General features: G+C 37.0%; 9 protein-coding genes, 3 long non-coding RNA genes, 1 other non-coding gene and 12 pseudogenes across 38 annotated transcripts; 15 read left to right on the top strand and 10 right to left on the bottom strand.

Moving 5' to 3' along the window:
* Positions 1-57,997: 57,997 nt before the first annotated feature.
* Positions 57,998-62,238, top strand: LOC143653151 (lys-63-specific deubiquitinase BRCC36 pseudogene; annotated as a pseudogene).
* LOC143653402 (serine/threonine/tyrosine-interacting protein pseudogene) lies at positions 62,028-63,855 on the bottom strand (annotated as a pseudogene).
* Positions 63,856-76,211: 12,356 nt separating this feature from the next.
* On the top strand, positions 76,212-148,556 carry TNKS2 (tankyrase 2). 2 transcript variants are annotated; one of them, XM_077125452.1, is made up of 28 exons: positions 76,212-76,425; positions 88,473-88,697; positions 92,300-92,395; positions 100,357-100,393; positions 100,556-100,631; positions 101,117-101,211; positions 104,195-104,261; positions 111,667-111,853; positions 112,562-112,683; positions 115,486-115,577; positions 115,659-115,737; positions 119,502-119,673; positions 120,056-120,091; positions 122,356-122,435; positions 124,875-125,020; positions 125,608-125,773; positions 126,992-127,211; positions 132,200-132,309; positions 132,990-133,178; positions 135,065-135,317; positions 136,286-136,368; positions 137,542-137,662; positions 140,395-140,492; positions 141,239-141,313; positions 143,168-143,273; positions 144,653-144,839; positions 147,497-147,653; positions 148,433-148,556. In XM_077125452.1, the coding sequence occupies exons 1-28, from the start codon at positions 76,227-76,229 to the stop codon at positions 148,493-148,495; spliced, it is 3,537 nt and encodes a 1,178-aa protein (XP_076981567.1). In that variant the 5' UTR covers positions 76,212-76,226; the 3' UTR covers positions 148,496-148,556. The 2 variants fall into 2 exon arrangements, with proteins under 2 accessions (XP_076981567.1, XP_076981568.1); XM_077125453.1 differs by lacking the exon at positions 132,990-133,178.
* On the top strand, positions 144,846-147,490 carry LOC143654007 (mitochondrial pyruvate carrier 1 pseudogene; annotated as a pseudogene).
* A 74,982-nt stretch (positions 148,557-223,538) lies between the features above and the next one.
* LOC143653150 (uncharacterized) lies at positions 223,539-229,182 on the top strand. Of its 3 annotated transcripts, XR_013161121.1 has the most exons (4): positions 223,539-223,625; positions 225,630-225,712; positions 228,017-228,132; positions 228,814-229,182. It is a non-coding gene; the product is annotated as an uncharacterized LOC143653150 (long non-coding RNA). The 3 variants fall into 3 exon arrangements; XR_013161120.1 differs by lacking the exon at positions 228,017-228,132; XR_013161122.1 differs by lacking the exon at positions 228,017-228,132 and having other exon boundaries at positions 223,556-223,643.
* An 11,261-nt stretch (positions 229,183-240,443) lies between these two features.
* On the bottom strand, positions 240,444-241,272 carry FGFBP3 (fibroblast growth factor binding protein 3). The gene has a single exon (XM_077124394.1). It carries the CDS (start codon positions 241,184-241,186, stop codon positions 240,461-240,463), a length of 726 nt encoding a protein of 241 aa, XP_076980509.1. The 5' UTR covers positions 241,187-241,272; the 3' UTR covers positions 240,444-240,460.
* Positions 241,273-250,134: 8,862 nt separating this feature from the next.
* Positions 250,135-250,241, bottom strand: LOC143654626 (U6 spliceosomal RNA). The gene has a single exon (XR_013161832.1). It is a non-coding gene; the product is annotated as a U6 spliceosomal RNA (small nuclear RNA).
* A 3,680-nt stretch (positions 250,242-253,921) lies between these two features.
* BTAF1 (B-TFIID TATA-box binding protein associated factor 1) lies at positions 253,922-399,648 on the top strand. Of its 2 annotated transcripts, XM_077125429.1 has the most exons (38): positions 253,922-254,272; positions 273,291-273,414; positions 277,879-277,993; positions 280,023-280,169; positions 305,997-306,160; positions 308,260-308,396; positions 310,401-310,530; positions 310,803-310,871; positions 312,098-312,187; positions 312,865-312,960; positions 313,059-313,235; positions 315,351-315,491; positions 316,269-316,393; positions 319,012-319,132; positions 326,799-326,903; positions 327,948-328,097; positions 328,394-328,536; positions 328,920-329,094; positions 330,553-330,756; positions 337,854-338,280; positions 339,331-339,521; positions 341,758-341,911; positions 342,286-342,395; positions 343,759-343,960; positions 345,077-345,225; positions 365,488-365,640; positions 365,875-365,996; positions 366,086-366,253; positions 367,837-367,914; positions 368,034-368,163; positions 369,885-370,026; positions 371,054-371,184; positions 372,868-372,993; positions 374,806-374,958; positions 383,483-383,694; positions 385,952-386,111; positions 386,490-386,660; positions 388,744-399,648. In XM_077125429.1, the coding sequence occupies exons 1-38, from the start codon at positions 254,259-254,261 to the stop codon at positions 388,885-388,887; spliced, it is 5,550 nt and encodes a 1,849-aa protein (XP_076981544.1). In that variant the 5' UTR covers positions 253,922-254,258; the 3' UTR covers positions 388,888-399,648. The 2 variants fall into 2 exon arrangements, with proteins under 2 accessions (XP_076981544.1, XP_076981545.1); XM_077125430.1 differs by lacking the exons at positions 253,922-254,272; positions 273,291-273,414; positions 277,879-277,993; positions 280,023-280,169 and adding an exon at positions 280,342-280,779.
* LOC143654548 (sorting nexin-4 pseudogene) lies at positions 260,849-262,779 on the bottom strand (annotated as a pseudogene).
* On the bottom strand, positions 264,447-264,895 carry LOC143654002 (mitochondrial import inner membrane translocase subunit TIM14 pseudogene; annotated as a pseudogene).
* On the bottom strand, positions 385,889-690,272 carry CPEB3 (cytoplasmic polyadenylation element binding protein 3). Of its 15 annotated transcripts, none has more exons than XM_077125434.1 (14): positions 690,089-690,268; positions 634,984-635,097; positions 633,751-634,766; positions 584,726-584,885; positions 572,399-572,455; positions 528,187-528,210; positions 513,144-513,311; positions 512,053-512,142; positions 487,314-487,432; positions 476,179-476,293; positions 460,028-460,209; positions 439,051-439,182; positions 437,834-437,940; positions 433,441-433,629 (listed from the first exon to the last, which is right to left on the bottom strand). In XM_077125434.1, exons 3-14 carry the CDS (start codon positions 634,753-634,755, stop codon positions 433,470-433,472), a joined length of 2,319 nt encoding a protein of 772 aa, XP_076981549.1. In that variant the 5' UTR covers positions 634,756-634,766; positions 634,984-635,097; positions 690,089-690,268; the 3' UTR covers positions 433,441-433,469. The 15 variants fall into 15 exon arrangements, with proteins under 15 accessions (XP_076981562.1, XP_076981549.1, XP_076981554.1 ...); XM_077125439.1 differs by having other exon boundaries at positions 584,795-584,885; XM_077125436.1 differs by lacking the exon at positions 634,984-635,097 and having other exon boundaries at positions 690,027-690,268.
* On the top strand, positions 539,570-541,387 carry LOC143654547 (chondroitin sulfate synthase 1 pseudogene; annotated as a pseudogene).
* LOC143654546 (sorting nexin-2 pseudogene) lies at positions 572,488-584,484 on the bottom strand (annotated as a pseudogene).
* Positions 588,389-589,808, top strand: LOC143653999 (protein sprouty homolog 2-like). Its single transcript, XM_077125450.1, has one exon. The coding sequence runs from the start codon at positions 588,812-588,814 to the stop codon at positions 589,754-589,756; it is 945 nt and encodes a 314-aa protein (XP_076981565.1). The 5' UTR covers positions 588,389-588,811; the 3' UTR covers positions 589,757-589,808.
* Positions 633,596-638,082, top strand: LOC143654005 (uncharacterized). Its single transcript, XR_013161628.1, has 3 exons — positions 633,596-633,817; positions 635,320-635,461; positions 637,597-638,082. It is a non-coding gene; the product is annotated as an uncharacterized LOC143654005 (long non-coding RNA).
* Positions 690,273-690,318: 46 nt separating the features above from the next.
* On the top strand, positions 690,319-794,259 carry MARCHF5 (membrane associated ring-CH-type finger 5). 4 transcript variants are annotated; one of them, XR_013161623.1, is made up of 9 exons: positions 690,319-690,693; positions 703,338-703,540; positions 747,571-747,701; positions 765,163-765,346; positions 765,492-765,658; positions 766,468-767,599; positions 767,940-767,978; positions 793,258-793,360; positions 794,073-794,259. XR_013161623.1 is itself a non-coding variant. In XM_077125451.1 (6 exons), exons 1-6 carry the CDS (start codon positions 690,659-690,661, stop codon positions 766,582-766,584), a joined length of 837 nt encoding a protein of 278 aa, XP_076981566.1. In that variant the 5' UTR covers positions 690,319-690,658; the 3' UTR covers positions 766,585-769,277. The 4 variants fall into 4 exon arrangements, 1 of the variants encoding a protein (XP_076981566.1); XR_013161624.1 differs by lacking the exon at positions 767,940-767,978; XR_013161622.1 differs by having other exon boundaries at positions 766,468-767,978.
* On the top strand, positions 747,708-765,156 carry LOC143654001 (cofilin-1 pseudogene; annotated as a pseudogene).
* On the bottom strand, positions 792,534-792,656 carry LOC143654678 (U6 spliceosomal RNA; annotated as a pseudogene).
* On the bottom strand, positions 793,920-918,127 carry IDE (insulin degrading enzyme). Of its 3 annotated transcripts, none has more exons than XM_077125432.1 (25): positions 917,953-918,127; positions 866,302-866,486; positions 864,805-865,012; positions 862,298-862,467; positions 855,070-855,192; positions 849,973-850,085; positions 849,262-849,424; positions 848,479-848,571; positions 847,936-848,027; positions 846,822-846,902; positions 845,183-845,286; positions 834,704-834,806; positions 831,378-831,500; positions 829,008-829,090; positions 825,053-825,197; positions 823,108-823,218; positions 822,188-822,308; positions 819,241-819,332; positions 817,947-818,058; positions 815,268-815,435; positions 813,648-813,920; positions 804,008-804,069; positions 797,657-797,729; positions 796,909-796,976; positions 793,920-796,196 (listed from the first exon to the last, which is right to left on the bottom strand). In XM_077125432.1, the coding sequence occupies exons 1-25, from the start codon at positions 918,048-918,050 to the stop codon at positions 796,101-796,103; spliced, it is 3,060 nt and encodes a 1,019-aa protein (XP_076981547.1). In that variant the 5' UTR covers positions 918,051-918,127; the 3' UTR covers positions 793,920-796,100. The 3 variants fall into 3 exon arrangements, with proteins under 3 accessions (XP_076981547.1, XP_076981546.1, XP_076981548.1); XM_077125431.1 differs by lacking the exon at positions 825,053-825,197 and adding an exon at positions 825,699-825,843 and having other exon boundaries at positions 917,953-918,126; XM_077125433.1 differs by lacking the exons at positions 825,053-825,197; positions 917,953-918,127 and adding exons at positions 825,699-825,843; positions 870,912-870,989.
* Positions 918,128-918,156: 29 nt separating this feature from the next.
* Positions 918,157-930,682, top strand: LOC143654004 (uncharacterized). 3 transcript variants are annotated; one of them, XR_013161627.1, is made up of 3 exons: positions 918,157-918,328; positions 919,131-919,393; positions 924,842-930,682. It is a non-coding gene; the product is annotated as an uncharacterized LOC143654004 (long non-coding RNA). The 3 variants fall into 3 exon arrangements; XR_013161625.1 differs by having other exon boundaries at positions 919,131-919,412; positions 924,842-930,681; XR_013161626.1 differs by having other exon boundaries at positions 918,160-918,328; positions 919,131-919,339.
* Positions 930,683-974,305: 43,623 nt separating this feature from the next.
* KIF11 (kinesin family member 11) lies at positions 974,306-1,053,633 on the top strand. Its single transcript, XM_077125428.1, has 22 exons — positions 974,306-974,671; positions 978,299-978,431; positions 978,688-978,785; positions 982,014-982,092; positions 983,145-983,330; positions 983,449-983,573; positions 991,762-991,852; positions 992,092-992,334; positions 994,580-994,675; positions 1,014,600-1,014,688; positions 1,019,694-1,019,781; positions 1,020,443-1,020,631; positions 1,021,268-1,021,475; positions 1,022,431-1,022,603; positions 1,024,278-1,024,403; positions 1,024,486-1,024,644; positions 1,031,853-1,031,959; positions 1,046,056-1,046,335; positions 1,048,502-1,048,724; positions 1,049,947-1,050,098; positions 1,050,611-1,050,730; positions 1,052,657-1,053,633. Exons 1-22 carry the CDS (start codon positions 974,595-974,597, stop codon positions 1,052,786-1,052,788), a joined length of 3,174 nt encoding a protein of 1,057 aa, XP_076981543.1. The 5' UTR covers positions 974,306-974,594; the 3' UTR covers positions 1,052,789-1,053,633.
* Positions 1,053,634-1,054,919: 1,286 nt separating this feature from the next.
* Positions 1,054,920-1,059,034, top strand: LOC143653992 (DNA-directed RNA polymerase II subunit GRINL1A pseudogene; annotated as a pseudogene).
* A 12,237-nt stretch (positions 1,059,035-1,071,271) lies between these two features.
* Positions 1,071,272-1,071,978, top strand: LOC143653147 (integrin beta-1-binding protein 1-like; annotated as a pseudogene).
* Positions 1,071,979-1,111,853: 39,875 nt separating this feature from the next.
* Positions 1,111,854-1,129,654, top strand: HHEX (hematopoietically expressed homeobox). Its single transcript, XM_077125427.1, has 5 exons — positions 1,111,854-1,112,220; positions 1,114,418-1,114,596; positions 1,114,835-1,114,885; positions 1,116,657-1,118,072; positions 1,129,500-1,129,654. Exons 1-4 carry the CDS (start codon positions 1,111,854-1,111,856, stop codon positions 1,116,873-1,116,875), a joined length of 816 nt encoding a protein of 271 aa, XP_076981542.1. The 3' UTR covers positions 1,116,876-1,118,072; positions 1,129,500-1,129,654.
* Positions 1,129,655-1,146,327: 16,673 nt separating this feature from the next.
* Positions 1,146,328-1,147,004, bottom strand: LOC143653146 (ferritin heavy chain pseudogene; annotated as a pseudogene).
* Between the last annotated feature and the right edge of the window lie 276 nt (positions 1,147,005-1,147,280).

The following is a 1,147,280-nucleotide window of genomic DNA, read 5'->3' as shown; positions in this document are numbered from 1 at the left end:
CCCAGGAGTTGACTATATTCATCCTTCCATCTGCCTTTTGCTCCTCAGCAGGTGGCAGCGACACTCATCGCCAGCTCCAGGCAAAGCACCTTGGAAACGTAAGGCTCTCAAACATGCTCCTGACGTCAGTAATTATTTCCTGCAGGAAGATAAACCAGAAAAATAATTGTCCTAGAAATAACTCAGCCAGTGGGCATCCTACACCCAAACCCCACCAGGTGCCCACGCCTCCCAGGTGGAGGAAATGGCATGCTTGCTAGGGTAGCTAATGATGCACACCAGGAGCCAAGAAGGCTTTGATAAAAAAGTCTCCTCATGGCTATCGTAGTGATTTGGAATGTTTAGCTGAAAACATACTCCTTCCTCTCGTTTGCACTTCGTGCCTTTAAGCTCCCAAGGTGCCACTTCCCTTACTACTGGTGGAAAGTGCAGGGATTTTGCAGCAATGCTGTTCAGCAGCACAGCCCAGAAGCACAGAGCAGCCACCCACACACCTCTGCGTGGTGGCTGCCACCTCACTGCTGTTAGGCAAGAGATAATTGATGGTGCTGGAACATGGCTAAGATTTTGCAGGGTGCAACAAGTGTCTAAAAACAGGACGTTGGCGCCCACCACCCAGAGCTCTGACTATGGCTTGGGGCTCAGGGTCACCATGCAACTGAGTGTGACCTAAGAGATCAGGATACCCTTGTCTGTACCCTAGCTCCCAACTCACTTAACTTCCATACCACTTTTATGCCATTCTTCCTACACATCAGGGTAGGTGCAGGGTGGGGCAGCAGTGGGAAAGTGTTAGGTGACACCCCAAATCCTGTGAGGTATGCAGGTGGTGATGCACACCACCCACAAGTTGGATGGTGACAGCCACACTATATTTAGGGAAGGGGATTAGCACAGGCCTCTGTGGGTACTGCAAGTACTAGTACATGGGTTCTTTGCATTGTGCCAATGAGTCTATTAGCAATGTAGAACTAGTTCCACACCGACTGGAAACACAATCACTTTCAACTCTAGCCAAAGAGAAAACAGAATATTTAAAGGGAAAGGAAGATCCACACCTTGGTGGTCATCCAAGTAATTGGTTGATTGCATCCAACAACCAGTGCGTCTGCTTCTTTTTAGGAGACCGCTCCTACCACCCCAACCCTCAGTCAGTGAGCTGCCATCATGGAAGCCCAACCACAGCCCTGATCTTGAGGCTGATTGTGTACAACTGGGGATAGATAAGAGGCTCTGAGTGGAGCACCTACCACTCTCAGTAACAGGGGTGGGATAGGCACCCCATTTCACAAGGGGTACCAAGAGATTATCTGACCCAAGCCTCAGTTCACAAATGGCCTCAAATTTAGTATTTTTAAATTACATACAAAAGAAATTTATATATACAGTCACTGAGACATCTTGACAAGAGTGAAAGAAAATGATGTTCAAGATAAAACTTTAAATTAGCCTCCTGTTGCCAGATGACAGACACTGCTTGGAGTGCATTAAAATAATGACAACAGTAATAATAACTAGCACTCACATGGTGTGAACTGTGTAGCAGTTACACTTCTAAGATTTAACATGTCATAGCTAATTTAATCCTCACTAAAAAACAACAATGAGGAGGTATCACTATGTCTATTTTATAGATTAGAATAGAAACTGAAGTACAGAAAGATCAAATAATGTGCCCGAGGTCACACATCAGCTAATAAGATGGCATAGCTAATAAGTGGTGGGGTCAGGAATTGAACTCAGGTAGTCTGAATATATGATGAATAAGTAAAGTCTAGACTGCAGTTGTACCAGATGATACTTATAGAATGTTCCACAAATGTTTACTGTATTAACAGCAACAACATCAAAAACCAAAACACAAAAGCCTCAATGGCTTCCAACAGCAAACTTTTATTTTTCTCACTCAGCTAGGGTAGCTCTGCTTCAGGCAGTAATTTGGTGGGTCTTGGCTCCAGTCAGGTTCAGGTGTCTTCCATGCATTTTCTCATTTTGGGAGCAGAAGCTACGCTGGACATGTTCTACTCATGGTAGACCACAAGAGCATCAACGATCAAGACAAAACATGCAAGAACATTTTAAAGCCTCTGATCACATCACATCTGCTAACGTTCCACTGACCCAAGCAAGTCACATGGTCAAGACTGTCACTGGAGTGGGGGAAGATACTCTGTCTTCCACAGATTCACAGGGCAAGGGTTATGGGTGCATAATTCCATAACAAGAAGGCAATGAAGAGTTGGGAATAATAAACCAATCTACCAATGTATTCTTGGGGCTCTCAATCATCTTTCTTTATATGGTTCAGATAAATCATAAAATCTGAAATGAGTCTCTGTTGATAACCCTGGACATTGTGTAGGTCTCCACTTCTGGCCTACTTCTGCATCGTGAAATGGATAGAGCCAAGCAAGACCCAGAAAACCAGTGGTGTTTTACCTTTTGATCATAAAAGTTGTATACTAGATATTTCCATTACCTTTCTTAAGAAAGTGATTACTACTTATTGTACTGAAATATTTTGTTAATTTTATTTGTGTTGATAATGCACCATGTTTAAGATGTAGCTAATGACTGAAATCTCACTTGAACTTCAGCCATGCTTGCAGTTAGTTGTTCGTCATCTGAAGTGATAGATCATCCAAAATAATGTACTGTGTTGTGGTTTAAGGGTGATTCTAGGTGGTCTGGTAGTGTATAGACTGTTGTATAATCAGACCTAGCTGGAAGTATCCATTAGGGTGGCAGAGAGAACTGAGAAATCAAAGACTTCAAACAGACCTATGCCGTTGTCCCCAGAGCTAGCAGGGGTAAATTCTCCTTTTATGGGAATATTTAGTGCTTGTGTCCTCTAAAAATAAGAATATGTGTTTCACAGGGTGCTGGTGATTTCATCTGGCCCAGTGGGCACTGTGTCCCACTCTCTGACTGGTATGTCCAGCACAGATCTACCAACTCCCCAGTGTGGGAACTGAGAGTCAGTGAAGTTGTTCTTGCCTTATCGTGTAGATCTTGAACCTTCGTGGATTATAGGCCTGAGACAGGAAACTACAGCAGGGCTGGATTTAGCCTTTGCTTTTTTTAAATGATCATTTGCAAAGTCATTACATTCATTAGAGAAAATCACAACTGGTTGAGAAATACCATCCCAGCCTGCTGTGTTGAAGACATAATTTCCTTTCTACTTTCAGAAAATGTCCAAAGCCAGGCAATTTCTCTTTATCACCCCAATTCTTCTATTCATACTGGTACTTTCTAGGTCTTATTTGTTATGATTTTACCTAACGCCAAAGGCTGACAAATAAGTCTGCCTAAACCAGCAGGAAAGAGGACCGGGGAAGGGAGCTCTCAGACAGTTCCCATGGGGTGAGAGGAAAAGCAGCAACTACCCATCCCCCTACTCTGCCCGCCATCTCCACCCACATGTGCTCATGTTCTGTCGATGCTATGAATTACATCACACTGTAGATCTTCTCCAGGACAGGGCAATGGCCTCTCAAAGTTTGTTATGTCTCTTCTCTGTGAGTTTTACAGACATAGCAGCACGTAGCACACCTCAACTGAGTGAACCTCTCCCTGTGACCTCTCTTCCCTACCAACTCAGTTTCCCATATGCTTTTGGAAACATGCTAAGAAATCATCCAGCATACATATAGATTGCCAAGGAACAGAAGGCAGATTCTATGTCCAAAGCAGACAAAACATGACAGTCAAAAGATGCCACGAGTTAGGAGACGGAAGTTTGGGTTTTACCACTAATGGTGTGGTGAACATGGGCAGGTCCCTTCACCTGGCTCTACCTTCATTCCCTTTCACATCTCCTTATCCAAGTAAATTTCCCCCATTGTTCTCTATTCAGCCCAATTGCTTCACTCCTTTACAACCAAACACAATTTGTAATTATTTTATATATAGATTTATCTTTTTTTATCAAAGAAGTACATTTACAGAAAAATCATGCAGAAATCACAGAGTTCCCATAAACTCCCCTCACAAACACAGGTTTCCCACTTATTAACACTTTGCATTAATGTGATACCTTTGTAACAACTGAGGAAAGAATATTGTGATCATTGTACTATTAACAGTAGTCCATAGTTTACATTAGGGTTTTACTGTTTGGGTAGTACTGTTATATGTGTTTTTTTTAATTATTTTTATTCTAGTAACACATATACCACATAAAATTTCCTCTTTTAACCACACTCAACTACATCATTCAGCAGTGTTAATTACATTCACAACATTGTTCTACTGTCACCACCATCCATGACCAAAACTTTTCTATTATCACAAACAGAAATTCTACACCAATTAAGCATTGACTTCCATTCCCTAGTTCCACCCCGGCTCCTGGTAGCCTGTATTCTAGTGTCTGAGTCTATGAATTGCTTATTCTAATTATTTCATATCAGTGAAATCAAATACTATTTATCCTTTTGTGTCTGGTTTATTTCACTCAACATGATGACTTCAGGGTTCATCATGTTGTCACATGTGTGAGAACTTCATTCCTTTTTACAGCTGAAAAACATTCCATCATTTGTATATACCACATTTTGTTTATCCATTCCTCAGTTGATGGACACTTGGGTTATGTCCATCTTTTGACAATTGTGAATAAGACTCTTATGAACATTGGTGTGCAACTATCCATTCCAGTCTCTGCTCTTAATTCTTTTGGGTATATACTGAAGAGTGGGAATGCTGGGTCATATGGTAATTCTATATTTACCCTTCTGAGGAATCACTAAACTGTTTTCTGTACCCAGCTGCAGCACTTTAAATTCCCTCCCACAATGAACAAGTGTTCCTGTTTCTCCACATCCTCTCCAACACTTGTTATTTTCTATTTTGTTTTGTTTTGTTTTTAGATAGTAACCATTCTACTAGGTATAAAATGATAACTCATTGTTTTACTGTTTTGCATATCCCTAAAAGCTAATGATATTGAGCATCTCTTCAAGCACTTTTTGACCATTTGTATATCTTCTTTGGAGAAATGTCTATCATGTCTTTTGCCTATTTTCTACTTGGGTTATATGTCCTTTTGTTCTTGAGTTGTTGGATTTCTTTATATATTCTGTATATTAAACCCTGACCAGATATGTGGTTTCCAAACATTTCCTCACAATGTATAGGTTGTCTTTTTACTTTATTAATGAAGTCCTTTGATACACAAACATTTTTAATTTTGAAGAGGTCCCATGTATCTATTTTTTTCTTTTGTTGCTCATGTTTTTGGTATAAAGTCTAAGAAATCATTGTATGACACAGTCATGAAGATGATTCCCTTTGTTTTATTCTAAGACTTTTAGACTTTTCTTTTGAGTATTTAGGTCTTTGATCCATTTTGAGTTGATTTTTGTAAAGGTGTGAGGTAGGAGTCCACTATATTCTTTAGCCTATGGAAATACAGTTTTTGTAGTGCCATGTGTTGAAAAGACTATTCTTTTCCAAATGAGCAGACATGGAACCCTTGTGGAAGATCAGTTGGCCATAGATGTCAAGGTTTATTTCTGAACTCTTGCTTTGATTCCATCGGTCTATATATCTGTCCTTGTACCATGATGTTTTGATTACTGTACCATGGTAATAAGTTTTAAAATCAAGAAGTGTGAGTCCTCTAACTTCATTCTTCCTTTCAAGATGGCTTTGGCTATTGAGGGCCCTTACACTTCCATATAAATATGATGATTGTCTTTTCCATTTCTGCAAAGAAGACTGTTGAGATTTTGATTGGGATTGCCTTGAATCTGTGAATCACTTTGGGTAGAACTGACATCTTAACAGTATTTGGTCTTCCTATCTATGAACAGAGAATGTCCCTCCCTTTATTTCAGTATTCTTTGATTTCTTTTAGCAATGTTTCATAGATTTCTGTGAATAGGTTCCTCACATCATTTGTTAAATGTATTCTTAGATATTTCATTCTTTTAGTTACTATTGTAAATGGAATTTTTTTTCTTGATTTCTTCTTCACATTGTTCAAAACTACTGTATACAAATGCTATGAATTTTTGCATGTACCTTGTACCCGACCACTTTGCTAAAAGCTTTGTTGTGGAATTTTCAGTATTTCCTACATATAGGAGCATATCATCCATAAATAAGAAAGTTTTACTTCTTTCTTTCCAATCTAGTTGCTTTTTATTTCTTTTTCTTGCCTAACTGCACTAACATGATCATCTAACACAATATTGAATAACAGTAATGATAATGGGCATTCTTGTCATTTTCCTGATTCTAGAGGGAAAACTTTCAGTATTTCACCACTGAGATTTGATGTTAGCTGTGAGTTTTTCACATGTGCCATTTATCACATCAAGGAAGTTTCCTACTGTCCTCAGCTTTCTGAGTGTTGCTACCAAGAAGGGTTGCAGGCCTAATCCAACAATGCACATAATTCAATTGAGAGAACAACAATGAAACTAGTCATGCCCAAGTTCATGTGCATATGTACGCAATGACATCTACATCAGAACTGCAATCACATCAACAGTGATTGTGAAATGCCATTGATTATAAGAGATCTCAAAATGGGGGGAAATGTTCATCTAATAATTTTAAAAATGTTAATTTTTTGAAGTGCAATGCTTAATATATCTGGTGTGAGAAAGACTGTCAACTCCTTACTGTTTCAAATATTCCCACAGGGCCTGTCCCTGTCCCCCGCATCTACTGTGCATTTGATGCATATCGATCAGGTAAAAATATTAAATTGGTCAAAAGTGCCAAAACAGAAAAAACAAAAAAGAAGGAGTGCTGGCTCTCTGGAGGGCAGTGTGGTAGTTCATCAAGAAGCTATGTATAGCATTGCCATATAATCTAGCAATTCCCTTACAAGGTATATATTTGGAAGAAATGAAAGGAGGGACATGAATAGACATTTACACACCTATGTATATGGCAGCATTATTCACAATTGACAATGCATGGAAGAGGCACAAATGTTCAGGAACTGATAAGCAGAAGGGTGAACTGTGGCGTATATATACAATGGAATATTGTGTGGCTGCAGAAAAGAATGAAGCTGTGAGGAATGAAACGATGTGATGAACCCTGAAGACATTATGCTGAGCAAAATAAGCCAGGAATGAAAGGACAGGTATTTTATGGTCTCACTAATATGAACTAACTATAATGAGCAAACTCTGAGAGTTAAAGTGGAAAGCATAGGTTATCAGGAGATAGAAAGAGGGCAGAGATTGGGCATTTGATGTTTAAGGATTACAGAATGTTCAATTAAATTGACTGTAAAGGTTTGGAAATGAATAGCACAATTCTGAGGGTAGTGCAGGAGTGTACATATTATTAACAAAGCTGAGTATTAGTATGGTTGAAAGAAGAAGGCTAGAGTAGTGTATTTCATGACAGAGAAAGCCAGAGGGTTAAAACCGGGACTGTATAACTTAGTGAAATCTAGAATGGGCAAGGATGGTGGTTTATATTAATTGTATAAATAAAAGAAGGTTCTTGTATGAACTAGAAGAAAATGTATGTCACTATTACAAGGTGTTAATAATAAGGTGGAATGTGGGGAAAAATACAATTAATATAAACTAATATCTATAGTTAAGACTGACATTGTAATATTCTTGCATTAATTATAACAAAGGAGTCTGGCAGAAACGATTTAAAAACAGGACCTATCTATATGCTGTCTATAAGAGACTCACTTTAAACCTAAGGACAAAGCAGATTGAAAGTGAAAGATTGGAAAAAGATATTTCATACAAACAACAACCAAAAAAAGTGTGGTGGTAGCTATACTAATATCCAACAAATTAGACTTCAAATGTAAAACAATTAAAAGAGACAAAGAAGGACACTATATATTAATAAAAGAAACAATTCACCGAGAAAACAAAACAGTCATAAATATTTATGCACTGAGCCAGAAAGTACCAAAATACAAGATGCAAACACTGATAACACTGAAGGCAGAAGTAGACAGACACCTACCACTACAATAATAGTAGGAGATGTCAATGCACCACTCTCATCAATGGATAGAGCATCTAGCATCAATGATAGAGTATCTAGACAGAGAATCAATACGGAAACAAAGATTTTGAATAATACAATAAATGAACTAGACTTAACAGTCATTTCCAGAGCATTACATTCCACAACAGCATGATACACATTTTTCTCAAGTGCTCATGGACCATTCTCCAGGATAGTCCACATGTTGGGTCACAAAACAAGTCTCAATAAATTTTAAAAGATTGAAATTATAGAAAACAATTTCTAGGATCATAATGGAATGAAGTTGAAAGTCAACAACAGGCAGAAGGCTGGAAAACTCACAAATTCATGGAGGTTCAACCACACACTCTTAAACAACCAGTGGGTCAAGGAAGAAATTACAAGAGAAATCAGTAAATATCTTGAGGTAAATGAAAATGAAAACACAATATATCAAAATTTATGGAATGCAGCAAAGGTGATGCTGAGAGGGAAATTTATTGCCCTGAATGCCTACATTTTAAAAGAAGAAAGAGCAAAAATCAAGGAATTAACTGTACACCTGGAAGAACTAGAGGAAAGACAGCAAACTAATCCCAAAGCAAACAGAAGGAAAGAAACAATGAAGATTAGAGCAGAAATAAATGAAATTGAGAACATGAAAACAATAAGGAGAATCAACAAAACCAGAAGTTGTTTCTTTGAGAAAATCATTAAAATTGATGGCCCCTTAGCTAGGCTGACCAAGAAAAAAAAAAGAGAGAAAGAGAGAAAATGCAAACAAATAAAATCAGAAATGGGAGAGAGGCACACAACTACTGACCCCACAGGAATAAAGGAGATAATAAGAGGATACTATGAGCAACTATATGCTAATAAACTAGACAATGTAGATACAATGGATAACTTACTAGAAAAGCTTGAATAATGAACATGGATTCAAGAAGAAATAGAAGACCTCAACTTACCAACCACAAGTAAAGTGATTGAATCAGTCATCAAGAAGCTTCCAAATGGCTTCAGTTTTGAATTCTACCAAGCATTCAAGAAAGAATTAGTACCAATCTTGCTCAAATTCTTCAAAAAAACTTGAAGAGGAGGGAAAGCTAACTCATTTTTTGAAGCTAGCATCACCCTAATACAAAAGCCAGACAAAGATATTATAAGAAAAGAAAATTAAAGACCAATCTCTTTAATGAATATAGATGGAAAAATCCTCAACAAAATACTCACAAATTAAATCCAGCAGGATATTAAAAGAATGATATGCCAAGACCAAGTGGGATTTATTCCAGGTATGCAAGGTTGGTTTAACACAAGGAAATCAGTTGATACACCATATCAATAAAACAAAGAAGAAAAACTACATGATCATCTCGATTGATGCAGAAAAGGCATTTGACAAACTGGATGAAAACACTTCAAAGGATAGGAATAGAACGGAACTTCCTTAACATGATAAAGGGAATATATGAAAAACCTACAGCTAACATCACACTCAAGGGGGAAAGACTGAAAGATTTCCCTCTAAGATCAGGAACAAGACAAGGATGCCCACTGTCACCAGTTCTCACTAGAGTAACTATACAAGAAAAATAAATAAAATACATCCAAATTGGGAAGGAAGGCATAAATTGTTCACTCTTTGCAGATGACATAGTCAAAAATCACAAAAAATCTACAGCAAAACTACTAGAGCTAATAAATGAGTACAGCAAAGTGGCAGGGTACAAGATCAACACCCCAAAATCAACAGTGCTTCTATATACTAATAATGAGCATTCTGAGCAGGAAATCAAGAAAAGAATTCCATTTACAATAGCAACCAAAAGGATCAAATATTAAGGAATAAATTTAACCAAGGCCACAAAAGACACATACACAGAAAACTATAATAAATTGCTAAAAGAAATAAAAGACCTAAATAAATAAAGGACATACTGTGTTCATGGATTGGAAGACTAAACATAATTAAGATGTAAATTCTATCCAAATTGATTTATAGATTCAATGAAATATCAATTAAAACTCAACAACTTAATTTGCAGGAATAGAAAAAGAAATAGTCAAATATATTTGGAAGGTCAAGGTGCCCCAAATAATCAAAAATATCTTGAGAAAAAAAAATGAAGTGGGAGATCTCACACTACCTGACTTTAAAGCATACTACAAAGCCACAGTGGTCAAAATAGCATGGTACTAGCATAAAGATAGATCTACTAACCAACATAATCGAATTGAGTGTCCAAAAATAGACCTTCTCAGCTATGGACAGTTGATCTATGATAAGGTGGTCAAGCCAACTCAACTTGGGCAGAGCAGCCTCTTCAATAAATTGTGTTTGGAGAACTGGATATCCATAACCAAAAGAATGAAAGAGGACACATATCTCACACTTATACAAAAAATGATTCAAAATGTATCAAAGACTTAAACATTAGAGCTAAGACCATAAAACTTTTAGAAGGAAATATCTTACAGATCTTGTGATGAGAGGTGATTTCTTAGACCTTATACCCAAAGAATGAGCAATGAAAAAGAAACAGATAAATGGGATACCCTCAAAATTAAACACTTTTTGCATCAAAGAACTTTGTCAGGAAAGTAAAAAGGCAGTCTATGCAATGGGAAACAATATTTGGAAACCATCTATCAGATAAGGATTTAATATCCAAAATATATAAAGAGATTCTACAACTCAACAGCAAAAAGACAAACAACCTAATTCAAAGATGGGCAAAAGATAGGGACAGACACTTCAAAAGAGAAAATACAAATGGCTCAAAGACATATGAAAAGATGCTTAATCTTACTGACTATTAGGGAAATATATGAAAAGATGCTCCATCTCACTGGCTATTAGGGAAATTCAGATCAAAACCACAATGAGATATCATCTCACACCTACCAGAATGGCCATTAGCAAAAACAAAAACAATAAAAACAGAAAACTACAAGTGCTGCAGAGGATATGGAGAAATAGTTACACTTACTCATTGTTGGTGGGAACGTAGAATGGTGCAACTGCTTTGGAAGGCAGTTTGGCAGTTCCTTAGGCTTTTAAGTACAGAATTGCCATATGAATCAGCAATCCTATTACTAGGTATATATTCAAAGGAACTGAAGGCAAGGACACTGTATTAGCTAGGGTTCTCTAGAGAAACAGAATCAGCAGGAGTTATCCATGAATATAAAATTTATAAAAGTGTTTTGCGTAACCATGGAAATGTAGAGTCCAAGGTCTGTAGAGCAGGCTGCAAACTGGCAGCTCTGATAAAGGTCCTCGATGAACTCTCAGGAGAGGCTGGCTGGCTGAAGCAGTAAGAGTAACTGTCTCTTCTGAATCCTCCTTAAAAGCCTTCCAGGGTGGGCCACAGTGGCTCAGCAGGCAGAGTTCTTGCCTCCCATGCCAGAGACCCGGGTTCCATTCCTGGTGCCTGCCCATGCCAAAAAAAAAAAAAGCCTTCCAGTGATTAGATTAAGCATCATTCATTGTAGAATGCAATCGGCTGTGAAGACAACCAATGTGATCATGATTTAAGTCCATGAAATGTCCTCAGCAACAGACAAGCCAGCGCTTGCCTGACCAGACAACCAGGCACCACCACTTGGCCAACTTGACACATGAACCTGACCATGACACACATAAATGGATTTGCATGTCGATTTTTATAGCAGCATTGTTCATGATTGCCAAGAGATGTAAACAGCCCAAATGTCCATCAACGGAGGAGCAGATAAACAAACTATGGTGTATATATATATGATGGAATATTATGCAGTTGTAAGATTGAATAAAGTCATGAATTATGTAACAACATGGATGAAGCTTGAGGACCTTATGCTGAGTGGAATTCACCAGAAACAAAAGGACAAATACTGTATGGTCTCACTAACATGAACTAGCATTAATGAGTGAACTTTGAGAGTTTAAGTTAAGAGCACAGGTTATCAGGAGATTAAAAAAAAGGGGAGAGCTTGGGCATTTGAAGCTGAAGAATACAGAATGTGCAACAGGACTGATTGCAAAGATCCAGAAATGGATAGCACAATACTATCTGATAGTAGCACAATATTGTAAGTACACTGAATGAAGCTGAATGTGAGTATGGTAGAGGGAGAAGGGCTGGGGCATGTATGACACCAAAAGGAAAGACAGAGGATAAAGACTGGGATGGTATAATGTAGCAATGCCTTGAGGTGACGGTGATGGTGATTAAATGTACAAATGTAAGAATATTTTTGCGTGAAGGAGAACAAGTGAATGTCAACATTGCAAGGTGTTGAAAAAGGAATAGTACACAGGCAAAAAATACAATCAATGCAAACTAGGGTCTATAGTTAACAGTAACACTGTAAATATGCTTCCATTGAATGTAACAAACACAATAGGCTAAAACTAAATGTCAGTAAGCAGGGGATCTGGGGGAAGGGTATGGGTTTCTTTGCAGAAGAAATAGAAATGTCCTTATATAGCCTTCATATAGATAGCGGCGGTAGCAATGATGAAAGCTCAGCTATGTGCTTATGCCAGGAATCACTGATATTTTTATAACTTGGATTGTATGGTGTGAGAATAAAACTTTAAAAATAAAAGAGACATACAAGTGCTGGAAAAAAAAAAGATGGAGCGAGAGATGGACCTAGTCACTGTTGTTGGGGAAGTAAGGTGATGCAGCCTCTCTGGAGGGCAGTGTGTTGGCTCCATATGAGGCTAGGAGTGGGGTTACTGTATGATCCTGCAACACCATAGCAAGGTGTATATTTGGAGGAACTGAGTGGGGACAGGAATGGACATTTGCACACTGGTGTTTATGATGGCAGCATTCAGGATTTGCAATGGATGGCGGTGGCATAAAGATACATTGACTAAGGAATGGAAGAGAGAACTGTGGTGTATACATACAATGAAATGTTGAGTGGCTCTAAGAAGAAATGAAGTTGTGACTCATGCAGCATAATGGATGAACCTTGAGGACAGTATGTTGGGTGATGTAAGCCAAAAGTGAAAAGACAAATATTATAAAGCCTCACTAATATGGACTAACTATAATGCGCAAACTCTGAGAATTGAATGTGATAGCCTATATGGGCTATTGTAAAGGTTCCTGGATTGTAACCTCTTACAGAAATTACATCTATTCCAGAGTTGTAATGATTATTTCTAAATTCTGAGATGCTGAACTCTTTGTGTATAACCTGGTCATCCCCTGGAATTTCAGGTACTCTGTGTGACACCTGAGACTCAGAGCTAGAGTTCCGCAGCTATGAAAGTCAGCATTACCCCTCTTCTAGTTTGCTAGCTGCCAGAATGTAATATACCAGAAAAAAATGGCTTTTAAAAAGGGGATTTAATAAGTTGCTACTTTACAGTTCTAAGGCCAAGAAAATGTCCCAATTAAAACAAGTCTTTAGAAATGTCCTGTCTAAGGCATCCAGGGAAAGATACCTTGGTTCAAGAAGGCCGATGAAGTTCAGGGTTTCTCTCTCAAGTGGAAGGGCACATGGTGAACATGGTCAGGGTTCCTCTCTCATCTGGAAGGGCACATGGCCAACATGGCTTCATCTCTTCTCCTGGCTTCCTGTTTCATGAAGCTCCCCAGGAGGCATTTTCCTTCTTCATCTCCAAAGGTCGCTGGCAGGTGGCTTCTCATGGCTATGTCGTTCTGCTTTGCTCTCTCTGAATCTCTCTCTCTCCAAATGTTTCCTCTTTTGTAGGACTTCAGAAACTAATCAAGACCCACCTAAATGGGTGGAGACATATCGTCACCTGATGCAGTTTAACAACCGCTCTTGATTTGGTTACATCTCCAGGGAGATGATCTAATTACATACAGTATTGAATAGGTATTATTCTGCCTTTACAAAATGGGATTTAGATTAAAATATGGCTTTTCTAGGGACATACAACCTTTCAAATCAGCACCCCCACCCCCACCCCCATATAGCAGCTATTAAAAACACTGAAAAAGTGATCAGACTTCAATTAGAGATATGAATGAAGCTGATATGAGTAGGACTAAGGTAAATCAGACTAAAGGGTAAAGGATGATATTGGCTGTATTTTAAAATACCAACTGTGAGAAACCAAAGGAAGAGATGTTTACCTGGTGGAAAATTTATATTTTCTGTTGCACACTATCTAATTTAACTTGTATGATCAGTTTATTCAAACAATATAATTACATGGAAACTTGAGGAGGGAGTGAGATTTTATTGGTTTGTACAGGGTGTTGTGATGCCCGATATATCCCACAGGAATCAGGGCAGAAGATTAAAAATATTTGCAAAGGCCCCTGGAGTGTCTGGGGGAAAAGGTGGGAATATTAAACTTCCCCACCTGGCGAATTCCTGATATTCTCAGAAGCACTGGAGACTGCCAATTTGACAGGCTAGGCCCTTGATCTTGGGGCTTGCCCTTATGAAAAGTATTCCTGCACGGGAGAAGGCTACATATGATTATGCTTTAGAGTCATCCACAGAGAACCATTTTTCTTGTCATATGTGGCCTCTCTCTCAAAGCCAAACCTGCAAGTGAACTCACTGGCCTCCCCGTCCCCCAACCCCTACGTGGGACATGACTCCCACGGTTTAAATTTCCCTGATAATGTGGGACATAACTGCATGGGATGAGCCTGGCCCTGGCAATGTGGAAGTGATAAAGCCTTCTTGACCAAAAGGGGGAAGAAAAATGAAACAAAATAAAGTCTCAGTGGTTGAGAGATTTCAGATAGAGCTGAAAGATCATTCCGGTGATTATTCTTAGGCATTATGTAGATATCCCTTTTCAGTTTTTGGTGTGTTAGAGTAACTAGAGGATAAATACCTGAAACTGTTGAACTGTAATCCAATAGCCTTGATTCTTGAAGATGATTGAATAACTATAGAGTTTTTTAAGGTATACCCATGTCATTGTGAAAACCTTGCGGCTGACACCCCCTTTAATCAGTATATGAATAGATGAGTAAGAAAAAGACAAAAAATAAAATAAACAACATGAGGTATGGGGTTATGGAATGTTTTGGGTGTTTTGTTTTACTTTTATTTTTGTTCAGTTTTTTTTTGGTGTAATGAAAATGTTCAAAAATCAGCTGTGATGATGAATGCACAGCTATATGATGATATGGTGAGCCACTGATTGTACCCTTGGGATGATTATATGGCATGTGAGTATATTATACATATTAATAAAAAACAGAACAATTGTAACACAGGCACTATACCAAAGCTAAATGTCAATAATAGGGGGATATAAGGGATATAATATTTTTTTCCTTTGGAATAAATATGTTCTCATACTTACTGTAGTGGTGAATGCATATTTATGGATTATACCAAAAGCCATTGATTATTCACTTAGGATGGATTGTGTGGCGTGTAAATATATTAATAATATGGAGGAACGGGGTATGGGATGTTTTGGGTTTTCTTTTTTCATTTTGTTTTTTCGGAGTAATGAAAACGTTCTAAAATTGATTGTAGTGATGAATGCACAACTATATGATGATACTGTGAGCCACTGATTATATACTTTGGATGGATTATATGGTGTGTGAATATATCTCAATAAAATTGCATTTACAGGGCGGGCCAAGGTGGCTCAGCAAGCAGAGTTCTCACCTGCCATGCTGGAGACCCAGTTTCGATTCCTGGTGCCTGCCCATGCGAAAAAAAAAAGAAGAGGTGCTGGATTTTGTTCATTTCTTTTCTATAGCAATTGAAATTACTGTGTTTTACCTTCCTTCTGTTAATGTGTTGAATTATATAAACTGATTTTATGTTGAATCACCTTTGCATAACCTGGGATTAAATCCCACTTGAACATGGTGTATGATGCTTTTAATGTGCTATTGAATTCGGTTTGCTACTATTTTGCTGAGGATTTTCATGAGGGCTATTGATCTGTAATTTTCTTTTCTTATGTTATTTTTATCTGGCTTTTGTATTAGGGTGATTCTGGCCACATAAAATTACTTAAGGAGTGTTCCCTAGTCTTCAATTATTTTTGCAAGATTTTGAGCAGGTTTGGTGTTAATACTTCTTGGACTGTTTGGCAAAATTCACCTGTGAAGCCCTCTGGTAATGGGCTTTCCTTTTTTGCGAGGTTTTTGATTACTGATTCGATCTTTGTATCTGTCATTGGTCTGCTGAGGTCTTCTATTTCTTCTCAAGTCTATGTAATCAGTTTGTGGGTCTCTAAGAATTTGTCCATGTCATCTAAGTTATATAACTTGTTGACATACAGTGCTTCATAGTATCCACTTATACTCTTTTTTTTTTTTTTGTAAGAGTGGTAGTAATGTTCCCCCTTTAAATTCCAATTTTTGTTATTTGCACCTTCTGTCTTTTTTCTTTGACAGTCTACTAAAGATTTGTTGATTTTATTGATACTTTCAGAGAACCAACTTTTTTTGTTGATTCTCTCTATCGTTTTTTATTTATCTCTGTTTCATTTATCTTCACTCATCTTTATTTCCTTCCTTCTGCTCACTTCAGATTTAGTTTATCTTTTTCTATATCCTCCAGTTGGGATGTTAAGTCTCTGAGTTGAGATCTTTCTTCTTTTTAATATAAGCATTTAGAGCTATAAATATTCTCCCTCAGCACTGCCTTTGCTGTATCCTGTAAGTTTTGATATGTCATACTATTTTTTTCATTTGCCTCAGTATGGTTGCTAATTTCCCTTGTGATTTCTTCTTTGACCTATTAATCATTAAATTATGCAGTTTCGTTTTCACATATCTGTGAGTTTTCTAATTCCCCCTCTATTACTGATTTCCAACTTCATTCCATTACAGTTGTAGAAGATACATTTCATGATCTCAGTATTTTTTAATTTACTGTTTTTGTAAATTAAAAAAATTAATTTACTGTATTTCAATTTGACTTGTTTCGTAAGCTAATTTATTATCTGCCCTAGAGTATGATCCACAGGCACTAGAGAAGCGTATCTATTCTGTGTTGTTGGGTGCAGTGTTCTATGCAGGTCTGTTTGGTCTAGTTGGCTTCTAGTGTCATTCAAATCTGTATTTCCTTACTGATCTGTGCTGAAATGTTCTCTCCATTATTGAAAGTGTTGCGCTGAAGCCTCTGACTATTAAAGAAGTTATCTATTTTTCCTTTCAAACCTGTCAATATTTTCTTTATATATTTGGGGGGCTCTACCATTAGGTACATATATATTATAACTGTTATATCTTCTTGCTGAATCGATCCCTTTATCTGTATAAGATGATCATTTTGTCCCTCATTACAGTTTTTTACTTGGAAGTCTATTTCATCTGGTATTAGTATAGCTACCCCAGCTCTATTTTAGTTACTATTTACATGGTATATTTTTTCCATCCTTTCACTTTCAACCTACTTCTGTCCTTGAATTTAAGGTGAGTCTCTTGTTAACACGTATATTTGTGTCAAGCTTTTTTATCTGTTCTGCCAATTTCTGCCTTTTAGCTGGAAAGTTTAATCTATTTACTTTTTTTTTTCATGCTATATGATGGGGTCGCATTTCATTCTTTTTTCCTGTGACTATCCCATTATTGCAGCACCATTTGTTGAAAAAAATTGCGGGGAGGGAATGTGTTAATGCATGGGCCTGGAATCAAACCTGGGTCTCCCACATGGAAGGTAAGAATTCTACCACTGAACTACCCTTGCACCTCCTTCCGTTTACTTTTTTTTTTTTTTAACTTTTTTTATTGTATAATATAACATTTGTATAATATAACATATGTACAAAGCAAAGAAAAAAAAGCAATCATTTTCAAAGCACTCTTCAACAAGTATTACAGGACAGATCTCAGAGTTTGCCATGAGCTACCATACCATTCTCTGATTTTTCCTTCTAGTTGCTTCAGAACAGGAGGCTAGAAGGAATAAATATTTTTTTTATCATCACAATCAACTCAGAAAAGCAATAAATTTCAAAGCACAGTACAACAATTAGTTGTAGAACAGATTTCAGAGTTTGGTATGGGTTACAATTCCATAATTTTGGGTTTTTACTTCTAGCTGCTCTAAGATACTGGAAACTAAAAGACATCAATTTAATGATTCAGCAGTCATATTTGTTTGTTAAACCCTACCTTCTCTGTATAACTCCACCATCACCTTTGATCTTTCTATCCCATTCCTTAGGAGTATTTTTGGCTATGCCCATTCTAATTTTTTCATGTTGAAAAGGCTGTCAGTAATAAGGGGTAGGGAGATGATACTAGTTGATGTTCTGGAAAGGCTGGCCCCTCTAGGTTTCAGGACTTATCTGGTCCAAGGACCCATTTGGAGGTTGTAGATTTATGGAAAGTTACCCTAGTGCATAGGACATTTGTAGAACATTATATATTGCCCTAGATATTCTTTAGGATTGATTGGAATGGTTTTGATTGGGGTTTGGCAAGTTATGATAGGTAACAATGTCTAACTGAAGTTTGCAAAGAGCAACCTCCAGAGTAGCTGCTCAACTTTATTTGAACACTCTCAGCCACTGATACCTTATTTGTTCTACTTCTTTTGCCCCCTTTGACCAGGATGGCATTATTGATCCCATGGTGCCATGGCCAGATTCATCCCTGGGAGTCATTGTCCATGCCACCAGAGAGACTTTCACCCCTGGATGTCATGTCCCATATGGGGGAAGGGCAATGATTTTACTTGCAGCATTGTGCTTAGAGAAGGTTAGGCTACATCTTAACAACAAAAGAGGTCCTCCAGAGGTGACTCTTAGGCACACTTATAGGTAGGCTAAAGTTTTCTGCTACATACATAAGCTTTACAAGAGCAAGCCTCAAGATCAAGGGCTTGTCCTATTGATTTGAGTGTCCCTAATGTTTGACATAGTATCAGGGGTTTCCCCAGTGTTAAAGTTTAATAGTTCCATATTTTTTCTCCCATACTTCAAGAAACTTTGCCAATACTTTTTGATTATCTACTTAATATATTCTGGGATGTATCCAGGCATTACATTAAGCTACACAGGATTAAAGGCCCTCATTCTTATTCTGGGCTCCCTGTGTTTCTATTGCTTAAATGATCTATCCAGACAGTTAGATTATGTGCTACAGAAAATTTAGGTTCTGGATAAAATAAACCTTTCTTCCTTTGTTCTCAAAGAGTAGATGAGGGTCTAAAATATACACAATGTCTTTCTTACCCCTGTGTTTGGGATTATCTTAATCCTGGCCTGATCGCCTTCATTTGTATCTCTGAATACCAGGTTATACATGTATAAACAGCCTCTCAAAATCCAGAAATTATAATTACCAGTCCAGACTAGATGTGTCTGCTATAAGAGCTTACAATCTAGGTTCCTCTTACATGCATTTTCTAAATGAGACCATACAGTACTTGCTTTTTTGTTGCTGGCTTATTTTGCCTCATCAAATGTTCCACAGGTTCATTCATAGTGTTGCATGCCTCACAACTTTGTTCCTTTCTGTAGCCGACTTTGTTCCTTTTTGTAGCCAAACAATATTCTATCATATTTATACATCATCATTAGCTAACCTACTTCTCAGTCAGTGCATCCTTCAGCCACTGCATTCATCAGGCATCATGTATAATGCCCAACGTCCACAGTCCATCAACCCTGTCAATTTTAGGTAATTTCATTGTTCCTAAGAGAAAAATAAACAATAAATACACCCTCACCAAGTAGGAAACTTAAACCTCCCCTTAATTCTTGTCCCTTACACCATTATTCACCCCTGGTGTTGCTGCAGTACTACTGATGTTTTCCTGTTAAACATATCACATAGCATGTAATAGCAATTCCCCCCCATACCCCGAACTTAAACACTTTTTGTACAAGAATCATACCTTGGAAGTAGTTCATGCAAGAACTTATTTATGTTTGTAACCATTGACTTTTTTTTTTTTTTTTTTTGTATGCTGTATGGTGGGGTCACATTTCATTATTTTTCCATGTGAGTATCTTGATATTGCAACACCATTTTGTTTAATTTCTTTGTTTTGTTTTTAGGGCAGTACATGAACCAGAAATCAAACCCGGGTCTCCCACATGGCAAGCAAGAATTCTACCACTGAACTACCCTTACACCTTCTGTAGCCGTTTATTTTTACTGTAACTACTGATAATGCAGCACTTTCTTCTGCCATTTTTCTATTTGGTCTTTATAAGTCATATATTTTTTGAATCCTCGATTCTTCCATTAATGCCTATTCGTATTTATTTTTTGGGTTTTTTATTTTGGTATTGCATCATTTTGAATTCTTTCTGTATTTATTTTTCACAAATTTTCTTTTTGGTCACTTTGGGGGCTTAAATTTAACATTCTAAATCTATAACAATCCTGTTTGATTTGATACCCACTTATCTTCAATAGTGTACACATGCATTGAATCTACTCCCTTCCATCCCTTCTACTTTTTGTTGAACATGCTGCAAATCATATCTTTTTACATTATATGTCCATTATTTTTATACCATTGCATTTTAGAACCTGTAAGAAATAAAAGGTGGAATTATATACCAAAAATTTCAATAGAATATACTAGCATTTATAATTACCCATTGTGCTATTTTGAGACTGTTATGTAACGGGAAAAGAAGCCATGTTCTCTTAATCCTGTCTTGTGGGGGCAGACCTAATGTTGGTTGGGATCTTTTGATTAGGTTGTTTGCATGGAGATATGATCCCCCCATTCAGTGTGGGTCTTAATACTTTCCTGGAGCCATTTATGAGAGATGAAACCAAGACACAGATGTTTAGCAGATGCTAAGTGAGGAGATGTTTGGAGAGGCGACATAGATAGCCACTGGGATGAGAAGCTGTAAGCAATGCAACCCAGGAGCAAAGGACCAAGAGATTCCAGCCACATGCCCTCCCAGCTGACAGAGCAACTCCAGACATGATCAGACTTTTTTGAGTGAAGGTAGCCTCTTGATGCCTTAATTTGGATCTTTTTATGGCCATAGAACTGTAAAATTGTAACCTAATAAATTCCTTTTGTAAAAACCAGTCCATTTCTGGTATATTGCATTCTGGCAGCAGTAGCAAACCAAAACCCCTACATAGGTATTTTTACCAGAGTCTGAATTTCTTTTTATGTTGCTTTGATCCAATGTCCTTTCTTTCCAGTTTGAAGAACTCCCTTTAGCATTGCTTCTAGGGCAATTATAATGGTGACAAAATTCCTTCAGATTTTCTTTATCTGGGAGTGTCTTAATCTCTTTCTTGTTTTTGAAAGATACTCACCAGATATAAAATTTTGGTCAGCAATTGTTTTCTTTCAGCATGCTAAATATTTTGTCCTTCTGCCTTCTTGTGTCTATAGTTTCTGATAAAAAATTGACACTTAATCTTATCAGGGCTCTCTTGTAACAAGCTGCTTTTCTCTTTTAGCTTTCAGAACACTCTCCTTGTCTTTGGCACGCATATAGTTTGACTGCTATATGTCTGGGTGTGGTTCTCTTTGAGTTTACATTGTTAAGGGTTCATTGGGCTCCTTGAATGTGCGTATTTATGTCTTTCATTAAATTTGGGAAGTTTTCTGCCATTATTTCTTTGAATATTCCTTCTGCAGCTTTCTCTCTTTATTCTCCTTCTAGGGTTCTCATAATACATCTGTTAGTATGATTGTGTCCCACAGGTCTCTTAGGCTCTGTGTACTTTTTAAAATTCATTTTCTTTCTGCTTCTCAGCCAAATCATTTCACTTGTCTTCTCCTCTTGTTCACTGATTCTTTCATCTCTCAGCTCCAATATGCTGTATAAACCCTCTAGGGAATTTTTCATTTCATTACAATGCTTTTCAACTCCAGCATTTCTATATGGTACCTTTTTAAAATTTCAATCTCTTTAAGGAGATTCTTGTGTTATTTATTAATTGTTTTCCTGATATCCTTTAGTTCTTTCTTTGTGTCTTCCTTTATCTCCTTGAGTGTATTGAGGAACATTTTTTAAAACAACCTTTGTCTGGTATGTCCAAAGTCTGGTCTTTATTGATCATTTCTGGACTTTTATCTTGTTCTTTTGGATGAGCCATTATTTTGTACTTCTTTGTTTGTCTTATAATCATTTATTGCACACTGCACTTTTTAATATTTTAATGTGTTAACTCTGGAATTTGCTCCCTAACCTGACAGTTTCTTAAGTTTGCATCCAACTAGTGATGTGACAGGGATTTCCTTGAGGAAAAGCAGCTAAGAAAAACTAACAAATCAATGCAGGAAGCACTTTCACAATCTTTGCAAACTGTCTGCACTGTCTGGTGCTCTCCTTCAAAGTGTAGACCTTATATGAAGATCGGCCTGAGGCAAGTGTGAAGTGCTGGGCTCTCTCCATCTTTTCTGAGCTTGCCTCTTTTCCTGGGCTTGTGCTTGCTCTGGTCCTTAGGCACTTCTCTGTTTGCAGAAATGTGAATGCCCCCTCTACTCTCTATGAAATAGCCTGTATCCTCCTCCCAGTTGCTTTATTGTATGAATTAAAGTGGGAGATCTTTTGCCCCAGGCCACTTTGAATTAATTGTTTCTTACACTGCATTAACTTTCCGCAAGCTGCTTCTGCTTGCAGGGCAAGTTCTAGGAAGGTAAGCCACAGATGAGTTTCCTGGTTCAGTCTTTGAGGCTGCCGCTAACATACAGGCACTCCAGTATTGGCATAGGGGGTACTATGCTTCCTCTGGAGCAGGGTCGGGGATCCCCCTGGGAAATCTTCTCCCTTCTGCAGCAGGAATAGTTTGGGGAGGGGCCAGCTAGAGCATACGAACTTCTCCTACCATTTTTAAACTGTGGGGGTTTTTTTTGCTAGTTGTTCAAATATTCTGTGGGGGAACAGCATCTAGGAGCATCTTACACCACCATCTTGGTCGAACAGAAGCTGATTTATTTTTATTTGCTTTTAATCTATGTTCTTCACTACAACATAAGCTCCCTTTGACCATCTGAACCCCTACTGTATACCAAGTACCTCGCACAGAGTCAGCACTCGATAAATATACATTTAATCAATGAATGAGCAAATGATATCATATGATTTAGGTTTAATGATATGTCTTTCCACTATCAAAGCAATTATAAAAAATGAAAAAAGTGACATTGTATGAAAGAAAGATGTATTTTCTTCTGTAGCTTCCAGGGAAGAAGTGGGGAGATGAGTGATAAAGTGAAAATCTCCTGATCATCAGCCACTGGTTTTGTAACATTTTTTTAGCATCGTTGAGGTAAATTATTATTTTAAAATACCCTGGGTGGGCGGGCCACAGTGTTTCAGCAAACAGAGTTCTCACCTGCCATGCTCGAGGCCCAGGTTCGATTTCCAGTGCCTCCCCAGGCAAAAAAGAAAAAAAAAAGATACCCTGGATAATTGTTGTGAACAGAAATTTTGCAATTAATATCAAGCCTTAAAAATGTTCACATACTTTGATTCAATAATTCAACTTACTAGAACCAACCCTAAAGAAATAATCAGAGATACAAGTATTATAAGCAAAAATGTTCAGTATTATATATTATAGCAAAACACTGGAAAGTTAAACAAAAAAACTTTTAACATATCAATGCTTTGAGTATTTTCAGCATTTGAAAATATACTTTTGAAATTTTTTAATGAAATAGGGAAATATTCATGATACAGTGTTAACAGGAGGAAAGACAATAAACTACTTGGTGTATTGTATATACAAAACTGTACATACAGTATGGTCCCAACTATGGAACGCATATATAAATAACTCATTAGAAGATTAGCAATCACCTCAATCCAATTATCTCTAAGGCACTGTAAAAGTTTGTCAAGTTGCTGGACTGCAATATACTAGAAATGGAACAGCTTTTAAAAATGTAATTTAATAAGTTGCAAATTTACAGTTCTAAGACCTTGAGGATGTCCAAATTAAGGCACCAACAGGAGAAAGGCTGATGCTGTCTGGAACGCCTCAGCTGGGAAGGCATGTGGCTAGCATTTGCTGGGGTCTTTGGCTTCTGGACACCTTGGTCAGCTGGGAAGACATATGGCAACGTCTGTTAGCTTTCTCTCTCAGCTTCTCATTTCATAAGACTTCCCCAAGGGTGTTTTCCTTCTGCATCTCCAAAAGTCTCTGACTGTGTGGGCTCAGTCAACTCTGAAGCAACTGCTGGGGCTGCTGACAACCTTAATTGTCAGGTAGTCTCTTTCTCTCTGGGCTCTTGAAGTCCAGGGCCATGAAGTTTCCCTGATCCTTTAGGAATCCAGGGAGAAGTGGGTCTGAGGCCTTGGACAAAGAGCAACCTTGTTTATGAGAACTGATGAGTAAATACAGACAGTAGTCAACCTACTTTTCCACCAGAAGCCCAGGGATCCACTGCACCTCATCTCAGAGAGGCTCTTCCAGGCCATAATGGATCTGACCAGGGGGTGGCCTTACTCCAGGCTGGGCCTAGCCACCTTGAGATAGGTGGATCACAGAAAAGTTCTACTTAAGCCCCTTGCACTCTTTGTCTGAGACAGGCCTTTGCTGGGACAAATTGGCCAGAAGCTCATCATAGTTTTCACATGTGAAACTCCCTGTAATTATGGAACAATTACCAGTGTCTTGGCTCTGTTCTCAGCCTTCCAATGACAATGGTGGCCCTTTGATTTCCAGCTCTAAGAAAGAACCTGACAAATCAGTCTGGTGGCTCTCTGGGAGGGGAACACTGGGCTCTTGGATGCAGTTATGCTGCTGGAAAGGAAGGATTTGACCCAGGACAGGGGTAAGTTCACCTAAACATGCCCCTGCCCACCCAGTAAACATTCTATTTCCTCAGGGTAGCTCCTTCTTCAGGCAAAGAGGAGGGACTGACCTGGGTTCTGCTCACTCTTCTCTCCTAACTATCCCGGTGCCCCTGGGACCATGGATCCTCAGGATAAGTCTATCCCCAACCTTCTGCTCCCTAAAGCCAAGAAGAAGGCAGCAACCCAAAACCCAGCATGGAACTGGATCCACTAGGGCTGCCCAAGACAGAAATTCGCAAATGCTAGGCCTGATAAATCAGATGACTAAGAAAAGAATCCAAGCAGCAAGGCCATCAATTTAGAGATTTATCTGTGGTCATGAGCAGAAAAGCACAAACAGGACAGAAGAGAACAGAAACATCTTGGTCAATGAAGGTCCATTATGGAGCAGACAGGCAGACTGGCTGAAATGAGCAGTGTGGATAGTTTGAGGCAAACCTTACAGAATCCAGATTCCAGCCCTGATATCTGTGTGTGACACTCTAGACATTTCCATTGGCCCAGGCACAGGTCCTAAAGGGGCAGCTCCTCTGGACAAGACGGACCTTATCAGCCACTCCTGAGAAAACAACAATCAATTTACAATACTGATTAAGTACCAGTGTATGCCAGGACCTGTGCTAGGCTCGGGGGTACAATAAGACTAATGTAGTCCCTGCCCTCACGGAATTTACTGCATACTAAATTATAGACATTGCACCAGTAATTACAGGTGTATTTTGCATTGCAAAGAAGTTTCATTGGCAAGAGAAACCTTTTCATTCAGTTCTCCAATGAAAAGAATTTGAAAATGGGTGTCAGGCTTAGGAGCTATCCGGCCCTGGTCTTGCCTCATGAGAGTGGAAACGAGATTATTTCGTGAGTGCACAGGTAGTTCAGCGGTAGAATTCTCACATTCCATGTGGGAGACCCTGGTTCGCTTCCCAGACCATGCACCCCTCCCACCCCCAAACAAAAGATTATTTTGGAAAATTTTTCCTTCATTCCTAAAAGCTGCTGAATGGTCCATTTTGTTTTATCACCCATGAATATCTAAATCCATCCTGAACTTTACCTATTTACCACCTGATTCTATTATACAGTTAAATAATACTTCTTATTCATTCTTTCAGAGCCTCCCAATCTTTATCTTTTCACAGGAGAGAATGCTTATTTTTCTGGAGGTATCCTCTCACAGAAGTTGCTCCTTTCCCTTCACCTCTTAGTTCTCTTCCCCTGGATTCTTTCCAGTCCTCTTAGCTCATTTTTGAGAGGAATGGTCAGAAATGGAAGAAAACCCAGCCTTGTTGCCAGTGCCTTTGCCAGGATCTGCCCACGTACTCCCTCTGGCCAAGAGCATCCCCGCCCCTTCTTGCCTCTACAGGCCCAGGAAGGGCTGGCCCAGGCACCTGCCCCTACGGGATAGAAACCCTCACTAATAATGCCCTTATTGTGCTTAGGTTTCATAGTTGGCCAAGTTCTTTCACAGACATTTTCTCATTTGATATAACAATTTTGAGGCATGGAGGTTAGTAGTATCCCTATTTTGTAGGAAAGAAAGCTGAGAGACTTGAAAAGCTTAACTGCCCAACATCATAAAACTATTAGTGACAGATGCAGGAATTGAACTTAGGTCTCCTGAGTTGTACCAGCCCTGTCTGTCCTACTCTTTAACTCCAAGGTTTAATGTTTCTGCACCTAATATCAGCCTCATGTCTCTTCTTCGATTAGGTGCAAGCTTTGGATTCTATCAGGTAAGAACCACTCCCTCCAGCAGCCTCAGACCCTTGTGCTTTGTACCTTGAGGACCAGCCCTCCAACTCCTCTTTTCTCCCTGGTCTCCAGCCTTCCAAGGAAGGGAGAGGGTCAGACTGTTTCTAACCTGCTATTGCCTCTCTAATAGTGGTGTCCGAATGCAGGGCCCAATTTCTGCCTAGCACTAAACCTTGTACACAATAAAAGCTCAATAAATGTTTGATAAATGGATAAGAATTCCGTTTGCCACTTTTCTAACTCACTGCCTCACTGTGCCTTCTGACTCAAATTTTCTTTAAGACTTGATTTTAGATTTAGATTCAAATATTAGGCTTCTGATAAATAATCTCACCTTTTCCAGTTTAAAGACCCTGATATGACCTATTTCTTACAGCTATCAGCTCTGTTTCTAAAGAGAACTATAAAGACTATGATAGAGCTAAGAGGAACCCAAGGTGCCTAACTGAAAAAAGGGTGGGAGGTGAAGAGGAGAAATGGGTCAGATAAGGCTTCCAAGAGGAAATGGCGACTGAGCTGATCTTAAAAATGAGTAGGCATCGTCCATGTAACAAGGAAGAAAGGAGAGAGCCCTCTCTTCGCATGTGCAAAGACAGAATGTGAGAGATTAAGGCACTTTGCAGGAAATATACCAAAAATTGAGCATGTCCAGAGAGCAGGTTTGGGGTGGACTGTGCTAGGAGATGAGTCTGGGGAGGGCATGGACCGGGGGAGAAGGGTCCTTCTATGTCATGCTTAAGTGGTCAGACTTAACTACTGAAGGAAATGGGCAGCCATCGAAGAGTATTAATGTAAAATCAGATTTGTGAAAACTCTCTGGTTGCCTAAGGAAAATGGAACTTTGGGGAGCTAAATCTATTGAGACGCTGCTGCTTTAAGTTGGATGAGAAATAACTAACCAAACTATAAAATGACAGGCAGATCCTAAGATATCAGTGAAGAAAGGGATCTCTGAGATGGATTCTGTTGTCCAAATGCTTTATTTCAGAGATGAAGTAACAGGGAGAAGAGAGGGTGGGGGAAGCAGACACCACTCTGCTGCCACCAACACTTCTACCTGAGCCAGTAGGCCCTCTCTTCTATGAATAACATGGCACAGGGTGAGGGAACGTCATGAAAAGCATCCAAAGGTTAACAATTAATTCAGTGAGTAGAAATAGGGATAAAGGACGATCCGGGGAGTGGGTATACCTGAGCAGATCCCATCAGAAATGTCAATAACGTGACAAGATGCCCCTCTTACGTCACAGAACCCACTTCATGAATAGGTTCTCATGTCCATGCTGTTGCTCAGGTACTGAGCTCTGGTCCAGTTATACAAGACACGATTTTGGGAGATACCTGATCGATAGCCTATTATCCATGCATCGCCACCCAGAGTGAGTGGAAACTTGAATCAAGGGCCTCTTCCAGAGCACTGATATGTAAGGAATCCCACTAGTGAATTAGTATTTTACAACTGGCCCCATGGTGGAATACTATGCAATCTTAATGTTGTGATAATCCCAATGACCATGGGAAAATGCTTACTATAGAGTAAGTGAATAAATAGAGAGTATGTAAAGTTGAATTTTAACTCCATGCTGTTAAAAAAAAAAAAAAAGACTGGTAGGAATTTCAAGAAGATATCAATGCAGTGATTGATGAGAGTAATGGGACTAAAATCTATTTTCCAAAATTTCTACAATATGATGTGAAAATATGTACTTAAAGTTTGAAACCTCTATCCAACAGCAGACTTGGTTTTTGCCTACCCTTTGTTTCCAAGAACACTATAATAGAGTCCTTGGGTCCTTAAAATCTCTAATGAAGTTCATTACCAAAACAAAACATGACCTCTATTCCATAATTATCAGTTCTGCAAAAAATACATGCTGATTTTTTAAAAGTAGAATTTAGGGCAATTTTGTGATATTACCTATTTACAATAAACTCATTCTAGAAAATTTGGAAAATAGAGACAATTCATAGGGAAAGAAAAAAATCACCTAATCTCACTCTATTAACATTTTTTGTGACTTACATATAGGTATTTAATGGGATCAAACTATTTTGTAACTTGCTTTCTTAAAATTTATCTATATATCAAATATCCTTCCCCGTATCTTTATTATTTCTACACATCATTTCATGACTGCCTAGTATGCCATTGTATAGATATGTCTTAATTACTTAAACAAGCTCCTTTTGATGGAGATGTAGGTGGTTTCCTTTTTTTTTAGTCATAAATTAGACTATAATGAACTGTAATGATAAATCAAAGCATACATCCATCGATTTTTCTATAGGATAAATTCCTCGAAGTAAAAGTGCTAAGCCAAACACACATTCAAGATTTAGGATGTGCATTGCCTAATTATCTTCCAGAAATGTTGTACTAATTTATCCTCTAAGTTACCTATTTTTCTCTACAGTATTGAATTCCATAATGTTTTAAAATCTTTGCCAAATTGAATAAGGGGAAAATGGCATCTCATTACTTTATGTCAAAGAGTTTTTCAATGTCTAAATAAATTTTATCCTCTGCTTTGCATGTGCTCATTCACATATGTACTCAAAAAGCACATTTCCCCAACATTCCATATTTGTTTGTTTAAGGTCTATTAAACACAAAACTCTGTATTAAGTAATGGATTATGCTTATTTTATGCTTATTGACCCTATACTTTATCTTTGAATTCTAACATCTTATCATGAATAATTTATCAGCTTATAATTCCCATAGTCTCCTCTGGAACTTTCTAATAGATATGAGTTATGTTGCTAATTTTCCAGTTATCTGGTAACTTTTTATAATTATAGGGTTCGTATTTTACTCAATAGTTTCACTTACAGAAACAACTAGGTAGATGCCATATATTCAAATGATTTATTTATAGCTAAATTGTCATCTTCTTCTAGAACATTCTGTGCACATATCATTTGACATATTCCATCTGCCTTGGCAGCTACCGAAGGCAATTTAAGTGTCCAGCATCCTGTCTGTGGCACCATTGCTGGAATGTGTCAGAGGCATTAGATGATTATCATGTCTGAAAAATAAAATATGACTAAAAAGGAGAAAAATCAAATTTAAGAGGAAAAATAGTAACATAATATGCTATCCACTGAAAATCCTGTTCTATCTCTATCCTATACTAGTTAGAAATAGATGGGTTTTTATTCTGTAATAGGAAAGTATCTTCTGTGTTTAGTGCATATATTGGTCCACTCAGAGTCAATGCCAGGAGGCTCAGTGGAAAGAAGTTAACACAGAGAATCAGTTATAAAAGTGTTGAAGAAGTTGAGAGGTCCAACAAGGGACAATGAGATAACCCAGAGACTAACAACAGCAGAAAGTTGCCATGGCCATATTATGAAAATCCAGAAGCCAGGGCAACAGGGAAACTCAAGATACTCCTTGAAAAAAGAAATGAGGGGTTGAGTGCCTTGGCATCTTCCTTTCTTTTTCCCTCCAGTTTCCCTCCTCTCCTGGGCTTCTCACTGGTAAAACAGACAGAAACCAGCTGACAAGGAAACTTGGGAAATGCAGTCTATAGAGGTGGCCCTCGTGAGATTCAGAATAGAGCAGAGGAAGTAAGTAAGTGATTACCAATCAAACAAGCTAATGAGTGGTACAGTGTACCGCCAGCCAAGAGCAAGAATTTTGCCACAAGGAAGGCACTTCTCTGCTCATGGAATAAGGACCAGTGCTTCAGTCTCTCCAGATGATCAGATTTCTTGCCCTTAAATTGCAAATTCCTCATGAGTAGGTCCCCCACACCAGTCTCCAGGCTCACTTGTGCTTAACTTAATCTCTGCACCTTGACCAATAGCCCTCATATTTCATCATCTTTGTCCACAGAAACTAATGTAGACTCTGACCAACTTTGACCTCTATGTATCTCTTCAGGGGCTTTGGACTTCATACCCCTATTCAAATCTGACCTTTGCACAACCTCATGGATCTGTCTGCACTTCCCAATCCCAGCTATTTTTTCCTCACAAAATCAGTGGAACTGAGGAACAGAAGTTTAAGTACACTGCGTTATAATGGTGCCTAGTATAGCAACTAAAAGTCATGTATATCTATCAAAAGTTGGGAGGGACAGGAAGTGGAACGTAGGATGGTGTGAGTTAAATCCTCATCTGATGTAGGATGTGAATAGATAACATGAAAAGTTGATAAATCAAAGCAAGGCTGTAGGAACATATTAATTAAAGATCTGGAAGTAACCAAGAGAATTAAAATCAGAAACAATTAAAAAGAAATAAAATGGTTTCCTTTGGGCAGTGGAGTGGCAATAAGAAACAGGGGTTCTTTGCTTTTCAATATATAATCCTATGTGTTGTTGAATTAAGAAAACCAATTATAGAGTCTGTATTCAGATATTACACTTGCCTTCCTCTCTACCAGGAATATTCTTTTCTCAGATTTACATGGTTTATGCCCATATTACCTTCAGCTCCTGACCCAAACAGCACCTTCTCAGTGGGGCCTTCCCTGATCACCCTGTTTAAAAGAGCAACCTCTCCCCCTCCCATGTTTTATTTGTCTCCATGCTGTTATCACCTTCTAATAGTCTATATCATTTTCTTATTCATTTTACTTTATTCTCTCTGTCTTGGTTACAATGTAATCTCCTTGAGAGTAGAGGCTTTGTCTGTTTCGTTCACTGTATGTTCCCTATTTGTGCTTGCCACAATGGTTGCCCAATAATTTGTTGACCAACTATAGGTATATTGCCAGGAGAAAAAAATTGTAATATCCATAAAATATTTTAGAAAAACTCTTAATTTTTTTTTGCTTGTTGTCCTTGTTTTGTTTCATATTGAGATAGTTCTTGCTAGAAAACTATGCCTGAAGTTTTCTAGAAGGTTACTTTTTTGTTACCTTGTCCTTGAAGGATTTCTTTGAATTCAGGCTGGTCCAAGTGCAGGGAACTAATATCATTGGGCAAAAGAAAAAAAGGCTCCCTGGAAGAGCACTTCCTTATCCTTAAGACTATAAGTTTCCCACGGTGCCGCCCAAGAAAACATCTTTAAAATGAGTTCAAACTCCTTTTGGAAATGACATAACCAAAAAGACTCAATGTCTTAACTAATGGTGGTCTTTGCTTGTTTCTTGAAACAATTTTTTCAATTATTTAAGCCTTAAAAAACTAAGTAATTAAAGGTTAAACATCCTTGTCAACTTATGTGTCTTTTAAATAGCAGAGTCCAAAACTACACCTTTCAAAGTCCTTAAATTCATTATAGTCAAGGTGTTCTTATCCAATGTCTTTTGAAAATACAAGTAATTCCTCGCAAAGGAAACCACAGGTATGAAAAACATCCCCAAACACCCACTCTCTCCAGTCCCTTCAGAGGGTTTCATTTTTGACATTGCTGGTGATTTCTCCCACTAATTGCACTGAACTGCAGGCACAAGTCAAGTAGATCAGACCCAGAAATCAGAGTAATACATGCCACGCTTTGTTCAAGACTTAGTCCCACTATTTACTGTGATGTAACCTTGGAAAGATCTCCCTAATGGGAGGATTTGCCCCTTCAAGCATCAATTTCATCTTCTCTATAGCAGAAATAAGGAAACTTACTCCACTAGGTTATAAGAACTAGATGGACTAACCACATAAAGCATTTGGCACAGTGCCTACAGCACAGAAAGTATTCAGTAAGAAATGGCTATATGTATGTTTATCTTTATTGAGTAGCTATGCTATGTTATGAAGTTGAGTGAGGAAAGGTCTCTGAAAAACTAGTACATATTGGATTCTTAATTTTGATGCTGTATCCATCACCTCACCAATATTTTTCTAGCAAATCCTTAGAGCACTTTGAGTAAATGTGTTTAAACTTTAATTGCATGTTTCTTCCAGGACAGAAGACAGTAGCTTTGACTTATATCATTCAATTTTTGCTTAGTGTTGGTAGATTTATGCTCTGTTGGAAAAGCCAGTGTTACAGTGCCATATGTTCCACTGCTAGTTTTCATGCCGTGTCCTTAGGAGGATTAAGAAATCTCCATCTGTTGAATATCCTTTTCTGGGTAATAGTTAAGTTTCAAGATGACCAATATCAAGGTTTGGATTCCATTAAGAAAGCCAGATATTCATTACTCAGAAGCTTGACTTGCCCAGAAATTTCTAAGAGGAAAAGGCTATTATTTCTTCATGTTTCTTTCTGGAAGGACATGTGAACAATTCAGATTACCAGCCAAGTCACTAACTAGATAGAGACCCAGGAGCCCAGAGATTAGTATCATCCAAGAAGATACAGATCCCCAGTTAAATTTGAATTTTCAGGGAAACAACAAATAATTGTTTAGTATATGTCCCAAATAGTGAATCATCTGAAATCCAAATAAAACAGGCATCCTGGATCTTTATTGGCTAACTATGGCAACTCTTCCCAGAATATAGATAACCACTAGCCTCGCCACTCTCCGTCCCCCGTGGTGCTATCTTCCCTACCGAACTTTGAGTTTCTTGACGTGTTTCTCTCATCTTTTGGTCCCCAGTGCCTGGCACATCATGGCTGCTCAATGAATGAATGAATGAATGAATGATATCTTTAAACCCTCAGTGAGGGTCAGACAGTCAGATTGCAGGACCAGTGCTGTTGCCTGGGGCCCAACAATTTAACCCCAGCTTCTAATCATATGATTTGTCCTAACTCCTAGCTTGTCTGTGGACAGGACACAGACAGGCAGATGCTCTGCATGGTACAGCCCTTAATTCTCAAGGGTGATGATAAACAGCACTTATTCTGTTCCCCAGTGTTGTAGACCCAGTGTAGAATGGAAGGGTCTGTGTAGAACTAGAGGAGGGGATAAGACTCCTTCATTCCAATTCATTGTTGCCAACCAGAAGTCCTCATTGTCAGGGTAATTTAAGAGAAACCAGAATTCTTTGTATTTATGTGAAATCCCCCATTTTTTAATCATAAGTAACTAATTCAAAAAATTTTTTTTAAAATATTCTCTGGTCAAATTAAACACATCCACAGGCTACATTTAGCTCCCAACCCCCACCCAGTTCACATGTCTGGACCTTGCCACTCAAATTGTCTGTCTCTGCAGGATTGCCAGTCAGTTTCATATGCTGTGTTTTGACTGAAGTCGCCGCTGTACAAATAAGCAACTTGAAGGTATCACACCCCTTTCTGTCTATTTATTTCAGCTGGTTTTAAAATAGTGCCAAAGGAATCAAGGACGTAGAAACCATCTCCCTAATTGTATAACAGCACATTTCACTTTCAATCTTAATTAGTCCTCCCACTTACTCATATCATTGGTTACAGAGACAAGAGAAAGAATATGTATGATACAACATAAATCCATCCCAAATTCTGGAAAGCCAACCAATTCAGAGTATCATCCTAGATATCATGAATTCAGAAAATTTTTTACCTTAAAGATCATGAAGTTTTTAAAGTTTTAAACTGTTTCACTGAGACATTTTCAAATCCAAAAGCTCAGGGTTTCATAATATCTTATTCTTTCATTATAGTTTTTATTCTCCTTTCATCCTACTTAATAATTTTCAGTATGTTTTGTTAAAATTTCTTTCAGCTTATTATATTATCTCAAATATGTGGGTTGCTAATACTCCTATGTGTTTGGTCCGTTGACTCTATCTCAGGGAGGGTATTTTCTTACTGTGAACACATTTTCAGCAGATATTTCTAACACATTTTGTCCTATGAGAATCCCATGTGTCTATCCTGTTTCACAAAAGTGTTGCTACAGAAGTTTAGTTTTGTTACCTATTTGTATGTTATCTCTCAGCTTGAGGATTCATAAAAAAAAAAAAAACAGTTCTAGGACTTGCATATTATTTTACTGCCATATTGTAATTTATCTAACAATGCCTTTTTATTAAACATGAACATTTTCCCCAATGTTCTATTTAAATAATCCTATGATAATCATCATTAAATATTTGTCCATACTTTTGATTATTTTTTTTTAATTTATTCATAGAAATGTCTTTTACTGAGGAATTGCATCAACTCATTTAAGCCATTGAATGTACTCCATGGGAAATGGCTGTTCAAATTGTATCACTGCCAAGAACCCAACTAGCTGATATACTGGCAAAAAGAGAATGATTAGCAACTACCCTCCAGTAAACCACAATTTCATAAGACTATTGTTTGTTTTACTAAAAGTCATCCCTTGATTGCAGGTCATTAGGCACCAATGATAATGAAAACCTGATACAGGTTTCATAAGTGTGCTTAAATTTCACAAGCTTTGCATATCCTTCCAGAAAGCCAGATTCAGCAGTGCTTTCATATGGTCTCCCAATATTGCTTTTCAAAGACTTCCCTTTATTTCCTTCTCCACATTTGCAGATGTTATCAGACCTTAAAGACCCAAATGAAATGCATTTCCTTTAGGAGCCCACCATACCAGGAGGAAAAATGCCAATCTCACCCTCCTCTGTTCTCCCAAAACACTTCATTGTGCTCTTACATTGACACTTTCCACTCTGTCATGGGACATTTGTGCCCATATTAGTTCTCCCGTACTCAGCTATGCGCTTCTTGAGAACAGAATCTTTGATTCAATTTCATGTCCCTCAAAGCGCTTAGGACTCTAACTCTGTCATAGTCATAGAAAGAACTCGATAAATAGTTACTGTAGACTTCAGTGCACAAATGGCAGCAAACCTGACTGCACATAATTAATTTCGTTAACAACTAACCAGTAATATATTTCTTTTATTAAAGGGTGAAAATTTAGTTTTTATTGAGTTATACTGAAGAAGTTTATCTCTCGGAATATAGAAACTGCCTTGATAAAAGTCACCAAGTAGTAGATTTGGCAACATTAAAACCTCACATGAATCAGTATGAATTCAAGTGGAAATAAAGTAAAATTCAGATTACCAGTTAATATGATTTTTGAATCTAACATTGTAATTAATTTCATCTACATGAGCTTGGTACTACATCAGGTTGGGAATAAACCAAATTTATTCCAAATAATGAAATTGGGCGGGCTACGGTGGCTCAGCAGGCAAGAATGCTTGTCTGCCATGCCAGAGGACCCGGGTTTGATTCCCGGTGCCTGCCCATACAAAAAAATAAAAAATAAAAAAAATAATGAAATTGAGTGATTTTACCCTTTTTGAATTTGCTTTTTTCTTCTGAAATGTTCAGTCATAGTAATAATCCTTTAACTCTTTAAGAAATGAATCTGACCACCATATGACTATTTTGTGGTTATTTTTTCCTATTAACAATATGTCTATAGTGGATAAATAGATGAATAAAAATGTGGTATACAAAATACACTAACTCTATCATCTAAATCGGGTTGGCAAACTTTTTCTATAAAGGGTCAAACAGTAAGTACGGGTTTTTGCAGGCTCCACTGCTCAGCTCTGCTGTTGTAGCATGACAGCAGCCATAGACAATACATAAATTAATGAGCATAGCTATTTTCCAATGAAACTTTATTTAGAAAAAGAGGCAGCAGGCTGGATTTGGCCCACAGGCTGGGACATAGTTTGCCAATTCCTGATCTGAATTGTGGGTATATGGATATTCACTCTATAATTCTTTCAACATTTCTGTATGATTGGAAAAAATAAATCTATGACTTATGCAGAGTTTAACCATTATGCAAAGGTTTAACATTAAAAGCTTGTGAATTATGTTTTTATATGTGCTTTTTGATATAGCCTTCATATAGTAAAAGTTAAATATCAAATTTCTGAAGCATTTTTAGTTTTGGGCATTAAAGTCATCTTGAATGTATATGATTGATCCAAACTGATAAGTCTCTGGCATTTCTACCCATGCTTTTCTCCACTAGTGCTATATGGTGACTTTCCACTTAATTGCGACATTTCCATTCCTGTCAGGGAAGGGGAGATGGATGTTTCTGTGGTGCTGTTATTTTATATCCAGTGTATGTGCCTTTTTCCAGGCTTTTTAAAACTTTCCATTATTTAAAGCTGACATTATGTAAAGTTGACAGCAGTGACTTTTCAAATTATGTTATTTCCCTTTTGAACATTTCTGTCTAACATGATGCTTAATATAATCTGACATATTTTCATTTTCTTCATAATGTAGATTTTTTACAATTACTTTTTCTGGTGGTTGTGACATTTTTAAAAATCTAAATTTGATTGTGTTAATAATATCAGTGTGGCTGGACAGAGCAGAATGACAGTCAGACCATAGTCAAGTTCTGTGTAGCTTTCTTGAATCAAAGCAGATAAAAATAAACTGTCTCATAGTCATGGGCTTAATTTATAATCCAAACCAAATATTAGGAGATAATGAAAGTGTCTATATCCCTGGAAGAATTTTTCTTCAGGCCTGGGAAATCCTTCTAGCTATAGGGACAACCATTCACCATGAAAAATATTTCACTAAATAAGATATATGGATGGTAGATAAGCACATAACAAGATGCTCAATATCACTGGTCAAAAGGGAAATGCAAATTAATACCACGAGATAACACTACCCACCTATCTGAAGAGCTCAGATTAAAAAGACCGGCCCCACCAACTGATGTATGTGAAGGAATTGAAACTTTCAAACAATGCTGGTGGGGGGACTATTAAGTGGTAATAGTTTGGCAAATAGTTTGGCTGTTTATTAACCAATTTAACACTCTCCTCAGTTTCTACCATACTTTTTTTTTTTGCATAAGCAAAATAATAATCTAGCATTTTGTCCAAAAGGAATTTTATAAGTCTGTATTGTTTCGTGTAATGTTTTTTTTCACTCAGTAGAATGTGTTTGAAATTCTTCCATGCTGTTGCATGTACCAGTAGTTCTTTCCTTTCTATTGCTGAGCAGTATTCACTTGTATGAATAAACCACAGTATGTGTATTCATTCTCCTATGGATGAACATCTGAGTTGTTTGCAGTTTGGGACGATTATAAATAAAGGTGCTATAAATGTTATTGTACACTTTTTTTCTATGATCCACGTTTTTATTTTTATTAGTAAAAGCCTACAAATTAATTTTCTGAACATAGGGTAGGTTTACGGTTGCTTTCAAAAGGTATTGGAGAATTTTTCCTATAATGGATGTCGACCATTTTACATTCTCACCAACAACATATGAAAGTTTCAGTTTTGGGTGAAGCAAGAGTGGGGATTGACTAAAGAAAATCAGGAACAACCTTTGGAGATGTTGGAAATGTTTTATTTTGATATCGGGTTGGATTGTATACATGCATGTCAAGACTCAGCAAATGTACATTAAAGATTTATATGTTTCATTGTATGTAAATTGTATAACATGTATTTGTAAACAAATGTTGAACACAAGCTAATGACACGCTTGCTGAAATATTCAGAGTGAATTGTAGAGCTGTCTGAAACTAACTTTCTATTGCATCTAAAAATTAAGATGTATTGATGGGGAGACAGAGGAACGGGTGGATTGATAGGCGTCTGATAAAACGAGTACAGTAAAACTTTAATGATATCATTTTTATTGGCTATGCAGATGGTCACCATAAAAATATTCCCAACTTTGCCTTATGTTTAAATTTTTTTTTAAATGCTGAAAAAAAAGTTAAACTTATAATAGATTTTATATTTTTCCCAAATCACAGCAATAAAAAGCAAAGAACTCCTTTAAGGAATCAAGCCAAAAAAAGAAATAGAATGGAACAAGAAATAGAATGAGATATGTTACTCAATATTCCTTGTATAAATTTAAATTGCATGCATACAAAACAATATATTGTGTGAGAATGCCTATAAACAAAAGATACCCATGGGTGCACGGGTGGTTCAGTGGCAGAATGCTCAGCTTTCATATGGGAAACCTGGGTTTGATTCCTGGACGATGGACAAAAAAAAAAAAAAGATACTCATTCAGCTCATCAGTATGGAGGAATGAAGGGGATACTCACATATATCCCTATTGGCTCATGACAGTAAGAGAGGAAGTTTAGGAACCGGGAGTATGGGAAAGGGATTGGAAGGAAATTTGCTATATATTGAAAGAAAATTTGCTATATTCCAAGCACTGCAGTAGATATTTAATACATATTCTTTCATTTAATCCTCACAAGAACCCTGTGAGATGGGTTATTATCTCTATTTTACAAACAAGAAAACTGAAACCTTGAAAAGCTAATCACAATACATAGCTCTTGAGATATAAATTTGGACACAAATCTTGATTAATTCTTAAGAGAAAGGTTTAAAAAATCTTAGTTATGCTTGAATCTGTTGCCTAGTCCTTGAATCTACACCCAGAGTTTGATACAAATTCTATGCTTGAATCTACACCCAGGGTTTGATGATATAGATGGTGGTGGAAGATACATTTATTGTTTATATAGTTCAATGCATCATATTGTATCTTCCTGACACCCTAAGGAAAAATCAAGCCCAGAATATGAGCATAGCTTAACCTGTAATTAGAGGCATTTATTTTTTCAATTCTCTCAGCAATGTGGTACTTTTCCGTGGCCTTAAAACATATTCGTTACTCTTTAACTATGTTAAAAATAGAAAAACCAGAGGTCTGGTTCGTACATATGCTGCAATCAAATTGGCATCTTATTCTCCAAGTAGTTACTCATTAAGTGGGATATACAATAATAGAGATTTGACATTGGAAATGATTAAAGTTGAAGCTGGAGCTCTGGATTGCCTTTTAAAGTCAAGCCATTGATTCTAGTAGAAAAGAGTTTGTGAAAGTTCACTTTTATTATCTTAACATAATGTGATGTTGGCATGATGTGAGCATGCACTATTCCAAAATAAAAGTCTTCCAGAGCCCAAATTTTACATTTCTCCTTAAAAAGCACTTTATAATGAACACTAAACGTAACTGTATTCAGATTTATAAAGAAATAAATGATTGATTGGGTGAAGTTCTATTAATAGTCAGTGTTTATATACTGAAATTAAAATTTCAATTATAGATTACCCATAATTCACTTTATTTTATTTTACTTCATAGTTCACGTGGAAGGCAGGAAAAGTGAGGCCAGCATACAGAGAAAGAAAAACAGAAAATGCAATAGCTACTGGTGACAAAAGCTTCTTCTTTTCATTGAGAAGGGAAAGAAGATAGACAAAAAAGCGAAGAAAAGTAAATACCTGAATGACTTGCCATTAGGTAGAGGGCAGAAGGGAGTATGAATTTGGTTCTTGTTTTATCAATTTTTTTTAAAATCTGATATCTTGTTCAATGTGTGGGTACAAACTAAGAAACAATCAGAAGTTTGGCTTTTTGTTTTGGATGATGTATTTCCAAGCCTACAAGCCTACCCTGGAAAAATTTACTCTACACATTCACTGCCAAAGATATCAGCTAATGACTGCAATAAAGAAAATAGGCAGGGTCCATTTTGGAGATGAATATAGTTTTCCTTTTACATAATAGACTGGCATCCTTTTAAAATTAGGATGCCAAAGTTCCTACTCCCTTCCCTTTGGCATGTTGAAGGCGGCTCACTGAGAACCAAGCCAGTCTTCAGCCACAATTTACAAACAGGAAAGGAGTATAAGAGCCCACTAATAGTAAAGTGGGGGAAGGAGCATGCCAGCTACAAATTTTTGTCATTTAGGCAGATAATAGAGTGTCACAGGCAGGAGGGAGGTGGGTATGTATTGTTAATCAGTTTTGTTTTTTGTTTTTTTCATGCGTAGTCCTGGAATCAAATCCGAGTCTCCTACATGGAAAACGAACATTCTACTACTGAACCACCATGCACTTTATGGCAATCAGTTTTGATATAGCATAAATGCTGTTTGTTGCCAATCTATATTCTGATTTAAAACACATATTTTTTATTTGGTGTTGAAAGTGGTAGTAGTGGTGCTGGTGGGAGGCGATGGGGAGGAATAGGTTCAGATAGAAATGGTTGATGTCTGACCAAATGAATTCTTGTGTGGCTCTTCCCTTGCCTATCAGGAAAGACTTTGCAAGGAGCAATCAGTCAAAATTGGCGGATTTCTGCAGAGCTTCCTGAAGAAGGATTTGGTTCTTCATTTACTGAAGCTGATTATAGCATACTACTTTACAACTTAAGCCAGGATTTATCTTTTTGCAGATTGCTGATAACTTTTGAAATACAAAGCATTTGCATTCAGATATCACCTGCATGTTGGTCACATAAATTGGTAGGTCATGGGTTCTGTACTCCTTCCATTTAACAAGTATCCATTGCATTCTTACTGTGCTAGTTGTGTGGGGGAGATTTAATAATGGTATAATTTATCCTGGTGGACTTACTTGGGAGTATGAAACATGTTTTTGTATATATGTATATATTGACTAAAAACAGTGAAAATTCCATCTGAAAAAGACCCTACTGAGTCCAGAAAAGTTTCTTGAAGAAGATTGGACTTGACTTGGGCTCAAGGGATGGAGCAAGGTTTGGAAAGAAAAAACATGTATTCCAAATGGTTGTGACCCAGTGAAATCTTCAGAAGTAAAGTTATGCCATACATATACTATATATCATTCACAATTAAAGTAATTCTAAAACACAAAACATGCAGGTATGATCAATTTAAAGCAATTTATTCTATACATGTTGATTTTTTAAATTCTACATCAGCCCGTCATAGTTGAATCTCTCTCTTCCCCTCCTCTTCCTTCCTCTCTTTATTCTTTTTTTTTTTAATATTTTCATTGAGAAATCTTCACACACAGTCCATTCGTGGTGTACAATCAGTGACTCACAATATCAACACACAGTTGTGTTTCATCACCATGAACATTTGCATCACTCTAGAAAAAGAAATGAAAAATAAAAAACTCATACATCCCATACCACTTACCCCTTCCTCTCATTGTATTTCAGACTACCCAATATTTTTACCCTTTATTCCCCACTATTATTTATTTTTTTACCCTTTATTCCCCACTATTATTTATTTTTTATCCTTATTTTTTTACTTAACTGTCCACACCCTGGATTAAAGGAGCATCAGACACAAGATTTTCACAATCACACAGTCATGCTATAAAAGCTAAATCGTTATAAATTGTGTTCAAGAATCAAAGCTACAGTTTTAGGTATCTCCATCCAGCGCCTCCAATACACCATACACTGAAAAGGGAGATCTACATAATGCACAAGAATAACCTCTAGGATAACCTGTCAACTCTGTTTGAAATTTCTCAGCCACTGAAAATGTATTTGTCCCATTTCTCTCTTCTCCCTTTTGATCAAGAAGTCTTTCTCAATCCCATGATGCCAGGTCCCAGCTTATCCTGGGAATTCTATCCCACATTGCCAGGAAGATTTACACCCCTGGGAGTCATGTCCCACGTAGGGGAAGGTAGTAAGTTCACCTACCGTGTTGGCTTAGAGAGAAAGACAACAAAAGAGGTTATCTGGGGGTGACTCCAAGGCATAATTATAAGTAGGCTTAGCTTCTCCTTCGCAGCAGTAAGTTTCATAGAGGCGAACCCCAAGATCAAGGGCTCAGCCTTTTGATTTGGTTGTCCCCATTGCTTGCAAGAATATCAGAAATTCTCCAAATGGGGACATTGAATATTTCCTCCTTTCTCCCTAGCCCTGCAAGAGGACTTTGCAAATACTTTTTTATTCACTGCCCAGATTTCTCTAGGATATATCAAGGCATCAAACAAACCTGTACAAACCAAAAAGATCGCATGCTCTGTTCAAGATTTCCTGTACTTATGGTATTCAACTAAACTAACCATACAAGTTAAATTAGGAAATGCACTACCCAAAATATAAATTTTGCAACAAATAAACATCTCACCCTTTGGTCTCACACAGAAATTGAAGTTTTAAAATATGGACCATATCATCCTTTACCCTGTATTCTGATATACCTTAGTCCTATCCAGATCAGTTTCATTCATATCTCTAGTCAAAGGCTGATCACTTTTTCAATTTTTTAGACAGTTCTGGTATGGGATAATGCTGACTTTCATAGCTTCAGAGCTCTAACTCTGAATCTCAGGTGTCATATAAATACCTGAAGTTTCTGGAAAAAGCCAGGTTATATACAAACAGCTCAGTGTCTCAGAATTTAGAAATAACAGTTACAACTCCTATCTCTCTATTCTGTTTTACTAGTATCTTAATCACCTACTTTGTCTACTGTGTTATCAGCACTAGGAATGAAGGGATCGATAACTTAGAGGTGATAAGAAATAAAGAAGCAATGAGGAGAGTTTTCCTGTTTGTTTTTATTTGAGTTGGTGGGCTTAGATTACAAAATAGTGTATGTAAGTTCAATGGTTTGGTGTGAATGGATTTTATAATCTTTAAATGTTAACTAGATGCACATTCTTTGATAGGTAGACGCTATTAAAGGTTTTACAGTGTGGTACTAGACTTATGAAAGCTGTGGTATAGTTTCTGATCTTTCTGTATTAATGGAAGGGTCAGATAAAGACAGATTAGAGAAAGTTGAGACCAGATATGAAAAAATAAGTGAGGAAGATATTGAATAATCTTTTAGTTTGGTGGGGGGGGGGGGGCAGTGAAATTTACTCTACTTCCAGTATTACTTCCTCCACAGTTAGTTGGATTTTTCTCCCATCCTCGATCCCTTCCTCTCATCCCCTTTCACTTCTTTATTTTCTTATCCAGAATGTTCTACCTAAAGGAAAAACATATTCATAAAATAGTTGAATCAGGATTGCCTTTGGCTGCAAATAAAGGAAAACCTGACTAATGATAGTTTAAACTATAAGAACATCTATTATTTATTTTATAGGAGCCCTGGAAAAGGATATTCCAGATTTATTCAATATTTCAATGTCATCAAGTACCTAGGCTCTTCCTATATTTCCATTCATTTTTAGTCCCTGTTCTAGTTTGCTAGCTGCTGGAATGCAACACACCAGAGACGGACTGGCTTTTAATAAAAGGGGATTTATTTTGTTAGTTCTTCAGAGGAAAGGCGGCTAACTTTCCACTGAGGCTCTTTTCTTACATGGAAGGCACAGGATGGTCTCTGCTGGTCTTCTCTCCAGGCCCCTGGGTTCCGACAACTTTCCCCGGGGTGATTTCTTTCTCCATCTCCAAAGGCCTGGGCTGAGCTGCGAGTGCTGAGATGAGGAATGCCGAGCTGCTTAGCAGTGCTACGTTGCAATCTCTCATTTAAGCACCAGCCAGTTAAGTCAAACACCACTCATTGCAGCAGACATGCCTCCTAGCTGACTGCAGATGTAATTGGCAACAGATGAGGTTCACCTATCGCTGGCTTATGTCCGCAGCAACAAGACTAAGTATGCTCACCTGGCCAAGTTGACAACTGAATCTAACTAACACAGTCCCCATGCCTGTCACCTCATGTTTTCAAGATAGCTGCCACAGCTCTGTACATTATATCTTCACACCCATATCCTATAAAGAAGAAAGAGACAGAATGAAAGATTAGCTACTTCAAAGTTTCCATCTTTCTATTTAAGAAGGGCAACCTTCCAGTAAACTCCCCTTACATCTCATTGGATGAAATTGTCACATTTCACAATTTATAGCAAAGTAGAATGGTATTAATGTGACTGAGATTCATCCCTTGGGGCTGGGATAGATCCAGCCTTCTTTTTGCTTACTTGAACAAATCAGGATTTTATTGTCATGGAAGTGGGGTAGGAGGCAGAAGTGTTAGGTAAGTGATGAACAATCTTTATCTGAAGAGATTAGCTAAAGCAAATACATGATGAAGGGGTACAGGAGTTTTTTTTGTTTTTTAATCTTAGGTCTTTTGTGGGGGGCAGAGAGGGGGAGAAGAAGTAGATTCTTCAGGAACATAGGGTTGAGGTCATCATATTCATCACTTCACAACCCATTATCACCATTGGTCTGTACAAGACCTTACCCTTATTTTAGTTATTTTTTCTTTAGTCCCCATTTCCCACTCCATTTTCCTTCATCCCCCACCCCCATGAGTTTTTTCCTTATGCCAATGAGTTGAATGGGTACTTCTTTGTCTATAAGTATTCTTGCAAAATATATTGTTTTATGTGAAGGTAATTTAATTTACATAAATAATACCTTATTATATATCGTCCAGGGTTTTTTTTTTTTTTTCACTCTGCAGTATGCTTTTAAATTCGCTTAGGTTGTCAATGTGTAAATCCACTTAGCTGCTTCTAATTCCTGCCTTGTTCCCATGGTGTGCAACCACTGCGTTTTACGTAGCCACTCTCCCAGAAATGGACTGTTAAAAGAGCATCTAGCCAGCAGAGTGGACATTTTGGTCTTTGTCTGCTGGTGCATCCTTGCCTTGGGTCCAAGTGGTGCAAAAGTAGGAGGAGTATCTCTAAAGTAGATTCTTACAAGTGAATTTGTCCAATGGCAGGTTATAAAGTTTCCAAACTCTCTGTGATCTTCCATTGAAGCAGGAAGACAAGCCTGGATGGTGGAGAAAGAATTGGAAAGAAAGTCTGTCCAGAAGATGGAGAGGCAACAAGACTTAGGAAGCAAGTTGCATCCATCTGCAGTAAAGAACAGACTGAGGGAAAAGGCAATGAACATAAGAAAATTGGAAAAATACTCCCGTGGTATTGATGCAGCAGAAATGAGCTCAGAAACAGACTCACACACTTATTAGAATTTGGAATATGATAGAAATGATGAAGTAATGGGACTATTTAAAAAATAGTTTAGAGGCAATTTGTTGTCCAAGGAGGGAATTGAACCATATACAAAAATAAAATGCAAAGGGTTAAGAACAAGAATATGAAAAAGCTATATTCGTAAATCATCTTGAGAATAGGAAAGCATTCCTTTAAACAAATTTTAAAAAATACCTAGTAGTTCTTCTCTGAGTATGGAAGATACTTAACTCTGGCATGATTTGTCATAGCCAAAAGTTTAAGACAACTTAAATGCCCATCAGGAGCAAAATGGAAAAGTTTTATGGCAGAATACTATACCTGTAAAATGCAACATAGGAGACACGCATTAACAGAGATCTCAAAAATCATGTTGAGAGGGAAGAATCAAGTTGCACAATGATGCATATAATACAATGAAATTATTGTAAATTTGAATAAAGACTTCCCTCGTAAAATTCAGTAGTATATGTTGGCAATGAAGGCATATTGGTTGTAAATATTTATGTAAATATTTCTGAAATGGGTTAGAAGGATACAGACCAAACTCTTGATAGTGATTACCTGTGAAGAGTAGAGAAGACAAAAGAATGAATGTGGGGGTGCAGTGGGGATTGGTAAAAAGAGATTGTAGTTTTATATTTAAATAACCATTTCTCTTTAAAAAGACTGCAAGTAAATATAACAAGGTATGGTCAATTCTAGATTGTGGTATATGGAAATCTTGTCTTATTTTTTGTACTTTTCTTTATGTTTTAAATTTCTCAATAATAGGGATAGGGATGAGAAAGCTGTACCTTTAGAAACAGTATCATAATGGATTCATTCCAGTCAAATACTAAACTTTTTATAGAAAATATTTCTAACATTGTATCAATGGTGAGTGGATGGATTTTTTTCTCTGTGTAATATGAAATTATCTCTTTTATTAAAATTAAAATAACAGCATTAAAAAAAGAGCATCTGACCACCTACTACCATAAATAACGCAGAAATGAATATTCATATATGAGTTCCCACATGGGCCTTTGCAAAATTTTCCTTGATATATATATCCCGTGAGCAGAATTGCTATATACTAAAGTACATAAACCTTTAATTTTACCAAAGTACTAACAAATTACAACTGTTTACCCTTCCACTAGAGTGGAACCTGAGAGTTTCTATAACTTCACACTTGACATGATCCAAGTTTCTGATAAATGGCCTGATATCTCATTGTCTTAATTTGCATTTCTCTGCTTACTGATATGTTTGAGCATCTCCTCATTTGCTTGTTAGCCTTTGGAATTTCCTTTACTGTAGATTAAGCAATTCATGTACATGTCCTTTGCATGCTTTCCCATGAGTTATCTTTTTCTTCTTGATTTGTAGGACTTCCTTGGATGTACTAGATATTAATTCCTTGTCAGTTTTAAACATTAAAAAATATCTTCTCCATTATTATTAACTTTGCCTCATAATATCCTTTTCAGATATTCTTAATTTTGATATAATCACATTGCCTTGTGCTTTTGGAGTTTTGTTAAATCTTTCCTTGCTATTCAGTAAAAAATACATTCTTCCATTAGCTTTGTAGTTTACCTTCCTTATTTAAGTTCCTCAGTCATCTGAAGTCCAACTTTGCATGTGAGGTTAGATAAGGATCCAGTTTTTATTTTTCTCCATATGCTAAGCCAATTTTCCCAACACCACTACTAATAAAACCCATCCTTTCTTCATTGATTTATGGCATTACTTTCATTGCGTATTAAATTCTAGCATACATTGGTCTGCCTCTGGGCTCTCAATTACTTATTTTTGGTTCGATTTATTTTTATGCCAATACTACACAGCACTGTTTTTATTATTGTTGTTTGTAATCAATCTTAATATCTCAAATGCTCTCCATTTTTTATTTGTTTTTAGCTACTTACGGACATTTATGCTACCATATAAAATTTAGAGATTTATCAAATTCCTCAAAAATTCCAACCGAAATTTTATTGGGATTGCAATTCAATGTACATAAAAATTTTGGATTACTGACAATATTAGAATACTAAATCATCCAATCTATTAGACATGCTCAGAGCAACTTTACTGGAAAAGGAGTAGATGTTCATGAAGAGCAAATAGACCAAAAAAGAAAGCAGAAGTAAAGTTTTTATCCTGGATTTCTTTAAAGACTGAAGACAACATTTCCTGATTTGGGGAGGAAAAAAAAAACTGTAGAAATGTTTTATGGGACTATAAAGCTCTTTTTTTTTTCAGTTTCTGCTCACAGAAGAAAGTCAAAACAGCTGTCTAAGAGTGAGACCGATGTGTAGGAACTGAAGGCAGGTCTTTCTTTCTCTACAAAATCCTTTAGTAATTGCCAAGAAGAGTTACGATGCATATCACAGCCAAAACTATGAGTAAAGGTACATATATACACAGGGCCTTACGAAACTACTGCCTGAGCCGTGAACAAAGCTGGAGGTTCTAGATACAGAATCAAACCAGTTTAAAAAAAAAAAAATACTGCTTAGAGAGCACAATCTTTTTTCTTAAGAACAGAAATATAAAGATTTTAGATGTTACTTTTTAAACAATTTTGGCTGCATTGTTGTAAAATGTTTGAAAGAGTTACAACTGTCTTAATAAAACTATGTGTTCTAGCTTGCTAGCTGCCGGAATGCAACACACCAGAGACGGATTGGCTTTTAATAAAAGGGGATTTATTTGTTAGTTCTTCAGAGGAAAGGCAGTTAACTTTCCACTGAGGTTCTTTCTTACGTGGGAAGGCACAGGATGGTCTCTGCTAGCCTTCCCTCCAGGCCTCTGGGTTCCAACAACTTTCCCCGGGATGATTTCTTTCTGCATCTCCAAAGGCCTGGGCTGAGCTGCAAGTGCCGAGATGAGGTATGCTGAGCTGCTTGGGCTGTGCTACATTGTGCTCTCTCATTTAAGCAGCAGACATTTAAGTCAAACGTCATTCATTGCAGCAGGCTTGCCTCCTAGCCGACTGCAGATGTAATTAGCAACAGGTGAGGTTCACGTTTTTACTCTCAAGTGGAAAGGCACATGGCAAACATGGTCAGGGTTTTTCTCTCATCTGGAAAGGCACATGGCTAGTTTCCTCTCCAGCTCCCCGGGAGGTGTTTTCCTTCTTCATCTCCAAAAGTCTCTGGCTGGTGGCACTTTGCTTCATGGTTCTGCGGCCTTCTCTGCTCTCTCCGAATCTTGTGGCTCTCTCTTGTAGTTCTCTAGCTTTTCCCAAAGTGCTTCTTTTAAAGGATTCCAGTAAAGCCAATCAAGACCCACCTGTACCCAAAAAAAGTCATGTTTTAATCCTAATCAATCTTGTAGGAGCAACCATTTCTCTTGAACCCTATTCATCACTGTATACTGGGAACTTGATTATCTCCAAAGAGATGTGACTTCCCCAGTTGTGGCTATTAACTTTTTTTTTGTATGCTGTATAGCGTTACATTTCATTTCATTCTTTTTCCAGGTGAGTAGCCCCTTACTGCAGCACCATTTGCTGAATTTTTGGTTGGTTGGTTTTTCATTTGTTTGTTTACTTGCTTGTTTGCTTTTTGGGAAGTGTACAGGCCGGGAATCAAACCCAGGTCTCCTGCACGGCAGGTGAGAATTCTACCATTTAACTACTCTTGCACCTCCTCTGGCTATTAACTTTTGATGAGACGGAGATGTGACTCCAGCCATTCCAAGTGGTCTTGATTAGTTTACCGGAATCCTTCAAAAAAGGAAGTATTTTGGAGAAAGCTTCAGAACAATGAACTAGCCATGAGAAACACAGAGCCTGCGCAGCTCAAGTCCAAGACCTCTGGAGAGGAAGAAGGAAAACACCCCCCCCCCCCCCCCGGGGAGGCTTCTTGTTTCAAGAAGCCAGAAGAGAAAACTAGCAAATGCCACCATGTTTGCCCTGTGCCTTTCCAGTTGAGAGAGAAACCTTGAACATCATTGGCCTTCTCGAACCAAGGTATCTTTCCCTGTGTGCCTTAGATTGGACATTTCTATAGCCTTACTTTAATTTGGACATTTTTCATAGTCTTAGCACTGTGGACTTGCAACTTAATAAATTCCCCCTTTTAAAAGCTGTTCTGTTCCTGGTATATTGCATTCCAGCAGCTAGCAAACGAAAACAGAAAGTTTCTGATAAGTGACCCAGAAATTCTAATTCTAGGCATCTAGCCAAGAGAAAATGAAAGTGCAGGACCACACAAAGACCTGTACACAAATGTTCTTAGTAGCTGTGTTCATAAAAGCAAAAACTTAGAAAAACCCAAATGTTCATCAACAGTAGGCTGGATAAGTGATCCATGGACGTCGAAAGTTAGAGAAACATTGCTGGATGGTAAGCTACAACGAAAGAGTTTTACTTTTTCCTCTGTGTACCACGATTCACAACGAGCATCCAAGGCATCGGGTAGGAACCAAAATGACAGTCATTCTCCACCCAGGTGTAAGCCAAGGAGTGAATGTTATTACTATACTATGTTTATAAACAAGATGAGCAAAATCGGGAAGATTATATACACCAGAAGCAAATGTAACCTAGGTCTTCTGACTGCTAATTCAGACTCTTTGTTTTAAATTATTTCTTCTCAGAAGCAGCCTCTTTGATGTTTTTGGTGTATCACAATGCTTTGGTTATTTAAATAACCAACATAAAGAATGCTTACCCTAAAACTCGTACATCGGGCTGATTGCCATCAAGTAAATGAACTTCTTACACCACAACTTGGTGCTGGTTCTTCAGTTTACATCACAAAACTTCCTGCCATCCTATAAAATCATCTTTTGCCTTGAGGAAGTGTTCCACACAGCCCAAACCAATGCATATTTGAGTCCAGTGCTCTCTGTATACATTCTAATGGACTGTGTACAAAGCACCAATATTCCCTACCCCCCACCCCATTCCCACTTCCTGTCCTGGACAAAAAATGAGTTTCTGAATATGGGATACTTTTTAAATCCTTTTGTTTGTTTGTTTGTTTGTTTTTACTTATTTTGAAATACTTTCAAAGTTATGAGACAGTTACAAAAATAATATAAATCTATACAGAGCCTTCCAACAATTTCCTACCCCCTCCCTCAAATTAACAGATCCACCAATTTTAATGTTTTACCACATTTTTCATATCATTATATCTATCTATCTATATGTCTGTCTCTGTATTTTTCAATCCTTTTTCTGAACACTTGAGTATAGGTTGTAAATATCATGCTCCTTGAACACAATACAGCTATGTACATTTCCTAAGACCAAGGATGTTCATTTATGTGACCACCATAAGTGTAGTTATCAAATTCAAGCAATTTAATGTTGATAGAACACTTACAGTCCATATCTCAATTTTTTCATATGTCTCAACAATGTCCCTTTGAGCCTTTTCTCCTCCCTTGCTAGAGCCCTCAGGCCACCAGATGGAATGAGCCACGCATACATGCTCCCAATACGTTCACGAGGATTGCTCTGCTCCCTCTGGAACTGGGACCAGGTATCCATGCTGGGAGCAAGGGCCATCTCTGCACCAAGCCCACCACCTAGGAAAGGGACAAGCCAGGCCACGAACAGATATTACTGCTTTTGAGTAGCCTTTTTTTGAATGGCACTCAGCCTTTCTCTTCAGTCCTTAAACTGTTTTCTGGAGCTTTGAGAAAAATGTTTCTTCTGGCACTTGCTGGTTGTTCAAAGTTTCTGTGGTGGGGACAGAGCCCTAAGGCATCTTATCCTGCCATCTTCATCTGGGCAGGCCTTTCTGTATACTTATTTTTTTTTTTTTTTTTTTTTTTTTTTAAAGGAAAGACAGAGAGAAGGAAGGAAGGAAGGAAGAAAGGGAAACATCTTTAAACATTTTCTTGTTTTATTGTATTCTGTTTCTCCGTATTTGTTACATGGGCTGGGGCCGGGAATCGAACCGAGGTCCTCCGGCATAGCAGGCAAGCACTTTGCCCGCTGAGCCACCGCGGCCCGCCCTGTATACTTATTTTTAAGCCTTAAACCAGCATTGTAGCTTATAGCTGGGCTGAGGGTTTAAACGTTCGTATGCGTTCTATCTGCCAGGCTTTAAAAATCTGAAGGTCTGTTTCCACTAGAGGGCTGTCTTTACCAAGAACTGTGAGAGCAATGCCAGCTTGTGACAATTTGCAAGAGATTAAAAGCTTCTCTTTTACAGAGATAAACATGTGTAGCTATTTAGTACGCTTACTCATGCAAAATTGATATCTATGAGTCCATTTTTTGTAATTTTATGATTCAATGTTTTTAGCCACAAATTGAAAAAGTCAACGAATGTTAAAAATATAATGTACTTAAAAAATAGAAGTGAAAATGTTGGAGGGGGTGTTTGTTTCAGGTTGAAAATTTTCATAAAGAAATAAGGGACTCCCCCCCCCCAAAAAAAGACTGAAAGCCATACATGAAAATTATCTCTCTGTAAATGAGTTTTATAGTGTCAGAGCAAAAAGCACTTACTGATTATGAAGATGAAGTGTTCCTTAGTATTTGGGAGAATAACTATTGCTATTAATACTTGGCATCTATTTTCTATCTTTTCTACAGGAGATCAAGATATTTGTAAGTAAAAATGCAATCTATTGGGTGTATGGGTGGTTCGGTGGTAGAATGCTCACCTTTCATGCAGGAGACCCAGGTTCAATTCCCGGATCATGCACCCCCACCACCACCAAAATTTTTTAAAAAGTAATCTATTGAGTAAACTTTATCATCTGCTGCAACTTCTACTCTGATAGTGAAGGAGATCAATTCTTCCTTTCATTTGCCTGGTTTTGAACACTTTTCATTTGATTAGCAGAAAAAATGAACACAGTGTTTAGGGGGGATTGTTTCATTGGTTGGTTGGTTGGTTTTCAGTCAAATTTTTATTAGCAATAACAAAACTAAATGCAGATCACAGGCGTACACCTCTTTTCTCAAGTGAACACCAGCAAGTAACTAGCACCTAAATCAAGAACTAAAACACAATTTAATATATTTTTACCTACTGCAAATTCATGAATATATTCTCATACTTCCTTCTTGGTTTTCTTATTTAACCCTTTATATTTAGATCTTCATCTGCAGCCATCAGAGAAGCCCATTCTTATTCCCTCCCAGTCACCTCCCAACATTGGTGACCATTGTCCTGACTTCTACTACTGTAGATTGGTTTTCCCTGTTTTTAAACTCTGTGTAAATCTTCATTCTTCTTTTGATCAATATCATTTTTAAAATAATCATCCATTTTGTTTTCACTGGTCTCATTATTTATTTATTCACTCTTCTATGGATGGATGGACTTCTTTGTGGTTTCCCATTTGGGGCTATAATGAACAGTGTGTCTATGAATATTCATACATAATCTTGAATAAATATATTGTCTTAATTTGCCAGAGTTGACATAACAAGTACCACACATTGGTTGGCTTAAACAATGGGAATTTATTGTCTCAGAGTTTTGGAAGCTTAAAGTCCAAAATCAAGGTGTCGAGAAGCCATGCTTTCTCCAAAGTCTGTAGCATTTTGGTGGTAGCTTGCTGGCAATCAATCGCTTTATCTGTCACATGACCTGTACTCCCATGAGCAAATTTCCTTTACTTAAAAGGACTCCAGTCTTATCAGATTAAGGCCCACCCTGATTCAATTTGCCCTCATCTAAATAGCATCTCCAGAGGTGCCATTTACAAATGAGTTCACACCCACAGTGCCAGGGTTTAGGACTTAACATGTCTTTGTGTGAGACACAATTCAATCTACCATGGTTTGCCCTTTGGACCCCCAAAAAAGGCACGTTCTTCCCACATGCAAAATACATTCACCCCATTGTTTATTTGGAAGTGTATTGCTTACCTTCCTAAACCTGAGGATTTTCTAATTAACTTTTATTTATATCTAACTTGATTCCACTTTAGCCAGAGCACATGTCTATATGAGTTCAAACCTCTAAAATGTGCCAAAGCGTGCTTTGTGGGCTGAATTTTGTCCCCTAAAAAAGATATACTCAATTCCTAACTCCTAGTAACTATGAATATGACCTTATTTGAAAATAGAGCCTTTGCAGGTATAATCAAGTTAAGATGAGGTCATCCTGGATTAGAGTGGACCCGGATATAATGTCCTTCTAAGAAGGGGGAAGTTTAGGTACAGACATAAAGGGGAATACCATTTGACAATGCAGGCAGAGTTTGAAATTGTGCTGCCACAAAACAAGAAACACCAAGCAATACACCAAGCAATACCAAGGATTGCCAGCAACCACCAAAAGCTAAAAAAGGCAAGCTTTCTTCCTTAGAAATTTTGGAAGGAGAATGGCCCTTCCAACACCTTTTTTTCAGGTCTCTAGCCTCCAGGACTGTAAGCCAATAAATTTCTGGGTTTTTAAGCCTCCTATTTTGTGGTATTTTGCTACTGCAGTCCTAGGAAAATAATACAAATGTTTTCTGACCTAGCATATGATCAATTTTGGCAAATATTCCGTGTGCACTTGAAATAAATGTGTGCTCTGTCATTGCTGTGTGTAATGTTCTGTATATAACGGTAGGTCAAGTTTTATTAATCATGTTCTGCAGACCGTCTATATATTTACCGATATTTTGTCTGCTTGTTCAACTAAGGCGTTTCTCCCACAGCAAGATATTCCAATCAGTTGAAGGCTTTTAAAGGAGACGAGTGATCTTTTTCACTGTTGCTTCAGCCAGAGCCTCTCCCGCGGAGTTGATCCAAACCCTCCATCACAGCCACCAGCTGCCCTATGGAGTTGGCAGCAGCCGCCAGCCTGCCCTATGGAGTTGGGACTCTTGCATTCCCACAGTTGCATGAGACAACTTTATAAATCGCATATTTACAGATCTCTCCTGTTGGTTCTGCTTCTCTAGAGAACCCTGGCTAACACAGTCCTATTTTTTGCTTCTTATACTCTAAGGCTGTCTTCTTGGGCATATTTACATTAGAATTGATATATCTTCCTGAAGGATTCACTCTTTTATAATTATTGACTTTCTCTTTATTTCTAGTAATTTTTCCTGCCTTAAACAATTCTTATGTGATATTAGTATAGCTATTCCACCTCTTTTTCATTAGTGTTTGCATGGTATTCTTTTTCAATGCTTTTATTTTCAGTCTTTCTGTGTTCTTATATCAATGTCTGTCTCTTGTAAGCAGCATACAGTAGGGTTTTGTTTTCCAACCAATCTTAACAACAATATTAAAATTAACATTATTTATTTGGATTATTTGGTCTATTTATATTTAATGTAACTACTTATATACACTCTGATGATTGATTTGTTTTCTGTCTCACCAGATGTTTTATTTTATTTCACTTTTCTTTCATTTCTTTCTTTTGGATTAATTAGCTTTTTATTTTCTTATTGTTTCCATCTAGTAGATCTTCCATGCATTTTTTTTTCACAAAATAATTTTTATACTTTATGCCTGGGCTAGCAGCATCTTGCACTTTGATATTTCTATACACACATAAGCATTCTATTCAAGTATAAATGTTTTTCAAAAGAGTATTTAAGCAATTGACTGTACAAAGATAAATAGATACTGTAGGTTATTTTTCTTCTTGAATCATTTTTGCTGCATAGTAAATTGCAATTACATGTCAGTATAATGTTACTGATCTATAGAAAACATTTTGAACTGTGAGATATGATAACTCCCTTTGAGAGGAAGCTAATATGCAAACCTGAATATTTTGAGTGATTTTTCTTTTTTTTTTTTTTTTTTTTGTTTAGCTGCCATGGATGGGTAAGACAAAAAAAATCCAGCAGTAGAGACCCTAGAAATTTATTTTATCTAATAACTAAAAAAAAAAAAAAATAGTAACTATCAGATATTTCCTAATCAGAGCACTGTTGAATGCACAAATATAAAATAAATACTGAAGTGAGGCTAAATTTGTTATGGATTAAATCAGTTATTAAAGAAAAAAATCTTCCAGGTTTTACTTTACATCAAGTTTACTTTACATCAAGTTGAGACCCTGATATATACATCCCAACTTAATGATTCAAGACTGCAGTTAAATACTTCTAATTCACTTGAATTACCATGGTAATAAGAAAATTAGAAACCTTATATTTTCTTAAAAAGGACATGCTATGGAACCTTGGATAGGACATGAGATTTTGTTGGTTTGTCCACCATGATGCCCTGATGAATCCCAGAGTGATTTGATCAGTGAATGGAAAAGTATTTGCAAAGTCCCCTTCGGGGAATGGTGAGAACAGGGGAAAATTCAACCTCCCCAAGCTGAATTCTTGATATTCTCACAAGCAGTGTGGACAACCAAAGCTATAGGCTGAGCCCCCAGTCTTGGTGTTTGTTCATATGAAACTTAACCCCACAAAGGATAGGTCAGGCCTACTTAAAATCAGTCCAAAGAGTCACCCCCAAGAGAGCCTCTTTTGTTGCTCAGATGTGGCCTCTCTCTCCAGCCAATACTTCGAGCAGTCTCACCACCCTCCCCCTCTCTACGTGGGACATGACTCCCAGGGGTGTGGACCTTCCTGGCAACGTGGGACAGAGATCCTGGAATGAGCTGAGACTCAGCATCAAGGGATTGAGAAAAACCCTAGAATGAGCTGAGACTTAGCATCAAGGGATTGAGAAAACATTCTTGATCAAAAGGGGCAAGAGTGAAATGAGACAAAGTGTCAATGGCTGAGAGATTCCAAACAGAGTCAAGAGATTATCCTGGAGGTCATTCTTACGCATTAAGTAGCTATCACCTTGTTAGTCAAGATGTAACCGAGAGGCTGGAGGGAAGTGCCTGAAAATGTAGAGCTGTGTTCCAGTAGCCATGTTTCTTGAGGATGATTGAATAATGATATAGCTGTCACAATGTGACTGTGTGATTGTGAAAACCTTGTGTCTGATGCTCCTTTTATCTACCTTGTCTACGGACGAGTAGAACATATGGAATAAAAATAAATAATAGGGGGAACAAATGTTAAAATAAATTTAGTTTGAAATGCTAGTGATCAATGAAAGGGAGGGGTAAGGGGTATGGTATGTATATATATATATTTTTTTTTCTGTTTTCATTTTATCTCTTTTTCTGTTGTCTTTTTATTTCTTTTTCTGAATTGATGCAAATGTTCTAAGAAATGATCATGATAAATATGCAACTATGTGATGATATGGTGAATTACTGATTATATATGTAGAGCAGAATGATCAAAATAGGAATGTTTGCATTTAATTGGTGTTTTTTTATTTACAAAAAATATATATATAAAAGACATGCTAAACATATTTTTACATTATTTCTAAAGTGAGATGAAGCACAAACATTCCCCCCCAACTAATATTCAACTCAAAAAGTTAAGTGGTTGAGAGTTGGTATAGCAAAAGCTATCACTGTTTTAAGATTTCCATCAGAGTAGATAACAATAAACAAAGGTAACTGCTGTTTAAACATCTAATAGATAAGACATTAACATGAACCAATTGACTGAAATTAAAAAGTATATATACTCCAGTTCCAATTTGAATATTTTCAACAAATTATTTCCTACTTTCAAAAATAGACATTAATGCAGTTTTCCTGTGTCTTGACACAATTTCACTGTAAGTTCTGTGCCCATATTACATATTTAATACTAATATTGGGTACTGTCACACATATGCTGGGAAATAACTCATGATTGGTTAAATTTATCTTAATTATCATAAAACATCAGTGGAAGTAAAGGAATCATAGAAATGGAACCAAAGAGAAGCAAAAATAGGATGAGCTACCAGAAGAATTAGTTTAATATTAGGTGAAAGTAGATCCAAGAAAAAACAAACTTACAATGTTGCTATGAAAGAATAAACTCCATGTTTTGTCTGCATTAATATCGTACTCACAATGATGGCTTTCCTTTTATTAGTGTTTGTGAGAGACTGTCTCTAACATACAGTGCTGGGCAGGCGCTTTAGTAACAACATAAAATGTACAGTGGTTAGAAAAAGTGGAAAATTACCAGTTTAATATCAATAACCAAACCTGTATTTTGGGGCAGATCACTAGAAAGGATATGTGAATTTCTTTCTTTTTTTTTTTTTCGCCTGGGCAGGCACTGGGAATAAACCCAGGTCTCTGGCATAGCAGGCAAGAGCTCTGCCACTGAGCCACTGTTGCACCGCCCACATATGTGAGTTTAAGAAGCTAATTTAAAAAATCTTACTTCTTCATTTTTAAAACCTGAATTTAAAATTATGAAGATTCTTTGCAGAATGAAGCATCCGAGATTATTAAATTGCAAAACAGATCTTTGTTGATGTGTCCAATAAGTCATCTATATACAGAAAAGAGTGTTATCTGGCACTTTGCTAACTGGAATTTCTAAATACCTAATGCAAATCTGGACTGCACTAGACCTCCACACCAAATGACCTCATCATATAACAGAATACTCAACCATAATGGCATTAATGCTATACTGTTTTCAGGTTGGTAAAATGGAAGGGAAAGGGAATCGGAAGAAGAATATCACCTGGGCCGACAGGAATTGGCTCTTAATTAACAAAGCATTTTAATCCATTCCCACTCTCCCACTAGGCTGGATAAAATCGTTTTTACTGTATTATTACATCATAGGAAAGCAAGTAACTCGGTGTAATAGGTAAATTGCATAGTACCTCCTGGTACAAAGGGAATGTATAGATATCATTCCTATCAATAAAGCACCTCCTGAGAGGACTGAGAAAAGTGAAATAGGAAGGAGTTTTGTTTGTGCTACCCTGAAGTCATTAACTATGAAGAGTTAAAAACACTCCTCCCTCCCATCACGAACTTCAGATAGCAAATGTTTTTCTTAGAACAATTTTTATACATATAAATAAATACACAAGGAACCAAGGATTCATAAAGTGACTTTGCTAATGCAAATTTGGGGGAAAATTTGGACTAGTTCAATTAAAAGAACAGGTTGAAAAGCTCATTTAAAGCCAGCGGTCCGCAGCCCCGCCCCTCAGGAAGCTGCATCCGGGCCCAGGTCTGGGTGGAGCGCAGAGCGCAGGCGCAGCTGGTAGGCCCGGCAGGACTGGGCCCAAGGCGGATGTGCACGGGATCGGACCAAGATGGCGGTGCGGGCGGTTTATCTCGAGTCTGACGCTTTCCTGGTTTGTCTTGACCATGCCCTGAGCACAGAAAAGGAGGAGGTGATGGGGCTGTGCATAGGGGAGTTGAATGACGACCCAGGGAGTGACTCAAAATTTGCATATACTGGAACAGAAACGCGCACAGCGGCTGAAAATGGTGACACTGTGAAAACTGTTCATATTCATTCTGTCATCATCTTGCGACGTTCTGATAAGAGGAAGGACCGAGTCGAAATTTCTCCAGAGCAGCTGTTTGCAGCTTCAACAGAGGCGGAGAGATTGGCTGAACTAACAGGTCGCCCCATGAGAGTTGTGGGCTGGTATCATTCCCATCCTCATATAACTGTTTGGCCTTCACACGTCGATGTTCGCACGCAAGCCATGTACCAGATGATGGATCAAGGCTTTGTAGGACTTATTTTTTCCTGTTTCATAGAAGATAAAAACACAAAGACTGGCCAGGTACTCTACACTTGTTTCCAGTCCATACAAGCCCCAAAAAGCTCAGAGTCCCTTCAGGGTCCACAAGACTTCTGGAGTTCCAGCCAGCACATTCCCATTGAGGGCCAGAAGGAAGAGGAAAGATATGAAAGAATCGAAATCCCAATCCATATTGTACCTCATGTCACCATTGGGAAAGTGTGCCTTGAATCAGCAGTAGAGCTGCCCAAGATCCTGTACCAGGAGGAACAGGATGCATATAGGAGGATCCACAGCCTTACACATCTGGACTCAGTAACCAAAATCCATAATGGCTCAGTGTTTATCAAAAATCTGTGCAGTCAGATGTCAGCAGTCAGTGGGCCTCTCTTCCAGTGGTTGGAGGATAGACTGGAGCAAAATGAACAACGTTTGCAAGCATTGCAACAAGAAAAGGAAGAACTTATGCGAGAAATTTCTTCCCTAGAATAAGGCAGGAGACAAAATGGAAAAGATGAAGATATCAAGATGTAAGATGAATTAACCTAAATCAATTCTGAAGATGAATGAAGTTGGAGGACTCACATTACCCAATTTTAAGATTTACTGGAAAGCTACAGTAATCAAGATTGTGTGGTGTTGGCAGAGGGATAGAAACAGAGATCAACTGCACAGACTGAAGAAGCTGAAATGGCCCCGAACAAATACATCCATCTGATTTTGACAGAGATGCAAAAGCAATTCAATGGAGTAAAGAAAACTTTTTCAACAAATGTGAAACTTTTCAACTTTTTTGTGCTGGAGCAATTGGACATCCTTAGGCAAAAAAAAAAAAACACCTCACACCTTATACATGAACTAACCCAATGTGGATCATGGACTTAAATGTAAGGCATAAAACCACAAAAATTTTAGAAAAAAATCATGAAAGAAAATCTTGGGTATATATAGCTAGGTAGTGAGTTCTTGAACTTTACCCCTAAAGAACAATCCATAAAAGAAAAAAAGTTGATATATTGGACCATCAAAATTTTAAAATTTGGGCACTGCAAGGATTGCTCAGTGGTAAAATTCTCATCTGACATTCAGGAGCCCTGGGTTTGATTCCCAGAGCCAACACGTGACAAAAAAAAAAAGGTAAAACTTTGACTCTGAAAAAATTTAAGAAGAGTAAAAGACAAGTTACAGATTGAGAGAAATCATTTACAAATCAAATGACTCACTGATCTAGAATATATAAAGAATGCTCGAAACTCAATGATAAAAAAGTCCAATTAGAGAAAGGGCAAAAGACATGAAAAGAAATTTCACTGAAGAGGACATATGGATGGCAAGCAAGCACTTAAAAGGATGTTGAAGGTAAGCAGTCATCAGGAATATGCAAATTAAAGGCACAATGAGATATCACTATACACCTATCAGAATGGCTGAATTAAAAATACTGATAATACCAAATGCTATTGTTATATGGACAGATTGCATCTTTCATACATCATTGATGAGACTGTAAAATGATAAAGCCACTCAGGAAAATAGTTGGGAAATTTCTTATAACGTTAAACATACACTTAACATACAACTTAGCAGTTGCACTCCTGGACATTTGTCCCAGAAAAATGAAAACCTATGTCAGTACAAAATCCTGTACATGAATGTTCATGGGAGCTTTATTGGTAGTAGCTAAAAACTGAAAACCCAAGTGTCCTTCTACGGGTGAATGGTTAAACAAACAGTGTTACATCCATAACAGAGAATAAATAATACTCTGCAATGAAAAAAAACTGGCTATTAACACATGCACCGACTTGGGTGGACCTGTAGGGCTTTATGCTGAGTGAAAAATGACGATCCCTTAAAAGGTTGCATACTTATGATTGTATTTATGTTACATTCTTGAAATGACAAAGTTTCAGAGATGGAGAACAGATTAGCAGTTGCCAGAAACAGAGATGGGAAGAGGGATATGTGCAGCTGTGAAGGGATAACACCGAGTGTTCCTTTGTGCTGATGGAACAGTTCTGAATCTTGACTGGGGTGGTGATTACATGAATCTATGCCTGTATAAAAATTACATAGAACTACATACACATATAGATGAATGCATGTAAGTCTAGTTAACAGTATTGTACCATTGCCAATTTGTTGATTTTTAAATTGTAATTTTGTTATATAAGACCTTACCATTGGGGAAAACTGGATGAAGGGTGCATGGGATTCTGTACTATTTTTGCAACTTCTTGTAAGTCTATAATTATTTCAAAATAAAAAGTTCTAAGTATTAATTAAGGGAAAAAAGCTAATTCAAAACATAAAGGGATCTCACAAATCACTTTACTCAATAAGTGCATTTTCAGAGAAAAGCTTCTGTCAGGGCTGAAATCTCACAGAATCATTAAAACAACATAAAATGGACTTGTTCCAAATAATTTACTGAGGTCTCTTCAAACCTTAATGTTTTTATTTAAACTAATTTATGGTTTAAAAAACAAGGAAATTACAGAAAAACAATCTTACTTTTCAATTTGGATTTATTTTTTTATTTTTTAGATGATACAAGGCATTTTCCATTTTGGGGCTTCTTTTAGGGAAAGAAAGCCAATAGTCCTAAACTGGTATATTATATTCTATTTGGAACTTTTTCAGACAAAAATTAAAACAACAACAACAACAAAAAAAAACAGATTCTCAAAAGAACAGATTGAAGTAATGCAAAGGGAAGTCACTTGAAATTTCTAATTAACCTTTTTGGGGGGAGAATCTAATACTATAAAACATCTTCCTTTATTAAACTTGTTTTAATGGGACAAACAAATTAGGAAGGTAACAGGAAAGGAAGCAATAACTGAATCACATTAAAGTAAGGAAAATTGGCTAATGACATGATTTAAAGACTATTATGAAGGATCAAGAAGAGCTTAGAAAATTAAAAAGAAATTAACATATTGAGTTATACTAAAAAAGAGAAATGTGGCAAATTCCTGCATTTTGTAATATTTCTGTAAGAGGCGCTATCATAAAACTGAACCATAAAATTATTTTTTAGATGTAATATATATAAAACACAAAATGAATTTTTTAGCAACTTTAGTAAATTTTTTTTGTTATGTTACCCAAATTTTATAAACAAATCCCCCTAACTTGCATTTTGTTTAAAGTAATAACTTTATATCACACAAATAGATTTCAAGTATGAAAAGTGCATATTGCAATAATACCTCTTTGCAAGTCCAAATTTCTTGGTTTATAATAAAACTGTAAAGTTAAAAGTAAAAATTAAAAAAAAAGGAGTAAAACATTAGTGCCATCTATTGCGGAATTTCAACATTTTAAAATGTTGCTCAACAAGTGCAGAGAAACATGTCTGGAAGCAACATGTAATTGAAAAGAAATGACTTGGGGTTTTTGTTTATTTGTCGCCACTTTATATTATTATTGTCTCTAGTATTTTCTCCTCCCCAAATAAAAATTCACATCTTCTATACTGTTGCTCCTGAGTCAGCCATTCTGTGCATTCTGTGTAGTTGCCACTTGCATGTTTTCATGAAGTTCTCTTCAAACTTCCTGAAGTTGATGTACGAATCCAGCATTAGGATTAATACAAAATCTTCTTTCTTGAACATAAGCCAATGCATCTCTGAACTTCATTCCAAAGGTTTCCATAATGTATGCAATAACAAAGGCAGCACTCCGGGAGCTCCCTGCATTTCCCTAGACAAGAACTTTTCCTCCAGTTTGTAAGCTCCCATCAATAAATTCTTCAGTCATGGGGAAAAAACATATTGTATTTTCAACTGGATGATCTGCAACATCCAAGACTAAATATCTAAATAATTACTGAAAGTTTGGTTTAATAAAGTTTGCTTCAATATTTTGTCTTAGGCATATTGTATGGGTTATTCTGCCTTTCTATAGTATAGGTAGCTTGCTTTTCGTAGCAGAAGAATATAGTCCTAAAAATAATCCCGGTAAAATCTCTCCTCCCATAGGATAGGTCCATTCCTAGGCATCTTCTCTGCACTGTGGGAGGGTGCATGCACTCTGGCTTCATGTCCTCCGTGGTCCCGGCTGGAGGCCAGTGGGTGGGTTAGGAAGGCGAAGTCACCGGGCTGGGAGATCTCAGAGCTGGCAGTCGCGGTGCAAGGGAGAACTGGTGGGCCAGAGTACTGGCGGGCTGACAACAAACATGCAATCTGAAGGATCCAGGTGGCAGCAACAGCGAGTAACAGGAGGCTTGGATGGCTCGGACTCAGCCCCCATGCTGCCGCTACCTCCCACTCCCGGTACTCCACACCCTCCTTCCATGCATTTTTAATTATGCTTTTCATGGTAAACCTGCATATTGAAACCTATTATTTAGTTATTACAATTATCAATTCTCTGACAATGCTAGAACCTTAGAACACTTTAATCACATTTACCCTTTTCTGACTTTTGTCTTATGATGATGCATTTAATTCTATATAGTTTAAATTCATAGAACATTACTGTTATAATTTTATACTGTGAAAATCTATTCATATTTACCCATATAAGTATCTTTACCATGCTTTTCATTGTTTTCTAGATTTCCTTTTCCCATAATGGAGCATTTCATTCCCCTTCTCTTCTATTTTTTTGAGACTCCATTTAAATGTGTATTAGACCAACTTACTGTGTCCCAATTATTTCTTATGATCTTTTCTGCATTTTCTCTATGTGATTCAATATGAATATCTTCTGTTGATCTGTTTTGGGGCTCACTAATCCTCAATTTTGTTGGGTCTAATCTGCTGATAAACTCATCTATTGATTATTAATTTGGATTCTAGAATTTCCATTTGATTCCTTTTTATAGCATCTAATTTTCTGGTGAAATTCTACATATTTTCCCCATCTTTTCCTCTGTTTTCTTGAACATTTTCATTGCAGTTATTTTAAAGCTCTTGTCTGATAACTGTCATTCTGGATCACCTGTCTTATCTTTCTCTTACTTTTGGCCATTTTTTCCTGTTTGGCATGCCTGACACTTTTGGGGTAAGAGTCAGTTATTGGCTTGAAAATATTTGGGACCTGTGGATGGTGAAGGAATCTCCAGGGAGGGTTCACCCTTTCCTCTGTTGGGCAGATAGTGTTAGAACTGGTCAGCTTAATCCAGTCGGAGGTTGAGCTGACCCAAGTTTGGGTGATGTTGTTTGGGAAGTCCATTCCCACCCAAAGCTTACAAATATGTTCCTTTACATTTTCTTATATGTAAATTTTCTTCTAACAATTTTACAATTTTATCTTTCATATTACTGTCATAGTTAATCGCAATAGATTGTGAGGCTGGATGAAAGGGGTTCAAGTTATTAGCTGTATGACATTGGGAGAGTAACTCTAACTCCACTTCAAAATCCTGCATCCTGCTTGATCAAACACTTAGAAAAACAGGTATAGATGGAAACTTCCTCAAGAAGATAAAAAGGCGTATAAGAAAAACCCACAACTAACATTGTATTCAATGGTGAGAGGCTGAACCCTTTCCCTCTAAGATAGGGAGCGAGACAAGAATGCCCACTGTCACCAATGTTATTCAACATTGTGCTAGAAGTTCTAGCTAGGAAAATTAGTCTAGACAGCCCCTTACAACATGAAAAAGTTAAAATGACCATAGTCCAAATATCCCTAAAGAGTGGGAGAAAGATCAAAGGTGATGGTGGAGTTATACAGAGAAGGTAGGGCTTAACAAATGAGTATGATTTCTGAATCATTATACTGATATTTCTTTTAGTCTCCAGTGTCTCAGAGCAGATAGAAGTAAAAACCTAAAATGGTGAAATTGTAACCCATACCAAATTCCAATATCTATTATACAACTAATTGTTGTGATGTGCTTTGAAATTTATTGCTTTTTTGTATATATGTTGTTTTCCACAAAAAAGAAAAAAATTGATTGTGATAAATGCACAGCTATATGATGATGTAAACCATTGATTGTACAGTTTGGATGACTACATGGTATGTGAATATATAATATATACCAATAAAAAATAAATTAATAAAAGAAAAATTAATCTAGAAAAAGAAATAAAAAGCATCCAAATCAGAAGGAAGAAAATAAGACTTTCACTATTTGCAGAACATGATCCTTTATTTATTTATTTATTATTTATTTATTTTTGCATGGGCAGCCACCAGGAATTGAGCCCAGGTCTCCAGCATGACAGGCGAGAATTCTGCCACTGAGCCACTGTTGCCTACCCTTGATCCTTTATTTAGAAAGTCCCGAAGGTTTCTGTCTCTCTCAAGAGAAAATAATGTGGCACTAGCCACAACAGAATGATATCTGTGTGGAAGGCGTCTCTCTTCCTCCATTTTGCATTTGTCAAGGCCAGATTCTAACTTGCTTCCCCGACTTCACACCCCTGACAGTGCTGCTTACTCCCCTCACTGAAAACCCTTTTGTGCTGCCTACATTTTAGGCCTGGGCAAGCAGTCTGGACCTAAGGGAGGCTGAGTTTGGCTGTTCTTGATACCCTAGGACATTTGCTGGACTGGATGCTTTGCTTTCCTCTCCACACCTATGGCTTTCTCCCTAAGAGCTTCATTCATTTCCTAAGCAGTCAAGAGGTGGAGTTTTGGACACCTGGTTCAAACTGACCCAATCTCGGTTTACTGAAGTACCTTCCTGACTCTACTATTTAAAAAAAAAAAAAAAAAGTCACTGACTTAAAAGCAGAGTGAGAGTTTTAACATTTTTTATTTTGTTCCAACCCGTATTACAGTGAAGAGGCTGAAGTAGTTAATAGTCTATTCCAGTTAGCTTCTTGATTAATTTAGTATTCTTTTAGGTTTTTTCCAACTAACACTAGTGCATGCTACATTATTCTGAAGAGGCTGGATGCGTGTTGGAAGGGGATCTCTTATAGGAGATATTGAAAAATGTTTTGTATGTTTCAGATAGTTTCAAACCCAGGTGCCTGCAAGTCCAAATAAGAGATATAAATGAATGACGGGGCTATGAGAAATATATCACCTTTTGTGGTAGGTTAGAGCTGTTATGTACCCCAGAAAAAGCCATGTGCTTTTAATCTGTTCTTGTGGGTACAGATCTGTTGTGGGTGGGACCTCTTGGTTTAGGTTTTTTCAATTGAGAGTTGACCACCCATTCAAGGTGAGTCTTAATACTTTACTGGAGTCCTTTGTGAGAGGATAAAAGAGAGGAAAGCCACCAGAAGAGCAGAGAGAAAGCCACTGAAACCAGAACCCAGGAGAGAAGGACCAGCAGATGTTGCCATGGGTCTTCTCATGTGACAGAGGAATCCTGGATGACAGCAGCCTTTCTTCAGAGAAGGTATCTTCCTCTTGATGCCTTAATCTGGACATTTTCATGGCCTGAGAAATGTGAATTTGTAAACTAATAATCCCCATTGAAAAAGCCAACCCATTTCTGATATATTGCATTCTGCCAGCTTTAGTAAACTGAAACATCTTCCATATGTGTCTTCCATTTTCTCTTTTTTTTGATAGAGACATAGCTATTTCTTATACTATATATATATAAAATAATAGCTGAGGAAAATGTAGGGAGATATCTTATGAAACTTACAATTGAAGGCAGTTTTATGGACCTTAAACCTAAAGCAAGAGCACTGAAGAAGGAAATAAATAAATGGGAGCTCCTCAAAATTAAACACTTTTGTGCATCGAAGAACTTCATCAAGAAAGTAGAAAGACAGCCTACACAATGGGAGATAATATTTGGAAATGATATATCAGATAAAGGTCTAGTATCCAGAATTTATAAAGAGATTGTTCAACTCAACAACAAAAAGACAGCCATCCCAATTACAAAATGGGAAAAAGACTTGAACAGACACCTACCAGAAGAGGAAATACAAATGGCCAAAAGGCACATGAAGAGATGCTCAATGTCCCTGGCCATTAGAGAAATGCATATCAAAACCACAATGAGATATCATCTCACACCCACCAGAATGGCCATTATCAACAAAACAGAAAATGACAAGTGCTGGAGAGGATGCAGAGAAAGAGGCACACTTATCCACTGTTGGTGGGAATGTCAAATGGTGCAACCACTGTGGAAGGCAGTTTGGCGGTTCCTCAAAAAGCTGAATATAGAATTGCCATACGACCCAGCAATACCATTGCTGGGTATCTACTCAAAGGACTTAAGGGCAAAGACACAAACGGACATTTGCACACCAATGTTTATAGCAGCGTTATTTACAATTGCAAAGAGATGGAAACAGCCAAAATGTCCATCAACAGAAGAATGGCTAAACAAACTGTGGTATATACATACGATGGAATATTATGCAGCTTTAAGACAGGATAAACTTATGAAGCATGTAATAACATGGATGGACCTAGAGAACATTATGCTGAGTGAGTCCAGCCAAAAACTAAAGGACAAATACTGTATGGTCCCACTGATGTGAACGGACATTCGAGAATAAACTTGGAATATGTCATTGGTAACAGAGTCCAGCAGGAGTTAGAAACAGGGTAAGATAATGGGTAATTGGAGCTGAAGGGATACAGACTGTGCAACAGGACTAGATACAAAAACTCAAAAATGGACAGCACAATAATACCTAATTGTAAAGTAATCATGTTAAAACACTGAATGAAGCTGCATCTGAGCTATAGGTTTTTTTGTTTGTTTGTTTGTTTGTTTTACTATTAGTATTACTTTTATTTCTTTTCTCTATATTAACATTCAATATCTTTTTCTGTTGTGTTGCTAGTTCTTCTAAACCGATGCAAATGTACTAAGAAACGATGATCATGCATCTATGTGATGACGTTCAGAATTGCTGATTGCATGTGTAGAGTGGTGTGATTTCTAAATGTTGGGTTAATTTCTTTTTTTCTGTTAATTAATAAAAAAATAAAAATAAAAATAATAGCACATATGCACTGATACAAGACAACCAATGCCCAGTCTTGAGTTAGGGATATAATCCAAGATTGTGAGAGAACTATAAAATTGTAAAGTAATAAATCCCTAGTGTAAAAGCAAAAATAATGATAATAATAATTAGTTGCTGATGTTTAAAAATTGTCAGATGTGCTGTATAAGTCTGGATTTCTGGCTTCTCTAGGGGGGAAAATTGAAAAAAATTTTTCAATTGCACACATCCAAAGTATGCAATCAATGGTTCATCACATCATCGTATAGTTGTGCATTTATCATCACAATCGATTTATTTTCTTCTTTGTGAAAAACAACATATATATAAAAAAGTAATAAATTTCAAGGACTGGGGTAGGTTGGAAAGGCCATATCCTGCTTGTAGGGGCAGCTCCTCTGTAGCTATAGTCAATTAATGCCACATGTGAATGTGGGTCCAGTAATGCCAATTTTTTTTTCAATTTCCCCCCTGGAAAAGCCAGAAATCCAGACTTCTGCAGCACAGCTGACAATTTTTAAACATCAGCAACTAATTATTATTTTTTACTTTTACAATAGGGATTTACTACTTTACAATTTTATAGTTCTCAGGCCATGAAAATGTCCAAATTAAGGCATCAAGAGGAAGATACCTTCTCTAAAGAAAGGCTGCTAGCATCCAGGGTTCCTCTGTTACATGGGAAGGCACATGGCTGGCATCTGCTGGTTCCACACTCCCAGGTTCTGTCGCTTTCAGCTCCTGGTTCTGGAGGCTTCTCTCTATGCATCTATGGGTCCTTTCTTAGCATCACCAGGGCGTTTCTCTCTTAGCTTTCCCTCTCTTGGTGTTTCCTCCTTCTATCCTCTCATAAAAGGCTTTAGTGAAGGACTAAGACCTACCTTGAATTGGGTGGGTCACATCCCAATTGAAACAACCTAACCAAAAGATCCCACCCACAATAGTTTGCACCCACAAGAAGGGATTAAAAGAATATACCATTTTCGGGGGTACCCAAGTACTTGGAGAGGGTGAGTTTGCCCTAAAAGCAGAGGATGGATCTTCCACCTCATTATTTGGGAAGAGTTGTGTCCCAGGCTCTGAAGAGGGTGGAGCACATTCCTTGGAGATTGGGGAGAGCCTGGCTGCCACCACATTATTTTGGAGGGTTGAGTGTGTGCCCCAGAGATGGCAGAGAACCTGGCTGTGGCCCCACTGCTTGGAGACGGTGGAGCTGAGAAAAAGGTGGTCTCCCAATTGTCCCCCAAGGTTGCATTCAGAAAGAGGCAGGCCACTGTATAGGCCCTTAGAAAGGGTGAGACTGCTGCTATCTAAAACCCTAAAGATAAATGGCTCTCAGACTATGAAATCTAATGGAGTTTGTCCTGCACGTTTTCAAAACTGCTTGGGTCCAGGAACAACCCCTGTGTTCCCTTCAGTTCCTTCCTGTGGAAATGGAAACATGTATCCTATGGCTGTTCCTCCTTTGTACATTGGCAGCAGATAACTTGTTACGAGTTTTTTTACAGGTCGAGAGCTAGGGGAGAATTTTGCCTTAGGACCCACCATGCCTTTAGCTGACTTTGATGAGATTTTTGTACTGTTTCTGACTTTGTATTGTTACTGAACAGGTTTAAGCTTTCTGATATTGTTATGGAATGACTGTATTTTGCATTTGGAAAGAACCAAAGGGTGAAATGTGCCAATTTGAAGCTATTATGTACCCCAGAAAAGCCATGTCCTTTAATCCTCATTCAATATTGCTGGGTGGAAACTTTTTTATTGTTTCCATGGAGATAGGACCTACTCAATTTTAATTAGATGGTTTCCATGAAAATGTGTCTCCACCCATTTAAGGTGGGGTTGCTTACTGGAGCCCTTTAAGAGGGAACCATTTTGGAAAAAGCTTTAGAGTCATTAGAATGAAAAGAAGCCACAAGAACCAACAGAATAGACAGAGCCAGGGAAGCTGTTGAAGAAGCCTAATGAAATGAAGAGAGTAAGCTAGCAGATGAGAGAGAAACCCTGAAGGCCATTGGCCTTGTTGAACCAAGGTATCTTTCCCTGGTGCCAATGAAAATTTGGACATTCTCATTGCCTTGCTTTAATTTGGACATTTTTCATAGTCTTAGAACTTTGAATTTACAACTTAATAAATTCCTCTTTTTAAAGGTTGTTCCGTTTCTGGTATGTTGCATTCCGGCAGCTTGCAAACTAGAACAGGATCCAAGGCATCTGTGGAAGTGGGTTGGGGTGGGAGGCTGGGAGGCCTGGCTGTGTCCTTGGGAGTCAGGAAGCTGTCCTAGACATGCCAAGAGGGCTCTGAGCAATGGCATGCCTGAAGTCCAAGTCTGGTCATGCTGCACCAGACTATCCTGCTGGATTTGGAGGCCCCTCAGGAGGGTCCTTCCTGCTGGTGACCCACACTGGGTTATTTGGACAAGCACAATCACCGTTTTTTTTTCATGCTTGCTGACAGGTCACCTCAAGATTAGGGGTTGACTCCTGGTGGTCCTTGGACAATTAATTTGACCAAGCTTCAACTTGCCTGGGATGGGATTTCCCTTGAACCTGGACCCTGAGGGCAGTCAGGCACTCCCAGGCCAGCTCCTGGACCCAAAGGCATTGTGGTGGCTCCTTCCCTTGCTTCCCTGAAGAGGGCAGAGAGGGGCAAGCAGACATATGGGTATCACCTCTTGTGGGAAGAGAGGATGTATGGGGCCCTGGCCTTGCTGCACATTTCATGAGAGCAGAGTTCCAGGGAGAAGTAGGCAACACACAGTCTGTTCCAGGATTTACCATGGAGACCATCCTTGAAGAGGGCAAGCTATCCACCTGGTCTGCTCTGGAATGCAGGGTGGAGGGATAGTTCCCAAGAGTCCACAGAGCCTGCCAGTCTCCCTGCCAGAGATGCTTGGTCACCACGTGTGATGGTTAATTTGTGTCCTCTTGGCTGGACAGTAGAGCCAAGTTATTTAATCAAACACCGATGTTAGTGTTGCTGGGGTGGTATTTTGTAAATGTGGTTAATACCTACAACCAGCTGACCTTAAGGAAAACATCCTTGGTAATGTGGGTGGGCCTCATCCAGTCAATTGAAGACAAAATGGGCCTTCAGGAGAAGAAATTCTGCCTCAAGACTGCAGCAGCATCTCCCGCTGAGTTTCCAGACTGCCGGCAGCCTGCCCTATATATTTAGGACTTGCTAACATGAGCCAATTTCTTAAAATAAATCCCTTGAGATTTATAAAACAAACACATAGAAAACATGTAATGTCATCCTGATCAAAAAGGGGGAAAGAAGTATAACAAATAAGGTATCAGTAGCTGAGCGAGTTCAAATAGGGTCTAGAGGCTAATCTGGAGGTCACTCTTACGCAAGCTTCAGTTAGACATTGCTACCTATCATAGCTTGCCAAATCCCAACCAAAACCATTCCTGCCAATCCTAAAGAACATCTAGGGCATTCTGTAAGATTCTACAAAGGTTCCATGCACTAGGGTAACTTTCCAGAAACCTACAACCTCCAGATGGGTCCCTGGACCAGATAAGTCCTGAAATGCAGAGAGGCCAGCCTCTCCAAAACATCAACTAGTTCTATCTCCCTATCCTTTATTATCAACAGCCCCTTCCAACAAGAAAAATTAGAATGGAAACCATAGCCCAAATACCCCTAAAGAGTGGGAGAAAAATCAAAGATGATGGTGGATTTATACAGAGAAGGCAGAGTTTAACAAATGTATATGATTGCTAAATCATTATATTGACATTTTTTTTAGTCTCCAATATCTTAGAGCAGCTAGAAGTAAAAACCTAAAATTGCGTAATTGTAACCCACACCAAACTCTGAAATCTGTTCTACAACCAATTGTTACGCTGTGCTTTGAAATGTATTGTTTTGTATATATGTTATTTTTCACAAAAAAGAAAAAAGTCGATCATGATGATAGTTACTTTATTTTATAAAAAAGTTAAATATAATTTTTTTAAATGTTACTTCATCAATAAATATTTTAGCATGAATTTCTAATAAAGTCCTTTTTTTTCTACCACAATGAACACCATTTAACCACGGTGATCTAATTAAATTAACATTAATATCCTAACATCATTTAATATCCAGTCCATAGTAAAGTATCTCCAAGTACTTCAAAAATGACTTTTTATAGTAGTTTCATAAACCATATTTTTAAAAAAATATCGTTTACAATAGCAACAAAACTAGAATGTGCAAGACCTTTACAAAGGAAATTGTAAAAATTTATTGAGATTCATTAAGGAAGGGCTAAATAAATGAAGAGATGTATCATGTTCAAGTACAGGGAGGATTTCAATATCCCTAAGAAAGCAATTGTCCCCAGATTGTTCCATAAATTGAATGCAAATCTATAAAAATCCCAAAGGGGTTTTCAAGGAACTTGAAACTCTGATTCTAAAATTTATATGGAAGAGCAAAATCTCAAAAAAAGCAAAGAAGAAGAAAGTGAGGGATTTGCACTACCAGGTATCAAAATTTATTAAAGTTATATTAACTAAGATCGTATGATATTGGATATATAAATCAATCATTGGACAGAAGTAGAGTCCAGAAACAGACTCATGAATGTATGGCAGCTTAATGTGACACTGCAGCTCTCTTCTAAAAGGAAGGAGTATTTCATAAATGGTGCTAGGGCAATTTGTTATCCATATGGAGAAAAAAGACTGGAAATTGAATACCCCAAAATCAAGTTCAGAAGGATAAAAGACTTAAATGTGAAAGGCAAAACTTTAAACTTTTAGAATAAAATAAAGACTCTCTTTATGATTTGGGGGCAAGGGAGAATTTCTTAAACACACACACACAAACTCGAAACAAAAAGATTTATAAATTCAACTATATTAAAATTGAGACATCTTTTCACTGAGAAAATTAAAAAAACAAACTAGAAACACAAACAAGATGTTTTTAACACATGTAACTGACATAGGATTAGTGTACAGAATATAAAGAACTCCTACCAATCAATAGAAAAAAGCAAATAAGCCAATAGAAAAATTGGCAAATGACCTGAATAGGCATTTTACCATAAAAGAAATACAAATAGTCATTAAACGTATGAAAAGATATTCAACTTAATTTGCTATTTTAAAAACTACAGACTAAGGCCTCTTTGAGATATCATTTTACTGATAGATTATTGGAAAAATTAAGATCACATTGCCCTGGGCTAATGAGAGCAGATCAACAAAAACTCCTACGGGCTGCTGAGCTGCATGTACAATACAACCATCTCTTTGAAAAGCAATTTGGTATTACTTTGTAAAATGAACATTCACATTCCCTATGACTCAGCAATTACACTCCTAGGTAGTTCTATTCTAGTGTTTGTTAAGTTGTAGGAATGCAATATACCAGAAATAGAAAAGCTTTTAAAAGGGAATTTAATAAGTTATAAGTTTACAGTTCTAAGGCCATAAATATGTCCAAAGGCATTCAGAGAAAGATAGCTGAAGGAAGGCTGATCTGGGAAACCATGTGGCTGGCATCTGTCAATTCTTGTTCTAGATTTGTTGCTTCCAGCTTCTGACACCAGTGGTTTCCTCTCTAAATGTCTGTGGTCCTTCACTTAGTTCCTATGGGACACAAATCTGGGTTCTGGCTTACTTAGCATTTCACGGGAAGGTACATGGTGAAGTAAGCTGGGATCTGCCCATGTCTAGGAATCTGCTCTCTCTGTCAGCACTCCAAGCATCTCCAAACATTCATGTTTCTGTCAGCTATGAAGCAACTATACTTCAAGCATCTTAATGTGAGGTTTCTTCAGAATGTTTCCCCTTTTAAAGGATTCGAGTGAACTAATCAAGACCCATCCTGAATGGGTGGAGTCACCTCCATCTAAACAAAAGGCCACACACAATGGGCACGACACATCTCCATGGAGATAATCTAATAAAAAATCCCCACCCTACAGTGTTGTGTCAGTTCGAAAATATTATGTACTCCAGAAAAGCCATGTTTTAATCCTGAGCCAATTTTGTGGAACAGCAGTTTCTTTTAATCCACATTCAGCACCGTAAATTGGGACTTGATTAGATTATCTTCGTGGCGTTGTGGCACGCCCAATTGTGGGTATTAACTTTTGATTAAGATGGAGATGTGACTCCACCCATTGCAGGTGGGTCTTGATTAGTTTAATGGAATCCTTTAAAAGAGGAAACATTTTGGAGAGAGTCAGAAACAACAAAGCTGACAGGAAGGACAGAGAGAACCAACAGAGACTTTGGAGCAGAGCCTAGAGAAATAACAGAAGCCTCAGAGCTGACAGAAACTTCACAGCAGAGCTAACACAGATGCGGACACATGGAGAACAGAGACATGGATGTTTGGAGATGCTTCAAGCCCAGTAGATGTTGATATTAAGCAAGCCAGAGATATTATGAGATATTAAGCAAGCCAGAACCTGGGGAGAGCCAAGGGAAGCCAAGAGATGAAAGCCAGCCCTGGAGAAGTAAAGTGAGGAACCCCCACAGGAACAGAGGCTGAAAGCAACAGAGCCCAAAGCAAGGGACCAGTTGTGCTTTCCCAACTGACAGAGGTGTTGCAGATGCATCAGTCTTTCATGAATTAAGGCATCTTTCCCTGGATGCCTTAATCTGGACATTTCCACAGGCTTAGAACTGTGAACTTGTAATTTACTAAATCCCCCTTTATAAAAGCCATTCCAGATCTCGTAAAATGCATTCTGGCAGCTTGCAAACCAACACAAGTATTGAATCAGGATTAAAAGAAACAGCTGGGGCAGGCTGAGTGGCTCAGCAGGCAGAGCTCTCGTCTGCCATTCCGGAGACTGGGTTCGATTCCCCGTACCTGCCCCCCAGCCACACTAAGATTGGATCAGGAAATAAGACATGGCTTTTTTCTGGGATACATAGGTGGATCTTGATTAGTTTAATGGAATCCTTTAAATAGTTTCAAACCAGCGCACAATAGTATTTTTTCCAACATTTGAGAGGTGAATATTGTTTGTTTTATGAATCTTTTGTTTCACATATGTGTGTTCAATGGTAGAAGACATTAACTGTATTTCCTGTATCACAAGTAGTGGTCAAAATGTTTCAAAACCACTCACTAAATTCTTGCACGAGTGTACCAGGAGAATGTGTAAGAATGTTCATAACATCACTTTTCATAATAACAAAAAAACTGGGAACAGCCCAAATATCCAATAGGATTGTAAATTTTTTGTATATTCACAGAATGCAACACTACAAAATAATGAAAATGCCTAAATGAGTCATGAACATTTCCTTAAGCAAAAAAAGACCACAAAGACCTACATTTTATAAAGCACGAAAAGCAAAATTGAACAATATTTCTTTAGGTATAGAAACATGACAAGGGAATGATAAACACAAATTAATAAATGATAAAAATTGGGAATATATTTGGCAAGGAAAGGAAACGGGGAAATGTAATGATAGACACAGATATTGACAGTGTTCTAATAGTAGGTGGATTCATGGGTATTCATTTTATTAATAGGCAACATAAATTTATGCTATATATAGTGTTTTGTTCATGTATAAGTCACGTATTTATTTAAATGCTTAAAAATAAAATGCAGTTCTCCTCTCTCACGGCACAGTAGTGACTCACACTCCCATACAAAAACTGGATTTCCTGAGACGCAGGTTAAGAAGCACAAGGGGAAATGTCAACCTGCCAAAGGTCAACACGTATCATTTCGTGTAAGCATACCTCTTTCAAAATCTCAGCTTCTTGAGGCAAAATACATGATCACGTAACACTACCTTACGCGTCTAAATTAAACTACTTTTCTTGGGCTTGTCAGTAACAGAAAAAAAAATTACACTCAAGAAAAGCCTTTTTGCCAGTGCTTTTACACCAGGTACATCCGAATCTCAGTCATGTCAACCACAATACTGATCTAGGAACGGGCTGTTTAGTCCGTCCTGAGCTAATAACTGTGGGAAGAGTAATTAATCAGAGCCATCCCTCCCAAGTATTAATTCAGAACTGGAATAAACTTTCATTGTTATCCTAGTTTCCTTTAAATTATCTTGGGGCAGCTCATCCAAACTTCTCATTGAGTGAACAACTGCTTTCTGAGAAATGGCTTACAAGAAAAAACTGTTTTTTTTTGTAAAAAGCAGTTGCGCGGATGGAAAGAGACGCAGAAAAGAAAACGGAAAACAAACCTTCCAGAAGAAAGGGGTTGTAGAAACTCAAAAAAGGGGGGGGGGGGGGGCAAATTTTCCATACTAAAATTTCCAAAAGAATATACAAGATTCCTGGGTCGCGACAAAACTTTCAAGGGCTCTTTTTCACTGTAATCACAGTAAGGAAAATCAACTCAGAAAGTTCACGTATTTAAAAAAGACAATAAATCGGGCCATTCCTCTTCAGCGAAAATCTACCGCAAAGATGGCGGTAGGACGAAGACCCTCTTGCCCCCGCAGCCGCGGCTCGCCTTACATTTCCCACAATCCCCTCCGCGAAGCCCTGGTCCCTGAAACCTTCCTGGCCAATCTGCGGCCACTGCGCACGCTCGGGAGCGACGTCAACGTGCGCTCCCGGAGCCCAGCGGAGCTGGCTGGAGAGGCCCTGCCAGCTTCCGCCGCCGCGTCGCTTCGGGGCTCGGGCGGCGGGTTCGCGCTGCCTCGGCCACCGTGGGGTAGCCCGGGATCGCGGGGCCTGGCAGGCGGCGCGCGGCGGCGCGGCCATGGGACTGCGGCGGGGTCGGTGACAGCAGGGAACCGAGAGGCCCGGGCCCTGAGCGCGTCTCCTCCCGGGGGCCTCGCCCTCCTGCTCGCGGGGCCGGGGCTCCTGCTGCCGTTGCTGGCGCTGCTGCTGGTGGCGGCGGCGGCCAGGATCATGTCGGGCCGCCGCTGTGCCGGTGGGGGCGCGGCCTGCTCGGGCGTGGCGGCTGAGGCCGTAGAGCCGGCTGCTCGCGAGTTGTTCGAGGCGTGCCGCAACGGGGACGTGGAACGAGTCAAGAGGTTGGTGACGCCCGAAAAGGTGAACAGCCGTGACACGGCGGGCAGGAAGTCCACCCCGCTCCACTTCGCCGCAGGTAACCGAGGCCAGCGTTCTCTCACTTCGCTCGGGACCCCACCTGCGCTTCCGCCCGTGGCTCGGGGCTCTCAGGCCATTAAACCGGACAACCAGTGCTCTTCTGCTCCCAGTCTTTTCTCCTAAAGACATCTGTCCTGGAGCTCTCGCTCTCGTCGAGTGGGAATTAAGGAAATTGAGGGTAGAAGACGAGCGTGTCGCACTCACTGGAAGTTCTTTTGTTTTGTTTTGCTTTGTTTGGTTTTACAGTATCAACAATACCTGTTCCAACTTCCGGTCTTGTTGCCCTAAAAGGCCCTACACACAAAAAAGAGTAAGAGTAGTATATCTTGTGATTTGAAAGGCAAGTTATCTCCAAAAGCTGTCGTTTTTTTCTGATAAGTTCCAGTATAATTTATCAATCCTCTGGGTTAAACTCCTAAGGACGTTGTAAAATCAAGGATATAATTTAGGGCGTAATATCTTTATTGGCCATTGACACATTGGTATTATTGGTTTATCAGAATAGCCAATCATTAGCAAGGTTCTGGAGAGACTAGAACTGAGAACAGGCAAGTTTTGGGGAACTGAGATTTAATTTAGGCTGGGAGGAAAGTAGAATGAGAGGAAAGATGGTGCAGGTACTTTAGCTTGGGTCTGGAATTTAGGTTGGAACTAACCTTACTCCATTCTCAGATTTGGGTCGTTTGCATTACTTTCTTGTAGTATTTTTTATTAGGTTCACTTTACATCTAAGCATATTAAATTTAATTGAAGAATTTGAAAGAACCAGTGTGAGGACACTCAGATTATTTCCGAATAGCATTTATACTTTTCGCTTTGAAGAAAGATTGTGCCTATATCTAAACCTCAAGTGAGCCAAGTGTGAGTGAAAGTGGGAGTAGGTTCTCATACCTCTGATAATCCTAATTTTTTTTTTATTTCTTGTATTACATGATTGATTAAGATGATATTTTTAAAAAGCAGAAGGATACGTTTTTGAGCAGTCCCATTTTGGGTTACAGGCGTTGCTTTTACACTTTGTACCACTTAAAAATTTGTTTACTTTAACCTGGTCTCATTTTAAAATGTGAATAATATCAGGAGGTATGTGCTTTCTTGATCAGTTGCACTTTTGTTGGCTTCCCTTTGTAAAGTCTCTTTGAGAGGGAAGGTTTGATGGACTGTTCTGTTGGCGCTATACCAGCAATAACTGATGGGCAATGGACAGGAAAAGGAGAAAAGTACTAAAATCAAATCTCACTTCTTTAGTCATTTTTCCTGAAATTTTGGTGGTCACCACTGCCTTAACTCAGCTAATTTAACTGTCCTGTTTGACCGTGTAATCAACATTTAAATGACTGATTTGGCAAACTGTCAGGACCAGCTGGTACATAATCCAAAGAATAATGTTACCTAGATTGTGTACACTTGATCTGTTGGATAAAAATAACCAAGGAAGATCTTGGTTGCTTCCTTTCAAGAATTTGGTGCATTAATGAGTTCATATCTGAAAATAGTAATATTTAGAGGTTAAAGGTTATGGGATTAGCATCTTATTGACTTTGCTCCCCACCCACCCCCAGCTCTGTCCCAGTATTTCAAGGCACCTTTTCCATATATTTCATGTTGCTCAGATTGAAATGGAAAACATAATATTTAAGAACCTTTAGAACCAACCCACCCCTACAGTTTATGCAAATTATCAAGCACAGGTTATAAGGTTGATAAATTAAAAATTATTAAGGGGTCTACACATTCAACCAGAAGCATTAAAAGTCCTGCTTTTAAGCCCATGTGTATGAGACTTTTTTTAAGAACAGTTTTGTAAATTCATTCTAAATTAATTGGATTAATGAGAGAGAACCTGTTTTCCTAATTTTTAAGTAAGTGCATCCAGCTGCATTTTTCTCTTACTGTACCAAAAATACATTTTATAATCTCATTTGTAATTATCAGTCATGTCAGTGTGTAAGCAATTTATTGTGTTTGTATGTATAAAATATGTTTTGAAAAAGATTATGCTTTTTTAATTTTTTAGCCATTCAAAGTTTGGAGGTTTTATTGGTGGGGGGGCATGCTTTTGGTTGTTTTGTTTTGATTCCCAGGAAACATTAGGAGTGTGAGATTTTTGCAGACCACAGAAGATGAGTCATGATAAAAAAACAGTTTAGAAAAAATTTGACCTGTTTCATCTAAAATATTTAGTTCGATTAAAAGAATAATCAGTTCTATTATTAATAGGATTAAGTTCTAGTAATGAAAAAGGTCATCAACATAAAAATTAATAGGGATTTTTCTTCCATTGGTTGTTTTTTGTAATTGAACCAGATTATACACTTTTCTTCTAGATAAGTATGATTTGAGAAATCATTTGTTATGAGAAAAATTAATCTGAAAATTGTTTCTTCTTCAGTCCACCCCCACCCCATCCTTACTTACAGGCTAAGAACAATTTTTTTTATAGATCACAAAACTTGTAGAGGCAAATTGATGGTAGGGAGGCTGCAGTTCTAATGTTGCTAAAAGCAGAAGCATCTTATGTTCTTTACGTCGTAATCCCCAAGAAAACAGCAGATTTCAGTGAAGGAAACTGCTTCTCTGAATCTATTTCTGAAAAATAAAGAAGAGATGACAGAAACTTTGAAAGAAAGTCATCTTGATGTCCGTTAGCAAATAAACACATAGCATTCCCTAAAATTTAAGAACTCGGAAGGGGTTGGTGGTAGTAAGCATTCCATGGCTTGAGAATTTTAAATATTCTTCAGGGGGTGGAGAAATATTATTCAGTAGAAAAAAATGTAAAATCTTGTATTAGGTTCAAGAAATTCAGGGATGTTGATGGTAGAAAAAGGTGGTATTTTTGATATGTTGTGGAGAATGACAAGTTGAAAAAGAACTTGTGGCATTCTAGCTAAATAAGGTAAATAAGGTAAAACTTTAGGGCTGTATTTGTAGTATGCCACTCAGGCCGTGGGAGGTAGCTCCATGTACATTGGCCCTGTCAGGCTAAACTTAGATTATTATTGTATTGTATGAATTGGATATAAGAGGAATTTTGTTGAGAGGAGGGAAGAAAAAATAGAACATCTGGAATTTATGCAAGCAACAGATAAGAAAATTAGAGTTGCTTGTTCTGGAGATACAAGAAGACTAAGATTAAACCATATTACTGTTCTCACTTATATGGAAGACTGTAGAAAAGCAAGTGGATATGATTTGTGTGGCTTCTGCACAAACTAGGACCAGTAAAAGGTAGAAGGTTACAAGAGATCAGACTGCCTTTAAATCTATTCAGCCAAGGAACTGGCTGTAAATATCCAAGGTGTGGTTGGTTTGGCATCTTTCAGAGATGTTATAGAATGGATTTCTGCATAGGATGGGATATACTGACCAACAAGTCAGAATCTAAGTGGTACAAGAAAGTGAAATGATTCCCCCAATGATATAATTGAAGGTTTTTGACCACTTAGCTAGCCAAAGATATAATAGCTTTTGTGATTGCCATTCGTATTCTTTCCCAAAATTGTGGTATTGAAAACCTCCAGTAATCTTTCAGTTTATTTCATTCCATCATAAATAAGAAAGATGCACAAAATGTATCCATACTCCCTACCCAGGACTACAAATATAGATTATTATGTCCAGAATTGGTTTTTGCTATAGGATGTAGTTAAATCTTTCATCAGCATAAAACCCAATATTAAACAAAGACCTGTGTATTCAAGGCCACCTAAAAGAATTTTGGAACATCACATCACCCGGTATATTATTAAGCCTTGAGCTATATCTTTTTTTCTCAAGGTATATAAGATACACATATAGAGGTAGGCAGTTGACTTCAGAACTAACTAGTTTTACTTACTCATTTCAGTACTTCTCCATGCAGATTGTCAGCATTATATCACCCCAAAAGTCACGGTGTTTTCCTTTGCAAGTTTCTCCTAGTCAGGCCAGACAGTGTTTCTTTCCGAAGTTTTGAGGTTTAGTTGTGAGGGTCAAAGATTTATCCCCTGGATTCCTCATTCTCAAGAAGTATGTGTGGAAAACACCTTTTCTGGAATTTAGTAAACTAAAGTTAGTAAATGAAAAGTTTAAAACAACATCTCTCAGAAAAATCTGTCAACAAGAATCCTGGCTAGAAAGTTGAAGATTACTTTCTTATACATTCCCATCTCCCAGACCACAGGAGATTTCTGTTTCATGGCATTGGTTGACACTTTCTGATTCTGAACTTTTCCTTTGGATACATCCCTATGTAACACCAGCCTATACTTAGATTGTGTCATCAATGGTCCATTTCACCTTTGGGCCCTAAAAGAGAGGAGGAAATAGCATTCAGTGAAACTTCTTGAGTCTAAGTTGATTTCTCTGTAGGATTTCTACCTCCTTGCAGCTTCTTGGAAGCCATTCAGAGATGAAAGCATGTTTCCAGTATAGCAGCAAAATGTGAAACTGTTAACAATAGTCATGATTGGCAAGACAGTTCCTGGGAGTGCTGAAGTTGAATGCATCTAGAGCTTAATGAAACTTGGCGAGAAGGAAATCGAATAGACCGCTTTTCTGTGGTTATGAATTGGCAACTCCATGTTCTCTGAGGGTCCTTTGCTTAGTGACCTGTTCCAACAAAACATTAGGCATTCATTAAACAATATTTTATCACTCCCTACTATATGCCAGACACTGGTCTTGGCCTTAAATAAACAGAAGTGAAAAAGACACAATATCTGCCATTAAGTGACATATGGTTTATTCGTCAGCAAATCTACCTTCCTAAAAGGCCTTCTGTCCTTCACTATCAGTGCTTTATAGTAAGTTCAAATTTAGTGTATGAGTTCATCAAGATTTTCACATGCAGAACAATTTTGAAGATGGGTGCTCTTCCATAATTATAAAATAAAATAACGTGTGTCTTGCGTGTCCATGATAACAATTTCAGACTACTGATTCTTTTGTAAAGAGATCCTTAGGCTTTTGAGATTGGCATTGAATATAAGAATATGCTTATTCTGTCGAGAACATGATCGGAATACACTCAGCAAAGCTACTTTTTTTTTTTGAAGAAATGGGTACTTAACGAAAGAGCTTTGAACTATTCTTGAGATCATAAGAATGGGGATTTCATCGGGTATTAGCCCTCAGTTTGGGAATCATCTTAATTTTAAAAGTTTTGCCAAACTCTCAACAGTGAGATACTTTAAATTTTAAATAGCTGCCCACTGGCCCCCTTTATATAATTTCCTTTAGTGACAAGAAGTGGCATTTAAAATCTCAGACTCTTTCTTCATCAACTGTCTCAGAATAACAATATGACATCCATCCACATATGGTAATCTTTACAATATGACTTTGAAAACATGCTGATCTCTGCTGTGAGAGTCTCCAGAGCAGTCTCAGACATTTTATTGGCTAGGGGAACCATGTTGATACAAACTCACTAAAGTAAAAATCATTTGTGTTTTGGAGTGTGGGTAAGTTTATAGATATAATAACTTGACCTATTCTATCCATATCTCTTTCTCAGCTAAATCCTCAATTTCACTATTTAATCATAAAAGTCAATGTTGAATCTCTCTCTACAATTAAGCAACTGTCTTCTTTTCCCAGTGATATTTTGACAAAAGGATACACTTGATCTTTCTTCAGCTAATCACTAACCCTGTAGAACAACCATCTTTGTAGTTGACACTCTGTTGTGACAAATAGATGTTCAATTTCTGGGCTGTTTCTGTTTCCACCTAATTCTCTTTTTTTGGTAGAGTTAGCTTGTGAGTCACCATTTTGATTACCTCAACTAGGCTAATTACACTGATTGTGATGCTTCTTCTAAAAGTGCTTGGTACATCAAATAACTTTGGAAGGAGACAAGTACTTTTACTCAGTTTTCTTTATTCTGATTCCTTTTCTCTTACTCTCCTATTTAAGAAGTCCTGAAAGCATTTCCTCATGGGGGCTTCTTGCATCCTCTGGGCAGTGATAAGGAAGACTTGAGTCCTGGTGTAGTTATAATAGGTTTGACTTTTCCCTCTTTAAAATTTTCCTACTTGGCTTCTGCAGTGCCATTCTTCGTTAGTTTTAATTCTGTCTCCTTTTCTCATACCATGATGTGTTAATTCAGCAAATGTTTATCAACATATTGCTATGTGAAGGATACTGGGGAAGTAAAACTAAGATAGGCATGGCTACTGCCCTTTATGGAACATAACAGTCCCAGAGATAAGTAAGCATTAATTACAAATTTTGATAAGTGCCAGGGGATACTGCTGTGAACAGCAGAGACAAAAATCTCTGCTTTTATAAAAGCAAGTTTGTTTTCTACTGGGATATGGGGAAAGAGACTAAAGAAATAGCTAGTGTTAAGATAGAAAATAATGTGGGTGGGCTCAATGGGCTGTTTTAGATAGAGCGATCAGGGATGACCTCCTTAAGCTTGTAACATTTAAACAGATTTAACAGTGAGTAAAGGCATGGGATAAAAAGAGCAAGAGAAAAACATTCTAAGCAGAAAGGCAGCATGAACCAAGTCCCTGAAGCATTTTTTTACATACTTAATGAATTGAAGGAAAGCTAGATCATAGTTGGGAAAGGAAAGATTGGTATGAAATGAGTCCTAGAGAAGTAGGTGAGGGCAAGCTCATGCAAGGAACTTTGTAGGTCACAAGCAGAGTGAATTTTATTCTGAGAGCATCAGTAGGAAACCAATAAATTACTTTAAACAGAGGTATACTGTTTTTAAAAGGTCATTGGGGACAAAAGTGGACTTGAGAGCCTGCCTGCATAGGAGACTGTTGCAGTAGTCCAAGCTGGAGGTACTGGTGGTTGGATTAGGAGTTTGAAATGCCTTTCAAATATCCAGGGGAAGATCTGTCCAGTAAGAGTCTGAAATTCAACCTGGGAGAAGTCTAGCCTAGAGATTTAAATTTGGGGATTGTATGTCTCAGGTAGCATCTAAAGCCATAGATATAGATAAGATCACTTGAGAAGGGAAAAGAGGGTGGAGAACTGAGTCTTGAGGAATCCCAGCATTTTAGAAATTTGGTAGAGGAAGCAAAAAGCCCCCAGTGAGGTATGACATGTCCAAAACTTAAACTCATCTTCTCCCACAAGTCTGTTTAATCTGTAGCCTTCCCCATGTCAGTTGATGGCACTTCCACTCCTCCATTACTCAGTCAAAAAACCTTGGGGTCATCTGTAACTTCTTTCTCTCTATCTCCCTTTTTCCCCTCCTCCCTCTTCTCCCTCTCTGTTTTCTTCCACCCCACCTTTCTGTTGGATCTACCTTCAAAGTATCCAGTCTACCACTTACCATTACTCCAACCAGTACCACCTGACCCAAACTATCATATAATTTCTCACGTACTCCTACCCATAACCCCCTACTGTCTAGTCTCAACACAGCAGACAGGCTGCTTTTGAAATCTGCACTCATCAGTGCAAAATCCTTCAGTGACTCTCCATTTTCCTTAGAGGAAAAAAAGCCAATATTTTTACAGTGGCTCCCAAGACTTTCTACCTGGTCCTTGATATTTCTAACTTCATCTCCTACTTTTAACTATTTCTCACTTTGTTCCTGCTACTCTGGTCTCCTTACTGTTGGCCAGTGAGGCTGACTTCCTCATTTTCTTCAAATCTTTGATCAAATGTCATCGTCTCAGTGGGGTGACTGCCCTATTTAACATAGCTACCCACCCCCTCCCCACACATGCACATGCTGATCACTCCTTATTCTGCTCTTCTTTTTCTAATAACATTCTAACATTCTTATTTTTTATATTTGTTGGCCATCTCTCCCGTTTCCAAGGGATTTGCTCTTTTTTTTCCCAATAGTGTATCAGTTACCGAGAAGAGCATCTAGCACATAATAAATGATCATTTGTTAAATGAATGAATGAAACAGGAGGAAAACCAGGAAAGTGATATGTCCTGGTATTTGGGAGAGAATGTTTCAGGAAGGAGGGAGTAAACCAGGAGAGTGAGATGTCACAGAAGCTTGGGAAGAGTGTTTTCAGGAAGGGAGGAGTGGTCAGTTATCGAATATTACTGAGAGTTTTTATCAAATGTCAGAAATATGCACTTTGGATTTGGCAGTATGTAGATTGTAGGTAACCTTTGAGAAAGAAGTCAGATTGGATTTGGGAGAAGAGTGAATAAGATAGAAAAGAATTGGGGACAACTTTTAGAGATTTGGTTATGCAGGAGAGCAGAAACATAAAAATGTTCTGGGAGAATATTTTTTATAAAATGGGATTAGGACATGTTTACTGTTAGTAATGATGTGGTAGAGAGGGAGAGATTAATGGTAGGAGTGTGGTGGCAAGAGGATCAGGGACCTTCAGAAAAGGTACTAAAGTGTGCAAGGTAAGAAGAGATTGCTCCTTGATAAAAAGTACACTTCTTTCAACAAAGCGGGTAGAAAATTAATAGTCTCTGGTCAACTTCGTTCATCTTCATACACAGCTTCAAATACCATCTTTACGGTAATGACTTCAAAATGTATGTTTCCAAGAGGGTGTAAGGATAGTTCAGTGATAGAATTCTCACCTGCTGTGCAGGAGACCCGGGTTCGATTTCCGACCTATGCACTTCCACCGCCAAAAAAAGAAATTCAACAAATGTTGCTACAATAATGGGATAGTTACATGAAAAAAAGAATGAAATGTGACCCCCTACCATACAGCATACCAAAAAAAAGTGTGTGTTTCCAGTCTAGACTGGTTTCCTGAGCTGCAGTGACCACAAAACCCTCTACTTAATGGACATTTGTCCCACAGACATCTCAAACAAAGTTATAAAAACAACTTTTCTTATTCCATAAAAACTCCTGTTTTTTTCTGTATCTCAGAAATCTGACTGTCATCCTCATCCCTTCTCTCTTTTCTCCAAATTAAGAAAGTCATCTAATTCCTGTTAATTTTTCTCTTCTAATTCTCTCATTAGTTCCTCCTGGCAGCATTGTGTTCAGTATCAAAAGATTGGAAACAGCAGTCTGTTTGTGAGAAAGGAACTGTTTAGACTGTGGGACTTCCAACCAATAAAATACTGTGCAGCCACAAGCAGGATTGAGGAGCTTCTTTATGTACTAGAAATGATATCTAGGAAATTTTTAGAATTTAAAAAGAAAAATGCTGAATAGTTTTTTTAAAATAAATATTAATAGGTATTTGCATGTATATTCATAAAATAATTTTGGAAATATATGCAAAGAAACTAATCAGAAGGAAGGGAACTGGGAGACTGGGCATAGAGATGGAAGGAAGACTAGACAGTACCCCCTTTTTACTAACCATGTGAATATTACTTATCTTATTCACATGAACTATGTGATTGTAAGCTATCCTAACTACCAAATTCACTTTCATTTTGGTTGTCATCATTTCTCATATGAACTCTTGCATTAGCTATCTAAATTCTTAAGTATATATCTAGCTCCCATCTCTCTCTAGTCAATTCATTTATCCACACTATTTCCAAGGTGATCTCTCTAAAAAAGCAAAATAATGGACTCATGGCTACTGATGTGTTGTAATGGTATTTTTCAAACTTTTTCTAAGAGGTATATCAGGGATAGAGAAATATCTACTTTTGGTTCTTTGTGAAGGAGAGGAAGATTCAACCAGAATAGTTATTTGAATTAATTCAGTTCAGTGAATTTGCAACTCTGTGAATACCAACTATGTGTGATGCATTTGGGTATTTAGCAGTTTTGAACATGGTATAAATTGAAATCCTATGTACAATTTCATATCTGCTGCTTGAAAACAGTGAAAAACACCAGTTTAAGGGAAAAGGCCCATCAGCTTTAGCATGATATACAAGGTTCTTCCTGATCTGACATTAGCCTATGTTCTAGTTTGCTAGTTGCTGGAATGCAGTATACAAGAAGCAGAACAGCTTTTAAAAGGGGGAATTTATTAAGTTGCAAGCTCACAGTTCTAGGCCATGAAATTGTCCCAATTAAAGCAGTCTACAAAAATGTCCAAATTAAGTTACCAACAAGAGGTTACCTTCACTCAAGAAAGGCTGATGAAGTTCAGGATTTCTCTCTCAACTGGAAAGGCACATGGCGATGTCTGCTAGCTTTCTCTCCAAGCTTCTTGTTTCATGAAGCTCTCCCGGGGCATTTGCCGCCTTTGTCTCCAAAGGTCTCTGACTGTGTGGGCTCTCATGGCTCTCGTGGCTCTCTTTTGGCTCTCTTTTGGCTCTCCTGTGGCTCTCAAGCTTTTTCCAAAATGCTTCCTCTTTTAAAGGCTTCCAGTCAACTAATCAAGACCCACCTGGAATGGGTGGAGTCACATCTCCCTTTAAACAAGTTAATTCCCCAGGTGGGCAATGGGTGGCTCATTGGCAGAGTTCTCGCCTGCCATGCCGGAGACCTGGGTTCAATTCCCGGTACTGCCCCTGCAAAAAAAAAAAGAAAGAAAGAAAGAAAGAAAGTTAATACCCACAATTGGGTGAGTCACATCTCTGTGGAATTAACTAATCAAGTTACAGTCTACAGTAAAGAATAAGGATTAAACAAAACGGCTGCTTCCACAAGATGGATCAGGATTAAAACAGCTTTTCTAGGGTACGTTATCTTTTCAAACCAGTACATCCTACCTTGGCGTTCTGCTTCCTATTATAAATTATTTGTGCTTTCATTCCCCTTTGCCTATGTGTGTTTTATTTCCTCTACTTGGACTTGAATGCCCTTCCCTTGCTTGGTACCCCCCCCCCAACTTTCTCATTATTCGTGTAATAATCCCTTCTAATTTACCTATTTCCTCCTTCACTTAATAATCCTTCACTTAATTGTTCTGTAAATTTAGCTCAGGTGTCACCTCTGGACTCTCTTCTTCAATAGTCCTCATTCTCTGCTTTCCCCCAATTCAGTATTCCCTTCTTTGAGTTATACTAGTACTTTATATATATCTCTATTGTAGCAGTTATATTGTATTGCAATTACTGGCTCTTACCTGTTTATCCACATCTTAGATTGTGAGCTCTTTGTGTGTAGGGAGATGAATATCTTTGTATCTTTGTATCCGCAGAGTCCAAAGCACTATTAAAACTAAAAACAAAAAAAAAAAACCCAACAATCTCTTCAAAGGTCTTTAACTCCTCCTGTAACTGCAACCCCAGGTATCAAGCTTGAAAGACTATACCTTTGCTCTCTCTCTCCACTCCTACTCTAGTCTTCTTAAAAGGACTATATCAAGGCTTGGTGATTTTAAGAATATCCTTGTGAAATTTTGGATGAGTAAGAAGGTCCTTTTCTCCTTCCCCAAAACACATATTCCTCCTCATCTGCTTTAACATGCTGAAATCCTTTTCATTTCACAATTAGCTATAAAAAAGATTTTAAGTGCTAATAACTGGGATTGGTAAAAGATTGAAACTTACTGGTACTAAAGTTTAATTTGTAAGCCAGTATAGATGATTTATCAGAACTTTTTTGTTTAGTTTGATGTGGGGGGAGAGGGCATTTGCAGCAGAGCTGTGGGATGTATCCTCCTACCTGGAAAGAAGTTGCTCCTGTCATGCAAGTGGCAGAATACAGGCTCCTTTGAAGAATTCTCACTTTGGTCTAGGTCACCTCTTTGTATATTCACATAGACAAATATAAGATGTAAGCAAATCTGTTTTTATTGCTATTTCACCATTTCCTTAGTTTAGTAGAAACATATTATGTGATAAATATGAGAAAGGGGCTCAGGCAAAAGTTAGTTTTGTCATTTTAGTTACATATTTTGAACATCTGAAAATGTATACACATTAGGTACGTAAAACTCTGTATTTGCAATTAGAAATGGTATGTAGAGTGGGAAACATTCAAACTCTGGGCTTTCAGGCACTTATTTCAAAGTCTTTCTGTGAAGTTAGTAGTTCACCTAAGCAATTAGAGACACTCTTTGGCTTTCTTATTAAGATTAGTCAGTGAAACATTTTAGATCACTTTTTCATCAGTGAATTTTAATTGTTGAACCTGTTGTTTTTCATCTCAAAACATTTTAATATGGCTTTTACTTAATGATTCTGATTTGCTATATTGTGTTTGGAGAACTTAAATGTGGATAATTTTTCTTCTAGGTTTTGGGAGGAAAGATGTAGTTGAATATTTGCTACAGAATGGTGCTAATGTCCAGGCACGTGATGATGGGGGACTTATTCCTCTTCATAATGCATGCTCCTTCGGTCATGCTGAAGTAGTCAATCTCCTTTTGCGACATGGTGCAGACCCAAATGCTCGTGATAATTGGAATTATACACCCCTCCATGAGGCTGCAATTAAAGGAAAGATTGATGTTTGCATCGGTAAGACTGTTTACTTTTCAGTATTTTCCTGAAGTAGTTTGTAACTAATCTGAATCTGAATTCATTTGTTAATGAGCTAAAATTCTGCCAGGTTGAATTTAAACATTTAAGGACCCTTCATGATTTATTTAATCTAACCATTACTTATTGATTTCCCTTTGGTGTATGGCTCTGAGCTCACTTTTTTTGGAGAACAAGTACAAAGTTCCTAATCTCTAGAAACTTCTAGGACACATAGAGAACCAGGTCATAGTCATGGAAATGAGCAGAGTATTATGAGGATTAAGTGCAGTGACTTATGTGAAACCAAGTCCAGACAAGTATCAGGAAAATATTTCCTGAATCTTTCCAGGGAGTAGTGAAGGAAGGATGAAAAAATAGGTAGGGATTACTTTAAAAAGGGCTTTGAATTCTAAGTCAAGGAGCTTGATTTTTATTAGGTAGAAAAAATTTAAAATAAAAATAAAATAATTTTTAAAAAAAACTATAGGACTGTACAACAAAACAGTGAACCCTAATATAAAACATGGACTATCATTAATAGTACAATTATAATAACACTTATATTTGTAACAATGTTAGCACACTAGTTCAAGATGTTAATGATAGGAGGGAGCATGTGGGAACTATTTTCTGCATAATTTTTCTGTAAACCTACAATTTTTTTTTTGTTTGTTTTGTTTTGTTTTTTGCATAGGCAGACACCAGGAATTGAACCTGGGTCTCCGGCATGGCGGGCAAAGACTCTGCCTGCAAACCTCCAACTTTCAATAAGAAAATTATATTATTATATAGGCATTGTGGAGGCATTTTTGAGTAGGCAAACAGAATTATGAGAGTATATATTTTAGATAGAATAATCTGGTAAAGGGCTGTGTAGGATAGATGGCATCAGGAACACTAATTAGGGAACTGTGGAATAGTCCGGGTGAGAAATGATGAGGTCACAAACTAGGGTGGTTGTACAGGAATAGAACTAGAAGGATTTGAAGGAAAAACTACAAGTCATTTAGAATACTGGAACTAGCAGAAGAGATAGGATTTGCCTGACAGGTCGATCACTATGCCAGAAAATTATCTTTGAGAATTTCCATTAACAAACAAATTACTTAACTTTTCTAGACCTAACAGAGTAAGGGATTTTGAATTCATGCTACCCTAACTCTCTTATTCCCTAGTGCCAAAGCAGCTGAAATCTTTGAGACAACTAGAAAGCTAGCATCTGTGTAACGGGAAAAGTCCAAGGCTCAAAGCCATTCTTACATTGCCTCCTCCCCCCAGAATCCCAAATTGCTGTTCAAATCAGCTTAAAGTAGATATTTATAAAGATTTAGAGCATATTACCTAGTTAATGTAATTACCTCTCTGCCCAGTTCTCTTTTCCTTTGTATCTTATATTGCTGTTACCCTCTGCACAAATCTCTTGGGTCACTTAACTCTTTCCTGGTACCTCAGAATCCTAGACATACAAATGCCTGGTTTAATCATGTAAGGTTTTCTAAATATAGTTCTAGGTTGTACTGTCCAATACAATAGCTCCTAGTCACATATGGCTGTTGAGTATTTATAATGTGGCTAGTCCTAATTGAGATGTGCCATAAGGATAAAATACATATCAGATTTCTAAGACTTAGTATGAAAAAAGATGTAAACTATCATATTAATAATTTTATATTGATTAAGATATAAAAGTTAAAATGACAATTTTGTTATTATTGGATTAAATTATGCTAAATTAATTTCACCTGTTTTTATTTTTTTTTAATGAAGCTACTAGGAAATTAAAAATGACATATGTGGCTCACATTTGTGGCTCAAATATTAATTCTGTTAGCAAAGGTATAGATAGAAGTAGAGTGGAATTGACCTTAACCGTTTTAAGAAATAGGAGCTGAGCTTCCCTTTCAGTGTATATTTGTCTGTCTTCCTTTAGCACCTTTTTTATAGAGTGTTATAGAACATCTTTATATAACAAATAACAGTAGCCCAAGATTTTTCTTTTCATGTGCTATTCTAGTTTGCTAACTGCCAGAATGCAATATACCAGAAATGGAATGGCTTTTAAAAAGGGAAATTTAGTAAGTTGCTAGTTTACATTTCTAAGGCCAAGAAAATGTCCCAATTAAAACAAGTCTATAGAAATGTCCAAACTAAGGTATCCAGGGACAGATTACTTGATTCAATAAGGCTGTTGAAGTTCAGGGTTTCTCTCAAGTGGAAGGGCACATGGCAAACGCAGTCAGCGTTTCTCTCTCATTTGGAAAGGCACATGGCAAACACGTCATCTGCTAGCTTCCTCTCCAGCTTCGCAGGAGGCATTTTCCTTCTTCATTTCCAAAAGTCACTGGGATGGCAAAGTCTCTGCTTCATGGTTCTACAGCGTTCTCTGCTCTCTCAGAATCTTGTGGCTCTCTCTCATGTTGTTCTATAGCTTTTTCCAAAGTGCTTCTTCTTTTAAAGGATTCTAGTAAAACAATCAAGGCCCACATAGACTGGGTGGAGACATGTCTCTATCTAATCAAGTTTAATATCCACACTGATTGAGTCACGTCTCCATAGAGATAAGCTAATTAAAGTTTCCAACATACAGTACTGAATAGGGATTAAAAGAAATTAAAATAAGGCTGCCTTTATATAATGGGATTAGGATCAAAACATGGCTTTTCTAGGGTACATGCATCCTTTCAAACCAGTACATGTGCTTTGGGTTATAATATAATAATTTTGATTTGGGATTTATTAGCTTTATAGAGAAAATTTGTTTTTACCTCAAAATTCAATGTAATTAACCTTAAAAAAAAAACAACCAGTACTCAGCTGGTAACCCTTATTCATGTATCTCTATGTTAAGATTTTTCTGAAGAAAAGTTGTTCTAGTAAGGAGTTATTCACACCTTGGTTTTAAATGTACCAGTCTGCTTCTCAGACTAGTTTACTTTGCTGTTAAAGTGCAGTGTGTGCTATATGGTTTCATTAATGGGCAAATCTGAGCAGTCTCCTCCTTTTGATTAATTTATTCCACATTCTTGAATTATGGGGAGATGATGACTGATGGGCTTACAATAGTTATTGAAAGTCTAAGGAAACTACCAAGTTTTATTGTTGTTGTTGTTGTTTTTCTTCTTTAAGAAAGACCAGTGGGTTTTTTTTAGGTTGTTCTTGTTGTTTTTAATTCCACAGTTCCCTATTTGTGGGCTCTCCATAGCTTTAGAAATCTCATTTCAATCATGATGGAACAGTCTTTCTAACATAGACAGTATTGTTTTGGAGTGTGATAGAATAAGAAAACAAGCTTTCAACTTGCCTTTTCTTTCCTTATATACTTATCTGTCCTTAGTCACTTATCACCAACTGTATAAAATAGCAAAGGAAAAACTGGCATTGAATGTAGAAGAAAGTTATTAATGTCTCAATTTCATGCATTAAATAATAGAATATTTGAAATATTCTTATCTTTAAAATATAGCAACCATATCATTGGGCTATGAAGAGTCTTTAAACAACTGTGAGACTCTTTGTGGACCAGAATTTTTGAGAAAATGATTTGCTAAAATCACATTGCCAAGGTTACCATTTTGAAAGATGATATTGCTATTTTTCAGTGCTCTTACAGCATGGAGCAGAGCCAACCATCAGAAATACAGATGGAAGGACAGCATTAGATTTAGCAGACCCATCTGCCAAAACAGTGCTGACTGGTAAGTCTATGTACCCTCTTTGCTTATTCTAGGAAGACTATAAAGAACAAGGTCCAGGGTAAACAATCCTCCTTCCTGTAGTTAATAACCTCAGCTAGATTTTTAAAATAGTATCAGTTCAGTTGCTGTTCTTTTCTACATCTGACATCTGAACAGTTGACATTTGATTCTTATCTTAAAAAGGTAAAGCTTTATTTTTCTTTTAAAATTGTTTTTTAAATTAGTTGTTGCTGCCCTGTTGGGAGGAGAGGCAGATTAGTAATTGTGTCTCACAGTCGTATACTCAGCATATTTTTTAAATATCCCTGAATTTTTAAATATTTAAATATTCCCTTTATATACAATTTCTTTAATGTATTTTAATCATTTTTGATGGAATTTTTTTAAAAGCTCTAACCATTCCCTTGCTTTTTTTCTTAACATTTGTTATTGTGAAATATATATACAAAAAAACACAATAAATTTACAGTACATTTTAAAAGGTAGTTATAGAACAAATTTTGAAGTGTGGTATAGGTTATGGCTCCACAATTTCAGGTTTTTCCTTCTAGCTACTCTAAGGCACTGGAAACTAAAAACAAATATCTATATAATATAGTCATGCTCATTTGTTAAATCCTATCTTCTCTATTACAACTCCTCCTTCTCCTTTGATCCTTCTCCCAATCTTTAATGATATTTGAACAATGACCATTCTAACATCTTCATGTTGAAAAAGGGCATTGACGTTATGGGGTGCATTTTGTTCCTCCAGCCCTTCTAACACTTTTGTATCCAGTCACTTAAAAGCCTTTAAGAAGCATATCATCCTCTCTTTCTGTTTTCCTTGGTTAAAGACCCTAGAACCACAAGGCAAGGAGCTTAGATGCCCAAACCCCCACATCCACCAATTTGACACTGACCCTAGACTATTATATGAATAAGAAATAAACTTCTGTTGCATTTTGTCGGGGAAGAAAAAGTGGTAGTATCTTGTGGTGCCCTGCCTGGCCTTCCCCCCCACCCCCACCCCCAGTAGCTCAGCATAGAGCCAGCCTGCCCTCCCAGTGCAGATTCCTGTTCCTGGTTCTGGAGGAAGCAGAGTACCCATAGAGCTTATATTGGGAGCCTGTATGTTTGGTCCAGTATGTCTGGTGGTAGCCTAAGGGACTTGCTGTCCCAGAACTTGCCCTGAAGCTACCCTGCAGAGAACACTATGGGAGAGCAGTCATATACTGCTTGCCTGGGACAAGGGATTGCTGGATGTAGGACATGTGTGCAGTGCAGTGTCCACGACCATGAGGAAACTATTTCCTGGGGAAGAGAGAACATTGCTAACTATGTAACTGGGAGAGTTCCTTGGCCCACAGATGCAAGCCCAAGATAAGATAACACATGTGCAGAAAGGACCAGAGAGACTCTTACACTTTGGCCTAAAGCTATTCTCTAAGCTATTTTCATGGATAAGTATTCTAGTTTGCTAGCTGCCAGAATGCAATATACCAGAAATGGAATGGCTTTTAAAAAGGGGAGTTTAATAAGTTGCTAGTTTACAGTTCTAAGGCTAAGAAAATGTCCCAGTTAAAACAAGTCTATATAAATGTCCAATTTAAGGCATCCAGGGAAAGATACCTTGGTTCAAGAAGGCTGATGGAGTTCAGGGTTTCTCTCTCATGTGAAAGGGCACATGGTGAACACAGTCAGTTTCTCTCTCATCTGGAAAGGCACATGGTGAACACAGTCAGGGTTCCTCTCTCATCTGGAAGGGCACATGGCAAACACAGCTTCATCTGCTAGCTTCTTCTCCTGGCTTCCTGTTTCATGAAGCCCCCCAGGAGGCATTTTCCGTCTTTATCTCCAAAGGTTGCTTACTGGTAGGCTCTGCTTCTCGTGACTATGTCATTCTGCTCTGCTGTCTCTGACTCTCTCTCTGAATCTCTCTCATTCTCCAAAATGTTTCCTTTTTTATAGGACTCCAGAAACTAATCAAGACCCACCCAAGTGGGTGGAGACACATCTCCTCTAATCCAGTTTAACAACCACTCTTGATTGGGTTACATCTCCGGGGAGATGATCTGATTACAGATTCAAACATACAGTATTGAATAAGGATTATTCTGCCTTTACAAAATGGGATTTTGATGAAAACATGGCTTTTCTAGGGTCCATACATCCTTTTAAACCAGCACAATACGCTCTGAAAGAGTACTTGCACAGGTCAGTCTGAAAAGACTGGGAAAAATGTTTGCATTTTCATCCTTTTTCTGTTGTTGTTAGCTCCTGTCATTTAAGAAAAGCTCTGTCATACTAGCTGAATACAGTATTAAAGAACAGATGCCTCAGTGTCTAAATTCTAATACCTGACTAGGTTTAAGCAAAAGATTACATAACATACAAAGAAACAGGAAGCAATGGCCCAGGCAGTGGAGATAGTTAAAGCATTAGAAACCACCAGTGAAGAGGCCCAGATCTTGGACATCCAAAGACTGTTAAAAAATCATCCTAAATAAGCTTAAAGAGCTAAAGGGAAACCTGGACAAAGAACTAATGGGAATCCAGAAACGACAGATGAACAAAAAAAGAGAATATCAGGAGAGAGATGGGAATTATGGAAAGGAAATCAGAGTGAAGACCACAGTAACAAAAATTAAAAATTTCCTGGAGGAGGTCACCTACAAATGGGAGCTGGCAGAAGAAAGAATTAGTGAACTTGAAAATAAGACTATTGAAATCATTCTGTATGAGGAGGAAAAAGAAGAATAACAAAATTGAACAGAGCCTTGAGGTGCCTGTTCGCCCGGTCAGGTGTACCAGTATACACATTATGGAAATCCCAGAAGAAGGAAGTAAAGAACAGAGAACATACTCAATAAAATAATGTCTGAAAACTTCCAAAATCTAACAAAAGACATGAATATACATATCCAAGATGCTCAGTGAATTCTGGAGAGAATAAACCCAAATAGGCCCGCATTACACCATGTTATAGTCAACTATTGAATCCCAAAGATAAAGAATTCTGAAAGCCTCAAGAGAGGCAACATGTCACATATACAAGGGGGCTTCAATAAAATTATGTGCCAGTTTCTCATTAGAAACCATGGAGGCAAGAAGGCAATAGAAAGATATATTTAAAGTGCCGAAAGCAAAATTTGCCAACCAGTAATTCTATATGCATCAAAACTCTTTCAGAAATGAGGGTGGCAGTGCACTTCCCAGAACAAACAAACAAAAACCAAACAACAACAAAAAATTCAACAAATGGTGCTTTAATAACGGATACTCACATGGAAAAAGAATGAAATGTGACCCCTGCCATATAGCATACCAAAAAAAAAAAGATGAGGGTGACAAATAATACAAGGATCTTGAGACATTAATTTAAATCCATCTCTTTGACTTACATCTTTTTTTACTAAAGTTGATTTTTTTTTCTATCCCTGATGTTTTATATAGTTAATGTTTGTTTAGGTTTTTAAGTTTATCATTTTTCTTTATCATTCTTCTTTGGATGGTTTTTCTTCTTTTAAAAATACATGGAAGTTTTTCTTTAAAGTTTTACTAGATAGTAAATGCTTTTTTTTTTGTCTGGAGAAGAAAATAATTAAAATGAGGGTCAGATTAAGACATTCCCAGATAAACAAAAGCTGAGAGACTTTGTCACCACAAGGTCCACCATATAAGAAATGATTAAAACCACACAAAGCCATAAAAGTCTCCAGAAAAATATAATGACATAGGTAAATACCAATGCTATTTTATTTCTGGTTTCTAACTCTACTTTTTATTTCCTATAGGATCTAAAAGGCAAAAGCACAAAATGTAAGGGATAAATTAGGCATATAAGACTCAATGTATAAACATGTAATTTGTGACAAGAACTACATAAAATAGAGGGGCAAAGGGTTATAGGAACATAGTCTGTATGTACTACTGAAGTTAGATGGTATCAAAGCAAATGAGATTGTTATAGATTTAAGGTGTTAAATTTAAGCCCCGTAATAACCACAAGAAAATATCAGAACATATGCAAACTTGTAGAGACAGAAAGTTGAATGTAGGCTACCAGGAGTAGGGGACAGGGTTAGAGGGGAGTTAATGCAAAATGAGTGTAGAGTTTCTGTTTGGAATGAGAGGAAAGTTCCACTAATGCATAGTGGTGGAGGTACTGCAACATTGTGAATGTAATACTGAATGGTATGCTTGGGCGGGTTAGGATAGGAAGATTTATGTTACATTTAAGTTTCCATGATTTAAAAAAAAAGAGAGAAACTAAAGAGATCATTACAATTAAATGCAATACCTGATCCTGGATAGGATCTAAGAAGAGAGGAGAAAAGTCTCAAAAGGACATTATTGGGCATAGAAAAACTTGGAAAATAGAATGTAAGATTTAGATCAATGCTAGCATTCTTGAACATAATTACCACTCTTAAGGTTTAGTATAAAATGTACATAGAAATATTATGTGTTCAAGGAGGAGTATGATGTATACAACTTGCTCTCAACTATTGAGAAGATAAATATGGAAGAGAGAGAAGGAGGGAGGGACATATTTGGCAAAGGTAGCAAAATGTTAAACTTGTGTAACTGGGAGGGGGTGGCGTGTTCGAGTTCTCTGTATAGGGTTTGCATATTTTTGCAACTGTCCTGTGAGTTTGAAATTATTTCAATATGAGGCTTCTGGGTTCATAAAAATGTTAATTGTATTTGGTGATGCTATCAATTTTCTTTTGTTATTTCTGTAATATTGTCATATTAAGTTCATTTTATTTTGCTTTTGAATGAAGTTGATACATTTTGCTAGTCTGTTAGAAAAATTATATACTTATTTTAGGAGATTTGAGGGGGGACAAAAGAGAAGGAAGAGCTTGCCTGTAATCCACCATCAAGTCATCCTTTTGTTAATATTTTGGTATTGAAGGGGGGAGCTTTCTTTTTCTACGCATATTATGTTTTTGAAGCTTTTTATTTTGAAATACTTTTGAACTTGTAAGACAGTTATTACGAAAATAATGCAAACTCCATACAGAGAACTCAAGCAAACCCTTCCTAACCTCCCAGATACCTATATCCACCAATTTTAATATTTTGCCACATTTGTCATACCAGTCCATATCTATTCATCTGTCTATATATTCGTCTGCCTGTATCCATCTTTCTGTTTATTAATCCATTTTCTGAACACTTGAGTGTAGGTTGTTGACATGCTCGTTGAACACTTAATACTGTCATATACATTTCCTGAGAACAAAGATATTTACTATGTGCAGTTATCAAGTTAAAGAACTTTAACATTGAAAAGCTTATGGTCTATATTTCAATTTTTTCATAAATCCCAGTAACGCCCTTTCAACCTTTTATCCTCCCTTGTCAGGTCCCTACTAGGGTCACATGCTATTTTCTTTAATTACTCTTTCCTTTTTTAAAGAGCATGTATGCAACATAAACATACCCATCTCAGCCATTCGCATGCAAGTTCAGTGGGATTCATCATGTTCACAGTGTTGCAGTAGTCATCTCTTTCCATTAACAAAACTTACATATCTCCTCAAACAGACACCCTACACCCATAATTTTAATTTCCCCATTCCCCCTGCTCACCCACTTCCCCTCCCCTGCATTGGCCACCTGTACTCTTTATTTTTCTTTTGGCATGGGCAGCCTCCAGGTATCGAACCTGGCATGGCAGGTGAGAATTCTGCCACTGAGCCACGGTTGTACCACCCCCACCTGCACTCTAATCTTTGTCTCTATGAACCTGCATAGTCTCAGATATTTTTTTTTTCTTTTTGCGTGGGCAGACTCCAGGAAACAAATCAGGTGTTTTCTTTTTAGTTACCGTGGGGCTGAAATTTAACATCCTAAATCTATAACAAGCTCGTTTGCATCAAACCGCTGATTTTTCATTACATTTTAAGCATTTTTCTTATATATCTCTTAGAAAGTAAAAAGTGGTTACAAACCAAAAATACAATAGTACTAGGCATTTACCCATTGCATTATCTTTACTAGAGGTCTTTATTACTTCTCATGGCTTCAGTCAGTTGTCTAGTGTATTAGTCAGGGTTCTCTAGAGAAACAGAATCAACAGGAGATATCTGTAAGTATGGTATTTATAAAGGTATCTCACACAAACGTGGGAATGAAAGAGTCCAAAATCCATAAGGCAGGCTGTGAAGTTGGCAGCTCCGGTGAAGAGTCTGGACAAACTCCACAGGAGAGGCTCACTGGCTGAAGAGGCAGTGAAAAAATCTCTCTTCCTTGAAAATCTGCTAATGATTGGATTGTGTCATTGGTGGGAAGACAAGCTTTACTTGATTGCAGATACAATTAGCCACGGTACAATCAACTGACTGATGACTTAATACACCAGCCTTCCCATTTATCAACCAGCCACAAAATATCCTTGCAGCAGTGGTCAGGCCAGTGCTTGCCTGACTAGACAATAGGGCATCATCACTTGGCCAAGTTGACACCAGAACCTTTCTTTTTAACCTACAGAACTCTCTTTAGCATCTCCTGTAGGTCTAGTCTAGTAGTGATGAACTCTCTGACCTTTTGTTTATCTGGGAATGTCTTAATTTTACCCTCATTTTTGAAAGACAGTTTTGTTGTATATAGAATTCTTGATTGGCAATCACTTTAAATATGTCTTCCTACTGCCTTCTTGACTCCATGGTTTCTGATGAGAAGTCGGCACTTAATCTTGAGGCTCCTTTGTATTTGACACATTGCTTCTCTCGAAGCTTTCATTATTCTCGTACTTTTTGAGCAGCACTTAATCACATCTTTTTTAATTAGAGAATGCAGGGTTATAGAAAATTCATGCATAAAATACAGAGTTGCCATATACCACCCCATTATTAACACCTCTCATTAGTGTGATGCATTTGTTAAAACTGGCGAAAGAGCATTTTAATAATTCTATTAACTAGTCCATGGTTTACATTAGGGTTCCCTGTTTGTTTTGTGCAGTCCTGTAGTTTTTTGTTTTGATTTTTCTAGTACCATTTATAACAACCTAAAATTTCTACTTTTAACCGCATTCAGATACTTAATTCATTGTTGTTAATTGCATTCACAGTGTTTTGCTGTCATCACCGCCATCCATTCCCAATGCTTTTCTATCACTCCAAATAGAAACTCTGTAATTTAAGCATTAATTCCCCATTCCCTATCTCCACCTTGGCCCCTGGTAACTTATGTTTACTTTCTGACTCAATTAATTTGCTTATTCTATAGAATTCTCTATTTTGGCATAATACAGTTTGATTATAATATGGTGTGGAGTGAGTCTATTTAAGTTTATTCTGTTTTTTGTTTCTGTTTTTGTTTAGTTCTTTGAATGGCTTGGATATGTATATTTATTACTTTTGCTAAACTTGGGATGTTTTCAGCCATTATTTATAGTCTCTCAGCTCCTTTCTTTCTCCTTCTTCTGGGACTCCCACAATGCATATGTTGGCATGTTTGATGGTATCCCACCATTTTCTCCGGCTCTGTTCACTTTTATTTATTCTTTCTCCTTTCTTCTTTCTACTTCTCAACCAGCTCTGATTTGCTGTTGAACCCCTAATAGAGAATTGTAGATTTCTCTTACTGTGGTCTGCAGCTGGGTTTTGGTTCCTTTCATAATTTCCATCCCTCAGTATTCCCTTTGTTTTCACCTATCATTAGTCTAGAAGCTTCTCACTTCACCATCCTGCATATTGTTTTTACATTGTTGCAGTCACACTTTGTTATTAACATTGATTTACTCATTAAATATAGTAACAAGGGTATTCCATATTCGTCATATAAATATTTTAAATCTTCATGATATTCTATTGAGTGACCATTTTCTGATTATTAGAAATATTAATTTATTTCCACATCTATCTTCTTTTTGTATTCCAATGAATATCTCTGCATAAAACAATCATTACTTTTGTAATTAAAGTAGCTTTAAATTTCTACCAACTTCTTTTCTTAATTCACAGGTGAATATAAGAAAGATGAACTCTTGGAAAGTGCCAGGTACGTAATAATGTTATAAATATGGATCATTTATACTTCTCCATATAAAATTTTCTTTACATTAAGCATATTTTAAGAAGAATTTTTTTTAAACAGGCATATATATGTCTCTATATAGAATCTGACAGAATTGCTAATACATTTTTTTTTTACATGTTCTAGGAGTGGCAATGAGGAAAAAATGATGGCTCTACTTACACCATTAAATGTCAACTGCCATGCAAGTGATGGCAGAAAGGTACTTCCTTTTACATTTAGCTGCACTTGTGCTCATGAAGATGTTTCATCTTGCTGTAAATTCAGTCGTGTATTTGCAGAGAATGCTGATTTTTTCTTTTAAGCAGTAATTCAGAATTCTTAAATGCCAGTAAAACTTAATTGATAATAAACATTTACTTATTTGCTTCCTATGTGCAATCATAAATTTATAAACTGTAATGCTATGCCTTCATTATATATGCTGGGTTTTTTGGGGGGGGAGGTGAGGTGGGGCATGGTTGAGGTGTAAAACCTGTGTCTCTCACATGGAAGACGAGCATTGTACCACTAAATCACCTGTGTACCCCTATGTTGGATTTTGTAAACAAAATTAATAACTATTTATTAAGGCAATGAAGTTGTAAGTTTTTTCCTTCATGTCTCATTTGGGTGTTTATATTTTCACACATTTGTTTCAGCCAGTATTGTTTGCATTTCATTAATTTATTTGATCTAATTTTTTAGTCAACTCCATTGCATTTGGCAGCAGGATACAACAGAGTAAAGATTGTACAGCTGTTATTGCAACATGGAGCCGATGTCCATGCTAAAGATAAAGGGTAAGCATTTGAATAAAATTAGGACTTCTTATTTTTTACTAGGCAGTTGATTATTGAGCTTTTACAGTGTGTAGTTCTTAGGGCAGAGGAAATTATAAAATCCCAAGCCGCCCCTTGTAGGACTTGCATTATAGTTTAGGGGACATGAAAAGATGCCTGCTGATACAAGGAAGTCTCTACTCAGTGCCAGGTGATAAACAGAGAGAGAGATAGTACTGTAGAAATTCTCGGGAGGGGTTTACCAGTGATGAACTGGAGTGGTTGAGAAAGCCTTGAGGATGTGGTACCTGACCTAGACTTTAAAGGCAGGCCCCAATTCAAGTAAGCAAGAATTTTGAGAACATCACTGTATGTAAGTGGGTTGGTATGAATGAAGTTACTAAAGCAGATATTACAGTATGATGATTAATACTCATTGACTGGACCAGCTTGGCTGAAAACAGACAATTCACATGGGGGAAGTGTGGGTTAGGGTTGGCAAGTTAAGTAGGGAACAGATTTTATAGGGCTTGGTATTCCAGCTTAAGAAATCCCACCTTCAATCTGTGAGCCACAAAAGGCACTGAAGAATCTTAAGCAAGGGAGATTATATATCCTAAAAGAAGAGATTTAGGAGGAGCGTTCTGACAACAGTGTGTTGAATAGATTGGAGAGGGAAGAGGCAAGAAGCAAAGAGTAGCTAGTAAAGCAAGCATTGTAAGGGTTCAAGCATAATGAGGGTCTATGCTAGTGGTGGCAGAGGTAATGGAAATAAAGGAATAGGTGTAAGAGGTTGTTGCTTCCTGTTGAAACGGAGCTCGAAGGATATTAAGGAATGATGAGAAAGGAAGAAAGGAAGAAAAAGAGAAAGAAAGACACAGACGGGCTCAGGGGGTCTGAAGCTTGAGTTTACTTCAGACAGACTTCAGACAATTTTATTCTTAACCAGATCCTGGTTATATACCACAAGATGTCAATAGGCATGCATGCATTTCCTGAGGGAGCAAAGTTCTTATCTTTCAGTGTTCTTCATACTTAACATAACCGTTTGGGGTAAACATTCTCTTCCTCCCAGACTGCTCTACATAACAATCTCCACAGTTTACTGCCACCATCCTGAGGCCAGCTGCTTGCAACAAATTCTGTAGGTCTTACTTTAAACCTTTGGCTCCTACAAGAGGTATTACAAAGAAAGAATGGGTAAATTTTGTCATTGCACGATGTAATGAGAGAGAACGGAATAAAAAGATTACTATTATAGTTCAAACTCAAGCCGAAAGAATAAGACCCAGTGTTCTGGTTTGCTAGCTGCCAGAATGCAATATACCAGAAACAGAATGGCTTTTAAAAAGGGGAATTTAATGAGTTGCTAGTTTATAGTTCTAAGGCTGAGAAAATGTCCCAATTAAAACAAAGTCTATAGATATGCCCAATCAAAGGCATCCAGGGAAAGATACCTTGGTTCAAGAAGGCCGATGAAGTTCAGGGTTTCTCTCTCAAGTGAGAAGGCACACGGCGAACACAGTCAGGGCTTCTCTCTCAGGTGGAAGGGCACATGGCAAACACGGCGTCATCTGCTAGCTTTCTCTCCTGGCTTCCTATTTCATGAAGCTCCCTGGGAGGCGTCTTCCTTCTTCATCTCCAAAAGTCGCTGACTGGTGGACTCTCTGCTTTGTAGTGTTGCTCTCTCTGAATCTCTCCGAATCTCTCATTCTCCAAAATGTTTCCTCTTTTATAGGACTTCAGAAACTAATCAAGACCCACTCAAATGGGTGGAGACATGTCATCCCCTAATCCAGTTTAACAACCATTTTAACTAAATCACATCAATCAGGGAGATGATCTCATTACAGTCAAACATACAGTATTGAATAGGGATTATTCTACCTTTAAGAAATGAGATTTATATTAAAACATGGCTTTTCTTAGGGGGCATACTTCCTTTCAAACCAGCACACCCAGTAATACACTTGCTGAAATCCAGAAGAGAAAATTGTTTGGAGGGAGAACATGTTAAGTTCACTTTTACAGTTCTTGGTTTTACGGGATGATTTTATGAGAACTTAGATGGAGGTATCTAGTAAATAGTTGAGAATAAAATTGATGATCAGGAGAAAGTAAGGAATCATATGGGCAAAAATAGAAAATCCAGGAGGAGCCTGTAAAGAAAGAAGATATAAAACTAAAGACTAAGCCTTGGGATGGTCATCACTTGCCAGAGGACATCCTAGTGATAACTGTTAATTGGTGAGAGATTCCCAAGGGGAAGGAGAAGATTAAAATGGAAGTTAAGATTTTAAGATCCCAGTGTATCTTCCAATATCGGAAGTTCTTCCTCCATTGGCATCATAAAGGAGCTGGGTTTCAGTTTATTAAGGAATATAATAATTTACCCTACAGAATCTCAAAAAAAAAGTTTAAAGAAGAACCAGTGTTTGAACTCTGAGTCTGGAAAGGAAGTGTAGAAGTGAGCCAAGCCAACTAGAAGGGGCGGGGGGAATCTGTCCAGAGTCGTATGTGCAGAGGTATACAGGGAACTGCAAGTAGTTTCATCATACTATTATTGAAGGATGAAGTTAGGGAGGGTCACATCATTGTGTGCTATGCTAAGAAGGTGGAACTGTTTTGAAAGCAGGGAAGAGCCAATGAAGGATTTTAAATAAGAAATAACCACATCAGATTTACCTTTTAGAAAAATTTAGCTATTGCTTGGAGAATAAATTGAAGTGGAGACTATTTCATTAGTATAGGGGAAAATATATAGATACAAACAAAGGCAGTGGCGGTAGGCAGTGGAAAAAGGAAGATGGATTTGAGGGAGATTCGGGAGTCAGAATTGTTAGAACTTCCAGTTCAAATGGATGTTACTAAATTTTGACATTTTCTTACAAGGTCACATAAGCTATATGCTCATTAAGCTTGTGTAAATTAAGATTATACTAATAAAATAAGCCTAATGAATATATAATAACGGTTTTATTCCCTGTGATTTTATTTACTTTAGTGATCTGGTGCCATTACACAATGCCTGTTCTTACGGTCATTATGAAGTAACTGAACTTCTGGTCAAGGTTAGTTTCCTTGTACCTTTCTAATGATTATTTTCTATAGTTATATCAAGTAACAGGAAATGCATAATATCTATTCTGTGTTTTAGAGTTTGGTGAGTAGGAAAGGAATATTTACAATCTTTATAAAATTATGTGATTGATAGGATAATCTTAAGAATGAAAGTGAAATTTCAGACATATTACGCTGGGGCTTACAGACAATTTAATGGTGTTTTTCTAAGACCTATTATTTTACTGAATAAGAATGGGAACCACACTAGGGTCATATTTAGTGTGGGGATTAGCTGAAGTGGGAGCATGGTCAGTTAACCAAAGTAGTCAAGTTCAGGGAAGTAGGAGAAAGCAAGTAGATAGAGATTGGAAATACAGGCAGAAATCTGGGCACCACTGAGTCATTTGACAGCCCTTGCAAAGGAGTCTGGCTACCAGAAACTAGCATTTAACAGCAAACATTCAGTGACTCCTATTTATGACCAGGGCACTGTACTGTGTGTGGAAGGCACTAATACATGGTTCCTGAGCAAGGTGTTCAAATAGTGAAGGTGTGGTACTAGCAGGCACAAGAATAACAAAATCTTTTAACTTTCTTCTTTGTCATAGTTTCTGAGTATAGGGAAACAAGTACACTGACCTGACTAGAATAAGGGAATAAATTCTGTCAGGTTGATTCATAACTACTTAACAACTGTACGTAAAGTGTTGACTGGTGTTGAAAGAGAATGTTGAAACCTGATAGACTCCCACAGAGTTCTGTCCTTGCCTTTATCATGGTCACATAATTGTTATTGACTTGGTAAAGAATTAGAAGGAATTCTTCTAAATGTGCAGATTGTTGTGAAGCTGGAGAGGATAACTAGTATTTTCATAGGCTGTAAGCTTGGGTTGAAACCTATAAAATAACATTTAATAGGGATCAATAAGGAGATTTAACTTTAGAAAATATATTGCACAGGAACAGTATCAGAGGAGAACATAAATTTGTTGTTTAGTTCATGTTAAAAAAATTTAGGGCTTTTAAAATATCTGCTAATTAAGTATAAGTACAAATTGTGATGTGAGTGCTTTAAAAACTAAAGTATTTTCATGCCAATAAAAGTATAGTGTCAAATATAATAATAGATGTACCATACTCTGCACAGTCAAGTCATTCAGGAATCTGATGTTTTTCTAGGCTCTCAGTTTTTTAAAAAAACATATTTTATTGTAAAATACATCATATATACAGAAAAGTGATACATCATATATACAGACAAAGGATACATATGATCAGTCTTCAGGGATATTTGGGCAGTGACCATTCTGACTTGTTCATGTTGAAAAGGGGTGTTGACATTAGGGAGTAGGAGAATGCAACTGGTTGATGTTCTGAGATCTCAAGACTGATACCTGTAAGTTTCAGGGCTTATCTGGCATAGGAACAATCTGGAAGTTTTAAATTTCTGAAAAATAAACTTGATAAATAGAACTTGCATAGAGTCTTAGTTAGAACCCTGGTTTTTCTTTGGAGTTTTCAGGAATACTGTTGGTTGGGGCTTGGCATACCATGACAAGTTGTAATGTCTAGCTGAAGCTTGCATATGAGTAACCTCCAGAATGACCTCTTGACTCTGTTTGAAATCTTTTAGCCTCTGGAACCTTATTTTGTTACATTTCTTTTCCCCGTTTTGGTCAAGCACGTGTTCTCAGTCCCACAATACCAAGGTCAGGCTCATTCCTAGGAGTCATGTGCCAAGTTGCCAGCGAGACTTGTATCCCTGAAAGTCATATCCTCTCATTTTTTATTTAAATGTTAATTTACTGAAGTGTATTTAGTTGAGGGACACTGGGGTGATAGGGGTCTAGAAACCATCGGATATGAAGATGAATGAAGGAAATGAGGGTGTTATTTCAAAGAAGAACGTTGATTTCTTTTGCTTCAAAGAAGATCTATAGATCAATGTTAAAAGTATATATTTAGCTGAATGTAAGGAGAGAACTTTTTTTATTTTTTATTAATTAAAAAAATTACAAGAAACACAAACGTTCCCGACACATACACTCAGCAATTCACAATATCATCACATAGTTGCATATTCATCATCGTGATCATTTCCCAGAACATTAGCATCAATTCAGAAAAAGAAATAAAAAGACAACAGAAAAAAAAATTTAGAGGCCATACCCCTTATTGATCGCTTTCATTGATCACTAATGATCAATGAAATTTAGCATTTCAAACTAAATCTATTTTAATATTTGCTCCCCCTATTATTTATTTTTATTCCATGTGTCCCTCTCATCTGTTGACAAGGTAAATAAAAGGAGCAGCAGACACAAGGTTTTCACAATCACACAGTCACATTGTGAACGCTATATCATTATACAATCATCATCAAGAAGCATGGCTACTGGAACACAGCTCTATATTTTCAGGCACTTCCCTCCAGCCTCTCCATTACATCTTGGATAACAAGGTGATATCTACTTAATGCATAAGAATAATCTCCAAGATAACCTCTCGACTCTGTTTGGAATCTCTCAGCCATTGACACTTTGTCTCATTTCCCTCTTCCCCCTTTTGGTTGAGAAGGTTTTCTTAATCCATTGATGCTGGGTCTCAGCTCATTCTAGAGTTTTTCTCAGTCCCTTGATGCTGAATCTCAGCTCATTCTGGGATTTCTGTCCCACACTGCCAGGAAGATCCACACCCCTGGTAGTCATGTCCCACATCGACAGGGGGAGGGTGGTAAGTCTGCTTGCTGTGTTGGCTGGAGAGAGAGGCCATCTGAGCAACAAAAGAGGTTCTCTTGGGGGTGACTCTTAGGCTTAATTTTAAGTAGGCTTGACCTATTCCCTGTGGGGTTAAGTTTCATATGAACAAACCCCAAGACTGGGGGCTCAGCCTACAGCTTTGGTTGTCCACACTGCTTGTGAAAATATCAAGAATTCAACTTGGGAAAGTTGAGTTTTCCCCTGTTCTCACCATTCCCCAAAGGGAACTTTGCAAATACTTTTCCACTTACTGATCAAATCACTCTGGGATTCATCAGGGCATCACCTGGACAAACCAACAAAATCTCATGTCCTATACAAAGTTCCATGTACTTAAGGTGTTCAATCAACTATCTTCATAAGTTATATTAGGAGATGCACTAGTCAAAGTATAGATTTGTACCAAATAAACATTTTTTGCTTTAGTCTCACACATTAGTTGAAATTGTAAAATATTAATTACAATCTATTTTCAGCACACTGTAGTAATGACATTCTTTTGTTCTTCCTCATGCAAAAACATTTTTTAACTTTGTACATTTAGTCACTATCATTATATACTCTAGGCATTCCTAGATTATATGACCTCAGTCTTTATCATCTATCTTTCTTTGTGATTTCATTTATGCCCCAGCCCTCCTCCCTCTATCATTCTCATATGCAGCTTCATTCAGTGTTTTTACATAATTGTATTACAGTTAGGTAATATTGTGCTGCCCATTTCTGAGTTTTTATTTTCAGTCCTGTTGCACAATCTGTATCCCTTCAGCTCCAATTATCCAATATCTTACCCTATTTCTATCTCCTGATGGTCTCTGTTACCAACGAAATATTCCAAGTTTATTCACTAATGTCAGTTCATATCAGTGAGACCATACAGTATTTGTCCTTTTGTTTCTGGCTACTCTCACTCAGCATAATATCCTTAAGGTCCATCCATGTTGTTACATACTTCATAACTTTATTCTGTCTTACAGCTAGTATAATATTCCATCTTATGTATATACCACAGTTTATTTAGCTAACCGTCTGTTGATGGACATTTTGGCTGTTTCCATCTCTTGGTAATTGTAAATAATGCTGCTATAAACATTGGTGTGTAAATGTCCATTTGTGTCCTTGCCCTCATGTCCTTTTGAGTAGAGACAGCATATAGGTGGGTCCTGTTTTTTAATCCATTCTGCCAGACTCTGTCTTTTGATTGGAGAGTTTAATCCATTAACATTCAGTGTTATTACTGCATGGGTAGTACTTTCTTCTACTATTTTGCCTTCTGGATTTTATATGTCATATCTAATTTTCCTTCTTTTTACCTTTACTCATAGTATTCCTTTCTACACTCTTCTCCACACCTCTCTCTTCTGTCTTTTCGTATCTGACTCTAGTGCTCCCTTTAGTATTTCTTGCAGAGCTGGTCTCTTGGTCACAAAGTCTCTCAGTGATTTTTTGTCTGAAAATGTTTTAATTTCTCCCTCATTTTTGAAGGACAATTTTGCTGGATATAGAATTCTTGGTTGGCAGTTTTTCTCTTTTAATAATTTAAATGTATTATCCCACTGTCTTCTCGCCTCCGTGGTTTCTGCTGAGAGATCTGCACATAGTCTTATTGGGCTGCCTTTGTATGTGATGGATTGCTTTTCTCTTGCTGCTTTCAAGATCCTCTATTTCTCTTTGACCTCTGACATTCTGATTATTAAATGTCTTGGAGTATGTCTATGTGGATCTATTCTCTTTGGGGTACGCTGCACTTCTTGGATCTGTAATTTTAAGTCTTTCATAAGAGTTAGGAAATTTTCAGTGATAATTTCCTCCATTAGTTTTTCTCCTCCTTTTCCCTTCTCTTCTCCTTCTGGGACACCCACAACATGTATATTCGTGCGCTTCATATTGTCTTTCAGTTCCCTGAGTCCCTGCTCATATTTTTCCATTTTTTTCCCTATAGTTTCTGTTTCTTGTCGGATTTCAGATGTTCCATCCTCTGGTTTAGAAATCCTATGTTCTGTCTCTTGAAATCTACCACTGTAGGTTTCCATTGTTTTTCTCATCTCTTCTACTGTGTCTTTCATTCCCATAAGTTCTGTGATTTGTTTTTTCAGACTTTCAGTTTCTTCTTTTTGTTCTTTCCTTCCCTTCTTTTTATCCTCCCTCAATTCATTGATTTGGTTTTTGATGAGGTTTTCCATGTCTGATCGTACATTCTGAATTAATTGTTTCAGCTTCCTGTATGTCATTTGAATTGTTGGTTTGTTCCTTTGACTGGGCCATATCTTCAATTTTCCTAGTGTGATTTTTATTTTTTTGCTGGCGACTAGGCGTTTAATTACCTTAATTAGTTTGTTTTGGAGATTGCTTTCACTTCTTTTACCTAGGGTTTTCTTTCTGGATGAATTTGTTGTCTATCTGTTCTTTGACGTTCAGTACAGCTTTTTCTGGACCTCTAGCTTAGGTTTTGTTTAACAGAGGAGAATTTTACAGTTCTTGTTTTCTTGTTTCTTGCCCTGCTTTTGTGGTGCCTTTCCCACACACACACACACACTTAGGAGGGTCTACTTAGATTTTGTAGACCCCAGCCAGCTTTTCCCAGACCAAACTGGCCTCCTATCAGGAGGAAAGAGTTACCTGCGTCAGTTTTCCCTGAGGGTGAGACCCAGCAGGTTGAAAGACTTTCTTGCGAAGTCCCTGGACTCTGTTTTTCTTATCCTGCCCTGTGTGTGGCGCTTGTCTGACTGCAGTTCCCACCAGCATAAGATGATGCGGTACCTTTAACTTTGGCGGACTCTCCCTGCTGGGGGTGTGGTGGAGACAGAGGAGAGATTGTAGGCTGGTTTTAATGGCTTCAAATTACCAAGCGCTGGTGTCTGAATTCCTTGAGGGAGGGATTCCACCTGAGTTGGGCTTCACCCCTCCCCTGGGGAAGGCACAGGCTCCAGACATGCCCCCAAAAGAGCTCACATCTGCCTATGCCTGGGGCAGTTGCAGCCTGAAAAGTCCTGCCACTATCCAGAGGCAGTCAAGCCTCTGTAGATACACAGCCACAAAAACCTCTGTTTCCTTCTTTTTTTCCCCCCTTTTTCTGTCAGTCCTGCCCTGGGGCAAAAATGAGCAACCTCTGCTTTGATCAGGTTCACCTAAGCTGGGGGCCTGTTTTTAGCAGTCAGAAATTGTTAATTAGTTCCACAATTGGCGTTTGATTGTGCCCAGTCCCTGCTGCTGGTAAAGTCCTTTCCTTTCCCTCTGGGAAGCAGCCTGTGGGGGAGGGGCGCTGGCCGCCGGCTGCCGCAGCTTTGGAAACTCACGGTTCTGGGGAGTGCTCGCAGCTGGTCCAGCTGGTCCAGACGGGTACGCTGTGTGTCTGGTCACTGACGTGGCCCCAGGAGCTGTTCTGTACTGTTTCTGGTTATTTAGTAGTTGTTCTGGAGGACGAACTAAAACGCGCACGTTGTTAAGCCGCCATCTTAGGAGAGAACTTCTTGACAACAGGTTACCTAATTAAAAAAAAAAAAATCCATCTCAGCTGAGAAGTGGCTGTCCATCATTAGGGGAGTATTAAAAGAATAGGTAGAGGGTGGGCCACGGTGGCTCAGCAGGCAAAGTTCTTGCCTGCCATGCCAGAGACCCGGGTTTGATTTCCGGTACCTGCCCGTGCAAAAAAATAAATAAAATAAAAAAATAGGTAGAATGTTGTGGAAGGGAATTTTCTCTTTAATGGAAAGTTAAACTATAATACCTCTGTGGTCCTTCAAACTCCAAGAATTGGAAATGGCTTAAATAGAAAGGACTGACAATACCAAGTATTAACAAGAATATGGGACATCTGAAACTGGAACTTAAAGCATTGCTAGTGGAAATGCAAAATGATAGAGCTGCTTTAGGAAACTATTTGGTTGTTTCTAATAAAGTTAAACATATATCTACCAATAGAACAGCAGTTCCACTCCTAAGGATATATCCAAGAGAAACAACATGTATACCTAGAGAGTCTTGTATATGAATGTTTATAACGGTTTATTCATAATTGTACAAAAACTGCACACATCCCTAAAGTCCATCAACAGGAATGCTATTCAGCAATAAAAAAAACAAACTACTGATATATACAGTAACATGAATGACTCTCAGAAACATTGAGTGCAAAAGAAGCTAGACATGAAGTACATAGTATAATACATATTTATGAAATTCAAGAACAGCATAATCTAAAAAGTGGTGCTAAAAATAAGAATGGGGGCAGAAATTGTCATTAAGGGGCATGAGGGAATTTTCTAAGGTAATGAAAATGTTCTATATATTGATTTGGGTGGTGATATCCCAGATATATACATTTATCAAAACTCATCTGACTTTATATGCTTAAGAACTGCATTTACCATATGTAAGTTATAACTCAGAAAAATTAGTTTTTGGAAAAGATGAAAGTTAAATCTAAAGCTTCATTCCTGTTTTAACAATACAAGAGTTTTAAATAGGTCCTTGTTGGCAGGCCTTGCTACTGAGCTACCATTTTTCCATGGGTGAAAAATATATTCACTTTCTGAAATAATTGATTTAAAAAGTGAATTTTGGAACCATAACCTATTTTAGCTTTCATGATGTTAAATCATACAGTACAAATAATTTCAAAAATTGAATGCTAAACATATGCTTTTCCCCACAGCATGGTGCCTGTGTAAATGCAATGGACTTGTGGCAATTCACTCCTCTTCATGAGGCAGCTTCTAAGAACAGGGTTGAAGTGTGTTCTCTTCTCTTAAGTTATGGTGCCGATCCAACATTGCTGAATTGTCACAATAAAAGTGCTATAGATTTGGCCCCTACGCCACAGTTAAAAGAAAGATTAGCATGTGAGTATAAAATATATAAACAGAGTTTCCAGATCTTAATGTCTTATGTCCTTTGTTCCCTGGGCAAAGTTTATGGTTTTCTGTCTATAATCAAAGTAGTATAGTGAGAAATAGCCACCTAATTTGCATACATTATTATTAGTCATAAATAGGAAATATTGTGTTAATCTTGTATTATAGAAAAATAAAGGATAATGGGTGATTTCACAAGCCTATTGAAGAAAAGAGAGGAATTTTGAAAGCCTATCCTCTTCCATTTACTTATCAGTGGGTGACTCTTGTTGGTACTACCCAGTTTTTCTATTGCGCACTTCCCTGCTAGATGTGAGCAAAACCATTTGCTACTCCCGTAGTGTTATGGTAATCACCCTTTGTTTCTTTCTTTTTTTTAACTGAGAAAGTCCTATGCTTTGGAAAGTTCTGACACTCCTCTGAACGGGGAGTATATTGCTGAACTACAGATATCTCTAAACCACTTAGAACAGACCCTGAGTCTGCCATGACTCAGCCTTGTATGCACTTGAGAATGAGTCGGAACATAACTGAGGGGAACTGAAATACATTGTCCTCAATTTTCAGGAGTTATGTATCTTGTATATTTATCTTGAGAGCATCAGTCTGACATTTTAGTTAGATTATTTCAGTATGAGATAAGCACCATCAGTTTGATAATTCTCATGCAGATTTAAATGCTTTTCCTTCATCTAGATGAATTTAAAGGCCACTCATTACTGCAAGCTGCACGAGAAGCCGATGTTACACGAATTAAAAAACACCTCTCTCTGGAAATGGTGAATTTCAAGCATCCTCAAACTCATGAAACTGCATTGGTAATGTTTCAGATTTAAAATTTTTAAATATGATAACCTAAAACGGGCCAAACTAATGTAGCTTAGTAGTAGGCTACCTCTTTTGATGATACAATATTAATTATCATAATGTCCAGTTGTAGTCAAAGCATTATTTTTAAAATCTGCTTTTTAAAATTACTGCCTATACATAAAGAAAGAAAAATTTTAAACTACAGAAAAGTATGCATCCTCCCCCTCCCCCTCCAAAGGGTAATACTATTACTAGTTGAGCATCCTTCCAGAAAAAATGTTATTCGTGTATTGGTATATATTATATGTAACTTCTATTATCACAGATGGTCTATATCATTTGCTTTTTTTTTGGATTATAAAAGTTGTAAAGGCTTATATTAGAAAATTTGGAACCTACTGAAAATAATGGAAAAGAAGATAATCCAGATAAAAAACACTTGATATATTTCCTTCCAGTATTGCCATTTTTTTTTCAAAATTAGATCTGAAGTCTGTGTGTATCCTCTCAAGACTGAGAATAAAGTATCTGTGAGTAGAGGCTACTTCCCTGACTGAGGTAATAAACTCTGTGGCACTATAACAAAGTAAATGAGAGTGGGGGAGTCTGAGGAAAAGTAGTCAGAAAGGAATGGGAGCTAATAGGGATAATTGATGGAGGATAGAGAGAGAATGGTGTAATCAGAGACTACATTAAAAGACATTTAAAAAGAAAACGGTAAGTTTTGTATGAGCTGCAAAATATGCTTTAGGTGAGAGAAGACCCCAAGTCAATATGTTTAGGAGCAGATTGTGGTAGCCATAATTATCCAATTTTTTGTGGCAATATTTTTCCCTTATGCCATAATATAAACTTATGTGAGGTTTATGTAGGTAACTATACAACATTTTGGACCTTTTCACTACTTAACTTGTAGAAATATCCAAGTTAAAAAATAGCAGAGCCACATACTAATGAGAAATGCTAATGCAAGATAAGAAAGTCATAATAGCATCAGACTAGGTATCAAGACAGTACAGAGAAACTTGGAAAGGCACTGACATCATGGAAAATTTTCAGATCTGATAACTTAATACAATATAATATTTTCCCCTGAATACCCTGGAACTACATACTTCATCCTTGTTATTATCCTTAAAATAAGAGTTAGATATCAGTTGGGTGGTAGTGGAGCAGAGGTTTAATGTAGGTTTCTGTGATTTATGGGCCGTGTCCCAGGATAGTGCCGAGGAGCAGGTGCAGTTTGAAATGGAGGTGAACTAGAATTCTTGGACATTAATTATTTCTATTCTCGTTGATAGACATCCTGGGATGATTACCACTAACAGACTGGAGGAGCTTAGTTCAACAATTGTAAATAGTTTTATTGAGGGAAAAGAATGATTTTGGTGACAGCATCATCATCACAGAATGACTCTCAAGCAAAGTCATGAGAATCAAGTAAACTTTATGATTAATAGCAGGTTAAAATCTCATAGAGACAGAATCTAGAATATAGATTACCAAGGGATGTGGTGAATTAACAGCACTGAATACATATTTGATTGTGGTTAAAGGAGGAAATGTTAGGTGGGTATGTGTTATTAGAATAAAAATAAAAATAAATCCGAGAAACTGTATAACACAATGAACCCTAAGTTAAACCATGGAATGTAATTATAATACAATTATAAAAATGTGCTTTCATCAGATTAATAAAAGTTCAATACCGGCTGGGTCACAGTGGCTTAGCAGGCAGAATTCTTGCCTGCCATGCCAGAGACCCAGGTTTGATTCCCGATGCCTGCCTATGCCAAAAAAAAAAAAAGGTACAACACCAATGCAAAGTATTAATAATAGGTGGTATATGGGAACTTTGTATTTTATGCATGATTTTTCTGTAAACCCATAACTTCTCTTAAAAAAAAAATCAGAACGAATTTCAAATGTACCATATATTTAGGTATATGAAACAACTTAGCTTAAAAATTTATTCCATAGATTCTCCGATTTCAATTTCAACTTAACGTATGTCCATTGATTTAGTCACTCACTTGTTCAGACATTCATTGAATGCCTATTGTGTATGAGTATTAACCTGGATGTTGAGGATGCAAAGATATGGACCATGACTATACAATATTTATTACATTTATAGCTGACATCCTTTCATCCCGCTGTCTTTCCTCCTTGATACATCACAGACATAGATGCTACAGCTTCCAACTCAAGAGAGTTATCGTTTTATACTACTGATTTTGCCAGACAGGTAATCCAAGGTTCTTACTCTGCTGGAGCATCTAGTTGAAGGAAGAACATTACTCCGCTATTAGCTATTCCTTCATTGCTATTATAAAGCACAATACAGGGCTTTTTATAACAGAAATAACAGTGCTCTTGTTATTTCTTTATGTAAATAAAGTGCAGTCTTTAGGGTGTTTCTTTAATCCTTCAGGAAAAACATAAGCTGTATGTAAAACATTTTGAAAGTGGTGTTGGTCACAGATATTTAAGCTTTCATCACATCAGTAATGGCTTTTTGAAAGTTGTAGAACAAATATGAAGCTTGATCAAAATAACATATATTATCTGGTAGCTGAGAGCTTGATCAAAATAATAACATATATTATCTGGTAGCTGAGATTTTCAGACTCAGTCAGAATTTGATAATACACATTTTTTCCATTGGAAAGTCTTTGAAGAGCAAAGTTAGGTCAAAAATAAACAAAAAGTTAAATAACTTAAGTGTTCTTGATAGGCAACACGGTTGTTCTTAAATTAAAAATAGTTATTTATGATCCTTGATTAATGCTATAATTTAAATTATTTAGCATTGCGCTGCTGCATCTCCATATCCCAAAAGAAAACAAATATGTGAACTGTTGCTAAGAAAAGGAGCAAACATCAATGAAAAAACTAAAGAGTAAGTATGCTTTAATAATGAAATATTATTGATATTTTTTGGAAAAGATAATCATTGTCTGGCTGACTTTTTCTCTTTAAGATTCTTGACTCCTCTACACGTGGCATCTGAGAAAGCTCATAATGATGTTGTCGAAGTAGTGGTGAAACATGAAGCAAAGGTATACTTCCTTTTGGATAATCTTTGAGTAAATCCAATGAGTTATTATCTTTTTAGAGGATGAAATGTCTTATGTTCTGTACTGTTAACTCTCTCAAAAGTATTTTTTTTACCTCTTAATCTGTACTTAACAGTAGTCTTGCAGATACATTTTCTGTATCTCTAGAAAAATATCACTTACTTTAAAAATATATCGTTCCAAATGTTAAAATAAGTTTAGTTTGAAATGCTAGTGATCAGTGAAAGGGAGGGGTAAGGGGTATGGTATGTATAAAGGAAGGGGTAAGGGGTATGGTATGTATAATTTTTTTTTTCTGTTTTCGTTTTGTTTCTTTTTCTGAATAGATGCAAATATTCCAAGAAATGATCATGATGATGAATAGGCAACTATATGATGATATTGTGAATTACTGATTATATATGTGGACAGAATGATCAAAATAGGAATGTTTTCGTTTATTTGGTGTTTTTTTTGGTATTTAAAAAAACAGAAATAAAAAAAAGAACGCCTAAAAAATATATATATATATCGTTCCTATATGTCCTTACTTCTCTCGTTCTTTTTAATTTTTAATTTTTTACATGGGCAGGCAGCAGGAATCGAACCTGGGTCCTCTGGCATGGCAGGCAAGCATTCTTGCCTGCTGAGCCACCGTGGCCCGCCCTCTTTTTAATTTTATATCCCACTTTATACCCTCAAGTTATCCTTAAGGTTATTATCTTTCCTAGTCTTTGTAAACTAGTATTTAATCTATATCCCTTTCTACTCCTTGATTGCCATGATAACTCCTGTTAGTTACCTTAGTCACAGCCTTACTTAACATCTTTTATTTCAGTGGCGTAAGCCAAGAACTTGGAACAGAAAGAAATAAGTTATTTAAATAATTTGAGTAAAAATTACATAGTTCCCCATGTTGGGACCTTACTATTCTTTAGTTGACATTTATGCACAAAACATTTCATTTGTAGAATAGTTATGCTTTGGTTAAGGCTAGAAATCATCATTACCTATCTAGGACTTGTAAGAAATACTGCTTGGTAAAAGATATACATAGCATCTTCAAGTTGAAAAGTATGACTATCACCTATTTCAGTAGTTCTCACATGTTTTAGCCACAGATCCTTGCCTTCTTCAGACAAATTCTTTAGTAGAAATTCGGTGTGTAACAGAAAGAATGGAGCTGCTCTGGGTGAAAGGAGAAGAAAGAAATAGAGAGTGGCCTCTGAGGCCCTGCCCTAAATGGTCTTTGCAGAATAGTTTTCTGATTTGTCCTTCCTCCCAAAGAATCAATTAGAATACTACTATTTCTTTTGGCATTGCCTTTCAGTATCCTAATTTCTCTTCAATTTGGAGGAATTTTTCATAATATGTAATCATAATCTCTTCTAAGTTTTTGAATAAAATAAAGTTTATTTCCACTGGACTGCTTGGCATATCTCATTTGTCTGTCTTTTCTGTAGCTTTCATTGATTTTTTTTTTCAATAAATGTGGTTTATTACCTGAATGGCTGGATTCATATCAGACTTGAGTTGTGAAATTCTTTGAAACTCTCTTAACTGGGTTGACCAACCATCCAGGTTTGTCCAGGACTGAGGGATTTCCAGGAATGCGGGCCTTTCAGTGCTAAACCCAGGAACATCCTGGGTGAACCAGTACAAAATGCTCACCCTAATCATGATGTAGAATGGTACCCAAATAAAGTTTTCAAGTGGATGTATTTCATATTCAGTGAGTTTTGGTGTATGAATAAATAAAAAGAGTATTTCCCCTGAGCATTTTAAATCATTTTCTTAGGTTCTGTAAACTTAGTTTTTATCTGTTGGTAGTCTAATTTTAGGTTCACTTAGAAGTCTTTGCTGTTTTCTTGTTCAGATACACTCTGATCTGTGACTATGAATTGACCATTGTCTCAAGACAATCAGTGAGCACAGGGTTAATTATTGAGAAATTTAATTTCCCAGTTAAATTATGAAAAGTTACTTCCCTGAGTAGGAATGAGGTGAGGACAGTCTTCCAGGTGCTTTTATTTTATTAAGAAAAATTTCAAGTATACAGCATACTTGAGAAGACTTTTACAGAAAACAAGTGTATACCCACACCTAGATTCTACTACTAACATTTTAATCTATTTTATCTATCAATTATCCCTCTATCAGTATATCATTTTTTACTGATTTCAAAGTAGTTTCCAGATATGTATACACTTCCCCCTAGGTATTTCCACATGCACATCAGCAACTAGAGTTCAACATTTGTTTACAGTTTTTCTTCAGATGTAAAGCTTATAGATAGTGAAATGTACAAATCTCTTGTTTAAATATTTTTATTGTAAACAACAAACATACAATCATTCTTGACATACAAACATTCTATATATAGTATACAATTAGCGGCTGACAGTATCATCCATCACATAGTTGTGTATTTGCCAGAATCATTTTTTTGAACATTTTCATCTCCAGCAAAAGAAATATAAAAGAAATGAAAACTCGTACATATCATACCCATACCCCTTACCCTCTCATTGACCACTAGTATTTCAATCTGCTCATTTTATTTTAACCTTTGTTCCCCCTATTATTTTTTTAATCCATTTTTTTTTTACTTGTCTGTCTATACTGTAGATAAAAGGAGCATCAGACACTAGGTTTTCACAATCACACAGTCACATTGTGAAAGCTGTATCATTAAACAGTCATCATGAAACATGGCTACTGGAACACAGCTGTAGTTTCAGAAATGTACAAATTTTAAGTGTGCATTTGCTGAGTTTTGATTAGTGCATATACCTGTGTAACCAAAATCCCTATCAAAATATAGAACATTGCCTCATGGCAGAAAATTTCTCTCATGCCCCATTCTAGGCAACAACTGTTCTTTTTTTTTCAAGTAGATTTGCCTGTTTACACCTTCATATACATGGATTCATACAGTGTGGGTTTTTTTCACTCAGCACACTGATATGGAGACACTTATAAATCTGTAGTTTGTTCCTTTTCATTGTGATTTAATATTACATACATGAATCTACCGTAGTATGTTTATTCCTTCAGATTATGTTTTAAATGAGATAGAGGGCTAATCCAGTAGGAGTGTTTGAATGCTAATTTAGTTTCTAGCTTTGGTACTGGTTATGTAGGGATTAGTGTTCATAACTTTGGACTTCAGAAATCCGTAAAAATAACATGGATTAGATTTGTCTAGGTAATTCTAGCTCTAAATGCAGTGAACCTGAATGCTTTAATGCTAAACACAGCTGTTATTCAATATCTCACACTTCTGACCCCAAAATGGGTCTTCTTTTTGATACAGCTTTCAGGAATTGGTGAATTTATGCTCTAGATTTGAGCAAAAATACTGTGATTTGGCACCGATTAATAGGCTTATAAGCTTCATAAAGGAATAATTGAGATTTTACTTTAATAGCAAATATAAAATACATGCTTGGGTGGTTTTTTTTTTCTTTTTTTATTAATTAAAAAAAATTAACAAACAAAAATATTAACATATTCCATTCTACATATACAATCAGCAATTTTCAATATTATCACATAGTTGCATATTCATCATTTCTTAGAACATTTGCATCGATTTAGAAAAAGAAAGACAACAGAAAAAAAAAAGATTACACATACCATACCCCTTACCCCTCACTTTCATTTATCACTAGCATTTCAAAATAAATTTATTTTAACATTTGTTCTGCTTGGGTGGTTTTAAACTCTGTATGCATGCTAATTTTTTTTTTCCCTGCACTGTTAAGGTTAATGCTCTGGATAATCTTGGTCAGACTTCTCTGCACAGAGCTGCACATTGTGGTCATCTACAGACCTGCCGCCTACTTCTGAGCTATGGATGTGATCCTTCCATTATATCCCTTCAGGGTTTTACTGCCTTACAGATGGGAAATGAAAACGTGCAGCAACTTCTTCAAGGTATTAATTCCTTTCATAAAATATTAATTCCTTTCATAAATTGATTTTTGAAAACTAATCTTTTACATTTCTCACAAATTATTGTTAACTGAAGAAGTTGGTAGTAAAAAGAACATTTTTGAGAATTTTTGGTTAACTCATACTCAGTGCCCAAATGTGTTAGTTATAATTTTGTTCCATTAACATTTTCTACCCAATTTCTGTGAGTAAATAGCTGCCTCTTAAGTTTTATCAAGGAAATTTTAAGAATAAGATAAAACAGTTAATATATCTTTCTAAAGAAAGGAAACTTAAAAGGCAGTAAGGGCCTTTTAGTAGAGCAACCCTCATGATAAGTAATACTCTAAATACTGTCCCTACTTTATTCCTTTTTTTTTTTTAGATCCTTCATATATAAGGCATGTAGAGCTTGTACAAGGTAAGCACCTATTTGAATTATTAAAACATATTTAGTGAATGTACACATAATTCATTACATTTAAAAATGTTTCGTTTAAACTATAGTACACTTGGCATAGGTTAAACATTTCAGCCTAGAAATCTGGTCCTATAAATCTTAAGCTGCCTTTGACTACATTTCTAGCATTTATTAGTATTTAATGGAATAGCTCTGACATCTCAAAATTCAGATGGGAAGATATATAACAGGTCAAGCCTTTTGTATCTTTCATAGTCACCCTTGATGATTCTTATTTATGGCTATAATGTTCTGAAAACCATGTTTTGAGAAACACTGCTTAAAAGAGGAAGACATATTGATGCAGTCTCCTGGGATCTGCCAAAACTGTGAACTATACAGCTGGCTTTCAAGATTCCCGTTACTAGGGTGCACAGTGGTAGAATGCTCACCTTCCATGCGGGAGACCCAGGTTCAATTCCTGGACCATGTACACACGCACACACACAAAGAAAAAAAAAAGATTCCCTTTACTTCTCCATAAAACACACATTTGTTTCAGTGTCAATTTGGGGGGTGATATCCAGATGACAGTATAGCTTATAATTGTCATATTGTCTTCACAGAAGCTTTTAAGTACAATTTTACCCTCCCACAAACAGTGTATGTTAGGACCTGTTTGTCTATCAATACTAGGTATTAGATTCTTAATATTTTCTTTGGGTGAATGTGTGTATGTTAAATTACAGAAGTAAAAGGTGCTTTTGAGAATGCAAACTATAGAAATATTGTTAGTATACAACCCATTTCCTCTTTGACTGCTAATGGATGAAAAAGATTGTATCTCAATTTGCTTTTCTGATTGTAAGCTTGAGCATATTTTAATGTTTATTGGTAATTTCTTTCTTATTTTGGGGGGGGTGAAATTGCTTATTCATATCCTCAGCCCATTTGTCTGTTGAGGTTTTCTGTGGTATTTATTCCCATAAGAGATGTGTATATATTAAATATATTTTTTTATTATATGTAACAATGTGACTTTTTTCTTCATTTTGTTGCTTGCTTCGTAACTTTATTTAATGCTGTGTTATTTACCTGGCGTTTTCCCAAATTGATTTTCTTTTCTGCTTTTGCTTTTGATTGTACTGCTGTAAGAAGCTTTTTAAAATTGTGGTAAATCTATATAACTCACATAAAATTTGCCATTTTAACCATTTTTAAGTGTACAATTCAGTAGCGTTAATTGCATTTACAATCCTGTACTACCATCACCAATATCCATTACCAAAACTTCTTCATCTACCCAAAGAAAACTCCTGTGCCCATTAAGCAGTAACTCCTTATTTTCCCTTACCTCCAGTATCTGGTAACCTCTAATCTTTTCTGTCTCTATGAATTTGCTTATTCCAGATATTTCATTTAAGTGAAATCATACAGTATTTGTCCTTTTCTGTCTGGCTTATTTCACTTAGCATAATGTTTTCAAGGTTCATCCATGTTGTGGTATAGATCAGAACATTCCTTTTTTATAGCTGAATAATATTTCATTGTGTGTGTGTGTGTGTGTGTGTGTGTGTGTGTATGCCATGTTTTGTGTATCCAGTCATCTTTTTCTCCATTGTGAATAAAGCTGCTTTGAACATTGTCATATGCATATCTGTGTCCCTGCTTTCAATCTTTGGAAATATCTGGTTCATGTAGAAATTCTTTGAACTTTTTGAGGAACAGTTTAACTTTTTTTCTAGTACTTTTAAGGTTTACTTTTTTATACATTTACAATGTATAAATCCGTCTGGAATTCTGTAATAAGATACAAGTTAGATTTTTTTTTTCCTTTCCTATGAAAGTTTTAATGAGCTATAAAATATAGAATTTCAGAACAGGAAATGACTTTAGATATCTTCTAATCTAGCTTTTTTAAAATTGAAAAATCTGAGACCCAGATAGTTAAAATGACTTGCCCCAGATCAGATAGTGGCAGAACCTCAGGTCTCTTACCATTCTCTCCTAATTTAATACTTTGCCAGTTTTGCACATGACTTGGTTATAGAGCAGTCCACCTTTCATCATCTATTTTATGTTCCTTTATATTGGTTTAGATCACATTTTATAATGATTGTAGATATTTACATACATTTTAAGAGAATCTTGCTGTTTTCCTCACAAATGTGGAGATTTCCTTCCAAACAGTAAAACAACTTCACTTCTTGATAAGATGCCTGCAATAGTTTCTGGACCCACCCCCTAAGATGAGTTAATCACTCTCTTCCTCTCTCTCTTTTTAGAGGGTATCCCATTAGGTAATTCAGAGGCAGATAGACAATTGCTGGAAGCTGCAAAGGCTGGAGATGTAGAAACTGTAAAAGTAAGATATGATTTTATGTTTTTGTTTTGTTTGGATTTTTATTTTGGCATTGTTTACTGAATGTGTACTGTCAATAATAAAGAGCCTTGTTATTTATATGTTCCTTTCTTTAACAAAAGAGGCCAGTAAAACTAATCTAATTCTGTGCAAGTAAGGAGCATTGGGTAGTAAAAGAAAAAGAAATTAGTTTTACATACGTCTCATTAAATAAGTCACATTCACAAATTGAAATAAACTGCATATAATACCAAATCATTTTGCTTAAAGAACCTATTCATTTGTCCTTTTAAAAGAATATGGTATATCAAATTGTCCATTACTGTTTACAGCTGACACATAAAACAGAAGAGCAAAAAATCCTAAAGAGTGTGTCACTTTTGTCTGCAGATTTCTTCTGAGGTTTTCATTTCTTTGCCCTTTTCTACCCTACTGATGGGAACCCAGTGTTGAGCACAGTAGTAAACATTGCCATTTTCCAAGCCACTATCTCATAATAATCTTCGATTCACCTAGTCTGGAATATTTTTCTTTCTAAGAACAGCCAACTTTGGCTCTCATCTTCCCCCATCTCCCACAACAGTCTTCCCTTCCTTAGATTCTGTTTTTTCTTTTATTATAGAAGCATATGTAATGTTTTAATGACTATACCAGATATGCCTATTACATACAGAAACTATACACCAAGGTCAATAACTCAAAAGCCTGACTTCTTGAGATTCTGTTAATATAATTCATTGAAATTCATTGGGGTGCAAGGGTAGTTCCATTGGGGTGGTAGAATTCTCGCCTGCTATACAGGAGATCCAGGCTCAATTCCCAGCCCATGCACTTCCCAAAACAAGTAAAGAATAAACAAAAACAAAACAAAACATTCAACAAATGGTGCTGCAAAAACAGGATACTCATGTGGAAAAAGAATGAATTGTGACCCCCGGCTTACAGCATACAAAAAAAAAATTCATTTAGCATGTTTCATAAATTAAACAATTCTTCATTAATTCACTATTATTTTAATTTCCAAAGCCTAATAGGGAACAAAAAGCCTTTTTTTCCCTCTCTTTTAGACAGTGCTGATCCTTTTTGAGGAGGCACTGACAGGTAATAAGAAATTTTATAAAAACCCAAATCTGTTGATTTAGTTAATGGCAGAAGTAATTGTGTGAAACAGTTTCACTATATTTCTCTGTCATGTTCTCAATCCTGAATAGATTCACCCCACAAGTTAATAATTTCAGGTTTTCTGATAAATAACTGTGCAGGTCTCATCTCAACTTGAGCTCTAAGAGAATCCATTAACTGCCCTTTAAATGAAGAAATTTCTGGAAATCAATTTAAAATTCCTTGAGATCCCTTGTAGCACTTTATCTTTGTAGGCAGGATAATCATCTCCATATAACATCAGTATTTCTTTTAATTCATTTTTCAAAGGAAAAAATGCTGTTATAATGCTATTTTATTATATGTTCATCTTATTTTAGAGAACATAAAAGTATATTTGATAAACATGTCTTAATAACTAGACTTTAAATTAAAACAAGCAATCTAGAGAAAGATACATGAAGAGATGAAGCTAGGGGCAGAAACTAAAGAACAAAAGAATACCTTTGAGTTGAGAAAGACCTCCCTCTCTCCCTTGTTCTCTTCTTGTGATAAACATCAAACTATCTTCCTCTCTGCTTTTAAATTCATTTGAAATTCGTCTCCATCAGTTTTTCTGTTCCTTACCTATTCTAGTCAAGTGACTTGGTATGAATCACTAGACAAGAACATATACATATTAATTGTTCAAAGAACACTTTGATCCATTAGACTAGATATCTTATTGGATTCCTAATATTAGAAAACCTGTCTCAGAATAAACAAAATTAAACTGAGAGGTAAGAAATAGAATGGTTAATCATAATATCAAGCTTAGCAACACCTGACACGCATTAAAAATACAAATTCCTGAGGCCCTACTTCAGATGCACTGAAACATGTTCCCTTGAATGAAATCTAAATCTATATATCTAACAATCTATATGTATATCAGAAACTCTGAACTGATTTACCTGTTCTGTGATTAACTTGAGATAAGTCCACTGATAGCTGCTCCCTTGCTGTACTTCTATACATATATTTTCCCCAAAGTAAAGGTTTATAATTGCTGATATTTGATAGTTAGTATACCTTTATGTGAATACTAATAATGATAATGATAAAAATTTACCTACTAGCTTTAGAAAATGCTGAAGAAACAGGCATAGATAAAAAAAAAGTTATTCCCATTCATAACTAGATGAAATAATAAATAGCAAATAGTTTGAGAATAACAATTTGATATGAGAAAATCGGTCAAACATTTGAAATTTCTACTAAAATGAGTTGAAACAAGGAAAGAAATTGTTATACCCATTTATCAGAATATGTAATGTATGTTCAATATGTTTCATTCTATAGAAATTGTGTACTGTTCAGAGTGTCAACTGCAGAGACATTGAAGGGCGTCAGTCTACACCACTCCATTTTGCAGCTGGCTATAATAGAGTGTCTGTGGTGGAATATCTGCTGCAACACGGAGCTGATGTGCATGCTAAAGATAAAGGGTAAGTACCAATTGCCATGACCTCTCTTTTCCTTATCTTTAGCTGATCTTCTTAGGAGAATCTGAAAATATTTTTATGACAGCTGGTAGCTCTTTTAGTTTACAGTGAACTCTTGTTTCCTAGCATTGCCTTAAATAAAGCTTCTTAATTTCAGTTAAGATTTTATGATAAATTTTATGATCTATATAAAAGCTTATTTGAATAATGCCTCATAATAATTTTATAATGGCCAAAGGGATTACATTAGTGTGGGATTGATTTTTAATGTAGTAAATTTTTCAGTTTTCATTGAGAATATTTTAATTCTTCCAATTGATCTTGAAATTATTTTCTATTAGAAACAATATAATTCTTAATTCTAGATAGTAAGTACACAGATGTTCATTGTGTTCTTTGTTTTTTAAAATATTTAAAATTTTTTTCCTCCCTCCCCCAAAATTCCATTTCTGGAATATAATAGACTTAGATTCTATAAAAATAACAATCAGTATAATCCCATAAGTGATTCAAGAAATATCTTTTATCAGTTACATATAATTATTTACATTAAAGCATATCCTTCTGTTGCATTGCTCTTTTCATTTCAGGGGCCTTGTTCCTTTGCATAATGCATGTTCTTATGGACATTATGAAGTTGCAGAACTTCTTGTTAAGCATGGAGCAGTAGTTAATGTAGCTGATTTATGGAAATTTACACCTTTACATGAAGCTGCAGCAAAAGGAAAATATGAAATTTGCAAACTTCTTCTTCAGGTACATTTAAGTACTTAGTGTGGATACAAATAGATATGTTTATGATACTTCTAATAAAGTATATAAACTTTAAACTAGTAAGAGGATGAGAAGCAAATTTATGTAATCTCTAGATTTCAGAATAAATGTCTGAATAAAATAAAGTACTTTTACTGTAATATATAAATAAGAATGTTTACACACGTCAGTTTATTATTGTTTAAAGTCACCTATCGTCTTATGAAAGTTCTCTGATTATCTTAGTTTTCCCTATTTAAATCTTTGACCTGATACCATTTGATGTATTATGTAATTTTTAAGGCAGGTTTATTTAGAACTGATGAAATTGATGGTGCTGTTTGAATACAGGTACCAGTATAGATATTTTATAGTAAAATTAGAAGGATAGTTTGATTTTTACTTAATTTTAAGGTTTATGAAACAAAAAAAATGTAATATATGAAAGGTAATTTTTTTTTTAATTTTTAGAAGACTTTAGTTTGAGGTAATCTACGATTTCATGCAGTTGTATGAAATAATATAAAGAAATCCAAATACCCTTCACCCGGTTTTTCCCAGTGGTAACATCTTTGCTTTTTTAAATTTTTGTGGTGGTAACATATATGCAACACAAAAATTCCCATTTTAACTACTTTTATATGTACAATTCAGTGATATTAATCCACTTACAGTGTTGTGCTACCATCACCAGTGTTGATTACCAAAACTATTTCATCACCCCAAACAGAAATTCTGTATCCATTAAGCAATAACTCCCCATCTCCCACCTCTGACATCCAGTCCAGTAGCCTGTAATCTACTTTCTGTCCCTATGAATTTGCTTATTTTAGGTATTTCATGTAATTGAAATCATCAATATTTGTCCTTTTGTGTCTGTATTGCTTCACTCAAATGATATTTTCAAGGTTCATCTGTGTATCAAAACTTCATTCTTTATACAAACTCTTTTCCTGAAAGTTAATTCTTAATAAGACATTTCATTTTGAACATACTTAAAGATTTTTACTTTATTATTGCATTATTAAAAAAAACATTTACCTGTCTCTATATTTTTACTATAAGTATTTATAAATTGAACATTAGTAACAACCACATTAATTTTTAAGATAGTCTCAGAGTATAAAATGGTTTTCTTTGGTATAATCATATTGACTATTTTCTCATTGACCAAGGGCACACTTTAGTGAGATCCTCCGTTTCTGTTTTTCATATGCCTAGCATGGTGCAGACCCTACAAAGAAAAACAGGGATGGAAATACTCCTTTAGATCTTGTTAAAGATGGAGATACTGATATCCAAGACCTACTTAGGGGTGATGCAGCTTTGCTTGATGCTGCCAAGAAGGGTTGTTTAGCTAGAGTAAAGAAGTTGTCTTCACCTGATAATGTAAATTGCCGTGATACCCAAGGCCGACATTCAACACCATTACATCTAGCAGGTAAGTAAATGAAGTTTCATAGATTTAGGTTGGTAACATCTAAGGATAATTTTACTTGCCACTTTTATGAGTGAAATATTGAGTAAAATATTTTCTGTAAGTAAATCTGGAAGATTCAAATTCACTGTATTCTAATGCCACCATTATACTCTTCAGTTTAATTGTACAGGTCAGTCATACCTCAAGTATGTTTAACTAGTATTTTACATTTACTAAGAACAATTGAAACAAGCTCCACCAGTCACCATGTGGCTGGAACCCTTTATTCTAAGTCATCTTATTGTTTGAATTATCTTTGATAAGTGAGTTTGGCTGCAGAAACTTGAAAAAAAGGAATGCCTGCTTGAGTCTCCTTTCCTAGTAGAAAGCTAAAGCTTTCCATTCTTCTGATGATAGTTGTTAAGCACAAGCAAGGAAAAAAATCTTAAAGACTTCCAGAAGTTACATAAACCTCTTGCCAATGTTACTTGTTCTATGTTTTCACTCATAAAAGTGGCATAGTGCACCTTTGCCTTCAGTGTTTATTTACAACATGGTATTTTTAGTACAGCTTTTTTCAGCTGCCTTAAAATTTCTTGGATGTCCTGGAGCAGCTAGAAGGAAAAATCTGAGATGATGGTATGGTAGCCCATGACAAACTGTGGAATCTGTCCTGTAACTGCTTGTTGAAGAGTGCTTTGAAAACTACTTTGCTTTGTATGTATGTTATATTATACAATAAAAAAAATTTTTTTTAAGAAATGCTTAGAAATCCAAATACCCCTGAAGAGTGGGAGAAAGATCAAAGGTAATAGTGGAGTTACACAGAGAATATTGGGTTTAACAAATGAGTATGAATGCTGAATCATTATATTGATATTTTTTTAGTGTCCAGTACTTTAGAGCAGCTAGAAATAAAAACCTAAAATTATGGAATTGGAACCCATACCAAACTCTGAAATCTGTTCTATAACTAATTGTTGCGATGTACTTTGAAATTTATTGCTTTTTTTGTATATATTATTTTTCATAAAAAAAGAGAAGATAGGAGTTAACAAAGGAGTATGACTGCTGAATCATTATATTGATATTTCTTTTGGTCTCCAATTTCTTGGAGCAGCTAGAAGAAAAAACAAAAAAAATCATGGAGCTGTAATCTTTATCAAACTTTAAAATCTGTTCTATAACTAACTTGTTCAAATGTACTTGGAAAATTACTGCTTCTTTGTATATATGTTACATTTCACAATAAAAAAAAAGTTTTAAAAAAAGTGCTTAGAAACAAGCCATAAAAAATACTTGATCAATAGCTAATATCTTAGTAGCATTGCATCATTAAGTTCATTTGACTCATGTAAATGAATACATTTAGATAAAAGGAACCATGTTTATCTAAATACACGTGGTGAAAAAAGAGAAAAAATTAGTAATGCAGGTGTTTCTACTACTTTGTATAGTGGAGTTGGAAGTCTACTATTCTCTCATTTGGTTTCAGTCTCTTAATGTATATATCTGAATGTCTTGCTAATGTTTAAAAAGTAGTTTTGGTTTTATGTGGTTTTTACCTTTAGAATCTTACCCCATGCAAGTTGAGACAGTAGTATCTGAAGAAAAGAATTACTCCGTCTTGTATCTTTTTAGAGCATTTTGGAGATGATAAACCACAGATATTAACATGGTGGAAAAAAAGCTTTTCTCCCTTCCATAAGTAGTCAGGAGTACTAGTCCATGCAAAACAAGATGTGACCTGACCTCTGGCTTAAAATTGTGCTATGCATACTTATATTACCTTTTTGTATTGTTATGGTAGCTTATCTAGAACAATTAACATTACTATTTAAGTCAATGTTAGTGGCAAACTATATACATAATATATTTCTGCCCACTTATACAGAATTGCACCTTGAGGCCTGGAAGGACTTTTAAATTCAGTGTAGTATTTAATTATGGTAGTTTTGTTTTTCTTAATCTTTTTAAGTTCTTTTGCTTTAGATGGTTCAGCAAAAGGATAAAACTACAATAAAAATAATGTGAATAAAACAGTTTTGAACAATTTTAAAATTTTCAAGTGATAGCTGATTTATGTTGACACGCTTAGTTCCAATTTTTATTTTAGTCTGTTAGTGTCAAATAAATTGTACATTATATCATAAGAGTATTTACTAAGATAGTTAAAAATTCCCAAGATAGTTGAAGCTAGGAGGTTGTGGCACATTTATAAAATACTAATATTACTTCATGGCTTAATAACACAGGTTCCGCTCCCATACTTGTACATACTTAGTGTACCACTAAGTCCTCTAGCAAAGCTGATGTCCTTGTGGCCACCTGGGGAAAGTGGGCCCTGGCTTTATATGATTGGATACCTTTTACTTGCAGCCCTTTGGACCATATACCTGATTTCAGGAAGTTGTATATAACAACAATGGAGGCAGGGAATTTTTTAGGAAGATTTTAAATGGAAAAATATAAGCAAATCAACCATTATAACTTTAAGTTTCCAAAATCAGTAGATATCTTCATTGAAAGTTTCCTACTTGAGACCAGTGGTAAATTTTTCTATAAGATAAATTTTTAATAGAATCCAGTGGGGAGAGGATCAATTAAGAAAGAGAGAAATTGAATAATACAATAAATGAGCTAGACTTGACAGACATGGATCATTCTCAGGGATAGACCATATGCTGGGTCACAAAAGCAAGTCTCAATAAATTTAAAAAGTTTGAAATCATAGAAAACACTTTCTCAGATCATAAAGGAATGAAGTTGGAAATCAATAATAAGCAGAGTGCCAGAAAATTCACAAATATATGGAGGCTCAACAACTCACTCTTAAACAACCAGTGGGCCAAGGAAGAAATTACAAGAGAAATCAGTAAATATCTCGAGGCAAAAGAAAATGAAAATACAACTTATCAAATTATTGGGATGCAGCAAAGGCAGTGCTAAGAGGGAAATTTATTGCCCTAAATGCCTGTATCAAAAAAGAAAGAGCAAAAATCAAGGAATTAATTGTCCACTTAGAAGAACTAGAGAAAAAACAGCAAACTAACCCCAAAGCAAGCAAGAGGAAAGAAATAATGAAGATTAGAGCAGAAATAAATGAAACTGAGAACATGAAAACAATTGAGAAAATCAATAAAACTAGAAGTTGGTTCTATGAGAAAATTAATAAGATTGATAGACCCTTAGGTTGACAAAAGGAAGAAGAGAGAGGATGCAAATAAATGAAACCAGAAATGGAAGAGGAGATATAACCACTAACCCTGCAGGAAAAAAGGAGGTAATGAGAGGATACTATGAACAACTTTATGCTAATAAACTCGACAATGTAGACAAAATAGACAACTTCCTAGAAAGGCATGAACAACCAACATTGACTTGAGAAGAAATAGACGACCTCAACAAACAAATCACAAGTAAAGAAATTGAATCAATCATTAGAAAGCTCCCCCAAAAAGAAAAGTTCAGGACCAGATGGCTTCACATGTGAATTCTACCAAACATTCAAGAAATAATTAATACCAATCTTGCTCTAACTCTTTGAAGAGGAGGAAAGCCTACCTAACTCATTCTATGAAGGCAACATCACCCTCATACCAAAGCCAGACAAGGATATTAGAAGAAAAGTAAATTACAGACCAATCTCTCTAATGAATATAGATGCAAAAAATCCTCAGTAAAATTCTTGCAAATCAAATCCAGCACCACATTAAAAGAATTATACACCATGACCAAGTAGGATTCATCCCAGGTATGCAAAGATGGTTCAACATAAAAAAATTAATTAATGTAATATACATATCAACAAATCAAAGTAGAAAAACCACATGATCATCTCGATTGATGCAGAAAAAGCACTTGACAAAATTCAACATCCTTTCTTGTTGAAAACACTTCAAAGGATAGAAATAGAAGGGAACTTCCTCAACATGATAAAGGGAAGATAAGAAAAACCCACAGCTGACATCATCCTCAATGGGGAAAAACTGAAAACTTTCCCCCTAAGGGAACAAAACAAGGATGTCCACTATCACCACTGTTATTCAACACTGTGTTGGATGTTCTAGCCAGAGCAGTTAGACAAGAAAAGAAATACAAGGCATCCAAATTGGAAAGGAAGAAGTTAAACTCTGTTTGCAGATGATATGATACTATATGTCGAAAACCCAAAAAAATCCACAGCAAAACTACTAGAGCTAATAAGTGAGTACAGCAAAGTGGCAGGTTTGAAGATCAGCACTCAAAAATCTGTAGTGTTTTTATACACTAGTAATGAACAATCTGAGAGGGAAATCAAGAAAAAAATTCCACTTACATTTGCAACCAAAATAATAAAATATTTAGGAATTAAAAAGAATCCAGTGGGGAATTTGAGGTTTATATAAAATCTCGTAGATATACTTTTTATATTAAGAACTGAAAGAAAAAATTTACTATAGTAACATAACACAAAACTTGTCATCTTAACCATTTTCTTAAGTGTACATTTCAGTGGCATTAAATATTCACACTGTTATGCAACCATCACCACTATTATTTACCAAACTTTTTATCATCCCCCCTACCCCCAGCCCATGGTAAAGTCTACTTTTCTTTCTCTCTGAATTTGCCTATTCTAGATATTGCATATAAGTGAAATCATACATTTCATACAATAAAATATAAGCCTTTTGTGTCTGACTTATTTCACATAGCATAATGTTTTCAAGGTTCATGCCGTTTGTAGCATGGGTCAGAACTTCATTTTCTTTTTATATGTGAATAATATTCTATTGTATACAAATGCCACATTTTGTTTATTCACCTGTTGATGAACACCTGGGTTGTTACCATTTTGGGGCTGTTGTGAATAATGCTGCTGTAACATTGTCATCCAAGTATCTGAGACTCTGCTTTCAATTATTTTGAGTATATACCTAGGAGCTGAATTCCCAGCTCAAATGGTAATTCAATGTTTAACTTTTTGAAAAACCTAGTAAAAATATTTTACTTCTTTTCTAAATTAGCTGGTTACAATAATTTAGAAGTTGCAGAGTATTTGTTACAACATGGAGCTGACGTGAATGCCCAAGACAAAGGAGGACTAATTCCTTTACATAATGCAGCATCTTATGGGGTAAGCTCTTCTATGTTATCTTCAAAAGTCCATGAAATTCTCAAAGTGAAAGTCAGTGTTGCAGTTCACAGGAAATTTAGTTTCACTTTCTTATTTTACAGAGAAGTAAATATGAGGGCCAATGAGTTTAAATAACTTCCAAGTTCTAATTTTGACACAACTCTAAGTTTGTTGTATGGCATGCGGCATAGTGTTGCTATTTGTCTTCTTACCTTCTTTATATTGATGATTGCTTTTGTTTATTGGTGCCCAGAAAACCCATAAAGATTCGCAGAAATCTTTAGAGGTTTAGATGCCTTGTCCTGACTTACAATAGCCCTGAATGTACATGCAGTCAGTATTGACCTTCAGTGCTATAGTTTGAATACTTGAGGAGGGCTTCTAGTTTATAATTTGATGTTAGCAGTTATAATACTTGAATAAATTGGAAATGGTTAAAGTCATATTATTTTAGTTCCCTGCTGTGTCAAATTAGGTATTTTCTAGTTTCCTCAAATTATTGAAATGTCTACTGTAGTTTTTAATAAACTGTCCATTAATTACAATGTTGGAGAAAACAGTTCTTATTTTTTTCCAGAGTAAGTTTGAAAATGTGGAAGTAGATATGGAGCTAGTTTCCTCTTAAAAACTAAAGTGTGATAAAATAATATTTCGGACTGTAACAGTATTTTCTTTTACAGCATGTAGATGTAGCAGCTTTACTAATAAAGTATAATGCATGTGTCAATGCCACGGACAAATGGGCTTTCACACCTTTGCATGAAGCAGCCCAAAAGGGACGAACACAGCTTTGTGCTTTATTGTTGGCCCATGGAGCTGATCCTACTCTTAAAAATCAGGAAGGACAAACACCTTTAGATTTAGTTTCAGTAAGTGATGGGCTTTTTGAAAAATCTCAATGCTTTCCTGATTTTTTAAAATTCATTTGGTATATATAAAATGTCTTCATGATGAATGTGATTGTATCAGATTTTTAGCCCAATTTTAAATTTGGAACTTTCTTGATATTAAAAGATAATAAGTAATACAATTATCAATTAGCTTTTGTATACTGAGTATTTTTGGAAATAGGAAAAAGAAGTACAAAGTTAACTGCTCACATTACTTGAGAAATAAAATAAGTACTGGCCCTCAATAAATGCTGCTATTTTATAGTGCATTCAGTACAAGACAGTGCAAGCAACGGATCTTTCTTTATAAACGTCTCCAACTAAGAACATTGCCCTCAGGGTGAAGCCTTAAAGCCTGCTACAAGTAGAGAGTCCCTTCCCTCCCACATTGCCTTATCCCAAAGTTTTCCTAACGTACTCCATCAGAACTGTTTGTAAAACAAACCTGCAACTTCATGTTTTTTTGCAGGCCCTTTTTTTTCCTTTCCCTCCCTCAGGAACGTGTGTAGGAGTCTCCAGTATAGTTTCCATCACTGCTTTGTCCATTGTCCTTTCTTCTACTGCTGAGGACACTAACCCATACAGTGGAGGGAAGGAAAGAAGAAATTCTTTCCAAGGTGGGAAGGAAGGGGAGTCTTTTCTACACTGCTTGCTATTGAGAGAGATTTCATTGTTCCCAGTTACAGTAAGGAAATAATCTAGTTCAGCTGCATTGGATATTAAATAGATTTTTCTCCGCAAATTGTCAACTTAACCATATTTTCAGTATTATTTATTCAGGGAAATGTCTTTCCAATGCCAAACAACTCACTTAAAAGTGAACTTTTGCCATTCAAACTATGCATGTGTCAGTCCACCAGATACAACTGACAGTGAAACAAAGTGCTCTAGAGAACAGGTATAGGCTTAGAATTCTAGCTCTGCCACTTACAGTTGTATAGTTTTGTAAGCTGCCTAACTTCTAAGCCTCAGTTATATCATCTAAATGGAAATAAAATAATATATCTGGTTAATATGAGAATGAAATGAAGTAATATAATTAGCCCTTGGCTTGCTACCAGGTATATAATAAGCACCCCCCCCAAGAAAAAAGGCATTATTATTATAAATAAATGTTATATGTAAATTGTGAGTGCTATGGAAGTCTTCAGACAAGGGAAAAGAAGGTGGTGAGGACTGGAATAGGCAATGTAAGTTACAGTGAAAACAAGTACTGATTTACTTCTTACTGAATGTTGTTGGAATCTTAATTGAGCACTAAAAAAATAATGTGTCAATAATTAAAATAGTTAATGTACCAGTAAATTTGGTATTTTTTTGTATTCTGGCAGACTTAATTAAAATGTTTATCTTTACTTCCAAAAAAAAATTAAAAATACCAAAAATAAAACCTTTCAATTTTGAGGAACAAATATATCTTTGAATATTTTCTAAGAAATTCCAACATGATTTTGTTTGCTGAAGTTTCATGTAAGTTGAATTACTTCTTCCAGAGTAATAGCAACAGAGTTAAAAGCTCTTACCTTTTTAAAGTGGTATTTCTATAGTTCCATTTCAGTGCTTTACAGTCATGGTATGAAGGCTGGAATTTTGTTCGTGCTTTGCCACATTTAACTGTTTTATTTTAATTCTGTGTGTTGGAGGAGATGTGCTGGATTATGTTTATATTTAGTAACAGCTTTACTGAGTATCATGAATCTTGTGTCACTTTTTAAAATAATTAGAATAATCTTTTTATATTATACTCATAAGTGAAAATCTCCCAGGTTTTGTCATTTTTAAATAGTCTGTTGGGTATGAAACTTGCTTATGGCAGATTTCTTCTCTTTCTCTTTCTCTCTCTTTCTCTTTGACTTTTACCCTAGGCAGATGATGTTAGTGCTCTCCTGATAGCAGCCATGCCCCCTTCTGCCCTGCCTTCATGTTATAAACCTCAAGTGCTCACTGGTGTGAGAAGCCCAGGAGCTACTACAGATTCTCTGTCTTCAGGTCCATCCAGCCCATCAAGCCTTTCTGCAGCCAGCAGTCTTGACAATTTATCTGGGAGTTTTACTGAACTGTCTACAGTAGTTAGTTCAGGTGGAACAGAGGGTGCTTCCAGTTTGGAGAAAAAAGAAGGTGAGATCCTCTGCAAAAGTAACTTTTTAACTGGTATCATAGCACCATGTTTGTCATTTGGAGTGCCAGAAAGTCGTTTCTTAAACCTTAAATTCAACTATTAATATCAAATTAGCATAGCCTATTCTTACACATTATATAGATATCCTCTTTTAGTTTATGGTGTACTAGAATGGCTAGAGGGAAGTACCTGAAACTGTAGAGCTGTATTTGAGTGGCCTTGTTTCTTGAAGATGATCGTATAAATAATGATACAGCTTTTACAATGTGAATGTGTGATTGTGAAAACCTGTGCCTGTTCCTTTTATCTAGGGTATGGACAGATGAGTAAAAAATATGGATAAAAAATAAGCAAATAATGGGGGGAAAAGGTTAAAATAAATTGGGTGGATGTAAATACTAGAAGTCAATGAGGGACGGGTAAGGGGTATGGTATATATGAGTTTTTTCTATTTTTTATTTCTTTTTTTCTGGAGTGATGCAGATGTTCAAAAAAAATGATTATAGTGATGAATACACAGCTATGTGATGATATTGTGAGCCACTGACTATACACCATGTATGAAATGCTTGTATGTTAAGAATGTTTGTATTTTTTTATCAATAAAAATGTATATATTTTTAATTAGCATAGCCTAAGAGTTGTAGCTTTTTACTGTTTTCTTTACATTATTAATAAAGTTCTTAAGGAAACTATTGCTTTCTAAGTTGAAGTTTAAATATTTAAAAATGAAATTTTTTTTTAAACTGAGAATGTTCCATTGGTTAAATGTTTCTTCTAATGAATTTTGTAGTTTTATAGATTTCTCTTTGTAATCTTTGTTGTTATATTCAGTATTATATCCCAAATAGTTCTAAATATTTTGCTTCATTTTTATGGTCTTAATATATATAGTAGTATAAAACTTTTGTTACAGTGATAACGTACATTATTCTTATTTTTTATTCTGGATTTTTTCATTTCCCAGTTTTAGGAGTAGATTTTAGCATAACTCAATTTGTAAGAAATCTTGGACTTGAGCACCTAATGGATATATTTGAGAGAGAACAGGTGAGTAGATGAGTTGTGTTACTTGGTTTGGTGTTTTCTTGGAACCTCAACTCAGGGAAAAATTGGGACATACTTGAAATGCTCTGAACCATTTAAGCTATTGTGGAGAGTGGTTTTTAAGATACTGGAAAAAGTCACTCTTCTAATTTGGCTTGATCTTGTAATTTCCACTCAGTTTATCAGCAGATAAAAATTAACTCAGGTTACACAGGTGGTTCAGTGGTAGAATGCTCACCTTCCATGCAGGAGACCCAGGTTTGATTCCCGGACCTTGCACCTAAATAAATAAATAAATAAAAATAACTCTTATGTAGTAGTAATAAAATAGATCTTTAGAATGGAAAATTTCATTTATTCAGTCCTTGAAGTTATCCTTGAGCTCTTTTGTTCAGTTCTCTTGTGTCAGTCAATATTCTTTCTAACCTGACACTTTGCTAGCCACTTGGGGGAGATATGGATATGCTATACCATATATCCAGTCTTTTCTAGGACAGTCCCAATTTTAAGTTCTCTGTCAGAATACATTTGATTTTTTTTTTTTTTGGCTCAGAAAATACAGTCGCTGTAAACTTATACCCCTGAGCAACTCGTTATTTTGAGAGTACAATAAGAAAATATAAAGAGCTAAAATTTGGGCCTAGATTTTAGAAAATTCAGAGAAGGAACATGCTGTAAGCTTATACTATTCAAGGAAAGCTTCATGGAAGATGTGTAAAATGAGCAAGATTATAAAGAATGGCTTCAATTGGAAAAATGTATTTGAGACGAAAGAGTTAGTTTAAACAGTAATGCAGAAGTACCAGTAGTATAGTCCAGACTACAGGAACCATAAAAGGCATTGTGTAATAGGTTGGATGTAAAGTGTCATGGAAAAGAATCTGCTTTTCCAAGATAAAATAGTATACTTGGATGCAGTTAAATTGAAAGAACATTTTTGTTTTTCAGTTTAATTCTGTTCACGTTCTGAGGCTAAATGAAAATAATGATAGTTTTCGTGTTTCATGACTCAATTTTCTGTCTGGCTTCACCTTTTCATTTTCAGTTAAATTCCGTTTTTAAACTGCTCAAAATAATTTGAAGTAAATGTATGAATCCAGTACATTTTGGGAACACCAGTACAAGAATGTCTACCAAATAGTAAGCATTCTCAACTGTTTTATTCTCTTTTATAAGATCACCTTGGATGTATTAGTTGAAATGGGGCACAAGGAGCTGAAGGAGATTGGAATCAATGCTTATGGACATAGACATAAACTAATTAAAGGAGTTGAGAGACTTATCTCTGGACAACAAGGTATTTCATTTTAAATAGTTGTTTTATTAGTTTAATACTTTGCATGAAGACAGCCCTCAACTTACTAAATGTCATTCAAAAATGTGAAGAGTCAGTACAATAGGAAGAGCATGAATTAGAATTCGAGAACCAAGTCTTAGTTCTGCTATTAACTGTTAAGATTCAATTATAATTGTTAACTATGTGAACATAAGTAAAATTTCCGGGTCATTGGTGCATTAGCTCTCAAAAATTAGGAAGTTAGATGAGATGATTTTTTTAAGTAATTTTATGATCTAAATCTAAACTTGAATATCTTATTTATTATGGTATTTGACTAGGTTTGTTGGTAGCCCATAAAATAACGTAGTAGGTCTCTTAAATGGCTGAAATTCGAAATGATTCCAAAGAAAATACTGGAAAACAATAATATTGCAAATGAAAGATTAAACAAAACAAAATTGAATATCATGTTTTTATTTCTCCTGAACGTTGGTGCTTAGCAAAATGCAATTACATTAGTTCAACATATGTTAACACTTTCTAAGTACCAGGTCCTAGGTATAAAAAGGTGAATTGTTTTAAGTGCCAAAATCACATTTTAACTTCAGTGTTAAACTGAAAGAGTGGTTTACCTTGAGATCAGAAGCACCCTGTAGTTGAAGGCCTAGCTGTATACCTGGGGTTAAGAGAAACCTCCATTAGCAAAAATGAAGGGATTTTTAGGGATGAATGTATACTACCCTAGGATGGGTCCACCTCTTAAGAAATAAGAGCAGCTCTTCTAAAAATGATATATTCTGGAGTAGGATCAATTAAAGAAAGATGTCTGCTACTGGCCTAGTAGGGACTAGAACAGAATAGTTAAATGTGAGATAATTTTAGATATTTCTAATATAGATGACACAATTTTATAAGAGAAAGAGGAGAGAAAAGCCATGGTTCCCTGGAGTGTTACTATGCAATATAAATATATAAAAATCAAGAGGAAAGAGAACCAATAATTCTGGACTGCTGTAGGACTCTACTGGAATAAGATCTGGTAGGATAACAATTATGATGGAGTACTGGGATAACCGGTCACTTAGGAAAGAAACAGGGCAAAAAGGAAAGCAGGCAGTGTTTGTCCATCACACGCTTAGTGTCTGGTATATAGTTATGAAGACTGTGTAGAAAGGCTCAGGAAACAATGATGCAAACAAATAGATTGCCTCCAGGTGACAGAGATACCTCCATGTCACCTCTGGCCCTGTAGTCACTCTGATACATCCAGCAACAATTGGGTAGGAGCATTCATTCCTAATAGGAAGAGAAACGAAACATGGTCATGAGACAGAATGCCTATTTCTGACCCAGTACATCAGACTCACTTTTCCTACTTCTCTCATTTTTATTTGCAATGAGGATTCTATACCTATATTACACCTAATTTGCAATGTGGCTCTAGTAACTGCCTGTGATGATCTTCCGACAGTCTCTTATCTTGCTGACTTAACTGCCTTAGCTATCATTAATTACATCAAGTCAGTATGTTACTTGTACTGATCTTTCAGCACTGATAAATCTCTTCTAATAGAAGTCCACAGATGTACCTTATCATACTCTTTTTTTTTTTTTTTTTTCTTTTGCATGGGCAGGCACCGGGAACTGAACCCGGGTCCTCTGGCATGGCAGGCGAGCATTCTTGCCTGCTGCGCCACCATGGCCCGTCCCCTTGTCATACTCTTTATCCTGTAAAATATTCTTCTCTATATGGACTTCTCTATATGCAGACCTTGTAATTCAACCGTTCCCGTAATTCTTTATCAGAGTCTGGCATATCAATGATAGTTCTGTTTTTCAAATCACAGCTCAGAAACAGAATAATGTTCTAAATCCCCAAAGGCAAACCTCTGTGCCTGTTGACTCAATAGTGAAGGATTTAGCCCTCTACCTGGAAAAACAATATAGCTTTGGAGATCTTAAAGAACATCTTTTGGAGAGGTTAAAGAGAGCTATATTACAGATACCAAACAAATTAGGAAATTCCTTTTAAAAGCTTTTGTGAGAGTAAAGACAAAAATATATATGGTTATCTTGACCATGTGGCGACACCTTGTCATCTTTACATGACAGAATCATTGCTGAATTAAAGAATTTATTATATTAAAGATCAGAGTAGGCATTGAGTAGTTAGGCAGTAAGCTTTATGGACTTCTCATTCTAGAATGATTTAAAATCAACTTGAAGCCATGCAAGTTTCTATCATAATTCTTCCTTAAATAAAGAATAAAGGAATTAAATGTGAAAGGGCTGAATAGTTAATAAAGGAATTAATTTGAAGAAGGAAAATGTGTGATAAACTCAAACTCATTAAGAATTGGAGAAAAAAATAGATTTTCTACAGTATTCCAACAAAACCCCATGACCTAGGTCAAAAATTAGTACTCTTAAGTGCAATATGGTGTTCTGATTGGAACAGAAGCAGGACGTTAGTGGGGAAAACTGATGAAATCCAAATAAAGTATGTCATTTAGTTAATAAGTTTTGGCAAATGTGCTATTATTATATAAAATGGTAACGTTAGGAGAAGTTTGGTGAAGAGTACATAGAAACTCTGTACTATCTTTCACCCTTGCTATAAATTTATTTTATTCCAAAATTAAGTTTTTTTTAATTAAAAGTAATCCTCAGATCATTCATCTGGTTATTTTTGATTGATGTTAATTGTTTTATTGGCAATTTTTTTTTCCCTTCAAATTTTATTTTCACAGGTCTTAACCCTTACTTGACTCTGAATACCTCTGGTAGTGGAACAATTCTGATAGATCTATCTCCTGATGATAAAGAATTTCAGTCTGTGGAAGAAGAGGTATGTTCATATACCTTAAATAGTTGGAAAAAAATAGATCAGCAATATTAGATTTAGGTTTCTAGATCTAATTATGAATGTATAGCATGTTTTTTTAATTATCCCTAACACCTTACCTCCTGGAAAACTTTCACAGTCAGTCTTCATAGGTTCATAGGTCTCTGTATGAACCTTAATTCCAGTCATTTTATTTAGCACTGCAATGAATAAACAGTGTGTTCCGTTTGCTGTCATTTGAAAGAATATGTTAATATTTCCTCCTTTCATGAAGGCAATTGCAAAACCTAGTATCTTAGACAAGACCCACAGACTTATGTAGGAAATTTTAAGAAAGTTTTCTTAACACAAAACTCTTGGATCCACTGAAATCTTTAAATAGTGCCCATTTTACTCTTTGAAGACCACATTCCTTATGTGTGTGATTTGAGCATGGAGATATAAAGTTGAGTGAGACTTGGCTCTCAAAATCAAGAAACTCCAACTCTCAATAAAATAAAAATTTTGCTTTACTAGGGCAAAACAAGTGGAAACTAATCATTCATCTATAAATGTTTTTAGTTTATTGTACTTTCTAACATCTATCTCTAGAAAATAGTACTCAAGAACTTAACAGAACTCATATTCCTTAAAAAATGCCAAAACTTGTATATTCTCAAAAATAGGATTAGATGGATCAAGAACCATGTTCCTCAGATCAGAAAAGACATGAAAGTTAATTCACATGTTTGAAATTATTTTTCCATCAGATGCAAAGTACAGTCCGAGAGCATAGAGATGGAGGCCATGCAGGTGGAATCTTCAACAGATATAATATTCTCAAGGTAAAAAGTTAGTGAAAGTAAAGTTTGCTGAGATCATAGTTTTCAAGGCCTGAAGCCATAAACAGCTTTCATAAGAACACAGTGATCTATTTAGCCTAATAGATCTTTAATATGAGATCAAGGAATATTTCAGAAAAGAACATGTCCTTGGAAGGTTAAGAGTCTAAGAATCCCTCTCCTGTTTTTAATAACCAATAGTAATTCAGCCTTTGCTGAACATATTCAAGCTTTGGGGCTATACTTTATTTTGGAGTAATGATAGATCCTGTAGGTGTAGGACTTTAAAAATATACAAGTATTCTATGGTAACAAAGCTAAGTCCTCACTCTTGAGTGATTTCTCAGGACCTTTTCTAACTTTGCTATTTTTCTTGAGCTGTAGCAGTCAGAACTGCACAACATACTTGAGATGCATAATGATTTTGTAGTAACTGCACTGATATATCCTTAATAATTAGACATAAGACATAAGGTTAGAATTAAAATGTGGCAAATGTCTTTTTGATATCTAGGTTTTAAACTCGAAAGAACGGTGTCACATCCTTCAGCTGTGTTTTATTACTGTTTCCTAATAATATACTATTATAATTGTATTATTAGGTGTCATTTTAGAGTTGGTGAATACTGAAGCTATTCAGAGTTTGCTGTTTCCATACTGTCGGGAATTGGACAAATCTAAACAAATATACATTATTCAGATAAAAAAGATTATACCTCTGAAGTCCCTTTCTTTTAGCTATGTCATAATATAACTGTAAGAATGACATCTTGAGCGTTCCATTCATGAACATATGATAATAAGTCAAATAACTGTTTATTATAGGCAAATTTCAGTCAAGTTCACTTTGTCTGCAAGCAGTAACAAAGTGTGTGGAGGTTAGCAGTGAGGCAGGGGAAAATTTGTGATTTCTGAAGCCAGTGGATTTAAGAAAGATATGCTGTATTTTCTTCTATAAAGGTATTTTAATGTAGTGTTTGATGAAATGTTTTACAGTGATAAAAATTCTATTCTTATTCCTTTTTTATACATAAATGGGATCTTTGATTATGTCTGACAGGTTTTCAGTTATTTTGAGCCAAGACTAAAATCACCAGCTCCCAGATGTTATAAGTTTAGGGACCAGCAGGGGGCTGCGGCACCGTCAGCTGAGAAACAACATAGCTGAGAAACAACACCAAGATCCTGAGTTTTGACCCTAGAAATACTCCTAATGAGACCAATTTCCATCTTTAAATCTTCTCCAGACAACAATTTTAGGAATTGAAGGGATAGAGAAGGGTAGAGAGAATAGTTTGGGGTTATGTGTGTTTTAGAATATTTTTTATGTGTTTCTATTTCAAATTTTTTTTTTATTGAAACAGGTTAAGATGGTACTTGGAGCCAGATGAAAGCAGGGAAAAAAAAATACAGTTCATTTTCTAATATCTTCAGAATTCAGCATATCTGACTTGAAGATATTTTAGTAATAATTTTAAGTTAGTGAGAATGAAAATAATTTTTTTTTTTTTTTTGCATGAGCAGGCACCAGGAAGCAAACCCGGGTCTCCAGCATGGCAGGCAAAAACTCTGCCTGCTGAGCCACTGTGACCCGCCCAGAAGTAATTTTAATCAACTGATGGGTTTTCTTGTACTTCACATATGTTTATATGTAGCTTTTTTTCCCTTTGAAGTTTTTTATTCCTTCCAACTTCATGATTAGGGTGGAATATTTTTAGTTTACTAAGAGAGCACATTTTATATCCCAGAGAAAATTTTTACATTCTTTCCAGCTAAGTTTCTTTTGGTTAAGATGAAACAAGTATGTCAGTAATTATTAAACCTAAAGATTTTATTTTTATGGCTTATTTTTTAAAGATTCAAAAAGTTTGTAACAAGAAACTATGGGAAAGATACACTCACAGAAGAAAAGAAGTGTCTGAAGAAAACCACAACCATGCAAATGAAAGAATGCTGTTTCATGGTGAGATCCCTAATCCCTCCCTTCACACTTTTCCACATTAAAATAGCCTTTTGTCAGTTATGAAATAACAATGACTCTATCTATTCCTGATGTCATTTTAAAAAATAAACCTAACATTTATAAATTTTACATTTATATTCATACTTTCAACTTCTTTTGAATTTGAATATTTTATAATGGATATTCTATATAGGGTTCTGATATGGAGAAAATTATAGAACTGGGAATGTTGACTTCATTATAATCACTGACAAATGATGCGTTTTACTTTTAACTGGTTGATTGAATTAAGATGTGAAAGTAATACATCCTGTTCTGATTTTAATGCCACTGTCAAAATCACATTTAACTTCAAACATGTGGAAGTTTCTGATAACTTTTGTTGATTTGAGGGCACTACTCATAATTCTTGAAATTTCCTGGGTTTTTATGTCGCAAGCTGACAGATGTTGATTGAGATGAATTTAGATATTAATGTAGTGTTTATCAAGTCTTCAAGTATATAGCCCATAGTAGCTCCAGTCTGTTCCTTCATTTGGTCTTGAATGCAGAAAAATTTTATATGCCTGGAAAGTTCTATAAATATAGTATTTAAATTTCACAACCCTCTGAATAAATAATTTTAGCAGACTGAATTCATGAAGTGGAATTTAATATATTTTCCTGTCCCTTTCCAAATCAGGAACACTGATCTTGATGAATCTGTTAGCTGTGTTATGTTGGCCTTTTCCAGCCCCCCCCACCCCCACCCCGGCCTGGTTCCCAAGGCTCAGCACCTCTTCTTTGGCTAAACTCCCTTTCTTAGCATACGTGCAAGGAAGGAAGAAAAAGATGTCAGTATTCAGGGAATGGTTGGAAGCTGGTACAGCAGGTGAAGAAAGGCAGAGAAGAGAGGGATAAAAGGAGAATAAGAACAGAAGAAGGCCACTTTTTTTTTTTTTTTTTTTTTTTTTAATTTAGGAGAAGGCCACTTTTGATACCTATAAAAAGTATGTACACATGGACATCATTCTCAGACCTAATTGCTTGTAGGCTTATATGAGGTGAATTTTATGAGCCTCTTGGTTCTGGATTGTGTAAATTTATGATCTGAAATTTTTAACCCTAATATTGATGTTCATGTTCTAAAGGATCTTTTTTTTTTTCTAGTTGATTCGATGTGTCATGTTGGCATCTGATCCTCACCCTAGTAGAAACACTAGTTGAATTAGGAGTGTTCTTTACTCTAAAATAGTAAACTGCCCTACAGTTAACTTGTTACTTTTGTTTTTTTGTTTTCTTGTGGTGGCGGTGGTGTATACGTTTAAGAATTTAACTTCTAAGAGGCTTGTTCTTGCTCTTTTTCTCCTAAAATAAATTTTAATCTGGATGTATTTTAGGGTCTCCCTTTGTGAATGCAATTATTCATAAAGGCTTTGATGAAAGGCATGCCTACATAGGTGGAATGTTTGGAGCTGGGATTTATTTTGCTGAAAACTCTTCCAAAAGCAATCAGTATGTCTATGGAATTGGAGGAGGTACTGGATGTCCAGTTCACAAGGACAGATCTTGTTATATTTGCCACAGGTAAGAGAACATTTGTTTTCATTTATTTGGGTAAGAATCAGTTAAGAACTGGTTCCATTTCTTTTTTGAGAAAATTTTTGAGAAATTTTCTGGGCAAGGCATTATCTTAGACAACTTTAGGAATCCAAGCTAGGTGTGTTTTAGGTTGCTTTTGGCCTTCTAACCAATTGTAGTAATAGTCAATATTTATAAAGTGATCTTTAAGGGCCAAGCACAGTTCTAAGCTGTTTAGCTCATTTCATTACAACACCTGGTATTTTAAAAAATACTGAGTAGTAAATAGCAGTGAGCATGAAAAAGATTTTTTTGTAGCCCTCCAATATTATAGGATTATGGACTCTTAAGAATCTAATAATCGGGGTTCACGGGGTGGCAGCGGCTGCATGGTACAGAAAGTAGTGGACTATATGCAGAGGAAGGAGTTCTGCAACTACCTCATGAGAACGCACTTTTGGGAACCAGTAACCAACTGGGGTCTTCCCATTGCTGCCATCAGTGACATGAAGAATTCTCCCAAGATTATCAATGGTTGGATGACATTTGCCCTCTGTTGTTATTCTTTGACATTGATGAGATTTGCCTACAAGGTACAGCCTTAAAACTGACTTCAATTTGCATGCTGTGCAACAAATGAAGTATCCTAGCTCATTCAGGGCTGACAGCCTATCAAATATAAGATGTCTAAAAATGCGTCTGTATAACAATGATATGAAGACAATGCTTTTTGAAGGGACATCATTATTACCTACTGCTGCTGAGTCACAGATTCCATCATCACAAATAGCCTTGCTAAGGAAAAATAAGCTGTAATGCAATTTTTACTAACCAAACTATTTTTATAAAAATAACTGAGAATTATCTAAACCAACCCTCTACTACCTTACAGATACTGGATATTTTCTCCCATAAAGAGTAGCTTAAAATATGCAATTAGTTTAATAATTTCCAGTGATGATTTTACCTGCAGTAATGTGTATATTATCTATTAGAATTTGCTTGATGAAAATATGAAGAGAACAAAATTTACAACTACTTAGCATGTAAGAACTCAGAATTTTTGATATTTTCTTTCATGAGCACAAGACAACCAGCAACTGTCCTCAGGTATAAAATCTGTCTGTTCATACAATGTGTATGTTGAAATATTATAACTTAAAGGTAATAAATGATTGAAATATTTGCTAAACAGGAAAGAAAAAAATCAATAAATGCTAAAATAACATTACTTACTCATCCCCTGCAGATCCATATTGATAAGTCTAATGATAGCAACTTTGTACTTTTTTTTTTTTCCTCTCCCCACTTTCAGTTACCCTGATCTAACTCGCTTGTTAGGTCATTCAGATGAATTGGCCATAATAAAATCTTCATAAGCAAATAAGTTATAACTTGTGCGATTTAAAAAATCAAGATTAGTAAAACTTCTTCCACTGTTAGGGCACTATTTATAAAGATCTAGAACAGTAATTATCAGACATTAACATATCAGAATCACCTAGCAGGCTTGTTAAAATGCAAATTCCTAGGCCATATCTCCTGAATTTCTGATTGTTGAGTCTGGGTTAGAGCCCTGGAATTTTAATTTCTATCAGGTTCCCAGGTGAGGGATGCTGCCGGGTCACTAATCTAGAAAATCCGTTAGATCAGTTTTCAGCCTTGGGGTGGAATGCTTGGTTTCCCTAAGACCGGTCTGTAAAAGTAGTGTATACTCTCTCTCATTTGAAGAACAGAACTATCAGTTGGCCCACCTAAAATCTCCTGTACCCGCCCCCCCCGTTTTTTTTTTTAAGAGAAAGAAAATGAAATGGTCATAAAAGGTCCATTGGCACTAAGGAAGGTCAGTCATATGCCAAAAAGAAATAAGGGAATAGTGTACTTAAACCATAGTAAGGAGGACTTTATTGAGGAAGTAGGATCTCAGCTGAAACCTGAAAAATGAGTATAAATACCATTCCAAATGGTAGAGGAAACAGTGTATATGACATCATGAGGAAAGTAAGTTTGGCCTGCATAAAGAAAGAAAATTAATATGCCTAGGGCATAACGAAAACAAAATGAGACTAGAGACTCTATTGAGGTCATTGTAAGGAGTTTGGATTTGACTATAAGTACAATGAGCATCCTCTACAAAGATTTTAAGCAGAAAAGTGATATGATCTGACTTATGATTAAAAAAACATCACTTTCTGCTTGGATGGGAATTAGAGTAGAAACAAGACTAATTAGGAAGCCATTATTACAGTCTAGCTGAAAATATTTGTGGTTTGGCAGTAGAAATTAAATGAATGAACTTGAAATATATCAAGAAAGTAGAATTAACAGGACTTAATTGGATAGATGTCCAATTCTGAAATCCTTAAACCTCCTCCCGGTATCTCTTGGCCTGCGATTTGTATTTTTGCTGTGATACATAAAAATTGGCAGAGTCTGCATCCTTAAAGGTTACTACATTTTTCAGGTTATATAGTTAAAGATTAAATTGACAGGTTTTAATAAGAGTAGAAGAAATTATTAAAGAATTCTTTTGAAGATTAAATGGTAAAAGATATATATATAGTGTGTATAAATGCATTTAAAAGCTTGTGCAGAGTATACAAATAGAAAGTGTTATACACAATCTTGTCTTCAGGGTGATATTTTTCCTTTTCATATTATAGGCAACTGCTCTTTTGCCGAGTAACCCTGGGGAAGTCTTTCCTCCAGTTCAGTGCAATGAAAATGGCACATTCTCCTCCAGGTCACCACTCGGTCACTGGTCGGCCCAGTGTAAATGGCCTAGCATTAGCTGAATATGTTATTTACAGAGGAGAACAGGTAATTCCATTTTATTTGTTCAAATTCAAAAATGCTTTAGAGACATAGTTTAACACTTCTTACCCGTCTCTTAAATTGGCAAGGCATATTGAGAACTGGATTTTTAAAGTGTTACTGGGAAAAATTGCAAAACTAGTAAAGAAAATTCCCTTACACTTGACATCCAGATTTCCCAAATGTTAACATTTTATCCTCTCCATTTTTTCTTTATCATTCTGTTTCCCTCCCTCCTAGTGTATGTGAATGTATATATATTTTTCTGAACTATTTGAGAGTTAAATTACAGATATGCAATGTCTGTATTTCATAAAATCAAGGGCAGTCTCTTAAAATTAACAAAATCAGAAAAATACCATTGATACAATACCTAATCTGTAGACCTTATTCAAATGTTGCCAATTGAAACTATCTTTTTTAAACTTTTTGAAAATATAGAGTTCTATATTTAAATTAACCTTCATATAGCAAAGAAACATAATTCTCTCCAGCTCTAAGTGACACAGATCCAGTGAAAAGCATTCCTAGAGCAGTGTTCTGAACGAGGGAGGTGTATCAGAATTACCTCAGTTATAAAACAGACATATACTGAGTACTCATCCTTTACTTGGAGATTCCAGATCTAAAGGATTAGAGTTAAAGTAAAGCTGTTTTGAGAAAATGCTGCTAGATGATTCTGTCTACAAGGGTGGTTTAAAAACCTCCTCTAAAGATTGGGAATCCTTATATAAAATCATCTTTCAAAAAAATCTGTTACTGATATTTGATTTAATCTCTTTTAGGCTTACCCTGAATATTTAATTACTTACCAGATTGTGAGGCCTGAAGGTATGGTCGATGGATAAAGAGTTAGGAATCTAAATCCACTGAACCTAAAATCATCTAAGCAGCTGGTGGCCTCTAAGCTTTGCTGGAAAAAAAAATCATCTTATCCATAGGCCTGTGACAAAGGGATAAAAAATGTGAAAGAAGATTTAACATTTTGACTTGGTAAAGCTTTAATAATGTACAGTGTTTTCTAAATATTTCCTGTTTTTCAGCACTTTAACAGATGCCATTCCAGGTTAAACTGGTTTTGTCTGTACTAAATTATAAACAGCGTTAACTTGAACCTTTTATATGTTATACATTGATTCTAACAAACTCATAATGCCCTCAACAGAACTCATTTTACTAATACAGTACTGTGTTCTTTAAAACACAGCATTTACACTGAATACAATTTCATTTGTAAAACTGTAAATAAGAGCTTTTGTACTAGCCCAATATTTATTTACATTGCTTTGTAATTTAAATCTACTGTTTTAGAACTGCAGCCGTTTACAAAGTTGTTCATATGTATTGTTCTATCTGTACTTCATATTACATCATGACTGAGTGATATTTACATTTGATTCCAGAGGCTGTGTTGAGTTCTTAACAGAAACCTAGTTAGGTAGGCGAGATTATCAGGTTTATTTTGCTAACGGAAGCATTTCTCTCTTTCCCAGTTAAGAACTTGTTTCATGAATACTCTAGGGTTTTAATTTATGATACCTTTGTATGTATAAGACACACATTCCAAAGAGTTCTATGATAGGGCCTGGTTGCTAAAGAAGCCTCTTAACTGGTCTCATACTCTGGTTTTCACCTTGGGAAGTTTTCTAGTATCATTCTATAAAAATTAGAGCAAGTACTTCATATGTTAAAGAGGCTAAATCCTGCATTGTTTAATTATGTATCCTTTTGATGGAATTTGTAAATAGGAAATTAAATTTCAAAGGTGGGAAAGTAATCCTAGATGGTTTCCCAATCTGTATTTGAGTCTAAAGAGAAAAAAAACGAACAAATTGGAATGAGTAGTTTTTTTTCCTTGTTCTTTTTTCTTTCACCTTATTATTAAATTTGTAGCCATAGTAAGTTTACTCTGGGTAAATTTAACCTAGAACTATAAAAAGTAGGTGTCTCACTTTGCTTCTGGCCTCCTGAATGAACAAGTGCATTGAGAATGGTGCTTCCTGTTGTGTTGCCACCCATGATATCATACCCAATTGTAACTACACTCAGTTTGTGCACCATATGGTGACCAGGTTTGTGTTCAGTTTCACAGCTATGGAGGGGAGTGCTATTCCATAAAATGCCGTTCCTATTTTCTAAAGTCAAATGATCTCTTCCACAAACCATGCTAGACCATCTTGGTAAAGAAACATTACGGTTCGGCAATTTTATTTGTTGACTAGTCCTTCAAAAGTAGTGTGAACTCTTCACAAGATTTGCTTGTTTGTTTTTACATTGTATTCTAAATGTCCCTTTGCAGTAACTTGTACATAAAATGCTAGAAAATCATGTTTCTCATCCTAAGTAAGAATTAATCATAGTAAGTGTGTATCTGGAGTTGTTGCTATGATAAAAATTGTGATTGTTATTTAGCAGGTCAAATTCTGACCTTGAAGTGCTTTTATACTTCTAATTGCTAATATAATCCTAAAGTCATTTCATGAAACACAAATGGAATATGCCAAACTTTATAATTTTTCAAATTCTGTAAGCTTCCAGCTTTTTATAACTAGAAGATAATGAGATAACAGGGTTTGGGGTTTATATTTACATATATCTTTCTCTCAAATTTAGCCCATATTTCCCATCCTATGACTGGTTCTGGAATTGCTTGTCATGTAAAATCATCATGGTCTATGAGTTTACAACATTGTCATCTTTGCAATATTTCATCTAACCCATTGTTTAATTAGTGTGTTGTTTTCCTATAATGGTTATATTGTGGGTAGTGTATTATAGCATGGCAATATTTTCAGATAGCTTTCTGTTTGGGGATTATTGGGTGTTTTGTTTGGATGTTTTTTTGTTTTTTTTTTGATACTTTGCATGGACTATCTTACTTTTATCATGATGTAATTGCTTTTTCGGGTCTCGTGATTTTTTTTAATGAAATTTAGCTTTTGTATGATTATACTATTATACCGGTGTTGAGTTTCTTACTTGTACTGTATCACATTCCATACTCATTTAATTCTTAATAAACTGTTCACTTGTTTTTTCTGGGTAGCTTGGTATTACTGGACTAATATAAATGTGTTGAATGGTCTTTGAGAAAAAACACTTGCAAGAAAACAGTTTGCTTCTGAGTCACACAAAGATAAAGAGTAAGTGTAAAGATTGAAATTTTGCAACCATGCCAGCTCAGATGCTTTTAGACATTCAGTCCATCCAACACAACTTTTGGTAAATCTTTAAGTTCACTTCTGGTAAATCAATCTTAACTTCTAAAGATAAGTATATTTCTGTTTTCTATGTCATATAAAAAGTTCAAGCCTCAAAGTTAGAGGTAGTTATTACTCTTAAGAAGACCTATAGTAATGTATGCATTTTAGATTTTAGTATGCTAAGTGTTCTTGTATGTGCTCAATTCTATGCTTTCCATAATAAGAGAATAATAGTGTAAATAACCTGTGTCATTGGGCTTCGAAATATATTTTGTCAGCTTTATCTTACTGCTTCAATTAGGATATTAAAATAGTTCCTCTTTCCTAAAGCATTCATGCCAGTGTATGATATGATCCAGTTTCTTGCGGGATGATGAGGAAAAAAACATACAAATAAATTTCCCTAAATTTTTATGGCTAGTATCCCTGACTGTGCCTTTACCTACTGTTCTTTCCTAAGAGAGTACTATAGTGACAGAGGAAGGAAATATGGTACCCTTTATTCACCCTTTCTTTCAAATTTCCATCAAGTAAGACTGTGATGGGGCCCTTTAACTATCCTAAATGTTTTCCTCCTCCTTTTAAGCTTTTTAACTTAGGCTGACTGTGACCTAAAATTCTTAATTACTTAACTCCTCCTCCCACCCGTTCATTAAAGTCTTGCTCTTTAAATCAAGCCACGGTTGTCAGAAGTGGTGTCTTCTCTGGTCACCTACCCACTGTTATCTCCTTCACACAAATAACCCATATACTGTAGAGCAGTGTTACTCAAAAATGTGATCTGCAGATGGTGTTGGTCTGCAGTCTGTTTGTTCCTAGCACAAAGAGAGATGAATACAAAAAGCAAAAATAAACTTTTAGGAACTTTTATATCAAGTCAGTGAATAAACTGAGAACAAGTGATTGGCCTTGAGGGTCAGATGGATCTGGATTTATATTTTTGCCTTACCCCGCATCAACTGTGTGAGCTTTTAGCAAATTATAGAAACTGTATACCTTATAATACTTAGAGTTACTAGAGAGAAGTGTGATTTTCTGTATGTGCCATTAAATGCTGTGCTTGGCAATAAGTGAGTTATCAATACTCTTATTTCCCTGAGTACCCCAGGATTGGTGGCTTCCATGACAATCTTCCCACTTGTCATAGAAATAGAGAACATAAAATTTAGAGTTGCATGATTAGTCACTGTGATCCCTTTGTTCAGATGAAATCTTAAGTTCATAATGTAAAGTGAAAGTGAACAAATTCCTAGGTGCCTGAGGATCTCAGTTTAAAAAATTTCTGATATAAGCACACATTCAGACATTATGGCAGTCGGGTTAGTGAAGAAGACCCCGAGCTATATCATATTACTAGGGGGTGATGGAGCACTGTTTAAATGCACTCATGACCAAAAATCTAAGCTAACAGTCCCCCGTAAGCACATGTCAGAATACACATCTTGGAGGATTAGCATCCCCACAAACTCAAAGAATAAATATGCTTAAAATCATTGGGGGGTGGGGTGTAAAAGCATAAAAACCCTTTAAAAAGATGACACTATGAAATAAGGCAAAGTAGATTTGAACAGCTAAGTCTTTTGAAACAAAAAAACAAATGTATAGTTGCATTGTACTTTCTGTAAGCCTAAAACTGTTCTAAAAATAAAAATTATATATATAGACAATGTAATTTAAAATGCAAATTAAAACACATATTGGGCATATCTAAAAAGAGAAGTGGTGAGCTGGAAGATAAATCAGGAAGATACCTAAATTGTAACAGAGAAGAAAAGATGGGAAATATAAAAAGATTATGAGACATGGAGAATAGAATAAGAAAATCTAGCATAAAGAATAGGGGGAAGATGAGATTTAAAGTGTATTCCAGAATTTATAAAGAATAAGCATAGCAAATACTTAGGAGATTGAATAAAACAAGTCTACTTCTAGTGTAGTGGAACTGCAGAATCTCAAGACCAGAAAAGTCAAAGTAATCAGAGAGAAGAAACAGATTACCTAACAAAAGAATAATAAACTGACAACAGGCTTTTTCAATGGTAGCAATAGAGGTGGGAAGACAATGAAATGGCTTCCAAGTGCAGAAAAAAAAATCGCTCTTATCCTAACAGTGTTACATAGATAAATTAGTATTCGAAAGGAGGTAAAAGCACATTTTCATATTTAGCTGCCAGAACTCATATAGGATTGTTCTTCAGGAAAGAAGGCAATTGAATCCAGAAAGGAGTAAGATGCTAGAACTATGTTAAAGAAATTGGTAACATGTTGGTAAATAAACTGAAATAGCCAACTATAAAAAGAAAATACCAAGTGCTTTAACTGATAATGTCTTCAAGACATAAAAAAAAATGGAGAACAGGAAACTGAGCCGTGTGTATAATATACTGTAATTTGTATAAAATAGAGCAAAAATACAATATGCATTTGCTTGTTTATGCAAAAAATACCTCCAGGATAGACAAACTGATGACATCAACTATTGAGAAGAAACCTGGATGACATGGGGACAGAGGTGTGAAAGAGACTTTTCACTGTATACCCTTTTATTCCTTTTGAATTTTGTAACGGGACTATTTTATCTATTCAAATAAAACTATTAAAAATAAGCATTGTGTGTAAATACTACAAAAGTAAATACAATGAAAGTTTTAAAACAAGGTAGAAATAAAACATGACTTGATAAAATGAAAGAAGATTTAAGATATTGATGGACATTAGACTGTCAGGTATGCTTATTAAATGTTTAAGAAAGTAATCACTAAAAGAGCAGAAATAGAACTGAAAAGGTGAAAAAAGATGATAAAACTCTACACTCCAATAAAAAATGTAAATAGATGACTCATCATGTACCTTCCCCACCCCCTCTCCCCCAAATGTATAAAAGAATCTAGAGTGAGAAGGAAATATCCCTGAAGAGCCGAGAACAGCCAAGATATTCCTGAACTCCTGAAGAAGGAAAATAAGGTGGGGAGGACCAGCAATCAAGAATAACATTAGTGCTCTAATAATTAAGACAGGGGTTGGTACAGGAATAGATGCATTTGACCAACTGAACAGAGTGTTATTTATACTGGAGATAATACAGATCAGTGGGGAAAAGACAATAAATTGTCATGAGACAACTGGTTGTCCATCTAGATAAAAGGCATATATATATATGTACATATATGAAAATAAATTCCAAATATTTTAGGGACTTTAAACGTTTTAAGTATTTTACTTTTCGTACTTAAAAGAAACTAAAGACTGTTCCGATTTTGGGACAAGGAAGAACTTTTTAATTGAGATAAGAATGGTAACTCTAAAAGATTGATGACTTTGACTATATTAAAATTAAGAACTTAGATTCCAAATTCCACCAAAAAGAAACTGAAGAAGTAAGTCACAAAGTTGAAGAAAATATTTGGCAACACATGCAAAAATTCATACCCAAGCAATAGTATAACTAACTACAAAAGAAACGAAGGGTAAGTGATGAGCAGACATTTCTGAAACTAAGAAACACCAGTGACCAATAAGCATTTGAAGAAAATATTCACCATCAATAATCACAGAAACACAGAGTAGATACCCATAAAATACCATTTTACACCTACCAGAGTGACAAAAAAGAAAACTGACAAAACGTTGAGAGGATGAGGACACAATAAAAATGGTCCAAACGTTTTGGAAAACATTTTGGCATTAGCTTGTAAAGTTAAAAAACTGTCCTAGTGGGATTTGCGGGAAAATGACCGCGTGGGGTGGGCTGATTTCACCCTGTTCCTGGGACAAAATAGGGGACAAGAAGAGAATGACCAGGACTGGGTGGGAATGGGAGGGGTGAGTGGTCTAAGGGTTTCCAGGGTTTCTTGGAGAGGAAAGGGAGCAGGGGGAGGAGAGAAATGGGGTAGGGCGAGGGTCAGAGACGGGGTGGGGGACCAGGACAAAGGGGGGGCCAGGGTCGGAGGGGGTCTGGGGCACGAGGGTTACCGGGGGCAGCGTCGGAGAGGGGTCGGAAACCCCGGGAGGCCAGGGATACCGGCGGCGGGGCTGATCAGTCGTGATCCTCACCAGGGGCAGGCTACTTCGGTGGGAAGGGCAGATCCAAGGGAGCTGAACGTCCCTCTGCTCCAGCCTGCCCAGCTGCTGGCTGGGGGACCCTCCCTTACGAATCCGTAGCCCACAAGACCGGCAGGGAGCCGGAAAGCGAGCCTGGCCATCCGTCACAAAAAGCCATTCCCCAGGCATTTCAAAGAGCCTTCCGCTGGTGAGCCCCGGACCCACCAGGCGCAGGCTGCGGTTCAGATCTTCCCCAGGGCGCTGATGTCAGCTTCCCCATTTCCACCACTGCGAGCAGGGAGCAGCTTCCTGCCACCACACATACCATCTCCCACAGCCTGCCGCTGCACTTGAGAAGCGGTGGGCCTGAGGGGAAGAGGTGCCGCAGGAGTGCTACTTGTTGGAAAGAAACAGCAAGTAAGGTCTGGCAAACTTCTGATCAACCTAGGTTTTTTTTGTTTTTTTTTTTTAATATTTTTTTCTGTATGTTTTTATTGGTATTTTTTATTTATATATTTTATTTTTATTGATTTTTATTTCTTATCCTTTTTATTTTTTTACTTTTTTTTCTCTCCTTTCTAAGTTCATTCTTAGGATATCTCTTTCTGACTTTGTGGCTTATTACTACTGAGGTATGTTTATTTTTCTCATATTTTTTGGAGGGGGCGCATGGGCCAAGAATCAAGCCTGGGTCTCCCCACATGGCAGCAGGCATACTGCCATTGAGCTCCCCAAACACCCCTGTCTAGTTTTAATAGAAACTCAAGTAGAATTGTTCCCCCTTCATGAGATCCAGGCCTTGGTATGGCAGGGAATCACTGACAGACCAAGTGCAAAAAGGAAACCTTCAATGCAAAACCAAGTAAACACAAAACTTTAGATGAGTGAAGGAAACCAACTTGCAAAATAACTAAGATAATCAAATGCCCCAAACACAACAGAAAAAAATCACAAAGCATGTAAAATCCAAGCAGAAATGGCTTGGATGACCAAATGACCAAATCGAAACACCAGAGGCAACACAATACAAAACTACTTAAGGACAGTTATAAGAAATAAAGGATATTAGGAAGACACTAGAAGAGCACAAAGAATTAGAAAAATTAAATAGAAAAATGGCAGATCTCACAGAAACAAAAGATATAATAGACCAAATTAGAAATTCAGAAATATACTAGAGACACATGAGAGTAGATTCAAAGAAGCAGAAGGAAGAATAAGGAAGGTAGAAGACAGAACAATTGAACTAGAGCACACACTAGAACAAATGGCGAGAAAGATGAGGGAAAAAATGGATCTGGATCTTAGAAAAATGGTGGATAAGAGGTACAGAAAAAAAAGATCATTGGTATCTCAGAAGGAGAAGAGTCAAGGGCTGGGAAGATTAGGTGAAGATATAATGGGGGAAATTTTCAAACCCTTATGAAAGACAAATACGCCAATCAAAGTGGCCATGAACCCCAAACAGAATAAGTCCAATTAGGCCTACTCCAATGCACATACTAATCAAGCTGTCAAATGAAGAGAAGCAGAAATTCCCGAAAGGAGCACAAGAAATTGATCTACTACATACAGGGGAAAACACGTAAGACTGAGTTCAGACTACTCAACAAGGACAATGGAGGCAAGATGGCAGTGGCCTGGTATAATTAAGATCCTGAATAAAGAATTCTTTATCAAGCCAAGCTGTCCTTCAAAACTGAGGGGGAGATTAAAATCTCCAAAGACAAAGACTGAGCAAACTAGTCCAGAAGAGAAAAATATTAAAGGGAGTCCTGTCAGATGGAATAAAAAAATAGGAAAGGGAAGCCTGGAGGGGGGCACAGATTTGAAGAGTACTAGTAAGGGTAATTAAAAGGCTAAAAAGAGAAAGAGGGAAAAGAATATATAGATCTGACAAAAACTAAAGGATAACATGGTAGATTCAAGAACTGCTTTTACAGTAATAACTCTGAACATTAATGGACTCCATTCACCAAATAAAAGATACAGACTGGCAGAATGGATTAAAATTCATAGTCCATCTATATGCTGTTTGCAAGACCCAAGGATGCAAATAGATTGAAAGTGAAAGGATGAAAAAAGATGTACCATGCAATCTGTAACCAAAAGAAAGGAGTAGCTATACTAATATCAGATAAAATAGAAGGACACTACATATTAATAAAAGGGACTATTTGCCAATATGAAATGAAGTCCCCCTGTGTTATTATTCAAACATCTATAGCTCCCTTCAGTTTTGCCAATGTTTGCCTCATGTATTTTGGAGCTTCTTGATTGGGGACATAAACATTTTATTGTTGTTTCTTCTTATATGCTGGGATACAAAATAAGTCTTTATAAATTTAATAAGATTGAAATTATCCAAAGCATTTTCTCCGACCACAACAGAATGAAGCTAGATTTTAATAATCACCAAAAAAAAACAAAGCTTTCACAAATATATGGAGATTAAACATATTCTTAAATAAAGAAGAAATTGCTAGAGAAAAGAGCAAATATCTGGAGACAAATAATAAGGAGAATACCACATATCAGAACTTATGGGATGTGGCAAAGGCAGTGCTGAAAGGGAAATTTATCACCCTAAATGCCTATATTAAAAAACAAGAACTAGCACAAAAAAGAAGACTTAACTGTTCACCTGGAAAAATTAGAAAATGAACAGCAAACTAATCCCAAACTAAGCAAATAAAAGATAAGACATAACGAAGATTAAAGCAGAAATAAATGAATTGGAGAACAACAATAGAATCAACAAAACTGAAAGTTGGTTCTTTGAGAAAAATCAGTAAAATTGATGGACACTTAGCTAGACTGGCAAAGAAATAAAAGAGAGGAAGGGTGCAAATAAACAAAATCAGAAATGAGAGGTGGTAATTACCATAGATCCTGAAGGAATTTTTTAAATTATAAGAATACAATGAACAATACAACAAACGAGACAACTAGATGAAGTTGACAAATTCCTAGAAACACACAAACTACCTATACTGTCTTGAAAAGAAATCGATCTCAACAAACCAATTACAAATATAGAGATTCAATCAGTCATGAAAAAATCATCCCACAAAGAAAAGCCCAGAACCAGATGGCTTCACAGGAGAATTTTTTCAAACATTCCAAAAGAGTACCAATCCTGCTCAAAATCTTCCAAAAAACTGAGGGAAAAAAAGGAACCGAACCTAACTCATTTTATGAGACTAACATCACTCTAAACCCAAAAACGGATACAGATGCTATGAGAAAGGAAAACTACAAACCAATCTCCCTAATGAACATAGATGCAAAAATTCTCAACAAAATACTCACAAATTGAATCCAGTGACATTAAAAGAATTAAACATCATGATCAAGTGGGGTTTATACCAGAAATATAAGGTCATTCAACATTCTCTTGTGTTAAATCACAGGAAAATTACAGTCAATGTAATATAGCACATTAACAAATCAAAAGGGGAAAAAATCACATAATCATATCAACTGATGCTGAAAAGGCATTCAACAAAATTCAGCATCCTTTCCTGATAAATACACTTCAGAAGGTAAAAATCAAAGGAGACATCCTCAATATCATAAAGGGCAAATATGAAAAACCCATAGCCAGCATCATACTTAATGGTGACAGATTGAAATCATTTCCCCTAAGATCGGGAATGAGACAAGGATGCCCACCGCTACCACTATTATTCAATATTTTACTAGAAATCCTAGCTGGAGGATTAGACAGAAGAAATAAATAAAAGGCATCTGAATAAGAGAAGTAGTAAAACTTTCATTATTTGCAGATGATATGATCCCTGAGAAATCTATGACAAAGTGACTTGGACTAATAAACAAATTCAGCAGAGTGGCAGGATATAAGATTACTGTACAAGAAACAGTAATGTTTCTATACACAAGTAGTGACATAACTGAGGAGACAATTAAGGAAAAAAATCCATTCAAACAGTGAACAATAGAATCAGATATCTAGGAATAAGTCTAACTAGGGATGTCAAGGACTTGTACATAGAAAACTACAAAACATTGTTGAAAGAAATTTAAAAATCACCTAAATACATAGAAAGACACCCCATGCTCATGGATAGGAAGGTTGAATGTCATTAAGATGACAATATTGTCCCAATTGATCTACAGATTCAATGCAATACCAATCAAAATCCCTAACAACGTACTCTGAAGACTTAGAAAAGCTAATTATCAAATTTATTTGAAAGCGAAAAAGCCCCCAAATAGCTGAAGATATCCTAAAAAAGAAGAGTGAAGTGGAAGACTAATATGTCCTGACTTTAAAGCTTATTATATAGCCACAGTGGTCAAAACAGCATAGTACTGGCACAAAGATAGGACTGACCAGTCAAACTGAATACAGAGGGTAGAGATACACCACCAATTCTATGGACAACTGATCTCTAATAAGGCCCCCAAATCCACTGAACTGGGACAGAACAGTCTTTAATAAATAGCCATGGGAGAATTCGATATCAATAGCCACAAGAATGAAAGAGGACCCCTATCTTACACCCTATTCAAAAATTAAAAAAGAATTAAAACTCCCCTGCCCCAAGGAACAGCTAGAAAAGGGATGGAAGGGCAACTGAAATGGCGATTCCAAGGTATAAGGGGAGGGTATTCTACACTACATAGGGAGACCCTGTTTTCTAAAGCTGAGGATCAGAAAAGCAGATAATCAGAGATGGTCCAGCTGGTACAAACAACCTAAGATAGAAACCCAGAGCCCTCAGGAGTACGAATGGGGTAGATGGGGAGAGGAGGAGATAGAGAGACCGGGGAGATGGAAGTAAGCCAAGCCACATTCCTTGAACACACTACCCTCACTGGCACAACCCCGTGACCCACAACTCACCCCATACCCCACGGACCTGAACCATGTCACCCATCTCCCCTCCCCATGCTCTAAGCACCCCAGCACCGCCACCCCACCCCATGCGTACCAGCCCCACACCCCACCCCAAGAACGTGCATGTCTGCCCCATTCCAACCCACTTCTTCTGCAAAAGTGCAGTCTCCTTCCAACCCCTCCTGAACCCTACCTCCCCCTCCCTGCCCCCTGCAGGTGGTTCCCAGCAGATGAAGGCTGCAGCTTACTTGGAAGCTACACCTACCCCCAACCCATACAGTCACGCAGCCCCAGTCTGCTCCTGCGCACGTGTACACTGGTTCACAGCACTCCCAGTTCTGTGCATGCGCACACACACAGCCCACAGTCCCACACCCCAGACCTGGGCAGGCATTGATATGCACAGCCAGGCCACATCCGCCCCCAACCCACAGAAGCGCAATGCTAACCTGTTGCCCTGAGTGCTGCACATGCGCACAAAGGGCCCTGTGCCCTGGACCTGCTCACACCAGGGCCCCGCCCCACCAGCCCGGCGCACCCTCTCAGCCACATCCTCCCCACAGCTGGGTGCCTATGCTCACAAGCACCAGCCTAACATCCCCAGACTACACTTAAAACCTGCGATGCAACACACCACTGCATTGTTGTGTCCCACCCGTGACCCACATCCTGCTCCAAATCCATCCTGCAAATGCAGACCTTTAACTACTGTAAGAAATCAACTTCTAGAGTAAACCAATCAAGACACATGTGGTGAAGACAACAGAAGGTCACTAAGCATATCATGATACAGACAGCTATAGTCCAGCCTAACAACCAAATTAAAACACTGGAGGAGGACAACTTCCAGGCCAAGATGGCGGCTTAACAATGTGCGCATTTTAGTTTGTCCTCCAGAACAACTACTAAATAACCAGAAACAATACAGAACAGCTCCTGGGGCCACATCAGTGACCAAACACACACTGTAACCCAGTCTGGACCAGCTGGACCAGCTGTGAGCCCCCCCCCAGAACCGTGAGTTCCCCAAGCTGTGGCGGCCGGTGTCCCTCCCCCACAGGCTGCTTCCCAGAGGGGAAAGGAAAGAGACTTTACCAGCAGCAGGGGCAGAACTCAACCAAACACCAATTGTGGAATTAATTAACAAATTCTGACTACTAAAAGTAGGCCCCCAGCTCAGGTGAACCTGGTCAAAGGGGAGGTCACTCATTTTTGCCCTGGTGCCAAGGGGGACAGGGCTGATGGAAAAAGAAAAAAAAAAAAAAAGGAAACAGGTATGTAACAACATAGATGGACCTTGAGGACATTATGCTGAGTGAGATTAGCCAAAATAAAAGGACAAATACTGTATGGTCTCACTGATATGAACTGACATTAGTGAATAAACTTGGAATATTTCGTTGGTAACCGAGACCACCAGAAGATAGAAATAGGGTAAGACACTGGGTAATTGGAGCTGAAGAGATACAGATTGTGCAACAGGACTGAATATGAAAACTCAGAAATGGACAGCACAATACTACCTAACTGTAATACAATTATGTTAAAATACTGAATGAAGCTGAATGTGGGAATGACAGAGAGAGAAGGGCTAGGGGCATAAATGAAATCACAATGAAAGATAGATGATAAAGACTGAGGTCATATAATCTAGGAATGCCTAGAGTATATAATGATAGTGACTAAACGTACAAATTTAAAAAATGTTTTTGCATGAGGAAGAACAAAGGAATGTCATTACTGCACGGTGCTAAAATAGATGGTAATTAATATTCTAAAATTTCAACTTATGTGTGAGACTAAAGCAAAAAAATATTTATTTGGCACAAAATTTCTATTTTCACTAGTGCATCTCCTAATATAACTTATGTAGATAGTTGGTTGAACAACATAAGTACATGGAACCTTGGGTAGGACATAAGATTTTGTTGGTTTATCCACAGTGATGCCCCAATGAATCCCAGAGTGATTTGATCAGTGAGTGGAAAAGTATTTGCAAAGTCCCCTTTGGGGAACAGTGAGAACAGGGGAAAATTCAACCTCCCCAAGTTGAATTCTTGATATTCTCACAAGCAGTGTGGACAACCAAAGCTGTAGGCTGAGCCCCCAGTCTTGGGGTTTGTTCATATGAAACTTAACCCCACAAAGGATAAGTCAAGCCTACTTAAAATTAGGCCTAAGAGTCACCCCCAAGAGAACCTCTTTTGTTGCTCAGATGTGGCCTCTCTCTCCAGCCAACACAGCAAGCAGACTCACCACCCTCCCCCTGTCTACGTGGGATATGACTCCCAGGGGTGTAAACCTTCCTGGCAATGTGGGGCAGACATCCTAAAATGAGCTGAGACTCAGCATCAAGGGATTGAGAAAAACTCTAGAATGAGCTGAGATCCAGCATCAAGGGATTGAGAAAACCTTCTCGACCAAAAGGGGTATTGTGAAATGAGACAAAATAAAGTGTCAATGGCCGAGAGATTCCAGAGTAGAGAGGTTATCCTGGAGGTTATTCTTACACATTAAATAGATATCACCTTGTTAGTCAAGATGTAATGGAAAGGGGGGGCCACGTGGCTCAGCAGGCAAGAATGCTTGCCTGCCATGCCAGAGGACCCGGGTTCGATTCCTGGTGCCTGCCCATGTTAAAAAAAAAAGAAAAGAAAAATAAAAAATAAATAAATAAAAAAAGATGTATTGGAGAGGCTAGAGGGAACTGTCTGAAAATGTAGAGCTGTGTTCCAGTAGCCATGTTTCTTGATGATGATTGTATAATGATATAGCTTTCACAATGTGACTGTGTGATTGTGAAAACCTTGTGTCTGATGCTCCTTTTATCTACCTTGTCAACAGATGAGTAGAACATATGGAATAAAAATAAATAATAGGGGGAACAAATGTTAAAATAAATTTAGTTTGAAATGCTAGTGATCAGTGAAATCGAGGGGTAAGGGGTATGGTATGTATAATCTTTTTTTTTCTGTTTTCATTTTATTTTTCTGTTGTCTTTTTATTTATTTTCTGAATTGATGCAAATGTTCTAAGAAATGCTGAATATGCAACTAAGTGATGATATTGTGAATCACTGCTTATATATGTAGAACAGAATGAGCAAATGTTAAGAATGTTTGTTTCTTTCTTGTAATTTTTTTAATAAAAAATTTTAAAAAACAAAAAAGAATGAAAAAATTAATTAATTAATTATTTTTAAAAAAACCACCAGAGTAGAAACAGACATTGAAACTACTAATCAAAGATGCTCATATAACTCTACTAAATTAAAAAAATGGGATCCTAATGATATAAAGAAGATCAAGAAGACAGTAAAAGAGCATAAAGAGGAATTTGAAAGAATAAATAGAAAAATAGCAGACATCACAGAGATTAAAGATGCTGTAGAACAAATAAAAAACATACTAGAGACAAACAACAGCAGATTTGAAGAGGCAGAAGAAAGAATAAGTGAGCTAGAGGGCAAGACAACTGATTATGAACATTTAAAACAGCAAATGGCAAAAAAAAGATGGAAAAACTTGAATTGGACCTGAGGGAAATGATGGACAAAACAAAGCCCACAAATATAAGAATCATCTATGTCCCAGAAGGAGAAGAGAAAAGGGCTAAGAAGATTAGTTGAGAATATAATGGGGGAAAATGTCCCAACCTTTATAAAGGACATAAATATGCATGTCAAAGAAGTTCAACGAACTCTAAATAGAACGATCCAAATAGGCCTTCCCCAAGACACTTACTAATCAGTCTGTCAAATGTTGAAGAGAAGCAGAAAATCCTGAAAGCAGCAAGAGGAAAAAAAAACAATCCACTACATTCAAGGGTAACCATATAAGACTGAGTTCAGACTACTCAACTGGCACCATGGAGATGAGAAGGCAGTGGTATGATATATTTAAGATCCTGAAAGAGAAAGACTTCCAGCCAAGAATTTTGTATCCAACAAAATTGTTCTTCAAAACTGAGGATGAGATTAAAATTTTAAGACAAACAAATACTGAAAGAATTTGTCAACAACAGACTGGCCCTACAAGAAACATTAAAGGGAGTTCTGCCAGCTGAAAAAAAAGACAAGAGAGGGAGGTCTGGAGGAGGTCCCAGAATTGAAGACCACCAGTAAGCATAACTTAAAAGATAAAAAGAGAAAGAAGGAAAAGAATATATTGATCTGACAAATAAAATCCAAAAGATAAGATGGTGGATTCAAGAAACGTCTTTTCAGTAATAACTTTGAATGTTAAGGGACTAAATTTACCAATTAAAAGGTTGGCAGAATGGATTAAGAAATATAATCCAGCTATATGCTATTTACAAAAGACTCATCTTAGACACAAGGATACAAATAGATTGAAAGTGAGAGGATGGTGTGCTGGTTTGAAATGATGTATGTACCCTAGAAGAGCCATATTTTAATCCTAATCCCATTTTGTAAAGGCAGCCGCTCCTTCTAATCCCTATTTAGCACTGTATGTTTGAAACTGTAATTAGATCATCCCCCTGGAGATGAGATTTAATCAAGTGTAGTTGTTAAACTGGATTAGCTAGAGGCATGTCTCCATCCATTTCGGTATGTCTTGATTAGTTTCTGAAGTCCTATAGAAGAGGAAACATTTTGGAGAATGAGAGATTCAGAGAGAGCAGAGAATGCTGCAGCACCACGAAGCAGAGAGTCTATGAGCCAGTGACCTTTGGAGATGAAGAAGGAAAATGCCTCCCAGGGAACTTCATGAAACTGGAAGCCAGGAGAGAAAGCTAGCAGATAACACAGTGTTCGCCATGTGCCCTTCCCGCCGAGAGAGAAGCCCTGTGTTCGCCATGTGCCTTCTCACTTGAGAGAGAAACCCTGAACTTCATCAGCCTTCTTGAACCAAGGGATCTTTTCCTGGATGGATGCCTTTGACTGGACATTTCTATAGACTTGTTTTAATTGGGACGTTTTCTCGGCCTTAGAACTGTGAACTAGCAACTTATTAAATTCCCCTTTTTAAAAGCCATTCTGTTTCTGGTATATTGCATTCCAGCAGCTAGCAAACTAAAGCAGATGGAAAAAGATGTCCCATGCAAGTTGTAAGCAAAAGAAAGCAGGAGTAGCTAAACTAATATCAGACAAAATAGACTTTAAATATAAGGACATCATAAGAGACAAAGACAAAGTGTCAATCCACCAGAAGAAATAACTATCATGATGTTTGTGCTCCCAGTCAAGGAGCTCCAAAGTACAAAAGACAGACATTGGCAAAACTGAAAGGAGCGGGCAGGCTATGGTGGCTCAGTGGCAAAGTTCTCTCCTGCCATGCCACAGACCTGGGTTCACTTCCCAGTGCCTGCCCATGAAAAATAGATGTTTCAACAATAATAGTAAGAGACTTCAATACACCACTCTCCTCTATACATACAGCAACCAGATAGAAGCTCAACAGGGAAATAGAGAAATTAAACAACTTGCTAAATGAACTAGATCTAACATATATAGGTCATTGCACCCCCAAACACTAGGATATACATTCTTCTCTAGTGCTCATGGAACATTCTCCAGGGTAGTTCATATGTTGGGGCACAAAATAGGTCTTTATAAATTTAAAAGCTTTGAAATTCTTTCTTTGATCACTTTCTCTGATCACAATGGAATGAAGCTGGATATCAATAACCACCAAAGAACAAGAACATTCACAAATATATGGAGATTAAATAACACCCTTAAACAACCAGTTGGTCAAAGAAAAACTTGCTAGAGAAATCAGTAGCTGTCTGGAGATGAATGAAAATAAGAATACAACATACCAGAATTTATGGGATGCGGCAAAGGCTGTGCTGAGAGGGAAATTTTATTGCCCTAAATGCCTATATTAAAAAACAAGAAAGAGAAGAAATTGAGGACTTAATTGCTCAGCTGGAGGAACTTGAGAAAGAATAGCAAACTAACCCCAAAGCAAATAGAAGAAGAAAAATAACAAAGATTAAAGCAGAGTTAAATGACTGGGAGAACAAAAGAACAATAGAAAGAATCAATAAAACCAAAAGTTGATTCTTTGAGAAAATCAATAAAATTTACGGGCCACTAGCAAAACTGACAAAGAAAAAAAAAAGAGGATTCAAATAAACAAAATCAGAAATGAGAAGGGGTGTGTTACCACAGACCCTGAAGAAATAAAAGATACATAAGATGATTTTATGAACAACTATCTCCCAAAAACTAAACAACTTACATGAAATGGACAAATTCCTGGAAACACACAAACAAGGCACACTGACTCAGAAAGAAAAAGAAGATTTCAAAAAAACATTCACAAGTAAAGAAATTCAATCAGTCATCAAAAATCTTCCTACAAAGAAAAGCCCAGTGACAGATGCCTTCACAGGGGAATTTCATCAAGCATTCCAAAAGAATTAACACCATTCCTGCTCAAACTTTTCCAAAAATTGAAGAAAAAGGAACACTACCTAACTCATTTTATGAGGCTAATATCATTCTAATATTAAAACCATGTAAAGTAGCTATAAGAAAAGAAAACTACAGGCCAATCTCCTTTATGAACATAGGTGCAAAAAAATATCAGCAAAATACTAGCAAATTGAATCCAACCATGACCAAGTGGGGTTTATACCAGGAATGCAAGGAGGTTCAACACAAAAAATTAACTAATATAATACAGCACATTAATAAATTGAAAGGGGGAAAAATCACATGATCATCTCGATTGATGCTGAAAAAGCATTTGATAAAATTCAACATCTTTTTCTGGTAAAAACACTTCAAAAGATAGGAATCAAAGGTAACTTCATCAATATGGTAAAGGGCAAATATGTAAAATCCATAGCCAGCTTTGTACTCAATGGGGAGACACTGAAAGCTTTCTCCTTAAGATTGGGAATGAGACAGGGATGCCTTCTGTCACCACTATTATTTAACATTGTACTAGAAGTTTCATCTAGAGCAATCAGGCAGGAAAAAGAAATAAAAGGCATTTAAACTGGAAAGGAAGAAGTAAAACATTCATATTTGGAAAATCCTGAGAAATATACAACAAACTTACTTGAGCTAAAAAACAAATTCGGCAAGGTGGCAGGATATAAAATTAATGTGCAAAAATCAGTAACGTTTCTATACACAAACAATGACCTAACTGAGGAGTCAGTTAAGGAAAAAAACTCCATTCAAAAATAGCAACTAAAAGAATCAAGTACCTAGCAATGAATGTAACAAGGATGTAAAGGATTTGTACACAGAAAACTATATAACATTGCTAAAAGAAATCAAAGAAGATCTAAGTAGGTGAAAAGATATTCCTGGATAGGAAGGTTAAATACAGTTAAGATATCAATTGTACCCAAACTGATCAACAGATTCAATGCAATACCAGTCAAAATTCCAACAACGTACTTTGAAGACTTGGAAAATCCAGTCAGCAAATTCATCTGGAAGGGAAAGAGACCCTGAATAGCTAAAAGCATCCTAAAAAAGAACAAAGTGGGAGGATTAACACTTCATGACTGTAGAACTTATTATAAAGCCACAGTGGCAAAAACAGCATGATACTGGCACAAAGATAGAAGTATTGACCAATGGAATTGAATCGAGAATGCAGAAATAGAACACCAAATCTATGAGAGTTCAGAAACAGACCACCAAAGCTACAGTAAACTGATTTTTAACAAGGCCACCAAATCCACTGAACTGGGACAAAACAGTCTTTTCAATAAATTGGCATGTGAGAACTGGCTATCAATAGCCAAAAGAATGAAAAAGGACCCTTACCTAATACCCTATACAAAAATTAACTCAAAGTGGATCAAATACCTAAATATAAGAACTAGTACCGTAAAGCTTCTAGAAGAAAATGTAGGGAAACATTTTCAAGACCTAGTAATAGGAGATAGCTTCCTAAACCTTACACTCAAAGCACAAGCAATAACAACAACAACAAAAAAAATAGATAAATAGGAACTCCTCAAAATCAAATGCTCCAGGCGGGCCACAGTGGCTCAGCAGGTAAGAGTGCTTGCCTGCCATGCCCAAGGGCCTGGGTTCGATTCCCGGTGCCTGCCCATGTAAAAAAAAAAAAAAAAAATCAAATGCTCCTGTACCTCAAAAGATTTTGTAAAAAAGGTGAAGAGGCAGCCAACTCAATGGGAGAAAATATTTGGAAATCACATATCAGACAAAAGTTTGATTTCCTGTATATACAAAGAAATCATACAACTCAACAACAAAAGAACAAACAATCCAATTATAAAATGGGCTAAAGATATGAATAGGCATTTTTCTGAAGAGCAAATACAGATGACTCAAAAGCACATGAAGAGATGCTCATTTTCATTGACTATAAGGGAAATGCAGATCAAGACTACAATGAGATACCACCTCACACCTATAAGAATGGCTGCTATTAAACAAACAGGAAACCATAAATGTTGGAGAGGATGTGGAGAAATTGGGACACTTATGCATTGCTGGTGGGAATGTATAATGGTACAGCTGCTATGGAAGACAGTTTGGCAATTCCTTAGAAAACGAAATATCATGTTGCCCTATGGCCCAGCAATAGCACTGCTTGGTATATACCCAGAAGAGCTGAAAGCAGTGACACAAACAGATATTTGCACATCAATATTCATAGCAGCCTTATTCACAATGGTCAAAAGATGGAAACAATCCAAATGTCCATCAACAAATGAGTGGCTTAACAAAATGTGGTATATACATATAATGGAATATTATGCAGCAGTAAGACAAAATGACATCCCAAAGCACATGACAAGATGAATGAGACTTGAGGACACAATGCTGAGTGAAATAAGCCAGACACAAAAGGATACTGTATGACTCCACTTTTATGACCACGGTAAAGGTAAAATTCTAGGCTTATAATACAGAATATAGGGGATATAGAAGCTAGAGATGGATGAATGGTTAGCTAATGAGGTTGAGCTCAAATGTGAGGGAATAGATAGAAGTGAAGGCATAAGTAATGAGTGAGTCAATAAGTAATATTAGCATACTGAAGGTGTATGTGATTGAAAGGGGTTATATAGACCTATGTGTCTCACTGATAAACACTAGAAATATAAATAAGTTCTTGCAAGATCTACTTCAAAGGTATGATTCGTATACAAAGATTAAGTCCATGGTACAGGGGAAAACTGCTATTGCATGCTATGGGTTATGTTTAACAGGAAAACATTAGCAATACCACAGCAACAACAGGGATAAAAAATGGGGGGAGGGACAAGAGTTAAGGGGAGGTTTAGATTTCCTATTTGATGAGGGTGTGTTCACTGATTTTCTTTCTTTTGGGAACAATGAAATTATCTAAAATTGAGTGTTAAGACTTTGAGCATTATACATGATGCCTAATGAATGCAGGTGGCTGAAGGATGCACCAACTGAGAAGTAGGTTGGCGAACAATAGTGTACACATATGATTGCATATTGTGCGGCTACAATAAGGAATGAAGTCGTGAGGCATGCGATGATGTGACTGAACCTGTGGGACATTTGGTGAGGCAAAATAAGCTGGAAATGAAAAACAATTATTGTATGGTCTCGTTTAGAAAATGTTTATAAGAAAACAGGGGCCTAGATTGTAAGTTCTTTTAGCAGACGCATTTAGTATACTGTGGTAATTATTAGTTCTGGATTTTGAGAGGCTGTTTTATGTATGTAAAACCGGGTATTTAGTGATAAGAACGAAGCTGATCAGGTTGGGATTAAGGTAATTCAGAACACAGGGGTAAGGAAGACATTGTGTATATTTTAGAATCTCACTTATTCTTTGAGACCAAAGGAAGAGAGGTTTATTTTGTCCAGAACCTAAATTTTCTATAGCACATAATCTAACTCAACCTGTCTGGATAGCTCATTCAAACAATCAAAATACAGGGAGCCCAGAATAAGAATGAGGGCCTTTAATCCTGTGCAGCTTAATGTAAATGCCTGGATAGATCCTAGAATATATTAAGCAAATTATCAAAAAGTATTGTCAAAATCCATAGAGGGATGGGAGAAAAAATATGGAACTATTAAACTTTACCACCATGGAAATTCTTAACACTGTATCAAACATAGGGACCCCCAAATCAATAGGCCAAGCCCTTGATCTTCAGGCTTACTCTTGTGAAGCTTATGTAAGTAGCAGAAAAGCTTAGCCTACCTATAGGTGTGTGTGCTGGTTTGAAAGAACGTACGTACCCTAGAAAAGCCATGTTTTAATCAAAATCCCATTTCATAAAGGTAGCATAATCCCTATTCAATACTGTATGTTTGAAACTGTAATCAGATCATCTCCCTGGAGATGTGATTTAATCAATTGTGATTGTTAAACTGGATTAGCTAGAGGCATGTCTCCACCCATTTGGATGGGACTTGATAAGTTTCTGGAGTCCTATAAAAGAGGAAATATTTTGGAGAATGAAGAGATTCGGAGAGAGCAGAGAATGCTGCAGGACCACGAAGCAGAGAGTCCATGAGCCAGTGACCTTTGGAGATGAAGAAGGAAAATGCCTCCCGGGGAGCTTCATAAAACCGGAAGCCAGGAGAGAAAGCTAGCCGATGACGCCGTATTCACCACGTGCCTTCTCACTTGAGAGAGAAGCCCTGAACTTCATCAGCCTTCTTGACCCAAGGTATCTTTCCCTGGATGGATGCCTTTGATTGGACATTTCTCAGCCTTAGAACTATAAACTAGCAACTTATTAAATTCCCCTTTTTAAAAGCCATTCTGTTTCTGGTATATGGCATTCAGGCAGCTAGCAAACTAGAACAGTGCGCCTGAGAGTTACTTCTGGAGGACCTCTTCTGTTGCTCATATGTGGCCTCACTCTCTCTTAAGCCCATCTCTGCAAGTGAAATCATTGCCCTCCCTCCTACGTGGGACATGACATCCAGAGGTGAAAGTCTCCCTGGTGGTGTAGGAGATGACTCCCAGGGATGAGCCTGGCCCTGGCACCATGAGACCAACAATTCTATCCTAACCTAAAGGGAGAAAAGAAGTGTAACTGATGAAGTATCAGGGCCTGAGAGAGTTCAAAAAGAGTTGAGAGGCTACTCTGGTGGTCATTCTTATGTAAGCTTTAGTTAGACATTGCTACCTATCATAACTTGCCAAATCCCAACCAAACCCCAATCAAAACCATCTTAAACATCTAGAGCAATATATAAGATTCTACAAAGGTTCCATGCATTAGGGTAACTTTCCAGAAACCTACAACCTCCAGATGGGTTCCTGGACCAGATAAATCCTGAAATCTAAAGAGACCAGCCTCTCTATAATATCAGCTAGTTCTATCTCCCTACCCCATATTATTGACAGCCCCTTCCAACATGGAAACGTTAGAATGGCCATAGCCCAAAAACCCCTTGATGATCAAAGTTGATGGTGGAGTTATACAGAGAAGGTAGAGTTTATCAAGTAAATATGATTGCTGAATCATTAAATTGATATTTCTTTTAGTCTCCAGTATCTTAGAGCAGCTGGAAGTAAAAACCTAAAATTGTGGAATTGTAACCCATACCAAACCCTGAAATCTGTTCTACAACTAATTGTTGTGCTGTGTTTTGAAACTTATTGCTTTTCTGTATAAATGTTATTTTTCACAAAAAAAGAAATAAAAAAGGTCAATTGCGATGATAAAAAAAATATTTATTCCTCTAGCCCCCTATGTTCTGGAGCAACTAGAAGGAAAAATCTGAGATGATGGTACGGTAGCCCATGACAAATTCTAGAATCTGTCCTATAACTATTTGTTAAGAGTGCTTTGAAAACTATTGCTTTTTTCTTTCTTTGCTTTGTATACATAGCATACAATTTTAAAAAATTTAATGGATTAAATCTCAAATGTAATAGCCAGTATCATAAAACTTCTAGAAGAAAATGCAGGGAAACATCTTCAAGATCCAGTGATAGGAGGTTGTTTCTTAAACTTCACTTCTAAAGCACAAGCAGGAAAAGAAAAAAATACATAAATGGGAACTCCTTAATTTCAAGAGCTTCTATGCCTCAAAGGACTTTGTCAAAAAGGTGGAAAGGCAGCCAACTCATTGGAGAAAATATATGGAAACCAGATGTCAGAAAGTTTAATATCCTGTGCACACAAAGTTCAACAAAAGAACAAACAACCCAATTATAAAATGGGCTGAAGATATAAAGACACTTTCCCAAAGACCAAATACAAATGGCTAAAAAGCACTTGAAGAGCTGCTCATCTTCGTTAACTAAAAGGGAAATGCGATCAAGATGACAATGCAATATCACCTCACACCTATAAAAGAGGCTCCTATTAAACAGAAAACAACAAATTTTGGAGAGGTTGTGGAGAAATTGGAACACTTATTCACTGTTGGTGGGAATATATAATGGTATATAGCCACTGTGGAAAACAATTTGGCGATTCTTTAGAAAACTAAATATTGAGTTGCTTTATGACCTGGCAATATAAATATTCAGCATATACCCAGAAGAGCTGAAAGCAATGACACAAACAGACATTTGCACACCAATATTCGTAACAGCACTATTCACAATTGCCAAAAGATGGAAAAAGCCAAGTGCCCATCAACAGACAAGTGGATAAACAAAATGTGGCATATACATACAATGGAATATTATACAGCAGTATGATGAAATGAGGTCCCAAAGCATATGACTAAGTGGAAGAATCTTGAGAACATAATGCTGAGTGAAATAAGTCAGACAAAAGGACAGATACTGTATGATTTCACTATTATGACTCTGGTAAAGGTAATCTCAGAGGTTACACTGTAGAATATCCAAGGTACACAGAAGCTAGAGATGGGGGAAAGGTTACCTAATGAGATTGAACTTAAATGCAAGGACCAGATAAAAGTTATGGTAACTAATCAGTGGGTTTATAAGTAACATTCCCATATTGAAGTAAATATGATTGAAAGGGGATGTATAGTGCCATGTATCCCACTGATTAAATCTACAATTATAAATAAGTTCTTGCACAAACTATCTCAAAGTTTTGATTTTGGACAAAGGGTCAACAGTAGAGGGTTATTGGGGAAAACTGAAAATTCACACTATGACCAATAGTTAACAGGAAGACATCAATAGTACCACAGCACTACCAGGGGCAACTAAACGGGGGGAAGGGACCAGTGATGGGGGTAGTTTTGATTTGACATTTGATAACTCTGTGTTTGTTGTTTCTTTGTCACTATGAACCAAGGAAAACTGTCTAAAATTGAGAGTGCTGCTGACTGTACAACCAAGTGAGGATACTGTAAGATATGGTTTATTTTAGGTATTATCCATGATGTCCAGTAGGTGAAGGGAGCTGAAGAACACAGTGACTAAGAAGCAGAATGGCACACTGTAATACATTTATATGATGGAATGTGGTGTGGCTACAGAAAGGAAGGATACTGAGATGCACACAACAGACCCTGGGGACAACGTATTGTGCAAAATAAGCCAGAAGCAAAGAACAAATATGCTAAGGTTTCTTTCAGAAAATACTTATAAGAAAATGGGAGCTCAGATCGTAAGCCCTTGTAGTAGCCACACTTAGTCTGAAGTTGGAAGTGTGTTTCTAGATTCTGAGACACTGAACTATACCTTCTTGGTATTCCCAGGACCTAGAAATGGAGTGCTGCAGCCATGAAAGATATCATGGCTATATAGAATAATAAGGTATCTGAGAAAGAGATCAGGCTTCAATTAGAGACAAAATGAAGCCAATCTAGCTTGGACTAAGGTAAATCAGAATACAGGGTAAAAGATGATAGTATATGTACTCTAGACTCTCACCTACTATATGAGACTAAGGGCAGAGAGGTTTATTATGTCTAGAACCTAAATTTTCTGTAGCATACAATCTAAATCAACCTGTCTGGATAACTCATTTAAACAACCCAAACTCCTAGAGTCCAGAATGGGAATGGGGCCTTGTAATTCTGTATAGCTTAATGTAATACCAGGATACATCTCAGACTATGGTAGGCTGATAATTAAAAGTATCAGTAGTCCCTCGAGGATCCAAAGGAAAAAAAAAATGGAACCATTAAACTTTCCCATCTGAGAAATCCTCACAAGAAAAATCCTATCTGCTTGTGAGTTCCCAATGACTGGATCCCAATCCAATCATTGGGAACTCACAAGAAAATAGGCCAAGCCCTTGATTTTGAGTCTTGCCCTTATGAAACTTATTTCTGTACTGGAGAAGCTAAGACCACCTATAAGGATACCTAAAAGTAGCTTCCAAGAAACCAGTTTTGTTGCTGAAATGTGGCCTCTCCCTAAGCCCAACTCTGCAAGGAAAATCATTACCCTCCCCCCCAAACTGGGAGTGACATGGGTGAAAAATCTCCCTGACAATATAGATCCTTGTTCCTGGGCCTTGCCCTGGCACTGTGGGATCAACAACACCTTCCTGACCAAAAGGGGGAAAAGAAGTGTAATAAAAAAGGCATCAGTGGCTAGAAGAGATCAAATAGAGTTAAGAGGCTATTCCGGAGGCTACTCTCATGCAAGCTTCAGTTAGAGAGCGCTAATTGCCACATTTGCTCAACACCAACCAAGTTCACTCCTGTTAACTCTTAACAACACCTAGGGCTTGAACTGAGATTCTGTAAAAGTTTCATGCGCTAATTTTGCTTTCCTGGAACTCATAATTTCCGGAGGGTTCCTAGGCCAGATAAATCCTGAAACCCAGAGGGATCAGCCTCTCCAAGATTATCAACTAATTACATCCCCCTCTCCTTTAGTGTCCACACCCTTTCTCTACCAAAAAATCAGAATGAACATTGCCTAAAGATTCCTATAGATTGGGATAAGGATCAAGGGAGAAGGAGGATGTTGAAGTGTACCTTGAAAATTATTGCTTTTTCTTTCTTTTCTTTGTATATATGTTATATTTTACAATAAAAAAGAAGTTTTAAAAAATCTGCATTAGTAAAGTGAGAAGTCCCACTTAGGTATAAAGAAATTTTTGCTTAGGTACACAAAGAGGCATATAAAAGAGTACATAGCATTGATAGCAATGTCTATATAATGAGTATCTTCTCTTTGCCCAGTAATCCATTCTTCTCCATTCTCTGTTCTCCACTCTCCTTTCTGCATTGTATGACATTGAACAACATCTCTGGCCTCTATCCATCATATGCCAGTAGCACACATCCCCGTCTCCAGTAGTGAGAACCAAAAATGTTCCTGGATATTGCCACATGTTTCTTTGGGGTCATAATTGCCCTGCATAAGAACCACTAGGTTTGTCTCCTCAACTAAAACGTCACTGCTTTTCCATAGTGGCCTTCCCTCTTACACAACTCTCTTCTAGGTTTTGAAAAACATTTCCTTCTGTTATTCCTTTGGTCCTAAGAGTACTAACAGCTTCACTACGCTGCACTATCCCTTGTGACTTCCCTATACCCTGTACCTTTGTAACTTGTTTCTTAGTTAAGTCTTCCCTGTATCATCCCAGTCTGTTTTCTGCTGGAACAATAATAGAGGGTCATTATTAGAGAGGCCACTCCATAACCACTTTGTGATCATTGCTGGTCTTCCAGGCACAATGTTAGGTACTAGAGAGTAGGCCAAGGAAGAATGTGGCAAGCATGGACATGATGGAAATGTGTGGGGGTGGGAGACAGAAATAAGCATGCCTCCTAGTCAGCTGATAAAAGAAGCTGTAGACTGAAAAGATTCATAAACCAGCCTCTAAACTTTGGTTCATTGGAAATTTGTAGACTGCATGATAAAATGAATTTAGTAGTATCATCTATTAAAGGGTTTAAGTTTATTTTTGAAGATTGCAGAAGCTGGTCCAAAGCCCTATTGAGGGTGGCATTGGAAAGCCCCTAGCATAGTACCTGGCACATGGTAAGCTGCATAAATGGCTAATGAATCAAAGGAGAGCTAGGACTTACATCAGTTATTTTGTTTCCAACACTTAAAGATGAAAGGATTTGTGGAATAGCTCAGGGAGAAAAAAATAGTAAAGGTATAAAAGGCCTAAATAACGATAACGCAAGTCTAATTGCTATATATACAACTTTATTTCCTAGAAGTCTATACCTTTTACGCCCCACAAAGTGCTCATGGAATAGTCCCAAAATCTGTCCATGCTTGAGGCCATAAACAAAACCTTAATCAATTTCAAAAACTAGAAATGATATGGACAACATCCTCGGATCACGATGCAACAAGACTAAAAATTAGTAGCAAAACTAAAATCCTTAATACCGGGATACTTAAGATGTTTTATTGGTTTCAAACAGGAAATTAAAGCTGAAATTGTAGAAGAGCTAGCCAATTAAAGAGAACACTGCTAAAATTTGTGACACATCCACAGCAGTACCCAAAATATTAGACCTTAAGTACTTATAAATACTTTCACTTATCCTACAATTTGGTAAAAGCAGCAAATACAAAGATTGCTTTTTTAAGTTAATGAAATACATAAACCGTTAAGGTAATCAAGAAAAAAATCAACTTTATAATATAAAAAGAAAAAATGGGGAAATAATCACAAAAACCGAACTCTTCTTTCAAAGACCACTTAGCTCAACTCCATCCAAATCAACTTGAAAATCTAGATGAGATGGATGATAGTCTAGTAAAACATAAATTACCAAAGTAACCCAGAAAAGAGGGCAAATCTAAACTAAACACCAATAAAGAAATAGTGTTATCAAAGAGCTATCAAAACAAACAAAAAACCCAGACCCAGTGAATTTCATAGGTAAAACCTGACAAACCATAAGGAACAGGTAACTCCAATGGACGTTGAACTGTTCTAGAGCATAGAACTACAATGCAGCATAGAATTAATAAACTTCAGTAAGATAACACAAAAAAATGAATATTAATTTACAAATCTTTAAAACAAATACAAACACCTATAGGAACAAGGATTGACTGCAAATGGGCATGAGGGAAACTTCTGGGATGATGGAAATGTTCTAAAATTGAATTTAGGACATATATTGGATAAAAATTTAGTAAAATCATTTAATTGTATACTTTAAATAGATGATTTGATGGTGTATAAATCATACCTCAAAATCTGTTTGTATTGTAATAATGCGTAATGACCAATTGGAGTTTATATTAAAAAACCAGAAATGACTCACCTTTAGAAAATAACACTGAATAGAAAAAATATTCAATGTGTCAATAACTCAAAGGGCCAAGATTAGATAATCCCTTTGTAGGCCAGAAAGTCATTTGAAATACATACACGCACATGCACAATATAATAAAAAGTTATATATAAAGCAAAAGCCAGTCTCCTTCTTAACAGTAAAATACCAAAAGCATTTCTGTAAGTCAAGAACCAGATAACTGTCCATTACCACTATTATTTAACATTGTTCTGGAGCTACTAGTTGATGATAGTCAAGAGAAAAAAATGTTAAACATTTTTAAAGTGGAAATAAAATTATTTTTACTTACAATTGGTATTACTTTATATTATCTGAGAAATCCAAGAAAATCAACTTAAAAAGTATTTCAAATACAAAAATTAATCAGAAATTAATGGCCTTCTTACATATAAAAAGCAGTTGTGAGATAGAGTGGAAGACCCCATTTGCAATAGCAACAGATGATACATAATATCTAGGAATAAACTGAACAAGAAGAAAACAATGTTACTAAGATAAGACACAAAAGACTGGAACAACCAGAATATTATATACTATTCCTGAACATAAAGATTAAATAATATAATGATTCCAGTTACTCCTAAATCAATATATAGATTTACCATGACCCATTTGACCCATTTAAAGAGAGGAGTAGGAACTATACAAAGCAAATTCTAAAGTTAATATGTAAAATCAGGTGTACAATGATTCTTATAAAAATATCTGGAAGAGTACTGAGGAGATACTAGGTAAAAAACCTTGAAAATATATTAAAACTACAATTTTTTAAACAGTAATAATGGACCCAGGTTCAATTCCTGGTGCATGCCCATGCAAAAACAAACAAACAAATAAACAAAACAGTAATAATGCACATAAACTGGCTTCAAGGAAATAGAAAAGAATCCAGAAATGGTCTCAAATTCACATTATATGATTAAAAACGGTATATTCTGTAAGTGTAGGAACAGTGCTCTTGCAAATCAGGGAAGCATCTGATAAAAATAAAGTTGGATCTAAACCATATCCCTTCCATCAAAATTCATTTCCAATTAATCAAATACCTAAAAATAGAAAATGAAACTACAAGACAAGAAAATTTTTTATAATCTTGGTATAGAAAAGACCTAAGTATAACACAAAACCCAGAAGCCATGAAACTAAAGAGTGATAAATTCATGTTCATAAAAATGTCTGCAAACAAAATAAAAATAAATGGCAAACTGACAGATATTTATGACACAGATAAGGAATTGATATTTTGTAACCTTAAGCTCCTCAAATCAAGAAGCAAAACATCAACCCGATAAAAAAATTAATATACAGAAAAGAAAATAGAAATGGCATTTAAACAGAAAAACTAACTCTACTGTGATACTATTTTTCACTTTTCATATTAATAAAGATCCAAGGAGTGATAATCAAAATATTTAACACCCAGTCAGAACACATCAAGTCTCCCTCTTCTGCCTAGCGTTAATCCTTTAGTTGCTGGGTTATGAGAGTACTAGAGCCTCTGAGACATCGGAGTGGAACACTCAAGGGGCTTGAGCAGCAGCTATTTACCAACAGATAAAGAAGTATGCCAATGTTTTAACAACCGGTACAGTCCCACTGTGCAAAATAGCTACCTGTCAGCCCTGGTTGGGAGGAATACCTCCATGCATCACTGGGAAAACTCTAAAAGGAAAACTGGGCTATACCCGTCCAATTTTAAATGCATATACCCTCTGAATAAAAGGACCCAGGGTAAAGGAAATACATCATCACATTGTTTATAAAGCCAAGATATAAATAGCACAATTGTCCATCAGTTGGGGACTGTTAAAATAAATTCTAGTATATCAATATACTAGAAAACTCCACAATCATGAGAAGAATGAGCCAACCCTTGGTGTAATCCTTTCAAGGTGCTTCAAGTTAGATAATTAAGTGAAGGGGAAAAAGCAAGGTTCAGAACAGTGTGTGAAGCAGGCTACTACTGTAGAAAACACAGAGAAGGGAAATATCAATATAGAGACTTGTACATGCATAGGCTATCTCTGGAAGAGATTTTAAAAATTAAAAAAACAGGGGGGGCCAAGATGGCGGCTTAATAAGGTGCACGCATCTTAGTTCCTCCTCCAGAACAACTACTAAATAACCAGAAACAGTGCAGAACAGCTCCCGGGGCCATGGCAGGGATCGGACACACAGTGTACCCCAGTCTGGATTGGCTGGTCTGGCTGCGAGAATCCACTGCAGTGAGCTCCCCGAGCGGCGCGCGCTTCCCCGGACCGTGGTGGCTGGCGGCCGGCGCCCCTCCCTCCCTCCTTCCCGGACAGGCTGGGAGTCTCGAAGAGGCGAGTTTCCCAAGCCACGGCAGCCAACACCCCTCCCTTGCGGGTGGCTTCCCTGACTGGCTACGAGTCTCGGATCCACGAGTTTCCCACACCGCGGCGGCCGGCGACCGGTGCCCCTTCCCCACAGGTGGCTTCTCGGTCCAGCAGCGGGTCTCAGATCACAAGTTTCCCAAGCCACGGCCGGCAACCGGTGCCTCTCCCCCACAGGTGGCTACCCGGAGGGAAAGGAAAGTGTCTCCAAACAGTAGCAGGGACTGAACCCAACCAAACACCAATAGTGGCATTAATGGAAAAGTTCTGACTACTAGAAGTAGGCCCCCAGCTCAGGCGAAACTGATTAAGGTGGAAGTCGCCTATTGGGCTAACTGAAAAAGAGGAAAGGTGGTGAAACAGAGCCTTCTGCAGCTGTTTCTACAGAGGCTCGGTTGCCTCTGGGCTCGGCGCCGGGATTACACAAGGTGCAACTGCCCCAAACACAGAAACAGGCTGCTTTCAGGGCTCTCTACCACATGAACCTTCCCCACGGGAGGGGTGAAACGCAACTCAGGTGGAGTCCCTCTCTCAGGGAATTCAGATCCCAGGACTTTGCAATTTGAAGCCATTAAAACCAGCCTACAACCTTTCCTCTGTCTCCACCATGCACACAGCAGGGAGAGCCTTCCAAAGTAAAAGGAGCCACAACATCTTTTGCTGGTGGGACCCGCAGACAGACAAGCACCACATACTGGGCAGGATAAGAGAAACAGAGCCCAGAGACTTCACGGGAAAGTCTTTCAACCTGCTGGGTTCTCACACTCAGGGAAATCTGATTAAATGTCCAGATGCCACCAAAAAATAACAAATCACACCAGGAAAATTGAAGATATGGCCCAGTCAAAGGAACAAACCAATAGTTCAAATGAGATACAGGAGCTGAGACAACTAATTCTGAATATATGAACAGAAATGGAAAACCTCTTCAAGAACCAAATCAATAAATTGAGGGAGGACATGAAGAAGGCATGAGATGAACAAAAAGAAGAAATAGAAAGTCTGAAAAAACAAATCACAGAACTTATGGGAATGAAAGATACAGTAGAAGAGATGAAAAAACAATGGAAACCTACAATGGTAGGTTTCAAGAGACAGAAGCTAGAATTAGTGAACTGGAAGATGGAACATCTGAAATCCAAAAAGAAACAGAAACTATAGGGAAAAGAATGGAAAAATGTGAGCAGGGACTCAGGGAATTGAATGATAATATGAAGCGCACAAATATATGTGTTGTGGCTGTCCCAGAAGGAGAAGAGAAGGGAAAAGGAGGAGAAAAACTAATGGAGGAAATTATCACTGAAAATTTCCCAACTCTTATGAAAGACCTAAAATTACAGATCCAAGAAGTGCAGCGCACCCCAAAGAGAATAGATCCAAACAGATGTTCTCCAAGACACTTACTAGTTAGAATGTCAGAGGTCAAAGGGAAAGAGAGGATCTTGAAAGCAGCAAGAGAAAAACAATCCATCACATACAAGGGAAACCCAATAAGACTATGTGTAGATTTCTCAGCAGAAACCATGGAAACTAGAAGACAGTGGGATGATATATTTAAATTACTAAAAGAGAAAAACTGCCAACCAAGACTTCTATATCTAGCAAAATTGTCCTTCAAAAATGAGGGAGAAATTAAAACATTTTCAGACAAAAAGTCACTGAGAGAATTTGTGACCAAGAGACCAGCTCTGCAAGAAATTCTAAAGGAAGCACTAGAGTCAGATAGAAAAGACAGAAGAAAGAGGTATGGAGAAGAGTGTAGAAAGAAGGAAAATCAGATATGATAGATATAATACAAAAGGCAAAATGGTAGAGGAAAGTATTACCCAAACAGTAATAACACTAAATGTTAATGGACTGAATTCCCCAATCAAAAGACATAGACTGGCAGAATGGATTAAAAAACAGGATCCTTCTATATGCTGTCTACAGGAAACACATCTTAGATCCAAAGATAAACATAGGTTGAAAGTGAAAGGTTGGGAAAAGATATTTCATGCAAATAACAACCAGAAAAGAGCAAGAGTAGCTATACTAATGTCCAACAAATTAGACTTCAAATGTAAAACAGTTAAAAGAGACAAAGAAGGAATAATTAGTATTATCTACTTAAAAAAGGAACAATTAAACAAGAAGACATAACAATCATAAATATTTATGCACCGAACCAGAATGCCCCAAAATACGTGAGGAATACACTGCAAACACTGAAAAGGGAAATAGACACATATACCATAATAGTTGGAGACTTCAATTCCCCACTCTCATCAATGGACAGAACATCTAGACAGAGGATCAATAAAGAAACAGAATTTGAATATTACAATAAATGAGCTAGACTTAACAGACATTTATAGGACATTACACCCCACAACAGCAGGATACACCTTTTTCTCGAGTGCTCATGGATCATTCTCAAAGATAGACCATATGCTGGGTCACAAAGCAAGTCTCAACAAATTTAAAAAGACTGAAATCATACACAACACTTTCTCAGGTCATAAAGGAATGAAGTTGGAAATCAATAATAGGCAGAGTGCCAGAAAATTCACAAATACGTGGAGGCTCAACAACACACTCTTAAACAACCAGTGGGTCAAGGAAGAAATTACAAGAGAAATTAGTAAATATCTCGAGGCGAATGAAAATGAAAACACAACATATCAAAACCTATGGGACGCAGCAAAGGCAGTGCTAAGAGGGAAAGTTATTGCCCTAAATGCCTATATCAGAAAAGAAGAAAGGGCAAAAATTCGGGAATTAACTGTCCACTTGGAAGAACTGGAGAAAGAACAGCAAACTAATCCCAAAGCAAGCAAAAGGAAAGAAATAACAACGATTAGAGCAGAAATAAATGAAATTGAGAACATGAAAACAATAGAGAAAATCAATAAGACCAGAAGTTGGTTCTACGAGAAAATCAACAAGATTGACAAAAAGAAGAAGAGAGAGGATGCAAATAAACAATATCAGAAATGGAAGAGGAGATATAACCACTGACCTTACAGAAATAAAGGAGGTAATAACAGGATACTATGAACAACTTTACGCTAATAAATACAACAATGTAGATGAAATGGTCAAGTTCCTAGAAAGGCATGAACAACCAACTTTGACTCAAGAAGAAATAGATGACCTCAACAAACCAATCACAAGTAAAGAAATTGAAGCAGTCATTCAAAACTTCCCAAAAAGAAAAGTCCAGGACCAGACGGCTTCACATGTGAATTCTACCAAACATTCCAGAAGGAATTAGTACCAACTCTGCTCAAACTCTTCAAAAAAATTGAAGTGGAGGGAAAGCTACCTAATTCATTCTATGAAGCCAACATCACCCTCATACCAAAATCATGCAAAGATATTACAAAAAAAGAAAACTACAGACCAATCTCTCTAATGAATATAGATGCAAAAATCCTCAACAAAATTCTAGCAAATCGAATCCAGCAACACATTAAAAGAATTATACATCATGACCAAGTAGGATTCATTCCAGGTATGCAAGGATGGTTCAACATAAGAAAATCAATTAATGTAATACACCATATCAACAAATCAAAGCAGAAAAATCACATGATCATCTCAATTGATGCAGAGAAGGCATTTGACAAGACTCAACATCCTTTCCTGTTGAAAACACTTCAAAGGATAGGAATACAAGGGAACTTCCTTAAAATGATAGAGGGAATATATGAAAAACCCACAGCTAATATCATCCTCAATGGGGAAAAATTGAAAACTTTCCCCCTAAGATCAGGAACAAGACAAGGATGTCCATTATCACCACTATTATTCAACATTGTGTTGGAGGTTCTAGCCAGAGCAATTAGACAAGAAAAAGAAATACAAGGCATCAAAATTGGAAAGGAAGAAGTAAAACTATCACTGTTTGTAGGCGATATGATACTATACGTCAAAAACCCGGAAAAATCCACAACAACAAAACTACTAGAGCTAATAAATGAGTACAGCAAAGTAGCAGGTTACAAGATCAACATTCAAAAATCTGTAGCGTTTCTAAACACTAGCAATGAACAAGCTGAGGGGGAAATCAAGAAATGAATTCCATTTACAATTGCAACTAAAAGAATAGAATACTTAGGAATAAATTTAACTAAAGAGACAAAAGACCTATACAAAGAAAACTACAAAAAACTGTTAAAAGAAATCACAGAAGACCTAAATAGATGGAAGGGCATACTGTGTTCATGGATTGGAAGACTAAATATAGTTGATGTCAATTCTACCTAAATTGATTTACAGATTGAACGCAATACCAATCAAAATCCCAACAACTTATTTTTCAGAAATAGAAAAACCAATAAGCAAATTTATCTGGAAGGGCAGGGTGCCCCAAATTGCTAAAAGTATCTTGAGGGAAAAAAACAAAGCTGGAGGTCTCACGCTGCCAGTCTTTAAGGCATATTATGAAGCCACAGTGGTCAAAACAGCATGGTACTGGCATAAAGATAGATATATCAACCAATGGAATAGAATAGAGTGCTCAGATATAGACCCTCTCATCTATGGACATTTGATCTTTGATAAGGCAGTCAAGCCAACTCACCTGGGACAGAACAGTCTCTTCAATAAATGGTGCCTAGAGAACTGGATATCCATATGCAAAAGAATGAAAGAAGACCCGTATCTCACACCCTATACAAAAGTTAACTCAAAATGGATCAAAGATCTAAACATTAGGTCTAAGACCATAAAACAGTTAGAGGAAAATGTAGGGAGATATCTTATGAAACTTACAATTGGAGGTGGTTTTATGGACCTTCAACCTAAAGCAAGAGCACTGAAGAAAGAAATAAATAAATGGGAGTTCCTCAAAATTAAACACTTTTGTGCATCAAAGAACTTCATCAAGAAAGTAGAAAGACAGCCTACACAATGGGAGACAATATTTGGAAATGACATATCAGATAAAGGTCTAGTATTCAGAATTTATAAAGAGATTGTTCAACTCAACAACAAAAAGACAGCCAACCCAATTACAAAATGGGAAAAAGACTTGAACAGACGCCTCTCAGAAGAGGAAATACAAATGGCCAAAAGGCACATGAAGAGATGCTCAATGTACCTGGCCATTAGAGAAATGCAAATCAAAACCACAATGAGATATCATCTCACACCCAACAGAATGGCCATTATCAATAGAACAAAAAATGACACGTGCTGGAGAGGATGCGGAGAAAGAGGCACACTTATCCACTGTTGGTGGGAATGTCAAATGGTGCAACCACTGTGGAAGGCAGTTTGGCGGTTCCTCAAAAAACTGAATATAGAATTGCCATATGACTCAGCAATACCATTGCTAGGTATCTACTCAAAGGACTTAAGGGCAAAGACACAAACGGACATTTGCACACCAATGTTTATAGCAGCATTATTTACAATTGCAAAGAGATGGAAACAGCCAAAATGTCCATCAACAGACGAGTGGCTAAACAAACTGTGGTATATACATACGATGGAATATTATGCAGCTTTAAGACAGAATAAACTTATGAAGCATGTAATAACATGGATGGACCTAGAGAACATTATGCTGAGTGAGTCTAGCCAAAAACTAAAGGACAAATACTGTATGGTCCCACTGATGTGAACCGACATTCGAGAATAAACTTGGAATATGTCATTGGTAACAGAGACCATCAGGAGTTAGAAACAGGGTAAGATAATGGGTAATTGGAGCTGAAGGGATACAGACTGTGCAACAGGACTAGATACAAAAACTCAAAAATGGACAGCACAATAATACCTAATTGTAATTATGTTAAAACACTGAATGAAGCTGCATCTGAGCTATAGTGGGGGTTTTTTGTATTTTTTATTTTTATTTTTTCTCTATATTATCATTTATTTCTTTTTCTGTTGTCTTGCTATTTCTTTTTCTAAATCGATACAAATGTACTAAGAAATGATGATCATACATCTATGTGATGATATTAAGAATTACTGATTGCATATGTAGATGGAATGATTTCTAAATGTTGTGTTAGTTAATTTTTTTTTAATTAGTAAAAAAAAAAAAGTAATTGCAAAGTCCCCCTTGAACGACTGGGGAAAAAGTTGGAAATATTAAACTTCCCCACTTGAGGAAGATCTAATATTCTCACAAGCATTGGGTATTGCCAATTTAATGGACCAGTCTTTCAATTTGGGGGTTTGCCCTTATGAAACTTATTCCTGCAGAGGAGAAGCTAAGCCTACATACGATTACACCTAAGAGTCACCCCTAGAAAACCTCTTCTGTTGCTCAGATATGGCCTCTTTCTCTAGGCCAACTCCACAAATGAACTCTCTGCCCTCCCCGCTATGTGGGACATGGCTCTCACAGTTTTAATTCTCCCTGGTATGTGGGACATGACTGCAGGGGATGAGCCTGGCCTTGGCATCATGGGATTGAGAAAACCTTCTTGACCAAAAGGAGGAGGAGAAATGAAACAAAATGAAGTTTCAGTGGTTGAGAGATTTCAAATAGAGTTAAGCACTCATTCCAGAATGAGTGCTTATGCAGTATATAGCTATTCCTTTTCAGTTTTTGGTGTATTGGAACAACTAGAGGGAAATATCTGAAACTATTGAATTGTATGTAATCCAGTAGCCTTGATTCTTGAAGATGACTGAATAACTGTAGAGCCTTTAACATGTGTTCATGTGAAAACCTTGTAACTAACATTCCTTTATCTCGTATATGGGATGAGTAAGAAAAATAAAGACAAAAAAATAAATAAATAGGGGGGTTAGGGGGTATGAGATATTTTGGGTCTTTTTTACTTTTTTTAAAAAATTTTTTTGAATAAAATGTTCAAAAATAAATTATGATGACACTGTGAACCACTGATTACACTTTAGATTATTACATGGTATGTGAATATATATTCAATTAAAAAAACAAACTGAACTCCTGATCTTCCCCTGAAACCTGTTCTACCTGCAATCTTCCCTGTTTTAGTTAATACCCCTTCAATACTTCCAATTATTCAATTATGCAAGATGAAAATCTTGAGTCATCATCCTCTTTTGAAGAGCCCACATCCAATCTGCTGGTCTTTTCTGCTTTTGCCCTTGTCTACACCCCAACCCTGTTACCCCGACTCCCATAAGCTATTTTCAACTCAGGAACCAGAGTGATCCTGCTAAAGCTCGTCAAACCATTGCCACTTGTTTTGCTCATAAGCCCGTTGTTCTAGTTTGCTAGCTGCCTGAATGCAATATACCAGAAACAGAACCGCTTTTAAAAGGGGGAATTTATTACATTGCAAGCCCACAGTGCTAAGGCTGTGCAAATGTCCCAACCAAAGCAAGGCTAAACATGTATTCAACCTAAGGCATCCAGGGAAAAATGCCTTGGTTCAAGAAGGCCAATGAAGTTTAGGGTTTCTCCCTCAACTACAAAGTCACATGGTAGACATAGCAATGTCTGCTAGTTTTCTCTCCTAGTTTCTCGCGTCCTCAAGCATCCCCAGGGGTGCTTTCTTTCTTTCTTCCTCTCCAAAGGTCTCAAGCTGTGTGGGCTCTGTGATTCTTTCCAAAATGGTTCCCTCTTAAGGGCTTCAGTAAGCAACACCACCTTGAATGGGTGGAGACACACCTCCATGGAAATTATCTAATCAAAAGTTACCACCCACAATTGGGTGGGTCACATCTCCATAGATAAAAAAAAAAATACCTTCCACCTAGCAATATTGAATGATGATTAAAGGACATGGCTTTTCTGGGGTCCACAAATTCAAACCAGCACACCTGTAGTGCTCTTTTCCTCTCTGGCTGCCAACACGAATGACACAATAACTATCTGGGGCAGAAAATTCACAATCAACTGACTACTTCAGTGGAAACAAATGGTCATCCATGTCCTTCATCATGGAAAGGCAATAGTACCTAAGACAAAAATTCAGGAAAAACTAGCCAAAGTATATAAAACTGTACCAGTGTCATCCTTGTATTTGGATTTAGAACCCATTTTGGTGATGGCCAGCAACTGGCTTTGGCATAATTTATGATTCCTTGATTATGCAAAGAAAAAAGCCCAAACAGACTTGCAAGACATGACCTATAAGAGAAGAAGACCTCAAGAAAACAGTGAAAGGAACACAGCCACAGAATGAAGAAAGTCGGGGGACTGCAAGACCAGTGTTGGTGCTGAGGTCCTTGAAGTCCCCCGACCCTGTGAGGCTGCACCCCCCCCCCACACACACACACCTTCTGACACATTTCCCCTTTACCCCTGGCTCATTCTGCTTGGCTGCTCCAACATTCCTGTTTTTCTCCCCCACTTCCCACTAGGATTGTTCAAATGCCACCTTTTTGAGGAGGCTTCCCAAACCAGGTGTTAAATATCTCCTTTTCAGTTTAAGGTGTATTAGAGAGGCTAGAGGAAAGTGCCTGAAACTGTAGAGCTGTGTACCAGTAGCCATGTTTCTTGAAGATGATTGTACAGTGATATAACTTTGCAGTGGGACTGGGTGATTGTGAAAACCTTGTTCTGATGCTCCTGATGAGTAAAAAATATGGATAAGAATAAATAGGGGAACAAATGTTAAAATAAATTGAATAGATTGAAATATTAGTGATCAATGAAAGGGAGTAATAAGGGGTATAGAAAAAAATAAGGGGAACAAATGTTGAACTATATTGGGTAGATGGAATTCTAGCGGTCAGTGAGAGGGAGGGATAAGGGGTATGATATGTATGAGTTTTCTCTTTTTTATTTCTTTTTCTGGAGTGATGCAAATGTTCTAAAAAAAACGACCATGGTGATGAATATACAACTATGTGATGATATTGTGAGTCATTGATTATATACCAAGAATGGAATGTTCATGTGTTAGGAATGTTTGTGTTTGTATGTTGTTATGTTTGGTTAATAAAAATATATAAAAAAGAAAGAAAGAAAGAAAAAGCAGTGGCAGGGTTTGACTCCAATTTTGAAAGAAGTTCTTCACTGGGTAAAATACTATCAAACAGCATCACATGCTATAGAGAAATCTTTGGTGAAAGGAAGAGTCATTCAATGTGGCAGACTTCACTGTTCTCTTATTTTAAGAAATCGCCACAGCTACCCCAAGCTTCAGCAACCACCCCCCTGATCAGCCAGCAGCCATCCACATGGAGGCAAGACTCTACACAAGCAGGACTACAACTTGCTAAAGGCTCTAGCAATAAAGCATTTTTAAATAAAGGTGTGTACATTGACTTTTAGACATCAAGTTCTTACGCACTTAATGACTACAGTATAATGCAAACTTAACTTCTATATACACTGGGAAACAAAAACATTCATGTGATTTGCTTTATTGTGATATTTACTTTATTGTGGAAGTCTAGAACCAAATTCACAATATCTCTGAGATGCGCCGGTACCTCCTTCTATTGACAGTTTCAACCCCACATATTTTCAAGAATGGCCAGTGGGAACTCTTCCAGGGCAGTGTTTTGTCCCACAAAGAGAAATGTTTCTGTTCTGACCACTAAATAACAGGAGAATGAATCTGGGCAGAAACAACCTGGTTTAAGTTTAATCAATGTTCATATAAAAAGGCTAGCAAATTCCAACGGATGTGAATATAGTCATTCTGCATTTATAGACCGGGATTAAATACACTAATCTGATAGGAGTCTGTGCCGGCAGTTGTTTGAGAGCAAGATAGGTCCATCTGCGTGCCAAGAATGGGGAATGAATAAGGGTCCATGGCTCAGTGCACACATCACACACAGGGGAGACCACCAACCCAGATAATCAGACATTCCCGTTTCCCACTGTTTTGTTCTATTGTATCCAAACGTGAGAAGCTGTTTTCCAACCTCCCACATACAAAGCTCTTTAGTGGACTTTGAGGCTTGATTCAGGCCATTTTACTCCAACTGCCAGCATCATAAGGAGTTTTGCTTGATGGCATCTGGCAGCTGGGCTTTGCCCCAACTAGATTTTATGAGCTGTGAAAAATGGTCAAATTAACACCCTAAGCATTCCTGATAGGATTAGAGGGGGACATGCTGGCATTTGCATACTGCCCTGACTTACCATCCAGCCTTGTGTCTTCCCCAGCCCTTCTGGGCAAGATTTGGAAAGGCGGACTAGGAGGTGACACCACACACCCCTCCCCAGCTGTCAACACAAAGCAGTCACCACGTGATTCCAGATCATGTTACTTGGCATTTGATGTCCTCTAAGCAGAATCTCCCAATCAAAAGGGCTGAACCCTTTTCAGGGATGGAGGCCTGTTCATAACAGCCACAGGGAGCAAGAGCAGTCCTCTGGAGTTGACTCCACTCATCACCTTGATGAGCCCTGGATGTGGGCCTTAAAACATCCATTTAAGTAATACTTATTATAGTTGTCATGATTGTAACAGTGAAGAATATTAATTGTATTTTTTCAACATTTTCCAAATTTTCTACAAAGAAAAAAAATTACCCATTAACCCATTACCTAGAAATAATTTACTGTTAACATTTTGGTGTACTTACAATCTGTTTTCTGTGCCTATATACAGGTAATTTTCTGTTTTTGTTTAAACAAAACCATGTATAATTTATCCTGAGTCTTTTGTTATATCCAAAGCATTATCCCATGTGACTAAATATCTTTTTTGAAAAGTTATCTTTAAAGACTGCATACTGTTCTGTCTCTCCTCTTGAATTTACACTGCCTAATACTTAGAACCTAGTATAAAGTTAGAATAATCAAAGTGTGTGCAAATATAAGGCATTAAAAAAAATCACTGAAATAGAAAATCATAATTCCAAATCAATAGGGAAAGGATGAAATATATAATTAATAGTCCTAAAACAACTAATTAACTATTTGGGGAGAAATAAAGCATTAAATCCTTATTTCTCACCATATTCTAAAATAAATTGCAAATGAGTTGAAGAGTCAAGTATTTTAAAAATATAAATAGAAAATGATAAAGGTGTTTATATCTCAAGAGGAAGCAAAGGAAGCTGTAAACTAGAAGACTAAAAGATGTTGTAAATTGGAGATTAATAGATATGATGACATGTAAACAAAACCCACCACAAAAAAAATTCACAACATGCAAAATTGGTCAAACCTATGGGAAACTTTTGAAACTATTATGGTGAAGTTTAACTAATGTCTAATGAGAACTTCTAAGAAGATAATACTCAATAGAAAAAAAGCAGTGAACATGTTTAGCCAATTCATGCACACACAAAAAAACACCAATAGTCCAAATATGTCAAGAAAAAACAGTTCAACTTAGAATTAAATGAATGAAAGTTAAAACAATTTAACAGCAATTTTATCTTATCAAATTGGCAAAGTTTTTAGCTATTGTTTGTTTTAAGACTAATACTGTGGTGGTGGAGCTGACAATGTGTACTCTCATGTACTGCTGCTGTGAGTATAAAGTGGTGTAATTTGTAAATTCCAAAAGACTTTAACCAAATAATTCCACTTCCAGGAACTTATTTTAAAAAACCAAGTTTACTATGAAACACAGATGATGACATTCTATGCAGTTATTGGCAAAATTCCCTATGAAAAATTTTAAGTAAGTGCATATGCTAATTTGAGTAAGAAAACAAACTTATATCCAAAATTCCAGATGTTTGACATGATCTAAATATTGTAAAACTGTATGTACATATGTGTACAGAAACATTAGCAGGGGAACATCATATAATGTTAACATCAGCTCTATGAATGGTGAGATTGTGGTTTTAAAATATTTTCCTTTGCACTTTTCTATATTTTTAACATTTTCTACAATGTACTTTCATAGTCAGGGAATCCTCCAAAAAATTCTACACAGGAAATTCGCGAGGAGGCACAAAGTTGCCTTTTGAATAAATGGAGCAGCAAAACAGCAAGAGGAGTCCCAGAGGCCAGGTCTCAGTGTCCGTCTACCCCAATGCAAATGAAGCTGTCTCCCAAGGCTCATAATCAGGGATTATTTGACTTCTAATTTGTATTTCAAACCCCTGTGTTTATAAAGTTTTGCCAGAGAGAATCACCAGCCTTGGTTTTGTGTATTAAAAATCAGCAAATAGACATCAGGTTACTTTCTTCCTCCTAAAACAGCATTTCCAAGCCCTCCTTTTCGGATACCAAAAGAATTAATAACAAATATCATCTACTGCAGGGTATTTTAACCAGACACATAATCTAAATGATCTTCATTGATCTTTATAGCAAACCTAAGTTATTATCCGTAATGATGTCCATTTTACAAATGAATAAACTGGAGTAAAATATTTGAAAGCAGTATTCCTTCATTGTTCTGACACCATCTCCCATATGTTGTTTCCTGCCACACCTTGCACCGTACCTCCTCCCTCCCCCCAAACTCTAATTTGGTCTGATTAGGCCCTAAGGGAAATGATAAAGTAAAAAGCATTAACCCCACCCCATCCCCCACATAAAACTTAGAGAAAAACCTCATTCACAATTCTTAACTGACCTTCTCAAATCTCCAGAAACAACATTCCAGAAAGAGTGTGGGAAAAGGAGGTACCGTGGAGCCCACAGACCAAAGAGTAACATCTCCCGCATATGTGGACTACAGTCTTAGTTTGCCTGAGCGGCTATCACAAATATCGCCAACTGGCTTTTACTTTAAAACAGGAATGTGTTGTCTCACAGTTTTGGAGTCTGGAAGGCTTTCTTCTCCCAGAGTCGGTTCCAGTGCTGACTTGTCACACGTCCTCAGAGTTCTTAGCCTATAATTCTTCCTTCTCACCTCTGTGATTTCCTGGTTCTCTTTATAAGGCCTTCAATAATCCCAAGTAGAGACCACCCTTATTCAGTTGGGCCATACCTTAACTAAAAATACCAAGAAGTCCCATTAGCAATGAGTTTACACCCACATGGGCATGATTAAGATTAAGAACATGTGTTTGTTGAGGTTCATAAGTCAACCAACCAGAGACCAGATGAAATTAATAAGACTTCATTATTGAGGCAGGAGATAACTCAGGTGGTAGAAGGTTCTTTATGTAGTTGAAATCTCATGGAACCCTCTAAATAATAGGGTGAAACAAAGAAACTCAAATGTGTTTAAAAGGTTGGAAAACGCCTTCCTCATTCTCCAGGACTCTCACCATCAAAAGTGGTCCATCCCATCAAGTAGATAAGCCTGGTGTTCTAGTTTGCTAGCTGCCGGAATGCAGCACACCAGAGACGGATTGGCTTTTAATAAAAGGGGATTTATTTCATTAGTTCTTCAGAGGAAAGGCAGCTAACTTTCAACTGAGGTTCTTTCTTATGTGGGAAGGCACAGGGTGGTCTCTGCTGGCCTTCTCTCCAGGCCTCTGGTTCCAACAACTTCCCCCAGGTTGATTTCTTTCTGCACCTCCAAAGGCCTGGGCTGAGCTGCAAGTGCTGAGATGAGGTATGCTGAGCTGCTTTTGTTGTGCTTTGTTGTGCTCTCTCATTTAAGCAGCAGCCAATTAAGTCAAACGTCATTCATTGCAGAGGCATGCCTCCTAGCCGACTGCAGATGTAATCAGCAACAGATGAGGTTCATGTACCATTGGCTCATGTCCACAGCAACAGAACTAGGTGCCTTGACCTGGCCAAGTTGACAACTGAATCTAACTACCACACCTGGCTTACTCTATCGTATGTTATAATATTGCAATTCTATCATTATTATCATTATTATTTTTTTGCATGGGCAGACACTGGTAATTGAACCCAAGTCTCGGGCATGGCAGGTGAGAATTTTGCCACTGAGCCACTGTTACACCGTCCGTCATTATTTTTTTAAAACTGTTTTTATTGTATAATATAGCATATATACAAAGTAAAGAAATCAAAAAGCAATAGTTTTTAAAGCACTCTTCAAAAAGTAGTTATAGATCCCAGAGTTTGTCATGGGCTACTATACGATCCTCTCATATTTTTCCTTCTAGCTGCTCCAAATATAGGAGGCTTGTGCGGGTTTCAAAGGATGCATGTCCCCTAGAAAAGCCATGTTTTAATCAAAATCCCATTTCATAAAGGCAGAATAATCCCTATTCAATACTGTATGTTTGAATCTGTAATTAGATCATCTCCCTGGAGATGTGATTTAATCAAGAGTGGTTGTTAAACTGGATTAGGTGACGACATGTCTCCACAAATTTGGGTGGGTCTTGATTAGTTTCTGAAGTCCCATAAAAGAGGACACATTTTGGAGAATGAGAGATTTCTGAGAGAGCAGAGAATGACATAGCCACGAGAAGGAGAGTCCACCAACCAGCAACCTTTGGAGATGAAGAAGGAACATGCCTCCTGGGGAGCTTCATGAAACAGGAAGCCAGGAGAAGAAGCTAGCAGATGACTCCATACTCGCCAAATGCCCTTCCAGATGATAGAGGAACCCTAACCATGTTCAACATGTGCCTTTCCAAATGAGAGAGAAACTCTGACTGTGTTCACCAAGGGCTCTTCCACTTGAGAGAGATCCCTGAACTTCATTGGCCTTCTTGAATCAAGGTTTCTTTCCCTGGATGCCTTAGATTGGACATTTCTATAGACTTGCTTTAACTGGGACATTTTCTCAGCCTTAGAACTGTAAAGTAGCAACTTATTAAATTTCCTGTTTTAAAAGCCATTCTGTTTCTGGTATATTGCATTCCAGCAGCTGGCAAACTAGAACAAGGCTAGAGGGCTTAAATACTTTTTTTATCATCACAATCGAGTTTTTCTCCCTTTTTTTTGTGAACAATAATATATATATTTCCAAACACAGCACCACAATTAGTTGTAGAATGTATTTCAGACCTTGACATGGGTTACAATTTCACAATTTTAGGTTTTTACTTCTAGCCGCTCTAAAATACTGGAGACTAAAAAAGACTTCAATTTAATGATTCAGCATTCATATTTATTTGTCAAGTCCTATCTTCTATGTATAATTCCACCATCACCTTTGATATTTCAGTACCTCTCACTGGGGTTGTTTGGCCTATGGCAATTCTAAATTTTTGATATTGGAAGGGTCTGTCACTAATATGGGGTAGGGAGATGGAATTAACTGATGTTCTAGTGGCTGGGATAGGTGTCAGGACTTACTTGGACCAGGGACCCATCTGGAGGTTGTAGGTTTCTGGCATATCACAATGCAGACAGATATAGCCTTGCCTAAGGACCAAATTAAAATACCTGAGTAGACACAGATGTTGGAACAAAGAATCAAAGATGTTCATACAACTCTACTTAATAAAATAAGCGGGATAGCAATGACATAAAGGAGATCAAGAAAACAGTAGAAGACTTCCGGAGAAGATGGCAGCTTAGTAAGACGTGCGGATCTTAGTTCCTCCTCCAGAACAGCTACTAGGGGAGTAGAAACGATACAGAACAGCTCCCGGAGCCACGACAGAGATCAAAAAGACAGCGTACCCCATCCTGGAACAGCTGACTGGCTGAGAGAACCCGCTCCGGTGAGATCACCGAGGGGCGCGGGCTTCCCCGGGCCGGGGCGGCAAGCAGCCGGAGTCCCTCCCTCCCTCCTTCCCGGGCCAGCTGGGACAATTGGACAGGCAGTCCCCTCAAGCCGCAGCGGCTGGTGCACCCCCCCACGGGTGGCCCCCCAGACCAACTGGGAGAATTGGATCGGAGAACAGTGACCAGGGTCCCTTCCAAACACATGACTTCCTGGTCTGGCTGGGAACGGTGCACTCTCCCGGGCCGCGGCAGCTGGCGCCCTCCTGCCACGCTTGGCGTCCCGGGCCGACTAGGAGATTCAGACGGGCGTTCTCCTGGGCCGCGGCGGCTGGCGACCCTCCCCGCGTTCGGATTCCCGGGCCAGCTGGCACTCTTACAAGCCGCTGCAGCTGGCAAACCTCCCCCAGGGTGAGAGTTTTCCAAAGTTAAAGACCCACAGCACCTTTTACTGGTGGGACCCGCAGACAAACGTGTGCCACGAGCGCCACCTACTGGGCAGGATAAAAAAAGCAGAACCCAGAGATTTCACAGAAAAATCTTTCAACCTGTTGGGTCCAAAACCCAGGGAAATCTGACTAAATGCCCAGACGCCAGCAGAAGATAACGGATCATGCTCAGAAAATTGAAAATATGGCCCAGTCAAAAGAACAAACCAATAGTTCAAATGAGATACTTGAGCTGAGACAACTAATGCTGAATATACGAACAGAAATGGAAAACCTCTTCAAAAAACAAATCGATAAATTGAGGGAGGACATGAAGAAGACATGGGCTGAACAAAAAGAAGAAATAGAAAAACTGAAAAAACAAATCACAGAACTTATGGAAGTGAAGGATAAAGTAGAAAAGATGGAAAAAAACAATGGATACATACAATGATAGATTTAAAGAGACAGAAGATAGAATTAGTGATTTGGAGGATGGAACATCTGAATTCCAAAAAGAAACAGAAACTATCGGGAAAAGAATGGAAAAATTTGAACAGGGGATCAGGGAACTGAAGGACAATTTGAACTGTACAAATATACATTTTGTGGGTGTCCCAGAAGGAGAAGAGAAGGGAAAAGGAGGAGAAAAACTAATGGAAGAAATTGTCACTGGAAATTTCCCAACTCTTATGAAAGACCTAAAATTACAGATCCAAGAAGTGCAGCGCACACCAAAGAGAATAGACCCAAATAGGCGTTCTCCAAGACACTTACTAGTTAGAATGTCAGAGGTCAAAGAGAAAGAGAGGATCCTGAAAGCAGCAAGAGAAAAACAATCCATCACATACAAGGGAAACCCAATAAGACTATGTGTAGATTTCTCAGCAGAAACCATGGAAGCAAGAAGACAGTGGGATGATATATTTAAATTACTAAAAGAGAAAAACTGCCAACCAAGACTCCTATATCCAGCAAAATTGTCCTTCAAAAATGAGGGAGAAATTAAAACATTCTCAGACAAAAAGTCACTGAGAGAATTTGTGACCAAGAGACCAGCTCTGCAAGAAATACTAAAGGGAGCAATAGAGTCAGATACGAAAAGACAGAAGAGAGAGGTATGGAGAAGAGTGTAGAAAGAAGGAAAATCAGATATGATATATATAATACAAAAGGCAAAATAGTAGAGGAAAATATTATCCAAACAGTAATAACTCTAAATGTTGATGGACTGCATTCCCCAATCAAAAGACATAGACTGGCAGAATGGATTAAAAAACAGGATCCTTCAATATGCTGTCTACAGGAAACACATCTTAGATCCAAAGATAAACATAGGTTGAAAGTGAAAGGTTGGGAAAAGATATTTCATGCAAATAACAACCAGAAAAGAGCAGGAGTAGCTATACTAATATCCAACAAATTAGACTTCAAATGTAAAACAGTTAAAAGAGACAAAGAAGGACATTATCTACTAATAAAAGGAACAATTAAACAAGAAGACATAACAATCATAAATATTTATGCACCGAACCAGAATGCCCCAAAATACGTGAGGAATACACTGCAAACACTGAAAAGGGAAATAGACACACATACCATAATAGTTGGAGACTTCAATTCACCACTCTCATCAATGGACAGAACATCTAGACAGAGGATCAATAAAGAAATAGAGAATCTGAATATTACTATAAAGGAGCTAGACTTAACAGACATTTATAGGACATTACATCCCACAAAAGCAGGATACACCTTTTTCTCAAGTGCTCATGGATCATTCTCAAAGATAGACCATATGCTGGGTCACAAAGCAAGTCTCAACAAATTTAAAAAGATTGAAATCATACACAACACTTTCTCGGATCATAAAGGAATGAAGTTGGAAATCAATAATAGGCGGAGTGCCAGAAAATTCACAAATATGTGGAGGCTCAACAACACACTCTTAAACAACGAGTGGGTCAAAGAAGAAATTGAAAGAGAAATTAGTAAATGCCTCGAGGTGAATGAAAACGAAAACACAACATATCAAAACTTATGGGACGCAGCAAAGGCAGTGCTAAGAGGGAAATTTATTGCCCTAAATGCCTATATCAGAAAAGAAGAAAAGGCAAAAATTCAGGAATTAACTGTCCACTTGGAAGAACTGGAGAAAGAACAGCAAACGAATCCCAAAGCAAGCAAAAGGAAAGAAATAACAAAGATTAGAGCAGAAATAAATGAAATTGAAAACAATAGAGAAAATCAATAAGACCAGAAGTTGGTTCTCTGAGAAAATCAATAAGATTGATTATTCAATCAATCTTCCAGAAATGGAAGAGGAGACATAACTACTGACCTCACAGAAATAAAGGAGGTAATAACAGGATACTATGAACAACTTTACGTTAATAAATACAACAATTTAGAGGAAATGGACGGGTTCCTGGAAAGACATGAACAACCAACTTTGACTCAAGAAGAAATAGATGACCTCAACAAACCAATCACAAGTAAAGAAATTGAATCAGTCATTCAAAAGCTTCCTAAAAAGAAAAGTCCAGGACCAGACGGCTTCACATGTGAATTCTATCAAACATTCCAGAAAAAATTAGTACCAACTCTCCTCAAACTCTTCAAAAAATCGAAGTGGAGGGAAAGCCACCTAATTCATTCTATGAAGCCAACATCACCCTCATACCAAAATCAGGCAAAGATATTACAAAAAAAGAAAACTACAGACCAATCTCTCCAATGAACATAGATGCAAAAATCCTCAATAAACTTCTAGCAAATCGTATCCAACAACACATTAAAAGAATTATACATCATGACCAAGTAGGATTCATCCCAGGTATGCAAGGATGGTTCAACATAAGAAAATCAATTAATGTAATACACCATATCAACAAATCAAAGCAGAAAAATCACATGATCATCTCAATGGATGCAGAGAAGGCATTTGACAAGACTCAACATCCTTTCCTGTTGAAAACACTTCAAAGGATAGGAATACAAGGGAACTTCCTTAAAATGATAGAGGGAATATATGAAAAACCCACAGCTAATATCATCCTCAATGGGGAAAAATTGAAAACTTTCCCCCTAAGATCAGGAACAAGACAAGGATGTCCATTATCACCACTATTATTCAACATTGTGTTGGAGGTTCTAGCCAGAGCAATTAGACAAGAAAAAGAAATACAAGGCATCAAAATTGGAAAGGAAGAAGTAAAACTATCACTGTTTGCAGGCGATATGATACTATACGTCGAAAACCCGGAAAAATCCACAACAAAACTACTAGAGCTAATAAATGAGTACAGCAAAGTAGCAGGTTACAAGATCAACATTCAAAAATCTGTATCATTTCTATACACTAGTAACGAACAAGCTGAGGGGGAAATCAAGAAACGAACCCCATTTACAATTGCAACTAAAAGAATAAAATACCTAGGAATAAATTTAACTAAAGAGAAAAAACCTATATACAGAAAACTACAAAAAACTGCTAAAAGAAATCACAGAAGACCTAAATAGATGGAAGGGCATACCGTGTTCATGGATTGGAAGACTAAATATAGTTAAGATGTCAATCCTACCTAAATTGATTGACAGATTCAACGCAATACCAATCAAAATCCCAACAACTTATTTTTCAGAAATAGAAAAACCAATAAGCAAATTTATCTGGAAGGGCAGGGTGCCCCGAATTGCTAAAAACTTCTTGAGGAAAAACAACGAAGCTGGAGGTCTCGTGCTGCCTGACTTTAAGGCATATTATGAAGCCATAGTGGTCAAAACAGCACGGTATTGGCATAAAGATAGATATATCGACCAATGGAATTGAATAGAGTGCTCAGATATAGACCCTCTCATCTATGGACATTTGATCTTTGATAAGGCAGTCAAACCAACTCACCTGGGACAGAACAGTCTCTTCAATAAATGGTGCCTAGAGAACTGGATATCCATATGCAAAAGAATGAAAGAAGACCCGTATCTCACACCCTATACAAAAGTTAACTCAAAATGGATCAAAGATCTAAACATTAGGTCTAAGACCATAAAACAGTTAGAGGAAAATGTAGGGAGATATCTTATGAAACTTACAATTGGAGGCGGTTTTATGGACCTTCAACCTAAAGCAAGAGCACTGAAGAAGGAAATAAATAAATGGGAGCTCCTCAAAATTAAACACTTTTGTGCATCAAAGAACTTCATCAAGAAAGTAGAAAGACAGCCTACACAATGGGAGACAATATTTGGAAATGACATATCAGATAAAGGTCTAGTATCCAGAATTTATAAAGAGATTGTCCAACTCAACAACAAAAAGACAACCAACCTAATTACAAAATGGGAAAAAGACTTGAACAGACACCTCTCAGAAGAGGAAATACAAATGGCCAAAAGGCACATGAAGAGCTGCTCAATGTCCCTGGCCATTAGAGAAATGCAAATCAAAACCACAATGAGATATCACCTCACACCCACCAGAATGGCCATTATCAACAAAACAAAAAATGACACGTGCTGGAGAGGATGCGGAGAAAGAGGCACACTTATCCACTGTTGGTGGGAATGTCAAATGGTGCAACCACTGTGGAAGGCAGTTTGGCAGTTTCTCAAGAAGCTGAATATAGAATTGCCATACGACCCAGCAATACCATTGCTGGGTATCTACTCAAAGGACTTAAGGGCAAAGACACAAACGGACATTTGCACACCAATGTTTATAGCAGCATTATTTACAATTGCAAAGAGATGGAAACAGCCAAAATGTCCATCAACAGACGAGTGGCTGAACAAACTGTGGTGTATACATACGATCGAATATTATGCAGCTTTAAGACAGAATAAACTTATGAAGCATGTAATAACATGGATGGACCTAGAGAACATTATGCTGAGTGAGTCTAGCCAAAAACTAAAGGACAAATACTGTATGGTCCCACTGATGTGAACCGACATTAGAGAATAAACTTGGAATATGTCATTGGTAACAGAGACCAGCAGGAGTTAGAAACAGGGTAAGATAATGGGTGATTGGAGCTGAAGGGATACAGACTGTGCAACAGGACTAGATACAAAAACTCAAAAATGGACAGCACAATAATACCTAATTGTAAAGTAATCATGTTAAAACACTGAATGAAGCTGCATCTGAGGTATAGGTTTTTTTTTTGTCTGTCTGTTTGTTTGTTTGTCTTTTTTTTGTACTATTATTATTATTTTTATTTTTTTCTCTATATTAACATTCTATATCTTTTTCTGTTGTTTTGCTACTTCTTCTAAATCAATGCAAATGTACTAAGAAATGATGATCATGCATCTATGTGATGATATTAAGAATTACTGATTGCGTATGTAGAATGGAATGATTTCTAAATGTTGGGTTAATTTCTTTTTTTTCTTTAATTAATAAAAAAAAAAGAAAACAGTAGAAGAGCACAAAGAGGAACTTGAAAGAATAAATAGAAAAACAGCAGAAATTACAGAGATTAAAGACTCTGCTGACCAAATAAAAAATATACTAGAAGCGCATAACACCAGATTTGAAGAGAGAAGAAAGAATAAGTGATATAGAGGACAAGATAATTGACTTCAAAGACTCAAAACAGCAAATGGCAAAGAAGATGGAAAAAACTGAATGGAAACTCAGAGAAATGATAGACAAAACAAAGCACACAAACATAAGAATCATTGGTGTCCCAGAAGGAGAAAAGAGGAGTCAAGGGCTAGGAAGAGTACTTGAGGATATAATGGGGAAAACTTCCCAACCCTCATAAAGGACATAAATTATACAAGTCAAAGAAACTCAAAGAACTCCAAACAGAATAAATCTAAATAGGCCTTCCCCAAGGCACATGCTAATCAGTCTGTCAAATGTTGAAGAGAAGCAGAAAATCCTGAAGAGAAAAACAATACACTACATACAAGGGAAATCAAATAAGACTGAGTTCAGACTACTCAATTAGCACCCTGGAGGCGAGAAGGCAGTGGTATGATGTATTCAAGATCCTGAAAGAGAAAGACTTCCAGCCAAGAATTCTGTACCCAGCCAAAGTGTCCTTCAAAACTGAGGGAGAGATTAAAGTTTTCACAGACAAAGAAGTCCTGAAAGAATTTGTCAAGAAGAGCCTGGCCCTACAAGAAATACCAAAGGGAGTTCTGCCGGCTGAAAGAAAAAAAAGACAAGAGAGGGAGGTCTGGACAAGGGCACAGAATTGAGGAGTACCAACTAAGGGTAATTAAAAGAATACAAAGAGAAAGAGGGAAAAGAATATATAGATCTGACAAATAAAATAAAAAAGATAAGATCGTGGAATCAAGAAACGCCTTTTCAGTAATAACTTTGAAAGTTAATGGACCAAATTTACCAATTAAAAGATACAGCTTGGCAGAATGGATTAACAAACATAATCTAGCTATATGCTGCTTATAAGAGACTCATCTTAGACACAAGGATACAAATAGATTGAAAGTAAAAGGATGGAAAAAGATCTTCCATGCAAGATATAACCAAAAGAAAGCAGGAGTAGCTATACTAGTATCAGACAAAATAGACTTTAAATGTAAAGACATCATAAAAGACAAAGAAGGACACTATATACTAATTAAAGAGTCAATTCACCAAGAAGATATAACAATCATAAATGTTTATGCTCCCAGTCAAGGAGCTCCAAAGTACATGAAACAGACATTGGCAAAACTGAAGGGAGCATTAGATGTTTCAACAATAATAGTAGGAGACTTAACAGAGAATTGAGGATTTCACAAAAGTTTATGACTACTGAATCATTATATAGATATTTCTTTTTAGTTTCTAGTGTATTAGAACAGCCAGAAGAAAATACCAAAAATTGCGGAGCTGTAACTTTTACTATACTTTGAAATTTACTCTATAACTATTGGTTAAACCATATTTTGAAATTTATCACTTTTTGGTATATATGTTACATTTCACAATAAAAATATGTTTTTAAAAAGTCTAAAAAAAAAAATTTGTCTTCCCAATCATGTCAGTCCTGCTCACAATCATGCTTCAGTACAAAGCAGGGCACATTTATATGAAATGAATGCAATAGTACCCTTGGAACTCATTTGATTCAAGGCCTGAGTGGCAGGCTCATTAGACCGGTACCTGGCTATTTGGGGGCTGGAAGCCCTGACAGCTGGTTTGTGTCAAATTTTGGGCTAACTGCAGAAGGCAGGTAAGGATAAGTACATGATGGGCAATCAGGGTACGTGAGAATTTTAGCAAGGGCTGGGGCAGGCACAGCTGGCCCTTGAGTGTGGGAAGACTTTTCTTGTTTTAATTTTTTTGAACCATGCAAATGTTTATGGCATTTCTTTATTTTTTGAAGTATCCTGGAATGTCAATCATCTGAGGAAAGTGAGATGTGGGCCTGGGTAAGAGCTTGCAATAGAACAGGAGTTGACCAAGCCCGGAGAGCTGTTGAGATACTCATGTTCAGAGCTGTACTTTTTGCTTTCTTACAGTTCCAAGCACGAGGTTGTGCTCTGGTGGTACAGCAGTGTTCAGAGGGAAGGCCCAGGGAGGACTGAGAAGAATTAAGTGTGGACAAGGACCAGGCTGGAAGGTGTGGGGGATGGGGTGGGGGGATGGGGCAGGGGGAGGGGAGGTAGGGGGAGGAGAGATAAAAAGCTGGCATGGAGCAGTTGTGAAGACTAGGAAGCCAGAAGGAAGAGATGCTTGCTGAATTGAATTTTCTGCAAGTCACTGTTTGAGGATAGAGTTGTTGTTTGAGTTGTTTGTGGTATGAAATGGACTAGCTTCTTTAAAAGAGTTCTTTTCCTTTTTCTTTTTTTTTCCTTTTGGCCCTGAAGCAAAATCATAATGGCAGTGCTTGGAGAAAAGGATAGGGAAGCTGACGTATAATCTTTATTTGTTTGTTTTTAAGTTTTTATTAATTAATTTGAGTAGGTATTACATTTGCATGGTTCAAAAACATTAAAATACAAAAAGCATTCAATAAAAAGTCTTTCTCCTATCCCTGTTCAGTCAATTCCTCCACGTTAGAAAAATATGATTATTTTCTAACGTACCCTACCAAGGATTTTAATGCATATACAAGAAAATGTGAGTATTTATTTTAACACTTTTAAAATTCGTATTATATACACTATTTTCACTTAACTCTCTTGTGGATTTTTCCGTCTGAGTTACATAGAAAGCTTACTCAGCAGTACTTCACAGCTGCCTAGTATTCCACTTGGTGGATGCGTGTCACAATCTGCTTAACCAGTACCCTTTTGATGGACAATGTTTCAAATATTTGCCATTAAAAAGAAAAAGTTTCAGTGAACAACGCTGTGGTCTTGTCATGTTTTGTAAATGTTATCGACTCCCAGAAGTGGAATTGCTTGTCAAAGGGAAGTAAAGGGGGAAGGCAAAAGTGCGATTTAAAAAGTAAAATGCACGTAGTATAAAATTCAAAAAATATAGAGTAAACAGCTCTCTCTGTCACCCCATCCTCTCCCACTCAGTTCCCTTCATAAAAGCAACCAGCATTATCAGTTTCCTGGGTATCTTTTCAGAGATCTAACATATTATCAGATATATGTGGGCTTCTTCTCCTTCCTTCATCTTCCCTCCTCTCCCCTCCTCCCCCCTCCTTTCCCCTCCTCCTCCTTCCTTTCCCCTCCTCCTCCCTCATTCCTCCGTCCTCTCCCCCTCCTCCCGCCCCCCCACCCCCTGTCCTCCGCCCCTCCTCCGCCCCTCCCTCCTCTTCTCTTTGGTGTTTATTAAGCACAAGGAAGGGATTCGGTCCTTCTTGGCAGCAGCTTTCCTATGGAGGCCAGGACATCGCTCAGCTAATCTCTCTTCCTCTTGGCACGGAGGTGTGTCGCTCCTTTTCTTGATGACAAGGGCCGGCTTGTCCTTGGAGACCTTGAGCAGCTCCAAGGGGGCGCCTCTCCTACCGGGCCAGTTCGCACACCTCTCGAATCACGTCCCGCACCAAAGCGGTGCGCTTCGCGAGGCGCCCGCGGCGGCGTCCGTGCCCGGGTTAGCTCACGGTCGTGGTCACCATACATCCAGGGGCCACCCAGTAGGGCAGAGCACGGGCTGCCGCTGCGGAAAAGCCGGCGCCGCTGCAACCTCTTCCTCTGCTCTTAGCACCAAGAGTGGTTTATAAGAGACCTTGCTTTTTCCCCCTTCAATAAAACTCTGAGCTCCTTCCATATCAGTATAGTGTTGCCTCAATCTAAAAGGGGGATTTTCTAATCATCCTCCAGTGAGATGCAGTTGTAATTATTCGTTTCCATTTCTTTTCTCATCCAACTAAGACACTCATAAATTCAGGCTGAGTTGGAAGAATTCTTAGCCGCACACGTTTCCAAGCTGTGTGTGAGTTGGGGGAATTTGTGCTTATTTTCATTTCCTTCTCTGTGAACCATGATTCACAGAAAGATGATTCAAGAAGGTAAAAAGTAAAATGAAGGCGCACATGTCCTCTGCACTCTCTGACTTGCTATGTCTTGGTGGACTACTGAAATCTGTCATCTCTGGCCCCTGCAGGTCTCTTCCCCATTCAGCCTTTTTCTGCTTTACATAGTGATATTCAGCATAAGATTTTGTTAGAAACAGGGAATTGGGTCTTGGATTTCAGAAGAGGGGGGTGAGGTGTCAGAGAGGTTGAACAACTTGTTCAAGGCCACCCAGCTGGTAGAAGCAGGATCAGAACCTGAGTCTCCTAATCAATGCCCACACCCTCTTCCTCTCCTCATAACGGGATCCTCCTCCATGGAAACGGATCCAACTGCAGTTGCACCTTCTCAGGACAGCTTGTGTCCTAAATAAACAGTTTTCAAGGATTTTAACCATTTGACATCTGTGTATGTTATTGTCACCCAAACCCAAAGAAATGCTTTAAGAGGGGCCATTCTAGTCTGTGCTGGTTTGAAAGTATGGATGTCCCCTAGAAAAGCCATGTTTTAATCAAAATCCCATTTCATAAAGGTAGAATAATCCCTAGTCAATACTGTATGTTTGAAACTGTAATCAGATCATCTCCCTAGAGATGATCAAGAGTGGTTGTTAAACTGGATTAGGTGATGACATGTCTCCACCCATATGGGTGGGTCTTGAGAAGTTTCTGGAGTCCTATAAAAGAGGAAACATTTTGGAGAATGAAGAGATTCAGAGAGAGCCAGAGAAGAACGACATAGCCACGAGAAGTAGAGAGCCCACTAGCCAGCAACCTTTGGAGATGAAGAAGGAAAATGTCTCCCAGGGAGCTTCATGAAATAGGAAGCCAGGAGAGAAAGCTAGCAGGTGATGCCGTGATCACCATGTGCCCTTCCAGCCAAGAGAGAAACTGTGACTGTGTTCACCATGTGCCTTCTCACTTGAGATCGAAACCCTGAACTTCATCGGCTTTCTTGAACCAAGGTATCTTTACCTGGATGCCTTAGATTGGACATTTCTATAGACTTGTTTTAATTGGGACATTTTCTCGGCCTTTGAACTGTAAACTAGCAACTTATTAAATTCCCCTTTCAAAGGCCATTCCGTTTCTGGTATATTGCATTCCGGCAGCTAGAAAACTAGAACATAATCATTCTTGCAGCACCATTGGAAGAGCATTAAGGAAAGCAAGCAGCTGGTAGATATCCCTCTACTCCAGCCGTGCACAGGTCTGACTGCAACAAGACTAAGGAAACCCTACATCCAAGGGCTCACAAAAAGTACCTGTGAGGGCCGTGCTATGGTGGCTCAGTGGCAGAATTCTTCCCTGCCAAGCCAGAGACCCGGGTTCAATTCCTGGTGCCTGCCCATGAGAAAAATCAGAAAATTAAAAAAAAAAAGAATCCATGATTCAAAATGAAACACACCTAGGTCTTGGTTGCATGGCAGTTTCCAAAGGTGATTCTTATCAGAATCATCTAGAGAATACAGGCTTCTGAAACTCTATATATGGTGTTCTATAGGGAAAGATCTTTAAGATTTATTTTCAAGGAAAAAAAAATCAAGGTGCAGTATGTAAAGTATGCTACTCATTTATGCATCAGGAAACAGAAAATACATAAATTTATGTTTGCAGTTTTACAGGAGAAATGTTAGCAAAGGATGCCTCCAAGAATGGCTAAGGAAAGAAGAGACAGAAGAAGACAAACTTCATTGAACACTCTTTTATTCCTTTTGAAGTTTGTACAATGAACATATGTACCCATTCAAAATAATATTTTAAAAAGAAAAAATGTATATAGCTCGTGAGCTTTACCCCAAAGGGTCAGATTCAGGAGGTCATTAGGGCCTGGAAATCTGTAATTTTTATCATCTCCCTTGGTGGTTCAGATATAGCTAATGCTAGGCCCAGATTTGAAGAAACATCAGTGAGTGGAAAGAGTGCTTCAGAGACAGATCTGGATTTGATTCCTGGACTCTAAATGATAGAAAAGGTCATATAGGCCCCGGCAGCCTCACAGGGTAGCTATGAGCTCAGATGAGGCAATGTCTGCAGAAAACACTTGGCAAATTATAGGCTACATATAAATGTGAGGAGGCCTACCGTGCTCAAGAGGAATGACATTTGGAACGGCCGGGTTTATTTTCAGGGCTCAGCAACAGCTCCCAGCTGCCCTCGGTGGAGTCTGCTTCAAAATCCACCTTCTTTTCCTATTCAACACACTCTTGTTCCTTGTCAGTAGTGTATGCCTGAAGTCCGCTTCATTTTAGGTCAGCTTCTACTTTTCTGGGGTTTTGTGCTGACCACATTGGTTGGTTTCAGCAGCTCAGATTCCCTTTTGCAGTCAAAATGGGTCTAATGAAGACTGCTCTCCTCTCCCTCCAGACTCATTCCCAGCCCTGTTCCCTCAGAGTCCCCGGAATCTAGGAAAGCCTTCATGAATCTAAGCTACAAGAGTGCCTGTTTTAATCCCATGGGGTCACATTTGGTTTTAATGCTTCAGGGGAGGGCCAATGAAGTAGAATAAATACCTTATATTTCACTCCCTGCTTTCCTACAGAGAAATTTAAAGGTTCTTAGAGCCTACGTAGGAATTTCCCTTCCTGGGGCTCTGCATGGGTGCTGTGACATCATGTTCTTTTAATCAGAACTTCAGGGTAGGTCTCTTAGAAAGCCAGGGGATAGCACACGGCCTTTCCCCGCCCTCCTCCCCCCTGTAATCTCTGACCTAATGAAAATGCAGGCTACTTCAACCTGTGTTAAAAGTTTGTATTCTGGGTGGGCAATGGTGGCGCAGTGGCAGAGTTCTCGCCCGCCATGCCAGGGACCCGGGTTTTAATTCCCAGTGCCTGCCCATGCAAAAAAAAAAAAGGTTTATTTCCTCCCCTCTCCCTTTTAAAGTGCCAGCAGGCTTTTTTAAATTGTTTAAAATCCACTTAAAACAACATAAATTGTAGGAGACCATTTCATGCCAAGTACATTATGAAGCAGAATCTCTGAGTGCTTACTTAGAGAATAGTTGAGAGTAATAAGCAAATTTTCCTCTCCCTGAGAGCCACGTGCATAGGAAGTGGCCCTGGGGTGAAGAGAGCCTTCGCTTCCAGCCCCACATCTTGCTTGGCTAACATGAAGAAATATTTTTCAGTGTGCCCTCCTCCTTAGGCTGTTCTTGATCTTTCATGACTATAAAGTACTCATAATTTTGGCCTTTTTATTCAAGAGGGGAAGCCATTTGAAACTGGAAACAATGCCTTTGATACTGCATTTTTCAGTTATCTCTGTAGGTGAGGACCTGCCATTGTAAATTTCAACCTAATTAGTCAACAAGAAGCCTGGGTCCCTTTGGCTCCAACTTCAGTGATCATTTCCTGAGCGCGTACCAGAGGCAAAGCAGTGCAAAGGAGGAGGAGCAAAGTACAAGTATTAGGACCCACAAATGTGCCAGGTGCCCTGCCAGGCAAACATTTGCCGTCAAAAAACAAAAACACCAGTTCCTCCCCTTTGCCTAGTTTCCAAACTTTGCTGCATATTAGAATCACCTGGGGATCTTTAAAAACTACTGATGCCTGCCAGCTTCCCACCCCAAGACATTCTGGTTTAATTGGAGTGAGACCTGGGCATAGGGATTTTTTAAATGCTCCCCAGGTGATCCTAATGTGCAACAAAATTGGGAAAGTTCTGTTCTTCATTTCAACCCAGTGCTTCTTCCATCGGGAAACCTTCCGAGATTGCCTTTTCTCCAGCATCTCCTATACACGCCATGACCCTGCCCAGTGAGGTGTCCCTCCATCCGCTGAGGGCAGAAATGCGTCCTAAGCGTCCTCAAATCCCAGAGGCTAGCACATCCTGGGTTCTCAATAAGTATTAGTTGAATGAGTGAATCAGTTTTCTATTTGGACATTTCATTTTCTGCATTCTGTACATGTTTAAATAAACTTTCCCCGGTGATAATAAATTCTATTTTGTATTGCCCACTTGATCACCCTTTCTCTAATGTTCATGCTCATTGGCTCATATAATAAGAATGAAGCATTTACACTATTTTACGTTTTATATATCTTCTAAAACATTTTAGGAAATATTGCTAGCAGACGCTATCAAATAAAAGACCCAACAATGTGGTTCCTCCCGAGAGAAGATTAAATGATTAGACTCAGTTCAGGAGTGTTCTTTGGGAAAACGTGTATTTTCATTTAGGCGTCACTTGCCTTAAAATCTGATTTTTCTCCCATAATTACAAAAAAAAAAAGCCCACTACCCTTCCTTTTTATAAAGTATGCTTTACAAAATTAGACAAAGGCTTACCACTTAAAGCGGTTCATATGGATTCATATGGCATATGCGCCCCCCCCCCCACGCATTTCTTAAGTTCTATCACGCTCTATTTCCAAAATTCAGGCAGAGAAACCGATCCCCAAACACAGGCCCCTCTGTCACGGAAGGGGTCAGATTACAAGGCTGGGCAACCGGGTTCCTCAGAGACGCGGTAATTGTCCCCACGTTCCTGGCACCTCATTTCCCGCGTCTGCGACGGCTGCAGACTTCTCAATGTCCGGCTTTGTAACCCCGCCGGGCGGCGTGAATGGCGGAGAAGTAACACGACAGTCGAGCGGGAGGGGCGCGGGCCTGGCCAGTGGGAAGGCCGGACTCCGAGCGGCGGAATCACCCCACAGGCATCAGGCCACCGGCTCCTTTCAGCGGCGGCAGGTGGGCGGGTTGAAGCGGCGCGGCACCTCCCCCCACCCCCACCGCCCCGGCGCCCGCGGTTAACCCTTTGCGCGCCCGCAGCGCTGGGCAAATCTCGGCGGGCCCAGCCGCCGGCAGGTCTTCTACATTCTTCTACACTTCTGCGTAGCTTTTTTGGTGTCGTCTTTTTTTTTTTATCCTGCCATTTAATCACCATCATAACATTCTCCAGAACCCCATACTCTCGCCATAACTCAAATAATTGAGCAAACGTTTCGGGTGAAAGCCGAAGAAGCCGATATGACGCGATACCTTGGCACACAGCGCGGGGGAGCCAGCGAGCGCCCAGGCAAAACTGCGTTTTCCTTCACACTTTGCACTTGGGAACTGTAGGACTGTCTTCCCTGTCTTTGACTTTTATCCCCCTTTCCTTTCTTTCTCTGAGTTTATCATATTCGGAAAGTAAAGGCCTGATCAGTATCCAGTTGGTTTTTTCCTCAAACTTTTTATTAAGAAAATGAATGTTCAGAGCTACAGAAAAGTTGAATGTATAGTTAAATACTACACTGCATATCCGTATACCCTTCACCTAGATTCACCACTTAAGATTTTGCCACGTTTGCTTTATTATCTATATAGAGAGATTTCTTTCTCCTGAATTATTTAAAAGTAACTCGTAGATCTCATGACATTTTCCCTGGAAATAATTCACCTGCCACATCTAGGAATAAGGACTATGCCTACATAACCACAATACTGTTATTGCACGGAAGAAAATTAACACTAATTCAATAATATCACCTAAAATATAGGTCACATTTAATTTTTCTCAGTTCCAAAAATTCCTTTAATTAAAAAAAAATCTGGAATCCAATAAAGGTTCATGTGCTACATTTAGTTATGCTATTTACTTTTTAGGGGGTGCATGGTCCACAGGAATCGACCCCCAGTCTCCCTCATGCAAGGCGAGCATTCTACCTCTGAAACACTGTTGTTTATTTTTTAATGGTAATTTTCTTTTGCAATGATTGTTATTATTTTAGCTCTCCATAGTACATTCCTGAAGTTTAAATTTTGGATTCCAAGTTATTCAGTTCTGTCTTCCCAAGGCTAATTAGCACATTGTTAAGCCAGGATTTTGAAAGAAACCCTTTGTTGCAGAGCTTCTGGTACAAATCCTGTGTATCATATGCAGTCCAAGGTGCTTCCCTGCCCTGGATCTGACCCAACCCTGATACAGCAAAGCTCCCTTTCCCAGGCCCTTTCTTCCAGAGCAAAGTGTCCCAAAGAGAAAGTCTTTCTGATTCCTCTTTGGATCCCAGTGACTTCCTTGCTGCTTTATGAAAATGCTAACCAAACCTAACCAGATCATTCTCCCTTCTCTTCCTTAAATGGACATTTAATAGCATTTTAAAATCTCCCCAAGTCCTGTCTTTCCTCTTTTCCTATATGAAATCTCAAAATTCTTTTCCTTTAGTCCTATTGCCTTTCTTTCTCTCCATTTTATTATCTAAAATAAATGTTATATTACATGCTTTCCATGGGCCAAACAATATATTAAGTGCTTAATACATATCTCATTTAACCCTCGGATCAATCTTATAGAACTGGCACCGTTAACATTACCTCCATATTAAGGATGAGGAAATTGAGACTTGGGATAAATAAATAATTTGTGTAGTAGATGTGTTGTGGTGAGAACTAGAGCTGGTACGTGAAACCTGGATATCTGACTCCAGTCCAAGTTCTTAACAATGTATACTATCTTTGAATGTCACCATGTCCACAATCCATCTTTTGTCAACATGTAAAAAGTATGCTTAGGGGGTGAAGGGTAGTTTCAGCGGTAGATTCTCACCTGCCATGCAGGAGACCCGGGTTCGATTCCCAGACCACACACTTACCAAGCAAACAACAAAGGGAAAACCAAACAAAAATTCAACAAATGGTGCTGCAGTAAGGGGATACTCACATGGAAAAAGAATGAAATGCAACCCCTGCCATACAGCATACCAAAAAAAAAAAAAAAAAAAAAAAAAAAAGCCGTGCTTAGCTTTGTATAATAGGGAGGTTTTTCATCTATCAGGTTACTCTGCCATGTCACTCATTTCCTTAAGTCATTTGGCAGAAATTGGTGTCGCTCACGTGCCAGAGCTGTATGTTGAGCACAGGGCTAACATTTTAACCAATTGACATTTGGGGAGCCCACATCAGCTGTTGGCTCACTGAGACCATAGAACACCACTGATGATAACTGTGGGAGTCACAGAATGTTAGATCATCTCCTAAACCAGTAGTTCCAAGATTAGTCTGAAATTCCAAGACCAGTAAGACCTCTTAACACATATTGGGGAAAGATATAAGGTTGCTACTCTATTACTTTGCCAAATGAAGATATTAATTTTTTTTAATTACCATCTATAATCTAAGAGCATTTTATAAAAGAAAGGATATGTTAAGCCCACAGCCCTATACCCCCATAAAAAAATAGGACAGAATTTCAGAATAAAGAACAGTCTTTAAGTTCTGGTCTATTGAAATTCACTGTAATGTCCTCGTTTTTCTTGTTTTGCTGTAGGAGACCTTTTCATGTACTGATTTTGGATCTGTCCGTATGTGCTCAGCATAACATTTTACCCCTAAGGAAACTGAGGTCCAGAAGAAGTGGGTGATTCATCAGGCAGATCTTTATATTACCCAGGCAATTTAGATTTATGGACTCTAACCATTTAGATTTATGGAATCTACACGTCAAAATGGAAGGGATTAGGCCCATCCTTCTAACAAAACTACTGAGAGTGGTTTCTTCCTAGTTAAGGGGAAAGGTCTGATGCATCTGTAAGCCTGTGGATATGGAAATGGCAGAAGGTCACTCTGAGCAGAAACAAATGATTTATAGAGGATCGAGGACAAATTCTGTGACCTGATGATAGGACAGCTGTGTAGGAATGGAAAGACCTTGGTTCATGTTCCAGCTCTGTGTCCTTTGAGAAGTCACTGGATATCTCTGACCCTATTTCCTCATCCATAAAATGCCATATCACAGGATAGATGCAAGGCTGCGATGAGAGGACGTATATAAAAATGCTTCGTAAGTTAAAAAAACAAATACAAGTGATAGGATTTTATTATTATCACAGATGAGTTTTTACTGTTAAAGGGGTTAGAACAAATATGTGTGATAATTCTGCAGGAGCAGGGATTTCATTTTGGAGCATTATTTAAACTTCATACAAGTTGGAGAACAGAGCAGTGGTCCTTGGAGATCTCATTCTTAGGAATGTGTAGAATACAGCATTGCATTCTGGTTGTAAGTCAGTTCAGCCTGGACCTGTCAGTCCTATACAGGGGGCTGGTGCCTGGGGGCAGAGAGAGGCTCTGCAGTCCCAGGCAGAGGTCATCTTGCACCAGGATGAAGAGGCTCCCTAAAGCTCAGGGGAGCAGCATAAGCTCCTAAAATGAGTAGCCCCACCCTTAGGCCCAGATGAGAAGAACCTCTGTCTGGGCCTCAATCTTGAGAGGGCCCAGCACCTCATAAACACATTTCCAAAAAAGCTTTTATTTGACAATTAAAATAAATAAAACACTGGTGCTTACTTCTGTCATTTGGGAGGGTGCAGTGCTGGCACAGCACCACCTGTGGCCCCCAACATCCACTTTTCTGACAATACTGTTTAGGCCCCGAGAAATGCTTCTCCATATTTCTTGCCCTATGTTGTTAAATTAAAGGTGACTGCACTTCAGTGCTCCTGATGTTAGTGGGAAATTGAATTACTTCACAGTATGAGGAAGACATTGTAAGCAGAAATCCTTAGGTATAAGAAGATAAAAATTAACTTGTCAAGTCCTACCTCTAAGATAACAGGAGTGCTATAGATTTTTGCATTATGGTGAATTATTTCCCAGTGGTGTAGACAGACAATTTTCTTTCTAGATTCCAATTTGTGCTTCCAGAAGCACTCAAAATGAATTTGGTATTCACAATATATATGTTAGCTAAAAACATTTTTCCAATTGTAAATAGTTCATGTTACTCTTGAATTTGTATATATGTGAGTCTAGACAAACATGCATGAAGCTTGATAACAGTGCTTTATATTGGCAACTAAAACTCGGCATTGGATATCAGAATTGGAATTAATCTTCTTTTTACACAAATATTTAATAATATTTAATAAAATCCCAAACAAATAAGTTTTTTCTTTGTTTAAATAATTTTGATTTACATTTTTGAAATTCATTAGTTGTAGTTTGTATTTTTTTAACATACTTGATACATAGATAATTCACATTTTAGGAGGAAAATAACCTTTTTGAAAATGTATATAAAATAGCTGAAATGATTGGGCTTTAAAGTACCTTTTAAAATTTACATGTTTTAAATAAAATTCTTTCAAATTTTGTGCCTGTTGAATATTATTGCATTTTATTATTTTTTTTAATTTTTTTTTTATTAATTAAAAAAAGAATTAACAAAACAAATTAGAAATCATTCCAATCTACATGTACAATCAGTAATTCTTAATAATATCACATAGTTGCATATTCATCATTTCTTAGTACATTTGCATCGATTTAGAAAAAGAAATAAAAAGACAACAGAATAAGAATTAAAACAATAATAGAAAGAAAAAAAAAAACAACAAAAACAAAAAACCTATACCTCACATGCAGCTTCATTCAGTGTTTTAACATAATTGCATTACAATTGGGTAGTATTGTGCTGTCCATTTCTGAGTTTTTGTATCCAGTCCCGTTGTACAGTCTGTATCCCTTCAGCTCCAATTATCCCTTCTCTTTTTTTTTTTTAATTAACGGAAAAAAAGAAATTAACCCAACATTTAGAGATCATACCATTCTACATATGCAATCATTAATTCTTAACATCATCACATAGATGCATGATCATCATTTCTTAGTACATATGCATTGGTTTAGAAGAACTAGCAACATAACCGAAAAAGATATAGAATGTTAATATAGAGAAAAAAATAAAAGTAATAATAGTAAAATCAAAACAAAACAAAACAAAACAAAACAAAAACCTATAGCTCAGATGCAGCTTCATTCAGTGTTTTAACATGATTACTTTACAATTAGGTATTATTGTGCTGTCCATTTTTGAGTTTTTGTATCTAGTCCTGTTACACCGTCTGTATCCCTTCAACTCCAATTGGCCATTATCTTACCCTGTTTCTACCTCCTGCTGGACTCTGTTATCAAGGACATATTCCAAATTTATTCTCGAATGTCTGTTCACATCAGTGGGACCATACAGTATTTGTTCTTGAGTTTTTGGCTAGACTCACTCAGCATAATGTTCTCTAGGTCCATCCATGTTATTACATGCTTCATAAGTTTATCCTGTCTTAAAGCTGCATAGTATTCCATCGTATGTATATACCACAGTTTGTTTAGCCACTCTTCTGTTGATGGAGATTTCGGCTGTTTCCATCTCTTTGCAATTGTAAATAATGCTGCTATAAACATTGGTGTGCAAATGTCCGTTTGTGTCTTTGCCCTTAAGTCCTTTGAGTATATTCCCAGCAATGGTATGGCTGGGTCGTATGGCAATTCTATATTCAGCTTTTTGAGGAACCGCCAAACTGCCTTCCACAGTGGTTGCACCATTTGACATTCCCACCAACAGTGGATAAGTGTGCCTCTTTCTCCGCATCCTCTCCAGCACTTGTCATTTTCTGTTTTGTTGATAATGGCCATTCTGGTGGGTGTGAGATGATATCTCATTGTGGTTTTGATTTGCATTTCTCTAATAGCCAGGGACATTGAGCATCTCTTCATGTGCCTTTTGGCCATTTGTATTTCCTCTTCTGATAGGTGTCTGTTCAAGTCTTTTTCCCATTTTGTAATTGGGTTGGCTGTCTTTTTGTTGTTGAGATGAACAATCTCTTTATAAATTCTGGATACTAGACCTTTATCTGATATATCATTTCCAAATATTGTCTCCCATTGTGAAGGCTGTCTTTCTACTTTCTTGATGAAGTTCTTTGATGCACAAAAGTGTTTAATTTTGAGGAGTTCCCATTTATTTATTTCCTTCTTCAGTGCTCTTGCTTTAGGTTTAAGGTCCATAAAACCGCCTCCAGTTGTAAGATCCATAAGATATCTCCCAACATTTTCCTCTATCTGTTTTATGGTCTTAGACCTAATGTTTAGATCTTTGATCCATTTTGAGTTAACTTTTGTATAGGGTGTGAGAGATGGGTCTTCTTTCCTTCTTTTGCATATGGATATCCAGTTCTCTAGGCACCATTTATTGAAGAGACTGTTCTGTCCCAGGTGAGTTGGCTTGACTGCCTTATCAAAGATCAAATGTCCATAGATGAGAGGGTCTATATCTGAGCACTCTATTCGATTCCATTGGTCGATATATCTATCTTTATGCCAGTACCATGCTGTTTTGACCACTGCGGCTTCATAATATGCCTTAAAGTCAGGCAGCGTGAGACCTCCAGCTTCGTTTTTTTTCCTCAAGATGTTTTTAGCAATTCGGGGCACCCTGCCCTTCCAGATAAATTTTCTTATTGGTTTTTCTATTTCTGAAAAATAAGTTGTTGGGATTTTGATTGGTATTGCATTGAATCTGTAAATCAATTTAGGTAGGATTGACATCTTAACTATATTTAGTCTTCCAATCCATGAACACGGTATGCCCTTCCATCTATTTAGGTCTTCTGTGATTTCTTTTAGCAGTTTTTTGTAGTTTTCTTTATATAGGTTTTTTGTCTCTTTAGTTAAATTTATTCCTAGGTATTTTATTCTTTTAGTTGCAATTGTAAATGGGATTCGTTTCTTGATTTCCCCCTCAGCTTGTTCATTACTAGTGTATAGAAATGCTACAGATTTTTGAATGTTGATCTTGTAACCTGCTACTTTGCTGTACTCATTTATTAGCTCTAGTAGTTTTGTTGTGGATTTTTCTGGGTTTTCGACGTATAGTATCATATCGTCTGCAAACAGTGATAGTTTTACTTCTTCCTTTCCAATTTTGATGCCTTGTATTTCTTTTTCTTGTCTAATTGCTCTGGCTAGAACCTCCAACACAATGTTGAATAATAGTGGTGATAATGGACATCCTTGTCTTGTTCCTGATCTTAGGGGGAAAGTTTTCAATTTTTCCCCATTGAGGATGATATTAGCTGTGGGTTTTTCATATATTCCCTCTATCATTTTAAGGAAGTTCCCTTGTATTCCTATCTTTTGAAGTGTTTTCAACAGGAAAGGATGTTGAATCCTGTCGAATGCCTTCTCTGCATCAATTGAGATGATCATGTGATTTTTCTGCTTTGATTTGTTGATGTGGTGTATTACATTAATTGATTTTCTTATGTTGAACCATCCTTGCATACCTGGGATGAATCCTACTTGGTCATGATGTATAATTCTTTTAATGTGTTGTTGGATACGATTTGCTAGAATTTTATTGAGGATTTTTGCATCTGTATTCATTAGAGAGATTGGTCTGTAGTTTTCTTTTTTTGTAATATCTTTGCCTGGTTTTGGTATGAGGGTGATGTTGGCTTCATAGAATGAATTAGGTAGTTTTCCCTCCACTTCGATTTTTTTGAAGAGTTTGAGGAGAATTGGTACTAATTCTTTCTGGAACGTTTGGTAGAATTCACATGTGAAGCCATCTGGTCCTGGACTTTTCTATTTAGGAAGCTTTTGAATGACTGATTCAATGTCTTTACTTGTGATTGGTTTGTTGAGGTCATCTATGTCTTCTTGAGTCAAAGTTGGTTGTTCATGTCTTTCCAGGAACCCGTCCATTTCCTCTAAATTGTTGTATTTATTAGCGTAAAGTTGTTCATAGTATCCTGTTATTACCTCCTTTATTTCTGTGAGGTCAGTAGTTATGTCTCCTCTTCCATTTCTGATCTTATTTATTTGCATCCTCTCTCTTCTTCTTTTTGTCAATCTTGATAGGGGCCCATCAATCTTATTGATTTTCTCATAGAACCAACTTCTGGTCTTATTGATTTTCTCTACTGTTTTCATATTTTCAATTTCATTTATTTCTGCTCTGATCTTTGTTATTTCTTTCCTTTTGCTTGCTTTGGGATTAGTTTGCTGTTCTTTCTCCAGTTCTTCCAATTGAACAGTTAATTCCTGCATTTTTGCCTTTTCTTCTTTTCTGATATAGGCATGTAGGGCAATAAATTTCCCTCTTAGCACTGCCTTTGCTGCATCCCATAAGTTTTGATATGTTGTGTTTTCATTTTCATTTGCCTCGAGGTATTTACTAATTTCTCTTGCAATTTCTTCTTTGACCCACTCGTTGTTTAAGAGTGTGTTGTTGAGCCTCCAGGTATTTGTGAATTTTCTGGCATTCCGCCTATTATTGATTTCCAACTTCATTCCTTTATGATCCGAGAAAGTGTTGTGTATGATTTCAATCTTTTTAAATTTGTTAAGACTTGCTTTGTGACCCAGCATATGGTCTATCTTTGAGAATGATCCATGAGCACTTGAGAAAAAGGTGTATCCTGCTGTTGTGGGATGTAATGTCCTATAAATGTCTGTTAAGTCTAGCTCCTTTATAGTAATATTCAGATTCTCTATTTCTTTATTGATCCTCTGTCTAGATGTTCTGTCCATTGATGAGAGTGGGGAATTGAAGTCTCCAACTATTATGGTATTTGTGTCTATTTCCTTTTTCAGTGTTTGCAGTGTATTCCTCACGTATTTTGGGGCATTCTGGTTCGGTGCGTAAATATTTATGATTGTTATGTCTTCTTGTTTAATTGTTCCTTTTATTAGTATATAGTGTCCTTCTTTGTCTCTTTTAACTGTTTTACATTTGAAGTCTAACTTGTTGGATATTAGTATAGCCACTCCTGCTATTTTCTGGTTGTTATTTGCATGAAATATCTTTTCCCAACCTTTCACTTTCAACCTATGTTTATCTTTGGGTCTAAGATGTGTTTCCTGTAGACAGCATATAGAAGGATCCTGTTTTTTAATCCATTCTGCCATTCTATGTCTTTTGATTGGGGAATTCAGTCCATTAACATTTAATGTTATTATTGTTTGGATAATATTTTCCTCTACCATTTTGCCTTTTGTATTATATATATCATATCTGACTTTCCTTCTTTCTACACTCTTCTCCATATCTCTCTCTTCTGTTTTTTTGGTTCTGACTCTAGTGCTCCCTTTAGTATTTCTTGCAGAGCTGGTCTCTTGGTCACAAATTCTCTCAGTGACATTTTGTCTGAGAATGTTTTAATTTCTCCCTCATTTTTGAAGGACAATTTTGCTGGATATAGGAGTCTTGGTTGACAGTTTTTCTCTTTTAGTAATTTAAATATATCATCCCACTGTCTTCTAGCCTCCATGGTTTCTGCTGAGAAATCTACACATAGTCTTATTGGGTTTCCCTTGTATGTGATGGATTGTTTTTCTCTTGCTGCTTTCAAGATCCTCTCTTTCTCTTTGACTTCTGACATTCTAACTAGTAAGTGTCTTGGAGAATGCCTATTTGGGTCTAATCTCTTTGGGGTGCGCTGCACTTCTTGGATCTGTAATTTTAGGTCTTTCATAAGAGTTGGGAAATTTTCAGTGAAAATTTCTTCCATTGGTTTTTCTCCTCCTTTTCCCTTCTCTTCTCCTTCTGGGACACCCACAACACGTATATTTGTGCGCTTCATATTGTCCTTGAGTTCCCTGATACCCTGTTCAAATTTTTCCATTCTTTTCCCGATAGTTTCTGTTTGTTTTTGGAATTCAGATGTTCCATCCTCCAAATCACTAATTCTATCTTCTGTCTCTTTGAATCTATCATTGTAGGTATCCATTGTTTTTTCTATCTTTTCTACTTTGTCCTTCACTTCCATAAGTTCTGTGATTTGTTTTTTCAGTTTTTCTATTTCTTCTTTATGTTCAGCCCATGTCTTCTTCATGTCCTCCCTCAATTTATCGATTTCGTTTTTGAAGAGGTTTTCCATTTCTGTTCGTATATTTAGCATTAGTTGTCTCAGCTCCCATATCTCATTTGAACTATTGGTTTGTTCCTTTGACTGGGCCATATTTTCAATTATTTGAGCGTGATCCGTTATCTTCTGTTGGCGTCTGCGCATTTAGACAGATTTACCTGGGTATTGGATCCAAAAGTTTGGAAGATTTTTCTGTGAAATCTCTGGGTTCTGTTTTTCTTATCCTGCCCAGTAGGTGGCGCTCGTGGCACACGTTTGTCTGCGGGTCCCACCAGTAAAAGGTGCTGTGGGACCTTAAACTTTGGAAAACTCTCGCCGTCCGGGGGGGTTCGCTAGCCCAAGCGGCTTGAGCCGGCCCGGGGTCCGAACGCAGGGAGGGTTGCTGTTCGCCGCAGCCCGGGAAAGAGCCCGTCCGAATTTCCTAGTCGGCCCTGGGCGACAAGCGTGGCGGGAGGGCGCCAGCGGCAGCGGCCCGCCCGAGAGAGTGCACGTTCCCCGGGAGTCACGGGTTTGGAAGGGGCCTCCCCCACCCGTCACCGTTCTCCGTGGCCTGGGGGTTTCCGATCCAATTCTCTCAGTTGGTCCGGGGGCTGTGCGTGGTGTGGGCGCCAGCCGCCTTGGTTTCAGGGGACCGCCTCTCCAATTCTCCCAGCTGGCCCGGGAAGGGGGAAGGGAGTAACTCCGGCCGCTTCCCGCCCCGCCCGGTGAGGCCCGCGCGCCTCGGCGACCTCACCCGAGCTGCTTCTCTCAGCCAGCCAGCCGTTCCAGGATGGGGTACGCTGTCTTTTTTTATCTCTGTTGTGGCTTTGGGCGCTTTCTGTATCGTTTCTACTCCCCTAGTAGCTGTCCTGGAGAAGAAACTAAGATCCGCGCGTCTTACTAAGCCGCCATCTTCCAGGAAGTCCCGCATTTTATTTTTTGATAAAATGTATCACAATAGTCAATATTGTGATACAAATTATCGAAGTAGAACTCAAAACTAAAAAAAAGCTGAAAAGAAAAAGGAATTAGAAAATCTTCAAAGAGGTGATTTATTTAAATTTTTAAAAACTCTCAACCTTAGGACATGATCATATAAAATGTGCAAACAGGAGATTAAAAATTCCTTCTTTAATGAAGATTTAATTATTTATCAAAACAATACAATTTAACAAGAATATTATTCTCATCAAATCTACAGTTTGAACAAGTAGATGAAAATCTCTGCAACTCCAAATTCTTTAATAAGTGGAGATGTAATGACTAATCAAAGCAACGAGAATAAAAAAGATAATAATTCCTACTAAGTCACAACTTAGAAATCTCAAATCCTACTCTGGTCTGCCAGTTAGGAGATGAAGAAAATTATATCCATGAAATAGGCAAGCTGGACAAGAAAGAGGAGACCTCTGGAATTTTACTGTATTTATTGGGTAAACACTTTGGGAAATGGCCCCTATATCCTCCTAACAGCCTGAAAATATTTCTAGAAAAAAATAATTTGATTCAAATGATTATCCAATTTTCCATTGTACAAACTTGGCAGAAATTTTAATATTTAATTTTGTACCAAAATTCCTTCAAATTGCAAACTGTAGAAACCAGCTTTTATATTCTAATAAAAACTCAGAGTGTTCTGAAACTACTCTCACATGTTTCAGAACAATCTTCATGATAAGTTTTGGCCAGTGAGGGGACTTGTGAAAGGACATATTTAGATTCTTAATTAAAAGAATATAACTGTCACTTACTCATTAAAAAAAAATGCAACTTTGAAAACTACTGCTTTTTCACTTCTTTGCCTTGTATATATACGTTATATCATACAATAAAAAAAGTTAAAAAAAAAAAGCACATGCAATTACTGGAACTCAAAGAAAAAATTTGAGTAAACAGTAGACAATTGATAGCACTCCACAATGAAAGGGAAATACCAATATAAAACATTGATGTGATATCCCTAAAACAATAATATGTGTCCACTATTTAGCCAGGCATACTGATGCATTTCATAGGATTTATTGCTGAAATATTGACAGAAAATAAAGGAGAATTTCTAGGTTTAGTAAAAATGATTTCAAAATTAAAGCTAGAAGAGCCAAATGTGTAAGATAGCTAAAAAATAATAAAGCAAATTATCACCATGTAGGATAAAGAATTCAAAATGGAAGCATGGATTTAATGGTTTATAATTAAAAGGAGAATTTTGAAGAGTAAATAATAATAAGTTCCACTAGTTTGTACCCAGAACAAAAGGCATTTGAACTAACATTTATTATTGTCAAATTGACAGAAGAAGAAAATAAGAAAATCAAAGTCACGGAAGAACAGGAAAATTGTAACTAACATTTCATTAGTTTTACCCCAGTTATGAAAAGTAAAGGTTTTGACTCAAGTAAAGAATTAAACAAGCAAACAAGCCAAAAACCCTTTCAATTACATGGGTCTTGATCTAAAAGATTGCTGAGGCCAAGCAAATAATAGCAATGCTAACATCCTTTGGTAAAGGAAAAAATGTACAAACAAGAACTGTGGCCAAAATTCCAGAAGCCTTCTTTGTGCTCTACAGCAAGCCACATATATATCTCTAAGATTTTAAATATTTACATTGCAACCATAAAAAGAAAGAAGTGAAATTAATTTATTCTTCCTAATATATCTAAAATATCATTTCAACATGCAATCAATATTAAAAATTATTAGTGAGGTATTTTACATTCTTTGTTTTTTCTTTTACTAAGCTTTTAGAATCCTGTATATATTTTATACTTGTAGTAATCTCAATTTGGACTAGCCACATTTTAAATGCTCAATAGCCACATGTGTCTAGTGGCTGCCATTTTGGGCAATGCAGTATATAATTTAAATTTGTTTCAGGAGACACATTATCAGCTGTGCTTTCAAAAGTTTGCAAAAGCTGTCAGAATGCAATATACCAGAAATGGAGCAGCTTTTAATAGGGAATTTATTAAGTTACAAGTTTATAGTTCTAAGACCAGGAAATGTTCAAACTAAGGCATTCAGGGAAAGATACCTTGATTCGAGAAAGACCAACGGGTCCAGAATACATGTCAGTTGGAAAGGCACATGGGAACATCGGCTAGATTTCTCTCCCGGCTTCTCATTTCATAAGGAGTCCCCATGGTGTTCTCCTCCTGCATCTCCAAAGATCTCTGGCTCTAAAACTCTCTCAGCTCTGCTGGCTCTGTAGCTTTTTTCCAAAATGGTTCCCTCTAAAAGGGCTCCAGTAAGCAACCCCACCTTGAATGGGTGGAGACTCACTTCCATGGAAACCATCTAATCAAAAGCTACCACCCACAATTGGGTGGGTCACATCTCCATGGAAACAATGAAAAAGATCCCACCCAGTAATGTTGAATGAGAATTAAAGGACATGGCTTTTCTGGGGTACACAATAGTTTCAAACTGGCACAAATAGCATTGTCATTCTTCACATCATTTCGAAGATTATGGGCACTGTTTCCTGGTTCTGACCAAAGATGTCATGTCTTGATGAAACACATATCAGAACTGACCATTGAAGTGCTTTCAGGCATACAATGTGAATGTCTATTAAATGCTGCTATAGCAATTAGACTTCATTTAGGCTAGATGGAAGATGTATGAGATGAGTTGACTGAAACAATAGAAGATCCTCAAATCAAGAATGAATCATACTTCATGGGGGAAAATTAGAATTAATTTAAATTCACGCTATCAGCACTTATTTGGTATATGTATTGCTTTCTATTACTAATGTTATCAGAAGCTTATAGAAACAAATAAGTTAATATTGTCTGTTTCACTTATATAAGGGTAAAAACATTTTAATGATAAAGAAAATTGTTTATTTAAATTGAATGAAACTGCGTGTGACATATGAATAAAAGTGACATTCCAATAAAACATAAGGAAATCAAAATGAGAAAAAGAAAATGTTTGCATGACTTTAAAGGAGAAGGGTCATGCACAAATAATCCTGAAACTAATTTTAAGTAGATCCATTTTCTTTTTTTTTTGCTTTTTTATTAATTAAAAAAAATTAACAACAAAAAACAAAAACATTAACATATCATTCTATTCTACATATACACTCAGCAATTTTCAATATCATCGCATAGTTGCATATTCATCATTTCTTACAACATTTGCATCGATTTAGAAAAAGGAATAAAAAGACAACAGAAAAAGAAATAAAAAGATAACAGAAAAAAAAGATTATACATACCATACCCCTTACCCCTCGCTTTCATTTATCATTAGAATTTCAAACTAAATTTATTTTAACATTTGCTCCCCCTGTTATTTATTTTTATTCCATATGTTCTACTCATCTGTTGATATGGTAGATAAAAGGAGCATCACACACAGGGTTTTCACAATCACACAGTCACATTGTGACAGCTATATCATTGTTCAGTCATCATCAAGAAACATGGCTACTGGAACACAGCTCTACATTTTCAGGCAGTTCCCTCCAGCCTCTCCACTACATCTTGAACAACAAGGTGATATCTACTTAATGCGTAAGAATAACCTCCAGGATAACCTCTCAACTCTGCTTGGAATCTCTCTGCCATTGACACTTTGTCTCATTTCACTCTTCCCCCTTTTGGTCAAGAAGGTTCTCTCAATCCCTTGATGTTAATTCTCAGCTCATTCTAGGGTTTTTCTCAATCCCTTGATGCTGAGTCTCCGCTCATTCCAAGATCTCTGTCCCACGTTGCCAGGAAGGTCCACACCCCTGGGAGTCATGTCCCACATAGAGAGGGGTAGGGTGGTGAGACTGCTCATTGTGTTGGCTGGAGAGAGGGGCCACATCTGAGCAACAGAAGAGGCTCTCTTGGGGGGGACTCTTAGGCTTAAATTTTAAGTAGACTTGACCTATCCTTTGTGGGGTTAAGTTTCATATGAACAAACCCCAAGACTGGGGACTCTGCCTATAGCTTTGTTTGCCCACACTGTTTGTAAGAATATCAAGAATTCAACTTGGGGAAGTTGAATTTCTCCCCATTCTCACCACTCCCGAAGGGGGCTTTGCAGATACTTTTCCACTCACTGATCGAATCAATCTGGGATTCATCGGTGCATCACTCTGAACAAACCAACAAAATCTCATATCCTACCTGAGATTCCAAGTACTTATGGCGTTCAATCAAACTATCTACATAAGTTGTGTTAGGAAATGCTCTAGTCAAAATATTAATTTTGTAACAGATAAACATTTTTTACTTTAGTCTCACATAGAAGGTGACATTTTAAATTCCAATAAGTACTTGGAATCTTATTTCTATCTCCTGATGGTCTCTGTTACGAACAAAATATTCCAAGTTTATTCACTAATGTCAGTTCATATCAATGAGACCATACAGTATTTGTCCTTCAGTTTTTGGCTAGTCTCACTCAGCATAATGTTCTCAAGGTCCATCCATGTTGTTACATACTTCATAAGTTTATTCTGTCTTAAAGCTGCTTAATATTCCATCGTATGTATATACCACAGTTTGTTTAGCCACCCGTCTGTTGATGGACATTTTGGCTGTTTCCATCTCCTTGCAATTGTAAATAATGCTGCTATATTGTTGAGTTTATTCTTAGGTATGTTACCTTTGTGTTGTTATTAATGGCATCTTCCATCATATTTTCTTACTGCTTGTTGTCTTATATGATGACCACTAAATAATTTTAATATAGTAAAAACAGCCTTCTTGCTTTAAAAAGAGGAGGTTTGATCTGCTTTTGTGGCTTTTTTTTTTACATTTTTATTGTGAAATATAACATATTTCAAAGTACATTGTAATAAGTAGTTATAGAACAGATTTCCAAGTTTGCAATGGGTTATAGTTCCACAATTTCAGGTTTTTCCTTCCAACAGCTCCAAGATACTGGTGACTAAAGGAAGTATCAATATAAGGATTCAGCAGTCATACTCATTTGTTAAATCCTATCTTCTCTATTATAACACCTCCTTCTCTTCTGATCCTTCTCCCAACCCTTTTTTTTATTTTAACACAATTTTATTGATGCATATTATGTATCATATACCATGTGTGCTGGTTTGACGCTATTTTGTACCTCAGAAAAGTTGTGTCCTTTAATCCTCATCCAGTATTGCTGGATGGGATCTTTTCTATTGTTTCCATAGAGATGTGACTCACCAAATTGTGGGCTGTAACTTTTGATTAGATGGTTTCCATGGAGATGTGTCTCCACCCATTCAAGGTGGGGTTGCTTACTGGAGCCCTTTAAAAGGGAACCATTTCGGAAAAAGCTACAGAGCCAGAGATCTTTGGAGATGCAGAAGGAAAATATCCCTGCGAAATCCTTAAAAATGCTAAGCCAAGAGAGTAAGCTAGCAGATGTTGCCATGTGCCTTTCCAGCCGACAGAGGTGTTCTGGACACATTGGCCTTTCTTTCTTTCTTTTTTTTTTTTAACATAACAACAAACAAACATGAACATTCTTACCATATGATCATTCAACTCTTTTTTTTTTTTTTTCTGCATTGGCAGGCACCAGGAATCAAACCCAGGTCTTCGGCATGGCAGGCGAAAACTCTGCTTGCTGAGCCACCGTGGCCTGCCCTCCATTCTTGGTAAATAATCAATAGCTCACAATATCATCACATAGTTGAATATTCATCACCATGATCATTTCTTAGAACATTTGCTTCAATTCAGAAAAAGAAATAAAAAGAAAAAAGAAAAAGGCTCATACATATACCACATACTCCTCCCTCTCATTGACTGCTCGTAATTCTATCTACCCAGTATGTTTTAGCTTTTGTTTCTCCTATTTTTTTCTATACTCCTTACCACTCCCTTTCATTGATCACTAGCATTTCAATCTACTAAATTTATTTTAACATTTGTTCCCCCATTATTTATTTATTTTCAATCCGTATGTTTTACTCATCTGTCCACACCATGGATAAAAGGAACATCGGACACAAGGTTTTCACAATCACACAATCACATTTTGAAAGCTATATCATTATACAATCATCTTCAAGAAACATGGCTACTGGAACACAACTTTACAGTTTCAGGCACTTCCCTCCAATCTCTCCAATATACTTTAACTAAAAAGGTGATATTTATATAATGTGTAAGAATAGCCTCCAGGATAACCTCTCGACTGTTTGAAATCTCTCAGCCATTGACACTTTATTTTGTCTCATTTCTCTCTTCCCCCTTTTGGTCAAGAAGTTTTTCTCAATCCCTTTATGCTGAGTCCCAGCTTATTCTAGGATTTCTGTCCCACGTTGCCAGGAAGGTCCACACTCTTGGAAGTTATGTCCCGCGTAGACAGGGGAGGGCAGTGAGTTTGCTTGTCATGTTGACTGAGAGAGAGAGGCCACATCTGAGCAACAAAAGAGGTTCTCTGGGGGTGACTCTTAGGCCTAATTTTAAGTAGGCTTAGCCTATCCTTTGCGGAGATAAGTTTCACATGAACAAACCCCAAGATTGAGGGCTCAGCCTATTGCTTTGGCTGTCCCCACTGCTTGTGAGAATATCAGGAATTCTCTACATGGGGAAGTTGAATTTTTCCCCTTTCTTGCCATTACCCCAAGGGGACTTTGCAAATACTTTTTAATTCATGTTCAAATCACTCTGGGATTTATCGGACCATTGGCCTTTCTTGAATCAAAGTATCTTACCCTGAATGCCTAAGTTTGACATTTTCAAGGCCTTAGAACTGTAAACCTGCCTTAATAAATTCCCACTTTTAAAAGTCATTCTGTTTCTGCCATATTGCATTCTGGCAGCTTTAGCAAACTGAAACACCATGTAATCATCCAAAGTGTATGTATTAGTTAGGGTTCTCTAGAGAAACAGAATCAACAGGGAACACTTGCAAATATAAAATTTATAGAAGTGTCTCACGTGACTGCAGGAACACAGAGTCCAAAATCCACAGGGCAGGCTGTGAAGCCGACGACTCCGATGGAGGGTCTGGATGAACTCCACAGGAGAGGCTCACCAGCCGAAGCAGGAATGGAATCTGTCTCCTCTGAATCCTCCTTAAAAGGCTTCCCGTGATTAGATTAAGCATCACTCATTGTAGAAGACACTCCCCTTTGGCTGATTACAAATGGAATCAGCTGTGGATGCAGCTGACGTGATCATGATCTAATTCTATGAAATGTCCTCATTGCAACAGACAGGCCAGCACTTGCCTGATCAGATAAACAGGTACCACAACTTGGTCAAGTTGACACATGTCCCTAACCATGACAGTGTATATTCAGTGGTTCACAGTATCATCATATAGCTGTGCATTCATCATCACAATTGACTTTTTTTTTTGTGAAAAATAACATATGTACGAAAAAGCAATAAATTTCAAAGTATACTATAACAATTAGTTGTAGAATTTCAGAGTTTGACATGTGTTACAATTCCAAAATTCTAGGTTTTTATTACTAGCTGCTCCAAAGACACTGGAAACTAAAAGAAATATCAATATAATGATTCAGCAATCATACTTCTCTGTATAACTCCAATATCTCCTTTGAGCTTTCTCCCTATCTTAAGGAATATTTGGGCTATGCCCATTCTAACTTTTTCATGTTGGAAGGAGTTGTCGATAATATGGGATAGGGGGATGGAACTAGTTGATCCCCCTCTGAGTTTCAGGACTTATCTGGCCTAGGAATCCATCTGGAGGTTGTATGTTTCTGGGAAGTAATCCTAGTGCATGGAAGCTTTGTAGAATCTCATATAAAGCCCTGAGCATTCTTTAGGGTTGACAGGAATGGTTTTGGTTGGGGGTTGGCAAGCATGATAGATAGCAATGTCTAACTGAAGCTTGCCTAAGAGTCACCTCTTGACTCGATTTGAACTCTCTCAGCCACTGGTACCTTATTTATTACACTTCTTTCCCCCCTTTTGGTTAGGATGGCATTGTCGATCCCATGATGCCAGGGCCAGGTTTGTGGCTGTTTTTTAAAACTGAAATGGGGAAAAGTTTGAATGCAGTGATCTAGAGGTCACAAGAGGGACAAAACCTGGGGTAAGTTCATCAAAACTCTGCAGTTGTAATCACTGGTTTAGAACTAAGGAAAGTTGTTCTTTGAAGTTGTAAGAAGGCCTTAGAGTTGGAAGGTCAGCTTCCAAGAACACATATATACTTTCCTGAAGATTCTCATCTCCTTTCAAGACCTCCACATTGAAGGAGATCTTACAACCCTCCTGTCTTTCACATTAAGCATACAATTACTGTATATGGTGCTCAGTATCAGATAATTCTTTTTTCTAAAACTACACATTTCCTGTTATGCTCTTCCCAGCTGAGAAGGAGAGATGCTGATCACTAATTTGTGTAAGTGCCCTTTAAGACTAGAAGTCCTTTATAGATGTCTGCATTTGTATGCTAAAGGAAATGCAACCACTGTTGATTTACTACATGTCTGCAATGTTCCAGGCACTCTGCTTTATATGAGTATCTCATTTAATCCCCAAAACCCCTATAGGGAAAGTACTATTATTAGTCTCTCTCTTATACAGATGAAAAAACTGAGGCTCAGAGAAATGAAACAAATGGTCTGAGGTCATACAACTGGTTGTTGGTTTCTATCATCTACACTTTTAGTAGCTTTAGCCACAATAAAGGTTTGTGGTGGTGGGCTAAAAAGGACCCAAATCATGCCTTAGCCAAATGGAAATGTAATCTTTTATTAAACTTTTTCGACAGCCATGGGAGAGCACTGCTCAGATCTCCCTGTGAGAGTCTGCTGTGAAGAGTGTCGCTAGCTGACAGCGTGCAGCTGCTGCACACTCAGAATCCACCGCCAAGTGTCTGCTGTCACTGAGCCACTCCCCGTCAGTGACTGAGCCTGCAGGAGACCGAGCCTGTGCAATGTGGGACTCCCCCAGGACACAATCCCCAGAGGCTTGGCTGAGACTCTCACAGTCTGCACTGCAGTTGGAGGCTCTTTCAACCCATTCCTCCTGCTTCTCACTCTTCCTGCACAGGACTTAGAGGTCCGCCCCTCCTATTCCTGTTCCTGCCCCTTACCCCCTACAGGCGTTTCCCTCAATAAACCTTGTCTTCCGCTTCTCAGAGGACCACACTGATGTACCTTTCCTCATAGTTATTATCATCTTGGTGGCCCTCTTATAGCTACTCTTCAAAGTTTCTATATTCCTCTTTGCCTTCGAATGGACGTAAGGATATAGTCTGACCAGAACTGAGCATCCAACTGGTTACAGATGCCAACTCATGTTGCCTTTGTGCCATGAGCAGCATGAACCTCTGGTCCAGTCCTCAAAGGACAGTCACTCCTGAGCACGTACCTACTCAGTTTAACAATTCGTTTGTGCCCATGAATTCTCCCAGCAGCCGCTGTTCTCCTTCTTCCCGTAAGCTGCCCAACGGGATCTCTGAAAATGGTTCGCTATTCACTTGACCTAGAAAACTCTGCAAAACCATGGAAACCAAGAGGTTCAAATCTTCGTGTTCACTTTAAGAACACCAGAGAAATTGTTCAGGCCACTAAAGGGATGCATATTTGAAAAGCCACCAAGTATCTGAAAGGTGTCACTTTCCAGAAGCGACGTGTGCTGTTCCGTCGTTACGAGGGTGGTGATGGTGGGTGTGCCAGGCCACACAGCGGGGCTGAACACACAGTTAGTGGCCCAGAAAGAGTGCTAAATTTTTGTTGCACATGCTTAAAAATGCAGAGAGTAACGCTGAACTTCAGGGTGTAGCTGTAGATTCCCTGGGTATTAAGCACATCCTGGTGAACAAAGTCTCTAAGATGCACTGCAGGATTTACAGCACGCATCGTTGGATTAACCCACACATGAGCTCCCCTTTCCACACTGAGATAGATGATCCCTACTGGAAAAGAACAAATTGTCCCTAAACCAGAAGAGGAGGTTCCACTGAAGAAACAGAAGCTTATGGCTGGGAATAAATTCATCTTAAAATAGATGCAAATTCAAGTTAAAACATGATTTGTTAATTGAACTATGCTATTAATATATTCTATTTTTTATCAGAGTAGTTTTAAGTATACAGAAAAATCATGCAGAAAGTAAAGAGTTCCCATATGCCCTCCCTCACACACACAGTTTTTCCTATCATCAACATTGTGCATTACTATGGTATCTTTGTTAGAACGGATGAAACATTATTATTATAATTACATTTTTAACTATACTCATAGTCTGCATTAGGATTCACTCTTTGTGTTGCATTGTTCTATGTTTTATTTTCCTGATAACTTATATGAGGCCTGAAATGTCTCATTTTATCCGCTCTCAAATACACAACTGAATGGTGTTGATTACATTTCCAAGGTTGGGCGTCCATCACCACCATCCATTGCAAACACCTTCCATGACCGAAGACAGAAACTCTATACCAATTAGACATTAACTCTCCATTTCCCACCCCACCCTGCCCCTGGAAACCTGTATTCTAGTTTCTGACTTTATAAATTTGTACTTTCTGTTTATTTAATATAAATGAGATCATACAATATTTGTCTCTTAGTGTCTGGTTTATTTCACGCAATATGATGTCTTCAAGGTTTACCGATATTGCAGCATTCATCAGAACTTTTTATTAGCACACCACAGGGGGAAGGGCCCTTCCAAATCCTTATAATGCAAGGATTCTGGCCTCAGTGGGCTTCTCCTCTTTCTTTGAGCTGTACACACTGGTTAGTCTTTGGATTCTTTGGCTGTACACACCGATTAGTCCTCGAGTTCTTTCCTTCATCTGAGTTTCCTGCAACTGAGTCAAGAAACTTTACTTCATCAGTCCCTGGTCGGGGTCTAGACTTCTCCAAGAATTCCTGTGGCTCTCAGGCTTCCAGCAGAGAATTCCTGGAGCTCTCTGGCACCCAGTCAAGAACTCCTGGGGTTCTCCAACATCAAGTTTATTAAACTATCTGGCTGTTTAATTCAAGGACTGACTAGCCCTTGAATTCTTTTCTGAAACTGAGTCATGGATCCTTATGGTGCCAACCCTTGGTTGAGATCTCGATTTTGCTGAGAGCTCCTGGGGCTATCCAGCTTCAATATGAGGTAGTGGACCTCCTTCATTTTTTGCATATGGCCATTCAGTTTTCCAGCACCATTTGCTGCAGAGACTATTCTTTCTCCAATGAGTAGAATTGGCACATTTGTCAAAAATCAGTTGGCCAGAAAAAATACTAGCTGGATACAAGCTTAAGGAACAGATACCTCAGCATTTATTTTCCAATGATAATACATTCAAATATCAAAATGTCCAGATTTTAACAAAAGATTACAAAACTTAGAAAGAAACAGGAAGTGATGGCCTTGGCAAAGGAGAAAACATTAGAAATCATTAGTGAGAGGGACCAGATCTGGGACATAATGGGCAAAAACTTTTTAAAAAATGACCCAAAATATGCTCAAAATGCAAAAGAAGAACATAGACAAAGAACTAAAGGAAATCAGAACAACGACAGATGAACATAAAGAGAACACTGATAGAGAGATAGAAATTCTAAAAAGGAATCAGACAGAGCTGAAGACCACAGTAAGAGAAATTAAAAATTCCTTAGAGAGGGGTTCAACACAGACTGGAGCTGGCAGAAAAAAAATCAGTGACCTTGAAGACAAGATAATTGAAATCATCCAGTCCGAGATGAAGAGGGAAGAAAGAATGAAGAAAAGTGAACAAACCTGAAGAACCTACGGGACACCATTAAGTGCACCAGTATATGCACTGTACAAGTCCAGAAAGGAGAAGAGTGAAAGAAAAGGGAATAGAGAATATTCAAAGAAATAATGGCTGAAAATATGCCAATTTATTGAAAGACATGAATTTACACATCCAAGATGCTCAATAAAGTCCAAACAGGATAATCCATGCTACAGCATATTATAATCAAACTGTTTAATGCCAAAGATAAAGAGAGAATTCTGAAAGCCACAAGAGAACAGTAACCTGTCCCATATAAGGAAGCTTCAATACAATTGTGATAATTTCTCATCGGAAACTATGCAGGCAAGGAGGCAGTGGGATGATACAGTTAAAGTACTCGAAGCAAAACAAAACAAAATAAAACAAAACAAAAAACTGCAGACCAAGAGTCTTGTCTATCAAAAATGAGGAAGAAAAATAAATATAAGAGGGAGATATGGTGGAATTCCAGTTGACCAACATGGTGGTCATCCCCCACGGAATCTATGAACAACTCGCAAAAGATAGCAAAGCCATCTTCCTCAAAACTCCTGAAAATAGTTAAAGGGTTGCAGTAATTGGAAAAGTGCCAAAAGAAAAAATAAAAGCCTGAAAATGGTAGGTGAAGTTTGTAACATCCTTGCTGGCCCCTTCTCCACCCCATCCTTGGCATGGCCTGGAGCCAGCCTGTGCTCCCATGTTTGACCCTGGCCCTGTTCCAGAGGGAGCAGAGCATCCTTTATGTGTACACAGGGGTGCCTTTATGTCAGTGCAAATCTATCCGGTGGAAGCCCAAAGACTACCAGAAAACTTGTCTTGAACTCATCCTCCCGGAATTTGTCCTGAAGGCAGAGAAGCAGCTTGCAGACAGCTAAAGCAGTGCAAGAAATAATATATACAATATGGAAATCCCCATAGGAGAAGAAAGGGAGAAAGGGGCAGAAGGAAAATCAAAGAAAGAATGGCAGGGAACTTCCCAATGTGCATGTACACATTCAAGAACCCAAAGAACCCCAAACACAAAAAACTCAAAGAGAATCACGCTCAGACACAGTAACCAAACTGCCTGATGCCAAGACCAAGGAGAGAGTTCTGAAAGCTGCAAGAGGAAAGCAAACGTTACATACAAAGGAATCCCAATAAGATTGAATGCCAATTTCTCAACCGAAACCATGGAGGCAAGAAAAAAGTGGGATGAAATCGTTAAAGTGATGAAAAAAAAAATTACCAAATCAAGATTTTTTTTTTTTGAGGGGTCAAGATTTTTATATCCAGTGAGACTTTCTTTCAAAAATGTGGGAGAGATTAAGACGTTCTCAGATAAACAAAAGCTGAGGAAGTTCATCGCAACTGGACCAGCCCTATAAGAGATGCTAAAGAGAGTTCTGCAGGTTGAAAGGAAAGGATAACAGATGGAAGCTGTAGGAAGAAATAAAGATCTCCGGTATCCTTCAATCTCTGACTTAAGTACTGTAGTGACTAGCAGGTATCAGAGGCATCTACCTAGGCAATTTGGAAGTGATTCAAGAAACAGAAAGCTTGTTCTTTTCCATCTTATTCTAGATCCCTTTTAAATTTTCTATAAGACGGGGTTTATTCTTGTGGTCTCAAGAAGATCAATAAATAGAGAGGCAGATTCATCTTAGTAGAAAGAACTAACTGAGACAACTGCACAACAGAATGGTGCTGTCATCCAGGGCAGGAGACCCCAGGTCCAGAAACTGGAAGCTCACTCATCAGGAGATTCCACCTGGGATGAAGCCTATCCTTTCTTGTTCTGTGATGCTCTTGTAATAAGACTACTTACATGAATTAAAAATGAAATGAGTAAAGTGGGGAAGGAAATTGGTTGGCCATAGGTATAAGGGTTTATTTCTGAACTCAATTCAGATCCATCTGTCTATATGCCTGTCCTTGTGCCAGTACCACAATGTTTTGGCTACTGTAGCTTTGCAATAAGTTTTAAAGTAAGGTAGTAAAAGTCTTTCAACTTTATTCTTTTTCAAAATAGTTTTGGCTATTTGAGGCTACTTACCCTTCCATATAAATCTGATGATTGGCTTTTCCATTTCTGCAAAAAACGTTGATGGAGTTTTGATTGATCGCATTGGATTATAAATTGCTTTGGGGAGAACTGACATCTTAGCAATATTTAGTCTTTCAGTCCATGAACACAGAATGTCCTTCTATTTATTTAGGTCTTCTGTGATTTCTTTTAGCAATATTTTGTAGTTTTACATGTATAAGTCCTTTACAACCTTGATTAAATTTATTTCCTGATATCTGATTCTTTTAGTTGCTACTATACATGGAATTTTTTTCTTGATTTCTTCTTTGGATTGTTCATTGCTGGTGTATAGGAGCACTACTCAATTCTCTGTGTTGATCTTGTACCCTGCTATTTTGCTGAATTTGTTTATTAGCTCTAGTAATTTTGTTATGGATGTTAATGTATTCTTCACTGACTATACCTGTTTCCTCACCTGGATAGGAGACATAGAATAATATTTAATATGTGTATATTTCTCTCATTCCTAAGTACCTAGCTTTTAATATGCATTTCATTAAGTGTAAGGTGCTATCAACTATAATACATGCCAGTATTTTGTGTAAAAAACAAAAAGAGATACTGCAAGTTAAACCACATTATTCCATTGATTATAAACTGAATTCTGATTTCAGATGTTAAATGTATGTGTAAGGATGTGTTCTGGGTAGTCTTTGTTTGCTTCCCTCCCTCAGGTCCACTCTCAACCCTTCTCCATCCATCCTCTCTGGGCTCAGAAGGCTTGTCACTAAAGCAGTGCATCAACTAGACTCCCATAACTGTGGCTTCTGATTGGGTCTAGACAGCAGGCTGAAGGATAATGGGAGAGAGACTGAGGTATTTATTCTCTTGAGACCCTCCTGTAGGTCATGTTTTGACAATAGCTATGTTTATTTACCCAAGACTATAGTTCCTATTGGGTAGCCCTTTTCCTACAGCTTCAGGTTTCTCTCTGGGTTCTGGAAACCACTCTCTCCCTTTATCCCTAGGGCTGATAATGGCTTCCCCTACTGCTAGACTCAAGTTGTGCCACCATTTCTTCTTCTTCTTCTTCTTTTTTAACTTTAATTGTATAATGTAGCATATATACAAAGCAAGAAATAAAAAAGCAATAATTTTCAAAGCACTCTTCAGCAAGTAGTTACAGAACAGATCCCAGAGATTGTCATGAACTACCATTCCATCATCCCAGATTTTTCGTTCTCGCTGCTCCAGAACACTGGAGGCTAGGAGGAATCTCTCTATATTTTTTATCATCACTAACTACTTTTTCCCCTCTTTTTTGAAAAATAACATATACAAAAAAGCAAAAAATTTCAAAGCACATTGCAACAGTTAGTTATAGAATGTGCCACCATTTCTATTAGTCCATTTATCCTATGCTTTTGTAATATATTTAGCAGCAAAAAAGGATGAAGTATATTTATATCTACATGGGTTAATTTAGAGCTATCTCCAAGATAAATTATGTGAAAAGCAAATTGTATGGCAATATGTATACCATAATTTCATTTAAGTAAGGAGAAAAAAATCAATATAATTGTAAATGCAAATGTGTATATGCAATTGCATAGAACAAGGTCTGAACCTTTACATACCCCCTAGGATAAGAACCTCAACTGTAGACCATTGAAAAGTAGTCTGAATATATCTCACATTCAGAGGTAAAAAATTGATGGTCTACATCAAATTGTAGCAGTCAGTGGTTATTACTAGGGATAGGAGAGAGAGAGGGAGAGTAAAGGGGAACATTTCACTCTCTACACATCTATATATTCTTAACATTTTAAATTAAAATGTCTATATGTGAGTTTTAATTGGTAAAATGTCATGGAGGGCAATTTAGCAACATCTTTCAAAATCCTAAGGGCATATACCCATTAAGTCACAAATTCCATTTATAAGAATTGATTTTGCAGATATGCATGCATACATGCACAATAAAATAAATTCAAAGTTATTTATATGTGTGTATCTGTTAGTTATCTATTGCTCCGTAACAAATTACCATAACTTAGTGGCTTTTAATATCTCACAGTCTGTGGGTCAAGGACGACTTAGCTGGGTCCCCTCTTTTGGATCTCTCACAAGGCTATAGTCAGGGTATCTGCCAGGGCTAGGGACTCAACTGAAGCTCAACTGGGGCAGGATCATACAGTTGTTGGCAGAATTCAGTTCCTGGCAGGCTGTCAGATTGAGGGTTACATCTCCTTGTTGGCTTTTGGCCAGAATCTACCCTCAATTCCTTGCTGTGTGGGCCTCTCCATATGGTGGTTTACTTTATCAAAGCCAGGAAGAGAGAGAGTTATAAAGCCTGATAGCAAATAAAAGTTACAATGTTATTTAATGTAATTGTGGAAGTGATGTCTCATCCCCTTTATCATATTCTGCTTAAGTTATAGGTCCTGTACACACTCAAGATGAGGGGATTACACAGAGGTGTGAATTTTAGAGATGGGGATAATTGGGGGCCCTCTTATAAATACAATATGTATGTAGTAAGTATGTAGATGTATAGGTAAGTATACATCTTAATATAAATATGACGTATACTTACCTATATATAAGTATATATGTAGATGTAGTGTCTGCCTCAATATTTAACTTGTAGAGTTAAGAAAATAATACATTAGACTAATCTAAAATAGAATAAATGATTACTCTTATTTGATTCTGTTTTATTGTTTGAGATCATAGGTGTTTAGGTTGCAAGGTCAGTAACTCACCTTGTTAAGAAGGGAATGACTGTAAAACTCAACTTCAAGCTTGGGAGTAAGTAGTCACCACATGAGATGCTTGCATTTCTCCAAAACGTTTCTACTAACAATTATTAGGTGACTCTGACTCTTTCTCTCTGTCTCTGCCTCTTTCTCTTTCTATATAAAGTACTATATAGATATACATTATCTAAATATATTTGTAGAAGGGAGAGAGTCCAATAAATATACGGATATAGATATATCTCCTTTTACAAACTGTTTGGCACTTTTCTTGTTTTATTTCATTATATATCTTTGATAGTGTTGCATAACAATGTGTGTGCAAATGTTTCATTTTTAAAATGATTACACAGCATTTCATTGTATGGTATTATATTGAACCATATAAAATTCCCATATTTTGTAGGTTAAAAAATGGTCAAATTTCAGCAGTTTCATGTGGTTCAATCTAAAAAAAAAATGACCTGTAATTTATTTAGCCAGTGTCCCATTGATTGAAGTTATTTCTAACTTCTGCTACTACACACAATGTTGCAAGTAATAACTTTGTATGTTTTTATGTACACTTGACCTAATATATCTTTAGAATCAATTACTTAGAATGGGAACAATGAGATCAAAGAGTAAATGTACTTTAAATTTTGATCAAATGAATTGCCAATTTATCCTCCTTTGAGATGATATCAATTTACATCCTCACCAATGACATCTGAGGGTACATTTCCTGGAGCCCACAGTAGTATATTATATAATTTTTCTACATGCTGAAAACACAGAAATTTTTGTGATTTGCCCAGTTTTAGAGTTAGTGGATGAGCCCAGGCTTGGCCCAGCACTTTTGGTTTACTTCATTTCTTTTCTCCCTACCTCTGTTTCTTGAGTTACATTAAAGTTTATCTCAAGCCCACTTCCTTGAGATGTAGGTCTGGTTATCTGAGAAGACCTACATCTCAGATAACCTGACCTACATCATCTTTCATCTTAGTATCTTACATGTAGAAATCTATTTTCTAGTTGTTTTCCAATGGCTTCATGGTGTAATCCTAAATTGAAAGCTTGTTGAAAGTTGACACTATGACAAAGTATATCTGTGCCCCCCTTCCTCCCCCACCCAGCACCTGAGTCCAGGGCATTTTAGCACAATGTCAGAAAGTACTTGTTTACTGTTTAATTAAATTGATTTTTAAATTTACCACTCTTTAAGGGAAGAAGAGGTATTATTTATTGGGAATCACGTGTCAAGCATTTTCTGGTGTTGGGCAATATTCAACATTGTCACATAATTTATTCTTCTAGATGTTACTACAAATTGGCTATCATACTTATATAACACAAGAGAAAGAGAAACAGAAAGATTAAGCACCTTCCTCAAGGTAATCCAGAGTAATTGGCAGGCAGAACCAATATTCAAAACAGCTCTGTCTAATTCCAATACCAGTGCCTGCCCACATTCTCAGAGCTGTTTCCTAGAGATGGGACTAGGATAAACCAAGTGAGGCGAGTGAGGCTCCTGCCTGAGGTGCAAAATACAAGGAGTGCCAACAAACTCAGTCAAAACAAATATTTTAATGCAATAGTTAAAAAAATCAAAATTAATAAAAAAATTTGTGGTGAACAAAATATTGAAATTTTAAATTAAAGCATGATACTTGTCCCTAATTTTCCTTTTACCTCAGGCTCCAATATGGCTTCCAAACGTATAACAATATGATACTATTACTGATCCTGTCTTTATTTAAAATCGTAAGCTGATTTTTAGGAAGATAGATGTTTTTGGTACATAGGTAGACCAAAAAAGAGAGAGATTAGAGGCCTTTGAAGTTTGAAAAGATTTTGCCTAACCAAGGTGAGGACAGGAAGGAAAACTGGGTCTATAGTGTATGGAGATCATTCCTAACTAATTTGAGAAGCAGAATAGAACAAGATAGTCCAATTTTAAAAATAAATTCTCTGCCTCCCATGGGCAGAAGTACCTGCAGACACTGCTACTTCTGATGCCCAACTGATTCCAGACCTGTCAGTAAACCCAGATGTGCCCCGGCAACTTTACCCTTACTCAGATGCTACCTGCAGGGAAAAATACCCATGCTCCCCATGCCAGTCCTCCTTTGTTATTTTACAGATTTTATTCCTGTCCTCTTTCACTGCAGATGTATCCTTCTAGCCTATAATACTCCAGATACAGAAGACTATTCTATTTCCTTAGCCATTTCAGTGGCTAGGGAAATGAACTTCATGATCTGTGGGGGGTTATAGCATGCAGTACACTCCACATAGCACTTGTTGATTTCTACTTATCCCCTCTACACAAAACTATGTATAGGATTCTAGAACATCTGGCCGTGTGCCTCAGGGACCTCAGATTTAACCCAAATCAACTCCCCTTGACGTATAGACTCAGAGATACTGGGACTTAGCCAAGGACACTCGGGAAGGCTAGTGATGCCTAGGATCTCTCTATTTCCATCCCTCTGTAGGCAGCTGGTCCCCGTCCATCCCTATTCTGTCCCTGAAGCAGAGACCTGGTACAACTCTTCTTAAAGAGTAAAGAGACAGAGGCAGCAGCAACCTACATATGTACTTGTGCCTACAGTAAGGTAAGGTCATCAGACTGCCAAAGGGTACAGAGGAATTGACAGCAGTCTTGTATGAACCAGGCAGTGCTATTTCATTTCCAATCGGTTTCTGCATGCTGTTCACATTTTGTCAGCCTTTCTGGAGAAAGTGAACATTGACTAATATCATGTGGCCGGATCTCCTACTTTTTCAAGAGAACACAGAAATCTGGATTTTTATATGAAAATTATCTAAATTTTAAATACTGGCAAGTAATTCATTACTTGGGAAGGGAAGGAGGGAGTTTGTGACTGTTGCCTTATGCAAAATTCTTCATCCATGTTTTCACAAATAATTTGAGATTTATTTAGGAAATTAGTTCAAAATGTACTCATGCTCCCCATGCTCCCCATGAACTAAATTAAATGTAGGCAGAATTTCCTTTGTCTTGCCACTTCTTTAAATCTTTCTACACTGTTTTTACTGAACACCTAACATGTGCAAAGTCTATCCTTACATCATATTAAAAATGAAGTATCTTAACAATTAGTTACATGAAACAAAGAGATAGATAAATTCCCATAATGTTCCAAATGACTATGAGACACATACTTAAAAATCTTAGCTGGTTTTAAAAAATATAAAGAAACGTCTTTGTTAAAAAAAAAAAAATCTGCCGGAGCTCTCAACTTCTACAGTTCACATCTGAATTTAGAAAGTTAATGGGAAAGTTGCAGAACATTAGGCATTACTCTGCTAAAAAGTAGCATTTCTGAAATAATGAAATTGGAAAGCAGCCATCCTGAAAATCTCTGTGGAGTCAGTTTTGACCATGATTTCTATCCCCATAGAAGTCATCTATAACACAAAGAGGCATCCAAGTACATACCCAATTCATAAAGGGAAAAACAAAAGTCACTAATCTTGTCATCTGAGGATTAAATGCTAAGACACTGAATAATTCAACCTGGATTAGGTTATCAATTTCTTGTGATGTGATCACATTTTAGTAGAAAGTGATGTGACTCTTTCCACCCAAGATTCACATCACTTTTTTTCCTCCTTCTTCTCAGCCTCTCTGTACCCATCTCTTTCCACCGGCTACTGTTTTTCACACTTAAGGTATGCCTACTTCTGTTTCTCTCTTTCTTACTCGTCAAAATTTGTAACTTCTCTGCCTTCCACGAGATTCTCCATACTCCTTACACTCTCATCCCACCCCAACTCTAGAACCTGTACTCCTTCCCACTCTGCATCCCCTCATCCCTTGGTCTAAAAACGCCCTTAGCTTCCCCTCCCCCGCTGCGCAGGCTCCCACCCCCAAAACACCACTCCCCTCCCCAGACAGGCCGCCTCAGCCGTTCCAGAAATTGACAAAGAAGTTGCAGAGGGAGTGCCACTTCTCAGCGCAGTAGGTCTCCGTGAGTTCCGCGTTCTCTTCCAGGCCGTCAGGGTCGGGCCTTGTTCCCAAGGGTCGCTCTTTCCTCTTGCTCCCTTTGGTATTCTCAGAGGGCTTCACCACCGAGCGTGCGCTCGGGGGTGGCGGCGCCCCTGCGGCGGGGCCGGAAGCGTGCTCCCGGGACCATCCCCGACTGCGGGTCAGGGGCTTGGGCTTCGCGTGGAAGCCCGCGCCGGTGGGTCCCGCGGGCGGGGACGAGCCGGGCACTAGGCGCAGCTCGGCGCTGTGGCCCTTCTTGCCAGCGCACAGGCGGACCTTGAGTGGCGCGGGGTCGTGGCAGGGTCGCCGCTTCTTGCGCAGTCGGCCCAGCACCTGCTTCCAGTAGCGCGAGCCCCGGGCAGTGTAGGCGGCGCAGCGCTGCGGCTCCCCGCGGTAGGCGCACTGGTACTGCCCCCCGTCCGGGTCTTGGCAGCTGAGCGCCAGCCCCGTGGCCCTCAGCAGGAGCTGCCAGCTGCACGCGTGCTTCTCCCGGCTGACAAAGCGGCCCGAGTTGCCGCTCGCGGGGCCGGGGGCCGGTTCCGCCTCGCTGCTGGCTGTCTCCTGGTCCCCGCGGGCGGCCGCGAGGAGGAAGCAGCCCAGCAGCAGCGGTGAGAGCGACGCTCGCAGCCTGGGAGGACTCATGGCCCGCGGTGTCCGCCTCCACCCGCTCAGCTCTTCTGAGAACGCAGGAGCTTCAGCCGACACCGGGCCAGGTGAGGAGCATCCCCCGGACCTGCGGACAGAGGCAGAGACAGAGGCGCAGCCTTTGCTCAGACACGGATATCCCCTCCCTAGGTATTCTGGGCGCTGGTTTCCAGTGGGCAGCAGCGGTAGCATGTGAGCGAGCCCTCTGACCTTGCCTGGGTTGAACGGCTTACTATATAATCTTTTGAAACCACTTGTGCATTGAGGCTTTCTTCTCCATGCAAATACGACAGCAAAGTGTTGCCTGGTAATTAATTACAACTTCCATCCCCTTCCCTCTCTCCACCCTCCAATAAACTACAAAACCATATTCTTCGGAAACATGCACTTTTACTGCGCTTGGAACTTACCGAGTTCGGGGAGAGGTGGGGAGCCTTTTTGGGGTAGAGGAAATGACTGCTTGAGGGTTTAGTCTGTTTTAGCTGGCTCCCTATGAATGAACGTATTATCAGTGTGACAGAGGGGCCTCCCCCACTGTTCCCCTCCCACTTCTCTCACGTAGAGATTTCTCACCACCACGACACACACACACACACCAGATGTATATTAGAGTGGTACTGTAAAATGAAATAGAAATCATTTACTTTGTTTCCAGTATTAGAAATAATCACACGAATTTTAGCAAACTATTATTTTCTTAAATAGAAAGATATAAATTTTGAGTTAAAAAACAAAATGTTAAACATTCCAAACCAGGCACTATTTGCGCAAGTGCACTATTTACCTTCTCTCTAGTTTACATATCACTTTGAATCCTATATTTTCACCCATCATTTCCAATACTCTTATTCTAATAATACGATTGTAATCCTAATAACTTACTACTAATAGAAATATATCCTATTTCATTAACATACGGTAGTGTCCAGCAGTTCACCGGGGCGAGAGAGGAGGGCACTTGGACTTTTGCATATTTTGGACGTTATAAACACCTTACAAAAATGAGAAGTTTAAAAAAATTATTTGGATTATAGTTGAAAGGCAATATTACCAACTCAAATGGTATATACAACCCCTAATAACCGATTATTCTTGAAACTTGAAAATTTGAAAAAGTTTGTTTAAACAAATCTATTTTTTGAACTTCAGGATATTCTATTATTTTAAAAAAAGGTTCTCTGTAATAAATGTGTTTTTTTACTTCAAGAGTTTATACTTCTGACTGTAATTGTTTTATCCAAAGTAAATATTTTCCTAAAATACTTCCCCAAGTTGTTGAGAAGTCTCATTATATTTATAAGTGTCTTCTTGGGCATAATATTTTCTATTACCATACCCCTAGTGGTATTGTACTTGAATAGTTGTATTTTGATTGCTTCTATAAAAATCAAAATGCTTTAGAATTAGAAGTCTGTATTTAAATATGTAGTAGGATATATCAAATATATACAGCTGTATGTTAACCTAAGAAAGGAAGTTTTTACCACTCTGGTGAAATCAGGAAAATAAATTGATTTGCTGCAGGTCACATTTAGTGATAAAGCCATAAGCTACTTGACTTTCAGTGATTAATGAACTTTACATTTCAGCTTTGTATTTCACTATTATTACTTAACAAAGTTAGATGTATCTTAATACAATTTATAATGAAAACCAATTGTTACTTATTAAGTTAAGAAATATTAATATATGTTTCATAAATAAGAGCAGTTCATTTATAGATTTCATAGATGGAAACCCTCTCTTCCCTGGAAAACTATTTGTATGGATAAAGCGCTGATAAGTAGTCACAAGCTTTTGTCTGTTTGGTCTGGTATTGGGTATTGCTAACAGCTCCTAAATTGAATTGAAATAGTTTTTCAGCTCAAGAGTGACATCTTGTGGCATTCTGCACTATTACAGAGAAAAACATTTGTTACCTGAACACTCATAATTATTACTGAGATAATTCAGACAATGCTTTCTGTTAGAGACATTGCTGCCAAAGGAAAAGAAAAGACCACACAGATGTACTGTGACATGTCAGAAAGAGGTTACTTTTAAAAATATCATGATGCGAGATGTGTAAGAAAACATTAAATGTGTATTTTAATATTGATTTAAAAAAAAAATCATGGTTGCATCACTGATCCAGTGGGTCTTTTTGGATTCTTATTATATACTACCTAATAGTTCAGAATGGGATTAAATTTATTGATAATTTCAGTGATTTCTTGGTCCTGCCCTTAAATCCTGTAAAGGGGAAATCTTCCCGTAACGTACAGAATCCATGTTGTACCTCCTTCCCTTCTTACCCTCAGATGAAATGAGCTGGAGCACCTGATCCGATGAACTTCGGTGTGTATGTGGTAGTGGGGAGTGGTAGAGGAGGAGGCAAGAGGGGAGCACTTCTGCCTCTTGACTTCTTGGGACTATGCAGTTATTCCTGCATGTAAAATCAGCTTTGCACAGCTTAGTGTTCAATTTTCTTCATTTCATGTGTGTTAACCACATTTCCCAAGTTATAAGTTTTTTAGACAAGGATGATTTGTTAGACCTCTATTGTTATCTACTACAGTGTTCCAGTTAAAATGTGGACTGGTTGGACTCTCATACATTATTGGTGGGTGTCTAAAATGAAAAATGATACAATAACTTTGGAAAACTGTTTTACATTTTCTCACAAAGTTAAATACATGCCTATGTCACAACCATTTCACTCCTAGGTATTTATCAAAGGTAAATGAAAACATACTACTGCAAAAAGACATGTACAAGAATGTTCATAGCACTTTGTTCATAATAGCCTCAAAGTGGAAACCACCCAAATACCCATAAATAATTGAATGGATAAACAAATTGCAATACAATCTGTTTTCTACTCAGCAATAAAAAGGAATGAACTACTGCAACATGCAACCATATGGATGAATCTCATAACCATAATGTTGAGCAAATGAAGTCAGACACAAAATAGCCCACATTGTAGGACTGCATCTAAATGAAGTTATAGAAAAATCAAAACTAATTGATGGTGGAAAAAAATCAAAACAAGGCTGTCTCTCGGTATGGGTGTGGGCTTGCCAGGAGAGGGGCCAAGATGGCAGCTTAGCAATGTGCGCATTTTAGTTCGTCCTCCAGAACAACTACTAAATAACCAGAAACAGTACAGAACAGCTCCCGGAGCCACGTCAGTGACCAGACACACACCGTACCCCAGTCTGGACCAGCTGGACCAGCTGCAAGCCTCCCCAAAACCGTGAGTTCCCCAAGCTGGGGTGGCCAGCACCCAGTGCCCCTCCCCCACAGGCGGCTTCCCAGAGGGAAAGGAAAGAGACTCTAAACCTGGTCAAGGCGGAGTTCGCTCATTGGGCTCATGGAAAAAGAGGAAAGGGAAGGAAACAGAAGTTTTAGTGGCTGTGTTTCTACGGAGACTTGGCAACCTCTGGATTCAGTGGTGGGACTACTCGGGCTGCAACTACCCTAGGCATAGGCAGAAACGGGCTGCTTTCAGGGCTGTCTCCCACCTGTGCCTTCCCCAGGGGAGGGGTGAAGCCCAACTCAGGTGGAATCCCTCTCTCAAGGAATTCAGACCCCAGGGCCTGGCAATTTGAAGCCATTAAAACCAGCCTACAACCTCTCCTCCATCTCCACCACGCCCCAGCAGGGAGAGTCTTCCACAGTTAAAAGTGCTGCATCATCTTATGCTGGTGGGACCTGCAGTCAGACAAGCGCCACATACTGGGCAGGATAAGAAAAACAGAACCCAGAGACCTCACAGGAAAGTCTTTTAACCTGCTGGGTCTCACCCTCAGGGAAAACTGACGCAGGTGACTCCTTCCCCCTGATAGGAGGCCAATTTAGTCTGGGAAAAACTGGCTGGAGTCTATAATACCTACGTAGACCCTCCTAAGGGTGGGGAGGGAAAAGGCACCGTACAAGCAGGGCAAGAAACAAGAAAACAAGAACTGAAAAATTATCCTCTGTTAAACAAAACCTAAGCTAGAGGTCCGGAAAAAGGTGATCTGAAGGTCAAAGAACAGATAGACAGCAAATTCATCTAGCAAGAAAACCCTAGGTAAGAGAAGTGAAAGCAATCTCCAGAATAAACTAATTAAGGTAATTAAATGTCTAGACACCAGCAAAAAATAACAAATCATACCAGGAAAATTGAAGATATGGCCCAGTCAAAGGAACAAACCAGTAGTTCAAATGAGATACAAGAGCTGAAACAACTAATTCAGAATGTACGAACAGACATGGAAAACCTCATCAAAAACCAAATCAATGAATTGAGGGAGGATATGAAGAAGGCAAGGAATGAACAAAGAGAAGAAATGGAAATTCTGAAAAAACAAATCACAGAACTTATGGGGATGAAAGGTACAGTAGAAGAGATGAAAAAAACAACGGAAACCTACAATGGTAGATTTCAAGAGACAGAGGTTAGGATTAGTGAACTGGAGGACGGAACCTCTGAAATCTGACAAGATACAAAAACTATAGGGAAAAAAATGGAAAAATATGAGCAGGGACTCAGGGAACTGAATGATAATATGAAGAGCACAAATATACATGTTGTGGGTATCCGGGAAGGAGAAGAGAAGGGAAAAGGAGGAGAAAAACTAATGGAAGAAGTTATCACTGAAAATTTCCCAACTCTTATGAAAGACCTAAAATTACAGATCCAAGAAGTGCAGTGTACCCCAAAGAGAATAGATCCAAACAGATGTTCTCCAAGACACTTACTAGTCAGAATGTCAGAGGTCAAAGAGAAAGTGAAGATCTTGAAAGCAGCAAGAGAAAAGCAATCCATCACATACAAGGGAAACCCAATAAGACTATGTGTAGATTTCTCAGCAGAAACCATGGAGGCGAGAAGACAGTGGGATGATATATTTAAATTACTAAAACAGAAAAACTGCCAACCAAGAATTCTATACCCAGCAAAATTGTCCTTCAAAAATGAGGGAGAAATTAAAACATTTTCAGACAAAAAATCACTGAGAGAATTTGTGACCAAGAGACCAGCTCTGCAAGAAATACTAAAGGGAGCACTAGAGACAGATACGAAAAGACAGAAGAGAGAGGTGTGGAGAAGAGTGTAGAAAGAAGGAAAATTAGATATGACATATGGGTGTGGGCTTGTATTGGCCAGGAAGGGATATAATAGAACTTTCTAGAGGTTATGGTAGTATTCTATTCTTGGTAGGGGTTTGCATTACAGTTAAGATTTGTGCATTCAATATATTATATTTTACCTAAAAAAATCCAAAACTCTTAAAAGAATTATTGAACCCAAGTTTATGATATCCATATTAAAATGTTTAGGGGATGAGATGTACTGACTGATGTTTACAACTTATGCTGAAATGCATAAAAAATAAGATGGATGGATATGAATAGAAAGAAGTAAATGAGTAATAATTATGTAATAAAGCAAACATAGTAAATATTTGTAGTTGTGTAATCATACAGTTTAGATGGTAGGTATATGAGTGTTCCCTGCATAGTTCTTTCAAATTTTCTGTATTTTAGAAAAATTTTCATAATAAATATGGAAAAATAGAAAATAAAAATGAACATAATATGCCTGTGTGACACCTAAGACTCAGAGTAGGAGTTCTGCAGTCTGAAAGTCATTATTGCCACATACGACTGTTAAAGATACTGGAAAAGAGATCAGGCTTTAATTAAAGATAAGAATGAAGCTGATAGCACTGGGACTAAGGTGAATCTGAACACAGGGGTAAGGAAGACATTGTCTGTATTTTAGAACTTCACTTAACCAATGAGACCAAAGGAAGAGAGATTTATTTTGCCCCAAATCTAAATTTTCTGCAGCATATAATCTAACTTAACTTGTCTGGATAGATCATTTAAACAACCCAAACACATGGAGCCCAGAATGGGAATGAAGGCTTGTTAATGTAATGCTCAGCTACATTCCAGATTATGTTGAGCAGATAATTAAAGAGTACTGGCAGAGTCCCTTGAGGGATAGGAGAAAAAAATATGAACTATTAAGATTTACCAACTGAGAACCCCCAGTACTGTTTCAAACATTAGGGACTCTCAAGTCAATAGGCCAAGCCCTTGATCTTAAGCCTTGCTCTTGTGAAGCTTATTTATGCAGCGGAAAAGCTAAGCCTACTTATAGTTATGCCTAAGAGTGACTTCCAGAGGACCTCTTTTGTTGTTCAGATATGTATTATCTTTTGTTGTTCAAATATATATAATTGTATTATAATATAATCCAATTATAACAATGTTCATCAGCTGTAAGAAATGTACCACTCTAATGAAAGTTGTTAATAATGGGTAATAGTGGGGGTGGGGTTATATGTGAACGCTGTATTTTCTGCATGATTTTTCTGTAAACCTACAACTTCTCTAATAAAGAGAAAGCAAAAGAGGCATGATAAGCCAGTTTTCCTCCCCCTTCTCCTGGATGTTTTCTTTTTGCAATAGAGAAGTTTTACAGTTTCATGGGTTCAAATTTATTTTTTTTTTTGTTAATGATAAATATTTTTGTGCATTAAGAAATCCTTTGCTACTCTGAAGTCTAAATATTCTTCAATATAGTCTCCCTAGTGGTTTCACTGTCTTCTTTTTAATTTTTAGGTCTTTAACCCATCTTAGCATGTGATATGAAGTAGGAATATGATTTTTCCTTCCATATGGAGAGTCAGTTTTCTAAGGTTTTTTGTTCAATAGTTCTTCCTCCTGGCATTGATTTTTTCTTTTTGAATAAGATTAAATTTATTCAATACCTAGTAAAAGTTTTGACTAACAGAATAAAAGTACAAAACAGATTTGTAGATTTCTATATATTAATACAGAACATCCTACAGGCAAAGAAAGGTGTATAGAAAAGACTAAAACTACAAATGGTTTATCATGCAGCAAATTCCATCTCTGTCCCCTGAAATTATGCTAATTTCATTCATGAGAAGGGAATTTAAAAGAAGACTTAAAGAGCACTTTACAGTAGCATTCAAGTTTCCTATGAAATGCTCAGCATCTTAAATATTATATGCACTTCTCTTTTTCTTTTAAGCTAGACATTGGCTTCAGAGTTTATGGAACTGGGGGGAGGGGCATGGATAACCCATTCAAAACCTTTGTAGAAATTGTCTTTTAGCAGAATAGCAAGTAACCAAGCTCAAAATAAAGGGTCAATTTGTTGCTTTGTTGTCTTTCCAAAAAAAAAAAAAATTTTTTTTTTTGTTCCACTTCTACATTAACCTCAGTCACCACACCTGAGTGGAGATGAGTAGTGGCTCTGGCCCCTGCTCCTCCAGCTTCTCAGCAGTTGTTTACTCATTGCTGCAGCAGGGCTTGAATAAGTGTGTGTCAATGAGGACTTCCCCCAAATGGCCTTTATATATCATCCCACAGCATATTGTCTGTCTTTTCCAGTATGTGAGCTCTAAAAAGGAGAAGACTGGTATTCTTTTAGAGTGAGGAGCCATCTCAGTGTCTGAGCCATCACCTGACTGGTTTCTGTAATAAGGAGATTGGGTTAGGAGGCACCTGAAGTGATACTGTAAGCATCAGAATTGTGACGTTAAATTCTTTCTGCAGTTTACTAATCTGGTTGCTTTTTATTCTGTTTCCAGAGAGAGTTTTCACTTTCTTTGGTTTCTCCTGCCCTTGCGTCTACCACAATTCCAATTTTCTTTTTGTTCCTGCTGGCAGCTACTTCAGTTTTTTCACAAGCAAAACACAGGCATTGCAAATATCTCCTGAATGTGTGTCATGCAATCCAAAGCAGCTCTGGAAGTCCTTTTCTTGCGTTTACTGTCAGTGAATTGAGAGAACTGGAGGATTTAGCCCTGCAAATACAACAGCCCACTATACTTCAGTACATCTTTGGCTTGTGAAAACCAAACATCTTTTCTTCTGCAATAGTCTTCCAAAAGCAGCTGTTCTGCTCGCAATAATAACATTCTTGTGGTGTGGAGTGCACACCAGGCCAGCCCCACTCCAGTTGTTCCCTCTTCCTCAAGTGCCTTGTCTAGCTGCCACTGAATTTTTTGGGGGGGTGGAGGGGCAGGTGCATAGTTCGGGAATTGAACCCAGGTCTCCTGCATGGAAGGCGAGCATTTTACCAGTGAACCACTGGTGCCATTGATCTTTTAACACAGTTTTATGGAGTTATATTCACATACTATACAATCCATCAAAATGTTCAATCAATGGCTTTTAATATAATGAGAGTTGTGCATTCATCACCACAATCAATTTTACAACATTTTCATTACTCCGAAAAGAAAAACTTCAAACCGTTTAGCAGCCACCTCTCAATCCTTTTATCCTTCCCCAGCTCTTCATAACCATTAATCTAATTATCTCTATAGATTTATTTATATTTACATTGATATAAATGGAAACATGCAATGCGTAGTACTTTGTTTCCGATTTTTTTCACGTAGCATAATATTTTTAAAAATTATTATTTTTAATTAGAGAAGTTGTAGGTTTACAGGAAAGTCATGTAAAAAATACAACATACCCATATACACCCCCCCCCGCTGACACTTTACATTACTATGGTAACTTTTGTTACAATTGATGAAAGAATATTAAAATATTACTAACTATAATCCATAGTTTACATTAGGTGTATTTTGCCCTAGATACCACCTTATTATTCACACCTTGTAATGGTGTCAGTCGTTTGTTATAATTCATGAAAGAATATTCTTATACTTGTACCATTAACCACAGTTCATTGCCCACAACAGGGTTCATTGTGCTATACAGCCCCATGTTTTAACTTCTGACTTTCATTCTAGTGACATACATGATTTAAATTCCCCATCAACCACATTCACAAACATAATTCAGTGCTGTTATTATACTGGCAAAAATGTATTACCATCATCATTATTCATTTCCAGACATTTACAATTAACTTAAATAGAATCCTGCCCAAATTAAGCATCTGCTCCCCATTCTCTAAAAATATGGAATGCTTCACAAGTTTTCATGTCATCCTTGCACAGGGACCATGCCAATCTTCACTGTATGGTTCCAATTTTAGTATATGTGCTGCTAAGGCAAACACTCTGTAATTGATTTTAAAAAATTTTTTATTGAGAAATATCTACACACATACAGTCCAACCATATTATACAATCAGTGGCTCACAATATCATCACATAGTTTTGTATTCTTTACCATGATCATTTTTAGAACATTTGCAACTTCAAAAAAAGAAATATAAAGAAGAAAACAGAACTCATACATCCCCTACCACTTACCCCTTCCTCTCATTGACCTACACTATTTCAATCTACACAATTTTTACCCATTATTTCCCCCTATTATTTATTTATTTATTATTCTTAATTTTCACACATCTGTCCATGTCCTGGATAAAAGGAGCCTCAGACACAAGGTTTTTGCAGTCACACAGTCACATTGTAAACGCTATATAGCCATACAGTCTTCTTCAAGAATCAAGGCTATTGGAACACAGCACATTTTTGGATACTTCCATCTACTCACTCTGACACACCATAAACTAAAAAGGGATATCTATATAATGCATAAAAATAACCTCCAGGATAACCTCTCGACTGTTTGAAATCTCTCAGCCACTGAGACTTTATTTTGTCTCATTTCTTTCTTTCTCCTTCCCATGATGCTGGGTCCCAGCTCATCACTGGGAGTCAGGTCTTATATTGCCAGGGAGATTTACACCCCTCTGAGTCATGTCCCACTTAGCAGGGGACAGGAGTGAGTTCACCTGCCAAGTTGAGAGACAGGCTACATCTGAGCAATAGAAGAGGTCTCTGGGGGTGACAGGCATAATTATCAGTAGGCTTAGCTTTTCCTTTGCAGGAATAAACTTCACAGGGGTGAGCTCCAAGATTGAGGGCTCAGCCTATTGATCTGGTTGTCCCCACTGCTTGCAAGAGTGTCAGGAATTCCCCAGATGGGGAAGATGAATATTTCCTCCTCTCTCTCAAGTCTCCCAAGGGAAAGTAGCAAATATTTCTTTATTTTCTGCCCAGTTACTCTGGGATATACTGGGGCATCACACTAATCTGTACAAACCAACAAGACCTCATGCCCTATTCAAGATTTCATGTAATTATGGTGTTCAAGTAAACTGACCATACAAGTCAAATTAGATAATGTGCTACCCAAAATACAAATTTTGCACCAAATAAACTTCTCTTCCTTTGGTCTCACACAGAGGTTGAAGTTGGAAAATATGGGCCATTTTTCCTTTACCCAGTATTCTAATTTACCTTGGTCCTATCCAGGTCAGCTTCATTCATACTGCAATTGATTTTTTTTTTTTTTGCATGGGTAGGCACCAGGAATCAAAACCAGGTCTCTGGCATGGCAGGTAAGAATTCTGCCAGCTGAGCCATCGTGGTCCACCCACAATTGATTTTTGAAGCCATTTTTCTGATGGCAAAAATAATAGCTAATATTTATTTAACAGTTACTTTTTTCTAAGTATGTTCTATGTTTCAACTCATTTAATCCTACAACAACCCCATACATACAGGTCCATGATCCATTACTTATATTTCTGAAATTGAAAAAGGTCTGAAACCATATACATATATTTTTTACTCATTTGACAATAAAACCTCTTGGTATGACTTTGCATATAATTTACTGCAAAACTACAAATGCTGTTTATTACAGGGTGCTGTCCCAGAAACTGTACATACTTTGGATTACTTTTCAAAATTGAAAAATTACATTTTCAGAAACACCTCTGGCAGGGGTTTTAGGAAAGGATTGTGAATTAAAACTATTATTATCCTCATTTCACAGCTGAGGAAATTGAGACCTATATGTTTAGTCACTTGCTCGAAGTCACATAGTTAACAAAAGAGAATCAATGCAGCTGAGGGCTTTTTGTGCCACACATATGGTTAAATAGTTTATATTCATTATCTTCTTTAATTCTCACTATAACACTATGTAGTATTTTTCCCAGATGAAGGAACTGAAGTTTAGAGATGTTATGCAACTTCTCTGGATATACAACTGTTAAGTGTGTTGACAAATGATTTTATTATTACAGCATCTCTTCCAAATCTACACCAGTCTTTTCCTCTCTTCTAAATGCCATTTAGAGCTGTATATCTAATTACCTTTTAGATACTAAAGAGTAACATTTTAAAAATGTAAATCAGATAATTTCACACCAGTGCTTGAAGCCCTATGACTTTCTACTGCACTCATAAATAAAATTCAAATTCCGTACAATGATCCCTTTCTGCATCTGTCTCATTTCACAATACAGCTGCCTTCTTTTAGGCCTTTGCACTAGCTGTATCCCCCACTTGAAGACGCCCTAGACCTTCACATAGCTGGCTCCCTCTTGTCCATCATTCAGGCCTCAGCTTAATCTCTTCAGTCCCTGTCCTCCCACTTCCCATAACCTAATCCAGAGTAGGTCCCTAATCATCGTCTCTATCTCATCATTCTGTTTTACCAGCACTTACCTGAAATTTTCTTGTTCACCTGTTACTTTGTTTTTACTTCCATTAAAATGTAAGCTCAGCCAGAAAGGGTACCTTTTTCTGTTTTGGACATTGCTGAACGTGAACATGTGCTTTATCAGATTTGCCTAATAGTCTAAACAGTGCCTAGCAAAGTGTCTGACCCAGAGGAGGTTCCAAATAAATATTTGTTGAACAAATGAATAAATATTACTAGCTTGGACTGTGGACAAATTACTTAACCTTTCTAAATTTAGTTTCCTCACCTATACTGTAAAGATTAAAACTTACTTACAGGGTGGGACTATGAACTATATGAGATAATCCATGTCAAATGCCTAGCACATACCAGGTACTTAAGTTAGTTTCTTTCTCCTATTTATTTACTTATTTATGGTTTGCAAACCTCTTTTAAACTCTTCCAGATCAAAGATCTCATTTTACTTCTACAACAACCTTTTATTGTACTTCTCACTAACCCTCATTTATAGATAAGAAAGCAAACTCAGGGGTTGAAACATAACCTCTTCAGGTAATGAGAAACTAAAGGATTTGTTTTATAAGCAACATGACATAACAGAGGTGGGATTTTCTTTTTAAGATTAATACGTTGGTGGCCTATATGAATGGGCTGGATTGATATTACTTTAGACTACTATCCTAAAAAGAAAATTTGAGATGATAGGCAACAGTATTTAAAAGGTCAATGAATTTTAACGAATGAATACACAGATAAGCCACGCCTCCCCTAAAAAAGACTCGAGTTTTCAAATCTGGTTGACTGAGAAAAAGATGGTACCAATATCGTAAACTTTGATAACTTGGCAAAATCTTTGGCTGAAGACCTTCCCTCCAAAAGCTAGGCCCGAGGTCCCATTTGTTGAAATTCTGGTAAATACAGCAAACAATTAAGCCGTTTAAATGCCACTGCAGAGCTTTCTTGATTTCACCGCTCCCACTGGGATCAGCACCTGGATGAGAGCATGTTTGAGTTCTTCTGATCCTGTTTCCTTGGTAGGTAGCATGGGTTGATGAGGCTCAAGGCGTTATTGGGTTACAAACAAAGATGTGAGCTTCCAGATTCTTGGCTGAATAGCTTTTTTCCTTTTCTGGAAAATAATGGGATCTTTATTTCTTCTTCCCGTCTTGATTCAAGACTAGAGAAACTCTCCAGATCAGCACAACTAGCTTTCTGTTTTTTAGGAGAACGCCGGCAGTACACGACTACGTTCCTTCCGCACACCAGCGGAACTGAGCCTCGCGCGGCACTCTGACGTCACTTCCGGCGCGTTGACGGTCTGGCCGGCGTGCCGACGCCTGCGTCAGCAAAGAGCGGGGCTGGGGGCACCCGGTTTGAAGTCGTGCTGGTCGGAGTACTGCTGCTTCCGTTGCGGCTTTGGTCCCCTGGTCCTTGGCCCCTGCGGGGACGAGCTCGGGTAGGCGACCGGGCAGATGCCTGAAGGCCCGCGCCGGCCGCTCCGCGCCGCGTCGGCCGCTCCCTTGTGCTCGGTGGCTTGGGCCTGCGCTGCTCTGCTCTCTGGAAAGTAGCACCTCCGCGGCGCGGTGCGGCGCGGAGCTCGCGGGGATCCCCGAACCGCCAGCGCCTGGCCATGGCGGTCTCCAGGTGGGTCTTGCTTCTGACGAACAAACGGGAAAGCGGCCCAGGCGAGGCACGGTCTCCTCGGTGCCCCTGCCCCTAGAAGGGAGCGGTTCCCATTGTCACTGGGCTCGGGCGCCTCTTAGACTTCTGAGTTCGCGTCTCGGTCTGCCGGGCTTTCGACTCGGGTTACTACTCATAAATCGGTTCAAGATTGTCTTTTTCTTTTTGAATAGATCCTTGGCATGTTGGAGCTAGTTTTTCTCTTTCTTCACCATGTTTTTTTTCTTCTCTGGTTTCTCTTCCCTCTTTCAGTTCTAGGAGAGTAAGTTTCTTATCTTTCTCGGAATACTAGCCTCCATTTCACAGAAAAACTTTGATTCTAACTGTCGAAGTAGGGGAGACTTGGATTACTATTATCTAAGTTGCCTTCTAATAAAAACTTTTTTATTTACAGCTTTAGAGCTATGTTCTTTCTTGAGATTTTTCTTACATTGCAATATAATTCCTCCTTTTATTTAGCAGTAAGCATTTAGTCGTCAGCATTGTAATCTTAAGCAAATTCTTGTATTCGCACCATCTTCCTTTGCTGAGGCGTCAAAGAAGTTTCACAAACCTTAAAGTATTTTAAGATAGTGTCTGTCAAGAGAAAAGTCTAAGAAAGCCATAGAAAAACTAAAAAGACATTTATAACTGTAACATTGAAGTAATCCTTTCCTCTAAGATAATAGAATGGCTGAAAAATTTTGTCAGAGGTTTGATTTTGGTGTCCATATGAATATGTAAGTAGGGAATAGTTCCTCTGTGATAGTGATCAGAATTCGCCAAGTTCTTTAGAGTTGTTGAAGTAAACTTTGAGGAGAATGTGGTCCCTCTACCAATTGGCTGAAAGGAAAAATGATGATAGTTTAGTAAACAAATACTTTTCATTCATTTTTCATAATTCAGCACATTCCTTGAACACATTATGTACTCAAGCTTTATCTGTTTTGCAAGGGAAAGGATAACTCATCCCTCACAGAATCCCTAAGTAACTGATGAAATAGTGTGTGGGAGAATCCCATGGGGGTTGGGTGAAGGGGTTGCTAGGTACCTGTAGAATAGGGCTTCCAATTTTTATTTTATAGGTTTATTGAATCCATTCAATGCAAGGAAATTCTTGTTTTGTGACATATAGAACTATCATGAGAGAATACAAGTGATACTTTCAGTTTCTACAAATGCAGAAAGATGTATCTAATTTGATACTTCCCATATAAATACATACTGTTATAAATACATTGATTTATAAACTTAAAATGAGATTTGTTTATTGGATGAAAGTTTAAGGGGATGAGTAGCTTTTAATATTCTGTTCTTAGAGCAGGCTGTGCATATTTTTAGTATCTGATGTCATCTTATAGAGACAAAATGAAATAATTTTAAAAGAGCCTAATCTGCCTTTTTTTTAGTTTTCAAAGCACACTTATTTATTTTATTTATTGTATAATATAATATTGAAAGAAAAAAACAATGGTTTTCAGAGCCCTCTTCAACAAGTAATTACAGTACAAATCCCGGAGTTGTCATGGGCTACCATACCATCATCTCAGAGTTTTCCTTCTAGCTGCTCCAGAATATAGGAGGCTAGAAGGAATAAATATTTTTTATCATCACAATTGACTTTTTTCTTTTTTGTGAAAAATTATATGTACAAAAAACCAATACATTTCACAGCACAACACAACAATTAGTTATAGAACAGATTTCAGAGTTTGGTATGGGTTACAATTCCACAATTTTAGGTTTCTACTTCTAGCTGCTGTAAGATACAGGAGACTGAAAGAAATATCAATTTAATTATTCAGCAATCATATTCAATTATTAAACCCTACCTTCTCTGTATAACTCCACCATCACCTTTGATCTTTCTAACCCACTCTTTTTTTTTTTTTAACTTTTTTTATTATATAGTATAACACATACAAAGCAAAGGAATAAAAAAGCAAGTTTTCAAAGCACTGTTCAACAGGTGGTTACAGGACAGATCTCAGAGTTTGTCATGGGCTACCATACGATCCTCTCAGATTTTTCCTTCTAGCTGCTCCAGAATATAGGAGGCTAGAGGGCTTAAATATTTTTTATCATTGCAATCAACTTTTCTTCCTTCTTTTTTTGTGAAAAATAACACATATACAAAAAGCTATAAATTTAAAAGCACAGCACCACAATTAGTTATAGAGCATATTACAGACTTTGACATGGGTATGATTTCACAATTTTAGGTTTTTACTTCTAGCTGCTCTAGAATACTAGAGACTAAAAGATATCAATTTAATGATTCAGCACTCATATTCATTTGTTAAATCCTAATCTTCTATGTATAACTCCACCATCACCTTTGATCTTTCCATACCTCTCTTTAGGGTTGTTTGAGCTATGGCAATTCTAAATTTTTGATAGTGGAAGGGTCTGTCACTAATATAGGGTAGGGAGATGGAACTATCTGATGTTCTGGAGAGACCCAGACCCATCTGGGACCCATCTGGAGGTTGTAGGTTTCTGGAAAGTTACTGTAGTGCATGGAACCCTTGTGGAATCTTATGTATTGCCCTAGGTGTTCTTTAGGATTGGCTGGAATGGTTCTGGTTAGGGTTTGGCAAGTTATGATAGGTAGCAAGGTCTACCTGAGGCTTGCGTAAGAACAACCTCCAGAGAAGCCTCTCAATTCTATTTAAATGCTCTCTGCCACTGATACTTTATTAATTACGCTTCTTTCCCCCCTTTTGGTCAGGATGTAATTGTTGATCCCACAGTTCCAGGTCTGAATTCATCCCTGGGAGTCCTCTCCCACGTTGCCAGGGAGACTTTCGCCCCTGGATGTCTTGTCCCACGTAGGGAGTGGGCAGTGATTTCCCTTGCAGAGTTGGGCTTAGAGAGACTAAGGCCACATCTGAGCGACAACAGTGGTCCTCTAGACTACTTAGGTAGTCTAAGCTTCTCTGCTACCTACATAAGCTTCATAAGAGTAAGCCCTATGATCGAGGGCATGGCCTATTGATTTGGGTGTCCCTAAAGTTTGACACAGTATCAGAGGATTCCCTGATGGTAAGGTTTAATAGTTCCATATTCTTTTTCCCCTCTAATCTGCTTTTTAATGCTAATCTATTTGCAGAAGTTTAGGACATCTTATATTTCTGAATGAATGATTAGGTTTTTGTTTTTTTTTTAATATTTTTATTGATAAAGCAACATACTAACACAAACGTTCTTAACATAAAAGCATTCCGTACATGGTGTACAATCAGTGGCTCGCGGTATCATTACATAGTTGTGTATTCATCACCATGATCATTTTTTAGAACATTTGCATCATTCCAAAAAAAAGAAAGACTTTTTTCTTGACGTCAAGTATGAAAAGGTAGTGCTTTTCTTCTGTAGATTCTTTTTTATTCATGTTGCCAAAATTCTGTTAAGTTCTACATTAAACAAAAAACCTGACATGTTTTTATGAATATTCCTGGGCTTAGTTTGGCAATAGAATAGGTTCAAAGAAAATGCTTTTGAGACACTGTGTTTTTGAGGTACCGTCAGTTGTTGACGTTTTCATCTCTGGTTCACTTTGAATGGTAAGCTTTCATTTCATGCTGGCCTTTTCCATCTACTAAGCTTGTTTCTTCCTCCCTCTCCTGTTGATGTGTGCTTGTGGAATACAGGCTCATTTAAATATAGTTATATGCAAAATAGGTGGAGGATAGTACAAGAGTTAAAAATCATTTATCAGAATCAAGTCTAGAATATTTTTTGCACTGTTTATATCAATATGCATAACTGAAAAGAAACTACAATATTTTTAGGACCTAATAAACATTTCCAATAGAAAGAAAATAATATTCCCTCAATTGCCCAGGTCCAGAAACCTGGAAATAATCTTTGACTTCCCCCTCTATCTCCATCCAGTCAGTTCCTGCATCCAATCCTGTCAGTTCTACCTTTTAAATCTTTCTGAAGTCCATCTGTTTTCTTTCCATACCAGTTACCACAGTCCTCTTTCATGTCACCATCATCTCTAGTCCAGCTACCTGCAACAGCAGTCTTCTCTTCCTGCCTCCCATGGTACCTCATTCCAATTTATTCTTCATTTCAGCCAGAATGAGCTTTCTGATATGCAGATATTAACGTGTTCACTTTCCTTCTTAAAATCCTTTGATTGTTCGCTGTTGCCTTAGGGTAAAGTCCAAATTCCTTAACTTGTTTTACCAGACACTTTCTAATCTGGTTCCTGCCTCATTTCATGTCATGTTCTCTGCAACACACGCACTGAACCTGTGTTCTCAGCTCCCAACCTTTATACGTGGAACACTTCTTTCATCCACCTCAAGTCTGGCTAATTCCAACCTTAGTTTTTGCCTCTAAGCCTGTATATCACTTTGCTCAGGAAACCTTTTCTGGTTTTACTTCTGAGTTATTTGTACCAAAGCATACTGCCAGTCATAGTAATTATCATAATTTGTAGCTGTAAGAGAAGAGAATGTGTCTATTTTTCAATTTTCAGCAGAGTGCCTGGCATCTACTAGAAGCTCAGCACATTAAAAAAAAAATGGATTAAACAACTTTGCATCTTGCTTTAACCATCTGTCATGATTTAGCATACTTTATGCATAGTAGAATATTTCCAGTATTTTTTTGGTGAGTGCTTTTCAGTTTAGCTACAGTTTTTCCTCAGAGACTTTCGCTATCGCTTTGAATATTGGCCAGGGTTATAATTTTTTTTTAAAAAGTAAATATCATCAGAACCATTTTTAAAACTTAAAAATTCTGTGATACCAATTTTAAACGGCAGTCAAAAAATAGTAAATGTTGCCAGAACCATTTTTTTTAAAGTTTAAAGTTCTGTAATAAAAGTGCAATTCTGTGATAACAGGGTCTTTTGTAATTCAAATTGGTTGTAATATAACCCTGCACTTAGTATGACCAAATTTTTTAAACCACGCTAATGGCTTTATATAGGCTGAGTTTTATCGTACTTTAAGAATGTGGCAAATTACAAAATACAGTAAACTTTTGATCCATGGTGAGTTAAATCTTCCAAATAATTTTGTGATGCTATAAAATTGCAAGTACAATCATAGCATTTAAAGTTCTCCGTAAAATGCAATGAGATATTGCTGAAAAATATTTTACATCTTCAGATCCATAATAAAAGAGACCCCATACACATGTAGGAATGGAGAGCAATGCTGCTCTTAAGTTGTGGATGCTGAGAAGTCAACTAAGCTCACTCACTAGCTATTTGCTCCCACAAAAACAACCTCAGCAAAAAGACAAATTTATATGTTACAGGCTTTCAGTATTGCTTGCAAATAATTGAAATCGTAATTGTTAAATCTTTGACTACCTCTGCTTACTTTGTAAGCCTTTCTCCAAGTATCATCTGTCATCTAGCTGGGGTTGGGCCACCAGCAGTAAAGGCATCCTTAGAGGGATTGTTAGGATTTATGCACATTACAGAAAATGTTGAATCTGTGACTGACTGTATAGGGTTGCATTACCTAACATAGATAGGTTTTTAAATATATATATATTTAAATCAGCACACTACTTCATTTATTTATTGTATAAGTTTAGCAAACAGCGCAAAAATCCAGCAACATTTAAAACGTAAAAAATTCAAATGCTAGACAGTTATTGTTTTTTTTTTTTTTTACATAGAACAATGAGTACACATTTAAGATTTCTGCAAAGCTAGCAAAATAAGGGTGCTTGGCTTCTGAACATATACCATGAAAACGCACACAAGAAACAATATGATTTATCTTTACAAAAATTATGTCCAAGCAATAGAAAAGGAGGTTAATAATGAATATACTAATACATACTGTTTGCTGCATATATTTTATACATAGAAATGCTACATCTTATACCCTGAAATGCCATGGGTAAAGAGCCAAGCAGAGTAAATTTAGGCTCATCACTGAGGTTAAGAATTATTTTGGAGGAATTTGATTCTTATATGTAACATACTCAAAATTTTCTATATAGCAATTCCTAAATTATAACAATGTATTTCACTACATAACTGAGAAGTTGAGTTTTTATTGGCAGTATAAAATTTTTGACCAGTATAAAAATTCTGGCAAAACACAAATTGAAGGCATTTTCTATTGTATGCAAATGTTACAGAGGGCATCAATGAATGTGGGAGAAAATCTTAGATTTCACATTAAGTTTATGCTGAGCTTTGTCAAACCAAACGGCTCAACTATAAAGCAAGAAAAAATACCCCTGTATAACAGATTAATGGGTCTTACCAGGAAAGACAGGAATTAAATCTTAGGAAAAAACTCTTTGTATTATTGATCTGAAACAAATGGTGTTGAAACGAGCATCTAGAAATTACCTAGCAACTTGACTTTTAGTCATTGGTTCAGAAGCCTGACAATCTGTTGGTAAATATTATCAAATTAACTTTTTAAAATCAGCACCAGTCCTCAAAACCTCAGTTATAGTATTTAATCTTCATTAAAATATATCCTTTTTGTTCTGTATTAACACAACTGCAATCAAGTTTAAAGAAAGTTGAATTTACTCAGCTTAATATATTTTTATGTATACTGCGTAGCAACTTAAATTTCTTTTATTTACTTGTGCTTCTGTTTTGGGTTATTTTGATTGAAGAGAAATTCATTTCACAGGATTACATCTTGCTAAAACATTCCTTAGCATTGGTCCAAACTTGAATACCCTTTTTGCACATACTGATCTGCATGACTGCATAACTTATGAGGGCCTCTTTTAAATCATGGTTCTTTTGTTCTCCCAAGCACTCAATATCAGCCCAAATGTTTTTCACAAATTCTCTGCCTTCCAAATTTTTAGACTTTAGTTGTCATTCTCCTTCATTTATTTGTTCTTCTAGCACCTTTATTCTGGCTTCTCTCTGCTCTGGAGTTTCTTGACCAAAGAGTTTGGTTGTCATTCCTTTTAAAGAGAATGTTCTCACAGTCCCAGTTGCCAGTTCCTCACACTGTTGGTTCTTGGATGCTAAGTCCTGAGCAGCCATCTCCAGATCATACTGAATAAGTTCATGTTTCCTGCACACAGCCTGTAGTGCTTCTGCTTAAAAAAGATATTCTTTTAACTGGTCTGTGTGATGTTCCTCATCTTCCAAAGTATCATCAACAGAAGATGCATATACATCAATATGATGTCCAGCCCTCTGCAGCCCATCACCCATTTCTTTTTCTGTGGTACTCCATTCACTGAAAACTCGCCCATAATTACCATGTACTTTATATACAGCATCGAGTCGATCTGCTACTGTAGCTCTGACTCGAAGAAGATGTGAGATGACAGATTGTAGTTCATCACTGTAGTGCTTTTAGTTCAGTAAATCTCTTGTCTGGGTTTTTCACTCTGAATGTTGCATTAAGCGCTTTTAACCTGGTGTCTGCCTTTAGTTGATACCCAATTTCATTCACAGTCTCCTTCCAGTTACCTTCCTGAGTTAAAAACATATAGAAGATTTTATCTCTACAAATAATTGGATGTGAAGCAACTCTCAGGAGAAAGTTTTCTAAACCAGTCCGTAGTCTTTTCACAAAATCTGGATCCATGTTGTCAGCAGAGAGTTTATGCCAAACAAATTCTGCCCTTTTTTCTGGTAGAGGTGGCACAACAATATGTGGATAGTAAACTAAAAGATAATTTCTCAACAACTCAAATTCACTATACCGCCTCGATAATGAGTCTGTTAGGACACTCTGACCATCAGTATGTTCAACTGACCTTGTTTCAGTGAGGTAAGCAGTGTATGTTTCTTGCATGTTCATGGTATTTCTTCAGTTCGCTTTTCTGCTTCTGAAACACTAATTTCTATCTTCACCCAAAATTGTTTTCTGCCATTGTGCCATCCCAGGTGCGTTCTTCTTGGGCCTCCTTCGCTTGCTCATTGACCGCAGCCTCCAGCCCAGCATCGGAGGAGCCCAGAGGCTCCAGGAGTGCGGCTGCAGCTGTCGCTAGGGATGGGAAGGTGCCTGCTCCGTGGCTGCACTACACGCCTTAATATTGTTTTTATTATCTGTACCTCTTTATGCCACGGTTGATTGAATTGACTTTAGTTCATCTGCTAGCTAATATGAAAATCGTTTTTTCCTGACCATACATTATAGGGAGAATTTCAAAAATATAATTTAGAGAATTGTTCCTCATTGATCTATGCTAGAAAGGTCATATCTAAAATTTATAAACAGTACCTACGATTTCTGTTTTAAAAGCCATATGTTAGGCCAATGGCATTTATCTTTGCATTTAAAATGATACATTTGTTTAGACAGGATGCAGAAAAAAACTGAACACACCCTCTTAAGGAAGAAACAAATTGTTACATATGAACAGAACCCTACTCAATTTTGTTATTCTTTCTGCACTGCTGATACTTAAGAGAAACATTGTTTTAACATGTCTTCTGCTAAATAAAGAGAAGTTTCTTGATGTAGGGGAAGTACCAGAGATCCTCTACTAACAGGAAAAATGCTAATGTAGAAAAAGCTCATCTTAACCTTTAGGGCTACACCGATTTCTTGTGTTTGCTGTACCTATTCCTCCCTTACTGCTAGTTCAATGCATTTTAAGATTGATAGGAGGGATCATTATAAATTCACTATATTGAATATTTCAAATATAAAAGATTTAGGGCTTTTTTAAAAAGCCCGGAAAGGTAGAGGAGGCATTATAGAAGTTTTCCCATTTCAACCCTTAGGGTAAATTTCTCCCTGTCTCTTTGGTTTTTATTCCTCAAAATGTACTCATAGTAAGTTTTTTTTTCTTTCTTCTTTTTCTGGTTGTGATAAAATTCACCATTTAACCATTTTTAGAATGTACGATTTCATATGAAATTTTAAAACCATAGGTATTTCTGCTAAAGAACCTAGACGAGTATGTTTTATCTTTAAGAAAAAGTGATGCAAGAGACTTAAGAGGTTGTTGTATCAAAGACGGAGGGTAAGAAAAAATGTACTGAAGCAAATAACACAGCTTGGTTGTATTTTTTCACCATTTAGCATTCATTAATAAATATGTACTGAATGCCTTCTATGTTCTAGGTACGATAAGTACAATAGTGAAAAAAAGTAGAGCCCTCGTTCTCCTGGAGTTTATGTCCTAGTGGGAGAAATGTACTTGTCTGATACGTGCTAGGCCTTGCCCCTTGCATTGGTGGCATTTCACATCATCATCATAATTCTTAGTATCCTAAATTGCATCTTAAATTGATTTACTTTTTGTTTAAAGGAATATAATCATTACGTAGTTTCATATTACTCAAAATATGAACTAGAATGTATACATATTAAAACACTGAGTCTAGAGAATTTCTTAGAATTTGTTTCATTTGACCATAATTTTCTTCCCTAGTGATAATACGTAAAATTTAGTGCAGTGTTTATATCAAATATCCATTCACTTTCCTTATTCCCTAAGTAACACAGAAAAGTAAAAAATTAAGTAGCGGTCTCTATTTTAAATTTTAATGTGCTTTCGCCAAATGTTAAAAATGAATAACAAGTTGGACAAACTTGATTGATGATTTTCCTAGTTAAAGTTGCGAAGCTATGTTTATGAGATATTCTATCAGTTGACTTTCCACTGTTTTTCAGAGATAACATTTATTCTGAGAACATCATTGAAGTTGGAAGTCCACTGAAGAAGTTGGGCCACATACCTTTTTTTTCCCCCCTATCTCGCAAGGCCTACAAGTGGAAAACAGTATCTACTTGTTAATGAACTGTGAAGTAATAATCTAGGATAGGTTTCATAGTTCAAAATGTGTATTATTCCTTTCAGTTTCTTTCTATACCTTTATTATTATGAATTATCATAATGTAAATAGTTAGAGAGAATGATCGTTAGATTGCAGCTGCCAGCATAGCCTCTGTAAACTTCCATTTGTTCTTTCAGTTTTGGGGCAGTTTTTAGAACAATTGTATGAAATCACAGGTTGGCAAAATAAATATGAATTCTTGTGTAGTTATCTGTCTGAATAGAAATCCAGATTGAAAATGGACCAGATTTCTTATCATTAATAGATTAGTAACCAGTGGATAATATCAACATATAATTGCCATATGTTTTTTTTTTCTTAAAAACAGCTTTGAGACATTTTATTATAAAAAGTTGGTAATCATATACATAAACTAACAACTTAAAATTTTCATCATTTACTTTATTTTTTAGCTTGACCTTCTAATAAATCCTTAGCTTCATTGATTTTGGCTGCTAAATAAGGAGATCTCCCTTGTCCGGGTGATTTAAGAGCATAATTCGTCGATGAGCAGCTCTTATTTTTCCTTTATTGGCAGTCGGGCTTACACCTAGTATTAATACTGCTTCCCGTTTTGTCATTTTGGGTTCAAACCCACCTCTGTAACAGCTGCCACTGAAGGCAGATTTTGGAAGACTTTGAAAAACTTGTTTTACTTGAGGCTCCATATGCTTCATGGCTTGCAAAACATAATGGCCTGCAAATCCTGCAGCTGCAATGGTCAGTCCAACTGCTACTACTGTACTTGCCATGGCTCCGGCCCCGGCTCCCCTACCTCCGGCGGGAGCTTACTCATCACAGCCGGTGGCGGTGGCCACAAACTCGCGCCTTGTCCAGAGGACCGCGAAATCCTCGGCCGCCGCCATATGTTTTATTTAAATTATTCTTCTGCCGTCTTTGGTACTTAATTAAAGCTTCCATTTAGCTTGACATCTGTTACCCTGTATTCATCCTTCAGTAAATGAAAAATCGCACTTTTTTTTGTCTGTAAGAGAAGGTTTAGCTCAAAGAAGTGTTGTGATAATACTGTGTTCTCTTAGCCCTTCTTTTTTCATTTTAAATTAAATTAAAAAAAATTTTTGAACTGTAACAACTCAAACATTCTTAACATATGATCATTCCATTCTACATATATAATCAGTAATTCAAAATATCATCACATATTGCATATTCATCATCATGATCATTTCTTGGAACTTTTGCATCTATTCAGACAAAGAAATAAAATGAAAACAGAAAAAAATTCATACATATCATACCCCTTATCCCTCCGTTTCGTTGATCACTAGCATTTCAAATTTAATTTATTTTAACATTTGTTCCCCCTATTATGTATTTTTATTCCATATATTTTACTTGTCTGTTGATAAGGTAAGAGGAGCATCAGACACAAGGTTTTCACAATCACACAGTCACATTGTGAAAGCTATATCATTATACAATCATCTTCAAGAAACATTGCTACTGGAACACAGCTCTACATTTTCAGGCAGTTCCCTCCAGCCTCTCCATTACATCTTTCTTTCTTTTTTTTTTTTTGCATGGGCAGGTGCTGGGAATAGAACCCAGGTCTCTGGCATGGCAGGCGAGAACTCTGCCCCTGAGCCACCATGGCCCACCCTCTCCATTACATCTTGACTAACAAGGTTATATCTATTTAATGTGTAAGAATAACCTCCAGGATATCCTCTTGACTCTGTTTGGAATCTCTCAGCCATTGACGCTTTATTTTGTCTTATTTCATTCTTTCCCCTTTTGGTTGAGAAGGTTTTCTCAATCCCTTGATGCTGAGTCCCAGCTCATTCTAGGATTTCTGTCCCGCATTGCCAGGAAGGTCCACACCCCTGGGAGTCATGCCCCATGTAGAGAGGGGGAGGGCAGTGAGTTTGCTTGTTGTGTCGGCTGGAGGGAGAGGCCACATCTGAGCAACAAAAGAGGTTATCTTGGAGGTGACTCTTAGGCCCAATTTTAAGTAGGCGTTACCTATCCTTTGTGGAGTTAAGTTTCATACGAACAGATCCCAGGATTGGGGGCTCAGCCTATTGCTTTGGTTGTCCCCACTGCTTGTGAAAATATCTAGAATCCTCCACTTGGGGAAGTTGTATTTTCCCCCTTTCTCACCATTCCCCCAAGGGGACTTTGCAAATGCTTTTTTACTCACTGTTCACATCACTCTGGGATTTATTGGAGCATCACTCTGGACAAACCTACAAAATCTTATGCCCTACTCAAGGTTCCATGTACTTAAGGTGTTCAGTTAAGCTGTCCACATAAGTTATATTAGGAACTGCACTAGTCAAATTATAAATTTTGTACCAAATAAACATTTTTTGCTTTAGTTCAGACATAAGTTAAAATTTTAAAATATTAATTACCATCTATTTTCAGCATCCTGCAGTATTGACATTCCTTTGTTCTTCCTCATGCAAAGACATTTTTAAAATTTGTACATTTAGTCTTTATTGTCTATTTTTCTTTCTGATTTCATTTGTGCCCCCAGCCCTCCTCCCTCTATCATTCTCACATTCAGTTTCATTCAGTATTCTAACATAGTTGTATTACAGTTAGGCAGTATTCTGTTATCCATTTCTGAATTTTCACAATCAGTCCTGTTGCACAATCTGTATCCCTTCAGCTCCATTTACCCAATATCTTACCCTATTTCTATCTCCTGATGGTCTCTGTTATCAACTGAAATTCTCCAAGTTTATTCAGTAATGTCAGTCCGTATCAGTGAGACCATACAGTATTTGTTCTTTTGTTTCTGGCTAATCTCACTCAGCATAATGTCCTTATGGTCCATCCATGTTGTTACATACTTCATAACTTTATTCTGTCTTACTGCTGCATAGTATTCCATCATATGTATATACCACAGCTTTCTTAGCCACTTGTCTGTTGCTGGACATTTAAGCTATTTCCATCTCTTTGCAACTGTAAATAATGCTGCTATAAACATTAGTGTGCAGATGTCCGTTTGTATGTCCTACCCTCATATCCTCTGAGTAGATACCTAGCAATGGTATTGCCGGGTCATATGGCAATTCTATACTTAACTTCCTGAGGACCTGCCAAACTGCTTTCCAGAGTGGTTGTACTGTTCGACATTCCCACCAACAGTGGATAAGTGTGCCTCTTTCTACACATCATCTCCAGCACTTGTTGTTTTCTGTTTTATTGATAATGGCCATTCTGGTGGGTATGAGATGATATCTCATTGTAGTTTTGATTTGCATTTCCCTAATAGCCAGGGAAGTTGAGCATCTTTTCATGTGCCTTTTGGCCATTTGTATTTCCTCTTCTGAGAAGTGTCTGTTCATGTCTTTTGCCTATTTTGTAATTGGATTATCTGTCTTTTCGTTGTTGTGTTGAACGGTCTTTTTATATGTTCTGGACACTAGACCTTTATCTGATATATCATTTCCAAATATTGTCTCCCATTGTGTAGGCTGTCTTTTTCCCTTTTGATGAAGTTATTTGATGCACAAAAATGTTTAATTTTGAGGCATTCCCATTTCTTTCTTCTTTCTTTCATTGCTCGTGCTTTGGATGTAAGGTCTAGGAAACTGCCTCCTATTATAAGATAAGATATTTCCCTACATTTTCTTCTAACAGTTTTATGATCTTAGATCTATTGTTTAGGTCTTTGATCCATTTTGAGTTAATTTTTGTACAGGGTGTGAGATGTGGATCCTCTTTCATTCTTTTGCATATGGAAATCCAGTTCTCTAGGCACCATTTATTGAAGAGACTGTTCTGTCCTAGGTGAGTTGGTTTGACTGCCTTATCAAAAATCAATTGTCCATCTTAGCCCTTCTTTTAACTTCCATTCTCTGACCACCTAGCTTTCTTCAGACCTCTCCGTCACCAAGTATCTGCCCTCTAACATAATATTGACCCTGTATCATTCCTTTTCCCCTTCTCCACCAGTTCACTTTTAACAGCCTTTTCCATTGTAACCTGGCCCAGGTGCTTACCCTGCTTGCCTTATAGCTGACTGCACTGGGCTAACAGTTCATTCTGTCCTCTTGTCATATTCTGGTCTGCTCATTCCTTCTTCCTTTTTTTGTGGTGTCTAATCTGTTGTCCTGGTGAGAGGAGTGGAGAGCTTCAGAGGGGCTTTGAGTCCAGAGGGCCAGAGTAGGTAGCAGAGTGAAAGGAAGGTGTAGGGGAAAGTGGACATTTTGAAGGAATTCATTGCTTACTGCATGGTCTTTTTCAGCTTGCTATTTGGTGTAGGCAGAGCTGACTTTGTGTTCAGAATACTGAAGTTCTGCTGTGCTGATCTTTTCATTTGCTAAAGCATTAATTTAGCATCAGTTCTGTTATTTTTTTCAACTTAAAAAAATCTAGTATAGATGTTGCAGTTTAAGGATGTTTCTCAAAGTAAGCAAAAAAAAAAGTTTTTAAAAAAAATATTCCACGGCACTTTATTTCTTTGCTTTAAGTTAGTTCTTAAACTTGCCCTCATATTTGAACTAGGGGGAAGGGCAATGATTTCACTTGCAGAGTTGGGCGTAGAGAGAGTGAGGCCACATCGGAACAAGAAAAAAGGTCCTCCAGAAGTAACTCTTCAGTGTACCTATAGGTAGTCTAAGCTTCTCCGCCTCCTACATGAGCTTCACGAGAGCAAGCCTCATGATCTAGGGCATGGCCTATTGATTTGGGTGTCCCTAAAGTTTGACACAGTATCAGGGAATTCCCTGATGGTAAAGTTTAATAGTTCCATATCTTTCTCCTATCACTCAAGGGACTTTGCCACTACTTTTTGATTATCTGCTTAATATACTCTAGGATGTATCCAGGCATTACATTAATCTATACAGGATTAAAGAACCTCTTTCTTATTCTGGGCACCCTGTGTTTCAGTTGTTCAAATGAGCTATACAGGTAGGTTGAATTAGATTATGCACTACAGAAAATTTCAGTTCCAGACCAAATAAACCTTTCTTCCTTTGGTCTCAATAGAACAGTGATTTAAGATACTGGAGAAAGTATAATTGAAAGATGATAGAAGGGGGTGGTATCAGGAAAACAGTGGGATAATATCTAAATCTTGAAAATACTGAGGACTGTATTTTCTTCTGAAATAGCAAGAGTGGATAAATATAAATACTAACCTTTAGAGAGGTATTGAGAGAAGGTGAAATAAGTTGCATTCCATAGCATGGGAATCTACTCAGTGAAGTAGCTCATTCCTTTTTTAAAAAACTTTTGTTATTGTATACTGTAACATATATACAAAGCAAAGGAAAAAGGCAATAATTTTCAAAGCACTCTTTAACAAGTAGTTACAGAACAGATCCCAGAGTTTGTCATGGGCTACCATTCCATCAGCTCAAATTTTTCCTTCTAGCTGCTCCAGAACACTGGAGGCTAGAAGGAATACATATATATGTATATATTAATCATCACAATCAGCTTTTTCCCTCTTTTTTTATGAAAAATAACATTTACAAAAAAATAATAAATTTCAAAGCACATCACAACAATTAGTTGTAGAAAAGATTTCAGAATTTGGTCTGGGTTACAATTCCACAATTTACTTTTAGCTGCTCTAAGATACTCGAAACTAAAATATCAATATAATGATTCAGGAGTCATACTCATTTGTTAAACCCTACCTTCTCTATATAACTCCACCATCACCTTTGATCTTTCTCTCCCTCTTTAGGAGTGTTTTGGCTATGCCTGTCGAACTTTTTCATGTTGGAAGAGGCTTTGATAATATGGGATAAGGAGATGGAACTAGCTGATGTTCTGGAGAGGCTGGCCCCTCTGTATTTCAGGACTTATCTAGTCCAGGGACCTATCTGGAGGTTGTAGTTTTCTGGAAAGTTACCCTAATGCATGGACACCTTGTAGAATCTTATATGTTGCCCTAGGTATTCTTTAGGCTGGAATCGTTTTGGTTGGGATTTGGGAAGTTATGGTAGGTAGCAAGGTCTAATTACTAAAGCTTGCCTAAGCATGCCCTCCAGAATAGCCTTTCAACTCTATCTAAACTCTCTGAGCCACTGATACCTTATTTGTTACACTTCTTTTCCCCCTTTTGGTCAAATGGCATTGTTGATCCCACAGTTCCAGGGCCAGATTCATCCCTGGGAGTCACCTCCCATGCCGTCAGGGAGACTTTCATCCCTGGTTGTCATGTCCCATGTAGAGGGCAGGACAATGATTTCACTTGCAGAGTTGTAGCCCATTCCTTTCTAAGGAATAGGGAATTGTAATTGGGGCTTGAGGCAGGTGGAAATGATTTGAAACATCCTGTGGAAACTGATTTTCTTCTAGCTTGTTTACATATGGATTTACAAACAGGTTAGTATTGTCACTTCCTTAGATTGTTCATTTTGCAATGAACCTTGCTTTTTGGTCACGGGAAGTAGAAAGTCCATCATGGAAAAGGAATTACGAAGTACTTAAAATCTTCTCAGAAATACAGTCTAAGGAACCTGGCATCAAACAAGTCAGCAGATATAACAAACATTATTAAATAAGAAGAAAAAATCACGTAATGATGTAAAGCTATAAAATGTAGCTAGATTATCTAGTTTTCCTTCCTAAGAGGTTAAGGGAAGTGAATGTGCCCAAGTCCTCTGAGTGACAAAAGTAGGAATTTTAAGGGTCTCTTAACTTTCAGTCTAGTTCTTTTTCCATTTTGCTACTGTTTCCTTTAGGAAAGCCATGGCTCTAAGTGAACTGTATACGTTTTACAAGAGATCTCAGTATTTTTACAAAGAGTATATAGAGCATTTACAATTATAAAACTTCTGTAGCATAAGTTCGACCTAAGGCTTATATTTTCTGAAGATAAAACTTAATTTTTGATAATTTTGCCTGCCATTGGCTGTAGATGATTTAAAATGAAAATTTGTCTTTTGATACTTACAGAAAGTTATTCATAGATGTTTAAAATGATCCCTTTTCTCTTTGCAAATTTTTTTGTCATTGAACAGAGGCATTTAAAATCATGGCAGTATACAAATATTTGTTGGCATTCCTAAAATAAAGATTTTTGTTCTCATGAACCTTAACATCAGACCCGTCTAAAAACAAAATAAGTCAGAGGGCATCCTGAGGGTTATATCTGGGATGAATGAGGAAGTCTTCTTTTAGGGAGGGGCATTTGGGAGGTTGACTGAGTCTTAGAATTTTTTAGAAATACCAGCTGTCAGAAAATAATTTTTTTCTCCTTTTCCTTCATCTTCTCATCGCTCAGTCACTGTTCACAGGAGTTCTGTAGTGAAAACTGAAGACAAGTGTTTTAGATAGCCTTGATTGAGTAAGGAGAGATATGTCAAAAGATGGGATATATCTGTGTACAGTGTGAATATAAAGCAAATTTCTTTGTAATCACTCTGTGTGCCTTTGGAAGGAAAAACTGTTGCATTATTCTTTTTTTTCTTTTTGACACTAGCCTTAGTAGACTAAAATATTTAGAATTATTTTGTATATGCTGTTAGTTATTAACTTTGAATCTTGCCTCTTGGTATCTTGTTGTGAAGCAGTTGAAAAGTTTTTATAGCAGTTTGATTGAAAAGCGACCTTTTTCATTGCTTTGTCCCCCGTTATGCTTATTTTTATTTTTAAAACGCTTTCCAATTTGCTTGGTAACTTTTTAACTCTGTATGAAAGAAAAGAAACCCAGAAGTAAAATATGAGCCTCTTTGTGGTTTACTGATGCGTCATGCTCATGCTTAGCCCTAGGACCTTGCATTTTTTCTCTTCTTCATGAGATAAAATTTAAAGGCCTATTCACTTGAATCTTCCTTCATGTAGGATTGGGCAGAGTCAATATAACCTTGTCTCTTGTCACCTTCAATTTTGTTCAAAGCAACTGGTTATTTCAGGTTTAAAGCCTCCATCCTTAACTGTGGCGTTCTCTGTCTCATTGAACCTGATTAGTAGTGTGGTGGGCGAGTTTGTGGTAGTATTTTCTTGTGACTTTGCCTCTCTGAGATCTTAGAATTTTCCTGTATTCCAGAAAAAAGTGACAGTTTTCCATTTCCCCCCACTTATTCTAGATATAAGGCACTGCAGTTTTATCCCAAACTTTGTTCATGGATCAGTGGCAGGATTGGGATTTGAACCTAAGTACTGTGGCTCTGGAATTTGTGCCATAAATCTTTGCTCAGGGATTTTATTTATTCCCACATCTATCATCTCTTTACAAATGACTCATATTCCTATACACCTTTAGTCCCAACTTTATCTTGAACTTTAGATCTCTGTTCCAGCTATCCTTTTTGGTGCCATCTACCTGTCCTGCCCTGCCACTAGTGAACTTATCATCTTTTCCCATAACATTTTCTCCAGTAGTTTTTCCCAGTAAAAAAAAAAAAAAAATGATGTCTTTAAAACCTTAGGATGCTCTCAGTACTCTTAACATTTCATTCGATTACCACACCATGCATTTGACATTTCATTAAATTATTATACCGTGTGTGTTTGCTTTATCATTCCTTCCAACTTCTGCTAATCTTTTTTTAATTTAATTTTTGTTTTTTAATTGTTATTTTTATTTTCCTTCCCAGGATTTTAGGTCAAGCCTGTACTTCTAGCTTAAAATTTTCTGTTAGTTTCCTGCTATTTTAGTTCATGCTTTCATTCTATCCTCAGATTAATCTTTGTTAAGTGTAGCTCCGTGCCCATTACTTTCTTGACCCAAGTGTTACCTTCATAGTCACACTGTACATTTGAAGGTCTCCACTGTAGGGCTCCAGCTTATCCTTCTCTAGCTGTATCTTTCACTATTCCCTTAAATGTGCTCTGAATTCCAACCAAGCTATGTTATTCATTCTTCTCTAGATATACTCTCCCTTTTCTTATTGCTTATCTTGTTAGTCCCTCTTCCAGATGTTTCACTCTCTTTCCCTTTCACCACCTTATCTCCACCAGTATTGAAATCGTGTTCTACCATTAAGGTCCATCTCATAACACATTTTTTTCATGAATCCTTTTCGGTAATGCACAGATAGAGATATAGTATTTGCTCCCTTCTTTGACAGCTCCTCAAAGCATTTTGTACTTTTTTATGATGTGTATTTTATTGTACACCATATTATAATTATTTGTATACTTGCCCTATTCTCCCCCACCCCCATAGCAAATTCCTTGAAGGGTGGCGATTAGGTATCTTCTCCAGCTCTAGCATAGGTCTTTGCTGATAGACTTTCAGTACATTTATTGACTGAAATGTTACATATCAGAAAACTAAGAATAACTATTTTATTTTTGTTGTTTTAGGCTTGATCGTCTTTTCATCTTACTAGATACTGGCACAACTCCAGTTACAAGAAAAGCTGCTGCACAGCAACTTGGAGAAGTGGTGAAGCTTCATCCCCATGAACTAAATAATCTCTTATCTAAAGTAAGAACTCTTTTTGAAAATATAATATAATAATAGAGATTTGGTCATGAATAGGAGCATAGAAATAAAGGTAGAAATTGTCTTTTTTTGTTCTAGTGACAATTTGTAATTTCCATATTACATTAAATATCTTAATATTAATAAACATTTTATTTTGAAATAATTTCAAACTTATAGGAGAGTTGCAAAAATAAAACAAAACCCATAAAGAGAATACAAACGTTTCTCCTACCCTAGATACTCAGATCCACCAACTTTTAATATTTTGCCACATTTGCCATATCATTCTCTCTGTCCATCTATTCACCCATCCATCCGTCCTTCTATTTGTTTATTTTCTAAACATTGAGAGTAGGTTTTATACATCATAATACTTTGATGTGTTGTTTTGTTTTGTTTTTGTTTTTGTTTTTTCTGCATGGGCAGGCATCGGGAATCAAACCCGGGTCTCCGGCACAGCAAGTGAGAACTCTGCCTGCTGAACCTCTGTGGCTCGCTCTTTCATATGCATTTTGAAGACCAGGGATATTCCCTTATGTAACCACTTTAAGTATGGTTATTAAATTCAAGAAATTTAACATTTGCTATAAAGCTTGCACTCTGTATTCCAGTTTTTTTATATGTCCCAATAATATGCTTTTTGGGCCTCCATTATTAGATCCAGTCCAGGATCATGCATTGCATTTAGTTGTTATTGTCTCTTTAGTCACTTAAAAAAAAAATTGTGGAAACGTGACAAAAATTTTCCTATCTCAACTACTCCCAACCATATCGTTCAGTGAAATTAATCCCATTCACAACGCTGTGCTAGTCTCACCACCATCCATTACCAAAATTTTTCTGTCACCCCAAAGACTACACCCATTAGGCATTAATTCCTCATTCTCCCTGCTGCAATCCCGTACTATACTTTCTGTTTCTATGAATTTGCATATTCTAGCTATTTCATGTACGTGGAATCATACAATATCTGTCCCTTTGTGTCTTGATTTATTTCACTCAATATGTCTTCAAAGTTTCATCCATGTATAGCATGTCAAAAAGATATATATTTAAAATTTTGTAATTTTTACTTTTTTGTCACAAGGTTTAAAATATTTTTTGCAGGGAGGCTCAAATTTAATTGTTTAAAGGATCCAACAATGTAGAATCTTTTGTCTAGGGCATAAATTTGAATCTGACCCAATCTGATAATGATCTGAGTTATTACTCTGGTTTGTTAGTGGTCAAACTTGTTCTTAACTAATAGTTATATCATAGTCCATGGTCTTCAATGGATGGTATTCATGGGCAATGATCAAAATATATGAGAAGCTAGTTGCCATATTACATTCTTAACTTATGAGCTGTGTGAAAGTGAATGCTCTCTGCTTCAGTGGATTAGTGTCCTCATAATCTTTGCCCATGTTCTTTACCTAAGCAATGGCTGTATTTTTACTGAATTTATTGGGCCCATGGAATTGTATCTATATGATAGTAAACAGCAAGCCATGTGTTTAATTCCCTGGTATGCCAAGTAAAACAGGAGTGCTTTGTGTACGTGTGTGTGTGTGTGTGTGTATGCATTTTGGAGGGGGGTGGATAGAGAATAATTGTGGGGGAGCAATATGATTCCCCGATATTAAAAGCCCCAAGATATCCCTTCCCTGCCCACCCCATCTGATTCCCTCTTTTCCTTCTCTTTGCCCCTGACTGCGAGGAGTGGAAAGGTAGATGTTCTGAGCCCTTTCTTGACATACACAAACCTGTACTTTTGCTGTCATAAGGGCTAAGAATGACTTTTTTTCTGACATACTTTCCACTTAGATGTTGTCATCAGAACTTTCTAACCAAGATTGGATGGAGAGGCAGTGATATGGTACTACAAGCTCCACATTCTCAGAATGGAGAAGGGCACTTATTAGGCAATATTATACTCATATGTAATTGGGGGAATAGAGATGAAACTGGAAACAATGACTAGGACTACCTGTGCTGAATTGGGAAAAGGTTTCCAGCCCTACAAGTGAATTCTGATTGTCTTAATTTAGATCCCAGCAAACGGCTGACATCAAAGAATTATAAGAGGCAGAGTTTGTCTTTAACACCCTCTCACCTTCTACTCTCTTTTCTTTGGCCTCAGTGTTTTCATACTGTCTTATGATTTTGTTTATTGAACAACTTTTTTGAGATATAATTTTCATTCCATACAATTTACCCATTTAAAGTATACAGTTTAGTGTATACACATCAACGTTGATGGAGTTGTTCAATTATTATCACTGCACAAATTTAGAACATTTCTATTATTCCAAAAAGCACCTTTTACTCATTAGCTGTCACTCATTACTCCTCTTCATCCTCTACTCCTAGACATCCACTAATCTACTTTCTCTATCTATTTGCCTATATCGAGCATTTCATTTAAATGGAATCATTATATGTGATCTGTTGTGAGCAGCTTCTTTCACTTTGAATTATAATTTCAAGGTTCTTCCATTCTACTCAGCATTAGCTCTTCAAGGTTCATCCAGGTTGTATCATACCAACACTTTTTTGATTATAGCCATCCTGGTGATGTGAATGATACCTCACTGTGTTCTTGATTTTCATTCCCCTAATGGCTAATGATGTTGAACATCTTTTTTTTATTAGTTAAAAAAAAATTAACAACAAACAAAACATTAAGATATCATTCCATTCTACATATACAATCAGTAATTCTTAATATCATCACATAGTTGCATATTCATCATTTCTTAGAACATTTGCATCGATTTAGAAAAAGAAATAAAAAGACAACAGGAAAAGAAATAAAACGATAACAGAGAAAAAAAAAGACTATACATACCATACCCCTTACCCCTCGCTTTCATTTACCACTAGCATTTCAAACTAAATTTATTTTGACTTTTGTTCCCCCTATTATTTATTTTTATTCCATATGTTCTACTCTTCTGTTGATATAGTAGATAAAAGGAGCATCAGACACAAGGTTTTCACATTCACAGAGTCTCATTGTGAAAGCTATATCATTGTTCAATCATCATCAAGAAACATGGCTACTGGAACACAGCTCTACATTTTCAGGCAGGATGTTGAACATCTTTTGAAATGCTATTGCAATTTGTATATCTTCTTTGGATAAATATCTGTTCAAGCCCTTTGCCCTCTGCCTATTTTTAAATTGGTTTATCTTTCCTTTTAACAGGGTTGTAAGAGTTCTTTATATATTCTGGGTACAAATCCCTTATCAGATATACAATATACAAATACTTTCTTCATCTGTAGTTTGTCTTTTCACTTTCTTGATGATACTGTTTGCAGCACAAAAGTTTTTTTTACCTTTAATGAGTCCAGTCTGTTTCTCTTATGTCACTTGTGCTTTTGGGGTAGTATTTAAAAATCTGTTCTCTGACCCAAAACCACAAAGATTTATGCCCGTATTTCTTCTAAGAGTTTCATAGTTTTAGTACTACATTTAGGCCTATGATTCAGTTTGAGTTAATTTTTGCATATGGTGTGAGGTATGGGTCCAATTTCATTCATTTATATATAAATATGTACAGTTGTTCCAGCACCGTGTGTTGAAAATACTATTCTTCTTTGAATTTGTCTTCGATCAAAATTCAATTGGCTGTTGATATGTGTGTTTATTTCTGGGTCCTCACTTATTTGCCATTGATCTATGTGTATTTCCTTTTGCAAACACCTTATGTCTTGATTATAGCTTTAGGTAGGTTTTGAAATCAAGAAAGGTGCCCACTAACTTTACTCTTCTTTTTCAAGATTGTTGTGGGCATTTCTCCATCCCTTGCATTTCTGTGTTGCATTTTAGGATCAGCTTGTCAAGTTTTGCAAAATCTTTGCTTAGATCTTTAATGTCTTTCAACAATAGTTTGAATACTTTGTGGTTTTCAGTGTACAAATCTTACACTTTTTTTGTTGAACTTATTCCTACATATTTCATTCTTTTTGATATTATAAATGGAATTATTTTCTTAATTTCAGTTTTCTGATCAGTTATTGATAGTATAGTAATACCATTAACTTCTCTATATTGATCTGTATCCTGCAACCTTACTAAACTCTTGTGAGTTCTAGTAGTTTATTTTTTATTTTTATTTTTTAATTTTTCTGTTCTCTTAATAAATGTTATGTAAATTTTAACCCTGCATTAAGTAATGGGACTTAATGAATGATATATACTTTGCTTTTTATTATGTTAAGTAGCTATATTATTTTTAATTAAATTAAGCATTCTTTCGTTTCCTGTTTCCCTTTTGGAAGATGATAGTGATATTGTCTATGAATGACAGAATCATATAAATGATTTTAATAATTCCAAGGTGGGTTTATATATATTTGGGTGCCTGCTAAATTATAAATATAAAGTAATAACAAGAGAAGTTTTATTTCTCTGTTCAGCTGCATTAAACAAACATTTTTTGGTATATAACTATTTTATTTTTATAAATTTTTAAGGTGTTGATTTATTTGAGGAGTGCAAATTGGGATACCCGAATTGCAGCAGGACAAGCTGTTGAAGCTATAGTGAAAAATGTACCTGAGTGGAATCCTGTGCCAAGAACCAAACAAGGTGCTTTTAATTGGCAAAAGTAATAGTTTGCAGTAAAAACCTAATTGTGGAATTAACTATAATATACATCTTGCATTTCCATAGCTTTGACTTTAACTTATAGGCTTACTTTTCATATTTTTAGGTGACACCTTGCTGAATAAATGAGTGCTATCATTTATGTATCATGTACATATATATTTTTAATTATTCTACAGTATGCTTGATTGATAGAAATTATTTCTTCCCTCAAGGAATTTACATCCTAAAAAGGAAAAATTGAATTCATATAGGTTAAATATTTGAAGTGGTCTTATTTTTTTCTTGTTGTTTATTGCTGGGACAGTAGGATTGTGTAATTGTTTTCTAATTTAAGCACAATTAGGTATGGTTATTGGAGAGGTAAGTATGTAGGTTTTTATGTACCCTTTAGATGTCTGGTTGCATGTAATGATATTTGAAAAATAATCATGCTTTTTGAAAGTTGTAAAGGTGTATATTTAAGTGAAAGTTTAGTATGGTGCACTTGAATTTCATTTCTAATTTACTTTGATAACATTGCATCTATCATAAGTCTTACCTTGCCTGAAACTTTTGTTTTAATTTGCTGACACCTATTATTTTGAATGATTGTGTTTGTCTTCTCTCATCAAATGAATTATATAAGCAGAAATTATAATTTGTTTTGGTAGAATCTTCCTCTTTTTCAGCTCATTATCCCTGCTTATTTTGGTATATAGAGACATTAGAACTCAAATTCTTTTTTTAATTGTTTAATTAGTTATATTAACATTAAAATTTATGGTAAGTGAGGTTGCTTATCATCACTATTAAGCTTATAATATCTATAACAGTTCCCTTTAATCTAAGTTGAACAAAAATACTTTAGTGTACAGATGAGTTAGATGCAAATGCTAGATAAGGAAATTATTGAATCATTGAACAATTACAATATATTTTAAAATTTATAATGTGTAATCTTGTAGGGAATGTAGAACATTTTGTAGATATCTTTACACCTCAGATGGATATATAGTTCTAGCAATTTGCCAGGGAGTTTTAATTTGTTCACATTATGAGAGGAAAGTCCTGTCAAATGAGTAGTGGCTTTGTGTCTTAGATAATCATCAGGTATAGGGATAAATGATGCTTGTTAGACTTATTTATGAATATATTCAGCAAATATTGTTGTCTTCCACTTTAGCACTGTAATAAACTCACGTTATTACTTTGGTGTTTTTAAGCTATGTAAGAGTAAGAGGAGACAGCATGGTATTTAACATAAATATTTCAATGGGGGAATGCATTTTTCATATAATATTGTGCTTTCATAGTGGAAACACAGCTATACACTATAGTAGAATCAAATTATGACCGTGGAGTGGGGATTATGTGAAGCAGTTATGAGGGCCAGTTGTACCTCTGTAGATTGAGAAGGGGAGGTAAGATGAGAGAAGGGAAAGATTCATGGAACAGCGTTTCGGGTCCCAGAAAGTTGTTTCTTCCAAAGCTCCCTCATTTGTATGCTTTGTGGCCTCATCAACTTATTCACCCCTTCCATTCCAGTTTAATACGAATTGGCATTCCTTTTTGCTAGTGGACAACCAAAGTGGGTAGGTTAGTGATTCACACGGTCAGTTTCAAACACTTTCCACTCCTGCTGACACACACTTTTAGTATTTGTGTTTTTGAATGATCAGAATGGTATATCCACTCTATTCTCTGCCCTGGTAGGAGCCTTTGGCATCAAAGAAATAGCCCTAAGTGTTTAGACCAAAGAATAAATAAGAGCATAAACAAAACAAACAAAAAACCAGCTACACATATACCCGAAAATATTTTGATGGTTTGTAGAAGGGGAGTTGCTAAGTAAATAATTCATTCACAGGTAACTAAAAGTTGATCATAAATAAATCAATACTATCTTTTCTACTTCTCTTTTACTTTTCTTAAAATATTACTCACCTACCCTTCATAACAATGTGCTATTTTCTTTCATTGTACACTTTTGCTGTATGCTCAAATTAAATATTTTAAAATCTCATCTTAGAACCTACTTCAGAAAGTTCTATGGAAGATTCATCTACCACAGATCGATTGAATTTTGACAGATTTGATATATGTAGATTGTTGCAACATGGGGCATCACTTTTGGGGTCTGCTGGTGCAGAATTTGAAGTCCAAGATGAAAAATCAGGTATGTAGTAGTTCTGTAGAATAAAGTCTGAAATATGTGTGTATTTTACAAACTAATTTGTCACTTGTGCTGTGTATCATTTATGCATGAACTAATAAATTTCATCAAGTATAAATTGACCAAAGTTTACAGGTGGGTGGGCTTTGGGTGGGTGGGGGGGGTGACTAGAAATACTTGGCATAAAACTATCATGTGAATATTTTTCTTCCCCTACATTACTATGTACTGTACATAGGCACCATTAATAGAAAAATAGTGTATTTCAGCAATAATTTTATTATGTGATTTAGAAATGATAAAGAATGCTACCTGAGAGCTTCAGTTAATACATTTTTAAAAGAGAGGATTAGTATAGGACATGGTGATGTTTTCACAATTTTGTAAGTTTGAGAGACTGTATGATAGTTTTATTTTTATCATATGTATTTTAAATATTGTTGTATCTCATGATGGTGACCAAAGGAAAAACTAAAATAAAAAAATAAAACCTGGATAGGTAATTCTATTATCTTTAAACTTACAGAATCCATCTGGATATAAAACAAATGTTTTGGCCATTCAAGATTGATGCCTTGAGTGGAAAAAACCTTGATGTTTTTAATGGATTTCTGTAAGTAAATAAATTGCCCTTTTGACTGAAAACCAAAACAGAACAGTGTTTTGTTTGGTTGCTAAATAATCATTATTCAAAGCATATCTTGCTAAGTTAGGTATTTCAATTTGTTCATTTAAAAAAAATTTCAAATACCCATTCTGTTGAAAGATCTACTTTAATTATTTTTGAAGAGATTTAAAAGGAAGAATTTGTTTAAGTTCCAGAAAAGCATAGTTTTTCTAATAAGGGTGGTAGAACTTTTTTTAAAAGCTGTCCAACTGAAAAAAGTTCTCTGAATTGTAAATTTACTAGGCTTAGCTATGTTACTGATACTCCTGTGGATGCTATCAAAGATCTTCGGTCTACATCCAGGAATAAAAGTCAGCATCACCTGTGTCACTTAAAAAATATATATATTTAGGTTTTAGTCTAGACATTCTAATTTAGTAGAGCCTAGGAAATTATATATTTAAAGAAAAAATTCCATACGTGACTGTGTTTTGTAACCAGGCTTGGAAGCCTCCAATTTCTTGGGAACTTAGTTTTTTAGTTCTGAAAAATCACAGAGTGCAGAATAGTGCTCATTTGGAACCCTGTATTAGGTTTTCCTTAAATGTCTGCCAATTTGTGTTTGTCTTTACTTATGAATGACACCTATATGATTAGTATAGATGCTGGTTTGAGTTCCTTTGTATTGTATCCTTAAGCTTTTTCTGGAATAGCACAACCAGTTTGGGGCTCTGTATAAGAGTATTGGGACTGTGAAACATCAGGCTTCACTTTTGTGTCTGGTGCTTTTCCCTCCTAGGTAGAGCACTCTTTGCTTTTTTGTCTTCTGTGTTTGTTGTGAAGGTTCAGATTACTTTCAGCTATGTATTGCTTGTCTCTTGGCCTCTATATCTATTCTAAGAGCTTTCTATAGACAGTTACCTTGTTTTCCTTAGAGCATAGCTTTGATATTTTGCCTTAAGAGCAAATACTGTTGCTTCTCAAAGCTCAGCATAAACAGAAGTGGAAAGTGGGTTCGTTCCAACTAGTTTCCTATTAGATGTTTAAAACTTTACATTGATGACTGTGGTCCAGCACCCTTTCTCTATTCACTTTTACTTTACAGTATTTTTAATCTCTGCTCTTCTATATGTGTTTGGGTTTTGGTTTGCTATGTTCATGTCAGTCTCATGCCATTTGTTTTGTCTTCTAGGAATTCTTTATACTTTGAAGACTTTTGATTACATCCCTTTCTTTTTTTAAATAATTTTATTTTTTGGAGCAGTTATAGATTTACAGAAAAATTGAAGGTAGTTCAGAGTTCCCATATACTCTGCACCCAATTTCCTCTATTATTAACGTCTTACATTAATATAGTACTTTATTACAATAAATGAACCAGTATTGATACATTGTCATTAAAGTCCATACTTTATTCAGGTGCCTTGTTTTCTTATGTAATGACCTTTTTATTTTCTAGGATACCATATTACATGTAATCACCATGTTTCTTTAGGTTCCTCTTGGCTGTGAAAGTCCCTCAGGCTTTCCTTGTTTGTGATGACTTGATAGTTTTGAGAAATGCTGTTTAGGTGTTTTGTAGAATGTTGCTCTGTTGTAATTTTCCTAGTGTTTTGCTCATGATTAGATTAGAGTTATGAGTTTTGGGGAGGACACAGAGATAAAATACCACTGACATCACATCATATCGGGGGTACATATTATTGATGTGATTTACTGCTGTTGATGTTGACCTTGATTACTTGACTGAGGTAGTCTGTCAAGTTTCTTCACTGCAAAGTTACTCTTTTTCCATCTTTCCATACAGTACTGCTCATATCTGTATTTCCTTTTAAACATTAAAATGGGTTCATTGTTTCTTCTTTTTCTTCTTTTTTTAATACAGTTTTATTGAGATAGATGCACACACCATACAAACCATCTGAAATATACAATCACTGGCTCACAGTATCATCATGTAGTTGTGCATACATCCCCATGATCAATTTTGGAACATTTTCTTTACTCCAGAAATTTCTTCTTCTTTTTAAACGCATATGTATTTTTTGCCATTTTAAGGGATCTGGGCTGAGAGAGAAGAGCGAATATGCTTAGTTTGCCATCTTGATCAAGATTCATTTTAAGAAAGAATTTAAGAAATAATAAAATGGCTTAAGAAGTGTTTTCTTAGGGCTCTAAAAGCAAAATCACTCACTTCAAAAATGACATTTGAAATAATGCTACTTAATTTTTTTTTGTTTTTTTGTTTTAATTCCTAGACACGTATGGGAATTAAAAGCCATACGAAGGAAATAGTTGCTTCAGAAAAGTACCCTGGGTTGTCAGTGGATAATGATGTACACCAAACACAAGCCCCCTCTACCCAAATATACCATTATTACGCACAGAAAACTTCCTGAATAACTGAATTGGGCATCAAAGAATATTAATTAAAATAATTTCAAGGGTGGACCACAGTGGTTCAGCAGGCCTGCCCATACTAAAAAAAAAGATAATAATTTCAAGATATTCTTGTTCAGTCAGCTTACAGGTGACCCTCTCACAGTACAGGACTACAGCTATTCATATTGTAAGTTATAACAGCTCCCTAGGGTAGCACCCGCTGCAGTTGGTATCAGATTTGAAAATAGATGAGAATATATAGAGCTATCCATTTTCTTTTTTATACTCTTACCCTGTGCCTTTTGAATTCCGTATTCTTTCTTATTTGACTAAATTCCTATTTCTTTATTTTTAATGCTTTATACAGCATTGTGCTGGAGTAGGCCTGTATTAACTTAGTGGTAAAAATGAGTCATGTCTCATTGTTTTCATTAGAGGTAAAATCCATTCATGTTCTTTGAAACCAAACATTCCTTTTTTTTTCCTTGACCTTTTTCCATGTTAAGTTAGGCTTATAAGTCTTCTGTCTAGTTACTGTCTTTTAGGGAAGCTAATTAGTAAGCATCCATGTTAATTAAGAGAGAGGACTTTCTACTGCTGTGAGGTTGAGAGCCCTTCAGAACTGTGTTCTTCCTTTTTGACTCTTGTCTAGGTGTGATTGCTATCCCTGGTTATTGCTCTAACTTCCTGAAGGAAGACTTCTAGTTACTTGATAAAATCATAATTTGTAACAATCACTTAACTTTGTTTCTGTTGATACTGCCAATTATCTCTGTTCTAGATAATTCCTCCATTTGCTGGAAAGAAATAAGGAAATAAGTTATAAACGTCAATACAGGATCAGATGAATAGCTATTTTGTTCTTCTGACTTCCATTGTTTCAAAAGTTAGCAGTTATTCAAATCATTGTATATAATGAGCTGTTCTTTAGCTGTTTTTTTGAGTTTTTCCTCTTTATCTTTAGTTTTCAGCAGTTGACTATAATGTCCCAAAGTAAGGATTTCTTTGTATTTATTTTGATGGGGGTTGGCTGAGCATCTTGAATCTGTCATTATTTCTTCAACAACATTTTCTGTCCCATTCTCTCTGCCCTCCTTTTAGGACCCAGTTATATGTATGCTAGACCCTTGGATATTCCTACAGGTCCTGAGGCTCTCTGTCTCTGTCTCTCTCTCTCTCTCTTTTTTAGGGACACTTTATTTTTTTCTTAGGAAGAGATTCCAATGAGTGAGACCCCTGGGTTGAAGAGAGTGTGTATCCTTAATGTTAAAAGAGTCACAGTGTTTTCCCAGGAGTCTCACAATTTACATTTCCAAGAACAGTGTATGAAATTAACATTTACCCATGCTTCCCTGATGTTAGTAAGGAAGATGATAACTGAGTCTGTCTCTTTTTTTTTTAATAACTCTATTGAGATATACTTCAGATACAAAACAGTTCACCCATTTAAAGTGTATAATTTGATGGTTTTATTGTATTCACAAATATGTGTAACTATCACTATAGTATACTTTAGAACACATTTATCACCTTAAAAGGAAAGCCTGTACCTTTTAGCAGGTATACCCCAACCCTACGCAACCACTTTTGTCTATAAATTTGCGATCATGTAGTATGTGGTTTTTATGACTAGCTTCCTTCACTTAGCATGTTTTCAAGGTTTATCAATGGTATAGCATCTGTCAGTACTCCGTTACTTTTTATGGCCAAAGAATATTACATTGTATGTAGTACATTTTGCTTATCCATTCATTGGTTAATACACATTTGGGTTGTTTTTACTTTTTGGCTTTTAAGAATAGTGCTGCTATAAACATTCATGTTTCTGGGTAGACAAATATTTTCATTTCTCTTGAGTTGATACCTAGGAGTGGAATTGCTGGGACACGTGGTAACTCTTTGAAGAACTGTGACTGCACCATTTTACAATCCTACTATCAGTGTATGAGAGTACTGATTTCTTTGCATCCTCACCAAGATTTGTTATTGACTTTGATTTCTCTACACCCTCATCAAGATTTGTTATTATCTGACTTTGATTATAGCCATCATACTGGGTGTGTATCCCATTATGGTTTTGCATTACATCTCTCTGATGATTAATGATGTTGAGCATATTTTTATCTGTTTCTTGAAAGAGTGTCTATTCAGATCCTTTCCCTTTTTAAAAAAAAATTGGTATATTTCTCTTTTTATTATGGAACTTAAAGAGTTCTTTATATATTCTAGAGACAAGTCTAGAATATATCTAGAGATGATGATTTGCAGTTATTTTCTCCAGTTTTGTGGGTTGTCTTTTCATTTAATTGGCAGTATCTTTTTAAGCACAGAAGTTTTTAATTTTGACTATGTCCGATTTATCTATTTTTTTCTTTTGTTTATACTTTTTGTGCCCTATCTGAGAATTCATTGCCAAATTTAAGCTTGTAAAGATTTGGTCCTATGTTTTCCTCTAAGAATTTTATGGTTTTAGCTCTTAACATTTAAGTCTTTGGTCCATTTTGAATTCATTTTTGTTTGTGGTGTAAGATAAGGGTCAGTTTCATTCTTTTACATGTGTATATTCAGTGGTCCCAGCATCAATTGTTGAAATGTCTATTCTTTCCCTATTTAATGACTGGGGAGCTCTTTTCAAAAATCACTTGACCACAAGCATATGCTTAATTTTGTATTTTTAATTCTTTCTCCTTTGTCTATAAGTCTGTCGTTATTTGAATACTGCACAGTCTCAGTTACTATTGCTTGGTAGTAAGTTTGACATTGGTAAGTGCTAGTCCACCTATAAGCTATATACACTGACTCCAGAAGAAATAGATGATCTTAACAGACCAATAACAGAGACTGAATCAGTAATCAAAAACCTCCCCACAAAGAAAAGCCCAAGATACAATGACCTCACTGGTGAATTTTACCAAACATTCCAAGAAGAATTAACACCAATCCTGTTCAAACTCTTTCCAAAAAAATTGAGGAGGAGGAAACACTCACTAACTCATTCTGTGAGGCCAATATCACCCTAATATCAAACCAGATAAAGATACTACCAGAAAAGAAATTATAGACCAGTATCCCTTCTGAGTACTGATGCAAAAATCCTCAACAGAATACTAGCAAACCATATCCAACAGCACATTAAAAGAATTATATACCACAGTTAAGTGGGCCTTATCCCAGGTATTCAAGGATGGTGCAACGTAAGAAATTCAATTACTGTAACTATACCACATTGACAGAGTGAAGGAGGGATAAACATAATCCTGTCAATTAATGCAGAAAGGCAGTTGACAAAATCTAGTACTCAGTTTTTATAAAAACATGTCAGAACCTAGAAATAGAAGGAAACTTCTTCAACATGATAAATGACATATATGAAACATTCACAGCTAATAATACTTAGTGGTGAAATACTGAAACTTTCCCCCTAAGATCAGGAGCAAGACAAGGATGCCCAATGTTACCACTGGTATTCAACATTACACAAGAAATTCTAGCCAAAGCAATTAGGTAAGACAAATAAATAAAAGGCACCTATATTGGTAGGAAAGAAAGAAAACTTTCCCTATTTGTAGATGAAATGATCCTATGTATAGGAAATCCTAAAAATCCATAATAAAGCTACTAGAGCTGAGAAATGAATTTAGCAAAGTGTCTGGGTACAGGATCAACATGCAAAAATTAGTAGCAAAAGCTAGGGCATTGTACCGGTTTGAAAGGATTATGTACCATAGAAAAGCTATGTTTTAATCCTGCTCTATCACATGGAATCAGCCATTTCTTTTAATCCCTGCTCACCACTATAGCCTGGAAACTTGCTTGGATTATCTCTGCAGAGATTTGACTTGCCCAATTGTGGGTATTGACTTTTCATTAGAGGAAGATAAGACCCCACCCATTCCAGGTGGGTCTTGCTTAGTTTACTGGAATCCTTTCAAAGAGGAAGTGATTTGGTAAAAGCTTGAGAGCCATGACAAAGCTACAGGAACCACAAGAGCACACACAGCCAGAAACCTTTAGAGATGAAGCAGGAAAATGCCTCTGGGGGAGCTTCATGAAACATGAAGCCTGGAGAGAAAGCTAGCAGACGTCACCATGTTCACCATGTTCACCGTGCCTTTCCAGTTGAGAGAGAAACCCTGAATTTCATCGGCCTTTCTTGAGTGAAGGTAACCTCTTGTTGGTGCCTTAATTTGGATATTTTTATTGACTTGCTTTAACTGGGACTTTTTTTGTGGCCTTTGAACTGTAAACTTGCAACTTAGTAAATTCCCCTTTTAAAAAGCCGTTCCATTCCATTTCTGGTGCATTGCATTTCAGCAGCTTGCAAACTAGGACAGGTATTATATAAGATTCTACAAAAGTTCCATGCAGTAGGGTAACTTTCCAGAAACCTACAACCTCCAGATGTATCCCTGGACCAGATAAGTCCTGAAATGCAGAGGGTCCAGCCTCTCCAGAACATCTACTAGTGCTATCCCCCATCCCCTATTATCTACAGCCCCTTCCAACATGGAAAGTTAGAATGGGCGCAGCCTAAATACCCGTAAAGAGTGGAGAAACATCAAAGGTGATGTGAAGTTATACAGAGAAGGTAGGGTTTAACGAACTAATATGATTGCTGAATCATTAAACTGCTATTTCTTTCAGTCTCCAGTATCTTAGAGCAGCTAATGGTAAAAACCTAAAATGATGGGATTGTAACCCATATCAAACTCTGAAATCTGTTCTACAGCTAATTGTTGCAATGTACTTTGAAATTTATTTCTTTTTTGTATGTCATTTCTTGCAAAAAGGAAAAAAAAATTCTTCTAACTTCCAGTGGTTTGGAGCAGCTAGAAGGAAAAATCTGAAATAGTGGAATGGAACCCATAACAGACTCTGAAATCTGTTCTGTAACTACTTGTTGAAATATACTTTGAAAATCATTGTTTTTTTTTTTCTGTTTGTATATGTTATATTTAATAATAAAAATGTTTAAAAATCAGTACTATATCAATACACTAATAGTGAATAAGCTAAAGAAGAAATCAAGAAAAATATTTACAATATTAACTAAGCTAATCGAATATCTAGGAATATTTTTAATCAAGGATATCTGCTGAAAATCAGAAGACATTACCAAAATAAGTTTTTAAAAACTTTACCTTTTTTTTTATTAATTAAAAAAAGAATTAACAAAACAATTAGAAATCATTCCATTCTACATGTACAATCAGTAATTCTTAATAACATCACATAGTTGCATATTCATCATTTCTTAGTACATTTGCATCGATTTAGAAAAAGAAATAAAAAGACAACAGAATAAGAATTAAAACATTAATAGAAAGAAAAAAAAAAACAAAAAACCTATACCTCACATGCAGCTTCATTCAGTGTTTTAACATAATTGCATTACAATTGGGTAGTATTGTGCTGTCCATTTCTGAGTTTTTATATCCAGTCACGTTGTACAGTCTGTATCCCTTCAGCTCCAATTACCCCTTCTCTTTTTTTTTTTTTAATTAACGGAAAAAAAGAATTAACCCAACATTTAGAAATCATACCATTCTACATATGCAATCAGTAATTCTTAACATCATCACATAGATGCATGATCATCGTTTCTTAGTACATTTGCATCGGTTTAGAAAAACTAGCAACATAACCGAAAAAGATATAGAATGTTAATATAGAGACAAAAATAAAAGTAATAATAGTAAAGTCAAAACAAAACAAAACAAAACAAAAACCTATAGCTCAGATGCAGCTTCATTCAGTGTTTTAACAAGATTACTTTACAATTAGGTATTATTGTGTTGTCCATTTTTGAGTTTTTGTATCTAGTCCTGTTGCACAGTCTGTATCCCTTCAACTCCAATTGCCCATTATCTTACCCTGTTTCTAACTCCTGCTGGACTCTGTTACCAATGACATATTCCAAATTTATTCTCGAATGTCTGTTCACATCAGTGGGACCATACAGTATTTGTCCTTTAGTTTTTGGCTAGACGCACTCAGCATAATGTTCTCTAGGCCCATCCATGTTATTACATGCTTCATAAGTTTATCCTGTCTTAAACTGCATAGTATTCCATCGTATGTATATACCACAGTTTGTTTAGCCACTCTTCTGTTGATGGAGATTTCGGCTGTTTCCATCTCTTTGCAATTGTAAATAACGCTGCTATAAACATTGGTGTGCAAATGTCCGTTTGTGTCTTTGCCCTTAAGTCCTTTGAGTATATTCCCAGCAATGGTATTGCTGGGTCGTATGGCAATTCTATATTCAGCTTTTTGAGGAACCGCCAAACTGCCTTCCACAGTGGTTGCACCATTTGACATTCCCACCAACTGTGGATAAGTGTGCCTCTTTCTCCGCATCCTCTCCAGCACTTGTCATTTTCTGTTTTGTTGATAATGGCCATTCTGTTGGGTGTGAGATGATATCTCATTGTGGTTTTGATTTGCATTTCTCTAATGGCCAGGGACATTGAGCATCTCTTCATGTGCCTTTTGGCCATTTGTATTTCCTCTTCTGATAGGTGTCTGTTCAAGTCTTTTTCCCATTTTGTAATTGGGTTGGCTGTCTTTTTGTTGTTGAGATGAACAATCTCTTTATAAATTCTGGATACTAGGCCTTTATCTGATATATCATTTCCAAATATTGTCTCCCATTGTGTAGGCTGTCTTTCTACTTTCTTGATGAAGTTCTTTGATGCACAAAAGTGTTTAATTTTGAGGAGCTCCCATTTATTTATTTCCTTCTTCAGTGTTCTTGCTTTAGGTTTAAGGTCCATAAAACCGCCTCCAGTTGTAAGATCCATAAGATATCTCCCAACATTTTCCTCTAACTGTTTTATGGTCTTAGACCTAATGTTTAGATCTTTGATCCATTTTGAGTTAACTTTTGTATAGGGTGTGAGATACGGGTCTTCTTTCATTCTTTTGCATATGGATATCCAGTTCTCTAGGCACCATTTATTGAAGAGACTGTTCTGTCCCAGGTGAGTTGGCTTGACTGCCTTATCAAAGATCAAATGTCCATAGATGAGAGGGTCTATATCTGAGCACTCTATTCGATTCCATTGGTCGATATATCTATCTTTATGCCAATACCATGCTGTTTTGACCACTGTGGCTTCATAATATGCCTTAAAGTCTGGCATCGCTAGACCTCCAGCTTCGTTGTTTTTCCTCAAGATGTTTTTAGCAATTCGGGGCACCCTGCCCTTCCAGATAAATTTGCTTATTGGTTTTTCTATTTCTGAAAAATAAGTTGTTGGGATTTTGATTGGTATTGCATTGAATCTGTAAATCAATTTAGGTAGGATTGACATCTTAACTATATTTAGTCTTCCAATCCATGAACACGGTATGCCCTTCCATCTATTTAGGTCTTTTGTGATTTCTTTTAACAGTTTTTTTTAGTTTTCTTTATATAGGTTTTTTTGTCTCTTTAGTTAAATTTATTCCTAGGTATTTTATTCTTTTAGTTGCAATTGTAAATGGGATTCGTTTCTTGATTTCCTCCTCAGCTTGTTCATTACTAGTGTATAGAAATGCTACAGATTTTTGAATGTTGATCTTGTAACCTGCTACTTTGCTGTACTCATTTATTAGCTCTAGTAGTTTTGTTGTGGATTTTTCTGGGTTTTCGACGTATAGTATCATATCGTCTGCAAACAGTGATAGTTTTACTTCTTCCTTTCCAATTTTGATGCCTTGTATTTCTTTTTCTTGTCTAATTGCTCTGGCTAGAACCTCCAACACGGTGTTGAATAATAGTGGTGATAGTGGACATCCTTGTCTTGTTCCTGATCTTAGGGGGAAAGTTTTCAATTTTTCCCCATTGAGGATATTAGCTGTGGGTTTTTCATATATTCCCTCTATCATTTTAAGGAAGTTCCCTTGTATTCCTATCTTTTGGAGTGTTTTCAACAGGAAAGGATGTTGAATCTTGTCAAATGCCTTCTCTGCATCAATTGAGATGATCATGTGATTTTTCTGCTTTGATTTGTTGACATGGTGTATTACATTAATTGAGTTTCTTATGTTGAACCATCCTTGCATACCTGGGATGAATCCTACTTGGTCATGATGTATAATTCTTTTAATGTGTTGTTGGATATGATTTGTTAGAATTTTATTGAGGATTTTGCATCTATATTCATTAGAGAGATTGGTCTGTAGTTTTCTTTTTTTGTAATATCTTTGCCTGGTTTTGGTATGAGGGTGATGTTAGCTTCATAGAATGAATTTGGTAGTTTTCCCCCCACTTCGATTTTTTTGAAGAGTTTGAGGAGAATTGGTACTAATTCTTTCTGGAATGTTTGGTAGAATTCACATGTGAAGCCATCTGGTCCTGGACTTTTCTTTTTAGGAAGCTTTTGAATGACTAATTCAATTTCTTTACTTGTGATTGGTTTGTTGAGGTCATCTATGTCTTCTTGAGTCAAAGTTGGTTGTTCATGTCTTTCCAGGAACCCATCCATTTTATGTAAATTGTTGTATTTATTAGCGTAAAGTTGTTCATAGTATCCTGTTATTACCTCCTTTATTTCTGTGAGGTCAGTAGTTATGTCTCCTCTTCCATTTCTGATCTTATTTATTTGCATCCTCTCTTCTTCTTTTTGTCAATCTTGATAAGGGCCCATCAATCTTATTGATTTTTTCATAGAACCAACTTCTGGTCTTATTGATTTTCTGTATTGTTTTCATGTTTTCAATTTCATTTATTTCTGCTCTAATCTTTGTTATTTCTTTCCTTTTGCTTGCTTTGGGATTAGTTTGCTGTTCTTTCTCCAGTTCTTCCAAGTGAGCAGTTAATTCCTGCATTTTTGCCTTTTCTTCTTTTCTGATATAGGCATTTAGGGCAATAAATTTCCCTCTTAGCACTGCCTTTGCTGCATCCCATAAGTTTTGATATGTTGTCTTTTCATTTTCATTTGCCTCGAGGCATTTACTAATTTCTCTTGCAATTTCTTCTTTTACCCACTCGTTGTTTAAGAGTGTGTTGTTGAGCCTCCATGTATTTATGAATTTTCTGGCATTCCGCCTATTATTGATTTCCAACTTCATTCCTTTATGATCCGAGAAAGTGTTGTGTATGATTTCAATCTTTTTAAATTTGTTGATACTTGCTTTGTGACCCAGCATATGGTCTATCTTTGAGAATGATCCATGAGCACTTGAGAAAAAGGTGTATCCTGCTGTTGTGGGGTGTAATGTCCTATAAATGTCTGTTAAATCTAGCTCCTTTATAGTAATATTCAGATTCTCTATTTCTTTATTGATTCTCTGTCTAGATGTTCTGTCCATTGATGAGAGTGGGGAATTGAAGTCTCCAACTATTATGGTATTTGTGTCTATTTCCTTTTTCAGTGTTTGCAGTGTATTCCTCACGTATTTTGGGGCATTCTGGTTTGGTGCGTAAATATTTATGATTGTTATGTCTTCTTGTTTAATTGTTCCTTTTATTAGTATATAGTGTCCTTCTTTGTCTCTTTTAACTGTTTTACATTTGAAGTCTAACTTGTTGGATATTAGTATAGCCACTCCTGCTATTTTCTGGTTGTTATTTGCATGAAATATCTTTTCCCAACCTTTCACTTTCAACCTATGTTTATCTTTGGGTCTAAGATGTGCTTCCTGTAGACAGCATATAGAAGGATCCTGTTTTTTAATCCATTCTGCCATTCTATGTCTTTTGATTGGGAAATTCAGTCCGTTAACATTTAGTGTTATTATTGTTTGGATAATATTTTCCTCTACCATTTTGCCTTTTGTATTATATATATCATAGCTGACTTTCCTTCTTTCTACACTCTTCTCCATATCTCTCTCTTCTGTCTTTTCGGTTCTGACTCTAGTGCTCCCTTTAGTATTTCTTGCAGAGCTGGTCTCTTGGTCACAAATTCTCTCAGTGACTTTTTGTCTGAGAATGTTTTAATTTCTCCCTCATTTTTGAAGGACAATTTTGCTGGATATAGGAGTCTTGGTTGACAGTTTTTCTCTTTTAGTAATTTAAATATATCATCCCACTGTCTTCTAGCCTCCATGGTTTCTGCTGAGAAATCTACACATAGTCTTATTGGGTTTCCCTTGTATGTGATGGATTGTTTTTCTCTTGCTGCTTGCTTTCAAGATCCTCTCTTTCTCTTTGACCTCTGACATTCTAACTAGTAAGTGTCTTGGAGAATGCCTATTTGGGTCTAATCTCTTTGGGGTGCGCTGCACTTCTTGGATCTGTAATTTTAGGTCTTTCATAAGAGTTGGGAAATTTTCAGTGAAAATTTCTTCCATTAGTTTTTCTCCTCCTTTTCCCTTCTCTTCTCCTTCTGGGACACCCACAACACGTATATTTGTGCGGTTCATATTGTCCTTGAGTTCCCTGATACCCTGTTCAAATTTTTCCATTCTTTTCCCGATAGTTTCTGTTTGTTTTTGGAATTCAGATGTTCCATCCCCCAAATCACTAATTCTATCTTCTGTCTCTTTGAATCTATCATTGTAGGTATCCATTGTTTTTTCTATCTTTTCTACTTTGTCCTTCACTTCCATAAGTTCTGTGATTTGTTTTTTCAGTTTTTCTATTTCTTCTTTATGTTCAGCCCATGTCTTCTTCATGTCCTCCCTCAATTTATCGATTTCGTTTTTGAAGAGGTTTTCCATTTCTGTTCGTATATTCAGCATTAGTTATCTCAGCTCCTGTATCTCATTTGAACTATTGGTTTGTTCCTTTGACTGGGCCATATTTTCAATTATTTGAGCGTGATCCGTTATCTTCTGTTGGCGTCTGCGCATTTAGACAGATTTCCCTGGGTTTGGATCCAAATGTTTGGAAGATTTTTCTGTGAAATCTCTGGGTTCTGTTTTTCTTATCCTGCCCAGTAGGTGGCGCTCGTGGCACACGTTTGTCTGAGGGTCCCACCAGTAAAAGGTGCTGTGGGACCTTTAACTTTGGAAAACTCTCGCCGTCCGGGAGGTTTGCTAGCCGAAGCGGCTTGGAAGGGTTCGAGCCGGTCCGGGGTCCGAATGCGGGGAGGGTTGCTGGCCGCCGCAGCCCGGGAAAGCGCCCGTCTGAATTTCCTAGGCGCCCGGGCCACAAGCGTGGCGGGAGGGCGCCAGCGGCAGCGGCCCGCCCGGGAGAGTGCACGTTCCCGGGGGGTCACGGGTTTGGAAGGGGCCTCCCCCACCCGTCACCGTTCTCCGCGGCCTGAGGATTTCCGATCCAATTCTCTCAGTTGGTCCGGGGCCCGCGCGTGGTGTGGGCGCCAGCCGCCGCGGTTTCAGGGGACCGCCTCTCCAATTCTCCCAGCAGGCCCGGGAAGGGGGAAGGGAGTGACTCCGGCCGCTTGCCGCCCCGCCTGGTGAAGCCCGCGCGCCTTGGCGATCTCACCCGAGTGGCTTCTCTCAGCCAGCCAGCCGTTTCAGGATGGGGTACACTGTCTTTTTTATCTCTGTTGTGGCTTTGGGCGCTGTTCTGTATCGTTTCTACTCCCCTAGTAGCTGTCCTGGAGAAGAAACTAAGATCCGCGCGTCTTACTAAGCCGCCATCTTCTCCGGAAGTCAGTTTTTAAAAACTTTAAATAAATGGAAAGACCATTCTGTGCTCATGGATTGGAAGACTAAATCTGTTAAGATGACAGTTTTACCTAGTGATTTGCTGATTTAATGGAATCCCAATAAAAGTTTCAACAGCCTTCTTTGTAGAAATGGAAAAGCCAGTCATCAGATTTGTATGGAAAAGTAAGTGGGCTGAAATAGCACAAAACATTTTGGGAAAGAAGAATGAATTGAAGGGCTCACATTTCTTGAATTAAAACTTATTATAAAACTAATAATGATATTCAGAACAGCAGTAAGTGGCACAAGGACAGGCATATGGATGAATGGAATTGAATTCAGAGTTTGGAAATAGACCATCACATCAATGGCCAGTGGATTTTTGACAAGGTTGCCAGATCCTCTCAATTGGGTAAGAATAGTCTTCAAAACATGGTACAGAGCGAACCCTAATTAAACCATGGAGTATAGTTGACAGTATAATTATAAAAATATTCTTTCATCAGTTGTAACAAATATACCACATCAATGCAAGGTATTAATAATAGGGTGGTAGATGGGAATCCTGCATTTTATACATGATTGTTCTTTAAACCTACAACTTCTCTAATAAAAACAATAATAATGAAAACAAAACAAAAAATAAAACCATGGTACTAGGAAGACTGGGTATCCATACACAAAAGAATGAAGGAGAACATCTTACCTCACACCGTATAGAAAAATTAACTCAAAATCATTCGAAAAACCTAAATTATCAGCACCAAACTATAAAACTCTAGAAGAAAATATAGGGAAGCATCTTTAGGATCTAATGTTAAGCAGTGGTTTCTTAGACTTCACACCAAAATCATAACCTACATAGGAAAAATGGATAAATGGGACTTCATCAAAATTAAAAACTTTTGTACCTCAAACGACTTCATCATGAGAGTAAAACAACATCCTATGAAATGGGAGAAAATATTTGGAAGCCACATATCTAATAAGGGTTTTCTAGCCAGAATATATAAAGATATCCTACAACTCAACAACAACCACAAAAAAAACAACTGATTTTAAAAATGAACTAATGACTTGAATGGACATTCCTCCAATGAAGATATACAAATGGCAAAAAAGCACATGAAAAGATGCTCATCATCATTAGCCATTAGGGAAATGCTGTCTGAATCCACAGTGAGATACCATTTCACATCCCTGCAGTGGCTACAATAAAAAAAGAGAAAGTATGGAAAATAAGTGTTGGAAAGGATGTGGAAAAATAGGAGCACTTGTTCATTGGTGGTGGGAATGTAAAATGGTGCAACTCCTGTGGAAAACGTTTGGCAGTTCTTCAGAGAGTTATGTAGAATGACCCAGCAATCCCACTTCTAGGTATATACCCAGAAGAATTGAAAGCAGGACTTGAACAGATATTTGCACATCAGTGTTCCTAGTGGCATTGTTCACAATAGCCAAGATGGAAGCAACCCAAGTGTTGATCAATGGATAAACAAAGTATGGTATACATACAGTGGAATATTATTTAAGCATAAAAAGGAATGAATTTCTGATACATATAACAATATGGATGAATCTTGAAGACATCATATTGAATGACATAAGCCAGACAATAAAGGGCAAATACTATATAATCTTACTGATATGAAATAGTTAGAATAAACAAATTGATAGAGACTAGAATACAAGTTACTGGAAGCCATGGTGTGGTAGGGAATGGGGTTAATGCTTAATTTGTGCAGAATTTCTAATTGGGCTGATGCAGAGTTTTGGTAATGGAAGGTGTTGATGGTAGCACAACATTGTGAAGATACCTAACAGCACTGGATTTTATATTTGAATGTGGTTAAAAGGATAAATTTTAGGTTGGATATATGTTTTGGGTTGTACAGAATAAAAAAAATTAAAAATAAACCCGTGTAAAGTAAACAGAACCATAATATCAACCATGGGCTATAATTAATAGTAAAATTATAATAACATTTTTCTTTACTTGTAACAAAGTTATCACACAAATATCAGTTTGGATATTTTGTATCCCCCTGTTAAATTCACTTACCCTTTGACATGGTTTCTCCCTTATAGTGTTAATTCCATTCAGTGAATTTTTTTATCTGGAGAGTGAAATATGTGAGACATATGAGTGAGATTTATATTTTCTCTATGATTTTTCTGTAAACCTACAGAAAAAAGAAAATGTATTAAAGAGGGAGTTGCTGGTCTCCACTTTTGTTCTTTTTAAAGAGGGTTTTGGGTGGTGTACTTTCCTTGCATTTCCATATGAGTTTTAGGATTGACTAGTCAAATTACTACAAAAAAATCAGCTGGGATTTTAATAGGAAGTGCATTAAATCTGTAGATTAACTTGGAAATTTTTACCATTTTAACATGTCTCCTGATACTTTTCTATTTATTTAGATTATTTAAAGTTATTTCAACAATACTGTAATTTTCAGAATATATTTTGTTAAATATATTACTAAATATTTTTATACTATTGCAAATGTACTTTTTTTCTTAATTTCATTTTTTGAATTTTTAAAGTCTTTTTTCTCTGTGTTTTTCAGATTGGATATTTTGTATTCTCTTAGTGTCTAGTTTACTTACCCTTTGTCATGGTATCTCCCTTATGCCGTTAATCCCATTCAGTGAAATTTTTTTGTCTGACATCTTGTGTTTTTCAATGGTAGCATTTCTGTTCTTCTAAATAATTTTATTGCCATATTTTGCATATTATATAATTCACCTTTTTCAAGTATAAAATTCAATTTGCTTCATTTCTTTAATGTTTAATTTTAATAATTTCAAACTTACTGGACAGTTGCAAAACTAAATACAAACTCCATACAGAGCACGCCACTCTAGCCCAATACCCAAATCCACCAGTTTTAACATTTTACTACCCTACCTTTAATGTATCATTCTGTAATTGTTCTATCTATCTACCTTCTGGACATTTGAGAATAGATTGCACCCTTTGCATCCTTGAATTCAATACCCTCATGTACATTTCTTACAAAGGCTATATACTTATGTAATCACCTTAAGTGCAGTTAAGTTCAGGAAGTTGAACATTGATATATTTTTTATTTTATATTCCAATTTTTTCTTATGCCCCAGTTATGTTCTTTTTAGCCTTTCTCCTCTAGGTAGATCCCATCCAGTATAATTTGTTGTATTTATTTGTCATTATCTCTTTCGTTTATCTTTCTTTTTTTTTTCAATTGTGGAAACATATATACAGCATCAATTTTACTATTTCAACCCCTCCCAAGCATATTGTTAAGTGAGAATAATCATATTTACAATGTTACACCACCATCTATTATTAAAATTTTCCCTTCTTCCAGACAAATTCTACACTAATTTTGCATTAACTCCCCCAGTGCACCACCTCCTGCCGTAACCTGTACTCTACTTTCTGTTTGTATGAGTTTGTATGTTCTGTAATTTTTTTCTTTCTGGTTACCGTGAGGCCTAAATTATTATTATTTTTTAATTTATAAGAGAATTTCATTAATGTATTTTATTTTTTAGTTTAATAAAATAGATATTCAATGTCTCGTTTCAGTTATATAACCTTTTTTGAGTATCTCTAACTGTTGGGTTCCAGTTGAAGTGGACCGTATAGGATATATGGGTATCTCTGAAGCACCTTATGCAACTTTTAAAAATTTTGTAAAGGGCAGGCCACAGTGGCTCAGCAGGCAAGAACGCTTGCCTGGAATGCCAGAGGACCCAGGTTCGATTCCCAGTGCCTGCCCATGTATTAAAAAAAAAAAAAAAAAAAAATTTGTAAATTAATACTTTTTATTTCTTTTCCAGAATTTTCTTAGAGATATTGTGGGCATATAAAACAATCATGCATAAAATACAATTCCCATAAACCACCTATTATTAACAACTTGCATGTTGTGGTACATTTGTTAACAATTGATGGAGGCATGTTTTTATAATTCTATAAACTATAGTACATGGTTTAATTTAGGGCACACTGTGTTGTTCAGGTCCGTGGATTTTTTTCTTTTAACTTTTTTCTAGTAACATATATATAACCTAAAATTTCTCCTTTTAAAGCCACATTCAAATATATAATTCAGTGCTGTTATTTGCATTCACAACGTTGTGCTGCCATCACCACCATTCATTACCAAAGCTTTTCCATCATCCCAAATAGAGATTTTGGCTTAAAATATTCAGGGCTTAAATTTAATATCCTAAATCTATAACAACCTCATTTGCTTTGATAACAACTTAATTTTAGTAGCATATATAAACTATGTTCTTATCCCTTCTTTTCCCCCACCTTTTTCACAAATTACATATTTAGTCCAAAACCACTAGTTTATCATTACATTTTATGCGTTTGCTTTTTTAGATCCTGTAGGAAGTAAAAAGTGGAGTTACAGATCAAAAATATAATAGTACTGGTATTTATATTGACTCATGTTATTATCTTTACCAGAGATCTTTATTTCTTTGCATGATTCCAGTCTGTTGTTCTTTCTTTTCAACCTTCACTCTTTTTATCATTTCTTTTATGGCCAGTCTTGTAGGCTGGTAACCCAGCCCCTCAGCTTTTAAATGTCTTAATCTCTTCCTCATTTTTTTCTCTCCTCTATTTTTTTTCCATCTACCCAATTTATTTTACCCTTTCTTTCCCCTATTATTTATTTAGTTTTTTATCCATGTTTTTTAAAATTCATCTGTCCGTACCCTGAATAAAGGAGCAGCAGACACAAGGTTTTCACAATTATACAATCACATTGTAAATGTTATACCCATATACATTCATCTTCAAGAATCAAGGCTACTGGAACACAGCTATACAGTTTCAGGTACTTTCCTACAGCCACTCCAATACACCATAAACTAAAAAGGGATATCTATATAGTACATAAGAATAACCTCCAGGATAACCTCTCGACTCTGAAATCTCTCAGCCACTGAAATTTTATGTTGTCTAATTTCTCTTTTCCCTTTTTTGGTTAAGAAGGCTTTCTCAGTTGCTTGATGATGGGTCCTAGCTCATCCTGGGATTTCTGTCCTATGTCGCCAGGGAGACCCCTAGGAGGGAGGGTAGTGAGTTCACTTGCCGAGTTGGCTTAGATTTTCTCCTCTATTTTTTTTAACCTTTTTATTATATAATATAACATATATACAAAGCAAAGAAAGAAGAAAGCAAGAGTTTTTAAAGCTCTCTTTAACAAGTGGTTATATGACAGATTCCAGAGTTTGTCATAGGCTACCATACTATCCTCAGATTTTTTCCTTCTTGCTGCTCCAGAATATAGTGTCCTTTATTTTTGAGAGACAATTTGCCATATACAGAATTCTTGGTTAGCAGTTTTTTTTTACTTTCAGCACTTCAAATATATCTTCCTGTTGCTTTCTTCCCTTTGTGGTTTCTAATGAGAAAGAAATCAGCACATATCCTTATCGAGGCTCTCTTCTATGTGACATGTTTTTCTCTTGTGGCTTTCAGAATTCTGCGTCTTTGGCACAACACGGTGTGATATGGATCTATTTAGGTTTATCCTGTTTGGAATTCATTGAGCACCTTGGTTGTGATATTCACGTCTTTTAGTAAATTTTGGAAGTTTTCAGCCATTATTTCTTTGAATATTCTTTCTGCTCCTTTCTCTGTTTCTTCTAGAACTCTGACAATGCATATATTGGTATGCTTTATGGTGTCCCCTAGATTCTTCAGGCTCTGTTCACTTTTCTTCATTTTTTTTTGATTCTTGGACTGAATGATTTCAATTTTCTTGTCTTCAGGTTGTCTGATTCTTTTTTCTACCGGCCCCAAACTGCTGTTGAAACCCTCTAGGAAGTTTTCAGTTTCTGTTACTATAGTCTTCAGCTGTGGTTCCTTCTCCTAATTTTTGTCTCTCTACTGATATTCTCTGTTTTCATGATTTCTTTTACTTTTTTCTCCGTATTTTTATTATCTCTTTGATCATATTTAGGTCCACTTTTTAAAAAAAAAATCTGGGATATCCCAGGTCCAATCCTCCTTATTGCTGGTTTCCAATTTTTTTCCCCATAATCAATATTTATTGAGCATTTATAGTGTACAATAGAACATACAGAAAACATTGTCCCTGCTCTTGAAGAGCTTACATTCTAAAAGAAAAAAAAATACACTCTTAAAATGGTATGTCTGTTTGGTGTTTTCTGAAAGGTACTCAGGAAATAGTCTGAAGGGTGAACTTTGGATATAACTTAACCCCATCGTTATTTAGAGAATAGAGGAAGAGGAAGGAGTTAAAGGCAGACAATGATAGATCATTCAAGATAGGTAGGACTTAGAGGAGATAAACGCAATCTTATCAACTAAGGAGAGATTTGCTGCAGTATATAAGATGAGGAAAATTCCATTCTACTTCCTTTGCTTGTGGGATACAAGCAAAGGAAGTAAGGTAGTATCTTAGACATTGAGTGGAGCCTGAAAGATTATGCAGCCTTTTTCTAAGTGCACAGCCACCAAGTAGGTGATGAGACAGAAAGAGGCTAAAAGAGGAAGATAATCCTGTGCTAATGACAAATAGAAGGAATAAAGGATCAAAATTGAAGGCAGACTACAAGAGTATCAAGAAATTCTTAAAAATCAAAAGTGGAAGCACAAAACTTACGGTTGATGCTACCCAACATCACGATGGGCCAAGAACATTGTGGCATGTGGCTTCCTAATTTAGAAAATGCCATCTACCAAAAATTTAAATGAAACACATTACTTTTATCCAATTGACAGCCGTCCTCCCTTCCACGAGAGAAACTGATTTGGTATGGGGAGGGAAAGGAGAATGGAACATAGCTGGGAACAGTAGTTTCATGAGTAGTAGTTTTGTCATTATGAAAACTTCCTATTTAAACTTGGTCAAAGCCCATTAGCTGCCAAAAGGTAATAGGGAATAAATTTCTAAAAATGTGGTTTCTTTTACAGAAGTTTCAGAATCATAAGACTAATTTACATGAAAAGCTGTAGAGAAAATAGTTGAAAAGTTCATTCATAAAACTTTTATTCCACTTACACCAACTTAATACACATGTTCTTAATAATTATGCTTGGATTGTTCATGAAAATTTCATAAAACAGTAAACAAAACTAGCCAGCATCAAATTATTTCCCTGTTAAGTATTTTTATAGAACATATATGTAGGCAAGTATAAAAAAAAAAACCACAAAAGCAAAAGCCAAAAAAAAAAAGTTAAGTGCACGATCTTGTTTTACTGCTGTATTTGATAAACGTGAAGTAATGAATATTAATGAACATCAAGCAATAATTTTTACCGCATTCTACTTATACATTTGTTCTTAGGTTACCTAAAGCATTTAAATACAAATAAAATGAGCGTAGCAAAAATAATGAAAGCAAACAGCAGGTAACTTTACAAATAATGCAGTGTGAACCATTTCTGCCCTTCTCCAGAGTAAATTGGGTCACAATTTAGTCTAAAGGAACACTTTTGCAACTGTAGTCAAAGGTGTGCAGGTTGAGATTGTGTATTCCACAGAGACACATAGTGCAGCATGTAATAGCCATGGGATATCTATTTCTACCACAGCCTTGAAAGTGTTCCAACCTTAAAGTACCCACAATAACTATACTTCTGACTGGAACCAGTTATCCCTTTTTATCCCTCACCAGGACAAATCAATATGTAGTAGACAGTTTTATTTGCTTAGACATAGAAGCAGTTTTAACACTGGCCCTTGTGAAACTACAATGTACCAAAAGTACTATGCCAAAATTTATAACTTGTATAAAAATTCCCCATCCCCAGATTGGCCACCCCAAGATGAAAACAGATACTCTCTAAATGTTAACAGGCTCTACTTCCCTAGTAATAAATGTAAAGACCACATGGGAAATACAGAAATTCAAATAGATGTAACATAAACCTGTCATAAATCATAAACAAAATTTTGGGACAGTATGGATGACAAATGGTCTAAAATTTTTTTATTTTATTTTTTTTAAATACCAAAAAACACCAAACACGAGCATTCCTATTTTGATAATTCCGTTCTACATATATAATCAGTAATTCACAATATCATCACATAGTTGCATATTCATCATCATGATCATTTCTTGGAACTTTTGCATCTATTCAGACAAAGAAAATGATAACAGAAAAAAATTTATACATACCTTGCCCCTTACCCTTCCTTTCATTAAGCACTAGCATTTCAAACTAAATTTATTTTAATATTTGTTCCCCCATTATTTATTTTTATTCCATATGTTCTACTCATCTGTTGACAAGGTAGGTAAAAGGAGCATCAGACACAAGGTTTTCACAATCACACAGTCACATTGTGAAAGCTATAGCATTATATAGTCATCTTCAACAAACGTGGCTACTGGAACACAGCTCTACATTTTCATGCAATTCCCTCCAGCCTCTTGGATAACAAGGTGATATCTACTTAATGCGTAAGAATAACCTCCAGGATAACCTCTCGACTCTGTTTGGAATCTCTTAGCCATTGACACTTTATTTTGTCTCATTTCACTCTTCCCCCTTTTGGTCAAGAAGGTTTTCTCAATTCCTTGATGCTGAGTCTCAACTCATTCTAGGGTTTTTCTCAATCCCTTGATGCTGAGTCTCAGCTCATTCTAAGATTTCTGTCCCACGTTGCCAGGAAGGTCCACACCCCTGGGAGTCATGTCCCACGTAGACAGGGGGAGGGTGGTGAGTTTGCTTGTGTTGACTGGAGAGAGAGGCCATATCTGAGCAGCAAAAGAGGTGCTCTTGGGGATGACTCTTAGGCGTAATTTTAAGTAGGCTTGACCTATCCTTTGTGGGGTTAAGTTTCATGTGAACAAACCCTAAGACTGGGGGCTCAGCCTATAGCTTTGGTTGTCCACACTGCTTGTGAGAATATCAAGAATTCAACTTGGGGAAGTTGAATTTTCCCCCTTTCTCACCATTCCCCGAGGGGGACTTGGCAAATACTTTTTTATTCAGTTCAAATCACTCTGGGGTTCATCGGGGCATCACTCTGGACAAACCAACAAAATCTCATGTCCTACTCAAGGTTCCACGTACTTAAGCTGTCTACATAAGTTATATTGGGAAATGCACTAGTCAGAATATAAATTTTGTACCAAATAAACATTTTTTGCTTTAGTCTCACACATAGGTTGAAAATTTAAAATATTAATTACCATCTGTTTTCAGCACCCTGCAGTAATCACATTCCTTTGTTCTTCCTCATGCAAAAACGTTTTTAAAATTTGTGCATTTAGTCACTATTATTATTATACACTCTAGGCATTCCTAGATTATACCATCTCAATCTTTATTGTTTATCTTTCTTTCTGATTTCATTTGTGCCCCCAGCCCTCCTCCCTCTATCATTCTCAACATGCAGCTTCGTCAGTGTTTTAATGTAATTGTATTACAGTTAGGTAGTATTGTGGTGTCCATTTCTGAGTTTTTATATTCAGTTCTGTTGTACAATCTGTATCCCTTCAGCTCCAATTACCCAATATCTTACCCTATTTCTATATCCTGATGGTCTCTATTACCAACGAAATATTCCAAGTTTATTCACTAATGTCAGTTCATATCAGTGAGACCATACAGTATTTGTCCTTTTGTTTTTGGCTAATCTCACCCAGCATAATTTCCTCAAGGTCCCTCCATGTTGTTACATACTTCATAGCTTTATTCTATCTTACAGCTGCATAATATTCCATCGCATATATATACCACAGTTTGTTTAACAAGTCGTCTGTTGATGGACATTTTGGCTGTTTCTGTCTCTTTGCAATTGTAAATAACGCTGCTATAAACATTGGTGTGCAAATGTCTGTTTGAGTTTTTGCCCTTAATTCCTTTGAGTAGATTCCCAGCAATGGTATTGCTGGGTCGTATGGCAATTCTATATTCAGCTTTTTGAGGAACCGCCAAACTGCCTTCCACAGTGGTTGCACCATTTGACATTCCCACCAACAGTGGATAAGTGTGCCTCTTTCTCTGCATCCTCTCCAGCACTTGTCATTTTCTGTTTTGTTGATAATGGCCATTCTGGTGGGTGTGTGGATTGGCTTTTAATAAGGGGATTTATTTAGTTACAAATTTATAGTTCTTCAGAGGACTATAGCTGGCTTTTATCTAAGTGTCTCTGTCAATGGGAAGTTACATGGCGATATCTGCTGACCTTCTCTCCTGGCTTCTGGGTTCCAATGGCTTTCCCCAGGAAGATTTCCTTTCTCCATCTCCAAATGGGCTCAGCTGCAAGTGCTGAGATAAGGTATGCTGAGCTCCCTTCTGACCTCTCTCTTTTAAGCCTGCAGCTAATTAAACGTCACTCATTGCAGAAGGCACTCCCCTTCGTCAGCCATAGATGAATTTCACAGGCTGATTACTTAAGTCCTCAGCAACAGAACAATGGGCATCAGCACCTTGCCAAGTGGACAACTGAACCTTTCACACCTATTCTCAGTCTTAAAAGCTGGAATAACATGAAACTCACCTTCTTCCAAGTATTGACGCCACCTCCTATTTAAGTATATGGCTTATTTTTGTTCACTTTCTAGTGTCTTCAGGTAGTTGGTTTTTATATTTTGCCTATAAGATGTCCATTGGAGGGTTAATCCAATAGGAATTTACTCAGCCATTATTAGAAATAAATCATTATTGCTTCTTAAGTGCGAAGTATGTTTTTCAACAGCATAGCGTTCTTTTTTGCAGCTTAACTGCAAATTCTGTGTGTGTGTTCTGTTTTCTGCCAAAATAATGAGATTTTATTTGAGCCATTAAAAATCTATATACTTTTATTCTTTATTTTTATTACTTGGGTTGTTAAGAGTTTGTCATCTCAGAATACTTCAAGGCAGCACTTGGAATAAGCATTTATTTGTTGAGACCTTTTTGTCATTCAAAATACAGATTTTGGTTTTTATTTTTTTTACCCTAGTTAGATCTTTTTACAGAAAGTACAAGGTGTAGCCGTGAAATATGATTGATTTATTGGCATGGAAATTGACCTCATTACTTGATAGATTCTTTAATAGTGCGGCAATGGGGGAATCTCAGTGATTGGTCTCTTAGAATGTTTTGTTAGGTAGGATACCGTTTTCCAATCATGATTAGGTAATTAGCAGAGTTTTTGGTATATTCAGAGGTTGTGAGTGTGGTTTGGTTTCTTGGCAGGCAGAGTCTTTTATTAGTTGTGTGTGTGTGTATTTTTGTTTTTTAAGTGGAATCTGAATTACACGTTTTAGAAAACTCCTTTACTGATTTGGAGTGGGGGATGTATTTCTATCTGTTTCAAGGTGAAGTGGATCCTAAAGAGAGGATAGCACGCCAGCGAAAACTATTACAGAAGAAACTTGGCCTTAATATGGGAGAAGCCATTGGTATGAGTACTGAAGAACTCTTCAATGATGAAGATTTGGATTATACCCCAACTTCAGCAGCTCTTGTAAATAAACAACCTGTAGGTAAAAGCTTTGGTTGTTTGATTATAAAATAATAATGCAAAGAGTTTGCTTCCTCTGCTTATGCAATTGCAATTTTTAAAAAAATGCTGTGCTTAATTCTCATTGTTTCTTAGTCCACCATAATTTAGTTCTTCATAAACTGGGTTTCTGTTAGATTTTACAGAGACAGAAGTTTAGCCTACCTCCTGGACATCAAACTATTAGGTAAAAGCTGTGGTGGACCCTTTAGGAGTCACTAGCGTTGAGATACTAATTGCTCTTTCCTTTGTTCTTTGGTGAAGGGAAAATAAGTGCTTATGAAAGTGGGATATAGTAAGGGCTAATATAACTTATAGTACGTAAGTTAGATAGGATGATGATATTAGCAGTTTTTAGAGTTATGATTCATCTATTTTCTTTTAATAGAGAAGGTTATAAATATGGCAAAAAAATTACTTTCAAACAATAGCAAAGGGCATACAATATGAAGTAATAAGAAATCTCTTTCCAATAATCAATGGGCACACAATCCCCCTCCTCCCTAGAGGCAACCATTTATAAGTTACTTGTGCATCCTTCCTGAAATTTTCTGTGTGCACATGTTCACTTCATCCCACACATACAGCTTAATATAGCAGTCCATACAGCTTAATATAGCTGTACATACAGAGTGATCACATTCTTGTTTCCTTTTTTAAAAACAGCTTTATTGCAGTATAATTTACATGCCAAATAAATCATTCACTTTAATTATACAATTCAGTGGTTGTTAGTATATTTACAGAGTTTTGCAGTTATCACCACAATCCAATTTTAGAACATTTCTATCACCCCAGAAAGATGCCTTGCAGCCATTTGCAGTCATTCACCAATGAGCTTTAATCATAACCTTTTTTGGCAGCTTCGTGCTATTTTGTTGTATGACTATGCAATGATTTTACTCTTTGTTCCTCCTTCTTCCCTAATGTTCCAGTCCCACAAATGTTCATTTGTCCCTTAACTTTTTTTTTGTGGCACAGATTCTTTTGAAGTTCCAGTTAAAAGCTGCTGATCTCTCCTCATAAAAAGACAAACAGTAAAATAATTATATTTGATGGAGTTTACTTTCTTCTGTTTTGCCCTCAATCCTGTTAGGGGCCCATAGACCCCACTAAGAATTCCTGCTTTTCACTCCTAAATCTTTTATCTTCTTGTTTCCTTTCTTTAAGTGAAGAAGGATTTTAATTTCCTTTATACTAGTTTTCCTCTAACCCAGTGGAATTTGTAAAGGATATTTTTTAGCATTAGGAATGTGTGTAGTGATGTGATGAATAACTTTCTTAGACAGGAAAACATTGGTAGGTACAGGAGGGAAAAAAAAGAGGAAATATGAAGAGGCCAAAAATATAATGGCAACCAGAAAGGGATGGTTGGGGTTCACAGGAAGGAAGCATAACATGTAAGCATGGGTAAAGAAAAGAAGGGAGACCTGAAAATGCAGTTGAGCGAGGTATAAGAGAATGAATGGGATATAGACATCAGAATAATTGGATATAGGTTGAAGACAGTCAGTTTGACTTTGTAAGAGCCAGGTCAGATTGGCCTTACATGTCATGGATTTGTGGGGAGTTGTTTAAGGTTAGTTGTTGCAATCAGCTCATCTTCTGCATTTCCAGTGGTTCCTGGACCAAAACTGCTGCAGGGCATCCATACCAGTTGACATTGAATTAAGAATTGTAAAATTCAGGTGAAGTTAGTTACAGATTTTTAGGCTTGTGCTCAAAGCATTATCACACGTTTATAGTGCATCTCAGGAAGGGAAAAGAAGTCTAAAAAAGTAGGTAGTAAGTAGTTGAGAGGAACAGAGCATGGTTAAACAACTGTGGAAAGCTGGGCCAAACACTTATGGTTATAATTATTATTTGTTTATTTCAACAGATGATAATAACCAGCTTCTTTTACTGGCATTATTATTATAACTTTTGTATGACATTATGTTTATTTTGAAGTCTCACTTCTTCAGATCCCTTTCTGTGGGTTAGGACATTGAAATTTATAGACTTAATCCTCTTCTGAGGCTGAGAGTGATTATTTTTAACGTTCAAAGTTCAAACTCAGCATTCTTTTATTTTTCTAGACTCTCCAGGCAGCTGAATTGATTGATTCAGAGTTTCGAGCAGGAATGAGCAATAGACAAAAGAATAAAGCTAAAAGAATGGCCAAGTTATTTGCAAAACAGAGATCCAGGGATGCAGTGGAATCTAATGAGAAGAGGTAGTAGTCTTTTTCTGCTTATTCATTTAAAATAGTAATGCTCTGTAGCTTTATCTTTGTCAGCTTGATTTTGAAAACATTTTGCTCACATTGTCTTTAACTGTGGAATACCGTTTAGTTTGTCTTACTCAATTGTCAGGGAGACTTATTACTAGTGACTAGGACAGCTTTCCCAGAAAAATCCACATACATGTTTGTTGTTTGTTTACTAATTATCAGCTCTGAATGAGGGCTGAAGATCTTCAAAGGTAGAGGAAAACTATAAATGTCTTAATCATGGAATATTTAAGAAACAGAAAGTAGGTTCATTATGGCTACAATGCATTGGCAGAAGGAAGGGTCATAGAGAATGAAGTCAGAGAGGTGGTCTAGGGCCATAAGTTAAAAATAATTTATTAGTGTAATGAAAACTGTTGTCACAATGTAATGCCACCTATTGCCTTGGCTGAATGCCATACCAAATACTAGGTAATAATGTAGGCTAGTTTATCTCCTGTTGTAGGAATGAGTTATGTGGGTAAAATTACTGTCCTCAGTTTCTTAATTGGTCTATGAGAGTGGTATCTGTGCATGGCTTGTAGCAGTGTTTCTCAAAGGGTGGTTCAAAACAACTTGTTTTAATGGGTTTTGAAGGGCTTGTTAAAATGCAGGTTCTTGGGCCCTGTTAAGAGCACTTGAATCAGAATCTCTAATAAGGTCAAGAAATGTTTGAGTGAATGATCAATTAATGAACACTTAAAAACTGAAAATATAGTTTTGCCATCATTCTTGTCCTTTCCATTCAGAAAAAGCTGATACAGGGTTTATTTAAAAGCAAGGCACAAAGAGGGAGGATAAATAAAAATATGTATTTACTTGATAGAAATTTTTACTGGGCATTAAGATTTTCCTTTTCAAAATACAAACTCTTTATTGAGCTTATTAACTACTAGATTAACAGCACATTAGAATCATATAGTACCCTGATAAATGTTTCTACTGGCCTTTATTCATAGAAGCACTTTTATTCAAAGGTGTGAATTATTAGAAATAGTGAACCTTATTTTTCGGAGTTCATAATTTATTCATTCCACAAATATTTATTGAAATACCGTCTGTGTGCCAAGTACTGTTCCACACCTTCAAGATAGAATAGCAAATAAAATAGATAAAATTTCTGCCTTCATGGAGCTTACATTCTAAGGGGAAAGATAGACCATAAACAAAATAAAGAAGTAAAGTATAAAGTATGTTAATGATTATGGCTGAGGAGAAAAGAATGTAAAGAAAGGAAAGAACATAAAATGTTTTGTAGGGAGAGGGTTGAAATTTTAGATGGATTATTAGAGGGATTTCACAGAGGTGACTTTTGAGTAAAGAACTGAAAGAGATAAGGACATTAGCCATGTGAATATCTGGGAAAAGAGCCTTCCAAATAGAGGGAAAAGGCAAATGCCTAGAGGTGGAGACATGCCTAACAAGTTTAAAGACAATAACATAACTTCCCAGTCTGACCAGATTAGAGAGAATTAGGGAAATAGTAATAGGAACAAGTAAGATTGTTGTATTATATTACTCAGTATATCAATTTTCTCCCAAGTTCAAAAGCCTAAAATTAGTACTGGGCCAGATTTAGGTTGTTGTGATAAAAAGGAGGAGGACAGGTTGTAGGGAGGGAAAAAAAAGAGAGACTTGTTAAATTTGAGATCCAATTTGAAACCAAGAATTTACTAACCTATTTTGCATTCAACAATAACTGAAATAGGCTATTTTTTGCTGAAAAAAATTTAAACAACTGATCTTAGATATCTGACCTGAATTTTTTGTTTTAGAGAAATTGTAGCTTTACAGAAAATTCATGTAAAAAGTACGGAGTTCCCATGTACCTCTTGTAACATGAAATTTTAAAAAACCCTCTAAGTAGAATATGGTTAAACATTGGCTTATATGATGAATTCTTTTACAGTCATTGTGATTCATGTTATCCTTTATTCAGTTTTTAAAATAGTGATTTTTATTTTTTAGCAATGATAGCACTGATGGGGAGCCAGAAGAAAAGAGACGGAAAATAACAAATGTTGTTATTAATCAGTCTGCAACTGATTCCAAAGTCTTGATTGATAATATTCCAGACAGTTCTTCCTTAATTGAAGAGGTACTATTAAAATGCCCTAAAATGTCCATTTAAATTGTTTGTAATTTTTTGAAGCTAGTGTTTCAGTACAATATTTACTAATCTGTCAGTTGAAAGAAATGTTATTAGTAAAAATCTTATAAGTATATTTACTTATTATATTAGTAAAAATCTTATTTGAAATTTTTAAGCCTCACTATTACTAGATTTATAAATGTATTTTACTAAATAATTTATATTATAGCATAAAATAGGCCTCTTGAACTAGTAATAAATTCTGTTTTCTTATACAGACGAATGAATGGCCTTTGGAAAGCTTTTGTGAAGAACTCTGTAATGACCTTTTTAATCCATCCTGGGAGGTAAGATTTCTTCATTACAATTTTTATCAGCTCTATTTTCTATAGAAAATAGACAGCCATGTGGACTTATATCTCAGAATGATTTTAGAATAGCTGTTTTCTTAACATGATTTAAAAATAAATTTGAAACTTGCGAAATTAATATATGTAGTTCTCCTTACATAGAAGAAAACAGTGTCCAGAATAATCTAGTTTGGCAGTCTCTGTTCTTGTGTCCCTTTCAGGTCACTTCATATCATTGGCCTTTTTAATAAAAAACTTTAGACTGACTTTGACCTTTTTAAAAAATCCTTTTTGTAATATTTTTAAGTGAATTGATCATTTCTTTTCGTTCTTTTCAGTATAATTTAAAGCCTCTTGGTTTGCATATCTTTCCCATATAATAAAAATTGCTTTCCTTTCCTTTGGAAGTAGCCGTTTTGATTACTCAAGAGCAGTAATTTCCAAACTAGCATTTTAGCCTTAGAAATATATCTGCAAAGAAAATCTTGAGCACATCTCAGTATGTAAAGGAGATGAAAGCAAAGCGCCTCTGGTCAGAGTTGGGGATTGGTGTCTAAAGCTATTCTATCTCTCTTTTGTTGGCCCTTGGTTAAGTGAAAAAAAAAAAGGATTTAGAATACCTTTTAGCACCCTTTCTGCTACTTGATATACTTCTATTTAAAGTTATTCAAGTTTTAACTCATATGAGGTCTTGAATAAGTGGGTATAGTGTCAGTGGCTTGTTTTCATCCCTTCCAGATGACACTGCAATAATATCTTCACCTTGTCTAAGGAACACAATTTATCCTAGGGCTGGGATGCATAAGTCATAAGACATATTGTTAGAATTGCCTTCTTTTACTACTTACAACTGAGAGCTTTGGAGCTTAACTCTGATGCATATATTTAAAAAATAATTGGGTCATTATTAACAATATATGATATTTGCTTCTGCACCCTTACTGTAGATAATGCTGATGTAAGTTGAGAGTATAGGAGTGATAGCCATGTGGACTTATATCTCAGAAGGATTTTAGAAGAGCTGTTTTCGTAGCATGATTTAAAAATAAATTTAAAACTTACAAAATTAATATACATAGTTCTCCTTGGATAGAAAAAAAATACTGTAAAGGACCACTTTGTTTATTCTAATCTATTTTCTTCAGCATGAAAAAATATTGAAGAGCAGTTCGACTCAGTTTCTTAGGCATTTAGCCTCTGACATTAAGTTTTTGTACTTATAGGTTCGACATGGTGCAGGCACTGGACTTAGAGAAATCCTTAAAGCTCATGGGAAAAGTGGTGGTAAAATGGGAGACAGCACTTTAGAAGAGGTAAGCATATTAAAGCAATAGTAGTTGGCCTCTTTTTCTAAGATAAGGAAGTAAAGGAAGTATGTGCTATAAAGTAGAAATGAGAGGCACATGAATAGGAAGAGAGAGGGAAAGGTGAAATGAGGGGAAAAAATAAGGATAAGAAATCTTTTTATAGACAGAGGAAGAATGTGATTAATGGAAAAGAAATGTTCAGAAACATTGAGTGGGAATAGATGTAGAAGGAAGAGTGTTTGAGCAGGATATAATGGACTGATAGAGTGAAATGAATAAGAAGATAATTGAGAGGTCAGTTAAGAGTATGACTGGTGTGGTATAAGAAGTCACTAGTGACTAGAGCAGAAGGTAGATAAGCAATAGACATAGTTGATATTACAGCAGCTTTAAGTAGTTTCTTAATTTCACTTTATGTACAAGAAACATAACAGAATCCATGAATTTTAAGAATTTTGATACAGTTTATCTGAATCAAATTAATCATTAAAGAGGCTGTGGCTAATATTAAAGATATTAATTGGGACTATTCTATTTTTTTATTTTGATTCCTAATAGCTAAAATAATCTGTCCCTAATACTTTATTTCTTATTTTGAACCTAAGGTTCCCTCCCCCCATTCTCCATCCCCTAGTACAAAGCATGATTTATGTCTATTATTAAAAATGATTATATTTCAATAGATGATTCAGCAGCATCAGGAGTGGTTGGAAGACTTGGTTATTAGACTCCTTTGTGTTTTTGCATTAGATAGATTTGGAGACTTTGTTTCTGATGAAGTAAGTATCACCTGAGGGAGGCTTTGCCCATTCGAATTTCAAATTCTGCAAAATAAATTTGTTTGCAAATGTGAGTTTTCTTTCCTTCTCATCTGTAGGTTGTGGCGCCAGTTCGTGAAACTTGTGCTCAAACATTAGGTGTGGTGTTAAAACACATGAATGAAACAGGAGTTCATAAGACTGTGGATGTGCTACTTAAATTACTCACCCAAGAACAATGGGAAGTTAGACATGGTGGTCTGCTGGGAATAAAATATGCTTTGGCAGTTCGTCAGGTAAATCTTTCAGTTTTTGATGCATGTGTTGAAAGGGTTTCCTCCCCTCTTAGTTTATTTTCATTAATTTCATCTATATAAAATGGCCCTAGATTCTTAGTGAAACAGAGAGCCAATCTTTCAAGATTTGGCTTCTTAAGGTATTATCACAGAGATAGGTGGTGCTAGTAAGTACAAATCAAAAGATGATTAGTTACCTCACTAGCTCTTTAAGGTCAAGGATTATTTTCCCCCTTTAATTCATTGCTACAATTAGTCCAGTGCTTCTCATGACTTGGCTTAACTTTTAATTCTTTTAATATTGAATATTCTGAGGGCTCTAAGGCGCTGTACTGAGTGATGCAGATGTATATATACACAACTAAAATAGACATAAAACCTACTTCAGGAAACTTTTTAGAGTAAGTGTAAGAGCAAGCAGCTGATATGGCCATGTACTTTTCACATAACTGTCAACGTTTTCTTAATTGATGCTTTATAGTAAGTCTTCTATGAAAAAAATTACAGGTAGTTTTAACATTTTCTTATAAGGAAACAGGTTCTGAAAAGTTAGATGCCTTGTTCAAGGTCACAAAATTTGATAGTGGTAGCACCAGAACTTGTAAACTGGATGGCATGTCTTTCTAGTTCAGTGTCTTTTGTATTGTTATATTTCATCTAGGATGCAAATACAACATAGTTACATAGTCTCCTACTTAGCATTTATGCTCTTGTAGTAGGTTATTGAAAACTCTGATATGCTGTTTCTCATGTTATGGCTAAGAGTTAGGTTCTTAGATTGGTCCATAAAAGTATTTCATTTATAACGTATCTGAAGTGTTATTAAACTCATGGTGTAGCTACATGTTTAACATGGGTTTTGTGGGGAAATTGGTTCAGAATTCCAATGTGAGATGCCAGTAGAACTTCTCTTTTGTCTCTATTTACCCACCTTGGATCTAGGTTCAGAATTAGGGGCTTTCGGTGTCCTAAGTAGTTGCCTTAAGCTGGAGATAATGGTGCCAGTAGTGTGTTTGCCTGTGTGTGTGTGTTGTGTGTGTCTGTGTCGAGGAGAAAGGAGAGGTATGGAAGTAGAGGGGAGGTTATGATTGAAGAGCTAGGGAGAGACTAGGACCTTTTACCGGTTAACTCCCCTAAATACTTCGCAGATTTGGCCAGCACTCTGTCAGGGCCACAGAGATAAGCTTACCCATTTTGCTTTCCATTATGATTACTTAATGCTTTGAAGCAGATTTTCTTCTCTTCCTATGACAGAATGTCTTCTGTCTTCTCTATGATAGAATGAAATCTCCCATTCTGTTCCTAAAGATATGCTCACAGGCCTTTTGAAAATTTTTAAGGTTTTCTTTTCTTTTTTAACTGTAGCAGTAAAATGTTCCCTTCTGATTCTACTCCTAGGTCCAAGCTTTCTCTCTACCTCTTTCCATCCCTGCTTCCTTCCGTGATTCTCCTGACCCTTTTAGTCCCTTCACCTCTTGGCTAAACCTCTTCCCACATAAATACAGCCACCTTTTCTCTGTCTCCTACTCTGTAGCTTCTGTAGAAAATAACAGAAATACCTGCAAGTGGAAAATAACTTACGGTTTTTGAAAAGCTGTATCTATTTCATAGCAAGACCAGCTCTCGGCAAGGTTCCTAGTATATGATCACAGGAGTAGCCTTTGTTGCCTGGCTCTATTGGAGTGAATGCAGAAAAAGTAGATTGGAATAATAAGAAGTAGGGAGGGATGGCTTTTCCTTCTTTCTTTTATCCCTTTTCGTTTTCTGTGGTGTTGAATAAGAATGAAAAATCGAAGCTAAGGTTCTAGCACAGGGTTATGTATATGTGTGTGTTCACACGAACACTTCTAGTTGCTTTTCATAGGCTTAGAAAACATGTTTTAATGTTTTAAGTAACATTCAGTAATAAAGTACATGATGCTACCGTGGTCTTTTTCAAATAAGGTTAGTTATGTAGGCTTCTATTGATGTTATTTTTCTTTTTCTGTTTATGTGATCCAATTTTAATAAATAAAAATATTGGAATTTGTTTTGATATGGCATTTTTAATAAGAATGTTTGAGCACAGAAATTGTACTCTGCGAAAGTAATCAATTTTGATGCACTGTTTTACAGGATGTAATTAATACTTTATTGCCTAAAGTTTTAACTAGAATAATTGAAGGACTCCAAGACCTTGATGATGATGTCAGAGCTGTTGCTGCAGCATCATTAGTACCTGTGGTAGAAAGCCTTGTTTGTCTTCAAACACAAAAGGTAAACTAAGTATTTTTGCATTTTCTTCTTATAAAGCTTGTTTACATTTGGGGTGTAGAGTATTAGGAAAAACATCAAGTTCTTTTTTTCTCTTTGATTTTCAGTTTTCTTATTGCAGACATTATAGATATATTATTCTTGGGGAAGAGTGAATCATGTCTGAACTAATGTATTTCCCCTTCAATACATAAGGAACTTCCTTGAGAAGAAAGTAGTTATTTTTTTTTATTTTACTCTTGGTTTTTAGACACGGGTTTTTGTTTGATTTTGTGTTTTGATTTTTGGTTTTTTAATTTCAAGTGCCTCTTTTAAGGTCTAGCTGACTTTCCTTTATATTATCAAAAACAAAATACATATATTTGGAAATGCAGCAAGCCATATTTTAAAAGCTCAAAAACTAAATTTGCCTCTTCATAATTTTTAGTACAATTTTAAATGCATTAAAATTGCTTTACATAGAAGGGAATAAAAAAAGCCAAGTTTTTACATAAAAAGAGTATTGTTTATTTTGTTTTTTAATTCTCCTGCCCACTATGAGCCTGGTTAGGAAAGGAAGGGTCAAAATAGAGTTGAATGGCCCTAAAAAGAAGGATAGAGAATTGTTAAAGGCAAATGCTATCTCTTTCTTAACTTTATGCGAAACAGGCACTGTCCAAGGTCATACGGATTGTACATTTTGTTGAACCAGTAGGGACTCTTAAGATATAATTTGGAAGGGTTGTGAATATTTTGAATTTGTAAAATTGATAACTGTTTTCTTAATAACTGATCTTATAGGTACCCTTCATTATAAATACATTATGGGATGCTCTTCTGGAACTCGATGATTTGACAGCTTCAACAAATAGTATTATGACTCTTCTTTCCTCCTTGTTAACTTATCCTCAGGTCCAACAATGCAGGTAGTTATTTCTAATTAGTGGAATAAAGAAAAATGTCTTCACATACGTTTCCAGATAATTAAGCCTAAAAACATAATATACTACCATCTTTAAGAACAAGACTGTAAAATACTGTACTGACAAATGCTACTGTTTTCAGCAGGCCTCTTTTTTTCTGTAATCTAGCCACCAGCACATTTGGGGCAGGAGTTTGAAAAGATTGTGTTCTTTACCATTAGGCTGCTTTACCATTTCAAAGTTCCTATGAAAGTCTTCATCTTCTTCATCTTATAATAGTTTACTTTAGAAGCATTATCATATATTATTTCCAGTTCTAGCCCCAGAATATAGAATTTTAGCATATTTAATAACATTTTGTTAATAGCATATCTTATAATTGTCCATAAGGTTTAGATTTTCTAAACCTTGCCCCTCTGGGAGCATTTTCTATGTAATGTTTATTTCTCAATTCTTACTCTTGATTTCAATAATTATTCATTAGAAAGGGAATACATAACGATGTGTTATATGTCTAAAGGCAGAGTTCTGAAGAAGCTAAAATCATACCAAAAATTTAAAGTGCAACTTATTTTCCTATCTGAATATTTGACATGAAACTTAGGAAATTCATACATTCCCTACCTTTTAGAGTGGCTTCTGAATATTGTTGTTTCTGTTAATAGTATCCTTGGAGATATGGAAGAAAAATTCTTTCTTAAATGCTACTTTTAAAAATTTCAAAAAAAGAGCGGTGTGACAGTGGCTCCGTGGCAGAATTCTCGCCTGCCTTGCTGGAGACCTGGGTTCGATTCTTGGTGCCTGCCCATGCGAACAAAAAAAAATTTCCAGATGAGAAAATTAATTATTATTCTTATCCTGGGGGGGGAGGGAATGTTAAAGGAATGCTCATATGATTATAAATATAAATGATTTCTGGTTCTGTGAATGAGTATTTTCAATTAAAATTATAAATGTATGAAAAACATGTAGAGAGTAGTTCGAATAATATTGACCAATAGTACTTTAACACTAAATTTAGGCTAGAAAGAGGTGGTCCACAAATTGGTTCATAAAATTCAATGTCTGAAATGTAGAAGAGAAAATTGAAATAGTGGTGCATGTATAGGTTTTTCTAATTTCAGATATGTCTGTTAGTAATGAAAGCTGCAGGGATTAAATGAGTTAATGAATGAGAAAGCTGCTCTCAAACTGCAAAATGTAGGACATTTAAATTGTCTTAAATCAGAGGTTGGCAAACTCTTTCTGTAAAAGTCCAGGTAACAAATATTTTTGGCTTTGTGTGCATATGATCTCTGTCAGAACTACTCAGCTAGCTCTGTTGTTGGAGCACAAAGTCAGCCATGGTCAATATATAGAGAAATGAACATGACTTGTGTCCTAGTAAAACTTGACAAAAGCAGGGGTGGTCTGGGTTTTGCCTGTGGGCCATAGCTTACCCTAAATAAAGGACATAACCTTATTTTTTAAAATCTTCAAGTAGATGGTGTCAGGAAAACTAGATGATAAAGAAAAAAGAAAGAATGTAGCGAAAATTTTAATTCAATGTGGAATAACATAACTTTGACCAATTTTTGCCCAAAATTGCCTTGTTAGAAAATTTGCTTCTTACACTGTGTTATGTGGCAAACCCTTTCCAGCTTATGTAAGAAGAGATATAGCATGCCATTTAGAGCATGAACATTTACATTATTAACAAAAATTTGTTATAATACTTTTATGTATTTTGAGTCTGCGTTATGTCTGTGTGTGCATGTGTCTAAATTAGAATTTTGTAAGTGAATTTACTAAATGTGTAAATAAGTGATAAGAAATAGTGTTCATGTAAACCTGAAGTAATGAAAAGAATGTTAAAAGATAGGCCTCCCTAAGAGGAATCACCAAAGAAGAATAGAGAGTTATACTGTCATATTCTTTTTTGCCCATGCTGTTTTCTTCAGAGGTGTATACTTCAAATACTAGTTAGGAATCATTTTCTAATTTCAGGTAACTTTTGTACATGACTCATGGATGTGATAAGAATCCTATGATCCAAGTTAGCCTAAACTTGGGTTTGCTTGCATCCCCATTTATAATCTGATCTGAGAAAAGGAATAAATTTGAGTTTCCTAACTTGATAATGCTAAATCAGGGATAACAAGTTTGAGAACTACCACTGTACCTACCACCTCTTGCAAATTTGATTGATATGTGGTAGATATGGCCCCAAAGGGAATGGAAATTATGTGCATCTAGTGATTATCCATTGGGGATTAGCAGTCCTGATTGTGTAGGCTATTGATTAACTAGGATCTATATCCCGTTTTTCCTGCATAAGAACAGGTTGGGAATAAAGGCAGTTATTTTAGAAAGTTCTAACTTGAAAATAATTCATGGCTTTCATGCCACAGGTGAGCCTAATGTTGATATTTCTACCCTTTTTTATAGCCGTGTTTGCTCTGGCTATTGATGCTAGTTTTGAATGAATGTTCATATGAAAATTTATTATCTTTTTTACTTTATTTGTCAAAAATATACTTGATGTTAACATCACTAGGTCCACATGGAAATTATGTTTACTTAATGTATCAACAGAGTTTCGACTGAGAATGAGTAAGATTAATTTATATCTTCTTTATTAGCATTCAGCAATCACTCACAGTTTTAGTTCCACGTGTCTGGCCTTTTTTGCATCACACTATATCATCAGTTCGAAGAGCAGCACTGGAAACTCTGTTTACGTTATTATCAACACAGGACCAGGTAAGAATTAACAACTATATATACCAGCCTTGAAAATTTTATAAAATAAAACAACCACTGGCTTACCCTTACTACATATCCGTAAATCAGGAGAGTGTTGGTCCTAATAGAAATTACCATGTAGATGCATACAAAGATAATCATCATGATGGCAGAAGTATTTTAATGTTTTGTTTTGGGTTACATTTCTAGCACTTAGAATTGTGGTTAATACATAGGAGATCCTCAGCAAATATTTGTTGAATGAATGATTGATTAAATACATCCTTACTTTGGGGACATTAGTCTTTACCTCCTCTATTGTAGTTCTCAGGCACTTACCTCATTTAAAGGGTTACCAAACTTGAAAGCATGTATTTTCAAGAATCATAAGGGGGTCCCAGTGAGCTGCTTACTGAAATCATTCAGGTAATATCAGTGTGTGAATGGAGTTAAACAAATTTCTTAGTATTGGAGAAGTATCAGTAAGGGATCCATTCTTCTAGAACGTTGTTAATATACAAGTACTACATTTTGGGCCAATCATCTTTATTTAAAAAGTGGTTAATTTTATTTTCTTAGAGAATAGATTATAGCATGTATAAATGTCTCTGTTGTGTTCACTAACCATGCTTTTCAGTGTGAATTAGGAATATTCTGTGTAGACTTGCTTTAATCTACAGCATGATACTGCATTGAACTGTGAATCAATGTCTGTAAGTTTTGTTTTGAATCATCCCTTTGATTTTGTCTAATCAGAATCTTCCCTGAGGAAAAACCATCAGGTCTGTTTTGTAATTCTCAGTTGATCAGGCATGGGCTAAGTTGACAAAATTTGCATGGGTGATTCTGAGTTTTCATTCTATTTTCCCTTTAGTTTTGTGATCTTGCCTAAATGTGTTTTTGATGTATTTTTAAGTTTGCTTCAAGAGAACATCATGAAGTTATCAAATTTCTTCTGTTCTTTTAAGCCTTCTTTTCCTTTTAAGATAGTTGAATCCCTTGCAAGCCCTTTTAATTTTACTTTGGTGGCCTTTTATTATTTATATATAATATCAACTTTATTTGACATTTTTAGGAAATAAGATATACTATATAAATAAATTTTTCAAGTAATTGAAACATGCTTTGCTCGTAGCACAGCAGTTACCTATTAAAATGATTGGTATATCAGATTATCATTTTAAATTACATTGAGCCTAAATTAACATTTTTTGGTGAATCAGTCATCAGTGTTATTTGTGGTCACTTGTTTTTATATTGTGATTTTATAATGATTTATAATTATGAATTAATTATAAATCATACTAATTTATAATCAGTTTTGGACCGATTGTATAATGGTATACTGTGGGAATGTTGATTGATGAGAGTTGCTATTCTCAGTGGCTTCACTGTTCTTTTTCTATTGCTTTTTCCTAGTTTTTTCTTCCCTCAACTGTGAATTGTGATTCTTCACCTTTGGTAGTCTTAGCTTAGCATTTGGTACCCCCTCCTCTTGTGTTAAACTTTTATACAGTTTCAATAAGATTGCAAGATGGTTCCAAATCTCTATGATTAATATTTTTTTATTCAAGTTACATAGTTGTGAAGACATCTTTTTCTGTTTTCTGGAATTCATGTCCAGGAATTCTTTGACTTTTGAATTTGCCTTTGCTGACTTGTTAATGAAAGCCTTGGCCAAGTATATATAAATAATTGATGATGGTTACCCATTATCATTTCTTGTACTAGAACTCTATTCACTTTGTGTATAATTTCTGGTGTATCAGCCACTACTTACTCACAGGCCCTCAGTATTTTGCTAAATAAATTCATGTAACGTTCTGTGCTGGGTGTTCAGGGAAATGTAAAAAAGACTGCATGGTTCTTAACTTGGTAAAGTTTATAATGTGCATATGATAAACCATTTACCTGATAAGATTGATAAATACAGTTAAATAGTGTAACACCAGAATATGAGATATGTCAGGAAGCAGAATTGAAGGGTAGACTGAGTGCTGAAAGATTGGGAGGATTAGGATCGTAAGGTTAAAAGAAAACTAATCTTTCCTAATCTCTCTCTATTTAATATCTAGTATCTTCTGTGTTTCTACTCAATTTTTTAGTAATATGTCAGTTCAGATTAAGAAAGTGTACAGAATATGTTTGGGGACAAAAGAGCTTTTCCAGTGGTACTCCTTTTAGACTTCTTAAATTTGTTTTCCTTCTAGTTATTCTGGTATATTCATGATCCTTTGATTTTTGGATCTTATTTCTTATTTTATCTCCTATAGTCTACTCTTTTTGTTGATTACCTAAGCCTCTAATTTCCTTCTCTCTTCCCTTTTAACTTTTTTAGTAGCATCATTAATGAAATGTCCCATGGTTTCTAGCTACTCTTTGTCTTCAGGGTGTCTCTTTACTGAAAGTAACACTGTCAGTGTAACTACCCACCTTCAAAACAGATTATGCTTTTGGGCCTCACATGTAACCTTTCTTAGTTTTGTTTGTTTTCTCATTGTATTTTTTTTCAAATAGTAATACAAAGTCCAATTTTTTGGAAAGCTTTTCTTTACACCTCCACCTATATCCTTTTTTGTAGAAAAAATAATTTGGGGAAAAATTTTTAACGGGAGAAAAGAACAAGGAATTATAAAACGACATTTATGTTTCCACCATCCTTAATTGGCATTTGTAATTTCGTCCTAATTGCCTTGTGTTTTTATAATAGATTTGTTTTAAACTTGTAATCCTCTTAGAATATCATTTGTTTTCTAATCCACTCACTCTTCCTTCTATATATTTATCTTTTTTAAAGTTTGGAATAAGGTTTAATATCTTAAATTTCTACACAGTCATAATATTTCTGAAAGGGCAGAATCTGAGTTAAGTCTCAGGACAATTTTGGGAACCCTAGCCTCAGTTACTCTCAAAATGATAAAATTTGATTGTTGCCTCTTACATTTAAATTAAATTCCTGTCTTTCTTGGTCTTTTTATTATCTGGCCTTGTCAACCTTTTCCTCCACCATTTAAAGTTATTATTACGCAGGAAAAACTTGTTTATTTAATGTTCATTATTAATCTTGTGATCTCAGCAACATTATTAGCTCTCTGAGGAGTAATCAGAATAAACAGTATCTGATGCTTTTATCTTTTATACTCCTTTCCACCACAGTTCTTGATGGTTACTTATTGATTGATTCATAGCTGTGTACAAACCCTCTCTTGTATCCGTGTCCACAATTTTGAAATCCAAAGCTTTTCTGTAAATTGTGTCAACTTATAAAACTAATTATTTGGTGGCAAAACCTGACCAGTCTAAAAAGAAGCTGTTTGTATTCTCTACCCTACATAACTTACCTGTTACATACATTTTGATGCAGTAATATTAATATATTTTGTTCAGGTGCTTCTTCAGAACCTGCTGGGTATATTATATAACATTTTTCTAAAATTTGAAAAATCCTGAATTCTGGGACATATCTGGCCCCAGAGAATTTGGATGAGAGATGATTGGCCTGTGGTGATAATAAAATCTACCCTCATTTTAACTTGCTTTCCTGTCCCTCTGCCCTACGTCCTTGTTTTTTTATCCCTCCCTAGCATTGCTAACTAGTCAGCGTTCTCTTATGGAAACAATCTTAATGTAAAGAGCAGTCTGCTAGAGCTCTTATCACTATTGTTACCTCTTCAATGATGTAATGAAAAGCTCCCTTTACTAAACAGTGGATCTGGATTTTAACTTTTGCTCTACTATTTATTAACTATGACCTTTGTCAAGTTTACTTAATACCCAGCTGGCCTTTCTCAGAGTTATGTGGTTCAAATAAGATAATATATGTGAAAGTGCTTCAAAAATGTTAATGCTACACAAGTATAATTAACAATATAGGTAGTAAGAACAATAATTAGCACTTTCATTTTGAGAATTCTTTCCTAACAGTTTGAACATCTTATTCATATTTTGGGTTTTAGGAATGATATTTAATTGTAATAATAATAATCTGAGCTGTTATTGAGAGCTTACTTTATGCTTGCGACTCTGCCATATACTTTTTGTGAGATGGCTACAGTCATTCCTATTTTGCAGATGAGAGAATTAATGCTCAAATATTAAGAAACCTTCCCAAGTTTACATAACTATATAACTCAGTCACAGTAAATGGCTCAGCTCAGATTCAGATCTAATTCTGGCTTTCAGCTTTTAACTAAATTTATACCTGGAGACAAAATGTATTAAATATCTGCTGAATTGCTTTCCCACATCTGAATATAAAACCAGCTTAGGAACAAAGTGAAAAAATGAACTTCAACTCTGAAATATTATTAGTGTTCTGACTTTAGTTTCTAACTTTCCAATTCAGTAATTCCAGTGAGAAATTACTGGGGAGGCTAGACTTGCCTGTAGCTTAATGCCTCAATGTCTTATAATGAATAATGCTTCTGCTCCCCTGAAAATATCCTTTTGATTATCGTAAGTAATTTTTGTTTTGTTTTGTCTTGCTTTATAAAATCAGGAGACTTAAGGATGTTGAACTTATGCATAAAATGTATCCTGTTGTAAGGATGCAAGTGCAGGCAGGCATACCTCTAAATATCCTTAAATGGAGAGTTAATACAGTTATTTGTGAAATGTTGTTTCCATTATACTTGACTGCAGCATACTATGGTATCTGAGAAAATAAGTTGTTTAATTGCTTTGCCTTTTTTTAATGATAACGTGAACATGTGAAAGTATGACTAGTTTGACTTCCTGGATGGCATGAAATAGTAACTCTTAAGAAAACCAAACTAGTTTCATTTGGTATTGACTTATAATCAAGGTGTAACCTTTTTGCTAAACAAGTAGCTTGGCAATCAAAGTGAGGGAATTTACCACTTGTTTTCCTTTCTGTACTGTCTGTTTAGCCTATAACTGTGTTTATATGCTATGAATGTCTGTATCAGTGACTACTGAAATAACCAGTCTTGATAACCACAAACTATTGTAGCCAGAACTGAACACCAGGATCTAGAAAAATATATTCCTAGACATTGATATTCTATTTTGCCATGTTCTGACTGGGTCAACTTTACCATTCTGTGCTAATGGTATCTAAAGTCGAAGTTTTAGTCAAATCAATTCTTTTGCTCTGTATACCCTTCTCTACATATGTATAGATTAAATTTTCTTACATCCTAGATTAAGTATGCTTCAGATTCCTACTCAGCCTCATGTATATCTTTTATGCTAATGACTAAGCTTGCCCTTCAGATAAAAGTCAATGCCAAATGCATTGGTACCTGAAATTTTGGAATGACTCATAAGTGAATTGAGTGACTTATCTAAATATGGAGGGGTATTTTGTTGGTAGTGGGACAAGATAAGGTTTTGGAGCAAATTAGTGAAAAGACTCAATGTGATACATCAGTGAGTCCTAGCTTCTGTCTCATTTTCCTTCCCTGTCACCCAAGAACATTTGAAATGCTACTAGAAATTATAATGAAATAGCTGCAGGAAGGAATCAGGTATTTGTAATAATGATTATATCATATCATTGCTCTTTTCCACATGTACCTGTTTTATGAGAATGCTTGTGGGAAGATAAAAAAGGGGCATTAGCAAAAGGATACACACAAGAACTTAGTCTACCTAAGGTGCCAATTAGTATTTTCTAAATACTGCATCCCTGACCTTCTGTAGAGCTTAAAGCTGGAAACTGAAGAAACAGGAAACTAAAAAAGACAAGAAAAATAGAAGGTGCTGTTGGATCCTTGCTAGGTGGTGGGTGATGGTCAGTGGTAGGCATCCTGTTAGAAATGAAGTTTAAGCTGAAGGCTGAAGGATGAGTAGGATTTAAAAATCCCAGTTCAGAGGAAAGAACAGTGCATGTCTGGATGTAGGAGAGAGCATGGCAAGACTTCAGAGGAAGTGCAAGGAAACTGGTCTGGCTGAAGGGCAGAGTATGAAGAAGCATATATAGCTGGAAGTTTTAGATGATACTCTTGTGTCCGCTCATCATTAGCTATCCTCAGTCTGAGTTTCAGTAAGGCAGAGCATAGGAAGTCACAACAATCTGAATAAAGCAGTTAGGAGGAGACTATCCCATCCCTGACACACACTAACTGTCACTGATTTCCCTGAATAACTCCCAACCTAACCCCCACTTCTGAGCCTCATTATGAAAAGTTAGGGACTGTAAAATATATTTTAACATTAGCATAAAGGTGCTAATAGAATGTAAATGATTTAGCGCAAACAAAAATAATTTTTAAAAAATGCTTAAAATATGAATTGGCTATAGAGTTGTAGAGGTTGAGGTTATAGTTATTGTAGACTTAGTGAAGTAAACCATCTGGAGTGGAAATTTTTCTGTATTTGATTTACACTGTTAGACGAATAATAAACAGACATTAAAGCTTTCTAGACTTTGCCTATTTTGTTGCTTGATTTAGGTGGGCCATTAAATTATTGAGAAATCCCTTAGAATGGGGTTCTCAACCTGGGGTTTAATGAGATCCCTGAGCAACCTGGAACTGGAAGTAAAATATTATACCTAAGTATGTATACATGTGCATTTTTCTAAGAAAAAGTGTGTTTATAGCTTTCATAAGATTTTCAAAGAATTCCTGACCCAAAATAGATTAAGAACATTTACCTTTATTTATTTATTTATTTTTTACAATTCCACAACTTTAGTTTTTTATTTCTATCTGCTCTAAGGTACTGGAGGCTAAAAGAAATACCAGTATAATGATTCAGCACTCAAACTCATTTGTTAAACCTGATCTTCTCTGTATAACTCCACCATTACCTTTGATGTTTCTCCTACTCTTTAGGAATATTTGGACTATGTCCAGTCTGGCTTTTTCATGTTTGAAAGGGGTGTCAATAATATGAGATAGGGAGATAGAACTAGTTGATGTTCTGGAAGGGTTGGCCCCTCTGCATTTCAGGGCTTATCTGGATCAGGGACCCATCTGGAGGTTTTAGGTTTTGAAGAGTTACCCTAGTGCATAGAACCTTTGTAGAATCTTATATAATGTCCTAGGTATTCTTTAGGATTGGCAGGAATGTTTTTGGTTGGGGTTTGGCAAATTATGATAGGTAGCAATGTCTAAATGAAACACGTCTAATAGTGACCTCCATTGTAGTCCAAAAACTCTATTTGAACTTTCTCAGCCACTGACACCTTACCTACACCTCTTTCCCCACTTTTGGTCAGGATTTGCCTTAATTTTGTAGTGAGCGCAAAATAGAATTTTCTAGGTTGGATGTCATTTTATAATTCATAACGTATGTTACTGGTGAGCACATAGGGCCTAACTCTGATTACTCAGTACAGCAGTGACAATCTGATTCTTTTCCAGATTTTACTAGCAAGATAATAATTATAACATAACCAAGGAGATAGTGCTTTTTAGATCTTGGTTCCCTATGGAAGATGGAACTTAGTTGAGGCAAAATTCAATGATGTTAGTCATAATCAGATTTCTTCAACTCCACTGTCATTATATGCTGTTTAATTTCTCCAAACCATTGGAATAATAAGTATGGTACTTATTACTATAAATTGTTGTAAAAATTTATCACTAGTTGAACCTTTTTGATAAAGCCATGAAATTTTTTCATGGTTATATTTCTATTATTTTGCTTATAATATGTTGGGTTAAGCTGACATCCAAGAAATTTGTTATAGCTTTGATTCTGTTTTTGTTTTCAGAATTCTTCATCTTGGCTCATACCTATCCTACCTGATATGCTGCGACACATTTTTCAGTTTTGCGTTTTAGAAAGCAGCCAGGACATTCTGGACCTCATTCATAAGGTACATACCAAAACGGTAGCTTTGCAGATTTTTAAAAGACAGTTTTCATAATTGCTGTCCTGCTGGTCATGGGTTTTAGGAAATGATTAATCACCTAAGAGATTTGGAAAATGTGGGCTATCTATAAGAACGAGATGAGAGAATAGGCTTTTATAGAATATAATATTTAAGTCCTGATTGGTCATGCTTTTCCTACCCTATGACCTATCACACAAGTGTTATAAGTACTTTCTGATACTTTCAGTACAAAAAATAAAATGAAGGAAAGACTGCTTTTTCTCTGTTCATTTTGCTATCTATCTAGTATGCTTATTGATCCTTTGGGGTCTGTCAGTGGTATATAGAGTATGATTTTCATATTTTGATGCCTACCTTTTTAGGCAAGATGGACCATAATGTCTTGGAATCTTTTAAGAGCTATTTGCTATTGAGTAGCATTTATAGAGGAAATGTCACTGTTGTGCTTTTTAGAATCTGTTAGTTTTGAATTGTTGACCTGTGAGGTGGCTCATCAACAAACTTGCATTAACACTGGTTTTATTTCTGTGTTTTGGTCCTAGCCCATTTAATGTTTGGCAACAAGAAAAGAACTTTATTGAGTAAGATTATGAATCAAGACTTATCTGCTCTTAGTTTATATAGGATATTACCATCTCTAAATTTAGTAGAGGACATATTTATCAGGAGCTATTATATGTTGACATGTGTGTTGAATATCAGACTGCTTTGCTATTCAGTCTTATATGTAAGGATTTCAGTGGTTATTGATATTTAACAATTCAAAATTATTTTTATGGGCATTTTTCATCTTAAATGGTTTTCATGAAATATTGAGGAAGATTCTTTGTATTCCTAGTTCACTTTTTAAAGTGATAAACCCATTAAAAATTACAGATTTAAAAATAAGCCTACCTCAATATTGAAATTTAAAATTGTCAATGCTATTTCCCTCTTATTATTTTTTTAATCTCTAAAAATAAGTGTTAGGTTTTATTAGGATTTATTAGAAAAATTCCATTTTCATGTTTCCCTTTTCCTGTGTAGGTGTGGATGGAACTATTGAGCAAGGCTTCGGTACAATATGTGGTAGCAGCTGCTTGCCCGTGGATGGGTGCTTGGCTCTGCTTGATGATGCAGCCATCTCATTTACCTATTGATTTAAATATGTTGCTGGAAGTAAAAGCTAGAGCCAAGGTAAATGTAGAGTATTATAGTGTATTTGTATGTTTCGGCTTGTAATTGTCAGTATGGTAACTCTATAAGAACAGTGTATTTATTTATAAATGATTTCATTATTTTAACATAATTAAGGGAAGTTACTATTTTGTTAGGTACTTGACAAAATGCATAGTAATTTTTATCATTGAAATTTTGTGAAAAGACTGTATTTTACTGGAATTATAACAATTTATAGTATTTTTAGTCATCTATTAAATTTGAATGATTAATATTTGATAATTGGGATTTTATTTTTCCCTCTTTCCACCTAGGAAAAAACAGGTGGCAAGGTACGCCAAGGCCAAAGTCAAAGTAAAGAAGTACTTCAAGAGTATATTGCAGGTGCAGACACCATCATGGAAGACCCAGCCACCAGAGATTTTGTGGTTATGCGGGCCAGAATGATGGCAGCCAAGTAAATATACACCATGTGTTGGGTATCATAAATTCACATATTTAGCCTTCAAAGGCCATATTATCATATGATTCCTCTAATATGTGTATCAGTCCTTTCTCCATCATACTAGTTACAGAGTAAGAAAGAATTTAAAGAACAAGAAGTTAAGAACACTTTTTTGAGGTTTTATATGTTTTTATGAAGGTAGGAGTTATATGTTTCTTTGAAAAGTTAAGACTTTAGTAGGGGTAATTTTACTTCAATTAATTTTTTAGTGCAGTTTTATTGAGCTATATTCCAACATCATAAAACCATTGGAAGTATACCATCATGTAGTTTGATTATTGAAATTAATACTGCCAATTAATTCTTATAGTAACTCTCTTTTTTCTCCCTCTTAGGCTGTTAGGAGCACTTTGTTGCTGTATTTGTGATCCAGGTGTAAACATAGTAACCCAAGAAATAAAACCAGCTGAATCCCTTGGCCAGTTACTACTCTTCCATTTGAACTCCAAATCTGCCTTACAGAGGATTAGTGTTGCTTTGGTAATCTGTGAATGGGCTGCTTTACAAAAGGTAGGATTTTGCTCAAAAAGTAATGAAGATAAATTTAGTAAACCAGTTTCTATTAGCAGTTAGAATTATTTGCATTGTATTTTACAACAGAAAGGTGAAATTTTTCTCTCTAAATTTCAACGATTATAGAAAAAATATTTCAAATTATATTGAAACATTGTCTCTCTCCTATTTACCTTTAACCCTAGACCTTTTTTTTCATAGAACCCTCATTTGCAAACCTGAGACTAGTTATGCCCATACTTAATAATTGGCCTAATCCTGTGGTCTGTTAAAAAATGTCACTATTAAAAACATGTATAAATGGTGATAGTCCAGAAACTATTGTTCATTCATTCCTGTGTATCTCTCACATGCCACTAAAAACTACAAAAGAGGCTTTGAATATCAGGGGCCCATTTGTGTCAGTAGTAGCAAGGATAGAAGTTTTGGTCACAGGAAGAATAAAATGTCCACATTTAATTCAAAATCTTCATGTTTCCAAATAAGCCATTCCCTTGTAGCCCACTAACTTCTAAAATAAGATGTATAGTTTTGTATAAGACTTGCTTCTGTAAATCAAAGAAACTTCCTGCAGGCTTTGTTTATTCCATTGGCTGGAATTCTGGAAATTTAACTGTCTGCACTTGCTGTGTGCTGTGAGAGTTGCCTATTACTGCCTCTTAGCAGTATGTCAAAACTGTGTCTAAAAATAATTGAGCCATGCTCTGTTGTAACTGAGACCCCAGTTTTGCCTCTGGAAAGAAGCAAGGCTCATCTATCTGATTTTAGGCAGGACTCGGTGTGCTGGAGAGGCAGTGATGCTGTGTTTTTGTGCCTCTCAGACTCAGCAGCAAGTGTTGACAGTTCGGTTTCTGGACCCTCACAGAGCTTCTCTGGACTTACTCTGTGAAGCCCAGGCTGATCACCCAGATCTCACAGAACCCCTCATGGCTCACCACTGAGGCCATTCCCCCTCTGGTTGGGGCAGGCAGCAACCAGAGAGAGGGAGAAGGGTTAGTTAAATTTGGGGGCAGGTGAGTAGCTTTTAAATTATATATCCATTTCTGCAGTATGGCATGTGAAGCTATGGACTCAACTGTTAAATAATGAGTTTTGTTAAATAACATTTTTAGTGCATGCTAAGAGTTCTTTTCTGACTGATGTTTTTACAGTTTCGTACTTTAAAATCTGTGCTATAAATTATTTCAGAGTAAAGTGAGAATAATTGGGTAGAAAATTTAATGGACTTGTAATAGTTCCATGTGCATGTTCTATAGTCATCCATATTAAAGTTTTAGAGTAGTTTGGTGTAATACCATTTTTCTTTTTGTAACTGTTTTGTTCTGGGAGAGTACAGAAGACAGATTCAAGTTTAATGGGAATTTAGAAGTTGACAGTCTGCAACTGAAGATTTTTGCATCAATAAAATTATATTTATATGTTTTTCCTGAATATTTGTTGTCTGTTATATTTTAGGAGTGTAAAGCTGTTACCCTAGCTGTGCAGCCACGTTTACTTGATATCCTTTCAGAACATTTATATTATGATGAAATTGCCGTTCCATTCACACGAATGCAGAATGAATGTAAACAGCTTATTTCATCATTAGCTGATGCACATGTTGAAGTTGGTAGTAGAGTAAACCACAGTGTTTTCACAATAGATCAAGCTAATGACCTGGTGAGTAAAGAAGTGACTTTGCTAATTTTAGATAAATTATAAAATAAAATTAGAGATTTGTCCTGTCATCTTTACCAGAAAATCATACTAATTTGTTGAGTCTGTTTGTGGCTTGGTAGCCTTTCATTCTTATCCGTTAGAAAGGTTATTTCATTGTATTGATTCCTGAAATAAAAGAATAGCGGAGGAATATTTTTTTCCCCTCAAATTCTGACAAACTAATATACCTTAATTAGGAAAAGTTATTACATTTTTTTTTCATCATTTCTTAGTCTTAAGAGTGGCAGAGTATAGAAAACATTGCTTCAGTAATTCTTGAGTATTTCTTTCTTCTCTTCCCTATCCACAACATTTTTTTTTAAGAAGCTTGCAAATATATTGATGGGCCAAGAAATACCAAGAAAATGCAACTACAAAAAAGTCAAATGGCAGTAATATCAGACATGATACAATTAGTGGTTAAAGTCACTAAAAGCGATGAAGAATGACATGATGTGTGATAAAGAACATAATCTGTGGTAAAAAATTTGACAGTCATAAAAGTGTATGTACCAGAATCATAGTTGCTAAATATATGTTTAAAAATTTTAGAAATATAAAAAGAATTTGATAGAAATGTAGTTATGGTAAGCAACTTTCATAAAACTCTTTTAGAATTTTATGAATTATACATATTTAATAAATAAAAAGTAAGAAATTGAACCAAACAATTAATCTACTTAAGGTATAAAGTATTTATAGACTCTTACTCTCCTTAAACAACCCCCAACATTTTATAATGGAAATATACCAGACAGAAGTGGTGAAACAATTACACTAATGAATATATATATACACACACACATATAATGAATATATATCCACCAAATCAATTCTACAGGTAACATTTTACTAAATTTACTTTATGTGTATATTCATCTTTACCCCTCTATCCACCATCAATTCACCTTACTTTTTTGATACATTTCTAAGTTGCAGACATCAGTGCACTTCACTCTTGAGCAGTGCAATATGTATATTATTAACTAGAGTTCAGTATTTGTTTTTTGTTCTTTTTTGAGGTAAAATTTATATACCATGAAGTGTCCAAGTCTTCAGTGGAGCATTTGATGAGTTTTGACAGATGAATATACTCATGAAACCCATACCCTTATCAAAATATAGGACATTACCATCACCTCTTCCCAATCAATGTCTCCCTCTCCCTACCTCAGAGTAACCATTTTTTATTTTACCTCAACCATAGATTAGTTTTGCCTGTTTTAGAATTTCATATAAATGGACTCATATACTATGTGCTTTTTAGTGGAAGGATTTTTCCCAGCATATTTTTGAGATTCATCCATGTCTTTGGATTTATCAGTAATTCATACTTTTATATTGCTGAGTTTTATTCCATTGTATGAATATACCACAATTAGTTTAAGCCATTCTTCTATTAGTGGATGCTTGGATTGTTCCAAATTTGGGGCTATTATGAATAAAACTGCTATAAAGATTCTTGTTCTAATCTTTTTGTAGACATATATTTTCATTTCTCTTGAGTAAATCTTAGACTGAGGTTGCCAAGTCATAAGAAAGGTGTGTGTGTAGTATTTTTAAAGAACTGCAGACCTTTTCCCAAATTGTTTTATAATTTTGCCCTCCAACTAGCATTATAAGAGAGTTCTGGTTGTTCCACTTTATTACCAAATTTGATGTTCTCAGTCTTCTTCATTTTAGCCATTCTGGTGGTGTGTAATAGTGTCACTGTGGGTTTTTTGTTTGTTTGTTTTTTCATATGCTATATGGTGGGAGTCACATTTCAGTCGTTTTCCATGTGAGTATCCTATTATTGTAGCATCATTTTTTGTTTAATTTTTGTTTGTTTGTTTTTGGTAAGTGCATGGGCTGGGAATTGAACCCTGGTCTCCTGCATGGCAGACAAGAATTCTACCACTGAATTACCCTCTCACTCCCTGTCACTGTGGTTTTGGTTTGCATTTCTCTCATGACTCAAGATGTTGAACACGTTTATTTATGTCTTATTGGCCGTTTGTACATCTTGTTTTCTGAATTGGCTATTCAAATTCTGATTAAGGAACCTTTGCCAACCACTAAGTGGTTCAGGTTATTCGCATATGTTTTCTTGTAAAGTTTTTTAGTTTTAGTTTTTATGTTTAGGTCTTTCATCCATCTTAAATTAACTTAAAATTTTTTTTGTTGTTAAATATAACATATATACAGAGAAAAAGCAGTAATTTTGAAAGTACACTTCATCAAGTAGCTACAGAACAGATTTCAGAGTTTGCTATGAATTACCATTCCATTATTTCAGATTTTTCCTTCTAGCTGCTCCAAGGCACTGGAGGCTAGAAGAAATATTTTTTTTCTTTTTGTGAAAAATAGCATAAATACAAAAAAGCAGTAAATTTCAAAGCACAGCACAATTAGTTGTAAAACAGATTTTAGAATTTGGTATGGGTTACAATTCCACCATATTAGGTTTTTACTTCTAGCTACTCTAAGATACTGGAGATTAAAAGAAATATGAATATAATGATTCAGCATTCATATTAATTTGTTAAACCCTATCTTCTCTGTATAACTCCACCATCACCTTTGATCTTTCTCCACTCTTTAGAGGTATTTGGGCTATACCCATTCTAACTTTTTCATGTTGGAAGGGGCTGTCGATAATATGGGATAGGGGGATGGAACTATTTGATGTTCTGAAAAGGCTGGCCCCTCTGCATTTCAGGACTTATCTGGTCCAGGGACCCATCTGGAGGTTGTAGTTTTCTGGAAAGTTGCTCTAGTGCATGGAACCTTTGTAGAATCTTATATAATGCTCTAGGTGTTTTTTATGATTGGCTGGAATGATTTTGATGGGGTTTGACAAGTTATGGTAGGTAGCAATATCTAACTGAAGCTTGTGTTAAGAGTGACCTCCAGAGTAGCCTCTCAATTCTGTTTAAACAAACTCTCTCAGCCACTGAAACCATATTTGTTATACTTCTCATCTTAAATTAACTTTTGTGTACAGTGTCCAGTAAAGGTTAAATTATGTTTGTTTTCATATAGATACAAGATTTCTAGCATCACTTTTTGAAAGACTTTGCTTTATCCATTGGATTGCTTTAGCACCTTTGTCAAAACTCAGTTGACAGTGTAAGTGTGGATCTATATTTAGTCACTCTATTAAGTTCAATCTCTTTGTCTCTCCTTGTGCCAGTAACAGTGTCTTCATTACTGTAGCATTGTAAGCTTCTGAGGTCATGTAATGTTAGACAGTTCTTCCTTTTTTTGAGTTATAAGATTAGAAACTGAATGACTTGCGTTAGTCCCTGTGAAATAGCAATCTTCATTTCTTATTCCCCTTTCTAAGTGAAAAATAATATACTTGAAATTTTTTGTTTTTCTTACCTGTGATTGTTGTTATTCTTTATTTTTTCCTTCTCATTGCCCCCCTTTTTTCCTACCTGTAATTAAATCTCTCAATTTTTCTTTATGATCTGAGTTCCCTTTTTACTATTTCTGGGAACTTTTCTTTTGAAATATTTTTTTATTAGAGAAATTGTAGGTTTACAGAAAAATCATGCAGAAAATAATAATTCCCATACACACCCCCTATTATTAACACTTTGCATTTGTGTAGTACCTTTGTGTTAAAATTGATGAAAGAATATTATTATAATTGTTAATTGCAGTCTGTGGTTTACATTAGGGTTAACTGTATCTATTGTACATTCCTATGGTTTTTTTCCCATTGTTTTCGTAGTAATATATATACAACCTAAAATTTCCCCTTTTAACTATGTACAAATAATATAATTCAGCAGTATTAATTACATTCACAGTGTTATGCTACCATCACTACCATCGATTGCGAAAACTTTCCATCACCCCAAACAGAAAGTCTGTATCAATTAATCATTAGTTCTCCATTCTTTACCCTCACCCTGGCCACTAGTAACTGAATTCTACTTTTTGGCTTATTTCACTCAACGTAATGTCTTCAAGGTTCGTCCTTAATTGATACATATATCAGAGCTTCATTACTTCCTATGGCTGAATAATATTCCATTGTATATATATACCACATTTTGTTTATCCATTCATCTGCTGATAGATGCTTTGGTTGTTTACATCTTTTGGCAGTTGTGAATATTGTCACTGTGAGCATTGGTGTGCAAATATCTGAGTCCCTGCTTTCAGTTCTTTGGGGTATACACCTGGAAGTGGTATTGCCAGATCATATGGTGGTTCTGTACTTAACCTTCTGAGGAACAGGTAAACTGTTTTTCATAGTGGCTGTATCATTTTACCTTACCACTGAGATGAATAAGTGTTCCTATTTCGCCACATTCTTTACAAACATTGTTTTTTTCTATTTTTTAAATTGTAGCCATTATAGTGGGTGTTAAATGGTATCTTGTTATGATTTCAATTTGCATTTCCCTAATGGCTAATGATGTTGAACATCTTTTCATGTTCTTTTTGGCTATTTGTATATCTTCTTTTGAAGAAATGGCTATTCAAGTCGATCTTTTTTTAAATTAAGTTGTCTATTAGCTTTTCAGTTGGAGGAGTTCTTTTTGTTTTCTGGATTAAACCCTTATTGGATATGTAGTTTCCAAGTATTTCCTTCTCCAGGAACTCCCTACCCCCAACTGTCTATCCCCATCCCCAGTTTCTTAACCTTCTTCCATTTGAACCCTATAATAGGGCCGTGACAAACTGCTTTCTGTTTCTTGAACAACACCTTGCTTTCTACTCCCTAACTCACTTTGTCTACTTGCTAAGGTGTCCCTGTAATCTTTGACTTACCCATTCTTAAAAACCCAATACAAGTTTAACATTCTCTGGCAAGCCTCCGCTGTTCCCCTAAGGTTAAGCAACCTTTCCATTCTCTGTGCTCTCACTGCACCTTATACTTTTGTTATTTATAGGTTACATCATCTTAATTGTTTGCTTATATATATCTCCCACATTAGTTTCTGCATTTTTTGAGTATGTTAAGACATTTAGTCTTATTTATCTTTTAGTAAGTGCTCGATAAATATTGGTTGAATGAGCTAATTAATTAATATGGGGGTAATTGGAAAGCTTTTCCTCATTGCCTAGAATGACTGAAAATTGACAGAAGTATGGTATATTAAGTATGATTTCAAAATTTTAGTGAAACCCTGTTTCAATAAATTTTATGCAGAGCTCAAATATGTAAAAGACAAAAACACAATAAATCACACAAGGTAGAAGTGGTGTCTGGTCCTCTTCTTTTGTGATGAGAGATCAAAAAGGTACCTGCCCATGTAGAAAAAAAGGGGTGAGCCCTGGTGGCTCAGCAGGCAGAGTTCTCACCTGTTATGCAGGAGATCCGGGATTGATTCCCAGTGCCTGTCCATGTAAAAAAAAAAAAAAAAAAAGGTCAAACAGGTACAGTTCAATTTAAAGTCTTTGGTATTTTATAGTGATGAAAGAATACTTAATATGCCTGTCGTGTTTTTTATAATAAAAGGCCAGAATTATCAGTGTTGTCCATAATGGAATTGTTAGTTTGTAAATCTTAAAAATTAGATTCTCCATTATTACAAGCTTTCTGACCCACTTTGATCAGTCTGGATCTGTTTTTGTTTATGTTTTTAATTGTAAACAACAAATATATTCTTTACATACAAACAGTCTGTACATAGTGTACAATCAGTGGCTCACAGTATCATCACTTAGTTGTGTATTCATCACCATGATCATTTTTTGAACATTTGCCTCTCTCTAGCAAAAGAAATAAAAAAGAAAAATCTAATACATGCCATATTCTTTACCCCTCTCTCTAGTTGACCACTAGTATTTCAGTCTACTCGATTTATTTTAACCTTTGTGCCCCCTATTATTTGTTGTTTTTTATCATATTTTTTACTCATCTGTCCATACCATAGATAAAAGAGACTAGATCTGTTTAAGAAGACTCTTGATGATTACCTGTCAAACAAGATTAGTCTTGTTATGTAGGCCATTACAGAATCTTTAAATGGTGATTTAACAATGAATTGTAAAATGTACACCCCACAAAACTTGTACATAAATGTTCAAAACAACCTTATTTATAATAGCCAAAAATAGAAACAACCCAAGAATTTGTCAGCTGATACATAGAATGTGGCATGTCCATCTATGTAATGATATTCATCAAAAAGGAATGAAATACTGATAACATGCTATAACATCAGAAAAGAGGACATAGTGTATGTTTTTATTCATATGAAAGTCCACAATAAGCAAATATATAAAGGCAATGTAGATAGGTTGCACAGTGCTGGGAGTGGGGTGTGAATGAGGAATGACTGCTAATGAGTATGGGTTCATTTTTAGCATGATGAAAATGCTCTAGAGTTGTGATAGTTGCACAATTCTATAAATATATTAAAAACCACTGAATGATATACTTTAAATGGATGAATTGTATGTGAAGTGAATTATATCTCAATAAAGCTGTTTTAAAAGATGAGTTGAGCTGTCTTTTACAGGGCTTATAAAGTATAGCCGTGTAATCTAGACAGCTCTTGGAAATTAAAGAGTTAATGACTTTCACATCTTTTCTCCCCCTTCCCTCTGATTACCTGGCATTTCCACCATGAGGGAGGTCAAAAAAGGAATCAGAATAATCTAATAGCAGCACCTAGCCACTTAGCAACAGCTACCCTAAAAGTTTTTGAATTGGAAATACTCTTTCTGTTCCCTAAAAGGAAGTTTGTGAATTTTGGTCTTCTTAATTAATAACTCCTGTATGTGCTCATATTTTTCTCATTTCACCAAAGTCCTATGTGGATATTGAGTATGATTTTCCCTCAAACTGATTAGATATATTTAAAGGATAGGTAATTTTGTTATTTTCAAGAAAATACATCTTTCTTGAAGAATATAATGCTAATGTTAAGTAAGATTAAAATAAAGTTTAGTTGAGAAGTTTTAGATATTTGTTTAGTGAGTACTAAAATAATACTAAATATTATGGAACTTCCGTCAAAACAGAAAGCTTGCTATCTGTCCTTTAAGAATTTACAGTCTTTTTTAAGGTGATATAACATTAATGATTTTTAATTTATTTTTTTTAATAGGTTACTACCGTTTTTAATGAAGTCACATCATCTTTCGATTTAAATCCTCAAGTGTTACAGCAGTTAGATGGTAAACGACAGCAGGTCCAAATGACAGTTACAGAGACCAACCAGGAGTGGCAAGTGTTGCAGTTGAGAGTGCATACTTTTGCAGCATGTGCAGTTGTGAGTTTGCAGCAGCTTCCAGAGAAATTAAATCCTATCATAAAACCATTAATGGAGACGATTAAAAAGGAAGAGAATACACTAGTGCAAAACTATGCAGCTCAGTGCATAGCTAAACTACTCCAGCAGTGCACAACAAGGACACCCTGTCCCAATTCAAAGATTATTAAAAACCTCTGTAGCTCACTTTGTGTGGACCCGTATCTTACTCCTTGTGTCACTTGTCCAGTACCAACACAAAGTGGCCAGGAAACTTCTAAAGGTATATATCTAAACCTTCATTTGGGATAGAGAAAGAATTAACCATTTAAATTTGTTTTCAACTATTGTAGGCATAATTTAAGCATTTATTTCCCATTTATATTACAGTGTTTTCCCATTCGGAGAAGAAAAATTTGGTTATAACAAAGCTCCTTGTTAAATAAATATGTTTATGCTGCTAATCAAATCCCAGCCTCCTAAAGTCAAATAAGCCAGTCATAAGAGAACTGATATCTGATATGACTGAAATCTGTTAGATGTTCACCTTCATCTTTTTCAAAACCATCATTATACGCTTTACTATAACTGAGGCTAGAAAACGTAATAAAACTTTTCCTATACAATCTTTGGTTTCCTGGATAAGTGAGCTCTGTTACCTTCAACTAGTAATAGTTTTCCTTTTCATCTGGAAAATTTATATGGAGAATGAGAATCTGTAGCCTCGTCTCGAGAACTAGTGTTTCTCCATGTGCTATATGACTATGTCCTATATAGTTTATTTTTATAAGATTTTAGAGAAGCAAATTGTAAATGTCATAGTTTTACAACTTAGGTACAATATAGATTATGAGAAAAATGTAACAAATTGGAAGAAGAAAATAGACATTTTGAGTATTTTCCCTCTAATGCTGTGTGAGGCAGCAATATTTTGCAGTGTGTGGTGTTTTTCTGAGTTCATGGTGACTGGGGAATTATTTTAGAAAGAACTTGGCTTAAAATATTTTTTTGTTTCTTGTTTTGTCTAGGTAGAATCATTTTATTTTTAATTTATACACTTTGAAGTTTGACACAATTTTTGCATGTGATGTTCCTCGTTAATTCTGTAACCTTGGTTATATTAGGTATAAGTCTTTGCAAAGATAAAATATTTAACTTAAGTATTATAGATTATTTTGGTACTGTTTCATTGTCTAAAGAAAATATTACTGACCTATAAAAATTGAGACTTAAAAGACATAGTTTTAAATATGTTACAACTCTTTTGGAGGAGGAAACGTTGGTCACTTACATTATGATTAAAAGAAAGTTCTTTAATTTTTTTCCTTATTAGGATCCAATTTAGAAAAAGATGGAATGCACCATACTGTCACCAAGAACAGAGGTATAATTACACTCTATAGGCATCAGAAAGCTGCTTTTGCTATCACAAGCAGGCGGGGTCCTACCCCCAAAGCAGTAAAAGCTCAAATAGCTGACCTTCCTGCAGGAAGTGGTGGAAATATCCTTGTTGAACTTGATGAGGTAAATAGTTTTTTCGTTTAAATGCTGTGATTTTAAAATGAATATCTGGCTCCAAGATTGAGAGCAGAAGTCTTTATGTCGGTTTCCACAAATGTATTTTTAAGTAAAAGGACTGGGGTTTAATTTGCTTTTGGAGTACTCAAACAACATGATCCAGAAAAACTGTAAACTTCTTCAAAATTTTCATGCTTCTTATAAATTTTTCCAGCTGAACATTATCTTCTTAGGCACATTTTTCATAAATATAAAATAATTCACTATTAGAACAATGACTGCAGAGAGGATGTTAAATAACAGTGAAGGCCAACTTTTTCCCAGTCTTGTCAGTGTCAGGAATTCCTCTTGATAACTCAGTGGATAAGTTTATAAATGTCAAATAATTGTCACCCATTTGACTTTTAATCAACCTGGAATTTATTGATTTATTAATTGCATGGTGTTAGGTCAGGATCTAAACATAAACTGAACAGCCAGTTATTCCATTCCCACTTATTAAATTTTTTCTCCCTGCTATATCATGACAACTTAATTAAAACATGCTTCATATATGTGAGACTCTTTTTGGACTTTCTATTATGTTCCAGTTGGTGTATTTGGTCTGTAGTAAAGTGTTCTTTAAAGACTGCTAATATGCACTGATCAAAAAAGTGTTTGGCTTTATAAATCATTAAGCACATTTTAGAGAATGAAATGAATGCTCTAGCTAGAGCATTTTGACTACAAGGCATAAAAAATTACCTGGGTTCATCAGTAAGCTGTAGTGCTAAAAGACATGTTCAGTACATTTCTGTAAAATATAGGTCTATTTTAAGCTTCTTTTAAAAATTAAAATCTTAGTTTATGATCTATATTTCTGTTAAACATTCTATGAAGAAGGCTTTCTTTTATTTGCATGGGCAGGCACCGAAAATTGAACCTGGATCTCTGGCATGGCAGGCGAGAATTCTGCCATTAAGCCTGTTCTAGTTTGTTAGCTGCCAGAATGCAATATACCAGAAACAGAATGGCTTTTAACAAGGGGAATTTAATGAGTTGCTAGTTTGCAGTTCTAAGGCTGAGAAAATGTCCCAATTAAAACAAGTCTAAAGAAATGTCCAATCAAAGGCATCTAGGGAAAGATACCTTGGTTCAAGAAAGCCAATGAAGTTCAGGGTTTCTCTCTCAAGTGAGAAGGCACATGGCGAACACAGTCAGGGCTTCTCTCTCAGCTGGAAGGGCACATGGCGAACACGGTGTCATCTGCTAGCTTTCTCTCCTGGCTTCCTATTTCATGAAGCTCCCCGGGAGGTGTCTTCCTTCTTCATCTCCAAAGGTCGCTGGCTGGTGGACTCTCTGCTTTGTAGTGTTGCTCTCTCTGAATATCTCTGAATCTCCAAAATGTTTCCTCTTTTATAGGACTTCAGAAACTAATCAAGACACACTCAAATGGGTGGAGACATGTCATCCCCTAATCCAGTTTAACAACCATTCTTAACTAAATCACATCAACCAGGGAGATGATCTCATCACAGTTTCAAATATACAGTATTGAATAGAGATTATTCTACCTTTAAGAAATGGGATTTATATTAAAACATGGCTTTTCTTAGGGGGCATACTTCCTTTCAAACCAGCACAAGCCACCATCGCACCACCCTATGAAGAAGGCTTTTTTGACTGACCATTTCTCCCCTTAATAATTTCAATCAAATTTTTACTATGGTTTTTATATTTTTAACTCTATGGCTTACATACTCCACTTAAGAATAATTTGAAAAATAATGTGTATCTTTTTCTTTTGAAACAATTTTATGGACTGTAATTGCTGAATAAAAAATTGTTAATCTTGGGGTTAACTTAAACTGATACCCTTACTCTATTTCTTGAGTGAATATAAATAGAGAAAGATAGTTTATGTACTATCTTTCCTCTAACTGGTAAGTTCCTTTGGGTAGGTAGAAGAAAATAAGTCATGTCACTTAGGTCTGTCTCTATCAACAGCTCATATTCTTCTATTCCTCACTCCCAACCGAAAAAGAACATATTTTATTTTGGACATAAAAATTTAGTTAGAATTGCCCATGTAAATTTGATTATTGAAAAATGATTACAGTTATGATAAATATGTCTAATAATTACTGAATTGGATAATATTATTACTTTGAATTCTTAAATACTGAGTTTTAAATTTTCCTGATAACTTCAAATGCATTATTTTTTTTCTGAAATTCTGTTTTCACCTAACATTGAATTTTAGGCCCAGAAGCCTTACCTGGTACAACGGAGAGGAGCTGAATTTGCCTTGACAACAATAGTGAAGCATTTTGGTAGTGAAATGGCAGTGAAGTTGCCACACCTGTGGGATGCTATGGTTGGCCCATTGAGGAATACAATTGACATAAGTAATTTTGGTATGTACATAGTTGTTGTTTTTAAAATTTCAATGGTTGGCAATTAAAAATCCAATAAAATGAAAATGTCTATACCTGTTTACCCCCAACCAGCCTGGTAAGTTAAAAAACATTAATTTTGCTTTTTTTCATATCCTTCTGTATATTTTACTTTTTATTTTTTCTGTTGCATGTTAAAAAAAAAACAGACTATTATGTTAAACTTCTTGGGTTGTGCAGTACCCTAGTACTTAAATTAAGGCCATGGCACTTTTTACGTTAAAAAGCAAAATAGACTCTCCCATGCTAGATGGAGAATTGATGAAAATATCTTTTTCTATATTTTGAAAAATTATTGCAAGGTGTTATGAACTTAAAACAATGTATTTTAATAGATGGAAAGACCCTCCTGGAAAAGGGAGATGGCCCTGCCCAAGAATTGGTGAATTCTCTGCAAGTGTTTGAAACAGCAGCCGCTTCAATGGATTCAGAACTTCATCCCTTGGTAACTAACTAAAGCAAGTGTAGTATTTCTTCTAATATAATAGGTGGCCTAATTAGAAAGTCTTAAGTTGTAAAATGCACCTCCTATGTCATCTCTGGTAATTGTATTTTCTTTTATATGGCATAACTTGATCCCCCCTCCCCTTTTAATGACATCACAACTCTTTTGTGGGCTTTGAGGTAGATGACAGAAAATCCACAGAAAATCCACTGTGGAAACTGAGAATGTAGGGCAAAGGGGACAGGGCTTCGATAACACAGGAGTCAGGGGTGATTAGGGAATAATGCTGCTGGCTCTGTTTTTATTCAGCCTTACATTCTTAATAATAAAGCTCCAAGAACGGGAGAACATAGGTAATAAAGCCTTTTTCCAAAATTAGTATAAATTTAGAAGGAAATCATCCAAGATGACTAAATGACAATGAGAAAACACTGGTTTGTAAATTTTATCTCTAAGAATATTTCTTAGAAAAAGAATTGGGACAGAGGGTATGGAGAAAATTAACTAAAGAATTAATTCTCTCTTTTTTCCCGGAGATCAGAGTATTACTGTTGCCATACATCTGATAAAGGAAGCTCTGCCATTTATAATTGCCATTTATCTGCAAATTCTCTATTTGTGTCTAACATAAAAAGAAAAATCTAGGAGAATATAGGGAAGAACAACTTTTTTTTTCTGTTTAATAAAGCATATCCTTTTGCTTATTAAAATTTTACTGATTTATTATGAATAAAGAAGACATAGAATCCATCTGTATGCTTTTATCTTCTATGATTAGCAGCATGCATTCAGTTGAGTTATACGGCTAGTCTTGATTGTTGAGCAGGTATCTGGCTCTCACCAACATTAATCCTGGTGTTCCAAGCAACAAACATTTAAAATGGAATATGTCATGGGACAATCACTACTATGGTAAGCCAGTAAGTTAAAAAGGAAAATATCTACTTAAGTATGGTGCCTAGAACAAAATCAGAAACACTCAACTCAATGAATAAAAAGTATGTACCCTAAACCCAACCCAGTATTATCAGATTTGGAGGGGACTGGTAATGTGGTGCCATTTACCAGATTCAGTAGGAGACTTGTTGCAAGTGCCTTTTGATGTGTTCCCTATTAATTTTGGAAAGAGTAAGTGTTCCTGGATGCTAAAGAGAGGAGAGGACAGAAATTTTGTACTTTTCTTTTTAAAAGAGTTCTACCTTAGTCTCAATTTAGATTTTCTGTTGAAACTATTTTGAAAGTTACTTAGATTCAGAGTTACTTAGAATATTGAGAACCTCTTTTGAATATGGACTATTATAATTACATTTTAAACAGGAGATTGCCTATTGAGTATCCTGATTGCTTTAAACTTTGTTTTTAGTTGGTACAGCATTTGCCTCATCTTTATATGTGCCTTCAGTACCCCAGCACTGCAGTGAGGCACATGGCTGCTCGTTGTGTAGGTGTTATGAGCAAAATAGCTACTATGGAAACAATGAATATTTTTTTGGAGAAGGTTCTTCCTTGGCTGGGAGCAATTGATGACAATATCAAACAAGAGGGTGCAATTGAAGCACTTGCCTGTATCCTTTTTGTTCTGACAAACTATTCAGAAATTATACTATATTTCAGGGTAACTAAAATAGAATTGATTTAATTATACAAATATGCACATAAATAACCTACTTTATTCCAAAGAGAAAAACATTTTTAATTTTTTATAACATTTTATTATGAAATTTTCCCATGGAAAGTTTGAAGAATTAATATAACCTTAAGAGATCTTTTTAAACAGCATTGATTTTTTTTTTTTTGCATGGTCAACTGGGAATTGTACCCAGGTCTCCAACGTGGCAGGCGAGAACTGTGCCTGCTGAGCCACCATCACACTGCCCAAGAGATCTTTTTAATAGGCAAAAATAATTTTATATACTTTATGAACTGCGTATTTACTTGACAGCTTCTCTATTTCATTTATAATCAATGCTAATTAATAATTATTAATGCTGTTAATAGTAATCAGGGACTATATAGGTAGTAGTCCCCATATTATAAACATTATGTTTCCATTATGTCTGGGAGGAAGAACACAGTATACTAAACAGTAGAAATAGGCAAGCCCTTTGCCAAGGGTTTAACAGCCACTGACATTCTTTAACTCAAAATATCTACAAGATCCTTCTAAGAACAAGAAAGTTATTAAAAAATGTATTAGTAGAAACTCTGGCTCAAATATGGTGTCAATTAGAGGAGAATTGAGATTACTGGGCTCACCATGTCAGGTTTATGATTGTCCGAATCCAAGATTCTGATGGGAAATTTAGAATAAATCTTTGAGTAACGCTGAGTTGTGCTCCTTTCCTTGGCAATACAACTCATTTTATTTTGGCATTTAAATTCTAAAAGCTCACAGAAATATCCTTATGAAAAAAATTTTATTTTTAAGATTTATTAATAAATCTTCCTCTAATCTTTCCAAAAAATTTTATCCTTAATCATAAGTTATTAATAATGTTTATAAGGGAGCAGCAGTGTGCAAATACTGTTATAAAGCAAACAGTGACCTTAAAAGATAGTCAGTTTCTTCCCTTGAAATATAGATGAAAACCAGTTTTGAAATTTAAAATCTTGAATATCATTATGTTTGAGAAAATATCTATCTCAGAACCATTTGGAAATTTCCTTAATCACTTATTCAGGTGTAATGGAACAACTGGATGTTGGCATTGTTCCATATATTGTCCTTTTAGTTGTGCCTGTGTTGGGAAGAATGAGTGATCAGACAGACAGTGTAAGATTCATGGCTACGCAATGCTTTGCAACACTGATTAGACTCATGCCACTTGAGGTAAGTTGAAGACACTTTGGTATATGGATTTAATGTTTTCTATAACTTTATCCAAATAAATATAATCTTTTTCAAAGAACATATCAGATTGGGAAAAAAGGCATTGTTTGGAAAGTTTACATTATAAGCATGAAGATTCTTATACTTTGTTGGGGATATTTTTTCTTTCTTTTTTAAACATGCAAGGGTTTTACTATAATAACCCTTTGTGAATTTTTTTTAAATAGGCTTTGTTTTTTAGAATTACAGAAAAATTGATCAGAAATTAAAGAGTTCCCACGTGAACTCTTCCCCCACATCATTTCCCCTGCTGTTAACATCTTGCATTAGCATGTAACATTTGTTACAATTGATGAACCAATATTCAAACGTTAGTTAAATTAGGATTCACTCTGTGTTTTACATTCTATGAATTTTGATAAATGTATAATATCATGCATTCACTATTATAGTATTATACTGAACCAGTTACACAGCCCTAAAAATTCACCTTTTCATCCTTCCAAATCTCTAAACTCCTTGGCAACTACTGATCTTTTTTTAGTTTTTATTTTAGTAACATATATGCAACCTAAATTATCCCCCCTTTAATCACATTCAGATATATAATTCATTGGTGTTACATTCATAATATTGTATAGCTCTCACCCTTATTCATTACCACTACTCTTCCATCACCCACATCAGAAATTTGGTACTAATTAATCTTTAACTTGTCCTCTTCTAGTTCTCCCTAACCTCTGGTAAACTGAGTTATAACTTCTGCCTCTTTGGATTTGTTTATTATTACTATTTCATATCAGTGATATCATTCGATATTTGTCCTTTAGTTTCTGTCTTGTTTCACTCAATGTGAGGTTTTTAGGATTCATTCATGTTGTCACATGCATCAGAATCCTGTTCATTTCCATTGCCACATAATATTCCTTGATGTCTATACCACATTTTGCTTATCCATCCATCAGTTGATGGACAACAGGGCTGCTTCAATCTTTTGACAATTGTGGATAATGACACTATGAACATTGGTATACAAGTACCTGTTTGAGGTCCTGCTCAGTTCTTCTGAGTATACCCAGAAGTTGAATTGCCAGGTCATATAGTCGATCTAAATTTTCTGAGGAACTGGCAAACTGTTTTCCTCAGTGGCTGTGCCATTGTACTTTCCTATTTTGTGACCATTTTTGATTTATGTAAAATTCAGACTTTATTATTCCTAAAAGAATAATAATTCATTGATGTTCTAAAGTGGAAAAACATGATGTTCCTAAGTTTCCCTGGTAATATCTAGGTAAAGAATCTGAGTTGAAAATTTTATGCTTTATATATGTTACCATAACTAAAAAGAAAAAACAAAACAAAAATCAGAGGTAGCACCAAAGATTTAGGTTTAATGAAAAATATTCATTCTGTATTATTTATAATACTGAAAAACTGGAAGCCGCTTAATATATTGAAAAACAGGTGATTACTTATGTAAGTATGGAGTCCATAGAGTAGAATATACTATGCAGCCATTAAATGTGAGGTTTCAGAAAAACATTTGATGCAGGAGAAAATATCTAGAATTTATAGAGTGAAAAAAGTGGGTTACAAAAACAAAATATTTGGAAAGAGAAGGATATCTAACAAATTAGTATTTGTCTAAGGGAAAAAATATTCTGGGCTGAAGTTTAGATGAAATATAAATTTTAGAGTAGAGATGATAATTGAAACCTGAAAAGCAAATGAAGTCTCAGTGGGTGTGTGGAGCAAGAAGACTAGAACTAGGCTGAAGGTGGACAATTTTAGAGTAGATTCATGGGGCAAAAATAATATCTGGGGCTAATATAGTAAATAAAAGTGGCTTGAAGCAAGGGAAGAGCCAGGACCCTGCCACCAAGCTACTTAATATTTTGATGGAATTAATGTAATTCAGGAAATAAGTGGACATGCAGCTCATCCTATTGTAACATATATCAGTACTTCCTCTTTATGGCTGAATAATATTCTATTGTATGGACATATCTTATGGTTTATCCATTTACCAATTGATGTCCATTTGGATTAACAGCTTTTGGCTACTAGAATAATGCCATTGTGAACATTCAGTAAATGTGTCTTTGTGTGGATGTATGTATGTATGCTTTTATTTCTTTTGGGTAGATCCCTAGAAATGGAATTGCTGGGTCCTATGGTGAATTTATGTTTGACATTTTAAGAAATTTCCCAACTGTTTTCCAAAAGAGCAGTACCATTTTACTTTCCTACCAAAAAAAATATAAGTATAAATTGGATGGCATCTTTAAAAGTAAGTTTGAGCATGTCTGGTAAACTTGAAGGTATCCGTCCCTTGCCCCAGCAAATTCTACTCTTAAGTCTGTACCCTAGAGAAATTTGAACACATGTATCAGCATGCATATTAAAGAATATTTACTGAAGCATTATAATAGTCTAAAACTGGAAAATGCTCAAATGTTCATCAACAGTAAATACATATACTATGGATTATTATACTGCATCAAAAGCTAATAAACTACAGACATGTAAATATCAGTGAATCTTTAACATAGTGTAACAGAGAAATCAGGATTTAAGGGATAATTTTGATTGGTGAGTCTTTATATGGATATTCCTTTTTGCTTTCTGATCTATTGGAGTAGACAGAGGGAATACCCAAAATCTCTCAGTTGTAATCCAGCTTCCTTGATTTCTGACAATGAGTGTGTGTGTAACCCTTATCCTCTGCCTCTGTGATTGTAAAAACCTTGTGACTAACCTTCATTTGTACCCAGTTATCCAGTGTTTCCACTTCAGAGTCTTGTAATCATTAAAGACAGCCCCTAGTGTTTATTAATGAGGGGTCTTGGATCAGCCCAGAATTAAGCCAACCCCAAGTCAGAATAATCTTGATAACCAAGACTGCATTGAACCAAAATGAGCCTACTGACATGCCCAGTAGATTAAACTTTAACTTACAAGTCACCTATACTTCATTCCACCATTTTCCTACATTCCATGACTAAGCATGTAATCAATGTGCACATGCTCAATAATTAGATCTCCTCTTAATTACATCATCTGGAGCCACTGTGCTCATTATACTAAACCCTGACCATCTTTTCTCTAAAAGATGATTCTCTCAAAATTCTGCAGTTTGAGGAGATAGATTTTGGACCAGTAGGCCATCTGCTTTCCTACTAGTAATAAACTCTTTCTCTCATTGAAACCCCAGTATCTCAGGAATTGGTTATTGAGCACCTTGAGCAAAAGAATCCATGGCTTTTGTCCGATAACAATAGCATTCTTTAATTGGGATGTATATTTAGATGGTAAAGCTATAAAGAAAAGAAAGAAATTATAATGAAAGTCAGTAAGGTGATTACTACTTGGGAGAAGAAAGTGAGTTGTAATTAAGAAGCCTGTTGGATCTTCTAGGGTGATGGCATGGCTTTCTTTCTTGGTTTGGTATTACACAAGTGCTAGTTTTATAGTTGATTAAACTGTATATTTGTTTTACATTTTTTTGTATGTATGCTATATTTCACAATAAAAAATGTTAAAATAATGAGTGTGACAAAGAAGTACTAAACTAGTGTATCAAAAGACCTACATATCAGCTCCAGAACTGATTCCATCCTCTTTCCTAGGTTTTATGTAAATCTTTTAACTCCTGGGCCTTTTATCCTCTTATCTGTAAAATGTATAAGTTGTACTTAGTTCTATTGGGTCATTTTAGTTTTGGCGTCAGTGCATAATGGGTAGCCATCAGGTATTCTTGAGCCAAGGTGTGGGCGATGAAAGCAGTGTTTTGGGGTAATTAGTCTAATAGCTGTTTTTGGAACAGAATGGAAAGTGTCCCAAAACAGAGCCCAAATCCACTGTGAGGTGGTGATAAAGGGTGTAGACAGCAGTGGCAACAATAGGTATTCAAATAGATTGCTTGTTTCTTAAGGGAGAATGACAGTATGATTGGCAAAATAAAAAGATTTTGAACTTTAGAGGTTGAGTAAAGGTTGGTAAAGTTGTCTTTGATAGATTTGAAACTTGAAAGAATATGATGCAAAGTTTGCTTCTGGCTAAGATAGAATAAAGAAGACCTGGTTTATCCCTCAATTTTAACTAGAAAACCAGACCAAATGTCAAACAGCAGTTTTTCAGACATTGGAAAATAGGCAGCACAGAATAGTGATCCATGAGAGAACAGAAACCAATGAAGTGCCTTAGCTTACTATCTGGAATAAGTTTCCAGGCCATAGCATAAGGAGGAGAACCGAAATCAAGCCCAGTGATTTTGCTGAATTGAAGAGTCAGAGTTTGGAGTTTCAGGAGCACAAGATGGCTACAGTTTGCAAGGCAGAGTGTCAAACAGGAGGTAGCTATACAGAGAGAATCCTTCAGAAGTCTGTCCAGGTGTCCTCTCACGTTTTTGGTGGAGTATTCATTTATGCATGTTAATGAGAAGATTTGAGAGACCAAGGAAAGAATCACTAGAAAGGAGTATGTGAGTAATTCCCAGAGCTCATATAAGGCCATGGAATAGTTGTGTTCCTACCAAGCAGAGTAGAAAGACGTTCTACCACACACAGGGCAGTTGAGAAGAGTTCTCGGAAGTATATTTAGCCTTAGTAGTGGGACCAAATTAGCCCTTGACTAAAGACTGAAATGATCCCGACTTAAAAAGGTTAGAAACAAGTCTTGAAAGAATCAAATTCATTTCAGGTAACTTAACCTAAGTTCCAGGAAAATAGCCTCCAGATATTTAAAGGAATAAAAATAATCCAAATATAAAATGTATGTTGTAAAATCAGACATAAAATTTACTATGTTTAGCATCCAACTAAAAAATTATCAGGCATAAAAATATGTTCAGTAACCAGGAGAAAAATTAGTCAATAGATAGAGACCCTGAAATGACCTACATGATAGATTAGTATACAAGAATTTTTTTTTTTTTTGGCTTGTGCAGGCTCCGGGAATCGAACCCGGGTCTCCTGCATTGCGGGCGAGAATTCTACCACTGAGCAACCTCTGCACTGCCGTATACAAGAATTTTAAAATACATTCCATAGGGCCCACCTGATCAAGATGGCGGAGTGAGACACTTCAGGGCTTTGGCCCCTCACAGAAGCTTTGAACAACCAGCAAGAACTGGCAGAAATGTCTTTCTCAAAGCTCCAAGAAAAAGAATAAGGACTACAGTAACAGGGCAAGTACTAAATCAAGAAAAAGACCACTTAAAAGTAGTAGGATTTCCTGGGGCCATGGATGGCTCCTCTGCCCCAACACTCATGGGCTTGGGGAGCCAGCTTGTGCTCCCAATGTACATATCCCTGGCCCAGGTTCCAGAGGGAGCAGCAGAGTATCCCTTTTGTACATACTGGGAGCATGTATGTCTGGTCCATTTTGCGTGGTGGTCCGAGGGTCTTGCTGTCCCAGAACTTGCCCTGTGTGGAAGGTGGCTTACGAAAGTCTCCTACAGATTGCTGTGGGAGAGCAGTCAAGTTGTGCTGCCTCAAGAAAGGAATTGCTGGATATAGGACATACAGTGCAATCCCTGGGACCAAGAAGAAATTTTCCTAGGGAAGAAGGGGCATTTGTATTTGTGTAGATGAGGGAATTCCTAGAGCCCACACATGCATGCCCAAGACAAGATGCACTTGTAGAAAGGATCAGGGAGGCTGCTATGCTTTGTTCTAGACATGTTTTCTAAACTCTTTGTATGAATAAGCCCTGAAGGAGAGCATTAGCACAAGTCAATCTAGAAAGACATTTTCTTTTCCCCATTGGTTGACTCATGTCATTCAAGGAAAGCTATGTTATGACACTAGCTGGATAAAGCTTAAGGAAGAGATGCCTCATAGCCTAAATTCCAGAGATAAAACATTAAAATATCAAAATGTCCAAGTTTCAATAAAAGATTACAAAGCATACAAAAAAAACAGAAAGTTATTTCCCAGGCTAAAGAAAAGGTTGTAGAAACCATCAATGAGGAGAACCAGACCTGGGACATACCAAAGACTTTTAAAAAGTGGTCCTAAAAATGCTCAAAGAACTAATAGAAAATGTACACAAAGAACTAAAGGGAATCAGGAAAATAAAAGATGAACATAAAGAGGATCTCAAAAGACAGATGGAAATTATGAAAAGGAACCAAACAGAGGTGAAGAGCACAGTAACAGAAATTTAAAAATTCCCTAGAAGGAATTCAACAACAGATTGGAGCTGGCAGAAGAATAAGTAAACTTGAAGACAAAACAATTGATATAAAATTTGAGGAACAGAAAGGAAAAAGAATGAACAAAAGTAAACAGAACCTTGTGGTACTGTGTGGAACACTATCGAGTATACCAATATATGCATTGTAGGAATCCTAAAAGAAGAAAGAATATTCAAAGAAATAATAGCTGACAACATCTGAAATTTAACAACAGACATGAAAATATACATCCAAGATGTTCCATAAATTCCAAAAAGAATAAACCTAAATATGCAGTATTTTATAATCACTCTAATGCCATTCTGAAAGCTGCAAGAGAGAAGCAATATATCAAGTACAAAGGAGTCTCAATAAGATTTAAGTGCTGATTTTTCATCAGAAACCATAGAGGCAGGATGGTGGTGAGATTCCATATTTAGAGTGCTGAAAGCAAAAAAAAAAACCTGCCAACCAAGAATTCTATATCCAGCAAAAACTGTCTTTCAAAAATGAGGGAGAGATTAAGATGTTCCCAGATAGACAAAACTTGGGTGAGTTCATCAACACTAGATAAGCCTTACAAGAGATGCTAAAGAGAGCCTTACAGGTTGACTGGAAAGAATGATATATCGAAGCATTTGAAGAAATAAATATCTCTGGTAAGGGTAACAAGTGAGGTAAATATAAATGCCATTTTTTTGTATGTAACTCCACTTTTTACTTCTTACTTTGGATTTAAAGAGCAAAAACATTAGATATAATGATAAATCTGTGGTCTTGGTATCATAATGTATAAACATGTAATTTGTGATCATAACTACATACAGGTGGGGAGGTGAGGGTAAAGGAAAATAGTTTGTATACACTATTAAAGTTAAGTTGGTATCAAAGCAAACAAGATTGGTACAGATTTAGGATGTTAAAATGTAAGCCCCTTGGTAAAAAGAGATAAAATACTGGAGAGACTAGAATTCATATTGTGGGAGTGGGGGGGGGGGGTGCGGGGGGATGGGCAGAGGGAATGGAAAGTTAAGGCAAAATTAGTGTAGGTTTTCTGTTTGGGAACATGAAAAAGTTTTAGTAATAGGTGGTGAGGTACCACAACATAGTCGAATGTGATTAAGTCACTGAATGGTATGCTTGGGAGTGGTTAAGATGGGGAAAGTTTTCAGATATATATATATGTTCCCACAATAAAAAGGAAGAAAAAAAAAGCAATTTAAAGGCATTTAGTTGACAGTGACAGTTAAAGGCAAAACATGGTCTTAGACAGGATCTAACACGGGAGGAGAGACGACTCAAAAGGACATTATTGGGACATATGAAAAAATATATAATGTGGGCTGTAAGCTGTATATCAATGTTAACTTTCTTGAACTTGTTAACTACAATTAAGGTGAATACAGAAGTGAATATCCTTGTTTTTATGAAATGTACATGGCAGTATTAATGGTTCAAGGAATGTGATATATAACCCCAGCTCAAATGTACAAAAAATGGATTGATAAATAGAAAAATTGATAGATTGATAGAATAACTGACTGATAGCTAGAATGATAAGGCAAATGTGACAAAATGTTAAAAGTTAGTGGATCTAGGTATCTGAAGGAATAAGGAGTTCTCTTATTGGAGTTTGTATTATTTTTAAACTGTCCTGTAAGTTTGAAAGTATTTCAGAGTCTGAAGTCTTTTTAAGAAATACATCCCATTTATTGAAGACTATAGAGAATATGAGTGTGATTTAAAAAACTGAAGACACAAAAAAGACCCCAATTTAACTTCTAGAGATGAAAAATAAAGTAACAAATTAAGAAACAATGGATGGTATTGATAGCAGATTAATCTTTTCTGCCAAAGAAAATTATTTCATGATTTTGAAAACAGCAATAAAAACAAGAATGTCATGCAGATTCTTTCCTGATTACATTATCTTGAATACTTCTGTTCACTATAGGAAGAATCATATAATTTTCTGGAATACATACTATCAAGGAAACTGGGATTGACAACTGGTTGTTTTGACAGAGCTCTGTTTACCTCAACTGTTACTAATTCTTGCTGATTATATAGGATTGCTGATCATATAGGAATTCAAGTGTAGAAGACACTGAGCAGATTTATGACTCTTAAATTTAGGGTTTCATTTTTAGGAAATAGACATATATGTATTTATGTCTGGTTGTCATTTATTAAAAATTCCATGAGGATATGTTTGAAGATTTTGTCATTTCTTTGTAAAGCATTGTGCATAAAGACTTCGTTTTGATGATTATCATCATTATAGTATTAGTGTGCCAAAATCATAGTTTTGATCTTATTAGATAAAGCTATTAAATCTAAAATAATTTAAAATATACTCTCCACTCATTTTGAAGACTCAGTGTACCTAATTACCTCCTCATTACTATTTCTTGTATTATATAGAATATATATTTTAATTACAGTTAATCAAAGTTCTCTTTTCAGAATTTTACATTTCTAACTTTAGAGACACCCTAGAGCAGTGATCTCAAACTTTTTGTTCTCAGTACCCCTTTAACTCTATTAAAAATTGGGACCCAAATAGCTTCTGCTTATTATACTTTCTATAAGAGAAATGAAAATTGAGAAATTTAAAGACATTTAATTCATGTAAATAATAATAAACCGATTACTTGTTACCATAAGTAATACTTTTTATGAAAAAACAACTGTTTTCCAAAACAAAAATAAATTAGTGCAACGAATGGCATTGCTTTACATTTTTGCAAATCTCCTTTTTGTCTGGCTTAATAGTAGATAGCTGGATCCTCATATTAACTTGGATATTCAGTCTGTTGCAATATGTTATTTTGGTTTAGATGTATGAAGAAAATCCAGCCTTAAGAGACATGTAGTTGGAAAATGGAGCAGTATTTTCATAGCTTTTTCAAATAATTATGAATATTCTTCCAGCTAATAGCACACCAAAACTTGAAAAGAGGAAGCTTGTTAAATGTTATTTGCATTGTAGAATCTAAAATCCTATCAGTGAACTTTTTTTTATTATATAATTCAACATATATACAAGAAAAGAAAGAAAAAAGCAATGATTTTCAAACCACTCTTTAACAAGTAGTTACAGGACAGATCCCAGAGTTTGTCATGGGCTACCATACCACCTTCTTAGATTTTTCCTTCTAGCTGCTCCAGAATTTAGGAGGCTAAAAGGAATAAATATTTTTTTATCATCACAATTGACTTTTTTTCTTTTTTGTGCAAATAACATAAATACAAAACAATGAATTTCAAAGCACAGCACAACAATTAATTGTAGAACAGATTTCAGAGTTTGGTATGGGTTACAAGTCCACAATTTTAGGTTTCTACTTCTAGCTGTTCTAAGACACTGGAGACTAAAAGAACTATCAATTTAATGATTCAGCAATCATATTTATTTGTTAAAACCTACCTTTTCTGTATAACTACACCATCACCCTTGATCTTTCTGTCCCACTCTTTGGGAGTATTTGGGCTATGGCCATTCTAGCTTTTTCATGTTGGAAGGAGCTGTCAATAATATGGGATAGGGAGATGGAATTAGCTCATGTTCTGGAGAGGCTGTGCTCTCTAGGTTTCAGGACTTATCTGGTCCATCAGTAAACTTTTGATACTCTGTGTTAAAGTTATATTATAATACCTTGGTATATCTGATACTTTTGAATAGCTCTTTAGCCATACATTTTTCCCCCATATTTATTAACTTAAGTTACTGTATACTACATGAATATATTATTGTTCTAGTTTGCTAGCTGCTGGAATGCAATATACCAGAAACAGAATGGCTTTTAAAAGGGAGCATTTAATAAGTTGCTAGTTTATAGTTCTAAGGCTGAGAAAATATTGCAATTAAAACAAGTCTATAGAAATGTCCAATTTAAGGCATCCAGGGAAAGATACCTTGGTTCAAGAAAGCCAATGATGTTCAACATTTCTCTGTCAGCTGGAAGGGTACATGGTGAACATGGTGACGTCTGCTGGTTTTCTCATGGCTCTACAAAAAAGGGACTCTCTCCAAAATGTTTCCTCTTTTAAAGGATTCAGTAAACAACTCCACCTTCAATGGGTAGAGACACATCTCCATGGAAATCATCCAATCAAAATGATCCCACCCAGCAATATTGAATGAGGATTAAAGGACATGGTTTTTCTGGGTTCCACCCCAGATTCAAACCAGCACAATTATGCACTCAGTAGAAATAAATAAATAAAGGCATTTTAAACTGAGTTGACTATAAATATAAGTTTAGCATTTCCTAAAAACACCATAGATTTTTTTATGCTCTTCTAGGCTGCCTGCACCCAACTTTAAGAATCGGTGACTTGGAGAACTTATAAATGACTTATTTCATTAAAATTTCCTTTAAATCACAAAACATTGCTGCCAATCATGGCTAATCCTAAAATAAGTTTGAATTATTTTGCTGGCTCTTCTGAGTGCCCTCAGCAGGTTCCTTCTGACCTAACCCTCAACCTATCCTTACACAGGTTTCTATAGTTGCTTCTTCAGTTCATCAGTATATGATTAAGTCTTGACCTCCACAGTGACTGTAATTTTTGAAGAGCTTCATCAGCCCATGTATAAATCACTGGATATAAATAGATACCAAGAATGTGAGAGAGTGTTGTTTAATTCCATAAGATGGACACATTTGAATCTCGACTCCTATTCAGCAGGAACTTTTTTTTTTTAATACTATTATCTATTATGATAATGATAATTTAATTTTAGATTTTTGATTTGATTATTTAGATTTCAGTTCTTTGAAAAGTTCATGAAATCTCCATTTAAAAACTCTGATTCCCCTGTCCTTTTCTCTATTTTTAACACATTGATCAAAGTTATTTTAACCTGTGGATCTATTGTTCATGTTTTTTCTCGTCTTTGTCATATGATGCTTTATCTTGACCTGCTTAATAATTTTAAATAAATGATGGACATTATATATAAAAAGAACTGTAGAAAATGCTCCAGATTATATTATTTTCTACTAACAGTGATTCACCTTTTCCTTTGCTACACAGAGTGGGGGTGTTAGAAATGAGCTTTCATTTATAAAATTAGTGGCATGTGATATGAGATTGACTAAAATATTTTAAAGACACCCTCCCAGGGTACCAAAAGATAGAAAAAGGGGGCCGTGGAGGGTGCAGAAAACATGATTTCTAAACACTTGTGGGACCCATTGATAATTGGAAGGTTTCTGGCTACCTCATGCTAATGATATGGTTAACTGAATCCTGTTTCTTTCATGTAATATTTTTCATGCAAGCAATGGCAGAATACCTAAATTTCAAAAAGTGGTAACTTCAGCTTACAGTACAGGCTGTATAAACTCTTAGCATCTGTTTCTAACAAATGCTTACAGACACGTTCAGAATTTGGTCTGAGGCTTGCTTTCATTTTGTTTTAAAGATTTTTTTATTGTGAAATATAACATATATACAAAAAATCAATAAATTTCAAAGTACATTTAACGATTAGCTATCGAACATATTTCAAGGTTTGGTATGGGTTACAGTTCTACAATTTCAGGTTTTCCCTTCTACGTGCTCCAAGATACTGGAGGCTAATATACATTTGATGGGATATTATTCTGCCTAATATTCCATCGTCCATATTTGTATACCACATTTTATTTATCCATTCTTCTGTTGATAGGCACTTGGATTGTTTCCATCTTTTGGCATAATATTGTGAATAATGCTGCTATGAAAATCGGTATAAAACTGGCTGTTCGTGTCACTGCTTTCAGCTATTCTGGCTATATACCGAGTAGTGGTATTGCCAGATTATAGGGCAACATGATATTTAGTTTTCTGAGGAACTGCTGAACTGCCTTCCACAGCGGCTGTACCATTATACAGTCCTACCAGCAGTGAATAAGTGCTCCAGTTTCTCCACGTCCTCTCTCCAACGGTGGTAGTTTTCTGTTTAATAACAGCCATCCTTATAGGTGTGGGATGACATCTCATTGTATTGATTTGTATTTCCTCGTGAAAATGAACATTTTTTTTATTATATAATATAACATATATACAAAGCAAAGAAAGAAAAAACAATGCTTTTTAAAGCACTCTTCAACAAGTAGTAATGGGATAGATCCCAGGGGTTGTCATGGCTACCATATTCTCAGATTCATCCTTCTAACTGCTCCAGAATATTGGAGGCTAGAACGAATAAATATTTTTTTATCACCAGAATCGACTTTTTTTCTTTCTTTTTTGTAAAAATAACATATACAAAAAAGCAATTTCAAAGCACAGCACAACAGTTAGTTATAGAACATATTTCACAGTTTGAAATGGGTTACAATTCCACAATTTTAGGTTTTCACTTCTAGTTGCTCTAAGATACTGAAGACTAAAAGAACTATCAGTTTAATGATTCAGCAGTCAGATTCGTATGTTAAACCCTACTTTCTCTGTATAACTGCACCATCACCTTTGATCTGTCTGACCCACTCTTTAGGGGTATTTGGGCTATGGCCATTCTGACTTTTTCATGTTGAACGGGGCTGTCAGTAATGGGTAGGGAGATGGAACTAGCTGATGTTCTGGAGAGGCTGGGCCCTCTAGGTTTCAGAACTTATCTGGTCCTGGGACCCATCTGGAGGTTATAGGTTTCTGGAAAGTTACCCTAGTGCACAGAACCTTTGCAGGATCTTATATATTGCCATAGGTGTTCTTTTTGGAATGTTTGGTAAATTTCCTCTATGAAGACATCTGGTCCTCGGCTTTTCTTTATAGGAAGATTTTGATGACTGATTGAATCTCTTTACTTGTGATTGATTTGTTGAAATCTATTTCAAGAGTCAGCATAGCTTGTTCGTGTACTTCTAGGAGTTTGTCCATTTCCTCTAAGTTGTCTAGTTATTGTATATTGTTCATAGCAACTTATGATTTTATTTTTTTAATTTTTTTAGGGCCCATGGTAACAACCCCCTCTCATTTCTGATTTTATTTGCATCCCCTCTCTGTTTTTCTTTGTCAGCCTTGCCTCCGTGGTGCCTTGGCTTCCCTTGTATGTGGTGAATCGTTTTTTTCTTGCTGCTTTCAAGACTGCTGCTTCTCTGCAGCATTTGAGAGTCTGATTAGTATGTGCCTTTGAGTGGGTCTATTTGCATTTATTCTGTTGGGTTCATTGGGCTTCTTTGATTTGCATATTTATGTCTTTTATAAAGGTTGGGAAGTTTTGCCCCATTATCTCCGGAACTAATCCTCCTAGCCCTTTTCTCTTCTCTTCTCCTTTTGGGACACTAATGATTCTTTTATTTTTGCACTTCATGTTGTCCATTATTTCTCTGAGAACCACTTCCAATTTTTCTGTCTTTTTTGCCATTTGTCTTTTGTGTGCTCATTCAGTTTTCCTGTTCTCTAGTTTGCTTATTGTTTCTTCTCCCTCTTCAAATCTGCTGTTGTGTGTTTAGTATATTTTTAATTTGGTCTACATTATCTTTCTTCTCTGTGACATACTCTTTTTCTATTAATACTTTCAGATTCTTCTTTATGCTCTTCTAGTGTTTTCTTGGTATTCTTATGTCATTAGCCAACTGCTGAATTTATTTGAGAGGTTTGTATGAATGTTTTTGATTAGTTCCAAATTCTGTATCTCCGATGTTTTAATTTAGTCATTTGACTGGGCCGTATCTGACTGCATCTTCATGTACTTTGTGATTTTCTGTTGGCTCAGGGCATTTGAGTATCTTGATCAGATTATTTTAAAAGTTGATTTCCCTTGCTTGTCTAAGGTCTTGTATTGCTTAAGTTTACACTGAAGGTATCCTTTTGCTCTTGGTTTGATTTTGGCAGTAATTCCCTGCCAAACCAAGGCCTGGATCTCATTCAGGAACTGTAACATTATTTGAAGAGTGAGACAGATAAGAAACTTGCCAAGCTGTTCTTTCCATATTTTCCCAGCAGATGGCACACTTGGGTCTCCTCTTTGTGTTAGGCCCGCTTCTCCCAACTGTGGCACCTAGCTGAGCAAAATGGAGACCCGTTGCAATTCCAGCCAAGGCTGCTGATCTCAGTGTGCACTGAAAGTTACCTACCCTGGGGCTGGGAGGTAGGCAGTGTGTACCTCAGTGGAGAATCTGTTTGGGGGCCCGATTGTTCTAGTGGTCACCGGGCTCCTGATTGGGATGATCTGGGGCGTGGGACTCATTGTTTCAACTGTTCCTGTTGTCAGCATATCTGGAAAAGCCTGGCAGTGCAGCATGCTTCCTAGGCTGTGCCTCTCCGCCCGTGGATGCCTGAGGGCTGTGGACCTTCGTGGGGAAAGGGAAGCAGGAGCTGGACCCAGTGAGTCTCTTTCATTGGCCTTTGTCAGACTAGCTTCACTCTGTGTCTCCCCCTCCCAAAAGGACGGTTTGTAGTCTCTGCCACAAGCCAGGCACCCAAAATGGCCTTTTTTCAGAGGTTTGGGGCAGAAACTGTGCACTGGCTAGAAGTTCTCTGTGTGCACTGAAGACCTCCCAAGCTAACTGAGGAAGCTGGCTTTACTCCTTAGAAACCCACTCCTTGCGGTGCACTGCTACTTGCCCCAGCTGGAGCCACAGCTATTCACCCATCCTCTTCATCCCAGTTTCTCCGCTTTTTCATCCAGGATCTCCCTATATATTGCAGAAGTCTCTCTCTGGTCATTTGCACCTGGAACTGCTGTCGCAGACATTTTTCTGTCACTTCTGTAATTTTTCCACGGAGCAGGGGTGAATTTACCCTATCCTATTCTGCCATCTTCCCAGAAGTCTCCACCATACATGTTTTTTGAAATTATGTACTCATCATATGGAAAATGTTGATCATTTTATTATGTAGATATTCCAAGGTTGACGCATTCTCATCACACATTATTATTTTTTCTATTAATTTTTTTGAAAAAATTACAAGAAAGAAACACAAACATTCTTAACATATGCTCATTCCATTCTGCATATATAATCAGTAATTCACAATATCATCACATAGTTGCATATTCATCATCATCATCATTTCTTAGAGCATTTGCATCAATTCAGAAAAAGAAATAAAAAGACAACAGAAAAATAAAACGAAAACAGAAAAAAAAATTATACATAGCATACCCCTTACCCCTCCCTTTCACTGATCACTAGCATTTCAAACTAAATTTATTTTAACATTTGTTCCCCCCTACTATTTATTTTTATTCCATATGTTCTACTCATCTGTTGACAAGGTAAATAAAAGGATCATCAGACACAAGCTTTTCACAATCACACAGTCACATTGTGAAAGCTATAGCATTATACAATCATCATCAAGAAACATGGCTACTGGAACACAGTTCTATATTTTTAGGCAGTTCCCTCTTCAGCCACTCCATTACATCTTGACTAACAAGGTGATATCTACTTAATGCATAAGAATAACCTCCAGGATAACTTCTTGACTCTGTTTGGAATCTCTCAGCCATTGACACTTTGTCTCTTTTCACTCTTCCCCCTTTTGGTCGAGAAGGTTTTCTCAATCCCTTGATGCTGGGTCTCAGCTCATTCCAGAGTTTTTCTCAATCCCTTGATGCTGAGTCTCAGCTCATTCTAGGATTTCTGTCCCACGTCAGGAAAGTCCACACCCCTGGGAGTCTTATCCCTTGTAGACAGGGTGAGGGTGGTGAGTTTGCTTGTTGTGTTGGCTGGAGAGAGAGGCCACATCTGAGCAACAAAAGAGGATCTCTTGGGGGTGACTCTTAGGCCTAATTTTAAGTAGGTTTTACCTATTCTTTGTGGGATTAAGTTTCATGTGAACAAACCCCAAGACTGGGGGCTCAGCCTATAGCTTTGATTGTGCACACTGCTTGTGAGAATATCAAAAATTCAACTTGGGGAGGTTGAATTTTCCCCCATTCTCACCATTCCCCGAAGGGGACTTGGCAAATACTTTTCCACTCACTGATCAAATCACTCTGGGATTCATCAGGGCATCACTCTGGACAAACCAACAAAATCTCATGTCCTATCCAAGGTTCCATATACTTCTGGTGTTCAACCAACTGTTTACATAAGTTATATTAGGAACTGCATTAGTCAAAATATAAATTTTGTACCAAATAAACATTTTTTTTTGCTTTAGTCTCACACATAAGTTGAAATTTTAAAATATTAATTGCCATCTATTTTCAGCACCCTGCAATAGTGATATTCCTTTGTTCTTCCTCATGCAAAAACATTTCTAAAATTTGTACATTTAGTCACTATCGTTGTACACTCTAGGCAGTCCTAGATTATACCATTTCAGTCTTTATCGTCTATCTTTCTTTTTGATTTCATTTATGCCCTCAGCCCTCCTCCCTCTATCATTCTCACATTCACCTTCATTCAGTGTTTTAACATAATTGTATTACAGTTACGTAGTATTGTGCTGTCCATTTCTGGGTTTTTATATTCAGTCCTGTTGCTCAATCTGTATCCCTTCAGCTCCAATTATCCAATATCTTACCCCTATTTCTATATTCTGATGGTCTCTGTTACCAACGAAATATTCCAGGTTTATTCACTAGTGTCAATTCATATCAGTGAGACCATACAGTATTCGTCCTTTTGTTTTTTTGCTAATCTCACTCAGTATAATGTCCTCAAGGTCCATCCATGTTGTTACATACTTCATAACTTTATTCTGTCTTGCGGCTGCATAATATTCCATCGTATATATATACCACAGTTTGTTTAGCCATCCGTCTGTTGATGGACATTTTGGCTGTTTCTAAATGTCCATTTGTGTCCTTGCCCGTATGTCCTTTGAGTAGAGACAGCATATAGATGGGTCCTGTTTTTTAATCCATTCTGCCAGACTATATCTTTTGATTGGAGAGTTTAATCCATTAACATTTAGTGTTATTACTGCATGGGTAGTACTTTCTTCTACCATTTTGCCTTTTGGCTTTTATATGTCCTTCTAATCCTTCTTTTTACCTTTACTCATAGTCTTCCTTTCTACACTCTTCTCCACACTTCTCTCTTCTGTCTTTTCGTATCTGTCTCTAGTGCTCCCTTTAGTATTTCTTGCAGAGCTGGTCTCTTGGTCACAAATTCCCTCAGTGATTTTTTTGTCTGTGAATGTTTTAATTTCTCCCTCATTTTTGAAGAACAATTTTGCTGGATGTAGAATTCTTGTTTGGCAGTTTGTCTCTTTTAATAATTTAAATATTTCAGCCCATTGTCTTCTTGCCTCCATGATTTCTGCTGAGTTATCTATGCATAGTCTAATTGGGTTTCCCTTGTATGTGATGGATTGCTGTTCTCTTGCTGCTTTCAAGATTCTCTCTTTCTCTTTGACCTCTGACATTCTGATTAGTAAATGTCTTGGAGTATGTTTATTTGGATCTGTTCTCTTTGGGGTATGCTGCACTCTTGGATCTGTAATTTTAAGTCTTTCATGAGAGTTGGGAAATTTTCAGTGATAATTTCCTCCATTACTTTTTCTTCTCCTTTTCCCTTCCCTTCTACTTCTGGGACACTCACAACACGTATATTCGTGCATTTCATATTGTCATTCAATACCCTGAGTCACTGCTCATATTTTTCCATTTTTTTCCCTATATTTTCTTTTTCTTGTCGGATTTCAGATGTTCTGTCCTTCCAGTTCACTAAACCTGTGTTCTGCCTCTCGAAACCTACCATTGTAGGTTTCCATTGTTTTTTTCATCTCTTCTACCGTGCCTTTCATTCCCATAAGTTCTGTGATTTGGTTTTTCAGACTTTTGATTTCTTCTTTTTGTTCATTCCTTGCCTTCTTTATATCCTCCCTCAATTCATTGATTTGGTTTTTGATGAGGTTTTCCATGTCTGTTCATATATTCTGAATTAATTGTTTCAGCTCCTGTATCTCATTTGAATTGTTGGTTTGTTCCTTTGACTGGGCCATATCTTCGCTTTTCCTAGTGTGATTTGTTATTTTTTGCTGGCCTCTAGGCATTTAATTACCTTAATTAGTTCATTCTGGAGATTGCTTTCACTTCTTTTACCTAGGGTTTTCTTGCTGGATGAATTTGTTGTCCATCTGTTCTTTGAAATTCAGTTCAGCTTTATCTGGACCTCTAGCTTAGGTTTTGTTTAACAGAGGAATTTTTCAGTTCTTGTTTTCTTAGTTCTTGCCCTTTCCTCCCACCCACCCTCCACCCTTAGGAGGATATACTTAGGTATTATAGACCCCAGCCAGATTTTCCCAGACCAAACTGGCCTCCTGTGAGGAGGAAAGAGTCACCTGCATTGGTTTTCCCTGAGGGTGAGACCCAGCAGGTTGAAAGACCTTCCTGTGAAGTCTCTGGACTCTGTTTTTCTTATATTGCCCAGTATGTGGTGCTTGTCTGCCTGCAGTCCCACCAGCATAAGATGATCCAGTACATTTAACTTTGGCAGACTCTCCCTGCTGGGGGTGTGGTGGAGACAGAGGAGAGGTTGTAGGCTGGTTTTAATGGTTTCAAATTACCAAACCCTGGTGTTTGAATTCCTTGAGGGAGGAATTCCACCTGAGTTGGGCTTCACCCCTCCCCCGGGGGAAGGCACAGTCTCCAGAGAAGCCCTCAGATGAGCTTGTTTCTGCCTATGCCTACGGTAGTTGCAGCCTGAGAAGCCCTGCTGCTGTATCCAAAGGCAGTGAATCCTTTGTAGAAACACAGCCACAAAAACCTGTTTCCTTTTTTTTCTTCTTTTTCCATCAGCCCCGCCCCCTTGGTCCTGGGGCAAAAATGAGCGACCTCTGCTTTGACCAGGTTCACCTGAGCTGGAGACCTATTTTTAGTTGTCAGAATGTGTTAATTAATTCCACAATTGGTGTTTGATTGCGCTCAGCCCCTGCAGCTGGTAAAGTCCCTTTCCTTTCCCCTCTGGGAAGCAGTTTGTGGGGGAGGGGCGCCAGCCGACACAGCTTGGGGAACTCACCGTTCTGGGGGGGGGGGGGGGGGCTCACAGCCTGTCCCGCTGGTCCAGACTGGGATATGCTGTGTGTCCAATCACTAATGTGGCCCCAGGAGCTGTCCTGTACTGTTTTTGTTATTTAGTAGTTTTTCTGGAGGATGAACTAAAACGCATACATTGCTAAGCCGCCATCTTACCCCAGCAGACCCACACATTATTTTAAAAACCACACTCATTAATATCACTCAAAGAAACTTTGTTTTAAATAATCGAAGGCTTTCAAGCTCACAGTGCTATGTTTCTCTTGAATGTTTTAAGTTTTTAATCATCGGCAACAATGTCATTTGTTTTCTTTGAAGTAATAGGGTCTCCTTTTTTCATTTGTGAGGAAAATGTTAGCCAAATAACTAAGTTTGAATAACCATAGTTATTGAAACTGAAACTAGCCTTTAAAAAGGGCTAGTTCTGACTTAATTTTGAACAGTCTCATGAGTGCTTTTCCTCAGGACATTGATATACATTAGAATTACTTTAGGTATACTTCACTATTTGATGCATGAAATTCATCACTCTACATCATCAAGGATATTCTTAAGTGAAACTGGCTTGTTTGTTTGTTTTTACCACTAGTGCATGGCTGTAAGGAATATAGCGACTTCTAGTGCATTTTGGTGCCATTGCCTTGATTCTTGCCAAACAGTAGTTTGGTCCATCATTACTTTTGCATGATCAGTGCAAATGTCAACACAGTGAAAAAGGAAAACAATGTCCTTCATTGTTTTTCATTATACAACTTTGCCTCTTTATCGATGAATGCATTGTGTGGGAAATTTATGTTGTACACATTTTCTTTAATGATTTTTTTTTTTTTTTGACATGGGCAAGCTCTGGGGATCGAACCTGGGTCTGTGGCATGACAGGTGAGAACTCTGCCACTGAGCCACCATTGCCTGCCCTGTAGCCATTTTCTTTAAAATGCCTTAAATGTGTTTATTTAGTAGTCTCATCATTATAGCACTTTGATACCTGTCAAATTCTTTAAACTCTACTTGTTTGCCTTCAAAATTGTACTATTTTGAATTACTTTTTCTACAAAGAGCTTCTTTTTTTAAGTCTTGAATTGATACTTCTCAGGATGACAATTGAACTATGAGTAAATAGTTTTAATACACAATTTAAAAATCATTTTAGGCAGGCATTCCAGATCCTCCAAAAATGTCCGAAGAATTAATCCAGTTGAAAGCCAAGGAGCGACACTTTTTGGAGCAATTGCTAGATGGGAAAAAATTAGAGAATTATAAAATTCCAGTACCAATCAACGCTGAACTCAGGAAATATCAGCAGGTAAAGTTTTATACTTATCTTGTAAATATAACTAGTGATTTTTCCTTTCAAATTTATCATGAAGCATTTTTTAATTGATTTAGTGGAATTTTGTGTTTAATGTCTTAATACCCAGTTATTTTTCCTTCGCTTATAAAAATAAAGATTTTTTTATTAGTGCAAACATGATTTTTACAACTTAAAGTTATGTTCTGTTCACATTTGTGATTTTTCTCTCACTCCCTAACTTTATAGGATGGAGTGAACTGGTTAGCATTTCTTAATAAGTATAAACTTCATGGAATTCTGTGTGATGACATGGGTTTAGGAAAAACTTTACAGTCCATCTGCATTCTAGCAGGAGATCATTGTCACAGGTAATTTTAAATGTTCTAAAATAAGGCTTCCAGATTCTTAGAAATGTAAACATGCTGGTTAATTTATTGTGTTTTCTGTTGTTGTAAAGGGCTCAGGAATATGCGAGATCAAAATTGGCAGAATGTATGCCACTTCCTTCCTTGGTGGTTTGTCCCCCAACATTAACAGGTCATTGGGTGGATGAAGTTGGTAAATTTTGTTCCAGAGAATATCTCAATCCATTGCACTATACTGGACCTCCCACTGAAAGAATAAGGTATAACCAAAAACAGGTTTAATCTTTTATTTTAAGTAAATTCAAAAGAATAAAATTTATTAAAATGAAATGAATATTCTGGAATTAGGTTTTTAGGTTATAGTACAGAAATGTCTTCAACTTATTTAAAAATGGTGACTGTACATTATAAAGATATGATCAGTGAGGCTTTGAGGACTTTAGCCTTTGCACAATCAGTTGGGCTTCCTGAGTATTGAAACAGAAACTGAGGTTGTACTGTGTTACTTTCTCGGGAACGACATGATCATCTCTGCTTCTTGGTGCTTCTGTTTTCACTCTTTTTATAATTCTATAAGAACTCCCCTTAACCTCACCTCTCCCTCCTTCCCTCTTCTTCCCTCTTCCCAAAAGTAAGTTGCTTTTGGTCTGCGGTATCTGCTCTAGCTGCTTCTGTATCATGTCAGCATTCAATGTGTTATTTTAGCTTTACCTCCTCCATATTAGCTAATATGTCTGTTACATTCCTAAATATAAATTTTGAAGAGTAGAAGCTCATTAATTTCATTTCATCTTTTTAAGTGTGGATAGTCAGTTATAGGTTGCATCCATGGATTTGCTACCCTTTTGTATTAATAAAAGCTAACATGTTTTGAGAACTTACTGGCCAGGCGCTGTTCTAAGAACTTTAACATATATGTAAAATTGTGTATTGTGTGTGCTCACAATAACCTTCGGAGGTATAAGCACTATTATTGTTCTCATTTTACAGATGAGGAGTCTAAGGCATGGCCTGGGTCCAAAGTCACTCAGCTAGTTAAGTGGGTGCAATGAGGATTTGAATGCAGGCAGCTCTACAACTTTCAGTCTTTACCAGTTTACCGTATTACCGCTTAGTTAGAATTTGTTCATTTGCACATGATGGAAAATCAGCATAAACTAGCTTAAGCAAACAGACATTTCTTAACTCATTTAATTGGGGATTGCAGGTATGAATTCTTGCTTCAGACACAGATTGCTCTCACTCACTCTTCCTCTGCATTACTTACACCATTTGTCTCTGCTGAACTTCATTATGCAGTTGGTGGGTGAGATGACCATGTCCTCCTAGCTTGGCACCTACAGTAGACAAAGATATTCCTCCCCCATCATGCATATGTCAATTCTGGAGATGAATTCCTGGCTTCTGGGGGGTCATGCTTCCAAATCAGCCATAGTGGTCAGGGAATAAAATTATTTTGAATTGCTCAACCTGGTTCAAATGTCTCTTCTCTTTGGTGATTTTTTGGGGGCATGTGATTAATAGCTCCCCAGGGCAAGGTGTTGAAGGAATAGTGCCCTCAAGGAAGAGATGTCAGTAGATAAAGTTAAGATGTCCACCACATTTGAGTTAGGAGCCTATCTCTTTTCTAATCAGACTGAACTAGAGCAACAGGTCCAAGCCATAATAAGAATGGCTTTCAGGTGGGTGTGCGGTGAGGATCATGGATATGAGAAGGATGGGCATAGAAGGCAGATTGAAAGCTTCTTATATGATGGGTAGCAATAGTTGCCCCTTTGAAACTGTCTATATTACAAACCCTGCAAATTCCTTGTTTCATTATTTTATTTATTTTTAAATAAAGGTTACAGCATCAAGTTAAAAGGCACAATCTGATAGTGGCTTCATATGATGTTGTGAGGAATGACATAGATTTCTTTAGGTAAGATTAAAAACTTTTTTAGGAAGACTATCAAGTTTGAAGATGTTTAATAATTAATATATTCATATAGTTTCAGACATACAGTTAAAAATACTACAATTTTGTCTATTCTCCCTTAGAAATATTAAATTCAACTACTGTATTCTTGATGAAGGGCATGTCATCAAAAATGGAAAAACAAAATTGTCAAAAGCGGTAAAACAGCTGACCGCTAATTATAGGATAATTCTTTCTGGAACACCAATCCAGGTAATTGTTTACTACTCTTCTTTTGTTTGTTTGTTTTCTTCATTTCCTATGTGGAGAGTGGGTTTGGCATTTGACATTGAATTACAAAAGATGATTTTTTTAGTTTCCAGCAATAGTGGTACTTTTCTATCAATTATCTTGTTCTTATAACAGTTCATTTAGTATGTAGCAGTATCTGAGCAAACCAGGTTTTAAAGTCATACTTAAAATGTAATTTTAGACTATTTAAATTAAATTGTATTGTGCTCAAAATATGTGAGAGATTCTGTACTGACCATTCCCCATCTGTAATATTACACCACAATCTGATTTAGCATTGAAAAGCTAGTGCTGACTCAGTTTAATCGTATAGTAAAGATGACTATCTGATGTCAGGGAACAATTGATGGAAAACATTGTAGAAGTTTATTTTGGGAAAAGGAGAAGAAGGAGATGGGTGGGTAAATAGATATCTTCAGATCTTTGAGAGATTTTGATGTCCTCCAGAGGAACCAGAGCTCAGTTGGAAATGTTCACACCTATCTGGAGAGCCAGCTGTGATGGGAAGATACCCTCAATCATTCTGTTATGTAGAGGGTGAACTTTAAGTGACCTCTAAGGTTCCTTTTAAATCCAAGAATCAATGACTATTTTTTTATTACTTGTCTTTTAAATTTATTTTTGGTGATGAACTGATCATTATTATAAATGTTAGGGTTTTATCTATTAAGTGATCACTGCGGGTATTAACAACCACAAGAGAGAAACTTAATTATAAGCCTTCCTAAATTTAACAGAAGGGGAAAATAGACTATTTAGACATGAATTACCAAGATTTTGTTTTGCTTTACTTTAAACTTAAATGGAAATTTTACGGTGTGCTTAGTTTTTTTTATGTTATCTATAACCAAGTTAAAGCAATACCTATTTTTAAAAAGTCCAATTTGCTTTGGTATTTTGGTTGTTTAAAGGCACTCTTTCTTTCCTACTTCTCTGGCTAAACAATTTACTTCTAAACCTGTAAAGTGGGTTTCTGCACCTCAGGGTTATGGTGGCCCAAAGCAGGTAACATTGTTTTTGTTGAATTAGAACAGTTCTTCACATAGGAGGACACTCTTGCATGATGAGGCCGGAACCAGAGCAGAGTGAAGACAACTTCAGTAGGCAGAACCTTAGGACCTAGGCCTGTTGGGAGAATCTCTAGAATGAAAAGGCCCTGATTTCTTTTGTTTCACATTGACAGTAGAATTGGAAAGGACATGTGTCTTTGCCTCATAGTCCCTAAATACTTGGTAGATATGATCTACCAAACTCTACTAGGTTTTCCTTTGTTGAAGAAATTCTGATGATGTTAGCCTAATTCCTTAAATCTAGCTCTTAATTTGAGTCTTAAAATAAGTTAAAAGAATCAGAAATTTTTATACATCTTTCCACTCTTTTACTTATTACTTGATAGATGCCAATGTGAGTATAAATACCATGGACCAAGACTTATTCTGGACACGAGGACTTGTGAATTTCCCCCAGTTAGAACAGCATAATTTTCTCCAATACCAACCTGAATTTTATACATTAACACATAGACTTACACCATATACCTAAACTGTGATGATCATCTCTCATCTATGAAATCATAATGGGCTTTTGTTAATTTTCTGGGTTTTTTGTTTGTTTGTTTATTTTTTAATATAACGAAATACTCTTTTTAGAAAAGATAACCTGTGTTCCTTTCTTATATTTAGAACAACGTTTTGGAGCTGTGGTCATTATTTGATTTCCTTATGCCAGGATTTTTGGGTACTGAACGCCAATTTGCTGCTCGATATGGTAAACCTATATTAGCAAGTAGGGATGCTCGAAGCTCCAGTCGAGAACAAGAAGCAGGTATGAAAGAGATATAATTATAAATTCTATGAAAGTAAGTCCCCTTAGGGGACTTGGGAGAAAGGAGGAAATATTCAACTTTCCTATTTGGAGAATTTCTGATTTTCTCACAAGTGGTGGGAACAACCAAATCAATAAGCTGAGCCCTTGACCTTGAGGCTCACCCCTATGAAACTTATTCCTGCAAAGGATAGGCTAAGCCTACTTATAATTAGGCCTAAGATTCACCCCCAGAGAACCTCTTTTGCTGCTCAGATGTGGCTGAACTCACTGCCCTTCCCCGCCACTGTGTGAGACGTGACTCCCAGGTGTGTAAATCTCCTTGGCAGTGTGAGACAGAACTCCCGGGATGAGCCAGGACCTGGCATCATGGGACTTAGAAAACCTTCTTGACAAAAAGGGGGAAGAGAGAAATGAGACAGTCTCAGTGGCTGAGAGATTTCAGGTAGAGTCAAGAGGTTATCCTGGAGGTTATTATTATGTATTATATAGATATCCCTTTTTAGTTTATGGTGTATTGGAGTGTCTGGACAGAAGTACCTGAAACTGTTGAGCTGTGTTCCAGTAGCCTCAATTCTTGAAGATGATTGTATAACTATATAACTTTTACAATGTGACTGTGTGCTTGTGGAAATCTTGTGTCTGATGCTTCTTTTATCCAGGGTATGGATAGATGAGTAAAAATATGTATGGATAAAAAAATTAATAAATGGGGGGATAAGGGGTAAAATAAATTGAATAGATTAAAATACTTATGGTCAGTAAACGTAAGGGGTATGGGTTGTATGAGTTTTTTCTTTTTTCTTTTTATTTCTTTTTCTGGAGTGATGCAGTTGTTCTAAAAATGATCATGGTGATGAATAGACAACTAAGTGATGATATTGTGAACCATTTATTATACACCAGGTATGGACCATATGTGTGTGAAGATTTGTCAATAAAAATATTGAAAATAAATAAAGGAATATGAAAGTGAATGTAAATTATTCCCAACTTATTAAAAAACATTTTATCTTATTTTTAACAGGCGTTCTTGCGATGGATGCACTGCATCGCCAAGTCCTTCCATTTCTTTTGAGAAGAATGAAAGAAGATGTTTTGCAGGATCTTCCACCCAAAATTATTCAAGACTATTATTGTACTCTTAGTCCTCTCCAGGTTAGGAATGTGGTAACTGTGGTTGGTGGTGGTATGTTTTTATCAGAATGTTTCATAAAGTGGTCCAGTACTGTTTGCCACAAAGGTATTGAGCAAAAAGGTTAGCCTTCAGCTTTATCGCTTTTATCTAGCTTCTACTTCCTGAGACTTTAGGAATATTATATTTCAAACAGATATAGATAAAGCCTAAATGAATCTGCTTGGATATGTGCATATAAGTAGAGGATTTAAAACAAAATCCAGTATCATAGTTGCTTTCTTATATGACTAGTTAATTGGAAAATTTGCTAAGTTGAACTGATGAGGAAATAAACCGTTGTTTATAAGGGCCAGATATTTTCCTATTAGTGTTGTCATATTGTCCTCACAATAACATGGGTAATAGTAAACCCTATTTTTGCAAGTAAAGTGAAGCTCCGAAAAGTTAAGTAACTTGTTCAAGATCCTATATCTAATATATATCAGAGCTGGCCTTCAGACGTAGTCAAGTAGGAACTCATCCCTTTTAAAGTATTATTACTTGGCCTATAAATGTGTTGGCTTATGTGTTATAAAAGTGTTGGCTTCTACACAAATCTTGTACACAGAGACTATTATCAAAGGATTCATTGTATACTTAGAAAAGTACAGCCTTTTGTTGTGTCATACTTTTCTAAGTACATAAGTAGAAGCTGTCTTTTGTCTTAGTAATACATGGTCCACCAGTAAGAATTTTCTGCTTAAGTGTTTGCCTCATGCTTTAAGTTCTATGTATCAATCTATTTCAGTATTATAAGTTGATTTAATATGGTCAAATGAATAAAAAATATACAGACATATCCAAAAACTTATCTTTTTCTTTTCTAGTGGTAGGCAGTTATCCTGTTAGCCAGGATTTATCTACTCAAATTGAGTTTAGTAGGCAGGACAGTCTAATGGTGAGAAACCTTCTATATTGTCTGCTTCATCTTTCTGGGCCTCCCTTCCTTTATTTGTAGAAAATTTGTTATTTCTTGAAAGGAGTAGTTTAGGGGTTATGAGATGAAGAGTTTTTAAGTAAGTACAATAAAGAAAAGGTGCCATCTGAAAAAAATCTGTGGTGGTACTATAATATAGACATAAAGCACATTTTATTAGACTAGAGGAAGGGAGCTGAAAGCTAAGTCAAGTTTGGGCTTACTTTAGATTTCACTAATTTCTGTTCTTTAGCTTTCTAGATTTTCTTGCCTTTTATATTATTTTAAGTTTGACCTAGGCAGGAACTTAGACTTTAAGGTAATATCTTGCTATGAGTTCCCCATTAGGCTGGCACTAACATTCTTTTAAAACTTAGCTTTATTAGAAAATAGTATGGAGTCTTGACCATATAACTTCAGTTAAGGAAGATTTTCTTTTTTATTTGTAAGGGTTCAGGTTCTGTTTTAGATAATATATTTATCTTTCTGAAAAGAGTAGAAATATTGAGTGTAAGACTATTTGACTAGTATTTTCAATATCTTAGCAGCCAAACTTAATAAATTGCTTTAAAATAGTAAAGAAACTCACCAAGTTGCAGCAGATAATCTGTAATGCTGGTAGTCATCATAGGTATCAGTTTATTTCCTTTAATGCAGGCTGAAAATTACTGAGCTTATTGGCATTTGCTAGTTATGTCATTTGAAGCTGGAAAATATACTTACTGCTTTTATGGGGGCAATTTCACAGGTTCAACTCTATGAAGATTTTGCTAAGTCTCGTGCCAAGTGTGATGTCAATGAAACAGTTTCTTCAGCTGTACTTTCTGAAGAAACTGAAAAACCAAAGCTTAAGGCTACAGGCCATGTATTCCAGGTATAGATTAAAGTCCTTTTGTTCAAATGTAGTTGAAAATGTTCTTTAATGGGGCAGTTTTTATATGGAATATTGAAATACAGATTTATTTAAAATTTTATCCACATTTTATAACTGTCCTTGAAAATAGATATATGTACAGAAAATAAATGCCTTGGCAAGTTGTTTATAATAGCTTCTAGTTTGAACTTGTATGTTAAAATTAAATGTATAGTGGCTCAGTGGCAGAGTTCTCACCTGCTGTGCTGGAGACCCAGGTTCAATTCCTGGTGCCTGCCCATACAAAAAAAAAGAAATTAAACATACAAACGCAGTATGTTTGTATGTTACATGAAAGAAGGATTTTAGAATAGAGAATCTTTGCTTTTCTTCATTCATCCATTCCAAAAATAGTGTAACACCTAACACATGGCAGTAATTTTTTAAGCTCTGGGCCTAAAGCAATGATCAAAATAGTTTCCTTCCATTGTGGAGTTTACATTCTGGAAAGAGTAGATGAAAGATAAAATACATATTATGTAATAAAATAGAGCAGAGAGAGGGTATAGAGTATAGGGGTAGATTGGGGGTTAAGTTGTGATCGAATATATGCTTCACCAAGAATGTAACATTTGAGCAAGGATCTGAAGGGGATTGAGATAGATATCCAAGAGGAAGGGATTCCAGCCAAAGTTGACAAAAAGCACAGAAGTCCTGACAAAGGAACATGCCTCATGTTCTTGAGGGAATGGCAAATGAAAAAGAGGTAGAAAATGTCAACGCACTTCTTTCCCTTTTGAAATATTCTACCACAGAAAATTTTCCAAGCATCCTTGCCACCAATAAAACTAAATACCATAGCATTTTTAAAGATAGGAAAAGGAAAAGATGTTTATGAAGCCTTATATAACACTCTTTATGAGGGCTTAATACCACTCCCAGAGTTTTTACTGTAGTCAGCAGTCTCTTTAGCCTTGTTAGCAGAGCTTAATAATTCAAAACTCTGTAGTAGGGGTGAGACCAAAATCATGAGCCAAGTAAAATGCAAAAAAGAAAGGGTGTGGCTGAATCAGAGAAAAGAAAGAAGAGACCTTATGGGATGCTTTTTCTTAATCACAACCACCTGAAATAATCACCTGTCTCCCTTCCCCAAGACCTACTAAATCAGAATATTGGACACTAGAGGGGAGATACTTGCAAATTAATAAAGTCCTCAGGGCTTTTTTCTTTTTTTGCATGCTATATGCCCGGGGTCACATTTCATTCTTTTTCCATGTGAGTATCCTGTTATTTCAGCACCATTTGTTAAATTTTTATTTGTTTTTTCTTTCTTTGTCTTGCTCATTCGTTTGTTTTGGGGAAGTGCATGGGCTGGGAATACAACCCGGGTATCCTGCATGGCAGCTGAGAATTCTACCCCTGAACTACCCTTGCACCTCTCAGGGAATTTTTGATCCACTGAAATTTGAGAAATGCTTTCTTAGGAAATGATGCTGGATTCTAGAACTATGCATAAGCATCATAAGGCACTTTGAGTGGGAGAGGGTTAGCTGTAGGAGCTGATGAATAAGATACTCTATCTGCCATGAGAAGCCTAGAGGGAGCAAGGGGAGACAGAAACAGTACAGTTTATATAAGCAAGAAGCCCAGAGGAAAGTTGATGAAGGCTCGCAGATGAGACATGAAAATTGATTTTTAAAGAGTGAGTAGTAGTTTGCCAAACAGGAGGAAGAAAGAGTTTCCAGACAGATGGAATAGCATAGGAAAAGATACAAAGTTACAAGCATTTGGTATGTGAGTGGACTTGCATATACATTTTTTTTCCTTTTAAAGGCATTACAGTACTTACGTAAACTGTGCAACCATCCAGCATTAGTCTTAACAACTCAACATCCAGAGTTCAAGAGCACTACTGAAAAACTGGCTGCTCAGAATTCTTCTCTTCATGATATTCAGCATGCTCCTAAACTCTCAGCTTTGAAACAAGTGAGTATGCCTTTTAAGTGTTCGATGTGTATCACACATTCCTGATAATATAATAGTAGGTAAATTTGCTTTTCCAAAAGATTACTGATGTGTTTCACTATTTATTCTGTTTTTTAATTTAGTTTGGCTTTTGTTTTGTAATAAGTACAGTTTTACTTTGGCTACTTTTTAAAATGGAATTAAAAAAATTCTAAGATTTCAAAAAGCTAAACTGAACTAATTTCAAACAAAAATGCTAGTGGTGACCATTTTCTTATAATTGTCTTAAAATTGGAAAATTTATTGCAAAATGTAGACTTTAGTAATTGTTTCAGCTTTCAGTAGTTAATTCTGGCCTAATAATGAGTGGAGATTTTTTATTTTATATAGGTTAGTATAGAAAATGTTTATAATGGTATATATGATATCTAGTTTTGCATTTTTAATATCGATACATGTAAAATAATAACTTTTACCTTTAGATTGGTTTAAATATTGAATTATTTTCTTGTTTGACCAAACTTTGCTACAGGTTTATATATAAAGTGGTAATGATATTTTCAATATAGCTGATTCATTAGAATCTACTTTCATTTATTTTATTCACATTTTAATTGTATGACAGGCTTTGATTTATTTTTTAGTTTATCTTTTGTAAATTATTTTTTTTTCAAGCGTTAGTACTTAACTCAGGCTTACAAATTAAAGTACTCCCTGTCATCTTGAAATGTTCTAGAATCAGGATGCTAAGGAACTCTAAAACATAAGCCCTTTTTCTGGCCACACTCACAGGAGGCTTTTCTTTTTTTCTTTCCATTTTGTAGTTCATTTTAGCCACCAGAGTAAAAGTTCTGTCTTAGCAGAAAGTTCTGTTTTTTTAAAATTTAAACATTCTGTTCTCTGAAGTAGGGGAGAAGTCTTGTTTTTAAAAAAATCTGTCACTATAAATATAGCAATAATAGTGCCAGGAGAAGCATCTAATTTTGCCAGAGACAAAATTAAAAATTTTCAGGGTCTTGGAATGATGAACTGAAACTTTTACATGAAATTTAAAGGAGATAAGCAGAGTCAATTTTAAAAGACATTTAGGTAAATATAGATTTTGTGAGACTTGGCAAACATTTTAGGTGGGGGGGCGAGTTGAGTTTTATTTTATGGCAAGTTCACTATAGGCCTGTAATATGAATTAGTTGCCAGTATATACATCTAATATGATCTTGGGTGGAATTAATAATACTGTAATGGCAAAAAATGAGGGAATCATGGTTTCACTGTTTTCTATACTAGCTGGAACAAATTTTGAATATCATTCATATCTCAGAGTACTATACTTTAAGTAGAAGATCAGAATGGTGAAAGGTCTAGAAATCAATTTATATGAGGCATAACTGAAAAGCATAGGGTAATTTAGCTTATACTGAATTTAGGTCAAGATAAAACTGAAGTGTTATATCTTAGGAGGCAGCAGCTGGCCTCTCAGACATCCATATAAGGTGATCTTGGTAAATATTTTCTAAAATCTAGTAATTTGCTAAGCAAGGCCCTATCTAGGTTTTATTAGAGTATTTGGAGCTTTTCAGTCTCTCATGGCAGATTCATAAGAGGTTATTGGGAATAAGTAATTATTGAGATAAACTGAATGTGCATGACACAAACATCCTGATAAATTCTCACTTTCTGGAACTCTTCTTTTATAGAAATCATAGAGTACAACACAGTCATACTCTCCTGAGACAGTTTAGGAAGGATTTTTTTTTTAACCTAGCTTCGATAGTAATCCAATTATAGATTTGGGGGAAAGGAATGGAGAGAAGTACATAATCAAATTTCTTTATTTATTTTAGAGGAGTGCCTAACCATACACCTACTATCTAGGAGGGAAAAGAAAACCATATGGGAATCTAGTAAAAATTCAAATTCAATGGTCTGTTAGGAAGAAGAAAAAGAAGTTGTCCTTTGTTCTTCCAGAGGAACAACAAAGTGATATGTGAGATGGTATGGAATATAAAGAAAAACCTCTACCACTATAAGGGTTCACCCAGAGGTTGAGAGGCCATCTGTAAATGATATGTATATGTCAGGGGATCACCAAGACTACCCCCAGACTTGGAGATTTGATATATATCAAAGACTCAAAATAATTGTACAAACAACCATGATTTATTACAGTGAAAGGAAACAGCACAAAATCAGCAAAGGGAAAAGGGACATGGAGTGAAGATTAAAAGAAGTCAGGCACAAGATTCTAAGAGCCTTCCTCATGTAGAATAATTCCTCCAGCATCAAATTGTGACAACACATGTGAAGTGTTGTCTACCGAGGAGACTCATTATAGACTCAGTGTCCAAGGTTTTATTGGGGACTAGATGGGTACCATCTGTTTAGCTCATACCAAAACTCCAGGCTGCCAAAGGCAATTAGGTGTTCAGCATAAATTTTACAGTTTACATAAACAGTTTAGGCGCAATAAACATCCTTTTCAGGAAGGGAATGGTGGGAACTCTCTGAAACAAAGTTCTCATTTGCCAGTGAGAAGCCAGCCTTGGAAGCTGGCCTTCTGAAGATAGCAGTCTCAGGGCTGCTATGTTAACTCTTTTCTGTAAGATTTTACATTGAATTAGGAATTTGCCTGAATGGCCTTTGCTTATCTTTCCCATCTAAGATAATGGTTTTGTAAGTAACTTCTATTAATCAGAGAAAGTATCTGCCTTAGGGTCTTAAATTTTGAGCATAATTCAATATATAAGATCATGGGGATGAAGGAGATTACTATTGCATACACTAATTTCCCTAAGTGTTATTAACATGATTCTCTTGGATTTTTAATTTTTTTATTGTGGTAACATATGCAGAACAACATTTTCAGCTATACAATTCATTGGTGTTAATCATATTCACAGGTTGTGCTACCACCGACACCATCTATTACCAAAACTTTTCCATTACCCCAAACAAAAATTGTACTTTTTAAGCATTTAACTCCTCATTCCTCATCCTCACCCTTTGTTGTTACCCTGTAATCTACTTTTTGCATATTTTAGTTATTTCATATAAATCTGATCATATAATTTCTTTCCTTTTGTGTCTTCATGGTTCATCCATGTCGTAGTGTATCTAAGAATGTTAGTCCTCCTTATGGCTGAATAATATTCCATTGTACGTATATGCCATATTTTGTTTATCCACTCTCATCTGATGGTGAACATTTGGGTTGCTTCTACCTTTTGGCTATTGTAAATAATGCTGTCATGAACATTGGTGTTCAAATACCTGTTCAAGTCCCTACTTCCTGTTCTTTTGGGTATTTACCTGGAACTCAGATTGCCAGGTCATTTGTTAATTTTTTTTTTTTGGTATGCTGTATGGTGGGGTCACATTTCATTATTTTTCCATGTGAGTGTCCTGTTACTGCAGCACCATTTGTTGAATTTTTTATTTTGTTTTTTGTTTGTTTTGCTTGTTTGTTCTTTTGGGAAGTGTATGGACTGGGAATTGAACCTGGGTTTCCCACATGTCAGGCAAGAATTCTACCACTGAACTACCCATGCACCTACTATCTAGTAATTTTACATTTAACTTTCTGAGGAACTGCCAAACTGATATCCATACTGACTGAGGCATCTTACATTCCCACTAGCAAAGAATGAGTGTTCCTATTTCTCCACATCCTCACCAACAGCTATTTTCCATTTATTTATTTATTTTACGTATGCTGATATTTTAAATAACGGCCATCCTAGAGGGTATGAATGATATCTCATTGTGGTTTGGATGTACATTTCCCTAATGCTTAATGAAGTTGAGCATCTTTTCATGTGCTTATTGGATATTTGTATATCTTCTTTGGAGAAATGTCTATTCAAGTCTTTGGCACATTTCAAAATTGGGTTGTCTTTGTTGCTGAGTTCTAGACATTCTTTATATGTTCTAGATATTAAGCCCTTATCATTTTTTCTGTATTCTGTATTCCAAATATTTTTTCCATTCTATAGAATGTCTTTTTACTTTCTTGATAATGTTACTTTAGGTGTAAAGGTTTTTAATTTTAATGGCATCCAACTTATTTTCTTTTGTTGCTCATGTTCTTTGTGTAAAGTATAAGAATGCATTGCCTAATACAAAGTCCTGAAGCTATCCTCTTGATTTCTTGTAGGAGTTTTAATAGTTTTAGTTCTTATATTTAGGTCATTGATCTACTTAAGTTCGTTTTTGTATATGGTGTTAGTTGTAGGTGTCCACCTTCATTCTTTTGTATATGGATATCCAGTCTTCAGGGCACCATTTATGGATGAGACTGTTCTTTCACCATTAAGTGGACTTGGCACCTTTATAAAAAGTCAGTTGGCCATATGTGAAAGTTTATTTCCAAACTCTCAGTTCTATTCCATTGTTCTATATGTCTCTCCTTGCGCTACTACCACACTGTTTGGATTTCTGCATCTTTCTTTGTAATAATTTTTAAAATCAAAAGTTCAAGTTTCCTAGTTTTGTTGTTCTTTTACATGATGTTTTTGACAGATTGGCACCCTCTTGCCCTTCCATATAAATCTGACGATTGGCCTTCCCATTTCTGAGGATGGCTTTTGGACTTTTGATTGGGATTACATTGAATCTGTAAAACTAAGTAAGTCTTCCAATCCATGGATGTGGAAAATCTTTCCATTTATTTAGGTCTTACTTAATTTCTTTCAATAATGATTAGTAATTTTCAGTGTACAAATCCTTTACATCCTTAAATTTATTCCTAGATATATATATGATTCTTTTAGTTGCATAAGTGGAATTTTTTTCTTGATTTCCACTTCAGATTGTTCATTGTTAGTATATAGAAGTACTTGATTTTTGCATGTTGATCTTGTACCCTGCCACTTTGCTGGAGTCATTTATTAGATCTTGTAGCTTTCTTATGGATTTTTCAGGATTTTCTATATATTGGATCATGTCATCTGCAAATAAGGAAAGTTTTACTTCTTCCTTTCCCATTTGGATGCCTTTTATTTCTATTTTTTGCTTGATTGCTCTAGCTAGCACTTCCAGTACAACATTGAATAGCAGTAGTGAAAATGGGTATCATCCTTCCTGATCTTAGGAGGAAGGCTTTCAGTCTTTCACTGTTGAGTATGATGTTAGGTGTGGATTTTTCATATGTGCCTTTATCATGCTGAGGAAGTTCCCTTCAATTTATATTCTGATGGTTTTATCGTGTAAAGGGTACTGAAGTCAGATGCCTTTTCTGCCTCAATTGAGATAATCATGTGTTTTTTATCCTTCATTCTATTGATTTCTATGTGTTGAGCCACCTTTGTATACCTGAGATAAATCCCACTTGATCATAGTGTATAATTATTTTAATGTGCTGTTCGTTTCCATTTGCTAGTTGTTGTTTTTTTCTCCATGGGCAGGCACTAGGAATTGAACCTGGGTCTATGGCATGGCAAGTGAGAATCCTGCCTGCTGAGCCACCATGGCCCACCCAGATAACTTTTTTATCCCAAGAGTCAATGCCCTCGTCTCTCTCTCTCTCTTTTTTTCCCCGCATGGGCAGGCAGCAGGAATAGAACCCAGGTCTCTGATATGGCAGGCCAGAATTCTGCCTGCTGAGCCACTGTCGCACCTCCCCATTTGCTAGTATTTTAAGGATGTTTACGTCTATATTCATAAGGAATATTAGTCTGTAGTTTTCTTTTCTTGTGATATCTTTATCTAACTTTGGTATTAGAGTGATGTTGGCCTTATAGAATGCGTTAAGGAGTGTTCCCTCCTCTTCAGCTTTTTGGAAGAGTTTGTGTAGGATTGGTGTTAATTCTTCTTTGGTAAGCTTGGTAAAATTCACCAGTGACTCCATCTGCTGCCGTGCTTTTCTTTGTTGCAAGACTACAAGTTACTGATTCTCTTGTTAATGGTCTCTTGAAAATTCTGTATCTTTTTGAGTCAGTTTGAATTGTGTTTCTTGTCATTTGTCCTTTTAGTTTATCTAATTTGTTGGCATACAGTTGTTCATGGTATTCTCAATAATCCTTTTTATTTCTATGGCATTGGTAGTTATGTCCTTTTCATTTCTGGTTTTTATTATTGCATCCTCTTTTTTAACTTTGTCTAGTTAAAGGTTTGTTAGTTTTATTGATCTTTATAAAGAACCAGCTTTTGGTTTTGTTAATTTTTGCTGCTGTTTTTTTTTTTTTAATTCTCTATTTTACCCTGCTCTAATTTTTCTTATTTCCTCCCCTCTGTTTCCTTTGGTTTAGTTCGCTGTTCTGTTTTTAGTTCCTCCTGGTGTGAGGTGAGGGTTACGATTTGAGATTTTCTTTTTTAATAAACATTTACAACTATAAATTTCCCTCTGAGACTCCTGGGACAAGCTGGAACCCAGCATCATGGGATTGAGAAAGCCTTCTTGACCAAAAGGAGGAAGAAAGAAATGAAAGTTTCAGTGGCTGAGAGAATCAAGAGGTTATCCTGGAGGTTATTCTTGTGCATTATATAGATAACCCTTTTTAGTTTATGGTGTATTGGAGTGGCTGGAGGGAAGTACCTGAAACTGATGAGCTGTGTTCCAGTAGCCTTGATTCTTGAAGACAATTGTATAACGATATATAGCTTTTATAATGGGACTGTGTGATTAAAAACCTTGTGTCGGATGCACCTTTTATCCAGGGTATGGACAGATGAGTAAAGAAATATGGATAAAAAAATAAATAAATAATAGGGGGACAAAGGGTAAAATAAATTGTGTAGATGGAAATACTAGTGGTCAGTGAGAGAGGGAATGGTAAGGGGTATGGTATGTATGGGTTTTTTCTTTTTATTTCTTTTTCTAGAGTGATGCACATGTTCTAAAAATGATCATGGTGATGAATGCACAACTATGTGATGATATTGTCAGACACTGAATGTACACCATACATGAAATGAATTATTTTTTCTTTCTGCTCCTGCTAACAGTTGATTTGAATTGTTTTATCTTCAACCCCTCTACAGTACTCTTTCATCCAGTTGTTGTGGTCTTCAGCTCCACTATTTCTCTTTAGTCCCTTTCTATCATATCTCTTTATTGGAATTCTCATTTTCATATATTGATTTCCTGATATCCTTTAGTTCTTTGTTCATTCTTTCCTTTAGATTTGTTAACATATTTAAGGCCATTTTTTAATAAAGTCTCTGCCTAGTATGTCCAAAGTCTGGTATTCTTCATTGATGGTTTCTGATGTTTCCTTTGTTTCTCTGATGGGCCATCATGTCCTGTTAATTGGTATGCCTTGAAATTTTTTTTTGCACTGTACATCTTGATATTTTAATATGTTAGTTCTAGAATAAGGCATCTGTTCCTTAAGTTTGTATCCAGGTAGTGATATGATAGAGATTTCCTTGAATGCAAAGAGCTAACAAAAAACAAACTAAAAACACTTTTCACAGTCTTTACAGATTGGCTCCATATTGTTGGTGCTTTCCATCAGAATTTAGCCTTAACAGTGGAACTGAAGAACATTCTAGGCAAAAGTGTAGGTCCACACTTTTTAGTGCAGTGTTTTTTTTCTGAGTGTGCATCTTGTACTGGGCATGGACTTGTGGCCTTAGGAATTTCCCTGTTTAGAAGTATCTGAATGTTCCCTCTTCTCTCTATGAAACACTGTTTCGTCCCAGTCATGGGCACTGTATTTATGCCTTAAAGCTGGTAATCCTTTGCCCGCGGCTGTCCATTTCATTGGCTTTTACATCGATTCAGTCTTCCACATTCTGCTTCTCCATGCAGGGTAAGTTCTGGGTTAGCAAGCCAAAGATAAGTATCCTGGTTTATTCTTTCAAGTGGCCACCAGATGGATAGGTACAAACATAAATGCACCCCTGCATGTCCATAGGGGTTCCTTTTTCCCCTAAGAGTCAGGGAGAGTACAAGTGGCTCCACACCAATCCATCCAGAGGGTGAGAGAAGGGCAAATAACAGTACCACAGTTGCCTTTTTATTGATTCAGCATTTGCTAAGTCACCACAGCTCTTTTACTGTTTTTCACACCTCTGAGGATGTTTCTGCCAGTTTTGCTGGTTTTTTAAAGATTCTGTCATGCCTTAATTCACCATCTTGGTGATATCACCTGATTTTCTTGAATTTTATGCTCTGACAATTTGTTCTTTTCTTTCCTTTTTGTAATTTTGATCTTTCCCAAATTTAGCTGCATACCATTATTTTTCTTTTTAGTCTCTGCTTTCATAATCTTTTATGAATCATTTTTCCCAGAGCATCTTCATTATCATCACTTTCCTTATTTACTGAGCACCTCTAGACTCCCTCTAACAGGAGTGAGGCCCAATAGATACCCTCCTGAGGAAGTAACCAGGAAATCCTAAGAGCTGCAAAGCCCTAAGCCCCTCAAAAATTAGTTCCAGATGCTCAAGACTGATAGACTGCAGCTCGAAATTCTCATTAGGTTTGGATATATTTAAAATCCAGGTTACAGGTAAATTGAACGTGTTATCACCACAAAGATCTCTTGTCACTACTTTCATTGAACACCCCTGTAACAACTGGTTTTGTTTTTGTTTTTTCAAGTTGTTGCTGGATTGTGGTTTGGGAAATGGCAGCACTTCAGAGAGTGGCACAGAATCTGTTGTGGCCCAGCACAGGATACTGATCTTTTGTCAGCTTAAAAGCATGCTTGATATTGTAGAGCATGATCTTCTCAAACCTCACTTGCCCTCGGTCACTTATTTGAGATTAGATGGCAGTATACCTCCTGGTCAGAGGCATTCAATTGTTTCACGGTAAGTGTCTTATAAAACTCTATTATCATAAATTAAGCTATAGTAGATGTATTATTACTTACACTGAAATATGCTTCATGAAATGTTTTCTTTCGATAAATATTTGCAAATGTGTTTTATTTTATAATTTAACCCAATCAGCCCTTTATAAAATAAATAGCTAGAGAAATATAATTGAATAGTTTGTTTAGTAAATGAAAAGGCATGACTACATCAGGAAAGTACTTTGAAGGGCATGAAAGAAATTTAAGGCATCAACAAACAATAGGGACAACTGTTTTTTACCTCATTTTTTAGGGGTGTTGGGAGTGAGGGACAGCAATGTTTGTTGGTTTTGCTAAAATCAGTCTCCTCATTCCTGTTCCTCTGCTGAAAACAAATTGGAAGATACCCCAGTTAGGAAGCAGAATGGTTTGTACATTAAGTACAGGTTATACCCTTTGCTTTAGAAATCTCAGGGGTTGTTTTCAAAAACTTGCTTCTGTCCCAGAACTGCATACTTCAGGAGTAGGCATTTTTACCAGCCATCCTTTTTGTTATGAACAATATAGTTAGAGGTCTTTAAACGGGCTTTGGAGACAGACAGACCCAGATTTGACTCCTAACATTCTATTTCAGTAGAGTTTCTCTGGGGCCTGTTTGTTTTCCATACAGCTGCAATCTATCTAAAAGAAGCATAATGATAATATTCTCATAGTTAAAACAAATAAATAAGATAATGCACTTAATGTATAAAGCCTATTATTTTCTGATAGTAAAAATGTAAAAAATGATAACTTGGTAACTGCTGTTATTGTTTGGTGATGATAATATTAGTATTTTTGCTTGGAAGTTACTAGATGTCCCTTGTCAGTGTATCTTCTAGGACTAATAAGGATAGCAGTGTCCAACTCCCTCATCTTCTACCTTCTCTGAATAATAAGATCCTGCTCCCCACCCCCCTCTTCTGTTTCCAAGCTTTAACGGTTCATAATTGAGGTTTTGGGGTTTTTTTTAATGTTTTTATTGTGAAATGTAACATATATAACAAAGAAAGAGAAAGCAGTAATTTTAAAAGTACACTTCAACAAAGTAGTTACAGAACAGATTTCAGAGTTTGTAATGGGTTACCATTCCACAATTTTAGGTTTTCCCTTATAGCTGCTCCAAAATACTGGGGGCTGGAAGAAATATCAGTAGTGCTTCAGCAATCATACTTATTTTAAATCCTGTTTTCTCTGTTATAACTCTTCTGCCTTTGATCCTTCTCCCAATCTAGAGGGATTCTTTAGTCAATAACCATTCTGACTTTTTGATATTAACAGGGGGTGTCAACACTAAAGGATAGGAGGATGTAATTATTGATAATCTTGGAGAGTCTGGTCCTTCGGGGTTTCAGGATTTATCTGGCCTAGGAACCCTCTGGGAATGTATAGGTTTCAGGAAAGCAAACTTAGTACATGAAACTTTAAATTTTAGAGTTTCAGTTTGAGCCCTAGGTGTTCTTAAGAGTTAACAGGAGTGATGTTGATTAGGGTTTAGCAAACATGGCAGTTAATACTATCTGACTGAAGCTTGCATAACAGTAGCCTCCAGAATAGCATCTTTTTAATATATATATATACTTTTATTGACAAGTCTTCACACACATATAGTCCATACATGGTACACAATCAATGGCTCACATTATCATCACATATTTGTATATTCATCACCATGATCATTTTTAGAATATTTGCATATTTTATCTTCAGACCCTCAAGGGACTCTGGTACCAGTACTTTTTAAGTATCCATCCACCATAGTCTGAGATGTATCTTGGTATTACATTAAGCTATACAGAATTAAAATGTTTGATTCCTTTTCTGGACTCTAGGAGTTTGATTTGCTTAAATGAGCTATCCTGACAGCTTAAATTATATTGTGTGTTACAGAAAATTTAGGTTCTAGACATAATAAACCTCTCCGCCCATAGTTGAGTTTTGTGTTTAGGGTTTAGTAAGAATTTTATAACTTTATCTGATATCCTAAAATAGAACCCAGTTGGCCTTAATATTTCAAAGATTTCTCACAATGGCAGAATACATTCTTTCCACTAATAAAGACATTATATATATTAAAAGAGTATATTTTCATTTCAGGTGGTCATGGAAATGTCTGTATCATGGATTTTGAAGCAGTGTTGTCATATATGCTGTTTAATTTTTATTAAACTGACAAGTTTCTATTATAGAAGGCTTAGAAAGTGTATTAATTTTATTTTTTAATATTGCCTTAGGTTTAACAATGATCCATCCATAGATGTCCTTTTACTTACAACTCACGTTGGTGGCCTGGGGCTTAACTTAACAGGCGCTGACACAGTGGTATTTGTGGAACATGACTGGAATCCCATGCGAGATCTGCAGGCCATGGACCGGGCCCATCGCATTGGGCAGGTAAAAAGTCACCTCTCACAGATGTTAACCTGCATACTGAGAAAAGTATTGCCAAGAAAAGTCAAGAAGCCTTGGTTAAAGTCCCTGCTCTGATGTTAACAAGTGCTGTGTGACCTTTTGGCAAGGCACTTAACACTTCTGGATCACTACTTCTTCATAATTTAAAAGAGGCACTTGAGCTAAGAAAATCTGCTAATGTCCTGTGATTCTCTGTAAACATTTTGAGTTCATGGGGGCTAGACAGAAATCAAGAAAGCCCAACCCTAACTATATAGTAGTATGTACATACAGCACAAGTATATGTAAGCCCTCTGACTTGCTGAACTTCAAAACTTCAGATTATTTGGGTACTATTGCTTAACTGTTTTTCTTTTTCAGAAACGTGTGGTTAACGTTTACCGACTGATAACCAGAGGAACACTGGAAGAGAAAATAATGGGTTTGCAGAAATTTAAGATGAACATAGCAAATACTGTTATTAGCCAAGAGAATTCCAGTTTGCAGAGTATGGGAACGGATCAACTTCTTGATCTGTTTACTCTTGATAAGGTACAGTACTTGTACAATCTGTTGTATCTCTTAGGGTTTGCAGGTTCCCTGGGACTGCTTAGTGAAAGTATTAAAGGGAGCAGAGAAGATATTCACTTTAGTATCTACTAGATCCCACCTTGAAACAATTTTTGGCGCTTAGGCAGCTAGTGGGTGCTAGATGTTTTGAGGTTTATTGATGTGTCCAGTGTCTTGCCCCAAGGTTTCTTTCCTTCATCTTTTCCTGCTGAAAGACAGCCTATTTCTGGACCTGGGTCAAACTCTCAGGTCCTGGTGACCTAAGGCAAATTAACTTTCCTGTGTACCTAAGCCCTCAGGAGGGTAACAATGTCTATTTTATACACAGTTGTGAGAATAAAATGAAATATATGTAAGCATTAAGAAGGGTACCTAGTATAGATTCTCAGTAAATAGTAGCCACTAATGATATTGTACATGATAATATTAGGACACAGAACTAATACATTAGATAAAAAAAATCATAATTAAAAGGATATACTAGCTGGAAATATTGGCCAATCTATTAATGTAAAACACTGTTGGATTTTAAATCTTGCATAGGTTCAGAAAAGCAATATGTACAATGTAAATTATGGTTAGAAATGACCTTATAAGAAAATCAAATTTGTTGTAATAACAGAATTTAGTGTTAAAATCTGAGAGAAACAGCATCAAGGGACTGAGAAAACCCCTAGAATGAGCTGAGAATTAACATCAAGGGATTGAGAGAACCTTCTCGACCAAAAGGGGGAAGAGTGAAATGAGACTAAGTGTCAATGGCTGAGAGATTCCAAACAAAGTCGAGAGGTTATCCTGGAGGTTATTCTTATGCATTAAGTAGATATCACCTTGTTGTTCAAGATATGGTGGAGAGGCTGGAGGGAACTGCCTGAAAATGTAGAGCTGTGTTCCAGTAGCCATGTTTCTTGATGATGATTGAACAATGATATAGCTTTCACAATGTGACTGTGTGATTGTGAAAACCTTGTGTCTGATGCTCCTTGTATCTACCATATCAACAGAAGAGTAGAACATATGGAATAAAAATGAATAATAGGGGGAACAAATGTTAAAATAAATTTAGTTTGAAATGCTAGTGGTAAATGAAAGCGAGGGGTAAGGGGTATGGTATTTATAATCTTTTTTTTTTCTGTTATCGTTTTGTTTTTATTTCTGTTGTCTTTATTTATTTTTCTAAATCGATGCAAATGTTCTAAGAAATGATGAAAATGCAACTGTGATGATATTAAGAATTACTGATTATATATGTAGAATGGAATGATAAAAAAAATCTGAGAGAAAGTAGTTCCATTGTACTCTGTATGTGTTAAAAAACAATCTGGAATACTGTATATTGGTTTGGGTGCTGAATTTTAAACTGTGACAAAATAGTGTAAGTCCCTAAAAGATGGCCAAAATGAAAGGAGGAAGGTTCTCAATCATGTCATGTAAGGAGAGGTTGAAAGAATTAGGTATGTTTAACTTCGAGAAAAGGCTCAAAGAAACCATACAGCTGTCTTCAAATACTTTTTATTCTGTTTGAGAGAATATTCTTACAGGTGACTTTCAGAGAGCAGAACTGGACTTGGGGAATGTTCCAGGGAGGCAGGAGCTATTGACATAAAGAACAGTATTGGAACAATTGGAAAAACTTGAAAAATGTGTATTAGATAATTTTAATGTATCAGAGTTAAATTCCCTTAATCACATCTCTTTGTACTATGGTTATTTATGAAAATGTCCTTTCTCTTAGGAATATATGCTGATGTCTACTACTTACTCTCAAATGACTTAGATGTTTTCTAATACATGTATATGCTAATGCAAGAGAATGACAATGCAAATGTGACTAAATTAATGAGTTCTTTGTAACATTCTTATAATTTTTCCCAAATAAAAGCTAAAAATTGTAAGTAAAGTTAATAAAGCTGTGGGAAAATAGAATGGAGATCATGAACTTCCCCATCATTTGAAGGGTTCAACTCTGAAAAAGTGCATTAGAGAAAAGTGTGATATTTTAAGGGAAAATATAATTTCTGAAGCTAATAATCTTTAATTTTTTCTTTCAATCATTTTCCTTAAGGGCGGTAAAGCAGAAAAAGCTGACACATCTACTTCTGGAAAAGCAAGTATGAAATCAATCCTTGAAAACCTGAGTGATCTTTGGGATCAAGAGCAATATGATTCAGAGTACAGCCTGGAAAATTTTATGCTTTCTCTCAAGTAACTATCAAATATTGTAGACGCAATTGCTGCTAGTTTAGTTACATTTCTGCTGATATTCAGCAAATTTCAAAGTTTATGGCAAACTTTTAGCTCAATGTGTAAATAGATCTGAAGAGAATTCAGCATAATGCTGGTACTTGTTTCACTGGAGGGAGCAAGTTATTCTCAAATATTTGCACTGTATTAAATTAAATGTTAATGTGAAATAGTTTAAATTTTACATGCTGAATAGCTGCAGAGCAGAAGAACCAAACCAGGTTTACATGTGCTACCAAGAGGTGTTCTTACTGGGAAAGAGCCTTCTGTCTTTACATAGTCACTTTGTACAGGATGATATCCATGAGTACTTTAGTGTTCGTGTACATTTTTTTCTTTCAAATGGAACTTTTTATAATTGATTAAAAATTAGGCTTTCTTTGTATAAAAGCCTTAATGAGCCATAATTTTAAGAATAATGACTGATTGGTCAGTCTTGCAACATGAAAGAATCTTAGACAATGAATTGAACCAGGCCCTTGGTGGGAACCTTTATATATTTAATGCATAGAGTTTTTCAAATCTTTAACATCATTTTGTCAACTTTTAAAATATATCACCTGTTCTAAATACAGGAAATGGTCTATTTAAGGATACCATAACATCCTTTTAGGAGGGTGTTTTTAATTTATCTAATGGCTAGAATATAGCCAAATTAAAAGAACATATGTACTCAATAGGTTTCAATCATACACACACACACACAAACACACGTATATAATATATTTTTTGTAACTATGAACATATACAGTTTTCCAGAAGTAGATTTTACACTGTTTAGAATTCTAAAACCTATGTTGAAAAACTGTTTATTGTAGTGATGCATGACTAAAGCATAAAAGGGAGAAATAATTCCTTTATATACAAAAAACATACATAAATATACATATCTATATGCAGAGACATACCTATCCTGCTTCCAAACGGTGCCTAATATTGGCACTAAAATCATGTAGTTGTATGGGCAGCAATAATAATTGGGCATGGAACCAATTAACTAGTGTTAGAGAAGTGAGCTCAATCGTGAGAGTGGGTACATGTAATTAGATATGCATGCCTGCGTGTGTGTGTGTGTATATATATATATATATATAATTCTATTAATTTCCCACTCATAAATTAATACATGCCTGTGTGTACACATCTGTATGGGATATATTTGTATATATATGTAGACATAATGAGCATCCTCAAGGTTTGTGGCTGGCCATATGCATAGGCATCAGTTTAAAAACCACCAGACCTCAGTTGTAAAATAACAGGTGTTTTGTCTAAAATCATTAAAGTTATACTGTTCTACAGCATTTAGACATGGACATTTCAGTAGCTTTGACAACCATACTGTAACATTAAACCTAGCATTCCATAAGAGAATAAAAAAATAAGATTGGAACTGTAAAATATATGCAATTGTGTGTTATTTTTAGGAAATAATCACTAGAAAAAGCAAAAGATTAAAATTATTTTTTCAGATATAAAGGTTCTAAAAAAGCATTTAATTACTAAGATAAAAAGTGTTCTCTCTTAATTGTTCAGATATATATTTAAATTTTAAAAGACCAAAAGAAAAGTCTTAACTTTATGTAAGCTATCCTTTGTACAGAGCACTGGGGAGTTAGGCCAGTGTACTTTGAGTTTAATTTTTAATTAACCATTTATATGCTATTTTCATTAAGTAGCTGACATTTTCTGATTAGTAATTAGCAATGTACTTTGTTTTCCCATGATCTTGAATACAAAGTAGACTTTAGATTGGGGAGGATTGAGGGGGGACTGCTGATTTTCAGACATGCAATTAGTAGTTTTCTAGTGACCAAAGAGACAGTAGCCCTGTCCTTTCTGGCTGCTAAATCTTTCTGTTTATTTTTTCTTTAGGAAAATTCTCTTAAATTTGGGGTGCTAGGTTGCTGATTTTCCCCACCTATTGTCATTTGTATTCCACTTATGACCAGATGGCAGGAGTTCAGTATCTATAGTAGATATATAAAATAGCTATAAGAATGTGTAGGGAGCAGAAGAAACCACACCATAAAGGGCTAAAGTACTTTCCACTTTTTAGGGTCAAACAAAGAGATGGAAGTCAGATATTAATCTGAAAGAGAGAGTGAGAGAGAGAGAGAGAGAGAGTGTGTGTGTGTTTTAGTAAAGTATTTCTAGAAGGATAGACAAGAAAATGGTAATGGTGGTTACCTATGAGAGGAAAGGGGGAATCAGGGTAAAAGGAATACTTAACGTGAGTAAACTTTTAAAAAAATACATAACTTTTTGAATTGTGAAAAATAAAATCATGTCACAGCTTTAACATAAACAGGTAAGAACTAAGTATTCTCAATTCTGGACCCATTTAGGGTCACAATTGTACAGCCTAAGAAAATGGTACATGTCCAAAATTGAACTGAGTAATGATATTAAAGATATGTTGTTAATATTATGAATGTGACCATACAGTAAAAATGATTATAGTTTAAAGATTATCAGAGCCATCAATACTGTCTACTGTAGAGAATCTTAAGTTTTTAGCACTAAAGAAATATTACATTTAGGTTTCTGGATGTAATTTTTGTTTTCTGTACATTTAAATGTACATATCCACATATACTAATCTAAAAAATATTTTAGTCTTTCTTTTTTTTTCACATGGGCAGGCACTGGGAATCGAACCCTGGTCCTCTGGCATCGCAGGCAAGCATTCCTGCCTGCTGAGCCACCATGGCCCGCTCCAATATTTTAGTCTTTCAATAAGAGTTTGTTATATTTGATGATACTGGGTGAAAATCTTTGATACTGAGACTAATAGGGACCAAATGAACTAAGCCTTTTCCTTCTGGATGCTTTACACAAGCTTATTCACAAGTAAATATTCAAGTAAAGCTGTTTGATAATGTGGCCACTTAGAAGCAAAAGTGGGGAAACTACAAGAAAGTAATGTAAATCATAGTAAGGTAATGAGAATCACACATCTGCCCCAAATATGTAATCCCCAATTGCGGTCTTTCCTAGAAATACATGCTAACATGAGTGGACGCTAGAGTTTCATCAATTGCTGGAAGGTCTGTTGGCAAGTGCAGGTATGCTCAATGTGTAGATCAATGAAACAAAAATTTCAGTTGAGCTATTCAATAGAAAATGTTTGCTATGTGCACATGGCACTGGCAGCCACCAGTCTCTGAGATAAAAATGACCTGCCACAAGAAAGGATCTATAAGAGTCTCTGACAAAATTTACTCAAACCACTTGAACAATATACAGACTGAGATCCTCATGCTCATGTAGGGACAAGAGACAGGGTTTCAGCCTATAGGAGAACATGGAGATATAATTTAACCCCTTAATAAAGCCTCAAAGAGCTTATACATTAAGAGAGGCTATAAAAACAATCTATGAGTCCAGAAACACATTTATGAAAAAATCAGAATCCCAAGCCTGCTTTACAGGTAAGTTTAAAGTCTGGGTTTATACTAAGTGTATATTATCAGAACAACAAGACAAGAAAACAAAATCAACTCTGGACCGCCAGCAGAATCTGTGAGGATATAAAACCATCCTATAGGGGCAGCTTCAGATAGGGTCCTATTGGAAGCAGAAGTGGATATTTTTTGCTATGTTTAAACTCACAAACACACTCTCACAGGTACACAATTTACAGAAAGAAATGAACCAGAGTTAAAATCCCAAATAGGAAAATTGGGCTTTTAAGAACTACAAATAGAATAATCTGAAAGAATATAAAATATGTTTAAAATATTAGATATTAAAAATAATAATAATAATTAGATATAAAGGACTTCTAGTCAACCAAGATGATGTTGTAAGATACTCCATAGATAGTATGAATGGTGCCATTCCTGTACAGATACTTTGAACAACCTGCAGAAACCAGCAGAGTGATCTTCCTCAATACACCAGATAAAAGGTTGCAGTAACTGGACGAGTTGGAAATCAAGAAAATGCGGCTTTAAAAATAGTAGGAGAAACTTACTGTGCAAGTACTGGCCCTCCCAAAACCCTACCTCCGCACAGCATGGAACCAATATGCACGCCAATTGTGGGTCCCCGGCCCTGTTCCAAGGGGAGCACAGTAACCACTATACACACACTGGAGTACTTGTATGTCAGTGCCAGTCTAGTGCATGGCAGCCTGAAAGACTAAAGCAGGAAATTCTCCTGAGGCTTACCTTCTCAGAACTTTCCTACAGGCAAAGCAGAGTTTATAGATGCTAAAGTAGAATAAGAAACAATTAAGTCAAAGGAGCCTGGGACAAAAGGTTACCTGTTTTAAGTCATGCAGTAGAGCACCTGGAAGAGAAAGTCTATTTCTTAGGGAGTAAGGGGGTTATTCAAATTCCTATAAACAGAATTCCTATGGTCTTGAGAAAGTACAAGCCCAGGACAAGACAGATCAGAAACGACTGCAAGGACCCTGACCTTCACATTTGCCTCCAGCTGATCTCAATAGGAGTGCTAAACTAAAGGAGAGTAGAGTCAATTTACAAAGATTGTGCAAGGTGTTTTTGATCCAGTTTCTTCTGGTTACCTCCTGGCACTAAAGGAAATCTCCATCATATCACTAGTTGGATACAAACTTATGGAACAGGCAGTTCAGAGACTGAATCTCAGAATTAATACTTAAAAATATTAAAATGCAGTGTGTAACAAAATGTTACAAGACAGACAAACAGGAAATGATGGCCCATCCAAGGGAACAGCATAGAAATCACAAACATCAATGAAGAAGGCAGACTTTGAACCTACTGAAGATCATCAGTATGCTCAGGAGATAAACACAGAGAGCTAAAGAATACCAGGAAAATAAGGAATTAATGATTTAAGAGCCTTGATAAAAAGCGAAATTTTAAAAAATGAACAGAAATACTGGAATTGAAGAGCACAATAGCTGAAATTTAAAATGCCGTAGGGGTTTCAACATCAGATTGGAGTTGGCAGAAGAATGAATCAGTGATCTCAAGGACAAGACAATTGAAAATATTCAGATTGAGGATAAGAAAAAAGAATTTTACAAACAGAGCCTAAGAGATCTGTGGGACACATACAGGTATGCAAATACAAGCACTATGGGAGTCCCAAAAAAGAAGGGGGCAGAGGGCCTACTCAAATAATGGTAAAAAAAAAACTTGCCAAAATTTAATGAAAGACATGAATACATACATTTGAGAAGACCAATGAATGCCAAACAATACACTCAAAGAAAATTGTGTCCAGACACATAGTAGTGAAATTGTAAAATGCCAAGGACATGGAGATAGTTCTGAAAGCTACAAAAGGACAGCAATATATATAACAGCAAGGGGGTTGCAGTGAGATCAAGTGCTAATTTCTCATTAGAGACCACTGAGGTGAGAAGACAGTGGGACTTCTAATGCTAGTACTGTTGTATCTTTTGATATGTAATTCCACTTTTTACTTCTTACCCATTCTAAAATGAAAATACATATAAAATAATGCTAAATCTATTGTTTTAAATATACAATGTATAAAAATACAATTTGTAACAAGTATCAAAAAATGGAGTGACAGATATAAGAACAGTGTATATGTATCTGTTGCAATTAACTTGGTATAAATCAAACGTAATTGTTATGTAATTAGAATAATTTAAGTCCCATGGTAACTACAAAGAATATATATGAAAAATATTTACAGAAATAAGTGAGAAGGGATTCAATATGATATAAAACAAAAAAAGTCAAATATATATGAAGAATTAAGGGGCAAACAATGTATAAGACATAGAAAGATTAAACAGCAAATGGCAGAAGAAACTCCTGCATTTTTAGTGGTTAATTTTAATGAATATATTTTAAACTCTCCAGGCAAAAGTCAGATATTGGAAAGATAAATTTATAAGTGAAAAGTTAATTAGAACAACTATATGCTGTTTACAAGATATACCCCGTAAATAGTAAGTCACAAGTAGGTTGAAATTGAAGGGATAGGGAAAAAAATGTCTCATGCAAATAGCAACCAAAAGAGAACTGAAAGCTATACTACTATTAGATAAAAAAGACTTTAAAAGGAAAATTCTTACACGGTACAAAGAACATCACTATTTATTGATAACAGAGAACTGGAAAATTCACAAGCATGGAAATAAACAGTGCACTCTTAAACAACCAGTAGGTCAAAGAAGAAATCATGAAAAAAAATCAGGAAATACCTTGAGGAAAATGAAAATATAATAGTATCACAAAACTTATGTGATACAGCAAAGGAAGAGATAAATATAGCTTTAAATGCTTATGTTTTAAATAAAACAATCTCAAATTAAAGACCTAGTTTCACAGCTGGAAGATCTAGAAAAGAAGAATAAACTAAAGCCAAAATAAGAAGAAAAGAAATAAAGATTAGAACAGAAGTAAATGAAATGGATAATTTTTTTTAATTAACAAAACCAAAAGTTGTTTCTATGAAAACATCAATAAAATCAACAAACCTTTAAGCTAGACTGACAACAACAACAAAAAAAGAGGAAACAAATAACTAAAATCAGAAATGAAAGGTGGTGGACCATGCTACTGACTGTAAAGACATAAAAAAGATAAGAGAATGCTATGAACAAAAGTACACCAACAAATTAGATTGGCTAGATGAAATTAGCAAGTTCCTAGAAGCACACAAACTGATTCATGAAGAAATCATCTCAATAGACCACTAAAAAGTAAGTTGAAACAATAATCAAAACCCATCTAACAAAGGAAAAGCCTAGGACCAAATGGCTTTATTGGTGAAGTTTACCAAATTTATCAACAAGAATTAACACCAATCCTGCTCAGAATCTTCTCAAAAATTAAGAGTAAGGAACACTCCCTAACTCATTCTATTGGTCCGACATCATCCTAATACCAAAGCCAGATAAAGATACCCCAAGAAAGGAAAATTATAGGCCAAAATCCTTTATAAATATAGATGTAAAATCCCTCAACAAAATACTAGAAACTGAATCCAATTCACATTTAAAAAATTGTAGATCATTATCAAGTGAGATTTATCCCAGGTATGCAATATAAAAAAATCAATTCATATATCACACTAACACAATGAAGAAAAACAACCACATGATCAACTCTGTTGATGAACGAAGCCCTTTGAAAACATATAAAACACTAGGAATAAAACATATAGAACACTAGGAATAAAAGGAAGTTTCCTCAATATGATACAGGGCATATCTTGTTAAAAACATATAGAACACTAGGAATAAAAGGAAATTTCCTCAATATGATACAGGGCATATATGAAAATATATGAAAATCCACAGCTATCATCATACTAAATAATGAAAGACTGAGAGACTTAGTCTTGTTTATAATCTTAGAGGAAGATGTAAGATGCCCAATGTCACCACTGTTATTCAGCATTATACTAGCCATAAAAATTAGGCAAGAAAGAGATTAAAAGGAATCCAAATTGGAAAGGAAGAAGTAAAACCTTCCTTATTTGCAGATAACATGAACTTTATATATAAAATCTTGAAAAGTCAACAACAAAGCTACTAGAACTAATATGTGAATTCAGCAAAGTGGTGACTCTAAGAGTAACATGCAAAAAATAGTACTGCTTCTATATTCTAGTGGGAACAGTTTAAAGAGGAAATCAGTGAAAAAGCTCCATTTACAATAGCTACTAGAAGAAAAAATATCTTGGAATAAATTTAACCAAGTTGTATAGGACTTATTCATGAAAAACTATAAACATTTCTAGAAGAAATGAATGAAGTCCCAAATAAATGGAAGCATGTTGTATTTATAGATTAGAAAACTAAATATTGTTAAAATGTCAGTGCTACCTAGAGCAATTTACATATTTAAGTTTAATAAAAATTATAACAGCTTTCTTTGCAGAAATGGAAAAGCCAATCATCACCTTTATATGGAAAGTTCAGGGCCCCATATAACCAAAGCCATCTTTAAAAAACAGAACAGATTTGGAAGACTCACACTTCGTGATTTTAAAGCATACCACAAATCTACAGTAGTCGAACATTGTGTGATCCTGGCACACAGCCATATAACCCAACTGTATCAAATTGAGAATTCAGTAATAAATCCTCACAACTATGGCCCATCGATTTTTGACAAGGGTGCTACATCCATTCAATGGGGGAAAGAATAATTCTTCAACAAATTGTGCTGGAAAAACTAGATACCTATATTCAAAAGAGTGAAGGCAGAAACCTACTGCAGACCACATAAAAAGTCAACTCAAGGAGGTGCAAGAGTAATTCAGTGGTAGAATTCTTGCCAACCAAGCGGGAGACCCGGGTTTAATTCCCAGTCCATGCACTTCCTAAAACAAAACAAATTTAACAAATGGTGCTGCAATAATGGGATACTCATGTGGAAAAATAACAAAATGTGACCCCACCATACAGCATACAAAAAAAACAACTCAAAATGGATCAAAAGCTAAATACATGAATCAGAATTATAAAACTCCTAGGAATAAACACAGGGAAGCATCTTAGAGAAGTTGTGTAACGCAGTAATTTCTGAGAGGAGGAAAAAAAGTCGGTAACTCAGACTTCATCAAAATGTAAAAACTTATATGTTTCAAAGGACTACCTCATGAAAGTAAAAAGATAATCTACAGGATGGGAGAAAATAAAAGTCTACTTGAGGGCAGTGCAATGGTGGCTCAGTGGCAGAATTCTCACCTGCCATGCCAGAGACCCAGGTTTGATCCCAAGAGCCTACCCATGCCAAAAAAAAACTAAAAAATATCTCCAAGAGATATTCAAATCATCAAAAAGCATGTCGTTAGTCATTATGGAAATGCCAGCTGAAGCAACAAGATGCCATTTCACACCCATTAGAATGGCTACTATCAAAAAATGTAAAATTACAAGTGTTGGAGTAGATGTGGAGAAATGGAATACTCATCCATACTTGTTGTCACATGGTTCAGCCACTTTGGAAGACATTTTGGCAGTTCCTCAGAAAGTTACATATAGAATTATCGTATGACCCAGCAATACCCCAAATAATTGAAAGCAGGGACTCAAGCATATATTTGCACATCAGTGTTCATACTGACACTATTTACAATTGCCAAAAGATGGAAGCAACCCAAGTGTACATCAAACAATGAATGGATAAGCAAAATGAGGGGCATGTTTGTGTGCACAGACACACACAATGGAATAAATTCTGCTGTAGAGAGGAATCAAGTTCTGATGTATGAAACAACATGGATGAATTTTTAAGACATGTTGAGTGAAACAAGGCAGACAAAAAGGACAAACTTTGCTTGATCTCACTGTCATGAAATAATCAGAATAAGCAAATTCAGAGTCAGGAACTAGAATACAGTTTACCAGGGATTGGGGTTTGGTAGAAAATGAATTAATGCTCAATTGTTAGAGCTTCTGTTTAGGTAGATTGAAGAGTTTTAGTAATAGATGGGGTGGCACAACATTGTGAATATACTTAACATAGTACTGAATTATATACTTGAATCCATGTGGTTAAAAGATGAAATTTTGGTGTGTGTGTGTGTGTGTGTATATATATATATGTTAATAGAAAAAAATGTTTTAATAAGCATAGGACCATACAACACAAACAGTAAACCACTAATGGAGTACAGTTAATAATATAAATATAATATTAGTATATCAATTGTAATAAACCTATCACACTAACACAAAGTGTTAACAGAGAAAACCATGTTAAGCGGATAGGATATAAATACAGGAACTCTATATTTTTTGCTGGTTTTTCTGTAACCCTATAACTTTTGTATTCAAAAAGTAGATATATAAATAAAGAAATGAAATTCTATAAAAGATTAGCCAGATTGTAAACATAGTTACTGGATGAAAATCTTAATGATTATTGATGTAGATTAGATACAATTGAAATGAGAATTTGTGAACTGGAAGATGATTGTAAAAATCTTGAAGAATAAGATAGAGAGAGACTGATAGAAAATAGGAAACAACATTCAGAAGTCATGGAAGTTAGAATGAGAGAATATAAAGTATACTTAACTGGATGTCCAGAAGGAATGGCAGATCACAGAGAAGACTAAAAAGTAACCTTGAGGTTACATACTTTTTGCACACCCCTGCATCTAATTCATCAGCACCTTATATACCATCTCACAGTCCAAAATATATTCAAATCTGGCCACCTTTCTCCATATTCACTGCTAACAGCATACTTCACACCACCATCTTAGCCCTCCAAGACTGCTGTGTTCTTTCTGGTCTCCTTGCTCACCACATCCTTCCTCTCACACTCAAACCAAATCAAAACTCCTTGCCAAGATCTAGAAGCCTTATAAGTTCTGGCCTCTGCCCCTCTCACTTTATTGTGATACCCCACCATATTTACCCAATCAAGTCAATCTACCCTCCTTTTTATACTTGAATATAAACCAAATTTGTTTCCACCTTGGTTTTTGGTTCTTGTACAGTTAGGTGAGTGCAGGGAGAGTTAGGTAAGAAAGAAAAAGCAAATTTGGGAGAATGAAGAGTAGGAAATCAAGAACTGATTTCTGGCGATGTTAAGTTTGAGATGCCTACTACATATCAAAGTAGAGGTTTTTAGCAGTCAGGTGGATATAGAAATCTTGATCTCAAGGCAAAAGTCAAGACTGGAAATAGAAATTCAGAAGATAGTATTTATTCATTGAAAAACTGATTAACTAAAAAAGATTGAGGATGTATCTCAAAACAACTGTGAGTAAAAAAAAAAAAGCCATAAAACACAGTTTGATAAAGTGTGCTGAATACATGCAATGGACTATTATTCAATCATAAAAAGTGAAAGTTTGATACGTTACATGGATGAACCTTGAAAACATAAAAAGTGAAATACGCCAGAAGCAAAAGAATAAATACTATACAATTAATTCCACTTGTATCACATATACAGAATAAGAAAACTGATGCAAAGTAGATTAGAATTTACCAAAGTCTGTGGGAAGGGAAAAGAGGGAGTTATTGCTGAACGGATTACAGAACTTCTGTTATGAGGGATGAAAAACTTTTGGTAATAGATAATATTGATGGTAGCACAACACTGTAAATGTGAGTAATGCCACTAAATTGTACATTTAAGTGGTTAAAATGACATATTTGAGATTATATATGTTACTACAATAAAATGGTATATATTTATTTTAAAAACCCATGATTACATAGTTTGAATCCATTTCGGTAAAGATCAAAATCAGGGGAAAAAAACCTTATAAGGATATAAAAATGCAATCATACATACATATGGTTTAACAATTTTTTTTCCCATCTTATCTATATGAATAAACTCCAAACATAATGGTATGAATAAAACATTTCATGAGCCTGGTTCACAAGAATCAGAGAGGACCATATGGGGTCTCAGATATTGGTAGTGTTCTATATTTAAACTGTGAGGGGTTGACACATGATTGTTATTTATTTCCTATTTATTTTTAAGATTGTTACTTTGAATGCGTGTCTTACATATTTTTATATTTTTTAAGATTGTTACTTTGAATGCGTGTCTTACATATTTTTATATTTACTTTCACATTTAAAAAATTTAAAAGTGACAGGGTGGGCCACGGTGGCTCAGCAGGCAGTGTTCTCACCTGCCATGCTGGAGACCTGAGTTCAATTCCCAGTGCCTGCCCATGCAAAAAAAAAAAAAAAGAAAGTGACAGTCATATGCACAATTAATGAGTATTTCCTACTTTGTGCAAACATAATGCTAAAAGCTCAAAACCTGTGACATAGGAGCTGTTTGCACAGCTGTGCAAACAGCTGGTGTAGTTATTTCAAGAAAAGAGAAGAGTTTCAGAGAAAAGATGGTAGAAATAAAGAGGGGTATCTCATAATGATGAGAGATTCAGGTAACCTGGAAGATAAAACAGTATTAATTTGATGAACACCTCAAAAATACATAAAGCAAAAGTGGACAAAACTACTAGAAACAGAAGCTCACAATCATAATGGGAAATTTTAACACACATCTCTCGTATGTATATGCAACAGAATAGAAAAGTTTTAATCAGATACTTAAGTATACTCTGGTTGATGGTATATACATACATACTAGAAAAATTAGAAAAAAATAGAATTAGAAAAATTAGAAGAAAAAAGCAAAAAAGCTCTGTACTTACAGACAACATATTTTCTATGTAGAATATCTTAGAATTTATTTTTTTTAGTTTTTATTTATTTATTTTGATGGGCAGGCACCAGGAACCGAACCCTGGTCTCCGGCATCACAGGCAAGAATTCTGCTACTGAGCCATGGTTGCACTGCACAGAATTTATTTTTTAAAAAGGCTACTAGAATAAATGAGTTTAGCAGGGTCAAGGATACAATATCAATATACAAACCAACTATTTCTATAAACAACTTGAAATTGAATTTTTTTAAAGTACTATATATAACAGAATTTTTAAATGCTTATGTATCAGTTTTACTAAATGCACAAAGCCTGTAAACTGTGAACTAGAAAACACTTATGAAAGAAACCAAAAAGAACTCTAAAAAACTGACATAAGCCATGTTCATAGACTGAAAAACTGGATATTAACAAGATTTCATTTGTCCGCAAACTGATCTCATTAAACATTCAAAGCAATTCTAATAAAAATCTCAGAAGAACTTTTCATAGACACTGACAAGTTGATTTAAAAACTTTTATGAAAGGCAAAGGAAGGGTAATAAGTATGAAAAGGAACAAGTTGGAGGACTTATGCTACCAGATATTAACATTTATTATAGATTCATATCTGATGCTCAAGAAGTCCTTGTGAAGTAGGACTGTGGGAAGGTAGTAGAGTAGGGAGTACCAGTATTCAGTTCTTCCACCAGAACAACTATTAAATGGGCAGGAATTGTTTCAAATAATTAATTTGACACTCCTGGGGCCAGCAGAACATTGTATGCAGCATCCAAGCTAGAGTGAGAAGAAGAGGTTGGTAAATTACGGTAAAGGCCAGTAATTTGCTCTCTCCGCATGATCTTTTGATCCCAGGGCACTTGGAACTGGTCTGCACCCCCTTCTTGGGTTCCTGGTCCTGTTCGGTTGGGAAATTCCTCTCTAGCATGCCTTCCCAGAATTTACATTCCAGGTGAAAGTAGCTTAGGACAACAAAAAGCATGGACTGTCTGGGGCAAAGGCCTTCCTTCTTTAAATACCCAGGAGGGTTAGGTCTGTTCCTTGGAAATAGAGGGTACATTAACTCCTGTAAAAACCAGGGTACTCCAAAACAACTAACAAGCACTAGACAAAACACAAATCCAGAAAAGACAGGGAAGACTGCATACTGCATGAGCCTAGGGCAGACCTTCCTGATAGAAGCACTTATAGTGAGACTCAAGAAAATCTGTCTTATCACCAGCTGCTTATAAAATCAAGAAACATTTCTCAAGGAGTAACTCCCAGAGTTAACAATTTTAAATATTAAAATGTGGAGTGTGCACCGAGAGAGTACAAGACAGGAAATGATGGCCCTATCCAAAGAAAAAGGATAAAAAGTCCAGAAAACATCAGTGAAGATCAGAATGGGGACATATTAAACAAAATATTTACATAAATGATCTTAAAAATGCTCAAGGAGATGAAAGAAAATACAGAGAACTAAAGAATATCAGGACAACAATGAATAAGTGCTATGAGAATCTTAGTAAATAGTTAGAAAATTTAAAAAGGAACCAAATAGATCTACAGGAATTGAAGACTACAATATCTGAATTGAAAAACTCCCAGGAGGGTTTCAAGAGCAGATTGGAGCTGGTAGAAGAAAGAATCAGTGAACCTGAAGACAAGAGAATTGAAATGAGTGAGGCTAAAGAACAAAAAGAAAAGAGGATTATAAAATGTGAAAAAAGTGTAAAACACCTCTCGGACCTATTAAGCATTCAAACAAATACACAGTTTATAGGAGTCCCAGAAGGAAAACAGAGAAATGGGGCAGAAGAAATATTCAAAGAAATAATGAAAGAGAACTTCCCAAACTAAATAAAAGATGTGATTATGTGCACCCAAGAAGCCCAGAGAACACCAAACAGGATAAACATGAAGTACACCTCATCATGTTTTGATCATACTATCCAAATTCAAAGGGCAAGGAGAGAGATCAGAAAGGTGTGCACAAAGGAGTCCCAATTATACTGAGTGCCAATTTCTCATCAGAAACCATGGTGGTAAGGAGGCAGTGGATTGAAGTAACTAAAGTGCTGAAAGAAAGAACTCCCAATCACAAATTTTATATCTAGTGAGCCTTACTTTAAAAAATGAGGGAAAGCAATAATTTCACTTGCAGAGCTGGGCTTAGAGAGAGTGAGGCCACATCTGAGTAACAAAAGAGGTCCTGCAGAAGTAACTCTTAGGCATACCTATAGGTAGACTAAACTCCACCACATACATAAGCTTCACAAGAGCAAGCCTCAAGAGTGAGGGCTTGGCCTAATGATTTGGATGACCCTAATGTTTGGCACAGTATCTGGGGTTTCCCTGGTGATAAAGTTTAATAGTTCCATATTTTTTCTCCCATCCCTGAAGGGACTTTGCCAATGCTTTATCATTATCTGCTTAATATACTCTGGGATGTATCCAGGCATTACATTCAGCTATACAGGATTAAAGGCTCTCATTCTTATTCTGGGCTCCCTGTGTTTAGATTGTTTAAATGATCTATCCAGACAGATTGAGTGAGATTATGTGACATCCAGGGGTGAAAGTCTGACTGGTGGCATGGGGCATGATTTTCAGGGATGAGTCTGGCTCTGGCACCATGTAATGGACAAGGCCATCCTGAACAAAAGGGTGGAAAAAAAAGTGTAACAAATGAGGTATCAGTGGCTGGGAGAGTTCAAATAGAGTCAAGAGGATGGCACACTTATGCCAGCTACAGTTAGTTTGACATTGCTACCTATCATAACTTACCAATTCTAACCAAAACCATTCCAGCGAATCCTAAAAAAGAGCTACAGCAATATATAAGATCCTACTAAGGCTCCATGCACTAGGGTAACTTTACAGAAACCTACAACCTCAAGATGAGTCCCTGGACCAGATAAGTCCAGGGCCCAGCCTCTCCAGAACATCAGCTAGTTCCATCTCACTAATCTATATTATTTTTTTAAATTTATTAAACATAACCATGTACAAACACAAACATTCTTACCATATGATCATTCCATTCAGTTGTATATTCATCATTCTGATCATTTCTTAGAAGATTTGCATCAATACAGAAAAAGAAATAAAAAGAAAACAAAAAAATTCATACATACCATACCCCTTACCCCTCCATTTCATTGATCACTAGCATTTCAAACTACATTTACTTTAACATTTGTTCCCCCATTCATTTATTTTTAATCCATATGTTTTACTCATCTGTTGATCAGATAGATAAAAGGAGCATCAGACACAAGGTTTTCACAATCACACAGTCACACTGCGAAACCTGTATCATTATACAATCATCTTCAAGAAACATGGCTCCTATAGTCTGATTGAATGCCATAAGTGCTTGGAATCTCAGGAAGGACATGAGATTTTGTTGGTTTGTCCAGAGTGATGCCCTGATGAATCCCAGAGTGATTCAATCAGTGAGTGGAAAAGTATTTGCAAAGCCCCCTTCGGGGAATGGTGAGAACAGGGAGAAATTCAACTTCCCTAAGTTGAATTCTTGATATTCTCACAAGCAGCGTGGACAACCAAAGCTATAGGCTGAGCCCCCAGTCTTGGGGTTTGTTCATATGGAACTTAACCCCACAAGGGATAGGTCAAGTCTACTTAAAATCTAGGCCTAAGAGTCACCCCCAAGAGAGCCTCTTTTGTTGCTCAGATGTGGCCTCTCTATCCAGGCAACACAACGAGCAGTCTCACCACCCATCCCCTCTCTGCGTGAGACATGACTCCCAGGGGTGTGGACCTTCCTGGCAACGTGGGACAGAGATCCTGGAATGAGCTGAGACTCAGCATCAAGGGACTGAGAAAAACCCTAGAATGAGCTGAGAATTAACATCAAGAGATTGAGAGAACCTTCTCAACCAAAAGGGGTAAGAGTGAAATGAGACTGTCAATGGCTGAGAGATTCCAAACAGAGTCGAGAGGTTGTCCTGGAGGTTATTCTTACGCATTAAGTAGATATCACCTTGTTCAAGATGTAGTGGAGAGGCTGGAGGGAACTGCCTGAAAATGTAGAGCTGTGTTCCAGTAGCCATGTTTCTTGATGGCGATTGAACAATGATATAGCTTTCACAATGTGACTGTGTGATTGTGAAAACCTTGTGTCTGATGCTCCTTTTATCTACCATATCAACAGATGAGTAGAACATATGGAATAAAAAGAAATAAAAAGGGGAACAAATGTTAAAATAAATTTAGTTTGAAATGCTAGTGATAAATAAAAGCAAGGGGTAAGAGGTATGGTATGTATAATTTTTTTTTCTATTTTCGTTTTATTTCTTTTTCTGTTGTCTTTTTCTTTCTTTTTCTAAATCGGTGCAAATGTTCTAAGAAATGATGAATATGCAACTATGTGATGATATTAAGAATTACTGATTATATATGTAAAATGGAATGATATGTTAATGTTTTTGTTTGTTGTTAATTTTTTAAATTAATAAATAAAATAAAATAAAAAGAAACATGGCTACTGGAACACAGCTCTACATTTTCAGCAGTTCCCCCCAGCCTCTCCGTTACACCTTAACTAAAAAAGGTGATATCTATTTAATGCGTAAGAATAACCACCAGGATAACCTCTTGACTCTGTTTGGAATCTCTCAGCCAATGATACTTTATTTTGTCTCATTTCATTTTCCCCACTTTTGGTTGAGAAGGTTTTCTCAATCCCTTGGTGTTGAGTCCCAGCTCATTCTAGGATTCTGTCCCATGTTGCCAGGAAGGTTCACACCCCTGGGAGTCATGTCCCACATAGCTCAGGGGAGGGCAGTGAGTTTGCTTGTCGTGTTGGCTGAGAGACAGAGGCCACATCTGAGCAACACAAGAGGTTCTCTTGGGGGTGACTCTTAGGCCTAATTTTAAGTAGGCTTAGCCTATCCTTTGCGGGGATAAATTTCATATGAACAACCCCCAAGATTGGGGGCTCAGCCTATTGCTTTTGTTGTCTGTAATGCTTGTGAGAATATCAAGAATTCTCCACTTGGGGAAGTTGAATTTACCCCTTTCTCACCATTCTCCCAAGGGGACTTTGCAAATACTTTTTTATTCACTGTTCTAATCACTCTGGGATTTATTGGGGCATTGGGCATCATTCTGGACAAACTCACAAAATCTCATGCCCTAGTCAAGTTTCCATGTACTATGGTGTTCAATTAAGCTGTCCACATAAGCTATATTAGGAAATGCACTAGTCAAAATATAAATTTTGTACCAAATAAACATTTTTTGCTTTAGTCTCACGCATAAGTTAAAGTTTTAAAATATTAATTACCATCTATTTTCAGCATCCTGCAGTATTGACATTCCTTTGTTCTTATGCAAAAACATTTTTTAATTTGTACATTTAGTCACTATCATTATACACTCTAGGCATTCCTAGATTATACCATCTCAGTCTTTATCGTCTTTCCTTCTGATTTCATTTGTGCCCCCAGGCCTCCTCTATCATTCTCACATTCAGCTTCAATCAGTGTTCTAACATTATTGTATTACAGTTAGGTAGCATTGTGCTATCCATTTCTGAATTTTTACAGTAAGTCCTGTTGCACAATCTGTGTCCCTTCAGCTCCAATTACCCATTGGATAATTGGAGATAAACCATCTGTCTCCTGATGGTTTCTGTTAACAACTGAAATTCTTCAAGTTCATTAACTAATGTCACTTCATATCAGTGAGACCATTCAATATTTGTCTTTTTGTTTCTGGCTAATCTCACTCAGCATAATGTCCTTAAGGTCCATCCATGTTGTTACAAGCTTCATAACTTTATTCTGTCTTACAGCTGCATAATATTCCATCGTATGTATATACCACAGTTTACTTAGCCACTCATTTGCTAATGGACATTTTCGCTGTTTCCATCTCTTGGCAATTGTAAATAATGCTGCTATACACATTGGTATGCAAATGTCTCTTTCTGTCTTTGCCCTCATATCCTCTGAGTAGATACCTAGCAATGGTATTGCTGGGTCATATGGCAATTCTATACTTAGCTTCCTGAGGAACCGCCAAACTGCCTTCTACAGCAGTTTTACCATTTGACATTCCCACCAACAGTGGATAAGTGTACCTCTTTCTCCACATCCTCTCCAGCACTTGTTGTTTTGTTTTATTGTTAATGGCCATTCTGGTGGGTGTGAGATGATATCTCTTTGTGGTTTTGATTTGCATTTCCCTAATAGCCAGGGAAGTTGAGCATCTTTTCATGTGCCTTTTGGCCATTTGTATTTCCTCTTCTGAGAAGTGTCTGTTCATGTCTTTTGTCCATTTTGTAATTGACTGCCCCATATTATTGCCAGCCCCTTCCAACATGAAAAGTTAGAATGGCTATAGCCCAAATACCCCTAAAAACTGGGAGAAAGATCAAAGGTGATGATGGAGTTACACAGAGAAAGTAGAGTTTAACAAATGAGTAGACTGCTGAATCATTTTATGGATATTTGCTTTAGTCTCCAGTATCTTAGAGCAGCTAGAAATAAAAACCTAAAATTGTGGAATCGTAACCCATACCAAACTCTGAAATCTGTTCTACAACTAACTGTGGTGCTATGCTTTGAAATTTATAGTTCTGTATGTATGTTATTTTTTGGGGAAAAAAAAGTCGATTGTGATGATAAAAAAATATTTATTCCTTCAAGCCTCCAATGTTTGGGAGCAGCTAGAAAGAAAAAAATCTGAAACGATGGAATGGTAGCCCATGACAACCTCTGGGATTTGTCCTATAACTACTTGTTTGAAGAATGCTTTGAAAACTATTGCTTTTTTCTCTTTGATTTATATATATGTTATATTACACAATAAAGTTTAAAAAGGTAAAAATAGATAAACGTTTTTTTTTGATGAGGGAGAGATTAATACATTCCCAGATGAACAAAAGGTGAGGGACTTATCTTACAAGCAAAGCTAAAGGGAACTCCTCAGACTGAAAGGGAAAGTACACTGAACAGTAGTTCAAGGTAGCATAAAGAAATAAGACCTGGAGTTAAGGTAACCATTTGGGTAATTATAAATCCCAATACCGTTGTATTATATTGTTTAGTATGTAACTCCATTTCTTGCTATAAGGGCTAAAATGCAAATTATAAAAAATGTTAATTCTATTGTTTTAATCAAAATATACAAAGGTATAAGTGGTAACAAGTACCAAAAAAAGGTGGAGGAATAGGAACACACAGTATATGCTAGTGAAATCAAGTTGGCATCAAACCAAATATGATTGTTACATATTTACCATGTTAAATTTTACCTCCATGAAACACAAAGAAAATACGTGGAAAAAAAATCCAGATAGAAATGAGAAGGCATTCAATGTGAAACACCTCAGGGATGCAAGTTCAGTGGTAGAATTCTCACCTGCCATGAGGGAGACCCAGGTTCAATTCCCAGCCCATGCACTTCCCAAGAAACAAACAAGCAAAACAAAGAAAGAAAAAAAACAAATGAAAAACTCAACAAATGGAGCTGCAATAACAACATACTCACATGGAAAAAGAATGAAATGTGACCCATGCCACATAGCAAATAAAAAAAAGATACACCTCAAAAAACAACAAAAAATAGAAGGTATTAACAGAAGGATTGAGGGTCAAAACAGGTATAAGACTTTAAAAGGCTTTATAGCAAAATGATAAAGAAAGTTATGCATTATCAGTAATGACTTTAAATGTAAATGCATTAAACTCTCCAGTCAAAAGGTAGAGATTTGAAAGATGGATAAAAAAAAGTATGACCCAACTATAAGCCATCAGCAGCAGATTCACCTTAAATTCAAAGATAGAAGTAGGATGAAGGTAATGGAAAAAATATATATCATGTAAGTAGAACCATAAGAGAGCTTGGATAGCCATATTAATATCAGATAAAAAAACCTTCAAGAATAAAACAGAATGGACAAAGGGTAATTATATACTGATAAAGGCGTCACTTCAATAAGAAGATGTAACAATTACATATAGAAAAATGCACAGAAACACCTAAAAGCAGAGCTCCAAAATGTGTGAAGCAGATACTAACAGATGTGAAGGAAGAAATTGGTGGTTCTATATTAAGAGGAGGAGACTTTAATGTACCATTTTCAATAATGGATAGAACATCTAGAAAGAAGATCAGGAAGTAAATACAAGACTTGAACAATACTCTAAATCAACTAGACTTAACAAACATATAGAACACTTCATCCAAGAAAAACATAATACATATTCTTGACTGCACATGGATCATTCTCCAGGATAGACCATATATTAGGTCACAAAACAAGTTTCATTAAATACAAAAAAACTGAAATCATACAATGTGTTTTCTCCAATAATAACAGCACGAAGCTAGAAATCAATATCGGGGAAATGAAAAATTCATAAATATGTGTTAAACAATGTACTCTTTTTTTTGGGTTTGCAATTTTTTTTTTATTAATTAAAGAAAAAAAAGAAATTAACACAACATTTAGAAATCATTCCATTCTACATATGCAATCAGTAATTCTTAACATCATCACATAGATGCATGATCATCATTTCTTAGTACATTTGCATCGATTTAGGAAAAGAACTAGCAAAACAACAGAAAAAGATATGGAATGTTAATATAGAGAAAAAAATAAAAATAATAATAATAGTAAAAAAAAAGAAAAAAAAGAAAAACAAAAAAACACACAGATGGAAAAAAAAAACAAAACCTATAGCTCAGATGCAGCTTCATTCAGTGTTTTTAACATGATTACTTTACAATTAGTTATTATTGTGCTGTCCATTTTTGAGTTTTTGTATCTAGTGCTGTTGCACAGTCTGTATCCCTTCAGCTCCAATTACCCATTATCTTACCCTGTTTCTAACTCCTGCTGGACTCTGTTACCAATGACATATTCCAAGTTTATTCTCGAATGTCGGTTCACATCAGTGGGACCATACAGTATTTGTCCTTAAGTTTGTGGCTAGACTCACTCAGCATAATGTTCTCTAGGTCCATCCATGTTATTACATGCTTCATAAGTTTATCCTGTCTTGAAGCTGCATAATATTCCATCGTGTGTATATACCACAGTTTGTTTAGCCACTCGTCTGCTGATGGACATTTTGGCTGTTTCCATCTCTTTGCAATTGTAAATAACGCTGCTATAAACATTGGTGTGCAAATGTCCGTTTGTGTCTTTGCCCTTAAGTCCTTTGAGTAGATACCTAGCAATGGTATTGCTGGGTCATATGGCAATTCTATATTCAGCTATTTGAGGAACGCCAAACTGCCTTCCACAGTGGTTGCACCATTTGACATTCCCACCAACAGTGGATAAGTGTGCCTCTTTCTCCGCATCCTCTCCAGGAATTAAGGTCTAGGAAAAGTAGTTGAGGATATAATGGGGGAAAACTTCCCAATGCTCGTAAAGGTCATGAATATACAACCCAAAGAAATCCAAAGAACTCCAAAGAGGATATATCCAAACAGGCCTTCCCCAAGGCACATTATAATCAGTCTGTCAAATGTTGAAGAGAAGCAAACAATCCTGAAAGCAGGAAGAGAAAAACAATCTACTACATTCAAGGAAATCAAATATGACTGAATTCTCACCTGGAGGAGTGATAGATTCAAGTGGTATGATAGATTCAAGATCCTGGAAGAAAAAGACTTCCAGCCAAGAACTCTGTACCAACCAAACTATCCTTTAAAACTGAGGAAAAGATTAAAGCTTTCACAAGCAAAGAAGTCCTGAAAGAATTTGTTTACAAGAGACCGGCCCTACAAGAAATACTAAAAGGAGTTCTGTTGATGGGGGTAAAAAAAAAAAAAAAAAAGGGAGAGGGAGGTCTGTAGGAGGGCACAGAATTGAAGAGTACCAGTAAGGGTAATTTAAAGAATACAAAGAGAAAGAGGAAAAAGAATATGTAGATCTGACAAATAAAAATGATAAATGGTAGAATCAAGAAACACCTTTTCTGTAATAACTTTGAATGTTAATGGGTTAAACTTACCAATTAAGAGATACAGATTGGCAGAATGGATTAAGAAACATAATCCAGCTATATGTTGCTTATAAGAGACTCATCTTAGACACAAGTGTACAAACAGATTGAAAGTGAAAGCATGGGAAAAGATCTTCCATGCAAGGTGTAACCAAAAGAAAGCAAGACTAGCTATACTAATATCAGACAAAATAGACTTTAAATGTAAAGACATCATATGAGACAAAGAAGGACACTATGTACTAATTAAAGGATCAATTACCAAGAAGATGTAACAATAATAAATGTTTATGCTCCCAATCAAGGAGCTTCAAAGTACATAAGACAGACATTGGCAAAACTGATGGGAGCAAGAGATGTTTCAATAATAATAGTAGGAGACATCAATATATCAATGTCCTCTATAGATAGAACAGCCAGACAGAAGATTAACAAAGAAATAGAGAAGTTAGTAGTGAAGCCAAGATGGCGGCTTAGTGAGGTATGGGATTTAGTTCGCCCTCCAGAGCAGCTACTAAATAACCAGGAACAGTACAAAGCAACTGCTGGGGCCACATCAGTGACTGGACACACAGCATACCTTATTCTGGACCAGCTGTGAGCCCCCCCCCAGAACTGTGAATTCCCCAAGCTGCAGTGACTCTTAACCTGCCACCCCCCATCCCCCTACCTCCCCCCCACACCAGGCTGCTTCCCAGAGGGGAAAGGAAAGGGACTTTACCAGCACCAGGGGCTGAGTGCAACTAAGCTTCAGGTGTGGAATTAATTCACAAATTCTGACTACTAAAAATAGGCCCCCAGCTCAGGTGAGCCTGGTCAAAGCAGAGGTTGCTGATTTTTGCCCCAGTGCCGAGGGGGTAGGGCCAACAGAAAAACAAACAAAAGAAACATGCTTTTTTGGATCTGATAGCACATAATACTTGAAAGGGTCTGGGCCCTGAAGGAAAGGAAGGGGCACATAGGATCTGAAGGTACACAAAGAAACATACCAACTTATGCTCTTGATTGGCAAACCTGAGGAATGGGGGTCCTGTTCTGAGAAGGATTTTTCTCTTTCTTTTTTTGTGGCTGTGTTTCTACGAAGGCTTAACTGCCTTTCAGTACAGCGGCAGGACTTCTCAGGCTCCAACTACCCCAGGCATAGTCAGAAACAAGCTCATTTGAGGGCTTGTCTGGAGCCTGTGCCCACCCCAGGGGAGGGGTGAGGACCAGCTCAGGTGGAATTCCTCCCTCAAGAAATTCAAACACCAGGGCTTGGTAATTTGAAGCCATTAAAACCAGCCTAAAAACTCTCATCTGTTTCCACCATGCCTCCAGCAGGGAGAGTCTGCCAAAGTTAAAGGTACTGCATCATCTTATGCTGGTGGGACCTGCAGGCAGACAAGCGCCACATACTGGGCAGGATAAGAAAACCACAGTGCTGAGAGACTTCACAGGAAAGTCTTTCAACCTGTTGGGTCTCACTCTCACGGAAAACTGACGCAGGTGAATCTTTCCTCCTGACAGGAGGCCAGTTTGGTCTGGGAAAATCTGGCTGGAGTCTATAATACCTAAGTAGACCCTCCTAATGGTGGGGGGGAAAAGGCACCATACAAGCATGGCAAGAAACAAGAAAACAAGAACTGAAAAATTCTGCTCTGTTAAACAAAACCTAAGCTACAGGTACAGATAAAGCTGAACTGAATGTCAAAGAACAGATAGATAACAAATTCATCCAGCAAGAAAATCCTAGGTAGAAGAAGTGAAAACAATCTCCAGATAAACTAATTAAGGTAATTAAATGCCTAGATGCCAGCAAAAATAACGAATCCCACTAGGAAAATTGAAGATATGGCCCAAACAAAAGAACAAATCAACAATTCAAATGAGATATAGGAGTTGAAACAATTCAGGATGAGCAATTTTTCCATGTTCAGACATGGAAAACCTCATCAAAAACCAAATCAATGAATTGAGGGAGGATATAAAGAAGGCAAGGAATGAACAAAAAGAAGAAATCTAAAGTCTGAAAAAACAAATCACAGAACTTATGGGATTGAAAGGCACAGTAGAAGAGATGAAAAAGACAATGGAAACCTACAGTGTCAGATTTCAAGAGGCAGAAGATAGGATTAGTGAACTGGAGGACAGAACATCTGAAATCCAACAAGAAAAAGAAAATATAGGGAAAAGAATGGAGAAATATGAGCAGGGACTCAGGGAATTGAATGACAATATGAAGTGCAGGAATATACGTATTTGGGTGTTCCATAAGAAGAAGAGAAGGAAAAAGGAGGAGAAAAACTAATGGAGGAAATTATCACTGAAAATTTCCCAACTCTTATGAAAGACTTGAAATTACAGATCCAAGAAGTGCAGCATACCCCAGAGAGAATAGATCCAAATAGACATACTCAAAGACACTTACTAATCAGAATGTCAGATGTCAAAGAGAGAGTAACTTGAAAGCAACAAGAGAAAAGCAACCCATCACATAAAAGGGAAACCCAATAAGACTATGCATAGATTTCTCAGCAGAAAGCATGGAGGTGAGAAGACAGTGGGATGATATATTTAAATTACTCAAAGAGAAAAACTGCCAATTAAGAATTTTATATCTGACAAAATTGTCCTTCAAAAATTAGGGAGAATTTTAAACATTTTTAGTCAAAAAATCACTGAGAGAATTTGTGACCAACAGACCAGCTCTGCAAGAAATAGTAAAGGGAGCACTAGAGGCAGAAGCAAAAAGACAGGAGAGAGGGGTGTGGAGAAGAGTGTAGAAATGAAGACTATCAGTAAAGGTAAAAAGAAGAAAAATTAGATGTGACATATAAAATTCAAAAGGCAAAACGGTAGAAGAAAGTACTACCCATACAATAATAACACTAAATGTTAATGGATTAAACTCCGCAGTCAAAAGATACAGACTGGCAGAATGGATTAAAAAAACAGGACCCATCTATATGCTGTCTATAGGAAACACATCTTATACGCAAGGATAAATATAGGTTGAAAGTAAATGGTTGGGAAAAGATATTTCATGCAAAAAACGAGCAGGAGTAGCTATACTAATATCCAACAAATTAGACTGTAAATGTAAAACAGTTACAAGAGACAAAGAAGGACATTATGTATTAGTAAAAGGAACAATTCAACAAGAAGACATAACAATCATAAATATTTATGCACCAAGCCAGAATGCGCCAAAATACATGAGGCAAACACTGAAAAGAGATACAGACACATCTACCGTAATAGTTGCAGACTTCAATTCCACACTCTCATCAATGGACAGAACATCTAGACGGAGGATCAATAAAGAAACAGAGAATTTGACTAATACAATAAATGAGCTAGACTTAACAGACATTTATAGAACATTACACCCCACAACAGCAGGATACACCTTGTTCTCAAATGCTCACAGTTCATTCTCAAGGATAGACCATATGCTGCGTTACAAAGCAAGTCTCAATAAATTTTAAAAGATTGAAATCTTAGAAAACACTTTCTCAGATCATAAAGGAATGAAGCTGGAAATTAATAATAGGCAGAGTGCCAGAAATTCACAAATATGTGTAGGCTCAACAACACACACTTAAACAACCTGTGGGTTAAGGAAGAAATTACAAGAAAAATCAGTAAATATCTTGAGGCAATACAAATGACAAGACAATGTATCAAAACTTATGGGATGCAGCAAAGGCAGTGCTAAGAGGGAAATTTATTGCCCTAAATGCTGATATCAAAAAAGAGCAAAAATCGAGGAATTAACTGTCCACTTGGAAGAACTAGAGAAAGAACAGCAAACTAACCCCAAAGGAAGCAAAAGGAAAGAAATAATGAAGATTAGTGCAGAAATAAATGAAATTGAGAACATGAAAACAATTGCGAAAATCAACAAAATCAGAAGTTGGTTCGATGGGAAAATCAATGATTGATGGAACCTTAGCAAGACTGAAGAAAAGAAGAAGAGAGAGGATGCAAATAAATAAGATCTGAAATGGAAGAGGAGAAATAACCATGGACCCCACAAAATAAAGGAAGTAATGAGAGGATACTATGAACAACTTTATGCTAATAAATACAACAATGCAGATGAAATGAACAACTTTCTAGAAAGGCCAGAACAACCAACATTGACTCAAGAAGAAATAGACGATCTCAACAAACCAATCACAAGTAAAGAAACTGAATCACTCATTAAGAAGCCCCCCCCCAAAGAAAAGTCCAGGACCACCAGATGGATTCACATGTGAATTCTATCAAACATTCAAGAAAGAATTGATACCAATCCTGCTCAAACTCTTCAAAAAAATTGAAGAGGAGGGAAAGCTACCTAATTCATTCTATAAAGCCAACATCACCCTCATTCTAAAGCCAAAGATATTACAAAAAAAGAAAACTACAGACCAATCTCTCTAATGAATATAGACGCAAAATTCCTCAACAAAATTCTAGCAAATCGAATCTAGCAACATATTAAAAGAATTATACACCATGACCAATTAGGATTCATCTCAGGTATGCACAGATGGTTTAACGTAAGAAAATCAATCAATGTAATACACCATATCAGCAAATCAAAGCTGAAAAACCACATGATCATCTCGATTGATGCAGAAAAGGCATTTGACAAAATTCAACATCCTTTCCTGTTGAAAACACTTCAAAGGATAGGAATACAAGGGAACTTCCTCAAAATGATAACGGGACTTAATGAAAAACCCACAGCTAACATCACCCTCAATGGGGAAAAACTGAAAACTTCCCCCCTAAGATCAGAAACAAGACAAGGATGTCCACTACCACCACTGTTATTGAACACTGTGTTGGAAGTTCTAGCCTGAGCAATTAGACAAGAAAAAGAAATACAAGGCATCAAAATTGGAAGAAGTAAAATTCTCTTTGCCGATGATATGATACTATATGTTGAAAACCCCAAAAAACCCACAGCAAAAACTACTAGAGCTGATAAATGAGTACAGCAAAGTGGCAAGTTACAAGATCAACACTCAAATATCTGTACTGATTCTATACACTAGTAATGAACAATCTGAGGGGGGAAATCAGGAAAAAAACTCCATTTACAATTGCAACCAAAAGAATAAAATATTTAGGAATAAATTTAACTAAAGATATAAAAGACCTATACAAAGAAAACTACTAGAAATTGTTAAAAGAAATCACACAAGACCTAAATAGATGGAAGGGCATACCATGTTCATGGACTGGAAGACTAAATACAGGTAAGATGTCAATTCTACCTAAATTGATTTACAGATTCCATGTAATACCAATTAAAGTCCACAAAACTTAATTTTCAGAAATAGAAAAACCAACAACCAAATTTATCTGGAATAAAAATAAATAATCAAATGTTAATACCTACAATTGGGCACAAATAAATAATGAGGGAACAAATGTTAAAAAAAATTTAGATTGAAATGCTAGTGATCAATGAAAAGGAGGGGTAATACGTATGGTATGTATGAATTTTTTTCTGTTGTCTTTTAGTTTCTTTTTCTGAATTGATGCAACTATTCTAAGAAATGATCATGATGATGAATATGCAACTATGTGATGATATTGTAAATTACTGACTATATATGTAGAACAGAATGATCATACGTTAAGAATGTTCGTGTTTCTTTGTCATAGTTTTAAAGAAATTTTTGTAATTAATTAAAAAAAATTTTTTTTAAAAAAAACAACAACTTAGAACTGCCATAGCCCAAACAAAAGCAATGAGAGGTATGGAAAGATCAAAGGTCATGGTGGAGTTATACAGAAAAGATAGGATTTAACAAATGAACATGAATGCTGAATCATTAAATTGATATCTCTTTTAGTCTCCAGTATTTTAGAGGCGCTAGAAGTAAAAACCTAAAATTGTATACCAATCAAAATCCCAACAACTTATTTTTCAGAAATAGGAAAACCAATAAGCAAATTTATCTGGAAGGGCAGGGTGCCCCGAACTGCTAAAAACATCTTGAGGAAAAAAAACGAAGGTGGAGGTCTCATGCTGCCTGACTTTAAGGCATATTATGAAGCCACAGTGGTCAAAACAGCATGGTACTGGCATAAAGATAGATATATCAACCAATGGAATCGAATAGAGTGCTCAGATATAGACCCTCTCATCTATGGACATTTGATCTTTGATAAGGCAGTCAAGCCAACTCACCTGGGACAGAACAGTCTCTTCAATAAATGGTGCCTAGAGAACTGGATATCCATATGCAAAAGAATGAAAGAGGACCCATATCTCACACCCTATACAAAAGTTAACTCAAAATGGATCAAAGATCTAAACATTAGGTCTAAGACCATAAAACAGTTAGAGGAAAATGTAAGGAGATATCTTATGAAACTTACAATTGGAGGCGGTTTATGGACCTTAAACCTAAAGCAAGAGCACTGAAGAAATAAATAAATAAATGGGAGCTCCTCAAAATTAAACACTTTTGTGCATCAAAGAACTTCATCAAGAAAGTAGAAAGACAGCCTACACAATGGGAGACAATATTTGGAAAGGACATATCAGATAAAGGTCTAGTATTCAGAATTTATAAAGAGATTGTTCAACTCAACAACAAAAAGACAGCCAATCCAATTACAAAATGGGAAAAAGACTTGAACAGACACCTCTCAGAAGAGGAAATACAAATGGCCAAAAGGCACATGAAGAGATGCTTAATGTCTCTGGCCATTAGAGAAATGTAAATCAAAACCACAATGAGATATCACCTCACACCCACCAGAATTGCCATTATCAACAAAACAGAAAATGAGAAGTGCTGGAGAGGATGTGGAGAAAGAGGCACACTTATCCACTGTTGGTGGGAATGTCAAATGGTGCAACCACTGTGGAAGGCAGTTTGGCGGTTCCTCAAAAAGCTGAATATAGAATTGCCATACGACCCAGCAATACCATTGCTAGGTATCTTCTCAGAGGACTTAAGGGCAAAGATACAAATGGACATTTCCACACCAATGTTTATAGCAGCATTATTTACAATTGCAAAGAGATGGAAACAGCCAAAATGTCCATCAACAGACGAGTGGCTAAACAAACTGTGGTATATACATACGATGGAATATTATGCAGCTTTAAGACAGAATAAACTTATGAAGCATGTAATAACATGGATGGACCTAGAGAACATTATGCTGAGTGAGACTAGCCTAAAACTAAAGGACAAATACTGTATGGTCCCACTGATGTGAACCGACATTAGAGAATAAACTTGGAATATGTCATTGGTAACAGAGACCATCAGGAGATAGAAATGGGGTAAGATAATGGGTAATTGGAGCTGAAGGGTACGGACTGTGCAACAGGACTGGATACATAAACTCAGAAATGGACAGCACAATACTACCTAATTGTAATGTAATTATGTTAAAACACTGAATGAAGCTGCATCTGAGGTATAGTTTTTTTTTATTTCTTTCTCTCTATTATCGTTTTATTTCTTTTTCTGGTGTCTTTATTTTTTTCTAAATCGATGCAAATGTACTAAGAAATGATGAATATGCATCTATATGATGATATTGGGAATTACTGATTGTATATGTAGAATAGAATGATTTCTAAATGTTGTGTTAGTTAATTTTTTAATTAATAAAAAAAAACCCCTAAAATTGTGAAACTGTCCCATGTCAAAGTCTGAAATATGTTCTACTAACTAAATGTGGTGGTGTGTTGGGAATTTATAGCCTTTTTGTATATATGTTATTGTTCACAAAAAAAAGAAGGAAAAAAAGTCGACTGTGATGATAAAAAAGTATTTTAAGCCCGCTAGCCTCCTATATTCTGGAGCAGGTAGAAGGAAAAATCTGAGAGGATTATATGGTAGCCTATGACACACTCTGGGATCTATCCTGTAATCACTTTTTTTTGCATGGGCAGGCACTGGGAATCGAATCTGGGTCTCTGGCATGGCACGCAAGAACTCTGACTGCTGAGCCACTGTTGCCTGTGCTGTAACCACTTTTTGAAGAGTGCTTTGAAAATTATTGCTCTTTTATTTCTTTTCCTTTTTTTATATGTTATACTACACAATAAAAAAGTTAAAAAATAATAATAATAAACAAAAAACCTCAACAAATCAATTACTAATAAAGAGACTGAATAAGAAATAAAAAGCCTCCCAACAAACAAAAGCACAGGACCAGATGTCTTCACAGGGGAATTATACTAACCAATAAAAGAAAACTTAACACCAGTTCTGCTCAAAATCTTACCAAAAAAATTGAAGAGGAAAGACTACTCTGCAATTTCATTCTATGAGCCCAAAGTCACATAAACCAATAAAGAAAGAAAAGATTTCAGACCAATATCTCTTATGAATTTAGATGCAAAAATCCTCAATAATGTATTAGTAAACTGAATCCAAAAGCACAGTAAAAGAATTATACGTCATCACTAAGTGAGCATTTTTCCTGCTATGCAAGTGATGTACAACATAAGAAAATCAACTCATACACTGCTTTAAAAGAATGAAGGAAAAAAAACTAGATGACCATCTCAGTTGATGCAGAAAAGGTACTTGACAAATCCAGCACCCATTCTTGATAACATCATATTTAATGGTAAAAGACTGAAAGCTTTCCATTTAAAGCCAGAATAAGAAAGGATCCCACTGTTGCCACTGTTATTCAGCATTGTACCAGACGTTCTTGTAGGAGCAATTATGAAAGAAAAAGCAATTGGGAACTCAGAAGTCAGCCCTGACATTTATGGATAGCCAACTGATTTTTGACAAGTCCTCTCAACCGCAAAAGAATAGCATTTCAACAACAACTGGCATGGTGATGAATACAAAACTATGTGATCATATTGTGAGCTATTGATTGTATACTGTGAAGATCTCAATAAAAATATAATTTTTAAAAGGTGCTGGGAAAACAGGAAGGAAGAGGACTTCTATCTCACACCTTACATAAACATCACCTGAAAATGGATCAAATACCTAATATAAGCCAGAACTATCAAAATCCTATAAGTAGATGTCAGGAAGCATATTCCTGTGTTATGCAATGGTTTCTTAGATTTATATCCAAAGCACAGAAAGCAAAAGAAAAATCAGATAGATGGGCCCTCATCAAAACTAAAAACTTTTTTACCTCAAAGCCTTTATCATGAAAATAAAATGAAAATCTACATAATGGGAGAAAAAAATATTTGGAAGCCACATACGTGATAAAGGTTTAATATCCAGTATATATACGGAACCCTTCAAATTAACAACAAAAAGACAAACAACCCAGTTTTTAAATGGGGAAAAGGCTTGAACAGACATCTTACAAAAAAAGCTATGCAAATGGCCAATAAGGACATGAAAGGATGCTCAGTATCACTGGCCATCAGAGAAATGCAAATCAAAACCACAATGAGAGATCTGATAGTCACTGGGATGGCTACTATAAGAAATGGACAAGTACAAGTATTGAAGATGACTCAGTGAAACAAGAATACTCATTCATTGCTGGTGACAGTGTAAAATGGTGCACTGGCAGTTCTTCAGAAAGTTAAATATAGAATTATCATAGGACTGGTGATCCTACTTGCTTTCAGTTCAAGAATTGAAAGCAGGGACTTGAACACATTCTTGCACTCCAATATTCATAGTGGCATTATTCACAATTATTCATCAATTGATGGATAATAAAATGTGGTATATACACACAATGGAATATTATTAGCTGTAAAAGGGAATGAAGTCCTGATATATGCGACAAATGAAACTTGAAGACAACATGTTGAGTGAAATAAGCCAGACACAAGATGACAAATATCATATGATCTTACTGTTATGAAATAATTAGAACAAACTCTTAAAATCAGAATCTAGAATATCAGTTATGAGGGGACTGCTTGGAGATAAGGAGTGGGAAGTTAAAGTGTAAATGTACAGGGATCCTGTCTGGAATGATGGAAATATATATCTAAACAATGATGAAAATACGCACCAAAATTTGTGTAATGCAGCTTATACTATGCTTAGAGGGAAATGCATAACCCAAAATATGCATTTTGGGTTAGAAAAGAAGAAAGGCTGAAATCAGTATTAATAAATATCCACCTGATGATATATAGAAATAGAACGGTAAGTTAAAGACTAAGAAAGTAGAAGGATGGAAATCATAAAATGACTAAATAGAATACAAAATTGAGAGGATCAACAAAGCCAAGTTTATTTTTAAAAGATTAATGGCTGTTTCTCTCTAAGCCCAACTCTGCAAGGAAAATCATTACTCTCTATGTGGAACATGACATCCAGGAGTGCAAGTTTCCCTTGCAACATGGGGTATGACTCCTACAGACAAGCCTGGCCCTGGCACTGTGGGATCAATAATGCCTTCCTGACCAAAAAGGGGAAAAGAAATGTAACAAAATAAGGTATCAGAGGCCAAGAAAGCTCAAACAGAATCAACAGGCTGTCCTGGAGGCTACTCTTAAACAAGCTTTAGCAAAATATTGCTAATAAACACAGTTTGCCAAACCCCAACCAAAACCATTCATATTAACCCTAAAGAACACCTAGGGTTCTGAGATTCTACACATGTGCCCCAGAGATGGCAGAAAGCCTGGGTGTTGTCCGATGCTTGTAGAGGGTGGAGCCAAGAAAAAGGTAGTCTCCTCCACAATGTCCCCCAAGGTTGCTGCATTTGGAGAGAGGTTGGCCACTGTATAAACCCTATGAAAGGGAGGGACTGCAGCTTTCTAAAGCCCCAAAGATAAATGACTCTCAGACTCTGAAATCTAATGGAGTTTGCCCTTCAGGTTTCCAGATGTGTTTGAGTCTGGTGACCCCTGTGTTCCTTCCACTTTCTTCCTATGGAAATGGGAATATATATCCTCTGACTGTTCCTCCTTTGTATGTCAGCCACAGATGACTTGTTCTGAGTGTTACAGGTCCAGAGCCATACGAGAATTTTGCCTTAGGACAGACCATGTCTGTAGCTGACTTGATGAGATTATGTGCTGTTTCTAGCTTTTTCTTGCATTTTTATTGTTAATGAAATGGTTCAGGGCTTTCTCATATTGTGATAAAATAAACGTATTTTGTATATGGGGAAAACATGACTTTTTTTACAGTTCAGAGGGTGGAATTTACCAGTTTGAAAGGATTATTTGCCCTAGAACAGCCATGTTTTAATCTTGATCGATCTTGTGGAGACAGCCTTTCTTTTAATCCCTATTGAGTATAAGGTTGGGAACTTGATTAGATTATCTTCACAGAGATGTGGGGAAGAGTATAGAAATGAAGACTATCATTAAAGGTAAAAAGAAGAAGAATGAGATATGACATATAAAATCCAAAAGGCAAAATGGTAGAAGAAAGTACTGCCCGTACAGTAATAACACTAAATGTTAATGGATTAAACTTCCCAATCAAAAGACATCGACTGGCAGAATGGATTAAAAAACACAACCCATCTTTATGCTGTCTATAGGAAACGCATCTTAGATGCAAGGATAAACATAGGTTGAAAGCAAAAGTTTGGTATGCAAATAACAATCAGAAAAGAGCAGGAGTAGTTAACACCCAACAAATTAGACTTCAAATGTAAAACAGTTAAAAGAGACAAAGAAGGACACTACATATTAATAAAAGGAACAATTCAACAAGAAGACACAACAATCATATTTATGCACCGAGCCAGAATGCGCCAAAATACATGAGGCAAACACTGAAAATAGAAATAGACACATCTACTATGATAGTTGAAGACTTCAATTCCCCACTTTCATCAATGGACAGAACATCTAGACAGAAGATCAATAAAGAAACAGAGATATTGAATACTACAATAAATTAGCTAGACTTAACAGACATTTATAGAACATTACACCCCACAACAGCAGGATACACCTTTTTCTCAAGTGCTCATGGATCATTCTCAAGGATAGACCCTATGCTGGGTCACAAAGCAAGTCTCAATAAATTTTAAAAGACTGAAACATATAAAACACTTTTTCAGATCATAAAGGAATGAAGTTGGAAATCAACAATAGACGGAGTGCCAGAAAATTCACAAATATATGGAGGCTCAACAACATACTCTTAAATAACCAGTGGGTCAAGGAAGAAATTACAAGAGAAATCAGTAAATATCTCAAGGCAAATGAAAATGAAAACACAACATATCAAAATTGATGGGCTGCACCAAAGGCAGTGCTAGGAGGGAAATCTATTGCCCTAAATGCCTATATCAATGAAGAAGAAAGAGCAAAAATCGAGGAATTAACTGTCCATTTGGAAGAACTAGAGAAAGACAAGCAAATTAACCCCAAAGCAAGCAAAAGGAAAGAAATAATGAAGATTAGAGCAGAAATAAATGAAACTGAGAACATAAAAACATCGAGAAAATAAAAAAACCAGAAGTTGGTTCTATGAGAAAATCAATAAGATTGATGCAAAATTGGTGAGGTTGACAATAAGAGAGAGGATGCAAATAAGTATCATCAGAAATGGAAGAGGAGACGTAACCACTGACCCCACAGAAATAAAGGAAGTAATGAGAGGATACTATGAACAACATTATGCTAATAAATTCTACAATGTAGATGAAATGGACAACATCCTAGAAAGGCATGAACAATCAACATCGACTCGAGAAGAAATAGATGACCTCAACAAACCAATCACAAGTAATGAAACTGAATCACTCATTAAGAAGCTCCCCCAAAAGAAAAGTCCAGGACCAGATGGTTTCACATGTGAATACTACCAAATATTCCAGAAAGAATTAGTACCAGTCCTGCTCAAACTCTTCAAAAAACTGAAGAGGAGGGAAATCTACCCAACTCATTCTATGAAGCCACCATCACCCTCACACCAAAGCCAGACAAAGATATTACAAGAAAAGAAAACTACAGGCCTATCTCTCTAATGAATATAGATGCAAAAATCCACAACAAAATTCTAGCAAATCAAATCCAGCAGTACATTAAAAAAATGACCATGACCAAGTAGGATTCATCCCAGGTATGCAAGGATGGTTCAACATAAGAAAATCAATTAATGTAATAGACCATTTCAACAAATGAAAGAAAAACTACATGATCATCTCAATTGATGAAGAAAAGGCATTTGACAAAATTCAACATCCTTTCTTGTTGAAAACACTTCAAAGGATAGGAATAGAAGGGAACTTTCTCAACATAATAAAGGGAATATATGAAAAACCCACAGCTAACATGATCCTCAATGGGGAAAAAACTGAAAACTTTCCCCCTAAGATCAGGAACAAGACAAGGATGTCCACTATCACCATTGTTATTGAACATTGTATTGGAAGTTCTAGTTAGAGCAATTAGACAAGAAAAAGAAATACAAACCATCAAAATTGGAAAGGAAGAAGTAAAACTCTCACTGTTCGCAGATGATATGATACTATACATCAAGAAAACCCTGAAAAATCTGCAGCAAAACTACTAGAGCTAATAAAAGAGTACAGTAAAGTGGCAGTTTACAAGATCAACACTCAAATATCTGTAGTGTTTCTATACACTACTAATGAACAATCTTACGGGGAAATCAAGAAAAAAATTCCATTTATAATTGCAACCAAAAGAATAAAATATTTAGGAATAAAGCTCACTAAAGATACAAAAGACTATTACAAAGAAAACTACAAGAAATTGTCAAAAGAAATCACAAAACACCTAAATAAATGGAAGGGCATACTGTATTCATGGATTGGAAGATAAATATAATTAAGTTTTCAATTCTACCTAAATTGATTTACAGATTCAATGCAATACCAATTAAAATCCCAAAAACTTACTTTTCAGAAATAGAAAAACCAACAACCAAATTTATCTGGAGGGGCAGCGTGCCCCTAATAGCTAAAACATCCTGAGAAAGAAAAATGAAGTTGGAAGCCTCATGCTACTTGACTTTAAGACATATTATGAAGCTACAGTGGTCAAAACAGCATGGTACTGGCTTAAAGACAGATATACTAACCAATGGAATCAAATAGAGTGTTCAAATATAGACCCTCTCACCTATGGACGATTCATCTTTGATAAGGCATCAAGCTAACTCACCTGGGACAGAGCAGTCTCTTCAATAAATGGTGCCTAGAGAACTGGATATCCATATGCAAAAGAATGAAAGAGGATCCATATCTCACATCCTATACAACAATTAACTCAAAATGGATCAAAGACCTAAACATTAGATCTAAGACCATAAAAGTGTTAGAAGAAAATGTAGGGAGATATCTTATAAATCTTATACTAGGAGGTGGTTTCCTAGACCTTACACCCAAGCACAAGCACTGAAGAAAGAACCTGATAAATGGGAATTGCTGAAAATTAAACACTTTTGTGCATCAAAGAACTTTGTCAAGAAAGTAAAAACACAGCCTACACAATGGGAGACAACATTTGGAAATGATACATCAGATAAAGGTCTAGTATCCAGAATATATAGATTGTTCAACTCAACAACAAAAAGGCAAACAATCCAATTACAAAATGGGCAAAAAATTTGAACAGACACTTCTCAGAAGAGGAAATACAAATGGCCAAAAGGCACATGAAAAGATGATCAACTTCCCTGGCTATTAGGGAAATGCAAATCAAAACCAGAATGAGATATCATCTCACACCCACCAGAATGGCCATTATCAATAAAACAGAAAACAACAAGTGCTGGGGAGGATGTGGAGAAAGAGGCACACTTATCCACTGTTGGTTGGAATGTCTAATGGAAAACAGCTGTGGAAGGCAGTTTCGCGATTCCTCAGGAAGCTAAATAGAGAATTGCCATATGACCCGGCAATACAATTGTTAGGTATTTACTCGCAGGACATGAGAGCAAGGACACAAGCAGACATTTGCACACCAATGTTTTTGCAGCATTATTTATCATTGTGAAGAGACAGAAACAGCCAAAATGTCCATCAATAGATGAGTGGCTAAACAAACTGTGGTATATACATATAAGGGAATATTATGCAGCCTCAAGACAGAATAAAGTTATGAAGTATGTAACAACATGGATGGACCTTAAGGACATTATGCTGAGTGAGATTAGCCAGAAACAAAAGGACAAATACAGTATGGTCTCACTGATATGAACTGACATTAGTGAATAAACTTGGAGAATTTCATTGGTAACAGAGACCATCAGGAGATAGAAATAGGGTAAGATATTGGGTAATTGGAGCTGAAGGGATACAGATTGTGCAACAGGACTGAATATAAAAACTCAGAAATGGACAGCACAATACTACCTAAATATAATACAATTACGTTAAAACACTGAATGAAGCTGAATGTGAGAATGATAGAGGGAGGAGGGCTGGGGGCACAAATGAAATCATAAATAAAGATAGACAATAAAGATTGAGAAGGTATAATCTAGGAATGCCTAGAGTGTATAATGATAGTGACTAAATGTATAAATTTTAAGAATGTTTTTGTATGAGGAAGAACAAAGGAATGTCATTAATTCAGGATGCTGAAAAGAGATGGTAATTAATATTTTAAAATTTCAACATATGTGTGAGACTAAAGCAAAAAATGTTTATTTGGTACAAAATTTGTATTTTGACTAGTGCATTTCCTAATATAACTTATATAGCAGCTTAATTGCACACCATAAGTACATGGAACCTTTAGTAGGACATGAGATTTTGTTGGTTTGTCCAGAGTGATGCCCCAATAAATCCCAGAGTGAGTTGAACAGTGAATAAAAATGTATTTGCAAAGTCCCCTTCAGGGAATGGTGAGAACAGGGGAAAATTCAACCTTCCCAAGTTGAATTCTTGATATTCTCACAAGCAGTGTGGACAACCAAAGCTATAGGCTTAGCCCCTAGTCTTGGGGTTTGTTCATATGAAACTTAACCCCACAAAGGATAGGTCAAGCCTATTTAAAATTAGGCCACCCCCAAGGGAACATCTTTTGTTGCTCAGATGTGGTCTCTCTCTCCAGCCAACACAGCAAGCAAACTCACCACCCTTCCCCTGTCTACGTGGGACATGACTCCCAGGGGTTGTGGACTTTCCTGGCAATGTGACACAGAAATCCTGGAATGAGCTGAGACTCAGCATCAAGGGACTGAGAAAACCTTCTTGATCAAAAGGGGGAAGAGTGAAATGAGACCAAGTGTCAATGGCTGAGAGATTCCAAACAGAGTTGAGAGGTTATCCTGGAGGTTATTCTTATGCATTAAGTAGATATTACCTTGTTAGTCAAGATGTAATGGAGAGGCTGGAGGGAACTGCCTGAAAATGTAGAGCTGTGTTCCAGTAGCCATGTTTCTTGAAGATGATTGTATAATAATATAGCTTTCACAATGTGACCGTGTGACTATGAAAACCTTGTGTCTGATGCTTCTTTTAACTATGGTTTGGACAGATAAGTAAAAAATATGAACTAAAAATAAATAAATAAGAGGGGAACAAATGTTAAAATAAATTAGTTAGAGGGAAATACTAGAGGTCAAGGAGAGGGATGGGGAGTATATGTGTGTGAAGAATTGTCAATAAAAATATATTTAAAAAAAGAACAAACGTACAAATAAAGAAGTACAAATAAAAAAAAAACCTAATCTAAAAAAGAGATAAAACAGTCTGGTTAAAAAACATGAACAGAGCTTCATGGACCCATAGAACTATAACAGAAAATCTAACATGTATGTCTATAGAGTCATGGAAGGAGAGGAGAAAGGATGGAACTGAAGAAATGATGGCTGAAACCTCCCAGATTTGATAAAAGACACAAGTCTATAGATTCAAGATGATGAGTAAACCTCAATCAGGATATTCTCTAATATATCCACATAAAGTCACAATGTAATCAAACTTTTGACATCTAAAGATAAGAAATCTTGAAAGCAACAAAAGAAGAATGACACTTCACCTCTAGAAGAAAAACAAGTTGAATGACACTGATTTCTCATCAGAATCCACAGGGGCCAGAAGGAAATGACACTACATCATTCAAAGTGCTGAAAGGAAAAAACTTTCAATGCAGAACTGTATGTCTTTAAAAAGCATAATTCAAATAAGGGGGAAATCAAGACACCTCAGATGAAGGGAAGCTGAGACAACTTACTGCCAGAAAAAAAAAATGATAGAAGGAATCTTGGAATATTGGGAAGAAAGAATACAGTAGGAAAAAATATGGCTAAACACAACAGACTACTTCTCTTGAGTCTTTTCATTTATGTTTCACAGTTAACATGAAAATAAGAACACTGCCTGGTAAGGTTCTAAATGTATGTAGAGGAAATATTTAAGACAATTACATTAGAAATGGAAGTGCATAAAATCAAGTAAAGGGGGAGTAAGAGTTCCATATTTCATTCAAATTGGTAAAATAAGGACACCAATAGACTATGATAAGTTTCATATATATATTTATATAGTACAATATTTACAGTAACCATGCAGAACCTCATTGATAAATCAAAATGTAATTCTAGAAAATGCTGAAGTAACCCACAGGAAGACAAATATAAGAAGGCAGACCTAAGCCCTAACATATCAATGATTGCATTAAATATAAATGGTCTAAGTACACCAAGTAAATGACAGAGATTGCTAGAGTGGGTTGATAAACATGAGATGATTAAATGCTATCAGAAATTCACTTCAAATATAGTGATGTAGTCCATCTGAAAGCAAATGGATGAAAAAGAAATATTATGAAATATTAATCAAAAAAAGGAGTGGCTAAATTAATATCAGATAAAAAGGACCTCAGAGCAAAGAAAACTACCAGAAGCAGAGAGGGACATGATATAATATAAAAGTGTCAATCCACTAAGAAAACATAGGAATCCTAGATTTATACAGACCAAAAAACACAGGTTCAGGTCATCCAAGATAGCAGTGTAAGATACATCAGGTGCTATCCTCCTACAGAATCTGTGAATGACTGGCAAAGTCACCTTCCTCAAAACTCCAGTAAACAGTTAAAGGGTTGCAAGCACCGAATCAAGAAAAAGCAGCCTGAGAAATAGTAAGCAAAGCTCGTGATTCCCTAGTTTTACAGTCTCTTACTGCATTCCTGGTGTGGTGTGGTGTGGTGCCAGTCTGTGCTTCGTTGTATGTTTCTGGCCTTGTTACAGAGGGAGCAGAATAAGCCTTATGTGCATACTGGAGTGCCTATATCTCACAGCCAGTCTATCCAGTGGAAGCCGTAAGACTGAACCGGTAAACTTATCTCCAGCTCACACACACATACACACACACACACACAGAACTTGTCCTGAAGACAGAGAAGCAGCTTACAGACAGCTAAAGCAAATGAATGAGGGTGGGCCTTAAGACACATTAATGAAATCTTATATAAAGAGAAGAAATTCAGACACAGAGAAAGCCATGAAAAGGAGCCAAAAGTCAGCAGGAACCCAAAAGAGAAAAGAGAGGATACTGCCATGACACAGGGAAGCCAAGGATTGCCAGCCAGCCCAGTATACCACAGTTTTCAGGGAGAAAGCATGGCTTCACTGATGACACAATGTTGGACTGCAAGCTTCTGAACCCATGAGCCAATAAATTTCAATAATGAAGTCAACCCAATGGGTGATATTTGTCATAGTCACATAACACATTAAGACAATCCAGTCCTAGAATGAGCTGGGACTCACTTCAAAGATAGTGATATAGATCATTCGAAAGCAAATGGATGAAAAATAAATATTATGAAATGTTAATTTAAAAAAAAGAGTAGCTAAATTAATATCAGATAAAATGGATCTCAGAGCAAAGAAAACTACCAGAGGCAGAGAGGGACATGATAAAATGATAAAAATGTCAATCCACTAAGAAAACATAGGAACCTTCTAGACCAAAAAGGGGAAGAGAGAAATGAGACAAAATAAAGTGTCAATGGCTGAGAGATTTCAAACAGAGTTGAGAGGTTACCCTGGAGGTTATTCTTACACATTATACAGATACCACCTTTTTAGTTAAGGTATATTGGAGAAGCTGGAGGGAAGTGCCTGAAAATGTAGAGCTGTGTTCCAGTGGCCATGTTTCTTGAAGATGATTGTATAATGATAAAGCTTTCACAATGTGACTGTGTGATTGTGAAAACCTTGTGCCTGCTGCTGCTTTTAACTATGATATGGACAGATGAGTAAAATATATGGATTAAAAATAAATAAATAATAGGGGGAACAAATGTTAAAATAAATTTAGGAGATTGAAATGCTAGTGATCAGTGAAAGGGAGTGATAAGGTGTATAGAAAAAAATAGGGGAAACAAATGCTAAAATATACTGGATGGATGGAAATACTAGCAATCAATGAGAGGTATATAGTATGTATGAGTTTTTTCTTTTTATTTCTTTTTCTGAATTCATACAAATGTTCTAAGAAATGATCATGATGATGAATATATAACTATGTAATGATACTGTGAGTTATTGATTATATACCAAAATGGAATGATCATATGGGAAGAATGTTTGTGTTTGTATGCTGTTATGTTTAAAAAAAAATTTTTAAAAACAACCAAGTTTTCCAGAATGCCTGTACCACTTTACACTTCCACCAACACTTCTCTAGATTCTCCCTAACACTTGGTATTTTTAGTCTCTCAGATTTTAGTCATTCTATGGGGGTATATTGGAATTGTATTGGTTTTTACTTCTGAGGAAATAATTGAAAATAATACCAAAAACCAGAGATTTTCTGTAGATGTACACATTTCAACCACAAACTCTGGAGAACATTTTGGTTTTATGGATGAGTAACAAAATTGATCAGAAGGGCCTGTTATTTTTCTTTTTTTAAAATACTTAATTCTTTACCATTAATTTACCTGGTTCAAGAGTAAAAAGAGTTGATGATCAGTGTTTTTTATTTCATATGAATTTAGCTGATTTGTTTTTTTCTTTTTAAACTCTATTAAAACATCATTATGAGCTTGTAGATTTTTATATCTTCTCTTTTTTTCCCATCAATTATAGTCATTATTCTACCCACCCCCACCTGGTTCTAATCTTTTAGTTATTTAAAAAATTTTAGTGTGGTAAAATATATAAAATGTCTTTTGTTATTTATAAAACATGTATATAGCACATATATGTAATAATAATATAAAATTTGCCATTTTGACCATTTTAAGTGTACAATCCAATGGCATTAATCACATCTACAATACTGTACAATCATTACTATTTCACCCCAAATAGAATCATTCTTTTTGATGCTCAAAATTTCCCATCTATAGTCAATGAGAGTTCTTTCAAACTTAATACTTTGTCCTTCTGAAATGTTCCCATCATATTTCAAACACTTATTTTCTAGCAGAAGATATCCCAGGCTCATGTTGTACATTTTCTGCCCCAGACTGAGATTTAATCATTTCTCCAAGGTAAACTGATTCCTTTTACAGAACAAAGATAATTTTCAGTTATCTGTTCCACTAAATAGCAAAACCCGATCCATTTATCCTTGAACTGCCTTAGGACCAATCTATTTGGGCTTCCATCACCCTATTACTCAATAGCCTATTCAATACAGTTATGGTTAAAATAGATGATTTTTAAATTTTCCAGTTTGGGAGTGTTAAGTGAATATTATTTCACTAGAAATACATGTGCTAAGGGCCCAGTGAAAAACCACCAAGTCTCAATTTTAAAGTTGAATGTATATCAGTGTTTGCTGGGGATGAGCTTTCCTTTCTGTAAAGCAGATACCTTCTCAATAACCCACTGTTGTGTTAAACTGTGAGGAAAAGTCTTCTCAGCAGTCAGGTTCCGTCAGGCACATCAACTACTCAATTAGCTGGTGTTCAGTATCCAACAGCCGGGTAGCTTCAGAACTGCTGGTTCAAAGCTAATGCATAGGGAGCTCCAAAATCACCCATTTTTTATCCCTAGAAATCAGTCACAAATACCTTATTCACTTACCTACTCCCCCTATTCGCCCCTGAGTTAGGGCATGGGAACCTTTTCACGAAGGGACAAATGTGGAGTCCGAGCATTCTAAAAACAACATTCCATAGTACTTTAATGTATATTCTCTTTTTAAAAATCAGAGTTAAAAAGTACCTGAAATACATTCATCTTCTTTTTTTTTAACCATAAGGGACAAAGAACTTTAAATATTAAATGATGTCCAGGATGATAGAGTGGCTTGGCTTAAACTCAGGCCTCCTGAGTTACCATCAGGACTCTCGGATAACCCTGCTCGAGGCAGGTTAAATCTTGGGCGGAATTCAGCCATGTTCTTAGCAAAAAAGAGATTCAGGACCGACTCAAACTGGTTTGGGATCCCGGGGGGAGGGGGGGGGGCACTTACCAGAATGGCTGCGGGAGGAGAAAATGGGCCCTTCAGGCATGGTGCTGGGGGGCAGACACTGGGCACCAAGGACCGCCAGAGCCACCTGGGAGGCGGCGGGGGTGGGATGGGGGATTGGGTGGCAGTACAGAAAAGGACGCAATGAGGGGTGGGAGGCATAGGTCAGTGCAGGAGCGCGAAGAGAAATTGCGCATGCACAAGGCGCGAAGGGCGGCCCCGTGTCACACGCCCCACTGAACATTCCTCTTCCACAGCTCTCAGGGAGCCGGTGGACGCCCCCATCATTGCCACTATTCTCTTCCCGCCCACTCCCCTCCCATTTCAGGGTGGTAGAGCCGGAGAGCTGGCCCCTCCTCTTGGCTGGATTTTTCTAAAGAGCCTAAGGGATTCGCGCGCTTAAGCGGGCTCAGAGAGTGCTCGCTCCTGCGAGCTCTTCGTCCTACCTTACAGCCCGCGCGCCGGCCCTACTGCCTGGCCTCAGAGGTCCGCTGGCTTTGGAAGGCCCTGCGCAGACCACGAGGGCGCACTTTTAAAGGCGTATGAGACCTGGGGTCGTTTGAAAGTACACGTGCCAACATTCCAAACCAGTTAATTTAGCAGCAGCATTTTCTACAAGCTCTCTAGGAGATTCTTTTGTGGAGCTATTTGTAACCCACTTTCAAAAAGGATTAAAGTTAGCGTCCATGAGAGAGCACGAGCATGTTTAAAATCGATACGGGATTTTAAAATGATCTTTTTTCTGAAATAGTAGGACAGAGCCTGGTGTCAAAAATAAAATGGAAGTGGTATACTTAGGTTTTCATTGACTTTTTTTGGTTGTAATTCTCAAAATTGGTTTCGTGTGGTAGAGAGACGTTGGTGTGAAACGTCAACTGTATCTCTAAAAATCTTGTGTTGGATACATATTCACATCGCGTTCACAATAAAATACTTTCATGTTTAAAAAATTCTTCTTAAAAAGTTATTTGTGCCAGAGAAAAGGTGAATTGTGGGTGATTTCTTTAGAAAAGGGTGAGAGAGAAAGAGAGATGCAGCTCATCAAGCAAACTGGATTGGAGTGTACAAATGTTCCCAGGTGCAAGCCATATACTCCAAACTCTTCCTTAGCAAATGCAAAGGATGACAAGTATCAGTACTTTGTACAACTAGATTTAATAAGTTATTACAGAAAAAAAATGAAGTCCAAACTACAAAGTTTAAGCAGTTGTAAGCAATAGCTGCATTGAGCTCCATGTTTAGTCACAGTACTGCAGTTCCATACAAGCAATATTAATCCAAGCCCCAAAGGCAGAAGCTGAGTAAGGGTTACTAGCAAAAACAATCTAAGAGAACAAGTAATAAAAGACACAATACATTTAAAATTAGTTGCTAGTTGAAAAACAAATACAGAGATCTTAGCTGTGAACACTCTAAAAGTTATGTCCATTATTTTTGACAGCAAAAATACAAATACCTAGTACTTTATACCCCAACAGAATTATATCCTGAAAAGAAAAAAATAGCAGAAGTTATCCTGTATTAGCACCCAAGTTTTCTACTTGTTGCAATTAAAATTGTCATCATACAAATTTAAACATCCTTGAATCACATATCCACTTCTTGACCCAGTTTGGGGTATAGAGTAAAGTTAACAGCATTAATTATAAAATACTCTGTGGTAAGATGGAACACTATTGCAGCTGAGATAGAGAAGTTTGATTATTATAAAAAACAAAACAAAACAGAAAGAAATATTAGCTGACATACCATACAAACTAGTGTAAAAAGCAACAATCCATATAAATAAGCCAGTTTTAAGAAAAAAGATACTTTTTTTTTCACTGATCTGTGACTAATCTTTCACTCGAATCTTGCAAGTAGAGATGTCACAATACTCAAATATTTAGTTAGGAGCTTTACCCAGTTAAATGCCATTTTGTTGCTAATAGATAAAATGAAAACTAGCAGTTATTTGCTAATTGCATAAATGCAGTACATTCTGCATTAGCCCATGCCTCACTAACAAGCTATAAAACACAAGATATAGGCAGAAATCTAAGCATAATCTTTATACCACTAAGCAAGAATTTACCAATTTCTTTTCTTCTGTTCCTAAATCACTTATAGTAGTTAATGTAAAATTCCAACCATAATACCCAATTTGAGTTAAAATTTTACATCACAACTTGATCTAATCTATATATTATTTACAAAACTGAATACATAGAGCATACCCAAGAGCCAACTCTGGACACACATTTCTCCAAGTTATTGATAACCTTGCCATGGTGGCAATGGAACTGGAAGAGGCCATCAATGACTAGTAGAAACACACTATCTATCTAGAGCACGTCATTGGATGTTCTGTTTACACAACACCAGTTTTGCAGCTGTATATATATTTTTAACTTTTAGATGCCATTACAAAGAGATGCAGCCTTAGTGTAGCTTCCAGGTGAGGTGGGAGTTGGAAAAGAAGCAGGAGGGCAGACAAAGAGCATGCATGGAGTGGGCCAGATGTGTTGCCAAAATAAGAAAAACAAGGGACACCATAAGAGGGAGCAGGCCAAGAATATGAGTGAAGCTTGAAACTGTCCATATACAGTGGTGACATCTGAGTGTGCTTCCTCCGTACTGCCAAGCTAGCCTCACTTGAAGGTAACATGGGTGAAACACTGCAAAGGAAGTCTAAACTACACAGAAGGCAGTGTCCTCTCAGCAATCTCCTTTGACTCTTAAATGTGAGCACTGTACATGCATGTAAAAGACTTGGCCTGAGGAAAGGCATCATCTTGCACATGCTCAACAGTTGTGGCAGAGTCATACACAGATATACACACTCACACAGATGCGCACACGCAAAGGAGATAATGAAGAGTTAGAGGAGAAAAAAGCAATGAAACTTTCTGTTGACCTGCCCAGGTTTTAAACCTGGTGGTGTTTCAGTAAGGTTGACTTCAATATCAGGGCCAAAGACCTGGCTACACCTGGTGCTGTATAAATCCACTGTGACATCCCTAGAGAACTGTACTGTGACATCCCTATCCATACACTGAACCACTGTAATAAAGGAAAAGGCTTGTCAAAATCTCACATGTTCTGCTTCATTCTGTCATTTTATTACCCAATTACCCATTACATTTTCCAATCACTTTACATAACCAACCATTTTCATCATTGTCACACTATTGTAAACCACATCAGCAAGTTAATACATAAAGCTTTGCATTTCAAAAAACTAGACACTTTAGTAACAATATTACAAAGGTTTTAGCTTCAAAAATAACTGAAAATGAAAAAAAATAAACTTTTAAAGAATTAGCATCATAAAATTAATTTATTCCAAGTAAAAATACAAAATAATATTATGACATTGACCAGATATGAAAGTCCCTCCCAGAAACAATTCTATTAATGATTGAGAAAGCACTCCTTAAAGAAAATACGAAATAAAATGAAAAATATGTAAATATGTTTAAATTTTTTCTTAGCAAAAAATCTTTCTAAAAATAACAATGAAAATTTGTCTCAGTACAAAGGCTACATTACTATTGAAAAAATACCAGCATGAAGAAAAGGTACATATTTGACAGTAGAAAAATGATTTCAGTGAATCACAATGTCTAAAGTTTGCAATGAAAATAAATCTGCAATAAAGATTTATGCCTTTTTTCTTTTCTTTTTTTTTCTATTTTTTATACAAACAGTACAAACAGTATTGCACATAACAACAAATAGTCGAGGTTAGGTTATAGCCTTCAAAAAATCGACTAGTTCAAGTGTCACACCAAGGAAAGGCCACAACAGGACCTGTGTTACCCAGGGGCTTCCCAGTCAAGATGCAGGTCAGAACACCTCTGTGTTTTAAAAAATAATTTTTTTGAAGGACCCTCTCTTTTAATATAACATTAACAACTTGGGGGCACATTTATTTACAAAACAAAAGGGAACATGTTATAATTTAATAAACTAAAAAAGTTCTCTTTAAAAAAATACAAACAGAAGAACTCTTTCACAATCCTGGTCAGTCGTGCACAATCAACGCTTGATTATAAATATACAAATTAAGGGAAAGTAGTTTCCACCATCTATTCACAACTTTCAGCACCAAATGGAGTTCATTTTTTGAAACCTATTTTCATAACAATGTTTTTTCATTTTCATTTTGCTTTATGTTATACAATCTTCCAGCTTTCTTTTTTTTTTTTAACCTCTCAGTGTTATTTTAGTACATGAAAGAGGGGTGCTTCTTCAAAAAGTTTTGCTTCTTTCACATAATTAGGTAGATTTCTGTAAGTTAGATATGATCTTTAATATTATAGTTATAAAGCTCTAACTTCTTCATTTTCAAAAAACACAAATAAGCATGAAAAAAATAAAGTTACCCATCTGTTAAATCATTTTTTTCTTGCAGAATTAAATTAATATATATTTTTCTGAATAAACTTACTTAGAAAATATCATTTTCTTTCCTATATTTCAAAATTGAGGTATTGCAAAAGATCATGTCAGTCAGAAAGCATGCCTTTTTCCTTAAAAACAAACAAAAAATCTCCAGCCAACTTTTGAAAACTCTAGAATACAAAAACTAGTAGTGCATAACAAAATTTCTTGTACAGATGAAAAAAACCACAAACATAGGAAAAGAAAAAAACATAAAACCATACCTGGGCTGGAAAAAAAGCAATATTTACGAAAAAAGCCCAGCGGTAACCTCAAAAGGGGAGAATTCTAAAAAGCATTTTTAATCCAGTAAAAAACTATTTTGTTTTTCCTTTTCGAAAACATACTATAGCTTGAGAGCTGGTAATTGCAACTAAACACTGGAGGAAAAAAAAAACAAAAACAAGAAAACTAAAGATAGCACAAGGACATCACAGCACATATAACACAGTGACCTAAATCTATTCTTCAGTGTCATATCCAGTCAGATTGTCCCCAGAATTCCAAAACATAGGAAGAAGATTAAAAAATTTAAATATTCTCACAATCATTGGGTGTGTTTATATATTACTATATGCAGCCCAAGAGGGAATGCTAAAAAAATGTCTGCGGGAGTATTAGCAGGTCTTAATTCTATTCAAGCTTTACAGGATAAATCCAGGGAATTAAGTAGTTAATTTCTCACCCAGACAACCAACTTTGCCCAGGCCATCTTATTTCATACAGACATTTATTTAGCATCACCATTACAAAGCTTTCTTGAGATATGCCTAGTCTGTCAATCTGACAATTTATCTCTATATATTGTATATATTCCTAGTGTTCATAAGCTAAAATGAGCTCTTTGGTTTTCTGGACAAGGTCTGAAGCTATGTAAAATGGTGCAAGCACTAGGAGATTGTAACTAAGAGCTCACGTGTTAGTTAGTATACCAGTTATGAACTGTCAAATTTATTAATGTCTGACAGAGGCTTTAAACAGTTAAGTTTGATCACAGTTAGACATAATCACTTTACTATATAAAATAAATTGCACAATATATAACAGAGCACCGCAAAGTACTTCATCTACCATCCACAAATTTGCTTTAAGAATATTCTATACCTAGGTTTTCTATTGGTTGTAATATAGGTCATTCTGTCGTGGCTCGTCCTCATCTCAGAAGCATTCCATTTACTGAGGCATGCCTTCTTCCAGTCAACTACCAATTCCTTGAATGAAAAAATATTTTTTAAAAACATGAGTATTTTATAGCTTATATAGATTCTTAATTTGTGCACTGTGGGAAGGTTTTATACTAGACATTGGATATAAAATTTATTGCATGCAGCAACCTGATTAAGTAAACATGCAGTCAGAAATATTGACCTTCCATTGAAGCGCTCTTAAGTCTATTCTGTTCTCCTTCTGGCAGCTGACTCTATCCCTAAATCACAAAAGAGTGTTGTTGGGTTTCTTTTTAAATTGATACCTTAGCCTGAATAGAGTATTATGGTATTAATAATACCATTTTAATAGCAGCAAAAGCTATTGCAGCATAAATTTACTTAACATTAAAGATCTAACCAAAATCCTCAGCAAAACAAAAATCAAACATGAGTGAAAAATAAAGATCCAGCTTATGAGGTATCCTTACAAGTCAAAATAGAAAGCAACTAAAGGCTTATTTTCATTAAGGATTATCCTTGCTCTAAATGACTCCAACTAATGATTGCTGAATTGTTGTGAAGTTTTTGCTACATCTGCCACCTACTCACGAATATTACCTTTGGTAAGTCTTCTTCTAGGGGCAACGCTCTAAGTTTCTGAAAATAAGTGCATGCTCCAGTTCAAAATCAATCAGAACAACAACAACACAACAAACAAAAATATCACAAACAACAACCTGATGGCTGCTGATGAGATGGCGTCTATATACTGTCACTAGTGACTAGTCAGGTATAAGAAATTAAAGTACCAAGCAGACAAAAGTGTGAATCAAAAGTGCAAATCAGTACCGTTATACACTGCAGTTTTGCATTATACTGGACACTGAGTTCAGTAATATGACTGTAAATAATAATAATAATAATAATAATAATAATAATAATAAAAAGACCCATTTCTTCTTTAAAAATCAAGAACGAATGCACAGATTTCCAGAACACTGTAAGCCCTGAGGCAGTGCCCTCTCTTTTCCCTCCTTGTTTTCTACTCCAGTACTTGTGGCTGGGTCTGCCCTGGGCTCAGCTCCAGCGGAACGGGACGTGGCGAGGGCGGTCACCTCCCTCCTTCACCAGTGGTTTGTGGAACTCCCGCCCGGCACGAGAATGTATGCTTGCCCAGCAGTATTCGCAGTAATACTGCAGACAGGTGACGTTGGCACAGAAGAACGGGGCAAACTTCCCACCACAGCGTGTGCCCTGGCACTCATCACACATCTGATCATCCAGCACATATGGCTTCACTTCCACCTGGACCCAAAGAGGAAAGACAGGGGAAAAAGGTTTAGCAAATCTTCTTGGTTTTTTTGTTTGTTTGTTTTGTTTTTTCCTTTTGACAGTCTACAATATAGCTTAATGACATGTCTTAATCAGATGCTTTGAACTTAGCTAACTTCTGATGGTAACTGAGAATATGGCTTTGGAATCAGCTCTTTGACTTACTAGTTGGGTATGCTTCGGCAAATTCTTGCCTTAGCACCTATCACTGTGTTTCAGTTTGCTCATCTGTAAAATGGCATAACAGAGTCTACCTCAAACAGTGTTGGGGGAGCATCAAGAGATTGAATCATGTAAAAGCACATGAACTGACTCCTGAAGGCTGGGCAGCATCTGACAACACAGGACAAGGAAGAGCATTTCAGAGAGAGGAACCAGCAAAGACAAAGGCCCATAAGTAGGAAAAGGTAGAACACTTATTTGGGGAAAGGTTTGGCTGGATCCAGGCAAGCGATACACTGAGGCTGAAAAGGTGGGGCTGAAGGGAAATACTGTGAGGCTTTGGGCTTCAATATTTTAATGTGAAGGCTTTCAAAAGACTAAAATCTCACCGCTGTATGCAAGTAGGTTGAAGAGAAAAGGGGAGATGTTAAGAAGTTACTATAATAATTGAAATAATTGAGGATTTTAAATATTTTGGTCTTTATTGCCTTAATCCCCACTCTACCCCCACCCCCTCAGACTGGAAGCTTCAACAGAAGAACCTTTTATCATAGTCCTTTAGGGAGCATATTATAAACTAAATGAAGCAAAGCTGTAGGACATGAGAATCAAAAGCAGGACAAATGATACCACAATTTTCCCCCATATCCCCTCCCTCAAACCTTAGAAACACCATTTTCATCAATATTAATTTTTTCATCTTGATTGCTACAAACTAGCACGGAAGTAAAAAGTCTATCATCAGGCCCCCTTCCACATCTACTTCCAGAGCCATTCTGGAGGAGAAGCACCCACTGTGCCCAATGTGGCCGTGGAAACAAGGACTCATGGACTTTTTGTTTTTCTTATTGTAAAAACTTAACATACATACATACATTCTTGACATAACAACATTCCATACATGTTGTTCCATACATGTCACAATATCATCACATAGCTGTATATTCATCACCATGATCATTTTTGAACATTCGTCTCACTCCAGAAAAAGAAATAAGAAAAAAACTGATACCCCCGCCCCTCCCTCTCATTGAACACCAGTGTTTCCATCTACCCAATTTATTTTACCCTTTGTCCCCCCCATTAGTTATTTATTTATTTTCATCCATATTTTTTACTTATCTGTTCATACCCTGGAATATAAGGAGCATCAGACACAAGGTTCTTACAATCACACAGTCACATTGTAAACGTTGCATCTTTATACAATTGTTTTCAAGAATCTAGGCTACTGGAACAGCGCAACAGTTTCAGGTACTTCCCTCTAGCCACTCCAATACACCATAAACTAAAAAGGGATACCTATACAATGCATAAGAATAACATCCAGGATAGCCTCCCAACTCTTTCGAAATCTCTCAGCCATTGAAACTTTATTTTATCTCATTTCTCTCTTCCCCCTTTTGGTTGAGAAGGCTTTCTCGATCTCTTGATGTCAGGTCCTGGCTTATCCCCAGGCTTTCTGTCCCACGTTGCCAGGGAGATTTACACCCTTGGGAGTCATGTCCCATGTAGGGGGTGGGGAAGGCAGTGACTTCACACGCTGACTCATGGACTTCTGAGATGAGCTAACTGCCTAGCAATGCGAGCTTCCTCTGGCTGCAGAGGGCACTGAAGGGCAGCAGTGTGGGAGGAAATGTGGGGAGATGAGAGAAAATGGAGGTAGCATAGAATAGACACTACTTCTCTGGTTCTCCTTCCCCTCTGAAAGCCTATCTGCCGGCCTCCCCTAGAGTGTTACCTTAGTCCTTAGATCCAACTACCAGCCAGACAATTCTACATGGAAGACCCACCTGACAAGCCTATACCACCTCTTGGTCACCCAGGAAAAACATCTTTACTGTACCTCTCGTTTCCCTTCCTATTTCTCCCTCTTCAGTTAGTAGGTGAGCTTAAAAAATATCTCTCACAAAAAATAAAAAACATATTAAAAAAATAATCTCTCACAATTGTCTCTGCATCATAATTTAAATTGTAGTGGCTCTGGGATCAATCTGTTTGGGTTCAGATTTGGACCATATCAGTAGCTGGGTAAGGCTTAGGCAAATTTCTCAGCCATTCTGTTTTCTCATTTATAAATGGGGAGAAAAGGAGACTTCCTATCTTATAGGTTTCAATGAGGATTTAAATGAATTGAACCAGAAAACTCCCAGACCAGTGCCTGGCATGTCATGGGTGCTCAAGTGTCAGTTTTTATTCCTACTGCTTTTTCTCTAATTCACACCATCTTAACCTTGTACCTGGATCTTTCAGTATTGATGGCCCCTGGTTCAATCCTTCTAGGTACATGTGGATATTTCAATAATTTATTTTCATAATGCTCTTCTCCCAGTCAAAGCTACTCAGGTTTTCTACCACCTTTAGCATTAAGTTAGGTGCCTTAGAACCATGAGGTACTCCCTTTCTTCTGAGATTCAAGTACAGATCACAGCCCCCATGAATTGCCTCAATCTCTCCTCCAACTACCCCCCAACTCAAATTCTTAACTGATCTCTATTTTTTTTCTTTTTTGTATTATTGTGATCTCTATTCTTACCTTAAATGCTCCCCTTACCCTTTCCTTCAGCCCACTCAAAAATGTCATGCACCTAAGGAGATACAGCCTTTCTTTTTTAAAATAAAAACTAACCATTTTAAAGTGAACAATTCAGTGACATTTTGTACTAGACAGAAACCACCACCTCTGTCCAGTTCCAAAATATTTTCCTCACCCCAAAAGGAAACCCTGTACCCACTAAACAATTGTTCCCCATTCCCATCTCCCCCAGCCACTAATCCCTGGCAACCAATAATCTTCTGTCTCTATGATTTACCAATTTTGAATATTTCATATAAATGAAATCATACAATATGTGACTTTTTATGTCTGGCTTCTTCCACACAGCATAATGTTTTTGAGGTTCATCCACACTGTAACATGTAACAGTATTTCATTCCTTTTTATGGCTAAACACTATTCTATTGCATTAATTTTCAGAGTCTGTTTTGAGCAAAATTGCATATATCATATATTCTGTATCCACTCATCAACTAACGGACATTTGGGTTGTTTCTACCTTTTGGCTACTGTAAGTAATACTGCCATGAACCTGCATGTTTTTGTTTTTGGTTTTTTTGAGTAACTGTTTCAATTCCTCATTGCTGGGTCATACGGTGGTTCTGTGTTTAAATTTTTGAGTAACCATCAAACTGTTTTCCACAGTGACTGCACCATTTTGCATTTCTACCAGCAATGTACAACAATTCCTATTTCTCTATATTCTCAACAACACTTCTTTTCCATTTAAAAAAAAAAACTATAGTCATCCAAATGAGTGTGAAGTGGTATCTATTGCACTGCAGCTTTAATTTGTATTTCCCTAATGGCTAATTATGTTGGCATTAGGGAAATACATTTTTTCATGTGTTCATTGACTATCTGTATGTCTTCTTTGGAGACATGTCTATTCAAATTTTTTGCCCTTTTTAAAAATAGGCTTGCCTTTTTATCATTAAGAACTCTTTATATATTCTTTATACATTCTTTTCTTTTATTTTTTTTGGCATGGGCAGGCTCCAGGAATTGAACCCAGGCCTCTGGCATGGCAGGTGAGAACTCTGCCACTGAGTCACCATTGCCCGTCCTCTTTATATATTCTTGATACTACACTCTTATCCAATATATGATTTGCAACTATTTTCTCCCATTCTATATATTTATTTATTTATTTTTTTTTATTTTTTTACATGGGCAGGCACAGGGAATCGAACCTGGGTCCTATGGCATAGCAGGCAAGCATTCTTGCCTGCTGAGCCACCGTGGCCCTATTTTCTCCCATTCTGCAGGTTGTCTTTACTTTCTTGATAATATCTTTGAGGCACAAAAGTTTATTCTATTTTAATGTTTTGTTGTTTATGCTTTTGGTGTCAATCTAAGACTCCACTGCAAAATTCAAAGGTTATAAAAATTTATTCCTATGTTTTCTTCTAAGAGTTTTATGGTTTTAGGTATTATATTTAGGTTGCTGGTTCATTTTGAGTTACTCTTTTGCGTACGGTATGAGGTAAAAGCCCGAATTTATTCTTTTGCATGTGAATATCCAGTTTTCCCAACACCATTTGTTGAAGAGACTATTCTTTCCCTATTGCATAGCCTTGGCACCCTAATTGAAAATCAGTTATAAAGGTTAATCTTAATGATTTCAGCCCCAGGGACCCATTCCTTCCTCCTTTGAACATAATACTCCCCATTACTCACCTGGAATTTTTAGAGAGCACTTTTTGGTTTGTGCAAAAACATCTTGAATTTTTATGGAAATCTTCCTAAAATTCAGTATTCACCCTGCCCCCTCTTAAGCACGGGATATCATGAACATCCTATATTGTAGTGCCAGCTAATACAGCACAGTGGCCAGTTTTCACTTTTCTGCCAACCTCATCAACATCTGGCTGTTAGCTACCATTCTAATCACTCCTTCAAGCCACCCTTCATAAGTCTGTCTTCCAATAACTTTCATTTGGTCTGCTAAGAGCTGCACATTAAATGCCAGCCAACAGACTCTGAGGAAAGCCAGCAAAGCAAAGAACGTGCCTTTTGGACTGTTACTTTCTTTCAGAGGCATTTCCCAAAAACTTCTATAGGGCTGCCTTCCAGTGGGTGAGGGGGACTATTACTGCAAAGCCACAAGCTGTGCCTGAATGTAAGGTATTTATCTGAACAGTAGAGGCTTGCCCAAAAGATAAGACACACATCCTAAGGCAAAATGATGCAAAAACACAGAGTGCAACTTGGCTAGTACAACCTCTCCAAAAGCAACAGTCAGGTAGGATCTCTCACAATTTAAATCAACAAAAGATAAGCAGCTGCATAATGGATATTGGTATTTAGGTGGTCACTGACTAAAGAACGGTAATTATTCTGGATTCACTCATTTACTAATATTTATGTACCACCTATTAAAAACTGAAAATATAATGAATCACAAAAAAGTTCTTCCCTCAAATAATTTTATGGTAAATGAGAGTTTCTTAAACTTCAGGTGTTCCAAAACTAGTTGTGATTTTTGCCATATCCCAATGCTACCTATACTATTGATTGATATTTCAATCAACTATCTAAATTAGTTCAATTTTTCCCATATACATTTTATTTTAAATCTTAAAATAAAATATGGTTTCTCTCTTAATCACTTAAATCACCTGAAATATCATTAAGCTACAACACTTTGGAGACATGGATCTAATGAAATCATATTACTGATCTACACTACCCTTAAAGTCCAAATACCCTTAAAGTCTGGCAGGGTTAGACACATCCCCAAACTGACCCTCTATCTTACAAGAACTTGCAAGCACAGGAGATAAAAACTACCTAGAGAGACATACCTTGAGTCAGATTGACATGCCTAATGGAGATGATCATGCTCAAAGAAGCCAAATAATACATGTAATTTACTGATAAGCTGGTAGCCATTAAGGATAAGGAAAACAAACTTGGAGCCTTAGGAAAAACAACTATAAGAAGAGGGATAAAAGGAACAATATATTTAGAATGATATAGACAAAGAACCATATTTTAACAAAGTGATCTCAGTGCTAACATTACTTTGTTTATAAAAGGTTGGAGAAATATTTGTTTACAGTCATTTTGACATCAGTCAACAAACTGAACTCCCCACTATGTAAATAAAGTAATGACTAAACAATTCTTGTTGGCAGAGAGGAGATACCAGGGAGACCATAAACTATTCATAAGTACAGAATTCCCCTTCTTCGACCTGAAAGGACATGGTAATGAGAAGGGAAGCACCGGCCAAAGTCAGAATCAATTTGAATTACATGCCAAAGGTCATACTAAGGACAGTCAAAGACTAGTCCTTGCTGCAATCTGACCTCTGGTGACAAACAATCTAATTAAGTGAGTTAGGAAGTGGGGGTGGGGGGGAAATGTAGGCATCCCAGGACAGGTAAGGCAGATTATAATTTCTAGAAGCCAAAAGTGAAGATTTCAGATAATGGAGCTAGAATGGACAAACTAGAGAAAAAGACCAAGTGAGAGATGAAGTTTAATGGAGATAAATGTCAGGGATTGCACCTGGGGGAGGGGGGATTGGCAGCAGAAATACAAGGAAGGTATGTGCCAATATGTAAGGATGATGTAGGCAAATAGTAGCACATGCAAGCAAGACATTAGTTCAAAGAATCAGGAGTATAAGGAGACTGACAAAAGGATGAATTTAAGCTAAGGATTTGTGACACGCTATAGGAAAGGAAACAGGATGAACCGGAGATAATGGGTGTGAAGGGCAGAAGGGAAAAGGTACAGAATTGCCATGTTATATTTAAGGAAAGCGACAAAAACATGAACTTTTTTTTTTTTGCTTAAGAGAAATCTAAGAAGATGTCAAACAAAAGAACACTGTCTCCATGTGGTGATGTCAGAATATTCTAAAAGAGAGGAAAGTGGGTGTGAAGGAGGATGGAGAGCTACTTGACTGAAAACACCAGCTCCAAAATTGGGTCTTTCTCCTGGCTTCAAGGGAGATACCCTCGTAGTTATACTAGGAGCTGAGTTACTAGATGCTAGCACTGAATGAGAATCCTTTGTCTCTCTGCAGGCTTCCCAGAAATCCAGACCAAATGCTGTGAGAGCAAACCTCAACTGCTGCTTTGGTCTGAGCACCACACTTTAGAAAGACATGATACTGTCAGAGAGAGACGACTCACTTGCAGATCCTCTATGATGCCGGCTGGAAGGAGGCTATAATTCTCAATAGAAACCCTTATTATATGGCTATAAAACTCCATGACATTTCCAGGACTGGAAGGAGAATATCTAACAAAAGGCTACTACTCAATAGCCACTGTTCAGTATAAGCTCCAGAAATATTTCTCTCTGAAATCTCTCAGGAATTAGTTATATTGAAGAGATATAATGGTAATGAATAATTTATTCTCTTCAAAACTGAATTATAAAAATTTCTTAATGTATTTTTATTGTAAACAACAAACAAAACATGCAAGCATTCTTGACATACAAACATTCTTGGCATTGCAATATATGGCTCACAATATTTACATCTATGTGGAAATTAACACACATATTTACAAATATGTGGAAATTAACACACTATTAAACAACTAATGGATCAAAGAAGAAACCACAAGGGAAACTTGTAAATATCTTAGGATGAATGCAAACAAACAAACAAACAAACAAAAAAGCATACCAAAACTTATGGGATGCAGTGAAGGCAGAGCTCAAAGAGAAACGTACAGCTTTAAATGAATATGTTAAAAAAAGGAAGAAACATGAACTAACTAGAATAGGTAAACTCAGTCTTAAATGTAGAATATAGGGTATGGAGAGATAGACAGAAGCTAAAAAAAAAAAGGGGGGGTGGGGGAGTGGTTACCTAATATGTACAGAACTCTTAACGAGGTTCAACTTAAATGTTTTAGAATAGATAAAGGTGATGGTAGTTCGATATTGGGATTATAAGTAATAGTATCATATTACAGGTGATTTTTGTTGTACAACACTTATACAAAGAGTTAATAATAGAGTGGTATATGGGGGGAAATTACCTATTACAAGGTACAGATTATAGTTAACAGCAATACCTTAATATTCTTTCATATACAGTAACAGGTGTACCACACCAATACTAGAGGGTCAATAATGGGGTGGGGGATAAGGGATATGGGGTGTTTTGAATTTTTGTTTTTTGTGTCTGTTATTTCTCTTATTGGATCATTGAAAATGGTCTAAAACGATGATGATTGCATAACTAAGTGATGATATTGTGAGACACTGTATACTTTTGAATATATCTCAATAAAATCTTCAGATTAAAAAAAAGACAATAGGGAGCACATGAAAAAAAAAAAGAAAAGAAAAAGAAAAAGAAGACCACACTATCAATAATCTAACTTTACACTTCAAGAAACTAGAACAAGAGCAAACTAAAACTCAAGTTAGTAGAAGGAAGGAAATAGTAGAGATAAATGAAATCAAGAATAGAAAAACAGTAGAGACAATCAACAAAACTAAAAGTAGTTTCTTTGACAAGATCTATTAATATTGACAAATCTTTAGCAAGACTGACAGGGTGAGGGGGGGCAAGGTGAGGAGAGAGGAGAAAAATAACTAAAATCAAGAATGAAAATGAGGACATTATGATTGACCTTACACCTTACAGAAATGAAAAGGATTATAAGAAGGTACCATGGACAATTTTATGCCAATAAATTAGAAAAACTGTATTTAACGGACAAATTCATTGAAATATACTAATTACCTAATCTGACACAAGAAAAAAATTTTAAAAATCTCATCAGACTACTAACAAGTAGAAATTGAGTTATGAATTAAAAACCTTCCAACAAAGTACAGGACTAGATCGTTTACTGAATTCTGCCAAACAATTAAAGAATATTTAACGCAAATCCTTCTCAAACTCTTCTAAAAATGGAAGAGGTAACATTTCCTAACTTATTCTATGAGGCCTGCATTCCCCTGAAGCCAAAGCAAGCACATACAAAAAAAGAAAATTACAGATCAATATCCCACATTAATATAGATACAAAAAATCCTCAACAATATACTGCTAAATCAAACCCAAAAATTATTAAAGGGATTATATGCCATTACCCAAGTGGGATCTGTTCCAGGATTGCAGGGATGATTCAACATAAGAAAATCAGTGTAACACACCACACTAATAAAATCAAGGAGAAAAAAACCCACACGATCATCTCAATGAAGAAAAAACATCTAACAAAATCCAACATCCTTTCATGATAAAAACACTCAGAAATTTAGAAATAGAAGGGAACATTCTCAGCACGATAAAGAGCATTTATGAAAAACCCAAAGTAATTATCATATTTAGTAGGAAAGATTGAAAGTTTTCCCTCTAAGATCAGATACAAGACACAGATGCCCGTTGTCAACTATGTTATTCAACATTATACTGAAAGTTCCAGCCAGAACAAACAGGCAAGAAAAAGAAATACAGGGCATCCGAACTGGAAAGGAAAAAGTCAAATTATCCCTATTCGCAGATGACATGATTCTATATACTGAAAGACCCAAAAGAATCCACAAGAAAATTACTAGAACTAATAAACGAATTTAGAAAATGTACAGGATAAAAGAAACACATGCAGAAGTCACAGTTGGGTTTCTATATAACAGTAATGAACAATCTGAAAAGGAAATAAAGAAAACAATTCCATTCACAATAGCATCTGAAAGAAAAGGATACCTAAGAATAAATTTAATCAAGGAGATGAAAGAGTTGTGCACTGAAAACTATAAAACATTGCTGAAAGAGATTAAAAGATGACCTAAATAAATGGAAAGACATTCTGTGTTTATGGATTGGAAGACTTAATGTTGTTAAGATGTCAATACTGCCTAAAGTGATCTATAAATTCTATGCAATTCTCATCAGAACTGCCGCATCCTTTTGGCAGAGATGGAAAAGCTGATCCTCAAATTCATATGGAATGGCAAGGGGTCCTGAATAACCAAAACAACCTTGAAAAGAAGTTAGAGGACTCACACACCCTTATTTTAAAACTTACTTCAAAGCTATAGTGATTAAAACAGTGTGGTATTGATTTATGGATAGACATATAGATCAATGGAATAGAATTGAGAGTCTGGAGATAAATCTACACATATATGGCCAGTTGACTTTCAAGAAGAATGCCAAATCCAGTGATTGGGGAAGTAAGAGTCTTCTCAAGAAATGGGGCTGGGACAACTGGAAATCTACGTGCAAAGAATGAATGTGGACACCCACCTCTCATTGTATTAAAAAATCAATTCAAAGTGTATCAAAGACCTAATATAAGAGTTAATATCACAAAATTCTTAGAAGAAAACGGAAATATCATCAGGACCTTGTAGTAAGGCAATGGATTTTTAGATTGTACACCAAAAGTATGAGCAACAAAGGAAAAAAGACAAAATGGACTTCATCAAAATTAAAAACTTTTCTGCAAGGACATTATTAAGAAAGTGAAAAGGTAGCATATAAAAATGGGAGAAAATATTTAGAAGCCATATATCTGAAAAGGGATTAATATCTAGAATATGTAAAGAACTCCTATAACTCAATAACAAAAAGACAACCCAATTTAAAAAATTTATCAAGAATTTGAATCACACACCTCTCCAGAGAAGATATTAAAATGACCAATAAGAGAGGGTCATTAGAGAGACGCAAATTAATACTACAACATAACACTTTACACCTCTAGGATGGCCATTATTAAAAAAAATGAAAATAACAAGTGTTGCCAAGGTCATAGCAAAGTAGGAACCCTTGTACATTGTGGGTGAGAATATAAAATGGTACAGCCACTGTGGAAATCAGTTTGGTGGCTCTTCAAAAAGCTAAACCTAGAATTACCATATGACCCAGGAATTTCACTTGTAGGTATATACACAAAAGAACTAAAACTAAACAAAAGACTCAACAGACATTTATACACCAATGTTTATCACAGAGTATTCACAGTAGCCAAAAGGTGGAAGCAACCCAAGTGGCCATCAACAGATGAATGGAGAAACAAAATGTGGTATATCCACACAATGGAATATTATTCAGCCTTAAAAAGCAGTGAAGTGCTGGTACCTGCTATGACATGGATGAATCTAGAAGACATCAATTTGAATGAAACAAGCCAGACTCAAAAAGACACATATTGTATGATTTTTCCTATATGAAACACAATAATCAAATTCAGAGAGACAGAAAGCAGAATAGTGGTTACCAGGGGTGAGGGGAGCCGGGAATAGGGGGTTATTGCTAAACGAATGTGAGTTTTGGTTTGGGATGATGAAAATAGTCTGGAAATAGTAGTGAAAGTAACACAGTATTGTCAATTACTTGATGCCAAAGAATTGTGCACTTAAAATGGTTAAGATGATTTTTATGTTATATATCTTTTATCACAACTAAAAATAAACAATTTGTTAAAGAAAAATGCAAGAATTCAGCTACTGACAATAGAAACAAACTGTTGATACAAAATCTTTATTAGCTAAAGCAAACACAATAGGAGTAAGTCTAGATACGCGCTAACAGAGCTCCCATGACAGATAATTCTCCCATTTTGGGTAATGAGCATTTAAGATGCTGGCAAGTATATAACTCAGTCAAGATTAGGACATTTCTAAAATGTCGTTAGACTATTCTTTCTGATAAATATAGGTAAATTCTGACCCAGGTTTACTACTTTTTAAAACAAATTCCTGAGGTCTGAGAATATCTAAGGGAAATAAATCACTTCAAATAACTAAAATCAATAAATTACATTTAAACTACATTGGCTTCCTTTAACAATACATCTATGACCCTTAGTGTTTTAACATGAGCCCACTTACAATCGGTTCAAGATACATTTTGAACTCATATCTGTCCTTTGAAAAGTCAGCTCAGCTAAAGCCACAAAGTACAAGCCTTAAAGTAAAACCATAGAGGGATAAATGACAATGTATCAAAGCCCTATTAAGTGTATAAACACTATTCAATGGCTAGGAAAAGAGCAACATTGAAACTTTAAAACTCATTAAGGGATACCTTGTTTAAAGGTGACTATAAGAGTTGGGTATAGGTATCTGACACCAAATTGGGCTCTATTACTGCTGCCAGCTCACCCACTGTTCTGACCTTAACAGCAAGTTTGTTCCATTCTAAGGGAGATGATAAGGTCCCTGGCCATGTGTAATTTAAATCCAGGAGCTTAGTAGGATGGTGGTTTCAGTGTGAGCCTAGACATTCTGTGTAAGAGTCCTGACTCCATTATGAGGCCATTTCATATCATCTGGAGCAACATGACTTCCTGGAAAATCTATTTTATTTGGTGTGCTCAAAGCTTTTAAACAAAATGTGCTCCTAATCTTCTTAGCTTGTGTTACACAGTACACATGTATAAAGGCCTAAAAGCCACGGTAACCTCATTAACATTCCTGTCAAACTCAGTGTCTTTCTAGTTGTTAGAGCAGATCTTCCACCAACAGGCAGTACTAAGAATGCTTAAACATAAATTTTTAGTTTTCTAGTGTGAGCTGGAATGCTGCTGTTTAGAGAGCAGATGACAGATGCCTATAAAATTAAAGTAGCAACATGAAAACAGCTTTTCCTTTGCAACAAAGTAATCCACAATCTTCAGATACAGCAAATTCACAGTTATTAATTTTAGAAGACATCAGATTAAAAAAAATTGTAGGGGTACATATTTCGGTTTTATTTTCTTCATGGCTTTAAAAGGATTAGATTTATCGTTTTTCATATTTCTAAGTGCTAAGGAATGAAAGGTTTTAAAATTCCTCTTGTGACTCTCCCACAGTTCAAAATGTGCTTATCATTACACAGCAGGGCTTCCATGTCAATACCTCTGCTGTATGTTCATATTCTAGAGTGCAGAGAGATCAGTGAGTGCTCTGTTTGACCTGGAGACAACTTTTTAATGAAACATAGAAGGTTTAGCTCACAGTATTGTGCCCAGACTACAAATTTATCCCTCTAGTCTGGTTTCCTCTCATACTGCTTGAGAATAGGGCTGGAGGTGTACGCATAAATCAGACCCAAATAAGGTCCAGTAGTGGAAGAGAAGTAACGGCAAGAAAATTGAGAAAAATATGTGACTCACATAACTGTCCTGGCATCATCCCCTCAGGATGGAAAGGTGCAGAGAACCCTGGCTCTATCCATTAACTGGTTATGTTACAACCTCATGGGACTCAGTTTCCCCTATAAGGTGGTTGGACTAGCTCTTCTAAGAGTAAGCACTGACCAAGAAATTGCTAAATGAATGATATCACTTGACCTCTGGGGTTAGAGACCTTGAAGTCTTACTGTGATAACTACTTAGAAAAATGGCAATGTCTTTTTCCCCATCATATATCTCATCAGCAACCTCTTACATTAAAATATGAACATGAAAGAAGACCATTTCAGTTACTCCAGAGGTTTTGTATTTAAAATGATCACAATTCCAAGGAAGAAGACATAAAAAGACACAATAGGACAGTAGAGATCAGGGAAGTAAAGACTAGATAAAAAGGTCCCACTCATCTCAAAGAAAAATTCTTCAGATGACTCAAACTACATTTAAAAAGCATTTCTACTTAAAAGTGCTGAGACTCCCAGTGCTTCAAAATAAACCCAGGTAGGATTAGTTTAGACAATATTTGAACTCACTCCCATGTGTTGCTTCCTGTCAAATGGTTAAATCAAGCATGGCTACAGCTAGGAAGCTTTCAAGTCAGATAAGGCAGGAATCAGTAACAACAGCAAGATAAAGGCTGGACTGCAGTTGTTCCAGACTAAGGCTAGAAACAAAAAGAGTTTGGGAAAAGGTGATCAGGGCCCTTACCTCTTTTGCTATTGAGTTGTCATAAATATTCCAGCTGTGTCCACAGACAAAGGGGTTGTATTATCAGCACTTGTTATTATGGTTACTGGGTTATATTAATAATCTCCATGCAGCCCAAAATTATAAAGCCTTTGATAGTCTTTAACTAAAACTCAGGCCCACAGGTTACCAGTGAAGAGGGGGGAAAAAAAGAAGATTAAATATGTAAGTACTTTAAGTTCTTATGAAGAAAAGTACATAATGGATCCCATCTCATTAAATCAGAATGGGTTTATTCTAAGTAGCATGCCCCTGGAAGCAAACATGTGCTATGGCTTAGCTACCATAATGTTCTTTAAATAAAAGTATCAGAAAGCCTCAAATGAGTAAATGAAAGTCAATTCTTCTCTGCATCACACAAAGAGTCAAGCAAATATTATTCATCAATACTATATTGATTTCAAAACGATTTTTCTTTCTTATGTAGAGAATGATATTTTATAAAGATGCAACAGAAAGTTTCAAGTAATCAAAAGACAAAGACATATACATACAAAAGGGAATATCAGCTACTTCCTCAATGCCCCTCATTTACTGCCATGTATACTCAGCTGCTGTTTCCCTGACCCACCCAAACCCTCTGTGGATAGAAAATATATGGTGAGTAAGACACACTTGAATAAAAAAAGACTGAGGAAGAAATCTGGAGGGAAAACAATCAACTGCTTATAGAGCTTCTGAATTTGGTCATGAAGATGGAAAAAAGATGTAAACACAATGTTTGGTAAACAGGGTTTCCTGGAACATTATTCCCAAGAGATATCATTTTAGAAGAGTACCATGATCAAATGAATTCAGGACAAATTTCCTATTGTTTCCTTAGAATGTCAAAATGAAAATCAATAAATAAACAATTTTAACAAGTCCTAGAACAAAAAGCCTAATTAATTTTCCTTAAGCAAGCATTTCTAAATGCATCACTCAGAAAAAGTATTTTTTTGTAAATCAGGTATTAAAATCCTAAGGAACTTGGAGAAAAAATATGGAATTATTAAACTTTACCATCAGGAAATCCCCTGATAAGGTATCAAACATTAGGGACACCCAAATCAATAGGCCAAGCCCTTGATCTTAAGGCTTACTCTCATGAAGCTTATGTGGGTAGCAGAAAAGCTTAGCCTACCTATAGGTATTCCTAAGACTTACTTCTGGAGGACCTCTTTTGTTGCTCAGATGTGGCCTTACTTCCTCTAAGCTCAACTCTGTAAGTGAAATCATTGCCTCCCTGCTATGGGGCCTGGCATCCAGGGCTGAAACTCTCCCTGGTGGCATGGGAGATGACTTCCAGTGATGAGTCTGGCCCTGGCACTGTGGGATCAACAATGCCATCCTTACCAAAAGGGGGAAAAGAAGTGTAACTAATAAAGTATCAGTGCTGAGACAGTTCAAATAGAGTCAAGAGGCTACTCTGGAAGTGACTTTTATGCAAGCTTCAGTTAGACATTGCTACCTATCATAACTTGCCAACCCCCAACCAAAACCTTTTCAGCCAATCTTAAAGAACACCTAGGGTAATATATAAGATTCTACAAAGGCTTCAGGCACTAGGGCAACTTTCCAGAGACCTACAACCTCCAGATGGGTCCCTGGACCAGATAACTCCTGAAACCTAGAGGGCACAGCCTCTCCAGAACATCAGCTAGTTACATTTCCCTACCCCATGTTATTGTTAGCCCCTTCCAACATGAAGAAGCTAGACTGGCCATAGCTCAAATATCCCTAAAGAGTAGGAAAGAAAGATCAAAGGTGATGGTGGAGTTATACAGAAAAAGTAAGGTTTAACAAATGTATATAATTGCTGAATTAAATTGATACTTCTTTCAGTCTCCAGTATCTTAGAGCAATTAGAAGTAAAAACCCAAAATTGTGAAACTGTACCCCATACTAAACTTTGAAATCGGTTCTACAACTAATTGCTGTGCTGTGCTTCGAAATGTTGTGCAGTGCTTTGAAATCTATTGCTTTTTTTAGTATACATGTCATTTTTCACAAAGAAGAAAAAAAAGTCAAGTGTGATGATAAAAAAAAATTGTTTCTTCTAGCCTCCTATATTCTGGAGCAGCTAGAAATAAAAATCTGATAGTGCGGTAGCCCATAACAAACGCTGGGATCTGTCCTGTAAATACTTGTTGAAGTGTACTTTGAAAATTATTGCTTTTTCCTTTCTTTGCTTTGTATATATGTGATAGTATAAAATTTAAAAAGAAATGCTTACAGTGTTCAATTAAGCTAAGTAAGTACATGGAACCTTGAGTAGCGCATGAGATTTTGTAGGTGTGTCCAGAGTGATGCCCTGATAAATCCCAGAGTGATTTGAACAACGAATAAAAAAGTATTTGCAAAGTCCCCTTGGGGGAATGGTGAGAAAGGGGGAAAATTCACCTTTCCCAAGTGGAAAATTCTTGCTATTCTCACAAGCAGTGGGGACAACAAAAAATAAAATAGAAAGAAATGCTGAGAACTGTAGCACTGGGTATCATACAACCTTGATATTGTCAACAAATTGTGAGTTGGCCAGTAACTGGTGAAAATAAGCTACAGAATACATATTATATAAGCTTTAAAGGATTTATTTCAAGATGCTGACAGTTTGTTCTTGGAAGTAAAAACTGAGGCATGAATTACATGTGTCATTTATAATAATAGTATTCTGAAATAAGGGTCATTAACAACAAAATGCCAGATATATTGGCTTATACTGACTTGAAAAGGTTTCTACATGAAGACAACATGAAAATGAAAAGCAAAAGCAGAACTGCAAGAACAGAAAAATTTCAAACTCATTTTGTTACATTTTCAAAATGACCTATGGATACACAGAAAATCATCATAAACTAAATGATGTGCCCTGCTCTATAGAGTGTACGGTCTTTAAAAAGTTATTTGAAATATAGAAATACATACAAAATTCACAAAGGGACCTATAATCTAACTTTAGGGGTTTCTAAGTAGGCCTAGGGAAAAGGACCTCACGGAAACAGCGGGTTGGAAAGGAATATTAAAATCCTGGATGAGCAGCAAGGCTAAGGAAGGAAGCCCCATGAGCAGAGACAGATCTGCCCTTAACTGATACGTGTCTTGAATAAATCATCAAACCTCTCCTAGATTCTCTTCTGCTGCAAAAGATCATGCCTAAGATTAAGTCCAGCTTTGGCATTCTGTACGTATAAAAGAAAACTTTTTGATATTCTAAACAGCAAAACCTAAATCTCTTTATTATTCAAGTGAGAATTCTTTTTTTTTTTTTTTTTTTTTAGAGAGAGGGAGGAAAGGAAGGAAAGACAGAGAAGGAAGGAAGGATGGAAGGAAGGGAAACATTTTTTTTAAACGTTTTCTTGTTTTATTATATTTTGTTTGTTTGTTTGTTTTTTTACATGGGCTGGGGCCGGGAATCGAACCGGGGTCCTCCGGCACGGCAGGCAAGCACTCTTGCCCGCTGAGCCACCGCGGCCCGCCCTCAAGTGAGAATTCTTAATAGTAGAAATAGAAAGCTGTGCAAAGGGCACAGCTAAAATTGATTCAATTCTGTGAACATATTAAAAACACTGAATTGTACACTTTATATTCATGAATTGTATGGTAACTGATTTGTATCTCAATAAAGCCGTTACCAAAAATGCCTCTTCCTTAAAGATCATGGCGTTATGGATAAGTTATATGACACAGAGATGAAAGTGCCAAAGTTACACGATCAACTGTTCCTGTAAATGCTGTATACAGACACACTTATTTTATATTCACAGGCAAGCCAAAAAGTCTCTAAGATGGTGAGAAGAAACCAAATCTATAAGGGTTGTGTTTTCCCCATAAACCATACTATCTAAAAACTTAAGCAGTAATAATGATGAACAACAACAATGATATATATAATAAAACTGGACTCTGGCCCAGTGTTCTTTTCACTACCTAATATACCTTATCACTACATCTTCAGCATAGCAACTGATAAAAGTCAGCTTTGTAATATTAACGACTTCACTATTAAGTGCATTTGTAGCAAGATGGATACCATTACCCAGCAAGTGCTGGATGACATATCTAACTGCCATCGAGCTCTGGCTGTTCAATCCTCAAATCCCATTTAATCTTCATACATCTCCAGGAGGGAGTTAAGATGAGGACCAGAAGCCCCTGGCACTAAGGGATATGGTCGGGCTCACCAGTGACTGCTGCGGCAGAAGTTAAATGTACTGGAATCTCTTCTGGGCTCTGAACAACAAGCACTTTCCACTACATCTGCCTGCCACCCTAAATGTTTTTTATCAATGACCACTCTAAGATATGGAAGGTACAGTTCACCCAAATTTAGCAGGGAGAAAATAGTCAGTGGTTTTTCTGATAAGTTTGATGCTCCACTCACATTTTCATAGCCCATCCTACAACCATGCTATTAAAAATAAAGACTTTTCTCTATTTTTTCTCAAGTTTTAAATCTTGTGGGAAGAAATACTGAGAGTCTGAGCACAGCAGTAAGAGTGAGGGGTGAGAGTAGGGGCAAATAACAACAACAACAACAAAAAACAGTATTTGAATTCATTGTGATTCTTAATGGGGCTCAGAGACTACTGAAATCCCTGGGGTGAGTGTGCTTCTCTCTACTAAGGTGGAGGTCCATGAGGTGGTAGAGTGGAAGTAAAAGGAAGGTAGAATCATAGGGAAATGAAACCCTTCCCTGTATTCTTTTTTATCATCTCCAGGACATACCTCCTTCACAGTCACTAGTCCAGTGAGTTCAAAAGGGAACAAAGAAAGTTATGTGCATACACATAAGACACCGAGATATCTCAGGTTAAATAAATTGTCAGGGTCACCAGAGATGGGTGAGAAAGCAGTTTAATGTAATGGGATCTGGTGTACCAGACTCCCAACTGTATAGGGACATGCAAGACCTGCAGCAATAGCAGCAGTTAAGAGAAATTTTTAAGTAGCACCATATGTTAATTCAACAAATGTTTATTGAACACCTACTAATGTCTATGTATCAAGCAATAGGTAAGCTATAGGGATCAAGCAAAGAATAAGACAGATATCACAGAGGTGCATGGGTAGTTCAGTGGTAGAATTCTCACCTGCCATGTGGGAGACCCAGGTTCAATTCCCAGTTCAGGCACCACCACCACCACCACCCCCAAAAAACGTGAACAAAACTCCCTATGATATACATACCACATAAATGTGTCTCTGGGTATGTATGTATAGGCACAGAAATATATATACATAGTAAAACACGTTAAAAAAAAAAGACAGACACCAGGTCTTTTCTTGTGGAGCTTAAAGCAGTAGGGAGATTACTGGTATAAAAGGGGAAGCTCAGTGTGCCAGTGTCACTCACTGTACCCAAGAAAAGCCATGCTTTAATCCTGATCCAGTTTTATGGAGGTAGCCCTTTCTCTTAATCCTGATTCAAAACTGTAGGTGGAAACTTTTGATTAAATCATCTCCAAGGCAATGTGGCACACCCAATTGTGAGTGTGACCTTTTGATTAGATGGAGATCTGACTCCACCCATTCCATGTGGGTCTTCATTAGTTTACTTGAGTCCTTTAAAAGAGGAAACATTTTGGAGAGAGTTCAGAAACAATTGAGCTGACAAACTTCAGAGCACATCTGACACAGATACCAACATTTGGAGAACAGAGAAATGGACATTTGGAGATGCTTGGAGCCCAGCAGATGTCACCATGAGATGTCAAGCAAGCTAGAACCTGGAGAGAGCTAAGGGGAGCCAACTGATGAAGGCCAGCCCTGGAGAAGCAAAGCGAGGACCCCCCCAGGAAGAGAGGCTAAAGGCAACAGAGCCCAGGAGCAAGGGACCAGCAGATGCCAGCACAAAGCTTCCCAGCTGACAGTGTTCTGTACCACTGACCTTCCTTGAACTAAGGTATTTTTACCTGGATGCCTTAATTTGAACATTTTTATAGGTTTAGAACTATAAACTTGTAACTTATTAAATTCCCATTTTTAAAAGCCGTCCCAGTTCTGGTATATCACATTTCAGCAAGTTGCAAGCCTACATACACAGGATGCTATGGATGCTTAAACACCAGGAATAGAGTTGAATCTTTATCATCCCTCTGATATTCCAATTCAAAAAGTGTTTCGAAATTATGAAAAGAGACCTTTTATTCATTTTAATTGAAAAAAAACCCACCACATTATTATCACTTTCTTTTAAGATGTCCAGCAAATAGAATATTTGTTCTCAGCATAGGCTTTTATTTAATCATATATATGTTCTAGTGAAAATTTAATATCACTGAATGTGAAATATCCATCACCAATGAAACTTTCAGCTCCTAAGAAACGTAAGTCTGCTCACAAAATTAGTAACAGCCAACTCCAGAGATTATAGATGAAATTCTACAACAGGACATACTTACTACTTTATTTCAGCCCAGTGAATACTCCAAGAACATTCTTTCCTGGAAACATACATAGCCACTGTATAACTGCATGAGCAGGTGTTTAAAAACTTGTACTATTCCCCTACTTGCTCTTTTATCTATTAATGTGGGTCTCAGACCACAATTTCTACCATCTTCCATTTCTACAAGCTTCCAAATAGTAGCAGGACTGAGAGTTAAGGGATTTAAACCAATATTTGTTTGTGAAACCAAATGAACACACCAATTCCATCTTCTGTTCTCATTTTAGATCAGGGTAGCACACACTCAGATATACCTATCAGCAAAGTGGTAGGTAATATATTTACATAGATATAGGGTGTAAGCAGCAGAATTACAGGGATTTGGTAAGGGAATTGGTGGAGGGTGGGGTGGCAGCAGCTATTTGGCTTTAATGATTCCAGCTATGTGTGATTTTGCAATTGTAAGAGAAACTGTTAGTTCAAAATTTTATGAATATCCCCAAATATCTAAATGTTAGTTCAAATTAGTTGCTTGTTTTTAGAATACTATGTGGGTCAAACCAGACACCAGCTTTCAGCCTTTATTAATGCGCTGTTGGTATGATCTTCTGAATAGCTCTGGTTTAGTATGCTAAATTCTGCAGGGTTATTTTCATAAGTGTAACATCACCCTGGGGAAGAGTGTGGAAGAAGGTTCATTAACATCATAAATACCAAGGATGCTCTCTTTTTCAGGGATTCTAGATGGACTTACATACTAATGCCAGACAAGGAAAAGCTGTCCACCTGTGATCAAAAGATGCTTTAGTCCCTAGGGGCTCAAAGAACAAACCTCATTTCTTTCCCATAACACTACTATCCAGAGCAGTTGCTTACCCGTTTGTCAATGTCATTGTGTTGAAGTTGCACGAAGCGAGCGCTGATGGCTGCAATGTAACTCTGCTGATTGGAGAATGCCACGCGGCCAGCACCTTTGGGATACTTCAGTTCCGGGTCTGTATCAATGCCAGCATAGCAGACACCACCATACAAACGGTCCATGATCATTGCCAGTTCAACTGCAAGGAAATAAACACAACTATGTACAAATGTTTAGAAGGTACTCTTGCCCAGGAGATGGAGGAATTATTTAAGGATCATGCAGTGTAATTAAGAAAAGGAAAACCTAGATTAAATATCATCACGAGTGGCCACACTAGTCTTACAAGATAAGCAGAGGTGCTCCTCACAGGATATTTGAAAATGAAATGAAATAAAACATGAAGAACTTACACACACACACACACACACACACACACACACACACACACACACACAAGCAAATTTACATAACCAAAACTTCAGCAACAACACTAAGGAATGATTTATTAGTAATCCTCCTGTTTTAATCTCTAACCACTTAAGTCCACTGGACTGGGCCGTGGGTGAGGCAAACCATTTCACAATGCCCCAGCAAGTTAAGGAAAAACAGCTCTAGTTATTGATTTCTAAGACTGAAAGCAATTATTAAAGTCACACTGCCGTATATTAGGACAAAACTACATAATAATTAACTCTTTGTTTTAGTCAGAAGTAGTACGTTTACATCCTTAAAGTAAATCTTTACAATTTAAGCAATAATATTTTTAAGATTACATTCTATCCCAGCTGATAAATCTCCATGCTAACCTCTGGCTCTGAATTCTAAATAATAGTAATGACAACAGCAGTAATTAACATTCATCAAGCACTTTTTAAAAAACTTTTTTATTGTATAATATAACATATATACAAACCAAAGAAAGAAAAAAGCAATCATTTTCAAAGCACTCTTCAACAAGTAGTTACAGGACAGATCCCAGAGTGCATCACGGGCTACCACAGGATCCTCTCAGATTTTTCCTTCTAGCTGCTCCAAAACATAGGCGGCTAGAAGGAATAAGTATTTTTTATCACCACAATCGACTTTTTTTGTGTGTGAAAAATAACATATTCAAAAAAGCAATAAATTTCAAAGCACAGCACAATTAGCTGTAGAACAGATTTCAGAGTTTGATATGGGTTACAATTGCACAATTTTAAGTTTTAGCTGGTCTAATGATACTGGAGACTAAAAGAAATATCAATTTAATGATTCAGCAATCATATTTGTTTGCTAAACCTTACCTTCTCTATGTAACTCCATCATCAGCTTTGATCTTTCAATCCCACTCTTTAGGGGTATCTGGGTTATGGCCATTCTAACTTCTTCATGTTCAAAGAGGCTGACAATAATATGGGGTAGGGAGATGTAACTAGCTGATGTTCTGGAGAGGCTGGGACCTCTAGGTTTCAGGACCTATCTGGCCCAGAAACCCATCTGGAGGTTGTACGTTTCTGGAAAGTTACCCTAGTGCCCGGAACCTTTGTAAAATCTTATATATTGTCCAAAGTGTTCTTTAGGATTGGCTGGAATGGTTTTTGGCTGGGATTTGGCAGTTATGACAGGTAGCAATAAAACACATAAAATGACCTTCAGAGTAGCCTCTTGACTCTATTTGAACTCTCTTAACCACTGACACCTTATAAGTTACACTTCTTTTCCCCCTTTTGGTAAGGATGGCATTGTGGATCCCACAGTGCCAGGGCCACACTCATCCCTGAAAGTCATCTCCCATGCCACCAGGAAGACTCTCAGCCCTGGATGTCATGTCCTATGTAGGGGAAAGGGTAATGATTTCACTTACAGAGTTGGAGTTAGAGAGAGTGAGGCCACATCTGGGCAACAAAAGAGGTCTTCCACAGCCCTCCCCCCTATGTGGGACATGACATCTGTTCTAGTTTGCTAGCTGCCAGTATGCAATATACCAGAACCAGAACGGCTTTTAAAAGGGGGAATTTAATAAATTGCTAGTTTACAGTTCCAAGACCAAGAAAATGTCCTAATTAAAGCAAGTCTACAGAAAGGTCTCATCAAAGGCATCCAGGAAAAGATACCTTGGTTCAAGAAGGCCGATGAAGTTCAGGGTCGGTCTCTCTCTCTCTCTCTCTCTCTCTCTCTCTCTCTCTCTCTCTCTCGTGAGAAGGCACATGGCGAACATAGTCAGGGTTTCTCTCTTGGCTGGAAAGGCACATGGCAAACATGGCATCATCTGTTAGCTTTCTCTCCTGGCTTCCTGTTTCATGAAGCTCCTGGGGAGGCATTTTCCTTCTTCATCTCTAAAGGATGCTGGCTGGTGGACTCTGCTTTGTGGTGCTACAGCATTCTCTGCTCTCTCTGAATCTCTCATTCTTCAAAATGTTTCCTCTTCTATAGGACTTCAGAAACTAATCAAGATCCATTCAAATGGGTGGAGACACATCTCCCCTAATCCAGTTTAACAACCACTCTTGATTGGGATACATCTCCAGAGAGATGATCTAATTACAGAATCAAACATACAGTATTGAATAGGGATTATTCTACCATTACGAAATGGGATTCTGATTAAAACATGGCTTTTCTAGAGTTCATACATCCTTTCAAACCAGCACATTCCACCCTCTGAACCCTAATAAAGACATGTTTTCCCCATGTATTTCCCAAAATATATTCATTTCATAACAATATCAGAGAACCTTAAGCTGTTTCAGTAACATTACAAATATAATACAAGGTTAGAAACAGTACAAACTCCTATCAAAGTTAGTTACAGGCATGGTCTGTTCTAAGGCAAGGTTATTTTCTGGCTTTGGACCTATAAAAACATGACAAACAGTCTCACCACCCTCCCCCTCGCTGCGTGGGACATGACTCCCAGGGGTGTGGACCTCCCTGGCAACATGGGACAGAGATCCTGGAATGGGCTGAGACTCAGCATCAAGGGACTGAGAAAAACCCTAGAATGAGCTGAGAATTAACATCAAGGGATTGAGAGGACCTTCTTGACCAAAAGGGGGAAGAGTGAAATGAGACTAAATGTCAATGGCTGAGAGATTCCAAACAGAGTCAAAGGTTATCCTGGAGGTTATTCTTATGCATTAAGTAGATATCACCTTGTTGTTCAAGATATAGTGGAGAGGCTGGAGGGAACTGCCTGAAAATGTAGAGCTGTGTTCCAGTAGCCATGTTTCTTGATGATGACTGAACAATGATATAGCTTTCACAATGTAACTCAGTGAATGTGAAAACCTTGTGTCTGATGCTCCTTGTATCTACCATAGCAACAGAAGAGTAGAACATATGGAATAAAAATAAATAATAGGGGGAACAAATACTAAAATAAATTTAGTTTGAAATGCTAATGGTAAATGCAAGCGAGGGGTAAGGGGTATGGTATGTATAATCTTTTTTTTCTCTGTTATCGTTTTGTTTTTATTTCTGTTGTCTTTTTATTTCTTTTTTCTAAATTGATGCAAATGTTCTAAGAAATGATGAATATGCAACTATGTGATGATATTAAGAATTACTGATTGTATATGTAGAATGGAATGATTTCTAAATGTTTTGTTAGTTTTTTTAATTAATAAAAAAAGAATTACTGATTATATATGTAGAATGGAATGATATCTTAATGTTTTGTTTGTTGTTAATTTTTTTAATTAATAAAAAAATTAAAAAAAAAACTCAAAACAAGTTATTTGCTGCCAACATACAAAGGAGGAACAGTCATGGGATACTTATACACATTTCCATAGGGAGAAAGGAACACAGGGGTCACTGGACCCATACAGTTTCGAAAACCTGCAGGACAAAGTCCATTAGATTTCAAAGTCTGAGAGTCATTTATCTTTGGGGCTTCTGAAAGCGACAGTCCCGCCCTTCCCAAGGGCCTGTGCAGTGGCCCACCTCTCTCCGAATGCAACCTTGGGGGACATTGGGGAGACCTTTGTCTTGGCTCCACTCTCTCCAAGCACTGGGGCCGCACCCGGGCTGTTTGCTTTCTCCAGGGCACATGCTCAATCCCTCCATGTGGTGGCAGCCAAGCTCTCTCCAAACCCCAAGGAATGTGCTTCACCCTCTCCAAGGCCTGAGTTAGCATGACTCTTCCACTGCAACAAGGTGGAAGGCCCATCCTCTGCCTTTGGGGCAAACTCACCCTCTCCATGGGCTTGGGTGGGTCCGCTCTCATGGCCTGAGGCTTCTTGACTTCAGACCTCAGCCTCCATGGTTTTGCCTCTGAAGTTATTTTTCCTTCAATGTGTCCCTTCTCTGAGCCCCCCAGTCCAGACTGGCAGAAGCTCTGTTTATACATGTCCCACAGCACTCTCTTTGGCTTTCTATGCAGTAGCCTTGGATCATGCCCATCAGGCATAAGGAGTTTCCACAAATCCTTCCTGGATAACTCCGTGTCCAATCCTGGCTTTCTCTGAAATGGCTGGCTGGTTCCACATTTGGCCAAGACCTCAAATGGGGCACTATTCTCTGGGGTCTCCCTTCCTGGAAGTCCAGAATTTTCCAAGACATCAATTTCTGGTTTCTTTGTACTCAAGAGTTCAGTTTTCAGCTTATCTGTCTCCTGTCACATTTCACTATAAGCTGTGAGAAGAAACCAGGCTGCATTTACCACATTTAATTTGGAGATCTCTTCTGCTAAATATCCAAGTTCATGGCTTTTAAAATCTGATTCCAGCCAAAGCCACTAGTCAATTTTGCCAGATTATCTGCCATTTTAAAACAAGGCTCGTTTTCCTTCCAGTCTGCAATAACACATGCCTCGTTTCAGTCTAGAGCTTCATCACAGGTATCTCTAGAGTCCACATTTCTACCAACAGTCTTTTCAAAGCATTATAGGCCTTCTCTATCAGGCTTCTCATAACACCTCCAGATTCGTCCCTTTACCCACTTAAAAAGCCATTCCAAGATGTTTGGTTGTTTGCAAACAGCAGCAACAGCACCCCACTCCCAGTACCAAAATCTGTTCTAGTTTGCTAGCTGCTGGAATGCAACATACCAGAAACAGAATGGCTTTTAAAAGGGGGAATTTAATAAGTTGCTAGTTTACAGTTCTAAGACCAAGAAAATGTCCTAATTAAAGCAAGTCTATAGAAAGGTCTCATCAAAGGCATCCAAGAAAAGATACCTTGGTTCAAGAAGGCCGATGAAGTTCAGGGTCTCTCTCTCTCTCTCTCTCTCTCTCTCTCTCTCATGAGAAGGCACATGGCGAACATAGTCAGGGTTTCTCTCTCGGCTGGAAAGGCACATGGCAAACATGGCATCATCTGTTAGCTTTCTCTCCTGGCTTCCTGTTTCATGAAGCTCCCGGGGAGGCGTCTTCCTTCTTCATCTCTAAAGGACGCTGGCTGGTGGACTCTGCTTTGTGGTGCTACAGCATTCTCTGCTCTCTCTGAATCTCTCATTCTCCAAAGTGTTTCCTCTATAGGACTTCAGAAACTAATCAAGATCCATTCAAATGGGTGGAGACACATCTCCCCTAATCCAGTTTAATAACCACTCTTGATTGGGATACATTTCCAGAGAGATGATCTAATTACAGAATCAAACATACAGTATTGAATAGGGATTATTCTACCATTACGAAATGGGATTTTGATTAAAACATGGCTTTTCTAGGGTTCATACATCCTTTCAAACCAGCACAACATCCAAGGGTGAAAGTCTCCCTGGGGACGTGGGAAAGGATTCCCACGGATGAATCCAGACCTGGTACTGTAGGATCAACAATTATATTCTAACAAAATGGGGGAAAATAAGTGTAATTAATCAAGTACCAGTGGCAGAGAGAGTTCAAATAGAGTCAAGAGGCTACTCTGGAGGTTGCTCTTAGGCAAGCTTCACGTAGACCTCGCTACCTTTCATAAACCTGCCAACCCCCAACCACGACCACTCCAGCCAATCCTAAAAAACACCTAGGGAAATTTATAAGATTCCACAAGGGTTCCAGGCACTAGAGTAACTTGCCAGAAACCTACAACCTCTAGATGCATCCCCGGTCCAGATATGTCTTAAAACCTAGCCCAGCCTCTCCAAAACACCAGATAGTTCCATCTCCCTACCCCATATTAGTGACAGACCCTTCCAATATCAAAAATCTAGAATTGCCATAGCCCCAACAACCATAATGAGAGGTCTGGAAAGATCAAAGGTGATGGTGGAATTATACATAGAAGATAGGATTTAACAAATGAATATAAATGCTGAATCATTTTCTTTTACTCTCCGGTATTTTAGAGCAGCTGGAAGTAAAAACCTAAAATTGTGAAATTGCAACCCATGTCAAAGTCTGAAATATGTTCTACAACTAATTGTGGTGCTATGCTTAGAAATTTATAGCTTTTTTGTATTCATGTTATTGTTCACAAAAAAAGAAGGAAAAAAAAAAGCCGATTGTGATGCTAAAAAAGTATTTAAGCCTGCTAGCCTCCTATATTCTGGAGCAGCTAGAAGGAAAAATCTGAGAGGATCGTATGGTAGCCCACAACAAATTTCAGGATCCATCCTGTAACCACTTTTTGAAGAGTGCTTTGAAAACTATTGCTTTTTTATTTCTTTGCTTTATATATATATTATACTATACAATAAAAAAAGTTAAAGAAAAAAAAGATAGAGGTCTTACAGAAGTAACCCTTAGGTATACCTAGAGGTAGGCTAAGCTTTTCCACTACCAATAGAAGCTTCACGAGAGTAAGATTCAAAACCAAAGGCTTGGCTTATTGGTTTGGGTATTCCTAATGCTTGACACAGTATCAAGGGACTTCCTGATGGTAAAGTTAAATAGTTCCATATTTTTTCTCCCATCCCTCAAGGGACTTTGCCAATATTTTTTGATTATCTGCTTAATATATTCTAGGATGCATCCAGGATTACATTAAGCTATACAGGATTAAAGACCCTCATTCTTATTCTGGGCTCCTTATGTTTCAATCATTCAAATGAGCTATCCAGACAGGTTGAGTTAGATTATGTGCTACAGAAAATTTAGGTTCCAGACAAAAGAAACCCTACTTCCTTTGGTCTCAAAGAGTAGGTGTAGTTCTGAAATATAGCAATGTCTTCCTCACCACTGTGGTTTGAATTACCTTAATCCCAACTGGGTTAACCCTGATTGGCTTCATTTTTATCTCTATATACCAGATTATAGATATATAAAACAGCCTTTGACAATCCAGAAATAATAATTACCACTCCGGACTCTGCTGTAAGAGCTTACAATCTAGGCCCCAGTTTTCTTATAAGCATTTTCTAAAGAAGACAAAACAATACTTGTTCTTTTGTTTCTGGCTTATTTTGCCTCACCAAATGCCCCACAGGTTCATTCACATTGTTGCATGCTTCACGACTTCGTTCCTTTTTGTAGCAGAACAATATTCGATCATATGTATAGAACATCGCTCACCAATCAACTTTTCAGTCGGTGCATCCTTCAGACAACTGCATTCATCAGGCATCATGTATAATGCCCATAGTCCACAGTTCATCAAACTCTCAATTTCAGATAATTTCATTGTTCCCAAGAGAAAGATAACCAACAAGCACACCCTCACCAAACAGGAAATCTAAACATCCCCTTAACTCTTGTCCCTCCCCCCATTATTTACCCCTGTTGTTGCTATGGTACTAATGATGTTTTCCTATTAAACACAGCCCATAGCATGCAAAAGCAGTTTTCTCCCTGTACCCTGGACTTAAACATTCTTTGTACACGAATCATACCTTTGAGCTAGTTCTTGCAAGAACTTATTTATACTTCTAGTGTTAATCAATGGGACACATAGGTCTATACAACCCTTTTCAATCTTGTTCACCTTCAATATGGTAATATTATTTATAGACCCCTAGAGAACCACCTTCACTCCTATCTATTCCCTTACATTTAAATTCAACCTCATTAGCTAACCATTCACCTATCTATCGAGCACTTTTAATGTGCCAGGAGGCACTAAGCTGTTACATAAATAACAAAAACATACTCATCCTATACCCTGCTATAAATGCAGAGGTTGTGGATCTTGCCACATGTCTTCTAAATATGCCTTTCTATTAGTATATTTTACAAAGTACCTATAAAGAAGGCTTTTAAAGACTGGACCATTCCAAAAGTCTGATATTCTAAAATTAACCCCATCATAAAGGTACGATGGAGAGACATGTAGCATTTACTTACCTGTGTCCCAAATTGCATGACGGGTATTGTTTACTTGACATAGACAGCACCTCTTCCAGTTATGACCATTAGGCCACTCACATAGTATAAGTCCAAAAGACTCAGCCCTGTACCTGGGGAGTGACTCAAGAAGCTGAATCTCTTAAACATCTATGTATGGTATTTGGAAAGGAGAAGACAGGAAAGATGGATGATGGCCTTGGCCACAATCAGTGTCCAAAGAACACCGCACAGTAGAACCCCACAGCTATCAGTATGTGAGGAGAAAGGAAGCAGAAAAACCTGGTGGGATAAGTGAAGAGATTTATAGTAGATACCAGGGCTAAATGGCTGAGTGGTTTAAGAACCCCACCATATTTCTAAAAACAGAAGAAAAGTATACTGGTTTCTGTAATACAAAGCTGCTGTGTTACAGAGGCAGTAAGAAAAGCTATTTTGCCCTGACATAAAGGCTGTCATTATACTTATTCAAAATTTCTTTACATATCAGTGTATGTTTTTAATAGGAAGAATGACCTGCAACCAACAGGTAATTTTCAGAGGGTGAGAAAATATGCTAGCAATAATTGAGCCCAAAAATAAGTGCTATTAAAGCATAGAAAGTCATCCCAATTATTCCATTATGATCAGAAGTACTGAGCTATAACGGCCAAGGGGACATAGCGGATTCGAGCACAGAGTAGACCCTGACTATAGTCTAGGAGCAGGATCCAGGAATAACATTCATCCAAGTAATACAACAAGAATCATATATGTACCCAAAATATATCAGAGTTCAGTGGTTTCCTTACACTTCATGCCAACAACCTCAGAGAACGTCCTCAAGAGCTAGTGTTATTCCAGCCACAGGATTCAGAAACTGAAGGTAGAAATAATTATGTGCAACCATTAATGACTTTTTCTTAATGCTTGAATGGACTTAGTTATATAAGTAACCTCAGGGCCCTAGAAATCAAATACCAATTTACCAAAGATCTGGCTTCCTCTGGAATAGAATAAGAGAGCAAACACTCCCTGGGCAGGTGAGTGGCCAGGAGAAGAATGCTGGCAAGACAATGAACTGGCACTTATATTCGATCTTAGGAAAGGCTCAAGAAAATGTCCGATTTAGAAAGAAGGTACATCATTAATAAGCTTGTAGTTAGGCTCCCTAAGGAGGAGGGTTATTGTAACCATGCGTTTTTTTTCTAACCCTGTAATGGTCTTCAGAGGAATCTAAGGGACCCTAGGATGCCAAAGAAGGCTACTTCAATATGAACAGACATTCCACTACTTAGTGATACAGCTGCTGGAAAATCATCTTCACTAGATCACGGCTGATGTTGTTGCAAGTTAGGTACTTTTGGTAGGAAGCAGAAACCCTCACCCACTTATGCTTTTATGGAAACTAATTATAAATCATTTCCACTTATGAGATTATATATAGTTATTTTCTTGGCCACCCAAAAATTTTCAGACATTTAAGCAAATGAAACATCACTCAAGCAAAAGGCAATTTGCTAAGGAGCTAGAAGAAAGCAAAGTGCTAAAAGAAACAGTTTTGGGGGACAAGTATGAAAGTCTTTTACTCCCCTAATTTGTTTTTAACTACCAAAATTCTAATATTGTGATCAACACTGAAGAAAGGTATATAATGGTCTAACAACTGCTTTGGTGCTTTTACTCAGACTTAGTAAATCCTCACTAAACACTTCTTGCAGGCTAACCCATGTTAGGCTCAAACACCAGAGGGATGTGCTTTATAAGCACAGAATTCTAATTATTGAAAAAGTAACCACTTGGTAAGAATAGCATATAAAAAAAGACTAATTTAATTCATCTCCTTCTGCATAGGTAACTAACAAAAACACAAAGCAACCTTCCTCAAGTTCTATACATTTTCAATCAAAGAATTTTTTTTTATATAGAAGATACAAATTCATCTACAAATACCAAACACTCACTTTATTACCTATAAAGACCAGATTTGAAAGGATTCTTTTGAGTAAGTAACATCAGTTAATATAGGAAAATTTCAAACAAGTTTCCTCCTTCTGATGAGTTGAGAGCAGAGTAGAAAAGAGGGCTACCATGCTGACTACTTGGGGTGAGGAAAAAAAAATAGAAGAAAAGCAGTAAGAATTTGGCAGATTCATCTGGATTCATTTTTTGTTTGTTTGTTAAGTTTTCATTTTTTATTTTCTCTATCTGGATTCTATTTTATCTTGTGGTCTCAACCCTGCTCATGAAATCTGAGCCTGGATCAATGATGTGCCTTATCCTGAAAATGTAGTAAAATCACCCACTAAGGCTATGACAGTGAATCCTCGTACTAAACCATCCTCTGTAAAGGGCAGGGATAGAGTGACTACCAGGAATGTGTTCTTAGCATTTAATATGGGGAAGATGAGATCATGGGGCAGTGCGTATAGGTGAAGGAATCTGTACTTCATACAGATGGAGATGACAGTAGGCATAGACAGAGTCTTTGAGGATGTCAGGAGTCTCCAAACTCACCTTTTATTTTTTCTTCCTATTCAGACAGTGTTTCACAGAAATTGGCAGGTCTGGTAGCTACATTCAAGGGTATGCTGAGCTTTGGATAAGATGTTCTATGCATCAGAGACAATTTAAGTAGTCTTATAAACAAATGTTCCATAATAATAGCAACATTTACTATGAGTCTAACCCACACGCTGGCTCTTGTTACAAGCTTCACTGTGCTAAAGCCTGGAGAGGGAAAGAAGAGTACGGCAGCAATGTGTAGTATAAGTCAATTCTATTAATTCCTCTGTGTTGCAGTGACTACGCCTCTGAAGTTGAATCTAAATCCCAACTACAGTTTCTCAGATTTGATCCTAATCCTCTAGAGATCAGAAATGGAACTTAGCCCACCAGAGAGGAAATCATGATGACTCTCCCACCCTGCCCCACCCAGGGTCCTGTTCCTATCATTTAATTAGATTTCAAAGGCAGCCCTAAAGCACTATCTAAATCTGAGACACTGTGAGAACCAAATAGGGTGAAGCAGGGAGGATGATTCTGGAGGGAAATATCAATACATTCATTTTTCCAGATTCAAAATTATAAATCAAGAAGTCACATTTCTACTATTTGGAAATAAGCAAAAATGAAGACAAAGCAGATGAGAAAGGGGCAAAGGGCACTTCAGGATAAAAAAGAGGTATAGATTTCTGAAAGAAAAGAAGACTGAACTTGCAGGTAGAATCCCTAGGTTTACCACCATTGCTGAATTGGTTCGCAAAGGTGGTTCACAAACCCCAAAATGGAAGAAATGTGCTTATAAGCTTCCACTCTGCATTAGATGTTGGGAAGTTAAGACTATTTTCAAATCAATGATATGAATAACCAACTGACAGACAAAGTATTAAATCAGATTAAATCTTGATTAAATCAGATTGGTACAAAGTTGACTGTTACTGAGACAACATCTCAGATCTCAGCTTGATAAAGTGGCTTCCTTTTGTGCAGAGTGCAAGAACTTAGGAGATCTGAGATTGAATCTTGGCTTTTTTATTTATTGTGGCCTTGGACCAATCAGTCCCTTGTAACTCTGCTTCCTTATTTTTAAAATGAAAATTTCACCACTTACAACTTCACAGGGTTATCATGACAATTAAACATGCATAGGAGTGCTGAGCACATTGCTGAGGACAGAGTGGTGATCAAATGTTCAAGTTTCATCCAAGGATCGTTTTTTCTTCTATTGATTAATCTTATCTTAACCTTCACTTGGCTGGTTTCTGATCCATAAGAATCAATTCATACCACTCTTAATTTGGCTTTAGGTTAATGTTTCTCAACCTGCCACTGATACAGCAGACACTTACATCAGCTGTGGGTGAGGATTTGCTCTTTTGGAGGGAGAACACAAACTCATACTAACATGAGAAAATCTTTAGCTCTAGAGAGCAATGCAGTTAAACAAGTCAGTATGCTAACTCTGGAGTTATCCAGGACAATTCCAGTACTTTGGGGCCTTGTTGAAAGAAAAGGTTTTACTGCTGAGGAACTTGAGATGATTTCTACCTGTTACCACTTTACCAAACAGAAAAAGGATATGGTTAGAATGCTCCTATTCCTTAAATCCCAAGCAGGACAATATAGAAGCTTGAAACAAATGCTCTCAAAAAAAGGAAAAATTCAGGATGTACGTAACTAGATGTATGCCTGATATCACTGAATATTTACCTCAGTAGGCCCCACACACATACACACACATACACAGAAGAGCCATTCTCACAAGAGTCAGAGGTGCAAAAAAAGGCAGAGGAGGAAATTTCAGGATCCATCATAGAATAGCAGTAGAGAAGAAAAAGAAAGGAAAGAGTTGTTAGAGCAATAGTTAGGAAAGATAGGAGACCCAAAGTTGAATGAGCAAGTAGTAGGTTAGGGAACTCAGATAAGCAGTCCCTCAAGATTGATATGTTCTGCAAGGCCTGGTCTGAATAAAGTATTAGAAGTCATAAAGTGAAAGAACAGCTCATATGCCCCTAATCAGAGAGAAAAATTGAGCGGTTTTCAAGTCTTATCAAAGTTGGGAGTGGATGGGTCCAAAGTTTGGTCACTGGGGCAATCCCCAAGTCAGAAGTCTAAGCTAAGAAGTTTGGGTGAGAGAAATACTTATTTATAAACTGGGGGAGAGTATAGGGACCAGATGGTTCATTTGCCATTTTTTCCTAGGGGGTCTCCTCTAGGAAGTCTGGCACTTATTTCCAGTCAAGTGAATAGGTGTGCATTCTGAAGACATCCTAATGCTACAGAGTTATATTATAACAGGGCTATTTTTTTAGTTGAGATTCAAGAAGATGTATCACTTACATTCCCTGAGTGAAGAGGGGCAACATGCTATTGTACTACCATATGATAGAAGGTGGAGAACTAGGAAAGACTGCCTATTTTGCTAAACTCATGCTGAAGAATACGTAAATTCAGCCACATAGTGGCATGGAAAGTTTTGTCTTCTCTAGCATAGGGGTGGGGTGGAGGGTGGGGTGAGGCGGGGAGTGGATAGAAAACAAACCTGAGAAATATGATGTGTATACTTGGCCCAGTGTCCATAACACAATGGATATTCCATAAGTGCTTATTGTTCAAGTTAACTGTACTGTATTCAATTTAAGGTAGTCTGGCAAAGTCAAAATGGATTCCTTTAAAAATAGTCTTTTATTCCAAGGCACACACCAGTCAACAAAGTTCAGTGTGTCTCAAAGAAACTCAATTCTATGCACATGGATAAAAGCTGTGGATGTTAACTTTTTATCCAGATTACATGGTCTCCAACCTGGAAGTCTTGGGATAGACCTTAAAAGTCTAAAACACTTATGTAGATTATTTAGCCCCTTCAAAACTAGCTATACTTTTAGGAGGTACTGGTAGAAGGGGACCATTTCCATTAGGTCAAATAATTTTAGATTACTATTCATATAACACAAAAACAAAACAATTTTACAACAAAAAAAATTTAGTTAAAATAAGAAAAATTCATGGCTCAACGGCAGAATTCTCACCTGCCATGCCAGAGACCCAGGTTCAATTCCTGGTGCCTGCCCATGTAAAAAAAAAAAAAAGAGAAGAGAAATTCAAAACTTAAAAAAGATATACAATCTAGCTAGGGAACACAAAATGCCATTTGGGACTAGAAAACTAAATACAATTTCTTATTAATCTTAGAACTGGCAGCACCTTGCCAACAGAATGACAATGTAATATAGCCTCTTGGGGTTTTATTTTGTGGAGTCAGTATGATTACAGAACAAGTATGAGAAATGGATCTTCACAGGATTTATAGAAGGAAAAGGATACACAGATGCTTACATACTCTTCCAAATCATTAAAACAGGAAGAATTAATGGATGAATAATATAAGGAAAATTTAGTTTATAAACTTTCTTTTTGGGGGTGGTGGTGCATGGTCCGGGAATCGAACCTGGGTCTCTGGCATGGAAGGTGGGCAGACTAACCACTAAACTACCTGTGCACCCTTAGTGTAAAAACTTTTACATCCATGACTTAAAAACAGACATGAGGTTAAAGCCAGTTCTGTTATTTTATGACTGTGGTACTTTTTCTTTTAGAATGTTTTCTTCAGATTCACATTTAGGAAAAAGGGAAGGGGACTAGAATATTAAAAGTAATTTGTGCTTGTAGTTAGTTGCAGAAAAGTATCATCATAAAAGTTCCTTTGGGTTGTGGCCTAGAGGGCCTGCAGATTTGTTTCCCTTAAAAAGTGTTCTTCAAAATCACAAAATAAGTTCAAGTGTATGCTTACACCTGTGTTGAAACAGGAACATAAGTTTACCAAATACAAAGATAAGGAAAAGATAACTTGCCCAAATGTTTACGTTCATGAAAGCTAGCAATAGATGTCCGTTTACAGAATACACTTGTAGTTAAAAAAATATCAAGGGATTTTTCTTTCTCTCCACTCCTACACGTAATACCAGTTTTTCAAAGTTAGCAATCTTCCTCGATGCTCCTGCTTTCTTTTTTTTTTTTAAGCACAAACAATTTAGAAACAAAGGGTTGCATTTGTTCTCATTTCGTGGCACTGTTCATGTCTGAGTTACTTAATTCTCTGATAACAGGTAAAGGGGAAAGCATTTCTGCTGCTTTGCTTTCTTTCTTTCTTTCTTTTGGCACAGTTTCCTATTAGAATGAAAATATGATCCAAGAATATCTCACCTTCTGAAACTGTGAAATTATAAACTCCATAGTCATAATCCTCTCCAAAATGTAATTATAGAATATATCAATATATAGGTCTTCAAATTATCTTTTAGGTACAGATTACAGTTGGGATTTGAATGAATATGTAAGAAACATTGAGGAAGTTTCAGAATTAAGAAGCCATCAAAGTCACAGAGCCAAATAGTTGCAGGATACTTTATATAATTATATTTGCACAACTTTATTTTAATGATCTATGCTTTTTGTTTTTTTTTAAACAAATGAAGTAGAATGAAATCTACTTGCTTATAAATAAGAGATAATATAGTTTTACAACCACAGTGGCAACAGTAACCTTAATTTTTGTCTTACCTTTAAAAGGTAAACTTATTTTTAAAGTGCTTTAGGAAACTTTGTTCTTGCAAATAATTTTATTATATTCCATTGACAATAACACTGATCATTAGGATGCTGATCTACAAATTATTAGACTTGTCTTTGTATTTAAATATTGAAGTCATCAATTCAGTATCACTTCTAACTCCCCAGTCAAATTAAGATTCTGCCCAATCCCAGCAGGCACAATTGTTTCATCATTGGAAAGGAACTTAAAAAAAAGAAAGAAAAAGAAAAACAGGGACTTTTTAAAAACTCATAATAAAACACGAATATAAGATTCATTTCCCAAAGTATATAAGATATGTACTTTAAAGTGCAAAGTACATAAGAACTTGTCTTAAAAGTTCTCTTTGATTCCCAGTAGCACCATTTTCAGCAGTGGCTTGGTTCACCCTGAATGGGTGCACAGCTGTATTGGATAGATTTTTGACATATTTCTTCTTTTTGTTATACACAACAATGCTATTTGGTATAAGAATGCACACTGCCAAATGTATTATTATTATTTTTATTTTAGGGGAGTCAGGGGTGGTGCATGGTCTGGGAATTGGGCCCAGGTCTCCTGCACGGAAGACGAGCATTCTACCACTGAACCACCCATGCACCTTGTATTATTATTTTTAAAAATATGTTGTTTTATAGGGAAGCATTAAATAGAAATCATCCTTTCAACATAAGCAGTTTAATGGAATTCACTCTTGCACCATATGAAAACAGACCATCTGGGGAGAAAACATTTAATCCCAAAAATGTCAGCTCAGTGAAACTGACATGACAGCCTTCTGTTTTGGAGACTGTATATAGTTGACCAGAAACCTGGAAAATATTTATGACTAAATGAATTGGGGATTTTGATGTTGTTTGTTTTGTTGTTGTGGTGTTACTATTTCCACTCACCAGCTCGAAGGGGTCGTGGAACTCCCCCAACAAAGATAGTTTTTCTGGGGTCCAAAGGCTGAGAACCATCCATTACAAAGTCACTGTCACTTAGGTTCCATGGTCGAATTTGCACCTGAAAAAAAGTCGTTTACTTGGTCCTTACTTCATTTCCATCAACCCCAAATGAGAATAGATAACTGAAGATAAACCCACTGATTTGTGCATTTTACAATGTACACAACCCCAGCAAAAACCCAGTTAATGAGTAATATAATCTGCACTGAGTGCCTTTTAAAAGAACTGTTGGGGAAATCTACAAATAGGTACTATACTCAACACTCTAAACATATACCATGAAACCTTCAGAATCCATCTCTGGTTCTAAAAAAAGAAGTCTTTTAGAGACAGATTCTGTGTTTTGAATAAGATTCATTTCAACATGATAGGCTGTTTATAGACTGTCACAGTGCAACACTTAGCTTTTTGAAAAGTCTACTTAAAGTAAGAGAACAGTGACATTAGGAATATTTTCTAAAATTATCTATATGTCTGTCTGGCTTTTTAATTCCCATCAGCCCCCAAATTAAAACATTCATCTTTCAGGAATTTGACTTAATATAGATAAATTCATGCAATTAGCACAGAATTATCAAACAGAGATATCAAACACTGAAACACCGACAGTTACCTACTTTAAATTTATCTAATTTTCTTAAATGAGGCTGGTCAAGTAAAGGTAAGCCTAAAAATTGAAGTAAATTTTCAAAGAGTAGAGAAAATAAGCCCTTGACATATTTCTATCTATTTGGTAATAACCTTCCACTGAGACTCTGACTACTTGTACATAATTTGCATTGTTTAATCATGTAATACAAAATTAGGCATTTCATCAGAATCTCAACCTTAAAATATATTCCCTTCAATCCATATCTGAGTTGTCAAAAAATTGCTTAAAAACAACAACAAAAATCCCACATCAAAAAGCGAGTTTCAGCACTGGTTGAAAATGGATACCCAAACTAGTCATGCAGCTAGCCACATAATCTGGGAACAAGACCAGTCACAAATAGGCAGGTCTTGAGAAGGGTGCTTATCCTTACAGAACATGCCCACACCCTTGACTAAGATAGGAAACAGTGGAATGTCCATTTCCTTACTATCAACAAAATTCTTCGTTTTCCCTATTGATCAAATGTCAACACTTAATGCAAGGAAGCACATTAAGATTATTTCTTAAGTGCCTTGGCATATATTCAGGAGTATTTCCATTTGAAAGGTAGCATCTTTGCCAATCACACTTTCAAAATGCTTTGAATCAACTCTAAAAATGCGATTGCTCAGTTAGAAATAGTCTATAAATTCCTTGAAGATGGCTACAAAATTCACCCCCACCATACTTTTTGCCTTTTCTTATACTATTGCCTTCACCAGTTAGCCAGCAGCCATAAAACCTTCTTTTCATTGATAGCTCCTGAAAACGTGAACCTATTCACAATCCTCTTAATATTCAGGCATTTTGTTACACCTTTATTGGATAAAAAAAGAAAGCACATAGGAGCTATATCCAGTTCCTTCCTTGTAAAATTTGGTCTGCTTGATTAAATTATCTTTCCCTTAACATTTACCACAAAGGCAGGTTTACCAGTACCATGAAGCACCACATTAAAATGTCTTCAAGAGGGCACATTAATTATTAATTTAAGATATGATAATTTCCTTACACTGTAACAACAAGGATTCTAATGTCATCAATTAAAAAAAAAATAGGGGCCTACATTTTTCTATATAGAGCCCTCTCTTCTTCTAGTCTCATGCCTAATAAAGTAGTTAAGACAGCTTCAGGACGTGATAAGGTAATCCATAAAATTTGTGTTAATCGAGTTTGACTGTGGATCAATTTGTTTCACAAATGAAAACAATTCCTACATAGTATCCTTAGTGGTGTAATTTTATTTAATGAGAAGTATAGAAAATATGGCCTTCTAAAATAGCTCTAGATTACTGTCGTTCAAAAGAACTCTGCAGATCTCAAATGTTCCTGCTGAGAGTTTTCATTATTGCTCTCTCCTCTCCCAAGAACTGAGGTATCCCCATCCACCCCCACTCCGCCTCATCACATCACACAAAACCCATTCCTTTATCCTATTCTTAGCATTACAGATTAGGTAAAAATATAGGAATAGGGCTCAGGAGACAGTGCTGATTAACCCTATTCATAAAACCCACATTTCCCAGCTGCCACCAGAAAACAGCTGCAGAATGGGAAAATGTCAACAAACACCAACATCAGCACACTCCACATGCCAAGCAAAAATAATATTGTGGTATTGTTTGTACTGAGAAATTCAACTCACACTGTTTTCCTTCTGAGATGTAAGTACACTCGCATGCAAGTCATGTTCTCCATCTTAGGTTTATCCTCAGATTTCTGGGACTGATATCTATGTTCTAACTTTCTGAATTTACTCTTTTGGCATATTTTCTGGTATTTTTTTTTTATATCATATATCATACTTTATAAACTGACATCTTTATAGACTACATTTACTTGTGAAGGGGCACTGTAGCATCCTTTGTTAGGCAAACTCACCAGCCTTGTGGCCACATCCTTAAAGTAGGGCAGTCACAAAACCCATATGCCTGTGGGGCCAGACAGCATAAAAGGATGGAGTACCAGGATTACTGTTGGTAGGCAAGCAGTGACACACTGGATGGAGTAAGCCCACTCCTTCTAAAGGAAGCAGGCACTTCCCAGCTCCAGCAAACAGTTACCATTTGAAAATGCAAGGCCTATGTTGTCAGACTCTTAAATCTTTTGAGTCTAAAATATTGGAAACAGCTACGAATGTCTAAAATCATTGTTCCAGGAAATAAAAACTATCTACATGCCATATCTATCCTGGGGATCCAAATCTGTGATCTCTGTCTTGAAGAGTTTGGTTCACAACATGGTGCACAATGGAATGTTGTATTCCATAAGCACTTATGTGACTAAATTAAAAAATGGTTTTCCTTTTGATTTTTTTCTTTAAGTATGCATTTGTATGCTTTTGTAATAACATAAAACCTTCTTTTGGTTTAATTATCTGTCTTCTGATTAATCTGCTTAGTATAACTGCCCATCTCCAAAGGCAAAATCTTTTTAAGGATAAGGCAAAAGTCAAGCACAAAACTTGGTGGTACAAACATACCAAGTTCATGCCAATAGTGATTCTAACATCAGCCTTCATTATATCTAAAAGAACATAACATTAATAATGTCAACAGCTAGTACTGAAAGCACTAATTTTCCTTTTCAAGTTTTCCCCAAGTGTGTTCTGTGGAATTTAGGTTTCTAGAGGTGCTCGGCCAGGCAAGGAGTATTTGGGAAAAGCTATATACAACTTCTCTTTTTTGGAGTTTCATGGCACCCATTAGTGTTTATTAATTAAAGGTTCTAAGAAGTTCTGCATTAAAGAAATCTGTTCAATGTTATTTAGTGCAGCATTTCCAGAATTAATAAAACCTTTCCTTTCAAAACAACTATTAATATCCACAAATTGGATAAAACCATCCTATTATATCTTATTCTTAAAATGCATTAAAATCTGGCATATTAAGGTAATGAGTAATTGAATAGAATGTGACAGAAAGTTCACTCCCAACCCAGGCCCTTCACTTACTTTCTGCTATTGCTCTAAAAAGATAACATTCATTGAAATTAATTTTAAATGGTTAAGACTATAGTAAATTTAAATATTAGATAGCTGTTAAAGGAATTGCAAATTTTGTGACTAAATTGCACAAAAGACATGTTCCTAAACCATTCCGAAAAACCTATTTCACTATCAAGGAAGAAGAGAAAATAATTCTAGTTCTATATAAAAACTAAAGTTTCATCCTAGTTAAAACTTAAAGTAATTAATAGGAATAAGATTAGGAAAGTGCTGGAAAAGTAAATTAAGAAATGCAAAATGGATCATTTAAGCAGAACATTATAAGATAACATCACGTCCTAAAAAGAAAATGTTAAGAATCTACAGAAGCCTCCAAGTTAAAATTAAATATAAAAGGCATTTTTATGGTATCATTATTAATAGGATAAAAGAAAACACACAGCTTTAATAAGAACAGTTTTTAACACAAATCTTATAGCTTCAAGGTTTCTAAACATGACCAAGTCTTCCTAAATGTAATGTTTAGACAGTCATCATCCTATAAATAAATACTGCTATCTTGAGTTCATTTTTAATATCTCACCTTATATTTTATTTCTTTCTAGTCACCTCCTTAGGTTATAAACACCAATCACATAAACCTCCTATTAAATAGCGCCCTCTTTGTCATCTACTCATCTCAAAGCAGATCCAAAAAGCAACCAAACTGTTCAGGGTCAACAGTGCAACATGGTAATCAGCTCAATAAACTATCTGACCAAATACCCACTCCCTGCCATTTGTCCTCTTTTCCCATGAAGCATATGGCTCAGATCTCAGATATATATCCACATGCCCTCTTTCATTTCCTTTTTCTTTCCTCTTTTTATTACCCTTCAATCTCCTACTCAAGCTCTTTAGGAAGAAGTCCCTAATTTTCTCTCTCTGGCTTTCTAATTCTTTTCAGTTAATGCGGATTAGAAAAATAGAACAATTAGGACAGCTCTCCTCAGCAAGCAGTAACATCCGGGTTCTTCTGGTAGCCGGGATGAATCAGTCAAATCTAGGTCCCCTGATACACAGCTGCAACAGCTCAGTTGCATGGTAATAATGAACTCAGGCCCATCCCAGCTGTCAGCAATTCTATTTTAAGCAACACAGGCTTCATAAAATGACTGGAGTGCCCAGTATTGGAAATATAATAGCTTGTGAGGCATCTTTACTTCTCTCATGGTAGAAGAGGGTTGTTTTATTATTATTAACTACCAAAATTAACAGCCTTGACAGTAACAATCGTGGGACTCTTCAAACCACATTTACATCTGTGAATTTCAACCTAATTTTTACCACACAGCTCCCAAACAAACAGGTCAAACAATTTCCAGGACATTTGTTTAAATGTTACCTATTCTTCTCAAGTGCTGCTCTCCACCCACTGGAGAGAAGAAGATGTCCTCCCTGAATCTTCTGGGGGAAATGGCTAAAAGGAAACTAATAGCTGATCAGAAACTTCGACCTTAATGAGACTTCTGTAAGCTGGGCGCTCTGGGGCTTCTAATCAGAACTCCAGGGGGCCTCAAGGCAAAAAGCTGCAACATTCACACTCAGACTATTCCTCCCATTTCTTAGATGCACAGGCTCCAGAGAGACTCATCAAAATATGCAGGATTCCTCCTAGACAAGGAGCCAAAAGTAGCCCTGGGAAATTCTCTCATGCCCTCTCAGGATGCTCCAGATCCACTGTCAGGTTCAGGAAGCAGTCCAGGTACAAAAAGAAAATCCCTGCTATCTGCAACAAGCTGTATGGCCTGTCTGATGCAAGGAGACCACAGGCTAATAGCACTCTTTGCACCCTTTGGGACTTTCAGTTACCAATGACTAATTCAAAATAGCATTCCATATACTGTTTCATAAGGCCACCCGGTACAGAAATAGAACATGCATACACTATACCAGAAAATGCCTATGAACAACCATGAATGATATATGACTTAATAAAACTGTTCTCAGTAGAATGCTGATTAGTAACTGTATTTATAACCAGAAGACTAAAGTGGAGCAAAGACCTTTTCTCTAAAGCCTTTCTTGACATCCTCAGGAACATCTGACCATTTTGCCTTTTGAGTCCCCTACCCTTGAACTGTAAAATACTTTTATCATAGCACCTGTGATTCCTTAGTTCCCTTACCATCACATGTCTATTTTCCTCCATTGGACTCTTTATGTATATATATATATATGACTCTATATTGGACATATATTTGCATGAGTCTCAAGTGCCCAACCTAAGTGAATGCTCTGTTCAGGTTTGGTTAATAAACACAGTTTTTTCTGAGCAGTAGCCATCAGTGCCAGAAGAAGATGTCCAGCAGCAACCCTTCTAAAGCTTTCACATCACTCTCTTACTCCACAGAAAGTCACCTTTCAGAGACATGAGGATACAGTTGTGTTCATCAATGGGTGCTCCAGGGCTTGGGCTTAATCAACTGAAGTTTCTGATGCTGCCAGGTGACCCATTCAGTGATCAGAATTACCTAGTGCTCATCATCACTGTTGATGCTTTCACATCACTTAGAAAGTATTAGTATGATAGATGATTTCCTTTTGAAAGAAAGAACAAACTAGTACTTTTTGAGCATTTACACTGCCCCAGTCTGCTCGCCATTTTACACACATTGCTGCACTTAAACCTCACCACAACCATATGCTGTAAAAAGTATTTCCACCTTAGAGATAAGGAAACTAAGGCTCAGGAAAGTTATGTCATCTCAGGCCTGAAACCAAGGTTTATCTGACCTAAAGTCTACATGTACTCTTTCGACTACAACTATGTCATGTCCTTGCATGGATTCCTATCCTCCAAACTACTGGCCACCAGTCATGGCTTCTCAAAAGTATCATGGACAAGTCAAAATGCATTTTCACTAATGAATGATTAACTACTCTCTATTTTCCAACTTCATTCTGCCCATTTTCAATGCATTAAGAAATGACCAATAGACTTATTATTAGATTACTAACAAAACAAGCAGTTATAAAAGCTCAAGAAAATTATTTAATAATGAAATTAGCATTATATTCAGCTATTTTAACTTCTAGGTTCATAGCCTCAAGCAATCCTGCACCACAGCTAATTTTGACTAATTTCTATATAAATATAGATTTTTCAACTCCATGGTACTAAGACAAGGATGTTGTTATTAGTATATTGACTAGCAAAACTCTTGACAGGAAGGCATGCATAAAAGTTCAGGTCACTTAGAAGGCATGCATAAAAGTTCAGGTCACTTAAGTTTTTCCTGGAAAGAAATCTATCCTTTGAATGAACTTCATGGGGTGCTAATTCCAAAGCTGCACAAGTATGGAAAATGCTGGATTAAATATTATTATAACAAATTTATTTACTGCAAGACTTCTAAGAACTTTAATATAGTAATGTTTTCCAAATGTTTTTGGACATAGAACCTTAAATTAAAGGAAAAATTGGATAGAAAATGCACACAGTAAGTACACAATAAGTGATATCTACTAATGTGCTGAGCACGTTAATGATAATCCTCTCAAGAGACAAGTGTTTGACAGGACAAATGTTCCTTAAAACACACTTTGGAAAACTCTATATATGATCCTTTTAGGGACAGAATTGGCTATTAGTCTGCTAGTTACCAGTTGGTACACTGGGACTACAACATCTTATAGCCCTCCCTTGTAAAGTAGTTGCAGGTTCTAAAGACTCAAGCATTAAGAAACTTGACCCGTTTGCAAACTCAGCAACTCAGGGAGGAAAAACAAGGTTTATTATGAATGTAAGGTGTGTCTCTCAATTTAGAGGAAGAATTTCTTCTTTAGAAATTCCTATGATGGAAAGTCCTCAAACATGAGTCCAAACCAAAGATTCAAAGAAGGAACAAATATATCAAGATGATCAAAAGTGCTGAAGATTTCTAAGATGGGAAGCAACACATGATGATATGGTTTAGCCATGATCTATGAGATGGATATAAAAAATCAAATTTAATTGGGCCAAGATAAAATTATAGTTTATTGGCTTAGGAGGTAGTGGGTACAGAATAGAATTATCTTATAAATATACCACAAACCCAAGGACTCAGGCAGTTAATCAAGGTACCCTCTAAACACTTAACTGCTCTATTAAATATTAAATTACCTCACCTCCTTCTCAAGGTCACTCTTTCTCAGTTCTTATTTTGGTGGACTCCTCCTAGGCTTCACACTCTACCAGCTTTCTTTCTTGTACCTTCAGGTACAGGTATTCATAAATTCAATCGAGTCAACTTGAGTAGAGGAACCACAACGTCTGCCTGTTTCAGTGGAAATCTGGATAAAGACATAGCCGTGCTCTAGGACACCTGAGAAACCTGTGCTTTGGAAATTCTCTTCTTGGAGGAGAGAAAAACTACAGCTCCAGAAGCTTTGCAATTCATTTTCTGATTCTCTGGGATTGAGGAATCAATTAATCAGGTCACAGATGAAGTTTCTTTCCCTGACCAGATCTATACGTAGAATAGTCTGAGTGGAGTCATTTAATGAAAGATAATCCCTGACTCAATCCCTGATTCAAAATATCTCCTTAGTACTACCTGAAATCCACTAATTAGGGATTCATTTGAGTTAAAAAACAAAACAAAAACAAAAAACAATCATAATCCTGGTAAGAGGGGACCTCATTAGCAGGCTTTCTCTTAGAACAATCTGATTAATCTAATCCATGCAAAGGGAGTGGGGGGTTGATTTTGGTGAAAGGGATAAGGAAGAATGGCAAAGGCAGAAATCTGAAAGTTCATTTTGGAACATAGTATATGTCCAAGGAAGAATCCCAGGAGGGTCAGAGAGAATTAAATAACAGAATGAAGGCACTACAAACCTGAAAGGTAAAGAATTAAGACTGGCCAAGCCAAGAGGGAGGAGCAAGGAAGAGCCATAGTTCAGAAAATCTGGAGAATTAGCTGCAAAGGCTGACTTTGGCCAGAGCTTTTGCCAAGATCCTCAATTACTCCTAAAGGTTCAATCCATTCTTACTTTCTATGCAAGCATTCATAATTATGTGGAATTACTGAAACCTGAGTAGGGAAATGTGACCAAATGAGGCTGAGAGTGGTATACATGGCACTAAAGCCAAGAAAGGGAAGGTTTAAAAAAGGGAGCCAAAAGAGTTGGAACCCAAAACAGGATCCAGTTCAGTAGAAATACAAGTGGAGACTTTTATGTTTTCTATCCTAACTTTTATTTAAACCATGTGTGCTGAAAATACTGAGAATGCCTGGTCAAAGAAAGGCGTGATCAGCGGCCATCATTCAGAATTCACCAGGCACTAATAAAACTGCTTCACTTGAGCTCAGAAAATGAAAACTGCAATGAAGCAGAAATTTGCAGAAACATAAAGTCAGGTTCCCCAGAAACATTTCCAAATAGATAATTATAATTATTTTTTTTTCAAGAGTTCTTCAAGCTGAGATTAATGCATTCGTTAAGAATAAAAGCACTCAGTAATGTATGTCTACACCACCTTAATCTGGAACCAGAGCTGCTCACTCCTCTCTCAAGATTTGTCCAATCCAGATGAGGGCTTTCTCTAACGAAGGCACAATATCCTTCTTCTGCCATAGAGTCAGTGACATGTCCCTTTCAAGGTACAAAGCCCCATCTGCTCATCTTCAGTCTCTTCCTTTCAATTTTTTTTTAAAAGCTTTTTAAGCCCCTATGTGCATAACTATTTTAATACCCCATCTATCTTCACGGTCACTAAAAACATATTTCTCATCCACTTCTATAGTGTATGACCAAACCTACCATAACCTTTTTTAGTTCACGTTCAATCCCTTTCCACTGATATGCTAGTGGCAGAGGCACTCTGGAGGTTGACCATTTACCTCTCAGAGAAGTGACTCTGCCTGTTATTTCAAAAAGTCTTCGAGGATTTATTTCAGCATTCTATTTATCTACTCAGATGAAACATTCTATGCTCCCATTCTAGTCAATCCCCAATTCTCCATCATTATGAACAAGCTACCCACACTGTTTAGATAAAGATCAAGGTTAACAAAGGTTCCCTACTTTTTATCTATTGTTTCCTCCATCTGTCAATCACCCTATCCACGATCATTACTGTTATCAAAATTTGGCAGTGGTCCCAGAATTTGAAAATCACAGCAGCACTTCCATTCTTGCCAAAATCCTTGCTTCTTTTTCTGCATCAATTTGTTACTCTACTATAACCCAATATTTCCATTCTTTAGTAATTCCCTCTATTGTTTTAAATGGTGTAATCTATGCCTTATTGGCACCCAAGTTTCAGCATCATTCTTTTCCAATAAATTGTAAACCCTGCTTTAGAACTCAGCATCCTTCCCAACAGATGTTACCATGTAGCTGAGCTCTAACCCCTCAATCCTACAGCCCTATGTAGGACCAGTAACAAGTACATTTGCACAAGTCCCTGATCATTACCAAATACTTTCACATCCATTTTCATCTTTTCTGAGCCTCTCAACAATTTCAAGAAGAATCATTTTACAAATGAGGAAATCAAGACTAGCTGTTTTATTCAGTGTCAACCAGATATTTAAATACTGGGATCAAGACTCAAACTAGGAACTTCTTTACACCTGAACTCTTTCCTTATGCATATTTCCGAGAACAAACCTAGCTGAAAGTCCCATATCGCTGGTGCAGGTCTTACAGGAGCTGCTCCAGACCTCATGGTATATAGGCTCAGTCCTTTGCTCTCTCCACATCACTAATTTTACTCTATTTCCCATTCCTTGCATCAAGCCTTGACATAGAAACTCACCACCCACAGTTCCTTACTTCTGCCACCTTAACAAACTTCTTTTATTCTCCTTCATGCGCAGTCTTGCCCCTTCTTCACTGATACCTCTTCTGCAAGAAGAAAAGAAGCAGCCTTCTTCCCTTACCCAATGACTCAGAAGCCACAAACTCTTAACCAAAATTCTGTATCCGTGTACATTTATTTATGGTTTCAGCTCCATGGTCTATGTCCTTCCCCTCTCCCGTCCTTTGAAACTATTCATTTTGGAGTATAAGCTCCTGGCTCAGAAGGCTCTATTTAGCTAGCAATGGATAACACCCAATAACAATGCCTTGCATTCAAAGGCACAGAAACATTGGCAATTATGATCTTTTTTAAAAAATAAATTACTCCTGTCCTTGATCTGAACAAGGACAGAAACCAGCTGCCAAAACTGCTAAGACCATTATTTACTCCAACTCAGAGTTTCTGAATAGGAATTAATTTAATAGATCTGTAAAGTAAAAGACAAGGGTGCATTTGTTTACATGAGGTCCCAAAAGTACAAAAGGAAATATTGAGTATTTTGTTATTAGCTTCCCAACACTAAAAGTTCAGCTCTACTATGTATGAAGGTCAACACAGTTAAGAGGATTCTCGTTACCAGCATTCCCATTACAAGAAGAAGAGCAGCTATTTCAATTGTGTATGTCCTCTGGAAAAGCAACAGCTGGCTACATATTACTTACCGGTTTATCCTTGATGGTGGGGCTTGACACACACAGGTACAGTTTCCCATCTTCTTCTAGGCAGGCATCTATCAAAGCTTGCACTGAACTCTCCTCCTGGAACAGCAGAAAGGCATAGCCTTGGGGAGAACAGAAACAAAGGAAAGGGAAGAATTGGTAAATTAAAGTACAAATCTAAAAAAACTGTTGTATCATTTTGGCAAATTTTTACTAAAATCTAAGTACTTCTAGTGGGACACAGGAGCAGCAAGGGGACCAACAGTCACTGAGATGCTGATGTGCCAGGCCCTGAGTTAGGTATTCGTACATATTACTTTGCTTAATCCTCATAATCACTCTTTTGGGAGGAAATTCAAAACATTGGTATGGAATTTCTACTAAACAGGTCTGGTCATCCTAATGAAGGCAGGCAACCTTCATTAGTTAGCTCATTAATTATTGGCCTGACCCACATCTACTAGTTAGGAAACAAGTATCACCTCCCCTCTAACTTCCACCAAGTCCTGGGCTTAACAAATGCTTCAACATGGATGAACCCTGAAAACATGCTGTGTAAAAGAAACCAGTAAAAAAATATGCCATATTGTATGATTTCATTTGTATACAATGTCCAGATTAGGCAGTTCTATAGAGGCAAAAACACAGATTAGTAATTGCCTACGGCTGGGGAAGTTAGGGATAATGGGCAAAGGGTTTCTTTTGGATGATGGAAATCTCTAAAATGGATGGGTACAGAACTCTGTGAACAGATTGAAAACTACTGAATTATACACATTAATTGGATTAACTTTATGGTATGGGAACTATGTATCTCAATAAAGCTGTTAGGCTTTTGTTGTTTTTTAAGCCCAATCACAGTGGTATGCTTTCACATATTACTTCTGAAGATGATACTTTCTCCAAAGGATGTTCTCTCCTGCCTTATGGTGGAGAATCTCATGGAATCTATAAAAGTGGACACAAGGTGCAGGGTTTCCATGGGCATGGCCAGCTTTGTTCAGATGAATTCAGAAAGGTCAAAGTAAACCAAGCAGAAAAAGATTTCTTCACATGCCCCAATAAACCCCAGAGTGATCTGAATAGTGAATAAAAAATATTTGCAAAGCCCCCTGGGACAATGGCGAGAAAGGGGAAAAATTCAACTTCCCCATGTGGAGAATTCCTGATATTCTCACAAGCAGTGGGGACAACCAAAGCAATAGGTGGACTCTCAAACTAGGGGTTTGTTAATATGAAACTTAACCCCACAAAGGATAGGCTAAGCCTACTTAAAATTACGCCTAAGAGTCACCCCCAGAGAACCTGAATGAAGCTCTAAGAGGTTAAGGGACCTCTCAGATTAAAATCTAGGGATTAAATTTGGATTAAAGCCTACATCAATTTCCAGAGCCCTCACTATTATCCATTAGTTTACACTGTCTTGCCTAAATTTGTCAAGATAAAATTTTGAATATCACTAATAAATAAGGACTTGCTTTTAAAACATCCTTGTGGCAGTGATTATCTGGCAGTATTTTGTTAGCATGAAATGATGATCACTTGTGTTTAGTCCTAACATTTAAGGTCTATGTAGGTAGATTTCCTCCAAAGCCTCCCCAAATTATAGTTAAGTGGAGCTGAAATCATGAATTTCAAAACAACCAGGGGAAACTCAGACTTAGTTTTATTTAAGTCAATCAAGTTTTTATATTTAGCAAAGATCCTTGTTTGTTTTCAATGTATTTTTAATCTATACATTTAAAATGAAGGCTCTCAAGGGAGTTAAAGAACAGATCTCATTAAGTTAAAAGTGATTTTAATAAAATTAATATCACCAAACAGAAATAACTGACATAGGCAAGATTTGGGGGGAGAACAGGATATTCATTTAATCTTAAAATATCACATCACAGACTAATCAGTCTTTGCAAAGGGAGAAGAAGATACTTTGAATGGAGGGAGCTGGCAGATGTCACCTTAACCAAATATCAAACTTAACATAACTAATGACAGGACAAACTGATATCACATGCCTCCTGTATTGTGTCCTTCTCAGTGTGGCAGGTCTTCTATGTAAGGTTCTTGCTAATAATGTTTAACTGAATGTCATCATGAGGCAACAATTAGATAATTTCAAATTAAGGATAATTGTATAAAAACTGGCATGACTGAACAACAGAAGAAGTAAGCCCTGTGTTAAGCCTCAGGCTCTAGTTAATAGTACAATTATAAAAGTGTGCTTTCATCAATTGTAACAAACGTTCCACACTAATGCAAGGGCTTAAAAATAAGGTGACATATGGGAATTCTGTATTTCATGCACGATTGTTCTGTAAACCCACAACTTCTCTAATTAAAAAAAGGGGGGGGGGGGAACCCAACTGTTATGGACTCTTCAAATGATATAAAAGACAAAAAAAGCCAGGGAACTAAGTTAAAGGAGATTAAGGAGATGTGACACCTAAATGCAAGTCTTAAACTCTGATCAGATCTTAGAATACCAAAAAAAAAACACCTCTAAAGGACATTATTAGACCAATCTGAATATTCCTTGTTCTCAGGAAATATGTGCTAAAGTATTTAGGAGGGGTCTTAATATCGATATCTTACTCTCAAATGGTTTAGCAGAAATACCGATAAAAATACATACACATATGCATGTAGAGAAAGCAAGTATGGCAAAATGCTAACAACTGGTGAATCTAGCAGGCCAGATAAGTATTTATTATACTATTCTTATGACTTTTTTGTAGGTTTGAAATTTATCAAAATAAAAATTTGTAAGGAAAAAAAGTAAAAGCACAAGGTCTTTCCAGAGAAGAGAGGAATATACTCTGCCAATCTCTAAAGATGTGTGTTGTGTTTTAAAAAGGGACCAAAAGTCTGAAAAATCATCTAATGCTAATAGTGACTTACTTGTTTTAAGCAACAGCTACAAATGGGAAAAATAATCCCAGCTTATAGAGCTGTGCGCTCTGAACTATTGGAGCATGCATAAAATTGGGGCAAACCAAGGGATAGCTATTTCTGAGTAAATGAGACAAGATCCAGAGAGAAGGTTCACAGTCTGGACACACACAGAGCTCTCTCCTTTCACAGAATCCATACTCCCTGATAACCAGGGACGCTCCTAGAGAGACTTGAAGAGAACCTCTCCAGCTATAGCTATCTGAGTTCAGACTATTTCTGGCACAGGCAGTCCTTCCCAAACATTCTTTGACCTTGGCTTTCAGGTCAGAAAACTTACCTGGCTTGCCTCAAGAGATATGGCTTCAGATTCAATGCAAGAGAACCAAAAATCTTTAGGAAGTACAAGATATGTTTGTAGGCACAGAAACTACAAAAACGAATAAGCAAAACAAGAGCCCTGACCTGGAAAAACTCAGTCTGAAAATAAAGAAGTAATAAACAGCATGAAAAATGCTATTTTGGAGGTATGTAGACATCAACTCCCATGGAACACTGGTGAGAAACAAATGAAGCAAAGGTGTCCAAACATCAAGGAATGCCATAAGGAGCAATGAAATATTTAAGGTGCAGGATGATTACTTTTCTAGGACGTAAGAATATTCCAAGTTCAGGAAAGAGCACGAGCCAAGACACAGAAAGGTTAAAGGTTTGGCTCGTTTGAAGACCTGTGAGTAGAGTTCACTGGTTGGAATACAGGATTGGGGACAATAGTTAGGAAGAGATGAAGCAAGTCATCGATCCCTGCCTGCTGCCTGGGGAGCAATACAGGCCTCTGAAATGGGTTCCTTTTTCACTTTCCTGCTAGATGAGAATATCTGATCTCCAAGACTTAATGAGCATTTACTATGTCTGTGAGGAAGAAGGGTTCACAGAAAGATCATTTTCAGTGAGGAACACATAGGGAGACAAATCAGAGAAGACCTTGTATAAGAGGTAGCACGGGAGCCAGACCTCAATGGTAAAGCATAGGTAAAAACACAGAGAAGGGCATTCTAAGTAAGGAATTAACCTAGGTCAAGATATGGGGAAGGCTCTGCAGAAATATTCCTTGGATTTAGAACAAAACATTTATTTATTTATGATGTAGGACTGAGGCTCAAACACTTCAGTTCTAGCCTGTTTTGTGTCTTCTATTACACTAGTAACTGTTTCTGTGTAGGCATGGGTGAGGGGAGGTAGGAATAGATAAGGAAACAAGTCTGGGGCTAAAACCACTTTAGGATTGAAAATTGGCAATCTATTTCCTGTGTTCTTAATAAAGTCCTACAGTCCAAGGCAGTGACCTGGGGCATTTGGGCTTAAAAGTCTGCTCTGTTTACATAACCACACATTCCCTATACAATGTGAAGTCTGCCAGTCTGCCAGTTTTAGTCACAGTCAGTTCTAACAAGCACCTGACCAATGAAGCTGACATCAGACTGGCGATATGACAGGGATCTGGCCAAACTGTTTAGGCAGTCTTATCATTACTGAGTATTACATTTTCATCAGGAGGAAGGACACTAATATTATTTAACTAACACCTAATAGACCTAAGTACTGTACTGGTAATTACATGTACTGTCCATGTAAACCTCTTAATAACCTAATGAGTAATATTAACTCAAACGAATAAAGTGAAGCTCAGAGATTGTCACTTATTGGCATACAAGTAATAGCTGCTGGGACTGACATCAAGTCCACAAATACTTCTATCTCTTGCCCACTGTTTGTTGCTTTACTTAGCTCAGCATTGGACAACAGGCAAATTCTACTTTCAATGCAATACACTCTTCCCTATAGATGACGCTTTAATCAGGGCCTGCTCATATACAGCCTGAGCTTTGAGAGTCTAATTTCTCCTCCTCCCTGGACATTAATACTCCTTATCAACTTTTAATGCTGCTGCCAATGGTTTTTTCTGTGCCACCATTTTCCTTTCTCAAGACTAAGGGCGTTCATTCTATTCTGTCTTTCAAAAATTTTCATGAGACCCTCTCAACTGGTTTCCCATTCCTAACTCTTTCAACTGCCATATCTTCTCTTGGTCTCACTTGTTCATAGTTTTGGCCCTATCCAATTCTCATCAGCAAGTCCTATCCTAAGCTATACCCTCTTGTAAAACATCTCTGCCTCAGCATACCAAATTTGCACATTCCATTTTAGTTGCTGAAATCTACTCCAAAGAAATTCCTGATCAAAGACAATTATGGGCTTTTCTGAACTCAACAAGCATCTCTCTTCCCCTTCCCAGCACACCTAACTGGACAGAGCACAACAGATACAACTATGGCCTTATAAAGATGTTATTGGACTTAAGCAGCTGTTCAGGTTTTGTCCTATGATGTCTACTCTTTTCTGTGTAGCATCAGGAACCATAAATGCTCTGAAAGCAAACACTAACTCTTACAGCTCATCTTCAATACAATGCTAAAAAGAGTGAGGTTTTAAAAAAACAGTTTAAACTGGAGGGTGTGCTAAGCTTTAAAAGCACCAATAGGACACTGCTCAATCTGTTAGAATAGAACAATGTATTTTCCATGCAAGTAAATCCTTCCTGGAAATGAAAACTGCAATCTAGTTAGACATTAAAATATACCAAAGTGTGTTAGCACCGTAAGCCAGGAGGAAGGGATAAAGGGAAGATGTGACAAAAAGAAAAAAGGAAGTAAGAAAAAGAAAGAAAGAAGAGGGGAAAAAGGAAGAGAAAAGAAAAAAAAAAAAGACAAGAAGAAAAGAGAAAGGTAGATTACTCAAAAGCTTAAAATCTCCAAAAGGTTAAGTACAGGCTAAAATCCCTTGGCTTCCCTATTGGATCTGTTAAAGTAACTTAGAAGAAGGAAAAACCTGGTATCTGGGCCTAAAATAATACTGATTTATTTCCAAGGAAATAATGTGAAATTTGAAAATTTTCCTTTCTAAACCTAGTTTTAGACAAGTTGAAGGAAAAAAAAATTGTTATACTCCAGTTCACTACAGTAGCTTCACAATAGACTACTTTCCCCCATTTAAAGTAGACCCATTTCTTGTCCTTCTGCTTAGCTGATTGGCTCAAAGTTAATCTGAATTCCTTGTGGCCTGGTACACATCAATAAACCATCTTGGCAACATATAAACTCCCACTACCACACAGCTTTGGCATGAAGACTGGTAGTCAACCAAGCCTGGCCCAGTGCAGAGAAAATAAATGATCTCCAACAGAAACAGCCACTCAAGAATACCTGGATTAGTCAAGGTGGGTGGAAAACATCAGAGCACAAGGTCTGGGTCAGTCTTGCATTAAGCTGCACACATCTTATTATTCCTGCGCACCTGGCTGTGCATGTGAACCATGTGTCCTGGACTGCTGAAAGTGATGCTGGCTGCCCCAGTGGGCACACCTCTGCCAACATCACAGTCTTATGAACATGGTTTCAGAGCCAATCTCCTGTCCAATATCTAGCTGGCTTCTGTCCTTGCCTTCTCCCTAAAGGCCTCTGCCAACAGTGGCAACGCAGCTGTGCTCACTGTTCAGGAGATGCAAGCTCCTCTCTCTGGCCCCAGTCTCACAACATCTTACGCCCCACCAAAAAGAGGAAAGACTATTGACAGTATTGGGATGCAGCTGCTTGGTGCAGAAACAGGGGTAGAAGGTTTAGGATGAGTTTATATATTATTTTCTAGCTCTAGTGCCAGTCAAGTCTGGATATGGACAATTCTTCCAGGACTCGGTGTGTGTATGTGTAAGGGGGTTTATGTAACATATCTATCATCATTAAACCTTGTCATGCCCACTTATCTTCCTAGCTGCCACTTTCATAGCCCCATGCTGAAGAAAGCAAAATTTAGCTATTTTTTAGTTAATACTACTATTTTAAAATTATTTCATTTATTGTAAAAAGGTACCACACTAATGTGAAGGGCCAACATGGGGGATATATGGGAACACTGTATTTTTTACATGACTATAACTTCTCTAATCAAATAATCATAATTTAAAAAAATGTTATGCAGAGAGAAAGAAACCAGGCACAATGTACTACATATTATATGATTCCATTTACATAAAATGTAAATAGAAATAAATCTAGAGAGACAGATGTGATTATGTAGGGATGGGGAATGAGAGAGGGTTTGAGAGGTGACTACTAAGGGGTATAAGGTTTTTCTTTGGGGAGTAATGAAAACTGATTGTAGTGATGAATACACAACTTTGTGAATATATGAAAAGTAACTGATTGCATACCTTGTATGCAGTGTATGGCATGTGAATATAACTCAAAACTGCTTTAAAAAAGGAATTAAGGATTCTAAGTGAGAAAATGGCAAAGTAAGAAACTCTAAGAATCAATCCTGTTCTAGTTTGCTAGCTGCTGGAATGCAACACACCAGAGATGGATTGGCTTTTAATAAAAGGGGATTTATTTCATTAGTTCTTCAGAGAAAAGGCAGCTAACTTTCAACTAAAGTTCTTGCTTATGTGGGAAGGCACAGGGTGACCACTGCTGGCCTTCTCTCCAGGCCTCTGGGTTCCAACAACTTTCCCCAGGGTGATTTCTTTCTTCATCTCCAAGGGCCTGGGCTGAGCTGTGAGTGCAGAGATGAGGTATGCTGAGCTACTTGGGCTGTGGTACATTGCGCTCTCTCATTTAAGCACCAGTCAATTAAATCAAACATCACTCATTGCAGTAGGCATGCCTCCTAGCTGCAGATGTAATCAGCAACAGGTGAGGTTCACATGCCATTGGCTCATATCCACAGCAATAGATCTAGGTACCTTCACCTGGCCAAGTTGACAACTGAATCGAACTACCACATATTCCTTCACTAAAACAACTATTGAACTGGCAAGAACTGTCTGAAGCAACTATTTTGGAACTCTGGAGGCTAGTGGAATATTTGCAGCATCCAGGGAAGAGGTGGATGAAGGAGCTGATAAATCTCATCTTCTGAGTAAGAGCTACTGTCATGGTCAGGTTCATGTGTCAACTTGACCAGGTGTTGGTACCTGGTCATCTGGTCAGGCAAACACTGGCTTGTCTGTTGCTATGAGGACATTTCATGGACTTAAATCATGATTATGTCAGCTGTATCCATAGCTGATTGCATTTGTAATCAACTAAGGGGAGTGTCTTCTGCAATGAGTGATGCTTAATCTAATCAGCAGAAGGCTTTTAAGGAGAATTCAGAATTGACAGTCACTTTTCCAGCTTCAGCTGGTGAGCCTCTCCTGTGGAGTTCGTCCAAACCTTTTGTTGGAGTTGCCAGCTTTGCAGCCTGTTCTACAGATTTGGACTCTTCCATCCCCATGGTTGCCCAGCCAACCTCTCCTGAGAGTTCACTGCAGACCTTTATCAGAGTTACCAGCTTACGGCCTGCCCTACAGACCTTGGAGGGTAGTTACATGAGATACTTTTATAAATTTTATATCTACAAATATCTCCTACTGATTCTGTTTCTCTAGAGAACCTTAGCTAATACAGCTACCATACCCTATATGCCCTGTAGGCTATTATGGAGACTGCGGCTTGTACCCTGGTGCCAAAGTAGGTAATAAAGACTCTGTATTTTAAAAAACTGGGGGTATGTGGTGATCTGACTGCTGATCACTGCTTTTGATCACTCCTTTTAGTCAAGGGGGTAGAGGGAGATAATTGTTTCAATCCAACAGACAGAACTATAGGGGAGTCTTAAACAAACAGTATCTTTCAAAAAAAAGTCTTTCCTTTCCCCATTTGGCAGCAAAAGGGGTTTGGAAAACTATTGAGCCCTAAAAAGAAAAAAAAAAAACTTAGCAATTTCAAAGGAGCAGGAGAATAAGATTTCCAGTTACCCCTTAATACTTAAAATGCCCAGTTTATAATAAAAAATTATTCAACACAGAAAGAAACAGTAAAGTATGGACCATTCTCAAGGGGAAAAAAAGAACTTGATAGAAACACTCCCTGAGAAAGCATACACTGGAACTAATTAGTCAAAGATGTTAAATCAACTATCTTAAATATGTTCAAGGAGCTAAAGGAAAACACAGGCAAAGAACAAAAGAAGGTTGGAAAACACCTGCACAAAATAAAGAAAAACTATGAAAAGGAACCAAACAGAAATTGTGCAACTGAAAAGTACAAAAATTGAAATAGAAATTCACAAGAGGATTTCAACAGCAGATTTGAGCAGAAAGAAGACATGAATATACACATTCAAGAAGCTCACAAACTTCAAGCATGATAAACTCAAAGAGAACTACACCAAGACACATTATAGTGAAGTTATCAAAATACAAAAAGAGGAGTAACTTGTCACTACAAGGTATCTTCAATAAGATTAACAGCTAATTTCCTATCAGAAATCATGGAGGCCATAAGGCAGAAAGTAATTAAAGAAAAAAAAACTGTCAACCAAGATTTCTATATCTGGCAAAATTGTCCTTTAAGAATGAAAGAGAAATTAAATAATTTACAGATAGACAAAAGCTGAAGGAGTTCACAGCCAGTAGACCTGTCCTTCAAGAAATGGTAAGGGGAGTCCCTGAGGCCAAAATAAAAAGGACACTAGACGGTACCTCTAAGACATAGGGAGAAATAAAAAATATTGGTAAAGCTAACTAGGTAAATATAAAATCCAGTGTTATTATACTTTTGGTTTGTAACTCCCTTTTTTTCTTCTTTATGACTTAAAAGGCAGATATGTAAAACTATATTTAAAATCTATGTTAACGGGCATGCAAGGTATAAAAATGTAATCTTAAACAACAATATAAAAGGGGAGGGACAGAGATGTATAGGAGTAGAGTTTATATACTACTGAAATTAATTTGGTATTATTCAAACTAGGTTATTAGTTTGAGATGTTGTAATCACCAAAGTAACCAATAAGAAAATAACTAAAAGTATAGAAAAAAGGGGAGAAGGAATTAAAATGGTATATTACAAAAAAACTAATTTTTTAGAAAGGCAGTAACAGAGTAACTGAAGAACAAAAAACATACAAGATATACAAAACTAAATAGCTAAATGGCAAAAATAAATCCTTCCTTCTCAATTAATACCTTAAACATCAATGGATTAAATTCTATTAAAAGGCAGACGTTTGCAGATTGGAGGGGCACTATATATATTGATAAAGGATAAAATAACAATTATAAGCATATATGCACCTAATATCAGAGCTCCAAAATATATGAAGCTAAAACTGACAAAACTGAAGGGAGAAATAGAGAGATCTACAATAATAGTTGGACATTTCAGTATAATTGATAGAACACATATAGAGAAGCTGAATGAGGAAATGAAGGATTTGAATAACACAACAAACCAATTACACCTAACAGACATAAATAGCACACACCACAAAACAAAAGCAGATTATACATTCTTTTCAAGTGCACAGGAATCATTATCCAGGATAGACCATAAGTTATGTCACAAGACAAATCTTATTAAATTAAAAAATATTGAAATCATATGAAATATTATGTCCAACCAAACGCAAATTTCAGTCAAAGAACTCAATTAGGGATGCTCCTTGTAATCAAAGAACCTTGTCGAAAGGGAACTCAATTACAAAGTAGCTCACTTAAATCCACAAATGGTATGGCATCAGCCATGAGGAAGAAATCCCATGGCTAAGCAACAGCTCAGGCCAGCTTAGACCTACAGTTTCAGCCTAATTCAACTCTTGGGAAATACCCCAAGTATATGTGCATGACCTACTGAATAGAAGAGCTCAGGAAAAGGCCAAGGGCCACTTTTGTTTTCAAGTAGCTATAAAAATGTACCATCATTCAAAAAGCTTAAATTGTTAATTTTTATATAAAATTCAGCTGTGTAAACAGCCTAATTTATCTAATTATATAGATTTCCTGTTTTCTTTTCTCATAAATGATATACATCATCTCATAAATGTATACTGAAATGTCCATATACATCATCTCATAAATGATATACAGCAGAACAAATAAAACCCACTTTATTTTTCAGCATGTAAGACAGTAAAAACTACTGGTTTGTCACATTCGAGTCAATCTAATAAAAGCTGTATGCTCCTAAGAAATTTAACCTCTTTTAGTCTCAGTTTAAAATGAAGGTTGGATTAGAAGTAGATGATCTTAAGGCACTATTCAGCTGTAAAAACTGATGGCTTTGACTCTCTGGGCAAATAATGAAGTCATCATTTGCAAAGATACAGTCCATTCATTTGACAAATATCTGAGGGCCAGTCATTGTAACAAGTATGCAAGATACTGAGTACATAACAGTGAACAAAACATAAAAGCACCCTGCTCTCATGAAACATTTTTTCTAGTCTGGAAACTAACAGTCAAATGTAATTTTCCAGGTCATAATAACTTTAAAGAAAAATAAAATGAGCATTAAAAAGAAATAAAATAAGGACAAAAGGACAAAGAGCAAGAGGGTAAAAAGGCTGTTATTTTAGATACAGAAGTCAGGAAAGACTTCTCTGTTAAGGTGACACAGAAGCAGAGGTCTGAGGGAAGTGTAATCCATTCAGAAATCTGGGAGAAGAGGGTCCCAGACAAAGGAAGAACTAAGACCCCCAGACAGGAGGGTGTGGTATAGTTCAAGGAATAGCAAAGAAGTCAGTGTGGCCAGTTGAGAGACAAGGCAATAGAATACTACATTAGAGAACACTGAGATTCAATACTCCAGAAGGAAAAGTTTAAAATGCCTCAAGTACAAGAGTCATTCCAATGTGGTTTCTGGCTCTGAACCACTGAGCTAACTTGGGGGGAAAAAAAACACTCTGCAGATGTCCAAATTAGCATAAACTTCATGAAGAAAATTGCTTTGGGAAGTCATGGGATATCAAAACCTGAGTCATTAAGATTTTCATTTCTTTTAGCTCTGGTTAAGCTTCTGTAAATTTATCCTAAAGAAAACCTGAAAGAAAAAGCCATGTAAGAGGAGATAGTAACAGACACATTATTTATAATAGCCCAAGTGATCGCAAATTATGGTGCATCAACAGATTACATGGTCACTTTAAAAATATGAAATTTATATAGAAATATGGTAGGGGAGAATGGGGAAGGAGATATAAAATTGCACCTCTGCTATTATTAGAACAGGATATATATATGAATAAAGACTAGAAGGAAACAGGCCTAGAATTAGGATAACAATAGAAATTACTATGATTAGATTTGACTGGAAGGCCACAATGCTCTTTTGGTGATTATTTATTCCTTGAGGTTCTTATGAATGACACTGCAGTATCTGCTGGTGCTGACTATTCTTCCCTGAAGCCTCTTTCTTTAACCACCCCAACCTCATACATATTCCCAGTCCTTCTCTCACCCACATCTCCACTGCCATGTCCTCTTTTTCTTCCCGGTTTCTACCAAAACTTATTATCTCTTTCTCATCTTCTTCTCCCTTCTCTTTATAAAGATAACACTCAAGAGGTGTACCTCCAGCCCCAGTCTAAAACTCCCTGACCACAATTCCAACTGCCCACTAAGAATTTTCCTGCAGGTCAGATGTAACAACATACCAAACTGTAGTTGTCTTAATGAAATCATCACTATACCAAACTGATTTTTTCTCTATTGAATTCTCTACATTCAACAGTGCCATGATTCTCCCAATAACTGGAAGGAATTCTAGTATAATTCTGACATCAAATCTATTATCATCATGAATCTACTCCATCATTAAGAACCACTGATCCCTTTTTCACCTGGACCTTACCACTTACGAGCTTGAGTGCTGAAATCCCCTAGATGGTTTTTTTGGCACTGGTCAAAAATCTAAAATCCAAAAGAAACAAAAAAACTCTAAACTTTACCTTGCTAAAAAAAAAAAAAAAAAGGCTACCATTATTACTTGGCACTATGCAAAGCATTCTACGTACATTTTCCCATTTAATCCTCATAACAAACCAAAAGTAGATACTATTGGTCCAAGATGGTGGCTTAGTGAGGCATGGAATTTAGTTCATTCACAGAGTAGCTAGTAAATAGCCAGGAAGAGTATAGAACAAATGATAGTGCCACATCAGTGACCAGACACACAGCTACACCAGTCTGGACAACTGGACTGACTGCAATCCCATCCAGAATCGTGAATCCTCCAAGCCATGGAGGCCGGTGCCCCTCCCCCACAGGCTGCTTCTCAGAGGGGAAAGGAAAGAGACTTTACTAATAGCAAGGGGCTGAGCTCAACGAAGCTCCAACTGTGGAATTAATTAACAAATTCTGAGTACTAAGAACAGACCCCCAGCTCAGCTGAACCTTGAATAAAAGCTGCAGTTGTTGGTTTTGTCCCTGCGCAGAGGGGGCAGGACTGGCAGAAGAGAAAAAAAAAAAAAACAGAGGTTTTATCAGATCAGAAAAGTCTGGGCCCTGAAGGAAAGGAGGGGACACATAGGACCTGGAGATACACATAACAATGTACCAATACCAACTTAAACTCTTAATTGGCAAACCCAAGAAACAGGTGTCCTGCTCTGAAAGGGATTTTTCTTTTTCTTTTCTGTGGCTGTGTTTCTCCAGCTCGACTACTCTTTAGATACAGCTGCAAGAATTCTCAGGCTTCAACTGCCCCAGGCATAGGCAGAATTGAGCTTGAGTGTTTGTCTAGAGCCTGTGCCTTCCCCGGGAGAGGGGTAGGGCCCAGCTCAGGTGGAATACATTCCTCGAGGAATTCAGATCCCAGGGTCTGTAAAAGTGAAGCAATTAAAAGCAGCCTACAACCTCTCCTCTGTCTCAAACATGCCCTCAGCAGGGAGAGTCTGCTGAAGTTAAAGGCACCACATCACCTAAAGCTGGTCGGATCTGCAGGCAGAAAAGCGCCACATACTGGGCAGGATAGGAAAAATGCAGAGTCCAAGGTTTCATAGGAAAGCCTTTCAATCAGCTGGGTCTCACCCTCAGGGAAAACTGATTCAGGTGACTCTTTCCTCATGACAGGAGGCCAGTTTGGTTTGGGAAAATCTGGCAGGGATTTATAATACCTAAGTAGACCCTTCTAGGGGGGAAACAAAAAAGCACCATACAGGCAGGGCAAGACACAAAAAAACAAGGACTGAAAAATTCTAATCTGTGTAACAAAGCCTAAGCTAGAGGACTAGAATAAGCTGAACAGAATGTCATAAAAAAGAACAAAGTCATTCAGCAAGAAAATCCTAGGTAAAAAAAAAGTGAAAACAATCTCCAGAATAAACTAATTAAGGTAATTAAATGCCTAGACACCAACAAAAAATAATAAATCACACTAGGAAAACTGAAGATATGGCTCAGTCAAAGGAACAAACCAACAATTCAAATGAGACGCAAGAGTTGAAACAATTACATCAGAATGTTCAAACAGACATGGAAAGTCTCATCAAAAATCAAATCAATGAATTGAGGGAGGATATAAAGAAGGCAAGGAATGAACAAAAACAAGAAATCAAAGTCTGAAAAAACAAATCATGGAACTTTCATTATGGGAATGAAAGGCACAGTAGAAGAGATGAAAAAGCAATGGACACAAACAATGTTAGATTTCGAGAGGCAGTAGATAGGATTAGTGAACTGGAGGACGGGACACCTAAAACTTGACAAGCAAAAGAAAACATAGGGAAAAGAATGAAAAAATATGAGCAGGGACTCAGGGAATTGAATGACAACATGAAGCACATGAATATACGTGTAGTGGGTGTGCCAGAAGGAGAAGAGAAAAGGAGGAGAAAAATAAATGGAGGAAATTATCACTGAAATTTTCCCAACTCTTATGAGAGACTTAAAATTACAGATCCAAGAAGTGCAGTGTACCCCAAACAGAACATATCCAAACACATATCGAAGATGCTTACTAATCAGATTCTGAGCTCTCAAAGAGAAAGAGAAAATCCTGAAAGCAGCAAGAGAAAAGCAATCCATCACATACAAGGGAAACCCAATAAGACTATGTGTAGATTTCTCAGTAGAAACCATGGAGGCAAGAAGACAGTGGGATGATAAGTTACTAAAAGAGAAAAACTGCCAATCAGCAATGCTATATCCAGCAAAATTGTCCTTCAAAAATGAGAGGGAAATTAAAACATTTCCAAATTAAAAATCACTCCAGAGAATTTGTGACCAAGAGATTGGCTCTGTAAGAAAAACTAAAGGGAGCACTACAGACAGATAGGAAAAGACAGGAGAGAGAGGTGTGGAAAAGAGTGTAGAAATGAAGACTATCACTAAAGGTAAAAAGAAGAGAAATTAGATATGACGCATAAAATCCAAAAGACAAAATGATAGAAGAAAGTACAGCCCATAGAGTAATACCACTAAATGTCATGGAATAAACTCCCCAATCAAAAGACATCGACTGGTAGAATGGGTCAAAAAACAGGACCCATCTATATGCTGTCTACAGAAAATGCATCTTAGACCCAAGGATAAATATAGGTTGAAGGTAAGGTTGGGAAAAGATATTTCATGCAAATAACAATCAGAAAAGAGCAGGAGTAACTATACTAATATACAACAAATTAGACTGCAAATGTAAAACAGTTAAAAGAGACCAAGAAGGACACTATGCATTAATAAAAGGAACAATTCAACAAGAAGACACAACAATCATAAATATTTATGCACTGAGCCAGAATACTCCAAAATACATGAGGCAAACACTGAAAAGAGAAAAAAGACACATCTACCATAACAGCTGGAGACTTCAATTCTCCACTCTCATCAATGGACAGAACATCTAGACAGAGGATCAATAAAGAAACAGATTTTGAATAATACAATAAATGAGCTAGACTTAACAGACATTTATATTACACCCCACAACAGCAGAATACACTTTTTTCTCAAGTGTTCATGGTTGATTCTCAAGGATAGAACCTATGCTGGGTCACAAAGCAAGTCTCAATAAATTTAAAAAGATTGAAATCATACAAAACACTTTCTCAGATCATAAAGGAATGAAGTTGGAAATCAATAATAGGCAGAGTGCCAGAAAATTGACAAATATATGAAGACTCAACAACACACTCTTAAACAACCAGGGGGTCAAAGAAGAAACTACAAGAGAAATCAATAAATATCAACATATTTATGGGATATAAATATCAAAACACAACATATCAAAATTTATGGGATGCAGCAAAGGCAGTGCTTAGAGGGAAATTTATTGCCCTAAATGCCTATATCAACAAAGAACAAAGAGCAAAAATCAAGGAATTAACTGGCCACTTGAGAGAAATAGAGAAAGAACAGCAAACTAACCCCAAAGCAAGCAAAAGGAAAGAAAAAATGAAGATTAGAGCAGAAATAAATGAAACTGAGAACATGAAAACAATAGAGAAAAATCAATAAAACCAGAAGTTGGTTCTATGAGAAAATCAGTAAGATTGATGGCCGCTTAGCAAGGTTGACAAAAAGGAGAGAGGATGAAAATAAATAAAATCAGAAATGGAAAAAAAGACATAACCACTGACCCCACAGAAATAAAGGAAGCAATGACAGGATCCTATGAACAACTTTATGCTAACAAACTTGACAATGTAGATGAAATGGACAACTTTCTAGAGAGGCATGAACAACCAACACTGACTCTAGAGGAAATAGATGACCTCAACAAACCAATCACAAGTAAAGAAATTGAATCAGTCATTAAGAAGCTCCCCAAAAAGAAAATTCCAGGACCAGATGGCTTCACATGTGAATTCTATCAAACATTCAACAAAGAATTAGTATCAATCCTGCTCAAATTCTTCAAAAAAAATCGAAGAGCAAGGAAAATTACCTAACTCATTCTACGAAGCCAACATCACCCTCATACCAAAGCCAGACAAAGATACTACAAAAAAAGAAAACTGCAGACAAGCTCTCTTTTGAATATCGATGCAAAAATCCTCAACAAAATTCATGCAAATTGAATCCAACAGCATATTAAAAGAATTATACACCACGACCAAGTAGGATTAATCCCAGATATGCAAGGATGGTTCAACATAAGAAAATCAATTAATGTAATATACCGTATCAGCAAATCAAAGCAGAAATACCACGTGATCATCTCAATTGATCCAGAAAAGGCATCTGACAAAATACAACATCCTTTCCTGTTGAAAATACTTCAAAGGATAGAAATAGAAGGAAATTTCCTCAACATGATAAGGGGAATATGTGAAAAACGCACAGCTAACATCATCCTCAATGGGGAAAAACTGAAAACTTTCCCCCTAAGATCAGGAACAAGACAAGGATGTCTACTATCACCATTGTTATTCAACACTGTGTTGGAAGTTCTAGCCAGAGCAATTACACAAGAAAAAGAAATACAAGGCATCAAAATTGGAAAGGAAGAAGTAAAACTCTCACTGTTTGCAGATGATATGATACTATACATTGAAAACCCTGAAAAATCCACAGCAAAACTACTAGAGCTAATAAATGAGTACAGCAGAGTTGCAAGTTACAAGAAAAAACTAAAAAATCTGTAGTGTTTCTATATACTAGTAGTGAACAATCTGAGGGGGAAATCAAGGAAAAAAATTCCACTTACAATAGCAACCAAAAGAATAAAATATTTAGGAATAAATTGAATGAAAGATATAAAAGACCGACACAAAGAAAACTACAAGAAATTGTTAAAAGAAATCTCAGAAGACCTAAGTAAATGGAAGGGCATACCATGTTCATGGATTGGAAGACTACATAGAGTTAAGATGTCAATTCTACCTAAATTGACTTACAGATTCAATGCAGTACCAATTAAAATCCCAAAACCCTACTTTTCAGAAGTAGAAAAACCAATAACCAAATTTATCTGGAAGGGCAGGGTGCCCCAAATAGCTAAAAATATTCTGAGAAAGAAAAAGGAAGTTGGAGGTCTCACACTACCAGATTTTAAGGCATATTACGAAGCTACAGTGGTCAAAACACCACGGTACTGACATAAAGATAAATATACTGACCAATGGAATCAAATAGAGTGTTCAGATACAGACCCTCTCATCTATGGACAATTGATCTTTAATAGGGCAGTCAAGCCAACTCACCTGAGACAGAACAGTCTCCTCAATAGATGGAGCCCAGAGAACTGATATCCATATGCAAAAGAATGAAAGAGGATCTATATCTCGCACCATACACAAAAAATGACTCAAAATGGATCAAAGGCCTAAACCTTAGGTTTAAGACCATACAACTGTTAGAAGAAAATGCAGGGAAATAGTTTATAAATCTTAAAACAGGAGGTGGTTTCCTAGACCTTACACATAAAGCACAAGTATTGAAGAAAGAAAGAAAGAAATGGAACTCCTCAAAATTAAACACTTTTGTGCATCAAAGAACTTTGTCAAGAAAGTAAAAACACAGCCTACACTATGAGAGTCAATATTTGGAAATGATATATCAGATAAAGATCTAGTATTCAGAATATATAAAGAGATTGTTTACCTAAACAACAAAAAGACAAACAACCCAATTACAAAACAGGCAAAAGAGTTGAACAGACACCTCTCAGAAGAGGAAATACACATGGCCAAAAGGCACATGAAAAGACGCTCAACTTCCCCGGCTATTAGGGAAATGCAAATCAAAACCACAATGAGATATCATCTCACACGCACCAGAATGGCCATTATCAATAAAACAGAAAACGGTAAGTGCTGGAGAGAATGTGGAGAAAGAGGGACACTTATCCACTGTTGGTGGGAATGTCAAATGGTACAACAGCTGTGGAAGGCAGTCTGACAGTTCTTCAGGAAGTTATGTATAGAACTGCCATATGACCCGGCAATACCATTGTTAGGTATCTACCTGGAGGACATGAGGTCAAGGACACAAGCGGACATTTGCAAACCAATGTTTATAGCAGCATTATTTACAACTGCAAAGAGATGGAAACAGCCAAAATGTCCATCAACAGATGAGTGGCTAAACAAACTGTGGTATATACATACGATGGAATATTATGCAGCCGTAAGACAGAATAAAGTTATGATATATGTAACAACATGGATGGACCTTAAGGACATTATGCTGAGTGAGATTAGCCAGAAACAAAAGGACAGTCACTATATGGTCTCACTGATATGAACTAACATTAATGAATGAACTTGGAGAATTTCAGTTAAGAACAGAGGTCATCAGGAGATAGAAACAGGGTAAAATATTGGGTAATTGGAGCTGAAGGGATGCACATTGTGCAATGGGACTGATTGTAAAAATTCAGAAATGGATAGCATAATACTACCTGATTGTAGCACGATAACGTTAGAACAGTGAATGGAGCCGAATGTGAAAATGATGGAGAAGGCCTGGGGGCACAAATGAAACCAGAAGGAAAGATTGACTAAAAAGACTGAGATAGTATAATCTAGGAATGCCTAGAGTGTATAATAATAGTGACTAAATGTACAAATTTAAAAGTGTTTTTGCATGAGGAAGAACAAAGGAATGTCAATACTGAGAGTGTTGAAAATAGATGGTAATTAATATTTTAAAACTTTAACTTATATGTGAGACTAAAGCAAAAAATGCTTATTTGGTACAAAATTTATATTTTGACTAGTGCATTTCCTAATATAACTTATGCAGACAACCTAATTGAACACCATAGTACTTGGAACCTTGAGTAGGGCATGAAATTTTGAAGGTTTGGCCAGAGTGATGCCTCAATAAATCTCAGAGTGATTTGAACAGTGAATAAAAAGTATTTGCAAAGTACCCTTGCGGGAATGGTGAGAAAGGGGGAAAATTCAACTTTCCCAGATGGAGAATTCTTGATACTCTCACAAGCAACAGGGACAACCAAAGCAATAGGCTGAGCCCCCAATCTTGGGGTTTGTTCATATGAAACTTAACCCTGCAAAAGATAGGCTAAGCCTACTTAAAATTAGGCCTAAGAGTCACCCCCAAGAGAACCTCTTTTGTTGCTCAGATGTAGCCTCTCTCTCCAGTCAACACAAGCAAACTCACCACCCTCCCCCTGTCTATGTGAGACATGACTCCCAGGGGTGTGGACCCTCCTGGCAACATGGACAGAAATCCTAGCATGAGCTGGGACTCAGCATCAAGGGATTGAAAAAACCTTCTCAACCAAAAGGGGGGAAAAGCGAAATGAGACAAAATAAAGTGTCAATGGCTGAGAGATTCCAAACAGAGTGGAGAGGTTATCCTAGAGGTTATTCTTACTCATTAAATAGATATCACCTGTTTAGTTAAGGTGTAATGGAGAGGCTGGAGGGAACTGCCTGAAAATGTAGAGCTGTGTTCCAGTAGCCATATTTCTTGAAGATGATTGTATAATGATATAGCTTTTGCAACATGACTGTGTGATTGTGAAAACTTTGTGTTTGATGCTCCTTTTATCTACCTTATCAACAGATGAGTACAACATGTGGAGTAAAAATAAATAAATAATAGGGGGAAGAAATGTTAAAATAAATTTAGTAGACTGAAATGCTAGTGATCAATGAAAGGGAGTAGTAAGCGGTATGGTATCTATGAAATTTTTTCTGTTGTCTTTTTATTTCTTTTTCTGAACTGATGCAAATGTTCTAAGAAATGATCATGATAATGAACATACAACTATGTGATGATATTGTGAATTACTGATTATACATGTAGAATGGAATGCTCATATGGTAAGAATGTTTGTGTTTGTATGTTGGTACATTTAATAAATAGAAAAGTAATAATAATTCTTTAAAGATGGAAACCATCCTTGATACATGTAGCACATAATGCAAGAAAAAAACTTCCTCTTTAACACAAAACATTCTTCTATATAAATGCAGGAATGTACCCAGAGTAACTAACACCTGGAGAGTTATCTGGATTTTCAACAGAAATAACAAATATGGACAGACAAAGGAATATGTTTTCATGCTCTCATAAACTATCAAAAGAGCCTCCCAGACTAAAGTAAGAAATGTTTATTTGGTACAGAACTTATAATTTGAGTACTGTATTTCCTAATTTAACTTACACGAACAGTTTTTTTTTGTTGTTGTTGTTTCACTTTTTTTACATTTTTATTAACAAAATAAATCATATTACAATATGAACATTCTTAACATATGAACTTTCCATAGTTGATATGTAATCAATAGCTCACAATATCATCACATAGTTGTATATTCATCACCATAATCATTTCTCAGAACATTTACATCACTCCAAAAACAGAAATAAAAAGAAAAGTGAAAAAACTCATACATAACATACCTCTTACCCCTCCCTCTCATTGACCACTAGTATTTCCCTCTACCCAACTTTTTTAAAACATTTTCCCCCTATTATTTATTTTTAGTCCATATTTTTTACTCATCTGTCCATACCATAGATAAAAGGATCATCAGACACAAAGTTTTCACAATCATACAGCCACCTGCGGAAGCTATATCATTATACAATCATCTTAAAGAAACATGGCTACTGAAATACAGCTCTACAGTTTCAGGCACTTCCCTCTAGCCTAATACACCTTAAACTAAAAAGGGGTTATCAATATAATGTGCAAGAATAACCGCCAGGATAACCTCTCGACTGTATTTGAAACTCTTAGCCACTGACACTTTATTTTGTCTCATTTCTCTCTTCCCCCTTTCAGTCGAGAAGGTTTTCTCAATCCCTTAGTGCTGAGTTCCAGCTTGTTAAAGGATTTCTCTCCCACGCTGCCAGTGAGGATTACACCCCTGGGTGTCCTTTGTGGGGACATGTTTCATTATATGGACAGTTTAACTGAACACCTTAACATACTTAACATAAGTATGCAGAACCTTGAATAGGGCATGAGATTTTGTAGGTTTTTCAAGTTTAGTGTAATGCCCTGATAACTCACAGAATGATTTCAACAGTGAATAAAGAAGTATTTGCAAAGTCCCTTTGGGGGAATGGTGAGAAAGGGGAAAAATTCAAGTACCCCATTTGGAGAATTCCTGATATTCTCGCAAGCAGTGGGGACAACCAAATCAATAGGCTGAGTCCTCAATCTTGGGGTTTGTTCCCATGGAACTTATCCCTAGTTTCACGAAATCCTAGCAAGAGCTGAGATTCAGCATCAAGGGATTGAGAAAACCTTCTCAACCAAAAGGGGGAAGAGAGAAATGAGACAAAATAAAATGCCAGTGGCTGAGAGATTTCAGAGTCGAGAGGTTATCCTGGAGGTTATTCTCACACATTATATAAATATCCCCATTTTAGTTTATGGTGTATTAGAGTGGCTAAAGGGAAGTGCCTGAAACTGTAGAGCTGTGTTCTAGTAGCCATGTTTCTTTAAGATGACTGTATAATGATATAGCTTTCACAATGTGACTATGTGATTGTAAAAACCTTGTGTCCGATGCTCCTTTTATCTGTGGTATGGACAGATAAGTAAAACATATGGATTAAAAATAAATAAATAAATAGGGGGAGCAAAGATTAAAATAAATTGAATAGATTGAAATACTAGTGATCAATGAAAGGGAGTGGGTAAGGGGTATGGCATATACGAGTTTTTTCTTTTTTCTTTCTTTTGCTGGAAAGATGCAAATGTTCAAAAAACTGATCATGGTGATGAATACACAACTATGTGATGATATTGTGAGCCATTGATTGTAACCATGTCAAGAATGTTGGTGTGTCAGTTTGTTGTTCATAATAAAAATATTTAAAAAAAACAAAGAGCCCCCCAAAATAAGTTCGCTGGTCTGTCTTCTACCCCCAAACAGGCTAAGTAGTTTAAGACACATAATTTCATAGAATGCCATTAGTTTGGGGTTTATAAGATCTGTAAAAGGGCTAAGGAATACAAATAAATTGGAACCTGTGCAGTTTGAAGCTATTATGTACCACAGATAAGCCATATCCTTTAATTCCCATTCAATATTGCTAGGTGGGAGCTTTCTATTGTTTCTATGGAAGTGTGATCCACTCAATTATGGGTGGTAATTTTGGATTAGATGATATCCATGGAGATGTGTCTCCACCCATTTAAGGTGGTGTTGTTTACTGGAGTCCTCTAAGAGGGAACCATTTTGGAAAAAGCTATAGAGCCACAAGAGCCACCAGAACCAATAGAGTAAACAGAACAGACAGGGCCCCGGGGAAGCCATTGAAGACTCCTGGAGAGAAAGCTAGCAAACATCACCATGTGTCTTTCCAGTTGATAGAGAAACCCTGAACATCATCGGCTTTCTTGAACCAAGGTATCTCTCGCTGGGTGTATTAATTTGGACATCTTCATAGCCTTGCCTTAATTTGGACATTTTCACAGCCTTAGAACTGTAAACTTGTAACTTAGTAGATTTAAAAGGTTAAAAGCCTTTCCATTTCTGGTATATTGCATTCTGGCGGCTTACTAACTAGATAACTTAAATCATCTTTTCTTTTCCTATCATTGATATTCCTCAAAAATCCTAGATTTTGTCTCTCAAGTAATGAAAATCTAGAAGACTCAAATACAACTCATAGGTTCTCACTGTCAATAAAATAGAAACAATCAGAGTGCTCCTAGGGGGAGAAGCCTTGAAGTGTGAAACAGCAAAACACAGAAAGATGATCAAAGACAAATATTTTCCTAATGGAGGGGGAACTGCCTTTCTCAATAGTTAAAATGCTGCTAGCAACTTTTGACCAGGCTAAGAGAATGACCAAACTTTGACTGGAGATGTGAATGAAGCTGATCTGGATGGGGCTGGGGTGAATCAAAATGCAGGATAAAGGATGATATGGTCTATATTTTGGAACTCTGATTCCTGTGTGAGACCAGGGAGAGATTTTTATTTGGCACAAGATTTAAATTTTTGGTGGCACACAGTCTAATTCAATTTGCATGGTCAGTTTATTCGAATACCATAATTATATGAAATTTTGAGTAAGGAGTGAGATCCGGTTGGTTTGTATGGGTTGTTGGTGCGATGTCCCAATCCATCCCAGAGTAATTTGGGCAGAGAATGAAGGGGTGTTTCCAAGGTCCCCTTGAGGCATGGAGGAGAAAGGAGGAAGTATGAACTTCCCCATTTGAGTAATTCCTGATATTCTCTCAGGCCATGGGAATAAGCAATTCAGGGCGCTGAGCTCCCAATTTGGGGCTTGCCCCTGTGAAACTTGTTCTTGTGGAGGAGAGGCTGTGCTACTGATAATTTTGCCTTAGAGTCACCCTTAGAGAACCTTTTTTGTAGCTCAGATGTGGTCTCTCTCTCTAAGCCAACAGAAATTACTGACCTCCCTCCTATGCAGGACATGACTCCCAGGGGTGTAAATCTCCCCGACAATGTGGGACAGAAATCCTTGAATGAGCTGGGACTCAGCATCAAGGGATTGAGAAAACCTTCTCAACCAAAAGTGGGAAGAAAGAAATGAGACAAAATAAAGTTTCAGTGGCTGAGAGATTTCAAACAGATTCAAGAGGTTATCCCAGAGATTATGCTTATGTATTATATAGATACCCCTTTTTGGTTCATGATATACTAGAGTAGCTAGAGGGAGGTATCAGAAACTGTTGAACTGTATTCCAGCAGCCTTGACTCTTGAACAGGCTTATATAACTACATAGCTTTTACAATGTGACCATGTGATTATGAAAATCTTGTGGCTGATGCTCCCTTTATCCAGAGTATGGACAGATGAGTAAAAAAATTAGAACAAAAAATACACAAATAATGGCAGGGGGAATAGGGTAAAAAAGAAAAAAATGGGTAGACTGTAATACTAGTGGTCAATGACAAGGAGGGGTAAGGGGTATGGGATATATGGTTTTTCCCTTTTTATTTATTTTTCTGGAGTGATGCAAATGACCTAAAAATGAACTGTAGTGATAAATACACTACGATGTGATGGGGGAAAAAAAAAGGCTGCTAGCTATCCAACAGGCAAGCAGCGGAGACATTTTAGGTATGTTACCTTTAGGAGGAAAATACGACTTGCTTTCAGCTTTGTGAGGCCAGTCTACTACGAGAGGTCCAAACCTGCGAAAACTGGCAGTGATCTCATCTACAAAGCAAAAAAGATATCTTAGCAAAAGAGAAAAAAATACTGCAAACAGAATAGCATAAAACAAGTCTTTTTATTTAAGCATAAATATTTTCAGGGCTAGTTTCTAAAGCGTGTTTACAGGAGAAGTCAAACCTACAAAATACCATTGCTTGGGGCACACTTACTTCTTCACTTATAACCATGCAAAGTGTGTCTCTAACTATAATCCAGTTCTCTTCACTGCCAATAATCTTGACATACAGAATTTTTCATGGATGAAAAAAGTCTGATGTGAACTACAGTCAAGTAAAATGATATTCTAGAAATAGGAATATTTTGTTTTGAGAAAAAGGCAAAGGTACACAAAATATTTCAACTATGCTTTTTACTTATGTGGAATTTCTAATATTTCAGAAATAGATATGATTCCTTTGGTGAGGAGCAGAGGCAACAAGTAGATAATTCTATTTGATGATTAAGAAAATTTTTAATTAATCTTCATTCTATAAAGACAAGAGAGGAATTCTGCTTTTCATTAATAGGTATTAATATTAAAATGTAAGATGGTATGGTGTGATAGACATAAGCAAAACCTCTGGAGTCAGACTGATTCTGAGTTCCTACTGCACCATTAGCTACATAACCCTGGATAAATTATTTCTCCCTGATTCTCAGTTTCCTGACCTATAACATGAAGATGGGTATTAAATCAGATAGTGTAATGTGAAGTGTTTAGCATAATAATAGGATTATGTTAAGAGTTATGTAAATATTAGCTTTCATTATTATTTTAAAAATTTATCCCCACATTAATAATTAGGAAATGGAAAGCTGTTGGAATACTACTATGTCACCACATATGAACAAGCCACCTGAAGTATACAATGTATTTACTTCTTAATCTATTCATATTCTAGCCTCCTGTACACTAGAACATATATGCCCTAAAGTTTCCTTGGAAAGGAGAGGCAGAAAGAATAAACCTGGACTTTATAAAGTCAACAATCAATGCATAATACCTTCATCAATATCAGGAGGAAGGCCTCCAACAAACACCTTTCTAGAGTAGCGTTCCACTCGTTCCCCATTTTGACAGCGAGTGGGAGAACTTAAGCCAGATGACAAGGACTGATCACCATGGCTGTCATCCAGGAAGGCATCTTCAAAGGGAAAGAGAGAAGACCGACCTGAAACAAACATGGGAGATTATATAGTTAAAATTATTTTCCTGGACAACAAATACTTTATTAGGAGTCCAAAGTACAGTATAAGGCGGACAAGAAATGTGTTGTGGGCTGTGACTTTTCCAGGAGAACAAGCAATTGCAGATGACTGCATCTAGACAAATTTATACTACTGTTCTTGAGTAAAGGTATGTGTAAGATAGAGATGACTGGCTCTATATCCAATGAAAAAGCTAAAATATCACTACATTTACTCATACAGTCCCTATCACTGCTGTTCAGAGTATTCAGCATTATTTTTCCCTGGTAGCTTCTGAAAATAAGTGGAAAAGTAATCTCAGTTTACAGACTTTTATCTTCTTTTTATGTCAACTCAGAGATTCAGTTCTGAAGATTGGCCCTCATATATGAGGAAATTTTAATCAGAAGACAGGGGCGGACAACCTCCTCCTGAAAGCAGGCCTAAAGATGATCAAGTTTTCCCTCCCATTCTAAGCTTCCCAGATTCGAAAATAAACATCTGCAATAATAAAGGGAAGGGGGAGTGAATGTAAATATATAAATTAAAATGTGGGGATATAGATATAAAAATGGTTATGACATCTTTATCCTACCAATCTTATCCATATTTCATATCATTCAAATGGAGAAAATCTATGAAAAAGTTATAGAATTTTTCATTGTGAACGCGATACTTGAAAAAAGTTTTGTAGGGCAAAGGTATTTGCCTACCTACTCCAATATGACTATAACAAAGTTAACAGCAGTTAGAATTTGTTAATAAATCTAACACACAAGAATGCTATCTGGCATTATGAAATAAAATCTAAATTTAAAAACAAATATATTTCCAGTTTGAGTTAATGAGATCCAGGTAAAACTTTCTACTAGATTCCACTCTAAAACTGAACAAAATCTTGAAAAAAAAGTTCCCCTCTAATATAAATTCTTAAACACTTTGAAAACAGAAAAGTTGCTTTCCCATTTAGGCTATCCTGTCTATTATTCCCTGAATCCTAAGGTCTGTGTCACAACAGCTAACTCTCTAAAATAGAATATAAAATAGCCTTAGAAAAATACTGAACATTTATTTCTTTTACAAAGAAAAGCTACTAAAATAACTATTTATTTTATGAACAACCCAGTGGTACAAGAAAGGTACTGTTTTGATGTTGGGAATTAGTAAATAAAAAGGACCAAATCATTTTGTTGTTGTTGTTTAGCATTTCCAAGCCTAGCGACAAAGAAATGAAACAGAATTAGTCACTATAGGCTGCCTATATTGTTAGTTTGGCGGGAATGAACAATAATAATTCTCTTCTCTTGCAGTCCGTTTTAATCACTAAAGGTAAAAGACCTGCAGCAGCCATAGGCAAAATGAGCTTTCCAAACCCATTCTGTTTCCCAAACACAATCAGTCACCAGGTTTGCTTTTCATGTGATCCATACTCAGTGAATTATATGCCTCTTCTGTGTCAGGGATATGCCCAAATCAGCACTTACCAAAAATGTTCCTATCCCCACCTTTTACCCAACACTAGTAAAATTATATGCTTAGGAAAGAGATGAGGGGAACCTAAACGATTTGGGGAAATACTGAACATCTTATGCCCTTCCCAGAGATTCACAATCTATATTAGAATATAAAAGGCTCTGAAAGTTTAACTTAGTCCAATATAACTCAGATTTAAGATTATTAGATAATGTTGAAGACACACTTATCCAGATTCCAGGAAAACCAAATAAGACACTTCCCTGCCAAAGAAATCACAGTCTGGTAGGATAGGTAAGTACACAAATAATTATAAAATAAATAAGTACTAAGAAACAACTTTGCCAAATGACAGAAGAGCACAATTCACTGTCCTCTCCCGGAGATGGGGATGGTAGAGACAGACCATTACAGTGACTTCACAAGGGGGTAATTTTGACTAGAATCTTGAGCGGGAGTTACCGAGGTAAATTATGAACAATAACCCACAAAGAGAAGTATATTCAAAACAACTCTTCATCTTTCCCTTCAAACCTGTTCCTCCTCCAGCATTCCTGGTAATCTCAGTAAAAACTATCATCCACACCCTAATTCAATCCAACAATCTAGGGAATCATCCTTTACATCTCCCTCTCTTTCATACTCGTCTAAGCCATCTACCACTGATTCCTGCCAAATCAAATTCCAAAATAAATCTTCAGTTCATCTCTAATGCTAACACCCACGTCCAGTCTATCATTATCTGATCTGGACTAATAATATAATGAATCAACATAACAGCCTGTTTAGCCTACCAACTTCTACCTTGTACCTCCCTACAATTTTTTCTACATAGGGCAGTCAAAGTTGCCATTTCCCAATGTTAATCTGATCATGTAATTCCTCAACCCATCCTTAGAACCCTTCAAAGACTATCCCCCTTGTACTTTAAATGAAATACACAAACACCACTGTGAACTTTAAGGCCTCTCTCCACCTCTCCTACATCATAATCGTCCCTTTCCATATTGCTTACTAACCTCCAATCATACAGAGCTCCTTTGCATTTTTCTGACAAATATTCCTTGCCTCAGGCCCTAAGGATAAGGTGTTTCTCTATTAGGAACAAACAACACCTGTCTAACTCTCCAATTTCCTAATTAATTTCTACTAATAACTCAGATCTCAGCTAAAAATTCATTTCCCCATGAAGAACTTTTTTTTCTAATTAGAGGAGTTGTAGTTTACATAAAAATCATGCATAGGTAGTTCCAATGGAGATGCATCTCCACTCTTTCAAGGTGGGGTCACTTACTGGAGTCCTTTAAGAGGGAACCATTTTGGATAAAGCTTCAGGGCCCATACAGCCAGAGACCTTTGGAGATGAAGAAAGATAACGCCCCTGGGAAAGGCTTTAGAAATGCGAGACCTGAAGATAAATTAGCAGGCATCACTATGTGTCTTCCCAGCTGACAAAGGTGTTCTGGACTCATTGGTCTTCTTCAGCCAAGGTATCTTTCACAGGATGCCATAGTTTGGGCATTTTTATAGCCTTAGAACTGTAAACTAGCATCTTAATAAATTCACTTTTTAAAAGCTGTTCCATTTCTGGTATATTGCATTCTGGAAGCATTGACAAACTGAAACAGATTTAGATACCAGCCAAGTGGGGTGCTGCTGATTGTGCTGTTTGTAAATGCCAAACATGTTGGGACTTTTTTTAAATGGATAAGGGGAATATTCTGGAAGAATTACAAGGAGCTTGATAGAGAAGATTTAGAAAGCTTTGAAGAGACTGTTGGCAGAAATGTGGACTCTAAAGATACTTATGATAAATCCTTAGACAGAAATGATACATGTATTATTGCAAACTGGAAGAAAGATGATCTTCGTTATAAGGTGGCAAAGAATTTGGCAAAACTGACTACAGGTTTTGGATGGAAGGTAGATTTTTAAAGCCACGAGCTGGGATACTTAGCTGAAGAAATTTCCAAATTAAATGTGGAAAGTGCAGCCTAGCTTCTCCTTACAGCTTATGGTGAAATGCAATAGGAAAGAGATAAGCTGAGAACTGAACTCTTGGGTACAAAGAAACCAGAAATTGATGGTCTGGAAAATTCTGGGCTTCTGGGAAAGGGAGACCCAAAGAATAGTACCCCATGTGAGGATTTAAGCAAACATGGAAATAGTCAGCCACTTCAGAAAAAGCCAGGATTGGAGATTGAGTTGTGGAAAGTCTTACTGTCTGATGGGTATGAGCCCAGTACACTGCATTGAACACCAGCAAGAGTGTTGTAGGATCTTAATAAACAGAACCACTTCCAGTCTGGACTAAAAGAGACATAAAAGGGACAAATTGAAGGAAAAATGGCTTCAGAGGCAGAACCCTGAAAGCTAAGGTCTGGAGCCAGGAAATCTTAGGTCAGGAGAGTAGACCCACCCATACAAGTGGAGAGAGTGAATTTGCCTTAGAAGCAGAGGGTGGGCCTTCTGCTTTGTTTGCTCAAGAAGAGTTGTGCCACTTCAAGCATTGGAGAGGGTGAAGGGCATAAACTGGGGAATGAGGGGAGCCTGACTGCCACCCCATTGCTCTGGAGGTGTTGAGAGTGTGCCCTGGAGATGTCAGAGATCCTGGGTGCTGCTTCAAAGCTTGGAGAGGGCAAAGCCAAGAAAAAGGTGGTCTCTCCAATGTCCCCCAAGATTGCAAACACCCCAGTGTTTGAATAGAGCAAAGCCCCTGCGTAGGTCCTTGGAAAGGGTGGGAATGCCATTTTCTAAGGCCCCGAGGATAAACGACTCTCAGACTTTGAAATCTAATGGAGTTTTCCCATTGTGTCCCTTCCAATTTTCCCCTATGGAAATGGAAACGTATATCCTATGACTATCCCTCTTTTGTATATTGGCAACAGATAACTTACTTGTTCTGAGTTTCACAGGTCCAGAGCCAGAGGAGAATTTTTGCCTCAGAACAGACCATGCCCGTAACAGACTCTGATGAGATTTTTTACTGGTTTTAACTTTATATTGTATCTGTATTGTTACTGAACTGTTTTAAGGCTTTGTGATATTGTGATGAAATGAATGTATTTTGTATATGGGAATAAAGTATTTTGGGGGAGTCCAGAGGGTGGAATGTGCCAGTTTGAAAGTATTATGTACCCCAGAAAAGCCATGTTTCATTCCAGATTCAATTTCATCATGGCAGCTATTTCTTTTAATACTGATTCAATACTATAGGGTGGAAACATTGATTAGATTATATCTATAGAGACGTGGAGCGCCCAATTGTGGGTGTGATCTTTTGATTAGATGGAGATGTGACTTCACCCATTCAAGGTAGGTCTTGATTAGTTTACTAGAAAACTTTAAAAGAGGAAACATTTTGGAGAGAGTTCAGAAACAACAGAACCAACAAACTTCAGAGTAGAGCTGAGACAGATGCCAACACTGGAGAACAGAGACACAGATGTTTCAAGATGTTTGGAGCCCAGCAGACATCACCATGAGATGTTAAGCAAGCCAGAATCTGAAGAGAGCCGAGGGAAGCCAAGAGATGAAAGTCAGCCCCAGAGAAACAAAGTGAGGAACCCTCACAGAAACAGAGGCTGAAAGCAACAAAGCCCAGGAGTAAGGGACCAGCAGATGCCATGTGACATCCCAGCTGACAGAGGCATTCTAGACCCACTGGCCTTCCTTGAATTAGTTTGGGCATTTTTATAGGCTTACAACTATAAATTTGTAACATTAAATTCCCTTTAAAACAGCCAAAAGAAAAAAAAACTGCACAGAATACTGAGGTCTCATATACCACCCTATTATTTATACCTTGCTTTAGTGTGGTAAATCCGTTACAATTCATGAAAGAACATTTTTATAACTGTATTTCAGATTAGGGTCCTCATTTATCTACTCACAGCATCCTCTACCACTCTTTTCAACACTTTTCCCAAATACCATTATTATCATTTGTATGGGGTTTTATTTGGTATCTTTTTCCCTAACCTCATTAAATTGTAAGCTCCAACAGGACAGGTACCAATTTAATCTTGTCCACCACTGTAGCTTCCTGCCCTAATAAAGACACATAAAAGGCACTCAAATGTTATATGTGAGGCAGCATTCAGGGAAAGAAAACAGTATGTGCAAAGACATGCTTCTGCTGTAACCAATACAAAGGTGTGAGAATGGTAAGAAATTGGGCCATGACCTCCAAAACTGAAACCTTTTCTGTTGTTTTTATTTTCAAACATTATTTTCTATACACTATTCTAAAGGCAATAGAAAATTTATACCATCTGCAAAATTTAATATTTGATTCAAATACTGAATATCCTTTTTTTTTTTTTTAACTATACTGACTTCCTAACAACTCTGATACTCCCATCTAACTGATCTTCCATCCCATTAGAGCAACTTCTCTATGACATCTTTGACCATGTCAATCCTCTATCCAAAATTCTGCAATGGCTTCGATTCTCTATACCTGCAATTTACATCCAGGGAGAAGGGTAACAGGGTGAGTCTGAAGGAGTCTACAACCATCCAGATGAGAGATGGAGTCTTGAACCAAAAAAGTGAAAAAGGAGAAGAAGCAGATGTTTAAGACATTCTTTCTGCCTGGCCAAAATAACCACAGCTTTCCTCAGAGTATTTTGGCCAAGAAAATAAAAGCAAGAGTTGTAAAAATCTGGACAAGTTTATACATTGTTATAGGTAGTCAAGAAATTTTCCAAGGTAAAAACCTCAGAGTAGTATAGACTTTAGCAATAAAGTTGTCCTTGGAAATGAAACTACTCAGAATGAACACATAAATGATGCTTCCCTTCCTATGAGTAAGAACAAGGAATATAGATCTTAGAGACCAATCACCATACTACTTAATGTGAATCCTTGAGGTCAGGCTTGAAAACCTGCATTTTTTATGATTGTTATGTCTTCTTGTTTAATTGTTCCTTTTATTAGTATATAGTGTCCTTCTTTGTCTCTTTTAACTGTTTTACATTTGAAGTCTAATTTGTTGGATATTAGTATAGCCACTCCTGCTCTTTTCTGGTTGTTATTTGCATGAAATATCTTTTCCCAACCTTTCACTTTCAACCTATGTTTATCTTTGGGTCTAAGATGTGTTTCCTGTAGACAGCATATCGAAGGATCCTGTTTTTTAATCCATTCTGCCAATCTATGTCTTTTGATTGGGGAATTCAGTCCATTGACATTTAGTGTTATTACTGTTTGGATAATATTTTCCTCTAACATTTTGCCTTTTGTATTATATATATCATATCTGATTTTCCTTCTTTCTACACTCTTTTCCATATCTCTCTCTTCTGTCTTTTTGTATCTGACTCTAGTGCTCCCTTTAGTATTTCTTGCAGAGCTGGTCTCTTGGTCACAAATTCTTTCAGTGACTTTTTGTCTGAGAATGTTTTAATTTATCCCTCATTTTTGAAGGATAATTTTGCTGGATATAGGAGTCTTGGTTGGCAGTTTTTCTCTTTTAGTATTTTAAATATATCATCCCACTGTCTTCTAGCTTCCATGGGAAAACCTGCATTTTTTGACAAATTTCCCCCAGTGATTCTTATGCTCAAGTTTAAGAACCACTGAAATGGAAGAACTATATGCCTGTAGTAGGCAGCCACTGAAAGATATTGTGTGAACTGTATGGAAACACCCAAGTTCAATCAAGCTAAGGCAAGTATAGCCTCACGATTGGAATATATAATCTATAATCTAATCAACCTTGCTATAACAGGACTGCTCTAAGTTTTAATGGAATAAAAAGTTATTCTACAATAAGAATTCTAAAAAGCTTTAGTAAAACCTTTGTAGTGTTTACCAAGCACAGACCAAAATGAGATAGAACTCTGTCAGTACTGTGTAGGAGTACTACTTGATAGGACAGAATGGTTCATTTGATGCTCCAACAGCGTGAAGGCAATCTATTCCTCGGGCTCTAATTATAAGCTCTTGAAGGACTGTTCTGATAATGAATTATCACTGGTAGGTGTTAATAGCAGTGCAAAGGAGTGACTCTAAACTGGTAGACAATCAGCCACTGAATTTTTATTTCCATATTCATTCATCCACATAAGTGAAAACATTGGTATTTGATTTGTCCAGTGGCCCTTCCAAGTTGGTATTCATGTATACATTTGGTTGGCATAAATCCATCCCCTAGACAAACCATCCCTGGGAAGACTGGTAACAATTTAGTTCCTGGATATGTGATGCCAGAATCTGAACCTTTAAGACACTGCACCAAACCTGTGCCCCATGAGAGGCCCTGCTTCACTAACTAGCGTCTCTGACATATATTTTATTTAAAAGAAACATTCCACAAGACCAAAATGTTTTAAGCAGGCAACATTATTTAGCAAATTAATGCATAGCACATACATCTCCTTTAGACTTTGTGATAGCTCCACATAAAATATTCACATTCAATATTTCAACAGAAGCACCAGAAATACTTTTCAACCACTGTAAATTGGCCATTTTGCTCTCTTCTTGCACTGGCTTGTTCCCTGATATGTATTTACAGTTAGTAACCAAAATAGAGTTATAAGGTCCAGTAATTGGACAAATCTCTGAGTGCAGAGGTGATTGCAAAATAAAGGAGGCTTGCAAGAAAAGTGCCAAATAGGAGACCTGCAAAGTGCTAGATAAGCAAGGAAGGCTTGTCCAAGATGACTCCTTTTCAAGAGGGACCCTTTACTGCAGGGTATGAGAGAAAAAAGTGCATTGGTCATGCTGGGCTGCCAAAGTACCTTGGCCTTTCCCTCTGAGCTTCCCCAAAGCCTCTGTATCACTCCAGCATCTCCAGCTGACTTCTGTCCCAGTACTTCCATTCCAAGCCTGACCCTTTTCATCTTGCAAGTAGCTCAGACATTAGTCACTTTGGGGGTTTAATAAAACCAATTTTAAAACTGGATTATGAGCCATGGCTTCCGCAGGGGGAAAAAAAATCCCTGGAAATCAAGAAAGTCAGGTTCTACCTAGGCGCATCCGTAAACTTGAAAAACATATTTCACTTATCTGAATTTCATTTGCATTGTCTCCTAACTGAGCAACCCACCTCTCTACTCACCCCACGCCAAACAGCAGCCAATGTGCTCTTTTAGGAACATAAACCAGATCACTTGACCTTGCTTTAAAACCTTTAAAAATTTCCTCTTGTCCTTGGACCAAATTGAAAATCCTACCCAGAAGCTAAAACACAGCAAGATCAGAGTCCCTTCCTTCCTCCAACCTTATGTTAAGACACTTTTCCCCTCTCATCCACCAAGGTTCAGCAATTCTGGACTCTATTTACTTCCTCAAACACACCAAGCCCTCTCTTGCCTCAAATGTTTGTTATTGTTTTTTAAAATAACAGCTTTATTGATATAATCCACATACCATACAATTCAACCCTTTAACCCATCAGCAGTCATTCCATTTTCCCCCAAATCCTATAGCCCTTGATAGTTACCAATCTACTTTCTAGTTCTATATATTTGCCTATTCTGGAAATTTAATATAAATGGAATCATACAACATTTAATCTTTTGTGACTGGCTTTCTTTACTAACATAATATTTTCAAGATTTCTCTACATTATAACATTTACTAATTCTTTAAATCAAGCCTTCTACATATTCAGTTTCTCCCACCCTATAGCTAGCTGCCTTATGAGGTATGGGATTTCCTTTAAAATATGATAGCAGAAAAAAAGGGGGGGTAAATACATGAAACAAGATTGGAAAAACTGTCGATAATCATTGAAGTTGAGTGGTGGCTATATAGGGCTCATTAAATTACTCTATTTTTGTGTATGTTTGAAATTTTCTATAATAAAAAATTGTTTTAAAATAACTGTCTATCTTTTGGGTTGTGGTTTAAATATCACCTCTTCAGAGGTCCCCATCTACTTTAGAAGGAACACCCCCATTCTTTCCTGCCTAGGGTTCTATCACAACTTCTGAATAAAAAATGTTTCACATATTCATTGTCTTTCCTCCTTACAAGGATGAGCACTTGAGTAGGGACAGAAATTACTCGAGTCCAGCACAGCATCCGGCCCATAGGAGTCAGGCAAACACTTAATGAATAAAAGTAGAATAGAAGGCTCAGAAACGCACAGTCCACTTCATTCTTTTTTTAGGCCCCTACCAGATTAACTTCTTACAAAAGCACAAAACTAATGATCCCCTATCTTGTGCTCAAATTTTCCTATCACTATAAGCAGCAATATTTTCAGATATTATAAACCATGAACATTCAAGTTATGTTCATGTTTTACTCCAGAGACATTCATTCCTTTAAACAAGCAAGCACATATAAATGGTTTTAAATGAGCAGGATGGCATGTTTGTATCGTGATTTTACTGGAATCTCTCCTTCCTTGAGCAAGCAAGCTTTTAACAGAAAGAGCAGACCTGAATTCAGCACACAAGTTTGTTTCCTTGGGTTTTAGAACTTTTAGCAATTAAATCATCCATTAATGCCAATAGATTTTTCTGAATTAAATATATGCAGAAGTACATTTTGCAATGGTAACTCCAAGCAGTCTTTGAATTTGTTCATTTACATTGTTTAAATGTTACTCCTTAAACCAGGAAATTCCCCATTTTAGTATATTCTGTTAAACATCAAAAGGACTGGCATAGCCAACATGTTTATGGACAAGTCTTCCTGAGAACATGAGAATTTATGTGAAATGGAAAAAATACTGTTTTTTTTAAATATAATTATACACTTTAATCAGGTGTGCTGCTAAATGTGTAGGCAAAGGGCTCAAATGATACTACCCATTAGGGTAGTTCCAACCGGGGTAGCAGCTGTTGTCTCTTTAATAGAACACATATTAAAGCTTGTCAAAGGAAGAACACTCCTGATAGAAAATATTAAGATTCTTTGGTGTGATTTTTATTCTATAAGGGAAACCAATATTTCTCTACTGGAACACACCTCTAAAATAAAAATGGATATCAATAGGAAATATAATTGGATATATAAATAGTTACTTAATATATAATCAATATTTTTCTTTTCAAATCTTATTGTTTCACATCTAATTCTTTTCTTTCCCTACTACTACTACTACTACTACTTCAACTATACTACTGGAAGCACTTGGTTTGCCAAAGAGTCTACCTCCAGTACTTGTTTCTCCCATCCAAGCTTTCAGCTGATGCCTAAATTCTTTCCTGTTTCCATTACTTATAGTATAAAGCTATCTTTTTAAAACCTGACTTATCTCTGACCATTTATTAGGACAGCACAGATCATCTTACTGCCAACTTCTCTCTAGCTGGCCCCCACTGCATATGCCCTGGGGCCTAAGCTCCAAGCATCTGGTTATGGCAATATCACCCCTAGGCTTTCTTCTAAATTGAACCATATGCATGAAATGCCTTGCTTCCCAATCCTCTTGCATCATTCAAATAGATCCTGAAATTCTACTTATTCCAACGGCTTTTCTAGGTTTATCAAGAGAGATAAAAGATTCTACTGGCCTAACTCTTGCTGACAGATCTCAAAACTGTCAGTTATTTCCTCTGTTCTCTTGTTCTGAAAAATTTACTAACAAACATATATAACATATGGGAGTTATAGCTAAAGTTGTAATTTCAATGATTGGTCAAGTAGCTTACATCAGTTAAATTCACTGTTTATGCATTCTTTTGGCAAGTCTAAATGAGAATTGGAAACCTTTAATCCCTGATCACATGAATAAATGAGTATGGGGAAGACTGCCAATTCATCAAATTTATACTATGCCAAGCTGGCCCAGCTCATCAGGGAATGAGAGTGGTATATCTGAAATCTACCTGTCCCATCCCACAGGCCAATGCTCCTACTTTTAGGGAAGGGTGGGATTTTTTTTTCTCTTTTTCATTTTTGGGAATAGAAGATTAAATTAAAACATGGAATAAAAATGTCTTGTCTATTCTTCTCTCAATACAGAATGCCAACATGTAGTATTTTAGTGCCGTCTCTCTCACACTCAAACATATTGGCATTATTTTTTTCACCTAAAACCACTAAATTGCAGACTTAAAGAGAGAATGGACTAAGACACTCTAAGCAGCATTTAGCTTAGCACATGATTCAAAGAAGACCATGGCTTTTGAAAATGATGAAGTCAAACCCTACAAATAAATATGGAGTATATAACATGGAAGAAAGAAAAGTAATAATTTTTTCAGGGGTTCAGAAACTACAGGTTATATTATATAATGCCAAATTCTTGTCTGCATAGATGTGGGACATTATTTCAATACAATCATCTCAATAATTTACCAAGTGTTAACTATATGCAAGGTACAATGTTTACACAAGAGACAACTATCCTCAAAAGAATTTATCTCCAGTTGAAGAATCAGGGCATACAGGAAGACAGAGTGCAAGGTAGCAGAAGCAGAGGATAACAATGTCTGGCAAGGTCACTGGGCAAAGAAGGCTTCGTGGAAGCAACAAGGCTTTAACTACTGATAAAAGGATAGGCTTTAGATAAGTTAATTAGAGGGGGAAGAGTGGATAATACTTGTAAAGGCCACATACTTGGAAAGCAGTGGGATTGGTAAGGGCAAACAGAAGGTATTGTAAGAGGTAGATGAGGCTTATGAAACAGAGAGGGGGCCAAATCATTGGGACCCTGAAAATGAGGGTGACATGGACAAAGTGGCATTTCAGAAAGGTGAAACAGTAGAAATGGAAAGGAAGGAAGAAGCCTAAGAAACTAGAGGGGAAATATTGACAAGATCTAATGACTGACTAGTATCTAGGAAGAAGAGAGGCCAGTCCTTGCTCTCTAGCCTAAGACTGCGTCTATTTTTCATTTAAAATGGTACAGTGCCTATTCCTTTCTGACAGTGATCATTTCTCTAGTAGCATGAGAAAAAGGTACGGTATAAATGCTTTCTAAAACATTATTTTCCATATTTAATTTTTTTAATTTCAGAATAAGAATGATAAAACTCTTTAATGGTATTTTCATGGTGGGAAAAAACTCCACAAATACTTTTTCTCAGCATGATGAAAAACAAAACTACCCATAAGATTCTACCATGATAAAATAGTTCAATGATAACTCAAATATACATTAGGTTCTGCCAATATACATTCATTCAACAAATATCTACTGAGAATTAATAATAAAGTACTATGACTTTAATATCATTATTTTTTCTTTAGGACTCAAATACAAAGTTAGAGACAGCCTGATGAATGGCAAATATTACCAAATAAGCATCCAAAAGACACTGATTCCAGTCTTGACTCTGACTTTAATTTGAAGTCACACAGCAAGTAAATCAATTTCTCCTAACCTCTGCAAACAGAAACCATAGCAACTTACATTTGTGTAACGCTTTTAGTTTACTTGGATAGTTGTGTTTTTTTTTACTAGAACTTCACTGCAACTGTGAAGTTGGACAAGATTGATTTTATTACCTTATAATTTACAAATGATGACACCAGACCTAAGGAATAAGGTAGCAATAATGATCTAGGCATTTAACACTAAATCCCATATTCTTTCCACTACATTAGGCTTACCCTATCTACTTCATAAAATTATTAGAACAAATTATAGATATGAAAATGCTCTTAAAAAGTTAAAAGCATTATATAGGTGAAAGTTATTTTATTTGGGTATGACCAGCAGAAAATCCAGGTTGCAGGGGGTCTGAAGCCTATACATTTGGGGGTTCCATTTAAGACAAGAATACAAATATTATCTAAAGAGCTTGGAATGGACCCATGCAAATGAGGGCCCAGGAAACTTAAGCTTCAATCAGGGTAAATCTACCTCTGGATGTGCAACAAAAAAATTCACCAGCCAACCTAGTAAGATCAAGAATTGCCTCCCACCGAGGAGATACTTGCCTAGGACTTTTTGTTGCTCAGATGTGGCCTCTTGCTCTCTAAGCCCAATACAAGTGAAACCACTGCCGTCCCTGCTACATCGGACATGACATCCAGAGGTGAAAGTCTTCCTGGTGGCATGGGAGATGACTCCCAGGGATAAGCCTGGCCCTTATACCATGGGATCAACAATGCCATTCTGACCAAAAGGGGGAAAAGAAGTATAACAAATAAGGTATCAGTGGCCGAGAGAGTTCAAAAAGAGTCCAGAGGCTACACTGGAGGTCGCTCTTACGCACGCTTCAGTTAGACATTGCTACCTATCATAATGTGCCAAATCCCAACCTAGACCATTCCTGCCAATCCTAAAGAATTCCTAGGGCATTATATAAGATTCTATAAACGTTCCATGCACTAGAGTATCCTTCCAAACCTACAACCTCCAGATGGGTCCCTGGACTAGACAGGTCCTGAAATGCAGAGGGGCTAGTCTTTCTAGAACATCAACTAGTTCCATCTCCCTATTCCATATTATCAACAACCCCTTCCAACATGAAAAGGTTAGAATAGGCATAGCACAGATAGCACTAAAGAGTGGGAGAAAGGGCAATGCAAGGATAGCTCCATTGTAGAATTCTCAGCTGTCAAGTGGGAGATCCAGGTTCGATTCCCAGAGCCTGCCCGTGCCAAAAAAAAAAAAAAGAGTTGGAGAAACATCAAAGGTGATGTGGAATTATACATAGAAGGTCGGGTTTAACAAATCAAATGAGTATGAGTGCTGAATCACTATCCGGATATTTCTTCTAGCTTCTAGTACCTTAGAGCAGCTAGAAATAAAAACCTAAAAGTGTGTAACTGTAACCCATACCAAACTCTGAAATCTGTTCTACAACTAATTTTTGCAATATACTTTGAAATTTATTGCTTTTATGTATACATGTTATTTAAAGAGAAGGAGTAAACAGAGAAGATAGGATTTAATAAATGAGTTTGACTACTGAACCATTATACTGATATTTCTGTTGGTCTCCAGTGTCTTGGAGCAGCTAGAAGAAAAAATGAAAAATTGTGGAACTGTTACCATACCAAACTTTAAAATCTGTTCTATAACTACTTTAAAATGTACATGGAAATTTATTGCTTTTTTGTATATATGCTATATTTCACAGTTAAAATAAACGCTAAAAATTTAAAGATAGAAAAAAAAATAACTGCCCTCCCAAATCTGTGACTTCTAAGTAGTGTGAAAAGAACAACATGGATATAGGGCAGAAAAATATGTATGCTTGGCCTTTTATTTCCTCAAGTTCACTCACAATAAACTATATATCAAAAATAGGCTTTGCCATATTTTTATTAGGATTACAAGAACAAATTGTCATCTAACAACAAAAAGTAATTATGTGAAAAGTGATAAGGGAATTATTTCTTCAAAATAGCTAGAACATCACACCATTCAATAGTTATTTTTTTACACACACACGCATATAAACACACATGCACTCATATTTACTCACAATTTGGCAAGCAAAGATCTCATTAAAATTTTTTTACCTCTTCTCCGCCCATAGCTCCTGGCTGCATGTAAACACAGAAGAAAACCATGGATATATGTATCAAACTGATGAATTTAAAAGTAAAAAGATATTCACACAAACCTTTTCTAAATATTCTCAGAATTAATTAATCTGAAGGTAATGTTCAAGTTGACTACAGATACATTGTATTTTAAAAAACTTTATGAACTACAAATTAAAACACAAAGAAAATTTCATTTGGATGTGGGAGCCACTAGAATAGATATAATGGGTACCTAACTTTCAAGAATATTGTAAGGATTTATATAGGGCCTATTATCTACATGAGATAGTAAATAGAGTCATTTTAAAAATTTTTTCCTGATTTATAAATCTTCATTGTATTTTATATTACCAACAGACCACTTTTAAAGAAAAAAACCATTCGTTCTAAATAACTAAAAACTAGAAAGTGTGGTGGTCATTTTGAGTTTCTTAACACTCACACATATAAACACTTCATAAATAGAGCCCCTGAGAAATAGAAATTTCACATGTAACTAGCTCTTGCTTTATGGAATGTGTTATCTGTAAAAGTTTCAGTAAAATTTCTCTGACTCCATCAACTTTCCATATAACACCACAGATAGGGGTAAAATATTATCCTTTTCATCTAGAAAGTAAGCTGAAAAAGGAGAAAAGGATTAAGATAGCAGGTCCATTGTAAGCCATCATGAATATAGGGCTTTGGATGACTCCCAGGGATGAACCTGGCCCTGGGACCATGGGATCAACAATTCCATACTGACCAAAAGGGGGAAAAAGAAGTGTAACAAATAAGGTATCAGTGGCTGAGAGATCAAATAGAGTCAAGAGGCTACTCTGGAGGTCACTCTTATACAAGCTTCAGTTAGACATTGCTACCCTATCATAATTTGCCAAACCCCAACCAAAACCATTTCTGCCAATCCTAAAGAATACCTAGGGCATTATATAAGACTCTACAAAGGTATTTTTTGTGTGTAAACTAGGTATTAAAATCCTAATAAGAATAAACTTGAAATATGTCATTGGTAACAGAGTTCAGCAGGAGTTAGAAACAGGGTAAGACAATGGGTAATTGAAGCTGAAGGGATACAGACTGTGCAACAGGACTAGATACAAAAACTCAAAAATGGACAGCACAATAATACCTAATTGTAAAGTAATCATGTTAAAACACTGAATGAAGCTGCATCTGAGCTATAGGTTTTTGTTTTGTTTTGTGTTGTTTTGTTTTGATTTTACTATTATTACTTTTATTTTTTTCTCTATATTAACATTCTATATCTTTTTCGGTTATGTTGCTAGTTCTTCTAAACCAATGCAAATGTACTAAGAAATGATGATCATACATCTATGTGATGATGTTAAGAATTAATGATTGCATGTGTAGAATGGTATGATCTCTAAATGTTGGGTTAATTTCTTTTTTTCCGTTAATTAAAAAAAAAAAAAAAGAGAAGGGATAATTGGAGATGAAGGGATACAGACTGTACAACGGGACTGGATATAAAAACTCAGAAATGGACAGCACAATACTATCCAATTGTAATGCAATTATGTTAAAACACTGAATGAAGCTGCATGTGAGGTATAGGTTTTTTGTTTTTGTTTTTTTTGTTTTTTTTTCTTTCTATTATTGTTTTAATTCTTATTCTGTTGTCTTTTTATTTCTTTTTCTAAATCGATGCAAATGTACTAAGAAATGATGAATATGCAACTATGTGATGTTATTAAGAATTACTGATTGTACATGTAGATTGGAATGATTTCTAATTGTTTTGTTAATTCTTTTTTTAATTAATAAAAAAAAAAAATTCTAAGGAACTTGGAGAAAAAAATACAAAATTATTAAACTTTACCATCAGGAAATCCCCTGATAAGGTATCAAACATTAGGGACACCCAAATCAATAGGCCAAGCCCTTGATCTTAAGGCTTACTCTCATGAAGCTTATGTGGGTAGCAGAAAAGCTTAGCCTACCTATAGGTATGCCTAAGACTTACTTCTGGAGGACCTCTTTTGTTGCTCAGATGTGGCCTCACTTCCTCTAAGCTCAACTCTGTAAGTGAAATCATTGCCTCCCTGCTACACGGGGCCTGGCATCCAGGGCTGAAACTCTCCCTGGTGGCATGGGAGATGACTCCCAGGGATGAGTCTGGCCCTGGCACTGTGGGATCAACAATGCCATCCTTACCAAAAGGGGGAAAAGAAGTGTAACTAATAAAGCTGAGACGGTTCAAATAGAGTCAAGAGGCTAGTCTGCAGGTGACTTTTTTGCAAGCTTCAGTTAGACATTGCTACCTATCATAACTTGCCAACCCCCAACCAAAACCTTTTCAGCCAATCCTAAAGAACATCTAGGGCAATACATAAGATTCTACAAAGCCTTCAGGCACTAGGGTAACTTTCCAGAGACCTACAACCTCCAGATGGGTCCCTGGACCAGATAAGTCCTGAAACCTAGAGGGCACAGCCTCCCCAGAACATCAGCCAGTTACATCTCCCTACCCCATATTATTGTTAGCCCCTTCCAACATGAAGAAGCTAGAATGGCTATAGCCCAAATAGCCCTAAAGAGTGGGACAGAAAGATCAAAGGTGATGGTGAAGTTATACAGAGAAAGTAAGGTTCAACAAATGAATATAACTGCTGAATCATTAAACTGATATTTCTATCAGTCTCCAGTATCTTAGAGCAGTTAGAAGTAAAAACCTAAAACTGTGAAACTGTAATTCATACCAAACTCTGAAATCTGTTCTACAACTAATTGTTGCAATGTGCTTTGAAATTTATTGTTTGTATATGTTATTTTTCACGAAAAATTTTTAAAAATTCAATTGTGATGACACACTAAGCTATATGATGAAAAAAGGCGGAATGAAAGTCAGATGAAGAGAGAAGCCAGAAGAGCCACCATGTACATTGCCATATGACAGAAAAGCCAAGAACCAAGGATTATCAGCAGCCAGTCCCAGAATGCCACAGTCTTTGGGAAGAAAGTACTGCCTTGGTGTCATCTTGATTTTGTACTTTGCCTAGCCACAAAACCATGAGCCAATAAATTACCATTGTCTAAGCAAATCTGTTGTATGAAATTTGTTTTAGCAATTGGGAAACTAAAACCACACCCAACAACTTTATGATGTTAATTATTCTTATCAGCCTCTTCCTACAGATAAGGAACATGAAACACAGAAAGGTAAAGTGTATTGCCCCAAATCACACAACTAGAAAGTAGCAGACTGTGAATATGAATCCAAGCAGTTTGGCTCCAGATTCCACACATTTTTTTTTTTATTTAGAAAAATCTTCACACACATACTTTCTATACATGGTGTACAATCAATGGCTCACAATATTATCACACAGTTGTGTGAATTCATCACCATGATCATTTTTTTAGAACATCTGCATTACTCCAGAAAAACAAAGAAAGAAAAAAGAAAAAACTCATACATACCATACACCTTTCCCCTCCTTCTCACTGACCACTAGTGTTTCCATCTACCCAATTTATTTTACCCTTTTTCCCTCCTATTATAAATTTATTTATTTATATCCATATCTTTACTCATCTGTGCATACCCTGGATATAAGGAGCATCAGATACAAGGGTCTCACAATCACACAGTCACATTGTAAATGTCATATCTTTATACAATTGTCTTCAAGAATCTAGGCTACTAGAACACAGCTCAACAGTTTCAGGTACTTTCCTCTAGTCACTCACATATATACCATAAATTAAAAAGGGATATCTATAATGCGTAAGAATAACCTCCAGGATAACCTCTCGACTCTGTATGAAATCTCTCAGTCACTGAAACTTTATTTTGTCTCATTTCTCTCTTCCCCCTTTTGATCAAGAAGGCTTTCTCGATCTCTTGATCCCAGGTTCTGGTTTATCCAGGCTTTCTGTCTCATGTTGCCAGGGAGATTTATAACCCTGGGAGCAATGTCCATGTAGGAGGGAAGGCAGTGAGTTTACATGAGTTGGCTTAGAGAGAGAAGCCACATCTGAGCAACAAAAGAGGTTTTCTGAGGGTGACTCTTAGGCCTGATTTAAAATAGGCACAGCCTATCCTTTGCAGGAATAAATTTCACTGGGGCAAACCCCAAGATTGATATGGTTGTCCCCACTGCTTGCAAGAAAATCAGAAATTCTTCAAGTGGGGAAACTGAACACCTTCCACTTCTCCCCATTCCTCCAAGGGGACCCTGCAAATATTTCTTTATTCACTGCCCAAATTGCTCTGGGATTTATTGTGGCATCGCACTAACGTGGTGGACAAAGCAACAAAATCTCTTGCCCTATTCAAATTCCATGTAGTTATGGTATTCAACTAAACTGAGCAGAAAAGTTAAATTAGCAAATGCGTAGAGTTCACACTTTTAACCACCTCACTTTACATTTTTATCTAAATTCCTAGAGGGCAAGGTCCATAATTTTGTACTCCTTTTACTGACTTCTTAAGCAGTTGGCAGAATGCTTTGTACAAAGCTGGTACTCAACAAATGTGGTTCATTAGTTGAGTGGTAGTAAGGAAGGGAATAAATAATACATGGCTTGCTGGCCTTTGGAATGTAGGCCAACCCCATTGGTACTTTAAAATTTTGTCAAGTTGCTCACATGAGGGCTATTTACAAACAGTCTAATTAGAGTTACACGGACACCAACAAGAGTATTTTCCCCTCGGAATAACTGTCTTTTAAACAAGGAAGAATGCTGAATTCATAAACTTACATAAGCCAGTACAAAATTATTCCATTTAGGGAAAAAAAGAAATTAATGTGACTAATTCCATCTGTATAATATACTAATTATGCTACCATAGATTTATGTAGGATATAACAAGATGTGAAACTCCTTTCAAGTCCTATCTATGCCCTCCAAGAACTTTAATCCTTGCTTTTCAATTATCACCATCATTAAAGATGACATTTTTTCACTGTTCCATATATATTAAACAATTTAGACCTCGTAAAAACTTGCATCCAATTTTTAGAAGTTAGAGTAGTAGATACCTTCATCCATGGGTAGTAACTGCAAGGGTGCCTAAGGGGCTTTGGGGCGTAATGTTTTGGTCTTGATCTGGGTACTAGACACATGAGTATATTCAATTTGTGATAATGTATTAACCTATATATTTGATTTGTACATTTTTGTATGCATATTATGCTTCAATAAAAAGTTTAAATAAAATTTAAAATTATGAATATTTTAGATTGGTTCACTGGGATAAAAGTTTATAAAATTAATGCAAGAAATAAAAAGGCTAACATTTTTTAGAGCTTTTAGACAGTAAATCTGAATAATAAAAAATAGAAAAAATATTAAAGACATATATTTTCAACCCACCAGAATAAATATGAAAAGTACATGCATTTTACCGTGGGTCAATAAGAGCGAGGGGTAAGTAGTAGGGGATGTATAAGTTCTTTTTCCTTCTTTTTATTTCTTTTTTTGGTGTGATGCAAATCTTCTAAAAATGATCATGATGAAGAATACACAGCTATGTGATGATATTGTGAGCCACTGATTGTACAATATTTTTGGACTGTGTGTGGATATTTCTCAAAAAAAATTTTTTTTAAGTACATGTATACATGTATTTGGAGTGTGACATGCAAGACTTATTCTAAAAATAAATTTACACAGTCAGTGACTAGTATATTGCGAATGGCACTCTCCTGTCGATGATGTGGCACTTTGCTATCCATATGGACAACACTATTACATGGATAATGTTAGTCCTTATGACTTAGCCTACATTTATTTTAAATGCCTCATCTCTTATACATGTGATACACTAAGGGCATGTTATGATCTGGTTTTAAAACATAAACTAATTCTACTACATGGATTCATCCAGATTTGCTAAAGTGTATGAAGAGAAATTTTTCTTTAAGCAAAGTAATATACATAGATCCCACCACAGAGGCTTAAAAAAAAGAAGGAGGGAGTAGGCCTTTATCTACAAAACCTAGAGAAAGGGTGGTCACAGCCAAAATGCAAAGAAAAACAGTGGTTAATTCTTGACTCTTAATCCTCTAAGAGCTCAGGCCCAATGATTTGAAGGTCAGTTAGGGAAATTAAGGTTAATTTTGACTATATGCAATTTCAACTGATTCTAGAACCTCTCCCAGAAATTGTGAAACCACACCCCTACATACATAAACTGCAACTCTACTGTGGATCAAAGTAGCATGCACTATTTTAGGAATTTAAGCAGAGCCCCTGGGATGCTGGGCCTAATGAAAAAAGACGAACACTATCCAAACCTTATGACTTTGTAACATTTTACTAACTGGTATGGGAATGTTTGTCAAAACCGATATAACCGGTTTTGAAAATCAACTGTAAGGACAAACTGTTATTTAATCACTTGCCTTGTAATAAAATCAATTTCTTAAAAATATCTTGTAAACTTAGTTTCTGAATTACCATTTCAGTATGTGAAATTGAATTATTTTTGACCATCTAGTGTTCACATTCTGCTTTCATCTGAATATTAGATGGTAGACAATAATTTGAGCCTAGTGATTCTCATACCAGGCAAATTATGATTAAGACAATTAATTTCTCCATAAATAACATGAATGTAGCAGATAATAATGATGCTTGAAGGGATAGTATACATTTTCATCTACTACATTCACATAAAGTATTGGATCTTTTAAAACCTCTTCTTCCTTCTCTCTCACTCATTTTTTTCAAAAAAGTCTTCTTTCCATTCCTTCTGAAAGCCTAAAAAGTAGCACTAATAATTGACAAGCATAGTACCAGTATTACTGAGAAACTTTATAAAGGTGAAAGGATACAATACAGTAAAATAATATAAAATCTACTGATAATTTATCATGCTTCAGGCACTATATTCTAAGTGCTTTCCATGCACCACTTTTACAAGGGAGACACTATTATTACTCTTTTCCAGATGAGCGAACCCAAGCCCAGAAAGGATAACTGGCACAAGTTGATACAGCTACTAAGGAGCAGAGCTGGGATTTGGAATCCAGATTCAATCTGGCTCTGAGGCATTTACTCTTTTTTTTTAAGTTGAGGAAAGATTTACATTCAATAAAATATACTCATCTTACATATACAGTCTGACCAAGTACCGTAATTATATACCATCATGTATCTACTTTACCATCATAAACAAGATATAAAACAATTCATCACCCTAAAAAATTTCCTCGTGTCCTTTTGTAATTGATTCCCATCCTTCATTCTAGCACCCTGGCAACTATTAATCTCCTTTCTGTAATGTAGTTTTGCTTGCCTTCTCTAAAATTTCATATTAATTTCTTTTACTTGGCATAATATTTTTGAGATTCACTCATATTATTGCATGTACTAATTTTTTTTTTATTGCTAAGCAGTATTCCATAGTATGAATATACTACAATTTATCCATTCTTCAGTTAATGGACATTTGAAAAACTCTCATTCCTAAACACTAAGGTCGAAGAACCAGTACTTCAAATTGATAAAGTCCTTGCAAGTACCCAAAAATTCCCTTCAGAATTTCCATAGAACCCTGTAATTCTCTAAATAAATATTTGCTTTTAAACAGTACATCCCAAGATTAATAAAAAAAGAATTCTCAACCAAATTTTCTTTTCATTTTGCTTCATTATTACTACCAAAGCACTATTGTTTTCTACTGATCTTACACTTACAGCTATTACTTTATAAATTAAATAAGTATTTTTGCAGATTGGTCAGGAAATCTAATTGTCATTAATAACATATAAAACTGTATCCTGCATTCCAAACAACTTTTGTAACATTCTAGATAAGTTAAAAGTATAAAGAGGTTCATTTCAGTCATTTTACCCCATCTCAGTGGCTTTTTGTAAACTTTTTCTAAGCAGTAAAGCACTCTCCTCTCTCCCAACTATTAACCCCAAAAAAGGAAATGTATTAAATCAGAGCTGTTCAGGTCAAAGCAAGGCAGGGACCCAGAGCCACATCTACCAGGTATCCTTCCCACACAGTGGCCCTTAAAGGACCCCCTTGAATGCAGGGGTTCCATAGAACAACTGGAAAACCAAAGTTCTATACTCCATGGTAAGACCAATCTTATTCATTAGAAACTTCTTTCTTACACTTGCATCCCTGATATCTTATGTCACAGACCCAATTTTAATCCCTCTTTCATTTAGGGACCATTACTTTATTTCTTTTTGTTTTTGTTTTCCTACAATGAAAATATATTACTACTCTTAATAAGAAATAATTTCCACATCACATACAATTCTGAACTTTACATTTTTCAGATACATTTAATCTACCAGTAAGACAACAATGGTCTGTCCAAACTTCTCATGAAAGCATCCAAGGCCCTTCATATCTGGTGTCTACCCCACTTTTAGTGCCTCATTCTCACCATTCCACACATCATACTCATAACATTACAGTCACGCCAAGCCAACCCACTCTTCCCAATAGTATCATTGTAATACAGGCACCTATCTGGTCAATACGAAACTCTAGATACCCATGTCTTAATATCTATTCTCCTTTGCTTCCTAAGAAACACTAGCCAGCCCCTAGCCAGCCCCTAGTCCATTTTCATCCACTATTATCTTTACCATCTTATCCAAACTGTAAGTTCAAGGCCTCACAGTGCCATGCATACCTAGTATTAAGGTACACATTTTCTTAACTACATTTACCATTTAAGTCACTGATATATATAATCTCTCAACATGTGACAATTTATCAAAGTACTCATTTTAGAACTTCTAGGTTCATTTCTCAAATTTCTCATTAAAATAGTAAAGACCATTGTATTAGTTTGCTAAGCTGCCATAATGCAATACCAGAAATGGAATAGCTTTTAAAAAGGGAATTTAATAAATTACAAGTTTACAGGTCTAGTGCTGAGGAAATGTACAAACTAAGGAATCCAGAGAATGATAGGGCTTGAGAAGGGTGATTGGGAAGGGATATATAGCTGGTGTCTGCTGGTCCTTGTTCCTGATTCCACCGCTTCAAGCTTTTGATGCCAGTGGTTTCCTCTCTAAGCATCTGTGGCCATTCACTCAGCTGCTCTGGGACAAAACTCTGGATTTCATCTCTTAGTTTAGCATCTGCTGGGGCTTCAAACGTCTACATCTACTCTGCTCTGTGGGCTCTAAACTTGCTCCAAAATGTTTCCTCTTTTTAAAGGGCTCCAATAAACTAAACAAGATCCTCTGTAATGGATGGAGTCACATCTCCATCCAAACAAAAGGTCACACCTACTATGGCATGCCACAACACAGATGATCTGTGGAGATAATCTAATCAAAAGTTTCTGACCTAAGATATTTAATTAGGATTAAAAGAAATGGCTCCCCCTATAAGATTGGATCAGGATTAAAATGTGGCTTTTCTGGGGTACATAAACATTCAAACTGATACACTCATTTAAAAATGTTTATGTCTTACGATATTTCTTTGGAAACAAACCTAGATAAAGAATCCCTCTGTATTATACTACCATCACATATTGAAAATAATTCTGGAGAAAGTAGGAGTCTGTATCCACTTATATCAGATGATGTCTATGCACCCTCACACCTATGGCCTGATAGCATTCCACTGAGAGTAATTACCACTTTACTTTTAGTTCATCAGTACATTGCTAAATGACACAATAACTGACCAAAAAAAAAAAAAAAGAAAACAAAAGAAAACCACCCTGAGAATTCTAATAACACCCTAGAGTATTTTTATATTGACTGGTCTGACCAAATCAGGTTTGAAGTTGCCTATTAAGTAGGAATGTGCCCAATATCTGTCATGCGTTCCAAATAAACCATCTCCTCTGAATCACTATGCCAAAATCTCACAACATCTTTCAAACACTGCACAAATACTCAATTTCTAGACTGATTAGATGGTAATTACTTGCTAATTCTGAATTTTGAACCCCAAAATAATGTAGAGAAGTACATAGTGAGAAGAGAGGATAACAGAATGGATGCTGGTATGTATATGAACCAAAAGAACCAAAAGACAGTAACCCCATCTTAGGCCAGGCCCCTTGGTCAACTGACATATTGGTCAATTCTCCTTGTCTCCACTGTATCAACAAAGCCCTCTCATGGGGGAAGAAGGGTTTATTTATGGAAGAAAGTTATGGAGAGAAATTAGCCTTCTATTTTGCAAGCCAGGTTGGTCTGGGAAATGCACTGCAATAAGGATGAAATGAAGAACATCATTCTCAACTTTTCTAAGTATCTCAATAAGAGAAGAAATAAACCATAGAACACTTAATTTGTGACAAATTAGAATACCCTTTGAAGTCTCTTACTTTATTTTAAAAACTGCATTTCAATTTCACACTGTACTCCATCATATAACCATGTTTTGTCTGAATAAGTGAATAATCCTAGATAAAACCGGCATTCCAAAATGTGGGTTTTGATCATGTGCTGGCAAATCATTGCAAGCATTACAAGTACACAGATCCGTGAAAGCACTTTGTAAACTATTAATTGCTAGATCCATGTATGTTATTACCATCTTCCAAAGGAAGAGATGTATGTGCCATTAGAATGAAGGACATTTCAGGCAACTTTTGAGGGGGTGAGGAGCAGGGGGAGAGGTTGGTTTGTAGAGTTCAAACAAGTTTTGCAGGAGGGATCCAAAGTGGATTAGATGTTCTCTAAGGGTGTTACACTGTGCTTTTTGTAGTCTTGCTGAGTTATTGCTCTCTTTTTTCCTTCTTCCTGTTCTCCTTTCCTCTCTCCCTTCTACCCTGTCTTCCAATATTAAGTGCCTCTCAATGGGCTAGGCATTGTGCTTGAAACAAGAAAACAGTTGTAAATAAAAGCTAATCACTGCTGTCTTGAAGCACAGAATTTAAAAAAGAAACACCTACATTAAATAGTTAACTAAAAGTGCAATGAGAACTATAAACAGGGAGTCCACACTCTACTGCCTATACAAAGCACATATCACCTTTTATAGAAATAAAATGGTATTTTTTATCCTGAAAGTCAAACTCAACAGATATTTTACTTGACTTCAGAATTTTTCTATGTTCAGAATAAATCATTTTTATTGAATTTCACAACATTTCCCATGTGTGTAAATAAATAATTTTATACAGAAAAATAAACATTTAAGTCTTTAACCTGTTCAGGTTTTATTCTAGGACTCTTCAATTTATCAATATTTTAGAAACTTTAGTAAGGAAAAGTGAGGGCAAACGAGCATGTCTCTCTGTCAGAGAGGGAGTGCATTTCAGATTTCATTTTCATCTTGGAATAGAACTCTAAATACAACCTGAAAGATCTCAGAGAAGGAAAGACATAAACACTTTGAACTTAAATAAAAATGAATCTTGTTACATTACAAAGCTACTATCTTAAAAATGCGGAAACTGGCACTGGAGCCTGTCAAGAACTCCTGCATGAGGAGGCCCAGTATGATCAGGAGCAGGGAGGTGCTTTGGAGGATGTGCCATACTTTGGAAAATGTCTCCAAAAGATATACACAGCCCACGAGAATATGGAGGTTGGAAGATGAGTCTGGAGGTTTTCAAGTGTGCAGTGTGTCTGGTATAATGAGATGCAGAGGCTTTTTTTAATCAGAATTATGAACAGAACAAAAAAGGTTACATCAGAGATCGTCATAACAGTAAAATTCATGAAGTCATCATATTATACCCCAACAAAAACCTGCCCCACAAGTACCAATTTCCCAGCTATATGCTTGGTTGCAGAATGGCTGAAAATGGCTTAATAGTCGCACAATACAACTCCATGGAGAAATTGTCCAGATGAGCAAATATGGTAACACCAAGATAGATATAGACAGACGATCTACAGCTGGGAGTTTCTCCTTCTTTTATGAAGTTTCAACCCCACCAACGAGAGGAGATTTTGGAATAGGAGTTTCTTCCTCAAAAATATCTGTATTCACCTGTGGATGGACAGCCTCCTCCAAGAGGGATGGACTCCACCCCAAGAGAGAAGCCTTGGATGATGACATCTGTGTAGGTCATGGAGAAGATCATTGCCAAGGCCAGAGGGCACATCATTGACTTAAAGGAGATATAGTACAGCTACTGTTGCATTAACCCCACACATGGGGCTGAATACATTGTAGACCTGCTGCTCCTCTATAAAAAGCACAAAGTCAAGAAGATGAGGGTTTCATGAGGAAGCATGTACCTCTACAACAGAACTTCAGCAAGATCCACTATGTAGAGCATGAGGAACTGGATGCCAAGGAACTGGTAAACAAAATTAACCGAGAATCTAGATCCTTATCCTTTCTCTCAAATTCCCTGAAGAAGTTTATTTCATGTCAGCTCCCTAGATCAAAAAATGAGCACAAAGCACTGAAAGAAAAAACGATAAATATATTGATTCCTTTGTCTGGATATTTTGATATATTTGTGAGGGTCATAGGAAACTTTTGAAAAGATATGTCTTATTCCAAATCAGAATGTCAAGCTTGTTTTTCTGCTTTTCAGTGCTGACTCCAACCCTGACAAGGCAAAGTAAATTGAACTAATGAGAGATTACTGCACTGAGTATCCTAAGGCTGACATATAGATTTCGCCTATGTCCAGAGAATTTTACAGAGTGCTAGCTCTTGAAGTAGGATCTTCCCAGTTTAATAATGAATCCTTACTCTTCTTCTCTGATGCTGACCTCGTGTTTACTACAGAATTCCTTCAGCGATGTTGAGCAAATATGATTTTGGACCAGCATATATGTTTTTCAATCATCTTTCATCAGTATGATCCAAAGATTGTTTATAGTGGAAAAGTTCCCAGTGACAACCATTTTGCCTTTACTAAAATAAAATAAAATAATATAAAAATGGCTTCTGAAGAAACTATGTGTTTGGCATCACTTATATTTAGAAGGGAGATCTTGTCCAAGTAGGCAGCTTCAATGTTTCCATCCAAGGCTGGGGCTCAAGGATGTAGACCTTTTCAACACAGCTATTTCAGACAGATTTGAAGATGTTAAGAAGCCAAGAAGTAGAAATAATCATGTCTACCATTCTCACTTGTGACCCCAATCTAGACCCCAACCAATCCAAAATGTACTTGGGGTCCAAAGCAGCCACATAAGGGTCCACATGGCAGTTGGCTGAAATTTGGCTAGGAAAAAACTATCCAAGGTACAGTAAAAGTAGCAATAGTAACAGCTCAGTGATGGAGGGTAAAGTGTGATGAATGACTGAAGGGAGGAGCATGAGGGATAGAGAGGTAAAAGCATGAAAGAATCTGAAGAGGCATTTCAAACTTAAAAATATGACCCAGGAGAAGGCAAAGGTGGGAGTGTAGTAGTCATTACAAGGATCCTAGCTTTACTCAGTTTGGGGAAAAGGTGAAGTTTAATGAAATATTTAAAAGCAAGATTGTAGACATTTTCACTTCCATGCCATATTATAAGTATCAAGTTTCTAAGAGACCTTAGATGTTTCAGAAGAAATGTATTGGGAATCAGGCTGCCAAGCTGAGGAGAAAAAATGCATCAAAAACAGTACCTGCTTCTCAGTAGAATACTAACTGTATGTCTTTCAAACTTGGAATAGAATTCCCTAGAGAGGTTGTTAAAATAGAGTGCTGGGCCTCATATTCAAATTCTGATTCGGTAGTTTTGTATGGACCCAAGAATATGCTTTCCTAAGAAGTTCCCCAAGTGATAATGCTGGTCCAGGCACCACAATTTGAGAATAAGTACATAGGTGATTCTAAGAAATATAGAGTTAAAGAGATCAACTAGTCACTGGTCCATTTGTAGAGAAAGCACAGATATGTAGATGGGGAAAATGACCTAAGGTCAGACACATTTAGCAGATGAACTGGAATTCAAACCTAGATCTTCCATTGTCGCTATTGAGAAGAGTATATAGTATAATGTAAGGCTTTATATCCAGACATTAGGGTTTTTGGTACCTAGGTCTGGCATTTCATGTCCATAACCCTGACCAAATCACTCAATTGTACAGTGGAGATAATAAATACTACTTTTTAGAATTGTCACAAGGGATAGAGATAGGGTGCCAGTCATACTGCTTATACAGAGCATGTCCTGTATTTAATGATTTTGTCCTGTATTCTGTTTTTGTCAGGACACCCTAAATGTTCTGTATTCAGCTTTTTTGCAATTCATGACAAAAGTTGGGCACCTAGAGCTCTTTTCCTTCCACAGCAGTTGGTGCTTAAATCCCACTAAAGACAACACTAGTTGAAGAGTATAGATCAAGTTCCTGGCACATAATAGGAAGCCATTTTACTATTTTATAGCTTGAACTCTCAACTCTACAATGATTCCCAATGATCTCCAACTTCCCCTGCTTTCATTCCCCCTTTCTTGGTATTTCTAACCCCCAACTCAGCCCCCAGGAGAGAGGTTGCCTTAAGGTTAAAAGTAATTTCTTTCTCCTTTGAAACCTCATAGTGCTTTTTCCTCATATTGCCTCTATTGTTCACAACCACTTTGTAAGGGAGGTGGTAAAAAATGGTAAAATATCCATTTTAGAGATGAAACTAAGGTTCAGAGAGCTTAATTATAGTTGAGAGTCACAAGGTCTAGTAAATAACAGTATTGAGCTTTCTAACTTCAAGATATTATCTTCCTATAGCATAATGTTGGTTCCCAAGATAAATCCCTAAAGAGAACATGATTGTAGTTTCAGAATTTTAATAAGAAAACTGAAAAAGGCATAGGCAAACACTAAAGCCAGTGCAGCTCAGGTTGTGAGCACTAAGCTCAGGGTTGCCAAAACAAAGGCCACAGACCTAAAAGACCCTCTATTAGCTTGGAAGCTCCTAACATCAGAAACCTCTACCTCAAGGTTGAAAGACCGAAGGCCACTAGAATCAGATACAGTTTTCAGTCCTGCCCATTTTCCTATCTTACTGTAGGTAACAATATTCTCTTTTATTTGTGAACTCCATTACTGTATGTGGTATTAATGGGGTTCATAATTCTGGCTGTCCACTATTCCATAAGGGTGACCCAGACTGTATCATCACAACATACCACCTTCCAGCAGCAATAATTGGTCCAAGGAATAGGCAAATGACTTATAAATGAGATCAGTTAGGGTTCTTTTTGCTACAGAAACCCTGGGAGAACGAATTTCTCTTCCTTTTGAAACTGCTAAGCTGGGAAGATGTGACTGGAGAACCTGAGAGGCATCTTTCCTTACTCTGTGGAGCAAGGAGAGATAAAAGAGGTTAACAGAAAAAGATTCCTGGGAGGTGGATATTCCAGGATTCAGTCCTGAGGTCCTGGTTCCTGCAGTACAACCTAAAAATTTGTAAGCCAACCAGTATCCTTCCTAGGTGAATGAGTTACATTTTAATTTTGATTTGCATAAACTAGTCTGAATTGGGTTTCTGTCAATTAAACCTCAAAGAGTTCTGACTAATAGAGCTGTCAATTCCGAGACAAATAATTTAAGCATTTTTGCAGTTATAAATCTTTTCGTAATTAAATATCTTCTTAACTTCCTTCTTTAAAAAAGAAAAAAAAAAACAAAACAGATCTGAATGCGTACCCCAGTAAAGACACTCGACTCATAGGTGTGCTACCTTAAATCCCACTGAGAAAACATCTATCTAAATATAACCAATGTAAGATAAACTCATGTTTTAGAACTCTAACATGCAAAGAAAAGGAAATTTTAAAGAAGAAGTAATAAAATTCACACAGAGAGAAAGTAGGGTACAAGTTGGGGTGTGGGAATGCGGGGTTTCTGTTTGGAGAGAGGAGAAAGTTCTGATAATAGATGGTAGTGAGGGTAGTGCAACACTGAATATGTTAATCCCACTGAATCGCATGCTTGGGAGTGATTAAAATGGGAAATTTTATGTGGTATATGTTTCCACAATTAAATTAAAAAAGCAAGCAAAGAGACCATGATAATGAAATGCAATATATGATCCTGGACTGGATCCAATAATGAAGAAGTATAGACTGTAAGCTTTATATCAGTGTTAAAGTTCTTGAACTTAATAACTATAGTTAAGGTGATTATATTAGTGAATACTGTTTTGAAGAAATAAACGCAGAGGTATTAAGTGATCAAGGAACATGATGTTTACAAAATAGAAAGACAGATGGATATATAGAATGAGACATCAAATGTGGCAAAATATTATAAGTTGAACATTTTGGAGCTAGGTATGTGGATGAGGGGTATGTTGGAATTCTCAGTATGGGGTTCTGTATTATCTTGCCACTAACTATCTTGTAAGTTTGAAATTACTTCAAAATAAAAACTTAAAAAGAAAAAGGCAAAATACAGCTGATGTACGCAATCAAAACAGCAGCTCAGATGAGCATTATCTATCAGTCAGGCACTATGCTAAATCTTTATAAGATTAATTTATATAACCCTTTTAACCACTTTAGTGTTCATTATCTCCATTTTGCTGATGAAGAAACCAGAGGCACAAAGGTATTAAGAATGTGGCCCAAGGTCACACAGCATGTAAGAGATGGAACCACATCTACAGACTCCAGACAATGCTAGTTCACTGTTGCATCTTCAGGTTTCACACACTTTCCAGCTCCTTATGCCTCCCTGAAGCTGACATCCTTTAAGTAAACCTACTTGGCTAGAGTTGGCTCCCTTAAACCCTTAAGTCAACCCACACCCCCCACCCCCGTTTCTAATTGTGTACTCATCAAGTGACTTTGTGATATTTATGTTTTCTCAGGCCCATTTCCTACTTGGAAAAAGAGGAGATGATCAATCAAAAGAAAAAAGTATATACACACAGCAGTGATGTCTCTTAGTGTAAAGTCAGATATTCTGGTTTAGAACATTAATTTGACCACACATTTGGTTCATTTGACCAACTGTGCAGGCATCAACATCTGTTTCTGAGGAGCAATATAAGAGAGGAAAAATCACTAAGTTAGGCATCAATACCATATAAACCCACAGCTGCTAAACTCTATACATCTAAAGTTATTGAGATTTTTTAAACAAACAAAAAACCTACAAGCTACTGTTAGTGTCAGAAAAATTTCGCTGACAGAACTACTGCTACCTACACAGCTAGAAGTATTCTCAACAGCTTCCTTCCTTTTCTAGCAGGAAATATAAAAATACATGATGCAGCAGACAGCCAAGGCAATAGGCTGAGCCCCCAATCTTGGGGTTTGTTCATATGAAACTTAACTCCACAAAGGATAGGTCAAGCCTACTTAAAATTAGGCCTAAGAGTCACCCCCAAGAGAATCTCTTTTGTTGCTCAGATGTGGCCTCTCTCTCCAGCCAACACAACAAGCAAACTCACTGCCCTCCCCATGTCTACATGGGACATGACTCCCAGGGGTGTGGACCTTCCTGGCAATGTGGGACAGAAATCTTAGAATGAACTGAGACTCAGCATCAAGAGATTGAGAAAAACCCTAGAATGAGCTGAAACTCAGCATCAAGGGATTGAGAAAACCTTCTAGACCAAAAGGGGGAAAAGCAAAATGAGACAAAATAAAATGTCAATGGCTGAGAGATTCCAAACAGAGTTGAGAGGTTATCCTGGAGGTTATTCTTACACATTAAATAGATATCACCTTGCTAGTCAAGATGTAATGGAGAGGCTGGAGGGAACTGCCTGAAAATGTAGAGCTGTGTCCCAATAGCCATGTTTCTTGAAGATGATTGTATAATGATATAGCTTTCACAATGTGACTGTGTGATCGTGAAAACCTTGTGTTTGATGCTCCTTTTATCTACCTTATCAACAGACGAGTAAAACATATGGAATAAAAATAAATAATAGGGGGAACAAATGTTAAAATAAACTTAGATTGAAATGCTAGTGATCAATGAAAGGGAGGGGTAAGGGGTATGGTATGTATTAATTTTTTTCTGTTTTCTTTTTATTTCTTTTTCTGAATTGATGCAAATGTTCTAAGGAATGATCATGATGATGAATATGCAACTATGTGATGATATTGTGAATTACTGATTATATACGTAGAACAGAATGATCATATGTTAAGAATGTTTGTGTTTCTTTCTTGTCATATTTTTCAATTTAAAAATTAATTAAAAAATAAAAAAATACATGATGCATGTAGATTGGAATGATTTCTAATTGTTTTGTTAATTCTTTTTTTAATTAATAAAAAAAAATACATGATGCAAACATTCTAGCATTTTTGGTGTGAGGGTGAAGAGGATAAAAGAATAATAGGCAGAATTATTTTAAAAGGTAAGAAATCATATAGTACGAACATACATTACCAGGTACATATAACAGAAGCGGGCATATTGTTTCAGGACTATTTTGGAAATTGCACAAGGGGCAGAGCTTACTGATGAATCAAATTTACTTTTCTTCACTTCAAATTTCCATAATACTTGAGGATCTAATATGCTGGGGGAAAGCCAAAATTGGCTTTGATTCTCCCCAAAGCTTGGCCTGTTAAGTCTTACTAGGTTTCTGGTCTTGAACCACCACAACAAAAACAATCAATACATTCTCTGGTTTCACACAAACCCTACCAGTCTTTGCACACCCAAATATTTTCTACAATTGGTATAGTATCTTTCTCTCCCAAGCTCCAGAGCAAAGTACAGCTTGAAAGTATGCACTAGGAACACCAAGAAATAGGAAACTGACCCATTCAAAGCCGAGAAGTAGTAACAAGAAGTAAAGATCTCACCATAACACCTCTATCTTTTCCATTAAGTCAGAAGAGAGCTGAGACTCTCTCACCAGTAAGGCAGTAAAAGAATGGCTGATCTCTTTCAGGGCTGAAGGAGCCTACTGAGACGCAGTAACCTACCTCATTAAACTATCACAATGAGAAAAATGACAAAAGAATCACTACATTTTATTGATCTCAAGTGTCTTTTGCTGAAAATAAGTTACTAATATTAATATGCTTAACTCTGTGAAATGCCTCTTGTATGTATACTTGTCTATTTCCAGCAAACTTGTTTATCCAGGGATGTTTTGGTTATTTGGAAGCGTTGTACTCAAGTATTTGACAGCTAAATCTTTGGTAATGCAGATGATATGAGTGCATCTTTTGCTTATCCTTCAATGACACATAAAAAATCAAACAAGCTAATAATGAATTATTAGAGTTATTAAAGTGCTATTGTGTAAACAAAGTTTCAGGACGAAGTCTGCTCACTTATTATTTTATCTATGTAATATAAAATAAAGCAAATGTGAGTGTTTAAGACATTCCCCACCCCACCTGGCAGGGAATATCAGTCACAATGTTTTTACAATCACACGATAAAAGCTATACAGATACAGAATCATCATCAAGAAACAAGGATACTACTGTAACCCAATCAAACTTCAAAATCTATTCTACAACTACTTGTTAAAATGCACTTGGAAATTTATTGCTTTTATTTGTATATATATTATATTTCACAATATACAAAAGTTAAAAGAGAGAAGAAAAAAAACAACCAAGGGAACTAATTACAGTTCAACAGTTTCAGAAGGGATACTCAATCCCACAATGCCAGGTCCACGCTCATCCCTGGGAGTCACACCTCACATTGCCAGGGGGACTTACATCCCTGCAGTATTGATACGATTTTTGATCAATCATATGGACTATCATGGAAGATAACCCACGCGCGCGAAAGAGGAATATGTATTATGTTGCTGTTGGATCAGAGGTGGCAGCACTTTATCTTCTAACACCTGTGAGACAGTCCCCAACAGAGGAACACAAGGACCAAGAAGCCAACAATGGAAAATAACAGCCCCATAAAGAGCTATGACCCAGAGAAAGTAAGATCAGGCAGAAGAAAGAGAGCTGTGGCAGTAGACACAGGACAATTTGAATAATAATAATGAAAAAAAGCATGTAAGGAAGTTCAAATGTAGCACAAAAAGCCTTTCTGGGGTGCAAAACTTGAATTTTTAACTATATGTAATTCAAAAGAGTAACTAAAGAAAACAAAGATCACCATGGATACCCAAATTAGCATCCAGTAAGATCAAAGGGAAGATATATCTTGAGACACAGGGCAAAGATAAAAAGATGGGAGCAGAAGGGAGCCAAGATGGCAGCTTAGTAAGGTGTGGAATTTAGTTTGTCCTCCAGAGCAGCTAATAAATAGCCAGAAACGCTACAGAACAACTGATGGGGCCACGTTAGTGACTGGACAAACAGCGTACCCCACTCTGGACCACCTGGACCGGCTGTGAGCCCACCCAGAACCGTGAGTTCCCCAATGTGGTAGCTGGCGCCCCACTGCCACAGAGTGGGAGGGGAAAGGAAAGACAGTTTATCAGCAACAGGGGCTGAGTGCAACCAAACTCCAATTATGGAATTAATTAACAAATTGTGACTACTGAAAATAGGCCCCCAGCTCAGCTGAACCTCGAGTAAAAGAGGAGGTTGCTGGTTTTTGCCCCCGGACAGAGGGGACAGGTCTGACAGAAAAAGAAAAAAAAACAAACAAACAAACAGGTTTTTTGGATTTGAAAAAGTCTGGGTCTTGAAGGAAAGGAGGGGGCACATAGGTCCTGGAAATACACACAGTAACATACCAACTTAAGCTCTTGATTGGCAAACTCGAGGAACGGGGGTACTGTTCCAACAAAGATTTTTCTCTTTCGTTTGGTGGCTGTTTCTATGGCTTGACTGCTCTTTAGCTACAAGTGCAAGGCTTCTCAGACTCCACTTCCCCAGGTATAGACAGAATTAAGCTTGTTTGAGTGTTTTTTGGACCCTGTGCCTTTCCCAGGAGAGGGGTGGGGCCCAGCTCAGGTGGAATTCCTCCCTCAAGGAGTTCAGACCTCAGGTTCTGGAAAAGTAAAGTGATTAAAACCAGACTACAATCTCTACTCTGTCTCCACCACATCCCCCAGCAGGGAGAGTCTGCTGAAGTTAAAGGTACCGCATCACCTTAAGCTGGTGGGACCTGCAGGCAGACAAGCGTCAGTTCCTGGGCAGGATAGGAAAAATGTAGAGCCCAGAGGCTTCACAGGAAAGCCTTTCAATCTGCTGGGTCTCACGCTCAGGGAAAACTGATGCAGGTGACTCTGACCTCCTGACAGGAGGCCATTTTGGTCTGGGAAAATCTGGCTGGGGTCTATAATTCTTAAGCAAACCCTCCTAAGGGGAGAGAAAGGCACCATACAGGTAGGGCAAGAAACAAGAAAACAAGAACTGAAAAATTCTGATCTGTTAAACAAAACCTAAGCTAGAAGTCTAGAATAAGCTGAATTGAATGTCAAAAAACAGACAACAAAGCCATGCAGCAAGAAAATCTTAGGTTAAAAAAAAGTGAAAATGATCTCCAGAATAAACTAATTAAGATAATTAAATGTCTAGACACCAGTAAAAAATAACAAATCACACTAGGAGAATTGAAGATACGGCCCAGGCAAAGGAACAAACCAAACAAATGATACAGGAGTTGAAACAATTAATTCAGAATGTTCAAACAGACATGGAAAACTTCATCAAAAATCAAATCAATGAATTGAGGGAGGATATAAAGAAGGCAAGGAATGAACAAAAAGAAGAAATCGAAAGTCTGAAAAAAAAAATCTCAGAACTTATGGGAATGAAAGGCACAGTAGAAGAGATGGGGAAAAAAATGGAAATCTACAATGTCAAATATCAGGAGGCAGAAGACAGGATTAGTGAGCGGAAGGATGGGACATCTGAAATGTGACAAGCAAAAGAAAACATAGGGAAAAGAATGGAAAAATATGAAAGGATGGAAAAATATGAACAGGGAAACAGGGAATTGAACGACAACAGAAAGTGCATGAATATACGTGTTGTGGGTATCCCAGAAGGAGAAGAGAAGGGAAAAGGAGAAAGACTAATGGAGGAAATTATCACTGAAAATTTCCCAAACCTTATGAAAGACTTAAAATTACAAATCCAAGAAGTGCAGTGTACCCCAAACAGAACAGATCCAAACAGACATACTCCAAGACACTTAATAATCAGAATGACAGATGTCAAAGAGAAAGAGAATCTTGAAAGCAACAAGAGAATAGCAATCCATCACATACAAGGGAAGCCCAATAAGACTATGTGTAGATTTCTCAGCAGAAACCATGGAGGCAAGAAGACAGGGGGATGATAAGTTACTAAAAGAGAAAAACAGCCAACCACGAATTTCATATTTAGCAAAATTGTCCTTCAACAATGAAGGAGAAATTAAAACATTTTCAGACAAATATCAATGAGAGAATTTGTGACCAAGAGACCGGCTCTGCAAGAAATACTAAAGGGAACACTAGAGACAGATAGGAAAAGACAGGAGAGAGAGGTGTGGAGAAGAGTGTAGAAATGAAGACTATCACTAAAGGTGAAAAGAAGAAAAATTAGATATGACATATAAAATCCAAAAGGCAAAATGGCAGAAGAAAATACTGCCCATACACAATAACACTAAATGTTAATGGATTAAACTCCCCAACCAAAAGATGCAGACTGGCAGAATGGGTTAAAAAAACAGGACCCACGCATATGCTGTCGACAGGAAACACATCTTAGACCCAAGGATAAACACAGGTTGAAAGTGAAGGGTTGGGAAAAGATATTTTGTGCAAATAACAACCTAAAAGAGGAGGAGTAGCTATACTAATATTGGACAAATGAAACTTCAAATGTAAAACAGTTAAAAGAGACAAAGAAGGACCCCATGTATTAATAAAAGGAACAATTCAACAAGAAGACATAACAATCATAAGTATTTATGCATCAAGCCAGAATGTTTCCAAATACATGAGACAAACACTGAAAACATGGAAAAGATAAATAAGACACATCTACCATAATAACTGGAGACTTCAATACCCCACTCTCATCAATGGACAGAACATCTAGACAGAGGATCAATAAAGAAACAGAGAATTTGAATAATACAATAAATGAGCTAGACTTAACAGACATTTTTAGAACATTACACACTCTATAACAGCAGGATATACCTATTTCTCAAGTGCTCATGGATCATTCTCAAGGATAGACCATATGCTGAGAAACAAAGCAAGTCTCAATAAATATAAAAATATTGTAATAATACAAAATACTTTCTCAGATCATAAAGGACTGCAGTTGGAAATCAGTAACAGGCAGAGGGACAGAAAATTCACAAATATATGGAGGCTCAACAACACACTCTTAAACAACCAGGGGGTCAAGGAAAAAATTAAAAGAAAAATCAATAAATATCTCAAGGCAAATGTAAATGAAAACACAACATATAAAAATAAGAGGGAAATTTACTACCCTAAATGCCTATATCAACAAAGAAGAGTAAAAATTGAGGAATTAACTGTCGACTTGGAAGAATTAGAGAAAGAATAGCAAACTAACCCCAAAGCAAGCAAAAGGAAAGATATAATGAAGATTAGAGCAGAAATAAATGAAACTGAGAACATGAAAACAATCGAGAAAATCAACAAAAACAGAAGTTGGCTCAATGAGAAAATCAGTAAGATTGATGGACCATTAGTGAGGTTGACAAAAAGAAGAGAGAGGATACAAATAAATAAAATCAGAAAGAGGAGACATAACCACTGACCCCACAGAAATAAAGGAAGTAATGAAAGGATTCTATGAACAACTCTATGCTAACAAACTTGACAATGTAGATGAAATGGACAACTTCCTAGAAGGCATGAAAAACTAACACTGACTCGAGAAGAAATAGGTGACCTCAACAAACCAATCACGAGTAAAGAAAGTCATTAAGAAGCTCCCCAAAAAGAAAAGTCCAGGACCAGAAGGCTTCACATGTGAATTCTATCAAACATTCAACAAAGAATTAGTACCAATCCTGCTCAAACTCTTCAAAAAAATTGAAGAGCAGGGAAAGTTACTTAACTCATTCTACAAAGCCAACATCACCCTCATACCAAAGCCTGATAAAGATACTACAAAAAAAGAAAACCACAGCCCAATCTCTCTTTTGAATATCAATGCAAAAATCCTCAACAAAATTCATGCAAATCGAATCCAGCAGCATATTACAAGAATTATACACCATGACCAAGTAGGATTCATCCCAGGTATGCAAGATGGTTCAACATAAGAAAATCAATTAATGTAATACACCATATCAACAAATCAAAGCAGAAAAATCACATGATCATCTCAATTGATGCAGAGAAGGCATTTGACAAGATTCAACATCCTTTCCTGTTGAAAACACTTCAAAGGATAGGAATACAAGGGAACTTTGTCAACATAATAAACAGAATATATGAAAAACCCACAGCTAATATCACCCTCAATGGGGAAAAACTGAAAACTTTCCCCCTAAGATCAGGAACAAGACAAGAATGTCCACTATCACCACTGTTATTCAACATTGTGTTGGAAATTCTAGCCAGAGCAATTACACAAGAAAAAGAAATACCAGGTATCAAAATTGGAAAGGAAGAAGTGAAGCCTCACTGTTTGCAGATATGATACTATATGTTGAAAACCCCAAAAAATCCATAGCTAAACTACTATAGCTAATAAATGAGTACAGCAGAGTGGCAAGTTACAAGATCAACACTCAAAAATCTGTAGTGTTTCTATACACTAGTAACGAACAATCTGAGGGGGAAATCAAGGAAAAAAATTCCATTTACAATTGCAACCAAAAGAATAAAATATTTAGGAATAAAGTTAACTAAAGGGACAAAGACCTATACAGAGAAAACTGTAAGAAACTGTTAAAAGAAATCACAGAAGATCTAAGTAAACAGAAGGGCATACCATGTTCATGGACTGGAAGACAAAACATAGTTAAGAAGTCAATTCTACTTAAATTGATTTACAGATTCAATACAATACCAATTAAAATCCCAAAACCTTACTTTTCAGAAATAGAAAAACCAACAACCAAATTTATCTGGAAGGGCAGGGTGCCCCGAATAGCTAAAAGTATCCTGAAAAAGAAAAAGGAAGTCAGAGGTGTCATGCTACCTGACCTTAAGGCACATTATGAAGCTACAGTGGTCAAAACAGCATGGTACTGACAGAAAGACAGACATACTGACCAATGGAATCAAATAGAGTGTTCAGATATAGACCCTCTCATCTATGGACAATTGATCTTTGATAAGGCAGTCAAGCCAACTCACCTGGGACAGAACAGTCTCTTCAATAAATGCTGCCTAGAGAACTGGATATCCAAATGCAAAAGAATGAAAGAGGATACATAGCTCACATTCTATATAAAAATGAACTCAAAATGGATCAGACTTAAACAATAGATCTAAGACCATAAAACTGTTAGAAGAAAATTTAGGGAAATATCTTATAAATCTTATAATAGAAGGCATTTTCCTAGACCTTACACCCAAAGCATGAGCATGAAAGAAATGGGAATTCCACAAAATTAAACATTTTGTGCCTCAAAGAACTTCATTAAGAAAGTAAAAAGACAGCCTACACAATGGGAGACAATATTTGGAAACGATATAAAAGATAAAGGTCTAGTATACAGAATATATAAAGAGATTGTTCACCTCAACAACAAAAAGACAGACAACCCAATTACAAAATGGGCAAAAGACTTGAACAGAGACTTCTCAGAAAAGGAAATACACATGGCCAAAAGGCACATGAAAAGATACTCAACTTCCCTGACTATTAGGGAAATGCAAATCAAAACCATAATAAGATATCATCTCACACCCACCAGAATGGCCATTATCAATAAAACAGAAAATGACAAGTGCCGGAGAGGATGTGGAGAAAGAGGCAACTTATCCACTGTTGGTGGGAATGTCAAACGATACAACTGCTATGGAAGGCAGTTTGGCATCTCCTAAGGAAGCTAAATATAGAATTGCCATACGACCCAGCAATACCATTGCTAGGTATCTACTCAGAGGATATGAGGGCAAGGACACAACCGGACATTTGCACACCAATGTTTATAGCAGCATTATTTACAACTGCTAGGAGATGGAAACAGCCCAAATGTCCATCAACAGACGAGTGGCTAAACAAGCTGTGGTATATACATACAATGGAATATTATACAGCAGTAAGACAGAATAAAGTTATGAAGTATGTAACAACATGGATGGACCTTAAGGACATTATGCTGAATGAGATTAGCCAGAAACAAAAGGACAGTCACTATATGGTCTCACTGATATGAACTAACATTAATGAATGAACTTGGAGAATTTCAGTTAAGAACAGAGGTCATCAGGAGATAGAAATAGGGTAGATATCGGGTAATTGGAGTTGAAGGGATGCAGATTGTGCAATGGGACTGATTGTAAAAATTCAGAAATGGATAGCATAATACTACCTGATTGTGGCACTATAATGTTAGAGCATTGAATGAAGCTGAATGTGAGAATGACAGAGGAAGGACACCTGGTGGCAAAAATGAAATCAGAAGGAAAGACAGATGATAAAGTCTGAGATGGTTTAATCTAGGAATGCCCAGAGTGTATAATGATAGTGACTAAATGTACAAATTTAAAAGCGTTTTAGTATGTGGAAGAACAAAGGCATGTCAATACTGCAGTGTGCTGAAAACAGATGGTAATTAATGTTTTAAAACTTTAACTTATATGTGAGACTAAAGCAAAAAATGTTTACTGGTATAAAATTTTTATTTCGACTAGTGCATTTCCTAATATAACTTACGTGGACAGCTTAATTGAACACCATAGTACTTGGAACTTGAGTAGGGCATGAAATTTGGAAGGTTTGGCCAGAGTGATGCCTCAATAAATCCCAGAGTGATTTGAACAGTGAATAAAAAGTATTTGCAAAGTACCCTTGCAGGAATGGTGAGAAAGGGGGAAAATTAAACTTTCCCAGATGGAGAATTCTTGATATTCTCACAAGCAGTGGGGACAACCAAAGCAATAGGCTGAGCCCCCAATCTTGGGGTTTGTTCATATGAAACTTAACCCAGCAAACGATAGGCTAAGACTACTTAAAATAGGGCCTAAGAGTCACCCCAAGAGAACCTCTTCTCTTGCACAGATGTGGCCTCTCTCTCTTGGCCGACACAGCAAGCAAACTCACTGCCCTCCCCCTCTCTACATGGGATATGACTCCAAGGGGTGTGGAACTTCCTGGTAACATGGGACAGAAACCCTAGAATGAGCTGGGACTCAGTATAAAGGGATTGAGAAAACCTTCTCGACCAAAAGGGGGAAGAAAGAAATGAGACAAAATAAAGTGTCAATGGCTGAGAGATTCCAAACAGAGTCAAGAGGTTATCCTGGAGGTTATTCTTACACATTAAATAGATATCACCTTTTTAATTAAGGCATTAACAGAGAGGCTGGAGGGAACTGCCTGAAAATGTAGAGCTGTGTTCCAGTAGCCATGTTTCTTGAAGATGACTGTATAATGATATAGCTTCTGCAATGGACTTGCGACTGTGAAAACCTTGTGTCTGAAGCTTCTTTTATCTACCTTATGGACAGATGAGTAAAACATATGGATTAAACATAAATAAATAATAGGGGGAACAAATGTTAAAATAAATTTAGTAGACTGAAATGCTAGTGATCAATGAAAGCGAGGGGTAAGGGGTATGGTATGTATGAATTTTTTTCTGTTTTCTTTTTATTTCTCTTTCTGAATTAATGTAAATGTTGTAAGTAATCATCATGATGATGAACATACAACTATGTAATGAAAAAAAGAATGTTCCTATGGTATTTTGATTGGTTTCATCAAAAAAAAATAAGAGATTTATATGTCACAAAAAAATAAAAGAAAAGAACTCAAAGGAAAAAAAAAAAAAGATGGGAAGCAAGTGGAAAAGGATAAGCAGCATGAGGACAGATCCGAAAACTCTGACATGTGAATAGCAGCAGCAGAAAGAGAATAGGGAAGCCAAATGGAAGTTGGGAAAGTATTGTATTAACAAAAGAAGAAAATTTCCCTGACTGGAGAAAACCTCAGACTGAATTTTAAAAAGCATTAACCAGGTTTTAGGCTAATTTGTTCAGGAAAACCATATGCCTTGGAATATCCTACTAAAATTACAGAACACTATGGACAAATTAAAAAAAAAAAGAAAGAAAGAAAAGAAAATCATAAAAGCATCTTGGCAGAAAGAATTAGGAAAGAGTCAAACTTGCCCTGGACTTCTTAAGTGACACAGCTGATCATGCAAACTTCCTCGAAAATTTCTGAACTTGGGCCTTGGTTGCTACTCTGTGTTAGTGCCCCTCCATCAATTTTTAACAGATCTTTATATGTTCTGGATATAAATATACTTACATACTTTGATCCAGAATTTGTCTTCTAATAATCTAATCCACAGAAATAAAAGCACCAGAATACAATGACATATGTGTAAGGATGTTTCTACCAAAGAAAACTATGGCAAATGACTGGAATAGTTATTACCAAGGAAATGATGAAATAAATTATGGGATATGTTGACATATTATACAATCATTAAAAAGGATGAATATGAGCTAAACAAATTGAAATGATTATATCAAGGAAGAATATCAAGATTCAGAGAACTGTCCAATATGTTCACAGCTGAACAGAACTCTTTCATTATATGTTATATATGTAACACTTGAAGGTAAACTCAAATAGTCTGGAGATTTGTTTATTGCTCACCACTTTTTCTGCCAGCATTGTGAAGAGTTCTATAAACATAGGGAAAAAAATTTAGAAAGGGAAATATTAGATTGATGGTTTACTATGTTTGGGCAAAAGGGGAGCAAGGAAAAAAGCCTCCACTAAACAAACAAGAAATATACATCATTCCATTTATTCATTTAAAAACATATGTATGAAAGAATTTTTCAAAGTTCATCAATTAAAAATTTGCAAATTTTGCACCCTACTACATTAGAAAGTTATCGTTTTACAGACTGTTTCTGTTTATTTTAAATTCACAAGTTTTTCAATAAAATATTTACAAATTAAAAAAAGAAGACAGCTGAGAACATGGTATCTTCAGGGGAGAGTCAGATTTTAGTGAGATCAAGGATTAAAAGAAGAATGGAAAATTATGTTGAGAACACAGTAAGTGGCAATTTTATGTCAGAGCTAGGAAGCATGCATTTTGCATAGAGAGAAAGGATAAGAAAGAAGGAACTACAGCTAACACACATTTCCTTTTTCAAAAAATTTAAGTACTACCAAAATTCTTCACCAGTCCCTTCTTTTCTGAAAACAGAACTCAACTTCAACCCAGTAACTTCCAGTAATCACAAATTCTGAATTTAAAAAGCCTTCATGATTTATTACTCCATCTCAGTTATTCCTACATGAAGCTTGAAGGAAAAGAGGGAAGGATCAGTCACAGGACAATAACTGTTGAGCTGAAAGATGGTAGGCATGAAGGGAAGACAAAATACTTATGTGTTTGTATATGTGTTCCATATATACGTCATTAGATGAGTTGGGCCCAACTATACAAAAGGGAAAAAAGCTTTATCACATCAAATTAGTCAAAGACTACAAGATTCACAAGCAGGATATTCTTTTTTATTCTAATTATCTCAAACTGTAATCAACTTTGAAAGAGAACTGATTGTAATGAAAACTCAAATTCTGGACTTTTTTGGTTTATTTTGAGGAATCTATAGGGTTCTTCAACCTTGAGCAGTACCCAAAAAGTCATTTAATATGCACTATGAAAACTGCCTTAATGTTGCTAATAGATATTGGCATAATGATATTTTTTGGTACTTCTTAAAAACATTATAGGTTCAAAAGCACAGGAGGAGATGCTCATTTTCACTGGCTATAAGGGAAATGCAGATCAAGACTACAATGAGATACCACCTCACACCTGTAAGAATAGCTGCTATTCAACATGGATGGACCTTGAGGACATTATGCTGAGTGAGATTAGCCAGAAATAAAAGAACAAATACTGTATGGTCTCACTGATATGAACTAACATTAATGAATGAACTTGGAGAATTTCAGTTAAGAACAGAGACCATCAGGAGATAGAAATAAGGTAGATATTGGGAAATCGAAGCTGAAGGGATACAAACTGTGTAACAGGACTGACTGTAAAAACTCAGGAATGGATAGCACAATACTACCTAACTATAATATAATAATGTTAGAGCGCTGAATGAAGCTGAATGTGAGAATGATAGAGGGAGGAGGCCTGGGGGCACAAATGAAATCAGAAGGAAAGATAGACGATAAAGACTGAGATGGTATAGTTTAGGAATGCCCAGAGTGTACAATGATAGTGACTAAATGTACAAATTTAAAAATGTTTTTGCATGAGGAAGAAAAAAGGATTGTCAAAATTGCAGGGTGTTGAAAATAGATGGTGATTCATATTATAAAACTTTGACTTATGTATAAGACTAAAGCAAAAGATGTTTATTTGATACAAAATTGATAATGTGACTAGTGCATTTCCTAATACAACTTATGTGGACAGGTTAATTGAACACCATAAGTACATAGAACCCTGCGTAGGGCATGGCAGTTTGTAGGTTTGTCCAGAATGATGCCCCAATAAATTCCAGAGTGATTTGAAAAGTGAATAAAAAGTATTTGCAAAGTCCCCTTGGGGGAATGGTGAGAAAGGGGGAAAATTCAACTTCCCCATGCGGAGAATTCCTGATATTCTCACAAGCAATGGGGACAACCAAAACAATAGGCCAAGCCCTCAATCTTGGGGTTTGTTCACATGAAATTTATCCCTGCAAAGGACAAGCTAAGCCTACTTAAAATTAGGCCTAAGAGTCATGCCCAAGAGAACCTCTTTTGTTCCTCAGATGTGGCCTCTCTCTCTCAGCCAACATGACAAGCAAACTCACTGCCCTCCCCCTCACTACGTGGACATGACTCCAAGGGGTGTGGACCTTCCTGGTAACGTGGGACAGAAACCCTAGAATGAGCTGGGACTCAGCATCAAGGGGTTGAGAAAACCTTCTAGACCAAAAGGGAGAAGAAAGAAATGAGACAAAATAAAGTGTCAATGGCTGAGAGATTTCAAACAGAATTCAGAGGTTATCCTGGAGGCTATTCTTAAGCATTATATAGATATCACCTTTATAGTTAAGGTGTAATGGAGAGGCTCGAAGGAACCGCCTGAAAATGTACAGCTGTGTCCAGTAGCCATGTTTCTTGAAGATGATTGCATAATGACATAGCTTTCTCAATGTGACTGTGAGATTGTGAAAACCTTATGTCTGATGCAACTTTTATCTACAGCATGGACAGATAAGTAAAACATAGGGATTAAAAATAAATAAATAATCGACAGAACAAATACTAAAATAAATTTAGTAGTTGAAATGCTAATGATCAATGAATGGGAGTGATAAGGGGTATAGAAAAAAATAGGGGAAACAAAGGCTAAAATATATTGGGTAGATGGAAATACAAGCAATCAATGAGAGGGAGGGGTAAGGGGTATGGCATGTATGGGTTTTTCTTTTTTCTTTTTATTTCTTTTTCTGTATTGATGCAAATGTTCTAAGAAATTATCATGGTGATGAATATACAACTGTGTGATGCGATTGTGAGTTATCGATTATATACCAAGAATGGAATGATCATAAGGTAAGAATGCTGGTTTTTGTATGTTGTTATGTTTAAAAATATATATACATACGGTGGGTCAATGGGAGGAAGAGGTAAAGGGTGTGGAATGTATGAATTCTTTTTTTTTTCTTGTTTTTTTCTTTTTTCTAGAGTGACGCAAATGTGCTAAAAATGATCATGGTGATGAATATGCAACTATGTGATGAAAAGAAAAAAAGAACAGCTGCTATTAAACAATCAGGAAACTACGAATGTTGGAGAGGATGTAGAGAAAATGGGACACTTATGTACTGCTAGTGGGAATGCACAATGCTGCAGCCACTATGAAAGACTGTTTGATGGTTCCTTAGGAAACTAAATATCGACCTGCCCTATGACCCAGCAATAGCACTACTTGGTATATATCCAGAACAGCTGAAAGCAATGATACAAACAGACGTTTGCACATCGATGTTCATAGCAGCATTATTCAATTGCCAAAAGATGGAAACAAACGAAATGCCCATCAGCAGATGAGTGGATTAACAAAATGTGGTACATACATCCGATAGAATATTATGCAGCAGTAAGACAAATGACATCCTGAAGCACAGGACAAGATGGATGAGCCCTAAGGACATAATACTGAATGAAATTAGCCAGACACAAAAGGACCAATACTGTATGATTCTACTTTTATGACCAGCATAAAGGTATAATCAGAGACTTATAATACAGAATACAGGGGACTCAGAGATACCTAGAAACTAGAGATGGGTGAACCATTAGCTAATGAGGTTGAATTCCAATGTAAAGGAATAGACAGGAGCGAAGGTGATTCTCTAGTGGGTCTGGAAGTAATATTACCACACTGAAGATGAACAAGACTGAAAGGGGTTGTATAGATCTGTGTGTCCCACTAATTCACAGTAGAAATATGAATGAGTTGTTGTAAGAATAACTTCAAAGATATGATTCTTGTATAAAGAGTGTTTAAATCCAGGGTACAGTGGGAAAATGGCTATTGCATGCTATGAGCTATGCTCAAAAGGAAACCATCAGCATTACCATAGCAACAGCAGAGGTAAATAATGGGGTGAGGGATAACAGTTAAGAGGAGGTTTAGATCTATTTGGTGAGGGTGTGTTTATTGGTTTTCTGTCACTTGGGAACAATGAAATTATCTAAAATTGAGAATGTTGATGGACTGTGGACATTGGGCCTTCTACATGATGCCTGATGATGCAGGGGTCTGAAGGATGCACTGCTAGAGAAGTAGAATGGGGAATGATGGTGTACACTTATGAATGAAGGCTGTGCTGTTACAAAAAGGAGCAAAGTCGTGAGGCATGCAATGATGTGAATGAACATGTGGGACATTTGGTGAGACAAAATAAGTCAGAAACAAAAAAATAACAATGGTATGGTCACCTTTAGAAAATGCTTATAAAATAACAGGAGCCTAAATTATAAGCTTTCAGAGCAGACACATTAAGTCCGGAGTGGTGATTTTATTCCTGGATTTCGAGAGTTGTTTTATATATTTAACCTGATATATAGAGATAAGAACAAAGAAGAACAGGTTGGGTTAAAGTAATTCAGAACATAGGGGTAAGGAAGACAGTGTCTGTATTTTAGAACCACACATACTCTTTGAGACCAATGGAAAAAGGGTTTATTTGATTTGAAAATGAAATTTTCTATAGTGCATAATCTAATTCAACCTATCTGTATAGCTCATTTGAACAACTGAAACACAGAGAGCACAGAATGAGAAAGAGGTCCTTTAACCCTGTATAGATTATTGTAATGCCTGGAAACATCCTACAATATATTAACCAGATAATCAAAAAGGACTGGCAAAGTCCCCTGAAGGAAAGGAGAAAGACTATGGAACTATTAAACCTTATCATCAAGGAATGTCCTGATACTGTGTCAAACTTTAGGGACACCCAAATCAATAGGTCATGCCCTCAATCATGAGGCTTACTCTTGTGAAGCTTATGTAGGTACCATAGAAGCTTAGACTACCTATAGGCATGCCTAAGAGTTACTTCTGGAGGACCTCATTTGGTACTCAGATGTAGCCACAGTCTCTAAACCCAACTCTGTAACTGAAATCATTGCCCTCCCCCTTATGTGGGACATGACATCCAAGGCTGAAAGCCTTTCTAGCGATGTAGTAGGGGACTCTCAGGGATGAATCCAGACCTGGCACTGTGGGATCAGCAATTACATCCTGACCAAATGGGGGGAAAGAAGTGTAATTAATAAAGTATCAGTGACAGAGAGAGTTCAAATAGAGTCGAGAGGCTACTCTGGAGGTTGCTGTTATGCAAGCTTAAGGTAGACCTTGCTACCTATCATAACCTGCCAACCCCCAATCAGGACCACTCCAGCCAATCCTAAAGAACAGCTAGGGAAATTTATAAGATTCCACAAGAGTTCCAGGTACTAGAGCAATTGCCAGAAACCTACAACCTCCAGATGGTTCCCTAGTCCAGATAAGTCCTGAAACCTAGCCCAGCCTCTCCAGAACATCAGATAGTTCCATCTCCTTACCCCATATTAGTGACAGACCCTTACAATATCAAAAATTTGGAATTGCCATAGCCCAAACAACCCCAATGAGAGGTTTGGAAAGATAAAAGGTGATGGTGGAATTATACATAGAAGATAGGACTTAACAAATGAATATGAATGCTGAATCATTAAACTGATATTTCTTTTAGTCTCCAGTATTTTAGAGTAGCTAGAAGTAAAAATCTAAAATTGTGAAATTGCAACCCATGTCAAAGTCTGAAACATGTTCTACAACTAATTGTGGTGGTGTGCTTGGAAATTTATAGCTTTTTTGTATATATGTTATCGTTCACAAAAAAAGAAGGAAAAAAAGTCAATTGTGACAATAAAAAAGTATTTAAGCCCTTTAGCCTCCTATATTCTGGAGCAGCTAGAAGGAAAAATCTGAGAGGATTATATGGTAGCCCATGACAAACTCTGGGATCTATTCTGTAACCACTTTTTGAAAAGTGCTTTAAAAACTATTGCTTTTTTATTTCTTTGCTTTGTATATGTTATACTATACAATAAAAAAAAAAGTTTAAAAAGATATATTCCACACAGGTTAGTGATCTTTGTAAAAAAAAAAAAAAAATTCCAGAATCATAAAATCTTCATGCTGGAAATCATTAAGATCACCTAATTCGGGGGCGGGGCCAAGATGGCGGCTTAGTAAGGTACGTGCGTCTTAGTTCCTCCTTCAAAGCAACTATTAGGTGAACTGAAACAGTGCAGAACAGCTCCCGGGGCTACGGCAGGGAATGGACACACAGCGTACCCCAGTCTGGACTGGCTAGTCTGACTGCGAGACTCGGCTGCGGTGAGATCCCCGAGCGGCGCGCAATTTCCCGAGCAGCGGCAGCTGTGGTGGCCGGAGCTCCTCCCTCCCTCCTTCCCGGGCCGGCTGAGAGTCTCGGAGAGGCAAGTTTCCCAAGCCGAGGCGGCCGGCGCCCCTCTTTTGCGGGCAGCTTCCTGGTCCGGCTACGAGTCTCAGATCAGAGGGCTACCCAAGCCGCGGTGGCCCTCCCCCGCAGGCGGCTCCCTGGTCTGGTGGCGAATTCCCTGGACCCGCTGCGGCCGGCGACCAGCCACAGGGTTCCCTCAAGCCGCGGCGGCTGACGCCCCCACCACGCGCGGCCCCCCGAACCAACGGAGAGAATTGGATCGGAAATCCCCAGGCCGCGGAGATCGGTGAGCGGGGGGATCCCTTCCAAACGCGTGAGACAAACGTGTGCCACGAGCGCCACCTACTGGGCAGGATAAGAAAAACAGAACCCAGAGATTTCACAGAAAAAACTTACAACCTTGTTGGGTCCGACACCCAGGGAAATCTGACTAAATGCCCAGACGCCAGCAGCAGAAGATAACAGTCCACGCTCAGAAGACTGAGAATATGGTCCAGTCAAAGGAACAAACCAATAGTTCAAATGAGATAAAAGAGCTGAGACAACTAATGCTGAATATATGAACAGAAATGAAACCTCTTTAAAAATGAAATCGATAAATTGAGGGAGGACATGAAGAAGACATGGGCTGAACATAAAGAAGAAATAGAAAAACTGAAAAAACAAATCACAGAACTTATGGAAGTGAAGGACAAAGTAGAAAAGATGGAAAAACAATGGATACCTACAATGATAGATTTAAAGAGACAGAAGATAGAATTAGTGATTTGGAGGATGGAACATCTGAATTCCAAAAAACAAACAGAAACTATCGGGAAAAGAATGGAAAAATTTGAACAGGGTATCAGGGAACTCAAGGACAATATGAACCGCACAAATATACGTGTTGTGGGTGTCCCAGAAGGAGAAGAGAAGGGAAAAGGAGGAGAAAAACTAATGGAAGAAATTATCACTGAAAATTTCCCAACTCTTATGAAAGACCTAAAATTATAGATCCAAGAAGTGCAGCGCACCCCAAAGAGATTAGACCCAAAGAGGCGTTCTCCAAGACACTTACTAGTTAGAATGTCAGAGGTCAAAGAGAAAGAGAGGATCTTGAAAGCAGCAAGAGAAAAACAATCCATCACATACAAGGGAAACCCAATAAGACTATGTGTAGATTTCTCAGCAGAAACCATGGAAGCTAGAAGACAGTGGGATGATATATTTAAATTACTAAAAGAGAAAAACTGCCAACCAAGACTCCTATATCCAGCAAAATTATCCTTAAAAAATGAAGGAGAAATTAAAACATTCTCAGACAAAAAGTCACTGAGAGAATTTGTGACCAAGAGATCAGCTCTGCAAGAAATACTAAAGGGAGCACTAGAGTCAGATACAAAAAAAAGAAGAGAGAGATATGGAGAAGAGTGTAGAAAGAAGGAAAGTCAGATATGATATTTATAATACAAAAGGCAAAATGTTAGAGGAAAATATTATCCAAACAGTAATAACACTAAATGTTAATGGACTGAATTCCCCAATCAAAACACATAGATTGGCAGAATGGATTAAAAAACAGGATCCTTCTATATGCTGTCTACAGGAAACACATCTTAGACCCAAAGATAAACATAGGTTGAAAGTGAAAGGTTGGGAAAAGATATTTCATGCAAATAACAACCAGAAAAGAGCAGGAGTGGCTATACTAATATCCAACAAATTAGACTTCAAATGTAAAACAGTTAAAAGAGACAAAGAAGGACACTATATACTAATAAAAGGAACAATTAAACAAGAAGACATAACAATCATAAATATTTACGCACCGAACCGGAATGCCCCAAAATACATGAGGAATACACTGCAAACACTGAAAAGGGAAATAGACTCATATACCATAATAGTTGGAGACTTCAATTCACCACTCTCATCAATGGACAGAACATCTAGACAGGATCAATAAAGAAATAGAGAATCTGAATATTACTATAAATGAGCTAGACTTAACAGACATTTATAGGACATTACATCCCACAACAGCAGGATACACCTTTTTCTCAAGTGCTCATGGATCATTCTCAAAGATAGACCATATGCTGGGTCACAAAGCAAGTCTTAACAAATTTAAAAAGATTGAAATCATACATAACACTTTCTCGGATCATAAAGGAATGAAGTTGGAAATCAATAATAGGAGGAGTGCCAGAAAATTCACAAATACGTGGAGGCTCAACAACACACTCCTAAACAACGAGTGGGTCAAAGAAGAAATTGCTAGAGAAATTAGCAAATACCTCGAGGCGAATGAAAATGAAAACACAACATGTCAAAACTTATGGGACGCAGCAAAGGCAGTGCTAAGAGGGAAATTTATTGCCCTACATGCCTATATCAGAAAAGAAGAAAAGACAAAAATTCAGGAATTAACTGTCCACTTGGAAGAACTGGAGAAAGAACAGCAAACTAACCCCAAAGCAAGCAAAAGGAAAGAAATAACAAAGATTAGAGCAGAAATAAATGAAATTGAAAACATGAAAACAATAGAGAAAATCAATAAGGCCAGAAGTTGGTTCTATGAGAAAATCAATAAGATTGATGGGCCCTTAGCAAGACTGAAAAAAGAAGAAGAGAGAGGATGCAAATAAATAAGATCAGAAATGGAAGAGGAGACATAACCACCGACCTCACAGAAATAAAGGAGGTAATAACAGGATACTATGAACAACTTTACGCTAATAAATACAACAATTTAGATGAAATGGACGGGTTCCTGGAAAGACATGAACAATCAACTTTGACTCAAGAAGACATAGATGACCTCAACAAACCAATCACAGGTAAAGAAATTGAATTAGTCATTCAAAAGCTTCCTAAAAAGAAAAGTCCAGGACCAGAAGGCTTCACATTTGAATTCTACCAAACATTCCAGAAAGAATTAGTACCAACTCTCCTCAAACTCTTCAAAAAAATCGAAGCGGAGGGAAAACTACCTAATTCATTCTATGAAGCCAACATCACCCTCATACCAAAACCAGGCAAAGATATTACAAAAAAAGGAAACTACAGACCAATCTCTCTAATGAATATAGATCCAAAAATCCTCAATAAAATTCTAGCAAATCGTATCCAACAACACATTAAAAGAATTATACATCATGACCAAGTAGGATTCATCCCACGTATGCAAGGATGGTTCAACATAAGAAAATCAATTAATGTAATACACCACGTCAACAAATCAAAGCAGAAAAATCACATGATCATCTCAATTGATGCAGAGAAGGCATTTGACAAGATTCAACATCCTTTCCTGTTGAAAACACTTCAAAAGATAGGAATACAAGGGAACTTCCTTAAAATGATAGAGGGAATATATGAAAAACCCACAGCTAATATCATCCTCAATGGGGAAAAATTGAAAACTTTCCCCCTAAGATCAGGAACAAGACAAGGATGTCCACTATCACCACTATTATTCAACATTGTGTTGGAGGTTCTAGCCAGAGCAATTAGACAAGAAAAAGAAATACAAGGCATCAAAATTGGAAAGGAAGAAGTAAAACTATCACTGTTTGCAGACGATATGATATTATACGTCGAAAACCCGGAAAAATCCACAACAAAACTACTAGAGCTAATAAATGAGTACAGCAAAGTAGCAGGTTACAAGATCAACATTCAAAAATCTGTAGCATTTCTATACACTAGTAATGAACAAGCGGAGGGGGAAATCAAGAAACGAATCCCATTTACAATTGCAACTAAAAGAATAAAATACTTAGGAATAAATTTAACTAAAGAGACAAAAAACCTATATAAAGAAAACTACAAAAAATTGTTAAAAGAAATCACAGAAGACCTAAATAGATGGAAGGGCATACCATGTTCATGGATTGGAAGACTAAATATAGTTAAGATGTCAGTCCTACCTAAATTGATTTACAGATTCAATGCAATACCAATCAAAATCCCAACAACTTATCTTTCAGAAATAGAAAAACCAATAAGCAAATTTATCTGGAAGGGCAGGGTGCCCTGAATTGCTAAAAACATCTTGAGGAAAAAAAACGAAGCTGGAGGTCTCACGCTGCCTGACTTTAAGGCATATTATGAAGCCACAGTGGTCAAAACAGCATGGTATTGGCATAAAGATAGATATATCGACCAATGGAATCGAATAGAGTGCTCAGATATAGACCCTCTCATCTATGGACATTTGATCTTTGATAAGGCAGTCAAGCCAACTCACCTGGGACAGAACAGTCTCTTCAATAAATGGTGCCTAGAGAACTGGATATCCATATGCAAAAGAATGAAAGAAGACCCATATCTCACACCCTATACAAAAGTTAACTCAAAATGGATCAAAGATCTAAACATTAGGTCTAAGACCATAAAACAGTTAGAGGAAAATGTAGGGAGATATCTTATGAATCTTACAATTGGAGGCAGTTTTATGGACCTTAAACCTAAAGCAAGAGCACTGAAGAAGGAAATAAATAAATGGGAGCTCCTCAAAATTAAACACTTCTGTGCATCAAAGAACTTCATCAAGAAAGTAGAAAGACAGTCTACACAATGGGAAACAATATTTGGAAATGACATATCAGATAAAGGTCTAGTATCCAGAATTTATAAAGAGATTGTTCAACTCAACAACAAAAAGACAGCCAATCCAATTACAAAATGGGAAAAAGACTTGAATAGACACCTCTCAGAGGAGGAAATACAAATGGCCAAAAGGCACATGAAGAGATGCTCAACGTCCCTGGCCATTAGAGAAATGCAAATCAAAACCACAATGAGATATCATCTCACACCCACCAGAATGGCCATTATCAACAAAACAGAAAATGACAAGTGCTGGAGAGGATACGGTGAAAGAGGCACACTTATCCACTGTTGGTGGGAATGTCAAATGGTGCAACCACTGTGGAAGGCAGTTTGGCAGTTCCTCAAAAAGCTGAATATAGAATTGCCATACGACCCAGCAATACCATTGCTGGGAATCTACTCAAAGGAATTAAGGGCAAAAACTCAAACAGACATTTGCACACCAATGTTTATAGCAGCGTTATTTACAATTGCAAAGAGATGGAAACAGCCAAAATGTCCATCAACAGACGAGTGGGTAAACAAACTGTGGTATATACATACGATGGAATATTATGCAGCTTTAAGACAGGATAAAATCATGAAGCATGTAATAACATGGATGGACCTAGAGAACATTATGCTGAGTGAGTCTAGTCAAAAACTAAAAGACAAATACTGTATGGTCCCAATGATGTGAATCGACATTCGAGAATAAACTTGGAATATGTCATTGGTAACAGAGTTCAGCAGGAGTTAGAAACAGGGTAAGATAATGGGTAATTGAAGCTGAAGGGATACAGACTGTGCAACAGGACTAGATACAAAAACTCAAAAATGGACAGCACAATAATACCTAATTGTAAAGTAATCATGTTAAAACACTGAATGAAGCTGCATCCGAGCTATAGGTTTTTGTTTTGTTTTGTTTTGTTCTTACTATTATTACTTTTATTTTTTTTCTCTATATTAACTTTCTATATCTTTTTCGGTTGTGTTGCTAGTTCTTCTAAACCGATGCAAATGTACTAAGAAATGATGATCATGCATCTATGTGATATGTTAAGAATTACTGATTGCATATGTAGAATGGTATGATTTCTAAAAAAGATCACCTAATTCAAGGGAAATGCAAATCAAAACCATAATGAGATATCATCTCACACCCACCATAACGGCCATTATTATTAAAACAGAAAATGACAAGTGCTGCAGAGGATGTGGAGAAAAAGGCACATTCATCCACTGTTGGTGGGAATGTCAAATGGTACAACCACTGTGGAAGGCAGTTTGGCGGTTCCTCAGGAAGCTAAGTATAGAATTGCCATAGGACCCAGCAATACCATTGCTAGGTATCTATTCAGAGGACATGAGGACAAGGTCACAAATGGACATTTGCACCCCAATGTTTATAGCAGCATAATTGCCAAGAGATGGAAATAGCCCAAATGTCCATTAACAGAAGAGCGGCTAAACTAGCTGTGGTATACACATACAATGGAATATGGAATATTAATGCAGCTGTAAGACAGAATAAAGTCATGAAACATGTAACAACATGGATGGATTTTGAGGACATTATGCTGAGTGAGATCAGCCAGAAACAAAAGGACAAATACTGTATGGTCTCACTGATATGAGCTAACATTAATGAATGAACTTGGAGAATTTCAGTTAAGAATAGAGGTCATAAGGAGATAGAAATAGGGTAGATATTCAGTAATTGGAGCTGAAGGGATGCAGATTGTGCAACAGGACTGACTAAAAACTCAGAAAAGGACAGCACAACACTACCTGATCATTAGCACAAAAATGTCAGTACACTGAATGAAGCTGAATGTGAGAATGATAGAAGGAGGGGGGCTGGGGATACATATGAAACAAGAAGGAAAGACAGAGGATAAAGACTGAGATGGTATAATCTAGGAATGCCTAGAATGTATGATAGTGACTAAATGTACACATTTAAAAGTGTTTTTGCATGAGGAAGAACAAAGGAATGTCAATATTGCAGGGTGTGGAAAATAGATGCTCATTCATATTTTAAGCCTTCAACTTCTCTGTCTAAAGCAAAAAATGTTCATTTCATACAAAATTCATAATTTGACTAGTGCAGTTCCTAATATAACTTATATGCGCAGGTTAATTGAACACCATAAGTACATGGAACCCTGAATAGGGTATGAGATTTTTGTAGGTTTGTCCAGTGTGATGCCCCAATAAATCCCAGGGTGATTTGAACAGTGAATAAATAAATATTTGCAAAGTGGGGAGAAAGGGGAAAAATTCAACTTCCCTATTTGGAGAATTCCTGGTATTCTCACAAACAGTGGGGACAACAAAAGCAATAGGCCGAGCTCTCAATCTTGGGGTTTTTTCCTATGAAACTTATTCCCACAAAGGACAGACTAAGCCTACTTAAAATTAGGCTTAAGAGTCACCCCCAAACAAACCTCTTCTGTTGCTCAGATGTGGCCTCTCTCTCTTGGCCGACACAGCAAGCAAACTCACTGCCCTTTCCCTCCCCCTCTCTACGTGGGACATGACTCCAAGGGGTGTGGACCTTTCTGGCAATGTGGGACAGATCCTAGAATGAGCTGGGACTCAGCATCAAGGGATTGAGAAAATCTTCTAGACCAAAAGGGTTGAAGAGTGAAATTAGACAAAATAAAGTGTAAATGGCTGAGAGATTTCAAACAGCGTCGAGAGGTTATCCTGGAGGTTATTCTTACACATTAAATAGACATCACCTTTTTAGTTAAGGTGTAACGGAGAGGCTGGAGGGAACTGCCTGAAAATGTGGAGCTGTGCTCCGGTGGCCACGTTTCTTGAAAATAATTGTAAGATGATATGGCTGTCGCAGTGTGACTGTGTGGTTGTGAGAGTCTTGTGACTGATGCTCCTTTTGTCTATCTTATTGACAGACAATAAATATGGATTAAAAGTAAATAAATAGTAGGGAGAACAAACGTTAAAATAAATTTAGTAGACTGAAATGCTAGTGATCGGTGAAGGGGAGGGGTAAAGGGTATGGTATGTGTGAATTTTTTTCTGTTTTCTTTTTACTGCTTTTTCTGAATTGATGCAGATGTTCTAAGAAATGATCATGATGATGAACATACCAAAAAAAAAAAAAAAATCAGAAAATCGTAGTGGATAGTTGAGAATTTTTCATTTTTCCAGACCCTCCAAAGGAGCGGATACTATCTAGAAAAATAAACGCTTGGATGGACTAGGACCTGTATCATCAAGCTATAACAGTGGTATATTTCTTATTTGATAAAAAAGAGAAGACTTAAATCCCAAGAGATTCAATAGCTTATCAAGAGCTTTCTGATGACTGACAATTTCCTTTCAGAGGCTGCTCTAAAGCTATGTGATCCACAGACACTAAAGAAGAGAGTTGATGCCAGTCAGGTATCTCTTCTAGAAAGAATTAGTACAATGACTTTTTGGTTAAGTTTTTGATGCCTCAGATACTGATAAAACAGTTTCTAATCTGCAAAGCTGCTAATACCTATTACCACTGCAAACTCCACTAATGTGAGACTCCTGAATATACAGTTTGAAACATGCGTCAGTTACCTATTTCAGTAAGAAAATTCTGAGTTATGTATAAATAATTTGACATACTCATTCATATTCCCTACACTTCTCCTGCTCTCTCTTCACCTCCCCCTTCTTCTTTCACCTACCCCAGTGGTATAGAGCAGAGGTCAGCAAACATTTTCTGTAAAAGGCAGACAGTAAATAGTTTAGGCTTTGTGGATTCTGCCAGGATAGTATAAAATCAGCCATGCACAATCTATAAAACAATGGGAATGGTTGTGTTCCAAAAAAACCTTAATTTACAAAAACAGACAATGGACAGATTTGGCTTACAGGGCCACTGTTTACCAATCTCTGGTGTGCTGGTTTGAATCTGCGGTGGACCCTAAAAAAGCCATGTCCTTTAATCCTCATTCAATATTGTTGGTGGGAGCATTTTGATTGTTCCCATGGAAATGCGACCTACCCAACTGGGGGTGGTAACTTTTGATCAGATAGCTTCCATGGAGTTGTGACTCCACCCATTAATCCTTAAAAGAGGAAATCTTTTGGAGAGAGCTCCTTTTGTAGAGAAAGCCAGCAGATGCTACCCTGTTTGCCATGTATCCTTCAAGCTGAGAGAGCAATGTTGAACATCATGGGCCTTCTTGAACCAAGGTATCTTTCCCAGGATGCCTTAAATTGGACAATTTCTATAAACTTGTTTTAACTGAGACAGTTTCTCCGCCTTAGAACTGTAAACTACCAACTTATTAAATTCCCATTTTTAAAAGCCATTTCATTTCTGGTACATTGCATTCTGGCAGCTAGCAAACTAGAATACTCTGGTATAGAGCAACAATTCTCAAATGTAAGCCTGCATCAGTGTCATTTATAGGGCTGTTAACATGCAGATTTATGGACCATACCCTCAAAGTTTCTGATTTATTATAACAAATTTGATTTCACTAGGTCTGGAATGTGGCCTGAGAATTCTCTTTTTTTTATAAGCTCCCAAGTAATGTTTGATGCAGCTGGTCCAGAGACCATACTTTGAGAACTATTAGAAGCAAGTAATGGCCTTACAGCACTCAGTGGAAAACTGAAATATAATCAACAATTAAGAAAGTAGAAACCACATGCTGCAAACTTGAGTTCTAATTTCCTAAAATATTTCATATGAAGACTTACTGTTAAGTGCCATAATATTATCTGTTCCTGGATGGTGGAAATTTATTCCCATGCGTCCTAAAAAATAAAATAATTTTCTTTTAAGCACAAAGAATGTTTAACTTAATTTTTTTAAATACATCATAAAATATAAACATTACAAAGAGCTAAAACAGATTAATCTATAGCAGTGCTATCAACGGCCAAGGCAATTACAACAGTTTGTAAATCAAATCATAAAGCATACACATGAAAAGTCTTAAAAGAAAGCCAAAGTCTCAACCAATAGCAAATATACAAAACAAAAAGAAGCTTCCATACAATAGTTTGAAATTTTAACATATCTCTCACATTCCAATTTAAACATGCCAACTCCCTAGATTAAGCATTTTATTTAAACAACCATTCATATCACCCTTTGAATTCAAGCAGCAAAATATGAGCTCAAAGTAGTAAATAAATTTGAAGTTTAGTGGGAATAAAATGATAGTTTCACAGTGGCTCAAAAATGCAATATATTACCAGATGGCAAACTGAAGATAGCACAATTTATATAACAGATAGAGTAGGAAACAATGACTGAACTAAATATCTAGGGTTCTTATGCTGGCCCTAACACCAAATTATATGATGTTGGGCACAACACTCATCTCTAGGTCTTTTCCTGTTTCCTATATGAAGGGTAGTAAACTTTGGTCCACACTGGTTGGCTGTATGCTTTTGTCAACCCCTGCAAAAAGAATGTTTTTCACATTTTTTAAAGAATTATAAAAACAAAACAAGCAAAAAACAACAAAGAATAATATGGGACAGATACTACATTACCCACAAAGCCTAAAATATTTATTCTCTGGCCTTTTACAGGAAAGTTTGCTAATCCCAGGTCTATAAATGATATCTACATCAGATGTTTCAAATAATCTCCTCCAGGGCTAAGGCAAAATAGGCACACATGTTTTTTCGTTAGTTATTTGGGACAAGTTGGTTGATGTATCAAAAGAAAAATGAAACAAGTCTTACATGAAAAAAACGTATTTAGTAAATTTTTCTGACTAATTCTTTCAATAAAATAGTTATTGAAACAATACTTTGTATAGAGCTCTGTAAGATTTTCATGTTCAGTTACATCAAGGCTTATCATAAAACTCTCTAAAAACTGTTCTGTTTTGTTTTTATTTCACTACCATTGTTTAAATAAATAAATGTCAATAGTATTTTGGGGGAGGGTGCTGCAGAGAAATCTGGAGCTAAGGTAGAAGGAACTGACTTAGAACAAATACTATATTATCCATAATTGCTAAAGAAAAGTACTAAACTCTGTTATGGGAACTGGAGGCAAACATCATCATCAAGCTCTTCTGTTTCAAAGAGAGGCATTGCAGTGGACAAAGAAGAGCATTTACCTCAAATAAAAAGAGGGGATTGAGAATTCCTACTCAAATGACTTTTTGCCTACTCAAGGCCACTCTAATATCTTTTTTACCCCACAGGAAATATAATTTCATTACAATAATCACAAAATCACAATTTCTGTACAGGAGTACACTAATCAATGCATTGATATCTCACTTCATAAAGATCAGATAAACATACTACAGAACACACTGTAAAGAAAAATACTGTAAATTTTTCTGGCCTTGCAATGCACTTTTTAGTGCAAGTATTTAAGATACAGTAGTGTTCAATTCAGCAAACTACTACAGAATGTTATGCCACAGGCCACTTAATTCAAAGAGGGTCAGGACATACAGCTTGTAATAAAATGTCAGAGCATATATTTTTAAAAACACATGTAACTGATAAAACATATAGTGGTTTATTTAGATGGTTTTAAATGATTTCATTGTGGAATTCAGCATAACGGGAACAATCATCCAAGATCATCTTAACAGGAATAATATTACTAAGCAATGGCTTTTGCTTCAGGTAGGAATGCCTCCTAGTATTTTATCAGCTGTTGCTGTGTTTATACTAATAATTCTAAGATTTGATAATAACAGTTTTTAAATCTTTCACTCGTTTTTTCTCAAATCTTCCCACTTCTTTTCTAATCGTTTTAGAAATCTGTTTAAAACCTCTTTCTTCTTATTGTACCTTGGCCTCCCACTCTTATTTCACTTTTAGCTTGCTGTGTTTTTATCTGATTTGTTAGCAACTATCATTTTTGCTTCAGTTTCATACTTTTTGACCAAAGTAATTTGAGTCTTCCCATTTCTGCTAGCACTTCATTTCATGGTCAAACACAACTCTCACTGTAGCAATAAGACCAATGTAGTCGCCAAGTAGTTGTGAAAATATATAAAGTCAGCAAAAACTTATTCTTGATGTAACTGATATATCTTCTCCTCAACCTCAGCAAGCTAAGAGGAAGCTCTAGATAAAGCAGTATGATCTCAGAATTACCTATCAGGGCAGCACTTTCAGCAAAGGCTAAAGCCTTGACCGACCAAGGCTTTAACAGTGGCATGAAGTTTCCTAAGTTGATGATCCAGATTCTTAAAAATTGCTTCTGCTTTTCTTCAAACCAGCATCCAATTCATTCATCTTGAATGTCATTTTACTGACAGCGTTGGCAGCCCTGTTCATCATCCTCAATATTCCTGCTCCACTGAGAGCCTGTGTATTAGAATAGCCTTAAATCAAGATGTAGTAAATTTGGATTGAAGATAGAGTTCAAGAACTGCTCTCTGTTTTTCTATAACTTCAGTGGATGATGAATCTTCTTTACTCACTTTGACCTTGGTCATGCTTCCTGTACTCTTTTCTGGAGCTGGTGGTACAATGTAACTGACATATAAATAATTGCTTGCTTATTTTCTATGCAAGCCAAGAAAGTTACTGAATGTTCTTTTAATGGAAAATTCACTCTTATTGAACATTGCAAAGGGAAGCCTTTATGTTACCCTATATGCCATAAGCATTCATGCCATCACCAACTTTCTTTGGATCTGATACACCAATTTCTATATCAAAAATATCTTCATTTGCTTCTTCTTCAATCTCCTCCCTGGATCTATCAAAGATTACAGAAGCAAATAAACTCTTTTCATTCAATTCTGGGGGCAATGAGTGTAATTGGGGTGAGAGGGGTAATTGCAAGAAAAGGATCTAAAGACAGTATAGGTTCCCTTTCTGGACCATCTAAAGAAACATCTTCCATGGCTTTTGCAAAAAGATCTTTTCTGCTATCATCTACCGTATCTAGGAAAACTTCTGTGGATTCTGGACCACTGGAGTTTGTACTAATATATTCTGGCAGGAAGACTAGCTGGTTCTGCAGATGATGGACTCTTTAGACTTTCTATTAGGTCTTTTCAGACTTTTCAGCCTAGAAAGATGAAACTGAGAGGAAACTGTTGTTTTCCACGTATTGGTCTCTATCTCACGCTGGTTACTGCCAATCCAATCTTTCTTAAGATGTAGTGAAACAAGACCCTTTGGCAGTGTTTTGAGATGAAGGTATCATGACTCCTGAAGAGCAGAAAACAATTCACTTTCCTCAGTGTTCTCCCTAATTCTGCAGGCTTCTTTGACTTCAAATGGGTCTCTGGATGAAAGTCATCAACAAAATATTTTTTTTAAGCAATTCTGGGTCAACAGCAAAGCTTAAACCCAGTTATCTAAATATAATCTAACTTTTTCCACAATGAAAAGCCTCCCCCAAATCATTTTTAGTGGAACCACTTATGGATTCTTTAAGCTAGTTTCTTTATTCCTTAAAAAATTAAAGTTTAGATTACAAAATGGAATATATTTTCAATGGAGAAAAACTGGACAATATGGAGTAATGAAGAAAACAAGATCACCAACTCAAAAATAGCCACTGTTAATATTTTGACATATAGCTTTCCAGATTAGGGAGTATATATAGGTAAAGGTGTCTTTCTTAAAATTGGAATTATTTTATAAATTTTATTTACTTAAGATATTGTTCTTACCAAAATAAAGTGTCAATGGTTGACAGATTTCAAAGAGTTGAGAGGTTATTCTTATGCATTATACAGACATCACCTTTTTAGTTAAGGTATATTGGAGAGGCTGGAGGGAAGTGCCTAAAAACATAGAGCTGTGTTCCAGTAGCCATGTTTCTTCAAGATGATAGTATAATGATATAGCTTTCACAATGTGACTATGTGACTGTGAAAACCTTATGTTTGGTGCTCCTTTTATCTAAGGTATGGACAGATGAGTAAAACATATGGATTAAAAATAAATAATATGGAGAACAAAAGTTAAAATAAATTTAACTTTAATGAAATGCTAGTGATCAATGAAAGGGAGTGGTGAGGGCTATAGAAAAAAACAGAGGAAATATAGGCTAAAATATATTGAGTAGATGGAAATATTAGCAGTCAATGTGAGGGAGGGGTAAGGGGTATGGTATGTAAGAATTTTTTCTTTTTTCTTTTTATTTCTTTTTCTGAATTGATACAAATGTTCTAAGAAATGATCATGGTGATGAATATACAACTGTGTGATGATATTGTGAGTTATTGATTATATACCAAGAATGGAATGATCATATGGTAAGAATATTCATGTTTGTATGTTGTTATGCTTAAAAATTTTTTTTTTTTATAAATAAAAAATATATATTGTCTTACGTTTCACATTTACTAGGGGATTTTGAAGGGGAGAGAAAATATATAGCAGCAAGCGAAACTAATTCCAAATTCATCTGAGGCCATTTCTTTCTTCTTCCTTTTGTCCAACAAATATTGCTGTTTAATCAGCTGTGAAAATAGAATCAAATGTGTGACATCTGGTGATTTTTGTTAATGCAGTCTAGTGCTGAGTGTGACATTTTGTCACCTGTCTGTGATCTGCTATTTTTAAATTGTTCTTGTCAGCTAGCTATCTTTACGTATAGTGTAAAATATAAGGTTGTGAAAACTGGAAGGCATACTTGGTTTTACTGAGTTAAATGATGCTATGGAAATGTGAAACTGTGTCCCATTTTCCCCACTGCGCAGGGTCTGGTAAATGGGGACGAGAGGAAATGGACAGAGAGGATTAAGAATAGGGTTACATTTGGTTATCTAAACTGTAAAAATCACATCTCATAAGCTCAATTAATGTTTATATTTAAAAGACTAATTACAAATAACTATGTCTACTGTTATTCAAAGTTTCAGAGCCCAAATAATCCTATGCTTTAATATTATCCAAAATAAAAATTGGAATTTTTAAAATAAAATATGTTATAAATAGGGAACAACTGTTGCAGTTTCTTCTAATCACCTACTTCTGTGCTCCAAAAGGCTAAGTACTTCAGAGTGCTTCACATAACAGACTGTGAGTGCTGTATTCTAGAAAAGGTGTATCCTACTGGATTCTACTTCCCACAAACTTTCTCTATAAAGTTAGAGATAGATTTCTTAGATGCAGAAGTTGTAATAAATATTATAGGTGAGGATACTGTAAAAAATGTTTAATCCCTCTTAAGGAAAAATGATAAAATGTTGGTACTATAATATTCTAATATATTCCAAATTACCAAGAAGCAAAAACTGTGGGCTAAGAGCTCCAGTCAAGTCTATTCTTCTGTTGTAAATAGGAAGACTGCATGTGATGAGGGAAAGGTAACAACTCCTTTCTGTTTTTTTACCAAGATGCCCAATATATTGTGCTTCCTCAGCCAGAGGAAAGGATCATGCTTTGTGACATCATCTACTCTACTCAGTGCATTTTGGTTGGTATTTCTTTACTATTCTCCTCTCCTCTCTCATCACTTTGCCCACTTTGAATACTAGAGAGTATGATTAATCAAACCTAATGATCCTTGGTTTTCACAAGGGTTTCCCAGGGGTTACATGAAGCCTTATCATAGTAGCAAATCAAGAGACAGCTGTAAGGAACGTAGGGCACAAACTTTTTTCCTTATCTCTCAGCCTACTTTCCCTATGCCACAAATCCTCCTACTAACCAGTTATGAGGAAAGTTGGACTTCCCATCAATTCACTAGAAATGAATGCAGAGAACAATTAATCCCTCCGATCCAGGTTTCACTCCTACCTCTGGCAAATCAATAAGGAATTGGAACAGGAATAATTTTCATTAGTTCATCACCCTTCTCAAAATCTTCCTTACCATCTCTTGGAGGTATTCTCTCCAACAAAAGGAAGAGTTACACAAATACAGTCAGAGGAAACAGGTAATTATTATATGTTATTCTGTTACAGTCAAGCACTGTAGTTTTAAATCTTCAAGCCAAAAAAAATTAGCCCAATTTTTATTTAAATAAGAGTTCTGTGATCTAATTAATACTGCAAGAGATAGTCTTCAGTGTGTTATAAAGAAAGCTCAGTTTGACTTTTCCTCCACATTACAGATATTCTTATCATGAAGAGATAGGGAACCTTTTAAAATTTCTTACAAATATCTTCAAGGCTAACCTAGAATTAAGTGTGAATAAGGTTGAAAACTGTTAAAGCTTATCTACTCAAAGAGAAGTCTCAGTGCTTCCTGAACTTTCCATTGCTGTCATCTCTCCCACTTTTTTTATTCACTGTATCAAGAGAATAACTGAGTAAAGAGATTTTTTATTGAATACATTTCTAAGAAGAAAAATCACTGTGAGCTTATTTTTACCATGCTCACTTTAAGTACATCATGAAGTCCTTTATTCTATATCAAGATGAAATACTATATTATTATATTTTCTTCACTTCATTCAGATATGAATTATTGGAAAACCAACATAATTTAATAGGATTATGTTCCTTTCTCCTTTAGGTGGTTCCAAAAATGAAAAAAAAAATTATCCTTCAATAATAAACACTTATCTGTGATAAATACAGAAGTTTGATAACTTGCATTTTAAAGCTTTCAAGATTTAGCTGCAATCTAGTTGGAAGGAAATAATTGTTGCATGGAAACAAAGGTGTAGTTGGCTAACTAGGCCAGACAATGACAAACCACTATCAACTCCAACAAAAAATAGCAGCTAGTGCCAGGGACTTTATTAGAAATTCACAATTACGCTATATGAAATAGGTGCTTTATTTTAATGATGAGGATGCTGAAGCTCTGAAGACATTATCTAATATATCTAGATGACAAACGAGATACAGAGCCATTTGATTTCAAATCAAATCCAGGTTTGAATGACTGCAAAGTCAGAAAGGCTGAGTTGACATTTTATGTCCTATATAGAGAATATAAGGATGTTAACAAAAATAATACCCTTTGTTATCTCTAAGTAATGGGTCTCAGGTGATTACTCTTATTTTCCTTTGTGTCCTTTTAAATGCAATTTGAATTTCTTACAATGAGCAAGAATATATTTTTTCCAAAGAAAAAAAGAAAATTGAGCTCTAGAGAAAAACACCAGAACAAGCAAACATATAAAAAAACAATTAGATTTTAACTTGAGTTTTGAGACTCTCAAAATAGTGTTCCTAAGTTCATATGGGAGAAGAGGATACTAAAGGTTAATTTTCAGTCCTAAAAAGGAATGAAATTCTGATATATGCCACTATGTGATGAACCTTGGAGACATTATAGTGAATCAAATAACTCTGACACATAAGGACAGATACTGCATGATTCCACTTATTTTAAATAGCTAGACTACACAAATTCATAAAAACAGTGAGTAGAGTACAGGTTAGCGGGGTGGGGGCACGGGGTAGAAGAACAGGAAGTTAGAGCACAATAGGCGCAGGTTTCCTGCTCAATATGATGGGAACGTTCTGGTAATGGATGGTGGTGAGGGTAGCACATCATGAACAAAATTGGCCCACTGAATGATATGCTGGTAATGGTTGAGATGGGAAGATTAGTTGTGGATATTATTTTCCACAATTACAAGAAAAGAGAGGGACATTAATGACACAATGACAGTTAAATGCAATACACGATCCTGAATTGGATCTAATAACGGAGGAGAAAATGCCCAAAAAGATTTATTGGGCCATAAAAAAAAAATTGCAGTTACAACCTGTCTTCTAATTCATTTAAATAACCCAACCACATGAAGTCCAGAATGGGAATGAGGGCTTCTAATTCTGTGTAGCCTAACATACTACCTGGACACATCTAGAGTACATTGGTCAGATAATTAAAAAGTATTGGCAAAGTCCCTTGAGGGACTAGAGAAAAAATACGGAACCATTAAACTCTACCACTGGGGAAACCCTAACACTGTCTCAAACATTGGGGATCCCAGTGAATAGGCCAAGCCCTTGATCTGGGGGCTCTTATGAAGCTTATTTCTGTGGCAGAGAAGCTAGGCCTACCTATAGTTATGCCTAAGACTTACCTCCAGAAAACCTCTTTTGTTGCACAGATGGGGCTTCTCTCTCTCTAAGCTCAACTCTGCAAGGAAAATCATTACCCACACCCACTCCTCCTTGTGAGACCTGACATCTAGGGGTTAAAGGCCCCTGGCAACATGGAACCTGACTCCAAGGGATGAACCTGGCCTTGGCCCTGGTCCCACGGGATCCATAACGACTTCCTGACCAAAAGGGGGAAAAGAAATAAAACAAAATAAAGTACCAGTGGTTAAGAGAATTCAAATAGAGTCAAGAGACTAATTCTGCAGGCTATTCTTACACAAGCTTCAGCAAAGCATTGCTAATTATCACAGTCTTCAAAATCCAAACCAACATCATTCCTGTTAACCCTAAAGAACACCTAGGGTTCTATCTGAGATTCAATAAAAGCTTCATACACTAAGATTACTTTTCAGAAACCTACAACCTCCACATGGTTCCTAAGCCAGGTATGTCCTGAAACCCAGAGGAGACAGCCTCTCCAGAACATCAACTAGTTCTACCTCCCTGTCCCATATTGGTGGCAACCCTTTCCAACATGAAAAAGTTAGAGTAGGCATAGCCCAAATACCCCTAAAGACTAGGAGAAGGATCAAAGGAGAAGGAGGAGTTATAACAGGGAAGATAGAATTTAACAAATGAGTATGACTGCTGAATCATTATATTGATATTTCTTTTAGTCTCTAGTGTCTCGGAGCAGTTAGAAGGAAAAACCTGAAATCGTAGAACTGCAACACATACCAAACTCTGAAATCTGCTCTATAACTACTTACTTAGAAATTTATTGCTTTATGTATATATGTAATATTCCACAATAAAAATTGTTTTAAAAAATTGGAGTATACACTTTAAATTTTATATCAATGTCAAATTTCATGAACTTGATAAATGTATTTAAAATGGCTCATTTGGGGGCAATGTGATGGTGGCTCAGTGGCAGAATTCTCACCTGCCATGCCAGAGACCTGGGTTTGATTCCTGGTCCCTGCCCATGCAAAAAAAAAAAAAAAAAAAAAAAAAAAGTTTCATTTGGGCTATACCCATTCTAACTTTTTCATGTTGGAAAGGGTTGTTAAGTGAATATCCTTGTTCTTAGGAAATAAACATACAAAAGTGTTAAGTGATCACCCAGTATGATGTACACAACCTAATCGCAAATGTTTAGAAAACAGACAAATGAACAAAGAGATGGATGGATAAATAGATAGGATAGACAAGTAGAGAATGATACGACAAATGTGGCAACACACTGAAAGTTGGTGGATCTGAGTATCTGGCTAGAGGTATGTTGATGTTCTCTGTTTGAGTTTTGTATTTTTTTGTGTGATTGTTCTGTAATTCTGAAATTATTTTAAAATAAAAAGTAAAACAAACAAAACAAAACTTTAAAAATCTGAAAGTAGGAGGAAAAACAGGATAGAACTGAAGGAAGTGCTTTTGGACAGACTTATACAAAAGCTACAGGGTAGATCCCTAGCCCACCATCCTTCTCTGAAACTCAATCCACCTAGATATTGACCTCTTTTGACCCAGAGACTCTGAATTTATCTTAAGGAAAAACAATGTGCAAATACTCATTCATGGCAGCATTACCTATAATGGGGAAAAAAACATGAAATAACCTGAGTCCAAAATTAAGGCCTATCATAAAATGCATGCTAAAAAAGACTAGGTAGAAACACGTATCCTGTTTCTTATATGGGACATAGAAAAATAAAGGGCCATTGCAACATTATTTCTATTTTTTAGTTACCTTTTTATACTTATAATTTTCTCCGCCTTTTAAAGCAAAAACTTACTTAAAATACATGTATGTTAACGCAATGATAGAAATTATAAGGAACAAACAGATGGTGACATAAACCAGATCTAACACTCTTAACCAAAAATAGGACACAGGAAATTCAAACACTCTAACTAGAAGACAATGGCATGGTGATGGAACTGACCACAGGTAAGTAGTTCACTCATAGGAAATCATAGCAGTAGTATTATGAACTGAGAAGTTGTATCATCTTGAGGCTGTAAAAGGTCAGGTTAAGTGCCTTCAAAATTCTGAGGAGATAACTGAAACTATAGCACTGCAAGCTTTTATGGATGAAACCTCATATATGCAAGTGTAGTAAAGAAATCTATGCAGAGGTACTTGGACATGCAAAAAAAAAAAAACCATCATAAATGGAATTTAAAAAAAGCCACCATAAATGAGGAATCTTCCTTACATTGTGCCACTGCTACTTTCACCGGGGCACAATAGCTCCTGTTTTAAAAATATTCACAAAATTCTGGATAATTATTTTACAGACTATAATCCAAGATCCTTTTATAATCTTTTGCTGCTAGAAGGAAAGAGTGAAAGGCCACAATAACAAAAAGGTATACAAACAAAACAGGGGCTGAATATTTCAGAACAATTAGGAGAGGCTTATAATTATTTGTGGTAGAGAAAGAAGACAAATACAAGGCTTAGAAGAGACTGAAAACAAAATATTCTGTGAATACTGTTGGGTCTTTAACACCATTTTCAATTTATAGTGAAATATGCTAAAAATTACCATGTACCTAATATTTTAACTGAAGAAAGATGTGATAACAGTGATGAAATATAACAACAAATAAATGAGAAAAAAAATTTTTTTTTTTTTTACTTATGAAGGCTTTAACATATGTTTCCAAAAATCTTTTATTTCTTCAATATCCTGTTTCTACTTTTCCTTCACTGGAAATTGAGGAAAGCAGGAGAAAATCATGAATGCAAAAAGAAATTGATGAAATGGATTTCTGAGGTAACTCAAAGAAGTAAATGTTAGGTGTGAATAGTGATTCACATCCTATACATGGGCCTGAACAGAACCAGAGAGGACCAAATTCCTCACAAGTCCAGAGAACATAGGGGTTGTGCTGATCTGAAACTGTTATATACCCCAGAAAAGCCATGTTCTTTTAATCCTAATTCAATCTTGTGGAGCAGACCTACTGTTTGGGTGGGACCCTTTGATTAGATTATTCCCATGCAGATGTGACTCCACCCATTCAAGGTGGGTCTTAATTTACTGGTGCTCAGGGAGAAAGCGAGTCAGAGCCCCTACAGCCACCTAGACACAGACATTCGGAGATGCTTGGAGAGCCAGCAAAGAAAGCCATTGGAATCAGAAAGCAACGCAACCTGGGAGCAAAGGAGCAGGAGATGCCAGCCACATGCCTTCCCAGCTGACAAAGAAACCCCAGACCATGATTGGCCTTTCTCAAATGAAGGTTTCCTCTTGTTGATGCCTTAATTTGGACATTTTCAGGGTCTTTAAATTTTAACTTGCAACTTAATAGATCCCCTTTATTACAGGAGTCCATAAAAAATGGGCATACCTATGGTTAACTCTTCACAGCTTTCAGATATTTAGACCCTAAACCCCAAGTTGAGTGGATATTTCCACAGATAATTTCCATTACAATATTGTAAAATACCACAAGGGCCCTAAAATGTTCTCAATTCAGCTTTATTCTGACTTTACAAGAACTCTAAAAATAGGAAGTTCTAATACTGCAGACTTTGTGACTTTCTGCCTTATATTTAATCCAAAATATTTAAATGCTTTAAAACATTTTCTTGCACTTTTGATTCAGGGAATGCAGAGGGTTGCTGGCTGCTCTTAGTTTATAGGCATACTTCCTATTACCAGGAGAGTGATAATATCTTATACACTAGAACCCTTTTGAATGGTGTTCTCTGAAATGGTCTTTAGAGATTGATTTACTAAATCTCATACATCCTTGCAGTATACCTGGACTACTAAATGCATAAAGCTCATAAAATCTGACTTTCAGTCTCATGCTGTAACCATGACCTCAGCTACCCAACACATGCTTCTGTCAGATAAACATTATCAATTAAAGCAATCAATCTGCATTATCTGAGGTAGCTGAAACCAGGTTTTAAAAAAAAAACTTCAAATACATTCCACAATGCTTTACAGAAACAAACAAAAACAAAGGCAAACAAAAAATCAATTATTAAAAAGCTAATTTTTGTTTAAAACACCAAGCAAGGAATGGACATATGAATATTCCTAACCTGCAAAATGATTCCTCCACATTATATCAGCGAAACTCATTGGTGGGCCACTGGGAGGGTAGTGTTTACCTTTCAGAGGCTCATGATCAGTCCTTATCATATCCATTAAGGAATTCTCCAACGAGTGCAAGTTAAAAGTATCATAGGGCCTACTCCGGTCCTAAAAATAAAAACAGAAGAAGATGGTACATAAATTTACTTAAATTAACACCATATTATTTGCTGCTGCTTCTGCTACAGATTGATGACATGAATTAGTTATGATAGCACTAGTAACAGTCATTCTTTTCATTAAGAATAATAACTTGGCAACAAAAGTTTAATATGTTTCCATATTTCTATAATGAAATAAAATTGCAGTTTTCCTAAATGCCCAACTACTTCATACTGACTTTTTCTCAAATGAATTAAAAAACTAAATTAAAAAGGAAAAGAGACAAGTGAATTGGCTCTGTCCTCCACCCTCTACCCCCTAGTTCCACTGAGTACACATGAATAGATTTTTTTCCCAGGGGAAGACCATGATTAAGGACTCTGTGTCTACAAAACAGAACAACTTTCCTAAAAAGTTATTTAACTGAAATGGTAATTTCATTTTATTGGGTATCTTTAATATTTATGACTGATAAATTTCATACTTTAGATATACTTTTTCAAAATAAAAATAGGTTAAAGTTACTAAAATTCCTTTTGAAAAGAATTCATATGAAAAATACTTTAACCCAAGGTAGTATTTTCTTAATATTAGGTTCAAATACACTTTGAATATGGAGAGCTAAGGCAAACTAAGTGGAGAAAAAAAAATCATTCCACCATATTTCATGAAGTTTGTGGGCAACCTTAACCTAAAAGCTACTCTCACTACTCTGAGCTAAAGGGAAATATAGCTGGTGGCCTAAGTTAATACTACAGAACAGATATAGTTTGCTTTTAAGAAAAACAATCAAGACAAACCAAAACAGATCAACCAAATCAAATACAATGATGAGAGATTATTTTAAGGGCCCTGAACAGTTTATCCTGCCTTGCAAATGATCATTTATCTTTCCTATGGACTAAAGAGTAACTGAATGACTGTCTAGATGAAAAAAAAAATACAACAGGCATAAAGTCTCACCTACAATGACCATTTTCTAGGTTAAGTCTAAATGTCTTGGGAAGCTATTTTCTTCTGGTTACTGGAAAGCTTGGCTTTGTATCCATCCAGGTAGGCAGAAAGTGGAAAGAGGAAGGTGACATTTTCTCAGCTCTGAATATAGAGGAGGAACTCAGAGGGTCATTGAATCAATGAATGCAGTAGGTATACATGCAGGTCCTAAGAAGAGTTCTGAACTGGGAACTAGGAGATAAGAGTGCTAGAGTAACTGCTAGAGTGACCACAATGTTCATCAGCCAGGAGCCTTTGCATACCTCACAACTGACCTCTCCAGTGTGGGCCTGAAACTCTTCTCTCCATAAAAGTGAGGAGGTTGAACTATATGATTTCTATATCCCTTACAGGTTAAAAAAAAAAAAACACAACAAAGAAAACATTTCAGAGATGAGAAAGTAATAGGGAGAGGGTGGAAATGTTTTCAAATGCCAAAGATGGAATTTTCCTTTTTATAAACCTTTAATGTACAAATTGAGGGCCAACTCCCTTACTCATTCCTGGTAATTCAGAGATGAATACAGCTTCTGCAAAAGACTAGTACTAGTAGAGGGAAACAATCAATTAAAATAAGGGCTTGACAAGTGTTTTGTCAGAGGCATGTGTACAGTACAAAGGAAACTAAATCACATCTATTCCATGAAGAACATGTGTGCACATTATAATTATTTTCACTTTTAAATCACACGCTGTAGAGTCATAGGTTTGAATCTGTATCTGCCATTTGACTACCTATGAAGCTAGTTTTCATTATTCTCAAAATCCCCAGTATACTCAAAGGTAAAATGAGGATCTTAACTGTAATAATTAGGCTGAGATTAGTTAGGTATTTACTTTATTCACATTATGTTTGCAAAGAGCAAGTACTCTTAGTTTGCTGCCCCCTTTCTACATCCACCCCATTTTTTTTCTTTTTAACATTCATCAGTTAACTTTCTTTCCTACCTAAGGGAAAAAGATGTAGAATATTTTCTTTGGTTCCCCACTTCAGGCTTTATTTAATTCAAGGAAGTCTTTTCTTTATTAGCTCTTCCTGCAGATCATTTGCTTTGTTTTGGGTTCAAGTTATCAATGAAAATTCCAATTACTTGAGGAGTAAAGTTGAATTTCCAGGAATGTGGTCTTATCTGTTCCCATGAATGGTATCACATTCTTTACCCAAAGAAAAAGCTAGAGGTAGAGCTAGAGTATGTTGATGAGGAGGCAAAATGACAACCTATTTCTTAAACTGACAATCCCAGAATGCATGTCAAGGAGTCTTCTGTAATATTCATGTTTCTAGAAAATAAGATGAAAGAACTATAAGAAATGGTTACTTAAAGGCATTAAATAATCTGCCCAGCCGGGATAATTTGTGCCAATTCTTGAAATAATCCTTCAAGGTAACTGTGCTGGTTTGAAATGATGTATGGACCCTAGAAAAGTCATGTTTTAACCCTAATCCCATTTTGTAAAGACAGCTGCTTCTTCTAATCCCTATTCAGTGTTGTATGTTTGAAAATGTAATCAGATCATCTCTCTGGAGATGTGATGTAATCGAGAGTGGTTGTTAAACTGGATTAGGTGACCACATGTCTCCACCCATTTGGGTGGGTCTTGAGAAGTTTCTGAAGTCCTATAAAAGAAGAAACATTTTGGAGAATGGGAAATTCGGAGAGAGCAGAGGATGCTGCAGCACTACAAAGCAAAGAGTCCACTAGCCAGCAACCTTTGGAGATGAAGAAGGAAAAGACCTCCTGGGACACTTCATGAAACCAGAAGCCAGGAGAGAAAGGTAGCAGATGAAGCCATGTTCACCATGTGCCCTTCCAGTCAAGAGAGAAGCCCTGACTGTGTTTACCATGTGCCTTCTCACATGAGAGAGAAACCCTGAACTTCATTGGCCTTCCTGAATCAAGGTTTCTTTCCCTGGATGCCTTTGATTGGACATTTCTATAGACTTGTTGTAATTGGGTCATTTTCTCAGCCTTAGAACTGTAAACTTGTAACTTACTAAACTCCCCTTTTTAAGAGCCATTCTTTTTCTGGTATGCTACATTCCAGCAGCTAGCAAACTATAACAGGAACATACCCATTTTATACATAAGATGAGGTTCAGAGAAGATTCAAACCCAGATCTGACCTCAAAGTCAATACAATAACTAAAGGAGTATAAAAATCTGTCCAAAACCTTCCTGGCAAAGTGGGACAGAAATCCTAGAATTAGCTGAGACTCAGCATCAAGGGATTGAGAAAAACCCTAGAATGAGCTGAAACTCAGCATCAAGGGATTGAGAAAACCTTCTCAACCAAAAGGAGAAAGAGTGAAATGAGACAAAGTGTCAATGACTGAGAGATTTCAAACAGAGTTGAGAGGTTATCCTGGAGGTTATTCTTATGCATTAAATAGATATTACGGGAGAAGAGGGGCCAGCGGAGCGCGCAGCGCCCAGGCCCCCGCGCTCACCGGGCCCGCGCCCCCGAATCCCCGCGTCCCCGCGTAGCCTCTGCTCCGACGCTGCCGGCGCCGCACAACTTGGCGATTTGGTTCTAGGTTCCCTGTAAGGCCGTTTTCTTTTCCCGTTCGCTCGTCAACCAGGCAAAGGGACTTGCTGTTGGCGCTTCGGCCTCCTGTTCATTGAGAAAAAGAGGAAATACTCCGCGTGCGCTCCCAGAAGAGGAGAGTCGCCTTCGCCACGATCCCCGGAGTGTTCATCGGCTGGTGACTTGGCTCCGGATTTTCTTTTCCTTTTTTCTCCCCTGTTGATCTGAAGTTGGACTGAAGCAGTTTGGAAAGAAGGGGTGGTAAAAAGTTTGCATCCCCGGCTGGATTTATTTGCACATTGCAGGAAGAAGAGAATCCAAGGGACAGGGGTTGGTGCAAAGCCGCGATCACGTTTCCTCAGGAGTTCAGATGTGTTCTAAGCCTGCTGGAGTGACCACACTTCCAAGACCTGATGGAGGCCAGAGCTCAGAGTGGCGGGTCACAGCCCTTGCTGCAGACACCCTGTGACGGTGGCAGGCAGCGTGGGGAGCCCGATCCCAGAAGTGCTCTCACCCAGCAAGTGCACGTGTTGTCTCTGGATCAGATCAGAGCCATCCGAAACACCAATGAGTACACAGAGGGGCCCACCGTGGTCCCGAGACCTGGGCTCAAGCCTGCTCCTCGTCCCTCCTTGCAGCACAAACATGAGAGGCTCCACGGGTTGCCTGAGCACCGCCAGCCTCCCAGGCTCCAGCACTCCCAGGTCCATTCTTCCATGCGAGCCCCTCTGTCCAGGTCCATCAGCACAGTCAGCTCAGGGTCACGGAGCAGTACTAGGACAAGTACCAGCAGCAGTTCCTCTGAACAGAGACTGTTAGGATCATCCTTCTCCTCGGTGCCAGTTGCTGATGGGATAATCCGGGTGCAGCCCAAATCTGAGCTCAAGCCAGGTGAGCTTAAGCCGCTGAGCAAAGAAGATTTGGGCCTGCACGCCTACAGGTGTGAGGACTGCGGCAAGTGCAAGTGTAAGGGGTGCACCTATCCGAGGCCTCTGCCGTCAGACTGGATTTGCGACAAGCAGTGCCTTTGCTCAGCCCAGAACGTGATTGACTATGGGACTTGTGTGTGTTGTGTGAAAGGTCTCTTCTATCACTGTTCTAATGATGATGAGGACAACTGTGCTGACAACCCTTGCTCTTGCAGCCAGTCTCACTGTTGTACACGATGGTCAGCCATGGGTGTCATGTCCCTCTTTTTGCCTTGTTTATGGTGTTATCTTCCAGCCAAGGGTTGCCTTAAATTGTGTCAGGGGTGTTATGACCGGGTTAACAGGCCTGGATGCCGTTGTAAAAACTCAAACACAGTTTGCTGCAAAGTTCCCACTGTCCCACCTAGGAACTTTGAAAAACCAACATAGCATCATTAATCAGGAGTATTACAGTAATAAAGGAGTGTTCCTTTTTTTTTTTTTTAACATGTATGCAACCAACTAAACAGTTATAATCTCGGCACTGTTAATAGAGGGTTGGGATATTCTTTGCTGCTTGCAGTGAGATGCTTGTCTGTGTGCCATTTTAACTGATATGCTTGTTAGAACTATGGAGCTGAAAACATGGGATCCAGAACTTGGTGACCCACACACTGCATAAGCTAAAACAACTCAGACACTCCTAGGCAGTTTTTGTTTGTGAATAGTACTTGCAAAATTTGTAAATTAGCAATTGACTTTTTTCCCATTGTTTTCTCCAGAGATAATGTGCTATATTTTTGTATATATAATAATATTTGCAACTGTGAAAAACAAGTTGTGCCATACTACATGGCACAGTCACAAAATATTATACTAATATGTTGTACATTTGAAAGAATGTGAATCAATCAGTATGTTTTTAGATTGTATTTTGCCTTACAGAAAGCCTTTATTGTAAGACTCTGATTTCCCTTTGGACTTCATATATAGTACAGTTACAGTAAAATTCAACCTTTATTTTCTAATTTTTTCAACATATTGTTTAGTGTAAAGAATATTTATTTGAAGTTTTATTATTTTATAAAAGAGAATATTTATTTTAAGAGGCATCTTACAAATTTTGCCCCTTTTATGAGGATGCAATAGTTGCTGCAAATGAGGGGTTACAGATGCATATGTTCAATATAAAATAGAAAATATATTAACGTTTGAAATTAATCCAAGCTGTTTTGTCTTATTTACCTTGCTTCTTCAAGTGAAAAAATCACATATTTTAAGATAAAAGCAGGCTAGAATTTTAATGATAGAAATTTTGTTCATTTTTAAGATTTTGTTTATCTTATGATTGCTAAAGTAAACTGGATATGTGTTGGTTTTCCGAGATAATTCTAGCAATTGAAAGAAATAACATTTGACTTACCTATATTAATCATATAAGAGCTTATTTTAATGTGATTTTTTTCTATATAATGTTCATGTTCTTACCCTTGTTTTTACAAATTTGCTGACTTGCCTTTTGTTTTGCAGGTTAAAAAAAAAACAACAACCTTGTACTGATATATTCAGGGCCCTACTGTAAGAACATTAACAGTTAGACTTTTTCTTTATATACAGTATTATATAATTAAGAATGAATGGCATGAGATAATTCATGACCAGAGAAAAACAAGTTTTTTTCAACAAATATTTATGGAATGTCCTCTGTATATCAGATATTGATTATATGCAAATTGATTCTTGTAAAAAAAATAAATAAATAAATAGATATCACCTTGTTATCCAAGATGTAATGGAGAGGTTGGAGGGAACTGCCTGAAAATGTAGAGCTGTGTTCCAGTTGCCATGTTTCTTGAGGATGATTGACTAATGATACAGCTTTCACAATGTGACTGTGTGATTGTGAAAACCTTGTGTCTGATGCTCCTTTTATCTACCTTGTCAACAGACGAGTAGAACATATGGAATAAAAATAAATAATAAGGGAACAAATGTTAAAATAAATTTAGTTCGAAATGCTAGTGATCAATGAAAGCAAGGGGTAAGGGGTATGGTAGGTATAATCTTTTTTTTTTCTGTTTCGTTTTATTTCTTTTTCTATGGTCTTTTTATTTCTTTTTCTGAATTGATGCAAATGTTCTAAGAAACAATGAACATGCAACTAAGTGATGATATTGTGAATTACTGATTATATACGTTAATGTTTTATTTCGTTCGTTAAATTTTTTTAATTAATAAAGAAATTTAAAAAAAAAATCTGTCCAAAGAAGTTGATCCAATCCATATGGGATACTACATGAAAGCTTAGTATTGCTTCTAACTATTGATGGAATTACCTTTTTGGAAAGGTGGTAGTGAGTTCCTGTTACAAGAGAATATCAGAGATTAGATAACTACCTGTCAGAAAAACTGGAAGTGCTGTTGGGAGGGAGAATTCAGGTATGTAAATTAAAGTGGTTCCCACACCTGCTGGATAGTCAAAATCACATGTAGAACTGATTAAAATGCAGGTACCTGGGCTCCAGCCCAAATCCACTAAACATAATTTTTAGCTAGATTTGAGAGCCATTAGAGCATCGAGCTTTTACACCTGTGAATCTGTTCAGTAAATGAGAAAGGGGATGAGGAGGATAACAGCAGGAAACAAACAAGCCTGTCCATGTTGCCAAGGGTCAGTTTTGCAGTTTCTGATTGATTGTGGGTTAGAAAGCCAACTGGTGGCCTGGTTTTTGTTTTTTTTCTTTTTTTTTTTTACATGGGCAAGCACTGGGAATCGAACCCGGGTCCTCTGGCATGGCAGGTGAGCATTCTTGCCTGTTGAGCTACCGTGGCCCACCCAGTGGCCTGGTTTTTAAAAGTATAAACTTTGAAATCAGACATCTGTTTTTCAAGTTCTGGCTCTGCCAATTACTGGCATGTGACTTTGAAGAAGTTTCTAAGGTTCGGGAAATCAGGAAAACTCGAATAAAAAAAGAGAGAGAAACCTAGAGGTTCATATATGCTAACCTGATAGAGTTCACTAATGCTTAACAGATTAAAGCATATGACATGTGAAAGGCATGACAGAATTTGCACAGGCTTCTTAAATGAGTAAACTTCAGTCCTCTGAGAGACTTATTTTCAGATTAAAAATTCTATCCATGCCTCATCAATTTATATTTGCCATGTACTATTAAACCTTTTTGTTATGCAAGTAGTAAAGATTGTGCTGATTAACCAGGAAACCTGCAAGAAACAAAACAAAAAGGACAGAAAAACAAAAATAGGCAGAGAAATTCATCGATGGAAATTATGCCTAGGTCACTATTCATAAGCTTTGTTCCCCCAATGTAGGGAAAATAAGGAAAACATCTTCCTGATATGTATTAGGAAATATTAGAACATTTGTAAGAATGCATCCTATTACTGACTCTTTTACTCAAAAGATAACCAATGACAGATGTTATCAGTTAGTCAAAGGCAGCCTACTCCCACTGCAAAATTCATTAACCCTGCTCTCTTTCTTCCTCCAGCTTGACTTAATATTAATAAATCTATCAAGTACATAATATGCACCTGGCACTATTCTAAGCAGTTACTCAGAGATAGTAACTTTTATCCTCATTTTATAAATTAAGTCTTGGAGAGAGTAACTGGCCGAAGGTTACAGGGCTAGTAAACGGCAGAGCCAGGGCTCAAACCTAATCTACCCTAATCTCACTGTGCTGAATCTCTGACTTCCACCTCCTCCCCACCCTTCAAGTCCTTCTCACAAACATCCAGTATAAACAAATCTTGACACTATCCTAGAGGGGATTCTTTGACTCCACATGCCGGACAAGGAAACCTGACCCTCACTTGCCCTTGGTCAACTCTTCTTGTTCAACTACAAACTGTTAACCACACATAGCAGCTTGACCTACCCTCCAGCACAGACTAGGGCCTGACTACCAAACCTATCCCATTCACCTGCTCTTTTCTAGGGAGAGGAATCCAGGGTTCTTTCCTTCCCTCTCTGGTTTATACCCAGACATTTTCTTCCCTTGAGATACAAAGTAGGAAGCCAACAGCACCTGGGAAAAAAACGGCTCTTGAATCAAATAAGAAAATTAATCATGGTTCTTTATGGGCAAGGCACTAAATTAAATGTTTTACAGCCATGCTCTCAATCACAGAGGAGACAACTGAGACTCACAAAGGTCATGACTCTCAAAGTCTCATAGGTGGTCAGAACTCAAGACTTAGAATGTAAGACTAGGTCTGAGACTTTCAAGTAATGTTCCAATGCTCAAGTAATGCTCCAATGCTTCCACACTGGTCAGGGGAAGTGTGCCTCATGAATAGTGAAGTGAAGGCTTGACTGGGACGAAAGACAGAGACAGAGTGAAATATTAGGGGCTAAGTGGGTAGACGTTTGAAAGGGCTAAGAGAGGGATAAAAAAATACAGAAAAAACAAGAGGAGGAACTCCTAAAGGAAGGTTTTTCTGTTTAACATGACTTCAACATATGGATGGATACAACATTTCAAAGTTAAACACATCCAACACAATAAGAGAGGACTAGATTATGGAGCTAAGCATTCCTGAATTTACACCCTACTGCTCTTGTTTTTCACTTACATAATTTGAAAATATTTCTGCTCCCTGTCTAAAGTATAAACACTAGATGAGGGTAATGAATATGCCTCATCTATTTTTAAATGGATATTTTATTACATAATTGATATATGAACCTATTATTTTCACACATACATACAAAAATTTACAATATTATAGAAAAAGCCTAAGTCTCCAAATCTCATCTCCAATCTGCCTTCTTACACCCTTTTCAAAATGATATACATGGCATGTATTCTTCCAGATTTTTAAAAACAGTTTTACATTATATATGTAATCATAGAAAATGTTTTATTTTTTCCCTAAACATCAATATGTGCATACATTCTGCAACTTGCTTTCTCTAACCAACACTGTGCTTCAGAGATAGGTTACTTTTAAATTACCTATGTTCTTGGCCCCCCCCTATATACATCCCTGCTACAAGTAAATGCATAGTATCTATGTTTAAAGAAGCAAGAAATCATCCCTGTGGACATTTTATAAAATGATTTCTGATTTTGAGATTTCTTTCTCATTCCCTCAAAATTTCTGTTCTGGACCTTTAACTCCATCTCTTTATTCTTGCTCTATTTTGGCACACTGGTTTCTTGACTCCTGGTTTCTGTGAAGTAACTACTATTAATGAAACACAGGGATCTATAAAAATTGCCAGCCCCAAATAAAAAACAAGAGACAGGAATACATCCAAACGCTCAAGATGAAGTAATTTTCAAGTAAAGAATCTGCTTAAGAATACTATAAAGCACAGATGGACATTTAATAATGAATTAGATGGGGGTGGCAGACAAGGCAATACAAAATTTCTATGTATCACAAAGTAGAAGTCTAAGAAAGCAACTACTGCTAATATTTGTCAGAACCTATCAAAAGCATGAGCTTCCTATATCAAATTGAACTTTACTAGTACCGAGCAGCTTAGCATACATTAACCCTAAGATTAAAACCTCTCCCAAATAAAAGGAAACCTATGTCACTAACCTTAGGGAAAGGAAGAAAAAAACTTTTCAAATGTGGATTTTCATCCCTTCTTCAGTAAATATCAAGTGCTTCAGTCAGGGTAAATTTTAGTCATCCCAAATGAAACTATTATATTTGTACACTTCTGGAAAACATGAGTATACTCTTCTGAAGTCACTAAATAGCAAACAAATGCTCCTTATGTCTAGCTTAAAGTCCATACAAAGTTTAAATCTGCTGTGAATTTTAATACTATTTTAAATTGTTAAACCAACTCTCCCAGGCAACAAATTCTCAAGAACCCTCATTACAATCCTAGAACAAGATTAGAGTTCACAAAGATAAATTACAATGAGTTTCCCATCTTTTTTATCTTGATGAATATTAATTACAATTTTTTTTAAATCAGATTTTATGTTTCCTTCAGTGGTATAACAGCAAAGTGAGCTAACTAAGGCTTTAGGGGCTAAAAAAACAAGATGGTTTCATCTGCTTTGACAGATGTTCAAAACTTAAATGAACATGTCTCAACATGAAGCATCAGGAATTTCATCTGGTCTCTTCCTGCTCTCCACCCTCCCCAATCTTCTTTCATAGCTCTTCTCACTTTTGCTACACAAATCAGATAAGAGGCCTGGTTTATCAGATATAGGTAGTCACAGCTCCCAGAATCACCTCTCTCACCTGAATGACCCTACACTTTGATGCTTTATCTAGCTACGTGAACGCTGGATGGGTCAAATGGACAAAATGTCCAAATGCTTGCTGCTGCTGCTGCGGACTGCTGGAAACACAGTTCATAGCTAAGAATGTATACACTTAAAAAAAGGAGTAACTTCCCAGGGATGAATCTGAGCCACCATGGGATCAACAATTCCATCTTGACCAAAAGGGGGAAAAGAAAAGTAACAGTGGTAGAGAGAATTCAGAGTTGAGAGACTACTCTGGAAGTTGCTCTTACACAAGTTTCAGTTAGACCTTGCTACCTATCATAACCTGCCAACACCCAACCAGGACCACTCCAGCCAATCCTAAAAAACACCTAGGGCAATATATAAGATTCAACAAGGGTTCCAAGCACCAAAGTAACTTTCCAGAAACCTACTACCTCCACATGGGTCCCTGGTCCAGATTAGTCCTGAAACCTAGCCCAGCCTCTCCAGAATTATCAGATAGTTCCATCTACCTACCCCATATTAGTGACAGACCCTTCCAATATCAAAAATTTAGAATGGCCATAGCCCAAACACCTCTAAAGAGAGGGATGGAAAGACCAAAGGTGATGGTGGATTATACAAAGAAGACAGGATTTAACAAATGAATATGAATGCTGAATCATTAAATTGATACCTCTTTTAGTCTTCCATATTTTAGAGCAGCTAGAACTAAAAACCTAAAATTGTAACCCATGTCAAACTTTGAAATATGATCCATAACTAGTTGTGGTGCTGTGCTTTAAAATTTATAGCTTTTTTGTATATGTTATTTTTCACAAAAAAAGAAGGAAAAAAGTTGATTGTGATGATAAAAAAAATATTTAAACTCTCTAGTCTTAATTCTGGAGACTTATTCTGGAGCTGCTAGAAGAAAAAATATGAGAGGATCATATCCCATGATATACTCTGGGATCTGTCCTGTAACTATTTGTTGAAAAGTGCTTTGAAATCTATTGCTTTTTTATTTCTTTGCTTTGTATATGTTATACTATACAATAAAAAAGTAAAAAAAAAAAAAGGCACTAGAAAAACACATGCTCACAATGACACTATTGGAAGGAAATATATCAGCAAGAATACTTGAAATGATGAAAATTAGGTAACTTTTTATAATTTTGCTCTATTTTTTATATAAGTATAATATGGTTCTAATGTTTTGTCAGAAAACAGTATTTTTTATCTGTATGATCGTGCATATGAAATACTTCCCTCACAAAACACTCATATTTGAGTAATACATGTTTGCTTTTGCAAAATCAAAGAAAGAAATTAAAACATAATGAAGAAATTACTGCTTTTTTGGATATATATTATATTTCACAATAAAAAGGATTAAAAAAACATAATGAAGATAAAGAGAAAAAACTTATTTTCTTTGCCATTTAAGATATCATAAATTCACCTTTCTTTTATCACCTACATTTTATATTGTTCTTATTTCTGTACTCAGTATTGACTGCCTCAGAATAGCCTGCTAAAATAAATATATGTTGGTATTGTTAAAAAATAAAAGGAGTGGGGTAAGGTATGTATAATCTTTTTTTTCTCTGTTATCGTTTTATTTCTTTTTCTGTTGTCTTTTTATTTCTTTTTCTAAATCGATGTAAATGTTCTAAGAAATGATGAATAAGCAACTATGTGATATTAAGAATTACTGATTATATATGTAGAATGGAATGATAAAAGCAAACAAACAAAAACTAGTATCAAGAAAAAAAATTAAAAAAATAAAAGGAGTAACGATACAGTTCAGTAGCATGCTAGTTAAAGGAAGAAATAAGCCAGACCTAGGAAGGATACAGAAGGGGAAAGAATCAACTTATCATGGTCAAGACAGTGAGCTTCAAGGAGCTACAAAAATTAAAGTTATCCCTTTCTCTGGTTATTGTGCATACGTGAACTCTGGAAGTGATTAGCTGGTATCACTCCAAATCACTGGGATGTTTAGCCAGTAGAAGAATATTATCCCAAACAGCTTATTAAGCATTGATTTCATAAACAGGCACAAAAGAAGTAATAACATAGGGTAGCTTGACCCTACAATACTTTCCAGCCATTATGTCAAGGTACATGTTACACCTCATGTTCTTTTCTTTTTACTGATGACAAGCATCAAAATCCTTTCACATAAAACTGCTTAATAATAACTTTATTTTTAAAATCCTTCTACAATACTGACCACTTTCAGATAAAGTTGGACACCACTTTCATATTCTAATATTCTGACTCCAGGTAATTGGCTCCAATTTAGTATACTATAATTTCTTATTTGCCCATTACTCCCACCAAAAACTCCAAAACAACAGAGATGTGCCTTATTTCCCTGTGGTCCCATCATCTAGCAGGGGGCCTGGCACATAAGCATTCAGTAAATGCTTGCTACATGTTTACATATGGTTTCATATTGTAAGACTTTCATTGTAAAACTAACAAAGAATCTACACATCTATTAAAATGGCAACTATTTAAAAAAAAAATTCTAAATGCTGACTAGGATGCAGAACAACTAGAACACTTGAGAATTGCTGGTGGGAATGCAAAATGGTACAGCCACTTTGGAAAAGCAGTTTCTTATAAAGTTAAACAGACACTTATCATAAGACCTAGCAACCTCACCCCTAAGAACTTACCCAAGATAAATAAAACACTTGCCCACACAAAAACCTATGTGCAAATTTTTACAACAATCTTATTTAAAACCTTTATTCATAATTTCCAAAAACTTAAAACAACCCAAATATTCACCAACTGGTGGATGGAAAAACAAATTGTGGTACATTCATATAATGGAATATTATTTAGCAATTAAAAGAAATGAAGGGGGTGCAAGGGTAGTTCAGTAGTAGAATTCTCACCCGCCATTTGGGAGACCCAGGTTTGATTCCCGACCCACGCACCCCCCTCTCCCACCAAAAAAAATTCAACAAATAGTGCTGCAATAACGGGACAGTCACATGGAAAAAGAATGAAATGTGACCCTCACCATACAGCATACAAAAAAATAAATGAAGTATTGATACATGCTGCAACATGAATGAACCTCAAAAACATTTGTTAAGTAAAAGAAGCCAGTCACACAGGACCACAAATTATATGATACCATTTATGTGAAATGGCCAGAACAGGAGAATCCTTAGAACCAGAAAGCAGACTGTTGGTTGCCTAGGGCTGGGAAACTGGGGGGAAATAAGGAATAATTGCTAATGAGTATGGTGGTTTCTTTTTCGGAGGGATGAAAACATCCTAGCATTAGAGAGTGGTAACTGATGCATAACTCCGTAAATATACTAAAAAATAGTGCATTGTACACTTTAAAAGGCTGAACTTTTTGTAGGATTTTTTTTTATTAATTAATGGAAAAAAAGAAATTAACCCAACATTTAGAAATCATACCATTCTACATATGCAATCAGTAATTCTTAACATCATCACATAGATGCATGATCATCGTTTCTTAGTACATTTGCATCGGTTTAGAAGAACTAGCAACACAACAGAAAAAGATATAGAATGTTAATATAGAGAAAAAAATAAAAGTAATAATAATAGTAAAAAAAAAACCAAAAAACCTATAGCTCAGATGCAGCTTCATTCAGTGTTTTAACATGATTACTTTACAATTAGGTATTATTGTGCTGTCCATTTCTGAGTTTTTGTATCTAGTCCTGTTGCACAGTCTGTATCCCTTCAGCTCCAATTACCCATTATCTTACCCTGTTTCTAACTCCTGCTGGACTCTGTTACCAATGACATATTCCAAGTTTATTCTCAAATGTTGGTTCACATCAGTGGGACCAGACAGCATTTGTCCTTTAGTTTTTGGCTAGACTCACTCAGCATAATGTTCTCTAGGTCCATCTATGTTATTACATGCTTCATAAGTTTATTCTGTGTATGATTTTTTAATAGTATGTGAACTGTATCTCAATAAAGCTGTTTTTTTTTTAAAAAAACAGTTCTAAGATTTCAACAGGGACTATGACCTTATCTGTAGATCATCTACATTGAGTATAGGATAAGACATAATGACTTTCTGATTGAAAAAGTCTTCACTCTAATCGTTCCATTAAGAAATCACTAGAGGATCAAGGTAATTATACCAAAACCAGTAAAGCTCAAAAGACACCTTTCTGTCAGTTAAATACCTAATACAATCCATAGTCACAACCACGTGGCATTCACATTTCTTAGGATGTTTTTATGCTCCTCCAGGAACCTATAAGTAGTCATTTAACCATATTAAACGCAAACAGCATCTTCTCATGCCTTCCATTGCTTCTGATGAGTTTTTAATCTCTGAGATTACTGCTTTATAGTGATGTATTCTGTCCTTCAGAGACCTAGCTTATCACATTCACAACAAAGGCACATTTTAAGAATGATGAGCTCCAGTATCTACCTAAAAAGAGCAAAGGGCAATGAAAGATGTCTATTTCCACATCCACCATGAGTCTGCCCTGCTGCTGTTCATTTCAATCTATGTTTGATTTGAGTGGTTGGGTGAGGAAATAATGCAGCAGAATTCGCAGATTCACCAGAATCTGACAGGGGCCGCGACGTGAACGCTTCTGCTGTGGCCCCCTGTTATCTTCGAAGATCCATGTATTTAAGAACTGAACAGCAGAACCCAGTTGCATTTATACAAAAAGTTCTATGGCAATGAAAGCAATAAATTCTGTGCCAATTTAGGCCAGAAGCTGTCTAGGGTTCCCCTTTTTTAGAAACCAACAAATGTGGCTCTACCTAGATTAAGAGGTATGGACTGCTGCAATTCACTCTAACTCTCTGGCCACCACTGGAGAGGTTATCAGTGTACATGTGTTCATATTTTTCATTTTATTTATTTATTTATTTTTGCATGGGCAGGCTCCGGGAAGCGAGCTGCGTTCATATTTTTAAGACAGAAAAGATTCATCTTCAAGTTAATGGTTTAACAGGGACTAATTTAACAGGGACTATGACCTTATCTGTAGATCATCTACATTGAGTATAGGATAAGACATAATGACTTTCTGACTGAAGGAAGGCAAAGTCTTCACTCTAGTCATTCCATTCAGAAATCACTAGAGGATCAAGGTAATTTTACCAAAACCAGTAAAGCTCAAAAGGCACCTTCTGTCAGTTAAATACCTAATACAATCCATAGTCACAACCACGTGACCTTCACAAGTTAATGGACTGGGACTATGATCTTAGATCTGTAGATCATAGTCCCTGTTAAACCCAAGAAGGGGTTTCTACTTCTGTTTCCAAACCCCTTCCTTCTAGTGAAAAGAAAAGGGTTTTAAAAAGCCTGCATCTAAAGTTTATCGTTTAATTTTTATTCCATAAGAACAGAGATAAACTTAAAATGAGACCAATAATAAAAATGGATTAAGTCACCAAAACAAATAGAATAGAGTGATCAAAAGCCAAAAGTGTCAACCATTTTTAAAACTTATTTTTTTATTTGTACAGGCTTACTCTCTAATCCTCTTTATGCTCAATCCATCCTGACATAAAATAATGTTGTCTTACAACAACAGCTACTAATCTGCCTCTGGGAAGAGGGAAATGGGTGTATATGTTTTTCATAAGTCTTTTAGGACTGATAAGTCATAGCAACTTTTATAATGGATAATACGTGCCAGATCCTGTGCCAAGTTCTTTATATTATCTCATCTAATCTTTACATATGTCCTATGAGGGAGATATTAGAATTTCTCTTTCACAAATACATAAATAAAGATTAAATTAAATTTTTAATACAAATCAGGTATCCTTGAAGAACACTAACCACACTCAAGTTATTTGCTATCTAAGGATATGAGGGGGGAAAAAAGAACATTTATAAATCTTTAACCTAATCTACTATTTAAATGTTATCACATTTAAGATGAACATGTAACTTTGCAAAGCATCTAAAATACTAAAATTTAGTATTTGGAAAGAGGGGCAGGGAGGGAGGAGGCAAAAAGGCCTCTGGAACAGGGAGGCCAAAGGTACAAAGACTTGTTAACAAGCAAGTGCAGATGCCAGAACCAACTTCCTTAAGAAATTTTAATCCAGTAGGCCTGGGGAAGGACCTGAGAATACATTTTTTCAAAGAATATACAGGATACAGTCTGTAAATAGATATACGACTTATTTTTAAATAATAAGTGGTTTCTATGTAAATATAGATTTACCAAATCCATGACAACTATTAACCTTAAGGATTTAATTTAGCAAGCCCTTTCTTAAGAACTGCTTGAGTGTGTGAATAATGCACACAATTTCTGAATAAGATTCTACCACAGAAGAATTTCACTTTAAAGACTTTCAAATGTGTTTTTCTGAGATTCAATTTTGGGAGTTTTCAGGGGAATACTACCCTAATCTATTGTGCAAGACCTGCAAATATGCACTTTCTAGCAAACTGAGGCTACAAATAATCTAATTTCTCCCTATTCATTTGTATTTTTAGAGCACTTTACAGTTCATGAAGTATTTTCATACACATTCTCGCTCATCAAACCTCACTAAGGTCTTACTTTGCACCTTACTTAGCATGAACTACCTGATTTCAACATGTCCCAGACCCTTTCTCCTCTTCTTAAACCAACAATGGAGCAATAAAAAACTCTTGGAATTAAATAGTGGCAGAAATGATCAATAGTGGCTTAATACCCAGTGCTACATTAAGCATTTTGTATGTTTTATCTCACTTCCTTCTCAAAAAAACCTGGAGGTAAATAATACTATTATCCTCTTTTTACAAATAAGAAAACTGAAGAATAAAAATCACATAGAAAGTGTCTGAGTCAGGATTCAAATCTAGGCAACTCAGAACATTAAAACCTTTGAGCTCTTCTGCCTCTTTGTTAACAATCATTCCTCGTTAACTCTCATTTCTATCATTGTCTAACAATTATCTTTCTACTCATTCTGGTGTGGGATATATGTGTGAAAGAAAGAGAAACCTATCATCTCAAATTACTGTTCCTACTTCATTAAGCTGAATTCCACTCAAACAATGGAAAGCAAAAGTAAAAATAATTTGAAAGCATCTTTTCAATCTATAACTTTAACTTCCTCCCTCAGGTTCACAAGATCCACTAAAGGAGTCCAAAATCCTAATGTTTTACTTCAATTTGTGTGGCAAACCCAATTAGGGGGAAAGAGTTTACTCAGTGAAAAACTTGAAATAATGATTTGCTTTAGAGCAGGGTTCCTTTTAAGATAACTATTGAAGGTTATTAAACTGATTCAATTTAGCAAAATGAAATTAATAATAGTCCCAAAATGTTATGGGGAGTGGGCAACAGTGGCTCAGTGGCAGAGTTCTTGCCTGCTTTGCTGGAGACCCAGGTTCAATTCCCAGAGCCTGCCCGTGCAAAAAAAAAATGTTATGGTAACATTTACTGCATAAAAGATGACAATGTAAAAAAATTTATAAACATTGATATAAATACATACAAAAGTATATAAACATATTATAAAAAATATATAATACTTTTTCCATGTGCTCTACAATCACCAGAACACTTCATGCTTTTCTAGAGGCAGAGGAAAAAATGAACAAGTAGCAAACTAGCAGTGTATTGATTTCCTCATTCAAGGAGGCTACAAGGTACATAAAATATTCCAAAAGCAAAGAATCAAAGGAGAATTTCAAAGCACGATTTGAGGAGGGGAAAAGGAGAGAGAAGCCAATAAGTGAAAAGGAAAAAGCAGACAGAATTTGCCATTTGCACAACTGTATACATAAGATAGTCAGCTTTTTCATTGGATGTCCAGTAGTAAATGAATAACTTTCTGCTCTGCAGATGGGTAGAGTAAAAACACATAAATCACAGCATATCATAAGCACTAAATTTTAGTATAATTATGCAAGCTATTTAACCTCCCTGTGAATGTTTCCTCATCTGAAAATTGAATAGTAAAGTATTATCAATACCTTATATTGAAATTATGAAGATAATAAATCTACCTTATATGGATGTTCTGAAGATAATATTTGTAAAGTACTGTTCTAGTTTGCTAGCTGCTGGAATGCAATATACCAGAAATGGAATGGCTTTTAAAAAGGGGAATTTAATAAGCTGCTAGTTTATAGTTCTAAGGCCAAGAAAATGTCCCAATTAAAACAAGTCTATACACATTATCTACAATTGCAAAGAGATGGAAACAGCCAAAATGTCCATCAACAGATGAGTGGCTAAACAAACTGTGGCGTATACCTACGATGGAATATTATGCAGCTTTAAGACAGACTAAACTTATGAAGCATGTAATAACATGGATGGACCTAGAGAACATTATGCTGAGTGAGTCTAGCCAAAAACTAAAGGACAAATACTGTATGGTCCCACTGATGTGAACCGACATTCGAGAATCAGCTTGGACTATATCATTGGTAACAGAGACCAGCAGGAGTTAGAAACAGGGTAAGATAATGGGTAATTGGAGCTGAAGGGATACAGACTGTGCAACAGGACTAGATTCAAAAACTCAAAAATGGACAGCACAATAATACCTAAGTGTAATGTAACTATGTTGGAACACTGAATGAAGCTGCACCTGAAATATAGTTTTTTGTTTGTTTGTTTGTTTGTATCTTTTGCTTTTGTTTTTTTTCTTTTTCCTTTTTTTATATATATATATATCTTTATTAGTATTATTATTTTAATTCTCTTCTCTATATTAACATTCTATATCTTTTTCTGCTGTTTTGCTAGTTCTTTTCCTAAATCGATGCAAAGGTACTAAGAAATGATGATCATACATCTATGTGATGATACTAAGAATTACTGAGTGCATGTGTAGAATGGAATGATTTCTAAATGTTGTGTTAATTTCTTTTCTTTTTTTAATTAATAAAAAAAAATTAAAAAAAAAAACAAGTCTATAGAAATGTCCAATCAAAGGTATCCAGAGAAAGATACTTTGGTTCAAGAAGGCCGATGAAATTCAGAATCTCTCTCTCAAGTGAGAAGGCACATGACGAACACAGTCAGGGTTTCTCTCTCAGCTGGAAAGGCACATGGTAAAAACAGCATCATCTGCTAGCTTTCTCTCCTGGCTTCCTGTTTCATGAAGCTCCCCAGAAAGCATTTTTCTTCCTCATCTACAAAGGTCCCTGGCTGGTGGACTCTGCTTCGTGGTGCTACAGCATTCTCTGCTCTCCCGAATCTCTCTTCCCCAAAATGTTTCCTCTTTTATAGGATTCCAGTAAACTAACCAAGACCCACCCAAATGGGTGGAGACACACATCTCCACCTAATCCAGTTTAACAACCACTCTTGATTAAACCACATCAAGGTCACATCTCCAGGGAGATAATCTAATTACAGCTTCAAACATATAATACTGAATAGGAATTAGAAGAAACAGCTGCCTTTACAAAATGGGATTAGGATTAAAACATGGCTTTTCAGGGTACATACATCCTTTCAAACTGGCACAAGTACTTAGTATACATGTAGCACACAGTAAGCACTAAATAACTATTGAATAAACAAACAAACGAATACTACTACTCTCTGTTAACAAGAAGGAAAGTAAAGGTGTTCATATGCTATGGTAAGGAAGTTCTGAACTAACTTCAATTCTGCTTTCAGGAAGAAATAGCAATGAACCAATCTAAAAATTAGGCATGATTTATAGGCAGGGAACTATAGAACTATGAAAGAGGCAAGTGGCAAATAAATTATATTCAACTACATGGATTGGAATATATATAAGGTATATAAAAAAATTGTCAGCAATTATTTTTTAATAATAGAGAATAGGAAAGTTGCTAGAGACCACAAGAAAGGAGAGAAAATATTATATATACACACAAATATACTTTAAAAGAAAAAATTATAATATTGAATACTGTAGTGTAGTAGCTTGAAACTGTATGCACACCAGCAAAAAAAAATGTTCTTAATCTAATCCATTTCTGTGGATATAAATCCATTGTAAATAGGATCTTTTGATGACATTACTTCAGTTAAGATATGATCCACCTCATTCAGCATGGATCTTAATCCTATTACTGGAGTACTTTATAAACAGAATGAATACATAGTAGTGACAAAGGGAGCCAGGGAACCAAGAAGCTGAAAGGAAAGAAACCTGGAAAAGAAAGGAGAGACATGCAGTGCCACCAGGTGTCTTGACATGTGACGGAGGAGTCAAGGACTGCTGGCAGCCAATCTTCGAGAAGAAAGCAGTGCCTTGATGATGCCTTGATTTAGACATTTTCTTGGCCTCAAACTGTAAGCTAACAAATCCCCATTGTTTATGCCAACCCATTTCATGGTATCTGCTTTGAGCAGCCAAGGAAACTAAAACTAGGAAAATATAGTTACTAGGAAAAATAAAAGGCATGACCAAAATTTCAGCAGATAAATAGTACTTTTTTTTTTTTTTTTTACATGGGCAGGCGCCAGGAATCAAACCTGGGTCTCCAGCATGGCAAGTGAGAGCTCTGCCTGCTGAGCCACCATGGCCCACCCTAAATAGTACTTTTTAAAATACTATTCATTTGATTGATTTTTATGATTTTGTTCACAATTAAATAATTCCTTATATTAAATAATTCCATTTAACATGTAAATATAAAAGCTCAAAGGTAATACCTAAGGATATCTTTAAAAATAACAAGTGAAAATACATGAGAAAATGTTTTATCAAATATAAAGAAAGCACTATATAAGATGAAAAGAAACAGTGGCAATACAATATATGCATTCCACCATTCTTGGACAATATTTTTGTTGTTGTTCAAAATACTCCGTAGCTTTATAAAACTTGATTAAATATTCTACATACTGGAAGAGAAGCCTTAGCCTGATGGAGAAATTCTTACTATGTCTTTGTAAATTATAGATTATGTCTCTCTACATAATATGTTTAATTAATGGTATCATGCTCACGGAAGACCACAGATTCATGCCTGAAAATAAGAAATGAAACAGAAATCACAAATTGTAAAACTGTACTATGACTCACAGCACAAGTAAACTGTGCCAAATCAAACTATCTCCAATTGTTTTAAACATCAACTCATTCAAACTCACATGTTCTAACATAAAATCATATACCCGCATCATTTCACATGTGGCTACTGAAAACTTGAAATGTTGTTAGAATGAACTGAGATGTGGTGTAGGTATAAAATACGCACTGGATTTCAAAGACTTTGTATAAAAAAGGGGAAAATATCTGTCATAAGTTTACATTGATTACATATTGAAATGAGACTATTTTGGATGTAGAGGGTTAAATATTATTGCTAAAATTAATTTCACACTTCCGGAGAAGATGGCAGCTTAGTAAGATGCGCAGGTCTTAGTTCCTCCTCCAGACAGCTACTAAAGAAACAGAAACGGTACAAAACAGCTCCTGCAGCCACGACAGAGACCAAAAAGACAGCGTACCCCATTCTGGAACGGAGGAACCAGCTGGGAGAATCCGCTGCGGTGAGATCCCCGAGGGGCGCACGCTTCCCCAGGCCATGGCGGCTGGCGGCTGGACCCCTCCCTCCCTCCTTCCCGGGCCGGCTGGGAGATCTGGACAGGCGGTCCCCTCAAGCCGCGGCGGCCGGCACGCCCCCGACGCGCGGATTCCCGGGCCGGCTGGGAGATTTGGACAGGCGGTCCCCTCAAGCCACGGTGGCCGGTGCCCACCTCACGCGCGGATTACCAGGCCGGCTGGGAGATTCGGATCGGCACTCCCCCAAGCCACGGCAGCCGGAGCCCCCCCCCGCCACGTGCGGATTCCCGGGCCGGCTGGGAGATTCGGATCGGCACTCCCCCAAGCTGCTTCGGCTGGGGACCCTTCCCCACAGCGAGAGTCTTCCAAAGTTAAAGGAGCCACAGCATCTTTTACTGGTGGGACCAGCAGACAGACGAGCGCCACCTACTGGGAAGGATAAGAAAAACAGAGCCCAGAGATTTCACAGGAAAATCTTTCAACCTGCTGGGTCCCACACCCAGGGAAATCTGATTAAATGTGCAGACGCCAGTAAAAAGTAACAGATCATGCCAGGAAAATTGAAGATATGGCCCAGTCAAAGGAACAAACCAATAGTTCAAATGAGATACAGGAGCTGAGACAACCAATGCTGAATATACGAACAGAAATGGAAAACCTCTTCAAAAACCAAATCAATAAATTGAGGGAGGACATGAAGAAGACATGGGCTGAACAAAAAGAAGAAATAGAAAGTCTGAAAAAACAAATCACAGAACTTATGGGATTGAAGGACAAAGTAGAAAAGATGGAAAAAACAATGGATACCTACAACGGTAGATTAAAAGAGACAGAGGCTACAATTAGTGAACTGGAGGATGGAACATCTGAATTCCAAAAAGAAACAGAAACTATAAGGAAAAGAATAGAAAAATTTGAACAGGGTATCAGGGAACTGAATGATAATATGAAGCACACAAATATATGTGTTGTGGGTGTCCCAGAAGGAGAAGAGAAGGGAAAAGGAGGAGAAAAACTAATGGAAGAAATTATCACTGAAAACTTCCCAACTCTTATGAAAGACCGAAAATTACAGATCCAAGAAGTGCAGCGCACCCCAAAGAGAATAGACCCAAATAGGCGTTCTCCAAGACACTTACTAGTCAGAATGTCAGAGGTCAAAGAGAAAGAGAGGATCTTGAAAGCAGCAAGAGAAAAACAATCCATCACATACAAGGGAAACCCAATAAGACTATGTGTAGATTTCTCAGCAGAAACCATGGAAGCTAGAAGACAGTGGGATGATATATTTAAATTACTAAAAGGGAAAAACTGCCAACCAAGACTTCTATATCCAGCAAAACTATCCTTCAAAAATGAGGGAGAAATTAAAACATTTCCAGACAAAAAGTCACTGAGAGAATTTGTGACCAAGAGATCAGCTCTGCAAGAAATACTAAAGGGAGCACTAGAGTCAGATGCGAAAAGACAGAAGAGAGAGGTATGGAGAAGAGTGTAGAAAGAAGGAAAATCAGATATGATATATATAATACAAAAGGCAAAATGGTAGAGGAAAATATTATCCAAACAGTAATAACACTAAATGTTAATGGACTGAATTCCCCAATCAAAACACATAGACTGGAAGAACGGATTAAAAAACAGGATCCTTCTATATGCTGTCTATAGGAAACACATCTTAGATCCAAAGATAAACATAGGTTGAAAGTGAAAGGTTGGGAAAAGATATTTTATGCAAATAACAACCAGAAAAGAGCAAGAGTGGCTATACTAATATCCAACAAATTAGACATCAAATGTAAAACAGTTAAAAGAGACAAAGAAGGACACTATCTACTAATAAAAGGAACAATTAAACAAGAAGACATAACAATCATAAATATTTATGCACTGAACCAGAATGCCCCAAAATACGTGAGGAATACACTGCAAACACTGAAAAGGGAAATAGACACATATACCGTAATAGTTGGAGACTTCAATTCACCACTCTCATCAATGGACAGAACATCTAGACAGAGGATCAATAAAGAAATAGAGAATTTGAATATTACAATAAATGAGCTAGACTTAACAGACATTTATAGGACATTACATCCCACAACAGCAGGATACACCTTTTCCTCAAGTGCTCATGGATCATTCTCAAAGATAGACCATATGCTGGGTCACAAAGCAAGTCTTAACAAATTTAAAAAGATTGAAATCATACACAACACTTTCTCGGATCATAAAGGAATGAAGTTGGAAATCAATAATAGGAGGAGTGCAAGAAAATTCACGAATACGTGGAGGCTCAGGAACACACTCTTAAACAATGAGTGGGTCAAGGAAGAAATTGCAAGAGAAATTAGTAAATATCTCGAGGCAAATGAAAACGAAAACACAACATATCAAAACCTATGGGACGCAGCAAAGGCAGTGCTAAGAGGGAAATTTATTGCCCTACATGCCTATATTAGAAAAGAAGAAAAGGCAAAAATTCAGGAATTAACTGTCCACTTGGAAGAACTGGAGAAAGAACAGCAAACTAACCCCAAAGCAAGCAAAAGGAAAGAAATAACGAAGATTAGAGCAGAAATAAATGAAATTGAAAACATGAAAACAATAGAGAAAATCAATAAGGCCAGAAGTTGGTTCTATGAGAAAATCAATAAGATTGATGGGCCCTTAGCAAGACTGACAAAAAGAAGAAGAGAGAGGATGCAAATAAATAAGATCAGAAATGGAAGAGGAGACATAACTACTGACCTCACAGAAATAAAGGAGGTAATAACAGGATACTATGAACAACTTTACGCTAATAAATACAACAATTTAGATGAAATGGACGGGTTCCTGGAAAGACATGAACAACCAACTTTGACTCAAGAAGACATAGATGACCTCAACAAACCAATCACAGGTAAAGAAATTGAATTAGTCATTCAAAAGCTTCCTAAAAAGAAAAGTCCAGGAACAGACGGCTTCACATTTGAATTCTACCAAACATTCCAGAAAGAATTAGTACCAACTCTCCTCAAACTCTTCAAAAAAATCGAAGCGGAGGGAAAACTACCGAATTCATTCTATGAAGCCAACATCACCCTCATACCAAAACCAGGCAAAGATATTACAAAAAAAGAAAACTACAGACCAATCTCTCTAATGAATATAGATGCAAAAACCCTCAACAAAATTCTAGCAAATCGAATACAACAACACATTAAAAGAATTATACATCATGACCAAGTAGGATTCATCCCCGGTATGCAAGGATGGTTCAACATAAGAAAATCAATTAATGTAATACACCATATCAACAAATCAAAGCAGAAAAATCACGTGATCATCTCAATTGATGCAGAGAAGGCATTTGACAAGATTCAACAACCTTTCCTGTTGAAAACACTTCAAAAGATAGGAATACAAGGGAACTTCCTTAAAATGATAGAGGGAATATATGAAAAACCCACAGCTAATATCATCCTCAATGGGGAAAAATTGAAAACTTTCCCCCTAAGATCAGGAACAAGACAAGGATGTCCACTATCACCACTATTATTCAACATCGTGTTGGAAGTTCTAGCCAGAGCAATTAGACAAGAAAAAGAAATACAAGGCATCAAAATTGGAAAGGAAGAAGTAAAACTATCACTGTTTGCAGATGATATGATACTATACGTCGAAAACCCAGAAAAATCCACAACAAAACTACTAGAGCTAATAAATGAGTACAGCAAAGTAGCAGGTTACAAGATCAACATTCAAAAATCTGTAGCATTTCTATACACTAGCAATGAACAAGCTGATGGGGGAAATCAAGAAACGAATTCCATTTACAATTGCAACTAAAAGAATAAAATACGTAGGAATAAATTTAACTAAAGAGACAAAAAACCTATACAAAGAAAACTACAAAAAACTGTTAAAAGAAATCACAGAAGACCTAAATAGATGGAAGGGCATACCGTGTTCATGGATTGGAAGACTAAAATATAGTTAAGATGTCAATCCTACCTAAATTGATTTACAGATTCAATGCAATACCAATCAAAATCCCAACAACTTATTTTCCAGAAATAGAAAAACCAATAAGCAAATTTATCTGGAAGGGCAGGGTGCCCCGAATTGCTAAAAGTATCTTGAGGGGAAAAAATGAAGCTGGAGGTCTTGCGCTGCCACACTAAGGCATATTATGAAGCCACAGTGGTCAAAACAGCATGGTATTGGCATAAAGACAGATATATCGACCAATGGAATCGAATAGAGTGCTCACATATAGACCCTCTCATCTATGGACATTTGATCTTTGATAAGGCAGTCAAGCCAACTCACCTGGGACAGAACAGTCTCTTCAATAAATGGTGCCTAGAGAACTGGATATCCATATGCAAAAGAATGAAAGAGGACCCGTATCTCACACCCTATACAAAAGTTAACTCAAAATGGATCAAAGATCTAAACATTAGGTCTAAGACCATAAAACAGTTAGAGGAAAATGTAGCGAGATACCTTATGAAACTTACAATTGGAGGTGGTTTTATGGACCGTAAACCTAAAGCAAGAGCACTGAAGAAAGAAATAACTAAATGGGAGCTCCTCAAAATTAAACAATTTTGTGCATCAAAGAACTTCATCAAGAAAGTAGAAAGACAGCCTACACAATGGGAGACAATATTTGGAAACGACATATCAGATAAAGGTCTAGTATCCAGAATTTATAAAGAGATTGTTCAATTTAACAACAAAAAGACAGCCCACCCAATTACAAAATGGGAAAAAGACTTGAACAGACACCTCTCAGAAGAGGAAATACAAATGGCCAAAAGGCACATGAAGAGATGCTCAACGTCCCCGGCCATTAGAGAAATGCAAATCAAAACCACAATGAGATATCATCTCACACCCACCAGAATGGCCATTATCAACAAAACAGAAAATGACAAGTGCTGGAGAGGATGCGGAGAAAGAGGCACACTTATCCACTGTTGGTGGGAATGTCAAATGGTGCAACCACTGTGGAAGGCAGTTTGGCGGTTCCTCAAAAACTGAATATCGAATTGCCATACGACCCAGCAATACCATTGCTAGGTATCTACTCAAAGGACTTAAGGGCAAAGACACAAACGGACATTTGCACACCAATGTTTATAGCAGCGTTATTTACAATTGCAAAGAGATGGAAACAGCCAAAATGTCCATCAACAGACGAGTGGCTAAACAAACTGTGGTATATACATACGATGGAATATTATGCAGCTTTAAGACAGGATAAACTTATGAAGCATGTAATAACATGGATGGACCTAGAGAACATTATGCTGAGTGAGTCTAGCCAAAAACTACAGGACAAATACTGTATGGTCCCACTGATGTGAACCGACATTCGAGAATAAACTTGGAATATATCATTGGTAACAGAGACCATCAGGAGTTAGAAACAGGGTAAGATAATGGGTAATTGGAGCTGAAGGGATACAGACTGCGCAACAGGACTAGATACAAAAACTCAAAAATTGACATCACAATACTACCTAATTGTAATGTAATTATGTTAAAACACTGAATGAAGCTGCATCCGAGCTATAGTTTTTTTTGTTTGTTTGTTTTTTGTTTTTTGTTTTTTCTTTTTCCTTTTTTTCATTTTTATATATTTTCTTATTTTTTATTTATATTATTATTTTTATTTTTTCTCTATATTATCATTCTATATCTTTTTCTGTTGTTTTGCTAGTTCTTTTCCTAAATCGATGCAAATGTACTAAGAAATGATGATCATACATCTATGTGATGATATTAAGAATTACTGATTGCATATGTAGAATGGAATGATTTCTAAATGTTGTGTTAGTTAATTTTTTTTAATTAATAAAAAAATTAATTTCACCTTTTTCTTTGCTTTTTAAATGTGCTACTAGAAAGTTTAAAATTACCTATGTGGTTCCAGTCTATGTCTATTGGGCAGCTCTGTTGCAGACAAATAGATTTAACAGTAAATCTGCTTGAATTCTTGTATTCCAAAATTAAGACCATCTACTATTCTAGGGACTTGACCAGTTTATAAATTTGATCATTCCTGCCAAAACTTTGCTTAGCACTTTTTTTTTTTTTTTTTTTTTTTTTTACATGGGCAGGCACCAGGAATCGAACCGGAGTCCTCTGGCATCACAGGCAAGCATTCCTGCCTGCTGAGTCACCGTGTCCCGCTCTGCTTACCACTTTTTGCTCTAAAACCTCTCCATGACTAGCCCCATCCTCAAAACCTTATTTAATTACCCTAACTATTCTCCCTTTTGAGATACTCCTGAGACTCCGTGAAGGTGGTACTGCTCTCACTTACACAGCAACTTTTAAAAACTCAACACTGAGTGATGAACATTTTTCTCTGATGGCCTATGTATGAGGTTTTGACAATAATCAATCAATAATAGTTGTAAAATGAAGTAAGTTGTGTTTAGCAAACTGGAACAACGAAATTCAGTTAAAAAAAGAATAGTTTATATAAAAGAAGTCTAACCTAATTATTTAAATCCCCTAAATTAAAATCCATATTTGTAGTAATCTCTTTTATTTCAGAAAAATAAATCATATGGGCATTATGGTTCCTGGTAAGACAGAGTAGAACACCAGATTAAGTTAGAAATAACAGACAATATATAAATTTCTTTGAGGCTTCTAAGTCTTATAAACAGGCTAGAAATGTGATCTAAGCTTTTAATAAGACTTCAAGATTATAAAACCCTTATTACTTTCATGATTTGACACTTGACTCCTGAGTCTTTAGAGTAGGGGTATATGAGGGTTTAGGACAGACACAGAGCAAACAGCCACCTCTAGTACTTTTCTTTCAGTCTCAGGATTCAGTGGAGTGCCATTTTAGAGCCCAAGAGCCAAGGTAAGCCTAGCTTAGAGCTGATATAATGTAGTAAATTAGCTCAAGTCCACCAGGTCTCCACAGAAAAAAAGTGAATTACACCTTGCCATTCTGACTCTGGAGGTAGAGCTATTTAAATAGGTCATGTTTTGAACCTTGGTTAGGACATGAGATTTTGTAGGTTTTTCCAGAGTGATGTGCCGATAAATCCCAGAGTGATGTGAACAGTGAACAAAAAAGTATTTACAAAGTCCCCTTGGGGGAATGGAGAGAAAGGGGGGAAATTCAACTTCCCCAAGTGGAGAATTCTTGATATTCTCACAAGCAGTGGGGACAACCAAAGCAATAGGCTGAGTCCCCAGTCTTGGGGCTTGTTCATATGAAACTTAACCCCACAAAGGATAGGCTGAGCCTACTTAAAATTAGGCCTAAGAGTCACCCCCAAGAGAACCTCTTCTGTTGCTCAGATGTGGCCTCTCTCTCTCAGCTAACATGAGAAGCAAACTCACTGCCCTCCCCTCTCTATGTGGGACATGACTTCCAGGGGTGTGGACCTTCCTGGCAACATGCAACAGAAATCCTAGAATGAGCTGGGACTCAGCATCAAGGGATTGAGAAAACCTTCTTGACCAAAAGGGGGAAGAGTGAAATGAGACAAAGTGTCAATGGCTGAGAGATTCCAAACAGAGTTGACAGGCTATCCTGGAGATTATTCTTATGTATTATATAGATATCACTTTTTTAGTTAAGGTATAATGGAGAGGCTGGAGGGAACTGCCTGAAAATGTAGAGTTATGCTCTGACAGCCATGTTTCTTGAAGATGATTGTATAATGATATAGCTTTCTCAATGTGACTGTGTGATTGTGAAAACTTTGCATCTGGTACTCCTTTTATCTACCTTATCGACAGACGAGTAGAACATATGGATTAAAAATAAATAAATAATAGGGGGAACAAATGTTTAAATAAATTTAGTGGATTGAAATGCTAGTGATCAGTGAAAGGAAGGGGTAAGTGGTATGGTATGTACGAATTTTTTTTTATCTTTTCTTTTTCTGAATTGATGCAAATGTTCTAAGAAATGATCATGATGATGAATATACAACTATGTGATGATATTGTGAGTTACTGATTATATATCAAGAATGGAATGATCATATAGTAAGAATGTTTGTGTTTATATGTTATGATTTATAAATAAAAAATAAATAAATGAATAGGTCATGTTTTATGAAAAGCAAAATTTACTTTGAAATCACTAAACAGAAAAACACACATATGACTCAATTTTCAACTTTTTACTACTGCAAACATTATTAGTTACAAAAGCAACCATATAAGTAGGTTATATTATTTTAGATTTCCATAGATACACATTTTCACTTAACCCAAAATAGTCACTCATCCCTCTCAAACTTATTTTAACTATTCCCCTTCAACTTTCCCAGTGTTCCCCACATCTGTAGGCTAAAAGATTTTTTTTTAAGTAAGCAAAGATTTGAAATTTATAGCTTTGTGTATATATGCTATTTTTCACAAAAAAAGAGGGAAAAAAAGTCAATTGTGATAATAAAAAAAAAAATTAAGCCCTCTAGCCTCCTATATTCTTGAGCAGCTAGAAGGAAAAATCTGAGAGGATCATATGGTAGGCCACGACAAACTCTAGGATCTGTCCTGTAACTACTTGTTGAAGAGTGTTTCTTGCTTTCTTGTGTCTTTATTTTGTATATACATTATACTATATAATAAAAAAATTTAAAAATCAAAAAAAAAAGGGAAAGACATCAGATACACTCCAAATCCTATGAAAACCTAATTATAAAACATCAGAAAGAGAAATCTTTCCCAACTTGAGAGCCATACACTGATAACCAAAAACCACTGTAGTGGCATCTAAATATTAACATACTGCCTTCTTGATTTGATGGTCCACAATCAATTTTATAACTTTGGTAGCTTTACTCTGATTCTTAGCATGCTTCTTAACCCTCATTCCACCATCGATGAGTGTTCAAAAAAATCAGATTAAAGTCATATTAATAAAACATGATTCAGAATAACTACTAACAAACTAGTATTCCACAATCAAAGAGAAATTTTTTTTAATCATTGATACTACTCCACCATTATGTAGTTTCTTCAAGATGTCTCCTAATCAGTACCTATAGTGTGTGCGTATATGTGTGTATATAAGTGTAAGAGAGCAAAATGAGTATGTGTTTTAATGCAAAAATATACAAACACAGGCCGTGTTCTCCAACTTACCTGTTCTGGTTTCTTAAAGCTGCTGGAATGCAATATACCAGATATGGGTTGGCTTTTTCAAAGTAGATTTCAAAGGGAATTTAAATTTACAGTTCTAAGTTCATGACAATGCCCAAATTAATGCATCAAGAGGACAATACCTTCTCTGCGGAAAGGCTGCTGGCATCCAGGATCCCTCTGTCACATGGTAAGGTATGTGGTGATGTTTGCAGGTCCTTCTCTCCAAAATGTCTCTGGGTCCTCGCTTTTTTTCCCAGGGGATTTCTGTCTAAACTCTCTTTCCAAGAGCTCTCTTAAAGGATTACAACCCACCTTGAATTGGGTGGGGCACAACTCCCACATAATCAGAAAGCCCCACCCATAACAGGTTAGCTCCCACAGGAATGGATTAAAAGAGCATCTTCTATTCTGGGAAATCCCATGGATTGAGAGCTATAATTGTTGTTATAAGGCATATTAGCATAAAGAGATGCTTTTGTTCACTCCCAGGCCTGACCTCATATCAATTTTACTTCCCCACTTTTAATGGCACATCTGTAGCTCGATTTCACTTAAACAGCCCTCTATTTAACTAATAGCCCAACACTTAATTTAATGTGGTTACAGAGGAATAAGGTTGTGTGATTCTCCTACAAATCTCCCCCGTTTGTTTCCAGGTTGCTTTACTTTACTTACTGCACAAGAAAATAAGGGGTTTTTCTTACCCATCTGGGCTTCTAGCACTAGCCTCTTCCTGCAAAATTAACATTAATATAATATTAGTAGAGTCAGGGCCCCAAGAAGTGAGAATATCCTTATCCGTAGATTAAAAATGAAAATAGGCAACAGAGGTTTTGACTTCTTGGACTTCACATTATAGAATCCAGAGAGAAGGCAGCAGTTTGGTACACTGGAAGTGCCAAAGAGAAAGGGGAAAACCACCCTACCCCTTCCCTCCTCAATCCTTCAATGGATAGGGGCTACTATGAAGAACAGTATAGAAAACACAGTTTTCACTGAAACAGAAAAGTTAGAATTTAAGGGATGATTATGATTACTGAATGATTATATAGATATTCCTTTCTATTTTCTGGTATATTAGAGTAGACAGAGGGAAATACCTGAAATCTCTGAATTGTAATCCAGCTGCCTTGATCCCTGATGATTGTATAGCCTTTATCTTATGCCCTTGTGATTATAAAATCTTGTGACTAATCTTCACTTATAACCATTTATCCAGATTTTCGACTCTGGAGTCTTGTGATCACTGAAGATAGTCCCCAAAGTTAATTAATGAAGGGTCATGGGGTCAGCCCAGAACTAACCTACCCAAAGTTATCCTGATAATCAAAGCTGGATCTAACCAAAATGAGCCCTGCCTGATTTATGCAGTAGCTTAGATATTAACCTATAAATAACCTACACCTCATAATAATACTAAAAATCATGCCCATAAAGGGCACCACTTTCTAACACATGTTCTGTGACTAAGCATGTAATCAATCTGTACATGCTCAATGATTAGATCACACCAAATTACATCATCTGGAATCACTGTACTCATTGTCCTAAAACCTGCCCATAATCTAATACTAAAAAACTATGAGAATAAGTACATCAGGGAGACAAGATTTGGGGGCCGACAGGCCATCTGATCTCCTGCTTCACAACTAGCAATAAACTCCTTCTCTCTTTAAACCCTGGTGCCTCATGAATTGGTCTTTGAGTGCACTGGGTAAAGAATCTTTGTCCGTTAAGATCACCAAATTCTAGTAGCACATAGCCACATAGAGAAGGAGAAAGATGAAGGGGGAAAAAAAAAGCCTACAAGTAAATACTGTTTTAAGTACAGTAGAGCTGAGAACCATCCTTCAAACTCTCAATTTCAGCAGTTAGCAGTACTGACAATATTTCAGGTTCCATATTTGAAAGGATTAACGTGCCCTAGAAAAGCCATGTTTTAATCCTAATCAATTTTGTGGGAGCAACCATTTCTTCTAATCCCTATTCAGTACTATAGGTTGAAAACATGATTAGTTATGTCCCTGGAGATGTGATTCTATCAATCATGGGTATTAAACTTGATTGAATGGTTATTAAACCCATTCTACTTGGGTCCTGACTAGTTTACCAGAATCCTATAATAGAGGAGACAAGTTTTTTTTTTACATGAGCAGGCACCGGGAATCGAACCCGGGTCCTCTGGCATTGCAGGCAAGCAATCTTGCCTGCTGAGCCACCGTGGCCCATCCAATAGAGGAGACATTTTGAAGAGAGTTCCTTTTGAGAATGAGAGCTGCAGAACCACGACAGAATGATGAGAGAACCACAGAGTTTACCAGCCAGCAACCTCTGGAGATGAGGAAGGAGAATGCTGCCAGGGAGCTTCATGAAGCAAGAGGCCTGGAAAGGAACTAGTAGATGTCACCATGTTCACCATGTGCCTTTCCAGTAGAGAGAGAAACCCTGAACTTCATCAGCCTTCTTGAACCAAGGTATCTTTCCCTGAACGCCTTAGAGTGGACACTTCTATATCCTTGCTTTCATTGGGACATTTTCTCGGCCTTAGAATTGTAAACTACCAACTTATTAAATTCCCCGTTTAAAAGCCATTCTGTCTCTGCTATATTGCATTCTGGTAGTTAGCAAACTAGAACAGATACCTTCCTGGATTAGTGCTAAACCCAAGATAACCATCATAGCCCTCCACCAACCTCCCTATACCCAGGATGTACTATGCAGACACATAGACTCTCAGATCTACCTGCCTGGTCTTTCTAAACATACATTTTTATTGTGCCACTATTTTGATCACGGTCCTTGCCTGTAGAATCCACATTCCAAGGCCAACCATTCAAGACCCTTATTGCTTTCATGATAAGCATCATCATAATTCCTCTAATTTTGGACTCCATTTTACATCCTTACCCTTCTTCAAATCCAAGTACAAAGACATCTTAAATGCTTTTAAGAAGCAGATGAAATTTAGTAAATAAAAATTTATTGATTTTTCTTTGTCCTAAGAATCAACCAATTAATCTTATCTACCAGCTAAGTCCTAAACGCCCTGCTCTAATCAGGAAGGTCAGTTCAATAACCCCACTTACTGCTCATTTTTTGTCCCTATCTTGGATTTCCATTCCATCTAGCCAAATCCTATCCTTCAAAGTAGAGCTATAGGGGCTCTCTATATCACATTTTTTTTTAACCATTCTAGGCCAAATTATTCTTCCCACTCCTTGACCATTTATGGCAACCAACACATCATACAATCTGGCACTTTTCATATGATGCTCTGTTTCATGCGTGTTATTAAATGATTTGTGTCATTCACAAGACCTAACACAAGTCCAAGAACATAGTATGTACCTTGGGAATACTTATTAGATTCAAAATCCAGTTAACAATATTGCCATATATAGCATATGTGTAAATCTCATAGATTTATAATGTAGTTAAAAGAAATAATATATAAGAATTTTGCAAAGCCTGAATGGTTTCTAGACCTATATAGCTGTGTCTATAAACAGATCTGTAGTATATATTTTTCTCTGTATAGGTTGTCTTTTGTGAGATGTCACTGGACCAAACCATTAAAAAACATGCAATGCAAATTATGCTAAGCATACCATCTGTCTTTCTTTGATGATTCAGAAGAAACATGAAGCATCTTAAGGGCATCACGAATATTATGATCATGCCAAGGAGATTAAGAGATTGGGTTTTTTGTTTGTTTGTTTATTAGTTTTTTGGGGTACACGGTCCGGGAATTGAACCCAGGTCTCCTGCATGGAAGGTGAGCATTCTACCACTGAACCACCCACGTACCCTAGGAGACTGGGTTTTGAATTTATTTTGACTTTCCTAAAAGAAACAATATAAATCCCTGATGCCAACTTGCTTACCTACAGTCTGCTTGCATAAAATTAGAAGAACAAATGAGCAATTGCATAACTTGAAGAAGTTCTGCCTTTTTGAATATTTAATTATTACAATAAAAAGCTGAATCATCTTTTCCTCACTTTGCCCTCTTTGCTGAAATTTTTCACTTTCAATGTCCTTTGACACCCCTTAATTCAATACATTCTCTATTTTTATGTCCCTTTAATATAATGTCACTCCAATCCCCTTATCAACTTCAATCCTACATTATATAGCACAATGTGAAGGAGTAGTTCACCATCAAGAGATTTTTTTCTTCCTTTTCTGTATTTTCTGAATTTTTGACATTGAGCTATATTTTCCTACAGTCTTTTCTCTCTGATTCATACTTAACAGAATATAGGCCTGAAAGAATAGGCCTAGATTTTGTTTTACTTTTTTGGTTCCTTTTTTTAGAGTAAGCAGGCAGAAAATTTATTAGGTACATATGTGAGAGAACACGTGGGCACTCTCGCAAAGACAGAGGTGAAAAAGGCAAGAAACTGAAAAAGGCGAGAGGATGAAAAAGGCAAGAGGTCAATTCATCATTTTTTTTTTTTTAACATGGGCAAGCACTGGGAAATGAACCCAGGTCTCCGGCAATGGCAGGCAAGAATTCTGCCAGTGAGCCATGGTTGCCCAGGCCCATCGTATTTTAAAATGAAAAAATCTTGCTTTACACCTGCATAATTCACCTGCTTTAAAATAGCTACTCAGGAATAAAATTTCATATTCCAGATCACACCATAGTTGACAGATTAAATAAAATCACCTATACTTAAAGTAAGTAGAAGCAGGCAGTAATCTCTAAAACATTAACTAATTTTGCCACCTTCAGATGAGCATGTCTTTGGAATATTGAAGAACTCAAGGTGATATAAAATCATGCTCCCCATCCAGCCCTCAAATCTTTTAAAATGCTAAATTTACAATGCCTTTGAAAGTAGAATTTAAATTTCTCCATTCACCAAAAGTTTACTTTGTGACAGCCTGAAGCATTAGTATAGTTAGTTTTTATTCTGCTTAAAATCAACAAAAGATTTAATTTGATAAACTCTAAAATAAAATCAGTTTCATCAGCATTGTAAAATGGTTCAAAGTATTTAGACTTTCTGCATTTTAGTGGCCAACTATTTAATTAGATTCAACTACTTTCATAATGCCATCACATGGATTTTAAATAATAAAACCATTCCCCTCCACCCAGGATAATTTTTTTCCCCTTTGAATGAGTACTATGGAATTGGGGAACCTACAAGAAGCTTCATCTTAAATTGTCATATTAAAAACCACCACCCAAACAAACAAACAACAAAACCCAAGGTCTTTCTATTTTAATTTAGGTATATACGAAACATGAAGAAAATAGTCAGAACAGGCAAAAGTCTGTCCAACTGTTTTTACCAGGTCTTGATGTCATATATCTTAAATTGTATTCCCCCTTAAGCACACTCTTTTCTTAAACTGGCTTTTTATCAATCAAAACAAAGTAATAGATGTTGGTTAGGTTTTCACACTAGTCTATAGGTAACAGTTAATTGGGTACATAGCTAAAGAAAAATAAAGCTAGATTATCTAACCAACACTGTTCATATATAAACCTCCAGGTTAGTGCATTTCTTTCAGGGGTTTGCAGGTGCTATCATTACTATCACAAATTCTATTCCCTCCCCCAGCTCTACCCTCTATTTCTTTCATTATGTTAAAATAGTAGGAATGTGCCTTCTACAATCATACCACCAACAAAATGAATGGGGAGTAGACATGTTCTACTGAGGAAAGGAAGTCATTTACATATTAGCAACTCCTGAAAGTCAATATTTCTAAGTTTCATCTCTTATACCAGAAATGAAACAATATCCCTCTCTTGAATCAAAACTTTCTTCCATTTATTTATTCAAATACATTAAGTATCTACCATAGTTGAAGTTCTCATAACTAATTCTGTCTTAACTGACTTTCCAGAATAACCTTTGAGTTACACCTTCCCCATAAAAAATGTCTACAGCACACTCAATACCAGTGACCAATAAGACCACAAACTTCTGTCCCATCAGATGGATTACAAGCTTACCTAGACATGGTGAGGTTTGTCCCAAAACCTTTTAAGTAATACAATGTATTATTGTAATTATGTGATTTAATTAAATATATGTAAACCAATTAAATGAGTACTAAAAAGTTGTTTTCTAAAAAGTAATTTGAAAGCTTTAGAAAAAGCCAGATAAAAAAAGAAAGTAAAGACTCATTTTTTAAAATAGTTGTCAAATTAATATTAGGCAGCAGTTCTCTTGGCTATGAAGAGGGAGAAAGATAAATTGTATGAGATGCCTATGTTGAAAAGATTTTTTTATATGCTAAAAAGGCTTATTAGGTGGTATGCAGCCATGCTTTTATCCTACATCTGTGATTCTTAATGATTTTTTAACTATGCGCCCCTTTGGATATTTAACAATCACTGCAGTCTCGCCCTTCTCCTTAGAAATATAAATGAATATACAACATATGATTTTGGTAGCTCTCATTACTCTACCCCACCCCATCCCCTCCCCCCAGAAAGCCTATCTCCCTATGGCTTTATGGATCCCAAGCTACAAAACATTTTATCACGCTTTTAGCCTTCAAAAAAACTAAGCTCTTGAGCCCCCAGTCTTGGGGTTTGTTCATATGAAACTTAACCCCACAAAGGATAGGTCAAGCCTACTTGTTAGGCCTAGGAGTCACCCCCAAAAGAACCTCTTTTATTGCTCAGATGTGGCCTCTCTCTCCAGCCAACACAACAAGCAAACTCACCACCCTCCCCCTGTCTACGTGGGACATGACTCCCGGGGGTGTGGACCTTCCTGGCAGCATGGGACAGAAATCCTAGAATTAACTGAGACTCAGCATCAAGGGATTGAGAAAACCTTCTTGACCAAAAGGGGGAAGAGCGAAATGAGACAAAATAATGTGTCAATGGCTGAGAGATTCCAAACAGAGTTGACAGGCTATCCTGGAGATTATTCTTACGTATCATATAGATATCACTTTTTTAGTTAAGGTATAATGGAGAGGCTGGAGGGAACTGCCTGAAAATGTAGAGCTGTGCTCTGACAGCCATGTTTCTTGAAGATGATTGTATAATGATATAGCTTTCACACTGTGGCTGTGTGATTGTGAAAGCCTTGTGTCTGATGCTCCTTTTGTCTACCTTGTCAACAAACGAGTAGAACATATGGAATAAAAATAAATGGTGGGGGGATCAAATGTTAAAAAAAAAAAGAAAGCTAAGCCTTGAATTAATACAGCAGAATTAAATTCCATAAGGTCTAATCTCAACTTTGCTAAGACCTTATTAATGATAATTCAGCCTGGCTAACAACATCAACTGATCTCTCAGTGAATTTATTCACTTAAATAATAAAGGGTGACAAGTTTCATTTCTTTCATTGTCTATGATCCTTCCATATGATTGATGGGTTAGCAATTCTTTATAGTTCTTTGCAATTCCAGACAACTACCCACAAACAAGATGACTAATCTTACCTACCACATACTCCAAGTCTCAAAGGAATCAAAAAAAAAAAAAAAATCAGCCTAGAATCAGAAAAAGCTCTTGACTTAAAGTTATTTCTTCTCTCAGATTTAGTGTTCTAATAAGTAGTCCAAGAAGCAATCCATCTTATTAAGTTTTTCTTTCCCACGCATTAAGAATTATACAAAGCATGGGTGGATAAGAGATGTCAAACCACATGCTCAGATATTCCCAACACACAGCTTTCCCTTCTGAAGTTCCTCCACTCTAACCCACCTGGCTTATGAGTCACGAAAATTCTCATCTGCCATTATTAAGCATTTTCACCTCTAGATCCTTTTCCTCTCCCCAGCTGCCTAAACCAAACACCTGGGAGTCATTCTAGACTCCTACCTCTCCCCACATCTAAGCAATAACCAAGTTCTCCCAATCTGCCTCCTAATTACTTTTAGCATGTCTTTTCTTCTTCATCACTTTAGGTCCCCACATATTAACTGTATGTGTATGGTTCCTGACAATCTACCTCCTAGAGTAATCTTTATGAAACAAAAAAATGTGAACCATTCACTCATCAATTTTAAAAGCCTTACAAAGACTACCTGTCTCAGCTTAAGAACCTTTCAAAGTAGTAAAGTGGAAGGCATGGAATACATTCAATATTCTTTGTGATCTGGCTCTTTTCTCCAATTTCATCTCTCACTTACCTCACCCCTACCTGAACCTTTTACCCTCTTAGGACACAATGTTGTTTCTTACCTGTGCACTTACCATCTCCTTTATCTAAAAAAGCCTTCTTTGCTGCAACCCCCACCCCAGCTCCTACTCTGCTTATGGAATTCTACCCATTCAGCTCCAAATATAGCTTTAAAATGCCTAAAAATGTCATTATGGCGTTGTATTTAATAGTATAAAACTGAAAACAACCTAAACCATCCACACAGGGAAACAATTTGGCAAATTATGGATTTCTATGGTAGACTCCTAGGATAGAATACTATGCAATCATCAAAAACGTTTACCAGGGTACACAGATGGTTCCGTGGTAGAATACTCACCTGCCATGCGGGAGATCTGGGTTTGATTCCTGACCCATGCATCCCCTCCAAAAACTGTTTACTTGTTTAACAGTTTGAAATGCTAAAAAATAAGGCTATAAAACTGAGTCTACAGAATGATCTTAACTATATAAAATATATTATACATACTTATAAAAATAACTAGTAGAAAATACACCAAAACATTAAGAATACTTACCTCCTCCAGGTAATAGAATTATGGGCAAATGTTTTTGAGGTTTTTTTTCCCTTCTTTAAAAAACGCAAAAGAAAATCTCAAATTTTCAATAGTGAATATATATTATTTTCAAAATCAGAAAAACTGAAGATATTTTAAACTACGTAGACTTTCCTGGAGGTTTTCCAACCATATAATCACAAATTTAACCATTTCTTCCTCTGATTCAAGTAAACACTCTATTTGTTGTGAGCGTCACACTCTGTTATAGTCTTTATCATTTTATATTCTAATATGTATTTTTCAGGAAGCTCTCTAAGGCCAGGATATGATTCAGAGAGCCTGACCTCTGATGGAAGCCAGTTAAAAGTTTATAAAATTAAATACACTTACATGCTAATACTCTACATACAAATAACCAAGAAATGCTTAATCAATCATTTGTTAATATAAACCATTAATACATTCAACAAATATTTACCATGTGCCTAAAATATCCCAGGCACTGTAACAGCCCCTAAGAACAATGCAGTAAAAAGGTCCTTTTCTAAAAAGTAAATAAATAAAAATTAAAGAAATAAATTTTTAAAAGTCCCTTTCTTCATGGTACCTACATTTTAGTGCAAAGAAACAAAATATAACATAAAACAGCTTGAAAAAAATAAAACTAAAAAAAATAAACGAGCTCAGATGGATTATATGGTGTGTGAATATACCTCAATAAAATTGCATTTAAAAAATAAAAATAATCCTGCTCATTTTAGTTAGTGACATGTGCTATAAAGACAATGTGGTATGAAGGGAATCAAGAAAGACCTGGGGAAAAAGTTCAACATCAGAGGCATACTGAAAGATGATGAGAGTCAAGAATAGGAGGCAAGCAGGTACAGTGGAATGGAAGAACTGGATACGAAGTCAAAAGATCTGAGCCGGCATTCCTGCTTTCTCCTCACCAATCTGATGATCTTTTCTGAGTCTCGATTAGGATAATAATCTCTAATTCACAAGGATGTGTAAAAATTAAGTAAGGTAAATTATATGAAAAGGATGAGGCCAGTACTTGGCATTTGGACTCCCCTATATTTGTTAGCTGCATTTGTTTGGAGAAAGACATAAAAAATAATACAAAACCAAAAGCTGGAGTACATGGATAATGATTGCAAGTAAAGATGCCAAAAGAAATTTAACAATGTAAATTTCATTCCTCTGATCAAGGAATTTTGTGATAGTTATGGAGGGTCAACAAAAATATTACCTAAACTTATCCTTCTAAACTATTTATCTGACCTTGGGATTTCCACTATTGGTTATAACTGCTTTAAACAATAATGTGGAAAAGAGCTGAATAGTCTACCCATAAAATCAAATGCAAACGCATATAAACATATTTATAATAAATGACCCATATATTTTCACTCAGTCTTTCTCCATAATCTCATACATTTCACTAGTCTTCGTTACTTTTAATGCCCTGAATAATCAGGTTATATTTCATGGAAAGAAAATTTTCCATATCAGATTACAAAAGAGAGGCACTTTGGGGCACATTTACCTCTTGTACCTTTTAATAGCTGCTTATTTAAATGACAAGAAACCTAAGGATTAGGACTCCTGGAGTTTGAGTAAGAGATTAGATTGTCAGATCACTAAAGTGTTTTCTCTGAAGTATCCCAATTCCTAACCAGTCCTCAAACCCTACCACATCTTTAGAGAGAGATTTTTTTGCCTTTTACATCTCTACTAACCAATTTCACATACCTGGCATGAATGACTGGCTTCATGAGCCTACTATACCCGGCTCTTTGTCAGTCTCTTAGATCAGAGCATTTGCTCCTTAATATTTCTAAGTGCTACTGTCAGTTATCTTGACCCTCATTCTTATCAGTTCAAATATCAATAAATTGATTGGAAAGTCAAAAAAACTTTATAGGACAAGGTAAATTAACTCCAACAGAATAAGATGATCAATGATGAAGAGATAAAAAAATAAATTAACTCATAATATGTTAGCAAGTGTTCTCATCTATTGGCTGTCATAAACATTCTATATCAAAACAAGAGTCTTGCTTACTTCTTGGTATACCAAACCTACAAATAGAGAGTCACAGAATCAAGTCTGAAAAAAAGATAATATTTTATATTATTTCAAACTGACAACGTTCTTAATGATATTATGTACATTCACCTATGTTTTCATATTCTATGGACACCATGTAAAGAACTTCTGGAATGGAGAAAGATGTTAAATATACTGTATTGTAGAGATAAAGGACAAAACTATAGTAGCCTGTGTTTACCTGTGAGGGCCTTAATAATCATTCAAAATAGTCAGTTTGATTTGAGAGCCGTACACAGTGTCAAGTTAAAAAAAATCATCCTTCTTTATTAATCTTCTTGCTTTCTCTAACTACAATTATAGTTACTAGGTAGACATGTAGGAGACATAAAGTATCCTATAACACCATCTAACATTCAAAACACTTTGTACCCATTTTCTCATAAAGCAAACCCAGGATAGGCTCTCTCCTTTCTTGCAGATTGGGAAAAAGAATCACTGAATAAGCGATTTGACTCTGATCACCAATGACAGAGCTGCGGCTCTGACCAGTGTTTTCCTCATCCCAAGCTTCATGCGCTGTCCACTACCATATCTTTCCCTCCATCTAATTATCTTTCCTCTATAAGGCTACATGGCTTAATCAAACTTTTCATATTGCAGTAAAGAAAGCATAATATTTTGACATCTGCAGATCATAACACTACAAAAATCACCTGAGCAATGACAATCAGTTCCACCTAGACAAATATTATGCCTTAGGTGACCTTTGAAAGACAGGAAATTAGGCCAACCAAAAGAGAAAGTTATTTAAGTAGAAAAATTATGTCTTTGTCAGAGGATATCTAAAAACAATACATTTCAGAACACATATTTTTTGTATCAACTCACTGCAAGGTCTTGAGGAATGCATATAATGCTAACCACTTTTCAACATGCAATTTTGAATTATACACTTTATATTAGATTAATATTTTCGGTAGCATAAAGAACCTTCTAATATTTTCTAGCACCCTCTCTTTAACTAGAACAGAGATAATGAGGCTTTGCTGGCATTCACAAAAAACATGTCATAACTGGTTTCGAAATAGTTTCTGAGAATAGGTAGACCTTAAGTAATTCAGTGAGAACATAGTAGTTAAGAAAGCAACTAGAGAACAGTCTCCTATTTTAAATCTAGGTCATATTATCTTTATCCAAAAGGAAGCATAAACAAGATAGTTAAAAAAAAAAAAAGAACATATTTGTATGTTTTGGTTGAAAAAAATGTTTACTCAAAATTAATTCTGAATAGGCCTATTTATTTTTAAATCACTTATATTCCCATGAATTAATATACGGAATTTCTTTCTCTATTTATTATAGATAATTCACTAGCAAAATTAACACTTGATTACATTTAACTAGATTTATGACAAAATACAAAATTTCCTATAATCACTTTCAACCTGGAGGGAGGGGGGCAGATGGGAGGGATAAAGACAGAAATGCAGACATACAGAAAGAAGAAAATAATTTGAAAATATTTTTTTCAAAAATACATGCATTAAATAAATTGGGGTTACACGGGTGGTTCAATGGTAAAATGCACGCCTTCCATGTGGGTGACCCAGGTTCGATTCTCAGACCATGAACGCCTCCAAAAAATGTCTTAAATAAATAGGGTAAAATACTAACAACTGTTGACTTTAATGGTGCTATATGTATGGTTATTGTATATTTCTTCCCCATTCCAATAAATACAAAATGTATTCAAAATAAATATCCAGGGTATATCACAAGGTCAAATATAGATTCAGCCCAGTAATCGTGCATCTGTACAGCACTACTGCCTGAAGCCCTGTACAACAGCCAAGGCGGTAGGAACCTCCAGCTCAGAAAGTAGATTTCCTGGGTTCAAATTCCAACTCTGCCAGTATGATCTTGAGCAAATAATATACGTACTCCGACCCCCAATTTCCTAGTCAGTATAAGGAAAATAATAATAGTCTCAAGCCTCCAATGAGAAATTACACATAAACTGCTTAGCACAAGGCCTAGGTGCATAGTAAATGATTACTATATTACCATGTGACTAGAGTCTCTGCATGATCTTGCTTCTATCATTTTTCAGATAGAAAAATAGATGAATGACATCACAGAGAAGTTTGGGATTATTTAGATTATACTGTATGAAAAATTGGTTACCTATACTATGATAAAATGTTGCAGAGCCTCTAGTCATCATTATATTAACAATAATCATAACCCAACATTTATGGAGTACTTCACTACGGGACAGCACTGTTGTAAGCACTTTATATGCAATTTCTCATTTGAACTCTTATGAGGCAGGGAATAATTATTATCCCTATTTTACAGATGAAGAAATTGAGGATCAACATGTTTACATAATTTACTCAAGATTACCAAACCAGTAACTGGCAGAGTTAGGATCTGAACTCAGGAAATCTGCCTCTAAAGCCTGCTTCTGACAGAAACTACTCCCGTGAACTTGGGTAAGTCATTTCACATTTTAGGACTTGGATCTTCCCCTCTGTAAAAGGTCAGTAATAGTCTGGAATTAGGTGCTCTCAAAGGTAACTTCTAAATGCTCCTCTGGACACCCATGATATCTAAGCCCCAAATCACTACATATAGGAAACATCTCCGCTCTAGTCCTTTTAACATACCTAGGCTTTCCCGTCCTATACAAATATAGGATACGGCATATGTCTAATTCCCCTTGTAGCATGCCTCACTGTTTTCAAGCTCTGTTGTTGGAAGGTTCACCATAAGAAGCATTAAACTGATATAGAACCCTACTAGAAAGTTTCATCACTAAGTTCCTTTGAATGGAGTCCAAAGAGAACCAGTGTCAAAATTAACTGACAGCAATAGCACCACAGGGGAATTAAGGGTACCTCTCCAGACTCAGTTTCCTTAATTATAGAAAAGAAGTGGCTTTTAGATACAAGTAATTTCCTAAAGCAGCAGCCACACCAACCAGGAAAACCAATCAACCTTACTACAGGGAGGAAAGAAAGCATATATAGTTTGAAAACCACATTCAAATACAGACATTGCTTTTGCAATGTAAACCACAGAAGCACAGCTCCAAAAAACCTATTATGCTGGTGAATTATAGGCAAAAGAAAGTAAAGAAGTACTGTAAGAGGGGAATGGATTTTTTTTTTTTTTTAACATTAAAGCAGTGTGGTGGTTTGGAGTTGTATATACCCCAGAAAAGCATGTTTTTAAACTTAATCCATTCCTGTGGGTGTGAACCCATTGTAAGTAGGACTTTTTGATAAGGTTATTTCAATTAGGGTGCAGCCCACTTCAGTGAGGCTGGATCTTAATTCTATCACTGGAGTCATTTTTAAGTGGAATGAAATTCAGACAGGGAAAGCAAGAGCTGAAGGTGAAAAGACCCCAGGAAGGAGATGCTAGGAGAGACCACCAGGTCATTGCCACGTGTTAGAGGAGCCTAGAACCAAGGATCACCAGCAACCAGCTCCAGAATGCCAGTGTTCTGGAAGAGAGCAAAACCATGAGCTAATAAATTCTTAGTTGTTAAACCAACCCATTACAAAGTATTTGCTTGAGTAACCAAGGAAACTAAACCAAGTAACTCACTGTTGAAAATCCCTTTTTGATCAAAGGGTGTGAAACAAAAAATAAAGGTGGTATTCTATGAAATAAACTCTTCAATTTAAAGGGGAAAAAATCATATTTACCAAAATAAACATATTTAAGAAAAGGAAAAGCCTTTAGGACTAATTAAGGTATTTTCTCCCTTTCTTTTAGAAAAAAAAATTTTTTTTTAAACACAAACAGGGCAGACCAGGGTGGCTTTGGCTCAATTCCCAGTCCCTGCCCATGCACAAAAAAAAAAAAAAAATACACAAACATAGTACCTGCCCATGAAAAAAAAAAATAATAATAATAATACACAAACATGCAAAATTCTGCACACAAAGCTCAAGGCGTTTTTTTTTTTTTGCTTTTAAACATGCTTGATATAGATATCAAATCAAGCCAACCCTAACAATAGTCCAAGTCAAAGCACAAACCAGATTATTCCTTCTTTGGTTTTAATATTGCTTCAAAACACTAAAGCTCCATTTTAAGTAAGAAAAAATGGAAGAAACGTACATGTCATTTGTACTGATACCAAACACATAATCCTCAGTTTTGTTTTGTTTTTTTCGTAACTTTTAAACATTCCGTTCTACATATTTAATCAGTAATTCACAATATCATCACATAGTTGCATATTCATCATCATTAATTCTCAGTTTTAAATCAAGTCTCTGCTCCTACAAATCTTTTGGCCATTTTGCCTACTCAATAGCACCAGAAGGGAAGAAAACACAGGAGACGAGATTCCATCTAGTCCGCTTTGGCTCTCATTAGCATCTCTGGTAAATGGTTTGCTATGAAACAATTAGCAATCCTCACACAACTAGACAATATCAGAATGGGGATATTTTGTGGATTTAATCTCTCTCCAGTCTCCATTTCAGGAGATGATTAATCAACAGCTAGTTGCATTCAGATTCAACTTCCTAGAAAAGGAGAACAATCTGTCTACACCATCAGCCTCCAAATCCCAAACCTCCATATCAGATTTTAGGTTTACCATCTAAGATTGGACTTGGGTAGGGAGAATCATAATAAAGAGGGCTGTTAGAAGATAGAGGGGCTTTCCTAACAAATATAGCCTCCCTGCCTCCCTGCTCCAAAACTAAGCACACAGAGAAATTCAGAAAGTGGATTCCTTCATTTCTCTATCTACCAAACTGATCCCAACTTGCAGTGTCTCTTCATTCTATTAAAATATACAAATTTTAGAATGTTGGAAAAAATATATCTTAATATTAAAATCCTTCTATGTCTGAAATTTTGTTTTATGTTACACAATTTTAAAAAAAATTTAAGAAATAGAAAGAGACTTCAGAGACAATGACAACTAAATGCAATACATGACCCTGGACTGGATCTAATAACAAAGAAGAAAATGACCAAAAAGACATTATTGGGGCAATTGAAAACTATAGAATACAGACTGTATGTTTTATATCAATATTAAATATCTCAAACCTGATAATTATATTTAATGTGGTGATTTAAGTGAATATTGTTGTTCTTAGGAAACATACATAGAAGTATTAAATGGTACATGATATATGCAACCAACTCTCAAAGGCTTATAAATTAGAGAGGCAAACAGATTGGGACAGAAAGATACAATGATTGTGATAAAATGTTAAAAGTTGGTAAATCTAGATATCTGGGTAGAGGGTATATTGCAGTGCTCTACATTATTTTTGTATTATATTTACAACTTTCCAGTTTGAATTATTTCAAAATAAAAAGTTAAAAAAACTCTTCCATGTTTGAAGGACCCCCTGTGAAAATCTGGGGAGGTTACAGATTCTCTCCCATTAAAAATTCAAGCAAAATTTAGGTGTTTCATACACCTCTTTGAACTGTAATAGTTAAAAACATTGCTGTAGCCTAGAGAGTCATGTGTTTCTCAATAACCTCATCTTCTTTATGGACCAACGCCACCACACTCATTTATATGAAATGTAAAGAGCAACAAGAGAACACTCCAATTGCACCTAACGCTTTAAACTACCTCTGTAAAATTGTAAATTCAGCCATCTTTCAGTACAGCCTAAAGGGTTTTTGTTTCATTTCCTTGACCACTCAAATTGGATCTTGTTCAAAGCTCTCCCCACTTACCCTTTTCTTCCTTTTCCTCTTTCTTTTTCAACGGACCCTAGAAGTTACAGCCAAGTCAGTTGGCAAATGAAGAATAAGTGTTTGTTGAGAGCAAAGGTCCCCAGTAATCACTCATCCTTTTCCACCCATGGTGTCCGGGACACTACCAACAGTGGGCTGGATCAGAGAGTAAAGAACAGAAATAAGGACACTCTGCCTTCAATCTTTTTGTCTAAAGCACTTCCTGGGTTTTTCACTGGCAATTAACACCAAACACACAAGAGTCAGTTTTCATTAAAGTTGCAAGACTTTCACTTTGCCCAGTTTCAAATGTTGTAATTGATCTGCATTGTCTTCTTAAATAACCCAACTGGTGAAGGACACTGCAGCTTTAAATATTTCAGCGCTATCTACCAAATAGACTCCATTGCAATATGGCTCTGAAGGTCGCGTCCTATTGTCTCCTTCCTCTGCAAAAAACAAACAACTTCTAAGTTGTCTTCTAGATAACATAGGAAGGTTACCTCCCTCGAATTTCCACCCCTTACAAAATTACCGTGTTTACTGGAATCTCACACTGATAAATTTCCTCAGCAGGGGCAATACCCTGATTGATATTAATGATTTGAGAACCTTAGTGAGCCATAAACACACGCGTCCACATTAACTGATCATATGCAACTATCTAAAATGATCACTCTAAGGCCAGGGTGGTTTGGAAGTGGACAACTTTCAGGCAGTACCCTGAATCCGGGATTGCATAACCTGAAATGTGTAGTTGCTTAATCTCAGCCTACTTATCCTGGGACCGTGCCGGCACCCTGCCATACACTTGCAGCTTTACTCGTCAAAGGTCAAAATAAGAGACACAAGCACAGTAAAGGAGAAAATAAAAGAAAAAGGCCCTTTTCTATCCCTCCAAAGCACATTAATACAATTTCTTGAGTAGTCACTATGTTCCCCACCCCCATCCCCGCTGGAGTAGAACTGGAGGCTTCGGAAGATGAATGGGGGCGGGGGTGGTGGGGGGGAGAATGGGGGGGACTTCGGAAGAAGTTGGATATCGCTGCCTTTTTTCTTTTCTTTTCTTTTCTTTTTTAAGAGCAGAAACCGGGGATTAAAACGCAGGAAAGAAGGGCAAAGGAAGCAAGGAAGAAGGAAGGGGTATACAGGTGCACCCGAGCATTACCTGAAATGGCAACAGATTGTTACCATTATCGCTCCGGAAAGCGTTATCCTCCAGCCAGGACTTGGAGGTAAGTGGGGCTGCGCGGGGAAACTTGGGCGGCGCGATCACATTGCTGGAGAAGGGCTTTTTGAGCGGTGAGATGGGGTTGAGCGGCGAAGGCACCCCGACGCCCACGCCCACGCCTACGCCGACCGCCCGGCGAGGGTCTCGGCCCGCTTGCAAGCCGCCCCAGGGGTTAGACGGCGCGCTCCAGGCGGCGTTCAGGCTCTGGTGTGTGTTCCAGCTGGAGGAGGCGGAGGAGGCAGCAGCCGCGGCCGCCGCAGCTGCGGCGGCAGAGGACGAGGACGGCTTGCTGGTCATGATGGGCTGGTGGCCGTACGCCGCTGCGGCGCTCCTCTGCGCGTAGGGCGCTTGGCTGGGACTGGCGGGTGATCGGCGCTGCTGCGCGGGTTGTGGCTGCGGGGGCTGCGCGGGTTGCGTTGGCTGTGGCGCGGGGGGCGGAGGCGGTTGCTGGTGGTGTTGGGTCTGCGCCAAACCGATCTGTGGCGAGAAGGTGCCTCCGAAGACTGGGTTGACGTGGTGTGGGAAGTTCTGGAAGAGCATGGTCCCGTTGACTGGGGTTATCCCCTGGAAGAAGCTGTCCTCCACCGCATTCGTGGTGCCCGTAGACCAAGTGCTACCGAAGGACGGCGACAGCGACGCGCCCGGCGCTGCGGGCTCCTGCGGTGGCGGCGGCGGTGGCTGCTGAGGGGGCTGGTGGAAGCTCAAGCCCGGCAGGATTGGCGATTCCATCTGCATCTTGTCGGGGCCGTTGGGGGCCGGCGGGGCCGCGGCGGGGCTGAGCGCAGGCACTGAGCTACTGTCCTCCGGCTTGGGGGTCTCTGAGGAGAGGGGCGTGGACGGGGCTTCGCCTGTGCTGGGCTCGGGCTGGGGCTGCTGCTGCTGCCGCTGCTGCTGGGGCTGGGGCTGGGTTTTGCTTTTGTCCATCAGTAAATCATCCTGCATGGTTTGCACAGCTGAAACAGGAAAAAAGAGAGACTCGTTATTGTCAATATGATCATTAGTGCCCCACGCTGAAGCGAGCGGGTGTTTTACTTGCGAAAAGCTAGTGTCACTGCTACCAGCCAATTGCAATGCAAATCCATAATCTCCCATTTAGAAAAACTGGTCAGGCTGGGGTGGGGTGTAGCGGTGCTCCCTCTAGGTCTCTAAAAATATTGATAGCGTCTTCACCCTTTCTGATGTCTCGGTTCCTTCTCTGTATTTGTGGGAGATGTGCTTATAAGACAGAAAGACAGCAATTTCGCCACGTCTCTTTTCCCTTCACCGGAACTCAGAGCATTCACCCTGCAATGAGAAACTGATTCTGGTTCCTGTTTTTTCCCAAGCACCACCCTCCCCCAGTTATTTGCATACGTCAATAAATACTGCGTCCTTCAGCAAGGTTAAAAAGACGCGGCGCAGGACCCTTTCTTCCCCCTTCCCTGGCTCAAGCACTTTAAAGAAACAGTAGCCTTATCCCTCTTGATTAACAAACTGCCTTCTTGCTTTGATGATTGTTTCATTTAGCTGCAGCAAACCACACGGAGGGAAATCCTTGGCATTGGTTAGGAGGACGATTCAGCTGCACAATCATTCTCTGCCCTCCCAGTAGCTGTAGCTACTCCATTTTGTTGGGAGGAAAACAAAACAAAACACCGTTTTTAAAGAGGTAAAAACCTCCTGATACATTTAGACGTGCTTGCCTCTGTTTCTCTAAAAATTATAGTTTTTCTGCTTATTCTCCAATTTTCCTGTCTCCAGTTCTGCTGCACAAGAGATTTCTTGGCATTTCAGTGCTTCAGGAGCTGAAATTTTCTCTGCAGAGTGGGAAAATGCTTCAGGTTGGATTTTAGGTTAAAAAAAGAGAGAGAGAGGATGTGAGATTGGAGACTGGGGGCTTTAAAAAAATCCCTCCAGAATTTAAGTAGACAAGTCAAGAAGATAATTCTGGAGGTGCCGGAATTTCATTTTTAATCTTCCTGCTGCTGCTTTGGTCACAACACTGGCAAATTTAGAATCCATTCTCTTATCACTAGTATTTTTCAAAAAGATTAGGATATGAAGACCCTGAATTACCATTTGCTAGCAAAAGTGTTAAAAATAGCCTGGTACAAAGCCCCGAATTCTCATACATTGTAATTATAGTACATTACCAACACCGCTTCATTTAGCCATATAAGGAGTGTATGGTATTTTCCATTCCACATAGAAAGGCTATATTCACCACTGCCATACAACCTATTTTCTTATTAAAGTATGGAAATAGTAACCACTCATAACCAGGAGATTTCCATAAGCCTAGCTGTCACCTATTTAGCTTGTCCCTTAGAACATTGTTTTTAAATATATGAATATTAGACTGCTTAGACCCTGAAAACAAATATTTGAAATGTTAAAGAAGCATATGACCAAACAATTATTTTTATAACTACATCAAAGTCACTAATATATGTAATGCAGTTGCTTAATTAACTCAGATACTTGGAGAAACATGTTTCTTAGGATACCTGTGAAAGAGCATTCAGATATACACAGAAGCTGTACCTTTGGACATCCTAGGATAATAACTGTTGTAAAATAAATGTATTGGAAAATGAAAATGCTACTTCTCTTAACTATATAGGAAAAGACGCTAGAACAAAAAAAAATAGGATTAAAAGCAGTTCTATTTTACTAGCGGCTAGCTTTAAAATGGTTGAGATTTCATTTTAAAGTTTCATACACACACACACACAAATTAGTAGGCTTAAGGAAATGCTTTACAGCCACCTTACTCTCCTTTGCACTCCTCACTCCCTCACCTTCCCTCCCCATGCCGAAAAAACAAAACAAAAAACCCAACCCAATATGATAAATATCACAAATTGCCAGCTATTACCAATAAAACCTATGTAGGATTGCATTTATTTCCTCAGATCCCTTGATCTAAAACAACAGCTTTGTTCAATATTGTAAACTATGACACAAAGAGGCAAGCAAAGCTTGGATTCACAGAACACAAAGTTCTATTGCAGCCAAGGTGATGGTCATAGAAGTATTTTTCATACTTAGTTTAAGTAGTGCTGCAGTAAGCCATTACAATCTAGGATTTTAGTTACTTCCAGTGGGCTAGAATTGTCTTTACAATAGCCATATCATCATGGCTGAAATATGCATTTCATTATAATTTTAGTATCACCTAGCTTTTCCAGTTGCATGTATCAATGCTTTTTGTTAATGCTCTTGGTGAAAAAAAAAATGCTGTACTATAGCAAAAAATGCCAAAAAAGTATCAGAATATTTTATAATGGCTATAATTAATATTAATATATTTAATTAAAATTTTTTATCATTCAAGGAACACCCATTTCTCTTCTCAACACTTCTATAGGCTATAAATCTCACTTTCTGCATAAATTCATTCTGTCAAGGTCAAGATCCACCTTTAATAAATAAGGCCCTTTTAAACAAAAGGTAAACAATGGATTAAGACAACATTTACAAAGTTAATAAGCAATGTTTCTCAGCAACTGCTGGTAAAGCTTTTTTTTTTTTTTTTTGCTTATTTACAGCTAAGTCCGAGAAATAGCTATCTCCTCCCCCTCCCCCCACCACAGGCACACACGCACGCGCGTGCGCACAGACACACACACACACACACACACAGACACACACACACACATACATACACACACAATGGATCTTCCTTTACAGGCAATAACCCAATCTCAAATAACAAAATCTTATTAGTGTTTACCTTTGAGTGTCCAGTTTTTAAGGATCAATAAAATTTAAAACTGTACACTATTCATTTTCTTCTTTCAGGTTGATAATGTGACCGCTCAGGGCAAAAGCACTTTGACAACTGTAAGAAGAGAGGGCATGCGCACACAGGGAACTGTGGGGGCTGAAGTCCTTCACAAGATACTTTGCCTGACTTCAGCACATTCAGCCAGGAAAGGAGGAAGCCTCGCTAATACGGATTCCAAGGAGAAGAGGTTGTACCCAGATTACATTACATCCTCAAAAACAGTCTAAATCATGAGTTGCTGAAATGAAAAGGGGGGAAAATAAACTGGTTTGTCAAGTTGATTTGGGAAATGAGGTTAAAAAACAAACTGGATTGTAAAACAGAATAAATAAACCCAGCAGGGCTACCTTAAATGGTATTAGAATGGTAATGACAGAGAAGGCAGCAATTAAAAAGCCTACCAGAGCAAAAAAAGATTGGGGTGGGAACCAACAAGCAAAAGGAGGGGACCACTGGGGAAAGAGAATAATCTAAAGTCTGGCCATATTTAAAAGACAGTTTAAATACAACATTTAAAATATCTTAATATTAAATGTGAGGTCAGTTAATTCTGCAAATTTTTGAAATCTTAACCATCAAGATTTCTTTATATTTGAATTTTCAATGGAGACACATATCATTTAAGATTTTACCTGGTATCTGCTGAATCAACTCACCTCATTTTTAATTGTCAAAATGAAAGTTTACCTTGCATTATTCACACAATGATCAATCAAATAAAATTCAACTCTCTCAAAAGAACTAAAATATTTGTTAAAATATTTAACAATAATTTGATATATGTAGTGTTTCACTACACAGAACAGTAGGACAGTGACTTCTTTATTCAAGGCAAAATGTGGATATAATTTCCATTAAAGTATATTTTGAAAGGGTGTACATTTTTCTTAATCTCATGATTCCAAAGCTGGAACCTTATAGTCTATATAGTATATAGTATATATATATATATATATATTCCAAAGTTGGAACGAATATACTAGTTATAGTATATTAACATCAACTGTTAGTATATCTATAGCTTCTGAGAACAATGGTTTAATGCCACTCATCCATCCACAAGGTTCAGAGTAAATGTCAGGTGATGACAATGCTGATTGAACTTAGAACTGAACATCTTAAGTATCATTTAAAATTGTCTTGGGTGGGCCATGCTGGCTCAGCAGGCAGAGTTCTCGCCTGCCATGCTGGAGACCCAGGTTCGATTCCCAGTGCCTGCCCACATAAAAAAAAAAAGATTGTCTTAATTTTTTATTTCCCTTCTTCACCAAAGACAACTAAAGTATTTCCAGCAGCCACAAATTTACAGCATTTAGTAGTCTGTTTCTAATTACTTCTAAGGGGAATAAACAAACCATCAGTTTAAAAGGGGGGAAAAACATTTTGAATAAATCAGCTAAAACCTTTGTGTAAATGAATGAATGTTTACTTATTCCTACTGTGACCTTAGCTCATACTTTCTATTTTTTCTCTTCCTCTACCTTCCTAACAAAAGTTTCACTTCTGCCAAAGTACTATATTTATCATATGCATTCTAGTCTTATCCCTGATCAAGATTAATCTTATCCCTGAAGACTTTTGCCCTACCAAACTTCTATCACATTTTCAAATACTCAAACTAAGCAAAATAAATAAACAAACAACATTTTAAAATTCCCTCATAAAATCCTTCTAAGAGCTGCTTTAAGATTTTTTAAACTATTGGAAATCAGTATGTTAAAGCTTTATTGATAAAATAGAAATTTTAAGTTATTCAGATGTGCTTAAAAATGGTTTACTTGAGCACTTATTAATCCACCTGACTCCAAGTGCAAGCCCACTAATAATTGGCACAATGAAGAAAGACAAACTTTGGCCCTGACCTTCGATGAAAGATATTAAATAATCAGTACTGCCCATCCTTGGTGAAGTTTCATCATATTTGAAATTAAACTAATCTGCCTTTATTTCCCTAAAATGAACACTCAAATCTAAAAAGAAAATGACTTAAATATAAAGGCCAATGTTTAAATAAATATCAAGCAAACAAAAATTACACAGTGACCCCCAATAAGGACAAAGTCCTTTTCTACTGAAACCCTGTTTATTTTGTTAACTAAAAAGGGGTGCTTTCTCAAACAGTGTCTTCAAATCACAGTGCTTAACCATTGAGTATACCCCTTTTGAATGAAGGCTATGCGAAACTAGAGTTTTCAGTGTTAACTGTGTGAAATGTACATGGGTCAAATACATCTTTCTTTCCTTCTCTCCCTAATGAAATCACTAGTGCTGTGTAAGTGAAGGGTCCTCCATATATGCTTCCTGAATGAATGGATAAACAAAATGAATAGGTAAAGCACAGTCTTCGATTTTCTAAAACAGTCATGCTTTGGATAAGCATTAAATTATTCTCTGTCTAGAAGAGCAATTACTTTGCTTTCTTATTAATGGCAAAGGGCTAAGAATGGCCAAGATGATCTTGGGGGGAAGGGAGGAATAAAGAACTTACACTACCAGATTTCAAGACTATTATAAAGTTATAGTAATTGGACTATGTGGTTATTGGCACATGGATAAGCAAATAGACAAATAGAAGAGAAGAGAAAGTGAAACAGATTCCCACATCTGATTAGTGAAAAAGGTAATACTGCAATGGGTAAAAACACAGTCTTTTCAATAAAGGTATTGGAGCCAACTGTATGTCCACATAGCAAAAAAAGGGATCTTCACCCTTACCTCACCCTTACCATCAATTTCAGATAGATGGTAGGTAAAAGGTAAAACCACAAAACCTTTAAAAGAACACACAGGACCTACATAACCTTGGGGTAGACAACAATTTCTTAAACAAGTCTCAAAAACAAAAACCACACAGGAAAAATTTAATAAACTAAACTAATTAAATTAAGAACATATGTTTACCAAAAGACAGAATTAAAAGAATGAAAAGTCGGTCTCTTAATTAATACCATAATACTATAACAAATATGAATAGAGACTTGCAATCACAACATATAAAGGACTTTTACAAATCAATAAATAAAAGACAGTTACCCAAAACAAAAATGGACAAGAGATCTCAACAAAAGATATCAAAGGGCCATAAAGCATATGAAATAGTGCTCTACCTAATCATCAAGGAAATACAAAATAAATGGCTAAAACTAGAAAGCCAAACAATACCAAGTGTTAGTAAAGATGTGAAACAACTGATTCGCAAACACTGTTAGTGAGAGTGCAATTTACAACCACAGTCCAAAACTATTTAGTAGCATCAAAGCTAAATACCATAATCACATACCTTATGACCCAGTAATTCCACATCTAGATATATACTCAACAGAAATGCAAATATTTCACCAAAGACATGTATAAGAATATTCAAAGAAATATTATTCATAACAGCCAAAACCTGAAAATTAAATCAACTATCCATCTACAATAAAATTAATAAATTTGTGATATGTTGATATAATGGAATATCATAAGACAAAGATAATGAATAAACTCCAAATCTATAGAGCATAGATGAATTCTGTGAATACAATATTGAAAGAAGCCTGACACAAAAGAGTACATAGTATTGATTCCATTTACATAACACTATAATAAAACTTACAACAGCATAGTGGTTACTTTTGCAGGGAAATGATTGGTAAGAGACATAAAAGGGGTTTCAGGGAAAATGGTGATACTGTTTCTTGAACTGAACATTGTTATATAGGTGTATTCACTTTGCTGAAAATTCAGCAAAATAAACACTTAAGATTATTGCACTTTCTGCATGTATGTTACACTTTCATAGAGTTTATCAGAACATATTCATGTATTTGTAAAGGTTAACTATCTTCTCTAGGGCAAAGAGAAATAAATAATAACACAGTTCTGGCCAAATAGGAAGGGGCACCTTAAGTCTGGGTCATCTATGTTAGAGAAATGAAGTGGGCTCCCTAATGTGCCAAGCCTGTGCAATAGGCACTGTAAATGCAGAGATGAAAAGAGCCAAAGTCCCTTGACTTCCAAAAACTCACAGCCTGAAGAGGGGAAAACTCAAATAAATTTCGTAAACTATGGTAAATTAGAAATTCCCTAGGTAATCTAGAAAGCTTTTAAGATTATTAACGCCTAAGGCAACTAACTTATTAATGGAAGTCCACATTCTCTGAGTGAGAACCTGTTATGCAATTCTAGATCAGGCTGAGAACAGAACAAGGGAAAAAGGGAGCAAAAGATGAGCCAGATGTGGTTTGGTGGTCAATCTCCAGAGCACATAGGGTTTTGTTTCTTGCCTCTCTGCCCGTTAGGGTTCCTATTTCATTCAACAATTTTATGAAGGGTCTCCTAGCCACAAAGTAACAGTTCTAAAAATTCGCCTCTCTATTGACCTTGTCTCTATTGACTACTAGGAGGAAACTGGGGGTATTAGGCAGTAATAGCCTCAATTTCCCAATTGTCAACCACCAACCTCCTGCCTTACAATCTTAACTGTAGCCCCACCCATACTTTCTTTCTTCTTTTCTGAGGAAGAGGAATACCCCTAAAGTTCAAAGGCTAATCTCTTCATCTGTGGTCTAGTGCCCATTTCTTTTCAGTTTCCTTGAGGCCTAATTCCATTAGTTAATCGTTTCCAATTCTCTCTATTTGAAAGAAACTTCTACATCCTGGTTCCATTTCCACACTTTCAGTTGACTTCCCAATGTACTGCAGTCTGGCTTCTGCTCTTACCATATCCCACTAATATTGCTCATTCTACTGATCTTACTAAGGTCACCAATGACTAGTTGACACTTCAATTCTTATTTTATTTGCCATTCATCCTTGGCCCTCAGAGATTCCCAGCTAGAAGGAAAATGGAGACCTCAGTCCAACAACCACAAGAAACTGAATTCTGTCAACAAGAATCAATTTGGAAGCAGATTTTTCCTAACAAAAACTCAGCTGACACCTTGATTTCCATCTGTGATACCCAGAGCAGAGAAGCCAGCCATGCTGTGCCAGACTCTTCACTTACAGAACTATGAGTTAATGAATCAGTGTTGTTTTAAGCCATTAAGCTCATGGTAATTTGTTACACCACAGTAGAGAACTTTTTTTTTTAAAGACACTGCTTTCCTATTTCTTCACTTGTCCCTAAATAAGGAATCTCAATCACCTGCCCTCTAAAAACAGTTTTCCCAGGGTTTTCTTAATTCTACACATGCTCCCTGGGCAATGTTATCTGTTCATACACTTTAGCTTTCTAGATCAGATCTTTTTGTTAAGCTTCAAAACACTATTTTTAAATTTTTTTTTTATTTTAATATTTTTATTGTAAAAAAACTAGCATACAATCATAGAAACATTCTTGACATACACTCTATACAGGGTGTACAATCAATGGCTCACAATATTATGATATAGCTGTGTATTCATCATCATGATCATTTTTAGAACATTTGCATCACTCCAGAAAAAGAAATAAAAAGAAAAATACCACATATCCTATACCTCTTACCCCTCCCTCTAACTAACCACTGGTATTGCACTCCACCCAATTTTTTTTTTACCACTTATCCCCACCTCCATTGTTTATTTACTATTTTGCTCTTATTTTTTTACTCATCTGTCCATACACTGGATAAAGGGCACATCAGCCACAGGTTTTCACAATCACACAGTCATATTGTAAAAGCTATAAAAGTATATTATCATCTTCAAGAATCAAGGCTACTGAAATACAGTTCAACAATTTCACATATTTTAATACACTAAAAACTAAAAAGGGGTACTTACATAATGCAAAAGAATACCCTCTGGAATAACCTCCTGACTCTGAAAATCTCTCAGCCACCGAAACATTATTTTGTCTCATTTCTCTCTTCCCCCTCTTGGTCAAGAAAGCTTTCTCAATTCCATGATACCATATCCTGGGTCATCTCCAGAAGTCACGTCTCACTTAGGTGTCTGGCAGTAAGTTCACCTCAGAGTTACCTTAGAGAGGCCATATCTGAGCAACAAAAGAGGTTCTCTGGAGGTGACACTTAGGCATAATTATATAAGAAGGCTTAGCTTCTCCTTTTCAGGAATAAGTTTTGTAGGGGTGAGCCCCAGGATCAAGAGCTTGGCCTATTAAATAGATTGATCCCAGTGCTTGCGAGAATATCATGAATTCCCAAGGTGGGGAAATTTAATATTTCTTCCCTTCTCCCTAGTCCCTCAAGGGGGCTTTGCAAATACTTCAAAATTCTCTGCCCAAATTACTCTGCAACATATCAGTGCATCACACAAATCTGTACAAACCAACAAGATCTCGGTTCCTATTCAAGATTCTATGTAATTATGGTGTTCAAATAAACTGACCACACAAGCTAAATTAAATAGTGTGCTACCAAAAAAATATGAATTGTATATCAAATAAACAGCTCTTCCTTTCTTTGGTCTCACACAGAAGTTAAAGTTTTAAAATATAGACCATATCATCCTTTACCTGTATTCTGATTTACCTTATTCCTATCCAGATCAACTTCATTCTTATCTCTAGTTGAACTCTGATCACTTTTTCAACTTTTTTAACAGTTGCTGTATGAGGTAATGCCAACTTTCATAGTTTCAGAGCTCTAACTCTGAGTCTCAGGTGTCACACAATACACGAAGTTCCAGGGAACAACCAGATTATACACAAATAGCTCAGTGTCTCAGAACTTAGAAATAACAGTTACAACTCTGGAATAGATGTGACTGCTTTAAAAGCTTAAAATCTAGGAACCTTTACTTTAGTCCTTAACCTTATAATCTATGTTCTCAATTTCAGTTCTCTGAGTTAGTACATAATAGTTAATCCATATGAATGAGTCATGATAATATTTATCTTTTTGTTTCTGATATTTTATTCAACATACTGTCCTCAAGGTTCATTCACCTAGTTGCATGCCTCACAACTCCATTTCTTCTTGCAGCCACTCAGAAGTCCCTTGTATGTGTATACCACAGTTCCCCCTTCCATTCCTTAGTCAATGTACCCTTGGGCCACCTCCATCCATTGCAAATCAGAACACTGCCACCATAAATACCAGTGCAAATGTCTATTCATGTCCCCACTCCCAGTTCCTCCAAGTATACACCTAGCAAGGGGATTGCAGGATCATAGAGCAAACCCACCTCCAGCTTCCTATGGAGCCACCACACAGCCCTCCAGAAGGGCTACACCACTCTGCTTCTCTACCAAGTGAATAGGTATGTATATCTCTCTCTTCACATTTTCTCCAGCACTTGTATCTCTCAGCTCATTTTTCAACATTCATATTCACATAAACAATCCAACCTAAGTAAAAAATTAATGGTTCCCAGTTTAATCATATAGCCATGTGATTAATTCATCACCCGAATCTATATATTCTGCAAAGAATACCATACCCTTTCCACATATCCCCCACTTATTGACATTTAGATTTGGAATATTGCCTTTGTCATATTCAATGGAAGCATATTATAATGTCACTGTTAACTACAGACCCTGGTTTGCACTGATTGTATCTGGTGATAACCACCAGATAGTGCTGTGCTATCCATTTCTGATCTTTACAATCAGTCCTGTTGAACAGTCTTCCAACACTAAATGCCCACAGTACTAAATGCCCAATCTCTACCCTTTTTCTATCTCCTAATAACCTGTGTTCTTAACTTTAACTCTCAAAGTTCACTCATTAATGTTAGTTCATATTAGTAAGGCCATACAGTATTTGTTCTTTTCTTTCTGGCTAATTTCACTCAGCATAATGTCCTCACCAAACCACTATTTAACAACTTCTCTGAGGAACCCACAAGAACCTCCTCTCCCACAAATATGCTTGTGCACTTATTCTTGGTTTACCTAACCTATTTAATGGCATCATTATCCATTTAGTCACTCAAATGAGGAATCTGGACAAGATTCTGCCCTTTTCTTTCTCCCTTGCTGAAGGACAAGTCCAACTGGTCACTAAGATTTGTTAATCCTGCCTCCTAAATTTCTGCTAGCCAACCCTTCCTCTTTATTCACAGTCAATATAATATTGTACCTGAACTATGGCAGTAATCTCCTAATGCCTTTCATTTAATACCCATTCAGTGTGGCCTTCATACTACTAAAGCCTGAGTAATCACATAGTTTTACTATGTTATCCCCCCTCCTAAAACTCTTTAATGACTGTCCCCTTGTCTAGAGGATAAAACATAAACTTACCTCTTCTACTCTTCTTTCCCAGCATATCAAACTACTAGAGGTTACCGAAAGGACCATGCTATTCTACTGCCATGCCTCTGCGCATATAATTCCCTCATCTGAAATACCTTTCTACCTCTCGGTAACCTACTCCTACTTAACCATTAGAACCCAACTTAAATATTACCTCTTTGAAGCTTCCTTGGCCATTTGAACAGAGTTGCCCATTCCCTCCTTTATACATCTCTGTATATATGCATATCTGTATTACAGTATTCATCATATTTAAGTATAATTATTCATTTACACATCTGTCTTTCCTAGAATAGCTCAAAGGCTGGGGCTGTGTACATCTCTGTAACACAGGCACTGGGCCAGAAACATAGAGATGCTAAATCAATTTTTTTTTACCAAATCAGAGAACAAGATATCTTTTATTCCAATTTACAGAAGCTGAGAGCACTTCTTTCAGTTAACATTAGATGAAGAGAAATTCTCTTGTCATTTAAATGTATTTCAAAACACTACTTTTAATGATACAAGGTTTAGGATAATTAATTTACCTTATTGAAAGACACATAATTTGTTTCCAAGTTGTCATTATTTTTCAAACTGTTTCAAGACACATTTCTAAAAAGCAATCACTTGGTTAAAAGACATAAACATTGTTTTTGATACATATTAACAAATTGTTTAAGAAAGGTTGCAGCTTATACTTCCTTCAGAAATGTACTTCTAATATAAAAACAATGTATGAATAATGTATACAATAAAGAATAATACAGCTTCTGTTCTGCTTATAAGAAGGTAAAAAAATCTTTACTGTTTTGATATGCCAATAAGATTAAGTCTCTTTAAGTATCCTAATATATTTAATACTTTCATGTGATAATGAAAGTGAAATTTATATACTTGGAGCTGATGTTTATTTGCTAAGGAGATTCTATTTCAAGCTACGACATTATATATGTATATATATGTATATTTGATTAGAGACATAAAAGTGTCTCTTTTTTTTTTTGCCATTGAATTTAATCTAAAAACTGGGTAGAGACCTTTTATTTTACAATCAAACTACTGTAAGCTGTACCTTTTTTGTTGCCTAATTATGTTGCCCACCCCCATTAAAATTCTAAGGTTCTTGAGGGCAGGCACTGCAACTTATGCTTTTGTTCTTCCTCATAGTCTGGGAGAATATCTTGCATAGTTTAGGAATAATAACCTAAGCTAACATTTATGTAGCATTTAGCAAGTGCTATATATAATGTTAAATGCTTTCCATACTTAATACTTGCAATAAATCTATTAAGTAAATACTGTTATGTCCCTACTTGCAGATGACAAAAAAAAGAAACTCACAAAATCACAAAGTTAGTAAATGGCAGAACTAGGACCTGATTTCAGGTCTCTGACTCCACAGCTATCTTTTGGTAGTGACTGATATAAGCAGGTCTTTTTGTCCTAATTTATACATATGGAAATTTTAGGCTTCAAAGGTGTGAAAATAGGGCAAATTATGGTTCAGCAACATTTTTTTCTTCCACTGATACAAAGTGTCTATGTAATAACCTTTGCCTGAAAACCAGAGCAAAGCTCAACCAAAGGATTCCAAATTTCACCTGTGAACTGGACCCAGTCCCACTGCCCCACAGCTTGATTGTCTGCAGAGGGTCAATCACCAAAAGAACTGATTTTATTCCTCAGGGACATATTGATCATGGCTGATCCAGCCTCTCTTAAAAAAAACTTTTCTTTTCCACAATCCTTGACTTAACAGGCAACAGTTAATAAGTATAGTACAAACTGATGAATCACAGGGATCATCAGAACAAACCAAAAAGGGCAATAATCAATCTGTCTATCCAGGTAGCCTTAGATCCTAGTAGGTTTGTAGCCAAGTAGTGTTGATGTGATGTCAGTGCCTTACATTCACAGGATTTTAGACTTTACAAAACTCCATATTTATTTTCTCATTTGATGTTAACAGCTCTCTGAAATAGGTAGACAGCATTTGCAGGTCCCTCACATACTGTTGTGCAGATTGTACAATGCATTAGAAAGCTGGCAAAGAAGGCTAGTGAGACTGAAATCTAGCCCACGTTATGTTCAGCAACAGGTAATAGCAATACCTAGGATCCCCACTTTAAGGATGTAGAAACTAGTCTCAGAGATGTTACAAGAAACAGCTAATAAGTGATAGACCCAAGATTAGAAATCAAATCTTGTAACTTGCTAGCAAGTATGCTCTTTCAACTACACAGCACATCTCCCATGTGTTTAATTTAATGTAAGCTATCTCTGTCTCCTCATGTGGCAGACTGGCATTCTCAGCACCTTGTTCCAGTCAGCTAGACCAAAGTTCAGAGCAATCTGGTGTAGCTATATCCTAAAGCCATAGCTGTTCTCTTCTTGAGAGAGCTAAGAAACGGATATGTGTGCTAACTGTCCCTAGAAGGATATTTTAGATGGATCTCTACCAGTTTTTTGGAAAAAAAAAATTAGATCACCTGCCCTAAAACTAATAGACCATGATATCATCACAGTAGCAAGCAGTCAACATTATTTATATTATAGGAGGTGGTATTTGGAAATAACATGGGATGTGGAATTCAATTTAGACACTGACACTATTACCTACTAGTCCTTGGCAGATAAAAACAATAAATATTTATTGAGTACATAATGTTTGTTATGCCCTGTACTTTATTTACATGATGAATAATCTCATACAACCCTAACTATGTACCTTCATTATCCCCATTTCATAGATGAAGCAACTGAGGCTCTGTGAAGTTGAAGTAACTTGCCCTAGATTACACTGATGAGGAGCAGAGGTGACAGGATTCAAATTGAGCATCTTGCCCTAAAACGCATGTTCTGAATTTCTCAGTCTTTGTTTCCTCTGGCATAAAATGGAGACAACAATAACAACTGTCCTACCTAACTAGCCAGAATTATATGCGTGTGGATGTAAAACAGTAAATATCAATGCATGAAACCAAAGCTAATCCTAACACACAGATGTGCTTGTCTAGCAGGTCTCCTTTCCTCTTAATGCCAAGGAGTCAAATGCTTTACTTTAAGCCCATGCCTCTTCTAGTAACAATGATCTTGCTATCCAGACATTTCTTATCTCACCTCTGCTTTTATCCTTCATATACACGCAATAAAAGCAGAAATACAGAGGAACATAGCCTTAACTGCCCTTAGAGTACAGATTTTTTTTTTCTTTTTGTCTATTTAGCTGCTGCTGCTGCTGGTGGTGATGATGATGATGATATACCAACTAGCATTACCTGAGCATATAGTTTATATAGGATCTGGAGAAGCACTTTACATGTCTTACCAGTTAATCCTCATAATAATCCTAAAAATAGAAGCCACCATTCCTCCCCCCACCACCCTCACACACACATACACACACACACACACATACACACACCTGATCACCTAGAACAAGCTCTACTCAAATTGTTATGTTTCTGTTGTAAGCACAGGCCTGGCTCCTCTTAGTGTTCCAGAGTTCACTCCATCTCCCAAGAAGAGACCTCCACTCAAAACTCTTCACCTCAATCCATCAGAGCTTCTTAGAGACTGAAGTCTCATTTAGTCTTTTCATTCAGAAAAACTCTCTGAAAGGAAAAAGCTGAAAGAAAGAAAATATTTCCTCTTGTTTTTTAAAATAAGAAGCCCTCAGGCATCCCTTTGAGAGGTCCCAATCTGCTCCAACAATGGACTCTCCAAGGAAGAGAGCAGGAGGAAAAAATTTATCAGTCCTTTCAAGGGAAGACCACTGTTTTGCCTCTTCTCTAAAGTGGCCTTTCATTGCAATTTGTACTGTAGATTGCAAAGAAGGTTTATATGCATAAATCTGAAAATTCATTCATTCAACAAATATTTATTGATTACATATTATGTGGTTGGCTCCCAACATTCACTATTCTTCCTCCCATCAGTCTAAATGCATGATCAAAAATATTCAAGACTAGTAAACAAGAAAGATGAGATCTTTCTACAATTGGAAGGAGGGTTGAAAAGAGATTAGAATAAGTGCTACAAAGAACAAAAAGATGGCGTGATTAAACAAATCTAGTAGTATATTTAGATTAGCTGGTTACAAAAGGATTCTTTGAGGAGGTGATATAGCAGCTGACACTTGAATTAAAACAAGGAACCATACATGTGAAGACTGGTGGTAGAGGATACAGAGAGAATGCTAATACAAAGGCCCTAATGCAGGAATAAGCCTGTAGAGGCGATGTTTTTCTGTGACAAGCCATTCAATAAATATTTTAGGCCTTACAGTTCACACAATATCTCCAGTGACATGTTCTTCTTTTTGTTCTAGTTGTTGTTTTCAATCCTTTAAAAAATGCAAAAAAACATTCTTAGTTCCTTGGAAGTAGGAAATCACGCAAAAATTTGGCCCTCATGCCTTAGTTTTCTGACTTCTGCTTTACAGGAACATCTATTCAACTGCAGCTTCTCAAGTGAATAAGAAGAAAAGGGGTACAAGATGAGGGCTGAAAAGTAGTCAAGAACCTTTCAGGCACATTAAGATTTGGGACTTTTTTTCTGTGTGTGAGCAGTTAAATGATCTGATATATGCTCTAAAAGGATCACAATTGCTCCATGTGAAGAAGTGACCATGGTGGGTAAAAGAGTAGAAACAAAGCGAAGAAGTGACTGTCGTGGGAGAAAGAGTAGAAACAAAGAGACAGTTGGTTAGGAAGCCTGCTATCCAGCGAGGACAGAAAGAACAGGACAAGAGTACTGGTGTAAAAAAGGAAAGAACTAAACAAGAATTGAACTGAATATCTTCAGTGAAAGCTATGTTTATCACTGATTAATAAAATCATGGCAGAATTCTCAAACTTTTACTTTAAATCAAGAGAGGTATAAAGAGCTTAAATTGAGTTACAAATGACATTGTTTATTTGATTCACGGGAAAATCTTGGATAGTCAAATTTTTAACATTTTGACATGTTTAATCTACAGATATCTGACTTTCAGAAAGATCATGTTTTCCTCTCTCCTAGAGAAATTATTCATATTTTTTCATCTGGTTCCAACGCACATTATTTTTCACCCTTCCATCTAAATGTATGATAAAGTATACTCAAAATGCTCCTCTAATTTCAGAGTACACTGTGGTCAACCAAAAGATAACTGTTTACTCTTTAAAATCCGAGAAACTCCTAACATCCCTTGGTAACACACCCCTCTTCTCACACCATCTAAAATGAAAAGAAACTCATTTTCTTGTTGTTCCTTTAATAAAATAACAGACACATACATAATGAGATTCAAATGATGGCAACCTTTAAGTACCAGGGAGATGAGATGGAAGGTATTATTGGTTGGCTTCCTTAGAAACAGACTTTGAGAAGATTTGCATGCAAATTACTTATTGGGGAGGGGCATATCTGCCAAATACATCTGCAATGAAATGAAGGCAGGAAAAGTCAGAAGGAGACATTGACCCTCAATATGGTGGCAACTGAATCTTCAGCTGATCTTGCAATGAGCTCTAGAGCTGGATCTCTCAGACTTCTCTCCAAATCAGGCAAGGAAACTGAATCTTTGCATATCTGCATTAACCAGTCATCTAGGAGTATAATCTTGGTTGAGGCAGTTCCCCACATTCTAAGGCAATGTCCAGCAAGAAACAAAGCTTAAAGCAATCAGCAGCTAGTATTCCCAGCAGTTGACAGTAGGTACATCAGCCATGAAGAGGGGATCTGGAGCATTATAGTATCCATTACAGAAGAATACTCAGGATTTCTCATATAGTCATTTTCATTGTTTAATGTTTACTATGACATATAGTATTTTCTCATGGACATATATTATTTTTATTAAAAGTAAAGAGTCTTCATGATCAAATGTTTGGGGATATATATATTTAAATACTGCTAAAAAGTAACTCAAGTGCCATTTTAACTGTGAACCTTTATCTGACTGGTCTCTACCTTCATCCCTTCAAATGTAAAAGGTCTCCTGTCTCCAGTTTCCTTCAGAGGGTACAAAGGAATGTTCCATAGCATGCCTGCATTAGTTTATTACTTGACATGTCTGTCAAGTAATCACTTACAGTCTATTCAAGACACTGGCAAAACAATGTTGAGCAAGACACAATCACTTCATCTCTTATGAATATTATTTTTAGTGGGTGAAAGACTTTAATCCCATGATAAATTATTTCATAGCAATTTTGATAAAATGCTATGCAGCCAGAAACAACAAAAGAAAAAAAGATAAATTAGAATTTATCAAAATTTAAAATTTTTGTACAAAAGACATAAGCAGGAAAGTGAAAAGACAGCCTGCTGAAAAGGAGAAAATTGCTGCAAATCATATATCTAGTAAGGGCTTAATATCTAGAATATATAAAGAATTCCTACAACTCAGCAACAAAAAGACAAACAATGTAATTTAAAAATAGGCAAAGGATTTGCATAGACATTTCTCCAAAGAAGATATACAAATAGCCAATAAACAATGAAAACATCCTCAACATCATTAGTCACCAAGGAAATACAAACCAAAACCACAATTAGATAACCATCTAATACCCAGTAGAACGGCTATTATTTAAGTAGAAAAACAGAAAATGTTGGTGAGGCTACACAGAAATTGGAACCCTATACACTGTTGGTGGAAATCTAAAATGGTGCAGCTGCTGTGGAAAACTAGGTATATACCCCAAAGTAATTGAAAGCAGGAGCTCAAACAGATACTTGTACATCAATGTAATGTCAGTATTATTCACAATAGACAAAGTGTGGAAACAACGCAAGTATCTAACAACAGATGAACGGATAAACAAGATATGCCAAATCCATGCAACAGAATAGTATTTAGCTGCAAAAATGAAGTTTCATGAATGTAATTAACATAAATGAATTGCATACTTGAAGATGTTTTGGGTTGCTAATACAGCCAGAATGCGATATACCAGAAATGGATCGGATTTTACAAAGGTAGTGTAAGGACTCCATTTTGCAAGCAAGTCACATTGTCACGTACATGACCTGGACAGATATTAAAAGTTAAAGAAAGTAAAACATCCCCTCCCCTAATAACCAAATCTGACAAGATCTGCTAAAATTCCACTATAACCAAATTCCACAAGACATTAAACTTTATGAGCCTTTCCCTGGACATATGTGCACACATCTCTCTCTAGGCCTTGGGAGGAGTGCACACTTTCATCTCCCAACTAGTTGTCAGTGGGAAAGAGCTTCCTTCTGTCTGAAGGCCCCTAATTAAACTCATAGGTAATCTTCTGTCTAGCATGTTCTTTGGTCTCTGGCATGGGCTGGGCTGAAACAGAGGATTTATTAAGCTATAAATTATAATTATAAGGCCAAAAGAATTAATTTGGAAAATGTCCAAATTAAGGCACCAACAAGAAGATACCTTCACTCAAGAAAGGCTGATCATGCCCAAAGTTTCTCTGTCACATGGGAAGGCACACAGGGACATCTGCTGTCCTCTCCAGGACTCTAATTTAGAAGATATCTTTCAGCTCATGTGGGCCTTTTGGCATTTCCAGGGGCAGTTTCTTTCTGCAGCTCTAAACACCCTTTTCTAGGCGTTTACTCTCTGAATCTACTCTGAGCTCTTTCTCTTTTTGGGAGCTCCTTTAAGGACTTTGGTAAACTAATTAAGACCTACCACAAAAAACGGGAAATTTAATGTTGTATATGTTACCACAATAAAAACTTAAAGTTTAAGTTTGGGTAACTGAATTGTAAATTCTTAGTTGTGTATTATGAATTCAAGTCACTGAAGGGAGGAGTCACGGAAATGTACCACTGTAAATAAAATGGTATTGGCATGTCACAGGCTGCATGATCTCAGCGTGAGTCACAGTAGATTACAGTGTTCTAGTTGATGATGGGCTGATTTCTTTGTAATATCATTTTTGAGTTAAATTCATTTGAGGAATATTTCATAATTAAAAGAATAAAATGGATAGATGTTAAAGATTGACATGGTATAATCTAGGAATGCCTACAGTGTATAATAATAATGAAATGTACAATGTACAAATTTTAAAAATGTTTTTGCATGAGGAAGAACAAAGGAATGTCATTATTGCAGGGTGCTGAAAACAGATGATAATTAATACTTTAAAATGTCACCTTATGTGTGAGACTAAAGCAAAAAATGTTTATTTGTTACAAAATTTATATTTTGACTAGAGCATTTCCTAATATAACTCATGTAGATAGTTTGATTGAACGTCATAAGTACTTGGAATTTCAGGTAGGACATGAGATTTTGCTGGTTTGTCCAGAGTGATGCCCCGATAAATCCCAGAGTGATTTGATCACTGAGTGGAAAAGTATTTGCAAGCCCCCTTCGGGGAATGGTGAGAGTGGGGAGAAATTCAACTTCCCCAAGTTGAATTCTTGATATTCTCACAAGCAGTGTGGATAACCAAAGCTATAGGCTGAACCCCCAGTCTTGGGGTTTGTTCATATGAAACTTAACCCCATAAAGGATAGGTCAAGTCTACTTAAAATTTAGGCCTAAGAGTCACCCCAAGGAGAGCCTCTTTTGTTGCTCAGATGTGGCCTCTCTCTCCAACCAACATGATGAGCAGTCTCACCACCCTCCCCCTCTCTGCATGGGACATGACTCCCAGGGGTGTGGACCTTCCTGGCAATGTGGGACAGAAATCCTGGAATCAGCTGAGACTCAGCATCAAGGGACTGAGAAAAACCCTAGAATGAGCTGAGAATTAACATCAAGGGATTGAGAGAACCTTCTCGACCAAAGGGGGAAGAGTGAAATGAGACTAAGTGTCAATGGCTGAGAGATTCCAAACAGAGTTGAGAGGTTATCCTGGAGGTTATTCTTATGCATTAAGTAGATATCACCTTGTTGTTCAAGATGTAGCAGAGAAGCTGGAGGGAACTGCCTGAAAATGTAGAGCTGTGTTCCAGTAGCCATGTTTCTTGATGATGATTGAACAATGATATAGCTTTCACAATGAGACTCTGTGATTGTGAAAACCTTGTGTCTGATGCTCCTTTTAGCTACTATATCAACAGAAGAGTAGAACATATGGAATAAAAATAAATAATAGAGGGAACAAATGTTAAAATAAATTTAGTTTGAAATGCTAGTGGTGAATGAAAGCGAGGGGTAAGGGGTATGGTAGGTATAATCTTTTTTTTCTCTATTATCATCTTCTTTTTCTCTTGTCTTTTTCTTTTTCTAAATCGATGCAAATGTTCTAAGAAATGATGAATATGCAACTATGTGATGATATTAAGAATTACTGATTGTATAAGTAGAATGGAATGATATCTTATGTTTTGTTTGTTAATTTTTTTAATTAATAAAAAAAGTTAAAAAATAAAATAAAGAATAAAACATTTCATTGAAAAAAAGATAAAGTTTAAGTTAATTCTTATAACATGGATGAACGTTGAAATCATTAGGTTGAATGAAATAAGCCAGACCCAAAAGGACAATATTGCATGATTCCATTATATGAAATATCTAGAATAAGCAAATTCATGAAGACAAAAAGTAGATTAGAGTTTACCTGGGCTTGAGGGGAGTGAACAAATGAGTTATTGCTTAGTGGGTGCAGGGTTTCTATTTGGGATGATGAAAGAGTTTTGGTGATGGATGGTGATGAAAGTCACACAACAATGTGAATGACATACCACTGAAATATACACCTAAAAATTGCTAAAATAATTTCTGTCATATATATATATTATATATATATATTTTTAGATGAGATATAATTTTTTTTCTTTTTCTTTTCTTTTCATGAGCAGGCACCGGGAAATGAACCTGGGTCTCTGGCATGGCAGGCAAGAATTCTGCCACTGAGCCACCATTACATCACCCTGCTATATATATTTTAATGTTACATATAAAATCTATATATTTAAGGCTATAAAGAAATACTACATACTATGAAACCATATGATGGTGTGTCCTAGATTGGGGGAGGGGGGATGAGTCAGAGTGTTTTCTTGAGTAAACTAGCTGAGCCTTTAAAGAACAAAAGGATAAGGTGCAGCAGTATATTCCATGCGAAAGGAATGCCATGCTTACTATTTCTGCAGACTCTGAAGGAGAAGGAGACAGTACATTCAATGAATTAAAAATAAACCCAGCAGCCAGAATGCTAGAGTTCAGAACTCAATTGCAGGAAAGGAGGAATGCACTGTGACACTGGTAAGATAAGCAAGGGAAATACAGAGCCATTAGAAGTAGGTTAGTTCTTCACTTTTTTTTTTAACTTTTTACATTGAAATTATTTCAGAATTACAAAAATGTTATCAAAATATCACCATACACTTTTGTTCTAGTTTGCTAGCTGCCGGAATGCCATATACAAGAAATGGAATGGCTTTTAAAAAGAGGAATTTATAAGTTGCTAGTTTACTGTTCTAAGCACAAGAAAATGTCCCAATCAAAACAAGTCTATAGAAATGTCCAATCTAAGGCATCCCAGGAAAGATACCTTGGTTCAAGAAGGCCAATGAACTTCAAGGTTTCTCTCTCAAGTGGAAGGGCACATGGTGAACACAGTCAGAGTTTCTCTCTCATCTGAAAAGGCACATGGTGAACACAGCGTCATCTGCTAGCTTCTTCTCCTGACTTCCTGTATCATGAAGCTCCCTGGGAGGCATTTTCCTTCTTCACCTCCAACGGTCACTGGCTGGCAAACTCTGCTTCTCGTAGCTATGTTGTTCTGCTCTGCTCTCTCTAAATCTCTTTCTTGCTCCAAAATGTTTCCTCTTTTATAGGACTCCAAAAACTTATTAAGACCCACCAAAATGGGTGGAGACATGTCGTCACCTAATCCAGCTTAACAACCACTCTTGATTAAATCACATCTCCAGGGAGATGAGCTGATTACAGTTTCAAACATACAATATTGAATAGGGGTTATTCTGCCTTTATGAAATGGGATTTAGATTAAAACATGGCTTTTCTAGGGGACATACATCCATTCAAACCAGCACAACTTTTCTCCCATTTTCTCCAAATGTTATCTTATTTGAACAAAGTATAATTATCAAAATCAGGACGTTACCATCAATACTATTATTTAATCTACAGGCCTTATTTTAGCAATTGTTCTACTAATCTTCCTGCCAGAATCCGATCCAGGATCACACACTGCATTTAGCTGTCATGTCCCCTTAGTCTCCATTCATCTGGGAGGGTTTCTCAGTCTTTGTCTTTCATGACCTTTACACTTTTGAAAAGCACTGGCCAGTTATTTGGTATAACGTCCCTCAATTTTGGTTTATCTGATGTTTCCTTAAGATCAAATTCAAGTAACGCATTTTGGCAACAATTCCACAGAACTTATATTGTGTCCTTCTCAGTGTATAATATCAGGAGGGACATAATGGTGATTTTTCTCATTTTGATGATGCTAACTTTGATCATTTGGTTACAATAGTGTCTGCTGGATTTCTCCACTGTAAGAGTATTTTTCCCTATTTTCTTAAACATCTTTAGGGAGATACTCTTTGATGATACATGTATTAGTTAGGGTTCTCCAGAGAAACAGAATCAACAGGAAACACTCGTAAATATAAAATTTATATAAGTGTCTCACATAACCATGGGAACACAGAGTCCAAAAGCCACAAGGCAGGCTGTGAAGCTAACGATTCTGATGGAGGGTCTGGACAAACTCCATAGGAGAGGGTTGCTGGCGAAAGCAGAAAGAGAGCCTGCCACTTCTGAATCCTCCTTAAAAGGCTTACAGTGATTAGATTAACCATCATGCATTGCAGAAGACATTCCCCTAGGCTGATGACAAATGGAATCAGCTGTAGATGCAGTTGATGTGATCATGATTTAATTCTATGAAATGTCCTCATCGCAACAGACAGGCCAGCACTTGCCCAACCAGACAAACAGCTATCCACCACTTGGCCAAGTTGACACATAAACCTGACCAAGAAAGTCTACCCCTTGTCAACTTGGCAGCTACACGTATCACCTTAAACCATAACTAATTTCTAAATAAAAAACAATAAAACACGTTTTTTCTTTCACCTAACAATACTCAACTATCCTGCATATAACTGGAATACATTAAATCTCTCCAGAATAGGGTGAAGCCCGTGAGTAGTATTTATTCTTAAACCTGATATCTTACAACATAAATACTATAACATGAACAAAACAGCATTACTTTTCTCGTTTCTGTAACTGATCATGTGGTCATAGCTCATACTTATCACTATCTTCTTCCACTACCCATTCCATGTTTCCTATACCCTTAGCAAACACTTCAGCTGGCCATGCTTCTTTGCCTGGTGGGGTGACCCAAACCTTCATTCCTGAAGTTTCAGAGTCATTGGTAATCCTCCTGGATAGGGTTGTTGCAGTTTTTCCATTGATTTTTTTTTTAATTTTTAAATTTAAAAAGTACATCTATTACAAGAAACAAATACAAACATTCTTAACATACGATCATTCCGTTCTACATGTACAATCAGTAATTCACAATATCATCACATAGTTGCATATTCATCATCATGATCATTTTAGAACACTTGCATCAACTCAGAAAAAGAAATAAAAAGACAACAGAAAAATAAAACAAAAACACACACAAAAAATTATACATACCTTACCCCTTACCCCTCCCTTTCATTGATCACTAGCATTTCACACTAAATTTATTTTAACATTTGTTCTCCTTATTATTTATTTTTATTCCATATGTTCTACTCATCTGTAGACAAGGTAGATAAAAGGAGCATCAGACACAAGGCTTTCACAATCACACAGCCACATTGTGAAAGCTATATCATTATACAATCATCTTCAAGAAACATGGCTACTGGAACACAGCTCTACATGTTCAGGCAGTTCCCTCCAGCCTCTCCATTACATCTTGGATAACAAGGTGATATCTACTTAATGCATAAGAATAACCTCCAGGATAACCTCTCAACTCTGTTTGGAATCTTTCAGCCACTGACGCTTTGTCTCATTTCACTCTTCCCCCTTTTGGTCAAGAAGGTTTTCTCAAACCCTTGATGCTGGGTCTCAACTCATTCTAGAGTTTTTCTCAATCCCTTGATGCTGAGTCTAGCTCATTCTAGGATTTCTGTCCCATGTTGCCAGGAAGGTCCACATCCCTGGGAGGCATGTCCCACATAGACAGGGGGAGGGCGGTGAGTTTGCTTGTTGTGTTGACTGGAGAGAGAGGCCACATCTGAGCAACAAAACGGGTTCTTTGGGGGGTGACTCTTAGGCCTAATTTTAAGTAGGCTTGACTTTTCCTTTGTGGGATTAAGTTTCATATGAACAAACTCCAAGACTAGGGGCTCAGCCTAGAGCTTTGGTTGTCCACACTGCTCGTGAGAATATCAAGAATTCAACTTGGGGAGGTTGAATTTTTCCCCATTCTCACCATTCCCCAAAGGGGACTTTGCAAATACTTTCCCACTCATTGATCAAATCACTCTGGGATTCATCAAGGCATCACTCTGGACAAACCAACAAAATCTCATGTCCTTCCCAAGCTTCCATGTACTTATATTGTTCAACCAACTATTTACATAAGTTATATAAGGAGATACACTAGTCAAAATATAAATTTTGTATCAAATAAACATTTTTTTACTTTAGTCTCACACGTAAGTTGCAATTTTAAAATATTAATTACCATCTATTTTCAGCACCTTGCAGTAATGACATTTCTTTGTTCTTCCTCATGTAAAAACATTTTATAAATTTTTTACACTTAGTCACTATCATTATACACTCTAGGCATTCCTAGATTATACCATCTCAATCTTCATCGTCTATCTTTCTTGGTGATTTCATCTATGCCCCCAGCCCTCTTCCCTCTATCATTCTCACATTCAGCTTCATACAGGGTTTTAAAATAATTGTATTACAGTTAGATAGTATTGTGCTGTCCATTTCTGAGTTTTTATATTCAGTCCTGCTGCACAATCTGCATCCCTTCAGCTCCAGTTATCCAATATCTTTCCCTATTTCTATCTCCTGATGGTCTCTGTTACCACTGAAATATTTCAAGTTTATTCACTAATGTCAGTTCATGCCAGTGAGACCACACAGTATTTGTCCTTTCGTTTTTGGCTAATCTCACTCAGCATGATGTCCTCAAGGTCCATCCATGTTTTTACATAGTTCATAACTTTATTCTGCCTTACAGATGCATAATATTCCATTGTATGTATATGCCACAGTTTGTTTAGCCACCCGTCTGTTGATGGACACTTTGGCTGTTTCCAACTCTTGGTATTTGTAAATAATGCTGCTGTAAACATTGGAGTGCAAATATCCATTTGTGTCCTTGCCCTCATGAACTTTGAGCAGAGACGGCATATAGATGGGTCCTGTTTTTTAATCCATTGTGCCAGACTATGTCTTTTGATTGGGGAGTTTAATCCATTAACATTTAGTGTAATTACTGCATGGGTAGTACTTTCTTCGACCATTTTGCTTTTTGGATTTCATATGTCATATCTAATTTTCCTTCTTTTTACCTTTACTCATAGACTTCGTTTCTACACTCTTCTCCACACCTCTCTCTTCTATCTTTACATATCTGTCTCCAGTGCTCCCTTTAGTATTTCTTGCAGAGCTGGTCTCTTGGTCACAAAGTCTCTCAGTGATTTTTTTCTCTGAAAATGTTTTAATTTCTCCCTCATTTTTGAAGGACAATTTTGCTGGATATAGAATTCTTGGTTGGCAGTTCTTTTCTTTTAATATTTTAAATATTATTACAATTTAAATCATCCCACTGTCTTCTCGCCTCCATGGTTTCTGCTGAGAGATCTATACATAGTCTTATTAGGCTTCCCTTGTATGTGATGGTTTGCATTTCTCTTGCTGCTTTCAAGATTTTCTCTCTTTGACCTCTGACATTCTGATTAGTAAATGTCTTGGAGTATGTCTATTTGGATCTATTCTCTTTGGGGTACGCTGCACTTCTTGGATCTGTAATTTTAAGTCTTTCATAAGAGTTGGGGAATTTTCAGTGATAATTTCCTCAATTAGTTTTTCTCCTCCTTTTCCCTTCTCTTCTCCTTCTGGGATACCCACAATATGCATATTCGTGTACTTCATATTATCATTCAATTCCCTGAGTCCCTGCTCATATTTTTCCATTTTCTCCCCTATATTTTCTTTTTCTTGTCAGATTTCAGATGTTCCATCCTCCAGTTCACTAATCCTATCATCTGCCTCTCAAAATCTACCATTTTAGGTTTCCATTGTTTTATTCATCCCTTCTACCGTGCGTTTCATTCCCATAAGTTCTGTGATTTGTTTTATCAGACTTTCGATTTCTTCCTTTTGTTCATTCCTTGCCTTCTTTATATCCTCCCTCAATTCACTGATTTCGTTTTTTATGAGATTTTCCATGTCTGTTCGTATATTCTGAATTAAATGTTTCAGCTCCTATATCTCATTTGAATTGTTGGTTTGTTCCTTTGACTGGGCCATATCTTCCATCTTCCTAGTATGATTTATTTTTTACTGGCATCTAGGCATTTAATTACCTTAATTAGTTTATTCTGGAGATTGCTTTCACTTCTTTTACCTAGGGTTTTCTTGCTGGATGAATTTGAATGTCTATGTTCTTTGACATTCAGTTTAGCTTTGTCTGGACCTCTAGCTTAGGTTTTGTTTAACAGAGGAGAATTTTTCAGTTCTTGTTTTCTTGTTTCTTGCCCTGCTTGTGCGGTGCCTTTCCCCCCTACACACTTAGGAGGGTCTACTTAGATATTATAGACCCCAGCCAGATTTTCCAAGACCAAACTGGCCTTCTATCAGGAGGAAAGAGTCATCTGCATCAGTTTTTCCTGAGAGTGAGACTCAGCAGGTTGAAAGACTTTCCTGTGAAGTCTCTAGGCTCTGTTTTTCTTATCCTGCCTAGTATGTGGCGCTTGTGTGCTTGCAGGTCCCACCAGCATAAGATGATGTGGTACCTTTAACTTTGGCAGACTCTCCCTGCTGGGGGAGTAGTGGAGACAAAGGAGAGGTTGTATTCTGGTTTTAATGGCTTCAAATTACCAAGCCCTGGTGTCTGAATTCCTTGAGGGAGGGATTCCACCTGAGTTGGGCCTCACCCCTCCCCTGGGGAAGGCACAGGCTCCAGACAAGCCCTCAATGGAGCTTGTTTCTGCCCATGCCTGGGGCAGTTGAAACCTGAGAAGTCCTACCCCTGTATCCAAAGGCAGTCAAGCCTTTGTAAAAACACAGGCACAAAAACCTCTGTTTTTTGTTTTCTTTTTCTATCAGCCTCACCCCCTTGGCACCCGGGCAAAAATGAGCAACCTCCGCTTTGACCAACTTCAGCTGAGCTGGGGGCCTATTTTTAGTAGTCAGAATTTGTTAATTATTTCCACAATTGGCGTTTGGTTGGTTTCAGCCCCTGCTGCTGGTAAAGTCTCTTTTCTTTCCGTCTAGGAAGCAGCCTGTGGGGGAGGGGTGCCAACTGCCGTGGCTTGGGGAACTCACAGCTCTGGGGGGTTCGCAGCTGGTCCAGCTGGTCCAGACTGGGGTACGCTGTGCGTCTGGTCACTGAGGTGGCACCAGGAGCTGTTCTGTATTGTTTCTGGTTATTTAGTAGTTGTTCTGGAGGACGAACTAAAACGCGCACATTGCTAAGCCGCCTCCTGGCATGGATTACATTGATTTTAATCACAGGGCATGGTAGTACTAAAAGACACCCTAGAGGATGTCCTATATTCCAAGAAAACTCTTCTTTACCTCCATTGTGTAGTTGCAGTCCTATTTCCCCCTGATAATCAGGGTCAATCACCCCAGTCGACAATGTAATCCCCTTTTTGGCTTGTTGATCCAGAGGCACGAGTAGCCCAAAGTAATTAGGTGGCATCTTAGATTCCAGTTCAATGGAATCATTGTTTTTTCTCCTGGTGGAAGCAGTCCTCCTTTTGGAACTAAAACATGTACACCAGCAAAGCTCAGGGTTGCAGGGACAGGAAGCAAAAATTTTCCTAGTGGATCACTAGGGGTAATATTGAGGGGTATCACTCCCATTTCTACCCCTTGGTTCCTGGACCCATGAATCTTGGCTATGGGAGAAACAGCACCATACAGCTGATTCAGAGCATATACAGCTTCCTGGAGAACATTATCCCAACCCTTCAAGGTATTGCCACCTAGTTGGCAACGTAATTGAGTTTTCAAAAGGCCATTCCACCGTTCTATCAATCCAGCTGCTTCTGAATGATGGGGAAAATGGTAAGACTAGAGAATTCCATGAGCATGTACCCATTCCTGCACTTCATTCGCTGTGAAGTGTGTTCCTTGATTAGAAGCAATGCTGTGTGGAATACCATGATGATGGATAAGGCATTCTGTAAGCCCACAGATGGTAGTTTGGGCAGAGGAATTGAGTGTAGGGAAAGCAAACACATACCCAGAGTATGTGTCTATTCCAGTTAGAACATATTGCTGCCCCTTCCATGAAGGGAGTGATCCAGTGTAATCAACCTGCTATCATGTAACTGGCTGGTCACCTCGGGGAATGGTGCCATATAGGGGGCTGAGGGTGGATTTTTGCTGCTGGCAGATTGGGTACTCAGCAGTGGCTGTAGCCAAGTCAGCCTCAGTGAGTGGAGGTCCATGTTGCTGAGCCCATGCACAATCTCCATCCCTACCACCATGACCACTTTGTTGATGAGCCCATTGGGCAATTACAGGTGTTGCTGGGGAAAGAGGCTGACTGGTATCCACAGAACAGGTCATCTTATCCACTTGATTATTAAAACCTTCCTCTGCTTAAGTCACCTTCTGGTGTGCATTCACATGGGACACAAATATGTACATGTTTTTAGCCCACTCAGAAAGGTCTATCCACATACTTCTTCCCCAGGCCTCTTCGTAACCAATTTTCCGATTATGGTCTTTCCAAGTCCCTGACCATCCAGCCAAACCATTAGCAACAGCCTGTGAGTCCATATACAAATGCACCTCTAGTCAAATTCTCCTTCCAAGAAAATGATCAACCAGGTGCACTGCTTGAAGTTCTGCCCAGTGGGAGGATTTCCCCTCACCAATGTCCTTCAAGGACACCTCAGAAAGGGGTTGTAGTGCTGCAGCTGTCCACTTTCAGGCACTACCTGCATATCATGCTGAACCATCTGTAAACCAGGTCTAAGTTTTCTCTTCCTCAGTCAATTAATTCAGTGTAAGGAACTCCCCAAGAGGCCATAGCTCTGGTCTGGGAAAGAGAAGGTAATGTGGTAGGAGCGGATACCATGGCATTTGGGCCACTTCCTCATGTAACTTACTTGTGCCTTCAGGACCTGCTCTGGCCCCATCTCGTATATACCATTTCCATTTCACAATAGAGTGCTGCTGTGCACGCACAACATTATGGCTTGGTTGGTCAGACAACACCCAATTCATGATAGGCAACTCAAGTCTCATGGTAACTTGGTGGCCCATGGTTAAGCATTAATTCCAGGGGACCTAAAAGCTGTTTCTTTTGACCTAAAAGCAGGCAAAAAGCTGTTTCTCAAAAGGAGAGTAGTTATCTGCAACAGATGGTAAGGCTTTGCTCCAAAATCCTAATGGTCTGCATTGCGATTCTTCCAGAAGGGCCTGCCAAAGTCTCCAAATAGCATCTCTATTTGCCACTGACACTTCCAGCACCATTGGATCTGCTGGATCATATGGCCCAAGTAGTAGAGCAGCTTGTACAGCAAGCCTGGACCTGTCACAGAGCCTCCTCTTATTCAGGTCCCCACTCAAAATTAGCAGCTTTTCTGGTCACTCAATAAATGGGCTGGAATAACACACCCAAAAGAGGAATATGTTGTCACCAAAATCCAAAGAGACCAACTAGACATTGTGGCTCATTTCTGTTCATAGAAGGAGCCAGATGCAGCAACTTATTCTTCACCTTAGAAGGGATAACTCGACATGCCCCACACCACTGGACACCTAGAAATTTCACTGAAGTGGAAGGCCTCTGTATTTTTGTTGGATTTATGTCCCATCTTCTGACATGCAAATGCCTTACCAGTAAGCCTACAGTAGTTGCTACTCCTTGCTTACTAGGTCCAATCAACATGATTATCATCAATATAATGAACCAGAGTGATGTCTTGTGGGAGGGAAAAACGATTAAGTTCCCTTCAGACAAGATTATGACATAGGGCGGGAGAGTTGATACAGCCCTGAGGTAGAACGGTGAAAGTATACTGCTGACCTTGCCAGCTGAAAGAAAACTGTTTCTGGTGATCCTTACTAACAGCTATTGAGAAAAAAGTGTTTGCCAGATGAACAACTGCATACCAGGTACCAGGGGATGAACTGATTTGCTCAAGCAATGATACTACATCTGGAACAGCAGCTGCAATTGGAGTAACCACCCCAGTTGAGCTTACAATAATCCACTGTCATCCTCTAAGACTCATCTGTTTTCTGCACAGGCCAAATAGGAGAGTTGAATGCGGATGTGGTGGGAATCACCACCCCTGTGTCCTTCAAGTCCTTGAGTGGCAGTAATCTCTGCAATCCCTCCAGGAATCCGGTATTGCTTCTGATTTACTATTTTGCTAGGTAGGGGCAGTTTCAGTGGCTTCCACTTGGCCTTTCCCACCATAATAGCCCTCTCTGCACAAGTTAGAGAGCCAATATGGGGATTCTGCCAGTTGCTCAGTATGTTTATCCCAATTATACATTCTAGAACTGGGGCAATAACTACAGAATGGGTTTGGGGGCCCACTGGACTCATTGTGAGACAAACCTGAGCTAAAACTCCATTGATAACCTGGCCTCCATAAGACCCCACTCTGACTGCTGAACCACAGTGACGTTTTAGGTCCCCTGGAATTAATGTCACTTCTGAACCAGTATCTAATAATCCCCGAAATATGTCATCATTTCCTCTTCACCAATGCACAGTTACCCTGGTAAAAGGCCGTCAGTCTCCTTCGGGAAGGACTGGAAGATTAACAGTATAAATTTGTGGCAGTGTAACAGGGTTCTTCCCCAAAAGGACTTGGCCTCCCCTTCACTCAAGGGGCTCTGGGTCTGTAAACTGTCTCAAGTCTGGAAATTGATTAAGGGGCCATGATTCTGTGTTTTTTGTAATTCATGTCAGACTTCTATTCACTTGACCTAGAACTCTTTTGTTTATATAGCTCGAACAAGAATTTAGTAGACTGCCCATCTATTGTATTTCTAGATTCCTCATGATTTACTAGCCAATGCCACAAATCTCCACAAGTCATATAATTTTGACTCCTGCTTTGAGTTTGCAGTCTATTGTAATAGCCACGTCTACCCTGTTTTTGGCGTTTAAGTGCTACCACCTGGCCTCTGCCAACTCGGATTCCCATCATCCCTATTATGTTTAAGGATTCCAGCTCAGTGAGAGCAGTTCCTACAGTAATATCGGACCTACAGAGAAGTGCAACTACAGAGCTCTTGAGGGATGATGGCACTAGTCTCACAAATTTATTTCTCACTGTTCTGCTAAAAGATGCATTCTCCAGACATTCCTGGGGTGTAAGAGCAGGCTTTGCATGATAAATCCACTCCAACATTCCAATCTCTCTAAGCCTCTGGATCCCCTCATCTACATTATACCAGGGAAGTTCTGGCATTTCAACCTCAGGTAATGTTGGCCACCTGTTGATCCATGTTTCTTTTTTCTTTTTTAATTTTTTATTAATTAAAAAAAATTACAAGAAACAAACATTCCCAACACATACACTCATCAATTCACAATATCATCACATAGTTGCATATTCATCATCATGATCATTTCCCAGAACATCAGCATCAATTCAGAAAAAGAAATAAAAAGACAACAGAAAAAGAAATAAAATGAAAACAGAAAAAAAAAGATTATATATACCATACCCCTTACTGATCCCATTCAGTGATCACTAGCATTTCAAACTAAATCTATTTTAACATTTGTTCCCCCATTATTTACTTTTATTCCATATGTTCCTCTCATCTGTTGACAAGGTAGATAAAAGGAGCATCAGACACAAGGCTTTCACAATCACACAGTCACATTGTGAAAGCTATATCATTATACAATCATCATCAAGAAACATGGCTACTGGAACACAGCTCTACATGTTCAGGCAGTTCCCTCCAGCCTCTCCATTACATCTTGGATAACAAGGTGATATCTACTTAATGCATAAGAATAACCTCCAGGATAACCTCTCGACTCTGTTTGGAATCTCTCAGCCATTGACACTTTGTCTCATTTCACTCTTCCCCCTTTTGGTCGAGAAGGTTTTCTCAATGCCCTGATGCTGGGTCTCAGGCCATTCTAGAGTTTTTCTCAGTTCCTTGATGCTGAATCTCAGCTCATTCTGGGATTTCTGTCCCACGCTGCCAGGGAGATCCACACCCCTGGTAGTCATGTCTCACGTAGACAGGGTGAGGGTGGTGAGTCTGCTTGCTGTGTTGGTTGGAGAGAGAGGCCACATCTGAGCAACAAAAGAGGTTCTCTTGGGGGTGACTCTTAGGCTTAACTTTAAGTATGAACAAACTCCAAGACTGGGGGCTCAGCCTATAGCTTTGGTTGTCCACACTGCTTGTGAGAATATCAAGAATTCAACTTGGGGAAGTTGAATTTTCCCCCGTTCTCACCATTCCCCGAAGGGGACTTTGCAAATACTTTTCCACTCACTGATCAAATCACTCTGGGATTCATCAGAGCATCACCCGGACAAACCAACAAAATCTCAATCCTATACAAAGTTCCATGTACTTAAGGTGTTCAATCAACTATCTACATAAGTTATATTAGGAGATGCACTAAAGTGTAGATTTGTACCAAATAAACATTTTTTGCTTTAGTCTCACACATTAGTTGAAATTTTAAAATATTAAGTACCATCTATTTTCAGCACACTGCAGTAATGACATTCTTTTGTTCTTCCTCATGCAAAAACATCTTTTTAATTTGTACATTTAGTCACTATCATTATACACTGTAGGCATTCCTAGACTACACCATCTCAATCTTTATCGTCTACCTTTCTTTGCAATTTCATTTATGCCCCAGCCCTCCTCCCTCTATCATTCTCATATGCAGCTTCATTCAGTGTTTTAACATAATTGTATTACAGTTAGGTAATATTGTGCTGTCTATTTCTGAGTTTTTATATTCAGTCCTGTTGCACAATCTGTATCCCTTCAGCTCCAATTACCAAATATCTTACCCTATTTCTATCTCCTGATGGTCTCTGTTACCAAGGAAATATTCCAAGTTTATTCACTAATGTCAGTTCATATCAGTGAGACCATTCAGTATTTGTCCTTTTGTTTCTGGCTAATCACACTCAGCATAATGTCCTTAAGGTCCATTCATGTTCTTACATACTTCATAACTTTATTCTGTCTTACAGCTACATAATATTCCATCTTATGTAAATGTCACAGTTTGTTTAGCCAGCTGTCTGTTGATGGACATTTTGGCTGTTTCCATCTCTTGGTAATTGTTAATAATGCTGCTATAAACATTGGTGTGTAATGTCCATTTGTGTCCTTGGCCTTGTGTCCTTTGAGTAGAGACTGCATATAGATGGGTCCTGTTTTTTAATCCATTCTGCCAGACTATGTCTTTTGACTGGAGAGTTTAATCCATTAACATTCAGTGTTATTATTGCATGGGTAGTACTTTCTTCTACTATTTTGCCTTCTGGATTTTATATGTCATATCTAATTTTCCTTCTTTTTACCTTTACTCATAGTCTTCCTTTCTACACTCTTCTCCACACCTCTCTCTTCTGTCTTCGTATCTGTCTCTAGTGTTCCCTTTAGTATTTCTTGCAGAGCTGGTCTCTTGGTCACAAATTCTCTTAGTGATTTTTGTCTGAAAATGTTTTAATTTCTCCCTCATTTTTGAAGGACAATTTTGCTGGATACAGAATTCTTGGTTGGCAGTTTTCCTCTTTTAATAACTTAAATATATTATCCCACTGTCTTCTCACCTCCATGGTTTCTGCTGAGAGATCTGCACATAGTCTTATTGGGCTTCCCTTGTATGTGATGGATTGCTTTTCTCTTGCTGTTTTCAAGATCCTCTCTTTCTCTTTGACCTCTGCCATTCTGATTATTAAATGTCTTGGAGTATGTCTATTTGGATCTATTCTCTTTGGGGTATGCTGCACTTCTTGGATCTGTAATTTTAAGTCTTTCATAAGAGTTGGGAAATTTTCAGTGATAATTTCCTCCATTAGTTTTTCTCCTCCTTTTCCCTTCTCTTCTCCTTCTGGGACACCCACAACACGTATATTCGTGCGCTTCATATTGTCTTTCAATTCCCTGAGTCCCTGCTCATATTTTTCCATTTTTTTCCTATAGTTTTTGTTTCTTGTCAGAATTCAGATGTTCCATCCTCCAGTTCAGAAATCCTCTGTTCTGTCTCTCGAAATCTACCATTGTAGGTTGCCATTGTTGTTTTCATCTCTTCTACTGTGTCTTTCATTCCTATAAGTTCTGTGATTTGTTTTTTCAGACTTTCAGTTTCTTCTTTTTCTTTCCTTGCCTTCTTTATAGCCTCCCTCAATTCATTGATTTGGTTTTTGATGAGGTTTTCCATGTCTGTTCATACATTCTGAATTAATTGTTTCAGCTCCTGTATGTCATTTGAATTGTTGGTTTGTTCCTTTGACTGGGCCATATCTTCAGTTTTCCTAGTGTGATTTGTAATTTTTTGCTGGCATCTAGGCATTTAATTACCTTAATTAGTTTATTCTGGAGATTGCTTTCACTTCTTTTACCTAGGGTTTTCTTGCTGGATGAATTTGTTGTCTATCTGTTCTTTGACATTCCATTCAGCTTTATCTGGACTTCTAGCTAAGGTTTTGTTTAACAGAGGAGAATTTTTCAGTTCTTGTTTTCTTGTTTCTTGCCCTGCTTGTGTGGTGCCTTTCCCCCCCACACACACTTAGGAGGGTCTACTTAGGTATTATAGACCCAAGCCAGATTTTCCAAGACCAAACTGGCCTCCTATCAGGAGGAAAGAGTCACCTGCATCAGTTTTCCCTAAGGGTGAGACCCAGCAGGTTGAAAGACTTTCCTGTGAAGTCTCTGGACTCTGTTTTTCTTATCCTGCCCAGTATGTGGCGCTTGTCTGACTGCAGGTCCCACCAGCATAAGATGATGCGGTACCTTTAAGTTTGGCAGACTCTCCCTGCTGGGGGTGTGGTGTGGACAGAGGAGAGGTTGTAGGCTGGTTTTAATGGCTTCAAATTACCAAGCCCTGGTGTCTGAATTCCTTGATGCAGGGATTCCACCTGGGTGGGGTTTCACCCCTCCCCTGGGGAAGGCACAGGCTCCAGATAAGCCCCCAAAAGAGCTCACTTCTGCCTATGCTGGGGCAGTTGCAGCCTGAAAAATTCTGTTGCTGTATCCAGAGGCAGTCAAGGCTTTATAGATACACAGCCACAAAAACCTCTGTTTCCTCCTTTTCCCCCTCCCCTTTTTCTGTCAGCCCCATCCCCTTGGCACCCAGGCAAAAATGAGCAACCTCTGCTTTGTTCAGGTTCACCTAAGCTAGAGGTCTATTTTTAGTAGTCAGAATTTGTTAATGAGTTCCACAGTTGGCGTTTGATTGTGCCCAGTCCCTGCTGCTGGTAAAGTCCTTTCCTTTCCCCTCTGGGAAGCGGCCAGTGGGGGAGGCGCGCTGGCCGCCGCAGCTGTGGGAACTCACAGTCCTGGGAGGTGCACGCAGCGGGTCCAGCTGGTCCAGACTGGGATATGCTGTGTGTCTGGTCACTGATGTGGCCCCGGGAGCTGTTCTGTACTGTTTCTGGTTATATAGTAGTTGTTCTGGAGGACGAACTAAAATGCACACGTTGTTAAGCCGCCATCTTGACCTGGAAGTCCACTGATCCATGTTTCAACCAACCATCCAAACAAACTGTTAATGCCTTTTCTAACCCCTCAAGCTATAACACTGAATGCAGGTTCTCTGCTTAGTGGGCCCACATCAATAAATTCAGCCTGATCCAGCCTTATATTCCTCCCACCATTTTCCCATACCTTTAAAATCCATTGCCACACATATCCCCCTGATTTCTGTCTACATAAATTGGAAAACTCAGACAGTTCTTTTGGAGTATAACATAACTCCTCATGTGTGATACTTTGTACCTCACCTTTAGGGGCCTGTTGGGACTTTAGTCTAGTTATAGGTCTGGAAGAAACAAGGGGTGGGTCATGAAAAGAATTAGAAATATCTTCCAAGCCATTTGCTTTAGGGCATTCATTTGCAGTTTCATCTGGTAAAACAGGACTAACTACCCTAGAGCTAATCCCTTCAGGAGGAGGTGGGTGGCCAACTCCTCAAGGTAGGCTGGGGGTGGGGGCAGCTATGTCCTCAGGGCAGATTGTTACAGGGTTATCTAGAGAAGACTCAGCATGACCTAGGGTTTCAACCTCACCGCTGACATCATTATCAATCCATATGTCACCATCCCATTTTTCAGGGTCCCACTCCTTTCCAATCAATACCCTCACTTCAATGGCAGACACCATGCAACATTGAGATTTCAACTTATGTTGTAAAGTTCCTACTCTAACAATAAGATTCTGAGTCTGATTTTCAGAGATTTCAGGCCTACAGCTACAGGAAATAAGATTTTCCTTTAGGATATTCATAGAAACGTCTACATCTGTCAGACGTCACTTACGCTTCTCATTTGAAGACTTAAGCCCATCCCTGTCACTCCTTAATGTAGCCAGTGTATCTAACAACAACCAGCCAACATCTCTATACCTCCTATTTCCACAAAACTCTGTAAAGGTGTCAAAAACATTATCCCCCAGAGCCTGGCTTCATACAAGTAAAGCATTAGGAAAATCGAACGGTGACATTTTGACTATCTCTTTTGCCAACTGGCTCCATGGATTGGGAGCGTCATTATGATTATGGGAATCAAAGTCCTCATTGCCTTTGAGTCCAGTAAGAGTAGAAAACCATTCATAAACCCCATTTTTAAGATTCTGTTTCTTATGAATCACTCCCTTTACCAAGTTGTATTAGTTAGGGTTCTCTAGAGAAACAGAATCAACAGGAAACACTCACAAATATAAAATTTATAAAGTGTCTCATGTAACCTTGGGAACGGAGAGTCCAAAATTCGCAGGGCAGGCTGTGTAGCCTATGATTCCGATTGAGGGTCTGGACAAACTGCTCAGGAGAGGCTCGCCGACCGAAGCAGGAAGAGAGCCTGTCTCTTCTGAATCCTCCTTAAAAGTCTTCCAGTGATTAGATTAAGCATCATTCATTGCAGAAGACACTCCCCTTGGCTGATTACAAATGGAATCAGCTGTGGATGCAGCTGACATGATCATGATTTAATTCTATGAAATGTCCTCATCACAACAGTGATGAGGACAAGCACTTGCCCAACCATACAAACAGGTACAACCACTTGGCCAAGTTGACACATGAACCTGGCCATGACAATATGCATATTTTGTTTTGCCCACTAATTTTAGTATCCACCAATGATTTTTGCCTAAGATAATTATTCCTGTTGTGTCTGCAAATAGTGATTTTCTAGTTTCATTAATTCTAATTCTGTATTGACTAGAATGTTATTTTAAGGAAGATCTCTCTTCTTTCTCTGATTTATCAATCACAGTTTTTACTATTTACTGGACTCATATTTTAACTTTGGGTTACAATTCATAACTATAATTTATTTTGTTGTTTAAAATGTCCCTGATTTGACAATTGTGACCCTTTACAAGTTAGCACCTGAGTTATTTTGACATGGCCCCATCGGTTTTGTTTTGGTTTTTTTTGGGGGGGGGGGTGTTTCTTCTTTTTTCCTTTTTTTTATTGAGAAATCCTCACACACATACATGCCTTACATGGTGTACAATCAATGGCTCACAATATCATTATATAATTTTGTACGCATCACCATAATTTTTTAGAACTTTTGCATCACTCCAGAAAAAGAAAAAACTCATACACATCTGTTCTAGTTTGCTAGCTGCTGGAATGTGATATAGCAGAAACAAAATGGCTTTTAAAAGGAGGAATTTATTAAGTTGCAAGTTTACAGTTTGAAGGCCATGAAAATGTCCCAATTAAAGCAAGTCTATAAAATGTCCAAATTAAGGAAGCAACAAGAAGTTACCTTCATTCAAAAAGGCTGATGAAGTTCCAGGTTTCTCAAATGGAAAGGCACATGGCAAACATGGCAGGGTATGTTGGCTTTCTTTCTAGGCTTCTTGCTTCTTGTTTCATGAAGTTTCCCCAGGGGAATTTTTCTTCATCATCTCCAAAGTTCTCTGGCTGTGTAGGTTCTGGCTATGTAGGTTCTCTTGGTTCTCATGGCTCGGCAGCTTTTTAAAAATATTTCCTCTTTTAAAGGATTCCAGTAAACTGATAAAGACCCACCTGGAATGGGTGAAGTCACATGTCTCTCTAATCAAAGGTTAATACCCACAATGAATATGTCACATCTCTGTGGAGATAATCTAATCAAGTTTCCAAACTGCAGTGCTGATTAGGGATTAAAAGAAAAGGTTGCCTCCACAAGATGCATCAGGATTAAAACACAGCTTTTCAAGGGTACATAATCCTTTCAAACCAGCACAATACACCTTACCCTTCATTCTCATTGACCACTAGTATTTCCATCTACCCAATTTATTTTACCCTTTGTCCCCCTATTATTTATTTATTTTTAATCCATATTTTTTACTCATCTGTCTATATCCTGGATAAAAGGAGCATCAGACACAAGGTTTCACAATCACACAGTCACATTGTTAAAGTTATATCATTATACAATAGTCTTCAAGAATCAAGGTTGTTGGAACACAGCTCAACAGTTTCAGGAACTTCCTTCTAGCCATTCCAAATATACCATAAACTAAAAAGGGCTATCTGTATAATGCATAAGAATAACCTCCAAGACAACCTCACAACTGTTTGAAATTTCTCTTATTTTGTCTCATTTCTCTATTTCCCCTTTTGGTCAGGAAGGCTTTCTCAATCCCTCGAAGCTGGGTCCTGGCTCATCACGGGATTTCTGTCCCACATCACCAGAGAGATTTACACCCCTGGGAATCATGTCCCATGTAGGAGGGAGGGCAGTGAGTTCACCTGCTAGGTTGGCTTAGAGAGACGTCACATCTGAGCAACAAAAAAGGTTCTGTAGGGGTGACTCCTAGGCCTAATTCTAAGTAGGCTTAGTGTATTCTTTGCAGTAATACATTTCATAGGGGCAAACCCTAAGATCGAATGTTTGGCCTATTGATTTAGCTGTCCCCACTGCTTGCAAGAATATCAGAAATTCACCAAATGAGGAACTTGCATATTTCCTCCTTTCTCCCCTGTCTCTCAACAGGTCTTTGTAAATACTTCTTTTATTCACTGCCCCAATTACTCTGGGGTATATCGGGATATCACACTAACCTGGACAAACCAACAAAATCTCACACCCTATTCAAGATTCCATGTACTTATGATATTCAACTAAATTGGCCAAACAAGTTAAATTAGGAAATGCACTACACAAAATATAAATTTTGCACCAAGTAAACATCTCTCCCTTTGGTTTCACAAAGAGGTTGAAGTTTTAAAATATAGACCATATCATCCTTTACCCTGTGTTCTAGTTTGCTAGCTGCCAGAATGTGATATACCAGAAACAGAACGGCTTTGAAAAAGGGAAATTTATTAAGTTGCAAGTTTACAGTTCTAATGTAGTGAAAATGTCCAAATTAAAGCAAATCTATAGAAATGTCCAATCTAAGCCATTCAGGGGAAGATACTTTGATTCAAGAAAGCCAATGAAGTTCAGGGTTTTTCTCTCAACTGGAAAGGCACATGGTGAACATGGCAGCACTGCTAACTTTCTCTCCTGGCTTCATGTTCCATGATGTTCCACCTGGGGGCATTTTCCTCTTCTCCTCCAAAGGTCTGTAGATGCATGGGCTCTGTAATTCTTCCCAAAATGGTTCCCTCTTAAAGGGTTCCACCTTGAATGGGTGGAGACACACCTCTATGGAAATCATCTAATCAAAAGTTACCACCTGCAATTGGGTGGGGGCACATGTCCATGGGAACAATCAAAAAGTTCCCAGGTAGCACTACTGAATGAGGATTAAAGGACATGACTTTTCTGGGGTCCACAAATTCAGACCAGCATACCTGTATTCTGATTTAACTTATTTCTATCCAGATCAGCTTCATTCATATCTCTACTTGATATCTGATCCCTTTTTCAACTTTTTAAACAGTTCCTCTATGGGGTACTGCTGACTTTCATTGCTTCAGAGCTCTAACTTTGAGTCTCAGGTGTCACATAAATACTCGAAGTTTCTGAGAACAACCAGGTTATATGCAAACAGCTCAGTATCTCAGAATTTGGAACTAACAGTTAAACCTCCTGAATCTGACTGCTGTAAGAGCTTACAATCTAGTACCCTTTACAACAGCCCCAATGTAATAGCCCATGTTCTCAACTTCAATTCACTGGGTTTTTATATTTTGGTTAGTTCATATGATTGAGGCATGACAATATTTGTCCAATCAGTTTTTGAACACTTCCTTACTCTCAAGGCACTGAGATGTTGCAGGATCATGTACTTTTCCTGTCCATCTGTAATCAGCAATTTCTCTAAAGAGCCTGGTTCCCTTTATCATAGCATAAAAACTATATGCACTCTAGTATTTGGTTCTGGAGTATTACTGTGGGGCCCTTTCAGCAAATAGAGCTAGATAATATATATGTACACACATCTTTGTATGTATCTATATATCTATATACTATTATGACTTTGTATTACTATCTCCAATTCCAATCCAATATCACAGGGTTCATTCTAGTCTTCTCTATTCTTTTTTAAAATTCTCCAAATATTTCTTGACTACCCACCATTGTCTAGGCACACTGCTAGACATTTTGGGAATATAGTAGCAAACAAAATTGATAGAGTCTAGCCCCTGTCTGCATGGAGCTGAGAATCTAGCAGACTTCAGCTCATGGATTTAGTCCCCTTTTCCCAGAATCACTAAATTTACACTATTGGCGCCTCTTCATAGAGATTTTAACAAGCCACTGAAGGATTTCCCCCCCTACCATGGGCAGGCACCGGCAATCAAACTCGGGTCTCAGGCATGGCAGGCAAGAACTCTGACTGCTGAACCACCATGGTCCACCCCCACTGAAGGATTTTAAGCAGGTAAGTTACATGATCAGTTCTGCATTTCTTAAAGGATCATTCCAGTAGGGGGTCAATAAAGCAAAAGTGAACTGGAGAGGTCAATTGCCAAATCAACTGGAGTGGGACAAAAGTGAATGTGGGGAGACCTATCCAAACTTCGTAAGTAGGCCAAGGTAAGAGATGATGGTCAAGTGGTCTAGAGTGAAAGCAGGGAAAATGGAAACACACAGAGGTATGTGAGACATATTAAGAGGTAAATGCACTAGACCTGGTGATTGATTGGTGGTAAGGGAAGATGATTCAAGAAAGGCTCCCAGTTTTCTGGGAATGTGTACATATATATCAGCTTATATTTCTATTTATTGTAAACATGTGACTACCATTAGTTGTAAACAACCTGAAGGTAAAAACTGCATTATTAATATCTTTATATCCCCAATAACTCATAAAATATCTGATACATAGTTGGACCCAAGAAATGATAGTGAATAAATGATTAATTGAATGGCTGATTTCTCTCAGACCTTGACAAAGTGGACATTTCAGTTGCAGGGTCCCAAATTAGATATAGCACCTTCATAAAGGCCTCACTCCCTATGTAAAGGAAATCTACTTAAGTTGAATAAATGTTCTCCTAAAAAGGTATATCTTAGTCTTTTAGTTTATTATGTACATTTTTCTCTTCTAGCAATCATGTACAATCATGGAGCAATAAATGTAATCATTTTAGCCAAGACTTAAAACCCAGAGACTATAAAAGAGATAAACCTTTCACTATAAAAATGAAACATCACTTCATACTATCAAGCTTTCAGCCTTGTTTTACTGCTTTACTTTAAATCCCGTGAGCTCCATGTCCTTCTGATGAATTCCCTTTTTGCTTAGGTTAGCTCAGGGCTTTTCAAACTCAGCACTACTGACATTTTGGGCTAGATAATTATCTGTTGTGAAGGGTTGTTCTGTGTATTGTAAAACTTTCAGCGACTCTGGTCGCTACTCACGAGATGCCTGTAGTATTGTTATAACCCTATTGTAACAACAAAAAATGTCTCCAGACATTAATCATTATCAGATGTTCCTGGGGATGACAGGTGGTATTAGTGAGAGTTGATTTCTGTGTCAAAAAAAAAATCCTAACTGACAGATACTGAATGTTGGGCTACTTTTCATTACTGTCTGATATAGAAGTATCTCATTTATTTTAATAGCTCAGCTACATAATATTATGATACATGGATATGTCAAAAGTTATTGAATCAGTCTCCTAATAATGGATTTGAAAATTGTATCTGGTGTTATTTTTAAAGATACACAGTTCAACTATTTTAAGTGTACAATTCAAAGAAGTTGTACAAATCAATCAATTTTAGTACGTTTCATCATCCCAAAAAGAAACCCTGTACCCATTAGCAGTAACACTATTTTCCTGCAACCCTCCTAACCCCTAGTCCTAGGCAACCACTAATCTACTATGGTCTATGGAGAATTACCTATTCTGAACATTTCATATAAATAAAATAATAGAATATGTGTTTTTTTGTGACTGGCTTCTTCCACTTAATACAGCATTTTCAAAGTTCATCCATGTTATAAAATGTACCAGAACATCATTCCTTTTTTTTTCTTTTGCTAAATAATATTCCATTGTATGGATATATCATATTTTGTTATCCATTCACCAGCTGACAGACATAGGGTTGTTTCTATTTTTTTGCTAGTATGAATAATGCTGTTATTAATTTGTGCAAATTTTTACATTAACATATGCTTTCATTTCTCTCAGGTGTGTATATATACATGTGTGTGTATATCTATATATACATATATATATATATATATACACATACATACCTGGGAATAGAATTGCTGGGTCATATCATAACTCTATGTTTAACTTTTTTTGGTACAAACAGACTGTTTTCCAAAGTAGCTGAACCATTTTACATTCCATCAGCAATGTTTGAATGTTCTATTTGTTTACATCCCTTCAACACTTGTCTTTATCATCTATTTTATTGTAACCATCCTAAGGGGTATGAAGTAGTATGTCCTATTTTCGATTAGTGTATGTGTCTTAAACAAGACAGCGGTTTATTTTTCCTCTTACATAACATCATAGATGTAGATGTTCTGCTTCATGAAGTCAACCAGAGACCCAGACTACTGTTTTCTTATTGCTCTAACATCCTGCATTTACTTTCATCCTTGTGGTCCAAGATGGCTTGCCATTATGTCCACATTAAAGGTAGGAAGGTGGAGGAAGAGCATGTAACTTCCCAAAGCTTGACAAGACTACTCAGAAATTATACACACCAAATTCTCTATTGCACTAGCCAGAATTCAGTCACTTAACCACATATAGTGGCAAGGGAATCTGGGAAGTATAGTCTTTTAAGCTTCCATATGCCCAGTTAAAAATTGAGAGGCAGCTATTAGTCTCTGCTACATGCATCTTACCTGTGGGCTTTAAAAACATCCCTCAGTTCACACAGCCCATGAAGAGTTTATACAGGGCATCACTATTACCTCTAGAGACAGGGCAGGATATGCTGGGAAGCAAAATTGGCCAGGTGGGGGTTCTGTGTAGCTTGAGGGCTACAACTACTACTTAGCTTCAGCCTATGTTAGCTTCTGCTCTGCTCCAGCAGATGATGTAAGTACAGGGTTGAGTTTTCAAGAGAGCTGAAAATAGGATCTTAATGGGACATCTCACAGTGTTTCCAATGCTGGCCAAATAAAACATGAAACAAAGGTATCTCTGATTCCAAACCAGTATTCTACAAGGCTAGGACTGCTCTACCCTGAGCTGTCTCCCTACCCCCTTTTTTTGGTTCTCTGGGCATTTCTGTTCAAAAGCCAGAGCACCCTGTTCAGATGTGGGGTTTTTTTTTTATCACATAGTTGCATATTCATTCTCATGATCATTTCTTAGAATATTTGCATCAATTCAGAAAAAGAAAAAGTAAACAGAAAAAAATTCATACATACTCTACCCCTTACCCCTCCCTTTCATTGATCTAATTTCATTCTACTAAATTTCATTTCTACTAATTTCAATCTACCAAATTTATTTTAACATTAGTTCCCCCATTATTTGTTTATTTTTAATCCATATGTTTTACTCATCTGTTGATAACATAGATAAAAGAAGCATCAGCAGACACAGGTTTTCACAATCACACAATCACACTGCAAAAGTTATATCATTATGTAATCATCTTCAAGAAACATGGCTACTGGAGCATAACTCTACACTTTCAGGCAGTTTCCTCCAGCCTCTCCACCTTAACTAAAAAGGCGATATCTATATAATGTGTAAGCATAACCTCCAGGATAACCTCATGATGACTCTGTTTGGAATCTCTCAGCCATTGATACTTTTATTTTGTCTCATTTTGCTCATCCTCCTTTTGATCAAGAAGGTTTTCTCAATCTCTTGATGCTAAGTCCCAGCTTATTCTAGAACTTCTGACCCATGTTGCCAGGTTGGTCCACGCCCTGGGAGTCATGTCCCATGTAGAGAGGGGGAGGGCAGTGAGTTTGCTTGTCATGTTGGCTGAGAGAGAGAGGCCACATCTGAGCAACAAAAGAGGTTCTCTTAGGTAGGGGTGACTGTTAGGCCTAATTGTAAGCAGGCTTAGTCTATCCTTTGCGGGGTTAAGTTTCATATGTTATTTTCTTTTAAAACTTCTCATTGTATGTTCTGGAGCAGCTAGAAAAAAATCTGAGATGACGATATGGTAGCTCATGACAAACTCTGGGATCTATTCTGTAACTACTTGTAGAAGAGTGCTTTGAAAACTACTGCTTTTTCCTTTTTTTTGCTTTGTATATATATTATACAATTTAAAAAGTTAAAAACAAAAACTTTCCATTGTAGTGATCAATATACAAACCAAAATTTCCCATTTTAACTACTTTCAGGTATACAATTCAGTGGTATCAATCACATTCATAAAACTGTGCTACCACCACCAACTTCCATTACCTTAACTTTTTCATCAACTTAAAAAGAAACTTTGTATTCATTAAGCAATAACTCCTCTTTTCTCTAACCCCCTCGGCTCCTGGTAACCTTTAATTTATTCATCTCTATGAATTTGCTTATTCTAGTTATTTCACAAAAGTGAAATCATACAATACTTGTTTTTTGGTGTGTCTGGTTTATTACACTCAACATTACATCTTCAAAATTCATTCATGTTGTAGTATGTATCAGAGCTTCACTTCTTTTCACCTCCGAACAATATTCCATTGAGTGAATATATCCCATTGCAGTTTTGACTTGCATTTCTCTGATGACTAATTGTCATAGTTTGCCAAGGCTGCTACAACAAATACCACAGATTGGGTAGCTTAAACAACAGTAACTTACTGTCTGACATTTCTGTAGGCTAGAAGGCCAAAATCAAGATATCAGCAGAATCATGCTCTCTCTGAAGCCTGTAGTATTCTGGTGGTGGCTTGCCAATAATCTATAACTTAATCTCTACCTGTCACATGGCTATCTGTCCCTTTCTGTGTCCTACTCCTTGTGTGTGTCCAAATTTCCCGTTTATAAGAACTCCAACTATGTGCATAAAGACCCACCATGATTCAATTTGATCTCATCTTAACTAAAAACATCTTCAAATATCCTATTTACAAATGCATTAGTTCACATCCATAGGACCAAAAGATTAAAACTTGAACATATCTGTGGCGTATGAATCAATCAATAAAACTAATGATGTTGAGCATTTTTTTTTTCATTTTTAAAAAATTTTTTTTTATTAATCAAAAAAAAGAAAAGAAATTTACACAACATTTAGAAATCATTCCATTCTACAAATGCACTCAGTAATTCTTAGTATCATCACATAGATGTATGATCATCATTTCTTAGTACATTTGCATCGATTTAGGAAAAGAACTAGCAAAACAGCAGAAAAAGATATAGAATGTTAATATAGAGAAGAGAATTAAAATAATAATACTAATTATATATATATATATATATAAAGGAAAAAGAAAAAAACAAAAACAAAAGATACAAACACACAAACAAACAAACAAAAAAACATATTTCAGGTGCAGCTTCATTCAGTGTTCCAACCTAGTTACATTACACTTAGGTATTATTGTGCTGTCCATTTTTGAGTTTTTGTATCTAGTCCTGTTGCACAGTCTGTATCCCTTCAGCTCCAATTACCCATTATCTTACCCTGTTTCTAACTCCTGCTGGTCTCTGTTACCAATGATATATTCCAAGCTGATTCTCGAATGTCGGTTCACATCAGTGGGACCTTACAGTATTTGTCCTTTAGTTTTGGGCTAGACTCACTCAGCATAATGTTCTCTAGGTCCATCCATGTTACTACATGCTTCATAAGTTTAGTCTGTCTTAAAGCTGCATAATATTCCATCGTAGGTATATGCCACAGTTTGTTTAGCCACTCGTCTGTTGATGAACATTTTGGCTGTTTCCATCTCTTTGCAATTGTAGATAATGCTGCTATAAACACTGGTGTGCAAATGTCCGTCTGTGTCTTTGCCCTTAAGTCCTTTGAGTAGATACCTAGCAGTGGTATTGCTGGGTCGTAATCCATTCTGCCATTCTATGTCTTTTGATTGGGAAATTCAGTCCATTAACTTTTAGTATTATTACTGTTTGGATAATATTTTCCTCTAACATTTTGCCTTTTGTATTATATAAATCATATCTGATTTTCCTTCTTTCTACACTTTACTCCATACCTCTCTCTTCTGTCTTTTCGTATCTGACTCTAGTGCTCCCTTTAGTATTTCTTGCAGAGCTGGTCTCTTGGTCACAAATTCTCTCAGTGACTTTTTGTCTATAAATGTTTTAATTTCTCCTTCATTTTTGAAGGACAATTTTGCTGGATATAGGAGTCTTGGTTGGCAGTTTTTCTCTTTTAGTAATTTAAATATATCATCCCACTGTCTTCTAGCTTCCATGGTTTCTGCTGAGAAATCTACACATAGTCTTATTGGGTTTCCCTTGTATGTGATGGATTGCTTCTCTCTCGCTGCTTTCAAGATCCTCTCTTTCTCTTTGACCTCTGACATTCTAACTAGTAAATGTCTTGGAGAACGCCTATTTGGGTCTATTCTCTTTGGGGTGCGCTGCACTTCTTGGATCTGCAAATTTAGGTCTTTCATAAGAGTTGGGAAATTTTCAGTGATAATTTCTTCCATTAGTTTTTCTCCTCCTTTTCCCTTCTCTTCTCCTTCTGGGACAACCACAACACGTATATTTGTGCGCTTCATATTGTCATTCAGTTCCCTGATCCCCTGCTCAAGTTTTTCCATTCTGTTCCCTATAGTTTCTGTTTCTTTTTGGAATTCAGATGTTCCATCCTCCAGTTCACTAATTGTAGCTTCTGTCTCTTTAGATCTACCATTGTAGGTATCTATTGTTTTTTCCATTTTTTCTTCTTTGTCCTTCACTCCCATAAGTTCTGTGATTTGTTTTTTCAGATTTTCTATTTCTTCTTTTTGTTCAGCCCATGTCTTCTTCATGTCCTCCCTCAGTTTATTGATTTGGTTTTTGAAGAGTTTTTCCATTTCTGTTCATATATTCAGCATTAGTTGTCTCAGCTCCTGTATCTCATTTGAACTATTGGTTTGTTCCTTTGACTGGGCCATATCTTCAATTTTCCGAGCGTCATCCATTATTTTCTGCTGGTGTCTGGGCATTTGATCAGATTTCCCTGGGTGTGGGACCCAGCTGGTTGAAAGCTTTTTCTGTGAAATCTCTGGGCTCTGTTTTTCTTTTCCTGCCCAGTAGGTGGCGCTCGTGGCGCTCGTCTGTCTGCACGGCAGTCGGCCCGGGAAACCGCGCGTGGAGGCGGGGGTCATTGGCCGCCGCGGCTTGGGAGAGTGCCGGTCCTAATTGCCCAGCTGGCCCGAAACACCAAGCGTGACGGGAGGGCCCCGCTATCCAACGTTCCCAGTCAGACCGGGGAGCCACGTGCGTGGAGGGGACCCCAGTCGCCAGCCGCCCCGGCCGGGAAAACGCGCGCCCCTCGGGTATCTCACCGCAGCAGATTCTCCCTGCCCGTTCAGCTGTTCCAGAATGGGGTACGCTGTCTTTTTGGTCTCTGTCGTGACTCCGGGAGCTGTTTCGTGTTGTTTCTGTTTCTTTAGTTGCTTTTCTGGAGGAGGAACTAAGACCCGCGCGTCTTACTAAGCCGCCATCTTCTCCGGAAGTGTCGATGTTGAGCATTTTTGACACAGCTTGTTGACCATCTGTATATCTTCTTTGAAGAAATGTCTATTCAGATTCCTTTGTCCATTTTTAAATTGAGTTATTTGTGTTTTATTACTTAATTGTAATGATTCTTATATATTCTAGCTACAAGTCTCTTATTAGATAAATTATTTGCAAAAATTTTCTCAAATGTGTTGTCTTTTCACTTTCTTGCTAAGCATCTGCAGTGGGTGAAATTGGGTCCCCCAAAAAAGATTATATTCAAATCCTAATCCCTGGTATCTTTGAATGTGACCTCACTTGGAAACAGGTAATCAAGTTAAAATGAGTTCATACTGGGCCAAACTCCAATGACCGATATCTTTATAAGAGATCAGGACACAGAGGCACAAAAGAGACACAGAGGGAAGAAGGCCATGTGAAAACAGAGACAGAAATTGGAGTGATGGAGCTACAAGCCAAGGAATGCCTAGTATTGCCAGAAGCCAACAGAATCTAGAAAGTGGCAAGGAAGGATTCTCCTCTACATCCTTCAGGGGAGCACAGCCTTGCAGACACCTTGATTTTGGACTTTGAGTTTCCAGAACTGTGAGAGAATAAATTTCTGTTGCTATAAGCCATCCAATTGTGGTATTTTATTACTAGGAGCTCTACAGAACCAGTAGTGTCTTTTGTAGTACAAAAGTTTTAAATTTTGACTGCTAGTCTTTCTCTTTGGTAAAAAGCAGTGTGTCATGAAAATAGTCAGTTCAGCTTGCATCTCAATTTCATAAGTACTTTTCCTCAAGACAGCCATCATATTTTGGACACAGCAAAGTATGCATACTTCCCATCTCATCACACAGATTTTTAAAAAGATGGGTAATCTAAAGATAAAGATTTAATGAAGTAGGTATCTTTTAGTGCTTAATCAAAGATTCTTAAGTGAAACTGGTTTTTATTTATTTTTTTACTCCATGTACATCATAAAGAATATATGATTATTAGCACAGTTTGGTGCCATTGCCTTGAACACTGCTAAGGTGCCAGCAGTTTTATCCACTGTTGGTTGTATCATCAGTGTAAATGTCAATGCGATGAAAATGGTAAATAATGTCTTAGTATTATGAAAATAGTCTTGACCTCACAGTCACCCTGGAAAGGGTCTTGGGAGCCCCAAGACCCCTTTGAGAACTACTGCTTTATGAAATCCATATTTACTTAAAAAGGAAAATAATTCTTTTAAACACATTTTCTCATAAAACTGATACTCTAGGAGCAAGCTACAGCAAGACAGATGTGGTATGTTATCCCGAAATTTTTGCCTCCTCTTGGCACACCATCGCATATTTGTAGGGGCACACACCCAATACAGAGAATACAGAATTTAAGCAAGCACCATGAAAAGTAATAGGTCTTCCGCAACTTTAATGAGGAGAAAAAGGCAAATTGGTGGATGATAATTATTTGTAAAACTATTTATTTTGTAAATACCTATTCTATTAGAGTAGATATGAGCTGTTAGGATTTCATTCTCTGGGTGGCAAATTAAAATGACAGGTTTTAGATTGTGCTCTGTAAGTAAGCAATGAAACTTAATGTTTTGAATTAAGAAAACAACATCAACTCAAAGTAATCCTGTAAGTGCTGAGGCAATAGAATGTACTCTGGGGACCAAAATCTCCCCATAAACACACTTTAGAGAGGATCAAGGACAATATTCATCTGAACGCTACTTAACCTTTCTAAGGATCTTCAAGAATTTACAGCCATGTTAAAGCAAACCTCCGAAAATACTTATAGACTTGGGCCAGGTTATTCAGATAGACTATCCCAGTCCTAACTTAGGTCTTTGTTTCCAGTGTACCCTGGATACCACTTGTGCTGGCTTGAAAATATTATGTACCCTAGAAAAGCCATGTTTTAATCCTGATTCAATCTTGTGGAGGCAGCCCTTTCTTCTAACACTGATTCAACATTGCAGGGTGGAAAGGTTCAGATTAGATTATCTCCATGGAGATGTGAGATGTGACATGCCCAATTGTGGGTATAATCTTTTGAGTAGATGATGTGGCTCCACCCATTCTAGGCAGGTCTTGATTAGATTACTAGAGTCTTTAAAAGGGGAAACATTCTGGAGAAATGCCAGAAGCAACAGAGCCAACAGACAGAGAGCTGACAGAAACTTCAGAGCAGAGCTGACACACATGCAACATGTGGAGAACAGAGACGAGGATGTTTGGAGATGCTTGGAGCAAGCCAAAACCTTGAGCGAGTGAATGGAAGCCAGGAGATGAAAGCCAACCCCAGAAAAGCAAAATGAGGAACCCCCACATGGGCAGAGACTGAAAGCAATGGAGCCCTCGAGCAAGGGACCAGCAGATGCCAGCCACTTGACTTTCTAGCTGACAGAGGTGTTTCAGACCTTGAGTAAAGGTAACCTCTTGTTGGTACCCTAATATAGACACTTCACTTCCTTAGAACTGTAAACTTGTAACTTATTAAATCATCCTTTTTAAAAGCTGTTCCGGTATATCGCATTCCAGCAGCTTGCAAACTAACACAATATTGCAAAATTAATCTCCATAAATCACTCTCGTCAAGCCCCACCTTTACTGAAAAACTTTTAATAATAGTAATAATAATAATAATTAAGAGCTAACACAAATTGAGCTCTTACCATGTGCCCAGGATTGTGTTGAACAATTGAAGTGAATTTTCTTATTTAACTCCCCTGGAACCAAATATAGCTTTTCTGTAATTCTGCCCCTAGGCATGAGGAAACTGTCATAAAGAGATTCAGTAACCTGCCCAGGGTGGCTGAATTTCTATGTAGCAATGCTAGGAGTCAAACCTAGGCTATGATTATACTGCAGTATTTTTTCAGAGATACTCTAACATTGATCTAATAATCATTTAGAAAGCTTGTTAAAAAAAGACAGCTAATTTGTTAAAAAAGACATGAACATAGCTACATGGATGAGAATTTCCAGGGCAATTCTCTGATTCACACCCATTACCCAATGACTTCCTATTTTTACAGAATGGAGCTGATTTCTTATGCCTAAACCCCTCCCTCCAACACTTTCCGTTACTCCTAGGATATGGAGAAAATTCTTTAAATTAGCCTACAAAGCTTTTAGTAATCAAGTCATTGGATTTACGTTTTTGGTCTCATCTTGCACTAAGCTCCCCTCCTATTCATCCCGAGGTTTTCCTTCACAGGGCATATGTGCATGTTATTCTATTCTTAGGCTTGGGGTGCTCTTCCCTCTTCCTTTTACCTAGTTAAAATCCTGTTCTTCAGTCAGGCCTCAGCATAAAGGATACTTCCTCAGAGAAACTTTCCCTGACCTCCCTGTTTAGGTCAAATTTCTATTTATAATCTCTTATAACACCATGTGCCCTACTTGCAATTTTAAAAATTGATTTAAAAAAATTACTTCTTTCTCACTCTCATTCACACAGATAGGCACTGTGATTGTTTTTGCTCATCATCAAATCCCCAGTGCCTAGCTTAGTGCTTGCTACATATTTGTTAAATGGGTAAATAGATAAATTCAAGGCTTTTAACTATTCCCTATTTAACAAGTCAACATATTGCCCATTCTTGCTCAACAGAGACCTACAGTTAGAGTTTAACTCCAATCTCTACATCTTTTCATCCTTATTCTGGTTTAATATCCTTCTCCACCTCTTCACCTACATAATTCCTCCTCTTGTCACAAGGTAAGGTCTGTTTCCCATTCCACAAAGTTCTCTTTAACATACCAGTCCACAACAATATCCTCTGAACTTCTACATTACTTTGTATTTCTGTGCTATTCATTTGCCACTTCATCAAATACTGCTGTGTATCATTATATATATCATATGTTAAGTGCCTTGTTTTATTTTTCTAAATACCAGGACTTCCAGGTCATTTGAATGCTCCTAAAGGGCAATTATAATTTAATTTTCTATGTAGTATCAATGTGCATCATGAGTCCTCTATAAATATCTTCTGAATGAAGGAATGACAAACTTCTCTGTGGCTTGCAATGTGGACAGACAGTAGTTCATCAAATTTAGCAATTTCCAGTTCTGCTTGTAGGACACCTGAATATACTGTACCATATCTCTGTGGAATACTTCCAGGGTCTCTTTTGCAAGACAGTTCAAAACAAGTATGGTTAAAGAACATTAAAGTAATATTATTTTAAATTTTCTGACATATTTAGAAAGTTTATAAACAAGTATTCTTAAATCCACTAAAGAATTAATATACTGTGTAACTCTTTAGGATAACTATATTGTCAATACTTAGCATTGTTCTCTGAAACTGGAAAATATTTAAATATTTTCAATAGACTAATTCACATAAAATACTAGGATATATTTAGTATATATACTATTAACGAAACTGTGAAAAAAATATTTTGGTTGTAGTCAGGTTGGTGACTCTCTTGGGTAAATATATTTACCATAATCTTTTGTTTTTTTACATGGGCAGGCACCAGGAAACAAACCCGGGTCCTCTGGTATGGCAGGCGAGCATTATTGCCTGCTGAGCCACCATGGCCCGCCCTTTACCATAATCTTTTAACCAGTGCATTTCAACTTTTCTTTTTTTTGGTCAGACTAAACTAACAAATTAAGAATTTTCCTTTCAAATTTGAAGAGTAAATAATTTCAACTATTCTGAGTTTTCTTTGAAAATACACATTGGCTGACAATATTGAAATTTAAACTATATGTGTCATCCATTTCAAATGTAAGGATTGATTTATTTCATGAGCTTTATCAATATGATTTTTGCCCATACTAATTTAAAAAATTGCAATAATAAAGAATTGTCAGTTATCTCTTTATCTGTTTTCCTTTAGATGTCCTTATGAACGTTTTATATAGGATTTGATTAATCTTTTTTAAAGAGTTTTGTTGACATGTAATTTACATACCATAAAATTCACCCATTTTAAGTGTACAATTCAATTTTTAAAGCATATTTAGTTATGCCACCATCGTTATAATCTAGCATCATTTTATTATTATTTTTAGCCGAGATATAATTCACATGCCATAATATTCACCGTTTTAAAGCATGTAATTCAGTGAGTTTTAGTTTATTAGCAAAGTTGTGCAACCATCACCACTATCTAATTTCAGAACATTTTCACCACTCCAAACAGAAACCCTGTACCCAATGGCAGTGACTCATTAGCCCCCAAGCCCTCCAGCTCCAACCTACTTTTCCTCTACATGGATTTGCCCATTCTCAACATTTCAGATAAATGTAATCATACAATATACAATATTTTGTAACTCTTTTCACTTAAGTGTGTTTTCAAGGTTCACTAAAGTCTTAGAATGTATCAGAACTTTGTTTTTATTGTCTACTGTATGACTAGAGCATATATTCTGTATAATGAGCACATTTAATTTATCCAGTTCATCAGCTATTATGAATAATGCTGAAAGGAGCTATGAACATTCAAATGCAAGTCTTTGTATGGATATATGTTTCATTTCTCACCTACGAGTGAAAATACTGGATCAGGTGCTAATTGCTCTTAAGATGAGTAACAAATTTTCTATTTCACGAGGTTTTCCTGACTGTGAAACTGAATTTTCATAAAAACGCCAATATAAAGTCCATTTTTTTAAAGAATAAGATTAATCTGCACACAGCTTTGCTATCTAAAGTAGAAAATCTAAGATGAAGTGAGTATTCCTTTTAGTGTAAACCATAAAACTGAATGGAGTTTGCAGTACTCTTTTAACCAGTTTGTGAAGATTAAATTCTGTTTTTCAGCAGGATGTATATATCTATCCCCTGTAGCTGACAACTGCGTAAGAGAAATACACCGTCAAGAAATACACCGTCAACAAGTACTGCTCCCGTACTTGTTGCAGTACGGGAGCAACAAGCAGGAATTTAAAATATTGGACATCTCGATTAAACTAAAGTCATTTTTCTTCCCTAATAGAGGCCTGTTTCTAATTTCATTACAATTAGCGCTCTCACAAATCCATATTTCATAAACTGAAGGCCAAAAAAATTTCTGGTCACATGTTACTTAGTTCACATATATTCAGAGAGCAAATGTGAACAGAGAATTAAGAGCTCATTGTAGAATTCTACATAAAAAACAGAACTTTAAAGAGTTACTTTTAATTTAAAGAAAAATCAAACATCTTGCAGCAAAATGAGGGTATACTCAAGAGGAAACTACTAGACGTCCTACCAAGCACTGCACTAAAGAGCGCCACAAGTCACCTAAAATTCGCATTTATTTTAACCTGTACCTCTTTACTCCCGCTACAGCTACCCCCTAGAGAGTCAGAGAATGACCCAACGAGTGGATTTATAATTTCTCCCGCTGATCCACACACCCCCTCCCCATTCACAGGCTTGGAGGTCACGGAGTCTAGAAATTGTTAACAGGGACCAGCAGCAGAGAGAGAAGCAAACATCCTTGACAACCCACAGCTAAGTAAGCAAATGCTGTTTATTCACGAACATGTTTTATTTGGACACTATCGGTGAGCTCTGAGAACCCAGGCACATTTTAGAAGGTTCCTTGGGAGGGAGCGAATAATCGTTGTTGTTTCCACCGCACGCCCCACCCGCATCCCAAACACACCGAAAGACTCGGCTGGAAACGGACAGGTGAAGGCAGCTCCCCCACACCGGCCTCCCTCAGGAATAATCTCACGCACCAGAGCATCCAACCCCTACGGGGATTGCGTAACTCCCCGAAACGGGCTGCGACCGAGAGGCTGCTCCCAGCGCGGAAGTCTTCGGGAGGGGCTTCAGCCACCCCTAGCCCCACCAAGGCCCTCCCCGACGCCCGTAGGCGGGGCTGAGGACCTGGAGAGGAATGCCCCTTCCAATTTTCCCCACCCCCCACCTCACCTGGCTCGGTCCCACCTGAGGACAAGAGCTGCGGGGCAAAGAAACAGGCTGGGAGGGCTGACCTTGTTGCTACTGACAGTGGAGCGGCACATCCTGCTGCTTCCTGGAAGACGGCTCGAAGGGCATTTTCCCCCCGGAGGAAGGAAACGGGAGGGCGCCGGCCAGGCGGCGGCGGGCGCGGCGGCGGTGGTCCGGGCGGGCTGTGCAGCCTCTGGCAGGGACGGTCCGAGGACTACATCTCCCAGGCTGCTCTGGGCCGCCCTGCGTCGTGACCCTGGCGTGCACGGAGGCGGCGACTCTTACCTCACAGAGGTAGCTCCTCCGCCAGCAGCAGCTAGGCGTCTGCGGTCCATGGGCCGGAATCCGGGGCGGACTAGCAGGAACCCGGGCCGCGATCGCCGTTTTCCCGCCCAAGGTACCTCCTCCTCGCTGCCCACCACCTTCTCTGGACGCCCGCAGGCCGCGCAGCGGCGTCGCCGGGCTCACGGAGCCACCCCGGGAGGCTGGGTGGCGGACTTGGGACTACTGCCGGACTGAGGCCTACTCCGCCGCCGCGTCTCAGTGCTATTGTCCCTGGGCCCGGCCCTGCCCGGCTCCACTGGGAAGGGCCGAGTGTGCCAGCTCCGTGGAAGATGCCGGACCAAGCCCTGCAGCAGATACTGGACAGGTAAGGGCAGCTTTGGGGGAGAACGGGAGCCGCGGACCCTCGCGCTGGCCCTGCTCGCTCCGGGCCTCGCGGTTCTTCGTGAGCGGAGCCCAGCGTGCCCGGAGTTCCACGGCCCAGGGGGTCGTCTGAGGGACAGGAAGTTTGGAGTCCGTACCCAGGAGAGGACAGCGCGGGCGGCCTGGGTTCGCAGACTTACGGCGAAACTTAGTTAAGGAATGGCGTCTAGTTTTGTTGGAATGCCGTTTTGAAGTGAGAGGGGCTTGTGTTAACTCAGAGAATTAGTTTCTTTTTCTTTTCTCTGCTCCCTCCCCCCTCCCAACTTTGTTGTAATGTATTTGTCAGCGATATCACTGGCAAGGAACCAGTTATCTTTCATGGGAATGACCCTCCTACAATTTTAAGTCTCTTTAGAAAATCCAAGGATGAAGATTATTATGGAAAGTTTAATAGGTTGACGACTCCTCTCTCCCCTTCACCCTCCCTAGCAGTAAGGTCAGTATCCGCTAGGGAGCTCTAACTGTCAAAACATGAGTAGAAGTTGTGAAAACAGCTACTTGAGTCCGTCACTGAACAATGACCATACTTTACAATTAGGTGAGTTCTTTATGGAGGTTTCAGTTTATCAGAACCAGTTAACCATTCTCGGGGTCTTCTGTTGGTAAAACTCATCTGCATCGCCCCCTGCCGTTCAAATTTTAGTCCATGGGTTCTACCATGAGTTTCTGGAGACAAAAGCCACATTTTTGTTCCCTCGCCAGGTTTTTACATCCTGGAATAGCCAGTTGTACAGGCTGATGCATAGTGTTTGTGATTTTTTACAAGTCTCAGTAGACATCACTTGCTGCTCTGTTCTTGGGGCTTCAGCTCTTTCAATAGCTAGAGTTTCTGCTTTAGGATGTTAAATGAAAGGCGTCCTTGAGATTTTACCTTGTTCAACTCTGTTTAGGCCTGCCACACCCCGACCACAGATTACCCAAGAGTACACCTCCATTCCGAGTTGCATAGCTATTTCCTTTTGAAGCTTAGCATTTTGAGAGACATAAGTTCAGAGAAAACATGTCATTGACTTTTTTTTCAGTGAGGGTGACAGGTGATTAATTCAGCCCTGATTCAGATCAGCATTCTGACAGTATTGACTAGTCATGCCTTAAGTATTTGGTTTATAAGCTCCAGGAAGAAAGGAACTTAATCATTGTCTATCTTAAATCTTAAAACAGATCCTGATACTCAGAAGGTAATCAGTAAATATTTGTTGTAAGAACAAATACATGAGCTTGTTTCTCAGTTTCCCAGTTGTTTAGGGGTCTGATAATTTACAGCAGTAGGTTTTCCTTCCATTATAACTTAGTATACTGGCAAATTGTGTTAGGACTACTAAAATATACTTAGAAAACCACCGCTTGCCACTGCCGGTTACAATCAGATGGGACCCTGTTTGAGCACCAGGTATTTTTAAATTAATTTATATTTTTCTTTGATGCCCTAATGCTTTCACTCTTCTGAAGATGACTTTTAGAAAACTTGTGTCCGAAAGCTGCCTTCCACATCCTTTTTTGGAGGTTTCCATAAAAGTGAAAAGAAGCCAAGGAGTACTAGCAAGGTGTTTTAAACCTGTCAGCAGAAACTAGGAAATTTTGGTTGCACGTGAAGCAGGTAGCTACAACTTTGGCATCCCTTCATCTTTTGTACCTATTTTACATTTCTCAAGGTAAATTCCTAACATGACGTTCAAAGAACACTAGTATCTAGGTCAATAGTTTGGAATCTGGCTCTACAGGAAAATCGCCTGAGAAGCATTTAAAAATAATGGTTGATGCTTGGTCCCTACCTAAGACTAATTAAATCTCAAATTTCTAGAAGATGGGGTCTGGGCAGCTATACTTTCAGAAGCTTTCCAGATGTTTCTAATGTGTTTGAAAGCCACTGGCCTAGACCCTACAGGATTATTTCATAATAAGATTAGGTATGGTCTAGTGAGAAAAGCTTGAGCTTTAGAGATGGAAATCTTGAGATTCTTTTTTTGTCACTTAGTAGTTATGTGACTTTGGACTTAAATTTGAAGCTACATTTCCTCATTTATAAAATGAGAATATCCTGCGTTACAGAGTTGTATCAAATGAGAACACAGAGCATTTTATAAAATAATAAAATACCATTCATATAGTAGGCAGACAATACTATTTGTTGTGTACTTAAGACCCTAGTGTAGCTAATGTGATCATTTTTCCTCCATTTCTTTCATATTTACTATCATCTTTTCTTGGCTTGTCCTACATGCAAGTTGAACACAAAGTTACTCATAGTTCATTTGATGAATATTGACAACTCAAACAGATTTAAATATATCAGCCTAATAGGGCCCAGAATTCTTACCCTGAATTTTGCTTCCTCCATCTTGGTATTTGGGTGGCAGTTTTTGAGGGATAGAACTGAACTCAGAAACCTGCCTGTGTGTTTTATTTTGTTCAATGTAGGTTTTATTCTTAGGAAGACTAAGGAATCATGTGTATATGATAATACATATTGTATGTTGCATCCAGTTTAATGGCCATATATTTTATAGTGAATCAGTTACTAAAATTTATATTTTATTACAAATAATTGAGTTCCTACATATGTCTGGTACCATTCTAGACGCTTTTGAACATAAAATATATAGCAAAACCTGTAAATTCTAGTGATGTTTGTGACCCAGAAAACTGTCAAGTAATGAAGATTATGTTAAATTGTAACATGAATATATTCAATTTATATCACTTAGTCTTGGGAGGGGAAAGTTACACCAGTGACAGCTTTTTGTGTGTGGCAACATATTAATAGCTGGAGTTGAATTGCCTTTTCCTTTGCAAATAACTAACTTGAATTTAGCAATTTTTTATCTTTTTTTTTTTTTTTACTTTTTTAAACAATTTATTTATTAATTAAAAAAATTAACTAACAAACAAACAACATATGATCATTCCGTTCTATATATAATCAGTAATTCACAGTATGATCACATAGTTGCATAGTCATCATTTCTTAGAACATTTGCATCAGCAATTGTTTATCTTGATAAATTTCATACTGGAAGTATTTGTAGCCAAAAAGAGTATGTGTATATATATTGTTCATCTTTCATTTTTATAAGCAGTAAAGTAACGTTTTATATAAATTTACTATTTGGACCTGTTAAGTTACTCTAGGTTAACAGTTGTTTGAGAGTAATGGGGAGAAGGGGGGTTTCTTCTGTCTTGAATGATTTAGGGTCACAATTATTGCCTTGAAATTAAAATCGTTCATAAATGCAGACAGTTTGTATCAGACTGTGTAAATTTTGGTCAGTTTATCTTATTTTCCATCATTGCCAACACCTTTTTAATAAGTCTTTTATTAAATTGCCTTTTCTGTCTCCATCCGCTTTCTCATTTTCTCTTTTAAATTAAAATTAAATGTGTAAAGAACAATTCAAAGAATATTGTAACAAACTGAAGGGCCTCAGATTTAAAGCTTGTGCCTGCTGAGAGGTGCTTCTGGGAACATGACTTGCTTTCCCTATCTCACAATAAACACTCCAGAATTTGCTGAGAGTGTGCATCAGTAACTTGCACCTGGTGAATAGACAAGGCATGTAGCCAGAATATCCACAAGAGTAGATAGGAGGAGGAGCGGAAAAGATTATCTCCTTCTCCCACCGGCTTGCACAGTGGCAAAGGGAATTAGAATACTCATTTTGTTGAGGGTATTCACAACCATAGATGTGCTTCCCTGTAGGGAACTTTGGAGGCCCGGGAAGCAATACTTTGACAGGAGCACGGTATATTATTCTCTGGTTTATGTAATAGCCTCTGAGCTCCCATTAAAGCAGTTTCACTTTCTCTTTCTTAGTTTGTCAGTAACACCTTTTCCTCATTCACTTCATTCTCCCCTTTTGACAATTACATACTAATACTTGGAATTAAAAACCATTAAGAATTAGTTATATTTGCTTCCATCTGTATGTTTAAAAAAATGGAAGCATTACAGGCAAAGTTTCCTTTGACCACTATCCTCAGTCCCATATCCTTTCCCCATCCCTACTTTACAATTGTAAAATGGGTTTATATTTTCCAGTGTTCTTTTAAAGCTTTTATATATTCCATAAGTAACTAATAGTATTGTTTTATTTCTAAAATTTAAATATATCAAACTACAATTTGCTTTTTAGAAGTGTTTTAGTTCTGTGATATATAGCAATTAATAGGAATATCTATAATATTCCATTGTTTTAGCATATTACTCTTTTTATCCATTCCCTTATGATATTTAGGTTCTTATTTTCTCCTTATAAGTTCACTTACATTTCCTTATCTTGTCCGTAGCACTATTAAAGTATTCTAAAGGTCACTGTATTTTTTTTTCAGTGATAACTTCTTAATCAATAAACCTAATGCCCTTTTCTTGGTCTTCATGTCCTTAACATACATGTAATGGAGATGAAACTGATGACCATCACACCTAACTTATTCAACTGTATTTTCCTATACCTTACTATGTCACCTTTCCTTTTTTTTCCTATCAATTACTTAAGTATAGGGCTTTCCTAAGGTTTACCCTTCAACTCTTCTCATTCTTTGCTGAAAAGTGTACCCACTTACTATCTCAGTTTGACCTCTACTTGAATGATGCCCAGATCTGTCTTTATTCCTGACCTCTTTCCCAGAGTTCAGCACCTCATTTCTAGCTGCCCAGAGTAGACATTTCCATTTGGGTGTATACAGTATTACCAGTTTCTACCTATCTAAAACTGAAGAACTAATTTTTCTCTGACATCCCAATTTTGGGTCTTCGATATGATCATTCTTCTAGTCCCTCAGCCATAAAAACCTGTCCTTCCCCTTCCACCCCCCGCCCCGAATACATTTCACCAAATCTGTATCTTCTTCTGCTTCCCCTTTTTTTCTTCCAGTTTGACTTACAGAGTGCTGCCAGAATCGGCCAGAACACAATATGGTCATGTCATTTCCATGCCTTAAAATCTACCAATGACTATTACCTATAGGATAGAATCTGAACTTTCAACAACCTCATGTACCTTGATCTGTTCATATAATCCAGTCCCAAACTACCTTACCATCTGTTCTAGTTGGCTAGCTGCTGGACGCAATATACCAGAAATGGGATGTCTTTTAAAAGGGGGAGTTTATTAAGTTGCAGATTTACAGTTCTAAGGCCATGAGCATGTCCAAATTCAGGCCTCAAGAGGAAGATACCTTCTCTGAGGAAAGGTTGCTAGCATCCGGGGTTCCTCTGTCACATGGGAAGGCACATGGCGAAGTCTCCTGGTCCTTTTGTCCTCGTTCTGGTTCAGTGGCTCTCTCTAAATGTCTCTGGGTATTTTTCTTTCTCTCTCTCCAAACTTCTCTGACTTTTGTCCCCTCATAAAGGACTCCAGTGAAGGATTAAGACCCACCTTGAATGGGCTGGGTCATCTCAATTGAAATAGCCTAACCAAAGGGTGTTACTCCAATAGTTCTGCCCCCACAAGAATAGATCAAAAGAGCATGGTCATTTCCGGAGTTCATAACAGATTCAAAGCAGCCCAGGTAGTAACTTAGTTAATAAATTCTTTAGAACTTAACATTTTTTTGTGCTATTATTTACATTAAAAATCTGTAGTCATCAGAAGCAATTATAAATTTCTAGCTTAATCAATTCCAATAATAGTCTCTTCCATCCTCCATACAATTTGCTTGCTCTTATCTCTTTGCTTTTTAATTTTATTTTAAAATATTTAAAATATTTTTTATTGATTAATATTAACATGCAAAGATACAGTCTTAACATACAAACATTCCATACATGGTATACTGGTGTACAATCAGTGGTTCACAATATCAGCACATAGCTGTGTGTTCATCACCATGATCAATTTTTGAACATTTGTATCACTCCAGAAAAAGAAATAAAAAGAAAAAAAAAACTCATGCGTGCTATACTCCTTGCCCCTACTGCTCATTGACCACTAGTATTTCATCTACCCAATTTATTTTAACCTTTGTCCCCTCTTATTATTTGTATTTTTTATCTGTATTTTTTACTCATCTCTCCATACCCTAGTTAAAAGGAATATTAGGCACAAAGTTTTCACAATCACATAGTCACATTATAAAAGCTATATCATTATACAGTCATCTTCAAGAAACAAGGCTACTGGAACACAGCTCTAGAGTTTCAGGTACTTCTCTCTAGCTACTCCAATACACCATAAACTAAAAAGGATATCTATATAATGTGTAAGAATTTAACCTCTTAACTCTGTTTGAAATCTCTCAGCCACTGACACTTGATTTATTCTCATTTCTCTCTTACCCCTTTTGGTGAAGAAGGTTTTCTCAATCCCTTGATGTTAGGTCCCTTCTCATCCCACGATTTCTGTCCCATGGTTCCAGGCAGATTTACACCCCTGGGAGTTTGGGGGAATGGGCAGTGAGTTCACTTGCTGTGTTGGCTTAGAGAGACCACCTCTGAGCAACAAAAGAGATTGTTTTGGGGATGACTCTTAGGCCTAACTTTAAATAGGCTTACCCTGTCCTTTGCAAGAATAAGTTTGATAGGGTTGAACCCCAAGATCAAGGGCTTAGCCTATTGATTTGGTTGTCCCCACTGCTTGCAAGAATAACAGAAATTCTCCAAATGGGAAAATTGAATATTTCCCCTTTTCTCTCCATTTCCCCAAGGGGGCTTTGCAAATACTTATTTATTCACTGTCCATATCACTCTGAGATTTATCGGGACATCACACTAACCTGGGCAAACCAACAAAATTTCATGCCCTGTTCAAGATTCCACATACTTATGGTGTTCGACTAAACTGACCATACATTAAATTAGATATTCCACTACCCATGATATAATTTTGCACCAAATAAACATCTCTCCCTTTAGTCTCATACAGAAGTTAAAGTTTTAAAATATGGACTATATTATCCTTTACCCAGTTTTCTGATATACCTTAATCCTATCCAGATCAGCTTCATTCATATCTCTACTTGATGTCTGATCACTTTTTCAACTTTTTGACAGTTGACTTTCATAGCTTCAGAACTCTAACTCTGAGTCTCAGATGTCACATAAATACCCAAAGTTTCTGGGAAAGACCATATTATATACAAACAGCTCAGTAGCTCAGAGTTTAGAATTTGTCACATAAATACCCGAAGTTTCTGGGAAAGACCATGTTATATACAAACAGCTCAGTAGCTCAGAGTTTAGAATTAACAGTTACACCTCCTTAATATACTCTAAGAGTTTATAATTTAGGACCCTTTGCAGTAAACCCCAGCCTGATACCCCATGCTTTTGACTTTAGTTTACTGAATTTTTTTATTATAGTTAGTCCATATGATTGCATCATGATAATATTTGTCTTTTTCTTCCAGATATATCATTCAGCATACAGCTCTTAAGGTTCATTCATTTAGTTGCATGCCTCACAACTTCATTCCTTCTTGTGGCCACTCAGTAGTCCATTCTATGTAAACACTATAGTTCCCCCTTCTGTTCTTCTGTCATTGTACCCTTAGGCCACTTCATTCATTGTGGTCACAAACACTACTGCCAGAAACACTAGTGTGCAAATGTGCATTTGGGTCCCCCCCACTCAGTTCCTCCAGGTATATCCTGAACAGCGTGGGTTTCAGGATCATATGGCAAACCCACCCCAGTCTCCTATGGAACCACCACACTGCCCTCCAAGGGGCCGCACCTCTCATTTCCCTACCAAAAATGATAGGTAGCATTTCTTTCTTTGCATTTTCTCTAACACTTGTTTCTCTCTGTTCATCTTTAGTTTCTTCACGTATCTTGCAATCCAGCCTCAGTGTATAGACATGTCTTCACCACCATAATCTATATGAAGACATTTCCTTCTCTTCCACAAAGAATACATACACCTTTCCCTATCCCCACCCCCACCCATGCCTGTTAATTTAGTTTTGGCATGGTGTCTTTGTTACATCCAGTAGAAGCATATTACAATGTTACTGTTGACTGTAGACCCTGGCTTACATTGATTGTACTTTTCCCTATATACCATCTATTTTCAGCACCCTGCAATACTGGCATTCCTTTGTTCTTTCTTATGCAAAAAACATTTTTTAATTTGTACATTTAATCATCATCATTGTACATTCTAGGCATTCCTAGATTATACTATCTCAGTCCTCATCCTCTATCTTTCCTTCTGGTTTCATACATGCTCCCAGCCCTTCTCCCTCTATCATACTCATATTCAGCTTCATTCAGTGTACTTATGTGATTGTGCTACAATCAGATAGTATTGTGCTATCCATTTCTGAATTTTTACAATCTGTTCCTTCAGTATCAATTACACAGTTCTACCCTATTTCTGTCTCTTGATGACCTTGTTCTTAACTGAAATTCTCCAAGTTCATTCATTAACATTAGTTCCTATCAGTGAAACCACATTTGTCCTTTTATTTCTGACTAATTTCACTCAGCATAATGTCCTCAAGATCCATATGTGTTATTGCATGCTTCATGACTTTATTCTGTCTTAAAGCTGCGTAATATTCCATCTTGTGTATATGCCACAGCTTGTTTAGCCACTCGTCTGTTGTTGGACATTTGGTCTGTTTCCATCTCTTGGCAGTTGTAAATAATGCTGCTATAAACATTGGTGTGCAAATGTCCTTTTGTGTCCTTGCCCTCATGTCCTCTGAGTAGATACCTAGCAATGGTATTGCCGGGTCATATGGCAGTTCTAAACTTAGCTTCTTGAGAACAGCCAGACTGCCTTCCACAGCAGTTGTACCATTTTACATTCCCACCAGCAATGAATAAATGTGCCTCTTTCTCCACATCCTCTTCAACACTTGTCGTTTTCAGGTTTTTTTGATAATGGCCGCTCTGATGGGTGTGAGGTGCTATCTCGTTATGGTTTTGATTTGCATTTTGCTAATAGCCAGGGAAGTTGAGCATCTTTTCATGTGCCTTTTAGCCATTCGTATTTCCTCTTCTAAGTGTCTGTTCATGTCTTTTGCCCATTTTGTAATTGGGTTGTCTTTTTGTTGTTCAGTTGAAGAATCTCTTCATATATTCTGGATACTAAACCTTTATCTGGTATGTGGTTCCCAAATATTGTCTCCCATTGCATAGACTGCTTTTTTACTTTATTTATTTATTTTATTATCTTTTTTTTTTTTTTTTTTTAACATGGGCAGGCACAGGAATCAAACCCGGGTCCTCTGGCATGGCAGGCAAGCATTCTTGCCTGCTGAGCCACTGTGACCTGCCCTTTTTTACTTTATTGACAAAGTTCTTTGATACACAAAAGTGTTTAATTTTGAGGAGTTCCCATTTATCTATTTCTTTCTTCAGTGTTCGTGCTTTGGGTGAAAGATCTAGGAACTGCCTCCTATTATGACTTTTATAAGATATATTCCTACATTTTCTTGTAAAAGTTTTATGATCATAGTGCTAATGTTTAGGTCTTTGATCCATTTTGAGCTAATTTTTGTATAAGATGTAAGATATGGATTCTCTTTCATTCTTTTGCATATGGATATCCGTTTCTCCTGGACAATAAGTTCCTCATTTATTGAAGAAGCTTCTCTGTCCTGGGTGAGTAGACTTGATCACCTTGTCAAAGATTAATTGTCTATAGATGAGAAGGTCTATATCTGAACACTCACTCTGTTTGACTCCATTGGTCAGTATATGTATCTTTATGCCAGTACCATGCTGTATTGACCACTGTAGTTTCATATTATGCTTTAAAGTCAGGTAGTGTGAGACCTCGCACTTCATTTTTCTCAAGATATTTTTAGCTATTCAGGGCACCCAGCCCTTCTAAATACATTTGGTTATTGGTTTTTCTGTTTCTGCAAAGTAAGTTTTTGGGATTTTAGTTGGTATTGCATTGAATCTATAAATCAATTTGGGTAGAATTGATATCTTAACTATATTTAGTCTTCTAATCCATGAACGCAGTATGTCCTTCCATTTTTTTAGGTCTTCCATGATTTCTTTCAGTGATTTCTTACAGTTTTTTGTGTATAGGTCTTTTGTATCCTTAGTTAAATTCATTCCTAAATATTTTATTCTTTTGGTTGCAATTGTAAATGGATTTTTTTCCTTGATTTCCTCCTCAGATTGCTCATTACTAGTGTATAGAAACCTACTGATTTTTGGATGTTGTTCTTGTACCCTGCCACTTTGCTGTACTCATTTACTAGCTCTTAGTAATTTTGCTGTGGATTTTTCGGGATTTTCGACATATAGTATATCATCTGCAAACAGTGAGAGTTTTACTTTGTCTTTTCAAATTTGGATACCTTGTATTTCTTTTTCTCATCTGATTGCTCTGGCTAGAACTTCCAGCACAATGTTGAATAAACAGGACAGTGTTGAATTATCAGAACAATGTCTTGTTCCTGATCTTAGGGGAAAAGCTTTCAGTCTTTCCCCATTGAGGATGATGTTGACCATGGGTTTTTCATATATTCCCTTTTTCACATAAGGAAGTTCCCTTTTATTCCAGTTCTTTGAAGTATTTTCAAGAAAGGATGTTGAATTTTGTCAAATGGTATTTCTGCATTAATCAAGATGACCATGTAGTTTTTCTGCTTTGATTTGTTGATATGGTATATTACATTAGTTGATTTTCTTATGTTGAACCATCCTTGCATACCTGGAATAAATCCCACCATCTTGATAGGGGCTAGTTGATTGTGTCTTTTAATGTAGAACAGAGATTCTATAATATAATAGGTTCATCCTAAACAAGTAATCCTGTATTCTCAGAATAGGAAGCATTCCGTGTTCTACAAAACAATAGTGAGAGATGTTTTAATATAGGATCATTTGGTTGCAAGGAGGGAAATGCCTTTTTTTTCTTTTTCAATATTTTTATTGAAAAATCTTCACACATATACAGTCCATCCACAATATACAATCAATGGCTCACAATATCATCACATTGTTGTGTATTGATCACCATGAACATTTTTAGAACATTTTCATCCCTCCAGAAAAAGAAATAAAAAGAAAAATCTTCTATGTTCCGTACCCCTTAACCCTCCCTCTCATTGACCACTAATAGCAAATGCCCTTTTAAGCTAGTTCATTTAAAAACATTTATGTGGGGCAGACCACAATGGCTTAGCAGGCAGAGAGTTCTCACCTGCCATGCCAGAGACCCAGGTTCGAGTCTCGGTGCATGCCCATTCAAAAAAAAAAAAAAAAAGAAAATTTTCATGTGGTGGGTGGTGGTGGTGTTAGTATCTGTGGTGTCGTCAAGTTTGGTTTGATGCAGGTGGACATGAAGACTACAGAATTCTTCTGGAAATAAAGTGCAGCTTCGTTCATGGGTACTGGAGTTGGAAGCTGGAATTACAACCCAGTGAAAAAACTACCTCTGTCGCCCTCCTCCTCCCTTTCTTTCTTTTCTCTCTCTCTCTGTGCATCTCTTCCGTTCTTGTCTTGCTTACTTGAGGTTTCTTCTCGGTGTGCCTCCTTGAGTTCAACTTCCCCAGACCTATCCATACAAGAGTTGTTATAGACTGTCTTTCAGTGGGGGAAAAACTCAGAAGAGTGAATGTGCTTGAACCCTCAAGAGCAGAGACTTAACAGAAGGAGCAGGTTCTCCTTGAGGTGTAAGGTAAGGCAGATAATCCCCAAAGAATGTCTAATATGGAGGTAAAGGACATTAAACCCAGAGTCACAGGGTGATCAGAGGAATGACATGGACAAGTTAAGGGGAGGGTTCTGACTACTGAAGATATATATACATTACATATAAGAAAACCACTGCTCTGTTTATTGGCCCTGAGCAGGAAACTAAAGTTCCAGGCATAAATACTAGTCCATTTTGTGAATTTGATTTTAAAATTGTCAAATTTAGGAGTACCTATAATATTGAAGGAGGTACATTTTTCCCTCTTTAAAATGAAAAAAAAAAAATGGGCAATTTTCAGCCCTTATTTAAATTAAATATAATTAAAATTAAATACTTAATTTTCCGTAAGTATTTGCCAAGGTGTCATCTTACTCCTTACCCAGTTTTCCAGCCCTGCTCCCACTTCCTGAACCTTCCTGTTGATTCACTGTAGCTTTGCATATTACTTTAAGGGCCTTCTTTCATCCTTATTGTGGCTTATCTTAATTCCCTTTACGTCCAGCCTTACATTCTTTGTAATGTACCTGCCTCAGACCTTTTATAGCTCCTTTTTCTTGAGGATTTGTTTATTTTTTCCTTTCGGGCAGGTCTTGGGGATCCCCACACATCCAAACTGTAGAATAGTCTAATGAATATACTAAGGAATGAAACACATAAGAAAGAATCCATGTAAAATTATTTGGTCTTAGATTTTCTGTTGAGAACATAAAATCTATATGTCTAAAAATAACGGTAAAGAAAAAATAAAATATATTGACATGAAATAAGCATCTATATTGAATATATTTGTTTTAAGAAGTTTTTTTTAGGCATAAAGAAAGTGTTTACTTAGTGTTATTTTGATAGATCTTTTTACTACATTGATTATAGAGTAGTGGGGAGGAGAGCTTACGTGCATTATAAGTTCCTATTAAGGGAGAGCTGCAGTGGAGAGAAGACCAGAGTCATAAAAATGAACGTCATTATTTTCTCTTTTAATTTACAGAAGTTGCTGGGTATGTTTTGCCACTGATGAAGATGATAGAACAGCTGAATGGGTGAGACCATGCAGGTGCAGAGGATCTACAAAATGGGTTCACCAGACTTGTCTACAGCGCTGGGTGGATGAAAAACAAAGAGGAAACAGTACAGCCAGAGTGGCATGTCCTCAGTGCAATGCTGAATACTTAATAGTTTTTCCAAAGTTAGGTAAGAAGATCCTTAGCACGACAACAGATGTATTTGGTGTGATTATACATGACTGTGCGCTCAGATTTAGTTTTAAATGACCTGTCCCTGCTTTTTGTGAATTCCTGTATTCCCTAGAGTTTCCTCTCTAAACTTGTCAGAAACGTTTATTTGTTTTGCTAACTATTTATAATATACCCTTAGTATAGCCCCACATTGATCCATTTGTCTTTGTATTAACTGTTTTCATTTATTTGGGCGGAGGGAATAAACCTACATGTTTAACTAAGTGCATAAAATCAAATAAGAAAGCTATAATAAAAAGCTGAGTAAAGAGCCTCATTCTCTGGTGACAGTTGGTGTAGGGGAAAGAAAGTAATAGTGTTTCTAACATTTATCTTTAGTTCTTCTATTAAGGAGTAAAAGGGAAATGAAAGATGTAATAAAATACAGATTTCAATTCATCCTTATAATCCAACTTATATGGATGTCTTTTATGAAACTGCTATCCTTTTTCTGAGAACTGACAGATGGAATAACGAAAGGTCTTTGATAATAAGGACTGGTATTGAAAAAAATTATAGCAGGCTGTTTAAAGGAAGCTGTAAATAAGGCTGGTATTTTAATTAGCACATTCCATTTTAGGCAACTGTTATGAACTGGTACCCGTTTTCTTAGTTGGTGTTTGTTCCATGCCAGTTTTGAAACATTTTTAATAACATACTTGGTTGTAAACATAAGATATAGGAAGGTCAGAAGAAAGGAATGATGTTAGAGCAGTGGCATTCAAGGAGAAATTGGAAATAATTATTAGGCAGGTTTTCTATGTGATATAGAAATGGAAGTCAAACCCACGTGGGTTTTTGGTTTGTTTATTTATTTTAGACCCATGTTTTTTAAAATAAGACAAATAAATGCAGATAATGAAGTACTTTCCTAATGTGAGAAGGTTAATAATAAGGGCAAACAAAATTTCCATGTTTGTCTATATTTGTCTAGCATAAAAAGTAGGAAGAAATAATAGCTCAAAGTAGTATTTCTTAAACATTTGGAAACCATGGATCACATGATGGATCTGTATGTACACTACTGATTTTAGATACAGTAATCACAAAGGAATTGTCCAAGATTTCTTCCCTTTTAAGATCAAAGTGATGTTTTAAAATAATTTGAACAACAGGAACAGCAGTACTGCTGTATTCTTTAATACATTTGTATCTCGCTGTATGATCTCAGAGTGAAGGTTTGAATGGATTTCTTTTCCTCTTTAGTTCTACTAGTTAAATGATCCTACCTTTCAATTATAGGTTGTTGAGAATAGCAGGAGGTATGTGATGATTCTGTTTGATGTCTTAGACATTCATATTGAAGATGAATACAAAAGATCATGACAAGATTTCTCACTTAAAACTTCGTACAGTGTTCTCTCAGGAACTGAATTGACAAATGTATGACAATGGTAAATTAAATATTTCACTTTAGGGTGTGGCGATGGGTAGAGCTCTGATCTGTCCTTTTGGTTGTACTCAGTTCTAGGCAGTATGTTTTTCAGGTTTAGTGTAGTAATTGAATGTATTTTTTAAGTATATCTAATAAATAAAACATTGGTTTCTTTATGACAATAAGGAAAGAAAATTGCTAGTTGTTGGGAAAAGAGATCTTTGGTTAAGCCATTTGTATCCTAATTTAGTCTTCATATACTATATTTTATGGAATTAACCCGTTCAGTATACTGTTTTTTTTAATTAAACATAACAACATACAGACACAAACATTCTTACCATATGATCATTCTGTTCTTGATATATAATCAGTAACTCACAATGTCATCACATAGTTGTATATTCATCATCATGATCATTTCTTAGAACATTAGCATCAATTCAGGAAAAAAAATTCATACATACCATACCCCTTACCCCTCACTTTTATTGATCAGTCTACTTTATTTTGTCAAAATTTATTTTGACGTTTGTTCCCCCTATTATTTATTTATTTTTAATGCAGTTGAGTTTTACTCGACTGTCAGTAAGGTAGGTAAAAGAAGCATCAGACACAAGGTTTTCACAGTCACACAGTCACATTGAGAAAACTATCATTATACAAGCATCTTCAAGAAACATGGCTACTGGAACACAGCACTACATTTTCAGGCAGTTCCCTCCAGTCTCCCCATTACACCTTAACTAAAAAGGTGATATCTATATAATGCGTAAGAATAACCTCCAGGGTAGCCTCTTGACTCTGTTTGGAGTCTCTCAGCCATTGATACTTTATTTTGTCTCATTTCACTCTTCCCCCTTTTGGTTGAGAAGGTTTTCTCAATCCCTTGATGCTGAGTTCCAGTTCATTCTAGGATTTCTGTCCCACGTTGCCAGGAAGGTCCACACCCCTAGGAGTCATGTCCCACGTAGCCCGGGGGAGGGCGGTAAGTTTGCTTATAGTGTTGGCTGAGAGAAAGAGGCCACATCTGAGCAACAAAAGAAGTTCTCTGGGGGTGACTCTTAGGCCTAATTGTAAGTAGACTTAGCCTATCCTTTGTGGGGTTGAGTTCCATATGAACAAACCCCAAGATTGGGGACTCAGCCTATTGCTTTGGTTGCCCCCACTGCTTGTGAGAATATCAAGAATTTTCTACATGAGGAAGTTGAATTTTCGCTCTTTCTCGCTATTCCCCCAGGGGGACTTTGCGAATACTTTTTTATTCACTGTTTAAATCACTCTGGGATTTATTGGGACATCATCTGGGCAAACCTACAAAATCTCATGCTCTACTCAAGGTTCCATGTGCTTCTGGTGTTCAATTAAGCTGTCCACATAAGTTATATTAGGAAATGCACTAATCAAAATATAAATTTTGTACCAAATAAGCATTTTTCACTTTAGTCTCACATAAGTTAAAGTTTTAAAATATGAATTACTATCTATTTTCAGCACTCTGCAGTACTGACATTCCTTTGTTCTTCCTCATGCAAAAACATTTTTAAATTTGTACATTTAGTCACTATCATTATACACTCTAGACTTTCCTAGATTATACCATCTCAGTCTTTATCATCTATCTTTCTTTCTGGTTTCATTTGTGCTCCCAGGCCTCCTCCATCATTCTCATATTCAGCTTCATTCAGTGTTTTAGCATTATTGTATTACAGTTAGGTAGTACTATTCATTTCTGAATTTTTGCAGTCAGTCCTATTGCACAATCTGTATGTATCCCTTCAGCTCCAGTTACTAAAATCACTATACTCTTGATGTCACGAAGATAGGACATTTGAGATTCTAAATCATAAAATTGTTTTGCTGATACGTCAGTGTCATGAAAAATTTTTCATCCTTCATTTGAAAAGTTTGTGTTAACATCTTTCCTCTTGACAGGCTAATCTTGTATTTGTTCCTCTTTCTTGATATAACATGCTGATATAACTTCCTTCTTTTGGGCTGCAGTTTGAATTATGTTCACAAGTTTCCATGTTTTAACACTGACTCAAGGTTAGAGGGCATATTATCATATACCAGTTATTGTCTGTGATGAAACCGTGTGTGAATTGGCTGTCAGGTGCTGTGCTCTTCCTTACTGCAAACATAGCTAGTGATCTAACCATAGTTGATGCCAGTGTATTTTCAAGTCCTTATTCAAGGTTCAAAAATAGTTAGCTGAAAGAAAATCCTGTTTCTGTAGGATAAGTTTTCATTGATAACCAGAATTAAGTCACCTACGCGTCTTGATTTATGTATTTATTACACAAGTATATGCTAATAGTTGATTCATATCTGCTCACTAGTGTTTTTATCCAGCCATTAAAAAAATATTTCTAAAAGCATACACCACGATAGTAGTTGTTCTTCCTCAGTGTATGCAAGGTATATTACAAAATGTTCAGTAGCATCATCTGATGATGGAATTTTGCCAGTAGACTGTTTAGTTTCTCTTGGAACATATTTGTCATTAGTTTTTCAGCTGACAATAGTTAGGCCTGTTTTGTCAAAAGAAGTAACTCTGAATGTAGTTTTTTTGTTTTTGTTTTTGGAGTGTATAGTCTGGGTACCGAATCTTGGTCTCTTGCATGGTGGGCGAGAATTTTAGCACTGAGCTACCCTTGTAGCCCTGAATATAGTTTTGATCTTTGCTTTTAATGAAAAAATTCATATTGGAGTTTCTGATTAGTTTACCAGAGTGGTTGAAAATGATATAAAAGCTTCAGGGACTTATTGCCCTGTTTAATAATATTTCATATGACACAATATTGGGAACATGGGAGTCCCCTAGTACAGATTAATCACTCCAAATTCACTGGTCACAAGCCCACTTTAAGATCATGCTGTTTTCATTCTATGATCTTAACTATTTTCATTTATGGTATTCTGAATTAAATGTATTTTTATCATACTGACTCTTCAATGAATACTTTTCATTTTTCTAACTTTGGGCTTTAACACAGTTAAGATTATAACGGTAGCAAAGTGTATATTTAAATAATGTAAACTCACATTGTATGAAAATATCTTAGCTGAAGCATAATGTGTGACCTTTACAGTGTAACAGCACTTAACTTAAAAGATTTTCCTTGAAAGGCATACTTAACCTTACTTTAAAAATTTTTGAAATCGGGCGGGCCGCGGTGGCTCAGCGGGCAAAGTGCTTGCCTGCTATGCCGGAGGACCTCGGTTCGATTCCCGGCCCCAGCCCATGTAACAAAAAACGGAAAAACAAAATACAATAAAACAAGAAAATGTTTAAAGATGTTTCCCTTTCTTCCTTCCTTCCTTCCTTCTATCCTTCCTTCCTTCTATCTGTCTATGTTTCCCTTTCTTCCTTCCTTCCTTCCTTCTCTCTGGAAAAAAAAAAAAAAAGATTTTGAAATATGTGTGATCAAAATCTTATCACTTTTTCCTCAAACTGTCTATAAGCCACTTGATAGATTGGCACAGATTGCCATTGGTCCCCAAACCACACTTGAGAAACACTAGCTTGAAGAAGGAATAAAAGATACAAGAAAAGATGCAGAGAAAGAGGTGATAGATAACATTCTATGGGATGATCTCTGTATAGCAAGTTTTTTGTTCTCTTAAACTTTTCGTATGGATTTAGCGTTAATCTAACTGGCTAGCTGGCCAGATATGCATCTCTTCTGGTATTTGAGGCAGGAATGAAGAGATGGTGACTTGTATATGGAGGGGTGGTGATAATGGTACATTCTTGTTCGTAGGGAACCACATTGTGATCACTTATGAAAAATACAGAGGACACATTGGATTTTCATCCCTTTCATTATGTACCACCCATCTCAGGGTTTACTTTCTTCTCTTTTCTAGTGAGTTAGGCCAATTGTACACATGCAGCTATTTTAAAACTTTGCTATTCCAGCAACATGGGCATTATGTTGGAACTGTTAGTAATGCAGAACCTTGTACCCCACCTATCTTTACTGAATAAAAATCTGCATTTTAATAAGACCCTCAAATGATTGGTAGACACATTAGAATTTAAGAGATATTGCTTTAAAGCATAAAGGGAATATTGAAAAAAAATACTGAAAGAAAATTTGCCTTCCATTAAAATTAAAGCATTTAGCCATGAAAAAGAATGAAATTCTGTTATGTACTACAGCATGGATGAAAACATTATGTTAAGTAAAATAAGCCACGAACAAAAGTATGAATACTGTATGATTCCACTTATATGAAATATCTATAATAAACATATTTGTAGGGATGAAAAGTAGATGAAGTATTACCAGAGGCCTGAGGGAAGTAGGGAGGTATGGGGAATTAACTTCTTAATGGGTACAGTTTCTGTTTCGGGTAATCAAAACATTTTGGTAATGAATAGTGGTAATGTTAGCCAACATTGTAAATGTAATTAATGCCACTGAGTTATACACTTAAAAATGGTTAAGATGATAAATTTTGTTTTATATATATATGACAAATTAAATTTTAAATATGTAACCATTTGTCCCACCAATAAAAGTTTCCATGGATTTTGAGGCCCTTTGGTAACTATGTTTAGCTGAGCAGAAGAATTCAGAGGAGTGGATCTCAAGAGGATTGTGGGAAGATGACATAGCATGAAGCTCCAGGAATCAGTCCTTACACCAAGACAGCTATTGAACTGAAGGAACTGTCTGAATCAAATGTTTGGAAACTACAGTCTAGTGGCACACTGAGCAGCATCCAAGGAGGAGCAGGAAGAAGAGGTGGATTGCAGTGAATACCTGTTTTACCCTCCCTGAAGACACTACATCCCCTTTCCCCCAGCTTTGTGGTGTAAAGCAATGGGGATCTAGAGCTCATGTTCCTGGTGCTGCTTGCTGGTGCTAGGGTGGGACATAAAGTTCTAGTTTTCAAAAAAACAGGATTATGTGGTCTGTTGGCTGTTCACTGCTTTTATTAGAGGAATCTAAAAGACAATAACCTTCCTCAGAGCTACAGGAAACAATTAAAAGGCTCTGGTAAATGGACAAGTGCTGATTCAAAAGTCATAGAGAAAGCTCCTGGCTCCCTTACTGGCTCCCCATCCCCTAACCCCTCCACAGCGTGGGGTGGAAGCAGCTTGCACTCCCATTGTGGGTCCCCAGCGCTCTTCTAGAGGGAGCAGAGTGGCCCCTGTGTTAATACTGGAGTACATGTATGTCAGTCTGTCCGGTCGCAGAGACTGAGCTCCAGAGCTTCTCTGGCTTGCCCTCCCAGTTTATCCTGAGGGCAGAAAGGCAGCTTGCAGACAGTTGGGACAGTGTGAGAAACAATTAAGGTGAAGCAGCCTGGGGCAGAAGACTATATGAAGTCACTCAGTACAGCACCCAGAAAGGGTTGGAAGTCTATTTCAAAGGAAGTAGTCTTATTAACTATAAATGGGGAATTCCTAATGCTTCTACCAAGCACAAGCCCAGAATAAGAAGCAGGCTCCATGAAGACTCCAAAAAAACAGAGAGGACCCTGCATTCCATATTTGCCTTAGGCTAACATTCTTGATAGGAAAGCCAAGCTCTGAAGGAGAACACCAACCAAAGTAGAACCAATTTGTAAAGGCACTGAAAGATACTTTTTGTCTTTGTTTTGATTAGCTTCTGGCCTTCAAGAAAATCTGTGATGTCACCAGCCTGTACAAACGTAAGAAACAGACAGCTCAGGCCCTAAATCCCATAGTTAACACTTTAAAATATCAAAATGTACAGTTTGTAACAAATAATTACAAGAAAAACAAAGAAAGAGGGAAAAATGATGGCCCATCCAAAGACAAATGTAGAAACAATGAACAAAGAGGAAAACCTCTGAACTTACTATATGGAGACTTAAAAATTATCCTTGACATACACGAATACTGCACTCAACAAAAACAAATACATATAACTTCTCAAGCGCACATGGATCATTTTTCAGGATAGACCATATATTGGGTCACAAAACAAGTCTCAATAGATTAAAATATATTGAAATGATACAATGAATATTCTCTGATCACAGTGAAATGAAGCTAGACATCAATAACAGGGAAAAATGGAAAATTCATAAATACGTGGAAATTAAGCAAATACACTCAAACAACAAGTGGGCTAAGGAGGAAATCAAAGCAAAATTAGGAAATATATTGAGGCGAATGAAAATACACCGTAACAAAATTAATGGGCTGTAACAAAGGCAGTGCTGAAAGGAAAATTTATAGCTCTCAGCATGTACATTTAAAAAGAGGAAAGACTTCAAATCAGAGACCTAACTGCAAACCTAGAAAAACCAGAAAAAGAAGAGCAAACTAAACCCAAAGTGAGCAGAAGGAAAGAAATAACAAAGATCAGAGTGGAGATAGTGAAGATAAATGAAATAGAAAACAAAACAATAGATATCCAAAAGTTGGTTCTTTGAAAAGATCAATAAAACAGACAAATCTTTAGCTAGACTTAAAAAGAAAAAAAAGAGGATAAAATAAAAAATTAAAAGAGGAATAAAACTACCAACCCCACTGAAATAAAAAGGACTCTAAAAGGGCACTATGAACAACTGTATGCCAATAAATTAGATAACCTAAATGAAATGGACGAATTCTTGAAAACACACAAAGTACACAAAGTACTTATATTAACTCAAGAAAAAAATAGATCTCAACAAACCAATTACTAGTAAAGAGATTGACTCAGTTAACAAAAACCTCCCCAAAAAGAAAAGTTCAGGACCAAATGACTCTACAGGGGAATTCTTTGAAACATTCCCGTAAGAGTTAACTCCAGTTCTGCCTAAACTCTCCTACAAAATTGAAGAGCAGGGAATATTCGCTAACTCTTTCTAAGAGGCCAACGTCACCGTCATACCAAGCCAGATAAAGATTCCACAAGAAGAGAAAACTACAGCCCAGTATATCTTATGACTGTAGATGCAAAAAGAACATATTCCTCAAGAAAATACTAGCAAACTGAATCCAAAAGGATAGTAAAACAATTGTGTACTATAATCAACTGGAATTTTCCCTGATGCAAGTGTAGTTCAACATAAGAAAATCAATTAATGTAATACACCACATTAGTAAAATGAGGGCAAAAAGCACATGATTATCTCATTTGATGCAGAAAAGGCATTTGACAACATACAGAACCCTTTCTTGAACATTTAGAACACCAGTAATAGAAGGAAACTTCCTCAACATGATAAAGGGCATGTTTGAAAATCCCACAGCTGACATTCTACTTAATGATGAAAGACTGAAAGCATTGTCTCTAAGATCAGGAACAAGATGAAGATACCCACTGTCACCATTGTTATTCAACATTGTACTCGAAGTTCTTGCCCAAGCAATTATGCAAGAAAAAGAAATGAAAGGCATCCAAGTTGAAAAGGATAACGTTTTCCCTATTTGAAAATCATATGATCCTATATACAGAAAATCCTGAAAAATCCACAACAAAGCTCTTAGGTCTAATAGATGAATTTAGCAAACTGACAAGGTATAAGATCAACACCCCAAAATCAGTAATGTTTCTATACACAAGCAAAATGAATAATTTTGAAGAAGAAATCAAGAGAATTCTATTCACAATATAGTAACTAAAAGAGTCAAGTATCTAGGGATGAATGTAACCAAAGATGTAATGACTTGAACACAGAAAACTGTAAAAGATTACTAAAGAAATCAAAAAAGACCTAAGTAAATGGAAGAACATTCTGTGTTCTTGGATTGGAAGACTAAATATCATTAAAACATCGATCTTATCCAAAACAGTTTACAGATTTAATGCACAACAACCAAAAGTCCAACAATCGGTTTTGCAGAAATAGAAAAACCAGTCATCAAAGTATGTGGAAGGGCAAGGGCCCCCAAAAGCTAAAACCACCTTGAAAAGAAGAATGAAGTTGGAATATCCACATCTTAAATCATGTTACAAAGCCACAGTAATCAAAATAGCATGGTAGTGGCACAAGGACAGATATATTTGACCAATAGAATTGAATCGAGAGCCAGAAATCAACCCTCAAACATCTGGCCAACTGATTTTTGACAAGGGGGCAAAGACCACTCAGTTGAGAAAGAATAGTCTCTTCAACAATTGGTGCTGGGAAAATGAAACGCCGTTCGCAAAAAAAAAAAAAAAAAAAGACTTCCCTCACATCGTATACTAAATCAGCTAACAGTGGGTCAAATCTAAATAAACCTCACTAGAACTAGCAAACTCCTAGGGAAATCATGGAGAAGCATCTCCAGGACCTTGTGTTAAGTAATGGTTTCTTAGACTTGACACTGCAAGCACAAGCAACAAAAGAAATAATAGATCAGTGGGACTTCATAAAAATTAAAAGCTCTCATGCCTCAAGGGACTTCAACATAAAAGTAAAATGACAACCTACACAGTGGGAGAAAATATTTGGAAACCACATATACAATAAAGGATTGATATCCAGAATAAAGAAATACTTCAACTTACCTACAGAAAGATAAGTCAGTTTTAAAATGGGCAAAAGACTTGAACAGACATTTCTTCAAAGAAGATAATATACAAATGAGTATATACCCCCAAAAATTGAAAGCAGGGATTCAAACAGATGTTTGCATATTGGTGCTCATAGCATTATTCACATTTCTAAAAGAGGGAAGCAACCCCTGTATCCACCAACCAATGAATGGGGAAATAAAATATATACATACAATGGAGTATTATTCAGCCATTAAAGGGAATGAAGTCCTGATACATGGAACAACATGGATGAACTTTGATTACATCATGTTGAGTGAAGTAAACCAGACACAAAAGGACCAATATTATATGATCTCGCTGATTTGAAACAATTAGAATGAGCAAACTCTTAGAGACAGTCTAGAATATAGGTCAACAGTGAACAGGGTGGAGATATGGAATGGAAAGTTTAGTCTTAAAATATACAAGGTTCCTGTTTGGAATGATGGAAATCTTTTCATAATGCGTGGTGATGATGGTAACAGAACACAGTGTGAACGCAGTTAACAGTACTGAAATATGTACCTGAATACAGTTAAAAGGAGAGATATTAAATTGTACATTTGGTAACAGAATAAAGATTTTTTTTTGAGCTCCGTGGAACTGTAGAGCACAAACAGTGAGCCCTAAGTTAAACCATAGACTTTAATATTACAGTTGCAAAAATGTGCTGCTATCAGTTGTAACAAATGATCCACACCAGTGCAGGGTGTTGGTGGTGAGATGGGTGGGGGAGCCCTGTATTTTGTGCATGATTGTTCTGTAAGCCTACATCTTCTCTAATGAAAAAAGTTTTTTAATGTTCCTCATTATTGTAAAGGAGATAAAGGGAAACAGAACTAAAGGTTATGAGGAAAATAATATGTGAAAAAATGTGGGAATCTCTTTGAGATTGTCAGCAAGAAGGAGACAAATACTGGAATTAAAGAACACAATAACTGAAATGAAAAATTCTCTAGATGGTTTCAGTAGCAGTTTGGCGGTCACAGAAGAAGTAGTGATCTTGAAGACAAGACAACTGAAATGATTCAAGTTGAGAAACAGAGTTTAGAAAAGGAAAAAAAATGAATGAAAAGGAACAAACAGCCTAAGAGACCTGTGGATTGTGTTATTTAAACCATTCTCTTTATCTGTTGTCTTTTTATTGGAGCATTACATTCTATTTACTTACTGATAAATTGTAGTATAAGTCTCCAAACTCTTTCCTCTCTGCAATGTCTGCTAGCTGCTGATTTCACTCACACCTAATATATTTGGGAAACTATTGGCTTTCCAAGCTACTACTGAACCAGGCAAAGGAGGATTGGGATTAGCGCAAATTAAAATGCTACAAAGCTCACTGTTAATACAGTTTATTGGTTCGGCTATTTTTCTTGAATAAACACCCCTCAGATTGTTGTAAGTTAATTTCCAGCGTTTTTGAAAGTTTGTTTTTACTGTTTTTGCCAATGTTCTGGTTGTTTTTATGGGGGAGCAGATTTTCAGAGGCCTTTATCATGCCATTCATTCTATTCCTTTTCTTTCAGACCCAAACTAGACTTGAGTATGCCCTCTCCCATTTTTACTGCCTACTTCCTAAAGTGCACTCTGATTCTTTAAATCCGTTTCTTCTGCCTTATATATAGTTTCCTCTCAAGTCTCTGCTCTGCTTCTCACCTACCTTCACCTAGTTCCCTTTTCTTCCTCATCCTTTAGACATGTGCAATTCTTTTGGGTTAACTTCCTTTTTACAGTGATACCATAAATAACTAGCTACTCTTTTTTGTCTTGTTTTGTATGATGTATGGTGGGGCTCACATTTCATTCTTTTCCATATGAATATCCTGTTATTGCAGCACTATTTCTTAAATGTGTTTTTGGAATGTGTGAGCAGGGAATCTAACCCAGGTCTTTTGCATAGCAGGCAAAAATTCTACCACTGAACTGCCTTTGCACCCTTTATTCTCTTTTTGGCTAGCTGAGTCTCTGAGGGTCACTGTTTCAGAGGAAAACCTTTGAAATATATTTAGTTTAGGGTTCATCTGTCATTGCAATTCTATCTACTAATATATTGGCTTTCTTGAAATAAGCATTAATATCACAAAAAATGTTTCAAGGCCCACCGTAAGTACCTAGACTTTTAAAATTAGTTATTATGACTGTGAATATACTAAAAATTACTCTTGATATGTTACTATTTCTAATGAGAATTGAAAATGAAACCACTCAGTATGCAAATATAAACAAAGTATTTTGTTTTCATATTGCTGTTTAGTTTGTATAGGTCTCAATAGATTAGTAGTGAATTCTTAGATGGCTTTCAGGTTGAATTTTTATTATAGTTTGTTTTTATTTATTTGTCTTATTAATTTTATTGTTGTTCTCACAAAGCTAAACATTCAGATTTCTTGTATAGAGTTCAAGATGGCTAATAATCCCCCTCAAAAAATGTCATCAAATGTCAAGTAACGTTAAAACTTAAAAGGGATAACTTCAGTAGGAATAATGAAGGCCAGTTCCTGGGAGAAACCTTTTCTGAATTTTTTGTTAAAGTCACTCATTGAGTCAGCTACCAGGCCACATATGGATTAATAGTTTCAATTAGCATTTAAACTAACGGGGTAGTATGAATTTGCGTGTTTCTCTCTTTCCTCTCTCTCTGTCTCTCCCCTTCCTCTCTCTCTGTCTCTCCCCTTCCCCTTCCATCCCTTTCTGTGCACACATAAACACATATACAACATCTGCAAAAGTGAGGGCAGGGTTAAGGAAACAAACAACAGGCAGTGAAATACCAAGGATTGGCAACCATGAAAAACCATTACTACTCCTAGGCCTGAAGGTACAGTGAAAGGCAGCTCTCAACAACAGCTGTAATAGAAGACAGGCTGCTTTTAACAGAAGCTGTGGCCTTAGAGAGATAGATACAAACTGTCTGTGGTGGGGAAGTGAGGAAATAACTACCACTCTCAGATTTTGTAGCCATTTCTCTCATTGGTTGAACCCATCACAATCCAGAGGGTAAAGTTGTGTCAAGATGCAAGGTTTTTGTTTTTTTTTTTTTTCCGCGTGGGCAGGCACCAGGAAACGAACCTGGGTCTCGGGCATGGCAGGTGAGAACTCTGCCTGCTGAGCCACTGTGGCCTGCCCAAGATACAAGTTTTTATGGTCAGCCTTCCAAGTGACAAAAGCAAGGTGGAGAAAGATGGGGAGTAGATCTGGCAAGGAAAATAAAATATATAGCATAATTAGGTTATAGACTAGCATACTTACACAATCTGTTCTATACTTGCTTTTTTTTAGCCACATATGGTAGAAACCATTTTGTATTAGTATATAAAGAGCTTTTCTTCTATTCCGCTAAATAGCATTCCATTGCATAGGTGTGCGATTATTTATATTATCACTCCCCTGTTGGTGGACATATAAGCTATATCCAAACTGTTACTATTATAGTCAGTGCCATAATGAAGAATTTTGTGTGAAATGACATTACGGTGCACGTGTGCCAAGTAATGTAAGATAAGTGATTATCTTACAGTAGATAATTGCTGAGTCAAAGGGTGTGTACATTTATAACAAGTAGGCTTTTGTAGCAATTGAACCTATTTAAACTCCCAAAAGTATATTGGAGTGCCTGCTTTCTGTTGCCTTTGCCAACTTGCTGTTATCAGTACGCAGAACTAGTTGTATCTACTGCCTTAGCATTGTTCAGAGATCAGAAGAATGTTCACTTGGGTAATGTTTTTCTTTTTTATTATGAAATATTTCATTTGGAAAAGAGTATTTCCTAACTACATATGATGATTAAGGACTAATAAACCATCACTTGTTTGCCTGCCACTCAGGTTTAGAAATAAAAGGTGAGTTGAACCTTTTATCATTACATAATGACTTTTATCCATAATAATGCTTTTTTTGGTCTAAAATATTTATAATATAGATATGATCATATAGCTATACCAGCTTTTTTTATAATAAAGCTTTTATTTTATAGTAGTTTTAGGTTTATAGAAAAGTTGCAGAGTTCCCATATACCCCATATGCAGTTTCCCCTATTATTAACATTTTATATTCATATGGCTTATTTGTTACAAATAATGAACCAATATTGAAAATATTATCAACTAAAGTCCATACTTAACTCACATTTCCTTAGTTTTTACCTAATATTCTTTTTCTATTTCAGGAATATTTCTCTCATGTCTCCTTAGGCTCCTTTTGGCTATGACAGTTTCTCAGACTTTTCTTGTTTTTGATTATCTTGACAGTTTTGAAGATTACTGGTCAGAAATTTTGTAATTTTTTTTTCCCTTGATTGATTGGGTTTATAAGTTTGGGGAAAGAAAACCACAGAGATAACTTGCCATTTTCATCATATATCAAGAGTACATACTATCAGTATGACTTCAACTATTGATCTTGACTTTGATCACCTAAGGCAATATTTGCCAGGTTTCTCCACTGCAAAATTACTTCCTGCCCCCACCCCCACCCCCACCCCCCACTCTTGCTTTAAACCATGTTCTTTAATGTTACTATTGTTAACGTCTGCCAGGTTTATCTTGTTTTATCCTTTTATTTTTTATTTATTTTTAACTTTTATTGTGAAATATAACGTATGTACAAAAAAGCAATACATTTCCAAGTACATTTTAACAAGTAATTGTAGAACAGATTTTAAAGTTTGGTATGAGTTACAGTTCCACGATTTTTCGTTTTTTCTTCTAGCTTCTCCAAGACACTGGAGACCAACAGAAATATCAATATCATGCTCATTTGTTAAATCCTATTTTCTCTGTTTATTCTCATCCTCTTTAAATAAATAACATGTATACATAAAAGCAAAACATTTCAAAGTACATTGCAACAATTATTTGTAGAACTGATTTCACAGTTTGGTATGGGTTACAATTCCACACTTAAAGGTTTTTATTTCTAGCAGCTTTAAGGTACTGGAAGCTAAGAGAAATATCAGAATGATGATTCAGCTGTCATACTAATTTATTAAACCCAGGCTTCTCTGTATAACTCCACCATCATCTTTGATCTTTCTCCCACTCTTTAGGGATATTTGGGCTATGCCCATTCTAACTTTTTCACATTGGAAGGGGCTGTTGATAATACAGGATGGGGGTTGGAACTAGTTGATGTACTGAAAAGGCTGGCCTGTCTGCATTTCAGGACTTATCTGGTCCAGGGACCCATCTGAATGTTGTAGGTTTTGGAAAGTTACCCTAGTGCATGGACTGTTTATAGGATCTTATATAATGCCCTAGGAATTCTTTAGGATCGGCAGGAATGGTCTAGGTTGGGTTTTGGCAAGTTATGATAAGTAGCAGTGTGTAACTGAAGCATACGTAAGAGTGACCTCCATTGTAGCCTCTCAACTCTATTTGAACTCTATTGCCCACTGATAATTTATTTGTTATACTTCTTTCTCTCCTTTTGGTCAGAATGGCATTGTTGCTCCCATAATGCTAGGGCCAAGCTCATCCCTGGGGGTCATCTCCCACACTGCCAGGGAGACTTTCATCCCTGGATGTCATGTCCCATATTTCACTTGCAGAGTTGGGCTTCAAGAGAGAAAAGCCACATGTGAGCAGCAAAAGAGGTCCTCTGGAGGTGACTCTTGGGCATACCTTTAGGTAGGCTAAGTCTCCACTGTGTACAGAAGCTCCGCAAGAGCAAGCTTCAAGATCCAGGGCTTGGCCTGTTGATTTGAGTGTCTGTAATATTTGGCACAGTATCTGGGGTTTCCCTTGTGGTAAAGTTTAATAGTGCCATAATTTTTCTCCCATCCCTCAAGGGACTTTGCCAATACTTTTTGATTATCTACTTAATATACTTACTCTAGGATGTATCCAGGCATTACATTAAGCTGTACAGGATTAAAGGCTCTCATTCTTACTCTGGGCTACCTGTTGTTTGGATTGTTTAAATGATCAGATCTATCCAGACAGGTTGAGTTAGATAATGTGCTGCGGAAAATTTAGGTTCTGGGCATAATAATACTTTCTTCCTTTGGTCCGAAAGAGTAGGTGAAGTTCTAAAATACAGGCAAAGGCAATGTCTTCCTTACCCCTGTATTCTGAATTACCTTAATCCCGACCGAGTCGGCCTCATTCTTTTCTTTAATCATCCTTTTATTTTTAACTTTTCTGGCTTCTCTTTAACATGATAGTGATATATTTTAATTTTTACCATCAAATTTTGTGCATTTTAGTTGTCCTACTTTTCCCATACTTTTTTCTTTTTTTGGCTGTCTTCTGGATTAAAATGTTTTTCCTCTGTACTAGTTTTTAAGTTTAATTTCCTTATATAAGTAACTATCCTTGAAAAGTCTTAGCTTTTATCTCTTTAAATATTTTCTCTCTCACATTCCTCTTTTCTCACCTCCTAACATTTTGATGAGAGTTAGACATTCTCATTTTATCACAGATGTGTCTTTTTGTGATTTTCATCTCTTTATTCCTCTGTTCTGCCGCATAATTTCCTGTTACTCAGTTCACATATTCTCTTAAGCAGTGTCTACAGTTTTTTTTAATAAATTGCATTAGTTTCTTAAATGTACTTGTTTATTTTTAGTCTGTTTCTTACTCATTTATAAATTATCTTGTATTTTATTACATAATTTTTATATGATAATTCCAATATCAGAAACCTTTGGTAACCTAAGTCTTATTTTCTACTGGCTGTTGTTCATGGTACTTTACTTCTTCTTGAATTTAGGAATTGGTGGGTGGAGGGCAGAGATGATTTTTGTATTTGAAGTCTGTAGATAATCATGAAGGGACCCAGAAAGGTATAAATCCTAACCAAAAATTAGCATACCAGTTTTAAAGAAAACTATCCTACTTGTCATCATACCTTATCCCCGAGATAAGACAGGTTTTTTTGTTGTTGTTGGCTCACTGTTCTGTTGTGTGGATCTTTTTATCTAGCTCACCCTATTACTGAGGGTATACATAGCCCCTTTGAGGCTCCCAGGGCCAGGTAGCTTTTTATGGACCCAGGACCTAGTCTGACTTAAAAATCAGTGCTTTTATTTCCTAGTATTATCATTTTTTCCTGGGCTACTTTTGGTGTTTGGATTCCATTCTGATTTTGGCCTATTATTTTTTGTAATTTGCTTTTCCTTAAATTTCCCTTACATTCAGCAGCCTTTAGAATAGCTCTGCTGAATAGTGTATCAGAACCTCATCCCTATACGTTATAACAAGTATGTTTTTATTCATAATTAATTCTCTTTGATACCATACATAAAGCTGTATGTTTTAGCCTCTTATTTATAAGTGATCTGTCCATTGAAAGGCTGCTCACAGAACCCTGTTTGCCGTGATAGCAGTTTTCTAGGAAAAGGAGCTCTAAGAGAATATGTGTATATAAAAGTGAAAGAAGGGGAAAAGCTAAGAAAAATAGGAACAGCAAACCATGGAGATCTGTGTTTGCGAGTTTTCCTTTCAACGATTGGTTTGTTCAAACTAGAATCTAAACAAGATTCACAATTGAATGGTTTGTTTCTTATATCCTTCTCTTCTAATATATAACAATTCCCTCTAACCCCTTTTCTTCCTGTATAATTTTTCGTTGAAGAATCGGGTCATTTGCATAGAATTTCCCATTTTCTGGATTTTGTCAGTCCCCAGTGTGGATTTTACCCCTGGATTTCCTATAAACAAACCAGTGGTTAGACCCTAGACTTGATGAAGACCTCATGTGATTTTTTTTTTTCCAAGAATATTTCATAGGTGGTCCTGTGTACTTCTTAATTGCATCACAATACATGCTAAAATGTTAAGGAGTGACGTGTCATGATGTTTGCAACTTACTTTAAAATGATTTAGCCACCTTATTCATAATATACAATCATCTGTCCTTTTCATAAGACTCATCAGTGGATTCAGGTGTGGTTAGCCTGATGCAGCCAATAAATTTCCCTATCACTTTCACCTGATGGTTTTAGCAGACTTTGATGATTAAGTCATTCACTGCCTCTAGAGTCATTATTTTATTAGGTGTAAAAAAACGATAATATTATAATTCCTTCATTCTTTTCTTCATTTTTTAGCTTAGAAATTTCTGTAAAGATGAACTTAGAAGGGATTGCTAGGTCAAAGAGTAAATGCATGTATAATTTGTTAGATATTGCCAGATTCCCTTCCGTATGGTATTGTGCCATTTGCATATTCACCTGCAGTGTGAGTGTGCCTGTTTCTTCACAGTCTTGCTAATAGATTATGTTGGCGAACTTTTAAGTTTTCAGCCAGTTGGTTTGCTAAGAAAAGATATCTTGTAGTTTTAATTACGTTTCTTTATATGTGAGGTGGCTAAACCAATTTAAAGTAAATTACAATATGATATTTCACTCCTAAATATTTTTAGTATGTTTCTCTAAAAGGGGAGAAGGGGGGGGGGGGCGTTTTTCTACATATTGTAATCCTGCATAAAGAAATCATCAGTGATTTCTTGTTATCCTTTAATATAAGTCCATATTTTCTCCTTATCCCAGGTAAATCCTTTGTTGATGTCTTTGTACCAGGTTTTAATTGAGGACCTTGCAGTACATTTGTTTATTCTGAAGTCACTTTTAATTTATGGCACTCCACACCAGTACAAACCCCCATCACCACCTTTTTTTTTTAAATGATAGTCACTTGTGAAAGAGACAGGCCAGATGTCTTGTAAACTGTCAAACCTTATGGAATTCTGCTTGTGTCCTTGACAACATAATGCATAACATGTTCCTGTTTCTCTTGAATTTTCTTTTAACTGGAAATGGATCTAAAAGCCTGATTAGATTGAGTTTAAACATCTTTGACAAGAATGCTTTATCGTTGATGCTGTTAATTATATTTCATCTCATCAGGAGGCATTTAATGTTTGTTTGTCCCTCTATTGGTGAAGCTAACATTGATCCCTTAGCTAAGGTGATGACAGCTAGAATCCCTTCTTTGTTAAAGTTTGATATTCCCTATGCTGTCAGCTTATAAACTGAGAGGTGATAAATTTTGACACCATGTGAATACCCAATTCTCTGTTAATCTCTTACCCCTTTGAATAATTTGGATTAAAAATAAGGAAATAACATCTTTTTCAGGTCAACTTAATTTCTTCTACATTGTTGCGTTTATAGCAGGCTCATAGTTTCTTCCACTATAAAGATAACAGTTTCTTCCTTTGCTTTGCTAGTCAGTATTCACTAACTTTCTAAGGTTAGAGAGACAATATAAAGATAACTTAAAAGGTGTGAAACATCTTTTTCTGTTTAGTCTATTGGTTATTTGCTCTACTAAAAAATTGACAGTCTATGTCAAAACAAGTTTTGATTAAGGACATGACGGTACAATTACCTACCTGATGGACTATAGAGACAGCTATTAAAAATGATAGCTCCATAGAAAAATCGGTTTTCTTGTTAAGCAAGAAAAAAATAGGATGCAATATGGTATAAGCATGACCAAATAAACTAATAGGAAAAAAATACCCAAAGAAAATAAACCAAAATGGTAATGATTTTTATGAAGTCATGGGATGATGGATGATTTAGCCATTTTTATCATATACTTATTTTTATTGAAACAAATCTGTATGATAAAAATAATATGTGTTGAGTCAATCTTAATATGTCCTTTGAGATGGAAGAAAAAGTGATTTGTTTGCCAAATTGGCAAATCCTTTTGAGATTCTGAAGACAGGAAATTAGGATCAGCAATGATTAAAAAAAAAAAAAAAAGCAAGCCTTCCTTTCTTGATCAGAATCTCATATTCAGATATTTAGAAAAATAATGAATTTACTTATAAGGTTTTCTTGGGAGGTTGGGAATTGAGGCTTTGGCAAGCAACACTTCTGTTTTATTTTTAAAATGTATTTCAAAGTATAAATACATGGCCATTTCAACAAATTCAAATAACAGCCATGTATATAAAATAAAAAACAACAAAATATTTGTCTCCTTCCCTTTTACATCAAATAAATGTAAAGCATGCATTTATAAATTTTTCTCTGGGCCCTTATACTAATTGGTTTTTCTAGTATGACAGCTTAGAAAGTGGATTTTTTTAATAATGTGCACCTTGTTAAGATCTCCTGAAGAAGAAACCATTCCAACCCTGAGTGTGGAGATCTGTTTGAGCATTTGTAATTCTGGCCCATCCAAGTGAGCTTTACTTAGAATATCCCAATATTATAATTGACTCTTTCTTTCATTTTCCTTATTTTTTTTAATTTTTTAATAATTTTTTATTAATTAAAAAAATTACAAGAAAGAAATGCTAACATCCTTAATATATGCTCATTTCTTTCTACATATATAATCAGTAATTCATAATGTCATCACATAGTTGCATATTCATCATCATGATCATTTTTTAGAACTTTTGCATCAATTCAGAAAAAGAAATAAAAAGGGACAACAGAAAAATAAAACAAAAACAGAAAAAAAAAATTTTACGTACCGTATCCTTTTCCCCTCCCTTTCATTGATCACTGGCATTTCAAATTGAATTTATTTTCACATTTGTTTCCCCCTATTAAACTGTAATAAATTTTAAATTTATTAATTAAAAAATTAAGAAACAATGGAACATCATCATATATAATCAGTAATTCACAATATCATCACTTAGTTGCATATTCATCATTTCTTAGAACATTTGCATTAATTCAGAAAAAGAAATAAAAAGACAATAGAAAAAAGAAATAAAACGAACACAGGAAAGAAAAAAAAAAAGATTATACCTACCATACCCCTTATCCCTCGCTTTCATTGATCACTAGCATTTCAAACTAAATTTATTTTAGCATTTGTTCCCCATGTTATTTATTTTCATTCCATATGTTCTACTCCTTTGTTGACAAGGTAGTTAAAAGGAGCATCAGACACAAGGTTTTCACAATCACACAGTCACATTGTGACAGCTGTATCATTATTCAGTCATCCTCAAGAAACATGGCTACTGGAACACAGCTCTACATTTTCAGGCAGTTCCCTCCAGCCTCTCCATTACATCTTGCATAACAAGAGATATCTACTCGATGCATAAGAATAACCTCCAGGATAACCTCTCGATTCTGTTTGGAATCTCTCAGCCATTGACACTTTGTCTCATTTCCCTCTTCCCCCTTTTGATCGAGAAGGTTTTCTCAATCCCTTGATGCTGAGTCTCAGCTCATTCCAAGATCTCTGTCCCATGTAGAGAGAGGTAGGGTGGTGAGACTGCTCGTTGTGTTGGCTGGAGAGGCCACATCTGAGCAACAAAAGAGGCTCTCTTGGGGATGACTCTTAGGCCTAAATTTTAAGTAGACTTGACCTATCCTTTGCAGAGTTAAGTTTCATATGAACAAACCCAAAGACTGGGGACTCAGACTATAGCTTTGGTTGTCCACATTGCTTGTGAAAATATCAAGAATTCAACTAGGGGAGGTTGACTTTTCCCCCGTTCTCACCATTCCCCGAAGGGGACTTTGCAAATACTTTTCCAGTCACTGATCAAATCACTCTGGGATTCATTGGGGCATTACTCTGGACAAACCAACAAAATCTCATGTCCTATCCAAGGTTCCATGTACTTATGTTGTTCAACCAACTATTTACATAAGTTATATTAGGAGATGCACTAGTCAAAATAAAAATTTTGTACCAAATAAACATTTTTGCTTTAGTCTCACACAGAAGTTGAAATTTTAAAATATTAATTACCATCTATTTTCAGCACCCTGCAGTAATGATGTTCCTTTGTTCTTCCTCATGCAAAAACATTTTTAAATTTGTACATTTAGTCACTATCATTATACACTCTAGGCACTCCTAGATTATACCATCTCAATCTTCATCGTCTATCTTTCTTTGTGATTTCATTTATGCCCCCAGCGCTCCTCCCTCTATCATTCTCACATTCAGCTTCATTCAGTGTTTTAACATAATTGTATTACAGTTAGGTAATCTTGTGCTGTCCATTTCTGAGTTTTTATATTCAGTCCTGTTGCACAATCTGTATCCCTTCAGTTCCACTTACCCAATATCTTACCCTATTTCTATGTCCTGATGGTCTCTGTTACCAATGAAATATTCCAAGTTTATTCACTAATGTCAGTTCATATCAGTGAGACCATACAGTATTTTTCCTTTTGTTTTTGGCTAATCACACTCAGCATTTCCTTAAGATCCATCCATGTTGTTACATACTTCATAACTTTATTCTGTCTTACAGCTGCATAATATTCCATCATATATATATGCCACAGTTTGTTTAGCCACCCATCTGTTGATGGACATTTTGGCTGTTTCCATCTCTCGGTAATTGTAAATAATCCTGCTATAAACATTGGTGTGCAAATGTCCATTTGTCCTTGCCCGTATGTCCTTTGAGTAGAGACAGCATATAGATGGGTCCTGTTTTTTAATCCATTCTGCCAGTCTATGTCTTTTGATTGGGGAATTTAATCCATTAACATTTAGTGTTATTATTGCACAGGTAGTACTTTCTTCTACTATTTTGCCTTCTGGATTTTATATGTCATATCTAAGTTTTCTTCTTTTTACCTTTACTCATAGTCTTCCTTTCTACACTCTTCTCCACACCTCTCTCTTCTGTCTTTTCATATCTGTCTCTAGTGCTTCCTTTAGTATTTCTTGCAGAGCTGGTCTCTTGGTCACAAATTCTCTCAGTGATTTTTTTGTCTGAAAATGTTTTAATTTCTCCCTCATTTTTGAAGGACAATTTTGCTGGATATAGAATTCTTGGTTGGCAATTTTTCTCTTATAATAAGTTAAATGTATCATCCCATTCTCTTCTCGCCTCTGTGGTTTCTGCTGAGAGATCTATGCATAGTCTTATTAGGCTTCCTTGTATGTGATGGATTGCTTCTCTCTTGCTGCTTTCAAGATTCTCTCTTTCTCTTTGACCTCTGACATTCTGATTATTAAATGTCTTGGAGTATGTCTATTTGGATCTGTTCTCTTTGGGGTACGCTGCACTTCTTGGATCTGTAATTTTAAGTCTTTCATAAGAGTTGGGAATTTTTCAGTGATAATTTCCTCCATTAGTTTTTCTCCTCCTTTTCCCTTCTCTTCTCCTTCTGGGACACCCACAACACGTATATTCATGCGCTTCTTATTGTCTTTCAATTCCCTGAGTCCCTGCTCATATTTTTCCATTTTTTCCCCTACATTTTCTTTTTTGGGGGTCAGATTTCGGATGTTCCATCCTCCATTTCAGGTATCCTATGTTCTGTCTCTCGAAATCTACCATTGTAGGTTTCCATTGTTTTATTTATCTCTTCTCCCGTGCCTTTCATTCCCATAAGTTCCGTGATTTGTTTTTTCAGACTTTCGATTTCTTCTTTTTGTTCATTCCTTGCCTTCTTTATTTCCTGCCTCAATTAACTGATTTGGTTTTTGATGAGGTTTTCCATGTCTGTTCGTATATTCTGAATTAAATGTTTCAGCTCCTGCATGTCATTTGAATTGTTGGTTTGTTCCTTTGACTGGGCCTTGTCTTCAATTTTCCTAGTGTGATCTGTCTTTTTTGGTGGCATCTAGGCATTTAATTACCTTCATTAGTTTATTCTGGAGATTGCTTTCACTTCTTTTACCTAGGGTTTTCTTGCTGGATGAATTTGTTGTCTATCTGTTTTTTGACATTCCGTTCAGCTTTATCTGGACCTTTAGCTTAAGTTTTGTTTAACAGAGGAGAATTTTTCAGTTCTTGTTTTCTTGTTTTTTGTCCTGCTTGTATGGTGCCTTCCCCCCCACACACACACCCTTATGAGGATCTGCTTAGGTATTAAAGACCCCAGCCGGATTTTCTCAGACAAAGTGGCCTCCTATCAGGAGGAAAGAGTCACCTGTGTCAGTTTTCCCCGTGGGTGAGACCCATCAGGTTGAAAGACTTTCCTGTGAAGTCTCTGGACTCTGTTTTTCTTATCCTGCCCAGTATGTGGTGATTGTCTGCCTGCAGGTCCCACCAGGATAAGATGATGTGGTACCTTTAACTTTGGCTGGGGGCGTGGTGGAGACAGAGGAGAGGTTGTAGGCTCGTTTTAATGATTTCAAATTACCAAGCCCTGGGGTCTGAATTCCTTGAGAGAGGGATTCCACCTTAGTTGGGCTTCACCCCTCCCGTGGGGAAGACACAGGCTCCAGGCAAGCCCTCAAAAGAGTTTGTTTCTGCCTATGCCTGGGGCAGTTGCAGCCTGAGGAGCCCTGGCGCTGTATCCAAAGGCAGTCAGGCCTTTGTAGAAACACAGCCACAAAAACCTCTGTTTCCTTCTTTTTTTTTTTTTTTCCTTTTTTTCGTCAGCCCTGCCCACTTGGTGCAGGGGCAAAAATGAGCAACCTCTGCTTTGACCAGGTTCACCTGAGCTGGGGGCCTATTTTTTGTAGTCAGAATTTGTTAATGCCACAATTGGCGTTTGGTTGGCCTCAGCCCCTGCTGCTGGTAAAATCTTTTTCCTTTCCCTCTGGGAAGCTGCCTGTGGAGGAGGGGCACCAGCCCCTGCAGCTTGGGAACTCACAGTTCTGGGGGGGCTAGCAGCCGATCTAGCTGGTCCAGACTGGGGTACACTTTGTTTCTGGTCACTGACGTGGCCCCAGGAGCTGTTCTGTACTGTTTCTCGTTATTTAGTAGTTGTTCTGGAGGACAAACTAAAATGTGCTCATTGTTAAGCCACCATCTTGGCCCAGAATTGCATATAATTGACTCTTGTATAAAAAAAAACCTACAGTCTACCCATTCTTAAATTTAGCGCTTCAGGGATTTTAAAATTTCTACACTCTGAGCTTGGGTGAAGCTGATCACGAGCGATCCATGATCATTTTAGTTGTTTGACATTGTAAATACCTCTGGAAAGGTTACGGTGTTAGTTGTCATTTGGCAATTATTATAAAGTTGTCAAAACTCAGTTAATCTGTGCTTTGTAAATTTGAGGATCTTTTCTATCAGACCAAGCTTCTTATTCTAACTTCTTTTCATAGGCATCCCGGAAGTCCTAAAATTATTTGTAAGATTGTATTTGCATTTATTTTTCTTCAGAGAGCATTTCTAACTCCAGTCAGGTTTTAAAAGAGGGCCATAACCACCACAAAATTATTGTGTCGCTACTACAGTGTATCAGTGGATCCTTAAGGCGTCAGCCCCAGGAAAGGGATCTGCATAGTCCAGAAAAATTTAGTGTAATTTCGTGATCTTCAGTATCACGGAAGCTGTCACCAGGGCCTCGAATAATGCTGCAAACTCACTTTCTACCTTAGTCTTTCTCTGTCCTACGCTTGCTCCTTTAATTTACCTGTATGATTTTAAAGATATGTTTTCTCATTTCTAAAGCCACTTTCACCTGAACTCAGAATCCTGTCCTATTCCAAACTATGCATTTGCTAGCACATGACAGTTTTCAGGGTGCTTTATCTGTAAGAATCAGATATTATCCATACTTTGTAAGTGGAAAAAATCTCAAGCTCTGTAGTTAAGTAACTTGCTTGAAGTCACATATTTAATAGGTGCTTTGCTAGGTCTTAGGAGATTTAAGATAAATTCTGGTCCATTGTTTTCTCAAGTTCTTCACATACACAATTAACCAATCTCCTTTACAGTACTTTTTATCCAGCAGTGACTTTTTCCCTTGTACCTTTAAACATGATCTTGACTTTCAGACGTTTTAAGACTTTTAAACTCTCTTGTTTCTTGGGATATTACTGTTGTTATAAAGACTTAAGATAGAAATGATAAGTTCAAAAATTTTGAAGCAGGAGGGAAACGAACCTGGTTCCTCCAGTTCTGTGACCTTGAGGTCCAGAGAAGAAGTATAAATTATCTTTTACTGAAAGATGAGAGTTTAAGTAGATCTGTACAGGAATATAAAGTATTTCACAGCATTAACATATCTGACAAATCGTAGTAAGATTACTAACTAAATTGGTATCAAGCTTTGGAGGAATAGTTATTTTCAGATACTTACTCAAGTTTGTAGATCTGAGTAAGTTAGTTTCCTCTCCTCGTTTACCTATTGTTTTTCTTATTAAATGTTTTCTGTTGGATCTTTTTTTCCTTTTAACTTTTTTGATTGTATAGTATAACATATATACAAAGCAAAGAAATAAAAAAGCAGTAGTTTTCAAAGCACTTTTCAACAGATGGTTATAGGACAGATCCCAGAGTTTGTCAAGGGCTACCATATGATCCTCTCATATTTTTCTTTCTAGCTTCTCCACAATGTAGGAGACTAAAGGGCTTAAATACTTTTTTATCATCAGAATCAACTTTTTTCCTTCTTTTTTTGTGAATAATAACATAAGCACAAAAAAGCTATAAATTTCAAAGCACAGCACCACAATTAGTTGTAGAACATATTTCAGACTTTGATATGGGTTGCAGTTTCACAATTTTAGGTTTTTACTTCTAGCTGCTCTATAATACTGGAGACTAAAAGAGATATCAATTTAATGATTCAGCATTCATATTTATTTAAGTCCTAACTTCTATGTACAATTCTACCATCAACTTTGATCTTTCCATTCCTCTCTGTAGGGTTGTTTGGGCTATGGCAATTCTTAATTTTTGATATTGGTAGAGTCTGTCACTAATATGGGATAGGGAGGTGGAACCATCTGATGTTCTGGAGAGGCTAGGCTAAGTTTCAGGACTTATCTGGACTAGGGACCCATCTGGAGATTGTAGGTTTCTGGAAAGTTACTCTAGCGCCTGGCCCCTTGTGGAATCTTATATATTGCCCTAGGTGTTCTTTAGGATTGGCTTGGAATGGTCCTTGTTGGGTGTTGGCAGGTTGTGATAGGTAGCAAGCTCTCCCTGAAGCTTATGTTAAGAGCAACCTCCAGAGTAGCCTCTGAATTCTATTGAACTCTCTCTGCCACTGATACTTTATTAGTTACATTTATTTTCCCCCTTTTAGTGAGGATGGAATTGATGATCCCATGGTGCCAGGTCTGGATTCATCCCCTGAGAGTCATCTCCCACATCACCAGGGAAGACTTTCACCCCTGCATGTCATGTCCCACGTAGGGGGGAAGGCAGTGATTTCACTTGCAGGATTGGGCTTAGGGAGACTGAGGCCACATCTTAGCAACAACAGAGGTCCTCCAGAAGTAATTCTTGGGCATGCCTATTTGTAGTCTAAGCTTCTGTGCTACCTACATAAGCTTCACAAGAGTAAGCCTCATGATTGAGGGCATGGCCTATTGATATGGGTGTCCCTAAATTTTGACACAGTATCAGGGGGTTCCCTGATGGTAAGGTTTAATAGTTCCATATTCTTTCTCACCTCCCTCAGGGGACTTTGCCAGTACTTTTTGATGATCTGCTTAATATACTCTAGGATGTTTCCAGGCATTACAATAATCTATACCGGATTAAAGGACCTCTTTCTTATTCTGTGCTTCCTGTGTTTCACTTGTTCAAATGAGCTATACAGATAGGTTGAATTTTATTATGCACTACAGAAAATTTTAGTTCCAGACCAAATAAACCTTTCTTCCATTGGTCTCAAAGAGTATGTGTGGTTCTAAACTATAGACACTGTCTTCCTTACCCCTGTGTTCTGAATTACTTTAACCCCAACCTTTTCGGCTTCATTCTTGTCTCTAAATATCAGGTTATATATATAAAACAGCCTCTCAAAATCCAGAAATAACAATCACCACTCCGGACTTAATGTTTCTGCTCTAAAAGCTTACAGTCTAGGCACCCCCCCCCTTTTTTTTCTTTATAAGCATTTTCTAAAGGTGACCATACATCCCATTGTTGTTTTTTTGTTTCTGTCTTATTTTGTCTCACCAAATGTCCCACATGTTCATTCACATTGTTGCATACCTCAAGACATTGTTCCTTTTTATAGCAGCACAATCTTCATTCATAAGTATACACCATCATTCACCAATATAATTCTCTGTCAGGGTATCCTTCAGCCTGCATTCATCAGGCATCATGTAGAAGGCCCAGTGTCCGTAGTCCATCAACATTCTCAATTTTAGATAATTTCATTGTTCTCAAGAGAGAGAAAACAAATAAACATACCCTCACCAAATAGGAAATCTAAACCTCCTCTTAACTCTTGTCCCTCATCCCATTGCTTACACTGCTGTTGCTGTGGTAGTGCTGATGGTTTTCTTTTGAACATAGCTCATAGCATACAGTAGCAGTTTTCTCCCTGTACCCTGGACTTAAACACTCTTTATACAAGAATTATATCTTTGAAGTAATCCTTACAAGAACTCATTCATGTTTCTAGTGTGAATCAGTGGAACACATTGGTCTATACAACCCCTTTCAATCTTGTTCATCTTCAATATGGTGATATTACTTCTAGACCTACTAAAGAAGCACCTTCTCTCCTATCTACATTGGAGTAGATACTACTACTACTCTTCATTGGAGCTCAACCTCATTAGGTAACGATTCACCCATCTCTAGCTTCTATGTATCCCTAAGTCTCCTATATTCTGTATTATAAGCCTCTGATTATACCTTTATGCTGGTCAAAAAGTAGAATCATGCAGTATCTTTTTGTGTCTGGCTAATTTCACTCAGCATTATGCCCTCAAGGCTCGTCCATCTTGTCATGTGCTTCATTTTGTCTTATTGCTGCATATTCCATTGCTTATATATACCACATTTTGTTGATCTAATCATCTATTCATGGGGATTTGGTTTGTTTCCATCTTTTGGTGATTGTGAATAATGCTGCTATGAACATTGGTGTGCAAATGTTTGTGTCATTGCTTTCAGCTCTTCTGGGTATATACCAAGTAGTGCTATTGCTGGGTCATTGGGCAACTGGATATTTAGTTTCCTAAGGAACCACCAAACACTCTTCCATAGTGGGCTACACGATTATACATTCCCACCAGCAGTGCATAAGTGTCCTAGTTTCTCCACATCCTCTCCAACATTTATAGTTCCCTGTTTGTTTAATAGCAGCCATTCTTATAGGTGTGAGGTGGTATCTCATTGTAGTCTTGATCTGCATTTCCCTTATAGCCAGTGAAAATGAGCATCTCTTCATGTGCTTTTGAGCCATCAGTATTTGCTTTCCAGAGAAATGTCTATTCATATCTTTAGCCCATTTTATATAATTGAGTTGTTTGTTCTTTTGTTGTTGAGTTGAACGATTTCTTTGTATATATAGGAAATCAAACTTTTGTCTGATACGTGATTTCCAAATATTTTCTCCCATTAAGTAGGCTTCCTCTTCACCTTTTTGACAAAGTCTTTTGAGGTGCAGAAGCATTTGATTTTGAGGAGTTCCCATTTATCTATTTTTTCTCTTGTTGCTTGTGCTTTTGGTGTGAAGTTTAGAAAGCTACCTCCTATCACTAAGTCTTGAAGATGTTTCTCTACATTTTCTTCTAGAAGCTTTTTGGTGGTAGTTCTTGTATTTAGGTGTTTGATCCACTTTTGAGTTAATTGTTGTGTAGGGTGTAAGATAGAGGTCCTCTTTCATTATCTTGGCTATTGATATCCAGTTCTTCCACGCCCATTATTGAAAAAACTATTTTGTCCCAGTTCAGAGGATTTGGGGGCCTTGTCAGAAATCACTTGGCCATAGATTTGGTGGTCTATTTCTGCACTCTTGATTCGATTCCATTGATCAGTGCTTCTGTCTTTGTGCCAGTACCATGCTGTTTTGACCACTGTGGCTTTATAAAGATTTTAAAGTCAGGGAGTGTTAATGCTCCCACTTCATTCTTCTTTTTTAGGATACTTTTGGCTATTTGGGGTCTCTTTCCCTTTGTTGGATATATTTTTGAAATAAATGCCTTTAATGTTATATACTGCTGGTTTATTTTATATGTGAATATTTGCTGTCTTCCTGAGCTGACAAAATCTGAAATAATAGATTTTTCATTTTGGGAACTATAGCTTATTTTTGTAATAATTTTAAAATAGCTTTTGTTAAGTACAATTTTAATGTTTGAATGCACTATTTTAATTTTAGTATACAAACATGAATTTATTTCTGAAGAAAGAATGACTGTAGATTTTTAAAGGATACTGTTTAAGTATTAAATATATTTTCCAGATTAAAAACAATTTTTTCAAGCCTTCAGTTTTATGGGAATTTTACTTTTATGTGACACACACATATAAAACATAAAATATCTCATTGGTGTGTGTAATTCAGTGGCATTGATTACATTTACAATATTTTGATACTTTCACCACCATCTATTACCAAAACTTTTCAGCCTCCCAAACAGAAACTCTATACCCATTCAGCAATACTCCCTATTACTTGCCCCAGACCCTGGTAAATTTTAATCTACTTTCTATCCCTATGTATTTACTTATTATAGATAATTCATAAAAATGGAATTATATAATATTCATCTTTTCATGCATGGTTATTTCACTTAGCCATAATATTTTCAAGGTTCATCCACATTGTGCTTTATTTCTTTTTATGGCTGAGTAATACTCCACTGTATGAATATACTACAGTTTGTTTTCTCATCCATTTGTTGATGAACACTTGGATTTTTCTACTTTTGACTGTTAAGGAATTTTACTTTCTTAATTGATATATTCCAAGTTGTCAGTTATTCTCTAAAAACAGTTTATATTATTTTTCTCTAAGTTTCTCTGCATGATCAGTGTTTTAAAAGTCTAAATCCTTAGTCCACAGTGATTTCAGTCTTTGAATAATCTTTGTTGTCAAAGTTTGTAGTTAGACGACTCGTTAATTCTTCTTTAGCCCTCATTTGTATATCGTATTATGAGGCAAATGACTAGGATTCAAAATGGGAGTTTATTGTATTTATTGCTGAATCACTTCTGGTCTTACTCCCTAATATTTAAAAATAGATTTTTTTTTTTTTTACGTATCTTTCTATATATGAGGCTTTCTGGATTCAGACTATACATTACATGAATGCAAGTAGTTGAATACAGGTCCAAGATATAAATACAGAATCTTTTAAAAAAATAAATAATTACTTATTAGTGAACCAAAATCCTGTAGGTTGACGCCTTTATTCCCTGCATTCCGAGGTTTCCTGGCTACATGAAATTCCCTATTCATTCTGTTCCTTTCCCAGACTATTAAGAAAAAGAAGATCTCTATTTCTTAACTGAAAATTTCCTGAAACAGTTAATTTTTGTTCCAGTGTGGGTTGCTACTTTCCTTACTTTTAATTTAGTTTATTTTTCACGTAAATAATTATACACCCACACCCATACCCCATGATACAAAATTGAGATGGCAGTAAAGAATAAATGGTAAAAATGAAGACTCACTTCCATCCCTGACCCTAAACCACCCAGTTTTTTTTCCAGAAAGTACCTGTCTGTAGCTTCTGTTTTGATTTGTTCAGAATATTCCCAGAGCCTTATACCCTAAGTTTTTTTCTCAGAGATATCCTATCTTAGATTCTATCTCCTGTTCCAGAGTCCTATTGTACTTATCTTAGTTTGCTATTTTGAGTCTCCATAGAAGTTAGAACTAAAAGAAACAATAGATGACATTGATTATCACTACATAACACTTAGTACTATGTACTAAAAGCTTTATGTGCGCTGTCTTAATTTTCCCCAAAATTCTGAGGCCCAGAGATAGTCATTTGTCCAGATTCACATAGCATAGCCTACACCTTGGTCACCTAGTTATGTTGCCTCCTGTAGAGCCTAATCAGTAACCTTCTTATATAAGAGAAGACAAAATATTATGCCACATATCGATTATCTGAATTTTATGGTAACCCTTTGATTTTCTCTAAAAATTAGTTTTTCTGATTAATAAAAATAAATGTATACTTATGGAAAATATGAAAGATACAGATACTATAAAAGTGAAAAACAGTACATTTACCTAGTATATCTTCAGTGTATACTTTTATAACAATGCCAGTTTTTTTTATGTATTAGTGATAATTGATGATGGTAGTAATTTCATCACACCTTAAAGGATTTCTTTAATTTTTAATTTTAAATTTAAAAAATTTTAATTTCTTAATTTTTGTATTAAGCTTCTCTAGATTAGTACAGCTTTTCTTCTCACTTTAAATACAAAATGAATCTTGTTGATTCTATTCTAGTTTATTCTGACTTTAAATAATTGGGAGATTAATTTTCCTAAAATATCTTTTTCATCTTCTTTCCTGTCTGTTATATTCTTCAGAGATCTATTCGAGGTTGTTTATCAATCAACCATCATCTTACTGGTATGCCAAATTTGTTTTTGTTTTTTTTTTTTTACATCTTTCGAATAAAGTTCTTTGCCTCCAGTTTTAGCAAGCCCCATTTATTTATTTATTTATTTATTTTTCTTTTTTTAAAATATTTTTATTGACACATCTTCACACACATACAGTCCATACATGTTATATAATCAAACAACTCACAATATTGACACAAGTTTTGTATTCATCACTATGATCATTTTAGAACATTTGTGTCACTGCAGAAAAAGAAATAAAAAAGAATAAACTTACACGTCCCATATACCTTCCCCTCTCCCTCTCATTGACCACTAGTATTTCAATCTACCCAATTTATTTTATCCTTTATTCCCCCTATTATTTTTTTAATCTATACATTTTTACTCATCTGTCCAAACCCTGGATAAAAGGAGAATTAGACACGAGATTTTCACCATCACACAGTCAACATAGTAAAAGCTATATTGTCATACAACCGTCTTCAAGAACCAAGGCTACTGGAACACAGCTCAACTGTTTCAGGTACTTCCTCCAGCCACTCCAACACACCATAAACTAAAAAGGGATATCTATATAACAAGAATAATCTCCCGGATAACCTCTTCACCCTAACATCTCTTAGCCAGTGAAACTTTGTGTCATTTCTCTCTTCCCCTGCATCATGCCTTCTTGACTTTCTCAATTCCATGATACCCAGGCGTTTTGTTTTCTTTTTAATTCAAGCTTATTGTATAATTCTTATGAGGTAAAATTAGCTTCCTAGATAGTGTCGCTCAGTGAGGTTTGACAAATGTGTAGAATTATTTAACCACCACTACATTCAAGGTAGAGAATATAAATAAAGTTTTTTTGTCCTTTGCAGTCACTCCCCTCCCCCACCCCTGCACCATGCAGCCTGTGATTTCTTCTCTGACTCTATGCAAAGTCCAGTTTATTATTGTTTTTTTATGATTTGTGTTTTTTGTGGTTATCTTAGAAATCTTTGCCAAACTGAAAGTGACTAAGATTTTCTCCTTTGTATTCTTGTAGAATTTTAATAATTTTTTCACATAGGTCTGTAAACCAGTTCTTGTTCACTTTTTTTTTATTTTTGCTAAGCTTTTAATTTAGATTTTTTAAAATTTTTTATTAATTAAAAAAATTACAGGAAACACAAACATTCCCAACACTCAGCAATTCACAATATCATTACATAGTTGCATATTCATCATCACAATCATTTCCCAGAACATTAGCATCAATTCAGAAAAAGAAATAAAATGACAAAAGAAAAATATAACAAACAGGAAAAAAAAAATTTTACAGGCCATACCCCTTGCTGATCCCTTTCATTGATCACTAGCATTTCAAACTAAATCTGTTTTAACATTTGTTCCCCTTATTATTTATTTTTATTCCATATGTTCCTCTCATCTGTTGACAAGGAACATCAGACACAAGGTTTTCACAATCAGACAGTCATCACATTGTGAAAGCTACATCATTATATAATCATCATCAAGAAACATGACTACTGAAACACAGCTCTACATTTTCAGGTAGTTCCCTCCAGCCTCTCCATTACATCTTGGATAACAAGGTGATATCTACTTAATGCATAAGAATAACCTCCAGGATAACCTCTCGACTCTGTTTGAAATCTCTCAGCCATTGACACTTTGTCTCATTTCCCTCTTTCTTCTTTTGGTTGAGAAGGTTTTCTCAATCCCCTGATACTGGGTCTCAGCTCATTCTAGAGTTTTTCTCAATCCCTTGGTGCTGAATCTCAGCTCATTCTGGGATTTCTGTCCCATGCTGCCAGGAAGAGCCACACCCCTGGTAGTCATGTCCCATGTAGACAGGGGGAGGGTGCTGAGTCTGCTTGCTGTGTTGGCTGGAGAGAGAGGCCACATCTGAGCAATAAAAGAGGTTCTCCTGGGGGTGACTCTTAGGCTTAATTTTAAGGAGGCTTGACCTATCCCCTGTGGGGTTAAATTTCATATGAACAAACCACAAGACTGGGCTCAGCCTATAGCTTTGGTTGTCCACACTGCTTGTGAAAATATCAAGAATTCAACTTGGGGAAGTTGAGTTTTCCCCCCTTCTCACCATTCCCCAAAGGGGACTTTGCAAATACTTTTCCACTCACTGATCAAATCACTCTGAGATTCATCAGGGCATCACCTGGACAAACCAACAAAATCTCATGTCCTGTACAAAGTTCCATATACTTAAGGTGTTCAACCAACTATCTACATAAGTTATATTAGGAGATACACTAGTCGAAGTATAGATTTGTACCAAATAAATATTTTTTGCTTTAGTCTCACACATTAGTTGAAATTTTAAAATATTAAGTACCATCTATTTTCAGCACACTGCAGTAATGACGTTCTTTTGTTCTTCCTCATGCAAGAACATTTTTTAAATTTGTACATTTAGTCACTATCATTATACACTCTAGGCAATCCTTGATTACACCATCTCAATCTTTATCGTCTATCTTTCTTTGTGATTTCATTTATGCCCCAGCGCTCCTCCCTCTATCATTCTCACATTCACCTTCATTCAGTGTTTTAACATAATTGTATTATAGTTAGGTAGTCTTGTGCTGTCCATTTCTGAGTTTTTATATTCAGCCCTGTTGCACAATCTGTGGCCTCGTGTCCTTTGAGTAGAGACTGCATATAGATGGGTCCTGTTTTTTAATCCATTCTGCCAGACTGTGTCTTTTGATTGGAGAGTTTAATCCATTAACATTCAGTGTTATTATTGCACGGGTAGTACTTTCTTCTACTATTTTGCCTTCTGGATTTTATATGTCATATCTAATTTTCCTTTTTTTTACCTTTACTCATAGTCTTCCTTTCTACACTCTTCTCCACACCTCTCTCTTCTGTCTTCGTATCTGTCTCTAGTGTTTCCTTTAGTATTTCTTGCAGAGCTGGTCTCTTGGTCACAAATTCTCTTAGTGATTTTTTGTCTGAAAATGTTTTAATTTCTCCCTTATTTTTGAAGGACAATTTTGCTGGATATAGAATTCTTGGTTGGCAATTTTTCTCTTTTAATAATTTAAATATATTATCCCACTGTCTTCTCGCCTCCATGGTTTCTGCTGAGAGATCTGCACATAGTCTTATTGGGCTTCCCTTGTATGTGATGGATTGCTTCTCTCTTGCTGCTTTCAAGATTCTCTCTTTCTCTTTGACCTCTGACATTCTGATTATTAAATGTCTTGGAGTATGTCTATTTGGATCTATTCTCTTTGGGGTACGCTGCACTTCTTGGATCTGTAATTTTAAGTCTTTCATAAGAGTTGGGAATTTTTCAGTGATAATTTCCTCCATTAGTTTTTCTCCTCCTTTTCCCTTCTCTTCTCTTTCTGGGACACCCACAACACGTATATTCGTGCACTTCATATTGTCTTTCAATTACCCGAGTCCCTGCTCATATTTTTCCATTTTTTTTCCTATAGTTTCTGTTTCTTGTCGGAATTCGGATGTTCCATCCTCCAGTTCAGAAATCCTATGTTCTGTCTCTCGAAATCTACCATTGTATGTTTCCATTCTTTTATTCATCTCTTCTCCCGTGCCTTTCATTCCCATAAGTTCCGTGATTTGTTTTTTCAGACTTTCAATTTCTTCTTTTTGTTCATTCCTTGCCTTCTTTATATCCTCCCTCAATTCATTGATTTGATTTTTGATGAGGTTTTCCATGTCTGTTCGTATATTCTGAATTAAATGTTTCAGCTCCTGTATCTCATTTGAATTGTTGGTTTGTTCCTTTGACTGGGCCATGTCTTCAATTTTCCTAGTGTGATTTGTTATTTTTTGGTGGCATCTAGGCATTTAATTACCTTAATTAGTTTATTCTGGAGATTGCTTTCACTTCTTTTACCTAGGGTTTTCTTGCTGGATGAATTTGTTGTCTATCTGTTCTTTGACATTCCGTTCAGCTTTATCTGGACCTTTAGCTTAAGTTTTGTTTACCAGAGGAGAATTTTTCAGTTCTTATTTTCTTGTTTCTTGCCCTGCTTGTGTGGTGCCTTTCCCCCCCACACACACTTAGGAGGGTCTACTTAGATATTATAGACCCCAGCCAGATTTTCCCAGACCAAACTGGCCTCCTATCAGGAGGAAAGAGCCACCTGCGTCAGTTTCCCCTGAGGGTGAGACCCAGCAGGTTGAAAGACTTTCCTGTGAAGTCTCTGGACTCTGTTTTTCTTATCCTGCCCAGTATGTGGCACTTGTCTGACTGCAGGTCCCACCAGCATAAGATGATGCGGTACCTTTAAGTTTGGCAGACTCTCCCTGCTGGGGGCATGGTGGGGACAGAGGAGAGGTTGTAGGCTGGTTTTAATGGCTTCAAATTACCAATCCCTGGTGTCTGAATTCCTGATGGGGGGATTCCACCTGGGTGGGGCTTCACCCCTCCCCTGGGGAAGCCACAGGCTCCAGATGAGCTCACTTCTGCCTATGCCTGGGGCAGTTGCAACCTGAAAAGTCCTGCCGCTGTATCCAGAGGCATCAAGCCTTTGTAGATACACAGTGACAAAAACCTGTTTCCTTCTTTTTTTTTTTCCCCCTTTTTCTGTCAGTCCTGCCCCCTTGGTGCTGGGGCAAAAATGAGCAACCTCCGCTTTGGTCAGGTTCACCTAAGTTGGGGGCCTATTTTTAGTAGTCAGAATTTGTTAATTAGTTCCACAATTGACATTTGATTGTGCCCAGTCCCTGCTGCTGGTAAAGTCCTTTCCTTTCCCCTCTGGGAAGCAGCCTGTGGGGGAAGGGCGCTGGCCACCACAGCTTGGGGACCTCCCGGTTCTGGGGGGTGCTTGCAGCCGGTCCGGCTGGTCCAGACTGGGATATGCTGTGTGTCTGGTCACTGACATGGCCCCAGGAGCTGTTCTGTACTGTTTCTGGTTATTTAGTAGTTGTTCTGGAGGACAAACTAAAATGTGCACATTGTTAAGCCGCCATCTTGACCCAGAACTCAAGCCCCGTTTATTTTTACGTTGATTCACTTGTACATTTTGTTCTTCTCATAATTGGCTTCCTTTTTCATATCATGTACTTTCAAGTCCAAGAGTCACTTCTTTCAAAAAAAAAATGAATGAATGACAAAAAACCCTCTCTTTGTATCCTTACTCCTTCCTTACCTAAGATTTCCTTAACATTTGTATATATAATTTGCACCAAAATTTGTTAATTTTGCCTTAAAGTTTTTTGGTTGCTTAATGTAAATGTATTATTTTTTCCTAACTAGATTGTAGGCTCCCTGGAGGCAGAGGCTAGTGTATTAAACTTTATTTACATTTATTTTAATGTATAATAGAATGTTATAGCATGATAGGTGCTTAATAAGTACTTAAAACTATGAAACTGACTTGGAAGGTTACAAGTAGTCTATGGCTGATCTGCTCTTATGAGGGTAAATTTGAACTTTCCCTTGGCACAAATTTTGTAATCATAAAGAACCGCTATGATGTTCTTTTACTGTTCATGGTAATGCTCTTTATATGTTTGGAGGAATGATAGTCATTGCAATGACCCTGGATCCTTTTATTCTTCAGTTGGATTTTAGTTGGGATGATTTTGTGTTTTTTTTAAATCAATTATTTTTTGTTCGGTTATCTAAATAATCTGTATTAAGAACATAGCTCTTCTTCTCTGTTTATAACCTAATGACTAACTTACTGTTTGTTATTAATCAAAGTAACTTACAGCATAACTGAATTTGCAGGATATTTATTCTTACATAAAAATGGTAATATGTCAACCTTCAATGAAGCAGGCAAATTTGAAATTTATTAAGCTTATTTGAGACTCTTAGACCTAGCCTTTGAAATCCAATATTTACAGCAGTAATGAATTATAGAGAAAAAGTTAGAATTCTTTGCTCTCCCATTCGAGATCCCACTTACTTTAACTCTTGGGTTCATTGTTGTGGTGTTACTCATGTCTTCAGTAAAATCCGTACTTGTTGAATTTGGGCAATATAATTAATACTTTCTTTTTTAAAAAAATGAAAGTACATTTTAGCAACAGGTTGAGTAAAATACCTGCTACACAGTGCTACAAGTAGGCCCTGTGCCACAACATTTCAGTGTCCTGTGGAATAGGCCAGAGTTTCCTGTGACATACCGCCAAGTACCATGTGCTGAGATAGCAGTGGCCTAGAGGGTCCCTGAGACTGATGTCAATCATCATTAAAAAGCATTTTTTTAAGCACCTATCTGTACATGGTTCTATCCTAGGCACTGTACAAAACGAGTTAAACAGACATGGCCCCTGTCCCCTGGGAGTTTTCAATCTAAGATGATGCTGACATGGACAGACATAAAGGATATTGAGACAACTGAACAAACATTGAACAAGAACATAAAGTACTAACATTATTCACAAGCAAAGGGGTAAGTGCGTTTTGTGGGGTAGTGTGTTAAGGGAGAGTCATGGGACATGATTGTTCAGACAGGATGGGATAGAGGAATTAGTCAGCCTCTGTCAAGTTAGGATAGTTTTCATTGAAAAGGTGTGTTTTCATACAGTTAAAGATAGGGACAAGATGTTCCAGAAATGGAGTACAATACGAAGGAGAGAATTTCAGAACTATACTGTTGGACTCTTGATAGCCCCAAGAATCTTCAGTTCTGGATGTGTTCTGAATGTGAAAGTGAGGGCTTGGTGTTTTAGCTTACCAGATTGACCTTTGAGTTTGGTGTAGATCAAAACCAGTTTAATGCAAAGCAAAAATCAAATAAAAAAAAAAAACTGGAAACTCTTGTAGGTTCTGCAGGCAATCTGTTTGGCTTGTTAGATCTCCTGTAAACCATTAGCCACTTAATAGAAACCCATGAATGGGGTTCATGAGAACTATTGTCTTCTCAGGAATTTATACAAGGTTATCTTCTGAGGCATCCGTATGCTGATAAAATTGTATTCTGTGTTAAGAACTTTAGCACTCTGAAAATGTATAGAAATTATGTTTCTCAAGAATTGGTCATAGATATTTTTGGATTTTTCAATTTTTTTGTTTTCTGCTAACATACATGCAACCTAAAATTTCCCAATTTATCCACTTTCAATTATACAATTCAGTAGTGTGAAATACATTCACAATGTTGCACCACCATTACTATAACTTTTCATTCAACCTAAACAGAAACTCCATACCAGTTAGGCATTAACTTCCTCTTCCCATCCCACCCAGCCTTTGGTAATCTGAATTCTAATTTCTGATTTTGGTCATATATATTTCTGAGGATACTTTATAACCCAGAGAAAGACTATGAGTGTCCTGGGTATTATTGTGAACAGTGATCCCTTCCGACATTAATATCTGATCTTCCAAGCTGTGCCTTTTAACAGCCATGCATATATAATGTTGAATTTGAATCACAACTCCAGTGCATTTACTTTTACAGTGCCTGCCAGACACAATTGATTACCTCCTTAGTAATCGATAGCCATGGACTTAAGCGTTTCCTCAGTAATTCTCCACTCACTTTTTGATGTTCCTCAAATCTGAAAGGTAAAATTTTGAATTTACTGAATATATTGGGGTATAATTTTTCTCTTTACAAAAGCTTTTCTAACATACAGAGAATTCACAGTAGATTGTCTTTTAATTGCAAGCTTCCCTCATGCCCTTTAAATTATTGGATTTTCAAAACTTAACATTTACACAAAGCTTCTTTAGTTGCTATCCATTGTGTAAAATATAGTGCTATTGAAAACATAAGTGGTAAGGCCTATTTAGACATTAAAAATTCAAGAAAACCTTTTTAAAAATTGAAACCTTTTTATGTATTTAAATATTTAGCTTGTGAGATGCATTTATTCATACTTCTTCCTTTCCATTAGAGTTGAGGTTTTCAAGGACTAGGGTCTTGCCTTTTTGCACTTCCCATGACTCTTCATTCTGTGATCTAACTGTAAGAAGAACTGATGACTATTGCTGTTCTCTGAAGATTATGACCCCAAGTCATGGAATAGTTAACGTATTAAGTTCCTACTAGAAAGACAATGATTTGGGACTATCTTCCAAAGAATTTCAGTGAATGTTTTTATTCACCAGATAGTAAAATAGCTTGCTTAGATAATGTTTAGCTCTCAAAAATACTTCCCCTTGGTGACAATTTATTATTCTGATACTACCACTAGGTATATTTACCAGTAGGCATTAATCCTTTCTTTTAAATATTAAAATAATTGATCAAATGTCCATAGATGAGAGGGTCTATATCTGAGCACTCTATTCGATTCCATTGGTCGATATATCTATCTTTATGCCAATACCATGCTGTTTTGACCACTGTGGCTTCATAGTATGCCTTAAAGTCAGGCAGCGCGAGACCTCCAGCTTCGTTTTTTTTCCTCAAGATGTTTTTAGCAATTCGGGGCACCCTGCCCTTCCAGATAAATTTGCTTATTGGTTTTTCTATTTCTGAAAAATAAGTTGTTGGGATTTTGATTGGTATTGCATTGAATCTGTAAATCAATTTAGGTAGGATTGACATCTTAACTATATTTAGTCTTCCAATCCATGAACACGGTATGCCCTTCCATCTATTTAGGTCTTCTGTGATTTCTTTTAACAGTTTTTTGTAGTTTTCTTTATATAGGTTTTTTGTCTCTTTGGTTAAATTTATTCCTAGGTATTTTATTCTTTTAGTTGCGATTGTAAATGGGATTCGTTTCTTGATTTCCGCCTCAGCCAACCCAATTACAAAATGGGAAAAAGACTTAAACAGACACCTACCAGAAGAAGAAATACGGATGGCCAAGAGGCACATGAAGAGATGCTCAATGTCCCTGGCCATTAGAGAAATGCAAATCAAAACCACAATGAGATATCATCTCACACCCACCAGAATGGCCATTATCAACAAAACAGAAAATGACAAGTGCTGGAGAGGATGCGGAGAAAGAGGCACACTTATCCACTGTTGGTGGGAATGTCAAAGGGTGCAACCACTGTGGAAGGCAGTTTGGCGGTTCCTCAAAAAGCTGAATATAGAATTGCCATACGACCCAGCAATACCATTGCTAGGTATCTACTCAAAGGACTTAAGGGCAAAGACACAAACGGACATTTGCACACCAATGTTTATAGCAGCGTTATTTACAATTGCAAAGAGATGGAAACAGCCAAAATCTCCATCAACAGAAGAGTGGCTAAACAAACTGTGGTATATACATACGATGGAATATTATGCAGCTTTAAGACAAGATAAACTTATGAACCATGTAATAACATGGATGGACCTAGAGAATATTATGCTGAGTGAATCCAGCCAAAAACTAAAGGACAAATACTGTATGGTCCCACTGATGTGAACGGACATTCGAGAATAAACTTGAAATATGTCATTGGTAACAGAGTTCAGCAGGAGTTAGAAACAGGGTAAGACAATGGGTAATTGAAGCTGAAGGGATACAGACTGTGCAACAGGACTAGATACAAAAACTCAAAAATGGACAGCACAATAATACCTAATTGTAAAGTAATCATGTTAAAATACTGAATGAAGCTGCATCTGAGCTATAGGGTTTTTTTTGTTTTTGTTTGCTTGTTGGTTTGTTTGTTGTTGTTGTTTTTTACTATTACTACTACTTTTATTTCTTTTCTTTATATTAACATTTTATATCTTTTTCTGTTGTGTTGCTAGTTCCTCTAAACCGATGCAAATGTACTAAGAAACAATGATCATGCATCTATGTGATGATGTTAAGAATTACTGAGTGCATATGTAGAATGGTATGATTTCTAAATGTTGTGTTAATTTCTTTTTTTTTTTTCCGTTAATTAAAAAAAAAAAAAATATTAAAATAATTTTGAACTAATTTATCTGGGAGAGCCTTGAGAGGTTTAGGCAAAGTAAACTTACTACAATATCCTAGACAGAATTTTGTCACAGAAACTAGAATTAGGGACTATAAAATGAAACCAGGGTGGGCGATGGTGGCACAGTGGGAGAGTTCTTGCCTGCCATGGCAGAGACCTGGGTTCGTTTCCTGGTACCTGCCCATGGGGGCGGGGGGGATGAAACCAGTGGCTTAATTTAATCTGGCACATCTTTTGCATATGACCTGAGGGATGAATAGAATATTTCTGAAACAAAGTATGGGGATTTTAGGAATTTGGGATTGTTTTTTGTTTTGTTTTTGATTTTTTGTTTGTGGCCCTTATCCACCCAGTGATTTAGGAAGAAAATTGAGCTCGTTGTGATAGAGTCTTCTGCACTTTTCCAAGGAAAAGTGATTCAGATATCTGTAAATTGTCTGTGCTCATGGTGAATAAAAGTGACAATGGTTATTTTAGGAATTATATTGCTCACTCCTCGGCGAGAGGATGGGATAGTAGTGTACAAGTGAAGCTATTCAGATAGGTGAGATATTGGTTGGTGGGTCCATGTGCTGGAAGGAGTCTGTAGATGTTCACTTTTCTGATTAAGAAATTATTACAGAGAATATAAAAGTTAAAGTGCTGAGACTTTTATTCCTACGGTCTAGTTTTTAGTGCCAGCATTTTAAGTGATCTTTGGTGACTCAGTAAAATAACTTTTATTGTGCCTCGTTATAAATTTAACATAGCAAATTGGTGTTTTGAGGATTAAGCCCTATATTATGAGGTTAATAATGATTTGCATGTAATGCCTCTGGCATAGCACTGGGTATCATGCAGAGACATTCAGGAAATGCTAACTGTTTTTATTAGAGGGTATAGAATCAGTATGCACTGAACTAGGTTTACTTTATCTCTTTAGTCCCAAAGATACCATATCGTAGTTGTTAATGATACGCAAGTTGGAGATTAACAATAAGAAGTAAATATTCTTATTGAAGTAAATATTCTGCATTTAAATCGTGGGTCCTTGACATGTGTCCTAAAGTTCTTTCTGTTTCACTTTGTGGTCTCTATATAGTGACTAGTGACATGAGTGGCTCTACTCTTAGGGGGAGTCTTGAACAGGGCTCCATAGAGGATTCCTTATTCTTAAACATTTAATTATTTTATTATCATATTGATATGTTAATTTTTTTGTACAGTGAAAATAAATTGTTTTTGTGTAGAGCATCCTCCTTTAAGATTGTAGGTCCCCAGAAGGTAGGTAACAAGTCTTATATAGTCTAAGTAAATGTCCCAAAAAGGGTACTCAACTAATATGATGATTACTGTAAATAAAGAGGTTTCATGCTCCTTTGGTTAAATTTAGATATTCAATTCTTTGGGGATTGCTTAAACAGGCCTGAGATTCTTACATTATTCTGGAAAATTCTGGGGCTAAATTATACTGGGCTTGATAGTCAATACCTTCAAATGTAGCTATTCCATATAACTTCTACAGAAAAGTAGTAATCAAATTTCAGAGTAAGCACATGATGGTAAACATGTAACTGACACAAACAGCTATTAGAATGCCATAAAAACTGGCGTCATGATAATAAAAACAAGTGCAATTGAATAAATTTCAGCTAAAATATAGCATATTGAATATTAAAAGAAGATAATTGCTTTTGTATAACTACAAGAAAATAGCTTTAGTTACCCTTCTATATTACACCAAGGGAGTGAGTAAATCAGAGAAGTGATATTCTTACCAAGTGCTAGAGAATCTAATTGTGTTTGGGAAGAGTGAAACTGAAATAGCTATTTCACTATGCAGTAGCCAGTGTGATTAAGAGATGGAGGTGAAAGGACTATTTCCTTTATAAGAAGCAGCTTTACTTGAGTTTTAATCTTAGGTTCAGTGATAGAGATCAAGTTTTAAAGGGTCCATTTTCTAGAATTTAGGAAGTAAAATTAACTTTTCATGCAAATGACTGAGAAATTCTAAATCTTTTCAAATCTGGGTTCCAATCATATAACAGTTATTTCTAAAGCATCAGAACATCTGACTTCATAAAGTATTTTAGATCTATGGAAAATAATGAAGAATTCATTTCTAAAAATCCATTTTGTGTTGAAACTTCTTTTCTTTGTATTATAGGTCCAGTTGTTTACGTCTTGGATCTTGCAGATAGACTGATCTCAAAAGCCTGCCCTTTTGCTGCAGCAGGAATAATGGTTGGCTCTATCTATTGGACAGCTGTGACTTATGGAGCAGTGACAGTGATGCAGGTTCACCATTTTACTATATTCAGTGATAATACTTTTGATGTGAAGATATATTAAATATATTTTTGTTAGGAGTTTTTTAATTTATTTATTACCTATTTTTGAATAGTCACCTGCACTCTCGTGGCTTAAAAATAAAAAAGTATATAAAAATTTAGCCATTGAAAAGTGTTTCTCTCACTCATGTCCTTAATTTACCTAGATCCCCCCTCACTTCCCCATGTAACTGCTATTGTTAGTTTCATGTTTTCTTCCAGACTTTCTTTATGCAAGCAAAAATAAATGTTATTCCTCAACTTTTTTTTTCTAACTCCCCCAAAAATATATTATAGCTGTATCTCTCTTTTTTCACAAATAGTGAATCTTGGAGATCTTTTCATATGAGACCTTAGGAAGCATTCTCATTCTTTTTTGCAACTGTATAGCATTCTGTTTGGAAATAGAAAAATTTATTTACTGTCTCTTGTTGGTGGACAATTAGTTGTTTCCAGTCTTTTGCTATTATAAACAGTTCTACAAAAAATAATTGTTTGTGAAGATTAGAGAGACCTAAGTTTTAAGATTTCGTCCCACACCCTTGACACTTCTATGTAATACCTTACTCCCACCTTTCTCCCTGTCTCTACTGCCATAGGTAGTGATTTTTAAGAGCAGCACCTAATTTGGTTAAGTGCTTTCTAGTAGTTAGCACACATACATTCATAGGTGATAATACTTTGCTTTTCTTTAATATAAATTAGAGTATAAATGGAAGAAAAAGGTGTGAAAGGATTTATCTAATATTTTAAAAATTGCAAGTAACCTAGTATCTATGCCAGATTTTATAGTGAGTAGCCTTTATAGTTGCCCCATTAATAGTCAAGTTAAGACAGGATGTTGTGAGGACTTTATTTCTTCAAAAAATGTTGTAACACCACAAAAATATGAATATAGTCACTAGAATGAATCACAAATAGTAAAGCATAATTTGTCTGAGTGTACTGAATAAAGATTTTTAAATGCTGGCTTGAAGCATTTCCTTTGCTTCTGTTTTTTTGAGGCCTATTGGCTATCTCCTCCAACCCCGTCTTTATATTATCTAGTTTTTCACCCCCTTTGGTTTATGTCACACTCTCCACCTAATACTGCCCTGTCACCTATCTACTTAACCAAATCTAAATCTTCTTCCAGGCTTATTTCATCTACTTTTCCGTCCTGAAATTTACCAAGCAGCTTTTACCCACTGTGGTTTTTCTTCCTCTGCATTCATGATGTTTTTATTCCTCAGATGACAGCTAACCTTGTGCTGACCAAGTGACATTTCTTATGTAGATTACCTGTAGTAGGGCCTTAGTTTGCTTTTTTGAAAACAAAATCTGTCTTATACTTCTGTATTCCCTGTTACAGCATCTACACAAACTAACACATAAAAGGCTTTCATAAATACTGATTTAAAAAAAATTTTTAATGTGATAATTTCCATGAGATAGGAACAGATTTATTTAATTGACTATATTCTCTTCAATAATTTGTTAAATTCCAGTAATGAGTATCAGTACATCATTACCTCAGAAAATTTCAGCACAGTTCACAAAAACTGACAAAGACATGAGACTGAGAGCAGAAGATAGTGTACATTATTTAATGTTCAGATACATTATATAGATGTTTGAGTTGGGGTTTTTGTTTGTTTGTTTCAGGAATGTGGGTTTCAGATGAGGAAACTGAGAACCCTATAAGGTGGAGTAATTTCTCTTAATACCTAATGGACTGTAAGTGAAATGGCCCTTTTTGAGCAAAGGTGTTTAGGCTGGCTTAATCTTTTTTTAAATGTATTTATTAATTAAAGAAATAAAATAAAACAACATACATAATCAGTAATTCACAATACCATCACTTAGTTGCATATTCATCATTTCTTAGAACATTTACATCAATTTAGGAAAAGAAATAAGATAACAGAAAAAGAAATAAAACGATAACAGAGAAAAAAAAGTTATACATACCATACCCCTTACCCCTTGCTGTCATTGATCACTAGCATTTAAACTAAATTTATTTTAGCATTTGTTCCTCCTATTATTTATTTTTATTCCATATGTTCTACTCCTTTGTTGACAAGGTAGATAAAAGGAGCCTCAGACACAAGGTTTTCACAATCACACCATCACATTGTGACAGCTATGTCATTATTCAGTCATCCTCAAGAAACATGGCTACTGGAACACAGTTCTATATTTTCAGGTAGTTCCCTCCAGCCTCTCCATAACATCTTGAATAACAAGATGATATCTACTTGATGCATAAGAGTAACCTCCCAGATAACCTCTCGACTCTGGAATCTCTCAGCCATTGACACTTTGTCTCATTTCCCTCTTCCTCCTTTTGGTGGAAAAGGTTTTCTCAATCCCTTGATGCTAAGGCTCAGCTCATTCTAGGGGTTTTCTCAGTCCCTTGATGCTGAGTCTCCGTTCATTCCAAGATCTCTGTCCCACGTTGCCAGGAAGGTCCACACCCCTGGGAATCATGTCCCACGTAGAGAGGGGTAGGGTGGTGAGACTGCTCGTTGTGTTGGCTGGAGAGAGGGGCCACATCTGAGCAACAAAAGAAGCTCTCTTGGGGGTGACTCTTAGGCCTAAATTTTAAGTAGTCTTGACCTATCCTTTGTGGGGTTAAGTTTCATATGAACAAACCCCAAGACTGGGGGCTCTAGGCTGGCTTAATCTTAAGAGAGAGAGAAGAAGAAGAAGAAGAAAAAGATAAGTAATAGTCACTTTAACAACTGAAAGTTTACCTTCCAAAAAATGCTACTAGCTGTTTTGGGCATTTTGAACGATACTGGTACGATTCATTCAAAAAGTTTCAGGCAAAGTGAAAGATCATTTGAAATTATGAGAAAAGTGGTTTTGAGCTGACCCTTCAATGAGATAATGAATTTGGGTTTATAGAGAATAGGAAATGACACAAGAAGACAAGAATGAACATATTGTTTAATGCTGACGATAAAGAAGAAAACCTAAAATTATACTAATACAAATGTATTGTTTGTTACCATTTGGAAATCACCTTCATATATACTCTCACTTGAGAAGACTTTTTATTTTTAACTCAGAATTGAGAGAGGTTAGCTGTGAAATAGATAGGTACTTTTGGGTGATTTAAGAGTAACAGGTGACTTTTGCCTGCCTGAACGTTTTTAATAGAGTATGTACACTGTTTCTTTTTTCTTCTGTTCTCTAACTACCCTGGAGCTCAAGTAAATAAGGATAAGGAAAGAGAAACACCATTCTTTTCCCCCATTTATTCTCCTTCCCTCTCCATGGACCAAGCATCATTTTTGGGGGTTAGAAAAAATGTCATATAGCTTCAAAGAATCGTTAGGCTGCTGTCCCTAATCTGGGATCCTTAAGTGAATCCTCATTCCAGAGGCAGATGAAACATTTTAGCCTGGAACAGTGGAATCTTAATATTTAACCTTGTTCCCACTTTTGACTCTAATGTAAAAACAGCCCCCACATGCATTGTCCATTCTTAATTATACTTTACTTAATTACCGTTAATTCGGACTAAGAAACCTTGTTAGTTCATCACTATTCCATCTTCCCATTTAAAAGTGGTATTCTGTGCTCTCTTCAGCAGCACATATACTAAAAGCATTATTGTAATAGTCAGTGCTTAAAAAGAGCAGATGTTTATTTATACTCTTAGCCTTTCCCTAGCAGTGATACTACAAGCCTAGCTGGGTTTGATGATGATATAGCTTTAAGTTATTACGCTGAAAAACTTAAGCTCTTTTTCTAAACCTTTTTGAATTAAAAAAAATTACAAGAAAGAAACACAAACATTCTTAACAAAAAGAAATAAAAAGACAACAGAAAAAAAAAAACTATATATACCATACCCCTTGCCCCTCCCTTTCATTGATCACTAGCATTTCAAATTAAATTCATTTTAACATTTGTTCCCCCTATTATTTATTTTTATTCCGTATGTTCTACTCGTCTGTTGGCAAAGTAGATAAAGGGGGCATCAGACACAAGGTTTTCACAGTCATACATTCACACTGTGAAAGCTATATCATTTTACAATCATCATCAATTGTCAACTGCTGACATTTTCAGGCAGTTCCCTCCAGCCTCTCCATTACATTTTGATTAACAAGGTGATATCTACTTAATGCGTAAGAACAACTTCCAGGACAACCTCTCCACTCTGTTTGGAATCTCTCAGCCATTGACACTTTGTCTCATTTCACTCTTCCCCCTTTTGGTCGAGAAGGTTTTCTCAATCCCTTGATGCTGGGTCTCAGCTCATTCTAGGGTTTTTCTCAATCCCTTGATGCTGAGTCTTGGCTCATTCTAGGATTTCTGTCCCACATTGCCAGGAAGGTCCACACCCCTGGGAGTCATGTCCCACATAGATGGGGAGGGTGGTGAGCTTGCTTGTGTTGACTGGAGAGAGAGGCTACATCAGAGCAACAAAAGAGGTTCTCTTGGGGGGTGACTCTTAGGCCTAATTTTAAGAAGGCTTGACCTATCCTTTCTGGGGTTAAGTTTCATATGAACAAAACCCAAGACTGAGGGCTCAGCCTATAGCTTTGGTTGTCCACACTGCTTGTGAGACTATCAAGAATTCAACTTGGGGAGGCTGAATTTTCCCCCGTTCTCACCATTCCCCAAAGGGAACTTTACCACTCACTGATACTTTTCCACTCACAATACTTTCCCACTCACTGATGAAATCACTCTGGGATTTATTGGAGCATCACTGTGAACAGACCAACAAAATCTCATGTCCTACCCAAGCTTCCATGTACTTACGTTGTTCAACCAACTATCTATATAAGTTATATTAGGAGATGCACTTGTCAAAATATAAATTTTGTACCAAGTAAACATTTTTTGCTTTAGTCTCACACACAAGTTGAAATTTTAAAATATTAATTACCATCTATTTTCAGTACCCTGCAATAATGACATTCCTTTGTTCTTTCTCATGCAAAAACATTTTAAAAAATTGTACATTTAGTCACTATCATTATACACTCTAGGCATTCCTAGATTATACCATCTCAATCTTTATTGTCTATCTTTCTTTGTGATTTCATTTATGCCCCCAGCCCTCCTCACTCTTTCATTCTCAAATTCAGCTTCATTCAGTGTTTTAACATAATTGTATTACAGTTAGGTAGTCCTGTGCTGCCCATTTCTGAGTTTTTATATTCAGCCCTGTTGCACAATCTGTATCCCTTCAGCTCCAGTTATCCAATATCTTACCCTATTTCTATCTCCTGATGGGCTCTGTTACCACTGAAATATTCCAAGTTTATTCACTAATATCAATGCATATTAGTGAGACCATACAGTACTTGTCCTTTTGTTTTTGGCTAATCTCACTCAGCATGATATCCTTAAGGTCCATCCATGTTATTACATACTTCATAACTTTATTCTGTCTTACAGCTGCATAATATTCCATCATATATATATATGCCACAGTTTGTTTAACCACCTGTCTGTTGATGGACATTTTGGCTGTTTCCATCTCTTAGTAATTGTAAGTAATGCTGCTGTAAACATTGGTGTGCAAATGTCCATTTGTGTCCTTCTCCTCATGTCCTTTGAGTAGAGATATCGTATAGATGGGTCTTGTTTTTTAATCCATTCTGCCAGTCTATGTCTTTTGATTGGGGAGTTTAATCCATTACCATTTAGTGTTATTATTGCACGGGTAGTACTATCTTCTTCCATTTTGCCTTTTGGATTTTATATGTCATATCTAATTTTCCTTCTTTTTACCTTTACTCATAGTCTTCCTTTCTACACTCTGCTCCACACCTCTCTCTTCTGTCTTTTCATATCTGTCTCTAGTGCTCCCTTTAGTATTTCTTGCAGAGCTGGTCTCTTGGTCACATATTCTCTCCGTGATTTTTTTTTTTATTATTAATTAAAGAAAAAAAAAGAAATTAACACAACATTTAGAAATCATTCCATTCTACATATTCAATCAGTAATTCTTAACATCATCACATAGATGCATGATCATCATTTCTTAGTACATTTGCATCGATTTAGGAAAAGAACTAACAAAACAACAGAAAAAGATATAGAATGTTAATATAGGGAAAAAAATAAAAATAATAATAATAGTAAAAAGAAAAAAAAATAGAAAAGGAAAAAGAAAAAGAAAGACAGACAGAAAAAAAAACCTATAACTGAGATGCAGCTTCATTCAGTGTTTTAACATGATTACATTACAATTAGGTATTATTGTACTGTCCATTTTTGAGTTTTTGTATCTAGTCCTGTTGCCCAGTCTGTATCCCTTCAGCTCCAATTACCCATTATCTTACCCTGTTTCTAACTCCTGCTGGACTCTGTTACCAATGACATATTCCAAGTTTATTCTTGAATGTCGGTTCACATCAGTGGGACCATACAGTATTTGTCCTTAAGTTTTTGGCTAGACTCACTCAGCATAATGTTCTCTAGGTCCATCCATGTTATTACATGCTTCATAACTTTATCCTGTCTTAAAGCTGCATAATATTCCATCGTATGTATATACCACAGTTTGTTTAGCCACTCGTCTGTTGATGGACATTTTGGCTGTTTCCATCTCTTTGCAATTGTAAATAACGCTGCTATAAACATTGGTGTGCAAATGTCCGTTTGTGTCTTTGCCCTTAAGTCCTTTGAGTAGATACCTAGCAATGGTATTGCTGGGTCGTATGGCAATTCTATATTCAGCTTTTTGAGGAACCGCCAAACTGCCTTCCACAGTGGTTGCACCATTTGACATTCCCACCAACAGTGGATAAATGTGCCTCTTTCTCCGCATCCTCTCCAGCACTTGTCATTTTCTGTTTTGTTGATAATGGCCATTCTGGTGGGTGTGAGATGATATCTCATTGTGGTTTTGATTTGCATTTCTCTAATGGCCAGGGACATTGAGCATCTCTTCATGTGCCTTTTGGCCATTTGTATTTCCTCTTCTGAGAGGTGTCTGTTCAAGTCTTTTTCCCATTTTGTAATTGGGTGGGCTGTCTTTTTGTTGTTGAGATGAACAATCTCTTTATAAATTCTGGATACTAGACCTTTATCTGATATATCGTTTCCAAATATTGTCTCCCATTGTGTAGGCTGTCTTTTTACTTTCTTGATGAAGTTCTTTGATGCACAAAAGTGTTTAATTTTGAGGAGCTCCCATTTATTTATTTCCTTCTTCAGTGCTCTTAACTTTAGGTTTAAGGTTCATAAAACCGCCTGCAATTGTAAGTTTCATAAGATATCTCCCAACATTTTCCTCTAACTGTTTTATGGTCTTAGACCTAATGTTTAGATCTTTGATCCATTTTGAGTTAACTTTTGTATAGGGTGTGAGATAAGGGTCCTCTTTCATTCTTTTGCATATGGATATCCAGTTCTCTAGGCACCATTTATTGAAGAGACTGTTCTGTCCCAGGTGAGTTGGCTTAACTGCCTTGTCAAAGATCAAATGTCCATAGATGAGAGGGTCTATATCTGCGCACTCTATTCGATTCCATTGGTCGATATATCTATCTTTCTACCAATACCATGCTGTTTTGACCACTGTGGCTTCATAATATGCCTTAAAGACTGGCAGCATGAGACCTCCAGCTTTGTTATTTTTGCTCAAGATACTTTTAGCAATTCGGGGGCACCCTGCCCTTCCAGATAAATTTGCTTATTGGTTTTTCTATTTCTGAAAAATAAGTTGTTGGGATTTTGATTGGTATTGCGTTGAATCTGTAAATCAATTTAGGTAGGATTGACATCTTAACTATATTTAGTCTTCCAATCCATGAACACGGTATGCCCTTCCATCTATTTAGGTCTTCTGTGATTTCTTTTAACAGTTTTTTGTAGTTTTCTTTATATAGGTTTTTTGTCTCTTTAGTTAAATTTATTCCTAGGTATTTTATTCTTTTAGTTGCAATTGTAAATGGGATTCGTTTCTTGATTTCCCCCTCAGCTTGTTCATTGCTAGTGTATAGAAATGCTACAGATTTTGAACGTTGATCTTGTAACCTGCTACTTTGCTGTACTCATTTATTAGCTCTAGTAGTTTCGTTGTGGATTTTTCCGGGTTTTCAACATATAATATCATATCGTCTGCAAACAGTGACAGTTTTACTTCTTCCTTTCCAATTTTGATACCTTGTATTTCTTTTTCTTGTCTAATTGCTCTGGCTAGAACCTCCAACACGATGTTGAATAATAGTGGTGATAGTGGACATCCTTGTCTTGTTCCTGATCTTAGGGGGAAATTTTTCAATTTTTCCCCATTGAGGATGATATTAGCTGTGGGTTTTTCATATATTCCCTCTATCATTTTAAGGAAGTTCCCTTGTATTCCTATCTTTTGAAGTGTTTTCAACAGGAAAGGATGTTGAATCTTGTCAAATGCCTTCTCTGCATCAATTGAGATGATCATGTGATTTTTCTGCTTTGATTTGTTGATATGGTGTATTACATTAATTGATTTTCTTATGTTGAACCATCCTTGCATACGTGGGATGAATCCTACTTGGTCATGATGTATAATTCTTTTAATGTGTTGTATTCGATTTGCTAGAATTTTGTTGTGGATTTTTGCATCTATATTCATTAGAGAGATTGGTCTGTAGTGTTCTTTTTTTGTAATATCTTTGCCTGGTTTTGGTATGAGGGTGATGTTGGCTTCATTGAATGAATTAGGTAGCTTTCCCTCCACTTCAATTTTTTTGAAGAGTTTGAGGAGAGTTGGTACTAATTCTTTCTGGAATGTTTGGTAGAACATGTGAAGCCGTCTGGTCCTGGACTTTTCTTTTTGGGAAGCTTTTGAATGACTGATTCAATTTCTTTACTTGTGATTGGTTTGTTGAGGTCATTTATTTCTTCTTGAGTCAAAGTTGGTTGTTCAAGTCTTTCCAGGAACCCGTCCATTTCCTCTAAATTGTTGTATTTATTAGCGTAAAGTTGTTCATAGTATCCTGTTATTACCTCCTTTATTTTTGTGAGGTCGGTGGTTATGTCTCCTCTTCCATTTCTGATCTTATTTATTTGCATCCTCTCTCTTCTTCTTTTTGTCAGTCTTGCTAAGGGCCCATCAATCTTATTGATTTTCTCATAGAACCAACTTCTGGTCTTATTGATTTTCTCTGTTGTTTTCATGTTTTCAATTTCATTTATTTCTGCTCTAATCTTTGTTATTTCTTTCCTTTTGCTTGCTTTGGGGTTAGTTTGCTGTTCTTTCTCCAGTTCTTCCAAGTGTACAGTTAATTCCTGAATTTTTGCCTTTTCTTCTTTTCTGATATAGGTATTTAGGGCAATAAATTTCCCTCTTAGCACTGCCTTTGCTGCGTCCCATAGGTTTTGATATGTTGTGTTTTCGTTTTCATTCGCCTTGAGATATTTACTAATTTCTCTTGCAATTTCTTCCTTGACCCACTCGTTGTTTAAGAGTGTGTTGTTGAGCCTCGACGTATTTGTGAATTTTCTGGCACTCCACCTATTATTGATTTCCAATTTCATTCCTTTATGATCCGAGAAAGTGTTGTGTATGATTTCAGTCTTTTTAAATTTGTTAAGACTTGCTTTGTGACCCAGCATATGGTCTGTCTTTGAGAATGATCCATGAGCACTTGAGAAAAAGGTGTATCCTGCTGTTGTGGGATGTAATGTCCTATAAATGTCTGTTAAGTCTAGCTTATTTATAGTAATATTCAAATTCTCTATTTCTTTATTGATCCTCTGTTTAGATGTTCTGTCCATTGATGAGAGTGGTGAATTGAAGTCTCCAACTATTATGGTATATGTGTCTATTTCCCTTTTCAGTGTTTGCAGTGTATTCCTCACGTATTTTGGGGCTTTCCGGTTCGGTGCATAAATATTTATGATTGTTATGTCTTCTTGTTTAATTGTTCCTTTTATTAGTAGATAGTGTCCTTCTTTGTCTCTTTTAACTGTTTTACATTTGAAGTCTAATTTGTTGGATATTAGTATAGCCACTCCTGCTCTTTTCTGGTTGTTATTTGCATGAAGTATCTTTTCCCAACCGTTCACTTTCAACCTGTGTTTATCTTTGGGTCTAAGATGTGTTTCCTGTAGACAGCATATAGAAGGATCCTGTTTTTTAATCCATTCTGCCAGTCTATGCCTTTTGATTGGGGAATTCAGTCCATTAACATTTAGTGTTATTACTGTTTGGGTAATACTTTCCTCTACCATTTTGCCTTTTGTATTATATATATCATATCTGATTTTCCTTCTTTCTACACTCTTCTCCATACCTCTCTCTTCTGTCTCTTCATATCTGACTCTAGTGCTCCCTTTAGTATTTCTTGCAGAGCTGGTCTCTTGGTCACATTCTCTCAGTGACTTTTTGACTGCAAATGTTTTAATTTCTCCTTCATTTTTGAAGGACAATTTTGCTGGATATAGAAGTCTTGGTTTTCAGTTTTTCTCTTTTAGTAATTTAAATATATCATCCCACTGTCTTCTAGCTTCCATGGTTTCTGCTGAGAAATCTACACATAGTCTTATTGGGTTTCCCTTGTATGTGATGGATTGTTTTTCTCTTGCTGCTTTCAAGATCCTCTCTTTCTCTTTGACCTCTGACATTCTAACTAGTAAGTGTCTTGGAGAACGCCTATTTGGGTGTATTCTCTTTGGGGTGCGCTGCACTTCTTGGATCTGTAATTTTAGGTCTTTCATAAGAGTTGGGAAATTTTCAGTGATAATTTTTTCCATTAGTTTTTCTCCTCCTTTTCCCTTCTCGTCTCCTTCTGGGACACCCACAACACATATATTTGTGCGCTTCGTATTGTCCTTCAGTTCCCTGATCCCCTGTTCAAATTTTTCCATTCTTTTCTCTATAGTTTCTCTTTCTTTTTGGAATTCAGATGTTCTATCCTCCAATTCACTAATTCTAGCTTCTGTCACTTTAAATCTACCATTGTAGGTATCCATTGTTTTTTCCAGCTTTTCTACTTTGTCCTTCACTCCCATAAGTTCTGATTTGTTTTTTCAGTTTTTCTATTTCTTCTTTTTCTTCAGCCCATGTCTTCTTCATGTCCTCCCTCAATTTACTGATTTGGTTTTTGAAGAGGCTTTCCATTTCTGTTCGTATACTCAGCATTAGTTGTCTCAGCCCCTGTATCTCATTTGAACTATTGGTTTGTTCCTTTGACTGGGCCATATCTTCAATTTTCCGAGCGTGATCCATTATCTTCTGCTGGTGTCTGGGTATTTAATCAGATTTCCCTAGTTGTGGGACCCAGCAGGTTAAAAGATTTTTCTGTGAAATCTGTGGGCTCTGTTTTTCTTATCCTGCCCAGTAGGTGGCACTCGTCTGTCTGCGGGTCCCACCAGTAAAAGGTGCTGTGGCTCCTTTAACTTTGGAAAACTCTTGCCGTGGGGGAGGTTCACCAGCCAAAGCGGCTTGGAAGAGTGCCAATCCGAATCTCCCAGCCGGCCCGGGGATCCGAACACGGGGAGGGTCGCTGGCCGCCACAGCCCGGGAGAGCGCCCGTCCGAATCTCCGAGTTGGCCCGGGGCGCCAAGCGTGGCGGAAGGGCGCCAGCCCCCGCGGCCTAGGGGAGTGCACCGTTCCCAGCCGGACCGGGAAGCCACATGTTTGGAAGGGACCCCGGTCACCGTTCTCCGCGGCCTGGGGATCTCCGATCCAATTCTCCCAGCTGGTCCGGGGGGCTGCACGTGGGCCGGGGCGTTAGTCACCGCGGCTTGAGGGGACCGCCTGTCCAATTCTCCCAGCCGGCCCGGGAAGGAGGGAGGGAGGGACTCAGGTCGCCTGCCTCCCCGGCCCGGGGAAGCCCACGCCCCTCGGCGATCTCACCGGAGCAGGTTCTCCCAGCCAGTCAGCCGTTCCAGAATGGAGTACACTGTCTTCTTGATCTCTGTTGTGGCTCCCGGAGCTGTTCTGTATCGTTTCTACTCCCCTAGTAGCTGTTCTGGAGGAGGAACTAAGACCCGCGCATCTTACTAAGCCGCCATCTTCTCCGGAAGTCTTCTCTCCATGATTTTTTGACTGAAAATGTTTTAATTTCTCCCTAATTTTTGAAGGACAGTTTTGCTGGATATAGAATTCTTGGTTGGCAGTTTTTCTCTTTTAATAATTTAAATGTATCATTCCACTGTCTTCTCGCTTCTATGGTTTCTGCTGAGAAATCTATGCATAGTCTTATTGGGCTTCCCTTGTATGTGATGGATGGCTTTTCTCTTGCTGCTTTCAAGATTCTTTCTCTTTGACCTCTGACATTCTGACTAGTAAATGTCTTGGAGTACGTCTATTTGGATCTATTCTTTTTGGGGTACGGTGCACTTCTTGGATCTGTAATTTTAAGTCTTTCATAAGAGTTGGGAAATTTTCAGTAATAATTTCCTCCATTAGTTTTTCTTCTCCTTTTCCATTCTCTTCTCTTTCTGGGACCTGCGCTTCATATTGTCATTCAATTCCCTGAGTCCCTGCTCATATTTTTCCATTTTTTTCCCTATAGTTTCTGTTTCTTTTTGGATTTCAGATGTTCCATCCTCCAGTTCAGTAATCCTATCGTCTGCCTCTTGAAATCTACCATTGTAGGTTTCCATTGTTTTTTTCATCTCTTCTACCGTGCCTTTCATTCCCATAAGTTCTGTGATTTGTTTTTTCAGACTTTCATTTTCTTCTGTTTGTTCATTCCTTGCCTTTATATTCTCCCTCAGTTCATTGATTTGGTTTTTGATGAGGTTTTCCATGTCTGTTCGTATATTCTGAATTAATTGTTTCAGCTCCTGTATCTCATTTGAATTGTTTGTTTGTTTCTTTGACTGGGCTATATCTTCAGTTTTCCTAATGTGATTTATTTTTTGCTGGCATGTACGCATTTAATTACCTTAACTAGTTTATTCTGGAGATTGCTTTCACTTCTTTTACCTAGGGTTTTCTTGCTGGATGAATTTGTTGTCTATCTGTTCTTTGACATTCAGTTCAGCTTTTTTTGGACCTCTAGCTTAGGTTTTGTTTAACAGAGGAGAATTTTTCAGTTCTTGTTTTCTTGTTTCTTGCCCTGCTTATATGGTGACTTTTCCCCCACACACACTTAGGGCGGTCTGCTTCGATATTATAGACCCCAGCCCGATTTTCCCATACCAAACTGGCCTCCTATCTGGATGGAAGAGTCACCTGTGTTGGTCTTCCCTGAGGGTGAGACCCAACAGGTTCAAAGACTTTCCTGTGAAGTCTCTGGGCTCTGTTTTTCTTATCCTGCCAAGTATGTGGTGTTTGCCTGCCTGCAGGTCCCAACAGCATAAGATGAGGCGGTACCTTTAACTTTGGCAGTCTCTCCTTGCTGGGGACCTGGTGGAGACAGAGGTGAGGTTGTAGGCTGGTTTTAATGGCTTCAAATTACCAAGCCCTGGTGTCTGATTCTTTGAGGGAGGGATTCCACCTGAGTTGGGCTCACTCTTTCCCTGGGGAAGGCACAGGCTCTAGACCAGCCCTCACAGAAGCTTGTTCCTGCCTATGCATGGGGCAGTTGCAGCCTGAGAAGTCCTGCCGCTGAATCCAAAGGCAGTCAAGCCTTTGTAGAAACACAGTCAGAAAAACCTCTCTTTCTTTTTTTTTTCTTTTTCTGTCAGCCCTGCCTCCTTGGTGCCAGGGCAAAAATGAGCGACCTCCGCTTTAACCAGGTTGACCTGAGTTGGGGCTCTATTTTTGGTAGTCAGAATTTGTTAATTAATTCCACAATTGGCGTTTGGTTGTGCTCAGCCCCTACTGCTGGTAAGTAGCCTGTGGGGGAAGGGTGCCGGCCGCCGTGGCTTGGAAACTCACAGTTCTTGGGGGCTCGCAGCCGGTCCAGAGTGGCATACGTTGTATGTCCGGTCACTGACAAGGCCCCGGGATCTGTTCTGTACCGTTTCTGGTTATTTAGTAGTTGTTCTGGAGGACAAACTAAAACGTGCACATTATTAAGCTGCCTTCTTGGCCCGAAAGTCTTTCAGGTTTGTTTCTTATGAACAAACCATAAGATTGGGGGCTCAGCCTATTGCTTTGAATGTCCTCACTGCTTGTGAGGATATCAAGAAATCTCCACTTGGGGAAGTTTAATTTCCCCCTTTTTTCACCATTCCCTCAAGGGGACTTTGCAGATACTTTTTTGTTCACTGTTCAAATCACTCTGGAATTTATTGGGGCATCACTCTGGACAAACCTACAAAATCTCATGCCCTACTCAAAGTTCCATGTATTGTAGTATTCAGTTAAGCTGTCCAGCTATGCTACCCTTTTTGCTTCGCAGTATGTATTTTTATACACTTGGTTGATTTAGTTGTCTCTCACCCCCAAAAGACATCATTTAACTTACTGTTTTATTCCTGAACACCTAGGCCTGTGTCTGACACAAAATGAATACGCAGTTGAATGAATAAATGCATACATGAATGCTGAACCTCAGCCTACTTCTTAGTTGCAAGACACAGGACATCTTTCTCCACTGTAGCTGTAACAAGTGGGACAAGGGGCCTTTGCCTTACTCTGTGCCCTGTTTCTTTTTATTTCCTCATCCTTGAACATCTGGTTGTAAGATTTTTACTGCCACCCATGAGGAACAAACTTTTCCTTGCTATATACTCCATACTTGACTATTCACTCTGTTATGTATATTTTTAAACACCTCACCCCACCAAAAAAAAAATTATCTGATCAAGGAACTCTTAAAATTTCTGAATTTATTTTGCTAACAGTTTGAGAATATTTCAATCACAATTAGGTAATACTTTATTGTTATTATTATTGAAAATGTAAAATGATATAAAAATAGAGTGTTCTGGAAAAGCATTATAGGTAAAACACAATTTCCCTAGCTGAAATTTTTAAAGCACCCCCTTGATCACTTACTTTGTTTTTCTCTTTATTAGGGAAGTTAAAGGTTTATAGAACAATCAGGCATAAAATACAGGAGTCCCATATATCACCCTATTACTACATCCCACATACTTTTATAAAACATTTGTATCTGGCTTAAGTCTGTTGCCTTGAATTTCAGTTTGGCCTGACCTTGTTACTTATCTCCCACATTACAACTAAAAACTCTTATGCTGTAAACAAAGCACATCTCATTTTTGGAAAAATTCCATTTACTTTTTCATGAGCTTTCTTTCCTGAGTATATGTCATCCCTGACAACTTAGTCTTACCTCTTTTTTTCCCTCTCTCTTCCCTTCCTTCCTTTTTTCTCTACCCTCTCAAGATACTACAAGGTCCCTTCCAATCCTTTCATGGCCTTTTTCTCAAATATGATCAGAAAAACTACAGAAACCTGTATAGTAGGGAGCCTACTCCCTGTCACACCAAGTCAGATCTCAGCAGCAGCTGTGACGGCTCTCATCTTCTCCGGCTCTCCTTGCTGTATCCCTTATGCATCCAGAAACATGGCCTCTGGTGTGACTGTCTCTGATGGTGTCATTAAGGTGTTGAGTGACATTCAAGTGTGTAAGTCATCAACTCCAGAGGAAGTGAAGAAGCACAAGAAGGCTATGTTTTTCTGCCTGAGTGAGGACAAAAAGAATATCATCCTGGAATAGGGCAAGGAAATCCCGGTAGTGTTGTGAGCCATACTGTCGACGACCCCTACACCACCTTTATTAAGATGCTCCCGGACAAGGACTGCCACTATTCCCTTTATAACATGACCTATGAAACAAGGAATGCAAGAAGAAGGACCTGTGTTTATTTTCTGGGCCCCTGAGTTTGTGCCCCTCAAGAGCAAAATGATCTATGCTAGCTCCAAGGACACCATCAAGAGGAAACTAACAGGGATCAAGCATGAATTACAAGCAAACTGCTGCAAAGAAGTCAAGAATCGTTACACCCTGGCAGAGAAGTTGGGTGGCAGCACCATTATCTATCTCCCTGGAGGGCAAACCCTTGTGAGCCCTTCCAGCACCCTGCCTGGAGCATCTGGCCGCCCAGACCTGCTGTGGGGATTACAGGCTGCCCCCTTCCTGCCAGACTGGAGTGACTGTGGGGATCCCAGCAGGGGGAAAACAATTCCTTCACTCCAGTTGCCAAACAGCCCCACCCCCACCCCATAGACCTTCCTTCTACCTCCATCCCTGATGGTTCTGCCCTCCCCAAACTACTTTTGATCTTCTGGTTCCTCTTGAGTGGAAGCAGACCAAGTTTCCCCCCAAGGCACCCCAGTTTTGGAGGGGGGTTGTAATTTTTTTAAACGATACCCCATACTTACCATCTGTTCCCTCCCTTTCCCATGCTGCCAACTTCTAACTGTAGTACTGACTCTGTTTTGTTCTGTGTATGAATGGAATGTTGTGAAGATCCCTCCTTGTGCCTACTAGTCTCCTTATCCCTTTCCCCTGGTCCTTGCCACTCAGGTGGAAGCAAGACTTGTAGTAGGGAACCCTCAATTAAAAACAACAAAAGTCAACAATTAAAAAAACTGTCACCTCACTGTAGAATGCTTGGATAAGCTAAAAGTATAAGATTCTGAAATAATCTCCTTCCCATGTTGTAACTGCCAAGAAAAATACCTCAGAGAAACATTTTCAATTTATAAGCAGTGTTTTGGCTAAAAGGAGGTCATTATTTATCTTTCAAAAAAATTTCCAGAGAAATTATCTATTCAGAAGTGAAAAGATCATAGTAACAGAGGGAATGGAAATGCTGAAAGAAGTGTGAGGCCAAGGTTGATCAATAAGTGAAAAGGACTTGGAGAATAGAGAAAGTATGGAGATGGACAAATGCCAGTTTGTTGTGTCAATCTTACCCTCTGGAATCTAAAACAACTGAGAAAGCCTTATTCCAGGTGGAGGTGAAGGAAAAGGATTGCGTTAGCTTCATTAACCCATAGTTGGAGCACCCTAGGGTTCCTGAATTGGATAAAATGCTTGGAACCTGTAGTCAAAACTCTGGACCTCCTACTACAACCCCCAGAATCTACAACTTGTAATGGTTCTTTAGTAGAGTTGGGTCTGAGAGCAAACACTTAGCCAGCCAGAATGGTCACACCTATCTCACGTACTCCACTTAGTGAGGAGAAAGAGCTGAAAAGAAGTTCTCTGACCATCTCTTAAAAGCTAACCCTTGACTGGTTATGTTTAAAGAAAGAGCAGGAAAACATTGGAACCAGAATTATGGCCTCATCTAACAAAATCAGTTAAGAGGAATGGAAACAGGAACCACCTTTCCCCTTTCTCTATTGAAAGGTAACCATCGTAGGTCAGCCATTTTTAAAGCTTTTTTATTCCATTGTGTAGAAAATAACTTGGGAGCTCTTTTCCCCCATCAATGAGAGACATTTATTATAAATACTTCAGGGCTGAAGTTGTCCAGCTTATTTTTACACTTTTTTTTAACCTACATTCTTTTGAAATTTAACATTTTCTACAAAATGAAATGTGCTTGAAGCACGCAACCTTCGTTAGATAAAGAAATGATTCTAGCAAATGCTTTTTTTTTATTCCCAGGTTGTAGGCCATAAAGAAGGTTTGGATGTTATGGAGAGAGCTGATCCTTTATTCCTTTTAATTGGACTTCCTACTATTCCTGTCATGCTGATATTAGGCAAGATGATTCGCTGGGAAGACTATGTACTTAGGCTATGGCGCAAATACTCTAATAAACTACAGATTTTGAACAGTATATTTCCAGGTAAGACCCTGAATTGTGGTTGTAGTGTACATACCACACTGATCTTGTAGAAGAACCATGATATACTCTTTTATTAACGTTTTAATTAATATTTTTAGCTATTCTGATTTATTAGCACTGATACATTGCTTTTTTTTTCCTTTAGGGATCGGTTGTCCTGTTCCTCGAATACCAGCTGAGGCTAATCCTTTAGCAGATCATGTTTCTGCTACTCGAATTTTGTGTGGAGCCCTTGTCTTTCCTACTATTGCGACGATAGTTGGTAAACTGATGTTCAGTAGTGTTAACTCTAATTTACAAAGGACAATCTTGGTAAGATGGCTTTAATATTAATTTTCAAATAACTATACAAAAGAGTATAACTGTATTTGTTAAAGAACAAAACAAATAATGCAATATTTCCTTAATAATTTCCTTCCCTTAATAAATGCATAATTTCAATAAAAAAAAAGAACAAAACAAAATAACAGGGCTCTTTAAATGTTTCGTCTGGGACTGGTGGGCCTTACATCCTAATTTGATCACCACTGCTCTCCAGTTGGCTCGAGAGACAATATGTATGAATCATCAGAACTGTCTGTTTTGCCAACAGGATCAAAATGCTGAAGAGCTTCTGCTCTAGGATTAGACTGCTTGATTCAAATCCTATCTCAGATACTGCCTTGCTGTGAAATCTGTGGAAATTTTTTGACTTCTCTGCCTTTAGAATGGGGACAATAATGGTCCCTATTTTAAGATTATTGCAAAGATTAAATGAGGTCATTTATTTGAAGTACTGACGTACAGTAAGCGCTAACGTTACTTGCTATCATTATTACTGTTATTCCCATTTCCCCCTCTGGTAGCATCTGCCCTGGTTTGATTCTTCTGTATTAGACTGGATGTAGAGCTAAGTAGAAGGAAGATTACTCAGGTAGGATAACAGGGAAGACTTCTGTATCCTGTTATCTATAGTATGAATCTTTCTCCTTTTCTCACCCCCTAGTAGAAAAGAGAACCAATTCATTTGTTGTCATCCGAATTAGTTTAGCATCAACACATCTTTTATGATCTAAATAAAATTCTTATTAATATTTCTCTAAACCTGCATTATTAAAAGATTATTTTCCTTTTTATTTTAGGGTGGAATTGCTTTTGTTGCCATAAAAGGAGCATTTAAGGTATACTTCAAACAGCAGCAATATTTACGTCAGGCACACCGCAAAATTTTAAATTATCCAGAGCAAGAAGAAGCATAGAACTGTGACTTCTAGGTGTTCTGCAGTCCTTTCATCCATATAAGTCTGTTGTGTTGTTCTGATTCCATCATTTATGCACAGTAGTGGAGACTTGTGATAAGCTGCTGGTCCTATATTTTTAAGAAATATAATAAAGCACTTAGGGCGGGGAAAATCTTCTCAGTAATCACGGAACCTAAGAATGTGTTGTATTTCATTGTTTTGTATGTACATCCTTTATGGCAGTCACCTGAACTGTTATCTTGGCATGGTCTACCTGGATTTTGTTCATATTTTCTCCAGACAAATGTAAAGATCGAACTGTGCAAATATTAAAAGATGCACATGCTGTTTTATTCAAATGCCTATTTTGTACATATTCATTTTCTTAGAATCAGCAACTCAATGAAGGTACTGTGAGGATTTTTCTCACTAGCATAATTTGATTATCTTCTAAATAGGACCATATGTTACTATGAGGAAATGTAAATTAAATTAGTTATAAATAAATAACAAACCAAAAATGTATGTAACCATTCGAATGATTATCTGAACAAATGAATTTGTTGTGTTTTTTTAACCTATGTGATTACTTCCAAAATGTCTAGAGTAAAAATTCCCAGGGCTTCCAGATGTATTTTTAGCTATTCAGTTTCATTTATATAATGTTGACATTTCATTGTTCATAATATAGTTTTCACTCATGCAGTCTGAATTACATATAGAGAGAGTGGGAGAGTGTGTGTGTGTGAGAGAGAGAGTGTCATCAGTCCTTCCATCACTGGAATAAAGTTTTTGAAATCCATATTTCTAGAGATTAGAGCTGTCAGTTTCTAATAGTTTGAGCACAGAAAGATTTGCAGAAAAATAAAGTTATTTTACTCTCCTCTTTCATTGATTCAGTTTTTCAGATATTTGTTGAACACCTTTGCCCAGGTACTGGGCTAAGTGCTCTGGGTTACAGTGGTGAAAAGACAGACTTGGTCCCTGCTCTTACAGTTTCAGCTGATAGAAAACCAGCAGTGCATAAACCAGGGTGAGGCCTTGAGCTCTTTTTCTTTATACCAATTAGAGAGGAGATCATTGTGAAAGCAAGAAGTTTTGAGTAAATATTGAGGTCATTGTTTTTGGCATTTTATTATAGCAGACCAATGCTAATGTTTCAGGACTTGCTTATCATGTTATATGAGGCCAGCACCTTAATGATCACTGTTCAGCTAGTTTTGAATTCATTTTTCAAAAGCAGTTATTTATTTTAAGCCATTTCAATAAAGAATGGCCATTTTAGTGTTCAGTAGTCTGAATACTCTTGCAGTTATTTTCATTAATTAAATTTAAATTATAGTTCCAAAACTTATTTATTTTCTTGTTCACAGAATTTAATGCATGACAGTAGTAAATGTTTCACCTTACTGGTAAGTGGCCACTTTTCTTTAGCAGTGTAGTGGATATAGATTGAGCTACTTAGATTGCAGTGATGTATGTGAATTTTAGTAATTAATGACTAGTATCTTCCAATGGTATTCATGTCTTAATTTTGAGTTATAATATATGGTGTTTATATGACTGGCTTTTGAACATTAAGGTAATAATTCTTGAGGAGGGAAGGAAGATTTGACATTGAGCCTTATTAAGAACACTGCTGCAGTTCTGAAGGGAAAATATAAATTCAATGATATATAATAACCTAGATTATATAACTATAATTGTAAAATATATGCCTTTTCTTTTTAATTTTCAATATGAAAATATATGAAATAGAAATTTCCTACATAGTTTTGTTATATAGAACAGATTTTAGGCAGCCTTTACTAAGTTACACAAGCACACAGTTCCCCATTTACTACTTTAATACCCAAGACCGGGGAATAGCTGCTTGGGTTTATTGGCATCAAGGCTCATAAGAGCCAGGGGAACAACTCTAATCTTTTGGGGGAGAGGTTTTCTAGGGCTGTGGTGGGGGGGGGGACTGTAAGTGCCTGGGACCAGAGTGTGGTCTCTCACTCTGGAATTGAACACTTAATCTTAAGAGCCTTAGTCTCTCCAGAATGTTGACCCACATCATTATGAAGCAGTGAAAGAACATGGACTGACGTATAGTTGGATGGACCTCGGTTCAAATCCCAACTTTTATTTTAATAATGGTATCTATGTCCTTGGCCAAGTGATTTAACTTCTCTGAGCTACAGTTCTTTCATCTCTGAAATGCAAGATTATTTCCAGGATTAACTGAGAAATTAAAGTAACAGAGACAACGTTAGGTTTAAAATAGCCCCTACAGAGTTGTAGTTGTTTCATAATTGCTAAATAATCTCTTGAAAACATGTTCTTCCCATGAAGAGGTAAAAGAAAGACATTTGGGGACAAAGGACTGATGTAGACTTCTGGATTTTGTGTTTTCCAGTTTATTTTCATATTGCTTAATTTACTGTGTTATTTCTAAAAACTTTAATGTTTTAAACCTCTTTTACAAAATTCAGTGACAACTAGTAGAGTTCTGTTCTTTGCAGAAGACTTATCTTCCCATTCAAAGTGTCTGAAAATATTGTTCATCATTACATATTATCAAATGACTGAAGAATATAAAGTGAAATTCAGTGACTTAGTCACTGCCTGCTAACTGTGCTGTAATTTTTTTAAACATCTTGTTTTTAATATAGCAAACTATCTCAATACTGGCTGGATTAGGTTGAATAAAGAATTTTTATGTTCTCTAGGTGTATTTTATCTGTTGAACAACTACCAAAATGCAATAAATTAATTATGTACTGCGTAATTCTTTTTAAATCATAGTTATTTAGAAACTAGTAAGATTTTTCTTTTAGTAAAGATCTGTAGGTGGATTTTTTTTGTTATTTTATAAGCAGGCTGGCCTCGATTTCAGGTGTGTTCTCCTGATTAAAATATATCTCCTTGTCCACCCTCAAAGCCACTAGGACTGAGTGTGATTAGACAAGCAACTGGTCCTTATTCCAAGAACTGTGGGTGGTCTCATGCGACAATATCTTAGGGTATATTTAAGTTGGTTAGGAACATCTATTTTTTTTTAACTGCTTGTCCCAAGAAACTAAGACCTTAAATTTATGAAGTAGATTAGAATATTTTAGAAGGAATAAACCAAACAAAGTCCCTTCCATCCATGGGGATTGTATTGGTTCAAGATTATTTTATTACCTCTATCTGGTAGACAGGCTAGCAAAGGAGTTGGGCAGTCCTAGCTACATGTTCTAGCTCAGATACTTAAATTTGTTGTAGGTGAAGTTACTTTCTCAAACCAATAGAATTTATAACAGGTTTTTTATTTGTTTGTCTTGCATGGGCAGGCACTGGGAAGCGAACCTGGGTCTCAGGCATGGCTGACGAGAACTCGGCCTGCTGAGCCACTGTGGCCTGCCCTCAAACCAATAGAATTTAAAACCTATCTCTGGGTTATGGTGAGGATCTATTTGAGGTAACATTGTAGGACAGACTTTGATATACTTAGAAACTAAGTAAATCTGTGCTGATTTAAGTACCTAGTAGACCTTCTGCCTGTAACCTCTCTCCTCTCCACTGGGATCTTAGAATTGCCTCTTCTCTGCTCTACCTGCCACCCCACACTCCCATCAGAAAAGTAGAGTTGTGCAATATCTTGTTTAATTACCTTCCTGGAGCAAAGATCCTGAGCAAGGACAATGGGTTTGCAGCTGAGTGGATGCAAAATCCTTGAGTAAGCAACAGAGGGTGAGCTATTGTGCTGGTCAACTCCATGTGGATTTAAATATCTTTCAGTTGCTGTTCATGCCAGGGTTACAGTGAATCAAGAACATACACACTTCCTCAGCAGATGCTTGTTGAACATCTTTTTTAAAGAAAACTTACTGTAAAATAAATATACAAAAAAAAGAAAAAAAATTTCAAAGTACATTAGTTACAGAGCAGATCTCAGAGTTTGTTATATGGGTTACCATTCCACTATTTCAGATTTTTCCTTCTACCTGCCCTAAAACACTAGAGACTGAAAGAACTATCAATATAATGATTCAGTAGTCATACTCATTTGTTAAATCCTATTTTCTGTCTTATAACTCCTCCTTCTCCTATCTTCCTTCTCCCAATCAATAAGAATCTTTGGGCAGTGCCCATTCTAATGTTTCAAGTTAATAAGAGGTATCCGCAGTAAGGGATAAGGAGATGTGATTAGTTGATAATCCTGGACAGGCTAGTCCCTCTGGATTTCAGGATTTATCTGGCCTAGGAACCCTCTGGTGGTTATACGTTTCAGGAAAATAAACTTAGCACATGAAACAGACTATAAAAATTTTGGGGTTCCCCCTACCCACCCTCGCACGGCCCCCCGGACCAGCTGGGAGAATTGGATCAGAGATCCGCCAAGCCGCGGAGGCCGGCAACCCAACCCGACACATGGATTCCCAGGCCGGCTGGGAGATTCGGATTGGCACTCCCCCAAGCTGCCTCAGCTGGCGACCTGCCCTTACACCGAGAGTTTTCCAAAGTTAAAGGAGCCACAGCATCTTTTACTGGTGGGACCCACAGACAGACGAGCGCCACCTACTGGGCAGGATAAGAAAAACAGAGCCCACAGATTTCACAGAAAAATCTTTCAACCTGCTGGGTCCCACACCTAGGGAAACCTGATTAAATACCCAGACGCCAGCAGAAGATAATGGATCACACTCGGAAAATTGAAGATATGGCCCAGTCAAAGGAACAAACCAATAGTTCAAATGAGATACAGGGGCTGAGACAACTAATGCTGAGTATACGAACAGAAATGGAAAGCCTCTTCAAAAACCAAATCAGTAAATTGAGGGAGGACATGAAGAAGACATGGGCTAAAGAAAAAGAAGAAATAGAAAAACTGAAAAAACAAATCAGAACTTATGGGAGTGAAGGACAAAGTAGAAAAGCTGGAAAAAACAATGGATACCTACAATGGTAGATTTAAAGTGACAGAAGCTAGAATTAGTGAATTGGAGGATGGAACATCTGAATTCCAAAAAGAAAGAGAAACTATAGAGAAAAGAATGGAAAAATTTGAACAGGGGATCAGGGAACTGAAGGACAATACGAAGCGCACAAATATACGTGTTGTGGGTGTCCCAGAAGGAGACGAGAAGGGAAAAGGAGGAGAAAAACTAATGGAAGAAATTATCACTGAAAATTTCCCAACTCTTATGAAAGACCTAAAATTACAGATCCAAGAAGTGCAGCGCACCCCAAAGAGAATACACCCAAATAGGCGTTCTCCAAGACACTTACTAGTTAGAATGTCAGAGGTCAAAGAGAAAGAGAGGATCTTGAAAGCAGCAAGAGAAAAACAATCCATCACATACAAAGGAAACCCAATAAAACTATGTGTAGATTTCTCAGCAGAAACCATGGAAGCTAGAAGACAGTGGGATGATATATTTAAATTACTAAAAGAGAAAAACTGAAAACCAAGACTTCTATATCCAGCAAAATTGTCCTTCAAAAATGAAGGAGAAATTAAAACATTTGCAGTCAAAAAGTCACTGAGAGAATGTGACCAAGAGACCAGCTCTGCAAGAAATACTAAAGGGAGCACTAGAGTCAGATATGAAGAGACAGAAGAGAGAGGTATGGAGAAGAGTGTAGAAAGAAGGAAAATCAGATATGATATATATAATACAAAAGGCAAAATGGTAGAGGAAAGTATTACCCAAACAGTAATAACACTAAATGTTAATGGACTGAATTCCCCAATCAAAAGGCATAGACTGGCAGAATGGATTAAAAAACAGAATCCTTCTATATGCTGTCTACAGGAAACACATCTTAGACCCAAAGATAAACATAGGTTGAAAGTGAACGGTTGGGAAAAGATATTTCATGCAAATAACAACAGAAAAGAGCAGGAGTGGCTATACTAATATCCAACAAATTAGACTTCAAATGTAAAACAGTTAAAAGAGACAAAGAAGGACACTATCTACTAATAAAAGGAACAATTAAACAAGAAGACATAACAATCATAAATATTTATGCACCGAACCGGAAAGCCCCAAAATACGTGAGGAATACACTGCAAACACTGAAAAGGGAAATAGACACATATACCATAATAGTTGGAGACTTCAATTCACCACTCTCATCAATGGACAGAACATCTAAACAGAGGATCAATAAAGAAATAGAGAATTTGAATATTACTATAAATAAGCTAGACTTAACAGACATTTATAGGACATTACATCCCACAACAGCAGGATACACCTTTTTCTCAAGTGCTCATGGATCATTCTCAAAGACAGACCATATGCTGGGTCACAAAGCAAGTCTTAACAAATTTAAAAAGACTGAAATCATACACAACACTTTCTCGGATCATAAAGGAATGAAATTGGAAATCAATAATAGGTGGAGTGCCAGAAAATTCACAAATACGTCGAGGCTCAACAACACACTCTTAAACAACGAGTGGGTCAAGGAAGAAATTGCAAGAGAAATTAGTAAATATCTCAAGGCGAATGAAAACGAAAACACAACATATCAAAACCTATGGGACGCAGCAAAGGCAGTGCTAAGAGGGAAATTTATTGCCCTAAATACCTATATCAGAAAAGAAGAAAAGGCAAAAATTCAGGAATTAACTGTACACTTGGAAGAACTGGAGAAAGAACAGCAAACTAACCCCAAAGCAAGCAAAAGGAAAGAAATAACAAAGATTAGAGCAGAAATAAATGAAATTGAAAACATGAAAACAACAGAGAAAATCAATAAGACCAGAAGTTGGTTCTATGAGAAAATCAATAAGATTGATGGGCCCTTAGCAAGACTGACAAAAAGAAGAAGAGAGAGGATGCAAATAAATAAGATCAGAAATGGAAGAGGAGACATAACCACCGACCTCACAAAAATAAAGGAGGTAATAACAGGATACTATGAACAACTTTACGCTAATAAATACAACAATTTAGATGAAATGGACGGGTTCCTGGAAAGACTTGAACAACCAACTTTGACTCAAGAAGAAATAAATGACCTCAACAAACCAATCACAAGTAAAGAAATTGAATCAGTCATTCAAAAGCTTCCCAAAAAGAAAAGTCCAGGACCAGACGGCTTCACATGTTCTACCAAACATTCCAGAAAGAATTAGTACCAACTCTCCTCAAACTCTTCAAAAAAATTGAAGTGGAGGGAAAGCTACCTAATTCATTCAATAAAGCCAACATCACCCTCATACCAAAACCAGGCAAAGATATTACAAAAAAAGAAAACTACAGACCAATCTCTCTAATGAATATAGATGCAAAAATCCTCAACAAAATCCTAGCAAATCGAATCCAACACATTAAAAGAATTATACATCATGACCAAGTAGGATTCATCCCACGTATGCAAGGATGGTTCAACATAAGAAAATCAATTAATGTAATACACCATATCAACAAATCAAAGCAGAAAAATCACATGATCATCTCAATTGATGCAGAGAAGGCATTTGACAAGATTCAACATCCTTTCCTGTTGAAAACACTTCAAAAGATAGGAATACAAGGGAACTTCCTTAAAATGATAGAGGGAATATATGAAAAACTCACAGCTAATATCATCCTCAATGGGGAAAAATTGAAAACTTTCCCCCTAAGATCAGGAACAAGACAAGGATGTCCATTATCACCACTATTATTCAACATTGTGTTGGAGGTTCTAGCCAGAGCAATTAGACAAGAAAAAGAAATACAAGGTATCAAAATTGGAAAGGAAGAAGTAAAACTGTCACTGTTTGCAGACGATATGATATTATATGTTGAAAACCCGGAAAAATCCACAACGAAACTACTAGAGCTAATAAATGAGTACAGCAAAGTAGCAGGTTACAAGATCAACATTCAAAATATGTAGCATTTCTATACACTAGCAAGGAACAAGCTGAGGGGGAAATCAAGAAATGAATCCCATTTACAATTGCAACTAAAAGAATAAAATACCTAGGAATAAATCTCACTAAAGAGACAAAAAACCTATATAAAGAAAACTACAAAAAACTGTTAAAAGAAATCACAGAAGACCTAAATAGATGGAAGGGCATACCGTGTTCATGGATTGGAAGACTAAATATAGTTAAGATGTCAGTCCTACCTAAATTGATTTACAGATTCAACGCAATACCAATCAAAATCCCAACAACTTATTTTTCAGAAATAGAAAAACCAATAAGCAAATTTATCTGGAAGGGCAGGGTGCCCCGAATTGCTAAAAGTATCTTGAGCAAAAATAACAAAGCTGGAGGTCTCATGCTGCCAGTCTTTAAGGCATATTATGAAGCCACAGTGGTCAAAACAGCATGGTATTGGCATAAAGATAGATATATCGACCAATGGAATCGAATAGAGTGCTCACATATAGACTCTCTCATCTATGGACATTTGATCTTTGATAAGGCAGTCAAGCCAACTCACCTGGGACAGAACAGTCTCTTCAATAAATAGTAGCTAGAGAACTGGATATCCATATGCAAAAGAATGAAAGAGGACCCTTATCTCACACCCTATACAAAAGTTAACTCAAAATGGATCAAAGATCTAAACATTAGGTCTAAGACCATAAAACAATTAGAGGAAAATGTAGGGAGATATCTTATGAAACTTAACAATTGGAGGCGGTTTTATGGACCTTAAACCTAAAGCAAGAGCACTGAAAAAAGAAATAAATAAATGGGAGCTCCTCAAAATTAAACACTTTTGTGCATCAAAGAACTTCATCAAGAAAGTAGAAAGACAGCCTACACAATGGGAAACAATATTTGGAAATGATATATCAGATAAAGGTCTAGTATCCAGAATTTAGAAAGAGATTGTTCAACTCAACAACAAAAAGACAGCCAACCCAATTACAAAATGGGAAAAAGACTTGAACAGACACCTACCAGAAGAGGAAATACGGATGGACAAGAGGCACATGAAGAGATGCTCAAATGTCCCTGGCCATTAGAGAAATGCAAATCAAAACCACAATGAGATATCATCTCACACCCACCAGAATGGCCATTATCAACAAAACAGAAAATGACAAGTGCTGGAGAGGATGCGGAGAAAGGCACACTTATCCACCGTTGGTGGGAATGTCAAATGGTGCAACCACTGTGGAAGGCAGTTTGGCGGTTCCTCAAAAAACTGAATATAGAATTGCCATACGACCCAGCAATACCTTTGCTAGGTATCTACTCAGAAGACTTAAGGGCAAAGACACAAACGGACATTTGCACACCAATGTTTATAGCAGCGTTATTTACAACTGCAAAGAGATGGAAACAGCCAAAATGTCCATCAACAGACGAGTGGCTAAGCAAACTGTGGTGTATACATACAATGGAATATTATGCAGCTTTAAGACAGAATAAACTTATGAAGCATGTAATAACATGGATGGACCTAGAGAACATTATGCTGAGTGAGTCTAGCCACAAACTTAAGGACAAATATTGTATGGTCCCACTGATGTGAACCGACATTCGAGAATAAACTTGGAATATGTCATTGGTAACAGAGACCAGCAGGAGTTAGAAACAGGGTAAGATAATGGGTAATTGGAGCTGAAGGGATACAGACTGTGCAACAGGACTAGATACAAAAACTCAAAAATGGACAGTACAATAATACCTAATTGTAAAGTAATCATGTTAAAACACTGAATGAAGCTGCATCTGAGCTATAGTTTTTTTTTGTTTGTGTCTTTTTTTTATTATTTTTATTTTTTCTCTATATTAACATTCTATATCTTTTTCTGTTGTTTTGCTAGTTCTTTTCCTAAATCGATGCAAATGTACTAAGAAATGATGATCATGCATCTATGTGATGATGTTAAGAATTACTGATTGCATATGTAGAATGGAATGATTTCTAAATGTTGTGTTAATTTCTTTTTTTTTTAATTAATAAAAAAAATTTTGTTTTTTTTTTCTGTTCAAATCACCATATTTTGTGTGAGAAAACATAGAAAAAAAGTAAATTTCAAAGTATACCACAACAATTAGTTATAGAATGGATTTCAGAATGTGGTATGGATTACATTTGCACAATTTTACGTTTTTCTTTCTGGCTGCTCCAAGAAATTGAAGACTAAAATATCAATCTGATGATTCAGGAGTCATACCTATTTGCTAAATCCTACCTTCTCTTTTAAAACTCCACCTTTTCCTTTGATCTTTTCTTTTATGATTTTTAATTGATATATATTCACATAACATGGAATCATCCAAAGTGTACAATCAATGTTTCACACTATCATAGCTGTGCACTTATCATCACAATTGACTTTTTTTTCCTTCTGTAAAAAATAATGTATACACAAAACATTAAATTTCAAAGGACATCACATCATTTAGTTTTAGAACAAATTTCAGAGTTTGGTATGGGTTACAATTCCACAATTTTAGGTTTTGTTTTTTTTTTTCGACGCTCTGAATTCCTCTGACTCTCAGCTTCCATTTCTGTGTCCAATTTCCTTTACTTTAAGGACTTAAGGCATATTGCATTAAGGTCTTCCCTCATTTGGTTTGGCCTCACCTCAACTAGTAATATCTTCAAAAGTTCTATTTACAAATGGGTTCACACCCAGAGGACAGGGAATTAGCACTTGAGTATGCCTTCTGTGTGTGGAGGTGGGGGCATGAGTCAGTCCCCAACACAGGGATTGAACTAAACACATAGGGCTCGGATCTCAGCTTTTTTTTTTTTTTTTTTTAATTTTTAATTTTTTATTTTTTTATTAACGGAAAGAAAAAAGAAATTTACACAACATTTAGAAATCATACCGTTCTACATATGTACTCAGTAATTCTTAACATCATCACATAGGTGCATGATCATTGTTTCTTAGTACATTTGCATCGGTTTAGAGGAACTAGCAACACAACAGAAAAAGATATAAAATGTTAATATAAAGAAAAGAAATAAAAGTAGTAATAATAGTAAACAACAACAACAAACAAACAAACAAGCAAACAAAAACAAAAAAAACCCTATAGCTCAGATGCAGCTTCATTCAGTGTTTTAACATGATTCCTTTACAATTAGGTATTATTGTGCTGTCCATTTTTGAGTTTTTGTATCTAGTCCTGTTGCACAGTCTGTATCCCTTCAGCTTCAATTACCCATTGTCTTACCCTGTTTCTAACTCCTACTGAACTCTGTTACCAATGACATATTTCAAGTTTATTCTCGAATGTCCGTTCACATCAGTGGGACCATACAGTATTTGTCCTTTAGTTTTTGGCTGGATTCACTCAGCATAATATTCTCTAGGTCCATCCATGTTATTACATGGTTCATAAGTTTATCTTGTCTTAAAGCTGCATAATATTCCATCGTATGTATATACCACAGTTTGTTTAGCCACTCTTCTGTTGATGGAGATTTTGGCTGTTTCCATCTCTTTGCAATTGTAAATAATGCTGCTATAAACATTGGTGTGCAAATGTCCGTTTGTGTCTTTGCCCTTAAGTCCTTCAATTTTAGGTTTTTACTTCTAGCTGCTCTAAGATACTGGAGACTAAAAGAAATATCAGTATAATGATTCAGCAATCATAATCACTTGTTAAACCCGACCTTCTCTGGATAACTTCACCATCAACTTTGATCTTTCTCCCACTCGGGTATTTGGGCTTTCCCTATTCTAACTTTTTCACGTTGGAAGGGGCTATTGTTGAACATATTTTATATCAGAATCACTATGTTAAGGTCTGGAGTAGGAAGTTGAGTAAGCCTGCTTTGATATGTTAGAGTTGTAAAAGTGTAAAACAGACCTTTGTTTGTTTATGATGTTATTGTTACCATGAAAATGTAAGCTCCTTAAGGGGGGAGATTTTTTTTTTTTACTTTTATTTACTACTCAATCCTAGCACTAGAAATAGCACCTTAGCGCATGGCAGGGGCACAATAAACATGTCATGACCTTGGGGAAACTTCCCTTTTAAGATCAAAATATTTATCTTAATGCTAGTTGATCTTGTCTCATAAAAAGGTAAATACAGTTAAATTTTTTAATGTTTCGTAGTGAAGCAGTTTTTTGTTTTTATCCTTTTTTGTATGCTATATGCTGGGGTCACATTTCATTCTTTCCATGTGAGTATCCCATTATTGCAGAACCATGTATTGAATTTTTTTCTTTTCTTTCTTTCCTTGTTTATGGGAAGGGCACGGGTCAGGAATCAAACCCGTGTCTCCCACATGGCAGGTGAGAATTCTACCACTGAACTACTCTTGCACCTCCTGAAGTAGTTTTTAGAAGATGTAAAATCTTGTCAGATCATTTCCTAATAAATGTGAAGCCCATCTATAAAGGCAGTGACCTGAATAAAGTTTCTCAATACACCTGGAACCAGCTTAAACACCCAGCAAATTAATACCCTCTCATTTGCTGAGTGCCCACTAGCTCACCTCCTGAGAGCCACCAGGACCTTTTCAATGGAAGTCCTTTAAGAGAAAAGTAAATAAGGCACTGTAACATTTTGCTGCCCTGGTGATATATCTGTACAAAGAAATAATCCTGTTAAGATCTCTTGGTAGTAAGCACACAGACTAAATTAGAAGTGAATGCCTGTAATTTGGGGGTGTCAGTAATGTGATTGAAGGGTTTTCCCAAAAAAGAATTAGGAATAGAAATCTTAGCAATGTCATCTTCCCTTCAGTGAGCTCCTTCCACACCCACAGAATTTATTGAACTATAGTACAAGGGGCTTCAGAACAGAAGAAAGAGAAGGAAGTTTCAACTGGTCTTTCCTTAGATGACTCAGCTGTGTTATTTTTTCTATTGATTTCTACAGTTTTTATTATCCTATTTAACAGATGAGAATGTAGAATTGAAAATGTTCTACTTGCTCAGCCTATTATCCATCCCTTAAGGCTGCAACATCTACCACAAAGACAGTATTTTAAATTTGACACCATACTCCCTTTTTATTGGCATTATATATAGTAAAATACACAAATCTCAAAGGGTAATGGCTCAGTGAATTTTAAAATATTTGTACCCCTTTGTGAACAACACCCACTACATTTAGAACATTTCCATCTCCCTAAAAAGTGACCTTTTCCCAGTTAATATATCCCCCATGGGTTCTTCATGTCTATCAACAGCCTTTTGAATTTTAACCGTTTGCTAGCTATATGGTAGTTGCTCATTACAGTGATGTAATTCTTAAAGGATGTTAAGATTACAGCTAATGTGCAAGAGAATGTTTCAAGAGAAGGCCAGAAAGTGGCTGGGGGTTGATGGCTCTTGATAAATAATCGAGCAAACTAGGAACTATATATATCAAAAAAAAAAAAAAAAAAAGAACTGGAAGCAATTTCAGGACCTTGTGTTAGGCAATGGTTTCTTAGACTACCCCCAAACAACAAGCAACAAGAGAAAAAATAGATTTTGTGGGACCTCATCAAAATTAGAACCTTTTGGGTGCATGGGTGGTTCAGTGATAGAATGCTTGTTTTCCATGCAGGAGACCCAGATCCGATTCCCGGACCATGCACCAAAAAAAAAAAAAAAAAAAAAAAAAATACATTTGCACATCAAAGGATTTTATCATGAAAATCTACAGAATGGAAGAAAATGTTTGGAAACCACATTTTATCTTACCTCCAATAAGGGTTTAATATCCAGAATGTTTCAACTCAGCAGCAAAAAGACAGCCATATTAAATAATGGGCAAAAGGCCTGAATAGACATTTGTCCAAGGAAAATATACAAATGGTCAACTGTACATGAGAAGATGTTCAACATCACTAGCTAATAGGGAAATAATCAAAACCACAGTGAAATACCATTTCACACTACTATTGAATGGAAAATTACCTGTGTTGGAGAGGATGTGGAGAAAAAGGAATACACATTCCATATCAGTACCAGTGTAAAATGGTACAGCCACTGTGGAAGACAGTATACAGTTCTTCCATAAGTAAATTATAGAATTACCATATGACTTGGCAATCTAGATATATATATCTATGCTGGTTTGAAATTCTTATGGACCCCATAAAAGCCATGCTCTTATTCCTAATCTAATCTTGTGGTGGCAGGCTTACAGTTTTGTTGGGAATTTTTTATTAAGTTATATCCATGGAGATGTGACCCACCCAATTGAAGGTGGGGCCTTTTGATTATGTGGTTTCCATTGAGATGATATGACAAAACATTACAAAAAGATTCAAAGAAGCTCTAAGTAGATGATAGGATGTTCCATATTCATGGACTGGACTAAATATCATTAAAACATCAATCTTACCTTAAGCAATTTATAGATTATGCAAAACCAATAAAAACTCTATCAACTGGAGAGAAAACCATGAGAAGCAAGAAGCTAAAATTCAACAGAGGACCTGTACGAGAATAGAGAGGCCAGGAAAGGCTGCCGTGTGCATTGCCATATGACACAGGAGCCCAGGATGAAAAATCTCTGGCAGCCAGCCCCAGGACTCCAGTCTTTCAAAGAAAGGATTGCTTTGGCAATGACTTGATTTGGAATTTCTCTTATTCTCAAAACTAAGCTTTGTCAGTGGCTGAGAGATTTCAGAGTTGAAAGGCTATCCTGGAGGTTATTCTTATTCATTATATAGATGTCTCTTTTTAGTTTATGGTGTATTGGAGTGGCTGGAGTTAAGTGCCTGAAACTGTTCAGCTGTTTTCCAGTGGTCTTGATTCTTGAAGACAATTGTATAACAATACAGCTTTAACAATGTGACCATGTGATTATGAAACCTTATGTCTGGTGCTCCTTTTATCCAGGGTATGGATAGATGAGTAAAAAAATATGGATAAATAAATAATAGGGATGGGTAAAATAAATTGGGTGGGTTCAAATACTAGTAGTCATTGAGAGGGAGGGGTAAGGATTATGGTATGTATGAGTTTTTTTCTTTTTATTTCTTTTTCTGGAGTGATGCAAATGATGTGAAAATTATCATGGTGATGAATATACAACTATGTGAAGATATTGTGAGCCACTGATTGTACACCATGTATGGACTGTATGTGTGAAAAGATTTATCAATGAAAGTATTTTTTAAAAAGATTGGGAGAAGGATCAAAGGAGAAGGAGGAATTATAACAGAGACAATATGATTTAACAAATGAGTATGACCGCTGAATCATTATACTGATATTTCTGTCAGACTTCAGTGTCTTGGAGCAACTGAAAGGAAAAACCTAAAATTGTGGCACTATAACCCATACCAAACTCTGAAATCTGTTCCATAACTACTTGTTACAATGTACTTTGAAATTTATTGCTTTTTTGTACATACTTCACAATAAAAATGCTTTTTAAAGAGGCAGGGGTGAAAAAAAGAACAGCTATTAATATTTTATCAAAAAAAATACATATAGATATATATGCCTGGAAGTTTAACATAAATAAAAGACATCTAAAGACCAAAAACAAACAACAACAACAACAAAAACTTGAGCTTCGTACATACTATGCCAGTTAATCCTTTGCAAATATGCAGATCTAATTCTACCCAGTGAAAAGATTGTGTAGATATGTTGTAAGACTTCCAGCAAAGTGGAATAAGGAGTTTCAGGACTCAGTACTTCCACCAGAACTACTCTTAAACAGGCAGAAACTATCTGAAACAACTATTGAAACTCCAGAGGCCAGAACACTATACAGATCCAGGGAAAAGTGGGAGGATGAGGCTGATAAACCACAGTAAAGCACAGTAAATTGCTCTTTTCGTGTAGCAGCTACTGGCAACCCCCCCCCCCCCCTTTCTCATGGCAAGCCATCTTGCGGTCTAGTCACTGGCTAGTTCACTAGTGACAGCAAGGGACATAAAAATCCTCTTCCCCAAGAACAGGGCTGGGCAAGGTCAATCACTACTCACAGCTTTTGATGAACAAATTTGGATCTCTGGGGGCCCAGTTCTGAGGGCAGCTACTGTTTCAACCTGACTAGACAAAGGCAAGGCAACAGCTATTTCAATCCCACCCCCAACAGTGACAGACGTTGTTTCAACACTCCCCAGCCAAGGTTGGAGGTGGTGGAGATTTAAAGACACAGTGGTTCTTAATGGCTGTGGGGGACAGTTAGCTAAAGGACTGCATTTGCTAGGCAGGCCAGGAAAGCTCAGCTTTTTGGGAGGCTTCAGAAAAGTTTTGATGCCTTCATGGGTCCCTGGCCCATTGGATGGAAAGATTGACTTGGGAAAGTCCTCTCCAGGGTGACATGCCTCCCAGAATTTGTCCTACAAGCAAAAGCAGCTAGTGACAATGAGAAGAGCTTAAAATTCTATAGAGGTGGACAGATTGGGACAAAGTCCTACCTGCTTCAAACATCTGGGAGAGAGAGGTTTAGCTCCTGAGAAAAAGAGGGACAACTAAACTCCTGTAAACATGAGAACTCCAAAACAACTATTAAGCAAAAGTCCAGGATAAGACAGAGGCCCAGAAAATGGAAAAACCTATACACTACATTCATCTTGGGAGATCTTCCTGGTGAGAGGTCTGAAGCTCAAGAAAATCTCTGATTGCCAGCTGGTTACAAAACCAAAAAACAGGCATCTCAGGGAATAAATCTGAGTGTTGACATTTTAAATCATTAAAATGTGTAACAAAAGAATACAAACAAACAGGGAATGATAGCTCATCTCATAGAAGAGGATAAAAATACAGAAAACACCAGTGAAGAAGATGAGCATGTGGACTAACCAAACAAAGCCTTAAAAAAATGACCTTAAAAATGCTCAAGGATATTCTCACAAGCAGTGAGGACAACCAAAGCTATAGGCTGAGCCCCCAATCTTGGGGTTTGTTCATATGAAATTTAAACCCACAAAGGATAGGCTAAGCCAACTTAAAATTACGCCTAAGAGTCATCTCCAAGACAACCTCTTTTGTTGCTCAGATGTGGCCTCTCTCTCCAGCCAACATGACAAGGAAACTCATCGCCCTCCCCCTGTCTACGTGGGACATCACTCCCAGGGGTGTGGCCCTTCCTGGCAATGGGTGACAGAAATCCTAGAATGAGGTGAGACTCAGCATCAAGGGATTGAGAAAACAGCCTTGACCAAAAGGAGGAAGAGCAAAATGAGACAAAATAAAGTGTCAATGGCTGAGAGATTCCAAACAGAGTTGAGAGGTTATCCTGGGGGTTATTCTTACACATTAAATAGATATCACCTTCTTAGTCAAGATGTAATGGAGAGGCAGGAGGGAACTGCCTGAAAATGTAGAGCTGTGTTCCAGTAGCCATGTTTCTCGAAGATTATTGTATAATGATACAGCTTTCACAATGTGACTGTGTGATTGTGAAAACCTTGTTTCTGATGCTCCTTTTATCTACCTTATCAACAGACGAGTAAAACATATGGAATAAAAATAAACAACAGACCTGGAGGAGGGGCCAAGATGGCGGCTTAGTAAGGTACACGCGTCTTAGTTCCTCCTCCAGAGCAACTACTAGGTGACCAGAAATGGTACAGAACAGCTCCCGGGGCCACGGCAGGGAACGGACACACAGCGTGCCCCAGTCTGGACTGGCTAGACCATCTGCGAGACTCAGCTGCGGTGAGCTCCCCGAGCGGCACGCGCTTCCCCGGGCCGCGGCGGCTGGCGGCCGGTGCCCCTCCCTTCCTCCTTCCTGGACCAGCTGAGAGTCTCGGAGAGGCAAGTTTCCCAAGCCGTGGCAGCTGGCGCCCCTCTTTCGCGGGCGGCTTCCCAGACTGGCTACGAGTCTCGATGAGTGGGCTCCACAAGCCGCAGCGGCCAGCGCCCCTCCCCCACGGGCGGCTTCCCGGTCCGGCTGCGGGTCTCGGATCGGCGAGCTCCCCAGGCCGCGGCGGCTGGCGACCGGTGCCCCTCCCCCACAGGTGGCTTCCCGGTCCGGTGGCGAGTTCCCCGGGCTGTGGCGGCCGGCAACCAGAGCCCCACCCCCATAGGCGCCTGACCGGAGGGAGAGGAGGGAGTTTCCAACAGTGGCAGGGACTGGGTCCAACCAAACACCAGTAGTGGCATTAATAAAGGAGCCACAACATCTTTTGCTGGTGAGACCCGCAGACAGACAAGCGCCACCTACTGGGCAGGATACAAAAAAACAGAGTCCAGAGACTTCACAGGAAAATCTTTCAACCTGCTGGGTCTCACACTCAGGGAAATCTGATTAAATGTCCAGACGCCAGCAAAAAATAACAAATCACACCAGGAAAATTGAAGATATGGCCCAGTCAAAGGAACAAACCAATAGTTCAAATGAAATACAGGAGCTGAGACAACTAATTCTGAATATACGAACGGAAATGGAAAACCTCTTCAAAAACCAAATCAATAAATTGAGGGAGGACATGAAGAAGGCAAGGGATGAACAAAAAGAAGAAATGGAAAGTCTGAAAAAACAAATCACAGAACTTATGGGAATGAAAGATACAGTAGAAGAGATGAAAAAAACAATGGAAACCTACAATGGTAGATTTCAAGAGACAGAGGTTAGAATTAGTGAACTGGAGGATGGAACATCTGAAATCCAAAAAGAAACAGAAACTATAGGGAAAAGAATGGAAAAATTTGAGCAGGGGCTCAGGGAATTGAATGATAATATGAAGCGCACAAATATACGTGTTGTGGGTGTCCCAGAAGGAGAAGAGAAGGGAAAAGGAGGAGAAAAACTAATGGAAGAAATTATCACTAAATTTCCCAACTCTTATGAAAGACCTAAAATTACAGATCCAAGAAGTGCAGCGCACCCCAAAGAGAATACACCCAAATAGGCATTCTCCAAGACACTTACTAGTTAGAATGTCAGAGGTCAAAGAGAAAGAGAGGATCTCGAAAGCAGCAAGAGAAAAACAATCCATCACATACAAGGGAAACCCAATAAGACTATGTGTAGATTTCTCAGCAGAAACCATGGAGGCAAGAAGACAGTGGGATGATATATTTAAATTACTAAAAGAGAAAAACTGCCAACCAAGAATTCTATATCCAGCAAAATTGTCCTTCAAAAATGAGGGAGAAATTAAAACATTTGCAGTCAAAAAGTCACTGAGAGAATATGTGACCAAGAGACCAGCTCTGCAAGAAATACTAAAGGGAGCACTAGAGTCAGATACGAAAAGACAGAAGAGAGAGGTGTGGAGAAGAGTGTAGAAAGAAGGAAAATTAGATATGATATATATAATACAAAAGGCAAAATGGTAGAGGAAAGTATTACCCAAACAGTAATAACACTAAATGTTAATGGACTGAATCCCCCAATCAAAACACATAGACTGGCAGAATGGATTAAAAAACAGGATCCTTCTATATGCTGTCTACAGGAAACACATCTTAGACCCAAAGATAAACATAGGTTGAAAGTGAAAGGTTGGGAAAAGATATTTCATGCAAATAACAACCAGAAAAGAGAAGGAGTAGCTATACTAATATCCAACAAATTAGACTTCAAATGTAAAACAGTTAAAAGAGACAAAGAAGGATACTATCTACTAATAGAAGGAACAATTAAACAAGAAGACATAACAATCATAAATATTTACACACTGAATCAGAATGCCCCAAAATACATGAGGAATACACTACAAACACTGAAAAGGGAAATAGACACATCTACCATAATAGTTGGAGACTTCAATTCCACACTCTCATCAATGGACAGAACATCTAGACAGAGGATCAATAAAGAAACAGAGAATTTGAATATTACAATAAATGAGCTAGACTTAACAGACTTTAAGTAGGACTCAGAGGAGAGAGGTTCCATTCCTGCTTTGGCTGGTGAGCCTTTCCTGTGGAGTTCATCCAGGCCATCCATCGGAGTCATCAGCTTCGCAGCCTGCCCTGTGGATTTTGGATTCTGCATTCCTACGGTCACGTGAGACACTTTCATAAATTTTATATTTGCAAGTGTTCCCTGTTGATTCTGTTTCTCTAGAGAACCCTAACTTACTCGGTGATCCAAATTGTTGTATCTTCTGTTTCTGTCTGTTTCTAGTATTTTGACCAGTTGCATCTACCACCAGGTATGCAAAACTCAGCCCAGAGTAAATGTCTATTCCTGTTAGGACCCAATTGCATCCTCCAAGGGCTAACAGCATCAGTCTGATTTCCCTTTATGGGTGGGGGACCTCTCCCCTATCCGCCCTGGTATTTGCTCCATAGCCATCTGCAGTACACAGAAATCTGTGTACTCAAACCTCAGTGCTGCAACATATTAGCTGTATGAGCTTGGCCATGGTATTTATCCACTCTGTCTAGGTTTCCTCATCTGTAAAATGAAGATAACAGAGATTACTTCATACAGTGGTTGTGAGAAATAAATGTTTTAATTTATTTAATATTATATAAAATGCTTAGAACTTAGAGCAGTGTCTACAGAGGAAGCCTTACATAATGGCCTCTGCAAAAGCAAGGAGGGACAAGGCATCATGTGTGTTCATAGTACTTGAAGATGGCTTAGTACTACTGGGTTTTAGAGTACAGGGTGGTGGTACATATGAGGGAGAAGCTGTGGGATATGAGCCTGGAGGAGAGACAAGGGTCAGAACATGAAGGGCTATGCTTGGGAATTTGGATTGTGTCCTAAGGATTATATATAAAGAACCAGAGAAGATTTTAAAGCAGGAGTGTGGCATGATACAATTCACATTTTAAATGTGCATAAAAGTATTACAGAAGAGAGAGACTAATAGCAAGGAACCAATAGGATATTATTGCAATAACAAGGTGGGATGGCCATAGAGATGGAGAAGGGAATTTCAAAGTATCGAGAAGGCCAAAACAACTGAACTTAGCTAATGTTTGGATGTGGTAGGGGGGAGGGTGGTTAGAGAGAGAGAGGCATCCAGGATGGCTTTTGGGACTCTGGCTTGGTAACCGAGTGGGTGGTGGTATCAGTTCAAGACAGAATACAAGGCGAACAATGTTTTTGGAGGGAGGTTGGGGCAAAATCATGGTTCTGTATTGATCATGTTGAGTCTGAAGTAGGTGGGCTGTCCAGGAGAAGATGTTCAATAGGTAATTGGCTATCCAGTGGAGGGAGTGTAGGGTAGGTATGTGAATCATCAGCATACATTGATGAGACCATAGAGTAGATGAATTCACTGTAAGAAAGAATAAGATTGAGTACAGTCACATTTACTTACAGCTCTTCAAATGTGTCTCTCACACATCAGGGCCATTGCTCATCTGTCCAATATGTCTGTAATGGTCTTTCTTGTTCTTCTCCTCACCCTTCATACTACAACTTAGAAATTATCTCCCTAAAGAAGCATTCTTCACCTCCCAAGACAAGGCTCAGTATCTGTGTAGAAATGAGTTAACTTAGCAGGCCTGAGACTACTACCCTTAGAGGCCTACTTGTAAGGTTTGCCCTTGGCTGGCATCTGAGATCTTGGATTTTGGAAAAGTTTCCACTATTCCCTAAACTGGTAAGAGTGGCTCACTGTTTCTAAACTGAGAGTATGAACAATGTAGTTTACGCTGAACACCTAATTTCCTTCTGTTAGTTAGGAATTTTGGCAAATGTTAGGCAGAGGGTACACCTGAGAATGCCCCCCAGTAAAAACACTGGGCATTGAGGAGTTACTAATGAGCTTCCCCGGAAGACAAAACTTTATAGGTATTTTCACAATTCGAATCTGGAGGAATTAAGCATGTCCCGTATCCATCCTATGTTCTCCAGCAACTTGTACTATACTTCCTCACTGGACTGAAAGCTGCTTGAGGGCAGAGAAGGTGCCCTATTCACTATACTATCTCTAACATTCAGTACATTCATTCAGCAATGTCACAAGGATCATCCATACATGTGCTGTCCCAGCACTGGGGTTACAGTGCTTAACAAGACAGGTGAGGTCTTGGCTCTGATGGTGCTAAACCTAGCAGAGGAGAAAGAAGAGAAATGATCAGGAAGGCAGGAGGAGACCTAGAGTCTTCTCTGGTGTCACTGAAGCCCATTGAAGAGAAACATCCAAAGTAGGGAGAGTGATCGACAAGATGAAAGTGTCAATGGGGTGAGAATGATGAAGGCTGAGACGTGTCCACAGGTTTAGCAGTTATTTCCTTGGAAACATCTGCCAGAGCAGTTTTACTATAGTGGCAGGGAGGAAGGCAGATGGCAGTGGATTGAGGAATGAATCCTCAACAGTATAGATTTCTTATTTGAGAAAATGTTATGAAGAAAAGAGAGCTGGAGTGGCAGTGGAGGGGATCTACACCAAGGGGGGATTTAAAAAACCATACAGGGAGCCTTGAGGTTTACTGGCTATGGAGAAGGATTTATCAGTATGAGAAGTCAAACTTTAGAGTTGAAAGGATATAAATGCTACAGTAAGGACCCAGAGGAAATGAGGGTGGATGGAATTTCTCCACAGAGGTGGAAAAGGATGAGGAGCAGGAGTGAGACTGTAGAACATGGGGAAGGGGTGGGGAGGGCATATTTACCAAACTTAAGGAATGACCCCCACAATCTCTGAGGCTCTCTGTGCTGTAAGTGGACATGGCTGGACAAGGAATCTAAGTTCTAGTCCTCTCTCTTACTAGATAAGCTGTTTTCTAATTCGGAGCTTCAGTTTTCTCTTTTGTAAAATGGGGTTAATGATTAAGTAAATAATAAGCATAAGAGGGATTTTTAAATGGTGTGTTGTCAATCAAATGTTAATTACTACTCAATACTGTTGTACAGATTAAACGAAAGTGTTTTGTAAACTGTAAAAAAAAAAAAAAGATCTGCTGGTGCTTTCTGAGAAAATGGAACAATAAAATGCACCCTACAGGACTACAGGAAAGCAACAGCTGGTAGATAAACCAGTTTCTGTCCAGGAGAGACAGCTTATCAGACTGAACAAGCTACCATACTAATCAATGTGTATCAGCTTCCCACTCTGTAAGACCACCCCTCCACATCATGTAAAATAGAAACTTAACATCAGCCAATCAGAACACCTTTGTTTCTGTGTTCGCCCTATACCTGCATAAGTTCCCCCTACCCTCTCCCTCCACAGCTCCTTTCTATTTGTTGAATGGATGCTGCCTGATTCATGAATCGCTCAATAGACCTGTGAGATTCTAAATTTCATCAAGTTTTTCTTTTAACAAAATTATCATTAAAAGGGAACTGAGTCACATATTGCCTTTCCATTCTTAGACAGACACTACGTTGTTTTCTTCTTGTGCTTTTGAATAGTACTTATCGTCAGATTTTTTAATGTATTTGCTAAATGACTGGTGAGCCTTCTGCAAGAAAAAATTTTATCTTGTAAAATACATGGATTAGAAAATGACTACTCTTAGTATTAAAAACATATTGTTCCCTTTTTTTTTTTTTTTTTTTTTAAAGAGAGAGGGAGGAAGGGAAGGAAAGACAGAGAAGGAAGGAAGGATGGAAGGAAGGAAGGGAGGAAGAAAGGGAAACATCTTTAAACATTTTCTTGTTTTATTATATTTTGTTTGTTTGTTTGTTTTTTACATGGGCTGGGGCCGGGAATCGAACCGGGGTCCTCCGGCATGGCAGGCAAGCACTCTTGCCCGCTGAGCCACCGCGGCCCGCCCTATTGTTCCCTTTTTAAAAAGCATCACAACAGGATACCCTAATAATCTATCCTAGGACATTTAGAATTCAACTTATATTTGTCTTACAAACCATTGTGAATATCATCTACAGAAATTCAGTGTCCCCCAAATCTGCTCCTCTTAACCACTTCATCAAGTGAATTACTAATACTTGTATTCTAAAATAAGCTTCAATAAAATGCTTCAATTGTTAACTACATTTCAAACTCACTGTATCTATACAGTTGTAAAAGTTGCCTCTGAAACATTTTCCAAAATAGGATCTCTTGCTACAATAAAGAACGAATGTACCCGCTCTGTGGCAGGAAAAGAGACTTAAAAAAAAAATGTGCTAGACACTAGACTTTCACTTAATACTGTGAATCTTTCTAATTTTAGCCATGCCTGTCTGTAAGGACTGGTATCTCATTGTAGTTTTTAACCCCAACTTTTCATTGAGGCAAAATTCACATAAAATTTATGCAGTTTAAATGGACAATTTGATTTTTAGTAATTGTATATAGTGTACACCATAATCAAGATATAGAACATTTCCATTTACCTTAAAAAAAAAAAAGTCTCCTAACGTACCCTGATCCAAAGGCAGGACGCATCTCCAGTCTCCAGGTAATTATCAATATTCCTTTTTCACTAGTTTGGCTTCTCATGGTAGCTTTCCATGGTAGTTTTTCCATGATAAATTATTGCCTTGAACATCTTTTCACATGCATACTGACCATTGTCTATATCTTCTTTAGTGAGGCATCTATTCAACTTTTACCAGATTTTTATTTGTTTTCTATATATTCTTCTAGATATAAATCCTGTCTGATTTATGTATTGTGAATATTTCCACCCAATCAGTGGCTTGCCTTTTAATTTCTTTAACAATATCTTTTGAAGACTTTTTTTTGTTGTCCATTTTTTTTCTGTTAGTGACTTTTGCATCGTATGAAATTTTTGCCTAGTAAACTTCAAAAGGATTTTCACCTGTTTCCTTGTATAAGTTTTGCCGTTGTAGCATTTACATTTAAACCTAGTCTTTTTTTAATTAATTTTGTGTATGTGAGGTAAGGATTAAGATTCAATTTTTTATCCATTCTTTAATGATTTGTTGAAAACATTATTTTCCTCCCACTTTGTCAAAAATCAATTGAAGTCAATGTGCGGATCTATTTCTGGACTCAGTGTGGCCCATACTATAATATTTTGATTACTATAGTTTTATATATCTTGCAATTAGGAAGGATAACTTTTTTTTCCAGGATTATTTCAGCTATTCAACATTCTTTACATGTCCACATAAAATTTAAAATCAGCTTGTTGATGATGTCTGCCAAAAAAGCTTGTTGGGATTTTCATAGACATTGCTTAGAATCTATAGCTCAGTTGGGGAAGAATGAACATTTTAACAAGGCGGAGCCTTCCCGGCCATGAATATGATACATATATTCTTTTATTTAGATCCTCTTCCATTTCTCTTAGCAAAGTTTTGAAGTTTTTCATGTACAGGTTTTTCACATTTTAAAAAATTTACCCTTAAATACATAATTTCTGGATGCTATTGAAAATTATTTCACTTTTGTTGCCAGTATACAGAAATACAATTGGTTTGTTAATACTGACTTATTGGTCAGAAGGAGACATCTAAACAGATGTTAACCCGCTCCATTACAGGTGTTGGGGTTGTCAGAAAAAAACATGACTCACAGAGACTCTGATGGAAAGACATTTTAATCAAAAGAGACAGAGCAAAGTCATCTTCACTTGTGGGCACTGGTTCCGCACAGCCAGTGGGTCTCACATAGGGAGGTATTCTACACACAGCACCCCTCTCTTGTGTTACCTGGTCCCTCCCCACCAGTGACAGATATACCAAAGGTGTCAAAACTTGCCCATCAGAGTTAGACTGTCTCCAGTGAATGTTTACATATGCTTTGGACAACAGGGCAAGGCAGTTCCCTTATCTACCAGGTGTTTGTGTTTTATCCTGCCAGGCTTGACACACCTGTTCCTGAGTAAAGAATGTTAATTGTGGGTCCCAGGAAAATGGGACAGGCCACACTTGGACTGCCCCCTACCACATCTCCTGCAACTGAAATTCAGTTATTAGCATTTTTTTGTACAGTTCTTGGAATTTTCTATGTATGCATTCATAACATCTACAAATTGACAGCTTCACTTCATCCTTTCCAATCTTTATGCCTTTAATTTTTTCTCCTGCTTTGCTGTACTAAGGCCTCAAATACAAATTTGAACAGAAGTGGTTAGGCACATACCCTTGTCCTGGTGCTGATCTAAGGGGGAAAGTATTCAATATTTTATCGTTAAATATGTTACCAGTAGGCTTTTCATAAATGCTCTTTACCAGGTTGAAGAAGTTTCCTTCTATCTCTCATTTGCTGAGTTTTTATTATGAACTCTGTAAAATGCATCTTACAGGTGAATTTTTTTCTTTTTTCATAAATATGGAACACTTCACGAATTTGCATATCATCCTTGTGCAGGGGCAATGCTCTTACAGGTGAATTTGATGCTTCTTCATATTCTTCTTCTAAATTTCTTGATGAATAACAGAGGGAAAAGGAGGAAGAACTTGTACTGATTCAAGGCCTTAGCAGTACAGGAGTTATAGGTATGGATTAGCCACAAAAGGGAGGTAGATCCTGCAGGCAGTGGTGATATTTGGCCACTAGGTAGCTGAGCAGAGTAAAAATGACAGTGAAATGGAGAAGAGAAGGGTAGACAGAGAATCAGTTTCACTGCCTCCAAAATAGGCAAAGGTTGGGAAATCAAGTCACATTTTTCATATAAATGTAAAAGCCACTGCCTTTCTACTTTGTTCCAAAAATACATTTATGGCCTTGGTCTGAAGTGGAGTTTTGAATCTGTGCTTCTGGAATGACCCTGGACAAACCCTTTCTAAGCCTATTTCTAACTCTGAAAACTGGGATGTTTGATGATGATAATTTTAAGAGTATTATGGAGAATCATGAAATGATTTCTGTGAGGTGGGCATTAATACTAGTTAATGTTGGGTATGAACCATCAAAAATGCTACATTATCTTTGAAGAGTTGGACTTGGGTGAGGAAAGTAGCAATTGAGAATTACCAGTAAAATTTGCCCTAAGAAACCAGAGTATATAATGTTTGCATTGACAAGGTCAATGAACTTCATTCAACAGGTAGCACAGAACACCTGGAATCCAGAAGCCAAGAGGCACTGCCAGAGAAGGATTAAGAGGGTAGAACCACCCCTCACACGCACCATGAAAGGGAAATAAATAGGTGAGAATCCCTGGTTTTCTTCATAAGCATTCCTAGAAGCTGACTTAGAAAATACAATAAGGGGACCAGATGATTCCCTTTCATGCATGTTGGGAGACAGAAAGAACCAAGCAGTAATACCTTGCGTTGCTCTTTGCCTCTGCATAGTGCTTCTGCATCATCCCTGAGTAAAACACTGGGTGCTGGAAACCTAGGAATGAGGAATTTCCTTTTGAAACACCTGTCAGAGTCAGCTGGCAGTCATAAGAGTAGAAAGATTATCTTGTCAGGGGCTCACAGACTCCAGCTTGGATAAGAAATCTGACTGTAAAGGAGAGAAATATTTCTGAGATTCTTAGTTTACAAAAGTGATCTATTTTTAAGTGTAAAATTGGGCCATTTATCTACTAAATCACTGCTATCCAGAATATGCTTTTTACAAAAAAATAAGAATTCACTTCTTTCTGTACTAGGATCAATGAAACCAAGAAGCACTGTCAAATCGGGACACTGAGCAGTAGGTTAAGCACTGGCCACTGTACCATTTCATTAAAATTGTAAAAATCATACAAATGCAAACTTCAGATGATAAATTTAGGTGATTTATTGTAAACAGGATAACCCTAGTACTTCACCTTACTTGCTGTGTCACATGCTTTCTCTTCCACATCAACTAATCAAAAAGACTTTTTAAAAAGTCACATGTAACTAATAACTTATTTTATTTTCACAGATCTCATTTGCTAAGCATAGAGTAAACAGCAGTATCCAGGGTGGTCTGTTATTGCTCATGGACTGCAGCTTGGACCCGTTTAAATGAATCCATTAGTATGCCTGAGTGATCCAGTGGTAGCTCTAGATCCAATGTGGAGACCGGAAAATGCTGGAGCACACTGAACAATAAACACAGATTCCTAGAAGACTACATGTGATTTCTTTAAGATCTCTTCATGTGCCTTTCTCATAAAAATGACATTGATAAATTCCATCTATTAAAAAAAAAAGAGCTAAAAGTTATTCAATAGCATATACTTTTCCACAAGAAAAGATGGGTGGATTTCTATTTACCTTACAGTGGTAGATTTAAACACTCAGGACTAATTTTAGATTAGTAAAATATATATTTGCAGTGTGATGAAAAGCTGCATAGTCTACAATGCATAAAACCAGAAGGCAGTGATGACTCACCTTCTGATGGGCAAAGACAGGCTTCATACGAAAAAGTTCTCGAAGGGCTAAAAATGGTTACAGCACCACATATAGCTGACAGCAGAAGCAGAGCCCTGCTTTCAAAAGCAGCCTCCACAGTTGTGACTACATCATTCTTGCCCCAAATTTAGATTATTTGGAAAACTGAAAATGTGAAAACTTAAAATGTAAAAAGATATGACTACAGAAAAAAGGTCCTGGCAAATCAAGTCAGATGGAGGTAAAATGTCATTTGAAAATGCTATTCTTTACTATGCCTGAGTTAGTGGATAACAGGGCCATTTATTGTTAACTATATGGAAGTAAAGTAACAATTTCTCTTGAAGGAAGTTTTAATAACAGTAAATATTTAAAAATAGCTGTTAAATCTACAGTAACAATTTAACCTGAAATAGTATTTCATGAAAAAAATATTTTTAAAAGTCCAAACATTATACGTGTTTTGTATATTTATATTTATATATTAAAAAAATAACACTTAAGGCAAGATTAGACTGGTAGCAACAAGGGATTTTAGAGTCTTAGGAAAACCATGCTATTTAAGAATCCAAGGCTTTATTTTTTTATACTTCTAAAAAGGTGGCTTTGAATAATTATCTTTTAATTTCATAATGGGGCAAAATATTTTGTTTTGCAAACATTGCAATTTCAATATAGTAAAAAGTTACAGGTATTTATAACAGCTGATGTTGGAAAAGCATGTCACACACTCGGTAGGATCTGGAGTTCAACCTACTCATACTGGTTAAATAAATACAGCTGTACATTGATGGAAAAAATTAAGACTGATGGAACACTGCAAACCACTGATGAACAACAATAATGTAAATATAATTAAATCAGAAAGAAACAAACCACAGTAATCCTGAGAAATTTAATTTGGGACAAAATTGATGTAAATATATATTACTAGCCACTGTAAATAAGTGGGATATTCTAGGGTTTTCCAGCATTTTACTAGTTGGAATATAAAACATACTCAAGTTTTATAAAAAGATTAAAACCATGCCTTATATAATCAGCAATTTCACTAACAAAAGAAATTATATTGCTTTGTCATTATCTGCCAAATGTAATGTTCCATATTGATTTATATGAAACCACTGAATAGAAAGCAAATTTGAGGATCAATTTTTTAAAAGGTATTACCTTTTGAAATGTTTTGAAACCTTCTCTTATCAACCTAGGAGACTTTTAAAAGAAAAACTAACTTGTTTTTCTTCTTAAAAGTGACTATTTTACAGAATGGGGAAAGAAGATTCTACAGGAATATCACTCACCATTTTAAGCATTATTATATATGGAAATTTCTCTTAGTAACGAAAACAAAAATTTAAAAATATTTAAGAGGCATGTATTTTAAAAATATTCTACATCTAGAAGATTTTGTAATTTAATTACTTTGGATTTTTAATATTTCTACATAAGACGTCAACTTTTTTTTTTGTCTCTAATAATGAACCAGAAATGACTGAAGTGGCCAAGATTGTTTTCCTGTCCCCTGGAAGACTCAGGAATGCATCCACTTGCACTTTCCCACACATGGGAATCTTCAGAGTTTTGCAGCCATGAAGTTTATATGTGGTTTCACAAGGGGAAACAGTGGCAAACCACGCTTGAACTCGGTCATGTTCTGAATCACTTCAGGCTGCAAAGAAAAAAAGTTCCCTCTTAGTATATTTCATGCAAAAAACAGACTGAACAGCATATCAGTTTTCTGCTGACAGACTAATTTATTTTGACCTGCTAATCTTTCTTCCTGGATTGGTTTGGCCAAAGAGCCAAGGGTTGGGTCTATGCAACCTCTGGTGAAATCCACAGTGGGACTCTGGGCCAGAAGGAAGACTTTTGGCTTTCCTCTATCTACAGAAAGGCTGGCATGTCAAGGGCTCAGCACCAAGGCCTCAGCAGACTCTAGAGGCTGGTGTGCCCACCCATCACAGACCTGGTTACACTGCCAGTTAGTTTCCTTTTACTGGAACTAAATGACAATCTTACTAGATGATTAAAGCATTACATCACAGAGTAAGATTTCACTCTAATATTCAATGGGGGGAACAGATGTGGCTGGAGATGACTCACTGTAGAAGAACAAAACTGTTTAAGCAAAAGGCAAAGGCAGACAAGGGCAGGGGCTGAGTCTCCCTGCTGCCAAAAAAGGAAGGATATGAATTACTACTATGCAAGCTATCAAAAAGAATGTGCACCTAAGTGACAGGCCTAAAGGATGACCCAAAGTAGAAACTCAAGCACCCAGTGCCCTAAAACCCCTAAGTCTATGCGTCCTGATGAACAAGCTCATCTCAGGTAGAAAGTCCTCTTACAGTGCTATCACTTATCATTGCATTTCCATTTCTTACTTGTGGCAAGGCTGGCGCTTGTGACAAATTTACATCATTTTGACATGGGAATTCTCCAACAACAGGACCTAAAAAAAAAGTTTTAATGCTTGGCATTTACTGATAGTAGCACACAAGAGCAACTTGCAGAAAACTCTGAACCAGAGTCAGTTCATTAAGTAACTGTACTAGACCCGGTTCTTGCATTTCCTCAGGTCTTTTTAGGCTGCCTGCTCCCCAAGGCCTTGATTGCTTCTTCTGTCTCCCATCTGGAGTGTCCCAAACAATGGCTCATGATGTTACTTTAATTAAAAAGCTTAGGCCACAGCAACTTCTTCAGAGCCAGATCTGACCTAACTGGACCTTGAGGCTCTGGCCACTTGGACAGACCCTCATAAGATAAAGAAGGCCAGGGGAGTTAATGGCCATGACAAACTTTGGCCAATAAAAGACAGGGAATGGGAAATATCAGGCAGATAAACTGCTTACACTTCCCCTGCTCTGCAGCAGTTCCATACAGCCTCTTTGGAGATGTCCTACCAGCAGCTGGCTGTATTTTCTTATGAACCTGCACCCAGCTCGGCATTATGCTATCTGGCATTGGCTCTCTTGCTCACTACTTAATTTCCCTTTCCTCCTTACTTTTGTGTCAACAGAGCAGATACTGTGTCTCTAGCTCCCCTTTTCCACCCCCTTTATTTCCCAGTGCTCTATAAGACACGCAGCTAAAAATTCACTTAAATTAAATTAGTCAATATTCAGTACTTACAAGAATCCATTTCCCTGGCAAGAACATGGACGGATACCTTATGTCTCCTTGGGGCATCCACTGCCAACATTTCCTAGGCAGAAAGGATAGCAAGGTCATCCTTTTTTTCCGAAGATGAAAAAGAACTTAAAGTGCTTTCTTATGAGTATAAAGAATAGCTATCACACAGCCAAATAAAAGACGCTTCCTTTTCTTTCCCCTCATTTACATTATATAAATTCTGTTATCCACTCCACAAAGATTCAGTAAGACAGGCAAGAATTATTCTTAACCCCACTTTACAGATGAGAAAACTGAGCCCAAGGAGATTCAATGACTTGCTCAAAATCCTATGGCTAATTAAGTATCTGAGCTGGGACAAAATCCAATCTAGTATTCACTGAGATGTGTGCAGGGCTGCACCTAGTAATCTTGTTTTTACAGAGACAATGTCCTGAGCTTGGTCAGGGAACAACCACCATGTTTACTCCTCTAAGACGATCTCAGACCCTGCCCTGGGGCCCTGCTTGGAAGGTGTGTTTTTTCATCTACCAAAAGAGAAAGGAAACCAACATTTATTGAGTCCTGCCTTATATTAGTCTCTCCTATGTTAGTATACTTAATTCTCTGTAAATTAAGCATCATGATTCCTATTTTAGAGACAGAGACACTAAGACACAGAGAGGTATAATGACTTGCTTAGTGTTAGAAACTAGGTCTGCTTGCTCTGTCCATTCCACCGTGTTGCTCTGAGGCATTCCCCATAGTTACTACCATAAATAGCTTGGCAGATTGGGTGGGCAATGGTGGCTCAGTGGCGGAGTTCTCGCCTGCCATGCCGGAGACCTGGGTTCATTTCCCGGTGCCTGCCCACGTAAAAATAAATAAATAAATAAATAGCTTGGCAGGTGGAACCTACAAGAAGTAGGTTTTCCTTAATGAGAAAACCTGACTTTTCCTTAATGAGAAAAACTTTGTCTCCCAAGGGGTACAAATTGTGATGAAGCATCCTCTGATGCCTTAGCCAGAAGTAAATCTGTTTTGCACCCTCAGAGGGAAATAGATCAACTTGACAGTTACTTATGGAACAGTTATTATAACCCTGGTCCTGTGTAGCTGCAAAGGAAGCTCTGCTGATGTTGCACAGCATACCCGACTACTGCTGACAGAAGAGATGAAACCCTTCCAGAGGTCTGCTCTGGCCCCTCTAACCTTGCTCAGCCTGGGTATGACCCCAGGAGCATGCAGTACTTCATCTAAGAACTTCTTACTTACCGAAGTAAAAAGTTTGCATCCAAAGATCTATTCTCAATCCCTCTTCATCCAATCCTTCACTGCCCTTTGCCAACTTGTATCAGTAGACAGTGGAATAGCCTCTTAAGTTTCAGACCATTTTCAGCATCCCAAACAACTTTGAACAATCTTTTTTTTTAATCTGTATTTTCTTACAAACTCTATTTGCAGGAACACTAGAGTCCCAGAAGATATTTTTGGGTAGTCTGTGTAAAATCAGTTTAGGAAATATTTTGTAAGTCAAAATTAAAGCACCACAGCTCTGATCAAGATGGTGGAGTGAGACATTCCAGGGCTCCATTCTCTCACAGAAGCTTTAAACACCTAACAAGAACTGACAGAAACATCTTTCTCAAAGCTACAGAAAACAGTTCAAGCACTGCACTAACAGAGATAACACTGAATTTAGAAAAAGGCAACTTAAAAATGGTGAGGTTTTCTGGCACCCTTGATGGACCCTGCCCACCCTTCACTGGCTTGGCACAGAGGCACTCTATGCTCTCAGTGTGGAGCCCTGGTCTTGGTTCAGAAGGGAGCAGAATAATCCTTGTGCACATAATACTACAAGAATGCACGTCTGGACCAATCTGTTTGGTAGCAGCTTGAAGGACTGAACGAGGACACTCATTGCAGGCTTGCCATCCTTGAACTTGCCCTGTGTGTAGAAGGTAGCTCACAGAACTATCCTACAGAATACTGTGGGAGAGCAATCGAGTTCTGGCTGCCTAGGGCAGGGCCCAGGACCTTAAGGAGCTGCTGTTTCCTAGGGAAGAGAACACATTCATATCCTTGTAAATGGGGCAATTCTAAGGGCCATGGATGTGTGCTTAACATAAGATGCTTGTGCAGAAGGACCAGGGAAGAAACTTCACTTTTGCCTAGAGCTATTTTCCAAACAGCTAATCTGAAGATGAGCATTTGCACAGGCCAATATGCAAAGACAGGTAAAGGTAGTTTTGTTGTTGTTGTTGTTTGTTAGTTCCTAGCATTCAAGGAAATCTCTGTCTTTCCTTGACAACAAGCTGGATACACCCCTTCCAACATGAAAAAGTTAGAATCAGCATAGCCCAAAAACGCCTAAAGAGTAGGAGAAAGATCAAAGGTGATGGTGGAGTTATACAGAGAAGGTCGGGTTTAACAAATGAGTATGAGTGTTGAATCATTATACTGATATTTCTTTTAGTTTCCAGTACCTTAGAGCAGCTAAAATTGTAGAATTATAACCCATATCAAACTGCAATCTGTTCTACAACTAAATGTTGCAATGTACTTTGAAATTTATTTCCTTTTTATACATATGTTATTTTTCACAAAAAAGAGAAAAAAAGAGAAGGAGGTGTATAACAGAGAAGATAGGATTTAACAAATGAGTATGACAGCTGAATCATTATACTGATATTTCTTTTGGTCTCTAGTGTCTTGGAGTAGCTAGAAGAAAAAATGAAAAATTGTAGAACTGTAACCCATACCAAACTCTAAAATCTGTTCTATAACTACCTGTCAAAATGTACTTGGAAATTTATTGCTTTTTTGTATATATGTTATATTTCACAATAAAAAAATTTTTTATTGTTATATTTCACAATAAAAAAAAGAGCGATATGCAAATATGCAGTGAGCTGGGGAAGAGGGAAGGAAATAGGGCATAAGAGGGAAAGCAGAAGTTAGCTCAGGGAGTCAGTGAATTGCATTTAGGCTCAGCCTTTGGCTCTGCAGATGCAAATAATAAAGCTGCTTACCTCAAACAAACAAAAAACCAAGGTGGACATAAGCTTAAGGAACAGAATCCCCCAGAGTATAACTTCCAGGAATAGCACATTAAAATGTCAAGATTTCAACAAAAGATAACACACATAAGAAACCAAAACCAAACAAAACCAAAAACAGGAAGCTATAGCCTAAGAAAAGGAGAACCCCCTGGCCATTAGAGAAATGCAAATCAAAACCACAATGAGATATCATCTCATACCCACCAGAATGGCCATTATCAACAAAACAGAAAATGACAAGTGCTGGAGAGGATGCGGAGAAAGAGGCACACTTATCCACTGTTGGTGGGAATGTCAAAGGGTGCAACCACTGTGGAAGGCAGTTTGGCGGTTCCTCAAAAAGCTGAATATAGAATTGCCATACGACCCAGCAATACCATTGCTGGGAATCTACTCAAAGGACTTAAGGGCAAAGACACAAACGGACATTTGCACACCAATGTTTATAGCAGCGTTATTTACAATTGCAAAGAGATGGAAACAGCCGAAATCTCCATCAACAGAAGAGTGGCTAAACAAACTGTGGTATATACATACGATGGAATACTATGCAGCTTTAAGACAGGATAAACTTATGAAGCATGTAATAACATGGATGGACCTAGAGAACATTATGCTGAGTGAGTCTAGCCAAAAACTAAAGGACAAATACTGTATGGTCCCACTGATGTGAACAGACATTCGAGAATAAATTTGGAATATGTCATTGGTAACAGAGTCCAGCAGGAGGTAGAAACAGGGTAAGATAATGGGCAATTGGAGTTGAAGGGATACAGACGGTGTAACAGGACTAGATACAAAAACTCAAAAATGGACAGCACAATAATACCTAATTGTAAAGTAATCATGTTAAAACACTGAATGAAGCTGCATCTGAGCTATAGGTTTTTGTTTTGTTTTGTTTTGTTTTGATTTTACTATTATTACTTTTATTTTTTTCTCTATATTAACATTCTATATCTTTTTCGGTTATGTTGCTAGTTCTTCTAAACCGATGCAAATGTACTAAGAAATGATGATCATGCATCTATGTGATGATGTTAAAAATTACTGATTGCATATGTAGAATGGTATGATTTCTAAATGTTGGGTTAATTTCTTTATTTCCGTTAATTAAAAAAAAAAAAAAGAGAAGGGGTAATTGGAGCTGAAGGGATACAAACTGTACAACGGGACTGGATATAAAAACTCAGAAATGGACAGCACAATACTACCCAATTGTAATGCAATTATGTTAAAACACTGAATGAAGCTGCATGTGAGGTATAGGTTTGTTTTTTTTTTCTCTTTCTATTATTGTTTTAATTCTTATTCTGTTGTCTTTTTATTTCTTTTTCTAACTCGATGCAAATGTACTAAGAAATGATGAATATGCAACTATGTGATGTTATTAAGAATTACTGATTGTACATGTAGAATGGAATGATTTCTAATTGTTTTGTTAATTCTTTTTTTTAATTAATAAAAAAATAAAAATAAAAAAAAAAAATAAAAAGGCCTGTATCCAGAAGTTTTCCAAAAAAAAAGAAAAGGAGAACATTAAAGCACCAGAAATCACCAATGAGGAGGACCAGACCTGGACATACCAAAGACTTTAAAAAACGGTCCTAGGTTAAAAATGAAACAAAACAATGGTCCTAACTGTGCTCAAAGAGCTAATGGAAAACATGGACTAAACTAAAGGACATTAGGAAAACAATAAAGAAATACAAAAAGAACACTGATGAAGCGATAGAAATGATGAAAAGGTACAAAACAGAGCTGAAACACCATAACAAATGAAAAATTCCCTAGAAGGGTTAAAGAGTAGAAGGAGCTGGTAGAAGAATCAGAGAACCTAATTAAAAGACAACTGAAATAATTCAGTCTGAGGAGTAGAAATAAGAATGAAGATTAGTGAACAGAGTCTGAGGAACCTGTGGGACCCATTAAGCATACATTATAGGCATTATGGAAGCCCCAGAGGGAGAAGGAAGACAGAAAGGGGCAGAGAGGATATTAAAGAAATAATGGCTAAAAATTTCCCAAATTTAATGAAAGGCATGAATATACACATCAAAGATGCTCAATTAACCCAAATAAGGATAAACCCAAATAGATCTACACCACAACATATTATAATCAAGCTGTCAAAAGCCAAAGATAGAGAAGATTTTGAAAGCTTCAAGAGAGAAGCAATGTACCACATATAAGGTAGTAGCAGCCTTGTAGAGGATTGGAAGGTGGGGGGAAGGTTGTAAATAACCTGCCAATGGTGTAAGATCACAGCATATTCTCCTAGGAATTTATCAGCACCTTCAGGTTAGGGACTGCTTCTTTGTCCTCACTCTCTCACCTTGCACTAGCAGTGATAAAGTAAATAAGCACTGAAAACTCCCACATAGGAGAGAAATGTGATTAGGCCTTATTGTATAACTAATTTTACAAATCATTCTAATGAGAACTGCCACAAGTATAACTTTTGTACTGGCAGGTACAATATATTACTGGAAAATGACACTGTAAAGTAGATGTCATCTCTCTACTTGGAGCAGGACTGAGTTCCTCAACAAAGACCTGGCACATAATAAATTGTAGATACCAATCAGAAATGGCTAGAACACTAAAGGTACAATTCTAAGGTGCTATGATAATTACAGGTAATAATTCTACTCCTTGTTCTGCAAAAAAAGGCATATAAGTATTTCATACAATTGAGAGGCCCCAGCTTGTTACACATTACATATCATAACAAAAATTTTGCTATGCTTCTTAGGATTTTGTTGTAGATGAGTAAATTTAGGTGGTTCAGGCCTTTTAAAGCCCAAGGAAGACTTTAATGGTGGTGTCTTTCTTTTGATAAATGTTCTCAGTATACACAGGCATTCCAAACTCATAAGAACTCTGAAAACAGTTCAAAGGTAAGTAATCATTTATTTTAAAAAGCAGCCTAAACAGGCAAAGAAAACATATAGCTGTCAGAGATTGGAAAAGAACCAGATTCTTGAGTTCCATTTCTTTTCTTTGCTCTTCCTCCTCACCAAATGATCTCAGCAATGTTGTTTATGGATTGGCATTGGGAACAGGAGAGGAGAAACAAAAGGGGAGTCTAAAGAGGTTGCTCTGGAAGCTAGGAAGGGCCGTCATGCTCCGTGGTCCAGAGGGAAAGGAAGAGTACAAAGATAACATTAACTACTTCCTTTTTTTCTAACAGTAATATGTGTTTGTGTCCAAAATACTTAAACATAGAAAAACACCTTTGTTAATCCAACCTATAGCAAATAGTATTTTTCCATATCATTCAAAACCTAAATATGTAAATTAAACTTACCTTGTAGAATTTGATGATATCTTCCTTGGTAAGTGTTTTTAAATATGCAACTTCTATATTATCTGAAAAAGTAAACAAATAATAATTTACTAATATTTCCACTTTAAATAGCCCAGAAAAATACACTAAATGACAGCAGACTTCACTCCAAGCTTCTTAAGTATCCATACTTGTTCCTCCAAGTATTAAGGGAGTAAATTTCAAGTTAAAGTAAGAGGAGAGGATGTCATCACCATGGCATAAGATATCCCCTGGAAAAGTGTTCCCTCAGATTCAACTAATAAAAGGACAAATCCAGCTTGCTTGGAACTTTGGAGGACGAGAGTCTGGAGGACTCCACAAGTGCTGAATCAAAGAAAAAGAAAAATAATATCCAAAGTCAAGTAGGAGATTTCTATCCTGGACTCGCCAGTCTGGATGCTTCCCCCTCACTTGATCCCAAGCAATTTTGGAGCTATGCAGAGGCAGGATAGTTCCGGTACCCACTGCTGTAGATGCAGACTAGAGAGCCACTCACAGCAAAGAGTTATACACTGATACATATCCAGGCACAGAGACCCAAATCCACGAGACCTAGAATGGAACACAAGTGGCTGAGGAGCGCCACATACCAAAGTGACCCAAGAGATGGGAAAAAACAGAGACAGTGGCAAAACTGTTGGCAAGAGGTGCACACACTCAATCCTGCCTTTGTTTGCTGGATCACCTAAATACAAAAAAAGACCTTTCTGGAATGAACAACCTTTCTAAATTGACCCTTTTTGGTCCTCAGGGCAGGATACCCTAATAGGGCAGAAACTGGAGGCAGAAGACTCACAGAAAAAAAGGGTGGAGGAGAACCAGAAATGCTGAAAGGGACAAGAAAGATTCCAGAACTGAAAAGTATAAGAAAAAGGGGACACAAAGGAAAAGAGAGAAACAAATCATAGGACCTAGGTAGAAAATTCTGCACAAAAACAGACAAAAGATCAAGATTCCAGGAGATGGAAAGTGGAAGAGAAACTTTCTCCAGGAGGTGAAATAATTGCAGTTTTTTTTGTAGTTTTAAAAATTGCACCACATATCCAGGGCAAGAATCAGATTGCTCTAAAGGTCTGGAATAAGTTGGAACAAGTGACAAAGAAAAGCCTTAACACAAAGACAATCAATAATAAAATCCAAGGCAAGATGGAAAAACTACTTTCAGGGTTAACACATTGTGCCAATTTGAAAGTATTATGTACCCCAGAAAAGCCATGTTTTAATCCTGATTCTGTTTTGTGGAGGCAGCCGTTTCTTTGAATCCTGATTCAATAAGGTAGGCTGGAAACTTTTGATTAGATTATCTCCATGGAGACGCGGTGCTCCCAATTGTAGGTGTGACTCCACCCATTCCAGATGGGTCTTGACTAGTTTACTAGAGTCTTCAAAAGAAAAGACATTTTGGAGAAATCTCAGAAATGACAGAGCCCACTGAATTCCAAATAAAGTCTGTAGTTTAGTTAACAGTTTTGCACCAGTGTTAACTTCTTAGTTTTGATCATTGTAGTGTGGTTTTGAAAGATGTATATTAGGGAAAACAGGGTAAAAGTTTTACAGGGCCACAGGCTCCAAAAAATAAAATCTATAAGAAAAGAAAATTACAGACCAATTTCTCTTATGAAATAGATGTAAAAATCTAGCAAATCAAATCCAACAGCACATAAAAAGAATTATACACCATGATCAAGTAGGATTTATCCCTGGTATGTAATGTTGGCTCAGCATAAGAAAATCAATTATTGCAATACAACAAATTAACAAAACAAAGGGACAAAACACACTATCATTTCAATTGATGCAAAGGTATGTGCCAAAATCAGGCATGTTCTCTTGATAAAAGCAGTTAGAAAAAAAAAAACCCACTTAGAAAAACAGGAATAAAAGGAAATCTCTTCGACATGATAAAGAACATATATAAGAAACCCAAAATTAACATCATAATCAATAGTGAAAGGCTGAAAGCTTTCCCTGTAAGATCTAGAACAAGATGCCCATTGTTACCACTGTTACTCAACATTGTACTGGAAGTTCTAGCCAGAGAAGTTAGGCAATTAAATAAAAAAGAAATCCAGACAGGAAAGGAAGAAATAAAACTCCCCTATAGTACCAAAGATCTACAACAAAGCTACTAGAGCTAATAAATGATTTCAGCAAAGTGGTGGGATACAAGAGTAACACCCCCAAATCAGTAGTGTTTCTGTATACTGGTTGTGAGTAAGCTGAGGAATAAATAAAGAAAAAAATTCCATTTATAATATCAACTAAAGGAATCATGTACATGGGAGTAAATTTAGCCAAGCATTAAAGGACTTACACAGCAAAAACGACAAAACTTTGCTAAAAGAAATCAAAGACGATCTAAATAAATGGAAGGACATTCCATGCTCATGGATTGGAAGACTAAATATTGTTATGTCAATTCTACCCAAAATGATTTATAGATTCAATGTAATCCCAATCAAAGTTCCAACAGCCTACTTTGCAAAATGGAAAAGACAATTATTAATTTTATTTCAAAAACTGAATAGCCGAGACCATTTTGAAAAAGGACAAAGTTAGAGGACGCACTTCCTGACTTTAAAACTCATTTTGAAGCTTTAGTGGTCAAAACAGCATGGTACTGGCACAAGGACAGCTATGCAGACCAACGGAATTGAGTAAGAACTCATAAATAGACCCTCACATCTATGATCAACTGAATTCTCTTTTATGTCATGGGCAGGAACCAGGAATTGGACCGGGGTCTCTGGTATTGCATGTGAGAACTCTGCTGCTGAGCCACTGTGCCCCACCATGACCAACTGATTTTTATTTTTTTAATAATTTTTAAATTTTTTAAAAAAGAATTGCAAGAAAGAAACATTCTTAATATATGATCATTCCATTCTACATATATAATCAGTAATTCACAATATCATCACATAGTTGCATATTCATCATCATTTCTTAGAACATTTGCATCAATTCAGAAAAAGAAATAAAACAAAAACAGAAAAAAAAATTATACGTACCATACCCCTTACCCCTCCCTTTCATTGATCACTAGCATTTCAAACTAAATTTATTTTAACAGTCGTTTCCCCTATTATTTATTTTTATTCCATATGTTCTACTCGTCTGTTGACAAGGTAGATAAAAGGAGCATCAGACACAAGGTTTTCACAATCACACGGTCACATTGTGAAAGCTATATCATTATACAATCATCATCAAGAAACATGGCTACTGGAACACAGCTCTACATGTTCAGGCAGTTCCCTCCAGCCTCTCCATTACATCTTGGATAACAAGGTGATATCTACTTAATGTGTAAGAATAACCTCCAGGATAACCTCTCCACTCTGTTTGGAATCTCTCAGCCACTGACACTTTGTCTCGTTTCACTCTTCCCCCTTTTGGTTGAAAGGTTTTCTCAATCCCTTGTAGCTGTCTCAGTTCATTTTAGGGTTTTTCTCAATTGCTTGATGCTGAGTCTCCGTCCGTTCCAAGATCTCTGTCCCACGTTGCCAGGAAGGTCCATCCACACCACTGGGAGTCCTGTCCCACATAGACAGGGGGAGGGTGGTGAGTTTCCTTGTTGTGTTGGCTGGAGAGAGAGGCCACATCTGAGCAACAAAAGTTCTCTTGGGGGTGACTTTTAGGACTAATTTTAAGAAGGCATGACCTATTCTTTGTGGGGTTAAGTTTCATATGAACAAACCCCAAGACTGGGGCCTCAACCTATAGCTTTGGTTGTCCACACTGCTTGTGAAAATATCAAGAATTCAACTTGGGGAGGTTGAATTTTCCCCCATTCTCACCATTCCCCAAAGGGGATTTTGCAAATACTTTTCTACTCACTGATCAAATCACTCTGGGATTCATCAGGGCATCACTCTGGACAAACTAACAAAATCTCATGTCCTACCCAAGGTTCCAAGTACTTATGTTGTTCAACCAACTATCTGCATAAATTATATTAGGAAATGCAGCAGTCAAAATATAAATTTTGTACCAAATAAACATTTTTTGCTTTAAACTCACACATAAGTTGAAATTTTAAAATATTAATTATCATCTATTTTCAGCACCCTGCTGTAATGACATTCCTTTGTTCTTCCTCATGCAAGAACATTTTTAAAATATCTACATTTAGTCACTATCATTATACACTCTAGGCAGTCCTAGATTATACCATCTCAATCTTTATCATCTATCTTTCTTTGTGATTTCATTTATGCCCCCAGCCCTCCTCACCCTATCATTCTCACATTCAGCTTCATTCAGTGTTTTAACATAATTGTATTACAGTTAGGTAGTCTTGTGCTGTCCATTTCTGAGTTTTTATATTCAGTCCTGTTGCATAATCTGTATCCCTTCAGCTCCAGTTATCCAATATCTTACCCTATTTCTATCTCCTCATGGTCTGTGTTACCAACGAAATATTCCAAGTTTATTCACTAATGTCAGTTCATATCAGTGAGACCATACAGCATTTGTCCTTTTGTTTTTGGCTAATCTCACTCAGCATGATGTCCTTAAGGTCCATCCATATTGTTACATACTTCATAACTTTATTCTTCTGCCTTACAGCTGCATAATATTCCATTGTATGCATATTACACAGTTTGTTTAGCCACCCGTCTGTTGATGGATATTTTGGCTGTTTCCATGTCTTAGTAATTGTAAATAATGCTGCTGTAAACATTGGTGTGCAAATGTCCGTTTGTGTCCTTGTCCTCATGTCCTCTGAGTAGAGACAGCATATAAATGGGTCCTGTTTTTTAATCCATTCTGCCAGTCTATGTCTTTTGATTGGGGAGTCTAATCCATTAATATTTAGTGTTATTATCGCACAGGTAGTACTTTCTTCTACCATTTTGCTTTTTGGATTTCATATGTCATATCTAATTTTCCTTCTTTTTACCTTTACTCATAGACTTCCTTTCTACACTTTTCTCCACACCTCTCTCTTCTGTCTTTTCGTATCTGTCTCTACTGCTCCCTTTAGTATTTCTTGCAGAGCTGGTCTCTTGGTCACAAATTCTCTCAGTGATTTTTTGTCTGAAAATGTTTTAATTTCCCCCTCATTATTGTAGGACAATTTTGCTAGATATAGAATTCTTGGTTGGCAGTTTTTCCCTTTTAATAATTTAAATATACCATCCCACCGTCTTCTCGCCTGTATGTTTCTGCTGAGAAATCTATGCATAGTCTTATTGGGCTTCCCTTGTATGTGATGGATGGCTTTTCTCTTGCTGCTTTCAAGATGCTCTCTTTCTCTTTGACCTCTGACATTCTGACTAGTAAATGTCTTGGTGTACGTCTATTTGGATCTATTCTTTTTGGGGTACGCTGCACTTCTTGGATCTGTAATTTTAAGTCTTTCATAAGAGTTGGGAAATTTTCAGTGATAATTTCCTCCATTACTTTTTCTTCTCCTTTTCCCTTCCCTTCTACTTCTGGGACACTCACAACACGTATATTCGTGCACTTCATATTGTCATTCAATTCCCTGAGTCCCTGCTCATATTTTTCCCCACAGTTTCTGTTTCTTGTCGGATTTCAGATGTTTCATTCTCCAGTTCACTAATCCTATGTTCTGCCTCTCGAAATCTACCATTGTAGGTTTTCATTGCTTTTTTCATCTCTTCTACCGTGCCTTTCATTCCCATAAGTTCTGTGATTTGTTTTTTCAGACTTTCGATTTCTTCCTTTTGCTCATTCCTTGCCTTCTTTATATCCTCCCTCAATTCATTGATTTGGTTTTTGATGAGGTTTTCCATGTCTGTTCATATATGCTGAATTAATTTTTCAGCTCTTGTATCTCATTTGAATTGTTGGTTTGTTCCTTTGACTGGGCCATATCTTCAATTTGTGTACCGTAATTTATTTTTTTGCTGGAGTCTAGGCATTTAATTACCTTAATTAGTTTATTCTGGAGATTGCTTTCACTTCTTTTACCTAGGGTTTTCTTGTTGAATGAATTTGTTGTCTATCTGTTCTTTGACATTCAGTTCAGCTTTATCTGGACCTCTAACTTAGGTTTTGTTTAACAGAGGAAAATTTTTCAGTTCTCATTTTCTTGTTTCTTGCCCTTCTTGTATGGTACCTTCCCCACACACACACACTTAGGAGGGTCTACTTAGGTATTATAGACTCCAGCCAGATTTTCCCAGACCATACTGGCCTCCTATCAGGAGGAAAGAGTTACCTGTATCGGTTTTCCCTGAGGGTGAGACCCAGCAGGTTTAAAGACTTTCCTGTGAAGTCTCTGGGCACTGTTTTTCTTATCCTACCCAGTATGTGGTACTTGTCTGCCTGCAGGTCCCACCAGCATAAGATGATGCAGTACATTTAACTTTGGCAGACTTTCCCTGCTGGGGGTGTGGTGGAGACAGAGGAGAGGTTGTAGGCTGGTTTTAATGGCTTCAAATTACCAAGCCCTGGTGTCTGAATTCCTTGAGGGTGGGATTCCACCTGAGTTGGGCTTTATCCCTCCCCTGGGGAAGGCACAGGCTCCAGACAAGCCCTCACAGGAGCTTGTTTCTGCCTATGCCTGGGGAAGTTGCAGCCTGAGAAGTCCTGACACTGAATCCAAAGGCAGTCAAGCCTTTGTAGAAACACAGCCAGAAAAACCTCTGTTTCCTTTTTTCTTTCTTTTTCTGTCAGCCTTGCTCCCTTGGCACCAGGGCAAAAATGAGTGACCTCCACTTTGACCAGGTTCACCTGAGCTGGGGGCCTATTTTTAATAGTCAGAATTTGTTAATTAATTCCACAATTGGCATTTGTTTGGGCTCAGCCCCTGCAGCTGGTAAAGTCTCTTTCCTTTCCCCTCTGGGAAGCAGCCAGTGGGTGAGGAGCACCAGCTGTCGTGGCTTGGTGAACTCACAATTCTGGGGGGGTCTCGTTGCTGGTCCAGCTGGTCCAGACTGGGGTACGCTGTGTGTCCAGTCACTGACATGGCCCCAGGAGCTGTTCTGTACTGTGTCTGGTATTTAGTGGTTGTTCTGTAGGACTAACTAAAACGTGCACGTTGCTAAGATGCCATCTTGGCCCGGAACCCATCTGATTTTTGACAAGGTTGCCCAGTCCACTCAATTGGAAAAGAACAGTCTCTTCACTAAATGGGGTGGGAGAACTCGATATCCATATGGAAAACAATGAAGGAGGAGCGTTATCTCATATCATAAACAAAAATTAATTCAAAATGGATCAAAGACAAATATGAGAACCAGGACTATAAATCTTCTAGAGGAAAATGAAGGGAAGCATCTTCAGGATATTATGTTAGGAAATGGTTTCCTAGACTTTACACCCAAAGCATAAGCAATGAAAGAAGAAACAGATAAATGGGAACTCATCAAAATTAAAAACTTTTGTGCAGCAAAAGGACTTTACTATGAAAGTGAAAACACAACCTACTCAATAGGAGGAAACTTTTGGCAACTATACATCTGATAAGGAGTTAATAATCAGAATAAAGAAATCCTAAAACTGAACAATAAAAAGTCAACCCAATTAAAAAATAGGCAAAAGACATGAATAAACATTTCCAAAAAAGAATATTCAAATGGCTAAATAGCACATAAAAAGAGAAATGCAATCAAATCTATAATGAGATGTCATTTCACATTCTCTAGAATGGCTACTATTAAAGAAACAGAAAATTACAAGTGTTGGAGAGGAAGTGGAGAAACAGGAACACTCATTTATTGTTGGTGGTAATGTGAAAAAGTACAACTGCTATGGAAGACAGTTTGGTAGTTCCTCAGAAAGCTAAGTATAAAGTTACCACTACTAGGTAAAAAACCAAAAGAACAGAAAGCAGGGACTCAAAACAGTAATTTGCACACCAGTGTTCAGAGAATGGCATTATTCACAATTGCCAAAAGATGGAAGCAACCCAAGTGTCCATCAACCAATGAATGGATAAATAAAATATTGTACAATGGAATATTACTGAGTGTTAAAAAGGAATAAAGTCGTGATGCATGCGACAATATGGATGAATTTTGAAGACATCACGGTGAGTGAAACAAGCCAGACACAAATGACACAGTGTACGATCTCACTTATACACAATAATTAGAACAAGCTAACTCACAGAGTTAGAATCTAGAATATAGGTTACCAAGTGCTAGGCTGGGTAAGAAATGGGGAGTTGATGCTTGAACTGCAGAGAATTTCTATTTGGGTTGATAGTAAAATTCTGGAAATAGATACTCATGATGGTAGTATAGCACTGTGAGTCTAATTAACAGCATGAATAATATACGTGAGTGTAATTAAAAAGGGGGAAATTTTAGGTCATATACATGTTACTAGAATAAAAATTAAAAGAAAAGCATAGGACAGTACAAAACAATGAAAGCTATTGTAAATGATGGACTATAATTAATAGTAAATTATAAAAATGCCCATTCATGAATTACCATAAATGTACTACAATAATGCAAGGTATTACCAATGGGGTGAAATATGGGGAAAAAAATATACTCTTATGTAAACTGTGGACTATAGCTAACAGTAAAATTATAATATTCTTTCATCAACTATAACAGCGGTACCTCACTAATGCAAGGTGTTAGTAATAGTTCTATTATATGACTTTTCTATAAATTTACAACTTCAATTAAACAAAAAAAAAGTAAGAGGAGATAGTGCAGTGGTAAAGAGCCCTGGCTCTGGAACCCAGTTCATATCCTGGTTCTCTATTTAGGAACTGCTGTTTCTTTGACAATCATTTCAATTTTTCTGAGCCTCAGTTATCTATTCTGTAAATGTAGGAAAATAACTAGTTAATGGGGCTGTAGTGAGAACTAAGGAACATGATCTATGGACATAACATGACAGATGTAAGATAAAATGCTCTATAAATGGTAGGTAATATTATCATTAAAAGTGAACCCAGGAGAAAAAAAAAAGTGAACGCAAGTGCAAGAAAAATTACAGATGAGGAGATGGGGTCCCAAAAAGGTGACCTGGCCAAAATCTTCAGTTTGTTGGTATCAGAATGAGAACACAACCCAACCAACTTCCCTGACTTGTGGTGTAGCCTAATGCACTCCACTGTTAATCTCTGCTCTAGAAGAGAGATGAAAGAAAGCTGATAAGGCAGGAGACTTCTTCAGGGAGCAAAGTCTTTCCAAATCTAAAAGCAGTGCAAATCTTTGAAGATCCCTAAAGACAACTGTTTGAACTCTTGTGCTGCCGGGCAAAACTTGACTGAGGTGAGTTCAATCTGCAAATTTTCTATTTCTTCAGTGTTGGAGGAAAGAGATATCTACATACTTGTGCTCAGAGCCTCAGGGACACACTGACTGAACAAAAAAAGTGAAATTAGATTTATTATTAGCATATTACTGTGAGATACAGGTGAATCCAGCTTTAGTTTTGGAGAACAGGAAAAGATGAAGAAAGATTGTAACAGGAAATCATTGTTATATTAAAGAAGAGGAAAAGATAAAGAAAGATTCTAACAGGAAATCATTGTTATAGTAAATGAAGATTCTTTAGCAGCACTACCCCAATTCTCAAATCAGTTTTGCAATCACTTACAAAATGAGTAGCATTTGGTAGAATGGCCTCAAATATCACACACATATTCCATAAATGTCAGAGCCCTAATTTACTTTACCTCTGTCAAAATTGTATTGCTGAGAGATGATTTCCCCCCAATATTTAGCACATTCTGCAGAAAGTTTCTTTGGTTTGTCTAGGCGACGAATTGCTAATGCTTGAATATGTTTTTGGAAGGCCTCTTCTGTCATGTCCTCTATGGACTTTTCCATAGTAATTAAGAAAGCTTCTACTCTGCTTTCTAGGTAGTGAGGTGGCTTTTCTGATTGGATGATGAATCGCAAGCCCTGTATGCCATTGGCTCGACGTGGCCCACTGAAGACAATATAGCCTGAAATACAAATGCCAGTCAGTCAGGATCTTGGCACACTTTAGACACAGGTCATGTCAATCTTTCAAAAATTATCATGTTAGAGTAAATAAAATGTAGTTTAAGGCTTTAGGTTATTCACCTTTAAAGAAATACTAGCAATTAAGATATTCTCAGTTCCTAAGGATAGAGAAGAACAGCTCTCTGAAGAAAAGTCAGAAATCTGGAGATAACTTTTCCTTAAAAAAGAACACCTATTTTTCCTTCAAACTCATGTCCCACAAATCCTCATTCTGCTGGTTAATTTCCTTCAACCTCTGCTAAAATAAGTCCCATCCCTATGGAATGCTGGGCTCATTTTCATCCCGTAAGTATTGTGCAAAGCTTGTTTTCCTTTTAAATCCAAGTCTCTTATATAAACTTGGCTTTACTATTGCACTTCTTGTTAGATAATCAGTGGACCAACTCTGTTCAGACTGCTACTCTGCAGAGACCAGGCTAACTCATGGTCATACTCTATTGTCACCTTGTGAGCCCATATGCCACCTCCCTTTAATATACTTTCTAATCTGAGATCTTCACTTGCCTCCTTCAGATGCTCTGCCCTAAACCACCATCTCTAACAAGTACGATGCCTGTGAGTCCCACCTATTTTCTCCCTCTACACAAGTTCCCTGAGTCGTTCTATTTACTCTCACAGATTCATCAGTACATGTAAAGATGCCCCAATTTAGTCTTTAACCCGATTTATCTCTGCGGACTATCTCTGCGGACTGTTTTTATATCCAACTCTGGTTAGAAACCACTGGACTGGATGAGTTACAGTGAAGCTGAACACAGCAAACATGGAGTTATCTTTTCTTTCTAATCCGATACCTATTTCTATAACAACTGGGCAATGCCACTGTCTCTCCTCCCTGGTTGCCAAAACTCTGCCTTTTTGTTTTCTAAAACATTCTTTATCTGAGGTTAACTTGGACTGCACATGTGTTAAAAGATGCCCTAGATACCTTAATCCAGATTCCCCATCTCCAGTTCTGCCCTCTTCTAATTAAATCATGGTACAGCAGCACCCTGGCTACCAACATCCCCCAAGTCTAGAGAGTGTCTTCTAACACTGAAGCCTGCATAAGGTCGCAGAGGTTCCTTCTGTGCCTCAGAACACATGATTTTCCTGTTTCTTTCTACTGCTATTCCCTTTGCCTGGAACACATATCCTCATCCTAACAAGGTTTTCACAAGACTGTCTGCATACAGCATGCCTGAAGCACAATGCTAGGTGATTCTACATGAGGAAAATGTTTTTTGAAGACAATGGTTTTCCTCAAGCTATATACTCTCTTGCAATTCCCCCAGCTTCCCTCTCACCTAGCTGTTCCTTGGTGCGCAGTGTGTTGAAGCAAGGCTCTGAGATGATCTGACAGAAGAGCTCCAGAAACATATTCTCTGAGGTGCTCTGCATGTCTGTTTGGTAGTATATCTCGATGCCACAGTTATTGTGAACTTCATTCCTCTGCTGATAAACAAACCATCCTCCTAGAAAGTTACAAAAAGAGAACAACAGGTTCAAAAATTTATTGAGGGCTTTAATAAAGTCCGTGTTTTGTTTGGCTTTTTAAAGTTCTTCAATTTGGTTGGTGTTTTTGATAATTCCAAACTGCAATTAACTTGCTAAGAGCGTGAAACTCATTTAAATTACTAAGGGAATTCTAGTACAGTTACATATACTTGGTAGCTCCTCCATTAACAGCCATGGAATTTAAAGGGGAAACAACTTATAAAAGATCTATTTTATGACTAAGCATTAACGTTAATGAGATCCATCATTATAAAATACACAATATAGTATTTGTGTTAGATTAGAACTAGCTAATACATATAAGAACTTCAACAGAAATACCAACTGTGCTTTAATTACTGTACACAAAAAATAAAAAATGACTAGTTATGCTTTTAGTATTTGTGTTTCTAGTTAACATTTTACCCCCAATATTGTTTATCCAAACCAACAATTAAGGTCATTTTACAAATAGAATTGTATGTGTAAAATGCTTAGCGATAACTTAGACCAACAATTTCATTTTAGAGATTAGGAGGCTAAGACCCTAAGAAGTGGGGTGACTTGTCCAAGGACACAAAGTTGGATGGTGGAAAGCTAAGACTAAAACTCAGATCTATTGATCAAATAAGTCATCAAAGTTATAAAAAAGATAATCATACTTTATGAGCTAATACCTTTATTTCATGAGCAATAAATGTGACTAAGTAAATATATGCAGAGTTTAGTATTTAATATTGTATAAGATTCACAAATAAAATTTCTTGGACCTAATAATATGCTTGCTTACTCTTGTATACGTTAATTTAGTAAGGGGAGGCAGAGAAGCCTGTAATTATATTTCACCTATTTTATTTTTCTGATTATGTCTAAGTTTGACTGACAGTCAAACTTTTTTAATATATACTGGCAATGAATAGGCATCCCACCCCTTCCAGCTTTTGTATGCATACTCCAAAATGTCTCTTCCTTCACAATGCCTGAAAATTTTAAAACATTCACAACTGATTAGTTGGGTAAATCAGAATGATTTCCTAACACCTAGCATTTCTAGAATGGGAAATGGACTGAAAAATAAAAAGATTAAGAGGCTTTTTTCTGACCCTGGAACATTTTGAGGCAAGGGAGTTAGGGTCCTAGAAGATGAGAGAGGAAGCAGGAAGCAGAGTGAAAAGGGATACACAAAGATAGATTTCACTTTGAAATTTTGTCTCTAGATTGGTCTCACTTTGCCTGAAGACCATGTGCAATGGCTTTTGAACTGAAAGAACCAGATCTGAGATAACTGCCATGCAGAGCAACAGAGCTGTGCTCACAGGCATCTTCAAGCATTCAACAGAAATATCCTGAATACCGTGTTCAATATGTTCGAATAGCTAATCAAATGAACCACAGATTCTAGTTTTAAGCAATGTACATTCTAACAGGAGAGAGGAGATGAACTTCAATCCCAATGCAAGAATAGAAGTGCTGAATTGCTTAAATAGGGAGAAGTTCAGAAGAGGGAATGATTATTTCTAGCTGGGAGTTTTAGAGAATATTTTGTGGAATACTTGGATTTTTAAGATGGGTCTGGAAGGATGAGTAGAGTGTGGACATAGGTCCACTGGGAAGTGGGATGAGGGGAGGCACCGCTTCAGGAGGATGAAATGTCTGGAAAAAAAAAAAGCACAGAGGAGGCACGCATGAGGAACAGCCAACAATCAAAGTTGGCTTTGAACACAAAACAAAACAAAACAAAACATCAATGCTTCTGATTCCTCTGATAATATATTTCCCACTATATGGTTTTGAACAATATTGACAATAATACTTAATGAATTTTTAAAAATCAGTTTTATTGAGATATGTTCACATACCATACAGCCCATCCGAAGTGTATAATCCAAGGCTCACGGTATATTCACAGAGTTGTGTTTATCACCAATGAGGTTTTTTTATCAGAAGAAACCTTGTTAATGTGAAAGAATCCCAGCATTGCAAATCCCAATATATGACTGTCAGTTCTTTATGCTAATTCCTCATAAAAAATATAAATGTAATGAATAAGTACTGTTATCTGCACCTAAAACTACTATACTAAAACTTATTTCCTAAACTATTTCTGCCAAAGACTCCTACAGGTTTCCAATTATGATTCTAGTTTAGATTTTTTATAAATAAATTTTATTTCACGCTGCACAATTACTATTTCTTTAGCTTTGTGATATTTTTACTTCTTAAGTCCTCTACACTCAAGTACCAGTTCCAGTATCATTTTCCTTACAGTTATTACCTACCTCCAATTTCACTTCCCCGGTCCTACCAACAAGACGATTTTCTCACAGAATTATCTATCTCTAACCATACTTCTATAAATATTAGAGGCTGCCAATGGACTACTACCATTAAACTATACTTTGATGTCCAAGTGAATTCAACCCATCTGTAGTCATCTATCATATTCTGTCCAAGTACTCTACTTCCAAAACCACAACATTCCAACTTACTGTCTGGGAGCTGAACTTCTCTATACCGAACCAGCTGACTTGGAAGGAGAGGTTTGGTATGAGCATGCTCAATAAGCGTGTCTTCAACCATCTGCATAATTCCTAACGCAGCCTGGAGAGAGAGGTACATCTGTCACAGCATAGCATAAAAACATAAATGTATTTTGTATGAAAGCAAAAGCAGAATACTGGATAGTAGTCCTTGTAATATAAAAACAATATACCTGTGAAATAAACTAATCTAATCGATCATAAAAGTGGATTTTAAAATCATAGTTAATACATGAAATCCTGTTCAAATAGGTAAAGACAGAACTTGTCAGTATAGTCATTTTTCAAGATCGTCAATATGGTAATAGCAAAGAGAAGTAGAGACCTGTACAATCTTCAGCACTGATCCCGACACTAGGAGAAAGCACTGCTGTAGCTAAAGAGGTACCAGTGATGAAAAGTTGATCCCACATGGATGACTCTAACAGCAAATACCTGGGGTCACAGCATGACAAAGGAAGAGTTATAAGGATTTGTTTGGAATAAAACTGACTTTGGTAAGAATGTTGCCTTTGCCACTAATATTTACATCTGACCTCAGGCATACTGTTTTGGAAGCAGTATAGCACATTGGTGTGGCGTGTGGGCTCTTGAGACAGACTGCCATGGGAATTCTAAAGTGCTTTCCATGTGCCAAACACTTTGCAGGTACTATTTAATCATTAAAGCCCATGATTTAAGTGCTACTATAACTCTAAATAATTAGAGACAAGGAAAAACTGAACAAAGAGGGGTTAAGATACTTTTAAAAGATTACATTTTTATTTTCAAAAGATTACATTTCTAGTATGTGATAGAGTTAGTATTTAAATCCAGGCTATCTGGTTCTACATCATGTGCTCTTATCTGCTTTACAATCTTGTTGCCTTATACTGAGCAGGGGTAATTACTCCCATTTCCTTCTATGCTTGTAAAAGGCAGGAACCAGCAGGGGCAGCTGCCACAAAATAGGTCCACAGTTAACGGCTGTCATTCTGTTCTCCCTGTGTCCTCTCCTGTCTTCTTCCATAGAGCAGAGAAGGTTGAGAGAACTCTAATGTGCTTGTAATCACACTGTGGTGGTCTTAAGACAGACCAGGTGAAAAAAATCTCTTGTGCTAAAACATAAAAGATTGCAAAAACTCCACATAAAATAAGTACACAGCTGCAATAAAGGGATAGTCACATAGAAAAAGAATGAAACGTGACCCCCATCATACAGCATACAAAATAAAATATATAATAAAATAAGCACACAACCCACCTGCTTTGTTATGTTTCCATGGAGAAGGGCTTCAATGTGCAGCCGTGACAGGAGCTGAGGTATAAAGGCCTTAAGGCGAGGGAGGGTAACATCTGTAATGGTTAAAAAAAATAGTGACATCTACCTATGAGTTTTTTTTTAACTTTATAGTTGAGATAATTTTAGACTGACATAACTTTCATTCTGTTTTCCCTTATGGTAACATCTTTCAAAACCACAGTACAATGATCAAAACTAAGAAATTAACACTGGTACAATACTATTAACTAAACTACAGACTTTATTTGGAATTTAGTTTTTCCACTAATGTTTCAGGATCTAATCCAAGATCTTACATTGTATTTGGTTATCAGGTGTTCCTAGTCTCCTCCAATCTGTGACATTTCCTCGGTCTCTCCTTGTCTTTTATGACCTCAAGATTTTTGAAGAACACTGTTCAGTTATTTTATAGAAATGTTCCATATTTGGGTTTGTCAAGTGTTTTCACTACATTAATTCACCAGTGATTAAACTGAGCTTAGGTGTTCCTAGGAAGAACACTAGAGGTCATGTGCCTTTCCCAGTGCATCCTCTCAGCAGGTACATGATGTTGATATGACCTAGTACTGGGGAACTAACACTGATCACTTGGTCAAGGTGGTGTCAGCCAAATTTCTTCACTATACATTTACTACTTTACCCTTTTGGTTATAATTGAATAACTGAAAACAATGCATTATTTTTAAGCAAGTCTGAAAAGTCCATCTGTCTATCAATGCCTATCTTCTTCCCACTGTAATTAATAAATATTAAGTTTTGGGAAATACTTTGACACTATACAAATATCCTGCTTTTCCTTAAATTTTACCCAAATTTTATCCATTGGTGGATACTGACTGTGACACTTATTACTATGGCATCTTAATGGTGATTTTTCTATTTCCTTCATTCCATTTACATTTATGAATTTAATTCTTCCAATTTAATTCTTGGAAGAGTTATCTCTCTTCCATTAGGATACCAGAGTAATAACTGCTATGGTCGAAATCTACCAACAGATGCTAAAATTTGTGGGTGAAATTTAAGGAGAAACAGGGAGGGAATTAAATTTTAACAAGTGCTTACTACATGTCAAGAACTCTACAAATACTCTTTTATAGTCTAAAGAGTATGCATTATTATGCATTTTCAAGGTGAAAGGCTGAAGTTAAGAAAATTTAAATTTCTTGCCCATAGCCATCAAGATAATAAGTTGCAGAACTGGAATTTGATCCTTGGATGGACTAATTTCAAAGTGCATACACCTTGCGCTCCACTGTATTCCTTAGAAAACCTAGACTCTCAGCATTCTCTGTGGACCTCTATCAGAACATTTACCCCTTTGTCTCTACTAAAATGATCTGTTTCCATTTATGCTTGCCTACTAGATGGGGAGATTCTTGATTCAAGAAATCTCATCTGATTGATTATTTCATATCCTAAGTACCTGGAGTCCAGGGCGTGGTATGCAGCAGGCAGCCCTGCATGTGGCTAGACCACACTGACCTCGGAGGTCCTTGCTACCCTGGCACTTTGACTGCTGACTGACATAAGAGGTTCAAGGCATAGTCAACCCCTCACATTGAGTTGTCTCCAAATTAAGCAACCTGGCATTACTGGATTTTGGAATGAGGGTGTATATACATATATAATGATTATTTATTATAGTAAAGAACTTCAACCATTAAAGCACTGACCTTCTCGTTATAAAGCTCACTATAGGAAGGCTTTACATGGCTATGAGATAATATTCCCTTCAGAGCTTATTCTGCTTAAGATTCATATGCTAGCTGACCCAGATCCTACAAAGGAGGAAAAAACCCAAATTCTATTCTTTTTGGTCATGCTGAATGTAGATACAGTTTCTTGACAACATATTTAAAATCAATTATGTGGTATTTTTTTAAAGGTAAAATTCCTGCTATTAACTGGATATGACATCATAATTTTGCTAAGAAAAGTGTATTAAATGTTCAGATTAAAAACATATCTGTTCTCCTTAATGAATTTTATAATGTATACTGCTATCCAATGCCTGAGGTAACCAGGAAAATAATGACTTTCAATACTTTGTTCTTGACTTGTCACTGAAGATGTAAAAAGTATAGGGTTACATTAGTACAAATAGGGACTTGCTGTCATACAAGATCATTAAAAATTCAACAGTATTCTTATTTTAATTTGCATTTTAATTCTTACCGTTGAGAATATAGGAAGAAAGATTAATTAGTGAAGTAGTGCTGGTTAGTGAAAAAGATAAAATAGTAAGAAAAGATGATATCAGTCTATATTTTTTCCAAGAAAGCAACCCCCTAAAATTTCATTTAATTCAATAGGCATTCAGGTCTACATTGAGGACATAATATTATACTAAATAAAGGGGATAAAAAGAAGGCATAATTGCTGCCCTCAAGGAATTTTGGACTTTAAACCAAAACCTCTGAAATCTAGATTTATGAAAGCAGAAAACAAAACAAAACAAAAACAAAAAAGAGAACAACTCCAGGCTTTACACATTTTCCAAGGTTTAAAAATGAACTGAACAGATCTAAGGATATCAGAGTGGGAAAAATGTCTGAGCACTGTTTTTGATAAGACTTTCAAGCTCAGCCCACTTTTCCTTTTCTGAAGACATCAATGTTAATGAGGTAAATGCTTGGGTCAGAACACTGAGTCATCTGCAGAAGCCTATGAACAGTAATAACTAACTGTTGGGTCGAGGGTAAAAGTAACAAATGCGGATAAACTGCCTGAATGCAAAAGCCACTTCAAAGGGCACAAGGTTTGTATAAAAAATATGCATACCCTGCTTTAACAAAACTGCAAGTTATTAGACCATATAAACATTAGGTATCAAGATAAACCAAAATGATTTTAGAAAACAAAAAATGAAGAGAACATTAAGCTTTAAGTAGGAAAAGAGTCTCACCATCCAGGGCTTCTTTTAATTCATCTTTAGTCCAGGCCACTTCTGTCATCAGCAAGCGGAGGTAGTACATGGCATGCTGGTGAGGCTGTTCCGCCCGGAAATTGTTAAGAGATCGCATATACTAGTGAAGGAATTTATAATTTTATAAATCCTTTTAAAAATTGCTTCAAAACATCAGTTACAATCAAACTTCCAGGTTTTATAAATTATGTGTTACTGGCATACAGGAATACTTAGTTCTTTCTCCTTTGTGACGTTACAGAAATAAGAATGACGGTTTACCACTCTCTAATACTTAAACTAAAGGGCATGCTTTTTCTTTGTCCAGGCTGCCGCTTTACTCCTACCATCTGACATGTACTCACTATACATGCATTCACTACAGGACATACTTCATCTCTCAGAAAGTTATCCCCGGCTTTGTAGGGCCTCCACCTTTTGGAATCCTTGGATCTAATACTGTAAGTCCATTTCGAAAATCTCTAAGATATATATATATATATATATATACACACACACACACATACTTTTATATAAATAAATAACGCTCTGCCCTATAGTAAGGTTCCCGTGGTAGGGAGAGCTCATCCTGCTGAATCTTGTGTTCTCATGAAATGGAGATTGGATAAACCTTTAGGGAGTCCCTGACACTACGTCTGCCTCAGGCTTCTCTGTGAAGTCAGTGCTGCTACTGTTCTAGCTCTTGAGGCCTACAGGGAAGGGGACCAGGTCTCCAACAAAGTATTCCAGGCTTCCTTTCTGGATAGAGTATAAGATTTGGCAAAGACGTGGTGAGAAGAACACAACAGAATTAAGAGTGCTTCTTTCTCTCCACTCTTCTTCTTCAAAAATGTTCATAATATGGTAATATTACTTTAGGAATTAAAAAGATACTACAAAAATGAATTTAAAAAACTTACTGCCTCTTTGATAATTTCAAATCTTTTTTCATCAATCTCAAAGGTAGCCATTTTCTCAATAATCTTCTTTAGCAAAATTGACTGCTTGTCACTGTAACCTTTCACTGAGAGCTACAAAAAGATTTCAGGTTATTAAAGACTAGAAATACCATGAAACAACTTTCAAAGAAATATACTAAGCTTAATTTTTAAACTTTCCTAAAATCTCAAAGTCATAAATGAAATAAGAAGTACTTCTTATCTTTTGAATAAAATAAAAAAGAAACAAGAAATTCAATAAATTTAACTTCTCATAAATAAGTCAAGTAAGGAAGATAATACTATCTTTAATAAGTATAATTTCATTTTTCCTAAAGAACATCAACAGTGGATAAACTCACCTGACACCAAACTATGGCTGCGCATGCCATATCATCACAATTCAAGTTCTCATGGAATAAAAATTGTAGCATGTGTTTTAAGTTTTATCTCCAAAAAAGAATTTCTTATGAATGGTAGGCTTAAGATTTTTAGAGTGTGATAAAAAGGTAAGACTCACAGGGGAATGTTTTCTAGCAAACTACTAGACACATTCCAAAATTGTTTATGTTTAAATAATTTAAAAATCAATCCTGGAGAAATCAGGCAAACCCATTTTTTTTTTTTGTCCTTGAGTTTTAATAGCAAATTACCATTAACATATATAAGTTTTTATTTGTGATAAAATGGGCTTTGTGCTGGTTGTTAGTCTGGTCCCTGAAGAATGTGATATACTTTCCTTAGCTGGTGACCTTCCTGTCTGCTGAGGTTTTGCATACTGTTCTCACAGGATATTTTAGCTGCAGTGTAGTCTCTATTGCTGTGGGTGCCACCAGGTGGAACTACAATCACACAGGCATTCCCTTTTTTCAGTGTGTTAGGCTTGCAGACAAGATTAAACTGTCTCAAGGCAAAATCCTGATGGTACATACAGTGTATGTTTGCTGAACATTTGCTTTTGCTGTTGGAACATCAGTAGAACTCATCAGATAAGCTAGTGATAAGAAGTATGGATCCTTATTGAGCAACATTGAATGGGAAACATGGTAAATGCCATATAATACAAAATTTGAAGATTAGTTTGATCCCTGAGTTTCAAATTTCCCTGGACTCTGAGAATGGTTAAATCATATACATTCTTACACACTGAACAAAAGCTACAAGAGAATTTATTTATGTGAAGGAAAAAAGTCACTGTGAACCACATAACAAACCTAAAAACTCCTAAAACCTTTCAGTTAAGAATTTAAAAACCGAGTACAGAGCACATGCTCTCATTTTGGTTTTTCATTAGAACATATAAAATATTTTCAAGAAGAGTGAGGATGAATGTGTGCCATAAAAGGGATGTTAATTTGGAACTAAAATACAAGCAGCTTGGAAACATATCAGAAAAATTTTGGAAAAAGGGATCTGGTTATTTCTTGGGATGCATTTTAATAATGCTTATTTTAAAACACACAAAATTAGTTAATGATGCATGCTACAAAATAAATTTAATGAAAATGTCAGGTATATTCAAACACAGGAACTTTCCATGACTGTCAGCAGAAATAAAGGAAGCTTATATATAAGTAATATTCAAGCACTACAACAGTTTACTATGGATATCTTTCACTTACAGATATTAATATATTCAAATGCATGAAAAGAACAACATGCTTTCAGAATCAATATGTTAAACATCTCAAGCAGAGGAACACGCAAGGAAATGTAGCACACATACATGTTCACAAGGTGCACTAAACTTTACTAAATCAATTATTAGTGGAACTAACAATAATTTGAGTTCTTTAATAATTAAAAAGGTGCAAGGAAAAAAACCATCAACCTTCTTGTTTAAAAATGCAGAAGTTAATAGTTTTCCCAAGCTCAACATAATGCTTAAAACAGTGTGGTGCCTTTCTTTGGTTTTCATTTTACTTACAAGTATTGCATTCATTCCTGATGCAATGCCATAGCTCAAACCTGAGAGGCGTGCTGCATATGTATACTCTTTTAAATCAGCCTTCAATAACCTGATAAACAGGTAAGTCATGTTGCAATGGAGAGGATCAGCATAAATGTAGCGACTAACAAAAAGAAAAACAAAAGAAATGCTTTGATACCTCAAGCAGTGGCATGGTAATGAAGAAATATGACCGAAGAGTATGGATATGCAGCCTCATGATCTGAATTAGGGAAAGAGTATACGCCAATCTCATGTTTCATAAAGGGAGGAAGATTTCATTCTCTTTTGCCAGAGATCAAGATATTCAGTTTACTAAATGAGTGAGATCTAAACCTAAATTAGGATCCAATTTTGTTTGAGGAGAAAAATATGACAATCTGATGAAAGATGTTTCAAAAAAAGGAAAAAAAGAAAAAGAAAGAAACCAAGGATAACTTGCATAATATGAATGGTATACTGCTGAATATTCAGAATAAGAGCCAACAAAAATTAAATGATGACAAAATGACTAGCCATAAAGATCTTAAAAAGAAATTAAACTCATACCCTCAGTCAAAAATGCTTCCATCAATCAATGTAAAAAATGTTGATAAGTGGAAGGCTCTAAGATGTGGGTACTTACATACATCCCATAGATGGTATTTTGGAGATCATAGCTCAAGTCTGCTAGCTCTGCTGCATATGCATACTCGTTGAGTGAGTCTTTGAGGAGCTCAAGGTACAAATAGGCCATGTTACAGTGCAAGGGGTCCACATAAGCAAATGGGCTGGAAGAAAACGTTGACAGTAAAATAGCTGGTTTATTACTTTCCAATGTGATGTGGCCATTCGGGATGCAGCAAGAGAGTGAACAGTGGTTAATTAATTTCCTGAGGATATGGTTGAATTCTTGAGTTTGTTTAGTCTCATGAGAAAAAACAAAAAACCCAGAATGTTTGAAAAAAAAGAAGTCTCAAATATGCCATGAGTGCTGTTGGCAAAGAAAAGGGAGACGGAATGGCTTACCCAGATAGCAGAACTCACAAATTAGAATGCAGGGCAGGTAAGGGGTGGAAATAGGCCAAAATGTATGCCTATATTTAGGCTAACAGGAGGAAGCATAGCTGATAGGGTTGATGCAGCATTCGTATGTTCTCTTCCTACAAGCAAGTCATACTTATGGTGGACAACAGTATGAGACTGAGAAGTTTGTGTGTTATGATTTTATGGACTTGGAAGAGAATGAGACGTGTGAAAATGTTATCTTATGCTTACACTTTCCCCAAAACCAGCAAAGCTAGAGTACTGTCAGTAAAATAATCAATAATTTCCACCATATAACTGCAGCCAGAACTAGGTAAGAACCACAAAAGAAAATATAGTGCAACAGAACCAAGTAGGATCACAGAGCTCACATAATTAAAAAACTTCACTTCCCACATAAGAAACATAATTTTTCCCATGTCACATGGGTTGGTGAGAGCAGAGCTGGGACTCTAATGCAAGCCAAATGACCTACTCATTTAACTATATGACACTGCTTACCTTTATCAGCAGCAAGTAAAAGATTCATTTTCTTTAACAAATATGCATTACATGCTTACTATAATGCCAGTGCTTTCTCAAGTCACTGGGCATGAAGAAGAAGCAAAACAGGCAATGTCCCTGACCTCACAGGACTTACAGTCTAGTTGGAAGAAACAGATAATAAACAATCAAATGTAAATATGCTAAATCAGGTGGTGATAGTGCTATGAAGAAAAATTAAGCAGGTTAAGGGGGATAAGGGTGACAAGGTGGTGACCGCAGGGAAGGAGGGGGAATAATTTACATAAGATGATCAATCAAGGGCTCTCAATAATGGAACATTTCAGCCCAGACCTGAAGGAAGTGAGGATATATCCCTGGGCATTTATGTGGGGAGAGCTTTATAGGCTGTGGAAATAGCTAATGGAAAGAACCTGAGGCAGGTGCCTCCTTGGCTTGTTTGGCAGAGAATTAAAAGTTTCACTTTATCTGTAACATAGTAAATCTAACTAATCTAAAACAAGCCAACAAATTGTATCAAAGCTGACAGTAAAGTAAAAATAAGGGTAAAATGCTTAGTCACATAAACAATTAATATCAAAGAGAAGTCTTATAGCTATACAAACATTCTCCACCTTGAAAATCTAAATTAATGCTCTGCCACTGAATTTTTCAAGTATTATATGTGATGATGTGTTTCTTCAGGCAAGCAGCAGCTCAGAAACGAAAGGCACACCTCACAAAAAAAGATCATCAAAATAAAAGAGAGGTTCTGACAGCTTAGCCCCATAGCCATCTGTGCACCTTTCTTAGGTGGGATTGAAAAGATGAGGGTGAAGCTCAGAACAGAATTCCAAGAAGAGTCCTAAAATGCTGCATCCATGGCAGCTATGCTAGTGTAATTGGAGAGGGTCTTAAACTAACTTTTAAAAGAGAACATGATTCAACTGGAATATGTAAATTCTGATTCATTTCTTAATATTAAAAAAGATCTTACTATTTTGTAGTCAGATACTGTATGCTTAAATATGAATCGGAGGGTTTTGAAAACTGCACCTAAGTATAATATAATCCAATTTCTAAAAAAGATGAAAAGGATACAGAGAGAGGCTGAGAGAGAGAGAGAAGATTTCTCTAAGTATGTGTAACAAACCTAATAGTGGTTACTTCTATACGGAATTGGTGGGAGGCAAACATTTTTTATCCTAGGAACTCTACTGAGTAGTTTAGAGAACACAAAAATGTTAAATTGTCTCTTAAAAAGGGGAGAGAATTAGTGGGAGGCAAACATTTTCTATCCTAGGAACTCTACTGAGTAGTTTAGAGAACATAAAACGTTAAATCGTCTCTTAAAAGGTTTTCTAAAGAAACTCACAATCAGAGACCAGATGGGAAAGTGATAGCAAGCTCCTTATAGTGTTACAGATATCACTCTATACTACCACAAAGTAAAGGCAGTTTTGTAGTGCTCTTGACCAATTATAAACTGACAGCCCATGTCTGGTGTAAAAAAACAAAACAACAACAAAAAACAATCTGCAAAGTTCTATATAATCTATGAATTTCATGCTATAAAACACAATGCTTACATCCCTATAATTTCAACATACTTCATGGATTGTTAATTTTCTATTTAGAAATTTCTTTTTCTTTTTCCCAAAGCATTTGAAACACATCAGCTTTAATTTCATATCTCTCCACTTGAATAAAAATTCTCAATGAAAAGGTGATTAGCATACTGAATATTATTACATATGACAGGTTCATTTCACAAACATAGACAACTGAATTTTGGAAATGTCAAATTATAAATGTAAATCCAAAAGTAAAATTTGAACTTTCACCATGCAATTAAATAAAACGAAACAAAGATGGACTAGAAATTTGCACTGAGAAATTATTGCAATGGTAGCATTAGTCATAAATTCTATTGACCATCTTCTTACATTTTATTGTCATTTTTAAGTAACAAGCCAGGAATAGAAAACACAATGTTTAAAGACTCCAGACAATTAAAGGGCTGAAAGGAACCCAAGATCATTTAACAACTACAACCTCTTCTTCTGGGCAAGTTCCAAGAATAAAAAACCAATACAAAACTGAAAACAGTCCAAACAAATTAATCTTTCCCAGTGACATTTCCAAGGGACTCTACAACCTCCCCATATTATAAAATTCAGAAGTTAGGAGGGTCCTCCTAATATCTACTATAAATCATTTCAGTTAAAAGGTGAACTCATCAATGTAAAGGAAGAGCAATTAACAATGTTGACTCTTATAATAACCCTTCACAGCAGTAATCTTCTCTTGTCTAGACTAAATAACTCTATTTCTAGGGAAGATTCCTAAGGAAACACAAAAAACTTTTAGAAATGTAATAGTTGATCTTTATAAGAAGCTTTGCAGCTACATTCGTTTTACATACCTGAAAAATTCAAAGTTAAGACAGGCCTTTGGCAAGAAAAACTTATCATCTTGTTTAAACCAGAGCTTGCTCATAGCTGTATCCTGTGATGGAGAGACAGTTTGGTTAGGAAAATACGAGCACATTAAAAAAAACATTCAATTGAATCACTCTTTATGAGGAAAAAGACAGAGGCAGTGGTTAAGAGTTTTGTTTTGGAGAAGCTGCCATCTCAGGGCCTTGAAGTATATTCAGAGGGTCACCAGGAAGTTTGAGAAGTTTGAGAGAGAAATTGCTGATTCCAGTAGCACAGAAAAATCAAATTTCTATCTCCCCAAGGAATGGGAGATGGAGTCATAACGGGAAAAGAGACAGATCAGAGAAGTCAATACCAATTTTCCTGTTCCTTGTCTTTCTGGGTACTGAGAGACAGACACAGGACTCCTTAGGGTGGTGGTGTAGTATCCAGCCTCTGGATGTTCCCAACAATTCCCACATCCTGAGATTCACCCCTATGTAGTCCCCTCCTACACTGGACCAGGTTGGTCTGTTTGACTAACAGAATGTGATGGACATGATGGCATGACACTCCCAAAATTCGATTATAAAGGGCATTTATTTAATAACAAATGAGTATGACTGCTGAATCAATATACTGATATTTCTTATAGTCTCAGTATCTTAGAGTAGCTAGAAGTAAAAACCTAACATTGTGGAACTGCAACCCATACCAAACTCTGAAATTTGTTCTACAACTGATTGTTGCTACATGCTTTGAAATTTATTGCTTTCTTGTATATATGTTATTTTTCACAAAAAAGAAAAAATATTTCTTCTAGCCTCCAGTGTTTTGGAGTAGCTAGAAGGAAAAATGTAAAACAGTGGAATGGTAACCTACAACAAACTCTGAAATCTATCCTGTAACTACTTGTTGAAGCACACTTTGAAAAGCATTCCTTTTTCTTTCTTTTGTTTATATATATGTTATATTTAACAATAAGACTTTTTAAAAAAAAAAAAAAGACACTGTGGCTTTCATTCTAGTCACTCACTTTCTTTCTTGGGTCACTCACTTTGGGGAAGCCAGATGCCATATAAGGCAACCCTACAGAAAGTCCCAGGGGTAAAGAACTTGGGCTAGCTCATAACCATGCAATTTAATTTGAAAGAGAATCCTCCAGCTGTAGTTGAACCTTTGGATGACTGCAAGAGTTTAAATAAAACTCATGAGAGTCCCTGAGCCAGAACTACCCAATTATGCCACTCTGAGATTCCTGACCCTGAAAAATTATGTGAGATAATAAACATTTATGGTTTTAAGCTACTAAATTTTGGAGTAAATTGGCTTTATTATTATTTTTTTGCAGCAATGGCTAACTAACACAGGCAAGAATGAACAAACAAGCCTCTACCTTGACTCTTTTAAACTATTCTAAAAATGGCCTTAGTTGCTCATTTGAAGTTACCTTGAAACTGATGAGATATAAATGGTTTAACTTTCTTTCTAGTTGACTCTAAAGAGGCCCACTTAAAATAAACAACAAACAGAAAGTAAAGAGGTAAACAAGCTTTCTCTTTGCATAACCTAATATATAACTCATTAAAATGTATACTTTTTAAAGAAAAATGGCTGCCTTGTTAATAATCTAGTTACTTGAGATAAATTAAGCTTGATGCTCCTAAACACTGATTCTTGTCTCATAGGGTTAATCTGAATGTTTAGTCATTTGAAGAAAATAAAAGAAGGAAAGATGTATTTCTACGGTAGTGAGGGAAGACTTGCAAGAGTTAGAAAGAATAAATGCTATAATAATTTGATCCAATTGTCTACACAATTTACCAAAGGTGTAAAATAATGCCATGAAAAGAATGTTCTGAAAAAAAAAAAAAAAAAAAAAACACTTCTTAATCATGACTCCCACTTGCCTGTAACTCCATTAACTTCAAATAGTCACTTTGTCATAATAAGAATTATTTTCAAGGGCAGGAAATCCAACAGCTCCCCTTGGACATGCGTTCATCCAGGCTTCAGAGGTCCTTCCTTATCTCTAAGTTTCATGATGCAGCATGTATCTACTGGGTGTTCAGAGGATGTGGAAAATGGCTGCCACCTTTGCAGAAGCTTGTGGTCCAACCCTAGACTTACTTTCTCTCCTGCATAGAAAATAATTCCCTAGATTCTATGTTGTTTAGTAATTTTGTTTATGCTTGCGTTAACATTTCTAGCTTTCTAATATTCCTTGTGGTTATTCTTTTCGCAAATTTTCTGTCACCTCTTGAGATATTAGCCTCCAAATCAACATGGTACCAAATGCAAGAAACCATCTCTTTACTCTCTTCCATGATTAGACTTGTTCTCCATATTTAAAATTAATGATTCTAATGTGTTACCTTAATAAGAGCAGGGTAAGGTGTCGCCTCTTTTTCTAATGATAAAATCTCAAAATTCGTAGGAATAAATTCATTCTTTGTAGGAAGTTTAAATTTTCCATTTAGGTCAGCATTTTGCCATTTCTGGATAAATAATAAGAAACACACACAAGCAAATCAGAACCTGATTCAAGAGTTTCTGAACAGTTTGGTCAACTACTATGCAAAAACTAAGGGGATAAAGGGCACAGAGCAGTATTTCCTTCACATATAAAAAGGCCAGTAACAGGACCTATTTATGAGTTTCATGAAACTTGGTTGGTCTTTCTGGTCCTAAGAAAAATTTTGCACTTACCTATCTTTCCTCTTTATACATCTCCAAAATGACCAGCTGAGGTTACTTATCTCCATAAGAAGGTAATGCTTGCTGTAGTTCTTTAAAGAATGGAGAATAATCTGTATAGGATGTATTCTCATAATTGCTTGACAATTGGTCACTTATATAGAGTCAAATTTTTCTGCTACCCTAAGGTACTTACACGTATAGCCTGAAAGTTGGGCTAATGGGGACTTTGTTCACTTCAGTACTTCTTTTGAAGGCCTGGCCCATTCCTTCCCCTGACAACCATATGAACTTTCAAATAAGCCAGTAAAAGGCTTATTTGAAAATAAGCCAAACACAAGACTAAAGACAAAGTTGAGACTTAAGTCTGGATTGTGGGACAAGACTGATATAACCTGAAGGCTAGATTTCTTTCATGGGCTATTTCCTAAAGCTAAATGGGAAAGACCATAGGCCATTAATTGCTGAACTCTAATTTACATGACTTTTAATAATTAAAAAAATGTAACTGACTGCCTGTGCTGGTTTGAAAGGAAGTATGCCCCCTAAGAAAAGCCATGTTTTAATATAAATCCCATTTCATAAAGGTAGAATAATCCCTACTCAAAACTCTATATTTGAAACTGTAATAAGATCATCTCCCTGGTTGATGTGATTTAGTTAAGAATGGTTGTTAAACTGGATTAGGGGATGACATGTCTCCACCCATTTGAGTGGGTCTTGATTAGTTTCTGAAGTCCTATAAAAGAGGAAACATTTTGGAGAATAAGAGATTCAGAGAGATTCAGAGAGAGCAACACTACAAAGCAGAGAGTCCACCAGCCAGCGACCTTTGGAGATGAAGAAGGAAGACACCTTCCGGGGAGCTTCATGAAATAGGAAGCCAGGAGAGAAATCTAGCAGATGACGCCGTGTTTGCCATGTGTCCTTCCAGCTGAGAGAAAAGCCCTGACTGTGTTCTCCATGTGCCTTCTCACTTGAGAGAGAAACCCTGAACTTCATCGGCCTTCTTGAACCAAGGTACATTTCTCTGGATGCCTTTGATTGAACATTTCTATAGACTTGTCGTAGTTGGGACATTTTCTCGGCCTTAGAACTGTAGACTAGCAACTCATTAAATTCCCCTTGTTAAAAGCCATTCCGTTTCTGGTATATTGCATTCCAGCAGCTAGCAAACTAGAACACTGCCAATAATTCCAGATTTGGTAATTCTGTCTTCAGCTGATGTGCCAGAGTTGTAAGTGCAGTTCTGTTTTGATCACTGCATTTATATCTTTTGGCACCATTATGATGCGGATATTGGCCATATTACAAATAGCAGTCTTCAAAATGGCTGCATAGAAGGGACTGGGAAATACTTCTTAAGTTATTTCACCGCTGAACTCCTGGATAAATTTTATTTTAAAATTCCCTCCCTGGGCAGGTTTGTCATGAGCAGAGTCCAGTGAATAAAGCATTCTCTCCTATCTTAGGAGTATTTCAGATCCAGGTCTAAGTTCATGGAAGAAAGATGTATATTCTCACACTGATGGGCTCCTATGCTCTTCTTGTGCATCATGAACAGGTGAGAGATACCTGAAGTACCCGATGGCTTCTTTTCTCAAACCTATTCCTTGTTTTCTTTATTGTCATTAATACAGGTCCATTTAAGAAATGTTTATTACTTGAATTTAACTAGAATTTAGACAGCGCAAGACTTTCAAAATTATACAGCCAATGAGAAAAAATAAAAAGTACTAGACAAGTAGATAAGACTCAGAGCAAAATTTGATTACTGATGAAAAGGGCAAAATACTATTTAAACATACTGGTTTTGAAACAAACCATGGCTCCCCCATATCGACAAAAAAAGCAATGATACAAAATGGGGCACGAAATACAGCGTTTTCTAAAGTCAAGACAGTATGAACCTCAGAGACTGCTCCCAGCCTGTGTTTACAACGACACAAACTCTCTGGAGCCCTCACATCTATCTCTTGTGCTCCCTTCTCCCATCTCTTCTCACTTTTCTTGGTGCCTTTCTATCTCTGTATACTCTCTACTTCAACGTCTCTACTTCAGTGGTTTGAAAGACACCTGCTGTGCCAGTTTGAAAATATTATGTACCCCAGAAAAGCCATGTTTTAATCCTGATCCAATCTTGTGGGGCCAAACCTATTGTTTAAATTGGAAACCTTTGATCAGATTGCTCCTATGCAGCTTGACCCACTCAATTGTGCATGTGACCTTTTGATCAAATTACTTCCATGGGGATGTGGCATACCCAATTGTAGGATGACCTTTGGATTAGAGAGAGACGTGACTCCACCCATTCAAAATGGGTCTTGATTAGTCTCCTGGAGTCCTTTAAAAGGGGAGACAATATAGTTTGAGAAAATACAATTGCTTCAGAGCCAAAAGAGATGCAAACATTTGGAGATACCTGGAGTGCCAACAGAGAGAGAGACGCTTAAACATGGATGTTTGGAGATGCAGAGCCCAGCATATTGTCACATACCTCCCCATAAGATGGTAAGCAAGCCAGAAACGAGAGTTGTGTCCCAGAGGAGCTAAGTGAAGGGCCTACAGACACTTAGAGAGCAAACCACTGGCATCAGAAGCTGGAAGCAACGGAACTGGGAACAAGGATCAGTAGATATCAGCTATATCCGTTGCCATGTGAGAGATACTAGCCTTTCTTGAGCAAAGGTATCTTTCCCTGGATGCTTTATTTTGGACATTTTTATTGCTTTAGAACTGTGAACTTGTAATTTAACACATTCCCTTTCTAAAAGCCAACCCATTTCTGGTATATTCCATTTCCAGCAGCATTAACAAACTAAAACATGCCATTTCCTCATACAAAAACCTAACCTCTAGCTCTCCATCTCCTTGTTCACCTCACAGAACATTGTGGACATCACTGGACTACCATTCTCCACATTTTGGTCCCTGAGATGGTGGAACTAGGAGCTCATGTGCATCACTCACACATCAGACTTATTCACAAATGGGTTAAGTCTACCTTAATGACTTCATCTGATACAGCTTCTTGTCTGTATTGGGTTCCATACCATTCTTCTGTATGATCAGTTTTTCCTTCAAAAGATTTGGAAACTATTGCAACCCTAGAGATGGATGGGGAAAAAAAAAAAAAACACAAGCAGAAAAAACTATAAACACATATTGTATACAAATTTATAGAACCTGACTCATAAAAACACAAATAATATCAAGGATGTGTTGGGCCTCTAAGAGTTAGAAAATCCTGTAAAGCTTAGTCCAAACAGGCCATGTATTTAGAGAGGTTTCTGACCCTAGTCCCTGTCATCCTTTGGTTATAGCCCATCATTTGTAGTGTGAAAAAGTCTTGCAAGAGAGATTCTTCTAGGTATGCTATTGACTAAAATCTAAAGGGTTAGAGAAAAAAACAGGAACAAGGTCAGTTGAAAAGCAGTCCTTAAAAATATAAAAGTAAGTACTCCTTCCCAGGAAAGCTCACGCCTAGAGTGAACAGGATGGCTAAGAAAACCTGTTGGCTCAGACAGAGATTAAAAAAATCACAAATATACCAATGCAACTTTCAAATATATCTTGTGGAGATTCAGAGAGAGGAGAGAATGTTGCAGCACCACGAAGCAGAGAGTCTACCAGTCAGTGACCTTTGGAGATGAAGGAAAATGCTTCCCAGGGAGTTTCATGAAATAGGAAGCCAGGAGAGAAAGCTAGCAGATGACACCGTATTCGCCATGTACCCTTCCAGCCAAGAGAGAAGCCCTGTGTTCGCCATGTGCCTTCTCACTTGAGAGAGAAACCTTGAACTTCATCGGCCTTCTTGAACCAAGGTATCTTTCCCTGGATGCCTTTAATTGGACATTTTTTCGGCCTTAGAACTGTAAACTAGCAACTCATTAAATTCCCCTTGTTAAAAAAAAAATATATATATATATATCTTGTACATGTACATTGGCTTTTCTGCTGTAAGAAGAAAAGAGACAAGACCAAAAAATGTCTTTCTATCTCCTGGTTTATAAAAAGCTTTCTTTGACGGGATAGTAGAAATAACCCAAAATATAAGTCAGATGGGAAAAAAAAAACATTCAAGGAAGGAAGGTAAAGGTAAAATGATGTCAAAAGGAAGTGAACAAAAGATTATAGGAGTAGAGATGCAAAAGAAGCTCTGTACCACTGGAACTCTGTAAATTATGGCAGACAACCAGGCACATTTCTATCCCTACAGCCTTTTAATTATCAAAGTTGGAAATATTACACTTGTCCCAATAGAGTCAACCCCAGGCTAGGCCGATACTATTTTGAATCTTGCGGCTCAAGGAGTTCTACACCAATAGCTTGTAGAGCACAGCATGAAGTCAGTCCTGTTATAGTTCCACTTCTCCCTTAGGTCCCAATTCAAAGATTAGGTCCAGGCCCATTCCTACTTGTTCTTCCCTGTTCTCCCTGAGATTTGGTTCTAGCCTTCGAATATAGGCCTTACAGCTGAAAGCCCAGTACCTGTAATCAAAACTTCTCTGCATTGAATATACATCCATTTCCAGAATAACAATCTCTGTTTCATACATCCCTTGTTGGACTCCCCAACTTTAATGCCTGGTAGTCTAAACCACTGAATATTTCTTATCATTCATTCTAGACAAAATACTCTACCTGGTTGACTGGTCTTGCTCCTATCACATGCTTTTGAGTAGATATCCTAACATAACTCATTTATCTGTCAGTATGATTGACTGAATTCACAGCTCCAGGTGTTCCTGGTCTGGTCTACTTGGTCTGAGTAATACCAGTTTCATAAAACATGCTAAGAAAGAAATATATTCCACAGAAATGGAGAGGAATCATAGGGTTTAGCAGACGAAAAAATTCTGTTATCACGTCCAGAAGAAAGTAATATATGTTGGTAGTTTTTTTTTTTTTTTATGTTTATTTTATTTATTTATTTTTTTATTAATTAAAAAAATTAACTAACACAACATTTAGAAATCATTCCATTCTACATATGCAATCAGTAATTCTTAATATCATTACATAGATGTATGATCATCATTTCTTAGTACATATGCATCGATTTAGAAAAAGAAATAGCAAGACAACAGAAAAAGAAATAAAATGATAATATAGAAAAAAAATAAAAATACAAAATACAAAATATATATATTAAAAAACAGAACAAACAAACAAAAAAACTATGGCTCAGATGCAGCTTCATTCAGTGTTTTAACATAATTACATTGCAATTAGGTAGTATTGTGCTCTTCATTTTTGAATTTTTGTATCTAGTCCTGTTGCACAGTCTGTATTATGGGCTATGCTTAACAGGAAAACATCAAAAGTACCACAGCAATACCTGGGGTAAATAATGGGGTGAGGGACAAGAATTAAGGGACCATTTGGGTTTTATAATTGGTGAGGGTGTGTTTATTGGTTATCTTTCTCCTGGGAACAATGAAATTGTTTAAAATTGAGGGGTTCTGAGGAACTGTTGACTTTGCACATTACACATGATGACCAATGAATGGAGAGGACTGCAGGATGCACTGATTTGTAAGTATACTGGTGAATGATGATGCATAGATATGATCAAATATTGTGCTGGTACAAAAAGGATCGAATTTGTGAGGCATGCAGCATTGTGATTAAACCTCTGGGACATTTGGTGAGGCAAAATAAGCCAGAAACAAAAGACCAAATATTGTATGGTCTCATGCAGAAAATACTTATAAGGAAACAGGGGCTTAGATTGTGAGCTCTTACAGCAGTCACATTTATTCTGGGCTAGTAATTGTTATTTCTGGAGTTTAAGAGCATGTTTTATGTATGTATAACCTGGTAGTTAGATATAGGAACAAAGCCAATCAGGTTGGGACTAAGTTAACTCAGAATACAGGGGTAAGGAAGGCATCATATTATAGAACTTCATCTACTCTTTGAGGTCAAAGCAATAGAGATTTATTTTCTACATAACCTAAACTTTCTGTAGGACATAATCCAACTCCACTTCTTTGGATAGATAATTCCATCAAAATAGAGAAAGCCCAGAATAAGATGAGGGCCTTTAATCTTGTAGATATTAATATAATGCCTAGATAAATCTCAGAAAACATTGAGCAGATAGTCAAAAAGTATTGGCAAAGTCCCTTGAGAGATGGAAGAAAAAATATGGAACTATTAAACTTTACTATGGGGGAAAATTCTGATACTATATCTAATATTAGGAACATCCAAATCAATAGGTGATGTCCTTGATCTTTTTTTTTTTTTAATTTTTTTATTAATCAAAAAAAAGAAAAGAAATTAACACAACATTTAGAAATCATTCCATTCTACAAATGCACTCAGTAATTCTTAGTATCATCACATAGATGTATGATCATCATTTCTTAGTACATTTACATCGATTTAGGAAAAGAACTAGCAAAACAGCAGAAAAAAATATAGAATGTTAATATAGAGAAGAGAATTAAAATAATAATACTAATAATATATATATATATATAAAGGAAAAAGAAAAAAACAAAAACAAAAGATACAAACACACAAACAAACAAAAAACCATATTTCAGGTGCAGCTTCATTCAGTGTTCCAACATAGTTACATTACACTTAGGTATTATTGTGCTGTCCATTTTTGAGTTTTTGTATCTAGTCCTGTTGCACAGTCTGTATCCCTTCAGCTCCAATTACCCATTATCTTACCCTGTTTCTAACTCCTGCTGGTCTCTGTTACCAATGATATATTCCAAGCTGATTCTCAAATGTCGGTTCACATCAGTGGGACCTTACAGTATTTGTCCTTTAGTTTTGGGCTAGACTCACTCAGCATAATGTTCTCTAGGTCCATCCATGTTATTATATGCTTCATAAGTTTAGTCTGTCTTAAAGCTGCATAATATTCCATCGTAGGTATATGCCACAGTTTGTTTAGCCACTCGTCTGTTGATGAACATTTTGGCTGTTTCCATCTCTTTGCAATTGTAGTTAATGCTGCTATAAACACTGGTGTGCAAATGTCCGTCTGTGTCTTTGCCCTTAAGTCCCTTGAGTAGATACCTAGCAGTGGTATTGCTGGGTCGTAATCCATTCTGCCATTCTATGTCTTTTGATTGGGAAATTCAGTCCATTAACTTTTAGTATTATTACTGTTTGGATGATATTTTCCTCTAACATTTCGCCTTTTGTATTATATATATCATATCTGATTTTCCTTCTTTCTACACTTTACTCCATACCTCTCTCTTCTGTCTTTTCGTATCTGACTCTAGTGCTCCCTTTAGTATTTCTTGCAGAGCTGGTCTCTTGGTCACAAATTCTCTCAGTGACTTTTTGTCTATAAATGTTTTAATTTCTCCTTCATTTTTGAAGGACAATTTTGCTGGATATAGGAGTCTTGGTTGGCAGTTTTTCTCTTTTAGTAATTTAAATATATCATCCCACTGTCTTCTAGCTTCCATGGTTTCTGCTGAGAAATCTACACATAGTCTTATTGGGTTTCCCTTGTATGTGACAGATTGTTTTTCTCTTGCTGCTTTCAAGATCCTCTCTTTCTCTTTGACCTCTGACACTCTAACTAGTAAGTGTCTTGGAGAACGCCTATTTGGGTCTATTCTCTTTGGGGTGCGCTGCACTTCTTGGATCTGTAAATTTAGGTCTTTCATAAGAGTTGGGAAATTTTCAGTGATAATTTCTTCCATTAGTTTTTCTCCTCCTTTTCCCTTCTCTTCTCCTTCTGGGACACCCACAACACGTATATTTGTGCGCTTCATATTGTCATTCAGTTCCCTGATCCCCTGCTCAAGTTTTTCCATTCTTTTCCCTATAGTTTCTGTTTCTTTTTGGAATTCAGATGTTCCATCCTCCAGTTCACTAATTGTAGCTTCTGTCTCTTTAGATCTACCATTGTAGGTATCCATTGTTTTTTCCATTTTTTCTTCTTTGTCTTTCACTCCCATACGTTCTGTGATTTGTTTTTTCAGATTTTCTATTTCTTCTTTTTGTTCAGCCCATGTCTTCTTCATGTCCTCCCTCAATTTATTGATTTGGTTTTTGAAGAATTTTTCCATTTCTGTTCGTATATTCAGCATTAGTTGTCTCAGCTCCTGTATCTCATTTGAACTATTGGCTTGTTCCTTTGACTGGGCCATATCTTCAATTTTCCGAGCGTCATCCATTATTTTCTGCTGGTGTCTGGGCATTTGATCAGATTTCCCTGGGTGTGGGACCCAGCTGGTTGAAAGCTTTTTCTGTGAAATCTCTGGGCTCTGTTTTTCTTTTCCTGCCCAGTAGGTGGCGCTCGTGGCGCTCGTCTGTCTGCACGGCAGTCGGCCCGGGAAACCGCGCGTGGAGGGCGGGGGGTGTCGCCAGCCGCCCTGGCTTGGGGGAGTGCCGGTCCTAATTGCCCAGCTGGCCCGAAACGCCAAGCGTGACGGGAGGGCCCCGCTATCCAACGTTCCCAGTCAGACCGGGGAGCCACGTGCGTGGAGGGGACCCCAGTCGCCAGCCGCCCCGGCCGGGAAAACGCGCGCCCCTCGGGTATCTCACCCCAGCAGATTCTCCCTGCCCGTTCAGCTGTTCCAGAATGGGGTACGCTGTCTTTTTGGTCTCTGTCGTGACTCCGGGAGCTGTTTCGTATTGTTTCTGTTTCTTTAGTTGCTTTTCTGGAGGAGGAACTAAGACCCGCGCGTCTTACTAAGCCGCCATCTTCTCCGGAAGTCAGCATTGGTAGTTTTTTTTTATAATATACTTTTTATTTTGAAATAACTTCATACTTACATGAGTTGCAAAAATAATACAAAAACCAGAGATCTCCAACTAATTTTTACCTAGATACCTAAGATGCATCAACTTTTAACATTTTGCCACTTCCATCCATTCATCTATCTATATTATCTATTTTCTAAGCACTTGAGAGTGGTTATATACACCACACTCCTTGAACACAATACTTCTATGTACTTTACTAAGAAACAGGATATTATTTATGTAACCACCTGTGCTGATTTGAAAATATTATGTACCCCAGAAAAGCCATGTTTTAATCCTGACTCCATCTTGTGCAGGCAGCAATTTCTTTTAATCCTGATTCAATAACGTAGGTTGAAATCTTTTTATTAGATCATCTTCATGGATTTGTGACACATCCAATTGTGGATATTAACTTTTGATTAGATGGAGATGTGACTCCACCCAATCCAGGTGGGTCTTGATTAGTTTACTGGAATCCTTTAAAAGAGGAGAGAAACAACAGGAACTACTGAAACGACAGAAGCCTCAGAGCTGACATACTTCACAGTGGAGCTGACACAAATGCAGACACGTGGAGAACAGAGATACAGATGTCTGGAGATGCTTGGAGCCCAGAAGACATCATCATGAGATGTTAAGCTAGCCAGAAACTGGAGAGAGCCAAGAGAAGCCAAGTGAGGAAAGCCAGCCCCAGAGAAGCAAAGGGAGGAACCCCCACAGGAACAGAGACTAAAGCAAGAGAGCCCAGGTGGAGGGGACAGCAGATGCCAGGCACATGACTTCCCAGCTGACAGAGGTTTTCCAGACCAATAGTCCTGCCTTGCAAGAAGGTAACCTCTTGCTGGTGCCTTAATTTGGACACTTTTGTTTCCTGAGAACTGTAAATTGTAAGTTATTAAATCCCCCTTAATAAAAGCATTCCAGTTCTGATATATCACATTTCGGAAGCTTTCCTGAAACAAAGCAATCATGTTCAGGAAATTTAATATTGATATAAAGCCTACAGTCTAAAGTCCAACTTTTACATATATCCCAACAGTGTTCTTTTGGGGATTTTATCCTCCATTATTGGGTCCAGTCTAGGATCAAGAATTGCATTTAGCTGTTATTGTCTCTTTAGTCTCTTTCTGTCTTAAATTGTGGAAACATATTTGCAACATGAATTTCCCCATCACAAAATTAGGAAGTGTTCCTACTTCTTCAATTTTTTGGAAGAGTTTAATGAGGAATGGTGTCAATTCTTCTTTGAATGTTTGGTAAAACTCACCAGTGAAAAGAATACAGCTCTGGACTATTCTTTGTTCAGAGGTTTTTTTTATTACTGATTCAATCTCTTGTCATTGATCTGTTCAGATCTTCTCCTTCTTCTTGAGATAATTAAGGTAATATGTTTCTAGGAGTTTGTCCATTTCATCTAGGTTGTCTAATATGTTGGTGTACAGTTATGCACAATATCCTCCTATAATCTTTAAGGGGATTTTATTTCTGTGGGGTGAGTAGTAATGTGCCCTCTTTCATTTCTGATTTTTGTTATATGCAGTCCTTTCTTTTTTTTTCATTCTTGGTATAGCTAAAGATTTGTTAATTTTATAGATCTTTTCAAAAAACTAACTTTGGTTTTGTTGATTCTCTCTATTCTCTATTTCTTTTATTTCCACTCAAAGCTTTATTATATTTCCTTCCTTCTGCTTTCAGTTTAGTTTGCTCCTTTTCTAGTTCTTCTCGGTAGGAGATTAGGTTACTGATTCAAAATCTTCTTTTTTAAAGTAAGTATTTAGAGCTATAAATTTCCCTCTGAGCACTGCCTTTGCTGTCTCTCATAAGTTTTGGTATGTTGTGTCCTCATTTTCATTTGTTTCATGACATTTCCTAATTTTTTCTGTGATTTCTTTTTTGGACCCATTGATTATGTTTAAGTGTATTCCTTAATTTCCACATATTTGTGAAATTCTCAGTTCTCCCCCTAATGTTGTTTTCTAGTTTCATTCCATTGTGGTTCCCTTTTGAGGAAAATGTGTAAAGAATGAACAAAGAACTCTCAATGCCATATGGAGGCTGTGTGATATTTCTTACGGGTATCCTACGCATGACAGAGCCTAATAAGACTCACAACTAGAAGCTGCATCCACTCTGTAGATTTCTCAGAGATTCATCCACTCCTCTCCTTGAGAAGAGACCTCTACAACATAAGCTGGGAAGCAGAAGAACCTCCACCTCTCAACTTACTTGACTGAGATTTGACTGTGGCTTGACTCACTTGATTGTGACTTCAAGTCAGCACTATGTAGAAATGTTAAGCTGTGAGAGCTGGATGGGACTTAAATTAGAAATAATAGTTTACCTGACTATAGACCTTAAAAGTCAAAATGGTTCCCAAGGAATGAATTCTTGCAAGCAATCCCTGAGAGAGAAAAAGCGAAAAGAATTCCAAAGAATGAGGAGAAATTTCAAAGATAATTGTGATAACCTTCAAGAAATGCTGGAGGGGCCACGGTGGCTCAGCAGGTAAGAATGCTTGCCTGCCAAGCCCAAGGACCCGGGTTCGATTCCCGGTGCCTGCCCATGTAAAAAAAAAAAAAGAAAAGAAATGTAATCCTGTTGGTCTCCAGTGTCATGGAGCAGCTAGAAGGAAAAATGAAAAATCATGGAACTGTAACCCATACCAAACTTTAAAATCTGTTCTATAATTACTTGTTAAAATGTACTTGGAAATTTATTGCTTTTTTGTATACATGTCATATTTCACAATTTAAAAAAAGTAAAAAAAAAAAAATAGTAGAGGCAAAATCTAGAAATGGGCAAACATTCTGATTTTTCAAAAAGGAAAAGGAGTGGAGCCTAAAACCAGAAGCCAATAGATTAGGCATTGGCCCCTGACAAAATTAATTCATCTTTAAAACTACCCTTAAATATCTGTATAGAAAAGATTTTTAACTAAAAACCAAGGTATTTCATTATCTCATTACAATTTTAAAATTCTAAAATTTTGATATTTATCTGAAGTCACCCAAATATTCTATCATTAAATAAAAATATTTAACTGAATATTTGTATTTAATATTTATTTGCATTAGCTAAAATGTTTAACTGAATATATAACAAGTCAGGTGAAATCTGATTAGCAGGCTTTTCTTTGAAGAAATGAGGTGATCAGAGTACCTCATCCACCTAAAAGTGACAATTTATAAGCAAGCTGTATAAAGCCAAAGAGAGAATCTTGAAGGCAATAAGAGAGAAGCTACTTGTTACATACAAGGAGCCTCAATAAGATTAACAGCTTATTTCTCATCAGAAACCATGGAGGCCAGAAGGCAGTGCGATGACATATTTAAAGTGCTAAAAGAAAAAATACAAAACCATTCTTCAAAAATGAAAGAGTAGGGAGTGGTGTGACAGTGGCTCAGTGGCAGAATTCTCATCTGCCACGCTCGAGACCAGGGTCCAATTCCCAGCGCCTGCCCATGGGGAAAAAAGAAACAGTATGGTGCACAGGTGGTTCAATGCTTGCCTGCCATGTAGGAGACCCAGGTTCAATTCCTGGCCCATGCACTGCTCCCCCCACATCCCACCGGCCAAGAAAAAAAGAGTAATTAAAACATTCCCAAATGAAAAAAGCCGAAGGAGGTTGTTTCCAGGAGACTTGAACTACAAAGAATGTTAAAGGAAGTGCTTTATATTGAAATGAATGGAGATCAGACAATAACGTGAAGTCAAACAAAGAAATAAAGATCTCCGGTAAAAGTAACTACACAGGTAAATATGAAGGCCAGTATTATTTTATTTTTCATGTGTAACTTCCATTTTGCTTTACTACATGATTTAAAGGACACATGCATGCAAAATTATTACAAACCTATATTACTAAGCACACTCTATAAAGATGTAGTCTTGTGACATCAACAACATAAAAGAATGGATGGAAACAGTGGGGTTTTTCATATGCTATTGAAGTTAACTTGTATCAATTCAAACTAGATTGTCACAATTTACAGTGTTAATTGTAACCACTAAGAATATATCTGCCAGATTGTTGATTTATGAACAAGTGCTCTATAAACATATTTATACGTTCCAAGTAGAATCTGAAAATATGTGCCTGAGAGAGAAAAGAAAAAAGCAAAATAGCATGTTCTTCAACTATACTGCTTCTCTGACTTGACTTCCAAGGATATAGATAAAATTTGATTTAAGGCAGAAATCTTATGTAGTAGCTCATAAGCTCCTTGGGCTGTTCCTCTCCTAGGTGGAAAACTTCTATTATGCTAAGTGCTACAATTTTTGGTCTCCTGGCTCACCACTGGTCAGTAAGAAGGATTCTGAGACTGTAATCTTTAATCCCACTTAGAAAAAAGAGGGTTCCCTCACTTATTAATAAGAGCCCAGATAGGTGAGTTGATATCTTGGACATGTGATTTAGGATGAAGCCATGTTAAGATGATTTATTATTAAATTCAATTCATGATAATGAAATTATGATTAAGTTAAAAAAAAAGTCCTCACCTTTCAGACATACTATTGCAAAATAATCTAGAGTAAGGAATACAAATAAAGAGGAAAGGGTACAGATGAAAAAGACTGTTCATGTATTGGTAACTGATGGAGCTGGGCGCTGGTTAATTACATTATTCAATTTTTATATTACACTTGTAAAAAGTTTTAAAACATTTTAATCGCAATTTTAAATTTTCAGATTCTCATCATTACTGAAAATTCCATATGTAACAGTAAAATCTGTAGTATGACTCACCTGACATTTTCTGGTCTGAGTTTATCAAGAACCATCTCTATTAAATCAGGTCTAAATTCCTCCAGCAAATATTCAGCTGTGAGCACTTCTTCTAGGGGATAATACTTTTGAAAAGGAAAAAATAAATAAATAAAATGTGCTACTACAGAGTTTAACATTTATTAAAGCAAAGAGATCTCTAAGACATTAAGTCCATTATTTTATGCCCTCTCTTCCTTCAGTTATATTTTACTCCACTAAAAAAATTTCTACAGCTTTGAATCTTTTCTCTTTTTACCAAAGCTTTAAGCAGTTTCATATCGTGGAACGATTTTGGAGTTAATCCCCAAATACATACGCATTATAGATACTAAAATCATATTTCTTTAAAGAAAAAGTATTAATAATTACGTACTTGTTAATGGAGAAAATTTGATGGTGAATACTGATACCTATAGGATTCTTAATATAAAGTACAAACATTTTTGTGAACAGAATTTCTCTCAAATTTTTTTTTTCTCTCAAATTTTTATAAATGAAATTAGATAAACATTTAGAAAGCTGTTGTGGGAAAAAATGGCTTATATTTTTGGCTAGCCTAGAAAATAATGTAGAAGTTCCCTTTAAGTAAGAGCAACTTCAAATATACTGAGACTGATTGGTTCATACATTCAATAAATGTTTAATGAACACCTATTGTGTGCTAGGCACTGTTCTAAATACTGTATATGTAAATGCAGACAAGAGAGATGAAGTCTCTGTTCTCTAAGGAGCTTACATTATAATTGGGAAGGAGGATGACAATAAACAAACACGGTGATTTTAGTTAATGACAGGAGCTATGAAGAACTTAAAACAGGGCAGGGGCAAAATTTTAGATTGGGAGGTCAGGGAAAGCCTCTCTGAGGAGACATTTGAGTGGAAATTCGAATAATAAAAAAAACATAGTCTACTAAAGATCGGAGAGTATAGTGTTATAGGTAGAGAAAACTGCAAATGCAAAGGTCCTAAGAGGGAGGAATATAATGCTTGAAGATCAGACAGAGAGCCAGAATAGCTGGAAGTGGGCTGGAGAGTGGAATGAAATGCAGAGAAAGATAAATGGGGACCAGATCACCTTGTAGGTGAAGGTGGATTTTGGATTTTATCTAAACTTTGATGGGAAACCACTGGAAGATTTTAAGCAGAGGAGTAAAATGCTCTGATTTTGGCTTTAAGTAGATAACTGAGACGGGAAAAATAAACTACTGGGAGACAAGAAGGAAAATGGGGATCCCAGGTCAGAGGCTATTATGGGAGTCTATGAGAGAAGCCGTGTGATAGCTTAGACTAGGCCAGTAGCAATGGGGATGGAGGAAAGTGGATGATCTATAGCTTTCACATACGTAGTTCTTGACACATTACATTACTGAACAAATATTAAAAACCAATAACCAAAATGCCTATGTAGTGAAAAATATTACAGATGATAATTTTTAGGATGAAAAAATTAAGAATTTAAACATGTGTTGACATCAAAGTTTCCCTGATTACTACAGGGTCTAAAGTTTCATACTGCAGCTTCAATTTTTATCATTCATGTAATATTAAAAGCAATACCTGTAAAATCACTAAAATATTCTGCACACCAATGTACACAATAAAATGACAACAAACTTACATGCAGTATTCCTGCAATCTTTGATGTATAGCCCCGTGGCCTCTCTTTATCTTTAAATCTAAAAGCAACTGCATTCAAGTCCTAAAATGAAAGTTAATCCAATTAGACATATGACAACTAATATTTAGAAATGAATTTTTTAGTGCTTGGTTTACACTATACTATATACATTCTACTCCATATTTAAGTTTACTCACACTTTGAAAAAATATCTATGCTTGTATGTATAGAAATGTATAGAACATGGAAAAAAATTTCTTAAAGTTTACAAAACTCAATCCATCCACCTAGGCTTAAAATCAAAAGCATAATAGGTAAAAATTTTGAATGAAAATTATATGATTCTACACCCTAAACTGCTGAAACTATTAGTCAAAAATTAGGAAAACTGTATGGAAGAACCTTGTGAGATTGACAGAGGACCCATTCAGGGAGTGCACCCAGATTAGAAGTTATTGTCATAATTTTTAACAGAGTTTATACCTCTAAACTTTTATCTACGTAAAGAGGATGTCTCCTGTGCTAAAACATATTTCAAACTCTTGATAAGCCTTAAATATAAAGTACATATTTTAAAAAACTCTCTTAAAGAAGGCTTTAAAAAAATTGGAAGATGAGCATCTTTTTTTTAAAATGCAAAAAAAAAAAAAAGATAGCCAGGCTTTTCCATACATGCAATAATAAAATCACTTTTAAGAACACAATCATACATAGAATGATTCACTATTTCTTTGAGAAGTTGCTACTGATTTTTATTACCAGGTCTGCAAATGACAGAATTCATGCAGCTTCACTCAGTATAACATAAGCCCTGACATACACCAGCTCAAGAAATTGCTGGGTTTCTTTTGAGGGATGGAAAGGCCATCTAGCTCACTTCCCTCTTCTTTCCTAAAAAAAGCTACATGATGCCTAACCTTTAACGTGCCCCAGGTTGTTAGATCAGACTAGTACCTCTAAGCTTTAACTAATACTATGCATTGCAGAATTTTTTAATTTAGATTTAAAAAATAATTTAAAAATTTAACTGGGACTTAAATTCAAATTAATTCACATTTATATTTGCTTTTGAAAAATAGATTTCGTAAGAAAAATTTTGGTGAAACAAAGGTACCTTGCACTCTTGGAAAACCCATTCTTGAGGTCCTTCTGCACGTAACTTCTGAATGTATTGAAACATGTGCAAAATTATATCTTCAACATGTACTGGAAAAAAGGGGCACACTTAAAAACCATTCAGTCCTTGAATCCTTCAAAGCAGTGAACTCACCCCTAAGGTAAAGTCAGGTAAGTGGAAGATGCTCTCTCTTAGAAAATGAAGTCCTCACCTTCCTGAGACTGGTTTTAGTGCCCCACACACATGGCCCTCTGGGCTCAGGAATATGTGACACAAGAAGCTTTGGAGCAGTAAATAAGCAAATGAGAAGCTAAGTACACACTTTACAAGTGCAACTTAATGATTAGTTGTTAAAGGAGGAAAATTATCCATGAAATGAAGACCAAGTCACACACACAAAATATAATGGATAAGTTGCATGAATTTAATTGTTTACAGCTTTTCAACAGAAAACAGATCCACAACAAAAAGAAGTTAAAAAAAAAGAAAAGAAACATAGGTATTCAATTTTCATTCAAAAACAAAATGGTCAATACTTACATAATCCTTCCTCAGTCAAGTCCACGTTAATGATAAAAAACATAAAACCTCGGGCTCCTTCCTTCTGCCCACCAACAAGAGTATTTACCCAGCCTGCAATGTTCAAAGGAAATCAACATGATCGGACATGTGACTTCTTTCAAGACAAGAATTTTCTTTAAAATTCATACCGTATGTTCCCAAGAGATTAAAATAAACCTCTTGTAGAAAAGATCTAAGGAAAAATCTATTTAGAAAAAGGAGTTTCAGACATTGTGGATGGTTCAAGGATTTTTTGGCCTTAGTGTTTGGTTTAAGACTCTTCAAATCATTTCCAAATCAAGGTTAGATACTGTACTTCAGTGTCATGCAAAAAACAGAGTCTAAACTGAAAAGGGCCTTGGAAATCACCTACTGACTAATTCTAGTACACTCTACTAATTTGAGGGATAAGAGTCAGCAGATAAAAAAGGTGCACGGACACTTATTTCAGAGAGATGATAAAAAAAAATCCATCCGAGCTTTTACTTCCTAAACTCTTTCTCATTTTAAACACACACCATAATCTTTTGAAATATTTTAGCTTCACTGCTGAATACAAAGGTAAAACAGTGTGGGGGGGGGGGGGGGGCGGGGGGGAGGAGGGAAGAAAGCACACTAACAAACCACCTTATCCTCCAATTAGCCCAAGCAGTCTCATTCAGAAAGTTTCCTTCATAGGAAACCATTTTTAAAAAAATGAAAGCCAGAGTATAAAACTATGGTGGGACACTACACTCAGAAGCAGGTGCCCAAAAGACTTACCCTTTGATTTAAGTTCTGATAAGAGACTTCCAGGACCTTCATGCCCAATGAGATGACCAAGATAATGGCCAGGATTTGATTTATAGTATTTCTGAAGGTCAGGTATAGGAAATGTCACATAAAGATTTCTAATATCCTTAATTGGTACTATTTTGTAAAGTTGCTAGTAAACAAACACAAAAACAAATCACAAAAGATTAGCTTCATACAACTTGTACGGAATAAAATATTTTTATTATATTAAAATAAAATTTTATTTTATTAAAAATCCTGATTTCATGGAACAATCTCAAATTTAGGAAAGAATCAATTGCCACAGAAAATCATACCAATCAAAAAGAAATAAATGTCTTGAACTCTTTCTTAGTGGAATTTCATTACCTTGGTTGGCAACTCATGTTTGGTCCCAAGGACTTCTGCAGCTAAATAGTTCTGGATGTTTGCTTTCTGGAACTGAGTAATACTTTCAATAGTCTGCCAAGGCTAAAGGTACCCAAACCACTTTTAGCATGTAATAATCGAATAATATTAATTTATTTTTTGGTGGTACATATTCCTGATGTATGTGAATTTTATTTGATTCAATTAACCAGATGAATATGAAAATCTATATAAATAATGAAACCTCCACAATTTTCCATCTATTCTCTGGTAAAGATGTATGTTACATCCATAAATTAAGAAAAAAATACAAGAAATACATGCACTTACTCTAAGATGCTCTTCCTGGAAAGGGTGTTCAGGAAATTCTGGCAATGGGACGTTTTTGTTCTCTACGTCAGAAAATAACTTGACCACCAGATTCGTCAAGTCATCTAAGGATTCTATAAGAAAAGAGACATTGGAAACAGAACGTGAACTAATCATAATATATGATAGGTAATATTTAAGAACGCGAGACCTTCTGAAACATCTTAGCAAAAGCTGGGAATTAAAAATAAAATGCTATTCCAGGTAGATTTTGATTAGTTTACTGGAAAAAATAAAAAAATAAATAAAATGCCTCTGATAAAGCTGAGGCACTCTATTAAATCCCACCAATGCCTACACAACTTCTAAAGCTGCTAAGGAATACTGATGATGATTATGCCTCACACTTGTCTAGCCCTTTATACTTTAACATATTTTTTCACAAATAGTATCTTGCAATAAGTTTAAAATAAATATTAGAAACAGAATAGAATAGCTGCATTTGAAAAACTAATTTTAATTGATCTACAACTCCCAACAGGCATATATTGACCCATTAACAGATAGATTATAATATTCACCTTACAGACACAGTCAAACCCATTTAAAAAATATTTTTTATTGCAATATCTTCATGTACCATACAGTCCATCCAAAGCATACAATCAATGGCTCATAATATCATCATATACTTGTATATTCATCATCATGATCATTTCCAGGACATTTGCATCACTCCAGAAAAAGAAATAAAAAGAAAGAAGAAAAATACCATACAGTCCATACCCCTTACTCCTCCCTCTCACTGACCACTGGCATTGCACTCTACCCAATTCTTCTTTTACCCCTTATCCTCCCACTATTATTTATTTATTTATTTGTCCTTATTGTTTTTTACTCATCTGTCCACACCCTGGATGAAGGGAGTACCAGCCACAAAGTTTTCACAACCATCCCTGGGAGTCATGTCCCACGCTGCAGGGGAGATTTATACTCCTGGGAGTTATGTCACACGTAGGGGGGAGGGTGGTGAGTTCACCTAACGAGTTGGCTTAGAGAGAGACTAAGCCTATTTTTAAAAGTCAAATGAGAGTTTACAAGTGTTTAATTCTGTGGGGGAACAGTGTAAAACAGTGAAAAGAATCCTGAGTGAGGGTATCAGATCATTTGAATTCTAATTCCATTTTCATGAATCAAATGTATCAAACTGACTCCTTAGGCAAAATGGATAAGATGATCACAAATGTCTTTCAGGTCTAACATTATATATGATTCTGTACAAGAATGTATCAAAATCACAAAAAGTCTTATAATTGCTAACACTATATGGCCATGTAAGTGATGTTCTTTATTTTTATTTATTTTGGCTAAAAATGACAAAAGTTTAATTTTCAAAGAACAGCACTGTGCCGTCAGCTATCATACCTGAATGAGTCCACATGGCAAGGACTGTGGATATTCAGTGGTCATCTATATGAACTTATGACCGAGGATCAGATATTCTCATCTCCTCCATGCCTTGACACCACATAAGTCCCAGTGTATTAGAGATGGAAACCTCACTTAGGGACCAAGGGAGTCAAAGTGTCAGAAATTATGGTGTTATAGAAAGTAGTTACAATTCTTGAACAAGTGCATTTGTGGACCAAGATTTATTTGTATGTTTCACATGATACAAGGGGAAAACTCTTTCTCTAATAATTCAGTACCCATCTCAGACTATTTCCGCAAATCCAGTGTGCCCAAAAGTCACAGAGGGCTGTGAAGCCAGGGCCGGAAGATGCCAGACAAAGCCAATGTTTTATGTTTTCACCTGTACACATTCTTTCAGAAGGAGTTATACTTGTAAATGTTTGCAACGATACATGTACAAAATGTTCACTGCAGCACTGTTTATAAAACAAAACAAAACAAAACTGGAAATGACCTAAATATCTACCAATGTGTAGATGATATGAAACATCTACAATATTGCCATTTCATGCAGCCATTAAAGAGAATGAAGGCGAGAGATACATATACTGATGTGAAAATATGTTAAAGCTCTATTAAGTGAAAATTGCAACAGTAAAGGTCGTATAATCTCATTTAATTTTCAAAAAAGACATACATGTATGTGGGCATATTAACAAAATTCTACTTTTTGAGGTATAACAAGAAACGACTTGGGTGACTATCTTTGAAGAGATGGCATAGGGGTTGTAAGCTGGGATGAGGAAGGACACGCCCTTCATTTTATACCTTTCTACATGGGATGAATTTTTTCCAAGTGTACATATTACTATTATTCTAAAAAAAAAAAGTTCAAAAAATCTTGTTTATAAACAAGATTACCACTAAACTTGATTCTGTCTCCTAAAAAAAGAGGTTATTCATAAATGGCATACACATTCATCATTTGTTACTGCCAGTAAGTATTTTAACTTAAATAAGAAATTTCCCTTGATATTCTGTGACCTATTTTGAACTTTGCCATGAATTCTCTGAGAGCATTTAATCACTATTTGAGAAGTATTTTTATAAGGTATGAAATTCTCTTTTAGGCTTACAAATGTGGGTATTTGCATTTTACTTTAAAAATGTACCTATTTTCACCTCAATATTTTTGGCACATATGAAGGATCCCAAAATTATCCAGACCAAATGAAAGGCACATTAGTGGCTGCTTGTTACATGGCAAGTGAACTCAAGTATAGAGGGGTATATTGGGAGTCAGAGATGTCAGAGACATTTGTATGTAAAGACCAGTCATGTGATGTGAAACAAGGTGGGCAGTCAATGCAGATTTGTCAACTTTAAGGCTGAATGACAGCGAGACCCTTTAGACCAAGGTTCTACCAGGTTTGCCTTTCCTCTTGGGTATTTCTAACCTAGAAGCATAAAATCATATTGTAGCTGAACAATACTGCACAGTCACATCTTCTCTACTAAGCTGTGTCTACCAGAAATCAGGGAACTGAGTTTCTTTTATTTCCAAATCATTAGTGCATGGCAATCCCAGTGTCTGTACTTGACAGTACCTGTCTATCAAGTGTTCAGGTAAGTACTGTTGCCACAACTAGAGGGATGACCCATGGATAAATACAAACAAAAAAACTTTCGTCCCCCATGACAGAGATTCCTCTACATGCTTATTCTTCCTCTCCATTTCCCAACGATGAATAAGCTAATTATTATTAATTCCCTAAGAGATGCTATTTTCTCCTCATATTTCTGCACTTTAAGGACCTTGTCCATTGAGCTCAGCACAGGCAGTCACACTGTAAGAATGACATATGAAATCAGGACACTGAAACATCTCATTTGTTCTACTTACGCTTTCACTTCCACATATGTGGAATTCATATTCCACAGTATGAATACTTTGCCTGAGTCATATGGTACCATATTACTTGCCCAATAAATGTTTATTAAAATAAGGTGTTTTATCTTAAATACAACATAGACAAAAATGCACTTAAGTATCTATTCCCAGGAACTGGGTTCTAAATACCAAATGATATTTAGCACTCTAGACCTACCTACAGAATTTTAGAGCGTGCTTTTACTTAATTTATCAGCCTCACTCCTTGGACCCATTTTATATCCTGGTTCCTACTACTTACTTTTCTTTACTAACTTAAAATATATACAGTTGTTTATTTTCTAATTAGAAAAGTAACACTTGCCAATAGCAGAAAAGTTAGAAACAAAAGTCACCTAAAATCTCAGGAATATGGACCTCTAAGGGTAGTTACCTTTTACAGGATATTTGCTATGTGCCAAGCACTATGCTTAACATTTTATCAGCATTCTTTCCACTAAAACTTACAACAGCATGAGATACTATGTTTACAGAAGCAAAAACAATTCAGAGAACTGAAGTAACTTTGTTAGTTCAGTCACATAGCGAGTAAGTGATATATTTGGCATTCAAATCCAGCTGTCAAATTCCAGAGTGTGAGTATTTTACTATTCTACACTATTAAATTTCTAGTATATGCTTTCCATTTTTTCTTTATGTCTACCCCATATGTCTATTAAGAATTTTAGTAAGTCTTAAATGGAATTAACAGTACATAATTTTTTGAAGGGTGATTTTGTTTTTTATTTGGTATGTTAAGAATATCTTCCATGTTATTAAAATGTTGTCATAAAATTGTTTATTTGTTCAATATATATTTACCAAATGCTTATGATGTGCCAAGCATTAACGCAGGCACTGAGGTTAAAGTGGTAAACAAAATAAAGTTTCTGTCTCAAGTAATTTATGTTCTAGTAGGTTGGAAAACACTAATAAAAAAAACACTATTTCAGGTGGTAATAAGCTTTATTGAAAAAAAAAGAGCAGGTACATGGATAGAGTGGAAAAAAGGGATGCTATTTTCCATAAGATGTTCTATTAGTCTTAAGATCAATATTTAACCAATCTCCTATTAATGGACATTTAGATTGTTTCTAAATTTTCACTAATATATACTATACTGAGAGAAACACCCTTGTAACATCACTTGTTTGAACTCTAGTTATTTCCTTAGGTTGCATTTTTAGAAGTAGAAATGAATCTGTACTTTTAAAGGATGATGCATTTTGTTAAATTGCCCTCCAAAATGACTAGAGCAATTTTAACTAGTACCATCAATACCAGAGTAAACCACTCACTCTCCATACTGGGTATTACTTAAAATAAAATAAAAATACTACAGGAATTTAATAGATGGAGATAATACATTATCATTGGTAAATCTGCATTTTTAAAATTAAACCTGCTGTTTATGTTTTAAATAGCTTTTCCAGTTTATCATCTCTGCCTTTTAATTTTGTTCTAGTTTTTAAATTGTTATAGTCAAATGTATCAATTTTTTCCTTTAAAACGTCTTCTTGTTTTTATATGCATAGAGCACCTATTACTAATTTGTATCTTCTTCAGATCTCCATTTAAACACCTAAGCTTCTTTTTGAAACACAATGAGATAAAAAAAAACCAAAATCCCCTCCACATATTCTCTAACAAATAGATCATTTTCAAGTCTTGAGCAGATAAATTGCTGTATCTTATATCCTTCTTTCAATATTATGAAAAGCCAAAATGGAAAGAGAAGATTATCTAATTCTGTGGACATTATTAAGGAATCTTACCTCGACCCAAAACACAAATAGCCATTAAGTTAGATGAATAATAAGTAGAATGGAATTTCAGTAGCTCTTGTCTTACATCAATGCCTTCTTGGTTTGGTCTAGTCTCTAAAGTATATTTGTTACCTGAAGGGTAGAAAAAGCATTTCTTAGAAAAAAGCAAAATATATAGATTTATTACTGACATTGCTATAAGATGAACTTAACAGAGTTCAAATTAACACATATAGTCAAATTTGTTTGAATGCAGGCCGGATAAACATGATGGTACAGTACAAACTAATAACATTTTAAACTATAAAGAGTTTTCCCTAAGAATCTTAAAGTGCTTTATAAAAATTATACTTCTTAAAATCCCTGTGAGATAGGGGGTATTATAGGCACTTCTAAGATAAAATGAGATCCACATGGCCTCTAGTCATATTTATTTTTAATTTTCAATTCTCTTTGTGCTCCATAATTAACTGAACAGTCACTAAGGGATCTTCTGGAACATGCCAAGTTACTTGTGAAAGAAATTTACTATTTTCAGCTGAAGGATTAACTTTTTTTTTATGCTATATGGTGGGGGTCATATTTCATTCTTTTTCCATGTGAGTATCCCATTATTGCAGCACCATTTGTTGAATTTTTGTTTGTTTCTTCCTTTGCCTGTTTTTGGAGAGTGCATGGTCTGGGAATTAAACCTGGGTCTCCTGCATGGCAGGCAAGAATTCTACCACTGAACTACCCTTGCACCCCCTTGAAGGATTAAATTTGAGGTATGAATGCTCATGGATTTGATTTAGACCGTAAAAACAGGATACCGTGCTATTTTTATAAATTTTAAGTGATATATATATAGTATATCACTATGAGATCTCTTCTAAAATTTTAATAACTAATTCAATTAGAGTAATATGCAAATCAAAACCACAAATCAAACCCTCAAAACACTTTTCTAACAAAGACTTTGCACTTCAGGGACCAGGAGAAAAAATTCCAATGATCAGTGTCTCTTCAAAAATGGCAACTTGACTGGAAATATCCTTAAATCTTAGTAAAATAACTTTTATCGATGGTCCTGCTTATACTACCTAACTGGTTTCTGTCTTTCATCTGCAAAGATGGAATTATGGTAGAACATAGTCTTGACATGGTTCATTTTTTCCCATGTGATTTAGTAATGGGCTGGAACTGGGAAAATCCCTCTCACTAACTCAGATGCTTAGAAAAAGCCACCAGATGGCATCCTCACATCCAGTCTTTGGCCAGTTAGGGTTGCGTAGCACTAAGCCAAGAATCATACCCCAAAATGCTCGAATCAACAGATTTAGTGAAGAGTGATGTTACAGTGTGGGAGAAAGCCCAGCAAGTGCTCATTCCCTTTTTTCAATCACAAGGCAACCACATGTATTCACACTTACCGTAAGTAACTACCACTCAAGTTTCTAGGTTCTTAACTAACTCGCTCTGTTCCCCACCTAAGACTCATTGCATTTCTAGATCTGCTCTACTTGGGGTCCTGAGACATCCCCTCGTTCTATGAGGGGTTCAGGTACTCTTTAAAGTATTCAGAGTCTTAACTCCTCAGGGGGAAGAAAAGCCACTTGTTGGGGTATGGTTTGCAGTTCTCTCATATCAAGGGGAAATCTGAGTATTGACATTACCTTCCGCTTCTTTTAAACGAAGATTCGAAGGGCCTCAGTTCCAGGCCTGCTGCACTACCTTACGCTATGAGTTAAGATCAACAAACGAGTACCCAAGCTTGGAGAAATTAAATTTCATTTCACCATTATAAATGTGCTAAGTTAGACCAGATTTTCAGTCTAAATGTAACCTGATTTCCCAATAACAATCTGGTCAATAGCATGGGTTAAAAAAATCAATTCAAAGCTTACAAAGATCATGACTTTTATACCGAACTTAAAAATTTTTCAGGTTGATCAGCTCAAGCTCAACCTGCCTCGATTTTTGATGTTCCTGAGTATCTTATCAATTCCAACTCCCACCCCTTTAACTTTAGGTCTTTTGGTTTGTTAGAAGTCAGAATAGAGGTTTCCTTAATGGAAAGTGACTTCAAAGAAGCACACAGGGGGTTAGTGCGGTACTGGTAATATTTTGTTTCTTGACTCGGTGCTGGCTCCATGGTGTGCTCGGTTTTTGAAAACTCATTGAATTTTCCATGGTTGAGTGAGACACCTTTATAAATCTCCTATTTATAGATATCTCCTATTGGTTCTGTTTCTCCAAAGAATACTGACTAATACAGGTATGTATCAGGAAGTGGACTCCCTGGGTTGAAAAATATGGATGTCACTTTATTATTAGATGCTGCAAAACTGCTGTAAAATGTGGTTGCACCAAATCATTTTCCCAACAGAGTAAGACTGTCTATATTTTGACAGTTCACCTACACAAGACTTGATTTTGAATGACTTTCGGTTGTTGCCAATCTGATGGGCATGAAATGGTATCATCTTGGTTTACTCTGCATTTTCCCGATGGAACATCTTTCTTATATTTATATCCTGTGAACTCCATATTCACATCCTTTGTCTATTTCTCTAGTGAACTGCTTATCTTTTTTCTTATTTACAAGTTTTTTGCTACATGTTTTGCAAATATCTTCACTGGGTAAGTGACTTGTCTTACTTTTATGTTTATTTTGAACAGAGTTTTTAAATTTTAACAAAGTCAAATTTATCTTTAAATTTATGGCTCACCTTTATCCCTATGGTTTGTACTTTGAGCATTTAAGGACAGTTTCCTTATCGTAAGATAAACAAAAAGTCTCCCACATTTTCTTATAAAAGTTTTAAAATTTTCTTCCTGTAATTAGGTCTAATCCACCTGGAATTTATTTCTTGTGCATGGTATGAAGTGAACATCTCATTTTATTTATTTCCATATGATTACCTAATTGTCCCTGTACACTTATCGAAAGGTCCATCCATTCTTTACTCATTTGTAATGTTCTTGTTTTACATCACTATTACATATATTTGTAGACTGTTTCCAGAGTTTACATTCAGTGTTACTGGTACATTTGTCTATTCCTGCACTATTCCACTATTGGCAATACTTAGAGCTTTATAACAAGTCTTGATTATCTAGTAGAGGTATCCCATCCTTGTTATTTTTCAAAGGTGTCCTGACCCTCTACTTCTTATTAATTTTATAATCAAATTTAACAAGTTCCTCAAAAAAATTTACAACTTTCAACTGGTACTGCATTGAATTTAGATAAATTTGTGGTGAATATGCATCTGTGTGAAATCAAGTTTTCCATCCATAAACATGGTTTATTTCCCCATTTTTTCAGGCATTCTTTTATATCCATTGTAAATTTCTCACTCTACTTTTGTTGGATTTAATTCTAGATACCTTATAGCTTTTGTTCATATTGGTGAATGAAATCATTTTTCCTTTAACATTTTTCTAATTGATTACTACTGATACACAAGAATGTAATTTTATTGTTTCTTTTTCTTTTTTGTTAACCTTACTATATTATCTTTTTAATGGCTGATCTGAAGATTTTCTTAAATATTTTAATGCAGACAATCATATCTAATAGGAATAAGTTCTGATGAGGTCAGATCTTGATAATTTTGAATTGTCACATTTTTTCCTTGAAAAAATAAAAGGGTGTTTTTGTTTTGCTTTTTACTTTAAATGGAAATAGTTGTGAAATTTCATCATTAATCATGATGTTTGATAAAGCATCATGTTTTTATCAGCTTAAGAGATGTTTTTGTTGTTGCTTGGGTTTTTTTCTTGTTCTTTTTAAAAAATTATCAGTGAGGGCTGAGATTTATCTAATGCTTTTTCTGAGTCTACTGAAATTATTGCCTATCACTTTGGATTACTTAAACTGTGGGTTGAGATCCATTCAACTGTAATGAAACAGATTTACTATGTTGGCAGACAGGACTTTTTTTGAAGGAAAAAGAAAATAATAGAAAGTACCAGATTACATCTCATGATGTAAGATAGATACTATTCAATGAAATTTGTTTCACTACCTACACAAATACTCATGTTCTCTGATTACAAGGTCAAATGTACTTCTTACTGTGAGTTGTATACAAAAAAAGTTAGAAAGCCAGTGATTTTTACCTTTCTGAAGCATGAAAAACCATTCTAAACTATAAACATCTTATTTTAAGGTTTTCTTAAAAATAAATATCACCATGCTTGGTTTTTTTTCTTTGAAAAGGATCTGGGTTTTCCTAATATTATTTAAGATCATAATCCCTTTAATGAACAAAAATGGCCCACATTCACAGAAATATATAATGCTAATAAAAAATAATAATGGTGCGACGGTGGCTCAGGGGCAGAATTCTTGCCTGCCATGCTGGAGACCTGGGTTTGAGTCCCAGTGCAGGCCCATGTCAAAAAAAGAAAAGAAAAGAATTAAGCATGAGTTTATAGCAAGGATCCTTCTTAGAATTACATATATAATTTATGGGGTGAGGGTATACATTTTTCATTATATTTTCAAAAGTATTGTGATCTTAAAAATGAACAGATCCTCTATTTTAAAAAATTAAATGCTAATTTATATTTTTAAAACCAGAAAACAACTTAGAATCTGCATTACTTATATCTCATTTTCTGTACTTTTGCACTGAGTCTGGCTCACTCATCTCTTTACTGTTTATAACCTAATTCTTTGCTGACTAAATGTCTAGCCTTATCAGTAGTTATAAAAAATATATATATGCTCTTGGGTGGGCAATGGTGGCTCAGTGGCAGAGTTCTTGCCTGCATTCCAGAGACCTGGGTTCGATTCCCGGTGCCTGCCCATGTAAAAAAACAAAAACAACTATGCTGTTAAACTTCACCCATACATATAAGGCCATTTAACCTATCCCTTTGACCATTACTTCCAAAACCTTCCCTAAGGATATTTTAAAATTATTCCTTGCTTGTGACCAGAAGTAGTATTACCTTATTCACTGAATTTATTTCTGAAAGATTTGGGGCTGCTTCTTGTTTATGCTGATTGCTTTGTCATCACTGAGGCTATTAAAAAGGAGGCGAGATCTACACAATAGCAGTATTGTTGGTGTAAGTATCTAACCTACCAAAGGGACTACTTTATAGGACAACAATTATTTGGAAGTAATGATTTTGAAATTTATTTTTTAAAACTCACATGAATGTTCATGTTCTCCGTGGAAGCTACTTTTCAAACAACTAAGCATTACATAGACATTTTAGGGACCATAGATTCATCTTAACAATGATGTTGAAATTGAGTGGCAAGTACTAGAAGTTTAAAGAATAAAATCACTACCTCTAATTGAAATTTCTAAAAACTCCTTCTAATTCTGTAAAGATCTGTTAACTTCCCAGTGCTACTGGCTATTGTAGAATGGTATTCAAATCTAAAGGAAGTTCTGTCTTTATAAACTTAAAAAAAAAGTTTTCCAAGTTAACTTAGATACTAAGCATAAACTTAAAAAAAAAAGTTTTCCAAGTTAACTTACATAATAAGCATAAACTTATAGGTACACTAAATTTATTTTTATGCCATTTTATAATCTCCAAAGCAGTAATTTAAAATGATAGCAATCTCAAAAATGATTACCGCTGGTGAATAGAAGAGGAAAAGGTAGACTCTTTTTTTGCTTTATTTTTATTGTAAATACTTTCATACTGTTTAAACATTCAGTTTAAACATGCAATGAAAATTGAATAAGGAAAAGGGAAAATTATAAAATCAAGCATCTCCACATTTATTTTGGTTTTGCACCTGTCATCTTTACCTCTTATCAACTTAAGAGCAGGGATCAGGTCGTCTATAATTTTCTATCTCCCACTGAGCCATCCCCATAGCAGATGCTATGTATCTGGATGAGTTGAGGTAGAGGCAATGGGGGCAGAGGAATTCAGCAAGTCTTGATGTGAGCATTTAGCTCAAAAGCACTTTCATTTGGAAGGTAGACTTGAGAAAAGAAGAATTTATTTATTATATCTCCATTTGAAATGCTGGTTAATATCTTTTCACAACTCTAACTGCTCCGCTCCTTAAACATTTAGAATCTTATTTGAACGGGATAGCCAGAGTAACCCTCTAGGGGGCTAAGTAACTGCTTATCTCACTGTTACTACAATTTATCCAACGCCAGGAGTCCTACTGCTGTTTGACAACCTTCTTTCTGAGCTACTAGCAAAAATCCTAATCAGCTGGTTACATTAACCACTTCCTTCTTATTGCTCCTAAACTCTGAATTCAATTCTATACCTTGTTATTCAGCAGACCTGCTTTATGTTTGATCACCCCTCTTCTCAATAACTTATCACTTTCTCCATGAAACTAATATATCCAACCTTCAGCTTCATCTTAGGTCAGGAATCACAAATACAGGTGCCTATTTTTATAGGAACCAGGCAGATAACATAGTAAGTGTGGGAACATGGTTTAAGAAATAACAGAATAATAGTGATGTAACAGCCACTTCTCAACTCCAGACTGAGAGTTAAAAAGAGTAGGACAGACAACCTGGAGGTTTAGTACTCCACAGGGTCAAAAGTACATAGATTTTTAAAAATTCTTTTAAAAATTCTCCGATAAAGGTTGTGGCAGTTTGGAGATGCAGGTACCCAGAAAAACATGTTCCTAAACTTAATCCATTCACGCGGGTGTGAACCCATTATAAATTGGACCTTTTATGAGGTTACTTCGGTTGAGGTGTGACCCACTTTAATCAGGATGTGTCTCAATCCTATGACTGGACTCCTTTGTAAGTGGGATGACAGAGGAAAAAGCAATAGAGGGAAGAGCCAGAAAAGGAACACCAACAGAATCCGGAAGAGAAGGGAGAGGCCGGGAAGGACTGCCATGTGCACTGCCGCATGACAGAGGAGCCCGAGAACAAGGACCGCCAGCAGCTAGCCCCTGAATGTCACAGGCTTCAGGGAGAAAGCATCACCTGGAGGATGCCATGACTTGGACTTCTTCCTGACCTCAAAACCATGAGTCATTAAATCTTCATTGTCTGAGTCATCCCACTGTGTGTCATTTGCTTGAGCAGACAAGAAAACTAAAGCAAAGCTGTTATTATTTCTTGTAAATAAAGAACAGAGGAAACCAGGAAAAAAAAAAAAGAATAGGGTAGGTAGGAATGAGTTCTGAAATCTTCTATCTTGAAGTATAAAACAACAGAATTGTGCAAAGTGGCCATGAGTTTAAATGAGGTCAAGTGGAACTAATGCACGAAAGCTGCTGTTGACAAACCTGTCCCAAATTTGTGGAAGGGGTGCGTGGGATTCCCTGTAGCTTTTTCCAGCTGAAAGAGTCTCCAGGCATCGTTCATCACATTCTTCTCGTGTTCTGAATCAACTGCATTCACCTCTCTGTCTTTACAGCTCTCATCAAACAAGGGGCAGAGGAAAAACTGTGCAAACCTAAAGATGTGAAACACAGATAACTTGAAAGCTTTTATTTTAAAAGAGAACTCTTTTATAATTATATATTTAAAAACTTATCAGCGGAAACATGAATTATGCAGCATCAGAAAAAACTACCATTGCTACTAAGAAAAATGGAATATAAATAAGTCCTATATAACAGAAAAACAGGACATTGGACATATGGAAATACAGAGAAGTCTGTCCATTCCAAGATCCTAAATAATTAGTGAAAATATTAAAAGAGCAATGCCAAAATGTGAAGCCAGACCAACAGCAGCAGGCTATTTAAGATTTATAATTTGGCATGTCCATGAAAGATCTTGTTATATGTGGCTAATTCTCCAGAAAAACAAAAAGGCAGGTGATAGTTTTTAGGCAAATATATCTTAAATTTACAGTTTCAAGTAATTTTACTAAGACTCAAGCACCTTCGGTGAAACAATTTAAGTTATCCACTTTTAAAAGGCTCTATTTGTTTTTCTTCCCCCCTCTTATGGAGAAAAACAACCAAAGCTTACCTAGTAGAAAAATACAATGGACTGAAAAATCTGAGGTACAATATAATAGCTTGACTAAGCCATGATTACGGTATTTTATGAAATAGTAACACAAACAATCTACAAATTTTCAATAAGCAGTGATTCCATGAATAATATGATAAGTTACGTTAACCTAAGTAATAAGCTTTTCTTGAAGGTTTTCTTTAATAATAGTACCAAAGTTTAACTACGATACCTTTAGTTAAAAACTTAACTCTCTTATGTAAGGTTGCGATTTTGTGTGTGTGTGTATGTGTCTGCGTCAGGTTGTAATTTAAGACATGATTTCATGTCTTAAGAATTTTTAAGAATTCTTCTTAAATAATTTTTAGATACCACCTTACAAAAAAAAGATTCAAAAATTCAGATGAAGTCAAAACCAGAGGCTCTGAAAATGGGACTACTATTCAATATGGGTCTTAAGAGACTCTTGGGTCTATAATTATCTCAGCTAAAACACCTCACAGTCCATCTGTCAAGGAGAACATCATCATTTCTTGGTGTTTAAGTACAAAAGTGAATATGATACTGTCCTAAGTATTCACATGCCAATTAATGAGGAATTCCATCTTTGTGGAGTGAAACAAACATATTTCTGGATATGTAGCCTCTTTTCCTACCTCAATACACATAGGCTGGGAAAAGTGCCTAATAGCTACACATTTCATAGCCACATAAGCCCAGACAGAGGATCATGTTCATGACACAGTATAATCAATTTTTTAAAAAGATGCTCTTATACAAGTGTTTTTTACTATGAACCAAGTAACAGACATTTTCCATCATACAGAGATCTACCAGATGAACATCTGCTGTAGCAGGTTAAATTAAATTCAGTGTATGATCCAAGGAAACTCATTAATGGAAGCCTTCTGGGAATAGACGTAAAAGATTACATACCAACACTGCTGCTTCAAGATTGAAATATATGGTAAAACAAGTAAGAAACAGACTACTTTGACCCAGCTACGTATCTTGAACTGATGCCTTTGCCCTGTTAATGTTCGCTGATCTAAGGAATAAATTCAAACTTAGTTGTTTTTTTTAAAAAAATAAAATGACAATGATTAACATAAATAAGCAATAATGGCAAAGTTAAACTTCAATACAGAACCATCAAAAAGTTGCAGAATTACACATACTTGGTAACATAGAAAAGTATAAAATTCACCAAGGAAAAATTACACTTTGAATAATGAATTGAATCACTCATATATTTATATTTTCAAAATGAGAAATGGTTAGCTATATAGAAAACGGAGCAAGAAATTAAATTGGCTTAATAGAGGTTGCTCCAGAAAATACTTTAAAAATGTCCCCAGGGTTAAAACTGCAGGTCAAAACATTCTGTATCCACTAAATATCCTTGAGAAGCAAGAAACTGAAGGAGAAGAGACTATTTAAGGCCTAGCATTCTGGAACAGGAAGTAGGTTTGAAAAAGGGCTCCATGGCACTATCACAGTATATATATATATATATTCATCATGTGTGCTTTGTAGGTAATAACTGATTATAATGGGAAGGGTGATGAGAATTTTATATGTCAATAAAATATTTTATAGACCTGAAGGCTGGTTTAAAATCTTGCCATTAATTTTCCTTTACCACAAAATAAATATCTATCACTCATTTATTTTTAATAAAATACATAGAAAAAAAGCCTACTTAAAATACCTTCTGTTAAACTACAAAGCTATGAGAACATCTTTGTAAAATAATAACAATGAAGATCATGATGATTAATGTGATAAGTTTACAAAGTTAGAGAATTCATAGCGTATGCAGCATTACCTGTCTAGAGCACCTTCTAGGTGTTCATGGGAAACATCAAAATAGTAATTGGTATGCTCTCCACTCGTAAAGGCATTTGAACTTCCTGCGTGCTCACTGAGAAACTGGCTATATTCATTTTCTTTTGGATATTTCTTTGTTCCCAAAAATAGCATATGTTCACAAAAATGACTTAAGCCAGGAATATTTACAGGATCTGACAATGAACCTGAAAGAAAAGAAAAAACATATATAGTAAGTCATTTTAATATGTGGAAAGCTATTAAGTATAGATGAATTACAGATGATCTGGAACTCCAGTTAGCATGACAACTCCAACCATGCAATTGGAGAAAATTAATTCTATGCTGCTCTAAAATAGTATTCAGAAGGCAAACCAGGAGTCAGAACACCCAGATTCTAGCCCTAACTCTTTTTTTTTTTTTTTTTTTTTTTTTTTTTTTTTAGGGAGGAAGGGAAGGAAAGACAGAGAAGGAAGGAAGGATGGAAGGAAGGAAGGGAGGAAGAAAGGGAAACATTTTTAAACATTTTCTTGTTTTATTATATTTTGTTTGTTTGTTTGTTTTTTACATGGGCTGGGGCCGGGAATCGAACCGGGGTCCTCCGGCACGGCAGGCAAGCACTCTTGCCCGCTGAGCCACCGCGGCCCGCCCTCTAGCCCTAACTCTTGACATTAAGGCTAATTAGGACATAAGTTGGTCACTTTGGGCAAATTACTTAACGCTCTATACATTAAATTCCTCATATGTAACACTGGGGGGGGGGGGGAGTTGAATCCAATGTTCCATAACAGCTAGAACTTTCTGACTCTTATTTTATTGTAGGAGACCATACACTATAGTGCTAAGAGCATGGGGTTACAGGTTTGCAGTTCTACTAGCGAGAAAACTTTGAACAAATTACTTCACCTATCTTGCCTCAGTCACTTCTTATATATATTGGGAATAATACATATCTTGGAGGGTTGTGTGAGTACAAATTACATGATACTTGCACACTCTGCACTGTACTAGGCAGTAGTTATTTGTTGAACACATGATTAGCTACTACCTTACTTCCTCAATTCTAAAATGCCACTGAGTTAAGCAGAAGCTTTAGAGAGAGACAAAATATCCAACACTCTACTGAAAGTACATATAAATAAGAAGCAAACATTAAAGCAACATTAAATGTGAAAGAAGTGTGCACATGAAAATTTATAAAATATGGTATTAAGTGTACCAAAGGACAAACATTACTGAAAAGGATGGGAATAAATTTCTCTGCTGCTGGGACTTCTTGGATGGGACTCTAACAAGGGGCCAGTGGTAAATGCATGATTATTTGACTTAGACAAACCTACTTTACCAGCAGCTATATGGGACTACTGTACAAAGTAAGGTACATTGAATTGGTTATTACTGGGTCTTTATTTGCACAGACATGAAGAGCTCTACTAAATGTCATCATTACATCAATGAAACTAAATCAAGCTTAACTCATGATTTTAAATTGTACCTATGTGTACATCAAGTGCTGCTGATGACTTATCTGTTGTGGGATCACTGATGAGAAGTACTTTGATGCCATTAGCCAGCTCTAGTCCACGGTATTCCCTCTTGTCTTCAGGAGATTTAATAATGTGATTTCCTATTCTCTTGATAGCTGAGTTATTCATTTTGCTGTACGTTCTTTTTTGGAAACTGAAAAGAAAAAGCTTATTAATTGGTGGATGGTTACCTATTATTTTTTTAAAGAACAGAGAATAACATCAAGCAAACCTATATAATATATCATCAGATAAAAAAATGCCAGAAAGAAATTTTATAGTACAATCTGTAATGATTCTTTCCTCCCTTTAAGAACATCTCACTCTTTCAAGGAAATGCTAACAATATTGTTTTTGTGGTGATATACTATATTTAAGAGAAGACAAAGATGAGAATTTGAGACAGAGTTGATTGGGCCATGGGGTTGGTCACTGTGCTGGCCTAAGAATAGAGTTTTCAATTATCAGTAACTGTTTCACATATATTTCAGATTTGCTAGATTAAGTAAGGTGAGAGGTAGTGAAAAGATATTAATGGATCAGCCTAAACACTGTTCAATTAATGACATTCAAAGACAGGGCAGAACTGGAACTCATAGGTCTGAGATGCACCTATTCAGAACATAAGGAGCAACCTCCAATGAGGAACAATCCTATGAAGTCCTAATACATAATAAGGAACCTAGGCTGCCTATGAAGACAGTAAAATCAAGGATATAAAACAAACAAACAAAAATTATTGAAACGACATCAAATAATTTTTGTGATCTGGTCAAGAGTTGGATGCCACAACAGGAACACTTCAGTGATCTCAAGAAATGAAGGAGTTTTTTTATAACACGCCCCATGGTTTCCTCTGATAGTCCTCTTCTTTCCTCTTTAGGATGGTGTCTTAGTTTTCTGGCTGCAGGCTGGCCAGCAATCTTTGGGGTTCCTTGGATTTTCTGTCACATGTCAAGCAACATGGCAGCATCTTCTCCTTTGTCTTCTTGGTTTCACTGACCTCCAATTTCTTGCTGCTTCCTGTGGCTTCTATTTCCATGTCCAATTTCCTTTTTATAAAGACTTCAGCCATGTTGGATTAAGGCACACCCTCTTTCAGTTTTGGCACTTTAATTAATAAAATCTTCAAAGGTCCTGTTAACAAATGGCTTCACACTCACAGGACCAGGGGCTGGGACCTGAACAAGATTTTTGTGGGGTAAGATTCAATCCCCAACAGTCTACCCCCTGGACTTCTCATATTCTTCCCTCATGCAAAATACATTCATTCCCTCACAACATCCCAAAAGCCTTCCCTGGACTTCAAAAAAGATATATTCTTCCCACATGCAAAATATATTTATTCCTTCACAACATCCCAAAAACCTGAAGTCATTTCAGTAACAATGCTAAGTATAATCAGCTATAGGTATTTGGCCCATCCTGGGGCAAAATTTCTCTGTGGTTCTGTGAAACCTAAAGACAAATTAATTGTTTCAATATATAATGGTGGGAGAGGCACTGGATGAACATTTCCATTACAGAGGGGACAAACTGAAAGGAAAACAAGGGTCACAGGTTCAAAACAAGTCCAAAACCCAATAGGGCAAACTCCATTAAATCTTGTGGTCTGAGAGTCATCTGTGGATTTTGTCCTCTTGGCCTGATGGAACTGCAGCCCTACCCCTTCCAAGCACTTGTACAGCAGCCATGCTCTCCCCAACACAGGGATACAGACACGGGCCCCAGCATTTCCAAGCATTGGGGTGGTAGTACTCTCCCTGAAGAACTTGGAGCAAGGCCCACTTCCTCCAAGCACAAGGGCAGTCCTTTTTATAATTGCAAGTGGGTCCACTTTTGAGGACGTAGAAAATCTCTTCAGTTCAAACTTCTGCATACATGATTCTGCCCCTGAAATCATTCTTCCTTCAATTCACCCCTTCTCTGTTCCTTTCAGTCTAGGGTAGCAGTGGTTCTGCTCTTAAAAATTTCACAAAAAAACCTGTCAGCTTTGCATGCAGTTGGCCAAACCATCAGCCAAAAGAACTTTACACAAAAGCAAACTCACTGCCCTCCCCCTGTCTACATGGGACATAACTCCCAGGGGTGTGGACCTTCCTGGCAATGTGGGACAGAAATCCTAGAACGAGCTGAGACTCAGCATCAAGGGATTGAGAAAACCTTCTTGACCAAAATTGGGATGAGCAAAATGAAACAAAATAAAGTGTCAATGTCTGAGAGATTTCAAACAGAGTCCAGAGGTTATCCTGGAGGTTATTCTTAACCATTAAATAGATATCACCTTGTTAACAAAGATGTAATGGAGAGGCTGGAGGGAACTGCCTGAAAACGTAAAGCTGTGTTCCAGTAGCCATGTTTCTTGATGATTGTATAATGATACAGCTTTCACAATGTGACTGTGTGATTGTGAAAACCTTGTGTCTGATGCTCTTTTTATCTACCTTATCAACAGACGAGTAAAACATATGGCATAAAAATGAATAATAGGGGGAACAAATGTTAAACTTAGATTGAAATGTTAGTGATCAATGAAAGGGAGAGGTAAGGGATATGGTATGTATGAATATTTTCCTGCTGTCTTTTATTTCTTTTTCTGAATTGATGCAAATGTTCTAAGAAATTATCATGATGATGAATATGCAACTATGTGATGATATTGTGAATTACTGATTATATATGTAGAACATAATGATCATATGTTAAGAATGTGTTTGTTGTTATATTTTTTAAAAAATTAATAATAATAATAATAATAAAAGAATGGCTGCTATTATTAAACAAATAGGAAACTACAAATGTTGGAGAGGATGTGGAGAAACTGGGACACTTATGCACTGTTACTGGGAAGACAGTATGAAAGCCACTATGGAAGACAGTCTGGCAGTTCTGTAGGAAACTAAATATCAAGTTGCCCTATGACCCAGCAATACCACTACTCAGTACATACCCAGAAGAGCTAAAAGCTGTGACACAGACATTTATACACTGATGTTCATAACAGCATGATTCGCAACTGCCAGAAGATGGAGACTATCATCTTTTGAAGAGAGGATATTGGGAATTTTAAAGATACAATTCTGTAGGTCATACTAAATGCATAATACTAGCTTTTAAAAAAATCACATAGTAGTTCACATAGCTATTGTTAATGGTCTTCCTTTATTTATAGTAAAATTAAGTACTTGGAAAAAAACAGCATAAAATACAATATGAACATTTTTGGGATATAAAGGTCACCACTGGAAAATTCAAAAGTAATTTGGAAGTGAAAAACTATTATTAACAACTCCTTTCTACTTTATTAGCTGTAAGCCACTTAAGCTAAATGACAAAGAAAGAAATGAACATATCGAGTGCAAAGTCCAAAAAATGGTGTTCTGTGGCAAAGAAATTCTTAGTGACAGAAAATGGTGTCTCTAAGCCTCCAGACTGGGACACAAGGACCCTAGATAATGTTCTAATATGAACCAAAGGTTGTACTTTCTTAAAATAGGCTTTAACCTTTTAAGGCATTTCCCAAAGGAAAATGTTTGGACTGCCACAAATGCCTTTCAGTACATAGTTAGTTTTATAAACTTTAATTTGGGTTTTAAAAAATGACTTCCAACTTAGCAGCAACATTAAGATTAAGTAAGCCATGAGGCAGCCTCCGTTAAGATCTCCAGCAAGAAGGGCAGCATAAAAACGTGGCAAGTGAGCACCACACAGAATGCAGAGGCTCCCCACTGCAAGGCTCTTCTAGAGGGAGCGGGGGTGGGGGGGGTTGGGATTCTAGTGATGGCTTCTACCAGGTGAAGCAAAAAACAAACACTATTTTGGTTCCACTGTCATTACTGACACCCAACTCTACTGTGCTTGTATCAGCTCATTTGATTTAGGGGATGGAGGGGTTACAAATTATTAAAATATATTAACATTACCTCTACTATTACTTAATAATAGCAGAACTTTAAACCTCTATCCAACCCACAACTATAGTGGGGAGATCAAATATAGCTCACTTTTTATTCTGTCTTATATTGTGGGAGATAAAAAGCTCACTATCTAGATTAAGGTAACAAGCCTCAACTATAGGCTACCTTCTGTACTTTTTTCAGGATCCAATTTCCCTTGTCCAAATTTCAACTTTCTTAAGAGAAAAATATTCAAATTTTAAAACACAGAGGAGGACACAGGTAGACAAAAGAGCATGAAATTGAGAGCTCCCAGCACAATAAGAACCATTTATAAATTATCAGAGACCATCACAGGCATGGATATAATTAATTTGGACATTGAAGATTAATATCCCTGGTGTGGCTGAAAGTAAAGAAATGGTTTATTCTATGAATCAAACATAAAAATTAGCCTAAGTACTTTTAGACATCTATACGTGAGATCAAGGACAGCTATACAGTTTCAAGCTGGCAATACTCCCAAATCAAATATCCTGACTTCTTGAGGAAATAAAACCCAAAAGAAACAGTAGCAAAATTTTCAAACAACACGCATTTTCAGCAATCCATATCCAAAAAGCTCAGGCTAATGTTACCTGCAGCATATCTATCAATATGCTCTACAACGTTTTGATTCTCACCTTCTGGAGAGCTAAAGGAAACGATCAGGAACTCCTCCTCTGATGACAAATTCATCAACAGCTTGCCTGTCTCTGTATTTATACTCACGAGATCACGTCTGTTCACTGTAGCTCTTCATTAGCATAAAGCCTCTAATAGTAATTTTATTTATTGTAAATATTCTTCAGTAAGCACCAAATCAAGAGCAAGCAAGCTAGTGCTACTCAAATGCTTTATCAGACAATTATGTTATTTTTAACCTATCAAGTCAAAGTTTTAGGAGCAATAAAATTATTTTCAATTTTAAGGATATTATCATACATCGGAAACTTTTTAATAAGGCAAAGAATTGTCAGTTTTCAGCATCCTGATAAAATGGAGAGACATTTAACAGTTCAGCATATCTTTTAATTGTAGTCAGAATTAAAAACAATGACTAGGACCACAGTAAAAGCTGGAAGAGCCATTAGATACTGACTAGTCCTTTGCAGTGCATGGACTAGCAACACTGGCTCCTGGGAGCTTGTCAAAAATGCAGAATCTCAGAAACCAAACAGATAGTGAACCAGGACTGCATTTTAACAAGATCCTCTGAGAAGTTAGTCCAATGCTGAGCTAATCCAATCCCCTCATTTTATATATGAGGAAACAGAATCTCAGGGAAATTAAATGAGTCGACCAAGATCATAAAGCAAAATGTTACAATTAGGACGGAGCTCTTAACTCCCAGTCCTGTGCCCACCACCCCCTCCCCACCCCAAAGTGAAGGAGGCCTATTAAGGTCCAAGGACTGTAACAGGCGTGCTGGCTACACCTAAGCCCCTGCTCTGAAGGAACCCAAACCAGTGACAGAGATTCATATGAAAACAGGTGATTACTTTAAAGTGCAGTGACAAAGTCATCCCCAGGGCACGATGGCAGTAATGAAAGGAGACAACCCCTGTCTATGAGGGGAAAGAGAGGAGGTGAGCTGAAACATGCCAAATAAAAGGCAAGGGGACAAGGCAGAAGGTAATATAAGAGCAAAGAAAGGCTGAGAGGTGAGAATAAGTATGTGGAATAATGTGAGTAAAAAGAAGCTTGGTGTTAATGGTACTACAATCCGAACCTCCAGTTAAAGCTATGGAATTTTATTTAGACATGTAAAGGCCTAAAATGCAGGTTTCCAAAAACAAATTCATACACACAAGTTCATTTCTGATTTCTCATACCAAGAAGTAATTTTATTATGCAAATAATCTTTTCATTAGGGATCTTTTGCAGTCTTTTTTCTTGTATCTCTTTGTTTCACAGCCTATTTAATAGGATATTGGGAGATTTTACTTTGCCTTTTGCTCCTTATTCACCCCCGTGACCCCTCAAAAATTTAGAGCCAGTTTTAGAAATGGATGACCTATAAACCAGAACAGGTAAGTGATCATGCTAATATTCAATTACAAATCAAACCTCCCTGCCATGGAATCCACCCACCCAAATCCCAAAATCACAGATGCAAGTCAAGGCCTATGACACTTCAGTACGTGGAGGAGGGGCCCAGAGAGAAAATGCCTGGGATCAGAACCACACCAAAATATCCTTTCTTTCCCTCAGAAGGCAGAGGTAAGTAAAGCAGAGAGAATGTCAAAGTAGTGGAGATGAATCCTAGGCTGCCTCAGTATTTTAACAGAGTTTAAAACCACATATTAAGGTTACCTGACCTAAAAAATAACACACCTCTGGGACCCTTCTAACCGATGGCTCTTCATTTATACAGACAAGCATACCTCATTTCCTGCACTGGCTAGGTCATAAACATAGATATAAACTAAAATCCTTCAATAAAATCGTATTTTCCCCCTGACAAAATGTTTTTGCCTTTGTTCAGGCAGAATGTCACCTGCTCTAACTCTGTGCCTTGGCCCTCTGTAAAGAAGTTTACAATCAACAATGAACTCCAAATGAATTAAGGTGGCTGCAATTTAAAGGAATCCTGCAGCAGTTACCATTTTAGAGTTAAGCGTTTTTGCAAATGTTGTTTTAGTTTTGATGCATATACATCATTTACTTCTAAAAGTGACTTGGGATTTTATCCTCCTTCACTAAGCACACTGTAAAGAGCTGGAAAAGATTAACATGGAAGACTTTAGACACTTCATGAAAGTTTAAGTAAATGAACAAAACCTCCATTTAATACCTCTTGCCACTAGCCAACCGATGATGCCTCACAAGTACCCTTCCATAGGTAGCTTTCAGGCTGTTAGAATATGAGATAGATGCCACTGTACAAATACAGTCCTAACAATCACTGCCCATTTTAAAAGTCTTTACAAACAGCTCATTTAATCTTTCCATCCTTCCTAAATGGAGGTTACATCACCTGCCTATTGTCATCATCCTCAATCCCAGATGAAGAAACTAAAGCTCAGTGGGTTAAGTGACTTGCCCAAGGGTAGTCACGCAGTTGATGTGTGGCAAAGCTGGAACTACAGAGCAAGAGGAAGTGGGGGGAGGGGAGGAGTAGAGGCAGTGCTTAAGGAAATAATATTTGGCTTTCTTCTCCAATCCCCAGTTACCACCCTCTCTGCCACAGCCCATCACTGACCCCATTCTTCTCCTTTACAATCCCAAATAACAAAAAGCAGGGGGAAAAAAATTAAAGTAGGTACAAAAAAATGTTCTCAGGACAGTTTTCAGTTTTTCATTCGAGTGCCTCATAGAAGAGACGGATAGCAGAAGGAGCCTGGAAGAGTGCTTTCAATTTGCCAAAGAGATCTCTGGGCTCAGAACCATGATATTATCTCACTATACATTGCCCATAAAAAAGAAAAATGAAAGGCAGGATTAAATATACAGCAGGATTAAAGACAGAGAGAGATGTCAATTGTATAGGACTGTCTCTTGCATAAAAGGGCATATGAAAATTATTACTACAATAAACATGGTGTGATTATGAGTGACTTACTTTTTAAATATTTACTTTAGCACCAAATTGATAGGGAAAAAAGGAAAAAATATATAGTCATCTCAATAGATGCCGACAAGTATTTAACCAAATTTAACAGCTGTTCATGTTTTAAAAATTTCAGAAAATTGAAAACACAAGGGAGGAATACTCAGCCTTGATTTACAAAAACTATAGCAATTATCATGGTGTAAAAATGTTAAACCCCACCAGCACCACCCTCACTCCTATAGTCACAAAGGAGATGCCACTATTATATTTTCCATTCAACACTGTACTGGTAGTTCTTACTAGCCCAATAAAGCAAGAAAAAGAAATACGAGGTATAAACACTGGAAAGGAAGGGGAAAAAACAAACATTATTCATACAGACATGATTGTGTACAGAGAAAATCCCCCAAATCTACTCTTTTTACTTCTGGGTAAACTATAGTAGGCCATGAAAACCTCATATTTCCACTTCAACTCCAAGAAAAAGCCCTAAGTTACAAAATCACACTTTGAAAGGTACTGGAGAGTCATGGAAGCAATGAGGAAGGACTGAATGAACCGGAATTCCATAGAGGAGAAAGTCTTCTGAGATGAGCTGATGACCATCAACTGTTTTCTTCCCTGGAAGTGTTGGCCAATTTTGGATACTGATTAAAGATCACACTTGGCCCAAGCAGAGGAATTTTACTAGAGGAAAAGAAATCAAAGTGGCCTGGGTGTTCACACAAAGTTGCTGTGAAAAATTAAAGCCCTAAGAGACCCCAAACTGGCAGCTGATTCTCTCCACAGGAGATTTTCTGAGATATAAGTACATACCTATCAGAACGACTAAAATAAAAAGATGGAAAATACCAAGGACTAGAGAAGTTATAGAACAACCTAAACTCTCATACACCGGTGTTGGGAATAAAAATTGGTATAACCACTTTTGAAAACTGGTAATATAACGACAATTCTGGTATTAGATATATACTCCAAATAAATGCATTTATATTTTTATAGCAATACTATTCATAATAGCCCAAATTGGAAACAATCAAATGTCCATCAACAATGTATTGATAAATAGTGATATATTTGCACAACGAAATACTATACAGCAGCAAAAATGAATAATACAGAACAAAGCACAACCATAAGGATAATCTCACTAATATAAGGTTGAGTGATAGGAGCTAAACACAAAAAAGTTAATATGGTATTCTTTCATTCATATAAAATATAAGCACAGGTGAAGTCAATCTATGCCATTAGGTCTAAATAGTGGTTACCCTTGTGGAGAAGAGGTAGTGATAATCAGGGAGCATGAGGAGGGCTTCTGGGCTCCACATTCTGTTTTATAATCTAGGTGCTAGGTATGTTCAGTTCGTGAAAAATCATCAAGCTGAACACTTAACATTTCAAGAAATGATGTTTTTAAAAAATATTACAAAACATAATAAAATAAAATGGGGAAGGAGATATATTAATTACTACAGGCTAGAAATCCCAACCACCAAAATTCATCCCAAAAATAGTACCGCTGAGATATTGGGAAGTATCTAACCAGACCAAACAGACACCAAACTAAGAAGGCTCACTAAGAAATAATAGTTCAATTAACATAGTTATCTAAACCTTCTCAAGTGTGTCAATTATTTTTGTTGATGATATCTTGGCCACAAGAAACAGGAGGCCCAATGCAAAGACAGCATGAGTCAACTTGACACTTCTAGCAACCAATTAAGACTGGCAAGTACTAAATGTAACCCAAATAAATGCAAAATGATTAAAATTTGCCTAAATAAATTCTTCCCTCAACAATTTTCAACATTTATATCAAACAACAACCTCTGACTGAGGATTTGAAAGACAGGTTCTTGATTTTAAAACAAAATAAAAAGAATAGTAGTATGTAAAGTTAACATTTCTTCAAACACAGAATTAATTTTACAAATGAGTCCTCTTCTTCATAGATGCTGCATAATCCCAGAACAACAAGGGTAGCCCAAAGATTCCTGTTGTGGTCTCTAAAGATTAATTCAGATCACAGCCTACAAAGGATTATTAACCTGTAACTAATGCTCTCAAGACACTCCTCCAAAGAAAGCAAACCACAATCCACTCTTTACAGAGTGGCATATCTCAACTTGACAGCTCAGTTTCAATCATATGTACACCCTGGTACTGACAAAAAAGAATCCTGGCCATCTCAGATAATGCTGGTTCAGGAAACTTGATTACTCAACACTCTCAAAGCCTGGGCCCATGACTGAGCCAACCACTAGTACTGTGCCTGAGTTGATTCCTCAGAGCCCTGATACCATTTCTCATTGCTCACACTGATCCCCTGGCCACGTCCTGGCTGTATTCAGTAACTATACACCCTTCCCTTTACCAAATTTGACCCCATTTGCAGCTCAGATCCTGGATATTACTCAACTCTTCTAGTCAAACTGGATTTCTGGGCCTCATCTAGTTTTATCAATTAAGAGTCAGGTGAAATGTTCATGTGGGTCCATTATATGGCAGCAACACCAAAAGTTACATAAGACTTAAGCAGCCTTCCCAGGGTTCCTCCTATAGAATAAGCTTAAATAAACTAGACCAAGGCACAGTGCCTGGTATGTAGCAGGCGCACACAAATGATAATATTACTATTATTACCATCATTATTCTTAATGGGTCCTATGGGTGTGAGGTGCAATAGACCACCTTAATAACTACTGTTATTATTAGCTCTCTTAACAATTGGTATTACAAATTCCAGCTGGATACTGTCATCTCCAGAGGTCCAAAATATTCACTAGACTGGAAAACAGGGTGGCCCTTTATAAGACCTTCCGGAAAAACAGGAAAACAATGATCTCTTTATAATTGTTAGGCTAGCAAATGTTTATAGTCAGAGGTCCTCAATGAGTGACAACTTTGCACCCCAGCGTGCATCTGGCAATGTCTGGCGATGTTTTTGATAGACATAACTGAGTGATACCACTGGCATCTAATGGGTAGAGGCCAAGGATGTTGCTTAGCATCCTACAACACACAGAACCACACCCCACACCGCGAAACAAAGAATTATCCAGCTGAAAATGTCAACAGTTTGGAGAATGAAAGAACATGGTTTATTGTTTTGACTATCATCCAAAAATAATGGATGAGAATCACTGCAACCTATTCGATTTACTTAAAATAAACTGAAGAGACAGCCTCATAAAAATACAAAAAGTTATCTATACTAAACACCCATTTATATCTATCTTTTTAAAGCCTAAACTAGAAAACGCTTAAATGAAGAGAGGGAGAAAAGTGATGTTGAAGGAGAAAGAGGAAGGTTTATAGGATCTTGTCCTTCAGTAGGCAACCTAGTACACAAGTACAGGGGTTGGAAGAAGCACACTTAGTGCACTGGGTCAGACCTTTGCTTTCAGTCAGTATGCATGTGGCAATGGATTTTAAGGGTGTGGGATAATGGTGGGAGGAATATAAAGCTGGATTAGGCTGAATTTATTGATACGGGCCCACTAAGAAGAGATTCTGCATTCAATGTTATAGCTCGAGGGGTTAGAAAAGGCATTAACAGTTTGTTTGAATGGTTGGTTGAAACATGGATCAAAAGGTGGCTGACATTACCTGAGGTTGAAATGCCAGAACTGCCCTGGTATAACGCAGATGAGGGGATCTAGAGGCTTAGAGAGATTGGAATGTTAGAGTGGCTTTACGGTGCAAAGAAAGCCTGTCCTTACACCCTAAAAATGTCCAGAGGATGTACCTTTTACCAGAACAGTGAGAAATACATTTGTGAGACTAGTGCCATCATCCCTGAAGAGCTCTGCAGTTGCACTTCTCTGTAGGTCACCTATTACTGTGGGAACTGCTGTCACTGAGCGGGAATCCCTAAACACAATGGGGATAACTGGATCCTGAGTTGGCAGAAGCCAGATGGCAGCACTTAATTACCAAAGACAGAGTGGACGTGGCTATTATAATAGATAGCAAACTCAAAGCAGGATGCCCTGATAAATCCCAGAATGATCTGAACAGTGAATAAAAAAGTATTTGCAGAGTTCCCTTCAGTGAATGGTGAGAAAGGGGGAAAACTCAACTTCCCCAAGTTGACTTCTTGATATTCTCACAAGCAGTGTGGATAACCAAAGCTATAGGCTGAGCCCCCAGTCTCGGGGTTTGTTCATATGCAACTTAACCCCACAAAGGACAGGTCAAGCCTACTTAAGATTAGGCCTAAGAGTCAACCCCAAGAGAACCTCTTATGTTGCTCAGATGTGGCCTTCCTCTCTCTCAGCCAACAAGGCAAGCAGACTCACCGTCCTCACCCTCTCTATGTGGGATATGACTCCCACGGGTGTAAACCTTCCTGGCAATGTGGGACAGAAATCCTAGAATGAAGTGGGACTCAGCATCAAGGGATTGAGAAAAGCTTCTCAACTAAAAGGGGGAAGAGAGAAATAAGACAAAACAAAGTGTCAATGACTGAGAGATTTCAAACAGAGTCGAGAGGTCAACCTGGAGGTTATTCTTACACATTATATAGATATCCTTTTTTAGTTCAAGGTGTATAGAGAGGCTAGGGGGAAGTGCCTGAAACTGTAGAGCTGTGTTCCAGTAGCCATGCTTCTTTAAGATGAATGTATAATGATATAGCTTTCACAATGTGACTGTGTGATTGTGAAAACCTTGTGTCTGATGCTCCTTTTATACACCTTGTCAACAGACGAGTAGAACATATGGAATAAAAATGAATAATGGGGGAACAAATGTTAAAATACATTTGGATTGAAATGCTAGTGATCAATGAAAGGGGTATGGTATGTATAATTTTTTTTCTGTTTTCTTTTTATTTCTTTACTTTACTTTCTTTATTTCAAACCCCGAGACTGGGGGCTCAGCCTATAGCTTTGATTATCCACACTGCTTGTGAGAATATCAAGAAGTCAACTTGGGGAAGTTGAATTTTCCCCTTTTCTCACCATTCACTGAAGGGAACTCTGCAAATACTTTTTTTATTCACTGCTCAGATCATTCTGGGATTTATCAGGGCATCCTGCTTTGAGTTTGCTATCTATTATAATAGCCACGTCCACTCTGTCTTTGGTAATTAAGTGCTGCCATCTGGCTTCTGCCAACTCAGGATCCAGTTATCCCCATTGTGTTTAGGGATTCCAGCTCAGTGACAGCAGTTCCCACAGTAATAGGTGACCTACAGAGAAGTGCAACTACAGACCTCTTTACATACCACACCGTAAGGGGTATGGTATATATAAATTTTTTTCTGTTTTCTTTTTATTTCTTTTTCTGAATAGATGCAAACGTTCCAAGAAATGATTATAATGATGAAAATGCAACTATGTGATGATATTGTGAATTACTGATTATATATGTAGAAAGGAATGATCAAAAATTAAGAATGTTTGTGTTTGTTTGGTATTTTAAAAAAAAATAAAACTCAAAGCAGGAGTCAAAATAATCTGACGCAGAAATTTGTGGCATATCAGGGAGTACCTAGAAATACAATAGATGGGCAGTTTACCAAATTCTTGTTCGAGCTGTAAAAACAAAAGAATTCTAGGTCTAGTGAACAGAAGTCTAACTTGAATTACAAAAACACAGAGTCACGGCCCCTTACTCAATTTCCAGACTCGAGACAGTTTACAGACTCAGAGCTCCTTGAATGAAGGGGAGGCCAGGTCCCTTTGGGGTAGAACCCTGTTACACTGCCACAAATTTATACTGTTAATCTTCCTCCAAGGCTTTCTCAAGGAGACCAACGGCCTTTTACAGGGTAACTGTACATTGGGGAAAAGGAAATGATTAGATATTTCAGGGATTATTAGACACTGCTTCAGAGGTGACATTAATTCCAGGTGGGCCAAAACGTCACTCTGGTCCACCAATCAGAGTAGGGGCTTATGGAGGTCATCAATGGAGTTTCAGCTCAGGTCCGTCTCACAGTGGGTCCAGTGGGCCCCGGACCCATTCTGTAGTTGTTTCCCCAGTTCCAGAATGCATAATTGGAATAGACATAGTGAGCAACTGGCAGAACCCCACACTGGCTCTCTAACTCATGCAGTGAGGGCTATTATGGTGGGAAAGGCCAAGTGGAAGCCACTAGAACGGCCTCCACCTCTTCTATTATATGACAATGTTCAGCCTGCTTCCATTTCATAACCTGGGGGAAATACTGAGTCTATTGAAAAGGCCTGGCCAGACCTTAAACCCAGAAATCAGGAATAAGTAGCCCCAGATACTAATCAAGGAAGGTATTCTCAGTGGCAGGGTCCCCTCCACCTAGGATGGATAAATACCACAGTTAAACAACATAGATTTGTCTCTCTTCTCGGACATGAAGTGGGGCATGCAGAGCTGCCATCTACTGATTCAGACGTGAAGAGTTTTGGCCATTCCAGGAGATTGGCCAGGATGGGACCTCTTTCCTTAGTCATTTGGATACTTTGTGTTGTGTAAGTAATAAAGCAGTCATTTGCTGTAATTTATTTTTTTAAATGTGTCTTTTATTGTTTTCTAATTAGAAATTAAGTATGGTTTAAGGTGATGAGTATAGCTGCCAAGCTGATAAGGAGTGGACTGTCATGGTCAGGTCTATGTGTCAACTTGGCCAGGTGGTGGTACCTGTTTGTCTGTTTGGGCAAGTGCTGGCCTATATTTTGCTATGAGGACATTTCATAGAATTAAATCATGAGCACGTCGGCTATATCCACAGCTGATTCCGTTTGTAATCAGCCAAGAGGAATGCCTTCTTTAACGAGTGATGCTTAATCTAATCACTGGAAGCCTTTTAAGGAGGATTCAGAAGAGACAGGCTTTCTGCCTGCTTTGGCTGGTGAGCCTTTCCTGTGGCGTTCATCCAGACCCCCCATCGGAACAGTCAGCTTCACAGTCTGCCCTACAGATTTTGGTCTCTATGTTTCCATGGTTATGTGAGACACTTTTATAAATTCTATATTTACGAATATTTCCTGCTGATTCTGTTTCTCTAGAGAACCTTAACTAACACAATATGATATTACACCAAAACTATGTATCTCTGTTTCATGATAAAAACACTCAACATATTAGGTACAGAATAGGAACTGGGTTTATCAACCCGATAAAGGATATCTATCAAAAATGCACAGCTGGCATAAAGATATCCTCTCTAGCCAATCTAATTCAACTCTGTACAGTAGGTTCTAGCTAGGCTAATCAGGCAAGAAAATGAAATAAAAGGCATCAAGATTGAAAAGAAAGAAGTAAAATTCCCTCTATTCACAAAAGACATGATTTTGTATTTAGAAAATCCTAAGGAAGCTATTTAAAAATTATGTGAACTAAGAAATGAGTTCAGCAAGGTTGGAGGATAAACTATCAACATACAAAAATCAATTGCAAAAAAAAAAATCAATTTCACTTCTATACATATCAATGAACTAACTGAAAATGAATTAAGAAACAATTCCATCTACAATAGCATCAAAAACTTAACAAAAGAAGTGTAAAAACATATATTCTGAAAACCATGAAATGTTGTAAGAAATAAAAGAAGTTCTAAATGAATGAAAAGAATTCCTTGCTCATGTGCTGCAGTATTTAACATTTTTAAGATGGCAATCCTCACCAGATTGATCAAAATCCTATCTGGCTTCTTTGCAGAAATGGACAAGCTGATCCTAAAATTCATATGGAAATTCTGACTCACCCAGAAGAGTAAAAACTATCTTGAAAAATAAGAACTTAGTTGAGGGACTCATACCTTCTGATTTCAGAACTCATTAGAAAGGTATAGTGATCAAGACAATGCAGTACTGGCATAAGGACAGACATACATATAAGTGGAATGGGATTGAGAGCTCATAAAGAAATTCTCACCATGGCAGTCAACTGATTTTCAACAAGGGTGCCAAAACAATTCAATAAATAGTGCTGGGACAACTGGATATCAACATGTGAAAGAATGAAGTTAAACTCCTACCTCATACCATATACAAAAATTAATTCAAAATCAATGACCTAAATGTAAAAGATAAAACTCTTAGAAGAAAGTATACAAATAAATCTTAGTGATCTTGGAGTAGGCAGTTGTTTCTTAAATATGACATTAAGAGTACAACCAACCTTTAAAAAAGTAGATAAATTAGACTTCATTAAAAAAGTGAAAAAACAACCCACAGAATAAGAGAAGTATCTGTAAATCACATATCTCAAAAGGTATTGCATATGGAACACATAAAGAACTTGTACAACTCAATAACAAAAAGACAACCCAATTAAAAATCAAAGGATCTCCTTTATTTCTCAAAAGACAGTATATAAATAGCAAATAAGCACATGGAAAGATGCACATTATTAGTTATTAGGGAAAAGACATAGAATAAGTGTTGGTGAGAAGGTAGAGAAACTGAAATACTCATACCCTGCTGATGAGAAGGTAATATGGTACATTGCTTTGGAAAACAGTCTGGCAGTTCTGCAAAAGACTAAATATAGTTTAACCATATGACCTAGCAATTCTACTCATGTGCATACCCAATAGTAATAAACCCATACAACCACACAAAAGCCTGTACAGGAATGATCATATCAACATTATTCATAAATTTGAATAATGTCCATCAACTAACCAATGGATAAATAAAATATGGTATATCCATACAATGGAATACTACTTAATAAAAAGAAATGAAGTACTGAGTGATACATGCTACAATGAAGATGAATCTTGAAAACATTAAGCTAAATGAAAGCTAGACAGAGAAAAATAAATATTGTATGATTTCATTTATGTGAAAAGACAGAATAGGCAAATTCATAAGATATAAAGTAAGTTAGCGGTTGTAAGGGCCTGGAAGTGGTCAGGTGGGAATTGGGATGGGGGAAGGGGTGGGAGCGGGAAATGGAAATGTTTAAAATTGATTGTGGTGATGGTAGCATAACACTGTGAATGTAATTAATACCACTGAACTGTATAACTGAAAGAGTTAAAATGGAAGATAAATTTTCCACCATAAATTAAAAAATTTAAAAACCATTGAATTCTCATTTTAAATGGGTAAATTGCACAGTATACTAAAGCTGTTTATATATATATATATACACACACACACACACGCATACACACATTATACATAAAACATCTACTAAACTGCTTTTCCCAATATAAAATGATCTGCTGTTTTAACTGTGTATCTACACAGCCAGGTACTCCTGTGTTCAGTCACTAGGTATCTTCTAGTATCAATGTTCTCATTTGCCTTATTTAGATGATCTAACCTAACTAGAGACCCTAAGATGGCTTTGACTGACTGATTCCTTCGGTCTTCCATACCTTATTACATTATTCCTGTCATCTTCTTGGCATACCGTATACTAATTTGTACATTCCTACTCACTTCCTGTTGGCCAATTTCTTTATAAAGATGCCACAAAGAACTGGGAGAAGAGACTTGCTACTCCTTTTATACATGACCACCTAACCCAGGCTGACAGCTCTACTACTTTCCTAGAAGCAAACATAACATGCTCTTCCACGCCCACCCAACCACCCTCATCTCTTCATCCTAAACTAGTTCCTAGGCCACAGTGTAGATTTAGAGTTGACAGAAGTGCCAAAACTAGAGAGCTGTGACACTTTGCTGTCAACCTCACATGATTATCACAAGAATCAAATAAAATGATATAACAGTTCTTTACTAACTGTGAATGAGACAGGGGAGTAGTCCTGATTATACAATCATTTCTATAGTTTCAGAGCAATTTGTATGGGTATTTTGTTTCGCCTTTGCTATTACCAAAAACCTTCAGTATAGCTAAAATTTAGGACTTGTTTTCTCTAATCACTTAATAGCAAGAAGCACAAACTTAAATGGTTACAAGGTTAAAAAGAAATATAAAGGAGTAAAGCAAACTGAGGTGGGATGGAGGTGAGAGGTAATACATGTCCCATCTGAAAGGGAAAAAAAAATTACTCTTCTCCTGCCAATCACTGCCATGCAGGAATGTGGGTCTAGGGTTACTAGATCTTTCCATTTCTTCCAAAGGAAGTGAACACTTAGGGTTTTTAATTGTTGATTCATATTTTTAAAATACAACTACAAAACATATCTGCACGCCACATCTCAACCTAATGACCCACATCCGCCAGCATTACAGCCCGGCATATTAACTCTCTAAAATGAAAACAACACAAAGTGAAGAGGTAGGGACATGCTTCGCACATGGAAAGAAAACAAAGCATGTATAGTAGAAGCCAACATTGTTCAGAAATCAAAACTTATTAGGACTAACAGGGACCTTTGAAGCTACCTAGTCCAATGTCTTGTAAAAAAGAGGCTCATGTAAAATAACTTGCTCAAGACTGCAAAACCAAGCCATGCAAGACAGGGCTACACACAGGTCTTCTGACTACCAGGTAGAATGACTATCCACTTTATTACCTTGGTACCCAAGAACTATAGAGAAAACAGGACATTATTACTAATGCCACCAGATGGTGGTTCTGGAGTAAAACTCAGAACATAGAGTTAAATTCACAGATATCTTCTTGATGTCAGAGAATATTTTATGTTCAACTAAATGGTGCTTGATAATTCCACCTTTTTCAAATGTTGGCTGAAGATTTGTACGTGGTGACCTCTACTGGTCATGAGCAGAGCACACCAGAGAAAGCCAAGGGAAGAAGAGAAGTCAGGGATCTGGCTGAGGCAGAAACTTTCCCCAATCCAAGAAAGAAGGGGGGAAAAAAGGAAGAAAAATCAGAGAGTTAATTCATGTTTGTTTTCATTTTTTTCTTGTTTGAAAAGCAAAATTTTAAATATATTTGCTTCATAAAGACAAAAACAAATCTTTAAATTCATTTAAAAACAAAAAGGAAAAATGAGAAGAACAGAAAAGTCAGGTCTTTCAAAATCAAAAGTCCAGCAAAGTCTATCTTCAAAACTTTGTTGTCTTTAACTAGATGCCAATCAATGAGACGACTTAATTCACAAGATTCTGGGTTCCATTCAGGGTAATCTAACTCTATTTTGTAGACTTGTTTGCCAAACGTATAGATCACAGTCGCAGAGCTGAGCCACAAAGACTAAAACCCAGACCTACATGTTTGGTTTAGGAAATGTTTAGATCTTTCAAAAAGTTGTCACCCTTTGACCAAAACAGGGAGAAGAAATGTAACAAACTAATGGATCGGTGGCTAAGAGATCTTGAATAGAGTAGAGGCTGGTCTGGAGATTATTCTCATACAAGCTTCAGCTAGATACTGCTAATTGCCATGGTATGCCAAGCCCCAATCAACAGTATCACTGCAAAAGTAATAGTATTTGCAGTATTACTGCAAAACCTAAAGAATATCCAGGGCTCTGAGACTCTATAAAAATTTCACTCACTAAGTTTATTATTCAGGAGCCTAAAACCTCCAGATGGTTCCTAGGCCAGAGAAGCCTGAAACCCAGAGTTACTAGTCTCTCTAAGAACATCAACCTGTTGCATTCCCCCACCCAAAATGTTGAAAACCCTTCCGAACATGAAAAAGTTAGGAGGGCCATTCCCAAATATCCCTAAAGATTAGGAGAAGGATCAAAGGAAAAGGGAGAGTTGTACTTCCCTGGCTATTAGGGAAATGCAACTCAAAACCACAACTGGATATCATCTCACACACACCAGAAAGGCCATTATCAATAAAACAGAAAACAAGCACAGCAGAGGATGTGGAGAAAGAGGCACACTTATCCATTGTTGGTGGGAATGTAAAATGGTACAACTGCTGTGGAAGGGAGTTTGGCAGTTCCTCAGGAAGTTAAGAATAGAATTACCATATGATCCGGCAATACCATTGCTAGGTATCTATTCAGAGGACATGAGGGCAAGGACACAAATGGACATTTGCACTCCAACGTTTATAGCAGCATTATTTACAATTGTCAAGAGATGGAAACAGCCCAAACGTCCATCAACAGAAGAGTAGCTATTATACTAGCTGTGGTATATACACAATGGAATATATACAATGGAATATTATGCAGCTGTAAGACCGAATAAGGTCATGAAACATGTAACAATGTGGATGGACCTTGAGGACATTATGCTGACTAACATTAGCCAGGAACAAAAGGACAAATACTGTATGGTCTCACTGATATGAACTAACATTAATAAATGAACCTGGAGAATTTCAGTTAAGAACAGAGGGCATCAGGAGATAGAAATAGGGTAGATATTGGGTAAGTGGAGCTGAAGGGATACAGACTGTGTAGAAGGACTGATTTTAAAAATTCAGAAATGGATAGCAGAATACTACCTGATTGTAGCACAATAATGTAAGTACACTGAATGAAGTTGAATGCGTGAAGCATAGAGGGAGGAGGGCTGGGGGCACATATGAAACCAGAAGGAAAGACAGACAATAAAGACTGAGATGGTATAATCTAGTAATGCATAGAGTATACAATAACAGTGACTAAATGTACAAATTAAAAAGGGCTTTTGCATAAGGAAGAACAAAGGAATGTCAATATTACAAGGTGTTGAAAATAGATGGCCATTCATACATTAAAATTTCAACTTCTGTGTGAGACTAAAGCAAAAAATGTTTATTTGGTACAAAATTTATATTTTGACTAGTGCACTTCCTAATATAACTTATATGGACAGGTTAATTGAATACTATAAGTACATGGAACCCTGAATAGGACATGATTTTGTAGGTTTTTGTAGGTTTGTCCAGTGTGATGCTCCAATAAATCCCAGAGTGATCTGAACAGTGAATAAAGAAGTATTTGCAAAGTCCCCTTGGGGGAATGCCAAGAAAGGGAGAAAATTCAACTTCCCCATTTGGAGAATTCTTGATATTCTCACAAGCAGTAGGGACAACCAACTTAATAGGCTGAGCCCTCAATCTTGGGGTTTGTTCATATGAAACTTAGTCCCACAAAGAACACGCTAAGCCTACTTAAAATCAGGTCTAAGAGTCATCCCCAGAGAACCTTTTGTGTTGCTCAGGTGTGGCCTATCTCTCTCTCAACCAACATGGCAAGCAAACTCACTGCCTACCCCCTCTCTACATGGGACATGACTCCCAGTGTGTAAAACTCCCTGACAACATTGGACAGAAATCCTAGAATGAGCTGGGACTCAGCATCAAAGGATTGAGAAAACCTTTTTGACCAAAACGGGGAAGAGAAATGAGACAAAATAAAGCGTCAGTGGCTGAGAGATTTCAAACAAAGTCAAGAGGTTATCCTGGAGGTTATTCTTACACATTATGTAGATATCTCCTTTTTAGTTTAAGGAGGTTATTCTTACACATTATATAGATATCACCTCTTTAGTTAAAGAGGCCAGAGGGAAATGCCTGAAACTGTAGAGCTGTGTTCCAGTAACCATGTTTCTTGAAGATGAATGTATAATGATAAAGCTTTTACAATGTGACTATGTGATTGTGAAAACCTGTGTTTGATGCTCCTTTTATCTACAGTATGAGTAAAAAATATGGATTAAAAATAAATAAATAATGGGGAACAACTGTCAAACAAATCGAGTAGATTGAAATACTAGCGATCAATAAAAGGGAGTGGTAAAAGAGTATAGAAAAAAATAGGGGGAACAAAGGTTGAAATATATTGGGTAGATGGAAATACAAGTGGTCAATGAGAGCGAGAGGTAAGGGGCATGGTATGCATGAATTTTTTCTTTTTTCTTTTTATTTCATTTTCTGGAGTGATGCAAATGTTCTAAAAAATGATCATGGTGATGATTATACTACTATGTGATGAAACTGTGAGCCACTGAGGGAACCTCTGCATGTTAAGAATATTCATGTTTGTATGTTGTTTTGGTTTGTCAATTAAAAAAATAAATAAATAAATATGACTTCTGGGAAGATGGCCAAATACAGTAGCTAGAGATTAGCCCTGCTCCAAGGAAAAGTTAGAGAAGAGACAGGACGGTGACTGAGGTGGTGGTTTGGGAGTGCAGCTGACCTGGGAGAGCCTTTTGCACCACATAGGGCTGCCCTAGTTTCAGAGGCCAAGGAACTGAGAGGCAGAAAGCTGGAGCGTGGTGTGGAGGCGCAGAACTCGCAGGAGTGCACAGATGGGAGCCGGGGACTAGAAGTAAGCCAGGCCGCGTTCCTTGGGTGCACTACCCTCACCGGCATGTGACCAGTGACTCACCCCAAACCCCATGCGCCTGAACTCTGTCACCAGCTCCCATTCCCCGTACTCAAGGCGCCCCCACCCCCCCACCCCAAGTGCAGCACAACCCACCTCTCCTGCACCCATCCTGAGCACTACCTCCCCCTCCCCGCCCCCTGCAGGCTGTTTCTAGTGCATAAAGACTGCGGGCACTAACCTCCATACCCAGGCTACCCCTGCCCCCTGCCCATAGTGTGGCACAGCCTCACTCTGCCCCCCTCCTGAGTGCTGCGCATCAGTTTATGGCACTCTTACATTCATGCATGCGCACGGGCCCCCAATCATGTCATTCAGCTCTGGAAACTGCACTTTATAGCAGTCCTAGAATCACGCATGTGCACGGCCCTCATCCACACTTTCCAGCTCTGAGACAGAGCTGACCTGTGCAGCTGGGTCACATCTGCCCCCAGTCCATGAAGGCCTGCTGCCACAGCGCTGCACATGTACATGAGGGGCCTGTGACTTAGACCAGCACACACCAGGGTTACACACCCCAGACTGGTGCACCCGCATCACTACATCATCCCTGACTGCCGGGCGCCTACGTTCACAAGCATCAAAGTAACATCCCCAACCTGCACCTATACGTGCCCTGAAGCAAATCACCACACTGAGTGCCCCACCCCATGCCCTGCTCCCTGCTGTACAACCATCCCGCAGACACAAGACCTTAGACTACTGAAAGAAATCAACTCCCAAAGTAAATCAATCAAGATATTTACATGCCACGAAGACAGCAGAAGATCACTAAGCATATCACAATGCAGACTGATATAACCCTGCCTAATGACCAAATCAAAACACCAGAGGAGACACAGACATTGGAAGAACTAATCAAAGATGTTTATACAACCCTTCTTAATAAAATAAGTGGGATAGCAAATGACATAAAGGAGATCAAGAAGTAGAAGAGCATAAAGAGGAATTTGAAAGAATAAATAGAAAAATAACGGACATCACAGAGATTAAAGACTCTGTTGACCAAATAAAAAACATACTAGAAGTATATAACACCAGATTTGAAGAAACAGAAGAAAGAATAAGTGATACAGAGGACAGGACAACTGACTTCGAAGACTCAAAATAGCAAATGGCAAATAAGATGAAAAAATTTGAATTGGATGTCAGGGAAATGATAGACAAAACAAAGTGCACAAATATAAGAATCATTGGTGTCCCAGAAGGAGAAGAGAGGAGTAAAGGGCTAGGAAGAGTAGTTGAGGATATAATGGGGGAAAACGTCTCAACCCTCATAAAGGACATAAATATACAAGCCAAAGAAGCCCAACAAACTTCAAACAGAATAAATTGAAACAGCCCGTTCCCAAGACACATACTAATGTCTGTCAAATGTTGAAGAGAAGCAGAAAATCCTGAAAGCCGGAAGAGGAAAACAATCTACTACATACAAGGGAAACTAAATACAACTTAGTTCAGACTACTGAACTAGCACCCTGGATGCGAGAAGGCAGTGGCATGATATACTCAAGATTCTGAAAGAGAAAGACTTCCAGTCAAGAATTCTGTATCTAGCCAAATTGTCCAACAGAACTGAGGAAGATACTAAATTTTTCACAGACAAAGAAGTCCTGAAAGAATTTGTCAACAAGTACCGGCCCTACAAGAAATACTAAAAGGAGTTTTGCCAGCTGGAAAAAAAAAAAAAAACAGGAGAGGGAGGTCTGGAGGAGGGCACTGAAATGATGAGTACCACTAAGGGTAACTGAAGAATACAAAGAGAAAGAGGGAAAAGAATATATAGATTTCACAAATAAAATTAAAAAGATAAGATGGTGGATTCAAGAAACACCTTTTGATTAATAACTTTGAATGTTAGACTAAATTTACCAAGTAAAGATACAGATTGGCAGAATGGATTAAGAAACATAATTCAGCCATATGCTGCTTACAAGAGACTCACCTTAGACACAAGGATACAAATAGACTGAAAGTGAAAGGATGGAAAAAAGATTCTCCACGCAAGTTGTAACCAAAAGAAAGGAGGACTAACTATACTAATATCAGACAAAATAGACTTCAAATGTAAAGACATCATAAGAGATAAAGAAGGACACTATACACTAATTAAAGGGTGAGTTCACCAAGAAGACATAACAATCATAAATGTTTATGCTCCCAATCAAGGCGCTCCAAAGTACATGAGACAGACATTGGCAAAATTGAAGTGAGCTACAGATGTTTTAAGAATAACGTAGGAGACTTCAATACACCATTCTCCTCTATAGATAGAACATTCAGACAGGAGATCAACAAGGAAATAGAGTAATTAAATAACTTGATAAATGAATTCGACCTAACAGACATATATAGGTCATTGTGCCCCAAAGCACAAGGTTATACATTCTTCTCTAGTGCTCATGGAACATTCTCCAGGATAGATCATATACTGGGGCACAAAACAGGTGTTTATAAATTTAAAAACACTGAAATTATTCAAAGCACTTTCTCTGATCACAGTGGGATGAAGTTGGACCTCAACAACCACAAAAGAATGAGAACACTCACAAATATATGGAGATTAAATAACACACTCTTAAACAACCAGTGCGCCAAAGAAGAAATTGTTGAGAAATCAGTTGCTATCTGGAGATGAATGAAATGAGAATACAATTTATCAGAACTTATAGGATGTGGCAAAGGCTGTGCTGACAGGGAAATTTATTGCCCTAAATGCCTATATAAAAACAAGAAAGAGCAAAAATCGAGGACTTAACAGCACACCTGGAGGAACTTGAGAAACAACAGCAAAATAACCCCAAAGCAAATAGCAGAAGAGAAATAGCAAAGATTAAAACAGGGATAAATGAATAGGAGAACAAAAGAACAATAGAAAGAATCAATAAAACCAAAAGTTGGTTCTTTGAAAAAATTAATGCAATTGATGGGCCACTAGCAAGGCTGACAAAGAAAAAAAGAGAGAGGATGCAAACGAACAAAATCAGAAATGAGAAGGGGTGAGTTACCACAGACTCTGAAGAAATAAAAGTAATCATAAGATGATACTATGAACAACTATATGCCAACAAACTAGATAACTTAGATGAAATGGACAAATTCCTGGAGACACACAAACAAGTTACCCTGACTCAGGAAGAGACAGAAGATATCAAAAAACCAATCACAAGTAAAGAGATTCAATCAGTCATCAAAAATCTTCCACAAAGAAAAGCCCAGGGCCAGATGGCTTCACAGGGGAATTTTATCAAACATTCCAAAAAGAACTAACACCAATCCTGCTCAAACATTTCTAAAACATTGAGGAAAAACGAACTCTAACTCATTTTATGAAGCTAATATTGGGTAAAGATGTTATAAGAAAGGAAAACTACAGGCCAATCTCTCTAACGAGCATAGATGCAAAAGTTCTTAATAAAATGTTAGCAAATCGAATCCAACAACACATTAAAAGAATTATACACCATGACCAAGTGGGGTAATACCAGGAATGCAAAGATGGTTCAATACAGGAAAATCAATTAATGCAATACATTAACAAATCTAAAAGGAAAAATCACATGATGATTTCAATTGATGCCGAAAAAGTATTTGACAAAATTCAGCATCCTTTTGTGATAAAATCACTCCAAAAGATGGGAATCAAACATAACCACCTCAATATGATAAAGGGAATGTATGAAAAATCGATAGCCAGCATCATATTCAATGGAGAGAGACTGAAAGCTTTCTCCCTAAGATCAGGAACAAGACAAGGATGCCCACTGTCACCACTATTATTCAACATTGTGCTAGAAGTTCTAGCTAGAGCAATCAAGCAGGATGAAGAAATAAAAGGCATCCAAATTGGAAAGGAAGAAGTAAAACTCTCATTATTTGCAGATGATATGATACTATAATTGGAAGATCCTGAGAAATCTACAGCAAAGTTACTTGAGCTAATAAATAAATTCAGCAAGGTGACGGGATAAAAATTCATGTGCAAAAATCAGTAACATTTCTATATGCAAGCAATGACCTAGCTGAGCAGTCAGTTCAGGAAAAAATTATAATCAAAATAACAACTAAAAGAATCAAGTACTTAAGAATGAACTTAACTGGGACGTAAAGGACTTGTTTACACAGAAAACTACATAAAATTGCTAAAAGAAACGAAAGGAGATCTAAACAGGTGGAAAGACATTCCCTGCTCATGGATACGAAGGCTAAACATAGTTAAGATGCCAACTCTCCAAATTCAGCTATAGATTCAACAAAGTACCAATCAAAATTCCAACAACCTACTTTGAAGATCTGGAAAAGCTAATTACCGAATTCATATGGAAGGTAAAGAGACCCCAAATAGCTAAAAGCATCCTAAAAAGGAAGAACAACTCAATGGGAGAAAATATTTGGAAATCACACATCAGACAAAGGTTTGACTTCCTGTATATACAAAGAAATCATACAATTCAACAATAAAAGAACAAACAACCCAATTATAAATGGACTAAAGATATGAATAGGCATTTTTCTGCAGAGCAAATACAGATGGCTCAAAAGCACATGAAGAGATGCTCATTTTCTTTGGCTATAATGGAAACGCAGATCAAGACTACAATGAGATATCACCTAACACCAATAAGAATGGCTGCTATTGAACAAACAGGAAACTATAAATGTTGGAGAGGATGTGGAGAAACTGGGAGACTTATGTATGCACCGCTGGTGGGAATGTATAATGGTGCAGCCACTATGGAAGACTGTTTGGCAGTTTCCTAGGTAACTAAATATCGAGTTGTCCCATGACCCAGCAATAGTACTACTTGGTATATATACCCAGAAGAGCTGAAAGCAATAACACAAACAGACATTTGCACATCAATATTCATAGCAGCATTATTCACAACTGCCAAAGGATGGAAACAAATTAAATGCCCATCAGCAGACAAGTGGATCAAGAAAATGTGGTATATATATATGGAGTGAAATATTATTCAGCGGTAGGACAAAATGAAATCCTAAAGCACATGACAAGATGGATGACCCTCAAGGACATAATGTTAAGTGAAATAAGCCAGACACAAAAGGATAGATACTGTATGATTCTACTTTTATGACCAGCATAAAGGTAAAAACAGTGGCTTATAATAGAGAATATAGGGGACTTAGAGATACAGAGAAGCTAGAGATGGGTGAACCGTTAGCTAATGAGGCTGAACTCCAATGTAAGGGAATAGATAGGAGTGAAGGTGGTTCTCTAGTGGGTCTATAAGTAATATTACCATATTGAAGATGAATAAGATTGAAAGGGGTTGTATAGACCTATGTGTCTCACTGATTAACACTAGAAATATGAATTAGTTCTCGTAAGAATTACTTCAAAGAACTGATTCTTGTACAAACAGTGTTTAAAACCAGGGTACAGCAGGAAAACTGCTTCGGCAAGCTATGAGTTATGTTCAAAAAGAAACCATCAGCATTACCACAGCAACAGCAGAGGTAAATAATAGAGTGAGGGACAAGAGTTAAAAGGTTTAGATTTCCTATTTGGCGATGGTGTGTTTTTTGGTCTTCCTTCTCTTAGGAAACAATGAGATTATCTAAAATTGAGAATGTTGATCAACTGTGGACTTTGGGCCCTATACATGATGTATGATAAATGCAGGTGGCTGACAGATGCACTGACAGAGAAGTAAATTGGCGAACAATTGTGTATACTTATGAACAAAGGCTCTGCTGCTACAAAAAGGAACAAAGTTGTGAGGCATGCAACCATGTGAATGAACATGTGGGACATTTGGTGAGACAAAATAGGCTACAAACAAAAGAACAGGAATGACACGGTCACCTTTAAAAAATGCTTGTAAGAAAACAGGGGCCTAGATTGTAAGCTTTTAGAGCAGACACATTAAGTCTGGAGTGGTGATTATTATTCCTGGATTTTGAGATGCTGTTTTATATATATAACCTGATATTTAGAGATAAGAACAAAGATGAACAGGTTGGGGTTAAAGTAATTCAGAACATAGGGGTAAGGAAGACAGTGTCTACATTTTAAAAGCACATGTACTCTCTGAGACCAATGGAGGAAAGATTTATTTGGTCTGGAATTGAAATTTTCTGTAGTGTATATTCTAATTCAATGTACCTGTATAGATCATTTGAACAATTGAAACACAGCAAGCACGGAATAAGAAAGAGGTCCTCTAACCTTGTATAGATTATTGGAATGCATGGATACATCCTAGAATATATTGAGCAGATAATCAAAAAGTAGTGGCAAACTCCCCCGAGGGAGAGGAGAAAGACTATGGAACTATTAAACCTTATCATTAAGGAATGCCCTGATACTGTGTCAAACTTTAGGAACACCCAAATCAATAGGCCATGCCTTCGATCATGACGCTTACTCTTGTGAAGCTTATGCAGGTAGCATAAAAGCTTAGCCTACCTATAGACATTTCTAAGAGTTACTTCTGGAGGACCTCTTCTGTTGCTCAGATGTGGCCTCACCCTCTCTAAGCCCAACTCTGCAAGTGAAATCACTGCCCTCCCCCCTACGTGGGACATGACATCCAGGGGTGGAAGCCTCCCTGGCAACGTGGGAGATGACTTCCAGGGATGAATCCAGACCTGGCACCATGGGATCAACAATTCCATTGTGACCAAAAGGGGGAAAAGAGGTGTAATTAATAAAGTATCAGTGGCAGTGAGAGTTCAAATAGAGTTGAAAGGCTACTCTGGAAATTGCTCTTTTGCAAGCTTCAGTTAGACCTTGCTACCTATCATAATCTGCTAACCCCCAACCAGGACCATTCCAACCAATCCTAGCACCTAAGGCAATATATAAGATTTCACAAGGGTTCCATGCACTAGAGTAACTTTCCAGAAACCTACAACCTCCAGATAGGTCCCTGATTCAGATAAATCCTGGAACCTAGCCCAGGCTCTCCAGAACATCAGATAGTTCCATCTCCCTACCCTGTATTAGTGACAGACCTTTCAATTTGAAAATTTAGAACTGCCATAGCTCAAACACCCCTAAAGAGAGGGATGGAAAGATCAAAGGTGATGGTGGAGTTACACAGAAAAGATAAAGGTTTAACAAATGAATATGAATGCTGAATCATTAAACTGATATATCTTTTAGTCTCCAGCATTTTAGAGCAACTAGAAGTAAAAACCTAAAATTCTGGAATTGTAACCCATGTCAAACTCTGAAATACTTCCTTTGAAATTTATAGCTTTTTTGTATACATGTTATTTTTCACAAAAAAAAAGAAGGCAAAAAAGTTGATTGTGACAATAAAACATATTTAAGCCCTCTACCCTCATATATTCTGGAGCAGCTAGAAGGAAAAATATGAGAGGATCATATGGTGGCCCATGACAAACTCTGGGATCTGTCCTGTAACTACTTGTTGAAGAGTGCTTTGAAAACTATTGCTTTTTTATTTATTTGCTTTGTATATATGTTATACTAAATAACATATATAATAAAAAAGTTAAAAATCAAAAATAAATAAAATTTTTTTAAAAGGTAGACTTTTCAAAACTAGGCAAAAAAAAAAGGAAAAAGGGGAGTAATAGAGGAGATAAGATTTTACAAATGAATATGACTACTCAATTATTATACTGATATTTCTTTTTAGTCTGTAGTGTCTTAGAGCAGCTGGGAAAGATATACCTGAAATTGTAGAACTGTAGCCCATACCATAAAGGGATATTTGTTTTATAACTACTTGTTCAAACGTACTTTGAAATTTGCCACTTTTTTATATATGTTGTATTTTCAAAATAAAAAATGTTAATAACAAAAATAAACAGGATTGCAAAAGAAAAAAAAAAGTTGTCACTCTTGTGCCCTTTCTCCAACAGCTACTGGAAGCTGTGTTTTAAAAATATAATATATCTCTTTGAATAAAGCAGCAAAGAAAGAAAAACAAAATAGGAGACGGGGTCAAGATGGCGGCTTAGTAAGGTACACGCGTCTTAGTTTCTCCTCCAGAGCAACTACTAGGTGAACAGAAACAGTGCAGAATAGCTCCCAGGGCCACGGCAGGGAATGGACACACAGCATACCCCAGTCTAGACTGGCTGGACTGACTGCCAGATTCTGCTGCGGTGAGATCCCCGAGCGGTGCGTGCTCCCCCGAGCCGTGGGAGCTGGCGGCCGGAGCTCCTCCCTCCCTCCTTCCCGGGCCGGCTGAGAGTCTCGGAGAGACAAGTTTCCCAAGCCGCGGCGGACAGCGCCGCTCTTTTGCGGGCGGCTTCCTGGACCGGCTACGAGTCTTGGATCAGAGGGCTACCCAAGCCGCGGTGGCCGGCAACCGGCGCCCCTCCCCCGCGGTGGCTTCCTGGTCCAGTGGCGAGTTCCCCAGGACGCAGTGGCCAGCAACCGACGCCCCTCCCCCGCGGGCGGCTTCCTGGTCCAGTGGTGAGTTCCCCGGGCGGCAGCGGCTGGCGACCAGCACCCCTCCAGGGAGAGGAGGGAATTTCCGACAGTGGCAGGGACTGGGTCCAACCAAACACCAATAGGGGCATTAATAAAGGAGCCACAGGGTCCCATCAAGCCGCGGCAGCTGGCGCCCCCACCACGCGCGGCCCCCCGGACCAACTGAGAGAATTGGATCAGAAATCCCCAGGCCGCGGAGAACGGTGACCAGGGGGGATCCCTTCCAAACACATGGGACAAACATGTGCCACGAGCGCCACCTACTGGGCAGGATAAGAAAAACAGAACCCAGAGATTTCACAGAAAAATCTTCCAAACTGTTGGGTCCAACACCCGGGGAATCTGACTAAATGCCCAGACGCCAGCAGAAGATAACGGACCACACTCAGAAGATTGAAAATATGGCCCAGTCAAAGGAACAAACCAATAGTTCAAATGAGATACAAGAGCTGAAACAACTAATTCAGAATGTACGAACATACATTGAAAACCTCATGAAAAACCAAATCAATGAATTGAGGGAGGATATGAAGAAGGCAAGGAATGAACAAAACAAAGAAATGGAAAGTCTGAACAAAACAAACCATGGAACTTATGGGGATGAGTGGTACAGTAGAACAGACGAAAAAAACAATGGAAACCTACAACGGTAGATTACAAGAGACAGAGGTTAGGATTAGTGAACTGGAGGATGGAACATCTGAAATTCGACAAGATACAGAAACTATAGGGGAAAAAATGGAAAAATATGAGCAGGGACTCAGGGAATTCAGTGATAATATAAAGCACACAAATATACGTGTTGTGGGTGTCCCGGAAGGAGAAGGGAAAAGGAGGAGAAAAACTAATGGAAGAAATTATCACTGAAAATTTCCCAACTCTTATGAAAGACCTAAAATTACAGATCCAAGAAGTGCAGCGCACCCCAAAGACATAGATCCAAATAGACGTTCTCCAAGACACTTACTAGTCAGAATGTCAGAGGTCAAAGAGAAAGAAAGGATCTTGAAAGCAGCAAGAGAAAAGCAATCCATCACATACAAGGGAAACCCAATAAGACTATGTGTAGATTGACCAGCAGAAACCATGGAGGCGAGACGATAGTGGGATGATATATTTAAATTACTAAAAGAGAAAAAATGCCAACCGAGAATTCTATACCCAGCAAAATTGTCCTTCAAAAATGAGGGAGAAATGAAAACATTTTCAGACAAAAAATCACTGAGAGAATTTGTGACCAAGAGACCAGCTCTGCAAGAAATACTAAAGGGAACACTAAAGACAGATACGAGAAGACAGAAGAGAGAGGTGTGGAGAAGAGTGTAGAAAGAAGGAAAATTAGATATGACATATAAAATACAAAAGGCAAAATGGTAGAGGAAAGTACTACCCAAACAGTAATAACTCTAAATGTTAATGGACTGAACTCCCCAATCAAAAGACATAGACTGGTAGAATGGGTTAAAAAACAGGATCCTTCTATATGTTGTCTACGGGAAACATATCTTAGACTCAAAGATAAATATAGGTTGAAAGTGAAAGGTTGGGAAAAGATATTTCATGCAAATAACAATCAAAAAAGAGCAGGAGCAGCTATACTAATATCCAACAAATTAGACTTCAAATGTAAAACAGTTAAAAGAGACAAAGAAGGATACTATGTACTAATAAAAGGAACAATTCAGCAAGAAGACATAACAATCATAAATATTTACGCACCGAACCAGAATGCCCCAAAATACATGAGGCAAACATTGTAAACACTGAAAAGGGAAATAGACACATCTACCATAATAGTTGGAGACTTCAATTCCCCACTCTCATCAATGGACAGAACATCTAGACAGAGGATCAATAAAGAAACAGAGAATTTGAATATTACAATAAATGAGTTAGACTTAACAGATATTTATAGGACATTACACCCCACAACAGCAGGATACACATTTATCTCAAGTGCTCATGGATCACTCTCAAGGGTAGATCATATGCTGGGTCACAAAGCAAGTCTCAACAAATTTAAAAAGATTGAAATCATACAACACACTTTCTCAGATCATAAGGGAATGAAGTTGGAAATCAATAACAGGCAAAGCGCCAGAAAATTCACAAATATGTGGAGGCTCAACAACACACTCTTAAACAACAAGTGGGTCAAGGAAGAAATTACAAGAGAAATCAGTAAATATCTCGAGGCAAATGAAAATGAAAACACAACATATCAAAACTTATGGGATGCAGCAAAGGCAGTGCTAAGAGGGAAATTTATTGTCCTAAATGCCTATATCAAAAAAGGAGGAATTAACTGTCCACTTGGAAGAACTGGAGAAAGAACAGCAAACTAACCCCCAAGGAAGCAAAAGGAAAGAAATAACAAAGTTTGGAGCAGAAAAAAATGAAATTGAGAACATGAAAACAATTGAGAAAATCAATAAAATCAGAAGCTGGTTCTATGAGAAAATCAATAAGATTGACGGGCCCTTAGCAAGATTGACAAAAAGAAGAGAGAGGATGCAAATAAATAAGATCAGAAATGGAAGAGGAGACATAACCAATGACCCCACAGAAAGAAAGGAGGTAATAACAGGATACTATGAGCAACTTTATGCCAATAAATAGAACAATGTAGATAAAATGGACAACTTCCTAGAAAGGCATGAACAACCAATTTGACTCAAGATGAAATAGACGACCTCAACAAACCAATCACAAGTAAAGAAACTGAATCAGTCATTAAAACCTTCCCAAAAAGAAAAGTCCGGGACCAGATGGCTTCACATGTGAATTCTACCAAACATTCCAGAAAGAATTAGTACCAATTCTGCTCAAACTCTTCAAAAAAACTGAAGTGGAGGGAAAGCTACCTATTTCATTCTATGAAGCCAACATCACCCTCATACCAAAACCAGGCAAAGATATTACAAAAAAGAAAACTACAGACCAATCTCTCTACCGAATATAGATGCAAAAATCCTCAACAAAATTCTAGCAAATAGAATCCAGCAACACATTAAAAGAATTACACATCATGACCAAGTAGGATTCATCCCAGGTATGCAAGGATGGTTCAACATAAGAAAATCAATTAATGTAATACACCACATCAACAAATCAAAGCAGAAAAATCACATGATCATCTCAATTGATGCAGAGAAGGCATCTGACAAAATTCAACATCCTTTCCTGTTGAAAACACTTCAAAGGATAGGAATACAAGGGAACTTTCTTAAAATGAAAAAGGGAATATATGAAAAAACCACAGCTAATATCATCCTCAATGGGGAAAAACAGAAAACCTTCCCCCTAAGATCAGGAACAAGACAAGGATGTCCACTATTACCACTGTTATTCAACATTGTGTTGGAAGTTCTAGCCAGAGCAATTAGACAAGAAAAAGAAATATAAGGCATCAAAATTGGAAAGGAAGAAGTAAAAATATCACTGTTTGCAGATGATATGATACTATACGTCGAAAACCCTGAAAAATCCACAGCAAAACTACTATAGCTAATAAATGAGTACAGCAAAGTGACAGGTTACAAGATCAACATTCAAAAATCTGTAGCATTTCTATACACTAGTAATGAACAAGCGGAGGGGGAAATCAAGAAACGAATCCCATTTACAATTGCAACTAAAAGAATAAAATACCTAGGAATAAATTTAACTAAAGAGACAAAAAACCTATATAAAGAAAACTACAAAAAACTGCTAAAAGAAATCACAGAAGACCTAAATAGATGGAAGGGCATACCGTGTTCATGGATTGGAAGACTAAATATACTTAAGATGTCAATCCTACCTAAATTGATTTACAGATTCAATGCAATACCAATCAAAATCCCAACAACTTATTTTTCAGAAATAGAAAAACCAATAAGCAAATTTATCTGGAAGGGCAGGGTGCCCCGAATTGCTAAAAACATCTTGAGGAAAAAAAACGAAGCTGGAGGTCTCGCGCTGCCTGACTTTAAGGCATATTATGAAGCCACAGTGGTCAAAACAGCATGGTATTGGCATAAAGATAGATATATCGACCAATGGAATCGAATAGAGTGCTCACATATAGACCCTCTCATCTATGGACATTTGATCTTTGATAAGGCAGTCAAGCCAACTCACCTGGGACAGAACAGTCTCTTCAATAAATGGTGCCTAGAGAACTGGATATCCATATGCAAAAGAATGAAAGAAGACCCATCTCTCACACCCTATACAAAAGTTAACTCAAAATGGATCAAAAATCTAAACATTAAGTCTAAGACCATAAAACAGATAGAGGAAAATGTTGGGAGATATCTTATGGATCTTACAACTGGAGGCGGTTTTATGGACCTTAAACCTAAAGCAAGAACACTGAAGAAGGAAATAAATAAATGGGAACTCCTCAAAATTAAACACTTTTGTGCATCAAAGAACTTCATCAAGAAAGTAGAAAGACAGCCTACACAATGGGAGACAATATTTGGAAATGATATATCAGATAAAGGTCTAGTATCCAGAATTTATAAAGAGATTGTTCATCTCAACAACAAAAAGACAGCCAACCCAATTACAAAATGGGAAAAAGACTTGAACAGACACCTATCAGAAGAGGAAATACAAATGGCCAAAAGGCACATGAAGAGATGCTCAATGTCCCTGGCCATTAGAGAAATGCAAATCAAAACCACAATGAGATATCATCTCATACCCACCAGAATGGCCATTATCAACAAAACAGAAAATGACAAGTGCTGGAGAGGATGCGGAGAAAGAGGCACACTTATCCACTATTGGTGGGAATGTCAAATGGTGCAACCACTGTGGAAGGCAGTTTGGCGGTTCCTCAAAAAGCTGAAGATAGAATTGCCATACGACCCAGCAATACCATCGCTGGGAATATACTCAAAGGACTTAAGGGCAAAGACACAAACGGACATTTGCACACCAATGTTTATAGCAGCGTTATTTACAATTGCAAAGAGATGGAAACAGCCAAAATGTCCATCAACAGAAGAGTGGCTAAACAAACTGTGGTATATACATACGATGGAATACTATGCAGCTTTAAGACAGGATAAACTTATGAAGCATGTAATAACATGGATGGACCTAGAGAACATTATGCTGAGTGAGTCTAGCCAAAAACTAAAGGACAAATACTGTATGGTCCCACTGATGTGAACAGACATTTGAGAATAAATTTGGAATATGTCCTTGATATCAGAGTCCAGCAGGAGGTAGAAACAGGGTAAGATAATGGGCAATTGGAGCTGAAGGGATACAGACTGTGCAACAGGACTAGATACAAAAACTCAAAAATGGACAACACAATAATACCTAATTGTAAAGTAATCTTGTTAAAACACTGAATGAAGCTGCATCTGAGCTATAGGTTTTTGTTTTGTTTTGTTTTGTTTTGTTTTGATTTTACTATTATTACTTTTATTTTTTTTCTCTATATTAACATTCTATATCTTTTTCGGTTATGTTGCTAGTTCTTCTAAACCAATGCAAATGTACTAAGAAATGATGATCATGCATCTATGTGATGATGTTAAGAATTACTGATTGCATATGTAGAATGGTATGATCTCTAAATGTTGGGTTAATTTCTTTTTTTCCATTAATTAAAAAAAAAAAAAGAGAATGGGTAATTGGAGCTGAAGGGATACAGACTGTACAACGGAACTGGATATAAAAACTCAGAAATGGACAGCACAGTACTACCCAATTGTAATGCAATTATGTTAAAACACTGAATGAAGCTGCATGTGAGGTATAGGTTTTTTGTTTTTTTTCTTTATATTATTGTTTTAATTCTTATTCTGTTGTCTTTTTATTTCTTTTTCTAAATCGATGCAAATGTACTAAGAAATGATGAATATGCAACCATGTGATGCTATTAAGAATTACTGATTGTACATGTAGATTGTAATGATTTCTAATTGTTTTGTTAATTCTTTTTTTTAATTAATAAAAAAAAAATCTGTAGTGTTTCTATACACTAGTAATGAACAATCTGAGTGGGAAATCAAGAAACAAATTCCATTTACAATTGCAACTAAAAGAATAAAACACCTAGGAGTAAATTTAACTAAAGAGACAAAAGACCTATACAAAGAAAACTACAAGAAACTGTTAAAAGAAATCACAGAAGACCTAAATAGATGGAGGGGCATACCGTGTTCATGGATTAGAAGACTAAATATAGTTAAGATATTAATTCTACCTGAATTGATTTACAGATTCAATGCAATATCAATCAAAATCCCTACAACTTACTTTTCAGAAATAGAAAAACCAATAAGCAAATTTATCTGAAAGGGCAGGGTGCCCCGAATTGCTAAAAGTATCTTGAGGAAAAAAAACGAAGCTGGAGGTCTCACACTGCCTGACTTTAAGGCATATTATGAAGCCACAGTGGTCAAAACAGCATGGTACTGGCATAAAGATAGATATATTGAACAACGGAATCGAATAGAGTACTCAGATACAGACCCTCTCATCTATGGACATTTGATCTTTGATAAGGCAGTCAAGCCAACTCACCTGGGACAGAACAGTCTCTTCAATAAATGGTGTCTAGAGAACTGGATATCCATATGCAAAAGAATGAAAGAGGACCCGTATCTCACACCCTATACAAAAGTTAACTCAAAATGGATCAAAGATCTAAACATTAGGTCTAAGAGGAAAATGTAGGGAGATATCTTATAAATCTTACAATTGGAGGCGGTTTTATGGACCTTACACCTAAAGCAAGAGTACTGAAGAAAGAAAGAAAGAAATGGGAGCTCCTCAAAATTAAACACTTTTGTGCATCAAAGAACTTCATCAAGAAAGTAAAAAGACAGCCTACACAATGGGAGACAATATTTGGAAATGACATATCAGATAAAGGTCTAGTATCCAGAATTTATAAAGAGATTGGTCAACTCAACAACAAAAAGACAGCCAATCCAATTACAAAATGGGAAAAAGACTTGAACTGACAACTCTCAGAAGAAGAAATACAAATAGCCAAAAGGCACATGAAGAGATGTTCAATGTCCCTGGCCATTAGAGAAATGCAAGTCAAAACCACAATGAGATAGCATCTCACACCCACCAGAATGGCCATTATCAACAAAACAGAAAATGACAAGTGCTGGAGAGGATGTGGAGAAAGAGGCACACTTATTCACTGTTGGTGGGAATGTCAAATGGTGCAACCACTGTGGAAGGCAGTTTGGCGGTTCCTCAAAAAGCTGAATATAGAATTGCCATATGACCCAGCAATACCATTACTGGGAATCTACTCAAAGGACTTAAGGGCAAAGACACAAACGGACATTTGCACACCAATGTTTATAGCAGCGTTATTTACAATTGCAAAGAGATGGAAACAGCCGAAATCTCCATCAACAGAAGAGTGGCTAAACAAACTGTGGTATATACATACGATGGAATATTATGCAGCTTTAAGACAGAGTAAACTTATGAAGTATGTAACAACATGGATGGACCTTGAGAACATTATGCTGAGTGAGACTAGCCAAAAACTAAAGGACAAATACTGTATGGTCTCACTGATATGAACTGACATTAGTGAATAAACTTGGAATATGTTGTTGGTAACAGAGACCATCAGGAGACAGAAATAGTGTAAGATAATGGGCAATTGGAGCTGAAGGGATACAGACTGTGCAACAGAACTGGATACAAAAACTCAGAAATGGACAGCACAATACTACCTAACTAATATAATTATGTTAAAACACGGAATGAAGCTGCATGTGAGAATGAGAGAGGGAGGAGGGCTGGGATATAAATGAAATCAGAAAGAAAGATAGATGTTAAAGATTGAGATGGTATAATCTAGGAATGCCTAGAGTGCATAATAATAGTGAAATGTACAAGGTACAATTTTAAAAATGTTTTTGCATGAGGAAGAACAAAGGAATGTCATTATTGCAGGGTACTGAAAATAGATGGTAATTAATATCTTAAAATGTCACCTTCTGTGTGAGACTAAAGCAAAAAATGTTTATTAGTTACAAAATTTATATTTTGACTAGTGCATTTCCTAATATAACTTATGTAGATAGTTTGATTGAACACCGTAAGTACTTGGAATCTCAGGTAGGACATGAGATTTTGCTGGTTTGTCCAGAGTGATGTCCTGATGAATCCCAGAGTGATTCGATCAGTGAGTGGAAAAATATCTGCAAAGCCCCCTTTGGGGAGTGGTGAGAATGGGGAGAAATTCAACTTCCCCAAGTTGAATTCTCGATATTCTCACAAGCAGTGTGGACAACCAAAGCCATAGGCAGAGCCCCCAGTCTTGGGGTTTGTTCATATGAAACTTAACCCCGCAAAGGATACAAGTCTACTTAAAATTTAGGCCTAAGAGTCACCCCCAAGAGAGCCTCTTTTGTTGCTCAGATGTGGCCCCTCTCTCCAGCCAACACAATAAGCAGTCTCACCACCCTACCCCTCTCTATGTGGGACATGACTCCCAGGGGTGTGGACCTTCCTGGCAACGTGGGACAGAGATCTTGGAATGAACGGAGACTCAGCATCAAGGGATTGAGAAAAACCCTAGAATAAGCTGAGACTTAGCATCAAGGGATTGAGAAAACCTTCTCGATCAAAAAGGGGAAGAGGGAAATGAGACAAAGTGTCAATGGCTGAGAGATTCCAAACAGAGTCAAGAGGTTATCCTGGAGGTTATTCTTATGCATCAAGTAGATATCATCTTGTTAGTCAAGATGTAATGGAGAGGCTGGAGGGAACTGCCTGAAAATGTAGAGCTGTGTTCCAGTAGCCATGTTTCTTGAGGATGACTGAATAGTGATATAGCTTTCATAATGTGACTGTGTGATTGTGAAAACCTTGTGTCTGATGCTCCTTTTATCTACCTTGTCAACAAAGGAGTAGAACATATGGAATAAAAATAAATAATAGGGGGAACAAATGTTAAAACAAATTTAGTTTGAAATGCTAGTGTTCAATGTAAGCGAGGGGTAAGGGATATGGTAGGTACAATCTCTGTTTTTTTTTCTGTTCTCGTTTTATTTCTTTATTGTCTTTATATTTCTTTTTCTGAATAGATGCAAATGTTCTAAGAAATGATGAATATGCAACTAAGTGATGATATTGTGAATTACTGATTATCTATGCTAATGTTTTATTTCATTTGTTAATTTTTAATTAATTAAATTAAAAAAATATATTGGGGGGAGGGACTCTTGTTAAGGGGAGGCTTAGATTTCCTGTTTAGTGGGGGTGTGTTTATTGGTTATCATTCTCTCGGGAACAATGAAATTATCTAAAATTGAGAGTGTTGTTGGAGTGTGGACTTTGGGTATTATACATGATGCCTAATGAATGCAGGTGGCTGAGGGATGCACTGAATGAGAAGTAGATTGGCTAACGATGGTGTACACATATGATTGAATATTGTGCTGCTATAAAAAGGAACAATGTCGTGATGCATGCATCGAAGTGAATGAACCTGTGGGACATTTGCTAAGGCAAAATAAGTCAGAAACAATTATTGTATGGTCTCCTTTAGAAAATGCTTATAAGAAAACAGGGGTCTAGATTATAAGCTCTTATAGTAGACACATTTAGTCTGGAGTGGTAATTATTATTTCTGGATTTGAGATGTATTTTGTTTCATATATCTATAACCTGATAGTTACAGATAAGAACGAAAGTCAAAAAGGTTGGGATTAAGGTAACTCAGAACACAGGGGTAAGGAAGACATTGTCTATATTTTAGAACCATACCTACTCTTTGAGACCAAAGGAAGAGAGGCTTATTTTGTGCAGAACCTAAATTTTCTGGAGCACATAATCTATCTCAACCTGCCTGGATAGTTCATTTGAACAACTGAAACAAAGGGAGCCCAGAATAAGAATGAGGGCCTTTAATCCTGTATAGCTTAATGTGTTGACTAGATACATCCTAGAATACATTAAACAGATAATCAAAAACTATCTGCTAAGTCCCTTGAAGAACGGGAGGAAAAATGTGGTACTATTAAACTTTACCATCAGGGAATCCCCTGATACAGTGTCAAATATTAGGGACACTCAAAGCAATAGGCCAAGCCCTTGATCTTGAGAGTTACTCTGGTGAAGCTCATGTAGGTAGCAGAGAAGTTTAGCCTACTTATAGGTATGCCTAAGAGCTACTTCTGGAGGACCTCTTTTATTGTTCAGATGCGGCCTCACTCTCACTAAGCCCAACCCTGTAAGTGAAATTGTTACCCTTCCCTACTACATGGGACATGACATCCAGAGGTGAAAGTCTCACTGGCGACGTGGGAGATGACTCCCAGGGATGAGCCTGGCCCTGGCACTGTGGGATCAACAATTTCATACTGAACAAAGGGGGAAAAGTGTAACTAATAAAGTATCAGTGGCTAAGAGAGTTTAAATAAAGTTGAGAGGCTACACCGGCAGTTACTCTTACTCAAGCTTCAGTTAGACATTGCTACCTATCATAACTTGCGAAACCCCAACCAAAACCATTCCAGCTAATCCTAAAGAACACCAAGGGCAATACATAAGGTTCTACAGAAGTTCCATGCACTAGGGGAACTTCCCAGAAACCTGCAACTTTCAGATGGGTCCCTGGACCAGATAAATCCTGAAATCTAGAGGGCCCAGCCTCTCTAGAACATAAGCTAGTTCCATCTCCCTACCCCACATTACTGACAGCACCTTCCAACATGAAAAAGTTAGAATGGCCATAACCCAAACACCCCTAAAGAGTGGGATAGAGAAATCAAAGGAGATGGTGGAGTTATACAGAGAAGGTAGGGTTTAACAAACGAATATGATTGCTGAATTATTAAATTGATAGTTCTTTTAGTCTCCACTATTTACAGCAGGTAGAAGTAAAAACCTAAAATCATGGAATTGAACCCATACCAAACTCTGAAACCTGTTCTACAACAAATTGTTGTGCTGTGCTTTGAAATTTATTGCTTTTTTGTATATATGCTATTTTTCTCAAAAAAGAAAAAAAAGTTGACCGTGATGATAAAAAAATATTTATTCCTTCTAGCCTTCTATATTCTGGAGCAGCTAGGAGGAAAAGCCTGAGAGGATGGTATGGTAGCCCACGACAAACCCTGGAATCTGTCCTGTAACTACTTGTTGCAGAGTGCTTTGAAAACTATTCCTTTTTCCTTTCTTTGTTTTGAATATTTGTTATATTAGACAATTAAAAAAAAAAGAAGCTATTACAGTAATTTGGCAAGAGATGGTGATTTGGACCAGGATGATGACAGTGGAAGTAGTGAGAAGTAGTTAGAATATGGATGTATACACTAACAGGATGAGGAATTTGAGAAAAGAAAGGTGTTGAGGATGATGCCAACCTGTTAGCCTAAACAAGTAAAAGAACTGAGACATAATTCACTGAGAAGGGGAAGACTGTGGGAAGAAAAGGTTCAGGGGATAAGACCTGGAGATAGGTTTTGGACATGATAAATTAATGTGTCTATTAGACATCCAAGGGAAAAGACTGAGTAGGCAGTTCATTACATAAATATGAAATTCAGAGGAGAGGTTCTGGCTAGAGGTAGACATTTGGGAGTCAACAGAATATAGACCAGACTTATCTGATAGAACTTCTGCAATGATGACAATATTCTATATCTGTACTGCCCAAAATGATAGCCACTAATCAAATGCGGCTTGAAATACTGCTTGGGAAAACTGAGGCTCTGATTGTTAATTCAGTTTAATTTTAATTAATTTAAATTTAAATAGGCACATGCAGCTAGTGGCTACCATACTGGACAAGGCATATAGAGATGGCAGTTAAAACAATGTGATTTAGTAAGAGCTCTAAATAAATGAATGTAGGTGGAGGAGAAGTCCAAACATTAGGCAATGGTGCATGTCAGCAATGTGGATTATTTGTAATAGGGAAAAAATGAAAACTCAAAATCTCCATCAATAATAGAATAGAAAATAATATATTCACATAAGACTAGTCTAGGACATTTGGTAATAAACTCATACATCTATATGAATAACTCTCAAAAACAATATTAAATGAAAATAAGTAAGGGAAGAAGAATTTCTATAAAGTTAAAAGCAGACAAAACTAAACAATATACTGTTTAATATAACAGTGTGGTCTGTATAGAGTGTAAAATATAGACAGGATTTTGAAAAAAAAGAAGAGGGAAGGGTACTAAAGAATTGAAAATGAAAAGGTCTTATATAGGAGACAGCAAATGGGTGAAACTGATTAAAGAGGACTGGAAAGTTAGGCTACAGCCAGCCTGTGGGACGCTTAAATGCCACATAGAGAAGTCTGGACTTGATCCTGCAATAGTACAGAACCATTAGTGGTGTCTATGCAAGACAATGGCCTGGGGAAACAGGCATATTAGGATTACTCTCACAATGGTGGGGTAGGATCAATTAGCTGGCAGTTAAGACACCAGAAAAATCATAAAACTTGCAATGTAAGATGTCAGTGAAGACAACCACAGCTGAACTAGAACAGTAAGGGAAGGTCAAGATTATTCCAAGAAACTTTAAGATGAAAAATTTCAGAGGACTTGGTGTCTAATGGAAATAAGCAGTGAGGGAAAAAGAGAAAGATTCAAAGATCATTCTAATTCTAATTTTCAAGCTAGTCTAAGAAAATAATAACACAAACATGCAAAACCAGGGAAATCAACAAAGAAAACTGGTTTTGAAAGACTATTCATTCTTTCATTCATGCATGCATGTGATAAATATGCACATTTACTGTGTGCCAGGCAGAGTGTGGTGATACCCTCCCCTCAAAGAGCAGCTCATGATTTAAAAGAAAGATACAGAATATGTAATAAAAATACTGAGTTGTCCGAGTTAGAGCTCTGAAGCTAAGAAAGTCAGCCCTACCCCATTCAGAAACTGTTTAAAAAGTTGAAAAAGTGATCAGACTTTGAGTAGAGATATCAAGGAAGCTGACCTGGATAGGTGTAAGGCAGATCAGAATACAGGGTAAAGGATGATTATCGTCCATATTTTAAAACTTCAACTTCTGTGTGAGACCAAAGGGAGAGATGTTTATTTAGTGCAAAATTTATATTTTGGGTAGTGCATATCCTAATTTAATTTGTATGGTCAGTTTAGTTGAACACCATAAGTACATGGAATCCTGAATAGGGCGTGAGATTTTGTTCATTTGTCCAGGTTAGTGTGATGCCCCTATATATTCCAGAATAATTTGGACAGTGAATAAAGAAATATTTGCAAAGTCCCCTTGGGGGAGTGGGGAGAAAGGAGAAAATATTCAACTTTTCCTTTTGGAGAATTACTGATATTCTCACAAGCAGTAGGGCCAACCAAATCAATAAGCCGAGCCCTTGATCTTGGAGTTCATTCCTATGAAACTTATTCCAGCAAAGGATAAGCTAAACCTACTTAAAATTAGGCCAAGAGTCACCCCCAAAGAATCTCTTTTGTTGCTCAGATGTGGCCTCTCTCTCAAAGCTAACTCAGTAGGTGAACTCACTGCCCTCCCTCGTATATGGGACTTGACTTCCAAGGGTGTAAATCTCCCTGGCAACGTGGGACAGAAATCCTGGGATGAGCTGGGACTTGGCATCAAGTGGTTGACAAAATCTCTCGACTGAAATGGGGAAGAGAGAAATGAGACAAAACAAAGTTTCAGTGGCTAAGAAATTTCAAACAGAGTTGAGAGGTTATCCTGGAGGTTATTCTTAAGCATTATATAGATATAACTCTTTAGCTTATGGAGTATTGGAGTAGCTGGAGGGAAGTACCTGAGAACTGCTGAGCTGTGTTCCAGGAGCCTTGATTCTTGAAGATGACTGTATAACTATACAGCTTTTACAAAGTGATTATGTGACTGTGAAAACCTTGTGTTTGATCATCCTTTTATCCAGACTCTGGATAGATGAGTAAAAAATATGGATCAAAAAATAAATAAAAAATAGAGGGGTAAGCAGTAAATAAATTGAGTAGATTGAAATATTAGTGGTCAATGAGAGGGAGGGGTAAGAGGTATAAGATGTATGAGTTTTTTCTTTTTTTCTTTTTATTTCTTTTTTCTGGAGTGATGCAAATGTTCTAAAAATGATCATGGTGATGAATACACAACTATGTGATGATACTGTGAGCTACTAATTGTACACCATGTAATGACTGTATGTATGTGAAGATTTGTCAATAAAAATATTTTTTTAAAAAAGAGTGAGCCCTAAAATAAACTATGGACTATAGTTACTAATACAATTATAATAATAATATTTCATCAATGGTAATACACTATTGCAAAACAATAGTATGGAAAATTTTTATACAGGGGAGGGGTAATATGAGAACTCTGTGCATTCTGAACCATTTTTCTGTACACCTAGAACAGCTCTAATAAAAAAATTTACAAAAAAAAACCCCACCAAAGACCAGAGTTGCTATTCAAAATAAATTGAAAGAACACAAAAATGAAGATGTTTACTAAAAGGCGAGAGGTAAAGGAAAGAAACAACTCGCTCTTTGACTAGAAAGCTCCTTGACAGAAGGATTTATGGCTGTCTTTCCAATCCCCACAGCACTGAGCACAGTGAATAGTCACTACAGAGTAAACATTCAAATAACAGCTGAATGAACAGAGAAGACTGAAGACAAGCCAACTGAGAAGGCTCTAACTGAGGCTCCATAACCCAAAGTACCTAGAAGATCTACCTCTAATGGAAAGGAAAGTGCTCTAGCTTTGTCACTCCAGCTGAAGGGAGGTTGGTATTCGAGGAACATGTTTAGGAGATTTAAAATACCACCACCACCACCAACAACAACAACAACAAAACAGAAAGGAAACCAATTCTTATGAACAAACTGAATTTCTATTGCCTCCACCAGGGCTTAGTGAGATTGTTCCCAACCCTAACTTTCAAGGCAGACAGGCAGAATGTAACTTATTAGTGTGTGAGGATTGAGCTAACACTAAATAAAGATACTCAGGAATAGCCTATCATTTTACACTATTAAAAGGCATTTTTTTCTGGTTAAAAGCAGTTTAAAAGCCTGAATCTTAATAGTTAGTCCAACCTGGCACATCACTGTTTCATAAGCCTTTAGAATAGGGAAATGCAGAGTAGGGCTGCTTGCAAAGTGCAATGACTGATGTCCAGGTGTCTCAAGTAGTTGTCTAGGACTGGGCTAATACCTTCAGGTTTATAAATAATTCAAACAATTCACACAGCCCAACTTATCCAATACAACTGAACAAAGGACAATGGGGCTGCTTTTTAAATGAATTGCTTTTTCTCATGCAAATGCTTTAAGACCATCTCATTCTCAAGAGGTTAGACCAGAAAATGAAGGTCCAAATACTGACAGAAGCAGAACATAACAGTTAAGAGCTCAGTCTCCAGTAACAGACAGATGGGTTAAATACCAGCAATTCTGGTAAACAATTGTGGAACCATCCCTGTTAACACATTCTTCCTGCTACATACAGTAGGATTGCTTATCTTCCTTAACATTTGAATATGTGGGAGCTTCAGATGTTAGTACTTTCCTTCCTAAAACTACACTTGGACCCCTTTGATTGGACCAGTATTTTCCTAAATAACCTTTGCCACTTATTTTTAGGGTGGAGCTTTCTAAAGGGTTGGTCTCATTTATTATGTTTTGAATCTCCTAAATTTCCCTCTCCGAAAACAATCTTAGCTTAAAGCTCTCATTGGTCAACTATGCCCTGGACTACATCAATTAAAGTGAAGAGCAGTGGTAAAAAAGAAAAGAAAAAATCCAATCATAACTGGAACACACAAAACATTTGGTTGTTTGAAATTTTTAAAATTGATGCTTTCTTAAGGATAGATATATTGACCAATGGAATAAAACTGAGAGTTCAGAAATAGACCTTTACATCTATGGTCAATTGATATTTGATAAGGTGGCCAAGTCCACTCAACTGGGACAGAATAGTCTCTTGAACAAATGATGCTGGGAGAAATGGATACCCATATTCAAAGAATAAAAGAAGATCCATATCTCACACTTTATATAAAAATTAACTCAAAATGGATCAAAGACCTAAACATTAGAGCTAAGGCCACAAAACTCCTGGAAAAAAATGTAAGAAAGCATCTTTAAGATCTTGTGGTGGGAGGTGGTTTCTTTGACTTTTCACCAAAACACAAGAAATGAAAGAAAATATAAATGGGATCACTTCAAAATTGAATACTTCTGTACTTCAAAGGACTTTGTCAAGAAAGTGAAAAGGCAGCTGTGCTAGTTTGGAAGCTGCCAGAATGCAATATACCAGAACTGAAATGGCTTTTAAAAAGGAGAATGTAATAAATTACAAGCTTATCGTTCTAAGGAAGTGAAAGCATCCAAATTAAGGCACCAACAAGAGGTGACCGACACTCAAGATAGGCCGATGGGTCAGGAACACCTCTGTCAGCTGGGAAGTTACACTAGCATTTGCTGGTTCCTGGCTCCTGGGCTCTGCAGCTTTCAGCCTCTGTCTCAGTGGAAGTTCCTCACTTTACTTTGCCAGTGCTGGCTTTTTCATTTCTTGGCTTCCCTTGGCTCTCTCCAGGTTTTGGCTTGCTTTACATCTCATAACAATGTCTGCTAGGCTCCAAGCATCTCCAAACACCTATGTCTCTGTTCTCCATGTATCTGCTGTGAAGTTCCTGTCAGCTCTGAAGCTTCAGTAGTTTCTGACCTTCTCCAAAATGTTTCCTCCTTTAAAAGGACTCCAGGAATCTAATCAAGACCTACCTGGAATGAGTGAAGTCACATCTCCATCTAATCAAGGGTCAGAGCCAAATTTGGGTGTGTCATATCTCCGTGGAGATAATCTAATAGAAAATTTCCAATTTATGGTATTGAATCAGGATTAAAAGAAATGGCTGCCTCCACAAGATTGACTCAGGATTAAAACATGGATTTTCTGGGGTATATAACACTTTCGAACCAGCACAGCAGCCTACACAATAGGAGAAAATATTTGGACACCACATATTCAATAAGGGTTTAATTTTCAGAATAGTTAAAGAAAGCTTACAACTCAACACTAACAAGACAAACAACCCAATTTAAGAAACGGGCAAAATCAGCAGGTGAACTCACTACCCTTCCCTCTTCCTCCTCATGGCACATGACTTCCAGGGATGTAAATCTCCCTGGCAATATAGGACAGGACTCCTGGGATAAGCCAAGACCCAGCATCATGGGACTGAGAAATTCTTTTTGACCAAAAAGGGAAAGAGAGAAATGAGGCAAAATAAAGATTCAATGGCTGAAAGATTTCAAACAAAGTCAAGAAGTTATCCTGGAGGTTATTTCTATACATTATATAAATATTCCTTTTTAGTTTATGATGTATTGGAGTGGCTGGAGGGAAGTACCTGAAATTGCTGAACTGCATTCCAATAACCTTGATTCTTGAAGATGATTGTGTAACTGTATAGCTTTTAGAATGTGACCATGTGATTGTGAAAACTTTGTGTCTTATGCTTTTATCTAGGGTATGAACAGATGAGTAAAAAAATAAGGACAAAAAAAACCAAATAATGGGGTATAGGGGTAATAAAAATTGGGTAGATTAAAATACCATGGTCAATAAGAGGGTGGGGGTAAAGGGTACAGAATGTATGAGCTTTTTCTTTTTATTTCTTTTTTTAGAGTGATGAAGTGTTCTAAAAATAATCATGGTGATGAATATACAACTATATGATGATATTGTGAGCCATAGATTGTATACTTGGATGGACTGTGTGTATGTGACGATATCTCAAAAAAAAAAATATATATATATATATATTTTTTTTTTACAGGCAAAACTGCCCCCTATGTGAGACATGACATCCTGGGGTTTAAGCCTCCCTGGCAACATGGGAGATGACTCCCAGGGATGATCCTGGCCCTGGCATTGTGGGATCAACAATGCCATTCTGACCAAATGGGGGAAAACAAGTGTAACAAATAAGGTATCAGTAGCCAAGAGAGTCCAAATAGAGTCAAGCGGCCACACTGGAGGCCACCCTTACGCAAGCTTCAGTTAGACATTGCTGACCTACCATAGCTTGCCAAACCCCAACCAAAACCATTCCTGCCAATCCTAAAGAACACCTAGGGCACTATATAAGATTCTACAAAAGTTCCATGTACTAGGGTAACTTCCCAGAAACCTACAATCTCCAGATGGGTCCCTGAATCAATTAAGTTCTGAAATGCAGAGGGGCCAGCTCTCTAGGACATCAACTAGTTCCATCCCTCTATCCCATATTATTGACAACTCCCTCCAACATGAAAAAGCAAGAATGGGCATAGCCCAAATAACTGAAGAGTAGGAGAAAGATCAAAAGTGATGGTGGAGTTTAACAAATGAGTATGATTGCTGAATCATTTTATTGATATTTCCTTTAGTCTCTAGTTTCTTAGAGCGGCTAGAAGTAAAAACCTAAAATTGTGGAATGGTAACTCGTGCCCAATTCTGAAATTTGATCTACAACTAACTGTTGCCACGCGCTCTGAAAATTTATTGCTTTCTTGTATATATGTTATTTTTCACAAAAAAGAAAAAAAAGTCAATTGTGATTATAAACGCACAGCTATATGACGATATTATGAACCCCTGATTGTACACTTTGGATGATTACATAGTATGTGAATATAAAATACATATCAATAAAAAATTTAAAATACAAAAAAGGTAAAAGACTCGAATAGACACTTTACCAAAGAAGAAATGCAAACAGCTTTAAAGCACATGGAAAGATGTTTAACATCACTAGCTATTAGGGAAATGCAAATCAAAACCACAATGAGATATCATCTCATAGCTACTAGAATGGCCACTATAAAAAAAAACAGAAAACTATGAGTACTGGAGAGGATGTAGAGAAATAGGGACACTTATTCACTGCTGGTGGGGATACAGAACGGTGCAGTAGCTTTGGAAGGCAGTCTGGCGGTTCCTCAAGAAGCTAAATATAGAACTGCCATATGATCCAGAAATCCCATTACTAGGTATATTCCCAGAAGAACTGAAAGCAGGGATGGGAACAGACATTTGCACACTGACGCTCACAGCGGTATTATTCACAATTGCCAAAAGATGGAAATAGCCCAAGTGTCCACCAACTGATGAGTGGATAATCAAACTGTGGTATATTCAACTGATGGAGTATTATGCAGCTATAAGAAGAAACGAAGTCCTGACACAAGCAACAACATGGATGCATCTTAAGGACCTTATGTTGAGCAAAATAAGCCAGACACAAAAGGACAGATATTTTACGGCCTCACTAATAAGAATTAATTATAATGAGCAAACTCAGGGAGTTACAATCTAAGGTATAAGTTATCAGGAGATAGAAAGAGGGAGAAAATGAGCAGATAATGCTTAATGTGTACAGAATTTTTTAAATAAGACTGATTGTAAATGTATGGAAATGTTTAGAGGTGATGGTAGCACAATACTTTAAGTGTAATTAACAGTGCTGAGTGTGAGTACTGTTGAAAGGATAAGTCTGGGGTCATGTATGTCACTAGAAGGAAAGCTAGAGAATAAAATATGTGACTGTATAACAGCAAAACCTGTTGTGGACAATGACTGTGGTTAACTGTACAAACTGTACAAATATAAGTAAGTTGTTACATCACTAGAACTATTGCAAAGTGTTAATAGAGTAGTCTAAGAGAAAAAATACAATGCAAACTAAAAAAAAAATCAATGCTTTCTTTAAAAAATCACAAATTCTGTAAGTAGAGACAATATGGAGCTAAAGCATACCTATCAGCAAGGAAAATTAAGATCAAAAGAAAGTGCTCTGATGCTAAAGAGGGCAGAGAAAGGTACCTTGAATATGCTTACCACTCCCACTTCTCTTCTTAAGTTCAAGGATCTTTTTAAGCCTGTTGTAATGGATTTGGGGGAAATAGAGGGAAATAAAGGAGGGAAAACAAGTTCCACAGATTCTTCATTTGCATTAGCCCTTGTAGGTATCCTTGCTATCATCCCAATTCAAGCAGTAAAGACCGGTTTCTCTGCCTCAGGTCTCTCTCCGCTCCCTTATGACCTGCACACAGCCATCACACAAATTTCCTAAACCACCAGTTTCATCAAGTCACTCCCCAACTCAAAAACACTTAATAGGGCGGTGCGACAGTGGCTCAGTGGCAGAATTCTCCCCTGCCATGCCAGAGACTTGGGTTTGATTCCCAGTGCCTGCCCAAGCAAAAATAAATAAATAAATAAAACACGTACTGGTTCCCTACCTACTAGTCACTGGGAAAAGACCAACTAAACTTGAAGGTTAGCATTATCCTACTCTTATAATGCGGTATTGGTTCCTTCCAATCTCCCCAAGGAAACTCTCTAGACCTTCAACTAGACTAATCTGCTTGCTGTCACCATAACACAAACTGCCTATATACCTAGGCTGGATTACCCCATCCCCACCTTTCCTTCTGTCTTTCCTTCAAAGGCCAGCCCAAGTCCCCTCTACCTCTGACCTGCACTGTGCTTCTAAGGCAACACACTGCCTGTAGGGCCCATTTTGTGTCCTCCTCAAACACACCCTTTGCTGGCATTTCAGTCCACTCCAGTCAATTCAGTTCCTTGAAAGGCAGAAAACATACACAAAAGGTCTATGACAGCATCCTGCACTTAGGTCGCAGGTCCTGGATACCACGGATTAAAACCAGGAGAGGTTCAAATAATGTATCCAAGTAGGGTAAGACAATACTGTCTATTCTTTCCTCTGTTCACTGTAAAGGGTATTCAGCATTCACGACAAGACTGAAAATTTCAAGTACACACAGCTTAGCTGTGAAGTGGAGAAAGCACACCACTGGAAGGCAAAACACCTGCGTTCTTAATCGTGCTCTGCGCATTCTTTGTAACTGTGGGGAAATCACACAATCTCTCAGGGCCACCTGCTGTAGGGGATCCCAAGGTTTCTCTCTGCTCACAAATTCCCCCCGCCCTCCAACAAGAAACCTAACACTCCTCTACTCCGTAAGGCGGGGGCAAACAATCTAACAATGTCCAGTGAGAACATTTTCATAGAGTACTGGAAACTCAGTCTCCATATGAAAAAGCAGGGCTGAGAGGGGGAGTGAGAAGCGGTCCCCGGACGCTAAACCTCTTTACTCCGCGGCAAGAAACAGTCCAACTCGAACTCCTGGCTCCTCTTAGCAAACTACCAAGTACGGCGCAGCTCCCGGGGGCCGACTGGGGTGACTCGATTCAGTCCGCGCCCTGCGCGCCCCCACACTAGTGACACACGCCCCGTCACCCCGGGTCCCTGCCCGGGTTTGCTTTCACCAGCCGAGGGGCGCCGCGTCCTCTCAGGGCAGGCCCCTCGCTCCCGCCCCGCAAGCCGCCCTTCCGGGCCTTCGGGCGGCCTCAGCGCGGCTGTCCGGGCCCCAGGCCGGCGGGACCTGCGGCGTGAGGAGCGGCGGCGGCGGCTTTAAGTGCTGAATCACCACTTTGCAACCCGATCTGCAAAACCACCGTGACCCTGCGGGCCCCGAGGGCCCAGGCGCTTCGTTCCGCTTACCCAGAGATGCGCTCCTGAAGCGGCAGGCGGGCGCCGAAGACCGAGCGGAAGGTGCTGGGCAGCGCGGAGAGCAGCAACCACGCTAGCCGGTACCGCATACCCCAGCGCAGCCGCCGGGATCACTAGGAACGCTTCCTTCTTGCGCCGGGAGCCGGCCCTGCGCACTGCGCATGCTCAGCTCGTCGCGCCGCGCCGCGCCACCTCCCGGGAGCTGCTGAGCTGCTCGTGCTCCGGGTTTTACCTGGAGCCGGACAGCTGTGGGTCGGCGACCAGTGGCCAGTCCAGGCCTGTGTTAGCTGGCGGGCGGGCGAGAGTGGGTCGGGGGAGAGTTCCGAGAGTTCAACAACCAGGCCTTCCTAGGCGGGGAGGGTCTCAGGTAGGTCACCCCCGGGTGCGTGTGTGAGGGCGATGGTGTGTGTCTGTGTATATGTATCGGATGGACTCATGAATACTGTGAGGACACCAGTGGCCGTGCTGGCGGAGGCACCCCCATTGGCTAGGGCTCTGGTCAGTGCAGTTACTGGAATACGGGCCCCACACCCCCGCGCGGTGGCCACGCAGGAAACTCATCACGGGCCCCTTCTGGAGCTCGGTAGAGACATATAGGCCGCTAAGGCCTGAACGAGCTCGGTGCTGGAGAAATCAGACCACCGTGTGGGGTGGGGGGCGGGAGGGAGGCCGGGCCCTTGGGTGACGTTTTCATCCTGGAGAAAGTAGCAACTCTTCCGAGAAGGGAGTTGATGGAAAAGGCCACAACAAAACAAGGTTTTCGCGGACTCTCAAGTTTAGAGTAGAAGTTACTACTCAAAATAGTAGTAATACTAGTGCTAGTACTACTACTGTCAGTCTACTTAAGTCTTTGCTTTTAAGACTTTTCTTCCTCGTGGCTTTGTAGTGCCTTGTATCCATAAACAACCTAATAGTTCTTATAAATCTAACTTTGCTTTACATTATGTTGCGGAGGTCTCAAAGGAAGAGCAGAATTAGAGATCATGACTCTGCATCTTAAAAAAAAAAAAGAGTTTCAATTTCATTAGCTTCATGATAAATCTACCTCTGGGTGGAATGGATGTACTAACATCAGAAAGAATAACCTTAATCTCTTCCTGTTCCGTTTTCTTCTGGCTTCTAACTCCTCCCCATGGCTTTCTTTTTTTATGTATTCCCCCCTGTATTAGGACCCTTCACTTGCACAGGCCCCACCATGTGGTGTGAAAGCCAGGGAACCCAAGGATGGCTGGCCAGCCAGAATGCTTCTGACTCCAGGAAGAAGCAAGCCTTTCAGCCTCTGAAACTGAGAACAAATAAATTCCAGTTGTTTAATGGACAGTATGGTATTTGTCCTAGCAACCAGGAAATCAAGACTGTGGGCAATATGAAGAACTGGGTAAGAACACCTGAGAACGTGAAATGGCACTGAGATGTGTTTGAGAATCAGCAAGTATGTCACTGAGACTGGGGTAAGTTAGCCAGCAGAGTGTAGTACGCAGAGGCCAGTTCACCCACATTCTTGTAAAGTTTAGAAGGAGCTTGGATTTTATTCTAATTGTGGTAGAAAGCACATGGAAGATTTTGAGCTGAGAAGGGGCATGTTGGTTTTATGTCTTTGGAAGATAATTCTAACTTCTGTGTGGGAAATATACTTACTTTAGTGCAGTGGACTTCAATTTTTTTACACCTGTCCCATTTTTAAGAATTTTGAAAAAAACTATGTTGCCATGATAGGTTTTGTTGTTAATTCTAACTTTTATTCTTATACAAGGTTCAGAATAGACTTGGAATAATTGCTATAGGTCTTAATGTTGATAAGAAGAATTGGACTATAATACAGCTGAAATGCAGTGGTGAGCTGAGCAAGTACTTTTAAAAATGAAGTTATAGACAAGATTTTCCTATACATTTTTTGCTTGAAGAAAAGTATTCAATCAGCAAGCAGTCATAGATGAAAGAACAAATAAAATAGGTGGATTTAAGATGAGGAATAAAAATATATGTTTAAGAATAAAAATGGTCAGAGCGTTTTATTTTGCAATAAGAAGAGAAAACAAGGTGTGGGTAGCAATTGGTAGAATAGGAGAATGCTCAGCAACATTTGCTCTTCCAGCCTGGCACACCTCTGCTGCTATCTAAATTTTCACTGTTGGGCCCTTTTACAGGGAACTTTCAATGATTATCTTCAGCTAAAGTGAGCAACTCTTTCTTGATTTTTTTTTTTTTGATTCATGGTCCAGGAATCGAACCTGGGTCTCCTGCATGAAAGGCGAGCATTCTACCCCCGAACCACCTGTGCATCCTCTTTCTTGATTTTTATATTTGCTTTTGCACTAGTCTCAAAAATTCTAATACATACCCCCTTGCAGTCTGTTCTACTTTCCCTTTAGGTACAACTCTTATATCCTCACATCACATTGTTTGCTGTAACATTCTGCATTTTGCACATTCAACTATGTTTCTAACATTTGCTAATGTTTTCAAATGTTTTATGTTGGTGATGTCACATACTAGCATGATACCCTATTAGTCCCCAGTAGTAGGAAGCCGGTATGGTGTGAAATGGCTCCTGGCCTGCTGTATCCCCTATTTGTACCTTGACCTTCTTTCTTTGTAATAAAACCATTTTGATCTTAAAATCTATTACTATAAAGGAAATAAAGGTGGTATTAAAGGCATTGTGCCAATTTGAATCTATTATGTACCCCCAGAAAAGCCATGTTTTAATCCTGATCCTGTCTTTTGGGGACAGCCATTTCTTTTAATCCTGATTCAGTACTGTAGGGCAGAAAATTTGATTAGATTATCTCCACAAAGATGTGACTTGCCCACTTAATTATGGGTGTGACTTTTTGATTAGATGGACATTATAAGGTGGATCTTGATTGGTTTACTGGAGTCTGTTAAAAGAGGATGTATTTTAGAGGTAGCTCAGAGCCAACAGAATACTCACAGATGACACAGATGCTGATACTTGGAGACCAGAGACACAGATGTTTGGGGATGCTTGGAACCCAGCAGATGTTGCCATGAGATGTTAAGCAAGCAAGAACCTAGAGAGAGCCAAGGGAAGCGAAGAAATGAAAGCTAGCCTGGGAGAAGCAAAGTGAGGAACCCCCACAGGAACAGAGGCTGAAAGCAACAGAGCCCAGGGGCAAGGGACCAGCAAATGCTAGCCACATGACATCCCAACTGGCAGAGTTGTTCTAGATCTATCAGCCTTCTTTGAATTAAGGTATCTTTCCCTGGATACCTTACTTTGGACTTTTTTTTTTTCTTTTGCATGGGCAGACTGCAGGAATCAAACCCGGGTCTGTGGCATGGCAGGCAAGAATTCTGCCACTGAGCCACCATTGTACTGCCCAATTTGGACATCTTTATAGGCTTAGGACTGTAAACTTGAAACTTACTAAATTGCCTTTTTAAAAGCCATGCCATTTCTGGTATATTGCATTCTGGCAGCTTGCAAACTAATACAGGCATATCAACGTTAAAAAAGAATGCATGTCTTCTCCCCTCCCAAGTCCCAGATGAGGAACAAGTTGGAAAGCAGGTTGTACATCCCTTACGTTTAGAAGAAGGATCAAAGGAGAAGGACGAGTTAGAACAGAGAAATTAGAATTTAACAAATGAGTGTGATTACTGAATCATTTTATTGATATTTCTATTTAGTCTCCAGTGTCTTGGAGCAGCTAGAAGGAAAATGCCTGAAATTATGGATCTGTAACCTATACCAAACTTTGAAATCTGTTCTATAACTAATTGTTAAAAATCTACTTTGAAATGTATTTTTTGCATATATGTTATATTTCACAATAAAAATGCTTTAAAAAGCCAAAGTATAATATTTCCCATCCTCATATAAATAAGTATAAAGTGTAAATCACCTAGCATCTAGTTTAGAAGCAGAAAAAAATAATGCCCTGAAGTCATTCCTTGCCACAGATGGGAACATTAGACACATATTCAAATGTAAGTATTCTAATGTACTTGAAGCCAAATATAAATTATGTTCTGGTTCATCTGTCTTATAGTTCCCTTCCACTAGTCCAGGTAAAGCTCACCATAGAGCTGAGTCAGGAGTTCCCAAAGAACTGCAAACAGAACAAAACAAAAAAGAAAGCCAGTCATTGACTACCCACCAAGTATAGAATGTTCATATGTTAAGATGGTTTGTGTTTGTATGTTTTTTGGTTTTATCAATTAAAATTAAAAAAAAAAAAAGGAAGGCCAGTGGCATATTGGCCCTTATTTCCTAATTAGTAACACTCGGAAAAGATATCTTTTACACTAATCTAATCTATTGTCTTGTTATATATTACAAGTCAAGATAAAATAAGACTTCCTGAATTCTGAGCCCACTAGCACAAAATTATGTATTACTACCTAAAGAGAAATGCTGCTTAAGTAATTAATATGAACCAAATTTAAAAGGTGATTTAATTTCAACAAATGTTTACTGATAATGGCCACAAAGAATAACAAGATCCCTGCTCTCAAGTAGTTTTTATGATAATGGGAAGAAGACAGTAATTCCCAAAGTGAAAAGAAATCTTCAATGTCCATTTGGCTGGGCTGTCCCCAGAGCCTAGCACATACTATGTATGCAGCATTTACTCAACAAATACTAAAGAGATGAATAAATGTATCATCTAAATTTGATGAAATTTAGATATTTTATCACTTTGCAATTGTACTGTGATAAAACTGGCAAAGCTTTTTAAATTCTTTATTATGGAGAATTTCAAGCATTAAACAAAAGCAAAGAAGTAGTATAATAAGCCCTCCAGGCACTCATTATTCAGCAATAATCAGTTCATAGTGAATATTATTTCATCTGTATCCCACACCCTGACTCCCCCACCTCCCACTGAATTGCTCTGAATCAGGCATCATGATATTTCGTCTGATATATATTTCAAAATATATCTCAAGATATGTACTCTAGAAAGAATATAACAGCAGAATTATTACTAAAATTTAACCTTGTTATTCTTTGTGGCCATTATCAGTAAAATTTGTTGAAATTTTTCTGAAATGATCAAATGATAAAATTCTGCCATATTCTAGCCACATCCCACTTCTGTTAGTTTCCTGTAGGTGTCATCACAAATTACCACAAACTTGATAGCTTAAGACAACAGAAATGTATTTTCTCACAGTTTTGGAAGCCAGAAGTTCAAAAACAAGATTGGCAGCAAGGTGACACTCTGGTGGCTCTTAGGGAGAATCTATTCTTTACCTCTTTCACCTTCTGGTGATTGTCAGCTTTCTTGGCTTGTGGCCACATCATTCCCATCTCTGCCTCTGTCTTTACATTGTTGCCACCTCTGCATGTCTTCTCCTCTTGTGTCTCTCAGAAGGACACTTGTCATTGAATTTAGAACACACTCAGGTAATCCAAGATAATTTCAGGGTCCTTAATTTAATTATCTGCAAAGACTTTTTCTCCAAATAAAATATTCACAGGTTGATGGGAATAGGACCTAAAACATACCTTTTGGGGTCCACCATTCAACCCATTATGCCACTTTTCCAGCTTCTGCACTGCTCTCCACTCATTCCAATTTATACAGCTCTTACAGCCAATTGATAATGCTCTAGCAACTTTTAAGCCTAGCTGAAATGTCACGGCCCTCACAAAACTTTTCTTCATTTCCTTTCCATCTCCCCAAACCCCATTGAAAGTGATTGCTCCCTAATTTGAGCTGCCAGAGAAGTTTGCCACTATCTAAAAGCGCTTATTTGAATCCAGACCTTTCATACGCAGCTATAAAACACAATATTAAGAATGATATCCTAACTGAAGGCAAGAACACCGAACGTTTGCACACCAATGTTTATAGCAACATTATTTACTATTGCCAAGAGATGGAAACAGCCCAAATGTCCATCAATGGACAAGTGGCTAAATAAGCTGTGATATGTACATATGAAGTTGAAAACCGGGCAAAACTAGTCCAGAGTGTTAGAAGTCAGGTTGGTAGTTAACCCTTTGGGGTGGCAGTAACTAAATGGGGGGAAAGGAGGGACTTCTGGAATGTGTTTTACATGTGCGTCTTCAGTGAAAATAGTATGTTTACTTTTTTCTGTTTGCAATACTTTAGCAAAGTCTTCAAAAATAAAATAAAATATGAAACGAGAGAATGAAAGACATAACCAAATGAAGTGTTTGGATCTGCTTGAATTCTAATCTGATTAAAACCACTGTGAAAAAGAAACATTTATGAGACAATTAGGCGAGTAGGAACTCTGGCTAGATATTTGATGATATTAAAAAGAAATGCTGCTTAAGTTATTAATATGAACCAAATTTAAAGGTCTCTTAGTTTCAACAAATGTTTACTGATAGTGGCCACAAAGAATAACAAGGTTAAATTTTAGTAATAATTCTGCTGTTATATTTTTTCTAGAGTGCATATCTTTGAGATATATATTGAAATACTAACAGATGTAATATAGTATATATGAAATACTAACCTGCCCATGAAAAAAAAATTTCCTAGAACTGAAAGAAATGAGTTGCTAAACTTAAAGGATTCACTGAGGGCTTAGCATAATGATAAAAATGAACTCACACCAAGGTTAAGTGTGAGCCTGGAATTTGATTCAGAGCAATTCAGTGGGAGGTGGGGGATTTGGAGTGTGGGATACAGATGAAATAATATTAACTGTGGACTGATTATTGCTGAAGATGGATATTGAGTGCCTGGAGGGTTTATTATACTACTTCTTTGCTTTTGTTTATGCTTGAAATTCTCCATAATAAAGAATTTAAAAAGGTATGCCAGTTTTATCACAGTACTAGTGCAAAGTGATAAAATATCTAAAAAGCAATATGCATTTAAAAAAATTCATAGAAAAATGGTTTGTTTGTTATAAATTTGTTTGTTAAAAGTTTTCCTACAGATCACATGAGACCACAAAGAGAACAGCAGACTGTGGCACCTAAGGTGGCTGTGATGCACGTAAGCTGGTGATGGCAGCAATAGCTTTCCTTTGCTCACTTACTGTTTGTCTGATTGAGTGAAAATCCAAAGGAAGACAGTTGTCAGCTGAACCATTGACAATGCAATCACAAGAGTTAATGACCTTCAAAGATATCAGACTTCACTCAGAAAGAGTAGGCATTGCTAAACACATCCCAGAGAAAGCTGTTCAAGGAAGTGATGCTGGAGAATATCAATTATCTAGTCTCAGTGGGATGTTAGAAATGCAACCCAGATTTACTTTCCCAGTTGGAACAAAGAGAACAAGAATGGAATTTCTTCAAAACCAGAGTCCAGGCAGTAAAACTGCCTGTAAAAAGCAAGACGTGATATATATATGCAACTTAGCTACAGGAATGAAAATTCTGACATCATTTCATTGCAGATATGTCACACTCAAAAAAATTCCTTTAAACATAATTATTTGCAAGAAAATTCTACTCTCAGATCCACAATGACTCAACATGCCTTAATTCCCATAAGAAAGAAACTAAATTTAAGCAAACCACTTGGAAAAGTCCTCAGTGACCAGTCATCATTTAATCTGCATAAGCAGAATCACACTAGAAGTAATCATGAATGCCATCAAAGGGCTAAAGCTGTTATTAAAAGCTCTGGCCACAGGCAATACAATGGAACTCAAACTGGAGATAAATTATATGAGTGTCTTCCACGTGGGAAAACATTCATTAGATTTATTGACCTTAGATGACATGAGAAGACTCACCTTGTAGAGAAGCCCAATGAATGTAATCTATGTGAAAAAGCCTTCAGTCAATCTTCTGATCTTCAAAAACACGATAGAACTCATACTGGAGAGAAACCCTATGAATACCATACCATTTGTGTGGGAACGCCTTCAGTCAATCTTCTCATCTTAGATGACATGAGAGAACACACACAAGAGAGAAGCCCTATCAGTGCCATATATGTGGGAAAACCTTCAGTCATTGTTTTACCCTCAGACAACATCAGATAACTCACACTAGAGAGAAATTCCATGAATGCCATCTATGTGAGAAAACCTACAGTCAATATTCTTATCTTAAGAAAATGTGAGAGAACACACACTGGAGAGAAACCCTGTGAATGCCATCTATGTGGGAAAGCCTTCAGTCAATCTTCTTGTCTAAGATAACATTGGAGAACACACACTGGAGAGAAAACCTATGAATGTCAAACATGTGGGAAAGCCTTCAATCATTGTTCTACACTCAGACAACATGAGAGAATTCACACTGGAGAGAAAGCCTACGAATGCCATGCATGTGGGAAAGCCTTCAGTCAATATCTCATCTTAGACAACATCAGAGAACAGACACCTGAAGATAAACCTTATGAATACCACACATGTAGAAAAACCTTAAATCACTGTTCTACCCTACACAACATGAGAGATGTCAGACTAGATAGAAATCCTATGAATGTCATCTGTGTGGGAACACTTTCACTTATAGTTCTGCCCTCAGGCAACATGAGAGACTGCACAGTAAACAGAAGCCATGAGAATGTCATTTCTCTGGGAACACCTTAAATTTTCTAACCTTAAACAACATGAAATGATTAAAACTTAAGAGGAAACCTATGAGTGTTATCAGTATGGGAAAACCTTCAGTCAGTATTCTGATTTTAGCTGGAATGAGAGAACTCACACTACACATTAGGAGTATAGAAGAGATTTCAGTCATAGCTTTAAACTTTAAACACACCAGAGAATTCACATACTGAAGAAACACTGTCTTTGAAATCAACATGGTAGTGCCTTTATTCATCAGTACTATTTCAGTTGATAAAAGGAAACATACAGGAGAGAGTCCATATGAATGTCATCTTAGTAACAAAGCCCTTAGTAGTTGGTGTGATGATATACCAAATGAGAGAACTCACAGTTCTCTAATTGAACTAATAGAAGTGGAAAGTCCTAAACTACCACTCTGTAAGCTAGCCAGAGAAATTATGTGTAAGGAATTCTATGGCTGTATTCAATATGGGAGTGCCTTAATTTCTAGCTTGTGCTTTAAATAAAATGAGTAGATTCCAAAATAAGTTTTCCTAAATGACTCAAACTTGCTAGCACTTGGAGGTAATTTGGAGTTATTGTACTGGACTGTACTTTGAAATATTAATTGGAAATCAATAATTCATATTTTCTACAGTTGTCTCTTCATTTGTCAAGTTAACAAATATTACAGGCCCGTGTTTTAGAGGTTGAAGATACAGCAGAGATGAGCAACCAGTTTTCCATTCTTGTGGAGTTCACATTGTAGTGGGAGTGATAAATAAGTAAACTAATATGTATATAAGATAATTACAAACTATGATTAAAATATTACTAGTTTAACCAGGGTGGGTTTTACTGCTGTCCAGCATCACCTGAATAACATTTCTGGCCTTCTCCTCAAGATGTCCCACTGGGTGGTGGAAGTGGTAAGAATCTCACTGTCTGTATTAAGGAGCTTATGCATGTTGGGCTGTTGACAAGGGGAGTGTGCACATGGGACAAGTTAGGTGGGAGCCTAGTAAAATCTGAGCATAGGGACAGTGTTTGAGCTGCATAGGCAGCTGTCAACTAAGAGCCAGCTTCTATGCCCTGTACTTGTTCTCATGGACTAACCATTCATCAGATCTCCCTGGATTTCCCCTAAATCCCCATTTTTTTTACTGCCCCTCATCTCATCCATGGCTTTTTTTTTTTCCCCATACATCCTTCTCTCCACCCTGTGTCCCAGCCAGAAGACTCTCTACTAAAGTTGGAAGTTGGAGAGCTGTGGTTATATGCCTCTTCCTCGATCACTAGCTGGATAAGGGCTCCTTCAGGACCTCCTTTTTTTTTTTTTCAAGAGCCTAGTTTAAAACTTAAAAACACTAAATACTAATTTTTTGCTTTGCATTCCTGCTATAAGGAATCTAATCTTTCTCTCTAGGGGACAGTCCTGAAGTGGTTATAGAAAGAGAAGCATGGAGAGTAAAGTTAAAACATCTTTTGCTATGTGGAAAAAGAAAGAAATGGGGTTCTGTAGAGTTTGGGGGGCTACATTAGATAGGGTGGTTGGGAAAGGTTTCTCTAAGGAAGTGGCATTTAAGTTATAGCTTGAAAGATAAGAAGAAGCAACATGAGAACAGGAAAGAAAAGAAAAACTGCAGACAGTGGAACACATTAATCCCAAAGATTTTGGACGAGAAAGTCTGACATGTTCCAGAAACTGAAAGGAGGCCAGGTGACCTCTTTTTTCCCTTTCTCTCCCTATTTAACTTTGTTACTGATATTCTGCTATTAGAATACCAAAAGCATTAACAAAAATCTGGACGTGGGATAACTTATAATTAAGCATTTTAAAACATTTTTACAGGTTTATAAATAGTTCATGCATTGTGGGGTTTTTTTTTCTCAGTTTGTAAGCACAATTGTATTCTCTAGAATTTGTATTCACAGACATACAGTAAAAAAACCTAACACGAGCCCTGTGATTATGGAAGAATTTAAACTCAAGTACTCCTCAACTGTTGAGTAAAGAATTGCATAGATGGTAGGTGCTTTAAAAGATCAAACACATCTAGAATATTATCACACTAATAAAAATAATGTTAATGAAGAATTTTTAAGGTCTTGGGAAAAAGGCTTAAACTATGTTAGGTGAAAAAAAGTCAAGCTGCAAAACTATGTAATTATGAGGTCAATGATTTAAAAATGGATATATGGATAAAATATAGGCAATTAGAAAGAAAGAAATCAAAATTTTAATACTAAGTTGTTGCTTAGAGGAGGAAATAACAATATCCAAACAAGGAATTCCAGAAACACAGAGTAAATTATTATAAGTGATAAATGAATAATTAAAAAACATTTCCTGGCTGGTGCAACAGTGGCTCAGTGGCAGAATTCTCATTTGCCATGCCAGAGAACCGGGTTCGATACCCAGTGCCTGCCCATGCAAAAAAAATTTCCTACAATTAAATGAAATGAGTTGCCGAACTTAAAGGATTCACTGAGTGCTTAGCATAATGATAAAAATGGACTCACACCAACGTTAATATGCGGAATTTCAGCACACTGTGGGGAAAGTATATTGTTGAAAATTTCAGAGAGAGGAAAAAAGAGACCACATACAAATCATCAAGAATTAGAATGGCTTTGGATTCCTCAAAAGCAGAGGATAGTGGGGACAACCAAAGCTATAGACTGAGCCCCCAATCTTGGTGTTTGTTCATATGGAACTTAACCCCACAAAGGATATGCCAAGTCTATGTAAAATTAGGCTTAAGATTCACCCCCAAGACCTGGAGGAACTAGAGAAAGAAAGCAGAAGAAAACAAATAATGATTAGAGCAGAAATAACAGAGAATAAAAAAACAATGGAGAGCATTAACAAAACCAAAAGTTGTTTTTTGTTTTTTTTTTAGAAAAAAGGTTGGTTTTGTGAAACAGTCAAACTCACAAACTTTTAGTTAGACTGACAAAAGAGAGGAGGCAAATAAAATCAGAAATGAAAGGGTGATATTACTACTCTATAGAAATTAGATCATGAGAAGATACTATGAACAACTGTGTGCCAACAAATTAGACAACCTAGGTGAAATGGACAAATTCCTAGAAAATAATCTACACCTATTCTAAAAGAAATAGAACTCCCTAGACCAATCACAAGTAAGAGATTGAATCAATCATAAAAAAACCTCCCAACAATGAAAAGCCCAGGACCAGTGGCTTCACAGGTGAATTCTATAAATCATTTAAAAAATTAATACCAATCCTTCTCTAACTCTTCCAGAAAACTTTAGAGGAGGGAATATTCTGTACCTCATTGTATGAGACCAACATCACCTCATACCAAAGCCAGATAAATATACTACAAGAAAAGGAAATTTTAGACCAATTTCTCTTATGAATATAGATGTAAAAATTCTCCAAAAAATACTAGCAATCAAATCCAATAGTGTATAATTGAGTAGGATTTATCCCAGGTATGCAATAGTGGATTAATATAAGAAAACCAACCAATGTGATACCCCATATTAACAGAATGAAGGGGGGGAAAAACACATGATGATTTCAATTGATGCAGAAAAAAAATCCCAGCATCATTCCTTAATAAAAACACGTAGAAAAATTGGAATAGAAGGAAACCTCCTTAACATGATAATAGGTATATATAACAAACCCACAACTAACACTGTACTCAATGGTGAAAGATCTATCTAAGCTTTCCCTCTAACACCAGGAACAAGACAAGGATACCCATTGTCACCACTGTTATTCAACACTGTACTAGAAGTTAAAGCCAGAGCAGTTAGGCAAGAAAAAGAAAGAGAAGGCATCCAAATTGGAAAGGAAGAAAAAAAAAAAAGATTCACCCCCAAGAGAACCTCTTCTGTTGCTCAGATGTGGCCTCCTTCTCCAGCCAACACAACAGGCAAACTCACTGCCCTCCCCCATCTACGTGGGACATGACTCCCAGGGGTGTGGACATTCCTGGCAACGTGGGACAGAAATCCTAGAATGAGCTGAAACTCAGCATCAAGGGATTGAGAAAACCTCGACCAAAAGGGGGAAGAGCAAAATGAAACAAAATAAAGTGTCAATGGCTGAGAGATTCCAAACAGACTTGAGAGGTTATCCTGGAGGTTATTCTTACGCATTAAATAGATATCCCCTTCTTAGTCAAGATGTAATGGAGAGGCTGGAGGGAACTGCCTGAAAATGTAGCACTGTGTCTCTTGAAGATGTAGCCATATTTCTTGAAGATGATTGTATAATGATATAGCTTTCACAATGTGACTGTGTGATGTGAAAACCTTGTGTCTGATGCTCCTTTTATCTATCTTATCAATAGATGAGTAAAACATATGGAATAAAAGTAAATAATAGGGAACAAATGTTAAAACAAATTTAGATTGAAATGTTAGTGATCAATGAAAGGGAGGGGTAAAGGGTATGATATGTATGAATTTTCTTCCATTGTCTTTTTATTTTTTTTTCCTGAATTAATGCAAATGTTCTAAGTAATGATCATGACGATGAATATGCAGCTATGTGATTATATTGTGAATTACTGATTATATATGTAGAACGGAATGATCATAAGTTAAGAATATTTGTGTTAGTTTGTTGTTATATGTATTAGTTAGGGTTCTCTAGAGAAGCAGAATCAACAGGGAACACTCGCAAATATAAAATTTATAAAAGTGTCTCACATGACTGTGGGAACACAGAATCCCAAATCTTCAGGGCTGGCTGTGAACCCAGCGATTCCGATGAAGGGTCTGGATGAAGTCCACAGGAGAGGCTCGCCAGCCAAAGCAGGAAAAGAGTCTGTCTCTTCTGAATCCTCCTTAAAAGGCTTCCATTGATAAGATTAAGCATCACTCGTTGCAGAAGACACACCCCTTGGCTGATTACAAATGGAATCAGCTGTGGATGCAGCTGATGTGATCATGATTTAGTTCTATGAAATGTCTTCATTGCGACATTTCAGCACTTGCCCAACTAGACAAACAGGTGCCACCACTTGGAAAAGTTGACACACGAACCTGACCATGAGATTATATATATATTTTTTAATTTAAAAATTAATAATAGCAGCCGACCCGCCCGCCCTCCTTCTCCCCTCTCTTTCTCCACCGGGCGCCGCGCCTCCTTCTCCCCTCTTCCCCCTCCTGCTCCGGCGGCTCTCCAACCACCACGGTGCCCTCTTCCCCCGCCTTCACCGGCTCCTCCGCCACCAGCCTCGACAGCCTTGCCGCCCCCACTTTTCCTACTCCAGAATAGCTACTGGGGGAGTGGAGACAATACAGAGCAGCTCCCGGAGCCACGACGGACATCAAAGGGACAGCGTACCCCATCCTGGAACGGCTGACTGTCTGGGAGAACCAGCTCCGGTGAGAACACCGAGGGATGAGGGCTTTCCTGGGCAGGACGGCAAGCGGCCGGAGTCCCTCCCTTCCTCCTTCCCAGGCCAGCTGGCAGAATTGGGCAGGCGGTCCCCTCAGGCCGCGGCGGCTGGCGTCCCCACCATGCGAGGCCCCACGGACCAACTGAAAGAGTTGGCTCAGAAATCCCCAGACTGCGGAGAACGGTGACCAGGGGGTCCCTTCCAAACACGTGACTCCCCGGTCCGCCTGGGAACAGTGCACTCTCCCGGGCTGCGACAGCTGGCGCCCTTCCGCCACGCTTGGCGCCCCGGGCCGACTAGGAAATTTGGTCGGATGCTCTCATGTGCTGTGGCGACCGGCGACCCTCCCCGCGTTCGGACCCCCGGGCCGGCTGGCACTCCTCCAAGACGCTTCGGCTGCCAAACCTCCCCTACGGCGAGAGTTTTCCAGAGTTAAAGGACCCACAGCAACTTTTACTGGTGGATCCCGTAGACAAATGTGTGCCACAAGCGCCACCTACTGGGCTGGATAAGAAAAACAGAACCCAGAGATTTCACAGAAAAATCTTACAACCTGTGGGGTCCAACACTCAGGGAAATCTGACTAAATGCCCAGGCGCCAGCAGAAGATAACGGATCACGCTCAGAAAATTGAAAATATGGCCCAGTCAAAGGAACAAACCAATAGTTCAAATGAGATACAGGAGCTGAAACAACTAATGCTGAATATACGAACAGAAATGGAAAACCTCTTCAAAAACGAAATCGATAAATTGAGGGAGGACATGAAGAAGACATGGGCTGAACATAAAGAAGAAATAGAAAAACTGAAAAAACAAATCACAGAGCTTATGGAAGTGAAGGATAAAGTAGAAAAGATGGAAAAAACAATGGATACCTACAATGATAGATTTAAAGAGAAAGAAGATAGAATTAGTGATTTGGAGGATACAACATCTGAATTCCAAAAAGAAACAGAAACTATCCGGAAAAGAATGGAAAAATTCGAACAGGGTATCAGGGAACTCAAGGACAATATGAACCACACAAATATACGTGTTGTGGGTGTCCCAGAAGGAGAAGAGAAGGGAAAAGGAGGAGAAAAACTAATGGAAGAAATTATCACTGAAAATTTCCCAACTCTTATGAAAGACCTAAAATTACAGATCCAAGAAGTGCAGCGCACCCCAAAGAGATTAGACCCAAATAGGCATTCCCCAAGACACTTATTAGTTAGAATGTCAGAGGTCAAAGAGAAAGAGAGGATCTTGAAAGCAGCGAGAGAGAAGCAATCCATCACATACAAGGGAAACCCAATAAGACTATGTGTAGATTTCTCAGCAGAAACCATGGAAGCTAGAAGACAGTGGGATGATATATTTAAGTTACTAAAAGAGAAAAACTGCCAACCAAGACTCCTATATTCAGCAAAATTGTCCTTCAAAAATGAGGGAGAAATTAAAACATTCTCAGACAAAAAGTCACTGAGTGAATTTGTGACCAAGAGACCAGCTCTGCAAGAAATACTAAAGGGAGCACTAGAGTCAGATACAAAAAGACAGAAGAGAGAGATATGGAGAAGAGTGTAGAAAGAAGGAAAGTCAGATATGATATATATAATGCAAAAGACAAAATGGTAGAGGAAAATATTATCCAAACAGTAATAACACTAAATGTTAATGGACTGAATTCCCCAATCAAAACACACAGACTGGCAGAATGGATTAAAAAACAGGATCCTTCTATATGCTGTCTACAGGAAACGCATCTTAGACCCAAGATAAATATAGGTTGAAAGTGAAAGGCTGGGAAAAGATATTTCATGCAAATAACAACCAGAAAAGAGCAGGAGTGGCTATACTAATATCCAACAAATTAGACTTCAAATGTAAAGCAGTTAAAAGAGAAAAAGAAGGACACTATCTACTAATAAAAGGAACAATTAAACAAGAAGACATAACAATCATAAATATTTATGCACCGAACCAGAATGCCCCTAAATACGTGAGGAATACACTGCAAACACTGAAAAGGGAAATAGACACATATACCATAATAGTTGGAGAGTTCAATTCACCACTCTCATCAATGGACAGAACATCTAGACAGAGGATCAATAAAGAAATAGAGAATCTGAATATTACTATAAATGAGCTAGACTTAACAGACATCTATAGGACATTACATCCCACAACAGCAGGATACACCTTTTTTTCAAATGCTCATGGATCATTCTCAAAGATAGACCATATGCTGGGTCACAAAGCAAGTCTTAACAAATTTAAAAGGATTGAAATCATACACAACACTTTCTCAGATCATAAAGGAATGAAGTTGGAAATCAATAATAGGCGGAGTGCCAGAAAATTCACAAATACATGGAGGCTCAAAAACACACTCTTAAACAACAAGTGGGTCAAAGAAGAAATTGCAAGAGAAATTAGTAAATACCTCGAGGCGAATGAAAATGAAAACACAACATATCAAAACTTATGGGACGCAGCAAAGGCAGTGCTAAGAGGGAAATTTATTGCCCTAAATGCCTTTATCAGAAAAGAAGAAAAGGCAAAAATGCAGGAATTAACTGTCCACTTGGAAGAACTGGAGAAAGAACAGCAAACTAATCCCAAAGCAAGCAAAAGGAAAGAAATAACAAAGATTAGAGCAGAAATAAATGAAATTGAAAACATGAAAACAATAGAGAAAATCAATAAGACCAGAAGTTGGTTCTATGAGAAAAATCAATAAGATTGATGGGCCCTTAGCAAGATTGACAAAAAGAAGAAGAGAGAGGATGCAAATAAATAAGATCAGAAATGGAAGAGGAGACATAACTACTGACCTCACAGAAATAAAGGAGGTAATAACAGGATACTATGAACAACTTTATGCTAATAAATACAACAATTTACATGAAATGGACGGGTTCCTGGAAAGACATGAACAATCAACTTTGACTCAAGAAGAAATAGATGACCTCAACAAACCAATCACAAGTAAAGAGATTGAATTAGTCATTCAAAAGCTCCCTAAAAAGAAAAGTCCAGGACCAGACGGCTTCACATGTGAATTCTATCAAACATTCCAGAAGGAATTAGTACCAACTCTCCTCAAACTCTTCAAAATAATCGAAGTGGAGGGAAAACTACCTAATTCATTCTATGAAGCCAACATCACCCTCATACCAAAACCAGGCAAAGATATTACAAAAAAAGAAAACTACAGACCAATCTCTCTAATGAATATAGATGCAAAAATCCTCAATAAAACTCTAGCAAATCGTATCCAACAACACATTAAAAGAATTATACATCATGACCAAGTAGGATTCATCCCAGGTATGCAAGGATGGTTCAACATAAGAAAATCAATTAATGTAATACACCACATCAACAAATCAAAGCAGAAAAATCACATGATCATCTCAATTGATGCAGAGAAGGCATTCGACAAGATTCAACATCCTTTCCTGTTGAAAACACTTCAAAAGATAGGAATACAAGGGAACTTCCTTAAAATGATAGAGGGAATATATGAAAAACCCATAGCTAATATCATCCTCAATGGGGAAAAATTGAAAACTTTCCCCCTAAGATCAGGAACAAGACAAGGATGTCCACTATCACCACTATTATTCAACATTGTGTTAGAAGTTCTAGCCAAAGCAATTAGACAAGAAAAAGAAATACAAGGCATCAAAATTGGAAAGGCAGAAGTAAAACTATCACTGTTTGCAGACGATATGATACTATACATCGAAAATCCGGAAAAATCCACAACAAAACTACTAGAGCTAATAAATGAGTACAGCAAAGTGACAGGTTACAAGATCAACATTCAAAAATCTGTAGCATTTCTATACACTAGTAATGAACAAGCTGAGGGGGAAATCAAGGAACGAATCCCATTTACAATCGCAACTAAAAGAATAAAATACCTAGGAATAAATTTAACCAAAGAGACAAAAAAACCTATATAAAGAAAACTACAAAAAACTGCTAAAAGAAATCACAGAAGACTTAAATAGATGGAAGGGCATACCGTGTTCATGGATTGGAAGACTAAATATAATTAAGATGTCAATCCTACCTAAACTGATCTACAGATTCAATGCAATACCAATCAAAATCCCAACAACTTATTTTTCAGAATTAGAAAAACCAATAAGCAAATTTATCTGGAAGGGCAGGGTGCCCCGAATTGCTAAAAACATCTTGAGGAAAAAAAACGAAGCTGGAGGTCTCGCGATGCCGGACTTTAAGGCATATTATGAAGCCACAGTGGTCAAAACAGCATGGTATTGGCATAAAGATAGATATATCGACCAATGGAATCGAATAGAGTGCTCAGATATAGACCCTCTCATCTATGGACATTTGATCTTTGATAAGGCAGTCAAGCCAACTCACCTGGGACAGAGCAGTCTCTTCAATAAATGGTGCCTAGAGAACTGGATATCCATATGTAATACATTTAAGATGAGCAAACAATCAGGGTGTGATAAAAACAAACTACATATTTCTATATTTTAAATAATAATAAGAGATTATCCTTCCATCCACCTAGAAGATCATTAACACCCAAAGATCATATACTGTTACATAGGAAAAGTGACCTTAAAACTTTCTTTTAAATTTTTATTAATAAAACCAATCAATATACAACAGAAACATTCTTAAGGTATGAAAATTCCATACTTGGTGCACAATCAATGGCTCACAATATCATCACATAGTTGTATATTCATCACCATGATCATTTCTCAAAACATTTACATCACTCCAGAAAAAGAAATAAAAAGAAAGGAGAAAAAATCTCATACATACCATACCCTTACCTCTCCCTCTCATTAACTAGTAGTATTTCCCTCTACCCAATTTATTTTAACATTTGTTTCCCCTATTATTTATTTATTTTTAATCCGTATTTTTTACTCATCTGTCTATACTGTAGATAAAAGGAGCTTCAGACACAAGGTTTTCACAATCACACAGTCACTTTGTAAAAACTATATCATTGTACAATCATCTTAAAGAAATATGGCTACTGGAAAACAGCTCTACGATTTCAGACACTTCCCTCTAGCCTGTCTAATACAACTTAAACTAAAAAGGGGGTTACCTGATTAATGCATTGGAATAACCTCCAGGATAACCTCTCGACTCTGTTTGGAATCTCTAAGCCATTGACACTTTATTTTGTCTCATTTCTCTCTTCTCCCTTTCAGTCGAGAGGTTTTCTCAGTCCCTTGATGCTGAGTGCCAGCTCATTCTAGGATTTCTGTCCCATGTTGCCAAGGAGGTTACACCCCTGGGAGTCATGTCCCACATAGAGAGGGGGAGGGCAGTGAGTTTGCTTGCCATGTTGGCTGAGACCTAGGCTACATCTGAGCAACAGTAGGGGTTCTCTGGGTTCTCTGGGGGTGACTCTTAGGCCTAAGTTTAAGTAGGCTTAGCCAATCCTTTGCGGGGATATGTTTCATATGAACAAACCCAAGATTGAGGGTTCAGCCTATTGATTTTGTTGTCCTCACTGCTTGCAAGAATATCAGGTCTTTTCCATATAGGGAAGTCAAATTTTCCCTCTTTCTCACCATACCCCCAAGGAGTCTTTAATATTTTAAAAGCAGTTTTATTGAGATACATTCACATACCTTATAATCCATCAAAAGCGTACAATCAATGGCTTTTAGTATTATCACAGAGTTGTGCATTGATCACCAGTCAATTTTAGAAAACTTTCATTACTCCAAAAAGACAAACTAATACCCTTTAGCAGTCACTTTTTAATCCCTCTATTCTTCCCTGGCTCTACATAACGCTAATCTAATTCTGTGTCGACACATTTATTTATATGTACATCTCATATAAGTGGAAGCATACAATATGTTATACTTTGTGTCTGGTTTATTTTACTTAGCATAATGTTCTTTTTAATTATTATAATTTTTTAATTAGAGAAGTTGTAAGTTTACAGAAAAGTCATGCAAAAAATTCAATGTTCCCCCATACCTCCATATTGTTGACACTTTGCATTAATGGGGGACCTTAGTTAAAATTGATGAAAGAATATTAAAACATAACTGTTAAGTATAGTCCATAGTTTGCATTAGGTCTACTTTTTCTACATACCCCTACATTATTAACTCCTAGTAATGGTGTCTTTCATTTGTTTTAATTCATGAAAGAACATCATTATATTTCTACTACCATCCACAACAGGGTTCACTGTATTATATAGTCCCATGTTTTGTCTTTTTCATTCTAGCAATATGTATGACCCAAAACATCTCCCTTTCAACTATATTCACAAACATAATTCAGAGCTGTTAATTGCAGACAATAATGAGCTAACATCACCACTATCTACTTCTGTATTAGTTAGGGTTCTCTAGAGAAACAGAATCAACAGGAAACACTTGCAAATATAAAATTTATAAAAGTGTCTCACGTGACCGACCGTAGGTACGCAGAGTCCAAAATCCACAGGGCAGGCTGTGAAGCCGATGACTCTGATGGATGGCCTGGATGAACTCCACAGGAGAGGCTTACCAGCCAAAGCAGGAATGGAACCTGTCTCCTCTGAGTCCTCCTTAAAAGGCTTCCCATGATTAGATTTAGCATCACTAATTGCAGAAGACACTCCCCTTTGGCTGATTACAAATGGAATCAGCTGTGGATGTAGCTGACGTGATCATGACCTAATCCTATGAATGTCCTCATTGCAACAGACAGGCCAGAGCTTGCCCAATCAGATAAACAGGTACCACAACTTGGCCAAGTTGACGCCTGTCCCTAACCATGACAGTCCACCCCTTGTCAACTTGGCACCTATATATATATCACCTTAGACCATACTTAATTTCCAAATGAAAACAAATAAGCACACATTATTTTTTCTTTTACCTGACAATACTCAACTGTCCTGCATATAACTGGAAACACATTAAATCTCTCCAGAATAGGGTGCAAATCCTTGGGCAACATTCATTCTTAAACTTGATATCTTACAACTTAAATAGTATAACATGAACAAAACAGCATTACAGTCCTCGTTTCTGTAACTGATCACGTGGTCGAAGTTCATATTTATCACTACCTTCTTCCACTACCCATTCCATGTTCCCTTTACCATCAGCAAGCACTTCAGCTGGCCGTGGTTCTTTGCCTGGTGGGGTGACTCAAACCTTCATTCCTGAAGTTTCAGAGTCATTAGTAGTCCTGCCTGGATTGTGTTGTTGCAGTTTTCCATTTATTTTAATCACAGGGCATGGTAGTACTAATAGACTCCCCAGGGGATCTCCTATATTCCAAGAAAACTCTTCTTTACTTCCGTTATGTAGTTGCAGTCCTACTTCCTTCTGATAGTCAGGGTCAATTACCCCAGACAATAATGTAATCCCCTTCTTGGTGTGTTGATCCAGAGGCATAAGTAGCCCAAAGTGGCCAGGTGGCAATCTTAACTTCCAGTTCAGTGGTATCACTGTTGTTTCTCCTCGAGGAAGCACACCCCGTTTTGGAACTAAAACCTGTAGACCAGCAGAACTCAGGGTAGCAGGGACAGGAAGCAAAAATTTTCCTAGTGGATCACTAGGGGTAATAGTGAGTGGCACTACACCCATTTCCACCCCTTGGTTCCTGGACCCATGGATCCTGGCTATGGGAGAAACAGCACCATACAGCGGACGCTGATTCAGAGCATACACAGCTTCCTGGAGAACATTACCCCAGCCTTTCAAGTTTTTGCCACCTAGTTGGCACCGTAATTGAGTTTTCAAAAGGCCATTCCACCATTCTATCAATCCAGCTGCTTCTGGATGATGGGGAACATGGTAAGACCAGAGAGTTCCATGAGCATGTGCCCATTCCCGCACTTCATTTGCTGTGAAGTGTGTTCCTTGATCCGAAGCAATGCTATGTGGAATACCATGACGATGGATAAGGCATTCTGTAAGCCCACGTATGGTAGTTTTGGCAGAAGCATCGCATGCAGGGAAAGCAAACCCATATCCAGAGTATGTGTCTATTCCAGTTAGAACAAATCGCTGCCCCTTCCATGAAGGGAGTGGTCCAATGTAATCAACCTGCCACCATGTAGCTGGCTGGTCACCTCGGGGAATGGTGCCATATCGGGGGCTGAGTGTGGGTCTCTGCTGCTGGCAGATTGGGCACTCAGCAGTGGCTGTAGCCAGGTTAGCCTTGGTGAGTGGAAGTCCATGTTGCTGAGCCCATGCATAACCTCCATCCCTACCACCATGACCACTTTATTCATGAGCCCATTGGGCAATAACAGGAGTTGCTGGGGTAAGAGGCTGACTGGTATCCACAGAACGGGTCATCTTACCCACTTGAATATTAAAATCTTCCTCTGCTGAAGTCACCCTCTGGTGTGCATTCACATGGGACACAAATATTTTCATGTTTTTAGCCCACTCAGAAAGGTCTATCCACATACTTCTTCCCCAGACCTCTTTGTCACCAATTTTCCAATTATGGTCTTTCCAAGTCCCTGACCATCCAGCCAAACCATTAGCAACAGCCCATGAGTCAGTATACAAACGCAGCTCTGGCCAGTTTTCCTTCCAAGCAAAATGAACAACCAGGTGCACTGCTCGAAGTTCTGCCCACTGGGAGGATTTCCCCTCACCACTGTCCTTCAAGGACACCCCAGAAAGGGGTTGTAATGCTGCAGCTGTCCACTTTCGGGTGGTACCTGCATATTTTGCTGAACCATCTGTAAACCAGGCCCGAGTTTTCTCTTCCTCAGTCAATTCACTGTAAGGAACTCCCCAAGAGGCCATAGCTCTGGTCTGGGAAAGAGAAGGTAATGTGGCAGCAGGAGTGGAAACCATGGGCATTTGTGCCACTTCTTCATGTAACTTACTTGTGCCTTCAGGACCTGCTCTTGCTCTATCTCATATATACCATTTCCATTTTACAACAGAGTGCTGCTGTGCACGCCCAACTTTATGGCTTGGTGGGTCAGACAACACCCAACTCATGATAGGCAACTCAGGTCTCATGGTAACTTGGTGGCCCATGGTTAAGTGTTCAGTCTCTACTAAGGCCCAGTAGCAGGCCAAAAGCTGTTTCTCAGAAGGAGAGTAGTTATCTACAGCAGATGGTAAGGCTTTGCTCCAAAATCCTAAGGGTCTGCATTGTGATTCTCCTATAGGGGCCTGCCAAAGGCTCCAGACAGCATCTCTATTTGCCACTGACACTTCCAGCACCATTGGATCTGCTGGATCATACGGCCCAAGTGGCAGAGCAGCTTGTACAGCAGTCTGGACCTGTCGCAGAGCCTCCTCTTGTTCAGGTCCCCACTCAAAATTAGCAGCTTTTCTGGTCACTTGATAAATGGGCCGGAGTAGCACACCCAAATGAGGAATATGTTGTCGCCAAAATCCAAAAAGACCAACTAGGCGTTGTGCCTCTTTTTTGGTTGTGGGAGGGGCCAGATGCAGCAACTTATCCTTCACCTTAGAAGGGATATCTCGACATGCCCCACACCACTAGACACCTAGAAATTTTACTGAGGTGGAAGGCCCCTGTATTTTTGTTGGATTTATCTCCCATCCTCTGACACGCAAATGCCTTACCAGTAAATCTTGAGTAGTTGCTACTTCTTGCTCACTAGTTCCAATCAACATGATATCATCAATATAATGAACCAGTGTGATGTCTTGTGGGAGGCAGAAACGATCAACGTCTCTGCGAACAAGATTATGACATAGGGATGGAGAGTTGATATACCCCTGAGGTAGGACAGTGAAAGAATATTGCTGACCTTGCTAGATGAATGCAAACTCTTTCTGGTGGTCCTTACTAATAGCTATTGAGAAAAAAGCATTTGCCAGATCAATAGCTGCATACCAGGTACCACGGGGTGTATTGATTTGCTCAAGCAATGATACTACATCTGGAACAGCAGCTGCAATCGAAGTTACCACCTGGTTGAGTTTACGATAATCCACTGTCATTCTCCAAGACCCATCTGTTTTCTGCACAGGCCAAATAGGAGAGTTGAATGGGGAGGTGGTGGGTATCACCACCCCTGTATCTTTCAAGTCCTTAAGAGTGGCAGTAATCTCTGCAATCCCTCCAGGAATACGGTATTGCTTCTGATTTACTATTTTGCTTGGTAGGGGCAGTTCTAGTGGCTTCCACTTGGCCTTTCCCACCATAATAGCCCTCACTGCACCAGTTAGAGAACGAATGTGGGGATTCTGCCCGTTGCTCAGTATGTCTATGCCAATTATACATTCTGGAACTGGGGAAATAACTACAGAATGGGTCCAGGGGCCCACTGGACCCACTGTGAGACGGACCCGAGCTAAAACTCCATTGATCACCTGGCCTCCATAAGCCCCCACTCTGACTGGTGGTCCAGAGTGACGTTTTGGGTCCCCTGGAATTAATGTCACTTCTGAACCAGTGTCTAATAATCCCCGAGATATCTGATCATTTCCTTTTCCCCAATGCACAGTTACCCTGGTAAAAGGCCATCGGTCTCCTTGGGGAAGACTTAGAGGAAGATTAACAGTATGAATTTGTGGCAGTGTAACAGGTTTCTCCCCCATAGGGACCTGGCCTCCCCTTCATTCAAGGGGCTCAGGGTCTGTAAACTGTTTCAAGTCTGGAAATTGATTAAGGGGCCGTGACTCTGTGTTTTTGTAATTCAGGGTAGACTTCTATTCCCTTGACCTAGAATTCTTTTGTTTATACAGCTCCAACAAGAATTTAGTAGACTGCCCTTCTATTGTATTTCTAGGCACCCCATGATTTACTAGCCAATGCCACAAATCTGTGTGTCATATAATTTTGATGCCTCCTTTGAGTTTGTTGTCTATTATAATAGCCATCTACCCTGTCTTTGGTGATTAAGTGCTGCCACCTGGCTTCTGCCAACTCGGGATCCTGTCATCCCCATTGTGTTTAAGGATTCCAGCTCAGTGACAGCAGTTCCTACAGTAATATCTGACCTACAGAGAAGTGCAACCACAGAGCTCTTGAGGGATGATGGTGCTAGTCTCACAAACTTATTTCTCACTGTTCTGGTAAAAGGTGCATCCTCTGGACATTCCTGGGATGTAAGAGCAGGCTTTGCATGATAAATCCACTCTAACATTCCAATCTCTCTAAGCCTCTGGATCCCTTCATCTACATTATACCAGGGCAGTTCTGGCATTTCAACCTCAGGTAACATTGGCCACCTTTTGATCCATGTTTCAACCAACCACCCAAACAAGCTGTTAACACCTTTTCTAACCACTCGAGCTATAACAGTGAATGCAGAATCTCTGCTTAGTGGGCCCATATCAATAAATTCAGCCTGATCCAGCCTTATATTCCTTCCACCATTATCCACACTCTTAAAATCCATTGCCACACATATTCCCCTGATTTCTGTCTATATAAATTGGAAAACTCACACAGTTCTTTTGAGTATAATGTACCTCCTCATGTGTGATACTTTGTACCTCACCTTTAGGGGCCTGTTGGGACTTGAGTCTAGTTATAGGTCTAGAAGAAATGAGGGGTGGTGGGGGTGGGTCATGAAAAGAATTAGAAATATCTTCCAAGCCATTTGCTTCAGGGCCTTCATTTGCAGTTTCATCTGGTGAAACAGGATTAATAACTCTAGGGCTAATCCTTTCAGGAGGAGGTTGGGTGACCAATTCTTCAAGGCAGGCTGGAGGTGGGGTGGCTATGTCCTCAGGACAGACTATTACAAGGTTATCTAGAGAAGGCTCAGCATGGCCTAGGGTTTCAACCTCACCCCCAACATCATTATCAATCAATATGTCACCATCCCATTTTTCAGGGTCCCACTCCTTTCCAATCAATGCCCTCACTTTAATGGCAGACACCATGCAAGACTGAGATTTCAGTTTACGTTGTAAAGTTGCTACTCTAACAATAAGATTCTGAGTCTGATTTTCAGAGATCTCAAGTCTACGGCTACAGGAAATAAGATTTTCCTTCAGAATACTCATAGAAACGTCTACATCTTTCAGACGGCGCTTAAGCTTCTCATTTGAAGCCTAAAGCCCATCCCTTTCACCCCTTAATGTAGCCAGTGTATCTAACAACAACCAACCAACATCTCTATAACTCTTATTTCTACAAAACTCTGTAAAGGTGTCAAAAACATTATCCCCCAGAGTCTGGCTTCGTACAAGCGAAGCATTAGGAGAATCAAATGATGATATTTTGACTATCTCCTTTGCCAACTCACTCCATGGATTGGGAGTGTCATTCTGAGTCAGAGTCCTTAGTGTCTCTGAGTCCAGCCAGAGTAGAAAACCATTCATAAAAACCCATTTTTAAGATTCTGTTTCTTAAGAACCACTCCTGGTACCAAGATGTATTAGTTAGGGTTCTCTAGAGAACAGAATCAACAGGAGACACTTGCAAATATAAAATTTATAAAAGTGTCTCACGTGACTGTAGGAACACAGAGTCCAAAATCCACAGGGCAGGCTGCGAAGCCGATGACTCTGATGGATGGCCTGGATGAACTCCACAGGAGAGGCTTACCAGCCAAAGCAGGAATGGAACCTGTCTCCTCTGAGTCCTCCTTAAAAGGCTTTCCCCTGATTAGATTTAGCATCACTAATTGCAGAAGACACTCCCCTTTGGCTGATTACAAATGGAATCAGCTGTGGATGTAGCTGACGTGATCATGACCCAATCCTATGAAATGTCCTCTTTGCAACAGACAGGCCAGCACTTGCCCAATCAGATAAACAGGTACCACAACTTGGCCAAGTTGACACCTGTCCCTAACCATGACAACTTCCACAACTTACAATCAACCTAAATAGAAATTCTGCACAAACTAAGCTTCAGCTCCCCTTTCTCTACCCCCATTCTATGCCCTGGAAACATATATTCTAAATTGTAACTCTATGAGTTTGCATACTATAATTAGTTCATATCAGTAAGATCACAGTATTTATCCTTTTTTTATGGCTCATTGCACTCAATATAATGTCCTCAAGGTTCATCTAGGATGTTGCATGCATCAGGACTTCATTCCTTTTCTCAGCTGCATAATATTCCATCATATGTATATACCACATTTTGTTTATTCATTAATCAGTTGATGGACACTAGGGTTGTGTTCTAGTTTGCTAGCTGCCAGAATGCAATATACCAGAAATGGAATGGCTTTTAAAAAGGGGAATTTAATGAGTTGCTAGTTTACAATTCTAAGGCTGAGAAAATTCCAATTGAAACAAGTCTATAGAAATGTCCAATCAAAGGCATCCAGGGAAGAGGAGGGGCGAAGAGAACGGCTTAGCAATGTGCGAGTTTTAGTTCATCCTCCTGAACAACTACTAAATAACCAGAAACAGTATAGAACAGCTCCTGGGGCCACCTCAGTGACCGGAAACACGGCATACCCCAGTCTGGACCAGCTGGAACTGCTGTGAGCCTCCCCAGAACCGTGAGTTCCCCAAGTTGCTGCAGCCGCCGCCCCTCTCCCACAGGCTGCTTCTCAGAGGGGAAAGGAAAGGAACTTTACCAACATCAGGGCTGAGCCCAACCAAACGCCAATTGTGGAATTAATTAACAAATTCTGACTACTAAAAATAGACCCCCAGCAAACGTGAACCTGGTCAAAGCGGAGGTCACTCATTTTTGCCCTGGTGCCAAGGGGGCAGGGCTGACAGAAAAAGAAAAACAAAAAACAAAAAAAGAAACAGGTTTTTGTGGCTGTGTTTCTGCAAAGGCTTGACTGCCTTTGGATATAGCGGGAGGACATCTCAGGCTGCAGCTGCCCCAAGCATAGGCAGAAACAAGCTCGTTTGCGGCCTTGTAGCGTGTGCCTTCCCCAGGGGAGGGGTGAGGCCCAACTTAGGTGGAATCCCTCCCTCAAGGAACTCAGACCCCAGGGCTTGGTAATATGAAGCCATTAAAATTAGCCTACAACCTCTCCTCTGTCTCCACCACAACCCCAGCAGGGAGAGTCTGCCAAAGTTAAAGGTACTGCATCATCCTGTGTGGTGGGACCTGCAGGCAGAGAAGTGCCACATACTGGGCAGGATAGGAAAAACAGAGTCCAGAGACTTCACAGGAAAGTCTTTCAACCTGCTGGGTCTCACCCTCAGAGAAAACTGAGGCAGGTGACTCTTTTCTCTTTCCAGTTTGGCCTCTTATCAGGAGGAAAATCCAGCTGGGGTCTATAATACCTAAGTAGACCCTCCTAAAGGTTGGGGGAAAAAGCCACCATACAAGCAAGGCAAGAAACAAGAAAACAAGAACTGGAAAATTCTCTGTTAAGCAAAACCTAAACTAGAGGTCCAGAAAAAGCTGAATGGAATGTCAAAGAGCAGATAGACAACAAATTCATCCAGCAAGAAATCCCTAGGTAAAAGAAGTGAAAGCAATCTTCAGAATAAACTAACTAAAGTAATTAAATGCCTAGATGCCAGCAAAAAATAATAAATCACACTAGGAAAATTGAAGATACGGCCCAGTCAAAGGAACAAACAAACAATTCAAATGAAATACAGGAGCTGAAACAATTAATTCAGAATATACAAAAAGACTTGGAAAACCTCATCAAAAAACCAAATCAGTTAATTGAGGCAGGATATAAAGAAGGCAAGGAATGAACAAAAAGAAGAAATTGAAAGTTTGAAAAAAAACAAATCACAGAACTTATGGGAATGAAATGCACAGTAGCAGAGATGAAAAAACAATGGAAACCTACAATGGTAGATTTTGAGAGGCAGAAGGTAGGATTAGTAAACTGGAGGATGGAACATCTGAAATTCAACAAGAAAAAGAAAATATAGGGAATAAATGGAAAAATATGAGCAGGGACTCAGGGAATTCAATGACAATATGAAGCACACGAATATACGTTTGTGGGTGTCCAAGAAGGAGAAGAGAAGGAAAAAGGAAGAGAAAAGCTAATGAAGGAAATTATCAGTGAAAATATCTCAACTCTTATGAAAAGACTTAAAATTACAGATCCAAGAAGTGCAGCATACCCCAAAGAGAATAGATCCAAATAGGTTTTCACAATCACACAGTCACATTGTGAAAGCTATATCAATATTCAATCATCCGCAAGAAACATGGCTACTGGAACATAGCTCTACATTTTCAGGCAGTTTCCTCCAGCCTCTCCATTACATCTTGACTAACAAGGTGATATCTACTTAATGCATAAGAATAACCTCCAGGATAACCTCTCAACTCTGTTTGGAATCTCTCAGCCATTGACACTTTGTCTCATTTAACGCTTCCCCCTTTTGGTCGAGAAGGTTTTCTCAATCCCTTGATGCTAAGTCTCAGCTCATTCTAGGGTTTTTCTCAATCCCTTGATGCTGAGTCCCTCTCATTAATTGCTAGTATTTCCATCTACCCAATATATTCTAGTCTTTGTTTCCCCTATTATTGGTATATAATCAATAACTCACAATATCATCATGTAGTTGTATATCCATCACCATGATCATTTCTTAGAACATTTGCATCAATTCAGAAAAAGAAATAAAAAGAAAAAAGAAAAAATCTCATACATACCATACACCTTACCCCTCCCTCTCATCGACTGCTAGTATTTCCATCTTACCCAATATATTTCAGCCTTTTGTTTCCACTATTTTTTTCTATACCCCTTATCACTCCCTTTCCTTGATCACTAGCATTTCAATCTACTAAATTTAACATTCGTTCTCCCTATTTTTTAAAATTTTTAATTAATTTTTATAAAAACATAACAGCAAACAAACACAAACATTCTTTTTTTTTTTAATGGAAAAAGAGGTATGTTTATTTCAACAGAGCCAGCGTGCCAGCTGGGGGCAGGGGGTGGGACCCACCCTAGCTCTACCCAGAGAGTCCCAGTAGGGGCAGCCCTGTCAGCAGGAGTAGAATTCACCAACGGCTGGGGCATGTGCCATCCCCAAGCACTTCACAGCATCTTCTGACTTTGTACGTGTGGCTGGCACAGGAGGGTGGCACCAGCCTTCAGACACCTGCCCTCAGTGGAGGTACTGGAGGGACCAGGGGTGCAACCCTGCCTTCCACGGGGTCAGAGGTCACAGCTTCAAAGATCATGTGGATGTCTGTTCCAGCATGCTAGCAGCAGTTCACTGCACCCACTGTGAGGTGCCAACCCTGTCCTGTGGTCCCAAGGCATGGGAGAGGGAAGAGTGCTGAGGTGTTTCTCCAGAAAGGCAACCCCTGCCCATCCCCCCCAGCCTTGGGCTTTCCAAGGAGGGGAAAGGCAGGGGGGTATAAAATACCCCATCACAAATCCAAGCCTGGCCAGAAAACTGGGCCAACCTGACAACCTGGCCCAGAGCAAAACGAGCCAAGGGCTATGTGTGTCTTGGGGGGCTCATGCCTTCAAACTGGTCAGCTGGATCTGGGCTTCCTCGGAAATGCCGAATTGCTCCAGGGGTTCCTTGCCTGTCATCTTCTGAATCTTGTTCCTGTAGAAGATCAAACTTCTACACATGAACTCATAGTGATGGAGAAGATGCTGGGCTCTTCCTTGGTGACTCTGCAGTGCTCCAATAACAGGGCTCCGATGGGCTCGACCTCGTCCATCTGGAAATAGAAGAGGAAATTTACCACCAGCTTAACCAGCTGTCCCTTCACCACACTGCCCTTTTTGGGGCCCCGCATGCCCAGCTCTTCTGCCATTTCTCCAGGCTGCCACAACAGCCCCTGCAGCACCTTCTCGTTGTAGAGCAGGGCTCTGCGGAGAGAGAATGCAGATTTTGGTTGCAATTGTAAATGGAATTTTTTTCTTGATTTCCCCTTCAGATTGTTCATTACTAGTGTATAGAAACCCTGCAGATCTTTGAGTGTTGACCTTGTAACCTGCCACTTTGCTGTACTCATTTATTAGCTCTAGTAATTTTGCTGTGGATTTTTGGGGGGGTTCCACATATAGTATCATATCATCTGCAAACAGTGAGAGTTTTACTTCTTCCTTTCCAATTTTGATGCCTTGTATTTCTTTGTCTTGTCTAATTGCTCTAACTGGAACTTCCAACACAATGTTGAGTAACAGTGGTGATATTTATTTATTTTTAATCCATATGTTTTACTCATCTGTCCATACCATAGATAAAAGGAGCATCAGACACAGATTTTCACAATCACACAGTCACATAGCGAAAACTATATCATTGTACAACATGTTCAAGAAACATGGCTACCGGAATAGAGCTCTATTTTTCTTCTTTTTTTAATGTAAGCATTTAGGGCTGTAAATTTCCCTCTCAGCACTGCCTTTGCAGTATCCCATAAGTTTTTATATGTTGTGTTCTCATTTTCATTTGTCTTGAGTTATTTATTGATTTGTCTTGCAGGTTCTAAACCCACTCATTGCTTAAGTGTGTGTTGTTTAACTTCCATTTATTGTGAATTTTCCAGTTCTCCACCTGTTATTGTTTCCAGCTTCATTCCATTATGGTCAAAGAAAGTGCTGTTTATAACTTCAAATGATTTACATTTATTGAAACTTGTTTTGTGACTGAACCTGTGGTCTCTTCTGGAGAATGATCCACGAGCACTTGAGAAGAATGTATATTCTGCTATTTTGGGGTGCAATGGTCTGTATGTGTCTATTAGGCCTAAATCACTTATCATGTTATTCAAGTTCTCTGTTTCTTTATTGCTCCTCAGTCTAGATATTCTGTCTATTAATGAGAATGGTGTATTGGAGTCTCCAGCTATTATTGTAGAGATGGCTATTCCTCCCTTCAGTTTTTCCAGTGTTTGTCTTGTATATTTTGAGGTATAATGAAATGGTTAGGTGCATAAATATTTATGATTGTTATTTCTTCTTGGTGGATTGTCCCTTTTATTAATATAAAGTGTCCTTCTTTGTCTCTTGTCATGGTCAGGTTCATGTGTCAACTTGGCTGGGTGGTGGTGCTCAGTTGTCTGGTCAGGCAAGTGCTGGCCTGTCTGTTGCTATGAGGACATTTCATGGACTTAACTCATGATTACATTGGGTGAATCTATAGCTGATTGCACCTGTAGTCAGCTAGGGGGAGTGTCTTTTGCAATGAGTGATGCTTAAAAGCCAGAAGGCTTTTAAGGAGGATTCAGAAGAGACAGTCGCTCTTCCTGCTTCAGCCAGCCAGTCTCTCCTGAGAGTTCGTTGAGGACCTTCATTGGAGCTGCCAGCTTGCAGCCTGCCCTGCAGACCTTGGACTCTACATCCCCGTGATTACGTGAGACACTTTTATAAATTGTATGTTTACAAATATCTCCTGCTGATTCTGTTTCTCTAGAGAATCCTAGCAAATATATCTCTTATAACAGTTTTGCATTCAAAATCTAATTTGTCCAATATTAGTATACTACCCCGCCTCTTGTTTGCAAGGAATATCTTTCTCCAAGCATTCATCTTCAATATATTTGTGTCTTTTGATCTAAGGTGAGTCTCTTGTAGACGGTATATAGTTGGACCATACTTTTTTTCTTTTTTTTTTAAATCCATTCTGCCAACCTGTGTCTTTTGATTGGGTAGTTTACTGCATTAACAATCAGCATTATTACTGTAAAGGCAGTACTTACTTTAACCATTTCATCTTTTAGTTTTTATATATCATATCTTATTTTTGTCTCTCTTTTTTACCCTTTTAATTAGCCTTACTGATAACCTTCATTTCAGACTTCTACATCAAGCCTCATTTTTTAAGGACAGTTTTGCTGGATAAAAAATTCTTGGCTGGAAGTTTTTCTTTTTCATTACCCTAAATATATCATTAAACTGCCTTCCTGCTTCCATGATTTCTGCTGAGAAATCAGAACTTAAGCTTATTGTGGTTCCTTTTTATGTGATGAATCGCTTTTCTCTTGCTGCTTTCAGGAGTTTCTCTTTATCTTTGGCATTTGACATTCTAATTAGCATGTGTCTCAAAGTAGATCTATTAGGATTTATTCTGTTGGGAGTACGTTGTGCTTCTTGTATATATATATATATTTGTATCTTTCATAAAAGTTGGGAAATTTCTGGCCATTATTTCCTCAAATATTCTTTCTGCCCCATTTTCCCTTCTCTTCTCTTTCTGGGACACCCATGAAGTATATGTTTGTGCACTTTGTGGTGCCACTTAAATCCCTGAGACCCTTCTCTACTTTTCCTTTCTTCTCTCTATCTATCCTTCTGCCTGTAAGATTTCAATTGTCTTTTCTCCTAGTTTGCTGATTCATTCTTCTGCCTGTTAAATCTGTTATTGTATTCCTCTAGTGTATTTTTAATCTCTTCTATTGTACCTTTTTTCAGTCATATAATTTATGTTATGTTTCTTTTTAGACTTTTAAGTTCTTCTTTATGCTCATTCAGTGTCTTTATACCCTTTATCTCTTTAGCCATGTTTTCCTTCATCTTGAATTGATTTAGTAAATTTGTTTGAACATCACTGATTTGTTGTTTCAAACTCTGTGTCTCCTCTGAAGATTTAATTTGTCCCTTTGACTGGGCCTTATCTTCCTGTTAGTGTGGCTTATAGGGTTTTTTGTTTTTGTTTTTGTTTTGCCAATATATATAGACATCTGATTAATCTTGATGAGTTTACTCTGAAGATCTGAAATTTTCTCTCTTCTGTGTAGGGTTTATTGTTGATTGGCTTTGTGTTAAGGCTCTTCTTTGGCAATTGGTTCAATTTATTCTAGACTTTTGGAATTGTCCATGTATAACTGATCAGATATTTCTTCATCTGATTCTTGTACTGGCTATGCATTACAGTTTTTAAGCTAGGTGTGCAACTGTTTCACCCTCAGGAGAAAGCACTTTCCTGTGTTCCTTCTCTGGTGTTCTAGTTTGCTAGCTGCCGGAATGCAACACACCAGAGATGGATTGGCTTTTAATAAAAGGGGATTTATTTTGTTGGTTCTTCAGAGGAAAGGCAGCTAACTTTCCACTGAGGTTCTTTCTTACGTGGAAGGCACAGGATGGTCTCTGCTGGTCTTCTCTCCAGGCCCCTGGGTTCCAACAACTTTCCCTGGGGTGATTTCTTTCTCCATCTCCAAGGGCCCGGGCTGAGCTGCAAGTGCTGAGATGAGGAATGCCAAGCTGCTAGCAGTGCTACATTGCAATCTCTCATTTAAGCACCAGCCAATTAAGTCAAACATCACTCATTGCAGCAGAAACACCTCCTAGGTGACTGCAGATGTAATTGGCAACAGATGAGGTTCATGTACTGTTGGCTTATGTCCGCAGCAACAAGACTAGGTATGCTCACCTGGCCAAGTTGACAACTGAATCTAACTAACACATCTGGGAATCTTGATCTGTTCTGCTTGTTGTTTTGCCTCCATAGATCTTTAAATTCAATTTCTGTTCCATCTAGCTGCATTTGCCTGGAGGGCAAAAGTCAGTAGTTTCAAGCCAAAACAGGCTTCTCTGGCCTGCCTAACCAGGAAACTGGCTAGGGAAACCTTAGGAGGAACTGTGCCTATAATCTTCCATCATCCCCATCCCTGTTGTGTGAGGTTGAAACAAAGGCCATGGTCATGGTGGACTGAAACAGCAGCTTAGAGCCAGAACACAGCTATCTGATTTCACCAATACAAAGCTATGGTCAGTGCTTGGCATGCCCACTGCTGTTTGTTGGGAAGAGGACTTCCAAATACCTCTCCATCTCAGGTACTGGACTCTGGATTTGCCTGCTTCATGTATGGGGGATGGGTGCCAGTTCTTTACCACAATTTCTCAGCCTTTTCCTCCTGCACTTCCCTGGATCTTGTACAGTGCTCCTCTGGCCTTCAGAGTTCCAGAATAATTGTTTCAGATAGTTCCTTCCTATTCACAGGCTCTTGTGGAAGATTAGTGAGTCCTGGGGCTCCCTAAACTCCACCATCTTCCCCAGAAGTTCACAAACACACAAACAAATACAATTGATTTGGGGGTGTTCATCTTGTATCCTGCAAATTTGCTAAATTTATTTAGCTATAACAGTTTTTGTGTGGATTATTTTAGGGTTTTCTACATATAAGGCCATGTAATCCATGAATAGAGATAGTTTTACTTCTTCCTGTCCAATTTGTATTCCTTTTATTTATTTTTATTTTTATTTCTTTTATTTCTTTTTCTTGTCTCTTTACTCTAGGAAAAACTTGCAGTACTATATTGAATAGAAGTGACAAAATCAGGTATTCTTGTGTTAGTTTGCTGGCTGCCAGAATGTGATATACCAGAACTGGAACAGCTTTTACAAAGGGGAATTCAGTAAGTTACAAGTTTACAGTTCTAAGGAAGTGAACCCATTCAAACTAAGGCATCCAGGAAAATTACCTTAATTCAAGGAAGGCCAATGCATCTGCAGCATCTCTGTCAGCTGGGAAGCTACACTGGTCTGTTGCTCCTGGGCTTCCTTCCTCTAAGCCTCCGTTGCTGTGGAGGTTCCTCACTTTACTTCTCCAAGGTTGGTGTTCATCTCTTGGCTTCCCTTGGCTCTCTCTAGGTTTGGGCTTGCTTAACATCTCATGGCAATGTCTGCTGGGCTCCAAGCATCTCCAGACATCTGTGTCAGTTCTGCTATGAAGTTTCTGTCATCTCCGGCTTCTGTCATTTCTCTAGGCTCTGTCCTTTCTGGCATTTCTGGCTCTCTCTCCAAAATGTTTTCCTCTTTTAAAGGATTCCATAAGCTAGTCAAGACCCACCTGGAATGGGTGGAGTCACATCTCCATCTAATCAAAGTTAACACCCACAATTGGATGTGTCACATCTCCCTGGAGAAAATTTAATCAAATGATTCCAACCTACATTGTTCAATCAGGATTAAAAGAAATATCTGCTCCTACAAGTTTGCATCAGGATTAAAACATGGCTTTTCTGGGGTATATAATACATTCAAACTGGCATTCTTGTCTTGTTCCTGATTTTATGAGAATTACTTTCAGTCTTTCACTATTGATTATGGTGTTATTGATGTTTCATAATTTTTTATCAGGTTGAATAAATTGCCTTCTATTACTAGTTTCTTTAGTGTTTGCATCATGAAACTGAATTTTGAAACTTTTCAAATGCCTTTTTCTACCTCAATTGAGATGTCAATAATTTAAATTCTTTCATTCTATTAATATATACATGACACTGATTAAGTTACACATGTTGACCCACCCTTGCATTGATGAGATAAATCCTACTTGATCATCATATAATCCTTCTAATATGCTGCTGGACATCTTCATATTATTTTTTTCTTATTATTAACTTTTTAATTTTTAATACTTTCACGCTCATAGGGCAGTTACAAAAATAACACAAACTCTATACAGAGAATTCCAGTATGTCCTTACATTCTGCCCCAGATACCTAGACCAACCAATTTTAATATTTTACCACATTTATGTATCATCCTATCAATATATCCACTATCTGCCTATTTATTAGTTCATTTTCTGGACACCTGAGTGTAGCTTGCATGCGTCATGCTCCCTAGACACTCCATAAGGCCATGCATACTTCCTAAGAACAAGGATATTCACTTATGTAACTACTTTGACTGCAGTTATAAGTTTAAGAAATTTAACATTGATATAAAGCTTTCAGTCTATATGCTAGTTGTTTTATATGTCCCAATAATGTCTTTTTGGATCTTCTCTCCTCCATTCTTAGATCCAGTCAAGAAATATTTATTGCATTTTATTGTCATTGTCTCCTGAGTTGCTCTTTTTTCTTAATTATAATTGTGGAAACATATATACAACATAAACTTTTCCAGCTCAAAAATTCCCAAGCATACCATTCAATGAGATTAATCACATTCACAATATTGAAGAACTCTTACCACCTTCCATTACTAAAGCTTCCTGTCTCCCCAAACAGAAACCCTACACCCACTATGCTTAATTCCCCACTCCCCCTGCTGCCCAGCCCTAGCAATGTAGACTCTATTTTCTGTCTCTGTGAGCTTGCGTTTCTCCAATATTTTCTTTGTAAATATGATAGGCCTTAAACTTAATATACTATATGTATAACACTCTTGTTTGCTTTGATTCCAACTTAACTTCAATGGTGTGCATAAACTATGTTTCTGTACCCCTTCATACCCCAACATTTATGCAGTTCTTGTCACAAATTACTTGTGTTTACATTATTAATCCCAAACCACTGATTTATCATTATGGTTTATGCATTTGCCTTCTAGAACCTGTAGGAAGTAAAAAGGGGTATTTTACCAAAAATACAATAGTGCTGACATTTACATTTATCCATGACATTACCCCAATGGAGAGTTTCGTTTCTTCATGTGGCTTTTATGTATTGTCTCTTGTGCTTTCCTTTCAATCTCCAGAATTCTCTTTAGCATTTTTTGTAAGGCTGATCTAGTGGTGACAGACTCCTTCAGCTTTTGTTTATCTAGGAACGTTTTAATTACCCCTTGTGGTAGTTAGATTCAGTTGTCAGCTTGGCCAGGTGAAGGTGCCTAGTTATTTTGCTGTGGGCAAGAGCCAATGATACGTGGCCCTCATCTGTTGCTCATTACATCTGCAGTCAGCTAGGAGGTGTGCCTGCTGCAATATATGATGTTTGATTTAATTAGCTGGTGCTTAAATGAGAGAGGCCAATGTAACACAGCCCAAGCAGCTCAGAATACCTCATCTCAGCACTCGCAGCTCAGCCCAGGTCTTTGGAGATGCAGAAAGAAAACACTCCGGGGAAAGTTGTTGGAACCCAGAGGCCTGGAGAGAAGGCCAGCAGAGATCACCCTGAGCCTTCCCACGTAAGAAAGAACCTCAGATGAAAGTTAGCTGCCTTTCCTCTGAAGAAGTAATGAAATAAATCCCCTTTTATTAAAAGCCAATCCATTTCTGGTGTGTTGCATTCTGGCAGCTAGCAAACTAGAACACCACTTAATTTTTTTAATGCTGTATGGTGGCTGGGGTCACATTTCATTCTTTTTCTATGTGAGTATCCCATTATTGCAGCACCATTTGTTGAATTTGGGGGGGGGGGAAGGGAAGTGCATGGGCTAGGAATCAAACTCAAGTCTCCCAAATGGCAGGCAAGAATTCTACACTGAACTATACCCCCCACTCCATTTTTTTTAAACATAACTACATACAAACACGAACATTCTTACCACATGATTATTCCATTATTGGTATATAATCAATAACTCACAATATCATCATGTAGTTGTATATCCATCACCATGATCATTTCTTAGAACATTTGCATCAATTCAGAAAAAGAAATAAAAAGAAAAAAGAAAAAATCTCATACATACCATACACCTTACCCCTCCCTCTCATCGACTGCTAGTATTTCCATCTTACCCAATATATTTCAGCCTTTTGTTTCCACTATTTTTTTCTATACCCCTTATCACTCCCTTTCCTTGATCACTAGCATTTCAATCTACTAAATTTATTTTAACATCTGTTCCCCCTATTATTTACTAATTTTTCCCCACTCCTTCACTTTTAAAAGACAGTTTTGCCACATATAGAATTCTTGGTTGACAGTTTTTTGCTTTTAGTACTTTGTCATCCCACTTCTTGTCTTCATGGTCTCTGATGAGAAATTGGCACTTAATCTTATTGAGGTTCCTTCGTACATGTCACATTGCTTCTCTCTGGCAGTTCTCAGAATTCTCTCTTTATCATTGGCATTAGACAGTTTGATTATTATATGCCATGCATGAGTTAATTTGGGTTTATCCTTTTTGGAGCTTGTTGAGTGTCTTGGGTGTATTTCATTAAGCTTGGGAAGTCTTCCACCAGCAATGATCTTTGGAGATGAAGAAGGAAAATGCCTCCCAGGGAGCTTCGTGAAATGGGAAGCCAGGACAGAAAGCTAGCAGATGACACTGTGTTTGCCACGTGCCTTTCCAGATGAGAGAGAAACCCTTAACTTCATTGGCCCCCTTGAATCAAGGTGTCATTTCCTGGCTGCCTTAGTTGGGACATTTCTAAGAATTGTTTCAATTGGGACATTATCTCAGCCTTAGAAATGTAAACCAGCAACTTATTAAATTCCCCTTTTTAAAAGCCATTCTGTTTCTGGTATATTGCATTCTGGCAGCTAGCAAACTAGAACAAATTCCAATCTGCTATTGAACCCCTCTAGGAAAGTCCAGATTTTGTTTACTGTGCTCTTCAACTCTGTCCAGTTCTTTTTCATAATTTTCATATCTATATTGATCTTCTATTTGTGTTCATCTATCATTTTCCTGATTTCCTTTGGTTCTTTGTTCATGTTTTTCTTTAGTTCTTTGAGCATATTTAGGACCGTGTTTTTAAGTCCTTGTCCAGTATCTCCCAGCTCCGGTCCTCCTCAGTGAGTGTTTCTAATCTTTTATTCTACTCCTTTACCTGGGTCATCACTTCCTGTTTCATTGTATGCTTTGAAACATTTTGTTGCAACAGGGACATTTTGATATTTTAATGTGTTATTGCTGGAATTTAGACTCTGAGTCATCAATTCCTTTGGCTTGTATCTAGCTAGTGTTATGCCAGAGCTTTCCTTGAATGCCAGGTGCCAACCAAAAATAAAAAAAACAAGGAAGGTGTGCTGGTTTGAAACTGTCGTGTATTCCAGAAAAGCCATGTCCTTTAATCCTCATTCATTATTGTTGGGTGGGATCTTTTTTATTGTTTCCATGGAGGTGTGATCCGCATAATTGTGGGTGGTTACTTTTGCTTAAGTGGAGATGTGTTTCCACCATTCAAGGTGGGGTTGCTTACTGGAGTCTTTTAAAAGGGAGCCATTTTGGAAAAAGCTCACAGATTCAACAGAGCCCAAACAACCAGAGACCTTGGAGCAGAAGGAAAAGGACCCTGGGGAAGCTTTATGAAATGAGAAAGCTAGCAGATGTCGACATGTGCCCTACTAGCTGAGAAACTCTTAATGTCATCAACCCTTTCTTTGGAGTTAAGATATATTTTATTTGAGTGTCTTAATTTGGACATTTTCCTGGCCTTAGAATTATAAACTTGCCACTTAATAAATTCCCTTTGTAAAAGCCATTCCATTTCTACTATATTGCATTCTGGCAGCTTACAAACTAAAACAGAAGGGAAAAAAAGAAAACACCTTTCCCAGCCCTTGCAGATTGGCCTATGTGAATGCTTTCCTTCAGGACTTATCCATAATATGAGTTTGGAGAAGAATGCCAGGCCGAAGTGTAGGAACTTCCATCATCCTTTCTGCATATATGCCCTATTTTAGGCATATTTTAGCAATTTCCCTGTTTACATGGTTCTAAATGTCTTCTCTTCCCTACATACTTTTCCTTATGATTCAGGGCACTGCACTATATGTCCTACAGCTACCAATCCTTCACCACAGGCAGCACCACCATACTGCTCTCATACAGCTTTTGGTAGGAGAGTTTTATTAGCTGTTTTCTACATGCAGGGCACATTCTGGGATCAGGTATCCCTCATGCCACCAGCAGACATACTGCACCAGATATACATGCTCTCTATATGCATATGAGGGGAAACTCTGTTCCCTCCAGAACTGGAACCAGGAACCTCACTGGAATCATAGGTCAGCTTCCCTCCAAGCCAAAAGGGGTGGGAGAGAGTCCAGCTAGGTACTACAAGATCTTGAGATCCTACCAATTTGTGTGTGTGCAGAAACTTTTTTTTTAATGATGTATTTTCTTACTGAGGTGAAATTTACATAATATAAAATTAATCATTTTAAAGTGAACAATTCAGTGGCATTTAGTATATTCACAATGTTGTACAGCCACCAACTCTATGTAGTTCCACAGCAGTTTCATTCCTTTCCCCCAAAGGAAACCCCATACCGTTTAAGCAGCTGCTCCCCATTTCCCACCTCCACCAGGCCATGGCAACCTGTAATCTACTTTGTATCTCTATAAACTTGCTTATTCTAGATATTTCATATAAATGGAATCATACAATATGTGACCTTTTGTGTCTGGCTTATTTTACTTAGCATTATGTTTTCGTGGTTCATCAGTATTTAACATGTATCAATATTTCATTTCTTTTTTTAATTTTTTAGTGTGAAATATTACATATATACAAATAAAAGAAATGCAGACCAATATTTTTAAGTAGTTACAGAATGGATTTCAGGTTTTGTTATAGGTTACCGTTCCATTCTTTCAGATCCTTCCACTTTAATTGGCCTTTTTATTGATTTAGTGTTTGCCCTCTGACTGAAATCCTTTAACTGTTTTTTCTTTGAGCTTTGAGAAAGATGTTTCTGCCAGTTCTTACTGGTTGTTCAAAACTTAGGGAACCAAATCCAGAAGAATCTCATTCCATCTTACTGATCCCATATTAAGATTTTAAAAAGCATTTGGGGAACAAATACTGATTCCTTCAATCAATGTAAGAGTTTTTCAAAGCTCAGTTATTTTTTTAAGTGATTAAAAACCTTTAATTAGTGAACAATCTCCATCCCCTACTGTAGGGGATTTTGTGATTTCCCAGAAGTATCTAAATCAAGTTATACAAAACCCAACAACTGTATACCTATCAGGGAATTATATTACTGATGGATAGAAACTGAATCTGTAATCAAACCGTTGATAATTACAGAGTCTAGAATGGTAGCACATGCAAAGTGGGATATCCTGCTTTTTTCTTATAGAAATTGAATTGTATTTTTACTTCAGACCCTGTGACATTCCTAAAATTAATAATGGCCTCTAATTTTATTTTGAAAATTTAATACTGGTTTCTGTATACCCAAATGTGTCATGTGCAAACAAATATAGTTTCCTCCCCCCTTTTTCTTTTTGTTTCTGCTTTTTCTTTCCACTCTTTCACTTATTATACTGCACAAGTCTACTGTTATGTCTCTATATAGTGGAAATTATGAGAAAAAAACCAACCTTTTCTTACTGTCTATTTAGGGTTATAAATCTTTCACTATTTCATTAAACATAAAGTGTAGTGACGAGAACAGAAATAGTTCTAGTGTCCCCAATTTTATCACAAAAATGTTCATCAAACTTTTAAAATTATGAAAGCAGGGGGAAATTTTTCATACATCCATGTTCTGTATGATAACCTTTTCAAAATTAATGTCATGAACTGGATTTCTACATTTTGACCATCATAATGCCACTGCCTATGGGCCTTGTGGATTCTATTCTCTTTGATTATTAAGATAATTATTTCAGTGGGTTCAGACCCATACTCCTTAATGAGCCATTAGTGAGGGGAAATGGGAACTGTCTGGACCTCTGGTTAACTTAGCATCTACTGTGTGCAGGACCCTCTCATCCAGTGATAATTATTATTGTACTTAGATGCAGTGTTGTTCCCTCTAAGAATAAAAAAAAAGAAAATTTATCTTTCCCTACCCTTCAGATATTTAATCACTGACCCAAAAAAATGTCCATCATTGATCCAAAAGAGGTAATCATAGAAGCATATTCATTTACCCTAGAAAACTCCCAAATCACAGACTTCACATTCTCCTATCCACAAACCTATTGCATTTCCACCACTGATATCTGTAACTCAGACACCATATATGCAATAATTTGCCCAATCCCCTCAAACACTGTTCCTCACAGAGACACAATAACTCATGCACTCAACCTCCCCAATTTCTGAATAAATGATCTCCCATAATTTTCCATTGAATACATTCTCCATTATGAAATTTCTGGATCTTCCTAAGGGGTTTCCCTCTCATTTCCTGTTTTTGTAACTATTCCTGCTCATTCCATGTTTTTGTTGTTATTCCTAAATTGAGTATTCTTTAGCACAACAAAGTTTGTGTTACACTGAATGCTAGTATACAGTAATTTCAGACCTAGTGGTTCATTTCTATGGAGTCCACTTATTTAAAGGAAAAGTTACAAATTAAGCAAAATTGAGTGTAGACATAGAATTTCTAACATGTAATTTTTCTGGCTTGCATATCAAAGTGCTATATGAGGACTTTTCACTTCCATTAGATTTATATTGTGAGTTTTCTCATGTGGTATATCATCAGACCAACTACTAAGGGCTTTGCTTTGAAGATGACATTTGTATGAATATTCTCCTGAATAAATTTCCTTATATTAACTGAAATAGTACTGATGACTAAAGCACTACCATATTGATTGCAAACATAATTTTTTTTCACTATGTGAGTTGTCTGGTGTATTTAAATGTGAACAGTATTGCTGAAATCTCTTCCATATTCAAAACGTGTAGTGTGAGTTCTCTCATTCCATCTAACGTGAGACTACTGACTAAAGGCTTTCCCATATTGATGATACCCATAGGCTTCCTCTCATTTTTGAATAATTTGATATACTCTAAAGATAGAAAAAATAAGGTGTTCCCAGATAGATGACACTCTTATGGCTTCTGTCTAATGTGCATTCTCCCGTGTTGTCTGAGGGCAGTACTATGAGCAAAAGCTATCCCACATAGAAGATACTCAAGTCTTCTCTAGTGTGATTTCTCTCATGTTTTCTAAGAGAAGAATAATGACTGATGGTTCCAAAATGATGGTTCCAGTTCATGGGGTTTCTCTCCCATGTGAGTTCTCTCATGTTGTCTAAGGTGAGAACATTGACTAAAGGCTTTCCTTCATCTAGGGCATTCATAGGGTTTCTCACCAGTGTGAATTGTCTCATATCATCTGAGGGTAGAACAAAGATGGAAGGCTTTCCTAAATGTATGGCACTAATAGGGTTTCTTGCCAGTGTGTGTTTTCTCATGTTGTCCAAGATAAGAATATTTTCTGAAGTTTTTCCCACATGTATGGCATTCAGGGAGGTTCTCTCCATTGTGCATTCTCTGATGTTTTTGAAAATGAGAAAACTGGCTTAAGGCTTTTCCACAGAAATTACATATACAGGGCTTCTCTCCAGTTCGAGATCTCTCATGCCATCCAAAGTAAAAAAAATCTAATGAAAAATTTCCCACACTGAATGCATTCTTATGGTTTATGTCTAGTTTGCATGCTATTGTATTATCTATGGCCAGAGCTTTTAATAAAGCCTTTAGTACTTTGATGGCATTCATACAATTTACTTCTAGTGTGAATCTGCTTATGTTGATTAAAAGATGACTAGTCACTGAAGATTTTTCAAAGTGGTTGCTTAAATACAGTTTCTTTTTCATGGGAGTTAGTCTAGTTTGCTAGCTGCCAGAATGCAATATACCAGAAATGGAATGGCTTTTAAAAAGAGGAATTTAATAAGTTGCTAGTTTGCAGTTCTAAGGCCGAGAAAATGTCCCAATTAAAGCAAATCTATAAAAATGTCCAAATTAAGGCACCAACAAGAGGTTACCTTCACTCAAGAAAGGCCAATGAAGTTCAGGGTTTCTCTCTCAACTGGAAAGGCACATGGCGAACATGGAGCTTCCTCTCCAGACCTCTCGCTTCAAGAAGCTCCCCCAGGGACGTTCTCCTTCTTCATCTCCAAAGGTAACTGGCTGGTGGTCTCTGAAGTTCTCATGTCTCTGCTGCCCTTGTCATTGCTGAGCATTTTCCAAAATGCTTTCTCTTTTAAAGGATTCCAGTTAAGTAATCAAGACCGACCTTGAATGGGTGGAGTTACATATCCCACTATTCAAAAGTTAATACCCAAAATTGTATGACTCACATCTCCATAAAGATAACATAATCAATTTTCCAACCAATAGAACTGAATAGGAATTAGAAGAAATGGTTGCTCCCACAAGACTGATTAGGATTAAAACATGGCTTTTCTAGGGTACATAAATCCTTTCAAACTGGCACAGGAGTTAATGTATGTTAAGTCACTGTGGATTTGAGAGTGGAATCTTCTTGCAAATAATTACTTCAAAAGGAATTCTTTGGAGTGTGAGATATCTGCAATAACATGATGTCAGAATTTTCTTTCTGGTAGCTAAGTTGCATGAATATGTTTTCTTGCTTTTTATAAGCACTTTTCCTGCCTGGACTCTGGTTTTGGATAAATCCCATTCCTTCTCTCCAAACTTCCTCTCCTTGTGCCAACTGGAAAACACATATGATTTGCAGGTCTTACATCCCATTGAAACCAGATGATTGATATTCTCCTGCATCACACCTCTGAACAGTTTTCTCTGGAATGTGTCTAGCAATGCCCACTCTTCCTGGGTGCAGTCTACAGCTACATCTTTGAAGGTCTTTAACTCCTGTGGTTGCATTGTTAGTAGGTAAGCTGACAATTGTATTCCTTTGGATTTTTCACTTATAACCAGACAAGCAGTAGGTAAGCAAAGTTTTTTAAAAAATATTTTTATTGACAAATGTTCACACATACATTCTATACATGGTGTACAATTAATGGCTCAAAACATCATCACATAGTTGTGTATTCATCACCATGATCACTTTTTAGAACATTTGCATCACTCCATAAAAAGAAAAAAATGTGGCCAAATTTCCACCTGCCATGCCGGAGACCCAGGTTCGATTCCCAGAGACTGTCCATACCAAAAAAAAAAAAAAAAGAAAAAGAAAAAACTCATGCATATACACCTTATCCCTTCCTCTCATTGACCACTAGTACTTCCATCTACCCAACTTATTATTTTGTCCACCCAGTTATCCCATTTGTCCACTCTTTATTTGTTTATTTATTTATCCATATTTTTAAACTCATCTGTCCATACCCTGGATAAAAGGAGCATCAAAGGGTTTTGAAGTTAGAAGATTGCTTCTTCCTCAGGTTGTTACCTTCTGGTTGGTTAGCAAACTTTGGATTTCCCTAGAGTTTCCGTAACATAGCAATGTACATGGTGTCTTCTCCTTTTTCTTCTGGGGTTCATTAATTTCCAGCTTGTGAAAGCTCCAGTGGCTTCTCCTCCATCACATCTACTTGTGTCCCCCAAGACTGCTGTTCCCCTTGCAGTCTCCTGCAATCTCAAAATATTCCACTTTTGACAGAGCACAGAGTAAAGTCACATTTGCAATCTTTAAGTTGCCTTGCTAAATCAGCTAACCAAAGCTCTTTTTCTAATCCACCAGAATATTACAAATTCAGGTTTCCTATCAACCTTGATTAAGACATTTAATAATGCAGCATCAGAATAAATAAACTATTTATATTACTTCACACCTCTGGTAAGCTGAATAAAATATCCTCTAAAGTATCCACATCCTAATTTCTAGAACCTGTGAATATTATTTTATATAGTGTTATGGTTAGGTTCTGGTGTCAACTTGGACAAATGATTATGCCCAGTTGTCTGGTCATGGCATTGGCCTGACCATTGCTGCAAGGATATTTCATGGCTGGTTGATAACCAGAAGGCTGATGTATTAGATCATCAGTCAGTTGATTGCATCTGTGACTGATTACATCTGTTATCAATTACAGCATGCCTCCCACAATGAGATAATCCAATCAGTTGAAGGCTTTTAAGGAAGAAGAGAAATTCCTTCACTGCTTCTTCAGCCAGCAAGCCTCTCCTGAGAAGGCCATACAGACCCTTCATTGGAGCTGCCAGCTTCACAGTTTGCCCTATGGATTTTGGACTCTTCCATTCCCATGGTGGCATTAGGCACCTTTGTAAATCTCATATTTACAGATCTCTCCTGTTGGTTCTGTTTCTCTAGAGAACCCTGACTGACACAGCTTGGTACTGGGAGTGGTTCTTAAGAAACAGAATCTTAAATATGGGTTTTATGTGTTGTTTTTTTCTTCAAAAACTTTTTTATTGTATGGTATAACATATATGCAAAGCAAAGAAATGAAGAAAAAAAAAGCAATAGTTCTCAAAGCACTCTTCAAGAAGTAGTTATAGGACAGATCCCAGAGATGGTCATGTGCTACCATACGATCCTCTCAGATTTTTCCTTCTAGCTGCTCTAGAATATAGGAGGCTAGAAAGCTTAAATAATTTTTTATCATCACAATTGACTTTTTTCCCCCTTCTTTAAATATGGGTTTTTAGAATTGCTATTCTACTCTGACTAGACTCAGAGGCACTAATGACTCTATTTCCAAAAATCAAGATGGTACTGACAGTCCATGGGATGAGTTGGAAAAAGAGATACTCAAAATATCACCATTAGATTCTGCTAATTGTATGCTTATATGAGGCAAGGTGAGAATGTTTTTGACACCTTTACAGACGTTTGTGGAATTAAGAGATGTAATGATGAATGGTTATTGTTAGATATGCTGGATACAGTGATGAAGAAAAGGGATGAGCTGAAGGCTTCAAATTTGCCCCTTATGTGCCACATAGATAGACCTGTCATGAACTGCCCTGAGGAAAGAGCTTCCCAACCTCCAGCCTGCCTGGAAAAAACAGCTTCCAGACCTCTAGTCTCCCCAGAGAAGTCTGCCATCCAACATCCACCTAAAAAGATTAACTCTTCAGTGCCTGCTAACCCTGTAACCACCTCGCCTGGGGAAACAGCCCTCACTCCTCTGACTGGAGCGACTAATCCTGTTTCACCATATGAAACTTCAGTGGAATGCCCTGAGGGAATTGGCTTGAAAGGCACTTCTATTTCTTTTCATGACCCACCCCCACTACCCCTCTTTTCTTCAAGACCTATAACTAAACTAAAGTCTCAACAAGCCCCAAAAAATGAGTTACAAAGTGTGACCCATGAGGAGATACACTATACTCTGAAAGAACTGCACGAGTTTTCCAACCTATACAGACAGCAATCAGGGTTATATGTGTGGGAATAGTTATTAAGGGTGTAGGATAATGGTGGAAGGAATATAAAGTTGGATCAAGCTGAATTTATTGATATGCACTCACTAAGCAGAGATTCTGCATTCAGTGTTGTAGCTCAAGGGGTTAGACAGAGCATTAACAGTTTGTTTGGATGGTTGGCTGAAACATGGATCAAAAGGTGGTCCAGCCCAAATAACCTGATGCTGAAATGCCAGAACTGCCCTGGTATAATGTAGATGAGGCTTAGAGAAATGGAGATGTTAGAATGGATTTATCATGGAAGACCTGCTCACACACCCCAGGAATATCCAGAGGACACATCTTTCACTAAAACATTGAGAAATAAATTTGTGAAACTAGCTCCATCATCCCTGAAGAGCACTGTAATCGTCCTTCTCTGTAGGTCAGATATCACTGTGAGAACTGCTGTCACTGAGCTGGAATCCTTAAACACAGTGGAAATGATTGGAACCTGAGTTGGCAGAAGCCGTGTGGCGACAGTTAATCACCATAGTGTGTGCGGCCACCATAATGGACAGCAGACTCAAAGCAGCAGTCAAAATAATCTGACTCACAATGACTTGTGGCAATGGCTTGTAGATCATGGGGTACCTAGAAGTAAAATAAATGGGCAGTCTACTAAATTCTTGTTTGAACTGTATAAGAAGAAGAATTCTAGGTCAAGTGAACAGAAGTCTAACTTGAATTACAAAAACAGAGAGTCATGGCCCCCTAATCAATTCCAAGACTTGAGACAGTTTACAGACCCAGAGCCCCTCAAATGAGGGGAGGGCTGGGTACCCTTGGGAAAGAACCCTATTACACTGCCCAAAATTCACACTACTAATCTTCCTCCCAGCCTTCCCCAAGGAGACCTACGGCCTTTTACCAGGGTGATTGTGTACTGGGGAAAAGGAAATGATCAGATATTTCTGGGATTATTGGACACTGGCTCAGAAGTGACACTAATTCTAGGAGCCCCAAAATGTCACTCTGGTCCACTATTCAGAGTAGGGGCTTATAGAGGTCAGGTGATCAATGGAGTTTTAGCTCAGGTCCATCTCACAGTGGGTTCAGTGGCTCTGCAGACCCACTCTGTGGTCATGTCCCCAGTTCCAGAATGTATCATTGGAATCAACATACTCAGCAACCGATAGAATCCCTGCACTTCTTCTGTGACTCATGGAGTGAGGGCTATCATGGTAGAAAAGGCCAAATGGAAGCCACTAGACCTTCCCTACCTAGCAAAATAGTGAATCAGAAGCAATGTGGTAGGCCTGGAGGGATTGTAGAGATTAGTGCCACTCATAAAGATTTGAAGGATGCAAGGGTGGTGATTCCCACCACAACCCCACTCAACTTTCCTATTTGGTTAGCAGAAAAAAATGGAACCTGGAGGATGACAATGGATTATGGTAAACTTAACCAGGTGGTGACTCCAGTTGCAGCTGCTGTTCCATATGTGGTATCATTACTTGAGCAAATCAGCACATTGCCTGGTACCTGCTATGCAGCTATTGATCTGGCAAATGCTTTTGTCTCAATAGGTGTCAGTCAAAGCCAGCTGTATGCTTTCACTGTCCTGCCTCAGGGGTATATTAACTCTCCAGCCCTATGTCACAGTCTTGTCCACAGGGGCCTTGATCATTTCTCCCTTCCACAAGGCATCACACTGGTCCATTATATTTATGACATCATGTTGATTGGACCTAGTGAGCAAGAAGTAGCAATTACTCTAAATTATTGATAAAGCATCTGCGTGTCAGGGGATAGGAGATAAATCCAACAAAAATACAGGGGCCTTCCACTTCAGTGAAATTTCTAGGTGTCCAGTGGTGTGGGGCATGTTGAGATACCCCTTTTAAGGTGAAGGATAAACTGTTGAATCTGGCCCCTCCTATGACCAAAAAAAGAGGCACGATACCTAATTGACCTCTTTGGATTTTGGAGACAGCATATTCCTCATTTGGGTGTGCTACTCTGGCCCATTTACTGAGTGACAAGAAAAGCTGCTAGTTTTGAGTGGGGACCAGAATAAGAGGAGGCTCTGAAACATGTTCAGGCTGCTGTGCAAGCTGCTCTGCCACTTGGGCCATACGATCCAGCAGACCCAATGGTACTGGAAGTGTCAGTGGCAAATAGGGATGCTATCTGGAGCCTTTGGCAGGCCCCTATAGGAGAATCACAATGCATACCCTTAGGATTTTGGAGCAAAGCCTTACCATCTGCTGCAGATAATGACTCTCCTTTTGAGAAATAGCTTTTAGCCTACTCCTGTGTCTTAGTAGAGACTGAATGCTTAACCATCGGCCACCAGGTTACCATGAGACCTGAGTTGCCTATCATGAGCTGGGTGTTGTCTGATCCACCAAGCAATAGAGTTGGGTGTGCACAGTAGCACTCCATCACAAAATGGAAATGGTATATTAGAGAAAGGGCTCAAGCAGGTCCTGAAGGGACAAGTAAGTTACATGTGGAAGTGGCCCAAATGCCCATGGCTCCTACTCCTTCCACATTATTTTCTGTTTCCCAGCCTAGAGCTATGGCTTTCCAACAGTCAGTTGACTGAGGAAGAGAAAATTCAGGCCTGAATTACAGATGATTCTGCACAACATTCAGGGACCACCCAAAAGTGGACAGCTGCAGCACTACAGCTCCATTCTGGGATATCCTTAAAAGAAAGTGGTGAGGGGAAATCCTCCCAGTACACAGAACTTTGAGCAGTGCACCTGGTTGTTCTTTTGCTTGGAAGGAGAACTGGTCAGAGATGTGTTTTCATACTGACTCATGGGCAGTTGCTAATGGTTTGTCTAGATGGTCAGGGTCTTGAAAGGAGCATGATTGGAATATTGGTGACAAAGAGGACTGGGGAAGAGGTATATGGATTGACATTTCCGAGTGGGCAAAGAACATGAAGATATTTGTAACCTATGTGAATAAACACCATGGGGTGACTTCAGCAGAGGAAGGTTTTAATAACCAAGTGGCTAAGACGACCCATCCTGTGGATGCCAGTTATCCTTTATCCTCAGCCACTCCTGCCATTGCCCAGTGGATCATGAACAAAATGGTCATGGTGGTAGGGATAGATGTTATGCATGGGCTCAGCAACGTGGACGTCCACTCACCAAGGCCAACCTGGCTACAGCTGCTGCTGAGTGCCCAATCTGCCAGCAGCAGAGACCCACACTCAGTCCCCAATATGGCACCATTCCCTGAGGTGATCAGCCTGCTACCTGCTACCAGGTTAAGTTGGGCTACTTCCATCATGGAAGAAAAAACAGCAATTTGTTATAACTGGAATAGACACATAATCCGGATATGGGTTTGCATTCCCTGCACACAATTCTTCTGCAAAAACTACCATACATGGACTTACAGTGTCTTATCCACCGTCATGATAACTCACACAGCATTGCTTCTGATCAAGGAACCCACTTCACAGCAAATGAAGTGAGGGAATAGGTACATGCTCATGGAATTTTCTGTCCTTACCATGTTCTCCATCATCCAGAGGTAGCCAAGTTAATGGAACAGTGGAATGGCCTTTTTTTTTTTTTTTTTTAAGATTTACGATTATTTGTATTACATTTATATAAGCTCTGATATTTCATAGCATGCTATCTCCTACATAAACAGAATGAATTCTATCTTAGTTTGCCAGGGCTGCTCTAAAAATTCTCATAGAATGGGTTGACTTTAACAATAGGAATTTATTGGCTCACAGTTTCAGAGGCTGGAAGTCCAAAATCAAGGTGTTGGTAAGGCCAAAATTTCTCCAAAGTCTTAAACGTTCCAGTGATAGCAGTCCTCCAGCATGTGCCAATCTCTCTCTCTCTGGCTTCTTCTTCTGGCTTCTACTGACTTTCATGGGTAGAATAGCCTTTTGAAGACCAAATTATGGTACCAACTAGGTAGTGATACCTCGTAGAGCTGGGGCAGTGTTCTCCAGGAGGCTGTGTATGCTCCAATTTCAGCATCCACTCTATATTCTCCCATAGCCAGGATTCATGGGTCTAGGAACCAAGGAGTGAAAATGGGAGTGGCACCACTCACCTATTGATCCATATGAAAATTTTTGCTCCTGTCCTTGAACCCTTAAGCTCTGCTGGTCCACAGGTCTTAGTTCCAAAAGGAGGAGTGTTCCTACCAGGAGACCCAACAATGATTCCAACTGAACTGGAAGTTAAGACTGCCACCTGGCCACTTTGGACTTCTCATACCACTGAATCAGCAGGCACAAAAGGGGACTACTGCTCTGTCTGGGGTGATTGATCCTGACTATCAAGGGGAAATAGAACTGCAATCATATAATGGAAGTAAAGAAATCTCCTTTTTTAATAATGAGATCTCCTAGCATGTCTCTTAGTACTACTGTGCCGTGTGATTAAAGTCAGTGCAAAACAACAACAACCCAATCCAGGCAGGCCCACTAATGGCTCAGAAACTTCAGGAATGAAGGTTTGGGTCACTCCATTAGGCAAAGAACCACAGCCAATTGAAGCGCTTGCTGAGGGTAAAGGGACCATGGAATGGGTAGTAGAAGGAGGTAGTGATAAATATGAACTACGACCATGTGACCATTTACAGAAATGAGGGCTGTGATGGTGTGAATATTTCCTCCCTGTTTTGTTATGCATATATTTGCATTTGTACATAAGCAAATATCTTGTTTTCCTCTTTTATGACATAGGTTGTATTGCTCATGTTATAATATTTAAGTCATAGGATATGAAGTTTAAGAGTGAATGTTTATCTTAATGTTTTGTTTGTTAATTTTTTTTTAATTAATAAAAAAAAGTTAAAAAAAAAAAAAAAGAGTGAATGTTACCTAAGGATTTGCCCTCTATTCTGGAGAGATGTAGTACATTTCCACTTGTATGCAGGACAGTTGAGTATTGTTAGATAAAACATACGTCTGTTATTGTGTTCTATTTAGAGATTAAACACATTTCAAGGTGATGGGTATAGCTGCCAAGTTGACAAGGAGTGTACTGTGATTGTTAGGTTCTCATATCATCTTGGCCAAGTGATGATGCCTAGTTGTCAGGTTATAGCACTGGCCTTACCATTGCTGCAAGGATATTTCATGACTTGTTGATAACTAGTAAGGCTGGTGTATTAAATCATCAGTCAGTTGATTACATCTATGGCTGATTACATTTGAGATCAATTAAGGCATGTCTCCCACAATGAGATAATCCAATCAGTTGAAGGCTTTAAGGAAGAAGAGACACCCCTCCACTGCTTCTTCAGCCAGCGAGCCTATTCTGTGGAGTTCATCCAGACCCTTCATCAGAGCTACCAGCTTTATAGCCTGCCTTAGAGATTTTGGACTTTTTCATTCCCAAGGTTGTGTGAGACATCTTTATATATCTCATATTTACAGATCTCTCTTGTTGGTTCTGTTTCTGTAGAGAACCCTGACTAGCAAAAAATGGATTGTATAGAGATATGATTAAGTTAAAGACATTGAGATGGACTGTTATCCTGGCTTACTGGGGTGAGCCCTACATGCAAACACATATATCATTATAAGAGGGAAGTCGAGGAAGATTAGACATGCAAGAAGAGGAGAAAGCAATGTGACCATGGTGGTAGAGATTGGAGTGGTGTTGCCATAAGCCAAGGCATCCCCCAGCCAACAGAAGCTGGAGGAAGCAAGGAATTGATTCTCCTCTAAAGCCCCCAGAGGGAGCGTGGCCCTCCTGATACCTTGATCTCAGTCCACTGTAACTGATTTCAGACTTTTGGCTTCCAAAACTGTGAGAATAATTTCTGTGATTTAAGCCATCAAGTTTGAGTTAATTTGTTACATTGCCATTGGAAACTAATATACTCCTACATCCCTCCCCCGTCAAGACAAGAAAAAGGTATGGAAAATATTTAGAATTGTGAATTCTACATATAACCTCAATCAAGGGTCAGGTTAGGATAAAAACATTTTCAGACAAGCAAGTTCCAAAAAAGCTTTTTCTCCTCTACATCTCAGGAAGCTCTCGGAGATGTGCTCTACCTAAATAAGAGAATAATTCAAGAAAGATGGGCCAAAATGAGATTCAGAATACATGAGATCCAATTCAGTAGATAGACAAAATGGAATTTCTGGTATAAAAATGATGGGAAATCCTAGCTTGCCAGCCATGTTCCAGGCCTAGAGAGAAAGCACTCAAATTAGCAAAAACTTGAAACTGATAGATTACCAATGTGATTAAATTGGTGGAAACTTTTACTGAGAGGAAGCTGTAGGAAGAATTAGAAAAAGTACAATGAAAATTAAACAAACAAATCAGAGAAATTAACTTAAGAATAGACAAAAAGAAAGAACATATTTCACCAGACTGAAATTCTCAGCTATGAATAGGCATAATAATGTAAATACTGATTTTTTAATTTAACCAGAAATTGCAATATTAGGTATATGAAGAAGAGGAAGCAGAGGGAGTGGTAAAGTCTGAGAACTAAACAGTCATTTACTATAACAAGAAGTCAATAACTATTGTCTGAAATTGATTAATCAAAAGGTGACACTATATACAAATCCTCTACAAAAATGGAAATGTGCAAATGTTAGAAAATCAGCTAAAAGAATTGAAAGTGGTTGCTTCTGGGGAGGACGTCTGAAGGACTGGGTTGAAATAGGGCAGGGAGACACCATTTTTCTCTTTTTTAGGTATGTGTTAGAAGTCAGACTTTAACTTATAATGATTTCCACGTTTTACTTTAATTTTAAAATCAATTAAAAATCATCTGTACAATACTCATGTAATCTCTTGAAAGAGAAATCCCAGGACCTAACACATGGGAAGAATCCAGGTTAACTACTCTTAGAGAACTAAAATTCCATTCCAATCTTTGATAGACTTTTAAGAGAGATTTTATTATCCTGTGCAGTTTGAGCTTTATTCAAAGGGGTAGTATAAAATAACATTTCAGAGCTGTCTGTTCAGTTTAACAAAACTTCTATAAATGTTCATAAGACCCTCCCTATCTACATTAGACTAAAATCTTGAGGGCAAGGACTATAATTCAGCCTGTGATTTCACTGCCTAGTACCTAGTAAGCAATCAATAAGCGATTGATGAAAGTGGATGCATTTGTATAATTAGATGGGAAAGACAGTAGCTAATAGGTTGGGATTTAGAATTGGAAAGAGTTCTGAATTCCTTCATTGTTACTTATTAGCTGTCTTATTATAGACAATAAATAAAATCTCACTTGACCCATTTATTGATCAACTACTGTGAAATAATAGTTCCTACTTCAGAATGTGGTTCCAAAGATTAAATGAGATGATGCACACAAAGTCTTTATTACAGAGTCTGACACATTGTATGCCCTAGATCAATTATAGCTATTTTTATTTTCAAAGAAGACTCTTGGATTTTTTGCCTTAAACCAAATGACTGCTAATACATTTGGTTTATATGTATTACACTGCGTAAGTAATTACCAATAAGAAAGGAGGAGAAATCAACTTTTTGCCCAACTTGCCAGACACAGGGACATATAATACAGATTATTATTTTTAGTACTCACAGTAATAGTAATTATCATCTCCATTTTACAGATAAGGAAAACAAGGCTGAGAGAGGTTTGGTAATGCCTTACAGTTATTCAATATGCATTTATTGAGGAGGTACTTAGTATTCAGCTCTGTATTGAACATTGGGGAAACAACAGTAAACAAGACAGACATGGTCTCTGATGAAACATACTCTAGTTGGGGAGACAACATACAGCTAATTAAGTGCTATCAAGGTAATAAACAGGTCATGAGATAGAAAATTATGGGAAGGAAGTACTTGAGATATGATGGTCAGCAAAGGTCTTTTTAAAGAGAAAGTCCAGATGAGATCTGAAGATTGAAAGTAGGTATACTGTGCATAGAAACCGAAGTTATATGAGGGTTAGTCAATGGAGGAACACTGAGGGCAGTTGAGAGCTTTCCTCTCCACCAGGCCGTTGTTTTTACTAAGAAACGAAAACATTTAGGTTTCTGTGGCCCTTAGGTTTCTGTGGCCCAGAAGCGTAGCTACAGGAGCCGCCTATGAGCCCTGGCCCAATATTTCTTGGGCCGGAACCCACACCTGAAGTGGCTCAGTCACCCCAAGCACCACCAACTTCCATAACCCACGTACGTAAAGACCGAGGCCACCAAAGGTCGGCGGGCCGGGCAGCTCTGCACGCTGGGGTTCGTAGGCGGACGGCGGGCGGGTATTGCGCGAAGTCCTCGGGACGCTGGCGAGTGCTGCGCCTGCTGGTTGGAGGGAAGCGCTCCGAATGCGTCTACCACTAAAGAGCGGCTGTTCCAAAACGGAAATCTGATCTGGCCTTCTTGCTTGAGTTCATGTAATGAAGGGTAAATTCAGAGTTCTTAAAATGACATTAAAGGCTATTTCATGACGACTTGGTGCCTGTGGGAGCCTTATTTCTTACCCTCGGAAGACAGCCCTTGCCGCTACCTTCAGAGCTCGTTTTGCACCGCTAAAGAGTGTTTGGGCCTCTCTCCTCTGTGCGTCCCATACCACTCTCTTGCAATTTTCTAATACTTAAACCATCACAGCCACTCTTCCTGATCGTTTGCTGTGTTCTAGACACAGTGTACGTTCTTACACGCAGTTTATTCTCACCACAACCCTCGGAGGCCATTACTATTACTTCCATTTTGCAAGTGAGGAAAGTTTGGTTTAGAAACGTTACATAACTTGAGAAAAGACATCCAGTTGGCAAGTGGCGCAGCCAGAGTTTGACGTAGCAACTTGAGTCTGAACCTGAAAGCCACGCAGCACCGCCACGCCCTCTACTCGTGCGTTTGCCGCACTGATGACGAGTTCGCAGCGGCGCCTACAGCGGAGCTTCCTTTCCCGGCAGGCCAGCCCCGGAGGCGTGGCCCACGCGACAACGCGGCCCCATGGTGCCTTGCGCCGCCGCGCTGCGATTGGCCCTGCGACTCAGCTCGGTTTTCAAATTGAGGCGCGTAGTCGTTTGGTTTTTCGGACTTCGGGTGGCGAGTTTGGCTGGTCCTGGGCAGAAGCTGCGGTCTGTCAGAGTCCCTGGTGGAGAGCGGAGGCGCCGAGCTGCGTGCGTCGGTTCTCCCGGGTTGAGTCAGGGCCCAGCCGGGGAGGTGGGCGCGACGGCCGCCTGTCCCTTTGCACCCCGCAGGGTCCGAGCCTGCGGTCAGACCTTGATTTTTTTTGACGCGGCACGTCATGGCGTCCCAGCCGAATTCGTCTGCGAAGAAGAAAGAGGAGAAGGGGAAGAACATCCAGGTGGTGGTGAGATGCAGGTAGAGTGACTGGCAGGATTCGCGGCGCCCGGGCTTTGCTGTTGAGCTCCCTCCAGGGCGGTCCGGGGAGAGGGGTTTTGTTTGCATTCCTGGAGGGGGCCAAACCTTCCTTGGTTAAGTTGCACTTCCGTAAAAACGACACCAGGTTCCTGTAGGGAGTAAATTAGTATTGTCATCGCCTCTGTTTTGGAGAAAATACGGGTGCTTGTATTAATATGATATTTAAACTGCTATCAGAAGGCGAATTTGATCCTTGTTCTTTATTGGAAATTGCATTCTTATTTTTTTTTAACTACTGCCGATAAAGATTTAGGTTCCACTTTTATGTGCTACTCCATTCGGTTTGTCAGTTTGGAAATAAGACTGCATACCTACTTTGCAGATGTTTTAGCACTTATGCTTCATCTCCTTCACCTCTAAAAATGTAATCGTCTGTTCCCTTTAAATAGTCTAGGAAGAGCGTACTTGTATAAACTGGTGCTTAATTAAAGATGATTTATTAAACTTTTTAGCGGTCTTGATCAGTTTGCTGGTCTATGTTTTGTATGTCTGTTTTTGTTTTTAAAACTATGTGTACAACTACCTGCAACTTTTTTGGAAATCTAGAACTTACAATATAAAAAAATTTATTAAAAAGAACTATACCCACAGACTTTCCTAGGCTATTACTCAGCTCTGACGATCTGAGTATCAAAAGTGAGAGCCAGATTTCTAAACTACGTGCCAGAGAAGATATTTGGTGATAACCTTGAGTCTAGCCAATTTACACTCACCAGCTGTACTCTAGGGCTGCAACTAAATAGTTACTTGTTTTGAATTTTTTTTTCAACAGCCCATGTTACAAATGCAAATTTTAAGATTATTTTGGCTGTTTAAAGTTAGGCAAAAAAAAAAAAAAAGAAAAGAGAAGAAAAAGCTAGGCCATATTACTGTCTGTATATATATTTTTTAATTTGATTTCTTTTTTATTGTTACAAAATATTTCATACCTACAGAAACTTGTAAAGAACAATGTAGCAAATATCTGTGTACCCACTGCCCAGGTTAAGAAGCAAAACATCATTACAGGTAGAACCCCCTGTGTACCCCTCCTCAATTCCTCTTTGTTCACCTAGAGTTAGCCATTATCCTGAACTTAGTGTTTCTTATCCCCCCATATTTCAAGCCTTACCTCAAAAGACATTTTTTTTACCCTATCACCAATGAAATGCACTTAGGCAGTGTCTGATATTTACAATAATTTTAGTATTGGAGCATTTTTTCTTCTTTTCAGGTTAATCTTTCTTCTTTCAAATAGCCTTTTGAGTGCAAGTATTTGTGCTTAAGCGTTAGTAAATAAAGAATTTGTGAATGGGAAGACCCTCAGGGGTTGGTGACCCTTTTTAGGAAAGGACCCAAATAGTAAACATTTTTAGGTTTTGCTGGCTCATACACTCTTTGTCACACATTCTCTGATTTTTTTTTTTTTTTTAACAAACCAGATCTTAGGTTGCTAGCAGGGCAACAGCCAGATTTGGTCTACAGGCTAAAGTTTTTAGATCACTGCATGATCTAGCAACTGGCTATCTTTCTGATGCTCTGCCAATCCGCACATCTCCCACATATATTTTTTCTTTCCTTCCCTTAAGCACATCCCCCATGCTTCTACCTCAGGGCCTTTGCAACTTCTGTTCTCTGTCTTTGTCAAAATAATTACATTGGCTGGCTCCCTTATTATTTTAGATTCTGTTTAGTGTCAACTTATCAGAGAAACCTTCCTGATCACCCTAGAATTTCAGCTATTTTCCCTTATCATCACTTGCCATCCTCCAATCTGCTTTGTTTTCTTTTCTAATTTATCACCACCTAAAATATTCATTTGTTCATCATTTCATCCCACTCTTCCCCCAAAACTAGGATGAAAACTCACAGAAAACAGAAACTTAGTCTGGTTCACTGCTATATCCCCAATGTCTAGAACAGTCTATCACGTAATAGGTACTTGATGAATATTTGTTGAATGGATTAATTTAGCACTTCACAGGACAGGACTTTAGTTTTGTTTTTAAGTCCTCAATCTCCCTTCATCATTTGAGTGTTTTAATTTTTATATAACTATAGAGAGGCCAACTAAATGATGAGTTTGTTAGGATGATCAGCAGAAACCTTATGACTTCTGATTAGAGAAGTCTGGATAGGAAATTAGTAGCTTGGCAGTACTTTCTTGTAGTATAGACAGTTTCCAAAGCACCTCTCTGGGAGTTTGATAACTTAGGAATGTTTGATCTCTGTGATTTTCATACTCTGACTTGACAACTGGAGTGATATTAAGTGGCTTAATCACCTCTAGACTTAGGGATGCCAGAAATAATAGGAAAAGCTTTAGCCGCATGAGAACAATTCATCCTATCTGATACTCTTGACCTACCTCAGTGTAAGTTGGTCCTGAAAGAGAAGTTGAGATATTTGTCTTGAAATAAAGAGCAGCTTGGCTTGTCTAGAGTTGAAGAGAAAGATAATTTTCTATTTGGTATTTCCTTCCAAAATGGGAGATACTCAATTGGAGAAATGAACTCAGCTCCAGAGTAATTCCCTCCCTTTGGTTCAGACATGTGGTAAGTATATAAATATCTTATGGATGCTGCTCTCTGGACTGCAGTTGTTTTTAGCTTTCCCTTCATTCCTGTTAGGATGATATTTATTAAGCAGTATAGTTTAATAAGTATTTAAGTACCTACTGTATGCTAAAGCATAATACTAGGTGCTGGGGTAATAGTAAATCCAAGACTGTTTCTTTCCCTAGTGATCTGAAGCCTGGGGAAAAGTGACATACAACAAATGATAATAAGTGAGGTGATGTTCAGGACAGTACATAAAGGAGGCTATAGAAACATATAACAAATTTAATGTGGTCTTGGTTGGGGCATATTGTGTGGAAAGAGGCTTGGGTGAAGGGAAGGACTCTGAGGAAGGACTCTTTTAAGATAAGTACCTCTTTAGACAATTTGGAAGAATGAGAAACTCTTCATCTAGTCTGCTTGGGTTAAAAATTCAGCTGTCACTTATAGGGTAACTGGGCAATGTCATTTTTCTGTGCCTGTGAGAAATGGGGCTGATAATAAGTACCAACCTCACAGTGTTGTGAGGACAAAGCAAGTTAAAACATTTGGAGCACTTGGAACACAATGTACCTTGCACATGGTTAGTGCTGAACATATTAGTCATTTATTTTTATTTTGTGCCAAGTACCCCTTTGCAGTTCAATATTTTGAACACAGGTTTGGCATGTTCTTTCTGCTGCATTATAATACAGATCAAACATTGAAAGAATAGTGGAAATAGGATTCTGAAAAATAAGATTGGCATTCTTTATAAGTAAAATTCAGTTAGCATTTATTCTAAGAAACTGTCAGAATTGTAACATTTTATACATTTGAAAAGTAAAAGAGAAACAACAAATTTTATTTTTGGGAATTGAAAGCCTTAATATTTTGCTATCACTTAAGTATAATTTAATTTCCATAGCCAGCCGTGTAAAGTATTCAGGACTTTACCGTGTTCTTATTTGTCTAATGTATTTAATGAAAATGTCTTTGATATCCTGATAACTAAGAGTTCTAGAATAACTTTATGTGTTTCTTTTCATAGACCATTTAATTTGGCAGAGCGGAAAGTTAACGCCTATTCTGTTGTGGAATGTGATCATGTACGAAAAGAAATTAGTATACGAACTGGAGGATTGACTGACAAGAGTTCAAGAAAAACATATACTTTTGATATGGTACTTAATTTCTTCTTAAAATGATACTCCTTCTTGATTATCAATTAATCCAAAGCCTTCTAATTACACACATTACCCCTAAGTCCTATAATAAGGTATAGTTACAAATTTCAATTATGCATTGAGTTGTCTGAAGATTGTAGTGGGCTAAATGAGTTAAAATACTTAAAATAAAATTATTAAAATGAGTAATTTTGAGTTCTTGTTTTAAAAAAAGTTTTTTTAAAGAAATATACATTTTTTCTTTTTTCCATAGGTTTTTGGAGCATCTACTAAACAAATTGATGTTTACCGAAGTGTTGTATGCCCAATTCTAGATGAAGTTATTATGGGCTATAACTGCACTATCTTTGCGTAAGTGAAACACTATGTTTCAAATTGATAAAAAGGTATAGACATGTAATTGGTGTCTTTTTTAAAAAAATTAATTTTTCTTAAAACTTTTAATTTTGAAAATTATAGGATAGTAGCAAAAATCAATACAAGCTTTATACAGAGATCTCCAACATACCCTTCCACCAGATACCCAGATCAACTGATTTTAATTTTTGCATGCCCTTCTAAATATCCATTTAGATCTATCAATCTATTTATTTTTCAATTTTCTAAGCATCTGAGAGTAGGTTGTATACATAAGCTCCTTGAACACTTAATAGTTCCATGTACATTTCCCAAGAATGAGGATATTCATTTATGTAACCAAGTACAGTTATCAAGTTCAAGAATTTTAACATTGATATAAAGCTCTTAGTCTATATACCAGTTGTTTTGTGTGTCCCAGTATTGTCTTTTGGGCCTTCTCTCATCCATTATTAGATCTGGTCCAGATCATGTATTATATTTTATTGTCATTGTCTCCGTAGTTACTCTTTTCCTTTTTTTTAATTTGTGTGGGCAGGCACTGGGAAATGAACGTGGTTCTCTGGCATGGCAGGCGAGAACTCTCCCTGTTGAGCCACTGTGGCCCATCCTCTTTTTCTTTTTTATAATTGTGGAAACATATATACAACATAAGCGTCCCCATCTGAGTCACTTACTAGCATACCTATCAGTGGGATTACTCACATTCAAAATGTTCTGCTATCCTCAGCTGCCATCCATTACAGAACTTTTCCCATTACTCCAAACAGAAACCCACTGTGCATTAATTCCCCTGCCCCCCCACTCATAATCTGTACTCTACTTTCTATCTTTATGTGTTTGGATATTTCAGCTATTCTATATCAATGAAATCATACAATATATGTCCTTTTGTGTCTGACTTCACTCAACGTACCTATCATCCATGTAGTGGCATGAATCGAATTTCAATTCTCTCTAAGACTGAATAATATTCCATTGTATGTATATACGTATTTTGCTTATAAATTCATCTGCTGATGGACATTTGGGTTATTTCCACCTTTTGGCTACTGTGAATAATGATGCTATGAACATCAGTATACAAATATTTGTTTATATCCCTGCTTTCAGTTCTTTTGGCTGTGTACCTGGGTTGGATTGACTGATCATATGGTAGCTCTATTTTTAAATTTTTGAGTAACTGTCAAATTGTCATCCACAGCAGTTACATAATTTTATATCAACACTGTACTACAAGGATTCCTATTTCTCTGCATCTTAATCGACGCTTGTTTTCTTTTTAATAATAGTCATTCTGGTGGGTATAAGTTGGTATTGCTTGTAGTTTTGATTTGCATTTCCCTAAAGGCTGATGATACTGAGCATCTCTTCATGTGCTATTAGCTATTTGTGTCTCTTCTTTAGAGAAATGTCTATTCAAATGTTTGGTCCATTTTTTTGGTATGTTATATGGTGGAGGGCACATTTCATTCTTTTTCCATGTGAATATCCTTCAGTGCAGCACCATTTGTTGAGTTTTTTTTTTGTTGTTTGGCTGGTTTTTAGTTTATTTGCTTGTTTGTTTGTTTGGAAAGTACATGAGCTGGGAATCGGACCCAGGTTTCCTGTATGACAGGCGAGAATTCTACCACTGAATTATCCTTGCACCCCTGGCCCTTTTTTTTTTTTTTTTATAGTAGTATATTCATCACCATGACCATTTTTTTAATTGTGAAATATAACAAATATGGAAAAAAAACAATAAATTTCCAAGTACATTTTCACAAGCAGTTATAGAACAGATCCTAAAGTTTGGTATGGGTTACAGTTCCATGAGTTTTCCTTTTTTTCTTCTACCTCCTCCAAGACACTGGAGACCAATAGAAATATCAATATAATGATTCAGCAGTCATACCCATTTGTTAAATCCTGTCTTCTCTGTAGTACTTTATCAAGGACTTACTTCTTTTTTTTTTTTTTTATCACAATCGACTTTCTTTTCCTTCTTTTTTTGTGAACAATAACATATATACAGAAAAGGTATACATTTCCAAGCACAGCACCACAGTTAGTTGTAGAACATATTTCAGACTTTGACATGGGTTACAATTTCAGTTTTAGGTTTTTACTTCTGGCTGCTCTAAAATACTGGAGACTAAAAGAGATATCAGTTTAATGATTTAGCATTCATATTCATTTGTTATGTCATCTCTTCTATATATAATTCCACCATCACCTTTGATCTTTCCATACCTCTCACTGGGGTTGTTTGGGCTATAGCAATTCTAAATTTTTGATATTTTGGAAGGGTCTGTCACTGATATGGGGTAGGGAGATGGAATTATCTGATGTTCTAGAGAGGCTGAGCTAGGTTTCAGGACTTTTCTGGACCAGGGACCCATCTGGAGGTTGTAGTTTTCTGGAAAGTTACTCTAGTGCCTGGAACCCTTGTGGAATCTTATAAATTGCCCTAGGTATTCTTTAGGATTGACTGGAATGGTCCTGGCTGGGGGTTGGCAGGTTATGATAGGTAGCAAGGTGTACTTGAAGCTTGCATTAGAGCAACCTCCAAAGTAGCCTCTCAACTCTATTTGAACTCTCTGCCGCTGATACTTTATTGATTACACTTCTTTTCCCCCATTTCCTTGCCCATTTTTAAATTAGGTTATCTTTATGATGTTGAGTTATAGTGTATTTGCTTATTTTCTTTTTTTTTTTAACTTTTTAATTGTGAAATATAACATATATACAAAAAAAGCAATAAATTTCCAAGTGCGTGTTAACAATAGTTATAGAACAGATTTTAAAATTTGGTGTGGTTTACAGCTCCATGATTTTTTTGTTTTTTCTTCTGGCTGCTCCAAGACACTGGAGACCAACAAAGATATCAATAGAATGATTCAGCAATCATACTCTTTTGTTAAATCCTATCTTCTCCATTATATTCCTCCTTCTCTTTAAATAATAGATATATAAAAGCAATAAATTTCAAAGTACATCACAACAATTAGTTGTAGAACAAATATCAGAGTCCAGTATGGGCTACATTTCCACAGTTTCAGACTTTTATTTTTAGTTGCTTGAAGGTACTGCTGGAGGCCAAAAGAAATATCAGTATAATGACCCAGCACTCATACTCATTTTTTAAGCCTGACCTTTTCTGTATAACTCCACCATTACCTTTGATCTTTCTCCCATCTTTATTTGCTTTTGATTTGATACTTTTGTTAATCTTGACAGATATGGCCAAACTGGCACTGGAAAAACCTTTACAATGGAAGGTGAAAGATCACCTAATGAAGAGTATACCTGGGAGGAGGTATTTATTGCTTATGACAGACTTTTGTCTCTAAAATGGCTGAAATTTAACTGAATCAAAGTTGGTAGAGGGCTCTGTCTTGAAATAGAAAAGATTAGAGTACCCATGTAAAACATGAATTTAATTACTATACCAGGTGTGGCTTCTGTTTAAGAAACATTCTGTCTTGCTGGGAGAGAGAGTCAATACATTAGGGACAGTTAAATAAGAGGGGTCTGTTTGGGACAGAATAGTTGAAGTAGAGTTTTGTAAGAAAGTAGAATATAAGTAAGGCTTGAAGGGAAGAGCTTTGTAGTGCGGGAGTCATTTCTTAAAAAGTTAGTATAGCAGAGAGCAGTATGGTATTTTATTAATGATTACTGAGTTTTCAGGAAATCAGGATCACTGAATAGTTTAATATAATAAAAAAAGTTTATTTCACAAAGATCTCCATCAGATGTGTTTAAATTTAAATGACTGTAATGACTAAGTTAATTTTCTAAATTAACATTTAGGTGGAACCTTTTTTCTCGCAGTCACATGGTTGAGGCCTTAACTTCCTTTACACATGGAAAAAAGGTTATGGAATTATAACCATAGGAGATATGGAATAGGTTGAAAACACAATTTCAAAATTTGGTGAATCCTAATTTTGTTAAGGATACTTGGATATTTGAGAAACAGTCCTATTATATATCAGAATTTGGGAACACACTCTTAGATGGACCATTCCTCTGATTAAAATTGTGCCATTTTGTTCTTATGAGGAAAGATGGAAAGAATTATTGAACCTGCCTTTGTAAGTAGGTTGGTTCATTTGGTTTCTGTAATGCTCAGGTATGAAGCTGGCTGATAAATGTCGAGATTTGTGGAAGGTGGGAAGAAGAATAATTACTGTTGAATAGAGCATTGTAAGTGATTTGGCTTCTGTAACATTAGGTCAGTTTCATGTTTTTCAAACTTGTTAGGTATACTTATGTTTAAATATACCATTAAGGAAGCTCTTGCCTCATGTGTTTTAACTGCTGTAGTAAATTCTTCCTTTACTTTAGTCCTCACTAATATAATTTCAGGATCCATTGGCTGGTATAATTCCACGTACCCTTCATCAAATTTTTGAGAAACTTACTGATAATGGAACTGAATTTTCAGTCAAAGTGTCTCTGTTGGAAATCTATAATGAAGAACTTTTTGATCTCCTTAATCCATCTACTGATGTTTCTGAGAGACTACAGATGTTTGATGATCCCCGTAACAAGGTATCTCAGTCTTTGAGAATGAAATGTCTTTAAATTTTAATATGTGATGCTTTGAGAAGTTATTATACTATTTTAAGCACTCAAATGGATGCTTTTTTATCACTCCCCTTTTGTTCAGAGGGGAGTGATAATCAAAGGTTTAGAAGAAATTGCAGTACACAACAAGGATGAAGTTTATCAAATTTTGGAGAAGGGGGCAGCAAAAAGGACAACTGCAGCAACTTTGATGAATGCGTACTCTAGGTAAGAAAGTCACAATCTCTTTCCAACCACATTTTCTTTTTTAAGAATTAGGAAGTTGGAGACAATTGAATTATATCCTATAAGGAGGGAGCCTTGCTAACCTGGAGATTTACTGAGAGGGCATTAGAACAGAAGTATTAAACTTTTCTTAAGCAGATTTTTTTTTTTCCCAGATGAAATCATATATGGGAGCCCAGTGCACAGGACAGATTAAAATTTGGCTATGGTAGGGTGGCCGTGGTGGCTCAGCAGGCAGAGTTCTCATCTGCCATACCGGAGACCCAGGTTCGATTCCTGGTGCCTGCCCACGCAATCCATAAATAAATATGGCTATGGTAGTTGATTTGATGCTTAGAGGATTCTGTCCTCAGCCTTATGATAATGGGCATTTTTGTAGAACCACTAGGGATACTTAGAAAGAACATAGTTTGAAAACCAATGACTGATTTGAATAAGGCTTAGAAAAAAGTCAAATGGCTTCATTTTAAAATGGTTTCATTTTAATGTAGGGAGACAAGTGGTCACTAACAATGGCTTTCATAGGAAGGAAGGTACATAATGATAGCGTCTCTTTAGGATGAATCCCAAATGCTACAAATAGAGTTTACTTATAGAGAGGCGTTTCTTTCTGCTGGAAAGGAAAGGATATCTTTATAGGAAACATCAGAGTAATGAAAAGAGCAATTGATTTGAAGTTAGATATTTGCGTTTAGTCCCAGTTCTGCAGTTAGCTAAATATGTGACTTGGGCAAGTATTTCAATTTATCTAAGTATTGGTTCCCTGAGTTACAAAATGACTGTTAAGACTAGATGACTTACTTATTTGGCCCTTTATAGTTGAGAATTTCTATAAAATGCTATAACAGTTATAATTACAACTATATAAAAATATGCATGCATTTAAAGAAAGAAGGAAAATGACGTGAAAGTAGTTAAGAACATGAAATTATGGGTGATTTCAAAATTTTAATTAAATTTGGCCTGTAATGGCTTTACAATTCCAATAAAATGGAGATTTCATTCAATGATTAATTTATAACTTAATTTGATAATAGAATCTAGAAGAATGGACTGAAAACTAGCTAAAATTTTATGCCTCTACCTTTTTCTGAAATATAAAATTGCTATTTCCTAATTTTGTGCATATTAGGACTACTTTTTTTTCTCTTTTTTCCTTTCTTAGCACTCCCTGGTTCTTGTATGATATAACCTGTAGTAAGATCTCTTTTTATGAATGTGTATGATAAAGAGAAGGAAAAATTAATTAAACAAGATTAGAGTTTATATCTATGCTTAATTGCATTAACACCACAATCCTAGTTTAGGAGTGGGTAGATGATGGTAGAAAAAGTGTGAGATGAATATTATAATTTAGATCTGTAGCTTATGTGTCTGTTTTTCTTTTTTTGTGTGTCTTTCCCTGTTTCCAAAATTATGTTCACCAAATATCAGTGATACAGAAAGGAAAAATGTCTTCTGTCTGTATACTTTTTGCTTCCTTCAGATATAAGCTGAATGTCAGTATTTAACATAAGGCAGACTTTGAGCACTTTTTAGTCTAGCAGTGTTTATCTTGTAGTGTTTTGGTAGTAATTGTTTTCTAGTTCTGTTCAGGGGAAGGGGTTACATATTTCTTTTTTTTTATTTATTAATTAAAGAATAAAAAGAAATTAACACAACATTTAGAAATCATTCCATTCTACATATGCAATCAGTAATTCTTAACATCATCACATAGATGCATGATCATCATTTCTTAGTACATTTGCATCGACTTAGGAAAAGAACTAGCAAAACAACAGAAAAAGATATAGAATGTTAATATAGAGAAAAAAATAATAATAGTAAAAAAAAAAGAAAAGGAAAAATAAAAAAAAAAAACAAACAAACAGACAGACAAAAAAAACCTATAGCTCAGATGCAGCTTCATTCTTCATTCAGTGTTTTAACATGATTACTTTACAATTAGGTATTATTGTGCTGTCCATTTTTGAGTTTTTGTATCTAGTCCTGTTGCACAGTCTGTATCCCTTCAGCTCCAATTACCCATTATCTTACCCTGTTTCTAACTCCTGCTGGACTCTGTTACCAATGATATATTCCAAGTTTATTCTCGAATGTCGGTTCACATCAGTGGGACCATACAGTATTTGTCCTTTAGTTTTTGGCTAGACTCACTCAGCATAATGTCCTCTAGGTCCATCCATGTTATTACATGCTTCATAAATTTATTCTGTCTTGAAGCTGCATAATATTCATTGTATGTATATACCACAGTTTGTTTAGCCACTCGTCTGTTGATGGACATTTTGGCTGTTTCCATCTCTTTGCAATTGTAAATAACGCTGCTATAAACATTGGTGTGCAAATGTCCGTTTGTGTCTTTGCCCTTAAGTCCTTTGAGTAGATACCCATCAATGGTATTGCTGGGTCGTATGGCAATTCTATATTCAGCTTTTTGAGGAACCGCCAAACTGCCTTCCACAGTGGTTGCACCATTTGACATTCCCACCAGCAGTGGATAAGTGTGCCTCTACTCCGCATCCTCTCCAGCACTTGTCATTTTCTGTTTTGTTGATAATGGCCATTCTGGTGGGTGTGAGATGATATCTCATTGTGGTTTTGATTTGCATTTCTCTAATGGCCAGGGACATTGAGCATCTCTTCATGTGCCTTTTGGCCATTTGTATTTCCTCTTCTGAGAGGTGTCTGTTCAAGTCTTTTTCCCATTTTGTAATTGGGTTGGCTGTCTTTTTGTTGTTGAGTAGGACGATCTCTTTATAAATTCTGGATACTAGACCTTTATCTGATATATCATTTCCAAATATTGTCTCCCATTGTGTAGGCTGTCTTTCTACTTTCTTGATGAAGTTCTTTGATGCACAAAAGTGTTTAATTTTGAGGAGCTCCCATTTATTTATTTCCTTCTTCAGTGCTCTTGCTTTAGGTTTAAGGTCCATAAAACCGCCTCCAATTGTAAGTTTCATAAGATATCTCCCTACATTTTCCTCTAACTGTTTTATGGTCTTAGACCTAATGTTTAGATCTTTGATCCATTTTGAGTTAACTTTTGTATAGGGTGTGAGATATGGGTCTTCTTTCATTCTTTTGCATATGGATATCCAGTTCTCTAGGCACCATTTATTGAAGAGACTGTTCTGTCCCAGGTGAGATGGCTTGACTGCCTTATCAAAGATCAAATGTCCATAGATGAGAGGGTCTATATCTGAGCACTCTATTCGATTCCATTGGTCGATATATCTATCTTTATGCCAGTACCATGCTGTTTTGACCACTGTGGCTTCATAATATGCCTTAAAGTCAGGCAGCGCGAGACCTCCAGCTTTGTTTTTTTTCCTCAAGATGTTTTTAGCAATTCAGGACACCCTGCCCTTCCAGATAAATTTGCTTATTGGTTTTTCTAATTCTGAAAAATAAGTTGTTGGGATTTTGATTGGCATTGCATTGAATCTGTAAATCAATTTAGGTAGGATTGACATCTTAACTATATTTAGTCTTCCAATCCATGAACACGGTATGCCCTTCCATCTATTTAGGTCTTCTGTGATTTCTTTTAGCAGTTTTTTGTAGTTTTCTTTATATAGGTTTTTTGTCTCTTTAGTTAAATTTATTCCTGGTATTTTATTCTTTTAGTTGCAATTGTAAATGGGATTCGTTTCTTGATTTCCCCCTCAGCTTGTTCATTACTAGTGTATAGAAATGCTACAGATTTTTGAATGTTGATCTTGTAACCTGCTACTTTGCTGTACTCATTTATTAGCTTTAGTAGTTTTGTTGTGGATTTTTCAGGGTTTTCGACGTATAGTATCATATCGTCTGCAAACAGTGATAGTTTTACTTCTTCCTTTCCAATTCTGATGCCTTGTATTTCTTTTTCTTGTCTAATTGCTCTGGCTAGAACCTCCAACACAATGTTGAATAATAGTGGTGATAGTGGACATCTTTGTCTTGTTCCTGATCTTAGGGGGAAAGTTTTCAATTTTTCCCCGTTGAGGATGATATTAGCTGTGGGTTTTTCATATATTCCCTCTATCATTTTAAGGAATTTCCCTTGTATTCCTATCTTTTGAAGTGTTTTCAGCAGGAAAGGATGTTGAATCTTGTCAAATGCCTTCTCTTCATCAATTGAGATGATCATGTGATTTTTCTGCTTTGATTTGTTGATATGGTGTATTACATTAATTGATTTTGTTATGTTGAACCGTCCTTGCATACCTGGGATGAATCCTACTTGGTCATGATGTATAATTCTTTTAATGTGTTGTTGGATACGATTTGCTAGAATTTTATTGAGGACTTTTGCATCTATATTCATTAGAGAGATTGGTCTGTAGTTTTCTTTTTTTGTAATATCTTTGCCTGGTTTTGGTATGAGGGTGATGTTGGCTTCATAGAATGAATTAGGTAGTTTTCCCTCCAGTTCGATTTTTCTGAAGAGTTTGAGGAGAGTTGGTACTAATTCTTTCTGGAATGTTTAATAGAATTCACATGTGAAGCCGTCTGGTCCTGGACTTTTCTTTTTGGGAAGCTTTTGAATGACTGATTCAATTTCTTTACTTGTGATTTGTTTGTTGAGGTCATCTATTTCTTCTTGAGTCAAAGTTGATTGTTCATGTTTTTCCAGGAACCTGTCCATTTCATCTAAATTGTTGTATTTATTAGCGTAAAGTTGTTCATAGTATCCTGTTATTACCTCATTTATTTCTGTGAGGTCAGTAGTTATGTCTCCTCTTCCATTTCTGATCTTATTTATTTGCGTCCTCTCTCTTCTTCTTTTTGTCAATCTTGCTAAGGGCCCATCAATCTTATTAATTTTCTCAGAGAATCAACTTCTGGTCTTATTGATTTTCTCTATTATTTTCATGTTCTCAATTTCATTTATTTCTGCTCTAATCTTTGTTATTTCTTTCCTTTTGCTTGCTTTGGAATTAGTTTGCTCTTCTTTCTCCAGTTCTTCCAGGTGGACAGTTAATTCCTGAATTTTTGCCTTTTCTTCTTTTCTGATATAGGCATTTAGGGCAATAAATTTCCCTCTTGGCACTGCCTTTGCTGCGTCCCATAAGTTTTGATATGTTGTGTTTTCGTTTTCATTCACCTCGAGGTATTTACTAATTTCTCTTGCAATTTCTTCTTTGACCCACTTGTTGTTTAAGAGTGTGTTGTTGAGTCTCCACGTATTTGTGAATTTTCTGGCACCCCGCCTATTATTGATTTCCAACTTCATTCCTTTATGATCCGAGAAAGTGTTGTGTATGATTTCAATCTTTTTAAATTTGTTAAGACTTGCTTTGTGACCCAGCATATGGTCTATCTTTGAGAATGATCCATGAGCACTTGAGAAAAAGGTGTATCCTGCTATTGTGGGATGTAATGTCCTATAGATGTCTGTTAAGTCTAGCTCATTTATAGTAATATTCAGATTCTCTATTTCTTTATTGATCCTCTGTCTAGATGTTCTGTCCATTGATGAGAGTGGTGAATTGAAGTCTCCAACTATTATGGTATATGTGTCTGTTTCCCTTTTCAGTGTTTGCAGTGTATTCCTCACGTATTTAGGGGCATTCCGGTTTGGTGCATAAATATTTATGATTGTTATTTCTTCTTGTTTAATTGTTCCTTTTATTAGTAGATAGTGTCCTTCTTTTTCTCTTTTAACTGTTTTACATTTGAAGTCTAATTTGTTGGATATTAGTATAGCCACTCCTGCTCTTTTCTGGTTGTTATTTGCATGAAATATCTTTTCCCAACCTTTCACTCTCAACCTCTGTTTATCTTTGGGTCTAAGATGTGTTTCCTGTAGACAGCATATTGAAGGATCCTGTTTTTTAATCCATTCTGCCACTCTATGTCTTTTGATTGGGGAATTCAGTCCATTAACATTTAGTGTTATTACTGTTTGGATAATATTTTCCTCTACCATTTTGTCTTTTGTATTATGTACATCATATCTGATTTTCCTTCTTTCTACACTCTTCTCCATACCTCTCTCTTCTGTCTTTTTGTATCTGACTCTAGTGCGCCCTTTAGTATTTCTTGCAGAGCTGGTCTCTTGATCACATATTCTCTCAGTGACTTTTTGTCTGAGAATGTTTTAATTTCTCCCTCATTTTTGAAGGACAGTTTTGCTGGATATAGAAGTTTTGGTTGGCAGTTTTTCTCTTTTAGTAATTTAAATATATCATCCCACTGTCTTCTAGCTTCCATGGTTTCTGCTGAGAAATCTACACATAGTCTTATTGGGTTTCCCTTGTATGTGATGGATTGTTTTTCTCTTGCTGCTTTCAAGATCCTCTCTTTCTCTTTGACCTCTGACATTCTAACTAGTAAGTGTCTTGGAGAACGCCTATTTGGGTCTATTCTCTTTGGGGTGTGCTGCACTTCTTGGATCTGTAATTTTAGGTCTTTCATAAGAGTTGGGAAATTTTCAGGGATAATTTCTTCCATTAGTTTTTCTCCTCCTTTTCCCTTCTCTTCTCCTTCTGGGACACTCACAACACATATATTTGTGTGCTTCATATTGTCCTTCAGTTCCCTGATCCCCTGTTCAAATTTTTCCATTGCTTTCCCTATAGTTTCTGTTTCTTTTTGGAATTCAGATGTTCCATCCTCCAAATCACTAATTCTATCTTCTGTCTCTTTAAATCTATCATTGTAGGTATCCATTGTTTTTTCCATCTTTTCTACTTTGTCCTTCACTTCCATAAGTTCTGTGATTTGTTTTTTCAGTTTTTCTATTTCTTCTTTTTGTTCAGCCCATGTCTTCTTCATGTCCTCCCTCAATTTATTGATTTCGTTTTTGAAGAGGTTTTCCATTTCTGTTCGTATATTCAGCATTAGTTGTCTCAGCTCCTGTATCTCATTTAAACTATTGGTTTGTTCCTTTGACTGGGCCATATTTTCAATTTTCTGAGCGTGATCCATTATCTTCTGCTGGCGTCTGGGCATTTAATCAGATTTCCCTGGATGTTGGATCCAACAGGTTGAGAGATTTTTCTGTAAAATCTCTGGGTTCTGTTTTTCTTATCCTGCCTAGTAGGTGGCGCTCGTGGCATCATTTGTCTGTGGGTCCCACCAGTAAAAGATGCTGTGGCTCCTTTAACTTTGGAAAACTCTCGCTGTAAGGGAGGGTCGCCAGCTGAGGCAGCTTGGGGGAGTGCCAATCCGAATCTTCCAGCCGGCCCGGGGATCCGAACGCAGGGAGGGTCACCAGCCGCCACAGCCCGGGGGAGTCCACCGTTCCCAGCCGGACCGGGAATTCACGTGTTTGCAAGGGACCCCGGTCACCGTTCTCCACGGCCTGGGGATCTCCGATCCAATTCTCCCAGCTGGTCTGGGGGGCCGCGCGTGGAGGAGGGGGGCGCCAGCCGCCATGGCTTTACGGGACCGCCTGTCCAATTCTCCCAGCCGGCCTGGGAAGGAGGGAGGAAGGTACTCCGGCCCCCTCTGCCCCGGCCCGGGGAAGCCTGCACCCCTTGACAATCTCACCGGAGCGGGTTCTCCCAGTCAGTCAGCCGTTCCAGAATGGGGTACGCTGTCTTCTTGATCTCTGTCGTGGCTCCGGGAGCTGTTCTGTATCGTTTCTACTCCCCTAGTAGCTGTTCTGGAGGAGGAACTAAGACCCGCGCGTCTTACTAAGCCGCCATCTTCAAGAGGAAAACCGACATATTTCTTATGGCAGTCTCAAAGTAGAGCAATTACTTTCCCAGCAGTTGACATGAAAAGGGACCAATGTGATAGTTTGCCTGGTGCCATTATGGTGACATGTTTTGAGTAGTTTTCTTATAAATAAGAGAATTGGTTGCAAGCCATTATAAGAAGTGGTTTGACCCCCAGTCTCCTTGCCTTCTGACACAATCAGGCAACTTTCCAACTCCACCCCACATTGAGCTTTCAGAGGTAACTAATGATTCTAGTTCCTAGGTCTTTCTAGGCTTTAGGAATTTTTCAGGTAGTTTTTATCAAGGTCACCTCTGCAGAAAGCAGGTATGAGAAAGCAAAAAGATTATTCTGTGTACCTTCAGTTTTTCAAGATTTTTTTGATAGCTTATGTCTGATATTTTTCTCTGCCCTTGTAGATTTAGGGCTTCCTTTGCAGTTTTCAATATTTTATTGATGGCAAATAATATTGTGCATTATAATGACTGGGCAACTCAATTTTGTTTTCTAGTCGTTCCCACTCAGTTTTCTCTGTTACAATACATATGAAAGAAACGACTATTGATGGAGAGGAGCTTCTTAAAATTGGAAAGTTAAACTTGGTAAGCATCCGTCTTCATACCAGTGTTTTATTCTTGACCATCATCTCAGAGAGCTGCTTGCAATTTTTATTCTATACGATATTTTTCAAGTCACTGGGTTGTTAGCTTTGTAGTGGGAGAAGAAATTTATTAATTCTAGATAAATTCTTTTTCTGTTTAACACAGTGTGTATAATATGAGAATGAAAGACTTCAAGAACAAATTCAATAGACTAACTATTTAAAATTTTTCAATTAAAGGTTGATCTTGCAGGAAGTGAAAACATTGGCCGTTCTGGAGCAGTTGACAAGAGAGCTCGGGAAGCTGGAAATATCAATCAATCTCTGTTAACTTTGGGAAGGGTTATTACTGCTCTTGTAGAAAGAACACCTCATGTTCCTTATCGAGAATCTAAACTGACTAGAATTCTCCAGGATTCGCTTGGGGGGCGTACAAGAACATCTATAATTGCAACAGTTTCTCCTGCATCACTCAGTCTTGAGGTAAGTCCTTTGAAAAGTGTCTGAAAGGATAGTAGCTGTAATTCTTGTTTAGTCACCACATTTTTAGAAAGTACACATAAACTAGCTTCATTCATTCTGTGCTATTATAAAAGACTCTAGATATTGCCTTTGTGAAGGATACTACTGAAAACAATTGTCTCTTTTCTGGAAGAGTTTTTAACCTTAAAAATCCAATTACTTAATGGCTTTCCACATAGTTTCAAAGAAAATTGCTGTGATCTTTAGCAAGTGGGTGATTATATAGGTTATGGACATTTAATTGAGGGTTTTGAAGTGACTTAAGATAGATGTTAATATGGTAGAGACTACTGGAGAACATTGAAGATGGGGTTGGGTGTGTGGGAAGAGATGGGAAAAATATGTGCAGATGATAGAATCTCGTATTTATTGCTACTATCAGCTTTAAATGGAGTTAGAAAAGCTTTATAAGGTCTCTAGCTCCCTCCCCCCTTCATTTTCTCCTTCCCTGAGGGCACTTTTCATTCATATTTTAAGACTAACTTTAATCTCAAAATCACATCTCCATGTACCTATTTCCTTTCTGTTGGTTTTGTTTAAACTTAAATGCATGGTTTGTTAAAGACTGTAAATAAGTATTTGCTGTGTCTGTTAAATATAACACACAGGAATGGCCTTTTACAGAAATTTACTGACTTTCCCCAACTTTTTTTTAAATTATAAATACAGGTATCAAAACAATCCTGAGCATATTTTTGATACTGCTAGTAATCAGCACCCACAGTGCTTCAAAAATCAACTTAATTTGCAGCAATATTCATTGTGCCTGCTACTGAAAACAGTTTAAACTGCTGCTCTTTTACTGAGCAAGTGGATAAAGCATGCCATTTATGTTTTTCCTTCTTGAAATTAGTTTTCAGACACATATATCCTTTCACAGCAATCTGACACTTCTTGCCATGCTTTCATCTTGTAAACCTAAATTCTACTCTGAGTACTACAGGTTTATGCTTAGATGATAGTGCCTTGATGAGAGAAAAAAGAATTGTGCTGCATTTTTCTTCCTTCCCTGAAAACATAATGGGTGTACATACATTAGATATATTTTTACAAATGTCTGAGTCATGTTTATCAGCTAGAATTCTTTTACTTAATGTGTCGGTATTTTGCATTGTGATGCTTAACCAAGACATTAACATGCGTAGAAAGTTGTTGATTTTACACAGGTTTGAGATCCACTAAAATTAATTGTTGTAAGTTTGTCCTTCTGGTGGCTGTGGAAGCGTCATAGTTTCTTTGGACATCATTAGATGTCTTAGCTCTACAAATTTTGCCATTTTGCTAACACTGGTATGCTCCGTGCATCCACCATTCTACTGGAATTATTTATTCCAATCATATTATTTTTTGTTACAAATCTAATTGATGGAGGTGCTTCAGGGCTTTTAAGTCCACATTCTACTTTCAGGCTATATATTCTTTTAGTAATTTGTCCTTAGTGGCCCAATAACCATTATGAGGAAGTTTAACTCTTGTGGAGACTGCCATCTTTTCCTGCAGCCCCCCCTTATTTTTATAAACATCTTTATTGTGATATAATTTACACATAAAGTTCTCAACTTAAAAGTGTACAAGTCATTGGTTTTAATATATTCACAGAGTAGTGTGGTCATCACCTCTATCTAATCCCAGAGCATTTTCATCAACCCAGAAAGAAGCCCTGTGTCTGTTAAGCTGTCATTCCCATGCACCCCACCCCCATTCCTGGAAACCACTCATCTGTTTTCTGTCTCTGTGGAATTGCCTGTTCTGGACATTTAATATAAATCAAATCAGATGATATTTGGTCTTTGTGGCTGCTTTTTTTCACTTAGCATAATATTTTTAAGGTTCATCCAAACTTTATCACACTTCATTCCTTTTTATAACCAAATAATATTCCCTTATATACATATGACATTTTGTTTATCCATTCATCTATTGGGGGACTCACTTGAGTTTTAAGACTTGTATACAGGAAAAAAAAATTGAGGAGTTGAATTATCATAAAGTACAGATCCTGAAAAATGAAGAAAATGAAAAAAATAAGAATGTATTCAACAATCTCCTTTGTAAAGGTTATATATGGTAGTCCTGATGGGTAGATTTTTAGATAAGATCTTAGCATAAATTATTAGTTGTAAAATATTATGTAGTACATTTTTAATAACAGTATCTCATTACTCTCTAAGAATCTTCATTAATAGGCCTTTTCTTTTTATGACAGGAAACTCTGAGTACCTTGGAATATGCTCATAGAGCAAAGAACATACTGAATAAGCCTGAAGTTAATCAGAAACTTACCAAAAAAGCTCTTATTAAGGTATTTGAATTTTTTTGTGGAGTAATGTGAAAACTGAAAAATGAGGAAGTGGATATTTAAATAGTTTGTTAAATTGCATTTGATAAAGTTTTTCATCTGGTGATTTCACTAAATATCTTATGTAAAAATATTTTTTCTAGCTCTAATATATTGAGTTTACCAGCTCTACCAGTTGAGCTGTCACCATCAACAAAATTTTCACATTAACAACATTTATTTATTTTCAGGTTAGAGATATAATTTACATACCATAACATTCACCCATCATAAGTGTGTAATTCAGCGATTTTCAAGAAATTTATTGAGTTGTACAGCATTACCACAATCCAGTTTTAGAAAAATTTCCATCACCCTATAAAGTTCCCCTTTGCCCCTTTGCAGTTAATTCTTACTCCTACTATTAGCCATATGCAATCTGTGTTTGGCATTCTGTCTCAGTAAATTTGCCTTTTCTGGATATTTCCTATAAATGGATTCATACAATATTTGGTCTTTTGCATCTGGCTTCCTTCATTTAACATAACATTTGATGTTTATCCTTGTTGTAGTGTGTATCGGTAGTTCTTTTTATTACTGCATAGTATTCAATTATATGCATAATACTTCAACTTGTTTATCCATTTAGCAGTTGATGGACGTTTGGTTCATTTCTAATAATGCTGCTATGAACATTCATGTATAAGGCTTTGTATGGATGTGTTTTCATTTGTCTTGCGTAGATACCTAGGGGTGGAATTTTGGGTTATATAATGTCTATGCATAACTCTTTGAGAAACTATTTTCCAAAGTGGGTTACCATTTTACATTTCCTCCAGCAATGTATGAGGGTTGTAATTCTCCACATCCTGATTTTAACCATTTTGATAAATGTATAATGGTACTTCAAATTGTTTTAATTGGTATTTTCCTAATGACTAATAATGTTGAGCACTTTTTCATGTGCTTTTGAGCCATTTATATCTTTTTTTGGCAAAATGTTTATATAGTTCTTTTGTCCAATTTTTAATTGGGTTGTTTGCCTTACTAAGTTGTAAAGAGTTGTTCATATATATTCTGGACACAAATCCATTATGAGATATATGATTTGCAAATATTTTCTCCCACTCTGACTGGTCTTTTTGTTTTTATAGTGGTGTTTTTGTTTTTTTAATCAAAGTTTTTATTGAATTGTAGGTTCACATGCAATTGTAAGAAACAATAGAGAGATTCCTTTTATTTTAGTTTTGTCAAACTAAAATATAGTATCACCACAGGGAGATATATATATATATATATGTTTTTCCAGTTAACTTTTTTTTAAATTATTTTTATTGATAAATCTTCACACACAAACATTCCATACATGGTCTACAATCAGTGGCTTACTCTATCATCACATAGTTGTCTGTTCATCACCATGATCATTTTTTAGAACATTTGCATCACTCCAGAAAAAGAAATAAAAAGAAAAAAGAAAAAAACTCATACATATCATACACATTACCCCTCCCTTTCATTGACCACTGATATTTCCATCTACCCAGTTTATTTTACCCTTTGTCCTCCCTATTATTTGTTTATTTTTTATCCTTGTTCTTTTATTCATCACTCCATACCCTGGATAAAGGAAGCATCAGACACTAGGGTTTCACAATCACATGGTCACATCTAATTTTTTTAAAAAATTTTATTGAGGTGGAATTTGCATAACATAAAATTAACACTTTTTTTTTTTATTAAAAAAAATTAACTAACACAACATTAGAAATCAATCCATTCTACATATGCAATCAGTAATTCTTAATATCATCACATAGGTGTAAAATTAACACTTTTAAAGTAAACAGTTCAGTGGCATTTCTATCCATATATGTTGTGTCTGAATGTGTAATCTAGGACATTTTCATTGCTCCAAAATTCACCCCTATACACACTAAGCAATTTCTATAACAAGGCCTCATTCCTATTCTGGGCTACAGGTATTTGGGCTTTTTAAATTAGCTATCCAGGCAGGTTTGTTTGTTCTTTAGTTTATTTATTTATTTTGTGTTTGATAACATGGAACTTTATTTTTCATACAAAGTTAAATGCACATCGTACTTTGTTTTGTTCACTTGCCCAGTCCCCATCTTTCCCAGGGAAATAAGCTTTATGTAAGTTATTTCTTCTGGTCATTATTATTTGTACTATTATTGTTACTTCTGTATTAGGTTTTCCTGATATATCTAAAAAGAGGTATGAATTTTTTACATTTTTATTCTAATAGACTGCAGATTACAAGATAAAATCCAAGATCTATCTGTCTGTACTTTGTAGGTCAAGCTGTCTGTATACTCAGAAGTGTCTCTTGATAGCATCCTTTTGTAAAGTAAATACCTGAAAGGTTGATTTAGATTGTGCTTTTTATATTTAGATTATGTGTTATAGAAAATTTAGGTTCTAAATAAAGTCATATGGCAATTCTATATTCAGCTTTTTGAGGAACTGCTAAACTGCCTTCCACAGCGGTTGTATCATTTTACATTCCCACCAACAGTAATAATTGTGCCTCTTTCTCCACAACCTCTCCATTACTTGTCATTTTCTGTTTTATTGATAATGGTCATTCTGGTGGGTTTGATTTGCATTTCCCGAATAGCCAGGGCGATTGAGCATCTTTTCATGTGCCTTTTAGCCATTTATATTTCCTGTCCTGAGAAGTATCTGTTCATGTCTTTTGCCCATATTGTAATTGGGTTGTTTGTCTTGCTGTTGTTGAATTGAGCAATCTCTTTATATATTCTGGATGCTAGACCCTTATCTGATAATGTTGTTTCCGAATATTGTCTCCTGTTGTGTAGGCTGTCTTTTTGCTTTCTTGATGAAATTCTTTGATGCACAAAAGTGTTCAATTTTGAGGAGTTCCCATTTATCTATTTCTTTCTTCACTGCTCATGCTTTGGGTATAAGATCTAGGAAATCGCCTCCTATTACAAGTTTTATAAGATATTTCTCTACACTTTCTTCTAAAGGTTTTATGGTGTTAGATCTAGTGTTTAGGTCTTTGAAACATTTTGAGTTAATTTTTGTATAGGGTGTGAGATATGGATCCTCTTTCATTTTTTTGCACAAAACTGGATATCCACATATCCAGTTTTCCAAGCACCATTTATTGAAGAGACTGTTCTGTCCCAGGTGAGTTGGCTTGACTGCCTTATCAAAGATCAATTGTCCATAGATGAGAGGGTCTATATCTGAGCTCTCTATTTAATTCCATTGGTCAGTATATCTATCTTTATGCCAGTCCCATGCTGTTTTGACCACTGTAGCTTCATAGTACAACATAAAGTCAGGTAGTGTGAGACCTCTGACTTCATTTTTCTTTCTCAGGATATTTTTAGCTATTCGGAGCCCCCTGCCCTTCCAGATAAATTTGGTTATTTGTTTTTCTATTTCTGAAAAGTAAGTTTTTGGCATTTTAATTAGTATTGCGTTGAATCTATAAATCAGTTTAGGTAGAATTGACATCTTAACTGTATTTAGTCTTCCAGTACATGAACACAGTATGCTCTTCCATTTATTTAGGTCTTCTGTGATTTCTTTTAACAATTTCTTGTAGTTTTCTTTCTATAGGTCTTTTGTATCCTTAGTTAAATTTATTCCTAAATATTTTATTCTTTTGGTTGCAATTGTAAATGGAATTTTTTCCTGATTTCCCCCTCAGATTGTTCATTACTAGTGTATAGAAACATTACAGATTTTTGAGTGTTGATCTTGTAACCTGCCACTTTGCTGTACTCATTTATTAACTCTAGTTTTGTTATGGATTTTTTGGGGTTTTTGACATATAGTATTGTATCATCTGCAAACAGAGTTTTACTTCTTCCTTTCCAATTTTGATGCCTTGTATTTCTTTTTCTTGTCTAATTGCTCTTCCAGCATGATGTTGAATAACAATGGTGACAGAGAGCATCCTTGTCTTGTTCTTGATCTTAGGGGGAAAGCTTTTCAGTTTTTTCCCATTGAGGATGATATTAGTTGTGGGTTTTTCATATATTCCCTTTATCATGTTGAGGAAGTTTCCTTCTATTCTTATCCTGTGAAGTGTTTTCAACAAGAAAGAATGTTGAATTTTGTCAAATGCCTTTTCTGCATCAATTGAGATGATCATGTGGTTTTTCTACTTTGATTTGTTGATATGATGTATTATTACATTAATTGATTTACTTATGTTGAATCATCCTTGCATATCTGGAGTGAATCCTATTTGGTCGTGGTGTATAATTCTTTTAATGTGCTGCTGGATTCAATTTGCAAGAATTTTGTTGAGGATTTTTCATCTATAGTCATTAGAGAGATTGGTCTGTAATTTTCTTTTCTTATAGTATCTTTGTCTGTCTTTGGTATGAAACTAATGTTGGCTTCATAGAATAAGTTAGGTAGCCTTCCTTCCTCTTCAGTTTTTTTGAAGAGTTTGAGCAGATTGGTACTAATTCTTTCTGGAATGTTTGGTAGAATTTACATGTAAAGCAATCTGGTCCTGAACTTTTTTTGGAGGGGAGCTTCTTAATGACTACTTCAATTTCTTTGCTTGTGATTGGTTTGTTGAGGTCATCTATTTCTTCTTGAGTCAATGTTGGTTGTTCATGCCTTTCTAGGCAGTTGTCCCTTTCATCTATGTTGTCTAGTTTATTAGCATAAAGTTGTTTATAGTATCCTCTCATTAACTCCTTTATTTCTGTGAGGTCAGTAGTTATGTCTCCTCTTCCATTTCTGATTTTATTTATTTACATCCTCTCCCTTCTTTTTGTCAACCTTACTAAGGATCCATCAATTTTATTGATTTTCTCATAGAACCAACTTCTGGTTTTGTTGATTTTCTCGATTGTTTTAGTGTTCACAATTTCATTTATTTCTGCTCTAATCTTCGTTATTTCATTCCTTTTGCTTGCTTTGGGGTTAGTTTTCTGTTCTTTCTCTAGTTCTTCCAAGTTAGCAGTTAATTCCTCGATCTCTGCTCTTCTTTTTTCATATAGACATTAGGGCAATAAATTACCCTCTTAGCACTGCCTTTGCTGCATCCCATAAATTTTGATTTGTTGTGTTTTCATTTTCATTTGCCTCGAGATATTTACTGATTTCTCTTGTAATTTCTTCCTTGACCTACTGGTTGTTTAAGAGTTTGTTGTTTAAGCTCCATATATTTGTGAATTTTTTGGCCCTCTGTCTGTTATTAATTTCCAATTTCATTCCTTTATGAGCTGAGAAAGTGTTTTGTATAATTTCAATCTATTTAAATTTATTGAGACTTGCTTTGTGACCCGGCATATGATCTATCCTTGAGAATGATCCATGAGCACTTGAGTGAAAGGTATCTGGCTGTTATGGGGTGTAATGGTCTATAAATCTCTGTTAAGTCTAGTTCATATATTGTATTATTCAAATTCTCTGTTTCTTTTTTGATCATCTGCCTAGATATTCTGTATTGATGATAGAGGGGAATTGAAGTCTTAGTTCTCTTTTCACTGTTTTCATTGTTTGCCTCATGTATTTTGGAACATTCTGGTTCAGTGCATAAATATTTATGATTGTTATGTCTTCTTGTTGAATTGCTCCTTTTATTAATACATAGTGTCCTTCTTTGTCTCTTTTAATGGTTTTACATTTGAAATCTAATTTATTGGATATCAGTATAGCTACTCCTGCTCTTTTCTGATTGTTGTTTGCATGAAATATCTTTTCCCAACCTTTCACCTTCAACCTATGTTTGTCCTTGGGTCTAAAATGTGACTCCTGTAGAAAGCATATAGATGGGTCCTGTTTTTAATCCATTCTGCCAGTCTATGTCTTTTGATTGGGGAATTTAATCCATCAACATTTAGTGTTATTAATGAAAGGGCAGTACTTTCTTTTACCATTTTGCCTTCTGGATTTTATATGTCATATCTAATTTTTCCTCTTTTTACCTTTACTAATAGTCTTCATTTATAAACTCTTCTCCACACCTCTCTTTCCTGTCTTTTCCTATCTGTCTCTAGTGCTCTCTTTAGTATTTCTTGCAGAGCTGGTCTCTTGGTCACAAATTATCTCAGTGAATTTTTGTCCGAAAATGTTTTAATTTCTCCCTCGTATTTTTTTTTTTTTTTTTTTTTTTTTTTTACATGGGCAGGCACCGGGAATCAAACCTGGGTCCTCAGGCATGGCAGGCAAGCATTCTTACCTGCTGAGCCACCGTGGCCTGCCCTCTCCCTCGTTTTTGAAGGACAATTCTGCTAGATACAGAATTCTTGGTTGGCAGTTTTTCTCTCTTCGAATCTTAAATATATCATACTATTGTCTTCTCATCTCCATGGTTTCTACTGAGAAATCTACCCATAGTCTTATTGGGGTTCCCTTATATGTGATGTTTTGCTTTTCTCTTGCTGCTTTCAAAATTGTCTCTTTGACATCTGATATTCTAATTAGTAACTGTTTAAGTCTTTCATAAGAGTTGGGAAATTTTCAGTAATGAATTCCTCCGTTAGTCCTCCTTTTCCCTTCTTTTCTTCTGGGATACCCACAACACGTATATTCGTATGCTTCACATTCTCAATTCCCTGAGTCCCTACTCATATTTTTCCATTTTTTTCCCTATATTTTCTTTTGCTTGTCTGATTCAGATGTCCTGTCCTCCAGGTCACTAATCCTATCTTCTGCCTCCTGAAATCTATCATTGTAGGTTTCCATTGTTTTTTTCATCTCTTCTATTGTGCCTCTCATTCCCATAAGTTCTGTGATTTGTTTTTTCAGACTTTCAATTTCTTCTTTTTGTTTGTCCATTGCCTTATTTATGTCTTCCCTCAATTCATTGATTTGATTTTTGATGAGATTTTCCATGTGTGTTCAAGCATTCTGAATTAATTTTTCAATTCCTGTATCTTTTTTTTTGCATGGGCAGGCACTGGGAATTGAACCCAGGTCTCCGGCATGGCAGAAGAGAATTCTGCCACTGAGCCACCATTGCACCACCCTCTCATTTGAATTTGATACTTTGACTGGGCCATATCTTCAGTTTTCCCAGTATGATTTGTTATTTTTTGCTGGCTTCTAGGCAGCAAAAAATTCTTAAGTAATTTATTCTGAAGATTGTTTTCACTCTTTTACCTACAATTTTCTTGCTGGATGGCTTTGTTCTGTATCTGTTCTTTGACATTCAGTTCAGTTTATTCTAGACATCTAGCATAGGTTTTGTTTAACAGATCTGAATTTTTTCAGTTCTTGTTTGTTGCCTGTTTGATGCCTTTTTATTTTTTCCCTTAAGTGGATCTACTTAGATATTGTAGACCCCAGTCTGATCTTCCCAGACCAGATTGGCCTTCTCTCAGGAGCAAAGAGTTTTCTATGAGGGTGAAACCCAGCAGATTGGCAGTTTCCTATGAATCCTCAAGACTCTTTGTTTTTCCTATCCTGCCCTGTATTTATCACTGTTCTGCCTTGGGTCCCGCCAGTATAAAGTGATGCAGTACTTTAACTTCAGCATACTCTTCCTGCTAGGGGCGTGGCTGAGAGAGAGGAGAGGTAGTAGGCTGGCTTTAATAGCTTCAGTTTTCCAGTTCCTCAGGTCTGAATTCCTTTGAGCAAGGGAATCCATCTGAGCTGGGCCCTACCCCTCTCTTGGGTGGCGCAGCCTCCAGGAATTACCTCCTTTCTCCTGACCAGCCTCTATGTCTCTCACACAAGCTTAATTCTGCCCTTGCCTGGGGCATTTGGAGCCTGAGAGCAGTTTTTTAAGCAGTAGAAACAAAGAAAAAAATATCCTTTTCAGAGCAGGACCCTGTTCCTTGGGTTTGTTAATCAAGAGCTTAAGCTGGTGCATTGCTGTATGTATTTCCAGGTCCTATGTCCTCCCTCTTTTTTTTTTTTTTTTTAAGAGTCCAGACCTTTTCAAGTATTTTGTGCTGTCCAAGCCAAAACTTTTTTTTTTTCAGTCAAAAAGAAATGTATTACTTTTTTGACATTTATTGTCAAAATGTATTGCCCCCTCTGCCCTGGGGCAAAAACTAGTAACTTTAGCTTTTATTTGAAATTTAGCTTTGCTGGGAACCTATTTTAGTAGTTAGAATTTGGTAATTAATTCCACAGTTGGAGTTTGGTTGCGCTTAGCCCCTTGCCATTAGTGAAATCTGCCTTCTGAGAACCAGCCTGTGGGGAGGTGTGCCAGCCTCCATGGCTTGGGGGACTCACAGTTCTGGGTGGGATCACAGCTTGTCCAGGTTGTCAAGACTGGTATACACTGTGTGTCCGGTCACTGATGGCCCCAGCAGTTATTCTGTATTCTTGGCTATTTAGTAGTCTCTGGGGGACAAATTAAATTCCACTCCTCACTAAGTCTCCGTCTTGGAACCTCTCAATGTATAGCTCTTTATAGTATCCTCTTATGATTTTTTAAATTTGGGATCCATGGTAACAACCTCCTTGTTTCTCATTTTATTTGCTTCCTCTTTTTTTTCTTTGTCAGCTAACCAAGGGGTCCATCAATTTTACCGATATTTCTCTAAGAACCAGGTTTTGACTTTGTTGATTGTATTTCTGTTGTTTATTTGTTCTCCAGTTCATTTATTTCTGCTTTAGTCTTTGTTATTTCTCTTCATCTGTTTGCTTTCGGGTTAGTTTGCTGTTCTTTCTCTAATTTCTCCAAATAAGCAGTTAAATCCTCTATTTTTGCTCATTCTGTTATAATATAGGCATTTAGGGCAATAAATTTCCCTCTCAGCACTGCCTTTGGTGTATCCTGTTAGTTATGCTATGTTATGTTTTCATTTTTGTTTGTCTCTAGACATTTACTGATTCCTCTAGCAATTTCTTCTTTGATCCACTTATTATTTACGTGTGTGTTGTTTAATCTCCATATATTTGTGAAAGCTCTGGTTCTTTGGTGTTCATTAATTTTCGGTTTCATTCCACTGTGGTCAGAAAAAGTGCTTTTTATAATTTCATCCTTATAAATTTATAAAGACCTGTTTTTTGTCCAAGTATATGATCTATCCTGGATAATGTTTCATGAACACTGGAGAACAATGTATATTTTGGTCTTTTGGTGTTTAACTATCTATATATGTCTGTTAGGTCTAATTCATTTATCACATTAAGTTCTCTGTTTTCTTGGTGAACCTCTGTCTGATTTATCTTTGGAGGAGAATGATGTAGTGAAGTATACCACTGTTGTTGAAACGTCTGTCACTCCCTTCAGTTTTTCCATTGCCTCGTGTACTTTGAAGGTCCTTGATTTGGAGCATAAACATTTATGATTATTATTTCTTCTTGGTGAATTTTCCCCTTTCTTAATGTAATTCTCCTTCATTGTTTCTTATGATGGCTTTACATTTTAAGGCAATTTTATTTGATATTAGTGTAACTGCTCCTGCTTTCTATTGATTACAACTTGCATTGAATGTCTTTTCACTTTCAATCTATTTGTGTCCTTGAGTTTAAGATGCATCTCTTGTAAAAAGCATATAGAGGGATCATATTTTTTTAATTGATGTATATTATATAGTCACATACCATGTAATCAAAGTGTACAATCAGTGGTTCACAATATCATATACAGCTGTGCATTTATCATCACAATTGACTTTTTTTTTCTTTTTTTGTGAAAAATAACACACAAAAAGCAATACATTTCAAAGCACATTGCAAAAGTTAGTTGTAGAACAGATTTTGAGTTTGGTATGGGTTACAATTCCACGATTTTAGGTTTTTACTTCTAGCTGTTCTAAGATACTGTAGACTAAAAGAAATATCAATATATTGATTCAGCATTCATATTCATTTATGAAACCGTATCTTCTCTGTCTAACTCCACCTAGATGGATCATATTTTTTAATCCATTCTGCCAATCTGTATCTTTGCATTGGTGAGTTTAGTATATTAACATTCAAGATTATTGCTGTAAAGCTGTTCTTGAATCTACCATCTTTTTGTCAGATGTATATATTGTTTTCCCTTTCTCATTTTATCCTTTGAATTACTCTTACAGGTGCTCTTCAGTTCTGCACTCTCTTCCATACCTTCCTCTCCTGTATTCTTTTTTTAACTGACAGAACTCTCTTTAGTATTTCTTGTGGGGTAGGTCCCTTGTTAACTAGTTCTCTCGGTTTTTGTTTGTCCTTGAAGATTTAATCTCTTCCACAGCCTTAAAGGACAATGTGGCTCGATAAACAATTATGGGCTTGAAACCTTTCTCTTTCAGGGTCTTAAATATATCATACCACTGCCTTCTTGCCCGCATGGTGCCTGTTGAGTTGTCGAAATCAGTCTTAAATGGTTTCCCTTGTATGTAGTAAATTGCTTTTCTTGTGCTACTTACTGCTTCTATTCAACGTTTGACAGTCTGATTAGTATATAAGTTAGACCTATTTGGATTTATTCTGTTTGGGGTTTATTGGGTTTCTTTTATTTGCATATTAATGTCTTTTATAGGAGTTGGGAAGTTTTCTCCAGTTATTTCTTCAGCTAATTTTCCCAGCCGTTTACTCTTCTTTTCTCCTTCTGGGATGCCAGTTACTCTTCTATTGGTGCATCTTTTGTTGTCCCTCATTTCCCTGAGATCCAGTTCCATTTTTTTCACCTTTCTTGCACTCGAGTTCAATTCTTTTATCTTCTAGTTTGCTTATTCTTTGTTTTGGCTCTTCAAATCTGTTGTTATGTGTCTAGTTTATTTTCAATTTGGTCCACAGTGTCTTTCATCTCTGAGATTTCCTATTTTTCAATTTCATATTTCCTATTCTTCTTTATGCTTTCTAGAGTCTCTTTTTTTTTCCTAGTGTCTTTTTGACATCCTTTATTTCTTTACAAATATCCTAGAGTAGTTGTTCCATCTTCCGTGTCTCTTATATTTTGATTTGATCATTTAGCTGTGCTGTTTCTATGTGGATCTTCGTGTGCTTTGTGATTTTATGTTACATCCAGGGCGTTTGATGATCTTAATAAGTTTATTTTGAAAGTTGGTCTCCTTCATTTGTCTAAAGTTTTATATTTACTTGAGTTTGCATTGGAGGACCCCTTTTGCACTTAGTTTATTAGTAATTCCCGGTAAACCAAGGCGTGGGTGTCATGTAGGAAGTTCAGTTCTGCTTGGGTTCTATTAAAGTCTATGCAGAAAAGATGCATGGTTGGTTCAGTGGCAGAATGCCCGTCCGTCATACTGAAAACATGTGTTTCGACTTCTGGCCCAAGCACCAGAAAAAAAAAATGTTAGCATGCGTCTCAACCAGCCTCCTCTGCCCCGTCTCTCCATCCATGCATACCCAAGAGACCTGAACCTCTGGGTAAAGAGGAGTGGGACAGGGACCCCATGAGCCTCCTTTCCTGGCTGGCAATCATGTCAGCTCTCCTCCATGCACCCACTCCCACGGTGTCTGCCAAAACCAGGCACCCAGGGTAGCCTGCCTCAGGGTGGGTAACCAGGCACTGTATTCCAACCCAATGGTCTCTGTGCGCAGGGCAAACAATTCTGCCACTCTCCAGCCTTCCAATGGGAACTCCTGGCCAGGGGCCACAAGGGAAGACCTCTCAAGCCTGCTGCTAGAGCTGGCCAGGGCACAGGAGTGGGCTATTTCTTGGGACCCACTCCTCCCGTGCCGCCCGCCCCCTGTGGGCTTGCAGCTGATGATACTCACCCCTCTCTCTCTGTTCCAGTCTCTCTGCTTCAACAGTATTCCCAATCGTTTATTTTTATTTTATTTAATTTTTTATTTTGGCCTTATTCTTGTTGTCCCATGGAACTTGGGTGAAGTTAGCCCATCCTATTCTACCATCTTCCCAGAAGTCTTTTCAAGCTTTTTTTTTTTTTTTTAACTTTTTTTGATTGTATAGTATAACATATATACAAAGCAAAGAAATAAAAAATCAGTAGTTTTCAAAGTACTCTTCAATGAGTAGTTACAGGACATCCCAGTTTCTCACAGGCTACAATACGATCCTCTCATATTTTTCCTTCTAGCTGCTCCAGAGTATAGGAGGCTAGAGGGCTTAAATATTTTTTTATCATCACAATCAACTTTTCTTGCTTCTTTTTTTGTGAAAAATAACATATAAACAAAAAAGCTATAAATTTCAAAACACAGCACCACATTTGGTTGTAGAACATATTTCAGAATTTGACATGGATTATAATTTCCCAATTTTAGGTTTTTATTTCTAGCTGCTCTAAAATACTGGAGACTAAAAGAGATATCAATTTAATGATTCAGCATTCATATTCACTTGTTAAATAATTCCTATTTCTATGCATAATTCCACCATCAGCTTTGATCTTTCCATACCTCTGTATGGGCTATGGCAATTCAAATTTTTCATATTGGAAGGGTCTATCACCAATATGATGTAGGGAGATTGAACTATCTGATGTTCTGGAGAGGCTGGGTTAGGTATCAGGACTTATCATGGACCAGGGACCCATCTGGAGGTTGTAGGTTTCTGGAAAGTTACTCTAGTGCATGGAACCCTTGTGGAATCTTATATATTGCCCTAGGTGTTCTTTAGGATTGGCTGGAATGGTCCTCGCTGGGGCTTGGCAGATTATGATAGGTAGCAAGGTCTAACTGAAGTTTGCCTGAGAACAACCCCCTGAGTAGCCTCTCAACTCTATTTGAACTCTCTCTGCCACTGATACTTTATTAGTTATGCTTCTTTCCCCCCTTTTGGTCAGCATGGAATTGTTGATCCCTCGGTGCCAGGTCTAGATTCATCCCTGGGAGTCATCTCCCATGTTACCAGGGAGACTTTCACCCCTGGATGTCTTGTCCCAAGTAGGGGAGGGGGAGGCAATGATTTCACTTGCAGAGTTCTGCTTTGAGAGACTGAGGCCACATCTGAGCAACAAAAGAGGTCCTCCAGAAGTATCTCTTAGACATGCCTATAGGTAGTCTAACCTACATAAGCTTCGCAAGAGTAAGCCTCATGATTGAGGGCATGGTCTATTAATTTGGGTATCCCTAAAGTATCAGGGGATTACCTGATCGTAAGGTTTAATAGTTCAATATTCTTTCTCCCCTCCCTCAGGGGACTTTGCCAATACTTTTTGATTATCTGGTTAATATACTCTAGGATGTTTCTAGGCATTACAATATCTATACAGGATTAAAGGACCTCTTTCTTATTCTGTATTCCCTGTGTTTCACTTGTTCAACAAATAGGTTGAATTAGATTATGGACTACAGAAAATTTCAGTTCCAGATCAAATAAATCTTTCTTCCGTTGGTCTCAGAGAGTATGTGTGGTTCTAAAATATAGACACTGTCTTCCTTACCCCTGTGCTCTGAATTAGTTTAACCCCAACCTGTTCAGCCTCATTCTTATCTCTAAGTATCAGGTTACATATATAAAACAGCCTCTCAAAATACAGAAATAATAATTACCACTCTGGACCTAATGTGTCTACTCTGAAGACTTATAGTCTAGGCCCCTGTTTTCTTATAAGCATTTTCTAAAGCTGACCATACCATTGTTGTTCTTTTGTTTCTGGCTTGTTTTGTCTCACATGTACTTTCACATTGTTGCACACCTCACGACATTGTTGCTTTCTGTAGCAGCACGACTTTGCAAGCCTTTGTAAACCTGCTTCCTGAATTGTTACTGTCTTGGCACAGGGATATTACCTTTTTCTTAAGCTTTTCATTTCTGGTTTCTTTTGACTGCTGCTAAGATGAATCTACAGCAAGCGGAGTCTGGCCCAGAGCCCCATGGGCAACACTTTGGGCCTCTAGAACCTGGGCTTGATAACTTCTTTGTAGACTGACCAAACCTTCCATTCCTAGAATAAATCCCATGTGGTCATGGTGTATTATCCTCTTTATATGCTTCTGGAATTGTATTCCTAGTGTTTTTTGAAAGTGTTTTTTAATTTTTTAAATTTATTTTTTGCCATTTATCTTCATAAAATGTTGGATTATAGTTTTCTTTACTTGTGATGTCCTTATCTGGTTTGATATCAGGATCACGCTGACCCCATACGAATTATTTCCTCCTCTTCTATATTTTGGAAGCATTTGTGAAGGATTGATGTTACTTCCTAAATAATTGGTAGAATTCATTGGAGAACCTAGCTAGTCCTGGGCTCATCTTTGTGGGATGTTTTTTGATTACTAGTTCTGTCTTTTCACTTATTAAAGATTTTCTTAAATCTTTTTTAGTTGGTATTGGTAGCTTGGATTTTTCTAGGAATTTTTCCTTTTCATCTAGGCTATCTAATTAGTTGGTATACAATTGTTCAAAGCATTTCTTTATGTTATATTTCATTTTAGTAAGGTCAGAAGTAATGTATTGTCCTTCAGTGCTGGTTTTAGTATTTTGAGTCTTCTGACCTTGGTCAGTCAGCTAAAGGCTTTTCATTTTGTTCATCTTTTCAAAGAACCAACTTTTGGTTCTACTGATGATTTCTGTTGTCTGTTTCTCTATTATCTATTTTGTCAATTCCTTGCTAATCTTTATTCCTTCCTCTCTTCTTTCTGCTTTCGTTTAGCTTGCTTTCCTTTTTTTTTTTTTTCTTTTTCTTAAGATAGCAGATTAGGTTTCAGAATTTGAGATTTTTTTCTTTTTTAGTATAAGCAGTCCCAGGTATAAATTTCTCTCTGAGCACTGCTTTCACTATGTCCTATAAGTTTTGCTATGTTATATTTTTGTTTTCATTCATCTCAGAGTATTTTCTAATTTCCTTTATAATTCCTTTGACCCATTGGTTATTTAAAAATACATTGTCTAGGGCGGGCCATAGTGACTCAGTGGCAGAATTTTCACCTGCCGTGCGAGAGACCTGAGTTTGATTTTCAGTGTCTGCCCATGTTTAAAAAAAAAATTTGTTGTCTAATTTCCACATGTTTGTGAATTTCCCACATATCCATATTACTCATTTCTAATGTTATTTTGTTGTAGTTGGAGAACAAACTTTTCATGATTTCAGTCCCTTTAAATTTATTGAAATTCATTTCATAGTCTGTCATGTGGTCTATCCTCAAGAGTGTTCCTTGTACACTTGAGAAGAAATGTGTTCTGCTGTTTGTGACGGAGTGTTCAATATATCCATATATGCTAGGTCTTGGTTTATAGTGTTGCTCAAATCTTCTGTTTCCTTTATTTTTTTCAATTTTTATTAATAAAATCACTCAACATACAAAAACATTCTTAACATATGAGCATTCCACACTTGGTGTGCAATCAGTGGCTCACAATATCATCACATAGTTGTATATTCATCACCATGATCATTTCTCAGAACATTTATATCATTCCAGAAAAAGAAATAAAAAGAAAAACTCATATGTACCATGCCCCTTACCCCTCCCTCTCATTGACCACTAGTATTTTCCTCTACCCAATTTATTTATTTTTTTTAATATATTTGTTTTTTGTTGCTGCTGTAACAAATTACCCCATGCTTAGTGGCTTAAACAATACACATTTATTATCTTACAGTTCTGGAGATCAAAGTTCAAAATGGGTCTTGCTGGGTTAAAATCAGGGTATCGGCAGGGCTGGGTTACTTCTAGAGGCTCTAGGAGAAAATCCAGTTCCTTGACTTTTCCAGCTTCTCGAGGCTGACTGCCTTCCTTGGCTCATGGCCCTTCCACGTTCAGGCTATCCCCAATTTATTTTAATATTTGTTCCCCCTATTATTTATTTATTTTTAATCCATAGTTTTTACTCATCTGTCCATACCATAGATAAAAGGAACATCAGAACAAGGTTTTCACAATCACACAGTCACTTGCAAATATATCTTACTATCATCTTTTTAAAAAAATATTTAAGTAGTTTTTTATTAATTAAAAAAAATTAGAAGAAAGAAACACATTCTTAACTATGCTCATTCCATTCTACGTATATAATCAGTAATTCATAATATCATCACATAGTTGCATATCATCATCATGATCATTTCTTAGAACATTTGCATCAGTTCAGAAAAAGAAATAAAAAGACAACAGAAAAATAAAACGAAAACAGAAAAAAAATTATACCTACCATACCCCTTACCCCTCCCTTTCACTGATCAGTAGCATTTCAAACTAAATTTATTTTAACATTTGTTCCCCGTATTATTTATTTTTATTCCATATGTTCTACTCGTCTGTTGACAAGGTAGATAAAAGGAGCATCAGACACAAGGTTTTCACAATCACACAGTCACATTGTGAAAGCGATATCATTACACAATCATCTTCAAGAAACATGGCTACTGGAACCCAGCTCTACATTTTCAGGCAGTTCCCTCCAGCCTCTCCATTACATCTTGACTAACAAGGGGATATCTATTTAATGCATAAGAATAACCTCCAGGATAACCTCTCAACTCTGGAATCTCCATTGACACTTTGTCTCATTTCACTCTTCCCCTTTTTGGTCGAGAAGGTTTTCTCAATCCCTCAATGCTGGATCTCAGCTCATTCTAGAGTTTTTCTCAATCCCTTGATGCTGAGTCTCAACTCATTCTAAGATTTCTGTCCCATGTTTCCAGGAAGGTCCACACCCCTGGGAGTCATGTCCCACGTAGACAGGGGAAGGGTGGTGAGTTTGCTTGTTGTGTTGGCTGAAGAGAGCGTCCACATCTGAACAACAAAAGAGGTTTTCTTGGGGGTGACTCTTAGGCCTAATTTTAAGTAGGCTTGACCTATCCTTTGTGGGTTTGTTTCATATGAACAAACCCCCAAGACTGAGTGGTCAGCCTATAGTTTTTGTTGTCCACACTGCTTGTGAGAATATCAAGAATTCAACTTGGGGAGGCTGAATTTTCCCCCGTTCTCACTATTTCCTGAAGGGGACTTTGCAAATACTTTCCCACTCACTGATCAAATTACTCTGGGATTCATCGGGGCCTCACTCTGGATAAACCAACAAAATCTCATGTCCTACCTAAGGTTCCATGTGCTTATGTTGTTCAGCCAACTATCTACATAAGTTATATTAGGAAATGCACTAGTCAAAATATAAATTTTGTACCAAATAAACATTTTTTGCTTTAGTCTCACACATAAGTTGAAATTTTAAAATATTAATTACCATCTATCTTCAGTACCCTGCAGCAATGACATTTCTTTGTTCTTCGCATGCAAAAATATTTTTTAACTTTGTACATTTAGTTTCTGTTTCCTTTTTATCCTTCTGTCTGGTTGTTCTATCAATTATTGGAAAGGATGTGTTGAAGTCTCTGATTATAAATAATTATTGATTTTTCTGTATCTCCCTTCAATTCTCTCCATTCTCCTTCAGATGTTTTAGGGCTCTTTGGTCAGGTGTGTATATGTATTTGCAAACTGATAGATCTTTTTGATGGATTGATACTTTTATAATTATAAGATGTTCTTTTTTGTCACTAGTAATAATTTTTATCTAACGTATATTTTGTATGCTAATACTATAGCCCCTCATCCCAGATTTCTTTTGACATATCTCTCTCCATCTTTTTACTTAACCTATTTGTGTCTTTTTATCTACAGTTTATACTGTATACATAGCTTATAGTCGAATCATGTTTTTTCATCCTTTCTGCCAGTCTGTGCCTTTTAATTTGAGAGTTAATCCATTTACATTTAATGTAATTAATACAGGGTAGAATTTATGTCAGCCATAATGCCATAATGCATTTGTTTCCTATGTCCTATATATCCTATGTCTTTATGTTCCTCAGTTCCACCAGTGCTGCCTTCTTGTGTGTTAAGTAGATATTTTCTAGAGTCCCTTGCTGTTTCTTTTATTGGCTTATTTTTGAGTTGTTTTCTTAGTTATTGCTGAGGGATTACCATTAATATCTTAATTTATAACAATGTAGTTTGATTTAGTTCCACAATAGATTTATAATTTGATTATATAGTTGTCTTTTAAAGTAGATAGGACAAAAATAAGGAGTTAATAAACAAAAGTCTTTATACTATATTTTTATACCTACTTATGTTGTTACCTTTACTGGGTCTCTTTATTTCTTCATGGAAATTTGAGTTACTGTCTAGTGTGCTTTCATTTCAGCCTGAAGGATTCCTTTAAATATTTTTTGTAGGTCATGCCTGCTAGTGATAAACTCTCTGTTTTTGTCTGGGAATGTCTTAATTTGTCTTTCATTTTTGAAGGATTATTTTGCCAGATATAGAATTTTAGACTGTTTTTTTTCTTGCAATACCTTCAACTTGTCACATCATTGCCTCCTGGCCTACCTGATTTCTGATGAGAAATCAAGTCTTAAGAGTTGCTTCTTTTTTGTTACTTTAAAAATTATCTTTTGACTTTTCTCAAATTGTTCCCTGAAATTCTACAAATTTATTTTCAAACCATTATTTTATCATAGTGTATATACTGATCAATGTATCACTTTTTTTAAGAGAATACTTTTTTTTATTTATTTATGAAACATAACCACATACAAACACATTCTTACCATATGATCATTCCATTTTTGTTGTATAATAAATAAAATAGTTGTATATTCATCATCATGATCATTTCTTAGAACATTTGCGTCAACTCAGAAAAAGAAATAAAAAGGAAACAGAAAAAAATTCATATATACCAAAGCCCTTACCAGTCCCTTTCATTGATCACTAGCATTTCAATATAATGTATCACATTTTAAGGTAGATCGCCAATATTGACAACGTAGTGAAAAACTAATCAAAATTCAAATAAAACTCTTATTTATCATTGATATGTCTAATTAATTTACTATAACAAGATTTTACCATGTTCTGGTTAGCAGCCAATTTTGCAGCGTTTTGATATATTTTATGTCTCAATATTTTGTTTTTTATAGTTTTTTTCATGGAAGTTACTGTCCTGTAGACTTTTCCCATTGTATCTTTAACTTGTTCTTCTGTTCTCTGCATTTTCTATAAATTGGTAGTTGGATCTTGAGGTTTGGTAAGAGTCTGGTTTTATTTTAATTCTTTTAGTAAGACTACTTCATATGAGGGGTTGTGTTCTTCCATCAGGAAATGTGTAATGTGTGATTCTCTCTTTGTGAGCAATTGGTGATGTTCAATCGCTTGATCCATTAAGTTCATTAAGTGTTGCTAAACAGTTATATTCTAATTTTTTTAGATAGTCCATTGATTAGTTGGACTATCTCTATAAATGGAACTTTGTCTTAGCTCCCCAGGAGTATATTTCTTATAGGTAAGAGAGGACAAATGCTAGTTTTCTGAATAATTAGTTGGTTTCCTTGCCTTTTTAGTGTGATTATATAAACTCTTGGACTTAAAGTGTTTGTGTCTCAAACAATTGTAATTACTCTTATTGATGTGCATTCAAATTGTCTCATTTTAAGCATGTAGGTGCTTCTTCAATTGGTTCCTGAGTCCTTTCAGGACTAACTAGGGACTAACTAGCCTTGCTTGGCTTTCTTAGTTAACTTCCTTCCTATCTTTTTTTTTTTTTGGAATGCTGTATGGCGGAATCACATTTCATTATTTTCCATGTGAGTATCCCATTATTGCAGCACCATTTGTTGAATTTTTGTTTGTTTGTTTGTTTTTTGGGAAGTGCATGGGCTGGGAATCGAACCCAGTTCTCCTGCACGGCAGCGAGAATTCTATCACTGAACTACCCTTGCACTCCTCTTTCCTATCTTTTTTGTTAGATGCTGCAGGTTCATCTTGTATATTTCCTGTCCCAGTTCTAGGATACATTTCTCTAAGGAATTCTTGTTCCTTTTAGCATGAAGTGTTCTGTGGAGACCAACCTGGGTACTGTAGGTTGTGTTATTTATTAAGGAGCTGATATTTTTCTAATGAAAGAATTTAAAGAAGCTTTGAAAGCTGTTGAAAGATTCTATTTCTAAACAGATTGATAATGATTGAAAAGTATGGTTATAACTTTTGTCATACTTTATTATGTTTTAAAGAACAGGCTAATTTTGTTTTATTTGTGACATATCCTCCCCAAAATGAGTGGAGGAAAAAAATGTGTTAAATTGGCACCTACAACGTTCCTCTCATATAGGAGTATACGGAAGAAATAGAGCGCCTGAAACGAGATCTTGCTGCAGCCCGTGAGAAAAATGGAGTATACATTTCTGAAGAAAATTTTAGGTAAGCCCTTGTTTTCAAAGTTTGTATTTATTTTCCAAGAATAGGCATTTCTGATAAATTTACTTAAGTAAGTAAAATCTTTATATCTAGTGCCTCCCATTAGTTCTTTTTGTTTTGACCTTAATAAGTAGTTTTCAAACACTTAGAGCAACTTTTTTTTAATTTTTATTTTTAAATAATTATAAATTCACATGAAGTTACAGAGTAAGAGAGGTACCATGTATTATTCTTCATCCAATTTCCTCCTGTGATTAACTCTTATATAAATGCCAAAACAAAGAAATTGATATTGGTACAATGTGTGTACAGTTGTATGCCACTTTTTCACATGTGTAGATTTGAGTAACCACTGTCATAATCAAGAAAATAACTATTCTGTCACCATTAAGTTCTCCCTTGTGCTCCCCCTTTATAGTCACACTTACCCCTCTTCTCATGATGATCCCTAACTCCTGGCAACTAGTAATCTGTATACTTTTTAAAGCTCTGGGGTAGTTTGTACACAGGAAATCTTATACTGAAGGCTATATGTACAAGTAACACTGATAACAAAATGAAGGGTAGAAGGTAAGTGGTATGCGAAAGATTGTAATTAGAAAATTCCTGATTTTATTATCCTCGAAGATATTAGCAAGGATAAATTTCACAGGACATATTTTTTATTAATAATGATAAAAGGTATTTAGGTCTAATTGATAATAACCAAAAGCATTATGCATTAGTATAATCTTGTACTGAACTTTTTTATAGATGTAGCATTACATGGTCATTCTAATAGTATATAAATTATTTGATAAACTCATTATTTTCTGTGCTATTTCCAATTGTCATCGTGTGGTATATCCTCCTGATTGGTTCATATGCTAACTTTACAGATGTTAAGTTTTATTATGTTGTATCAGTATCTTAGGCTATTAAATGATAATTCTTTTATTCTTTTTTGTTTTTGTTTTATTTCTGAAAATACGTTTTATTTAAATAAGAGTTTAAATACATTACATTATATTAAAACCAAAGTAGGGGGGACCCAAAACCAGTTTAGTTACTTCACTTGGGCAAGTTGTTGCTAATAACATGCAAGCTCTATAGCCAGCTATGTGACTGACACATCAGTTTGAATTTTTTCTCTTTTCAAAAGTTTAACTCTGATAGAAAATTGGCTTCATTCTGGTACCTCTTAGTTTTAACTACCCTTAGCTAGGATATTATGGTTGATTAAAAGGAACTAAGACCTTGGTGGCAAGCCAGATGTCCTTCACCTTACTAGGGGGTAGTTGACCTTTTTAATGTCTGCCTACTTGGTCAGGTTGGAGACACGGTAGGATCTTTCTTTTGCTACCACAAGTCTCCCTTTTTGTGATACTGCTGTTGTGACTGCCTTATACCATCTTTCCTCAGTTCTACCCAGGGCTGGTGAGGTGATGACGTTCTCTCAGGGCATGGAACTCTGCAGAGGGATGACCAAGGAGCTTCTGGCCAAGCATAGCCATGTGTCATCTTGGGGTTCTTGGTTTGACTGAAACATCACGTTATTGCTGTTTCGGGCTGGACACTGCCAGGCATCTATTGCTTAACTCAGGGGACTTCAAGGCTAGATAGCATGGCCCTTACCTGTTAATTGCATGAAAGAATTACACTAGTCCTAGTTAAAAGTGGACCCCAAATGGTTACATTATACTGCTAGGTTTTTAAAACTTGTGCCACGGACAGAAGGGGAATTTACTACTTGTTGCAAGGAAATCTGCACTTAAGCTTCAGTGAGCCACAAGCAATTTTTTTATGTTTTTCACTTAACAGGTGTTCCTATTTCTACCACTTAAAAAAAATTAATTCTTACTCGATAATACTTCATTTGGTATCATCTACTCTTGGTTTCAACTTTTTAAACAAGTTTCTGTATGGGGTGCTGCTGACTTTTATAGCTTCAGAGCTCTAACTCTTAAGTCTCAGTTGTCACATAAATACCCAAAGTTTCTGGGAACTCTACCAGGTTACATATAGCTCATTATCTCAGAATTTAGAAATAAGTTACAACTTCTGCATTTATGTATGTGCTGTAAAAGCTTTCAATCTAGGACCCTTTACAATAGGCCCCAAACCTGATAACCCATGCTCTGGACTTCACAGAGTTTTTATATTATAGTTAGTCCATATGAGTGAGGCATGATAATGTCTTTTTGTTTCTGCCATTTCATTCAACATGCAGTCGTTAAGATTCATTCACCTAGTTGCATACCTCAGGACTTCATTCCTTCTTGCAGCCACTCAGTCTGTTGTATGTATACACCACAATTCCCCCTTCCATGCCTCAGTCATTGTACCTTTAGGCTACTTCCATCCTTTGTGAATCTTGAACACTGCCCCAATATTCATTCTAGTCCCCACACTCTGTTCCTCCAGATATTTATTGTGCACGGGTTTTAGGATCAGATGCAACCCCATCCCAGCCTCCCCACACTGCCCTCCAAGGGGCGGCACCTCTTAGTTTCCTTACTGACAGTGAATAGGTACATGTCTTTCTCTGCATTTTCTCTAGCACTTGTTTCTCTCTGTTCATTTTTTTTTTCTATTTTGTGAAAAATAACATCTATACAAAAAAGCAATAAATTTCAAAGCACATTGCAACAGTTAACCATAGAACAGACTTCAGAGTCCAGCATGGGCCACAGTTCCACAATTCTAGGTCTTCACTTCCAGCTGCTCCAAGACACCAGAGATGAAAAGAAATATCATAATGATTCAACAATCGTACTCATCTGTCAAACCCTACCCTCTCTGTATAACTCCACCACCACCTCTAATCCCTCTCCCAACCCCTAGGGGTACCTGGGCTGTACACACTCCAGCCTCCCCATTTTGGAAGAGGCTGTCGACAACATGGGCTAGGGGGATGGAACTATTTGATGCCCTGGAGAGGCTGGCCCTTCCTCACCCTAGGACGTATATGGTCCGGGGACCAGGGCCAGAGGCCTCTACCAAGCTCCTCCAGTGCATGAAACCTTTGCAGAAACTTACACAATGCCCAGGTGCTCTTCAGGATTGGCAGGAATGGTCCTGGTTTGGTTTGGCAAACCATGATAAGTAGCAGTGTCCAACTGAAACTTGCATAAGAATGACTTCCAGAGTAGCCCCTTGACTCCACTTGAACTCTCAGCCACTCTCTGTTAATTTTTAAACAGTTGTATTCACAGATCATACAATCCAACCTAAGTATGTAGGTATGACTTTGCCACCATAATCTATATGAAGACATTTACTTTTCTTCCACAAGGACTTCATACCCCTCTCCCATGCTCCCCACCTACTGACATTTGGTTTTGGTTTTGGCATAATGCCTTTGTTACAGAGTGGAAGCATGTTACAAACCCTAGTTTGGATTGATTGTACTTTTTTCTGTATGCCATCTATTTTCAACACCTTGTAATGTTGACATTCATATGTCATGCAAAAACTTTTTTTATTTGTATATTTAATCACCATCATTGTCCACTCTAGGCATCCCTAAGTTATACCATCTCAGTCTTTATCCTCTATTTTTCCTTCTGGTTTCATACATGCCCCTAGCGCTTCTCCCTTAATCATACTCACATTCAGCTTCATTTGGTGTACTTATATTATTTTGCTACAATCATGACTTTATCTTTTTTAAAATTTATTTTTAACTTTTTTTATTGTATAGTATAACATATATACAAAGCAAAGATATAAAAAGCAACGGTTTTCATTTTCTTTAATTTTTTTTTTTTTTTTTTACATGGGCTGGCACCGGAAATCAAACCCAGGTCTCTGGCATGGCAGGCAAGAACCCTGCCTGCTGAGCCACCGTGGCCCAACCAAGCTCTAGTTTTCAAAGCACTCTTCAACAAGTGGTTCCAGGACAGATCCCAGAGTTTGTCATGGGCTACCATGTGATCCTCTCATATTTTTTCTACATGTTGTTCCAGAATATAGGAGGCTAGGGGCTTAAGTACTTTATCATCACAATTGACTCTTTTTCCTTCTTTTTTTGTGAAAAATAACATATATACAAAAAAGCTATAAATTTCAAAGCACAGCACCACAATTAGTTGTAGAACATCTTTCAGAGTTTGATATGGGTTACAGTTTCACAATGGGAATTTCCCCATTCAGTATGTAGGGTTTTTACTTAATTCCTTTGTTTTCATACCTAAACCTTATTCCTACCCTGCATTATATCTAGTGAAAGTGAAATGAAGATTCCACTGTAGTTTATCTGGACTACTGACTCTCAAAGGTGGCATATTTGGCCCCACCTGGAACTCCCCGGGATATTTGACAGTGGAAATTCTTTTATTGTCCTGCCTGCAGGATGGTGCTATTGGCGTCTAGTGGGTAGAGGCCAAGGATACTATTAGACATCCTATATTGCAAAGGACAGCCCTACAAAAATGAATTAGCTGGTCCAAAATGTCAGCAGTGCTGAGGCTAAGAAACTGCTCTAGAGAGTAATCCTTTGTCACATTAGAGTTTATGAGATAGTGGATTGATGACATGTGTGTTCAGGTGTAGGGATGAGGGGGAGTCGTGGAGTGTTATAATTTTCTGGCCTGTTTCCCTAATTTGGTTCAGACCTCCTATTTTTAGCCCTCCCCTTTTTTTTTTTAATGTCATTCTCTTAAACCTGATGCATTCAAGTCCCAAGCCTTTTCACTTAGGTTCCTGCCCTTATTTCTATTCTGTTTAGGTCTCCATCAACTTTCTAGCTTCTCAAATTTGATACATAGACATGCTTTTTCACTTCATATTAAGGATTGTCAGTTTTAAAATGGAAGTCAAAAGGAAATACTCCATTTATCAAGGAACAAGGAATATATTTGTTCTTTTCAGTTTGTATTTATTGCTCATTGACACTTAGGCATCATTATCTTGATAGTGATAAATGGTGAGGATGAGGTTGTCTGTCTGCCACAGTTGTATTTGAATAAATTTTATGGGAGATAGAAAAATACATTAATTCTTAAACTCATATTAAACTTTATTTTAGGGCCATGAATGGAAAACTAACTGTTCAAGAGGAACAGATTATGGAATTCATTGAAAAAATTGGTGCCATAGAAGAGGAGCTAAGTAGGGTAAGCATCCAAAACAATATTCAGACATATGAAAAGCAAATCTTAAAAGAAAACTTTAGAATATGAGGAACTTTAATATTTCTTCTTTGATTTTTTTTCCTTTTATGATCCTTATACTACAATAAGTTGTGTTATAATTTTATTATCATCAATGGTAATAAAGAAGCTACCTATTTTGATACTTATATAAATGTAATACTATATGAAATTAGCTGAATTGTGTGATTTTGTTGTGAAAACTATAAAATAGTGAATGCTAAGACATTTTCATTAACATGTTTTTCAAAAGAGAGTATACATGCTAGGAGAAACTGAATATTAAATAAAAGTAATATCTAGCTAAGGTGATAGCTTTGGTGTTATCTTCACATTAACATAACACCTTTATAGTCAAATCCATTGACAGTGTTGGAAGGAAACTGAAGAATTAACACTACAACACTAGACCTTTTATTTAATTTTAGAATTTTGCAGGAATTTACAGGAAGAAAGCAGAGGCCATATAAAATGAGCTAACTTACCTGTTAACTTGTTATAGTTTTTGTATGAAAATATTTAATTTGTTCAGTTCTTCTAAAATAAGCCAAGTGTAGCCAGATGTTTCACTAACCAGTTCAGCATTTTTTAATTCTTGAAAGAAAGTCTAATGTGTTATGTTTAGGTTACAGAGTTGTTTAAGGATAATAAAAATGAACTTGACCAATGTAAATGTGACCTGCAAAATAAGACACAAGAACTTGAAACCACTCAAAAAAATTTGCAAGAAACTAAACTACAACTTGTTAAAGAAGAATATATCACATCAGCTTTGGAAAGTACTGAGAAGAAGCTTCATGATGCCGCCAGCAGGGTTTGTTCCTTGCTTTGATTTTGTACTTCAATAATCGAGAATGGGTAGAAGTAACTCTTCTTTGCTTAAGCATTAATCATAAGATTCTCTTATCATTCCAAATGAGCTTTCTGCAATTTAAAAAACATTATTTTACTATTTCATCCAAATTTTCCTCGCTGAAGATGCTGCCTTAAAAAACTACCCCTGAAGTTATGAAATGGAATATGACTTAACATACTTTGCACAAATTTAGAATAATTGATGTTGTGATGCTTTTTTCCTGTGGTCATGATTGAAACTAATCAGTTTCAAAGAATTTTAGTACCATCTAATGATGGAAGATGTTGGAAGTATTTGATTTTTTATTAGCTGTGCTTTTGAAAAAATAATAAAATACAACATGAAAAAAAATTGTGAGGATGTATAATTACAGTAGATTGGGCAAAATCAGTTTTCCTTGCCTATGTGGCTTGGAGAGGGAAAATAAGCATTCTTAAGCAACTGGGTAAATTAGTATAAGATGAATTTTTTTATAAAATGTCTAAAAATTACTGGTTCTCATCAGGAGAGATGCTTATGTAGCACAGATATTTTCCTTAGATTGTTTTTATCATGTCCATTTTATGAATATTTATTTTTTTAAATCATGTATAGTTACTTAACACAGTTGAAGAAACTACAAATGATGTATCTGAACTCCACTCCAAACTGGATCGTAAAAAGGCAATTGATGAATACAATGCAGAAGCTCAGGATATTTTTGGCAAAAGCCTGAATAGTCTGTTCAGTCATATGGAAGAATTAATTAAGGATGGCAGCTCAAAACAAAAGGCCATGCTTGAAGTTCACAAGACCTTGTTTGGTAAGGTCAAACATTTCTAATATAATATTTGTGTATTTGATGTGAGGTTAATTTCAAAACTTATAATTTGATATTGTAAAAAATTTAGGTGACAGTGTCACTTGTCTCCCCAACACACACACACACACACACACACACACACACACACACACACATTCAGGCTAGGGGTCAATGTTTTTATTACTGTTGAATTAAAACAAAGGTTTGCCAGCGTCTTTATTTTCTTAAAATAAGTTATACTTATTAAGCAACAACTAAGTACATAAGTTTTAGAAGTGAAAGTACCTTTTATGCTTGATCCTGGCTCATTCCCCTCAGATATTACTGTTAAATTTCTTCGGTTTCCTTCTAGAAATCTTTTATGTGTAATTACTATTCCACAAACTTTATTTAAATTTGAGAATATATATCTTGATAGTTGGCCTGTATTGTCATAAATGTGTGAGTATCATTATTTTTAACCATTCTATTGTTGTTATCCCTTTTATCATGAGAAATAATCCTCAGAAAATTTGAAAGATTCAGAAATATAAAAATAAAAAAATGCCTAGAGTCAAGTCATGCTAAGCCAAGTACTATAAATTTTATATGAATTGTAATGTCTGTTTTTTGCTATAAACTTTTATCTACCATTATATTTGCTGAATGTTTCTTTTTAGTTGGAGATTAATTTTAAAATCTTCTAATTATTGGTTTGCTATGTGTTATAATTATGAGTCAAATATACTTATATCTTTGCCAAGTGCTTACAGAACACTGTAGAACATATATAATGTGTTTTAAACAAGTATATTTTCTTGATCATGTACTGAGCCAATGATTTTAAGCTTATTTATATTACAAATTCCACAATAAGAATGTTATTTTGCCTCTTAAAGTAATTCTAACTATATTCGATAGATGTATATCAAAGATCACATCTCCTTTTTTAATTTTGATTTTTATTTTGCTGTAGGTAATCTGCTGTCTTCCAGTGTCTCTGCTTTAGACACCATTACTACCACAGCACTTGGATCTCTCACATCGATTCCAGAAACTGTGTCTACTCGTGTTTCTGAGATTTCTAATATGATATTAAAAGAGCGATCATTAGCAACTGAAAGTAAAACTGCACTTCAGAAACTGATTGTTAGTAAATCTCTTAAATATTTTTCAAGTATTATATTTGATAAGTCATTATAAACAATGTTAACTGTTATTCTTTCATCTTAAACTTTCTTAGAAACAATGATAAACATATCACTATGAGAAATTAGGTTTATATTTCTTTTAAAAGGAAATCTTTCTGCTGTTGTTTTTCCCTAAAAGATTAATGTCCAAATGCATGTAGCCAACCTTTGCAACTTTTCTGACTCATATCTTGTAACATTAAGAGTAGGAGTTATTATTAGGTCTTAATATGAGTGGAAAGGGCAGGGTTAGCACCAGATGAATTCAAGGGACCTGTGACAAGTCACCCCTTCCCAAGGGTCCTGAGGATACTTGGGTTGCTCATGCTGATGTTACACTGATCCAACTAAGAGGGAATATTGGGTACTTAATTTTAAAACTATAGTTATATAGAAAAACTAGCTAATAGAATTTTAGGAACCCGTGTAACAACTCTAGGCCACTGTATGGAGACAGTTCTGTGTTTTCAAGCTGTCCTGGACCTGAACTGTAAGATTCTTTCCCATAGCTCTATAAGTAAATTCATCTATTTACTTCTAATATTCTCTCCTTCATACCTGATTCATTATACTCTTTTTCTGTTTTGTAGTTGTATAGCTTGTCTAGGAAGTTCTTGCCCACATCACTTATTTTGTTTTCTTCTTTGTGCAGTCTCTGCCTCTGGTTTTAAGTTTAACCATATTTGTTGAATATTGCCCAAGAAAATATTTCAAATGTTAGCTGACATTCTGCCTAGAGCTAGTGCTTGTATGAAACTGTTTGAGAGGTTTCCTCAGTCACCCAAACTTGACAAAGTTAAAAGATATTCTGTCAATACTAACTCTTCAGAAATTGGCTCAGTCCCTAAATGGTGGTCTGTGTTTCATTGTCTTCCTACATAGTAAGTTAAAAGCATCACTAGAGTCATAAGAAGAGATGACTACTGCTATCACAGAATTAAGTGAAATTAGTATGACAATACTTGTTTCTGAAAGAATAGTAACCTTTTAAGTATTTGCTAATTTATTTCTGTTACAGTTTTTTATCCTTTCCTTAGTGGAAGGAACTTAGACCAGGATTTCTTTCTTTTTTTAAAAATTCCCAATCTTCAGGAACATTCTCAACTTTCTATATACTCCATGAAATGTGGTAGTGACCTTAACAAATTCTGACACTATAGGTTATAAATCATTTTGTGTTCAAAGTTAAATTCACTAGCCCAAAGTCTACTCGAGAAGCTATTTGATCTTAGACTTTTTGACTAATAATTTAAATATGTTTGAAATTTATTTTGTTAAATTTATTTTTTAGATTTTGGGAGAAATTTTTACTTTTTTTGAAATGCTAAACTCTTTACCAATTGACTTATTTTCCCCTCTCCTTCTGACTTCTATTTCATTAAATGGGTAAGAATATTTTGTACATTAGGTAACCATTTTCTTAATTCTTACAGGCAGGATTAAGTGAATATAAATGCTAGTAAAAGATATGTATCTAGGCTATAAAGAATGAAATGGACACTTGGAATTTTAATATGCATATGTATAGTGATCAAAATATTTTAGATACTGTATTCTTTCTTACTAGCCAGGCCAGGTTTATAGAAGTAAAGATACACTCTTTAAAGACCTATTTGTTTATTTTTAAAACCAGGATGTACTTAAGACTGACCTTCAGAGTTCACTGGAATCAATTTTATCCCCTAATGTTGTGTCTATACTGAAAATCAATAGTCAAATAAAGCATATTTTCAAGACTTCACTGACAATGGCTGATAAGGTAACAAAAGTTGTATCCTTAATATCTTAAAATTGAATTGTTAAAAAAATTATTGTTTAAGAAATAAATTAATTATTTTAAGATAGAAGATCAGAAAAAGGAGATGGATAGCTTTCTCAGGACACTGTGTAACAATCTACATGAACTACAAGAAAATACAGTTTCTTCCCTCGCTGAATCACAGAAGCTGTGTGAAAACTTAACTGAAGACCTGAAGACAATGAAGCAGACTCATTCACAGGTATTTTGTTCAGCTAATTTGGAAAGTATAAAAAAGTTTCATGATGTTTAATTTGGTAATCCATGTTATACATTCTGAGTGCTGTAAAATTAATTTTTTTTTACATGGCCAGGCACCGGGAAAAGAACCCGGGTCCACAGCATGGCAGGCAAGAACTCTGTCACTGAGCCACTGTTGCCCACCCTGTAAAACTAATTTGGAAACCTGAAAATACTATAGACATTGCTTATAGCAGTAATTAATGCAAAATAAGAACACTTCACTTCCCTTGATCAGTTAGTTTTTGACAGTTTACTACATGTAGAACCTTAACTCAAGTATAATAAGACAAAAACAAATCAGTTCTTTTCTCACAACACGATGAAAGATGAAGCTGTAAAAACATACTTTTGGAAGTACAATTAGAAGAAAATGGTCATAACTTTTAAAGTGAATATATCTCGTATCTTATAAATTGTTTCTTTCTAGGGTATAATGAATGGTAATCTTTCATAAGCTAAGTCTTGCTTTCACTTACTATTTCTGTCTCATTGAAAATAGACAGTTACATTTTAGTCAGTATAATTTTTAATTTTTATTGAATTATTATACCTGTAATTTATGATTTATCTTGTTCCTTGTGAACTATAACCAGTAAATCAGGCTTTAAATGAAAACCTAGCCTCTAGACAAGGAAGAGCAACTTCTGGAATTCTTAAGGCTTTAGGAATGAATGTCTGAAGTTTTATTAAATGAGGCTTTTACTGCGTGAGAGAACTCTGTTCAGTAAGACTGTTGACATGATTAGGTGAGTAGTAAAGGGTAGTACTCTTTAGAAAGAGAGTGTGAAATGAGTTCATACCCATGCTACTGAAAAGGAGAGACATTATGCCCTCTATTTCCACTGCTACTGAACATTGTTCTAGAAGTTCTAGCCAGAGTAATTAGGCAAAAAAAAAAAAAAGTGAAAGGCTTCTATGGTAGTTTGGAACTGTATGGCCTCCAGAAAATCATGTTCTTAAAGCTAATCCTTTCCTATGGGTGTGGACCCATTGTAAGTAGGATCTTTTAAGGAGGCTACTTTAGTTAAGGTGTGACACACCTTATTCAGGATGGGCCTTAATCCTGTTACTGGAGTCCTTTATAAATGAATGAAGACAGAGAGAGAGAAAGAAAGTAAGGGAAGCAAGAAGTAAAATCAGCAAGACCCAGAAGAGAAAGGAGAGACCAGCAGACACCACAAAGTGCTTTACCATGTAGCAGAGGAGCCAGGGATTGTCTTTGGGAAGAATGCATCACCTTGATTGTGACTTGATTTGGATATTCTCATGACCTCAAACTGTAAGTTAATTAATTCCCATTGTTTAAAGCCAATCCATTTCATGATAACCGCTTTAAACAGCCTAGGAATCTAAAAACACATCCAAATTGGAAAAAAAGGTATAAACCTATTTCTATTCATAGATGAGATGACATTATCCTAAATGTAGAAAATCCCCAAGAGTCTAGTAGAAGGTTACTAGAGCAAATAGAAACAAATCCAACAAAATTGTAGGGTACAGGATCAAAACATGAATATTAGTTGTGTTTCTATACAACTGCAATAAAATATCCAAAAAGGAAATCAAGCAAACAATTCCACTTACAATAGCATCACATATATATATATATAAAACTAACCAAGGCTGTTAAGACTTGTACCTTAAAAACTACAAAACATTGCTGAAAGAAATTAAAGAAGAAATAAATGAAAGTCATACAGTGTTCACAGGTTGGAACATTAAATAATGTTAAGATGTCAGTACTACCAAGAGCTTTTTAGAGATTCAGTGCAATCCCATTCAAAATTCCAGCAGCTTTTTTTTTACAGAAATGGAAAAGCTGATCATCACATTTATATAGACTCACAAGGGGCCTCAAATAGCCAAAACTGTCTTGAAAAAGAAGAAATTTAGATGCTGCACATTTCCCAATTTTAAGACTTCCTCCAAAACTATAGTAATAAACAGTGTGGTGATGGCATAAAGACAGACAAATGAAACAATGGAACAGGATTGAGAGTTCAGAAATAAACCCTCACATTTATGGCCAGTTGATTTTTTTACAGGGGCATCAAGTCTGTTCAGTGTAGTTTGTTCAACAAATGATACTGGGAAAAGAATGAAAGTGGATTCCTACTTCACACCATATACAAAAATTAGCTCAAAATGAATCAAAGACATAATTATAAGAGCTAAAACCATATATGTCTTAGAAGAAAACATAAGGGGAATCTTTAGAACCTTATATTAGAAAATGTCTTCTTATATATGACCAAAAAATATGAGCAGCAAGGAAGAAAAAATAAAGCAGATATCATCAAACTTAAAAACTACATCAAAGGACTTTATCAAGAAAGTGAAAAGATAGCCTCTAGAATGTGAAAATAGTTGCAAATTGCATCTAATAAGAGCTTAATATCCAGAAAATACAAAGAAGTGCTACAACTCAATAACAGAAAGAGAAAAAAATAAACAACTGAAAAAAGGGAAAAACTTAAGTAGATATTTCTTCAAAGAAGATATATAAATGGCTAATAAGCACATAAAAAGACACTCAATATCATTAACCAGTAGGGAAATGCAAATCCAAACCACAATGAGATAACACTACACACCCACTAGAATGGCTATTTAAAAAAGAAAACACAAAATAACAAGTGTTAACAAGGATGCAGAGAAATATGAACCCTTGTATATTGCTGGCAGGAATGTAAAATTGTAAAAGTGCTATGGAAAATAGGCAGGTCCTTAGATAGAGTTATCATATGACCTGGTAATCCCACCCAGATGTATACTCTAAAGATTTGAAAACAGGGACAGAAACAGATATTTGTAAACCACTGTTTGTAACATTGTTCACTCTTGCCAGAAGGTAGAAGTAACCTATGTCCATCGACTGATGAATGGATAAACAAAATGCGGTATATCCATACAGTGGAATATTATTGATACTATTTGGCTGTAAGAAGGAATGAAGTTCTGATACGTGCTACAGCGTAGATGAACCTTGATGACATCAAGTTGAGTGAGATAAGCTAGACACAATAGGATAAATATTGTTTGACTTCACTTATAATAAAGAATAATCAGATTGATAGAGATAGAAAGTAAATTACAAGTTACTAGTGGGGGGTCAGGGGAGGAATAATTGCTTAATTAGTTCTGTTTGGAGTGATGGAATAGTTTGGTAATAGATGTTGGGAATGGTAGCACAATATTGTGAATAATATTGATATCATTGAATTGTACATGTGAAAGTGGTTAAAATAGGAAATTTTGTGTTGCTTATATGTTACCACAAAAAAAAAACCCCACAAATGTTTTACAAAATGAGAGCAAACCACATCTAAGATTTTGGGGGAAGAATTAATGCACCTTTAAGATAAGATCTTACATGGTCTTTTAGTTTGCCTAATTTGAAAGCATGAAACCTTTTAGAGAAATTAACATCAGAAATTTGTAAAAATAGTGACTAACATTTATTGAAAAACTCAACTCACTGTGTTTATTCCTGTCACCAACATAGATGTAAATTATGTTACCAGTTTTCTTTTTTTAATGGAATTTTATTGAATTATATTATATATTCACATACCATATAATCATCCAAATTGTACAATTGGTGGTTCACAGTATCATCATATAGTCTACATTTGTCATCACAATCGATTTTTGAACATTTTCATTCCAAAAAAATAAAAATAAATAAAAATAAGAATCAAAATAAAAATAAAAGTGAAAAAGAACACCCAAAACATCCTATACCCCCTCCTCCCCCCATGTTTATTTACTTTTCATCTTTTTTTTGTCTTACTCATCTGTCCATACACTGGATAAAGTGAGTATCAGTCAAGTTTTTCACAACCACCCAGTCACACATTAAAAGTGCTGTAGTTATTCAATCATCTTCCAGAATTGAAGCTATTGGATTACAGTTCAATAGTTTCAGCTGTTTCCTTCTGGTTACTCCAATACAACAAAAAGTGAAAAGGTATATCTATATACTGCTTAAGAATAACCTCCAGAATGACCCTTTGACTCTATTTGAAATCTCTTAGCCAATGAAACTTAATTTGTTTCATTTCTCTTCCACCCTTTGGGTCAAGAGGGCTTTCTCACTCCCATGATACCAGGGCCAGGGTTGTCCCCTGGATTCGTATCCCACATAGCCAGGGAGATTTACACCCGTAGATGTCATGTCCCATGTAGAGGGTGGAGGGCAGTGAGCTCACCTGCAGAGTTAGAGTGAGACGTCATATCTAAGCAACAAAAGAAGTTCTCTGGGGGTGACTCGCAGACATAATCATAAGTAGGCTTAGCTTCTCCTTTGCAGAAATAGGTTTCATAAAGGCAAGCCCCAAGATTAAGGGCCTGACCCATCAAATTGGCAGTCCCTCATGATTGTGAGAATATCAGCTCTTCCCCCGGTGGGAAAGTTTAATATTTCCACCTTTTCCCCCAGCTCCTCAAGGGGGCTTTGCAAATAGTTTTTAATCTTCTGCCCATATTACTCTGGGATGTTTCAGGGTGTCACATCAACTCATATGCCCAGTTTTCTAATACTTGTGAGCATCTCATAGTATTTAAGATAATCTTATAGATGGTGGTGTTAATTATATTTCTTGTAAGGCATCTATTTTTAAGTGGCTCTTTTATATGTTCCGGGATAATTAGTGACAATTTCGAATTGCATCCATCTCTCATACCTTTGTATAGGAGATTTTATCTTAAACCTGTCTGGAAAATTTTAAGTACAAAATCTAAGATAGACCTACTTTGTATAAATACTTGTGTTGTTGCGCTCATAATGACTAGGCAACTGTTTAAAAATCAACAGAAAAACTCTAGTATGAAAAGTATCTTACCATGAGTGGTTTGACTTTCCTGGCTTGAGGAAATAAGTTCAGTAAGTGAACTAGGTTCACTTTCTAGGTTTTCTAGGTTTTCTAGGTTTTCCAGAACTTGAAGTTAGCCCTAACAAGATACAAACTGTGAACACATATTTACTTGTAAGTAAATCTATAAATATTTCAATTTCCCCCTACTTTGAGACTAGTATAACTCTGAACAGACTTTATTCATAATCAAAGTGTTAGATATAGATGGTAAGTTGATGTGTTCTTCAGAAATGTTAGCCAACTAATGGATAGTGAAGAAAAATGCTGGACACATTTGTAGCTCTTTCTTGGTCTTTATTGTGTCTTATTCATTTTGCTGTCTGCGTCCCTAGTATGTTATGGATTGTTTCCATCTCTTGGCAACTGGAAATAGTGCTGCTATGAACATCGGTGTGAAAATACCTGTTCCTGTCACCGTCCTCACTTCCCCTGGGTATATAATGAGTATTGGTATTGCCAGGTCATGGGGCAACTCAATATTTAGTTTTCTGAGGGATTGCGGAATTGATTTCCACACCAGCTGCACCATTATACATTCCCACCAACAGTGAATATATGTTACAATTTCTCTACATCCTCCAACATTTATAATTTTGTTTGTTTAATGGCAGCAGTCCTTATAGGTGTAAGGCAGAAGTCCTAGCTGGAGTGATTACATAGGAGAAAGAAATAAAAGGCATCCAAAAGGAAAGGAAGTAGTAAAACTTTCATTATTTGCAGATGACATGATCCTATCCTTAGAAACCCTAGGAAATCTACAGCAAAGCTGCTTGAGCTCATAAACAGATTCAGCCAAGTGATGGGATATAAGATTAATGCTCAAAAATCAGTAATGTTTTATATGTAAGCAATGACCTATCTGAGGTGACAATTAAGGAAAAAATTCCATTCAAAATAGTGACCAGAAGAATCAGATATGTAGGAATAAGCTTCACCAGGGATGTCAAGTACTTATACATAGAAAATTATAAAAAATTGCTAAAAGAAATAAAAAATGCCATAGTTGGAAAGCCATCCCATGCTCATAGGTAGGAAGGTTGAATGTCATCAAGATGTCAATTCTATCCAAACTGATCTGCAGATTCCAGGCAATACAAATCAAAATCCCAGTAACCTACTTTGAAGACTTGGAAAAGCTGATTATCAAATTTATATGGAAGAGGGGTTGCATTCAGTGGTAGAATGCTCACCTTCCATGTGGGAGACCTGGGTTCGATTCTCAGACCATGCACCCCCCCCAAAAAAAAAATTTATATAGAAGGGAAAGAGACCCAAATAGCTAAAGATATCCTTAAAAAGAAGAGCAAAGTGGGAGGACTATCATTTCCTGACTTTAAAGCTTACTATAAAGCCACAATAGTCAAAAAAGCACAAAGATAGAAGGATCGACCAATGGAATAGAATTGAGAGTACACAGGTTGACCACCAAATTTATGGACATTTGATCTTCAATAGGGTCCCCAAATCCATGGAACTGGGACAGAATAGTCACTGAATTTCATTAACCAAAACAATGAAAAAGGACCCCTACTTTATACCCTGGACAAAAATTAATTTGAAATGGATTAAAGACCTAAATGCACAAGCCATTACCATAAAACTTCTGGAAGAAAATGTAGGGAAGCATCTTCAAGATCTAGTAATAGGAGGTAGCTCCTTAAACTTTATATCTTAAGCACCAACAGCGAAAGAAAAAATAGACAAATGGAGACTCCTCAAGATTAAGATATGTGGGCAGGCCAAGGTGGCTCAGCAGGTAAGAATGCTTGCCTGCCAAGCCTGAGGACCCGGGTTCGATTCCCGGTGCCTGCCCATGTAAAAAAAAATAAAATAAATAAATAAATAAACATTAAGATATGTGCCTCAAAGAACGTTGTAAAAAAATGAAGAGGGAGCCAACTCAGTGGGAGAAGATATTTGGAAACCAGATATATCAGATAAAGGCCTGCTAGACTATGTGCATAAAGAAATTATGTAGCTCAGTAAAATGGGCAGAGAATATGATTAGACACTTTTCTGAAGGGCAAATATGATGGCTAAAAAGCACATTAAGAGCTACACATCTTCACTGGCTATAAGGGAAATGCAAATTAAGATGACAAAGAGATATAAGCGCCTTTTAATATTGGATTCACTGTTTTCTTCAATGGAAAAGTGAGGAGTTAATGCTGTCTTGTCGGGAATTTGTGTAATTCCCTATATGGGAGAATACTTCATGTCATCAGTCATGTATAGAAAAAGAGTTTATGTCATAATTTCAAGTGTCTCCTCATTCCCATCTCTTTTGCAGGAACTTTGCCAGTTAATCAATCTCTGGGCAGAGAGATTTTGTGCTTTAGAGGAAAAGTGTGAAAATATCCAGAAACCACTCAGTAGTGTCCGAGAAAATACAGAGCAGTAAGCTAATTTTATAATCTCTTTAACTTTTCTATATTCCTGAAAGCATTTTAAATTAAGTGTCACATTGATACAGATAATTCTTGTATAGCTTTACCCAGTTTTCAAGTCTGGTAACATTTTATTATGTTTGCTTTATTTCTGTTTTTCTTTCTGTCTTTGGCTGCTCTTGATACTTGCAATGGCCTCATTGAGTAGTTGAAGCGGAGATTGTATAGTCCTCAGGCCTAACATATTTACTCTCTGGCTTTTTAAGAAAAAGTTTGCTGATTTTACTGGTATTTAATATCCGTTTACAAGCTTCATTGCTTCCCAATCCCACATAGTTATCATACTCCAATCAAATCTGTTTTCTTTTAGAAACTTTACAATATTAGGCTTTGCATTTAAATCCATGATCCATGGTCCATTTCGAATTATGTATAAGGTGTAAAGTTTGTGTTAAGGATCATTTTCTTTTTCTTTGTATTTCCAATTGTTCCACCACCACACCACCATTCAATGAAAAGACTATGCTTCCTACATTGAATTGTTTCTGCATCTTTATCTAAAATCAGTTGGGCATTTATTTTTGTTGACCTGTTTCTGGGTCCTGTATTCTGCTCCACTGATCTGTGGGTCTCTCTCTTTGCCAGTATCTTACTGTCTTGGTCACCGTAGTTCAATTTTAACATCAGGAGAGTGATTCCTTCTACTTTATTTTTCATTTTCAAAACTGTTTTAGCTATTCTAGTTCCTTTGCATTTCCATATCAATTTAAAAATATATATTTTTGAGAAATCTTCACATACATACAGTCCAACTATAGTATACAATTAGTGGCTTACAGTATCATCACATAGTTATATATTCATCACCATGATCATTTTAGAACATTTATGTCACTCCAGGAAAAAAAAAAAAGTAAAATGAAAAAACATACATCCCATACCTTTACCTCTCCTTCTCATTGACTATCAGTATTTTAGTCTACCCATTTTTTTTACCCTTTATCCACCCCCATTATTTATTTATTTTTTATCCTTTTTTTTTTTTTTTTTTAACTCATCTGTCCATTACCTTGATAAAAGGGGCATTAGACACAAGGGTTTTCACAACCACACGGTCATATTGTAAAAGCTATATAATTATACAGTTGTTTTTAAGAATCAAGACTACTGGAACACAGTTCAACAGTTCCATTCCAATATATAGCTACTCCAATACACTGTAAACTAAAAAGAGATATGTATATAATGCGTAAGAATAACCTCAAGGATAACCTCTCAACTCTGTTTGAAATCTGTCAGCCACTGATACTTTATTTTGTCTCATTTCTCTCTTCCCCTTTGGGTCAAGAAGGCTTTCTCAATCCCAGGATGCTGGGTCACGATTCATCCCCAGGAGTCAGTTCCCTCGTTGCCAGGGAGTCATGTCCCACATAGGGTGTAAGGCAGTGAGTTTACCTGCCAAGTTGGCTTAGAGAGAAAAGCCACCTGTGAGCAACAAAAGAGGTTCTCTGGGGGTGACTCTTAGGCCTAATTATCAATAGGCTCAAACTCTCCTTTGTAAGAATAAGCTTCATAGGGGTGAACCCCAAGATTGAGGGCTCAGTCTATTGAATCGATTATCCCCATTGCTTGCAAGAATATTAGGAATTCCCCAGATGGGGAAGTTTAATATTTCCTCCTTTCTTCTTCTTCCCAGTCTCCCAAGGGCACTTTGTAAACACTCTTTTATTCTCCCAAGGGCACTTTGTAAACACTCTTTTATTCTCTGCCCAAATTACTCTGGAATATCTTGGCCATCACCCCAACCTGTACAAAGCAATAAGATCTCATGCTGTATTCAAGATTCCATGTAATTATGGTGTTCAAGTAAACTGCCCATACAAGTTAAATTAGATAATGTGCTACCCAAAATACAAATTTTGCACCAAATAAACATCTCTCCTCTTGGTCTCACACAGAAGTTGAAGTTTGAAAATACTTGTCATTGTTTTTTCAAGCTTTTGAGTTCTTCATTGTTATCCATTGTCTTCTTTATACCCTTCATCTCTTTTGCCATATCTTCCCTCAACTTATTGAGAGGCCACATCTGAGCAACAGAAGAGGTTCTCTGGAGGTTACTCTAATTTTAAGTAAGCCTAGCCTATCCTTTGCAGGGATAAGTTTCATATGAACAAACCCCAAGGTTGAGGTCTCGGCCTAGTGATTTGGTTATCCCCACTGCTTGTGAGAATATCAGGAATTCTCCACATGAGGAAATTGAATTTTCCCCCTTTCTCGCCATTCCCCTGAGGGGACTTTGCAAATATTTTATTCACTGTTCAAATCACTCTGGGATTTATCAGGGCATCACTCTGGACAAACCTACAAACACTCAGGCCCTACTCAATGTTCCATGTACTTATGGTGTTCAACTAAACTGTCCACCTAAGTTATATTAGGAAATGCACTAGTCAAAATTAAATTTTGTACCAAATAAACATTTTTTGCTTTAGTCTTACACATAAGTTAATGTTTTAAAATATGAATTACCATCTATTTTCCACACCCTGCAATATTGACAATCCTTTGTTCTTCCTCATGCAGAAACATTTTTAAATTTGTACATTTAGTCACTATCATTGTACACTCTAGGCATTCCTAGATTATGCCATCTCATTCTTTATCATCTATCTTTCCTTATGATTTCATTTGTGCCCCAGCCCTCCTCCCTCTGTCATTCTCACATTCAGCTTCATTCAGCGTAATAACATTAATGTATTATAGTTAGGTAGTATTGTGCTATCCATTTTTGAATTTTTGCAATCAGTCCTGTTGCACAATCTGTATCCCTTCAGCTCCAATTACCCTATCTACCCTATTTCTGTCTCCTGATGGTCTCTGTTCTTGGCTGAAATTCTCCAAGTTCATTCACTAATGTTAGTTCATATCAGTGAGACCATACAGGATTTGTCCTTTTGTTTCTGGCTAATCTCACTCAGCATAATGTCCTCAAGGTCCATCCATGTTGTTACATACTTCATAACTTTATTCTGTCTTACAGCTGCATAATATTCCATCATATGTATATACCACAGCTAGTTTAGCCACTTGTCTGCTGATGGACATTTTGACTGTTTCCATCTCTTGGCAATTGTAAATAATGCTGCAAAACATTGGTGTGCAAATGTCTGCTTGTGTCCTTGCCCTCATGTCCTCTGAGTAGATACCTAACAATGGTATTGCTGAATCATATGGCAATTCTATACTTAGCTTCCTGAGGAACCACCAAACTGCCTTTCACAGCAGTTGTACCATTTGACATTCCCACCAACAGTGGGTAAGTTTGCCTCTTTCTCCACATCCTCTCCAGCACTTGTCATTTTCTGTTTTATTAATAATGGCCATTCTGGTGGGTGTGAGATGATATTTCAGTGTGGTTTTGATTTGCATTTCCCTACTAGCCAGGGAAGTTGAGCATCTTTTCATGTGCCTTTTGGCTATTTGTATTTCCTCTTCTGAGAAGTGTCTGTTCATGTCTTTTGCCCATATTGTAATTGGGTTGTTTGTCTTTTGTTGTTGAATTGAACAATCTCTTTATATATTCTGAATACTAGACCCTTATCTGATATATCATTTCCAAATATTGTCTTCCATTGTATAGGCTGTCTTTTTACTTTATTGACAAAGTCCTTTGATGCACAAAAATGTTTAATTTTGAGAAGTTCCCATTTATTTCTTTCTTTCTTCAGTGTCATGCTTTGGGTCTAAGATCTAGGAAACCGCCTCCTATTATAAGATTTATAAGATGTTCCCCTACATTTGCTTCTAAAAAAGTTTTATGGTCTTAGATCCAATGTTTAGATCTTTGATCCATTTTGAGTTAATTTTTGTATAGGGTGGGAGATATGGATCCTCTTTCATTCTTTTGCATATGGATATCCAGTTCTCTAGGCACCATTTATTGAAGAGACTGTTCTGTCCCAGCTGAGTTGGCCTGACTGCCTTATCAAAGATCAATTGTCCATAGATGAGAGGGTCTACATCTGAACACTCTATTCGATTCTATTGGTCAGTATCTCTGTCTTTAGTACCATGCTATTTTGACCACTGTAGTTTTGTAATACAATTTAAAATCAGGTAGTGTGAGACCTCCAACTTCCTTTTTCTTTCTCAGGATATATTTAGCACTTCGGGCACTCTGCCCTTCCAGATAAATTTGGTTATTGGTTGTTCTATTTCTGAAAAGTAAGTTTTTAGGATTTTAGTTGGTATTGCATTGAATCTGTAAATCAATTTAGGTAGAATTGAGATCTTAATTATATTTGGTCTTCCAGTCCGTGAACACGGTATGCCAGTCAATTTATTTAGGTCTTCTGTGATTTCTTTTAGCAATTTCTTGTAGTTTTCTTTGTATAGGTCTTTTGTAAGATTTATTGTTAATATTAATAGCAAATAACAATATAGCACTTGCTACATAACTGTGTTACAAGCACATAGAAATATTAACTCATTTAATGTTCACAACAATACTTTGAGGTATAAGGTATTGTAATTGCCTTATTTACTGATGAGGAAACCAAGAATCCAAAAGGCTAAATAATTTAAGGTCATACAGCTAATCAGTGGTAGAAACAGAATTGTGATAGTAGATGTAAGTTCAATTCCCCCATATTTTTGACAAATGTGAATTTCGATTGGCTTCTTGTCTTATCCAATTAGTTAGTTATAATATGACTGACAGAGCTTTGGTGATGAGAAGTGTTGCCTTTACCATTTTCTCATGGCTTGCTTGTGCTTGTATACTTAGTATTATTTTTAGTTTCTGGTTTCAAAGTGTTTCTTTACAGAAATCTTTTAAAATATCTTTTCATGATTGCTATTTTAGTAAGACATTATAGTCTGTGAATTATATATAATCTGTTTATCTATCAGACTCCCAGCCCCAGGATCGCCAGCAAAGAATTCACAAAGTGTGTGTTTGGAGCTGAGATAACAGTGTAATAACCAGCACAACTAAGCACACACAAATTGCAATGTGTTTGAATATGCTAAAAGTGAAGCACGGGCGGTACAACGGTGGCTCAGTGGCAGAATACTCGCCTGCCATGCCAGAGACTCAGGTTCAATTCCCTGAGCCTGCCCATGCCAAAAAAGAAAAAGTAAAAGTGAAAGATGACTAAGGGTGATGGAGTCCAGCCTTCCTAGTTGCAGAGCTTTCATTTTTCTCCCTACTTTATCTTATGTGAGACTGACTGATCTTATCAGGGAGCTAGTTGTCAAGCCATATTGTAAATATTAGTAAAGCTTAATTTCTTATTTTTAGATGAGATAACTACATTGTAACAAAATAAAAATGAAGGTTTGAATTGGTCATCTTACCTTTTGGAGTATGTATTCCTCACTTTGAAGATTACTATTCTGGACCCTAGAATCTCTTAAATTCTCCCCAGCTAACATAATTAATAATTTCTTAATGCACACTTATCGTTTTATGTCTTTTTAGCATTTGTTTAGTTAGTGGTATTCTGTGTAATAGAGTTTTGGGTTGTGATCATCCCTGACTTCTTTTGTTAACTTACTGTTAGTTCCTCGTGGGGTTCATTGATGTAATTTCCCTATTTTGCCGTGAGTTCATCCAGCATAAAATGGGCATACAGGCTTTGGAGTCTTTTTACTTAAAGATAAAATGGCGATAACACCAGCCTCACAAAGTTGTTACAAGTACACTATAACTAGTGGCTGCTTTAGTATGACAAATAGCATCATTATCATCAATATCATTTGTATGATTTTTGTATCATATCTGATCTTGTCTGTTGTTTTATTTTCCCCCTCCAGTTGATTCGCAAAATAAACCATTTCTCCATCATCCCTTAAACTAAAGATGAATATAGTCCCCCCCTTCTTGTATCTTATTGAATTACATTTGAGACTTTCTCTCTTTTTCTGAGATCCTCCAGACCTGCACTGTTCATGAGTAGCCACTAGACACATTTGCTTTTGAACAGTTGAAATAGGGCCATTTCAGAATTGTGGTGCATAAATTTAAACATCAAATTTTTGAAGACTGAAAAAAACAATGAAAAAATTTCAGTCTTTTATATTGATTATATATTGAGATAAAATTTTTATGTTAGGTTAAATAAAGCATACTTTTAAAATTAATTTGACCTGATTCTTTTTGCTTTTTATTTTAGAATAATTTTAGCTGTATAGAAAAGTTGTAAAGATAGTACAGGGAGTTCCTCCAAAACCCTCATCCATCTCTCCTGTTTTTACCATCTTATATTATCATTGTATATTTGTCAACTAAGAAACCAGTATTGCTACATTACTATTAACTAAGCTCACACATATTTCAGATTTCGCTTGTTTTTCCAGTAATATTCTTTTTTCTTCTAAGATCCGATCCAAGACACCACTCTACATTTAGTTATCATGTCCTCTTCGTCTCCTCTGATCTGTTATAATTTCTCTTTCATCATCATCATCATCATCATCATCATCATCATTATTTTGCATGGGCAGGCACCAGGAAACGAACCCATCTTTCCTTATTTTTGATAATCTTGACAGTTTTGGGGGGAATCAAGTATGTTGCAGAATGTCCCTCAATTTGGGTTTTTCTTATGTTTTTTTCTTGGTTAGCATGGATTTACGGAGTTTTGAAAAGAATATTTCAAAGGTAAAATGCCCTTTTGATCATTTCATAAATCAGGAGTACATGCTATTAACCTGACATCACTGGTGATACCAACCTTGATCACCTGGCTCAGGTTGTGTTTCCAGGGTTGTCTGTTAGAAAGTCACTTTTCTTTTTTTTCTTTCATCTTTTCATGCTCTGTTTTTTGGAAGCAAGTCATTATGTGCAGGCTTTCCTCCAAGATGTTTCACCTCCTGGTGGGGAAATTATCTACATACTATATTTGGAATCCTTTTATAAGGAAAATTTTTCTCTTTCCCATATATTTATTAATCCAATTATTTATGTCAATATGGTCTGATGGGTGTTTATTTTATATGTGGGGTTCTAATTCAATACTATACTATTTTGTTGTTCAAATTGCTACAGCCTATCTAGGTCTTTATATTTAAAGTGGGGTTTTTGTAGACAGCATATACTTGGATTTTGCTTCTTAATTGCCTTTAACAATCTATGACTTTTAACTGGTATGTTTACACCATTCATATTTTTTTCATGATTGCGAAAATTTTACTAATGCTAAACGCAATGTTCAATATATATTTACAATGACAATGAATTAATCAAAAGCCTGGAGAATCTTGCCTTTAATAACTGGCACAGGATTTCTTTTCCCAGGTAGAGATGTTAATAGATGTAGCTAGCTCCCTTGGGTAATCCTTTGCCCCAAGTCTTACAAAATTCAGTCAACCACTGTTTTTGTGGTTGCATCAATTGTTTGATGCAACACAATCAACAATTGTGTTTGTTGCATCAATTGTTCTTTGTTTTTTATTGTTTTGTTTTTCTTTCTGCTTTTTCTAATTTTAATTGAACATTTTTAGGTTTTTATTTTATCTCCTCCATTGACTTATCATTTATGCTTTTTAAAAAAAACATTTTTAGTGGTTATTCTAGGGTTTACAACATGTATTTTTAAATAATTTGGTATTTGAGTTCACCTTCAATTAAGCTGTTTCTTGTGTAATGAAGGGACCTCACAATATATATTCCCAATTCCTCCCATTTTATGTCATTGTTTTCATATATCTTACTTTTTACTTATGATATATATACCCAGTACTTTGTTACTCCAACTGCTTTATCTTTTTCTGTTTTGTTTTTTCTTTTTCTGTTTTAATATGGCTACTACAAAGTTTTAAATTATGTATGTGACTCACATTATATTAAACAGTGCTGCTCTAGAATTCTGGCCATCACTTATCCTTTCTCCTTACTCATATTTTCTGTTTTTCATCCCTATGTTGGTCCTGTTCACTATATGATGTTTAATTTTGAACCTTTCTTTCTAGATTCTGACTCTAGAAAGCCCCCCCTCCCCATTTTTGATTCCTAGTGTCTAGACTGATGGGTGTCTGGCTCTTTCTATAATTTAGGTAGGAATGCTAGATTAGGCTTCGGTGGGCACAGATTTATGATGTACTTTCTTAAGGCCTGTGCAAAACGTTTTACTTGCCTTCAACACTACTGACATTTATTGTCTACACCAGTGTTTCTTAAAGTGTAATTTGGGGACTCTGAATTACCCAGGTGTAGAGCCCAGGAATCTAGATCATTTTTATGTACACTAAGATTTGAGACCCACTACCTTTGGCATTCATTGTAATGGTTTGTAGTCATTTGTGAGTAAGTCTCATCTTCCCACTAAGCTATGAGTACCTCGAGGGAGGAGATTAATATTGATAGCCTCCAAGTTTACCACTTAAATTTCTTTCCCTTTTTCAATCATTACCAGTTAATTTGTAGATAATCTCTGGTTTTCAACACCTTTGCTTACTCACGTAGTGTACCATCTAGTGGTAATAGAGTGTAACTTCAAGCTCTTTTCTTTTCATTCCCCAAGGTTTAGTTTGTGGTCCTGTGATACATCTTTGAGTGCTGTTATAGGAAAACTTTCTGCGAGAAGGGTATCAGTGAATTTTAGATGTACATTGTAACTGACAATTTATCAGATTTGTAATACAGATCCACGTATGTCATATGCATAATTTGTCACACTCCAACATATTTTTTTAATTATTAGAAAGTTTCATGGCTGACTTTTTGCTTTATAACATTTGTCATTTTTATAATTTATTTTATGTCAAAAGGCAAGGTAAACTCAGTGGCAGAATTCTTACCTGCTATGCCAGAGATCCGGGTTCGATTCCTGGAGCCTGCCTATGCCCCCCCCCCCCCAAAAAGAGGCAAGGTAAAACTGCTTGAAAAGAGAATGTCTGACTGTAAAGAGTTTAAAGACTAGACTAAAGGATAGGAAAATGGAGAAGAGGATTTAGCTTTAAGCTTTAAACACTTTAAAAAGTGTTCTTAGAACCACTCTTGGCTAAACATTAGAAATTACCTGGAGTGCTTTACAAAAAGATGTCCTAACCCTTGAGTAGTAGTTCTAAAACCTCAGTAGGTATCGGAATCACCTGGAGACCTTTTAAAAATTCTGGACTCCCCACCCCCTTTTCCAGATTTATTAGATTGAGGGCTGAGTATTTAAATTTCTAACAATTTGCCAGGTGATTTTTTTAAAACATTTTTTATTGTGAAATATAACATATGCAAGGAAGTAATAAATTTCAAAGTACAGTTTAACAAGTAGTAATAGAAAAAAATTAAAAGCATGGTATGGGTTATAGTTCCACAATTCAGGTATTTTCTTCTAGCTGTTCTAATATACTAGAGACTAATGAGATATCAGTATAGTGATTCAGTAGTCACAATCATTTCCTAAATTCTTTCTTATCTGTTATAAGTCCTCCCTCTTATTTGATCATTCTTCCAATCTTAAGGGATATTTGGACAGTGACCGTTCTTACCTCTTCATGTTGAAAAGGGGTGTCGAAATTATGGGGTGAGGGGATGCAACTAGTTGATGTTCTTGAAAATACTGGTGCCTCTGGGTTTCAGAGCTTATCAACCAGGTGATATTGATGTTACTATTCTGAGGATCACACCCTGAGAACTATTGACTTAGAATTTCTGATTCAGTTGGTCTGAAGTTGGGTATGGCATCTTTAAGCTCATGTGTACAGCTAGTGTTAAAAACCAATGATTTAGATGATGAAATAGAAGGTAGCTTTGGTTAGGATTCTGTGATAGCCTAAGCTAAGTTAGATTCAAAAAGTCTTGTTTCACTTACCATTCATGTGGCATTGGCTCCCAAGAACTAACAAAAGAGAATTCTAGGCTTAGGACAGAAGTTCTTAACTTTGGCTGCACATAGGAATCACTTTGGTCTCAGATTCCAATGTAATTGGTCAGAAATGTGATTGGGCATTGAAATAGTGTTAAAAGCTCCCCATTCAGTGGCCCAAAGAGTTCAAATAGAGTCGAGAGGCTACTCTGGAGGCTACTTTTCACATAAGCTTCAGCTAAATATTGCTATTTGTTTGGTTTGCCAAACCCCAATCAAAACCATTCCTGCAAACCCTGACAAATACCTAGGGCTTTCTGTGAGACTCTGTAAAGGTTCCATGCACTGTGATTACTTTCCAGAAACCTACAGTTCCAGATCAGTTTCTAGGCCAGATAAGTCCTGAAAACCCACAGGGGCCAGCCTCTCCAGAACATCAAAGTTCCAACCCCCTATCCCGTATTATTGACAACCCTTTCCAACATGAAAAAGTTAGAATGGGCATAGCCCAATACCCCTACAGATTGTGAGAAAGATCAAAGGAGAAGGTGGAATTACAACAGAGAAGATAGAATTTAACAAATGATTGTGACTACTGAATCATTATATTGGTAATTCTTTTAGTCTCTAGTGTCTTGGAGCAGCTAGAGGGAAAAACCTAAAATTGTAGAACTATAACCCATAGCAAACTCTGAAATCTCTATAACTAATTGTTGTGGTTGATGTGCTTTGGAATTTAATTCTTTTTTGTATATTTGTCATTTTTCATAATAAAAAATTTTTTTTAAAGCTTCCCACGTGATTCTAATATGTAGCTAAGGTTAGGAATTGCTGCTTGTATTGATTTTCATTATCTCATAAATCTGTAGATCACAGGTCCAGCAAGATGTGGTTGTATCTGCTCAGGTTATTGTAAGGCTGAAATCAAGGTGTCAAGCCAGGCTGAATTCTTGTTTCTAGAGAAGTAATTGGGGAGAAAACCTGCTTCCAAGCTCATTCTTGTCAGAATTTACTTCCTTGCAGTTGTAGGACTGAGGTACCCATTCCGTTGCTGACTTCAGCCTGTGTCCACTCTCAGGGCCTCATCATCACCCGCATTCTTTACCACATGGCTTCTGCCATCTTCATGCTATCAACAGTGTTCATTTTCTTGCTTCACATTTCCTGCCTTTCTCTTCTTCACCTTCCTCTTTGTTTTTAAAGGGTTCGTGTGATTAGATCAGGTCCATCTGAATGATCTTTGTGTTTGAAGGTCACAAAGTTTGGGACCTTAATTACATCTGCAAGATGTAATTTTACTTTAGCACATAATGGATGTTTGATTGAATTACTGGGAGAAGGTCTGTGTACATTGGGCCAAAAACCTTGGGGGCCATCCTAAAATAATGCCTACCACACTTCTCTATAGGATCTATTTGGTTTTTTCTTTTTCAATTTTGTGTACATATGTTTGCCCATTTCTTTCTACATAATAAATTTTGAGTATGTGAGATAATATATCTTTCAGTTTTTAAGCTAGGCCTATAAATTTATTTTTAACTTTCAGTACTGCTTCATTTTGAGCTCTTTCCCTTTCTATATTTCAACAAATTGGTTTAATAAGTCCTTGGGGGAAGAATATTCTGGAGCTCCTTTCTCATTAAAGTAATGAGGGTAGCCTGGAACACCTTCTACAGATAAATAGCTTAGCTTATATTAAACAGATATTTATTTGCTCACATGCTCCTGATTTATGAACCAACCCTGATTATAGATAAACGCATAAAGAATATCCAACTTTAAAGAAGGCTGATTATTATACAGAATATATACTCAATTGAAAGGCTATTTCTAACAGTTTTATCTTTCCTCATTCTAAGGACATTTGTCTTAGCTTGGATTGTTTTCCTTCATACTGGACAGTGTCTATTATCCAATTAAATTCCAGTTCCCGTTGTTCTAGATTCCTTGGTAACATTACTGGGGTTATTTTGCCCCTATTTTTAGCATAAGTTCATAAAATTTCACTGTTTTCACATTTATTTTTTCATTTTTTCTTCATATTTGAAGAAAAGTAAAGATTTTGATATGTTACATACCTATAAATTATAATATAAGTTGGTCAGGTTGGTTTTATTTTACTTATGTCTTCTTTACCAACTCAGAGAATTGTGGATGGGTTTTTGTTGTTGGGTGAGGCGATGATGTTGCAGAGATGTGAAGAGTTTTTCAGAGAAATACAGAACCAGTGATGAAAAAAATTTTGGGTAGGCTGGATTTTATTTATTTTCAACAATTATTTTGAAAACCTACTACATGTGAATGTACTATAGGTCAGTGGTTTTCGTAGTATGGTACTGGGACCAGCACCATCAGTATTACCCAGAAATGTACATTCTGGGGACTCACCGCCAGACCTGAATCAGAAACTCTGGAGGTGAGCTAGCAGTCTGTATTTTACCAAGCCCTTTAGGTGATTTTGTTGCATATTAAAGTTTGAGAACCACAATGTTATGTAACAGTGTCTTTACCAGTCTGCCAAGAGGGAGATTGGTTTTATTTCCAATTTGCATAAAACTATTTTAAGACATTTTTAATAGTTGGTGAGCACATCTCTTGCCCTAAAGGACTGGCAAGAAGAGAAGGATAAACTTTAATCCTTCACCATTTGGTTTCATAGTTCTCTGTGGGATAATTACTTAGAGCAAGGTTTCTCAATCTTTTGCCATTTGGGGCTGGGTAATTTTTGTTGTGAGTTACTGTCCTGTGGATAGTAAAATATTTAACAGCATCTCTGGCCTATACTCACTAGCTGCCGCAACATTCCCCAGTTATAACCAAAAAATATATCTAGACATTGACAAATGTGCCCTGGGAGGCAAAATTACCTGCGGTTGAAAAATCACGAACCTAGAATTCTAAGCTTGAGTTCACCTAGTGTCTGTGATTTTGACTGTCAGTAGCATTACATGGTAATTTTTAGAGCTTCTTTGTCTAATGTTAGAGACAAATAGTATTTTCCTTTGAATCAGCAAGAGGTTATGATTTTAAAAGATTATAGTTTATAGCAGGGAGTGCTCAAATGTCCCAAGATTAGTAGTCATCCTCTGATTTGTAAGAACATAATTTGAAAGAACATTGTTTTTTCTTAAGGCACATAATAACAGATATTTTTAAAAGATGGCCAAAGATAGTCAAGGATTCAATTCTAGGTATAGTTTACAAATACTCGGTGATCATGTTTAGTAATTGAGGTCCCATTATTTCCAAGCACTGTAATACCAGCCCAGGTATAAAGACTTTACCTCTTCTTACAGAGTCTGGAAATATCTTGTTCTGAAAGAGAAAGATGGCAAACTCATCTTATTGATCCAGTAAAATATCCTTTCTCAGGGATGGTGGTGGAGGGATACCAATCTTTTGAGCTATTTAATCATTGCCACTAAAACCAACCAAAGAATTTATATTCTACTTCATAGGCGTACATGTTATTTTAACACCTTTCTTTTCTTTTTTCATGTTCTCTTTTTTACAAACACTTTTTTACAAACAAACACTACCCCTTAAACTAATAAAATTGGAAGTTTGTGGTAATGGATTGCTTTGGATTGACTCTGAAATTGCCATCACGTAAATAACAGGGAGTTTGGTAATATGTTCATGAGCATGACACTAATCACACCTGGGTTGTGTGAGTAAGAGAACCCCCTGGAGGCCATAGTAATTCTGCACTTAGTAGCCTACCTAGTCTCCCTTCTAGAAAAGAGATTCTCTAGGAGTCTGTGCATTACAGGTGGCTCCATAATAAACCCAGAAGAACCAATGCGCATGTGGGTAGGTGAAGCAAGGCCTTCCCTAGGGGAACAAAAGCAGAACTGAGAATGCTAAATAGGCTAAACCCCAGAAGGACCTCTGTATGGGAATGCTTCTGATATAAACCACAGTTCAGTGATGAACTGAGCGATTTTGGAGATGCAGAGATGAGTAGGCTCTGGTCCCTACCCTTAAATGACATAATCAAGTAGCAGGAATAAAAAACAAGTCGAAAAATTTCATTTTAATAGCTATATAGTTAAATAAGAGATACAAAGAAAAGCATCATATCTGCAGGAAGGCTGGGAAAGATTTTATGAAAAAAGACATTTTCAAAGGATATTTAAGGTGTCAACCTGCTCTGAGAACACGTTGGCAAAAGGATCTTAATGCAGAAGATTAATCAAGAGCTGGATTCAGTTCCAATCTGCCACTAAAGACCTGGGTAGTGATGTATCCTTTGGATCTTAATATTCCATTTTAACAATGTCATTCTCTTTACCTATAGGAAATCTAAGGATATAATCAACAAAACAGCTTCTCACAGCACAAAATTTTGTGCTTATTCTGATGGCTTGTTGCAAGAATTCAGGAATTTTAACCAAGAAGGTACAATATTGGTTGAAGAGTCTATGAAATACTATAATAACCTCAATAACAACCTTGATATAATATCTCAAAAGACTGAACAAAGATGTGAGGCTCTGAACACAAGCACACTATGTTTTTCTGAGCAGTGTGTATCTTCCTTAAATAAAAGGCAAGAGGAAATTCAGAACTTATTGGAGGTAATAACTTTATAACTAGAGTCTACTTTGGGAAGAAGAGGGATAATCAGGAAATTAAATATTCTTGGCTAAGAACTGGTTTCAAAACAAATCATTTTTAAATATAATGGATGTTACACTTTTAAGGATAAAAGTTGGTATCGTTTTTTGTGATCTTTCATGGTATATGTCTTGTAGATCTATAAGTTATTAACATTTATCTGATCTATTTTTGTATCTATCCTTGGTTTTTGACTTGTTAGTTTCTTCAAGGAAGGGCACTGTGTCTTTTAAGGTATAGTAGCTTTCACTTCTATATGCTTTTTACTTTTCTCCAAGTACATACAAACCTTTAAATATTTAAGATATTGTTCTGATTGCTCAAAGGATATTTGATAGTTTTATGGGCTTGCGTGAACTTAACACTTGCATGGCCCTTTGTGGCTTGATCTTTCTTTTTGTACAATAAAGGGTTTTACTGACATTCTCAGGAATCAAGTACAAAGAATCACTATTTTGTAGTCCCTAATGAAATAAGTCCTATGAATGTTAATGACTGCTAAAACCATCCGAACAAAAGTCATTTAGGGAATTTTATAATTAATAAGCTGATTGCTTCTGAAACCACTGATTAATCTTAACAGGAAAGACACAACCAGGTATTAAGTACTTTCACCATAACCTTGCCAAAAAACTAAATCTGAATTAGGTCAACCCTCTGGATCTGACCAGTTTATAAAAAATACAGAGGAGAGATGAACATATGAAAATACATCACAGAGGTGCAGTCAACAAATCCAGAAGTTAAAAGATTCAATAGAACAAGAGACCCAGTTTTTTAAACAAACGTGTTTTTTTTTTTCCCTCTCCAAGGAAAAAAAAATGAGGAAGGGGTAATTTAGAGATCAAAATAGGCTTAAGACACCATTCCAGCCAATCCTAAAGAACACCTAGGGCAATATATAAGATTCCACAAAGGTTCCAGGCACTAGAGTAACTTTCCAGAAACCTACAACATCCAGATGGGTCCCTGATCCAGATAAGTCCTGAAACCCAGCCCAGCCTCTCCAGAACATCAGATAGTTCCGTTTCCCTACCCCATATTAGTGATAGACCCTTCCAGTATGAAAAATTTAGAATTGCCATAGCCCAAACACCCCTAAAAAGAGGTATGGAAAGATCAAAGGTGATGGTGGAACTATACAAAGAAGATAGGACTTAACAAATGAATATGAATGAATGCTGAATCATTAAATTGATATCTCTTTTAGTCTCCAGTATTTTAGAGCAGCTAGAAGTAAAAACCTAAAATTGTGAAATTGTAACCCATGTCACACTCTGAAATGTGTTCTACAACTAATTGTGGTGCTGTGCATTGAAATTTATAGTTTTTCTGTATATATGTTATTTTTCACAAAAAAAAAAAAAGAAGGAAAAAAGTCAATTGTGATGATAAAAAGGTATTTAAGCCCTCTAGCCACCTATATTCTGGAGCAGCTAGAAGGAAAAATAGGAGAGAGGGGATTGTATGGTAGCCCATGACAAACTCTGGGATCTGTCCTGTAACCACTTGTTGAAGAGTGCTTTGAAAACTATTGCTTTTTTATTTCTTTGCTTTATATATATTTTATAGTATACAATTAAAAAATAAATAGAGGACCTTAAGTCCCAGTTTCCCTGGGACAGTCCTTGTTTACCACCTCTTATCTTGAGGTGATATATTAAGATTGACCCCTTGTTTGGATGATAAACCAATCAATCAAATCTTATCAATCAAATCTAATCTGACTCAAACCAATTGTGGAAAGCATTTGAATACTAACTAGATATTTGATACGGAAGAATCATTGTTAAATTTTTTAGGTGCATTAGTGGTCTTGGGGTAATATTTAATTTTAAGAAGCTCTTATCAAGAGAAAGATATATGATGATGTAATGAAATTGGAATTGTTTCAAAATAATCTTGGATGAGAGAAGCAGTCAGTGGTTAATTTTATTTTTTCTAGACCACATGTACTGATAAATTGTTGAAGGGGGAAGTGAATAGAAGGGAGTTAATTGTACCATTCTCTGTAGTTTTACATGTGTTTTTAAAATTTTTGGGAAATTTCACAATGAGGAAAAATCGATTTATTGAATAAAGCAATGATTAATTTTAGTAATGAGACTTATTTGTATCATTTACAGGTTGTAAGTCAAGGTTGTGAGACTTCAGGTTCAGAAATTAGTGAAAACTTAAGTGGACAAAAAGCAGCTAATGAGAACCAGCATAACACTTTTCTTGATCAGATAACTATTGATGAAGAAAAATTGATGGCACAAAATCTAGAACTTAATGAAACCATAAAAGTTGGTTTGACTAAGCTTAATTGCTTTCTACAACAGGATCTGAAACTGGATATCCCAACAGGTACTTTAAAAGGGAAATAATGTTAACATTTCTTAAGTTGAATACTTGAAAAACTAGGTTCTATCATTGTCTTATTGGAATTTACCATTTCACTGTAGTCCATCCAAATACGGAAAAAATGAAGCTCCAAGGGAGTTTTAATCAAATATTAGATGTCATGATATGAGCAATATGTAGAAATTTGGACTTCACATTTCAGTAGCATTTCACAATATTTAGGAAACTGACTTTGTTAATAGAAGACACTTTAAAAACATATAAAAATAAAACCAATCATCAACCTAGCACTATTTGTTAAGGTAAAGGACATTATAACACTGAAAATGTTGGAAGGATATAATTGAATAAATCTAATTTAATGCAAAGACCCACATTGCGGTTTTTGTTAATTATACCTCTCATTTTGTCATGAACTGTTAGATTGGCTTTTGGGAATCACCATTTTGGGAGATCAGAGATGGAGAAGATCTTGTGAGCTAAATGCTTTAGAGAGTTCTTTACAGAAAAACCTATACAAAGCTGTTTTATACAGATGCATAATTGGATTATTCAGGTATTAGATTGTGATGATGGTCATATATACTATAAATTTACAAAAATCATTGTACAATTAAAAAGTGCATTTTATGGTATGTAAATTATACCTCATAACTTTTTGAAATGCAATTATAAAAAGAAAAACAAATGTTCTTTTTTTTCCTAAAAGATATGTAAGATTTATTGTTTACTTTTCAACAAAATGAAGGAATATAAATATTATGAGTATGATGAGCTCCACTTACAAAGAAGTATAATTGGTCAATTTTTAGCCACCATACCAAATATATAATGAAATGATTTCCCCTTTGAAAGTTATTATGTTTGGAAACTATACACTATTTTAACCATGCTTCTGATTCTCAGAACATTTCTGTGATTCTGTTAACAGCCTACAACACATCTTTTGTACATCCTCAGAGATGATAAATTTCATGTATTGGGAGGGTAGGTTAAATCTTGAAAATAGTTGAATCTGTTTAAGATCTGTTACCAAGTTAGAAAACATTATTAATCACAAGCAGTATATGTCTGAGAAGTAACAAGACTGATTCTTACAAATGGCAGTCATTGTATTTTGGGAAAAGATTCATTTGGAAGTATAAGTTCTAGCATATATATATTTTCAAATCTTATTAATAGCCCAAACTTCAAATTTTTTTCCACTATATAATGTCCACTAAAGGTACGACACCACAGAGGAAGAATTATTTATACCCATCAACACTGGTAAGAACTGAGCCACGTGAACAGCTCCTTGATCAGTTAAAAAGGAAACAGCCTGAGCTGTTAATGATGCTAAACTGTTCAGAAAACAACAAAGAAGAAACCAGTCAGGTAAAATTTAAAGCATCATAATTTTAGTACTCTCCCATAAACTCTTGATATGGTGGACTTCGTGTGAAGAATTTCACTCTTTGCCCTTCAATCCTTCCCTGCCTCTCAGTAATGATAGCTGCCTGACCATATCGACTCAGTTAATTCTCTCAATAACCCTTTGAGGTGTATGAGTATTATCACCATTTTTTGTATAGACGAGTAAACAAAAAAGTACCTTGTCCCAGGGCACAAGGAAAAGTTGGAATTAGAACCTAGACAGTCAAGCTCCATAGTCTGTGGTCTTAACTACAGTAATTTATGGAAAAATGAGGACATACAGAAAGTAACAAAATAAAAAATAAACTGTAATTCCATTATTTTAATTATTTTGAAGACTTTCTACTAATTTTGTTGAAGTTTAACTTCTATACAATGGGTGTTATGTTATATTCAAAGAAGAAAACTGCCTTTACTTTTGGGAAGATTTTTAAGCGCTTGAACTTAATCACACATCCAGCTTTGTATTTTAGGACATGGAAGAAGAAAAAGCAGCTGTGGAGCACGGTGCTGAAGAATCTCTATGTCAAGAGCCAAATGTAGATACCAGTGTGGATTGTTCGTCAGGCTCATCAGGGGTTCCATTTTTCCAGGTACCTGATAATATTATGTCAGATAACCCGTGTACCGCTGACTTAAAAGTCATTTATAAAAAAATTAAAAATAAAAGTCAATCATTTGCTTTTCAGTATAAAACCACTGCTTAGTTACATAGACTATTTAATGAACCAAGAACAAATTTTAACTCAGTCCTTTTGGATGCCTTGTTAACTTTTCTGATTTAAATTATTTACAAAAATTTTGACATTAATAAATGGCTTTCTATGGACAAAGGCAAGTTTTGACTTAAATCTCTACTATCAACTGATAATCTTCAGCTATTAGATTAATCCCTTTTTTGTTTCCTACATACTCAGTATGGATACTGAAAGAAGTAAATCATTTTCTTTCTTCCCTTTGTTTTTGACATGGTAGTCTTGGAGTCCTATACATAATCAGACTTTGAAGACTAAGAGATTTAAAAGATTGTGAAACTGAAGGGTTTTCGGGTTATGTTAGTGATTTATCCTGTTTGAAGCTCTTCTCTTGTTAACTGTTCCCCTGTTTCCTGAGCTCTTTGCCTGCTCTGCATGAAAGTCTTATGACCTCCCCTACCCACTTTTTAAAAATTGTCATGAGCATGATGCTATAATCAGCTTAGCACCTGTTCCTGTATTTTGAGGACATGAGTCTAAACAGAGTCTGTGAAGTAAGGATTTCCTTACACAGGACAATGGTATCTGCATTTTAAGTCAAAGTGCTGCTTTTTGTAGGAATATGCTTGTCTTGAAGGTCCTTCCCCCAAAGGCTAAAGTTTCTCCATCCCTAATTTAAATTTTTCAAAGTTCTATCTCAGGTTCTTTTAAATTCCTCTCTGTTGGGAAATGCACGGGTGGTTCAGTGGTAGAATGCTCTCCTGTGCAGGAGACCTGGGTTCAATTCCCAGACCATGCATCTGCCCCTCCCCCCAAAATTCTCTCTCTCAGAAAAATTTTGTCCAAAAATCCTTCCTACCTCTTGCTTTATTCTTTATTATTAGAAAAATCTAAATGTATTTCTTAACTTTTTTCATTATTTCATTAGTGATAATCATTTCATTATTACTATTTCTGACATTTTAAAGGCCAGAATTAGTGGTTGAAATATGGCTAGGAAGTCCCTACTGTATCAGAAAGCATTTGGGGTTAGGTTTTACACCTTCAGCTGAAGTCCAGAGATTATTCTTTCCCTGATAGCAGTCTGATGTGGAGAGTTTCCCGAGTTTAAACTCTAAAGTTGGTTTATGATTTGCCTCAATATTGATGACTGAGTCCACAATGAATTACACCTGTCTCTCTATGTGCAAATCAGAGGATTCTGATGAAATAAAACCCCTTAAATGAGAATATGAGATAAGATTTAAATTTTTTTTTACAAAAAGATAAACAGCTTTTTCAAGGTAGCCCATATACTAGGTTGTCTACTCAAAATAGAATTGCATTTTTTGCATGATAGCAAATCCTAGAGCAGGGTTTCTCAGTAGCGGAATTATTGACATTTTGAGCCAGATAATTCTATGTTGCCTGGGGACTGTCCCATGCATTGTATGACATTTAGCAGCATCTTTGGTTCTACCCACTAGAAGTCAGTAGCACTTCCTGGGATTGACAACCAAAACTTGCTCCAGACATTGCCAGATGTCGGGCGGTGGGGGGCACGGCAAAAACATTATCTTTTGAAAGCCACCACCCCCAGATAAAATCTGTAATTATGCCTTGGAAAATTAATATGTCTTTCACCCCATTCCTTCCATTGTTAGTAGAATGAAGAGGGTATTCACCTCTACATGCCAAACAAATTGTTGGCTTAACTTTGTACTGATCCTTTTCTCAAGTTTCCCAAACTTACCTATAACCAAGAGAACTTTAGAAAATAGGGTGTGGCTAATGTGTATCAATTGTTACTTTATATTAACTTGATTTCTCCCCTTAATTCTACAGCATAAAAAACAACATGGAAAAGACAAAGAAAACAGAGGCATTAACTCAGTGGAGAGGTCTAAAATGGAAGAAGCTACAGAGTACTCAGTTACCAAGAGCAGACTGCCTCTACGAGCCCAGATAAATCTTTAGTTAACTTGAGGGTTGGGAATTTTATTTTTAAGGAAAAATGAAAGGTAAAGCCTGTAACCCTAGAAGTTAAGTCTTGTGTTTAGATTAAAAACCAAGAATTGAAGGTATCAAGGCAGTATTGTAAATTTAGTTGAATTCAATGTATACCCATTTTTCTATCAATTCTGTAGTTCACTGTGTATTAAGTTGGTTTCATTTAGGATTTGCATTGAATAAATACAAATTTCTATCTTTTGATATAAAATAGGTCTTTCATAACAAAAGAAAAATTTTTTCTTTCATATTTCAAACAGCAGATATTTAGAAGCTGCACTGTTCTTCTCGGCTTGATTTATACTGGTAAATATGACCAACACTTGGTCTTGTAAAGGACCATCTCCTTTCTCTCCTTAGTATGACTGAATTATGTCTGTTTGTGTACCTTCTTCCCTAGACTTTCCGATTCTACCTTCTCCTCAGCTCATTTTCTTCCTTTTCATTTGTCACAACCCATTTGTAGAGATACAAAAATGTATGCCAGAATTTTACCTAGAAATATTCAATACTTTTCAGTGGTTATTTCTAAAATCACTGTCAATAATAAGCATAACCCTAGAAGTATCCCTTCCTTCAACATTTTAAATTTGTTTCCACCTAGATGTACTAACTCATTAGCTCCATCGAGGTCACAGAAAGCCAACTTCTCCAGAATATAAATTACTATTATGGGAGCACTACCTAGGGCTCTGTTTAATGCCTGGATAGCCCTATTCTAAGGCGGTATCTTACAGAAAAGGTCATAGCGATTTAAGGGCTTTTTGAAACTTATGAGTATAATGTATATATCATTTGTTTACTTGATAAACCTTTTTGTTCTTTGTATATAATAAAATAAGTATATGCATATTTTTCTCTTTTGAAATCTTAACCCTTAGAAGGGCCATGACATTTACACTCTGGCAGCCAAATTTCTGGACACTGATACGTATATATATCAACAGGAAGAACCAGAGTACTTAGAATATGAAGGAAGAATAAATTTTGTGCCCACCTCGAGTTTACTGTATACATTTTAGAGAGACACGACTTTAGTGGCTAAGGAAAAAACAAACTCTACTGGAAAATCAGGAAATGCATCTTCAGGGAACTAAATTACTCTTGCAGAGTATTAATTCTCTTAATAAAAATAATAGATATAATTTCTCTAGATGTCAACATAAGCTCTAGATAATAAACTTCCCTCAGTAATACATGATTAATAAATTTGGTTTCTATATTAACTTGTTTGTCCAAAATTTCTAATTGACTGTGGGCACATTGATAGAGTTAAACAAAACATATTTAAATTCCTAATGCAAACTTATACACAGGTACCAGAAGGTAAACATTCCAGGCTTTCAACTGGACTCCAAGGAGTTGTACTACAGGCATAAGATGAATGAGAAATAGAGGTTTGAAGTCCAGTTACATATCTTCTCATTCCCTACTGGAAATCTGGGGATATTAATACAACTAGTTTAGCTACCTGGCAGAAACAAAAACAAATTCTCTCTGGAAGAATTTAATGTTTGAACCTAAAATTAGCTCTACAAGTTTCATATGCAGTATGTCATTGAAAAAATAACCAAGAGTGATGTCATCAAAAGTGGCAGAGTAGGTACATCCCATGCCCACCTTCTACAGAAATATTTAAAAATCAAGCAACACTGTCAGAATCAACTTGGTCAGAACTGTGGAAAACAGCCAACGGTTACAGCAAACAAGTATATATTGAATCAAGTAAAAGGCAACTTAAAAATGATTTGAAAACTTTTTGGTATTTTAACTTGTCCTTGCTCCATCCCCCTTTCTAGCTTGGCTGGGTCTTTAAAAGAGCAGCTGTGTTCCTAATGTGGCACCCTGGTCCTTGGTTCTGGAGGGAGCATAGCAGACCTTATTCTCAAAGAATTGTTTGTCCTGACCTGTCTGGAGTGCCCATCTAGTCTTTGTGACCAAAGAAGGAAAGGTTTATTTTTTCCAGAACCTAGATTTTCTCTAGCGCATAATCGAACTTAACCTGTCTTGACAGATCATTTAAATAAGCAAAACACAGGCAGCCCAAAATAAGAATGAAGGCCTTTAATCCTGTGTAGTTTACTGTAATGCCTGGATAAGTCCCAGGATATAGTAAGCAGTTAATGAAAAAGTATTGGGAAGATGGCATCTCCCGCTGGTGCCCCGGAGTTGCCGCCCGCTGCGGATCCTGCACTAGTGGGGTCTCGTCAGCCTCAGCCCCGGGAGAGTGTCCTCACTGCCCAGCGGCTTCAGGCCCCAAGTTCTCCAGGAGTGGGACAGATGAGTTTGGCGGAGCTGCTGGAGATGTTGAGGTGCCAGGACAGACTTTGGCACAACAAAAACTTCATTTGCAAATTGCCCGACAGAGGCAAAAAGATCTTCGATTGTGTTGCCAAACTGAAAGTGGCCATTGCAGAAAGTGAAGAATTTAGAGGAAAAAGTGAACTGTTTCATTCTGTTAAGAGTAGATTGTAAACTAAGGCAAAATGTGATTGCAGCAGTTGATGTGGACACAGATAAGACCCAGAATTCTGATCAGATACTTGATACTTCGTCACTAGTTCCTGGCTGTTCCTCTGTAGATAACATGACAGAAACAGGGAATTGCACTTACAAATCTCACTTACAAAAGCAATGAAGAGACTGCGGAGGCAAAGTGCACGGTGAGCAAGTGTCCACCATCCGGCAGCAGACTCAGTGCAACTTCCTCACCCACAGCTAGCACGCATCTTCCTCAGCATCATGTTTCAGGTCAAGCCGAAGAGATTTCCAGCATCTCTGACAGCCTGTTTATTGACCACTGCAGACCAAGGTGAACACGACTCAGAAGAAAACACAAGTTCTAACTTGACAGGCCTCCATAGTGAGACTCAGAAGAAGCCCCAGCACATACATGGAAGTATTAGAAATGCAAGCCAAAATCCAGTGCCCTCACTGCATAAACAAATGTATTACCTTTGCAACATAATGATTCATCTAGTCATTGTCAGAGAAGAGGTTCTCCTATTTCCTCAGAAGAAAGGTGGCACAGGAATAAGAAACGTCTTGATGACATCACAGCCGCTCGGCTTCTGCCACGTCACCATATGCCTACACAGCTGCTCTCCGTAGAAGAATCTTTGGCACTTCAGAAACAGAATTATGACGAGATGCAAGCCAAACTCGCAGCACAAAAATTATCTGAAAGACTAAATATTACAATGCAGAGCTATAATCAGAAGGGGAGATTTCAGGGAAATACCAAGTAAGGGATGAAGGTGATGATCAGTCCTCTGATGAATTCTGAAGATGGCCATTGAAATATTGTCTTCAGTCTCTCACTGTTGAGGTGTCATGTTAACATCAGACTTTTCTAACTAGTATCAAGATCGGTATCAGACATTACTGAAGGAAAGAATAGTATGAAGTTACACAAAGGTACAGTTCATCTTTCAGAAGATGACTTTCATGTGTTTGAAGTTTCATATTTGAATATTGCATTTGACCACACTGTATTAAAATTTTATTGTATGTTGTGCATTGGTCTGATATTTTAGTATATAGCAGAGCATGTTTGTTTTTTCCTGTGAGCCAAATGAAAGCAGATAATTTAGCTTTTTTTTCCTTATTCTCACCTCTATCAAATAGCATTTATTACTTATCTTTCAATGAAATTTTTAGTTGCCCCAGGCATCACCTAAAATGAAGGAGGGAGACATAACTTCCCTTTTTCTTAAGTGAAGAAGGGAATTCTAGAGAACTTTATGCATGATTGCATGGGGTTGTTGAGATATTGGATGTGAAATACCTAGGAAGGAGCTCATAAAAAATGCCTAACAAATGTTTGTTTCCTTCTTCTGTTTTCCTTCAGGAAGAATATTGTCTTCTGATTAGGAATGAGTACTTTTAGTAGATGCTGGAAGGTGGAGGGCCTTTCTAGGTGACCAGATTTGCCTGAAATAACATGAAGTTTAGGCAAAGGCTAAGTGGGCTGATGATGTAAGTGAAGGGAGTAGCTGTTCTTGTGCTTTACCTGCTCTAACACGATAGGTTCACTTATAAGACATTAAAGCTTCGTAAGGAATTTTTTTTAATAAAGATAAAATTGTTGTCTTTTCAATACATCATTTTGTTTTTTCCCGAAAGAGGCATTTAAAAGCCACAGAAAACTTAATCTCACATATACCTACTTTCATGTCATCTTAAAGGATAATATGGTTGTCTCCAGAGAAATTATACACTTACATTATCAAGGATATTTTTTGTCTAATATGTTGAAAAGAAGAATAAAATATTAATTAGAGCAACTTTCAAAATACTAGTGATGGTATTTTACTGGTGCTTACTTAAATTTAGCTTCTTACTTTTTGACTGAAAATGCTTTTAGGTGAGAGGTACATGTGATTGGAAGGGCTCAGTTCCATGTCATCTGTGTCTAGTCACAGCTATTGCTTTTCATATCCCCCGACTCCCTCCCTCCCCCACCCCAAGAAAAAGCAAATGTAAAAGTACACTGAGCTAAAAAAAATCTCACTTAGTTTTAGTTTTAAAAATTAATAACCCTTCCATGCAGGAGACGTGGGTTCGATTCCCCAGACTATGCACCTAAAAAAAGAAATTAATAGTGAATGATTTTACAACATAAAAGTATTTGATGTTCTATCTAACATGTTCTTTATAGAATAAAAAACTTCTTGTTATTATAGAAAGCTGGATAATATGGAAGGCTCATCATCGTGTACACCACACTATAATGCTGTCACTCAGATCCTCTTAATTTATTATTTTTTTACTTGGGCAGGCACCGGGAATCGAATCCAGGTATCCGGCATAGCAGGCGAGAATTCTGCCACTAAGCCACCTTTGCACTGCCCCCTCTTAGCATTTTTTGTTTATCTACTTCTTATTTTTCTAGGAACAGCTAAATATTTATATTTTCAAAACTAGAATCATACAGTACATTATTTCATAGTCAATGTTATATATATTATAAACATTTTTCCATATTATTAAATATTTTGGTTTTCAGACGGTTGTAAAATATTCCATTTCATGAAAGTACCATGATTTTATTTATTATTTTTGAAAGCACCATAATTTTAAAAAATCAATTTCCTATGTAACAATTTGATTGCTTATAGTAGTGTTATCAGTAAACAGTGATGTGATCACCATCTTAAAAGATAATCACATCTGTATAAAAATGACTACTTCCAGAAGATAGAATTGCTTGGTGAAAGGATGTGTAAGTTGTTGAGAATTTTGATGTACATTATTCACCACAAAGAGTATGTCCATTCACATTCCTGCTAGTAGTATATTTTACTCCCCAAATTGAAAATTGCTATTTAAAAACTTAGCAAATTTAATCACAGAAAAGTATTACATTTACATTTCATATTTCTCTGATTACTTAGTGATGGTTTTTTTTTCATGTTTATTGGCCATTTATATTCATTCTTTTGAGAATTGCTTGTTCATTTCTTCCCTATTCTCTTGCAAAGTGTGCCCTTTTTATTGTTTTATAAGTTCTTTATGAATTAAGAATGTTCATCCTTTGTCATATATCAGAATTTTTTTTTGGTGTGTTATTTGCCTTTTAATACAGTTTATGGCATGTCTGTGTAGAGGTCTTTTCTTTGCATATATGTTTGAACATGCCTTCGACTTCCTCAAGAATGAATCAATATCTTTATTTTCTTCTAGTACTTTTATTGTTTCAATTTTTTACTTTAATCCATCTAGAATTTATTATGAGGTAGAAATTTAATTTTAGTTTCTACAAATAGTTGACAAGTCAGTTCATTATATTAAATAAATCACTGTTTCCCCACTGATTTATAATGCTATCTTTAATAAATCCTATGTGTCTTTGTCCTTTTTTTGAATCTTCTAATTTTTTTTACACTGTTAATAATCATGGCTTTCATTGTTTTAAGATTTGGTGTTAGCATAAGTCCTCCTTCCATTTAATTTTGAATTTTATTGTGAAATATAGCCTACAGAAAAGTACATTAAACAGATATATGGTTTACTAGATAAAGCAAAGAGCCATGTAACCACAAACCAGATGTAGAAAAAATATTGCTAGTAAACCAGAATCTCCCTGTGTATTCCCTCTTGATATCCCTTCCTCCCCAAGAGATAACTACTATCCTGACTCTTGTAATACTCCACTTCCCCACCCCCTTTTTAAAAAATGTTTTTACCATTTTTAAAATGTTTATGTATACATCAATCTGGTTGGTTTTAGTTTTGCCTACTTTTCATGTACATAAAAATGGAATTTACTTTATGTTTTACTGTGTTTGGTGTCTGTCACTCAACATTGCTTATAAAATTTATATCATATATTAAGAAAAAAGTATTGTCAAAGTCTCTTGAGGGATGGGAGAAAAAATTATGGAAGCATTAAACTTAACACCTGGGAAACCCCAGATACTGTGTCAAACATTAGGGAAACCAAAATCAATAGGCTAAACCCTTGCTCTTGAGTCTTGTTCTTGTGAAGCTTATGTATATAGCGGAGAAGCTTAGCCTACCTATAGGTATGCCTAAGACTCACCTACAGAGGACCTCTTATGTTGCTCAGATATGGCCTCTCTCTCTCTCTCTCTCATCACCATCAAAGGTGGTGGAGTTATAAAAGAAGATAAGATTTAACATATGAGTATGACTCCTGAATCATTATATTGATATTTCTTTTAGTCTTCAGTGTCTTGGAGCAGCTAGAAGGAAAAACCTAAAATAGTGAATCTCAAACCCATACCAAACTCTGAAATCTGTTCTATAACTAACCACTGTGCTGTGCTTTGAAATTTATTGCTTTTATATATATTTTTTTTTCACGATAAAAAAAGATTAAAAGGCAACCTACAGAATAGGAGAAATATAGCAAATATACAAATATATATAACACATACATACAAACGTACATACATACAGAGTTTATATAGAGCTTTTACAACTCAACAACAAAGAGATAAATTACAAAATGAGCAAAAAACTTGAATACACACTTTTCTAAAGATAGACAAGTGGCCAAACAAACATGAAAAGATGCCAACATCATTAGTCATTAGGGAAATGCAAATCAAAACCACAATGAGATACCACCTCACACCCACGAGAATAGCGTAGAAAAATGAAAATAACAAGAGTTGGCATGGATGTGGGGAAATTAAAGCCTTTCCATTGTTAATGCTAATGTAGAAAGGTTCTGTCACTGAGGGAAAGCTTGGCAATTCCTCAAAAAGTTAAACAAAATTATGTGAGCCAGCAATTCCACTCCTGGTTATGTACTCCAAAGAGTTGAAGGCAGCTACTCAAACACATATTCGTATATGCATGTTCACAGAGCACTATTTACAGGAGCTGGAAGGTTGAAACAACCCAAATATCCATCAATGGATGAATGGATAAACAACTTGTGGTATTTACATGCAATGGAATATTAGTCATAAAAAGGAATAAGGTATAATACATGCTACAATATGGATGAACTTTGAAACATTGGGCTAAGTGAAAGAAACCAGGCACAAAACATCACATATTGCATAATTCGATTTAAATGACATATCCAAAATAAGATAAATTCATAAAAACAAAGTCTATTGGTTGCCAGGGGCTGGGTAAAGGAGACTGGGGAGTGAATGCTTACTAGCACACCTTAAATCAGTTATTTTAGATATTCAAAGTGTTAGCGGAAGCCATGTCTAAAATATGCAAAGTACACGAAATGTCTCACTAAAGAATATGAATAAAGATAGAACTTATTTAAAAGAACTAAATAGAAATTCTGGAGTTGAAAATGCAGTAATTCAAATGAGTAATTCACTGGAAGGACTCAAAAGCAGACCCAAGCAGACAGAAAAAGGAATCAAAGAACTTGAAAACTACTCAATTGAGTTGAAGACATTAACCAAAAATTATAATTCCCTACAGGTGTTCAACAACAGATTGGAGCTGGGAGAAAAAAGAATCAGAATTCAAAGATAAGATGATTGAAATCATTCCGTCTGCAGAGCAGGAAAAAAAAAAAAACCAGAATGAATGAAGAAAAGTGAACAGAGCCTGAGGAACCTGTGGGACACCAAGTGTACCAATTAAGGCATTGTGGGATTCTCAGAAGGAGAAATAAAATAAAGGGATAGAGAATATTCAAAGAGATTTTGGCTGAGGACTTCCTAAATTTAATGACAGACGTGAATGTACCCATCAAAGACGCTCCACAGACTCCAAACTGGATAATCACAAATGAACCCGTGCTACAGCATATTATAATCAGACTGTCCAGTGCCAAAGATAAAGATAGAATTCTGAACCTGCAAGAAAGAAGCAATGTGTCATATACAAGGGAGCCTCTAAGATCAAATGCCAATTTCTCATAAAAAATGTGGAGGCAAGAAGGCAGTGGGATGATGTATTTAAAGTGCTGAAAGCAAAAAATTGCCAACCAAGAATTCTATTTGCAGCAAAATCATCTTTAAAAAATGAGGGAGAGACTAAAACATTCTCAAATAAACAAAAATAGGATTCATTACCACTAGACCAGGCCTATAAGAAATGCTAAAGAAAATTATGCTGACTGAAAGGAAAGAACAGTAGATCAAAGCTGCATATGGAAATGAATATCTTTGGTAAGGGTAACAAAATGAGTAAAAAAATTAATGACAGTACTAATGAATTTACTACCTATCATATCTAAAAGGCAAATCACAAAATGTAATGATAAATCAGTATTTTTGAACTCATAATTTATAAACTAGCAATTTGTGTAATTTCTAACAAGTACATAAACATGGCATGGATGCTATAGGAACATAGTTTGTGTATACTGTTTGTGCTGGTTTGAAGGGATGTATGTCCCCTAGAAAAGCCATGTTTTAATCAAAATCCCATTCGTAAAAGCAGAATAATCCCTATTCAATACTCTATGTTTGAAGCTATAGTCGGATCGTCTCCCTGGAGATGTGATTTAATCAAGAGTGGTTGCTAAGCTGGATTAGGTGATGACATATCTCCACCCATTTGGATGGGTCTTGATGAGTTTCTTGAGTCCTATAAAAGAGGAAACATTTTGGAAAGTGAAGGAGATTCAGAGAGAGCAGAGCAGAATGGCATAGCCATGAGAAGCAGAGTCCACCAGCCAGCGACCTTTGGAGATAAAGAAGGAAAATGCCTCCTGGGGAGCTTCATGAAACAAGAAGCCAGGAGAGAAAACTAGTAGCAGATGATGCCATGTTCGCCATGTGCCCTTCCAGATGAGAGAGGAACCCTGACTATATTCACCATGTTCCTTCTCACTTGAGAGTGAAACCCTGAACTTCATCAGCCTTCTTGAACCAAGGTATTTTTCCCTGGATGCCTTAGATTGGACATTTCTATAGACTTGTTTTAATTGAGACATTTTCTCAGCCTTGGAACTGTAAACTAGCAACTCATTAAATTCCCCTTTTTAAAAGCCATTCCATTTCTGGTATATTGCATTCTGGCAGCTAGCAAACTAGAACACTATTGAAGTCAAATTGGTGTTAAAGCTAACAAGATTGATATAGATTTAGGATATTAAACTGAAACCTTAGGGTAACCAATCAAAGTATCAGAGAATATGCAAGCTCAAAGAGACAGAAAGTAGAATACAGGTTCCCAGATGCAGGGGGCAGTAGGAATGGGGAAGTAATGCCTAATAGTTTAGGGTTTCCATTTGGGGAGTTGGGAAAATTTTAGTGATGGAAGGTGGTAAGGGTGCCACAACATTGTGAATATGATTACTCCCATTACATATGCTTGGGACTGGATGAAATGGGAAAATTTACATTGCATGGATATTATCATAATTTTTAAAAAGACAATGAAAGACCAATAAAAGAAACAATGACATTAAATGCAATACATGGTCCTAGAAGGGATCTAGCAAGGGAGGAGAAAAGGATCAAATGGACAGTATTGGGGCATATACAAAATTGGAATATAGACTGTAAAGCTTTATATAACTGTTAAATTCCTTGAACTTGATAACTGCACATAGGTGGTTACATAAGGGAGTATCTTTGTTCTTAGAATGTGTATACACTAGTATTGTTTATGGAGCATGATATATACAACCTAAGCTCAAGTTTTCAGAAATGGATTGATAGGTACATAGATAGATATAGATAGAGAGACAGAGTGAGAGAGAGAGAGGAGGTAGATAGATAGATAAATGTAATGATGGCAAATGTGGCCAAAAGTTAAAATTGGTGTACTTGGGTTTCTGGGGTGGGGTTTGGGGTAGAGGTATGTTATATTTCTCTGTATGGGTTTTGTATTATTTTTGTAACTGTCCTGTAAGTTCAAACATATTTCAAAATAAAAAGTTTAAAATAAAAATGAACACAGCTTCACAGGGGCAGCATCAGACATACCACCATATGCATTATCGGAGTCCAAGAAGAGAATAGAAGCATAGAAAAAATGTTTTGAGAAATAATGCCTGAGAACTTTCCAAACATATTGAAAAACATTCATCTACACATCCAAAAACTAAAAAATAAAAATATAAAAAAATGCATGAATGATAAACTCAAAGAAATATATACCATACACATCTTAAACAAACTGTCAAAATTTAAAGGAAAGAGAATCCCGAAAACAGTAAGAAAGAAGCAGCTAAACACACACAAGAGATCTTCCATAGGCTGACAACTGGTGTTTCATCAGAATTCATGGAGGCCTGAAGTCTGTGAGATGACATTTTTTGAAAGAAAAAAAGTCAACCAAAAATTTTATATCCAGCAAAATTATTCTTCAAAAGTAAAAGAGAAATCGAGACATTCCTAGATAAACAGAAGCTGAAGGAATTCATTAGCAGAAAAACTGCCCTACAAAAAATGTTAGAGATGGGTCGCAGGAGAACTTCGGGTGGTGGATCCTTAGGCCGGGCCCTCATTCGCCATGAAACTCAACGGAGCCGTAGCCACCATCACACTGACTCCTGGTTGCACACAAGTGAACTCAATGATGGCTATGACTGGGGTCGTCTTAATCTTCAGTCTGTGACTGAGCAGAACTCCCTTGATGACTTCCTTGCAACTGCAGAACTTGGAGGAACAGTTTGTGGCTGAGAAGTTTAATATTAAGTTTGTGCTTCCTGAGGCTAGAACTGGACTGCTGTCTTTTGAGGAGAGCCAGAAAATTAAGAAACTTCAAGAAGAAAACAAACATTTCCTGTGTATACCAAGGAGACCAAACTGAAACCAAGAGACTACTCCAGAAGAACTCAAACAGGCAGAGAAAGATAACTTTCTAGAATGGAGACGTCAGCTTGTCCGGCTAGAAGAGGAACAAAGGCTGATATTGACTCCATTTGAAAGAAATTTGGACTTTTGGCGTCAGCTCTGGAGAGTCACTGAGAGAAGCTCCTCCGCCACCGTCCTCGACAGCCTTGCCACCCTCACCTTTCCTCCTCCAGAACAGCTACTGGGGGAGTGGAGATGATACAGAGAAGCTCCCGGAGCCACGACAGAGATCAAAGGGATGGCGTACCCCATCCTGGAATGGCTGACTGTCTGGGAGAACCAGCTCCAGTGAGATCGCCAAGGGGCGCGGGCTTCCGCGGGCGGGACGGCAAGCGGCCGGAGTCCCTCCCTTCCTCCTTCCCAGGCCAGCTGGCAGAATTGGGCAGGCCGTCCCCTTGGGCAGCCGCGGCTGGCGCCCCCACCATGCGAGGCCCCCCAGACCAACTGAGAGAGTAGGGTCGGAAATCCCCAGACCGCGGAGAACGGTGACCGGGGGAGTCCCTTCCAAACACGTGACTCCCCGGTCTGGCTGGGAAGGGTGTACTCTCCCAGGCTGCGGCGGTTGGCGCCCTCCCGCCACACGTGGCGCCCTGGGCCGACTAGGAAATTCAGTCGGGCACTCTCCCGGGCTGCAGCGGCCAGCGACCCTCCCCGCGTTCGGATCCCCAGGCCAACTGGCACTCTTCCAAGCTGCTTCGGCTGGCGAACCTCCCCCAAGGCAAGAGTTTTCCAAAGTTAAAGGACCCACAGCACCTTTTACTGGTGGAACCCACAGACAAACGTGTGCCATGAGCGCCACCTACTTGGCAGGATAAGAAAAACAGAACGCAGAAATTTCGCAGAAAAATCTTTCAACTTGTTGGGTCCAACACCCAGGGAATTCTGACTAAATGCCCAGATGCCAGTAGAAGATAACGGATCACGCTCAGAAAATTGAAAATATGGCCCAGTCAAAGGAACAAACCAATAGTTCAAATGAGATACAGGAGCTGAAACAACTAATGCTGAATATACGAACAGAAATGGAAAACCTCTTCAAAAATGAAATCGATAAAGAGGGAGGACATGAAGAAGACATGGGCTGAACAAAAAGAAGAAATAGAAAAACTGAAAAAACAAATCACAGAGCTTATGGAAGTGAAGGATAAAGTAGAAAAGATGGAAAAAACAATGGATACCTACAATGATAGATTTAAAGAGACAGAAGATAGAATTAGTGATTTGGAGGATGGAACATCTGAATTCCAAAAAGAAACAGAAACTATTGGGAAAAGAATGGAAAAATTTGAACAGGGTATCAGGGAACTCAAGGACAATATGAACCGCACAAATATACGTGTTGTGGTGTCTAAGAAGAAGAGAAGGGAAAAGGAGGAGAAAAGCTAATGGAAGAAATTATCACTGAAAATTTCCCAACTCTTATGAAAGACCTAAAATTACAGATCCAAGAAGTACAGCGCACCCCAAAGAGATTAGACCCAAATAGGCGTTCTCCAAGACACTTACTAGTTAGAATGTCAGAGGTCAAAGAGAAAGAGAGGATCTTGAAGCAGCAAGAGAAAAACAATCCATCACATACAAAGGAAACCCAATAAGACTATGTGTAGATTTCTCAGCAGAAACCATGGAAGCTAGAAGACAGTGGGATGATAAATTTAAATTACTAAAAGAGAAAAACTGCCAACCAAGACTCCTATATCCAGCAAAATTGTCCTTCAAAAATGAGGGAGAAATTAAAACATTCTCAGACCAAAAGTCACTGAGAGAATTTGTGACGAAGAGACCAGCTCTGCAAGAAATACTAAAGGGAGCAATAGAGTCAGATACGAAAAGACAGAAGAGAGAGGTATGGAGAAGAGTGTAGAAAGAAGGAAAGTCAGATATGATATATATAATACAAAAGGCAAAATGGAAGAGGAAAATATTATCCAAACAGTAATAACACTAAATGTTAATGGACTGAATTCCCCAATCAAAAGACATAGACTGGCAGAATGGATTAAAAAACAGGATCCTTCTATATGCTGTCTAGAGGAAACACATCTTAGACCCAAAGATAAACATAGGTTGAAAGTGAAAGGTTGGGAAAAGATATTTCATGCAAATAACAACCAGAAAAGAGCAGGAGTAGCTATACTAATATCCAACAAATTAGACTTCAAATGTAAAACAGTTAAAAGAGACAAAGAAGGACACTATATACTAATAAAAGGAACAATTAAACAAGAAGACATAACAATCATAAATATTTATGCACCGAACCAGAATGCCCCAAAATATGTGAGGAATACACTGCAAACACTGAAAAGGGAAATAGACACATATACCATAATAGTTGGAGACTTCAATTCCCCACTCTCATCAATGGACAGAACATCTAGACAGAGGATCAATAAAGAAATAGAGAATCTGAATATTAATATAAATGAGCTAGACTTAACAGACATTTATAGGACATTACATCCCACAACAGCAGGATACACCTTTTTCTCAAGTGCTCATGGATCATTCTCAAAGATAGACCATATGCTGGGCCACAAAGCAAGTCTTAACAAATTTAAAAAGATTGAAATCATACACAACACTTTCTCGGATCATAAAGGAATGAAGTTGGAAATCAATAATAGGCGGAGTGCCAGAAAATTCACAAATACGTAGATGCTCAACAACACACTCTTAAACAACAAGTGCGTCAAAGAAAAAATTGCAAGAGAAATTAGTAAATACCTCGAGGCGAATGAAAATGAAAACACAACATATCAAAACTTATGGGACGCAGCAAAGGCAGTGCTAAGAGGGAAATTTATTGCCCTAAATGCCTATATCAGAAAAGAAGAAAAGGCAAAAATGCAGGAATTAAATGTCCACCTGGAAGAACTGGAGAAAGAACAGCAAACTAATCCCAAAGCAAGCAAAAGGAAAGAAATAACAAAGATTAGAGCACAAATAAATGAAATTGAAAACATGAAAACAATAGAGAAAATCAATAAGACCAGAAGTTGGTTCTATGAGAAAATCAATAAGATTGATGGGCCCTTAGCAAGATTGACAAAAAGAAGAAGAGAGAGGATGCAAATAAATAAGATCAGAAATGGAAGAGGAGACATAACTACTGACCTCACAGAAATAAATGAGGTAATAACAGGATACTATGAACAACTTTACGCTAATAAATACAACAATTTACATGAGATGGACGGGATCCTGGAAAGACATGAACAACCAACTTTGACTCAAGAAGAAATAGATGACCTCAACAAACCAATCACAAGTAAAGAAATTGAATTAGTCATTCAAAAGCTCCCTAAAAAGAAAAGTCCAGGACCAGACGGCTTCACATGTGAATTCTATCAAACATTCCAGAAAGAATTAGTACCAACTCTCCCCAAACTCTTCAAAAAAATCGAACTGGAGGGAAAACTACCTAATTCATTCTATGAAGCCAACATCACCCTCATACCAAAACCAGGCAAAGATATTACAAAAAAAGAAAACTACAGACCAATCTCTGTAATGAATATAGATGCAAAAATCCTCAATAAAATTCTAGCAAATCGTATCCAACAATACATTAAAAGAATTATACATCATGACCAAGTAGGATTCATCCCAGGTATGCAAGGATGGTTCAACATAAGAAAATCAATTAATGTAATACATCATATCAACAAATCAAAGCAGAAAAATCACATGATCATCTCAATTGATACAGAGAAGGCATTTGACAAGATTCAACATCCTTTCCTGTTGAAAACACTTCAAAAGATAGGAATACAAGGGAACTTCCTTAAAATGATAGAGGGAATATATGAAAAACCCACAGCTAATATCATCCTCAATGGGGAAAAATTGAAAACTTTCCCCCTAAGATCAGGAACAAGACAAGGATGTCCACTACCACCCCTATTATTCAACATTGTGTTGGAGGTTCTAGCCAAAGCAATTAGACAAGAAAAAGAAATACAAGGCATCAAAATTGGAAAGGAAGAAGTAAAACTATCACTGTTTGCAGACGATATGATACTATACGTCGAAAACCCTGAAAAATCCACAATAAAACTACTAGAGCTAATAAATGAGTACAGCAAAGTAGCAGGTTACAAGATCAACATTCAAAAATCTGTAGCATTTCTATACACTAGTAATGAACAAGCTGAGGGGGAAATCAAGAAACGAATCCCATTTACAATTGCAACTAAAAGAATAAAATACCTAGGAATAAATTTAACTAAAGAGACAAAAAACCTATATAAAGAAAACTACAAAAAACTGCTGAAAGAAATCACAGAAGACCTAAATAGATGGAAGGGCATACCGTGTTCATGGATTGGAAGACTAAATATAATTAAAATGTCAATCCTACCTAAATTGATCTACAGATTCAATGCAATACCAATCAAAATCCCAACAACTTATTTTTCAGAAATAGAAAAACCAATAAGCAAATTTATCTGGAAGGGCAGGGTGCCCCGAATTGCTAAAAACATCTTGAGGAAAAAAAACGAAGCTGGAGGTCTCACGCTGCCTGACTTTAAGGCATATTATGAAGCCACAGTGGTCAAAACAGCATGGTATTGGCATAAAGATAGATATATCGACAAATGGAATCGAATAGAGTGCTCAGATATAGACCCTCTCATCTATGGACATTTGATCTTTGATAAGGCAGTCAAGCCAACTCACCTGGGACAGAACAGTCTCTTCAATAAATGGTGCCTAGAGAACTGGATATCCATATGCAAAAGAACGAAAGAAGACCCATATCTCACACCTTATACAAAAGTTAACTCAAAATGGATCAAAGATCTAAACATTAGGTCTAAGACCATAAAACAGTTAGAGGAAAATGTAGGGAGATATCTTATGAAACTTACAATTGAAGGCGGTTTTATGGACCTTAAACCTAAAGCAAGAGCACGAAGAAAGAAATAAATAAATGGGAGCTCCTCAAAATCAAACACTTTCGTGCATCAAAGAACTTCATCAAGAAAGTGGAAAAACAGCCTACACAATGGGAGACAATATTTGGAAACAACATATCAGATAAAGGTCTAGTATCCAGAATTTAGAAAAAGATTGTTCAACTCAACAACAAAAAGACAGCCAACCCAATTACAAAATGGGAAAAAGACTTGAACAGACACCTCTCAGAAGAGGAAATACAAATGGCCAAAAGGCACATGAAGAGATGCTCAGTGTCCCTGGCCATTAGAGAAATGCAAATCAAAACCACAATGAGATATCATCTCACACCCACCAGAATGGCCATTATCAACAAAACCGAAAATGACAAGTACTGGAGAGGATGTGGAGAAAGAGGCACACTTATCCACTGTTGGTGGGAATGTCAAATGGTGCAACCACTGTGGAAGGCAGTTTGGCAGTTCCTCAAAAAGCTGAAGATAGAATTGCCATACGACACAGCAATACCATTGCTAGGTATCTACTCAAAGGACTTAAGGGCAAAGACACAAATGGACATTTGCACACCAATGTTTATAGCAGTGTTATTTACAATTGCAAAGAGATAGAAACAGCCAAAATGTCCATCAACAGAAGAATGGCCAAACAAACTGTGGTATATACATACAATGGAATATTATGAAGCTTTAAGACAAGATAAACTTATGAAGCATGTAATAACATGGATGGACCTAGAGAATATTATGCTGAGTGAGTCTGGCCAAAAACTAAAGGACAAATACTGCATGGTCCCACTGATGAGAACGGACATTTGAGAATAAACTTGGAATATGTCATTGGTAACAGAGTCCAGCAGGAGTTAGAAACAGGGTAAGATAATGGGTAATTGGAGCTGAAGGGATACAGACTGTGCAACAGGACTAGATACAAAAACTCAAAAATGGACAGCACAATAATACCTAAGTGTAAAGTAATCATGTTAAAACACTGAATGAAGCTGCATCTGAGCTATAGGGTTTTTTTTGTTTTTTGTTTTTTGTTTTTTGTTTTACTATTATTATTACTTTTATTTCTTTTCTCTATATTAACATTCTATATCTTTTTCTGTTGTGTTGCTAGTTCCTCTAAACCGATGCAAATGTACTAAGAAACGATGATCATGCATCTATGTGATGATGTTAAGAATTACTGATTGCATATGTAGAATGGTATGATTTCTAAATGTTGGGTTAATTTCTTTTTTTTCCATTAATTAATGAAAAAAAGTTAAAATAAATTTGATTGGAAATGCTAGTGATCAATGAAAGGGAGGGGTAAGGGGTATGGTATTATGAATTTTTTTTCTCTTTTCGTTTTATTTCTTTTTCTGAATAGATGCAAATGTTCCAAGAAATGATTATGATGATGAATATGCAACTATGTGATGATATTGTGAATTACTGACTGCATATCTAGAACGGAATGATCAAAATAGGAATGTTTGCGTTTTCTTTGTGTTTTTTGATATTTAAAAACATAAAATTAAAAAAAAAATGTTGGAGTCCTTCACAGTGGAATGAAAGGACCATAGACCATTACTGGAAGTCATATAGCAAAATAAAGATCTTTGATAAATTTAACTACATATGTAAATATAAATGCATGCCAGCACTATTGCATTTTGGATTTGTAACCACTTTTTATTTCCTACATGATTTAAAAGGTATATACATAAAAAGTAATGTAAATCTATGTTATTTGGCACACAATGTACAAAGATGTAATCTGTGACAACACCAACCTACACAAGAGGACAGAACTGTACGGGAGTGGAGGTTTTGTATGCCATTGAAACTATGTTGGAATATTGTTATAAATATGGGATGTTAATTGTAACCCCCAGGACAACCGTAAAGAAAATAACTCAAACATATATGGTAAAAGAAAATAAATGACAAGGAAATTGAAATGGTACATTAGAAAATATGTATTTAGCTCTGAGGTGGGGTCTGGCGGGCGGAGGATACAGGGTAGAAAAACTGGTGAGGGAATTAGAATCGAAAGAGCTGCCCTGGGCATCGGCTGCCAAGGCGGACCCCTCTGATCCAAGCCAAAGGCGGCTCCAGAGACGGGCCGGCGGTTGTGAGGCACATCATTTTTCCTAAAGAAATTGATCATGTCAGAAAAAAAGGAATCTATCTGTGTAGACTGCTTTCTGTGCAACTTTGGAAGACAATAAAATAGCATTCATTTCCCTAGGGAGCTTGTTTGGATCAAGCTATGCTGAAAAATGTTTTGAAAAAGCAAAAAACGACACAGTAGTAGCAGTTCCCAAAGTAGTGAAATCAGTACTAAGAGCAAGTCTGTAGATTCCAGCCTTGGGGGTCTCTCCCGATCCAGTACTGTAGCCAGCCTCCATACAGACTCTACTAAAAGCTCAGGACAAAGCAACAATAATACCTGTGTAGAATTTTGAATAAAATATGTTGGTGCCATTCAGAAACTGAAAGTCTCTGAGGGAAAAAGTGTTGAAGGGCCACTAGACCTGATAAATTACATAGATGTTGTCCAGAATTGAGGTAAAGTGGATATGAAGAATATATCCAGGTCAAGAGGATAATTTTAAAAATTATCATGAGGGGAAATTAAGAATGAAAACTAAGATGACCTGAAGTTGTGGAAGCAAGATGAAAAGTTGCCTTTTGTTCCTCTGGAGGAAGAATTTACTATGGGAGTTTCCAAGTATGGTATAGAAGCATCAGCAATAATCAGTACAAAGTTCTGCATAGGCATGCTCTGGATTTAATCATTCAGATGGTGTGCTATGATGATGGGCTGGGGACGGAGAAAATCTTACTTGCTCTGAAAACCACAGATGTGAGCAATGAAGAATACAGCCTATGGGTTTATCAGTGCAACAGCCTGGAATAAGCACAAGCCATTTGTAAAGTTTTATCCACTGCTTTTGATTCTGTATTGTCATCTGAGAAATCCTGAATTCTGCAATCAGGTGGAAGTTGACTCCATTTGGAAGAAAGTTCAGATGTTTTCAAAATAGTTCTTTTTTCAATCTGCAATGTTGAGCTATTATGGAAATTTCAAGTAATTTTCTTGTTTTAGATTTTTTTAAGAAAAGGAAATGTATAAAACATTGTTCATTTGTTTTTACATTAGAATGTATCTTAACTCCATAAAAAAAAAGAAAATGCGTATTTAACACAAATGTGCCAGTTTGAAAAGTATTCTGTTCCCAATAAAAGCCATGTTTTGTTTCTTTTAATTTTTATTGATACAATAACATACAAGCACATACATTCTGTCTTTTAGTTTATTTATTAATTTCTAATTAAAAAACAACAAACACAAACATTCTTAACTTATGATCATTCCGTTCTACATATAATCAGTAATGCACAATATCACCACATAGTTGCATATTCATCATGATCATTTCTTAGAACATTTGCATCAATTCAGAAAAAGAAATAAAAGACAACAGAAAAATAAAACAAAAACAGAAAAAAAACTTACACATACCATACCCCTTACCCCTCCCTTTCATTGATCACTAGCATTTCAAACTAAATTTATTTTAACGTTTGTTCCCCGTATTATTTATTTTTATTCCATATGTTCTACTCGTCTATTGACAAGGTAGATAAAAGGAGCATCAGACACAAGGTTTTCACAATCACACAGTCACATTGTGAAAGTTATATCATTATACAATCATCATCAAGATACATGGCTACTGGAACACAGCTCTACATTTTCAGGCAGTTCCCTCCAGCCTCTCCACTACATCTTGACTAACAAGGTGATATCTATTTAATGTGTAAGAATAACCTCCAGGATAACCTCTGGACTCTGTTTGGAATCTCTCAGCCATTGACACTTTATTTTGTCTCATTTGACTCTTCCCCCTCTTGGTCAAGAAGGTTTCCTTAATCCCTTGATGCTGAGTCTCAGCTCATTCTAGAGTTTTTCTCAATCCCTTGATACTGAGTCTCAACTCATTCTAGGATTTCTGTCCCATGTTGCCAGGAAGGTCCACACCCCCGCGAGTCATGTCCCATGTAGACAGGGGGAGGGCAGTGAGTTTGGTTGTTGTGTTGGCTGGAGAGAGAGGCCACATCTGAGTAACAAATGAGGTTTTCTTGGGGGTGACTCTTAGGCGTAATTTTAACTAGGCTTGACCTATCCTTTGTGGGGTTAAGTTTCATATGAATAAAACTAAAGATTGGAGACTCAGCCTATTGCTTTGGTTGTCCCCACTGCTTGTGAGAATATCAAGAATTCAACTTGGGGAAGTTGAATTTTCCCCCTTTCTGACCATTCCCTGAAGGGGATTTTGCAAATACTTTTTTATTCACTGTTTATTCTAGTTTGCTAGCTGCCAAAATGCAATATACCAGAAACAGAATGGCTTTTTAAAAGGGGAATTTAGTAAGTTGCTAATTTATAGTTCTAAGGCCAAGAAAATATCCCAATTAAACAAGTCTATAGAAATGTCCAATCAGACTTCCGGGTCAAGATGGCAGCTTAATAACATGCGCATTTTAGTTCGTCCTCCAGAACAACTACTAAATAACCAGAAACAGTACAGAACAGTTCCCGGAGCCACGTCAGTGACCGGACACACAGCGTACCCCAGTCTGGACCAGCTGGACTGGCTGTGAGCACCCCCCAGGACCGTGAGTTCCCAAAGCTGTGGCGGCCAGTGCCCCTCCCCCACAGGCCGCTTCCTAGAGGGGAAAGGAAAGGACTTCACCAGCAGCAGGGACTGGGCACAATCAAACACCAATTGTGGAACTAATTAACAAATTCTGACTACTAAAAATAGGCCCCCAGCTTAGGTGAACCTGATCAAAGCAGAGGTTGCTCATTTTTGCCGGTGCCAAGAGGGCAGGACTGAAAGAAAAAGGGGGGGGGGGGGGGGGAAGAAGGAAATAGAGGTTTTCGTGGCTGTGTATCTACAAAGGCTTGACTGCCTCTGGATACAGCTGCAGGACTTTTCAGGCTGCAACTGCCCCAGGCATAGGCAGAAGTGAGCTCTTTTGGGGGCTTATCTGGAGCTTGTGCCTTCCCCAGGGGAGGGGTGAACCCTCACCCAGGTGGAATCCTTCCATCAAGGAATTCAGACACCAGGGCTTAGTAATTTGAAGCCATTAAAACCAGCCTACAACCTCTCCTCTGTCTCCATCATGCCCCCAGCAGGGAGAGTCTGCCCAAGTTAAAGGTACTGCATCATCTTTTGCTGGTGGGACCTGCAGTCAGACAAGTGCCACATACTGGGCAGGATAAGAAAAACAGAGTCCAGAGACTTCACAGGAAAGTCTTTCAACCTGCTGGATCTCACCCTCAGGGAAAACTGACTCAGTTTCCTCCTATCAGGAGGAAAGGTGACTCTTTCCTCCTGATAGGAGGCCAGTTTTGTCTGTGAAAATCTGCCTGGAGTCTATAATATCTAAGTAGACCCTCCTAAGTGTGTGTGTGGGGGGGAAAGGCACCACACAAGCAGGGAAAGAAACAAGAAAACAAGAACTGAAAAATTCTCCTCTGTTAAACAAAACTTAAGCTAAAGGTCCAGATAAAGCTGAACGGAATGCCAAAGAACAGATAGACAACAAATTCATCCAGCAAGAAAACCCCAGATAAAAGAAGTGAAAGCAATCTCCAGAATAAACTAATTAAGGTAATTAAATGCCTAGATGCCAGCAAAAAATAACAAATCACACTAGGAAAACTGAAGATATGGCCCAGTCAAAGGAACAAACCAACAATTCAAATGACATACAGGAGCTGAAACAATTAATTCAGAATGTACGAACAGACATGGAAAACCTCATTAAAAAAAAACCAAATCATTGAATTGAGGGAGGATATAAAGAAGGCAAGGAAAGAACAAAAAGAAGAAACTGAAAGTCTGAAAAAACAAATCACGGAACTTATGGGAATGAAAGACACAGTAGAAGAGATGAAAAAAAACAATAGAAATGTCCAATCAAAGGCATCCATCCAGGGAAAGATTCCTTGGTTCAAAAAGGCTGATGAAGTTCAAGGTTTCTCTCTCAAGTGAGAAGGCACATGGCGAACACAGTCAGGGCTTCTCACTCTTAGCTAGGAAGGTCACATGGCAAACACGGTGTCATCTGCTAGCTTTCTCTCCTGGCTTCCTGTTTCATGAAGCTCGTAGGAAGCATTTTCCTTCTTCATCACCAAAGGTTGCTGGCTCATGGACTCTCTGCTTCATGGTGCTGCAGCATTCTCTGCTCTCTCCGAATTTCTTCTGTTCTTCAGAATGCTTCCTCTTTCATAGGACTGCAGAAACTATATAAGACCACCCAAATGGGTAGAGACATGTCGTCACCTAATCCAGCTTAACAACCACTCTTGATTAAATCACATCTCCAGGGAGATGATCTGATTACAGTTTCAAACATACAGCATTGAATAGGGATTATTCTGCCTTTACGAAATGGGATTTTAATTAAAACATGGCTTTTCTAGGGGACATACATCTTTTCAAACCTGCACACTGTTCAAATTTGCGGTTTGGCCCAACCGCTAAACTATCGGGGACCCTCTACTCCTCAGCTTCTCACTGCTTGCTAGACGACACTGCCGCACGCAGAAAAGGGGCTCGAGCTGGGGGTCTGGGTCCAAGGGGCGCACGCAGGAGACCTCGCTGCGGGTCTAAAGGACTGGAGGCCGAGTCAATTAAGGCATGAAGCGAGGTAGCTTTATTGTTGGTAGACGCTTATGCCAGGGCCGCCAGAAGCTAAAGACCATGAGGCTCGGTGAGCCCTGGATTATATACAGTTTGAGGAGAGGCGGAGTTAGGGCGTGGACTCCAGGGGAGGGTAGCCAATCACACAGGGAGGACGGATGAGTGACGGTGACCATAGAGATGCTGTTCCTGAGTGTACCCGTAGCAGAGGATGTTGGGTAGGTGGAGGACTAAGGAGAAGACCAATAGGGTTAGAGAGACAAGGCTGCATCATCACTAGTCGCTGGTGAGGCTTGTAATTCAGAGGTCTAGAAGAACCGGACGTGCCAAAATGGCGAGGGAGGGAGAGAAAGAGACTAAGCCACCAGGCCAAGAATAAAATTATGCCACAAAATCACTCTGGGATTTATCGGGGCATCACTCTGGACAAACCAACAAAATCTCATGCCCTACTCAAGGTTCCATGTATTTATGGTATTCAATTAAGCTGTCTACATAAGTTATATTAGGAAATGCACTAGTCAAAATATAAATTTTGTACCAAATAAACATTTTTTGAAAAGCCATGTTTTAATCTTGATCCAATCTCATGAGGGCAGCCATTTCTTTTAATCCCAATTCAACACCGTAAATTGCAAGCTTCTGATTAGATTATCTCCATGGAGGCATGACGCTTACAATTGTGGGTGTGATCTAATTAAATGGAAAGACATCCCACGCTCATGAATTGGAAGATGAAATATTATTATAATGTCAATCCTACCTAAAATGGTTAGCAGATTCGATGCAAATTAAGTAAAAATTGTAACAGTCTCTTTCACAGAATTGGAAAAGCCATCTGTTCTAGTTTACTGAACTGCTGGAATGCAACATACCAGAAACCGAATGGTTTTTAAAAAGGGAGAATGTATTAAGTTCAAAGTTTACAGTTCTAAGGCCATGAAAATGTCTCAATTAAAGCAAAGATACAGAAATGTCCAATAAAGCATCCAGGAAAAGATACCTTGGTTCAAGAAGGCTGATGAAGTTCAGGGTTTCTCTCTCAACTGGAAAGGCACATGGCGAACAGGGCAACATCTGATAGCTTTCTCTTCAGGCTTCTGGTTTCATGAAGCTCCCCCAGGGACATTTTCCTTTTTCATCTGCAAAGGTTTCTAGCTGCATGTGGGCTCTTATGATCCTTGTGGCTCTGCTGCTCTCTCCAAAATGTTTCCTCTTTTAAAAGATTCCAGTAAACTAATCAAGACACACGTGGAATGAGTGGTGTCACATATCCCTCAAATCAAAGATTAATACCCACAATTGAGTGTGTCACATCTCCGTAGAGAAAATCTAATCAAGTTTTCAGCCTACAATACTTACTAGGGATTAACAGAAATAGCTTTCTCCATGAGATGGATCAGGATTAAAACATGTTTCAAGCCAGCACACCATCATTAAATTTTTATGTAAAAGTAAGAGGCCCAAAATAGCTAAGATCAACTTGAAAAAGAAGAAGCTGGAGAATCACATTTTCTAATTTTAAAGCGTATTACAAAGCTACAGTGGTCAAAACAACATGATACAGGCACAGGGGTAGATATACAGACAAATGGAATCAAATTGAGTGCACAGAAATAGACTCAAAACTATGGACAATTGGATTTTGACAAGGCTTCCAATTCTACTCAATTAGAAGAGAACAGTCTTCAACAAATGGTGCTGGGAGAACAAGATATCCAGGTGCAAAAGAATGAAGTAGGACCTCACACCATATGCAAAAATTAACTCAAAATGGACCAAAGACCTACATATAAGAAGCAGGACCATAATGCTCCTAGAAGAAAATGTAGGGAATCATCTTAAGTATTTTGTATTTTGTATTAGGCAAAGGTCTCTTAGAGTTTAAACCCAAAGCACAAGCAACAAAAGAAATAGATAAATGGGACCATATCAAAACAAAAAGTATTTGTGCATCAAAGAACTTTATCACAAAAGTGAAAAGACAACTTACTCAATGGGAGAAATATTTGGAAACCACATATCCAATAAGGGTTTCATAACCAGAATACATAAAGAAATCCTACAGCTCAACAATAAAAAATAAAACAATCTTCCAATGGGAAAAAGAGTATAGGTTACAGGAGATAGAATGAGGGTAGCAATTGGGAGCTGATGCTCAATTTGTATAGAATTTTTTTTTTTTTTTTTTAAACATTTTTTCTTGTTTTATTGTATTTTGTTTTTCCGTTTTTTTGTTACATGGGCTGGGGCCGGGAATCGAACCGAGGTCCTCCGGCATAGCAGGCAAGCACTTTGCCCGCTGAGCCACCGCGGCCCACCCTGTATAGAATTTTTAATAAGGTTGATTGTAAAAGTTTGGAAACAAATATAGATGATGGCAGCACATTATTGTAAGTGTAATTAATAGCCCTGCATTATGGATAAATAATTCTGCTTATGGTTGAAAGGGGAAGTTTAGAGTCATGTATGTCACTAGAAAGAGAGAAGATAAAACATGGGACTGTTTAACATAGTGAAACCTATTTTGGATGATAACTATGATTAAGTATACAAGTACGAGAATGTTCTTACATGAACTAGAACAAATGTATGTCACTATTACAAGGTATTAATAATAAGGTGGTATACTGGAAAAAATTCAACTAATACAAACTACAGAATACAGTTAACAGTAATATTTTATTATTCTTTCATCAATTGTGAGAACGGTTCTATACCAATGCTAAGTTTAAATAATATTGGAGTGTAAAAGCTATAGGATTTTTTTTTTGAACAATGAGAACGTTTTTGAATTGATTGTGGTGATTATTGTGCAACTCTGTCATTATACTGAGAGCTATTGACTGTGCACTTTGGATGAATTGTATGGTGTATAAAAAAAACTGTTTAATAAAAATGGCAAACGACTTGAATAGACATTTCTCCCAAGAGAATATGTAAATGACTAAAAAGCACATGAAAAGATGCTCAATATCATTAGCCACTAGCGAAATACAAATCAAAACCATAATGAGATACCATTTCACATGCAATAGATTGGCTACTATCTTTTTTCTTTTTAACTTTTTATTGTATAACATAACCTATATACAAAGCAAAGAAAGAAAAAAGCAATAGTTTTCAAAGTACTCTTCAACAAGTAGTTACAGGACAGATCCCAAAGTTTGGCATGGGCTATCATACCATCATCTCAGATTTTTCCTTCTAGCTGCTCCAGAATATAGGAGGCTAGAAGGCTTAAATATTTTTTATCATCACGATCAACTTTTTTCCCCTTCTTTTTTTGTGAAAAATAATATATATACAAAAAGTTATAAATTTCAAAGCACAGCACCACAATTAGTTGTACAACAATTTTAGAGTTTGACATGGGTTACAATTCCACAATTCAGGTTTTTACTTCTAGCTGTTCTAAGTTACTGGAGGCTAAAAGAAATATCAATTTAATGTTTCAGCATTCATATTCATTTGTTAAACCTCACATTCTCTTTACAACTCCACCATCACATTTGATCTTTCCATACCACTCTTTAGGAGTATTTGAACTATTGCTATTCTAACTTTTTCATGTTGGAAGGAGCTGTCAATAATATGGGGTAGGGAGGTAGGGCTAGCTGATGTTCTGGAGAGGCTGGGCCCCCTAGGTTTCAGGACTTATCTGGTCCAGTGACCCATTTGGAGGTTGTAGGTTTCTGGAAAGTTACCCTAGTGCATGGAACCTTTTTAGAATCTTATATATTGCACTGGGTGTTGTTTAGGATTGGCTGGAAGAGTTTTGGTTGGGGTTTCACAAGTTATGATAGGCAGCAGTTTCTAACTGAAGCTTGTGTAAGCATGACCTCCAGAGTAGCCTCTTGACTCTATTTGAACTCTCTCAGCCACTGATATTTAATTAGTTACACTTCTTTTTCCCCTTTTAGTGAGGATGGAATTGTTGATCCCATGGTGCCAAGGCTGGACTCATCCCTGGGAGTCATCTCCCATACTGTCGGGGAAACTGTCACCCGTGGATGTCATGTCTCACATGTAGTGTGTGTGTGGGGGGCAATGATCTCACAGAGTTAAACTTAGAGAGAATGAGGCTACATCTGAGCAACAAAAGTGGTTCTCCAAGAGTAATTCTTAGGCACACCTATAGGTAGTATAAGCTTCTCTGCTACTTACATAAGCTTCACAAGAGTCAGCCTCATTATCAAAGGCTTGGCCTATTGATTTGGTTGTCCCTAATGTTTGACACAGTATCAGGGGATTCCCTGATGTAATTTAACATGGATTTAATAGCTCCATGTTTTTTTTTCTCCCATCCCACAAGAAACTTTTCCAATACTTTTTGATTACCAGCTTAATATATTAAAATATGTATCTAGGTATTACATTAATCTATACAGATTAAAGGCCCTCATTCTTATTCTGGGCTCCCTGTGTTTCAATTGTTCAAATGAGCTATCCAGACAGGTTGAGTTAGATAATGTACTACAGAAAATTTAGGTTCCAGACAAAATAAACCTTTCTTCCTTTGGTGTCAAAGAGTAGATGTGGTTCTAAAATACAGACAATGTCTTCCTTACTCCTGTGTCCTGAATTACCTTAATCCCAGCCTGATCAGCTTCATTCTTATCTCTAAATAGCAGGTTATAGATATATAAAACAGCCTTTCATAATCCAGAAATAATAATTACCACTCTAGACTAAATGTGGCTGCTATAAGACCTTACAATTTAGGCCTCTGTTTTCTTATAAGTATTTTCTAAAGGAGACTATAAAATAAGTATTCTTTCATTTCTGGCTTATTTTGCCTCAGCAAATGTCCCATAGGTTCATCCACATCGTTACATGCCTCATGACTTTGTTCCTTTTTGTAGCACAATAACTGACTGTATGTTTATACCATTGTTTGCCAATTTACTTCTCAGTCAGTGCATCCTTCAGCCACTTGCACTCAGTTGGCATCACGTATAATGCCCAAAGTACTTGATTCTTTTTGTTGCTATTTTGAATGGAATTTTTCCCTTCACTGACTCCTCAGTTAGGTCATTGCTTGTATATAGAAGCATTACTAATTATTTTTTTTAGTTTTAGTTTTTTATTTTTGCTTGTTTTGTTTTTGCATTGGCTGGCACTGGGAATCAAACATGGGTCTCTGGCATGGCAGGCAAGAATTCTGCCACTGAGCCACCATTGCACCACCCAAGCATTACTGATTTTTGCACATTAATTTTATATTCTGCCACCTTGCTGAATTTATTAGCTCAAGTAACTCTGTTGCAGATTTCTCAGGATTTTCCAAGTATAGTATCTTGTCATCTGCAAATAATGAAAGTTTTACTTCTTCCTTTCCAATTTGGATGTCTTTTATTTCTTTGTCCTGCCTGATTACACTAGCTAGAACTTCTAGTTCAATGTTGAATAATAGTGGTGACAGAGGGCATTCTTGTCTCATTCATGATCTTAGGGAGAAAGCTTTCGGTCTCCATTGAGTACAATGGTGGCTATCAGTTTTTCATATGTGCCCTTTATCATATTGAGGAAGTTACCTTTGGTTCCTATCTTTTGAAGTGCTTTTATCAGAAAAGGATGTTGAATTTTGTTGAATGCTTTTTCAGCATCAATCGAGATGATCGTGTGATTTTTCCCTTTTGATTTGTTAATGTGGTGTATTACATTAATTGATTTTCTCATGTTGAACCATTCTTGCATTCCTGGTATAAACCCTACTTTGTTGTGGTGTACAATTCTTTTAATGTGTTCTTGGATTTGATTTGCTAGTATTTGTTGAGAATTTTTGCATCTATGTTCATTAGGGAGTTTGGCCTGTAGTTTTCCTTTCTTATGGCATCTTTACCCGGTTTTGGTATTAAAATGATATTAGCGTCATAAAATGAGTTAGATAGTGTTCTTTTTCCCTCAATTTTTTGGAAATTTTGAGCAAGAATGTTGTTAGTTCTCTTTGGAATGTTTGATAAAATTCCTCTGTGAAGCCATCTGGCCCTGGGCTTTTCTTTGTAGGAAGTTTTTTGATGACTGATTGAATCTCTTTCTTGTGATAGGTTTGTTGAGAACTTCTATTTTTTCCTGAGTCAGTGTAGCTTGCTTGTATGTTTCCAGAAATTTGTCCCCTTCGTCTACATTGTCTAGTTTGTTGGTATATAGTTGTTCATAGTATGCTCTTATGATTTCTTTTATTTCTTCAGGGTTTGTGGTAACGTACCCCTTCTCATCTCTGATTTTTTTTTTTTTTTTGCATCCTCTCTCTTTTTTTCTTTGTCAGTCTTGCTAGTGGCCCATCAATTTTATTGATTTTCTCAAAGAACCAACTTTTGGTTTTACTGATTCTTTCTATTGTTCTTTTGTTCTCCATTCATTTAGCTCTGCTTTAATCCTTGTCATTCCTCTTCTTCTAATTGTTCTGGGGTTAATTTACCATCCTTCCTCAAGTCCCTCCAGGTGAGCAGTTAAGTCCTTGATTTTTTGTTCTTTCTTGTTTTTTAATGTAGGTATTTAGGGCAATAAATTTCCCTCTCAGCACAGCCTTTGCCACATCCCATAAATTCTGATATGTTGTATTCTCATTTTCATTCATCTCCAGGTAGCTACTGATTTCTCAGGCAATTTATTCTTTGACCTACTGGTTGTTTAAGAGTGTGTTATTTAATCTCCATGTATTTGTGAAAGCTCTCGTTCTCTGGTGGTTATTGATATCCAGCTTCATTCCATTGTTATCAGAGAAGATGCTTTAATAACTCTGATGTTTTTAAATTTATGAAGACCTGTTTTGTGCCCCAGCATATGCTCTATCCTAGTGAATGCCCCACGAGCACTAGAGAAGAATGTATATCCTGATATTTTGGGGTGTAGTGACCTATATATATCTGTTAAGTCTAATTCATTTATCAAGTTGTTTACTTTCTCTATTTCCTTGTTGATCTTCTGTCTGGTTGTTCTATCTATAGGGGGGATTGGTGTATTTAATTCTCCTATTATTGTTGAAATATTTATCACTCCCTTCAGTTTTTCTTTTCCAAGCCAAACAGTATCCCGCTTTATTAAAGACACTTTTCATAAACAATCATGGTATTTCAGGCAGGAGATGGACAGACAATTGTTAACAGTATACAGCAACTTTCAAACTCCCATCTTCAATGGACTACCAACATCAGAAAGACACTATAAAACCCAATGAAATCTTCATTTGATGCTCTGAACAGGGAAAGTTTAGAGTGAGGATTGACATTTCACATTTAGCATGTTGTTTGACAGCTTTTCACTAGCCAACCCTGACTTTCAGGAAATGAAATGAAAATGGCAGAATTATCAGGTTGAAGATCCACAATCTAAACAAGGACTCATTGCTGTTTTGAGGGATGCCATCTCAGGGGCATCACTGGAAAGTCCAGATTGCCTGATATGTTGATAATTTTGGGGGGGTCAGGCCCAAAACAGATTTCAGGGAGTCAAGTCTATGCTGACAGTTGAGAAGGAGAAGAGGACAAGAAGACATAAAAACGAATTTTTGTTTTTCCATACCACAAGGTATTTGTGCCAAGGTGACTAATGTGTATCAATATTACAGAATCCAGTATCCTGGGAGTAAAGATGATATGTCTCAAAACAAGATGAGAAAGTTGTTTTCTCCCATGTTAATCCAGCTTTAGAGATATTCTATTATTGACATTTACCCCTTCCCAAAAAACAGAAATGAAGTGTTCTGTGTGCTAAAAACATAGTTTTAAAAAGTAATACAAAATTCTACACTTTTATAAAGCTTGATAAAAAAATAGTGTAACAAACTTTTAGTCACCAAAAGTACAGTTATCAAAAATGCTCACACTTCACATGGCATCTTCAGCACCATCAGCTTTCTGTTCCTGGTCTGTTTTGGCATCTCCATTTTCTGCAAAGTTATTCATCCTTGCCAATATCAGCTTTTCCCTTTTCCCCTTTGGGTAGCTGTTCTCCCTTCTTTGCAGGCAGGGGCCTTTTTAGGCTTGACTTCTGGCTTTGGAGGAGCAGGTTTAGCAGATAACCTTGCAGATCTTCTCTGTGGTTTGTTTCTTACCTTGGTTTTACCTCCTTTAGCATCCCCTTCAACCTTTCTTTTGGGCATGGTGACTAGGGTGGTGGGACACAGGTGTTGGACACAGGGATGTAGGAGTGTGTGGGCTTTGTTCCAGGGGTCACACTGCTCCACTCCCTTCAGCTTTTCCAATGTCTGTCTCATGTACTTTGGAGCTCCTTGGCTGAGAGCATAAACATTTATGATTCTTATTTTTTCTTGGTGAATTGTCCCTTTAATTAATATATAGTGTCCTTCTTTGTGTATTATGATGTCTTTACATTTAAGTCTATTTTTTCAGATATTAATATAGCTACTCCTGCTTCCTTTTGGTTACAACCTGCGTGGAACATCTTTATCCATCCTTTCACTATCAATCTATTTGTATCCTTGTGTCTAAGATGAGTCTCTTGTAAGCAGCATTTATGTTTCTTAATCCATTCTGCCAATCTGTATCTTTTAATTGGTAAGTTTAGTCAGTTAACATTCAAAGTTATTGCTGAAAAGGCATTTCTTGAATCCCCCATCTTATCTTTTGGATTTTATTTTTCTTTTTATCCTTTAAGTTACCCTACTGGTACTCTTCAATTCTGTGCCCTTTTTCAGACCTCCCTCTCCTATCTTTTTTTTTTTTTTTAATGGGCAAAACTCCCTTTAGTATTTCTTGTAGGATGGGCCTCTTGTTGACAAATTCTTTCAGGATTTGTTTGTGAAAACTTTAATTTCTCCCTCAGTGTTGGGTCTTTTTTTGGCCTGGGCAGGCTCTGGGGATCAAACCTGGGTCTCCAGCATGGCAGGCGAGAATTCTGCCACTGAGACTCTCCCTCAGTTTTGAAGGACAATTTGGCTGGGTACAGAATTCTTGGCTGACAGTCTTTCTCTTTCAGGATCTTAAATATATCATACCACTGCCTTCTCACTTCCATAGTGCCAGTTGAGTAGTCTGAACTCAGTCTTATGTAGTTACTCTTGTGTGTAGTAGATTGTTTCCCTCTTGCTGCTTTCCAGGATTTTCTGCTTCTCTTGAACATTTGACAGACTGACTAGTATGTTTCTTGGGGAAGGTTTATTTGGATTTATTCTATTTGGAGTTCATTGAGTTTCTTTGACTTGCATATTTATGTCCTTTATAAGGGTTGGGAAGTTTTCCCCCATTATATCCTCAACTAATCATCCTAGCCCTTTACTCTTCTCTTCTCCTTCTGAGACACCAATGATTCATATATTTGTGCACTTTGTTTTGTCCATCATTTCCCTGAGATCCAATTCAAGTTTTTCCATCTTTTTTAGCCATTTGCTATTTTGAGTGTTTGAAATCCATTGTCCTGTCCTCTAGTTTGCTTATTCTTTCTTATACCTCTTCAAATCTGCTGTTGTATGGCTCTAGTATGTTTTTAATTTGATCTACAGCATCTTTAATCTCTCTAATATCTGCTATTTTTCTATTTATTCTTTCAAATTCCTCCTTATGCTCTTCTAGTATCTTCTTGATCTCCTTTATGTCATTAGCCATCCCATTTTTTTTATTTATAGAGTTATATGAATATCTTTGATTAGTTGTTCCAATGCCTATTTCTCCTCTGGTGTTTTAATTTGGTCATTAGACTGTGCTATATCTGTCTGTATACCTGTGCATTCAGCATAAGTATAGTCACAGGTTGGGGAGGCTATGCTGGTGTTTATAAGCATGGATGCCCAGCAGTGGAGAGAACCAGCGGTGGCTGTGTGGGTGTGTAGGTCTGGGGGGTGGGGACCTGGTGTGCGCTGGTCTAGGGCGCAGGGGTCTTTGTGTGCACATGCAGAGCTCAGGGCAGCGGGTCAGTAATGCATCTGAGTGGGCTGGGGGAGGGTGTGGCTCAGCTGTACAGGTCACTTGCCCAGAGCTGCAGGGTGCGACTGGGAGCCATGCATATTCACAGATCTGGGAGGGCTGTAAACTGGTATACATACGGATGCAAAGCTCAGAGCGGGGCGGGGAAGTTGTATAACTGAATGGGTATAACTTGGGTATGGAGGTAAGCTCCAGTAGTCTTTATGCACTGGTGACTGTATACAGGGGGCAGGGAGAGAGAGGTAGGGCTCAGGAGGAGTAGGGCAAGACTTCGCTTTTGCGGGAGATATGGGTTGGGTTGAGGCAGGTGTGCATGCACTTGGGGCTAGAATGGGGGGGGTGTGGGGTGGGTATGCACATGAGGGGTATGCGCGGGTATGTGCCTGAGAGGTTGGCAGGGCAGGAGCATCTGGAGCATGGGAAGAAGGGTGGTGTCAGGTTTCAGTTGTGTGGGGTGTGTAGATGACTTCAACAAACCAATCACAAGTAAAGAGATTGAATCAGTCATCAAGAAACTCCCAAAAAAGAAAAGTCCAGGACCAGATGGCTTCACATGTGAATTCTACCAAGCATTCAAAAAAGAATTAGTGCCAATCTCACTCAAACACTTCAAAAAATTGAAGAGGAAGGAAAGCTACCTAACTCATTCTATGAAGACAACATCACCCTAATACCAAAGCCAGACATAGATACTACAAGAAAGAAAAATTACAGACCCCCCCCCATTTTTTTGCATGGGTAGGCACTGGGAATCAAACCTGGGTCTCTGGCATGGCAGCTGAGAATTCTGCCTGCTGAGTCACTGTGGCCCACCCCAGACCCATCTTTTAAGTGAATATAGATGTAAAAATCCTCAAAAAATAATTGCAAATAAAATCCAGTAGCACATTGAAAGAATTGAACATCATCACCAAGTGGGATTTATTCCAGGTCTGCAAGCCTGGTTCAATATAAGGAAATTAATTAATCACCATATCAACAAATCAAGATAGAAAAACCACATGATCATCTTGATTGATGCAGTAAAGGCATTTGACAAAATTCAATATCCTTTCTTGATGAAAACACTTTAAATAGGAAAAGAAGAGAACTTCTCAACATGATAAAAGGAAATATATGAAAAACCCACAGTTAACATCATCCTCAATGGTAAAAGACTGAAAACCTTCCCTCTAAAATCAGGAGAAAGTTAAGGATGTCCACTGTCAACACTGTTATTTGACATTATACTGGAAATTCTAGCCAGAGCAATTAGATAAGAAAAAGAAATAAAAGGCACCCAAACTGGAAAGGAAGAGGTAAAACTCTCACTGCTTGCACATGATATGATACTATATGTTGCAAATCCCAAAAAACCTATAGCAAAGCTCCTAGAGCTAATAAATGAATAAGGCAAAGTGGAAGGGTGCAAGATCAATACCCCAAAATCAGTAGTATTTCTATACAGTAGTGATGAGCAATCTGAGGAGGAAATCAAGAAAAAAAATTCCACTTGCAATAGCAACCAAAAGAATAAAATATTTAGGAATACGTTTAACTAAGGATACAAAAGACCTATACACAGAAAACTACAAGAAATTGCTAAAAGAAATCATGGAAGATTAAATAAATGGAAGAGCATACCATGTTCATGGATTGGAAGACCAAATATAGTTAAGATGTCAGTTCTACCCAAATTGATTTATAGATTCAATGCAATACCAATCAAAATCCCAACAACTGGAGTGCAAGGGTAATTCAGCAGTAGAATTCTTGCCTGCCATGCAGGAGACCCAGGTTCAATTCCTGGCCCATGCACTTCTCCCCTGCCAAAAAAAATTCAACAAATGGTGCTGCAATAATGGGATAGTCACATGAAAAAAGAATGAAATGTAACCCCCACCATATAGCATACAAAAAAAAAAAAATCCCAACAACTTACTTTGCAGAAATAGAAAAACCAATAACCAAATTTATTTGGAAGGGGATGGTGCCCCAAATAGCTAAAAATATCTTGAGAAAGAAAAATGAAATGGGAGGTCTCACACTACCTGATATATTATGAAGCTACAGTGGTCAAAACATCATGGTACTGGCAAAAAGATATATATACTAATCAATGGAATTGAACTGAATGTTCAGAAATAGACGCTCTCATTTATGGATAATGCAGTCAGGCAACCTACCTGGGACAGAACAGACTCTTCAATAAATGGTGTTTGGAGAACTGGATATCCATATGTAAAAGAATGAAAGAGGACCCATATCTCACACTCTATACAAAAAATTAACTCAATTTGGATCAAAGACCTAAACATTAGAGCTAAGACTGCAACTTTTTTTGCATGGGCAGGCATCGAGTATTGAATCCAGGTCTCTGGCATGGCAGGTGAGAACTCTGCCTGCTGAGCCACCATGGCCTGCCCAAGACCATAACACTTTTAGGAGAAAATGAAGGGAAATATCTTATAAATCTTGTGAAAAGCAGCAGTTTCCTAGACCTTATGCCCAAAGCATGAGCACTGAAATAATAAATAAATGGGTTCTTCTCAAAATTAAAGACTTTTTTTTTGCACCAAAGAACTTTGTCAGGGAGCCTATGCAATGCAAGATAATATTTGGAAAACACACATCAGATAAGGGTTTAGTATCCAGAATATATAAAGAGATTCCTCAACTCAACAACAAAAAGACAAACAACCCAATTAAAAAATGGGCAAAAGACAACAGCAAACACTTCTCAGAAGAGGAAATACAAATGGCTAAAAGGCACATGAAAAGATGTTCAATTTCACCGGCTATTAGGAAAATCAAAATTAAAACCACAATGAGATATCATCTGACACCCACTAGAATGGTCGTTATAAAAAAAAGAAAAGAAAAAACAGAAAAACAACAAGTGCTGGAGAGGAAGTGGAAAAAGAGCACACTTCTCCACTCTTGGTAGGAATGTAAAATGGTACAACCTCTCTGGAAGGCAGTTTGGTCGTTTCTCATGAAGCTAAGTACAGAATTGCCATATAATCTAGCAAGCCCATTACTAGATACATATCCAGAGGAACTGAAAGCAAGGACACAAAAGGACGTTTTCACACTGATGTTTACAGCAGTATTATTTAGGATTGCCAAGAGATGGAAACAGCCCAAATGTTCATCACTGGACGAGTTGGTAAACATATGATGGAATATTACACAGCTGTAAGACAGAATAAAGTCATGAAGGATTTAATAATGTGGACGAAACTTGTGGACATTAAGCTGAGTGAAATTACCCAGAAACAGAAGGACAAATACTGTATAGTCTCACTAGTATAAACTAATATTAATGAGTGAACTTTGAGAATTGAAGTTAAGAACACAGGTTATCAGGAGATAGAAATAGGGTAGAGATTGGCCATTTGATGATAAAGGAATACAGATTGTGCAACAGGACTGAGTGTAGAAATTCAGAAATGGATAGCAGAATACTACCTGATGGCAGCACAATAATATGAGTATACTGAATGTGAGCATGATTGTGAGATAAGGGCTAGGAGCATAGATGAAACCAGAAGGAAGGATAGAGGATAAAGACTGAGATGGCATAACTTAGGAATGCCTAGAGTGGACAATTAAAAGTACAAATAAAAAAAAAGTTTTTGCATGAGGGAGAACAAATGAATGTCAACATTGCAAGGGGTTGAAAATGGATGGTATACAGGAAAAGATGCAACCAATGCAAGCTAGGATCTATAGTCAACAGTAACACTGTAATATGCTTCTACTGAACGTAACAAAGGCATTATGCTAAAAGTAAATATCCCCATTTGGAGAATTTCTGATATTTTTGCAAGAAGTGGGGATAACCAAATCAATAGGCTGAACCCACAATCTTGGGGTTTGCCCCTATGAACTTATTCCTTCAAAGGATAGGCTAAGCCTACTTAAAATTAGGCCTAAGAATCACTCCAAGAGAACCTCTTTTGTTGTTCAGATGTGGCCTCTCTCGGTAAGCCAACTCGGCAGGTGAACTCACTGCCCTTCCCCCTAAGTGGGACATGACTCCCAGGGGTGTAAATCTCCCTGGTAATGTGGGACAGAACTCCCGGCATGAGCTGGGACCTGGTATTATGGGATTGAGAAAGCCTTTTTGACCAAAAGGGGAAATAGAGAAATGAGACAAAGTTTCAGTGGCTGAGAGATTTCAAACAGAGTTGAGAGGTTCTCCTGGAGGTTATTCTTATGTATTATATAGATATCCCTGTTTAGTTTATGGTATATTGGAGTGGATGGAGGAAAGTACCTGAAACTGTTGAGCTGTTTTCCAGCAGCCTTGATTCTTGAGATGTGACTCAGTCAAAAGTGGTTGTTAAACTGGATTAGATAGAGATGTGTCTCCACCCATTCAGGTGGGTCTTGATTAGTTTACTGGAATCCTATAAAAGAGGAAACATTTTGGAGAATGTGGGAGATTCTGAGAGATCAGAGAATGACATAGCCACAAGAAGCAGAGAGTCCACCAGCCAGTGACCTTTGAAGATGAAGAAGGAAAATGCCTCCCGGAGAGCTTCATGAAACAGGAAGCCAGGAGAGAATGTTAGCAGATGATGCTGTGTTCACCACATGCCCTTCCAGCTGAGAGAGAAACCTGACTGTGTTTGCCATGTGCTTTTCCAATTGAGAGAGAAACCCTGAACTTCATCAGCCTTCTTGAATCAAGGTATCTTTCCCTGGATGACTTAGATTGGACATTTCTTTAATTGGGACATTTCCATGGCCTAAAAACCATTAACTTGCAACTTATTAAACTTCCCTTTTTAAAAGTTTTTCCATTTCTGGTGTGTTGCATTCCACGCACAGAATCTAATTACAGTTTCAAACATACAGTACTGAATAGAGATTAGAAGAAACAGCTGCCTTCACAAAATGGAATTAGGATTAAAACATGGCTTTTCTAGGATACATACATCCTTTCAAACCACACACAGGGAATGGACAGACAAGAAAAAAATATATGGATAATAAAAATAAAGAAATAATAGGGGGTATAAACGGTCAAATAAATCGGGTAGATTGAAATATTAGTGGTCAATGAGAGGGAGGGTAATGGATATGGTATATACGAGTTTCTTCTTTTTTTTTATATTTCTTTTTCTGGAGTGATGCAAATGTTCCAAAAATGACCATGGTGAAGAATACACAACTATGTGAGGATATTGTGAGCAACTGATTGTACACCATTGTATGGACTGTATGTATGTGAAGATTTGTCAATAAAAATATTTTTTTAGAAAAGGGAATGAAGTTCTGATGCATGCAATGACATGGTTGAACCTTGAGGACATTATGTTTAGTAAAATAAGCCAGACACAAAAAGACTAACATTGTATGATTTCATTAATATGAATTAATTACAATAAGTAAACTCATAGAGTTGAAATCTAGAATATAGGTTACCAGGATATAGAACAAGAGTAGAGAATGGGGCATGGATGCTCACTTTATGCACAATTTTAAATTAGGATAGAAGCTCCAAGTCGGCTGTTTCTGCCATTCCTGCTGATTGGATTATCTGAAGCTTCTGTGGCAGGAATGGAGCCATGAAGCATTTCACTCCACCTTCTTGATCAGGGCCCAAAGTTTTTGTTTTGAAAGAAACTTAAAAACTTATACCTTAGCTTGGCAAATTAGCTGATCAGGTATATGGCTTTTGTTCAGGAGGCGTATCCATAGCAGATAATACTTGGCATATTTTTCCCCAAAAGAGGAAAAGAGAAAAGAGAAATTAGTACAACCATTTTCATAGATAGCCTATTAAAATATTATTTAAAATAGGTTTCCGGGCCAAGATGGCGGCTTAACAATGTGCATGTTTTAGTTCGTCCTCCAGAACAACTACTAAATAGCCAGAAACAGTACAGAACAGCTCCTGGGGCCACCTCAGTGACTGGACACACAGCGTACCCCAGTCTGGACCAGCTGGACCGGGTGCAAACCCCCTGAGAACTGTGAGTTCCCCAAGCCACAGTGGCCGACACCCTCCCCCACAGGCTGCTTCCCAGAGGGGAAACGAAAGAGACTTTACCAGCAGCAGGGGCTGAGCCCAACCAAATGCCAATTGTGGAATTAATTAACAAATTCTGACTACTAAAAATAGGCCCCCAGCTCAGGTGAACCTGGTCAAAGCAGAGGTCACTCATTTTTGCCCCGGCGCCAAGGGGGCAGCACTGACGGAAAAAGGGGGAAAAAAAAAGAAGGAAACAGAGGTTTTTGTGGCTGTGTTTCTACAAAGGCTTGACTGCCTTTGGATACAGTGGCAGGGCTCTTCAGGCTGCAACTGCCCTAGGCATAGACAGAAATAAACTCGTTTGTGGGCTTATCTGGAGCCTGAACCTTCCCCAGGGGAGGGGTGAAGCCCAACTCAGGTGGAATCCCTCCCTCAAGGAATTCAGACACCAGGGCTTGGGAATTTGAAGCCATTAAAACCAGCCTACAACCTCTCCTCTGTCTCCACCACAACCCCAGCAGGGAGAGTTCGCCAAAGTTAAAGGTACCGCATCATCTTATGCTGATGGGACCTGAAGGCAGACAAGCGCCACATACTGGACAAAATAAGAAATACAGAGTCCAGAGACTTCACAGGAAAGTCTTTCAACCTGCTGAGTCTCACCCTCAGGGAAAACTGATGCAGGTGACACTTTCCTCCTGATAAGAGGCCAGTTTGGTCTAGGAAAATCCAGCTTGGGTCTATAATACCAAAGTAGACCCTCCTAAGGGTGGGGTGGGGGGAAGGCACCATACAAGCAGGGCAAGGAACAAGAAAACAAGAACTGAAAAATTCTCCTCTGTTAAACAAAACTTAAGTTGGAGCTCCAGATAAAGTTGAACTGAATGTCAAAGAACAGATAAGGCAACAAATTCATCCAGCAAGAAAACCCTAGGTAAAAGAAGTGAAAGCAATCTCCAGAATAAACTGATTAAGGTAATTAAATGCCTAGATGCCAGCAAAAAATAACAAATCACACTAGGAAAATTGAAGATAGGGCCCAGTCAAAGGAACAAACCAACAATTCAAATGACATACAGGAGCTGAAACAATTAATTCAGAATATATGAACAGACATGGAAAACCTCATCAAAAACCAAATCAATGAATTGAGGGAGGCTACAAAGAAGGCAAGGAATGAACAAAAAGAAGAAATTGAAAGTCTGAAAAAACAAATCACAGAACTTATGGGTATGAAAGTCATGGTAGAAGAGATGAAAAAAACAATGGAAACCTACAATAGTAGATTTCAAGAGACAGAACATAGGATTTCTGAACTGGAGGATGGAACATCTGAAATCTGGCAAGAAAAAGAAAATATAGGGAAAAAATGGAAAAATATGAGCAGGGACTCAGGGAACTGAATGACAATATGAAGTGCACAAATACACATGTTGTGGGTGTCCCAGAAGGAGAAGAGAAGAGAAAAGGAGGAGAAACTAATGGAGGAAATTATCACTGAAAATTTCCAAACTCTTAAGAAAGACTTAAAACTACAGATCCAAGAAGTGCAGTGTACCCCAAAGAGGACAGATCCAAATAGACGTACTCCAAGACATTTACTAATCAGAATGTCAGAGGTCAAAGAGAAAGAGAGAACCTTGAAAGCAGCAAGAGAAAAGCGATCCATCACCTACAAGGGAAGCCCAATAAGACTACGTGTAGATCTCTCAGCAGAAACCATGGAGGCGAGAAGACAGTGAGATGATATATTTAAATTATTAAAAGAGAAAAACTGCCAACCAAGAATTCTATATCCAGCAAAAATTTCCTTCAAAAATGAGGGAGAAATTAAAAATTTTCAGACAAAAAGTCACTGTGAGAATTTGTGACCAAGAGACCAGCTCTGCAAGAAATACTAAAGGAAGCACTAGAGACAGATACAAAAAGATAGAAGAGAGAGATTTGGAGAAGAGTGTAGAAAGGAAGACTATGAGTAAAGGTAAAAAGAAGGAAAATTAGATATGACATATAGAATCTAGAAGGCAAAATGGTAGAAGAAAGTACTACCCATGCAGTAATAACACTAAATGTTAATGGATTAAACTCCCCAATCAAAAGACACAGACTGGCAGAATGGATTAAAAAATAGGACCTATCTATATGCTATCTCTACTCAAAGGACATGAGGACAAGGACACAAATGGACATTTGCACACCAGTGTTTACAGCAGCATTATTTACAATTACCAAGAGATGGAAACAGCTAAAATGTCCATCAACAGACGAGTGGATAAACAAACTGTGACATATATATATGATGGAATATTAGGCAGCTGTAAGACAGAGTAAAGTTATGAAGTGTGTAACAACATGGATGGACCTTAAGGACATTATGCTGAGTGAGATTAGCCAAAAACAAAAGGACAAATACCACATGGTCTCACTGGTATGAACTGACATTAGTGAGTAAACTTGGAATATTTCGTCGGTAACAGAGACTGTCAGGAGATAGAAGTAGGGTAAGATATTGGGTAATTGGAGCTGAAGGGATACAGATTGTGCAACAGGACTGAATATAAAAACTCAGAAATGAACAGCACAATACTACCTAATTGTAAGACAATTATGTTAAAACACTGAATGAAGCTGAATGTGCGAATGATAGAGGGAGGAGGGCTGGGGCATAAATGAAATCACAAAGAAAGATGGACAATAAAGATTGAGATGGTATATTCTAGGAATGCCTAGAGTGTATAATGACAGTGACTAAATGTACAAATTTAAAAATGATTTTGCATGAGGAAGAACAAAAGAATGTCGTTACTGCAGTTGCTGAAAATAGATGGTAATTAATATTTTAAAATTTCAACTTATGTGTGAGACTAAAGCAAAAAATATTTATTTGGTACAAAATTTATATTTTGACTAGTGCATCTCCTAATATAACTTATGCAGACAATTGGTTGAACAACATAAGTACATGGAACCTTGGGTAGGACATGAGATTTTGTTGGTTTGATCAGAGTGATGCCCCAATGAATCCCAGAGTGATTTGATCAGTGAATAAAAAAAGTATTTGCAAAGTCCCCTTTGGGGAATGGTGAGAACAGGGGAAAATTCAACCTCCCCAAGTTGAATTTTTGATAGTCTCACAAGCAGTGTGGACAACCAAAGCTATAGGCTGAGCCCCCAGTCTTGGGGTTTGTTCATATGAAACTTAACCCCACAAAGGATAGGTCAAGTCTACTTAAAATTAGGCCTAAGAGTCACCCCCAGGAGAGCCTCTTTTGTTGCTCAGATATGGCCTCTCTCTCCAGCCAACACAACAAGCAAACTCAACACCCTCCCCCTGTCTACGTGGGACATGACTCCCAGGGGTGTGGACCTTCCTGGCAATGTGGGACAGAAATCCCAGAATGAGCTGAGACTCAGCATCAAGGGATTGAGAAAAACTCTAGAATGATCTGAGACCCAGCATCAAGGGATTGAGAAAACCTTCTCAACCAAAAGGGGGAAGAGTGAAATGAGACAAAGTCTCAATGGCTGAGAGATTCCAAACAGAGTCAAGAGGTTATCCTTGAGGTTCTTCTTATGCATTAAGTAAATATCACCTTGTTATCCAAGATATAATGGAGAGGCTGGAGGGAACTGCCTGAAAATGTAAAGCTGTGTCCCAGTAGCCATGTTTCTTGGTGATGATTGTATAATGATATAGCTTTCACAATGTGACTGTGTGATTGTGAAAACTTTGTGTGTGATGCTCCTTTTATCTACCGTGTCAACAGATGAGTAAAACATATGGAATAAAATAAATAATAGGGGGAACAAATGTTAAAATAAATTTAGTTTGAATGCTAGTGATCAATGAAAGGGAGAAGTAAGAGGTGTGGTATGTAAAAATTTTTTTTCTGTTTTCGTTTTATTTTTCCGTTGTCTTTTTATTTCTTTTCCTGAATTGATGCAAATGTTCTAAGAAATGATCATGATGATGAATATGCAACTATGTGATGATATTGTGAATTACTGATTATATATGTAGAACAGAATGAGCATATATTAAGAATGTTTGTTTCTTTCTTGTAATTTTTTTAATTACTAAAAAATTAAAAATATATATTATTTTAAATGGATTTTTCTTGCTCTTCTGCTGAATTATAGTCCACTTACTACGTCAGATAACTGAACATTAGCGTAGTAAATATAAAATGAAGCTACCCTTTTAGAATCACTCCTTTTTCCTTTTTATTAGCAGGAATAGATCATGACTTGATAATCTTACCTTGAATTTTCTATGAAGACTAAACTAGGCATTTTTTGTATCCTTTGTAAGACAAAGTACTTATGAACGTTAAATTACTGGACAATCTAAATACAATTGAAATATTTTTAATAAGTGGAACTTGAAATAACATGCAGTACAATTATTATGTTTTTCAAATAGAGTTAGTAGAAATAAATTTATTTTAAATATGGTGCCAATTGGGTAAGAATTCTACATATGTTGCATTTACTTAGATAGCTGATTATAATATAGGTTATTTGTACTTGCCTGTTGGGTGTGGGGGGTATATTTAGATTTAATAAAATTACTTTGCTTTCTTTTTCTTTTGTGAAAACTTTCTGTTTTTCACTTTAGTATCCCAGTCCACTCAGGAGTGGGTGCATTCTCAGGCATTAAAGCCATAGGTATGTGCTTCTTGCCTATTGTACATAGTACAATATGCCCAATAGCAAGGCTCTATGAAACCACAGAAAGTCCTTACTTGTTTAAGAATCATATCTGCAATTAAATCCTTGCTTTATCATTTATTAGCTATCTGCATTTAGACAAGTTGTTTACCTTTCAGCCTATTTCTTCACCTGTAAAATGGGGTTATCATCTGTCTGCTGGATTCTCAAAATGTAGCAAAAGTTTCTCAAACTTTCAGCCTTGGCAATATAAAAAAGTTGAAAATAAGTCACTTTGTGGTGGGTCACCAATGTGACATCTTCCCTCTAACCCCCCACAGTCAGTGCTCCTGAGGATCACAAAACAGAAGGGTCTCACAAACTCTGACTCAGTGCCATGTGCTGTCACAGTTTAGGAGAAGCTGCTTTTCATCCTGAACCTTGTCATTTTCATTACTGCTGTGGCTATCACCACAGCAGCCCCACAGCAATTCTCACTATAACTGCAGTTTCTGCCTACATTTCCTGTCCTCACTCCAAGAATTCTTAAATGTCTGGTCCACCTAGATGTTGGCCGTTCACCCAGAATGCTGGGCTATTTCTCCTTAGACTACCTAGAAAAGCCCATGTATTCAGGGTTTGGTTCAGGCTACATCTCTGCCCTTTCTCATAGCGGTGCTGGAGTGGCATTCAGTGATCTAAATTTGAGGATGCCTATTTGGTCAGGTACATTGCTGGTTGTAGGAGTACAGGGAGAACAAAGATACAGCCCCTGCTCTCCAGGAACCAAAGGTCCAATGGTGTCCCATTCAGTCTTGGAGTCTACACCCTATTTCATTAAGTTCAGTCTCCCAAATCAACCTGAGCATCCACCCTATTCCCTCTTTCTGTTTAGTTACTTCTACTTCAACCATTTAATCCCTCCTTCCCTCTGCTTCCCCTTCCCCACCTCAAACATATTTTTTCCCTTTTTAACTTGAGTGACTGGGTAGTTGGAGAAATCCATAATGAAGATAAGAAACCCAGCAGGAGGAACAAATTAGAACCAGCTTTCTTAAACAGGCAAAGATTTAGGAAATGTGTAGCCTTGCCGCTGTCATCAATTTTGGTTTCTTCGATAAGCCACTCACAACCCAGACAGAGCTCCCTTCTTTCCCCCTATCCATCCTTCTCTCCCTGGGTTGCTGCCTGGTTGCCCCTCAGGCAGGGCTTTTTTGTCTTTATGGGTCTGTGTCACCTTCTCCATCTCAGTCGTGACCTGATCATGAGAAAAGGAGAAATGGACCAATAAATTCTGCCTTGAATCCCCCCCCCCAAAAAAAAAAAATTCATATTTTTCATAATTAAAGAAGTTAAAAAAAAGTAAATCAACCAAAAATGGTTGGGAGAAGGAAAGAGGGAATGATTTTAGTTCTTCACGGCTTGTCTTTCTGCCACCAGGCAAAATTTATTCTCCTCTCCTCAATTAGAAGGAACTCGAGGAATTATGAGATCAGACATGGTGTTAAATATTTTAAAAGCCGTGGTACATTTAATTCTCCAAACATAGGATATTTGTGTGATTATTACCCTACTTTTATAGCAAAAATCAAACCAAAAGCAACAACAGAAAAAACAAGCTAAGAACGTTTAAATAACTTGCCCAAGGCAACTTTTAATGGTTGTCATCTCAGGCATCATCATCATCATCACAGCAACTGCCATTAATTACATGCTCACTATATGGCAGTGCTTTACCTATAATAATCCATTTAATTCTAATGCTACATGACTTACATGCAATAACTCATTTATTCCTCACAACAATCTTATTATTACAATCCCTAGGCTGCATTTGAGGAAACTAGAACTCAAAGAAGTTGGAAAACTAATCAAAGCTCACAGTTAAAATGTGTAGCTAGAATTCAAAATCATGTTTGTTAGATTTCATTCATTCACCTTTTCAAAAATATCAATTGATAGTTCAACCAACAATGATGAGTGGAAGATTGGCAGTTCCTTGGATTAATTAAGAATTACTGGATGACCCAGCAATCCCACTTCTAGGTATATTCCCCAAAGAACTGAAAGCCACAGATAACTGCACACCCATGTTCACAGTGGCATTATTCACAATCGCCAAAAGATGGAAGCAACCAAGTGTTCATCAACTGATAGATGAATAAATAAAATGTGGCTTATATATGGAATATTATTCAGCCATAAAAGGGAATTAAGTTCTGAATCATGAGACAATATAGATGAAACTTGAGGACATATCTTAAGTGAAATAAGCTAGATGCAAAGGAACAAATATTGACAAATACTATATGAGCCCTCTGATATTAAATAATTAGAATAAGCAAACTCATAGAGTCAGAATCTAGAATAAAGGTCACCAGGGGCTGGGTTAATGGTGATGTTATGGTCAGGTTCATGTGTCAACTTGGCCAAGCTGTGGTACCTGTTTGTCTGGTTGGGCAAGTGCTGGCTTGTCTGTTGCGATGAGGACACTTCATAGAATTAGATCATGATCATGTCAGCTGCATCCACAGCTGATTCCATTTGTAATCAGCCAAAGGAGAATGTCTTCTGCAATGAGTGATGCTTAAACTAATCACGGGAAGCCTTTTAAGGAGGATTCAGAAGAGACAGGCTCTTCTTGTCTCGGCTAGCAAGCCTCTCCTGTGGAGTTCGTCCAGATCCTCCATCAGAATCATCGGCTTCACAGCCTGCTCTGCAGATTTTGGACTCTGTTCCCATGGTCACGTGAGTCACTTTTATAAATTTTATATTTGCGAGTGTTCTCTGTTGATTCTGTTTCTCTAGAGAATCAATACAGGTGAATTAATGCATACATTATTGTTCAAAGTTTCTATTTGGGTTGATTATAAAATTTGGGTAATGGATGTGGTGGTGGTTGCACAACATCATGAATGTAATTAATAGCATTAAATTAAATATGTGAATATAGTTAAAGGGGGGAAATTTAGGTTGTATGTATGTTACCAGAATAAAAGTTTTAAATGAACAAACATAGGACAAAATAATACTAATAGTGAAACCTAATGTAAACCATGGACTATAGTATTAGTGCAATAATTAAAAAGCTTTCATGAATTGTAACAAATGTACCACACTAGTGCAAGGTGTTAATATTAGGTGAAATGTGGTAACTGCATTTTATGCATGACTTTTCTGTAAATGGACAACTCTCTAATAAAATATTACATATTGAGCACCTACTATATTCCAGATACTATTAGGAACTGGGTTCAAAATTGAAAAAATGACAGAAAGTTATGCAGGATAATGCTACTTCACCCCTTCTTCTTCCCCTCACCCCCCAACCTCCACACCAACATCCAGTTCCTTTCCAGTAAGCAACCAGTTATTAGTTTCTATAACTTAAACCAGGCACTTCCCTTTCAGTCAAACCTTGGCATGATCAGTATTTCTCATCTCTCCTAATAGTTTCAGACTTCTTTGGTGAGTCAATCTTAAATAATTCAGTATTTAAGGCCCATTTCACAGCTGGAGTAAAAAAAAAGAAATATATATGTATATATATTTATATATATATCTCAGATAAATATATATATCTGAGAGAAGCCAGATTATACTTTAAGGGAAATGAGGTCATTGCCGAGGAGGAGGAGGAATCCCTGTCAGCTGACTCATAGTCTTTTACCAGGAAACGTTCAATTTTCTAGGAGTTGATCATCCCTAGCTCTCATGGATCTCCACACTTAGGCTCTCCATTAGGTTTCACTTCCAGCTCACTCTCTAAACCGAAGTTTTCTCCCATCTCTGCTGAGCATAGGTCTTGTGACTTCTTTGTGGTCCTGGCATAGTAACATCTGTTGCCGTTTCCTTTTCTCAGAATAGAATCTTTGGAGTTCTCCTTAGAGTAAAGGTTTGGGAAACTTTGTGTCTTCAAGATCCCAAATGACTTCATGAAAATTTAAAAATTAAGACCAGATTGTAAACCGGCTTTAAATTTTCCTTCCAGACATTTGGTTCCTTGGGCAATAAAATCCCCGATTCGTCTCCTTTCTGGGTGGTGATTTGAAGGGCATCTGGATGGTGGAAAAAATGGAAAGGAAGGGGTATAGGAGGCAGGGGAGCAAGTTGGTGTGCAGAATAGAAAAGGGCCCATAGTCCAGATAGCATTCATCTTGGTTCATTTCTTTTCATATTTTCTCAAGGGTTGTTGCCTAGGGGATTGGCTGCATATCATCAGATGTGGATTATATGTCAAAATATCACTTTTGGTATTGTAACCCTTGTTATAGTTATAAACTACATGACTCTCTTTCACATGACATCCTTCATTACTTTAAAAAGTTATGTGTAAAACAAAAATATCTTTAGGGGTGCATGGGTAGTTCAGTGGTTAGAATGCTCACCTTCCATGTGGGAGACCAGGGTTCAATTCCCGGACCATGCACCGCCCCCCCCCCCCAAAAAAAGTTATGTGATGGTTTTGTTGAGATATAATTCATACACCTTACAATTCACCCATTTAAAGTGTACATACAATTCAGTAGTTTTTAGGATATCCACAAAGTCGTGTAACCATCACCAATATAAATTTTAGAGCATTTTCATCACCCCCAAAGGAAATCCTGTGCCCATTAGCAGTCATCTTTCATTTCCCTGAAACTCTCCCAGCCCTAAGCAACCACTAATCTACTTTCTATCTCTACAGATATGCCTATTCTGGACATTTCCTATACGATGGAATCACGCAATATGCGGTCTTTTGTATTTGCGTCTTTCAATGAGCAAAATGCTTTCAAGGTTCATCCATGTTGTAGCATGTGTCAGTACTTCTCTCCTTTTTTATACTTAATGATATTTCATTGTATAGATATGCTACAGTTTATCTATCCACTCATCAGTTGGAGGATATTTGAATCGTTTCCATTTTTTGGCTAATATGAATAATACTGCTATGAACTTTCATGTACAAGTTTGTGCATGGACATATGTTTTCCTTTCTATTGGATATTGTAGTAGAATTATTGGGTCATACAGTAACTCCATGTTTAACATTTGAGGAATTGCCAGACTATTTTTCAAAGCAGCTACATCATTTTACATTCCCACTAGCAATGTCTGAGAGTTTCAGTTTCTCCACATCCTCACAACGCTTTTCGTTTTTTCTTTTTTTTTGTAATAGCTATCCTAGTGGCTGTGAAGTGGTAGCTTACTGTGGTTTTGATCTGTTATTTCCCCAACTAATGATGTGACCATCTTTTCATGTGCTTATTGGCATTTGTACATCTTCTTTGGAGAAATATCTATTTAGATCCTTTGCCCTTTTGAAAATTGGAATCTATGTCTTCTTATTATTGAGTTCTTTATGACTTTTTAAATTGAGGGAATACATATCATAAGCTCCACCTAAAGTTCCACAGTCAGTGAAATCCACCCATCGTACATTGCTATGTAATGGACTCTGTAGTATATGAATGTGGAAAGAGGACATCACTGAAGCAAGGTCATGGTGCCTACTGCCCACATGTTCCAGGGCTCTGATCCCATCATGACACATCTGGGGCATTTCTATTTGGTCATGCTAGCAATTCAGTTAGTTTTTAAAGCACAGAAGCACCAAATAATTAAATTTTGTCAAATTTTAAATAAAGTATAATAAAATAATTTATTATGTAACTAAACAAATGGCCTAGTCATTCCAACAGTGGGCAGCAGTAAAACTTTTAGTGTAAGTATAAATAGAATCAAGTTTTATAATAAAATTCATTGACACTTTCAAACATAGCTAATTTGAAATTTTACTTCTATGTACATTTAATTATTGAAAATAAGTTGCAAAATTTTTTCCTAAGTTTTTACTACATAAGTTATAGGTGACAATCACCTTCTCTTCTTACAAAGTTTGGTCTCTTGCATAACAGCCATGACTAAAATAGATGGTGCCAAATTTTTGGAGAGAGTCTTGTTTAATTCAGAATATAATTAAAATCTCATGTAGCTTTATTGGTTTTAGTATCCAGCAGAGAAAAAATATTGAAACTCCAAGAGATTTTGAATTAAATAGCTACAACAGTTTTGTTTTATTAGTTCTGCCTGTGTGGAAAAAAAAATCATAAGAACAACCTTGAAAAAAAATCTAGTTCTTTTAGGGCCCCGAAAGACTTTTAAAACAATAAAAGACTATAAAACCTACACTAGTGATATTAAAAATTATGTAGTTCAATAAATGTGACATTTACAAATGTGGTTGTAATTTTTTTTTTAACTACAGTAAAGTGAACACGGATCTGACAATTGGATCTAGAAGAGGCAGTGTTACATAGCTTAACAGAATTAAGTGCTTCAATTTGGGGGTTAGTATTATGCAGCTGAGCTGGAATGCTGTACCAATGCCTTTTGAGACCTCCATCTACTTCACAAGGTTTGTGGCTAAGAAAGGGAAGAGGCTTCCTTTTCCAATGTTAGTGATTATTTCACTAAGATTAAAAAAAAAAAAAGCTTTTTAAAAATTATGTTCAAACTTAAGGGAGAGTTACAAAAATAATATAAACCCTATACAGAGAACTCCAAAATACCTCTAACCACACTCCTCCCCCAGATACCCAATCCACCAATTTTAACTTTTTACCACATTTGCTGTAACATTCTCTCTCTCTCTCTCTCTCCATCTACTTACCAATGCAATGTAGGTTGCATACGACATGCTCCTTGAACACTTGACACTGTCATGAACATTTTCTAAGTAAAGAATATCCACTCATGTAACCACCTTAAGTGCAGTTATCAAATTCAAGGAATTTAATATTGGTTTAAGCTTACAATTCCATTTCTTCATATGTCCCAATAGCGTCCTTTTGTGCCTTTATTCCTCCCACCCAGGGTAATGTAATACATTTAATTGTCAATATCTCTTTAGTTGCTCTTTTTTTTTAATTGTGGAAACTATATAATGGGATTAATCAGATTCACATTATTGTGGTACCCTCACCACCTTCCATCACTAAAACTTTCCCATCTCCCCAAACAGAAACCCTATGACCATTAGGCATTAACTCCCCATTCCTCATTCCCCTGCCCTGGTAACCTGGACTCTAATTTCTGTCTCTTTGAATCGTCACATTTTCTGATGTTCTCTTTCCATTATCATTGGGTTTAAATTTAACATTCTAAATCTATAACAATCTCATTTGCTTTGATTAAATGGAAGAATAGATCAACTTAACTTCAACAGCATATATAAACTATGTTTCTATACCCCTCCATCCTTCCACCTTATGTAGTTTTTGCCACTGATTACATGTTTATATATTATGAGTCCAAGCCACTGATTTATCAGTACATTTTATGCATTTGCCTTTTAGAACTGTAGGAAGCAAAAAGTGGAGTTACAAACCAAAATAAAATGGTGCTGGCATTTATATTTACCCATGTTGTTACCCTCACCAGAGATCTTTATTTCCTCATGCAGCTTTGATCCATTGTCTTTTCTTTTCAACCAGCATAACTTTTTCTATCTTTTTTTATTGTGAAAAATAACACATATACAAAAAAGCTATACATTTCAAAGCACACCACAACAATCAGTTACGGAACAGATTTCAGAGTTTTGTATGGGTACAGTTCACAATTTTAGGTTTTTCCTTCCAGCTGTTCCAAGACACTGGAGACTACAAGAAATATCAATAAAATAATTCAGCAGTCATACTCATATGTTAAATTCTATCTTCTCTATTAAAACTCCACCTTCTCCTTTGATCTCTGATCCCAATATTTAGGGGTATTTGGGCTATGCCCATTCTAACTTTTTTATGTTGGAAAGGCCTGTTTATAATATAGGCAGGGGATGGAACTAGTTGTTCTGGAGAGGCTGGCCCCTGTGGGTTTCAGGACTTATCTGGCCTAGGAACCCATCTAGAGGTTGTAGGTTTCTGGAAAGTAATTACAGTGCATGGAATCTTCATAGAAGCTCAGAAAAGGCCTTAGGTGTTCTTTAGGGTTGGCAGGGATGATTTTGGTTGGGGGTTGACAAACCATGATAAACAGCGGTTTCTAGCTGAAGCTTGCATAAGAATAAATTCCAGAGTAGCCTCTTGACTCTATTTGAACTCTCTTAGCCACTGACATTTTATTCAGCATAATTCTCTTTAGCATTTCTTATAGGCCTGGTTTAGTGGTAACAAACTCCCTCAGCTATTGTTTATCTTGTAATGTCTTCAACTCTCCCTCAACTTCGAAAGACAGTTTTGCTGAATATACAATTCTTGGTTGGCAATTTTTTTGTTTTCAGTACTTTAAATATGTTATGCTACTGCCTTCTTACCTCCATAGTTTCTGATGAGACATTGTCATTTGATCTTGGTTTTTTTGCCCTTTACCCCTCGCTTTCATTGATCACTAGCATTTCAAACTAAATTTATTTTAACATTTGTTCCCCCTATTATTTATTTTTATTCCATATGTTCTACTTGTCTGTTGACAAAGTAGATTAAAGGAGCATCAGACATAAGATTTTCACAATCACACAGTCACATTGTGAAAGCTATATCATTATTCAGTCATCATCAAGAAACATGGCTACTGGAACACAGCTCTACATTTTCAAGCAGTTCCCTCCAGCCTCTCCATTACATCTTGACTAACAAGATGATATCTACTTGATGCGTAAGAATAACCTCCAGGATAACCTCTCGACTCTGTTTGGAATCTCTCAGTCATTGAGACTTTGTCTCATTTCACTCTTCCCCCTTTTGGTCGAGAAGGTTTTCTCAATCCCTTGATGCTGAGTCTCAGCCCATTTTAGCGTTTTTCTCAATCCCTTGATGCTGAGTCTCAGCTCATTCTGGGATTTCTGTCCCACGTTGCCAGGAAGGTTCACACCCCTGGGAGTCATGTCCCACGTAGACAGGGGGAGGGTGTGGAGTTTGCTTGTTGTGTTGGCTGGAGAGAGAGGCCATATCTGAGCAACAAAAGAGGTTCTCCTGGGGGTGACTCTTAGGCCTAAATTTTAAGTAGACTTGACCTATCCTTTGTGGGGTTAAGTTTCATATGAACAAACCCCAAGACTGGGGGCTCAGCCTATAGCTTTGGTTGTCCACACCACTTGTGAGAATATCAAGAATTCAACTTGGGGAAGTTGAATTTCTCCCTTGTTCTCACCATACCCTGCAGGGGCTTTGCAAATACTTTTCCACTCACTGATCCATTTGATCTTCTTGAGGCTCCCTTGCACATGACACGGTGTTTCTCTCTTGCAGCTCTCAGAATTCTCTCTTAATCTTTGGCATTAGACAATCTAATCTAAATTAGACAATCTAAAATTATAATATATCAGGGAATGGGTCTATTTGGGTTTATCCTGTTGGTTTTCGTTGAGTGTTTGGGATGTGTATATTCATGTCTTTTGTTGCATTTGGGAAGTTTTTAGGTTTAGTTCTTTGATCATTCTCTTTGCTCATTTCTTTCTTCTCTACTGGGATTCCCACAATGTGTATACTGGTACACTTGATGGTATCCCACAGATTCCCTGGCTATCTTCACTCTTCTTTCTGTTTATCAGACTGAATGATTTCAATCATCTTATCTTCTAGTTCTCTGTTTCTTTCTTCTGCTAGCTCCAATCTGTTATTGAAGTCTAGGGAATTTTAAATTTCTGTTAGTGTGCTCTTCAACTCTGGTTCCAGTTTTTCTATTGATATTTTGTGTTCTTCTGTTGTTTTCCTGATTTCCTTTTGTTCTTTGTCCAGGTTTTCCTTTAGCTCTTGGAGTATATTTATGACCATTAAAAAAAAGTCTTTGTCTGATATGTCCCAGGTCTGGTCATCCACATTGATGGTTCCTAATGCTTTAATCATCTCCTTCGCCTCAGCCATTGATTCTTGTTTCCTTTTATTTGCATGGGCAGGGTCCGGGAATTGAACCCGGATCTCCTGCATGGCAGACAAGAATTCTGCCACTGAGCCACCATGCAGCACCCTGATTTCTGTTTCTTTTAATGTTCTACAAGCTTTCATTGAAACCTGGACATATTAATATTCTAATGTGCTATCCCAGAAATTTAGGCTCTAAGGTCTCTTTCTGTTCCTTAAACTTTCATCCAGCTAGTATTATGACCAAGTTTTCCTTGAATGCCAGGAGCCTACAAAAAAACAGAAAACACTTTTCTCAGTCTTTACAGATTGACAAGTGCAATTGCTCTTCTTCAGGGTTTACCATACAATGGGTTTTATAAAAATAGCTCCAGGTCAAAATGTGGGACCCTTCTGCCTTCTTTCTATACATGTGTCTAGTGCGTGCATATGTGGTCCTAGGAATTCCTGTGTTTACATGGTGACAAACGTAACCTCTTCCCTAGGAAACACTTTCCTCACAGTCCTAAACATTGCAGTATATGTCCTACAGCCAGCAATCCTTTGCCCCCCGCAGCATGGCTTGTATCCTCTCCCACAGCATTCTGTATGAGAGTTCCATGAGCTGCCTTATACATGCAGGGCAAGTTCTGAAATGGTTGAATTTCTCAGGCCACCATCAGACAAATTGGGCCAGACATATATTCTCCCCGCATATACATGAGGGCCACTCTTCCCCTTGTGGAATGAGAACCAGGCATCAGACTGGGAGTGCCATGCTGGTGGCCAGTGGCAGAGGAATAAGCCAGGGCACCACAAGATCCTACCACTTTGTCTTGAATGGGAATCCTGTTATTGCACTCCTTGAACAGTTTTCAGGAGCCCTGAGAAAGGTATTTCTGCCAGTTTTCAGTAGTTCTTCAATGCTTCTGTGGGAGGACAGAGCCCTGAAGGTCTCACTCTGCCATCTTGATTGGGGTGGGGTTTCCCTAGCTATGACTATTTATTTTTCGAAGATTTGTAGATTTAACTCTTTTTGGCTGGTGGCTGAATTACCCACAGAATAAACATAGTACCATAACCCCATTGTTTTTTATTTTGAAGATGGAGAATGAAGGCCAACTAGCAATTTACTGTAAAAGCAGTAAGCAGAGGGAGTAATCATCTTAGTTATTCACTAATTGGAAGGGGATAGGAAGAAGAAAATCAAAGATGAGGGGGAAACATTTTATAAGAAAATAATATCCAGTTGTCTGTTTAGTTCTCTGATTGCTTAATCTTTCAAGACCCAAACATATCTTCTGAAGGCACATTTGGGTTTCAGATAATTACAACTATCTTTTTTTAGTACCCAAAGCCTGTCTTTGTCCTTGGAACATAGAAGAGCAGACTTTTTTTTTTTATAGCCTCTTAGCACCTGACTGAGTTCTTCATCAGAACATATGACAAGAATTATGACTGGGGGAGTAGATACAACATCAGTCCAGACCACAGAGGGAAAAATAGTTCTCTTCTTATAATTTTTTAAAATTGTGAAATAGAACATATATACCAAAACAAACAAAAAAAGCAATAATTTCCAAAGTGCATTTTAACAACTAGTTACAGAATAGATTTCAAAGTTTGGTATAGGTTACCATTCCACATTTTCAGGTTTTTTGTTCTAGCTGCTCCAAAACCCTGAAAGCTAAAAGAAATATCATTATAGTGATTCAGCAATCATACTCATTTTTTAAATCCTCTCTTCTCTAACTCCTCCTTCTCCCTTGATCCTACACCTAATCTATAGGGGTCTTTGGACTATAACTATTCTAACTTTTTCATGTTGAAAAGGGGTGTCAACAATACAGAATAGGAGAATGAAATTAGTTGATGTTCTAGAGAGGCTGGCTCCTCTAGGTTTCAGGACTTATCTGGCCTAGGAAACTCTGAAAGTTATAGGTTTCAGAGTAAACATAGTGCATGAAACTTGTTTGACTTAAGTATGACTTGACTTAGAGCCCTAGGTATTTGTTAGGATTAACGGGAATGCTGTTTGTTGGGGATTGGCAAACCATGGCAAATAGTAATACCTAGCTGAAGTTTGTATAAGAGTAGCTTCCAGAATAGCCTTTCAACTCCAACAAATAATTCTCAAACAGCTCTCCTCAAAGGGTTGTTTCCAGGTTTAATGCTGTTCTAGTTTGCCAGCTGCTGGAATGAAATATACCAGAAACGGAATGGCTTTTAAAAGGGGGAATTTAATAGGTTGCTAGTTTACAGTTCTAAGGCTGAGAAAATGTCCCAGTAAAAGCAAGTCTATAGAAATGCCCAGTCTAAGGCATCCAGGGAAAGATACCTTGATTCAAGAAGGCCAATGAAGTTTAGGGTTTCTCTCTCAAGTGGAATGGCACATGGTGAACACAATCAGGGTTCCTCTCTCATCTGGAAGGGCCCATGGTGAACATGGAATCATCTGTTAGCTTTTTCTCCTAGCTTCCTGTTTCATGAAGCTCACCGGGAGGCATTTTCCTTCTTTATCTCCAAAAGTCGCTGGCTAGTGGACTCTGCTTCTTGTGGCTATGTCGTTCTGCTCTCCTCTCTCTGAATCTCTTTCTCCAAAATGTCTCCTCTTTTATAGGATTCCAGTAAACTAATCAAGACCCACCCAAATGGGTGGAGACATGTGTCCAGCTAATCCAGCTTAACAACCACTCTTGATTAAATCACATCTCCAGGGGGATGATCTAATTACAGTTTCAAGCATACAGTTGTGAATAGGGATTAGAAGAAACTGCTGCCTTTACAAAATGGGATTAGGGTTAAAATATGGCTTTTCTAGGGTACATACATCATTTCAAACCAGCACAAATGTTCACGTGAAAATGTATGCAGACTTAACAAATAACTTAAATAAATTTCCCCTTTTTAAAATGAGGAAATAGTGCTTTTTACTTTATGTAAAATCATATTTATATTTCCCAGTTTTTATGCTGAAAAAATTCATATCTACAGAAAAGCTGAAACTACAGTTCAATGAGCAAATGTATACCATTCAACCAAATTCTGATATAATTTACAATACCAGTATCACACTGACAATTAACATTAATTTAATAATGTCATCTAAAATTCAATTCCTATTCAGATTTCCGTGCTATTCTCTCAAAATGTCTTTTATAGCTTAAAAAGATACCAAATCCAATCGAGTTTCATGAATTACATTTGGTTGTGTCTTTTTGTTCTCCTTTAACTTCTAAGTCTCACTTTTTTTTTTTACTAGTTTTCATTTCATAGACATTTAAAGAAGGACCATTTCATTAATATAATAGCTTCATTTTTTATTTGTCTAACTGTTTTCTCATGATTAAATTCAGGGCAAACATTTTTGGTGGACTATCACACAGTTTCTGGTGTGTATCTCTTACTACTTCCTGTCAGGAGGCACTTAACAGATTGTCCCAGCAATGGTGACACTAGGTTTGATCACTTGGTTAAGGTGGTGTTGGCCAGATCTCTGCATTGTAAAGGCTCACTTCCCTTTTCGTACTAAATAACTAAGCTGTTGGGGTAATACTATATGACTGTGAATATCCTTAGCCTCACAAAATTTCATCCAATGGTTTTGGTGTTCAATGATGATTTTTTTTCCTGAATGAATTTTCATATTTTATCATTTTTCTACATCTGGCATTCTCCCAGCTTTCCCATGCACTACCCCTTTCTTTCTCTTTGAGTATCACTATGGACTCAGGCATTATTATAGTCAGTGTTTTATAATCCATAATGTGCTTTTGAAACTTAAATCACCCCACATTTGGACACAGGAAGCCCCTTCAGGGTGATCTCTTTATTCTTTCTGTGGTTTGTGGCATAAAATAACTCTGGCACAAGATAACTCGGGCTCACCTTGTACTTTTCCTATTTCAGATCTAGAATCAGCCACTTCTCCAAGGACTTATATTCTGAAGAGGTCACATATCCACATATTCAAAAGACATATAGCATATTATCCCTCCTAGTTCACTCCTCCTCTGTAGACAACCAATATTATTAATTTTCGTGTATTCCTCCAGAGACAGTTTATATATAGAGCAAAGGCACACATACATTCTTACCCAATCCCAACTTTTTCACCCAAATGATAACATATTACACTTACTGAGCTTGTCTGCCCTTGTAGTTCTTATCTGTCCTCAGATTCTGAAGGACCCCACCACAAAAAGATTCGGAAGCATTAGGCCATGTCCCAAATGTTGCAGATAAGAAAACTAAAGCTCAGGGAGGATGACTGCCTCAAATAATCTCTGGAATTGGAATTTTCTTTCTTCGTTAGGCTCCATGTCTACTCAGCTTTCAAACTTCACTTTCTTGGGGAAAACTTTCTCTACCTTAACACCCCCTCCCCAAATTTAGTTTTTTAATAAGGTTTCAGTACACTTTGTAATGCTCCTTCCTAGCACATACGTAAGCCACCGTGTCAAGATTTATTTAGCGCCTCCGTAAGGGCAGGGAATACATTTGTTTCGTTTCTCGCCTGCCCACAGTAGGTACTCAACAAAAATGCAGGGGGTGAAACTCGAACCCAGGCAATCCAGCCTTCAAGGCAACTCTTCTTTCTACTACAGTCCCACTGCAACCAGAGAATTAGTTCTAATATGTAAATAAAAGCCTTCTCATGGGAAAAAGCTGGAAAATCTTTCCATTTCTACTATTAATGAAGGTTGGGAGGGGACCATAGCAGAAACTGCTCACCGCTAGGTGTGGCGACTGCAGGAGGGCTTCAATCAAGTAAATGCCCCCCTGCCCCGGAGGCGAGTAGAACCTCACAGAGTCAAAGCCACGTGGGCCAGCATCACAGCTTCAATGGAAAACACGTGCAAAACGGGGAGGGGGGCTGTGCACAGCTGTGGTCACCCAAGTCTGTGGGAGAGGAGACAAGGAGCAGCTCTCATCTAGTCAGAGAAGACTGAAGTGTCTCTGCGGCTCAGAAGACCCAGGCCTCTCCTGATTCCTGGCCGGGGGATCTACTGCTAGCTTCCAGCTGAGTCCGGGGCTCCCAAATAAAACAGGCCGGAACTGCCAAGGGCCCGGAGCACTTTAAATCTAGTCATCTTAGCCCGCTGGGACAGAACTAAGAGTCAAGGCTCTTTCTGGAGCAACCCCAGGAATCCTGGGCACACGCTCCAGCTAAGAGCTCCGGAGGCGCCGGGGACAACAGCCAGTGCCACACTTACTCCAGGGTGCGCGCCGTTCGGGAAGCCTACTTCTAGGCCTGCGACGGCGCAGCCCTGTCATTGGCCTCTATACCCGCTGGGCCCAACTCCGGCTGCCCGTCTCGTGGGGCCCGCCGGGGGATCGCTGTCGTCACCCTGGGCCAGGGCCTGGGTCAGAGCGCCAGAGTTGAGGCGGACGAACCTTCCAGCGAGGGTCAGGGCCGTTTGAGTCCGCGCTCTAGCCAGCTGCTTATCTCCTACCTCCCTCGACGGGAGTGAGCCCCGGGTTTCCCTCTAGGGCGACCCGGGCAGGGGTGTTAGGAGCCCTGAGAAGCGGTGGCAGCAGCTAGGTACCTGGACTCAGGGTCCAAGGAGCCCGAGAGCGGGCGCGCCCCTAGGGCGGAGAGCTCGGCCAGCGGGGGCGGGCCAGGGGTGGGCGGGAGGCTGCTCCCGGGGCCCCGCGCCATTGGCCGCGGGGCCCGGCGGCAGGAAGGGGCCAGTTAGCGCGGCCCCACCCCGCGGTCGGCGGAGCCTATCGCCGGGAGCGGCTAGCGTGGATAAATGTAGCGCCGCGGCGCCGGCGGGCAGCTCGCGGAGGGGCCGCAGCGCAGCGGAGCCATGCAGTACCCTCACCCCGGGCCGGCGGCGGCAGCGGGCGCCGTAGGGGTGCCGCTGTACGCGCCCACACCGCTGCTGCAGCCGGCGCACCCGACGCCGTTCTACATCGAGGACATCCTGGGCCGCGGGCCCGCAGCGCCCACCCCCACCCCCACCTTGCCGTCCCCCAACTCCTCCTTCACCAGCCTCGTGTCCTCCTACCGGACCCCGGTGTACGAGCCCACGCCGATTCACCCAGCCTTCTCGCACCACTCTGCCGCCGCGCTGGCCGCCGCCTACGCACCCGGCGGCTTCGGGGGCCCTCTGTACCCCTTCCCGCGGACCGTGAACGACTATACGCACGCCTTGCTCCGCCACGACCCCCTGGGTAAGGCGGCCGGGGTCACGGCGGGGCCGAGCTGGGGCGGCGGCGAGGAAGGCGCCACCCGGCAGGTGGCAGCGCCCGGGAGGCGGCGGGGACGGAGGGGGGTAGGCAATAGAAAGTTGTAGCAAAAGCGATTGAAAAGCGGCTCTCCGGTGCGCGCGGCAAGTGGAGGCGAAGGCCCGGGTAGCGCGCGGCCGGGACTGACCGCACGATGACTCAGATTGGTTTTCCTGCACCTTGCAGGCGTCGGGGCGCGCGGCCGAGGCGAGACCTCGGGCTCTGCTGACAGGGCGGGCGGCAGAGCATAACCCCGAGCCGCGCGTGTCGCCCCGGGTGGGGCTCCCTTTGTGAGAGGGACCGAAAAGGGGTTGCTGAGGCGCCCCGGGTCGGTCCCTGAGGGACAGAGATAGCTGCCAGGCCCGGTTGGTTACGGGACTGGACCTGGTTCAACAAGCTTGTGCAGTGAAAGAGCCTGACCCTTTACGTTCATACAGGAAATCTTGAGTTCTCGATAGGAGTAAATCTGGTTTCAGAAGCTGTTAAGTGTTTTCCTGGCTGCATGAAGCAGACCCTTCCCCCGGAGTAGTGCACGCTGCTGATTATTTTATCGACATCCTCAATACAGACAAATTCAGGAAACACTCGACTTCTGATAGCCGGGATCCGTTTTTCTGATATTGTTCATTTCCTCCGTGTGGGATGTGACTTTATGGCAGCTAAAATAACCAGTTGCTTCCTTTTTTTCCCCCGAGGCTGTTTTGCACCAGTCTGAAGCCTGACGCAAGCAAAATCTCGAAAAAACAATGCCAGCTTTCAAAGTGGTTAGCGGCAAACCGGCAGACAGACGGACTGACGCACTGACGGACAGACCTTTGGAGTAGGAAGCTGCAATCCCCGGGCCAAGATAGGAAGGGCAGCGCGGGCACGTTGGCCATATAGAATTTGCGGGGTTTGTTTCCCTCAGTTCCTTAAGCAAAGAGGCTGCCCAGTTCCGCGCCCCAGACTGGTCCTTGGGGTCTGAAGCTCTGGGGACGGATAAGGAAACTGGGCAACTGGCCTTACTTAGGGTTTAAAATCAACTCTGTGTTATTGGCAGCTTCAGTAGCGACCCTGGGGATAATTCACGTTAATTTAATAATGCCATTTTTATTATGGCGCGGCCTGTAGCTCCGTCTTCCACCTTCTCTCTCAACTTCAGAAAAATTTTCAGGGGATTATATTTTAGGGGGTTTTCTTCTTAAGTTATTATATTGTAATTTTGATTCGAGCCTCAAGGTTTGGTGCGGCAGCTCCGGACCGGGACAGTCAGCTGGGCTGGGCCTGGAGGGCGAACGATTGCACAGAGCGCGCTCTGGGTTTCCTTGGGTTACTGCTGGGGCTGCGCAGGAGGAAGCAAAGGGTTTTTCGAGATAGACCAACAGGAAACACATTGACGGAAATGTTGCCGTAACCCACGGGGTGGCTTTAACTGGCCATCCCCGCGGACTGAGCGTAAAATCAGAGGATGCCGCGGCTCCCTCGGGCCAGGATTGGAGGAACCTCGCATGGCCTAACGCGGGCGCCTGGCTTGAGAGCCCCCATCCCACCCGACCCCGCCCCGGCCCCGCGCGCACAGCCAAGTCTCGTGGTCCCAGGAGTCTCAGGCGACCGACCCCGGGCCACCAGTGCCTAGGGTAGTGTAACAGCCCACTCCTTCCCAACACGCGCACACCGGGAATTTGGAACGTGCTGCTCACCAAGGGAGAGGATCCGAGGATGCAAAAAGTTTTGTGAATAAATTTCAGTGTGACTGGTGAAAGAAGGTCAACAGTAGTGGGTGTTCTTTAGGGTGTTAAAAGATTTGTGTGTTTGTGTCTAGCTTAGGTGCGATGGTTGTATGTGAGTGTCTGTGAGTATACTGCACGGACTATGTGCGTATGCAATGTAGGTCTGTCACTTTGGGTAGATTATGTGCATACACAGTCTAGGTGTTTGTATTTGTGTGTGTGTATGTGGATATTCATGTGTATTGGCGGAAGCGAGTTGGGTTCATGTGTATGCTGTGGGTGTATGTAGACATGACTGGCTGGGTGTCCTCCTGCATCTCCTCCCCCTTTCTGCCACCCCTTACCCCCACCCCCAACCCCCTCCAGGCTAGATAGTTCTGGGGTCTGCAGGGAGCGCCAGGGCCGCTGTTAACCGCAGCTCTTCCTGTCCCCAGGCAAACCCCTGCTCTGGAGCCCCTTCTTACAAAGGCCGCTGCATAAAAGGAAAGGCGGCCAGGTGAGGTTCTCCAACGACCAGACCATCGAACTGGAGAAGAAATTTGAGAACCAGAAATACCTCTCTCCGCCCGAGAGGAAGCGTCTGGCTAAGATGCTACAGCTGAGCGAGAGGCAGGTGAGCACCCTGTAGGACCTTCTCTGGAAGGAGGCTCCTGGGGTGCGGGTCGCCGCGGGTCTGGAGTACCACGCGGAGCCACCACGGTGCGCTCTGACTCATCCCGACGGTCTGCCTAAACGCCTGGAGGGCTGGCAGGGTGGGTCTGCTCCACCGCCTCTAATCCTCTTCTGCCCTTCTCCCCCAGTCCCTCAGATTTCTGGGTCAGTGGCAAGTTTTCCCTCTTTCTTTCCTGTAGGTCAAAACCTGGTTTCAGAATCGACGTGCTAAATGGAGAAGACTAAAACAGGTATCGACATGGTTTTGTTTCTATGGAATTAATTTTTTTTTTAATCCTGTTCTCTCAACGCGAGACCTGTTATGGGCTGTATGCTAAAGTCACTTGAGGGACTAATTTAACCTCTTCACCTTGATTAAAAAGGCAAATATTCTTGCCGAAATTCAGGATGACTCGCTCAGGTGCCAATAATGCTAAAAGCACCTAATGCAGTTCCTATATCAATTAAGCTTGGGTTTTCACACACTGGCTAGTAAAACTCCCAGCTAATTGTTTTATAAACCCCATATGTTGTTTATCTAATTAACGCAGGAAAGATAAAGTAATTGACAGTAAATGACTTAAGCAGTTATCTTTGGGAGAAAATTGTTTCTTTTATTTACATAGCCATAATAAAACCAGGCAGAATTCAAAGGTAAATATGAGGAAATAAACACCTTTAAGTCTTGTTTGCACTGTGTTTTAAAAGAATTAAATATCAAAGAGTTTAAAAATTATTTTCCATCTAACTCCAGCTCTTCAAATGAATATAAAACATGTAAGAAAATATCCAAGCTTCTTTGAAAAGTGGTTTAAACTTTCTAACAGTCTTTCTTCCAATGACCTTGTGACGCAATATGTGATAAAAACTAAAGGCTAATTTGGGTTTTATAGAAAAGCTGTAATGACTTAAAGCTGAAGATTCATTCTGATTCTTAATATGGATATATACTCCAAAATTATCTGCCAATTGCTGAGTTGTGCATTTGCCACTGCATACATGGTTTCTAATAAATAAAATATTTTTAAGCAATAAGACCAGTGAGGAAATTAAAAGCCATGTGAATTTTTGAGCATTAATCATTAATTTTTCATTAAAAACAAGATGGTGTCATTTAAATACAAAGAACATTTTGAAACAGATAATTATTCTAACACAATTTAAATATTTGTAGATCCCTCTCAGTCTCTGATCATCTGTATCTATTCTTTACATAGTTGCAAACCTGGTAAATATGTTTATTGTCTTGCTTAAAAACAGCATAATGATTTCATATAGTGTTCATATCCATCTTAGACAAGCACATGATTGAAAATTCACAAAATTTTAAAGTTCTTGGTCAAAGGCTTGACTCTAGTTTACCTGGGACTTTAAAATAGTGGTTTCTCTGTAACATGGGAATATTTTCCAGAACTGTCTTTCAGATTTTAAGTACATTGTAATTTATTGTCCCCCTTTTCAGTTACTAACATCCTTCCAGTTATGCATCTTTTCATGGCTATGATTTTGTAATGTGTGACACATTTGTGTGTAAATATTTATAAATTTGCTCCAGAAATGGATGAAAATCTAATAATTTTGAAACTTTTCCCTCAATTCACCATTTAGCATTCATATTTTTTAAATGTCTGTTAATTGGCAAGGTTTAAATATATAAAGAATAAAGATAGTGTGTATCTGTAGCTTCTAATTTTTTTCCTTCTAAACTTTTAAGAATCTTGGGAATGTGGATCTGGGCTGGAGTTAAATGTTTCATTGATGTTAAAAATTTACAGTCATAGTCATGACTGGTTCTTATCTGGCTAGAGTATAATCTTTTTGCAATGTGAGAGCAACGTTTCTCTTCTTCTAAAGTGAAAAAGCACAAGTATGTTTTTTTCTGAATAAAAGAATTATAACTGAAAGCGCTTGATAAACTAAAAATTAAAAAGATGATGTAAGATGAAAAAAAACATTTTGATTCATGTCTCTCACCTGAACATTTTTCATGAGCCTACCAATCTCCGTTTTCATACCTTTCAGGAAAATCCTCAAAGTAATAAAAAAGAATTGGAAAGTTTGGACAATCCCTGTGATCAGAGACAAGACTTGCCCAGTGAACAGAATAAAGGTGCTTCTTTGGATAGCTCTCAACGTTCGCCTTCTCCTGTCTCTCAGGAAGACCTTGAATCAGAGATTTCAGAGGATTCTGATCAGGAAGTAGACATTGAAGGCGATAAAGGCTACTATAACGCTGGATGATGAGCACTGCTACTGGCATATTTGGAAAACTGGATTTGGGAATAACCTTTTGCTACAGAAAATCTTCATGGAAGAACTGAAAAACTGCGTGAAAAAGGGAATTGATTTTCTGGTATTCTGGAAACCTAAAATATTTGGTGCACTGGCTAATTAACAAACTCACTTTGAAATCTTAATTTTTACTTAAGAAATGGTTTATGTGCTGATTTTAGGTTGTTATGATAAAGTGACTTCTCACTGATTAAATCCACCCATTTTTCAAAGTAAACTGTTATTTCTATTTATAAAAAGTCATTTTGACCTTTTTGTTAAAACTTTAAGTTATAATGTTAACAATTTTAATAAGATCCTCTTGAATGACTTTCCTGTAATTTGGATCTACATCACACTTAATGGAAAAGCAAAGGGGCACCCCAAATTGAGAGGTGTGCCTTAGAAAGGGAGACGACATTGCAATCAGCGTTGGTATAGTTTAAAAGGAAACACTTCTTACTTTTATTTGAAATTTTTATACGGTTACCTTAAATAGAAAATCATTTCAGAGCACTTGTCTCTGGGATGTATGTATTCTTTTTGTCTGAGAGAGCTAGTTGGTAAGAATCTTAAATGCTTATTTTGCACTATCACTTATTACCTGTTTGACAAGGTTTGATAAGGGGATAGTTCGGTCCAATTCAAGCAGAGGCACTGTCTGTGACTAAAATTAATCACAAATGAACTAGAAGTAGCAGTTAATTAAATGTAAGTAGATTGTAGATAACTATTTTATACAAAGTGTTTATAATGTATATATAATTGTTCGCTGTAAAAAAAAAATGGCCAAAATGGTGTTCCTTTCTTTTTTTTAATGAGTAACTTGTCTATAAAATAAATCTGTCAGTGGGACGATTGACCCCATCGGATATCTCACACTTTGATTTAAAAAAAAAGAAAAAAAATCTAAGAAAACCTAAAAGCGCCTCCTGGGTGCCTGGCTCTGTGCTGAGAGCCGGAGCGGCTGGCGGTGGTTGGTCCCGGGAGCGCTGTCCTGGGCCTCGGCCGGCGGGAGACCACCTGCAAGGTGGATTTGGCTCTTCCCAGAGCGCCTGGCTTGTGTGCGTTGAGGAAGTCTCCCGTCGGCGGGCCCGAGCGGGGAACGTTCCTGAGCTCGGGCCCCACCGATTCGCCTCGGCTCGCGGGCCGCCGTCCTTGACCAGCGTGAGTCAACACTGCTTCCTCCCCTCGCCGCCGAGGCTTTGGAGTCGACTCGCCGCGGCGAGGCCGAGGGGCGTGCACCGCAACCCGCCGCCTCCGCGTGGGGGGATGGGGAGACCCGGGCCAGGAGAGGCCGGGAGGGAGTTGGCTGGTGCGCAGCGGCTCGCACACTACGGCGAGCTTGGAAATCACTGGCAGGGCAGAGGAACCCCAGGTTGTTGGGCTGCACCTCCAGATACTATGATGCAGCGGGCTTGGGGGCGGCGGGGAGCTGGAGGCAGCGGGGAGCAGGAATTTGCATTTCTAACAGGTCCCCAGGTGTTACCGAAGCTTCTGGTCCCGGGACCACACTTTGAGAACCAACTGCTCTAAAGTGGGGCCTGCACTCCCGCTTCACCCGCTTCCCTCCCGGTAACTTCGGCAGTCCTGAAGGGAGAGCAGAGGAAAGCAGATTAGCCTGGGAGGTGGGCAGAACTAACGGTCAGTGGGTGGGGGGCGCAGGGTCGAGGGAAAGGTATTGTGAGACGGGCAGGATAAGAGTGCTGAGGTGAGGGTGGGTTTGGGGGCGGAGGGGAAAATTGGGTTGAGGTCTCTGAATTTCTGACTGTCACGCTGTTGGTAGCCTGCTGTGGAGCTGCTTGGTTAGCAGAACCATCAGGTCCCTGACTTTCCAGGAAGGGGGAGAGGCCCAGAAATCTCCTCCTCCAGCCTGGGCTTCCTTGAGAGACCTTGGGTGCCGTTCTGCTCCTGGGCTGAGGCCTGTGAAGGAATGGCCCTGCCTCTGGCCAGAATGACTAGGATTGTGGCTCCCCAGACTTGAGCACCCAGGTGCTGGTGGAGAGGGAAGATAGAAGAAGTAATTTGTCTTAGGGAGTTGTTCATATCCTGCTTCCTTAGATTTCAAAACTGTGTCTGGAATTGCAGGTGGATTGAGATTTCTGAGAAAATTCATATATGGTCCTCAAACAGAGATAGGCCTGAAAGCTTAAAGATTTGGAGTTTTAGTGCTTGACCTTAATTTTCTCATCTTTAGAATGAGGGTCTATTGATCTGTAAGATCTCTTCCAGTCCCCAAATCCCAAACGCAGTTCAAGCTATTTCTCATTTCTTCCTACACCTGTACCTCCTTAGATTTTTATCCGGTGGGAGAGTTTCTTTCCCATTAGCTGCAGTATCCAAGCTCCCTGACCCTGCCTGACAAGTGACATCAAGGTTTCAAAGGTCCTAATCAGTCTCATTGGAAATGGGGTTGTCTGTATCAGATTTTTGGAGAATGGAAGGCTTGTGGGCCTAATGTTGGATTAAAGCAATCCTGAAATCAGTGTGTGTGTTTCACTCCTGGAGATAACCTCTGGTTAATGTTTATTCTTGAAAATAACTGTATCATGACTATCAAGCAGAGAAATGCCAGCTAATGTATTGATTGACAGTAGAAAGGTTGTGGGATTGTTTTAAAGTAGACGATTCCCTGAACCCAGGATATTTTCCAATTTAAAGCTATTTCGAGCTCTCTTCCAAGTTGTTCATATTCTGAATCTAAAGCTGTCCCTAAAAATCCAGAGCATATTAACTGGAGGAAATAGAGTATTCTCGGGACACAGATTGGCATTAACTGCTTTCTGAAATGCCCCATTGCAGATTGCCAATGAATATTTACAAATTCTTCCTACAATCCAGGCATTTTTCATTTGTTTGTCTTTTGGCTATTTCATGTTGAAGCAGCATGTATGACCTTTACAGCACAACTCCTGTCTTGTTTTTAACTCTTTTTATCAGGAGATTCAACTTGAAAACGGTTATCATTTAGCAGAAAGACAAACAGAAAAGCACATTTTTGTAAGCAAAACGTTAATGATTGGAAGAATTGCCCTAATTTCACCATGACAGTGTGTGATTAATCCCCTGGGTCGTGTACTTATACTTTAAGTTATTCAGTTCGTTGGTCTTTGATATTCAGAACCCTTTCTAACTTAATAGGATATTGATTTTGTTGGATAATGTACTTTGACTCTTTAAACAACATCACTTTTAGGATGACTAGCCTGCTGTATAGTATTTTATTTAGAGAACTATTGCATAAGTTTCTTTTTCTTACTTTTTATGGTTTTCTCAGGGTGAAAGCTGATAAGACATCTTGTGGGAAAAGAGGAAACCATCTCTGATAGTGAAAGTACCTATTCTCTTTCAACATTTCTGACAAGCTTTTTTTGTGGTTTCATCACTTGAATATTCATTTTAGTTAGTGGGGGCGGGGTAGAGATCCAAGAGAATGTTTTTGGACTTCAGGAAAATGTATCTTGCTGGGGACAGAAGGAACTTACCAAAATTCCCATTCCATTTATACTGCCTTGTGGAAGATTGTTCCAAGTCAAGATCACATAAACTGGTGAAGAATACACAACTATGTGATGGTATTGTGAGCCATTGATTGTATAATATGGTTTGACTGTATGTGTGTGGAGATTCCTCAATAAAAATATTCTTTTAAAAAAGGAAGAAAATTCCACGAATGTCCAATTTTCTTTAAAACTGAATACTCAATGATCCTTTATACCTGTGCTTGGCGATGATATTTATGTGACTACAGACAGCATGGGGCAGAATTTGGAAAACCCAGTCACCCAGCATGTTTCTAAATGATTAGGAGTTTGGCATCTTGTGGTTCAAAATAATCAGATATTTTACTGACATCTATTTTTCATCCCAGTTGGGTTTTATGAAATCCTAGCTAGACTCTGTACTTGTCTAATCTAATTTTGTCCCTTGATGTGTATTTATATATATATATATATCATTGTTAAATCCAAATGAGAAGCACTTTGGAGATTTCTCCCACCTATCAAAATATCTGAGCTCCAAGGTCTACGGCAAACAGCAGATATTCCTTCAGATGTGGCTGTAGGGAGCCCTATCACGAGGGAAATAGATCACTGTGGAGGAGGGCAAGGCAGCCGGTGTCCCGAACATCTTTGCTTTTTGGATTTCAGCAGGGAAACCCAATCCTTGGGAAACCTGCCTTCTCTCAGCCTCAGTTTCTGGTTCCTAGAGTGGCAAAAGGCTTAACTAACAGGAGGCGTCAAGGGCCTGGCAGACTGTGGGCGCTAAGCGTTAGAGAAGCGAGAAACCCAATGCGTCCCTTCCTTTGAGACAGCTCTCTGATTCGCAGTTGCAGGCGGGAAACCTCTTCAGTCGAATGTACACAAATCTCTTCGGACAATAGAGAGGGCTGCGGGGAGGAGACCTTGGAGCTGGCAAAGGCATTTCCTGTCTGCAGAGGATTTTGACTTTGGAGCATCCGGCTGGCGCTGTGAGGTTTTCGAGGCGGCCGAGTACTTTCCTGTGTAGCTACTTAAAAAAAAAAAAAAAAAAGAGCAACTAACGCCTGAAATTGGCCGATTTTCCAGTAGAAAACCATTGAAACGACTTCACCTTTGGTCTCTCTCTCTCTTTTTTTTTAAGCTTGATTTCTAATCATTAGAATCTTTTAAAATTTGAAATGGGTGTTACATATCATTCAAAAATCTCATCACCCTCTGAAGACTACTACTACGGAGAACAAGTACAAGGGTTAACAGTAAACGGTCCCCACCCTCTCCCACCCATTCCTACATACTTTCAGGAAGGCAGATGCCTATCGAGTTTGTCTCTGTTAAAATTGCTTATATTTTTCTTTTACATTTTAATTAGGCCTTCCATCCTTCCACAGTTCTTCACTTTTCTTTCTTCCTTTTATTCATTTCCCTTCTCCTCCTTTTCTATCCTCCCTCTAAGAGTTCTCTTCCTTATTAAATTTATTTCACCATTAAGAATACAAAATGGCTAATCTGAACTCTTGTTTTTTGTTTTTACCAACACTCTCCCTTCCCCTCCCCACTAACTTCCTCCTATAGTCTCTCCCCCATACTCCCTCCAGTAACCTCTAATCTGCTTTCTATCTCTGTGAATTTGCCATTTCTAGTAATCTCCTGTAAGTGACATCACACAATTTTTGAACTTATGATATTGCTTATTTCACTGAACTAAATGTTTTCAAGTTTCTTCCCAGTTGCAGCATGTCTCATAAATTCACTTCTTCTAATGGCCAAATGATATTCCCTTGTGTATATGCACCATATTTTGTTTATCCATTCATTGGTTGATGAATACTTGGGTTTTTTCCAGCTTTTGGCTACTGTGAATAATGCCACTATAAACATTTGTGTACAAGTATCTGTTTGCCACCCTGTTTTCACTCTCTTTGGGTATATACCTAGTAATGGGATTGCTGGATTAAATGGCAATTCTATTTTTAGCTTTTTGAGGAAATGCCATATTGCTTTCCACAGTGGCTGCACCATTTAACTTTCTCACCATCAATTCACTATAGTTCCAATTTCACTGTAGCTTCTCCAACACTTGCTACTTTCAGTTTTTAAAAGCCATTCTTCTGGGTGTGAAGTAATAGCTTGTTATGTTTTAATTTGTGTTTCCCTAATGGCTAATGACATTGAGCATCTTTTCATCTGCATACTGGCCATTTGTATATCTGTTCAAGTCCTTTGCCCATGTTTAAATTCAATTGTTTGTCTTTTTGCTGTTGCGTTGTGAAAGGCCTTTATATATTCTGGATGTTAAACTCTTATCCAATATATGGTTTGAAACACTTTTCTCCCATTCTGTGGGTTGTCTTTCTACTTTCTTGATAATTTCCTTCAATGCACAAAAGTTTTTAATTTTATTTGAATGAAATTTATCTATTGTTTCTTTTGTTGTTTGTGCTTTTGATGTCATAGCTAAGAACCTGGCACCAAATCTCAGGACATAAAGATTTGCCCCTATATTATCTTCTAAGAACTTTATCATTTTAGCTCCTTTATTTAAGTTCTTGACCCAATTTGAGTTGATTTTTGTATATTGTCTGAATTAGGGGGTCTAACTTCATTCTTCGGAGGTGGCTAACCAATTCTACCAGTGCCATTTATTGAAGAGATTGTACTTTCCCCACTGCAGGTACTTAGTATCCTTTCAAAATTTTAGTGGCTAATCAACGTAAGCTAGGGTCTGTAGCCAACAGTAAGGTTGTAATATGCTTTCACTGAATGGAACAATAGCTTTATGCCAAAACTAAATGTCAACAAGCAGGGGGTGGGAAAGGGGTATGGATTCTTTGTGGAAGAAAAATGTCTTCATATAGAGTGTGGTGGCAAAGGCATGTCTATACACTTAGGTTAGATTGTACGATGTGTGAATAAAACTGTTTAAAAATGAACAGAGAGAAACAAGTGCTAGAGAAAATGAGGAGAAAGAGATGCACCTATTCACTGTTGGTAGGGAAATGAGAGGTGCAGCCCCTTGGACAGCAGTGTATTAGTTCCACAGGAGGCTAGGGGTGTGGTTGCCATATCATCCTGAAACCCCATTGCTCAGTATATACCTGGAGGAGCTGAGTGTGGGGGCACAAATGGACATTTGCACACTGCTGTTTCTGGTGGCAGTGTTCTTGATCCACAATGAATGGAGGTGACCTAAGGGTACAGTGATTGAATAATGGAAGGGGGAACTATGGTGTATACATACAATGGACTACTAAGTGGCCGCAAAAAAGAAATGAAATTGTGAAGCATGCAACTAGGTGAATGAAATGTCAGGAACAAAAAGACAAATATTATCATGCCTCAATCATATGGACTAACTAAAATATAAAAATTCGGTGAACTAAAGTTGAGAGCATGGGTTATCAGGTTGGGGCCTGTTCTAGTTTGCTAGCTGCTGGAATGCAATATACCAGAAATGGAACGGCTTTTAAAAGGGGGAATTTAATGAGTTGCTAGTTTACAGTTCTAAGGCCGAGAAAATGTCCCAATTACAACAAGTCTATAGAAATGTCCAATCTAAGACATCCAGGGAAAGATACCTTGGTTCAAGAAGGCCGATGAAGTTCAGGATTTCTCTCTTATCTGGAAAGGCACATGGTGAACACAGTCAGGGCTTCTCTCTCAGCTGGAAGGGCACATGGCACACATGCTGTCATCTGCTAGCTTTCTCTTCTGGCTTCCAGTTTCATGAAGCTCCCCGGGAGGTGTTTTCCTTCTTCATCTCCAAAGGTCACTGGCTGGTGAACTCTCTGCTTTGTAGTGTTGCTCTCTCTGAATCTCTCATTCTCCAAAATATTTCCTCTTTTATAGGACTCCAATAAACCAATCAAGACCCACCCAAATGGGTGGAGACATGTCGTCCCCTAATCCAGTTTAATAACCACTCTTAACTAAATCACATCATTCAGGGAGATGATCTGATTACAGTTTCAAACATACAGTATCGAATAGAGATTATTCTACCTTTACAAAATGATATTTTGATTAAAACATGGCCTTTCTTAGGGGGCATACTTCCTTTCAAACCAGCACAGGGCCTATTGTAAAAGGTCCTAGATTGTAAACTCTTACAGTAGTCACATATATTCAGGAGTTGTAACTGTTAATTCTAAATTCTGAGATACTGAGCTGTTGATATATAAAATGGTCTTTCCCAGAAACTTCAGTTATTTATGTGACACCTGAGACTCAGAGTTAAAGCTCTGAAGCTATGAAAGTCAGCAGTACCCCATACAGAAACTGTTTAAAAAGTTGAAAAAAGGATCAGACTTTGACTAGAGGTTTGAATGAATCTGATCTGGATAGGACAAAGGTATATCAGAAGACTAGGTAAAGGATGATATCGTCCATATTTTAAAACTTCAACTTCTGTGTGAGACTAAAGGGAGAGATGTTTATTGGGTGCAAAATTTATGTTTTGGGTAGTGCATTTCCTAATTTAACTTGTATCATCAGTTCGGTTGAACACCATAGTATATGGAATCTTAAATAAGGTGTGAGATTTTGTTGGTTTGTCTAGGTCAGTGTGATGCCCTGATAAATCTCAGAGTGATTGGGGCAGTGAATAAAAAAGTATTTGCAAAGTTCCCTTGGGGGAATGGGAGAAAGGAGGAAATATTCAACTTCCCCATTTGGAGAATTTCTGATATTCTAGTAAGCAGTAGGGACAACCAAATTAACAGGCTGAGCCCTCGATCTTAGGGTGCACCCTTATGAAACTTATTCCTGCAAAGGATAGGCTAAGCCTACTTAAAATTATGCCTAAGAGTCACCTCCCAGAGAACCTCTTTTGTTGCTCAGATATAGCCTCTCTCTCTCTAAGCCACCTGAGCAGATGAACTCACTGCCCTCCCTCCTATGTGGGACATGACTTCCAGGGATGTAAATATCCCTGGCAATGTGGGGAACAGTCATATTTTGACTGTATGTGTATGAGTTTTTTCTTTTTATTTCTTTTTTTGGAGTTATGCAAATGTTTTAAAAAATGACCATGGTGATGAATGCACAACTATATGATGATATTGTGAGCCACTGAGTGTACACCATGTACAGAATGTATGTATGTGAAGATTTCTCAATAAAAGAAAATTCTAGTGGCTATTAAAAATAATAGCCATAGTACCCATAGAACTACAACACAAAGAATGGACCCTATTTTAAACAATGGGCTAAATTGAATAACATAATTATAATAATTTTTTTCATCAGTTGTAACAAAAGAACCACATGAATGCAAAATGTTAATAATAGGAAAGACTGTGTGTGATGGGGCAGGGGGTGGGGGTGGTAAATGGAATCTCTATACTTCCTGCATGATTTTTCTGTAGACTTGCAACTGCTCTATTAAAATAAAATCAATTGGTCATAAATATGTGAGCGTATTTCAAATTTGTAATACAATTTTAAATTGGAAAGTGTGAGTCCTTCAACCATGTCCTTTTTCAAGATTGTTTTGGCCGTTTCAGGCCCTCTTGCTGTTCCATAGAAACTTGAGAATTGTTTTTTCCATTTCTCAAAAAAGGCTGCTGGTTTGATAGAGATTACACTGAATTTGTATATTGCTTTTTTTCCCCGGAGGGGTAATATTGACATATTAACAATGTTAACTCTTTCAATCCATAAACATGGGATATCTTGCCATTTATTTGGGTCTTCTTTAATTTTTTTCAGCAGCATTTTGTAATTTTAAGTATACAAGTATTTTGTATCCTCAAATTTATTCTGTATATATATATATAAAACCACAACTCTGTCTTTTTTTAATTACAGAAGCTGTGGGTTTACACATTTCTTAGATATTTTATTCTTTTAGATGCTATTATAAATGGAATAATTTTTTATTTTCTTTTTTGATTGTTCTTTGTTAATATATAGATACACAATTGTATTTTGTATGTTGCATTTGTACCCTGTCACTTTACTAAATTAAAATTCTATTAGTTTTCTTGTGGAGTCCTTTGGGTTTTGTCTATATAAGATCATATCATCTGCAAATAGAGATTGTTTTATGTCTTTCTGTTCAATTTGGATACCTTTTATTTCTTTTTCTTGCCTAATTACTCTGGCAAGAACTTCTAGTACAATATTGAACAGCAGTGGTAGTAGTGGTTACCCTTCTCACCATCTTGATCTTACGGGGAAAGCTGTAAGTCTTTCACCATTGAGTATGATGTTAGCTGGGGTTTTTTCATGAATATCCTTCATGATATTGAGAATCTTCCCTAGTATTCCTCAAGAAAGTCTGAGCATTTTTTTAAAGCAAGAAACTATACTGGATTTTGTCAAATGCCTTTTCAGATCTATTGAGATAATCATGTGGTTGTTTTTTTCCTTCATTCTATTTATGTAGGATATTACATTGGTTGATTTTCATATGTTGAAACACCCTTGCATTCCTGGGATGAACCCCAGTTGATCATGGTATATAATCTTTTTAAGATGCTATTGTTTTCGGTTTGCTAGTATTTAAGTTAAGGATTTTTTTGCATCTATATTCATATATAAATTTTCAGCTTTCAGCTGAGGTAACAATCCTAAGTTTGGAGGAGATGTATCCTAATACACCACCCTCCACCCCAGGACAGTTTTTTAGTTTTTTTTTTAATTAAAAATATTAACTAACACAACATTTAGAAATCATTCCATTCTACATATACAATCAGTAATTCTTAATATCATCACATAGATGCATATTCATCATTTCTTAGTACATTTTCATCGATTCAGAAAAAGAAATAGAAAGACAACAGAAAAAGAAATAAAATGACAATAGAGAGAAAAAAATAAAAATAAAAAATAAAATAAAATAAAAAAACTATACCTCAGACGCAGCTTCATTCAGTGTTTTAAGATAATTACATTACAATTAGGTAGTATTGTGCTGTCCATTTCTGAGTTTTTGTATCCAGTCCTGTTGCACAGTCTGTATCCCTTCAGCTCCAATTACCCATTATCTTACCCTATTTCTATCTCCTGATGGTCTCTGTTACCAATGACATATTCCAAGATTATTCTCTAATGTCGGTTCACATCAGTGGGACCATACAGTATTTGTCCTTTAGTTTTTGGCTAGTCTCACTCAGCATAATGTTCTCTAGGTCCATCCATGTGATTACATGCTTCATAAGTTTATCCTGTCTTAAAGCTGCATAATATTCCATCGTATGTATATACCACAGTTTGTTTAGCCACTCGTCTGTTGATGGACATTTTGGCTGTTTCCATCTCTTTGCAATTGTAAATAATGCTGCTATAAACATTGGTGCGCAAATGTCCGTTTGTGTCTTTGCCCTTAAGTCCTTTGAGTAGGTACCTAGCAATGGTATTGCTGGGTCGTATGGCAATTCTATATTCAGCTTTTTGAGGAACCGCCAAACTGCCTTCCACAGTGGTTGCACCATTTGACATTCCCACCAACAGTGGATAAGTGTGCCTCTTTCTCCACATCCTCTCCAGCACTTGTCATTTTCTGTTTTGTTGATAATGGCCATTCTGGTGGGTGTGAGATGATATCTCATTGTGGTTTTGATTTGCATTTCTCTAATGGCCAGGGACACTGAGCATCTCTTCATGTGCCTTTTGGCCATTTGTATTTCCTCTTCTGAGAGGTGTCTGTTCAAGTCTTTTTCCCATTTTGTAATTGGGTTGGCTGTCTTTTTGTTGTTGAGTTGAACAATCTCTTTATAAATTCTGGATACTAGACCTTTATCTGATATGTTGTTTCCAAATATTGTCTCCCATTGTGTAGGCTGTCTTTCTACTTTCTTGATGAAGTTCTTTGATGCACAAAAGTGTTTGATTTTGAGGAGCTCCCATTTCTTTCTTTCTTTCTTCAGTGCTCTTGCTTTAGGTTTAAGGTCCATAAAACCGCCTCCAATTGTAAGATTCATAAGATATCTCCCTACATTTTCCTCTAACTGTTTTATGGTCTTAGACCTAATGTTTAGATCTTTGATCCATTTTGAGTTAACTTTTGTATAGGGTGTGAGATATGGGTCCTCTTTCATTCTTTTGCATATGGATATCCAGTTCTCTAGGCACCATTTATTGAAGAGACTGTTCTGTCCCAGGTGAGTTGACTTGACTGCCTTATCAAAGATCAAATGTCCATAGATGAGAGGGTCTATATCTGAGCACTCTATTCGATTCCATTGGTCGATATATCTATCTTTATGCCAATACCATGCTGTTTTGACCACTGTGGCTTCATAATATGCCTTAAAGTCAGGCAGCGTGAGACCTCCAGCTTCGTTTTTTTTCCTCAAGATGTTTTTAGCAATTCGGGGCACCCTGCCCTTCCAGATAAATTTGCTTATTGGTTTTTCTATTTCTGAAAAATAAGTTGTTGGGATTTTGATTGGTATTGCGTTGAATCTGTAAATCAATTTAGGTAGGATTGACGTTTTAATTATATTTAGTCTTCCAATCCATGAACACGGTATGCCCTTCCATCTATTTAGGTCTTCTGAGATTTCTTTTAACAGTTTTTTGTAGTTTTCTTTGTATAGGTCTTTTGTCTCTTTAGTTAAATTTATTCCTAAGTATTTTATTCTTTTAGTTGCAATTGTAAATGGAGTTCATTTCTTTTATTTTTTTATATACATGGGCAGGCACCGGAAATTGAACCCACGTCCTCGGGCATGGCAGGCAAGCACTCTTACCTGCTGAACCACCGTGGCCCACCCTGGAATTCGTTTCTTGATTTCCCCCTCAGCTTGTTCATTGCTAGTGTATAGAAACACTACAGATTTTTGAGTGTTGACCTTGTAACCTGCTACTTTGCTGCACTCATTTATTAGCTCTAGTAGTTTTGTTGTGGATTTTTCAGGGTTTTCGACGTATAGTATCATATCGTCTGCAAACAGTGATAGTTTTACTTCTTCCTTTCCAATTTTGATGCCTTGTATTTCTTTTTCTTGTTTAATTGCTCTGGCTAGAACCTCCAACACGATGTTGAATAATAGTGGTGATAATGGACAAGAAAGTTTTTTTAACTAATTAATTTTAACCAAATAAGCAACAATAATGATAATACTAGGATAATAACATCTGCCCACATTTCTTGGGTGTCTTCTAGGGGCCTGGCACTTAGGAGCATTGGGGTGAAATGGAGCTGAAGGAAACATGCTGCAATAATGGGTAGACACAGGGTGCCAGCGAGGGCCCACCAGGAGCTCCTAACCCAGAGAAGAGGTTCCGGGGAGAGACAGAACCATGTACACGGGCCTGGAGGGAAAAGAGGTAAGAGAACCAGTATGACTGCAGTCCTCAGAGGTTTTTGGATTTCAGTATTTGGTTGAAGGATTGTGGTATATATATTCTCCTTCTCCAGCCATACAGGTTTCTTTGCTGCTCCTTAGCTGGACAGACATATTCCTGTCTCAGGGCTTTTGAGTTTGCGATTTCCTCTATCTGGAACTCTCTCCCCCCAGAAGACTTCATGGTCTGCTCCATCATCTCCTTCAGCCTTGGCCTTCCCTTGCCATCCTGTGTAAAACTGCAACCTGCTGTATCTTATCCCTTTCCTGCAACATACTTTTCTCTATTTCGTTTATTACAATTGGGTATTATATGTTTTTTTTTAATTTATTTATTAATTAAAAAAATTAACAGATGAAATAAAAATTAACATAGATAATCAGTAATTCACAGTATCATCACTTACTTGCATATTCATCATTTCTTAGAACATTTGTATCCATTCAGAAAAAGAAATAAAAAGACAATAGAAAAAGAAATAAAACAAAAACAGAAAAAAAATAAAAATTATACCTACCATACCCCTTACTCCTCACTTTCACTGATCACTAGCATTTCAAACTAAATTTATTTTAACATTTTTTCCCCCTATTATTTATTTTTATTCCATATATTCTACTCGTCTGTTGACAAGGAAGATAAAAGGAGCATCAGACACAAGGTTTTCACAATCACACAGTCACACTGTGAAAGCTATATAATTATTCAATCATCTTCCAGAAACATGGCTACTGGAACACAGCTCTACATTTTCAGGCAGTTCCCTCCAGCCTCTCCCTTACATCTTGAATAACAAGGTGATATCTACTTAATGCGTAAGAATAACCTCCAGGATAACCTCTCAATTCTGTTTGGAATCTCTCAGCCATTGACACTTCCTCTCATTTCACTCTTCCCCCTTTTGGTCGAGAAGGTTTTCTCAATCCCTTGATGCTCAGTTTCAGCTCATTTTCGGGTTTTTCTCAGTCCCTTGTTGCTGTCTCAGCTCATTCTAGGATTTCTGTCCCACGTTGCCAGGAAGGTCCACACCCCTGGGAGTCATGTCCCACATAGACAGGGGGAGGGTGGTGAGATTGCTTGTCATGTCGGCTGGAGGGAGAGGCCACATCTGAGCAACAAAAGAGGCTCTCTTGGGTGTGACTCTTAGGCCTAAATTTTAAGTAGACTTGACCTATCCTTAGTGGGGTTAAGTTTCATATGAACAAACCCCAAGACTGGGGGCTCAGCCTATAGCTTTGGTTATCCACACTGCTTGTGAGAATATCAAGAATTCAACTTGGGGAAGTTGAATTTCTCCCCGTTCTCACCATTCCCCAAAGTATTATACGTTTTTACTAATTTATTTATTTGTCTCTCCTCATTGAAATGTTAATGTCATGACAGTAGGGATGTTTGCCTGTTAAGTTCACTTCTATGTCTTCCCAGCCTGATACCTAATAGGTGATCAATAAATAAATATGTGTTAAAATGAATAAATTCCTGGCCCATGTACCTAAACAAATAAACAACAACAACAAAACCAATAAATGAATGAATGAAAAATGTGCTCTTACTATCTATTAAACATTATGTAGACTCTTCATCTACTTTATTCTCACAAAAATTCTATAAGGTACATGCTATTATTAGCCCCATTTTCCAAGAAAGGAAACTGTCACTGAGAAGTTAAGTCCAAGACCTCAATTACTATTACCAGTCCATGTTGTAATGTGAACTATCTCATTTAATCTGTTGCACTCTTGGGAAGGAATCAAGCCACCTCTAATTCTAGCTATAAGAAGAGAGTTGAGTTATTCTTTTTGTTCATCTTATTTAATCTTTTATCTTAATTCTTATAAGACTATCAAAATCTAGCAGTAAAACTGTTAGGGATTGCAGCACAATATAGGGAATATGGAATTTTCATCTATTAATACATTATTCTATTACACTGTGAAACTAATAAACTGACTGGAGCCATCCTTTCCCCTCAGTTTTATTGTAGAAATAAGCATTATAAACTATGTTTTATGTCTTTCAAAGTGTTTTTAAAAATGTCTACCTCTTGTCCATGTTATTGGGTCTTCCCACTATATAAACTGTTTTGCATCATTATACTTTTTACTTTTCTGACCCGTTGATGCATCCTTCACAAAATGCTTCTGAACACAGCAGTGTGACCCTAGCATTTAGCAACATGACTGGTATAATGTGAGCTCTTAAGAAATATTGTACTACAGAGTGAGTAGTGTGCCCTCCTCAAAGGAAAGGAGAGCTGATTCCCTCCCTTTCCAAACCTTGTTCCCTCCCTTATATTTCATATTCCACAACCACCAGAAACACAGCTTCCCTGGAAAGCACCAGGAACAAAGAGGAGTGAGTATAGTAGAGCTGCAGGTGCAGGAGAGAGGGGGTCTTTGCAGGGCTTGGGCAGCATTTGGAGGGAGGACGTGTCTACAGGTCAGCTTAAGCCTAAATAAGTACTAAAAGGAGATATTCTCTCCTCTCTTTTCAAGGGCATGAGTTTTAAGAGGAAGTGCTTTGTGGGTTTATATTGACTGTCTTTTCCTTTGGACTTGGCAATTTCCTTCAATTTCTAATGCAGACTTCTCAATTTCAATTGAGGAGCTGTATGTAAAATATGCCTAGTTTACTGAAAAAAAGACACCACTTGGGGTAGCTGTTATTACTACCCACAGTTATTACTGTGTTTATCAGCACATCCATTTCGTAAATGAAAACAGGAAACCGAATGTTTTCAAATGATTCCTCAAAGTATTTCATGAATTGTAAAGAAACAAATGTAGGGGTAGTGTAAAGTGTGTTTGCTTCACACTCTTGTTCGAGATTTTAGTTTTCTTTAGCTACCTATGGAATCTGCATTACTATAGGCTTCCCATTAATTGTATATTACACGAGACTAATTGAATAAGTGTTTAGAAAAATAGCCCCTGAGCGAAGGTTCAGTCATCCAGAGGAAGTGGTTTCTTAGACACCTGCCTCCCATATATTGTCTCAATGGTACGTAGGTGGAAGGGAGTGAGAGTTATGGTGATGTATGGTGGTGCTGATTATATAATGAAGGTAAAATTTTTAGCTTCACCAAGCTAAACCTGATTTCATTAAGGTTTTAAAAATCACCCAAGTATCATTTTGATTGAAGCAGCTGCCCCTTGTTTAGATTTTTATTTTTATTTTTTTTTAGACATTAAGACTAGGAGTTTTAAACAATTTCTGGTAGATATCATTCAGAATCTTAGCCATTATTCAGTATTACCCATCCTACCTGAACACCCTGTCTGAAATAAACTTACATTTGTATGTGTTTCACATTTCAAAATGTTTTTAAAGCATCATGTTTACAAAATATGTATTTTTGAACAAATGAAATTGTTTTCAAAATGTGAGATTATTGGTTTTATTTTAATTTTCAAGGAAACTTCTTATTAAGATATAATATACAGACAAAAAAGTTCACAAATCATAGGTATACAGTTCACGGAATGAATGCATCATGTAACTGGGATCCATATCAAGAAATAGAACATTACCAGGTCCCTAGAAACCCCCTTTATGCTCTCTTTGGATCACTGTCCCCATCCAAAACCCAAGGAAATTACTATCCTGATGTCTAATATTGTAGATTCATTTGCTGACTTTTACATGTTATAAGAATAGAATCATGCAGTCTATCCTCTGTTGTGTCTGGCTTCTTTAGTTTTATGTTGTTAAAATTCATCGATATTATTGTGTGATGTTATTTGCTCATCCTTATTGCTGAATAGTAGTACATTGTATGAATTCTCATGCTATTTTAAATAACACATATAAATATAAAACCGTACCACAAAATTTACAAACATTTAAAAGCAATAACTCTGCTCACATTTTATAAGCAGACACTTATTTTTCAAAAGGAATGATCCATGTGCCCTCCAAAGACTCCTAGGTACGCAGAAGAAAAGAAAGTAGAAAGACCAGGGCATGAGACATTAAGGAAATAAATTATAGCAACCTTTTGTGTATCAGGAGAGCTGGGAATGAGTAACTATGCTACCTATTTTTTACATTTGGTTGTGTTAAATTAAAAAAAATCTTAATGAAAATTTCTCAAGATTAATTTTTTCATGTTGTTGCACAAATTTGTTCATAATAAGAAGCGTAAGTAAAGAGTCAAATGGGCAGAAAAAGAACTGCATTTAATTTGGATACATTTCACCGTTAATTAATGGTTATTTTTATTCATTACTTTTAGGAATTTATTTTGCATCCTATTACACTTTTATTTTCCTGTTATTTTGCCATTTGTGATTATAAAGCTGCTGTTGAAAAGAAGTCCTGAATTGTATTCCTGGATTTCCTGTTAAGTAGCAGTGTGACTTTGAATATGTCATCCTCTTAGAGTCTATTTCCTCATCATAAAATGAGGGACTTGGACTAGGTCAAGTTCAGTGTTATATTTAATACTGATACTATTTTCATCGGTTCTGTATCTTTCTAAAGAATATATTATTCTCGTAAATTTCAGGGATTGTGCCCTTGAGGTGATTGGTAGGCTGCAGTGGTTGCATGGTGCTCAGTTTCTGAGCTGGACTACTTACACTGAGCTGTAGGGTGAATCAAGGCCTGGTCTCCAAGTGGTGGGCCATGGCCACTTACCCTAGAGAACTGTTCCTAAGAAAAGCATTTCTCATAGTCCCTAGTCTGTCCATCTATTTTCAGCTAAATAATAAAGAGTTTCTGACCCCTACAAATTTAATTTTAATTAAAAAAATTGTGAAGCTGTTTATTTGTGTTTTTAAATAGTAAAATACATACTGTATAGGTACTATTATATCTAACGGTGCATACATTTTATGCATTTATGAGTTACTAAACTTTTTAGATATCTCTATATTTTTAGCCTTTGTATGTCATCTGCTGGCCTTTGCATATCACCTGCAGCTTCCACAAAACTCCCCAAAGTTTCCCATTTAAGTTCTTATGCCACCATGCAATATTTTGAACCTGTGATGGGGAAAGTAGGGATGTGGAAGGGATAACTGTAGTAACCAACCTGACAAGGTTAGTTGGGTCAAGGCTGAAAAGTGACAGGCAAAGAACTTAAAAGAAATGCTCTTCTATTCCCATATCTGAATAGAAGCAACAGAGCTTAACTGCTGGAGTATTAAAGGATATTAATTTGGTGCCTTTCTGAGAGACACCAAATATATTGCAGAGTCTCAATGACCTGGTACTAATGTTGCATTTTAATTTCTTTTATAAGTATGCATAGGGATATGCACAGAAATTAGTCAGGGTTCAAAAAAAAACCTTAATTTTTGTCGACTATTGCAATTTTACTTTCAATCAAATGATGGTAATTTTAAGAAAATGACAGATTGTCAGTATATGCCTCTCTAAAGCTCTCCCTTAGCTGTCAGATTTTTAAAAATATATTTTTACTGAGAAATTTTCACACACATACAGTCCATACATGGAATACAATTAGTCACTCACAATATCATCACATACTTGTGTATTCATTACCATGATCATTTTTAGAATATTTTCATCACTCCAGAAAAGGAAAGAAAAAAGAAAAAAGAAAAAATTCATACATGCCACACACCTTATCCCTCTCATTGACCACTACTATTTTAATCTACCAATTTTTTGCTCTTTATCCCCCACTACTATTTATTTATTTTTTATCCTTTTTTTTTTTTTCCGGGATGCTGAACCCAGGTCTCCAGCATGGCAAGTGAGAACTCTGCCTGCTGAGCCACCATGGCCTGCCTTATCCTTTTTTTTTTTTTTTAACTCATCTGTCCATACCCTGGATGAAAAGAGCATCAGCCACAAGTCACATTGTAAAAGTCACACAGTCAGATTGTAAAAATCTGCAGCTCTCTTCTCCTTTTAGTCCTTCTACTTTGCCCAGTAACCTCAGGAGAGTCGCTCTTATTTGTCTTTTCTCCCCTTTCTCTTTCTTTCTTTATATTATCTGGAGCCAAATATTATTCAAGTAAAGTTGAGAAGTGTCAGATCAGATCAGTGAAATGCCTCTTCAAGGAAAAGGAAAACTACAAACCTTGAAGTAAAAATTAGGCAAAGTGCCCAGAAATGCACTTTCTGGCACTTTTTGGCATTTTCACAGACCCCTTCTACCACTGTTTAAGAGTAGGTTTTTCTTCAATAACATGTTTTATTTTGTTACTGGAAATTTGTTTTCTATTGTCTGCCTTGTGGTTGAGGGCTATTTCAGTTATATAAGGTTTAATAGGCTTCAGCAGACTGCATCAGGACCTGTTTCCTTCCCTCCCTTCCTTTCTTCCTTCCTTTTCTCTCTCTCTCCCTCCCTCCCTCCCTACCCACCCTGTCTCTTTCTTTCTTAAGAAGCTGTGGTTTACAGAGCATGCATAAAATACAGGATTGACATATATAACACCCTATTATTAACAACTTTCATTGGTGTAGTTCATCTGTTATAATTCATGAAAGAAAACATTTTTATAATTATATTATTAACTATAGTCCATGGTTGACATTGGGGTTAACAGTTGTGTTGCCCTGTCCTTTGTTTGTTTGTATTATTAGAGAAGTTGTAGGTTTATAGAAAAAATCACATATGAAATATAGAATTCACATTTACCAGCCTATTATTAACACCTTGCATTCGTGTGGTATATTTGTTACAATTCATGTAAGAACATTTTTTAAATTGTACTATTGACTATAGTCCATCATTTATAATAGGGTTCACTGTGTTGTACAGTTTTTTAAAAAAATCTTTATTCTACTAACATACATACAACCTAAAATTTCCCTTTTAACCACATTCAAATATATTATTCAGTGGTGTTAATGACATTCAAATGCTGTGCTACCATCACCACCATCCATTATCAAAACTTTTCCATTGACCCACATAGAAACTCTGTCCCTTTTAAGCTTTAACTCCCTATTCCCTACTGTTTTGGTAAAGCTAACAAATTGCAGTATACCAGATATGGGTTGACTTGTATGATGGGGATTTATTAACTTACAATTTACAGTTCTTAGGTCATAAAAATGTCCAACTCATGGCATCAACAGGATGATACCTGGACTCTGAAGATAGGCTGCCAGCCTCTGGGACACCTCTGTCACATGGCTGGTCTGCTGGTCCTTCTCTCAGATATCGTTGCTTTCAGCTTCTGATTTAAGTTGCTTCTTCTCTGTTTTCTATGGGTTCTCTCTTAGCTTCTCCAGAGCTTTTCTCTGTGTCTCTTTAGTTTTATCTCTCCTCTTATAAAGGATCCAGTAAAAGAATTAAGACCCACCCAGGGAAGGCTTCAACTGAAATACCCTAATCAAAAGGACCCACAGACAAAAGGTCTGTACCCGCAGGAATAGATTAAAATAACATGACCATGGTTCGGTGGTAGAATGCTTGCCCGCAATGAGGGAGACCCAGGTGTGATTCCTGGCCCATCTACCCCCCCAAAAGGCCTTTTCTGGGTTACGTTACAGCTGCAAATTACCATACCTACCCCCACCCTGTCCTCTGGTAACCTATAGACTAGATTCCGACTCTGTGGGTTTGCTTATTTTTAATTATTTCCTGTTAGTGAGATCTTACAATATTTTTCCTTTTGTGACTGACTCATTTCATTCAAAATGATGTCTTCAAGGTTCAGTCACATTGTTCCCTGTATCAGAACTTCACTCCTTTTATTGGCTGAATGATATTCCATTGTGTGTATTTACCACATTTTGTTTATCCAATCATTGGTTGATGTACACTTGGATTGCCTTTCATCCTTTGGCAATTATGAATAACACCACTGAGAACATCTGTGTGGAATTATCTGCTTCTGTCCCTACTTTCAGTTCTTTTGAGTATATACTCAGAAGTGAAATTATCAGGTTATAAGGTAATTCTATACCTAACTTTCAGCTCTGTGGAACTGTCAAAATGTCTTCCATAGTGGCTGACCATGTTACATCCCTCCTAGCAATAAATAAGTGTCCTGATTTCTCTATATTGTCTCTAACACTTGTAATTTTCCTTTTTTTTTTTTTTGTATGTTGTATGGTGGGATTCACATTTCATTCTTTTTCCATGTGAGTATCCCATTATTGCAACACCATTTGTTGAATTTTTGTTTGTTTGTTTTTATTTGGGGAAGTTCACGGGCCAGGAATCGAACCTGGGTCTCCCACAGGTGAAAATTCTACTGATCTACCCTTGCACCCTTTCCTTTTTTTTAATAGTAACCACTCTAGGAATATGAAATGGTATTGTATTTTCTTTTGAATTGCATTTCCCTAATGGCTAATGCTATTGAGCATCTTTTCATGTGCTTTTTGACCATTCGTATATCATTTTTAGAGGTATGTCTATTAACATCTTCTGCCCATTTTTCTTTTTATTTCTTCTTCTTTTTTTTTATACATGGACTGGAACCAGGAATTGAACCTGGGTCTCTGGCATGGCAGGCAAGAATTCTGCCGCTGAGTTCTACCCATTTTTAAATTAAGTTGCTTGACTTTTTGTTGTTGAGGTTTAGGATTTCTTTATATATTCTGAATTTTAAACTAAACATTTTCCCCCATTGTGTAGACTGTCATTTCACTTTCATGATAAGATCCTTCAAGGTAAAAATGTTTTTAATTTCGATGAGACCCCATTTATCTATTTTTTTCTTTTCTTGCTTGTGCTTTGGGTGTAAGGTCTAAGAAACCATTGCCTAACATAAGATCCTGAAGATGCTGCCCTATGTTTTCTTCTAGAAGTGTTACAGTTATAGCTCTTAGGAAGAACAAAGGAATGTCAATACTGCAGGGTGTTGGAAATAGATGTCTTTCATACTTTAAAACTGCAACTTCTGTGTGAGACTAAAGAAGAAATGTTTATTTAGAACAAAATTTATATTTTGACTAGTGCATTTCCTAATATAACTTATATGGACAGGTTAATTGAACACCATAAGTACATGGAACCTTGAATAGGGCATGAGATTTTGTAGGTTTGTCCAGTGTGATGCCCCAATAAATCCCAGAGTGATTTGAACAGTGAATAAAGAAGTATTTGCAAAGTCCCCTTGGGGGAATGGTGAAAAAGGGGAAAAATTCAACTTCCCCATTTGGAGAATTTCTGATATTCTCACAAGCAGTGGGGACAACCAAATCAATAGGCCGAGCCCTCAATCTTGGGGATTGTTCATATGAAACTTATCCCCACAAAGGATAGGCTAAGCCTACTTAAAATTAGACCTAAGAGTCACCCCCAGAGAACCTCTTTTGCTGCTCAGATGTGGCCTATCTCTCTCTCAATATCAACATGGCAAACAAACTTACTGCCCTCCCCCTCTCTATGTGGAACATGACTCCCAGAAGTGTAAACCTCCCTGGCAATGTGGGGCATAAATTTTAGAATGAATTAAGAAAACGTTCTCGACTGAAAGGGGGAAGAGAGAAATGAGACAAAATAAAGTGTCAGTGGCTGAGAGATTTCAAACAAAGTTGAGGGGTTATCCTGGAGGTTATTCTTACGCATTATATAGATATCTCCTTTTTAGTTTAAGGTGTATTAGAGAGTCTAGAAGGAAGTTCCTGAAACTGTAGAGCTGTGTTCCAGTAGCCATGTTTCTTGAAGATGATTGTATAATGATATAACTTTTGTAACATGACTGTGTGACTGTGAAACCTTGTATCTGATGCTCCTTTTATCTATGATATGGACAGATGAGTAAAACATAGGGATAAAAAATAAACAATAGGGGAACAAATGTTAAAATAATTTGAGTAGATTGAAATGCTAATGATTAATGAAAGGAGGTAGTAAGTGGTATAGAAAAATATAGGTGGAACAAAGGTTAAAATATATAGTGTAGATGGAAATACTAGCAGTCAATGAGAGGAAGGGGTAAGGGTTATGGTATGTATGAGTTTTTTCTTTTTATTTCTTTTTCTGGAATGCTACAGATGTTCTAAGAAATGATCATGGTGATGGATATACAACTGTGTGTTGACACTGTGAGTCATTGATTATATACCCAGAATTGAATGTTCATATGTTAAAAATGTTTGTGTTTGTGTGTTGTTATGTTTTGCCAATAAAAATATTTTTTAAAAGCTGTGGCTCTTATATTGAGGTCTTGATCCATTTTGAGTTTATTTTTTTAGATAGTATAAGGTCCATCTTCATTCTTTTGCTAATAAAGATCCAGTTTTCCCAACATCATTTGTTGAAGAGATGATTCTTTCCCAATAGAATGTTCTTTGCTCTCTTGTCATGTAATAAGTTTCAAGATCAGGAAGTGTGAGTCATCCAACTTTGTTCTTCGTTTTCAAGTTGGTTTTGGCATTCTCCACTACAGAAATAAGCTTCATAAAAGCAAGCCTCAAGATCAAGAACTTGGCCTATTGACTAGTGTATAATTCTTTTAATATGTTGTTGGATTCAGTTTGCTAGTATTCGATGAGGATTTTCATATCTATATTCAGAAGAGATATTGATCTGTAATTTTCTTTTCTTGTGTTATCTTTATCTGACTTTGGTGTGAGGGTGATGTTGAACTCATAGAATTAATTAGAGAGTGTTCCCTCATCTTCAGTTTTTTGGAAGAGTTTGAGCAGGATTGGGATTAATTTTTCTTAGATCATCTAGTAAAATCCCCCTGTGAAGTCATCTGGTCCTGGGCTTTTCTTTGTTGGAAGGTTTTTAATGACTGATGCAATCCCTTTACTTGTAATGGGCCTACTGAGGTCTTCTGTTTCTTGTAGAGTCAGTGTAGGAACTTTGCATTTCTAGGAATTTTCCCATTTCATCTAAGTTATCTAATTTGTTGGTGTACAGTTGTTCATTGTATCCTCTTAGAGCCCTTTTTATTTCAATGAGGTCGATATTATTGCCCCCCTTTCAATATCTATTTTAGTGTTTTATGTCCTCTCTCTTTTTCTTCATCAGTCTTGCTGGCTTGCCAATTTTATTGACCTTTTCTAAGAACCAACTTTTGGTTTCGTTGATTCTATTGTTTTTTTAATTCTCCGTTTCATTTATCTCTGTTCTAATCTTCGTTATTTCTTTTGTTATGCTTGTTTGAGTTTAGTTTGTTCTTTTCTTTAAAAAAACACAATATATTTATCTCTCTCTTTCCATCTATGTATCTTTCTGTTTATCAATCAATCATTACATTAATTTTTCCTGGTTATGAAAGCTATGTTTCAATGTGAAATATTTGGAAAATAAATGTGCATAGAAGAAAATAATGATCACCCTGTAATTCCATTACCTAGGAATTACTCTCTGTAGAAACTTTGAAACATTTCATTTAGCTATTTTTCCCATGTATTTATATGTTGTTATGGATTGAATTTTGTCACCCCAAAAGACAGCTTCAAGTCCTAACCCTAGTCCTATGAATGTGAGCTTATTTATAAATAGGATCTTTGGAGATGTTATTTGTTAAGATGAGGCTAAAATGGATTAACATGGGCCCTAATCCATTATGACTTGTCCTTATAAGGAGAGGAAATTCAGACAGAAGCAGAGAGACAGTGACAGAGAGACAGCTATGTGGCAAAGGCAGAGACTGAGTTATGCCACAAGTCAAGGAATGTCATGGATTGTCAACTACCACCAGAACCCAATAGACTTCAGAGGAAGCATGGCCCTACTGCTACCTTGATTTTGAACTTGTGGCCTCCAAAAACATGAGACAATAAATTTCTGTTTATGTCAACCATTGTTAACTAAGACATATGTATAATGAGGTTAAATTTTGACATTTTTTACATCTTAAAGCTTACTTTTGAATAAGAAAAAATGGTGAGACATTTGATACAAGAGATAATACAGTGAAAACCAAGTACCCTTCCTACCCCTGTCCCCTGGCCATCTAGTGTCCCTTTCAGTGGCGCCTTCTTACTTCTTTCCTTGGTGGTCTTCCCAGTGATGGTCTATGCATATACAGGCACAACTGTAAATCTCTCTTTTTTTTTTCTCTACACAAATAATGTTAGCTGTACATTCTTTGTATATTTTGCTTTTTTCCACTTAGCAATAGATCATGATGATTGTGTCAACATAGATAGAGCTCTTCTCTCTTTTCTGTTCTCTTTTTTCTTGCCTGCTGAATTGTATTCCATTTTATACCTGAATCATACCTGATTTTGTGCACATTAGGTTGTTTACGGTCTTTTTTTAATCTGCTGATTTTATTGAGATGTATTCATATACCATATATTCCATCCAAGGGATACAGTGTCTTGCAATCTCATTATTAGTTGTGCAATCATTATCACACTCAATTTTAGACCAATTTCATTGCTCCAAAAATAACATCAGATAGAAGCACACACATACACAGGAAAAAAACCCCAAACACCTCATTTCCCTTATCCCCCTTATTACTGACCCCTAGTATTGGTGTGGTACACCTGTTACTATTGATGAAAGAATATTAAGATATTGTTAACTATAGTCTGTGGCTTGCAATATGTAATTTCTCCTCATGTACCACTCTATTATTAACTCTTTGTACAAATGTCATATAACTGTAGTAGTTCATGTGAGAAGTTATTTATATTTGTAGTGTTAATTGGTGACATACATGACTATAAACAACCCTTTCAACCAAATTCACCAAGAATACAGAACTATTACTTATAATCCCAATAATGAGCTACTATCACCTCTCTCCAGTCCCAGACATGTAAGTTTAACATTGTTAACAATTTTGTACTTATTAGGTAACCGCTCCCTCTTCTGTAGCATCTGTCTATCTCTAGGTCCTCTGTATTCTATGTTTTAAGACTCTGAGTTTACATATTTTAGTTAGTTCATTATAGTGAAATCATACAACATCTGTCTTTTTTTCATTCAGCATAATGTCCTCAAGGTTTATCCATGTTGTTACATGCTTCAGGACCTCATTCCTTCTTATTGCTAAATAATATTCCTTGGTATGTATATAACACATTTTGTTTATCCACTCTCCTGTTGGTGGGCACTTGGATGCTTTCCATCTTCTGGTGATTGTGAATAATGCTGCTATGAACATCAATATGCAAAAGTCTGTTCATGTCCTTGCTTTCAGATCTTCTGGGTATATACCTAGCAGCGGAATTGTGGGGTAATAGGGCAACTCAATATTTAGTTTTCTGAGGAACTACCAAACTGTCTCCAAAAAGAGGTTGTACTTTATATTCCCACCAGCAGTGAAGAAGTGTTCCAATTTTTCCACATCCTCTCCAACACTTATAGTTTCCTGTTTGTTTGATAATAGCCATTCTTACAGGTGTGAGATATCTCATTGTGAGTTTGATATGTATTTCCCTAATAGTTAATGAAGATGAACATCTTTGCATGTGCTTTTTAGCCATCTTTATTTCCTCTTTGGTGGAATGTCTATTCATATCTTTTTGCCCATTTTAGAATTGGTTGTTTGTCTTTTTATTGTAAAGTTGTAGGATTTCTTTATATATACTGGATATCAACCCCTTATCAGATATCCAAGTAGTCTCTTCTGTTGAATTGGCTGCCTTTTCACCCTTTTGACAAAGTCCTTTTAAGCACAGAAGTATTCAATCTTGAAGAGTCCCCATTTATCTATTTTTTCTTTCATTGCTTGTGCTTTAAATATAAAGCTTAGGAAGCTATTTCCTAAAACTAGGTCTTGAAACTGTTTCCCTCTATTTTCTTCTAGGAGTTTTATGGAGCTGGGTCTTACATTTAGGTCTTTGGTTCACTTTGAGTTAATTTTCGTATAGGATCTGAGGTAGGGATCCTCTTTCATTCCTTTGGATATGTATTCCAGTTCTCCCAGCCCCATTTATTGAAAAGACTATTCTGTCCCAATTCAGTGGGTTTAGGGGCCTTGTCAAAAATCAATTGATGGGAAAAAAATCAACTGATGGTAGATATGAAGGTCTGTTTCTGAACTCTCAACTTGGTTCCATTGATTGATCTTTTTGTCAGTATCATGCTGTTTTGATCTCTGTGGCTTTATAATAAGCTTTAAAATCAGGAAGTATAAGTCCTCCCACTCTGTTCTTCTTTTAAAGCATATTTTTTACTTTACAAGTCCACTTTCCCTTCCGCATAAATTTAATAACTAACTTTTCCAATGATATCAGACTTTTGGTATTAAAAACAGTGCTTCAATAAATATCCTTCACATGTCACATTTCGCATATCTAGGTCAAATTCCTAGAAGTGTAATTGCTGGGTTAAGTCATATGGTATTTTTTATCTCGATAGATATTACCAATTCATTCTCTATGTTTTATTGTAAGTGAGATTATACTGAACATGCAATACTTTCTAATACATTTTAAAAATGTTCTTTTGTAAACATTATTTTAATGGTTGCATAATATTTTCTTATGTGGTGATGTCATATTTTGTTAATTCTCTTGTTGTTTGGTTATCTTCCTTTGTTTTATAGTTATAAAATTTTCTATATTGAGAACAATTTGCCTCAATTTCATACTAATTCCTTCTTGGATAAATTTATAGAAAAGAATTTGTTGAGCCAAAGGAATGTATTTTTTTTTTATAAATCTACTTTATTTTGATTGAAGTCCATTACGAATAAAGTAAAACAAATAAGGGGTGAAACATATCTTAATTTTTTTAAAAATAATTTTATTGACAAATCTTCACACACCTGCAATCCATACATGGTATACAATCAGTGGCTCACAATATCATCATATAGTTGTGTATGCATCACCATGATCATTTTTAGAGCATTTGCATCACTCCAGAAAAAGAAATAAAAAGAAAAGGAAAAAACTCTTACACCCATACCTATTACTCCTCCCTCTCATTGACCACTAGTATTTCAATCTACCTAATTTATTTTACCCCTTATCTCTCTATTATTTATTTATTTTTATCTGTATTTTTTTACTCATCTGCCCATACCCTGGATAAGAGGAGCATCACAACCCTGGAGCATTCCTATACTCACCCTCCTCCCCAAAAGAACCACCGCAGTGATACTGTTTGAAGAAAAAGTACTAGATTTATCAAGGTTAAAGTGGATTCCATCTCCAAATTCCAAAAGAGAAACTCCAGGGGTTGTCAACGACTGCACAATAAATGAAATTAATATTCTTATCAAAAAAAAAAAGAGGCGCATCAGACACAAGGTTTCACTATCACATAGTCACTTGTACAAGCTAAATAGTTATACAGTCGTCTTCAAGAATCAAGGCTACTGGAACACATCTCAATAGTTTCAGATACTTCCCTACAGACAAACTTTATTTTGTCTCATTTCTCTGTTCTCCCTTTTTGTTAAGAAAGTTTTCTCAATGGCATGATGCCTGGTCCCATCTCATGCTGGGATTTCTGTCCCATGTTGCCAGGGAGATTTACATCCCTGGGAGTCATGTCCCATATAATGGGGAGGACAGTGAGTTCACCTGCTGAAAGGGATGTATTTTTGACAAATATTGTGAAATTGCTTTCTAAGGATGTTCTATAAACTTACTTCAGTGGAGAACAGGATCATCTACCCACAACTTCACTAACAGAAAATACTAGTTTTCTAATCTTTTTTTTATTAATTTTTAAACAAAAAAATATGACAAGAAAGAAACACAAATATTCTTAACAGATGATCATTCCATTCTACATATATAATCAGTAATTCACACTATCATCACATAGTTGTATATTCATCATCATGATCATTTCTTAGAACATTTGCATTAATTCAGAAAAAGAAATAAAAAGACAACAGAAAAAGAAATAAAACGAAAACAGAAAAAGAAAATTATACATACCATAACCCTTACCCCTCCCTTTCATTGATCACTAGCATTTCAAACTGAATTTATTTTAACATTTGTTCCCCCTATTATTTATTTTTTTCCATATGTTCTACTCATCTATTGACAAGGTAGATAAAAGGAGCATCAGACACAAGGTTTTCACAATCACACAGTCACATTGTGAGAACTGTATCATTATTCAATCATCATCAAGAAACATGACTACTGGAACACAGCTCTACATTTTCAGGCAGTTCCCTCCAGCCTCTCCGTTACATCTTTAATAACAAGGTGATATCTACTTAATGTGTAAGAATAACCTCAAGGATAACCTCTTGACTCTGTCTGGAATCTCTCAGCCATTGAGACTTTGTCTCATTTCACTCTTTTCCCTGTTGGTCGAGAAGGTTTTCTCAATCACTTGATGCTGAGTCTCAGCTCATTCTAGGATTTCTGTCCCACGTTGCCAGGAAGATCCACATCCCTGGGAGTCATGTCCCACGTAGACAGGGGGAGGGTAGTGAGTTTGCTTGTTGTGTTGGTGGGAGAGAGAGGCCACATCTGAGTAACAAAGAGATTCTCTTGGGGGTGACTCTTAGGCCTAATTTTAAGTAGGCTTGACCTATCCCCTGTGGGGTTAAGTTTCATATGAACAAACCCCAAGACTGGGGACTCAGCCTATAGCTTTGGTTGTCCCCACTGCTTGTGAGAATATCAAGAATTCAATTTGGGGAGATTGAATTTTCCCCCATTCTCACCATTCCCTGAAGGGGACTTTGCAAATACTTTTTTTTTGGGTACCAAATTACTTTATTTGAAGGAATGGTACAAATGAAACAACTTGATGGGTGTTGATATAATTTAATAGAAAACATGCATGCACAGTCCTGGTGACCACAGAAGTCTACCCGTGACTCTGGGGAAGACAGTGTAAGGCTTAACTCTCATCATCAGTGTTTCCCAAGGTGTGCTTGTCAAAGAGATACCCTGCCAAGCCAGAATCTGGGGCCCCCATCTTGTGCAAGTTGGTCATGTAGTCACCCAATTCTTTGATGGATTTCACCTGCTCATTCAGGTAATGTGTCTCAATGAAGTCACACAAATGGGGGTCATTTTTGTCAATGGCCAGTTTGTGCAATTCCAGTAGTGACTGATTCACCCTTTTTTCCAAATGTAATGCACACTCCATTGCATTCAGCCCACTCTCCCAGTCCTCTCGTTCTGGTTTCTTGATATCCTGAAGGAAGACACAGCTACCTCGTTGGTTCTGCAGCTTCATAAGTTTCCCAGCATGTTCCCTCTCCTCATGAGATTGGTGAAGAAAATATTTGGAAAAGTTCTTCAAAGCCACATCATCACGGTCAAAATAGTAAGACATCAACAGGTAGAGGTAAGAGGCGTAGAGCTCCAGGTTCATCTGGTGGTTAATGGCGGCCTCTGAGTCCTGGTTGTAGTTCTGGCGCACCTGCGATGGGGACGTGGTCGTCATGGTGGGCGGTTGAGGAGAGGAGGAGGCGCAGCTGTGCGGCGCTGGAGAGGTGGCTGAAAGCTGCTCAGTGTGGCCGGCCGACGGGGAGTAGGCGTGAGCCGGGTTCGTTCAAGCACTGTTGAAGCCGGAAACCACGGGGACTCTCCACGAAGACGTCTGCCTGCAAATACTTTTTTATTCACTGATCAAATCACTCTGGGATTTATCGGGGCATCACTCTGGACTAACCAACAAAATCTCATGTCCTACTCAAGGTTCCATGTACTTATCGTGTTCAATTAAGCTATCTACATAAGTTATATTAGGAAATGCAGTAGTCAAAATATAAATTTTGTACCAAATAAACATTTTTTGCTTTAGTCTCACACACAAGTTGAA

Source organism: Tamandua tetradactyla, chromosome 13 (genome assembly GCF_023851605.1).
Source record: "Tamandua tetradactyla isolate mTamTet1 chromosome 13, mTamTet1.pri, whole genome shotgun sequence".
NCBI classification, from domain to species: domain Eukaryota; kingdom Metazoa; phylum Chordata; class Mammalia; order Pilosa; family Myrmecophagidae; genus Tamandua; species Tamandua tetradactyla.
The sequence above is the reverse complement of the archived record's forward strand: the minus strand, read 5'-3'. Positions and strand labels throughout refer to the sequence as shown.

What these genes read in the sequence shown, in the direction of transcription:
- TNKS2 (XM_077125452.1), top strand. Translation starts at nt 76,227, where the DNA reads ATGTCGGGCCGCCGCTGTGCCGGTGGGGGCGCGGCCTGCTCGGGCGTG. An exon ending in GTGCATGCTAAAGATAAAGG is followed by an intron (nt 125,021 to 125,607) that starts GTAAGTACCAAT and finishes TTTTCATTTCAG; the next exon opens with GGGCCTTGTTCCTTTGCATA. An exon ending in ATAATGCAGCATCTTATGGG is followed by an intron (nt 132,310 to 132,989) that starts GTAAGCTCTTCT and finishes TTTCTTTTACAG; the next exon opens with CATGTAGATGTAGCAGCTTT.
- FGFBP3 (XM_077124394.1), bottom strand. Translation starts at nt 241,186, where the DNA reads ATGAGTCCTCCCAGGCTGCGAGCGTCGCTCTCACCGCTGCTGCTGGGC.
- BTAF1 (XM_077125429.1), top strand. An exon ending in TGTGCCAAGAACCAAACAAG is followed by an intron (nt 277,994 to 280,022) that starts GTGCTTTTAATT and finishes ATCTCATCTTAG; the next exon opens with AACCTACTTCAGAAAGTTCT. An exon ending in AGGCATTCAATTGTTTCACG is followed by an intron (nt 383,695 to 385,951) that starts GTAAGTGTCTTA and finishes ATATTGCCTTAG; the next exon opens with GTTTAACAATGATCCATCCA.
- LOC143653999 (XM_077125450.1), top strand. Translation starts at nt 588,812, where the DNA reads ATGGAGGCCAGAGCTCAGAGTGGCGGGTCACAGCCCTTGCTGCAGACA.
- CPEB3 (XM_077125436.1), bottom strand. Translation starts at nt 634,755, where the DNA reads ATGCAGGATGATTTACTGATGGACAAAAGCAAAACCCAGCCCCAGCCC. An exon ending in GTGGAGGAATCATTTTGCAG is followed by an intron (nt 572,456 to 584,725) that starts GTTAGGAATATT and finishes TTTATTTTTTAG; the next exon opens with GACGCATGGGAATAAATTTC. An exon ending in ATTACTGCGAATACTGCTGG is followed by an intron (nt 437,941 to 439,050) that starts GCAAGCATACAT and finishes TTTTCATTCAAG; the next exon opens with GAATTGGTAGTTGACTGGAA.
- MARCHF5 (XM_077125451.1), top strand. Translation starts at nt 690,659, where the DNA reads ATGCCGGACCAAGCCCTGCAGCAGATACTGGACAG. An exon ending in CTGCAGCAGATACTGGACAG is followed by an intron (nt 690,694 to 703,337) that starts GTAAGGGCAGCT and finishes TTTAATTTACAG; the next exon opens with AAGTTGCTGGGTATGTTTTG. An exon ending in AATAGTTTTTCCAAAGTTAG is followed by an intron (nt 703,541 to 747,570) that starts GTAAGAAGATCC and finishes TTTGTATTATAG; the next exon opens with GTCCAGTTGTTTACGTCTTG.
- IDE (XM_077125432.1), bottom strand. Translation starts at nt 918,050, where the DNA reads ATGCGGTACCGGCTAGCGTGGTTGCTGCTCTCCGCGCTGCCCAGCACC. An exon ending in GCGCACCAAGGAACAGCTAG is followed by an intron (nt 813,921 to 815,267) that starts GTGAGAGGGAAG and finishes TTTGTATTTCAG; the next exon opens with GCTATATTGTCTTCAGTGGG. An exon ending in AAGCGCCAGCCTTGCCACAA is followed by an intron (nt 796,197 to 796,908) that starts GTAAGAAATGGA and finishes TTTTCTTTGCAG; the next exon opens with CCTGAAGTGATTCAGAACAT.
- KIF11 (XM_077125428.1), top strand. Translation starts at nt 974,595, where the DNA reads ATGGCGTCCCAGCCGAATTCGTCTGCGAAGAAGAAAGAGGAGAAGGGG. An exon ending in TTGATGAATGCGTACTCTAG is followed by an intron (nt 983,574 to 991,761) that starts GTAAGAAAGTCA and finishes TTTGTTTTCTAG; the next exon opens with TCGTTCCCACTCAGTTTTCT. An exon ending in TGAAGCAGACTCATTCACAG is followed by an intron (nt 1,024,645 to 1,031,852) that starts GTATTTTGTTCA and finishes TCTCTTTTGCAG; the next exon opens with GAACTTTGCCAGTTAATCAA.
- HHEX (XM_077125427.1), top strand. Translation starts at nt 1,111,854, where the DNA reads ATGCAGTACCCTCACCCCGGGCCGGCGGCGGCAGCGGGCGCCGTAGGG. An exon ending in GCTCCGCCACGACCCCCTGG is followed by an intron (nt 1,112,221 to 1,114,417) that starts GTAAGGCGGCCG and finishes TCCTGTCCCCAG; the next exon opens with GCAAACCCCTGCTCTGGAGC. An exon ending in TACAGCTGAGCGAGAGGCAG is followed by an intron (nt 1,114,597 to 1,114,834) that starts GTGAGCACCCTG and finishes TCTTTCCTGTAG; the next exon opens with GTCAAAACCTGGTTTCAGAA.